The sequence below is a fragment of the Schistocerca serialis genome, chromosome 1, assembly GCF_023864345.2.
Source record: "Schistocerca serialis cubense isolate TAMUIC-IGC-003099 chromosome 1, iqSchSeri2.2, whole genome shotgun sequence".
Lineage (NCBI taxonomy): Eukaryota > Metazoa > Arthropoda > Insecta > Orthoptera > Acrididae > Schistocerca > Schistocerca serialis.
Window position 1 is genome coordinate 1,121,773,418 of NC_064638.1, and position 1,110,955 is coordinate 1,122,884,372.

At 40.3% G+C, this 1,110,955-nt stretch overlaps 2 protein-coding genes, 2 long non-coding RNA genes and 1 pseudogene across 8 annotated transcripts; 2 read left to right on the plus strand and 3 right to left on the minus strand.

Annotated features, from left to right (window-relative positions):
- Positions 1–182,553: 182,553 nt before the first annotated feature.
- Positions 182,554–182,674, minus strand: LOC126424087 (5S ribosomal RNA; annotated as a pseudogene).
- An 11,697-nt stretch (positions 182,675–194,371) lies between these two features.
- LOC126416741 (serine/threonine-protein phosphatase 6 regulatory ankyrin repeat subunit A-like) lies at positions 194,372–910,631 on the minus strand. 2 transcript variants are annotated; one of them, XM_050084586.1, is made up of 17 exons: positions 910,582–910,631; positions 869,285–869,368; positions 866,126–866,332; positions 835,360–835,659; positions 757,012–757,065; positions 749,376–749,684; positions 740,712–740,813; positions 729,553–729,651; positions 729,382–729,474; positions 717,119–717,217; positions 699,746–699,838; positions 672,477–672,596; positions 667,620–667,727; positions 659,994–660,413; positions 219,769–220,074; positions 214,027–214,128; positions 194,372–196,441 (listed from the first exon to the last, which is right to left on the minus strand). In XM_050084586.1, the coding sequence occupies exons 1-17, from the start codon at positions 910,627–910,629 to the stop codon at positions 195,983–195,985; spliced, it is 3,003 nt and encodes a 1,000-aa protein (XP_049940543.1). In that variant the 5' UTR covers positions 910,630–910,631; the 3' UTR covers positions 194,372–195,982. The 2 variants fall into 2 exon arrangements, with proteins under 2 accessions (XP_049940543.1, XP_049940534.1); XM_050084577.1 differs by lacking the exons at positions 659,994–660,413; positions 667,620–667,727; positions 672,477–672,596; ... (1 more) ...; positions 717,119–717,217; positions 910,582–910,631 and adding exons at positions 254,263–254,682; positions 261,630–261,725; positions 270,376–270,495; ... (1 more) ...; positions 331,088–331,186; positions 876,228–876,322.
- Positions 345,387–350,264, minus strand: LOC126416760 (uncharacterized). The gene is made up of 3 exons (XR_007575523.1): positions 350,140–350,264; positions 345,493–345,591; positions 345,387–345,414 (listed from the first exon to the last, which is right to left on the minus strand). It is a non-coding gene; the product is annotated as an uncharacterized LOC126416760 (long non-coding RNA).
- LOC126416752 (uncharacterized) lies at positions 360,406–466,699 on the plus strand. Of its 2 annotated transcripts, none has more exons than XR_007575522.1 (3): positions 360,406–360,489; positions 418,809–418,927; positions 466,350–466,699. It is a non-coding gene; the product is annotated as an uncharacterized LOC126416752 (long non-coding RNA). The 2 variants fall into 2 exon arrangements; XR_007575516.1 differs by lacking the exon at positions 466,350–466,699 and adding an exon at positions 448,202–448,551.
- Positions 910,632–981,222: 70,591 nt separating the features above from the next.
- Positions 981,223–1,026,981, plus strand: LOC126416764 (uncharacterized). Of its 3 annotated transcripts, none has more exons than XM_050084620.1 (3): positions 981,226–981,618; positions 996,586–996,747; positions 1,024,897–1,026,981. In XM_050084620.1, exons 1-3 carry the CDS (start codon positions 981,580–981,582, stop codon positions 1,025,887–1,025,889), a joined length of 1,194 nt encoding a protein of 397 aa, XP_049940577.1. In that variant the 5' UTR covers positions 981,226–981,579; the 3' UTR covers positions 1,025,890–1,026,981. The 3 variants fall into 3 exon arrangements, with proteins under 3 accessions (XP_049940587.1, XP_049940577.1, XP_049940568.1); XM_050084611.1 differs by having other exon boundaries at positions 981,230–981,618; positions 1,024,894–1,026,981; XM_050084630.1 differs by lacking the exon at positions 996,586–996,747 and having other exon boundaries at positions 981,223–981,618; positions 1,024,894–1,026,981.
- Positions 1,026,982–1,110,955: the final 83,974 nt, after the last annotated feature.

A 1,110,955-nucleotide genomic window follows, 5' to 3' on the forward strand; every position in this document is an offset into this window, starting at 1 on the left:
TCAAACAAAAGATCATAAGTGTCACCTATTTTTCAGATGTCCAGAGACGACCCCTCACGCGTCGACAGCAGCACTCCTAGCGTATAAAGTAAAGCGTTGACGTCATCGGGTACGCGCCGATACGAATGGCACCCATTTCCCGACCGCCACACCAACAAATTATGCCTCAAAACTCGCGTTTCTGAGAGTATATTCATTTTATGTTCACCTCACCTTTAGATGTTTATACTTATACACATAGTGAGCATTGTTTCTTTATTTACAACAAAAGCGATCTTAAAAATTTTCGTTGCAAAATTCTGCAATGTCATTAGTAAAGAAACAATGCAAACGATACATAAATAAACGTAAACATCTGAAGATGGCGTGCCAGACATCCTGAAATGTCATCATGGAAACATAAACACGTATAACAGCAATTGATTGTAGCTAATTCATTATAAATTACCTTTAATGCCAACGATGCTGTGTTCTAATATGTCCACACCTGACAGGAATTGTTTACTAATGCTAATATGAGAAAGAATAGAAAAAACAAAATACGGCAATGAAATAGGCAATGCCAGTTGACAAGTAATTTGTCATTTTTGGCCACAGGCAGGTCATTCGAGTGTTTGTGGATATTAACACATTAAATTTCAAACAATACTAGCAAGCAGTTCTAAATACTTGATCAGAAATACTTTTGATGACTGGTGGCATAGGAAAGGGATATTTCTGTAACACTAAATAAATTAAGCCATCATTCTTTGTTCATTTTAAAAATTTTGAAGTCTAAATCGCTTGAACGTAGCATGTATCGACTGTATTATACATGTTGTAGGCCTAAACAAGACAAATAAGAAAAATGTGAACAACGAACGCTCAATACAAGAATATTTTGGTCGGCATCAGTACTGTTCAGTAGCTCTTGTATTGACAATACGACAATACTCATCTTCTGGCGGTCATTATATTGACGTATTGACAATAACACTGAACTTGTGAAGGCCCGTTAAAAACCGCGTGACATTTCTATCATACTTCTCCCCACACCCCTTCAAGGTAGTGAATGGTTTGCCCCTCTCTCTACAAGCACGTGAAAACATGTCTAACATTCTGCGTGGTGTCTGTTTGTTCTAAGTCGTGTCTCCCTACCACTTTCGCGCAATGACGCTCTGAGCGTGTTTTTTAGGGAATTGACTAGTTTGAACCTGGGAACTGTTGCTGGTAAGGAGACGCCAGACCACACATGACATGTAGAGTTCAGAAGAGTTCAGTGATACTAGCGATGATATAACCAAATACTTAATGATTTCAGCGTCAGCTCCACTGACTCCCTGTAAAAGAATCTTAATACTAACTAAATTTAGTGGTAGGGGTTCAAGGCTTTCCTATTTTTAGTTAGTTGGTAAAATAACGTCGAAAAAGCAGTTAAGTTTACCATTGGAAATTTTATTCTACTCACAAAACATTGTTTATAAATTGCACTATTGATACAAGGAAATGTTTTAATACAGGACGATAAAAACCAACTGCGTTCAACAAAAATGTGAACTCATATTCCCTGAATGGGTTTCCAAGTTCTACAATGGATCGAAGGATGACCTATGCCATATCACACCTATAATCTAGGTTTAAATTAAGTTTCACAAAAGAGAAAACTATCAAAATGGTCTACAGTGACCCTCAATTATCTTTAATTACTTATCTAACTTATCGTAAATTACAGTGGCTGATGTGGCTCCTCAATAATTACATAACAGAAAAATCATCGCGTTTCAGATTTTTACTTCAAGTAGCAAATGTGAACACCATGAGATTTAATTGACGATTGATACTAGTATTACGTAAAAAAGGGGTGTAACAGATGAGACTTCTGCAGTTCTGAGTGAAGCTTTATGCGCTGCTATGCGGCATTGCGTGCGTTCATTACCTTGTCGTTGGTTAGGCAGCGTCAGGGGGCGGCGGGCGGCGTAGCTCCGTACAGCTCGCCGTATCGGAAGCAACGCCCCCCTAACTTCTCCTTACTACAATTTACCGAAGTTCGTTTAAAAAAAAAACTATGTGGCTGTGTTTTCATCTGACCAATCAGGGTCTCAATGTTAACCTTAAGCTCCGCCTACAAAAATTCTGTCTATCCAATGAGAAACGTTATACTTTTCGTGGTGGGGCAATGTTTTTAAAGTTTGCAACGTAACAGAGACGCAAGAAAGTCTCACACTAAAACTTGCAGCTGGTGTGGCCCTTTTAGTGTTATCGTAAGATCTATACTGTTCTTCTGGAGGGCTCTATCTTTTAACATAGGCTGGGGGGGGGGGGGTGGTCCTGGCGGTTGGCTGGCAACGTGGGTGTCCGTCCCTTATCGTAGGGCCTTCTAGCTTAACACGGTTCTGCTCTCGGCTTCTGTTCTCGTTTCTCCCCACGGAACTGCGTCTGTTTCACGGTGGGAAGGTATGACATGCATTTAGGCATTCTTGTGTTAGTCTTTGGTATTCCATTTGCTCACTCGTTAATAGTATTACTTTGGTTAATTTAATGTCACGATTTATTCGGAGCTATGTGACATACTGCTGGATTTGCTTATTATGTCAGGGTTTTCATGGAAGGTGTTGGATTTGCCTGACACCTTACACATGGGCCATAAATTCGCGCTCAGAGTGTTTCTAAAATCCAGCGATGGCGAAATGGCATTGTGCATTCACAGAGCAAGCAAGTCTTTCACTGATCTGCGCCATTTCCTTCAGATGAACGGGATTTTGATTGTGTTAGCGTTTGTTAAATGCTCCTGACTTTACTGTGTTTCCTAACGGTTATGCTGTGTTGTTTTCTTGACTCTGCAGTTATTGCAGGATTACTTTGGGTCTTTTGTAGGGTTCCTGTACTTGAGGGTAAGTTCTTTTATCAGAGGATTTTCCGAGTTGCTCGTGGTCTCGTAGAACGCGGCCGCGAGTTCTCGGAGTCTTTCTTTCAGAAACTTCATTCCCATTGCCACGTGTGTTTCGGCTGTTGGGAATCTGGTTGGGACATGTAGCGCGCGTTTTAGTGCCCTGTTCTGAACCCTTAGCAGCCTCACCATGTGAGTATTTGCTGCGTAACCCCAGACAGGGCAGGCGTACTCGAGAATGGGCCGCATTAGTGTACATTAGAGTCGCACTTCTGTGATTGCAGCGAGGCTGCTGGTTATGTTTAGGAAGGGGTAGCGGATATTCATTCGAGTGCTGGCTTTCCACCGGAGGTCCTCGATATGGTGCCTCCAAGTGAGGCGCTGGTCGAGGGTTACCCCTAAGAACTTTGCTGTGGCCTTCCAGGGGATATCTCTTCTGTGAAGTCGGAGTGGGACGTTTTGGCGCCTGCGGTGTGGGAGGGAGCGCTTTCCCCTTCTCTGTGTTAGCATTATTACTTGGGTTTTATCGCTATTTTTGGTGATCCGCCATTTCTTAGGCCAGGTTTCCGTTTTATCGAGCAGGTTTTGTAATCTGTTAGTGACGATTCTTCTGTTGCTGCTGCTCGCGAAAAACGCAGTATCGTCAGCGTATTGCGCTGTTTGTGCCTGTGGGGCGGTCGGTGTGTCGACGGTGTATAGGTTGTACAATACTGGGCCTAGCAACGACCCCTTTGGGACACCTGCGCGTATGCCGCGCTTTGTGAACTTAGCGTCGTCTACTTTGACGCTAAAAGTTCTGTTGGATAGGTAGCTACACAGTAGGTTAACGATATGGCCAGGGAACTCTAGTGTGTACAATTTGCACAATAATGCGGTGTGCCATACACTATCGAACGCCTTGGCTACCTCTAGTAGCACAAGGCCACAGTAGCCTTTCCGGTTAAAGGCTTCTGTGGCGGCGGCGTCTACTCTCATTCGTTGTTGCGGCGCTGAGTGCCCGTTACGGAATCCGAACTGGAATTGGGGGAGCATTCCTTCTCTGCATATGTGTTGTTCTATACGAACCAGTAGGAGGCGCTCGTGTAACTTATTGAGCGTGGGGAGTAAGCTTGTGGGGCGATGGTTCTGGGGGAAGATGGGTCTTTTCCTGGCTTAGCGATAGCGACCACTTTGGCATGTTCCACACTTTACGGAAGTTTTGTGAACGTGTGATCTCGTTAAAGGTTTTTGTAAGTTTTTCTGTCGCTAGCTGCGGCAGGTTTTTAAGCAGTTCATTGGTGAGGAGATCGTGACCTGGGGCTTTCTTGGTGGGCAGTCATCGGATGGCTTTGGCTACCTTCTCTGGGGAGAAGGTATGTGCATTGTCAGTGACGTCGTCATCTGCCGCGAGAAATGCTGCTAGTTGTAGCCTAACTATTCTTTCATGGTCGCGGTCTTGTGCCTCTGCTGGTGTGAATTGTTTTTCGAAGACGTCGGCGAGTGCGTTGGCTATCTCGGGCACTGACCACTAGTCCTCGCTCGCCGTGCAGAGGCGGCATCCTTGCGCGTCTTTTAGTGAACTACTTGGTGGCTTGCCAGAGGCTATTGTCCTGCACTTTTAGTGTCGTGAGGCGGTTTGACCATTGCTGGTTTATGTGCTCAGTGAACGACGCCTTCAGCTCTCTTTGTAACCTATTGAGTAACCTCCTGGTGTTCGGGTTTCGCGTTAGTTTCCATTCCTTCGCGACCCTGTTTTTGTGTCTGATCTGGGCATGCAGCTGGGGTGGCAATCGCTGGGTGGGAGGAGGGACTGTATTGGGCCTGGGTGTAACGCCCTTTGCTGCTTGTAGGATCGCGTCGGTAAAACTTTTCAGTGTTTGATGTTCATTGTCTAGTGTGGGCGGGATATTAACTATTCCTGCTATTACGGTTTCCTTGAATTGTTCCCAATTTATGGGCCTATGAATGCTAGGACGTTGGATGGGCGGTAGCCACTCGCACACGTCGATTTCAAAGATTACAGGATTGTGGTCGGATGAAATTCTATTCAGCGAACTAGCGGCCACAAAACCTGCGAGAACTTTCGTAACAGCTATGTCTAAAAGTCTGCTCTATTGCCGTTCAGGGGGAAGTGTGTGGGCTCGTCTGGACCCCACACATGTAGGTGGTGGGTGCGCGCGATGCGTTTCAATTGTCGGCCCACTAGGTTTGCGCACCTGGAATGCCAGTCTATGTGTTTTGCGTTGAGGTCCCCCCCCCCCCCCCCCCCAACTACGAGCTTGCCTCTAATTTGCCCTAATTTTGCGATGTCTTCTTCGTCTAAGGTGCGTATGGGAGGACGGTATGCCGCAACCACAGTTACCAGACCTGTGGTTGTCGTTACCTCAATTGCTACTGTTTCCTACTGCGTCATGTCTGGTACATATACTTGGTGATGTGAAATCCCCCTTTTAATGTAGATTGCTACCCTGCCTCCTGCAGTTGGTCGGTCTCGTCTGTAGCTGAGGTAGTTTGCTGACGTTACCCTGATTCCTTGTTTATGGTGAGTTTCGGACACCATGCATACATCGATGTTTTCATCCGCCAAGAGCTCTTTGAATTCGAGTGCCTATTGGACGAGACCATTAGCGTTAAACGTGCACATTCGGGGTCCCTGGATAGCCAGCCTATCCATAGCAGTGACTGATGACGCTGGTTGTCGCAGTTTCCTGTGTGGGCCTATCTGCCGATCGTATTTCGGCCGTGATTTTCTCGAAGCTCATGTTCATTGACTTCATGAGCATGTCCATAAGTTTTATGATTTGTGTAAGGGCAGTGGAGAAGTGTGCTTGCGTATTTGTGTTGTTGTCGACGGGTTTGGGTGTGTGTGTCTGTTTGTGCGTTTTCCTGTTTGGTGCCTGGTGTGCTTGTTTTGGCGCAGTCTGTGGTTGAGGCGAGAGCGCCACTGCATATGTGGTGGGAGGGGTGTTGTCATTGTTGGTGGGTGCATTTGCTGTCGCGGGTGGGTTGTCTACAGCAGGCCTGTTGCCTTTCCTGCGTGTCTCAGCGTTTGTGCTGCCTTGCTTTTTGGCGGGATTTGTCTTGGCCGTGGCCTTCGCGTCCCCTTGTCGGCGCTCGCGTGCACGCTTTTGTGCGGGGCAGCCCAAGTAGCTGGCGGTATGTCCTCCGCCGCAGTTTGCGCACTTGAAGGGTTCGTCTTTCTCCCGTTTGCAGTCTCGGGAAGCGTGGTCCCCCGCGCATCGTACACATTTCGTTGGCATGCTGCATTTTGCATTAACGTGCCCTGTCATTTGGCAGTTAAAACACTAGCTGCTCTCGATCGTTGTTTTAGTGGCTCCGGGGTTACAACCAGTGCCATCAGCCTTTGTTCCTGCAAAATTTGTCTGTGTTGGGGAGTGTCCACTAATGTGGCTACGTAGAGCGGTTTTTCTTGTCTGGAGCCATGTCGCCTGACCGATCGTACGTCGTAATCTTGTGTGGTTATGGCGGACTTTATATCCTCTGATTACTGCTTTCAGCGGCTTTTGCGCTCTGATGGGATAGGTGTAGTGTGGGACGTCTTTTTCGTTGAGCACGGATTTTACAGTGTTGTAGTCCTCTAGGGTTCGTGGTGTCAGTTTGACCCAATCCTCTCCTGCTTATTTGACCTGGAAGTGATCGCCACCTAGCGCTGCTTTAATGGTAGTGTACAGGTCTTTGTATGTGGTGGGGAAGGTGGCCACTATGGGTGAGAGTCGGACGTTTTACGGCCACTGTGTAGCGGTCTGTTGTGGGGTTGGGGCAGGTGGATTTTCCGCATCGTCGGTGAGTGCTGTAAATCCGTTCTGTGTTGGCTGAAGGCCTGTCTGTGTAGGTGGTGTGGTGCAGCGGGCGGTTTTGCGTGCAAGTTGGAATTCACCGTCCTCGCCCTGTGTTGTGTCTGTGTGGGAAGGGGGGGGGGGGAGGGGGACGGTTGTGTTGTTCCTACATTGCTTGGGGTGTCGGGGCTTTGTGGGCAGAGGGTTTCTGTTACTGAATCTGCTTCTTCATCTGTAGCTTTGAGCTTGTTGGGTGTCCCTTTTGGGGCCAGCAGTCTCGTTTGTCCCATCGCCACCGCTGGGGCCTGTTTCGGGGTCGGTGGTGGGGGGTGCTTCTGGATTGTTCTGTATGCTGAACTGGGCGACAGTGGTGGCGTGTCGGCACCTCTGCTCCCTTTGTTTTGCGTGCAGGTGACTTTGCGCGTCGTTTGGTCCGGATTTTGGCTGCTATTTTTCCTGTTGTTTTCGGGAGAATTTTTCGCTCCATTTTCCTGTTTTCTGTCGTAGGGTTAAGGAGGGTTTTCCTTTCAGGTCTACGTTTTTCTGCTAACTCATTCCTAGCCTTTTCCCTACATCGTTCCGTTTTTATGACCCTCATCATGAGTTTACGTTCCTCTTCCGGATCTAGGCGGGGGAGGACGTTTTGGATGAGCGGATCTCGTAGTATGGAAGCTAAACCTCGTCTATCAGTTCGCCCTATGGTAAACCCTGTCCCTGAGGACCTCGTCACCTCTAGTGTGACCGTGTCTTCCATGTTTGGGGGCGGAAACGGGTGCAAAGTCAAGGGTTGCCAAAGGAGTGTTGGCGCTGCCTTCGTTGACGCCGTTATATGCATCCAACAGCGCACCAACCCTAACGCCTGACACGCACGGGTATCTGGCCAGGGACCAGGCCCTGACGTGTTGAGTACCCTAACACTCGGAGAAGCAGACATAATCTCCGCGGCAGCTAAGATGCTCGAAGAGACCAGAAACGCGGCCCGCCGCAGCGAGAAGACGTGCACCAAACCGCGCCTACCCACAACTCGCCACACGCAACGACAATTTTGCCCACAAGCTGCCGATAAATCAGCCGCTTGTGTCAGAATCTTCACCCAACTCCGCTCCCGATTTAATAAAATCAGGAGCTCGGAAGCCTCAGTGCAAGTAAATGTCCCGCTTGATTTGCGCGGACAAACGAGCGACTGATCCCGCAAGCGGGTTCCTATGGCTTGGTGCAGTACCGTACACGCTCCTGTAGCCCAGTACGCGATCAACGCACAGTACGGCTATCACCAAGCGAATGGAAAAAAGATAAAGAAGTGTTCATAGCTCTTATGGCAGGGCCGGCCACACTTCCTGCGGGCCGAGTGTGCGTGCCACGGGCGTGCCAAGGTTCCGCCTATATCGCTTTTGTTCGTTGCTTTCCATATGTACTCGGTACAGCGCGACATTTGATTTTGTATTGCGGTGCGGCATTTTTCGTTCGGCACAACTCTCTTCATTTCGGCAGAATCGAGGTGTGAGCACTGTTTATCCTTCGCTATTTGTTTGTGATATGAAGGACGTTCACAGGTCCGGTGGATGTTTGGACAAAACGAGGCAGTATGGGAATCTACCGTCGCAAGTCTTTAAATGGGAATGACAGAGGAGAGGGATGAGAATTCTCGATATTTATTATACAGTCTCATAAGCAATGGATACTGAAAATTCGCTACGAAACAGCATTGTAATACCACGCAGAGAGACTTTAAAGATGTACTTCACAATGAAAGAGCAAAAAATTGCAATTGAGAGACGGAGTTATTCTTTCTGTACAAAAAGAAGCGCTTTGTGGTAAATTTCCAGGCATGCAGCACGTGAAGATATTGGTGGAATGAACAGTAAAATTTCTGATATCGCACGCCTCATTGCACTGACAGTTGCTACTGGTTCAAAGGACTTGAAAAGTACGAAGACTTAATATAGGGTGTTTATAAATGAATATCGGGGTTTTAACGCTTTATAATATTTATTACATTAAACTTACAGTTATAAATGATATGTCAAATGAAAGAGCAACTCAAACAGTTGTATTTGGCACCAGTGCGCATGCGCAGTGCGCAATGTTTCCGCCACAATCCCGGCGGAAAGTTTATGGGCCTTTCTTTTTTTGTGAACGTACTGTAACTGGCACTTCGTACCTCATACACTAGAGCAATGGCTCTTACCTCAGTTGGAAGAAGATGAGCCAGAGAACTTCATTTTCCACCAAGATGGTGCGCCACCTCACTGGCATAACGAAGTACACGTGTGGTTGAACTTCACTATACCCAAGGGCTCGATAGGTCGCAAGGGGCCTCCACGTTCACCCGACCTAACGCCTGGGATTTTTTCCTTCGGGGCTTCATCGAGGATCGTGTGTACGTGCCTCCGCTACCAGCAGACCTCTCTGAATTAAGAAACCAGATTGAAGCAGCTGTTGCTACAGTCACTGAAGACACACTAATCAATGTTTGGGAAGAACTCGGCTATAGACTTGATGAGTGCCGAGTGACAAATGGTGCTCACACTGAAGATTTATAAGGTTCTTGGTAAAACTGTTTGAGTTGCTCTTTCATTTGACATATCATTTATAGCTGTAAGATTAATATAATACATATTATAAAGCGTTAAAACCCGAATATTCTTTTATAAACATCCTGTATATTACTGCAAAGCACGTTCGCTAAGTCAAGGCCTGGAACGATTTCACTATTCAAAACTCGCTATTATTAAATGCATGAATCAAAACGGAGTGAAGGAACGAATGAATTACAGTCCTCGCATTTTAAATGGACTTGACTGCAAACTCCCCACAGTAAGACACTGCAATGTGGGGAACGACTTCTTTCTGATTTGATGGGGATGCTGGAGCCGTCTATTCCATGACTTTTTTTTAGGAAACCAGTTTCAAGGAAAACATGCCTGGGAGTAGGGTGTGACACACAAAATACTGTGTAATAGGTTAAACATAGAAATTTTGATGTAATTTTGATTTATTCAATATTTTAGGTTTGGCAACACCATGTGTATGTCATCAAAACTTCCCAGAAGACTCAAAGCACTTTTATTTACAGATATGTATAAAATGACACAGGAAAGACATACAAATGTGCTTCTACATACATTTACGTACAGTTTTAGGTGAAAACTGTTACTTTTCCGTTTTCAAAAAAATATTTTGTTATATTATTCAACATTAGATACCTCATTTCATCACTCAGGGTGAAATTTCAAAAAACAGTTTTTATTTCCTGTGAAACATAAATGCATTTGAAACACTTCAATCTCACAATTTCATTGCTTGATGGAACTTTTCACCTTCCTTTGATATCCATAATTGGTAAATATCCTATGCCATCTAGCCGCATATCTTTGTCAGGCAGTGCAGCTGTTGGTCCTTTCTTTTTCTTCACTGAGTAGGCTCTCTCAATGGAATTGCTTCTAGGTCTTCCTTGCTTTCTTGCCTCACTTTTCCCGTGGAACAACAAACCTCTACCTATTGCCTTCTTGAACTCTGCTAAAGCGAGCGTGCTTTTCCAATGTATTCCACTTGATAGTGCATCTCTTCTGTAAAGAAACCAAGCATTCACTACCATCAGGTCCAGAATATGAAAAAACATTCTGTGATATCATTTTTGGAACGTATCTGGATCCAATACAATGCTAGAACTGAATCCACAAGATCTACACCTCCCACAAACTGATTATACTCTACTACTGCCCTGGGGCAAGGCATCTTGACTGACTTCTTCAACTTCTTGTCATATCCTTCTACTTCAGTCATAGGATTTTCTCCCGCAACATTGCTGAGTAATGTCACAAATCTGTTATGCCACTTTACAGCAGAATACTGCATATTTCCCATGGAACACTGTCTTTCATCTGTTGCACCTCTTCCAGTGACGAACACACATCCCTTTGGACGATTGGAACGAACAGTGCCTAGGCTGTAGATTCCTCTTCCTGCCAGTTTCATTTGCATACTTTAACTACAGCACCAGTTGTCAAAAAATATTTTACAATTTTTGTGCTCAGATATTACACTAGCTAGCCTTAGCGCAACATTTCCACTGGCTCCTATGTCAAAAAAATATTCTTTTTGGTTAGTTCTGCCAGCATACAGTTCAGAGTTGTACACTAAGCCATTCACATCAGATAGTACAAATATTTTGTATCCCCATCTCTTTGGTTTTTTTTATTGCACTATTTCACTGAATGACGCCCTTTGAATGGTATAATCTGCTCGTGAAGGCTGAATTTTTCCGGCTTCGGTAGCACTTTACACTATAGTGTATGGTCATTTGTATATAGGATCGTGCCCTGGCTCTCCTTTGGGTATTGTTCTCAAATTATCAGCATAATATATGTTACTTCTTACTTGTTCAAAGCTATTTATACGCATTCTATCAGCTACAATGGGAATTATCGTCTCAGGATTCCAGTAATCTCTAGTAGAAGGGAGCCTGATCACAGACGTAAAGAACACCATTCCTATCCAAATTTCTAATTCTTGTCTGTCAAATTTCAGCCCTTTCGCAGGATTTTTTTGAATGGATAGTCTGTTTGACTCCTCAACAATAACGTCCAACATTTCGCTTCCAAGAAACATATGAAAATATTCATTCGGACTGCAACATGAGAAGGGATGTCAAGTGTACCAGTTCATTCTGAGAACACTAGTACTTACCGGCATTTCTTCTAACTACACGTATGTTTAGGCCTTTTATTTGGTTTTGGAGCACTATTTTCTTCTGCCACTACAACGTCATTTTGATGTAACACATTGTTTTCGTCATGTTCTTCCTCTTCTTATTCCTTTTCCTCTTCATCTTGTTTTCCTTCACTGTCATCGTCAGTCTCAGAAACAACTATGCCGAAGTTCCATGAGGAATATTACGTCAAGCACTTTGATCCTCTGAATCATCTGCAAATACTTCTTCACTGTCGGTGTTGCCCAATTCCGATTCGTCACTTTCTTCAGGAATATTCCCAACTGCCGTTGAGTGTCTGCCATCACAGAAGCGTGAAGCTGGAATTGATGCCATGCCTACAAAATAAAAGTAATAAACAGCATTGTATTGAATCCGCCCATGCTGAAAAGGGTTATGTTTACATTGACAATATCATAGTGTTGCCTTATGGCAACAAACCGAAAATACTGAGTAATTTTTTATCATTCAGTTATAAAGACATCGAAACATTATCTGAGCTATCATTAAGCATCATTTTACATACCTTAAAAGTATAATTTCTTTAGGTGTGATATAAGTGGCAGAAATAGTTCACTTTTTCTGCTGTACATATAGTGGACCTCCAGCAACGACTATAGATTATCAGCAGTTTCTGCCAACATAACGACGCTAAATACAGTCAAGCTTGACGCAACCAGACTGTGTGTTGCTATACGGCAGCACCATGCATATACAAGCGGTTTCCTTAACATTATACATAAATTTATGGTTTGTTGCCATATGGCAACAGCATGCAATAGAGGGTTAGGAAGAAAATCGCTTTATAGAAGGTACACATTTTGACAAAAACGCTCCAGTTCCATAAGCTCACTGCCGTTAACGAAAACGTGAGATTTGAAGAATTCATTGTTGCCTTGAAAGAATAACAAAGATAGTTTCCTAAACTGTCAATCTTACATCTGTTTTCGAGATGTTTTCGAGACCATTTGCTGCTTCTGTGCAGATGTAACTGATTGATCTGTAAGGTAATTCCCGTTTTAATGACAAATCCTTTTACGCTAAAACTGTCTAGGACGACTACATTGCATCCCTCGGATAGAGTTTCTACGTCTCGATCTTAAGGCTGCAAAAGTGCTACAATATTTAGAGCAACATATTTGTGTAAAAGACCTTTCTTCGATTGCGAAATTAAATAAGTCACCATTATGTGGAAACTTGAGGCGAAAAATCTGTGAAATTGTCTGCGTGTGTCCGTGTGGCAACGGTTTGTTCCAGGTGAAAATTAATGATAATTAAATAATACCGAAAATTGGTTTTGTTTGAGATCTTTGATGTTGAGAAATATTAAATATAAAACCAAGTCGTATGCAGTGCGACTGCGTAGCCATTTAAATGCGGTGCGTTCGCAGTTTCCCCCTCTTTCCGCCTCCTTACTGTCAGACAACATGGTGTGACGGTAGGGGAAATGTGCCACGAAGCTGAGCGCTAAGACACTCGCGCCACGGGACGGCCCGCGAAGCGAAACCCTGTCTCATGGTATGCGTCTTGCAGCCCACGTTTACTGGACAGGTTTTTTCTTGTTCTGGTCCCTACCCCCTCCCAAAAGTCTGCTGAACAAGAGATCCACTAGCAGAAATTTCATAACGATTTTCGTGTATAGTTTCCGATTCGGTCGTTTTCTGCTGAACAGTGTCTCTTACTTCAGATTGATACAATTACATTTCTCCATCATTCCTGAGCGTTTGTAATATTATCACAGGATCTCCCAGTATAGTAGTGTACCAAAGTTGTCACCATCGTCCCCTACTGCCCCCCCCCCCCCACCCTCCCTTCTCAATGCACAATCCTACTCCATTCGCATATTGTGTGTGGGAATCGAACTTTGTGTGGAATCGAATTTCTTTAATTTTAGCATTACGCTCATTACGTGAGACATACAGGGTGTTTCAAAAATGACCGGTATATTTGAAACGGCAATAAAAACTAAACGAGCAGCGATAGAAATACACCGTTTATTGCAATATGCTTGGGACAACAGTACATTTTCAGGCGGACAAACTTTCGAAATTACAGTAGTTACAATTTTCAACAACAGATGGCGCTGCAAGTGATGTGAAAGATATAGAAGACAACGCAGTCTGTGGGTGCGCCATTCTGTACGTCGTCTTTCTGCTGTAAGCGTGTGCTGTTCACAACGTGCACATGTGCTGTGGACAACATGGTTTATTCCTTAGAACAGAGGATTTTTCTGGTGTTGGAATTCCACCGCCTAGAACACAGTTTTGTTGCAACAAGACGAAGTTTTCAACGGAGGTTTAATGTAACCAAAGGACCGAAAAGTGATACAATAAAGGATCTGTTTGAAAAATTTCAACGGACTGGGAACGTGACGGATGAACGTGCTGGAAAGGTAGGGCGACCGCGTACGGCAACCACAGAGGGCAACGTGCAGCTAGTGCAGCAGGTGATCCAACAGCGGCCTCGGGTTTCCGTACGCCGTGTTGCAGCTGCGGTCCAAATGACGCCAACGTCCACGTATCGTCTCATGCGCCAGAGTTTACACCTCTATCCATACAAAATTCAAACGCGGCAACCCCTCAGCGCCGCTACCATTGCTGCACGAGAGACATTCGCTAACGATATAGTGCACAGGATTGATGACGGCGATATGCATGTGGGCAGCATTTGGTTTACTGGATGGCTTCGTCAATAAACCGAACTGGCGCATATGGGGAACCGAAAAGCCCCATGTTGCAGTCCCATCGTCCCTGCATCCTCAAAAAGTACTGGTCTGGGCCGCCATTTCTTACAAAGGAATCATTGGCCCATTTTTCAGATCCGAAACGATTACTGCATCACGCTATCTGGACATTCTTCGTGAATTTGTGGCGGTACAAACTGCCTTAGACGACACTGCGAACACCTCGTGGTTTATGCAAGATGGTGCCCGGCCACATCGCACGGCCGACGTCTTTAATTTCCTGAATCAATATTTCGATGATCGTGTGATTGCTTTGGGCTATCCGAAACATACAGGAGGCGGCGTGGATTGGCCTCCCTATTCGCCAGACATGAACCCCTGTGACTTCTTTCTGTGGGGACACTTGAAAGACCAGGTGTACCGCCAGAATCCAGAAACAATTGAACAGCTCATCTGCATGTGAAGCCATTCCGCCAGACACGTTGTCAAAGGTTTCGGGTAATTTCATTCAGAGACTACGCCATATTATTGCTACGCATGGTGGATATGTGGAAAATATCGTATTATAGAGTTTCCCAGACCGCAGCGCCATCTGTTGTTGAAAATTGTAACTACTGTAATTTCGAAAGTTTGTCTGCCTGAAAATGTACTGTTGTCCCAAGCATATTGCAACAAACGGTGTATTTCTATCGCTGCTCGTTTAGTTTTTATTGCCGTTTCAAATATACCGGCCATTTTTGAAACACCCTGTACATTGGAGGAAGTTTTGCGTAAAAACATAAATCTAGGCAGATGGGCTTGATGTTGCAAGGCGGGCCACTTGCGACAGTGCGCTGATCAATCGTTTGCACTACAGTGATCGTCGGACATCGCTCTCTGCCTGCCGAGAGATTAGTGAAGTCAGGGGCACTTCGACATGCGGCATTCGTGACTTTAACAGCCACAACACCATCCGCTTTTGCGTGGATAAACACTGGACATCTGGCCAGGCAGGTAATCGGAGCAACAGTCAGTCGAATCGGGAAGTGATCGAGTTGGCGTTCGTCACAGTGTCGGCTTCCACCGTGAGGCTGCTCCGCTGCACTGTCATCCTGACACGGGGTGGAGCCGTTGCTTTATGGACCATGCGTCGAACTGAGGCTGACCCAGGCACCGAGCCACCAGCCAGACGCAGGTCCAGGGTTCGTATATAGGAGCGAGCCTCCGCCGCCTCGCTACGGGCCGACCGCCAGCAAACCTCGCCTGCAGCCAAGCCCAGCCGTGCCACTGTGTTCCGCAGGTGAGAGAGGATCGCTGGCCATCTCGCTAGCAGTGTAAGAAAACGAATCAGATATTGGCGCAGGACCCACGCTTCCCGGGATCAGAAAAATAGGACTCATGCTTCGCCCTGGGGCGACCCACTGTCAACAAAATAGGATCCACGCTCAGGTCTGGGGAACAGCATCCATGACTCTCGCGAACAGGGAAAGGAGTCAGCGCTCCCATTCAAAGAAGGTAGTAACATTTATATGGTACTTCTAATCAAAGCTGTAAAACGTTAGTCTGTCGTAAGTAAATAGGAAAAATGGATCTGATTATCCTGTACGTTGAGAGCAGAAGAAAATGGACCTCTGATTCCATTCGTCTAGCTTTTTTCCAAAATATCCCAAAAGTTTTTTGTTTGAGACGCTCACAATTTCCTACCTGATATTTCTCCTATTTCTCGTACTTCTAATGGAAATGTGAAGGACGTCCTTAGTGGAAGTTGGAAAATAGATAAAAAGATAACATCACAGTTACAGAGCTCCATAAGTAGGTGCCTACGGCGCATAATCGATGTCTGGTGGTCAGAAAAAATAAGTAATGAGGATCTCTGGAGAAAAACAAATCAGACACCTATAGGAGAACGCGTAAGAGAAAGTGGAGATGGCTTGGGCAAAAATCAAGAAAGCCATATGGACCAATGGAAAAGGAGCATGCCTAGAGGAAGAGAGGCAGGCCTAGAGATACGTGGAAGAGGACGTTGGAAGGGGAAGAAAGGATAATTGGCGAGATCTTGGCGGAATTGAGGGAAATGGCAAAAGACAAAGATCCTGCTTTTTTATGATTACACTTGGCTAAAGCATTTTAGGCTACTGGATGCATGATTTGAAATTTACTGCTCGTTGCACAAGAATAATATATCCCAAGAAGAACGAGTTGTGCAACTTCCACTACAATTTTTATTTATTTGCAGTTAATGTTTTGCACTGTTAGTAGTATTGACTCATGTTCACTGTTTTATCATGCCAACACGAAGGTACACTTTTAATCGAAATATAAAAGGTGAGTTTACCTTTATCACTGGCAACAGAGAAAATGTATAATTGCAAATCAAACTTTGCTATAGGACATGGTGGAAGGTATGACTTTGTGAATCATGGTAAGATGAAGAAACATCGCCTGAGTGTTCAAACAAAAATGCACTTCCTAATAAAACACACAAAAGTGTAAACTACGGTGACAGGGCAGCAGAATAACTACGGGGTGTTCAAAAAGTGTCACCCCAGTGCCGTATGATTGTTTGCCTGCCTGGGTTACTTCCCTTCAGGTGGACTCTCCCAACATTCCACTGTTTCGTTTATCTCAGCCAGCGTCAGTAGTATCGTTGGTGTGTCTTGTTACGTGTTGACATGAACGTTTAAATTTAGTTTCTTTGTTCGTTTGTTACGTTTTTGTCACTATTAAAATGCTAACCATTGAAGAACGTGTGTTTTTAGTCGAACAAGTGTTCAAAGCTGGCGGTATATACAGTTTCAGATCGTCAACATTTAATTCAGTTTTCCCGGAGACAACACTCCCACATGCGATACTGTGCGAGATTTGATTAACAAATTTCGAAGAACGGATTCAGTGACAGATGCACCGAGAAGTGGTCGCCCTAGCGTTTTGTCTGAGGATAAACTACTCGATATTTCCGATAAAACTCCATGAGTCCGAACAAGTCTGTAAGAAAACTCGACCAGGAAGTCGATGTTAGTGTCGGAACGACCCACACAGCTGTAAGAAAAAAATTAGAACTTTTCCCATACAAAGTGACAGTCGTGCAAGAACTGAGAAATACTGATCATGGCAAGAGACTGCATTATTGTTAATGGTTCAAAAATTTCGTTCAACAAAATGGAAGGTATGTTCTTAAGGAAACGTTTTTCACTGATGAGGCGTGGTTTCATTTATACGGGTACATGAACTCGTATGTGGAGTACTGCAAATACACTGTGTATTCATGAGGAACCATTTCATTCTGTGAAAATAGAAGTTTGGATTGCAGTTTCTAGACGTCGGATTGTAGGTCTCATATTTTTCAACGAACCAATAAACGCACGACGATAATGCAGTGATATTCTGTGCCCATTCATAGGAGAACTTGTGTTAACTGAAATACTGAACGGTTATTTTCAACAAGATAGTGCAACCGCGCATACAGCTCGCGTTTCAATGTCACTGCTTGCCGATGTTTTTTGATGATCGCATAATTTCACAGGGACTTTGGCCTCCACAACCTGACATTTTCTTCTGGGGTGCAGCGAAAGCAACTGTTTATAAAAATTTTGTCAGTACAATTTGTGTCCCGTTTTCTTCCTCAATAGTGACAAGTTTTTTCTATACTTTTTAGTTATGGGAATAACAGAATGAAAACAATCGATTCACTCAGTTGTTGGAAAACAACCGACTCATTCGTTTGTAGCTTTACGTATCGGCTGAATTATTCATTCATTCTTTTGCATGAAACTAATCTGTGGATGCAACCGAATGCAAACGATCGTACAGTTGATAGGACTACTGATTCATTCTTCTGAATGAAACCAGTCCGCCGGCCTTTGTAACCGAGCGGCTCTAGGTGCTTCAGTCTGGAACCACGCGACAGCTACGGTCGCAGGTTCGTATCCTGCCTGGGGCATGGAGTGGGTGATGTCCTTAGGTTAGTTAGGTTTAAGTAGTTCTAAGTTCTAGGGGACTGATGACCTCAGATGTTAAGTGCCATAGTGCTCAGAGCCATTTGAATTTGAAACCAGTCCCTGAGAGCAAATAAATGAAAACAGTCTAGTCAATCAGTTGTAGTTTCACGTGCCGGTTGGATTTTTATTCATTCATTCATTTATTTATTTTTCGAGTGAAAGCAGTCTATGAAAGCAATCACACAGAAACATTCGACACTGTTATAGTTTGCAATTGACTGAATTATTCATTAGTTCTTCTTATTTTTGTGCAACTGAAAAGTCAGTAATTGTTTTTCTGTTGGATAACCACGTATTCATTCTTTCATGTGAAATCTCTCTTTAGTGTTTTAGCCGTCTGAGCTATCCACTCATTCTTCTGACTGAAACCAGCTTGCAGCTGACTGCAGACTTAAAACTTTCCTCGTGACGCTTCAGTAACTGTGAAGCTTGCCGCAATACCGCAAGAGCTTGCATAGCTGTAGAAAAGAGAGGCCGTTGACCTCGCTATTGACATTTCTTTGCAGAACGCACCACAAACGTGACACACTATTACTTGGAAATATATGATTACACTTTGGAGTATATACTTTGTGCTACTTACAGAAATGCTTACGAATAGATGAGAAATATTTTTACATCTACACACCTGATTATGGCAAGTGTCTTTCTATGAGAGTTGAAAGAATTTTTACTGACTTCTGAAGTACCATATGGATACTGAATGATGTTTCCGTGCTTTACTTTGTATACATTTGCTTATTTTATTTGATACGTAGCTGCGCTGTAGCATTGGTTTTGTAAAATAAAATTTAATACATATGTTAATGTGAACACTTTCTGTCAACAGACCCATTAAATACTAATTTTATGATCCACATTCTTAAAAAAGAGCACTAGGAAAGGAAAGGAGCATAACCAGGAGAAGTGACTAATAACAGGAACTACATACATAATTTTCTTTTCAAGGACTTGGTAATTTTTTTTTGATAGAATAAGTTGTAGTGCACTACTTTACTGATAAGATGTGACATAGACATTAATATGTGAATAGATATGTACCTTATTTGCATTGCTGTCTTTACTGTAATATTTTGTCTGCTTGTGCTTTCTCATGTTTAGGGATAAGTTATTGCATTTGTTGCTGCTATTTGTAAGGCATTGTCTTACTGAATTTTATGTGGTATTACTCTGATAAGCCAGTTTTACCACTGATTTATTTCTCTTGTTTGCTGCATATTGCCTTGTATTAGTTGTAATGTTGCATTTGCTTTACTAATTTAGATATACTGCTGCTTGCTTTGCCAATCTGCATTTTTTGCCATTGCTGTTTGTGTTAATTGTTTTGTGCTGCTGCATTGCCTCGTTCTCTAGTTTTTGTACCTGAGCTCAGTAGACTTAAGTTAGTTTAAGAAGGGGTATGCTATATAAGAAAATGAGTTATTAGGAGTTGGGAAGAAATGCATTGAGAAGCTATATGAAAAAGGTTTGACCAAAGAGTATTGTACAATGAGTCATAATTATTTTGAAAGAGGAAATTAACAAATATAAGTAGGGAATAGTGACAACAGGTTTAGGTAGGACTTTCTTGGAAACAAATGATGAGGTTAGAAATATGTGAAAGTATAATTCCAGAAAGCATGCTTAGATAGGACATTTTTTTGGGAACAATGTTAAAGTAAGAGAGACCTCCGAGAAAAAATGAAGGTTTGGTTGGAAAGGAAATACCTTGTACTTTCCTTTTCGTGTTACTCTGCTATGTTTTTGTGAACTGTTGTGTGTCTGTGTTCTTCCTGTCTCTGTGTGTTTACCTGTCAAGATAAATTTGGTAGAATTGTTATTTCCTAATACTAAGCTGCATTCCCTATAATGAGGAATACTGTTATCTTGAAATCTAATCTGTTTTTTACTTTGAAAAGATATTCAGACATTATTTATTCTGTTCTGTTTTCCTTTAATGCTCATGTGTCAAGTTAATGTTTCAAAGGTTAATCTCATTTTTTTCATTATTTACTTATGTCACAATTCCTGTATTACTGATGTATACGCTTATTTCTATTCTTTTTGTAAAGTCTGTATTACTACAAATGTTATCGGTATATTCTTGTTTTTGACTGTAATGATGTTTTCTGTACCTTTGTAATTGTATTCTCATGCTGTAAAATTGTAATTGTATAGACAACATTCCTTCAAGTTAAGTAAATAGTAGGGATTCATTTTACTGCACACATTTCTGTTGGTCATATTACATGTATAAAATGCTGGAGGTTATATGACTGTGTTAATGCTTGCACGTGTGTTGATAATTAAGCAAGGGACTGGTTAACAGCACTGCTGGTTCTAAGGATATCGCAAAAAAGTTAGTAAGTGCACAAGTGGTGGTTTATGGACATGCTATATTATCCGCAAGACTCTTCAATTGCGATTGTGCACCCGCACAGTCGCTATGGATGGCTGCTGGCCATCTCTTAAAGGACTACAGTGGGTCTACGCCTTTGGGTGGCCCATTACTACCATAATCTTACAAGAAATACTGTGGGTATGCTCTGTTTTGACCTACTGATTCTACCAATATTCTTCAAGACTTTGACTGACTCTGCGGTGGGTTTGCTCTGTTGTGGCCCATTACCATTCTTCATGTCAAGAATCAGCACTGTTTTTCCATTGAGAGGACAACTCTACTTCTTCCAGGCTGCATGGAGGTCCACTACTTGTGTGTGCATTTTCTTTTACTGCCCAGACTTTGTGCATAAAACTGTCATAGACTACTCTTCTAATGAATGGTTAGGACTGTCTTTAGGGATTGCAAGGACAATTTTTGCTTTTGACCACCAGTATATTACTAACAGTGTGCATTTGATCTATTTGATATTGTTAGTTTCAAAAAGTATTAACAAATTAGAATTGACCACTGCCCAAAACAAGTTGCAGATTTTTTTGAAAGGAGCAGGGGGGTTATGTAAGTAGGCTGTTTATGTGTTTGTATTTTGGTAGCGCTATGTAGCGCTCTGAATTAAATCTCTGACGGCGCTGTGTGCGCTCTGTAAGAGACTCTCTGTGGCTGGTCGGACTTGCGGTTGGAGGTGAACAGCCAGCAGTGATGGAAGTTGGTTGTGAGTAGTCACCACTGATGGAGGTTAGAAGTTTGAAGTGTTAGCGAAAGCAGACGATCTGACGTGTCTGACTTGGAGATTGAATATTGTTCAGGATTATGTAATTTTTGGTACTGGATGTCACGAACGATTATATATTTGTTTTGCACTGGAAGTCATATTATTAAGGTAAAAATACCTTGTTTGTTTTGCAAATCTTTCCTTTGTTAACCACATACCTGTCAGTAGTCAGAGCCTTCAGTAGTTAGAATCTTTTATTTCGCTGACAGTATTGGTGTTTGCGGCATTGCTGTAGTTCGGGAACCGTAATGAAGATTTTTTGTGAGGTAAGTGACTTATGTAATGTATAGGTTATTGTCAGGATTTCTTCTTAGTCAGGGCCATTCTTTTGAGTTAATTTGAAAGTAGTCAGATCGCGTTACCGTTGAATATTGTGAGTAATTAATGAATAGGAAAAAACTGAGTTCTGTTTGTCAGGGCAAATTCAGTACGTCAGTGTTGTAATGATAAAGACTAGCAAAGTGTCACCTGTATTTAATTTCACTCAGCAGTTTAAGTAAATATTTTATTAAGAAGTTTCAGTTGGTAATGGCATATTGGATTGCTTCATCACAGAGAGAGAGAGAGAGAGAGAGAGAGAGAGGGGGGGGGGGGGGGAGAAGAGTGCAGTACGTCAGTGCACTTTCTCCATTACATTTTACCGCTCTTATGATCTGATTATGAAGGAAACCAAGGAGACAGGAAAAGAAGATCTGAATGCTTTAGTCTTTGCTGATGAGCTAGCTGTCTGGGAAGAAATAGAACTAGAGGTACAGGGAAGATTAGATGAATGGAACTTCAAGTTTAAAGAGTACCAGCTGACAGTAAGCAAGAGAAATACTGTAGCAATAGTCATGAGCAGAACGTCAGTCCAGGGCAATATGATGCTGGATGGAGAGAAAATTGAATGTGTGGAAGCTTTCAATTACCTTGGAAGTACAATATCAAAGAATGGAACTGGCAAACTATAAGTATGGAACAGAGTAAGAAAGGATGTAAATTTTTTCAAGCGCTGAACTTTATGTGGGACCAAGGATATCCTGTGAGAACCAAACAGACCAAGTTTAAAACGTATCTCCTGTCGATTATGACATACAGCTTAAGAGTGCTGCGTAAATGACGAGGCAGACCTGAGCAAGTTACAAGCATGCGAAATGGAGCTTCTGCGATCAGCCTTGCAGAAGAGTAAACGCGATAAAATTAAGAATGAAGCCATCAGAGGAGAGATACAGGTGGATCTGTCAGTGATCGAGAGGCGGAGTAATGGACAGCTCAAGCGGTTTGGGCGTGTGAAGAGGCTGAAGGATGACAGCCTGCCAAAACAATACTTGAACAGAAACACTCAGGAGAAAAGACCATTTTGACGACACAGAAAGAGACGGCTGCGTTAGATTCAAGAAGATTTGAAAACTGGAGGAAAAAACTGTGAAACAAAATCGAGACAAGAAGTATCTCAAAGCAAAATGGAGGCAAGCTGTTCACGAACACCTTACCTGGCTCGCTTGAAGGATACAAAGGTGATGATGATGATGACTGCAAATAGAAAAGAAATGTGATTGACACTTAAAATCAGTAGTTGGGAAGGTGAATGGAAAACCTAGTTTTGTTGTATGAATTGCCTCTGGCACAGTACGGTGCATTTGTAAAGCAAATCACTTACAAAACACCAATGTGAGCTGTTTCATTCCTGGTGATGACAGGAGTGATATATTTCTCGCAAAGGACCTATTGCTAACTCAGCTGCTCATGAATACATGTACTCCCATGTATGATATTAGAATGAATTTTATATGACGGTTTGTGGCACATCTTGTCTGATCTCCATACGGTTTTGACCAGCGAATTCATTTGCAGTGTTCATGCTCGAAAAAAAGAAAGACTAGCATTTCACGTCTCGTGGACAGAGCTTTATCTAGCCTACGACAAGGATGGAGAAGCTGTAATAGCATTCAGTTTAATGAAATTTTAAACAGCACTCCTCTAGAACATGAGCTCAGTGAATGCACCACTGTTCTGCTTCTCTCGGTCAAATATTGGAGTTTCGTCTCAAGCACTGCACTACAAATTTATCCATTTATTATTCAAATGAGTCTTTCTCAGAGTAACACTAAAGCGGTGTTTTATGGGACTGGTATTATCTGCGATAATCAAATACCAGAAATCACGTTGCCAGCTACGTCGTTGATACGATCTTTGTACTGTTCTCCGGTCATCTTACATGCCTTATGTCATATCCGCAGCAGCCGGTGTCACGTATCTGATAATGAAATGAGGTGGCTTCCTTCTGTAGAGAAACATTCATATCCTCCATAAATCATGAGAGATAGGGCCGCATGTTGCACCATCGCTTTTTTATCACCTAGCCTCTAGAAACACTTCCGTTAAAGTAGTTTGGAAGGTTAGACGAAAACACACAGAAATATTGTTTCCTTACGTTGCTTGTAATGTAAACTCAAGCATCAGTCTCCATACAATTCCTGTTGGAATTCACTCTGAGAAAAATAAAATGTCATGTACATCTAGAGACAAACAAATGATTACACAGGCCAACGAAAAAATTTTTTTACTTTGATAGCTGATCTTTATAGATTTTTTTGAGCTGAATCCAAATCTAGCCTTAGTTTCTTGTACCACCCATAATTTTCGAGCAAAATGATTTTTATTATATAGTATAAAAATCCTATGCTATACAGTAAATGGGGAAATTAATGAAACGCTTTGTTACAACATAAACATGGTTTGTATTTACAGTAAGTTACTTAAAACAATGATATGTGTTAACTGAGGTTTCACTTATCAGCTGGAATTGGTTTGTATTTTCTTTCTCTTTTTTCTTTGTAGCTTCTTGTGTAGCTTTTTCTACGATGAGTCGCTTGCTCAACTTCTCAGTGAAGTGACCAACAGTAATCCCCCATCATGTACATCAGAAAATACTTCTGTTGGAATAGAATTTAAATTGTCTGGTGGTTCAGGAATCGGCAAATCTACACCATGCCCTACTGGTCGGATGGCGGATGGAAGGTTAGGGTATCTTATTACCTTCTTGTTTTTCGAATTATGACCAGTAATATCAACACTGCAAAAGTAGCAATCATCAGAATGATTTCTTAGCTCCCTCCATATCATAGGAACAGCAAATCTAAAGGCTTCTTTCTCCTTTTTGGACCATTTTCTCAGATCTTCGACACACACATAACATATCTTATGCGGCGCCCTAGATTTATCTTGATCAACAAGCTTAGATCCAAAGTATGACAGATAAACCTTTTTCACACCTTATGCGGTGCCCTAGATTTATCTTGATCACCAAGCTTAGATCCAAATTATGACAGATAAACCTTTTTCACAAAGTCCATAATGTTTCTTTGGTGTTTTTTAATCACAAGTTCACCACAAATATAACAAAAACTGTCAGCAGAGTTTTTACAATCACAATTATACATTGCACTGAGCACATGTACAGGAAATGGGAAAGTGAGGTATATACAATGCCACGTCGCTTTAAGTAATTTTCGTAACACTTCGATACTTCTCACTATTTTTTATTCACAACACAATAAGACTTGCTGTGCTCGTCGCACAAACCATAATTACTAACTATATGGCTGCCTTTCCGCACAGTCCAAAAATCACGTCCATCCTCCACAAGGCAACACTCAAAAGTGTCTCTTAGCTCCTTCTTGGAGTATGAAACAAAAGAGAATCCAATGTGAACATTACAAAGATTATAATCTACATGCCTCTCAATTTAATCTTTGACGCAGCCTTTAAGGTATTGTATGTCTCTGCGTCGGAATGTGTCATTACAGAGGTTAGGCTGACAGTAAAAAAAAACACTATCTGTTAACACAAAAATAGAACCGACCTTTCTTTGCCGGCAAATGGTTTTCAGCAGTGCTACCAAAGTCATCTACATTCATTACACCTACTCTTTAAATTATTTTAACTATATAATAGCTGTTAAATTCTTTAAAAAATCGCTTAATTTAATAAATTTAATTGTAAAATATGAAGAAATGGTGGGTGATACAGTTTTTTAAGTATCATATTTGGATTTCCCACCATAAAAAATGTAAGAATAAAGTATTTTCAGCAAAAAAGTTTTTCCATTGCTGGCCTGTGTTATCATTTGAGAAAAACTGGAGAAATTATTCATGAGAAAAACTTAACAAATCGAGGGAGAGTAAATAACGAGTCGGTCCACCTCTGGTCCATATGCAAACAGATATTCAGACTGGCACTGAGTGGTAGCGTTATCAGGTGACCTCCTGTGGGATATTGTGGCAAATGTGAAAGGTCGCCAAAATCCCGAGCAGGTTGGAGGGCCTGGCCCATAATACTCCAAACGTTCTTAGCTGGGGAGAGATCCAGTGGCCTAGTTGGCCAAGGTAGGGTTTGGCAAGCACAAAGACAAGCATTATCTTGCTGAAGTGTACACCCAGGATGGCTTTTAATGAAGGGCAACAAAACGGGGCATAGAATATTGTCGACATACCACTGTGCTGTAAGGGTGCCCAGATTACACCAAAGGGGTCCTGCTATGAAATGAAATAGAACCCCATTCCATCACTCCTGATTGATTGTCGAGCTGTACAGCGAGCGATAACCAGGTTGGTATCCGACCGTTGTCTGAGGAGTCTCCAGACACGTCTTCGATGATAATCGGGACTCAGTTCGAAACGGGACTCATCACTGAAGACAATTCTACTCCAGTCAGTAAGATTACAGGCCTCAGACGTGTCTGGAGACGCCCTGGACAGCGGAGGGATACCAACCTGACTGTCGCCCGCCGTACGGCCAAACAACAGGAGTGATGGTCTGGGGTGCCATTTACGTTCACAGCAAGACCCCTTAGGCTATCATCCACCGCATCCTTACACCGGAGCGGTACGTCGACCATATTCTACCCCCCTTTTCGTTGCCGTTCATGGCAAGCCATCCTGGGCATACATTTCAGCAAAATAATGTCCGCCCACAGACCGCTTGTCTTTGTGCTTGCCAAATCCTATCTTGGCCTGCTATATCACTGGATTTCTCCCCAACTAAGAACGTTTTGAGCGCTTTGGACCAGGCCTTCCAACCAGCTCGTGATTTTGAGGATTTAATGGAGCCTCTACAGCCGTCCACAATTTCAGAAGTGGTGCCGGCGCAGGATTTTGGGCATGAACAGACTCTCCATTATGTCCCATAAATGCTCGAGGGGGTTCATGTCGGGTCATCAGGGTGGCCAAATCATTTCCTCGAACTGTGTGGAATGTTCTTTAAACCAATCACGAACAATTGTGGCCCGACGGTATAGCGCATAGTCATTCATAGCATTCCATCGTTGCTTGGGAACGTGAAGTCCGTGAATGACGGCAGATTGACTCCAGGTAGCCGAACATAACGATTTCCAGTCAATGATCGGTTCACTTGGACCAGAGGTCGCAGTCCACATAAACGCAGCCCACAACATTATGGAGTCACCATCAGCTTGCACAGTGCCTTGTTGACAACTTGGCTGCATAGCTTCGTGGGGTCGGCACCACACTCGAACTCTACTATTAGCTCTTACCAACGGAAATTGGTACTCATCGGACCAGGTCAAGGTTTTCCCGCCGTCTAGCGTCCTACCGACAAGGTTACAAGCGGAGACGAGGCGCTGCAGGCGATGTCGTGCTGTTAGCAAAGACATTCCCGTCGGTAGTCTGCTGCCAGAGCCCATTAATGCCACATTTCGCGCCCATGACTTAACGGATACGTTCGTCTTATGTCCCGCATTGATTTCTGCGGTTATTTCACACAATCTTGCTTGTTTGATAGCACTGAAAACTCTGCGTAAACGCCGCTGCTCTCGGTCGTTGAGCTCAGGCTGTCGGCCACTGCGTTTTCCATAGTCAGAGATGATACCTAAAATTTAGTTGTATAAGCGCACTCTTGATACTGTGGCTCTCGCAACACTGGATTCTTTAACGATTTCCGAAATGGAATATCCCATGCGTCTAGCTCCAACTACCATTCCGCTTTCAAAGTCTGTTAATTGATGAGACAATAATCACGTCGGAAACTGTTTCAGTTCAATCGCCTGAGTAGAAATGACAGCCCCGCGAGTGCAGCGCCCTGTTATACCCTGTGTACGCGATGCTACCGGTATCTGTATACACGCATATCGCTATACCATAACTTTTGTCAACTCAGTTTATACTAGTACGAGGTGACGATTATTGAACTATATGAAAAATACCGTAAATTATTTATAAACTACGGCGTGCACACACTTTATTCAACATGTAAACGTCACTACAGATAGGTTATGACATGTTCGGTATGTCTGCCACCCTTGGCTATGATGTGGCCCAGACGAATAGCGAAATTCTGCATGATCCGCTAACGGTTGGAACATCGATGCCTCCTGAATAGCTGTTTGCAGCTCAGCAGTGGATTTGGGGTTATTGCTGTACACCATTTCTTTAATGTAGCCCCACAAAAAGGAGTCGAATATGTGCACATCCAGAGAATATGGCGACCAATAGAGGCTCATGCCAACTGTCACTGGGTACTCCGAGCCAGAATGCGGCCCGAAAAGTGCTCCTCCAGGACATCAAACACTCTCCTGCTTCGACAGGGTCGAGTTCCGTCTTGCATGAACCACATCTTGTGGAAATCAGGGTCACTTTGTATAATGGGAATGAAATCATCTTCTAAAGCCTTTGCGTACCGTTCAGCAGTCATCGTGCCCTTAAGGAATATCGCACTGATTATTCCGTGACTGGACATAGCACACCTATTGAGGGTGAAGAGACTTCTCGATTGCGAAATGCGGATTGTCAGTCCTCCAAATGCGCCAATTTTGATTATTGACGAATCCATCCAAATGAAAGCGAGCTTCGTCGCTAAACCACACCATACTAACCATACTAATTCCCAACATGCCCTGCGGCCGACGTGCAGTTTTAACGTCCTAACGCAAACTGTTCAGAAGTTATGACGATTTTATTTCATACAGGACAACAATTGTCACCCTGTATTAACCCTGTTACGTCTACTTTTCTCCCACACAGTGGCATGTACTACATTAAGTTAACACTTTTCAGTCATGTTTATGTCTGACACTGAAGATGGATGCAGCTCACCAGATTAGTAAGTAGTTGCTGGTGCATGCATTCGGCTACACGCCGTGGTGGCGGCGGTATCGTCGGATGTGGCTGCTAACTGCGTCGTCATGTACGGCAGCGACTGCGTGGAGCGGGGATGGGATTTGGGGCAGTGGCTGCATCGTGCAGCGCCGCAGATGTCAGAGGCTGCGGCTGCGCAGGGCGGCACCGGGAAGTTCGACGGCCGCCAGGGGAGCAGCAGCAGCAGATAGGGGTACAAACAGCTACCGAAGCAAGGACAGTTTCTAGTATTGAAAATACCACTAACGCAGCCCCTCTTCTACTTATTGAACTCTTCTCCCTGCTTTTACTATACATTTGTACCCTTCTCGTGGTCCTAGGCACAGGGAGCCACGTATGTGGTTTTTTGGACTTGGTTTCTCGGCCTGGGTGTTAATTAAACGTGGCAAATGTTCAACGTTTTCAGCAGAAGAAGGAAAAGTGTTCAGGGAAGATGCAGGGAGGGCGTCAGGGCAGAAAAAACTCCTACTAATAAAATCTGCCTTCAGATCTCACATCCAGCAGAAGTGCCAAGGAAGCACATAAAATGCATACACTCTTTTTTTTTAAAAAAAAAAAAAATTGGTCCGTGAACTTCTCTGATGGTGAGAGTCTTATTCACTCTTCTCCAAAGGGAATCACCTCAATCAGCTTCAACAGGCGTTGAAAATTAGAACAAATCTACAACCACACTCAGTGACTTGAAAACAAATCACTACAAGTAACTGTACGCGGCTCGTGGTCTTACGGTAGCGTTCTCGCTTCCCGCGCAAGGGGTCCCGGGTTCGATTCCCGGCGGGATCAGGGATTTTCTCTGTGTGTCATAATTTCATCCTCATTCACTCGCAAGTCGCCGTAGTGGAGTTAAAGAACTTGTGGGGCGGCGGCCGAACTGCCCCGCGAGGGATCTCCCGGCCACCAATGCCATACGCTCATTGTTATTGTTACTATAAGTAACTCTAACTCTGCAACGATAGCTTCGCGCAAATATTTATTGCAAAGCCATTTACACGAAGGATCCGTTTCCACCAATACTGTGAAAATGAATAACTCAACTGCTTATCTTTTGACAAAATCAAAGTTCCCCTTAACAATTTATAAACTTTCCATAAATAAGTAGTTTCTGTAAGTTCTAGGGACGACGCTGTTACATCCCACATTTGTGATGGCCATCGACACGCCTTATTTTGTCCCCATTATCCAACCACATGAAACACAATGAAAACCCACTTACGCAGAACTATTCACATAAATCAAATATAACAAAAACACGAAGTACATGCACGTTCTTCCGTTAAACCATCCAACAAAGCAAAGTGTACAGTAAGTCGACTGTGGCAGTAAGGTGGGGAACGCTACATAACATGACGGACATACAGTGAGGTGACATAAGTCATGGTACAGAGATATGCACATATACAGATGGCGGTCGTGCCGTGCATACAAGGTATAAAAGGGACGGAGCTGTCATTTGTACTCAGGTGATTCACGTGTAAAGGCGTCTGATCTGATTGTGGCCGCACGACGGGGATTAATAGACTTTGAACGCGGAATGGTAGCTAGAGCCAGAAGCATAGGACATTACATTTCGGAAATCGTTAGGAAATTCAGTATTCCGAAATGGACAACGCAGTGGCCGACGGACTTCACTTAACGACATAAAGCACCGACGTTTGCGTAGAGTTGTAATGCCAAGAGACGAGCAAAACTGCATGAAATAACCGCAGAAATCAATGTGGGACGTACGACGAACGTATCCGTTTGGACAGTGGGGCAAAATTTGGCATTAATGAGCTATGGCAGCAGACGACAGTCGCGAGTGCCTTTACTAACAGCACGACAACACCCGCGACATCTCTCCTGGGCTGGTGACCATACCAGCTGGACCGTAGACGGCTGGGAAACTGGTTGTGGCCTGTGTTTATATGGAATGGACAGAGTACTCTGGTACAACTGAACCCATCATTGACACGAAATGGTTATGTTCGGCTACCTGGAGACCATTTTCAGCCATTCATGGACTTCATGTTACCAAGCAACGATGGAATCTTTATGGATGACAATGCGCCATGGCTCCGGGCCACAGTTGTTCGAGATTGGTTTCAGGAACATTCTGGACAATTCAGGCGAATGATTTGGCCACGCAGATTGCCCGACATGAATCCCATCGAACATTTATGAGACATAATCGAGAGGTCAGCTCATGCACAAAATCCTGCACTGGCCACAATTTCGCAATTATGGACGGGTATAGAGGCAGCATAGCTCAATATTTCTGCAGGGGACTCCCAACGACTTGCTGAGTCCATGCCACGTCGAGATGCTGCGCTATACCGGGCAAAAGGAGGCCCGACACGATATTGGGAGGTAACCCACGGCTTTTGTACTCTTAAGTGAACTTCCTCCTTGGGTTGGTGGAACTCCATTGTGCAGGTCACGAAGCAAGATTCTCAAATTCAATGGCATTTTTCAGTCACCTGTCTTCTGAGATTATTTGGGTATCCACTCTTTGCGCAAGACGTCCTACACAAGTTTAAAAATTACAGTTTTACACAGTGTTGTATGTCGATTCTGAATTGATAATACATTTCAGTTAGAGTGCAGCCACTAACCAGGTATCTGGAAAAGATGAGCAGTTGACATCACACCTGTTGCTTTACTCTTAATTCATCAATGACTGTAGATTCATTCGAAAATAAAGAATTTACTTTCATCTTCTCGTAAGTCTATAAGCGGTGTCAGGAGGGCTCCTTTCGGTAGCCGTGTACTAACAACTGGGTGAGCCCAAAACCTCATGTTGCGTTCCCAATCTACTGATAAACGAAATAAGCAAACACTGCCGTCTTTCTTCCGCCTGTGTGCATACTGGTTGGCTTCCAATCTAGTACTGCTCCGCAATTGTCGCTGCGATAAATAAATCTCGTGTGACTAGGGCCTCCCGTCGGGTAAACCGTACGCCGGGTGCAACTCGATTTGACGCCACTTCGGCGACTTGCGCGTCGATGGAGACGAAATGATGATGATAATGACAACAGAAAACCCAGTCCCTGAACGGAGAAAATCTCCGACCCAGCCGGGAATCGAACCCGGGACCCTTTTTTTTAAGAAAGAAAATTTCATTTTCTTCTATATTGTTCGTTGACTTTGTTCGTGGCAGACTTCCGATGACTCTCGTTCGGGTTGTTCGTCGATCCGTTCACTCAGTTTTTTATTACAGAGGGTAGCTAAACCCTCTGACCGAAGAACACCCTGAGCTACCGTGCCGGCTTCTTTTGTTCGTTGTTGTTCGTTGCGTTTGGTCTGGGTGGACGTCATAAGACATCCGTTCAAGTTGATCGTTGATTCCTTTACTCAGTTTTTTTTATTATAGAGGACCACCGCCTCTCTGACTGAACACGCTGAACTGCCATGCCTGTTGATGCGCTGCTGTTACTCGTTCGTGTGCATCGAGCCTTGTTAGGCGTTTGACCCACGACAAGCGTACTGTCCCGTGCACTTGAACTTCAGGCTTCTGGTGTCGAGCCATCCCACTCACCCACTGCGGCGCACCTGTTATCTGCACCGCAGGAGAACTGTCTACGCTGGAGGTCTGAGGCAAGTTCTCTTTTTTGGCAATGTGTCACTCTTGTTGCGCAACGGTTGGACGACATGTGTAATTTACGTCCTGAAGGTGCTGCGAATAAATAATCTGGTTGATAACGCAGGAAGCTCCGTGAAGTTGTTCGCTTACTACGCTGTTGCGTATGGAAAAGTAGGGACACAATAAAATGGCAGTTGACGCTCAATATAGGTGAATGTAATGTACTGTTCAGAAATATGAGAAAGGATCCTTTATTGTGATTCCGTAAATTTTCCCGGCGTCTCACATGTTTACGTTCTTCACGGGTATGCTGCTGGTTGCGATCGTCTTCACTACACGATATTTCGGCGATCCATATGGTCGCAGTCTTCGGGTGCCATCGCTGAGTGTACAATCACGCCGGAACTGATTTAACAGTAGAAACGGCGTCCGCTTTGTACCCCGGGTACAGGCCACTGCGCCTGCGCGAGAAGCGGAAGAGCTGCCCCCTGCGAAGGGAAGAATTGAAGCGCCGCCGGCGGTAGGAACTGGCGAATGTGATAAATCGCAAATTAAGATGTAGCGGGTCGAAAACCAGACCGTTGTTGTTTTGTATCAGATAAAATAGTGTTCCATATCTTTCTTAAAGAAAAACCTATATCTCTAAACTACATGTTATGCCCTTGTGTGAGACAATGTTCGGCGACAGCAGATTTTTCATGCTGGAGCAAACGTATGTGACGCTGATGTTTCACACATCGATCGTGAACAGTGCGAATAGTCTGTCCAACATAGGCCTATCCACAATGACAGGAAATTTTATAAACTCCAGGCTTTCTCAATCCCAAATCATCTTTAAAAGATCCAAACACGGCTCTAGTCTTGGCAAAAGAACATTTTTAATATCATATTTACTGAGAGTACTAGAAATTTTTGAAGAAATACTTCCAGCAAAGGGCAGAAAAGCAACTCATTTACTAGTGTCCGGCGCTGGTTCATTTGATGGTCCAAACTGAAAAGCACGATTAATTTGATGATCGGTATATCCGTTGAGCTTGAAGACTGTCTTAAGATGATCCAGTTCCTGCGTCAAATTTTCGGAATCAGAAATGGAATAAGCTCTCTCGACCAATGAGCGTAGAACTCCCATGCACTAATGTGGTGGATGACAACTCGTAGACTGAAGATAGCGGTCCGTATGTGCGGGTTTATGGTATACGCCATGTCCCAAGGTACCAATTTCTTTTTTGTGTACTAGAACATCCAAAAAGGTAATTTGTCATCTTATTCAATTTCCATTGAAAATTTTACGCCCGGACGAGGACAGTTAAAATGATCTAAGAAAATGGAACCCTATTTTATTTGATCGGCCGTTTCTTGAGTGCTGCCTGTCAATACAGAACTCTTATCAGGTAGGATCGATTGAGCAGGTAGAGAAGACCCAAAAGAGAGCAGTGCTAGTATGAAAACAACAATGGAAGATTCCGAATTTCGATAAACTGCTACTGTAAGAGGACTAAGTTCATGTACGAGAGTCATTCTGAAAGTAACGCCTCCTATTTTGTGTGGTGACTTTGGATGTCCGCGTCAGATGTTGATGGTGTAGTGCTAATGCTTGAACCTTTCTCTTTCATTTGCGGATGATTCCGTTGTTCTACTGTAGTTGGCGCCAGCAGAGTCTGATATGGACGCGTATAAACCAGCGACGTGTGACTGAATTCCTCATTGCCGAAGAAATTGCGCCGACTGAAATCCATTGACGCTTGCTAAAGGTGTATGGAGACGGTACAATAGACATGAGCAATGTGAAGCGATGGGTACGGCATTTGCAAGATTGTGGGAAGGGTGTGGATGACAAGCCACGGCTCGGTCGACCCTGCACAGCTGTTATCCCTCGCAATAAAAGCATCTCCATCAACTCATCCGTGCTGATCGACGGAAGCTGAATGTCGGCTGTATTGCCTCGGAAACAATGTTGGAACATCTTGGTTATCACAAAGTCTGTACGAAATGGGTCCCACAGATGCCTACAGAGGAACAAAAAACTCATCGAATGGAAATTTGTAGCGACCTGCTGAACCGATATGAAGCTGAAGATGACAGTTTTCTGAATAGCATCGTCACCGGAGATGAGACACGGTGTCAGCACTACGAGCCGGAATGCAAAAAACAGTCCATGGAATGGCAACATACGAATTCTCCTCAAGGAAGAAACTGGAGATACAACTGACTGCGGGCAAAGTGATGTGCACAGTCTTCTGGGACAGCCAGAGCGTGGTTCTTTTGGATGTCCTGTAGTCTGAAGAATTTTTCAATTCAGTATGCTACAAGACGACACTGGCTAAGCTGAAAGCCCGAATTTCAAGGGTAAGGCCAGAGAAGAAGACCAACTTTAAACTGCAACACGATGTCGCCAGACCCCACACCAGTTTTGCGACCACGCAACTCGTTGCAAAATTCGGCTGGACTGTCTTACCGCATCCACCATATGGTCCCGATTCCATCTACTTGGGTCTCTGAAAGATGGACTACGTGGAAAACATTTTTAACATTCGGATGCTGTTGTCAGAGCTGTAAGGAAATGCTTAGCCTCCGATCTTTACAAGCGCTACATGCAGGCTCTGCTTCATCGTTGGCAAAAGTGCATAACAAATAATGCTGACTGTGTGGAAAAATGTTAGTCTGTAGCTGAAATATTGCTCTGTTTAGTTGTGTTGGTCTGATTTGTGTATCTCCCGTAGTTTACATGAATGAAATAGGAGTAATAAGGGCGAGAGGGTTATGAAGATGTTCATCAAACACCAAGAGATAGGTTGTGCGTGACAGAGGGCTTTACTAGAAAAAAATGCGAGAGCCTACATTCCAAGAAGAGACAGGCAACACAGCAAGTGGGGCGTTCAATAAGTAATGCAGGACATTTTTTTTCTGAAAGCAGATTGATTTTATTCAGGATTCCAATACACCACACTACTCCCTACCCTTTTGGCTCCAAAACCCTGTTTCTCAATATAATATCCGTTCAATGTGACTGCCTTACGCCGTCTTTCTGGTACGACCCGTATGCCCGCATGTCACCACTCTACAGGTCGACGCCGGAGCCAACGTCTTGTTGGATCAATAACCTCCCCATCATTCATGTACTGCACCCTTCATTCAGCCAAACAGATGGAAGTCGGAAGCTGCGAGACCTGGGCTGTAGAGTGGATGAGGAAGAACAGTCCGCCGCGCGGGATTAGCCAAGCGTAGTCATGGACTGTGCGGCTGGTCCCGGCGGAGGTTCGAGTCCTCCCTGGGGCATGGGTGTGTGTGTGTTTGTGTCCTTAGGATAATTTAGGTTAAGTAGTGTGTAAGCTCAGGGACTGATGACCTTAGCAGTTAAGTCCCATAAGATTTCACACACATGAACAGTCCAATGAAGATTCGCGAATTCCTCCCAAGTGCACAGACTTGTGTGAGGCAATGTGCCGACGAACGCGCAGAAGTTTTTTTGTTTTTTTTTTTTTTTTTTTTAAATTTCGTGAGGGCGGCACAACACACTTCAAAGTTGATCATTGTACCACGAGGGAGAACTTCAAAGTCCCAGGAGACCGTGAGAGGGTCCGCAGGTTCCAACATTGCATGAGTCACAGCTGTGCGTTGTCCACCAGCAAGTGGGACTTTGAAGTTTGTGCGACCTTGTTGCGACGATGACAGACACCTCGCCCAACGACTCACCGTGCTTTTGTTTACTACCAGGTCTACCTAGACATTCTGCAAGCGCCTATGAATATCTGCGACACTCTTGTTTTCCGCCAAAAGAAACTCAGTGACAGCGCCCTGCTCTGAACGCACCTCCGTTACCGACGACATTCTGAAGGCAACATAAAGCGCCACCTCCTATCGGAACTTCATGAAACTGTAGGGACTGAAGCGGGAATATTCCACGATGTCCCACAACAAAGCCCGCATTTTTTCAACCGAAACTGGCAGAGAAAAAAATGCATTGCATTACTTATTGAACGCCCCTCGCAGTTCCCCAAGACGAAGACGAATCTGTTACCATGTGGTGACGGTGTGGAAGATGCTTCGTTGACGCGATGTAAAATGAGGCGACTTGAATGGCCTTTGCGATCCGGAGCACTTGTTGCAAACTGCACATCACGACTGGGTAGTCGCACGGTAGTGGGAGTTCCGTGCAGTGGCGCCGAACTGCTTGTGGAACCAGAAAAACCATCCCCTTACCGGCAGGCCAGTGGTGGTCTTAAGCGTACTGCAAACTGTAAAGCTCGTTAAACAAATGCGATTCACATTTTTGGAGCATATCCAGTGTTTATACTATAAATGTAATGAGTAATCAACACATCTCTTGCCGGCCGGTGTGGCCGAGCGGTTCTAGGCGCTTCAGTCTGGAACCGCGCTCCCCCTATGGTCGCAGGTTCGAATCCTGCCTCGGGCATGGATGTTTGTGATGTCCTTAGGTTAGTGAGGTTTAATTAGTTCTAAGTTCTAGGTGAGTGATGACCTCAGATGTTAAGTCCCAAAGTGCTCAGAGCCATTTGAACCATTTTTGAACACGTCTCTTGATCATTATGGATGTAGAAAATGGTTTTCTAGAGAATGTTGTCATTGCCACTATCGCCAAAACAGAGTTTCACAAATCAGGAAACAACAGGGCACTGGTTACAAAACATGTACATTCTGCAGAGACTTTGCAACCTACGAATAAGGTAAAGTTACAAATCAAGAAAGTTCGATGTACCAAGAAACCACACTCAAAGACCGAAAACGCGGCTCAAAAGCTGTGAAGAAAATTGAACCAGAGGATATGTGCAGTGCATGATCGATTCCTACTTGTGCTCACGTGAAACAAGAAGCAGTTGTCATGAGAACGTAGAATAAGGAACGCGCAACGGTGACAATAATGTTGACAATAAGTCGTCCTTAAGCAAAATTGGCATTAGCTATATACTGTAATTAACACAGAGACAAAGAGTACCATCTACAACTAGAAGATAGACAACTTCTCAATCAGGATCGCGTTATTTCATAAAATCGTTATTTACGATGACCGTTTACGGTAAAGCAGGGTTACCGTCATCTGATCTGTGAATAGTGTACAAAAAGTGTACAGCACATTAAATTATGAAAAATAGCGTACAGTGTCATAAATATAATACACAGAGTGAATCATTATTGCACACACCTCGGTAAAGATACACTATGTGATCAAAAGTGTCTGGACACCTGGCTGAAAAAGACTTACAAGTTTGTGGCGCCCTCAATCGGTATGCTGGAATTCAATATGGCGTTGGCCCACTCTCAGCCTTAATGACAGCTTCCACTCTCGGAGACATACGTTCAGTCAGGTGCTGGTAGGTTTCTTGGCGAATTACAGCCCTTTTTTCACGGCGTGCTGCACTGAGGAGAGATATCGATGTCGGTCGGTGAGGCCTGGCACGATCTCGGCGTTCCAAAATATCCCAAAGGTGTTCTGTAGGCTTCAGGTCAGGACTCTGTGCACGCCAGTCCATTACAGGGCTGTTGTTGTCGTTTAACTACTCCGCCACAGGCCGTGCATTATGAACAGGTGCTCGATCGTGTGAAAAATGCAATCTCCATCCCCGAATAGCTCTTCAACAGTAGGAAGCAAGAAGGTGCTTAAAACGTCAATATAGGCCTGCGCTGTGATAGTGCCACGCAAAACAACAAGGGATGCAAGCCCCCTCCATGAAAAACACGACAACACCATGAAACCACGGCCTCCGAATTTTACTGTTGGTACTACAAGTGCTGGCAGATGACGTTCACCGGGCATTCGCAATACCCACACCCTGCCATCGGATCGCCACATTGTGTACCGTGATTTGTCACTCCACACAACGTTTTTCCACTGTTCAATCGTCCAATGTTTACGCTCCTTACATCAAGCGATGCGTCGTTTGGCATTAATCGGCGTGATGTGTGGTTTATGAGCAGCCATTCGACCATGAAATCCGTTTTCTCACCTCCCTCCTAACTGTCGTAATACTTGCAGTGGATCCTGATGCAGTTTGGAATTCCTGTGTGATGGTCTGGATAGATGTCTGCATGTTACACATGCCGACCCTCTTCAACTGTGGCGGTCTCTGTCAGTCAACTATATGCAGGATCGAGAACTGATTATTTTGTATGGTACAGGATACCAATTGTGGTTACTACCACATTTATATGGTATGTGGTGATACAGCAAATTGGACATCAGTTTTACAGCAGAGCACTGTAATTGAGGAAGTGCCTTTGCGTATTTCATGATGTGTAGACCATTTTTGCAGGGTTTAACTGTCAGTTCAATATGACTCCTGTATGTTTTTTCGGTCTGTACAAAATAGCTTTGCTGTTGAAAGCCTATCTACAGAAAATGGCTGACAGTGCTACCACACTGGCAGCAGGTATCTTCAACAACAAGCAATCAGAATGCTCCATTCACAGGACATCCTTTGTGCAGGGCATATCAGCCTCTACAGTCAGGTTCTAACAAGTTGGGGGTAAGGTGTCTACTGAATGTTCCATGATGTCTGAGAGTAATGTGATGACTTGTTCGAGTTTTCAGAGACATGTCCAAGCAAAGCACCCTCCTCTGGCGGGATGCTGTCCCTCATATGCCATTGTGGCTTTAGAGCATTTCCAGACCAGCAGCTGTAGGACACTGAAAATTCAACGAAAATTCCAGCCATTTTTTTCTCGTCTGTGCTTCGAATTCTGTTTGTGTAATTGTTCTGATTTTCCCATCTGTGCTTAGACAGTGCTTGGAGAAGTGATGAAAAAATAAGGTGAATGACTCCAGCAGCGGCAAATATAAAACTAAGCCCGCTCACCATTTTAGAAACGTGAGGAACACCACAACAGCTGAAGGACTTAGAAATTTTTCTCTCTCTCTCCTGTAGTGCCTTCAAACAAGCAGCTAAAACACGAAAAGTGTTGAGTGTCCTGTTTAGAGTTGCAGGTATATTTATTTCAATTTCGAAATATCATAATTTTGGTTTGTGAAATCAAATATTGCAGCTGGTATCGGTTTTGGGAACTGTTTCCCAAAAAAGCATGTGAAGTGTCTCAGGGAGGTTTCACAAGTCTGCAGCGATCTTTTTAGAGTCTGTGTTAAAGTGTGGTGGTGGTGATATTCAACGGAATAAAACGTGTAATTATTTAAATATTGCTGCGTCATCTAAAAAGCTGTCTCTCTCTATCTCTCTACGTGTAGTCGTACATTTAGTTCTTGTGATATCTTCAAGTTACGTAGTGACAAAATTCTGAAAACCGTATGTAATAACTCCTGAAGCAGTTCGTATTCAACGATAAAGGGTATCCGTGCACCAGAGATGGGGAGGAGATAGGCCACAGGTATTTCTAAGACGAGAGAAAGTACTTAGCAGCTACCATGTGACCGTGCCATAGGCCGGCGCGCTCCTCGACCATGCCATAAGCTGGTGCATTGACACTCTTCCAGCAAGGTGCAGAGACCCTGGGGTGGACGTCTTGCCACTTGTGCTTCGGAAGACTGTTTGACTGGACTTTCATCGAATGATTTACAGTTACAGCACATGCATTTATCAGCATAAGTTGTGAAGTGTAACTTAGCCCCATCTTCATTATTTCATGAAGCGTATTAGTCTTCATCAAATATCAATGCTATTGACACAGTCCTCAGATGGTAATATACTCCTCCTTCTCCAGCACAGACATCTCATCCATTGAACACAGTACACAATTATGTCTGTCCTCACAGTCCAGTAGCTAGACACAGACGGGGTCTTTTTCCCACAATTTCTTTCCAGATCGCAATCTTGTATTATGTCACAGGAGGGGAGAGCGGAAGGGGCGTCAGCGCTGTCTGGTGGCAGTGTTGTCAACTATGGCTGCTGAACTCCGGATCTCATGGTGAACACACTGGATGGGGCTATGACCTATGACAACTCAAATTATTTAAATAAACAATGCATACTTAAGTCCATCCTATCTGGCAGCCCAGCACAGACTGATTCCTTTTCCTGCCATTTTCCAGATGGGGGAGGGGAGCAATGCATACAAATTAAAGACTTACATTGGAACTGGCCGGCAGCTCACCACAGACTGAGTCCTTTTCCTGTCAATTTCAACATAGGGGAGTGTGTGACAGGAGGAGGGAGGGGTGAGGAGGTGGTGGAGGGGAGTGGATAGGTTAGTGGAGGTAGCCCAATTGACCTATTTTCTCGCCAAAATTAGAACTTCCCATCATGACGTCACTGCGACGTTTCCACGTCTATGGCTGCCATCTTGAATAAATTTTGTAGCAATTTAGTGTGTGGTGATGCTCTCTTTGTCCCACTACTACTGCAAAGTCACACACTTTTCAGAGGGGATAGATTGCTATTAAGGATTACAATTTTTAAATGCTGACAAGGAATCAAGCTAAAGCTTATTTTGACCAGCTACTGGCCAAAACAGTGTTCATATCATGGCTGCAATTCTCTTATGTTCCTTTTCCCACTCTTGGCCTTTCAAGATCGCACACGTGAGAAAGGATCGTAGGAACCAGAGCACCTCCAACTTCCCACAGCAAAATAAATAAATTTTCGGCCAATTTTCCATCTACTCGAAGATTAACAGCCGGCATACTGTAGATGGATGCGTCAAGCATTGATGTTAGTTGATCTTGAGACAACTCCTTTCATGTACGCTTCTTCTACATATCTCGACTGGTCAGAGCTGAAAACCAATTCATCACTGAACGATGAGGTAAGTTTGTTTACCTAATCAAAAAATTTTCCGGCCGATTCCGCAATTTTTTGTTCGTTGTCAATATATGCTTTGTCTTCCAATTCTGTAGCACTGTTTGTAGTTATGTAACCAGCCACTGCTTCCCTTGAAATCACTGTAATGTAAGTCGCAGGCAGTTTGATTGCAGTGTGGATCACTATCATGCACATCCTGTAAATTGCATTGATCAACTTTGAAATGCAGTTTTTGTAACAAGTGCCTTGTCCTCGCTTGAATATCCGCAGTTTTTGTTATGCACTACACTGTCATATTGCTGCATACGTATTCGAAATATGTTCATAATTGTTTCTTTACTGTGCTGCGGGTGATCTTCCACATATGTAATTATGTTTAGTACCCACTCCTCGAAAAACAATTGTTCTTTACCACGTTTCACTGGAGATAGGATTTGTGGCTCCCTGTCCAACAAGGATGATGAACAACTTGGCTTGACACCTGTTTCAGTATCACTTTCATTTGTTAAACACGTATTGTCATCATTGCACTCCCGATGTACACTGTCCGTACAGTTGAGCATATACGACACCACACATTCCACTGACTCATCTTGTATAAATGATAATATTTCATCTGACACTTCTTTCTCACTCTGCGAACTTCCTTGGGTTCCTTTCTGACTAAAAGTCAACTTCGGCAACTGTTGTGGTATATATAAAACAATGTTCGCTTTGTATCAACACCAGTAACACTGTAGTGCTGTTGTGATTCAGTCGTCGGTTAGGCAGTTCAACTACGCGCCATAGCACCATGCTGTCCACACCATTGGACACCTCCAGTCCCGCCCCATCTTTCCACTAGCAGTCAATATTGTGATTGCATGGTAGACAGTATGTAGAATGCCGTAAACATCATTGGACTATTACTACCTCAACTCAAGGGGTTCCTTGTAAGATGCTGTGTTGGAGTCTGTGGGAGCAGACAAATGAGACTATTGCGCCACAGTTGAGGCCAGATGATGTTGTGTGGTAGCGATCTCATCCAACACCATGCAAATGGTTTGTCGTATCATTTCAGTTTCGTTCCGTAGGTGTAATGAATCTAACCCGTGTCGAAGGTGGAATCTTTGCAGCTGGGCCAGTGATATAACACAGTATTGTTGACATTCGTCACTTATGTTGTGATACTGCATACCTTCTAAGAGAGAGGTAGTGGAAGGTACCATGGGACAGGTGCCCTTGACCAATGATACCAGAAATGGAGCGACTGCTGTCTTGCTATAGTGTGCCACATGCTAAATCTGGCGATGTACGAAAGTGTCGGAGGAAGTCGGGCCCGATCTACTGTGCAGTGATGTCTGCAATAAGAAATTTTGATGAAAACTACTCCCTGAAGCCTATATCTAAGGTGCAAGATGCTGATTTGTAGACAGCAATAGAGGAGCCATTCGCCATGCTGAGGTGGATGGCAGGTATGTTGCTCATCACTGGAGAATGTCCTTGGGGTGGGGTTCTCCTATCTGAAACTGAGTTGTGAAAAAATATTCTCTATGTATCTAGTCAAAGATACAGCCTCGTTGTAGTCTGCTGAAGAAGTGGCACGCAAAACATTTCGTCTGTATATCAGAAGATGAGGTGACTTGAAGTGTCGCCACAATCCAGTGTGCCTGTTGTGGACCACACTTTGGTTTTGGGTAGTCACATAGTGGGCACCTGATGTGTACTGAATCATCGAACTGTATACGGAGACAGCTGAGCTATAGCCATAGAGCAATGTCAGTGCACGAGTTGTGGCTGCTGATTGTGTGCATGTCTGTTGTGGTCAGGTGAAGATCATTGTCTTCTGTGCTGGAGTTCGTGTCACATGGTTCATCCATGCCTAGATGGTTAGCACAGTGTAGCTGTTGTGGGTCATGGTTCAAATGGTTCAAATGGCTCTGAGCACTATGGGACTCAACTGCTGAGGTCATTAGTGCCCTAGAACTTAGAACTAGTGAAACCTAACTAACCTAAGGACATCACAAACATCCATGCCCGAGGCAGGATTCGAAACTGCGACCGTAGCGGTCTTGCGGTTTCAGACTGCAGCGCCTTTAACCGCACGGCCACTTCGGCCGGCTGTGGGTCATGGTTGGAGGAATTGTTATCTGTGGTGTTTACACATTGTCGGTGTTGCAAAACAGTAAAAAATCCTGTCTGCTAATAATAAATTTCCCTTCTGGTGATTCACATTCAGGTGACAACATTTCCTCATTAAGATGAGGTTAATGTCTAACAGTGTATATAATTGGCGCCAAAGTTGTTAAGGCGTCCTGTTGACAGACGTTCATCATAAATGATTTGTTTTATATGCTGCTCCAGTGTTTGTGAAAGAGGTGGCAGTGGTGTACACTTCGCAGCGTGTTTATTGCTATCCAGGGGAGACAGAATAATATCTCTGGATATGTTAGCATATTCACCGAGGTGTTTGAGCAAAGCGACGAATTTTGCAGTGTCGTCCAAGAGGCCGTGGATGGCCAGAAAGTACTAAGCGATCATGAGGCACTACAGATGTGTTGAGAGTACGCATATGCTGTGCAGGTGTGAGTTAGGTAGCAGTGTCTGAAAATTTTCGAACTGGTTGGATGATGTGACGCTGTGTGAAAAGGTTGATCGAGGTTATATGTGGTGGAGTAGGCACATCAAGATCAGTGAGCATTCGAGAATTTGCATGTCAAGAAGCTGGTGCATGTTAGAATGCCATGCATGCAAAGTAAATTCTGAAACGAAATGATCGAATACACTGTATGTAGGGATACATAGCTCTGCACCGTAGATAGCATTGTCAACACCGGTGATACTGCACTGAGAGTGATTGTTTCCCTGCTTGAACTGCGTTAATTGCTAAGTATTTCGCAGCAAGGCACTAAACACATCCATACTAGTGTAATTGTTTTGTCTTAGGAATTTCGATGCTCAGTACCTGCAAGGTGGCTCCATTGACACGGTGATGTATCTGAGCTGGGAACATAGAAGCATTGAACTGAGCTGTGCATGGTCGTCACGGACCACCTATGTATATTGCAACCCTGGATGGGATAATGGTAATGTGTTGTAACGACACAGCTACATATACCATGCACTTTCCACTGAGGTGAGAAACGTCATGGGATACCGACATGCACATATACCTATGGTGGTAGCATCATGTACATAAGGTTTACAAGGGTAGTGTGTTGGTCTAGCCCTCATTTGTACTCAGGTGATTCATGTAAAGATGTGTCCGATGTGATTATGGCCGCACGACGGGAATTAACAGACTTTGAACGCTGAAAGATAGTTGGAGCTAGACATTCCATTTCCAAATTCGTTAGGGAACTCAATATTCCGAGATCCACGGTGTCAAGAGTGTGTCGAGAATACCAAATTTCAGGCATTACCTCTCATCTCGGACAATGCACTGCCCAACGGCCTTTACTTAGCGACCAAATGCATTGGCGTTTGTGTAGAGTTGTCGGTGATAGCACAGAAGCAATACTGCATGATATAACCGCAGAAATCAATGTGGAACGTACGACAAACATATCCGTTCGAACAGTACAGAGAAATTTGACATTAATGGGCTATGGCAGCCGAAGTGAGAGCCTTTGTCAACAGCACGATATCGTCTGTAGCGCCTCTCCTGGACTCATGAACATAACAGTTGGACTATGGACGAGTGGAAAACCCTGGCCTGGCCAGATGAGTCCCCATTTCAGGTGGTAAGAGCTGATTGTAGAGATCGAGTGTGCCGCAGACCCCAGGAACCCATAGACTCAAGTTGTCAACAAGGCACTGACCAAGCTGGTGATGGATCCATAGCAATGGGCTGTGTTTACATGGTGTAGACTGAGTCCTCTGGTCCAACTGAACCGACCATTGACTGGAAATTGTTATGTTCGGCTACTTGGAGACCATTGCAATCATTAATGAACTTCATTTTCCCAAGCAACGACGGAATTTTTATGGATAGCAATGCACCACATCACAGGGCAACAACTGTTCACAACTTCTTAGAAGAACATTGTGGACAGTTTGAGTGAGTGAACGATTTGACCAAGCAGATTACCCGACGTGAATCCCATCGGACATTTATGGGACCTAATCGAGAGGACAATTCGTGCACAAAATCCTGCACCGGCAACACTTTCGCAATTATAGACGGCTGTGGAGGTAGCATGGCTCAGTGTTTCTGCAGGGGACTTCCGACGACTTGTTTAGTCCATGCCACGTCAAGTTGCTGCACAACAGCAGGCAAAAGGGGGTACAGCAAGATATTGGGATGTATCCCATACCTTTGTCACCTTAGTGCACTCTTTAATCGACAAAGCGCGTACAGGTCAAAGTTCCTGCAGGCATAAGGCACACTGAATTATCGTTCCTCATACATTCTACACCAGGCTGCTGTCGCTAATTAGAAAGTTTCCTCTCTGCGGCATCTGCTGTCGCTAGTGGAGTCCGCACAACCATTACAATATTGCATAGGAATGCCCAATGAGTGAAATGATGACATTCAAACAAAAATGCAGTAACAATCACCTCTTTGAATTATGTTGCTTTGAATTAAGGCGTGCAGTACTTCTACACCTGACTTCTGAACCTTGCTTATTGGATGCAGATGTCACACAATGGTTAAATGGTCACAGTTCACCGATTATGACCATTTTCAAGACTTCCTGAGTAGGGAAAATCATTTTTGCCAGAACAATGTTTTTTGAAAGAACAAAATCTTTTCTCATATTATTTGACCGACAGCATTCGCCTCACACTCGACATAAACATTTCGAGCTGCTTGTGCTGCCTTCGCCCTTGTATTAAACCCAAATCAAGCTATTTGGCACAAATGTTAGATAGTGTCCATTTAAGACTCTGCTTTAAAATACTTAAACAACGTTCATAACATTCAAATATGCCTAATCGTATTCGTGACTGCAAGACAAGTACTAGAACTTCAAATTATAAAACGACAATTGATAAATACAGTCATAGTAACAACGCATGTTGTGTAACTGCAAGGCGTTCACCCGGTTTACTGACGTTATTCCTCGTGGAAAATCAAACTACAATAAGAAACAATTTTATGCTTACCAATGCTAGAGGAGAAATGTGCCCAAGCTACATTCTCTTGGCCTGTGGTGGGTGACCGGTTGCTGCTCTAGGGCGAGCATAAACTGTCCCAGTATTGACGCAGCCACGAGCTTTCTCGAAGGTGGTTTTGCTATTACTGGTGAATTAGAAAGTGCAGGGAATTGTCTTTGAGGTTCGATCAGACTGGTACCTGTACCAGATAGCTGAAATACGGTTGAAAAATAAAGGACTAAGTGGGCTAGATCTCGGGGGTTTGCGTTTACATTGTAGAACGTTTACCATTAGACCACGAGCAGACACGGCACTGTAACAACTCACGCGGAGGACAACAATCCTCCAGACACTTCCACATTCTACAATGTTGCCAGATGATGCAGATGGTCGGACTTAGATTTCTGTATGACACCAAATTTTTTTTCTGTCAGATATTCCAATCCACGTCTCGGGTATGCAGCTCCATTTTTTTCAGAAAGGAGATGGGTCAGTCATGGTTTGGGCGTCAAGAATGTACGAATATCAGACGCCACTCATCCCGATCGAGGGTAATTTGACGACTGTGCCGTGTGGGCACCAGATGCACCAACATACTGTCCAGCTCTACAGTCAACATAAAGGCGATGAGTTCGTCTTTCGAGACCATAATTCACGGGCACACGGTGCATATATAGTGAACACCTTGCTCAGAAGTCAGCAATTCAAAAATGGTTCAAATGGCTCTGAGCACTATGGGACTCAACTTCTGAGGTCATTAGTCCCCTAGAACTTAGAACTAGTTAAACCTAACTAACCTAAGGACATCACAAACATCCATGCCCGAGGCAGGATTCGAACCTGCGACCGTAGCGGTCTTGCGGTTCCAGATTGCAGCGCCTTTAACCGCACGGCAATTAATCAGATGGCATGGCCTGTGGTACTTGCTTGTATGAAACTAATTAAACATGCTTGGGAGCGGCTAAAACTTGCGATGTGTCGAAGCAAGAAGCCTCCTCACATTCTTGATCGTCCCAAGAGGGCAATTGTCAAAGCCATCTCGTGGGTAGTATATCAATGGGAATCCAAGCATTTTAAAACAAACGGGGTGGAGCACAAGCTGTTGAATACTACCGAGCAGTAGATTTTGACTTCACAGATGTGCGTTTTCGAGCTAACTGTGTTTATTTTGGTAATTATTTTGTTTTAAATTAAAAGTAAACTGGTGATAGAATGAAGGCTTTCACGACCGTATGACATTGCTGCTGGCAAAGCTTTCGGGAGGCGACAAAATTCAACGGCGGAACAACGCCTCTGAAGATGTCCGGAGCAGTTCTGGACGAAACGATAGGAACAGAAGTTTCTTGGACTACGACCTTATACCCCGGAAAGTTTATCAGCAGTAGAAGTAAACTTTTTTGCTTTCATGAGGTTTGTCATTTCATTCCCTGTTCCCCTGGAATCTACTCCTACATATTATCGCACATACGGAGATTGAGTAAAAGTTTGTTGATAGTTTATGTCGGCATTATGATGATAATAAGTGAGACTAATTTTCGGATCTTACCATGGATGCTCCTGCATTTAACTAATGCTAAATAGACACTCTCTTTCAAATCTGCAATACAGGGTGGTCCATTGATCGTGACCGGGCCAAATATCTCACTAAATAAGCGTCAAACGAAAAAAACTACAAGGAACGATACTTGTCTAGCTTGAAGGGGGAAACCAGATGGCGCTATGGTTGGCCCGCTAGATGGTGCTGTCATAGGTTTAGATGGACCACTTTTTATCTTTTGTGACAGATGGCGCTGTAATAGTCACAAACATATGGCTCACAATTTTAGACGAACAGTTGGTAGCAGGTAGGTTTTTTAAATTAAAATACAGAACGTAGGTACGTTTGAATATTTTATTTCGGTTGTTCCAATGTGATACATGTACCTTTGTGAAATTATCATTTCTGAGTATGCATGCTGTTACAGCACGATTACCTGTAAACACCACATTAATGTAATAAATACTCAAAATCTTGTCCGTCAACCTCAATGCATTTGGCAATACGTGTAACGACATTCCTCTCAACAGCAAGTAGTTCGCCTTCCGTAATGTTCGCACATGCATTGACAAATGCGCTGACGAATGTTGTCAGGCATTGTCGGCGGATCACGATAGGAAATATCCTTCAACTTCCACCACAGAAAGAAATCCGGGGACGTCGGATCCGGTGAACGTGCGGTTCATGGTATGGTACTTCGAAGACCAATCCATGTGTCATGAAATATACTTTTCAATACCGCTTCAACCGCACGCGAACTATGTGCCGGCTATCCATCATGTTGGAAGTACACCGCCATTCTGTCATGCAGTGAAACATCTTGTAGTAACATCGGTAGAACATTACGTAGGAAATCAGCATACGTTGCACCATTTAGAATGCCATCGAGAAAATGGGGGCCAGTTACCCTTCCTCCCATAATGCCGCAAAATACATTAACCCGCCAAGGTCGCTGATGTTCCACTTATCGCAGCCATCGTGGATTTTCCGTTGCCCAATAGTAGATGTTGTGCCGGTTTACGTTACTACTGTTGGTGAATGATGCTTGTTGCTAAATAGAACGCGTGCAAAAAATCTGTCATCGTCCCGTAATCCCGGTGGCAGAACTGTACACTACGTTCAAAGTCGTCGCCATGCAATTCCTGGTGCACAGAAATATGGTACGGGTGCTGTTGATGTTAATATAGCATTCTCAACACCGACGTTTTTGAGATTTCCGATTCTCGCACAATTTGTCTGCTACTGATGTGCGGATTAGCCGGGACAGCAGCTAAAACACCTACCTGGGCATCATCATTTGTTGCAGGTCATGGTTGACGTTTCACATGTGGTTGACCACTTCCTGTTTTCTTAAAGAACGTAACTATTCGGCGAACTGTCTGGACACTTGGATGATATCGTCCAGGTTACCGAGCAGCATACACAGCACACGCCCGTTGGGCATTTTGATCACAATAGCCATGCATCAACAGGATAGTGACCTTTTCTGCAATTGTTAAACCGTGCATTTTAACACGGGTAATGTATCACGAAGCAAATACCGTCCGCACTGGCGGAATGTTACGTGGTACCACGTACTTATACGTTTCTGACTATTACAGCGCCATCTATCATAAAGCGGAAAAAGTGGTCCAACTTAAACATTCATATTTCTTTACGTACTACCCGAATATGTATTAAAAATGGGAGTTCCTATTTTTAAAAAACGCAGTTGATATCCATTTGACCTATGGTAGCGCCATCTAGTGGGCCAACCATAGCGCCATCTGGTTTCCCCCCTGCAAGCTATACGAGTTTCGTTCTTTGTAGTTTTTCATTTGATGCTTATTTGTGAGATATTTGGCCCAGTGACTGTCAATGGACCACCCTGTATTTACTGTCTGATCAGAAGTATCTGGACGCCGCTTTGTATTGCGGAAATGAGCAGTAGATGTCACGAGGGTCACGCCCGCCAGTATACAAGGAGGTGGGTAGTTTTGCGTTGGCAGTATTGAAGCAGTAATAACAGAATGAATCGATGAGGAGAGCTTAGGGACTCCGAACGTGCACTAGTCACTGGGAGTCACCTGAGTAACAATTCCATCAGGGACATTTCAGCTCTTGGTAAGCTGCCCTTATCGACTGTTGATGTAGTGATTGTGAAGTGAAAATGTGGAGGAACAACCATAACTAAACAAAGGTCAGGAATACCTCATGATGTTGAGGCCGAGGTTCAATCTTCACAATGTGTCGGGAGAGGTTCTCCAAGACCAAAAAAACCTCGATAGGTCATGTTAAACGTCAGAGCCATGCTGTTAGTTTTCTTTTACTTTGAAGGATTAGCTCATTATTAATTCGTGCCACAGGGACGAAATGCTAATCGATGTCACTAACTTGACGTGTTGCGACGCCTGCAAGAAAATGTGAGAAGAAACTGGCCGGAAATGTGGCGATACAATTCGCTGTTCTTGCATCTCAATAACGCACCCTCACATTCCCATCTGTTGGTGCGTGACTATTCCACAAAAAACGAAATCACTGTGCTGCTTCATCCTCCATACTCTCCAGACCTGGCCCCAGCGAACTTTTTTTTTTTTTATTTGCAAAGTTGAAAATCCCGTTGAAAGGACGAAGATTTGCGACGATAGACGAAATAAAAGAAGATTAGACGGCGCTATGCGCGAACCAGCGAGAAGCACACAAAGACTGCTTCCGGAAGTGGAAACAGCGTTAGAAGCGATGTATCAGTTGTGGAGAAGAGTGTTTTGAAGGAGCCCAAGCGTAATAACTACAAAGTAAGCGTAGAAAAATTTTGTGGATAAAGTTCACGGAATTTTTTTAACAGACCTCATATGTCTGGGTTATTCTGATGATATAATGTATTTTTTTTCCCTGTCATTAACGTAAGAGAACTACACTCTTCGCCGATTACGGCACGTAATTCAACATGAAGCCCATTCAGGGATTCCCGTTACTTAAAAAATACCCACAAGCACGTCTCACGCTATTGCCTTTTGACGCGGCTGGAAGCTCGAGATGATTTTATTGTTTCATGTTGCCGTGAGACGATGCTTTCGTAGAACAAGGACCATTCGGCCCTAGTATTTAGTATCGAATATAAATGGCGTTCTTGTGTTTATAAAGAATCTCAACTAGGTACTACATATTAACTCCCAGAATCATAAACACAACGCTTTAATTCATTAACAACTGGACTAACTAGCAGCAAAACTGAAGGAAAATCAAGAAACTGTAACAAGGGCTGCTGCAACGCAACAATACCTCACGCAGTTAGACGACGAAAACAGCTATCAAGGAAAATACCATGTTGTTGTTGTAGTTGTTGTGGACTTCAGTCCTGAGACTGGTTTTATGCAGCTCTCCATGCTCCTCTATCCTGTGCAAGCTTCTTCATCTCCCAGTACCTACTGCAACCTACATCCTTCTGAATCTGTTTAGTGTATTCATCTCTTGGTCTCCCTCTACGATTTTTACCCTCCACGCTGCCCTCCAATACTAAATTGGTGATCCATTGATGCCTCAGAACATGTCCAACCAACCGATCCCTTCTACTAGTGAAGTTGTGCCACTAACTTCTCTTCTCCCCAATCCTATTCAGTACCTCCTCATTAGTTATATGATCTACCCATCTAATCTTCAGCATTCTTCTGTAGCACCACATTCCGAAAGGTTCTATTCTCATCTTGTCCAAAATAGGTATCGTCCATGTTTCACTTCCATACCTGGCTACGCTCCATAAAAATACTTTAAGAAACGACTTCCTGACACTGATTTATGCTCGATGTTAACAAATTTCTCTTCTTCAGAAACGCTTTCCTTGCCATTGCCAGTCTACATTTTATATCCTCTCTACTTCGACCATCATCAGTTATTTTTCTCCCCAAATAGCGAAACTCCTTTACTACTTTAAGTGTCTCATTTCCTAATCTAATTCCCTCAGCATCGCCCGACTTAAGTCGACTAAATTCCATTATCCTCGTTTTGCTTTCGTTGATGTTCATCTTATATCCTCCTTTCAAGACACTATCCATTCCGTTCAACTGCTCTTCCAAGTCCTTTGCTGTCTCTGACCGAATCACATTGCCGTCGGCGAACCTCAAAGTTTTTATTTCTTCTCCATGGATTTCAATACCTACTCCGAAATATTCTTTTGTTTCCTTCACTGCTTGCTCAATATACAAATTGAATAACATCGGAGATAGGCTATAACCCTGTCTCACTCCTTTCCCAACCACTGCTTCCTTTTCATGTCCCTCGACTCTTATAACTGCCATCTGGTTTCTGTACAAATTGTAAATAACCTTTCGCTCCCTGTATTTTACCCCTGCACCTTCAGAATTTGAAAGAGAGTATTCCAGTCAACATTGTCAAAAGCTTTCTCTAAGTCTACTAATGCTAGGACCGTAGGTTTGCCTTTCCTTAATCTAGCTTCTAAGATAAGTCGTAGGGTCAGTATTGCCTCACGTGTTCCAATATTTCTACGGAATCCAAATTGATCTTCCCCGAGGTCGGCTTCTACCAGTTTTTCCATTCGTCTGTAAAGAATTCGCGTTAGTATTTTGCATCCATGACTTATTAAACTGATTGTTCAGTAATTTTCACATCTGTCAGCACCTGCTTTCTTTGGGATTGGATTTATTATATTCTTCTTGAAGTCTGAGGGTATTTCACCTGTCTCATACATCTTGCTCACCAGATGGTACAGTTTTGTCAGGACTGGCTCTCCCAAGGCTGTCAGTAGTCCTGATGGAATGTTGTCTACTCCCAGGGCCTTGTTTCGACTCAGGTCTCTCAGTGCTCTGTCAAACTCTTCACGCAGTATTGCATCTCCTATTTCATCTTCATCTACATCCTCTTCCATTTCCATAATATTGTCCTCAAGTACGTCGCCCTTGTATAGACTCTCTATATACTCCTTACACCTTTCTGCTTTCCCTTCTTTGCCTAGAGCTGGGTTTCCATCTGAGCTTTTGATATTCGTGCAAGTGATTCTCTTTTCTCCAAAGATCTCTTTAATTTTCCTGTAGGCAGTATCTATCATACCCCTAGTGAGATAAGCCTCTACATCTTTACATATGTCCTCTAGCCATCCCTACTTAGCCATTTTGCACTTCCTGCCGATCTCATTTTTGAGACGTTTGTACTCCTTTTTGCCTGCTTCATTTACTGCATTTTTATATATTCTCCTTCATGAATTAAATTCAATATTTCTTCTGTTACCCAACGATTTCTACTGGCCCTCGTCTTTTTACCTGCTTGATCCTCTGCTGCCTTCACTACTTCATCTCTCAAAGCTACCCATTCTTCTTCTACTGTATTTCTTTCCCCCATTCCTGTCAATTGTTCCCTTATGCTCTCCCTGAAACTCTGTACAACCTCTGGTTTAGTCACTTTATCGAGCTCCCATCTCCTTAAATTCTCACCTTTCTGCAGTTTCTTCAGTTTTAATCTACAGTTCATAACCAATAGAGTGTGGTCAGAGTCCACATCTGCCCCTGGAAATGTCTTACAATTTAAAACCTGGTTCCTAAACCCCTGTCTTACCATTATATAATCATTCTGATACCTTCTAGTATCTCCAGTATTCTTCCAAGTATACAACCTTCTTTTATGATTCTTGAACCAAGTGTTAGCTATGATTAAGTTACGCTCTGTGCAAAATTCTACCAGACGGCTTCCTCTTTCATTTCTTACCCCCAACCCATATTCATCTACTATGTTCACTTCTCTCCCTTTTCCTACTCTCGAATTCCAGTCACCCATGACTATTAAATTTTCGTCTCCCTTCACTACCTGAATAATTTCTTTTATCTCATCATACATTTCTTCAATTTCTTCGTCATATGCAGAGCTAGTTGGCATATAAACTTGTACTACTGTAGTAGGCGTGGGCTTCATGTCTATCTTGGCCACAATAATGCGTTCACTATGCTGTTTGTAGTAGCTTACCCGCACTCCTATTTTGTTTTTCTTTATTAAACCGACTCCTGCATTACCCCTATTTGATTTTGTATTTAATGTTTCATGTAGTCGCGAGACGATGCTTTCGTAGAACATGGACCATTCGTGCCCTAGTATTTAGTATCGAATATAAACGGCGTTCTTGTGTATATAAAGAGTCTCAACTAGGTACTACATATTAACTCCCAGAATCATAAACACAACGCTTTAATTTATTAACAACTGGACTAACTAGCAGGAAAACTGAAGGAAAATGACGAAGAAACTATAACAAGGGCTGCTGCAACGCAACAATACCTCACACAGTTAGACGACGAAAACAGCTATCAAGGAAAGATACCATATCTCTTGTATTTTCCTGATTTTCTTTATCCGTCCAGAAACAATCGAGTGAGCTCCTTCCATAACCGAGATAACTGTTGACTTAGTTTAATGACTACTTGAACTGCATATGAATTTGCAAGCGAGAATACAAATCTAGTACAAGGGGTAGCGGTAAATGAAACAGAGAGGGGAGCCATGGTAATAGAGAAATTTATGCTGCCTGATCAGTTTCTGTGTGCTGTTAATCCCAAATCAAAATTCGTCACAGCGAGAACAAGTAAGGTATTTCACATATTTCCAATAAAATAGTCATTAAAATGAGAATGTAGACTAAACAAGATTTACGGATATACAATCTACACATAAAAAGAGAAAGAGACAGACAGATTACGAATTACGTGAGTGTTAGTCACTCACATTTCCGTTATTACCAAGATAAATATCTGCCGTCTAACGAAGTATATTTTGCGTTAAGATACTAAAACTTATCGGTGAATATGCTTGTCATTCCAGGATCAATGTACATGATAATGTGTGAATCATTGTATGAGACGTTCCAGATAGCCAAGCGGACGAGGTTGGTGATGCTGTGCAAGACAGAAACTTTGACGTGCTGCAACTACGCAGTAGTTAACTGAAAGCCAACGCAGCGTCATTTAGTATCGCGTTACGTTCAAACACGTTCTAGGACTCAATCACAAAAAACAGCCCATATGTTGTTGGGGGCCTTCACCAGTTCGGTAAAAGAAATTTGCGGCGTAATCTAGACGAAAATTCGCATTACGATTACGGTGCTCTACTTACCCCATATCTTTTATCACAGAGCGTAAATGACAATTCTCACCGAGCGGTTCTAGGCGCTTCAATCCGGAACCGCGCAGCTGCTACGGTCGCAGGTTCGAATCCTGCTTCAGTCATGGATGTGTGTGATGTCCTTACTTTAGTTAGGTTTAAGTAGTTCCAAGTCTAGGGGACTGATTACCTCAGATGTTAAGTCCCTTAGTGCTTAGAGCCATTTGAACCATTTGACAATTCTCAGAACGTGTAACTAGTTTAGCTGATACTTTAGTGTTTCGGGGCCCATTTCAAACATAATGTTCCTCATCGACCATTCTGTATCATTTCCAATGGGATGGTTTCTTGATAGGACCGCTGAAAACACCGCTTCTACCAATTCTGTCATAACTTACGAAACATACAGGGTGAGAGAGGTACGAATGGTGACCTCAAATACATTCAGAAAGAATAAATGTATCGAGGTATGGTTTCCGCTGAGTTGTGCGGAGAATGTGGTGATTTTTCTGGTATATGTAAGTATTTTTTCAAAGTTGTCAGCGTCTGAATTACGGCACGTACTTTTTTAAAGGGAACTATACGGTATATAGACTGTGGGATAGGAGGACTTCAACGATTTAACATGTATATGGAACTGGATGAAGTAGTAACAAGAAAAGTCACCATCAGGAAAGATATGTCACAAACGTGTATCCTTCTGTACCGAATGCAGGGCCGTAGTCAGGGTTTAGCAGTTGGGAGAGGGGGGGGGGGAGGAGGAAGGGAGTGAGGAGGGGGGAGGGTCTGACTTGAGTGTACTTTTCAATTACTTCATCAGGGTACAGTTGAATCGTGAGGCTCTTACAAACAGACAGCAGCGCTAGACCAGACAGCACTATTTCCAGTGCTGTTGCACAAATAGTTGTTCCGTCTTTTTAATGTTGAGAATATTCTCTCAGTTGTTGCTATGGATATTGTAATAGTAGCAAAAAATTTCAGGGTACGATTTATATTAGGTAAAAAATATTCATTGCAGTGAGCTAAAGCTCCGAGAGCACCTTCAGGTCGATTGGCCTTTGGTATTTTATTCCATTTGTAGTTTCGCAATTACATTTCTGACTTTAACCCACTTTCATGAACATGTAGTGTGCGAAAACCTGTAGCAATGGATTATATGTCAGAAAACATGTTCCTCAGTGCTCTGTTTTGGCAAAACTGATGTTAATGCCCAATTCAGTGATTTATTATTCACAAATCTTTGGCTAAGCTGCACTGTTATGTCGTCTAATAATGGAATGTGTATATTTCATGTGAAATAAACCTCTGCAGTAGTGGCTTCACAAGGTAATCCCATTTTTGATCCGTGTCTTTGTTGTGAAGTAATACGAGGGAGTAGTAGTTCGATTCTGATTTCTTCTGCTACAACCTTTATTTCAGACAACAGTCTTTTGAATTTGGAATCTGCTGTTTCTTATATGTGACTCAAGACGTCACAAACATTTTGTATGTATTTAGTTGCCTGTGAGGGAATCAAGTCCAGTTTTCAAAGTGCTGTAGTTATAAGCAAAGTTATAGTGAACATTTCGAACAAAAAGTGAGACCAGCAATTCACTCTTGTCTAACACACAAAAAACCTGGCTGGTCTTAGCCGGTGCATCTAGATTCTGGTTCACTTTCAGCACTTCCAGAGTGTACAAGATTGGAATGTAAGTACAGGGTTATTACAAATGATTGAAGCGATTTCATAGATCTACAATAACTTTATTATTTGAGATATTTTCACAATGCTTTGCACACACATACAAAAACTCAAAAAGTTTTATTAGGCATTCACAAATGTTCGATATGTGCCCCTTTAGTGATTCGGCAGACATCAAGCCGATAATCAAGTTCCTCCCACACTCGGCGCAGCATGTCCCCATCACATAACCCCACAGAAAGAAATCACATGGGGTTAAGTCGGGAGAGCGTGGAGGCCATGACATGAATTGCTGATCATGATCTCCACCACGACCGATCCATCGGTTTTCCAATCTCCTGTTTAAGAAATGCCGAACATCATGATGGAAGTGCGGTGGAGCACCATCCTGTTGAAAGATGAAGTCGGCGCTGTCGGTCTCCAGTTGTGGCATGAGCCAATTTTCCAGCATGTCCAGATGTACGTGTCCTGTAACGTTTTTTTCGCAGAAGAAAAAGGGGCCGTAAACTTTAAACCGTGAGATTGCACAAAACACGTTAACTTTTGGTGAATTGCGAATTTGCTGCATGAATGCGTGAGGATTATCTACCGCCCAGAATCGCACATTGTGTCTGTTCAGTTCACCATTAAGAAAAAATGTTGCTTCATCACTGAAAACAAGTTTCGCACTGAACGCATCCTCTTCCATGAGCCGTTGCAACCGCGCCGAAAATTCAAAGCGTTTGACTTTGTCATCGGGTGTCAGGGCTTGTAGCAATTGTAAACGGTAAGGCTTCTGCTTTAGCCTTTTCCGTAAGATTTTCCAAACCGTCGGCTGTGGTACGTTTAGCTGCCTGCTTGCTTTATTCGTCGACTTCCGCGGGCTACGCGTGAAACTTGCCCGCAACCGTTCAACCGTTTCTTCGCTCACTGCAGGCCGACCCATTGATTTCCCTTTACAGAGGCATCCACAAGCTTTAAACTGCGCATACCATCGCCGAATGGAGTTAGCAGTTGGTGGATCTTTGTTGAACTTCATCCTGAAGTGTCGTTGCACTGTTATGACTGACTGAAGTGAGTGCATTTCAAGCACGACATACGCTTTCTCGGCTCCTGTCGCCATTTTGTCTCACTGCGCTCTCGAGCGCTCTGGCGGTAGAAACCTGAAGTGCGGCTTCAGCCGAACAAAACTTTATGAGTTTTTCTACGTATCTGTAGTGTGTCGTGACCATATGTCAATGAATGGAGCTACAGTGAATTTATGAAATCGCTTCAATCATTTGTAATAGCCCTGTATTATTAGTGAATCGAGTCTTTCAACCCTTCTCATACGCTCATCACAAAACTCCGCAAACTTTCTCTTTTAGAATATTTCTACTTTGTAAGGCACACTTAACGACATTTATAACTGAGGACACTGTACCTATGCAGTTTCGAACTGGTTGAACAGAAAAAGCATAAGACAGAGCCAGATTAAGACCGTGAGCACTGTAGTGCACTTATTTAGCTTGAGGAAACCTCTCATAAATTACTGCTTGCGCTCCTGGAAGTAGACACATACGCCCTATCATAGCCCCACTCATACAAATACGATGTGTCAAGTTCATAACTATCAAGTTTGTCCATGGTCACTGTCGCTAACCCTCGAACTGTTAGGCCACGGGACTGGAACAAAATCTAATAAATCTTCCCTAAAAACATAGCTGTTGACTTCAAATGATCTTTCAGTATAGCATAGACACGACGTTTGCTCTGTCCCTGATACATCTGTCCCCGATTTCATCTGCCAAAATATATAAAAAAATACTGTGACATATTTATTTTACTGATTAATCTTTCGTGACTTAAAGATCCATAAATGGATATTATTTCCTTCTGGGTACTCGAACATACGTAAAGTGCATTTAACGGTGTGGCTTTTACGTGCTTTCTGAGAGTCACGTCCCCACACTTCACACGCATTCTCTGTATCGCTCTGAATTGCTGTCAATCCCGTGTGGTTCAGTGCTATCCAGCTGCATACATCCTAAAAAATTTGTCTCCAGACATGGTATTTCCTGTCTTGCCAACAGCAGGACGGTTTCAGTGTGGCCACAAGTCTTTATCTGCTCTATTGTATTTTTATTTTAAGTGTGGACTTCATCTGAGTGATGACGTCTACCCATCTGTGAGTAAAGTTGGCAACAAAATTATCTCATAACAAAACATTCATTTTAAGTTTAAGACCTTTGTTCTTGTTTCCTAAACACTTAACGTGCATCTTTCCATTTTGTAAATACCCTGCGTACAAGCACACTGAGGTTCTGGTGACTACCTTGTCCAGGTTATCCTTTACCAAACACAGCACAATACTTATACAGGGCCCCATTTAGATTTAATGAGCGCACCAATTAAGCATAGTCTTTTAGCCACTGATGCTGGAAACGGAACTTTTTTTTAGGCTCCGTGATAAGAAAAGCAAAATCTGTAGATGTTCTCCAAGTTTCGGTAACAAGCTTCGTCGTCAATTTCCAAGATCCTACTCCAAGCGGGTTTAAAATGCATGTGAGCAACGGAAAATATTGAATGCTAAAATGGTGATTTGGCCTTGCCTGACTACCCCTGAAGCAGACCTTAGGTTCTCTTAATGCTCTTTAACATATAAATTACAACCTCAACATAAATGAATGATTAATGCAACTAGTACTACTAAATGATAAACGTTGTTTCTCATTGTAAATTTATTGTAGATTAAAAAACAACACTTTATATTGCAATTGCCTATAATTCCTGACTAAAAATTGCTGATCAGTTGCCCAACTCTGCCCCTTTTTATGGCCACACTATCTAACGTAAATAACGCGAAATGACTAACATCATCTACGTACCAAACACTAGAAGACACTATTTTCAAAGCTGATCTACGGTGGTGTGGAACCTCAGTGCAAATAAAATAGCATGATCCCAGCTTTATAGCCCTAATAAGCCGCAGTATTTACTGCGTCCGGTTTGTCGGAGTGATGGTTCTCGTACACGTCTGCGATGATGTAAGAACTCCAGCCTCAAAATAAAACTCTTTCAAACACTAGGACATCAGAAGGCGGTCCTCTGATTAATATACTCCAAAACTGTCTTCACCTCTCTGTGTTCTATAGATGAGAAACGCGAACTCCCAGTCACAAGGACAGAGTTCAAATAACGTCTCAACGTAAGTATTGGCAGAAGAAGTGCTCTCAATCACTGAACGCTGCGTACTCAGCGACGACTTCCAACTCAGAGGCAAAGTCCAGAATCGTATAAGTTCGCAACAGCACAGTGCCTAACCGTTCTAACTATAAACTCTCCTGAGAGCAAAGACAGCAAGTCGTCCTGTAGCAACAAAGCTGATACTGAGCGACCGTCACACATGGGCGTTCAAAAACGGAATACCTCTTCCTCTCCACTGCTGGCTTCCCAGCAACACTCGGCTCCCCTCCCTCGTAACTGAAGAAGGCGAATCATCTTCACGAAACCATGGAATACTCTCCCTCTCTACAGATTCTTCCGAAATACCTATACTCATAAAATGGTATGCTTCTGAGTAAAAATCCTTGAAAATAACCCACCCTGCGTGATTTCCAAGGTGATGCTTCCACGTTCCTTCCAGCTGCACCCAAGATTTTCAGAGTTTCCATTTAGCCTTCCGGCCTAGCTATATTACCGATCAGCTGCCGCTGTATGTGTTTCAGCGATAGGTGTCCGAACTGTCCGTCTTGGCATTTCCTGTGTCAGGCAAGACCACCACAACTGTGCGGGCTTTTGCCACCCAGGGCTTGAGTTCTGCCTGTCGTTTCATCTCCACTGGCATTCCAATCTCTACTAGTATAGACAATCATTCATTACGCTGTTTTGGTAATAAAGACACTCTGTTACATTTCATACAAAAGCGTTAACAATTGTTTACAAGGCGTACGTGACAATGTCAGTCTTCTTTAAGTATTCATATATACGATGTACAACATATCAAATGCTACCTAATTTTGGTTGTAAATCATGGCAAAGTATGTACATGAGTGCTTGTAAGGTGTGAAATTATAGCCACCTTACAATACCCCCATCTAACAAACTGTTTTGTACTAGGATGGGGTAATTCTTATAGTATTATCTCATCCAGTACAAAATAAAATAACCATCAATTGTCTGTACAAGCGAACTAATAAGAATACGAGGGCAGAGGAACACTTGAATCATGATATGTTGTTCTACAGTCATTCTGAGTTCATTCATGGGCTTACTGCCATACATTCACTTATTACACGTTTATTATAATCTGTCTGTTTCCGAGATTTTCAGAGTTTCCAGTTAGCCTTCCGGCCTCGCTACATTACCGGCCAACCTATTTCCAAAACGTGACAATTGGAATATACAATATCAAAAGAAATTTAACCAACATTACAAAATTTTATGCTCTTTCAAAAATGGCAGTTCCCATCTTAAAAGACTTAAGCCCCATGCTCTCTGTCATTCATCCATCCCTAAGACATAGGCTGAGGCAAGAAATATTGAAGTAAAGTATCCTAATCTTTCCAAAGTGGTGGTCCAATAAACTACATGTTCTTCATTTATAAATATGCAAAACAAGCAGTTATGTCAGTTATCCTAGGGGTTATCTATAGGTCATTATACAATTATATAAAATTCTGTGAAACATCATGCATAATTTTTACTTGGTCATATTTATACTTTTGGCTTACATTTAAAAAACATCATTTCACAAACTGATTATCCAAGTCTAGTGTTTCCCTAAAAACATTTCAAAAACCTAATGTTCTAAACCGTTATGTGACATACTGCATTTACATTTACTGTGAAACCTAATATTTGTAATAAGAATTCGGTTTGACCACCAGTTTTAACTAATGGTCTTTTTCACAGTGTATAAAATGTAATACATAAAAACATAAAAACCCTTAGCATCATTAACAAAGAAAATGTTGTTGTTGTGGTCTTCAGTTCTGAGACTGGTTTGATGCAGCTCTCCATGCTACTCTATCCTGTGCAAGCTTCTTCATCTCCCAGTACCTACTGCAGCCTACGTCCATCTGAACCTGCTTAGTGTATTCATCTCTTGGTCTCCCTCTACGATTTTTACCCTCCACGCTGCCCTCTAATACTAAATTGGTGATCCCTTGATGCCTCAGAACATCTCCTACCAACTGGTCCCTTCTTCTTATCAAGTTGTGCCACAAACTCCTCTTCTCCTCAATTATATTCAATACCTCCTCATCAGTTATGTGATCTACCCATCTAATCATCAGCATTCTTCTGTAGCACGACATTTCGAAAGCTTCTATTCTCTTCTTGTCCAAACTGTTTATCGTCCATGTTTCACTTCCATACATGGCTACATTCCATACAAATACTTTAAGAAACGACTTCCTGACACTGAAATCTATACTCGATGTTAACAAATTTCTCTTCTTCAGAAACGCTTTCCTTGCCATTGCCAGTCTACATTTTATATCCTCTCTACTTCAACCATCATCAGTTATTTTTCTCCCCAAATAGCATAACTCATTTACTACTTTAAGCCTCTCATTTCCTAATCTAATTCCCTCAGCATCACCCGACTTTATTTGACTACATTCCATTGTCCTCGTTTTGATTTTGTTGATGTTCATCTTATATCCTCCTATCACGACACTGTCCATTCCGTTCAACTGCTCTTCAAAGTCCTTTGCTGTCTCTAAGAGAATTACAATGTCATTGGCGAACCTCAAAGTTTTCATTTCTTCTCCATGGATTTTAATACCTACTCCGAATTTTTCTTTTGTTTCCTTTACTGCTTCCTCAATATATAGATTGAATAACATCGGGGACACACTACAACCCTGTCTCACTCCCTTCGAAACCACTGCTTCCCTTTCATGTCCCTCGACTCTTATAACTGCCTTCTGGTTTCTGTACAAATTGTAAATAACCTTTCGCTCCCTGTATTTTACCCCTGCCACCTTTAGAATTTGAAAGAGAGTATTCCAGTCAACATTGTCAAAAGCTTTCTCTAAGTCTACAAATGCTACGACCGTAGGTTTCCCTTTCCTTAATCTTTCTTCTAAGATAAGTCGTGAGGTCAGTATTGCCTCACGTGTTCCAACATTTCTACGGAATCCAAACTGATCTTCCCCGAGGTCGGCTTCTACCAGTATTTCCATTCGTCTGTAAAGAATTCGCGTTAGTATTATGCAGCTGTGACTTTTTAAACTGATAGTTAGGTAATTTTCACATCTGTCAACACCTGCTTTCTTTGGGATTGGAATTATTATATTCTTCTTAAAGTCTGAGGGTATTTCGCCTGTCTCATACATCTTGCTCACCAGTTGGTAGAGTTTTGTCACGACTGGCTCCCCCAAGGCCTTCAGTAGTTCTAATGGAATGTTGTCTACTCCCGGGGCCTTGTTTCGACTCAGGTCTTTCAGTGCTCTGTCAAACTCTTCACACAGTTATCATATCTCCCATTTCATCTTCATCTACGTCCTTTTCCATTTCCATAACATTGCCCTCAAGTACATCGCCCTTGTATAGACCCTCTATGTACTCCTTCCACCTTTCTGCTTTCCCTTCTTTGCTTAGAACTGGGTTTTCATCTGAGCTCTTGATATTCATACAAGTGGCTCTCTTTTCTCCAAAGGTCTCTTTAATTTTCCTGTAGACAGTATCTATCATACCCTTAGTGAGATAAGCCTCTACATCCTTACATTTGTCCTCTAGCCATTCCTACTTAGCCATTTTGCACTTCCTGTCGATCTCATTTTTGAGACATTTGTATTCCTTTTTGCCTGCTTCATTTACTGCATTTTTATGTTTTCTCCTTTCATCATTTAAATTCAATATTTCTTCTGTTACCCAAGGATTTCTATTAGCCCTAGTCTTTTTACCTACTTGATCCTCTGCTACCTTCACTACTTCATCCCTCAAAGCTACCCATTCTGCTTCTGCTGTATTTCTTTCCCCCATTCCTGTCAATTGTCCCCTTATGCTCTCCCTGAAACTCTGTACAACCTCTGGTTTAGTCACTTTATCCAGGTACCATCTCCTTAAATTCCCACCTTTTTGCAGTTTCTTCAGTTTTAATCTACAGTTCATAACCAATAGATTGTGGTCAGAGTCCACATCTGCCCTTGGAAATGTCTTACAATTTAAAATCTGGTTCCTAAACCCCTGTCTTACCATTATATAATCATTCTGATACCTTCTAGTATCTCCAGGATTCTTCCAAGTATACAACCTTCTTTTATGGTTCTTGAACACAGGGTTTGCTATGATTAAGTTATGCTCTGTGCAAAACTCTACCAGACGGCTTCCTCTTTCATTTCTTACCCCCAACCCATATTCACCTACTATGTTCCCTACTCTCCCTTTTCCTACTCTCGAATTCCAGTCACCCATGACTATTAAATTTTCGTCTCCCTTCACTACCTGAATAATTTCTTTTATCTCATCATACATTTCCTCAATTTCTTCATCATCTGGAGAGCTAGTTGGCATATAAACTTGTACTACTGTAGTAGGCATGGGCTTTGTATCTATCTTGGCCACAATAATGCGTTCAGTATGCTGTTTGTAATAGCTTACCCGCACTCCTACTTTTTTATTCATTACTAAACCTACTCCTGCATTACCCCTATTTGATTTTGTATTTATAACCCTGTATTCACCTCACCAAAAGTCTTGTTCCTCCTGCCATCGAACTTCACTAATTCCCACTATATCTAACTTTAACCTATCCATTTCCTTTTTTAAATTTTCTAACCTATATCCCCGATTATGGGATCTGATATTCAACGCTCCGATCCGTAGAACGCCAGTTTTCTTTCTCCTGATAACGAAGTCCTCCTGAGTAGTCCCCACCCGGAGATCTGAATGGGGGACTATTTTACCTCCGGAATATTTTACCCAAGAGGACGCCATCATCATTTAACCATACAGTAAAGCTGCATGCCCTCGGGAAAAATTATGGCTGTAGTTTCCCCTTGCTTTCAGCCGTTTGCAGTACCAACACAGTAATGCCGTTTTGGTTAGTGTTACAAGGCCAGATTAGTCAATCATCCAGACTGTTGCCCCTGCTGAAAAGGATTCACACGTTTGTCTGGCCTCTCAACAGATAGCCCTCCATTGTGGTTGCACCTACGGTACGGCCATCTGTATCGCTGTGGCACGCAAGCCTCCCCACCAACGGCAAGGTCCATGGTTCATGGGGGGAAAATGGCAAACACTCTTTTTACATAAATACACAAATAAAATTCTGGAAATACACAAATATATAAAAGCAGTGAAAGACATAGCATCATTATCAAAGAGAATAATGTACAATAATTTTACATGAATGAATATACAAAATTTTGCTAAGACTACCCTGAAAAATAAGTACAAGATGTTTACAAACTGATAAATATTGGAAACTGTTAGTTTGTGGGTGTAACTGTTCAGTGTTCACTAACTTATGCACCTTTTCTACCAATAGTCACACACTGATTCGGATTTCACAACACTTTCATCTTCATTTGTGTACAGGGATGGAAGCTACAGTTTTTATAAAGTCTAGGAAGCGAAGATTGTTTGAGATCGGTCATAGTGGCTTGTAATACAGTCTTTGGACCCTCAGCCCATAGTTGATACTGTCAGGTTACCAGTCTCTCCAGATTTGATGATGTGGAAGGATCCTCAGAATAAACAGCAAGCTAAGTGGGTGTATGTTTTGAAACAGCCAAGTTTTTGTAGAATTTTCACACAGTATGAAGGAGGTACAGTCAGGTAGGATCTTTATAGGTCACCTAAAATTCTTCTGCGTTGGCTAAGAGAAGTGTAATTGTATCTAATCTTCAGTTCTTCGTGTTTCTTCTTTTACTATGTTTGTATTCCTACTCTACTGTTCTCCATGTCACGTCTTTCTCTTGATTTAAATATTGTGTTTTCGATAAGGATATTGGTAATTGTGGACTTGTAGTATATCTGTTTGGTGACACTATACATGGAACTTGAGTCGTTGTGTCTGACTCAGATTCCTCAGAAGTCAGTGCCAGGTGACTGACTGCTGCAGATTATAATGTTTATTAGCCTCTGTCTGGCAGAGGACCACAGAAGAAAAGCAAATATAGTTCACAGTTCCGTACAGCTATTAGCAGTTGCGCTGTAGGCTTAACTGACTGTATTACGTGTGCAATTATTTTATCTCATCTCTATCGTGTAGTACAACAATGGAGACAAGTCATTAGTGCTATTTAAACACTCATCTTGCCCCGACCCAGCAGAGTTGCCGCAGATGCCCACTTGTTATCTGCTCGCCATTGTCTGCCACCCAAGGACTTCTGGTAGCCGTATGAATAGGCCAGCTGTTTGCCCATGTCCGCAACATGGCCGATGGTGTCCCTTGCTTCCGCTCCATTCCCTCCGCACATCACGTTGTTGCTCCCAGTGTGTCTCACAAAGCTTTTTGTGCATCCTGTGCCCACTGTTATCCACAATCAGTTTCCGATTTATACAAATACTACACAATACATAACTCAAAATCATTGACATTTCTCTGTTATGAAATATAAAATTTTAAGATGCATTTACGTGTTAGGTCATTTATCTTTACATTTATTATTGTTCTATTTGTACAATCAGCCAAGATGCTCACTTATTTACTGTTATTATTTTGATCAAAATCTCATGTACAAGTAAATGTTAATTATAAAAGAGCATCTCTCAACCTTCATCGTTTTTAATTATTAAATACCTGTAGGCACCTCTATACCTATGAAAAATACATGTTCCTTAGTTGTTCATACAACAATAGCATTATAATCCTCACCAAATCCCAATCTTAATAGTTGCAAATACTACTTGTTAAACTATTTGTTAAACTTCTGGCCAGTAGAATGTTGATACTAGTCTAACTACAATCCTATTCCAAGTACTACTGTCGTTGGGTATCACAAGATTGTTCGATCTCATGGCTCTTGGTTTCGTCGTGGATGTCATCGTGAATATCTATGAACAATGAAGTGCACATCTGCACACACAAACATACACAAATGAATGATTAGGTGGGCCTCTTCTTTATTTCATGCTTCAGCTTCCTGTGGACAATCATAAATCACATAGCTAGCTTAGCACAAAATTACTAATTCTTTCTTTAATCATACTTCACGTACCTTTTCTCATGGTTTTACTCAGTAATACCTTCTCTGTCACTGTGCACTTTTTCCGGAGCTGCTGCTATTACCTTTATCTGGTGTTCTCTTCTTCTCATGTTAATAAAGTTACATTTTATTTGTACTAGTGGTACCTGGAAAAGTAAAGATTTTAGTAAATGATATAAAATCATTGCTTATCAACATGGCTGCCATGCCCTTATGTGTTAACCAATATGTCATGTGCTATGAACGTACAGCATTCTTTTTTTCCTTTATTAAATTTTACGTGTCTATATCCCCTTATTACACTGCCATTTCATGTCGCTATAACACTCAGACAATATTTCGGTGCGCTCATATGGTATTCCGCAGAGCTGACCACCATGTACACAATTATTCCGTATCTGTTACCAGCATAAATACAACATTTCCTGATACAAATAACAGTGTGCTCTCGCATAGCCACCTGGAGCAGGCTACCTATTGAACTCTCGTTTGTCTTAATGGAGACCAATCATACTTGGACGACACACCTGCATGTCACTAGAAACCACTACTAGCAAGTTACTCAGTTGTGATCCCATTGCTAAACATGGAAAATAGACACTCATTTCATGAAGTAGTTCTAAAATTTCTTTTTCAAAATGCTGAAATTCTCTGTTAATACGTTTCACATCAATTGGGTAACAAACTAACCTATTCACACATCTTTACAAAATTTTGCAGTACCACATGTTTCTCATTTTTACTTTATTCCCTCATGGACAGGTAGCACATCTTAAACTCTAAACACCTTCTAAAATTGTACGCTCAGCTTACTGTGCACATAGTTATAGTCTACACAAAGAAATATACCCAAATTTTCTCACCCTCAACATCCTGCCCTTTTATGTACTGCAATACCTCTTTTGACATGATTATAGCACAGAAAATGTTGATAAATCTACGTATCCCTTCATTGCAACAACTTAACTCAATTGCTAACTATCTATAATATACTTTACTTTCGCCATACAAGATCACTTTAATTCTTCCTACCTATTCTATGCCATTTTGCCGTACTATGCCAGAATTAGGTGGTCTAATTTCAATTGATCGTTCCCGATTCCTGTTGTTATTCATTCCACCCAATCCTTGGTCAGACCGTTAACGAGTTTCTCTGTTGTTGCCCCATGATGCACCATTACTTTTTGGCTTCCATTTGCATTCATTTTGTTGCCTAAGTTCCCTGCCATAGTTCTTCCACTGTACATTGTTCCCACTACGATATCTGTGGTCCATGTTTTGGTGAGGACGCCGATTTACATTGTTTTGCCAATTATGGCCTCTATCTTTCCCTCCGTTCTTCTCCCTTCTTTCACTTGGCACGTCGCTCTGCCTACGTTTTTCTCGCGCCTGATGCTCTTTGAAAGCAAACTCCAACTCTCTTAGGATACCTTTGAATCTTTCTACATCACTTCCACATCAACCGACGAGCATTTGCTGGCAGGAAATTGGCAACTTCGTGTAACACGATCTTATGACCTCAGCCGGAGTGCATGGGTCATCCAAATATTGATTTTTCTTGGTCAAGTTTTCGAAAAACCTCACCGGACTACGGAACCCTAAACTCTCCAAGTCTCTGATCATCATTATTTCCTGTTTGATCCTGTCCTGTGTCTTCTTGGACCAGTATTTGTTTAAAAATGCGTCACAAAACTCTCCATATGACGTGCACGTTTTGCAATGTTCCGCATGCACTAGGCTGATGTTGCTTGTGGAATATCTGTTATGCGACTTCATTCGTGATTTGCTGTCAGACAGCTCATTGTTCATAGTAATTGACGGAAAGTTATCGAGCAAAACAGAAGCGATTTCTGGCGTTTCCCAAGATAGTGTTATAGGCCTTCTGCTTTTCCTTATCTATATACAAGATTTACGAGACATTCTGAGCAGCCGTCTTAGGTTGTTTGCAAATGATGCTGTCTTTTATCGTCTAGTAAAGTCATCCAAAGATCAAAACCAACTGCAAAAACGTTTAGATAAAATATCTGTATGGTGCGAAAATTTAAATAATGAAAAGTGTGAGGTCATCCCCATGAGTGCTAAAAGGAATCCTTTAAACGCCGGTTGAACGATAAATCAATCAAATCTAAACGCCATAAATTGAACTACATAGCTAGGAGTTACAATTACGATCAACACAAATTGGAAAGAATTCATAGAAAATGTTGTTGGGAAGGCGAACCAAAGACTGCAATCTGTTGGCGAAACCCTTAGAAGATGCAACAGATCTCCCTACGCTACGCTTGTCCTCCACTTTTGGAGTACTGCTGCGCAGTGTGAGATGCTTACCACATAGGATTAACGGACTCTCTCGAGAAAGAACAGAGAATGACAGAACGTTTTGAGTTATCAAGAAATACGGGAGAGAATGTCACTGACATGATACAGATTTGTGGTCGTCACATTAAAACAAAGGCGTTCCTTGTTTCGGAGGGATCTTCTCACCAAATTGCAATCACTAAGTTTCTCCTCCGAATGGTTCAAATGGCTCTAAGCACAATGGTACTTAACATCTGTCCGCAGCTCGTGGTCGTGCGGTAGCTTTCTCGCTTCCCGCGCCCGGGTTCCCGGGTTCGATTCCCGGCGCGGTCAGGGATTCTTCTCTGCCTCGTGATGACTGGGTGTTGTGTGATGTCCTTAGGTTAATTAGGTTTAAGTAGTCCCAAGTTCTAGGGGACTCATGACCATAGATGTTAAGTCCCATAGTGCTCAGAGCCATTTTTGAACTTAACATCTGAGGTCATCAGTCCCCTAGACTTAGAACTACTTATACCTAACTAACCTAAAGACATCACACACATCCATGCCAGAGGCAGGATTCGAACCTGTGACCTAGCAGCAGCGCGGTTCTGGACTGAAGCGCCTAGAAGCGCTCGGCCACAGAGGCTGCCTTCTCCTCCGAATACTAAAATATTTTGTTGACGTCGACTTACATAGGGAGAAACGATCATCATAACAAACTAAGGGAAATCAGGGCTCGCACAGAAAGATGTAGGTGTTCATTTTTTTTCCGCGCGCTATTCGAGAATGGAGTAACAGAGAATTATTATGAAGGTTGTTCGACGAACCCTCTTTCACGCACTTGAGTGAGGTTTGCAGAGTAATCATGTGTATGTAGGCAGAAGATACTCGTCGGCGATGATCGTCTGGTAAAGGACTGAACCGCGATTCATATCTGAACACAATGCTACACCGATGTAGATGCCCTTTTTGTTTTATTAAACAAGGCTCACATACCGAGATAAATCTGGACATCTCTGTATGTTATATTATGGTACTCTGACTTTAAGCATTTTATCACTCGGTCGCGTCCACTTCTACTGCGACATACGAGTATATAGTGGATAAGAGCGTTCTATCACACCTATCTGGGACACCCCCAATAACATTTGGCCTCTCACGAACACTCGCCGTCCAAGATAACGTACTGATTTCTATTACATAAAAAGCTCTCGACCCACTCATGTCTGAGAACCGTCTCCGTATACTCGGATATTCGTTTTAACAGTTCGCAGTGTGACACTATGTCCAACGCTTTCCAGAAATCAAGGAATGCGGAATCTGGCTGTCTCCTTTTGTCCATCGTTCGCTGGATATCACATGGGAAAAGTGCAAACTGTGTTTCGTACAAGCTATGCTTTGCAAACATGCGCTGATTTGTAGACATGAGCTTTTCTGCCTCAAGGAAATTTATTATATTCGAACTTAGAACATGCTCAAGAACTCTGCAATACGTTCTAGATGTTTTGTTTTGTGGTTTCAGTTTTGGAATCCTGTCCTGGTGGGATACTGCACGTTTGAATTCAGCCATCGTTTTGCTACCTGTTGACAGATGAGAAGTAGAACCTCGAAAAGATGTTGACTAACGATGATGATTATTTTTAATTGCAAGAACTGACCTAAATTAAGAATTGTATGACAGCACAGTTTTCCTATTTTCCGACGGAAATCGGAAACACTCACTATGACTAAGTGTAAAAAGCTGTAGAAACTACAGTATGCTGCATATCAAATAACACTTGAGTTACATGTACCAACGTATACAGAATTGCCATCAACGCCATATCTTTGATACACTGTTAAAGTTTCTACTACTGCTGTACTTGTAGTGATACGTGATGGGAAGTACCGGGTGATCAAAAAGTCAGTATAAATTTGAAAACTTAATAAACCACGGAATAATGTAGATAGAAAGGTAAAAATTGACACATATGCTTGGACTGACATGGGGTTTTATTAAAACAAAAAAAACCGTTATCGGGCCTTATTTCTTCGAGGAAATGCGTGATTCTGGTTTTGTTAACTGCTACCGTGACGGGTGAGAGGTACGCCGATATGTTACAGAATCGCATCATCCCCAGCCTGGTTGATAAACACGTGCTGGAACGTACGATGGTTATGCAGGATGGCGCTCCACCCCATATTGCTAGACGCGCGAAAGATCTCTTGCGCGCGTCGTTTGGTGATGATCGTATGCTCAGCGGCCACTTTCATCATGCTTGGCCTCCCAGGTTCCCAGACCTCAGTCCGTGCGATTATTGGCTTTGGGGTTACCTAAAGTCGCAAGTATATCGTGATCGACCGACATCTCTAGGGATGCTGAAAGACAACATCCGACGCCAATGCCTCGCCATAATTGCGGACATACTTTACAGTGCTGTTCACAACATTATTCCTCGACTACAGCTTTTGTTGAGGAATGATGGTGGACATATTGAGCGTTTCCTGTAAAGAACATCATCTTTGCTTTGTCTTACTTTGTTATGCTAATTATTGCTATTCTGATCAGATGAGGCGCCATCTGTCGGACATTTTTTGAACTTTCGTATTTTTTTGGTTCTAATAAAACCCCATGTCATTCCAAGCATGTGTGTCAATTTGTACCTCTCTATCTACATTATTCCGTGATTTATTCAGTTTTCAAATTTATACTGACTTTTTGATCACCCGTAGGGTGACCAGATGCAATTGTTTAAAAAGGAGGACAAACAGCTTCAAAAAGGAGGACAAAGTAAGAAAAAAGAGGACACATCAAACCGGTCAACAGCAGATGAGCATACCACCTGTCAGCTTTGGACAAGTCATGTGACTGCCGGGAATTACCGGTAAAACTAGTAGTTAATTGTTACTGGTGGTCGGGTGGTGATTCCCATAGCAATATTTTTTATTTTAAATTAAAAACATTGATTGTGGTGACAGTGTGGCATCAATTGTTTTTATATTTACGCGTAGTTTTAAGACTTAGCAAAGATGGCTGCCTGAGCGCCACTCCTGATTGGCTACTTTCATGTGACTTGGCCAAAGTTGACGGGTGATATCTTCATCTGCAGTATTCCCGCCGGCTGGAGTGGCCGTGCGGTTCTAGGCGCTACAGTCTGGAACCACGTGACCGCTACGGTCGCAGGTTCGAATCCTGCCTCGAGCATGGATGTGTGTGATGTCCTTAGGTTAGTTAGGTTTAAGTAGTTCTAAGTTCTAGGGGACTAATGACCTTAGGAGTCAATTACCATAGTTCTCCAGAGCCATTTTTGCAGTATTCCCCATCAAACATACGTTCAATTTTAATAAATGAGTTTATTATTTATAGACATAACATACATACATCCTTAACAATTATTGATACTTCTCCGAGTAACCAATTTTTGCAGATGTGTAGGCTTATTTAACAGATAATTGTAAGATGATATACACGAAAATTCTTCTAAATTATATTGGACCATCAACAGACCTTTCATTGATTCAAGGTTTAATCTATTCCTCTCATCAGTCCACAATGTGGTAATTAGAGAAAATATTATTTTGGAATTTGCATTACGCCCTGAAATACTGAAAAAGTATTCAGCAACTCTGAGTGACAGTCAACTGACTTACTGTCACAAAAAAATCTTTGCCCATTTTTTTACCACAAGGTAAGTCCTAAATTGTGGATGAAATAAAACCATGACAGTTAATCTGTCGAGTTATTTCTTACCTTTATTGGCCACTGAGACATACGTTCCAGCTCCACATATCTCACATTCCGCTTCAAATTCATTTCTCCCTTTCTTGAAAGCCGAGATTTGCAGAAAAGGACATCAAAAAATGTACACTTTCGTTTAGGCATAGCCAAATACTTTACGTAACTCACTCGGTTAAAAATTACACTCACAAATCACACTTGCACTACAGGAAGCCAAGCCAATACAAAGCGAAGATACGAAACGAAAATTTTAAAAATCGTTATCTGCATTCGCTTATAGGTCGATCAACGATAACATCGACGATCCTGGTGCCACCTACTAACACCGCCTTCGTGCATGTTTATCACGAAGACTGTGCCAATAATTAAAGTATTTAAGAAAAGAGCAATAGAACGGGACGAACTGTAAATTTAACTGTATTACGCTCAACTTTGTGAAAAAGCCGGACACTGTACAAATCCGCCCGGACCCCGGACAAAGAGCTAAAAAGGAGGACATGTCCGGATTAATCCGGACGTCTGGTCACCCTAATCACCCGGTATTTTGTAATGGTTGAGAAAAGTTGCTGGTCAGGGGCGTAAGCGGGTGGTGTACTTTTAAATGTCGATTGGCAATGGAAGCGAGATTATAGTTCTCTTCTTTCTTTGTTGACTATTAGTCCAGTCAACAAAGACGAAAACAAGTCGATTAGGGAGAAGATCCTTAGACGCAAATTTTTGGACAGTGTTAGGAAGAAGTGGCCTGAACAACATACTAAAAATCTTACAGGTAGGGTGTGAGCGGTGGGTGAGGTGGGATGGGGGAGACGTTTAAAGATCACTTTTTTATATTTTTCTAGAATAATTCGGAACCCACGAAATCTAGCGCTGGCCGCTGTGACCGAGCGGCTATAGGCGCTTCGGTCCGGAACCGCGCTGCTACTACAGTCGCAGGTTCGAATCCTGCCTCAGGCTTGGATGTGTGTGATGTCCTTAGATTAGTTAGGTTTAAGTAGTTCTAAGTCTAGGGGACTGATGACCTTAGATGTTAAATCCCATAGTGCCTAGAGCCCTTTGAACCATTTGAAATCTAGCGAAAATGTTTCCCAGTACAAAATTAAACTACAATGAAGTTGCTGCAACAAATGTACTACTTATTTTTTCTCCAGAACTAATAGTTTCCGCATTGGAGGCGTGAAAAATCGCAGATTTTAAAAAATAGTGTTCTAATGATATAAAATTAATGTTTATTCTTAAATAAAGTGTGTTAAAGTCAAATATTAAACACCTGTACCACATCTAAGTGAAGTAGAGCCGCACTAAGCAATAGACTGTGTTCTGAGGCTGTGATAAGTGGTAGTATGTGGATTGGGGGCGGGGGGTGAACGGTGTGGAAGAGCGAGAGGGAAGTCAGGTTGCCGGGATGCCGGCAAACATATCCCTCATTTGCGCATCTGCAAAGCGGATAGAGAGCAAACGAACCCTCTCTTTTTCCACCTTACTGCGTCACAAGAAGCAACTGCAGGGTGTTCCACAGTTATGCCGACAGCTTTTAGCGCGCCTTATGAATCACTGGCGACGCTTTGGGCAAACGTGTCTGGTAAGTCGGCGAGGGTTTATTTTCCAAAAAATGCGTTGGCAGAGGCATGCCTGACAAGCGTTTATTTTCCACAAAATGCGTTAACACAACACAGAATACCGATATTAGATACTATTAACACAATGTATACGAACAGAATCTACGCAAATCTCCGCACAGCACCTTGCGATGCTAGAGGTAAAATTGTTTGTTAGTGATCCCGTGCGACAGTTGTGGCATTTTGCTGGGAAAGACCACTCTTCCCGCCACAAGTGCCGCCTGCTCTACCTTTGACATTAATTTTAATGAAAGCGTGACAGTCACAGTTCAATAGGAGCATTTTATTGTAAACGAAAAGAATGAAACCAAGTTTATAGAATAACTAAGTGACAAAATGACAGCAAGGAGAACAGAAACAGTAGTTACCACTGGCGATGCCGACCGTCCTATAGTGTTACATCTGTTAGAGAAAGCTGTCCTGAAACCCTCTCTGACAATAACAGAGCAAGATTAATTACTATTGTAGAGGAATATGACGACTTGATTGTTTTACTCATTGCTTTTCCATGACCAAGCACTAATATATACAGGGTGCGTCAAAAAAATGTATACACACGTTGAAGCGTCATAGAAAATTTATTTCCCGTTCTACAATGTTAAATTTCTGGAAATGGAAAGTTTGAAGTCCAATTGGAAAAATAAATGTACTTTGCAAATGTGATTAATGTTCAAACTGGTGGCCTTCAGCATCAATACATTTCTGAGTACGAGTCACCACTGATTCCGTACATTGTATCAAAGTGTCCAATGAGATTTCTGCGTACACCGCCTGAATCTCATTCCACAGTGTGTCCAGGTTATGTGATTTACGTTTGTACACCTCATCTTTTGCTGTGGTCTGTAAGAAGAAATCCAGCGGCGTGAGGTCTGGAGAGCGTGTAGGAAACTCGATTGGTTCCCTGCGTCCTATCCACTGGCCTGGTACATTGTGATCGAGGTATGCTCGTACGTCCCTACGATAGTGCGGCGGGGTGCCATCTTGTTGTAAACAAAACTCATCATTAACGTATAATGCACGAATGGCAGGGAATATGGAGTCAGCAAGCATGTTAGGTACGCTTCTCCAGTAAAAGTGCCTTCAAAGCGGAAAGGCACAATTAGCCCCTTGCAGACAAACCACACCACACATTTACACCAGGCAAATTCAGTGCCTTTTCAACTGTAATGTGAGAATTATCTTCAGCCCAGTATACACAATTGTGCCTATTGACAGTTCCATTGAGTTTGAATTGGGCTTCATCCGACCAAATTATACTACCCATAAATCCCGGTTCACGTCTCACCATCTCCTGAACCCATTCACAAAATTCTAACCTTTGATCTGGATCGCCGTCACTGAGCTGTTGCACCAGCCTTGGAATGTACACGCGAAACTTGCCTTTCTTCAGAATGCGTAGCACACTACTAGCACTTACATTACTCTCACGTGCCACTTGCATTGAAGATTTTTGAGGCAAACACTGAAACAGTTCCAAGACCACAGTTTGGAATCATCACTTGTAGCTGTACAAGGTCGCCCTGATCGACCTTTTTGCACATCACACACTGTTCCATGAATTTCGAATTTGTCACGTAGATGTGTAATTGTTAATCTTGAAGGTGGTTCTCTACCATACTCACTTCTCCACTGTCTGCGAACCGCAGCTACATTCTCAAACTTCCAGTACCACTTAATTCTTCAAAAAGTAATGTATTGTAGAGTAGCTTCACATCTTTGTAAAAATAAAGTTTTAACAAAGTGTCAGTTTGGTTTCCAGAAGGGTTTTTCAACCGAAAATGCTATATATACTTTCACTAATGAAATATTAAATGCTCTGAGTAACCGGAAGTCACCTGTTGGGATTTTTTGTGCTCTATCAAAGGCTTTTGACTGTGTAAATCATGGAATACTTCTAGATAAGCTCAAGTAATGTGGTATGAATGAGACAGTGCTCAAATGGTTTAAATCATACCTAACTGGAAGAGTGCAGAAAGTTGAAATAAACAGTTCACATAATATGCAAAAAACTGGTGATTTCTCAAACTGGAGAACAATCAAGAATGGGGTGCCGCAAGGTTCGGACTTGGGTCCTCTGCTGTTTTTAATAGATATGTTAATGACTTGCCATTCTATATTCACGAAAATGCAAAGCTGGTACTTTCTACCGATGATACAAGTATAGCTATCACACCCGACAGACAAGAATTAACTGGTGAAATTGTAAACGATGTTTTTGGTTCAAATGGCTCTGAGCACTATGGGACTTAACATCTGTGGTCATCAGTCCCCTAGAACTTAGAACTACTTAAACCTAACTAACCTAAGGACATCACACACGTCCATACCCAAGGCAGGATTCGAACCTGCGACCGTAGCAGTCCCGCGGTTCCGGACTGAGCGCCTAGAACCGCTAGACCACCGAGGCCGGCAAACGATGTTTTTCAGAAAATCATTAATCGGTTCTCTGCAAATGGGCTCTCATTAAACTTTGACAAAACACAGTATATACAGTTCCACACAGTAAATGGAATGACACCATTAATAAATATAGACTTCGATCAGAAATGGGTAGCTAAGGTAGAATATTCAAAATTTCTAGGTGTATGCATTGATGAGGGATTGAACTGGAAAAAACACACTGAGGATCTGCTGAAATGTTTGAGTTCGGTTACTTATGCTATTAGGGTCATTGCAAATTTTGGCGATATACGTCTGAGTAAATTAGCTTACCACACATATTTTCATTCTCTGCTTTTGTATGGCATCATATTCTGGGGTAATTCATCATTGAGTAAAAGAGTGTTCATTGCACAAAAGTGTGTAATCAGAATAATTGCTGGAGCTCATCCAAGATCATCCTGCAGACACTTATTTAAAGAGCTAGAAATCTTCACTGTAGCCTCAGAATATATATATTCACTTATGAAATTTGTTATTAACAATCCGAACAAATTCAAAAGTAATAGCAGTGTACATGGCTACAACACTAGGAGAAAGGATGAACTTCACTACTCAAGGTTAAATCTAACTTTGGCTCAGAAGGTGGTAAATTATGTTGCCAAAAGTCTTTGTTCACTTACCTAATAGCATCAAAAGTCTGACAGATAGCCATATAGCATTCAAAAGGAAATTAAAAGAATTTCTTAATGGCAACTCCTTCTACTCATTAGATGATTTTTTGGATGTAGTAAGTGGGTAATTTCCCAACCTCAAATAAAGAAAAAAAGTGAGTGTCATGTAATATTTTGTCTAATGTAACATCTTGTATAGACACCTTTTATTACCCTGACACGTTCCACATCATTACGAAGTGTCGTATTCATGATCTATGGAACAAGTACTAATCTAATCTAATCCGCGCTTCAAAGCTCAAACGCACGTCCGCCATGATGCAGTTACTTCCTTGCCACTGCTGCCACCTGTTGAAGAAACATAACATTACTTTCTCACATATATATAGCCTTGCAGAACGGGAAATAAATTGGCTATGACAGTTCAAAGTGTGCACACATTTTTTCGACGCGTCCTGTACTTCACGAAGCCTGGTAGGGCTAGGGTTGAAACCAAACTGTTTTCAATAAACAAACTCCAAAGAACTCCTTTTGGTGAAACTAGCGTACATGTCGCAATCTCCGCCATTTACAACTAAAACCAAAGAGGAATGGTTTAGCTATTCATTAAGATACCGAAATAAATGAAGACAATATCCAACGACCGTCATCTTCACTAACCCCTCGACATCAGCAGGGAAAGTCGCATTGGCTGGTAAGAAGGTGTTCGTAGAAATGTGCGAAGTGACTGAATGTCATAAAGATCTGAATAAACCCTGGATGCAGCATTCTTAAAAGCATCAATGAGGCAACCAACCACAGGAGCTGCGTGCCAGCACACTTTTAATGTATATTTACAGATTAATTTAAATCACTTTCTGTTTTTATATAATACCTTTTACAAGGTTATTTTTTCTTATTTACAGGCGTTTGTTTACTTACTTACAGATACAACAATGGCTCTTATAGATTCCAACACCGACGGAGTGGGGATGGTACCGAATAGAGAGTGGATCATTCAACCCAGTGACAACCAAAGAACCAGTAGCACCTGAAGATTCTTTACTGAACAACGTCTTTTCCCGATATTCTACTGGGTGTGTGGGACGATGTGGATGCCGAAAAGCCGAGAATCCATGGTCCATGGTGAGTGGCCTGTGCTGTGATCTGTGTGGAATAGTGCACCGATACTCGATATGCAAGATGATGACGATGATGAAACCACTGCTGTTTTTCAAATGTATACATCGAAGATAAGATGTTATTTTGCAATAAGTAATGTACACTGAGATGATAGCAGTCATGGGATAGCGACATGTCTGTATATACAGGGTGTTACAAAAAGGTACGGCCAAACTTTCAGGAAACATTCCTCACACACAAATAAAGAAAAGATGTTATGTGAACATGTGTCCGGAAACGCTTAATTTCCATGTTAGAGCTCATTTTAGTTTCGTCAGTATGTACTGTACTTCCTAGATTCACCGCCAGTTGGCCCAATTGAAGGAAGGTAATGCTGACTTCGGTGCTTGTGTTGACATGCGACTCATTGCTCTACAGTACTAGCATCAAGCACATCAGTACTAGCATCAACAGGTTAGTGTTCATCATGAACGTGGTTTTGCAGACAGTGCAATGTTTACAAATGCAGAGTTGGCAGATGCCCATTTGATGTATGGATTAGCCAGGGGCAATAGCCGTGGCGCAGTACCTTTGTATCGAGACAGATATCCAGAACGAAGGTGTCCCGACAGGAAGACGTTCGAAGCAATTGGTTCAAATGGCTCTGAGCACTATGGGACTTAACATCCATGGTCATCAGTCCTCTAGAACTTAGAACTACTTAAACCTAACTAACCTAAGGACATCACACAACACCCAGTCATCACGAGGCAGAGAAAATCCCTGACCCCGCCGGGAATCGAACCCGGGCGCGGGAAGCGAGAACGCTACCGCACGACCACGAGCTGCGGACTCGAAGCAATTGATCGGCGTCTTAGGGAGCACGGAACATTCTAGCCTATGACTCGCGACTGGGGAAGACCTAGAACGACGAGGACACCTGCAATGGACGAGGCAATTCTTCGTGCAGTTGACGATAACCCTAATGTCAGCGTCAGAGAAGTTGCTGCTGTACAAGGTAACGTTGACCACGTCACTGTATGGAGAGCGCTACGGGAGAACCAGTTGTTTCTGTACCATGTACAGCGTGTGCAGGCGTTATCAGCAGCTGATTGGCCTCTTCGGGTACACTTCTGCGAATGGTTCATCCAACAATATGTCAATCCTCATTTCAGTGCAAATGTTCTCTTCACGGATGAGGCTTCATTTAAACGTGATCAAATTGTAAATTTTCACAATCAACATGTGTGGGCTGACGAGAATCCGCACGCAATTGTGCAATCACGTCATCAACACAGATTTTCTGTGAACGTTTGGGTAGGCACTGTTGGTGATGTGTTGATTGGGCCCCATGTTCTTCCACCTACACTCAATGGAGCACGTTATCATGATTTCGTACGGGATACTCTACCTGTGCTGCTAGAACATGTGCGTTTACAAGTACGACACAACATGTGGTTCATGCACGATGGAGCTCCTGCACATTTCAGTCGAAGTGTTCGTACGCTTCTCAACAACATATTCGGTGACCGATGGATTGGTAGAGGCGGATCAATTCCATGGCCTCCACGCTCTCCTGACCTCAACCCTCTTGACTTTCATTTATGGGGGTATTTGAAAGCTCTTGTCTACGCAACCCCGGTACCAAATGTAGAGACTCTTCGTGCTCGTATTGTGGACGGCTGTGATACAATACGCCATTCTCCAGGGCTGCATCAGCGCATCAGGGATTCCATGCGACGGAGGGTGGATGCATGTATCCCCGCTAACGGAGGACAGTTTGAACATTTCCTGTAACAAAGTGTTTGAAGTCACACTGGTACGTTCTGTTACTGTGTGTTTCCATTCCATGATTAATGTGATTTGAAGGGAAGTAATAAAATGAGCTCTAACATGGAAAGTAAGCGTTTCCGGACACATGTCCACATAACATATTTTCTTTCTTTGTGTGTAAGGAATCTTTCCTGAAAGTTTGGCCGTATCTTTTTGTAATACCCCGTGTAGATGCCGGTGGTATGGGATACCCAAGGTATAAAAGGCCAGTGCACTGGCGGAGCTGTCATTTCTATTTAGGTGATTCATGTGAAAAGGTTTCTGACATGATTATGGCCGCACAATGGGAATAAACAGATTTAGAACGCGGAATGGCAGTTGGAAGTAGATGCGTGGGACATTCCATTTCGGAAATCGTTAGGGAGCTCAATATTCCGAGATCTACAGTGGCAAGCGGGTGCCGAGAATACCATATTTCAGGCATTACATATCTCCACGGACAATGCAGTGATTTGATTTTAGCAGGGAAGCTAAAACACCTTTAGTCTAATCCACCACTGCCCGCACCGAAACCGAGTTTATTGTGCGGTATCGCTCCCTGTATATCTATTAAAGCCAACCAATGCCCTTAAACAGTGCAAGGAGTTCCTTTATCAGTTCTTTGTTAGACACAATTTCTTCAGGTCTAGTTGTCCCGAAAATTCTGTGTCTCTTGCCTCCAATGCACTGCATTTGAAGAGTAGGTGGATGCAGTTTCTTCACTCTCATCACAGATCCTACATTTAGAGTCTTCTTCCGTTATACCCCTTGTATGTGGGTGTTTTTTTCAAATGCCCATGGCCAGTCATCAGTCCAACCATGAGATTAATCTCTTTCCTTTCAAGCTCAGAATTACAGAACTTCTTTTAAAACACGGCTTGCCATGTTTTTGTTTATAGACCTTGGTACAGTATTCTACATACTGTCTTCTGAGCCAGTTCCGTATTTCTAGTCCGATCGCAGCCTTGGTGACTGTCAGGACAGGTTCTGGTCCAATCAATGGAACCTTTGCCCCCATCCTGGCCAATCTGTCGGCTTACGTAGCCTTCTTGATTACCAGGACAGGTTCCAGTCCAATGAATGGAGTCTTTGCCCCCATCCTGGCCAATCTGTAGGCTTGTTCATTGCCACTGATCCCTGAGTGGCCAGGAACCCACACTAGGTTTATCATATTGCTTCCCACTAGCTCCACCAGAACCCTGTGACATTCTGCAACAATATTAGATATTGTTGCAGGAGCTGCCAATGATTTCAGGGCTGTGTGGCTGTTTGAATAGATGTAGATGTTACAGTCCTTGTAGCACCTACGCACGTTCTCCACCACACACGCCCTGATTGTAGTGATTTCGGTTTGGAATACCAAGGGCAGTTTTCCTAGAGAGATGATGCCGTTCAGTCTTGGCCAAACCCCATACACCTCGGCCCCAGTGTCTTGGTCTGATTTCGAGCCATCAGTGAACCAGACAATGTCCCTTGTACAGTGTCAAACTGTTTGTTCCCAGTGTTCCCTGCTTCCAATTGCTATATTGTAAGACTTGTTGAAGCAGTTGGGAGTTATTACATAGTCAGCGAGCATTTCCCCAACCATTCCTATATTTACCTCACTCACGCTTTTAGTGAGTCATTCTGGATATCCCAATGAGATCCAGCTTTTACCAGTTTTGAGTCTGTGTCACCAGCTGCTGCCTCCATCTTGACCCGAAGGTCTAATGGAGGCATGTCCAGCATGGTTCCATCCCAGCAGTTGGTGAGTTGCTAATTCTGCCTGTTATGGTTAAGCAGGCCAGTCTCTGCACCTTGCAAGCTCCTTAGCTGCAAACTGCTGTTCCACCTTCTTCCTCCACACTATGGTCCCATAGAAGACCCTACGTCTAACCACTGTGGTGCATATCCAGTGCATACATCTGGGGCTTGGGCCCCAGTTTTTGCCACAAGCTCTTGTGGTACTCACTAGAGTACCTTTCACCTTGGAGCAGATGCTCTTAATGTGAGGGATCCATATTAGTTTTCATCTAAGGTCACCCCTAGATATTTCACTATCCCCTTCACAGATAGAGTTTCATCGAAAAGCTTTAGATTCCAACTTAAGATTGGATGTGCTTCTTCGTGAATGATATCACAACAGTCTTCTTAGGATTAACCCTTAGATCCCGTTTCCTGCATCAATCTTGCACAATGCCCAGCGCACCTTGTGCCATATTCCTGACTGTGTCAGTAAATTTGCCAAGTATCACTATGACAAGGTCATTTGTGTATCTGTGGAAACAGCGTTGTCTGGAATTTAATTCCTCAACAAGTTCGTTCACCACTAGATTCCACAGTAAATGGGATAAAACTACTCCTTGTGGACAACATCTAGTGGTGTTAATTACCATCTTTCATTCATCATGGTGGCCTCTGCCTTCCTTCCACTCAAGCATGGTCCTAGTCCACCTACATACAGTGGTCATGCATCTCTGCTGCCATAACCATGGAATCTAAGGTTGTGTTACTAAAAGCCTCCTTGATGTTCAAGAAGATGCAGAGGACTATTTCCTGAAAGTGAAGTGCCTTCTCCACCTTCCCAATGAGATAGTGGAGAGCTGTCTCACATGATTTACCTGGTTGATATGCACGTTGGTTTGAATGTAGAGGAGCCCTAGTTAGCCTCCTCTCCCCAACATGTACATTAACCAGATGTTCCAATGTTATAAGAATGAAGGAGGACAGACTGATTGGTCTCATATCCTTGGATTTGGCATAAAGACAACCTTTACTGCCCTCCAGGCATTGGGAATGATTCCTGCTGCTAGGCTAACCCTGAATAATCTGCATAGGACCCTTATAAGATTCTCTCCTGCCTGTTACAGGAGAGCTGGAAAGATTCCATCTGGACCAGGTGACTTGAACAGTTGGAATGTTCCAACCACTCATTGAATTTTACTAAAGTCGACACATTCCTTGGCCAGTTCCCAGTCCTCTCTTCAAATGCCTGAGAACCGTTGTCTCTCAGGGATAGCATTCTGGTCTGCGTTATCTACCAGAGCATATTGACGGAAGTGAATTTTGAGGAGCAGTTCCAGCATCTCACGTGCTGTTTTTGCATATTCCCCATTCTCCTTCCTCAACGTATCTTCTGGATTAATTAGTACTCTAGTGAGGATTTTGTGAAGTCTCTCTTGAGCAGCTGTGCCTCACAGAAGGCCTTCCAGGATGCCTCCTTTGCTTGTCTAATTGCAAGGTTGTAGTTCACAAGAGCCTCACGATATTTTGCCCATTGTCCTTTATGTCTCGCAAGGTTAAAGAGTCTTCTTACCTGCCTTCTTTGCATTTCCAAGTTGTTGTTCCACTAAAGCACACTCCTGTTTGTGCACTTCTTGGTGACTAAGCAGCTGTCCTGGTATGAGGTCACTATGGCCTCTGCTACTTCCTCAAACTCTACTGGACTCCTTATTGAGGTTTTAATTTCCGATAAGCTTACGTCAAGGTTCCTCCTGTACGTCTGACAGTCTGTTTTTGTGGGATTCCTATAGGCTGTGGTCTGTCTGATTCCCATTTCAACCTTGAATTTAATATACATGTGGTCCAATGAGGAGGGCTCTAACGCTACATGCCACAGTTTGACATAGCTGCCCATCATCATGGAACCAAAGGCTATGTCAATTAATTCTTCCTTTCTGCTGTTCCTGAATGTAGGTTCGTCACCCCTATTCAGGACCTCCAAGTTGTTAGACAAGAGAAATTCAAGAAGGTATAATGAACTCTACTCTGCTTTTGTAAATGATGAAAGTCTATGTGAATGCAGCTTGCCGCTAACTTGGTGTAATGTTTTGTCTGTACAGAAGTGTATCTGTCGCCTTTATCGCTCTTTCCCTCTCACACATAAATCGGTACAATAAAGTCAGGGCTTCGTGTTTTCTAGTTAGGCTGATCCGTGAAAAGACAGAGAAACAATTATGCTAATGGAGGATTCTCTCTCTCTCTCTCTCTCTCTCTCTCTCTCTCTCTCTCTCTGTCCTTTATCTGTGTACAGTTTAAATATATTATTTACGTGAAATCAGCCTAGTAGAATCTCTGGTGGAGCCCTTCGTCTTAATATTCAGCGGCTGGCTTGCTAGAAAAGATCTTTACATTTGTTATTATTATTAAGCGCTGCATTCAGTTGGGAAAATCGATCGTTTGAACAATTCGTTCAGTTTACGACAGATCTAAAATTTCAGATGTGGACGAAGCCTTTTTGGACGATTTCAAAAAACTCAGAGACTGCAGGCTCTCTTCGTCACAGCTGAAACTTCCCAATTAATTACAGGGCCCAGACAATCATCAATGGTTCAGACAGAGAACTCATTCGTCATTCACTCTAGAATAAAATGGTCACAAACCTTATTTCTGAGGAAAATTGTATATTGAATCCATTTCCGTACATGTTCCGTTTTCTGTTGGTTCCAAGTCCCATGTAATTTTCTTTTACAGGTTTTTCTTTCTCTTTATCTATCACGCTAGCGGCACAAACTTTCCTAGCTTGCTTTAGCGAGAAGAAGAGTAAATAAATCTCCTTTAGCAATCCGACAATCTTCCAACCGATACTTCCGAAGCTGTTCCTCTCTCTCTCTCTATAATAACCATGGAGCATACATTTCTGTACCTCTGTTGTTCCAAAGAATAAACGTAGTAGAAAAATACCTTGGCGTCGACGAGCTGTCGGCGCATATATTACTAGAAAATCTGATCAGATACTTTTCAAACGTAAATACATGTGGATGATTTGGTTGACATTATTAATTATTGCGTGGTAGAGGGTAATTTTCCGTGAGGAGATTACAATGCCCCTCGCAGCGAGCGAAGTTTGTGAGCTCAATTTTGATTCACCGAACACACTTCGCGAGCTATCTATTAGCGTGGATAACCCGGAAGTGATGATTGTCAGTCCTCCGACTGAAAAAGAATATTATATTTGAGACAGACGAAGAAAAGAAATGTTGAAGACAGAAGAAATGAAGAGACCGGTACCGCGGCTGTATTGCTTTTTCGTGCATCTAGGTGTTATATTTGCTGTGCACAACCAAGGAAGATGATCTTTCATGAACTGATGTCAGGGTCTACCCATTCGGGAACTTTGTTAAGCAGGGAAACCTTGGAAAACCTCTTAAGCCGAGACCCCCAGCCTACGGTACATAGAAGATAGGAAAGCCTATAGAAGAAAAAAATATATAATTTTGAAATAGATCTCTAAAGGAAAGACAGGGATCAATTTGTATCACGATTTGGAGAAGAGTGGTTTGTGCCTCTAGCAAAAAAAAACGTTTTACAATAAATAACGTGAATTCTCGTTTTACAATCTTGCTCCTGGTACAATATCTTGCGGTGCTAAACTCCCCCGGGTCTTGCATGTCCCCGACGTCCACATTTGTAGTCGGTCTTCTACGCGGCCCCCTCTGTAGTTGATCTTCTACGCGGCCCATAATGGGAAGAGTAGAAGGAACAGGGATACTCGAATTCACATGCAACATTCATTCCAAAAGAATTAGCAATGACCAAAAGGAAAACTCTTCCTGTAAGAGAACTGATTAGGTTGCACCGTTCAAGATTCTCCTTTTTGAAAGCAAAATCCTTATGGCTTCATGGATCCTTTTTGTTACGACGTACTTCAAGGAATTCAACCATTAACTAATGATGTTGCCAAAAGAATCATCCGATTTACTCCCTTTTGAATACTCCTTTTGACTTTGCCTCCCCACTTGTGCTTATAAGTCCAAAAGTTCTAACACATTTTCTATCATTCATTAATAAATTAAAAACTCTTAACTTCTAATTATAACACCTATTCCTTTTAGAGTTCAACATGAATCAGTTTATCCTCGCGTTTGGTGCGAGTCTCTTACAAAGCATATCTGTATCGTCTATCTCGATTTTAATTCTCGCGCCGACGTCAACTGTTTTGCGCGGGAAATTATCTTTGCGGCGTTAACCGTCACTCACGATTCACTACCACAACACATCCCTTCACACGTTTACACATGTAAGCGTTCACATGAGATTATATATGAATATTCACTCGGAACCTCTTTTGATTATTCCGCGTCATTTGCGGGAAACATTTCATTCTTCTTGAAGGTCAGTTAGATCCTTAATCATTCTTGATGACATTAGCAATGCTAAAGTTCTATGTTCACCCAAACCACAGGTGAAGCCTATCTCCACTATCTTCTTTACAACACTCGATAATAATAGTTAGTCACTATTTCTATACTCTATGTCACTGATTAACTATTTCAATTTAAAGGTTTCTATCACTACACACACAGTTTATTGTTATGTTTTTTACGAGCGTTCATTTCTGTCACTCGGAACACCATTCCTCCCTATCTTCTAATCTTCATTATACTTTTTTAAGTCGTTATGAGAAAATAACCCTTTTATTTTGTTCGATCCCGGGTATGCTAACAGATAAGCCCCCGGATTCGGAATTTGTAGGATAATGTATGGTCCAGTATATAGTAACTCCCATTTCTTTATACTTTTCTTTATTACGGATGATTTGGTATGTCGTTTAACTAGTACCTTCTCTCCGACATGGTATGTCTGTACCCTTTTGATTAATTTGTCATATCGTTGTTTTCTTTGATCAGCCTTTTTCGTCATATTTATGATAGCTTGTCTTATTTTTTCTTCCCAAGGCATCTCAGTTTCCTGAGTTTTGGGGATATGGTCAGTCCAGAAGTTTTCCTCTTTTGCTCCGAACATCAATTCACAAGGTGTATATCCAGTTGAGGAGTGGGGCATGTTATTGTATATCTGCTCAAACTCTTCCACATAATTTGCCCACGCAGTTTGCTTATTACGGCAATACGTCCTCATAAATCGATTGAATTCTCTAAAAATCCTCTCAACCAAATTGCCTTGTGGGTGGTAAAATGATGTTAGTATATGTTTCACACCGACTTGAGACAAAGTCTGCTTCCATCGGAGTCCCGTGAATATTTTAGCATTGTCTGTTATGATCGCCTTAGGTGTACCAACATGTGGAAGATAATCCCTTATCAATCTTAATACAATTACTTTGGCTGTAGCCGCCTTTATCGGGTATAGCTTTACGTATTTCGTACACACATCGAGAAATGCCAACACATATTTAACACCACCTCTTGAAGTAGGTAATGGTCCACACAGATCGCATGAAATTAATTCTTTTGGTTCTTGTACTAATATTGAGCATAATGGGTGCTTAGTCCCTTTTGAATCCGGCTTTGTTTTTTGACATATTATGCATCTCTTTAAGACCTCATGCACTCTGCGCTTTATGTTGGGAAAATAACACTACCCACTTATTTTGTCTGCACATTTTGTCGCACCGAAATGTCCCCAGGTTAAATGAGTGAACCATACAAGTTTCTCTATTTGTGCCTCAGGTATACAAACACACCAACGGACTTTGTTTGGCCTTCCACAGCGGAAAAATATTACGCCATTTACCAGCTTGTAATAGATTGCCATCTGATCCGAAGGTTGCTGTTGTAACCTTTGAATGACACTTCCCCATTGAGCATCCTTTTTCTGTAACTGGGCCATATGCACACACAAATTGACGTAGTACGTCTTAAATGGATTTTCCTGCAGCAGCAATACAGGGAATTCTGAGGAATTATTTACTTCAATCTCTTTTGTTAAACCCTGCGGTGACCTTGATAGAGCGTCAGCAATAATGTTTTGCTGCCCTGAGACATGTACGATCTTAAACTGGTATTGTTGCAGAGCGAGCGTCCATCTAGCCAGCCTGAGGTGTAACAGTTTACACGTTTGTAAAAACGTTAATGATTGGTGATCGCAATATACGATAGTCTTCGACCCATATAAATAATAATGAAATTTTTTAAATCCCCAGACGACCGCAAGAGCCTCTAATTCTGTCGTCGTGTACGTTCGTTCACAGTTGGACAAAACACGACTAGCAAACGCAATAGGACAAAAGGTAAGCTGTCCATTTATCTTGCGTACTTGGAAAAGGCACACTCCAAGACCCACATTTGACGAATCTGTTGACAAGTAGAATTCCTCTTGCATGTCCGGATGGTACAAAAGCGGTGCATTTACTAATTGCTTCTTTATCTCTTCAAATGCTTCTTGACACTCTAATGTCCAGAGCCAGGGCACATCCTTCTTCAGCAAACTATTTAGAGCTGCTGCATTCATGGCCTGATTCGTTATAAATCTTCTAAAAAATGAGGCAAGACTCATAAACGCTTTTAATTGCCTCCTATTTCTCGGTGTTGGAAACTTACTAATCGCAATTAGCTTCTCCTTGGTCGGTAAAATTCCCTTTGCGTCAACTATATGCCCCAGGAACTTGATTCTGTTTAGTGCAAAATGGGATTTCTGTAGGTTAGCAGTTATTCCCATGGTTTTGAACACGTCCAACACCCGACTCAGTAAGGTAATATGCTCCTCCCAGGTCTTCGATGCAATAAGCATATCATCAACAAATACTGTTATCCTGCTTCTTAGTTCTGGGCCTAGAGCATAATCTAGAGCTGCTATAAAGATTCCAGCACTAATGTTGAGTCCGAAAGGAACTACAGTAAATTGGTAACTTCTTCCGGCATAAATGAAAGCTGTATATTTCATTGATAACTCATTCAGCTTGACCTGCCAATAGCAACTCCGCAAATCGATGCTCGTCAAATATTGGACATCCTGGAACCGTTGTATCAGTTCGTCTATGTTTTCCGGATGTGTTCTTACTGGAATTATGATTTTATTTATTTCCCTGGCGTCGAGTACCAGTCTCACAGTTCCATTTGCTTTTGGCACGACCAACAATGGGGAGCAGTATGGGCTTGTAGAGGGTTCGATCAAACCCCATTTCAACATGCGATCTATTTCTTTTTGAACTTGAGCCTTTAACCTCCAGGGAACAGGATAGAAAGTTCTACAATACGTTTCGTGTGGCTTAACGTAGAGATGGCATATGTATCCCTTAATAACTCCTGGCCTTTCGTCAAACACGTTTTCATACACTAATAATAATTCTTTGAGCTGCTTCTTCTGCTCTTCAATAATGCAGTCGGATTCATTTAACTTCTCATACACTAATTGACCGAAGTCTCCTTTGACTTGGAACTCATTATTTGCGTGCTGTTTAGAATTTTGTGCAGTCCTGATTACTTGCACACTGATCCCACTATTATATTTTCTGGTAAGGCTTTCCTTTTTCAACAAGTCCAACTCAATTTCTTGTTTATTTACATTTAACCAAATTTTTCCTGTTTTAAAATCTATTCTGCATCCGTATTGACGTAGGCTGTCGACTCCTATAATGCAGTCTACCACCAAATTTTTTACAACAAGGAATGTGCTTAATATTGCTACATTTCCGACTTCTACACTAAGTAGTGCTGCACTTTTACATTAGCCGATCTAGCCCCAACGGCGCCTATTATTCTGCAATTTTGAACTGGAAAAATTGGTACTCGTCTTATATTTCTGATCTTGTTGAATAGAGCCTCCGAAATAACATTCGTGGTTGCAGCTGTGTCCAAAACCGCCACTATAGGTACAGTCTCCAAAATGACTTGCACTTCGGCTACTGCCACCTGTTCCTTATCCTCATCTTGGAGTTCTAAGTCCTCGGTCAATTCATCTGCCAGTAATCGTCCATCATTATACGTTAGCATGGGTACACATATCCTGTTGCCCCTCAACCAATTGTTGACCGCTCCTCCGGGGCACGAGTGGGTCCTTACAAGTTTGTTGGATTTTGATTCGCCTGGTGGTTGACATCGTCCGTCCCCACTGATGTTGGTTATTTGACTCTATTCCCCCCGGTTGATTCCACTTTCTATTACTGTTATTGTTCCAGGCTTGCGGTCTGAAATTGCTTTCGTTCCCCCATACGGGATTGTATCGTTTCCCATTCCTGTTGTTCCTTGGATAGCCCCTCGCAAGACTATTGCCGGTATTATTATTGAGATTTTGAGGGGTTTCTCCACTATTTATCGATCTCTGTGCGTTCCCTTGCCTACCATTTGGCGGAGGTTCTATCTCCCTATATTGGAATCTGTTGTTACGGGCTTTCTGGTTGCTCTCTTCTATAATGTCTATATGATCTAACGTCGTGAGGAACGACTCCAAGTCTTTATCGTTCCCGTAAATTAAGTGATTCCGGATGTTAGTTGGTAATCTTGCCTTAAGTATGTTTATTATGTCTGGCAAAGGCATAGGTCTGTCCCAATATCTAGTTTTGTTTATATATTTTTCAAAATACTTCCTAAGGCTTCCTTTTGAAAAAGAGAAAGGCTCTGGGTAGAGCACCTCCTGCCTTAGGCGTTCCTGTACCCCTTCTGACCAGAATTTTGCTAAAAACGCTTTCTCAAAATCGTCATATGTCGAGCAAACAGAAGCCATGTCCGAGGCCCAGATCGCCCCCGAACCTTGTATATACCCAGTCACGAAACTGATTTTCTGCCACTCCGACCAATTTCTGGGTAGCACTCCTCTAAAACTTCGGATAAAAACAATCGGATGGACCCCCTTTTGTCAGTGTTAAAAATCTGGAATTGCCGATGCTTTATCATTTTTTCTTCGGCATGGCAAAGGCTTTCGTAATCTCCGTCAGATAAAACTTCACGCGAACAACTAGCTCGTGGCAATTTAATATTCGAGTTACTCACACAAGTCGGTATCGTGTGCGAATGTGCAGTAACTGGCTCTACAGACGCTGCCAACTTCTGCTGCTGGCCGGTATTCATTTGTTCTGAGCCTTGTTGTGAAACGCGTATCGACTCTTCTATCGTTTGTTTCCAATGCTCGAAATCAGCACCTAACTGCTGTCGCACTTCCTCAAGTCCTTTCGCAAACAAATTCTCTTCCTGTTTGCCGCATAGACTCTGGAATGCTGCTTTAACATTTTGCTCAACGTTTTCACACATTATCCTTTTGTTTTCTAATGTGATTTCGGATAATTTACCCGTTAATACATTAATTTGGTGGTCTATAACGTCTTGACGTTCGGTCAGTTGTTCAACACTTTCCTTTAGGTTCGTCTGCGTACGTGCCAATTCAGGAAGTTGCGCAATTGCACATGACATGGCATCTTGCTTTTGTACTAATTGCGGAACCATTTCCACCTGTCCCCGTACGGTATCTATCTTAATAGCCACATACTCCTTCATTTCTACACGTACGCGTTGAGTAGATTCCTCACATTGAGCTTTAACCAATTCTATTTGTGCAGTTAATTTTCGTTCCGTCTCTTCGGCCTGATCTTTAAGTTCCTTTGTCTTCGCCTCTATCCGCTGCTCTAATTCGGAAAAACTGTCATGTAACTGCTGCTTAATCTCAGCTTTCAGATTTTCCTGCCCCTCAGTAACTGAGGCTAATTTCGCATTCAAATCATTTTGCCCCTCGGTAACTGAGGCTAACTTCGCATTAATGTCGGTTTTCATATTATTCATGCTCTCGGTTATCATCTGCATCTGTCTCATGATAATTACTAATGGATCTAATCCGCGTTGCATACTTGCTGTTACATCTCCAGCCGTGTCTACCGGGCGTTCTATTGCACTATCTGTAGCGATCGGTTCTACAACACTTCTTACTACATCACTATTATCCGTGCTCACAGCTGAGGGCTGTTGCGTGTTGCTCTGCTCTGCTTGACTCATTTTAAACATTGCCCTAGTTAAAGCCATATAAATGTTCTACAGTCAATATGTATATATCTCCCTTCACACAAGAATACTTCTGTGGCTACGTACTTATAGAGGTAAATGCAACTAGGGCAGATCAATCAAACTACGTCTGGCATGAACACAATTAGTAAATGTTCAAATCTACGTCTACTTCCTCAATACTAGCAAGCTTAAATAAAAAATTATAGATCTGGCCCTTTTTCTGCGCCCAGCGTGCTGCTTTTATTTGTAGATCCACTTAATTTGCCTGCGAGTATTTCTTCTTTTTTCCAAGTTAAGTTGTCTCGTCGTAGTTCACATGAAACAGAGAACAAAATTATTTTAACAACGTCCAAAAACGTGTCCTGTCACGGATTGGCCATTATAATGAACTCTACTCTGCTTTTGTAAATGATGAAAGTCTATGTGAATGCAGCTTGCCGCTAACTTGGTGTAATGTTTTGTCTGTACAGAAGTGTATCTGTCGCCTTTATCGCTCTTTCCCTCTCACACATAAATCGGTAAAATAAAGTCAGGGCTTCGTGTTTTCTAGTTAGGCTGATCCGTGAAAAGACAGAGAAACAATTATGCTAATGGAGGATTCTCTCTCTCTCTCTCTCTCTCTCTCTCTCTCTCTCTGTCCTTTATCTGTGTACAGTTTAAATATATTATTTACGTGAAATCAGCCTAGTAGAATCTCTGGTGGAGCCCTTCGTCTTAATATTCAGCGGCTGGCTTGCTAGAAAAGATCTTTACATTTGTTATTATTATTAAGCGCTGCATTCAGTTGGGAAAATCGATCGTTTGAACAATTCGTTCAGTTTACGACAGATCTAAAATTTCAGATGTGGACGAAGCCTTTTTGGACGATTTCAAAAAACTCAGAGACTGCAGACTCTCTTCGTCACAGCTGAAACTTCCCAATTAATTACAGGGCCCAGACAATCATCAATGGTTCAGACAGAGAACTCATTCGTCATTCACTCTAGAATAAAATGGTCACAAACCTTATTTCTGAGGAAAATTGTATATTGAATCCATTTCCGTACATGTTCCGTTTTCTGTTGGTTCCAAGTCTCATGTAATTTTCTTTTACAGGTTTTTCTTTCTCTTTATCTATCACGCTAGCGGCACAAACTTTCCCAGCTCGCTTTAGCGCGAAGAAGAGTAAATAAATCTCCTTTAGCAATCCGACAATCTTCCAACCGATACTTCCGAAGCTGTTCCTCTCTCTCTCTATAATAACCATGGAGCATACATTTCTGTACCTCTGTTGTTCCAAAGAATAAACGTACTAGAAAAATACCTTGGCGTCGACGAGCTGTCGGCGCATATATTACTAGAAAATCTGATCAGATACTTTTCAAACGTAAATACATGAGGATGATTTGGTTGACCATTGTTAATTATTGCGTGGTAGAGGGTAATTTTCCGTGGGGAGATTACAAAGGTACTCACCTCTACTGTTGGTGTCCTTGCTGCCCCACACTATGTTGTGGGCACTGGCATCGCATCCAACCCACAGTTGGTCACCATGCTGATGGCAAGCTTCCATCAGTCTCCTCACCTCCAAAGGAGGAGGAGAGCTGTCTTCATAAGGAAGGTATGCTGAGGCCAAAACAATTTAACTCTTGGTACCTTCCTCACGTTGCTGCATCCTGATGGTCACCAGGTCCCTGGAACGGAAACCCATCTTTGGCATGAAAGAAATTCCATTTCTCACATAAATGCATGTTCTGGAGTTTCTTAGATTTCTAGCATAAATCAACTTATCTCCAGTTCCACTGAGGCCTGATACACCCCCTTTATATCAGTAAGGTTCTTGTATCAGGGCCATGTCCACTTCCTGTTACCCCAGGTGATGGCTCAGGGCAGCAGGTTAATCTGCAGCACCTCAATTCTCCATCTTGCTGACATCATTGCTTTTGAAGTCCTTGATTACCCCGACGGCCACCTGCGATAACCCTAAAAACAATTTCAGGTCTTGTTCTCGCATCGCCTTCAGGGATTTCTCTCCAACAACAGGGTGCGTTCTTCTGGTACAGCCATCTGGTTGATTACTCTCCAATCCTTTGTCGACACTTGACCCCCTACTTGCTCCATCAGAGTCTTTGGAGAGACATCCTTAAGGATCTTTTGTACCCATATTGATACTTTTGCGGTCTTAAGCTCAGGTGTCATCTTGACCATCAGCTTCCCATCCTCCCATGGGGATATTAAGGGCACCTTATCCTTGAGCCACACCATGGTATGCACCCCCTCACAGACAAAAATGAGGGCACCGCAATCTAGAAAGACCCCACTGAATTTGGGTCCTGGACCAGCGCCCCCCCCCCCCTCCCAAACTTTTCAAAGAGGGTCATCTGCACGAGCTCCTCCTGCTGAAAGGTGATGCTTACCAGTGGATAGCCTTCTTGGATAACCGCTATGCTAAAATCCGAGACTGCAGTACTATAGGTTTGATTCCCTATTTCTTGCCTCGACTTTTTCTGGACTCGCTTATCCTGAGAGGAGGGAGTTTTCGATTCCTCCCTTATCCTCTTGTTACCAGTCTTTGACGTTGAGAGGGGCTGTATATCCCCTTCAACATGAGACAGATTTTTCTTGGAGGTCTTGGGCGCAAGCCCTTTTAATTCCCTCCACTTTTGTTTGATAAGCCATTCTTGTCCTTCCTTTTGCTTCTGTTCCCTGACAAGTTTCCTCCTCTGGACCCCAGACAAGGATTTAATCTTGATCTGGTCCTCAGTTACAGTTCCCACTTCTTCCTCAGGCCTAGACCCTGATTTAGTAGTGGGAGTGCATTCCATCGGTCCTGACCCCGGTGTTTGGTTCTCTAAGGTCTCAGTTTGCCCCCCAGTTTGTTTTAAATTATTTTCATCAGTCGTGTCCATCTTAGTCCCATGAAATTTGGGGATCTACATGGTCCACACCTTTGAAACCCCACACGGTGTAAGGCTACTTACTCAGGGAGATCACCTGGTATCTCTGAGGCTCCGTTTGTGACACATCTTCTCGTGTGCCACACACCCCTCAACATGGATTGCATCATACCTTGGGTTGGGGAAGGGAATTGGGTAAGGACTCAGAATGGATAAGGAAGACAGGATGTTGTGGGATACTCTTAGTCTGGTCCATTAGCTAAGTCCTATCCGGCAGTAGGTCCTCTACCTTCGGCATAGCCCTCAGCTTTGTGGAGATATGCCAGCCTCTCCACCCACATGGAGAGTGATTCATGAAGGTGGTGTCCCCTGGTGAAGACAATGCAATGCCCAACAGCCTTCACTTAACGACCGAGATAGTGGCGTTTGTCAGTGCTAACAGTCTGCAGCTCGTGGTCTCACAGTCATGTTCTCGCTTCCTGAGCACGGTGTCTCGGGCTCAATTCCCAGTGGGGTCAGGGAGTTTCATTTGCCTTGAGATGACTGGGTGTTTGTGTTGTCCTCATCATTTCATCACCATTCATGAAAGTGGCGAGAATGGACTGAGCAAAGTTTGAGGATTTGTATGGGCGCTGATAACCACGCAGTTGAGCGCCCCACTAACCAAACATCATCATCATCATCATCATCAGTGCTAACAGACAAGCAACTCTGTGCGAAATAATCGCATAAATCAGTGTAGAATGCACAACGAATGTATCTGTTAGGACAGTGTGGTGACATTTGGCTAATTGGTTATGGCAGCAGGCAACCAATGCGAGTGCCTTTTCTAACTGCAGAACATCATCTGCACCATATTTCCTGGGCTTGTGATCCTGTCTGTTCGACCCTATACGACTGAAAAACCGTAGCCTGGTCAGTTGAGTCCCAATTTCAGTTGGGAAGAGCTGATGGTAGGGTGTAGGATTCGAATTTGGCGCAGATGCCACGAAGCCATGGACCCAAGTTGTCAACAAGGCACTGTGCAAACTGGTGGTGGCTTTATAACGGTGTGGGCTGTGTTTACAGGGAATGGACTTGGTCCTCTGGTCCAACTGAACCGATCATTAAATGATTGTGTTTGGCTGTTTGGATACCATTTGCAGCCATTCGTTTATTTCATGTTCCAAAACAACGATGGAATTATCATGGGGCCACTTACTGTTCACGACTGGTTTGAAGAAAATTCTGGACAATTCGAGCGAATGATTTGGTCACCCAGATCGCACGACATGAATCTCATCTACCGATTATGGGACGTAATCGAGAGGTCAGTGCCTACAACACTTTCACAATTGTAGCAGCTGTAGGGGCACTGTGACTCAGTATTTCTGCAAAGGATTTCCAAGGACTTGTTGGGTTCATGCATGCTACGTCGAGATGCTGTTCTAGGCTGGGCACATGGAGATCCGACACGATATTAGGAGGTATCCCATAACTTTTGTCACCTCGGTGTAGATTTCCTGTTAGTTCTAATTTCAGATGACAATGAATATTCATTTTATACCATAAAAAACTATCGGCGACTTTTCCATCCCTTGCAACGTGGAAACTCCTAGACAAAAAATGAATAGGAATTTTATTGCTGAAAACGTAATGTAGTTTAATTTTGTGGAGGAAAACATTTTCGCTGCAAGCTGCGGTTTTTGTGTTATTCAGTAGAAATATAAAAAAATTACCATTAAACGTCCCCACATCCTAACGCTCACACACCAGGATTTTTTGTAAGTTGTTCAGAACAGTTACTCTTAGCATTGTGAAAAATTTGCGACTACCCGACCTCTTTCCCCTTATTTTCCTTCGTTGATTTGGTTGTTCCGTGAACTGTTTGTTGCCGGCCGGTGTGGCCGTGCGGCTCTAGGCGATTCAGTCTGGAACCGCGTGACTGCTACGGTCGCAGGTTCGAATCCTGCCTCGGGCATGGATGTGTATGATGTCCTTAGGTTGGTTAGGTTTAAGTAGTTCTAAGTTCTAGGGGACTGATGACCACAGATGTTAAGTCCCATAGTGCTCAGAGCCATTTTTGAACTGTTTGTTCAGTTCTAGCTGTGAAATGTTGTCCAATGAAGCTACAAGGTAGTGGAAATGAGATTCATGTCATTTACGTCAAATGTACTTTTTTACATGAGTAATTTGTGAGTTAGAAACACACACACAATAATAAAAGCGAACAGTCAATTGTCACCCAGTTACAAGCAGAGTTCCAGCATAGTACTTTGTAAACATAAAGCCTACCTGCATACTACTAATTTCGTATAGGCTACTCAGAGGACTTGAAAGCGTTTCTGGGAAGCAAACCCTATCAACCGCAGAACAAAAGATAAATAACTCATTGATATGTATCTCTATTTGTTAATACTTGTTCTGTGTTTAGGGAAGGGCATTTCTGAATGCAAACAAATCTTACAATGTTTGTATTCGACTGGCACCAGTATTAACTTCGCATACAGACGCAATGCTGTAGCCACGTACATTTTACCTAATTGTGTGTTCAAAGCAGCTGAATCACACTGATATTCCGATAAGAAAATTCCCTCCCTCTGTCAAGCACTCTAAGTACCGGTAGGGAGATATATTACACTTGACAGCTGTGTCCAAAAGTAGTTTTCAAAGTCCAGAGGATGAAACACTCCAAAAGGCCGATAAGAGATGAGATACGAGACTCTAAATACATAAACATGTTGAGGAAATGACTCACGAGTCGAACTGAACAGACAGAATTATCTGATGCAAATGAGATTACATGAGATTAGATATACTGTCAGTTCCGTAGAACCTTAATCCCGGTCCACACGCAACGATCTGTCTGCGCAGACATCGGCGCAGATGTCTCTACATGCAAAAGATCGCTGCAAATGTGGTGTGTTCACACCATGGAGGTAAGAATAAGGGGAGATGGCGCTACGTATCCCAGCCGTACTACGTTTGGAAGCCATGGGGGCGTGGCTCGCTGCCATGACACTCTGACCAAAACATTGCCAGTGTGCTATAGCGCTGCGTGTATTACAGTCGCTAATTGCACCATATATGCACGTAACGTCATCAGATTGGTTGTTTCAAAGTTTTTGTTAAAAATAAAATCTCGTAAAGGCGAAATTTCGCGTTTCTTCTGATTAAAAATAGTTTTTAATGTAATATTACGAATGGCTAGCCTTCAATGTAAACGATACAATTTTGTTAATTCAGTAATAAACGTGTATCACAAACTAAGTAATAGAAACTGAAAACTCAGTTAGCTATACCCTCCCTCCAAGCCCCATAAATACGTCTTGTTTGTTGTACGTACTGGGACATTTCAGTTACGTTACACTACTGGGAAACACTGTTCATTACCACCAATATTTACTGAAATACGGCACATAGAATGACAAATCTACACAGTGTCCTGTTTAGGCCTATACTTTACGCCAGTTAATGTAGTGTTAGCTTTTAATTTGGTACATGATGAAGACAAAGTGAGTTACTCAACACTTCGATTATCGACGATACGTGCATATTATACTGAAACGTGAACTTGAAAACTAAGAATTTAATTCTTTGAATTAACATACCTTTTACAAATGTTTTGTGTGTGTAGGGAAAACTGATGGTACAGCATTTTCTCGGAGCCTTACTGTTGAAAGGGAAGTTCGGTCTATGTCCTCTTCTCGGAAATGCTGAGACCATATAGTGCTCCATTTAGCCGCACGCCAATTCTTCCTCCTCACGGCATTCTCCCACAGAGCTTTCCGACTTTCATTTTTAGGAAATCTAAAATCATACAGGAGAAAAAAACGCTATAGTACAAGTACCGATGTAGCACACGTTCATTCACAATGAAGTTGTAAAATCACACTTAACGAGACAACTTACACATGAAATGTTATTCCCTTCAATTTCGCATCACAATCAGAACGATTCGTACATCCGAACACCACACAAGTCACCATAATAGCGCAAAATCCTTCCAAAAGCGAGCGACAAGCCTATGCACACAAGCTTACAGCAGCAATGTTTTGGTCGGATTGAGATGGCTACCCTCGGCTTCACATAGCTTCACAACTGTGACGTCACGGCGTCTCCCTCTATTCTTACCTCCATGGTTCACACGACACAAACCCCATCAACTACTCGCCCGCCATTTGTCGGTGTAGAAAAGCAATATCAGTGGCAAGAGACTGCGCTCCCCGTAAACGTCAAAAATTTAATTCAGTTATTTTGAGATATACACTCCTGGAAATTGAAATAAGAACACCGTGAATTCATTGTCCCAGGAAGTGGAAACTTTATTGACACATTCCTGGGGTCAGATACATCACGTGATCACACTGACAGAACCACAGGCACATAGACACAGGCAACAGAGCATGCACAATGTCGGCACTAGTACAGTGTATATCCACCTTTCGCAGCAATGCAGGCTGCTATTCTCCCATGGAGACGATCGTAGAGATGCTGGATGTAGTCCTGTGGAACGGCTTGCCATGCCATTTCCACCTGGCGCCTCAGTTGGACCAGCGTTCGCGCTGGACGTGCAGACCGCGTGAAACGACGCTTCATCCAGTCCCAAACATGCTCAATGGGGGACAGATCCGGAGATCTTGCTGGCCAGGGTAGTTGACTTACACCTTCTAGAGCACGTTGGGTGGCACGGGATACATGCGGACGTGCATTGTCCTGTTGGAACAGCAAGTTCCCTTGCCGGTCTAGTAATGGTAGAACGATGGGTTCGATGACGGTTTGGATGTACCGTGCACTATTCAGTGTGCCCTCGACGATCACCAGTGGTGTACGGCCAGTGTAGGAGATCGCTCCCCACACCATGATGCCGGGTGTTGGCCCTGTGTGCCTCGGTCGTATGCAGTCCTGATTGTGGCGCTCACCTGCACGGCGCCAAACACGCATACGACCATCATTGGCACCAAGGCAGAAGCGACTCTCATCGCTAAAGACGACACGTCTCCATTCGTCCCTCCATTCACGCCTGTCGCGACACCACTGGAGGCGGGCTGCACGATGTTGGGGCGTGAGCGGAAGACGGCCTAACGGTGTGCAGGACCGTAGCCCAGCTTCATGGAGACGGTTGCGAATGGTCCTCGCCGATACCCCAGGAGCAACAGTGTCCCTAATTTGCTGGGAAGTGGCGGTGCGGTCCCCTACGGCACTGCGTGGGATCCTACGGTCTTGGCGTGCATCCGTGTGTCGCTGCGGTCCGGTCCCAGGTCGACGGGCACGTGCACCTTCCGCCGACCACTGGCGACAACATCGATGTACTGTGGAGACCTCACGCCCCACGTGTTGAGCAATTCGGCGGTACGTCCACCCGGCCTCCCGCATGCCCACTATACGCCCTCGCTCAAAGTCCGTCAACTGCACATACGGTTCACGTCCACGCTGTCGCGGCATGCTACCAGTGTTAAAGACTGCGATGGAGCTCCGTATGCCACGGCAAACTGGCTGACACTGACGGCGGCGGTGCACAAATGCTGCGCAGCTAGCGCCATTCGACGGCCAACACCGCGGTTCCTGGTGTGTCCGCTGTGCCGTGCGTGTGATCATTGCTTGTACAGCCCTCTCGCAGTGTCCGGAGCAAGTATGGTGGGTCTGACACACCGGTGTCAATGTGTTCTTTTTTCCATTTCCAGGAGTGTAGAAATGGAGGAATTTCTGTTGTGGTCTGTGTTCGCAACTTGCGTTGCAAAAAACATTCAGACTAACCGCAGGAAACAGAGAAAGCGGTCAAAATGGTATAGCAGTGGCTGCTAAAGCGAAAGCAGTTTTCTCATGTAAATTTACTGCGAGAGTTGCAGGGCGAACCTAACGACTGGCGAAATTATTTGCGGATGGATGTCGTAACTTATAATTATCTCTTAAAGCTTGTAACCCCTCATATTATCAGAAAAAAGACTTGTATGAGAAGGGCAATTTCTCCTCATGAACGGCTGGCGGTAACATTAAGATTCCTAGCAACAGGAAGGAGCTACAAGGATTTGGAATTTTCAACTGCAATATCGAAACAAGCGTTGAGTGAAATAATACCCGACACATGTGAAGCTATTTACGCTGTTCTGAAGGATGAGTTCATGAAGGCAAGTCAAGTAAATTAAGTCTGTCAAGTTACAGATAAGATTTTTGGTATTGTAGATGTGTTTGACACACAGCTGGCCTATATTATTAGAGACTATATATCTACATAGCCAATGAGCTATGGTTTACTTTGTTTCTGAGTAGGCATTTTCAATTCGCTACTGTGTAGAAGCAACCTGTTACAAACTTTTGTTCCAGGATACAAAACTCCACTCTGAATTCTAGACAGAGATTCGTTATCTGCCTGAAAAAGTTTTACTTGTAGTACTGTGGTTGTGAACACTATAGTTAATCTCTAAGTTATTATTGTTATGAACCACATGTTAGGTATTAAAACAAGTGTAATAATCCCTCTGTCCAGAACACACAGTCGCAAGACCTTCCAGTATTAGCTTAACACAATCTTCTGACTGCACTTTCTTCAGAACAGATAGGGCATGCTTTTTCTTATTGCTACAATGTCACATAAGATTATGGCACAGGACAGTACTGAGTGGAAGTGTGCTAACAATCCATGTTGCAGGTAAACATAATGAGAAAGATTTCAAAGGGCAAAGCAAGCAAATCTTACAATTTTGTTTAAGTTATCCAAATTGTGCCGGCCGAAGTAGCCTTGCGGTTCTAGGCGCTTCAGTCTGGAACCGCGCGACCGCTACGGTCACAGGTTCGAATCCTGCCTTGGGCATGATTGTGTGTGATGTCCTTAGCTTAGTTAGGATTAAGTAGTTCTAAGTTCTAGGGGACTGATGACCTCAGATGTTAAGTCCCATAGTGCTCAGAGCCATTTTTTTATCCAAATTGTGCTCCCAACTAAAAATTTTGATGCGTAAGGTACACCTGGATCCTTAGCACCCACTTCAGTTTTGAATATGCCTTGGTAAAAAAGAAAACAATAGGCTGAAATTTAAACATTTAATAAGGATTATTGCTATCCTTTTAAAACTACATTAATCATTTCTGGTCATATCTTATAGATGTTATTAAAAAAGGCAGTGAAGTACATAAAATGTATAACGTGAAAAATATGGCCTACTTTTCCAAAGCTACAAATAATAAGCTAAACTGAACACATTTAAACACAAAATAGAATAAGCTTCAAAGCAGTATACCAAAAGAAGAGTGCAAATTCAGTGTATAAATTTCTGCGGGCATAACTAATGGGGCGATTTTATTGCAACATTTGCAGCTGAATGACTACATCATTTATGAAAACAGTACACAGCAGTAGAAATTGCTGTAAAATCTTAGTTTTTGCTCATTCAGTCTATCAGTTCATTTCAGTACTTTTAATCCACAGACACTACATACACTTTTAGGACGCAAAACAATGGAACATCCCAAACACAACAGTGCTCAAAATCTGGTCTTTTTCCTCTTTGACTTAGTAGTGGAAGCTTATGTTATCAATAACAGTCTAGTGGGTTGTTTAGAGTACCCATAATAATTTCCTCATTAATTTTTCATATGTATGTTAGCATTAATCAAAAATATTTAATATGATACTGGGGAAAAAAACCTTTCACTTGAGGGACACCTGGCTCCTTGGGACCCTATCAGCTTAACAAAAGTCAGACTAGCAAAGGCACACCTGCAACAAGGTTGAGCTGGCAGCCAGCTGACTGCTAGGGAAGTAAAGGGGGGGGGAGGGAGAGAGAGAGAGAGGGGACATTACAAAAATAAAAATAAATAAAGGAGTTTCCCTCAGGTCAATAGGACCTAGGTGTACCAATTATGGATTAATATCTGCAGCAAACTCACCCAGTTAAGACTTGTAGTTTTCTATCTTGTAGAGATAGTGTTATCTACAAGAGATATCTTAAACTGCTTCTTAGGATCCATCTTCAGTGGAATCACTATTCCTGGAACTTCTGTGGTGGTACAAATAAGACATCACGTAGAGTATTGATAATGCACTGCCTATGATGAATGAATTATTTGTTGCCAAAACTTGAAAGATCTGAGGATTTCTTCAGATCATTTTCTGAATAACTAATAATTATATGAACTTCATTATAGCATATATTTCTATTAAATTCTCAAATACTCTAAGGAACAACTGTAAAAGTTTATGGCCATGTAAGGGACACAATCAGGTTTCAATGATACAGTAAAAGAAATGAAATTAGTCTCTCCACAGGTACTTCATATATAAGGCAACAGCTGTACACCGCAATTTACACAAGACACTACCATAATTGGGTATTCTAGAAAATATGTGGTACAATAATAACAGGCAAGGCACAAAAGATTTGAGGCAACAAAACATTTTTTGAAATATAACTTTATTGGCTATCAACTGTTCACAGTATGCATCACTTGCATTTATAATGTGACATTAAAAACAACATATGGAACATTTTGCATTATTGAAAATCTTTAAAAAACTGTGTCAGGTTTTGGCTTTCCATGTTTGAAGTGTTTGAAAGTGTCTCAACTTCAACTACCTTAAAGTTTCTGTTTAAAGATTCCATGTCACCATCAAATAACACATCATTGATTAATTTTTGTGCAATGATATTCTGTTGGGGGGTGAGTGCGCGTAGCTTGTTTGCCACATGCTGGTCGAATGTGTCAAACGGATCTGGTGGCTGCATTGTGTTCAATTCTTTGCCCACCATTGACAATATTTCATTTGTTTTATCCTCCATTGAACGTTTCTGCTTCCCACGGGGAGCGTTACTCAAGCTGTTATTGGAGTTTGATGATCTTGGAGTAACTGGTGTCATTGGAGCTGACTCTCCAGTTACTGATGTCACTGGATTCAAGTCAGTATCTTCAATGGCTACATTTTCTATGTCATTCTCTCCTTCACACTGAAAAAAAAGAAAGACTGTATGTTAGTGCTTTGTGCTTTGGATTTTGTTTCTTATTATATCTTTATAGACCTTATGAATAATTTTTGTAAAAAAGTATGCATATTGGAATGTACAAAACTGATACATTGTGATATAAGCCAAGCTGTAAGTATGGTGGTGGTATATGACTTGACATGGTGTAACGAAAAACTTAACAAATATGTCTAGCTAACCAAAACCGCGAAATTGTTAATAAAAGGCCTTATAGAGTTCCATAATCTCACATCTTAAAACGAAAACAGGAATTCTTACGAAACGCACTGCACTGAGCAACTAACTCTTTATCCACATAAAATTCTGAGACAGTGTAGAATGAGTACTGAACAAAAACACTTTCAGACAAAGAAAAGCTCAATGGAGTTTCATTTTTCTGTTATTGTAGTTCCCTCACTGTTTAGGAACTATTGATGGGAAACACATCAGAATTGTACCTCCTAAAGAAAGTGGATCGTTTTTCTTCAATTATAAGAAAACAAGTAGTGTTGTCTTAACGGATGTAGCTACAGCAAATTATGAATTTGTGTACTGTCATGTGGGAACAAATGGGAGAGTATCCGAAGGAGGGGTTCTGCAGGACACTAAATTTTACGAACTTCTTGTTAATAATTGTTTAAAAATTCCTCAAACTCAACGAATTGCAAATTCGCAGGAAATAGGCTAATGAAGTATGTTTTTGTTGGTGATGATGCATTTCGCAAAGATTTAATGAAGCCATATCGTCAAGAAAAATTATCAAAGGAAGATAGAATCTTTAATTACCGCCTCTCTAGGGCACGCAGAGTTGTTGAAAATACGTTTGGAAATTGGCATCAAGGTTCCGTATTTTCCATACAACCATAAACTTGAAGCTGGAGAATATTGACACTGTGGTATTAACTTGCTGTGTTTTACACAAGTTTTTGCTCAGAAGAAACCCGCAATTTTACACACCATATGAGTCATTGGATCGCGAAAATATCAACGAATGTTCTCTTGAACTGGGCGAAAGATATGACGAAGAAATTATGCACGCCCTTCAACGTGGAAGGAGTGGACAAATTTTTGAAAGCACAAAAACTGTAAGAAATAAATATAAACATTATTTCAGTACTACTGGAGCTGTTCCATGGCAGGATGGATTTGTACCGTAATAAACTTTGTTTTGTAAAACATGGACAAGTATATTCCTGTTTCTTTTTATAACAGCAGTTAATTTTCTATTATGTTTGCACACAAATATATTCTTTTGAATAAACTTTTGATAAACGTATGTGAAATATATTGTTTTACATTACCTCGTGTTCCATTTCTTCGCACATTGACACTCCAATTTCATCTTCAATTGTACTCCTGCTTGGTATTGGCGTTTCTTGATCACTAAGAAAGCCAAGCAGATCAAAATACCATAACGTTGGCTGGTATACTTGATCTACTCCTACACCAGATCTTCTAGATTTCTGAACTTTGGATAACTCTTTTCGGTAAACAGTTAGCAACGAATTTTTTTTTATTTTTTATTACTGTTTCTCTGTTTGCCGAGGAGTCAACTGCCCGCAATTTTTTTAATTAGAGCATTGTATGCTGCTGTCTTTTTGTCTCGGTCACTATATTCTTTACTTTTAATCTTCCACTAACATAGGTGGTTTCTATATATTTCAATGAATTCACTTACAAACTCTATTTATTTATTTATTTATTTATTTAGTCCTTCAAATCCTATATGTATAGAATATATACAAGGATATTGGACATGGTTAGGTATTTACAAGATAAAATACAGTTTGTATTGCAATCCTAAGGACTAGATATTGAAGTAATTTAGCACAGATTCATAAATACAACAAACATTACAGGCAACATACAAATTAGAATATTAATAATGCATCTTTATTTTTGTTCTTTGGCTTTTATATATTCTGTCAGACTGTAAAAGCAATGATCAATTAAATATGCCTTTACTTCAGCCTTAAAACCACAGAGTTTACCTATTGATTTAATATGTTTAGGTAGATTATTGAAAATCTTTATCCCAGTATGTAGTGTGCCTTTTTGGCACAATGATGTTCTCACCCGTTTCACATGAAGGTCAGATTTTTGCCTTGTATTGTGTGCATGTATATCTTCATTTTTTAATAAGATATCTGGGTGTCTATTGATATATTGTTTGATGAAAACTGATGTTTCATAGATAAAAATGCAGGGAAGAGGAAGAACTGACAGTTTTTTTGAATATGGGTCTGCACGATTTCGTATTGTTTACCCCTTCAATAATTCTTAGTATTCTCTTTTGCATCCTGAAAAGTTTAATATTTGTTGTTGTATTGCCCCAGAAGATTATGCCATATTTAATTACAGAATGCACATAGGAGTAGTATACATTTAACAGGCTGGCTTTGCTGCAACAAGTTTTTAAGATCCGTATCATGTAACAGGTTTTGCTTAGTTTTCTTTGCAAATATTCAATATGTACCGCCCATTTTGTGTTGTTCTGGAGGCAGAGTCCCAGAAATTTAGTGCTGTCAACACTTTCAAGAACTCTGTCCCTAAGTTCTATTTCTATGTTTGGGTGGTGTCTTCCTTTTACATTATAGAAATTCAGTGCTACTGTCTTTTCTTTGTTTATAATTAGCTTGTTGTAGCTGAACCACTGTTCTACACTGTTCATTGTTTGGATAGCGGAGTCTTTAAGTTTTTCTTCTGTTTTACCACTAATAAGGAAGCTTGTATCATCTGCAAATTGGAGGGTAGTTTGGCAATACTTGTTGTACATAAGATCATTGACATAGAGGAGAAACAGAATGGGTCCTAATACTGATCCTTGAGGGACACCATATTTCACATTTTCATATCCTGAATAGTAGTAGCTGATTTTGTTATGGTCAGTATATTGCACTTCAACCACCTGTTTGCGACCACATAGGTATGTCTTGAGCCACTCATTGGATATACCTCTAATTCCTAACTGGTCAAGCTTCTGCAGTAGGGCACTATGGTCAATGACGTCAAAAGCTTTAGATAAATCAAGACATATGCCTGTCACAAACTCACCTGCATCCAGTTTAGTATAGATTTCATTAAGAAATTCAAATATTGCACTTTCAGTTGAATAGCCTTTCCTGAAGCCATGCTGTGAAGGAGAGAGAATCTTATTTTTATTTAGGAAATCAGACAATCTCTTATAAAAAACTTTTTCTAAAATTTTAGAAAATACAGGCAGTAGGGCTATTGGTCTATAATTTGAAACACATTCTGGATTTCCTTTTTTAAACAGTGGTTTCAGACTTTGCTGTTTTTAAGCATGAAGGGAAGGTTCCTGATGCCAGTGAACTGTTGCACAAATGTGTCAAGGGTTCAGCTAAGGCAAGACAGAATTTTTTAATAATTGCATCTGGTATTCCATCAATTCCACATGAGTAGCCTGTTTTCAAGGTTTTTATAACTGATAAAATTTCTTCAGAATTTGTGGGTGAAAGGAACAAAGATGTAGACACATTTCTCACACTATTGCATGTTGGAGGTGATATTTTGTTGTGTTCTTCCAGTCCACTCACCAACCCTTCACTTACATTTGCAAAATATTTGTTGAAGGTCCCTGCAATTTCTGTTGGGCAAGAAATCATTTGTCCTTCATAACATAAGTTCACATTTTTATATTGTTTAGTTTCACTTGTTTGATTTTTTATAACTTCCCATATAGCTTTAGACTTGTTTTTTGAGTTTTCAATGTATTTGTCATTTGCCATTGTTTTAGCTTTCCTTACAACATTTTTGAGGATCCTCTTGTAATTCTTCAGGTACAAATGAAATTCATGAGGCATGTTCTGTGTCTTTGCTATATCTTGTAATCTTCTTTTCTCTGCACAAGATATTCTAATACCTATTGTAATCCATTTGTTCTTCTTGAAGTTAGGTTGACATTTTTGCTTTTTTAATGGAAATGCAGCTTCAAAGTATGACATGAAGATTTCCATGAATTTTTCAAACTTTTTGTTAGTATTTTCACAGGTATACACTTCATACCAAGTTTCTTTACTTAGTCTCTGTACAAAACGGTTTATTTGTTTGTTAGTGAATTTCCTTGCTTCTTTTACAAGTACCTCTTTCTCAGTTGTTTCACTTGGGGTGTGCAAAGCAATAAACTGTGCATAGTGATCACTGAAGCCAGTATTAAGATTTCCGGCACATAAATTGTGATTTACATTTGTGTTTATTAATATCTGATCAATTGTTGAGCTAGTTGTTGGTGTAGGAGAGTCTATGGTGGCTTTTATGTTATATGTTTCCAGTAGGGTCATCAAGCTTTGCTGGTCTTTTGAGATTTCTTGAAAATCAATATTAAAATCTCCACATATGATCACTGTTTTGTTGAAGTTTTTTATAGTATTTAAAGCTGCTTCTAGTTGGTGACAGAAATCATTTAAGTTCCCATCAGGGCTCCTATATACACAGATGATTATTAATTTTAATGCAGAGAGTTCAACTGCGGATACTTCAAAAATTTTCTCTTCAGCTAACAGTTCAATGCATTTTATGTTACAATAATCAATGCCACTTTTAACAAATATACATGACCCTCCATGACTGGATGTAATTCTAGAAAATGATGAAGAAAGATTGAAGTCTGCAAGTTTTGTGACTGACATTGCATATTTAGGCAGCCAGTGTTCAGTTATACACACTACAGAAACGTTTTTTAGCTCATCAGTACATAAAATTTCAACTTCACTTAATTTGTTTAGCAATGATTGGACATTTTGATGAATCAGCATGAAATTAAAGGGTTTGTTAGGCTTTGGCATATTGTTAGACTTTGGCATATTTAATTGATCACTTACCTTTACCCTGTCAATAAAAAATCATTCAGGTGTGCTGGAAGTACTGCTTTTCTTTTCCCGACTGCACCTATTCTTCTATTATCATCTGCAGCAGCATTTTCTTCTGTGTCTGGTTCCCCTGGTAGTTGTTCAGCTGCTGCACCTGCTGTTGATAATATTGCTGCTGGTGTTTGAGCTGGGTCTGCAATTGGTAGAGCTGTTACTGCATTCACTGTGCCTGAATATTGGAGGCACCTAGTTCCTTCTTTTGTTGTTGATGTTGGTGAGTGAGGTCTTGCTGGCGTTGTTTCCTTCGAATATTTGGGTTGCCAATCCAGGATGATTTTACTTTTGAGTGTTTGATGCCTCTTGGTGATAATTTCTTCAATTTTTCCGACGAGCAGTTTTTTCCCCATGTTGTTAACGTGCAATCCATGTGATGTGTGGAATCTGCGCCCAATATTATTAACATTTACGAGTTCTACATTTCTGAAATGTTTGCAAAGTAATGAAATTTGTTGGTTGGCATTGATTATTTCTTTATTTACGCATGACCAAGACGGTAAGTCATGCCGATGTGGAATGTTCAGCACTAAAACATTTGTGTGTGTCAACTGTCCTAAGCACCTTTTTAGTTCTTGTTTTGCTTTGTGGGTTTCGTTTTTATATACGTCATTTGACCCACTAATTAGCACAACAAAGTCTTCACAGGATAAGTCAGCAACGTCTGTGGATCGTACATGATTGCAAACTTCCGACATAGAAGCACCAGGCTTTATGTAAACGATTGTTTGTAAACTGGACTGACCGTTCAGAAGGCGAGCAAATCCACGACCATGACTGTCTGCCATCAAAACTACTTCTCTTCGTTTAGGATTCTCTGCCTGTTTAGAAGGTCCACCGTCGTTATGGCTAAACAATTTAGTATCAGCGCTGGACATATACTTCATATTTGGGTCACGTAAGTGTTCAGGTCTTTCAGTTTCATTTCCTTTCATAGCAGTAGTTGAGTTGTTAGGCATTCTTTTGGATGTATCACTCCGCGTATTTTTAGTTTCATATTCAGCTCGGAAGTTAGTTTTATCACATGCACAATGTTTCTTACCTTGCACGGTTGATTGCACACTGAACCTGCTTGTAAACGCGGTATTAGGGTCATACAATAACCTTTGTTGAGAATGAGGCACTTTGTTTTTCACTTTGCCTGGAATTTCGTGGTTACTGTGAGGCAAGTTTGATGTAGGTTCACACTTTCTGGTCGTAAGTTTTTTTAGTTCGCTCATCAGAGTATTAATGGTTAATTGCAGACTACTTAAACGATCATTTAACTTTCTGATTTCATCACTACAATTCGTGCACACGCTGTTTTTATCGGTGTAATTTTCACTTTTTCCCGCATGAACACTATGCATATCAACACTAGCCGCCATCTTGCTTCTGTCTCAACTCTGTCTCAACTCTCGAGAATACTGACGAGTATCAGCCATTTTAATTCCCTGTGCGCACAAATGCAAACACTAGACTGAGCAAACAGCTGTTTCGCGCCAGATTTGCGGCGATCTCCTGTCCACACGCTCCAACTTGTCTGCGCAGATGTGGTTTAAACCCACAGATTTGAGAGGTTTCACTCCAACTCCAACTTCCAGGTTTGCACACACCTCAGGTTGGTGCAAATCTTCTGTCCACACGCAACGATCTATGTGCGCAGACATTTGCGCAGAGAGATCGTTGCGTGTGGACGGGCCTTTAGTGAGGAGATCCTCAGCGATGTGGAACATGTTAGAACTGATTTTGCGTTCCACTTTTCGTCTCTTAGAAATCACAATAGCACGAAGCTTATTGCTGATTACCACCTAGACGAAAACAGTAACAAACACAGATTTTTCTGCCCGCCAAACAAAAATTCCGTCTTCAAAGTTAATACTCGCAACGCCTTCAACTGGATGTGGTAACTTCTGTGAACTACGTCCCTTCCCGTGTTTCGCTGTCGCTAGTCTGGTTGTCATGAAACACATACTGTAAAAATTGTTCTTTTCCTTCACGTCTTCATCTACAATCTCTCCGTCACGTGTTAGTACAACTTAAACTTTGAAAGCTGCAGTGATTTTCTTCGACATGCATACTCCCGACACTAAACAAGTTCTTTTTGATACTTGATACATACAAAATATTTTCCAGACGTGCCTCACTCCATTTGCTGCTAACTTACATCTACATCTACATACATACTCCGCAATCCACCATACGGTGCGTGGTGGAGGGTACCTCGTACCACAACTAGCATCTTCTCTCCCTATTCCACTCCCAAACAGAACGAGGGAAAATGACTGCCTATATGCCTCTGTACGAGCTCTAATCTCTCTTATCTTATCTTTGTGGTCTTTCCGCGAAATGTAAGTTGGCGGTAGTAAAATTGTACTGCAGTCAGCCTCAAATGCTGGTTCTCTAAATTTCCTCAGTAGCGATTCACGAAAAGAACGCCTCCTTTCCTCTAGAGACTCCCACCCGAATTCCTGAAGCATTTCTGTAACACTCGCGTGATGATCAAACCTACCAGTAACAAATCTAGCAGCCTGCCTTTGAATTGCTTCTATGTCCTCCCTCAATCCGACCTGATAGGGATCCCAAACGCTCGAGCAGTACTCAAGAATAGGTCGTATTAGTGTTTTATAAGAGGCCTCCTTTACAGATGAACCACATCTTCCCAAAATTCTACCAATGAACCGAAGACGACTATCCACCTTCCCCACAACTGCCATTACATCCTTGTCCCACTTCATATCGCTCTGCATTGTTACGCCCAAATATTTAATCGACATGACTGTGTCAAGCACTACACTACTAATGGAGTATTCAAACATTACAGGATTCTTTTTCCTATTCATCTGCATTAATTTACATTTATCTATATGTAGAGTTAGCTGCCATTCTTTACACCAGTCACAAGTCCTGTGCAAGTCTTTGCTGACAATAATAGTACCAACACTGGCGACTAGGCATTCTTTATCATTACCCAGTAACACATGCTCCCCAGTCACTGGACAAAGCTTTGAAAACCATTCCCATCGAAAAGTCATATGACGCGATGCACCACTGTCCAACAGCCGTACATCTGACCGATCATGTTCAAACCACTTAGCATATGTCTCTGTTGACTTTCTGACAACACGACGCATGTTATCTGATGACACAATAAATGCACACCCAGATTTATTTTCTCCACTCTTACGTTTCTCTGTCTCTCGCTTTTTCTTACGGTACTCGCGAGCTATATGACCACACTTCTTGCAGTAAAAACTCGGCGTCTGACCTTGTTTTTCGTTCTTGTAAACTTTTGGTTTTATTAGGATATCTTGCTTTTTCCTTTTGTCTGTTGATGGACATCACTGTAAATGCACCAATTTCTTCATCACTCATGTTCAACTGGGACTCTTCTTTGATGAGACGTTCCGTCAAAGTTTCTGCGGTATTTATAGCTACGATGCCGCAATGTAGGTGCGCTCTGCTAGGTTGGCACTACGACACCGACACCGACGACAGCGCCCTCTAGCCGGCGCTGTGCAGCTCTACGAGCGCCGCTCCAGATTCTACCCATTCGATGCCGAGCAGACGACCAAGCAACATTGTTTCTATTTCATAGTGGGCGAGCCACTACAGTGTTTGCCTGTGTAACTTTTGTGAGCTTTGATACGTCCGGCTTCGCACCTACGTGCTCCTCAGTGCAAAGCTATGTACTCACATTCTTTCTATAGTAAAGGTGATTTAAATTTACCCGCAGTACCGAAGCATTTCATCTTTTCCTGCTCCTACTCACTGTATGCCATTGTTAAACCACTGCATAAAAAGGGGGATACGTCTGATGTCAACAACTACCACCCAATCTTTCTTCTGACTGCCTTATCAAAAATTCTTGAAAAGTAATGTGTTGTAGAGTAGCTTCACACCTTTGTAAAAATGCAGTTTTAACAAAATGTCAGTTTGGTTTCCAGAAATGGAAAATGTTATATATACTTTCACTAATGAAATATTAAATGCTCTGAGTAACCGGAAGTCACCCATTGGGATTTTTTGTGATCTATCAAAGGCTTTTGACTGTGTAAATCATGGAATACTTCTAGATAGGCTCAAGTACTGTGGTATGAATGGGGCAGTGCTCAAATGGTTTAAATCATACCTAACTGGAAGAGTGCAGAAAGTTGAAATAAGCAGTTCATATAATATGCAAAAAACTGGTGATTTCTCAATCTGGGGAACAATCAAGGATGGTGTGCCGCAAGGTTCGGTCTCGGGTCCTCTGCTGTTCTTAATATATATTAATCACTTGCCATTCTATATTCACGAAGATGCAAAGCTGGTACTTTTTGCCGATGATACAAGTATAGCAATCACACCCAACAGACAAGAATTAACTGGTGAAATTGTAAACGATGTTTTTCAGAAATTCATTAAGTGGTTCTCTACAAATGGGCTCTCATTAAACTTTGACAAAACACAGTATATACAGTTCCACACAGTAAATGGAATGACACCATTAATAAATATAGACTTCGATCAGTAATAAATATAGACTTCGATCAGAAATCGGTAGCTAAGGTAGAATATTCGAAATTTCTAGGTGTATGCATTGATGAGGGGTTGAACTTGAAAAAACACACTGAGAATCTGCTGAAACGTTTGAGTTCAGCTACTTATGCTATTAGGGTCATTGCAAATTTTGGCGATATACATCTTAGTAAATTAACTTACCACGTCTATTTTCATTCTGTGCTTTCGTATGGCACCCTATTCTGGGGTAACTCATCATTGAGTAAAAGAGTATTCATTGCACAAAAGCGTGTAATCAGAATAATTGCTGGAGCTCATCCAAGATCATCCTGCAGACACTTATTTAAAGAGCTAGAGATCTTCACTATAGCCTCAGAATATATATATTCACATATGAAATTTGTTATTAACAATCCGAACGAATTCAAAAGTAATAGCAGTGTACATGGCTACAACACTAGGAGAAAGGATGATCTTCACTTCTCAAGGTTAAATCTAACTGTTGCTCAGAAGGGGGTAAATTATGCTGCAACAAAAGTCTTTGGTCACTTACGTAATAGCATCAAAAGTCTGACAGATAGCCATATAGCACTTAAAAGGAAATTGAAAGAATTTCTTAATGGCAACTCCTTCTACTCATTAGATGAATTTTTGGATATAGTAAGTGGGTAATTTCCCCAACCCCCACAAAAAAAAATTAAAAATATTAAGTGTCATGTAATATTTTGTGTAATGTTATATCTTCTATAGACACCTTTTATTAACCTGACACGTTCCACATCATTACGAAGTGTCGTATTCATGATCTATGGAACAAGTACTACTCTCATCTAAACTTCCTACACTCGACCTACCCTTCAGTTTACAGGAACAGACCCACGCTCCACCTTCCAGGCGGGATGCAAAAGCTGTCGACGAGGATGGAATCATTTTTTCTCCTCTTACCTATGTTTCTTGCTCGGTACTGCTTTAGCTTTTTTGTGATATCCCCGTGTGACTGTGTGAGTGTGTGACTGCTTCCCCAAATTGCTATGGTTTTCTTTTGTGTAAGCCATGGCTTCGCCACAGGAACAGGCTTCACTGTCCGATCTTGTACATTTTCAGGCTCGGCAAATGACGCAGCTGCTTGCTGCCATAAATGGACTGGTCACACTACAAACTGCAGCTACTACGGCGCCTCCGACGCCACCACATGTACCGACGCCGACGATGCCTCCAGCGCCGCCATTTCGTGACTTCAATCCTGACGTTGAACGCTGTCCGGAATACACTGCCCATCCTGAGGCACACTTCAGAGCATACAACATACCAGGTACAGAGTGGCCTGCCTTTTTCATTGCCAACGCAGGTGTTGTGTTATACTGTGTGCTCGTAAAACTGTTTCCCACCACCCGCCCAAAAACTAAAACTTACGACGAAGTGATTGATGCTTTGAACTCCCACTTCCGTGACAGTGTAAATGTGGTAGCTGACCGCTACAAATTCTTTCGTCTCTGGCTTGGCCGTACTCAGTCCAATAAATCATGGTTAGCGGACCGTCAGGGACTAACTTCCGATTGTGACTTTCATTGCTCATGTGGACGCTCATATGCGGATGTAATGATTAGAGATGCTATTGTGCAGAATGTGGCTGATCACTGTATCCGCAAGCAAATCCTAAAATTTAAAAACCCGTCTTTGCAGGAAGTAGTGGACTTGCTAGACAGACAAGATACATTAGACATGGCTACTTCTGCGTTCGGCGTGAGCCCAGGTGTGTGCACTGTTAGCGCAGCACAACACGTGCCCTCCCGCCCGGCCCTAGCACAGCCAGCCACGCCGCGCCACTTGCGCGCACGTAAACAAGTTTCACGCCTGGCACCTACTCAGAAACTGAAATCATGTCCGAACTGCTTTCGTGCCCACACACGGGACAGTTGCCCATCCCGTCAAGCACAGTGTTATTTTTGTAATAAGAAAGGACATGTGCAAGCTGTGTGTAGTAAGAGAAACTCTCATTCCCAACTTGTCTCCCATTCGCGTGACTCGCTTGGGCGTCACCGCAACGGCAACCGCCGTGATCATGATTCACGTCAGCCCATGGACGTTAATGCCATTTATTCAAAGCCTTCTGCTTCACGTGCATCAACAGCTCGTCGCGTGAATCAAGTTTTACCAGACAATTCCTCTCGCATTCAGCGCAATGCGAGGAAACATTTTGTGGTTAAGAACATTTGTGAATGTTCTGTTCACATGCAGCTGAACACTGGTGCGTCCGTTTCTTTACTGAACAGATCGACGTATGCCTTGCTTGGTTCGCCCCCGCTTCATCGTTCACATTCCACACTGACTGCATTTACTGGACAGGAAATCTCAGTGCTTGGCGTGTGTAGTCTGCAAGCTATATATGGCGCAACGACACGTACAGTGTCTTTCCATGTGCTCCACTCTAGTGATGCTACAAACATTTTTGGCATGGGCGCATTTGAACTTTTTGGCCTCGCAATTCAGGACAATGTAGAATGAGATTTTCACTCTGCAGCGGAGTGTGCGCTGATATGAAACTTCCTGGCAGATTAAAACTGTGCGCCCGACCGAGACTCGAACTCGGGACCTTTGCCTTTCGCGGGCAAGTGCTCTACCAAGTGAGCTACCGAAGCACGACTCACGCCCGGTACTCACAGCTTTACTTCTGCCAGTACCTCGTCTCCTACCTTCCAAACTTTACAGAAGCTCTCCTGCGAACCTTGCAGAACTAGCACTCCTGAAAGAAAGGATATTGCGGAGACATGGCTTAGCCACAGCCTAGGGGATGTTTCCAGAATGAGATTTTCACTCTGCAGCGGAGAGTGCGCTGATATGAAACTTCCTGGCAGATTAAAACTGTGCGCCCGACCGAGACTCGAACTCGGGACCTTTGCCTTTCGGGGGCAAGTGCTCTACCAAGTGAGCTACCGAAGCACGACTCACACCCGGTACTCACAGCTTTGCTTCTGCCAGTACCTCGTCTCCTACCTTCCAAACTTTACAGAAGCTCTCCTGCGAAAGGTAGGAGACGAGGTACTGGCAGAAGTAAAGCTGTGAGTACCGGGCGTGAGTCGTGCTTCGGTAGCTCAGTTGGTAGAGCACTTGCCCGCGAAAGGCAGAGGTCCCGAGTTCGAGTCTCGGTCGGGCACACAGTTTTAATCTGCCAGGAAGTTTCAGGACAATGTACTTTGCATCAACGCTAGTGACCACGCAGACAGTGTTGCTGCACTGTGCAATGATTTTGCTGGACTCTTCCCTGATGGCCTTGGTTGTGCCACGGATTTTGCAGTGCATGTTGTAGTTAAAGACAACGACATGCCTGTTTCAGGTGCGCACACCCGGTACCGCACGCACTGCGCGACGCCGTAGCTGCTGCACTTAAGCTTTTGCAAGACAGTGGTGTCATTGAACCTGTTCCTGCTTCGCCATGGGCGTCGCCTATAGTGTGTGTGAAGAAACCAAACGGTCGTCTCCATACTTGTGCTGACTTTAAGTCTACAGCAAATCCCCAGACAGTGGTAGCTACGTTTCCCTTACTGCATCCTGAAGACATTTTTGATAAGCTTGGTGCAGGAAAATTCTTTTCCACGATTGTCTTGCGGGAGGCATACTTTCAGGTTCCGTTCGACGAACAGTCACAGCGCTATTTTGTGATCAACACATACCTTGGATTGTTCAAGTTTCGCCGCCTTCCGTTCGGTTGTGCTTCAGCTCCTGCTATTTTTCAGTCTTACATGCAGCAGTTGTGTGTCACTGTCCCTGGTTGCTCAAATTACCTGGACGACATAGTTGTATCAGGTCGCACCCCTGACGAACATTTGCAGAATTTGCGTGCCTTATTTACTGTACTTTTGCAGACAAGACTAAAGAGTAAAAGAGACAAGTGCAAATTTTTTCAAACTGAGATTCAGTATTTAGGACATATGATTAACGGACAGGGTATCCACCCCTCGCCGTCACATCTCAGTGCGATTAGAGACTTGCCAGCACCCAGGAACTTGAAAGAACTTGAGTCTATGTTGGGCAAAATTGCATATTATATTGGTTTATACCAAATGCAGCGCAGATTGGAGCGCCTTTGCATCGTCTTTGGCGTAAGAATGTTCCTTTTGTTTGGTCTTCAGAATGTGACGCTGCTTGCCACAAGCTCAAATCTGCTTTGTTGCGTGAACGCTGTCTGATTCTTTTCGATCCCTCCAAACCAGTTGTTTTGGCTGTCGATGCATCTTCCCACGGCATTGGAGGGGTTCTCTGGCACCGCATTAATTCTGTCGATCGCCCGATGCTTTTGCGTCTAAGTTGCTCAATTCTGCCCAGCAAAACAATTCTCAAAGCGAGGAAGAAGTTTTAGCTATTGTATATGGAGTGACAAAGGTTCATGATTTTTTGTACGGTCGCAAGTTCTATTTGTTCACCGACCATAAGCCTTTGACGTCGTTGTTCCACCCGTCAAAGCCAGTTCCGGCCCGTACTGCACAAAAGTTGCAACGTTGGTCTTTGTTTTTGTCTAACTACAATTACGAAATGCTGATGCTTTGTCTCGTCTGCCTATTGGTCCTGACGATGTGTTTGATTCTTCCGAACTGTCCTGCATGTTTATTGATTCGCAAGATTAGGAATTAGCTGATGGTATTCTGGTGGATTTTCGTCGCATTGCTTCCGCGACAGCCTCCGATGCTTCTTTGCGGATTCTTTTGCAATATATTCGTACTCAATGGCCTCCATCTGCTACCCAGGTTAGTGATTCCCTTGTACGGCGTTACTTTGCGCAGCGTCACAACTTCTCTGTACACCACAGTGTTATCTTGTTACGAACTGACAATGGTCAGTCTCGTGTGGTTGTACATTGTTCCTTGCAGTCGGAAATCCTCCGATTGCTGCATGCTGGTCATTGGGGTATAGTGTGGACGAAACAATTAGCGCGTCGTAACTGCACCTGAGTCGGTACTGATAAACAAATTGAGAATTTGCTTGCTAATTGTCTCTCGTACTCGGAGCATCAAGTGCTCGCCGCCAGCGCTTCTTTGCATGTCCGACTCCTATAGCGCCTTGGCAGTGCGTTCATATTGATTTTGCGGGTCCTTTCTGGGACACCCGTAGATTGATAGCTATTGATGCGTACAGCAACTTTCCTTTTGTTGTGCCTATGACTTCTACTACATCTGCCAGTACTGTTCGAGCTTTTACGTCTGTTTTTTGCATTGAGGGCCTTCCTGAAGTTATTGTCTCCGACAATGGCCCCCAATTTGTGTTTTCCGAGTTTGAAGCGTTCTGTGCTGCTAATGGCATTCGCCACCTGACCCCACCCCCAGTCGAACGGCGAGGCAGAAAACTTTGTGCGTAAGAACCTTCGACATCGCAGCGCGTCAGCAATCGTTGGTTAATATATTAAAAAACTAAAAACCCGCCTCGATTGCGAAAAAAGCACCTAGTGTTAAGTGTTATCCCCGGATTCGGCGTAGATAACTACACCTTCTTCAGAACAACACTGAAACCCACAAGTGCCTAAGAAGACCTTTGTCAATGATTAAAAGAGCACCATAGCTATACATTTATAAACGAGAAAAAGGAAAACACAAACAGTACATATGTACAAAGTCAAAACCACTACTTAACTTAATGGTGTACGCTCCACCTCGCACTGGCCTATGTTCGATGGGCCGTGACCCGCTATAAACTGCAGCTACAAACGGTCGCTCACTTACAAGCCTGACCCGCTATCTATGCACATGCGCAAGACAAGGGAAGTTACTTGAATGCGCATGCGCATACGAATACAAGAAAGTTTATACATGGGTCGGGTCTAAATAGCCCACATATTCCCAACCGTGGATCAACGTGTATCAAAAAATGAAATGGATAGAACAAGAGACGATCTAAATAGGAGATGAAACCTAAAGATAACCACACAAGGTCGCTTATGCTAGTAAAGAAACTTATATATGAAGCTACCTATGACAACAGGAGGAACTCTTAAAAACTATACCTAAAGCCAGTAGTTAGTCTGGGGGGGGGGGGGGGGGCTGAGGTGACGTAATCTAAAGACGTCGTGGTAATAAAGAAAATAGGGATAAAACGTGAGGTGTTTAACGGGCTAAAATCACCTTCATCATAAAAGGAAAATGAGGATAAAAAGAAAGAAGATGAACAGCTTGACCAACTGCGCTCGCCAATCAGCGCGTGCATGTGATAATCCCCAGGTCATCAGATTTACAAGTATGAAGAACAAAGTAATGGCGCGAAACCTTCAAAAAAAATTTCTATTTCGTAGTAGGAGTTGGTCATTAAGGATATTGTCTTTAACATGTTGCAGATGCTTAAAGATCTGCATTTCTTCCGAAACATCCAGTTTTAAGCCCTTAACCTCGGCATGAAGTAACTCGATACTAATTGGAGGTCTCGTCGCATGAGCCGTTTGCACAAGGTGTTCCGCATAAGTAGAGCCCTTAGTACCGTCACTGCTTCTAGTAGGAATATGCTCTTTATACCTGAGACCCAGAGCTCGCCCCGTTTGCCCGATGTAAAATTTTGGACAATCCCCGCATGTAATTTTATATACTCCTGATTGGGAAAGTTTATCTCTCTTACTCTGCAAGGAGTGAATTAAATTCCTATGTAAACTATTATTAGTAGAATAGGCTACTCTGAAATTATGGGCTCTGAGTAAACGCCCCAATTTGTAACTTATATTGCCTGTATAAGGGATAGATATCGTTGCCACCTGTTTGTCATCTAACGCATCCCCTAGGATGGAAGTGTTATATTATTTTTATTTTTTTTCTTGCTATACATATGTCTTACCAACTGAGGCCTATAGCCATTATTTATAGCAATATTCTCAAGCGTGACCAGTTCAGTTTCTACCGCATCTGGTGCAAGAGGGATAGCTGTAACTCGATGGATATTAGAATGAAAAAATGCCATCTTATGGGCGTACGGATGGGCCGAGTCTGCAGGTATAATATTGTCGGAAAACGTGTTTTTTCCGAAAAATATTAAATTCAGTGCGGTTGTCAACCACAGTTAAAGTGAGGTCCAAAAAATTTAAGGACCTAGTATCGGATTCTCGCTCAATTGTAAAACTGATATTGTGGTGAAGCTCATTAAAAATCGAAAAAAATATGGTCGACATCATTTTGAGAACCATCAATGATTAATAGAATGTCGTCAACATAACTTTTGTAAAATTTTATTTTTCTAAGAATCTCTCTGTCACTGGCAAAAAAATCAGACTCTACGTAGTCCATAAAAATTTCTGATAAAATGCATGCGCATTCAAGTAACTTCCCTTGTCTTGTGCATGTGCATAGATAGCGGGTCAGGCTTGTAAGTGAGTGACCATTTGTAGCTGCAGTTTATGGCGGGTCATGGCCCATCAAACATAGGCCGGTGTGAGGTGGAGCGTACACCATTAAGTTAAGTAGTGGTTTTGACTTTGTACATGCGTACTGTTTGTGTTTTCCTTTTCTTTTTCGTTTATAAATGTATAGCTATGTGTTCTTTTAATCATTGACAAAGGTCTTCCTAGGCACTTGCGGGTTTTATTGTTGTTTTGAAGAAGGTGTAGTTATCTACACCAAACCTGGGTTAACACTTAACACTAGGTGCTTTTTTCGCAATCGAGGCAGGTTTTTTAGTATATTAACCAACAATTGCTGACGCGCTGTGATGTTGAAGGTTCTTAAATTCGTACCAGCCGAGGTGTCAGATGCAGCAAGTAGATACTTAGATGTTATTCTGAAAAGAGCTAAGGCAAGCATGGCTATTGACTTTATTAAACAGTGTAGAATGCTCAACCTCTCCTCAAGTTTTATTGATGGTTTCATAGGTAAATCCTGCCGTAAAATGCCAATCCTTAGATAAGTATTACAGAATGGGATGAAAAAGGACACTTTTAATGACAACACAATAATAATCACATATATGGAACAAAATTTGACCTGATGTTCCATGCATATAATGCCCATCACCATCGGCCACTTATTTATGTAGCTGTATAATTTTTAATTCAAGCAACACACCACAATTTTTAAAAATAGAGTGGGGTGAGGTGAACTGGGACATGATATAGCTTATCATATTATTTTATACACTGTCCCATCACATCACATAGGAGGATGAAAAGGGATGCCAGAGAAGATTTTAAAATAATTTGTAAATACATCAAGCAGTGTAAAATTTATTTTGAAGTTAACAGTACCTTATGACAATGAATTAAATTACATTTTGCAAAATCAACAGGAAACTGAAAAAAGTTAATCACTAAAATTCAGGAAAGATGAAGTAAGTACACAAATATATTGCTCACTGTCATTAATGGAGATTAACATTGAACTTCATTAGAACTCCTTGAAGGAGTTATGGATGAAGTAGACCATTCTACAACTCAATGTCTCTCAATTAGACCGTGGTCTTTTGCCTCTGACCACTTAAATTGATTCTGAGTTGATTTTGATTTCAGTGAATTTGACGAATGATGCTCCATTGTATTTCTCATTTGTTACATCTGTCACGATGCCTATGAACCATTTGTGAGAGACCTTTTTAGATGAAGTAGCACAACATTCACTAAAGTTCACCACAATCCAGTCATTTTCCCCGTCCAGAGTCCATCTAACCTATAAATTCTATTTCAAATTAGTACTGGTTTTATATTAAGTAATATGAGGTGAATAATAAATAAGGGCAGGCATTTAATTGTCCTTTTTTACCCTGACTAATAACAGAAATTACAATAAACATGACTTTCAATTTATTAGAATAAATAATGAGGATATAGTGAATGAAACATTGTAGAAATAAAATGTCTTATCATACTTTAAAAGTAAAGATAAAAGTAAGGGTATGAAATTAACATTTACCTTTTATTGCAATACAAGTTTCTAGCTACACCAATGACTATGTACTAGGTGGGCAATAGAAAGTAAAAAAAGCCAGGAAATGACACCAGCAGTGTGACTACTAATTGAGTCTAATCAGCCACTAAATGTGTCTGTGTTAAAAATTATAAAAATCCTACATTTTACACATGAAAGCAATTTTACTGAATTTTGTACCTACTCATGCTAGTGTCCCTTTTCACCCCATTCTATGGTATGTATTCACTTGGTAGCCATTCACTGTTGTGATGGCCAACTAACCAGAGATATCCATCTGGTCAACTGGCAAGATAAGCCCTGGTCTTCAGACATTCGAGGTCACAGTGAAATACAAAAGTGGACACAAACATAATGATGTCAACTGCCTTTTAGGGAATCCTTTGGCAGAATGCAGCAGCTGGATGAAATCTCAGACACTGCTGGATTAAATACATCACTGCTGAACAGAGGGAATAACCAGCACTGCTGAAAACCATACAGGCCCTGAAGAAAGAGTAACCAAGCAAATAATAATTCCATTTAAAAAACAAAGCATTCTATAAGCAGAACTATGATCCATTGACACAGAAATGGTTGCTCATTATCCCATCTCATCTACAGCCAACTATCCTCACAAAGTCACATCCTGACACAGTGTCAGCGATTAAATATCTATGTGTAACATTTCAAAATGATATGAAATGGAAACAGCACATCAGGTTGATAGGTTGGAAGTCGAATGCTTCACTTTATATTGTGGGGAGAATTTTGAGAAAAAGGAGCTTATCCATAGACAGTGCTACAATGCTAGTGCAACACATTCTTGAGTACTGATTGAGTATTTGGGATCCTTCCCAGGTCGGATTAAAAGAAGGTATTGAAGCAGATCAGGGGCATGCTGCTAGATTTTTCACCAGTGGGCTTGACCAGCATGCAAGTACTACAAAAATGCTTCATAAACTCAAATGGTAATGACTGGAAGGAAGACAACTGTCTTTCTGCAATGCACTGCGGTGGAAATTTAGAGAACTGGCATTTGAGGCCAACTGCAGGTCGACTGTACTGCCACCAAAATACATTTCATGCAAGGACGTTGAAGATAAGGTAAGAGAATTTATGGCTTATATGGAGGTTTAATAATGAATAAAAAATAGGAGCATGAAAAACCTACTACAAACAGCATAGTGAACACATTGTTGTAGCCGAGATAGACATGAAGCCCACACCTACTACAGTAGTACACGTTTACATGCCAACTAGCTCCACAGGTGACGAAGAGATTGAAGAAATATATGATGAGATAAAATAAATCGTTCAGATAGTGAGAGGAGACCAAAATTTAATAATCATGGGGGTGGGGGCTGGAATTCGATAGTAGAAAAAATAAGATAAGGAAAAGTAGTAGGTGAATATGGAATGGGAGTAAGGAATGAAAGAGGAAGCTGCCTGGTAGAATTTTGCACAGAGTGTAACTGAATCATAGCCAACACTTGATTTAAGAATCATGAAAGCAGGTTGTATACATGGAAGAGACTGAAGACACTGGAAGGTTTCAGGTACATAATACAATGGTAAGACAGAGATTTAGGAATCAGGTTTTAAGTTGTGTGACATGTCGAGGGGCAGATGTGGACTCTGACCATAATTTTTTGGTTATGAACTGTAGACTAAAACTGAAGAAACTGCAAAAATGTAGGAATTTAAGGAGATGGGACCTGGATAAACTGAAACAACCAGAGGTTGTAGAGAGTTTCAGAGAGAGCATTAGGGAACAATTGACAAGAACAAGGGAAAGAGATACAGTAGAAGAAGAATGGGTAGCTTTAAGAGATGAAATAGTGAAGGATGCAGAGGATCATGTAGATAAAGAGAAGAAGGCTAGTAAAAATCCTTGGATAACAGAAAAGATACTGAATTTAATTCATGAAAAGAGAAAATATAAAAATGCAGTAAATGAAGCAGGCAAAAAGGAATACAAACATCTCAAATACGAGATTGACTGGGAGTGCAAAATGGCCAGGCATGGATGGCTAGAGGACAAATGTAAGAATGTAGAAGCATATATCTCTAGAGGTAAGATAGATATTGCCTACAGGAAAATTAAAGGGACCTTTGGAGAAAAGAGAACCACTTGTATGAATATCAAGAGCTCAGATGGAAAACCAGTTCGAAGCAAAGAAGGGAAAGTAGAAAGGTGGAAGGAGGATATACAGGGTCTATACAAGGGCTATGTACTTGAGGGCAATATTATGGAAATGGAAAAGGATGTAGATGAAGATGAGATGGGAGATATGATAACTGCATGATGAGTTTGACACAGCACTGAAAGACCTGAGTTGAAACAAGGCCCCAGGAGTAGACAACATTCCATTAGAACTACTGATAGCTGTGGGAGAGCCAGTCCTGACAAAACTCTACCATCTGGTGAGCAAGATGTATGTGACAGGCAAGATACCTTCAGACTTCAAGAAGAATATAATAATTCCAATCCCAAAGAAAGCAGGTGTTGACAGATGTGAAAATTACCAAACTACCAGTTTAATAAGTCATGGTTGCAAAATACTAACACCAATTCTATACAGATGAATGGAAAAACTGGTAGAAACTGACCTTGGGGAAGATAAGTTTGTGTTCCATAGAAATGTTGGAACATGTGAGGCAATACTGACCCTACAACATACTTTAGAAGACAGATTAAGGAAAAGCAAACCTATGTTTCTAGCATTTGTAGACATAGAGAAAGCTTTTGACAATGTTGGTTGGAATACTCTCTTTCACATTCTGAAGGTGACAGGGATCAAATACAGTGAATGAAAAGCTATTTACAATTTGTACAGAAAGCAAATGGCAGTTATAAGAGTCGAGAGACATGAAAGGGAAGCAGTGGTTGGGAAGAAAGTGAGACAGGGTTGTAGCCTCTCTCCAATGCTATTCAATCTGTATATTGAGCAAGCAGTAAAGGAAACAAAAGAAAAGTTCGGAGTAGGTATTAAAATCCATGGAGAAGAAATAAAAACTTTGAGGTTTGCAGATGACATTGTAATTCTGTCAGAGACAGCAAAGGACCTGGAATAGCAGTTGAACGGAATGGACAGTGTCTTGAAAGGAGGATATAAGATGAATATCAACAAAAGCAAAATGAGGATAATGGAATGTAGTCGAATTAAATCAGGTAATGCTGAGGGAATTACATTAGGAAATGAGACACTTAAAGTAGTAAAGGAGTTTTGCAATTTTGGGAGTAAAATACACTCCTGGAAATGGAATAAAAGAACACATTGACACCGGTGTGTCAGACCCACCATACTTGCTCCTGACACTGCGAGAGGGCTGTACAAGCAATGATCACATGCACGGCACAGCGGACACACCAGGAACCGTGGTGTTGGCCGTCGAATGGCGCTAGCTGTGCAGCATTTGTGCACCGCTGCCGTCAGTGTCAGCCAGTTTGCCGTGGCATACGGAGCTCCATCGCAGTCTTTAACACTGGTAGCATGCCGCGACAGCGTGGACGTGGACCGTATGTGCAGTTGACGGACTTTGAGCGAGGGCGTATAGTGGGCTTGCGGGAGGCCGGGTGGACGTACCGCTGAATTGCTCAACACGTGGGGCGTGAGGTCTCTACAGTACATAGATGTTGTCGCCAGTGGTCGGCGGAAGGTGCACGTGCCCGTCGACCTGGGACCGGACCACAGCGACGCACGGATGCACGCCAAGACCGTAGGATCCTACGCAGTGCTGTAGGGGACCGCACCGCCACTTCCCAGCAAATTAGGGACACTGTTGCTCCTGGGGTATCGGCGAGGACCATTCGCAACCGTCTCCATGAAGCTGGGCTACGGTCCCGCACACCGTTAGGCCGTCTTCCGCTCACGCCCCAACATCGTGCAGCCCGCCTCCAGTGGAGTCGCGACAGGCGTGAATGGAGGGACGAATGGAGATGTGTCGTCTTCAGCGATGAGAGTCGCTTCTGCCTTGGTGCCAATGATGGTCGTATGCGTGTTTGGCGCCGTGCAGGTGAGCGCCACAATCAGGACTGCATACGACCGAGGCACACAGGGCCAACACCCGGCATCATGGTGTGGGGAGCGATCTCCTACACTGGCCATACACCACTGGTGATCGTCGAGGGGACACTGAATAGTACACGGTACATCCAAACCGTCATCGAACCCATCGTTCTACCATTCCTAGACCAGCAAGGGAACTTGCTGTTCCAACAGGACAATGCACGTCCGCATGTATCCTGTGCCACCCAACATGCTCTAGAAGGTGTAAGTCAACTACCCTGGCCAGCAAGATCTCCGGATCTGTCCCCCATTGAGCATGTTTGGGACTGGATGAAGCGTCGTCTCACGCGGTCTGCACGTCCAGCACGAACGCTGGTCCAACTGAGGCGCCAGGTGGAAATGGCATGGCAAGCCGTTCCACAGGACTACATCCAGCATCTCTACGATCGTCTCCATGGGAGAATAGCAGCCTGCATTGCTGCGAGAGGTGGATATACACTGTACTAGTGCCGACATTGTGCATGCTCTGTTGCCTGTGTCTATGTGCCTGTGGTTCTGTCAGTGTGATCATGTGATGTATCTGACCCCAGGAATGTGTCAATAAAGTTTCCCCTTCCTGGGACAATGAATTCACGGTGTTCTCATTTCAATTTCCAGGAGTGTAACTGACAATGGTCGAAGTAGAGAGGATATAAAATGTAGACTGGCAGTGGCAAGGAAAGCATTTCTGAAGAAGATAAATTTTTTAACATTGAGTTTAGACTTAAGTGTCAGGAAATCTTTCCGGAAAGTATTTGTATGGAGTGAAGACATGTTTGGAAGTGAAACATGGATGATAAATAGTTTAGACAAGAAGAGAATAGAGGCTTTCAGAATTTGGTGTTACAGAAGAATGCTGAAGATTGGATGGATAGAGCATGTAATTAATGAGGAGGTACTGAATAGAATTGGGGAGAAGAGGAATTTGTGGCACAACTTGACTAGGAGGGATCAGTTGGTAGGACATGTTTTGAGATATCAAGGGATCACCAATTTAGTAATGGAGGGCAGTGTGGAGGGTAAAAACCGTAGAGAGAGACCAAGAGATGAATACACTAAGAAGATTCAGAAGGGTGTATGTTGCAGCAGGAACTTGAAGAGGAAGACACTTGCACAGGATAGGGCAGGATGGAGAGCTGCATCAAACCAGTCCCTGAAATGAAGACCACAACAACAACATTGAGGCTTATAGGCAGTCATTTTTCCCTCGCTCTATTTGTGTGTGGAATAGGAATGAAAATGCCTAGTAGCAGTATGTGGTACCCTCTGCCATGTACTGTACAGTTTATATAGATGTAGATGTAAGTGGAGATGTAGGTGTAGGTGTAGAAGTACTTCCATGATGCTCCAACATCTGGTCACCTGGGATTTGTGAAGATTCTTGACTGGATCAGGTACAGGTGTCACTGACCAGGTTTCTGCTGATCTTTTAGACACAGGAGCCACTGAAAAGAATGAAAATGATGGAAGCATGTCCTGCGGTTGAATCCAGGGCATCTGGTACCACCCCATTTGCAGCAGTGTCATCCCACCAAACTGAAATTGACTGCTTGAGGAATTTCCTGAAGTCAAAAAACAGGAATCAATAGATAACTGTCAGCACTGACTACCTCATTTGTCATCACCAAAACTGTGTCAACTGCTGTAGCTCTGGAAATTGCAAAGTTCCTTGTAGAAGGCATCATTTTGAAGAACAGAACAGCCCATGACAAGAGCTCTGAGTAAGGAAAACCTTTCCAGTCAAGACCAATTTCAAGTTGTTACATCATGTACAGGGTGGCAGTTGCCTACATACACAGGTGAATTAGCTCAGTGAATGCTTTAATAAGATGTTGGCAGATATTCTCTAGATGCATATTGATATTGAGCAGAGAGACAGGATACAATATTGCCTGTCATGACATTCAGTTACAATACAGTGAAGCAATACACTGCATGTTTCATGCCATTTTATCTGTTTCCTGGCAGTGAGGCCAAAATGACAATGGATAAATTGTTTCCATTTCAGTTAGGCAGTACTCAGGATGACAACATGAAGCACTACATTACCAAGACTGAAGAACAAAGGCAACTACTCATGTACAGACCAGGGATGCCCTGGAGAAGGACTGAAAGTGATGAAACACAAACACCAGCCAGTGAAATACAGCCCAGGAGACTTGATATGGATTTTTATACCTGTGAGGAAAGCAGGACTGTCAGAAATGTTATGAAAGTGTTAATTTGGGTTGTATTGCATCCTTTGCCACTTATCACATGTCACATATGGAGTCAAGGATTATGAGGAGACAGAAGTGCAGAGACATTGGCCATATGGCCCTACAGCAGTCCTGAGGCACAGATTGATGATGGGAGGTTCAAGGAAACTGAAGACCCACTTAATGATCATGAAGTTTCAACTAGAGGGTCTACCTATGATGCTCATCATAGTGAAGAGGAAGCAACAACATGGCCAATGCTGCCATACAAAGAACCATTGACGAGCTCCAGACTTAGGAAACGGTAGCCACCTCCAATGACAACTTCTGAAATCAAGTGTAGTTGTTTCTCCAGGAAAGGAAGCAAAACCATGAGGAGTGAAATGTGTACTGTGGCATAGTGGTTAGTGTCAATGGCTGGCAAATTGCAAGTTGTCAGTTCAAAATTGACAACCAGCAGTTATTTGCAAACAAATTGCCTGTTGGCTTCTGTCTCAAGATCTTCAGTTGTTGTTTGATTTATGATTTTTCTAATGTTTCACTATCATTAGTATCTGGCACTTTCAAAGCTTAATTCTCCACTGATGGTAGTGGACTGGACTTGTACCTGGTACACTGACATCCATAGGTTTGTCTGTGATCATTACCACTGTGGTTCTCCCCTCGCTACCTGCAATCATTGTTCGGTGCAGGATGGGAATCCGAGATCCATTCACCCTGAAGCTTTTTCAGTTATTGTTGAAGCTGTAGTCATGTTTGCGTATTTCTATACCTTCCCCAGACAAGCAGGTATGATAGCTCTTCTCTATAGCAAGAACTTCTGCATCAGCAAATTTTACAATGTGGTCACTGTCACACAGCAAATGCTCTGCCGCTACCAATTTCTCCATCAGTCCCAGTGTGCCATATTATTTGAGTTTAGTGATCCTGGTGTTGATTCATCATCCAGTCATTCTAATATAGACTTTTCCACATGTGCATGGAATGCTGTATATTCCCAATATTGCAAGTGGGTCCATTTTTTTCTTTGGTGATCTGAGACACTCTTTGATCTTTTTTGTTGGTTTGTAATAGTCTTTATGTCATGTCTGCACAATATACAGTCAGGTCTATCCATCACTCTGGGAATGTATGGCAGAAAGGCCATAACTGACATTTCTTTTTCTGATGTGTTACTTCACCAAGTGCTTGATTCTGTGACACTTCTTTTGTAGCTGTTGGAGGACCTGTTGCCCCTTAGAATGCTTTCTAGGTGTTGCATCTCACCTCTGAGGTGAAGTGGCTTACATTTTCATCTTGATTGTGTTGTGAGCACATTAATCATACCTCTTTTCTGTATCAGGTGGTGCTTTTGACAGTTTGTGCAGGTACTGGTCTCTGTGTGTCAGTTTTTGATAGAGGCTGTGTTCCAGATTTTCACCATCCCACATGACCAGTACATTTAGAAAAGGTAGCTGTTGCCCCTTTTTTATCTCCATGTTGACATGGAGACTGTTCAGGTGTCTTAGGAAATCCTGGAGCTGTTCATCACCACAGCTCCACAAGTGAAGGTATCAACAATCTATCCGTACCACGCCTTAGTAGTTAGGACTACCCAGGGTGCCAGCCCTTCATAGAAGTTGCCATTCCAAACGAAACAGTTCGTGAAAAGAGCTTGGTGATGTCTTTCTGGAATATGGAACTGATATATCTTGCAGAATCATTGCAGAATCATTGAGTGGCATTTCGGTAAAAAAATAAAAAAAAATAAAAAATAAAAAAAAAAAATAAAATCGCAGCTGACCAGGATGTCATTTTGTCCAAGTTTTAGTTTCTTCAGCTTCTCAATAAATTGAGGGTGAAGCTTTGACAATGGAAGCCACTCATTCTGGTGAAACATCAGAAAAGTCATCAAACAAACATCAGCTGAAGAACCTGAAACAGAAGCCAACAGGCAATTTGTCACAAGTGATCATGAGGGTCTTGACAATTCTGAATTATTTGTAATTTGGTATTTATCATTTCTGGAAGGTTACTGAAACATGTTCTGTTTCTAATATTGGTATATTAGAGCATATTCAATGTCTGTATAAATAGCAGCATTCTGGAATATTCACTGCTTATATAAATAGCTATACTCTCTTTCAGGAAGCCAGTTCTGTTCTGGTTGTACAAAGGCATTCATAATAAATGCGCATTCGGTCCAAAATTGTATTTCACTGATGGCCCCGTCTTCAGATTTGGACTTCAGTGCAGTTACAACATGACAATATAACTGATGCCTAGAAAGACTTAAAATATAGTACTAGTAAAAATTTGATCTCAGAACTGAACAACATAAAAGTCAGTATAATAATAGTGGACTGTTTGGAATAAATAAAGATGAATTTACTTGGTAAAGCTTTTTTAATAAAATTCAGGGATGGATCACAGTACTCTCTTTGTTTGGTTTTGCTTCATTTGTTAGTTTACTGGTGTTTATGGTTTGAATAGTTATTTTTACATATTTCCTCCCATTTACTATAGTTAATAGTTTTTTTTTGTCTACTATAATCTCCAACATTTTGCTCTAAAATTGAGTACTGTGACTAAGTACCAGTGAAATATTTTAAATGTTATTACTGTTTTAGAAAAGTTCTGGTAGAATATAAACACTTTTGCATTAAAGAAGACCACTTACTAAAAGAAATAGAAGCACAGAGTTGTCAACAGACACACACAAAAAGAAAGAAAACTTGCTAGCTTTCAGTGTAACCCTTTTATAAGATGTAAAATATGTACACACACACACACACACACACACACACACACACACACACACACACACACCTGTGCCCCTTATAACACTAGGATATGGTATCAATAGATTCATTAAGGATTTTTAGTTGACCTTCACAATGTTAGGGAGATACAGGTCTTACCACTTAATCTGTTCAAACAGTCCACACAATATTTCTGCAGATAACATCTGTAGGCACCCTGTAAGTTCTATGTACAAGAAATATAGTATGGATTTTACAGCTTATCGAAAATTATCTTCAATGTAGGCTTACAAACAAATTTGCAACTACATAGTCATTAATTGGAAGATACAAATTTTGAAACAGAGAAAATGCATATTACAAGAAGCTCATCAATATTGATCAATACCTGTATTGTATGTACCACTGCCAGACCATACTTGGCGCTATTCCATAAAAATATTATTTCTCTTGTTTTTACCTTGGAAGTGAATAATGAATATACAGGATGCCAAGGCACAATTAAGATCCCCAGATATTAAATTTTAAAGCAGAATCTTTTAAATAAGTTCAGAGAGTAAAAGACTTTTAAGAACATATGTAAGTGACTATAATGTATTGCAGGATGATGTGAAATGATCTTTCAGAGTCTTTGGCCATAACTTATGAGATGGACTTGAAAATAAAGACAAAATATAAATACTGAACTGCTGTAGTGTCTGGCCACTTACTTGGCCACATACCACCACAGAACACATCTGTGTCTGATTGGTTGCCATATCCCTAGGCCTCCTCTACTGAAGTCAGAGACATGGAGCAGTCCCAACTTTGGCTGTACACACTACACTGTGTACATGCTAGACTGTAATAGGAACATCTCCCACTGTGTACACATGAGAGGATAACAATATAAAAATTCCTATATCATCATCCGTCAGCAATGCATGCAGCCGTCCGTGACACTGCAAATCATCACAGCACAGGCTCAATACTGGCTGCTCCTGCAGCACCTCTATTGGTGGCAATATGTATCTGGACACTGGCCATGTATGGTCCACAACACCAACCAACACATTTATGTAACTGCTTCTGACCGAGCCAGACACCAACCAGGACACCAGTGATATCACCAACCAGAACCTCAACCAGACATCGACCAACACTCATCTAGGAGACCAGTTTGGACTATCATGACAAATCTAGTATTTTAGCAGAAGTGGTTTAACTTTTCTGCTTTAATATCAGACCTGTGAATTATTTATTTTTGTTGTTATGAATAAAAGTGTTCTTTCACTGTAACCTGTGCACCAACTTATTTATTTACTGTCCTCGGCATTCTACAAAATAAAGATATAAAAACTGCAGGAAAGAAAAATGTAATGTTGTTTTAGTATTATAACTGTGAAAATTATTTTACGGTGCAAGCAATATTTAAATGTGTAATGAATGTTTTAGTTTGCATCTCTGAGCAAACACTGGTACATTATAGTAGTATGCAAACTGAAATCTGACTTCCTTTTACAGTACTGTACATTCTTGCTGAGTGCACGAGTTTGACAAACAAAATACCAATCAGTATCCATTTATAAGCTTATATACACATGTGGGTAGTATATGAATGTTCAAACTAAACAATGGAAAATCCAGGGTGGAAAAATAACAATATTATGAAAAGCACAGATTGCTACTCATCACATAGTAGAGATGCTGAGTCCCAGACAAGCACAATAATATGACTGCCATACCTTTTGGCCAAAGGGTCTTCTTCTAAAGTAGAAAACACACACACATTCACACATGCACAGGTCACACACTCAGGACAATTGTCTTTGGTCACTGAGGTCGAACTGTTTATTGCAGCTGTACCTGATGGGAGAAGCACTCTGTGGGTGGTGGGTGTGAGGAGGATGCTGGGGAAGGATAGCAGGGTAGAGGTGGGGGAAGGTCTAGTGCTGCTTGTGGGAGCACAGTAGGGTTGGTAAGTGCATTCAGAAATGTTTGAGGATGGAGGAAAAGGGAAGGGGAACAGAAAAGGAGAGAAGTAAAGGAATGGAAAAGACTAGTAGGTGCATTGGTAGAACAGAAGGCTGTGTACTGCTGGAGTGGGTGCAGGGAAGGGATAGTAGGTGAAGGACAGGGAATATTGAAAGTTGAGGCGAAGAGAATTGTAGGAACGTAAGATATATTGCAGGGAGAGTTTCCACCTGAGCAGTATAGAAAAGCTGGTGTTGGTTGGAAGGATCCAGACAGCATAAGCTGTGAAGAAGTCATTGAAGTGAAGCATAATATGTTGGGCTACACATTCAGCAACTGGGTGGTCCAGCTGTCTGTTGGTTGCAGTTTGTCAGTGGACATTCATGTGGACAGACAGCTTGTTGCTCGTCATGCCCACATGGAAAGCAGCACGGTGGTTGCAGCCTAGTTTGCAGTTAATATGGGATAGAAAATACTTGTGACTGAAGCAGCACAATGATTGCAGCTTAGTTTGCAGATCATGTGAGTGCTTTTGATGGGATAGGAGATGCTTGTGACCGAACTGGAGTAGGTGGTGGTGGGAGGGTGTATGGGACGGGATTTGCATGTAGGACTGCTGCAGGGATATCAGCCATGAGGCAAGGGGTTGAAAGCAGGGTTGGAGTAGGGATGGACAATGATACTGAGTAGGTTTGGTGGGTGATAGAATACACTGTGGGAGGGTTGTGAAGGGTAGTGGGTAGGATTTTTCTCATTTCAGGGCACAACAAGAGGTAACTGAAACCCTGTCGGAGAACGTGATTCATTTACTCCAGTCTTGGGTGCTACTGAGTCATAAGGGGAGTACTCCTTTGTGGTGAGACAGTGACCATGTGGGAGGTGTTAGGTGACTTGGAAGACAAGGCATGAGAGATCTGTTTCTGAACAAGGTTGGGAGGGAAAGGTCGGTCAGGAAGGATTCCTCTTGATCCCCAGAAATACTTTGGCATAGAATGGTGCCTTATAAGTGCCTACTGCTGCACCACAGATTTATTTGTAGGTAATGCCTTTGAAGGAAACATAATTGAGGGTGAAGATGTAGTTGCTCATAGTGACGATGAAGGGAATTGTAGGTTTGGAGTCAGTCAGGCACTGGGAAAGGTAGTGTTTAATGGTAGCAAGGCCATGGACATTATGGATGTTAATGTAAAGCAAGTTGGCATCAATAGTGAAAAGCTGGGTGCTGTGTGGCAAAGAAACTGTGGAGAGTTGGTGGAATAAATTGTTGATGTTTTTTATATAAGAACTTATGGGCAATTAGGTGAAGGTGTTGGTCCACAAGTGGAGATTCTCTCAGTGGAGGCACAGTAGCCAGCCACAATGCAGTGTCCTGCATGGTTGGGTTTATGGACTTTAAGAAGCATGTAGAGGATAAGAGTGTGGGCAGTGGTAGCGGTGAGGAGGAGAGAGAGAGACTCAGGACTCAGGGGAGAAGTCCCAGGATAGGCCTAAGGATCTGAGGAGAGACTCGAGATCCTACTGGAGTTCTGGAATGGAGTCAATGTGGCTGTGTTTGCAGATGGATGAATCTGACAGCCAGTAGAGTCCTTCCACCATAGTGGACACTTCATCCGCAGATAGGATTATAAGGTCTCGATTGGGTAGATTTCCGTTCTTTGTGCAGATGCAATGTTAGTTTGAGAGATTTTAGGAATGACGGAGAGGCAAGGTTTGCTGTTAATAAATTCTGTAATGTCTACTGGGGGTAATTTGGGAACAATGGGGATGGATTGTGGTTGGATGGAGGTGTGAATTGTGTCAGGCAGGGCTCAACATCAGTTTTGAGTTGAGACTGATTGATAAGGTTGGTAGCAAAAAAAAGTATTACCATTGCAGACACCAAGAAAAACACTTTTTTGCCACCAACCTCACAAATCACATGCAACCCAAAGTCAATGTTGAATCGTGCCTGACTGAATCAAATTCTCCATAAGGGTTTCAACTACCTCTCGTCATGCCCTGAAATGAGGAATAACCAATTCACTAACCTTCCCATGCCTCCCACTGTGGTAGCCCATTGCCTACCAAAACTACACATCATCCTTATCCATCACTATTGCACCCCTACTCCCAAATCCTTGTTTCATGCCTCGCATCCCTGAAACAGACCTAGATGCAAGACCTGTTACATATATCCTACTTTTTTCAGTCCAATCACAAGCATCTCCCACCCCATCAAAGACGGGTCTACCTGTAAAAGTAGTCATATAATCTACAAAACTAGCTGCAACCAATGAGCTGCTCTCTATGTGAACATAACAAACAATAAGCTGTCTGTCAACATGGATGGCCACTGACAAACTGTCACAGAGAAAGAGCTGGACCATCCAGTTGCTGAACATGCTACACAGCACAATGTGTTTCATTTCAATAACTGCTTTACAGCATATGCCATCAGAGTCCTTCCAACCAACACAGCTTTTTTGAATAGCACAGGAGGAAATTCACACTGCAGTATTTCCTACATTCCCATAACCCCGATGGCCTCAACCTTCACTAGTCCCTGTCCTTCACCTTCCTATCTCCTTCCCTGTAAGTATTTTCCCCTCAACTTCTCTCCCTTTCCATTCCCCCATCTCCCACCCCTTCTCCCCCCTCAAACCTCCCAACTGCACTATCTGCCCTACTGTGTCTCCACCAAGTCCCTGCACACTTCCACAAGCAGCACTACGCCTTCCCCCATCCCTACCTTGCTATCCCTCCCTCCTCTTCTGCCCCCCCCCCCCTGCCCCACCTTCATCCTTACCCTCACATGCAGCCTCAGCAACCAGAAACAATGGTCATGTATGTATAAGCTGTAATTTTGTGAATCTGTGTGTGTGTTTCTACTTTAGAAGAAAGCCTTTTGGCTGAAAGCTCAAATGTATGGCAGTCTTGTTGTTGTGCCCATCTGCTACATCTATACAGAGAGCAGCAATCTAACCTCTTTATAATATTAATGTACAAAGTAAGTATTAGAGCAGATTTTACAAAGTGTGAACAATGAGGTGCAGTTTTGGCTGACTCAACAACAAGTAGCGGTGAGAGAGAGACTGCTGAACAGCAAATCCAAGTGTTTCAGATACTATTTATCCCAGGCTATGATGGTGGGCTCCTAATGAATGAAAAAAGTTTTTATTTAATTGTCACAAAATTTCCTTAACACCATCACTATCCTCAGCAGAAGAATTTAGTACAGCACAAGCTCATGAAACTGCATCTGTCTTTGTCACCAGGTATAGCTGGAATTTGCAGAGACTATACTCACAATGCAGCATCACCACATGAAGTCATAAACATTTCCATGGAAGGCATACAACACAGTGAACTGTTTTAATCACCCTTCCAGAGATCATAGGAGCATCACATAATGAAACCAAGTTTAGAGCTCTACTGACAAACATGTACAGTCTCTTGTTTTGAAAACAATTTCTTCTTGTTAGTTAGTTAGTTACGTGTTCCATTGATCAGTCTCATATGATGTGGAACATGTCAAGTCCATAATAGATGCGCACATGAATCAAGCTTTTATTATTATTATTATTATTAATATTATTATTACCAACCCCATTCCCTTAAATGACATAAAATGCATATATTATACCTATGGAATTATTTATTCCTATTCAGGAATTCATCTGTGGTAAAGAAGGAGTTGTCAAGGAGATATGATTTCAATTTATTTTTTAAATTATTGCTTTTGTCTGTCAGACATTTTATTTCATCTGGTAATTTATTTACAGCAGCATATTTTACACCTTTCTGTGCCAATGATAGGTTAAGTAGAGAATAGTGTAGGTCTTTCTTTCTTCTGGTATAATAATCATGAATGTCACTGCTATTTTTAAACTGGTCCATGTTGTTGAGAACAAATTTCATTACTGAGTAAATGTACAATGGGGCTGTTGCAAGAATATCTAACCTTTTAAACATATGCCTACAACGTGTGCAGCTATGAGCTCCAAACATTATTCTAAACATTTTCTTTTGAGCACTGAATACTTTTTGCCTAAGTGTTGAGTTACCCCAAAATATTATTCCGTATGACATCAGAAAGTGAAAGTATGCAAAGTAGGTTAGATTACTAATTTCTATAGCCTCAAAATTAGCAATTATTCTGATTGCAAAAATTGCTGAAACTAGTCACTTTAGCAGATCCAAAATATGAATTTCCCAATTGAAAAATCTCATCTATATACACACCCAAAAACTTAGTATGCACTAACCTGGCTACTGACTTCTGTTGATGTGTTCCTTTCAGTGGAAAACTGGATGTAAATTGTTTTTTCAAACTTCAGAGCGAGCCTATTTCCTGAAAACCAATTAATAACTTGTGGCGCTGATGACATTGACACCAGTATTGATCTTAGTATCATCTTTGGACTAAGCAAAACATTATCATTGTTTAGTTCTGCCATCCAGTTCTTTGTAAGCCTTACTTGTGTAAAGAGGTGAATAAATGAGCTCCTGATTATAAGGTGTTGTTTGGTGTATCTCTCCCAAGCATCCACCTCACTGGTGACCCCGAGTTGTAACGTCTTCCATTTTCGCCGTTTTACTGTGTCCGCGGCCGCCACGTTGGTTATTTTCGTGTGTATTACATCAACACAACATTCGAACAATGGCTTCGGCCCAACACCTAATGCTGGATTTTGTGATCAACATACATCATGTTGCGGGCGATGTACACCTGCCAGGACTGCAACACAATGCCTCTCACCAGTCAATTATGCTGATTTCGCGGGATGTTTTCGTGCCTGCAACAATAAATGAGGTTACGAGTGTGCATGACTCCAGCTATCAGATGCCTTTGTTCCCGCCACACGTGCCCTCCCACATCGACGGTGCAGCTACCTCTTATGGATCTCCGTGCAGTGTGGGATCAATGCAGATTTATGCAAATGCTTCGTTGGATAACCTACCACCAACAGGACAACGGTTTGCCATGCCGCAATCCGTGCAGTACCACGCAGATTCCTGCCACGTGGCCAGAACTGCTTTGTTCACAGGTCCACCTCCTCAGCATCTGACCACGCCTGTGCCTGCCTTGGTTCAGCATCAGCACATGCCTTCCTGCTTCAATACCTTGGCCTGCAACAGGAACAATGGGTTGTTATCTGTGCCTGTGCTCCATGTCCGTCCTACTGCTACACCTCAGTGTTTTTAGCCATGACATTCACCTTATCCGAACACCATTTTGAGTGAAGTGACTATGAATAGTGAACATTCACACATTCCGCCGGATGTTTGACATCATTTTCCTCACTGTGCTTCTGGACAGCCCACAGCTCCACAGCCTCCTTGCAACACAGGTGGCTCCGACTCTGATCACACGTCGAGTTTTCCGTGGACTGGCATGCATTTTCAAACTTTGAACTTTTTCTCACCTGTCGCCCACATGCCGGCTCCAGTCGAACTTCTGCAACTACAATTGACACATTACGGTGTCTCACCCGCGTCAGCCTTCTGCGTCGTGACGGATCGCACTCAACCACAACGCGTCACATTCACGCTGCCACCCGACCAGCTGTCGTTGCCACATACCCTGGAGACACACTCTCCTGGATACTGCAGCAACAACAGCTCGTTTCAGGCAGTGCACCAAAGAATTCAACTCAATCTGTTCTCCCGAACATTCTACAATGCTTACCGATGCTGCCGCCATTCAATCCCAACAGAGCAACAACCTGGTTCAAAATTGTGGATGAAGTGTTCGACCATTTCAAATTCGACGAATCAACCAGATTTCTGTGCCCTATCACCCACCTGCACGACCAGGAGGACTTGATTGCTGACCTGGTCGATGCCCCAGACTCTGCTACCCGGTACCCTCTAGCCAAAAAGATAATTCTACGATGGCTTGCACGTTCAACTGAGACAGCAATACGGCAAGTGCTCCACGACGAGCAACTAGGCAACGACAAACTTTCACAACTATGGAGACGGCTACGGGCCCTAGTCAGCGACGATCTACTCTCTGACACAGCTCTCCTCGCCATCTGGTCAGATAAACTACCTCCTCACATCCGCTTTTGATCTGGCTCAGAGGTCTCCCGAACCTGTCGAGCAACAAATGACAATTGCTGACAAACTATATGATGCTTCACTGCTCTATTTCGCCAGCCACTGCCTACCTGGCAAGCTCAGGTTCAGGCTCCCTATCCCACGGCTGGATGCGGCCGGGGCTGCACTGTACTGACTGCTCCGCTTGCTCTGGGATGCAGTAAACAAGCAACTGGGACGTCACCGGCTCTGCCCTTGGTCACGTCCCCTCCTGCAACCAAACCGGCTGTGGCCACCAAGCTTAAAATACTGCCTCTGGCAACGAACTTTCCGCAGGAAATGCAACCACACTACCCATACTGTTACTTCCAAACATGGTTTGGTGAGGCGGCACGGAAATGCAGACCACCCTGCTGCTTCCCAAACACCAACCGCAGGTAGGTCCGGGTGCCACCTCCTGCACACAACATGACAGGCACCTCCCAGTGCTCCATTCTGTCCGGGAACAATTGGATAATTACGGACCACTTTATATTAAAGATATTTCGTCAGGACACTATTTCTTAGTGGACACAGGTGCCGATGTTTCGCTGCTGCCTACGTCCTTAGTGTCGTCGAACATCCACCCTCATCATACTTCACTGCAAGCTGTGAATTCTACTAAACTACAAAGCTCAGGTTAAACCTCCCATGTCATGTCACTCTCCGCAAACTGCAAACTCAAGTGGGCTTTTTTAGTGTGCAATATTGAGGAATCTATACTAGGCATTGACTTCTTGCAACACCACAAACTTTCACTGGACCTAGTGTGAAACACCGTGTTTCATCACCCATCCAAAACTCACTTCCCCTGTGCTCCATTGAGCAAACCCCCCCCCCCCCCCCCCCGTGGCACGTCAGCCCAAACTCATCTCATCCGTACAACGCACAAGTGCCTTGTCGAGCTTGAAAACATCACTCACTTATGATGCAAGGAAAACTTCGAGCTCTCCCTTCGGCTCCACAAAACTTGGCTCCAGCCTCCAGCTATCCGACGCAGCAAAGGAATAACAGACACTGCAGCAAGGCCAAAGCAAGGCCAGTAAGTGTGTTTGTAGTCCCAGCAATCAAGCCTCCATGTGCTTACCTTCCACTACCCCTCGCAACTGTGCTATCAAGTCTACCATAACGTGTACTGACATTTCCACAGGACCACACCCCCCTAACACAGCAGCATTTGACACTCGGCCGAACACGAGTGAGCATGCTTGACGAGCGTCACGTGTTCCTGAACTGACAGCTCCTACCCCTCCCCTCACGGGTAGCACCTCAAACTATGCAACTTCAGCTCTTGCGCACCGCCATGTGACCGCCACTGACATCACAAACAGTGCACTCGCACCTAGCTCTTCACCCGCAACCGTGCTGCCACAGGCCGCGCTCTAGGACAATGGACTCACTAACGGCTCACAAGCTCTACTGAGCTCACCCAACCACGGTGCCACTGCTTTGGGCTGGCTGACATCTTGTCATGTTGACTCCTGGGACACTTTGCCGCCTCGGCTCCCATCGGATCCGCCGAGTGGCTCCGAACACCATGACCTCACCTCGCCTGCCCCACCCACCACACATTGTAAACAAACCGCCTCCCATGCCGCCGGTAACATTTCCGTTGTTACCAATGGCATGGTTCACAAGATTCGCCTCACGCCAGGCCCCCCGATCTCCAGTAAACCACGTCGCATTTGTCCCGAGCGCCTCTCCGACCTTAAAAAGCAGATTTCTGAACTTCTAAGCTCCAGCGTCAACAGACCCTCTGCCAGCAGCTGGTCTATGCCCATTCATATGACACCCAAGAAAGACAGGTCCTGGTGCATGTGTGGAGACTACCGTCGACTAAATGCACGAACAATCATGGACACCTACCCAACATTGCCGACTTCACTGGTTCCCTCGCAGGTGCGTCCACGTTCTCTGTCATTGATTGCAAACGGGCCTACCACCAGTTCCCCATGGCTCCTGAAGACATCAAGAAGACAGCAATCGGGTTATTTCAGTTTTGATTAATGCCCTTCAGTCTGAAAAACGCAACCCAGACATGGCAACGCTTCATCAACGAAGTGCAATTGGAAGTAAAATTCTGCTTTGCATATCTTGATGTCATTCTTGTGTTCAGCTCCTCCATCGAGGACAACATTCGACATGTGAAAACTGTTATGGACACTCGCGGCAGCAGACATTGAGACCAACAAGGACAAATTGCAGCAGCATCAACCCACTGTCACTTTTCTTGGTTTTCGGGTCTCTGCCAACAGCATTTCTGTGGATGGTTAATTATTATGGCCGTCATCTACCGTGGTCTGTGGAGATTCAGGCTCACTGACGGACGCCCTTGGCAGGCACCAACACTTCTGTATCTTGCCTGTTCCATGGACCCCTTGTATGACTGGACTCTTCCACTGCCCTCAAAAATCTTCTTGCCAGGCCTGCACCATCACGCATCCTCATCCCAATGCACAGCTTTTCATCACCACAGACATGAGCGATACTGCCATCGGTGCTGTCCATAGCCAGACAGTCGACGGCCAAACTTCGCCTCTGCAGTTCTTCTCGTGCCAAGCTGACCAATGCACAACGGAAATATTCCGGGTTTGGCAGGGAGTTGCTCGCGGTCTATGAAGCGATAAAACATTTTAAGACCTATGTTGAGGGACGCCCTTTCTATGTTTTAACAGACCACAAGCCCCTGGCTGCGGCCATATCAAACCTGCCAGTTGACACGCCTCCTCGCCGTTTCAGATACATGGACTTTATATCTCAGTTCACCACCAATGTCAGACACAGAAAGGGTGCCGGCAATATAGTTGCTGATTTCCTTTCATGAGTAGACGCCGATCATTCGCTGTTAGACCTCTCAGAACTGCCTAACATCCAACCCGCTGACTAGGACACATAAAACCTGATTTCAGACTGTACCTCTTCACTACACTTCATCCGCACCACCTTCCTGGCATTCTGTTGAGATCTGGTACGACGACAGTACAGGCATGTTACACCCCCTCATCCCAACCATGCTCTTTCGAGCTGTCTTCAACGCACTGCATAATTTAGCCCACCCCGGTGTTCGTGCGTCTGCCCGCCTCATAACAGAGTGCTTTGTGTGGAGGAAATGTCAATACGGACTGTCAGCAATGGGCATGCTCCTGCATCGCATGCCAACACTGCAAAGTACACAAGCACACTTCCCCCCCCCCCCCCCCTCGGCGCTTTTTAGATCCCTCCTGGGCCTTTCCAGCATATTCACATTGACATTGTCGGCCCTTTCCCCCCCTCTAACGGCTTTCGTTTCATTCTCTCTTCTATCGACCGAACAACTTGCTGGATCGAGACTGTCCCCCCTCCCAATATCACGGCAGAAACTGTTGCTTGAGCATTTGTCGAGTCATAGGTATCGCGTTTCGGATGTCCAGTTATCATCATGACTGACCAGGGCAGACAATTTGAGTTGGCCCTGTTCAATGAGATCTGTAACATTTGCGGCATCCAGCGCATCCATACCACAGCATATAACCCGCAAAAGTAACAGGGTAGTTGAGCGCTGGCACCGCACTTTCAAGGCGGCCTCTTCAATGCCATGACTCTCTTTGGACGGAGGCCCTTCCCCTTGTGCTACTCGGCATTCATGTGATCTATAAGGAAGACCTAAAGGCACAATAGCCGAGATCGTAGACGGGCAGAACATTGTTCTCCCTGCGAACTTGTGAGCCCTACCGCTTCTCTCCCTCAGTCTGACTACCTTCCTTCGTGGACCACGTCAGATGCCATTTCGTCAACCTCCACATCCCTCCACCCCGCCATCCATTCCCGCCCTAAGGTTCACATCCCAAAATCTCTGAACAATTGCGAGTACTTCATGCTCTGTGATGACACTGTCCATGCTCCCCTCCAACCCCCATATACCGGTCCATACCAAGATCTCCGGTGCTCAGCCAACACCTATGACATCCAGATAAAAGATGCAACTGTTACAGTCTCTCTCAGCAGACTTAAGCCTGCTCATGTTGAGCCCACTTCTATACCCCTCCAGGCCACGACCACACCACTCACTTTCATGGCTCACGACGTTCCAACCACTCCCTCCACATCGGACTTAATCACTCAGTCGTGTGACTTCCAGCTCCAATCGCCAGCTCTTCTCTGACCTCACCCTCTACTCCGGTCTCATGCACTCCGTCAAGTGATCACATGCTACCCACTTTGAGCTTCCCTACGATCACACACTCACTACCGAGCCCTTCTCTGGCCCCTTCGACCTCTCCCCCATCGCCTGCCTCGCCCTGTCGAGGTTTCTCACCCTCCCCCCCCCCCCCCCCCATCTTTAACATGCCCTTGCTCGAGGTGTTTGTGCCTGTCCCCCCCGGACATAATCCACGACATCTCTATAATATTATGTGATGACACACTATTCGTCTTGTGTTTCCCTTCATCCAGTGCCCATGACACGACCTCTGCCATTCCCTGCCACCTGGTGAAATGTGTTACCCTCTCGCCCGACGTCGACCTGGACATGCTGCGTGTGTTCACCACGTCCACCGGAGATATCGTCGTTGTCACTCCGTTAGTCCCGCAAACTGCCGGCCTACCTGCCGCCACATGACCAGCACGCCCAGTACGATGCTCGGCGTGCTTCAACAACTTCCAGGTTCGGTGGCCAGACCTCCCTTCATGACATCTACCCACACAGCTCCCCGACGATGCTGTCGAGCTGACCATGGTCCGGCTCCCGCAGACCACCCCTACCAACGCCTTAGTCATCCCACCCCCCCCCCCCCCCGGCCTCTCAGAAGTACTCCGCACTGCAGAGGGGGTGTGGCGCCAATGAGATCGACACCGGTATCGATCTTAGCATCATCTTTGGACTAAGCTAAACATTATCTTTGTATAGTTCCAAGCATCCACCTCAAACTTTTCCAAAGACATTATTTGTTTCATTTTCTATTGGAGTTTCTTTACTGGATTAATAATGACAGTTGTATCATCAGCAAACAGTGTCAGTTTAGCTTCTTGTTTCAGATGAGAAGGAAGGTCATTCACATATATCAAGAATAGAAGGGGACCCACGATCGAACCCTGTGGAGCACCTAATGTAATTTCGCCCCAGTTAGATGAAGTGGGAAACTTCCTTAAATCACTTAAACCATATAAAGAAACTTTTTGCTTCTTGTTCTGTAGACATGACTTCAATTACTCATATGCTGTTCCATTTATACTATAGAATTGATATTTCGGTAACATAATGTCATGGTTCACACAGTCAAATGCTTTGGATAAGTCACAGAAAATTCCTATTGGTCATTTTACTATTTAAAGACTCTATTATGTGGGCAGTGAAATTGCATATTGCTGTTTCAGTAGCACAGTATTATTGAAATCCAAACTGTGATTTACTAAGTATCCCATTACTGTTGAGATGACTAACCACTCATGAGTACATTATTTTCTCAATGATTTTTGAAAGTGCTGTAAGCAAGGATACTGACCGACAATTATTGACATCTGTGATGTCCCCTTTTCTGCAGGGAGGCTTGACAGTGGCATATTTTTAACTTTCTGGGAAAATACCTTGAGTCAGTGATGCATTAGATATGTGACAGAACAGCAGCTGCAACTGCTTCACATTGTTTTAATATCTTGATAGAAATGTCATCTATTCAAAAAGAACATTTCTTTTTCAAAGATTTAATGATTTTCCTTATTTCACGTGAAATTGTTAGGTGAAAATTAAACTGACTAAGATTTCTCAAAACTGACTCTTCCATGTACTTCTTGCTTTTTCTTTTGAACTATTCTTACCAATTTTTTCACCTACACTTAAGAAATGGTTGTTAAATACATTAGCTACTTGTGTCCTGTTGGTTAAGATGGTATCACTCTGTAATACTACCTACCCCAGTGGTTACTTTTCCTGTCTCCCTTCTAAAAACATTCCATACTGATTTCATTTTATTGCCTGAGTTGTTAATTCCACCTCTAGTAAACATACTTCTTGATTTTCTGACAACTTTTCTCATCTTGAACGACCACAGACAGTTTCAAGGAATAATTACTAGTTTTGGCCATTGCCAGCCATCTTCAGATCAACAAGACATGCTGTTCTTTCTAAAATGTGGCCACTCTATTTTATCGAACTAAATGAGAATTAATTTATTATTTCTGATAATGATAATGGCACCTGTCTCTGCCCCTATGCAAAATTTTTCTCCTCTCCCTTGATTGAGAAACATTTATAGAGATATTTGAAATAGACTTCTCATTATAATCATCATATGTATAACGTCTAAATGAGTTACTCCTGTTTCTAATAGTTTCATACTAACCTTATTGACATAATCTGTATGGTCAATCCATTCCCCATGTCTCACAGGATATTGCTGGAATAAAATGAAATGTGAGATTACACACTCTAGATTTCACATTATAATCAAGTTTTATATGATAACTGAAGTGATAAGTGCAACAGAAAACACCATAAAACCAAAACATATTAAACAGAAAACAAATATTATGTTTCAGGAAGTTACTACTCTTTATTTTTTTCTGTAGAATAATTTCAAACAGGTCTGAATGAGACTGTAAAGCATTTTAATGGAGGTACAGATCAGTATCAAAATCTAGAATTGAAACAAATCAGTTTCAAGGTGGGAAGTGGAGGAGCTATAGCAGTTATTTGTGTGATTCAATATTAATTGGTAATCTACGTGAAAAAAGATGTTAGAGAAAGAATGCTTAGAATGAAAAGAATAACAATAAGAAGAAGACAAGGGCAAGAAGAGAAGGGATGGAGGGAAAATAATAACTGAATAATGGTTGCAGCTTACAAGACCAATTTCCATACATTACAAGTAGACAATTATTTCAGATAAGAGGAGGAGGAAAAGCATTAGGAAATGAGGACAGAGTAGGCAGAAAAGCTTGGAAGAACTTTTAAGCTGAAACCTGAAAACAAAATAAGTCACAACAGAGCATTTAGGGTAAGGTCCCAAAATAACTTTCACTTATTATTGATGATAGTTATCCCCTTTATCCAGTATCAGGTCAGCATGGGAAGTTTATTATACTTCTCTACTTTCCCCAATTTTTCACCATTCTTCTTCTATCTTCTATAACTGTTTGTTTGAGTCCAAGTTTCTTCTTCTTAAACTGGTCTTGATGAAGTCAATCTCCCTTGTGTGGGTCTTCTTCTTGTCCTCAATGTAGGCCTTCATAATTTATTTTCATATTCGTCTACCTTCCATTCTCTGTAAACATCCTAACAATTTTAATCTATTCTTTTCATTTCTTTCATTCCAATTTTCTTCCTAACATCTTCTTTCCTCACTCTGTGTTTCCTGATTTTTCCTATCATACTCATACTTCTTAGGAATTTCTCTTCTTGTCATTGTCCAGATCTTTGATGCATATGTCAACACAGATGTAAAGTAAGTCTTGTACGCCACTTCCCTGCACTTCACTGTCACCTCCATTCCCCAGACTAAGCACCTTACACCATGGTAAATTGCATTTCTCTGTTGTACTCTTTTACTAATTTCTGCCTTCATCCTGACACATCATATTATCACTCTTCCATGGTGACTCTAGGAATATACTACAATCCCCTAAAAATCACTCACACAGGGATCATGAGGACAAGACTAGAATAATTAAAGCACACACGGAGGCATTCAACAATCATTGTTACCACATTCCATATGTGAGTGGAACAGTTAGAAAGTCTAATAAATGGTACAACGGGATGTACCTTCTGCCATACACTTCACATGGTTAGCAGAACATGGATGTAGATGTAGACCACACTCTTACTTTTCTACACACTGCATTTCATGCCATATTTCTCAATTTTTTTCATTTAAAATATCTAATTGTTCTTGTATGTCCTTACTGTTGGTTCCCTACCACACAATATCATCAGCAAATAACACTAACTCCATCTCCCTTTCTCCATGAGTTTCTTATGTCTCTTTCACAATTTTATCCATCACCACTGTAAATAATAATGGTGACACCACTTTTTTATGGTCTCAAACCTGTAACATTGTTAAACTAGTCAGTTCTTCCAACTTGAATATGGACACAGCTGAAGCTTTTGTCATACATTGCCTTTAATATTTTATAGTATGTTTTCCATCTCACATTCTTTCTGAAGTTCCCTGCACATTTTATCTGGGAAAACTATTGATATATCTTCACTAACAAGGAGACCATATGAAGTTCCTCTCACAGATCTGATTCATATTGACAGGGTGTGTAAGGCATGACCAGGATTAAACATGTGTGAATAAGAGAACACAACTCTCAATTTTTGAGAAAACCAAGTTTGAAAATTTTAGGTGTACTTACATATTTTATATGATCACTAGTAAGCAACGTGTCCACAGATGTACTCTTGTACAAAAACATGTGTATTATTCAGCAACACACATTATCAATAACTTGCTAGCACCCATAAAAAGCTTAACAACCAATGAAATTCAGTTTAAGAGAAGCTTAAGGCTTTGTTGGTGGCCAACTCCTTCTACTCCACTCCATTGATGAATTTCTCAGTAGAACCAACTGATTTGTGTTCATTGTAAATAAGTGTGTGTGTGTGTGTGTGTGTAAATACAATCTAACTTCTGCACCATTTCAGTGCAGTAATGTGTTCGTTGTAAATAAATATTATAGTAGTTCTATTACATGTTTATTACCTTAAAACTAAAAAAAAAAAAAATTATTATTTTCTGTTCAGTGCATTAGTGTTTGTAAAATGATTCTTTCATATAGGTTCATTTAAAAATGACAATCATTCCACTTGGAACCTGTGGAAGGTACATTAGCTTGTTTGTTTCAGTTCTATTATTGTTTTTCTGACATGTTCTACATCCTGGAGGACCTCCTCACTACAGATCAATTGGTACGAAAGTAAATATAATCTAATCTCTAATCTGATCTAAAGAAGAAAGAAAATATGATGTCTGGATTTAAAAAAAACAGGTATCATGCCTTTTGACAGAAACAAAATACTGGGGTGCTTGCATCAACTTGGTAAACACACCTATAAAAAGTGTAATTGGAGCAAGTTTCATGCAACACCTAGCAGAAAATGGAAGAATATGACAAAACATATTAGGTCAACTCAGAAATGTAAGAAGTTGGATGTTCCAGCTGGAAAAAGCTTTTGTTCAAAGTTGTTTGATGAGCCGAGCGATAATGAAATGGACTTTGAAGGCACATCAACTTCTACACCTAAGTCGAAAAAAGAGGCCCATCAAAGAAAGCAAGAACCAGCAAGCGAATCAGATAACACTAGTTCTTACAGTCTTCATGATGACAGTGCTTCTGGTGATGGCTCACACCTTTCTTTAACTGAAAGTGAATCTGAAGATTTCGATGAAGAATTTGGTACCATCAGGTCTATCAAGGAAGCACCACCGGACCGGACCTAGAACCATTCAAAAGTAACTTGGTAAGTTGAAAGAAGGTGACTTTGTTATTGTCATGCATTAGGGAAAGCACTATCCAGGTTCACTAACAAAACTGCCTGATTTGGCAGGGAGGGGGGGGGGGGGGGGCGGAATTAGGCCCTACAGTGGACTGTATGGGCAAGGCCAAAAAGCTCTGGAAGTGGCCTGAAGAAAAGGATATTCTTGTTTATCAGTGGACTGAAATGCTCATGAAACAAGGACACTTTAATATTCCTGGTATGGCTCATTTTGAGTTGGTATAAGAAATTAGCATTAAAAAAGTCTGTAGAACAAAAATACTGGTTTTCCATATTTTTCACATCAAATCTAAAATTTTGTTTTCCCTATAGGCATTTCAATAAGTAAATAATTTTTTTTGCTACTTTGTATAGTCATTTCATTACCTGATCATTGTGTAAGGGGTCAAAATAGTCCAACATGTGATTTGTATTCAATTTGTATTAAAATAAGTGAGTGGTCCAAAGTAGCCCCAAGCAGGAGTTACATTAAAAATAAAAATAAAAAATAAAAATAAAAAAAGATAATTTCTTCAAAAAAAGTTGATACAATTACTTCTTTATATTTTGCTAATTGGTTAAAACTCATTGATAATCCATTTATTATACTTTTATTAATTAATATGCAAGTGAAAACATGAAAAACTGGCCCAAAGTACTAAAATGATGCATGGACAAATAAATAAATAACTTTTTTCCTTATTTTCATTTTCTTGTTGTTGGTTGCAGTTCATCACCTCTAAGGTTAGATTCTTGAGGCTGAATTTTTTTTAACTTTGTGGGTAACAAATGACGCGATAAATATTAAGTAAAGTTGTTGCGATTTAGAAAGCGTTGTTCTTATGAAACAAAATTAACTTTTTTCTCACGTGAAGTTTTGGTGGCTATCAATAAAGGATTTCAAATTGATTCCATATTTTTAGTTTTCTAGGAAGCATTTGACACCACACCTCACAAGTGGCTTATAATCAAATTGCGTGCAAATCAAGTATCGCCTCAGATATGTGACTGGATTCATGAATTTCTGTCAGAGAGGTCACAGTCCGTAGTAACTGATGGAATGTCATCAAGTAAAACAGATATGATCTCTGGATGGATAAAAAATCTACACACTAAGCAGCAGCAGAAAACACACATAAATGAAGGTTGTAATTAGGCAAGCTTTGAGAGCCAGTGGCTCCTTCTTCAGGCAGAAGAGTTGAAGGAGAAGGAAGAGAGGTGAAGGAAAAGGACTGGAGAGGTCTGGGAAAAGAGGAAGATTTTGGGAAAGTCTCCCAGAACTACAAGTCAGGGGAGGCTTACCGCACAGGATGAGAAGGAATGTTGATTGTTGGGGACTGCATCAGACGAGATTTGAAAACTGAAATTTTAAAGATGGACGATAGGGTAATATACAAGACAGTACTACTTAAACATCATGCATGAGTTAATAAGAGTGAAAAGCTAAGTGCATTGTGCATAACAGGGGTGGGAAGGGGGCAGAAACATCATGCATGAGTTAATAAGAGTGAAAAGCTAAGTGCATTGTGCATAACAGGGGTGGGAAGGGGGCAGTGAAAATTTTTTTACTGAACCCTCGCACATCTGTACATACAATGCACTTAGCTTTTTACTCTTATTAACTCATGCATGATGTTTAAACAGTATTCTCTGTCTTGCATATAACCCTGCCTTCCAACTTCAAGCTCTCAGGTTTTCAAAACTTGTCCAGTGCAGTCTCTAACAGTCAGTCTTTCCTTCTCATCCAGTTTCCCCTGACCCAGGGTTCTTGGTGAATTTCCCAAAATCTACCCCTTTTCCCAGACCTCTCCAGTGCTTTTCCTTCACCGCTCCTCCTTCCCCTTCAATCCTTCTGCCTGGAGAAGCAGCCACTGGCTCTGACAGCTTCGTAACTAAACCTTCTTTTATGTATGTGGTCTGCCACTCCTAGTTGAGTAGATTTTTTATCCATCCAATTACATTATTTTGTCAAAAAATGATTTTTTTCATTGCTATATTACAAGTGATTTCTGGCATTCCCCAAGGTAGTGTTAGAGGCCCTCTGTTCTTCATTATCCATATAAACAATTTATGAAACAATCTGAGCAGCCATATTAGGTTGTTTGCAGATGATGACTGTCATTTATAGTCTAGTAAAGTCATCAGAAGATCAAAACTAATTGCAAAAAGATTTAGATAAGGTACATGTATGGTGCAAAAATTTGCAATTGATACTAAATAATGAAAAGTGTGAGGTCATCCACACAAGTGCTAAAAGGAATCTATTAAATTTTGGTTACATGATAAATCAATCAAATCTAAAGGCCACAAATCCAACTAAAAACTTACTAATTTCAATTATGAACAACTTAAATTAGGAATAACATATAGTAAATGCTGTGGGGAAGGCAAAACAAAGACTGCATTTTATTGGCTGAACACTTAGAAAATGCAACAGAGCTACTAGACAGACTGCCTACACTACACTTGTCCAGCCTCTCCTTATGAAACTGCAATCACCAACTTTCTCCTCCAAATGCGAAAATACTTTGTTGATGCTGACGTACACAGGGATGAACAATCATCGTAATAAAATAAGGAACACAGAGTTCTCCCAGAAAGATATAAGTGTTCATTTTTTTCATGGGTTGTTTGAGAGTGGAATGATAGAGAATTATCATGAAAGTTTTAAAGGCACATTTGCAGGATGGGCATGGATATATAGCAAACACATAGATATAAGTTCAGAATATAAATATAGAATTACATAAGATATTAATTAGTATAAGCAGTTGTGTTGATTGTGGCATGCAACCACTGAAACATTAGAATAATTATGCAGTTCAGTTGACTTGCCGAGAAGACAGCACCTTTTTTGTTCTGGAAGCCATCCTGATTGGACGTCTTTCTGCCATTGCTGCAGATAATTATTTGGCACACCACCATCATTCTAGGAGATGCAGTCTCACTAGGCATACTCATAGTTGCACACAGCAACAGAATTAATGTAAGTGTCTATATGGCTTAGTTCAGTACAATATTTTGTGACTACATTGATATTAATTAATCTTGTGTTTCATTTATGTTGGAAGCTTTTGTTCCAGTTAAACAGCATCTTGGCAAGGCTAAAGGTCCTGTGTTACAAATTACATCAAGGTCCAGTATGAACCAAAGCTTTGGAATTATTCAAATTATGAAGTCCGTTATTTTCAGAAAAATCACGGTCGATTTACAATGAACGGACCTTATGCAAAAATCAATTGTCAAGCATGCAAAATTTGTATAAACTGACCACATACTATTATCATTAATTATTATTATTTTCTGGTTCTTCAATATTCTCAAACCAGACAGTACAAGCCACGAAAAATCAAAAGGTGGTGTGATGAAGGACCTGCCAGGCACTCAAGTGTGATTTGCAGAGTGGCTATGTAGATGTAGATGTAAATGTAATACCAAAATTAAAATGAACAGAAGGATGTTCTGGAAAGTAATAAAAGATGCAGTAAAGAGATGAGAAAGGAAGTTTAAGCCAAAATAAGGGAGAAAGAGAAGAGAAGTAGGAAAAGGATATTTGAAGAATTAAGAAGAAGTAAAAAAGGGAATAAAGGGTACTAGAGGAATAGGGAATTATGAGTTAAAATGTTAGAATCCATGATCATATCAACAGATAAAAGACAGAGCTGGTTTGTGGAGATGAAATAAACAGTAATGAAGTAATGGAGGTTCCACAGGCAAAAGAAAAATGGAGTCACAAAGGACATCTTTCATAATGGTGTTGCATACTGTTGAACTTGTACAATTCTACAAAATATACTCAAGAGAGTAAACTGAATCTTTCAGTATCATCTTTTCCTATGAATAATATGATGCAACTTTTGGTCAAATTTGTGCAATACTCGGTTTTTGTAAGAGGGCTTGCTATTTTTATTTTATATGCTCAGAATGCAAGAATATGAAAACTCTGGATAGGTAGTCATCCTGATACTTTTATGTTCAATTTTAGCAAAAACAAATAAAAACATAATGATGAAAGTTATGCAAATATTATTTCACAGTGACACATAGATCCCTATTTTCTATTGCATGCAATACATGTCACAGCTTTTATTTAAATCTTTGTAAATGCTTTGAAATGCTTCTTTGCTGTATTAATATCTTTGGTCAAGTGCTGTGGAGATTCTGCTCTGAGTCAGCCATATTGCAGAAAGAGTTATGTCTGCTGCTTTATGTAACTATTGTAAGACTGAGTCTATATTGAAGTGCAGTATATATGGACTTCTCTTTAGGACTCCAAAACTGATCTGTCAATGTGGTCATGCAAGAAAACACTGTAATAAATCAAAAAGTCAAGAGTAAAAATTTGGAATCTATTTTACAACATGCTTACATTTTACTGCTAGGAAGGTAAGTTTACATTACCGTTAGCAAAGTCCACATCCCAGGATAAACAATTACATTGTTATTGTTTATGTTATGTTGTGTTTAGTTTAAAGTTTCTACTGATCTTTACAGGTGTTTGATAACTGATTACACAATAAATAAGTTACCTAACAGTATCTCATTTACGGCTAGGCGTGATGCAGCAGTTGAGCAGCATGGCACCTGTATGCAGAATGATTTCTAGAGAGGAGTTTACTAAATAATGCCAGATTTAAATAGATGATGGTTGCCTTTATGAAACAGTGGTTGGAAAACCATGGCTCATGAGACACATGCAGCTCTTTGACCCCTAGAGTGTGGCTCTTCTGCAAAATACCATGTGTGGGCGTGCATGTACTGCGTCACTGAAACTTCGTTGCCAATGTTGAAACACTGGAACTGTATTTTAAAATCTGCATACTTATGACTGTAAATTTCACCTGCCTCTGTCTGAAGCAATTTGTCTCCTCTCCAAGGCACCCCCACCAGCATCACGCCCCCCCCCCCTCCCCCCCAGGTTTTACCATTCTGCACATTCAGAGTGCACAAAATTTCAGTTGGCCCTTAGCATGTGGGAGAGGTGCACATGATTCACGCATGAATTGAGTGAACCAGTCAGTCAGTCAAACAATCTTTTGAGTGTTAACATAATAGAAATAGCCATGTTAATTTCAATAACAAATCAAAAAAACAAAAATTAAAAAATGTACAATTATGTTAAATTATTAATGAAATTACCTTTTGGCACTTTTATTTCAGCTGGAAACTTAGGACACAGAGAGACTTAAATGCTTCCTAGTTTTGTCTGTTCTATCACAAATAGAAAATACCCAAATTTGAAATGTGAATATTGTGTCATAATTTTGAATTCAAAAACATAGTAGTTGATTCACAAAGCAGTTCACAGCAAAATTACTTTTATTATTTGTTAATCCTGACACGGAACACAGAAAAACGGGCTCACAAGCATTTTTACCTGAGCCAGGCACCGGTCCATCGTGGAAGACGACCAGATGGCTGAAAGTGGGTGGAGGAAGCCATTTAAGAGAGACTGCTGTAAACTGACCTTTTGTGACAAATGGTGGGAAGGTCATAAAACTCTCATGTTAGAAACTGGGAAGATACAGACAGAGTGGCTGGCTGGTGTGCGTATACAAGGTGTTACAAAAAGGTACAGCCGAACATTCAGGAAACATTCCTCACACACAAATAAAGAAAAGATGTTATGTGGACAAGTGTCCGGAAACACTTAATTTCCATGTTAGACCTCATTTTATGTTCGTCAACATCCACTGTACTTCCTCGATTCACCGCCAGTTGGCCCAATTGAAGGAAGGTAATGTTGACTTCAGTGCTTGTGTTGACATGCGACTCATTGTTCTACAGTACTAGCATCAAGCACATCAGTACGTAGTGTTCATAACGTGGTTTTGCAGTCAGTGCAATGTTTACAAATGCGGAGTTGGCAGATGCCCATTTGATGTATGGATTAGCACGGGGCAATAGCCGTGGCACAGTACGTTTCTATCGAGACATATTTCCAGAACGAAGGTGTCCTGACGGGAAGACGTTCGAAGCAATTGATCGGCGTCTCAGGGAGCACGGAACATTCCAGCCTATGACTCGCGACTGGGGAAGACCTAGAACGACGAGGACACCTGCAATGGATGAGGCAATTCTTTGTGCAGTTGACGATAACCGTAATGTCAGCGTCAGAGAAGTTGCTGCTGTACAAGGTAATGTTGACCACGTCACTGTATGGAGAGTGCTACTGGAGAACCAGTTGTTTCCGTACCATGTACAGCGTGTACAGGCACTGTCAGCAGCTGAATGGCCACCACGGGTACACTTCTGCGAATGGTTCATCCAACAATGTCTCAATCCTCATTTCAGTGCAAATGTTCTCTTTACGGATGAGGCTTCTTTCCAACGTGATCAGATTGTAAATTTTCACAACCAACATGTGTGGGCTGGCGAGAATCCGCACGCAATTGTGCAATCACGTCATCAACAAAAATTTTCTGTGAACGTTTGGGCAGGCATTGTTGGTGATGTCTTGATTGGGCCCCATGTTCTTTCACCCACGCTCAATGGAGCACGTTATCATGATTTCATACGGGATACTCTACCTGTGCTGCTAGAACATGTGCCTTTACAAGTACGACACAACATGTGATTCGTGCACGATGGAGCTCCTGCACATTTCAGTCGAAGTGTTCGTACGTTTCTCAACAACATATTCGGTGACCGATGGATTGGTAGAGATGATCCAATTCCACGGCCTCCACGCTCTCCTGGCCTCAACCCTCTTGACTTTCATTTATGGGGGCATTTGAAAGCTCTTGTCTACGCAACCCCGGTAGCAAATATAGAGACTCTTCATGCTCGTATTGTGGACGGCTGTGATACAATACGCCATTCTCCAGGGCTGCATCAGCGCATCAGGGATTCCATGCGATGGAGGGTGGATGCATGTATCCTCACTAACGGAGGACATTTTGAACATTTCCTGTAACAAAGTGTTTGAAGTCACGCTGGTACGTTCTGTTGCTGTGTGTTTCCATTCCGTGATTAATGTGATTTGAAGAGAAGTAATAAACTGAGCTCTAACATGGAAAGTAAGCGTTTCCAGACACTTGTCCACATAACATATTTTCTTTCTTTGTGTGTGAGGAATGTTTCCTGAAAGTTTAGTCGTACCTTTTTGTAACACCCTGTATAGTGGATGCAGGACTGTAAGCCATCCCCCTCCCCCATTGACGCTCGGTAGTTGTCAGGTTCTTTTAGTGAGTGACAGAAACATATATTTCATGGGCATGACTGTCTGGGAAGCTTAACAGCCTTCTTTCAAAAATTGGAAATGGCAGGCCTGTAAAGGTCACTCCATAAGCAAGGGTTGTGGTCCCATTTAGGTAGTTCTTTTTGCTAAGACATGGCCATGCTTACTGTGAGAGCAATGCTTCCCCAGTGTAAAAAAATCTTTTTTCGTACAACAGCGATTTGAGGTGCTAATTGGCTCCTCATTGTCAGAATCCCAGTTCAATGTCTGGATTGGCTACCAGGACAACAGAACAGTCAAGAGGAGAGATTCCATGAGCGGAGTATAGTTCGATTGGTTTGTGGAATGTGGGGGCGGTTTTGTTTTCCTAATTCAGTTCGCATGCCGAGGCTTGGTGGAAAGTGGTTGTGAGGATTCAGATGAGTTCGTCTTCTGGTCCTCCCCTGGTGGAGACTTTCAGGTCTTCCCTTAGTGGGTGAGTCTTGTGGTCTGTATCTTGTGGTTGACTATGAGCCTATGCAGTTTCCAATGGTACCAACAGTGGAACTGGATATCATCTCGGACATATCGTGTGCCATGAGGGTGAACTTATTCATCTTGAGTTGGCCCTCTAATGTCTGACAATTCTAGGACTCACCGTAGTGCCTGTGAGTTAAATTGGTTTGACCAGACCAGCAAACGGGTGCACGTCGCACTGAAATCTGCCGGGATTTCAGGCCTCTGATAGGGAAGTTTCCCGCGTTCTGATAATCAGAAAGCCAGACCACTTACTTTGCTTATTATCATGGACATATCAGGACATTACAGCTGCCGCAGCACACCGCTCCTCACCGAGTAAAGTACTGCTACATTGGTGTAGGGTTGTTAAATGATATTCACAGCTCCCTGTTCCGAGGTGAACCGTATTTTATGGTACAGATGATCTTGGTTGATTCTATATGAATAGAGTTGGGCCCTACAGTGCATTCACGTAAACAAAGTTAGATGCATTGTAAAAGGGATTAATTCAGGGGAGAATTTGTACAGCTTCCAGCCCATTGTATGGTTTGTCTATCAAACACCATTTCTTAACTGATTTGTGTTTGTCATTTTTGTGTAATATTTATGGCTGGTTCTGCAGAAAGCTGTAGTTACTAAACGTTTAATAAAACTTGTCATTATTTTGTAAACTTAAATTCGCCACTGTTCTCATTCATACTCCCTCTACTATTCACTGTTTTTATTTTGTTGTGGAGGCACAATGGTACACCAGCAGTTGAAGGTTCAAGGTTATTAAATTAGTAAATTTGAGTAAATTCACTGATTCACTTATAAGACTCATGTGAGCTGCACATGATTTGAAAGTTATTCCCGAGGTAATAGTTTTCGTTATGTAAAGATAATAACATGTAGCTGCACTCAGAAAAATATTTATGATTAGAGCAAGCGACAGCTTTCAATTTGCGTCACTTGGCCAGGATCTTGAGTATGGTGCTTTTGTGAGATAGTGCGTTATCTTGCGGAACAGGAGCATCTTTTTCTTTTTTTTTCGAAGTGAGACTATGGTGCGCTGAGAGCATTTAGACTCGGGTTTGGCACTATATGTTGTGTCTCAGCATTTTGTAGTATGCTGTAGTCATTTTATTTCATAGTATGTATTGTTTGTGTCATTTATTTTTTTGTTTTGTTTTGTTTCTCATTGTGTCTTGTCAGTGTTTTCTGTGTCACTTGTTGTCTGATGTTGCATCGTTGCTGACAACGTTGTGCAAGCTTTGCGGAAGAAATTTGACTATGGGGATGTGTACGATATCTTAGAGAAGATTTTTTTTTCATGGGCTTCGGCATAAATGTGTGCATGATTTAAAAGAAGATCAGAGTAGAGTTGTGGCTCGTGATTCGTTACAACCGGAAACTTACGGAATTAGCAATCGATTTGAATGCTTACGAGAAGCAAAGCTCTTTTTGTAGAATGAGAAAAGCTGCGCACTAATGTCGTCCAAAATGGAACACGAGCCAGTCATTGAAGCAGAACAAGATATGAAGGTGGAAGAAGCTCATTTAAATCACTCTGCAAACGAGGCACAAATGTCAAATGTAGAATACTCCGATAATGAGGATTTAGTTCACTCAGGAAATGAAAGCGACAATGATGGCGAGGTGTCGGGTCACGCAGGATCTGTAAAAACGGGAAGAGGTGCAGTCAGGGAAAGTAACAGTCCGATACCGCAGGCAAGGCATCATAGAGCATTTGAGTCGCGTGCATCTAATCCATGGTACGTTACTGGAAGTACGCAGTTAGTATCGATCATCCAGTTTATGCAAGAGGCAGAAAAGAGACAACGGCAGGAAGAAGACCAAACAAAGACAGGAGATGCTCATTAATGAAGTGAGTGCGTATGGCATTGTTGGCCGCCGGCCGCTGTGGCCGAGCGGTTCTAGGCGCTTCAGTCTGGAACCGCGCTGCTGCTACTGTCGTAGGTTCGAATCCTGCCTTGGGCATGGATGTGTGTGATGTCCTTAGGTTAGTTAGGCTTACGTAGTTCTAAGTCTAGGGGACTGATGACCTCAGATGTTAAGTCCTATAGTGCTTAGAGTCATTTGAACCATTGCTGGCGGGGAGCCCCATTCGGGGACGTCCGACCGCTGAGTGCAGGTGTTATTTCAGTCGACGCCACACTGGGCGACTTGCGTGCCAGTGATGAGGATGAAATGATGATGAGGACAACACAACACCTAGTTGACGAGCGGAGAAAATCTCCAACCTGGCCAGGAATCGAACCCGGGCCCGCTGCATGGGAGGCAATCCTCATTAACGAAATTAGGGAAAGTCAGAAGAGGCAAGACAAGGAGGAAAAGAGACAGGACGAAGTCATGAAAGAAATTAAAGAAATTCAAAGGAGGGCTGATGAGTTTGTCGGAAACGTAAATGAGGTCAGGAATGTAGTTAAAGAGTGTAAAAGCACTGGCTGAAGACATTAGGAAAACGTCAGACGAGGTGCGAGAAGCTATGGTAGAGTCCTAGCGTGAAGCTAGGACAGCCAGATTAGTGGCACGAGATGCGCGAAAAAATGGCGCGAGATCAGAGAGCGCTGGCAAAGGTCGAAGTGAGCGCAATCAAGAAGGCTATTTCTGCTCTTAAAAACAGGAACAGAGAATAGTAGAAAAGACAGAGGAAGAAAGGAAAGACGAGCAAACACGTTCCACTACTTAGCAGAATGAGCTGGCGGATGAGATGAGACAAATGTGAGAACGCGTCCCTCGTGAGAAGAAATTCAGCCAGAAGTAACTGCATGTTGTTGTGAGCTTGTTGGTCATCAGGAATGTCAAAGACAAAATTTTGCAACTCAGTCCGTAGCCACATCCACGGCACAAGGCCAAGGTACGGCAGGAGGCGCCCCTTAACAGGGTACGGTGCTCAGCGGAACACGTGCAGTCAGTGGCAAGTAACGCAGAACGTACTGAGCCAGACGACAATCGTGCACAACTCAGACATGCGGAAGCATTACTGCATGACTGATGACATGATATGAGGGTACAACAGCATTCAGGGACCGGTCGGCCATGAAATCTTGGGCGCACGCGTGCCAGGTTCAAATGGTTCAAATGGCTCTAGTGCTTAGCTATGGGACTTAACAGCTGAGGTCATCAGTCTCCTAGACTTAGACCTACTTAAACCTAAATAACCTAAGGGCATCCCACACATCCATGCCCGAGGCAGGATGAACCTGCGACCGTAGCAGCAGCGCGTTTCCGGACTGATGTCCGGACTAATGTCAGGGAACAAAATAAAGACAATATGGGATATAGTGAAAGAGGAGACTGGAAGAACCAGAAAGGAACAGGAGCAAATAGCACTAAGGGTAGATGACATATTAGTAACCGATGGGCATAGTATGGCAAATCTGTTGACAAGTACTTTATATCCGTTACTGATAGAATGGGATTGTCAGGATCAGTAAATAATGCCCTTGAATATCTGAAACTAGCCTTTACAAACAGCTTCAGGTACATGAATATGTCAATCACTTCACCAAAAGAAATAACTTCCATAATAAAATCTTTAAAAACAAAGCATTCTAGTGCTTACGATGAAATATCAACAATGTTATTTAACGCATGTTCTTGTGACTTTAGTACAATTCTAAGTTACTTGTGTAACCAGTCAATTATAACTGGGACATTTCCTGACTGGCTGAAATATGCAGATGTTAAGCCTCTATTCAAGAAAGGGGATAAAGAGATGCCATCAAACTACAGACCGATTTCACTTTTGCCAGCATTCTCAAAAATTTTAGAAAAAGTAATGTACAGGCAGCTTCTCAACCATCTGACCACAAATAACATATTATCAAGAACACAGTTTGGATTTCTGAAGGGTTCTGATATCGAAAAGGCTATTTACACCTACAGTGAAAATGTACTTAATTCATTAAATAACAAGTTACAAGAAGCAGGTATTTTCTGTGATTTGTCAAAGGCATTCGATTGTGTAAACCACAACATCCTTTTAAATAAATTAGAATTCTATGGTGTCACTGGCAGTGCTGCAAAATGGTTCAAGTCATACCTCACTAACAGGAAACAAAGGGTGTCAGTGCAAGGGACTAGTGAATTAAGTCATCAGTCATCATCAGAATGGGAAGAAATTACATGTGGTGTCCCACAAGTATCCATCTTAGGGCCATTGCTTTTTCTTGTGTACATTAATGATCTTCCATCATCTACTCTGCCAGAAGCAGAGTTCGTTTTGTTTGCAGATGACACAAGTATAACAATAAATAGTATGTCGAGTGTAGTTCTAGAAAGATCTGCTAATGATATTTTCATGGATATTAATAAATGGTTTAAAGCCAACTCACTGACATTAAACTTCTAAAAGACTCACGATATGCAATTCAGAACCTGTAAGAGGTTACCATCCAGCATATGCATAAAGTACGAAGAAGAACAGATAGAAGAGGTTGACAGTCTTAAATTCCTGGGATTACAACTTGATAATAAATTCAGTTGGGAGGAGCACATCACAGAACTGCAGAAATGCCTTAACAAATCTGTATTTGCAATTCGAGTGTTAGCAGACATAGGCGACAAAAAAGTGAAAAAGCTTGCATACTTTGCCTACTTTCGTTCCATAATGTCATATGGTATAATATTTTGGGGTAACTCTTCAAGTCAAACAAAAGTTTTCAGAGTCCAAAAGCATGTAATACGTATTATTTGTGGAGTAAACTCACGGACATCTTGTAGAAACCTCTTCAAAGAACTGGGTACACTAACTACTGCCTCTCAGTATATTTACTCCTTAATGAAATTTGTCCTAAATAATATATCTCTTTTTCCAACAAACAGCTCTGTTCATACACACAATACCAGGAACAAAAATGATCTTCACAAGAACTTAAAAGCATTTACTTTAGTTCAAAAAGGGGACCACTACTCAGGAACACTCATCTTCAATAATTTGCCAGCAAACATAAAAAATTTAGTTACAAATAAAGATCAGTTTAAAAGGAGCCTGAAAGACTTACTAGTGGCCAACTCCTTCTACTCCATTGACGAATTTTTAATAGAAACAAATGATGTATTGTATATATTCATACTATTAGTATTGTTACTTTAGCTTTTAAAAAAAAAGTGGCATGTTCCACATCCACGAGGATCTCCTCAACATGGATCTATGGAACGAAAATCTAATCTAATCTAAGGTCTAGGGTCCAACTGACCTAGTACACAGTACCACCACCAGAGGGCGCTCTCATCCAAGATGTAATCAAAGATGGCCACCATGATGCAGGTACCATTATCCAAGATGGCGGCAGTTCAACTGGTTTAGTACATAGGAAATGGCAGGAAAAGCACTCTGCCTGTCCTGGACATAAGTCTTTATTTTGCAGACAGTGTGGTCGCCACAAGGTATGGACCTAGTACACATTAGAGCCACCAGAGTGTGCCATCATCCATCCTGTGACATAATCCAAGAAGGCTGTCTGGAGGGGGAAAATGGCTCGAAAATGACTCACCCTGCACTGGGCAGCTGGAGAGAGTAGGGAAGGAGTGTACTTCATTTATTTTGGAACAATTTATTTAGGGATGGAGTATATTTATCAAACTGATGCAAAACACACGCTCTGACACGTTTGGGGTCACGCCACACAGCCCACAGATCTGTAAACTACTCCTAAATAACGCTCTGCAGACACGCAAACAACTCCTAACTTACCGAAAAAAATTCAGTACAGACATGCAAACTCCTCCTAAATAATGCAGTACACGGATGTGCAGACACTAAATCAATTCGTAAACTGTCCAAATAATGCATAGGACAGCCCACAGATCCACTCGCAAAATAATGCAACAGACACGCAAACAATGTACGCAGACACCGCCTGGACCCCATGTCCACTAGACCGCACATGAGGATACTGACAGTCCCATGAAGTGACGCGCCCATCAGATGTCAAATCACACACAGGCGCCCACAAGAATGAGGCGGTGACATCCCATTCATGTTTGGTACCTGAGAAATTCCTCTCGAAATACGTGTTCACCCAGGCGCCATTGCTGAAACGACCGGACGGGAGCGAAGATGCCGCCGTGAGCCTTTGCCAGTTGAAAGTCCGTGCGACCCATCACTCTCTCACCTCTGCTGACTGCATGTCAAAGTTTACTGTTCCTGGCGTCCCTCAACTAAATAAAGGCGCGAAAAGTGCAGAAGCAATGAATCAAATAATTTACATGGGCGGCCCAGCACAAACACACGTTCTTATTGAATCTTCTCAAATTTCCGCACAATCACGAAAGCTATCCAACACATACTAAATATTAGTTCACTATTCTGCCGTCTAGAGGACGACGCAGTTAACTCAGCTACATTCCTGCATTCCAACAGACCTTTGCATTCGGACGGCTCCTGTCGTTAGCTGGAAACGTGAATCACTCCCACCACAGGTCACACATAGACAGAATCATCCTAGAAAACCGATCACATATATGTTTTACCATTGTACTTAGAGTTAAATGTTATGATTGCAGTCTCAGTTGAACAACATTCGAAAATGAGCTAAATATCGGAAATATACCCTGCTGATGGCTGTGGCTCTGGAAATAGAAATATCACTACGACTTGACATACTCTTCCCTCTACTTTCACAATATTCCACAGTCACCTCCTTTGCACATGTGAGAACACAAACACATACTTTATAAGCCTGATGCTCAAGGTGAACCTATCACGCACCCCTACTACTACTACTACTACTACTACTACTACTACTACTAAGTATAATACTTCATCGATAACTGATTGTATACCACACAAAATAATACTGAGAGAAAATCAGCGATGGGTGGACATGTCTCATAAATTTTTCTTGTGAGTGATACCACTGTGTCTCAGACAAAGAGCCGTAATCGTCTCATATGTTAAAAAACCCGATCACAACAACTACTGTGTGTTACTGCCACAAGCGGTCTTGGTTCTACAGGTGCACAAATGTATCCATGTTAAAAGCTATACTGGCTTTATAAATCTAGGCATGGCATTACCTCCGAATGAGGTGGTTTTTTGTCCAGACAAATACCGAGATGGTGATCGTAGGAGTGAATATTATCATACCAGCAGCCCAGTTGCACCTAACCCACAATGCATCCTCATGATAAAAATGTTGAATTTTGAAAGTGATTCGTCTAAGGAATGCGGTATGTAACTGGTATTTGCAACTTCCTCATGCTGCTAGATATTTCTATAGTACGAGGGTTGCCCAGTAAATAATGCCCCATATTTTTTTTCTCCAGAAGTATTTATTCCACAACAATCAAATTTACATATGTGAAAGACTGATGTTTTGTCTACTTGCTTTATTTTTCCACATAATCTCCTTCAAGTTCGACGGCCTTTTTCCAGCGAGACACAAGAGTGTGTATTCCCTGCCGGTAAAAATCTTTACTCTGCCTACGGAGCCAGGTTGTCACTTCGTGAATCACTTCTTCGTCATCGGCAAAACGTCTTCCACGAATGAAATTCTTCATTGGCCCAAACAAGTGAAAGTCTGAAGGAGCCAAATCGGGGCTGTAGGGTGGATGGGGTAACACTATCCAACCCAGTTTCGCGATGTGTTCACAAGTCCTCAAACTTGGGTGAGGACGAGAGTTATCATGCTGAATCAAAACATCCTGTGGGTTAACATGACGCCCAAGGCGCCGGAAGCGCTGCTTAAGTTTGTCTAATGTTTTGACATAAACCTCTGAATTACTGGTACTGCCTTTTGGCATCACATCAATGAGAATTACGCCCTCGCAATCCCAAAACACAGTCATCATGACTTTTCCGGCTGAAGGAACTGTTTTGAATTTTTTCTTCTGTGGAGAATAAGCATGACGCCATTCCATCGATTGTCTTTTTGTTTCGGGCTCAAAATGATGCACCCAAGTTTCATCACCTGTCACAACCGTGACAAAAAGGCCTCCCCGTCAATGTGAAAGCGTCGCAACAAATCGAAAGAAATGTCTTTTCTTTGGGATTTGTGATCGACAGTAAGACACCGAGGAACCCATCTTGCACACACTTTTGAGTATCCAAGCTGATTGATAATCACATCCACACTTCCTTTGCTTACTGACAACTCCAGTGCCAATTGTCGAGTCACAATGCGTCGATCCCGTCGAATGAGAACATCAGCCCGCTGCAACATGTCAGGCGTGACAGCCGTGGGAGGCCTTCCCGACCGCGGCAAATCTCGGAGCTCCGCAGCACCGCCCTCTGATGCTTTCACCCTCTGTGCCCAGCGACCAACAGTACTCCTATCGACTGCAGATGTTCCGTAGACGTTGCACAAGCGTTTATGAATATTGCCCACGGTTTCTTCCTCTGCTACGAGAAATTCAATCACTGCACGTTGTTTCTGACGGATGTCACTTGCAGACGCCATTTTAGAACATTCCTACACCACCGCTCTCTGTCGGAGGAAATTTAAACTTTGCGTACACACGCGGGAAACTTCAAATAACTCGCACCTAAAGTGTCACATTTCTAATATTTTTTATTTCGGAGAAAAAAAATATGGGGCATTATTTACTGGGCAACCCTCGTATTTGTTACGTATTCTATCTCGATACCATGTCAGAGGTTCTGCGATATATCCACTGAGTTATAGGTGATGACTGATTGAGAAGGGTCACAAACAGTAGTAGATGGTGTGCTGATTGAGGTTGTAAGAAATGGACACCAGCATTTCAGATCGATAGTTCTATGCTGAACGCTAGAAATGATGTCTATGATTTGGAATCAAGTCCTCCCATTCAACCACATACCTGCGTTGGATCACAGCCACAAGTGGATCATACTTTGGACTCTCATATCTCGAAACTAGTCATCTTTCTCGAACCTGTCTGCTACAGTAAAATTCGAACCTGGTTTTAGACAGTCCCTAAGCATCTTACAACTACAGCCATTTCTGCCGCTTCACGCATGTTATCATTGAAATTTAAGTCGGAACTGAGCAGAAGTCGAAGAAAGCCATATCCACTACCTCCTGCAACTTGTATAGAAAGAGAGCGACCTGAGTTAGCCCGACAGGATAGTCTTTTGACCATTTGGTGGAAATGCGCACATTGTGGTGCGTTCCCAAACTACTCACAGGCACTACAGATCCACGTCCATTCAAATCTATCGGCCCAACATGCTATCATCGTTATTCTCTACCCCATCAACAGAAAAAAATTTAGAATTATAGAAGCTCCACTAACTTCATCCGATACAGAACTCACCTAGGCACCGTTGCTCAGGTGATGAGGCATAGCTGCAGTGCAGAGAGAGATTTTGCAATGCTCCCCAGAATAGCACAGCGCGAATCCATCCTAGCATTCCTAATGTAACACTTCGTCCCTCACTGAATTTACACCTCAAACTGCTGCTGCTGCCTGTGTGGGACGATTCTATTAAATATACACGTATTGATCCACTGCAGAGGACGCTTTAAAGTTTCATCACCTACACTCTAGGAGAATGATTGTATCCCACAGATTATACTGTAAGTCACAAGAGACGCTCCCTGTCGTCCTGTTTAGTTGTTTGAAACACTGTTTTCTAACACGCTTTTGTACACTGCCAAGATTTTCGTTTTTCTACCATGACTTAGAGACCTGTGTCAGATACTAAACTGACATTAAGACATTCTGATCCACGGCCTCTCACAGGAAACTATACATTGCACGGTGTAAATCATGTTGTTATGGCTGCTACCATAACATGTTACACACAGGACGATTTTTAAATAAAAGACATTTTCGACATAAGGAAACTGGAAGAGTTTGCTGCATTGTGTAGAGTTTCCAAACTACAGTCCGAAGGTGATTCAAAGACTCCACATTTAAACTCATATGTCATCGTGACAGAATAGCTGATGACTCTACATTCCGTTTCGACTGATTTCTCATATTGCAGACATGTACACAAACACTGTTTTGGTGCTATCCTCCCCAGAAGGTATAGCCCAGCCGCCAAAACTAGTTCTCCAACTCAAACGAGCGATGTCAGTCATTCATTATGTGCTAACCAACAGCGTACCAATGGATGGATAGGATGGAAAAGACAACATCGATGTATTCTGGTTATAAGCATCACATTTGATAGTGCAAACAATTTTAGCAATTTTACACTAATTTCAACACCAACCACTGATGTGAGAGCATGTTCCCCAATTTCAGTATCATAGCTAAAGCACACCTTCTCCACTTTGTGTGTATCATTGCGAATGTAGATAGATAGTGCAGTCAAACTGCAGAAATACCTTGCAAAAGGTGGGGTAGAAGAGTTTATTTTTTCAACTCGTTCATGTCGTTGGAAATATTAGAAAACCGAGTTTTGCCAACAAAATTTCGCTTGGGAAAACTTTCTGCAGTCAAAAAACTTCGAAAATTTCGACCTTTTTTCCGTTTTTTCAAAATATCTCAGTTTCATTTGCTCCTATCGCTTTAACGCCTATTTTCTTTTTTAAAGCGCACAAAATTCTCTACAAATTTGATTCTTGCCATTTTTTTCTACTCCCAATATCTAAGGCGCTACAGCGCCTCAAAAAACACAAATTTTTCAAATTTTGAGCATAGTGGCAAGATACCTTATTTTTGAACACTATTTTTTCAGTATCTGTTTGTGTAGTATAAATACATGATACATCATGTTATATGTTGGAATTTACCACCTCACTTTCAAGTATTCAATTTCTCTGTATGCAACATGAGGATTGCTAGTCACCCAACTATTGTTATTCTTACATCACTACCTGAAGTTCACTATGGGCCACCTCAGCCCTGGTATTTGTAAAACTATAAATATAAAAATACATCATTAAGAGACACACACACATACAAAATAAATTTTCTCGGGAAACTGAACTATTATTAGCTGCAATAGGCAACCTAATTAGGTAGGTAATTATTCTTGTATATAAAAGCCACACAGTTGACATTAAAAATAAGTAGCTTTATTACAATTAAAATGCATTGTCAGTTAGTAAAAAATGTTGACGGTTCTGGATGTGTAATACTTGTAATATCGCAAATTAGCGCACTTGAGACAGATATGAGCATCACTTCCAACGTTTTGATGGGCCAGGTTCCTCAGTGTCACCAGAAATACCTTGAGTTACGGATTCAGGGTCTGTACCTAGAGTTGATCCCAGATTGACCTCTTCTTTAAACAGGGAGTCAGCCTCAGCAAGTTCGTTGATTTCGTCAGCGGTTTCCTCAACATCCTCCATAACATCTTCTTTACTGTCTTCATATAAAAATTTTGACATGTTTTCACAGTTGACCCCAATACATTTCTTGCAAATTGAAGAACATTTCAAACCCGCTTTTCTGCAGGAGCACGCTCCGTCACAGTTCAGCTTGTATGAGCATGAAACAACGTGAAGAAGTGCCAGGTGCTGCATCTTGGCTCATTATAACAGGTATTGGACCGTGGTCAGTGTGATTCCAGCCCCATTTCTCAGGAGGTTTCAAGTTTCCTGTCCAACTTTGGACTTGTTGGTAAGTCCGCAACGAATGATGTTGTGCAGCATCTAGTGTAGGTGGCAACCGTGCAAGATTCACTTTTGCTTTTTGTGTCAGACTTGGCGAATAGCTAGTGCCGCAAATGGTCTAGCGTGTGGGAACTCCTGACACCTCCACTATACAATGCGATAGTAACCTGTTTTGTTGCTGTTATTATTTCTTCACGGATAGCATGTGGTTTATTGAATGTGCAAAGCGCTGAGGTTAGGTGTTCATTTTCGCAACAATATTGCAGCACTTACTTTTTCCTTGACCAAAAAATGCGGATGTTGTATCACATCCGCTAAAGGCATGAGTGAACAGAATATACGCACTGTCAAACTTGTAAGATGCAGTGGAAAACCACTTGTCTTCTGCCTTTCCTCTTCCTGGCTTTAAGAAAAATAAGTTTTCAAAGCCTTGCCCCAAACCGGTCATGAGCACATGCAGGTCTACATCTTCTCCTACGATGACAACGCTTCCAAAATCTTTGGTTCTTGAAATGGCAGATGTTACAATCATAATGTCAGCATATTCTTGTGCCTGGTGCACTTCAATGCTACGCTCCAGAAATTCCTTTTTAAGAAGTGTGATCAAACGCATCTTGTTTCGTTCGTTGGACAAGAACTTGTCCTGAGGGAATTGGTTCACCATCTCTGATTCAACCACAACGTCAACCGAAGAATGTTTTTTGGACCTACGAATCCTCTCAGCACTCTTTGTACTACATTTGACTCTCTCACATGGATACCCATCAAATACAATAGCAAATTGAGATCCAAAATGACGTTGCAGGTAAGAAACATAGCTTTGGGCTATTGACTTGAAGCAAACATTTCGAGTCCAAGTCACTTTGTGGATAAGGTACCCTCCATCAATGACAAAGAATTTACTCGGTCCACCTGACTTCACATCTTCCACTGGAACGAAGGCATTGTAGAATGAAGATTTTGTTCCTTTTCACATGCCTTTTTCTGGGAATAGGGACATTGGTAAGGAGCAATCATTTTCACCACCACAACATATACTGAATGGAAGCGACTCCAAACTGTAGGACCCTTATTGTTGTGTGCTAATAGCTGTCAGCGCGCTGTGAACGATCACCAGAGATAATCGCCTTCCGCCCTCCAAAGAATAAATACGCTTTTGTCCGCTAAAGAACAATTCCTACATACTTTTTCTTGTAACTGATCATTAACGTCAATCAACTGTAGAAAATGTATGGCACCTGCATGCAATCGTATTACATATTGTAAGATAAATAAACAACACGCAATGTGACGTGAATGTGTTCGTAGTTACTGAATATGATGCTGTTTGTCCTGGCCCTACAGCAAAGTGAGATGGTAAATTCCAATGAATAACATGATGAGTAATATGTTTATAGTACACAAATAGAAACTGAAATAACAGTGTTCAAAAATTAGGTAATTTGCCACTTTGCTCGAAGCTTGAAAAATTGATATTTTTTGGCGCCCTGTAGCTCCTTAGATACTGGGAGTAGAAAAAAATGGTAAGAATCAAATTTGTAGAGAATTTTGTGCTCTTTAAAAAAGAAAATACACGTCAAAGCGATAGGAGCAAATGAAACTGAGATATTTTGAAAAAACTGAAAAATGTCCGAAATTTTCGAAGTTTTTTGACTGCAGAAAGTTTTCCCAATAGAAATTTTGTTGGCAAAATTTGGTTTTCTAACCTTTCCAACAATATGAACGAGTCAAAAAAATAAAATCTTCTACCCCACCTTTTGCAAGGTATAGGCTTTTTTTCTGACAGTTTCACTGGACTAAGATGACTCTGCAGTAAGTCCATTCATTGTTAATTCTCAAACACATACATAATGAAAGTATATCAGACAACACTCTACATATTTCTAACACCCAAAGCATAGTGCATAATTTATGCTGATGGAAGTCACAGAGCATTCTCGCTGTCTTGGGGTGAAATTACATGGTGAAGGACCCTCTTGCACTGTCTTTGACCAATCCCCCCCCCTGCAGCACTGATACCGATTTAATCTGCATCCAACCAGAAATAGGCCACTACATTCCACGTACCATGAATGAATGGAACTTGCTCAGTCATAGCTCGTCTAAATGCACAAGATTTCTTGAGATGCACCTATGTCGAGGAGGTTAGTACTCCTTATCGATGTATAGTAACAGATTTGAAAGTGTCGTGATGCAATAGCAGATGGTTAAGAAGAACAAGAAACCGATGATTTTAGTGTTGGAATTTGAACTTCCTGCCATTTTTCTGGGGCAGGGGAGGGAGGTTTGGGTTAGTGGAGGTTGCTCAGTTGACCTATCTTCCCTCCAAAATCCAATATCTTGAATGACGTCATGACCACCATTTTGGATAACATGCACTGTTGCCAAGTCTATACGCTGTGCCGGCCGCTGTGGCTGAGCAGTTCTAGGCGCTTCAGTCCGGAACGGCGCTGCTGCTACGGTGGCAGGTTCGAATCCTGCCTCGGGCATGGATGTGTGTGATGTCATTAGGTTAGTTAGGTTTAAGTAGTTCTAAGTCTAGGGGACTGATGACCTCAGATGTTAAGTCCCATAGTGCTTAGAGCCATTTGAACCATTTTTCTATACGCTGTCATCTTTGATGACGTCATTGCTGCCATCTTGGATACATCTGGCAACAGTGGAGAGTGGGTGACGCCGCCCTTGTTCCACTACTGGCAATATAAATAGTCTTTTCACGAGTGAAAGAGGAAAGGAAATGACTGATAGTGGTACAGGATACCCTCTACCGTGGACTGTACAATGACTTCCGAAATATGCATATAGATGTAGATATAAATTTAGTCTACATGTTAAGATGTCAGTCCAGCCACTTATAGGCACACAAAACTCACGGAAGAATGTTGTCTCTCGTTTATCGAGAAAACAAAAGATGGAACTTCTGCTGCTGATTGTCACTTAGTGAAAACCTTCGAATTAGACTGTAATTTTCTCATTGCAATCACTTCACGACATGTATGTGAGAGGCTCTAATATGTTAAAGTGTTATAGAGCTCGCCTCTCTAGTCCCCTTTTGTCAGAGTATTGCTTACCCTCCAAATTCTCACGAATCATCCAGTCTTTGATATATATATAGCACTTGACTCCACCTGTTTTTAATGAGTAAGAGATGTCCCCCACCAAGTCACAGACCCCTGCTAATTCTCTCGGAATTCCATCACTTTTGACAGCACTGTTCCAATTGTTAGAAGGCCGTCTGGTCCCCCTCCTGTCACTGAATAGGTAGAGAGTTATCACAATGATAAAAATAGCACATCACACTTTTTTTCCTGTAATCATATCGTCGTAGCTGCCCTGCAATTCATATTTATCTCATTCCCAAGGTATTCACTCTGAAAGCCAAAGAAACTGTTACACCTGCCTAATATCGTGCAGGCCCCGCGAGCATGCAGAAGTGCTGCAGTATGGACTCGACTAATGTCTGAAGTACTGCTGGAGAGAACCGACACCATCAATCCTGCAGGGCTGTCCAGAAATCCGTAAGAGTACAAAGGGGTGGAGATCTCTTCTGAACAGCACACTGCAGCAAGATACCCAGGTATGCTCAACAATGTTCATGTGTGCGGAGTTCGGTGGCCAGCGGAAGTGTTTAAACTCAGGAGTTTGCCTGGAGCCACTCTGTAGTAATTCTGAACGTGTGGGGTGTCGCATTGTCGTGCTGGAATTGCTTAAGTCTGTCGGAATGCACAATGGACATGAATGGATGTAGGTGATCAGACAGGATGCTACTTACATGTCACCTGTCAGAGTAGTATATAGACATATCAGGTGTATCATTCCAACTGCACACACCCCACACCATTACACAGCCTCCACTAGCTTGAACAATCCCCTGCTGATATGCAGGGTCCATGGATTCATGAGGTTGTCTCTATATCTGTACAATTTGTAATGAGACTCGCCCGAACAGGCAACATGTTCCCAGTCATCAACTTGTTTCATTGAATGGTTTGCAGCCTGATACTTGATGATGGCCCAATATTGAAAGCTGCAGCAATTTGTGGAAGGGCTGCACTTCTGATACATTGAACGATTCTCTTCAATCGTCATTGGTCCCATTCTTGCAGGATATTTTTCCGACTGCAGCGATGTCGGAGACCTGATGTTTTACCGGATTCCTTATATTCATGGTACATACATGGAAAGGTCATATGGGAAAATCCCCACATCATCGCTACCTCTGATACGCTTTGTCTCATCGCTCGTCCGTCGACTATAGCACCACGTTCAACCTGCAATTGTAGCAGCAGTAAGCGATCTAACAACTGCGCCAGACACTTGTTGTCTTATATAGGCGTTGCCGACCGCAGCGCCCTATTCTGCCTGTTTACATACACTCCTGGAAATGGAAAAAAGAACACATTGACACCGGTGTGTCAGACCCACCATACTTGCTCCGGACACTGCGAGAGGGCTGTACAAGCAATGATCACACGCACGGCACAGCGGACACACCAGGAACCGCGGTGTTGGCCGTCGAATGGCGCTAGCTGCGCAGCATTTGTGCACCGCCGCCGTCAGTGTCAGCCAGTTTGCCGTGGCATACGGAGCTCCATCGCAGTCTTTAACACTGGTAGCGTGCCGCGACAGCGTGGACGTGAACCGTATGTGCAGTTGACGGACTTTGAGCGAGGGCGTATAGTGGGCATGCGGGAGGCCGGGTGGACGTACCACCGAATTGCTCAACACATGGGGCGTGAGGTCTCCACAGTACGTCGATGTTGTCGCCAGTGGTCGGCGGAAGGTGCACGTGCCCGTCGACCTGGGACCGGACCGCAGCGACGCACGGATGCACGCCAAGACCGTAGGATCCTACGCAGTGCCGTAGGGGACCGCACCGCAACTTCCCAGCAAATTAGGGACACTGCTGCTCCTGGGGTATCGGCGAGGACCATTCGCTACCGTCTCCATGAAGCTGGGCTACGGTCCCGCACACCGTTAGGCCGTCTTCCGCTCACGCCCCAACATCGTGCAGCCCGCCTCCAGTGGTGTCGCGACAGGCGTGAATGGAGGGACGAATGGAGACGTGTCGTCTTCAGCGATGAGAGTCGCTTCTGCCTTGGTGACAATGATGGTCGTATGCGTGTTTGGTGCCGTGCAGGTGAGCGCCACAATCAGGACTGCATACGACCGAGGCACACAGGGCCAACACCCGGCATCATGGTGTGGGGAGCGATCTCCTACACTGGTCGTACACCACTGGTGATCGTCGAGGGGACACTGAATAGTGCACGGTACATCCAAACCGTCATAGAACCCATCGTTCTACCATTCCTAGACCGGCAAGGGAACTTGCTGTTCCAACAGGACAATGCACGTCCGCATGTATCCCGTGCCACCCAACGTGCTCTAGAAGGTGTAAGTCAACTACCCTGGCCAGCAAGATCTCCGGATCTGTCCCCCATTGAACATGTTTGGGACTGGATGAAGCGTCGTCTCACGCGGTCTGCACGTCCAGCACGAATGCTGGTCCAGCTGAGGCGCCAGGTGGAAATGGCATGGCAAGCCGTTCCACAGGACTACATCCAGCATCTCTACGATCGTCTCCATGGGAGAATAGCAGCCTGCATTGCTGCGAAAGGTGGATATACACTGTACTAGTGCCGACACTGTGCATGCTCTGTTGCCTATGTCTATGTGCCTGTGGTTCTGTCAGTGTGATCATGTGATGTATCTGACCCCAGGAATGTGTCAATAAAGTTTCCCCTTCCTGGGACAATGAATTCACGGTGTTCTTATTTCAATTTCCAGGAGAGTATATCTGTGTTTGAATACTCATTCCTATACCAGTTTCTTTGGCGCTTCAGCGTTTATAGTCATATTACCATCTTTCCGCGAACATTTCTATAGTTACTTGTTCAGTTCGTCGATCAGTTGAGTTATAGCCGTTAATTTTCTCATTGCAGTCACTTCACAAGATGTACAGGATGCGTCAAAAAATGTATACACACTTTGAACTGTCATAGACAATTTATTTCTCGTTCTACAAGGTTAAATATCTGTGAGAAAGTAATGTTATGTTTCTTCAACAAGTGGCACCAGTGGCAAGGAAGTAACGGCAACATGGCGGACGTGCGTTTGAGCTTTGAAGTGCGGAAGCAGATAATTAAGTGGTACTGGAAGTTTGAGAATGTAACTGCGATTCGAAGACAGTGGAGAAGTGAGTATAGAACAGAACCACCTTCAATGTTAACAATTACATGTCTACGAGAGAAATTCAAAATTCATGGAACAGTGTGTGATGTGCATAAAGGTCGATCAGGGCTACCTCGTACAGCTACAAGTAATGATTCCACAACTGTGGTGTTGGAACTGTTTCAGCATTTGCCTCAAAAATCTTCAGGGCAAGCTAGTAGTGTGCTATGCATTCTGAAGAAAGGCAAGTGTCGTGTGTACATTCCAAGGCTGGTGCAACAGCTAAGTGACAACGAATTTTCTGAATGGGTTCAGGAGATGGTGAGACGTGAACTGGGATTTATGGGTAGCATAATTTGGTCGGATGAATCCCAGTTCAAACTCAATGGAACTATCAATAGGCACAATTGTGTGTACTGGGCTGAAGATAATCCTCACATTACAGTTGAAAAGGCTGTCAATTTGCCTGGTGTAAATGTGTGGTGTGGTTTGTCTGCAAGGGGACTCATTGGGCCTTTCCGCTTTGAAGGTACTGTTATTGGTGAAACGTACCTAACAATGCTTGCTGACTCCATATTCCCTGCCATTCGTGCATTATACAGTAATGATGAGTTTTATTTCCAACAAGATGGCGCCTCGCCGCACTATCATAGGGGTATACAAGCATACCTGGATCACAATGTGCCAGGCCAGTGGATAGGACGCAGGGGACCAATCGAGTTTCCTGCATGCTCTCCAGACCTCATGCCGTTGGATTTCTTCTTATGGTGCACAGTAAAAGATGAGGTGTACAAACGTAAACCACGTAACCTGGACACACTTTGGAATGAGATTCAGGCGATGTGTGCAGAAATCTCATTGGACACTTTGGTACGATGTTCAGAATCAGTGGTGACTCGTACTCAGAAATGTATTGATGCTGAAGGCCACCAGTTTGAACATTAATCACATTTTCAGAGTACATTTATTTTTCCAATTGGACTTTAAGCTTTCCATTTCCAGATATTTAATATTGTAGAACGGGAAATAAATTTTCTATGATGCTTTGAAGTGTGTATACATTTTTTTGATGCACCTTGTATGTGGGAAGGAGTAATATGTCTGCTCACAACGATTAGAAGAATCGGTAAAGATATCACCTATAAGCCTCTCTTTTGTCAGAGTATCGCTTACCCTCCATATTCATGTGAATCATCCACCCTTCGATGGCCGGACGTATGTGGGAGGGAGTAATACGTTTGCTCACAACAACTAAAAGCAGTCACCTCTGAGCCTCTCATTCGTCAGAGCATCGTTTACTCCCCACATTCGATATGGTGATGTATACCCCCAGCCAAGTCACACCTGCTAATTATCTTGAAATCCGATCACATTGCAACAGCACTGTTCCATTAGTTAGACGGCTCTCTACTCGTCACTGGTGTGGCGAAATAAATAAAGAAATTAAATTTATTGATTTTCTTGAAAAAAGGAAAAATTATGGATATGGAACTTTAACTTTAGAACTTTTGAAGTGCTGCATGAAATTTGCTTGTAATATAATTTACAATTCCGATTAATTACATTTTTGAATTCTATGTCATTGTTAATTTAATCAGAGTTCTCACCTAAGACGTAGAATTAGTCCTTGTGTCACAATATTAATTCATTAGTCGCCATCGATGTTCTTCTCTTTGTTGACCGTGTGTATCTTCCTAAGTCAGCAACGGTTTACTTCATGAAGACGGTGTAAACCAAGGAATACAACGCTACGTTGCTTTAAATAATTCTCATAAGACTTAGATACTCCTCACTATTTTTTATTCACAATACAATAAGATTTGCTCTCCTCGTCGCACAAACCATAAATACTAACAAGATGGCTGCTTTTTCGCACACACCAAAAATTACGTCCATCCCCTACGAGGTAACAATCGAAAGTGTCTCTTAACTCCTTCTTGGAGTATGAAACAAAAGAGAATCAAATATGAACATTACAGGGATTTTATTCTACATCCCTCTCAATTTCATCTTTGGTGCAGCCTTGAAGGTGTTCTATGTCTCTGCGTCGGAATGTGTTCATTACAACTGCCCCCCTACTGTATACTACCACTAGAAAATTTTATTTGATTGACATGATACAGTAATCAACCTTGCAATTGATAGATTTGGGGGGTCTTTTATTTACAAACTTCATTTTTACTGTCTCGTTTTCATGGCACTGTGAATTCTTGGTATTACTGAGTATGTGTCAGGTTTTTGGCATACTTATGCTAATATTTACAAACCTTAATCCTAATATACAAATTTTTGATTTGTACTGAGAAAACGACACCATGTAGTAAAGTTTGTGCAATAAATTATACAATGACTACAACATTATTTACAAATGTTTCCTTCCTCATCAGAGGTGAAAATTAAGTCCTTGTATTGCTTTCTGTATTTATTCTGGGGCGACGAGTTTTGTTCGCTGGCCCCAGTGTTGAATATGGGCGGGCGATACGCGCACCTGATTGTTTAGTCGTCCGTTAGTGGGCGACGTTGGTTGAATGCGCGCACCAGTGCAGTAAATACACACCAGCGTGCGTATACCGTCTAGACTTCCGAACCTCAGTATGCGTGTGCTTTTTGTAGTTCCTTCCAGTACTTAGACCAGATACGAGGAGGTACATTGGAATATGTGCCCCGAAGAACACACCACACTATGTGCGAGGCGGAGGACGATCCCGTCGATGCAGCTCCAGGTAAGAAGCGTACCATGTCAAACTTGTTTGGAATTGTCTTGTCTTATTGTGTCGCCACGGTCGTTTGACGATACAAGCTTCAATTTTCGATGTCACTTGTTTAGGCTCGCTGACACTTGCAATGTAGCACTACTTTGCACAATTTTAATTTCTACATACACCACTTTAACCGCGAGTACTGCGATGGGAACTTTCTTTTTCACTACACTTTTTTCTTCGCATTAACCCCTTTTACGTATTGTACAGAGATTCATTCCTCTCAATACTTCTGGTCAATGCACATAAGTATTCACAAGTTTGTAAATCACGGGACTTGGCATGAAATACAAAATACATCACACACAATGGAATAACATATAACACATACAATACATTTTTACATTAATTACAGGAAAAAAACTATCGACGAAAATTGAAAATTTTTTTGACTACTCATAGTGGCTTGGATTTTACTGACACACACACTTTTTTTCCGTTAATCAGTTAGAAGGAACAGGTCCTTTGTTTTCATTCTTGAACTTGAGCGTAAGTTAAAGTTTACCTGACGTTACGTATTCTTCATACGCAACGGCATGCATCAGCGTGCAGAGAATGCACCTGTAGCCGCTCCACTGAAGCTTGGGAAGGGAATTTTCTACCTTCTACTTAGGCCCTTAGGCTAATGGGCAACGACTACGTGTATTCTACGGTTTTTACGCATAAAATCTGAAAATGCACGAAATAATCATTTATATGCAGCATAACTCTAATATGTACTGTGTTTTGTGCTTAAGCACGCTCTAGTGTGCTTGTAAATCATTAACCATAATAAAACTTCCTACATTAACATGGACATATAAACATAAAATCTTGAAGTTCAGGGTGTAACTACTATTACTATGTACAGTGTTTCATAATAGCGGCACGCCCTTGTGTGCGTCTATCATCTTCAATTGAAGTGCGCTTACAGGCGTCTTGTGTTATCATGAGAGAAAAAATTACAAACATTTTAATGCAACGGTTCTCATGAAAATCTATGTACACGAATAATCCGACTTTCATAGCTTCAGTGCAGCATAAAATTCTGTATGACGTTTTTGTTCATAATTTATTTTATAGATGATTCCTCTTGCTTACAGGTCGTCGATCACACTACTTACCTGTTTCTCGTATAGCGGCGATTTCATTTTCATTCTTTGTGACTGTAAATCATGATATGTATGAAAGATATAATTTTGACATGATTTATCATTTCATGTTTCAAGTGTGTAAAGTAATTCATAACTTCCTTCTGCATTAATGAGTGAAGCATCGCTAATGTTGCACCGTTTATCGTATTTATCTCGTAAACTCGTGGAGTGTTACGGTTTTAATTAAGTTGTTTCTTGACGTTAGGTATACATGTTTATACGAGGTCGTCTTAGAGTTTAATTTACATTATACATTTCTATGTTGTTTAGTTTCTGTACATGTACTGTGCTTCTTTCGCCTTTCACATATTCATACATACATTTATACATACAAAAAAATATCTACCACTATAACATACACTTTGCTGGTGGGGCTCTTTTCCGGTACCCTGCACCATTCCCTCAATATTCCAAAATAATTCAGGGTGTGCTGAGCATCGTTCCCTCATACTAATAATACTTACAACTCAATATTTCTTCTTACATACATAACTGCCTTACGGTCCGTTAATGAGCAATAGTTCCATATTTTCCTCCTTTACACTTTAGCTTTCGCTTTCGTACATGTACCCTCGTGTATAGCTTATACTGTATATTCTACAAAGTTGTGTTTGCTGAGTGCTTTAGGTGTTTCCTAACGTTAGTATGTTTCTCTCTCTATAAAGCCTAGGCATTTGTTTTGAGGGCGATTCACGTTCATTACTCATGTTGCATAGATCTGTTTATTATTTTCGTATTTTAAAGCTTCTGTCATTCGCATCTTTAGTAACAAAAATTCACTCGTTTATCTTGTTGTTTATTCTGAAAATCTCTCGCTACTGTGTAATGTGAATGTATGCGTTATCTCTTTGCTGCTAGCTTTTCCCTATATGTAATTGTGTGTTGTTCTCTTGTACATAGCCTTCCTTCCAGTTATATATCTGCATTATTTTTTTTCTATTGTGCTATTTTCTTTCTCCTTCCGTACAAGCTAGTCTTACCTCTTAAGATTTTACTTAGTATTATGGCGAGTGTTATAACACAGGAAACACCATTTACTTTCACTATGTAATATTTTTATTGGCACAAGATAAATCAAAACAAAGAAATAGTTTTCGACAGTCAGGGTAACAGTCATGACGAATGTCTCGCACCAACTAGTCAACAACCAAAGTAAGTAAAACGAAGTACAAAAAAGCAAAGATATTAATATTTTCTGGCAGTTCTGCCACAGAGCACCCCCCCCCCCCCCCCCCCCCGAGGAGCGCATAGGAGGAGTGATAAAGGGAGTAAGTGATAAAGGGAAGGTAAACATTTAAGGCATGATGTAGTCTTGAAGTCTGAGAGGTGGCCGTACAGTGCAGCTAGCACGGGTGATAGCAATAGGGTTAGGAGGATTCGGGGAAGATGAAGGAGAAGGGGGGCTTACTCTTATAAATAAAACATTATTGGAGTCTACATAGGCTGAAATGTCATTTTGTGAAGTACCAGGAGCCACATTCAAGCACTGTAATAGCTTAATGTCTTTCTGGTCAGATGGCAGAGAATTGTTTTGAATTTAAAATAAAAAAAGAAAAGTGTCCACAAGTTGTATTTTTATAGAGTCCACATCATAGTCACTCAAGTTCACTTGAAACAGTAGTTCATTACTGCTGGCACTCGGAGGCGTGAAGTATAGAAGAGGGGAGCCTTGACTTGCAGAGAGTGTTTGATTAGCTTGTGGAGAAGGGAGAGGACAGGCCTCTGAAGTTTCCTGCAAAACAAATTCATTATCGTGTATGTCGGTATCGTTAAGGATTCATGCCGGTTTCAAGCGCTCAATGGACACGACAGATGATTTGTTCTTAAAGAGGATCGTGTAAGTATTTTCAGAGCGTGACAGGACCCGGTATGGGCCAGTGTAGGGTGGACCAAGGGGGTGGACGCACGGCGTCTTCTCTAAGCATCACATAGTTACAAGAACTGAGGTGTGAGTGAATGAAAACCGGAGGGATAGCATGCGATCGAGGAAACGTAACTTGGTGATATGCTGTCGAACCTGTCGTACCAACTCGGGAAGTTGATCCTCGGGAAGTAGAGGAGGATCATCAAGAAAATCTGCCGGAAGTGCGAGGTTTTCTCCGTAAACCATCTCAGCAATGATGTGTATCATCGAAGTAAATGTGAAATTGCGCTACACCATAATCCTTTAATGAGGAATTGTTGGCTGCTCTGATTTGGTGAGGCGAATGCGTGATTGTAGAAGTGACCATTGAACGTGGAATGACGCTCACATCGGCACCAGTGTCCACTAAAAACCATTTCTGAGAAGCTATATCCTGGATACACAAACGTCCGAGAGAATAATTCGGAAGTACTAGCCTGTGATCTGTTAGGCGACTTGACGTCACAGAGCGGACGGGTGCGCCTATAGCGGCCCGCCGTGCGTGTTTGGGCGCATTGCACTGGCTGTATTACCGTAAACGGAGTGATACCAGCAGAGAGGATAAACTTGCTGATCCTGCGTCGCTACCGGGTGAAGGACGTCACTTGCAGCTGTGGTATGGGATGGTGAAGGACGGTGTAGAATCTGGTGCTCAGCCAGTGTACTCTGTCTGTTGTTTTGGAAAGATCGGCCTTTGCCACGCGGGGGAGGCGTAATATCGAGGGGGGGACACGTAGATAACTTTCTTCTGTTGATTATCTTATATGCGGCGTCGGCCAGCCATAATTTCGCTTGTAGAGGTTCCTGATCGTGTGATAGGAGCTGCAGTTGGATAGCTTGCGGCAGTTTTGCAACCCAGAAAGAAAGTAAAGCTTAATCTGGCATAGTTTTGCTGTCGAAGACTACTCTGATACGTCACCACAGTTGTGAAGGGGTCGAGTCTTTGAGATGTACATCTTGCAGTATGTATAAAACAGTCTCTTGCATAGTCTTAGCTAGACACTCGCAGATCTGTTTTTTTGCCAGTGCGTAACGATTTGCGGGGGCCGCCGACAGCACTAAGTCCTGTACCCACTCAGCGTGGTCCTCTAGGGCATTAATAAGCGCAATAAATTTAGCACAGTCTGAATCAATGTTTAGGGCGGTTAATATAGTCTCTGCCAAAATAAACCACGTATGCGGATTGTCCATCGTGAATCTTGGTAATTTAGGAATTTTCTCACTCTTGTGTTGTGGATGTAACAGATTTGATAGCACAGCGGACGGGAGTGGCGGAGTGTTTACGAAGCTGTCACTCGCGGCGGCTGGTTTAAACACGGCTGGCGCGGGAGGCGCGGCAGGCCCAGCCGGGGCTGCGGAAACAATCGGGACTGGATGACTGTCCAACCAGTAATTGTTGTCACTGAAATTTGTACCCATCTGTTTTTGTAGTGAGTCTTGTAGTGGTTGGGGAGAGAATGTGTCCAAAACCGATTTATCAGCAATATGGCTCCAAGTGATCTGTGGGCTCGAAAAGTCTGTGAGGTTCATAGTGTTGGGGCACTGTTGCACACTAAATGTCACAGGAGGTTGTTCATACGACGCACTGTGAGTCACAAATTTAGGCACAGCACTCATGATTGGTTTGTTATAGACGAACGTAGAAAAAGATTTCATAGCTGGTGACATCACTGACGATGTTGAAAGAGTCCACAACGGCATTGTTGATGACGAAGAAAACTCCACGGCATTATACTTATCTTCCATTTTTATCCCAGTTGTTGGTGACGTTGTGCGTAGGAAACCGTGGAAAGGCAGTGTAGAGGCACCATTAGAATCATGTTGTAGTCCGAAAGGAGCGGAAGGTGAGCGATGTGGAGATGAAGTAAACGGCCACATTGTCGAATCGGACATGTGTTGCGCATCGGAGGTCACCAGTATGGCTAGTGTTATACTTATAACACAGAAAACACCATTTACTTTCACTATGTAATATTTTTATTGTCACAAGATAAATCAAAACACAAAGAAATAGTTATCGACAATCACAGTAACAGTCATGACGAATGTCTCACACCAACTAGTCAACAACCAAAGTAAGTAAAACGAAGTACAAAAAAGCAAAGATATTAATATTTTCTGGCAGTTCTGCCACAGTATAATATCATATTACAATAACGTCCATGACCAGTATGTACTTGTATGTTCACTTAATACTACAAAGTACCAGCTTATAATTAAATTTTCTAAGCTACTATTTACAAGACTTGTGTACCCTTTTCTTTCTTGTTATTGAATGACTTTCGTCACTGTGTCTCATAGTGAGCGTAGTCTCAAAACTTTTAAACGTTCCGCGCATTCGCGCTTATGTACCACGACTGGACTGCAGGCGCGAGGAAAACTCCGCATTGTTGGTGAATATTACTCGTGATAGCCAACAGAGCGTAATATGGGTCACGTGTCGTATGGACTCGGCCGTTCATGCGCCTTCGCGCTTTGTATACACTCAGCTGATCGGACAGGGGAGGGGGGAATATTTCTGCCCCTCTCGCTGCCTACAGCGCGGCCAATGCCCTCGTCTTGCCATGCAGCTATCTCGTGCTCATCAGCTGAGCGTTGGATTGCGACTTTGACGCGTGGTTTGTTGCTCGTCTCAAGCGAACAAACTCTGGCTTTCGCACTAATTTGTCATTGTTCCTCGCTCTTAAATAACAGAGTTAGACTACAAAAGTACCGTGTGGTTTATTTTATAGTGTTAAGACTCACAGTAACACGTTTCATTAGGTGTGGTTAACTGTGCGTTTTAAAGCTGGCATATGCCCCCAGTTGGTTACTAGTTTCGATGTTTAATCGAAACTTCAGTTATGTTTTCTGGTTTAATGCATGTTTTTCACCAACTGACTGTCTTTTTCAATATACTTTTTAAACTATGAACACCGGACTTAGATTTTTTTTCGTGTTCGCAAGTTTCTTATGTTAATGACAGCAATTTTACTATGTGATCCAAGGTTGTATAATTTCAATTTTGTTAAAATAACATATAACCTTTAATGGAAAAATTCCTTTATATCCTTGTGGGGGTATAACCCTTTCACCTTGCCTGTTCGTGCGTTACCAAACAGATAACTTCCTGGGTGAGGTTTGTCTATTATAATGAAAGGGCCATCATACAACTGCCACTTTTTCTTTAATGCCTTAATTTTAGAGGATTTTGGGTGGGTACGTAATAGTACTTCCTGCCCCATGTTAAATTCTGTAACCTTTCTTCTCTTTTTGTTGAACTGTTTTCTCCTTATTTCTGCTTGTTCTTACATCTGTAGTAATGCTTGACGTACCTTTTCGTCTAGTGTTATTTCTTTTGTGGCTAATTTAGGTAAAGGTTTAGCCCATTCGTCAAGTTCTGTGCCTTGAAACATTAACTCTGTAGGTGTAAAGCCTGTAGAGCACTCCGTCTTCAGGCCACAAGTGGCCCATCGGGCCCATCCGACCGCCGTATCATCCTCAGCTAAGGATGCGGATAGGAGGGGCGTGTGGCCAGCACACCGCTCTCCCGGTCGTTATGATGGTTTTCTTTAACCGGAGCCGCTACTATTCGGTTGAGTAGCTCCTCAATTGGCATCACGAGGCTGAGTGCACCGCGAAAAATGGCAACAGCACATGGCGGCCCGTATGGTCACCCATCCAAGTGCCGGCCACGCCCGACAGCGCTTAACTTCGGTAGTGATCTGACGGGAACCGGTGTATCCACTGCGGCAAGGCCGTTGCCAAAGCCTGTAGAAGTATTAATTAAATTATTTACAATATGGTGAAATGGGGCTATGTATTCTACCCATTTTGTCTGTTTATTTGGTATATAAGTTGTTATAAAGCGGTTAAATTCTTTAAAATTTCTTGCAATCGGGCTCGATTCTGGGTGAAATTTGGATACCAATATGTGTTTTATGTTTTGAGATTCGAGAAATGTTTTCCATTTATTACTAGTGAAGTTTGTTGCATTACCAGTTAATATAATTATCGGTTTTCCCACTAGTGGTATGTAATCTTCCACCATGCGTTTGATTATTGATCCCGACAGTATTGCTTTTATAGCATACAATTTAAGAACTTTGTGAAGACATCATAAAATGCGATCATGTATCTAAGTCCTCCCCTAGCTCTTGGATATGGTTCTGGTGCATCCACGGAAACTAGTTGTCTTGGTCTAGTTGGAATGGTGGGGTGTAATACGTCCAAACAAGATCTATTAAGATGTTTAACCTACTGACATATTGTACACTTTTTTGTTATTTGTTCAATCCAGTGTCTGAGATTCGGGAAGTAGCAATACGTTGATATTTTCGCTGTACATTTTGATACCCCATAGTGTCCCCATACTCTATGTGTGTGTCTTATCAAATTGTCTGTGTTTTCTTCCGGGATGCATACACACCAGGTGTTGGAGTGTGGATTGCGCCCTTAGAAAAGAACATCGTTTGACAATGTGTCATATTGTTTCAATGTACTATTGTCATCTGCCTACAGTTTTTGTATAACTTGTCTCCAACTATTGCCTTCCTTTTGTAATTTGTTCATGTCTTTACACATCTTTCTGTAATATGGTTGAAATGTGCCATCATGCATCATAAAAACTCTAAAATCGGACGTCTGCTCGATCAATTCATAGAACTCGCTCAAGGCTTGTGGCAAGCGCGATAATGCATCGGCAATTACATTCTGTTCACCCTTGATATAAACTATCTTGAAATCAAATTCCTGGAGGAATAAACACCAACGTGCAATCCGCTTGTGCAGCAATTTAAATATGAGTAAAAACGATAATGCTTCATGGTCATAAAACACTCGTGTATGCCTTCCCCAGAGATAGTATTGGAACTTGCGGAAAGCCCACACTAACGCTTCAAGTTGAGTTGCCGAATGGGTTCTTTCACATTCCGTTAACGTTCTACTGGCAAAACTAATTATGTTTACTTCGTTCTCCATTATCATTTACTAATTGGAACAGACAAGAGCCTAATCCCTGACATGAGGCGTCCGTGCTCAAACAAAAATTATAGTTCATGTTGGGATACTTCAAAATCGGTGCATTTATGAGTACCTGTTTGATTTTTACGAAACCTTCCTCACATTTTTCTGTCCACAACCATGTATGGTTTTTCCTTAAAAGGTTGATTAGGGAATCACTATTCAGTACCTGTTTGGGCACGAATTTTAAAAAAAATGACGTTACCCCCAGAAAAACTTTCAATTGTTTACATGTTTGTGGTAAGGGGAAATATTTTTGGCATTAAGCTTTTTTGGATCTGGTAAAATTCCGCCTGGTGAAATAGTGTGGCCTAAAAGTTTTATTCGATCTCTTCCAAATTCGGACTTCTTAAACTTTGCTGTGACATCATATTCTCGGAACTTTTGGAACACATTGTGCACCAATTCTACATGCTCTTGCCAGGTCTCCGTGGCTATCAAGAGATCGTCTACATACAACGTCACTTTGCTAATCAGTTCTGGACCTAATACTCTGTCTAAAGCCTCTATAAACACCCCAGCACTCACATTGAGTCCAAATGGCAGTACTTAGAACTGATAGCTTCTGCCAGCATGAATGAACGCAGTATATTTTCTGCTATCACTATGTGGGGCTATTTGCCAATACGAAGCTTTCATGTCAACAGATGTTAAATACTTCACTCCATGAAATTTAAAGCAATTGCTCATCTAAGTTTTCCAGCCTAATGCGTATTGGTACGATGATCTTATTAATTTCCCGCGCATCAAGTAGTAATCTAACTGAGACGTCAGGTTTGCTGACAGCTAGGATGGGACTGCAGTAGGGTGAATGCGAAGGTGCTATCACCTTCCACAGAACCATTCTATCTGTTTCTTTGCGAACCGCTTCCTTCTTTGCCCATGGTATCGCGTATGATTTATGGCAGTACGTTTTATGGGGGTAGACTTCCATTTTGTATTCATAATTTTTGGTTATTGTCGGCTGTTTTCTAAAAATGCCTAAGTATTCATAAATAAGCTCTGCTAGCTCATTTTGTTGAGTTTCTGAAAGACAAATAAATTTTCATACCTTCTCGTGGGTGGCCCGTTCGTTAATTATTTCCATGTCTAATTGTTTGGGGAAAGGAATATCTATCGATAACACTTGTGGGTAAACTAATTTTACTTCAGCTTGTTTCTGTAATTGGCCATTATGCTCTATTGTTGACTTTACAAGATTGACCTTCACACTGCGACTGCCCACTCAGAAATAGCCAAGTCCACTGCCTATGTTGATGTTTACTTTATACTGCCGGAAAACATCCATACATAAAATTCAATTGACGATTAACTTGTCAACGATTAAGAATATACAGTTTATCATGACATCGCTAATGGTAACAGGTATTTGCGTCTGCCACTTAATACTTTTTGACTTGTTACCTACAGCTGTCAAGATTTTACAATTATCCGTTGGCAACACTGGTACTTTTAATGCTTTCGAAACTTCTTTAAATAAACTGTTAGAAATAATCTTCGTAGATGCGCCTGTATCTAAAATTACGTTGGTAATTACAGTTCCTATCTTTGCTGTTATTACAGCCTGCACGCCTCACTTACCTTGTTTGGCGCCTTCACCTCTTCTTCACATAGGTCTTCTTCTACGGTAGCATCCTGATCATATCTTAAAAATAACTGTTTAAGATGTCATGTGTGCTTGTTTGATTGACGATTAACTTGTAAACGATTAAGAATATACAGTTTATCATGACATCGCTAATGGTAACAGGTATTTGCGTCTTCCACTTAATACTTTTTGACTTGTTACCTACAACTGTCAAGATTTTACAATTTTTCGTTGGCAACACTGGTACTTTTAATGCTTTCGAAACTTCTTTAAATAAACTGTTAGAAATAACATTCGTAGAAGCGCCTGTATCTAAAATTACGTTGGTAATTACAGTTCCCATCTTTGCTGTTATTATAGCCTGCACGCCTCACTTACCTTGTTTGGCGCTTTCACCTCTTCTTCACATAGGTCTTCTTCTACGGTAGCATCCTGATCATATCTTAAAAATAACTGTTTAAGATGTAATGTGTGCTTGTTTGTGCCCTCCCCCCCCCCCCCCCCCCTCTCCCCGCCGTTGTCAAATCGGTTGGCCGGTGGGGGCTCATTGCGACCGATTGTTGTTTACCGGGGGTACAACGGCGTTGCTTCATTACTGTCCGTTACCTCTACCAAGAGTACTGAGTGGTTATTCTGTCGGCAATTAGTTTCTGGACCGCTGCGTGGACATTTTCTTGCGGCCGGCTGTCGCTATTTCTCCTTGGTCGGTCATTCCTATTACTGTAACTATTGTAATTTTCATTGGTGTCCGGCCTGTCATCAGGGCATGACTAATCATTCACGTGATTTCTATCATTTCCATACCGGCGTGGAACGTAATCTGTATGATATCTTCAGTCTTCGCGTCTCTGTGGCGCCGAATTCCTCCGATTTCCGTAATTCCGGTTTCCATTATTTGGCCTTGTCGCATACGGATGCCAAATGTGTTGGTTTTGTCCACTGCCATTAAAATGATTTCCGTTACCGTTGTTTTGATTGGTTCCGGAGTGTTCATTCCGATTACTTGTGCTCGGCTCTTCTTCATATATTAGATCAATTGAGTCAAGCCCGGAAAGAAAGTATTCAAGGTCGTTCTCCGGTATGGTTACAAATTTTTCGCGTTAAGTTCACGGGTAGTCTGTTTTTCAGAATTTTGAGAACATCTACGTGCGGTATTGGATTGTTCCAATAGCGCGTCTTATTCAAATACTTTTCGAAATATTTTCTCAACCTGCCATTTTTTAGGTTGAATAGTTGTGGGTTGAATACCTCACGTCGCAGTCTTTCTTGGACCCCAATAGACAAATATTTCTCCAAGAACGCCCGTTCAAATTGTTCTTAGGTGACGCACTGTTCAGCTATGTCTGTCTGTAGCACACAAAAGTGCATCGCCTTGTGTGAAGCTTACTATATATCTAATCTTCTGTGCCTCAGTCCAGTATCTTGGTAAGGCATTTTTAAGTGCTCTTACGAATACGACTGGATGAGTTTTTCTGGATTCTGTGGAGAAAACTGGAAACTGTCTATGTTTTAACAGGCTATCATCGACTAGAATCGTCGAGATGCAAGGTGGCACGCCTACTGCATGTTGCGGCACCGCTTTTAGCGAATAGCCTGTTGCTTGACAAAGCCAAATCATTTGAAACATTCAGCCTACCAGCAATTTCCTTACCTATTCTGCCCTCGGCTACTTTGATTTCATTACCTAATTTTTCAAAAAGTTTTGTTTCCCGGTCAGTTATTGATTCATTTACATTACCGGTTTCTAAAGTTTCATTTATTTTGATAATGACCATGTTAATACGCCGAGTCTCCTGTTTCAGAAGATCTACTTCTTCGTTAACTTTATTAACTTGGTCAGGGGTTTTTTCACATACGGACTGTACTCTGGTTAAATTTAATTGAATAGCCTCTACGTTTTCATGTATATCTTTTTGTACCGTTTGTGTTTGATTGTGTGTTTCTACGATTTCTGACAGTTCCTGTTCCTGTTTGTAAGATCTGACAATTTCTTTTCTAAGTCTTTTGCCAATACATTGTATACACTATTGACGGTTTTGATGACTTTGTCTTCGATCTTTTGATCGATTTCATTAGTGAGTTTATTTAAGCGTTGATCGAAATGTTTGTGCATATTTTAAAAGTGCGTGTTTACATTTGAAAACCCGTGTGGAACCTAATTTCCATGCTTGGCGATTTTGTGTTTGTCAGGTTGTGGCTGATTTCTAGATTCGACAGTTTTGTGTTCGTTGTGTTGTGACTGATCTTTAAATCAGATAATTGCGTGCTCACGTTTGACATCAGACTATATAATGCCTCAAGCTTAACTGGAGTCTCTGTTCTTCGCTGATGGGCGATGCTAACTGTTGCGTTCCGGACCTCATTTCTCGGCTTGTAAATTAATTAAGCCTGGTGCACCTTCGACGAGTTTAGCGCGAGAAGAAGGATAACTGTTAAGAGAAGATTCAGGGGCGCAGCAGAGCAGGAAAAAAAAAAAAAAATCTTCACATACTAAATCTGCCATCCGATCTCTCCAATAACAGTAGTGCCAAGTAAGCACAGAGAATATATACATCTTGAACTTCTCTGACGGTGAGAAGTTTCTTCTTATTTCATGTAATAAAAACAGCCACATTCATTCTTCTCTCAAAGCACTCATTTCGATCAGCTTCAGTCGAAGTTGCAAAATTATAACAAATCTGAAACCACCCTCAATGGCCTGAAAGCAGATGACTTCAAGTAACCCTAATGTTGCATTATACTGCAATGAGAACTCGGCATCTATAGTTCACACAACTATTTATTGTGTGCAATTTACACACAGGAGGTGTTTCCACCAAAGATGTGACAAAGAACAACTCAATCAATTTTCAAAATCTAGCATCACAGGAACCAGTGACTGCTTGTACCTAGGAAAAAAACATGAACTACAAACCAAAAATGAAGTAGGTGACCAGGAACTTAGGCAGTACAACACATTATCTAAAGTAATTATGGATCATCTTGAATGAATTCCTCCAGGAAATACGTAAAGCATATTTTCAACAGAAAAGTTCTTACTCGGTTAAAAAGAACTGAAATTAAATAAGGGGCAACCCTGCAACCTCCTCTCCATGAACCAAGGATCTTGCCAAGGTGGTATGATTTGCACGCTTCAACAATACAGATAGACGTACTGTAGGTACAACCACAATAGAGGGGTATCTGTGGAAAGGACATACAAACATATGCTTCCTGAAGAGTGGCAGCAGCCTGTTCAGTAGTTGCATGGAAACAGTCTGGATGATTGACTGATCTGGCCTTGCTGTGCTGGTACTACAAACAGCTGAAAGCAAGGGGTGACTACAGCCATTATGTTTCCTGAGAGCATGAAGCTTTACTGTGTGGTTAAATCACATGGTAAGTATTCAGTATCATATTCTAAAGATAAAATAGTCAAATATCTGGATGGGGACTACTCAGGAGGATGTCATCACAAGGGGAGGGGGAAACTGACGTTCTATGGGTCAGAGTGTGGAATGTTATATATCTTAACAGCATAGGCAGATAAGAAAATTTAGAAAAGGAAATTGATAGGCTGAGTTGTCATATTGTGGGAATTAGTGAAATTTGGTGTAGGGTGAATAGGACTTCTCGTCAGGTAAGTACAAAATTACAAATAAAAAAATCAAATAGGGGTAATGCTGGAGTTGGTCTAATAATGAATGAAAATCAGAATGTGGGTACAGCATAGTGAATGCATTATTATAGCCAAGATAGACATGAAGTCAATACCCACCACAGTAGTAAAAGTTATAACCCAACCACATCTGCAGTTGATGAAGACTGAAGAGTATATGATGAGATGAGAGAAACAATTCAGATAATTTTGAGAAAAAAATTAAATTGTGATGGGAGACCAGAATTTAATAGTAGCAAAAGAAAGAGAAAGACATTTAGTAGGAGAATATGGACAGGTGGAAAGGAATGAAAGAAAGAAAAAAGCCACCTGGTAGAATTTTGCACATAGCATAATTTAATCAGCCCTAACACTTGTTTGAGAATAATGAAAGAAAGTTGTATATGTCAAAGAAACCTGGAGACACTCGAAGGTTTCAGATTGATTATATAATGGTAAGATAAGAATTTTGGAAGTGATTTTAAATTGGAAAACACTTCCAGAAGCAGACATGGAATCTGACCATAATTTATAAACAATAGCTAAAACTCAAGAAATTGCAAAAAAAAAAAAATTAAGGAGATTGGACCAGGATGAGTTGAAAGAGCTAGACGTTGCTGAGAGTTTCAAATAGAGAATTTGGCAACAATAAGTTTCTGAAACAGGAGAAAGGAAATCAGTAGAATACAAATGGGTAGCTTTGAGAGATGGCATAATGAGAGTAGCAGAGGACCAAATAGGTAAAAAGTCAAGGCCTAGTAGAAATCCTTGGATATCACAGCAGAAATTGAATTTAATTCATGAAAGGAGGAAATAGAAAAATGCAGCAAATGAAGCTAGCAAAAGGGATTACAAACATCTAAAAATGAGTTTGACTGGAAGTACAAAATGGCCAACAGGAATGGCTAGAGGACAAATGCATGTCAATAGAACACTGCATAATTGGGGGAAGGATAGATATCACTTGTAGGAAAATTAAAGAGGCCTGTAGAAAAGAGAGAATCTACTGCTTCAATATCAAGAGTCCAGAGTGGAAGCAGTACTTTGCAAAGAAGAGAAAGCTGAAAGGTGGAGAAACATATAGAAAAATACAGGGGAAACAAGCTGGCAAAAGGGAATACAAACATCTAAAAATGAAATTGAATTGACTGGAAGTAAAAAATGGCCAACAGGAATGGGGGGGGGGGGGGGCCTCATGAACACAACACTAGAGTTAAGGCTAATTAGGTATACCAAGGCACGGGTTAACAAGAACTGCAAATTCTCACAAAGTCAACCCAGTCAAAATTTTCAACAAATTACCAGTTTTGGTCTAAGGATCTAAAATTTTTTAAAATTAAGTGGTACAGCTGGCTATCAGATCACCCATTTTAAAACATTCAAGAATTCCTTGAGATGCCTGAAGAGGATATTAGTGTTTAGCAAATTTTCCTATAGTTTATTGTATTGCTATGTGCTGTGTTTATGTTTTGTATAACTACAAGGTGTACAACTTTGTTTCCGATGTTTGCCGATAGATGGCGACATCGGTACGTAGCAGTCAAAAGAAACAGATCACAGATGTCAGGCAGTTAGCTTTGACCTCAGTCAACATAACCTCATTCAAACATTAGTCGATTTGTGTCTGCATCGTAAAGTTGTTCTTGATTGAAAATGTCAGTTTACTAACCCAATTTTTGTCATTTGTGGGAGGTGTTACTGTTTTGTTTCAGCCTGGAGAAAACAGGGGCTGAGCCTCATCGAATGATCTCAGGTACATATGGTAAGGATGCTGTTAGTGCAAGAACATGTTGTGAGTGGTTTCAACGCTTCAAGAACAGTGATTTTAACGTCATAGACCAGCATAGTGGTGGAGGAGAGAATTTTTTCAAGATGCAGAATTGGAGACATTGCTGAGTGAAGACTCGCATCAAACTCAAGAAGTATTGGCATGATTAGTGGAAGTGACACAGCAAGCCATTTCAAAACATCTCAAGGCTATGGGCATGATTCAGAAAGAAGAACTTGGGTCCCATGTTAGCTGAAACCAAGAGACATTGAACGGCGTTCATGTGTTTTTCAACAGTTGCTTCAGAGGCAAAAACGGAAGGGATTTCTGCATAGCATTGTGACCAGGGACGAAAAATGGGTTCATTATGATAACCCTAAACACAAAAAATCATGGGGATATCCCAGCCATGCTTCCACGTTGACGGCCAAACCAAATATTCACGGCTCCAAGATCATGCTCTGCATTTGGTGTGACCAGCTCGGTGTCACATACTATGAGGTGTTAAAACCAAGTGAGACAATCACAGGTGCTCATTATCGAATGCAAGTAATGGATTTCAGCAGAGTATTAAGAGGCAAACAGCTGCAATACAGCGAGAGGCACAATAAAGTGATTTTGCAGCACGACAACGCTCATTAAAATGAGAAGTCCTACCCCACCTGCAGTGTTCTCCAGACATTGTGCTCCCTCTGACTATCACATGTTTAGATCAGTGGTGCATGGCCTGGGTGACCAACACTTCCCATCTCATGAAGAAGTCACAAATTGGATTGAATTGTGGATCACTTCAAAAGATGAACAATTTTTTCATGTGGGATTCGTACATTGCCTGAAATATGGGAGAAAGTAGTGGCCAGTGATGGAAAATACTTTGGCTGATACACATGTAACCAATTTCTTTCGTTAAAGCCTCAAATGTTGGGGAAAAAATTGTGGAAGTAAAGTTGTACACCTTGTATGTACTTATATTTTGTATAATTATGTCTTGTATGCTGTAACCAGTTATTATTGCACGGGTTTTGTACCATTCCATAGTATACTATAACTTATTGACACTAGCTTTTAGTAATTTTCCTATTGTGTATTTTATTACTGCAGTGCTTAATATGTATACTATAGTTAATTGATACTAGTTTATTGTATTATTATATCCCCACATGTATTACTACATCCTGTATTATATTATAATGACAAAGCCTATTTCATTGTAAAGTGATTGATGGTGAATAAAAATTTTTGATTTTTGATTATCATGTATGTAAAAAATTAAATCAAGTTCAGATCTAAAAATGGCAGTAATTTCTACTTAGATCAAGAATTGTAAGTCTGTGCTTGTGAACTGCAGCAACCGGAAATGTTATTTATAACTGTTATAGAATGTAGATCACCACGGGGACAATTTCAAATACCCTTGTCAAAATATGAGTCACTATTAAGCCACCTAAGAGACAAAAGGAAACAAATGATAGACTGGATATTTTAATACTTTTTAAAAAGATTCATGTAAGAAGAATGTTTTGGAAATAAATGTCAACCAAAAACGTGTTCCCATGTTATAAAAATTGTAATGCATTGGGATAAAGATCACATTGAGATTTCATCAGATTTTGAAAGAATATTACTCCAGAACTCCATTCAAAATGCACTCAATTGGTGCTGAAGTATCTTGTGATCTGTGGATAGCACTGTCTCAGAAAAGTATGTCTACACCATTTTTTTCCTTCTGCAATGTCACTCAAGGCAATTTATCACAAATGCAGGTGGTGTCTAATTATTTATAAGTTAATTTATGATGTTAGATGTAGCTGTAATATGCCAGGTCCAGTTACAAAATGTAAGTGATTGCTTGAAGAATGAGCTTGTCTCACTGGATATGACTGACATTATCAATGATCACAGCTAGGTTAGCATTACTGTTATTTATTATGATAAATAGACTACTGAATACCATAACTTCTACAACCATAAAAAAAACACAAAGTATATCTATTTAAAAAAGTTGATAAAAATGCTCTTAATGCCTTTTTAAGAGACAGTCTGCACTCCTTCCAATCTGATCATGTAAGCGTAGAAAAGTTGTCGAATGATTTCAAAGAGATAGTGTCAACAGCAATTGAGAGATATATGCCACATAAATTAATAAGTGATGGTACTGGTCCCCCATGGTACACAAAACAGGTCAGTTCACTGTTGCAGAAGCAGAAAAAAAGCATGCCAAATTTAAAAGAACACAAAATCCCCAAGACTGACAAAGTTTTGCAGAAGTTCGAAATATAGTGCATATTTCAATATGAAATGCTTTCAATAATTTCCACAATGAAACTCTGTCTCAAAATCTGGCAGAATACCCAAAGAGATTCGGGTCATACATAAAGCACACCAGTGGAAAAATGAAATCATTACCTTCACTGCATGATAACAACTGTGAAGTCATTGATAACAGTGCCACTAAAGCAGAGTTATTAAACATGATTTTCCAAAACTCCTTCACCAAAGAAGACAAAGCAAATATTCTTGACTTCCAATCAAGAACAACTGCCAAGATGAGAAATGTAGAAACAGATATCCTCAGTGTCACAAAGCAGCTTAAATCACTTAATAAAAGCAAGGCTTCCAGTCCAGATTGTATACTAGTCATGTTCCTCTCAGAGTAAACTGATACAATAGCTCCATATTTAGCAATTATATACAACTGATCGCTAACAGAAAGATCCTTACCTAAAGACTGGAAAATTACTCAAGTCACACCAATACCCAAAAAGGGAGGTAGGAGTAAGCCATTAAATTACAGACCAATATCACTTACATCAATTTGCAGTAGGGTTTTGGAACATATACTATATTCAAACATTATGAAGTACCTCGAAGAAAATGATTTATTGACACATAGTGAGCACGGATTCAGAAAATATCATTCTTGTGAAACACAACTGGCTCTTTTTACCCATGAAGTAATGAGTGCTGTTGACAAGGGCTGTCAAATTGATTCCATATTTTTAGATTTCCAGAAGGCTTTTGACACCATTTCTCACAAGCATCTTCTAACCAAACTGTATGCCTATCGAATATAGCCTCAGTTGTGTGACTGGATTCATGATTTCCTGTCAGAAAGGTCACAGTTTGTAGCAATAGACAGAAAGTCATCGAGTAAACAGAAATAATATCTGCCGGTCCCCCAAAAGGAAGACTTACACTATCCTTTGCTCAACCTATCTTTGGCACAGAAAGGGGTAAAATATGCTGCTATAAAAATGTTCGACAAATTACGAGATGAAATAAGGTGTCTGATAGGCAGCAGTAATAGCTTCAAAAATAAATTGAAATCATATCTCCCTGACAACTCCTTCTACACCATAGATGGATTCTTGAATAGAAATAAATAAATCTATAAATATAGTATATGCATTTTGTGCCATTTAAGGGAATGGGGTAAATAATAGAAATATTAATCTTTAACTCTGTATTGTAATATATACATATATATTAAAAAAATTTGTTTCATATGTGCATTTCTTGTGCACTTGACATGTTCCACATCATAACTTCTACCGTACTGTGAGACTGATCAATGGAACACAACCAACTAACTAACTAACTATCTGTATGGTGCAAAAAGCGGCAATTGACACTGAATAAAGAAAAATGTGAAGTTATTCACATGAGCACTAAAAGAAATCCGCAAAATTTCGATTACGCGGTAAGGCACACAAATCTAAATGCTGTAAATTCAACTAAATACTTAGGGATTACAATTACAACCACCCTAAATTGGAACGATCACGTAGGTAATGTTGTGCGTAGAGCCAACCAAAGACTGCGATTCATTGGCAAAACACTTAGAAGGTGCAACAGGTCTACTGAAGAGACTGCTTACACCATACTTGTCCACCATATTCTGGAGTATTGCTGTGCAGTGTGGGGTCTGCATCAGATGGGACTGATGGGTGACATTGAAAAAGTATGAAGAAGGGCAGCTCGTTTTGTATTTTCGTGAAGTAGGGGAGATAGTGCCACAGACATGATATGTGAATTGGAGTGAAAATCATTAAAACATAGGTGTTTTTCTTTGCAACGGGATCTTCTCATGAAATTTCAATCACCAGTTTTCTTCTCCAATTGTGAAAACATTCTGTTGGCACCCACCTACATAAGGAGAAATGTTTATCACAATAAAATAAGAGAAATCAGGGCTTGCACAAAAAAATTTAAGTGCTCATTTTTCCTGTGTGCCGTTCAAAACTGTAAAAGTAGAGAGACAGCTTGAAGGTAGTTTATTGAACCCTCTAGCAGGCACTTTATTGTGATTGGCAGAGTACTCACAGAGACGTAGATGTAGACTACTCAGACTTTTATGAATTTGGAAGGAGTGCCTCCATAAGATGAGTTTGTTTATAAAACGTTATGACTTAATGAAATATTTTAATCACACACAGAGGAATCAAGCATAGATCTGATAATAAGTTAATTCTCTGGGTACAAGGGTTCAAAATGGCTCTGAGCACTATGGGACTTAACTTCTGAGGTCACCAGTCCCCTAGAACTTAGAACTACTTAAACCTAACTAATCTAAGGACATCACACACATCCATGCCCGAGGCAGGATTCGAACCTGCGACTGTAGCAGTTGCACGGTTCCAGACTGTAGCACCTAGAACCGCTCGGCCACCCCGGCCAGCAGTACAAGGGCATGGTGCAAATACCAAATTTATGATTTTGGATGATTTTAATCCATTGGATTAGTTTTAATAGAAAAGAAAAATCTTGGCTTCATTTGTATTACTGGTAGTGTCCAATGAACAAAGGTGCATCTGGAGAAAATGGTTTGTTTTGGCTCCCATACTACTAATTTTTTATCATTTATAGACAATAGAAATCAATTATATTAGACTGAAGACTTCATTTTTGATATCTTGTAAACTTGAAATGTGCGCTTTGTACTGTGTAACAAGTCTCTAAGTACCCTGTCAATATGAAGCCATTAGCCACTTGTTAAGAAGTCACATAAACATTACGTAGATGCAATTATGCACCACCAGCTTTACACTGTTCAGTGAAATTAACAAAGATGTTGTGCCATTTCTAAAAGATCTGCATATTTTTGATTCCTGCTCTGAAGTGCCAGATCATAAGCAGTTATATTTTCATTGTCTTGTGCACTAGCATCAGCACCTGCATGAAGCAAAATGTCTGGAACTGCTGAGTTCATTAGGTGCCAATTGTCACTTGCAGCCACTAGAATGAGGGATGTCCTCCCCTTTGCATCTCTTTCATCCACAGGAGTTTGTATCTCTTCTAAAAAATATTTGATGATCGCACAATTTCCAGACAGAACTGCACGATGAAAGGCAGAGTACCCTTCATTATCAAAGGTGTCTACACTTTTTCCCACATTCAATACCTGCTTCAACATTTCCACACTGGTTTCAGCTGCAACATGTAGCAGAGTTGTCTTGTGTTCAGGGTCCCACCAGCAGTCTAAAAGGTCCATTCCCATTGAAATCAGGTGCTCCAGTATCTGTTTACAGTGTAACACAAAGTATGAAAAAAATTAATTCTAGAAACAATAGGTTCATCTAGTTACAAATTTGTACATGTAGTATTGTTAAGAATATTGAAATATCACAGTTAACTTCTAATCAATGTTTATCAGCATATTTTGTTTCTAGTTGTTGATTTATTGCCTGTAGATTCATTTCAAAAAATTTTCCTGTAATTGATACAACAAGAGCACATACTGGGGCTACATTTAAGTAGTGTGCAATATAATCTGTTCAAAGTTTTTAATGACCCTAGCACTGACAGAATGTAAAACCTCTTTCTATTTCTTTAACTTGGTAAATGTTTATGTGCTGTTTTGGGTTTGTAAGATATCCCAAAATAATGAGAAAAATGCGGTCTTAGTAAAATAATACAAGACATCATTTACATTGTAAATTAAGTTTTTGTGTGACCTGTAGACTATCTTCTCAAACATTATTACTCACCACTTAACACCAACCTAACCTTTACCAGAAAAAAACTGCCTGAATGTTTAAATGCAGATTGTGGAGAAATGCAGGAACCAACAACCCTATTCCTTTTATTGAAATTTAAACAAAGGTTGAAGAAAGGCAAACTCAGACTCATAGCATTTGTAATTTTAGAAAAAAGCTTTTGACAATATTGAACTAAATAGAGTCTTTGAAATTCATTTGTGCTGAAATGTATGTAAGTATAAACATTTATGGGAACAGTTTGTTGCGTATACAGTTATACGTATTCCCATTTCCCATATTGGTGACCCCGAAGTTTCCACATCTTCTGCGACTTCTGCTCTGGCTGTGTGGAATCAACAGGTTTTATGTTTGATGCCATGACTGCCTCACCCAACGTTTTATATGAGGATTTGGAGGCTCAGGTACTACTACCAGGCCTCTCCAATCCCCTGCCAATGGTTGTTTCACTGCTAATGGACAGTGATTCGCAATCTCCAACAAAGTTACCTCAAACTTTGCTGCTCTACAATGGCCGAGTGTTACGCCATTACCTCAAACAATGGACTCAGGTTTTGTGCCACTGGACTGTACACACCAACATGTGAAAGGTGATGTGGACGATTTCCAGAATTGTGTAACGTTCGATCACTCATGTAGTGTTCACAGGGACCTAAATTTGCACACATGCTTTGATCCTCTACACGCCACAAAGTTGGATACAGTAGTGCCGTGTGCAACGCCGCTGTTCGTGCAAAACGCACAGACGGTCAACTACTGTCAAGCTACGCCAGTTATGCCTTCCTCACAATTTAATAACGGACATTTTTATACATCAAGTTCGCCTGACTCAACCACCAGATCTCTCGTCCAGTTTCTTGACCATGTGGGTTCGAGCACACCCAACACGGCTTCGCCATCCAGGAACGATGTACCATGACAATGTGACTGCCAGCAGGTTTCACCAGTGACTTATGATGCTACCACACAGGTTGCATTTCCGATGTGCACAGAAAACTCTCACTGTTGACATACCATGTAGCAAACCTCCCCCCCCTACCCCCCCCCCCCCCCCCCCCCCCCTTCACTCACAAGGGCCCCAATTCTGACCATACAGCCGCTTGCTCCTTCCGCAGTACCATCTGCGCCTGCCACGCAGGCCTTCCATGTTATTTCCGAGGTTGGACAATTTATGTACTGTGCCTTTAACCTCCGGTCCAGTTTATGGGCTTACCTCACACGCTGCTCATCTGTTCATTCCCAAGGTACCGACCGTGCCTGCTGCATCGTACTTATGCCTGCCGCGTCATGCTTATGTTACTCATCAGCAACATTGCAACCGGCCATTGTTCGGGACATGTTTGCTAGTAACATGCCCACGCCAGTAGTGGCGGGTTACAGGACAGCCTATCATACCATGGGACAGGGGACAACAGCCCCCCCCCCCCCCTCCCACCGGCTGTCTGCCGAAGTTACCTCCTTTATAAGAGGACAACCTCGTTTCATGGTTTGCACTTGTGGAGCACTTTTTTGAGTTACATCAGGTTACCGATGAAAACTAAATTTCTATGTCCCGTCATGCATCTCCATGACCACTCAGATTTAATTTGTGACCTCCTCCTTTCGCCACTGCCACCGCCAAAATACAAGTTTGCCAAGAAGACAATATTGGACCGACTTGCCCACTCGCCACAGGAATTAATAATCAAGATTCTGTACAAGGAATACCTGGGGGACCACACCCTGTCACAATTCTGGCGCTGCCTTCGGCTACTTGTGAGTGAACACATGATGCTGGACGTTACCCTGTGCGTGGTATGGTCTGCCAAGTTACCTATCGACCTGCATATACACCTGCTACCACACTCCTTCGAGTCTATAGGCTCTCGCCTTCGCATCACAAATCAGCTGTTTGCACTACTGCGACAAAAGCAACCAGCACACCTCTCACCACTGGTTGGCACTACACCGCCTGTTTACCGGCCATCTGCAGGCAGAGGCAGGGCTTGTTCCACCTCCACACCATCTACACCACCGGCCAGCACTCGTTTGCTCTCTCCTCTTTCCAAGCACTCAAGAATTGCACATGCACCATACGTCTCGGTTTACATTCTGGAACAGACAACGAGGAGAATCCTTCTCCACTGTCACAATCACCGTCACCTCCACATCCGGCTAATCCATACTGTTGGTGCCACAAGATTTTCGGGGATGAGGCCAAGAACTGCAGATTACCTTGCCAGCATCCAAACGCTGACCTCAGGATCTAAAAGACGTCAAGTCCTGTGGGGAACTTCACAAGCATACTCAAACATTGCACTCCGTCCACTCGTCCTCTTGGCTGAGCGGTCATTTATTTTTGACTGGCATTTCATTCCAACTTGTTTTCCTAGTCGATACAGGTGCTGACGCGTCCATCGTACCTACATTGTTGGCTCCTCCTGTTTTTTCACCAACGAAGTTGCTTCTACGCACTGCCAACGAAGCAACATTACAAACTGTCGGCTCTGCTGAAGTTATGGTGCATCTTATCTCCTTCTCTACATTTCCCATTGACTTTTTACATCACTGACATTCACGAACCAATTCCCGGTATAGATTTCTTGTCCCATTACTAACTCTCCCCGAACATAGTCAAAGGTTCAGTGCTACACCACCCTTCTGACACTCAGATACCTTGCTCAGGCATTTATGCTCATCATTCCGTTTCTGTCGCGACATGTGATTTGGTTCATGAGTGCTCCACCCACGCAGACAAAATTGTGACCTGTGTCACTAATTTACTGTCACAGTATGACACAGTGGCACAACTCCTTCGGCAAAACGATGAGTTGAAACAATGCATTGCTCACACTTTCGACGAGCTCACCGCAGCTCGTACCTTGCTGCTGCAACTGCAATACACAGTTCCTTCACCTGATTGACTTTCATCAGCAGACACCAGCATGGACACTCTTCAGGTTAGTTCAAAAACATTCATTGCATGTGATGATTTGCTTTCAGTGATCTCTGCACCTGCAACATGCCCGCTACGTGCAGTGCGGTGTGTTTCAAACAGTTCTTCTAATGACAGTTGGTGCACAATGCGAGCATGCCCACCATGCAAGCAGCTGCCCCGCATGTTGGTAAACATCCCCCCTCTCTCATGCACCAACCACGTGATTCGGCAGCCATCGCTGTTCCCCGCATGACGCCAATACCTCTCTCGCCCGCACCAGTTACCAAACGCAAAGCTAACAACAGACAGTCGCTGCGTGCCCCGATTCGCTCCTTGCTACGCACAGCTGACCTCTCCAAACAAGCACACACCGCACTCATGTTATAGGCATGTGACTTTCACGCTGCCTTTTCCCACTCGTGCTAACGGCTATGTCTCATTGCGCCCCACTCATCCCAAAACTTCATGTCAGGACATTACTCAGCCTCGTGTGCAGTTCTCAGTCTCTTCCGTCACTGATGGAATGACACACAAGATAATTACTACTGCCGGCCCTCCTATTAGGCACAAGGTTAGATGCCTCAACCCCATTAAGTTGTGTGTGGCCCAGATTCACCCCTTCATTTCTTCTCCACAAAACTGTCTACAGCACAGAAGAAATATTCCCCTTTTGATAGAGAACTTCTGGCAGTTTATAAAGCCGTCAAACACTTTCACCCTGACATTGAGGACCATTCTTTCTTCATCCTCACTGACCATAAACCACTGGCAGATGCCTTCTACAACCCTCCTGAGGACCCACCCCCTTGGCGTTTCCAACACTTCGGCCTGGTCTCTCAATTTACTACGGACGCACGCTACATCAAAGGCACAGAAAATATCCCCGCTGATTTCTTTTCGCGGATCAATACTGTGTCATACATCATCGATTTATCTGACCTCACCACTCTCCCGGCCTCTGATGAGAAATCTCAAGCTCTCCTCACGTATCCTCCGACATTGCTTGTGTTTACCAAAGCCAAGTTCCCTGGCGTTTCGGATGAAGTGTGGTGTGACTCATCTACCTGCACTCTGTGGCCATTGCTCCCTCCCACTGACAAGCCTTCGACACCTTACATAATATCGCCCACCCTGGCATCTGCACCAATACATGCCTCGTCACCGAGCATTTTGTTTGGAAAAATGTTAAGCAGGACTGTCAAACCTGGGCACGCAGCTGCATTTCCTGCCAATGCAACAAAATCGGACGCCACACCTCTCCCCCCCTTGGCAAGTTTGACATTCTGCAAGGACGTTTTTGTCATGTACATATCGACCTTATCGACCCTCTGCCACTGTCAGAGGCCCACAGATATACACTCTTCAAAATTGACTACGTCTCATTGGGTGGAAGCTGTTCCTTTACCCAACATCACAGCAGAAACCGTTGCCAAGGGATTCGTCTCATCGTGGAATGCTAGGTTCAGTTGCCCATCTACCATCCCCACCGACCAGGGTCGACAAGTCCAGTCTGCACTTTTCACAATTCTATGTAAGCTTTGCGGTATTAAAAAAGTTTGCAGACAGCCTACCACCCGCAAGGCAACCGTTTAGTGGAACGATGACACTGCAGCCTTAAAACAGCACTCAGGTGCCATGATTGCCTCTGGTCTGAGGCACTTCCTTGGGTGTTATTCGGTCTCCATTCGACCTTTACACCTGACTTACATGGAACCATCTCCAAATTCGTTTTCAGGGAGAACCAGGTTTTACCTGGGGAACTTATCCTGCCTCAACCACCCGAGGATTTCCCCACCTCCCCAGACTTTATTAGTAGAATGTGCACTCACTTTAGACATGCACGGCTACACCCGCCTACCAGCCCGATAATGAGTTAGCTCATCCCATGGTAGGGCCTTCTCCTTCTGATGATTCGTGACCGCAGTTCATGGGTTTCCCAAGCTTGTCATCATCAACCCCATGCACAGGTTTTGATGACGTTTCATCTACTGGAGATACTTGCCCCCGACTTTCAACTTGTGCTGCAATGTACCACCTAATCGCAACAACAACTTGTCGATTGTCGTTTTCGACAACAGTGTGCTCGTGCTCCTTACAGACATTGCAGACTCGACACTCAACAAGGAACTAGACGTCAAGATAGTGCATAGCCTGTCCCTCCCCCAAGTGTGCAATCCATCAAGAGTTCGTGCTTTCATCTCTTAGGCAGCTCGATCTGCATTAGGGGCAGGCATGCTCGCATGCTGCACCCCTCCCCACACCTCTACTCCCAGGCCGGCCGATGCATCATCCAACCCTGCTGGCTGTCTGATTATGATGTGGACCTGCAGCCCATCACCGCGCCTTTGTACGCCACCCTGACTGAGATGGAGCTTCCAGTTGTGCGCCTGCCACCTCGCACTACTCACTTTGACACCGACGCCCACACGACCTCCCCTCAGGCCTCACAGGCCGTACTCCGTACTGCGTGTGGGGGGTGGGGAGGGGGGGGGGGGTGCTCTGTGTGGTGTCAATAGGTCACATCAACTACATAAAGCATGAGCATAATCTTTGGACTCTAACTGCTCTGATGAGCTGCCATGTTAATGTTTCAGTCAGCCTTTGTACCTTGTACAGTGTACATGTGTATCTTTCTTTGTGCTGAAATATATGTATGTATAAACATTTATGGGAACAGTTTGTTGTGTATACAGTTATCCGTATTCCTGTATCCCATAAGAGCAACAAAAGGTTGTCTGAATCTTGTACAGAAAGCAGATTGCAATTCTAAGAGTCACATGACTTGGAAGGTCGGCATTAATTGAGAAAGGAGTGAGACAGTTTTGTTATTCAGTTAGTTGAATTCACAATGCAGTAAAGAAGACAAAAGAGAAATTTGAAAAAATGAATACATATTATGGGAGATGAAATAAAAACTTCACTGTTTGCTGATGTAACAAGAATTTTGTCAGAAATGGCAAATATAAGGTGAATTGAATTGAATGAGTAGTTGTCTTGAAAGGAGGTTATAAAAAGAGACATAAATAAAACAAGAATAAAGATGTGCGATTGAATTAGGGAATGTGATGCTGGGGGGGATGATTTAGAAAATTAGGAACTGGAAGTTGGTAAACAATTACAGAGATTCGAGTCCACACAGAGGCTTACCAGCAATCAGTCTTCCCACACACCATCTGTGATTGGAACAAAGAAATAGGGAAAGTGAAAGTGGTATAAAAAGTACCCCCTCCCCCCCCAACCACATATCATAAGGTGGCTTGTGTAATATGGATGCAAATATAGAGTATAAAAATAAACATAAGAATAAGCATGTGGCTCCATGAATTTTTCCAGTGTAATAATTCTTTGAATTCATTTTGGATCTCCAGCTGGAACATCTCGTGTTCGGGACACAATATTTCAGTGGTCCACTTGGCCCCATCTTCAGGTGAGTAGGCCATCACACCATCTCACTGGAACAGAAATCAAACATGCCACAGCAGCTCCTTTATACACTGACCGTGGGTCCATCACGCATGCACAAAAATACCTGCGCTCTAGCAACAAACACAACAGCACACCTGTGGTGAAAGCTCACTGGAATGATAAATTAATATCAAACACTACTGACAGTTTTTGAAGACCAAGACAAGGACCATTGTTTCTTAATGTCAAACAGAACAGGGTTCCAACTCTTACTTAAAGGATACCCCTTATCTCTGTTTATAACATTGTCAGATAGCCATATTTCAATGGCTTCTTTCACTACACAGTTACAATACCGTGATGCAGGGGCAACCACTTGTGTCTCATAGTACAATATTTTATGTCCTTCTGTAAGACAATGTTCCACCACTGCAGATTTTTTTGGCTGAAATAAGCACGTATGGTGATGATGCTCCACGCAACCATCCTGAACTGTACAAATTGTTTGTCCAATATAGACTTTCCTGCAATGGCAGGGAATCTTGTAGACTCTGGGCTTTGTGAAACCGAAATCAGCCTTGACTGAGCCTAACAGGGCTCTGATCTTAGCTAGCGGATGGAATACACTTTTAACATTAAATTTCTTTAAAATTCTACCTATTTTTCAACATATGCTCTCCACAAAAGGTAGGAAAGCCACCAATTTGCTTGTATCTTCCATTGGTTCCTGCAAAGGTAAAATCTTAGAGCATGATGGATCTGATTGTCAGTGTAACCATTCTGCTTGATCACAGCTTTTAGACAGTCCAGTTCTTGTGTCAAACTATCTGCATCTGAGATGGTATAAGTTCTTTTTACCAATGTACATAGGACCCCGCTGCATTAGTACGGTGGATGAAAACTTGATGCATGAAGATATTAGTCCATATACATGGGCTTATGATAAACACTATGTCCTGATGTCCCATCATTCCTCCCATAGGCCAAGACATCTAAAAATAGAAGCGTTCCATCCTTTTCAACTTCCATTGTGGACTTAATATTGGGATGCAGGATATTAAAATGATCTAAGAAACAATGTAGAGAATCCCTCACATGTGGCCATACTACAAATGTATCATTGATGTATCTCCAGAAGCAAGTTGGTTTTAAGAATGAGATCTTCAGCACCATGTCATCAAAATCTTCTGTAAACAAACTGGTGACTATGGGCGATAATGGACCCCCTACCTTTTTTTGTGGGGAGTATATCTTCAAAAATACATAGAGTTTTAAAGAAATTTAATATTAAAAGTTTATTCTGTCTACCAGCTAAGACCAGAGCCCTATTAGGCTCAGTCAAGGATGATTAGGTTTGAGAAAGCCCGGAGTCCACAAGATTCCCTACCATTGCGGGAAAGTCCATATTAGACAAACAATTCGTATGCTCCAGGATCATTGCATGGAGCATCATCACTACACACATTTATTTCAGCCAGAAAAATCTGCAGTGGTGGAACATTGTCTTATGGAAGGACATAAAATGTTGTACGATGAGACACAAGTGGTTGCCCCTGTGTCGCAGCATTGGGACTGTGTAGTGAAAGAAGCCACTGAAATCTGGCTATCTGACAATATTATAAACAAAGATAAGGAGTATCCTTTAAGTAAGAGTCAGAAACCTGTTCTGTTTGAAATTAAGAAACAATGCTCATTGTCTCAGTCTTCAAAAACTGTCAATAGTGTTTGATATTGATTTATCATTTTCACGAGCTTTAACCACTGGTGCACTATTGTGCCTGTTGCTAGAGGGCAGCAATTTTTGTGCATGTGTGGTGGACCCATGGTCGATGTATAAAGGAGCCACTGCGGCGTGTTTGATTTCACTTCTGTTGAGATGATGTGATGGCCTACTCCCCTGAAGATGGTGGCCAGGTGGACTACCGACATATTGTGTCCAGATGATGAGATGTTCTGGCTGGAGACCCAATATGAATACAACATAAGAATAAGCAATCAGTCATCCACATTTAATTAATGCATGGCACACATAAACTCATAATAGTGTAGGGGGAGGGGTTTATTAGTGATTGGGAGCTCCGTTAGGCAGGTGATGGAGCCCCTTAGGGAAATAGCGGAAAGGTCAGGGAAGAAGGCCAATGTTCAGTCTGTCTGCTTGCCGGGGGGTCTCATCCAAGATGTGGAGGAGGCCCTGCCGGCGGCGATAGAGAGCACTGGGTACACCTGACTGCAAATTGTTGCTCATGTCGGTACCAATGACTACTGCCATCTGGGTTCAGAGGTCATCATCAGTTCATACAGGCAGTTGGTGGAGTTGCTGAAGGTGGAAAGCCTCGCTTGCAGGGTAGAATCTGAGCTAACTATTTGTAGTATCATTCCCAGAACCGATCGCGGTCCTCTGGTTTCGAGCCAAGTGGAAGGCTTAAACCAGAGGCTCAGACGATTCTGCGGAGATCTAGGGTGCAAATTTCTCGACCTCCGCTATTGAATGGAGAAATGTAGGGTCCCCCTGAATAGGTCAGGCGTGCACTACACACAGGAAGCGGCTACAAGGGTAGCGGAGTATGTGTGGAGTGCACATGTGGCTTTTTTAGGTTAGAGAATTCTCTCCCTAGGCCCGACAAGACGCCTCCTGAGACGCAGCAAGGTAGCACTCTGTCTTCAGGCCACAAGTGGCCCATCGGGACCATCCGACCGCTGTGTCATCCTCAGTTGAGGACGCGGATAGGAGGGGCGTGTGGTCAGCAAACCACTCTCATGCAGCAAGCTAGGAGTAGGCAAAATGCAACAGGGAATAACAATATTAGTCTGCTAATAATAAACTGCAGGAGCGTCTATAGAAAGGTCCCAGAACTGCTCTCATTAATAAATGGTCACAATGCCCACATAGTACAAGGGACAGAAAGTTGGCTGAAACCAGATGTAAACAGTAATGAAATTCTAAACACAGATTGGAATGTATGCCACAGAGACAGGCTGGACAGTGAAGGGGGAGGCGTGTTTATAGCGACAATAAGTGCAATAGTATCGAAGGAAATTGACGGAGATCCGAAATGTGAAATAATTTGGGTGAAGGTCACGGTTAAAGCAGGCTCAGACATGGTAATTGGATGTCTCTATAGGCCCCCTGGCTCAGCAGCTGTTGTGGCTGAGCACCTGAAGGATAATTTGGAAAATATTTTGAGTAGATTTCCCCACCATGTTATAGTTCTGGGTGGAGATTTTAATTTGCCGGATATAGACTGGGAGACTCAAACATTCATAACGGGTGCAGGGATAAAAATCCAGTGAAATTTTTTAAAGTGCTTTATCTGAAAACTACCTTGAGCCGTTAAACAGAGAACCGACTCATGGCGATAACATATTAGACCTTCTGGTAACAAACAGACCCGAACTATTTGAAACAGTTAACGCAAAACAGGGAATCAGAGATCATAAAGCGGTTACTGCATCGATGATTTCAGCCGTAAATAGAAATATTAAAAAAGTAGGAAGATTTTTCTGTTTAGCAAAAGAGACAAAAAGCAGATTTCAGAGTACCTGATGGCTCAACACAAAAGTTTTGTCTCAAGTACAGATAGTGTTGAGGATCAGTGGACAAAGTTCAAAACCATCATACAATATGTGTTAGATGAGTATGTGCCAAGCAACATTGTAAGAGATGGAAAAGAGCCACCGTGGTACAACAACGGAGTTAGAAAACTGCTGCGGAAGCAAAGGGAACTTCACAGCAAACATAAACATAGCCAAAGCCTTACAGACAAACAAAAATTACGCATAGCGAAATGTAGTGTGAGGAGGGCTATGCAAGAGGCGTTCAATGAATTCGAAAGTAAAGTTCTATGTACTGACTTGGCAGAAAATCCTAAGAAATTTTGGTCTTATGTCAAAGCGGTAGGTGGATCAAAACAAAATGTCCAGACACTCTGTGACCAAAATGGTACTGAAACAGAGGATGACAGACTGAAGGCCGAAATACTAAATGTCTTTTCCAAAAGCTGTTTCACTGAGGAAGACTGCACTGTAGTTCCTTCTCTAGATTGTCGCACAGATGGCAAAATGGTAGATATCGAAATAGACGACAGAAGGATAGAGAAACAATTAAAATCGCTCAAAAGAGGAAAGGCCACTGGACCTGATGGGATACCAGTACGATTTTACACGGAGTACGTGAAGGAACTTGGCCCCCTTCTTGCAGTGGTGTACCATAGGTCTCTAGAAGAGCGTAGTGCTCCAAAGGATTGGAAAAGGGCACAGGTCATCCCAATTTTCAAGAAGGGACATCGAACAGATGTGCAGAACTATAGACCTATATCTCTAACGTCTATCAGTTGTAGAATTTTGGAACATGTATTATGTTCAAGTATAATGACTTTTCAGGAGACTAGAAATCTACTCTGTAGGAATCAGAATGGGTTTCGAAAAAGACGAACGTGTGAAACCCAGCTCGGGCTATTCGTCCACGAGACTCAGAGGGCCACAGACACGGGTTCCCAGGTAGATGCCGTGTTTCTTGACTTCTGCAAGGCATTCGATACAGTTCCCCACAGTTGTTTAATGAACAAAGTAAGAGCATATGGACTATCAGACCAATTGTGTGATTGGATTGAAGAGTTCCTAGATAACAGAATGCAGCATGTCATTCTCAATGGAGAGAAGTCTTCCGAAGTAAGAGTGATTTCAGGCGTGCCGCAGGGGTGTGTCGTAGGACCGTTGCTATTCACATTATACATAAATGACCTTGTGGATGACATTGGAAGTTCACTGAGGCTTTTTGAGGATGATGCTGTGGTATATCGAGAGGTTGTAACAATGGAAAATTGTACTGAAATGCAGAAGGATCTGCAATGAATTGATGCATGGTGCAGGGAATGGCAATTGAATCTCAATGTAGACACGTGTAATGTGCTACGAATACATAGAAAGAAAGATCCCTTATCATTTAGCTACAATATAGCAGATCAGCAACTGGAAGCAGTTAATTCCATAAATTATCTGGAAGTATGCATTAGGAGTGATTTAAAATGGAATGATCATATAAAGTTGATCGTCAGTAAAGCAGATGCCAGACTGAGATTCATTGGAAGAATCCTAAGGAAACACAATCCAAAAACAAAGGAAGAGATTACAGTACGCTTGTTTGCCCACTGCTTGAATACTGCTCAGCAGTGTGGGATCCGTACCAGATAGGGTTGATAGAAGAGATAGAGAAGATCCAACAGAGAGCAGCGCACTTCATTACAGGATCATTTAGTAATCGCGAAAGCATTACAGAGATGATAGATAAACTCCAGTGCAGGAGAGAGTCTCAGTAGCTCGGTACGGGCTTTTGTTGAAGTTTCGAGAACATACCTTCACCGAGGAGTCAAGCAGTATATTGCTCCCTCCTACATATAACTCGAGAAGAGACCATGAGGATAAAATCAGAGAGATTAGAGCCCACACAGAGGCATACCGACAATCCTTCTTTCCATGAACAATACGAGACTAGAATAGAAGGGAGAACCAATAGAGGTACTCAAGGTACCCTCTGCCACACACCGTCAGGTGGCTTGCGGAGTATGGATGTAGATGTAGATGTTGTTGTTGTTGTTGTTGTTGTTGTTGTCTTCAGTCCTGAGACTGGTTTGATGCAGCTCTCCATGCTACTCTATCCTGTGCAAACTTCTTCATCTCCCAGTACTTACTGCAACCTACATCCTTCTGAATCTGCTTAGTGTATTCATCTCTTGGTCTCCCTCTACGATTTTTACCCTCCATGCTGCCCTTCAATGCTAAATTTGTGATCCTTTGATGGTTCAGAACATGTCCTACCAACCGGTCCCTTCTTCTTGTCAAGTTGTGCCACAAACTCCTCTTCTCCCCAATTCTATTCAATTTGTTATTCAATTCATTAGTTATGTGATCTACACATCTAATCTTCAGCATTCTTCTGTAGCACCACATTGCGAAAGCTTCTATTCTCTTCTTGTCCAAACTATTTATCATCCATGTTTCACTTCCATACATGGCTACACTCCATATAAATACTTTCACAAACGACTTGCTGGCACTTAAATCTATACTCGATGTTATCAAATTTGCCTTCTTCAGAAATGCTTTCCTTGCCATTGCCAGTCTACATTTTATATCCTCTCTACTGTGACCATCATCAGTTATTTTGCTCCCCAAATAGCAAAACTCCTTTACTACTTTAAGTGTCTCATTTCCTAATCTAATTCCCTCTGCATCACCCAACTTAATTCGACTACATTTCATTATCCTCGTTTTGCTTTTGTTCATGTTCATTTTATACCCTCCATTCAAGACACTGGCCATTCCATTCAACTGCTCTTCCAAGTCCTTTGCTGACAGAATTACAATTTCATTGGCGAACCTCAACGTTTTTTATTTCTTCTCCATGGACTTTAATACCTACTCTGAATTTTTCTTTTGTTTCCTTTACTGCTTGCTCAATATACAGAATGAATAACATCGGGGACAGGCTACAACCCTGTCTCACTCCCTTCCCAACTGCTGTTTCCCTTTCATGCCCCTTGACTCTAATAACTGCCATCTGGTTTCTGTACAAATTGTAAATAGCCTTTCGCTCCCTGTATTTTACCCCTGCCACCTTTAGAATTTGAAAGAGAGTATTCCAGTCAACATTGTCAAAAGCTTTCTCTAAGTCCATAAATGCTAGAAATGTAGGTTTGCCTTTCCTTTATCTATTTTCTAAGATAAGTCGTAGGGTCAGATTGCCTCATGTGTTCCAACATTTCTACGGAATCCAAAATGATCTTCCCCGAGGTCGGCTTCTACTAGTTTTTCCATTCGTCTGTAAAGAATTCGCGTTAGTATTTTACAGCTGTGACTTATTAAACTGATAGTTCAGTAATTTTCACATCTGTCAACACCTACTTTCTTTGGGATTGGAATTATTATATTCTTCTTGAAGTCTCAGGGTATTTCGCCTGTCTTATACATCTTGCTCACTAGATGGTGGAGTTTTGTCAGGACTGGCTCTCCCAAGGCTGTCAGTAGTTCCAATGGAATGTTGTCTACTCCCGGGGCCTTGTTTCGACTCAGGTCTTTCAGTGCTCTTCACACAGTATAGTATCTCCCATTTCATCTTCATCTACATCCTCTTCCATTTCCATAATATTGTCCTCAAGTACATCGCCCTTGTATAGACCCTATATATACTCCTTCCACCTTTCTGCTTTCCCTTCTTTGCTTAGAACTGGGTTTCCACCTGAGCTCTTGATATTCATACAAGTGGTTCTCTTTTCTCCAAAGATCTCTTTAATTTTCCTGTAGGCAGTATCTATCTTACCCCTAGTGAGATAAGCCTCTACATCCTTACATTTGTCCTCTAGCCATCCCTGCTTAGCCATTTTACACTTCCTGTCGATCTCATTTTTGAGACGTTTGTATTCCCTTTTGCCTGATTCATTTACTGCGTTTTTATATTTTCTCCTTTCATCAATTAAATTCAATATTTCTTCTGTTACCCAAGGATTTCTACTAGCCCTCGTCTTTTTACCTACTTGATCCTCTGCTGCCTTCACTACTTCATCCCTCAGAGCTACCCATTCTTCTTCTACTGTATTTCTTTCCCCCATTCCTGTCAATTGTTCCTTTATGCTCTCCCTGAAACTCTGGACAACCTCTGGTTTAGTCAGTTTATCCAGGTCCCATCTCCTTAAATTCCCATCTTTTTGCAGTTTCTTCAGTTTTAATCTACAGTTCATAACCAATATATTGTGGTCAGAGTCCACATCTGCCCCTGGAAATGTCTTACAATTTAAAACCTGGTTCCTAAATCTCTGTCTTACCATTATATAATCTATCTGAAACCTTCTAGTATCTCCAGGATTCTTCCATGTATACAACCTTCTTTTATGATTCTTGAACCAAGTGTTAGCTATGATTAAGTTATGCTCTGTGCAAAATTCTACCAGACGGCTTCATCTTTCATTTCTACCCCCCCCCCCCCCCCCAATCCATATTCACCCACTATGTTTCCTTCTCTCCCTTTTCCTACTCTCGAATTCCAGGCACCCATGACTATTAAATTTTCATCTCCCTTCACTACCTGAACAATTTCTTTTATCTCATCATACATTTCATCAATTTCTTCATCATCTGCAGAGGTAGTTGGCATATAAACTTGTACTACTGTAGTAGGCATGGGCTTCGTGTCTATCTTGGCCACAATAATGCATTCACTATGCTGTTGGTAGTAGCTTACCCGCACTCCTATTTTTTTTATTTATTATTAAACCTACTCCTGCATTACCCCTATTTGATTTTGTATTTATAATCCTGTATTCACCTCACCAAAAGTCTTGTTTCTCCTGCCACTGAACTTCACTAATTCCCACTATATCTAACTTTAACCTATCCGTTTCCCTTTTTAAATTTTCTAACCTACCTGCCCGATTAAGGGATCTGATATTCCACGCTCCGATCCGTAGAATGCCAGTTTTCTTTCTCCTGATAACGACGTCCTCTTGAGTAGTCCCCACCCGGAGATCCAAATGGGGGACTATTTTACATCCGGAATATTTTACCCAAGAGGACGCCATCATCATTTAACCATACAGAAAAGCTGCATGCCATCGGGAAAAATTACGGCTATAGTTTCCCCTTCCTTTCAGCCGTTCGCAGTACCAGCACAGCAAGGCCATTTTGGTTAGTGTTGCAAGGCCAGAGATCAGTCAATCATCCAGACTGTTGCCCCTGCACTACTGAAAAGGCTGCTGCCCCTCTTCAGGAACCACACGTTTGTCTGGCCTCTCAACAGATACCCCTCCGTTGTGGTTGCACCTACGGTACGGCCATCTGTATCACTGAGGCACGCAAGCCTCCCCACCAACGGCAAGGTCCGTGGTTCATGGGGGTAGGGATGTAGATGTAGATGTAGCTTATTTCACTAGCATTTGATCTACAGTTCTTTTACCAGTTTAAGTACATACACACAAACACAGATCTACATTAATGAAGCCACATGGTTACTAAATGTTTATGAGTGGTTGACCAGGTAGGTTCAGTGTTGTGGGGAGAGAAAATAGCCTGACCAGACAGGGAAGGTGAGAAGGGCACTCTCAGTGACAGTCTAGAGTGACAACTGAACAAGACAACCATCATTAAAAGAGAGGGAGAGGGAGAAATTGGGTGATGTGTGCACATCAGTAAGTGTGTGTGTGTGTGTGTGTGTGTGTGTGTGTGTGTGTGTGTGTGTGTGTGTGTGTAGGAGGGGAATGGGGGAGTGGGAGAGGGGACAGGAGATAAAGCGAGAAAGAGAAAAGGGATAAAAGTCTAGACACAGAAGGGATGGGATATAAAATAATGAGATGAAAGAGTAAGAGTACAGGGTGGAAAAAGGGACAATGAGAGATATAGGTCAGAAGGTTTGCCACAATATTAGTCACTTCGGACCTGCATAGCCCAGAAGGTACTGGTGCTGGGTGGAGGGGACCCAAATGGTTCAAGTACAAACACAGTTTAGAAAGTCAATGGCATTGTGGTGTGCAGCATATTAAGCAACCAAGTTGTCAAGTTTGCAACAGCCACTATCTACAAGAGGCCAGACTTGTGGGTAGGCAGAAGATTGGTTGTAACACGTACTTAAAAAACTGGATAGTTATTGTAGCACAGCTGATTGCTTTCACATGTAGCCTTTCCTCTGATATAATAGAATATGCTAGTGACTGAATCACAGTAGTTGGTGGGAGGGTGTATAGGAAAACCTTCGTTGTCCACCTGTGGGATGCATGATTGAGGGCAGAAGTGTTGCATGGATGGCTGACGATGTTCAGTAGGTTGACATAAAACCACTTTAAGTATGAGGATAATATTTAACGGAGGATATCTCTCATCTCAAGACACAGAAAGAGGTAATCAAAGGATGCAGCCAAGGTTTCTCAGGCATGGTTACAAGAGCACCACTGGTCTGGGACTGATTCACACAGTCACAGGTTTTTTGGTATTCCAGAAAACAATGGAATTACAAATAAGCTACCTCTGATTCTACTCCAGCTTCCTGCAAGTCAGTCCCTCAAGGATGTTTGAGTTGAAAGACCTGCCTTCTACACTCACCCATCACATCCTTCTGCAGACCAACCACTACCATAGCTTCTGTTATTCTGTCACAGCTTGGGCCATTAAAGGCGTCATTCAAGAAGTAATTTCTGATGCAGTCACAGACCTGACTTTGGTAAACACAGGCATGATTCAGGGCTCCAGATGTTGGCAGCAGGGTATATGGATCCTGCTGAGAGTCAGCTGCCCCCTGATTCCCATTATCTATCCATCTCATTCTTACTTTGCATATCTTACCTCTGATCACTTTTCACACTCTCCTTTTCCCTCAAACCATATCAATCAGCTTGTGAGCTACTAAAATTTAGTGTCTTTTCAGCTGTCAATGGGTGCATTTGTGTGTGTGTGTGTGTGTGTGTGTGTGTGTAGGTGTGTGTGCACATGCACGCGTGTGGTTGTTTGTGTATTTAACCTAGAAAACTAGCTGTAAGTCAAACACCATTACATCAGTCAGGCAAAAGATACCAGCTGCCAATCCTCATTTTTTTATTACAGTTTCTATCATGGACTTTACAATTTCACAGAATATGAATTTAAGATCTGACATATTATGAAAGCTTCACAAAACAGATATCATATGAAAACAATGAAAAGGAAACACAGGCATGTGGAATCATGGTTGCGGGACTGTACTTCCTTGTTTCAAAAAGCAGCTCTACGGTAACACAAGATACATATATATAATTTGTATTAGCATACCTTAGTATCCCCTGCTGCAACAGCCAAATGGATTGCTCTAACATGATACTCCCTCTGAGCAGGTAAGAAATCTGCTCCTGCAACCAGCAGTAGCTTCATTGCCTGCATCAGAGAGCCAAGTTACATTTTTATTCCTTTGCATCATAAGAATTGTATGGGCTGATTACATATTAGTTTTTAAAGAATAACAAATTGTTGCTTCTGATATAAAACCATTGTGTACATTATATAGCTGATTTTTGCTAGGGTTTCTGTATGATTAATTAGAATGTACATTTCTGTGCCTGCAGCCCGTCATGAAGGAATGTGTAACAAACCTAGGTATCATTCATTCATGTACACATTGTATTTCACAGATTCCACGATAAAAGTTTCCCTTCATGGATGTGGAGCAATAACAGTTATACAGTACCATGTAGAAGTAACTACTCACGTTACTTCTGTAAAGTGTATTAACAACAAATTATGGTTAGTGATAATCTACTCAAACTGAAAATTCGGGAATTATTTGTAGCTTATCTTATGTATTTTAGTGTATGTATATTCAGACATAAACAGCTACTGCTCCTCCTCTTAAACTGCACAGTTGCTATTTTTCTCTCATACTTTAAACATAGCATTTATGTAACTTCATACAAAACACTATCAGCTGCCTATATACTGGCAAAGCTAAGATCATTTTAATAAAAGCATTACAGTAAAGCAGGACTTACAATCCTGTGTTTCAATATTCTGATAAATTGCAGGAAAAGGAGGAGTGGCTAATAAAGCATTCTTTTGCTTTGTTTTTGAATATTTGATGATTTTCAATTTTTTCCCTGGTGTCTACTAGCAACCTGTCACAGACTATTGCACTTGATTGTGAAACTCCTCTCTGAACTTTACATGAGGGTGCACAATCGAATTACTGTGGTTGTGAATTCCACAATTCATCCTAATTATACTCTTATTATTAACCACAAATACTAATAGGAAAAAAATGAATTCGCACTTGAGTGTAAGATTTCCAAGGACCTGGAAAATTTTTCCAAAGTGTGTTTGTGTGTCAAGTGCACATGATGTCAAATGTACATAATTCTGATGAACATATACTTTTTTCACCTCAGGAACATCCCATATACCTATGCTACATTGCACTGTTGAGCACAAGTTTGCAAAATATACTAGCAATCCAGTCAGCTGGAATGAAAGAAATTTTTAAGCACAAAAGAGGCAAACCTGAGCCTTTGATTAACTTACTCATACGCTGGGGACACCTCAGTTTATTTTCCATCCTGATAGGATAGGAAGTTCATAAATAGAGCTCATTTTAATGTTTTTGCACTTGACAAATATGAGTCTTTATAAGATTCAGCGATACATGTAAGCTGTGAACCAGCTGCCTCCTGTTTCACTACTCTTCTATCAGTTTGTAAGCATCCAGCCTGTGCTACTTCTCAACATGGAGACACAAAGACAAAAAGCATTGGCTTAATTAAGTTTGAAGCCTCCTGTGGTCAATGTACATAGATAACAATGTGATTTCTATAGCAGTGCATGTGAAGCTTCTGATCTAAATACTGCTGGTGACAACCACAAATAGTAATTTCAAACTGAAAGTTTTGTGATTGTGCCAGACAATAAATGATGTTCAAAATACCATTTATTGTAGTTATTTGAAGTTGTAGATGAGATCTGGGAATGATGTGGATTGCATTTATGAAAATATTTACTTAAACCAAACTCTTAAATTATTGGCTAAGGTACTGAGAATGCAGTGTAAGCACCTTTTAATTAATTATTTAGGCTAGAATCATCATAGAAACTAGTATATAAAAATGTGAAAGGTGCCAGATATTTAGCTTTCGGCTTTTTCACCTCACCACAGTAGTTGTGTGGCAGTAGTTATTATACACTCCTGGAAATGGAAAAAAGAACACATTGACACCGGTGTGTCAGACCCACCATACTTGCTCCGGACACTGCGAGAGGGCTGTACAAGCAATGATCACACGCACGGCACAGCGGACACACCAGGAACCGCGGTGTTGGCCGTCGAATGGCGCTAGCTGCGCAGCATTTGTGCACCGCCGCCGTCAGTGTCAGCCAGTTTGCCGTGGCATACGGAGCTCCATCGCAGTCTTTAACACTGGTAGCATGCCGCGACAGCGTGGACGTGAACCGTATGTGCAGTTGACAGACTTTGAGCGAGGGCGTATAGTGGGCATGCGGGAGGCCGGGTGGACGTACCGCCGAATTGCTCAACACGTGGGGCGTGAGGTCTCCACAGTACATCGATGTTGTCGCCAGTGGTCGGCGGAAGGTGCACGTGCCCGTCGACCAGGGACCGGACCGCAGCGACGCACGGATGCACGCCAAGACCGTAGGATCTTACGCAGTGCCGTAGGGGACCGCACCGCCACTTCCCAGCAAATTAGGGACACTGTTGCTCCTGGGGTATCGGCGAGGACCATTCGTAACCGTCTCCATGAAGCTGGGCTACGGTCCCGCACACCGTTAGGCCGTCTTCCGCTCACGCCCCAACATCGTGCAGCCCGCCTCCAGTGGTGTCGCGACAGGCGTGAATGGAGGGACGAATGGAGACGTGTCGTCTTCAGCGATGAGAGTCGCTTCTGCCTTGGTGCCAATGATGGTCGTATGCGTGTTTGGTGCCGTGCAGGTGAGCGCCACAATCAGGACTGCATACGACCGAGGCACACAGGGCCAACACCCGGCATCATGGTGTGGGGAGCGATCTCCTACACTGGCCGTACACCACTGGTGATCGTCGAGGGGACACTGAATAGTGCACGGTACATCCAAACCGTCATCGAACCCATCGTTCTACCATTCCTAGACCGGCAAGGGAACTTGCTGTTCCAATAGGACAATGCACGTCCGCATGTATCCCGTGCCACCCAACATGCTCTAGAAGGTGTAAGTCAACTACCCTGGCCAGCAAGATCTCCGGATCTGTCCCCCATTGAGCATGTTTGGGACTGGATGAAGCGTCGTCTCACGCGGTCTGCACGTCCAGCACGAACGCTGGTCCAACTGAGGCACCAGGTGGAAATGGCATGGCAAGCCGTTCCACAGGACTACATCCAGCATCTCTACGATCGTCTCCATGGGAGAATAGCAGCCTGCATTGCTGCGAAAGGTGGATATACACTGTACTAGTGCCGACATTGTGCATGCTCTGTTGCCTGTGTCTATGTGCCTGTGGTTCTGTCAGTGTGATCATGTGATGTATCTGACCCCAGGAATGTGTCAATAAAGTTTCCCCTTCCTGGGACAATGAATTCACGGTGTTCTTATTTCAATTTCCAGGAGTGTAGTTGTGGAGATATGAAAGTTTAACATGGTCTCCATAACATTGTGGTGATCACCAAGATATCTTGTCTCTTTTATATTAATCTATTTTTCAAGAGAAAAATTCAAGGTGAACAGTTTTGTAGCTGTCCCACATGTGAACAGTGTATGTTTAAAAAACACAAGTCTTTTACATTCACTCCACTACACTGATAATCATTCTGTTCAGTAATCTGTCCAGAAATCAGAGTCTTTTAAAGCTGAATGGTAAGTTAGTTTAAACAAGTGTAATTGTGGTATGAATAATTATTTTTGTATTCCAGTTAGTATTTCCACTTCTGTGATGCTGTTTAGAATTGTTTTTGTGAGGGCCTATTGAGAACATTGAGTGACATTAGAAATTCTTTTGAGAAGTTAAGCTTTCACCTTGGTTCAGTGGATTTAAATACTTTTCTTTCCCTAGTATCATATCTTGTACTTAACGATTTAATTGTTGAAAGACATAATTTTTGAGAACAAAGCCTATTGTGATGGCACTGTTGTACAAATCTTTCTTGGACTTCTTCCTGTGTCAGTTCAAGTTAAAGGCTTAAGCTTTTGATGATTACCTCCATTGTCTTCATCAGAAGCAACTGACTATCAAAACTGCTGCTGTGGTGGCCTTATGTAGCCATTAGATGGCTTCCAATTGGTTGGTAATTGCGTAATGCTGTCGAAGATGGTGTCAATTGAAGATGGTGTCAACACCTGTGCTGGTGATGCCCCACTCCTGTAGTAGCGTGAACATTGTGATGTCTTCTCCACTCCAAGAGCTCACTTCCATGCTAAGATTATATCAGCTATCACGGATGAAGTTCTTCTCACACATTCATATTTCTACATCCTCTTTAATTACAGAATTTCAGTATGCATGAGTATGTTTCTCACTCTAATTATTTGTTCACACAACTGTTCTTCATTTAGGTAGTTTTGCTCTATAAGCAGATACATTTTTTCAGTGAGTTGTTCCTCTGTTTTTACTATGTTGCTCAACCCATCAGTTAAGGTGATTTCACCAGATTGTGGATCAATGTAATATGTGTGATTTCCAGTTTGTATGTTAGATCATTCAAGAGTATTCTAGTATACCCAAAATATTATTTGTAAATGTTCAAGAATATTTGTAAAAGCTCAAAAACATTATGCAGTGACCAAATTAAGGAGAAGTCTCCATGGTCATAGAACGAGTCAATACATGAAATTATAACACGATAGTAGTTAATATCATATGACATAAGCATATGAAGACATGCGAAGTAGACTACTTTTCAAGTTGAAATGTCACTTATTTCAGATACTGTTCCAATGGTAAATAAAGCAGCATTTAGTTTCTGAACAAGATCCTGAACACGGGCTTTCCACAACAGCTTATTATCTATCCGAACGCCTAGGAACTTCAACTGTTCTGTCTCGCTTATAATATGCCCATTCTGTCTGATCAAAATATCAGTTCTTGTTGAATTGTGAGTTAGAAACTGTAAAAACTGTTATTCACAATGAAGCAGCACTGCAAGTTGTAAACAAGAGGCAGAGTAACACAATAAACTAAAAAATAGACAACTTTAAAACTGCTAACTAATACCAATAAATCTACAAAACTAATTATAAGATGAAATTCACAAAAGTTAGTTTAAGCACACAAGCTGTTAAAGCTACTGAGGACTATTCCAACCACTGATCTTCACACACAAATGCTTGAATTTTATTAGCGCAAGTCTTGAAATATGCTATGGTGGTGAATGGGAATAATGGATACCGGTACTCTAAACATCTTCCTGGTTCAAGGTTGGCATAGACATTTTCTTTCAACAATCAAACCAGTCAGGAGACTGGTGACTCAAAAAAAATATCTGTGCTATTCTTTTGTCTTGCTTTGGTTATTGCTGTTAAGACCATTGGTGAGTAGGTCACCTTTCTCTCATTCTCTCTCTCCCTAACTGTAATATTCTGGAACTCCTATGTTTCAAATGTTAGGTAAATATTTTTTCAAGTGTGTTAACTCCCATGTAATTACAATGATACAGGCTCTCATTTAATACTGAAAATAATAAAATTAAATTCAGACAAATAAATTCAGTATCTAACTTCCAGATTCTATGTAAGTCACTGAGATTTAGATGAACTGTTCTTGTCAAATATTATGCTATCAGCAAAATATATCCCACTTTCATAAATCCTTATTTGAATTATTCAAAATGAAATATTCTGTCTACAAATATGCTCACTAATATTTACTCAAATACTGAACAAATTGACATCCATGTAATAATGAGCATCACAAAAAATTTCTATAAACAAGGATGCAAGATTAAATGATTCAGTGTATCCATAACGAGAAAACAATGTGTTGTGTTGCACAGTGACTTTAAAGTAAGGAAGCTCGTATGGAAAAAAAGTGACATAATTACTAACATCAAAATTTTTGCACTCAATTGCTGCTTCGAGCGCTGTACTTCCAGCATGATCCTGCATATTAACATTGGCACCTTCTTTTAGCAATAACTTTACAGACTGTTTTTCTTTGACAGCAAGCATCAATGGGGTCTGCCCACCATTGTCCTGTTGATTGATCCCCATTTCATGTTGCTCATTTCTCTCATTCAGCAGTAATTTCATGGCCTCAGCACGGTGGGACTGAGCTGCCCAGTGCAGAGGCATCCGACCATTTAAATCCCTCTCTGTTACATCTGCTCCAGCAGCAATCAGAGCATCCACTGTCTGAAAAAAAATCCCTTTGAAATGTTTATAATGTGGTGAGTGTTATGAAAAATTAGCCTTGTCACTGTTAGAATTAATGTGAAGAGATCATGTTGTTCTGTAATAGCAAATCTCAATCAATAAAATTCTTCTTCTGCTACAAACATCTTACAAGCAAGTCCCAAATGTACCAATTGTAATTCTATTTCATATTTATGTGGGAAAAAAACAAATGACAATAAAATATAAAGTGTAAGGAATAAGCCAATCATGTTATATTACTTAATTACAGGTAACATAGATCGAGCATATGACCATGTTCAATCAACTTGTAGGGAAAAAAGGTTACATCAATGGGAAACCCAGGAAGTAGTATAACATGTATATGAGCAGAAATAGGAAAGGTGATTAGCAACACATGGAAAGGATGAGAGATCTCGTATATCAAAGCCCTTTTTCACAGCTATGACACACACACACACACACACACACACACACACACACACACACACACTCACTAACTGTCTCAAAATGCTGCAGCCTGGCCTGTGCAGGTAGTAATTTTGCATGTGTTGAATGGCTGATGGGGAAATAGAAGTGGTATGAAGTGGGAAGAGGGAGGAACACAAAAAGAGAATCGAAACATCATGTCAGTACAGAACGTGTAGTTGCATGTGGAAGTGGGGCAAATAACAAGGTAGGGGCAGGGGGGCTGCTGAAAGCAATGCCAAGACAAAAGTGCAGAGGGACAGTGAAGGATACGGAGATGGAGAGAGACAATGTCAGGGTCTGGTGACTCTCCTCCGAAAACTATTTCCTTCACTTCCAACTGCTGCTTATCTTTACTACGCTTTGTCAATTTGATAGTCCAGCAACCTCTACACAGAAAGTTGTATAAGTTCCAAACAGATACAAACAACACCTTAAAAAATTAATTTTCTTAGTAGGAAGATTTAACAAGTGAGAGGTCCTAACTCGCTTTTAGGACATACCTGCACATCAGTAACATTTAGTACACAGGTAATTTCCTTATGAACAAGCATTATTATTTTTATATTCCACTACACACGTCATATTCCACCAATCATCTGAATGTGGAAAGAAGGAAAAAAAGTGATCCCAATTATTGGGCAATATAATAAAATGACATAAAGGAACTAATTATTATAATACCAGCAGCCTGCCATGGCCTCACTTTGGTAGCTGTAAATATCTACAGCCAGACAAAGTGTCCATAATATGTAGTGGTATACACAAACCTTCCTCAAGAAATGCTCTGTCTATTACTAGAAGTCATACCGAGACTCCATTAGTTCATGAAATTATCCTTCACAAACAGACAGAGAAACATGGTGGATGACTTTAATTAATAATCTGTTTGGCTACAGTATATACAAACACAGCGTGGAGTGGCGGTGTGGTTAGAGGCACCATGTTACTAATTGCGTGGCCCCTCCCGCCGGAGGTTGGAGTCCTCCCTCGGGCATGGGTACATGTGCTGTCTTTAGCATAAGTTAGTTTAAGTAGTGTGTAAGTCTAGGGAACGATGACCTTAGCAGTTTTGTCCCTTAGAAATTCACACACATTTGAACATTTATACACAAACCATCAATATGTCTATTAGTGAAAACAATTTCAAAATCTGTGCATTAGTTACTGGGGTTAGCCATTACATACAGACAGAAATACATGGTGGAGGACTTTAATCTGTAATTCTATACTAACATATTAAGCCAAGATGTTGTTTAACTTCATTTCCGAAAATCTCAAAAAGTTCTTGACCAATTTACTTCAAATTTTTATACAATTATCTAATAAATGTTCAGACAAACATAGCCTACATTTCTTAAATATGTGGTGCATAAATATATATATTATATAATATATAAAGGTCAAATATTGTTAATAGAAACCTTGAAAAGTTCTTGACCAGTTAACTTCAAACTTTTACACAGTACTCTAATAAACATCATGTGTTCCTAGAGAATTAATGTTCACTGAAAAGAAATGCATTTGTTGGTTAAGTTCTTTTGCTTGTTTTTGACAGTTCGGTTTTAAAGTTTGTAAGCAGGAGATAAATAAGTGGTTCTCCATGAAAATCAGATACATTTTTCCTACAAATTTGGGGGCTTTAAGGAGTCAAGTGAACAAGTGATGATGCAGTTTTGCCACCTACCTATAACATTTTTGAGGACTTCTCTGAGCACCATTTTGCCTGCAATAATGTAGTTACACGTAATTGTGTTGATTCTGGATCTAAGACAAGGATTCACACTTAAAAATGATGAGCAGTAGCAGGGAAATACAAGGAAAAATTTTAACTGTGATAAAAGCAGAAATAGCTGACCAAAAAAAAAAAAATAATAAATAAATACATAAACATAGAAATGGTAACATAAGGTGAAATTTCAAAAGTGAATGGAAATATAGCCTCTGCACTGGTTAATACCATTAAATCTCTACATAGGTTAATTTTCAGAACGGTTCCAGATGATATAAGAAATCAGAAATGCTTGAGAGGATTTTCTGGCTTTACTTTTCAGTCGATACTAGCGTGTCATGAACCTGAAGCTAAGAAGCCATTCATTGAAGTATTTTTCAGAAGCAGAGTTAGAAGCAATCTGAAATACATCATATGATCAAAAGTATCTGGACACCTCCAAAAACATTCATTTCTCGTGTTAGGTGCATTGTGCTACCACCTACTGCCAGGTACTTCATAACAGAGATCTCAATAGTCATTAGACATCATGAGAGAGCATAATGAGCACTTCGAACACGGTCAGGTGATTGGGTGTCACTTGTGTCATAAGTCTGTATGTGAGATTTCCTAAAGATCCCTAGGTCCACTGTTTCTGATGAGATAGTGAAGTAGAAACATAAGGGGCACATACAGCACAAAAGTGTACAGGCCAAACTCCTCTATTGACTGACAGAGACCACCGACAGTTGAAGAGGGTTGTAATGTGTAATAGGCAGACATCTATCCAGACCATCACATAGGAATTCCAAACTGCATCAGGATCCACAATAAGTACTATGACAGTTAGGCAGGAGGTGAGGAAACTTGGATTTCATGGTTGAGAGGCTGCTCATAAGCCACACATCACACTAGTAAATGCCAAATGATGCCTCACTTGGTGTAAGGGGCATAAACATTGGATGATTGAACACTGGAAAAATGTTGTGAGGAGTAACGAATCACAGTACGCAATGTGGTGATCTGTGGGTATGGCGAATGCCCAGTGAATGTCATCTGGCAGTGTGTGTAGTGTCAACGCTAAAATTCAGAGGTGGTAGTGTTATAGTGTGGTCATGTTTTTCATGGAGGGGGCTTGCACCCCTTGTTGTTTTGCATGGCACTATCACAGCACAGGCCTACATTGATGTTTTAAGCACTTTCTTGCTTCTCACTGTTGAAGAGCAATTCAGGGATGGAGACTGCATCTGTCAACATGATCTAGCACCTGTTCATAATGCATGGCCTGTGGTGGAGTGGTTACATGACAATAACATCCCTGTAATGGACTGGCCTGCACAGAGTCCTGACCTGAATCATTGATACCAGGTCTCACCGACTAACATCGCTACCTCTCCTCAGTGCAACACTCCGTAAAGAATGGGCTGCCATTCCCCAAGAAATCTTCCAGCACTGGATTTAACGTATGCCTGCAAAAGTGGAAGCTCTCATCAAGGTTGAGGGTAGGCCAACACCATACTGAATTCTAGCATTACCCATGGAGGGCACCACAAACTTGAAAGTCCTTTTCAGCCAGGTGTCTGGATACGTTTGATCACATAGTGTATATTGTGTATACCGTATTTACTCGAATCTAAGCCGCACTTTTTTCCCGTTTTTGTAATCCAAAAAACTGCCTGCGGCTTAGAATCGAGTGCAAAGTAAGCGGAAGTTCTGAAAAATGTTGGTAGGTGCTGCCACAACTAACTTCTGCCATCGAATATATGTAGCGCTATACAGGCATGCTTTCCAGCCACAAAGATAAATACGGGCGCCAAAACCTCTGCGTCAGTAAATAAATTAAAAGGTAGAAGAATGTAAACATTTGCCATGTATTCTTTTGTGTTTCCTGCTATCTCATTTAAATCCTGTCTGCCTAATAAACTACGAAACTAGAGTGGGACAACAGTAAACGCGGAAGAATATACATATCATGTCATGTTTATATTTGTATTATTCTTATGCTGAATAGTGATACAGTCAGAAATGAAGCACAGCAACTGACTAGATTTTTAAATCTAAGATAAATCTAAAAATCTAATTTCTGTGCAGAATGCACTGTACTAAAGGGGCGTCTGCAAAGATTTTCAAACGGAGAAAAATTTTCGCTGAACTCTCGTCCAGAACATCTTCTATCATACAAAGTCTATTATTTGGTTCTTGTTGATCATTATCAAAGAAAGCAGGAGTGTAAGTAACAACAAATAGCAGTCTCTTGCCATTCTTTTGCTTATGAGACAATTGCTCTCTTTTTTTATTGTAAGCTGCCGTAGCGCACACAAAAGCTCGCTACGCCGTGAACGGCGACAGGTCGTAAACACTCATTATCAGAATGCAACAAACAATGCATGAAACAGTACAATAATGCATTTTCAGCATAGAGTGACATAAATACCTATAAGAAAGAGAACGACACTTATCAGATCAAAGCAAAATAAGCAATCGATTCAAACCAGACAAAGCACATGAAAAAGGAAGGGTACCCTTATAAATACGGACAGAGCACCTGACGCATAGCAATGGCTACCTGGCAAAGCTTCACTGCTAAGCTTATGACTCAAACCAAACTGCTGTAGCTGTATCTTCATCCATTCGACCTCAATTCTGTCTCATGTTACAATGGACCAAATTTGTTTCGATTTGCAGGTGCGGTCTAAAACTTTCCCTTTGAATTTCGAGTCTCAAATTTCAAGTGCGGCTTAGATTCGGGAAATTTTTTTTCCTTGATTTCGAGTCTCATTTTTCAGGTGCGGCTTAGATTCGAGTGCGGCTTAGATTCGAGTAAATACGGTAGGCAGTGGGACAGAAATATGAAATTACTACTGAGATTTGCTATTATTTACCCAACATTCACGGACTTGCAGTGAAAATTAAAGACGATATACAATGTGAAGATGATGGTGATGATACTGATGATGATAAAAGGATGCAGATGGGTAGTGATAGAAGACTGAGTTTACTTGAAAAGATGATGACAAAAGTTTCTGATTTAGAAACAGGTGATAAAAGTGAAACATGATTCTCGCCACAGTTACAAGATCAATGTAAATTTTCTCTGGCATTCATGACATTGCAAATTCTTGTTTTCACAAAAAAGAAAAAAATTACTCGAAGGTTTGGCTAAGCTTTTTATTCTGCTTAATAAGGTTCTTACATCATGAACTGCACTGAAGAAAGCTTTGCAGGAAGAATTTAACATAAAAACAAGTGCCGTGGAGATCCACCAACTGTTGTCTTGATGAAAGAAGGAATGGGAAGAGTCTCTTCGAGAATATTTTCTCATTGTGAAGGAAATTGCCAGCTGTGCTGATACTGATAATGACTCACTATTTCAATATGTGATTGATGAGCTAGGAAATGACTCAGGCATAAAACTACTACTTTATAGCACTGGAAGTGTGAAAGTGTTTAAGGGAAAAAAAGGGATTATGAAAGAGCTGTGAAGTCACTGCTGAAAAGAATTGCTGGTAACAAAAAGTTAATCAATGAAAGTTTAAACTCCATTAAGAAAGATGGCAAGGATCCAAGTAACAGAAATACTAAAAGTGCAGCTTGGGACCCAAACAAAAAGTGTTTCACTTGTGATGCTAGTGGTCACAGGTTAAGTGATTGCAACCACAAGGGCAAGGGAAAGAGATGCTTCAGTTGCAGTGACTTTGGCCATATTTCTTATGAATCCATGAAGGAGAAGAATAACCAAAAGGTGAAATTGGACGTAAGCATTGTTAAGAAGAGTATTAACAACTTTAAATTTAAAAATGTCCAAAGAGATGAAGGTGTTGGATGACTGTGGCAGTCAGCACAGTCCATCAAGACAGGATGTTTATGAGGTTATAAATGTTTCAAAATTGCAATAAACAGATGTAGTCTTGGCAGAAGTTGGGAAAAACTTCATCTCTCCACAAGCGCATTTTACAGGCATTGTTGAGATAGATGATGTGAAAATTGAAACAGAAATTTATGTGGCTTCTAGAGACACTATAAATTGATTAACGGTAGTCGGGGAACAATCTTCTAGACCAAATTGAAGTTTTAATAAACAAGGGTGGAGTTATTATTATTAAGTCAGAAGGGGAAGCTCATTTTATGTTTATCCACATAGCAAACAAACCAGAATTATATATTGGGAGGTCTGTGAGTGGTGAAACAAAGGAACACATCAAAGATTTAGTGACCAACTACAGCCAAGCTAAGACAAAGTCCACTAATATTGAGATATAGACTGTTGTGTGAGAACAGAAACCGATATTTAGTAGCCCCAGGAGATTGCCACCAGGAGAGAAAGATATTGTTGACAATCAAGCCCAGATGTGGCTTGATGAAGGAATAATAGAACCAAGTTCATCTGAATATGCTAGCTATGTTTTAGTGTTAAAAAAGAAAATGGAGAATATTATGTTCTATAGACCGCAGAAAATTAAAGAAGATCACAGTGAAAGATCGTTACCCATCACTCCTTATAGAAGACCTTTTACATAAACTGTAGATGCCTGCATCTTTTTCACATGAGACCTCAAGAATAATTATTATTACTATTATTGTTATTTATTTTTAAAATTTTTTGTTATTTATTTTTTTATTTGTTTTATTTTTATTTTTTTATTTTATTTTTTTAAGAGGAAAGCTGAAAATACACCTCGTTAGTGACACTCAGAGCACTTCCATTTCAGGGAAATTCCATTTGGATTATCGAATTCATCTGCAATGTTCCAGTAATTTACAAACACTGTTTTTAGGGAACTGGCTCAAAAGAACATCATTTTTATTTAGATGGAAAATATTATAACACCAATAAAGAGTGATAATGAATCAGTTCAACAGCTTCGTTTAGTGTTAAAAACTGCAGCAGAATATGACTTGGAAATTAATTTCGCAAAATGTCAGTTCTTGAGGAGAGCTGTTGAGTTTCTTGGGTATGTTATACAACGAGGACTAATCACATCTCCTTCTGAAAAAACAATAGCTGTTCAAAACTTCCCAGAAATGAAATCTACTGCAGCAACACAAAGTTTTCTAGGTTAAACAGGATACTTTGGGAACTTTATCTCAAATTACTCTGCAATTGCCAAAATTATGAGTGTTTTAACCAGGAGTAATCGAGAATGTAAGTTTGAAGAAGAGCAGAGGCAAGAATTCAAGATGCTCAAAAATATTCTTTCGTTGGATCCAGTTTTGAAAAACTACAATACAAACCTTGGAACTGAACTACACATGAATGAAAGAAGATTTTTATAACCATGTTATTACAAAAATCTCCACATGATGACAATTTCCTTCCAGTCTCTTATGTGAGTAAAAAAATAACACCTCAAGAGGAAAATTACATCCATTATGAGCTTATAGTTTTAGTTACTGTTAATGCCTTACAGAAATTCCAGATGTATTTACTAGGAACACGTTTCAAAATTGTAACGGACTATGCTGCATTCCAAAAGACTGTGGATAAAAATGACTTGTTGCCAAGAATAGCTAGAGGGGCTTCAGTCTTGGACGAGTATTCCTACACCATAGAATGCCAATTTGGTTCTAGGATGAAACTAGTAGGTGCCTTTAGTCATTGTGTGAATGTACTGTTTGGTTTCACATGTGGCTTAATAGCTAGAATCAAGAAAACTCAAGAAAACAATAATGATTTATCACCAAACACGAGCATTCTTGAAGAACCGCCTTACGAAAACTATTTAATGAGAGCCAGAAATTTTTTTAAAGTTCTATGACAAACGAGAGACTTTAGTGGTTTCACAGACTATGCAGTGTGAAATCACCAAGCTTGTGCATGAGAAAGGTCATTATGCAGTTAAGCAAACTGAAAAGGAAATAAAACAAGATTGTTGTATACCAGATTTGACAGAAAAGGTGAAAAGTGTGGTCTCCATTTTTGTAAAATGTTTAACTGTGAATAATAAATCAGGAAAGAATGAAGGTTTCCTTCATCCATTATTCAGGGAAAGTGAGCCATTATATACTTATCACATGGATCATACTGGACCACTTCAATCAACACACAATGGATACAACATCATTCTAATTACTACTGATGTGTTAACCATGTTTACATGGCTATATCGTGTAAAAACTACACAATCGACAGAAGCAATTAGTATGACAAAATTACAGAAAATTAATTTTGGGAATCCAGTCCAAATAATTACCAATAGAGGGATTTGCTTTACTAATCAAGAATTCAAGGAGTTTTGAATTACAGAAGGAACAGGGCACATTTTAATAACAACAGCACTTCCTAGAGCCAACGGACAGGTTGACAGAATCAATTCTACTTTGGCTAAAATCATTGCTAAGCTTAATACTGGTAGCCCTAATGAATGGTATAAGGGGATACCATCAATTCAATGTACCATGAATTCAATGTACCACAGAAGAGTTGGGTAAACACCATTTGAACTTTTATTAAGGGTTGAGATGTACATAAAGACTAATCTTCACATCACAAAATTATTAGAAGAAGAAATTATTTATTAATTTGAAAAGAAATGCAGGAAACTCAAAGAAGAGGCTAAGCTACAAATCAACAAGATGCAAGAAACAAACTGTGCTAGCTTCAACCAGCATTGGAAGAAAGCCTCCAAGTACTAAATTGGTGACAATAAAATGAACACAAACTGGTTGAAGAATCTAGAGACCTATCAAGTTACAAAAGTTAAAATAAATTATACCCATGGTGTATACCAAGAAGGTGACAACTGCAACAGTCCCAGGACTACAACAACATTTGGTGAATTTATGCAACCCTTGCCAGGTGACTACTCATCATCTAAGCCAGATGATTGTCAGGATGACCGAATGTGGGATTTGAATGGGGGATTTATTGGTTTCCATGCTGATGAGACTGGTGATATGCCAGAGAAGCTGAATGTTGAACAGTAGATTTTTGTGTTCATGGTGAAACAATGTTCACGAAAAAAATATGAGTTAATTGGTTAAGTTCCTTTGTTCCCTTTTGACAGTTCAGGATTAAAATTTGTAAGTAGGAGATTAATAAGTAGTTCTTCATGAAAGCTGGACCTGTTTTTCCCACATTTATAATATAAAATAGGGGAACATTGCTGGTAAAAATCTTGAAAAGTTCTTCATCGATTTACTTTAGATTTTTATGTAATACTCTAATAAAACATTCAGATGGACATAGGATACAGTTTTTTAACACACACAATATATAAGTATATTATACAATATCTAAGTGGAAAATGTTGTTAACAGAAATCTCAAAATGTTCTTGACTGATTTACTTCCAATTTTTACACGGTACACTAATAAACATTGAAATGGACAAATGCCATGTACTTTTTAAAGAAAAATATACAGGTTTTCTGCTAAAACTGGATGTGGCAAAGAAAATGGTGTGCTACGTTGTGAAAATCTGTGGTTTAGTTTTCTTCCTCGCTATCAGTTTTAACTATGATAGCAAGCATTTAAACCATCAGACAAATTGTTTCTCCCGTATGCCTTCTTTTTTTTGTTACAGTTGAACAACTGGACAGTTGTATTACTGGCTTGTAGTTACACCCATTCACAGATTAAAACTATGCAAGATACTGTCACTGAAGCTGCTATCCTCACAGATGCAGCAGTGGAGTGGTCTCTCGCTTGTCCCATATACCAATGATCCTAACCAATTTACCCACTTATTTTAAGTGGCTTCAGTTCCTAGTCAAGGTTTGGTTTGCAATAACAATAAACAAGCTGATGCTGAGGTTGAGTAAATGCGTAATAAGACCAAACAGTGAAGGTCATCAGTCTCCTATTCACCTCCTAGGACAGCAACGGTGCACCCAGTCTGTTTGTGTATAGGGTAACTTCTGGTTGCAAGTGTGAGCAAGTGTGTTCTAAATGTTTGCATAGCATTTCTTTGAGGTGGATCAGGGGAACCAGCCTGATATTCACCTACTGGGATGTGGGAAACTGCCTGAAAACCATGTCCACGTACACTGACATACCAGTCCCTCATCATCAGTCCACTGGGCAGAGTCAATCTGGGGCTGTCATGCCTCCCTATCCTGGAAGCGGTCTGGGTGGGTAACAAAAATAAACATGCCTCATGGTCAGAGAGAAGGAGAAGAAGAGATGAGCATAGAGAGAGGGAGGAGTAAATGGATAGAGAGACGGGGTGGGGGAGGAGAAGATGGAGTGATAGGGAGGGGGAGGAGGAGGTGATGGACAGGGAGAGGAGGGATGAGCTGATGGGTGGGGAGAGGGGGGTGGAGGAGGAGGAGAATGGCAGAGAGAAAGGGAGGATGGAGAGATCGACAGAGAGAAGGGAAACAATGAGGTCAGGACTTATATCCAATTCCAACAAATAATTATCAATTTCGAAACAATGCCGGGTTAGCTAATTGATAGTATGTACAGATTAAATTGTTATCTATACGTATATTTCATTGCATCCCTCATAAATAATTAATATACTAGGCAACATATTGAATACATGTTTACTCATGTGTCTAATCTCTTCCCATCCTAATGTTAAGCCTCGTAAGTTACTTTAGAATTACTAACAATTTCTTCTATTGTTTTCTCACTGAAGTTGTTGATTGTAACACAAACATCAATATCAAAAAAGTGACAGCTCCACTTGATAGACATGAATGTTTTGGTGACCAAGTCCAAGCATAACTCAGGCCACAACATTCTATTGAACACAATCAGGTAGCAATTTTCTCAATGCACAAGCCACCTATCACACAAAAATTGGACTCTTGTTTCTTGTCCCTTGACAGAGGCCGCTTTCTGTTGTCAATTTCTAGAATTTTTTCAAAAGAAACAGTAGTGAACATAATGCCTGCTGTCACGACTGGTTGAGAAAATGTGTGGTCGCATGGTCATTAGTTTTGCGCATGCACTCATTAACTTTTACAGTTATCTGTAATTATGCTACAAATATTTCATATCTGTTAAGTCAGCAAGAACTTTTGGAAACTCAGAGGAAGAATTTGATGATTCTGGTTTGGAGAGAGAAATATCAGAATGGAAGATTCATATTCAGGTAAACTGCAGTCTGCTACAATTTTTCATCACTAATACTGTTGCTATGGGTTGTGCTGCTGTAATTACAATTCAGTTCCTTTTTATCCTTTCTTATTTTTCTCTTGTCTGAATCTCATCCATTTTACATACAAATCTCATGTTTAAGCATGCAACACAAGTTTCCAAGATTTGGTTGGAGAAGACAATCTACTGGCAAAACAAGCAGGAAAGAAACACATCGTATTGCCTTGTTTGGACACATCCTCTCTGCAAGCCAGAATACTTCAGATGTTTCCATATAAAAGTGAATTACATATCTAATAGCTCAATAACTTACCTCACACCAGATTTTTTTTCCTTTTTCTTTTGTTAAGAATTATTTTACTTTCTGTTACAGTATCATTATTTTATTGATTATTTTAGTACATATTACCCTTTGATATGTATCCAACACATATGTGCCAGTAATACTTCAAAGAATGGCATGAATGGCTGATCTAGGTCCAAAATTTCCTAAGTGGCTGGACTCTGAGGTGTTAAGTGGATAGTCATTCACTTCTACACTGGTATAGGGATGCATATTCAAATACAGAGATATATAAACAGGCAGAATACAGCACTGCAGTTGGCAACACCTATATAAGACAAGAGTCTAGCACAATTGTTAGATTGGTTACTGCTGCTACAAAGCCACGTTACCAAGATTTACGTGTATTTGAGCTTGGTGCTATAGTCGGTGCGAGCAATGGGATAGTATCTCCAAGGTAGTGATGAAGTGGAGATTTTCCCATACAACCATTTCATGAGTGTACTGTGAATATCAGGAATCTAGTAAAACATCAATTCTCTGACATGATGACTGGAAACACATTGCCTCATCAGATGAGTCTCATTTCAAACTGCGTCGAGCGGATGAATGTGTACATGTATGGAGACAACCTCATGGATCCATGAATCCTGCATGTCAGCAGGGGATTGTTCAAGCTGGTGGAGGCTCTGTAATGGTATGGGGCATTTGCAGTTGGATTGATATGGGACTGCTAGTATGTCTAAATGTGACTCTGACAGGTGACACATATGTAAGCATCCTGTCTGATCACCTGCATCCATTCACGTCCATTGTGCATTCTGCCGGACTTCGGCAATTCCAGCAGGACAATGCGACACCCCACACATCCAGCATTGCCACAGAGTGGCTCCAGGAACACTCCTCTGAGTTTAAACACTTCTGCTGGCCACCAAACTCCCCAGATATGAAATTATAGAGCATATCCGGGATGTCTTGCAACATCCTGTTCAGAATAGATCTCCACCAGCCTCCCCCCCCCCCCCCCTCCCCGCCCCCCTCCTGTATTATTACGGGTTTTTGGACAGCCCTGCAGGATTCAAGATGTCAGTTCCCTCCAGCACTACTTCAGGCATTAGACAAGTCCATGCCACATGCGGCACTTCTGCGTGCTCGTGGGGGCACTAATTGATATCACACAGGTGTACCAGCTTCTTTGGCTCTTTAGTGCACAACAAATAGGAGTGGAGCCTGTGGATCTCCATTGGAAATTTCTTCTTAGCCAGAATCTGTTCTCTTGAGTTGCATTGCTTGACCTATGGTCTTTTTTATCCCACCAATCTTCTGACTGGTTAGATGTGACCACCCACGAATTTCTCTCCTGTGCCAACCTCTTCATCTCAGAGTAGCACTTGCAGCCTACACCCTCAATTATTTGATGGATGCATTACAATCTCTGTCTTCCTCTACAATTTTTACCCATTACCGCTCCCTCTAGTACCATGCAAGTTGTTCCCTGATGTCTTAACTGACATTCTACTATCCTCTCCCTTCTCCTTGTCAATGTTTTCTGTATATTGCTTTCCTCTCTAATTCTGCAGAGAACCTGTTCATTCCTTATCTTATCTTTCTACCTAATTTCCAACATTCTTCTGTAGCACCACATCTCAAATGCTTTGAGTCTCTTCTTCTCCAGTTTTTCACAGTCCATATTTCACTACTACACAATGCTGTGCTCCAAATGTACATTCTCAGAAACTTCTTTGTCATATTAAGGTCTACATTTGATGCTAGTAGAATTCTCTTAGTCAGGAATGCCCTTTTTGCCAGTTCTAGACTGCTTTTTATGACTCCTTGCGCCATGTGTCATGGGTTATTTTGCTGCTTACATAGCAGAATTCCTTAACTTCATCTACTTCATTATCACCAATCCTGATGTTTAGTTTCTCACTGTTCTCATTTCTGCTACTTCCCGTTACGTTCATCTTTCTTTGATTTACTATCAGTCCATATTTGTACTTGTTAGATTGTTCTTTCCACTCAGCAGATCCTGTAATTCTTCTTCACTTTCACTAAGGATAGCAATGTCTTCAGCGAATCTTATCATTGAAATCCTTTCACTATGAATTTTAACTCCACTCTTGGACCTCTCTTTTACTTTCATCATTGCTTCTGTGATGTACAGATTGAACAGTAGAGGTGAATGACTACATCCCTTACTTACACCTGTTTTAATCTGAGCAGTTCATACTTGGTCTTCACTTTTATTATTCCCTCTTGGTTCTTGTTCATATTGCACGGTACCCGTCTTTCCCTATAGCTTACCCCTGTTTTTCTCAGAATTTCGAACATCTCGCACCATTTTACATTGCCAAATGCTTTTTCCAGGCTGACAAATTCTACAAAAATGTCTTGATTTTTCTTTAGTCTTCCTTCCATTATCAACTGCATGTCATAATTGCCTCTCTGGTGACTTTTCCTTTGATAACACCAAACTGATCATCATCAGACACATCCACAATTCTCTTTTCAATACTTCTACATTATTATTGTCAGCAACTTGGAAATATGAGCTGTTAAGCCGATTGTGTGATAATTCTTCAAATTGTCAGCTCTTGCAATCTTTGAAAATGTGTGGATGATATTTTTCCAAAAGACAAATGGTATATTGCCAGACTAATACATTCTACGTTGTTGCACCTCTCCCAATGATTTTAGGAATTCTGATGTAATGTTATCTATCCCTTCTGCCTTATTTGACTTTAGGTCTTCCAGAGCTCTTTCAAATTCTGATTCTAATACTGGATCCCCTGTCTCTTCGGTATCGACTCGTTTCTTCTTCTGTCGCGTCATCAGACAAGTCCTCCCCCTCACAGAGGTCTTTAATGTATTCTTTCTACCTGTCCACTCTCTCCTCTGCATTTAACATTGGTATTTCAGTCACACTCTTATTGTAACCACCCTTGCTTTTAGTTTCAGGGAAGGCTGTTTTGTCTTTCCTATATGCTGAGTCAGTCTTTCTGTCAGTCATTTCATTTCGATTTCTTCACATTTTTCATGCAACCATTTCACCTTAGCTTCCCTGCACTTTCTGTTTGTTTCATTCCTAAGTGATTTGTATTTCTGTATTCCATAGTTTCCTTGAACATTTTTGTACTTCCTTCTTTCATCGATCAACTGAAGTATTTCTTTTGTTACCTATGCTTTCTTTGCATTCACCTTCTTTGTACTGACTGTTTTCTTTCCAGCTTCTGAGATCACCCTGTTTAGAGTTACCCACTCCTCTTCAACTGAACTGCCTACTGAGCTATTCCTAATTGCCGTATCTACAGCCTCAGAGAACTTGAAGCATACCTCTTCATTCCTTAGTACTTCCATATCTCACTTCTTTGCACACTGATTCTTCCTGACTAATCTCTTAAACTTCAGCCTACTCTTCATCGCTACTAAATTGTGATTTGAGTCTATATCTGCTCCTGGGTACACCTTAGAATCCAACATCTGATTTTGGAATCTCTGCCTGACCATGATGTAATCAAACTGAAATCTTCCTGTATCTCCTGACATTTTCCATGTATACCTCCTCCTCTTATGATTCTTGAACAGAACATTCACTATTACTACCTGAAATTTATTGCAGAACTCAATTAATCTTTCTCCCACAACCCCTTCTTCTACTCCTTCCCCTATGTAGCAAACCATTTTTTGCTTGTTTTTCTGCTATCAGTGTTATAAATCAGTGGTTTGCAACACCATCAGTTCCAAAAAATGTGATCTGTTCTGTGCAGGTATCATGTCCTGTGTGATTAAATGCTTTGGACAAACCACAAAATAACCAAACTGTGATATTTTTTAATACATCACATGCACTATTTGGTAAGTTCTCAGGTGAGCAATCTTTCTGGAGACAATATGATGTAACTCTTGAGTATGTTATACTCTTGCTTATATTGGAAACTGTGTAACATATTCTTATTGGAAATGAATTCCTCCAAAAACATGCATCATTGTTCATACTAGGCTGATGAATCCACTCACTTGTAAACTGGAATGAAGTAATAGTGAACAATTAAAGACAGATGCCTTTTTTGAATTCAACAGTTTGTATTTATTTGACCAGTAGGATATGCTTCATAACTACAAATACGTCTACTTCACTCAGTGACAGAGAATGAAATCTTACATTCAAATTTTTATCATTTCTTTCATCAGAGAAAGTAAAGGACCACAGTTTTTCTGGATAAAAATTGTCCACATGACTCACTGATTGAATCTAACTTTCAGTTACAAATATGAAAATTCTTCTAAAATGGTAATAATAATAAAAATAATAATCAATCAATTCCAGCCACTGAGGGCGATGATGTACGGGATATTACAACAGGTAGAAAATCATTTACAGTATTCCTGTAACCTTTCCTATAAAGAGGGCTAGTAATGGCATACTTTACATGGTGGAAAACATTCCATATGGTAGTCTAGCACTACATATGTCACTATGAACATAACTATCAGCTCAAAACAACTGTTCAGGGTTCCATTCAAAATCCCATCATCATTTTATTTTTAAACATTTAGAATGTTGCATGTTTCAGAAAAGGATATCAGTCCTGGTTGTAACAGATTAAATTATTGTGAAATGATAGTTCCAATATAATTAATCACTTCTTAAACTCATCTAAAAGAACCAGTCATCAGGTTTTAATTATCACTTCAAAAAAGTAATTTAATGTAATTAATATCGTGTTTGTTTTTGAATACATGTCCTCAGTCTTGGTACTATACATACAGTCAAACTTGACACTTGGTGATGAAGATGCTGGAATAGGCAGAATCTCTTACACGCACTCTCAGTATCTCTTGTGCAGAATGTCAGGTTACTCGGCATTGAAATCTCTGCACCACAGTACCACAGCTCACCACTAGAGGAGCAAAGAGTGGTGCAGCCCATCACACTTTATCAATGTGCTGTTACATTTTGTTTTGGCTCCTCTTCTGATGTGCTATGATACTGTGGCACAGTGGTGTCAATGTGACCAGGTCTGTGAACCTATGCTTGCAAATAAACAAAAAATAATTATGGGACTTCATTTCTTAGATGAAATAATAAAAACTGTATCAAGAAACTTTTAATAACAAAGATAACATTGAATACTATTTACTTCTGATGACCAGTATCAACAGTTGAGATTGTCGTCTTCTGATCTTCAAAAAACTTTCTGTTATATGACCTGTTCCATTATGACTGTATCACACATGCCATGTTTGTGTCATAGCCAATAGTATGTAGCATATACAGTCATAATGGAACAGGGCATATAACAACAAGTTTTTTGAATATCTGAAGATGACAGTCTTAACTCTTTAAACTGGTCACCAGGAACAGATAGCACTGAATGGGGTCTTGGTTATAAAAAGTTTCTTCAAAACAAATACAGATCACTCCTTCCTAACTCTAGTCATGAGAAATTTCAAAACTTTATGACTAGCCTTATATTTATTTCATGTAATACACATTTTTAGCCATGCTATATGTAGACACACACACACGCACGCACACACACACACACACACACACACACACACACACACACACACACACACACACACACACACACACACAGGGTGCCCCTTCTACGGATCATCAGACACATTTTCTCTGGTGTTTTGGGCAGATATCTGTAATTTAGTTTTCGCAGCATCTAGCTGGAGTCAGCCCAAACAAATGTTGCTCATCAAGTCTTTCATGCAATGCCCAGTGCAAACAGAAAGCATTGGTTTGTTTTCCATCATGGGCAAAATGATTTTTAACTTGGAATTTTATGTGCTCAATCAATTAACAGTCCCAGTGCAGTCTAGTGCAATATTTGTAGAAGCAGTTACTGAGCATCATTGCTGTGTGGTAAAAGCACTCAACATGGGACAGGGCAGTGCTGTCACTGCTGTAATACTGGTTACTCTTCCTGTTTTACTGTCCCTGCTAATATGTATCAATAAAACAAATATTTCACTACACTACTGTACATGTAAGATTTACTGGACCAATAAATACAATACAATACAATACACTAATTTGGGACTGCTTAATCAAGTTAGCACATAAAACTGTGGTTTAAAAATCGTTTTGCTTGTAGTGTAAAACAAATTGACATTTTCTGTTGGCACTGGGCATTGCATGAAAGACTTGATGAGCAGTATTTGTTTGGGCTGGCTCCAGCTTCACATTGCAAAAAAGAACTTACAGGTATCTGCTGAAACAACAGAGAAAAAGAAAATGTGTGTATGTGTGTGTGTGTGTGTGTGTGTGTGTGTGTGTGTGTATTATCCCTCAGCAATCAGCTACCTTTCCATCAGCTACTCACCAAACAGTAAACTGTCACATTTAAAAACTTGCAGCATACTGCAGATGAAAAATAGGTCAGCAACTTGTTTTATAATTGAAATAAATGGTTGTAACTCTATCATAAGTTTCGCTGAGAAGTGTCCTTCTTTATTTCTTGATGGAGACTAGGTTCTCTGATGTCTGTCCTATGTGGTCTATTTACTGTTGTTGAGTTGGCTGCAATGCCACTTCGATTATCACTGCATGGGCAGTTTTTGTACACAGGCTATCGCTTGTATTTGTCACACAATACAGATAGTTTGAAAATGGACACAGGTATATACTAAGATGTCCGAAAGAACAGATACCATCTTAGTATATATACAGTTAAGGCTCACCAGCCACTTGACCATATTCTTCTGTGTGAATGCACAAACAGTGCCCGAACTCTTTACGGGAATCGGCAATGCGCCACGAGTAATGAGTATAATGGGTGGGGGCACTACAAATGTAGTGCGGGACAATACGTTGAGAATGTGGGTTTTGCAGGAGGCGTGCCAGAGATAAATCCCTGCAGTCACGCTATCCTCTGTGTCCTCAGTGGCTCAGATGGATAGCGCGTCTGCCATGTAAGCAGGAGATCCCAGGTTCGAGTCCCTGTCGGGGCACACATTTTCATCTGTCCCCGTTGATGTATGTCAACGCCTGTAAGCAGCTAAGGGTGTTCATTTCATTGTAATGTACACAGGTGTCTGAACCTAGTCACCATCAAGAAGTGAAAAAAGATACTTCCCAGTGCAGCTTATGATGGAATTAGCATCATTTATTTCAAATGGTCACAATGACATAAATTTTTGACTACCTCTGAATGTGATCCATGTGCTCATTTGTCTTCTTTTTTTCGTTATTTTATTTATTTATTTTTATTCGTGCATCAAGTTCCAGAGGAACAAATTGAGGAGCCAATCTGCATATTAACAAACAACCCAGGACTTGAAATTACATCAGAAAAGTTAATAAAAAATAACATAAAATTTACACTTACTGTATACAGATGACAAGCTGCTGAATACATAGCAGCATATCAATAATTTAACACAAAAATTCGCTAAAATTTTTTTCAGGAAGTCCCTGACAAAATAGAAGGATTTAGCCATAAGGAAATTCCTAAACTCAGAGTTGAAAGTTTCAGCATTACTGCTATGATTTTTTTTAAGCCTTGTGGTAGCTTTTGGGAAATGGGTGCAGCAAAATACCATACACCTTTCTGCACAAGTCAAAGAGGTGCAATCCAAATGCAGACTGGATATCTGCCAAGTATTATCTAAGTGAAAGCTGCTAATTGTAATTGTTAGCAACAAATGACATTAAAGAAAATACATATAGAGAGAGAGGCCAATGCCAGAATTCCCAAACTCCTGGACAGGGGCCAACAACAGGTTCATGAACTTACACCATATATTATTCAAACTGCCCATTTCTGAGTAAAAAATACTCTTTGTGAATAGGAAGCAGTATGCCAGAATATAATTCCATGTTTCTTAGGTGAATCCAAACAAAACAAAGTAAGCTAATTTTTGTGTTGGACTACCACTTATTGCAAATGCTGTTCTAATGGTAAATATAGCAACATGTAATGTTTTAACTATATTCTGAACATGGGATATCCATAAAGCTTGCCATCTGTCTAGACAGACAGGAATTTTGATTGTTCAGGCTCACTATTCATATGCCCATTGTGTGAGAACTCACCACAATCATAGACTCAAGGCTCAGGCTGCAGTGGTCACCTCATTACTATCCAGAGTAATCACTAACTGCCATAAAATTTACTTCCTAATTTCTTTCCGCATAAAACTGTAGGATAGATAGTGTTTTGCACATTGGTTATGGGATGATGTAGTAGCAGCCACATGATCCAGTGAGGGAACTCTTTGGCCAGTGCTACAGCTCTAGCAGAGCAACAATCTCTAGCTGAGTTCATTACTGACTACTGTTAATGTAGTGGACTGACAAGACAGCCAGTCCACAGTGACGGGTAACCGAAAGGCACGCGCTTAAACTCACGCAGGCTGGCGTGAGGTCTGAAACAGGATACGTAATGAATGCTATAAAGAAAAGTACGTAGCTGCTGGAATACTTAACTTTAATCCACAATTGGTGAACATTGGTCTTGTTGATACAGTACATGCGTCATTAGATACATAGCAAAGGATAATTGGCACCTTGCTAGGTCGTAGCAATTGACTTAGCTGAAGGCTATGCTAACTATCGTCTCGGCAAATGAGAGCGTAATTCTCAGTGAACCATGGCTAGCAACATCGGCTGTACAACTGGGGCGAGTGCTAGTAAGTCTTAGATTTGATTAGATTAGATTAGATTAATACTAGTTCCATGGATCATGAATACGATATTTCGTAATGATGTGGAATGAGTCAAATTTTCCAATACATGACATAATTAGGTTAATTTAACAACATACTTAAGTTAATATAACAACTTTATTATTATTAATTTTTTTATTTTTTTAAATATTTTTTTCTTTTTTTTCCTTAATTTATATCTAAAAATTCCTCTATGGAGTAGGAGGAGTTGTCATTCAGAAATTCTTTTAATTTCTTCTTAAATACTTGTTGGTTATCTGTCAGACTTTTGATACTATTTGGTAAGTGACCAAAGACTTTAGTGCCAGTATAATTCACCCCTTTCTGTGCCAAAGTTAGATTTAATCTTGAATAGTGAAGATCATCCTTTCTCCTAGTATTGTAGTTATGCACACTGCTATTACTTTTGAATTGGGTTTGGTTGTTAATAACAAATTTCATAAGAGAATATATATACTGAGAAGCTACTGTGAATATCCCTAGATCCTTAAATAAATGTCTGCAGGATGATCTTGGGTGGACTCCAGCTATTATTCTGATTACACGCTTTTGTGCAATAAATACTTTATTCCTCAGTGATGAATTACCCCAAAATATGATGCCATATGAAAGCAATGAGTGAAAATAGGTGTAGTAAGCTAATTTACTAAGATGTTTATCACCAAAATTTGCAATGACCCTTATTGCATAAGTAGCTGAACTCAAACGTTTCAGCAGATCATCAATGTGTTTCTTCCAATTTAATCTCTCATCAATGGACACACCTAAAAATTTGGAATATTCTACCTTAGCTATATGCTTCTGATTAAGGTCTATATTTATTAATGGCGTCATACCATTCACTGTACGGAACTGTATGTACTGTGTCTTATCAAAATTCAGTGAGAGTCCGTTTACAAGGAACCACTTAGTAATTTTCTGAAAGACAGTATTGACAATTTCATCAGTTAATTCTTGTTTGTCAGGCGTGATTACTATACTTGTATCATCAACAAAGAGAACTAACTTTGCCTCTTCATGAATATAGAATGGCAAGTCATTAATATATAATAAGAACAACAAAGGACCCAAGACTGACCCTTGTGGAACCCCATTCTTGATAGTTCCCCAGTTTGAGGAATGTGCTGATCTTTGCATGTTACGAGAACTACTTATTTCAACTTTCTGCACTCTTCCAGTTAGGTACGAATTAAACCATTTGTGCACTGTCCCACTCATGCCACAATACTTGAGCTTGTCTAGCAGAATTTCATGATTTACACAATCAAAAGCCTTTGAGAGATCACAAAAAATCCCAATGGGTGGTGTTCGGTTATTCAGATCATTCAAAATTTGACTGGTGAAAGCATATATGGCATTTTCTGTTGAAAAACCTTTCTGGAAACCAAACTGACATTTTGTTAGTACTTCATTTTTACAGATATGTGAAGCTACTCTTGAATACATTACTTTCTCAAAAATTTTGGATAAAGCTGTCAGAAGGGAGATTGGACGGTAATTGTTGACATCAGATCTATCCCCCTTTTTATGCAAAGGTATAACAATAGCATATTTCAGTCTATCAGGGAAAATGCCCTGTTCCAGAGAACTATTACACAGGTGGCTGAGAATCTTACTTATCTGTTGAGAACAAGCTTTTAGTATTTTGCTGGAAATGCCATCAATTCCATGTGAGTTTTTGCTTTTAAGCAAGTTTATTATTTTCCTAATTTCAGAGGGAGAAGTGGGTGAGATTTCAATTGTATCAAATTGCATAGGTATGGCCTCTTCCATTAACAGCCTAGCATCTTCTAATGAACACCTGGATCCTACTATATCCACAACATTTAGAAAATTATTATTAAAAATATTTTCAACTTCTGACTTTTTGTTCGTAAAGTTTTCATTCAATTTGATGGTAATACTGTCTTCCTCTGCTCTTGGTTGACCTGTTTCTCTTTTAATAATATTCCAAATTGTTTTAATTTTATTATCAGAGTTGCTGATTTCAGACATGATACACATACTCCTGGATTTTTTAATAACTTTTCTTAATATAACACAGTAGTTTTTATAATTTTTGATAGTTTCCAGGTCACTACTCTTTCTTGCTGTCAGATACATTTCCCTTTTCCGGTTACAAGATATTTTTATACCCTTAGTAAGCCATGGTTTGTTACAAGGTTTCTTACGAGTATATTTAACTATTTTCTTGGGGAAGCAGTTTTCAAATGCATTTACAAAAATGTCATGAAATAAATTATATTTTAAATTGGCATCAGGTTCATGGTACACCTCATCCCAGTCTATCTGCTGTAGGCTTTCCCTGAAATTTGCAATTGTTAAATCGTTGACTGAACGTACTACTTTGGAGGACTGTTTAGTATTGATGAATGGAGCTATGTCATATATTGTAACTAGCTGTGCACCATGATCAGAAAGACCATTCTCAACAGGAATCTACATTGAAGTCCCCACAAATAATAATTTGCTTCCCCCTGTCTGACAGATAGCACAACAAGGAGTCCAAATTTTTCAGAAATAGATGAAAATTTCCTGATGGGGACCTATATACAGTTACAATTATAAATGTGCCTTTATTTAATTTAAGCTCACAGGCACATGCTTCTATATGTTTCTCTACACAAAACTTCTTTGTTTCTATACTTTTTGCACAATGATAACTTTTGACATATATGGCAACTCCTCCTTTCTCCATATTTTCTCTCATTACATGTGCAGAGAGCTTATATCCACTTACATTTACCTTATCCATATCAGTAACAATGTGATGCTCAGACAGGCATAGTCCATCTATTTCATTCTCAGCTTCTAAATCTTCTAAACAAACCAGAAGCTCATCTACTTTATTCCTTAAACTCCCAATATTTTGATGAAATATACTTACATTATTTTTAATTATACTTTTCTGAGAACCTTTCCTTATTCTAACATTTGCAGTACTCTCCTGTCTGAGTTTCTCATTGTGCTTAGGCCTAGTTCCTATACCAGTGGTCACACGGTGTTCAGAGAGGCAGATTATGTCAACTGGGTTGGGTGACTTTAATTCATCAATGCAGTTACCTAGGACTGAGATACAACTTGGTGGAGATAAAAGTTCTGGTGATTGGTGAACATTTATAATTGATAGCTGTGATTGGTGATCCAATGTGCTAGAATTGTGCTGTTTAATTTCTTTCCTAAACTGAAGATTTGTTTCAATCCTGACCTCTCGTAGAACTTGACATCTTTCGGTCTTACCTATCCTAAAAAAGGTGCTGCTCCAACACCTGTAACCACTGGTATTTTACCATTCATGGCAGTGCCTCCCCCCCTTAAATTTCCTGCTATTACCCCAGCCAGTTTCCCCTTCCCTTTCCTGTTGAGATGTAGGCCATGCCTGGTATAGTCCCACCTACTGAGATCATCAACAGGAACCACACCAATATGAGCCCCCGCACCTGACCCAAGCAGCCGTTCCAACTCCAAATTAACTCTCCTAACAGAAGAGTTCAAATGAGGCCGGTCATGGCGTCTCAGGACAGATACAAATTCAACATTGGTGTGTCTCGATGCCGACGCAATCTTTACCAGGTCACACTCTATACTGTACCCAGGATCTCTGTCGATGCTGTTCCCTGGCCCTCCCACAATAACCACGGTGTCTTCCCTGGTAAATCCTTTACAGAGTGAACCTAAATCCTCTGTCACCTGATCCAGACTAGCACTTGGTTTGAAAAAATTTGTGACCTGGTATTCTGGTCCTAATTCCTCCTGCAGAAGTTGGCCTACACCTCTGGCATGAGAACTGCCTAACAACAAAAATTTCTTCCTTTTCAATGACTTTCCTACATTCTTTTTCAATTTCCTATTGAAAGTTTGTTGTGTCCTGTCTACACCTACCTCTGCTTGAGGTCTCTCTAGACCTGCCGTGTGGTGGCGCTCGGTCTGCTATCATTGATAGTGGCGACACGCGGGTCCATCGTATACTAGCGGACCGCAGCCGATTAAAAAGGCTACCACCTAGCAAGTGTGGTGTCTGGCGGTGACACCACAGTTAAGTACACCTGTATTCAGATATGTCTCCATCTTGCAATAAAGTGTAGGTCATTGGTATCTGTGCCATCCATTATTCCATCTGGAGCGTACTAACCTACATCTGCTCTACAGTGCTAACACAGCAAAAAATGATGCTATCAGCTACGAACTATTTCACATTCATCAACTAAGATCGCTTGCTACAATAATGGAGCCTCACACAACCCTAGAGCTGAAGGTACGCAACTGCAAGACAGTGACTTCACTGTATTGAGTTCAGTGCTCCACAGCACCAGCGACAACCCTGGCCTTCAGCTAAATGTGAAAATGACACTTTCGTTTGCAGTGCCAGTAGTATCAACAATGACCTCTATGCAGCAGAACAATGTGTATCAGTTACTATCTTCCAGGGTGTCATGACTTACAAATACCATTCTTCTTCTGATGATGAGTTAGTGCTTAAGGAGACCAAAGAGCAAAGGTCATCAGTCTCCTATTCACAGCTCAGAACATAATCAGCGTACCCACTCTGTCTGCATATACATTACCTACAGTGTGTAAGTGTGAGAAAGTGTTCTAAATGTTTTGCATAGCTATATCTGAGTCAGAACATAGGAACCAGACCAGTATTCACCAGTGGGAAACTGCCTAAAAATGACATGGGGGGGGGGGGGGGGGGGGGGGGTCCTCACCAACCCCTCATTGTTAATCTGCTGGGCAGATTTGATCCAGGGTCAGCATACCTCCCCATCCCAGAAGTAGTTACATTAACATGTGCAGCTTCCCAGATGGTTACCATTCTTCTAACATCAAACAAGACACTCCTCAGCAAATCACTATGGATAGATAGAGATTATGTTGTTAAAACATGTGGTACCTTCCACGTTGCAGAGCTTTGAGCTCTGTGCTGTAGCCTTCACATTAGAGTTTGTCTGTTGTCATTCTCTGGCCAAATTTAGTGCTACATTAACCACATAATTTTCACAACAGCACTGTGCATCTTCATTCATTATTTTTTCGCCCGAACAACCTGACATGTGGTTTGCTATCACTGAGTGTATTTTCCAGTCAGTTACGACATTTCTGAAGTACGTAACCTTACCATGTCACTCAGTGAACATGCAGACCTCAACAGTGATGTTACATTGTCATCCCTGGCTATCAAAAAATACAGTGTGGAGAAGATGGCACTTGTTCAGCTTCTTGCTTGAGCACCGAAACAGCAACTATGTCAAATTACCTATGATGTGAATTAGGACACAAAAACACATTCTCAACTCAGGAGATGGTTCTTCCATTTAATTTATATGGTACTTATGCCAGATCACCCTTTTTAGACACTGTGGGTTGTGAAATTACCCTCTAAGCTACAATTAGCAACTACCTCAAATGAGCATAAATCAGTGGATAGAAGATTAATTGTACCAGACAGACTTCTCACAGAATTACAACATCAACATAGCATCAGTTCAACTGACAACAATGACCAGCCATGCACTCTCCATGGTACCAGCGATGACATGCAGCAACAAGCAGCCAAACAATCCCAAGTGTGCGCGGACGTCACCGAGGATGACTGCGTGGACGTCACCGAGGATGACCCTATGTGCTGACAAAAATACGTGACCACACCTCTGCTGCTGGTTCCATGGACATTTTGGTGATAAAGCTTGCAATTGCATGGCATTCTGCAACTACCCATATGGAAAGAATGATCTGCAATAGGCGTTCCAGATCAATTCACCATTTTCAACTTGCCTAACATCTTCAGATGTGAGACAATCTCCTTACACATTATTTTCATGCGGCACACTCATCCAATCAATGACTACCATCCTCAACTCAAAAATTGTCAATTTTGTTGACACATTCAAATGCTGACAACAGGTACAAGAAAACAGCCTCTCATCAGCTTTGGAATTACAACAAACTACCCAGCAATACTCCAATATACAGAAGGGAACATTTTGCCTATATCAAGAGAACCACTCTATACATGACAAAATTTACACATCAGCAGACAAGCCAAGTGCTGTGCATATATGCTTGATTAGATTAGATTAGATTACATTAGATTAATACTAGTTCCATGGATCATGAATACGATATTTCGTAATGATGTGGAACGAGTCAAATTTTCCAATACATGACATAATTAGGTTAATTTAACAACATACTTAAGTTAATATAACAACTTTATTTTTTTTATTTTTTTATTTTTTTAAATATTTTTTTCTTTTTTTTCCTTAATTTATATCTAAAAATTCCTCTATGGAGTAGAAGGAGTTGTCATTCAGAAATTCTTTTAATTTCTTCTTAAATACTTGTTGGTTATCTGTCAGACTTTTGATACTATTTGGTAAGTGACCAAAGACTTTAGTGCCAGTATAATTCACCCCTTTCTGTGCCAAAGTTAGATTTAATCTTGAATAGTGAAGATCATCCTTTCTCCTAGTATTGTAGTTATGCACACTGCTATTACTTTTGAATTGGGTTTGGTTGTTAATAACAAATTTCATAAGAGAATATATATACTGAGAAGCTACTGTGAATATCCCTAGATCCTTAAATAAATGTCTGCAGGATGATGTTGGGTGGACTCCAGCTATTATTCTGATTACATGCTTTTGTGCAATAAATACTTTATTCCTCAGTGATGAATTACCCCAAAATATGATGCCATATGAAAGCAATGAGTGAAAATAGGCGTAGTAAGCTAATTTACTAAGATGTTTATCACCAAAATTTGCAATGACCCTTATTGCATAAGTAGCTGAACTCAAACGTTTCAGCAGATCATCAATGTGTTTCTTCCAATTTAATCTCTCATCAATGGACACACCTAAAATTTGGAATATTCTACCTTAGCTATATGCTTCTGATTAAGGTCTATATTTATTAATGGCGTCATACCATTCACTGTACGGAACTGTATGTACTGTGTCTTATCAAAATTCAGTGAGAGTCCGTTTACAAGGAACCACTTAGTAATTTTCTGAAAGACAGTATTGACAATTTCATCAGTTAATTCTTGTTTGTCAGGCGTGATTACTATACTTGTATCATCAGCAAAGAGAACTAACTTTGCCTCTTCATGAATATAGAATGGCAAGTCATTAATATATAATAAGAACAACAAAGGACCCAAGACTGACCCTTGTGGAACCCCATTCTTGATAGTTCCCCAGTTTGAGGAATGTGCTGATCTTTGCATGTTACGAGAACTACTTATTTCAACTTTCTGCACTCTTCCAGTTAGGTACGAATTAAACCATTTGTGCACTGTCCCACTCATGCCACAATACTTGAGCTTGTCTAGCAGAATTTCATGATTTACACAATCAAAAGCCTTTGAGAGATCACAAAAAATCCCAATGGGTGGTGTTCGGTTATTCAGATCATTCAAAATTTGACTGGTGAAAGCATATATGGCATTTTCTGTTGAAAAACCTTTCTGGAAACCAAACTGACATTTTGTTAGTACTTCATTTTTACAGATATGTGAAGCTACTCTTGAATACATTACTTTCTCAAAAATTTTGGATAAAGCTGTCAGAAGGGAGATTGGACGGTAATTGTTGACATCAGATCTATCCCCCTTTTTATGCAAAGGTATAACAATAGCATATTTCAGTCTATCAGGGAAAATGCCCTGTTCCAGAGAGCTATTACACAGGTGGCTGAGAATCTTACTTATCTGTTGAGAACAAGCTTTTAGTATTTTGCTGGAAATGCCATCAATTCCATGTGAGTTTTTGCTTTTAAGCAAGTTTATTATTTTCCTAATTTCAGAGGGAGAAGTGGGTGAGATTTCAATTGTATCAAATTGCATAGGTATGGCCTCTTCCATTAACAGCCTAGCATCTTCTAATGAACACCTGGATCCTACTATATCCACAACATTTAGAAAATTATTATTAAAAATATTTTCAACTTCTGACTTTTTGTTCGTAAAGTTTTCATTCAATTTGATGGTAATACTGTCTTCCTCTGCTCTTGGTTGACCTGTTTCTCTTTTAATAATATTCCAAATTGTTTTAATTTTATTATCAGAGTTGCTGATTTCAGACATGATACACATACTCCTGGATTTTTTAATAACTTTTCTTAATATAACACAGTAGTTTTTATAATTTTTGATAGTTTCCGGGTCACTACTCTTTCTTGCTGTCAGATACATTTCCCTTTTCCAGTTACAAGATATTTTTATACCCTTAGTAAGCCATGGTTTGTTACAAGGTTTCTTACGAGTATATTTAACTATTTTCTTGGGGAAGCAGTTTTCAAATGCATTTACAAAAATGTCATGAAATAAATTATATTTTAAATTGGCATCAGGTTCATGGTACACCTCATCCCAGTCTATCTGCTGTAGGCTTTCCCTGAAATTTGCAATTGTTAAATCGTTGACTGAACGTACTACTTTGGAGGACTGTTTAGTATTGATGAATGGAGCTATGTCATATATTGTAACTAGCTGTGCACCATGATCAGAAAGACCATTCTCGACAGGAATCTACATTGAAGTCCCCACAAATAATAATTTGCTTCCCCCTGTCTGACAGATAGCACAACAAGGAGTCCAAATTTTTCAGAAATAGATGAAAATTTCCTGATGGGGACCTATATACAGTTACAATTATAAATGTGCCTTTATTTAATTTAAGCTCACAGGCACATGCTTCTATATGTTTCTCTACACAAAACTTCTTTGTTTCTATACTTTTTGCACAATGATAACTTTTGACATATATGGCAACTCCTCCTTTCTCCATATTTTCTCTCATTACATGTGCAGAGAGCTTATATCCACTTACATTTACCTTATCCATATCAGTAACAATGTGATGCTCAGACAGGCATAGTACATCTATTTCATTCTCAGCTTCTAAATCTTCTAAACAAACCAGAAGCTCATCTACTTTATTCTTTAAACTCCCAATATTTTGATGAAATATACTTACATTATTTTTAATTATACTTTTCTGAGAACCTTTCCTTATTCTAACATTTGCAGTACTCTCCTGTCTGAGTTTCTCATTGTGCTTAGGCCTAGTTCCTATACCAGTGGTCACACGGTGTTCAGAGAGGCAGATTATGTCAACTGGGTTGGGTGACTTTAATTCGTCAATGCAGTTACCTAGGACTGAGATACAACTTGGTGGAGATAAAATTTCTGGTGATTGGTGAACATTTATAATTGATAGCTGTGATTGGTGATCCAATGTGCTAGAATTGTGCTGTTTAATTTCTTTCCTAAACTGAAGATTTGTTTCAATCCTGACCTCTCGTAGAACTTGACATCTTTCTGTCTTACCTATCCTAAAAAAGGTGCTGCTCCAACACCTGTAACCACTGGTATTTTACCATTCATGGCAGTGCCTCCCCCCCTTAAATTTCCTGCTATTACCCCAGCCAGTTTCCCCTTCCCTTTCCTGTTGAGACAGCTTGCTCTGGAAGAAACTCATTCTTTCATTTTTACCATCATGAATGAGTCAAAGGACATAGAGCAGATGGCAGCAGATACTCACATGTCACCAGAGCAACCAGCAACAGATCCACCATCACCTGTACAGGTTAATCAAGTGCATTGCTCTTCTGGTGTCTGTGCACTTGCTGTGTGTGTTTTCCCATCTTCCCTAATCTTGTGTGCAGTTCAAACAGTGTGCTGTCAGCAGTGGTACAGTTCATAAGATAAACACAATGTTGGGTCTGTCAGTCCGACACAAGGTGCGCAGGCTAGCTTCGGAGAGGCTGTGCAGCTAAGATGGTCATAAAGGAGTTATTGCAAGATGGGACTGTTGGACAATACGATAGTCATTGGGCCTCACTCTTTCAGCATATACCAAAGAAAGATGGTGCCAATGACTATGTGGCCTTTGTTTCCTTTAATTCAACAGAAATCTTACCCTAGTTTTACATTATCTTCCTAGTTTGATTCTTTGTACATTATGTCCTCCAGAATCTCTTACTTGCTAGTACAAATCCATTCCCTAGGAATCTCACGAATAGTTGCTTCTTTTGCATGAGTGATTTCTTGTCTTAGACAAAAGTAAACTGCCAAAATAAATGCTAGTACACTGGTAACACTAGTGGCTGATACGCTGATCATAATGATATTCCATCTATGTTTCTCTTCATATAGCTGTACATGCTGTACCATTTGATCTACCAAAATTTGTCCTTTCTCTGCAGCAATTAATTCATCCATTGTTTGTAGCAAAATGGGATCGAAGATACTGTTCAGGAAGGTTAGGTCTTGCATAGGTAACAACATTGGTCAAGTTCCTGTAATTACCAGGGTTCCTTGTATTGTAGCAGGAAGGTGAAACTCTGTTCTGGCTATGTCCTCAATAAACTGCAAGTTTCAATCATAGTCAGAACAGTGGTCTCTGTAGTTGTGAGGGTTTTATGTCAGAGCTAAGTGAATTCAAAAGAAAAAAAATATTGGTGTTCATATGGTGGGTGCTTCCATGACCAATGGAGCCAAAGTATTTGGTGTTTCAAAAGGCACCATATCAAAGATTTAAACACATACAGGAAAAGTGGAAAAACGTTGTCCAGTAAGTCACAATACAGATGAAAGTGTGCACTGAGTGATCGTGATAGATGGTCACTGAAGATGATTGTGACAAAAAATAAGAGGACAACAGCTGCAAAAGTCAAAAGCAGAACTGAATGTCAAACTTGCAAATCCTGTCACCACCGAAACAATATGAGTGAGACCCATAAGTAGGGAATTGCAGGGCAAGCTGGAATCCCAAAACTACTCATCAGAGATGCAAATGCTGATAACAACAAAGCATAGTGGCAAAACCATAAAAACTAGATTGTGGAGCAACAAAAGAAAGTAATTTGGTCATATGAGTCTTGTTTCATATTGTTTCCAACTGAGTTTACATCCTAAGAGTGAAACAATTTGGGCAGCCATTCCATGGTATCCTATGGGCTCCATGGTTACTATGCAAGGTCACATTACTGTTGAAGATCTGGCAGATCATGTCCATACCATGGCACAGTATTCGCTTCCCTATGGTGATGTTGTGTTCCAAGACAACAGAGCCACTATTCATAAAGCTTGTGTCATCCAGGAGTGGCTTTGTGAGCATGAGAATAAATTGTCAGATCTCCTCTAGCCACCACAATCACCGTATCTCAATATCATTGAGCTTTGTGGTCTACTTTGGGGAGAATTGTGCATGATTGCTATCCACCTCCATCATTGTTACCTGAATTTGCCACTATTATGCAGGAAAAATGGCATAAGATTCCCTTGAAAACCATGCAGGACCTTTATTTATCCATTCTGTAAAGACTGAATGTCGTTTTGGATGCCATTGGGTTTCCTACACCATATTAGGCATGGTAATGTGTTGTGTTTTTGATGTTTCCATATTGTTGTCCAACCCCTCAACTAGCTTATCTATTCATGGATACCCTAAGGCACTGGTGGGCAATTGGGGGCCCATGGGCTGGATCCAGCCTGTGACTGGTTTTAATCCAGGCTCCAGAAGAAACTGCTGGGAGAGAGAGAGCAAGGTGCTTACACTGTACCCCACCTGGGGCACAATTTCGAAAATTTTCAACAATGCTTTCTTATTAGCCACATTGTCTGCTAAAGTTTTAGTGAGCTCTGCTGTCATGAGCATGAGCAGTTTTTGCCATGTTGTACAGTACTAAGTACATGTGATTCATGGCTATCATTTTCAATGGTAGAAATGTCACACAGAAGTTAAGGCACACTACAAATTCAATATTATTGACAATATGTCAATATAATGACTGTCTGTGGGCAGGTATTGTCAATGCTAGAAATAATGTTGAATAACATTGATGCTGACCAAAATATTTTCACTTTTACCAATACTTGTGGAACGTGTGAGAGCAAGTATTATCTATTTGACAATTCACCACTCTGTCTCCTGCATTTTTCCAGTTTGGCTTCTCTGCAATATAATCAATATACACTAAGTTCAGGCAATTTAGACTTCTATCCTTTTTTAAAAATGAACAAAGAAATCATTTATTAATTTATTTAGTGTTACAGAAACAATGACTATGCGACCAGTCATCAAAAATATTTTTGGAGAAATATTTAAGAAATGCTTGCTAATAATGTTTGTGGATATTAACACACTAAATTTCAAACACTCAGATGACCTGCCTGTGTCCAAAAATTGTAAAGTTACTCCTAATTGCCTGTCGACTGGGATTGCTTATGACATTGCTATATTTTGTTTTATTATCCTTTCTCATGTTAACATTAGTAAATAGTACTTGACCATTGTAGTCATACTTTAACACTATATTTGTGCAATCTGAAGGTAATTTATAGTGAATTAGCTGCAACCAGTTGCCTTTATAGGTTTTTTAGTCTTCCAAGATGACATTTCGAGAGGTCTGGCATCCCGACTTTAGATGTTTACATTTATTTAAGTGTTGTGAACATTTTCTTTACAAAGAGCATTACAGAATTTTGCAATTAATTTTTTTAAGACAGCTATTGTAAATCATCATAAGTAAACAATGTTGAAATTCTGTAAATGAATGTAAACATCTGAGGATGGGTTGAACATATTTTGAACAAAAAATAAATGTACTCTCAAAAATGTATTTCAAGGCATACTCTGTTGGTGTGGCATGTTGAGAAAGGGGCACCATTCATATCAGTGCATTACCCCATAAACATCAACAACACAGATGCTATGATTTTCAATTTATATGCTATGAGTACTGCTGTCGCATGACATGATTATGTGGCCTGAGAGCTTAAGTCATTATGTGAATCAGGCCCACAGGTCACCACAGGATTCCCATGCCTGCCCTAAGGTAAGACAGCTCTCCAAAATGTGACCAGTGAGTTGAATTACAACATTTATATTGTAATAAAAATTTACAGGTATTGCTTTTTATGTTTTTGAAGTACAGTTCCTTTGCACTTGACTGCACTAGTTCTACAATTTGTACAGATTTTACAACTTAATAAATGTGATTTTACATTCTGTTAGTTCTAAAAAAATACATATATTTTCAGTTTCTATACTTTTCATACTGAGCAGGGTAGTGCAGCGGTAAGCAAACTGGACTCTCACATTCAGGAGGTTCTGTCACTTCCCTACATCCCTTAAGGTAAATGCCACGAATGTTCCTTTGAAAGGACATGTCTGTTTCCATTCTTCATCCTTCCCTAGTACAAGTTTGTACTCTGTCTCTAATGACTTCATTGATGATGGGACATTCAACACTAATCTCCTGTCCTCTTGTTGTACTTTTCAAATGTTCTTTGACAACTACAGTAATTCAACATATATACCTTCAGGCTTCTTACATTCTTGGGCTGATATGAAAATGCATGCAAAGAGATTGTTTTGACTGAATAAGGTATAATAACACTGAATTTATTTATAGCATTTTTTTGCATGTTGCTGACTACTCACACAACTGATATTATTGTTATGGGACTCTGACCTCAAAGAAACTTTTGATTTTGAAAACTGTACCATAATTGTTTTCTGAATGCCTTATTTCTTGTTACATGGTTATCTTTAATAGGCTCATCCTATATGAAAATACCTCATTGTCCTCTACTATTGCCTGCATCATGATATTTATGATTTATACTGTTTATATGTAAATAAAAATCTGTGCTTAAAAGTTACCCTTGCTATCACTAATGCTAACACTTTTAATAAAATTCTCAAAAATCAACACTTAGACCCAACGGATACTGGATTTATGTTTGTAATGAACAATAAATGTCTGTTTATCATCACACAATGCTTTTCATAACTGCATCACCGTTTTAGTTTCTCCTTCATATCTGTACCATCAAAGTAAAAATCTAAATTTCGCTATCACTTGTAAAATATGTGGGATTTTCTAACAGGCAACAGGTAGCTTTACTTATTTGTAGGATTTTAAACAAACTTATTCCTAACACTAACATATTTTCAAATGCCTCTCTGAGACTCAGCCATACCTTTGCATCTCCCTCTGCAGCTGCAATATGGAGAGGAGTCTTCCCTTGCGAGTCTTTAGCATTGGGGCTAGCACCTGATGTCAATAGTATTTGAACAAGAGTCTGTTTTTCTGTGTGAAATGGACGCAACTGTACAGCACACATTAGAGCTGTCTCTCCGTTTTCATTCTTTTCTTCAATTGTAGTAAGTTTTTTATTCAGTATATACTTCACTTTGTCAAGTGCATTTCTTCGAGCTCTGACTGCACAATGCAGGATATTATTACCGTTATTATCACAACCAATCTCTTGTTTATGCTTCTTCATGAGAAACTTAGTGATTTCAATATTATCAATCTCAAATGATGTATGTAAGGCTGTCTTGCCATGTTTATCTCTTACTGTTAAGTCAGCTCCAGCATTAATCAGTAACTGTTTCACCTGTAGAGAAAAATACCACAATAATTTCATACATAAGAGTCTACAATAAAACAACAATTACACACAATACATCTGAGAGATGTGGGAGTTTCAAACAATGGTCAGTCCAGGATGGAACAACAATAAGGCCAGAATGCTAATCATCACATAGAGGAGTCATCGAATCGCAGACAAGCACACTGTAAGGGCCAGAGTGACCATCACAAAATTAGACACCTCGAGGTCATCACACCTGCTACCTGCAATCCATAGTGAATTGCCCACCTCATAGCTTTGTTGCCACAAATTCACTGTTAACAGAAGACCACCAGCTGAATTTTCAATGTTTCTGTGCGATATTGTGTGTTCTCGTGTAGTTTCAGTCTTCTGTGGAATATTGCATTGACATGTGATTGGTAGTCAGCGAAATGCATGGTAAGGGCCCACATGTAGTGATACTCCACTTGGTGTGCATAAAAGGCGAAAAGACATTTAAAAACAATCTAAGATGTTTATCAAATGTACTGACATTTTTTACTGATCTGGCTGACAGTCAAGAAGCCACAATAAATTTAAATTCAACACAAATTCATAAAATGACAAGAAAAACAACAAGTACCTACAGTTCCTTTTATATAGCATATATTGACAATTTAGGTGATGATGAAGTGACAAAATGTCAGTAAGAGATGCAAATAAAATATTTTCAGGATGTAGGGAATATTATCAGTCGTATTGGCATGAGCAATTGAAACAAAAATACTGGCAGTGGCACACAAGTACTTCCACACTGTCGCTCGTGGAATTTCTCATAAATAAAATGCATTCATGGGTCACACAATACAATAATGATGTTTCAGATGTTAGCAAAATTAATTTTATAGTTTTCTTAACAATTTTCACAGTAGAAGTTTCTAAAGGTCCAAGATGACATAAATTCATCAGCAACACCATTTTTTGTAATATAGGCAAAACAGTTTCATACCTTTACAGTATTTTATTTTTTATCTTGGAATACTTTTATGGTTTCATGACAAAACATGTATTATACATGTCTATAAACTTTTAGCATGTTAATAATTTTTTTTCCGTCTAAGTGTGTTAGTGGTTCTGTATTTTCAACATGTTGAGGTCAAGGATTATTTTCTTCAAAATTTCTTGTAACATTAGTTTTTATTTTTCTTCATAGCAGCTGGCAAGAATTTTCTTTTGAAAAGTTCTCTATCATATTCTAAACTAAAAATAAAGATGTATCTTTTTTTCAGAACTTTTACTAGCATATGAAATTATCACTTTCTGATGATGCTGTAAAGTCATTAGATGACCTTGAGGTGCCTATTTCCATGACGGCAGCTATACTAAACATTTATAACCTTTAAATCAAAAGGCCTTTTTCAGAAATAGTAAGAACACACACAAGCACATCTCTTACACACACAGCCATAGTATCTGGGTGTTGTGGCCGACTGTGGACAGGAACAACATCTAAGCAGCAATCTGGGATAGGTGTTGGAGGTAAGCTGGAGGCTTGGGGGGTGGAGAGGAATAGAGGATAGGATAGGGCTGTTAGGTGCAGAGTTGCGAGGTTGTGCTGGGGATTGGGGAAGCGAGAGATGAGAGGAGAAAGGTAGAGAAGGGGAACAGACTAGTAGGTGCACTTTCAGAATGAAGGCAAGTATATTGCAGGAGCTGGAGCAGGGCAAGGGATGTATAGGTGGAGGACTGGGACTTGCAAAGGTTGAGGGGGGGGGGGGGGGGGGTTGCAAGAATGAAGGATATGCTGAAGGGAGAGTTCCCACAAGCCCAATTCGGAAAGGGTGGTATTGGCAGGAAGGATCCAGGTGTTGCATGCTGTGAATCAGTCACTGAAGTGAAGACACCCTCTTGTGCACCATGTTCAGCAACTGGGTGGTCCAGCTGTCTCTGGGCCACAGTCTGCCAATGGCCATTCTTGCGGAGAGACAGCTTGTTAGGTGTCATGCCCACATAGAAAGCAGCACAGCTGCTGTTGCTTAGTTTGTAGATCATGTGGTTGCATTCATGGGTGTCCCAGCCTTTGACAGGATAGGATATGACAGTGACAGGACTGGAGCAGATGGCAGTCAGGGGATGTATGGGACAGGTCTTGGAGTAGGGATGGACAAGGATATTGTGCAGTTCAGTGGTTGGAGGAATACCACTGTGGCAGGGGTGGAAAGGATAGTAGTTAGCATATTTCTCATTTCAGGGCATGACAATAGGTAGTCAAAACCCTGGCGGACAATGTGATTCAGTTGCTCCAGTCCTGGGTGGTACTGAGTCATGTGAGCAGTGCTGTTTTGTGGCTGGACGGTGGGTATGTAGGAGGTGGTATGGGACTGGAGAGAGAAAGCACAGGGGATTTGTTTCTGAACAATGTTTTGAGGATAATTTTGATCTGTGAAAACCGTAGTGGGACCCTTGGCATATTTGGAGAGGGACCATAGATAAGACGACCATGGTGTCTAGGCTGTATGAAAGGGACTTCATCATAAGGAATGGGTGGCAGTTGCTAAAGTGGAGCTGTTGTTAGAGGTAGATACATTTGATATGGGTAGTGGTACTTATGTAGCCATCATCAAGATTGAGGTCAACATTGAGGAAGATGGCTTATTGTGTTGAGGAGGACCAGGTGAAGTGAATGGGAAAGGTAGTGTTCACCCTCAGTCCAGATCATGAAGTCGTCATCAATGATTCTGAATCAAGTGAGGGGTTTGGGATTCTGGGTGGTTAGGAAGGGTTCCTCTAGGTGGTCCTTGAACAGATTGGCATATAATGTGCCAATTGCTGTAGCATGGTTTGTTTGTTGGTGATGCCTTCAAAGAAGAATGAATTATGGGTGAGGATATAATTGGACATGATGACAAGGAAGGAAGTTGTCGGCTTGTACCCAGTTGAGCTTTGGAAAAGTTACTGTTCAATAGCAGCAAGCCCACTGGGGATGGTAGTGTGGTGGGTGGTAACAACCATGAAAAGAAGGATACCAGGTGATAAGGAACAGTAACTGTGGAGGAAATTGTTGGTGACTTTCATATAGGGTCTTTAATGGGTGACAGGCTGAAGGTGTTGGTCCTTAGCCAGAACCGAGTCCCACACACTGTTCCTGCATTAGTGCCTACCTCGTGGAATCCCCTGCAGATGGCCTAACCATCAGATTATGTGTCTCCAGTTGCAACTACTGCTTCCACAATGACCTCTATCTGTTCAAATTCCATCAGAACATAGCTCTCGCCAATTCAGTCCTACGAAACCATATAAATCAGACCTAAACCCCTTCCCAGTAGCTCCTCTCCATCTGAAAAATTCTGCTGCTCTTAAATCCAAAATTCCAGCACCCCAGTTTCAACTTCCAGATTGAAACTTAGCATCATGCACAATGCCACCTCAAAAATCTTTACAACCTGTTCATCTCCTACAGCCACCTCAGACAACTGCTATTCACCACCTATACAAGAGCCTCCAAGCCTCTCCCCACACCCTCTCACAGCCGTCAAACCATGCCTTGCAGACTTAATACAGTTACCTCAACCTCCGAAACTCTCTCTAACCACCACATAGAATCTAGGACCCAAACAGAACCAAAACACAGTCATGAACCTGTCTTCCTAAAGCTTCTGCCAACGGAAGTATCAAACCTTTCCATAGGCCTTACCTTTTGCCCACTCCTAAATTTAACCACACTACACTTGCTAAACCCCTTCTCTCCATCTTCCAGTACATACAGTGGAAACACTTTTTCACCACAAACCCCATCAATCAGACTCAACCCAAAACCAACATTGAACCCTATCTGACTCAGTTCACTCCTCCATCCTACTGTGATTCACCCCCAACTGCCCACCCCCTGTTAACTTTCCAGAAACTCCTAACCATAAAGTTTGCCTCATTATCATTCCCAAAATCCCTCAACATGGAAACAAACCTTACATCTGCAGAAAGAGGCACAATCGCTTATCTAAAAACTAATCCCGGCCTTATAATCCTACTTGCCAACAAGGTTTCCATCACTCTTGTTATGAACTGCAGGAATTATTTTGCAGAGGGTCTCGGTCAGCTGTCAGATACATTCATCTACATGGCCTGTCACTGTGATCATATTCCATAAATCCAGAATGATCTCCAGACCCACCTCAAATCCTTGGGCCCATTCCAAACCCTCCCCCATCTGTCTCCTTCCCTGCTCAACCCTACCACTCCCATATTCCTACCACCTATATGCTTCTTAAAGTCCATAAGCCCAATCAACCAGGACACCCCACTGGGGTTGGTTACTGTACCCTCACTGAGAGAAACTCTGCTCTCATGAACCAACACCTTCAGCTTATTACCTGGTATCTACCTCCCTATCTACCTCTGTTGACTCTCCACAGTTCCTGTTCCTTTACCATACCACTCTCTGCTCACCACTATTGATGTCACCTTACCTCTATGCTATGCACATGGCACTGCTGCTATTAAACACTACCTTTCACAGTGCCCAACTGTCTACCAACCTACAAGATCTTTCCTGGTCATCTTAATCAACTATAACCTTACCCTCAATTACCTATCCTGTGAAGGCATCATCTACAAACAGATACATGGTACAGCAATGGCCACCTGCATGGCACCATCCTATCCAAACCTGTTCATGAGCCATCTAGTTGAATCCTTTCTAACCATCCAGAATCATAAACCACTCACCTGGTTCAGATTCACTGATGGTATCTTTGTGGTCTGTACTGAGGGTGAGAGAATCCTATTCAAATTCCTCCAGAACTGCAACGTCTTCTTTTCCAGTTTCTTCACCTGGTCTTCCTCAACCCAACAAGCCACCTTCCTTGATGTTGACCTCCACCTCAACAGCAGCTACATTATACAATCGTTCACATCAAAACTACCAACACCACCAACAATACCTGCACTTTGACATCTGACACCCATTCCAAACCAAGAAATCTACATCTACATCTACAAACATACTCCACTAGCCACCAAGTGGTGTGTGGCGGAGAGCACAATTCGTGCCAAAGTCATATTCCCCCCCCCCTCCCCCCTCTGTTCCACTTGCGGATCGTGCAAGGGAAAAACGACAGTCTGAACACCTCAGTACGAGCTCTAATTTCCCTTATCTTTGAATGGTCTTTTCCAAAAAGCATAGGCATGAGTGGTCAGTGCATCAGTAGTGACAAGCAGTCCCTCTCCAAATATGCAAAGAATCCCACTGAGGTTTTCACAGACCAAAATTATTCTCAAGACCTTTTTTAGAAACAAATCTCCCACACTCTGTTGTTCCAGGCCCCTACTGCCTCCTACATACACACTGTCCAGCCACAAAGGAGCTCTTCTCTTGTGACTCAGAACCACCCAGGATTGGAGCAACTGAATTATATTGTCCGTTAGGTTTCTAGCTACCTCTTGTCATTCCTTGAAATGAGAAATATCCTAACCACTATCCTCACTACCACTCCCACATTGGAATTCCGCCATGCACCAAATCTATGCAATATCCTTTTCCATCTCTACTTCAAGAGCTGCCCCACACATCCTCCAATCACCACCTACTCCAGCCCTGTCTCAAGCATCTCCTATCCATCAAAGGCCATGCTATATGTGAAAGAAGCCATATGAAACACAAACTAAGCTGCAACCATTGTGCTCTATTCTACGTGGGCATGACACCTAACAGGTTGTTTGTCCACATGAATGGCAACTGCCAGACTGTGACCCAGTAACAACTGGACCACCCAGTCACTGAAAATGTTGCCCAGAATGATGTGCTTGACTTCAATAACAGCTCCACAGCCTGCAACACCTGGGTCTTTCCTAGCATCACTAACTCTTCTGAACTGCACAGTTGGCAACTCTCCTTTTAGCATATCTTTCATTCCCACAAACCTCTATCCTCAACCTTTGCTAGTCTCAGTCCTCCATCTACCTATCCCCTTCCTTGTTCCCACTCCAGCACTATATATACTTTCATTCTGCCAGTGTACCTCCTGGTCTTCTCACCTTCTCTGCTTGTTTCCTCTCCCCTGTCCCTTCCTTGATCCTCACCCACCCCCTCACCAAGGAGAGTGTGCATCTGCACCTCTGCACCTAGTAGCCGCATTGCCCCATCCTCTCCCCACAATCTTCCTACATGCTCTCATTCTCTCAGGCATCACAACCTTTTCCCCCACCTCTACCCTGCCAGCCTGCCTTCTCCATACTCCATACCTCTTCCTGTCCCCCACTATCCACCCTGGATTGCAGCTTGCAGCTCATCTGTTCCAGTCCACAGTCAGACCACAGTAGCCAGAGACAGTGGCCATATGTGTGTGTGTGTGTGTGTGTGTGTGTGTGTGTGTGTGTGTGTGTGTGTGTGTGTGCTTCCTATTTACAAAGAAGGCATTTTGGCTAAATGTTTAAATGTTTAGTAGCCTTTTCATTGTGCCTGTCTCTGACTCAGTGTCTACCCTGCAAGTTGTGGCAATTTGTAGCAGCTAGTGACAAGTCTACATAATTCATCATTTCAGACAGTGCTGCCTAGCAGTGAACAACATCTGACAATTTTCAGACTGGATAAAAATTAATACTCCTACAAGGGACGTAACATACAAATAGCCAGATATATTTTCATGAAAGCAGCACTGAAAATTAACACTGTATCACAAGAATCAAAATACATGTCCACTTGCAACTAGTTTCCCAATTCTGATGCTGTGAAGTAGGATTCAAAGTTGGGATTTTTTTAACACAGAACAAATCAGAATGCTTATCAGACTCATAGTCAAAACTAAACATTACAGGGAATACAATGCAAGATCACTCTCAGTGAATGACAGGTGATAGAGCACATTTACAGGTAAAGGCTGTGTCTAAATGAACTGGGTGAGAGGGATAGAGATGAATAAAATAAAACAAAAGTTAACTTGGTAAAAATACTGAAATAATTATGGACTACATATGTAGAAATGAGATAAACAGACCTTAAGTGAATGTATGGCTGGCATGGCAATGGGAGTCTTACCAGAGACATCTACAGCATTTACATTGGCTCCCAAACTGATGAGGAGTTTCATAACCTGTCAAACAATCACACAGGTATTTGAACCACAAGGAAACATTTTGATTAAGTACATCAACTTCATGTAACTAGTATCAACTTCGTAAACTGTTCTTAAAAAATAATATATAACATCAAAATCTCTGTAACATATTCTATAATGGATAACCCATGACTTGTGATATATCACCAGAGGACCTGCTGCAAATTGGGGGCACTTCAGGGTGCATTGTTTCTAAACAAAGTGTTCAATTCTTGGAAACAGGAATCTTGTAGTCACCTCAAAAAAATACTTAAAATGGCAATAAATCTTCAAACATATCACAAATGTAGGGTCATATTCACTAATGTGATAACTCACTTCGAGATCAGCAGTTCCCAAAAGTTGCTGGTTCCACTAGCTGTCAGCCGTCATCTTCATTCATGCAGCTGCCATTTGGATGCCCCATTAGCATGGCCATCATTACATAGCCACTGCTACCCCTGCTGATCAAAGCTTGTGATGTCTCTGGCGCAGAGCACCCTATCTTTGGGAACCTTTTTCTTTGGACTAGAGAGTCTGGCATGAACTTTCTGCTCCTAATATGTGTAAGAGCCATAAATCATCGTATGTACAAGTGTTCAATAAGTGTATATTTCATAGTGAAGTCAGTTATCTTTTTAACTAATCTCCCGTAATAACCATAGTGGTGACCCCGATACCATTGATGTTTCATCCAGCATTACTTGTGCTTGTTTTCATCATTCACTCACATCATGTGCCAGACTGCATTGTTTATGCCACAACGCGTCTATCTGTGACTATCACTGCAAGTGTAACAGGCCCCATTAACTCTGCCAATTGAGACCATGAACGGACAAGTGAACCTCCTTCAAACTTGGTTAAAAGTGAACAGCTATATACGCTGAGCCATGCTGGTGGCCACTTAACCTTACCCAGTTCAACGCCTAGCGTGTCAGCACAACAACAGCCACAACATGGACAGTGCCTGCTGCCTAACTACAACATGGAGGATGTTCCAGTTAAATACAATGAGGTCTATCCTTCATGTACATCGTCACCTTTGGGATGGCTTGGCACATCAGCAAATTTCCAGGATGGTGAATCGAACATTACAATGCATAGGGTACACATTCTCATTTACATAGTGTCACAGCACCCACCACACACGTCGTTTCGGTGAAGCCAGTCACCTTGACCGCGCCAGTTTTCGCGACCATTGCACCATGGTTCCACTATGACCACCTTTCACTAGCTTTCATAATGGCAGTGGCTGTCCAGCCCACGCACGCTCCTAGGTCCACTGCCCCGTAATTCCACCATGACCACCCACTTTGCCCGCTGTTGCAACGGCACTGGCCGTTGCAACCAAGCCGCGTTCTTCATCAGGTTTGCCAACTGGACACACCTTGCCAACTCATATGCCCCCCGCCAGCTCCGTATTATGTGCTGCATGCAGCCGCTGCCCCACCCAGACCTTAGGCAACACACCGTTCACCTCTACCGCACTTTCAGCCTGGGAGGTCTCCTGCTCCATCCACAACAATCTCCAGTTGCTGGTGCAGACTCAATGTGTGTTATCGGGTAGGTTCCCTAAGCTACTTACATTGCAAAAAGACAACCCAAAAATTTGGTTCGGCATAGAGGACCCACCTCCTGGACATCCATGGCATTTCTGATGACAGCGCCTGTTTCGTCTGCCTGGTGAGCCATCCTCACGCACATACAGATCTCATCAGTGACTTGCTCCGTTCACCACCTGCCTCACACAAATATTCGATGGCCAAATCACTGCTCATCGAGTGCCCTTCCCGTCCTCTGGTGGAGGCTGCCCATCACATTATACACAAGGAGCATTTTGATGACCGCACCCCTTGACAACTTTGGCAGTGTCTGCGTGCTCTAATCAATGACCATGCATTGCCTGACGCCGTCTTCGGATGTTGTGGATGGTCAAAATGCCTTTAGATCTGCAGCTTCATCTCCTGTCTCATGTCGCTGACCTACTGGAGGTTCAATTACATATGGTGCATCAGGCTTATGCCATCATTCATCACCAACACCACCTTTCACACACAACATCTCCACCATCCTAGTGGCACACCTGTGCCCCTAATCTTCATCTATGAGGGGCTGGGAGTAAGAAAATTGGCCCAAGAATATGGTGCCCAATACATCTCCGCAGGAGGAGGCAAACGTGCTGGTCAAGATAGCGATGGAACTCTTCAAGACCATGAAGATGTCAGTTTGGCTATCAAAATTTCTTAAGGCTGTTCCTCCAAAGATTTTGAGAAACTTTGGGTAGCAGAATCAGAAAGTCTCCACAGAAGACTGAGTGGTAATTGACTGGAGATTTGCATCTAACAGCCAAAACCTTTGCAGTGGAGGTCAGTGAGGAAATCTGAGGGCAGTGCAAGAGCAGAGCCTAAGTTTATTTATGGCTCTCACAGACTACTGTCAGTGTAATTAAGGCCATTAGAAGTGACAGTGTCACCAAGCTGGTGGGCGAAAGTGTTGCAGATAAACCCTCAACACAGTAAGGGAACAAATTCTGCCTTAATGCAAGAGAAGAGCCTAAGAGTTTATTTAGGGCTCTCACAGACTACTATCAGTGTAATTAAGGGCAGTAGATGTGACAGTGTCACCAAGCTGGTGGTCGAAAGTGTTGCAGGTAAACCCTCAACACAGTAAGGGAACAAATTCTGCCTTGAGTTGCCTCCTGTGCAGAGAGGAGGTGGCTGTGGCCCTGATTCAGGATTCCTACTAATAAAAATTGGGAATGGCCTTGGTGGAACTGGAGGTTAGTTGATTTATGCTTCATAAAAAGTAATACATTTATGTCAAGAATGGCATTTCATACAAGCCAATGGTGAACTTCTGTTCCTGGAACTTAGTGACCATCAGGATGAAACTGCATGAGGAAAGGAGCACATGCGAACTTGTATTGGCCTCAGCTTATCTCCCTTGTTAGCATATGCTCCTTCTTCCCAGGAAGTGTCTGGTAGACTGCTGTTTGCAGCTGATACACAACTGCTGATTGGTTGTGATGCCAATGCCCACAGCCTGATGTGGGCAAGCAGCAAAACCAACTGCAGAAGTGAACAACTACTTGAATATCTACTGGAGAGCTATTTAGAGATCTTGAATAAGGGCAGGGAAACCATCTTCAGGAACAGAAGAAGGGAAGAAGTAACTCACATAACTTTTGGGTCCTTCTTTATGGGTAGTTGTGTCAAACAGTGTCATGTGGTGATGGGGCTATCCTCATCAGATAATTTTGGGGTTGAAATGGGTGTTGAGCATACCTTGGCCTATAGGGACCCATTAACAACAGAGTGGAACTCACATAGGAAACATGTAAACTCATGTTCATCTTAAGTCAAAACTTCAATAAGAAATCTCGTAGATTTAGAGGAAATGGAAGATGACATGACATATGCCATCATGATTTCATACTTAAAAAATTACCCAATTACCAAAAAAATGCACCCTCCATCATGTATCTAGGTGGGACAATAATCTGAAAATGCAAACGAAGCAGATAAAAAGAGTATTCAACTCTGCAAGAAGAAAGGACAATGGGTAAAATATTGGGAGGCACTTGCCAAACACAAACTTACTATCAAGGAAGTGAAACTATCATTCTGGAGCATATTCTGTGAGGTGGTGGAAAATACAGCTATCAGGGACAGACTTCACAAAATCCTCACAAGAATCCCAACAAATCCTGCAGGCACACTAAGTAAGTAGGATGGTGGGTATACAAGGTCGTACATGAGATGCTGCATGTGCTCCTCCAGACTTACTTCCCTCACTGCACGCTGATGTATGACACAGACCAAGATTCAGTGCCTGTCAAGTACTGGTTTACAAATAACCATCAGGAGAACTGAGAACCTGTCAGAGAATGTAATAACTCCAAGAAAATCCAGTGGGCAGTGTCAATATTTCAGCTATTCAAGTCACCAGGCTCAAATGGAATTTTTCTGGCTCTATTGCACCAAGCAGGAGAGGTGTTAATCAGAATCCTATATAGACTGTTTATAGTCAGTCTAGCAGCAGGAGTTATTTCTAATGCTTGGAAAAAAAATGGAGATGATCATATGTCTTCAGTGGGTGGGAGGTCCCAAGAAGGAAGTTCGGCCGCCGAAGTGCAAGTCTTATTGACTGCAACACCACATTGGGCAACTTGCGCATTGACAATGAGGATGAAATGATAATGAGGATAGCACAACACCCAGTCCCTGAGGGTAGAAAATCTCCCACCCCAGCTGGGAATCAAACCAGGGCCCCCGTGCATGGCATTCCAACGCGCAGACCATTCAGCTAATGGGGTGGACTAATGCTTGGAAGACTGTGAAGGTTGATTTTATTCTGAAGCCAGGGAGAAGTGATCATACCAAGAGTAAGGATATGAGACTAATCAGCCTGTCCTCCTTTCTTTTAAAGACATTAGAAAAACTTGTTAATGTGTACATTTGAGAAAGAGGGTTAACTGAGGTTCTGTTGCATGAAAACCAAAAAGCATATCAATTGGACAAATCATTTGAAATAGCACTTCACCAACTTCTTGTGAGGTGAGAAAAACTCTACACTTTACGAAAATTGCTGTCTGCAGCTTCCTGAATATTGAGGTGCCATTTTGGCAATACAACTTTCAAATTCATGGTTAGAGCTGCAGAAGAGCAAGGCACTAAATGCAGGTGGATTAAGACACTACTGAGCTGATAAAATGCAGGAGACACCATGATGAATGAGCAAATGGTGATCAACACCACCAGAGCTTGACCGTAGCAGGGGTTTTGTTCCTACTGCTGTGCAAGCTGATGGTGAATAAATTCATGAAAGCATTATGTACTAGAGGTTGCTTTTACCAAGAATATTCATTTGATTTAGTCATAGTAATACTTTGCGAATTTGCAAGTATCATTAGAATGGTGTCACAATGTGCTTTGAACATTGTGCAAAACTGGTGTAGTATCATTCACAAGGAAGTATAGACGGGACAAGTACTGATGTCTCAAGTTCTTTGATGAAATTATAACAGTAGAGGGGAGTAACCCTCGATGTGAAACCAACATGTAACCTCACGTAAACAATATAAGTTCTAAGGCAAAAGATGCTCTCATGTTCATTAAAAGGACCTCTCAAAAAAACTGAGGTCTAAGTCCCAGGAGCACGTATTGGATATATGCATCTTAATAAGACCAACAATAATTCATGGGGCTACAATATGGTGGAATAAAGGAGAACAGAATAAGGGTGCTAAGGAGTTTGGGAAGGTGCAGAGCCAATCCAGCCATTATTATTATTATTATTATTATTATTCTCGTGTCAGAAACATACAGGTACATGTACATACATTTTACACAGTTACGATTAAATTACTTTTGACCAAAACTTGGCCACTTCCAGTGCATTTTCTGTTGCTTGTTGAAGATCATCTTCTGTACAGGAGACTGGGCACAGTGGACAGCGAAGCATGTGCTGAACTGTCTGTTCTTCTTCACAGTCACACCGAATATCATTTGGATCAGTGTATCCCCATCTTGCCAAGTTAACTTTTGATCTTCCAACTGCAGATCTCAGTCTATTCAGGGACTTCCAAGTTGTCTGTTCCTCATCATGGCCTGGAGTTAAAGCTTCAACAACTCTTTTCCAACCAGAGGGAAGGTAGGTCGTAGTCCTCCAAAGTTGTAACCTAGCTTTTTCAGCAGTGGTTCTAAGTTCCTTTGAAGTCCTAAGGAAACATTTCCTTGATTTCAGTTGTTGCAGATGCGGTTCATGCCCATACAGATGATGGGCAATTTCCTGTTCCACTGCCTTTCTTTCCTTGTTCGCAGCCATCTCTCTTTGAACAGGTGGTGGTGCTATTCCTGTGAGGTGGTAAAGCAATTCGAGTGGAGTGGATTTCAAGCAACCTGTTACAATTCTGCAGGTTTCATTGAGAGCTACATCCACCTGTTTGGCATGAGTTGAATTATACCAAACAGGACAGGCATACTCTGCAGCAGAATAGCATAGTGTCATTGCAGATGTTCAGAATGTTTCAGGTTGACTACCCCACTGTGATCCGGCCAGTTTCCGTATGAGGTTGTTCCTGGTGGAAACTTTTGACTTGCATTTCATACAGTGCTTTTTAATGTGAGAGATCTTTCAAGTGTCACTCTTAGGTATTTTGGAGTCTCGCAGTGTTCCTGTTCGACCACTGACCATACTATTTTCAACTTGCGAGTGGCTTCCTTGTTTCTCAAATGAAAAGCACACACTTGGGCCTTTGAAGTGTTTGGTTTAAGCTGGTTTATGTTGTGGTATCTGGATAGATCTTCAAGGGCATTTGTGAGGTTGTTCTCCACTGATTCAAAATGTGTGCTCTGGGTGGCTAGAGTGAGGTTATCAGCATATAAGAGGCTCCTGGTGTTTGGGGCTATAGGTTGGTTGTTCATGTATATATTAAACAGAATTTGAGCCAAAACACTTCCTTGTGAGAGGCCACTCTTCCTGTAGTCTCCATCGACTACACTGTCCTTGAAAGTCAACGAAGAACCTGTGATTCTACAGTCATAATAATTGGTAGTAGGAGCATACAGACTACTTGGATGGAGACCATGCTAGACATGCCCCCATTACATCTTTGGGTTGTAGGGGAGGCAATATCAGGGGTATAAAGTCTAAAAATGGGAAACCTTTAGGATATCCAGCATCCTGCACTAATATAATCAATGTAGTAAATGAAGGAATGGCTGGGAAAATGACAGCTGACTATACAACAGCTTCTAGGAGCTTCAATAAACCTTTCAGTGTAACAATTCGAAGTAAGGAGCAGCAGAAGAATGAACAATACTACCATTCTGGAGACAAAGTCTAGTTTACAGTAAGACTGAATACAGGTGGAGGTGCTGGGGCTAGGGTGTTGGATTGCAGCCTAGAATAAAGAGCACAATCTCTCTTAACGAAACTAGCCATAGTATTTCAGGCAGAGTTGTTGCAGAATGCCATGAATCGCTTTTGAGGCCAGGGGAAAGCAACAGGGTAAATTCACTGTGTGTTTCTTATCACTCAGGAATTAGTGGTAATGAACAAATTGATAAGCTGGCCAGGGCAGAAGCAATGACTCCATTTGTTGGACTAGGAACTGTCTTAACCTGCACTAAGTTTCTGTTAAAACTAAAATTTTGTAGCTGGACCAGGAGGCAGCACATAGAATATTGGACTAAAATCCCACACAAAAACAAGTCAGGCTAATATGTCAGAACCACAGTTTAATAGAATTTATGCAATCATGAGGTTGAATAGGAAGCAGATTAAACTCAAGACTAATGACTGACTACGAGAATTTCAGGAAACACCTGCATATAGTGGGTATAGAGCAAGAAGCCTCCAAGTCAAGACTATCCAGTGTGAAGCACTAGACTCCAAATGACACAGAATATTTGGGACCATTAATTTCTCAGAAACTGTGTGTGATCACTCTTTAAGGGCACTGGCTGACTTTACTAGAATGACACAGATAGAGACTGTACCATCAACCCAATTTTGGTGTGGGCAACAGTGGGCTACGACCACTGTTGTTCTGTGCCACTAAGTAAATCAGATCCACAGGATGTGAGATTAAGATAACAGTATCAGAAACTTGAACTGTAGTAAGTTCAGTCTAACCTAACATGTTTCAGTGTCTTGGTGACATATCATCAGACAGTTTCATATTATAACATAGCACTACCGGCAGGGATGTAGGTTGATGTTACTAAGTGATAATGTATAGTTTCCAGTTGCTTCGCCATCATTATAAAGAACTGTATAATTTGTTATCTTCTGGTTTTTAATTAACTTTGCCCTTGAATTTCTGAGCATTACAAATGGATATTTGGAAGTTGTAGTGGTTTATGTTTTGTGATTAGTTTCATTCAGTATTGCCTATGTACTAGTAAAGACAGAACCCAGAAAATATGACCTGTCTATGGATGATACTGATTTCCCTTACACTTGATGCTAATTAAAATTGTAAATACACAATCCTAAATTAAATATCACTGATGTGACACAACAAAATCTTTATGTAGCAGTGGTATCACCTTTCTTAGTCCTCCAGATGACAAGGTTATTGTATTCTGTAAAAAGGTATGGCAATTTCCATAAACATATATTCTTTCTACCTTTATTTAATCGCGTTTCATAGAAAGTATGCAAGCACAAAATTGTGATATACATTAAGGATCATTCTGTTTTAGCTCACCAAATCCATCCTCCCCTTTCCTTTCATATTATACATTCTTGGGTAAATGCTCTGTGTTCTACACAACAAAAATGCTGTTCGAGAGGTAACACACTGACCAATGCATTCATTGTGGCAAGATGAACCCATTACATACATTTTATGCAGCCACATCTATTACAACAGATTCCACCAAGCAAATGGGTGTACTGTAATGCAAAATCTTTTATCATGCAGTACAGCCAATAAAAAATTCAAAATACCAGTAACAAATATTTGTGTTCTCCAGTTTCCCATCATCATTTCAAATTATGTTCAGTAATTGCATTATATATTTAATGTATCTAAATATTAAAATGCCTGCATAATTAAACATTAAGTTCTTTAAACTACGTTATACTCTATGCTCAAGCCAATGAAAGAATACATTAGTCAAAAATTAAAATACTGTACTCCGCGATTTCCAGTCAGTGCAGCATAATGAAAAGGTGTCCTGCCCTGATGATCCATGATGTCTAGTCTCATACCTTGTTCAATCTGTTCTTTAGCAAATGCTATGACTTGAGGTGGTACCTGCAATGAAACAATAAATATAATCAATTTTATTGGGTCTTGAGTGATAATGAATTTCTCTCTCTCTCTCTCTCTCTCTCTCTCTCTCTCTCTCTCTGTCTGTCTCTCTCTCTCTTGTGGAATGAGTCAATAAATGGAATATAAATATCAATCCATAAACAGCAATGCCTACAACAGTAACAATCCAGTAGTGGTAATGAACTTTACAAATAGTAGTATGTTCAACATTACTTTTCTTTTTTACCACCTTAGATTCAAATACCAGTTATCACGGATTATTATATTTATTTATTGCTTATTTTGCCTGGCCAGATTAGGGCCTTAAGGCACTCTCCTGCATCTGACACCCGGAACAACACATACCAAAAATAAAAAAAAACACTTAAATAACAATAATAATATTAATAACCATAATCATAATAATTGAAATTTATCATATTAATAATAATAATAATAGTAGTAGTAGTAACAGTAAGTGGGATTTAGAATGATACAGATTAGTTTAGCATATTTGAAGCCATGTTTACTGCTACCAGAAGTGGAGGGGATAAAGAAAGAGAAGAAGACTGAAACGATCGTGACAGTGGCTACTAGGGAAGGAAAGGATATAAACAGAGAGCTCTGCTGACAAGGGGTAGGGAAAAGTTGTCGGGGAGCAGACTGACAAGGGTGAGCTATGTAGACTATCAGATAGACATCTATTGTGACTGAAGGTGGACAATTAGCTGTCTTTTGAAGTTAAGAAGGAATTTAATTTCTTTTATATGTTGATGAAGCTTGTTCCAAAGCTGTGTTCATGGCACAGAAAATGATTTAGAGAACATGTCAGCGTTATGTGATAATACAGAGAGGATTTTACTTTGTTGAGAATATGTATTTCTGCTATGCTGTTCAGATAGTAGTGTAAGAGTTGAAGACTATAGAGGGAGTGCAATGATTCAGAAAACACAGAGTATAATAGTTTCTATACTTATTGGCGTTCAGCCATGATAACTGTTAGTAGAGTGATATGGCTGAAAAAGCACACATCACAAATGTACTGTATACAAGCATTCATTACCAGTTCCAGACTGCATGAGCTTTCATACAATAGTCCTTAGAGAATAGCATCACCATAGTCAAGTATTGGGAATAGTCGTTTCTTTATAAGCTCAAAAGGAAATGCTTTCTTTATATTTCTGTAATGAGGGATGTAACACTGACACCTTCTTACAGACTGCAGTCGTGTGTTCAGACTGGTATAAGTGATGGTCCAGAATTATCCCCAAGAAGAAGAAAATGTTATTTCTGTGCTATTTAGGATTAATGGTGGAAGAGATTCTCTGATCTGAGGGGTAATAAGTCTCCTGTGAGTGACTAAGATTGCTTACAATTTACATGGTTTAAGTTTCAAACCTACATTCTTCACACATTCTGATGGGGCAAGTAAATCACAATTTACACATTGGATAGCTGTGCACAGATTTGTTGGACTTGCACTTAGATATAACTGAAGGTCATCAGCTTACAGGTGATATTTGCAGTGGAAGAGAATAGTTGACACATCATTAACATAATATATTATAATGAGAAGATTAATGGCCTCAATACTGATCTTTCTGTTCTGTGTGGACCCCTGATACTACATCCTTCCATTGCAATCTTTTTGTTCCAATCATTACACACTATTGGAGAGATGTAATGTATGATTAGAACCTTCTGTACATCATCTGCAGAAAAATTTTGACTTTCGAGATAGCAGGTAGAATGTCCAAGTCAACAGCTTCAAAAGCTTTGCTGAAATCCAAAAAGCACATAGTAGTCACCTGTTGTTTGTCCATAGCCCACTTCAGTTCATCAGTTACTTCGATAAGAGCTGTTGTCATGAAGTGATTTTGCTGGAAACCACACTGGTATTCATCTAAAAGCTTATTTGATGTTAAATAATTAGCAATTATGTAATTGAATGAGGAGGGGAAGGAAAGGGAAGGAACTGACTATATCAGCTGCATCAGGGTTTTGCATGGAATCAGGGGCAATGAATGAAAATGTATGCCAGACCAACTTGCTGGGCTTACTAGGCAGTTGCATTAACCACTATGCCATCCAGACACAGTGTTTATCACAGATGATCAGACTATCTTCGTATGCTCCCTGGGTGACTCACCTCCCTACCCAATTCCACCTATCTGCATTTACTGTCCATGTCCTCCATGCTCGTTAATTTTTTAGATTCCCACGGGAGCTCAAATGAAATGTGCATCTGCACTGAAGGTTAAAAATGACTTATTTTAGGCAGTAGGAGATCACATAGAAAATTCACCATTTGCACTGTAACATTATCATGTCCTGCAGCTCACAAACGATTTTGTGCAATTGACTTCCTGACTGTGTTAGGGGTTACCAGCTACAGAAAAGTTTTCATTTCTACCAACTACTTATACTTTAAGGGAATTAACAGTTTGCACCCTTGTGTGATGGTCAAGTAAAGATATTAGCATGGTGCAATACTCATTTAGATCTTCAACAGTTGCAGATTTGGCTTTACTTATTCTTAGACCTTGCAGATTTTCCCATGGAACTGCAGGTTAGTGGAAGTCCTCAGTTCGAGAGTGAACATACCTGAGCACTGCATTCCTCACAGATTGACTATCTCGGTTGTGTAGTTACTTGTAGGTGAGATGATTATCAGACATCAGGTGCCATTTGTGCCATATCCTGTGCTGTGTCTCTGATATTCACAAGGTGTTTGAGCTGGTCTGTAAGCCGTGGTGCTGGTTTTCTCATTACTCTTACTAATTTTAGAGGAGCGTGTTTATCAAATAAATTACTGAGTCTCTTATTGAATGTAGATATACATTATTTCTGTCAAAGTTATTTCCTGCTGTTGTATGCAAAGAAATATCATAAGCGTCAGCTGTAAGTTCAGACATATTCATGAGCTTAAAATCCCTAAAAGTCACAACTTGTGGTTTGTTATTTGACCATTGCAATGAGTATGTCATGAATATTACAACATGAGCAGACAAACTAGGTGCAGAAATCTGATCAATGCAAATTATAGTAGCCAGAGATTTGGTTGTGAATACAGCAATCAACAGATGAGTGTTTGCAGCATGGTGAGTAGGCTCAAGTGGAATCAGAGTAAGGTTTGAGCGGGAATGTAAGATGTTTAGAGCAGTTGTTTAGAAGATTTATGTTAATATTTCCAGTTACAATTACATGTTCATATGAAGCTGCAGCACTTGATAGTGCAGAGTCAAAGCTTGGGAGCTGTTCAGCTTTAGACATATTGTGTACTACACATATGAGACACTGTCTGTTGAGCAATTTAATTTCAATGACATGTATTTGGGCTGATTGTCTTCATTTTTAGATTTGAGCATGGTCTTGGGGAGCAAGCTTGTACTTGCCACTCAACCCCATCATCTGTTACATCTGTCATGTCTCAGAAAAATTTAACCACTGAGACTCATGGAACTGGAATGGATATTCAGATTCAGCCATGTCTCTGAAAGGAGTACAACATGAAAGAAGAGTTCCTGAAACATGCAGTGCAGCTCCATCAGGTTGGCCACACTTTAGTGTGAACATGCTGTAATGTAGAGCTATCATGGGTTGTTTCCACTATGAACCAGCGCGTAAAGAGAATGGCTGTCCCAGAGTCAGTCATAGCTCAGCACCTTGCAGAATGCACGGGGGTGGGGCGTAGGGAACTGTAAACAGGCAGGTTGTAAATGGGAGAAAGAGGTCGAAGGAAGAGGAAGTTCGAAGGTCAGGGAAGCTTGTCTGAAGCAAAGCATGAAGGTTGAATCTGCTTAAATTTTCTGGAGATCAATAGAACATGGCAACAAGATTAGCAGTGTATGGTAGTATGAGAAAATTGTAATAAAAGAGTGATTATGCTGAAAATAATAATGTACAATGAAACTGTTAAAGCAACAGATTATACTAAAACAGGAATAAAGTGATAATGTAAAAGGAAACAGTAAGAGCAGTCGAGAAACCGAATATTTAAGTTTATGTTGCTAATGAATAAAATTATAATTTGGCAGTAAATGAATCAGCTGAATCAAAACTCTGTGAGAATATGAAGTAATAGTGAAATAATGACTATACGGGTGTCGCAAATATGAAAACTGAACAAAGAATTATAGCTAGCACTAAAAGTAAACCTACACAAACAAATGATGGTATTTGGAAACTACTTCCAAAGAAAGTACTACAAAATAAAATGTTTCTTTAAAAATATCGTTTTGGGCTCTCACAGCTTAAGAACTTTCAGCATTGCAGCATAACAGCAATCGTAAGTACCGAAATAATTATGAAAAATCCGCCTCAATTGCACAAACTACCTGGTGTTTACCTAGGTTTCAGCGTGGCTTATAAATTCTATGTCATTGCTCACTGAGTGCTTTTCCACAGCTGTCTTTATGATTACCCTGCCACCCCTGGTCCACACATTCTGCAACCTGAACTGAGAGATTGCACTGTCCAATACTTTCATACTTTCAGATTTAGCTAATTTCTTCTTTGCACCAAACACTTCACAGTGTTTCTGAACGGCATAAATTACTATTATATGTCCAGATGCTGCAGAAATATAGTGTGCCACCTGACCTCACTATGGAAATTGAATAGCTGACGCAAAATTACTGTTAACAGCTGTGGCACCACTAGCCAGATGGTGCTTGCCAGCGTGAGTGCCTTCTGATGTGGCCACACCTTCCAAAATCCTGTATATGAGCCAGCCCAAGGTCAGTCTTAGACAGATGTGATCCTATAGCAGTGTTTTTACAATGGAATTGCATGCCAGTAAATTTAATAGTTTGGTTCTCACTCAGGACTTGGTTTACAGATGTTTAATCTTTTTCAGACTCTACTGGCTTTACTAGTAACTTGTTTGACTCTGACACTCTGCAAACTTCTTACTTAAAGATAGCACTGCTTTGGGGAACATTCTGTAATGGATCACAATTTATTGTATAAACCAGAGCAAGTCCCTGTTAGTTTTGTGGGTAGATTGTCTTTACAAAAGTGATTTTTGACACAAGCAAATTGGACTTTGAACATTTTGTGACTAGGCATGAGTGTGGGTCTTCAGCCGTGGAAGAGCTACAACAGGTACTAATACAAACTATGTGGAGTTATCAAGAGCTAATGGCAGCAATATTACTGACAGCATAAGTGTTAGCAAATGCAACAGGTATGCCTTCCATGCTACCTGTGTTTATGGCTTTTCCACAATGTGAAGTGTGGAATGCATAGCCACCAACAATTGCAGTTGTATTTTACAGCTTGCCAAATTCCACCACAGAGAGATAAAAGGCCATGTTCTTCTCAGGTGATAGTCTCAAGCTGCATCACCTGATACAGAAACTAAGAATCTGTGAGAACTTGAGCTGTGTAGATTATTTTCTTTATTAGAAAAAAAACATTTTTTGATGAAGAAACATGTTATTGCTGCCAGGTTTGAATTTCGTAAATGAAAGCAGGTCCTCAATCAGTCTTATGCAGACTGAGTCACTGAACTACACGAATTAAGTTGGAATTCCACTTTTGAATGTATGTGCGTGCAGATCTAGGTGACTCTCCAATCAGGGACATAATAGTGTGCCTTACTCCCAACTCAAAAGCAAGGAACCATGCAGTGAGGAAATTGGATCATTTTCTGTTGGAAGTAGTGTGAGTAACTCAAACCTATGAAACACCCTACATAGCCATATTTTTCTTGCAACGGAAGAAGACATTGGTGGACACACCACCTCTGGCAGAGCCTTCACTTTCCCCACAAGCTAGACAACCCTGAGGGATGTTTCCCAGATCGATTAAAATATGCAGAAGTTTGGACCATACATAAAAAAGGCAAACAATATGAATTGGGCAACTATATGCCAATCTCACTGTTACCAATTTTCTCAAAAATATTTGAAAGATCTGCATGTGATCAGATCGAAAATCACAATTCATCTAACAGCATTATCTTAGACAATCAATATGGTTTCAGAAAAGGCCGCAGCACAATCCATGCAATAAATGAATTAGTCACAAAAGTCAGCAGATGTCTTGATGATAGAATGTGTGTGTCAGGCATCTTTTGTGACCTGTCCAAAGCCTTCAACACAGCAAATCATGACCTGCTTCTCCAAAAATTGGCACGCTATGGTTTTCAAGGCAAATCTCTTAGCTGGATGTCATAATACTTGGCAAACAGAAAACAAAGAGTACTTATTAACATCAATAGCAAGAAATTTCTCTCTGGCCGGAAAAACACTCAATTAGGTGTTCCACAAGGTTTAATATTAGGGCCACTGCTTTTTCTTTATTATATTAATGAACTCGATAAATTCCACAAATTTATGTCAATCAGCTAGTAGGAGATTTCACCAGTCCAAAATACAGCTTCTGATTTATACATGCTTATTACAGCTACAGGTGTCAGAAATGCACACTAAAATGCTGACTAAAATAATATATTACAATACATTTTTGGTTAAGTTGCACACCAATGATCTTAATTAAAGTGATTACACATTTCGTATCATGACAACAATGTTCAGTTTTTGTTAACTGTGCATCAAACATTTACAACATATACATAAATGGCACATAGGTCCTGTAGCAAATCACCCGCTTTTTTACATTGCTGCTATCCAAATTTATTTATATTTAATAGCACATTATGGGCAAAACTATGGAAAATTCTAATTAATTAAAATTGGCAATTAAACACAGAAAACTTATAATGTAGATGTTGTTTATGATGTGTGCTTACTTTATCCACCATACACTGCCATGCTGACTGTGTAGCTGTCCTGCACAATTACCTATGCTGACTTTAATTAAACATTTGACTCAGTCACCTCTCATTGGCTAATTAAGTACATATAAATATGTAAATAGCTCTGATTTGTCTCCATGAGGGCCCTCATTTGATATGTTGTACTTTGCTATAGCTCATTTACTAAGACTGCTATTAAAGATAGAGTTCATTACAAATTCTTTCTTAGTTCAATAACTAATTAGATACACTAATGTGCACAGGAAATCTAATGCACACAGTCAGTCCATGTATCACAAGAAATGTCTTGCTGAGCTCTTGAAGTTTGCGTATCAAACTCTGTTGTAAGTTTTGTGGTTTATGTTTTACAGGTGCAGGTGTGTACAATCCTGATTACCCATTGTGCAGAGCACAACAGCCTGCACGATGTCACATTCAGACCTCAGCAAGTTTGACAGCCCCAGGTGTGCAACCTGCAGCAGTCTTTCACAGGTTCCATGCCTACCCAGCCTTCTGATAAAAACCAGAGCTGCTTACAGGCCTGTAGCGGTACTGTGGCACACAAAAAAGCTGCCATGCAGAACCAAAACAAACCACCTCGTGTCTGTTATCTGTTTGTCATGTCATGTCATAGAAGGACATTGCACCACCATAAAGGCCTTGTGAGTTAGATATGTTCAAATGTTCACACCTGGTTTAGGGCATACAACTGATTTTGTACCTCTAATCACCCTTGAGACCATGGCTGCCCTGTGTTTCTTCAAATTTCATCTGGTGCCACTGGCTCTAAAGGATGCCCTCAAAATAGAACTAGACAGACTCACTCATGAAAATATGTTACTGGCTATACCACATCGTCAGTGGGCCTTTACAATGGTAACAGTATCTGAGCCCATTGGTACAATGAGGCTTAGTGATGACTTTCATCTACATACTCCACAAGCCACCATATGTTGTATGCCAGAGGGTATCATGTACCACTACTAGTCATTTCCTTCCCTATTCCACCCACAAATGGAGGAAGAGAAAAACAAGTGTTCATATGGCTAGGAACAAGCCCCAATTTCTCTCGTCTTGTCTTTGCAAGCCCTACATGAAATGTACAATGGCGGCAGTAGTAATTTTGCATTATGATGCAAATACCTGTTCTTTAATCTTTATCAAAAGTGTTTCACAAAAAGAACATCATCTTCCTTCCAGGGACTCCCATTCAAGTTCACAAAACATCTCCATAAGATTGGCATGTTAACTGAATCTACTGGTAGTAAATCTAGCAGCATGCTTCTAAGATGCTTCGATGTCTTAAATTGAGCTGACCTAGTGGAGATCCCAGAATCTCAAGCAGTCAAGAATGGGTTGTACAAGTGTTCTTTCACTCCCAATAAATTGAAGTCAACAATTTACCTTCATTACTCCAATCCTTAGAAGTTCATTCCATTTCATGAGATGATAAATGTACAAGCTGAAGTGGAAACTTGCCTCTTACTAACCAGAGAAGGACGCTTTGCAAAATTAGACTGTGCCACCTTATGTAGTAAAATTGAGCTTGCATAAGAATATTTTCAAATTCCCTGAGACACAGCATCACCTGCCTTCCCTCATGCTCAAGATACCGTATGACCTCTACTATTACAACCAGTTACCTTTTGGAATCTCACCAGCCCCTACCATTTTCCAGCATTTTGTACATCAATTACTACATGGTATTATGATGTGTGTTGCTTACCAAAATGAGATCTTGGTTACATATTTTATGGACGAATTACTTCAAGGCATTCCAAGCTGTGCTGCACGTCATGAAGATATCTTGGTTCAGGTGAGACTCCACAGGGCCACCTTCACAACCTCAAACTCTTTTTGCAGAGTCTGGTGACAAAAGGACTCAAATGCAACCTGTACAAGTTTTCTTTCAGGTAACCATCCTTCACATACCTGGAGTCCACACAATCCGGCGTAATGTACTCGGACGAATGGAAAATTATTTCACAGTGATCAGACTGCACGCAGCCACCCATGAAAGTAAAATATCTATAAGAATTCTGTGTAAGGTCAACTATTATGACCACTTCACTGCAAATGTAGCTAAAATCTCACAGCCAATAAATCAGCTTTGACTCCAAGGTGTATGTTTCGAATGATCACCTTAATGTCGGCAAGCTTTCAGGCTTTGAAAGATTACCACAAGCAGGTACCACACTTGACAGCAAGCACCCCTTGCCTGCCTCTGGTAGTAGGAACAGATAGATCCCCCTATGGTATAGGTACAGTACTGTCCCATATGCTGATGAGCCAAAACATCAAGACCTCCTGCTTAATAGATTGTTTGCCCATCTTTGGAATGAAATATATCACTGCTTCTGTGTATCAGGGATCTGACAGTCTGTTGGTAGGTTTGTGGATGTATGAGGCTTTAGATATCTACACGCAGCTCATGCAATTTGCATAAATAATGGGCCGCTGATTTGTGTATGCAGTGATGGCACCTGATAGGAAACCAGGTGGGTTCCACAGGATTTCCGTCAGGCAGATTTTGTCTTTGAGGCATCAACATGAGTTCATTATAAAGCTCCTCAAACCACTGTATCATGGTTCTGGCTCCAAGACGTGAACAGTTATACTGCTGAAAGACGGTTTCGCCATCGGGTAAGCTGTCAAGCATGGAGGGATGCAGGTGGTTCACAGCTGTCAGCATTTCTTCGATTACTATCATAGTCCCATGTAAGTGGAGCAGAATGTCTCCCATAGCATAATACTCCTCCCATCAGTCTGCTTCTGTGGTGCATTGCTCATTTCAAGCCATTGTTCAACTCAATGATGGCATTTGTGGAGACAACCATTGACCTAGTGTAGCAAAGATGTGATTCACCCAAAGAGCCAACACATTTCCACTAATCTACAGCCAAATCCTGATTGTACTGTGCCCACTGCAATCATAACTGATGTAATTGGGTCACAACACGTGAACACATAGGGGTGTGCTCCAAAACACTTTTGTGTCGGTGTGCTCCAAAACACATTTGTGTGCATCAGCATTGTGCTCATTTGGCAGAGATGCCTCAGATCACTACCTATCCTACTTTACATGTCTCCGAACCCCATATTCTGTGAAGAGTCATGGGTAACCAATCAGTCAGTGCCTAGTGATATCTTCACTGTCCTTCTCTCTCTTTCCATAGATGCTCAGTACAGTAGCACATTAACATTTGACCAGCTTCACTGTTTTTGAGATACTCATTCACAGGCACTTTGTAACAATAATCTGCCCTTTGTGAAAGTCACTTATCTCCATGGATTTTCCAATTTGCAACCTATATCTTCACTAGGGTGATCCCCTGCCCATATCTGATCCATTTATATACTTTTGTTACGGCATCACATGCTCACAACACCACCAGGCAGCATCCATGATTGCGGTGATCAGTGGTCATAATGTTTTAGATTATCAGCATACGAGGTGCAATCCAAAATTTTCAGGACTGATGCTGCCATCTGTTGAAAACCTTACCTTTGGACTAATGGTCACCATCACCCTCAAAGTAGTTCCCAACCCACATGTACACACCAGTCCCAGCGCTTCTGCCACTGGTCAAATGTTTTCTGGAAGTCCTGTTCTTTGAGGGTGTTTATCACCACCAGCAATGCTTCTTGAATCCTCTCTAGAATGTCGAACCGACAGCCTTTCGACTTGAGTTTCAGTTTTGGGAATAACGCGAAGTCACAAAGTGTCAAATCTGGCGAGTACGGTGAGTGGGGTACAACCACCACGTTGTTTTTTGCCAAAAAGTTCCTGGTAAGCAAGGATGTGTGACAGGGTGCAATGCTGTGATGCAGCTGCCAGTTCCGTTGACGCCAAAGTTCAGGCTGTTGTCGCTGCACGTTTTCATGGAGCCATTGCAAAACATCACAGTAGTACATGGAATTCACTGTTGTTGGGTGGAATGAATTCTTTGTGCACAATTCCCCAGGTATCAGAGAAAATGATGATCATGCTCTTCACTTTGCTCTTCACCTGTCTCACTTTTCTGGGTCTTGGAGAGCATGGGCTCTTCCACTGGCACAATTGTTGCTTTGTCTCTGGATCATGCTCTGTCCTCCAAACACTTGTTGAATCATTGCAAGGGTCTCCATAGCACTTTTCCCAAGATTTCCGCAGAATTTGATACACATGCACTGTTCTGTTCGCAAATCCATCATAAAATTGCCACACACCAAACACAGAGTATTACAGAAATTACTGTGGACGCACAACACATCCTCCCAGCTGAATGCCACTCGGCATGACGACTCATCAGATATGCAGCTCTCGCCACCTATTGGTGCAAGTTCTACTACTCCTACTTTCCAGATGGCAGCACCAGTCCCAAAAACTTTGGATTCCACCTCATAAATACCCCAATAGGACAGAGCAATCTGTTACATGTGCTTCTAAGGCCTTTTCTGCCTCCCAGCAACACTTGTAAACAGAATGAGAGACCCTCACGGTCATCTACACACTTTGTACGATAACAGGTGACAGTGTCGCATAATAACATAAATATCACAGCTACAGCACCCTGTCACCTGTTGAACATGTGTACTGTGTGGAATTTTGCCAAGAATTTTCTGATAAGAGGAAACTGATTTGGAAATACGAGTATAAGCACCAGTGCAATCTATTGTCAATGCTATTAAAATCACAACTGTGAATGTATGAGACTTGAAAAATAATACATACATCAACATCAGCATAAACTAAGTTTGTTTTAACAAAAAAACATAAATATTAATGCTATGTGCCAACACAAATCATCTGCTGAGAAACAGAATTCTGCATTGGTGGTTATGATATTATCTGATTACATGTTTATTGTATGAAAAGTTGGAAACTAGTATTATAAAATATATCATTTGAGTAATACAGTGTGGAAATGACAGGAGTAAATAAAGAAAGGGTCTTGAATAGTGTGTGCCAAAACTGGTGTTGTAATTATCTCAAAAAAATTAAGAAAAAGAATTTTACACACATTATGAATGGAGTGAAAGAATATTTAAGTATTTATGCAAAATGATTTTCGGTGGATATATTTAAAATGTTAAGCATAAATGACTGTTTGTAATGAAATGTGGTTGGCTGTATATGGACTCTGACTAGAGCAGCTGGTCATGTGGCTCACTGAGAGCATGGAGAGGATTTTTGGGGGTCTTTTGCTGGTGGATGCTATGAGATGACTACACATGAGTGAGTCTGGAGTATAGTAGATGGGAATACAGCTGTAATGAATCGTACAACATGATACATCTGTTGCCCTTTTAATATTTTCTAATATTGATAATGCATTTTTTCTCAATGTGAATCCATTGGTTTAGTTTGATGTTTGTGGACCCATAATTTTTATATCATGCTTATTTATCTACTTTCACTATAAAAAATTATCCAAAATTAATTGATTATTTAAATCTCAACAAAATGTAAAATATTCTACTTAGCTTTTCTGAATTGCACAGGTGATAACTCTCCCTGAATTATATCCTACATTCCCATAACGCTCCTGGCCTCAGTCTTCATTGTCCTTACCCATCTAAACCCTTCCCTGTTCCCCTTGTAGCACTACAAGGTTCTGTATTACACCAATGCACTCAGTCTTGTCGAGATGACAACCACAGCAGCAGCAGCAGCAGAAGAAGAAGAAGAAGAAGAGGAAAAGTGAATAAGAATAAGACAACTTCATAGCAAAAGCCATTTTATATTAAGTGATACATAATGAGTGGCCTTAAAGAACAAGACAGTGCAACTGAGAACAAAGCTGTAGAGGTTAAGTTTTTAAATGAACAGAAAGACCTAAGTGGAACTGGTTCTGTAAACAATAGTGGCTATAAATCAGACATGAATGTAACTTTCAATGATGGGGATGAAAGTCCTATTGTAGGTGGAATGATAAAAACGTCATCTATATTGTGTGGTGATGGGATCAAAATGGATGAAAACAATACTGAAGTGGATGAAATCGTTAAGTTTAAGGGGGAGGAAGCTAGTAGCGAAAGACAGCGAGTGCAACAGTTTATGACAGATGGAAAACTGGAAGTGATATTAAGGCAAATTATGAGTAGTATGTGTACGAAAGAAGACATTAGTAGTATGAAAAAAGACATTAGCAGGGTGGAAAAGAAAACTGACAGCATTAGAACTGACGTGGTTAGCTTAAAGGATGAACTGAAGAAAGAAATTAAAAAGGAGATTAAGGTAGTCAGCTCTAATCTCTCAGAATCAAGTAAGAAGGTTCAGGTGCCAGTTAAAAATTGCGATCAGAATATAAAGAAAGTAGAGCAGAATACTAATGAGAAATTAACATTTATGAATAATAAATGTGTATAATAGAGAAATAAAACTTTGTGATGACTATAGTAGGAGAGTGGAGGCTTTTGAAAAACAGTGTAAAGATGAAGTCAAAGCAGCCAGGAAATTTTGTACTGAAAATAGGGTTAAGATTATGTTAGATTAGATTAGTACTTGTTCCATAGATCATGAATACGATACTTTGTAATGATGTGGAATGTGTAAATTTGAGAACCAAATCAATCAAATTAAAAATGATTTTGAAACAGAGGTAGAAATCGTGTGTGCAGTAGTGGTAGAGGAAAAACTGGTAAAAGTAAATAAAAATGTAGATTCAAAATTATCTAAAATAGGAAAAAAGATGGAAGAGGTACAAAATCTAAAGCATAGAGTATGTAGTGTACTAAAAAGTCCTTCATTTGTTAGTTATAAGAAATTTAATATTTTTGAACCATATGAGGAAGTTCATCCACTGGATTTCATTAGGGAATTTAATGATTTGCCTGAAACATGGAATGACAAAGAGACAATATCATTTGTGAGAGGTTTTTTGAAAGGGGATGCTTATGGATGGGCAGCTCAGGTAGTTGATAGCTGTACTTCATGGCAAAGCTTTGAGAAAGCATTTCTAGAACAATATTGGTCCAAAGAGAAGCAGCACAGAATTTTGAGTGAATTTTGGGGAGGAGAGAGATTTGGCTCTAAGAAGGGTATTGTGAAAGGTTTCTGCCAGCGTTGGATAAACAAACTGAAATATATGGACAAAGAGCTAGGTAGTGAATCAATAATTATGGGTTTAGAAACAAAGTTGCCTCAGAAAGTTAGTGAATTGCTTGTACCTGCCCCTATTGGTAATATTAGTGATTTCTTGAATTATGCTGATAAAGTGGAGAGGGTGAAGTCCTCGGTGGAAGATCATTGGAGGAATTTTTGATGACCATAATGAATCAGGGAGATAATTTCAGGTAAAAATGATGAACAGGATTAATTACAGTAGAAATTCAAGGAATGGTTGGGTGGAGAATAGCCAGAATGGGCATGGAAATGGTAATGGAGGAATTCAAGTAAAAGAAATGGAAGAGATGATATTAATTCTGGATCAAACTGTTTAAACTAGATAATGCTCCAGTTTTGGCTCACACTAGAGCAGGTAGTGATGAAGGTAAGGGCAATGTAAGTGATAGTAGTAAGAGGAGTGCAATTTCTAATTCTAGTGAGATGTTGAATGATGGTGTGGGTGGCAATGTTTATCCCATACAAGGAGAGGAGGAACTTTCTATAATGTGCACTGAACCAGAAATAAGACCTAAAAGCAAGTAGTTGGTTCAGTATTCTTCGTTGGTTTCATTATGTGGTGATAATGCTTACCCCAGCTATCTGTCTCATTCTTCATGTTCCATGAGACAGTCACTCTCTTCTCTTATCCTATCTTTCATGTGATTTTTTTACAGAAAGATACTTCAGTACAGAAATATTTTACAAAACGTTTCTCTAGTGTTATCTGTGTGTATATTATGTCGTTAGTTATAAGTAATGGAATCACAAGAAGATGGAAGAAAGTAAATTGGTACCATAGTTAAAGAATTTCATCAAAGAGGTAAGTTGGTTGTTCGTTTGCTCATTTCATTGACAACGTGCATTTGGGTTGGTTCCATCCCGTGCAGAGGCGTTGGTTGTGTTCCCTCTGCATGGTTGGGTCTGAGCCAGTGTCTCCAGGATGTCGTCGGTCCGAAGGTAGTCAGTTCAGTGGATGAAGGACCAGCATGGCAGTCGGGACGCAGTTGCAGTGCAGTCGGGGACGGAGCCCCAGTGAGGTCCACACAGCCAGCACCAGTGGAGATGACCATTGGTTGGTCATTCGGTCGGTCGCCTCATCGACAATGTGTATTTTGGTTGGTTCCTTCCTGTGCAGAGATATCGATTGTGTTCCTTCTGCAGGGCTGGGTATGAGCCAGTGTCTCTGGGATGTTGTCCATCCGAAGGAAGTCAGTTCAGTTGGAGAAGGACGAGCAGGTTGGTTGCAGCACCAATGAAATCAGGCACGGCGCCCCAGTGAGGTCCGCACAGCCAGTACCAGTGGGATGACCATTGGTTGGTCATTCAGTCAGTGGACTCATCGACAGTGTGTATTTGGGTCGGTTCCTTCTTGTGCAGAGATGTCGGTTGTGTTCCCTCTGCATGGTTGGGTCTGAGCCAGTGTCACCAGGATGTCGTCCGTCCGAAGAAAGTCAATGAGTGGGAGACGCCCCAGCAGTGCAATAGTGACAGAGCAGCAGTCATGGATGGACCAGCAGCCCAGTCAGTCGGTTGGCGTGGAGTACCAAGCAAACCCCCTCTCTGTCGAGTGGAGTCAGACTGGAGCCGCTGGCGGCGTGCATGCGCGGTTGGATTGTGAGGTGCTGCTTGTGAGTGCTACAAAGTTCGTTGCCCACCAATCTTGGTCATGAAAGTTGAGTCCTCATCTAACTTACTATTGAGCCTCAACAGTTTACGTTTATTCACTGTATGTCATCGTATTGAAATCTTGTTGTTGTTTTGCTGGTTGCGTGGAGCAGAACTGATTTGGTTGATTGGTCGGTCAGCTGTCGGTTGGTTGAGTTGCCTTCCAATTAAGAGATTGTTGGTCAGGCTGCCTGTCTTGCCTAAATGGGTGTTAGTGTTACAATTCCAGGCCAATCCTGGGAACTTCTGAGCACCGTTCAATGTGTGTTACATAGTAACTTCCCTGTCTGAGTTTTAGTTATATGGCTGATGCATGGGCTTCAGCCGAGTTTTTATATATCCTGCGTTAATGTTCTTGACTTGCCCTTAAGGTATGAAATTGTTGTTCTTATGGGGGCCTTCAGCTGAACTTTAGATCAAATCTTTTGAGGGCTTAAGCCATTAAATTACTGTGTTGATGTGTGGCCTTCAGCTCAGTTTTCATACCTCTTAAATTAATGTTCTTGTCTTGCCCTTAAGGCACGTGATTGTGATGGTTTCTATGGGGCCTTCAGCCAAATTTGCTTCAATTGTTTTAAGATAAGGCCTTCTGCCGTTGGATTGAAACACTTCTCATTGCTTAATATACGGCCTTTAGCGGAGTTCCATTAAAATTAAAGTGCTAAGGCCTTCAGCATGTTTAAATTGAAAATTTAGAAATTATTTTTGGGTGACACCTCCAGAAGAACCTTCTATGTCAGTTTCTTACTTAGGCCTTGCGTCTGGGATTTTGAGTGTGGCCTTCAGCCGATCTAAAGTTAATCAAAGGAGATCCATTACAACTTTGAGTATTTTGCATCCTTGTGTAATATTGTTTGTGGACAAATAAAGTTTGTATGTTGAGTGCAACTGACAGCAACCCCATTTTGGCCCCTTTCCACAACCTAATCCACTCTGGCCTGCTAGCTAGGGCATTTCAGCAGGTTACCTAAAAACTATAATTAATAACTGAAGTAATCAGATCATATGTGAAATTACTAGAATTTGGTGCAGCAGCACAGGCAATATGCAGCAAAAACCATCTTGGATACTAGATCTTAATATTAATTATGGTATAATAGAAGTGTTTGTATTCTGTGCAATCAGTATATGGAGATAACAATCTATCTGTGTCATGGTATAGCCTTTTATAACATTACCGAATTACAACTTTAAACATAGTTGCCTGGAGTAATGCGCGTAGAAAGAATAAGCAAGATTTATGTGTATAAAGTGCTTCAGGCTAGAATCTTAAGCAATTTGATGGGGTACAGTGAAATACTAGTTTTCCCAACAGATAATTTTGTCTGATCGCTAAAGAGAGTTAAGTTCACCTTAGCATAAGGATCTATGACTGTGGAGTGTTTTTCAGTAGAATCAATTTTGCTTTGGATAAGGAGAGCAAGTGTAAATTTATTAGATAATGAAACAATAATGAAATAATAAAATAATGAACAATTTTAGGGTCTTAATGGTTAGGGAGCCTGTCTCTACAATAGGGATATTTTTTTGAGAATGCACTCCAGTAGTTAATAAGGTAAGAAAGGAAAGTAAAACAATGGAGCTGACAGACATGATTAATGGCTCTGAGCACTATGGGACTTAACAGCTATGGTCATCAGTCAGACATGATTAATGCAAAAGATGACTGTATACAAACAAATGTGGTGTAACTGTATTAATGATCTAACTTTTGAACTAGGCGGCGTTGGGTACTGTGTATATTGTGCAATTCATGACACTGCAGCTAGGAATGAGAGCTTAACAGAAAAAGCAATATTTTTGTGAGGTACAAGTCATATAATGCTGCATCATTCGACCTATTGATTATCTGAAAACTTCTATTTGTGTTCTGAGGAATTATGAGCTTAAAGTGGTAATACTGGAAAATGAAAAGTAATTTTGCTAATTAAATGATAACTGCCTTGCTAGACTGATGTGAGTATTTCTGACAGGTCATCTATTTGGTAACATTTTGTGATGATTTAATTTTCTTGTTGAATGAGAGTACTACTCAAGTTGAGAGGAGAAGTAAGGCAATAATTTGGTACAACTTCCATCCCCTTAATTTTGAGTTGACTAGTAATTAAGTTATGTGATGGTGACAATATTCTTTTTTCATAATGTAATGATTAGTAAATTATTCTACTGACAATCTTGAGTTTTTGCTATTTTGCAAGTGGGAAAGAAGCAAAAGTCTTTCTAGTTGAACCAGTTTCAGACAGAGTTATGACCTAGAGTCATGTTTTGTAGTGTAATGTGCACTTGATTTTAAAATTTCTTCTAGTCCACACCTTTTGTACTATAGTCAATTTTAGTGATAATTATTGTGATGTTATGAGAACTGTGTAATGCATCTATTTATAAAGTAATGACTATCATTTTTAGTGTGAAAAATTTTTCTTTGACTTAGTTAGAAGTAAAAGTAAGTGTAGTAAAGTAGGGTAATTTGTCTCATTTTTTCCTGTTCTGTGGTGGAGGAGAACCGCCTCCAAGGGAACTGATAGCAGTGCATTTTCTTACTAACTGCCAATTTTGACCTGTTAAAGGTGTGGACAACTTGGTGAGAAAATGTGTAAAAGCTCATTAAAAGTGTGAAAGTGCTTGTGAAAAATATTAAACATTGAGCAAGTGAAATTTTCGGTCTAAAAATGAACTACAATGTGCAGTGTAATTTAACTTTTTGCAATCCATGAGGATTTATTTTTTTAAGCAAGACAGGACTTGTACATAGTGATATGTATCTTTGAATGTAATCTTTTTAAACCCTAAAAGGACATCACTTATGATGAAGATGCCTCAATTTTTATTAAGTATAACTTGCGGATATTTTGTGCCACCGTACACTACACTGTGTGTAAATATTTTGTATGAGGATTTTCATATGGCCAGTTCATGTAAGTATAAATCTGAAAAAAACATAAGTACTGCAGTTTTGAAATGATTTCTTATGTAATATTTTTTGTGCACAGATTTTTAACCCATCTTCTGGGGTCACTTGTAGTCACTGCATTGCCCAGTAGCTATTTGCAATATCTATCTGGTAAATCCAATGAGGGGGGATGTGATGAAGCAAGCTGGGGTCTTTTTACTTCCTCTCTTGGTTTGCCATCTGACTCCCTAAAATTCATTTTTTTTATTCTTGACTAGTTACTGTTACCATACATGGGTATAATCTCCATTTTCATAAAAGAGAAAGGTTGGCCCTCAGTTTTAAAGAATATAGCACCAGATCTAATTTTGTGCTTTTATTTATATATGTAACTGATTTTCTAATTTATTTGGACTATTCCTAGTTAGTATCTTTTGTTATAGGGTGAAATCAGTAATTGTTTCATAACTCAAATTCTATCATTGAGTTATAAACAAGTATAAATTCTGTACTAATTATAAACATTTGGAAGACAAAACACTAGCATTCTTTAAGTATTTATTTGGCTCTATTTGAAAACATGTTAGCAAAGTCAGCCCTCAATTTATTCCAAAGTAATTACCAGTTTTGTCAAAAGTATTGTTTGCATGACTACATCTGTTAATTTCATGATTTAAACAAATAATTCAGCATAACCCTCGAGGTAGGAGAAACTGTTAAAAAGATGGAAATTTTTGATGTATTCAGTTAATTGGATGGGGTATGTTTTAATTGAAATTTCTGTAAATTAAACATTGAACAGTGTGTAGTTTCAGTGCCTGTTATTGTGATGATATATAGGGGCCCAATCTTTGGTCCATGGTCAAATTTTCAGACAATAAACCTGTATTGGTTAGAACAACAACAATGCATCAACTTAACTGTGAAAGTGTAACACAAATAGGCCTTGTGTTAAAACAATGACTGTGTTTGTTCAATTTATCTGAAAGACTGTGAACTGTGTGGTAAGGTTTTACTGCTCATAGTTGTTCAATGGTAAACTGTTGTAGCAGTATGCTGAAATATGCCTGCAAACTATTAATGAGGCTTATAAAAATTTGCCAATAGTTAACTGGCCTTATAACTGTGTAATATTGGGAGGAGGTTCTTGAACAGTGAAAGTAAAGAACTATGTAACGAACTGTGCACTTGTCGGCTACATCATTTATAGTAGTCAGTGTTGAACTTCCACCCCCTGTTTTTCAGCCAGTATAGCAACACAGTATGTCAACACCGAGGACAATGAACAAAGAAATAAAGCAGGCGAACATCACAGCCTTGTTGGCCAAAAGCTCAGTTTGTGACAGTCTTCTTGTCGTGCTTATCTGTGACTCAGCATCTCTGCTAAATTCTACAATTTTGTAATTTTTGTGTATTTTCTTTTACATGTACAACCAATCTGGAGGACTAATAGAAGGTAGCACTTTAGTTGATGACTGATGAGTTTCCTGGAACTGACTAGACATGGCTGTAAAAAGTAAGGTGATTGCTTTTGGAATTTCGTATTTCATGCACTGCATTTCAGAAAGTGAAGATAAATGATCCTAATTTCATGTTAATAGTGGATAAAAGTGTTGCATAACTGGTTTAAGTTCTGAAATACAATGTGTGAACAATGCGGTGAATGGTGATTGCAATTTTTTTCATGAACATAGCAACTAAAGCAGAATAATTTCTCATGATAAAAGCCATTTTTATAAGTTGAAATTTGGTAAAATATCAGTGTTAAATAACTGTGTGTGAAGTATCTGAAGAACTGTACACTAATTACAGGTAATGGTAAAGTTTGGCAAATACATGAAAATATCTTTGTCTGATGTGTGTAAGCATCTGAACCAGCAATTTGAACAAACTGACAATACTTTAAAAACTTTTTCTGAGAACCAGGCTGAATGAATTGATAGCACTTTGAAAGCATTTCCTGAAAACCTGATAGAACAGGCTAAAGGTCATGATGAGCAAATCAATGCCACATTAAAATCATTTACAGAACAGCAGTCAAAGCAGACTGTGAATACATTTGATAAATTTTCTGAACAGTTCAGATCCCATCTCAATGAGCCAAAACAACAATTTGGTCAATTTAACAAAAATTACCTTAAGGGGAAAAAAGGACGGGTATACACTCGCACACACACACATATCCATGGATGGATATGTGTATGTGTGTGTGTGTGTGTGTGTGTGCGAGTGTATATCCGTCCTTTTTTCCCCCTAAGGTAAGTCTTTCCGCTCCCGGGATTGGAATGAATCCTTACCCTCTCCCTTAAAACCCATATCCTTTCATCTTTCCCTCTCCTTCCCTCTTTCTTGATGAGGCAACAGTTTGTTGCGAAAGCTTGAATTTTGTGTGTATGTTTGTGTTTGTTTGTGTGTCTATCGACGTGCCAGCGCTTTCATTTGGTAAGTCACATCATCTTTGTTTTTAGATATATTTTTCCCATGTGGAATGTTTCCCTCTATTAATTCACATTAATAATGAACTATGATATATAAAATACGTGGATGCAAAAGTCAAGAGTTCCAATACTTCCATACATGAGATTAATTCATTCACAACTCTGTGGAAAAGGTGGCCAGTAAGTACAGAGGGGAATGGAGACAAGAGGAATAAACTGAGTAAGAAGTTGATGGTGTCAACAGAGACTAGAACAAGTTCAGTAGAGAAACAGCTAAACAGAAAATTCAAGTTCTAATTTAGCTATAGAAAAAGTAGTCCTTTTTTTATTACAAAACATTCTGACATCAGTTCAGTTACTGTATCAATAATTGTTATATACATTGTATAAGAACAATAGTACCATACTGCTTTGAAAGACAAAAATGTATGATTAACTGAATTTACCTTTCGACAGCTGGCGGCCAAGTGGAGAGCTGTCACACCACAGTTATCCACTGCATTTCGATCAGCACCAGCCTTCAGCAAAAGGTCCAGTGACTGCAAATGGATACTTTGACAGATCACTCAGGATAAAGCATTCTTGTACATAAGTGATAGATTTAAACAAGAGATACACCTAAATTTATGGATGTGGAACAAACTGTGCTATAATTGATAATTACTGATGTTCATGAACCATATTTAACAAAACTGGATGCGTATTTTAAATATTGATATGATTCTTGGATGGAATACAACTAATTTAAAGAGTAAAGATAGTTACTCAGTGTAGATCTGAAGTGCTGAACTGCCAGCTGCTGTATGAACAAGACTCAAAACATAGTTGAGCTCTCAGACAATGTTCCTACTTGGAGCTAACTGACAGCATGGAGTGGGCAGAGGGGTACATCCATACATCCCCTTAATCTTAAAATCACCCTCCATGAACCAGCTATAAAGGAGCACCCCCCCCCCCCTTTTCACCACAGATTCACTCATCTAAACATCTTAACCAAATCCTGCACCAGAATACCAACCATTTAGCACCATGTATGGAAATGATCATCATTCCTATAATATTATCTCCATCCCCTGCCACCCAAAGTTGTATTCTGCTACCCAACCAATCTCTAAAATATCCTCATGGGTTACATCCCTGTGGAACATCTAAGAAAAAGATTTGTCCTGTTCACCGTCCAGCAAATCCTATTCCAATTTTGACACAGGTGTATCTTACACTATCAGAGGCAACGCTACCTGTGAAAACAGTCACAACATTTATGAACTCTGCTGTAGCTTTTGAGCAGCTTTATAAAAAGGCATCACCACCAACCAGCCATCTAGTTGAAAGAATGGATACGGCCAGATTGTGCCAAAAGCAAAGTTCACCATTCAGTGGCAGAGTGTGCTGCTGAGTATAACATGCTCAGTATCCACAGCTATTTCACAGTGCACACCATCTGGATCTTTGGTCCTCACTCCCAACCTCTCCCATATACCAGCTTCTCCATATTACATAGATGGGATTACCTTTGAAACATTCCTTTGAACCTGTAACACTCCTGTCCCAGTCTTGACTAGCCCATCCCACAACCAACTCCATGTCTGTCCCCATGGTTCCCATTTCACCCTATTAATCTACACTGACACCTTTCTTTCTACAATCCCTGTCTTCCAAGTTCTGTATCTCCCTCCCCTACCTCCTCACTAACCAGTCCTCCACTTCATCATATGATTCACTCATGTAGTGCCAGAGTGAGCTAGATCAGCAGTGCCACATTTCTATCACATCCCTTGCAGTCTTTGCATTCGGCCATTAGCTCCTCTTTCTTCCACTGTTCCCTCCACAGTGCTGCCACCTTTCTACACTTACCCTCTCCATCCAACAAAACCCTAACCTCCAACAATTCGGCTGCAGCACCAAATGACGTAGTCAGCTAGGGCAATATGTATGTGTTTATGTATGTATGTCTGTGTGTGTGTGTGTGTGTGTGTGTGTGTGTGTGTGTGTGTGTGTGTGTGTGTGTGTGTGTGTGTGTGTGTTTTGTATCATTTTGTTTCCAAAGAAGGAAATCATAAATATCTTGTGCAATACTTGTTTTAGCCCTACACATCTCCAGAAATGAAATACAACTCTGGAATTTTATAATGTGCATTAATATCTTCAGCCAAAAATATTGATTTCTTATGACAAAACATTAATCTTTCAATTAAATGACAACACAAGAAAATATAAAAAGCAATTATAGTCTATAAAAATGAGCATATTATTAATGATCAAAAAATGAAAGATTGATAAAATTTAAGAATTTAGTCAGTAATTTGCAAGTAAAAAAAGATAAATACTCTACCAATTAAAAATTATAATAACTCACTAATTATAAGGAAACTGAAGCAATGGATATCGACAGGAAATATTAATTTAATTACAAAATTAAGAAACAATAAATTCTAACACACACTGCTTACCTACAATGGAATAAAAGCTAACATATACACAATGTTCTACCAAGAAAAAAAAAGTGTATTTTTGACATTATGAAACAAGCAGGAATAGTGAAAACATATAACACAACATACATAATTATTTAAATGACACTAAAGCAATCTCTAAGGTAAAACATTTGCCAATACCTACTGTATAATTTTGGTGCAACGCATTTGGAAAACATTAACTGACACTGAGCTGTGTTCATGAATCTCATAGAAAAGAAAACATGTTCTCTTAACAACAGTAAGACAATGAAATTTACAGATATGATGGAGAACAGACACAGAACTGAGAAACTAAACTGAGTGAATTATACTTCCTTTCAAACCAAATAAAAATGATTTTAACAGATTCTGATTTGTGGACTGTAATCGAGCCTCTCATGATGGAAGCTGGCAAAGGTGCATCATTTGCTGATAAAGAGACATGTATCAGTATATTATGTCAAGGTAAGGCACAAACAAAAATTTTACTCTCCAATTGTAATGAACAGTAATAGCATATACTAATATTTGACAAACCCAAAAACACTACAGGAAGACCTTAGAAAACAGTATTCCCCAAAGGACAGCATATTTCGCACTACATAACTGAGATGGAAATTATATTCACTAAAACTGAATAATCCTGAACCTATGGGAAACTATCTAGAACTGATAAACAAAACTGTAGCATATCTAGTGAACATTGCTTACAAAACTGAAGATGGAGCTTGTAACAGAATTGCTGAACACTTTTTATTTTCAATAAGTATCAATGTAGCCAATGCACTATAATTTAAAGTTAAGAATATTAAAATTCATTATTATAATCATACTTATTGCTGTACATAATCATTCAAATGTTAAAACTGACAGAGAAATGCTTTTATCTGTTGTTGTTGTTGTTGTGCTCTTCAGTCCAGAGACTGGTTTGATGCAGCTCTCCTTGCTACTCTATACTGAGCAAGCCTCATCATCTATGAATATCTACTGAAAACTACATCCGTCTGAATATGCTTACTGTTTTCATCTCTTGGTCTCCCTCTATGATTTTTACTCTCCACACATCCCTCCAGTACTAAACTGGTGATCCCTTGATGTCCTCAGAATGTATCCTAAAAACTGATACCTTCTTCTAGTCGTATTGTGCCAAAAATTCCTCTTCTCTCCAAATCTATTCAGTACCTCCTCATTACTTATGTGATCAACCCATTTAATCTTCAGCAATTCGAAAGCTTCTAATCTCTTCTTGTCTAAACTAGTCATCATCCATATTTCATTTCTATACATAGAGTAGTCTCCATACAAATACTTTCAGAAAAGACTTCCTGACACTTAAATCTATATTTGATGTTAGCAAATTTCTCTTCTTCAGAAATGCTTTCCTTGCCATGGCCTGTCTACATTTTATGTCCTCTCTAATTCAACCATCATCAGTTATTTTGCTTCCCAAATAGCAGAACCATTTACTTCTGTAAGTGTCTCATTTCCTAATGTAATTCCCTCAGCATTATCTGATTTTATTCCACTACATCCCATTGTCCTTGTTTTGCTTTTGATGATATTCATCTTATATGCTCCTTTCGAGATACTGTCCATTACGTTCAGCTGCAAAAATTGCAGAAATTGGCAAACCTCAAAGTTTTTATTTCTTCTCCCTGGACTTTCATTCCTATTCCAAATTTTTCTTTTGTTTCTTTTACTGCTTGCTCAATATACAGCTTGAATAACATAGGAGATTGGCCACAACCCTGTCTCACTCCCTTCCCAACCGCTGCTTCCCTTTCATGCCCCTCGTCTCTTATAACTGCCATCTGGTTTCTGTACAAATTGTAAATGGCTTTTTACTCCCTGTATTTTACCCCTGCCACCTTCATAATTTGAAACAGAGTATTCCAGTCAACATTGTCAAATGCTTTCTCTAAGTCCACAAATGCTATAAATGTAGGTTTGCCTTTCCTTAACTTCCTGTTTGTATTCCTTTTTGCCTACTTCATTTACTGCATTTTTATATTTTCTCCTTTCATCAGTTAAATTCAATATCTCTTCTGTTACCCATGGGTTTCTACTAGCTCTCATCTTTTTATCTACTTGACCCTCTGCTGCCTTCACTATTGCATCTCTCAAAGCTACCCATTCTTCTTCTACTGAATTTCTTTCCTCTGTTCTTGTCAATTGTTCCCTAATGCTCTCTTTGAAACTCTCTTCAGCCTCTGGTTCTTTCAATTCATCCAGGTCCATTTCCTTAAAATCCTACCTTTTTGCAGTTTCTTCAGTTTTAGTCTACAGTTCATAACCAATAAATTGTAGTTGGAGTCCACATCTGTCCCTGGAAATGTCTTAAAGTTTGAAACCTGTCTTACCATTATATAATCTATCTGAAGCTTTCCAGTGTCTCCAGGCCTCTTCCAAGTTTACAACCTTATTCTTAAATCAAGTGTTAGCTATGATCAAGTTACGCTCTGTGCAAAATTCTACCAAGGGGTTTCCTCTTTCATTCCTTACCCTCAGTCCATATTCACCTACTACTTTCTCTTCTCTACCTTTTACTACTATTGAATTCCAGTCCCCCATGACCATTAAATTTTCATCTCACTTAACTATCTGAATAATTTCTTTTTCACATCAGTCTCTTCATCATCTGTGGAGCTAGTTGGCAAATAAACTTGTACTACTGTGGTAGGTGTGGGCTTTGTGTCTATCTTGGCTACAATAATGCATTTACTATGCTGTGCATAGTAGCTTATACAAGTTCCTATCTTTTTATTCATTATTAAACCTACTCCTGCATTACCCTTATTTGATTTTATATTTATATCCCTGTATTCACCTGACCACAAGTCTTGTTCCTCCTGCCACCGAACTTTACTGATTCCCACTATGTCTAACTTTAACCTATACATTTCCCTTTTAAAATTTTCTAACCCACATGCCTGATTACGGGAGCTGATTTTGACATTCCGATCCGTAGAACACCTGTTTTGTTTCTGCTGATAATGACGTCCTCCTGAGTAGTCCCTGCCTGGAGGTCCAATGGGTGACTATTTTACCTCTGGGATATTTTACCCAAGAGGATTCCATCATCATTTACCCATATAGTAAAGCTGCATGTCCTTGGGAAAAATTATGGCAGTACTTTCAACTTGTTTTCAGCCGTTCGCAATACCAGCACAGCAAGGCCATTTTGGTTGCTGTTACAAGGCCAGATCAGTCCATCATCCAGACTGTTGCCCCTGTAGCTATTGAAAAGGTTGTTGCCTCTCTTCAGGAACCACACATTTGTCTAGCCTCTCAATAAATACCCCTCCATTTTAGTTGCACCTACAGTAACGCTATCTTAATTGCTGAGGCACACAAGCCTCCCCACCTACAGCAAGGTCCATGGTTTATGGGGGGTTATTATCTATGAAATGTATATATTAATTGGCTGTATCTCTTTGGTTACAAAAATGGATTATATCAACTTTACATATATGTCATTGTATGTAAACTTTGTATATCTTCATAACAGTCAACAAATAGTTGCAGAGATGCTTTAAGCTGCTTTCATTCTGTCTGGTGTGGTTGCTCTCTGGAGCTAGAATGTTTAGTCTATGAACTGAAAATATTATAAAGCTACAGTGTGTGTTACCTAATGTTAAAACGAATTGAATGTTCATTAAAAAGTTGATGTGAAGTAGGTAACCTCCATCATAATATTATTTCAATGTAGATATTGTCAAGTTATAACCTAACTATATATCACAGGAAGGAGAATCTACCATCTAGACAAACAGCCAAATAACAATTTCAACATAAATGAGCATAAATTTAAGAAGAAATAATAAACTTTGATTATTCTGCCTGCATTTGTTCATATCAATATGTATTTATTGTGCAAATGCATAAACATCAGTAGTTCAAGAAGGGATTGAGTAATTGCAGCTTTGTGTAAGTGTGCTACAATTAAAAGGTGTCTGCTTGCTGAAGGTGCTAGATGTTATAAATATAATGAAGATAAACATTCTCTAAAGTTCTTGAAAGCTAATACAGGTAATCAAAGGTACCAAAAAAAAAAACAACACCTACAGAACAAAGTGTCAAAGGACAGGAACAAACAAACAAAGAGTCAACACAAAAAGATACTTTTGTTATTCACAATTGTCACAAAGTTGGTCACATATCCATAAATTGTCCTAGAAAGAAAAAATTTAAATAAGAGCAAAAGGAACAAGGTGCTGTTAGTATGAGTGCTTCCTGTGGCATAGTCACAGTGATAACTGGATAGTTGACTGTAGGGCATCTCACCACATGGTCCTAAATAAAATTTATTTTTCAGTTGTTTGTAAAAGTATTTTAGCGAAGTTCATAACTTGCTAATGGCAGAAAAACATAAGCCAAGGGGAAAGGTACAGTTAAGGACACTGTTATTTAAACATGAAAATTTGGCCACAGCCTAATACATGTTGAGAAATAAAGAAATTAACACAACATCATTATACTTACGATGTCATCAAACAATGCATGTCAGTAAGAGTACAATCAATAAAACAGAAAAGGAAGCAGTCCTGGGATTAGATGTGTAAAAGGTGAAATAAAACTACTTGATGATTTTCTGAAAACTATATTACAAGATTCTACGGAACAAACCACTTTAGAATTTGTTCATAGTAATCTTATGATTCCTATTGATCTTCCAACTTTGGGAGCCAATAAAAAAAAATGGAAATGAGCGTTTGGCATCATTGGCTGGGAGGCCCTGTTGCGCGGCAGGTTCAGCTGCCTTGTTGCAGGTCTTATTACATTCGATCTAACATTGGCCAATTTGCGCGCTGAATGGGGATGAAATGACAGGGTGTATACATGGACAAGGAAAAAAGATTCCCGGATTTTTCCTGGATTTCCCGGTTGAAAATACACTTTTTTCCAGGTGAAAATACACTTTTTACATATTAAGTGACATTATACATTTCCTCGGAACTGTAAAACTTATCAATCCTATGAATGTTTATGGTTTTATACACTGACGTAGAATTTCCCAGCACTTTAGAAAATGAAACTCAGCAGGAAAAGAAACACATTTTGGAAAGATCTTTGATAGGAAGCAACAAGTACGCCGCATATTTTCAAGTTATGAAGGTATAAATTCGAATTCCACTAAACACCACATGTTACTTTCTGAAGCATTGAAATAGAGAATGCTATGCGCTTTTGTAAGCCAATCATAGCTCATGTCATGTGATCTCTCCAGCTGATGACAGCATAGGATACGTGATGTAGCCAGCCAATAGCAAGATCAATCTTAAGTAGCATGAGCACACAAATAAGAAAAGTTAATGGTTTATGTTAATATACATAGTGTTGCTATGTAGCTTTCACATATAATATTGGTCTCTAAGATTAATAAGCTGCAAGAGAAGCTAAGCTTCCACATATAATGTTGATCTTTTTAGCGTGTGTTACACTTTAAAATACATCACACAAATGTGCCAGTAAAATTTTTAATAACAACGTAAATGTCTCATCTTCTGCGCTTGAAATTCTTCTCAAGGGATATCCTCAAAGAGTTGATTTTTAAATGAGAGTCAAACACTCTGTGATTTAAGGAATTCATTGTACATTCTCACACATAGTTCATCTTGCAAAAAGGAAATTTACTTTGAAAGTAACGCTTTTCAAACCACCATTCGCAGTATTTTCCTGTGACCTGTTAGAAATTGGTTCTGTTCAGCAGTTGCCAGAGAACACCAGATAACAGTCGTCACTGCGCTTGCGCAGCTACGATGACACAGGAAGCCCACATGCTCGTACGTGTAAAACATTAAAAGATCTTGCATTATATCATAAAAGAAACACGACATCAGAGGATACTTCAAGAGCATCGCAGTTTCATGAACCATACTAAAATGCACAATTCAGCTTAATGTGCACATTCGTATGTCCAGATTCGGATGTAAATTTTCTTGGGTGCCAGTACTGTATTACCTCATGTTTGGTTCTTTATTATGGCATAATGCGATACGATCTAGAAGGTGGAAAAAGTGCACTTTAAATGCAGCGAACGGTTGAAACTAGCCAACAGTGTGAAATTAAACACTTCGTTTCAAATAAATTGACTGCCTCGGTGCAAAAGATTAATAAAAGCCAAATCTCTTTAGCAAACTGACAAAAATAACTCCATTGTCCTGCAACACGATTAACGCTGGACTGTCAGAAAGGTGGAAATAAAACCTGAAACTAATTACATATTATAGCAGTAATGCAAGAGAAGCTGCAAATGTATTTTAATTCATTTGATAGTTCCTGGCCACAGAAATCCGTTTTGTTTTCATGTAATGTAAGAGCAATAAATGAAGAGGAAACAGCAAAATCACTAAACGTAAACACAGGTCACATGGAGACTACACACCTTCCCACTACAACTCAGCCCCTACTACACTCAGCCCCGGTTCTATGATATTTCCGAACCAGGGCAATATAAAACAGTGGCGTCCAGCCACACATCTGCAGCCAGAAGTGGGAGAAGGTATTACCACATTCTAGTACCACTCATACGCGACTCAACTGCGCATGTGCAAGAACCCAACCGCAACTGCTCAAACGAATCTATTTATTTATTTATTTTGATCCAACATCAACTGATTACAAAAAAAGGTGGTTTTTTCCCCCCAGTCTTCTGGATAAGTCAGAGCCTTACTTACTGGAGTTACATATTATTGCCTGGCACTCTTATCTACACAACTTTTTCTAAATTTAGTTGAGAGAACAATGTTACATATATGGACTATACATAATAACAATTTATTATTGCAATACTTAGATTAAGGAATCTTCAGTTTGTGACACAGTATTCAGATCTGAGATTCAAATATCATACGAGTGTACTAAATCTAGAAACTCATCTATTGAATATACAGGATTCTTTAGGAGCCATAATTTTAATTTCTTTTATAGTTTTGTAATGGGCAATTTGGAGGTATTAGGATGGAAGCAATTCAGTAGTTTTATGCCTGCTTAGCGAGGGCTTTTCCCATAAAGTGTTGTTCTATGAGAGATGATGTGGGGTCTCTCTCTACCTCTAATGTTGTGACCATGTATTTCTTTATTAAGTGTTTAGTTACTGTTTACTGCCAGAATTATTATTTTCAGTACATACAAATTATGAACAGTTAATATTTTAAATTCTTTAAACAAATTTCTGGAACATTTCTTTCCCATAATTCTAAGTGTCTTCTTTTGTAAGATGAGTACACTTTTCATATTACCTTTACTGCTGGATCCCCATAGCTCTATCCCATAGCTTAGATGGGATTCAAATAGTGGAAAATATATTTTCCTCAGAGTGGTGATGTTACAAAAAGGTGTCAGTTTTCTTGGGACATACATGATAGTACATAGCTTTTTGCAAATTTCATTTACACGATCAGACCAGTTTAACTCTGCATCAAGTGTCAGGCCAAGAAATTTGGTCGAGTATTGTTTTTTATGGTATTCACCATCCATTAAAATTTGGTTTTCATGAGTTTTTGCCTCCCAAGATCATATTCAATATAGACAGATTTATTTGTGTTAAATTTTAGTTTGTTTTCATTAAAATACTGCAGAATTAAGCCTGCTGCAGTACTGGATTCCACTTCGAGCTGAAATAGCTTGGATTGCGGCATATTAACGTGGTATCATCTGCATATAAGATAGCTGTAGCATGGTTTGTTATGGACTGAATATCATTAACATAAATAATAAAAAGAAGTGGTCTTAATATTGACCCCTGTGAAATACCAAAATTTATGTCAGTGGTGTTTGACTTGTAAGCTCCCTCTGTAGTGCTAACACAAACAAACTGCTTCCTATTTGTCAAGTAGGACCTCATCAGATTATGGGCTGTGCCTCGAATGCCATAGTTCTGCAGTCTGTCCAACAATATGGTCATATCAACACAGTCAAATGCTTTTTGTAAGTCTAGAAAGATGCCACATATATGTTCTTTATTATCTACTGCTTGGGTGACACCTTCGATTAAGTTGGATGCTGCTGTAATGGTGGATGACCCCTTGAAAAACCCATACTACCCCTTAGAAATAACTTTTTTTGCATACCAGGAAGTTCCAGATTCTTATGTATATTACTTTCTCAAGGTTTTTGGATATTATTGGAAGAACAGAAATGGGTCAAAAGTTTTCTACTAGATTCCTGTTTCCTTTTTTAAAATTAAGCACAACTCAAGCAATTTTCAACTCATCTGGAAATAGACCATCTCCAATATGAAAGTTGATAACTGTTGATAAAGGTGATGCAATTTTATGTATACATTTATAAAGAGTGTCCAGAGTAAGATCATCATATCCTGCTGCATGGCAATTCTTTAGGCTACTCACTATTTTAATTATTTCTTCTTTACTTGTTGGTGTCAAAAATATACTTCCCGACACTGGTGTTCCTCTGAATCTGTATTTATGATTTTTAAGCTGATTGTTTATGCTGGAGCCAACAGAAGCAAAGTAATTGTTAAATAGATCTGCTATGTTATTCTGATCAGTTTCTATTGTGCCGTTTATCATTAAGTGATTTTCAGTTGAATGTTTCCCAGATTTACCTATTTCTCTATTTACTAGTGACCATGATGTTTTGGAAATATTGTTTTTGTTTTGAATGAAACTTTCAAAATATTTCTGTTTTTACAATATTAGGAGGTCTACATAGTATTTCTGATGCTTTCTGAACTCTTCTTTTAATTTTTTATTGCTCAAGTCATTTAACATCTAATGTAAACTTGTAATTTGACATCTAATGTAAACAGCTGTCACGTCACACTCATCAGAGGCAATCTGTTGTTAGGAAGGACTGTGTAGTCTTCCTAAAGCCTTTGTCACACTTTGCTGTTGGCAGACACTTGTATGAGCACGGTTTTTTAAAATATAGATATACAGGGTGTTACAAAAAGGTATGGCCAAACTTTCAGGAAACATTCCTCACACACAAATAAAGAAAAGATGTTATGTGGACATATGTCCGGAAATGCTTAATTTCCATGTTAGAGTTCATTTTAGTTTCCTCAGTATGAACTGTACTCCCTTAATTCACCACCAGCTGGCCCAATTGAAGGAAGGTAATGTTGATTTCGGTGCTTGTGTTGACAAGCGACTCATTGCCCTACAGTACTAACATCAAGCACATCAGTACGTAGCATCAACAGGTTAGTGTTCATCACGAACGTGGTTTTGCAGTCAGTGCAATGTTTACAAATGCGGAGTTGGCAGATGCCCATTTGATGTATGGATTAGCACAGGGCAATAGCCATGGTGCAGGACATTTGTATCGAGGCAGATTTCCCGAATGAAGGTGTCCTGACAGGAAGACGTTCAAAGCAATTGATCGGCGTCTTAGGGAGAACGGAACATTCCAGCCTATGACTCGCGACTGGGAAAGACCTAGAACGACGAGGACACCTGCAATGGACGAGGCAATTCTTTGTGCAGTTGACGATAACCCTAATGTCAGCGTCAGAAAAGTTGCTGCTGTACAAGGTAACATTGACCACGTCACTGTATGGAGAGTGCTACAGGAGAACCAGTTGTTTCCGTACCATGTACAGCGTGTGCAGGCACTATCAGCAGCTGATTGGCCTCCAAGGGTACACTTCTGTGAATGGTTCATCCAACAATGTGTCAACCCTCATTTCAGTGCAAATGTTCTCTTTACGGATGAGGCTTCATTCCAACGTGATCAAATTGTAAATTTTCACAATCAACAAGTGTGGGCTGATGAGAATCCGCACGCAATTGTGCAATCACGTCATCAACACAGATTTTCTGTGAACGTTTGGGCAGGCATTGTTGGTGATGTCTTGATTGGGCCCCATGTTCTTCCACCTATGCTCAATGGAGCACGTTATCATGATTTCATACCTGATACTCTACCTGTGCTGCTAGAACATGTGCCTTTACAATTACGACACAACATGTGGTTCATGCACGATGGAGCTCCTGCACATTTCAGTCAAAGTGTTCGTACGCTTCTCAACAACAGATTCGGTGACCAATGGATTGGTAGAGGTGGACCAATTCCATGGCCTCCACGCTCTCCTGACCTCAACCCTCTTGACTTTCATTTATGGGGGCGTTTGAAAGCTCTTGTCTAAGCAACCCCGGTACCAAATGTAGAGACTCTTTGTGCTCCTATTGTGGACGGCTGTGATACAATACGCCATTCTCCAGGGCTGCATCAGCACATCAGGGATTCCATGCGACGGAGGGTGGATGCATGTATCCTCGCTAACAGAGGACATTTTGAACATTTCCTGTAACAAAGTGTTTGAAGTCACGCTGGTAAGTTCTGTTGCTGTGTGTTTCCATTCCATGATTAATGTGATTTGAAGAGAAGTAATAAAATGAGCTCTAACAGGGAAAGTAAGCGTTTCTGGACACATAACATATTTTCTTTCTTTGTGTGTGAGGAATGTTTCCTGAAATTTCATTTATTTTTTCTCGTTCATGTTTTGTTGCTGCAGTATTATTCCGCAGAAGTGGGATACAGTAATATCCTTTGTTAGAGTATTGGTTCTTACCACTCAAAATCACAAAAATTTAACTGAAAACTAAAACAATGAAACATTTCTAGAATTCTAAAAACTTCCCGGGTTGTTCCCGGTTTTCTCCCAGATGAAAAAATTCCTGGGTTTTTCCCAGATCTCCCGGGTCATATACACCCTGAATGATGATGAAGACAACACAACACCCAGTTCCTGAGCAGAGAGCGGAGAAAATCTCCAACCCAGCCAGGAATCGAATCCGAACTTGTAGGACAGCAATCCGTCACGCTGACCACTCAGGTATCGGGGTGGACAGGGAGCCAAGAGATTTTTTACTAGTGTTGTCGGTGATGCAGAGAGATAGATATTTGTGTGTATCTCAAAAAAGGATGATTTATTTGAAGAATTCAAGAAATGAAATATTCAAACAGAAAAAACAGTAAAAATACTTGAAGAGAATCTGCACTGACAATGGCCTAGAATGTTATTTGTGCAAATGGTTGGACTGCTGGGAATCTCAAGGAATTTGGCATGAAATAACTATGACTTATACACTGCAGCAAAATGGTGTAGCTGTATGCCACAACAGAATGTTAATGGATATGGCAAGGTCACAGTTGCTAGGAAGAAATTTACCAAAATGTTCTTGAGCTGAGCTGGTGTCCACTGCAGCATACCTAAGAAAACATGTTACAAACAGTCACAACAATTAAAGAAGTCCTATGAAATGTGGATGGGTAGAAAGCCTAGGGCGATAAATTAACATTAAATACTGTGATGGAACTGGTGAGTGCACCACTTCATCCCTTTCTCCCCACCCCATACTGGATAATCCGATACACATTAGTTCACAACACGATCCAATGAGATTGAAACTGTAGTACTCCATTCATTTAACTGTTACAACCAAAATGATTACACATTTTATAAACAAAAAGGAAGGACAACATTAACATAAGATTAATTATCTTATGAGAAATAATGATTTTTATATTTTCACTGTATTTCAATCATTTCTATACCTGAAGTCATGAATACAGGGTGTCTCAAACCTTTTCGGTCAAACTGAAACAGATGATACTGGGTCCACAATGAATTATATTGAGATAGGGAACCAGTGGTCAGAAATGCATATTTATTGTGTTGCAGACATAAACAGCTTAGCAACAACGAACCTTATAGTAACTGTTTAAAGTGATGACTGCCAGTCTTAATACATGCATGGCAGCAGTGCATGAAGTTCTGCTCCACTTTCTAAAGGTCCCCAGTGTCTGTTGTACCAGGAGACACGCAGCTTGGGCCATAGCAAAGCAGATCTTTATGTGTTTCTAGAGGGTTTCATACACCAATGTCTTGACGTAACCCCAGAGGAAAAAGTCCTTGGGTGTGAGATTCAGTGATCCCTTCCAATCCAACAATGAGTATACATGTTGTTCAGGAGTATACATGTTGTTCATGTACTGTACACGGTAACACACCTCACAACAGACACATCACAAGCTGTCTGAGGCAATGGACAACTGACACCAGAGATAGTGGTGTGCATGCGGCACAGATTAACGTGTTAGTGTAACACATGCAGTGGTCACATGACACACTTGCTATGAGGTAAGCATGTACAGAATGTCTGTTTGGTGGTCAGGGGTGTGCACTGTTTATCGCCCATTGCCTGTTACAGTGTACAACAGACATCTGGGATATTTGCAAGAGTGCAGCAGAATTGCATGTTCCATTGCAAAACATGCATTGATACTGGCAGTTGTCACTCTGAAAAATTACTGTGAACTATGTTGTTGTTATGCACTGTATGCTGTGTATGTGCATAACACAATAAATTTGCATTTATTGGATGACAACTGGTTCCCTATCTCAACATAGCCATTTGTGGACGCTCTATCAACTGCTTTCATTTGACCCAAAAGGTTTGAGAAAACCTATATTTAAAATTCAAATTATGATCATACTTATTGTCTCTCTAATCATTCCAAAAGATAAATTAATAGATCTATGTTTTTCTCAATGAAATATTAACAAAGTGTAACTCTTTCATTATACTGATTGTGTTGATTGTATACTCATGTCTTTGTACTAAAATTTTTATATATCTGTTCTCGTCAAAAAGCAGCATAAGCAAGATTTTGGTCTGAGGGAGTTGCAGTTGTTGGTTGTAAGTCATCAGTTTTAGTGGTGAGTTGTAAGGACTGTATTATGTTAAATGTGCATTATGGGAATAAATGTGTCTTGGAAAGAATATACAATTAATAACTTGAATACAAGATATTAATATTCCATAATAATATTTATTAATTTGTTATGAACCAGCTTTCAGCTTCTTCGACCATTGCCAGACAACTAAACATTGAACAGATAGTCCACTTCAGCAAGAATTCATAACTGTACAAAGATATGTGACATTTTGTGACTATATTGATACAAAACACAAGCTTGTTGTAATACCCAAAGAGACACTGAACCAATAAATCTTATATTAAAGTATATTCAAATATTAAACTATGTGAGTGTATAAAATAGAAATGTTCTACAAGTGAGTAAAGGCACAGGCTATAATGTGATATGGACAGATTAGATTAGATTAATACTAGTTCCATGGATCAAGAATACGATATTTCGTAATGATGTGGAACGAGTCAAATTTTCCAATACATGGCATAAATAAGTTAATTTAACAACATAATTAAGGTAATATAACAACTTTTTTATTTTTTTTTATAATTTTTGTTTGGTTTTTTTTCTTTTTTTTCTTAATTTATATCTAAAAATTCCTCTATGAAGTAGAAGGAGTTGTCATTCAGAAATTCTTTTAATTTCTTCTTAAATACTTGTTGGTTATTTGTCAGATTTTTGATACTATTTGGTAAGTGACCAAAGACTTTAGTGGCAGTATCATTCACCCCTTTCTGTGCCAAAGTTAGATTTAATCTTGAATAGTGAAGATCATCCTTTCTCCTAGTATTGTAGTTATGCACACTGCTATTACTTTTGAATTGAGTTTGGTTGTTAATAACAAATTTCATAAGAGAGTATATATACTGAGAAGCTACTGTGAATATCCCTAGATCCTTAAATAAATGTCTGCAGGATGATCTTGGGTGGACTCCAGCTATTATTCTGATTACACGCTTTTGTGCAATAAATACTTTATTCCTCAGCGATGAATTACCCTGAAATATGATCCCATATGCAAGCAATGAGTGAAAATAGGTGTAGTAAGCTAATTTACTAAGATGTTTATCACCAAAATTTGCAATGACCCTTATTGCATAAGTAGCTGAACTCAAATGTTTCAGCAGATCATCAATGTATTTCTTCCAATTTAATCTCTCATCAATGGACACACCTAAAAATTTTGAATATTCTACTTTAGCTATATGCTTCTGATTAAGGTCTATATTTATTAATGGCGTCATACCATATACTGTACGGAACTGTATGTACTGTGTCTTATCAAAATTCAGTGAGAGTCCGTTTACAAGGAACCACTTAGTAATTTTCTGAAAGACATTATTGACAATTTCATCAGTTAATTCTTGTTTGTCAGGTGTGATTACTATACTTGTATCATCAGCAAAGAGAACTAACTTTGCCTCCTCATGAATACAGAATGGCAAGTCATTAATATATATTAAGAACAACAAAGGGCCCAAGACTGACCCTTGTGGAACCCCATTCTTGATAGTTCCCCAGTTTGAGGAATGTGCTGATCTTTGCATATTATGAGAACTGCTTATTTCAACTTTCTGCACTCTTCCAGTTAGATATGAATTAAACCATTTGTGCACTGTCCCACTCATCCCACAATACTTGAGCTTGTCTAGCAGAATTTCATGATTTACACAATCAAAAGCCTTTGAGAGATCACAAAAAATCCCAATGGGTGGTGTTCGGTTATTCAGATCATTCAAAATTTGATTGGTGAAAGCATATATGGCATTTTCTGTTGAAAAACCTTTCTGCAAACCAAACTGACATTTTGTTAGTACTTCATTTTTACAGATATGTGAAGCTACTCTTGAATACATTACTTTCTCAAAAATTTTGGATAAAGCAGTTAGAAGGGAAATTGGACGGTAATTGTTGACATCAGATCTATCCCCTTTTTTATGCAAAGGTATAACAATAGCATATTTCAGTCTATCAGAGAAAATGCCCTGTTCCAGAGAGCTATTACACAGGTGGCTGAGAATCTTACTTATCTGTTGAGAACAAGCTTTTAGTATTTTGCTGGAAATGCCATCAATTCCATGTGAGTTTTTGCTTTTAAGCAAGTTTATTATTTTCCTAATTTCAGAGGGAGAAGTGGGTGAGATTTCAATTGTATCAAATTGCATAGGTATGGCCTCTTCCATTAACAGCCTAGCATCTTCTAATGAACACCTGGTTCCTACTGTATCCATAACATTTAGAAAATGATTATTAAAAATATTTTCAATTTCTGACTTTTTGTTCATAAAGTTTTCATTCAATTTGATGGTAATACTGTCTTCATGTGCTCTTGGTTGACCTGTTTCTTTTTTAATAATATTCCAAATTGTTTTAATTTTATTATCAGAGTTGCTGATTTCAGACATGATACACATACTTCTGGATTTTTTAAATAACTTTTCTTAATATAGCACAGTAGTTTTTATAATGTTTGATAGTTGCTGTCAGATACATTTCCCTTTTCCGGTTACAAGATATTTTTATACCCTTAGTAAGCAGTGGTTTGTTACATGGTTTCTTATGAGTATGTTTAACTATTTTCTTGGGGAAGCAGTTTTCAAATGCATTTACAAAAGTGTCATGAAATAAATTATATTTTAAATTGGCATCAGGTTCATGGTACACCTCATCCCAGTCTAACTGCTGTAGGCTTTCCCTGAAATTTGCAATTGTTAAATCGTTGACTGAACATACTACTTTGGAGGACTGTTTAGTACTGTTGAATGGAGCCATGTCATATATTGTAACTAGTTGTGCACCATTATCAGAAAGACCATTCTCAACAGGCTGAGCATTTATCTGGTTAAACTTATCTTGGTCTATAAAGAAGTTATCTATCAGTGAGCTGCTATCCTTTACCACCCGAGTAGAAAAATCAATAACGGGTGTCAAATTGAAAGAACTGAGTAATACTTCAAGGTCATTTTTCCTATTACCCTCTTTCAGAGAATCTACATTGAAGTCCCCACAAATAATAATTTGCTTCCCCCTGTCTGACAGATAGCACAACAAGGAGTCCAAATTTTTCAGAAATAGATGAAAATTTCCCGATGGGGACCTATATACAGTTACAATTATAAGTGTGCCTTTATTTAATTTAAGCTCACAGGCACATGCTTCTATATGTTTCTCTACATAAAACTTTTTTGTTTCTATACTTTTTGCACAATGATAACTTTTGACATATATGGCAACTCCTCCTTTCTCCATATTTTCTCTAATTACATGCGCAGAGAGCTTATATCCACTTACATTTACCTTATCCATATCAGTAACAATGTGATGCTCAGACAGGCATAGTATATCTATTTCATCCTCAGCTGCTAAATCTTCTAAACAAACCAAAAGCTCATCTATTTTATTCTTTAAACTCCCAGTATTTTGATGAAATATACTTACATTATTTTTAATTATACTTTCCTTATTCTAACATTTGCAGTACTCTCCTGTCTGGGTTTCTCATTGTGCTTAGGCCTAGTTCCTATACCAGTGGTCACATGGTGTTCAGAGAGGCAGATTATGTCAACTGGGTTGGGTGACTTTAATTCATCAATGCATTTACCTAGGACTGAGATACAACTTGGTGGAGACAAAATTTCTGGTGATTGGTGAAAATTTATAATTGACAGCTGTGATTGGTGATCCAATGAGCTAAAATTGTGCTGTTTAATTTCTTTCCTAAACTGAAGATTTGTTTCAATCCTAACCTCTTGTAGAACTTGACACCTTTCTGTCTCACCTATCCTAAAAAAGGTGCTGCTCCAACACTTGTAACCACTGGTATTTTACTATTCATGGCAGTGCCTCCCTCCCTTAAATTTCCTGCTATAACCCCAGCCATCACTGGTGAATGTGATGAACAGACCAAATAAAGGGAGGGGAAAAAAGATGTCTGTAGGATGTGGGTGTGGAGCAGTTATAACAAACTCATTAGCTAATGGTGAGAGGAATAACAACTGGCTGCTATTTTAAGAAAGGTGAGTAGTGGAACTGTGTTTGTTCATTATGGAAAAGGTCAATATTCTCTGATTGGTGTTTACCAATGGCCAGAGAATCAAGTAAGGTTAGTTTTCTCCCTTTAGTTCCTTTATGGAGGACACCACATTTCACACCATATCAATGACTTTCATTCAGAGCATGTTCAGCAAAGGTGGAATCTTTCTTTCTCAGCCTCCAACTCCTTTCATGCTCAGTCAGTCTAGTGGTTATAGCCCAATTTGATTGATCTACATACAATTTGCCACTCAGATTGCACGAAATTCTATAAATTCCACTCTGTTCTAAAGGTGGAATATTGTTTTTGCCACAGAACAGAAGGTGGGCAACAGTACTCCTAGTGTAAAAAGCTGGAGTATACTTCCTGGACTTTAGTTTCCTGGTGAGAACCTGTGAAGTCCTACCCACATATAGCATTGGGGCCCACTTGCTATCAGTGTGGTTTTGTGCTATGTGAGGTGGATAAAGGAGAGCTGTTATTCTCTGTCTATTCTTTTTGCTGAGTATATTGTCAATCAGTATGGGACTAAAACCATTACTGAGAGCTAGATCTTCAATTATTTTCAACTCATTTTCCAAATCTGGTTTGGTTTGGGGTGCAGATAGTAGGTGCTGCACCATGGAGTGGAAGGCTGCATGTTTATGTGTTATGGGATGCTGGGAACTGGCTGGTATTACTGTGTCTGTTGAGGTTACTTTCCTATATAACTTAAATAAATGCTGTTGGTTACTGATGTCAATGATGAGGTCTAAAAAGTTGATTGAGTCTCCTCCCAACTCCACTGTAAACTTGGTTTTACTGGGTGTGAATTCAAATGCTGAAAAAATTTATTTTATTGTCTGGTGGTACCTGTCCACAAGCACAGAACATCGTCTATATACCTAGTGCAATATTGTATTTTAGAACTTAGAGGCTCTTTATCTAAACATGTTTGCTCAAAATTATTCACTAACATTTTACCTAATAAGGGACTCAGTGGGGACCCCATTGCTAACCCATCTGACTGAGTGTAAATAGATTGTTGGAACTGGAAATATTTCTGTTTTAAGCATGTTTCAGTTGCCATCCTGGTATCTTCTATCTCCACTGGATTTTCTCCACATTTATGTAGCCATTCTGTTAAAATTTCCCTTGCCTCTGCAACAGGAAACAGGCTGGTAACATCAAATGAGACTAGTTTTGTACTAGGTGGAATGGTTACATCCTTTAGTTTTTCACTAATGCATGTGAACTGGGTATTCCAAATCTTGGTTGAAATTTCTTTTTCTTTACTCAGTGAATCTAACTCTTTTGCTAATTTATGACAAGGTGCTGAAACTGAAGACAGTACAGGCCTTACTGGAACACTTTCTTTGTGAAGTTTGGGTAACCCATATAACCTGGGTGTTATTGGATTCATGTTTGTGAGGTATTTGCCATCACTCTCAGTAAATATGGGTTTGCAGGTTTTAATAAGGTTCTTCACTTCCACAACATATTTCATTGTGGGATCGTTAGGTGCTGGCCGCAGTGGTCGAGCGGATTTAGGCACTTCACTCTGGAATGCTGCCTTGGAAATGGATGTGTGTGATGTCCTTAGGTTAGTTAGGTTTAAGTAGTTCTAAGTTCTAGGGGACTGATGACCTCAGATGTTAGGTCCCATAGTGCTCAGAGCCATTTGAACCATTTGATCATTATATAACACAGGTAACTCTACAGGGTTGATGAAGGTAAACACTTTTTCAATATATTCTTATTTATTAAGTAACACTACATTGTTACCCTTGTCATCCTGTGTGGCAATCACATCTTGAGATGACAGGTTTTCTTTAATATGTACAACACATTTTGCTTCCTACAACTAGTGTTGAACATATCTATATTTACAGTTTTTAGTTCATGAGCACTAGACTGACTGAGTATGAAAGGAGTTGGAGATTGAGAAAGAAAGATTCTGCCTTTGCTAAACACACTCTGAATGAGTGTCATTCATGTGATGTGAAATGTGGTGTTCTCCATAAAGGAACTAAAGGCAGGCAATTAACATTTCTAGAAATTCTGGCCTGATCTTTAATGACCAAATACAGTTCCACTACTAACCCTTATTAAAGTAGCAGCCAGTTATTATTCCTCTCAACATTAGCTAATAAACTTGTTGTAACTGTTCCACACCTACATCTCATAGACGTCTTTCTTCCCCTCCCTTTATTTGGTCTGTTCATCACATTCATCAGTTTCTCCAAACGACATAATAGCCTGTGCCATTACTGACTTGTAGAGCATTTCTGTTTTATACACTCACATAGTTTTAATATTTGAATATACTGTAATGTAAGATTTATTGGTTCAGTGTCTCTTTAGGTATTACAACATGCTTTTGTTTTGTATCAATATAGTCATAAAATGTCATATATCTTTGTACAGCTAGGAATTCTCGCTGAAGTTGTGTGGACTATCTGTTCAACATTAAGTTACCTGACAATGATCTGGGAACCTGAAAGCGATTTCATAACAAACTAATAAATATTATTGCGAAACATTAATATGTTGTATTCAAGTTATTAACGTGTCTAAGTTCCTCCAAGAACCAACGGAATATTCCATACATACAATATACAACCCTTCAATGACTTATTGTTTGCTTAATGTATGCAGATAGAAAATCTGGAGATATTTTCTGCAGCCATTGCAGAAAGGAATTATCCACTAAGACTAATATGCCAAAAACAAGAATGAGAAGAATCAACAATTATCACAACAAACAAGCAATATCGAGCACATTTTTTTAGTAAAATCACAGAAGAGAATTAACTGTCCTAATCCCTCTTAGGTTCGTGGTTAACATAGCTGAACATTTTCTGACTCCAACATATACACAGTTGTTGCATGGATTGGATCAGTTCATATAAATAATAATTTTCGAACATTTTTTAAATAGGTTAATGAGGGAGAGTGGGCCAGAACACCCAAAAAAAGAAATAATTCTAAATTACCTAAAAGAGCAAAAAACAGCATTCTTATAGGAAATTCTCTTTATGGCCATTGATAAAGGATCTGGATGTCAAAATGAAACAGGTTATAGAATCTAGGGTTTGTATATTCAAAGAATTTTGGAATGGCTGATACTCAACTGAAAATAAGAAAGAGAAAGAATTTATTTATCTGTGCATAGGGGCATTAACATTTTCAAGAACTGAAAAGGGAATATGAAATGTAAAAGAAAATTCTAACACTAAACAGAAATTTTGTTGTTTCTCAGACCAGGAGAAAAATCTGAGGGAAACTGAAGGTACTCAGAAACTTGTGGAATGAGCTGAAGCGCACAAAATTGATCCAGTCAAAGAAAGAACATAACAAGAGAAAATGTGAGTTTCAGCATATGTCATCCAATGACACTTCATTCCAAAGGGAAGGCTTAAACCAGAGAAGCAGAAATAAACAGTGTGCAAGGGAAGGACAATGATGATCCATTACTGCATGATGAAGCAGTTAATTCTGGTGAAAATGCAGAATGGATAGTTGCAATAAATGAAGAAATTAATTCCTTTAAGCATCATTATGCTTTAAAATTGGTTGAGGTACCATCTCATGTAATTCCAGTAAAGAACAGATAGGGATTTAAAAAGAAGACAACTGGTTAGAAAAATTATTTTAAAGCTTGTTTAGTTGAAAATGGATTCAGTCAAGTACAGGGTGTAGACTGTAATGATATTTAAACTCCTGATACAAATTTTTATACAAATCATCTACTGATAGCAGCAAGTGTTGAGAAAAATTGGCATATTGATAAGTATGATGTGAAGAACGTAGATCTGCATAGCAAATTAAAGGAACATATATATATTCTCCAAGAAGATGGTTTCATTAAGAAGGATCAAGAAAGTTTTGTTTGCATGTTAAACAAGACAATATATGGACTGAAACGCAGTGGCATATGTTGGAATGATCATTTAATTAAGTCACTAAAACACAGGGATTTATTCATAATGATATAGATCCAAGTGGGTACAATTATCAGTGCAAAGCAAGAGAAAGGTATTCTGTCAGTACATGTAGATGACATACATATATTTGCACAGAATGAAGAGATGAGCCAAAAGGTGAAAATTCTTCTGGAAAACTGCTTTGAAATCAAGAACATGCACATAATTTCACACATGCTAGGAGTGAAATTTGAAAACTGCAAAGATGGAACAATTTGTGTTTTTCCGAGGGAATATATTAACCAACTACTTGACAGATTCAAACTTCAAAATGCTAAAGGAGCCAAGACCCCAATCGAAATGAAACCAAATTTCTTTGCTGAGAAGTGTAATGATGAAGTTAAAAATCTCTTAGATCTTGAGTTTATAAGCAGAGTCCTTTACCTTTCACAGAGGATTCAGCCAGATATAGCTTTCTTGGTGGCAAAGTTGTCACGATATTGTTAAAAATTTAATATGAATCACTGGAATGCAGTGTAAACCTGGCAGAGGCCTTCTGCCAGGTAGTCACAGTGACTAATTACGACAATGTGCAAGCATTTGCCTGCAGGTTGTATTATTTGGTCAGGATCCGTTATCAGGTAATGTGGGGTGTACGTTCTTCTGCCAGAAGGTTAGTATTCTCACAGTGGGACCTGGGGAAGGGTGGTGAGGCCAAGTGAAAGTAAGGAGTTCCTGGAAGGTAACCAGTAATCACTTCTGTCTCTATGCTGTTCATTTTTGGGACACAACCTACAACCAGCTTAGAGACAGAAATGATGACACTTTCTGCAGGACATGACTATCACTTTGCACGACAATGCTCAAGGACATACAGTGCAAGTTGTTACTGATTTGTTTGACTGATGGGGCTCCTAAGTGCTATACGAAATACTGCACTCCCCTGGCTGAAGCCCTCGTGAGTTCAACTTGATTTCTAAATTGAAGGAAACACGTCACGGCATTCGCTTCAGAACTGCTACAGATTCATCAGGCAATAGACCGCACTGCTCAAACTGTCAACACAACTGGCACTGCTGAGAGTATCCTACAACTTCCACATCACTGGCAACGGGTTATACACAATGCTGGTGACTACTTTGAAGATCAATAAAACTATGAAACACATATCAATTTTGTACAAGCTGTAAATAAATAGTTGCCACTATTAAAGTTCGAACCCTCGTTGTTGTTCATAGACATTGCTGACCTCCCACTTGCTCTGGTGAAATCAACAACTTTAGCCAGAAACCAGACTCTTGAATCAGATCAATAACTTGAATATAATAGAGGGAAACATTCCACGTGGGAAAAATATATCTAAAAATAAGGATGATGTGACTTACCAAACGAAAGCGCTGGTATGTCGATAGACACACAAACAAACACAAATATACACAAAAAATTCTAGCTTTCGCAACCAACGGTTGCTTCGTCAGGAAAGAGGGAAGGAGAGGGAAAGACGAAAGGATGTGGGTTTTAAAGGAGAGGGTAAGGAGTCATTCCAATCCCGGGAGCGGAAAGACTTACCTTAGGGGGAAAAAAGGACGGGTATACACTCGCACACACACACATATCCATCCACACATATACAGACACAAGCAGACATATTAAAAGGCAAAGAGTTTAAGCAGAGATGTCAGTCGATGCGGAAGTGCAGAGGCAAAGATGTTGTTGAATGACAGGTGAGGTATGAGTGGCGGCAACTTCAAATTAGCGGAGATTGAGGCCTGGTGGATAACGGGAAGAGAGGATATACTGAAGAGCAAGTTCCCATCTCCGGAGTTCAGAAGGGTTGGTGTTAGTGGGAAGTATCCAGATAACCAGGACGGTGTAACACTGTGCCAAGATGTGCTGGCCGTGCACCAAGGCTTGTTTAGCCACAGAGTGATCCTCATTACCAACAAACACTGTCTGCCTATGTTTGTTGAGGGTCATTCCCACATAGAATGTGTCACAGTGTAGGTAAGTCAGTTGGTAAATCACGTGGGTGCTTTCACACGTGGCTCTGCCTTTGATCGTGTACACCTTCCGGGTTACAGGACTGGAGTAGATGGTGGTGGGAGTGTGCATGGGACAGGTTTTACACCGGGGGCGGTTACAAGGGTAGGAGCCAGAGGGTAGGGAAGAAGGTTTGGAGATTTCATAGGGATGAACTAAGAGGTTACGAAGGTTAGGTGGATGGCGGAAAGACACTCTTGGTGGAGTAGGGAGGATTTCATGAAGGATGGATCTCATTTCAGGGCAGGATTTGAAGAAGTCGTATCCCTGCTGGAGAGCCACATTCAGAATCTGATCCAGTCCCGGAAAGTATCCTGTCACAAGTGGGGCACTTTTGTGGTTCTTCTGTGGGAGTTTCTGGGTTTGAGAGGATGAGGAAATGGCTCTGGTTATTTGCTTCTGTACCAGGTCGGGAGGGTAGTTGCAGGATAAGAAACCTGTTGTCAGGTTGTTGGTGTAATGGTTCAGGGATTCCGGACTGGAGCAGATTCGTTTGCCACGAAGACCTAGGCTGTAGGGAAGGGACTGTTTGATGTGGAATGGGTGGCAGCTGTCATAATGGAGGTACTGTTGCTTGTTGGTGGGTTTGATGTGGACAGACGTGTGAAGCTGGCCATTGGACAGGTGGAGGTCAACGTCAAGGAAAGTGGCATGGGATTTGGAGTAGGACCAGGTGAATCTGATGGAACCAAAGGAGTTGAGGTTGGAGAGGAAATTCTGGAGTTCTTCTTCACTGTGAGTCCAGATCATGAAGATGTCATCAATAAATGTGTACCAAACTTTGGGTTGTCAGGCCTGGGTAACCAAGAAGGCTTCCTCTAAGGGAACCATGAATAGCTTGGCGTACGAGGGGGCCATCCTGGTACCCATGGCTGCTCCCTTTAATTGTTGGTATGTCTGGCCTTCAAAAGTGAAGAAGTTGTGGGTCAGGATGAAGCTGGCTAAGGTAATGAGGAAAGAGGTTTTAGGTAGGGTGGCAGGTGATCGGCGTGAAAGGAAGTGCTCCATCGCAGCGAGGCCCTGGACGTGCAGGATATTTGTGTATAAGGAAGTGGCATCAATGGTTAGAAGGATGGTTTCCGGGGGTAACAGATTGGGTAAGGATTCCAGGTGTTCGAGAAAGTGGTTGGTGTCTTTGATGAAGGATGGGAGACTTCATATAATGGGTTGAAGGTGTTGATCTACGTAGGCAGAGATACGTTCTGTGGGGGCTTGGTAACCAGCTACAATAGGGCGGCCGGGATGACTGGGTTTGTGAATTTTAGGAGGAAGGTAGAAGGTAGGGGTGCGGGGTGTCGGTGGGGTCAGGAGGTTGATGGAGTCAGGTGAAAGGTTTTGTAGGGGGCCTAACCGTTGGTTGCGAAAGCTAGAATTTTGTGGGTATATTTGTGTTTGTTTGTGTGTCTATCGACGTGCCAGCGCTTTCGTTTGGTAAGTCACATCATCTTTGTTTTTAGATATATTTTTCCCACATGAAATGTTTCCCTCTATTATATTCATATCATTAATTTGAACCCAACAATTACGTTTGTTATTGTCACTGTTGCATTTCGAAATCTTTTCTGTCATCTTATTTTCTCTTTCTGTTTTTGCCAGTAGTTTCACTTTGTATTCACCTTCTCCTTTTTACCGTAATCTACTAGACAATTTTATCCCGCCTATATTTACTCAATAATACGTCACCCACTTCCAAACCATAACCAAAAAAATTTTTTTTTCCGCTTTCAACACTACCGCTGCTATGAAATCCACCGTTTCTGGTTCACAAACAGTTCCTTTCACCTATTTAACAACCATTTTGGCTAGTTCTGATAACTTTCGCTTTATTTCCATTTCCGTTTTTCCCACATCACTGATAATTTTTAGACGCTTCCCACAGGTTTTAACGTCATTATTTCTGCGCCAGACAATTGTTAGCCTCATTTTCATAATCTGCCACCTCAAAACCACTCCTTTTAATACATTTAAATGCAGTTTTTTCGAAATTTTCCCTAATTTCTCCATCCTTTAACGTGTTTTGGCGGCAACACAACCACCTAACCTTTGTGCACATCGTTGTCTTTCAACCCAAGTTCACCACAGGATCAACATAGCCCAGCTTTAACCAACACTTTTTCGCCTTTTTTCACACCAGATCTCCGGTTACTTTCTAGTTCACCTTTATCTCTCCCCATATATTTTATTTTCATTTCAGCCTCATGTTACACTTTCCACCTTCTAATACCATGTCACCCTCACAACACCCCCACAACGACCCCATTAAGTTTTATTTACATTCCCTCCGCAAACATGCCTTCACCCTAGCCAGATTACGCTCGCGTATTTTATTTTCTCAGGCTTGTCTGACATTTGGCATTACCCCCAAAGGCCTCACACTTAAAGTTCCCATCTCTGGCTGCAACCCTTCTTTCCATCAGTCCCTATACCAGTTCCAAACTGAACAATCCATTACCCTCACCCACCTAATCCTTCTCCTACACATCAACTCAGCCAATGAACACACCCGTCAACTCCTATCCTTAATAAAAGTCCTCAATCTTTCCTCTCCCACATCCACACCGGCTGTTCAGAGCATCCTCCTACAGGCCAACCGCAAATTAGAACAGCATGCCATCCTTCACCTCAAAAAACTATCTCCTGGTTTCCCACCTCCGGAAAGGCAACTCACTCACCCTTCACAACCTTTCCAGCAAACCTCAACCTCCTCTCATTGCACACAAACCCAGTCTCTCCCATCTACTCAATCTCCCACTTCCAGCTCCACTCCCTCCAAAACCTCAAAATTCCAATCAACACAATCTGGAACCACAGCACCCTAATTCAGTAGTTAACCTTTCCTCCAAACCTCTCTCCGAATCCGAAAACTCTGTCCTATCCAAAGGCCTCACCTTCAGCCCCACTCCCAGATTCAACCAAACATCCCTCGTCAAAGATTTACTGTCCTACACTCGTACTCTCTGCTGGAAATATCACTTTGCCACGAAAAAAAATGATCCTAATCCTACTCCTAATGATCCAACTCCCCAAGACACTATCCAAATTGAACCCTGCCTGGAACAGTTCCGTCCTCCGACATAGCGGGACCCACCTCTTCTACCTCAAAATCACCCTCTCCAAACCTTCCAGGAATTTCTCACTTCCAGCCTTGCCTCTCAATCCTTCTTAAAAAACCTTAATCCTACTCCCAACATCACCACTGCTGAAGCCCAGGCTATCCGTGATCTGAAGGCTGACCGATCCATCGTCATTCTTCCGGCGGACAAGGGTTCCACGACCGTGGTACTTGATCGTCGGGAGTATGTGGCTGAGGGACTGCGTCAGCTTTCAGACAACACCACATACAAAGTTTGCCAAGGTAATCCCATTCCTGATGTCCAGGCGGAGCTTCAAGGAATCCTTTGAACCTTAGGCCCCCTACAAAACCTTTCACCTGACTCCATCAACCTCCTGACCCCACCGACACCCCGCACCCCTACCTTCTACCTTCTTCCTAAAATTCACAAACCCAATCATCCCAGACGCCCCATTATAGCTCGTTACCAAGCCCCCACAGAACGTATCTCTGCCTACGTAGATCAACACCTTCAACTCATTACATGCAGTCTCCCATCCTTCATCAAAGACACCAACCACTTTCTTGAACACCTGGAATCATTACCCAATCTCTTACCCCCAGAAACCATCCTTGTAACCATTGATGCCACTTCCTTATACACAAATATCCCGCACGTCCAGGGCCTCGCTGCGATGGAGCACTTCCTTTCACGCTGATCACCTGCCACCCTACCTAAAACCTCTTTCCTCATTATCTTAGCCAGCTTCATCCTGACCCACAACTTCTTCACTTTTGAAGGCCAGACATACCACCAATTAAAGGGAACAGCCATGGGTACCAGGATGGCCCCCTCGTACGCCAAGCTATTCATGGTTCCCTTAGAGGAAGCCTTCTTGGTTACCCAGGCCTGACAACCCAAAGTTTGGTACACATTTATTGATGACATCTTCATGATCTGGACTCACAGTGAAGAAGAACTCCAGAATTTCCTCTCCAACCTCAACTCCTTGGTTCCATCAGATTCACCTGGTCCTACTACAAATCCCATGCCACTTTCCTTGATGTTGACCTCCACCTGTCCAATGGCCAGCTTCACACGTCTGTCCACATCAAACCCACCAACAAGCAACAGTACCTCCGTTATGACAGCTGCCACCCATTCCACATCAAACGGTCCCTTCCCTACAGCCTAGGTCTTCGTGGCAAATGAATCTGCTCCAGTCCGGAATCCCTGAACCATTACACCAACAACCTGACAACAGGTTTCTTATCCCGCAACTACCCTCCCGACCTGGTACAGAAGCAAATAACCAGAGCCACTTCCTCATCCTCTCAAACCCAGAAACTCCCACAGAAGAACCACAAAAGTGCCCCATTTGTGACAGGATACTTTCCGGGACTGGATCAGATTCTGAATGTGGCTCTCCAGCAGGAATACGACTTCCTCAAATCCTGCCCTGAAATGAGATCCATCCTTCATGAAATCCTCCCCACTCCACCAAGAGTGTCTTTCCACCGTCCACCTAACCTTCGTAACCTCTTAGTTCATCCCTGTGAAATCTCCAAGCCTTCTTCCCTACCCTCTGGCTCCTACCCTTGTAACTGCCCCCGGTGTAAAACCTGTCCCATGCACCCTCCCACCACCATCTTCTCCAGTCCTGTAACCTGGAAGGTGTAGACGATCAAAGGCAGAGCCACGTGTGAAAGCACCCACGTGATTTACCAACTGACTTGCCTACACTGTGACACATTCTATATGGGAATGACCAGCAACAAACTATCCATTCACATGAATTGACACAGGCAGACAGTGTTTGTTGGTAATGAGGATCACCCTGTGGCTAAACATGCCTTGGTGCACGGCCAGCACATCTTGGCACAGTGTTACACCGTCCTGGTTATCTGGATACTTCCCACTAACACCAACCCTTCTGAACTCCGGAGATGGGAACTTGCTCTTCAGTATATCCTCTCTTTCCGTTATCCACCAGGCCTCAATCTCCGCTAATTTGAAGTTGCCGCCACTCATACCTCACCTGTCATTCAACAACATCTTTGCCTCTGCACTTCCGCATCGACTGACATCTCTGCCCAAACTCTTTGCCTTTTAATATGTCTGCTTGTGTCTGTATATGTGTGGATGGATATGTGTGTGTGTGCGAGTGTATACCCGTCCTTTTTTCCCCCTAAGGTAAGTCTTTCCGCTCCCGGGATTGGAATGACTCCTTACCCTCTCCTTTAAAACCCACATCCTTTCGTCTTTCCCTCTCCTTCCCTCTTTCCTGACGAAGCAACCGTTGGTTGCGAAAGCTAGAATTTTTTGTGTATATTTGTGTTTGTTTGTGTGTCTATCGACGTGCCAGCGCTTTCGTTTGGTAAGTCACATCATCTTTGTTTTTAGATAGATCAATAACTTGTGTTGATGTGTTTTATTCACTTGCTGCATCTGTGTCAAAAACAGCAGCAAGAAACACTTTTTTTTCATTCGCCTTTAAGTTCCTCAAAAGCACATTGGAGTTTAACATCTTGGGTTGTCGGGTGTTCTGCCGGATATCAGCGTCGTACTTGCACGATATTTCGGTCACGTAGCTCGAGACCTTCATCAGGTGCGACCTGAGACTGCTCCTCGAGTGGACCTGGTCCAGTATTTATGCCTATGGCCTTCCCCCTCCACCAACGGCTGCAGGCGCTTCCTCTGTGGAGGGGGAGGGGGTGGAGGGGGAAGGCCATAGGCATAAATACTGGACCAGGTCCACTCGAGGAGCAGTCTCAGGTCGCACCTGATGAAGGTCTCGAGCTACGTGACCGAAATATCGTGCAAGTACGACGCTGATATCCGGCAGAACACCCGACAACCCAAGATGTTATTAGATCGCCGGGAAAGCCTGAAGAGTTACACATTGGAGTTTGGTTAAAAATAATATGTACAACACTTTTCCTTAATTTTATACTGCCATTTTCTAATATAAGTCCTTCATTCAAAGTCCTCAAACCATGGATATTCTAACACCTTTTCAACAGGTATACAGGGGTTTCAGCAACTTCTGCTGCATCTATAAAAGAAACTGGCTCCTTTTAAATTCTCCCATTTATTTAGAATTGTGATAGAGTATTTGAAAGGCACTGTTCATTCAGATGGATTACTATCAAATTTCTCATTTCTGAGAAGATAATGTTGGAATGGCTGATTCCTTCACTATCTTTGCCAAATTCAAGCTATCAGTAAGTCTCTAAATACATCAAACTTTGTGGTTTATCAAACTTTAGCCCTTATTTGTTCCAAGAATGGAGAAACTGAAGAGGCAGACTAGTTCATTTACATGTCATGAAAGACAATGCATTTCTACCTTTATTCAACTTCCATATCTGTTTTCACTATTCAGATTGTTCTTAAGGTTTTTTTTGGGGAATTGTGTCAGGACACAAAGGTACACTCCATATTGTGACTTTGCACATTTTGAAGATATAGAATTGCTGTTACAATAAATTATATAGAATATGAATGAAAAAGATCTCAAAAAGTTCTTGACCAATTTACTTCAAATTTTTACAAAATACTCAAATCATTCAAGCTAAAAATAACGAGGAGAGCAGTGTTGAGGCGTCACAGCTAGGGCACAATCGCCAATTTGTCTATTAAAGCTTTTTTGTATGAATGTATGTGGGCTCCAGTGTAAGCAGTCAGAATCTTATATGATCTGCAACAGGCGATCTGTATCCTGCAGACGTGCGTCATGACCATATAGCGTGACTGCATTGTGTGAATGTAGTGGAAAGGCGCTTACAGAGTAGTTACATACTCTGGAACTATAAAAATTAATAACTGATCTAGAAATAGCCTGAGGAACTTCATATCGGGTACATAACCTTCTGTTGTGTAAAGGGAAACTATATATATATATATATATATATATATATATATATATATATATATATATATATATATATATATATAATGAAACTTACCAAACAAAAGCGCTGGCAGGTCGATAGACACACAAACAAACACAAACATACACACAAAATTCTAGCTTTCGCAACCAATGGTTGCCTCGTCAGGAAAGAGGGAAGGAGAAGGAAAGACAAAAGGATATGGGTTTTAAGGGAGAGGGTAAGGAGTCATTCCAATCCCGGGAGCGGAAAGACTTACCTTAGGGGGAAAAAAGGACAGGTATACACTCGCACACACACACATATCCATCCATACATACACAGACACAAGCAGACATTTTTCCCACGTGGAATGTTTCCCTCTATTATATTCATATATATATATATATATATATATATATATATATATTAATAGTTAAACAACTGTGACTATTTGAAAAGATATGATAACACCTTCAGTGTTTAGATTCAAATTTGGAAAGTTCTCATTTTAGAAAACCTTTCATAATTTTGCTGTAGTAATACCTTAAAAAATTTCAAGTAAATATTTATGTTTTGTGTTAGGGTGAGTGTGAAAGAGAGTACTTGTGTGGGTGTATGTGGGACATTCACCAATATTAAATTTTCAGTTGTAATTCTCTATAGGAACTTGCAAGTGTTCCAGTTTTGTATCATAGGAATGAATCCACCAGTGGTTCCCCTACTACTGGATGACGGATGTCCAAGCACATCTGAATATGTAAGAGACAGCCAGAACATTCGTAACTATATAGATGTAAAGTAGGCTTAAGGTTTATTTAATTTTATTTGTTTAACAAGAAAGTTTGAGTTGCTTATTTAATGATGTCAATGAGCAATGGTTGGTTCTTGCTAGATTTTGGCACGAACCGCATCCTGAAAGTCAGTTCTGATTGGCCATAATTCTGTACAGCCAATAAGAAGTGAGATGGTTTGCCACCTAATGCATGAGAGAGGGGGCTTGTAGAGGCAGAGAGAAGAAGGAGGAGCCGGTCATGCTGAAAGTGTCCGAATGCCTTATGTGTAAAATGAAGTGATATTGTGACTTCCGCATTTCGGTACAGTGATAAAGGTAGCTGGTGTTTACCACTAACTATTTCTGAAATTTTAAGAGTTAGTTGATAGATATTTTGTTCTGGAGAAAATCACATGTGTGAACTTTGAACTAAAAGCGAGGCGATACTAAGTAAATTTTTTTTACCAAATATTTATGGCAAGCAAAAACTTTATTTAAAGACAACCACTGAATGCTGAGTGCAAAAGTAAATAGCAGTTTACTGACTGTGGTACTCTCATAAATGATTTTGGAACTGGATAGGAAAAGTTCTGGCTGTTTACGTGCGACAAGGACTGTGAACAGGAACTTTAATGAAACTTCCTGGCAGATTAAAACTGTGTGCCCGACCGAGACTCGAACTCGGGACCTTTGCCTTTCGCGGGCAAGTGCTCTAACCAACTGAGCTACCGAAGCACGACTCACGCCCGGTACTCACAGCTTTACTTCTGCCAGTACCTCGTCTCCTACCTTCCAAACTTTACAGAAGCTCTCCTGCGCAGGAGAGCTTCTGTAAAGTTTGGAAGGTAGGAGACGAGGTACTGGCAGAAGTAAAGCTGTGAGTACCGGGCGTGAGTCGTGCTTCGGTAGCTCAGTTGGTAGAGCACTTGCCCGCGAAAGGCAAAGGTCCCGAGTTCGAGTCTCGGTCGGGCACACAGTTTTAATCTGCCAGGAAGTTTCATATCAGCGCACACTCCGCTGCAGAGTGAAAATCTCATTCTGGAAACATCCCCAAGGCTGTGGCTAAGCCATGTCTCCGCAATATCCTTTCTTTCAGGAGTGCTAGTTCTGCAAGGTTCGCAGGAGAGCTTCTGTAAAGTTTGGAAGGTAGGAGACGAGGTACTGGCAGAAGTAAAGCTGTGAGTACCGGGCGTGAGTCGTGCTTCGGTAGCTCAGTTGGTAGAGCACTTGCCCGCGAAAGGCAAAGGTCCCGAGTTCGAGTCTCGGTCGGGCACACAGTTTTAATCTGCCAGGAAGTTTCATATCAGCGCACACTCCGCTGCAGAGTGAAAATCTCATTCAGGAACTTTAATGATTTGAACACATGTGGGCTGATGATCTTACTTAACAGCAATAAAAAAAATCCTAATGCAAGTTTAAAAGGACCTTTCACTTAGAAATTTGAACAGAAACCCATTTCCGATTTATTCTTTAGAGTTCACAAGACTATTTTCAGCTTTTTGTACTTATAGCGGCCTCCGACGTGTAGCTATGAAATCTCAGTTTCTTCAACACTGCTATTCTGAGATCTCTTAAGTAGCTGCAGTCAGGAGTTCCAAGTGCAGATCTGTAGCAGTATCAAGGTAGGTGGACAATTTATGTTGCAGAACCACCGTCGATGTGCGAAAGAGCACGTTACGTCGCAGTGTGCCGACCCTATGGCCCCCACATCCAAATGGTGCAATTGGCAGAGGACCACATTTCATCAACCCCAATTAACCCACCAGGGCCAGAACACAGAGCTTCACTTCACTAATAAATATTTGGGCAGACAAAGGCTACGCATTTTTTTAAACAACAATGTATGGGATTTCTTTTAAAATCAACTATGAGAAAGGAAATGCTGTGCTGTACTGTGATATGAAAATGTGCACTTTAATTTTTGTTTCTGACGTTTGGTTTTAACTATGATGGCAGGGAATGTAAACCATAGTATAAATTGTTTCTACCACACATTTTGTTTATCTGTATATATAATTTTAGGAACAAAATTGAATGCACAACAATGTACTGTTTTGTTTTCTTCCTTGCAGTCAGTTTTAACAGAAATCTGTATTTTAGGAAAGCTTACCAGCTTCTGATTAGAATATTATTACCCAATCTGACAATGAAAACTCCAGGTTGGAATATCAACAGTACAAGGAAGTGATAGATTTCTATTCACTGTAAAGGTGACACGCTGAGTTGTAGATAGGCACAACAAAATGACACTTACACATTAGCTTTCAGCCAAAGCCTTCTTCAGAAAAGGAAACACACACATTCATTCACACAAGCAAACACACCTCACTCATACGCTTGACGGCCATTTCTACCTCTGGCCCAGATGCTCGGGATGATGGTCATGTGTGCATGAGCTGTGCCTGCTTGTGTGAATGAATGTGTGTGTGTTTTGTTTTGTGGAGAAAACTTTGCTGAAAACAAATGTGTGGTGTCTTTTCATTGAGCCTCTCTGAAACTCAACATGTCATCTTTATGGTTAGTAACTAAGCAATCTCAACCATCCAAAACTTTCTAAGGGTCCCCATTTGCAGAATCAAAGTATGTGAAATAATGTAACTGAATTTACGGACCTTACAGATTCAGCACTTGGAGAGGTCTCTCTCATACCTTGTATACTAATGGTCCCTACCAATTTACCCATTCAATTTAAGCTATCATGGTAGAAACAGAGTACAAGGAGAAAGACAATGAAACTGCACATTTTCACAGCACAGCATTTTCTTTCTTGTAACTCTTCAGGCTTTCTCGGAGAGATCTTGACATGTGGAATAATCGGGTCTACTGCCGGATGTTTGTGTCTCTCTGGCACAATATTTCAGCTACGTAACTCGTTGCCTTCTTCAGGTGCTACCTGAGACTGCCGTATTGGAGGATTTTGTCCAGTATTTAAGCCCAGAGGGCGCTGGGTGCTCTCTTTGCCATCCATGCCCGCCTGGCACTGCTTGTAACGTGTTGTCTCTTCCCCGGTGCACACTTGGATGTCCGCACCGACTTGGTTGCCATCTGTGGCAGCTTTCTGAGGCCCGTTCTGTGTAGGGCGTTACATTCGTGGTCCACGCCCGCCTGACGCTGCTCCTGAGGTTTTTACCCTTCCCTGGTGCTCTCACGCACGTCCGCACCTGCCTCATCCACCATCTGTTGTCGTGGCAGCTGTCGGGAGTTGCATTCGCGGTCCGCGCCTGCCTGGCGCTGCTCCTGCAATGTTACTAACTCTTGAGGAGCTTCTTGGTTCCTTTCGTTGGGCCCTGATAAGCTCCAGAGCTGGACTCCACGCTGGCTTGGACGTCCGAGGTAGCACCGGGGAAGAGACAACACCTTACAAGCTGTGCCAGGCGGGTGCGGATGGCAAAGAGATCACCCAGCACCCTCTGGACATAAATACTGGACAAGATCCTCCAACCAAAATATTGTGCCAGAGCGACACAAACATCCAGCAGTGGGCCCGATTATTCCCCGTGTCAAGATCTCACCAGGAAAGCCTGAAGAGTTACATCAGAAGCCTCTAGGGGGAGGAGATGTACCTTAATATCAAGAAGCTGGATAAGCTTCGACAGAGGAAGGGGAGGATGCTGAGTTCCTCAGTTTCCTTCTGAGATGCTGAGAGGGGGATGTAGTTCCTGTCTTTGCCAGGGTCAAGCATCATGTTAACACCAGAACAGTGAACAGAATCAAACACCAAGCCAGCCTCGTGCTGGTAAGAGAAAGAGTGTGTGACATGCACTGCCTAGATGTCACATCCAGGGATTTGCTGTATCTCCACCTTTACATAGCAGCTACCCTGACCCGAGAAGACTGGGACCAGGTTGATGGTGCCTCCTGGTCCTTGGCTGAATGCACCATGAGGAAATCAACAGCATATCAACAGGCCAAGTTTGAGCGCCTTAACAAGAAGGTACAACAGGATGGGGCACATGGACAGTGGCCAACCTGAGCAACAAACAGCTCGATGAGGCCACCTCAAAAGGACTCAGCAAGCGCCTCAATTTTGCAGTGACTCCCAGAAGCGTACCTGTTGCAGCCTTCATCAGTTCAGTTGAGCAAGTCATCAACAAGCTACCTTCCAACGTGTCTGAAGAGATCCACAGGGAGACCTGCAGGTCACTCACCAGGACGAAGACCCCCAAATCTAACATCTCAAGTGAGGAGACGGTGGCACTCAGGCAGCTACAGGAGGATGACAACATTGTAGTTCTGCCTGCTGATAAGGGTAACTCCACAGCCATCTTAAACAAGTTGGAGTATGATAGGAAGGTGCAACAACTTCTGGAACACACTGCTTACAAACCACTGACAAGGTGGACAAGAAGACCCGGAAGTTGCTGAAGGAGACAGGTCTACCTGAACAGGTCATCAAGAAGCTTCATCCCAAAGCACCTGTACCACACAGACTCTATGGACTCCCCAAGGTCCACAAGGAGGGGGTCCCTCTTCGACCTATTGTCAGTAACATCGGCGCAGCGACATACCTCACTGCACAATACCTGAAGAAGATATTGGCACCATATGTGGGCAAATGTGCACACCACATTCGGAACTCGGTGTGTAGCCAAGGCAGCTACACACCATGGACTCTAACATCACGGTCAGTTTCAATGTGGTGTCGCTCTTCACACGAGTGCCACTCACCGATTCACTCAATATCATTGGAGAGAAGTTCAATGGTGCCCTGCTCGACCTATTCAGGCATGTACTGACCTCAACATACTTTCTTAATGGGGGTCAATTTTATGAGCAAATGGAAGGAGTGGCAATGGGTAGCCATTTATCACCAGTGGTAGCCAACCTTTTCACGGAAAGGTATGAAGAGGAGGCACTTGCATCCGCCACTTACCAACCCAAGTGCTTTCTTAGGTATGTTGATGACACTTTTCTAAATTCACGCCACCCAAGTATAAAATTTACTATGCAGCTAGAGGAGGATGGACACCTCCCATTCCTGGATGTCCAGGTCAAGAGGAAGGCAGATGGCATGCTTGCGCACAGTGTGTACTGTAAGCCCACCCACACTGACTTATACCTTCAAGCCAGTAGCTGCCACCACCCGGCACAGAAGAATGGAGTCTTGAAAAAATTAGTTCACAGGGCTCAGGCTCTGTCGGATACGGAAAGTCTGGCCCAGAGATAGAACATCTACAGCTGGTGTTCAGCAGAAATCGATACTCCTCCACAGACATTCAAAGGGCACTTCATGCTACCAGCCAACCACAGGGTACAGAAGAGAAGCCAGAGGAGGCGAAGAAGGTGGCATACCTGCCATATGCCGGACCTATTTCTGCAAAGAACAGCAGAATTCTTTCAAAATATGATTTAAAGAGTATCTTCTGTCCACCCTCAAAAATTGGGACAATGCTAGGGAGTGTGAAGGACGACCTGGGGCTACATAAACCAGGCATTTACAACATCCCGTGCCAGTGTGGAAAGTCATACATTGGCCAGACAACCAGGACAGTGGACGTCAGGTGCAAACAACACCAGAGGCACACCAGACTTGGACAGGCAACCAAATCTGCCATAGTGGAGCACTGTCTGAAGCTCGATCACTCAATGGACTACAACACCAAAACTGCGACACAGATGCCAAGATTTTGGGACAGTGTCATAAAGGAGGTCATCAAGATCAAGGTCACAGACAACCTCATAAACCGAGACAGCAGTTACCAGCTCAGCTTGGTGTGGAGGCCAGCTCTGGAGCTTATCAGGGCCCAACAAAAGGAACCCAGAAACTCCTCAAGAAGTAGTAACACAGCAGGAGCAGCGCCAGGTGGGCGCAGACCGCAAACGCAACTCCTGATGCGGGACGGGCCTCTGACAGCTGCAACTAATGCAGATGATGGACGAGGCGCAGGCAACTGTTGGAGCACCAGGGAAGTGCCAACACCTCAGGAGCAGCACCAGGTGGGTGCGGACTGCGAACAGATCGCCCAAAGTGGGATGGGCCTCAGAGAGCTGCCACGACCACAGATGATGACTGAATCGGGCGCGGATGTCCAACGGAGCACCAGAGAAGAGAATACCTTACAAGCAGCACCAGGTGAGGGCTTCTTCCGCTTTCTGTTAACTGCAGAATGCCTTATCCTAAAAATAACTTATAATATAGCTTATGCATGCCTTTGCAAAATTTCAACCAAGTGAATTGGCTGTAACCTCTGCTGAGGTTGGTCTTCAGAGTAATATGCATATCTGCAACCACCAAGGATTGTTTTGCAATTCCGTGTCATCATCTAATGTTCTATAAGTAATGAGTTTGCAAAAAGAGGAGAAAGTTCATTTTAAAATTCCATTTTTTTTAATTGACAATAAATTTTGCAAGAAATTAAGCATGTACCTTGAATCTGAAAGTTGCATATGAGTCATAATACATGAAAATATGAAAATGTCAACTTGTCAGTAAAAACACTCCAGCCACTGTGCATCTCTTGACAAAAGTCTAACTAGGAAAGCTTTATTGCACTTCATACACAATGGCGTCGATTTCCACTAATCCCACCAAAATATAAAAAAGAACTTTGAGTAGCCAGTTTGGTGCAGAAAGCCATCATGTAGTGAAGGAATTCAGAACTTGGTAGGTATTATATTTCCTCCTACAGATTTTTGAACCATGCAATTAAACTGGTCTATGATGTACTCTCATTCAAATAACGGAAAATCCAGCACAGAATACGACAAAGTACTGTGTAAGAATTTAAAGTAAAATGGTCAAGAGCTTTTTGAGGTTTTGCAGACAGTTTAGTTTGTTGCTGCAATCCATAAACTTGCAGCGTTGCAAAATGTTACAAAATATCTTAATGGAGAACAACTGGCAGAGCACTGTGTCATTGTGATGTCATAGTTACTGTTACTTTATTAATTACTTACATTCTTTCCTGTTTGGGAAACAAAACATACCTTCAAATGCTCCTTATGAACAGCTGCAAGCAGTGGTGTACAGCCGTTGTCATCCTTGAAATTCACATCTGCACCAGCAGCAATCAAATGAGTGACTATCTATTGTATCAGAAACAAGAAGAGTTAATCATTCACATTAATTAGGAATTATACAAAGACTCAAATTTTACTTAACAAAGAAACCAAATGAAAAGAACACATCTTATCCCCAGGTTTCCATTGTATTTGGTAATGTTTGACACAATGAAAAATTTCAGTGAAAATGATAAGAAAACAAATTAGTAGCAGCAGTAGTATTCCATGGAATAGTACATACAAAATAAAAGAGGAAGGAATGCAAGAGGGATTTCTTTTTTTTTTTTTAAACAAAAAAAGCTTTCTTTTTCTCTCAATGAAACTTCTTCTTGCTGCTGCCGGTATCTCTGATACATACATTTTCCAGCAGCTACTAAAATCTTCATTCTCCTCTTTTTTGAAAGATGTTCTCTTCCACCTGCATTACTAATCCACCTCATCCAATTTTCAGGCCTGGAGTCATTTTGTGACCTGACAATTTAGTTAAAATATGGCCCACTATTCAAATGGAAAATCCATGTTTTCTTGAATCCAGTCTGAAAATTTGTGGGTTCGTTTAAATTCTTCTAACACATTTCTAAGAAGCATGGGAAACTGATCCGTTGATAAAGCTGGGATTACTCTTCCCAGATTGCTTGCAATTATTCAGTATTTCCCTCCATTCATGTTGAGAGGTCTGACATTGGTGTACTGAGAGCTTGTGTAAGGCAAGATGAATTTTCTGGCAAACAGACAAAAAGAACAGCATTTCCTTCACATTCGGATCTACACTCCTGGAAATGGAAAAAAGAACACATTGACACCGGTGTGTCAGACCCACCATACTTTCTCCGGACACTGCGAGAGGGCTGTACAAGCAATGATCACACGCACGGCACAGCGGACACACCAGGAACCGCGGTGTTGGCCGTCGAATGGCGCTAGCTGCGCAGCATTTGTGCACCGCCGCCGTCAGTGTCAGCCAGTTTGCCGTGGCATACGGAGCTCCATCGCAGTCTTTAACACTGGTAGCATGCCGCGACAGCGTGGACGTGAACCGTATGTGCAGTTGACGGACTTTGAGCGAGGGCGTATAGTGGGCATGCGGGAGGCCGGGTGGACGTACCGCCGAATTGCTCAACACGTGGGGCGTGAGGTCTCCACAGTACATCGATGTTGTCGCCAGTGGTCGGCGGAAGGTGCACGTGCCCGTCGACCTGGGACCGGACCGCAGTGACGCACGGATGCACGCCAAGACCGTAGGATCCTACGCAGTGCCGTAGGGGACCGCACCGCCACTTCCCAGCAAATTAGGGACACTGTTGCTCCTGGGGTATCGGCGAGGACCATTCGCAACCGTCTCCATGAAGCTGGGCTACGGTCCCGCACACCGTTAGGCCGTCTTCCGCTCACGCCCCAACATCGTGCAGCCCGCCTCCAGTGGTGTCGCGACAGGCGTGAATGGAGGGACGAATGGAGACGTGTCGTCTTCAGCGATGAGAGTCGCTTCTGCCTTGGTGCCAGTGATGGTCGTATGCGTGTTTGGCGCCGTGCAGGTGAGCGCCACAATCAGGACTGCATACGACCGAGGCACACAGGGCCAACACCCGGCATCATGGTGTGGGGAGCGATCTCCTACACTGGCCGTACACCACTGGTGATCGTCGAGGGGACACTGAATAGTGCACGGCACATCCAAACCGTCATCGAACCCATCGTTCTACCATTCCTAGACCGGCAAGGGAACTTGCTGTTCCAACAGGACAATGCACGTCCGCATGTATCCCGTGCCACCCAACGTGCTCTAGAAGGTGTAAGTCAACTACCCTGGCCAGCAAGATCTCCGGATCTGTCCCCCATTGAGCATGTTTGGGACTGGATGAAGCGTCGTCTCACGCGGTCTGCACGTCCAGCACGAACGCTGGTCCAACTGAGGCGCCAGGTGGAAATGGCATGGCAAGCCGTTCCACAGGACTACATCCAGCATCTCTACGATCGTCTCCATGGGAGAATAGCAGCCTGCATTGCTGCGAAAGGTGGATATACACTGTACTAGTGACGACATTGTGCATGCTCTGTTGCTTGTGTCTATGTGCCTGTGGTTCTGTCAGTGTGATCATGTGATGTATCTGACCCCAGGAATGTGTCAATAAAGTTTCCCCTTCCAGGGACAATGAATTCACGGTGTTCTTATTTCAATTTCCAGGAGTGTATATATGATGACTAAATGTTGCCTATTAGAACCATTTTACCTGTCAGATTTCTAAGAATTGGTGGAGGATGAAATGAGAATCCACCTCCATATGCTGCTGAATCAATCCATCCATATCTTGTCCTATTGTACCACATCCCATGAGTCTCATTTTCAGTCTAGTTGGGCCATAGATATACACCTTATAATTGACAAATACAGTAACTGACAAAACTGCTGCATTTCCACAGAACATGACATTAACACTGGCTTTAGTGAAATTAATTATTCATTCAAGATGTTTATAACTTTAATGGCAAATAATAACTTTCTTCTTCCCTGGATCGTCACTCATATTTGTCTCATCATAACTGGATATATTCTCATGAGGGACATCAGCCAATACAATGCTTAGTTGTCTATGTATTCTGTGGTAATCTTTTTGTGACCAGCTGTTCTAGAACTTCTATAAATTCAGCAAATATTATTATTAGCTGTGGATACTTTTTCACAGGTTATTTCTCCCAATCTCATCCAGAAAGATTGTCTTTAATAGTAGATAATATTTTGCCCCATCTTCCTAAACAGAATTTTGTTATGCAGCTGAATTCAAGTTCATCTGTGAAAATTTTTGAGTGGCCTTGTTCCTTATTAAATTGCTTCTTTTGCTTTCTCTTAACTGCAGAATGCCTTATCCTAAAAATAACTTATAATATAGCTTATGCATGCCTTTGCAAAATTTCAACCAAGTGAATTGGCTGTAACCTCTGCTGAGGTTGATCTTCAGAGTAATATGCATATCTGCAACCACCAAGGATTGTTTTGCAATTCTGTGTCATCATCTAATGTTCTATAAGTAATGAGTTTGCAAAAAAAGGAGAAAGTTCATTTTAAAATTCCATTTTTTTTAATTGACAATAAATTTTGCAAGAAATTAAGCATGTACCTTGAATCTGAAAGTTGCATATGAGTCATAATACATGAAAATATGAAAATGTCAACTTGTCAGTAAAAACACTCCAGCCACTGTGCATCTCTTGACAAAAGTCTAACTAGGAAAGCTTTATTGCACTTCATACACAATGGCGTCAATTTCCACTAATCCCATCAAAATATAAAAAAGAACTTTGAGTAACCAGTTTGGTGCAGAAAGCCATTATGTAGTGAAGGAATTCAGAACTTGGTAGGTATTATATTTCCTCCTACAGATTTTTGAACCATGCAATTAAACTGGTCTATGATGTACTCTCATTCAAATAACGGAAAATCCAGCATAGAATACAACAATATTGTGAAAGGATAGCTGCTATTCATCACATAGCGGAGATGCACAGTCGCTGATGGGAACAACAAAAAGACTGTGACACACAAACACACACACACACACACACACACACACACACACACACACAGACACACACACACACACACATGGGCACAGTCTATGGTTGCTGAGGCCAGACTGCGAGCAGCTGCATATAATAAGAGGAGCAACGACTGTTGGGGGTTAGAAGGAGGTTGGAGTGGGGATGGGGAGGGATAGCACAGTATAGGGGCGCAGGGGGGGGGGGGGGGGGGGGGTGAGCAGTCAAGTTTTGCTTTTGGGATTTTGGGAGCACACGGACAAGGTGGAGAGAGGGAAAGGTGCTGTCCAGTTAGATAGAGGGAGGGGTGGTGTGAAATTATTATTAAAAATTCTTATAATTATGTAGGACGTAATCATCCGTTTTCTATCTGGTGCAGCCACAAGCACAGTGTTCCTCCATGTCCACTGTAATTTGATTTTTACACCAATAATGACCAATACAAACATTATGTTTCAGAACTTTTATTCTATATTGCTACAAAATTATTATGTTACTTTGATGAAACTCAAAAATACTGAGATGCTTACAACACTGATGTATATTTTACTTAAGCAATTACATGCTTCTTGCACAACACCTCATAAGACACTGCCATCTAATGCCAACATGGCTGCCTCTTTATATATAAATCTGAACAATCCTTGGTATTGTTATAAAGTGTTTTTTAATAAAATTATAATTAAAACTGTTGCCTCAAAATTAAAGACATATTTCAACAGTTGCACTGGCTCTTATAGAGCAAATACATTTATTGATTTTAAAGCATTTAACATTTTAGGAATGTGTTAAGACTCAAATATTATATAATACCAATACTTTTACTATTTTTATATAATGCGAAAGATACATGGTTCGGAAAATGTTCCTATCAATATATATGTTTCCAATTCTCCCATTGAATGTGGCAAAACAGGTGTTTTATTTATTATTGACAAAACATCTAAAGAACTGCCTCTGTTTACATGCCACTTATAACATTTTCGCTAATTACTTTTTAATTTTGCAATCTATTTTGATTCTCTCAGTTGGTTTTCATTTAAATACCACAGACTTTAATTTAGATACTGTTTTAACAAAAATCCATTGCAGTTTCAAAGAAATGTCCTTGAACAGTGAACTTGATAATTTGTTCCAGATTTCAGCTACTTATGTTAATCCTAAATATTCCTACCAATTACAGGACTTATATACTACAATACAATTATAATTTAGTAAACAGTTTCACTGTAACAATTTTATAAGTATAGGTTTACCTTTACCACTACCTTTTCTTTACGTCAGTGATTCCTGTTTATTTCAAATTGGCTTGAAAAATAAGTGTTTTAAAGGACTTTCAATGAACTGTTACGTTTCAGTGGGAGATAGTAAGAAAAGAGAGACGTAAAAAGGCTGTGGATGGACTGATGGAATAGAGAGCTGTGTAGTGCTGGAATAGGAACAGGGAAGTGGCTAGATAGGTAAGACAACAACTAATGAGGGTTACATGAATACACGGTATATTGCAGGGAGGGTTCCCACCTGTGCAACTCAGAAAAGTTGGTGTTTGTGGGAAGGATCCAGGTGGCACAGGCTGTGAAGCAGTCATTGAAATGAAGAACACTGTGTTTGGAGACATGCTGAGCAACAGGATTTTCCAGCTGTTTTTGGCCACAGTGTGTCAGTGGCCACTCATGCAGACATACAGTTTATTGGTTGTCATGCCCATGTAGAATTCAGCACAATGGCTGCAGCTTAGCTTGTAGGACACATGACTAATTTCACAAGTAGCCCTGCTTCTCATAGGAAAGGTGATGCTTGTGACCGTAATGGAGTAAGTGGTGGTGAGAAGTTGTATGGGACAGGTTTCCCATCTAGCTCTATTACAGGGATATGAACCAAGACACAAGAGTTTGGGAACAGGGGTTTTGTAGGGATGGACAAGGATATTGTGTAGGTTTGTTGGGCAGAGGAATACCACTGTAGTAGGGGATACTGGGTAGGGCTTTCCTCATTTCAGAGCACATTGAGAAGTAGTTGAAACATTGGCAGAGAATGTGATTCAGTTGTCCCAGTACTGGGTGGTACTGAATCATGAGGGGAATGCTCCTCTGTGTCCAAATGATGGGACTCTGGGAGGTGGTGGGTGTCTGGAGAGATAAGGCATGGGATATATGTTTTTGTCCAAGGATGGGAGGGTAATTATGGTGTGTGAGTGCTTCAGTGAGACTTTTTGTTGTATTTCAAGAGGGAATGCTAGTCACTACTGATGTGACAGCCATGGGTGGCTAGGCTGTATGGAAGGGAAGTGGAGATATTGCTGGTGTTTGTTAGGTTTGATATGGACAGAGGTACTGATGTAGCAATCTTTGACGTGGAGATCAACATTGAGGAAAGTGACTTGTTGGGTTAAGTAGGAACAGGTGGAGCGAATGGGGGAGAAGGTGCTGAGTTTCTGGAGGAATGTGGGTAGGGTGTCCTCAACCGTGATCCAAATCACAAAAATGTCACCAATGAATCTGAACAAAGTGAGGGGTTTGGGATTCTGGGTGGTTAGGAAGGATTCTGTCATATGTTGAGAACATAATGACATGTACATTGTTACACTTAAAGCTATATGGAGCCATCATGGGCACACCAAGATAATAAATCAGAGGCACAATGCAGAGAGGAGGCAAAAGTGGTAGCATTTAGGTTACCGTAGATAAATAGTAACACTAGAGCCATGCAAATTGCAGACGCTCTGGGCAGCTGTCCCAGGGGAGAACTTTCACTTCAGAGAACTCCATCCACTGCCTAGATGCTGTTGTAAGGCTTCACTGTAGAAGATGGCCATGAAGAAACAATTCTTAGCAGAGGCAGCAAACTTGATACTTGCTCCTGAGAACTGCAGCGTCAGTGGCTTTACATAGATTAGAGTGCTACCACAGAACTTTACCCACAGAAGGATGGAGTGTGGGGCCAAGTGACATAAAACAATGTTGTTGCTAGCCATGATAGGAGCAGCAGTGATGTTTAGCTTTCAGCTGAATGTTGTTGATACCAAACTTGGAGTTTGTTGATGTAAAACCCAGAAGCATCCCTACCTACTGAATAGGAGTAGGGGAGGAATCTAATTATGGTTGGTCAGAACGACTCACCTGATTGGTTGAAGCTTGTTAAGTGCCAGTGGAGTGGTGGGTTGACTATAGAGTGGTAGAAATGGCGCAACACCATGATTCTTTAAAAACCAATGTTTTTCTATTCAGCAGGATTTCACAGTCAGATTGCTGGGGCGCTGACTCCATATCACTCATGGCCAGCCTCGGTAAGCTCTTACATGTCTGTTTTCCTCACTTGGAGTGGTACTCTCAATTTTTAATTAGTTGCTGTTAGTGTTTGCTGTTTCAGTTAGCACCCACCCCCATGGCTTCAGACACTGTCTTCTGCTGTGAGGCCAGTTGCCTCCCTTGCTTCTTCTAATCTTTAGAATTAGCCTTCAGTGTATCAGTTAGTCTGATCGCAAATAAACAGTGTTATCCAGACCCCTGAATTCCACGAGTCTCCTGCTGCAAGCATCTTGTCAAGTCCCAAAATCTACATCTCTCATAGATGCCTTGTGACAGTGTTTGGCACTCATCCAAGTCGTTAACCTGCCATCACTGGAAATTTGTCTTTCTGCATTACCTCCTCACCAGATGGAAATTGCAGACTTGCCTCTACTCTGTGTCTGGACATGATAATTCCTCCAGATGGCACATGAATAGGTTGGCACATCTGGTGCCATGCGGGTGCCCATAGCCATACCCCAGATTTGTTTGTAGGTGATGCTAACAAAGTGGAAGTAATTGTGGGTGAGGATATAGTTGATTATGGTAGCAGAACGGAGGTTGTGGGTTTAGAAACCATCGGGCATTGCAAAAGGTAATGTTCAATGGTGTTAAGGCCATGGACATTAGGTGTGTTAGTGTAAAGTGAGGTGGCATCATAGTGACAAGCAGGGGACCATGTAGCAAAGAAACAGGAACTGTGGGCAGTCAATGGAGGAAATGGTTGGTATGTTTTATATAGGAGAGTAGGTTGTGGGTAATAGGCTGAAGGTGTTGGTCTACGAGAGTAGGGATCCTCTCAGTGGGGGCACAGTAATCGGCCACAATGGGGCATCCTGGGTAGTTGGGTTTACAGATCTTAGGGAGCATGTAGAACATAGGAGTACAGGGAGTGATAGGGGTGAGGAGAGAGATGTACTGTGGGGAGAGGTTCTGGGATGGGCCTAGGGATTTGAGGAGGAGATCTAGCTGGATTTCTGGAATGGGGTCAGCATGGTAGGGTTTGTAGGTACATGAATCTGACAGCTGGTGGAGTCCTTCTGTCAGGTAATCCTTACAGTTCAAAATGAGAGTGTGGAGCCTTTTCCAGCAGGTGGGATTATAAGTTTAGGATTAGTTTTAAGGTGCTGGATTGTGGTTCTTTCTGTGGATGTAAGCTTAGTTTGCACGTTTTGTGATTTGGAGAATGATGGTGAGGTAAGTTTTGGTGTTAGGAAATTCTGGAAAGTTAACACGGGGAGATTTGGGTGCAGTGTGGGTGATGGAGTAGTGAAATGAGTCAGCAGGGTTCAACATTCGTCTTTGGTTGAGTCTTATTGGTAGAGTGGGTGGCAAAAAAAGTTTCCACTGAAGGAGCATGTCATGACTGTACAGAATGCATCACAAGGTGGCAAAAAAGTGTGACTACTGTAGAGACCAGTTGAAGGAGAGAAGGTCTTTAACAAGTCCTGCATGACTGAATCTGGGAGTGGGACAAAAGGTGAGATCTTTGGAATTGTTTGATACTTCAGTGGGACTAAGGCTTTTGGAGGAAATGTTCATGAGTGTGTTTTGGGTCTGTTTAGGTTCTGAATTCTGTACAGTTATGGGAGGTAGTTTTTGAAGATGGGGTAAATGTACTAGGTCCATGAGGCAGAGCTTTTCAGATATGAGGGGATTTGGGAAGGTTCGAAGGTTGCTGTAGAGATGGTGGATAGTGGTAGTCCAAGGCAGGAGTAGGAAGTGAGCAGAATGGAAAGATTTCTGAGGTGGTGTCCCTACAGTGTTAGTGTGTGTGTGTGTGGGGGGGGGGGGGGGGGGGGTGCGTGTGTGTGTGTGTGTTATTTTGTCTATTTCCAATGAAGGCCTTGTTGACCAAAAGCTTACTTTCTGACAGTCTTCTTGCTGTTCCTATCTGTGACACACCATCTCTGCTGTATGATGAGTAGCAACTAGTCTTTTTATATACTCTCATTCTTTATTGAAGAACACAATACATTACATCTGTAAACAACACACTTCAGTAAAATTTCTTACAATAACATTTTTCACATCTTCAAGCAATGGAAAATCCAGGCTGGAATGATGACAATATTATGAAAAGTGTAGATAGTTACTCACAATACAGACTGCTAATTAAGTAACCTTTTGGCTGAAAGGCATTCTTCTGTATTAGACAACACAGACACACACATTCACACAAACAATACTCAACAACTGCCTCTGGCTGCTGAGGCAGGCAGCAAGCAACAGCACATGATGGGAGAAGCAATCTTGTTGGTGGGGTAAGGAAAAGGTTGGGGAGGGAGAGGGAGGATAGCAGGGTAGGGGTGGAGGATAGTTTAGTGCTGCTTCTGGGAGCAAGCAGAGATGAGGTAGAGAGAGGGTAGAGCAACTAGTTATAGTTGTGAGTTTAGATGGAGGGCAGGGAGGGAGGGGGGGGGGGGGCAAAAAAGAAGAGAAACAAAAAGAGTGTGGGTTACATTGGTGGAACAGAAGGCTGTGTAGTGCTGGAGTGGGAACAGGGAAGATGATAGGCAGGTGAACGAAAGTGACAAACTAAGACTCCAGGAGGGTTCTGGGAATGTAGGATATATTGCAATACCCTGTGTTCCCATAACCCTCCTGACCTCAGCCTTCATAGTCACTGCCACTCACCCACCTATCCTCTTCTCTGTTCCCACACCAGCACTACACAGACTTGCAGTCTTTTTATTTCTGTCCATTTCTGCACCCTCACCCCCAATCTCCATCTAATCTCTTGACTATATCTAGCTGCTCTAGCCTCTCTCCTCCTCATCCAGCTGTATGGTCCCACAAGCAGCACTTTACCATCCCCCACCACTTCCCTGCTATTCCCCCATCCCCATCCCCACCTCCTCCTTACCCTCAGCACCCAAACTGCTTCTCCCATTATGTGCTGTTGCTCACAGTCTGGCCTCGGCAGCAAGAGACATTGGGCAGGTGTGTGCAAGTTGTGTTTGTATGATTGAACTTGTGTATGTTGCCTAGTTCAGAAGAAGGCCTTTTGGCCAAAAGCTTACTTGTTTACCAGTCTGGAATGTAACAGTACTGCAAAAAGGAAAGTTGCTACTCACCATATAGCAGGGATGCTGAGGCACAACAAAAAGACTGTCATAAATATAGCTTGCAGCCAGTAAGGTCTTCATCAAAATTAAATGACAAACACACACATTAGCAGTCTCTTTGTTATGCCTGTCTGCGACTCAACATCTCCACTATATAGGCAATAGCAATCTAACCTTTTCATAATATTTTTCACATCTATATTTTTACCTAGGATATTATTTTCATGACATTCATGTACACATTAACCCAAAATGTATACATACATTATTTTGACTCAAAAGATACTATTTCAAATCATTAAGAATATTTTGTGTTGAAGTGTGTAACTGGTTACAATGGAAATTATGTTTATAGTTACTATTATTATTATTATTATTACTATTATTTTTAGTAGTTGTTGTTGTAGTAATAGAAGCAGTAGTATTAATATTGGTAATAACTGAAAATGGCAAATTAAAAACGAATTGTACAAAAATCTTTCATGAAAAAAGTTAATGTTGAAACCACTGGAATAGTATTGTAATATTACATGTGTAACATAATCTGCCCGGCAGGATAAAGTCTGAGAAGAAAAATATTGTAAGTGTTAATTAAAGGTGGAATGTCAAGTTAAGGTCTGTATCATTTCTGTTATTGGCATACACACATATTTACAAAACACGGAACCAATTTTGCAAGCAGGAATATCACCCCTTCAGACAAAAAACACTGCCAATAATAACATCAAGATGTAATGGACAACAAACAGAAAATAAGTAGAAAATCACTAAATTCATGGTTATTTTGACCTTTTCCTCTTATTGGCTGTCGAAATGAGACAAAATACGAGGTGCTACCCAAAATTTGTGGGACTGGTGTTATCATCTGTTGAAAACCTTACCATTGGACTGATGGTCACCATCACCCTCAAAGCAGTTCCCATCAACATGTACACACCAGTCCCAGTGCTTCTGCCACTGGTCAAACGTTTTCTGGAAGTCCTGTTCTTTGAGGGTGTTTATCACCACCACTTATGCTTCTCGAAGCCTCTCTAGAGTGTCGAACTGACGGCCTTTCAACTTGAGTTTCAGCTTTGGGAATTGCGTGAAGTCACAAGATGCCAAATCTGGCTACTACTGTTGGTGCGGTACAACCACCATGTTGTTTCTTGCCAAAAGGTCCTGGTGAGAAGGACATGTGACAGGGCGTATTGTCATGATGCAGCAGCCAGTTCCCTTGATGCCAAAGTTTGGACCATAGTCGCCAGCAATTTTCACAGATCCATCACAAAACGTCATAGTATTATATGAAATTCACTGTTTGGTTGGGTGGGATGAATTCCATGTGCACAATTTGCTTGGCAGCAAAGAAAACAATGATCTTGCTCTTCACTTTGCTCTTCACCTGTCTTGCTTTTTTGGGTCTTGGAGAGCCTAGGCTCTTCCACTGGGACAGCTCATGCTCTGTCCCCCAAACAATTGTTGAATCATTGCAAGGGTCTCCGTAGCACTTTTTCTCAGATTCGCACAGAATCTGATACATAAGCACTGTTCTGTTCGTGGATCCATCGTAAAATTGTCACACCCCAGATATTACAGAAATCACTGTGGACATGCAACACATCCTCCCAGCTGAATGCCACTCCGCACACTGACTCATCAGATATGCAGCTCTCACCACCTAGTGCTGCGAAGATCTGCTACACCTACTTTCCAGATGGCAGCACCAATCCTGAAAATTATGGATTCCACCTCGTATGCAACAAAAAAAAATCACACCTCGTATGCAACAAAAAAAAATCACAGACAATGGCTTTGAGGTTTGTTATCTAAAATGTCTTGACTAAATCATAATTTTTGACTTGATACAATAAATGATAGATTAGAATAGTGGGTGTCCGCTTTGATAAAATATTAAATAAAATGTTACAGGAATAATAACAGAAAATCATGTCTGAAGGAATTCTTGTGTACTGAAAACTTTATGAAATTAACAGTGGACTAGAAACTTAACACTGATGGCAGCAACAACAAACTAGGACATGTGAATTGGTATTGAGACAAGCATTATAAAATTTTTAATATTGCAGCGTTTGTATTTATTGTTATCTAATTTTTTTTCATGTGTAAAGAGTGAACAATCATGACAAAAAATGAACCAAAACCAGAAGCAGAGGTAAAGGGAGTTGAATATATTTTGACATGGAAGAAGTACACACAATCGTCAAACATTAAAGGAAGTGAGAGACTTATAAAAATGGACTAACTAATTTGTTTGCAAGAATAAATCAATTACTTATCACATCCACTTGCCCGCCCTGGAATGAATCCAACTGGTGAATTAACAATGGGGGCCAGTGTACTGTCCAACCTTTATGTGATTGACTCTAGGTGCAGACAGATGTGGTACATGAATTTCATCCTGGGGAGAGGGTGGGGGTGGGGGTGGGGGGTGGGAAGGGGGAGTGGGGGGTGCTGAATAATCTACAATGGAAAATGGAGAATGTTTTTCAAAAGTAATTAAGAAGTTAATGATGTACTGAACAATTAGCCAAATTTAAAGCAAGAAGCAGCAGATTTGTAGAATATGATGCAAAACCCAGTAAATTAGAAACCAATATTGGAGTAGAACTAGCTAATTTTAATAAGGTAAACGACAGTACTGAGCGATAAGACAAAAATTAAAGATTAACTGTACACAGCAACTGACAAAAATGAAAAATTAACAGCAGACAACAACTGAGATAAAGTTTGTATTGACAATGTTCAGGCCAAAATAAAAAAATTAGACAAAAATGTGAAATCCAGAATGGAATGTAACAATACCAGAGAAGGAAAGTTGCTACTCACCATATAGCGGAGATGCTGAGTCGCGATAGGCACAATAAAAAGAGTCACACACTCATTGCTTTCAGCCATTAAGCCTTTGTCAGCAGTAGACACACATATGCACATGCACGTACACACTCATGCAAACGCAACTTGCACGCACATCCGCAGTCTCAGAGAGCTGAAACTACACTACAGTGTAGTCCTTCTCTGATATTGAGACAAAAATGTGACTCAGTTGAGTTACTTCATGTACTGATTATGTAGAATTTGATGATTCTGTGATTGCTGATGATGCTGATAAGGAGATAAGCTGTTTTCTTGTTTTGAAACATGAATTTGTGTCTGAGGAAAATGGAAATGAGGTATTTGGTTGTGAGCAACATGAGAGTTTTCAACAATGGGAACAGAAATTTATCCAAAATATACCATTTGTAAAGAATCAGTATGGCAAAGAGGATCTAAATTCTGCAAACAATTGCAACTTGTATGTTGAGAGAAGAATGTGATTACATTTACTAAAGTTTGAAATTAACTGGAAAGGCTTTTGTGGTAATGTAGTGAATTATATTGATTTCTTTGAAATGTTTCATTCCAATTTTTGCTATTTCTACATGCCAGTAACATTAAGAAAAAAGGGTTATTAATGAAAAAAGTTGTTGAAAAGCAACCTTGGTTTCATTCAACAGTGGAATTAAAGGAAAGAGTGACTGCAGAATATAAAAACACCATTGTGTATGAGACTGGAGCTGAAAAGGAAAATGTACCACAGGATATATTAGTTATGAGGATTATAAAACCACCACATAGGTTAATGTATGTGATAAAAAAAACAACAGTGATCTATAAGGAGAGTTGTAAAACTTTTTCACCATTTCATTGTTGTAAAGGATACTCTGGTCTTGCTGTGTTGTGCTTTATGTATCGGTTTAACTTAAATTCATGAATATTCTAATGTTTTTACTCTTATTTGTTGACAAGGTATGACAAAATATGTAGCAAACAAAAATCACAGAAGATATTTGTGAATTTTGCTATCCAAAATAATTTCACTAAGTCATAATTTTCGACCTAGTAGGACAAAAAGGAGGGGGGGGGGGGAGGGAGGGAGAGGGGGAGAGAGAGAGAGAGAGAGAGAGAGAGAGAGAGAGAGAGAGAGAGAGAGAGAGAGAGAGAGAGAGAGAGAGAGGCTAGTTAGAAAAAAAACAACAAATTGTCAACTGGGTTCAATTACAGGCACACATAACCCCAGCTAAAGATACTCATTGAATAATGACAGACAGCTCCCATACACAAAAATGAATTATGGAAGTTGACACACTCATCCATCTTTTTTTATATATATATATCACGTCAATGACCACTGGGAGATATAACTAATTAAATTACTTTTTTTTGCTTGCCTGACATGTTAATGAGTAAACATTCATTTATTGCTATAAATAAAAAAGAATTACTTTACCTTCTCTGACTCAAGAGATTTGAACAGTGGGGAATTGCCAGAAAATTCTGTATCAATCCAACCTTCTCCTCTATATGACAATACACTGCTTTCCTGTGAAGAAATTACACTATTAACATTTAATACTAACCTCAACAAAATTAATTATGAGTTATAAGTGTCTGAGCATACCAAACATCGAGCTGTGTGCCCTTGTAATGTTGACTTCTCAGCTTCCCCTCTTTCTTTGCTATTGACATCTGCTCCAGCAGCAATCAATCTTGTGACTAACTATAAAAAGGAGGGAACATAAAGTATACATTAATGAAATACATAAAGACATGACTTAGAAATATATTTCACACCTGATTTTCCTTTTTAATTTTTATGTAAAATACTGTAAAAACAACAAAAATTAAAATTGAAATACACTCCTGGAAATGGAAAAAAGAACACATTGACACCGGTGTGTCAGACCCACCTTACTTGCTCCGGACACTGCGAGAGGGCTGTACAAGCAATGATCACACGCACGGCACAGCGGACACACCAGGAACCGCGGTGTTGGCCGTCGAATGGCGCTAGCTGCGCAGCATTTGTGCACCACCGCCGTCAGTGTCAGCCAGTTTGCCGTGGCATACGGAGCTCCATCGCAGTCTTTAACACTGGTAGCATGCCGCGACAGCGTGGACGTGAACCATATGTGCAGTTGACGGACTTTGAGCGAGGGCATATAGTGGGCATGCGGGAGGCCGGGTAGACGTACCGCCGAATTGCTCAACACGTGGGGCGTGAGGTCTCCACAGTACATCGATGTTGTCGCCAGTGGTCGGCGGAAGGTGCACGTGCCCGTCGACCATGGACCGGACCGCAGCGACGCACGGATGCACGCCAAGACCGTAGGATCCTACGCAGTGCCGTAGGGGACCGCACCGCCACTTCCCAGCAAATTAGGGACACTGTTGCTCCTGGGGTATCGGCGAGGACCATTCGCAACCGTCTCCATGAAGCTGGGCTACGGTCCCGCACACCGTTAGGCCGTCTTCCGCTCACGCCCCAACATCGTGCAGCCCGCCTCCAGTGGTGTCGCGACAGGCGTGAATGGAGGGACGAATGGAGACGTGTCGTCTTCAGCGATGAGAGTCGCTTCTGCCTTGGTGCCAGTGATGGTCGTATGCGTGTTTGGCGCCGTGCAGGTGAGCGCCACAATCAGGACTGCATACGACCGAGGCACACAGGGCCAACACCCGGCATCATGGTGTGGGGAGCGATCTCCTACACTGGCCGTACACCACTGGTGATCGTCGAGGGGACACTGAATAGTGCACGGCACATCCAAACCGTCATCGAACCCATCGTTCTACCATTCCTAGACCGGCAAGGGAACTTGCTGTTCCAACAGGACAATGCACGTCCGCATGTATCCCGTGCCACCCAACGTGCTCTAGAAGGTGTAAGTCAACTACCCTGGTCAGTAAGATCTCCGGATCTGTCCCCCATTGAGCATGTTTGGGACTGGATGAAGCGGCGTCTCACGCGGTCTGCACGTCCAGCACGAACGCTGGTCCAACTGAGGCGCCAGGTGGAAATGGCATGGCAAGCCGTTCCACAGGACTACATCCAGCATCTCTACGATCGTCTCCATGGGAGAATAGCAGCCTGCATTGCTGCGAAAGGTGGATATACACTGTACTAGTGCCGACATTGTGCATGCTCTGTTGCCTGTGTCTATGTGCCTGTGGTTCTGTCAGTGTGATCATGTGATGTATCTGACGCCAGGAATGTGTCAATAAAGTTTCCCCTTCCTGGGACAATGAATTCACGGTGTTCTTATTTCAATTTCCAGGAGTGTAATTCTAAGTGTAAAGTTAGATACATAGTACATGATGAACAAAATAATGGGATCACATGCATTATTAAAAAATAACATGCACTTGAAAATCTGTGTTAACATATGTTTCCCCTTGCATGTCAGTGTTAAGTTACCAAATACAAGAAACAAAATACTGTCAAAGATTTGCATTAAACACTAGTCATATGTTGACAGCTGTACCTGATTTATGAAAATTTTGTAGTTTGTAGGACAAACCACACATTTATTTTAAAATACTAAATTTATCCCTCCTCTCATTTTTCACAATCATTGTCTGATCACCTTATCAATAACACAACTAAAGAGCATACAAAGCAGTCCATCTTGCTGCCTGGTTCCATTTCTGATCTTGAAGGGCTGTGACGCTGTTCCTCTGAACTTGGCCTCATGTTGATTACAGTTTGCTTGATCAGCTCATTGAACTTTTATTCCATTTCTTGTTCCAGAAATCTATGGATCATGTTATTTCAGACCATTGCCCATAACTCTTTCATTCTCACACACTGCAACCATCTTTGTTCCTTTCTCCACAAAATTTCTGTCTCAGATCTAATTCTGTCTTGGAAACCTGCGGCAACCTTAATTTCTTTGTATCTTGTATTTGCTCACGACATTAAGGCATTTGCTCGGTATTCGGCTCAACAGATGAATGTTTCACTTGGATTAAGTGTCATGTATGTGCAGTATTTGTTGGATTAATATAAGTGTGAGATTTTCAGAAACAATAGTTCTAAATATGAATGCAGGAAGCAAGGAGGGGTACATTTAATTATTTCAAAATTAATTAACAGTCATTAGAGGTAGTACTCTTTCCTTAATTTTTATAGTCCATTAAAAAAGTTGAGCACATGAAACTGTTTGGTGCCCTGATAACAAGCAGAGAAAAAATAGAATTGAGACATTGATAAGTTGATCAAAACACTCAGTTCAGCCAGGTTTTGACACTAAGAATGACCTGCCACTGCCCTCACCTCCAGACAAAAGTTGCACAATTTCTTGCAAATGTTCTTAACTTGCCATATTATGAGATAATCTCCTAGACCAGAGCATCTAAATCTAGTGATGTATCTGAACAATGTGGATATCACATAAAACAGTAAACAGAAGACTTTAGAGAAGACTTTACATTTACCTGGAATTTTCTATATTTACAACCATATTCTACAAATCACTGTTATTGTACAGAGTGTGAGAAGAGTGCTTAAATGGCTTCACATGCATGATAATTAGTGTAATCTTGTCTTTCTTGTCTCTATTGGTGTGGTACGTTTCATATGCGGGGTTTCGAGGGATAGTTGCCACCTATCCTTAAGGGTTCGTCAAATTCAGGTTTTCCAGAATTTATGTGACACACTCCTATCAACATTTGTGCAGCAACTGCCAGCAGATTTATTTATTTATTAATTTCTCTCACAGTAAATAACCACACTCATTTCTTATGAACTTTGAAATGCATTACCCCAATAAAAGACGTAAATATAATATTCATGTAGATTTCCAATGCCTTCCTATTACACAACCTGGATTCCATTATTCTAGTGACAAAGGAAATTACAAAGTTGCCCACAGAAACAGACAAAAGATACAGACATTAATACATTATCAATTAAATCAAAAGCCTATCTCATTAGACACAATAATTATTAGGACTTTTGGATTCCAGGTTCAGAGGCTCCTATTACCAACCACTGCACAACAAACATAGTCTTCCAGAAGCATTCATTATAATCAGAGCACTGTTTGTCAAATTATTGTGATTTCCAGTATTTTCCGTGGCCTTTTTGTGTTAGAGTTTATGTCTTTGAAAGGGAGACCTACTGAACTACTCACGATATAGCTGCAAAAATCAGTAGAGGAGCCTAAAAATGGCAGCTTGGCATCAGAAAGGGTAACAAATGTAACAGATTTCTACTTTCTCATCATAATGTGAGGAGCTTGTTAAATATGAAAGATAAACCTTTGTTATCATTACATTAAACTGAACAATCTTAAAATTATTTCTACAGATGAGCTAGGCACTACAGAACATCATTAGAAACTCAAAGAAACTTGACACGCAACATACAGGGATGCAAGTGAGTATCTCATTATTGTTGGCATAATATCAGGAAAAAGCTTTATGTTGATGTTCTGAGGCTGTAATTCTGAAGACTGGTTTGATGCAGCTCTCCATGCTAGTCTATCCCATGCAAGTCTCTTCACTTCTGCAAAACTATTACAGCCTACAACCATCTGAGCCTGCTTACTGTATTTGAGCCTAAATCTACCTCTGCAATTTATATCCCCCACATTATCACCATCATCATCATCACTTCTCATCTGGAGTTTCCGCAGTGTGGTGTACAAGTGCTTGCCATCTCATCCTGTCTTTATAGCTCTTCTGTTTCTGGACATCTTTCCACTGGAATTCCCTCTTGTCCATGCGTGATTGCACTGTGTCTATCCCGCATTTTCTCAGCCTTCTGTGTTGGACATTTATTTCAAAATATTATATGTCTCACCTTTTCTTGTCCATTCTCATACAGAACCCACATCAATGCAGTTTGTGTTCCTTTATTAAACTAATAAGAGGGCCTTCAATGCTGGCTACACTCCTGTTCACCTCATTTATGATTTTGTTGCTCTTAGTAGTTTGGTTCATACTTTTACGCAATTCTCATTTAGGTTGCATGTCTCTAAACCATAATGGCAACTGGCACAAAGTAGTGAGGTATATGTTTTTTTTTTTTTTTTTGTGGTTTTTCATGGTCACATAGAAGGTTTTCGGATTTGAATGTAAAAACTGGATGCTTTCTGTGTCCAGCTGAGTATTTCCTGATTAATAGTGTTGTCTTTGGAAGTTGTGCTGCTGAGATATTTGAAATGGGAAACTGAGTCTAATTTCACTCTCTCCAAATACAATTTTGACAATAATGGAATTTTCTGTTTGCAGCAAAATGTAACATGAGGGAAAGGCAACCACTCACCTATAGCACATTGATGCAAAGAGCACAGTAACACATAACAGAAAACAGCATTCACACTGTCTTTTGAGAAGTAACTCTTTCTCTAGAAACAGTACACAAATTCACACACACAACCACACAGACACCCAAATGTAAACTCCCAAGGCCAGGGGAAGACTAATTATTGATACTCAACTATTGAAAGCAGTTGCCTGAGCTGACGGAGGTGAAGACAGGGTCAGGTAATATGCAAGGAGGGGGTAGAGGGAAAGAGTCAAATCGTTAAATAGATGATGTTGTGCCTGCACAACAAGATGAAAAGAGTATACAGAACATAACAAAAAGAGATGTAGAAAGAGGGAGTGGGGAGTGGGACTGAGAGGGGGGGGGGCAAAGGGGGAAGGGGGAGAACACGAGCATGTTGAAGGTAAAGAGGGAGAAAGGGAGGAGAGAGAGAAGGGTGGGAGGTAGAAAAACGAGAGAGTGGGGGAAGAAGAGTGTCCACATGGTGTTTGGGCAGAGAGGAAATGTGGTAGCAGAACTCATTCCATAATCTGGATGGAGAAGGAATGGTGCGGACAGAAGAGAGAAAGGAAAAGGCAAGGTGAGGCAGTGGGTACAGGTTAGTGAAGGTATAGGTCAGGTGGACAGAGATAGCACAGGATGTGTAGGAGAGACAATTCCCATCTGCACAGTTCTGAGAAACTTGTGCTGGAAGGGGGTATCCAGATGGCCTGTGTAGTGAAGAAGCTGTACAAGAAATAAATCTCATGGGGGCTCCTGCTTTCTTTTAGATTCTTTAATAAGTTATAAAGTATGATAAATTTTTAATTATTTATATGAAAAGAGTGTATTCAAGAGTTGCCCTACAGATTTAAGTAATCTGAAGACAGTGATTATATCAATCTATAGAATTTCTGGAGTGCTGTAATAAAGGTGTTCTTAGCTTAATTTTAATATTTCCTAGAAAAAACTTCATAAATAAAGTAAGAAATAGTTTGTAATCACAACAGACATCAATTTAAGTGTTTTAGTTGAAAACAGTTAATCCATGAAATAACATGACCTAACTCAGAAATTAGGTTTCACATTAAATTTTTGTGAAGGTGCTAGAGAACAGTAGGTTAGTTGCCTGCATTAACAATATTATTACAATCTATGAATTTGAAAATCCAAAAAGTACTGTGTAGACCTACTGTGTACACCTACTGTGTAGATCGGGAGTATGTTAGTTCCGTACAAAAGTCAAAAAATAACGAGGTAAAGTGTTCGATATGCAACAAATTCTGTGTGTATTATGACAGTACATGTATGCCATGTTATATTATCGCAAAAGTAGACGCCAAAAAAAACCTGGTAACAGGAAAATGTTATAATCAGGCATCTCATCCAGCAAGTACTTCGACTCATTCGTGGGAAATGGTGAACTCTGATACAACATGCCATTGCAAGAAACGTGTTGTAAAAGGTATAATGTGCTTAAATTGTAAAACGGTTTTTCATTATTCGTGTGTTAATGTCAGTCCTAAAAGGAAACTATGGTTCTGCAATAGCTGTTTCAAAGGCGACTTAGGTCAAAAACCTAATATGAGAAACACCAAAGACGAAGTTATCAGTGCTCTACTGGAAGAGTTTTCAGTTATAAAACATCACGAACACGAACAGTATGAAAAAGAAGCAAAGAGGCTTAGCGTTTTACCTCAAGATACTGTAACTTTTGTTAACAACAGTTCTGTTGTTTATGTTTGTAGAAAGTGCGGGAAAAACACAAACAGTGGTGTAACCTGTTGCGAGTGCGAACGAAAACATCAGTCTAAAACTCCCGTCCATGTTCCAAAACTTTACATTTTAGGCGATAGCCACAGCCGCGGTATTGTCTCACGCATAAATAAAGCTTCAAATGTGAAATCGATGAGCTTTGTAAAGCCTGGGGCGCCCCTCTCAGAAATAAGAAAACTAGTTTTTTCTGAAGAAAGAAAAAAGCTGTCTTCGAAAGATTTTGTTGTCCTCTTTGGTGGATCTAATGACATTTATCAAAATGATACATCTAAAGCCTGTTGCGAATTAAACAAGTGTTTATCTGAACTAAGTCATACAAACGTTATCCTCGTAAATATACCACAAAGGTACGACTTGATGTCCTGGTCGTGTGTAAACAAGGAAATTAGTGCCGCCAATGAACTTTTTTCCAGTATATGCAAACAATATAGAAATGTTTCTGTTGTTAATATTAATACCATTGGACGCAGATTCCACACTACTCACGGGCTGCACTTAAATGGCCTTGGAAAGCAACTTGTTACATTAAAGCTAATGGAAATTATTCAGAGACTGCAATACTTACCAACAACATCTTCAGTGGTACCTGTATCATCATCACAGAAAGTATCTCTAGGAGTGACTGATGCAGAATTAGATACAGTAACAGAAAATGCAGCAGAAGTACCTAAAGAAGCAATACTAACAGAAGTAGAATCAACAGCAGCGTCAGAAGAACCACGTTCAGTAACAGCAGAAGTAACTCCTTCAGCATTAGAACGAGCTCCTACAGCAGTAACACCATCTCCCTCACCAGCAGTAACAGCACAAACTACTTCACCAGAAATAGCAGAAGAAACACCATCAGCAACAGCAGAAGCAACTCCTCCAGCAGTAGAACTAGTTCCTATAGCAGCAGCACCATCTCCCACACCAGCAGTAGTAGAACCAACTCCTCCACCAGCAGCAACTAAACCAACTTCACCAACAGCAGAAACAGTACAAGCTCCTCCTCCATCACCTTCAAGAGTAGCAGAAAAGAATAGACCAGTCACAGTAAGTAAAGTATCATCTTTGTCTCATGATGAAGTGATACCAAATGATTTGGGAAAACACGTTCCTATAAAACTTGTGGACAGTAAAGTGAAACAAACTTCCAACCGTGTTTCAAACAGACCCAAAAAATTACCTAAGAGAAATGAAGATTTTTTATGGTTTATTCCAAGGAAGTCCAACCGCCACCTAACGTAGATTCCAGGGCTGAAAAAACAATTAAATGTTCTCCATTGCCCCATAATACTGTACTCCTCCCCTCCTGTGACAGTAACTCTATCTTATTTCTGCACTTAAATGTCAGGTCTCTGAAAAATAAAGCTGATGAGCTTGGTATACTATTAAAAAGTAACAAAAGAATGATTTTATGTATAAACGAACATTGGTTAAAGGAAGAGGATATAAAATTGTATGTACCATCAGGTTTCAGATTAGCTACATACTTCTGCAGACCCAGTGAATCCTATGGGGGTTCATCCATATATATTAGCAATGATCTAGACCTAAAGTTTTCTGTTCTTGAAGTTAGTGACCTATGCACTAAAGGTGTTTTTGAAGCAGCTGCTTTTATTATACCTAGTATACAGCTCATAACTGTGTCTTTATATCACACTCCTGAAAGTAATGTAGAACAATTTATAGAACGTTTAGAAAAACTTGTGATCAGTATACAAAAATATACTAAATACAAAATTTTAATCTTTGGGGATCTAAACATAGACATTAGGAAAATGACAGCCAGAAATGTTAATTTAGTAAATATGTTAAGATCCTATAATCTCTTTTGTGCTAATGAAAGTCCTACAAGGCACTCCTCCTGTCTTGACAATCTAATAACAAATGTATACAAATGTGATTTTGAGCTAGGCTTACTTAATGTCGATTACCTGTCAGACCATAGAGGTATATGGGTGAAACTAATTACTAAAAAACCAAAAGAAGACGAGGAACAAACTCAGTGTGTCAGACTATCTACAGATACAAATATTAGCAAGTATAGAGAAGAACTTAAGTCTATAGATTGGAATACTGTTATACATTCCTCCAGAAATGTTGATGAAGCCTTCAGCACATTCCTCAAAATCATTTCTGAAATCTTCCACACATGCTGTCCACTGGTTAAAAAACAAAAAAACAAAAATGTTAGGAAACCTAGCCACTCAACTTTACAGAAGTGGTTTTCACCCCAATTACAAAAACTGAGACTATTGGTAATTACTTGTCACGATAAGGTCAAAAAGGGAGCAGTAGATAAAGAAACTTACAAAAACCTGAAAAGAAAATATAGATCTGAAATTAAAATAGCCAAGTATAAGGCAAATGGTGATTTCATTAAAAAATCACACAATAAATGTAAGGCTGCATGGAAAGTAATAAAAGCAGAGCTAGGTATGGATATAAACTACAAAGACAACACAAATGCTGCTAACGTCACTGCTGATGATTTCAATCACTTTTTTGTCAACTCTGCCAATCTTAGCCTTCCAACCCATAGCAACCAGAATTCCAATTCAACACATACACCTATTTCTCACCCCATATCTGGCAGAAATTTTCAACAAAACATTACAAACATAGTGTCAGCTTGTAAATGGAGAGAAGTACAAGTAACTGATATAATTAAAGCAACCTCTAAATTAGGATACTCTAGATCTGAAGATGTGTATGGCCTGTCAAACTATGTAATTAAAAAAGTTGTAGATCTCATAACATACCCCCTTTGCATACTGATAAACTGGATGCTCTCGAGTGGACACTTTCCAGAATGTCTCAAAAAAACAGTTGTCATACCATTATACAAAAAGGGTGACAAGTCCTGTATCAATAATTATAGACCAATTTCACTTGTGCCTATTCTTTCAAAAATAATAGAACATTGCATAATGCAGCAAATATGCATACACCTATCAGACAATAATATATTAAATGATTCTCAGTATGGATTCAGGTCAAACTTATCAACAGTCAAAGCAGTTGAAAACCTTATCTCTTTTGTACTAAGTGCATTTGAGTCAGAATTATCTGCTGAAGCCATTCTAATTGACTTGAGTAAGGCTTTCGACTCAGTTAACCACAAATTATTATTAGATAAACTGTGTTGCTATGGAATCAAACACCTGGAACTCTCACTAATTGAATCATACCTCAGCAATAGAAAACAAATAGTAAAGCATAATGACCAACAGTCACAGACTTTAAGTATAAAACGAGGTGTTCCTCAGGGCTCAGTGCTTGGCCCTCTACTATTTATATTGTTTGTAAATGACTTTCCGAACAACTTACCCTGTAAATCTATCCTCTATGCTGATGACACAACATTAGCTAATTCTGGAAAGGATATAAACATATTGAAGGAGGAAAGTGAAGAGTGTCTCAAAATATCTAATATGTGGTTTAAAGCTAATGACTTATCTATGAACCATGAAAAGACTGTCAAGATAATCTTCAGTTTATCAAACAGTAACATGGAGTTATCATCTGTTAAACTACTAGGAATACACATTGACTCAAAATTAATTTGGGACACACATACAGATTATGTATGTCGAAAGCTATCACGAGTTATCTACCTACTAGCCAAACTACACACATGTGTTACACAAGATTTATTGCTTCAGTCATACTATGCCTTCTTTCATTGCCATCTACAATATGGCATTCTTTTATGGGGTAACTCTCCAGGAGCCAAAAAAATTTTCACTTGGCAGAAGAAAGCAATTAGACGTTTGTACGGAATCACAGACAACAAGACCTCATGTAGACCTTATTTTAGAGACTTAAAAATTCTCACAGTCCCATCTCTTTACGTATATTGTTGCCTATTAAACATAAAAGAAAACTTAAACAACTACACTATAAGGAAATCGGTTCATCAACACAATACTCGACAAACAAATATGATTGATATACCCACAACCAGGCTTAAGAAAACCCAATCTAGCTATGAATACATAGGCATAAAATTATTCAACACTTTACCCGTACAGGCTCAATTGGTTTCAATGGATATTTTCAAAACTAAAACCAAAGTGTGGATGAAGAAAAATACTTTCTACAGTGTAGAAGAATTTCAGAATAGTTGTAAAGATGATCTAATTTATTGATAAACTAAGGCTTACTATTATGTATAGTTATGGATGTAGAGGCAGCTAGCTATAAGCTAATAGGGTACAACACTATCTTTTTTTTTCCATGTAATATTTTTGCTATATGAAACATAATGTACAAATAGCTATAATACTTCTGACAACATTGATTGCATGTTAATGCTGATAAATTATGGCTTACTGTTATGTATGGATCTAGGTGTAGAGGCTGTTGTAAGCTAATAGTTTACAACATTGCCATATTTTTACTATGTAATATTTTGGTATGTAAAACATAATGTACAAATAGCTGTAACTCTTCTGACGACATCGATTGCATGTAGGTGCTGAAAGATGGATAAAATAAATAAATAAATAAATAAATACTCCATATAATTCTGTTTTGTTTGTTGAGCTGCCACAAGCAGATACATTAAAGTCTCCAGAAAACGTATATAAAAAAGAATTTCAGCAAAATAATATGGATTTTTTTCTGCAGTAAACTAAGTGTTATAAGCTGGCCTGTAAAACACTGCAGTTCAAACACCAGAAACTACGACAAGCACTTAAATTGTTTCTTAAATGCATTCAATGGATTGTTTCTCCCAAGGCTTATTAAAAGAAAGTAAGCAGTTAATGTACCGTATTTACTCGAATCTAAGCCGCACTCGAATCTAAGCCGCACCTGAAAAATTAGACTCGAAATCAAGAAATTTTTCCCGAATCTAAGCCGCACCTGAAATTTGAGACTCGAAATTCAAGGGGAGAGAAAAGTTTTAGGCCGCACCTCCAAATCGAAACAAAGTTGGTCCATTGTAACATGAGACACAATTTAGGTCGAATGAATGACGATACAGCTACAGTAGGCTCGAGTCGTAAGCTTAGCAGTTAAGCTTTACTAGGTAGCCATTGCTATGCGTCACGCGCTCCGTCCGTATATATACGGGTACCTTTCCTTTTTCACGTGCTTCGTCTGGTTTGAATTAATTGCTTATTTTGCTTTGATCTGGTAAGTGCCGTTCTGTTTGTTATAGGTGTTTACGTCACTCTAAGCTGAAAATGCATTACTCTAACTGTGTCATGAATTGTTTGTCGCATTCTGATAATGAGTGTTTACGGCCTGTCCCTGCTCGCGGCATGGCTTGTTTTCGTGCGCGCTACCGCCGCTTACAATTAAAAAAGAGAGGAATTGTTTCATTAGCAAAACAATGGCAAGAGACTGCTATATGTTGTTACTTACACTGCTGCTTTCTTTGATAATGATCAACAAGAACCAAATAATATATTGCTTTTGATAGAAGACGTTCTGAACGAGAGTTCAGCGAAAATTTTTCTCCGTTTGAAAATCTTTGCAGACGCCTCTTTAGTACATTACATTTTGCACAGAAATTAGAGTCATCTTAGATTTAAAAATCTAGTCAATTGTCGTGCTTCATTTCTGCCTGTATCACTATTAGGCATAACAATAATACGAATATAAACATGACATGATATGTATATTCTTCCGCGTTTGCTGTTGTCTCACCCTAGTTTCGTAGTTTATTCGGCAGATAGGATTTAAATGAGATAGCAGCAAACACGAAAGAATACACGGCAAAATGTTTATATTCGTATTATTCTTATGGCGAAGAGAATACTGTGTGTGATTCACAATTCATAAAAGTTCCTATTAGCAACCATCTCTTCTCACAGGTAGGAATAAATTCAGAACGTAGTGTTGGCCATATTGACAAACATCCCAAACAGTCTTGCCAGTCGGATTTTCGTACTACATTGAAATGCTGCTACATCACAGTCTCATTAGACTGTGGCTACATTCGAAGATGAACAATACGGAATTTGTATTTACTTCGTTGGATAATGTATAAAATGCAGTGGTCGAAACTCGGGGCGGAGAAGAAGGCTTGTCTTCCACCCTTTTTTTTTTTAATTTATTTACTGACGCGGAGATTTTGGCGCTAGTATTTATCTTTGTGCCTGCAAAGCATGCCTATGCAGCGCTACATATATTCGACGGCAGAAGTCATTTGTGGCGGCACCTACCAACATTTTTCAGAACTTCCGCTTACTTTGCACTCGATTCTAAGCCGCAGGCGGTTTTTTGGATTACAAAAACCGGAAAAAAGTGCGGCTTAGATTCGAGTAAATACGGTAAGTGAACTAAACCAGGAATAAAAGAGACAGCTCCACAATGAGTTAAAATTATACAGTAATCCAGATTTTGTTATAAAGTCGTACGTTCATGCTATAATGTTGAATCCACGAAAATTGTACCAGGAGCTAAAAAATTCGTAAATATTCATCCTCAAACATTGTAGTGTTTGCTACAGGCATTCTGGTCCACTCTATTCATGTATGTGATGTCACACTGTAATGAAACTGATCAGTGCTCCTATTTTTCTCTCTCTTGCATCATAAAATATGATACTCACCTTGAATTTATGACACAGTCCAAGGTAAATTATTTCTGCTATCTAAAAAACCAAAATTAATCACCTTTTTTATTTATCTTTTTCTTTTTTTAAATAGAACTGACATACCCTGTATAAGAATAATGCAAGATTCATTTTCAATTTAATTTTAAATCATAATTATAATTTAAAATTATTGTCATTTTTCTTATTTGTATGATTTATTCTGAAAAAAATTTGACAAGAAGCAGTTAATTGTATGAGACTCATAGGATGTAAAAGACTGAACTGCATCTTCATGTATTTTTGTTGTTGACTTGTATGTAACAAGTAGTATGGAGTCTGTAAGTAATGGAGGAGTCAGTTGTTTGACACATTATGGTGTGAGCTGCTAGGCTGTAAATTCAATTGGTATTGTCTGAAAAACCTGGTTACTGTTTATCTCCTGTGGAAGTTTAATTAGTGGAAAATGAAGAAAATAAAAGAGCTGATGAAAAACAAGTGGAAGTAATGTGCAAATTATATTATTGAAAATAATCACACCCAGCACGTGAACATCATTTTTTACCGTGAAACACAAGGCTTTATGAGCAAGATATTCATTAAGGAACATCAAGAAACAGATTCTGATCTCATATCATAATTAACTGCACATTCATACACATGTAAGCTAAAAAAGTTCACATGTATTGAACATAGTTTCTTGTCAGTAGTTTATGTGGCGTTAGAGAGGAGGGTGTCTCAGTATTTCCCGGGTTATTGGCCTAATTGACCTACACATGGTGGAACTGGCCCTGCCCCATTTCTCCCTCCCACTTTTAGCTCCCCTTGCTGCATGCCCACCATATCCACCTCACACCTTCTCAAGTCATTCACAGCATTCCATTAAAATGAAGCAGCCAATCACTGCTTAGTACTTTACAGACCCTTAAAAAATCCTGTCATAATGCATCCATCTCAATCTTGCTCAAAAGTATCTGCACCATATTAAAAAAATTACATTTCATCTGAGCTGCATAAATTGGGGGCTTAGATTTATTTGTTCTTCTTTTTCTCCCTCTTTTTTATCAATGTTCAACAGAAATTATCCAAATAATTACACAAATGATATAACTTGCAGTATTTTTGGCTGTGCTTAGTAGTACCAAAACGCTCTGAAATATATATTTTACTTTATTTTTCTGTGTCACATTCAACAAAAAACTATGTAAATGGTGTAACTTGCAGTATTTCAAAGTACTTTACAGGATGCTTGAGAGTATCCAAATGCTCTGAACTTTTTGCTCCATATCCCAAATAATTTATCCAAAAATTACATAAAGCAGCACTTGCATATGTGCAAAGTTTGATTTCTGGTCAAGTCACAACAAAATCTCAGTTTAATTATATTCCATATCTAAAGTGTTGTCAAGTATGACAAGACAAGCAGGCAGGCATAAGTGAGACTGAACTCACTCACTGAGTGTTTTGCTAGTTCCAGCACATCCTGTCTCACTGATATCCAAGCATTGTAATATGAGCCGCATTCAGTATTATAAAACAAACATGCTAATCTAACTTCAAACTTACAGAAGACTTGTTGGCAAGAGTAAACAATTTAATCCCAACATCAAAAACTTGTCTCAAAAACTGATATCAAAGTCAGTCAAACATTATAGTGACCATCATCCCTGGATTAATTATTTTCCACATCTGTAATGTCTGTCAAGTGTCAAAATGTTAATTCAACATTTAAAATGTCTCAAAAAATATGTCAGCAGTGTAAAAAGTAACAATATTTACATCAAATACCTGAACCACAATGTTATTGTGGTAGAGATCTGTTGGCATTCTACTCCTTGCACACTCCACCAGACAGCGTTCATCTCTTTCCCCACCCAAACACTGCTATCCCTTCCCCTTCCCTGTCCCCTCCAAAATGCTGCTTGCATATCACATGATAGCTGCATCCCAGCCTGAGATGCTCGGATTGGCAGTCATGTGTGCATGAGGTGTACTTGCTTGTGTGCGTGAATGGTAGGTGTCTCTCTTTTATTGATGAAGGCTGTGGCTGAAAGCTCTATGTAAGTATCTTTTAAGTGTGCCTGTCTGCTGTTTAATGTGTCTTCTTTACAGTAAGTAGCAATCTGTCTTTCCCTATACTGTTGGCATTAAATTCATTTAAATACATTAAAATTGCTTGCATAACACACACTACAAATCTAACTTACAACCTAAAGTGCACTTGTCAAAGAGATTAAGAAAAGTAAACAAAATTATTCCCATGTCAAAAACTTACCCAATATCAAAGTCAGTCAAACATTATAGCGATTCCATGCTGAAGAATTAACTTCTTCTTGCAGTTCAAAATGTTTTTAAAATGCTGTTAGACAGTGGAAACTCAGGGGGAAAGCAGGAAAGTGTGCTATAGTCCTTTCAATCCCTCTGTAATATTTTATAATGTTGTTCCCTGGGAAGTTTACTATGACACATAAATCAGATAGATGATGGGGGAGTCAGCTAATGAGGAAAACTGTATTGATTTCTTTCCCTCTGTACTGCAAGGGGAAGTTAAAAAGTAAAGGGACTATTGAGAAAAGGAATATTTAGTCTAATGATGGAAAACTGAAACATAAATTATTTTCCTACATAATGTACTTCAACAAAATTTTTCAGAATTTCACAAGTTTTTTGATTCCATTGGAAAGTCCACTGGAAAAAAAGTTTTTTGGTTGCACCTGTAATCAATTTAGCACTACATCAATGACTTCTGCATTAGTTGCAAATCTTCATCCCCTGAGTGCTTCCTTCAATGGTCTAAACATATGGAAATTGCTTGGGTCCAGGTCTGGCCTTTATGGCATGTGTTCCAGCAAACAAATTCCAACTCATTTATTCTTTTGGTCATCTGTCCTGCAGAATATGGCCAAATGTTATCTTGCTGCAGGATGACACTTTTCCACAGTTTTCTGCAGTATTTGGATCTGAATGCAGGTTTCAGTTCAGTTCACAATATATCACAATAGTTCTCACTGTTCACTGTTTTGTCTCTTGGAATGAAATGAATAGCTACCACACCTTCCATGTCCCAGAACAGTGTTAGCATTAACTCACCAGCTAATGGTTGATGTTTAAATTTCTTAACTTCTGGTATCCCTGATGATGCACTGACATTTCATCTACAGTTACAATTTTCTCTAAGAATCCAGCTCTCTCGCAGTGATGAAGGACCAAATGTTTACAAGAGATGTCCATCCTTTGTGCCTTATACTGCACTGACAATTCTTTTGGTACCCATGTTGCTCATACTTTCTGAAGATTTAGACTGTCGTGTAAAAAGTAAACAAGCTGAACCATGACTGATAAGTAAAGTGTTGGGGATTTTGTCAACTGCGGTTCCTCAGTTTTTTGGTAGAGTTCACCTTTGTGGGTATCTGTGTGAAAATCATCCCTGTTCCTTGTTTCATGGTTATGAACCTGATTATTTAATGCAGAAAATTCCTGGTGAGTTTTCAGAAAGCATATACATTCATAGATGTATAAGCTAGGAAGAGTCACTATTTTAAATTCTTTAAATATTTCCCTGCATGACACTCTGCATGGAATCCCTTCCATTATTCTAATAGCCCCTTTTTGAAGTCTTAAAGGTTGTTTTGCTTTACCTGTATTTTCCCAGAAGATCACACCATAACTAAGTAAACTGTTCATGTTCATAATAGGCACACAGCAATGATTCAGTGTTGCAGCATTCCCGAAGCATTCTTAGCACATAGCAGCAAGGACTTAATTTTTTACTCAAAACTTCCAGATGCTTTTCCCATCTCAAGTGCTCATCCACCAGTATACCGAGGAATTTTGTGCTTGGAGCTTGTGCAATAACATAGTTCCCTAACTCAGCTTTTACTCTTCTTCTAGCTTTACTTTTAATATTACTGAAATTCATCAATACTGTTTTATACTTATTTATAATCAAAGCATTATCACTAAACCATTTAACTGTCTCATTTATTGTCCTAGAGACACTCTGCTGTAGATCATCCTCAGTGTATCCTTTAATAAAAATGCTAGTGTCATCAGTGAACATCACCATTTCTGCAACTGTCAGGTGGTTTTGCAAATTGTTTATGCACACCAAGAACAACAGAGGGCCTGACACGGAAATGCCCATTACCGTAAAGAAAACACGTGAAGTTGCAGACAGGCATGATTAAAAGACACTCTTTGTGTCTTTTAATCTTGCCTGTCTGCAACTTCACGTGGCATGATTAAAAGACACTCTTTGTGTCTTTTAATCTTGCCTGTCTGCAACTTGATGTGTCTTCTTTATGGAAAGCAGCTATCTATCTTTTCCTACATTGTTGTTATTTATGCAAAGATTTGGTACATGTCGTTTTTCACCCATCATTAGTTGGCATAGTACAGCTTTTAACTTCATCATCAATATATTTATGTTGACTGTATTTTGAAAGTTTTAGTTCCCTAACTCCCGTACTTCCTTGTTTCAAAATTATGTACATACCACACACACTTTTATACACACTGATATTTGGATGCAGTGCAGCCTTCACAATGTGTCAGACTTCACCAAAATGTGGCTAATCAGCCGTTTTCCAATTGTTCATGTTATATCCATTATAAAGCAGACACTGTTGTTCTAAATATAATTACTACACATTTCTAACTCTTACTATGAACTAAACTTTATGATCTATATCTAAAAACAAAGATGATGTGACTTACCAAATGAAAGTGCTGGCAGGTCGACAGACACACAAACAAACACAAACATACACACAAAATTCAAGCTTTCGCAACAAACTGTTGCCTCATCAGGAAAGAGGGAAGGAGAGGGGAAGACGAAAGGAAGTGGTTTTAAAGGAGAGGGTAAGGAGTCATTCCAATCCCGGGAGCGGAAAGACTTACCTTAGGGGGAAAAAAGGACAGGTATACACTCGCACACACGCACATATCCATCCACACATACAGACACAAGCAGACATATTGGTCTTTAAATATGTCTGCTTGTGTCCGTATGTGTGGATGGATATGTGCGTGTGTGCGAGTGTATACCTGTCCTTTTTTCCCCCTAAGGTAAGTCTTTCCGCTCCCGGGATTGGAATGACTCCTTACCCTCTCCTTTAAAACCACTTCCTTTCGTCTTCCCCTCTCCTTCCCTCTTTCCTGATGAGGCAACAGTTTGTTGCGAAAGCTTGAATTTTGTGTGTATGTTTGTGTTTGTTTGTGTGTCTGTCGACCTGCCAGCACTTTCATTTGGTAAGTCACATCATCTTTGTTTTTAGATATATATTTCCTATGTGGAAAGTTTCCCTCTATTATAACCATATCACAAACTTTATGATCTATAACACTTATTTCTACCAAATTACCTCATCTTGATGGTACCACACAGCCATGTGGAGAATATCTGTAAGCTCATCCTTTGTGCAAGATGATAAAGTGACTCCACCCTCTATTAGTTCCTTCAATGCCTAAAAAATCATAAACATTAAAAAGATATAAGTAATGTTTAAGTAAAATACTTGTCTTCTTTTTTAGTTCATTCACATATAAAGTTCCATAAATTCCATAATGAATGACAGCCTACAGGACTGTGGATACAGTCAGTATATACATTAACAAGCAAAAGCTTACTGCTTTTATCAGAAAAAGAGAAACACACAACATTCATACACACAAGCAAGCACACCTCACCACCTACTCCAGCAGCTAGGGCCAGAATGCAGTAAGTAGCAATCTGTCTTCTCCTACATTCTTAAAATTTTGGTCTGCATCCTTGCTACTCACAGAGGTCATAGAAAAATTCTTCCCACCTGTACTCAAATTTAATTCAACATGTTTTCCCAGTCATGTTATCATAGCTTTCCATTGAGGTATCTGCTGCATTTTATGTTTGTTTGTGTTGTAAAAACAAGACAGTGACAAACATTCACAAGAGACTGCACAACTTTACATTGATGACACTGTTGACTCCAGTACTATTAGTCATTTGACAAGCAGATTATCTGGCGAATATTCAAGATCTCCTGCATGATAGCAGACCAAGCAATGCACAGATTCCTGAGAATGTGTAGCATGTTCACAATATGATTTTGGCTGACAAATGCATAATAGTGACTGAACTGGCAACCTGAGTGGGATTAGGAGAAGCAGGACAAGAGTCAAACATGCTGTGCAGGCTGCTAAATAGTAACTCAAATGTGCTGCCCCTTACTTCTACCATGCCAGTATATAACCCTTAGTTCCAGGATGTTAAAAATATCAAAGACATGGAAAATAAATTGGTTGTTTAAAAAAATATTGTGCATTTCTTTTGGAGTGACCCTCACATGATGAGTGTAAACTGACTCACACTGACAGTTAAGGAATTACACTTACAGTACTTTATGTGTTTATATGTATATTAGGACAAAAACAGTTACATTAAAAAAGCCAGTGCTCCTCCTTTTAACCTATACAGATGCTTATTTCGTCTGATATTAAAAAAATACTTTAAGTAGCTTAACACAGAATGCTATTACATGTCTGTAAGCTCGCAAAATGCATACAATACTAACATTAGAATAAAGTAAAATTTACATAACTGAATCCAAATGTAATGATACATTGTACAAGGAGGGGCTTGTATTTTATGTTGATACTCTGTTTTTCAATGTGTATGATTACATATCTATAATACTGTATGTTTTTAATTAAGTACAGTACATCTGTAATTATATATGTGTGTAATTACATATAAAAGGCAATGTCTATTCTGCTGTCAATGGAAAATAAATGTACTGATTCTTCTACTATGTTGATTTTCAGGTTTCAGTCTGACATATCTTGGCAAACTGTTATAGACTGCTGCACCAGATTATAAAACTCCATTGTGAATCCAGTATAAGTAGGCATAGTCTATAAGGAATACTTGGACATTAGTTTTTACTTGTAGTGTTGTATTTGTGAATTCTACAGTTCCTAAATTCTCTTGTTTTACTAACCACAAACACAGCCAGTGAGGATATGTATTGGCCTGCAAGTGTAACAATCTTTAGGTGCCTGGAGAGGCTTCTGCAAAATGTGGTCAGAGGATGTATGGAACAGGTCTTGCATGAAGGTCATGCAAGTCTGTCCCACTTACCCTCCCACCACCACCTACTCCAGTCCAGTACAAGCATCTTCCATCCCATTGAAGGCAGGGTTACCTGTGAAACCTCTCATATGACCTACAAGCTAAGCAGCAACCACTGTGCTGCATTCTACATGGACACCTTGGCCAAAAAGCTGTCTGTTCGTGTGAGTGACCACTGGCAAACTGTGGCCAAGGACAGCTGGATCACCCAGCTGCTGAGCATGCTGTCCAACACAATGTTCATCAATTCAATGACTACTTCACAGCCTGCACCATCTGGATCCTTCCTATCAACACCAGATTTTCTGAACTGCACAGGTGGGAACTCTCCTTGCAATATATCCTATGTTCTTGTAACCCCCCCTGGCCTCAACCTTCATTAGTCACTGTCCTTCACCTACCTTTCCTGTTCCCTGCTCCCATTCCAGCACTACACAGCTTTCTATTCCCCCATCACACTCACAGTTATTTAATTCTCTTCTTCCTGCCCTACCATACCACCTTGTGTAACCTCCTGATCATACCTAGCTGCCACACCCTGTCTCCACCACATCCCTGTATACTCCCACAAACAACACTTTACCATTTGCCACTCCTAATCTGCTATTCCTCCCCTTCCCTGCTCCCGATAGCTTCTCCCATCATATGCAGTGCAGTTGCCTGCACTCCAGCCTCAGCAGCCAGAAACAGTCATCATGTGTGTGCGGCCAGACAGTCATCATGTGTGTGTGAGTCACACTTGTGTGAATGTGTGCTTGTGTTGTCTATTTAGAGGAAGGCATTTTGGCTGATAGCTCACTTCTTTAGCAGTCTTTTTTGTTGTGTCTGTCTGCATCTCAACATCCCCACTATAAGGCAAGTAGCAAAGTATCTTTTTCATAATACTGTCACAATTTCATCCTGAATTTTCCATTGTTTAAAATACCAAAGTGGAAGATTAAAACATGGGTGGATAACAAAAGGCATAAGAATGTCATGTAATACTAAGAGGGTACCATATGAGCAAAGAATTATCATCAGTGTTTCAAATTTCCACAACTTCTTTAAGCTGTAACAGACAATCCTAAGAAAAGTAATTTATAGGGTTATGCAACTGCACAGTAACAAGTACGTAAGTGAATACACCAATCAATATAAGGCCATGTGGAACATTGAAACAACGAAAAGGAGTACCAATCAGACACAATAGGAATACGTATGCTATCGTGGTAATCCTGCTGCAGATACAACAGAAATATGGAATACATTACTCTACAATTCATGAGCTTTGCTATCAGCCTATCATCTGGGTGCCCATTCCCTTCTAAAACATTGAGTATAAAAGGCACAGCATTCACAAAATCATTTTTTTTAACCTGTATCCAAACATGAAGTTCTGAAAATTATCAGGCTAATGAAAGAGTTCTATGCTTTCGGCACAGATGGATTATTCATCTTCATAATAAAAATGGTTGACCTCCAAATTTCTGAATCACTATGTGACATTATCAACAACTTCATCTATAGATGGCATTTCCCCTAAAGCTTTCAAGATGGCCAAGATAGTTCCCATGACATTAACGATTATCTGCCTATTACCGTCATATAAAGCTGCTCTAAAATACTTGAAAAAGTCATCTACATACATTCAATCACATTTCTTGAAAGCAACTACTTATTACCTGAAAATCCATTTGGCTTTAGGAGAAACAAATCAATAAGTGAAGTGACTTTCACTTTTGCATACTATAATATAAGTTTGTTTAATGAGAAACACTATTCCTCTTGGTTCATTATACATCTCATAAAAGCATTTCATTTGTAGATCACTCATTGCTGTTACATAAGCCAGAATGTGTCTGCATGAGTGGTTCTGCTCATATCTCTCCAACAGGAAGCAGCTGGTTGAACTCACGACACAAGAAGCAAGGTAAATTCGTTCAGAGGAAGCATTAGTAACACGCACTATCTGACGGGGCCCTAGAGCCTCTCCTCTTTTTTCCTATGCATCAATGAACTACCCAAAAACTTACCATCCACAGTTCCTGTCTTGTTTGCTGATGATACAAATCTGTTCTTCCAGAACACCTCACTGGAGCTTATCAGAAGTGACATAAGTGACAGCAGTGAACTTGCTATATAACAATAAACTACTGCCCATCAAGAGTAAAGCAGCCCTCATGGAACAATGGAAGCCACACAGAGCCAATATCTCTTCATAATGAAGTAAAAGAATAGGTACATGAAATAAAATTTCTTAGACTGTGGATAGACAGCTCAGTACTATGGATTTTGGGCAAAGATAACCTACTTAAAGAAAGTGTGGCTTTTGTTATGCCTTATGAGTACTCCACCATTGCTGTGACTTAATTACTGCATATCAGTTTAATTTGCTATAGTGCATCCAGTTACATTTTGTAACACACCTTTCTGCAGCTATTCAAACACAAATACTTTATTGACACAGAAAAGAACCTTAAAGATAATCGGAAAGGTAACACTTCACACAATTGCCATACCAATTTTCAAGGCATCAATTATTTTACTTGCTCTGTGTATTTATATTCTTAAGACAGTCACTTTCCCACCTATAAATTTAAGTGAGGAATTCTGCAGGACACACATGACAGCAACCCATTAAGAAATGCACATTTATATAATCAACAGTATAAAGAGGAGACTGTACTGGTCAGTCACTTCACAGAGACATCATTCGATCAGGTGGATGTACATGCTTCCTTAAAGTATGTAAAGCAGTGGTCTGTATTTATTCCTATTTTTCTTCCACCATGTTCCATTGGATTTCATCATATTCTTAAAAGAATTTACAACCCACCTACCAAGTGAAAGTACTATGTGATGTCTGTTACCTTCTTGTAATAATGAACAGACTTTCATATAGCAAATTAAAATTGTAAAAATGTGTATCGACAAAAATAATCAATTATTTAAAATATAATGTAACATAGTTTATATTTATACCTTTAAATATCTTTATATGTATGTTCTCCTGCTGCTATTTGGTGAGTAGATTTTTCATCTATCCAGTTACATTGTAAAAATTTATACATGACCAGTACAATATCATTGTACAAATTGTATAATATTGTGATTTCTTGGATCAATAAACTATAAAAAAATACAAAATGCAATAAACGGATTGTCTACACTATGCTTGTCTGTTCTTTGCAAGAGTATCTCTCTGTGGTATGTAATTATTACCAGATAGGATTGATGGAGGACATTAAAAAGATTCAAAGAAGGGTAGAGAGTGTCAAGGATGTGATACAAGAGCTGTGGTGGATATCATTAAAATGAAGACTTTTTTGTTGTGGTGACATCTTTTCATGAAATTTCAATCTCCAACCTTCTCTTTCCAAATTCAAAAATATTTTGTTGAGATCCACCAATTAGAGGAAAATGACCATCATAATAAAATAATGCAAATAAGAGTGCACATAAAAAGATTTTAGAGTGTATTTTCCCTATGTCCTCTTCAAGAATGGAACAGTACAGAAATAGTTTGAAAATTAGTTGATCAACCGTCTGCCTGATACTCGAATGTGAATTGCAGAGTAGTGATGTAAATATAGATGTAGCTGTATACAAAGTAAGGTGGGATATTTCCAGAAACAGAGAAGATTTTATTTTGGAAACAGATTAGTACAGTTCTTGAACTGAAAGAGAAAAATAGTTATGTGTCACAAACAAGAAATAAAACGTAATCCAAATGAAATTCTAGAGAAGGGAAAGAAAGATGCTTGTGAAAGCATGAACAATTTGTCATTTGTGAGAGAGGAATGTTATTTAGTAGAGGACAGTCAAGAAACTGGAAGATGAAAAAAAGGAGTCAATGAAAAATGTGGGTCTGAATAATGAACAAAAGAATGAGTTAAAGGATGATGGAAGTATGGGGATGTGTTCAGCAATACAGCAGGAAGTTTAAAGAATTTTGAATGTGTACTACAACTTAAACCTTACGAGCAATTTTTTATAAGACCATATAATGTACCAAAAGCAAGAAGAACAGTTGCTGAAAACGAGTTGCAAAAGATAGAAATTTATGGTATATTTGAGAGAAACAGCAACAATTATAATAACCTTCTAGTAGTAGTGGCAAAATTTGCTGGAGGTGCTAGATTTGTTTTAGACTCCATACATCTGAACAAATTTGAGAAATTGACCATTCTTGGGACGCATATGAGTTATCACATAAGTTACAGTGTATTAGATTGATAAAATGTCTGGACCTCCATCAGGTTCCACTTGCTCCAGAATCTCAGAAACACACAATGTTTTTATACAGTGGTAAATATTACAAGTATTGCATTTACCATTTGGTTTAAATGTTTCTGTAGCTAAATTTATCAGAGCTTTGTATCATGTTTAGGTTAGGAACTGTCTTCTAAATTAAGTTTCTGTTGATGACATTTTGCTTTGCAGTCAGAAGTGTGATGAACATTGTTTGTTACTAAAAGGAGTGTTTGACAAATTGAGATCAGGAGGGATGACATTAAAATCAGAAAAATGTAAATTTGTCATTTATGACCTGAAATTTTTGCCAAGAGAGGTAAACTTCTGGATTTTGATAAGGTTAAAGTCAGTGCTCAGTTTCCAGAGACCAAAAATAAGAAACAATTGAAATCAGTATTTGGAATATGTGGATATTATAGGAATTACTTTAGTTTCAGAGTGTAAATGCACCATGCCTGCATAATTTATAAAAATAAATAAATAAATAAATAAAAATAATTTAATTTGTTCATGGGACAAAGAATGTCAGGAATCTTTTGATGCAATAACATGTGCTCTGTGTAACTGCAACATATTGTAGATGGCAGAGTTACCCTTACCTTTTTGTGTATCATATGATGCTAGTGATTATGGAATGGGGAAGATAAACACTAGACAATTGCTTTTATGAGTAGGGCACTCCAAAAACATGCAAGAATCTACATTGTAACCAAGAAAGATCTCTTAGCTGTACACTTGGCACTACTAAATTTAGAAACTACTTGTCAAGGCATATAACTATTGTCTCTTCAGACCGCAAGGCCATAAGGAGTGCAAATTGTATCACAGCACATTAACAAGATCAGCCAAGTTCTTAGAATTACTTACTATGAAATTATGTAATGGGATCTGAAAATCTAATTGCAGATACATTGTCTTAGTGCCAATAGGAGCATATGAAACTAACGTGAGGAAGAGAAAGACAAAGAGTACAGGCTTGTATATTTGAAAGGGATTAAATATAAGAAAGTAATTCAGAACATCTGTAATTACATTCGCAGAAACCAGAATTGTGGGGGAAACTTGTGAAAAGTGGAAAAAGAGTTATGAGAAAGTTAACCAATGTTACAAAATATACTGTTGTTGTTGTTGTTGTTGTTGTGGTATTCAGTCCTGAGACTGGTTTGATGCAGCTCTCCATGCTACTCTATCCTGTGCAAGCTTCTTCATCTCCCAGTACTTACTGGAACCTACATCCTTCTGAATCTGCTTAGTGTAGTCATCTCTTGGTCTCCCTCTGCAATTTTTACCCTCCACACTGCCCTCGAATGCTGAATTTGTGATCCCTTGATGCCTCAGAACATGTTCTACCAACCAATCCCTTCTTCTTGTCAAGTTGTGCCACAAACTCCTCTTCTCCCCAATTCTATTCAATACCTCCTCATTAGTTATGTGATCTACCCATCTAATCTTCAGCATTCTTCTGTAGCACCACATTTTGAAAGCTTCTATTCTTTTCCTATCCAAACTATCTATCGTCCGTGTTTCACTTCCATACATGGCTACACTCCATACAAATACTTTCAGAAACGACTTCCTGACACTTACACTTAAAACTATACTCGATGTTAACAAATTTCTCTTCTTCAGAAACGCTTTCCTTGCCATTGACAGTCTACATTTTACACCCTCTCTGCTTCAACCATCAGCAGTTATTTTGCTCCCCAAATAGTAAAACTCATTTACTACTTTAAGTGTATCATTTCCTAATCTAATTCCCTCAGCATCACCCAACGTAATTCGACTACATTCCATTATCCTCGTTTTGGTTTTGTTCATGTTCATCTTATATCCTCCTTTCAAGACACTGTCCATTCCATTCAACTGCTCTTCCAAGTCCTTTGCTGTCTCTGATAGAATTACAATGTCATCGGCGAACCTCAATGTTTTTATTTCTTCTCCATGGATTTTAATACCTACTCTGAATTTTTCTTTTGTTTCTTTTACTGCTTGCTCAATATACAGATTGAATAACATTGGGGAGAGGCTACAACCCTGTCTCACTCTCTTCACAACCACTGCTTTCCTTTTGTGCCCCTCGACTCGTATAACTGCCATCTGGTTTCTGTACAAATTGTAAATAGTCTTTCGCTCCCTGTTTTTTACCCCTGCCACCTTTAGAATTTGAAAGAGAGTATTCCAGTCAACATTGTCAAAAGCTTTCTCTAAATCTACATATGCTAGAAACGTAGGTTTGCCTTTCCTTAATCTTTCTTCTAAGATAAGTCATAATGTCAGTATTGCCTCACATGTTCCAACATTTCTACGGAATCCAAACTGATCTTCCCCGAGGTTGGCTTCTACCAGTTTTTCCATTCATCTGTAAAGAATTCACGTTAGTATTTTGCAGCTGTGACTTATTAAACTGATAGTTCGGAAATTTCACATCTGTCAACACCTGCTTTCTTTGGGATTGGAATTATTATATTCTTCTTGAAGTCTGAGGGTATTTCACCTGTCTCATAAATCTTGCTCACCAGATGGTAGAGTTTTGTCATGACTGGCTCTCCTAAGGTCATCAGTAGTTCTAATGGAATGTTGTCTACTCCCAGGGCCTTGTTTCGACTAGAAATATACTAGTGAATTCCATTTAGAAGAACAAATTTTGACTCAGAGCATTGGAGACTGTGTTGACCAAAACAGTATATTGACAAACTTATGACATACACTCATAAAAGTTGTGGAGATTCTGGAGCTCAAAAATGCTTAAACAAGCAAGAGAAGAATGTATACTTTTACAACAGGCAAAAAGGGTGAGAAAAGAACCAACAACAACAATTCCACATACTTTACTTGACAAATACCTATTTTATTATAACATGTATTTACTTATCACATTTATATAATGATTTATGGTAAATGCTATCGACAACATCAGAGTAACAAAACAAGCTCCATTTTAGAGATCGGTCACAGCTTTTCATCTCTTCCTGTGGATGTCTTACTAAATGACATAATTAGTGATAACTGGTGCTTTAAAAATATAGTCTCACCCAGAAAGCACCTTTCTCTATTGCCAGGCACAAAGCTGTCTTTCCATCTCGGTCACATAAATTGACATCTGCACCTCCCTGCACTAGAAGTTTTATCACCTGTGGCATATCATAGTGGTGTAGAAATGCAGAAATGGCTCTCATTATGGCTGGTTGCCCCTTTTTATCAAGACCATCCTTGAAATTGGGATGTATTTTCTGAAGGTACTGGAAATTCTCCTTACATCCAAGTGCTCTGTGGAATGCTGTTCTACCAACAACATCTTTTGCTGTAGGGTCTGCTCCAGCACCTACAATAAGCTTGAGAGCCTGAAAAAGTGAGAATGCACCATTAGATATCATGCAACATGATCTTACAAATTATTTTTAAGAGAAATATTCAGACTATTTCCAAAAATCCAAAATCAGAATGCTGATTCACTTTTATTAGCATTTTCTGGCCCAACCAAATTCTGGGGGCAAAGGTTGATATTTTATGTCATTTCATTTGTTTAGTCTGAAAGTTTGTAATAAATCATAGCTGATGGAATGTCTCTCAACTTCAAAAACCTATGACACCATCTGATTTTTGGCCGTGTTTGAACTTATTTTCATATTTACAATACTGAATTCATGAATTTGGATGTAAAACTACTTTTATAATACTGTCATTTTCATAATATGGGTTGCTCATACTACCAACCATGCCATGTACAGCAATGGGAAAGAATTTACTCATTAAAATATATATATTAAACTGAAATGATGGTAAAACTTGAAAATGGAAGTGCCCTAGGTACTTGGATGCTCCTGGAACAATACACATGGTATATATTACTCTTTCTTGATGCCAAATGTGTCAGTTATGCTGTGAGAACAGTTTGTGAAGTTTGTGGGAACTCCATGCAAAATAACATGCGATAAGGGAGCCCACTTCACAGTGTATAGTTTTTGACCCTGTCTTGCAGGGAGACATTACGGTCTATGACTTGTTGTAACATGGACATGTCTTGCCACTGTGCATCAACTGGGGAAAATAAAGTGTTGTTACTCCATCACACACTATTGTGTCCTATCGTACTGTTCCCTGTATTGTACGGGACTACATTGGTGACCCACAATGACCACAAATTGTGGCAGATATGTCCTCAACTGGATATTGCACAACAGCAATGCAGCCAACATGCAACCACTGTGTGTCACAATTCACGATGTTCATCCATGTGTGCAATGCTACGTCATCCAGTGCTCTGCATCCAACCGTTTAATTAAAGGGTTCTAGTAAAAAGTGATGGTGACACTCGCCTGTGCAACAAACAACATCAATGTTGAATAATGGTGCCCTACCATATTCTTATTGTACAGCCTTGCCACCATCATCCCTTCACATGTGGCACATACCGACCAATTACCTCACAATCTTTCATATTCACAAGCACCTTCTGTGACCAATGATTCTACCATGCCAAGTGAGCCAAATTTTGAATCAGTGCTGCCATAGCTGCCCAAGCATTCACATGGTTTGCTTGTCCTACCAATTGCCTTGGATGCAGCAATGGGACATTCAACTGCATTACTGCCACACATGCCCCCACGGCAACAGGTACACCCAACCAATATTTCAACCTTTCATAATTTGGTTTTCAACCAAAGCTTCTACAATTTCCTTCGGATCACCCTTTCATATGGTTTGTGTAAGTGGACAATATCCTTGCCAACTACAACATCATGAACACACAACTAAATTCCTAACTCTTCTACCAACCTGTAAGAACTCGATGACATGATTAGCAACAGCAGCTTGGTGCCAACGGCAAAAAAAAAAAAAAAAAAAAAAAAAAAAAGAAAGAAAGAAATATTCAACCGCACAATCAAAACTGCTACAATATCTTTCCAGGACACTGGAAGAACAATTACAACATGTAATATACAATAAATATTTAATGAACAACAGGCTGTCTCAGTTATGGTGGCAACTTTGAACTTCAGTCAACCAGCATTTAATGCCTGATTGTACATTTTGGCTGTTGTAGGTAGCAAAGCTCCTACCCCACATTCAAGTTGCCACAATCAGCAATGAATGGGAGCCACCTGATCATAAACTTAAACTGACAGACAGAATTTTTGCTGTTATGCAACACAGGCATGCATGAATTTAGCTAGTAACAATGCCACCATGCACAGCCACCAGCACCAGCCTTGCCTCATGCCACTTTCTGCCCTCACTGAGCTGATCCAACTTCACTAGACGGCTGCCAACTGCAATGTCACAGCCTCTGCCCACAACAGTGAGCTCTGTCCAGTCGAGACAACACAACAAACAACTGGCAATGATGCTCTGCTGGGTACTGCACTGCACTACTACTGGTATTACACACAATTCAGTGATGCCGTACTTAACTGTTGTCTGTCCTGCGACCATCCAAAAGATTCACATGGCAAGCACAGGCACACTGAGCTGCGACACTCACTCAAGTCACCTCATTTTGTGCATTGAGGATTCAGCACAAGCTCTGCCTACAAGGAATAACAACAGACTCTACATGCTCAACCTAATTCAACAGCAATACTATTTTACCAACTCTGGCTCAGACATTAGTGTGGCACTCCTGACTGGCAACACCGCAGCCTATGGATCAACAGCCATTCAACTTCATGCAATGAACAATTTAACCAATACTGTTTACGGCTTCAAAACATGCACCTTGAACCTTGTATTCAAAATGGCCTCAAAGGAATTTTCAAATTTCAGAAGTTACTGAACCCATCCTCAGAGCAGATTTTCTGTCATTACAAGCTCCTACCTGATTGAGCCAAAGGCATGGGCATCTAATATGATACTGGCCATGTAGTCTCTGGTGTCATCAGACACGATCTCCCTCAGAATCAGCACATGCCTGAACATCTCTAGCAATGAATGACACAGTATCAATACTGATAAACATTACTGCTATCTCCTCCACTGTGTCACCACACTTAAACAAATTCCACGATAGCAATTTTGTTATGTTGAAGAATGCTTAGAATCACTCCACCTGCAGACAGACCACAACATGTTTCAACAGGAGATAAGAATGACATCCAATGAGCTCGCTGCAGCACGTCTTTGTCTTTACAACCTGCGACAAACTCCAGCCATCGATGACGACAGCACTATGCAGGCATCACACAGACTCGCCACACCTCTGCCCACCTTGCAGCAAGCACCACTGCTTATACTACCTTCACATACCAACAAAGCCAGTAACGTGATTCTTGTGCATGTGCAGTCCATTTCTCCCATACCCACTCTGCATCTGCAACCTCTCAAAACCCCTGTATGTGCGACTTTCTCCCTATGTGCAATCACAAATGGTACAGTGCATCAAATGCTTACCATACCTGGGTCCCAGCTCAGTACAGACCACAACAGCCACCATCTAATAAACTTTGCATGGCAAAAACAACAGTCTAGGAACTTTTAGAAGCTGGAATAGTTTGATCCTCAGACAGTCCATGGGCTTCACTCATGAAGCTAGCACACAAAATGATGATACTATGCTCCTATATGTCAATTATAGATTCCTTAACACATGTATTATCATTGACAGTTACCCAATACTCAACATACAGGACATTACCCACTATATCACTGGCACATTTGTCTTTAGTATCTTAGACTGTAAACAGGCTTATTACCAAATACTCATGCATGCAGAGCATATTCAGAAGATGGCTGTCATTACACTGTTTTGCCTGTTTGAATATTTCTTTATGCTGTGCAGCCTAAAAATGCAGCCCATAATGGTGATAATTCTTGGATAGCATCTTTTTTGAGCTGCCCTTCTGTTATATTTGGATGACATTCTCATTTTCTTGCAAGAAAAACTACACCTACAAACCTCATCTCATACAAGTTCTCAATGTCCTTTCTCTGAAAGGTGTCATTATCAAGGACAAAAATGTCAGCTATGACAAACTGCAGTTACTTTTCTGGGTCATACAGTTTTCACCTCTGGCATCTGCCCACTGCCACAATGAATGAAACTCATCCGTCAACTACCCCCTCCCCAAGACTACCATGAATTATGCTGTTTCCTAGGCACTTGCTGCAAGCAGCCACCTTTCAGGCCTCTCTGATGGAACACTACTATACCAAAACACCAATGGCAGATGAAAGATACGGAGGAATACTGACATGCAGACAGCCTTAAAAAAAACTAAAAATTACCTTATTCAGGTGAAAACTCTGGCACACCTGATTCCTATGCACAATTATCAACAACCATGGATGTGAGTGACTTTTCAGTTGACACTGTCCTCCAATAAGAAGTGACAGGCATGCAATGACCTTTCAGATTCCTTTTTTTGGAAGCTCACTGCCTCACAGCACAAATGGTCAGTCTACAATCATGAATCCTTGGAGCGTATCAGGCAATCTGCCTCATTAAAGATGGTGCTGGAGGACAATCATTTTATCATCTACATGGACCATATGGGGGCACTAGTAGACTCACCCATAGCCCATCAAAAGATTTGCCACCAAGACATTTCCAGCACATTGATTACATTGTTCAGTTCTCGGTGCACATATGTCATCTGAAAGGTGCAGACATCATCATCAGTTATTGGTCATGCATCAATGTCATCTCCTCACACATTAACACATGAGTTTGAGTAAGCTCAACTACAACATAGTAAAGAATATTATGGGCAGTTTTTTTGATATTCAAGACATTGTTATTCCACCATGATCAATGAGAGGTGTTCCAGTTTTGAGTTAAATCATGAGCTTCTGTCGACTCCAAAAAGCTACTCAGGCTCACAAAAGAAATCTACATGCCAGAAACAATGATAAGCATTGTAGGTGGTCAAGGAAAACTTTGGCTCAATTATTGTAATGAGCAGCCACAACTCATCTCTAAAGGAATGTGTGTAACAACAGCAAAACCAGTTCAAGAACGGCTGTTTAGTGTCACTGATGAAGAATTGTGCCCCACAGCTACTACAGAATACCCATGGGAGGAAGCTACTACTCAGCTCCCAGTAGGATCTGGTCTCACTGAGGGACAGAAAAGACAGACCAAGCAGCCCATGGTAAGGCATCATATCACCACTGGAGATCATCCGCCAATTAGCCTGTATTCATGTAAAGTGTCGCCATCTGAACAATGGTTAATGTAGGAGACAGGGGAGAAGATGCCGCAACATGACATCAAGGAATCTTCGGAGAGTTGTTCGTACTCTCCTGTGGCCTTGTGAGGCAATGGCATGTCTGTGATGACTGCTAATGGCTGAACAAAATCATGAAGAATGATGCCTACCCATTGCTGTGCATTGATGACACCCTAGACTGCATGAAAGAAGCAAACTATTTCTCAACTATAGACATGCAAAAAAGCTACTGGCAAACATAGGTTGATGAGACTGAGTGGCTGACAAGGCTTACTGGAAAAAGCCTGCCATCATAACTCCTGATGACCTCTATGAGTTCAAAATTATTCCATTTGGACTGTGTAATGCTTCAAACTTATGACAGCTAATCTACTTTAAACATGTTAAATGGATAATGTATCTTTGCTATCTGAATGATGCTGTCATTTTTTCTACGACATTTGAAGAACAGTCATGGCGAAATGTGTTTACACTGAAGGTCTCCATCTGAATCCAAAAAAGTGCTTTTCATCACACAGGAAATAAAAAATCTTAGACTACCTAGTAAATGGTGATGGAGTCAATCCTGATCTAGAGAAAATAAGAATAGTTACAGATTTTGCAATTCATTGCAGATTTTACAACTCTCGCATTCATAACGAGAGAAATTTTCTCAGAATGTGCTTTACCTACCAGCAATTCAAGAAGGATTTCTGTATCAAGGCACACCCTTGCAAGAATTACTGCAAGGAGCCAACAAATTTTCCTGGAACAAGGCACAAGAAAGATCCTTCCTTTTCCACAAGAAGGTGCTAACATATTTTTCGCCTTTAGCATTGAATGACGAGAGTGTTGAGACAGACCCTCAGCACAATGTCAGCCATTTTGGAATATGGGCACTTCTAGCACAAATGAAGGAATGAGCCTATGCTTTCAGAGTACTCTCCAAGTCTGAGATAAATTCTTCTACAGCTGAGAAAGAGTGCATTACAGTTGTTTGAGCCATCAACAGTTTCCAGCTGTATTTATTTGGCAAACCATTCACTGCTGTAATGGATCACCACTCTCTATGTTGGCTGACTAATCAGAATAATTTGTGAAGTCAACTGTGAGACGGGCACTGAGGCTTCAGGGGCACAGGCGCCAACTCCATGGGGCCTGAGGGGGTCCAAGCCCCATCAAAAATTCGTTTGGGGGGGCAGAGCCCTCCCTCCCCCCCCCCCCCCCCCCAATAAATTTAAGAAAATTATTCATTATATTATCCTTTGTAAAATCGCAAAATTATGCTGAAATTTTTTATTTTCCTTTTAAAATACATTCAGTAATGAGTGTGAAAACAAATAATTCGTATAGTAGTAAGCAAGTTAACTGAAAACGAGTGATGTGAATCATAACAGTGTTATGGTACTGCGGGCACACTTAGAATTTGTCACGCTGCATGAACCTTTGGGTAAAGTCTGGCACTGGCAGGCCAGTGCTGTGGCTGCAGCGACATTAAAAGGACTGGGGCAGATGCATCTGGGACCCTCAGCCTTGCGTCACCTTGACACTTCGAGACATTACAACGCCACGGCTATATAAGGCCAACCCTGCTCTCGCAGTCATTCAGCATGGATAGTTTCGTTCAGTGCATGTGGCAGATGTGTTTTGTGTTCTGACTTTAGTGTCTAGTGGACTATTTTATATGACTATATTTTATTCATTTACGTTAGTCTCTTACTGTATTGTGAATTAAGTTTGCAATGGATAAACCTGTTACCGAAAAGGCACACTTGGAAGTTGATGATACTGAAAGTCACCCTCCAACAATTATTGTTTTGTCAATTGCTTTGTCGTCTTCAGGCAAGAACCATTCATGGCCAAAACCTGGACAATCCAGTAAGGGAAGATCATTTCAGAAGTCTTGGTTGATCAAATATACATGGCTAGAATATGAAGCATCTACAGAAAAAGTTTTTTGGAAAACCTGCAAAGAGGCAGATGCTAAAAATCTATTACAATTTTCTTCAAAAAAAGAAGATGCATTTACTTCCGTAGGGTTTTCTAAGTGGAAAAAGGCTTTGGAAAAATTCTGTCTTCATGAAAATACGTTTATGTGTAAAGAAGGTGTTCTGAAACTAAATTCTATCACTAACCAAAGTGTGGCCTCCCGATTGAATGAACAGTTAGATAGTGATGTGAAGAAAGGCCGTTTAGCTCTTGAGACAATTTTTACTATCGTGCAATTTCTATGTCGACAAGGACTAGCAATTACAGGGCACAAAGATGTCAACTCAATTTTTTTTCAATTGTAGGAACTCCGAAAGAATGACATACCTGAGTTTAAAGACTGGTTAGGGAATTAAGGGTATAAGTGGATGTCCTAGATATTCAAAACGATATCATTGATCTACTAGGAAAGTCTGTGTCGAGAGAAGTATTGGCTTCAATCAAGAAGACTGAATATTTCTCTATTATGATTAGATTAGATTAGATTAATACTAGTTCCATGGATCATGAATACGATATTTCGTAATGATGTGGAACGAGTCGAATTTTCCAATACATGACATAATTAGGTTAATTTAACAACATACTTAAGTTAATATAACTACTTCTTTGTGTTTTTTTATTTTTATTTTTTTTTTATTTTTTTGATATTTTTTTTCTTAATTTATATCTAAAAATTCCTCTATGGAGTAGAAGGAGTTGTCATTCAGAAATTCTTTTAATTTCTTCTTAAATACTTGTTGGTTATCTGTCAGACTTTTGATACTATTTGGTAAGTGACCAAAGACTTTAGTGCCAGTATAATTCACCCCTTTCTGTGCCAAAGTTAGATTTAATCTTGAATAGTGAAGATCGTCCTTTCTACATCTACATCTACATCTATACTCCGCGAGCCACCTTACGGTGTGTGGCGGAGGGTACTTATTGTACCACTATCTGATCCCCCCTTCCCTGTTCCATTCACGAATTGTGCGTGGGAAGAACGACTGCTTGTAAGTCTCTGTATTTGCTCTAATTTCTCGGATCTTTTTGTTGTGATCATTACGCGAGATATATGTGGGCGGTAGTAATATGTTGCCCATCTCTTACCGGAATGTGCTCTCTCGTAATTTCGATAATAAACCTCTCCGTATTGCGTAACGCCTTTCTTGAAGTGTCCGCCACTGGAGCTTGTTCAGCATCTCCATAACGCTCTCGCGCTGACTAAATGTCCCCATGACGAATCGCGCTGCTTTTCGCTGGATCATGTCTATCTCTTCTATTAATCCAACCTGGTAAGGGTCCCATACTGATGAGCAATACTCAAGAATCGGACGAACAAGCGTTTTGTAAGCTACTTCTTTCGTCGATGAGTCACATTTTCTTAGAATTCTTCCTATGAATCTCAACCTGGCGCCTGCTTTTCCCACTATTTGTTTTATGTGATCATTCCACTTCAGATCGCTCCGGATAGTAACTCCTAAGTATTTTACGGTCGTTACCGCTTCCAATGATTTACCACCTATGGCATAATCGTACTGGAATGGATTTCTGCCCCTATGTATGCGCATTATATTACATTTATCTACGTTTAGGGAAAGCTGCCAGCTGTCGCACCATGCATTAATCCTCTGCAGGTCCTCCTGGAGTACGTACGAGTCTTCTGATGTTGCTACTTTCTTGTAGACAACCGTGTCATCTGCAAATAGCCTCACGGAGCTACCGATGTTGTCAACTAAGTCATTTATGTATATTGTAAACAATAAAGGTCCTATCACGCTTCCCTGCGGTACCCCCGAAATTACCTCTACATCTGCAGATTTTGAACCGTTAAGAATGACATGTTGTGTTCTTTCTTCTAGGAAATCCTGAATCCAATCACAAACCTGGTCCGATATTCCGTAAGCTCGTATTTTTTTCACTAAACGTAAGTGCGGAACTGTATCAAATGCCTTCCTGAAGTCCAGGAATACGGCATCAATCTGCTCGCCAGTGTCTACGGCACTGTGAATTTCTTGGGCAAATAGGGCGAGCTGAGTTTCACATGATCTCTGTTTGCGGAATCCATGTTGGTTATGATGAAGGAGATTTGTATTATCTAAGAACGTCATAATACGAGAACACAAAACATGTTCCATTATTCTACAACAGATTGACGTAAGCGAAATAGGCCTATAATTATTCGCATCTGATTTATGGCCCTTCTTGAAAATGGGAACGACCTGCGCTTTCTTCCAGTCGCTAGGTACTTTACGTTCTTCCAGCGATCTACGATAAATTGCTGATAGAAAGGGGGCAAGTTCTTTAGCATAATCACTGTAGAATCGTAAGGGTATCTCGTCTGGTCCGGATGCTTTTCCGCTACTAAGTGATAGCAGTTGTTTTTCAATTCCGATATCGTTTATTTCAATATTTTCCATTTTGGCGTCCGTGCGACGGCTGAAATCAGGGACCGTGTTACGATTTTCCGCAGTGAAACAGTTTCGGAACACTGAATTCAGTATTTCTGCCTTTCTTCGGTCGTCCTCTGTTTCGGTGCCATCGTGGTCAACGAGTGACTGAATAGGGGATTTAGATCCGCTTACCGATTTTACATATGACCAAAACTTTTTAGGGTTCTTGTTTAGATTGTTTGCCAATGTTTTATGTTCGAATTCGTTGAATGCTTCTCTCATTGCTCTCTTTACGCTCTTTTTCGCTTCGTTCAGCTTTTCCTTATCAGCTATGATTCGACTACTCTTAAACCTATGATGAAGCTTTCTTTGTTTCCGTAGTACCTTTCGTACATGATTGTTATACCACGGTGGATCTTTCCCCTCGCTTTGGACCTTAGTCGGTACGAACTTATCTAAGGCGTACTGGACGATGTTTCTGAATTTTTTCCATTTTTGTTCCACATCCTCTTCCTCAGAAATGAACGTTTGATGGTGGTCACTCAGATATTCTGTGATTTGTGCCCTATCACTCTTGTTAAGCAAATATATTTTCCTTCCTTTCTTGGCATTTCTTATTACACTTGTAGTCATTGATGCAACCACTGACTTATGATCACTGATACCCTCTTCTACATTCACGGAGTCGAAAAGTTCCGGTCTATTTGTTGCTATGAGGTCTAAAACGTTAGCTTCACGAGTTGGTTCTCTAACAATCTGCTCGAAGTAATTCTCGGACAAGGCAGTCAGGATAATGTCACAAGAGTCTCTGTCCCTGGCTCCAGTTCTGATTGTGTGACTATCCCATTCTATACCTGGTAGATTGAAGTCTCCACCTATTACAATAGTATGATCACGAAACTTCTTCACGACGTTCTGCAGGTTCTCTCTGAGGCGCTCAACTACTACGGTTGCTGATGCAGGTGGTCTATAGAAGCATCCGACTATCGTCTCTGACCCACCTTTGATACTTAACTTAACCCAGATTATTTCACATTCGCATTCGCTAATAACTTCACTGGATATTATTGAATTCTTTACTGCTATAAATACTCCTCCACCATTGGCGTTTATCCTATCCTTGCGGTATATATTCCATTCTGAGTCTAGGATTTTGTTATTGTTCACTTCCGGTTTTAACCAACTTTCCGTTCCTAATACTATATGCGCACTATTTCCTTCAATAAGAGATACTAATTCAGGAACCTTGCCCTGGATACTCCTGCAGTTTACCAATATTACGTTGACTTTTCCTGTTTTTGGTCTCTGAGGACGGACGTTCTTTATCAACGATGATAATGTCCTGTCTGGTAAGCCGTCAGGTATTTTATCGTTTCGCCCAAGGGGGGGGTCCCTCTAACCTAAAAAAACCCCCGTGTGCACGCCACACGTACTCTGCTACCCTAGTAGCTGCTTCCGGTGTGTAGTGCACGCCTGATCTGTCTAGGGGGGCCCTACAGTTCTCCACCCAATAACGGAGGTCGATGAATTTGCAACCATTATAGTCGCAGAGTCGTCTGAGCCTCTGGTTTAGACCCTCCACACGGCTCCAAACCAGAGGACCGCGATCGACTCTGGGCACTATGCTGCAGATATTAAGCTCAGCTTGCACTCCGCGTGCGATGCTGGTTGTCTTCACCAAATCAGCCAGCCGCCGGAAGGAACCAAGGATGGCCTCAGAACCCAAGCGGCAGGCGTCATTCGTTCCGACATGTGCTACTATCTGCAGCCGGTCACACCCAGTGCGTTCAATAGCTGCCGGAAGGGCCTCCTCCACATTACGGACGAGACCCCCCGGCAAGCACACCGAGTGCACACTGGCATTCTTCCCCGACCTACCCGCTATTTTCCTAAGGGGCTCCATAACCCGCCTAACGTTGGAGCTCCCTATAACTAATAGGCCCGCCCTCTGTGACTGTCGGGACCTTGCCGGAGAATCGGCCACTGGCCCAACAGGCGAGGCATCCTGTGGTGGCTCGGAAACGATGTCATCACCACTAGGAAGCACCCCGTACCTGTTGGAAAGGGGTAAGGCAGCTGCCACGCGGCCAGATCCCACCTTCGCCTTTCGGCCAGGCACGCGCGAGCCCACCACTGTCCGCCATTCACCCTGGAGTGATGGCTGACCGGTAAGATGCTCATTGCCGGAAGACGCAGCGACATCAGGGGTTCCATGCGATTCCAAGGCCACCGAAGTAGGCATAGGTCTCACCACAGTTGCCCCAACGCCACTACGAGCCGACGCCTGCGCCTCGAGCTCGATGAGCCTAACAGACAAAGCCTCCACCTGCCCTCGAAGAGTGGCCAATTCTCCTTGCGTCCGCTCACAACAACCACAGTCCCTACACATGACTATGTTTACCCTACAAGCGAACGGTGTACTCGCCTTATTAGCAGCAGGAAATCGAAGTGCTCTCTCACTGACGGTCTAACCGACACTGAGCTGTTCTAACCAAACAAACAAAAGCCTGTACGATACAAGGGTCGATAGCAACGGCGATACTGTACACTACACTGTTATTAAAATAAACGGTTGTGTCTAGTAGGCACTCAAACACGCAATAAATTACAAAAATAAAATAGTAACTACCCAGATAACTGAAAATAAGTTGTACCTGTTTGAAGCTCGCAAAAATGTGTAACAAGCGAACGGTGTACTCGCCTTATTAGCAGCAGGAAATCGAAGTGCTCTCTCACTGACGGTCTAACCGACACTGAGCTGTTCTAACCAAACAAACAAAAGCCTGTACGATACGAGGGTCGATAGCAACGGCGATACTGTACTCTACACTGTTATTAAAATAAACGGTTGTGTCTAGTAGGCACTCAAACACGCAAGAAATTACAAAAATAAAATAGTAACTACCCAGATAACTGAAAATAAATTGTACCTGTTTGAAGCTCGCAAAAATGTGTAACAAGCGAACGGTGTACTCGCCTTATTAGCAGCAGGAAATCGAAGTGCTCTCTCACTGACGGTCTAACCGTCTAACCGTCTCCTAGTATTGTAGTTATGCACACTGCTATTACTTTTGAATTGGGTTTGGTTGTTAATAACAAATTTCATAAGAGAGTATATATACTGAGAAGCTACTGTGAATATCCCTAGATCCTTAAATAAATGTCTGCAGGATGATCTTGGGTGGACTCCAGCTATTATTCAGATTACACGCTTCTGTGCAATAAATACTTTATTCCTCAGTGATGAATTACCCCAAAATATGATGCCATATGAAAGCAATGAGTGAAAATATGCGTAGTAAGCTAATTTACTAAGATGTTTATCACCAAAATTTGCAATGACCCTTATTGCATAAGTAGCTGAACTCAAACGTTTCAGCAGATCATCAATGTGTTTCTTCCAATTTAATCTCTCATCAATGGACATACCTAAAAATTTGGAATATTCTACCTTAGCTATATGCTTCTGATTGAGGTCTATATTTATTAATGGCGTCATACCATTCACTGTATGGAACTGTATGTACTGTGTCTTATCAAAATTCAGTGAGAGTCCGTTTACAAGGAACCACTTAGTAATTTTCTGAAAGACAGTATTGACAATTTCATCAGATAATTCTTGTTTCTCAGGTGTGATTACTATACTTGTATCATCAGCAAAGAGAACTAACTTTGCCTCTTCATGAATATAGAATGGCAAGTCATTAATATATAATAAGAACAACAAAGGACCCAAGACTGACCCTTGTGGAACCCCATTCTTGATAGTTCCCCAGTTTGAGGAATGTGCTGATCTTTGCATGTTACGAGAATTACTTATTTCAACTTTCTGCACTCTTCCAGTTAGGTACGAATTAAACCATTTGTGCACTGTCCCACTCATGCCACAATACTTGAGCTTGTCTAGCAGAATTTCATGATTTACACAATCAAAAGCCTTTGAGAGATCACAAAAAATCCCAATGGGAGGTGTTCGGTTATTCAGATCATTCAAAATTTGACTGGTGAAAGCATATATGGCATTTTCTGTTGAAAAACCTTTCTGGAAACCAAACTGACATTTTGTTAGTATTTCATTTTTACAGATATGTGAAGCTACTCTTGAATACATTACTTTCTCAAAAATTTTGGATACAGCTGTTAGAAGGGAGATTGGACGGTAATTGTTGACATCAGATCTATCCCCCTTTTTATGCAAAGCAATAGCATATTTCAGTCTATCAGGGAAAATGCCCTGTTCCAGAGAGCTATTACACAGGTGGCTGAGAATCTTACTTATCTGTTGAGAACAAGCTTTTAGTATTTTGCTGGAAATGCCATCAATTCCATGTGAGTTTTTGCTTTTAAGCAAGTTTATTATTTTCCTAATTTCAGAGGGAGAAGTGGGTGAGATTTCAATTGTATCAAATTGCATAGGTATGGCCTCTTCCATTAACAGCCTAGCATCTTCTAATGAACACCTGGATCCTACTATATCCACAACATTTAGAAAATGATTATTAAAAATATTTTCAACTTCTGACTTTTTGTTCGTAAAGTTTTCATTCAATTTGATGGTAATACTGTCTTCCTCTGCTCTTGGTTGACCTGTTTCTTTTTTAATAATATTCCAAATTGTTTTAATTTTATTATCAGAGTTGCTGATTTCAGACATGATACACATACTCCTGGATTTTTTAATAACTTTTCTTAATATAACACAGTAGTTTTTATAATTTTTGATAGTTTCTGGGTCACTACTCTTTCTTGCTGTCAGATACATTTCCCTTTTCCGGTTACAAGATATTTTTATACCCTTAGTAAGCCATGGTTTGTTACAAGGTTTCTTACGAGTATATTTAACTATTTTTTTGGGGAAGCAGTTTTCAAATGCATTTACAAAAATGTCATGAAATAAATTATATTTTAAATTGGCATCAGGTTCACGGTACACCTCATCCCAGTCTAACTGCTGTAGGCTTTCCCTGAAATTTGCAATTGTTAAATCATTGACTGAACGTACTACTTTGGAGGACTGTTTAGTATTGCTGAATGGAGCTATGTCATATATTGTAACCAGCTGTGCACCATGATCAGAAAGACCATTCTCAACAGGCTGAGCATTTATCTGGTTAAACTTATCTTGGTCTATAAAGAAGTTGTCTATCAGTGAGCTGCTATCCTTTACCACCCGAGTAGGAAAATCAATAACGGGTGTCAAATTGAAAGAACCAAGTAATACTTCAAGGTCATTTTTCCTATTACCCTCTTTCAGAGAATCTACATTGAAGTCCCCACAAATAATAATTTGCTTCCCCCTGTCTGACAGATAGCACAACAAGGAGTCCAAATTTTTCAGAAATAGATGAAAATTTCCTGATGGGGACCTATATACAGTTACAATTATAAATGTGCCTTTATTTAATTTAAGGTCACAGGCACATGCTTCTATATGTTTCTCTACACAAAACTTTTTTGTTTCTATACTTTTTGCACAATGATAACTTTTGACATATATGGCAACTCCTCCTTTCTCCATATTTTCTCTCATTACATGTGCAGAGAGCTTATAACCACTTACATTTACCTTATCCATATCAGTAACAATGTGATGCTCAGACAGGCATAGTATATCTATTTCATTCTCAGCTTCTAAATCTTCTAAACAAACCAGAAGCTCATCTACTTTATTCTTTAAACTCCCAATATTTTGATGAAATATACTTACATTATTTTTAATTACACTTTTATGAGAACCTTTCCTTATTCTAACATTTGCAGTACTCTCCTGTCTGAGTTTCTCATTGTGCTTAGGCCTAGTTCCTATACCAGTGGTCACATGGTGTTCAGAGAGGCAGATTATGTCAACTGGGTTGGGTGACTTTAATTCATCAATGGAATTACCTAGGACTGAGATACAACTTGGTGGAGATAAAATTTCTGGTGATTGGTGAAAATTTATAATTGATAGCTGTGATTGGTGATCCAATGCGCTAGAATTGTGCTGTTTAATTTCTTTCCTAAACTGAAGATTTGTTGCAATCCTGACCTCTCGTAGAACTTGACATCTTTCTGTCTTACCTATCCTAAAAAAGGTGCTGCTCCAACACCTGTAACCACTGGTATTTTACCATTCATGGCAGTGCCTCCCCCCCTTAAATTTCCTGCTATTACCCCAACCAGTTTCCCCTTCCCTTTCCTGTTGAGATGTAGGCCTTGCCTGGTATAGTCCCACCTACTGAGATAATCAACAGGAACCACACCAATATGAGCCCCCGCACCCGATCCAAGCAGCCGTTCCAACTCCAAATTAACTCTCCCAACAGAAGAGTTCAAATGAGGCCGGTCATGGCGTCTCAGGACAGATACAAATTCAACATCGGTGTGTCTCGATGCTGACGCAATCTTTACCAGGTCACACTCTATACTGTACCCAGGATCTCTGTCGATGCTGTTCCCTGGCCCTCCCACAATAACCACGGCGTCTTCCCTGGTAAATCCTTTACAGAGTGAACCTAAATCCTCTGTCACCTGATCCAGACTAGCACTTGGTTTGAAAAAATTTGTGACCTGGTATTCTGGTCCTAATTCCTCCTGCAGAAGTTGGCCTACACCTCTGGCATGAGAACTGCCTAACAACAAAACTTTCTTCCTTTTCGATGACTTTCCTACATTCTTTTTCAATTTCCTATTGAAAGTTTGTTGTGTCCTGTCTACACCTACCTCTGCTTGAGGCTCATCAGTTTCTAACTGAAGCAACAGGTCAAACTTATTTTTGACATTCACCACAAAACTGTCAGACTTAGTTCTAGGCCTGTTCCTTCTGCTACCTGTTGCCACTTCCCACCTCTCTTTGCCCTTCTCCCTCCTTAACCTGTCCAAATCTTCCCTAGCCTGATCTAGCTCAGCCTGAAGGGCAGCAATTTTCCCCTCCTGTTCCACTATCTTGCTATCTCTGCTGCAAATCCTGCATAACCAGTGATGAGCCTGATCCACTTTCCCAACACCCACGCCACTGCAGTCCCCCCAGTGAAAAAAACTATTGCATCCATCACACCAAACCCCGGAACTAACAATTCTACGGCAAGTCAGGCACTTCTCACTCATGGCAAAAATAATACTTTAGCTAGAATAAATCAATTAAATTACCGAAAATCAAAAAAGACGTTACAAGAATTAAGCCTATTCACAAATGTATATAAGCAAGTTTCTGATTTAAAATTCCGCTGTTTCTCTGAGATCTGTATTAAAACAACGAAGGTATACGCTATTTATTATATATTTCACTCGATGGAATGAAAAAAGGACAATTAAACGAGATACTTTAACTTTGATTCTCCAAAAACATTACGAGAATTAGGCCTATAAACAAATGTATATTGGCAAGTTTCTGATATAAAGTTACGCTGTTTTTCTGAAATCTGTATTAAAACAATGAAGTTATACGCTATTTGCGGTAGTTTACTTATTTGTTACCGAGAAACTAGTTAAATTACCGTGAAACAAGTGATTCTTCGATTCATGAACAAGTGTTATTTTGTACTCGTACTGTTGATGATTCCTTGATCATCAACAAAGACTTTATTGGCTTATGCGAGACCCCCAACACTGAATCACAAATTCTGTTTAGTATTTTAAAAGACGTTTTTGCTCATCTTGATTTGTCAATGGATAACCTAAAAGGACAGTGCTACGATAGTGCCCCGAATATGAGAGGTAAGTTCAAAGGACTAAAAAAGTTAGTTTTACATATACAACCAAACGCACGTTATGTGTACTGCACTGCTCACAGTTTAGACTTGGCGGTTGTAGACAGTCTCCACCATCTTACGTCTATGAGGGATATTAAGGCTTTAGCCAAGGACTTAATAAACACCGTAAGGGAATCCAACAAAAGGATGGGACTTTTCAGAAGCATACGCTGTGAGAGTGCCAACGACCAAACTAGTCTATGACCCCTTTGCACAGCTCAATGGACTATGTGAGCTTCTAGTATCTTGAAAATATTGAAAAACTTTAAAGAACTGCTAGAGTTTTTTGAAACATTTTCTGCAGAGGACAAAACAGAAGCAGGTTACAAATGTGCAGGCTACCTTGAGTCAATGTTCCAATTCAAGACTAACTTCTTTTTAAGTCTTTATTGCCATGCAATGAACCCACTAGAGAATGTCAATGAAACAATTCAATGCCCTCATCTAAGTGCTGCTGATCTGGGAAAAATATATGAGGGTTTGATTTGTATATTGAATGGATGGCATGATAGTTTTGAACACTTTTGGGGATCACATTTAAAATAAAAACCTTCACAAGGGATGATCCTTCATTTCCTCAGAATTGAAGTATACTAAAGAAGGATGAAAACAACAAAGCCAGCTCACCGCGCACTTTCAAAACCCCAAAGGAATACTACAAAGCTATTTACATTGAAGTTTGTGAAACGGTGCAATCTTGCATTACTGAGCGGTTTGCTTCAACTGGACTCACACAGTCTTTGCAGTTGAACAAGAGTAGTTGGTTTTAGTAAACAGAGGAACAACAAATTTGGAAAAATCAACTGACTTTTTCAAAAATGACCTACACATTGAAAGACTGTGCTTACACTTGAATATGTTAGCTGATATCACTAATAAAAAAACAACTGGTCTTAAAAAACATGCATGATGTAAGAAAGTACATTACACAAGAGCCTGCAGTTGGAGAAATGTCATATGAAGTAGTGAAGTGCATTAAGCTTCTCCAAGCAGTTCCAATCACAACAGCAACAGCAGAATGCTCATTTAACACCCTTAGACATCTGAAGTCATATCTCCGATCAACAATGGGCCAGAAACAATTGAACAACTTGGCTGTTCTTATGCCCACTGAGATGTTTTTGATGAATTGAATATCCAACCAGTCATCAACTTCACATTCATTAATCCAGTCAGACAGTCAACATTTGCACCTTTCTAAAGACACACTAGCCCTAATAACGGCATTTAGAGCAATATTAAAAAATCTTTATATATAGTTATAATAGAGGGAAACATTCCACGTAGGAAATATATATCTAAAAACAAAGATGATGTGACTTACCAAATGAAAGTGCTGGCAGGTCGACAAACAAACACAAACATACACACAAAATTCAAGCTTTCGCAACAAACTGTTGCCTCATCAGGAAAGAGGGAAGGAGAGGGAAAGACGAAAGGATGTGGGTTTTAAGGGAGAGGGTAAGGAGTCATTCCAATCCCGGGAGCGGAAAGACTTACCTTAGGGGGAAAAAAGGACGGGTATACACTCGCACACACACACATATCCATCCACACATATACCGACACAAGCAGACGTATTTAAAGACAAAGAGTTTGGGCAGAGATGTCAGTCGAGGCAGAAGTGCAGAGGCAAAGATGTTGTTGAATGACAGGTGAGGTACGAGTGGCGGCAACTTGAAATTAGCGGAGATTGAGGCCTGGTGGATAACGGGAAGAGAGGATATATTGAAGAGCAAGTTCCCATTTCCGGAGTTCGGATAGGTTGGTGTTAGTGGGAAGTATCCAGATAACCCGGACGGTGTAACACTGTGCCAAGATGTGGTGGCCGTGCACCAAGGCATGTTTAGCCACAGGGTGATCCTCATTACCAACAAACACTGTCTGCCTGTGTCCATTCATGCGAATGGACAGTTTGTTGCTGGTCATTCCCACATAGAATGCGTCACAGTGTAGGCAGGTCAGTTGGTAGATCACGTGGGTGCTTTCACACGTGGCTCTGCCTTTGATCGTGTACATCTTCCAGGTTACAGGACTGGAGTAGGTGGTGGTGGGAGGGTGTATGGATATGTGTGTGTGTGCGAGTGTATACCCGCCCTTTTTTCCCCCCTAAGGTAAGTCTTTCCGCTCCCGGGATTGGAATGACTCCTTACCCTCTCCCTTAAAACCCACATCCTTTCATCTTTCCCTCTCCTTCCTTCTTTCCTGATGAGGCAACAGTTTGTTGCGAAAGCTTGAATTTTGTGTGTATGTTTGTGTTTGTTGGTGTGTCTGTCAACCTGCCAGCACTTTCATTTGGTAAGTCACATCATCTTTGTTTTTAGATATATTTTTCCTACGTGGAATGTTTCCCTTTATTATAACCATATATATATATATATATATATATATATATATATATATATATATATATATATATATATATATATATAGTTATAATAGAGGGAAACATTCCACGTAGGAAATATATCTAAAAACAAAGATGATGTGACTTACCAAATGAAAGTGCTGACAGGTCGACAGACACACAAACAAACACAAACATACACACAAAATTCAAGCTTTCGCAACAAACTGTTGCCTCATCAGGAAAGAGGGAAGGAGAGGGAAAGACGAAAGGATGTGGGTTTTAAGGGAGAAGGTAAGGAGTCATTCCAATCCCGGGAGCGGACAGACTTACCTTAGGGGGAAAAAAGGACGGATATACACTCGCACACACACACATATCCATCCACACATATACAGACACAAGCAGACATATTTGTCTGCTTGTGTCTGTATATGTGTGGATGGATATGTGTGTGTGTGCGAGTGTATATCCGTCCTTTTTTCCCCCTAAGGTAAGTCTTTCCGCTCCCGGGATTGGAATGACTCCTTACCTTCTCCCTTAAAACCCACATCCTTTCGTCTTTCCCTCTCCTTCCCTCTTTCCTGATGAGGCAACAGTTTGTTGCGAAAGCTTGAATTTTGTGTGTATGTTTGTGTTTGTTTGTGTGTCTGTCGACCTGTCAGCACTTTCATTTGGTAAGTCACATCATCTTTGTTTTTAGATATATATATATATATATATATATATATATATATATATATATATATATATATATATATATATATATATAAAAAAAAGAAGAAAAATGATCCTAATCCAACTCCCAATGATCCAACTCCCCAGGACACTATCCAAATTGAACCCTGCCTGGAACAGTTCCATCCTCCGTCGCAGCGGGACCCACCTCCTCTTCCTCAAAATCACCCTCTCCAAACCTTCCAGGAATTTCTGACTTCCAGCCTTGCATCTCAATCCTTCTTAAAAAACCTTAATCCTACTCCCAACATCACCACTGCTGAAGCCCAGGCTATCCGTGATCTGAAGGCTGATCGATCCATCGTCATTCTTCCGGCGGACAAGGGTTCCACGACCGTGGTACTTGATCGTCGGGAGTATGTGGCTGAGGGACTGCGTCAGCTTTCAGACAACACCACATACAAAGTTTGCCAAGGTAATCCCATTCCCGATGTCCAGGCGGAGCTTCAAGGAATCCTCAGAACCTTAGGCCCCCTGCAAAACCTTTCACCTGACTCCATCAACCTCCTGACCCCACCGACACCCCGCACCCCTACCTTCTACCTTCTTCCTAAAATTCACAAACCCAATCATCCCGGCCGCCCCATTGTAGCTGGTTACCAAGCTTCCACAGAATGTATCTCTGCCTACGTAGATCAACACCTTCAACCCATTACATGCAGTCTCCCATCCTTCATCAAAGACACCAACCACTTTCTCGAACGCCTGGAATCCTTACCCAATCTGTTACCCCCGGAAACCATCCCTGTAACCATTGATGCCACTTCCTTATACACAAATATTCCGCACGCCCAGGGCCTCGCTGCGATGGAGCATTTCCTTTCACGCCCATCACCTGCCACCCTACCTAACACCTCTTTCCTCATTACCTTAGCCAGCTTCATCCTGACCCACAACTTCTTCACTTTTGAAGGCCAGACATACCAACAATTAAAGCGAACAGCCATGGGTACCAGGATGGCCCCCTTGTACGCCAACCTATTCATGGGTGGCCTAGAGGAAGCCTTCTTGGTTACCCAGGCCTGCCAACCCAAAGTTTGGTACATATTTATTGATGACATAATCATGATCTGGACTCACAGTGAAGAAGAACTCCAGAATTTCCTCTCCAACCTCAACTCCTTTGGTTTCATCAGATTCACCTGGTCCTACTCCAAATCCCACGCCACTTTCCTTGACGTTGACCTCCATCTGTCCAATGGCCAGCTTCACACGTCCGTCCACATCAAACCCACCAACAAGCAACAGTACCTCCATTATGACAGCTGCCACCCATTCCACATCAAACGGTCCCTTCCCTACACCCTAGGTCTTCGTGGCAAACGAATCTGCTCCAGTCCGGAATCCCTGAACCATTACACCAACAACCTGATAACAGCTTTGGCATCCCGTAACTACCCTCCCGACCTGGTACAGAAGCAAATAACCAGAGCCACTTCCTCATCCCCTCAAATCCAGAACCTCCCACAGAAGAACCACAAAAGTGCCCCACTTGTGACAGGATACTTTCCGGGACTGGACCAGACTCTGAATGTGGCTCTCCAGCAGGGATACGACTTCCTCAAATCCTGCCCTGAAATGAGATCCATCCTTCATGAAATCCTCCCCACTCCACCAAGAGTGTCTTTCCGCCGTCCACCTAACCTTCGTAACCTGTTAGTTCATCCCTATGAAATCCCCAAACCACCTTTCCTACCCTCTGGCTCCTATTCTTGTAACCGCCCCCGGTGTAAAACCTGTCCTATGCACCCTCCCACCACCACCTACTCCAGTCCTGTAACCCGGAAGGTGTACACGATCAAAGGCAGAGCCATGTGTGAAAGCACCCACGTGATTTACCAACTGACCTGCCTACACTGTGATGCATTCTATGTGGGAATGACCAGCAACAAACTGTCCATTCGCATGAATGGACACAGGCAGACAGTGTTTGTTGGTAATGAGGATCACCCTGTGGCTAAACATGCCTTAGTGCACGGCCAGCACATCTTGGCACAGTGTTACACCGTCCGGGTTATCTGGATACTTCCCACCAACACCAACCTATTCGAACTCCGGAGATGGGAACTTGCTCTTCAATATATCCTCTCTTCCCATTACCCACCAGGCCTCAATCTCCGCTAATTTCAAGTTGCCACCACTCATACCTCACCTGTCATTCAACAACATCTTTGCCTCTGCACTTCCGCCTCGACTGACATCTCTGCCCAAACTCTTTGACTTCAAATATGTCTGCTTGTATCTGTATATGTGCAGATGGATATGTGTGTGTGTGCACGCGAGTGTATACCTGTCCTTTTTTTCCCCCTAAGGTAAGTCTTTCCGCTCCCGGGATTGGAATGACTCCTTACCCTCTCCCTTAAAACCCACATCCTTTCGTCTTTCCCTCTCCTTCCCTCTTTCCTGACGAAGCAACCATTGGTTGCGAAAGCTAGAATTTTGTGTGTATGTATGTGTTTGTTTGTGTTTCTATCGACCTGCCAGCACTTTCGTATCCTACACAATAATCAACGCACATGCACTGACTAATGACTACAACAGGAAAAACCCAGATGAAATTGATGACTTCTGGACGACAATGGAAGAAACTATCAGAAAAATTCCTGCACATAGAGTCAAAATAATACTGGGAGACTTCAATGCTAAACTCGGAAAAGAAAAGATATACCGACATATCATAGGAAAACATACTCCACACAAGGACACCAACAAAAACGGAAAACATCTGATAGACTTTTGCAAAAGCCACGACCTTGCCATCATGTCAACAAAATTCAAGAAACCAACACAAAAACTTACCACATGGAAATTCCCCAGCGGAAAGCAAGAACTACAAATCGACCACGTAATAGTCCAGAAAGACTCACAAAAAGAAATTTTGAACATATACACCCGTAAAGGCTACTTCGACTCAGACCACCACCTACTACAGATCGGGATTCATCTTTTGCCCAAGAAAAAGCTCCAGAAGAACAAAATTGTTAGACCAGATCCAGAATATGTTACTTTAAACCAGACACAAATATTACACAAAATTAAAATGGAGAAAATGACAGACTGGACACAACTTTCACGAAGAATCTGAGAGGCCATGAAACTAGCAAAAGCACCACACACACGGAAACACCACTGGTGGAACCACACATGTGACCAAGCTATTGACCAACGAATCAGTGCATGGAAAAAATTTAGTAGCCATAAATCCCAAGAGAATTGGATGAACTTCTTGAAAACACAGAAGTAATCAAGCAAAATCATTCGCGGTGAAAAACGACAGTATGACAAACGGCGACTGACAGAGATCGAATCGGACTTCATGAAGAACAATACAAGAAACTTCTACAGAAAGTTCAGAGAAAATATGACTGGATATCAACCACCCAACTTGTGCTTCAGAAGACCGGATGGAACCCTAGAGACCAATACCAAAAACAATTGTGACATTCTGGCAAAGTACTTTGAAAAACTGCTCAAACGGACTCCCCTATGGAAGAAATGATGACAGAAACGAGCACATACAATCCAGATAGTGAACCTCCAACTATAGAAGAAGTTAAAGAAATAATCAAGTCACTCAAGAATCGTAGAGCACCAGGAGAAGATGGCATCATCACGGAAATCTGGAAGTTACAAGACCCAGAACTCACCAAAGACATCCACAGGATCTTGGAAGACATCTGGAAGACCATGAAAATTCCTGACGACTGGAAAACTGCCCTGATACACCCACTACACAAAAAAGGTGACAAGACTGACCCAAACAACTACAGAGGAATATCCCTACTACTGTTCACATACAAGATCCTCTCTAAGGCTTTACTGAACGGACTAGAATGCCAGATTGACCACTTGATTGGGGAATACCAAGCAGGCTTCAGTAAAGGTCGGTCTTGTGCGGAACACATTTGGAACCTGAAAATGATTTTACAACACAAACAGAACCTAATCATTACCTTTGTTGGCTTCAAAAAGGCGTACGACTCTATCGACCAGAAAACTCTCTTCAAAATTCTAGCAGAATACAAAGTAGACAACAGAACACGGGCTATCATAGAGCAAACTTTAACCAACACGACCTCCAAAGTAAAGTTCTGTGGGGAACTATCAGAGCCCTTTGAAATTCGCACAGGTGTCCGACAAGGCGATGGCCTCTCACCTTTCCTTTTCAATCTGGTGTTAGATAAGGTCATAAAAGAATGGGAAACATCACAACAGGGGATAACCTTAGGAAACCTACAGATTAAATGCCTGGCTTTTCAGACGATTTGGCGATTGTCACGAAAGGTATAAAGGAAACAAAAGACGCTATTGAAAAACTGCACGAAATCGCTTCCAAAACTGGACTACAGATCTCTTACGAAAAGACACAGTTTATGAGCACAAAGAAACTCTCATCTCTGAACAGAAAGTATGGCACGATCTACAAAACGGCAAACTTCAAATACCTCGGTGAAACACTACAAATGAATGGACATAACAGAGACTCAAACGAAGAAAGAAAGACTAAACTGGACAAGGCATACAAAACAGTGTGGAATCATTACAACAAGAAGTCTATCTCACAAAAAGCCAAATTACACCATTACGACATGGTGGTGCTCCCCGAGGCACTATATGCAGCAGAGACCACACTAATCCTAGGGCATACACGTATCAGACAATTAGAAAAAGTAGAATGGAAAATACTTAGGAAAATATTTGGCACAACTAACAACAATGGAATATGGATCAAGAAACCTACAGAGGAACTGTACAAACATATGGAGACAATCACAGAAAAGATTAGAAAACGCAGACTACAATTCTATGGACACCTATACAGAATGCCATCACACAGGCTGACCAAACAGATGTTTGACTGGGTAACCACTAGAAACAACAAATGGGTGGCAGAGGTAGAAAACGACCTGAACCAACTCAACATAACAGCAGACACAATAAACGACAGAATAAAATTCAGAAACATCATTAAGAAAAGTAAATTACATGAGATACAATGTGACAAACGAACAGGCATAAAATGGACCGAAGAACGCAAGCAAGATCACAGGCAGAAGATAAAAGAAATATGGGCAACCAAAAAGGCAATCAAGATGAAGCCGAAGACACAAAGCCGACAAAAAGTATGGACAGAGGACCGGAAACAGAAACACAGCGAGCGAATGAGGGAAGTTTGGGCAGCAAGGAAGGCAGCAAAAGGAACTGGCCATATTTTTAGGATGTAAGACCCAATTAAAACCCGCTATATACATACTTTTTGACTGAAAGTATTAGGCATATTGTATTAATTTTATTAACCATATTAAAGCATTAACTTTGAGATATTGTTTTTATTTAATGAACTCTGAGCCTTATTCAAAGTAAGCTTAAATTAGCTATTTCACTTATTAATCAAAGTGCTATTACTATGCGAGAGCAATATTTTATGTTTTATTCTTTTAATGATAGTTTAGGATTTATTTAAATATAATTCCTGTCTTTCCATAGCTATAGATATTGTTTTTATTTAATGAACTCTGAGCCTTATTCAAAGTAAGCTTAAATTAGCTATTTCACTTATTAATCAAAGTGCTATTACTATGCGAGAGCAATATTTTATGTTTTATTCTTTTAATGATAGTTTAGGATTTATTTAAATATAATTCCTGTCTTTCCATAGCTATATATTCACTGCTCTGTAATAGTCTATAAGCACGATTATTACTGTACATTAAATTACCTTTTTATGAAAATACCATGTGTGTTTATACTTTGTTTCTTTTTTCTAAAGCCAAAAAATGTGTCAGGCTTGTAGAGTTTCCCAGAGTACCGAGTTACTGAGAGTTCAGTTTTCTGGGTTCTAATGTTGCTTGTATGACTCTAAAATGCTTAAAAAACTTTAAAACTCACTATTTTTCATCTAAAATTTAATGAAATTTAGAACATTTCCTGGGGCAAGACCCCCTCCCCCCCCAAATACATTTTTACAAGTCGGTGCTCCTGTTCAGAGGTAAGATGTCACAGTGGTATACAAAAGAAAATTCAAATACAGAGTGCTGATTACATTTCAAGGAACCCTTTGATGAAATACAGCATCATGGATGAAGCTGAGTCATTAAATGACATTTCTGCTGAACCAACGGAAGATCCAGCACTGCTGAAAACAATAGAATCCTTGAAAAAGGGGAAACCAACCAAAGGAGAATACCAGTAATTGAATACTAGTTAATTAAGAAGATAGTGTGTAAGAGGAACTATGATCCAAGGGGACTGCTGTCTATTCTGAAGTATTTCCATGATGCTCCAAATGTTGCTCATCTGAATTTTCTGCAAACCCTAGACTAAATCAGATGCAGGTATCACTGGCCACATTTCTATTGATATTTTAAACACTATGTGGGCCCATGTAAAGAATGCCAATGGTGAAAGTATGTGCTGCAGTTACCTCCGGAACATCTGGTACTAATCCCAACTGCAGAGGCAGCATTCCACCAAATTGGAATCCGCCTCTTATGGAGGTCTCTGAAGTTCACAAACAGGAAGCAATGGATAGTAGTCTGCACTGGCTACCTCACGCACTATGTTGTTGCTAAAGCTGTGGTGATCACCTAAGTTCCAGAAATTGTAAAGTTCATCGTACAAAAGACATCATTTTGAAGCGCAGAAAACCCTGTGTGATGATCTCTGATTGTGGATAAGTTTTCCAGTTGAAAATAGTGTCAGAGGTAATTTTACATTGCAACATTACCAACAGGGGTGACAACAGCCTAACATCCACAGACAAATGGCCTGATGGAACACCTTAATAAGACATTGACAGAGATGCTCTCAATGTGAGGGCTTACACATCCTCCATACAGGCCCAATCTCTCCCCATGTGATTTCCATATTTTCTTAACCCTGAAGACATTTGATGGCCATCTATTTCCTTTGGATGAAAAGGTGCATGCCTAGGTACAATCATGGTTCAAGAGGCAACAACAAACATAATTCCATGATGGCACTGCCCGTCTTGTCTCACATTGGGATAAATTATTAACAGTTATGGTAATTACTTTTGAAACAATAAACATTTTACTTACTTTTTTTCATCTGTTTTATTTTCATTTGACTGCCTCTTACACACTGATAGTGGACAGAGAAACTGGGATACAATAATTCCCATCATGACATTCATGTAGAACACAGTAAAGCAAGACACTATAGGCTTCACACTGACCCGCAGCAATTATTTGTTACTCAGTATTTATCATTCCTGGAACATTCTTGACACAATTTTTGTTTGTAGTGTTAGTATATTCTGGAACATTCAATGTTGGTATAAATACCAACATTTAGGTATATTCAGTGTTTTACAAATAGCTGTAGTCTCTGTTCAGGACTTCATTTCTATTCTAGTTGTACAATGACAAGTGGAACTGTTGAGGAACAACAACAGCTAAATCAAGACCTGGCAGATCTCATGTACTGACAGACAAGGACAGTCAAGCACAGTAGAAGGCAATTGTAAGAAACTGTGTGTTCCAAAGTGCTAACAGCAGGCCACCTAGCATGATGACTGTGCTTATTGAGTTACAAAAAATATAGTAGGCTACAATTGTCGAGCATCTCTTCACAACCCACACATTTCTGCAATCAGTACTTAGTGACTCACAAGGTGGCATAAAGAGTGATGCCACTGGACAGTGGATGATTGGAAACAAGTGATTATCTGTGATGAGTCATTCAAAATAGTGTGGCAATCTGATGGTAGTGTTTGGGTTTGGTGAATGGCTGGAAAATGTTACCCGCTGCCATGTGTAGTATCAACAGTGAGCTACAGAGGAGGTTAGGTTACAATATGTGGACATTTTTCTCAATTAGGGTTTGGTCCCTTTATTGTGGTAAAGCAAATGCTAAATGAAGACGGTTATGAAAACATTTTACAGCACTGTATAAAGTGTACGGTAGAGGAATAGTTAGGATTTGATGGACACTGTTACAAAGCTTGACAATGTATCCTGTCATAAAACAGCACCTGTGAAGCAATGGTTTATGGACAATAACATTCTTAAAATAGACTGGCCTGCCCAGAGTCTCAACTTGAACCCATGGAACACCTTTGGGATGAGTCAGAGCATCGAGTTTGCTCCAGTTCCCACTGCCCACCTACCATGGTTTCAGCTCATGTTAAAGAATGGATCCCATACCTCCACAAATATTCAGACACCTTCGTGAAAGTGTCCCAACCAGAGTTCAAGCGACCAGGAAGACAAAGGGTGGATATAACCCACATTATTGTCCACTAATAGATGTCCACGTAATTTTCATCACACAGTGTATTAGGGACGCAGTTGGAACTCGCTCTCGGGGCCACATCAAAATCTGTTCCAATTTTTTGAAACAATGCATTTATCATAATGCTACTCATATCTGTAGGATCTCCATTAGGTTCCAGTGGAGTACTCTTGTATCTAGATGTCAAAGTCGATCATGTATAAAACTGTACAGAAGTCCCTTGTCTGTTTGAATGACAACTATTTTGTATTGTTCCTCAGTTCTGCAATGGCTCATTATTCTTCCTTGGAGATATTTGGTTTTGACAGCTAAGCTTAGATAAGAATACCCACAGTTCATTGCCAGACTTTCTAGATCCAACTAGAGGCAAACTTTCACCAATTTAGTGACGTCTTCTTTCAGGATGCAAAGAGAAGTTGGCTCTCCCATCCAGATGTCTACAATGGGGGTCTCTGAGCCTGCTCTAGGGAAATCTAGTCATCATTTACAACAGACTGAACTATGATTTGGGTCTTTCAGTTTTCTGATGAAAACTGAAGTTGTGGAGTTTGATGGACAACATGTGATCATGATTAAAGCATTCAACTGACTTCAAGTACACTTTTAAAGTGGCAGTCCATATTGACCACAGACCTTATGGTCAGTGACATTGATATTCACAAATGAGCCAATAAAGAAGACAGTGAACACTGTATGGGCACAGGTTGCCCTGACATATGTAGTCTCATGCAGCAATGTTTTTAAGAAACCTTTTTTCACTTTGCCCTGCTGCACTGAAGTGTTATCTTTTCTATCACTTCCTAAAACTACACAAGTATCTCAATGAACAGCTTGCAGTCACTTCTCGACATAAAACAAAACTGGTCACCAGATGGTACACTTTGTAACGATTTCAAAAAGAAGCTCATCGATATTGATCAATACCTGTATTGTATGTACCACTGTCAGACCATACTTTGCCCTAATAAATGTAACTATTCCCAAAAAATATTGTCCCTCTTCATTCTACCGTGGAAGTGAATAATGAATATACAGGATGCCAGTGCACTATTAAGATCCCCAGACATTAAATGTTAGTGGCAGAATCTTTGAAATAACTGCAGAGAGTAAAAGACTTTTAAGAACATATGTAAGTGACTATAATGAATTGCAGGATGACGTGAAATGATCTTTCATGAGTCTTTTATGAGTGTTTGGCCATAACTTATGAGATGGACTTGAAAAGTTTCTCTAAACAAATAAAGAATATATAAACACTGAACTGCTGCAGAGTCTGGCCACATACCACCACAGAACACATCTGTGTCTGATTGGTTGCCATATCCCTAGGCCTCCTCTACTGAAGCCAGAGACATGCAGCAGTCCCAACTTTGGCTGTACACACTACACTGTGTACATGCTAGACTATAACAGGAACATTTCTCACTGTGTACAAATGAGAGGACAACGATATAAAAATTCCTATATCATCACCCATCAGTAGAGCATGCAGCCGTCCGTGACACTGCAAATCATCACAGCTAGGCATTCAGTCTCCCTCCAGGCTCAACACTGGCTGCTCCTGCAGCTTTTCTATTGGTGGCAATCTTTATCTGGACACTGGCTGTGTATGGTCCACAATATCAACCAACACATTTACATACCTGCTTCTGACCGAGCCAGACACCAACCAGGACACTGGCCGGATCACCAACCAGAAACTCAACCAGATATCGACCAACACTCATCTTGGATACTGGTTTGGACTATCGTGACAAATCTCCAATTTTAGCAGAAGTGGTTTTACTTTTCTGCTTTAATATCAGACCTGTGAATTATTTATTTTTGTTGTTACGAATAAAAGTGTTCTTCCACTGTAACCTGTGCATCAACTTATTTACTTACTGTCCTTGGCGTCTCACAAAATAAAGACATATAAACTGCAGGAAAGAAAAATGTAATGTCGTTTTAGTATTACAGCTTTGAAAATTATTTTATGGTGTAAGCAACATTTAAATGAGTAATGAATGTTTTAATTTGAATCACTGAGCAAACATTGGTAGGTACATTATCGTAGTATGCAAACTGAAATCTAACTTCCTTTTACAGTACTGTATATTCTTGCCCAGTGCACCAGTTTGACAAACAAAATATCAAGCAGCAGCCATTTATGATATACACAGGTGGGTAATATATGAATGTACAGACTAAACAATGGAAAATCCAGGGTGGAGAAATAACAATTTTATGAAAAGGACAGATTGCTACTCATCATATAGTAGAGATGTTTAGTCCCAGACAAGCACAACAATATGACTACCATACCTTTTGGCCAAAAGGTCTTCGTCTAAAGTAGAAAACAAACACACATTCAAACATGCACAACTCACACACTCAGGGCCATTGTCTTTGGCCACTGAGGTCGAACTCTTTACTGCAGCTGTACCTGATGGGAGAAGCACTCTGTGGGTGGTGGGTATGAAGAGGATGCCGGGGAAGGATAGCAGGGTAGAGGTGGGAGAAGGTCTAGGGCTGCTTGTGTGAGTACAGTAGGGTTGCTAAGTGCATTTGGGAATGTTTGCGGATGGGAGAAAGGGGAAGGGGAACAGAAAAGGAGAGAAGTAAAGGAATGGAAGACTAGTGGGTGCATTGGTAGAATATAAGGCTGTGTAGTGCTGGAGTGGGTACACGGAAGGGATAGTAGGTGAAGGACAGGGAATATTGAAAGTTGAGGCTAAGGGGGTTGTAGGAACATAGGATATATTGCAGGGAGTGTTTCCTCCTGAGCAGTATGGAAAAGTTGGTGTTGATTGGAAGAATCCAGACAGCATAAGTTGTGAAGAAGTCATTGAAGTGAAGCATATTGTGTTGGGCTGCACATTCAGCAACTGGGTGGTCCAGCTGTCTGTTGGTTACAGTTTGTCGGTGGACACTCATGTGGACAGACAGCTTGTTGCTCGTCATGCCCACATGGAAAGCAGCACGGTGCTTGCAGCCTATTTTCCAGTTAATATTGGACAGAAAATGCTTTTGACTGAAGCAGCACAATGATTGCAGCTTAGTTTGCAGATCATGTGAGTGCTTTTGATGGGATAGGAGATGCTTGTGACCGAACTGGAGTAGGTAGTGGTGGGAGGGTGTATGGGACGGGATTTGCATCTAGGTCTGCTGCAGGGATGTGAGCCATGAGGCATGGGGTTAAAAGCAGAGTTGGTGTTGGGATGGACAAGGCTACTGAGCAAGTTTGGTGGGTGGCAGAATACACTGTGGGAGGGTTGAGAAGGGTAGTGGGTAGGATATTTCTCATTTCAGGGCATGAGAGGTAACTGAAACCCTGACAGAGTACTCCAGTCTTGGGTGCTACTGAGTCATAAAGGTAGTGCTCCTTTGTGGTGATACAGTGACCATGTGGGAGGTTTTAGGTGACTAGGAAGACAAGGCATGAGAGATATGTTTCTGAACAAGGTTGGTCAGGAAGGATTCCTCTTGATCCCCAGAAATAGTTTGGCATAGGACGCTTGTGCCTACTGCTGTACCACAGATTTATTTATGGGTAATGCCTTCACAGGAAAAGTAATTGAGGGTGAAGATGTTGTTGCTCATAGTGACCATGAAGGAAGTTAAGTTGTTCGTTTGGAGTCAGTCAGGCACTGGGAAATGTAGTGTTTAATGGCAGCAAGGCCATGGCCATAATGGAAGTTAATGTAGAGCAAGGTGAAAATCTGGGTGCTGTGTGGTAAAGGAACTGTGGAGAGTCAGTGGAAGAAATTGTTGGTGTTTTTTATATAAGAACTTATGGGCTATAAGATGAAGGTGTTGGTCAATGAGAGTAGAGATTCTCTCAGTGGGGGCACAGTAGCCAGCCACAATGGAGTGTCCTGCATGGTTGGGTTTATGTACTTTATGAAGCATGTAGAGGATAAGAGTGTGGGCAGTGGTAGTGGTGAGGAGGAGAGAGAAAGACTCAGGTGAGAAGTTATAGGATAGGCCTAAGGATCCAAGGAGAGACTGGAAATCCTACTGGACTTCTGGAATGGGGTGGCTGTGTTTGTAGGTGGATGAATCTGACAGCCAGTAGAGTCCCTCCACCATAGTGGTGGATACTTCATCAGCAGGTAGGAATATAAGGTCTGGGTTGGGTAGATTGCAGTTCTTTCTGCAAATGTAACATTAGTTAGAGAGATTTTAGGAATGATGGTGAGGCAAGGTTTGCTGTTAATAAATTCTGGAATGTCAACAGGGGGTAATTTTGGAGCAATGGCAATGGATCACAGTTGGATGGAGGAGTGAATGTGTCAGGCAGGGCTCAACATCATTTTTGAGTTGAGACTGATTGGTAAGGTTAGTGGGGGGGGGGGGGGGGGGGGAATTACCACTGCAGGCACCAGGAAAAACACTTTTTTGCCACCAATCCCACAAATCACATGCAACCCAAAGCCAATGTTGAATCCTGTCTGACTGAATCATATTCTCCATCAGGGTTTCGACTACCTCCTGCCATGCCCTGAAACAAGGAATAACCAATCCACTAACCTTCCCATCCCTCCCACTGTGGTAGTCTATTGCCTACCAAAACTACACAGCATCCTTATCCATCACTATTCCACCCCTACTCCCAAATCCTTGTCTCATGCCTCACATCCCTGGAACAGATCTAGATGCAAGACCTGTTCCATATATCCTCCCAACACTACCTTTTCCAGTCCAACCACAAGCATCTCTCATCCTATCAAAGACAGGTCTACCTGTAAAAGTAGTCATGTAATCTCCAAAACAAGCTGCAACCAATGTGCTGCTTTCTATGTGGACATAACAAACAATAAGCTGTTTGTCCATGTGGATGGCCCCTGACAAACTGTCACAGAGAAACAGCTGGATCATCCAATTGAGAACATGCTGCACAGCACAATGTGTTTCATTTTGATAACTGCTTTACAGCATATGCCATCAGGATCCGTCCAGTCAATACAGCTTTTGTGAATCACACAGGTGGAAATTCACCTTGCAGTATTTCCTACATTCCCATAACCTCCCTTGGCCTCAACCTCCACTAGTCCCTGTCCTTCACATACCTATCTCCTTCCCCATTCCCACGCCACAGTCTCCTATTCCACCAATGCACCCAGAACTCTTTTCTCCTCAACTTCTCTCCCTTTCCATTCCCCCACCTCCCACCCCTTCTCCCCCCTCAAACCACTCAACTGCACTATCAGCCCTACCCTGTCTCCATTAAGTCCATGCACACTTCCACAAGCAGCACAATGCCTTCCCCCATCCCTAACCTTCTATCTCTCCCTCCTCTTCTGCCCCCCCCCCCCCCTTCCTCCTTACCCTCACATGCGCATATTGCTTCTCCATCAGGCACAGTTGCTGTAGGCATTTCAGCCTCAGCAATCAGAGACAGTGGTCATGTGTGTATGAGCTGTAATTGTGTGAATCTGTGTGTGTATTTCTACTTTTGAAGAGAGCCTTTTGGCTGAAAGCTCAGACGTGTAGCAGTCTTGTTGTTGGGGTCTGCTACGCCTATACAGAGAGCAGCAATCTAAGCTCTTTATACTATTAATGTACAAAGTAAGTATTAGAGCAGATTTTACAAAGTGTGAACAATGATGTGCAGTGTTGCTGACTCAATGACATGTAGCTGTGAGAGAGAAACTGCTGAACAGCAAATCCAAGTGTTGCAGACACTATTTGTCCCAGGCTATGATGGTGGGTTCCTAATGAATGAAAAAAGTTTTTAATTACTTGTCACAAAATTTCCTTGATACCATCACCATCCTCAGCAGAAGAATTTAGTACAGCACATACTCATGAAACTTCATCTGTCTTTGTTGCCAGGTATAGCTGGAATTTGGAGAGACTATACTCACAATGCACCGTCATCACACGAAGCCATAAACATTTCCATGGAAGGCATACAACACAGTGAACTGTTTTAATCACCCTTCCAGAGACCATAGGAGCATCACATAATGAAACGAAGTTTAGAGCTCTACTGACAAACATGTACTGTCTCTTGTTTTGAAAACAATTTCTTCTTGTTGGTTAGCTAGTTACTTGTTCCACTAATCAGTCTCATATGATGTGGAACATGTGAAGTGCATAATAGAGGCACACATAAATAAAGCTTTTATTATTATTATTATTACTTACCACATTCCCTTACATGGCATAAAATGCATATATTATACCTATGGAATTATTTATTCCTATTCACGAATTCATCTGTGTTGTAGAAGGAGTTGTCAAGGAGATACGATTTCAATTTATTTTTGAAATTATTACTATTGTCTGTCAGACATTTTATTTCATCTGGTAATTTATTGATAAGCTTTACAGCAGCATATTTTACACCTTTCTGTGCCAAAGATAGGTTAAGTAGAGAATAGTGTAGGTCTTTCTTTCTTCTGGTATAATAATCATGAATGTCACTGCTATTTTTAAACTGGTCCATGTTGTTGAGAACAAATTTCATTACCGAGTAAATGTACTATGGGACTGTTGTAAGAATTCCTAATCTTTTAAACAGATGCCAAAAGGTGTACAGCTATGAGCTCCAAACATTATTCTAAACATTTTCTTTTGAGCAGTGAATACTTTTTGCCTAAGTGTTGAGTTACCCCAAAATATTATTCTTTGTGACATCAGAGAGTGAAAGTATGCAAAGTAGGCTAGATTACTAATTTCTATGGCCTCAAAATTAGCAATTATTCCGATTGCAAAAGTTGTTGAACCAAGTCGCTTTAGGAGATCAAAAATACGAATTTCCCAATTGAGACTCTCATCTATATATACACCCAAAAACTTAGTATGCTCTACCCTGGCTACTGACTTCCACTGATGTACTCCTTGCAGTAGAAAACTGGATGTACTGTGTTTTTTCAAACTTCAGAGCAAGCCCATTCACAGAAAACCAATTAATAACTTTTCCAAAGACATTATTCGTTTCATTTTCTATTCGAGTTTCTTTACTGGATTAATAATGATGGTTGTATCATAAGCAAACAGTATCAGTTTAGCTTCTTGTTTCAGATAAGAAGGAAGGTCATTCACATATATCAAAAACAGAAGGGCACCCACGATCGAACCTTGTGGAGCACCTAATGTAATTTCACCCCAGTTAGATGACGTGGAAAACTTCCTTAAATCACTTAAACCATATAAAGAAACTTTTTGCTCCTTGTTCTGTAGACATGACTTCAACTACTCATGTGCTGTGTCATTTCTACCATAGAATTGTAATTTCTGTAACATAATGTCATGGTTCACACAACCAAATGCTTTGGATAAGTCACAAAAAATTCCTATTGGTGACATTTTACTATTTAAAGACTCTATTATATGGGCGGTGAAATTGCATATTGCTGTCTCAGTGGCACAGCATTTTTGAAATCCAAACTTTGATTTACTAAGTATCCCTTTACTGTTGAGATGGCTAACCACTCTTGAGTACATTACTTTCTCAATGATTTTTGAAAATGCTGTAAGCAAGGATACTGACCAGTAATTATTGACATCTGTGATGCCCCCTTTTCTGCAGGGAGACTTGAAAGTGGCATATTTGAAACTGTCTGGGAAAATACCTTGAGTTAGTGATCCATTAGATACATGACAGAGCAACAGCTGTAACTGCTTCACATTGTTTTAATATCTTGTTAGAGATGTCATCCATTCAAACAGAACATTTCTTTTTCAAAGATTTAATGATTTTCCTTATTTCACAAGAGGTTGTTAGGTGAAAATTAATCTGACTAAGATTTCTCGCCGGCCGCTGTGGCCGAGTGTTTTTAGGTGCTTCAGTCTGGAACCGCGCTGCTGCTATGGTCACAGGTTCGAATCCTGCCTCAGACATGGATGTGTGTGATGTCCTTAGGTTAGTCAGGTTTAAGTAGTTCTAAGTCTAGGGGATTAATGACCTTAGATGTTAAGTCCCATAGTGCTTAGAGCCTTTTGAATTTTAAGATTTCTCAAAATTGACACTTTCATGTACTGCTTGGCTTTTTCTTTTGAACTATTCTCACCAATTTTTTTACCTACACTTAAGAAATGGTTGTTAAATATATTAGCTACTTGTGTACTGTTGGTTAAAATGGCATCATTTTCTTTAATTGTAATACTATCTACCCCAGTAGTTACTTTTCCTGTCTCCCTTCTACAAATATTCCATATTGTTTTGATTTTATTGTCCGAGTTGTTAATTTCATCTCTAATAAACATACTTCTTTATTTTCTGAGAACTTTTCTCATCTTGCACAACCACAGACAGTTTCAAGGAGTAATTACTAGTTTTGGTCACTGCCCGCCATCTTCAGATCGACAAGACATACTGTTCTTTCTAAAATGTGGCCACTCTATTTTATAGAACTAAATGAGAATTAATTTATAATTTCAGATAATGATAATGGCACCTGTCTCTGCCCCTATGCATTATATTTTTCCTCTCCCTTCACTGAGAAACATTTATACAGATATTTGAAATAGACTTTTCATTATAAACATCATTTGTGTAATGTCTAAATGACTTACTGCTGTTTCTAATAGTTTCATACTAACCTTACTGACATAATCTGTATGGTCAATCCATTCCCAATGTTTCACAGGATCTTGCTGAAATAAAAATAAATGTGAGATTACACATTCTAGAATTCACATTATAACCAAGTTTTACATGATAATTGAACCGATAAGTGAAACAGAAAACAACATAAAACTAAAACAAATTAAGCAGAAAACAAATATTATGTTTCAGGAAGTTACTACTCTTTATTTTTTCTGTAGAATAATTTCAAACAGGACTGAATTAGACTGTAAAGTGTTTTGATGGAGGTACAGATCAGTATCAAAATCTAGAATTGAAACAAATCAGTTGCAAGATGGGAAGTGGAGGAGCTATTTGTGTGATTCAATATTAATTGGTAATCTACGTGAAAAAAGGCATTAGAGAAAAAGTCATGACAAGCAAGGACAAAAAAGAGAGTCACTCAGAGCAAACCCATCTTGAAAGGGTATTAGCTAATGTGCATGATAATTGTGAAGTTTGAGAAAGAATTCTTAGAATGAAAAGAAGAAAATGAAGAAGAAGACAAGAGCAAGAAGAGAAGGGATGGAGGGAAAATAATAACTGAATAATAGTTGCAGCTTACAAGATCCATTTCCATGCATTACAAGTGGACAATTCTTTCAGATAAATGGAGGAAGAAATGCATTGGGAAATGAGGATAGATTATGCAGAAAAGCTTGGAAGAACTTTTAAGCTAAAAACTGAAAACAAAATAATTCACAACAGAGCATTTGGGGTAAGATCACAAAATTACTTTCACTTACTAATGACGATAGTTATCCCCATCATCCAGCTTCAGGTCAGCTTGGGACATTTATGATACTTCTCTACTTTCCCCAGTTTTTCACCTTTCTTATTCTATCTTCTATAACTGTTTTGTTTGAATCCAAGTTTCTTCTTCTTAAACTGGTCTTAATGAAGTCGGTCTCTCTTGTGTGGGTCTTCCTCTTGTCCTCAAGGTAGGCCTCCATAATTTATTTTCATATTCGTCCACCTCCCATTCTCTGTAAACATCCTAACAATTTTAATCTATTCTTTTCATTTCTCTCATTCCACTTTTCTTCCTAAGATCTTCATTCATAACTCTGTGTTTCCTAATTTTCCCTAACATACTCATACTTCTTAGGAACTTCTCTTCTTGTCATTGTCCAGATCTTTGATGCATATGTCAATATAGACGTAGAGTAAGTCTTGTACAGCACTTCCTGCACTTCACTGACACCTCCATTCCCCATGCTAAGCACCTTACACCATGGTAAAATGCATTTCTCTGTTGTACCCTTTTACTAATTTCTGCCTTCTACCTCACATTCTGTATTATCATTCTTCCATGATGGCTCTAGGAATATACTACAGTCCCCTACAAATCACTCACATGGGGATCATGAAGACAAGACTAGAATAATTATAGCACACACAGAGGCATTCGACAATCATTGTTACCACATTCCATATGTGAACGGAACTGTTAGAAAGCCTAATAAATGGTACAATGAAAGATACCTTTTGCTACGCACTTCACATGGTTTGCAGAACATAGATGTAGATGTTGACCACTCTCTTACTTTTCTACACACTGCATTTCATGCCATATTTCTCAATTTTTTTCATTTAAAATATCTAATTGTTCTTGTATGTCCTTACTGTTGGTTCCCTGCCACACAATATCATCAGCAAATAACACTAACTCCATCTCCCTTTCTCCATGAGTTTCTTATGTCTCCTTCACAATTTTATCCATCACCACTGTAAATAATAATGGTGACACCACTTTTTTATGGTCTCAAACCTGTAACATTGTTAAACTAATCAGTTCTTCCAACTTGAATATGGACACAGCTGAAGCTTTTGTCATACATTGCCTTTAATATTTTATAGTATGTTTTACATCTCACTTTCTTTCTGAAGTTCCCTGCACATTTTCTCTGGGAAAACTATTGGTATATCTTCACTAACAAGGAGACCATAAAAAATTTCTCTCACTGATTTGATTCGTATTGACAGGTTATGTAAGGCATGACCAGGACCCAACATGTGTGAATAAGAAGACACAACTCTCAGCCATTTTTGAGAAAACAGAGTTTGAAAATTTTAGGCGTACTTACATATTTTGTATGGTCACCAGTACGCAACGTGTCCACAGATGAGTGAGTAAGTGCTTAGTTTCATAAGTATGAGATTTCTGGATTGGATCTTGCTGCTGGTACTACTTTTTTTGGTGAGCTATCTGCATCTGCATGAATAATTCAATATGTGTGACATCCAAGAACAGTTTATCAATGTAAAACAAGTTTGTTTTGCAATAGACATACTGAATAAAACCATGGACGTTTAAAAATTTGGTGTTTCCTCCATCTGCTGTATGTCACCATAATTATTGTTTTCCATATTCCTACCACCATTATCATCCTGATTCATGCAGTGCTGCATAGGTTACTCATTATATATGTCATAAATGTAGATACAATTATACAAATAAAATGACTACACTAATTTAGTTGTAAGTTATCATATACCCTTTTTTCATTTCCAATCTCCTTAAGGTAAAACTTTTTCTCTTTTTTTGTATTAAAGATTACGAAAATAGTAAATGAATGACTAGATATCAATACTTTTCACAGTCATAACAAATCTGTTGTTAGTATATTATGTGGATATGAACTACCAGCAGTGAGATTTGATCCAGAGACCTGGCTCGTATGTAGTGCCATATGAAGTGCCTACTCACTTCGCTGTGGATTCCGTGAACAAAACTTACAGCATAAGCATGTCTATAATTTTCAAACTTGATTTCCTCAAAAACAATTGAAAGTTGCTTCTTCATGTTTACATATGTTAAAGTCCTAGTCATCCCCTTCACACCCTATGAAATGAATCAGATCATAGAGGGAAGATTGTACTGTCCCCTTGAAAGTCAAGAAATATCATCACAAGATCTTTCCCCTGCTCTGAATATCTTTCCATCAATTGTCTCATAATAAAGATTGGATCCACTGTTGTCGTTCTGTGTTGAAAGCCGCATGGCTTGTTAATCTTACCGACCCACATATCACCAATAAATTTTCAGTCTCTTCATAAAGAATAATCCGTTTCAAAAACTTCAAGACATGTAAGAAGTTTTCAAAAATTACTTTTCTAATACAGCACAGCAGTTAATAAATACACACCTTGAAAAACAGCCAGCCAGTCACTCAGATCAAAAAATTCATTCAAACACATTATTCATGTATCCAGCAACACCTGAGGAACTGTAGAATCCTAAAAGAATACCTAATAAATATTCAGTGTGTGTTGATGAGATACCAGGTGCTATTATCAAATTTAGCACAACATTTATTCTGGAACCACTAATAGACATAGTAAATTCATCTTTTGAGAGTGGTGTGTTTCCAAATAATCTAAAAACTGCAAAAGTAACACCTTTGCATAAGAAAGGTGCAAAAAAATGATATTGCTAATTATAGGCCAGTTTCAGTATTGTCAGGCTTCAGAAAAATTATGGAAAAAATGTTCCTTAGAAGATTAAAAGTTTTCTTAAGTAAAGAGAGGTTGATAAGTGACTCCCAACATGGGTTCATAGCTGGAAAGCAACTCGGACAGCTAATCTTGCCTTCTTAAATGAAGTATTAAAAGCAGTGGATGATAAGCAACATGTATCTTGGATATTTCTGGATCTAAGTAAAGCCTTCAATGTTATTGATCATGGCATTCTCTTGCATAAATAAATAATAATGGAATTAGAGGACAATCTGAAAGGTGGCTCCAGTCATACCTCAGTGATCATCAGCAGATTAAAGAAATAAAACACAAAGATAGTGAAACACAAAAAATTCCTAGTTTTTACAGTGATGAGGAGAAAATCAAGTATGAAGTCTCACAAGAGTCAGTTCTGGAACTGGTCCTATTTCTGTGGAATATAAATGACTTGGCTAGTGAAATACGTGATGAATCCACTGTACTCCTTGAAGATGACACTAATATTCTAATTACATGACAGAATGAGGAAAATCTGCAGGAGGCTGCAATATCAGTTATGCATACCTTAATGCACTGGTTCAGGAACAACAGGTTTATCATAAATTCTTAAAAAAAAACTGTGGCAGTTAACTTCCACACCACATACAACCTCCATCCTGCAAACCCTGTTTTCACTATCAAAAGGAAGGATGTGTCAAAGGTTGTTGTTGTTATTCTGGTCTTCAGTCCAGAGACTGGTTGGATGCAGCTCTCGATGCTACTCTATCCTGTGCAAGTTTCTTCATTTCCCAGTACCTACTGCAACCTACATCCTTCTGAATCTGCTTAGTATATTCATCTCTTGGTCTCCCTCTGCGATTTTTACCCTCCATGGTGCTCTCCACTACTAAATTGGTGATCCCTTGATACCTCTGAACATGTCCTACCAACCGATCCCTTCTTCTAGTCAAGTTGTGCCACAAATTTCTCTTCTCCACAATTCTATGCAATACCTCCTCATTAGTTATGTGATCTACCCATCTAAACTTCAGCATTCTTCTGTAGCACCACATTTTGGAAGCTTCTATTATCTTCATGTCCAAACTATTTATCATCCATGTGTCACTTCCATACATGGCTACACTCCATACTTTCAGAAACAACTTCCTGACATTTAATTCTATACTTGATGTTAACAAATTTCTCTTCTTCAGAAACGGTTTTCTTGCCATTGCGCCTACTTTTGACATCCTCTCTACTTCAACCATCATCAGTTATTTTGCTCCCCAAATTGCAAAACTCCTTTACTACTTTAAGTGTCTCATTTCCTAATCTAATTCCCTCAGCATCACCTGTCTTAATTCAACTACATTCCATTATCCTCATTTTGCTTTTGTTGATGTTCATCTTATATCCTCCTTTCAAGACAATGTCCCTTCCCTTTTCAACTGTTCTTCCAAGTCCTTTGCTGTCTCTGACAGAATTACAATGTCATCAGTGAACCCCAAAGTTTTTATTTCTTCTTCATGGATTTTAAATTCCTACTCTCAATTTTTCTTTTATTTCCTTTACTGCTTGCTCAATATACAGATAGAATAACATCAGGGATAGGCTACAACCCTGTTTCACTCCCTTCCCAACCACTGCTTCCCTACCATGTCTCTCGACCTTTGTAACTGCCATCTGGTTTCTGTACAAATTGTCAATAGCCTTACGCTCCCTGTATTTTACCCCTGCCACCTTCAGAATTTGAAAGAGAGTATTCCAGTCAACATTGTCAAAAGCTTTCCCTATGTCTACAAATGCTAGAAACGTAGGTTTGCCTTTCCTTAACCTGTCTTGTAAGATAAGTCGTAGGGTCAGTATTGCCTCATGTGTTCCAACATTTCTATGGAATCCAAACTGATTTTCCCTGAGGACAGCTTCTATCAGTTTTTCCATTCATCTGTAAAGAAATTGTGCTAGTATTTTGCAGCTGCGACTTATGAAACTGATAGTTCGGTAATTTTCACATCTGTCAACACCTGCTTTCTTTGGGATTGGAATTATTATATTCTTCTTGAATTCTGTGGGTATTTTGCCTGTCTCATACATCTTGCTCACCAGATGGTAGAGTTTTGTCAGGGCTTGCTCTCCTAAGGCTTTCAGTAGTTCTAATGGAATGCTGTCTACTCCTGGGGCCTTTTTCGACTTCGGTCTTTCAGTGCTCTGTCAAACTCTTCACGCAGTATCATATCTCCCATTTCATCTTCATCTACATCATCTTCCATTTCCATAATATTGTCCTCAAGTAAATATAGACCCTCTACATACTCCTTCCATCTTTCTGCTTTCCCTTCTTTGCTTAGAACTGGGTTTCCATCTGAGCTCTTGATATTCATGCAAATGGTTCTCCCTTCTCCAAAGGTCTCTTTAATTTTCCTGTAGGCAGTACCCATCTTACCCCTAGTGAGATAAGCCTCTACATTTGTCCTCTAGCCATCCCTGCTTAGCCATTTTGTACTCCCTGTTGATCTCATTTTTGAGACATTTGTATGTATTGCTTTTTGTCTGCTTCATTTACTGCATATTTACATTTTCTCCTCTCATCAATTAAATTTAATATTTGTTCCGCTACCCAAGGACGTTTTACCTACTTTATCCTCTGCTGCCTTCACTGTTTCATTGCGCAAAGCTACCCATTCTTCTTCAACTGTATCTCTTTCCCCCATTCCTGTCAATTGTTCCCTTATGCTCTCCCTGAAACTCTCTACAACCTCTAACCTCTGGTTCTGTCAGTTTATCCAGGCCCCATCTCCTTAAATTCACACCTTTTTGCAGTTTCTTCAGTTTTAATCTACAGTTCATAACCAATAGATTGTGGTCAGAGTCCACATCTGCCCCTGGAAATGTCTTACAATTTAAAACCTGGTTCCTAAATCTCTGTCTTACCATTATACAATCTATCTGAAACCTTCCACTGTCTTCAAGCCTCTTCCATGTACACATCCTTCTTTCATGATTCTTGAACCAAGTGTTAGCTATGATTAACTTACGCTTTGTGCAAAATTCTACCAGGTGGCTTCCTCTTTCATTTCTTACCCCCATTCCATATTCACCTAATACATTTCCTTCTCTTCCTCGTCCTAATATCAAATTCCAGTCACCCATGACTATTAAATTTTCATCTCCCATCACCACCTGAATAATTTCTTTTATATCATCATACATTTCATCAATCTCTTCGTCATCTGTGGAGCTAGTTGGCATATAAACTTGTACTACTGTGGTAGGTATGGGCTTCATTTCTATCTTGGACACAATAATGCATTCACTATGCTGTTTGTAGTAGCTTACCCACACTCATATTTTTTTATTCTTTATTAAACCCACTCCTGCATTATCCCCATTTGATTTTGTATTCGTAACCCTGTATTCACCTGACCAGAAATATTGTTCCTCCTGCCACCAAACTGCAATAATTCCCACTATATCTAACTTTAACCTATCCATTTCCCTTTTTAAATTTTTTAACCTACCTACCCAATTGAGGGATCAGACATTCCATGCTCCAATCCATAGAACGCCAGTTTTCCTTCTCCTGATAACGACGTCCTCCTGAGTAGTTCCCACCCGAAGATCCAAATGGGGGACTATTTTACTTCCGGAATATTTTACCCAAGAGGACGCCATCATCATTTAACCATACAGTAAAGCTGCATGCCCACGGGAAAAATTACACCTGTAGTTTCCCCTTGCTTTCAGCCATTCCCAGTACTAGCACAGCAAGGCCAGTTTGATTAGTGTTACAAGGTCAGATCAGTCAATCATCCAGACTGTTGCCCCTGCAAGTACTGAAAAGGCTGCTGCCCCTCTTCAGCAACCACACGTTGGTCTGGCCTCTTAACGGATACCCCTCCTTTGTGGTTGCACCTACAGTACGGCTATCTGCATCGCTGAAGCATACAAGTCTCCCCACCAACGGCAATGTCCATGGATCATGGGGTGTACCATAGGGGGGGGGGGGGGGGGGGGGGATAGGGAAAGAATGTGTTGAAGGTCAGTCATAAAAAATTTCTAGTCATTCATATTCAGGCAGATCTGAAGGGGGAGGTGCACCTAAACAATTTAAATAAGAGACTGAATTCACTAGCACATGCTGATAGGTTCCTCACCCAGAATACAAGCTGCTCATTACTGCTGTCAATGTACCATTTTAGGGTACAGTCGCTACTTATGTACAAAATAACTTTTCAGGGGAGTTCCACAAATTCTACAAAAACTTTTAAAATACAGAAAAAAATTATCAGGGTGACAAAAAATCTAAATGCAAGGATTTAGAGGAATTCTCTTGTTAAAACTCAAAATACTGCCACTGCCTTGCTTATATATATACAAAATACTGATTTTCACAAAAGGGACCATCTTCAAAAAGGAAAGTCTCTTCAGTCACAACTATGATATACACACACACATATGAAACTAGGCAGGAGATGAACCTACACATGAACACAGTAAATACGAACTTATGCAAAAGAGGAGTGCATCATACTGGAGCTATGTTATATAACCATTTGCCTTCTTACCTAAAATGGATACCAACATTGAATGCATTTAAAATAAAGTTAAAATAGTTCTTGCTTGCCCACTGCTTCTATTCTTTGTCTGAATTTAGGGAACATCATAATAAATAAACCACATTTACCACATTTTACTAACTGTCAATTCATAATATAGTTTATGTTGTTCTTATCATGTCATCTCACTTAATAACTGCTATTATCACATGTAGAAGCAATTTAGTACACCAAATACATTATTATGCATTTTGAGTATGTTAACAATGTAGTTAAAATGACCACTGTACTGTAACTAAACTGGGTTTACCACTGTCCTATATCACATGCACAGACAATGTACCGTCGACCGGGTTTACTTTGGTCCTTGTGGGTTTACTTTGGTCCAACATCAAAAAAAGGTTTTAAATTTTTGTGCTGTACAAACAGAACAAGATATATTGGTATTTTTGGGTTTAAAATATATTTTATACCCTACTTGAGGGTATTTTAATAGTTTTGGATAATTTAAAATTTTTACCCCTGGCAACACTGGAGTTTTTGTAAACCTTTGTTTTGATGTGTGATCTGTTTACCTCCAAACTTTTCATTGTGGATGAATTCAGTAACAAGATAAAAATAAGGGAAGTGTCAAAATATCATCTTTCATAATCTGTTACCATTGTGAGATAATCATTTTTCTTTATTCCTTTTTAAACAGTACATGTTTAACTTTTTGTAAACTTCATCTAAAAACTAGTTTTTCAGGGCTACTTTGTACCAGGCCTAATTTGGACTAAAGTATCCCCATAAATTTACAAATACAATTTTTACTTCCAAATTAAAAACAAAAATATTTTTACTAACATTGTTGTTATGTTATTGTTGTGCAATATTATTTTGGTTGTTTTTGTTCCGGTTGCTGATCACAGAATGACAAGAACCTACAAGAGAAAGCCAGGTTCCTGAAAGTACTCTGATTATAATGCTGAGACCTTGGAAGCTCGTTTGAAGGGCATACAAAGTGGAGTAAGAACACAACAAAGTGCAAGTCAGTATTACAATGTACCTAGAAGCACAATAATAAGTAAGCTTAAAACCTATACATTACTGGTACTGGTAGGCCTACCTGCAAAAAAACATGGCCATCCTACAGTCTTCAATCAAGAAGAAGAACAAGCCTTTGAGGCTCATATTGATAAGTTAGCTACATTTGGATTTCCTATCACTGATCTTGGTTTAAGATACTCCATAAAATACTATCTTGGCAGAAAGGGTGTATAGTAAAGAGTTTTAAAAACAACTTTCCAGGTCCCCATTGGGCAGCATCATTTAGAAAATGTCACCCTGAGTTAACGATGTGTACAGCAAGCAACATTAAATGAGTAAGGACTGCTATTGATGAAATGGTAGTCAATGTTTTTATTTTGACAGTATACAAACTATTCTCAGTAACATTCCGGATGAGAATATATGGAATTATGACGAGATGAACCTGCAAGATGACTCTGGAGCAAACAAGATCATTTGTAAAATAGGGCAGAAGTATGTTGAATGGAAAATGTAATCAACAAAGCCTTGTATTTCTTTAATGTTTTGTGGAAGTGGCTGTGGAGAGATGTTACCACCCTATGATGTGTATAAGTCCAAGCACTTATGGGGACTGATGGCCTCAGAAGTTAGGTCCCATAGTGCTCAGAGCCATTTTCCAAGTGCTTATGGTCTACATGGACCAAAGGTGGTTCTGCGGGATGCAGGTACAACAGAGCAAAAAGTAGGTCATTTGATTTGAGGACATTCAAAGATTGGTTTATGACCTCCTTACTTCCTTGGTTGAAAAAGCTGCCTGGTGTCAAGGTTGTGTTTTGGGAAAGGAGTGGCATAAGATATTTACTTTGTGAAAGGGGGGGGGGGGACAAAAAAAAAAAAAGAAAGAAAGAAAAAGACACTGACAGGCTTGCCCAAGGATCAGTTTCCTAAACTGCTAAAACAGCTGGTTGATTGTTTGTATGTAAATATGATATCTGGATTTAAAAAAACAGGTATCATGCCTTTTGACAGAACTAAAGTGCAGGGGTGCTTGCATCAACATGGTAAACAGCCCTATGAAAAGTGTAATTGGAGCAAGTTTCATGCAACATCTTGCAGAAAAAGGAAGGATATGACAAAATGTACTAGGCCAACTCAGAAACATAAGAAGTTGGATGTTCCAACTGGAAAAAGTTTTTGTTCAAAGTTGTTTGATGAGTCGAGCGAAAATGAAATGGACACCTAAGCCGAAAAAAGGGGCCCATCAAAGAAAGCAAGAACAAGCAAGTGAATCAGATAACTTTAGTTCTTACAGTCTTCATGGTTGCAGTGGTTCTAGTAATGGCACCCACCTTTCTTTAACTGAAAGTGAACCTGAAGATTTTGATGAAGAATTTCGTACCATCAAGCCTATCAAGGAAGCACCACCGGCACTGGACCTAGAGTCATTCAAAAGTAACTTGAAAGAATGTGACTTTGTTATTGTCATGTAGGAAGGAAAGCACTATCTAGGTTTGATAACAAAACTGCCTGATGGGGGAGTTAGGCCCTACAGTAGACTGTATGAGCAAGACTAAAAAGTCCTGGAAGTGGCCTGAAGAAAAGGATATTCTTGTTTATGAGTGGACTGACATGCTCATGAAACAAGGACACTTTAATATTCCCGAGATGGCTGATTTTGAGTTGGTAAAAGAAATCAGCATTAAAAAAGTCTATAGAACATTCATGTTTTTCACATCAAATCTAATATTTGTTTTCTTTATAGGCATTTAAATAAGTAAGGTTTCTTTCTATAAAAATAAAAAACGATAATTTCTTCAAAAAAGTTGATTTAGTTACTTCTTTATACTTTGCTAATTGGTTAAAACTCAATTTTGACATTGAAAATCCAGTTATTATATATTTTTTTTTTTTATTAATCAGTATGCAAGTGAAAACATGAAAAACTGGCCCAAAGTAGCCACAGTCAATGGTACTAAAATGATGCTTGGACAAATAAATAAGTAACTTTTTTTCTTATCTTCATTTTCTTGTTATTGGCTGCAGTTCGTCACCTGTAGGGTTAGATTCTTGAGGCTGAAATTTTTTTAACATTGTGGTTCCAGATGATGCAATAAATATTAAGTAAAGTTGTTGTGATTTAGAAAGCACTGTTCTTATGAAACACAATTAACTCTTTTCTCACATTAAGTCTTGATGGCCATCGACAAAGGATTTCAAATTGATTCCATATTTTTAGTTTTCTAGGAAGCTTTTGACACCACACCTCAAAAGTGGCTTATAATCAAATTGTGTGCTTATCAAATATCACCTCAGATATGTGACTGATTCATGAATTTCTGTCAGAGAGGTCACAGTTCGTAGTAACTAATGGAATGTCATCAAGTAAAACAGAAATGATTTCTGTATGGATAAAAAATCTACTCACTAAGCAGCAGCAAAAAACACACATAAATGAAGGTTGTAATTAGGCAAGCTTTCTGAGCCAGTGGCTCCTTCTTCAGGCAGAAGGGTTGAAGGAGAAGGAAGAGGGGTGAAGGAAAAGGACTGGAGAGGTCTAGGAAAAGGGGAAGATTTTGGTAAAGTCGCCCAGAACTACCAGTCACCGCACAGGATGAGAAGGAAAGACTGATTGTTGGGGATTGCATCGGACGAGATCTGAAAACTGAGAGCTTAAAGATGGAAGGTAGGGTAATATGCAAGACAGAGATTACTGCTTAAACATCATGCATGATTTAATAAGAGTGAAAAGCTAAGTGCATTGTGCATAACAAAGGTGGGAAGGGGGAAGTGAAAAATAGATGGGTAAGACAATTATCTTCTGCATGAAGGAGCCAATGCCCACCTCTGTGCATACAATGCCCTTAGCTTTTCACTCTTATTAACTCATGCTTGATGTTTAAGCAGTAATCTCTGTCTTACATATTACCTTGCCTTCCACCTTTCAGCTCTCAGGTTTTCAAATCCCATCCAGTGCAGTCCCTAACAGTCAGTCTTTCCTTCTCATCCAGTGAGGTAAGTCTCCACTGACCTGGGGTTCTTGGTGAATTTCCCAAAATCTACCCCTTTTTCCCAGACCTTTGCAGTGGTTTTCCTTCACCGCTCCTCCATCCCCTTCAATCCTTCTACCTCAAGAAGGAGCCACTGGCTCTGAAAGCTTCCTAATTACAACCTTCTTTTATGTGAGTGGTCTGCCACTGCTTGTCAAGTAGATTTTTTATCTATACAATTAAATTATTTTGTCAAAAATTGATTGTTTTCATTGTTACATTAGAAGCAATTTCTGGCATTCCCCAATGTCGAGTTATGGGCCCTCTGTTCTTTATTTCTATATAAACGATTTAGGAAACAATCTGAGCAGCCATATTAGGTTGTCTGCAGATGATGACTATCATTTATAGTCTAGTAAGGTCATCAGAAGATCAAAACTGATTGCAAAAAGATTTAGATAAGATATATGTATGGTGCAAAAATTTGCAATTGATACTAAATAATGGAAAGTGTGAGGTCATCCACACAAGTGCTAAAAGGAATTCATTAAATTTTGGTTACATGATAAATCAATCAAATCTAAAGGCCACAAATTCAACTAAAAACGTAGTAATTTCATTTATGAACAACTTAAATTGGGAAGAACATATAGTAAATGTTGTGGGGAAGGCTAAACAAAGACTGCATTTTATTGGCTGAACACTTAGAAAATGCAATAGAGCTACTAAAGAGATTGCCAACACTACACTTGTCCATCCTCTCCTTATGAAACTGCACCCACCAACTTTCTCCTTCAAATGCGAAAATATTTTGTTGATGCCAACCTACATAGAGAGGAACAATCATCAAAATAAAATAAGGGAATCAGAGTTCTCACGGAAAGATTTAAGTGATCATTTACATAAAAATAGAATTACGTAAGATATTAATTAGTACAAGCAGTTGTATCGATTGTGGCATGCAACCACTGAAACATCAGAATAATTATGCAGTGCAGTTGACTTGCTGAGAAGATGGCACCTTTTTTTGTTCTGGAAGCCATCCTGACCAGATGCCTTTCTGCCATTGGTGCAGATAATTATTTGCACACCACCATCATTCTAGGAGATGCAGTCTCACTAGGCACACTCATAGTTGCACACAGCAACAGAATTAATGTAAGTGTCTATATGGTTTAGTTTTGTATAATATTTTGTGATTACATTGATATTAATTAATCTTGTGTTTCATGTATGTTGCAAGCTATTGTTCCAGTTAAACGACATCTTGGCAAGGCTAAAGGTTCCTTGTTACAAATTATATCAAGGTCCGGTACGAACCAAAGCTTTGGAATTATTCAAATTACGAAGTCTGTTATTTTCAGAAAAATCACGGTCAATTTACAATGAATGGACCTTACGCAAAAAGCCATTGTCAAGCATGCAAAGTTTGTATAAACTGATCATATACTATTATCATTAATTATTATTATTTGCTTGTTCTTTGATGTACTCAAACCAGACAGGAAAAGCCACGAAAAATCAAAAGATGGTTCGATGAAGGCCCTGCCAGGCACTTAAGTGTGATTTGCAGAGTGGCTATGTAGATGTAAATGTAATGCTAAAATTAAGATGAAGAGAAGGATTTTCTGGGAAATAATCAAATATGTAATAAAGAGGTTTATGGCTAAATAAGGGAGAAAGAGAACAGAAGTAGGAAAAGGATATTTGAAGAGTTAAGAAGAAATAAAAAAGGGAATCAAGGGTACAAGAGGAATAGAGAATTATGAGTAAAAATGTTATAATCGATTATCATATCAGGAGATAAAAGATGGTCTGTGGAGATGCAATAAACAGTAATGAAGTAATGGAGGTTCCACAGACAAAAGGAAAATGAAGTCACAAAGGACATCTTTCATAATGGAGTTGCACACTGTCAAACTTGTACAATTCTACAAAATATACTCAAGAGAGTAAACTGAATCTTTCAATATCATCTTTTCCTATGAAAAATGTGATGCCACTTTTCGTCAAATTTGTGCAATACTCAGTTTTTGTAAGAGGGCTTGATATTTTGATTTTATATGCTCAGAATGCAAGAATATGAAAACTCTGGACAGTTAGTCATCCTGATACTTTTATGTTCAATTTTAGCAAAAACAAATGAAAACATAATTATGAAAGTTATGCAAATATTATTCACATTAACGCATAAATTCTTATTTTCTATTGCATGCAATACATGTCACAGCTTATATTTAAATCTTTGTAAATGCTTTGCAATGCTTCTTTGCTGTATTAATATCTTTGGTCAAGTGTGGTGGATATTCTGTCCTGAGTCAGCCATATTGTAGAAAGAGTTATGTCTGCTGCTTTATGTAACTATTGTAAGACTGAGTCTATATTGAAGTACAATATATATGGACTTCTCTTTGGGACTCCAAACCCGATCTGTCAATATGGTCATGCAAGAAAACATTGCAATAAATCAAAAAGTCAAGAGTAAAACATTTGGAATCTATTTTGCAACACACTTACATTTTGCTGCTAGGAAAGGTAAGTTTTCATTACTGTTAGCAAAGTCCACATCCCAGGATAAACAATTACATTGTTATTGTTTATGTTATGTTGTGTTTAGTTTAAAGTATCTACTGATCTTTACAGGTGCTTGACAACTGATTATACTCTAACTAAGGTAGCTGACAGTATCTCATTTATGACTAGGCATGATGCAACAGTTGAGCAGCATGGCACCTGTATGCAGAATGATTTCCAGAGAGGAGTTTACTAAATCATAGCAGATGTAAATAGTTGATGGTTGCCTTTATGAAAAAGTGGTTGGAAAACCATGGCTCATGAGCCACATGCAGCTCTTTGGCCCCTAGAGTGTGGCTCTTCCGCAAAATACCATGTGCGCGCGTGCATGTACTGCGTCACTGAAACTTCATTGCCCATGTTGAAACACTGGAATTCTATTTTAAAATCTGAATACCCATGACTGCAAATTTCAGCCCCTCTGTCTGAAGCAAATTATCTCCTCTCCAAAGCTCCCCCACCAGAATCACTTTCCCCTCCAGTTGTTGCTGTCCTGCACATTTAGAGTGCACAAAATTTCAGTTTGCCTTAGTATGTGGGAGAGGTGCACATGATTCACACAGGAATTGAGTGAACCAGTCAGTCAGTCAGGAGTCTCACTGTGCACTGATTAGTGCTAACAGTCAACCCCCCCTCCCCCAAATTCTGCTCAGGTGACGAATGTACCTACTTGAAGCATGAAGTTACCTATATTTGTCCAACCAGCAGAGCATCCTACAGGTATTTTTGACATCAATTTCTAATTATTTTGTGTTGGTGGCTTTTTTACTATAAAATGAAACATTTTTAGGAGACCTACTAGACATGGCTACAAAAGAGAAGTAAACAAAACTGGAAGATGAGAACTTTGAATTTAAAGCAGAATGAACCAAGACTTCTGAGTTAATTTAAAACTTAAATGGCCTTCCCACCTGTCTTATTTGTCAAGAAAAACTTGCACATAACAAGAAATCAGATTTGGTGCATCAGGTTGCAACCAAAAGTGTGTCACTTAGTACTACATATCCTGTTAGTGACGCAAGGAAAAGAGCTGGTAAGGAACTTCAGAAGAGTTGAAAAATCGATTTCAGTATTTAATTACTACAATCTTCCAATATTTAATTACTTCAGTCTTCCAACAGTATTAATATTGCAAGTTTTAAGGATAGTCAAGAGATTTCTAAAACAGAAAACTGAGCAATTTGAGGATTTTAAGGACAAATCAGATATTCTAAAGAAAGTTAAAGAGTTACCATTGTTTGCTAAAACAGTGACAGATATAACAGTCAAAATGTCTTTGAATATAATCAACCAACAAGTTGAATATCTTAAATTGGTTTCACTTCACCCAGTTGACAGCTCTTGTGACATAAATGATGCAGTGCAAATTACACTTTTTGTACAGTTTATTTCACCTGCAGGTGTTGAACAACTTAGAGGGTTATTGTCACTCAAAAGTCAAACATGTGGAGAGAAAGCAGGAAATGCTGTAATTGAGTGCATTTAAAAAGATCGTATTCCAGTCTATGAAACTGTCTTGCTGTCAGTTTCCACAGATGAGACAAATAGTATGATCAATTCAAGAAATAGGTATCTTACAATTTTGAAAGAAAAAATTAATTACTATATATTTACTTACCATCGTATGATTCATAAAGAACAACTTTGTGTGCAGATATTGCCAGAAGAAATTTTTAAAGTTATGAAATTACAGGTTTAGTTTTCTGCCCCATTATAGCTAAAGCTCTTAATAATTGAAAATTAAAAAAAAACTGTTAAAATGGAAAATGAGTATGCAGGTCTTTGCCTATATAATAAGGTAGGTTGGTTATCAGGAGAATTATTTTAAATGTTTCACTTCCTCATTGATATAAGGAGCATCAAATGAAAACTGAACACCCACCACAGTAGGACAATGGAATGGTTCCATTCAAAAGCAGTCACCACATGTGTTAGACATTTATATACTGGGAGACGAGACGATCAGTACCTGTTACACAGAATGCAGTTGCCGTCTGATGGATCGACAATCACCCCACTCTTGCATTTCCTCATACAATTGAAACCGAAGTCCGTGCAGGCCTTTCCTCAGGTTGCCACAGATGCAAAAAGCACACAGGCAAAGATTCGGGTTGTACAAAGGATGTTGCAATGCTTCCCAAGCAAATTGCTGAAGCGTAGCCTTTACAGGGTGGGCAGTGTCAGCGCAGGTGTTATTGTGCAACAGGATGACCTTGCTGGAGCTTGTAGATCAGCTTTGGATTTCTTTGCTGGGGGAGATGTGGGATGTTTCCTCTGATCAAATTGCTGTTTGCCCTCAAATTGTCAGAATTCTGCTGGACAGAATCATCCTGTTGCACAATAATGCCCACACCCACACTGTCAACCAGCTGAAGGCTACGCTTCAGCAATTTGGTAAAGAAACACTGCAACATCCTCCACGCAGACTGAATCTTTCACAATGTGAGTTTCACACCTTTGGATCCTGAAGAAAGATATTTGTGAACGTCGGTTTCAGTTTGATGAGGATGTGCAAGAGTGGGTGTGGTCGTGGATCCTATAGTGGCCAACTGTGTTCTGTGCAACTGTAATTGATCGTCTCATCTCTCAGTGAATTAATGTCTTAATGTATGTGGTGACTGCTTTTGAATGGAACAATTCTGTGGTCCCATTGTAGTATTTCTCCTTGAAAAGTGTCTTCATTATCCAGAACTAACAAACAATAAGGGGAATCAAAAATTTTATTTCATTGTAGACACTGTATTTCATCTAAATCAGGTTAATTGTATACTACAGGTAAAGTAAAACACAATTTTCTCATCTGAAAACAAATAAGTTCTTTTTGCTCAAGCTTTTGAAAGAAAACATTGCTGCAATTTCCAAGTTTGTTGAAACATTGCCATCAATGTAATTCTGATATTGAGATTTGGTATTTCAGAACAACAGTTTCAAATATAAGGGAAAATTTTCTCCCAGTGGTTTCATACATACATGGACTTGGAAGAGCAGTTGAATGGAATGGACAGTGTCTTGAAAGGAGGATATAAGATGAACATCAACAAAAGCAAAATGAGGATAATGGAATGTAGTCGAATTAAGTTGGGTGATGCTGGGGGAATTAGATTAGGAAATGAGACACTTGAAGTAGTAAAGGAGTTTTGCTATTTGGGGAGCAAAATAACTGATGATGGTCGAAGTAGAGAAGATATAAAATGCAGACTGGCAATGGCAAGGAAAGTGTTTCTGAAGAAGAGAAATTTGTTAACATCGAATATAGATTTAAGAGTCAGGAAGTCGTTTCTGAAAGTATTTGTATGGAGTGTAGCCATGTATGAAAGTGAAACATGGACAATAAGTAGTTTGGACAAGAAGAGAATAGAAGCTTTTGAAATGTGGTGCTACAGAAGAATGTTGAAGATTAGGTTGGTAGATCACGTAACTAATGAGGAGGTATTGAATAGTATTGGGGAGAAGAGAAGTTTGTGAAACAACTTGACTAGAAGAAGGGATTGGTTGGTAGGACATGTCCTGAGGCATCAAGGGATCACAAATTTAGCATTGGAGGGCAGTGTAGAGGGTAAAAATCGTAGAGGGAGACCAAGAGATGAATACACTAAGCAGATTCAGAAGGATGTAGGTTGCAGTAGGTATTGGGAGATGAAGGAGCTTGCACAGGATAGATTAGCATGGAGAGCTGCATCAAACCAGTCTCATTCGAGGGCAGTGTGGAGGGTAAAAACCGTGGAGGGAGACCAAGAGATGAATACACTAAGCAGATTCAGAAGGATGTAGGTTGCAGTAGGTACTGGGAGATGAAGGAGCTTGCACAGGATAGATTAGCATGGAGAGCTGCATCAAACCAGTCTCAGGACTGAAGACCATGACAACAACAACATGGTTTCATAACTTCAGAAAATGAAAAGTAACATTAGTATTTGATAAAAAAAAAAGGCTCTTAATGTTACCATAACAGAATTAAATTTTTCTTCCTTTGATGCTGACTGACATTGGCAACTATGAAATACCATTCCTGGATTTAAAAACAAAGAATTCTGGAGCCCAAAATTTGAACATCGTTGTGCTGATATAGAATTACTGGAGAAAAACAAATTTCAACATATGTAACAGCACAAGTAGCCATTTGAAAGACCAGAGAAGTAAGATATATTGATTTTTAACGCCTGAACTACTATTCCTGACTCATAGAATCAGATGAAAAACACTTTTTATTGTTTATTATGATATAAAGTTTTAAACAACGCACCAATATTGTAACAAAGACTTAAAACCTTAAGTAAAGTTTATTAAGTTAATTTTAGGTAACATTGTGGCATGGAAGAAGATTTAGTGCCAAGTGTTAGGAAAGGTATGTTGAGATGGTTTGGACATCATGTATAGAGAGGACGAATGAAAGGAGATAGACAAAACAAGAATAAAAGAATAGAGTAGATGGGAGAGTTGGGAATGGTGAACCTCAGTGAACAAACATCAATCACGTTGAGGATGTTTTTATCAAAGGCCTGCTTTGTAGTTTGTATGTTAATAACAGTGTACCTATCTATATAGTTTGAATTTTAAAAAATTGTTTCTCAAAAGAAATTTCAATCATTATACTGTTGACATTTGGCTTTTTGTTACTGCCTTAGACCATTCTGAGCAGAGACTGGTAGACCTTGCAGTGTGCAAACTGCTCAATTTGGGATAGCTGTGTCTCAGCACATTGACAACAACCCCAACACCTAGCACACAAACCATAGCCAGGGAAGTAAATACCCCAACAGCAATGTGTAGAATATCCTGCATGAGATGTGCATACACCCATTCAAGTATCAGAATCTACCATAACTATAAACTGGTGACTTTCTCTTGTACATAGAATTCCTCTAATGGTTTCAGCACCAAACTGCAAAGATCCCAGATGTCCAGATGTGTGTTTTGTTTACTGGTGAGGGTGCCTTCACAGGAAAAGGAATAGTCAACAGTCACAATGGTTATGTCTGCAAGTTGAAAAATAGTAAGGCCACTTATATCTTCCACCATCAACAGAGATTTACCAAAAATGTGTGGGCTGGTATAATTCACAACCATCTGATTGGGCCTTATCAACTGCCTAACACACTTGGTGGAGGAAATTACTGATTTAGACAATGTTTTTCCCAGTTGTTGAGTCCTGAGGGTAGGCCTATGCTGTGGCCACCATTTCTCCGGATTCCACTCCTATGGATTTCTTTTTGTGATGGGATACAAAGCATGTGATGTACAAGACACTGACTGACACTCCATAAGAGCTGATTGCCCATTGGGCTAAATCTGGAGTAATTGTTTGTAAAACACCTGATCATTTTCAGTGTGTCAGACAATTATTAGCATGCAGATACCAGATATGGATTACTGAAAATCGGTGGGGCACATATCATCTCCATTCAGGTGTCTCAGCTTTAAAATCTCCCCAGTACAATAGCCTAGAATCAAATACTGTAGCCATACACAAACAAACTGACCTAACTGAAAGCAAAGAAACCTCTGAGGGCATGCATGAGAGCTATCTGTCAATTTAAAGAGTGTACTCTCTTTTTTTTTTATTTGCATAGGTACTGTCAAGTTGTAATTTCATTCATTCATTCATTTCATTGTTGCCCTTATGGACAGTGTTTGAACTCGAAAATCACATGATGACACAATTTTCACTTCTTTCCTTTCTTCCTCTTCTCTTCCCAAAATCTCTTCATCCTTTGGCTGTGCTCCTGTTTCCTTTGCTCTGTCCATAATGTTCCTTTCTTCTTTCTCTCCTTTACAATAAATTTTGCACTCCTAACTTTGTTTCTGAAGTATTTCCTGTCTCCTATCATTTGCCTGTTGATCCCTATCTGCCTTAAGTCTTCGTCTATTTCATGATACCAATTTGTTTTCTTGCTTGAGCTGTTTACTACATCAAAAATTTTCTTTGTAAGTCGGTTGTTGACCATTCTCTGTATGTGCCCATAGAAAGTTAATCTGCGTTTTCTGATCGCGTCTGTTAGTCTGTCAGTGTGCTGGTACAGCTCTTTAGTAGGTCGCTTCATCCATATGCCATCTCTGTGAATTGGTCCAAATATTTTTCTGAGAATTTTGCGTTCTATTTTTTCTGTGTCTATGATGCCTGATGCTCCAATTGTGGTTGTTTCTGACGCGTACAATGCTTCTGGTAATACAACTGTTTTGTAGTGCCTAAGTTTGGCCTGCCTCGATATGCTTTTCTTAGTATAATGTGACCATGTGAGTTTGTATGCCTTCTGGAGTTTCTTCGTTCGTTCCATGTTAGCCGCCTTGTTTGATCCTCCCATTTGTATGTACTCCCCTAAATACTTAAATTTTTCGACTCTTTCTACGGATCCATATACCGTATGCATGGTGTGTACATTGTTGGTCTGTCGTTCCATATATTGTGTCTTCTCGTAAGATACCTGCAGACCTGTTTTGGCAGCTATTTCATGCAAGCATTCCAGTGCTTCCTTTGCCTCCTGTGTATTATTGCTGAGTATGGCTATATCATCTGCAAATGCCAGACATTTTATGATTGTTTTGGTTTCACGTGTTCTTCCCAGCTGTATTCCTTTAACTTGTTCCTCCCACTGCTTGATAATTTTGTCTAACACCATGTTGAACAGGATTGGTGAGAGCCCGTCTCCTTGTCGGACACCTGTGTGTATGTGGAAGGGTTCCGAAACTTCTCCCATGAACTTAATCTTGGAGGTAGTGTCTGTAAGCGTCTGTTGTATAAGTGCCCTGGTTTTTCTGTCGATACCATATTCTTCCAGTACGTCAAAGAGTGTCTGTCTGTCTATGGAATCATATGCTTTTTTAAAGTCCACAAAGGTAACTACAGTGTTTCTTGCCTGTCTGACTTTCAAAAGTGTTCTCAAGTTCCAGATCTGTTCGATGCATGATCTCCCTTTTCTGAAGCCTGCCTGGTATTCCCCAATTTGCAGATCTGCTTGTGGTTCTAGTCTGTTTAATAGCACCTTAGAGAAAATTTTGTATGTAACTGGTACTAGCGAAATGCCTCTGTAATTGTTTGGATCTGACTTATCACCCTTTTTATGTAATGGATGGATCAATGCACATTTCCATTCCTCTGGCACTTTCTCTGTGATCCAAATTTCGGAGATAATCTTATGGATTTTTTTGGTGATGTTTTCATCTTGGAGTTTCCAGATCTCAGCGATAATACCATCTTCTCCGGCAGCTCTGTTATTTTTCATTTGTTTTATGATTTCCTCTATCTCTTCTATTGTGGGTGGATCAGAATCGGCATTAGATGTGGTCTTTTGGAATGTTAATTTTCCTGTAGGTTTTTTGCAATTAAGAAGTTTATCAAAGTAATGTTTGAGAATTTTACAGTTTTCTTTTGTGTTTGTTTCCAGGGATCCATCTGTTCTTCGGAAGCAGAGGCTAGGGGGTTGATAGCCCTTAATATTTTCTTTGAAAGTTCTGTAAAAATTTCTTGTGTTATTTCTTTTGAAATCTTCCTCAATTTCTTTTAGTCTGTTATTGTCATATGCTCGTTTTTCCCTTCTGATTTCCTTCGATGCTAGTTTCTGAACTTCGTGAAATTCTTTCCATGTTTCTGAATTTCTGTAGCTACTGAACTTGTCCCATGCTTGCTTTCTTCTCTCAATGGCTTCATCACACTTTGCGTTCCACCACCTATGTTTGCGTTTTCTAGGTGGTTGTCCCCAGCACATAGTCTTCTGAACTGCCTTCGCCAGATCTGTCCATGTGTCTATTGAGTGCCTATTAATTTCTTCAACGATTTTATCCCTGTTTATCTTCAAGTATTCCGGATCAGGTTTGACTATTTTGTTTTGCGCTGTCTGTTTCAGTCTTGGGATTGGCCTAATCTTAACTTGTAGCAAATAATGATCAGACTCGAAGACTCCTTTACGTGTTCTGACATTTAGAATTTCCCGCGAATTTTTCTTGGATATGGCCACACGATCAATCTGAAATTCTCCCCACACTGTGTTGGGTGCTTTCCATGTTGTAAGTTTTTGTCTTGGTTTTTGAAATTGTGTTGACATGATTTTGAGGTTAAAGTTTTGACAATATTTTATGAGGTGTTCCCCATTTCTTTTCGTGCGAATATGTGCTGAGTATGGGCCTGTTATTTCTCTGAATTTTCTCTCCTTACCAAGCTGCGCATTGAAATCACCCATTACAATTTTCACATGTCTTTCTGGTACGTTGTTAGTTACTTCCTCCATGTCTTCCCAGAAGTCTTCAATTTCTTGTCAAGTTGTAATATTTAAATTTACTATTATAATTATTCTCATTACCCTCCATAATTATTCAAAAAGATAAAATTGATAAAAAATGTTTCTGTGTACAAAATATTAATTGACTGTATCTCTTTGGTTACGAAACCTCAATTATATCAACTTTACATGTATATCTTTGTAAGTAAACTTTATATGTCTTTGTAGTTGTCAACAAGCAGCAGGAATCAGTCTGTTATATAGTAATGGTGTAAGTTGTCATCTGTCATGATTGGCCTGTGGAGCTAGAATGTTTAGTCTGTAAACTGAATAAGTTGTAAAGCTACTGTGTGTTACATAGCGTTAAAACAAGTTTGACATTTATTACAGAGTTGATTTGAAGAAAGTAACCTGCATCATAATGTTATTTCAATATACATATTTTCAAATTCTTTCACAGAAAGAAGAATCTACAACCTACACAAACAGCTAAACAGCACTTTCTACTTCAACAAGCCCAAAGTTAAATAAAAACCATAAACTTCAATTTATTCTATCTGCATTTGTTCATACCAGTACGTATTTATTGTGCAAGTGCATGCAACATAAGTCGTTTGTGAAGCTTGCTAATTTCTTTATTACTATAAGTACTGCAGTTAACAGAGCAAGGGCAAGTTAGAAATTGGGGTCTTAATATCAGGCATAAAAATAAACATAGACATGTACTGAAATGATACGTCTGTTGCAGGCAATTAAGGAAAATGAAATTTTGTTAACTGAAGTAAAAAGAATGTTTTTCCAGACAAAGGTTGATAATTATGACGGACAATTAAGGTACTGTCCTCACCAACAACAGCAATACAGATGGAGATGTGTAGTTAAGTAGTGATTTTCAGTTTCTTTGTAATTTTTTACCTTGTGTGCATGTGAAGAATAATTAGCAAAAATGAGAGTTTCTGAAGTCATAAACATTATTGAACTAGTAGGAAATAGTGAAGAAGTACAAAGACATGGGACTCAAACATAAAAATTAAGGAGGAGGAAAAATCATTTGAACAATTAATGGCAGAATTTTGTGAAAGTTTACTGGTACTATGGAACAACAGTCTAATAAATCCTTCAAGCTGTTGGTAGCCAAATGTGCTGAAAAATTTAGTAATGAATGTCAGATCACTTAATCAGGCAGGTAGGTTCAAAATATTAAAAAGGGAAATAGATAGGTTAAAGTTAGGTATAGTGGGAATTAGTGAAGTTTGGTGGCAGGAGGAACAAGACATCTGGTCAGGTGAATACAGGGTTATAAATACAAAATCAAATAGGGGTAATGCAGGAGTAGGTTTAATAATGAATAAAAAATAGGAATGTGGGTAAGCTACTACAAACAGCATAGTGAACGCATTATTGTGGCCAAGATAGACATGCATCCCACGCCTACTACAGTAGTACAAGTTTATATGCCAACTAGCTCCACAGATGACGAAGAGATTGATGAAATGTATGATGATATAAAAGAAATTATTCAGGTGGTGAAGGGAGATGAAAATTTAATAGTCATGGGTGACTGGAATTTGATAGTAGGATAAGGAAGAGAAGGAAACATAGTAGGTGAATATGGAATGGGGGTGAGGAATGAAAGAGGAAGCTGCCTGGTAGAATTTTGCACAGAGCATAGCATAATCATAGCTAACACTTGGTTCAAGAATCATAAAAGAAGGTTGTATACATGGAAGAAGCCTGGAGATACTGGCAAGTTTCAGACAGATTATGTAATGGTCAGACAGAGATTTAGGAATCAGGTTTCAAATTGTCAGACATTTCCAGGGGCAGATGTGGACTCTGACCACAATCTGTTGGTTATGAACTGTAGATTAAAACTAAAGAAACTGCAAAAAGGTGTGAATTTAAGGAGATGGGACCTGGATAAACTGACAGAACCAGAGGTTGTAGAGAGTTTCAGGGAGGGCATTAGGGAATGATTGACAAGTATGGGGGAAAGAAATACAGTAGAAGAAGAAGGGGTAGCTTTGAGAGATGAAATAGTGAAAGCAGCAGAGGATCAAGTAGGTAAAAAGAGAAGGGCTAATAGAAAACCTTGGGTAACAGAAGAGATACTGAATTTAACTGATGAAAGGAGAAAATAGAAAAATGCAGTAAATGAAGCACACCAAAAGAAATATAAATGTCGTAAAAATGAGATCGACAGTAAGTGCAAAATGGCTAAGCAGGGATGGCTAGGGGACAAATTTAAGGATGTAGAGGCGTACATCACTAAGGGTAAGATGGATACTGCCTACAGGAAAATTAAAGAGACCTTTGGAGAAGAGAGAACCATTCGCATGAATATCAAGAGCTCAGATGGAAACCCAGTTCTAAGCAAAGAAGGGAAAGCAGAAAGGGGGAAGGAGTATATAGAGGGTCTATATTTACTTGAGGACAATATTATGAAAATGGAAGAGGATGTAGATGAAGATGAAGATGAAATGGGAGATATGATACTGTGTGAAGAGTTTGACAGAGCACGGAAAGACCCAAGTCGAAAGAAGGCCCCGGATGTAGACAGCATTCCATTAGAACTACTGACAGCTTTGGGAGAGCCAGCCCTGACAAAACTCTACCATCTGGTGAGCAAGATGTATGAGTCAGACGAAATGCCCTCAGACTTCAAGAAGAATATAATAATTCCAATCCCAAGGAAAGCAGGTGTTGATAGATGTGAAAATTACCGAACTATCAGTTTAATAAGTCACAGCAGCAAAATACTAATGCGAATTCTGTACAGACGAATGGAAAAACTGGTAGAATCCGACCTCGGGGAAAATCAGTTTGGATTCCGTAGAAATGTTGGAACACGGGAGGTAATACTGACCCTATGACTTATCTTAGAAACTAGATTAAGAAAAGGCACACCTATGTTCCTGCCATTTGTAGACTTAGAGGAAGCTTTTGACAATGTTGACTGGAATACTCTCTTTCAAATTCTGAAGGTGGCAGGTGTAAAATACAGGGAGCGAAAGGTTATTTACAATTTGTACAGAAACCAGATGGCATTTACAAGAGCCGAGGGACATGAAAGGGAAGCAGTGGTAGGGAAGGGAGTGAAACAGGGTTGTAGCCTCTCCCCGGTGTTATTCAATCTGTATATTGAGCAAGCAGTAAAGGAAACAAAAGAAAAATTCGGAGTAGGTGTTAAAATCCATGGAGAAGAAATAAAAACTTTGAGGTTCACCGATGACATTTTAATTCTGTCAGAGACAGCAAAGGACCTGGAAGAGCAGTTGAACGGAATGGACAGTGTCTTGAAAGGAGGATATAAGATGAACATCAACAAAAGCAAAATGAGGATAATGGAATGTAGTCGAATTAAGTCGGGTGATGCTGAGAGAATTAGATTAGGAAATGAGACACTTGAAGTAGTAAAGGAGTTTTGCTATTTGGGGAGCAAAATAACTGATGATGGTTGAAGTAGAGAGGATATAAAACATAGACTGGCAAGGGCAAGGAAAGTGTTTCTGAAGAAGAGAAATTTATTAACATCGAGTATAGATTTAAGTGTCAGGAAGTTGTTTCTGAAAGTATTTATGTGGAGTGTAGCCATGTATGGAAGTGAAATGTGGATGATAAATAGTTTAGACAAAAGGAAAATAGAAGCTTTCAAAATGTGGTGCTATAGAAGAATGTTCATGGTTAGATGGGTAGATCACATAACTAATGAGGAGGTACTGAATACAATTGGGGAGAAGAGAAATTTGTGGCCCAACTTGACTAGAAGAAGGGATCGGTTGATAGGACATATTCTGAGGCATCAAGGGATCACCAATTTACTATTGGAGGGCAGTGCAGAGGGTAAAAATCGTAGAGGGAGACCAAGAGATGAATGCACTAAACAGATTCAGAAGGATGTAGGTTGCAGTAGCTACTGGTAGATAAAGAAACTTGCACAGGATAGAATAGCATGGAGAGCTGCATCAAACCAGTCTCTAGACTGAAGAGGACAACAACAACAATAGTAATGAGCATCTGAAAATATAGCATTTGCTGATGCTTGTGCCGAGATAGATAACTTTCCTAAACAACAGGATGTGGAGATTAAATAAGCAACTAATTCATTAAATGAAACAGAAAATGTTTATGACTTGAATAAATGACTTGAATATAATAATAAATGATAATGAAGAATATAACTCTTTTTGTGTTTTGAAAGATAACTTAATAATCAGAGAGAGAGAAAAGAGTTTAATTGCAGTTGATTGCACTGACGATGAAATAAAATCCATGCCCATTGCAGCATGACATTATCTGAACTTTGCAATGAAGTGGTTTCAAACTTAATATCTCAGAGTCAATAAAATTCTTCTGGATTTGAGGCCACATTGTCTACTATAAAATTCTGAAGTCTTGGCGACTATTGCAAGATGCCTTCCTCATGGCGTATTTCAGATCAATACACCCTGAGGAAGGCGTCTTGCAAGTCACCAAAACTTTGGAATTTTATAGTTGACAATGTGCCCTTGAACCCAGAAGAATTTTATTGACTGTGACAACGGCTGCAGAAGCCTACATTTACATTAATATCTCAGGACTGTTTGGACTACCTAGGAAACAAGCTGTGTCAGCAGAAATGTGTGAAATTTTCAAAAACACATCTTTTTCTGAAAGGCTATTAAATTTTTGCAGTCTGTGACAGCTTAATTGGTGGACAATTAATCAAAACCAGTTTTGTTATTAGTTTTGTTGTTGAAATGCAGTCTGCAAACTTGTGGTAGTGAAAGTAATATTTACAATGCTCAGGTATACATGAAAATTTATAATTTAAACACACAAATTTCAGTGTCTGGTCAAAAATTAAGCAGGGACAATTCCAAGCAACACTGTAGTAATATTACTGTGCGAGTTAATTTATTTATTTATTTATTTATTTATTTATTTTACCTGGCAAGATTAGGGCCTTCAGGCCCTCTCTTACACCTAACCAGGCATACTCAGATTCAACAAATTTCAGTTTCTACAGAACATTAAGGACATATAACATGTTATACAGTATTAATGTTAAAGAAAAAAATAGAGATTATAAAAGTAGTACAATGATAATTATAACAATCAAAAAATAATTATAACAATCAAGAATAATAATAATAATAATAATAATAATAATAATGACTATGTATATGAAAGTAAACATATTTTTCTTTTATGAATGTCAGTCCTATTGCTAGTTGGGAATTTTCTCGTTATATTCTTGCAGCTTGTGAGTTATTCTCATGAAGCAGAGACATAAGACGATAGAGTGGGGTGAAAGAGATGTAGAAGAGGTAGATAGGTTAGAGGAAGAGAAATAGAATGGTAAAATTCGAAGCTATGATGGAGAGGAGAAAGAAAAAGATGAGAGGGGCACAACAATGGTGGCTATACCGTCCCTAATATGTAAGTCTTGAGTTCCCTCTTGAATGTTGAGTGGTTCTGGATAAGACGCAGATCACAGGGGAGCGCGTTCCATAGTCGTATGGCTGAGATGGAGAATGACACGGAGAAAGATTTTGTGTTATGTAAAGGTACAGCCAAGATGCTAGATGTATCCGATCTGGTATTGCGGTTGTGGAATGATGGTAGGTGTTTAATGTGAGAAGATAAGTATTGGGGGCACCAGTGGCTAAGAAATCGATGAAGTAAGCACATCGTGTGGAGATCGCGTGCCTTATGTGGGCGTATCCAACCTAGCTGGGAGTATGAAGGACTGATATGATCATACAACCGTATATTTCATACGTATCTAAATCAAGCATTCATCACTAGCTCGAGGCATCTGGAATTTTCAATATTTGTGCCGTGTTGAACTACATCACAGTAGTAAAGATTAGGCAAGACTAGTATTTGGACTAATTTTTGTTTAACATGGGTTGGAAATATTTTTCTAAATTTTTGAATCGCATGTAGGGAGGAGAGCGATTTCCGGCAAGCTGTGACTGTTTGTTCTTCCCAGTTTAGGTGTTCATCCAAGATAATTCCAAGGTCTTTTACTGTTCTTTGGTATGGTAGTTGGGTACCATTGAGGAGTATTTGAGGGACTGTTTCGCGAAAGTACCGACTGATTAACTTTGGATGAGATATAAGTATGACCTGGGATTTCTTGGGGTTTAGTTTCAGACCTAGGTTCTGTGCCCATCGAGAAACAGAGCAAAGATCTGCGTACATACTCGCTACTTAGTCAGTAATGTTCTTGGGGCTTGCACTTATGTACAGTTGGATGTCGTCGGCATATAGAAGGTAGTTGCAGGAGTGAATCACTGAAGAAATATCATTAATGTACAGTGAGAAGAGTAATGGACCAAGGATGGAGCCTTGGGGAACTCCAGAGCACACGTTTTTCCATGATGACTTTTCCGACCCACAGATGACTTGTTGACTTCTGTTTCTGAGGTAGCTGTCGAACCAGTGTATTGCACTATTTGAGAAATTCAGCTGCTTCATTTTAATTAGTAATATATAAAAGTCAACTGTATCAAAAGCCTTGCTAAAGTCAGGCAGTGTTAGGATGGTAGCTTCACGTCTGTCCATAGCATGTTTAATGTCATCAGTTACTTTGATTAATGCAGTTGCTGTACTATGGTGCTTTCGAAAGCCTGACTGATATTTGTCGTCGATGTTATGAGTTTTGAGGTAATCCGTCAGCTGTTCATGGACGATGTATTCTAGGGCTTTAGATATTGCAGGTAGTATGCTGATCGGCCTGTAGTCACCTGGCGACTTAGGGTTGTCAGTCTTGGGTATAGGTTGAATTAAACTTTGCTTCCACTCAGTAGGATATGTACTACTGACAAGAGACAGGTTGAAGATGTCTGTGATAACTGGAGTAATAGTGTTTACGACGTTCTTAATCATGCCAATGCTCACTCCATCGTTTCATACTGCCTCGGAAGAGATTCTCATAATTGCCTTGTGTACTGTGCCAGTAGTGACATGTTTTAGGAAAAACTTGTCTCTCGAGAGATTGATATCTTGGGGCTGGTAATTTGTCGCTGCGTGGCAGTTTACAGCTGTTGAGAAGAAATTGTTTAATTCTTCTGCAGACGCTTGATAAACAGCGTCAGACCTTCGCTTCCCTATACCGAAACTGCGCAGCTTTTTCCACAGTGCAGCCGGGTTTGATATGCCGCATACGACAGAGCAGGCATGTCTGATCTTGGCATTCCTCACGCTTTGCTTGGTTCTACTTCGGAGTTTCCTATAAGCTTCGTACGCCTCGGGAGTTGGGTTACGCTTGAAGGCCCTATGTGCAGCATCACGTTTATTCATTAACTGACATAATGCAGTGGTGAGCCACGGAGCGGGAGCTCTCTTTACCTTGACAGTGCGTTGAGGAGCATGTTTATCATACAGTGCAATAATTTTGCGACATAATTCCCGAATTTTTCCGTCTAAAGTCGGTTCATTGCTTATGTCATGCCAAGGGATGTCTGAGCAATCCTTTTGAAGAGCATCATGGTTAACATTTTTTAGGTTTCTGTAGGTTACCAGGTGAGATTTTTCTTTGGTAGTATGTACTGAGTAATTTAAGAATATCACGTCATGAGCAGAGAGTCCTGGAGCAGATGTCTGATTGGCGCGAATTATTTTATCTGGTCGCTTTGTTGCTATTATATCTATGAGTGTATGGCTGTGTGGCGTGTGATGAGTTGGGTCCAGCGGTGTTAAACTCATATCATTGGAGTGGAACAGTCTCCTTAGTTTTTCTGCAGAGGGAGATTTTAACTGTAAGTCGATGTTTGTGTCGCCCATAATGATTATGTGTTCATACAGTGTCACGAGCGAGGACAGGGCAGACTGAAAGGAGGACATAGCACCTACGTTTGGAGGTTTATAGATTACTCCAATTAGCAGTTTCTGATTTGATGTATTTATTTCGAAAAACAAGAACTCTGCTTCTCCTTCGCCCTTTGCATCCGATGTGCATAGTATGGTAGGTCTCAGATCAGAGCGAACATAGGCACCCACACCACCCCCGCGTCGTATTTCACGATCTGCCCTTAGGTGAGAGTAACCAGTGATTCAGATAGCGTTGGAAGAAATGTTTGGTTTCAACCAAGTTTCAGAGACGAGGATAATATGGAACAGCGATTGGCAGAACAGGTCACAGAACTCGTCGAAGTGAGCCGTTAGCGACTGAGCATTCGCGTGGGCCACAAAGAGCCCGCCGCTGGAACCAGTCCGTCCCATTGTGGCCGCCTGTAGGACCGAGCGCGCTCCGTCTACCTGCTGGACGGAAGAGGGACAAAAGCTGGATTTCGCGGGGGAAGACATATTTACAGGTGTGTCCAAGGTCGTGACTGACTCAAGCGTCTGTGGACTAAAGGTGAAAGACAAGCTGGAGGTATCGGAGAAGGGAGCGAAAAGAAAGATGGAAAGTGGCAGTAGTGGTTACGAAAAAGATAATAGTAGTAGTAGTGGTAGTGACGAGGATGAAAATAACAGATATAGAAAGGCGGTTTTAAGGAGATTCCTGTTAATGGAGAATGTTAATTCCCATTTGACTGACAATATGAATATACATGAGCACTTATGGTAGACAAATAAAGAAGCAATATTTATGTGAAACAATTGACTGATTATAAATAGAGTACTTATGGTACTTATAGAAATAACGAAGCAATATTTACGTAAAAAGATGAAAAGAAAGAATAAAAATTAACTTATATTAGACAGAGTACAATATGAGACTTTGTGTCTCGCGAGATTTCGCTCAGTCTTTCAGTTCGGTCATGTTTGTCACCATTTTCCTCCCTCCTTCCGTCTTGACTACGATCCTGCCATCCCGGGTCCATACATTTTGAAGGCCGAACTGTGTGATCGCAATGTTCAAAACTTTTAGTCTTTCGCGCGTCAGATCTTCCCTCAGGGTAACCCCACTCTTGGCGAGTTTTCTTTTCTGAGCAAACACTTCAGCTCTTTTCTGGTATGACACAAATTTAATTATTATGGGCCTGGCTTCTGTCAATATCGGCCATGTCGATCTGCATGCCAAGTTTCTCACGCACGAGGCTAATGGCCAGGTCGTCGGTGTTTCCACGATCGTTTTCAGCTACCCCGAACAAGCGCAAGCTGTTCCTTCGCTGATACTGCTCAATTTCATCGGTGGCCGCAGACAGTTTAGCTTCTAGGTCGGCGGCTTTTTTCTCTTGTGCGGCCAGGGACTTTTTAAGAGACTAGATTTCGGTGCTGTTGCGCCCGACAGACTCTTGCAGTTTGTCCATGACCGCAGCCGTCACAGAGTCCGTGATGGACTGCACTATTACGTCTGGCATGTCTTTACTGTGCGGGGCTGCACTCACCTGGGACCGGACAAGCTCCCCGATGTCGGGAAGCGAGGCCTCACCTGCCGCCAGAGACCGGGCGCCGCGCTGCCTGCGTCCCTGTAGCCTCGCCTGCTGCCGCTTACTCGTGCTCTTCCCATTTTTCACTCACTTGTCACTTATCACTTGTGGTAATCAACGGAGAACAACACACCACGGCAAGTAACACTTGTTTAGTCGGATGCACACATTGTGGACTGCCGCACTTCTCTGTAACACCTTCAATGAGCGGAAAAACTCACGAGCCAAAGAAACGCGCGTCACTCAGTGCCCGCCATCTTATATGCACTTAATTGATTCTGACCCAAATTAGAAAAACTGTAAGTTGTAACAGTAAATCTGTCTTATTTATTACCAAAAGTTATGTACCATAATGTGTAAGAATTAATATCTACAAAAGGTTAGTAGTAGAGCACACAATTAAAGTGCCACAGTTTGTGTTGATTAAAAGCCCCCTAACAGTCAAGCTTCAGAGAAGCAACAGTGCTATTTAAAAAATGTTTGTCTCATACAGACAAAGCAAAAGACTTTATTTATGTTTTTGGTAATGAATCTTTTCTTGAACTATTGAGCTATACTTTGGAATAAACTAATGATATACAAAGAGCGCTTAATATTTGAACCTACATGATGGTAAAATTGATATTGTACAGTAATTATCTGATGCTTTTTGTCTTTATTAAGCTTATTGTTTGTGATAAGTGTGTTGTAGGATGAATAGTACTACAAAATGAAACATACTATGATTTTTAGTAATTTGCATAAAGTAATTAGTTATGTTGTGGTATGTCTCTTTATTCTGTCTGAGTTGTGAGATAAACTTCTGCCATTATTCAAAACAACAGTAACTTGATTCTGAAATGGAATACATAATTTACTATTTTTGATGGGAAACAGTACTGAAGAACTTTTCATTAGATGTGCATTAACATGTACCTTGTTTTGTGTAGTAGAAGAATAATGGTAGATGAAATCTAGGAATATTGGAGCATTATTACAGTATTTATGTTGAAAATACTTTGGGAAAAATAATATTATTTACTGTCTTTTGGATTTCTTTTCTGTTTGGTTTCTTTAAATTGTATACGCATATTTTGGATACATTTTTTAAAAAATTTGATGTCGAACATGAATTATTATTTACAGTCAGCACCTGAATTGAATTGTTATGAAAAACTGAATCAACAGAGACCCTTTTGCATTAAATATGCACTAAATTAACTTGAAGTTATGTTAAATAACTTGTTACCTCATAGTAATCATCTTTATGAGGAAAATTTTGGTTTTAGAAAGAGAGGATTGATTTTTAGACCGTATAAGTGTAATTTGAAAACTATGCCATAATATGGAAGTGAGGAACACTACGAACAGATACTGAATGATTCTAATTTGAATAATGTCATGTGGGATGGTCAGAATATTTTTGTTTATTTTGCAATGTGGAGGTGATTGCTGTTGGAACATGTCTACGTATTCTGAGAAATGAAGTGATTAAAGTGATGCTGAGATGATGATATATTGGAAGCTGATAGTAAATATATGTTGAGGGAAAATGTTGAAGTTTAAGTTAGGGAACTATATTCTGATTTATGCTGTACTATTGTCAGTTGTAAATATGAAGTAAGTGTTTGCATCAAGGGATGAACTCAAAGTTTAATACATACTTACTGTGGACCTGAGAACATAGAGAAAATTACTAATGGCATTAAATGATTATGAAAGTAAAAATGTGTAATGGGATCGTAAAAAATACTGAAATCATGGAAAATAACTTTAACAGAGTGAAGTATGCTAACACATACATTAGACCACCTGTTTGGTAAGACAAGTCTGATTACTTAGAAAGGAAAAAAGATAGAGATGGATAATTAAGAATTTGGAGATGGAAGAAAAAGGTTTTTCATTAGAAAAAGAATTGAATATTTTCTTGTATTTGTCAAATATTGAAAGATGCATTTACAAATTGTCAGATTTATATACATATATGCAATTACTATTATTTTGATTAATTTGTTTGCAATGTGTCAACTTTGTATTATGATAGAAATGACCCCATTAGAGGAATATACATTACATTACATTAATACTTGTTCCACAGATTGTGAATACAACATTTCATAGTGATGTGGAATGTGTCAGTTTAACATAAGTTTTCATTTCACAATATAATAATAATAATTATCACTATTTTACAGTTATCACTTCATATCTAAAAATTCATCTATTGAGTAGAATTAGTTGTCATTCAAAAATTCTTTAAACTTATTTTTGAATGTTGGTTGGCTATCTGTCAGACTTTTAATGCTATTTGGTAAATGACCGAAGACTTTTGTAGCAACATATTCCACCCTTTCTGTGCCAAAGTCAGATTTAACCCAGAAAGGTGAAGATCATCCTTTCTTCTAGTATTGTAGCTATGCACTTTGCTATTATTTGTGTACTGGAATGGGTTATTAATAACAAATTTCATAAGTGAAGATATGTATTCCAAAGGTACTGTGAATAACCTGAGTTGCTTAAATAAATATCTGCAAAGTGATCTTAGGTGGGTTCCAGCTACTATTCTGATCACATGCTTTTTTGCAATGAATACTTTTTCTCTTAATGGTGAATTACCCAAAAACATGATGCCATACAAAAGCAGTGAATGAAAATAGGTATAGTAGGCTAATTTACTGATATGTTTATCACCAAAATTTGTAATAACCCTGATGGCATAACTAGCTGAACCTAACCATTTTGGCAGATCATAAATGTGCTTCTTCCAGTGCAATATCTCATCAATGCACCCACCCATAAATTTTGACAATTCTGTCTTAACAACACACTACTGTTTAAAGACCATACTTATCAATAGTGTTACGCCGTTTGCTGTACAGAATTGTATATACTGTTTTTTCTCAAAATTTAGGGACAGTCTACTTGCAGAGACTAACTCAACAATTTTCTGAAAGACATTATTTACAATTTACTCAGCTAATTCTTGTTTTTCAGAGGTGATTACAATACTTGTATCACCAGCAAAAAGAAATAGCTTCACATCTTCATGAATATAGAGTGGCAAGTCATTAATATATATTAAGAACAACAAGAGACTGAAAACTGAACCCTGGTGTGACACCACTCTTGATACCTCCCCAGGTACAGGACTCTCCTGATTTTTGCAGGCTATATGTACTTCTGCATTCCTCCAGTTAAATATGAATTAAACCATTCATGCACTGTCCCACTCATACCACAATACTTAAGCTTATCCAGAAGAATTTCATCTTTGACACAGTCAAAAGCCTTTGAGAGATCACAAAATATCCCAATAGGTGGTGTTTGGTTATTCAGAGCGTTTAATATTTGATCAATGAAAGCAACGTGCAGCTCATTTGTATCTGATATGCTTGGAGAGCACAGGGCCTCAAGCTGCTGTAGCAATGTTTCCTTCTTATTTTCTGAGCTACATCTTCTTTCTCTATCTTTAAATCTATTAATGTTATCTCTTTCTACCCATACTATCTCTCTCCCAAATTATGTTTCTTCTGTAAACAATCCACTGTAAACTTATGTGATTACTTAGAGTGAAATGAAACATATGTATGGTGTATTTTGGCCGGGAGTCTCCTTTCGGAGACTTCGGACCCGTTGTGTGACTCTTTATTCGACACCACTTTGATCATTCCATATCAATGATTATGAAATGACAAGGACAACACAACACCCAGTCTACGGGTGGAGAAAGTCTCTGACCCAGCCAGGAATCAAAATCAGGCCCTTCACATGGCATTCAGCCTTGCTGACCAGTCAATTACGCAGGCAGGCAGACACATTTAAATGATCTTCTCTTTGAAAGCTAAATTAATATTTTATGACTGATATCAAAATTTTTACCATTTAACAACATACATTTGATAAATATTTTTGATCCTAATTAGTTAAAAAATATCTGAATACTAACATTTATGTTTGCTGTTATAGGAAACTTATTTTGTCATCTTGAAGGTGGGTCAGTCAGACTTGGTACATTGTCGACACATAGTGAGCACTTTTATTACGGTAGAAGAACTAAAATCTCATTATAAACTAAAGCTTTTGAGATGAAATTTTGTGTATGATAGCTACTTTAAAATTATTGTCCTAATGGTGTTATGTAATAGGAGTTATATAAGCAAGGAAACCGATTTTCAGAAGACACGAACGACAGTAATAGTTGGAGTCTGTATGCCCTGAAGCTGATTGTAGTTTAACTATTAATACACGGTGAGAAGATTAAGTATTATATGATGTTCACTGGTTTAAGAGTATGTTGAGATGATATACAGCTGTCTAATATTGTGCAGCCCCCCCCCCCAAAAAAAAAAAAAAAAAAAAAAAAAAAAAAAAAAAAAAAAAAAAAAAAAAAAAAAAAAAAAGCAGAAGTACCACAACATGATGTGTCATGGACTCAATTAATCTCTGAAATAGTGCTGAAGGGAACTGACACCATGAATCCCGCAGGGCTCTCCATAAATCTGTGAGAATACAAGGGGGTGGAGATTTCTTCTGAACAGCACATTGCAAGGCATCCCGGATATGTTCAACAATGTTCATGTCTGGGGAGTTTGGTGGTCAGTGGAAGTCTTTGAACTCACATTGGGTGTCACAGTGTTCTGCTGGAACTGCCCAAGTCTGTTGGAATGCACAATGGACACGACTGAATGCAGGTGATGAGACAGGATGCTTCCATAAGTGTCACCTGTGAGATTCTTATCTGGACATCTCAGAGGTCCCATATCACTCCAACGGCACATGCCCCACACCATTACAGAGCCTCCACCAGCTTGAACAGTCCCCGGCTGACATGCAGGGTCCCTGGACTCATGAGGTTGCCTCCATACCCGTACACATCCACCTGCTCGATAAAATTTGAAATGAGACTCATCTGACCAGGCAATATGTTCCCAGTCATCAACAGTCCAATGTCAGTGTTGACAGGTCCAGGTCAGCAGTGAAGCTTTGGCATGCCATCATCAAGGGGACATGAGTGGGCCTTCAGCTCCAAAAGCCAATATCGATGATGTTTCATTGAACAGTTTTCGCGCTAACACTTGTTGATGCACCACCATTGAAATCTGCAGCAATTTTCGGAATGGTTGCACTTCTGTCGTGTTGAACAATTCTCTTCAGTCATCGTTGGTCCCATTCTCACAGGATCTGTTTTTGGCCGCAGTGATGTCAGAAGTTTGATGTTTTAGCAGATTCCTGATATTCACAGTACACTCATGAAATGGTCGTATGGAAAAATCTCCACTTTATCGTTACCTCGGAGGTGCTGTGTCCCATCACTCATGTGCTGACTATAACGCCACATTCAGACTCACTTAAATCTTGATAACCTGCCTTTGTAGCAGCAGTAACCAATCTAACAACTGCACCAGACACTTGTTGCATTATACAGGCATTGCCGACTGCAGCACTGTGTTCTGCCTTTTTACATATTTTTGTAATCGAATATGCATGCCTATACCAGTTTCTTCAGTGCTTCAGTGTATATCAAAGTAGTCTTTGTGATATATTTAAGAGATACCAATAATGTTAAGGAAAGACTGATTATGTTGATGAAAAAGTTGAAGTCAGAGTTAGGGAACTAATTACAAAAACTTAAAACAACATTGAATAATTCTTGTAATGAAAGAGGAACTTTGGGCAATAAAAAATGATGGAAGTAGTAGTAGAAGGATTGAATACAAAGGAATATTTGTAGTATCAGAATGTTGCTGATCATTTGATAACATCTAAAAGTTAAAACAACTCTGACCATAAGACACTTACTATTAACAATATCTGAAAATGAATCATGTAGCATTTTGAGAAGGTAATTTATGCAACAAATTAACCTAAGGGACAATTTTGTGTAATATGATGATGACAACATTAATTTTATATCTCAAATATTAATATTGTTTTTTAAACATGGTTAAATTGTTTCATTTGCTGAATCATATAAAGATTTGTATAAATATTTATATTATCTTCAATTTCAACTTTCAGCTATTATTTCTACCAATATATCTTACTCTGAGAAAAAGTTCATGTTAGTCTGTTTCTCCCTGAAATTAAGTCAATGGCAGGCACTTAAATCTTATTCCCATTAACCTACGTATAGCTGCTAATGTCACCAGAAACTAATTAGTGATGTTTTTTGCAGCTGACATTACAATGATGTAATGGACATTCTCTTAAGCCAAGATGTGAGAAGAGTTCACATTCATTGAAAGGAAATTCTATTAAGCTGAGATGTCACAAGGGTTCACACTCATGTAAAGGACATTCTACCACGCTGACATGTGAAAAGGACTGATATATTACATGTAATGAGACGAGGTAAATCAAGGACTTGGAAAAGAAAAAGGGAAGTGAAGAAAGGTTTGGTGTTTATACCATTTTTTTTATAAAGTGAAAACTATGTACATGTTGTGCTCTGCTGTCAGAAACAATGATAAATCATACATATATGCAATGAGGCACGTATGCCAAATACAAAGAACATTTTTTACATCAAGCATCAATGTTGAATGTATTTATGTCAAGAACTGTTTTAACTAATTAATTTTCTTATGCTACTGGCAAATGTCTGTTTTATGTAGCTGTGTTTAAAATAATAATTAATCACATTAAACTCTATACATACTACACACATTTCTGTTTTAAAAAAAGTCAATTGTCTCTCTCATATTTGCTAAAATAGCCTTGAGGAGTTCCATAATTTTTGTGTCGTAATATAGTTCATATGTGATTGCTTACAAAATTCTGGGTGGGCTACTGTAATTGAACTGCTCAACACACTTTTTTTCCGTGAAGTATTGAAGTAGTCAATACACTATAGCTTAAAGTTATGAATATTCAAATTTAGTATTATAATTATACTCATTGCTCTCCATAATTATTCAAAAAGATTAAACTGATAAAAAACGCATTTCCTTATGAACTGACTGTTATCTCTCTGGTTAAGAAACACTGATTTTTATCAACTTTATGGGTACATTTATGTAAGTAAACTCCTTATACTTTTGTAACTGTCAACAAGTAATAAGAGTCAGTCTGTCATGCACTGATGGAGAAGTTGTTGCCTGTCTCTGATAATTGCTCATTTAGTTCATGGACTGAAAATGTTGTAAAGCTTCATTGTGTGTGACCTAGTGTTAAAACAAATTTGACATTTATTACAGAGTTGATGTGAAGAAAGTAACATGCATCATAATATCACTTCAAGTTACCTCCCAACTATGTTTAGGAGGTCGGAGAATCTATCAACTAGAAAAATGGCCAAACAACAATTTCAACATCAATGGGCACAAAGTTAAGCAGAAATAATAAACTTTGACTATTCTAGCTGCTCTTGCTCATATCAATATGTATTTATTGAACAAATGAGTGCAACATCAGTAGTTTGTGAATTTTGCAAAATTTCTTTATTACTGTTATAAAAATATGTATTTCCGGTGTGCATTAAAAGTGTTAGAAAAAGTTATTAGGAAAGCAAAGTTTTATTCATACATTCACTTCGACCGCACCTGTCTGTTCCTCATTTTGCCTGTGCCGAGTAACCTGCATCAGGAGGCTCAGAGCAGACATGAGGAATTTGCACAAGCAGCAGAGGAGCAATCCTGAATCGTTATAATCAGGACTACACGCAATGGAATTAATGTGAATAAGTACATAACTTAAATGATGAATAGTGATCTTAAATGTATTGACATCGAAGGCTTGTTGATATTAGTACCAGTTAAAGTTTACCTAGGATATGGGTACCTTCCACTTTCTTTCAGTTAATCTTTGCAATTAAATTGTTTAATTATTCAAGCAGCAATCATTAATCAGTTTCCATTATTTGTCTGCCCACCTTTTACACCAGTATTCACTATTATTACTGTAGCTAACAGATTAAGGGGTGAGCTAGAAACTATCAAGGAGAACATAATTTTCACGAACTTTTTGTGTTAGAAACTAACAATACCAAGTGATTGGACATGTTTTATAACACAAAACCAACACTATGGATAACAAACTTACAACTCCGGCCATTTGGGTTCACTCTCAAACGGTAAATGCTTCTGGCTCAATTTACTTGATTATAAGTAACAGCAGCAGAAGCAGCAGCTTCTTCTCACTTTCATCTAGGCATTTCCTTCCTTTTCTTTCTTTCTTTCTTTTTTCTTTCCCCCCCTCCAAAGTGTACTCATCTGAGTTTACTTGTTACTCATTATTGTTTCATATCTGCTCTTCTTTAGAAAAGACATGTCTTTATAAAGTGTGTGTTAACCATTCCTTAGCAGGGAATGAGACAAGGTTACACACTACCTGCATATTTACTCAATATGTTCACTGTCAAGGCCATATGCAAATTTAAGCAAAAGATCAGCATTATCAAATAACAGACAAGTCATCCACCATAAAGGTTTGCAGATGACACAGCATTAACTGCAGATTTGGAGATGGAACTTGTAATGGATCTGGGAGATGTTATTTTTTTACCGTATTTGTCGATACCGAATTGTAAATGTTTTCTTATATTTTTGGTCAGAATTAATTATAATTTGTCTTATTATATGTTAATTTACTTCTGCTTTTGAGAGTGAAAGCATATTGATTACTATTAGTAAATGTATTGAAGAATAGCAAAGAGACTGATTACAAGCGGAAGCTTGTGTGTTGTGTAAAATATCTTTGACGTTGGAGTCGTCTTTGACTATAGTCAGTGGGCTGTTAACTCTTGGTGTGTGTTGACGGAAGAAGAATGTGAAGGTCGCCGTCATAAATAATTTTCAATTATGTTACTATTTTTTTGTATTAACTATAAAAAAGAAACTACATTTGAAGAAATGGTATTTGAAACACCAAAATGAGGCAAACACGTTGAACCACGTCTTTTCTGCAGCCGACAAAGATGCACTGTGGAATCATACTTAGACAACTGAAGCCAAGACTAATATCGCCTTGCAAACGTCTAACGGAAAAAGTACTGTCAAGAAATATGGCAAATTTAAGTAAATAAAAAATAGTGACCATATTTTCAACTTGTGTCTTAGCCGGGATGCCCTATTTCAACTGGGGACTGTAGCCGGGATATTGTGTTCACAAGATCTTCAACAGTGCTACGAGGAAGAAAATTTTTGTGTGTTAATACAGTTTCTTCAGAATGTGTGTTACAGTATTTTTGTTCATCGGGAAGTAAAAGTTTTGGAGAAGAAATGTTTCGGCAAAAAATATAATTTTCGACAGAAGAAAATACTTCAAGAATTTTGGTCAACAATCACATGGATGGAAAACGTGATTTTGTAACAGTAGAAGAGTGTTCCAGATAAGTCACGAAACCCTCGTATTTTGTTAAAACAATATTTTTATCTTGTTTTGTATTGTTGTGTATAAATTTTTGTTCTTTACAATGACTTATGAGATTTTCGAGAGTATTGTGCCTAAAGTAGAAAGCAGTAATTTAATAGACTTGGAACATCAGGACAGGTCAAATGAAACAGAAAGAACCGATCAATTTGATTTAAAAAGTTTTCTTGTAAATTTCACTAAAGAAATTAAACAATCAGTTGATGACAATAAGACTTACTGGGATGAAAAAATTGATAACATTTTGTTGCAAGTCCAAGCAGTCAATACCCAAGTGGGTGATCTTTCGAACAGAGTTGGCAGTGTTGAGGAAAAAATTGAATCTGTGGAAGCAAAAGTAAATGAAATTGATGCTAAATTGAGTGGTGAAATTAATATTGTAAAAAATGAGTTACTGGTAGATAGGGAAAGAAATTTAATTGATTTTAATGAGATAAAAGGGGAAATTAAAAATTTGGATGAGAACACAAAAGTTTTAATAAAAAATGTAGAACAAAAAACTGACAATCGTTTGGTAACTTTAGAAAAAAAGGTTGAGTGCAATGATTTAGAAAACAAAAAATCTGTCAGAGAACTTAGCAAAAAACTTGAAAGTTTTGACATTGAATTTCAAAGCAAAAATCACAATGTCAACACATGCAATCTTGTATCTAATATTCCAGTGAAGCACTTTTCGGTAGATGGACCCTTACATCCCGTTGATTTTATACAGTATTGTAAGGATTGTTTTTTACCTCACTCACCAGATGATATAAAAATTAAATTTGTGAAAAAATTCTTGGAAGGGGAAGCAGTAAATTGGTAAAAAGCCAGGCTTTAGTGACATTTTTAATTGAACGCAAGTTGTTCACACATGGATGTTTTGTAATTCAGGAATTTAATGAAGATTTTCTTTTGGGTATGAATTGGATAGTAAAAGTAAATACAGCATTTGATTGGGTTGGAAGAAAACTTTTGATAGAAACTAGTGAAAGGGAATACATTCAGACAAATTTTGTGAACACACTTGGTGATCTGAGTAACGGAAATTTTGACAGTATCAATTAACTAAAAGAAAATAGATTGGAGAATATTGAAACTCATAGATTTGATACTGATGAAGTTGAATTTGGGAATTTAGTAAATTTGAAAATTTCAGAAACACAAAATTTATCTGGGGAGCAAAAACAACAGTTAGAAAATCTGCTGTGGGAATACAGTGACATACCTGGTAGGGTAAAGGGTTATCAGTGTGAGCTTCAGGTAAAACCTCACGAACCATTTTTCATAAAACCATACAGTATTGCAATATCAAAAAGACCTGCTGTTGAGAAAGAGCTGAAAAAGATGGAAGGATGTAATATAATAGAAAGGAGTATCAGTGCATATAATAATCCTCTAGTAGTGGTTTCGAAAAAAGGTGGTGGAGTAAAAGTATATAAACAGAAATCATAATTTCAAAATTTAAATAACCTATTATCATCTAAAACAAAAGTCCTCCACTGGAATATGCTTGTTAGAACAAAACTACCTGTACAACCAAGTATGTATATTTGCATGTATAAATTAATAATTTGAAGTCACATGTTAATTGAAACTGATGAATAAACACTGTTGTAACAAAGAATGAGAGAAAGATTTATTTTTACTTTTTTACAAAAAAAAGGTCTCCATAGTGAGCATTTCTGAATTTTTCTAATTTTTGGAAGCTAAGTCTTCCCTGTGGGTGAAGGCATGCATGTGAGGACATGCATGCAAAGGTATAAGTTTCAAAACCAATTGTAGATAAAGCCTCATGATATATGAGCAATTTATTGTTGTTTATACTGATGTTGTAGGGAGCAAAAGTACTCTTCACAAGAATGTGACTTGTAGTAATACTGTAGTAGAGAGGCAAGTGTACATAAATAATTGCAAAAAAAAATTTAGATAATACTGATGTATCTTTAGCTGTACTAAAAGAAGAAAATCATAAGCAAAAAAAAAAAAAAAAAAAAAAAAAAATACAAAAAAAAAACCATGAGTAAAGCAAATATATATATAAAAAACTACACTATGTATGTCCAGTATCATTTTACTGTACAATATGTAAGCATAATGAAATTATCAGTAATATAAAAAAAATTTAAATCTTATTCTAGGAAATGAGTTTTACCTTTCTATTATTTTCAGTCTGTTTGCTGTATGTTAGAATATTTCTCACGTATGTTTTATACCATATATATTTGTCATGTCAAATAATTTCTTTACTTGAATTTTTTGTGTATGGGATTGATGGGGAAGTATCATTGCAACAACAGCCAGTAACAAGTCCACAGATTCAAAGAGTCCAAATTTGGAAGAGGTTATCAGACTGCATCATTAATGTACTAATTATGTAATACAGATCCATCACTGAGTGTGGTCGGGATTTTGTTGCATATGTCCATAACAACAAAAGCCCTGGGGAGCAGTTGTAATGGATCTGGGAGATGTTATTTTTTTACCGTATTTGTCGATACCGAATTGTAAATGTTATCTTATATTTTTTGTCAGAATTTATTATAATTTGTCTTATTATATGTTAATTTACTTCTGCTTTTGAGAGTGAAAGCATATTGATTACTATTAGTAAATGTATCAAAGAATAGCAAAGAGACTGATTACAAGTGGAAGCTTGTGTGTTGTGTAAAATATCTTTGACGTTGGAGTCGTCTTTGACTATAGTCAGTCGGCTGTTAACTCTTGGTGTGTGTTGACGGAAGAAGAATGTGAAGGTCGCCGTCATAAATAATTTTCAATTATGTTACTATTTTTTTGTATTAACTATAAAAAAGAAACTACATTTGAAGAAATGGTATTTGAAACACCAAAATGAGGCAAACACGTTGAACCACGTCTTTTCTGCAGCCGACAAAGATGCATTGTGGAATCATACTTAGACAACTGAAGCCAAGACTAATATCGCCTTGCAAACGTCTAACGGAAAAGGTACTGTCAAGAAATATGGCGAATTTAAGTAAATAAAAAATAGTGACCATATTTTCAACTTGTGTCTTAGCCGGGATGCCATATTTCAAACTAAAACAAAATTCTGTGACTTTTTTTATCAGCACTAAAGAAAGTATAACTGGAAGTCAACACTTCAAAAACCAAAGTAATAACTGTCAAAAAATCCAAGAGAAACAAATAAATATCCAAATAAATGCTGAAAACATACAATAATGCAGTCAGTTGTGCTACTTAGGAAGCATTGTCAGTCAAGACAATTGTTGCACCATGTAAATCAAAAGCAGAAATGCCCTCAGTAAACAGCTTTCAGCAACAAGAAACGGCTTCATCCCAGTAGGCAGATAAATATTAAGACTGTGAAAGAATTTATAAAATCATTTGTCTAAAGTGTTTTGAAATATTGCGGTGCCACATGGTTTCTAATGAAAGAGTGTATTTAGTGCCTGAATACAGTGGAAATGCGGAACTGGAGAAGGATGATGAAAATAAGCTAGAGAGAGAAAGTGAGATGAGAAGTCCTCAAGGAAACAGATACAACAGTGATACGGATCAGTACCATAGAAAAGAGGAAAACAAAATTCACTGGTGGCATGATATGTCACAATGCGTTCTTGGCCACCAAAGGTTTTAGGTAAGAAAGGAAAAGGAAGACAGTAGATGAATCATGTAGATTCTGTGATGGATGAACTTAAACTCAAACTGTGTGCTGAACTGAAACACTCAACAGAAAAGTAACAAATATGGTTTCAGTGGCAAGGCATAGCCTTTAAAAGATGATGATGATGTCTTATGATCCCACCTACAGTGTACAATTTCTTTGGAAGTTTTATTTCTAATCTTTCATAAATTCCTTGCCCCATTTGATTTTTAGTACTGAACATTAGCTCCAAGTGCCTTACCAATTTTTGTTTCCATATGGTTCCCGTATGGTGTTCTCTCCCCTCACCGAGGTTTGGAGTTACCTTTCCAATCAGCACCCTGTACTTTTTTAGGCTGAGGCAACAGGAGGCAACCAGCTCACCTTGCTCCATTATATGCAGGTCACAACTAACAATGTTATTGCAGTTTCCTCTGGATAAAATATCCTAGAGGTAAAATAGTTGCCTGTTTGGATCTCTGAATGAGGACTGCACATTAGGTACCACCGGCAGAAAAGACAAACCTTATTAGAATGAGCCCACGAAATATTAGAGTGCTAAGTTAGTAAAGGAAATTATAAAATCTTAAAGTATAAATTAAAAGGATAAAGCATGATATTTTATGAACCAGTGACACAAAATAGGTACAAAAAGGAAGTTCTGGGAGTGGAGATCAGTGGATTGTTCCTACTGGGTCACATAATGATACAGTTTCAATAACTCAGTTGATAGAGTGTTTTCCCACAAAAGGCAAAGGTTCTGGGTTTGAGTCACAAAGCAGCACACTTTTTAATATGCCAGTAAGTTTCAAATCAACACACATTCAACAGTAGAATTAAAATCCTTCTACCAACCCCCAAGCCATTTCTCCACAATATGCTGTCTTCCAGTAGTTCAAATTCTGCAAGGTATACAGGAGAACATCTGTGAACTTTGGGAAATCGAAGAGAGGAAGTGGTGGAAGTTAAACTGTGAAGGGGAATGGGGGACAGTTGTGAATTTTCCCTGGATAGCTCAGTTGGTAAACCATTTTCCCAAGAAAGGCAAAGCTTCCAGGTTTGAATCCTGATACAGCACACATTTTTAATCTATCAGTAAGTTTCAGCTCAACTCACACTCCACAGCAGAGTAAACATTCATTCTGGAAAGGAGTAGCAACAAGAAGGAGTAGGTTAAAGGATTATCTGTGGAAAAATGACAGAGCACCGATGGTAAAATTGAATGAGTATCCAACAGACATTGTAAATATACAAGCATATTTGAATACTAAAGATTTGGATGATAGTGAAACTGAAGAATCCTATTACTGCATTAATGAGCTCACAAAATATTTCAGTGGTGATGAAAATTTAGTCACAACAGAAGCTAAGATTGCAGCCATTATTGAAAGAAGGAAACAGAAAACAAACAGAAAACTTGCCCTCTATGAGTAAAATAAGAGAATAGTAAGATTAAATGAATTAAGTGCTGCACAAATGTCCATCATTCTCAATACACATTTCAAGAACACACTGTGTAAGAAATCATCATGACTTATGAAATGTAATAATGGAAGATATGAAATAGACTACATTTTGTTAAAACACTAGTTTCAGGAAAACAGTCAGTGAATGCAAGACTTATCCAGTTAAGATTCTGATAGTAACCATAACCTAGTAGCAGTGAAATGCCAGATAGAATTCAAAAGTTAAGAAGTATGTAGTTGCAACGTCTGAAACTAGACAAGTTAAATGGACCAAAATCTCAAGACTGCCATGGAAAACCATATGAAAACAAAATGGACTATGAGTCATGAAGGAGTGGGGAACTAATGAAATTACCTTAAAACAGGTGCAACAAAAGCAGTAGAAGGACTAGGATTGAAAAACGTACAACATAAATAGGTATGAATAGGAGATCAGTTGGTGAGATTAATAAAGAAATGAGGAAGATGTAAAAATGTTGGAATTAAACAGCAACACTCAGGATGTAGAAATGATTAAAAAAAAGGATGCATATGCTGCACACAGATCAACAAATAATCGTCTTGATACAATTTTGTAGGAACACACACACACACACACACCTATGTCCCTACATGGTGCTGGCTGGAAGCCCCACCAAACACATCCGCCATACCAATCTAGTCCACCTGCCAAAATGCAGCACTGTCATTGTGCATCCAACCAGTGCCATGTACAGGCACAGGAATGTGTGTGTTTCTGTGTTTTCTGTGCCTGTTGGTTTTCTAGCCCAAAAAAGGATTACTCTGAAAGCTAGCAAGTATTCTCCTTTTCTTTTGTGCACCTGTCAATGACTCAATGCTTCTGCCTTTTTTATGAATGGTCTCTTTTACTCCTAAAGTATTTACAAAGAACCACCTCGGATAGCACATACCAAAGAGCACAGTGATTAGACATGAGAAAGGGAACCTCCTACATGGTACCAGTTTCCCTGAAATCCAGTACTGAAAAATTTTTCCTCCAACATATCCTTACATACTGCCACCTACTCGTACTCAGTCTCATTAATGTATTCCCCAGTTTTCTTTGTAGCACTTGTTTAGTATATAATTATGTACATTTATAGTGTTTTTGCAGTATTTCGTTATTTAGTTACTCAGCTCTACTTTTGTAATATTTTATGTGTTTTATCTTCATGTTTCCCAGTCTCTATATTGTACTTCTGTTATCTCTGGATTGGAGTTGGCAGAGAACATCTCATTGTACAGTGTACATTTTTGACTGCTTTCTCTCTCTGATGCCTCCTCCTTCTTCGTCCTTGTCTTCCTTTGATACAACAAAGGAAAGTCCCTCCCAACCTGGTGTCTGAGGGACCAACTTATCCCTCTTTCCTCTCTCTGGAAGGAAAAAAAACTGTTTAAAATCATTTTCTACTTTTATTTGTGTTTACCAATAGTAATTATAATTTAGCTTCTGGAAGGTAAGTACTGTCTCCTCGAGGAATTTTTTTCTTTTTATACAAATAAGATATTTTATTTCCATTTTAATGAACATGAAAACTTTTCCCCACTGTTCCCTCCTTCCTTGAAACACCTTATAAGATGATGACTTCTGTTGTTACAAAACAAGTTTAAAACACTTGCATCATTGGGAGGGCAATTTTCAGGGAAAATATTCAAACAAAATCTATATGGAGAAGCAGATACACACATCAAAAAAGTTTTGCATCACCCATGTTCCCAGAACTCCTGAAGATAGACATCGACTGTGGATATTACATCACAGACACAGTCCCTTTGACTGTTCAGAGACGTCACTAAACCCGCCCAAAGATGTAAACAGCCATGCATGAGCAGCGCCTATTTGATGGAGGGGGTCCGACAGCCAATCAGTTCCAGTTATTTCACCAGGAAGGGGGTATACAGCTCATGTTGTCTGTAGTTCAACCAATCAAACTGTGGCATTGACTGTCTAAGTCAATGCCACAGTTTGATTGTGTCTGCGTTGTTACTTCATGCCAGGAAGGGCTCTCAACAAGGGAAGTGTCCAGGTGTCTCAGAGTGAACCAAAGCGATGTTGTTCGTACATGGAGGAGATACAGAGAGACAGAAACTGTTGATGATATGCTTCACTCAGGCTGCCCAAGGGCTACTACTGCAGTGGATGATCACTACCTATGGATTATGGCTTGGAGGAACCCTGACAGCAATGCCACCATGTTGAATAAAGCTTTTTGTGCAGCCACAAGAAGTCACGTTATGACTCAAAATGTGCACAATAGTCTGCATGATGCGCAACTTCACTGCTGGCGTCCATGGTGAGGGCCATCTTTGCAACCATGACACCATGCAGCATGCTACAGATGGGCCCAACAACATGCCGAATGGACCGCTCAGGATTGGCATCACGTTCTGTTCACTGATGAGTTTCGCATATGCCTTCAAGCAGAGAATCGTCGGAGACATATTTGGAGGCAACCCAGTCAGGATGAATGCCTTAGACACACTGTCCAGTGAGTGCAGCAAGGTGGAGGTTCCCTGCTCTTTTGGGGTGGCATTATGTTGGGCCAATGTACACCACTGATGGTCATGGAAGGTGCTGTAATCATTGTAGCATATGCGAAAGCCATCCTCCGACCTATAGTGCAACCATATCAGCAGCATATGGGCAAGGCATTCATTTTCATGGACAACAATTCATGCCCCCATCACGCACATCTTTTGAATGACTTCCTTCAGGATAATGACATAGCTCGACTAGAGTGGCCAGCATGTTCTCCAGACATGAACCCTATTGAACATGCCTGCGGTGAATTGAAAATGGCTGTTTGTTGATGACGTGACCCACCAACCACTCTAAAGGATCTATGCTGAACTGCCATTTAGGAGTGGGACAATCTGGACTAACATTGCCTTGATGAACTTGTGGATAGTATGCCACGATGAATACAGGCATGCATCAATGGAAGAAGACATGCTACTGGGTATTAGAGGTACCGGTGTGTATAGCAATCTGGACCACAACCTCTGAAGGTCTTGCTACATGGTGGTCGAACATGCAATGTGTGGTTTACATGAGCAATAAAAAGCGTGAAATGATGTTTATGTTGATCTCAATTCCAATTTTCTGTACAGGTTCTGGAACTCTCAGAATCAAGGTGATGCAAAACTTTTTTTGGTGTGTGTATTTATAAAACAACACACAAGCTATGTTCCCTTCATAGGAAGAGCCAACTACCAAAGACTTTCAAATCAAACACAATGGAAAACATAGATGCATGTATCAAACAAGGCATCAAAAATCCACACTAGTTTCATATAATATACACAATATAAATGATTCATTCACATTCATCTGTGGCGTCGATCCACGGATCGATAGGCCAGAACATCATATGTGTGTTATGTCTTCGAGTTGATCTTTGTTTTGTATACTTCCAGGACCTCAGTTCCCCCCTAGTCTTCGACCTGTAAGATTGTTGTGTAATAAAAGTATTGATGATTTTAAGAGAGAACCATGGTCATTACCTTACCACCTTGATATCTCCTTCATTGGTGAATCCAAAGTTCGAATAATCCGTTGAACCGAGTACAAAGTGACTACCGTGCCGGCTTCCGCGTTCTTCGTTGACCTTTGTCCGCTACACAATGGCCTTCTACAACACGCCGCCACCACCCAGCTTTCACCAGCAACAGCAACTAAATTCAAGCACGCCAGCTGTAGCTGGTGCCCGACGTGAATTTCCGCAGTCCTATAGCCTCGAGAACCCAGGGACATCGTCAGGTGCAGTGGTTTTGAACATGACGTCAGCGATCTCCGACTCTGGCTTTGTTAACCCCGAACTGCTTCAGTTTTCGCCGCACAGCAGACAAGAAACCACTACACACTGATACCGAACTTTAACGCAAGTACTGTAAATAGTGGGGAGCATAGTATTCATAATGTGCGACAACAGGGCGCCTTTTTGAATGTGCAAGCTCCACGTGTGTATCACTCCACACTGGTTGCACACTATGTGAATGACATTCGCCAGCCTGTTACTCCGAGTGTTCATCAGTGCAGTAATTTGAGCACGTCAGGTTCCACCAAGCTCATCAGTGACTCTGTGATGGACAATTTTGCTGCAGATGTAGAGGACCAATTGCATAATAACCTGTCGAGCAACTGCCGTGACCACTTTGATCTTCCGCCGCAACAACCAGTCAGGCTTCGCTCCATGCCGGCCTTCCTGCTAACGGATTTCGCTTCCCCTCCAGCTGCTATGAACACAGCTGGCACGTCTGCTTCCTCTCTACCGCCCTCACAATGCAGAGTTAACTTTGACTTGCCTACTCCTGCGTCCGCGAGCGGCTGCCCACATTCTTCGACCACCAGTTCGTCGAATATACCGAAACTTCCGGCATTCAAACCTGCCCACCCGGAATTCTGGTTCAACCTGGTTGAGCAAACTTTCAGTGTCTGTGCACTTGATGACAACGCCCGTTTCACATGCCTCATGAACCACCTCCATGACCAGGAAGACTTAATTTATGACCTGGCTAAGTCACCTCCTCTGAACGAGAAGTACACTACAGCTAAACAAGCAATACTGGAATGTGTCTCCAAGACAAGAAGAGAAAACATTCGACGAAACATTCGACGGCTTGTCTATGAAGAACGCCTCGGCGACAGATCGCTGTCCCAGCTTTGGCAATGCCTTCGACTTCTCATCAGTGAATGCGACATGCCAGACGCCACGCTCACCAAGATTTGGACGGAAAAGCTGCCTCTGTCTGTCCAAATGGCCATCTCCGCCTATGAAGATAGACCAAATAGTGAAGCTTGCACGCTGCCGACCGAGCTTAATCCGCTCTACTACGTGAACGCTGTGCACAGCAGTCCGACAGCTATGCCAGTTTCCAACCAGAACCGGGGCCCCAATGTGGACGCCCTCTAAACCTAAGTCTGTCAAGCTTGCCACACTATCGGCATCTTCACATCCACACAACAACAGCACATCTGACTCGGTGGAAGATTCTGGGCTGCTGCCGTCTGACCACTTGCAGGAGCAGACGTCCACCCATAAATACTGTTTCTTCCATGCAAAATTCGGGGAACAAGCACGCAATTGTAAACTGCTGTGCTCCTACCCAAACTTCATCCGCAGGTAGGCAGCGGCGCCACCTTCTGCGACGTAAACAACAGGTGCAGTCCCACGCTCCATTCTGTGTCCAACACTAATGCTTTGAATGGACAAGTCTATGTCCGCGACTTGAACTCTGGCACAAACTTTCTCATCAACACGGGCGCAGATGTTTCCCTACTTCCATCTTGCCTTGCTACCGAAAAGATCCGACTACACAAAACTGTCCTATGTGCTGTAAACTCATCTAGTTTGTCATGCTTAGGTTCTACTTCATATGCAGTGTCCCTCTCACCTGAGTGCAACCTGAAGTGATCCTTCCTGGTGGCTGACATCGACAATCCCATTTTGGGCATCGACTTTCTACGACACCAGAAACTGTGGCCTGACCTTGTCAAGAATACAGTGTTCTACCACCCTATGCAGGAACACAGCCCGTGTGCTTCATCAAGTGTCAATAGTACTGCTAAACAGGTCCACCTGGCTAGGAAGTGTAATAACCCCTCCTCCGAGCTCTTGTCATGGACCAATAAGTGGCTCACAGAGTGTGTCGAGTCTACATGCCTGCGCCTGGAACAACTTGAGCTACACTGTCACCTCAATGACTTAAGTAACAAGTTATCTTCGGCACGGCAACAGCTTGCAGCAGACGATGCCTCGGCAACACACAAGGTTAGTCGGTGCCACTACAGTGTTCTCGCGCCCGAGTGCATTTGTGACTGTGTGCCACATAAACTTACAGTGTCCGCGCTCCTGCCAGCTCTAACTCTGTTAATTTGAGCGCACATTCATCCCCCTCCTCACTTGGGCAGCTAACTTCCCAGGCACAGGTTAATGTTTTTGATTTACTGCCATCAGCTGTTCATTCGCGCCCGCTGCTGCCACCAAGCTCGACAGCGGCACCTTCGATTACTAATAAACAATGTACCAACTTTGTTTCGTGTAGCTCACTTGTTTGTCACTCCCAGCCACCCAACAGTTGGCACTTATGCAAACTTTCGCCGTCCACACCGCAACCCAGCCTAGTGGCTGCGCACACTATACCACAGACAGTCACCTCGTGTGCCGCGTCGCGCTTTTCCGTGGTTACAGACGGCACTGCCCACAAACTTCACTTGCAAGACGGACCGCCTATCTCTTGCCAACCACGCCGTCTCAAGCCAGAACTCATGAAAGTGGCTTGCAAACAAATAGACAATCTCTTAACAGCCAGCGTCATCAAACCATCTGTCAGATGTTAGGCCTCGCCTATCCACTTCATCACAAAAAATGACGGCACCTGGCATATGGTTGGCGCCTATACTAAGTTGAACTCTCATACTATCATAGACAAGTACCCGGTTCCTAACATCGTGGATTTTAACCATGCTCTTGCGGGCGCCAAATATTTCTCAGTAGTGGACTGTAGGAGGGCCTATAATCAAATTCCGATGGCACCAGAGGATACTGAAAAGACAGCTGTTACAACACCTTTCGGCCTTTTCCAGTATCGGTTCATGCCCTTTGGCCTCCACAACGCTGCACAAACTTGGCAGAGATTCCGAAACAAGGTGTTGTTTCATCTGGATTTTTGTTTCATTTACCTGGACGACATTCTTATTTTCAATCCTACTTTGCAAAAGAACAAGGAACATTTGCAGATTGTTAAAGACACTCTTACCACTGACGGTGTTGAACGAATAATAAGAAGCTCCAGTTGCACCACACTTCAGTAAGATTCTTAGGCTACATCGTGTCAGCTAAGGGCCTCACTCCTCCCGAGGATAAAATCAAACCTGTTTTTGATTTGCCACGCCCTCACTTGTTTAAGGAGCTGCGTAGGTTCATAGGAACAGTTAACTATTACAGGAAGCACTTGCCTGCAGCAGCCGAGGTTCAGGCTCCCCTAACAGACAACCTTGCTGGCAAAAATATGACTGGTATTCGCCCGGTCCCCTGGACCCCTGCCATGGAACAAGCTTTTGACAAACATAAGCATCTACTAGCAAACGCAGTGACTGTTGCCCACTTGCATCCGGACGCTACATTTTTTATTACCGCGGATGCCAGTCATACCGCAGTAGGTGCTGTCCTCAGCCAAACCGTCGGAGATACTACCTCTCCTTTGCAGTTCTTTTCTAAGAAGCACAATGGTTTCTTCTGTAAACAATCCACTGTAAACTTATGTGATTACTTAGAGTGCAATGAAACATATGTATGGTGTATTTTGGCCGGGAGTCTCCTTTCGGAGACTTCGGACCCGTTGTGTGACTCTTTATTCGACACCACTTTGATCATTCCATATCAATGATTATGAAATGACAAGGACAACACAACACCCAGTCTACGGGTGGAGAAAGTCTCTGACCCAGCCAGGAATCAAAATCAGGCCCTTCACATGGCATTCAGCCTTGCTGACCAGTCAATTACGCAGGCAGGCAGACACATTTAAATGATCTTCTCTTTGAAAGCTAAATTAATATTTTATGACTGATATCAAAATTTTTACCATTTAACAACATACATTTGATAAATATTTTTGATCCTAATTAGTTAAAAAATATCTGAATACTAACATTTATGTTTGCTGTTATAGGAAACTTATTTTGTCATCTTGAAGGTGGGTCAGTCAGACTTGGTACATTGTCGACACATAGTGAGCACTTTTATTACGGTAGAAGAACTAAAATCTCATTATAAACTAAAGCTTTTGAGATGAAATTTTGTGTATGATAGCTACTTTAAAATTATTGTCCTAATGGTGTTATGTAATAGGAGTTATATAAGCAAGGAAACCGATTTTCAGAAGACACGAACGACAGTAATAGTTGGAGTCTGTATGCCCTGAAGCTGATTGTAGTTTAACTATTAATACACGGTGAGAAGATTAAGTATTATATGATGTTCACTGGTTTAAGAGTATGTTGAGATGATATACAGCTGTCTAATATTGTGCAGCCCCCCCCCCCCAAAAAAAAAAAAAAAAAAAAAAAAAAAAAAAAAAAAAAAAAAAAAAAAAAAAAAAAAAGCAGAAGTACCACAACATGATGTGTCATGGACTCAATTAATCTCTGAAATAGTGCTGAAGGGAACTGACACCATGAATCCCGCAGGGCTCTCCATAAATCTGTGAGAATACAAGGGGGTGGAGATTTCTTCTGAACAGCACATTGCAAGGCATCCCGGATATGTTCAACAATGTTCATGTCTGGGGAGTTTGGTGGTCAGTGGAAGTCTTTGAACTCACATTGGGTGTCACAGTGTTCTGCTGGAACTGCCCAAGTCTGTTGGAATGCACAATGGACACGACTGAATGCAGGTGATGAGACAGGATGCTTCCATAAGTGTCACCTGTGAGATTCTTATCTGGACATCTCAGAGGTCCCATATCACTCCAACGGCACATGCCCCACACCATTACAGAGCCTCCACCAGCTTGAACAGTCCCCGGCTGACATGCAGGGTCCCTGGACTCATGAGGTTGCCTCCATACCCGTACACATCCACCTGCTCGATAAAATTTGAAATGAGACTCATCTGACCAGGCAATATGTTCCCAGTCATCAACAGTCCAATGTCAGTGTTGACAGGTCCAGGTCAGCAGTGAAGCTTTGGCATGCCATCATCAAGGGGACATGAGTGGGCCTTCAGCTCCAAAAGCCAATATCGATGATGTTTCATTGAACAGTTTTCGCGCTAACACTTGTTGATGCACCACCATTGAAATCTGCAGCAATTTTCGGAATGGTTGCACTTCTGTCGTGTTGAACAATTCTCTTCAGTCATCGTTGGTCCCATTCTCACAGGATCTGTTTTTGGCCGCAGTGATGTCAGAAGTTTGATGTTTTAGCAGATTCCTGATATTCACAGTACACTCATGAAATGGTCGTATGGAAAAATCTCCACTTTATCGTTACCTCGGAGGTGCTGTGTCCCATCACTCATGTGCTGACTATAACGCCACATTCAGACTCACTTAAATCTTGATAACCTGCCTTTGTAGCAGCAGTAACCAATCTAACAACTGCACCAGACACTTGTTGCATTATACAGGCATTGCCGACTGCAGCACTGTGTTCTGCCTTTTTACATATTTTTGTAATCGAATATGCATGCCTATACCAGTTTCTTCAGTGCTTCAGTGTATATCAAAGTAGTCTTTGTGATATATTTAAGAGATACCAATAATGTTAAGGAAAGACTGATTATGTTGATGAAAAAGTTGAAGTCAGAGTTAGGGAACTAATTACAAAAACTTAAAACAACATTGAATAATTCTTGTAATGAAAGAGGAACTTTGGGCAATAAAAAATGATGGAAGTAGTAGTAGAAGGATTGAATACAAAGGAATATTTGTAGTATCAGAATGTTGCTGATCATTTGATAACATCTAAAAGTTAAAACAACTCTGACCATAAGACACTTACTATTAACAATATCTGAAAATGAATCATGTAGCATTTTGAGAAGGTAATTTATGCAACAAATTAACCTAAGGGACAATTTTGTGTAATATGATGATGACAACATTAATTTTATATCTCAAATATTAATATTGTTTTTTAAACATGGTTAAATTGTTTCATTTGCTGAATCATATAAAGATTTGTATAAATATTTATATTATCTTCAATTTCAACTTTCAGCTATTATTTCTACCAATATATCTTACTCTGAGAAAAAGTTCATGTTAGTCTGTTTCTCCCTGAAATTAAGTCAATGGCAGGCACTTAAATCTTATTCCCATTAACCTACGTATAGCTGCTAATGTCACCAGAAACTAATTAGTGATGTTTTTTGCAGCTGACATTACAATGATGTAATGGACATTCTCTTAAGCCAAGATGTGAGAAGAGTTCACATTCATTGAAAGGAAATTCTATTAAGCTGAGATGTCACAAGGGTTCACACTCATGTAAAGGACATTCTACCACGCTGACATGTGAAAAGGACTGATATATTACATGTAATGAGACGAGGTAAATCAAGGACTTGGAAAAGAAAAAGGGAAGTGAAGAAAGGTTTGGTGTTTATACCATTTTTTTTATAAAGTGAAAACTATGTACATGTTGTGCTCTGCTGTCAGAAACAATGATAAATCATACATATATGCAATGAGGCACGTATGCCAAATACAAAGAACATTTTTTACATCAAGCATCAATGTTGAATGTATTTATGTCAAGAACTGTTTTAACTAATTAATTTTCTTATGCTACTGGCAAATGTCTGTTTTATGTAGCTGTGTTTAAAATAATAATTAATCACATTAAACTCTATACATACTACACACATTTCTGTTTTAAAAAAAGTCAATTGTCTCTCTCATATTTGCTAAAATAGCCTTGAGGAGTTCCATAATTTTTGTGTCGTAATATAGTTCATATGTGATTGCTTACAAAATTCTGGGTGGGCTACTGTAATTGAACTGCTCAACACACTTTTTTTCCGTGAAGTATTGAAGTAGTCAATACACTATAGCTTAAAGTTATGAATATTCAAATTTAGTATTATAATTATACTCATTGCTCTCCATAATTATTCAAAAAGATTAAACTGATAAAAAACGCATTTCCTTATGAACTGACTGTTATCTCTCTGGTTAAGAAACACTGATTTTTATCAACTTTATGGGTACATTTATGTAAGTAAACTCCTTATACTTTTGTAACTGTCAACAAGTAATAAGAGTCAGTCTGTCATGCACTGATGGAGAAGTTGTTGCCTGTCTCTGATAATTGCTCATTTAGTTCATGGACTGAAAATGTTGTAAAGCTTCATTGTGTGTGACCTAGTGTTAAAACAAATTTGACATTTATTACAGAGTTGATGTGAAGAAAGTAACATGCATCATAATATCACTTCAAGTTACCTCCCAACTATGTTTAGGAGGTCGGAGAATCTATCAACTAGAAAAATGGCCAAACAACAATTTCAACATCAATGGGCACAAAGTTAAGCAGAAATAATAAACTTTGACCATTCTAGCTGCTCTTGCTCATATCAATATGTATTTATTGAACAAATGAGTGCAACATCAGTAGTTTGTGAATTTTGCAAAATTTCTTTATTACTGTTATAAAAATATGTATTTCCGGTGTGCATTAAAAGTGTTAGAAAAAGTTATTAGGAAAGCAAAGTTTTATTCATACATTCACTTCGACCGCACCTGTCTGTTCCTCATTTTGCCTGTGCCGAGTAACCTGCATCAGGAGGCTCAGAGCAGACATGAGGAATTTGCACAAGCAGCAGAGGAGCAATCCTGAATCGTTATAATCAGGACTACACGCAATGGAATTAATGTGAATAAGTACATAACTTAAATGATGAATAGTGATCTTAAATGTATTGACATCGAAGGCTTGTTGATATTAGTACCAGTTAAAGTTTACCTAGGATATGGGTACCTTCCACTTTCTTTCAGTTATTCTTTGCAATTAAATTGTTTAATTATTCAAGCAGCAATCATTAATCAGTTTCCATTATTTGTCTGCCCACCTTTTACACCAGTATTCACTATTATTACTGTAGCTAACAGATTAAGGGGTGAGCTAGAAACTATCAAGGAGAACATAATTTTCACGAACTTTTTGTGTTAGAAACTAACAATACCAAGTGATTGGACATGTTTTATAACACAAAACCAACACTATGGATAACAAACTTACAACTCCGGCCATTTGGGTTCACTCTCAAACGGTAAATGCTTCTGGCTCAATTTACTTGATTATAAGTAACAGCAGCAGAAGCAGCAGCTTCTTCTCACTTTCATCTAGGCATTTCCTTCCTTTTCTTTCTTTCTTTCTTTTTTCTTTCCCCCCCTCCAAAGTGTACTCATCTGAGTTTACTTGTTACTCATTATTGTTTCATATCTGCTCTTCTTTAGAAAAGACATGTCTTTATAAAGTGTGTGTTAACCATTCCTTAGCAGGGAATGAGACAAGGTTACACACTACCTGCATATTTACTCAATATGTTCACTGTCAAGGCCATATGCAAATTTAAGCAAAAGATCAGCATTATCAAATAACAGACAAGTCATCCACCATAAAGGTTTGCAGATGACACAGCATTAACTGCAGATTTGGAGATGGAACTTGTAATGGATCTGGGAGATGTTATTTTTTTACCGTATTTGTCGATACCGAATTGTAAATGTTTTCTTATATTTTTGGTCAGAATTAATTATAATTTGTCTTATTATATGTTAATTTACTTCTGCTTTTGAGAGTGAAAGCATATTGATTACTATTAGTAAATGTATTGAAGAATAGCAAAGAGACTGATTACAAGCGGAAGCTTGTGTGTTGTGTAAAATATCTTTGACGTTGGAGTCGTCTTTGACTATAGTCAGTCGGCTGTTAACTCTTGGTGTGTGTTGACGGAAGAAGAATGTGAAGGTCGCCGTCATAAATAATTTTCAATTATGTTACTATTTTTTTGTATTAACTATAAAAAAGAAACTACATTTGAAGAAATGGTATTTGAAACACCAAAATGAGGCAAACACGTTGAACCACGTCTTTTCTGCAGCCGACAAAGATGCACTGTGGAATCATACTTAGACAACTGAAGCCAAGACTAATATCGCCTTGCAAACGTCTAACGGAAAAAGTACTGTCAAGAAATATGGCAAATTTAAGTAAATAAAAAATAGTGACCATATTTTCAACTTGTGTCTTAGCCGGGATGCCCTATTTCAACTGGGGACTGTAGCCGGGATATTGTGTTCACAAGATCTTCAACAGTGCTACGAGGAAGAAAATTTTTGTGTGTTAATACAGTTTCTTCAGAATGTGTGTTACAGTATTTTTGTTCATCGGGAAGTAAAAGTTTTGGAGAAGAAATGTTTCGGCAAAAAATATAATTTTCGACAGAAGAAAATACTTCAAGAATTTTGGTCAACAATCACATGGATGGAAAACGTGATTTTGTAACAGTAGAAGAGTGTTCCAGATAAGTCACGAAACCCTCGTATTTTGTTAAAACAATATTTTTATCTTGTTTTGTATTGTTGTGTATAAATTTTTGTTCTTTACAATGACTTATGAGATTTTCGAGAGTATTGTGCCTAAAGTAGAAAGCAGTAATTTAATAGACTTGGAACATCAGGACAGGTCAAATGAAACAGAAAGAACCGATCAATTTGATTTAAAAAGTTTTCTTGTAAATTTCACTAAAGAAATTAAACAATCAGTTGATGACAATAAGACTTACTGGGATGAAAAAATTGATAACATTTTGTTGCAAGTCCAAGCAGTCAATACCCAAGTGGGTGATCTTTCGAACAGAGTTGGCAGTGTTGAGGAAAAAATTGAATCTGTGGAAGCAAAAGTAAATGAAATTGATGCTAAATTGAGTAGTGAAATTAATATTGTAAAAAATGAGTTACTGGTAGATAGGGAAAGAAATTTAATTGATTTTAATGAGATAAAAGGGGAAATTAAAAATTTGGATGAGAACACAAAAGTTTTAATAAAAAATGTAGAACAAAAAACTGACAATCGTTTGGTAACTTTAGAAAAAAAAGTTGAGTGCAATGATTTAGAAAACAAAAAATCTGTCAGAGAACTTAGCAAAAAACTTGAAAGTTTTGACATTGAATTTCAAAGCAAAAATCACAATGTCAACACATGCAATCTTGTATCTAATATTCCAGTGAAGCACTTTTCGGTAGATGGACCCTTACATCCCGTTGATTTTATACAGTATTGTAAGGATTGTTTTTTACCTCACTCACCAGATGATATAAAAATTAAATTTGTGAAAAAATTCTTGGAAGGGGAAGCAGTAAATTGGTAAAAAGCCAGGCTTTAGTGACATTTTTAATTGAACGCAAGTTGTTCACACATGGATGTTTTGTAATTCAGGAATTTAATGAAGATTTTCTTTTGGGTATGAATTGGATAGTAAAAGTAAATACAGCATTTGATTGGGTTGGAAGAAAACTTTTGATAGAAACTAGTGAAAGGGAATACATTCAGACAAATTTTGTGAACACACTTGGTGATCTGAGTAACGGAAATTTTGACAGTATCAATTAACTAAAAGAAAATAGATTGGAGAATATTGAAACTCATAGATTTGATACTGATGAAGTTGAATTTGGGAATTTAGTAAATTTGAAAATTTCAGAAACACAAAATTTATCTGGGGAGCAAAAACAACAGTTAGAAAATCTGCTGTGGGAATACAGTGACATACCTGGTAGGGTAAAGGGTTATCAGTGTGAGCTTCAGGTAAAACCTCATGAACCATTTTTCATAAAACCATACAGTATTGCAATATCAAAAAGACCTGCTGTTGAGAAAGAGCTGAAAAAGATGGAAGGATGTAATATAATAGAAAGGAGTATCAGTGCATATAATAATCCTCTAGTAGTGGTTTCGAAAAAAGATGGTGGAGTAAAAGTATATAAACAGAAATCATAATTTCAAAATTTAAATAACCTATTATCATCTAAAACAAAAGTCCTCCACTGGAATATGCTTGTTAGAACAAAACTACCTGTACAACCAAGTATGTATATTTGCATGTATAAATTAATAATTTGAAGTCACATGTTAATTGAAACTGATGAATAAACACTGTTGTAACAAAGAATGAGAGAAAGATTTATTTTTACTTTTTTACAAAAAAAAGGTCTCCATAGTGAGCATTTCTGAATTTTTCTAATTTTTGGAAGCTAAGTCTTCCCTGTGGGTGAAGGCATGCATGTGAGGACATGCATGCAAAGGTATAAGTTTCAAAACCAATTGTAGATAAGGCCTCATGATATATGAGCAATTTATTGTTGTTTATACTGATGTTGTAGGGAGCAAAAGTACTCTTCACAAGAATGTGACTTGTAGTAATACTGTAGTAGAGAGGCAAGTGTACATAAATAATTGCAAAAAAAAATTTAGATAATACTGATGTATCTTTAGCTGTACTAAAAGAAGAAAATCATAAGCAAAAAAAAAAAAAAAAAAAAAAAAAAAATACAAAAAAAAAAACCATGAGTAAAGCAAATATATATATAAAAAAACTACACTATGTATGTCCAGTATCATTTTACTGTACAATATGTAAGCATAATGAAATTATCAGTAATATAAAAAAAAATTTAAATCTTATTCTAGGAAATGAGTTTTACCTTTCTATTATTTTCAGTCTGTTTGCTGTATGTTAGAATATTTCTCACGTATGTTTTATACCATATATATTTGTCATGTCAAATAATTTCTTTACTTGAATTTTTTGTGTATGGGATTGATGGGGAAGTATCATTGCAACAACAGCCAGTAACAAGTCCACAGATTCAAAGAGTCCAAATTTGGAAGAGGTTATCAGACTGCATCATTAATGTACTAATTATGTAATACAGATCCATCACTGAGTGTGGTCGGGATTTTGTTGCATATGTCCATAACAACAAAAGCCCTGGGGAGCAGTTGTAATGGATCTGGGAGATGTTATTTTTTTACCGTATTTGTCGATACCGAATTGTAAATGTTATCTTATATTTTTTGTCAGAATTTATTATAATTTGTCTTATTATATGTTAATTTACTTCTGCTTTTGAGAGTGAAAGCATATTGATTACTATTAGTAAATGTATCAAAGAATAGCAAAGAGACTGATTACAAGTGGAAGCTTGTGTGTTGTGTAAAATATCTTTGACGTTGGAGTCGTCTTTGACTATAGTCAGTCGGCTGTTAACTCTTGGTGTGTGTTGACGGAAGAAGAATGTGAAGGTCGCCGTCATAAATAATTTTCAATTATGTTACTATTTTTTTGTATTAACTATAAAAAAGAAACTACATTTGAAGAAATGGTATTTGAAACACCAAAATGAGGCAAACACGTTGAACCACGTCTTTTCTGCAGCCGACAAAGATGCATTGTGGAATCATACTTAGACAACTGAAGCCAAGACTAATATCACCTTGCAAACGTCTAACGGAAAAGGTACTGTCAAGAAATATGGCAAATTTAAGTAAATAAAAAATAGTGACCATATTTTCAACTTGTGTCTTAGCCGGGATGCCATATTTCAAACTAAAACAAAATTCTGTGACTTTTTTTATCAGCACTAAAGAAAGTATAACTGGAAGTCAACACTTCAAAAACCAAAGTAATAACTGTCAAAAAATCCAAGAGAAACAAATAAATATCCAAATAAATGCTGAAAACATACAATAATGCAGTCAGTTGTGCTACTTAGGAAGCATTGTCAGTCAAGACAATTGTTGCACCATGTAAATCAAAAGCAGAAATGCCCTCAGTAAACAGCTTTCAGCAACAAGAAACGGCTTCATCCCAGTAGGCAGATAAATATTAAGACTGTGAAAGAATTTATAAAATCATTTGTCTAAAGTGTTTTGAAATATTGCGGTGCCACATGGTTTCTAATGAAAGAGTGTATTTAGTGCCTGAATACAGTGGAAATGCGGAACTGGAGAAGGATGATGAAAATAAGCTAGAGAGAGAAAGTGAGATGAGAAGTCCTCAAGGAAACAGATACAACAGTGATACGGATCAGTACCATAGAAAAGAGGAAAACAAAATTCACTGGTGGCATGATATGTCACAATGCGTTCTTGGCCACCAAAGGTTTTAGGTAAGAAAGGAAAAGGAAGACAGTAGATGAATCATGTAGATTCTGTGATGGATGAACTTAAACTCAAACTGTGTGCTGAACTGAAACACTCAACAGAAAAGTAACAAATATGGTTTCAGTGGCAAGGCATAGCCTTTAAAAGATGATGATGATGTCTTATGATCCCACCTACAGTGTACAATTTCTTTGGAAGTTTTATTTCTAATCTTTCATAAATTCCTTGCCCCATTTGATTTTTAGTACTGAACATTAGCTCCAAGTGCCTTACCAATTTTTGTTTCCATATGGTTCCCGTATGGTGTTCTCTCCCCTCACCGAGGTTTGGAGTTACCTTTCCAATCAGCACCCTGTACTTTTTTAGGCTGAGGCAACAGGAGGCAACCAGCTCACCTTGCTCCATTATATGCAGGTCACAACTAACAATGTTATTGCAGTTTCCTCTGGATAAAATATCCTAGAGGTAAAATAGTTGCCTGTTTGGATCTCTGAATGAGGACTGCACATTAGGTACCACCGGCAGAAAAGACAAACCTTATTAGAATGAGCCCACGAAATATTAGAGTGCTAAGTTAGTAAAGGAAATTATAAAATCTTAAAGTATAAATTAAAAGGATAAAGCATGATATTTTATGAACCAGTGACACAAAATAGGTACAAAAAGGAAGTTCTGGGAGTGGAGATCAGTGGATTGTTCCTACTGGGTCACATAATGATACAGTTTCAATAACTCAGTTGATAGAGTGTTTTCCCACAAAAGGCAAAGGTTCTGGGTTTGAGTCACAAAGCAGCACACTTTTTAATATGCCAGTAAGTTTCAAATCAACACACATTCAACAGTAGAATTAAAATCCTTCTACCAACCCCCAAGCCATTTCTCCACAATATGCTGTCTTCCAGTAGTTCAAATTCTGCAAGGTATACAGGAGAACATCTGTGAACTTTGGGAAATCGAAGAGAGGAAGTGGTGGAAGTTAAACTGTGAAGGGGAATGGGGGACAGTTGTGAATTTTCCCTGGATAGCTCAGTTGGTAAACCATTTTCCCAAGAAAGGCAAAGCTTCCAGGTTTGAATCCTGATACAGCACACATTTTTAATCTATCAGTAAGTTTCAGCTCAACTCACACTCCACAGCAGAGTAAACATTCATTCTGGAAAGGAGTAGCAACAAGAAGGAGTAGGTTAAAGGATTATCTGTGGAAAAATGACAGAGCACCGATGGTAAAATTGAATGAGTATCCAACAGACATTGTAAATATACAAGCATATTTGAATACTAAAGATTTGGATGATAGTGAAACTGAAGAATCCTGTTACTGCATTAATGAGCTCACAAAATATTTCAGTGGTGATGAAAATTTAGTCACAACAGAAGCTAAGATTGCAGCCATTATTGAAAGAAGGAAACAGAAAACAAACAGAAAACTTGCCCTCTATGAGTAAAATAAGAGAATAGTAAGATTAAATGAATTAAGTGCTGCACAAATGTCCATCATTCTCAATACACATTTCAAGAACACACTGTGTAAGAAATCATCATGACTTATGAAATGTAATAATGGAAGATATGAAATAGACTACATTTTGTTAAAACACTAGTTTCAGGAAAACAGTCAGTGAATGCAAGACTTATCCAGTTATGATTCTGATAGTAACCATAACCTAGTAGCAGTGAAATGCCAGATAGAATTCAAAAGTTAAGAAGTATGTAGTTGCAACGTCTGAAACTAGACAAGTTAAATGGACCAAAATCTCAAGACTGCCATGGAAAACCATATGAAAACAAAATGGACTATGAGTCATGAAGGAGTGGGGAACTAATGAAATTACCTTAAAACAGGTGCAACAAAAGCAGTAGAAGGACTAGGATTGAAAAACGTACAACATAAATAGGTATGAATAGGAGATCAGTTGGTGAGATTAATAAAGAAATGAGGAAGATGTAAAAATGTTGGAATTAAACAGCAACACTCAGGATGTAGAAATGATTAAAAAAAAGAATGCATATGCTGCACACAGATCAACAAATAATCGTCTTGATACAATTTTGTAGGAACACACACACACACACACACCTATGTCCCTACATGGTGCTGGCTGGAAGCCCCACCAAACACATCCGCCATACCAATCTAGTCCACCTGCCAAAATGCAGCACTGTCATTGTGCATCCAACCAGTGCCATGTACAGGCACAGGAATGTGTGTGTTTCTGTGTTTTCTGTGCCTGTTGGTTTTCTAGCCCAAAAAAGGATTACTCTGAAAGCTAGCAAGTATTCTCCTTTTCTTTTGTGCACCTGTCAATGACTCAATGCTTCTGCCTTTTTTATGAATGGTCTCTTTTACTCCTAAAGTATTTACAAAGAACCACCTCGGATAGCACATACCAAAGAGCACAGTGATTAGACATGAGAAAGGGAACCTCCTACATGGTACCAGTTTCCCTGAAATCCAGTACTGAAAAATTTTTCCTCCAACATATCCTTACATTCTGCCACCTACCCGTACTCAGTCTCATTAATGTATTCCCCAGTTTTCTTTGTAGCACTTGTTTAGTATATAATTATGTACATTTATAGTGTTTTTGCAGTATTTCGTTATTTAGTTACTCAGCTCTACTTTTGTAATATTTTATGTGTTTTATCTTCATGTTTCCCAGTCTCTATATTGTACTTCTGTTATCTCTGGATTGGAGTTGGCAGAGAACATCTCATTGTACAGAGTACATTTTTGACTGCTTTCTCTCTCTGATGCCTCCTCCTTCTTCATCCTTGTCTTCCTTTGATACAACAAAGGAAAGTCCCTCCCAACCTGGTGTCTGAGGGACCAACTTATCCCTCTTTCCTCTCTCTGGAAGGAAAAAAAACTGTTTAAAATCATTTTCTACTTTTATTTGTGTTTACCAATAGTAATTATAATTTAGCTTCTGGAAGGTAAGTACTGTCTCCTCGAGGAATTTTTTTCTTTTTATACAAATAAGATATTTTATTTCCATTTTAATGAACATGAAAACTTTTCCCCACTGTTCCCTCCTTCCTTGAAACACCTTATAAGATGATGACTTCTGTTGTTACAAAACAAGTTTAAAACACTTGCATCATTGGGAGGGCAATTTTCAGGGAAAATATTCAAACAAAATCTATATGGAGAAGCAGATACACACATCAAAAAAGTTTTGCATCACCCATGTTCCCAGAACTCCTGAAGATAGACATCGACTGTGGATATTACATCACAGACACAGTCCCTTTGACTGTTCAGAGACGTCACTAAACCCGCCCAAAGATGTAAACAGCCATGCATGAGCAGCGCCTATTAGATGGAGGGGGTCCGACAGCCAATCAGTTCCAGTTATTTCACCAGGAAGGGGGTATACAGCTCATGTTGTCTGTAGTTCAACCAATCAAACTGTGGCATTGACTGTCTAAGTCAATGCCACAGTTTGATTGTGTCTGCGTTGTTACTTCATGCCAGGAAGGGCTCTCAACAAGGGAAGTGTCCAGGTGTCTCAGAGTGAACCAAAGCGATGTTGTTCGTACATGGAGGAGATACAGAGAGACAGAAACTGTTGATGATATGCTTCACTCAGGCTGCCCAAGGGCTACTACTGCAGTGGATGATCACTACCTATGGATTATGGCTTGGAGGAACCCTGACAGCAATGCCACCATGTTGAATAAAGCTTTTTGTGCAGCCACAAGAAGTCACGTTATGACTCAAAATGTGCACAATAGTCTGCATGATGCGCAACTTCACTGCTGGCGTCCATGGTGAGGGCCATCTTTGCAACCATGACACCATGCAGCATGCTACAGATGGGCCCAACAACATGCCGAATGGACCGCTCAGGATTGGCATCACGTTCTGTTCACTGATGAGTTTCGCATATGCCTTCAAGCAGAGAATCGTCGGAGACATATTTGGAGGCAACCCAGTCAGGATGAATGCCTTAGACACACTGTCCAGTGAGTGCAGCAAGGTGGAGGTTCCCTGCTCTTTTGGGGTGGCATTATGTTGGGCCAATGTACACCACTGATGGTCATGGAAGGTGCTGTAATCATTGTAGCATATGCGAAAGCCATCCTCCGACCTATAGTGCAACCATATCAGCAGCATATGGGCAAGGCATTCATTTTCATGGACAACAATTCATGCCCCCATCACGCACATCTTTTGAATGACTTCCTTCAGGATAATGACATAGCTCGACTAGAGTGGCCAGCATGTTCTCCAGACATGAACCCTATTGAACATGCCTGCGGTGAATTGAAAATGGCTGTTTGTTGATGACGTGACCCACCAACCACTCTAAAGGATCTATGCTGAACTGCCATTTAGGAGTGGGACAATCTGGACTAACATTGCCTTGATGAACTTGTGGATAGTATGCCACGATGAATACAGGCATGCATCAATGGAAGAAGACATGCTACTGGGTATTAGAGGTACCGGTGTGTATAGCAATCTGGACCACAACCTCTGAAGGTCTTGCTACATGGTGGTCGAACATGCAATGTGTGGTTTACATGAGCAATAAAAAGCGTGAAATGATGTTTATGTTGATCTCAATTCCAATTTTCTGTACAGGTTCTGGAACTCTCAGAATCAAGGTGATGCAAAACTTTTTTTGGTGTGTGTATTTATAAAACAACACACAAGCTATGTTCCCTTCATAGGAAGAGCCAACTACCAAAGACTTTCAAATCAAACACAATGGAAAACATAGATGCATGTATCAAACAAGGCATCAAAAATCCACACTAGTTTCATATAATATACACAATATAAATGATTCATTCACATTCATCTGTGGCGTCGATCCACGGATCGATAGGCCAGAACATCATATGTGTGTTATGTCTTCGAGTTGATCTTTGTTTTGTATACTTCCAGGACCTCAGTTCCCCCCTAGTCTTCGACCTGTAAGATTGTTGTGTAATAAAAGTATTGATGATTTTAAGAGAGAACCATGGTCATTACCTTACCACCTTGATATCTCCTTCATTGGTGAATCCAAAGTTCGAATAATCCGTTGAACCGAGTACAAAGTGACTACCGTGCCGGCTTCCGCGTTCTTCGTTGACCTTTGTCCGCTACACAATGGCCTTCTACAACACGCCGCCACCACCCAGCTTTCACCAGCAACAGCAACTAAATTCAAGCACGCCAGCTGTAGCTGGTGCCCGACGTGAATTTCCGCAGTCCTATAGCCTCGAGAACCCAGGGACATCGTCAGGTGCAGTGGTTTTGAACATGACGTCAGCGATCTCCGACTCTGGCTTTGTTAACCCCGAACTGCTTCAGTTTTCGCCGCACAGCAGACAAGAAACCACTACACACTGATACCGAACTTTAACGCAAGTACTGTAAATAGTGGGGAGCATAGTATTCATAATGTGCGACAACAGGGCGCCTCTTTGAATGTGCAAGCTCCACGTGTGTATCACTCCACACTGGTTGCACACTATGTGAATGACATTCGCCAGCCTGTTACTCCGAGTGTTCATCAGTGCAGTAATTTGAGCACGTCAGGTTCCACCAAGCTCATCAGTGACTCTGTGATGGACAATTTCGCTGCAGATGTAGAGGACCAATTGCATAATAACCTGTCGAGCAACTGCCGTGACCACTTTGATCTTCCGCCGCAACAACCAGTCAGGCTTCGCTCCATGCCGGCCTTCCTGCTAACGGATTTCGCTTCCCCTCCAGCTACTATGAACACAGCTGGCACGTCTGCTTCCTCTCTACCGCCCTCACAATGCAGAGTTAACTTTGACTTGCCTACTCCTGCGTCCGCGAGCGGCTGCCCACATTCTTCGACCACCAGTTCGTCGAATATACCGAAACTTCCGGCATTCAAACCTGCCCACCCGGAATTCTGGTTCAACCTGGTTGAGCAAACTTTCAGTGTCTGTGCACTTGATGACAACGCCCGTTTCACATGCCTCATGAACCACCTCCATGACCAGGAAGACTTAATTTATGACCTGGCTAAGTCACCTCCTCTGAACGAGAAGTACACTACAGCTAAACAAGCAATACTGGAACGTGTCTCCAAGACAAGAAGAGAAAACATTCGACGAAACATTCGACGGCTTGTCTATGAAGAACGCCTCGGCGACAGATCTCTGTCCCAGCTTTGGCAATGCCTTCGACTTCTCATCAGTGAATGCGACATGCCAGACGCCACGCTCACCAAGATTTGGACGGAAAAGCTGCCTCTGTCTGTCCAAATGGCCATCTCCGCCTACGAAGATAGACCAAATAGTGAAGCTTGCACGCTGCCGACCGAGCTTAATCCGCTCTACTACGTGAACGCTGTGCACAGCAGTCCGACAGCTATGCCAGTTTCCAACCAGAACCGGGGCCCCAATGTGGACGCCCTCTAAACCTAAGTCTGTCAAGCTTGCCACACTATCGGCATCTTCACATCCACACAACAACAGCACATCTGACTCGGTGGAAGATTCTGGGCTGCTGCCGTCTGACCACTTGCAGGAGCAGACGTCCACCCATAAATACTGTTTCTTCCATGCAAAATTCGGGGAACAAGCACGCAATTGTAAACTGCTGTGCTCCTACCCAAACTTCATCCGCAGGTAGGCAGCGGCGCCACCTTCTGCGACGTAAACAACAGGTGCAGTCCCACGCTCCATTCTGTGTCCAACACTAATGCTTTGAATGGACAAGTCTATGTCCGCGACTTGAACTCTGGCACAAACTTTCTCATCAACACGGGCGCAGATGTTTCCCTACTTCCATCTTGCCTTGCTACCGAAAAGATCCGACTACACAAAACTGTCCTATGTGCTGTAAACTCATCTAGTTTGTCATGCTTAGGTTCTACTTCATATGCAGTGTCCCTCTCACCTGAGTGCAACCTGAAGTGATCCTTCCTGGTGGCTGACATCGACAATCCCATTTTGGGCATCGACTTTCTACGACACCAGAAACTGTGGCCTGACCTTGTCAAGAATACAGTGTTCTACCACCCTATGCAGGAACACAGCCCGTGTGCTTCATCAAGTGTCAATAGTACTGCTAAACAGGTCCACCTGGCTAGGAAGTGTAATAACCCCTCCTCCGAGCTCTTGTCATGGACCAATAAGTGGCTCACAGAGTGTGTCGAGTCTACATGCCTGCGCCTGGAACAACTTGAGCTACACTGTCACCTCAATGACTTAAGTAACAAGTTATCTTCGGCACGGCAACAGCTTGCAGCAGACGATGCCTCGGCAACACACAAGGTTAGTCGGTGCCACTACAGTGTTCTCGCGCCCGAGTGCATTTGTGACTGTGTGCCACATAAACTTACAGTGTCCGCGCTCCTGCCAGCTCTAACTCTGTTAATTTGAGCGCACATTCATCCCCCTCCTCACTTGGGCAGCTAACTTCCCAGGCACAGGTTAATGTTTTTGATTTACTGCCATCAGCTGTTCATTCGCGCCCGCTGCTGCCACCAAGCTCGACAGCGGCACCTTCGATTACTAATAAACAATGTACCAACTTTGTTTCGTGTAGCTCACTTGTTTGTCACTCCCAGCCACCCAACAGTTGGCACTTATGCAAACTTTCGCCGTCCACACCGCAACCCAGCCTAGTGGCTGCGCACACTATACCACAGACAGTCACCTCGTGTGCCGCGTCGCGCTTTTCCGTGGTTACAGACGGCACTGCCCACAAACTTCACTTGCAAGACGGACCGCCTATCTCTTGCCAACCACGCCGTCTCAAGCCAGAACTCATGAAAGTGGCTTGCAAACAAATAGACAATCTCTTAACAGCCAGCGTCATCAAACCATCTGTCAGATGTTAGGCCTCGCCTATCCACTTCATCACAAAAAATGACGGCACCTGGCATATGGTTGGCGCCTATACTAAGTTGAACTCTCATACTATCATAGACAAGTACCCGGTTCCTAACATCGTGGATTTTAACCATGCTCTTGCGGGCGCCAAATATTTCTCAGTAGTGGACTGTAGGAGGGCCTATAATCAAATTCCGATGGCACCAGAGGATACTGAAAAGACAGCTGTTACAACACCTTTCGGCCTTTTCCAGTATCGGTTCATGCCCTTTGGCCTCCACAACGCTGCACAAACTTGGCAGAGATTCCGAAACAAGGTGTTGTTTCATCTGGATTTTTGTTTCATTTACCTGGACGACATTCTTATTTTCAATCCTACTTTGCAAAAGAACAAGGAACATTTGCAGATTGTTAAAGACACTCTTACCACTGACGGTGTTGAACGAATAATAAGAAGCTCCAGTTGCACCACACTTCAGTAAGATTCTTAGGCTACATCGTGTCAGCTAAGGGCCTCACTCCTCCCGAGGATAAAATCAAACCTGTTTTTGATTTGCCACGCCCTCACTTGTTTAAGGAGCTGCGTAGGTTCATAGGAACAGTTAACTATTACAGGAAGCACTTGCCTGCAGCAGCCGAGGTTCAGGCTCCCCTAACAGACAACCTTGCTGGCAAAAATATGACTGGTATTCGCCCGGTCCCCTGGACCCCTGCCATGGAACAAGCTTTTGACAAACATAAGCATCTACTAGCAAACGCAGTGACTGTTGCCCACTTGCATCCGGACGCTACATTTTTTATTACCGCGGATGCCAGTCATACCGCAGTAGGTGCTGTCCTCAGCCAAACCGTCGGAGATACTACCTCTCCTTTGCAGTTCTTTTCTAAGAAGCACAATGGTGCTCAAAAATAGTACTCAGCCTTTGACAGGGAGCTCTTGGCAGTTTACGAGGCTGTGAAACACTTTCTCACCGAGGTTCAGGGTAGGGACTTCTACATGTTAAACGACCATAAACCTTTGGTTGCTGCTGTAAAGAACCCCCCGACTGACCCTCCACCTAGATGCTTCTGTCATTTGGACTTTATATTGCTATTTACCTCTGACATATGATACATCAAGGGTGCAGATAATGTGGTCACAGATTTTTTGTCTAATGTTGGTGCTCTCACAACTCTGATAGACCTCTCTAACTTGCCTCAGCTGCAGTCTGCCGACATGGACACTATGGACCTTATTTCCGATCACAGCCTGTCACTCAAACCTGTGCGATCCACCTTTCCCGGTGTCATAGGCAAGGTTTGGTGCGGCGAATCAACTGGTACGCTGGGTCCCTTCATACCCAAACCTCTACAGAGACAAGTGTTCGACAAATTACACAACCTAGCTCATCCAGGTTTGAGAGCCTCTATCAGACTTATTTCAGAGCACTTCATCTGGCGTGACATGCATCGCGACTGCCAAGCCTGGGCCCATGCCTGCATTCCATAACAACAAAATAAAGTTTCGTGGCACGCATCACCCCCACTATGCAGCTTTACCGCTCCTCCCAGTCACTTCCAGCATGTTCACATCGACTTGGTGGGCCCCCTCACGCCTCCGCGGGTTACAGACACGTGCTATCTATTATAGACAGAACCTCTCATTGGGTGGAAGCTTCCCCGCTACCCAATATTACATCCAAATCAGTGGCACAATCCTTCATAGACACTTGGATTTCATGCTTTGGCTGCCCTGTTTACTTGACGACCAACCAAGGCCGAGAATTTGAGTCTGCCTTGTTTTCTGAACTATGTAGGCTGTGCAGCATCGAGAAAATTCATTCAACGGCGTACCACCCCCAAAGCAACGGCCTCATGGAACATTGGCATAGGACGCTTAAGACGGCCCTACATTGCCATAGCCTCCTTTGGACGGAAGCCCTGCCATTCGTCTTACTCGGTTTGCAGGCCACTTTCAAGGAAGACCTTAAAGGCTAAGTGGCCGAGTTCGTCTACGGCCAGTCCCTTACACTGCCAGGTGAACTTGTTGCTCCTACTCCAGTCACCAAACTGTCCGAACTGCCGTCCTTGGTAGAACGGGTGAGGTTACACTGGAACAAGCTTCAACCCCCGCCCCCTTCCTGCCACACTCTGCCGCACACATATGTTCCCAAGGAGCTCGACTCTTGCGAATTTGTGTTCCTTCACGATGACACTGTAAAAGCCCCATTACAGCCCCCTTACACAAGCCCGTACAGAGTTGTCAAACGAACCAGTAACACAATGGACATCGTAATTAAGGGCTCAGTAACTACTGTCTCCCTCAACAGGGTTAAACCTGCTCACGTCGAATTTTCCCCTAACTCACCCACCATTGAAGAGACTACACTCTCTGGCCACCCTCGGCCTTCTTCATCTGCTCATAATTCAAGTAAACTCACACCTACACCGGCCCCATCAACGAGCCCACACTCATTCCAGGGTTTCCCGCCTCCAGGCTCCCATAGGAGAGGCCCCAGCTCCCAGGGCTCTAATATAACAGTTCCATCTTCATGCAACAGCACACCATGCTGCTCTTCTAACCAGTGTAGCCCGCAGGTTCCTGCCATACCAACTCAGACCTCACCGTCTGACAATCACCCATCTACTTGCAGCACACCGCCCTCACCGTGCTACGGTTTCCCCACCCCACCGGCTCAGCATACCTCTCCATTAGCACGCGCCACTTATGAGCTCTCTACCCACATTCATCCTAATGACATTTGTGGTTTATCTGTCATCATTAGTGGTGATACCGCATTAGTGTTGCTTGCGTGTGACGATTCGTGTGACTCGTTAGGTGGTGTGTCACAACGTGTAGTGAATCGTTTCAAAATCTCTCGAAGTGCTATGTGTGACAACTTACATGCTTATGTTAGGCCAAGTGGAAAGGTGATCATTAGGTTCCCTACCGACAACACCCTTCCACACCAGCACTCCCACACCGGCCGACGACTACGATTGCCGACGTCACTTCAAGACTTCAGCATCAGCGTTCCATGATTTGCTCCACACTCTCCTCCAACACGGCCTGTGCTGTTAGATGTGGAGGAACTCACTGTAACCCACTTAAACTCTCGCCAACCCTCCCACTCCCCCTACCTTTTGGTGCATACTCCATACTGCAGGGGGGAGTTTGTGGTACAGATCCACAGATCCACAGATCGATAGGCCAGAACACCATATGCGTATTATGTCTTCAAGTTGATCTTTGTTTCGTATACTTCCGGGACCTCAGTTCCCACCTAGTCTTCGACCTGTATGTTTGTCGTGTAATAAAAGTATTGATGATTAGAAGAGAGAACCGTGGTCATTACCTTACCACCTTGATATCTCCTTCACATCAAATATTTGCTTAAGTTCTTCCATCATTTAAACAAATCCCACTGACTAAATTTGCTGGAAGATTTAAAGATATAGGAATAGCTTAAATAAGAATCAGTGTATGCTATTATAAATTGGATAGTGAATAAATGAATGTTTTCAATACATTTAATATGGTAACTGCGCAAGCCAGCAATATTTTAAATGTTTTGAGTAATAAACTTTTTTACAGGTGCAATTCACAATCATATTATTATAGCAAAACTGTGTGTATATACATGTTACCTTAGTCAACTCACAAGTTTCTGCAATATGAGTTTGTATAACAGTGGTGTCAATGAGCGAGTTCTAGCACATGTGTTGTAAATATATATTGTCATTGTTATTACTTCAACTTACTTATTATTGAACAATGTGGGCCTACTTAGCTGTTTCTTCACTTTTCAGGGAAATAAACATTTTGTTAAAAATGCAGAACCTTGCATCACTGAAACTTAATATGAAAATCTAAAGCCTCAGCCCATGGAAACGACAAAAAGTCACTGAAGCATGCTGTAGTTAGTACCACAAGTTAGCAAATACAAAGCAGCTGTTAATATATATTGTTTATTCTCTATGAGAAGTGATCTTCAGCAATAATAGTATCATCAACATACACACCTCACTTCTTGGAAATTCTGCTGTTAACATTAATGGAGTTTGACCATACTTGTCTCTGCAGTCAACAGGGAGACATTTCTGATCTAGTAGATATTTCACCATTTCAGCATCCCCACGTTCAGCAGCATGATGAAGAACAGTTTTTCCTTGGAGGTCCTGAGAGTCAGTTGGAATACTTGACTGCTGCAGAAACTTAAAAGTTTCCAGGGAATGAGAGCGAGAATCAATGTGCAGTGCCGCCTCACCCATTAAATTTCTAGCCTGGAGATCAGCTCCAGGTACTGTAAAACCTATATGCAAAAAGTACTTATGAATTAGGTACAGGTCACATGATACATTTATCTAAAAAATAACTATAGCACAAAGAAACTATAAGATTCTGGACGAAATTTTTGTTAAGTTGTCCAATAATATTTCTAATTGAATCAAACCTAAGGTGACTGTTTGAATCATAACATAATATGTCAAGAGGGATAGTAGCAATCAACCAATAAACTGAAAATAGGAGGATACTATTAAAAAGATTTTCACATAATATTTTAAGTTAGTCTCTCTGTGCAATATATTTTACAATAATAGAAAATTACTAATGAACAGAATAAATTGGTTAATAGATTCACATAAATTATAAGACCATGGTAATTTAATTCGAGGATTCAATCTGGAATGAGATATTATAAGATACTGCATATTCCAGAAAAATGGGTGGGCATTTATTTACGTTTCTGTTACATGTTAGATTTTCTTTTTTAACTCAGGCTAACCTAGTATAATATTACAGAACAAACATTTGACCACTGTTAGAACAAATACAAATTGAGGTGGTGCAATAATTAACACTTTAGATGCACATCAGGGAGGAGTAGGGTTCAAATCCCCACCCAGTAATGCAGATTTATGTTTCCTCTAAAGTGATTAATAAGAACTGCATGACGATTACTCATTACATTACATTACATTAATATTTGTTCCATAGATCACGAATACGACATTTCATAATGATTTGGGATGTGTCAGTTTAACACACCATATGTTTTCTTTACATGATTTAATTATTATCATTGTCATTATTACTACTTATTATTATTATCATTTTTCAGTTTTTACTTCATATCTAAAAAGTCATCTATTGAGTAGAAGAAGTTGACATTCAATTTGTTTTTAAATGCTGGTTGGCTATCTGTCAGACTTCTAATGCTATTTGCTAAATGTACAAAGATTTTTGTGCCAGCATAATTCACCCCTTTCTGAATAGTGAGATCATCCTTTCTTCTAGTGTTGTAGCTATGCATTTTGCTATTATTTTTGAACTGGGGTGGTTTTTAATAACAAATTTCGCAAGTGAATATATGTATTCCAAAGGTATTGTGAATATCCCTAGTGCCTTAAATAAATGTCTGCAAGATGATCTTGGGTGGGCTTCAACTATTATTCTGACTACACACTTTTGTGCAATGAATACTTTTTCTCTTAATGATGAATTACTCCAAAACGTGATGCCATATGAAAGCAGTGAATGAAAACAGGCATAGTAGGCTAATTTACTGATATGTTTATCATCAAAATTCGCAATAACCCTAGTAGAATAAGTAGCTGAACCAAACCGTTTTAGGAGATCATCAATGTGTTTCTTCCAATTCAATTTCTCATCAGTGCACACACCCAGAAATTTTGAATATTCTGCCTTAGCAACAGACTTCTTTTCAGGCTCTTTATTTATCAATGGTGTCATGTCATTGGCTGCACAGAACTTTATATACTGTGTTTTCTCAAAATTTAGTGAGAGTCCATTTGCAGAGAACCATTTAATAATTTTCTGAAACACATTATTTACAATTTCCTCAGCTAATTCTTGATTTTTTTTGTTTTTGTTTTTGTGTGTGTGATTACAATACTCATATCATCAACAAAATACCTAGCTTTGCAACTTCATGAATATAAAGTGTAAAGTAATTGATACATATTAAGAGCAAGTGAAGTGGCACAGTAATTAGCACATTGGACTTGAACTTGGGAGGACAGCGGTTCAAACCAATGTCCGGCCATTCTGATATAGGTTTTCCATGATTTCCCTAAATTGCTTTAGGCAAATGCATTCTTCCTTTTAAGTAAGAATTAACCACATGTGCACTGTTCCACTCATACCACAATACTTATGTTTATCTAGAAGAATTTCAAGAATCACACAGTCAGAAGCCTTTGAGAGATCACAAAATATCCCAATGGGTTATGTTCAGTTACTCAGAGCATTTAATATTTGATAAGAGAAAGCTTACATAGCATTTTCCAGTGAAAAGCCTTAGTTTCTCAAGAATTTTGGATAAAGCTGTCGGACCTATCCCCTTTTCTATGCAGTGATTTAACAATAGCATGTTCAGTCTATCTGGAAAAGTGCCCTTTTTCAGTGAGCTACTACATATATGGCTGAGAGTCCTACTTATCTGTTGGGAACAAGCTTTTAGTACTCTGTTAGGAATTCCATGTGACCCCTGAGTGAATTTATTATTTTCCTAATTTCAGTAGGAGAAGTGGTTTGAATTTCAACTTTTATCAAACGTAGGTATTACCTCTTCCATACACAGCCTTGCATTTTCTAGTGAATAGCTGGATCCTGGTTTCACTACAGCACTTAATAAAGGATTATTAAAACTATTTTCTATTGCTGCTTTTTGTTAACAAAGTTTTCACTGAGTTTGACAGAAATACAGTCATTGTGTGCTCTCGGTGGCCCTGTTTCCCTTATAACAACATTCCAAATTGTTTTAATTTTGTTATCAGAGGTGCTCATCTCAGACATAATGCACATACTTCTGGACTTTTTAATAACTTTTCTTAAAACAGTGCAGTAGTTTTTTAGTGTTTGACTGTTTCTGGATCATTATTCTTTATAGCTATAAGATACATTTCCATTTTCTATTTATATTTGTATCCCTTTATTAAGCCATGGTTTTTTAGATGGTTTCTTATAATTATGTTTTTCTTAGAGAAACTGTTTTCAGGTGTACTCACAAAGGTATCACAAAACATGTTAAATTTTAAATTAGCATCAATTTCCCCATACACCTTGTAATGCCATTGTTAAGATCCTAAATATTTTTTCTGATTAATTATGCTTTACATAAAGTATGTTTTCTTCGGTATGTAATCTTTGATATGCTGTAAAGATGTAGAAAGATATGCACTATGTTTTCTCTTCACCTTTAGAATACTTTGCATCATTTGGAGGCGGAAGACTTTGATTATATGTATTTTTCTGTTGATTTACTAATATGTGCAAATGAAAGGATTTTGTAAAAGATATGAATATACAACTATGTATATGCTGATTCACACTTAGGACTTTTGAACTGTATAAATGAAAACTTTGTGTGCTTCCCCTTTGAAACGAAAGTGAGTTAGTGGACGCAAAATGTTGTTGGTGCAAAGGAAAAGATGGAACAATGCAGTCGGAGACTAGCAACTGTACAGTCGGCAGCTAGTAATTGGAAGGTGCATTGTAAAGGTGCTGAGTGAGGCTTTCAGTGTTTGGAAATATTATGGAAAAGCCTCAGGTGGATGAATGGCTCTAGTACACTGCTCTGATGCTGGAAAATACCATAAAGACTGATGATCATCATCAAGAAGAAAATAACAGAGCATATCACTTCCAGCGGAAAGCCCACCTGTTGTTATGTACTCGCCACCAACCTTGCGCAATCACTTCAGCAGAGAGGAGAAGTCAGACCTTTTGTAAAGTGTTGGATCAGCACATTTAGTATGTGCAAATATAAGATAACTCATGTTAAATTCGTGTACCTACCTTGAATTGTTTCCTATCATGATACCTGTTAGGATGCTCTCCTTTTGGACAATGATTTCAAGTGCTCTGAGTATGAGAACTGATAATAAAAAACAAGTGTTTGATTACTTTTGCTTGAAACTGAGTGCAAAATTTTGCCTTAAATTACTGCACATTTTGTTGAAGTTGAGGGAGGAAGTGAGTGTAGCTTTTATGAAAGCCTCCCTAGTAATTGAACTGCTTTGTTTTAAAGTTTTTGTGGTTTTAATGATTATTTGCTTAAATTCTGGCTATCAATGACTGTGCTGATGACAAACAGTTAACAAGTTATGCTGCAGTTAGTTAAAGTAAATGTTTTCAAAGATAGATTTGAAATTCAATATATGTTAAAAATATCTGCTGCATTAACTGTTGAAAAGGCATATAAGGTGAGTCAAATTTATGAAAGAGTCTTACCAGAGTTTACTGATTTTAATTTGCTTCAGAAAGTGTGTCCACTCAGCTTTATAATAGCAGTCAAGATTAAGGGCCTCCCACATTGTGAGTTGTTCAAAATGCATAAAGTTACTTGATTAATGAATATAGCAAGTGCTTTTAAAGTTTATGTTGAGTTTTGTGCATATTGTGTGATTAAAAGTTTAATATCAGATTGGGAGCCCCCTACTTACTGGTAATCTGAAGGTAAATCTACTATGAGTGTCCTTGCTCACTAAAACAGTTACAACATTGCTTACTAAGGAATGTGTGAATCTTAATGCAAGTGAATTTTAATTAAATTTGTGCTGTGTAGAAAATATCTGATGAAATAAGACTAGGTGCATGGCCATTTCTGGTTTGGTAATGAATTGCAATAGCTGCGATGATGAAGTAATTCAGGTTTAGCAAAGTATTTACTGTTGATGAGTGTTAAGGTGTCATTTGTCTCTGTGACAACTTGAATATCTCACAATAACTGCTTTTATCCACTATAACATTTTTCTGCTTGTGTAGAGTTCATTACACTTTCGTAAGAAAGGAGTATAGGTGGTGTTTTTCCACCAAAACTATTTACTTTCTTTTCAAAGAAATGTTTCGCATTTCTATGCCTAATTAGGCTGATGACCATATTCCTTTTCATTTGAATAAATTTGATTAGTTAAAAACATTATCTAAATTGGATCTGATACTTCCTGTGTTTTTACGTAACTTTAATTTCAAGTCTGATAAGCAAAAATCCTTTAGGCATTTCACGGTTAAATTTGTAAAAATCCTCCCAGAGGGTAACATTATACTGTACTCAAATACCAAACTTGGATATTATCTACATGCTGCAATAGCAAATTGGTGCATTGCCAGAGTTATAACCTCATCCCAGTCTAACTGTTGCAAGCTTTCTCTAAAATTTGCAGTTGTTAAATCATTAATTGAATGCACTATTTTGAAGAACTGCTTCACATTGCTGTATGGAACTATTTCATATACTGTAACTAGCTGTGCATCATGATCAGACAGACTAATCTTAACAGGAAAAGTTTTTGTTTGATTAAATTTATCATTGTCGATAAAAATATTATTTATCAGTGTGTTGCTTTTCTGTACTGCCTGAGTTGGAAAACCAAATTGATGTCAAATTGAAAAAACCAAGTAATTCTTCAAGGTCAAGGTTTCCATCAGAATCTTTCAGAAAATCTCCATTAAATCCCCACAAACAATAATTTGCTCCCCTCCCTCAGACAGATATCACAACAAAAAATGCAAGTTTTTCAAAAATAGCTGAAAATTTCCTAATGGGGGACCTATACACAGCTACAATTATAAAAGTACCATTATTTAGTTCAAGATCACATGCATATGCTTCTCTATGTTGCCCTACTCAATTTTGTTTAATTTCTAAATTTTTCACACTATGATAAATTTTAACATATATGGCAACTCCTTCTCTCTCCATAGTGTCTCTAGTTACATGTGTTGAAGGCCTATATCCACATACATTTACCTTTTCCACATCTGTGACTATATTTTTTTAGACAGGCATAGTACATCCATTCCATCCTTAGTTTCTAAATCTTCTAAGCAAATAAGAAGCTCATCTACTTTTTTTTAATCGCCTGATTTTCTAATGCAATGTACTAACATTATTTTTCACTGTGCTTTTATGAGAATCTTGTGATATTTTAACATCTCTAGAACCTTCCTGTCTATGCTTCTAATTAAGCTTAATTTCATTCGATGTTGAATCATTGGAGACTGATCATAGCCTAAAAAAGAGGTACTCCAATGAGTTTCAGTGCTCCCCCCCCCCCCCCTTAAAGATTTTGCTATCATCCCAGCCAGTTTATTCTGAAATGATATATGGCTTATTCACTTCCACAATCTTGACCAATGCAAGATTGTGCTCTGTCTCTAAATGTGAATTAATATGTGCCATATTCTAGAGATTTGTAATTTAAGTAAAGCTGCCATCAGTATTGCTGTAATAATTGCATTTTTCAAGCTTGGGTCCACAGCCACATTCAGTTTCAGGAAAATACCTTCTCTCAAAAAATTGCTGCAATAAATGGTAATGTTAACAAAATATGTACAAATGGATGGCCATTTCTGTTAAAGAATGAATTGTTGTTCATAGTTTCCAGTGTTGTCGAAATGGAATGAAGATTGATCCATATGCCAAGGCCATACCCGTCCATGTTTTTGCCACCTTTGCACCATGTTACTTCACCATAACAACTATGTGAGCTCAGATGTTGAATAAAAAAAGAAGAAAATTCATTCATTCATTCATTCACAAATTATGTTCTGTAAATACCACTGTGATGTTAAGAATCTTCAGGGATGAGTAAGAAATCTAGTTATACATTAACAGACAGAAGCAACCACTGCAGACCATAACTTGAAAGTATACAAACAACAAATTATTAAGACTACTGACCTACTCGCACTGCCAACTCTTATAACTACCTCTAAATAACTTTCTTCATTTCTATGCATATTAGGATAAAAACAGCAAGACTGAAAAAAGACACTGCTGAACTGACTTTACTCAGCAGCTGTTTTTATATTATACTTGGAACATAGCATTTAGCTAAGTTTGCAAAGAACGTAATCAGATGTTTGTATACTGGCAGAATACACGCATGTTTAATGTAAACATTAAAGTCATGTGACATTTATTTTCCTGAGTCCAAATCATCTGATAAATTTTAGGAGTGGGGATTTACAATTTCCTGCCTGATGTCTGCTGGTAACCTATTAAAGACTATAGCAACAAAATATAAAATTCCTTTCTAACCCTACACAGTAAAGTGTGGTCTACATGGAAGTTTTTTTTTCTGTCTAGCATTTTGGTTTTCAATTACACAGTTCATAATTTATTCACTCTTATCATTAACTACAAATCTAATCCATAGTGGTTGCAAAGTGTAGACATAGATACCATTACAGAGTATTGTCAGAGTAACTGTAAGAACCCTAGAATGCTGAAGATCTTATTGTAAGATGTGTTGTGGGGTTAATAAATTCACTTTATTGCAACAATTGAAACCATCCCATAGCTCATTTGACGTTTTTTTTTAGATAGACACTCAAACAACAGAATGATTATAAGATGAGAACAAGCATAAATCAAAGAGAGATTGTGTCGAAGATAATCACTGAAAAGGTAATCACTTGCGTGTGTAACATTACACTTCACTTAACATTGCACTTCACCTCTGACCCTTTAATATCGACAATATTTCCTTTTGAATCAGACATTTCATCTGGATCAGTTCACAACATGTCTTGTGCAGGCTGTTGCTGAGTCATCAAAGGTAGCCTCCAACATCCACTGCAGCTTATCCATGGTGAGCGGCAGAGCAGCTGGTGTGTTTGTAGAGTCCATGGTGGGTGTGACTGTGGATGACTCTCTACCAGTGTAGGGAGTGCTGAAAGCTGGGTTGAGCCTGTTGATGATGATCGTGGTTGGTGTACCCATCATGTTGACATCGAAAACATTTTTCTCCCTACTGATAATACACCCATCAAAAAAAGTTTTGCATCACCCAGGTTCCCAGAACTCTTGAAGATAGATGTTGACTGTGGATATTGTATCACAGACACAGTCCCTTTGACTGTTCAGAGATGTCACTAAGCCCGCCGAAAGATTCAATCAACCATGCAGGAGCAGCACCTATTAGACAGAGGGGGTCCAGCAGCCGATCAGTTTCCAGTCATTCCACCAGGAAAGAGGTACACGGCTCATATTGTCTGTAGCTCAACCATGCTTAGACTTTCAATACCACGGTTCAATTGTGTCTGCATTGATACTTTGTGCCAGGAAAGCCTCTCAACAAGGGAAGTGTCCAGGTGCCTTAGAGTGAATCCAAGTGATGTTGTTCAGACATGGAGGAGATACAGAGAGACAGGAACTGTCAACGACATGCCTCGCTCAGGCTGCCCAAGGGCTACTACTGCAGGAGATGACCGCTGCCTATGGATTATGGCTCGAGGAAATCCTGACAGCAATGCTACCATGATGAATAATGCTTTTCGTGCAGCCACAGGGCAGCGAGTTACGACTCAAACTGTGTGCAATAGGCTGCATAATGCACAACTTCACTCCCGACATACATGGCGAGGTCCATCTTTGCAACCACGACACCATGCAGCATGGTACTGATGGGCCCAACAACATGCTGAATGGACTGCTCAGCATTGTGATCAGATTCTCTTCACCAATGAGTGTCGCATATGCCTTCAACCAGACAACTGTCGGAGACGTGTTTGGAGACAACCCAGTCAGGCTGAACGCCTTAGGCACACTGTTCAGTGAGTGCAGCAAGGTGGAGGTTCCGTACTGTTTTGGGATGGCATTATGTGGGGCTGAAATATGCCACTAGTGGTCATGGAAGGCACAATAACAGCTGCACGATACATGAAGGCCATCCTCTGACTGATAATGAAACTATATCGGCAGCATATTGGCGAGGCATTTGTCTTCATGGATGGCAATTCACACCCCCATCACGCACATCTCGTGAATGACTTCCTTCAGGATAACGTTATCGCTCGACTAGAGTGGCCAGCATGTTCTCCAGACATGAACCCTATCAAACATGCGTGGGATTGATTGAAAAGGGCTGTTTATGGATGATGTGACCCACCAACCACTCTGAGGGATCTATGCCGAATCGTCGTTGAGGAGTGGGACAATCTGGACCAACAGTGCCTTGATGAACTTGTGGACAGTATGCCACAATGAATACAGGCATGCATCAATGCAAGAGGATGTGCTACTGGGTATTAGAGGTACCCGTGTGTACAGCAATCTGTACCACCACCTCTGCAGGTCTTGCTGTATGGTGGTACAACATGCAATGTGTGGTTTTCATGGGCAATAAAAAGGGCAGAAATGATGTTTATGTTGATCTCTATTCCAATTTTCTGTACAGGTTCCAGAACTCTCAGAACCGAGGTGATGCAAAACTTTTTTTGATGTGTATATGATACGGTCCATTGTAATATGGCCGCAGTGGCTTGTGCACTGCGTCATGCCATAAAAAAACTTAATCACATCTCAGCAGCTCATCAGAAACAAAGGGGTCATAGGACTGCTGTCTTCCAGAGCAATGGGACATAGCTGCTGGATTTGTGCACATGGCATGTGTACGAAGTCTGACAGTTCAGTGTGACCGTTTGACATGTTTTGAAGAACTCATTGGGCACTTCTATAGGGTGTCCATATACAAGTCCCTCACTCATGGCTTTCAGATCTTCTTTCAGTGACACACGGAGGTCCATGAGGACAATGGGCAATCTCTTTGTCAACCATTGCAATTCATGATACCAAAGAGACACTTTCAATTTCTGGTGCATTCACTCAGTTATGCCATTCAGTGCCAGGGGGTAAGCTGTGGTTCCAATACACTTCATATCCAGTAGAATGGTGAGTGCTTTGAACATATATGACTTGAATTGTCTTCCTTGGTCTGCTGTAACTTTTAGTGGTATACCAAAATGGGCAGTCCATCACCGGAAGAATGTGATCATGATGGTTTTGTTGGTAATCTCAGCCATAGGCAACACCTCCACCCAGCATTTGAAATGATCAATGGCTGTACGGCAGCAGGTATACCCTTCTGATGGTGGGAGCAGTCCAGCAATGTCCAGATGCACATGTTTAAATCTTTAGTTCAGTAGAATGAACATGCCAAGAAGTACCCTATCATGTCGCCTAACTTTTTCCATTTACAGGCCATACATTGGTGCACATACTCCTTATACTCTTTGTGCATGTTTGGCCAAACAGAAGCTCACTTCACCATGTTCATAGTGCCCCATACTCCAGGATGCTACAGGCCATGTAAGGAGGTGATTGCCTGCTGCCGAAAATCAACAGTCACAAATGGTCATGGTATGGTAATTGCAATGTCACAATACAGCAGCATGTTTGACAAAGTTACTGTGGAATGGTGGAACAGTAGGCCTGATGGTTGTATCCAAAAGTCTTGCAGCTCACTGAGTGCTTGTTGCACTGCAGCAAGAGCTTCAAAATCAACTGCATCAGTGATCACTTTGATCTGACAGAGAGTGTCTTCTGGCACATTCAGGTCAGGTCTCCCTCAACAAGGGCTATGAGGTTGGCAAACTGCCTGATATCGTCTAGATGGTGCAGCTCATATTGTGATGCTTTCTCTGGACGCTGGCAGAAAGTGTATGTCAGAGGCTTGTGATCTGTGACAAGGATGAATTGCCATCCCTCTAACATAATGGCAAATATCCTTACCGGATGCACAAGCTGTGTACAGTTCACAATGATATGTGGACCCAATTATGCTGTGATGGTGATAAATTTTGATTGAGAAAGGACAAGGACTGCCAGTGTCCCCCTACTTGCTGTTACAGAGCACCAATAGCAGTAGCAGATATATCAACCATTAGGCTGAGAGATGCCTGTGGAACTGGGTGTGCTAATAGAGTAGCTTCTGTGGTGGCAGTCTTCACATTATAAATGCCAGCTTGGCCTCATTATTCCATGGCAGTTTGCCCTTTGGCCTCTGTGCACCATGCAAGAATTCATTCAATGGTGCAGTGGGGAGGACATGGTTGTAAACCAACAACGACAGAAACTGGTGATGTAAAGAAATTGTCATAGTTCTCTAACTGTCTTAGGATGGGCAAAATTAACTATAGCTTTGCCTTTCTGCTGTGGCCTTGAGGATTGATAGTGTAGCCTAGGAATTGAACCTCTGCTGCTCCAAAAATGCACTTTGACGGGTTGATAAGCAGACTATGTGCATGAAGATGAGTGAAAATTTGCCACAAGTGTGACAGGTGCTCTGCCTCAGAGCCTGAGATAGTGAAAACATAGTCGATATACACATAAAAAAAAATCTAGGTTATGTGTAATGTCAATCATGAATTGTTGAAACATCTGGGCAGCATTCCAAAGCTCAAAAGGCATTCAAGTGAATTCAAACAATCCAAATGGTGTGCAGACAGCACTCTTAGCAATGTTGTCTGTTTCAACAAGTATTTCGTAAAATCAACATAGCAAAACCAGGATAGTCAGAATGCACTTAGCATGGATGTTGAATGCAACATCTTACATCTGCAATATTGGATATGTAGTGTCCTGTGGTCAGCAGGAAAGAGCTAACGATCAAGTCTGAACACACCTTATTATAACTAAAATGCCTTCTTGACATGCACTAATTTCCAAATGCAAGAACAACAATTCTTGTGGTGACAAAACCAGATAAGAGTACAAGACAATGAAAAGAAAATAATAACCAAAACACTACTCTAAACAATTACAAAGATGCAGCTTTCTGCTGAAGGCTACAGAAAGTGTCTACTATGCTACATCCAGTGTAGGTACAGGGCTTTTACAAATGATTGAAGCGATTTCATAAATTCACTGTAGCTCCATTCATTGACATATGGTCACGACACACTACAGATACATAGAAAAACTAACAAAGTTTTGTTCGGGTGAAGCCACACTTCAGGTTTCTGCCGCCAGAGCGCTCGAGAGCGCAGTGAGACAAAATGGTGACAGGAGCCGAGAAAGCGTATGTTGTGCTTGAAATGCACTCACATCAATCAGTCATAACAGTGCAACGACACTTCAGGACGAACTTCAACAAAGATCCACCAACTGCTAACTCCATTCGGCAATGGTATGCGCAGTTTAAAGCTTCTGGATGCCTCTGTAAGGGGAAATCAACGGGTCGGCCTGCAGTGAGCGAAGAAATGGTTGAACGCGTGCGGGCAAGTTTCACGCGCAGCCCACGGAAGTCGACGAATAAAGCAAGCAGGGAGCTAAACGTACCACAGCCGACGGTTTGGAAAATCTTACGGAAAAGGCTAAAGCAGAAGCTTTACCGTTTACAATTGCTACAAGCCCTGACACCTGATGACAAAGTCAAACGCTTTGAATTTTCAGCGTGGTTGCAACAGCTCATGAAAGAGGATGCATTCAGTGCGAAACTTGTTTTCAGCGATGAAGCAACATTTTTTCTTAATGGTGAAATGAACAGACACAATGTGCGAATCTGGGCGGGAGAGAATCCTCATGCATTCGTGCAACAAATTCGCAATTCAACAAAAGTTAACGTGTTTTGTGCAATTTCACGGTTTAAAGTTTACGGCCCCTTTTTCTTCTGTGAAAAAAACATTACAGGACATGTGTATCTGGACATGCTGGAAAATTGGCTCATGCCACAACTGGAGACCGACAGCGCCGACTTCATCTTTCAACAGGATGGTGCTCCACCGCACTTCCATCATGATCTTCGGCATTTCTTAAACAGGAGATTGGAAAACCGATGGATCGGTCGTGGTGGAGATCACAATCAGCAATTCATGTCATGGCCTCCACGCTCTCCCTACTTAACCCCATGTGATTTGTTTCTGTGGGGTTATGTGAAAGATTCAGTGTTTAAACCTCCTCTACCAAGAAACGTGCCAGAACTGTGAGCTCGCATCAACGATGCTTTCGAAATCATTGATGGGGACATGCTGCGCCGAGTGTGGGAGGAACTTGATTATCGGCTTGATGTCTGCCGAATCACTAAAGGGGCACATATCGAACATTTGTGAATGCCTAAAAAAACTTTTTGAGTTTTTGTATGTGTGTGCAAAGCATTTTGAAAATATCTCAAATAATAAAGTTATTGTAGAGCTGTGAAATCGCTTCAATCATTTGTAATAACCCTGTATTTGCCGGAACTGTCCTAGCTGCTGGTACACACTGCCGTTCTGACTCTGCTGGCGTGGTTATAACACCAATTTGGCAGAGTGCTACACTAGTCACATTAGTTCCAATTGGTGGATCTCTGTCACATGGCTTTTCACCAAGTAGTTCCATGTTCATGCGGAAAGTCTGTTACTGTTTACATCCACTGGCGATGTTTCGATCTGAGCTCTTGAAGGGAGGTCAGCAGCCCCCCCCCCCCCCTTTGTTTGTCTGCTGTGTGGGCCCAATAACTGATAAGGGGCCACTAAGACAGGATAACAGTCAGGGATGGTTCTGACTTTGAGCTGTCTGTAATCTCCACATGGGCAGCACCCATTATTCTTCTTGTTACCACATGCACTGGAGATGCCCAACTACTGCTCAAAGGGCACCATATTCCCTGTGCGGGCACAAACGAGAATTCCTGCATTGCTACCTTCAGTTTCTCCAGTGTCAGATGGAATGATCAAACATGAAATGGTGGTCTGGTGTGATTAATACATAGTGTACAGTTGAGTGCTACACAGGTGCTAGCATGGGCATCTGCTGTGTGATCTCCAGGATCTGCTTTAAGATCTCTATTAAGAGAGAGTCACTGATTATCATCCACACTGCAGTGTCATCCAAGTGACATACTCACCCTTGGCTTACCAGATTGGTAGTGGTATCAAGGAGGCATCAGTGAAAGAGGTAGGTAGGAGCCCATAGAACAATAGGAAGGTTGCTCTGAGTATGAGGTGCATTATGTCTGCTAAGAAGAATTGTCACTTGAATTTGCATCACAGGTCTATGTTAAACATTAACTTGACTCAACATATGTTGAGATTGTGGACCCAATGGCAGCAAAAAAGTGGCAGTCATCACAGTTGCAGCTTTGCAAATGGATAAACTGACATGTCAGCACCCAAGTCTACCAGAAAGTGTACCTTTGTATTATGCTCAGTTACAAAGAGTTGATGGTTACCATCTGGAGAGAGAGTGGCCACCATCACTAACTTCTTGTTAAGTACTTGCACAGTGGATTGCACTTCCACACCCTGGAACCAAAACGTAAGTGGTACCAGCAGGCTCTTGCTGACAAGGGTGCCTGGCTGCACTTTTCTGGAGTGTGTTGTTGATGGGACTGGTGATTGGTACTCTAATTCCTAAGGCAGAAACTTGTGCATGAAGCTTAACAATCTGTGCTTGTATTGCGGTGAGGGTGTTATTTGCGTAAGGCTATAGGAAAACTATGGCAACACACAAGGATGGATAGCTGTCTGCTGCGCAATCCACATATTGTGTAAGCACACCAAGATAGCCAGTGCCACCTGACATCTTCCACATGTCAGGTGGCAGCCTCAATAAACAGATCTTCTGCAGGATGTCTTTGTTAATAGCATTTCCCACTAATGTATGCAGGTGTGCAGGTGGCACAGTAGCTGTGATGAGTGCAATCCTGTGGCTCTTCAGTGCAGAGTAGCTTCTCCAATCCCTTCATCTCAGATTGTGAGAGTGTGGCAATCTGGTTGTTGTTGATAGTTGTGTAGCAATGAGTGCTTGGTGGTTAGTCAGAATGTTTTCCAGCTCCATAGCCCTACCTTTTTGAGTGCTGCAACTTTGTGTCGTCCGTGGTTATGTGCGCTAACACAAATTGGCTTTCTAACTGCACAAGCCAAAACACAGGATTCTATTGCCAATAAGATGGCAGTTTTACTGTCACCTGTTTGATTACTGCACCTTGTAACCTCCCCCTCACTTATCGACCTTAATGACAGTGAAAAATTAAACCGCGTGTACCTAATGGAAATTTGGGAAAAGCAATCGTCACCGAAGTTAATCTATCGGTAAAGAGGGAGGAAAGGGTTACATCTAAATGAAAGGAAAAATGCAAATGAAACTGGTGGAAATTAATTTTGAAAAGGGGTAAAGTTAATAAAGAAAGTAAATGTGCGGCCGTTACGTTAACAATTAACTAGCGGTAATTAGATATTTGAGATTTGGGGGAAATCACGGTCGCCAGTCCTAAGGACAATTACTATAGTAACTGAAAAAGAAAGTTAATTACACATATAATTAACACTAGAAGCGTGGCAACTGAAGGTTGACACGTGTAGTGTGAAATCTGAAAGTTTGTCAGAAGTAATAAATTTCGCTACACTCTGACTTAATTTAGCAAAAGAATTAATGAAACCGGAAAATCGAAAGTAAATTTAGTGACTGAAGTTAATAGTTAGCTTTCTTTCTGAAGCACATCGAAATACAGTTAGTCTTGGACTACCTCAACAATCATTTCTAAAGCTACTTGAATCTACGCAATTTAGAAAGAAGAGATTTAACTTTGAACTTGAATTAAACGATTCTGAACAATTAACAATAGTAAAATTTAGTACGTACCAAGCTGAGCTGCAGTCACAGGTAAGCTAAAATACGGTAACAAAACTCGCACTCTTAATTTGTGCTTGTGTAATCTAACTATTGTAGCCAGCTAATGCTTGAATTGAACTTTGAAATTAAAGCAGTGAAATGGAATTATGCTGGCGTTTGAATTTCAACGACACTCGGGTTCATTTCGGAAAAGGAAGGGACCCTGCTTGGCAATGCAATTGGGACAATGAGCAACAAAGGTTCATGCTAAGTTGCTGTAATTTTGCGAGGCAAATGGAACAATTTGAAAAGCTGAGGTCTGCCATACAGTTCTGAAACTTTACGTGCTTTTAGTCTTCCTTGTTGGTTGATTGAAGGTTTGAAGCCGTCGATCGAGGAGGTGGCGACAGTCACTCATTGTCGGCCGTCGCTGCTGCAGAAGCTGGATGTTGGCGCGCCTTCTTCTCGACACGGTCACCAGGCGAAACGGGCTCTTGATGTGCGCCAGCTAATGCTTCCCGTCCGCGACACCATGTCAGAAACTATCATCGCGAGTCGAGCGCAATTACCTGCTGCCAAACCCCGAAAGCGCGGCAACTCGCGGGAGCGTCACACAACACACCTGCTCCACTCGCTACTCCCGCCAGACTCCTCACTGCCCGCGCTCCACGCGGCAGAGTTAACACTACCAAAGATCCTACACACTTTGATTCTTCACACGACCTATCGATGTAATCGTTCGATAGCAGTTTTCCCTAGGCAAGACCCAGCGTAAAAATACAAATAATATTTACGAAACAAACCAATTATACATCGACATAAATGCATAAATATATATATATATACAAACAATAAAACAATTACAATATGTAAAGAGACAGAAATGTCATATCTTGAGGTAACAAAACAAGGAAAAAAAATAATAGTACAATAGATGGAAATACGAGGATATGCATTTCCGGCGTTACACGTGCCCCACATTGTCCGAGGATGTTCGTGTAACGTAAACAGACTCAGAAAATGTCCAAAAAAAAAGAAACAGCGGAAATGCATATGCTCAAAACATCAACAAAATTTAGCATTCGCCTAATTAACCATAAACCAATTTTTAGACGATAATAATTGGGTGGAGACACTCCTAATCTTATTCCACTCTGTCATCTTGATTAAAATAGAACAGGTTGACAACATATTAAAATTCATAGAAAACATAGAAAATGGTTTAGCTATTCTAAAATTGTCAAAATTCCCAACAGTATCAAAAAATGGAATACTATTCACAAAATTAATCAGAGTACATGGTCATAAAAACAGGTAGATCAAAATACGCAAATTAATAATTAATTACATAGAATACACATTTTTACATAACCCTTTCATAATTAATATTCTCGTCACGAGAATCTACTTAACGCTAAACAAGAAAATAATATTCAGTAGATCGGAAAAAACATAAATATTGACAGCAGAATTCTTTCACATCAGCTGTCCGGGAAGAAAAACTATTCCGCCTTTCGTACTCGCAAGTACAAAGAATGCCGACAGCGGCACAAGAGCCGACAGCGGCACCGCCTCGCCAGTATTGTTGCGCCCGCCTGTGCGGCACGCTTGATCTCTCTCGCCCTTGTAACGGCATTTCCAGAACGTCCGTTTCACCGAATTCTTTCGGTAAAACTCACTCCCGAGCAATCTCAAGGAGTCCCTTAATACTATCACAGTGGATAACTCAACACTGTCCATCATCACACGCATGTACTAGCCTGAAACTTAAAACAGCGTCTAAGTACATCGGCAATGACTAGTAAATCACATATTTATGGAATCTTACAGCTATTTACAAAATCATATTTACATTCCTTAATCTACTGTGACTCAGCTGAAAACTTAAACTAGCAGCTTGGATTTTTCAGTTGATTAGATCATGATTAAATTGATTAAAATTAAATTGATTAATCAAAACGCGCTTTAGTGTCATGACGACGTATGCGAGCATCGGCTTTTAGCTTCATTACTTCTCGCAAACGATCCTTTTTCACACCAATACTAATGTCAATCCGTGGAGGGAATTTGATTATCTCTTCCACTAAACTTGTACTTCTGTCACCCAACAGGATTTCCTCTGGAGAAAATTCCGTAGATTCATGTCTCAAGGTGGTCATAATTCTCTCAAATACTGCTACATATTTGCCCCATGCCCTATGGTTGTGATGGCAATAGGTACGGGAAAGTCGGCCTCGTCTTTGTTCGTGTGTTACGTTTGACACACCGTCTACAATACTTTCCAATTCACTTTCTACATTATTGTCAATGCCGAGATTCTTCACATTACAGTAGTTCAGATTCATACCTATGTCAATACCATCCGGCCAGTTAACAATGTGTATAGGCTGGTATTGCCTATGCACACTGTCTCCTGCCTCGTCAAAACTAACTACTATTGTTTTATCTAGTGACATACATGTCAAAGTTTTGCTTTCGCAGTTAATCACTGCACAGTACTTTAATAGCCAATCTAAACCGATAATTACTTCCGTAGTTAAGTGTGGCACGACGACAAACTCTTGCTCAAATCGTGCCCCACATATCTCGAAGTTGACAAAAAACTGTTTTGTGACCGGTTTACTGGCCTTCCCAGTAGCACCGATAATTTTCACTCCTGTTACTGGCATAACTACGATGCCGGGTCTGTCTTTCAGTAACTCAAATATTTTCCCAGATACAGCACTCAATTCTGCACCGGTGTCAATCAACACGTTTAGTTATAGGTCGTGCATATTAACAGACACTACTATCTGTCTACACTTGTCCTCGACTGTTTCATTATTTTCCCACAGTAAATCCTCGTCTATATCCAGGTCATTCCAGAAAAAACCATCCGGCTTTGATCCTAAATTCGGCTTATCTGGCGGCTTTTTCAGCCTCTGTTCACATACAGTTTTAATTTCAACACGTTTGTACTGAGGCTTAGTCTGTAGTTTCGCCTCCAATACCGAAACCTTTTCCTGTAACTCGTCAACTAGTGAGTGCTGCTTTGCTATCACTTCACTAATTGTCACCTTCGTTGATTCCTCTTTGGTCAGATTGATCTCATCTGCCAATCTACCTGGAAGAATGTGCCCAGTAGCATCTGAAATTACTTCCTCTGGATCTGCGCAACCCACACTGCTACCGTCTGACCGTATAACGTCAGCTCTAACCTCATACACGCTGTAATCTACGTGCTTTTCTACCAATCGTGTCCGGCTATCACTAAAATTTTCGTAATCTTTCTCCTTAATACTCTCGCAACGTTTAAACTGGAGGTTTGCGTCGGATGGGTCGGCTACTTCTATCACTATAACTTTCGGTAAAGTCTGCCGGTTAGGGCCAGAACTTTCCGTTACTACTTCAACATTCAACTCCTGCGGGACGAAACACGACGCATCTTGCTCGTGCTCCCCATTAACATCAACTATTTCTAGTAAAGTCTGCCGGTTAGGGCCAGAACTTTCTATCACTCCACAATCACTATCTTCCTGCGGGACGAGACGCGGCAAATCCTGCCCGCGCTCCCCATAAACACTTCTCCCGTACAGGCCCCTATAATCTCTTAGTTCGTCGTATAAGCGACCGAACTGCCTTAACCAGACCTCATCCCTTTCTGCATCTCCTCGCTCGATGACGGACGTTTTATCCGACATCTGAGCTTCTTTCAACACTTGCGAATCATTCTTAAACTCAATCTCCAGTTCCGCTGTGGGTATTACAGCTGCCACTTTATAATCGATTTCCGGAACACTACTTAAATTGTTCTCACTGACAGTGAATGTACTTCCTACTGCCGTGTCTACAGCTGATCTACTACTTGTGGGCGCACTCCTTTCTCCTAACACTGGCACACTCTCCCGCCGTTGATTATTCCATACGGAATTTTCATAACGACGACACCTGGGTTTTCTCCTGTTATTGGGCCGCCAAAATTTCTCCACGCCCGGTCGGCCCCTCACCGGCGCGGCTAATGGTTTCCCTGTCTCGTCCCAGCAGATACGCTCCCCGGATGCTGCTGAGGCGGCTGGTCACACCCTCTGGCGTTATTACTATTCTGTGAAGCCCGTATCACGTTAGTATGATACTGGTTTCCGTCATTCCTGTTATTATTTGCATTGTACCGATTGTTATTACGGTCCGAACCATTATTGTTATTGCTGCCATGGTTGCGGTATGCATTATTCCCATGGTTATCGTTGTTGTGGTTGCTGTGGTACCCGTTGTTGTTACCACGGCCTCTACCACTGTCGCGATTATTGCGCCAATTGTCCTCGTCCTCCACTCTTTCCAGGAAATCATTTATTGTCCTGTAATTGCTTCCTACGTAGCGTTTTGTGTCATCTGGAAGCTTTTTGTAGAGTTCCCAGACTATTTCGGATTCCGTGCGGCGATCACGCAAGTATTCCAACTTGCGGATCCAGCCCTCACAAAACTCCTTCATCGAACCGCGCGAATTCGCATCGAAAGGCCTCGATACGACAAATTCGCGCCAGACACCTTGCTGTTTCTGCTCTGACCAGTATTCAGCCAGAAACAAATTTTTAAACTCGTCAAAAGTCAGGTTCGTAATGTTGAGGTTTAAGCCCCAACGCTTGGCATCACCAGCCAACACATCAATAACCGCATTAATTTTTCTCTCATTAGTCCATGATCTAGGTAAAACTCTTTCACAATTTTTAATGAAATCCGTCGGGTGTATACCGCCTTTTTTCAAGGGGTCGAACCGCTCCTCTTTCGTCAACAACTCCGAACTATGTGCACAGATTGGCACATAGCTCTGTTTTTCGTCAAGTTTCCTTTCTAATTCCGACACCCTCGTAATCACTTGGCAAGTGGTTGTCGCAAGCGTTTCCACTTCCCTCTTTTTCTCTTCGCAGGTATTAGCCTGCTTCGTCACTTTGGTATCTACTTCGGATACTAAAGCCTTTAAAGTTTCCACCTTCTGATGATCCTCTTTTCTCACTAATTGAATTTGTTCCGTCACCTTATTCTCGATGATCGGAGCAACTGCGTCTCCTACACTTTTCTCGATTCTGCTAATTTCGGAATCAAAACGAGTATTTATGCTCGCAATTTCCGCCTGAACGCCTATCATTTCCTGTTTAAGATTACCGATTTCGGTATTAATTACAACAATATCTTCTTTGATTTTATCAACTTTTGTGTTAACAATTCCAACATTGTTGATAACAACGTTAATAGCTTTGTTCTGATTGTCTAGCATCCGTTCAAATTTTTCAGACTGAGCTTCTTGCTTGGCAGCCTGAGCTTCTTGTTTGGCAGCCTGATCTTCTTGCTTGGCCGATTGACTCTTGATTTCGTTAATCAAAACATTCAATAAATCAGTTAAATTCCCGGAAACTACCGGTTTTACTTCCGCAGCGGCTTCCTCTTTAATTGTCCCCCCGTATTCTTCATCAAGGGATTCAGATTCGATTTTCACTTCCGATTCCGAAACAAGTTCTAAAGTTTGGAATTCCATTTCTGCTCTTTGTTGCGTTTCGGCGGTCGCGTCTTTCATGCTAGCCGCCTACCTCTGAACAATGGGTACCGTGGTGCGCGTTTCCCACTGTTCGACCGATTGTTCCGTATCCAAGTCTACCAAATTTTGGCAATTGTTGCCTTCACTCATTTTAATAATTTTCAATATAAATGCAAAATCTCAACTCTAATTAGGATTACTCACACGAATATTCTCGCTGACGTATCGACCATTTCGTAACCAGTACTTTGTTACGAGATTTGCACAATGCAAAATTCGTGTCCAGAACAACCTCAAATTTGAAGATTGTCCTGTCACCAGGTCTCCACGTGTAACCTCCCCCTCACTTATCGACCTTAATGACAGTGAAAAATTAAACCGCGTGTACCTAATGGAAATTTGGGAAAAGCAATCGTCACCGAAGTTAATCTATCGGTAAAGAGGGAGGAAAGGGTTACATCTAAATGAAAGGAAAAATGCAAATGAAACTGGTGGAAATTAATTTTGAAAAGGGGTAAAGTTAATAAAGAAAGTAAATGTGCGGCCGTTACGTTAACAATTAACTAGCGGTAATTAGATATTTGAGATTTGGGGGAAATCACGGTCGCCAGTCCTAAGGACAATTACTATAGTAACTGAAAAAGAAAGTTAATTACACATATAATTAACACTAGAAGCGTGGCAACTGAAGGTTGACACGTGTAGTGTGAAATCTGAAAGTTTGTCAGAAGTAATAAATTTCGCTACACTCTGACTTAATTTAGCAAAAGAATTAATGAAACCGGAAAATCGAAAGTAAATTTAGTGACTGAAGTTAATAGTTAGCTTTCTTTCTGAAGCACATCGAAATACAGTTAGTCTTGGACTACCTCAACAATCATTTCTAAAGCTACTTGAATCTACGCAATTTAGAAAGAAGAGATTTAACTTTGAACTTGAATTAAACGATTCTGAACAATTAACAATAGTAAAATTTAGTACGTACCAAGCTGAGCTGCAGTCACAGGTAAGCTAAAATACGGTAACAAAACTCGCACTCTTAATTTGTGCTTGTGTAATCTAACTATTGTAGCCAGCTAATGCTTGAATTGAACTTTGAAATTAAAGCAGTGAAATGGAATTATGCTGGCGTTTGAATTTCAACGACACTCGGGTTCATTTCGGAAAAGGAAGGGACCCTGCTTGGCAATGCAATTGGGACAATGAGCAACAAAGGTTCATGCTAAGTTGCTGTAATTTTGCGAGGCAAATGGAACAATTTGAAAAGCTGAGGTCTGCCATACAGTTCTGAAACTTTACGTGCTTTTAGTCTTCCTTGTTGGTTGATTGAAGGTTTGAAGCCGTCGATCGAGGAGGTGGCGACAGTCACTCATTGTCGGCCGTCGCTGCTGCAGAAGCTGGATGTTGGCGCGCCTTCTTCTCGACACGGTCACCAGGCGAAACGGGCTCTTGATGTGCGCCAGCTAATGCTTCCCGTCCGCGACACCATGTCAGAAACTATCATCGCGAGTCGAGCGCAATTACCTGCTGCCAAACCCCGAAAGCGCGGCAACTCGCGGGAGCGTCACACAACACACCTGCTCCACTCGCTACTCCCGCCAGACTCCTCACTGCCCGCGCTCCACGCGGCAGAGTTAACACTACCAAAGATCCTACACACTTTGATTCTTCACACGACCTATCGATGTAATCGTTCGATAGCAGTTTTCCCTAGGCAAGACCCAGCGTAAAAATACAAATAATATTTACGAAACAAACCAATTATACATCGACATAAATGCATAAATATATATATATATACAAACAATAAAACAATTACAATATGTAAAGAGACAGAAATGTCATATCTTGAGGTAACAAAACAAGGAAAAAAAATAATAGTACAATAGATGGAAATACGAGGATATGCATTTCCGGCGTTACAACCTGTAGGCATGTCTGCAGTTGGTAGGGGATCTGACATCATGTAGTGATGTTGACAAGAATGTGAAAGATTCACAATAAGGCTGATGTGGATGTTCCTTACTTAGCTTGACACAGCATGCTGTGAGGTGTCAGTGACAGTCAAATATCACGTTGGGTCACCAACTGTTGCAGGCTTATTAAGTCATTCACAGTTTTTTTAGACACAGAATCAAACAACAGAACGATTGCAAAATAGAGAGCAAACATAAATCAATGAGAGACTATGTCAAAGGTAATTACTGCATGGAGTGATCACTTGCATGCATAGCACTACTCTTCACTTCACACTGCACTTCGGGTGTTTGTTTGCCTTCTTCACAAAATATACTTACTGCACATCCCCTCCAGTAAATATTTATTGACCTAAGTTGCACTGCCCCTAAAGGTTATAGCATAGGATAAAGTTGAATTTACAAAATTCTAACAATATTGTTTGCTGATTAACAAAATCAGAGATGTTCTTAAGTGCAAAGCTAGCAGAATTTTGTTACATTAGTGATGCGCTGGAGCCACTTCAGTTTATTATCCACTTGAATGCCCAGGAATTTCATACATGGTGTTTTACCTTGTATGTGCCCATTGATCTCAACTTCTGGTGTTTGTAATTAGTCTTTGGTTGCATGAAACTGTGTAATATGAGTATCGATAAGATTAAGTGTTAATCTGAGTTTGCAGTGAACCAGCTGTACACCTTCTCTATTATTCTCCTGGCTGTGTATGATATGAATGTGTTTGGGCCATTTATTAGGAGACTTACACATGTCTATCATCAAACATCATACATTCTGAAGTGCTTCCCATTGTCCTGGATAAGTAATTTATGTAATTCTAAAGCAGCACTTGGCTTCTATTATAATTGTCTCAAATATGTTGCAAGGAAAAACTGGGTCCATAAGGTTGCAAGCATATTTTTGGAAATAAATTTCTGCTCTATTGTTGTGTTCTGGTAAATCTTCTCATTGTTCATACTGTAAATTCACTCTGGATAGAGTAAAAGATCCAGCATTTTTTATTCTATCTAATTAAATTGTTCCCTTCCCAGTTAAAGCTGTTTGACATGCATATTTTATTGCTACTGCTTGACTACTGTGGTCAAAAGAACTATTTATTATGGGGATCACATCTACTTCATTAAATTTGGATTAAGAAATAAATTATCAACTCCTGCTGCACTATGACCTTCTCTTCCAGGCGCTAAGACTACTGTGAGGATTAAAAAAAAAAATAAACTTGAACATCAAACAACAGAAAGTCCTGAATGGAATGACAACAATATGTAAAGGGTAGATTGCTTCTCAACACATGGCAGAAGTGTTGAATTGCAGACAGATACAAAGGAAAAGACTGCAAAAATATAAAGCTTACACACAAAGTCCTTCTTCCAAAATAGAAAACACACACACATTCACACAAGCAGAACTCATACACACATGATGACACTCTCCAAGCATTGGAATCCTCATACAAACAAGTCTGATGTGAAAAGCTATCTGCTAGGGAGGGCAGTAGGAGTAAGGAGGAGGCATGGGGTAAGGAGGTGAAGGGATAGCAGGGTAGAGGTGGGGGAAGATGCTCTGGTGCCTGTGTGGGAATGCAGGGACATGGTGGGGACATGAAAGGGCTGCTAGATACATTGACATTGACAGAAGGCTGTGATGACTGTTGGGGGGGGGGGGGGGGAGGAGAGAAGCAGGAAACAAAGAAAAGACTGACTAGAGCATTGGTGGTGTGGAAGGTGTGTGTGATGCTGGGTGGGAGCAGGGAAGGAGGGCAGGGACTAGTGAAGGTTGAGGCCAGGAATGCAATGAGAAAAAAAGATATGATGTAGGGGGAGTTCCCACTTCCGCAGTTAAAAACCAGGTGTTGGTAGGAAGAATCCATGTGGCATAGGCTGTGAAACAGTCATTAAAGTGAAGCACACCATATTGGGCATAGTGTTCAGCAACTGGGTGGTCCAGCTGTTTCTTGACCAGAGTTTGGTGGGGGCTATTCAAGTGGGCAGACAGCTTATTAGTAATCATGCCCACATAGAAAGGGCAAGTGGTTGCAGCTTAGTCTGCAGATCAAATAGCTGCTTACACAGATAGCCCTGCCACTGCTGGGTAAGAGATGTCTGTGATGGGACTGGAGTAGGTGGTAGTGTGAGGGTGTAGGGCCAGATTTTTCATCTAGGTCTCTTGCAGGAATATGAGCCATGAGGCAAGGGAGTGGGAGAAAGGGTGGAGTAGGAATGAACAAGGATATTGCATTGGGTTTGGCAGGCATACTACTGTGGGAGGGTGGGGAGGATAGTGGGAAGGCTATTCTGCATTGCAGGGCATGCCAAGTGGTAGCTGAAAACCCTGGTGGACAATGTGATTCCATTGCTGCAGTCCTGGTGGTACTTTATCATGAAAGGAGTGCTCTTTTGTGTCTGGACAACGGGTATTTGGAGGTGGTAGGTGACTGGAGAGACAAGGTGTGGGTTAACTGTTTCCAAACAAAGTTGAGAGCATAATTTCAGTCTGTGGAGGCTGAGTGAGACTCTTGGCATATTTGAAGAGAGACTGCTCATCACTACAAATGCCATGACCATAGGTGGCTAGGCTGTATGGAAGGGACTTCTTGCTATAGAATGGGTGGCAGCAATTGAAGTGGGGGCAATATTGGTGATGGGTAGATTTGTTGTGAAGAAAGGAAATGATGTACCCAACCTTGAGGTAACTGGACACAATTCATGCTCATCATGACCAACTAAGTCCACATCCACATACTAAGTCCCCTTGCATGCATCACCTTCAAACAAACCTGTGTTATTTATAAACTGCTGTGCTACAGCAATGGGCACCAACATGGCACCATTCTAGGCCAATTGATTCACATGCCCTCTAGGGGAACCCTTACTAACAACCCAGACTCCCAAAATCCTCATGTGTTTCAGGTTCACTGATGAAATCTACATGATCTGGAATGAGAGTGAGAAGACACTATCCACATTCCTTCAGAACCTCGACAACTTCTTCCCTATTTGCCAAGCCGGGTCCTCCTCAACCCAACAAGCGACCTTCCCCAATGTTGACCTCTACCTCAAGGAGGGCTACATCAGTATCTCCACCCATTTCAAACCTACCAACCACCAAAAAACTTCCATTTCAACAGCTGCCATCCATTCCACACCAAGGAGTGCCTTCCATATAATCTCATCACCTGTGGTCATCACATCTATAATGATGAGTAGTCCCTCTCCAAATATCCCAAGGGTCTCATCCAGGCCTTCACAGACCAAAATACCTTCTCAACCTTGTCAAAAACATATCTCCTGTGCCTTGCCTCTCCAGTCACACACCACCTCCAAAACACCCACTGTCTGTCCAAGGAGAACTTCACCAATGCAGTATCCTTATCAACCCCCATTCCAACACTGCTCCCAACCCCCTTGCCTCGTGGTTCATATCCTACAACAGACCTAGAGGCAAAACCTGCCCCATACATTCTCCAACTACCACCTATCCATTCCTGCCACAAGCATGTCCTATCCCTGTGTGATATACAAACTAAGCTGCAACTACTGCACTCTCTCAGCTTGGGTATGACAGATAGTACGCTGTCTGTCTGCATAAATGGCCACTGCCAAATTGTAATCAAGAGGCAGCTGGACCATCCAGTTACTGAAAATGCTGCCCAAAACAAGGTGCTTCACTTTAAAGACTGCTTCATGGCCTGCACCAACTGGATTCTTCCTACCAACACCTGATTTTCTGCACTGTACAGCAGGAACCCTCTCTACAACATATCCTTCATTCCCTTAACCCCTGGTCTCACCCTTCACTAATCCCCTTCCCTGCTTCCACTTCAGCACTACACATGTCTTCCGTTCCACCAATACTCCTTCTGCTCTTTTCTCTACTTCTCTCCTCTCCCCCTCCCTCTTCTCTACCTCCCCCTTCCTCCCTCCCCAAGAACAGCCTCCTGTCACTTCACTTAGCAGCCCCTATCCTGTCCTCACCATGTTGCTGCAGGCTCCCACAGGTATTGCAGCATCTTCCTCAATCCCTACCCTGCTCTACCCCCCCCCCCTCCTCCCCCCCCCCCCCAATGACTCCTCCTCACCCACCACCACTGACCACAGCAGATTGCTGCTCATATCACATGCAGTCATAATTGGACTGTAGTGCTGGAAGACACTGGCCATGTGTATGTGAGGTGTGTGTGTGTGTGTGTGTGTGTGTGTGTGTGTGTGTGTGTGTGTGTGTGTGTGTGTAAAAGACTTTGTCCAAAAGCTTAATATTTTATAAACCTCAGCAGCTGGGTGTTTAATTAGATAGTTATGGTAAAGTAGAGACTTATCACAATGGCTTGCTGAAATTCAAGCGCAAGAAGAACTTAGGTGAGGGAGTGCTTCATGCATCTGGGTCCAATGATCTGACCACAATCAACACTGCTGATCATTTATTTATTTGTCCATTAATTTATTGTGTTCTGTAGATCCTATTATGAAGAAAACATTCACAAATTATATATATTTTCCACTTCTGTTTGTGTATGGAGCACAGGAAGAATGATTGTTTAAATTCTTCTGTACACACTGTAATCGGTCTGACATTTCCTTTGTAGTCTCCACAGTGGCAATATACACAAAGGGCTGCAGTACATTCCTACATTCTTCACTTAATACTAGTATTTGAAACTTTGTAAGTAGGACTTCATGAGATAGTTGTCAACTGCCTTCAAGTATATATTAGTTCCAGTTTTACAGAATTTCTGGATTGCTCTTCCATGATACAAACAAACCTGTGGTATTCTTGTTGTCCTTCACTGTGTACAATCAGTATTATCTGTCAGTGTTATCTGGTATGAACCTGACATGCCGGAGCAATATTCTAGGATGAAACGCGTAAGTGCTTTGTGTACAACATCAGTGTGTAGACTGACTGCATTTTGCTGGTATCCTGCAGTGAATGAAAGTCTGCCATCTACTTAACTTGCTATTGAGGCCATACAATAATGTCATTTCATATCCCCACAAATGATTACACTCGGGTATTTGTATGAGCTGTAGAAGCCAATTTTGATATATCAGTCTTATATTTCTGAATACTTAACAGAAGCTGCCAATCTTTGCACCACTTTAAAATCTTATCAAGATCTTTTCATTATAGGTGACAATCATGTGCAGCCCCTTCTCTGTTCACATTCCAGCATTACACAGCCCTCGTTCCTCCATCGCTCATGTATTCTACGGTTAGTACAAACAGCTTCAATCTATGAGTAGGAAGCATGAAATTCCCACTGCTCCTAGTACTGTATTCATGAATAAAAATTATTGTCTATGAATAACTTGCAGTTACTGTATACAAAAATAATCAGTTTATAAATGTACAAACATGGAGCACTTAATATTTTTAAATTTCTTAATGGTGGGAGAAAGGATAATTATGGTTTTGTATTAGGCATAATTCTAACGGTTGATTTTTGTAATTTTAAGATTCTATTCATTTTGCTTGTGCCTCCCTAAAAAATAATGCCATACTTTATAACTGATTCAGAGTAGCTGTGGTAAACTATTTTTCTTATCTCCCTGCTAGTTGAATATGACAGAATCTTCATTTCAAACGTCAGACTGTTAAATTTGCTTGCTAAATACTTTATGTGTGAAGAGCAGGATAGATTTTGGTCCAAATGCGGGGCTAAAAATTTAACACAGTCTGCTTCTTTCAGTTCTTGGTTTCTACGACTAATGTGGGATTCTTTTACCTTTTAAACTGTAGCAAATGTGTTTTCCCAATATACAGTTTTAGCTCATTTAGTTGGACCCAGTTTTCCAAACAGTCTAATAGTTTTGTGACAGCTGAAGGAATTTGTTCGGATTCATTGCTTTCAACAAGGGCAGAAGTATCATCAGCAAATGAAACTGAGTGTGAATTTATGTTCAGGGATACATCATTTACACAAATTAAAATCAAAATTGGCCCCAGAATTGAGCCTTGTGGAATGTCTTGTGAAATAATAATCAACTCAGGTAAGGAATTTCCCTTACTTGACAATATAACTAACCTTTGTTTTCTGTTCGTGGGGTATGACCTAAACCACTTTAAAACACAACCCCCATTTCTGTGTCTTTCCATTTTATACAGGAGCAAGTGATGGTTTACACAATCAAATGTGTTTGTGAGGTCACAGAATAATCCTGCAACTTTTCTCAACTTGTTTAAGGCGGAACTGATTTTTTTCACCAACTCATTAATGGCCTCTATTGTACTCTTGTCTTTTGGAAGCCATATTGATTATCTGAAATTCTGTTTGATTTCTCAATAAATTTTTTAATTTGTGTTACCACCACTTTTTCAAACATTTTTGAAAAAAATCGGGAGAACAAAGATTGGGCAGTAGTTCCCCATACCTTCTCTTGAGCATTTTTGAAACAAAGGTTTTGCCTCCACATACTTTAGGACATCCAGAAAGTGGCATTCTTCAAGTGATTTATTACTTATTGAACAAAGAGGGTGAGCTATTGTCCTGGTAGCTGCTTTAATTACTTTGGTAGGTATGCCATCCCACCCATCAGAATTTTTGCTCTTTAGCTGTAATATACATTTCTCTACATCTTTAACTGAAGTTTTCTCAAATTTGTTAAAGTATTCTTCTGCCTTGTGTCTTAAATTTACTTTTTCTGCATAAGCTTGTACATTTACATCTGATTTAGATGCATTTATAAAAAACTTTTGAATGACTCTGACATCTAACTCAGGTTTGTTACAATTTTACTCCCCACTTTAATTTTGGAAATATCTCTGCTGTCAGTTCTAATGCCCAGATCTTATTTTATGATGGACCATGCTGCCTTTCATTTGTTTCCATGAGCAGAGACGTTTTTATTATTAACAATTTATTTTGCTGCTTTCACTACCCTTTTAAATATATTTTTATACTGTTTAACATAGTTAATGAAAACAGAGTCTTTGTTATATTTTAGTTTCTTGTGCAGTTGTCTTATTTTCACTGGATATTTTTATTCCAGCAGTGAATCAATTTAGCTTATTAGACACTTTTGTCTGGAACACTCTAAGTGGAAATATTTCATTAAATAAAAGTAAAAAATTTTTCAAAAAATATGTTGAAATGTACAGAGATTGGAATCTCATCCCCGACTTGCCACTCCATCTCTTCTAATTTAGAGAAGAACAATTTTACATTTTTAACAGTAAAATGTCTTTTGTTGCAAGTTTTTCTAGTACTTTGTTCATTTGTATTAGTCATTTCAGTAAACAAAGCACAATGGTCTGAAAATCCTAAATATACATATAGCTTCCTTGCATCATCGAATTTATAATTTGTTAGAATATTATCAATACAGGTTTCTGTATTGTCATTTTTTCTTGTGAATTCCATGAAGTTTGCCTTGAACCCAAATTTTTGGATTAGGTCCATGAACTGTATTGAGTCACTGGTTTCATTTGATAAATTTATATTGAAATCAGCGGCTATTAAAACCCTTTTCTTTTTGTCACTACTGACTTTCTGTAAAAGACCCATTAACTTTGGTAAAAATAAATTTGTTACTGCTACACCTGGAATTCTGTACATTGATATAATGACAATATTTTGTTCTCTTAATTCAACTGAGGAGCTTTCAAATGCACATATGTTTTTGCCAGTTAATAGAATCTATCTGCAGAACCATGGTTTATGGAGAGGTATTAATTCAAAAAGCTTCACCTTTCTAAGATTGTCACGTAGTTCAACCTTGTGAATCTGAAGCAAATCAGTCACCTCCCCTAGCACTTTACCATGGGAGGTGGCCTGTCATCAGAATGGTTAGGAGCACCATCAATAATCATTGACAGTGCTCATATATTTGGTATTAATGTGTATAAGAACCTCTTAATAATCATATCGTGATTGTTCATGATAATCTCCTGTCTTTTCTTATTTAAAAAAGCAGGAACAGCAGCATCTTTCCAAGAGCCAACAAGATGGGCCTCCAGCAAGAATGCAGGTACAGAGAGTGGTGAAAAACTGATTGTAAAAACAAACAAGAAAGATGATTTAAGAATTAACCAGGAGAGGTACATAGTTTCACCTACCCCTCTTTCTCCTGTCTTCAACCCGTGACCAACCATCATAAATGAACATATGCTTATTGTTAACATGGTTTACACCGCAACAGTGGGTTCAGTTCATTCAGCTTCCACCTACACAGCTCGCTCATGTTCTTCACCTCTGTATGACTCTTGTGTGTGACACTTTTAGAGAAAACTTGTGAGGTCTCTGACTGCAAAAGATAAGTCTGCTTGCCTTGACAGAAAATACTGTCATGTTCCTCTAGTTGCGCCATCTGTCCATTTCGTCTTTAGAATATGGCTAGAACTGTCCCACATTTCATAGTCACACTCCTTCATAAACATTCACATCTGCTTCACGAATTGGCATACCCATTCAGCTACAGTTTCTCTTTCCAACAACAGCTTACAACCACCGAAACGTAGTGAATATCCAGGTTATGCACAGCTGTAAATATCAATGTGCAACTACCTAGAAACAAATCTGCTTCCTATTCTACCTAGTTAGGCTATTTGCTAAATATTGGATGGTCCTTTTTGCAATAGTAGTCATAAACATGATGATGTACCGGAAACTCAGCAAATGAATCTATCATGATGATCCCCTTACCCATACATTGTTTTCCCTTACTTTCCAGCTTCCTCTTCTTTCACACATATCTTCTTGTGAATTTTCAATCAGAATTTTCATTTACATCAGAAAAGGCTGAAAATTTTGCTAAAACCATAAAAATGGGATGACACTTGTATAGAGGACAGTGTAAAAAAGAGCTGGGAAACTTTCTGTGACACACCTGGGAAACTTTCTGTGACATATTAAGATGCCTCATAAATGTAACTTGTCCGGAAGTACACAGAACTACTGGTGATAAACCAAACAAGAAATTTATGACTATCAAAATGAAAAGCAAGAGACGAACTGATTGTGCTTTACGACATTTACCAGATAGGTAACGAACACGCAAATCATGAGGTGTACAGGTGCTAGAAGAAAGCATGAACTAGGATTATAAGAGAAGCAAAGACTAGCCACCAAAAAGTAAAAATACTAACTCCTTCTAACTTATCTAAAACAGTCTGGAATTATGTAAATCGAGAACAGAAAAGAGCCATATGTTTTAAAAGATACAAATATGATGTTAACAAGCAATGGACAAGAAGTGACAGCTCCATAACAGGTGTGTGATACACTCTATGACAAAAAAAAATCATACATACACACTACAAAGAAATTATCCAAATGGGGTGAAAATTGGTAGATGAGATATACACTTAAAAAAAAAAAAAAAAAAAAAAAAAAAAAAAAAAAAATTACAAGTTCAGAAAAAGTGGACAATTTATTCAAGAGAAGGAGCTCCACAAACTGAGCAAATAAATAATGTGTTTCTGCACTTCTGGCCCTTATGCAAGCAGTTATTCAGTTTTACATTGATTAACAGAGTTGGTGGATGTCATCCTGAGGGACATTGTGCCAAATTCCATCCAACTGCCATCTTAGATCATCAAAATCCTGAGCTGCTTGGAGATCTCCCCATAATGCTCCAAACATTCTCTATTGGTGAGAGATCTAGGGACCTTGTTGGCCAAGGTAGGGTTTGGCAAACATGAAGCCAAGCAATAGGAACTATCGCTTTCTACAGGTGGGCATTATCTTGCTGAAATGTGAGCTCAGGATGTCTCAGAGTGCCATCAATGTGCCACTGTGCTGCAAGGGTGCGTAGATGACAACCAAAGAGGTTCTGCACGCCAGACCATTACTCCTGGTTGTTGGACGGTATGGTGTCCCACTGCTGTTCGCCTCACATGCCTTTCCTGTCATCAGAGCTCAATTCAAAGGACTACTCCAGTCAATGAGATTACAGGCTGAAGACATGTCTGGAGACACTGTGGGCACTGGTGGGATACCAACTTGACTGTTGTTTGCCATATGGCCCAACAACCAGAAGCGATGATCTGGGGTGCCATTTTTTTTTTCATACCACGCCCCCTTTAGTCATCATCTGCAGCACCCTTACATCACAGTGGTATGTTGACAATATTCTATGCCCCTTTTTGTTGCCCATCATGGCAAGCCGTCCTGGACTTACACTTCAGCAAGATAATGCCCACCCGCACACAGCGAGTGTTTCTATTACTTGGCTAGAATGTTTGGAGCACTGTGGGCAGGGCTCTCCAACCAGCTCAGAATTTTAATTATCTAACACATCAATTGGACAGACTTTGGCACAATATCCCTCATGAGGACATTCAACAACTCCGTCAATCAGTGCTTGCATATGGGCCAGAGACTGAATAACTGCCTGCATCAGGGTCAGAGGTGCACCAACACATTAGTGATTTGCTCAGTTTGTGAAGCTCCTTCTCTTGAATAAATCGTCTAATTTTTCTGAAACTAGAATCATTTGACTGTCTGTACATGTAAATCACATCTATCAATGTCTGTCCCATTTGGATAATTTCTCTGTGATGCATCATCTTTTTTCTCTTAGAGTGTAGCTCAGTCAGCATCATAAAGTTACAATTGAGCCACTTCCAAAACAAAACATAGCAGTACCAATGAGCACAGAAAACCCCAAGTGGGTGGCATGTAATATATACCTATCCCTTACAGATGAACTGGATGTATCAAAATAATTGAATAACTAAAAATAAAAATAGAGAGGATTTGTATGACATATCAATAGCAACAGTAAAACAATGTGATATATATCCTGCACAGCTTCTAACATTCTAGATAAATTTGGCAAATGAAAGAAGAAGTGTTCCTAAAATATTTGGAAAGGATCAAAGTAGTGCCAATATTTAAAGGAGAGGACAGATGAGATCCAGGAAACAATAGGCCCTTAACTATCACAACTGTTCTGTATAATATGGAGTAGAAACCGTGATTAATGAGAGAAACAGGACTGCTATGGCATAAGAGAATAAACTAAGGATATTATGTAAAAATCTTTGTTGAAAACAGAGAGCTGTATGTTGAAATAAAACATTAATCTGGAAACACTGAGAAAAAATGTCTGCTCTGATTTTCTGTAGGACAAATATACAGTAGCTCAGGTTTAAGCACTAGGACTTCTGCTCTATATCTTCTATATAACTGGCTTCCCAACAGCGGTAAATGAATTTGGAAAGGAGAGCTAGTGAGAATATGCAGATAATACAAAAATTGCTTAGAGAAAATAATCTGTTCATCAACAGGAAGAAAACAAAATGTACAAAATTTGTAATGTACGGAACTGTCAGCTCACAGGATTTTTTTATTCTGGACATTTGGTATGCACATCTAGAAGTTAACTGTAACAAGTTTCTGGGAGTAGAGGTGTGCAAGTCTCTGGCAGTGGAAACCACACTGATAAAATCTGTTCATAGATAAGTATAAATATATTATTAATGAAGCAAATATTGTATATAGTGGATAGACAAATCTCAGTTAAAATGTCCTATGGTCTTATTTCCACACACATTGCGCTGTGGGGAGGAGCAGCAGAAGTACATATACAGAGAATTTTAAAAATTCAAAAGAATGTCATCAATTGCACAATGAAACTACCACAATAGGAATCCTGCAGTTTTCATAACCACGACACAAGAACTAGACAAAATTCCATATGTGCAGCAAAAGGTTGAAAATGACAAGATAGTGACCCCAGAAATACAAGAAGCGTATTTTATGACAGACTGTCACATAGCATAAAGGAAATGAGTACTTTGAAGGCGCGTCTTATCTCTAGGGATTGCTATAAGGTGAAGTAATACTTGCAAGTGAATTCACAGAATAAAGATAAATTTAAAATTGGAAATGGTGTAAAACATTTCTTCTTGATGTGGAAACCAACTTACTGAGGAGAGAAAAATGAAAGACCAAGTGCATGCTGAAAATACAAAAGATAACGTAAAGACCAAGTGGGAAACTATGTTTCTGATGCTGTGTATTAGTGCAAATATTATAAAAAAATAGTTTTTCCAATTGAATATAAATGTCCTAGTAGTTTTCAGCAGAATTTTATACATGCATAACTTCATCTATTTTTCCTTAAGCCTGCAATCTCATGGGTAAATTAACGTAGACTATTAGTGTTTGTCATTACTATGTGTTAGTAAGAAAATTTGTTTCAACAGTGTTTTTGCTACATCTACAATATCTAGTAACTGCTGATTATCCACTATCACTATTAGTACTTTAAAAAAATCGTTGTTCCTTATAAAAGGTAAATTTGTAAGCAATTTTGTTTATCCTGTATAAAATTTGCAGTTGAGCATGTCTAATATTAAAGTAAAACATGATCTACCTGCAAACAAAAATAAACCAAACTAAGCATGCAATAATTCTTTATATTACTTTGTTAACAGAGGAAATACCCCATCATTAACTTCCTTTTGTCAAACTAGGGACGAACATTTCTCTGAATGGATCTCATACAACTCCCTGCAAACTGTGCATGTGTTAGGTGACAGTTTAGTTGCAGTGAAGGCTTGGCAGCTACAGTTGGAGGTCTCGTTGTTACAGTCAAATCTTGTTGCGAGGGGGGGGGGGGGGGGGGGTTGAACTAAGAAATTTTGTATCATTGTGGTTTCTCCAAATTCTCTGGAGTAAGCAAAGACATTTGTAATTCGGGGGGAGGGGGGGGGGGAGGAAGGAGGATAGCTGCAGTCCCATAGCTGCTCCCCCTCCCCTCAACATTCCCCACTGTTTGTATGTAGTATTGGTTGAATGCGTGCAGTACCTTCCATGAGAACTGCATCCCGGTATTTACAGTCAAATCTAAGGTTATTTTGAACATAATATAGTGATAGGTAGTTATGAAGAATATCCCAGCAATAGAGACGATTTTTATTAAGAGGAGAATATTTAAAGAAGGAAGCCACCTACCGTAACTTGGGGTGAATTGGTACAGAAAATGAAATTTTTACTGAAAATTAATATCAAAATATTGTACTATAATTTTGAAATTTTAAATATAACATCTCTAGTCCTTCCTACAGCAATGTGTTACATGAATGAAAATGCTGTACCATAACCCTGCTTCAAATTTTGATCTGAATTGTGTTCCAAATCACCCCAAGACTTGGGGTGATTTGGAACACTGCATATTTTGAACTGTAGTTGCATTTGAAACATGTGGGGAGGTGGATTGGAACATGTGAAACACATCTAACAAGCATTTTACCAAGAAAAATGCATTTATTCTACCTCAACTTTGTATTAATTATTGCCAATTAATATTTTTTATATTAGCGACCAGCTTTATTAACCATTAAATCTCTGAGCTTACAAATGCTTATCTAAGACAATTATTTTACAAAAAACAAACCCTATCATTCATTACTTAATACAACACTTTACATTACATGATGTCAAGGCCTTCAAGAGTTTTAAATATCATTCTACCTCGTCGAAAATCAGTTCCTCGCACCTTCATCACAACTTGTGCTTTTGACACCACACACATGTCTACAACATCAGGGAAAAAAAAGTATTCTTGCTTCTCACTAATTTTTTTCCTCATGAAATTAACTTGAATGTCGTCATGCAGCTCCACAGCCTCAATCCTTCCTACATATAATTTTGAATGGTTAGTCTCTGCAACAGGAAACTTAACCAAGACAAAATCGTTTTTGGCCAGAGTCATTGGAGGTGCCTCAGAAGGTCCAGGTCCATATTCCTCTTCAGTCGTTGCCTCAGATATTATAGTTTCCTGCTCCAAAACTTTGGGATCATCAGCTTCCTTCTCCTTGCTGTCCTCTCCAATGTTGTCTGAAATTTCTGTCTGTGACATGACACTTTTCCCAGGGAGAACTTCCAGTTTTCTACCACGAGCTTTTTTGGGTTGGGAATTAACAGATCCATAACGAACATCTTTCAAGTGTTCCACAAAGGCTTCAGACCATACCTGCATTGGGTCACCTGTTTCATTTTCCAAACTACTAACAGGTAAGAGAGAGAGAACTTTTCCTGGACTGAAAGGTATGATACCAGAAGCACGAAATCCTGCAATAACATTGTCTCGAATTTTCTCACCCATGTAGTGAAATGTCGCCTTCAATGTCTTAGGGAAATCGCTTTTTGGAAGCACACCCCTATTGCCTTTCTTCCAATCCGTCAAAGCTTTTCGCCAAGCTATCTTCATTGGGCGAAAGAATGCCACGTCTAGAGGCTGGCAGATGTGTGTTGTATTTGGCGGGAGCAACACAAACTTAATATTCTCCTTCTCACATTGGGAGATTACAAACAAGGAAATGTGGCTTGAGAGATTGTCTCCTATCAGAACTTTGACCCCCTCAAGCCTTCTAAGATACGGCAAAGCTATTGTCTGAAACCAATCTTCAAATATACTGAGGTCAAACCATCCACTTTGGTTTCTGTTGTAGGCTGTACCATTCACTCCACCTTCTGTCCAGGTTGGATACAGATGAGTGGCCTTGTAAACTACATAAGGTGGCAAAAGATGTCCATCTCCTGCAGCAGCTATCATTACAGATGTGCTTGTTTTGGATGAGTCTATGATTCTATGAGGATGTTTACATCCCCTCTTGACCAACACTCTGATAGCACCAGGATCATCGGAGAAGTAAGTCTCATTGTAGTTGACTATGTGGCTAGGTGGAACACCTCTCACAGTCTCCTCCAAATTTTCGAAATAGCTTGCTATGACTTCTCTGTTCACTTGAGCTCTAGCTCTCTTTACATTTTCACTCAAACGGACAGTAAGATTGTGGTGACGTGAAAGCAGATTTTTCACCCACTCATATCCAGGCCTGTTGTCTTCAAACCTCTTTTCCACTCTTCCCCTTCGGTCCAAGTAGCTCTTTACAATATCCCTTATCTCACTTGTTGTTAATGGCTGACCCCATTCTGCACATTTAAATAATCCACTGACTAATGTCTTCTCTTCTTCTAAGCTCAAAACAGTTTGTCCACCTATTTTCAAAGGATTTTTGTTATTTAATTTGCTTGAAAGTGTACTAGGTGGTATACCATATTTTTTGGATGCATTCCTGAGTGATAATTTACATGCCTTGACATCACAGACAGCTTTCTGCAGGCTTGTCTCGCTGTATTTTTGATAGCCAGCTGGCCCAATCTTCTTTTTGTATACCCGTGGCATGTTCCAATTCACCCTGGAAAAATATTATTTTCTACATTTATGCCTGCAGCTAATGAATAACATAACCAAACCTAACCTAACTTTTCAAACATCATCACTGATAGTTGTCCTCCACATTCCAATCTCAGAGAACTGTATTATTATTACCAGAGTAGCTGTGCAACAGTTTGTTTACAGAGTTTTAGAAAAAAGGCAAAGTTTACACTTAAATACATTATTTTTTTAAAAATCACATACCTCTTTGACACATACAATTTTTATATCACTGGAACAACTAATATCTGTGGTAACTCTAGAGGGTGGTTTCCATTAGTTACACCAAAGTATCACTCCACAGCAAAGATGATTTGTTGAAATGGATGCCGTGTTCCATTTCACCCCAGTAGTTCCAAATCACCCCAAGTGACAGTAACAGTTCAGAAAATTTTAGATTGTTGCTGGTGGTGTACAAGATTTTCTTAGTGCACACGTACACTAATAATTTCAAAGGTGATTGGAATTCGTAGTTCACTGCATGGAATAATGGGTAACAGCCAAAATAGCTCTTTTCTTTTTATAGGAACTCAACGTTTCGTTGACGCTGTCGCTAACAGAAGCGTCAAGATTTTTGTAATTCCTCAAAGTGTGACGGCATAGTTTTTCGATCTTATTCCTTCCCCTATTACTCTCGCTGCGTGTCGATCTCGAAGGTATGAGAAAAATAACGAGTACATTACCGGCAACGCTTCTTAAGTAATGAATATGCCTCAGGTTCTCTGTGGTTTACCTCGCTCTAAATGCGAATGCCAGAATGGCTCTTTAAAAAGCAAGAGATCAATCTGTTAATGTAGCTTATTCTCTCTCTGACGGCTTTGTTGTTCAAAGGCGTGGAAAAGCAAACTGGCTTGGTCCTCCAGAAAAGTTCAGGGCTTTTTATTATTGCGTAATTTTACTTATTACATGGAACTAATTCTGGAACTGTGAACACTTTGGCCTCTCGTTTACTTGTAATGCGTGGATTTTTTTTTAAAGAAAAGAACAGTTGTGTTTGTCACTGAAGACTACAGCGTATATTTTATGCTCTATGCTGAAGACCCAAGACCCATCATTCCCACAAATATAGATATTACATAGTACATATGAATTAATATACCGTAGTTTCATAACATTACGAAATTTTCAGATTTGCCTTAAAACGTTTCAGGTTTGCCTTAAAACGAAAAACTTTCGTTCTGGTTTCGACAATTTTATACAGTACAACATGCTCCCAAGTTCGGCAGCTAGCAAAGTGAATTTCTGTCGGAGTGTCGGAGAACTAGTAACTAGTAATCATCGTAAACCTGCCACAGCACTCACCAGATGTCGTTGTCTGTCCTGTAGCGCCAGCGGTGTGCGAGGGAAATAGTAAACAGACCTTCACAACGTGAGAATCGTTTTTATGTAGGAGTTATTCCGTTACTTCACGTGTTGTAATTTGTGTTGCAAGCGTTGCTGTAATCCACGCGGTACGTCGATACAGACTTGTCTTATCTTCAGATACATCGCCGAAAGCACTGGATACGAATACCCGTTGATTGTGAAAACTCTATCACGTGCAACACTTCCGGAAATACTATGAAGCAGAAAGTTCTATTGTATAAAAATTAACGTAGTTGTCATAATTCCTGTGATTGTTGCGGGAATGGGAAGTAGCTGCTCAAGCATACTCTTTATTAGCATTAGAAGCGAATGAGAGATGGAACCAGATGTCGCAATGTTGAAGCCATTGTTGAAGTAACAACCATCCCTCCATTCGTCTTACGCGATTTATCAAAAACTATATCACATTGTCCGGAAGAGGAAATGAACCTCGCTACTCCCAAATGCAAGTCCACGGCATCCTCTCCCGACCACGTGGCTTCGAGCTGCAGCCGAAAAACTTTTTGCAACAGAAGAACGCGTTTCTTGAAGATACTGAAATCTGTTGGCTATTCGTTCTTGCTTCAGAAATTTGTGACAAATATTTGTTCTATACTTATGCTACGTTTCAGGGTTAATGAATGTAGTATAACAAAGAATATTTCGAAGTAAAAAGTATAATAATAGTGATATATATATATATATATCTTTCTACTCTCTCTCTCTCTCTCTCTCTCTCTCTCTCTCACACACACACACACACATACACAAACATACTCAGCCTTCTATATGTAGGAGCGGACTGCAAAAAGTAAGTTGCACATTATTATGGCAGTCCAAGTAACTTTTAACGAGTGCTGCCCTACAGGTCATAGTGACACAGATCCATGACACAATTTTTCAACGTAGTCACTGAATATCTGTAAGCAACGCACGGAACGTTCTACCAATCGTTCAATAACTTAACGAAAGAAATCCGCTCCTTCGTCATGGAGCCATTCGAGAACTGCTGTGTGAACATCCTCATCGTTAAAAAATGTCTTTCTCCACAGATTTCCTTGCAGCTTGCCGTAAAGATAGAAATTTCATAGCGCAAAATCTGGGCTTCCCGATCAGCATCACATCTCTGTGCGGCCTCAGTCAAACAGTTATCACAATTTCACTATGTATGGACGCGACATTGCATTTTGGTCCATATATCGCCAGATTTCACGCTGAATAGATGTTCAATTTAAATTTTTTGCCCACAAGACTCGTAGTTACCCGCATACTTCAACTTTGTAGTACCTTTCCAGCTGTGGCGTAGCTAGTTGACACCTGGAGTGAAGTTTTGATTATAAACTTTCTAAGGCCCCAAACAAAGTCAAACATGATTAATTGTTGCACAGAATGAGAGAATGGTTTGGAGTGCATTACCATTAAGTTCAAACATTCGTGCTTGAGATCCAGTATACACATCAGCCAGAAAAAACCCGGACATCTGACCTCCTGGTCGAGATTGAGTTAGCAGTCGATTCCGATAGGAAATTTTCCGCTCTTTTCATTGGTGAAGTCCAATTGTTTCAAAAATGGACGTAAATGTGATAAATTACTCGTTGAAGTTCACTGTTCACTTCAAACGTGGACACCTACACAAGGCCTTGGTATCAAATACGGACATTTGATGAATAAGCCGATTTGAATCAGTGGTAACACTGTATATGATCATGTGACTGCCAAACTCAGACATGGCGACAGTCTGTGACAGACAGTAAGACGTGCTAACCTGTACTTCATGTTTTGAAGCATTTTTTACAGTTTTACTGCCAATATTTAACTTTTAAGTGAGTGAAATGGAACAAAGTGTTTCACCAGCCACAGGAGGGAAAACCAGGAAGAGAATTCGGCAACCTGAGAAGTGGAAAAGAAGCACTGAAAAGAGACAACAGTTAGGATAGCTTGTAATCTACACTATTCCAGTTTTGTGCGTGTTGCTTGTAATTACCAATTGTTGGAGTGTATTTTGATGTCATAAATAATGTGAGGATATAAAGGAAAAATCTGATGAGAGTTTTAACTGGCCTTATGCTACAAATTTCCGAGAATTGGGGCCATAAAAAGTAGAAATAGATCACTTTATTGACTGAGAGAAGGGAAAATCCGTAATCGTTATTCTGATGATAAAATCTGTGTGCGTTCGGTAAAGCGGGCTAGGGGAGAGGAGAAAGATTACATGTTAAAAATACGCACTAAAATACAATAAAAACAAATAGTTAAGTGCAATACATGAAGCAACAAAGTAAATGTGTTTTCAAATGCAGTAGCATTAATATAACCTTATAATCAGTATATTAATGGAGTAGCGTAGATATTTACTGATATTTTGTATATGGTCCTGTCTCTCTTTTTGTATAATTTATTGAGCTGTTAAAAGTGTCTATTATTCTTATATGACAATATACAATTGTTATAATGTTCTCATTGTTTTGTGTACCCAGGTATCCGCTAAAGGCCTCCCTGAGTTTCCTTCATGTAACCACAGAATTGGTTATCAGTGTGCATTACTAACGATGTCTCACATCAAGGAAATCCACGACAAAATGTATTCCATCCCTGAAAAGAGTAAGCAAGATGCATTCACTCTCAAATATTGTCATGCTGAAATACCCAACCCTAAGAGGAAGAAGAAGAAAGATGTGGTTAAAGGAAAATCCACTACATTCAAATACAGTATTGTAAGTCAATGCAGTAACAAATGGCTCTGAGCACTATGGGACTTAACATCTTAGGTCATCAGTCCCCTAGAACTTAGAACTACTTAAACCTAACTAACCTAAGGACATCACACACATCCATGCCCGAGGCAGGATTCGAACCTGCGACCGTAGCGGTCGCGCGGTTCCAGACTGAAGTGCCTAGAACCGCTCAGCCACTTCGGCCGGCAATGCAGTAACAATCAGCAAGTCTGTTGTGAAACATTCCTCAAGCTGTTGACACCAATAACGAAGCACAGGATCATAGGGGTCTCCAAAAACTTCAAGAAAGGTAACTCCCATGTCCCAGTGAAAACCCGAGGTGGAAATCGCAAGGATATCAAATTTGGCCCACTTAGAGAATCGCTGAAGCCTTCATTTGCTTGTGAATTGCATTATTCAAGAGAAAAATCATCCCGTGCATATCTACCAACAGATCTCAACATCAGTAAACTATGGAGAATGTTCAGTGCAGAAAGAGATGATCAACAGAAAGTTACTCAATCATTTTTCAGAAAAGTCTTCTGCACAGAGGTTTAGATGAGTGTAGCACGTGTATTGAGCTGGGAAATAAAATCTCAATGGAACAAAATGAGACTATGAAGGTTGGACTGACAATGAAACTGGAGCTTCACAAGAAACAAGCACAAGCTTTTTTCCAGTACTTGCGTATAAAACCAACAGGCTGTTTTCTCTTGAGCTTTGACTGTCAAAAAAACCTTGTTCTACCTAAGGTAACAGACCAAATTGCCTACTACTCCAGACAGTTTTATTGCTACAACCTTTCAGTTGTTAAAGGATTGTCAACTGATTGCCTAAATCCTGCTAATGTGTCAATACACAGCTGGACAGAAGATGAAGCCAAGAAATCGTCGAATTAAGTGGCTTCCATCGTATTCAGTGAGTAGAAAGCTGTTGATCTCTCAGGCTACATCACAATTCGCCTGGTGGCGGATGGGTGGGCAGGGAAATCAAGAACATCAATATGTTAACAATGTTGAACAAGTTCCTGGCTAGCTGTGCACCAGCAAACATAATGAAAATTGAAGTAATCTTCCCAGTTATTGGCCACTCACTCCTACCTTCAGACAGAGTGTTTGGCCCAATAGAAAGGGATATAAGGAAAAAATATACCATCATCAATGAACATGAATATCACAAAGTTTTTGGGATGTATGGAACTCTGAAGGTGATTGTCTTAGATTGGGTACCCCAAGATTGGAAAAAACAAGCCAAGCATCATATGAAGTCAGCAGGTCAGCTCCACTTCAAGCTGTCAGCATGCAAGCGCATAATTTTCTGGAAAACAAAGTAATGCAAAGTTGTGGTTAAAGGGGAACTTGCTTACAACACACACATGGGAACAGAGAGATTTATCTGTAAATTGTACAGCAAACCAGAAGATATAAACACTCAGAACATTCCAATAGGTGTACCAATCAAGGATGAAAAACTTCGAGATGTTAACAGGTTGCTAGTGAAACATTCTGGAGAAAACTGGAAGAATCTTACCCCTCCTGAGTGGTACAAAAATGTACTACAGAGACCATCCCGTGACTCAGATTTACCTGATGATCAATGTGAATGTGAAATACATTAGAACGAATTTGGCAATGACCTCGTTTTAATGGCTATTTGAGATCAGATTCGAGTCTATTTAGAATTATATTTCTAAATATAAATTAAAATCTTAACTTTCTGTGGCAGATTCCTCTTAATGTAAGAACTTGCAATTAAAACACGTTTCATTACTACTCAAAATCCTGTAAATGAGGGTAACATGTAAAACATCACTAAAAGCTACATCTTATTTTGTGTGTAACACTCGAAAGATTATTACAATTATTGTAATTTTGTTTTATTTTATTCATTCAAATAGTATGGTTTAAAACTTAATTTCTTTCTCATTATGCCCAAATTCCTACAATTTCACTGCAGATACCCTTGTAAAAGATTCACAGCATTATGAAGCGATTTCCTGAGCATCAGAAACAGACACCTGCAGGCATGTTCACATCAAAAGTGGACATCTACATATTTTTTCTTTCAAAGATGGACGTCTGTATTTTTAATTTTAACTGGTTTATCTAATTAAATTGATGTTGAGTACTTTGGAGAATGATTTCTGCAGTATTAAGGTTAATTACGCACCAAGCAGCATGGAAATACATCAATTCCACATTTCGTAGTAAAAAATGACATATATCTCAATTCTTTGAAAACACCAGATGTCCATCTTTGATAATAAGATACTCACTTAGTTTACACGTTATTTTAGCGATAAAATGCCCGAATGCATGAGTAAGATTCAGGCCCAGTCCGTAAACACTCTAGTTGGCCGCTAGCATCCCTCAGGAATGAAACAACGAGAAAACAAAGTTTTTGCAACTTGTACCATAGAATTTAGCAAGTTTCGTCACGGAGCTGGTACCCAATACCCGCACCGTAGCACAACTGTCCCTGCAGGAAACTGGGAACATGAACTTTCTTCTGACAATGTGTCGCCATTATTGTTGTGCAACCGTCTTAGCATGGGACATGTGTAATCTATTTTCTGAAGTTCCTACATCATCATTTATTGCTCGATGTGAGCAGCAGTCTATTGCAGCGAACTTTCCAGTCAAGTCTTGAAAAGCTGGCTGTTAAACACGAGGAATACCAGTTGGTAATATACGCAAGAAAAATTTAAGTTAGGAATTGCCCATAAAAATCATGAAAAAATTATTCAGCATAGAGAAATTTGTAGCTCCTCTTAGCCAGTGTGGGGAAATACTGCTCCAAATAGTATGTGTATACGTTTTAGAAAATAAGTCAAATCGACTGGTTATTTATGCCTGAGATATGTGGGGAGCTATGGTGACGAAGCGGGTAAGATGAACGCGATATTTCTTCAACACTTTCATAGAAGCACCTGTCGAAGCAGTTTCTCAGACTCAGGTGATGAGTAACGGAGTTCGCCGAAAGTAGGGTTGCCATATGTCATGGATTTCGCGGACAGTCCGCGATTTTATGTTCGAAGACGGGTTTCCTGGACAAAGAGGAAAATGTCTGGGAAAAAAGCGGCTAGTAAGTAAAAAAAAAATTTACGCAAGTTTTGCCACTGGCCACCGATCAAGTGTTTCATAATCCCTGCAAACTTGACGATAGCCGTTGAAACCTGTGCTGATATTCCGTGTCACTGCAGAATCGATAAGCTATTTTCAGAACACACTGTGGAAGCAGTGCAATAATCAATTCTTTGCGATTGTTTCACTTTTCCGCTGTTGGTTTACAACGTCTACACCACAGTCTTATATTAGACTGTGGTCTACACTGTCGGTGTCCGTATTCTTTGGTCACGTAAAGTTAACGTTCAGCTGTGCGAAGTGTACTTCTGGTGTTGTTATTGCACAGAATTTGAAATTTAAAATGTCGACACGGAAACTATATTTTCGAGAAGAATATATTGATGTGTTTCCAAGTATTTGATATGATGGCGTCGCCTACAAAAGTGTGTATAAATAGTTCCACGGAACGCGGCTACATATGGATTATTAATTGTATAAAGTGCAATAACTACATCGCGAAAGTATCAGGTTATGTGCAGTGTCGCAAAAATGGATTCATGCAAAGTGTTTCCCGGGAACTGAAGAATGGGACGCGAAATGTGACTGTGGCATGGAATGCTATGATCTACTAACGGTAGCTTTGTCAAGATATGATAACTGCATAGAAGAAAGTGTTACTGGGCCATTCCGTGCCAAGTGGTCTAATATCGAGAAATGTTCCCACATGACCATCATGGATTTTGATGTAATTTTGTATGAACATTCACACATGTTCTCAATGAACACTGGTACAGCTTCAGTTTCAGAAATTCAATACTTTCGGAGATATAGTCACTTGTTTGAAACCATAGCACAGCTTCCAATAGTGCATTCTTGAATTTTCAGCAACTTTGAGATGAGATATCTCTGTAAATATCTGCATTAAAGAAACAAAACTTGGCCATCTTACACAACTTTTAGAGTCCTTTACAGTAATTTGAAGCAAAGTTGGGTGAAAAAATAGCTGTTTAAAAAAATGCGAAATTTAGTTTTTTATATCTCCAAAAGTAATTGTGGGATGTACATGAAACTTTGCACACCATAACTCACCAACACAACGTCTTAGAATATAAAATTTCATTCTCCTATTGCTTTCCATTATTTCACAAATCTAGAGTGAAGTTGACAAATTTTCAAAAAGTGCTAAAAATGGGTATTTTTAGTCAAATTTTTCAAAAATGTGTTTTCTCCAAGCTCTTCTAAACTATGGTCATTAGAAACAGCATATTCTAAACTATCGAGAAAAGTGGATTTGGTTTTCCAATGCAAGCATATCAGGCCCTAATAAGTAGCATCATCAAAGAGGCGCACTGGAAGTTTGAACACATTTTTCTGGCACTCAAATTATACCTGAAACCTTTTATTATGCCTAATAAATGTTTATTGGTGCCTTGAATAATTGAAATAAAAAGATCTGGTAAATAGGCAATGAGACTGTCAGAAAAACTTGAAAACTATGAGAAGTACCCCTTCTGCTTTTGTCGTAAGTGTTCATCTGCATAAAACTCTTCTTATTTGCAAAAAAAGAGAGAGAGAGAGAGAGATCATAAAGAATTCAATGAATAATAGCTTCATATTTTTTGTACTTCTCAAAATTGTAAATATTTATAAGTGGAAAATGAAGACCTAATTTTTGGATTCAGTTGTATAAAACATTTTTCCAAAAAGGAATCGGTTTGCTTGAATCATGCATCAAGTGATGTAAATTTTCCAATCAGCATTGCAGAGGTTTTAATACCTAGGTGTTGTAACCTGTGAATTTTTGTCTTAAAGTTAGTAGGAAAACAAGTGAAATTGGTTGGTTGAACACCTAAGAGTTTTAATTTTGTATTTAATCACACTTAAATGTAGCCTACTACCTTGGTAAATTCCTAACCACTAGTTTCACAGAGAAAATTTACAAGATTTACTGTTTATAGAAAATATAATGGCAACAATTACTTTAACACTCAGATTGTTTCATTATTGTGAGCCATGTTTGAACAATCAGTATTTCAATGGTGTGTTTGCAGCATAGTGACTAGGTTCTCTTGACTGAATGTGGCTTGTTAAGTGATTCGTAACACCATCAAAGTTTGTAATCTAATTTACAAAAAATTGTTTTGATTGTCTCTTTTATAGCATATACCTCTTATTAGATTTTTTCATTAGTATTATACATTGTGTATAATTTCATTCAATAGCAATTTGTCTGAAATTTAAGGAGATTATAATTTGCACTTACAGGCCAAATACATTATTTAGTTACTGATTAGAGATTGATGCATAAGGGAACAGCATACGTTTCTGCTCAATTGGGCAAGGAGATAGTGGAACAAAGTGTCATGTCACTTTCTTTGCCAAAAAAGCTACTTTAAAATGGTTTGCGGGTTTTAGTGATGAGGAAAAAGAGTTGTTGGTCCGGCGCTCTGAAGCAAAGCTGGACAATACCTCTCAAGTTTGCCTACACCATGAAGCCCTGTTATTGACACAATATGAGAGGTTAAAAAAACAAAATGCTTCAATCCCTTTGGGAAAGTGAATCATAATGTTAAGGCAGGAATTCACACTCTTGATGCTGAAACAGCTAATAAGGCTTCTGATATGTTGAAGAAGCAGCTTGTTAATAACATAAAGCCAGGTCAGAAAATTTCTCCGGCTTGCAGTACTACCTTAAATAAACACTTGGACGAAGCTTTATCAGCCTCATCATCACATTCTGATGAGGACTTTACACCAAAAGAAGAATTAAATAGTAGCTTATTGTCTATCGGTATTTCATCCCTGAAGAGAACAGTAAGCTACAGAGATAAGTCCCAATATGTGAAGAAGAAAATTCAAAATGTGATTAAAAACAGAATTCTAAATGCAATGGGAGTAAACCGACAAACTGAAGATGCTAGTCAAATTAAGGAATGTGGAAACTGTGCCGACTATGCACATTTTCTGACTGAACTGAAAGCCAAGTTGCAGAACGCAATTCATAAAGAGCAGATGCAAATTTTAACCTTGGCACCTGTAAGATGGTCAGTCAGACAAACAGCAGCTCAGTTCGGCCTGTCCGAAAGAATGATGAAGAATGCTCGGAAGCTTAAGGCAGAGAAGGGCATTCTGGCACTTCCCAAAAATAGGTTTTGTGGTTACAAACAGCTCAGAGAGAAATCATTTCACGAGGCATGGTCAGCATAGGAATTATTATGGAAAAAAGATGATGAGCGAAAAGATATTAGAAGAAATAAGCCGTATATCAATAGAAAAGTTCCCTAAAATACTACTCCAAATGAGGGCAGAAGCAGACAAAATGAAAACCTTAACAAGAGCAACATTTGCTGAAGCATTAAAAACATCAACATCTGCTACAGTTAATATTAAAATGTCATCAGCTGCCACAACGAGTATACACAATCAATCAGCATCATTCATTTCAAGTAGGAAAAGCAAGAGAAACAAGGAACCTGTGGTACAACAGGATTTTTGGTATCTGGCCTTAATGAAAACTCCAAGTTAAAAGTGTTAAACAAAAGGAGAAATACCATCGGTGCTCACTCCCCTGTTCTAAAGAATATGACTCTAAATGTGCAGTGCCTCAAGAACAAATATTGTGAACTCAAAATAGCAGTAAGTAACACCCAACCTGATGTCTTGTGTATTACTGAACACTAGTGTAAAGACCATGAAATTAGTAGTATTCATATTAATCGATTTAAACTGGCAAATCATTATAGTACGAAAATTGCAAAAGGTGGTGGAGTCGATATTTACCTTAGACAAGAGTTAGAAATTAAAACGAGATGTGCAGCAGGGAACTTAAGTATTGAAAAGTTTTTTGGAGCAGGTGCTGTCCAGCTATATGGCCTGATGAAAAAGTCATAACAGTGTATAGGTCACCATATGGAAACATAGAAGTCTTTCTTGATAAATTAGAATTGTTGCTAAATACATTCTACAAAAAAAGAAACTGTGATTATTCTTTGTGGTGATTTCAGTATTAAACTTCTAGTTGAAAGTCAACAAAAAAGGCAATTTTTGGACATATTAAAGGGTTTCAACATGTCACCACGCATAAACAATTCAACTAGAATAACAAACACCTCCAATAGCCTCATAGGTAACATTTTCTCAAATATGTCAATAACAGACACAGAGGTAACAAACGTAGATTTATGATTGTCTGATCACAATGCTCTCACCATTGAAATCCCTTTAAGGTCAAAGGAAGATAAAGGTGTAAATAATACGTTTAAAAGAAACTTCTCTGTGGACAGCTGTCATCAGTTTATAAGTATCTTAGAAAATGAAAATTGGTTAGATGTTATGAAACAAACAAGTACAGATGAGGCATATAGTGTATTTGCATCGATTTATATGATGAACTATTGGACACATAAAGTCAAGTTCTTGGATATCTATTGGCATTAAGAAATCATGTGAAAACATGAAAAACTGAATTCAGAGTTGAGGAAGTGTGCAGATACTGATTTTATAGAATATGTAAAAAGGTATAGGAAAATATACCCCAGAGTAATTGCAAATGCAAAGATACTAATTAATGATATGGAAATAAAACAGTCCAGAAATAAAACTAAAATAGCATGGGAAATTGTGAGAAAAGAAACTAGAGTACCTATCAAAGATAAGGAAATTATTCTAAAAGATGAGGAGAATAAAATGTTAGATAAATATACCATGCCTAATTATATAAATAATTACTTTTTAAATGTACCCCAGACATTAAGCAGGAATTTTGGGAAGCAGATTAAGATGGCAGCACTCAAGGCAGCCAGCAGTATGATGGCAGTCCCAACAAACGAAAAGGAAGTTTTAAAAGTGATTAAAAGCCTGAAGTCCAAGATGTCAGCTGGAGTAGATGAGGTGCCAATAATACTAGTAAGGAAACAAGCAAATCAAATAGTGAAACCATTCGTGCACATAGCAAACTTGTCAATGGCTGACGTCATGTTTCCACAGAAATTGAAAGTTTCTAAAGTCGCTCCCCTGTTGAAAAAGGGTGATAAGTCTAAAATAGGAAACTACAGACCTGTCTCACTTCTCCCAACTTTCTCTAAGGTTTTAGAAATACTAATAAAATATAGAGTCACACATTATCTTAATATCCACAACTGATAAACAATAATCAGCATGGATTTCAGGCTGGGAGAAGTACCGAAACAGCTGTATTGGAATACACAAAAGAAATAATCAGTAAATTGGAAGAGGGAAAAAGTATAGATTTGTCAAAAGCCTTTGACACTGTTGACCATAGCATACTTTTGGAAAAGCTTGAAGCTATAGGTATCAGAGGACCGGTATAAAAGTGGTTTGAGTCATATCTGGAAAAGAGGATGCAGGTGGTTGAAATTAAAGCACCAAATATTAACAAAAAATTTAAACTAAGATCAGATCCAAGGGAGGTCACAGTAGGAGTACTCCATGGAAGTGTATTAGGCCTATTGCTATTCCTCATTTACATTAATGATATTCAAGTGTTGGAGAGAAAAGCTAGAATCTGTTATTTGCTGATGATACTAGTTTAATAGTTAGTGATATGAAGCAGTCATTGCACAGTACTGTGTACCATGTCCTACAAGATATACAAAAAAGGTTTAGTGTAAACAAGCTAACACTGAATGCAAAAAAAAACTAATTATGTGTAATATGGAAAAATAAGTGAACATGACTATCTAAATCCCAAAAAACTTGAAAGAGTACAGTGTGCAAAAGTCCTGGGCATCACATTGATGAGAAGATAAACTGGAAGGACTATGTGGTGAGCTTAGCAGTAAAACTAAATTCAGCATGTTTTGTACATAGAATAATATGAAGAGTATGTAGTAATGACTGTACCAGATTAGTATATTTTGGATTTTTTAGTCCATTGCATCCTATGGGATAGTATTCTGGGGAAAAACAAATTGTCATCTAAATGAGATTTTCAAATTACAAAAACGCGCTATTCGGATAATGACCCAGAGTCCACTTGAAACACATCAGTAGTATTGAAAATTTTAACAATTCCATCAATATACATTCTGAAATGTCTGTTGGTGATCAAAATAAATCAGAACAAAATGAAAACCAATACAGACTACCATAATTACAATACACGGCAATGTAAAGGTCTCCACTTACAAGCTGTAACAAGGACCCGAAGTCAGAAACATGTATGTAATCAAGCCAACAAACTTTTTAATGCACTACCAGAACATATCAAAGAGCTGGAAAATGAGGATAAATTTAAAACTGTTATAAAGAATCACATGCTTGACAAATGTTATTACAGAGTAAGTGAATTTCTATGCACAACTGTACTAGAATATAAAGAACCACATGCTTGACAAATGTTATTACAGCATAAGTGAATATCTCTGCGAAACTGTATAAGAATATATGTTTAAGTTAATGTGACAAATGAAATTACATCAATGAATATGTCTATCAAGCACATAAGAAGATTAAGAACCACATGCTTAACAAATGTCACTACAGTATAAGTGAATAGCTCTGATCAACTGTATAAAAATATATGATACCATAAATGTGACAAATGAAATCACAACATCAAGGAATAGGTCTGTCAAAAACATAAGAAATTATGTTATAAGAACACTTATTCATTGTATATTGTATTAAACATAAGATAGATTCATATGAATTCAGCATAGAAATATTTTTGTAACGATTATATATAGTTGTTGAAATGTATCCTGACAAATCCTATATCACAAATGTGATCATTTGGATGATAATAAATAAATAAATATTAAACATGGAAGAAACGAACATGAGGCTATTTGCAATGTGTGTGGGTAAGTATAATGCATTGTAGGTACGTAACAGTAAACAATGCTGATCATTTGTAGAAAGCATACAAATGAGTATTATAATAGATCAGATTACTCAACTGTACATGTTTAAAAACCAAGTCTCCTGCAGTTTTATTTTCTGGCGATAGTTTTCAGTGTGACCATAGAATGAAAAAACTGTCAAAAACGTGTGTTTTGAGTTGTAAAAATTTAGTAGTTGTGACATTTCTAAACATAGCGCAATAGATTGTGCATGTTTATGCAATACCGTACATAAATTAACATGTTAATTCACGTGCGTTTCGTTAAATGGCAACTAATCCTAAATTATTTCATTACAGTTGCTACATTTCAATCGCCAATCGAGGGAAACGAGCTCTCAATGACCAAGAAAGACACAAGAGCTGTGAATTCTGCTTCAACTTCCAAACAGTTGTCCAGTTTTTTTTTTTAGTGCTAATCAGACAATCTAAAAAGGTTGCTGCAGCAGAAGTAACATTCGTGTTTCATGCTGTGAAACACCACCATTCATACAATTGTTCATCTTGTACATCAAAAATCATTAGTGAAATTTTTAGTGATTCAAAGGTAGCAGTTCAGTTCTCAAGTGCAAAAACTAAAACTGAAGCAATTGTTAACAATGCTATAGCACCTTTCATAAAAGACAATGTTAAAAATAGTCTATCAAAAGTTAACAGATGTTAGTAATCATAAGCATGCATTACATTTAAATGAGTGCGACAATGAAAGCTCCAATAGAGTGAGTGTGTGTATAAAATAATTTTAGAATTCAACCTTAGTGACAACGTTTGTGCTTTTGCTGGGGAAAATACAAACACTAACTTTGGAGGTGTTGAAAGGAAAGGGGAAAACAGTGTATTCAAGAAACTTGAAAACAAACTAAACGGGGTCCATAGTTGGGGTAGGCTGCTCCGACATACTTTCACAGGACGTGCAATGTATAATTATTAGGGTCTATAACCACTTTTCAATTTATACTGTTTGTGTAGCAGCATTTACTTAGGCATGTCAAAACTATGTGGATGAGCTTATTTCCTGCAATTGAAAGATCCATATACATGTTTCAGGCTCTCAAATCATACTTCCTGTGTCTCAATAAGTGTGCAAATCTTTTTTCTGATGCTTGTGGAGAGATGTATTTACACTTTCTGCTTTCTTAGATGAGTCCATTTAAAAAGGCTATCGCCAACACTGAAAAAGAGGACATCTCTGTGAATGAGGTTAGGTTGGAACTTAAAAACTTCGTGCATGTTTTAGAGGAATGAAAGATATGTAAATTCATGGCTACGAAAGTAAAAGAGTTAATGTCAGATCTCTCCCAGTATCAGCAGTCAAAATTTCAAGATGATGTCATGGCATTTTATCAGACACTTACAGATTATCTGATAAAGTGGAGCAAGCCTTTATCCGAACCTGAACATTTTGACTGGATACTGTTGAAGGCTTTACCTGATTGGGAAAAAGTTGAATGTACACTGAAGTGGATGCAAGAAAACTCAACTTGCAAAGTCGATGACCAGATAGTGAAACTGAAATGTTTTCTTACAAAGGAAGATAACCAGAATTTGGAGATGATGCCTCATAAAAAGTGGGTTAAATTTTTTGAGGATTGTTTCTAAAGAGCAGTATTCAGAACTGCTTGCTATTGTGCAGTACTGTTTCTCAATTCCAGGGCATAATGTCGATGTGGTGAGAGTGTTTTCCCTAGTGAATGCACAATGAACAGAAGAAAGAAATAGGCTAGCTTTAACATCGGTCAATGCAATGCTCCAAATCCAATATAACATGAGAAACACAAAACGCACAGATTTTTATAGACCGATTCAGAATCGGAGCGAGTTTCTTTCTTCTGTTCAGGGCTCAGAGAAATATGACTGGTTTAAAGCAGAAAGTGAAAGATATATGTCGATTGTAACAGCATGATTGTGTACATGGTAATAATTTGTGTTCAGAGCTTTAATTAAAAAGTTATTTAACGTCAATTACAATTAATTTTCTTCATTGTTGACCACTCCTTTATAGACACCATTAATGCTTGGATTAATTTTCCTTGTTAATTACAACTTCTTTGATGACAAAATTACTGTCTGAATTATGGTAATTATGAAGATTTGGCTGATGTGCAGAAAGGTGAAAAGACATTGTGTGATTTCCAGTTCCAACCACATCTTCATAATTACCATTGTAGAGTAATTATGAAGATTCAGCAGAAATGCAAACCAATGGTCACTTGCACAACATATCAGTCCGTGTTTCAACACATCTTTATAATCACCAAATTTTGTCCTTGATTTTCGTCCTTGGATTATGGCAACCCTAGCCGAAAAGCATGTTGGGACAGACCATTCTGCAGGCAGCAGCAACTAAGGTGTGTCTTGTTTACATGCGTTTGTAATTTTTGGACTTCGCAACATAAGCAATTTCTCAACTTTGGTAATCTGTTTCTCCTCATCCATAAACTATTCTCAAAATACAACTCGTAACTTAAAGAACAATGTATGGTGTAGGTTGTTGACGATAAACTAGGGTAAAAATTAAAATTTGAAACCCAAAATGGTGGGGTAAGACGACGAATGGCAGGGTTTGTAAGGTGACAAGAAGCTTTTTAGTTTGTCATCTTATCCGAATTATTTTGTAGTAGCCATTTTTTCTTGATATCTTTTGCTATTATTTAAGAATTGGTTTTCAAACTGAATTTTAGTTGCAGTTATTATTGTTCCTCTATTAATGTTTTAGGTTTCTTCTTCTTCTTCTGCTTTGTTAGGACCCTTCAGGATCACGTGTGGCTTGTTTTGTACATCTTCTTTCTTCCCAATACCTCTTCGTTCTTTTGCTTCTTCTGTTTGTTTCTTCTTCTGTTATGACAACTTTGATTTTCGTGTCCAGCCACCTGTGACCATCCACCGACCCTTCCTTTCTTTTATTCCTACAGCCTTCCAGTCATCTCTGACTTCCTTCACCCAGTTGTTTTCCGTATGACATGTTACATTCCATACCTTCTTAGTCAATCTCTCCTCGTGCATCCTCATGATGTGCCCAACAAATCGTAACCTCCTCCTCTATATCTCGCTCGATATGGGTTTAATATTTTCAAACTGTTCCTGTCGTGTTCTGTGTATGCAGATATCCCCATGTCTTTTGGTACCCCATATGTCTCTCAGAACTTTCCGCTCCTCCTTCTCCAGCTGTATACAAGCTCTCTTGCCGAGTTTGATCATTTCTGATGCACACTGAGCAGCATTTCTTACAGTTGCTGTGTAAATTTGGCATTCTGTGACAGTTTTCTTGCCATTTGTTGTTTTCACCGCATACCAAAGCTTCTGTAAAAGCTGTGCCCTGTCTATTGCGCTACTGTTGCTCTGTATGCGACCAGTTATCTTTTAACTGTTGACTTGCTCAACCACTTGGCTATCTATCTTCCAGTCAGACTCAGTTTTCAGTGTCTTGGTCTTCTTATATGCAATCTTCAGTCCGGCCTTTTCTGTAGTTTCAGCTAGATTTTGTAGTGCTGTCTTTGCCTCTTCTTCTGTCTCATTTAATAGTACCACGGCATTTGCGAATGCAGGCAGTCCACTGTTGCATTATGTTTGACCTTGTACCGTATTTGCCCACCTTTGATCTTGATGTTGCTATTCAGTTGTTTCCACTGTCTCACTACTTCGTCAAAAACCAGATTAAATAAAATTGGTGACAGTCCGTCCCCTCGGCGGACTCCCGTTTTTATTTCGAAGCCGTCTGACAGCGTACTGTGATGCCTGGTCCTGGCAGTAGTGTTGCTTAACGTTTCCTTTATTATTGCGTGTATTGTAGCATTCAGTTCTCTATCTTCTAACACATCAAGCAGAGTACTTCTGTCAGCTGAATAGTAGCCCTTTTGAAAGTCTACAAACGTCACTATTGTCTTTTTTCCTTTCCTGTGTCTGTGTTCAATATTCCAAATATCTGTTCTGTACAGTTCCTCCCTTTTTTAAAGCCACACTGGTACTTTCCTATTGTCGACCCCAGTTGTTCAACTCTGTTCAGCAAGATTCTCAACAAAACCTTGTACCCTACGTTTAAGAGAGAGATGCCCCTCTGGTTATTCAGTACCTCCTTGTCCCCTTTCTTCTGTAGTGGTATTATAAAGGCTTCTTTAGAGTCTATGGGTATCTTCTTATTTCTCCAGATATCCATTATTATATTGTACATTCTTCTTTCTATTTCAGGCCCATCTCACTTTATCTCTTCAGCACAGATACTATCATTGCCTGATGCTTTGTTGTTTTTGAGGGTTTTTAATTGCCTCTGTTACTTCTGCCCTGATGGGTTCATTGTCTAGACTATCCTGGCTTTCGTCCCTAGGGCATAAGTGTGTCCACTTCACTGTCTGTGCTTCTGCGTTCAGCAAATCCCTAAAATACCTAGCCATTTCCTCGTACACCTCTTTCTCGCCAATTTTTATTGCGCTATCTTGCCCTATTACAAAGGGTTCAATTGCCTCGAAGCCTTTAATTCCGCTCTTCATTTCTCTGAAAAAGATGCGTGATTTGTGTTTCTTGAAGACTGTGTTTGCTTCTTCAAGTTTCCCATTCCATCTACTTCTCTTGGCATTTATGATCGTTTTGCTAGCAATTTTGTTGGCATTCTGGAATTTCGACAGTCTTCTTGCTTCTTACAGGATTACCATTTCATCCCCCCCCCCCCCCCCCATGAAACATGGACCTTGCCGTTGGTGGGGAGGCTTGCGTGCCTCAGCGATACAGATGGCCGTACCGTAGGTGCAACCACAACGGAGGGGTATCTGTTGAGAGGCCAGACAAACATGTGGTTCCTGAAGAGGGGCAGCAGCCTTTTCAGTAGTTGCAGGGGCACCAGTCTGGATGATTGACTGATCTGGCATTGTACCAATAAGCAAAACGACCTTGCTGTGCTGGTACTGCAAACGGCTGAAAGCAAGGGGAAACTACAGCCGCAATTTTTCCCGAGGACATGCAGCTTTACTGTATGATTAAATGATGATGGCGTCCTCTTGGGTAAAATATTCCGGAGGTAAAATAGTCCCCCATTCGGATCTCCGGTCGGGGACTACTCAAGAGGACGTCGTTATCAGGAGAATGAAAACTGGCGTTCTACAGATCGGAGCGTGGAATGTCAGATCCCTTAATGGGGTAGGTAGGTTAGAAAATTTAAAAAGGGAAATGGATAGGTTAAAGTTAGATATAGTGGGAATTAGTGAAGTTTGGTGGCAGGAGGAACAAGACTTTTGGTCAGGTGAGTACAGGGTTATAAATACAAAATCAAATAGGGGTAATGCAGGTGTAGGTTTAATAATGAATAAAAAAATAGGAGTGCGGGTTAGCTACTACAAACAGCATAGTGAACGCATTATTGTGGCCAAGATAGACACAAAGCCCATGCCTACTACAGTAGTACAAGTTTATATGCCAACTAGCTCTGCAGATGATGAAGAAATAGATGAAATGTATGACGAGATAAAAGAAATTATTCAGGTAGTGGAGGGAGACGAAAATTTAATAGTCATGGGTGACTGGAATTCGTCAGTAGGAAAAGGGAGAGAAGGAAACATAGTAGGTGAATATGGATTGGGGGGAAGAAATGAAAGAGGAAGCCGCCTTGTAGAATTTTGCACAGAGCATAACTTAATCATAGCTAACACTTGGTTCAAGAATCATAAAAGAAGGTTGTATACCTGGAAGAATCCTGGAGATACTAAAAGGTACCAGATATATTATATAATGGTAAGACAGAGAATTAGGAACCAGGTATTAAATTGTAAGACATTTCCAGGGGCAGATGTGGATTCTGACCACAATCTATTGGTTATGAACTGCAGATTGAAACTGAAGAAACTGCAAAAAAGTGGGAATCTAAGGAGATGGGATCTGGATAAACTGAAAGAACCAGAGGTTGTAGAGAGTTTTAGGGAGAGCATAAGGGAACAATTGACAGGAATGGGGGAAAGAAATACAGTAGAAGAAGAATGGGTAGCTCTGAGAGATGAAGTAGTGAAGGCAGCAGACGATCAAGTAGGTAAAAAGGCGAGGGCTAATAGAAATCCTTGGGTAACAGAAGAAATATTGAATTTAATTGATGAAAGGAGAAAATATAAAAATGCAGTAAATGAAGCAGGCAAAAAGGAATACAAATGTCTCAAAAAAGAGATCGACAGGAAGTGCAAAATGGATAAGCAGGGATGGCTAGAGGACAAATGTAAGGATGTAGAGGCTTGTCTCACTAGGGGTAAGATAGATACTGCCTACAGGAAAATTAAAGAGACCTTTGGAGAGAAGAGAACCACTTGTATGAATATCAAGAGCTCAGATGGCAACCCAGTTCTAAGCAAAGAAGGGAAGGCAGAAAGGTGGAAGAAGTATATAGAGGGTTTATACAAGGGCGATGTACTTGAGGACAATATTATGCTAATGGAAGAGGATGTAGATGAAGACGAAATGGGAGATAAGATACTGCGTGAAGAGTTTGACAGAGCACTGAAAGATCTGAGTCGAAACAAGGCCCCGGGAGTAGACAACATTCCATTAGAACTACTGATGGCCTTGGGAGAGCCAGTCATGACAAAACTCTACCATCTGGTGAGCAAGATTTATGAGACAGGCGAAATACCCTCAGACTTCAAGAAGAATATAATAATTCCAATCCCAAAGAAATCAGGTGTTGACAGATGTGAAAATTACCGAATTATCAGTTTAATAAGTCACAGCTGCAAAATGCTAACGCGAATTCTTTACAGACGAATGGAAAAACTGGTAGAAGCGGACCTCGTGGAAGATCAGTTTGGATTCCGTAGAAATGTTGGAACACGTGAGGCAATACTAACCTTACGACTTATCTTAGAAGAAAGATTAAGAAAAGGCAAACCTACGTTTCTAGCATTTGTAGACTTAGAGAAAGCTTTTGACAATGTTATCTGGAATACTCTCTTTCAAATTCTGAAGGTGGCAGGTATAAAATACAGGGAGCGAAAGGCTATTTACAATTTGTACAGAAATCAGATGGCAGTTATAAGAGTCGAGGAGCATGAAAGGGAAGCAGTCTTTGGGAAAGGAGTGAGACAGGGTTGTAGCCTCTCCCCGATGTTATTCAATCTGTATATTGAGCAAGCAGTAAAGGAAACAAAAGAAAAATTCGGAGTAGGTATTAAAATTCATGGAGAAAAAGTAAAAACCTTGAGGTTCGCCAATGACATTGTAATTCTGTCAGAGACAGCTAAGGACTTGGAAGAGCAGTTGAACGGAATGGACAGTGTCTTGAAAGGAGGATATAAGATGAACATCAACAAAAGCAAAACGAGGATAATGGAATGTAGTCAAATTAAATCGGGTGATGCCGAGAGAATTAGATTAGGAAATGAGACACTTAAAGTAGTAAAGGAGTTTTGCTATTTAGGGACTAAAATAACTGATGATGGTCGAAGTAGAGAGGATATAAAATGTAGACTGGCAATGGCAAGGAAATCGTTTCTGAAGAAGAGAAATTTGTTAACATCGAGTATAGATTTAAGTATCAGGAAGTCGTTTCTGAAAGTATTTGTGCGGAGTGTAGCCACGTATGGAAGTGAAACATGGACGATAACTAGTTTGGACAAGAAGAGAATAGAAGCTTTCGAAATGTGGTGCTACAGAAGAATGCTGAAGATAAGGTGGGTAGATCACGTAACTAATGAGGAGGTATTGAATAGGATTGGGGAGAAGAGAAGTTTGTGGCACAACTTGACCAGAAGAAGGGATCGGTTGGTAGGACATGTTTTGAGGCATCAAGGGATCGCCAATTTAGCATTGGAGGGCAGCATGGAGGGTAAAAATCGTAGAGGGAGACCAAGAGATGAATACACTAAGCAGATTCAGAAGGATGTAGGTTGCAGTAGGTACTGGGAGATGAAGAAGCTTGCACAGGATAGAGTAGCATGGAGAGCTGCATCAAACCAGTCTCAGGACTGAAGACCACAACAACAACAACCATTTCATCCATGCTTTCCTCCTGGTCTCGACTGCATTCTCACATTCATCCGTCCATCACTCATAACAAAAAATGTGACATGGCAGCAGGGGATAAAGAGACAATGAATGCAGCTGTTGTTAAAGTAAGAGATACACTGATAAACCAATAAATTATGACCACTGCCCACCGCGACATTGGATGCCACCTGGTGGCGTTGCGGGCATGTGACATGGTAAAAAAAAGTATGTAAGTGGAACTGTCACAGATCGGGTATCACCCTACCAAAGGTACGGGCTGCAAATGGGGAAATCCATTGAGATAAGCGAGTTTCACAAATGGTAGAATATTATTAAGTAGAGCCCGTGAACGAGTACCTTGAACACGGCAAAGTTGGTATGTGCAACTGTCGTTAGCATTTATGGAATGCGGTAGACAGTGAAACTACCACTAGGCGCTAACTAGTTGGACGTCCACGACTCTTCACAGAACCTGGGGGTCAGAAGCATGTCTGCTCTGTAACATAGGATAGATGGTGATCTGTGTGGCATCTCTTTCAAAAAAGCACTGTGGTAGTGTGTGCACAAGTCTTTCAGAGCACACCGTTAATCATACATAGTTGAACATGGAGCTCCACAGCAGATCACTCCTGTGCATACACACATTGATCCGAGGACATAGTGCTGAGGGCACGGGATCATCAGGATTTGACCGTCGATCAGTGGAAACATATCGGCTCTTTGGGTGAAAAACATTTTTCAGGGTGTATACGACTGGGACAACCAGGAGATCTGGGAAAAACCCTGGAATTTTTTAGAATTCCAGGAATTTTTCACTGTTTTAGTTTTCAGTTACATTTTTGTAATTTTGACTCGTAAGAACTGGTACTCTACCAAAGGATATTACTGTATCCCTGTACTGCAGAATAATACTTCAAAAATAAAACATAAATGAGAGAAAAAAAGGAAATTAATTAAATTACAAAGGAAATGCGCAATATACAACGACACACAGTGCTCAAGCAAGCGTCTTCCAACAGCAAAATATGTCTATGGCTTTAGGAAGACTATGCAATGCTTCATAACAACAAATGGCAACCAGTCGCAGCAAGCAGCTAGATGTTGCCGGGAAAAGAGGGCGCCAAATTCGTATTCTTGTGGGGGAAAAAAAAACTTGTTTCACAAAGTGCCTAGCACCCAGCGCAGGTTGGTCTACCGATTGTTCATATGATTTTGAAACGCATCCCTGTATGTTTTTGAACACATTTTAAGTTGATTTCTGAATGAATCATAAGTTGATTTTTGAATGTGTGCATAGTGTACGTGATGTCTCTGTCAGGAAACTCCTTGTCGCATCTAGACACAAACTTTCCACATCCAAAAGGCGGTGGGGCCATACGAGCTGAGCAGAGTAAAGCCGATCGGATGAACGCCAATCACTGTCTGATTAAGTGTTTGATTGGGTTTGCAAATGTTCAGCGTTGTTATAACTACTAGCGAAATTCATAGATGCAGACTACCAGAGTGGAAATAAACGACTAACAGTAATAACAGGTGAGAAAGATTATGTATTATCTTCTCGGTGTATCCAAGAAAATGAAATTTTTGACAAATTTTTGGTCAGATCGCTACCCTAGTGAGGACCAGTTGTACAGTCCACAGCCATCAGCCATTTAAGTTCTATTCTGAAAGTAACACGGAAAATGTTTGGTACGAATGTGTAGCAACGCCTAACCGGAGAATAATCGCTGGATAACTAAACTTGTGATTCTGGCAGGGTTTGTGAATCTAATCGACGAACAAATTTTGACAATGGCAGGAATAGGTACAGAATTCTTGATGAAAAGGTTGTTAGAACGAGGAAGGAGAAGAAACGGGGACATCACAGAAATTATGGAAGAATACGACGATTACAAATTTATATAAAAATTTCGTAATACTGCTTTTCGATTTCGTGCTTGAGAAACTGATGCGTATGAATTAATTGTGAAACTATTTCCTAACATAAGGCGTTTTGCTTGTAGTAGGCCGTATAGGCATTTGATATTGGTACTTCGTGAATTATATTCTGTCGTGTTATAAAAATGGCTATTTGTGCCAAAACATTCTCATTTATTTGTTACAAAATTGCTGCAATATTGGGAAGGCCTATTTTGCTTTATCTAGCAGACAGTGACAAAATAACCGTAATCAGATCGAAAAGCACACCAGTCTTGGATATTATTTGTATTAACAGCTTTTTCAGTATTAGATGACGACATTTCGATTTTTCATGTAGCAAAATGTTTGACAAACTTTGATGAGGTAATAGATTCTTTCGCAGTAAGGAAAACCTGCTATATAAAGCTGTAGATAGATTAGAGAGAAAAAAATGGTGGGAGCTAAGGATTCAAGAAATGTGTACTTTCTTGCTTCTCCCGATTACAAATAAACCCATTTCCTATTAACTGCGAGAGCTTTTTCTTTTTTTTTAAAAAAAAAAAAAGAGGGGCAGGCTGTCAAATGGGCCAACTGGGAGCAGGAGAGGCACCACTGGACATCTCAATTTCCACTGTCCTGTGTATGTTTGATGGACTCCATGACAAAATATAAACGTTTCAATTCCACAGAGCGAAATACAGTGATGTGCTATAGAAGAATGATATATGAAGAGGCGTAGCACTGCACTTTGACACACTTAAGACTAAATAACATGTCTTACATTTTCTCGAACGCGTATGTTTAATGTTTCAGACTACAAGATGAACATATTTTTGAAAATTCCTTTTTTTTAGTATTGAACTGGTTCGCAAATATCGTAGATCTGGGGCTGATGCGCAGAGCAGTCTGAGTTCCTAGAGGGTAGTCTCCACAAGACCAGTGATTAAATTTCGTAATTTTGCTGTTTCCCCTTCGTTTACTCTCAATGAAAATGAAAACAAGATGAATATCTGTGGCTGGGAGCTATCAAGTGAATTAAAATACATTCACATAATTACAGAAGGCTAAAATATGTTAGTTCCAGATTTTATTTTATTTCCAGCTTTCTGACAGTCAAACATTAACCGCCTTGCAGAACAATGAAGTTATTTTTGTCTGTTCGCTAAAGAAATTTGACTTTTATTAACCTTTTCCACAGAGGCAGTCAATGTATTTGAAACGAAACGTTTAATTCCACAGTACTAGCTAGTTTCAATTGTTTGCTGCATTTCAAGTGCACTTTTTCATCTTGTAGCATGTATGCCATTATGCCACAATAAAGAAACAAACATGATATAATACAGTACTGGTGCTCCAAGAAAATTTACATCCTGAAAACCACACTGAAAAGCTTAATATCAGGTCGAGATCTACTTCATTGGGAATCTGGACATATGAATGTGCACATTTTAGCAAGGTTTACGAAATTCCGTTGCTCTTGCAGTGTCCTCTGATGTCTTGTTTCTTTTATAACATACTGTATGATCTTTCAACGATTTACAAGTACGTACATATGGGCTTCCTACGTCAAGGTAGCTGCGCAGGCGCGGTGTCACCTATTATTTGCGCTCTCTGGCAACTGCTGAAACGAACCTATTTCTAACAGGTCGTGGGAGAGTATTACGGATGGTGGTTTGAAAAGCATGACTTACAAAGTAAATATCCTGTTACGTAAGAAGAACTATGTGCGAGAACGTACCATGAATTTCTTAAATCAAAAAAATCAACTCTTTGATGACGAGTTATTCAGAAAAATTTCGAACCCTGAAGATCAGATATCTATGTCATTATTAAAAATTTTACTGGCACATTTGTGTGATATACCTTGAAGTGTAATACCCCCAAAAAAGATCAACATTATATGCGAAACCTTAGCTTCTCTTGCAGCTTATTAACCTTACAGACCAGTTTTATATGTGGAAGCTTTGCTTTTCTTGTAACAACACTATGTATATTAATTTAAACCATTGACTTTCCCAGTTTGTGTGTTCGTGCTACTTAACAGTGATGTTGCTGTTAGCTGACTACATCACTTGTCCTATGCTCTAAATATACGCTGTCATCGGCTGGCGAGATCACGTGACATGAGCTACGACTAGCTTACAAACGCGCATCACAATTTCGATTTCACTGATTCGGAAAGTAACATGCTGTGTTTGGTGGAATTCCAATGTATACTTTCGTAATACGAAAATACGCAGCGTGCATGTTGCTGCACATCAAAGATATTTCCAAAACGTGTCTTTTTCCCTAAGTTTCGTTTTCTAAAGTGCTGAGAAATTCTACGCCCGTGTATAAAACCATAACTATTCAAAGGATTGATAAGTTTTGCAGTCCCGTGGGAAAATATACTGTCACCTATGGAAAAAGTGTGTTTTCGCCCGGTAGAAAGTGTATTTTTAGCTGGGAAATCCGGGAAAAATCCGGCAATTTTGTTTGCTTGTATGCATATACACCTGTTTTTGCTGCAATAGGTCGCCGGTCGTTTGCACAAACACCGTCATCGGGTGAATGGTGACTCGAAATGTTCAGCGCGCCACGGACCCAGGCTGATGGGAGCAGTATTACGCTATGGGAGACACTCTCATGTACTTGCACTTCCTGTGGTAGTAATTGGAGCCACACTGACGGCTCCCAAGCAGAGAAAGGGATTCACAGCAATGTGATTGTGCAATGTGGCACCGTGTGGACACGAGATTGGCCATGTCTACATGAATTTACTCGACAATTTTTGTGCATGCCCTTTCATACGAGTGCGTCTGCGATTGCGCACGACGGAAAAGGAATCGTGTGGAAATATCTTAAGAGAGTTAGACATTGTCAAGGAGGCACAAGACGCGAGGGACCGAAGGAGACATAATGAACAAAATTCACAAGGTGCATCTGATGGAAATAATGACAGGCAAAACGCTTATGGAAACAGGGCGACAAGAAACCATTATCAAGGCCAAGTGTTTGTAATGAGCTTCAGTGGAATGACAGATGCAGACGGAGGACATATTGTGGTAACTTCCAAGAAAACAGAAATAGCAACAGGAGGGAAAGCAAGATTCTAACCAATTCATGCAGCCGGTCTGGAACTCAGGGCAAACAAGGAATAATGGAGGGACTGCAGGCGAAGTCCGCGGCGTGAGCGCCAGAATAATGTAGTAGAAATCAGACCACCTAACCCCTCAAACATAAACCGCAGCAGTAGTCCGTGTAGGAACTGACAGTTGGCCACTGCGGCCTCAGCCCAAAACGAAGCCGCACTTAATATCGGTCATTAAGTTAGTGTTAAGAATCATTTTTTTCTGTGTATTTAGGTAGTCATTCAATGTGCATTGTTCTTTATTTGTTTGCACTTACGCTTTTTGGATGATTTAATATTGTAATTTGCGGATAAGATTTTCTCCCGTGGCATCTGATCAATGAGTTTGCAGTTGTCTCTACAGCATTTGCACTTTGATAATTTACCACAAATTGGAGACGTGCTGGTATCTTCGACGTTTCACACATAAAAATTATTTCGTGGACAGGAACGTGCCCCTTTCTTGGTGGAAACTTCTTGGGTTTATGATCAAACTGGTCCATTTAACATTTGAGCATTGCTATATTAATAGCTTGTCGTGTCATAGCAAAGGCATGTGTTGGTACAACTTGAAAATTTCATTTTTGAATCAGAAATATTTGTACAAGTATTGGTGACAAAATTCTTCTCAGAATTCATCTTGGGATGTAGTACTGGATTGGTTTCTTCCATTGATATTGTGCACTTTGCCCGTGGGGCGAATGCACGGCCTGTTCCCCAATTCGTAGCGAGGAGGCAGTAGTAGTGCTACAGAAGTTGTTTTGCGATCCGCTAGTGGATTTTAGAGTGATTTTGATCGGGCCACCGATACCGAGGGTTGTATCTTGTGCGGTGGATATCTGTTGCCCACGCCAGAGGCGCGTTGCGGTTCAAGTATGTTTTTTTCGCTATCACCAGTGGAGCGATGTGTTTTCGTTGGTGGTTTTTGAGTGTGGTCACACTTATGGATAATCGCCTATGGTGCGTTATTTTCTGCTGGTGGTACTTTTTCGTCTGTGGTTCTTACTGATGGGTTATCACCAGTAGTGCGATGATGTTTGCCTTGTGGTTTTTCAGTTGCAGATCGCTAACTACAAAAGCGTGTATTTGTATCAAGTGGCGTAACCACATGGAGTACTAGTCACGGTAGTGCTGTTTTAGATGAATAGGAAGGAAATAATGAATGGAGCCAGATAAACACGGAAGATAATCACAAATCCTTTTGCACTACAAATTATAAAAACTGGTATTTTATGTCTTTGCAGCAACTCTAATTTGATAATATCTGTACGTCGATTTTTGAAAGTTGTAGGTCAGTTTCAGAGGGAAAGGTGAGTTCATGTCACAGTCTGATCTATCCTGACAGCATGGTAAGGAGTGTACATATGGCAGTGAGCGATATTCAATCCAGATTCTACGCCAGATAGCCGCATCAGCGTCATCATCCAATAAGATGACATAAGGAGAATCTTCAAGTCCTGATTAGTTGAAAGGGTTAGAGGTAGCTAGACTTGGTAATGGGTAGGATATAATTAGAATTAAGTGCTGCATAATGTGAGACTGCTTGAAGTATGAATGTGGATGCTGTGCTGGCTTAGTCCATTGGGATGACCGAGTGGTGTTGGGAAACCAACAAAACACTGACATACTCTACAGCAACTCGATTCCACCATTAGAAAATGATAAATTTATTTTTTTAGATAAGTGATTAATTATTGAAGTTTATTAAAATCAAAAAATTCTGAAAAGGATTGCAACATTTTTAAGAAACGTTAGTAGTAGCATTGTTTAAATAAAAGGATGCAGTAAGGTATGTCAATTCTTTGCATTAATCATGCTGTAAAATTTCAACTACAGACAGGTCATATTTTTCGTATGATTTTCTATGTATGTAGTATTTTTGTATGAATTCATTGAGGAAAACATGGCGCTGTTGGCATGATGTAGTGTGACCTTGCCTGATGGCGAGCTACGGCACAAGCAGCTGTCGGGATGATGTCACTGTATCGCTGCCACCTGAGGTGGGCGCCCAGCTGATGTGACGTCCCCACATGGCACACCGACATCTGTCAGTTACAGGCGACTCATCACCCCACCCCTGAGGTGACAGGGTAGGCAACCAGCCAAAGTGACGACATTGGGGCGGCTCACAGGCGCACATTGAGTCCTGCTCGTCCCTTTCACAAGTGCCAACAGAGGTGGAAAGGAATTCACAGTACTGTGGCTGAAAGCATCAGCAGGCAACAGACTCTTGCCCCTGACATCACACGACCACCTAGGGTGACCGCCGTTCTACACAAGAGTCTTGATGGACAAGACCTGAATATAATGCCACTGCCAACAAGAAAGGCGGGACTAGAACCAAGCGATTGATGTTTCCAGAGTCTTGCCACAACACTGACAACTGCTGGAGGACTGTCCACAAAAAGAGCGACAGTCTCTCAACAGCTGCCCCATCTCTTCACTGTCAATAGTCCAGATGCCTATCTGTTGCTGCCATAGACAGGAGACTCACCCTGCAACAGACGCCACTGTCACTACTAATGGTATTAAGTAAAGGGGTAACCCCTCCCTTAGCACCAGTACATCCCACATAGTTGCCATGTTCAACCTGTTACACATCTCATGAGTGTAGTTCTGTGTTTATTCATGTGAATAATGTAAAGTTAATTTTTGGACTCCCTAAAGACCCTTGAGAAGGGAGCAGTAGGAGACTTCAAATATTTTTGTGTGCCTTGCTGTATTTATTTCATCAGGTTAAATGTAACTTTTCACTTTTCTTTCCTTCTACGTTTGTTATGAGGTACAATGCCATTTTCAGATGTGTAATGGTTGACAAGATCAATGTCAAGTTCAGATTGACAAAAGATCACACACAACAGATACACTAATATTCAAACCACTTTTTGAAACTGACTCATGTTTTTATTTTGTCTTTGTCATTTGTGTAAAGTATCACTATGTTTCACATCTCATTTAAATGTTGTTTCTTCGTGCTAACACGATTTACACTGTTGTACTAAAAGATCAGAAGGACCTCTTACTATGAAATAAACTTAACACAGGACACATGTCACAAGAACACACACTTGACATGACTAGGTTTCCTGAATGCTTGGATAGAATTTGTCACGTTATTTGTCTTTATGGAGGATTGAATCACTGTTAATGTTAGTTACTTCATTCGTTAGTTAGCTGGACAGGTGCAACAAAATCTATGAGACAGAGAATGCTTAATGATTCTATGTTGTTTTTAGGGAAACCAATCATGTTTTTGTTTGGCAAAAATGTCATGGTCCAGTATATCATTCTCGATGACCAGTTAAAGTGTCATAATTTCCACTGCTCCATGTCACATAACCTCTTCTTTGAAGTGTGACACTTCCGATGCAGAAATTACTGGATAACGAGGAGGCAGTGTAAGGTGGCATGCCACTCTCTCACTTTAACCACATTGTCAGTCAGATTAACATCCATATTTCATGTTGTGACATCGGTGTTGCCCAATACTATATTTGCTATTTGCGGTTAAAGACTTTCTGTACATGAGAAAATTGCGAGCAGAATGTTCTCGCAACTGCATGTGTAACCTGTAAAGAGCTTGTACCCAGGCGGTCAAACAGAACCGATCAAGAACAGGGAGAGAGATGAATCGTTTGTCATAAATGCTGAGTGCAGCGACCTAGCTGCGTGAGTGATTCTGGGAAACAATATTCAGTAGTTCCTACCTGCAGAGGGACTTCTGGCCGAAGTTCTCTCCTCCTTTTGCTTAGGCTTGGACAGAAGCGCTTTGGTTCACAAAACATTTTACCTGGGTCAGGTGCTAGTTCCTCATGGAAGATGGCCAGATGGCTGAAAGTGAGTGGAGGAAGTCATTTAAGACAGATTGCTGTAAACTGAGCTTTTGTGCAAACTGTGGGGAGGTCATAAAACTCAGAGTGGCTGGCATAACATCTACTGGAGATAGGGCTGTAACTTCCTCTGATACAAGGAAGTCGTCAGGTTCTTTGAGTGAGCGGCAAAAGCATATATTTCATGGGCATGACTGACTGGGAAGATTAACAGCCTTCTTCCAGAAACTGGAAATGGTCGGCCTGGAAAGATTAGATCACTCCATAAATGGCAGTTGTGGTCCCATCTAGGTAGCTGTTCTTTGCCAAACCATGGACATGCTTACACTTCCCTAGTCTACTTCTTCATTTGGAGGGTACGATGAATCAACTTTGGCTACTCTTCATTGTATTAGATTTCTTTAGTTTCCAATTTTAGAGTGTTGTTCCCTTTCTTCTTGAGTCCACTTTCGTCTAGATGTTTTCTTTCTCTCCTGAAATTCTGCCTTTTGAACTGCGTTTCTGAAATGTGTTCTGTTTTCTGTTGTGTCTATTGTAATTCCAGTGTTTTCCATGTCCTCTTCAGTCTCTATGAACCATTTGTGCTTGGATTTGTAGTAAAGTGAATATCCGCTTGGTTAGTCTGTTGTTTTCCATTCTGAATATATTCCCAAAAAACTGTAGCCTTCTCTTCATTACATCAGTTAGTTTTTCAGTTTTTAAGTATACCCCTCTCTTTGGTCTTAACCTGTATTCAGCATCCACAATGAGATTTTTCACTCTGCAGCGGAGTGTGCACTGATATGAAACTTCCTGGCAGATTAAAACTGTGTGCCGGACTAAGACTCGAGCTCGAGACCTTTGCCTTTCACGGACAAGTGCTCTATCAAATGAGCTACCCAAGCACAACTCACGACCCGTCCTCAGAGCTTTAATGGTAGAGCACTTGCCCGCAAAAGACAAAGGTCCCGAGTTCGAGTCTCGGTCCGGCACACAGTTTTAATCTGCCAGGAAATTTTGTATTCAACATTATCGTTTCTTTTAGATTCCACTATTTTCCTTAAAATTCTTCTTTCGAGTTCTGTAGTTTCTCAAGATCTCCATTTCTTGTTAGATTAAGTGTTTCTGCTGCATACGGAGCTTCAGGTCTGGCTACTGTTTGGTAGTGTCTTAATTTCGTATTGCAGGACAAGGACTTTTTGTTATAAACGTTTTTGGTCATATGAAACACACTTTCCATTTTGTGCACTCTTGTTTCTACGTATAGCTGTCTTTTCGTTTGCATCGTATGTAATCCACTCACCTACTGTAGTTATTTAAAGAAGTCTGTTTTTTGTATGGTATTGTTGTCAACTGCAATATTTTGAGGAGCATCACAAATTTTTGTCATGAATTTTGTTTTTCAAAGAATATTTGTAGTGCTACTTTGGCTGTTTGTTTTTGCAGTTCTCTTATTTGGTCTTGGGCATTACCTAGTGAATCTGTAATCAATGCCATGTCATCTGCTAAGGCTAAACAGTCGACAGTGATCTTCTTTGGATTCCTTCCTAGTTGAATCCCTTTAGTATTGATGGTCTTACTGCATTCTCGAACTACCTTCTCTAACACACAATTGAAAATCAGAGGTGACAAACCATCTCCCTGTTCGACACCTGACTTCATTTCAAACGATCTTGAGAGCTCTCCCCTAAATTTTACTTTCTATTTCGTATTTGTCAAAGTTGCTTTAATTATTCCTGTTGTTTTAATATCGAGTCCCAATTCTTGTAAGATATCAAGCAGTGTATTTCTTTCAATTGAATCGTAGGCTTCTTTAAAGTCCACAAAAGTAATTACATATTTTAAGTTGCTGATTTGCCTCATTTCTATTATGTTCTTTAAGTTTAATATTTGATCTGCGCATGACCTTCCCTTCCTAAATCCATCCTGATACTCTTCTAGGTGTTTGTCAAATATTTCTTCTGCTCTTTCTAAAAGCGCCTTAGACAAGATCTTATAGATCACTGGTACGAGGGAGATTCCCCTATAATTGCTAGGGTCTGTTTACTTCCATTTTTTATGTAATGGATGTCCATTCTGGTTGTAAGCTAGTCACTAGAGTACTACCATAGTTCAGCAACTATATTATCCTCTCCAGGCGCTTTATTATTTTGAAGGTCGTTTATGATTTCTTTTATTTCTTCTGTGGCTTGCAGCTTTGAGTCTGGTGGTCTTGGGTTCACAACCTTCTTTTTTCATACAAGAGAGATACGGTGGCTGTAGAGGCTTGCTTCCCTGTGTGGGAACCCTGATACTGTGTCTGGATTGGCTACCAGGCTAAGGGGAGATTCAATGAGCGGAGCATAGTTCAGTTGGTTTGTGCAATGTGGTGACAGCTTAGTTTTGCTAATCTGGTTCCTGTACCGAGGCTTGGAGGAAAGTGGTTGTGAGGATTCAGAGTAGCTCGTCTTCTGGTCCTCCTCTGGTGGAGAACTTCAGGTCTCCCTTAGTGGGTGAGTCTTGTGGTCCGTATCTTGTGGTGGACTATGAGACTGTGGCAGTTTCCAACTGTACAAACAATGGAACTGGATATCATCTCGGACATATCGTGTGTCATGAGGGTGAACTTATTCATCTTGAGTTGCCCCTCTGACGTCATGACAATTCTTGCACTTACCGTAGAGCTTGTGAGTCAAATTGGTTTGACCAGACCAGCAAATGGGTGCACCCCACACTGAAATCTGGCAGGATTTCAGGCCTTTCATCGGGAAGTTTCCCGCGTTCTGCTAATCAGAACGCCAGACCAATTAGTTTGCATATTACTGTATAAATGTCAGGACATTACAGCTGCCAGAGCACACCGCTCCTCACCCACAGTGCGCTGTTTTCTGTTGTTGCCTGAATCAAGGTGAAAGAGTAACGTACAGCTACATTGGTGTAGGGTTGTTAAATGTTATTCATAGCTTCCTGTTCTCAGGTGAACCATAGTTTGTGGTATAGACGGTCGTAATTGATTCTATTTTAATAGAGTTGGACCCTACGGTGGATTCACGCAAACAGTCTGATTGCACCGCAAAAGGGAATAATTCAAGGGAGAATTTGAATAGCTTCCACCCCAATGTATGCTTTGACTATAAAACACCATTCCTTAACTGATTTGTGTTTGTCATTTTTGTGTAAGATTTATCAGCTGTTTTGGCACAAAGTTGTAGTTTCTAAATGCTTAATATAACTTTTCACTATTTTGTAAATTTAAATATGTCATTGTTCTCATTCATACTCCCTCTTCTATTAACTGCTTTTTTTTATTGTGGAGATACATCGATACACCTGCAGTTGAAGGTTCAATATTATTAAATTAGTTAATTTGATTATAAATTTGACTTCTGAAAACAATTACACGTAAAGGGCAACAAAATTGCCATGAGTAAATTCACTAATTCGCTTAGAAGCTGCACGTGAGTAGAAAACGATTTGAAGGTTACTGCTAAGGTAATATATTGCGTTATGTAAAGATAGTAACATTTAGCTTCACTTAGACATATATTTATGATTAAAGCAAGCAACGACTTGCAAATGTTCTAGTAATTTTTTGTTGTGACTAATATTTCATAATTTAGTTTCAATATGAGCAATCTGTTACTATATGTTCGTGTTTTATTTTTTACTTTTCTACCTCAAGCCACAGCCTAGTAAGTCAAATTATGGCTCCACATTTTTAAAATAAAAATTTTGTCCTTTAATGCAATCGCTTTACAGGGCGATTCCTTGGTAAACTTACAAACTTTCAGTGATGGTGGAGAAGGGTAAATACATCACTTTGAGGTAAGGGACCCTGGTCCAGAAATGACAGAGTCGAAAGTTATATGTGAAAACCATTCCGATACCTCTGACAGTGGAATACATGTACCGGTGCCGTTGTTGCTAAGATTTTAGGCTAGGCAACTATTAAGGCGTGATAGCGCGGACCAAAACAAGAAGAAGATGGCTAGTAAACATGCGTTGTAAAATACATACCTTAAAAGCTATTAGCACTATTTCATTAGAAAAGATACCCATATCATCATGGACTGTCCCTCTATATTTGTCGTCTTTTCTATTCCCCTTCGTCATCTTACCCAGGTGGAGGATGAAAATTACTCTTTTTTTATAATGTGTGTTTCACAATTCAAGAGGCGATAACAATGTTTAAATTTTTTTATTGAACATAAAAGATTAAAATAAGTGTCCCTTTAATTTTCAGGTTTTAAAATCGTGGGAATGAATCTACAGCTTTAAGTTCGTCATATTTCCCCCTTCCCCTATCTGTAATTAGATATGGAACAGAAGGAATATTCGATTGGTATGATACACAGTAATGAACGCAGAAAAGCCATGTTGGTTTGGGAACGTTTACATACATCTAGATGACCATGAACTACATGCTGCAGTTCAGTGTGAATTGATACGCTTTCTCCCAGCGTTCGAGAGTCGAAGGTAAGGTAGAATGCGTAAAAGCTACATTTCCACATGGATGAAATCTTACATGTGCATCCCCCTACCACTACTCGCATAAGTGTCCGCCCCCGGTAGCAGTGGTCAGCGCGACAGACTGTTAATCCTAAGGGCCCGGGTTCGATTCCCGGCTGGGTCGGGGATTTTCTCTGCTCAGGGACTGGGTGTTGTGTTGTCCTAATCATTATCATTTCATCCCCATTGACGAGCAAGCCGCCGAAGTGGCGTCAAATCGAAAGACTTGCACCGGGCGAGTGGTCTACCTGACGGGAGGCCCTCGTCACACGACATCATCATCATACTCGCATAAGTCAGCTTACATGTGGAAACACCCTACTTGCACACTGTCATGCCAACTTACGCATAAGTCACGAAAGTTGAAAGGTGTTTTACTTTTTTTTTGCGTCGCGTCCCGCCCCATCGCCTACAAGCTCCAACAACTGTCGCTGGAGATCCCTACTCTCGTTCTGCTCTGGTCTGTTCAACAGCACAGATCTAGAATTGTTTGTTTATGTACATGAAATGATAGTATCATACCAAAATAATGGTCTCAGTCTTCAGCTAAGTAAATGAATATTCTCTAAAGTGGCAAAATGTTCTTACATAGTGTGGTAGGAGTGTCATTCTAGCATTCAGCAATTCTTTACAAGAACTTATTTGTAAGAGAGCAACACACGTCGTGTGGAGTTACGAAATTAATTAAAAAGTATTGAAACTGAGTGTATGAACTTGCTAAGGTTCATATTATTGCAGAACAGCCAATACTGTAATGGTATTTTTTATTTCAGTACAATAATGATAACTTTTTCTTCAGTTTTACAGTTTAAAAATTTCTGTAAGATGGAAATTTAATTGTGGCTTAAGGGATTTAAAGATACTCTATCCCTAATAAATATAACAGTGTTCATATTGACACTACCATTGAGTAATGACTGTTCTACACAGTAGTTTAGTTACAAAATTAATACCAGAACGGTAAAACAAACGTCTACTTCCAGCATCTGTGACATATCAGAACTTTGACTAGCTCTGAAAAAAAAAAAAAGAAACAAAGCTGAACTGTTGAGACAAAAATCTTACTTTCCGATGAACCTTCAGTGTATTGTAGATAACATAACAATTTATAAATAATGCTCTTTTAAAAGAAATACATATATTACAGTGACTCCAGTTACCAGATATTTCAATGTTACTAACAAGTTAATATGAGCTGCAATGGCATCTCAAAATTTTGACACTTAAAGTGTCTTTATTTCTGAAGATGGTCTGATTTCACTATCTGAGTATCTACTGATGGGTGTTCATCAGATTGCCACAAACTACCACATAGTCTAAAAAAAGACCATCTGCGCTCCACAACTACTCTGCTTCCCCAGTGACTGCTTCCTTTGTGTAGTGCACCCCTGACCCAACAGCGGGAGTCATACAAGTCTGCACCCAATAATTCGTTTCCAGAATCTTCAGCCAAGTCCATCACAGAGTCTCCAAATCCTTTGGTTGAGACTTCCCACTCTGCTCCAAACCAAAGGACCCCAATCAACTCTGGGAACATTGCTACAAATATTGAGTTCTGCTTGCACATCATGCACAAGACCTGCAGTCTTTACCTCCCCCACCAGCCGCCTATATGAACTGAGTATGACCTCAGAAACCACACGACCAGTCTTGTTGATGACTAAGTCAGACACATCTTGCAGACAACTGCATCCTTCACGCTCTACAGCCACAGCAAGGGTCCCTCCACATCCCGGATGAGGCCTGCAGCAGGCATACTGAGTGTACATTGGCTTTCTTTCTGGCCCTGGTCACTATCTTCCTAAGTGGCTCCATAGCACACCTAACATTGGAGCTCCCTATAACTGGCAACCTGCTGCCCACATGTGCTTGCTTGAACGGAATGGACACCTTTTCACTCACATTGCAAATAGGCGTGGCCAGACTGCCAGCCACCACACTGACCCTCCATCTCAATTGACACAATCGTAACACCCAATACTCACCCTGCTGTGAGGGTGGATCCACCACATCGGGTACACTGGGAGGTGTCTTGGCAACAGAGGCTCACGACCGAAACAAGCAACAAGACAGCTGACTATAGCCAAAAGCACATTCAGCTCTTCATGAACTGCATCCGGCCCCTTCAGCATCTGGACACATCGTGCACATACCCTAGCCATCCTAGCAAGATTAACCAAAGAAGTAAACTATAAAAGCAGACAGAAACCTTTATAGTAACTTGCTACCCTCCTGAAGTGTCATCAATAAACGCTGATTTATTAATGAGTTGTGTTGCTTGCTGTTCAGAGGAAATGGAAACTGCACCACAGACTGCCTGAATTTACACTGAAAACTAAAAACACAAGATTAAACCTCTTAACTTGAAAAACATGCATAAAATTTAAGAAATATACTGCTAGGAAAACCCAAAAAAGCTAAATGATTAAGTTACCACTGTGGAGAAGTGAATGGGTGACAGCTGATAGCCTGACTGACTGGCTTCCTAAACAAACCGACACCTACCTTCAAGAAGAAGAACTACTGTGCTGTTGACTGAATGAATTTACATTTACGGTTACAAACACGAGATTAAACCATTTAAACAGAAAAATATGCACGAAATTTGAGAAATATACCACTAGGATACAGAAGAAAAAATATTTAGAAATCTTGGGAAAGCTCTTAAACTTCCTAATAGAAGTCCTACTATCCCGCCAATCAATTATCAATATGTTTCACAATTTTCTCACATCTTCAGAGTCTTTATCTGTCACCATTTAGAAACCCACTGGAAATGTTAGATGTCTGATGTATAATGTAAAACACTTCTAGTTTATGTGGAGAATCGCTTAAAAAATCGGTTAAAAATGTAATGCTAACTTAGGCTTTAGATCGCTTTCTGTTTATAGGAAGGATGGCCGAAGCATAACGTTTTGTCTATATCGGTGCCAGAGTTCCATCATACCTACAAAGAGAATCAGTGATAGTTGAAGAATAATATTGCCACACATCAAAGGGCGTGTGGTGGTCGTCATACAGCTAGTTGAGAATCTGTGGTTATGAATCAATTACTACTACAGCTATCTGGGAACAAATTCGAATCTTTAGTTTGAATCTGCTACCACTACCTGACAGAATTTGTCATGGTACATACTGTTAATCGATGAAACAAATGTACCACAACAACAACAACCACTAGACGATATCAAATGCGCCACACTGACCACACTTCTCTAAAGAACTGTTATAACACACTTTAATGCACAAACACCCTTATAATTGATGGTGGCATAAGGCTTAACTCATGCTACACTGATATGAGAAGCAGTCACATTGATGCCTTAGCCATCAAATATGTCTGATTTGAATGCATCACAGATACTGCTGGATGTCAGCTCTACATCCGCAGTTTGTCTGTATATCTGTGGTACCAGTTAACTCTGGTGACCCAGAAGAATCTATTGTAGCACATTTGATTTGCCGATAGTCCTAAACTATCATATGGAGTGCAGTGTAAAGGTAACAGCAGATCTTCACTAAAGCGAGCGTTCGCAACCTTGATCAACAAAACAATTCTTACACAAGCGAATTGTTGAAGGAGCCACTGTAGCATTCATCGGAAATCATTTAGAAATCCTTGGAAAATGAGATGCTTATACCGTACTTAAACATGTGTATCCAGCAGATCAAAGTAGCTAACTAAAAAGTGTTCCTCAGAAATACACGCCACACTTCCAACTTTCTAGTGGGGGCGGATTTGAGTCTGTGGCAGAAATGGGGACACCCGTAACGTGATAATTCAGTACCGTAGATTGTATTGCCTGCTGTCAGAACTACACCTATTAATTTCCTCCTGTTCTAATATCTGTTGCTCTCCACGAAATACATTTCACTAATATCCATCGTCCGACTTTTCAAGGTTACTGCGCATTGTCTCTGAATGATTGAAAGTCATAATTGGCAGACCAGAATCTGACAAGGATTTCGTGAACGTTTGATACTTTCCGAAACCTACCAAGGCTTTTGAGACGCTGAATCATCGCTTCGTGAAATGTAAAAGATATATCAACACGTTATTAGCCGGCCGTCGTGGCCGTGCGGTTCTAGGCGCTGCAGTCCGGAACCGCGGGACTGCTACGGTCGCAGGTTCGAATCTTGCCTCGGGCATGGATGTGTGTGATGTCCTTAGGTTAGTTAGGTTTAAGTAGTTCTAAGTTCTAGGGGACTGATGACCTAAGATGTTAAGTCCCATAGTGCTCAGAGCCATTTGAACCATTTGAATCACGTTATTAATCTCCACTGATACGCTAGGAGTGTGCACTTCAATCTTGAGTGCGTGTAGATATTGTACCAAACCGTCACGTATCTATCACCTCATTTCATTCACAGCAAAAGTCTACCTACAGCATTCACAATAATGTTTCACGAAAAAACGTCTGCGAAAACTTCTGTCTTCGAATGTTTTATGTTAGGCGTAACTGATTTTTACATGAAATTACCTGACTTCGACGAAACATTTACTGTATGTATGCACGTTAGTGTCTATGTTGATTTCCTATTTTGTTGTTTTGGACAATTGTCTGTCTTTGTTTCGGTTGATCTCCATCCTGATGGTTGTTTACCTTCAACCCGAATCTTTCGACCTTGCTTTTTGTTGTGCTAACCATGCATTTTCTTAACACTGTATGGCCTTGTGAGCATCAAAGTGGTCTCAGGTGCGTTCGCCATAGTGTCACTGCAAGTTTCTGTTTCAAAATTGAATCTACAAGCCTTCATAAGAGCGCATTGCGGAGTGTAGCTTGTATCATTTATAGTCATTCCCTTTCCTATGTCACTCACAAATGGAGTGATGTGAGAACGACTACACTGTTACAGCTGTATGTGTTTGTATTTAATTAAGTGGCAGACAAAAGTTGGCAGCACTCCTGCTCTAGAGTCTTTGGAAAGACAAGTACTAGAAACCACGGGGGTGAAAGCTATATGGGCGAAGAGGCAACGAGCCATTTAGTTCCATTCCAGACCACTAGAGGCGCTAGGGGTCAAACGAAGCTGGAATTGACCAATGAGAGCTGTCTAAAGTCCAATGGTGGTTGTTTTGAAATATTCTATTGTCTTGCTCCGCACTGAAGTCTGTGGTTCTCGGTTACAGTTGTCTTTGTATTTGTTTCATATTTGCATACTACTCACCTTCATTGTTAACAGATTTTTTACTTTAAATTAATAAAGCTCACTGTGGAATTTAAGAAATTTCCTGCTGAAAAATGTCCACAATTAATTGTAAGGTAAGACATTTAATTTTTCATTAAATACTCTCGTAGCTTATAAACGAAATGTATTCTCTTCTATTGTGAATTAAGCAGTGTGGTTTCCATTTGTTTATTTAAATAACTTTGATATGTCTGTAGTAGTTTTATTGTATGAAGACGATTATGTTTTTTTTCAGAATATTCAACACAACATATTGACGTTGAAATACTCCTACAAGTTCCCCGGCTGTTCATCTGGCTATTACATGGGTTCAACGGAGAAAATCTGCATCAAGCATTTCTACAGGTTTCCAAAACAACCTCAAGAGTTGCTTCTAAAGTGGAAGAGTGTTTGTAAACTGTCACCGAATGTGAAGATCATTTTTTCGAAGAAGATTTTATGAATAAAAGTAGGCATAGGCTAAACAGGGGTGCGTTTCCAAAACATGTGACAGGTGTTCAATGTGAAATTGCCAAAATCGGTAGTGAATCAGGTGACACTGTTGTTAACAGTGTTAGAGAATTACCTAGCACTAGTTGTGCTGAGCAGAGTAATTCAATGAGTGATGCACCTCCCCTCAAAATGAATCTGCAGATAGTGAGTACACATTCTTATCTGAAACATTTTGTAATGAGGAAAGTGGGGTTTTAGGTACAGGGGTTTCAAAAGCAGACTTAACTCCAACAAAATCAATAATGTACAAGATTCATAGGAATACTCTAACATGGCTATCAAAACTGGAAGCAAAGCTACATCATGAAAAATCAGAACAGAAAGCACTTAAATATTTATATGACAGCAATACTTTCTCTGTCATAGAATGTAATTTAAACTCTGTTGCCAAAGATTTCATAAACACCCAATTACGAAATGCTTATCAATCAGCAAAGGCAAGGCGATGGACACCCAAGGACAAAGTATTTGTTTTATCCTTATACAAACGAAGTCCCCACCTATACAAATATTTGTCAGTTCAGTGAGGTATATGAAATGTCTTGTCTTCTATACCTTTTGAACCAGGATTGAATACTTCAGTCATGAGTGTAATGAAAGCAGAAGTTGAAGTAATGAACAACAGTGACAAATATTGTGCTTTGTTGTTTGATGAAATGTCTTTAGAAAGTGGGTTGTATTATAATGCAAGCGAACAAGAAATTTCAGGGTTTCAAGATTTAGGGCATTTAGGGAGGTCAAACGTTCATGCAAATCATGCATTAGTTTTCATGGTTAGAGGCATACATAAAAGCTGGAAGCAGGTTGTTGCTTAATATTTCACTCACAACTCAGTTTCAAGTATCACTTTAAAAAGTCTTATTACCTATGTCATAAGGCAATTGCAAGAAATAGGGCTAAAGGTAGTTTGTACAGTTTGTGACCAGGGTGCAACCAACCAGAGAGCACTGAAGGAACTCTGCTGTGGGAAATCTGCTGAGTCCAGTCCATTTCACTTTGTAGTCAGAGATGAAGCTATTGCAGTCATTTATGATGTCCCACATCTATTACAAATACTACAAATGCTCTGCTAGGAAATAAAATACAGTTTGTGTTTAAAAAGGAGGCCAGTTTTGAATATATTCACATAGCTTTTCTTCTGGATCAGCAGAAGATGTTTAAGACATTGCCAAAACTACATAGCAATCATTTTGAATTAAAGGATTCTTTTAATAAAATGAAAGCCAAGGTGGCTGCAGCCCAGCTTAGTCATACGGTTGCTGCAGTTATTGAAACTTATGGGGCATTTAATATCTTACCTGCTGAGGCAATATACACTGCAGAATTTAATAAAAAGATGGATTGTTTATTTGACTCACTGAACAGTTCCTATTGTTATCCACAAGATGGCAAGTCTTATAAGTGTGTCCTCTCTGCAGAGTCCCCACATATTGAAATGTGGTACAGTCTTTTGAAGGAAATGGGAAATTGGAAAGTGTTGGAGCTAGGCACAGGGGAGATAACACAAATATGTTCAGTCTCATAAGTGGATGGCAAACTACAATAAGATCACATCTTGGGTTGTCGGGTGTTCTGCCGGATATCAGCGTCGTACTTGCACGATATTTCGGTCACGTAGCTCGAGACCTTCATCAGGTGCGACCTGAGACTGCTCCTCGAGTGGACCTGGTCCAGTATTTATGCCTATGGCCTTCCCCCTCCACCAACGGCTGCAGGCGCTTCCTCTGTGGTCCGCGCCCATTCCCTGTGACCTGCTGGAGCGTTGCTGCTTCGTTTTCCGTCCGCTGCGGTTCTAGGTGTTCCCTCTGCGGTCCGCGCCCACCAAACCCGCTCCTAGGGGGTTTCATCTACAGTATGGGGTACCAGGCGTTCCCCCTGCGGTCCGCGCCCGCTCACCACGACCTGTTGGAGCGTTGCCGCTCCGTTTTTCGTCTGCTGCGGCTCTGGATGTTCCCTCTGCGGTCCGCGCCCACCAGTCCCACTTCTGGGTGTTCCATCTTCGGTCTGGTGCTCCTGGCAGTCCGTCAGGGGCTCGTTTACCATCTCCATGTCTCTGGTTCTTCTGTTTGTGTAGTGTTGCAGCTGGCCCCGTCGCTCCTTTAACAATTCCAGAGCCGGATCCCAGGCTCTGCTTAGCTGGTACCCTGTGTCACGATTCATAAGATCGTCAGCCATTTTAATTTCAATCAATTCTCTTATAACACTGTCTCAAAATCAGGGTGTTTGTGCTAGAATCTTGGTATCCTCATACTTCATGGCATGATCTAGTTCTAGACAGTGTTCAGCAATGGCTGACTTAGTCACCTGTCGTAATCTAGTGTGCCTCTGATTTTCTTTGCACCTGATCTCCACAGTTCTTGTCGTCTGGCCAATGTAGGACATGCCACACTGACAAGGTATATTGTAAATCCCTGGTTTTCGTAACCCCAGATCGTCTTTGACACTCCCCAGCAGTCCCCCGATCTTGTTGGATGGACAGAAAACACACTTGATATTGTGTTTACGCAGGATCCTACTGATTCTGGCAGAAATAGAGCCAGCATAGGGCAGATATGCCACCTTCCTTGCTTCATCTTCGTCTTCTTCAGGAACCTGTGGTATAGTGGCTGGTCGGAGAGCCCTCTCAATTTGTCTGTCCATGTATCCATTCTCGGAGAAAACTGTTTTGAGACGTTCTATCTCTATGGGTAGATTCTCTTGGTCTGATAGGGCACGTGCTCTGTGGACCAAAGTCTTCAGAACCCCATTCTTCTGTGCAGGGTGGTGACAACTGCTGGCCTGCAGATATAAATCAGTGTGTGTAGGTTTTCGGTACACACTGTGGCCAATTGATCCATCTGCTTTCCTCTGGACTAGTACATCCAGAAATGACAGCTGGCCATTCTTCTCCAGTTCCATGGTGAACTTGATATTAGGGTGGCATGAGTTAAGATGTTCAAGAAACTCATTGAGCCTGTCCATCCCATGTGGCCTGATCACGAAGGTGTCATCCACATACCTAAAGAAGCATGTGGGTTTAAATGTGGCTGTCTCCAGTGCCCTCTCCTCAAAACTCTCCATAAACATGTTGGCAACCACAGGGGACAGTGGGCTGCCCATAGCTACACCTTCAGTTTGCTCGTAATATTGGTCTCTGTACAGGAAATACGTGGATGTCAGTGTATGACTGAACAGGTCCAACAGAGCACCATCAAATTTCTCTGCAATCAGTTCTAGTGAGTCCTTCAGTGGGACCCTGGTGAACAGCGATACCACATCAAAACTAACCATGATGTCCGAATCTGTGATGTGCAGTTGCTTGAGGCGTTGCAGGAAATCTTCTGAGTTGCGGATGTGGTGAATACATTTCCCCACATATGGAGCCAGGAGACCTTTCAAGTACTTGGCTGTTGTGTACGTAGGTGCCCCAATATTACTGACAATAGGACGTAGGGGCACACCCTCCTTGTGTATTTTAGACAGACCATACAGTCTAGGTGGCACTGGCGCTTTTTCCCGTAGTTGTCTGATGATCTTATCGGGCATCCCTGTTTCCTTCAAGAGAGCACTAGTCTTCTTGGCCACCTTGTCCATGATGTCACACTCCAGAATTCTGTATGCAGGGTCCTCCAGAAGTTGGCGTACTTTCTCATCATAATCCACTTGCTGCAAGATGACGGTGGAGTTCCCTTTGTCTGCTGGCAGTACCACAATGCTGTTGTCTTCCTGTAGTTTCTTGAGTGCAAGCCTCTCCTCGGTTGTGATGTTCGATTTCGGCGGCCTGGCCTTGGTGAGGGCCCTGCAGGTCTCTCGGCGGACTTCCTCTGCCACATTAGGTGGAAGTGTGGCTGCAACTTGCTCTACTGCACTGACAAAACCTGAAATGGGCACGTTTCTAGGGGTCGTAGCAAAGTTGAGACCCCTGCTGAGTACCTTTAAGGTTGTATCATCAAACTGTATGCCACTCAGATTCGTCACCGTGCGTGTCTCTTCCATCTGCTGTGCTTTCTTGCTCATGCGGTCAAACTTTGCAGATTGGCAAGATGAGGCATTCCTTCTAGCACACTCAGCTAAAGACCAGGAGGCAAGGTCTACCCAATCCCAATCTTCTCTTGTTAAGGAGGCTGCCATGTACAGATGAATGTGTAACAGCTCCCTGGCCACAAAATCTAACCTGTGGCGCATATCTCTTGCAGCGAGTGGATTATGGTGAGAAAGTACGCCAACTTCTGGAAGACCCTGCATACAGAATTCTGGAGTGTGACCCCACGGACAAGGTGGCCAAGAAGACTAGTGCTCTCTTGAAGGAAACAGGGATGCCCGATAAGATCATCAGACAACTACGGGAAAAAGCGCCAGTGCCACCTAGACTGTATGGTCTGCCTAAAATACACAAGGAGGGTGTGCCCCTACGTCCTATTGTCAGTAATATTGGGGCACCTACGTACACAACAGTCAAGTACTTGAAAGGTCTCCTGGCTCCATATGTGGGGAAATGTATTCACCACATCCGCAACTCAGAAGATTTCCTGCAACGCCTCAAGCAACTGCACATCACAGATTCGGACATCATGGTTAGTTTTGATGTGGTATCGCTGTTCACCAGGGTCCCACTGAAGGACTCACTAGAACTGATTGCAGAGAAATTTGATGGTGCTCTGTTGGACCTGTTCAGTCATACACTGACATCCACGTATTTCCTGTACAGAAACCAATACTACGAGCAAACTGAAGGTGTAGCTATGGGCAGCCCACTGTCCCCTGTGGTTGCCAACATGTTTATGGAGAGTTTTGAGGAGAGGGCACTGGAGACAGCCACATTTAAACCCACATGCTTCTTTAGGTATGTGGATGACACCTTCGTGATCTGGCCACATGGGATGGACAGGCTCAATGAGTTTCTTGAACATCTTAACTCATGCCACCCTAATATCAAGTTCACCATGGAACTGGAGAAGAATGGCCAGCTGTCATTTCTGGATGTACTAGTCCAGAGGAAAGCAGATGGATCAATTGGCCACAGTGTGTACCAAAAACCTACGCACACTGATTTATATCTGCAGGCCAGCAGTTGTCACCACCCTGCACAGAAGAATGGGGTTCTGAAGACTTTGGTCCACAGAGCACGTGACCTATCAGACCAAGAGAATCTACCCATAGAGATAGAACGTCTCAAAACAGTTTTCTCCGAGAATGGATACATGGACAGACAAATTGAGAGGGCTCTCCGACCAGCCACTATACCACAGGTTCCTGAAGAAGACGAAGATGAAGCAAGGAAGGTGGCATATCTGCCCTATGCTGGCTCTATTTCTGCCAGAATCAGTAGGATCCTGCGTAAACACAATATCAAGTGTGTTTTCTGTCCATCCAACAAGATCGGGGGACTGCTGGGGAGTGTCAAAGACGATCTGGGGTTACGAAAACCAGGGATTTACAATATACCTTGTCAGTGTGGCATGTCCTACATTGGCCAGACGACAAGAACTGTGGAGATCAGGTGCAAAGAACATCAGAGGCACACTAGATTACGACAGGTGACTAAGTCAGCCATTGCTGAACACTGTCTAGAACTAGATCATGCCGTGAATTATGAGGATACCAAGATTCTAGCACAAACACCCAGATTTTGGGACAGTGTTATAAGAGAATCGATTGAGATTAAAATGGCTGACGATCTTATGAATCGTGACACAGGGTACCAGCTAAGCAGAGCCTGGGATCCGGCTCTGGAATTGTTAAAGGAGCAACGGGGCCAGCTGCAACACTACACAAACAGAAGAACCAGAGACATGGAGATGGTAAACGAGCCCCTGACGGACTGCCAGGAGCACCAGACCGAAGATGGAACACCCAGAAGTGGGACTGGTGGGCGCGGACCGCAGAGGGAACATCCAGAGCCGCAGCAGACGAAAAACGGAGCGGCAACGCTCCAACAGGTCGTGGTGAGCGGGCGCGGACCGCAGGGGGAACGCCTGGTACCCCAGACCGTAGATGAAACCCCCAGGAGCGGGTTTGGTGGGCGCGGACCGCAGAGGGAACACCTAGAACCGCAGCGGACGGAAAACGGAGCAGCAACGCTCCAGCAGGTCACAGGGAATGGGCGCGGACCACAGAGGAAGCGCCTGCAGCCGTTGGTGGAGGGGGAAGGCCATAGGCATAAATACTGGACCAGGTCCACTCGAGGAGCAGTCTCAGGTCGCACCTGATGAAGGTCTCGAGCTACGTGACCGAAATATCGTGCAAGTACGACGCTGATATCCGGCAGAACACCCGACAACCCAAGATGTCATTAGATCGCCGGGAAAGCCTGAAGAGTTGCAATAAGATCACTGATGTTCATTTGTAACAGATTAAAAAAATGGCTTTAATTTTTTAAGCATGAGGGCTTTCAATAAAGATCCAGTGGAGAATGTATTTTGTTGTGTAAGGCAACATGGTGTTGCAAACACCAACCCAACTTGGTTTGAGTTCAAAACAGCATTGAAAAAAGTTATAGTCAATAACATGTCCTTACCTACAAAGTCGCTAGATAATTGTGAGGATGATAGATGCATGCCATTAAGCAATTTAAGGCAATTTTTGGAAGCTAGTGATGGCAACTTTCTTGACTCCACAACAGACCATTCCATTATAGATCAAAGTGCTTTATATTGTGCCCTTGCTGATAATGAAGCTGCTGCTGGTAGTGGTGGAGCTAATGTAAGAAATGACAGACAAGCACTAGCATATGTAGCTGGTTACATTCTACGTAAGATGGGTGTAACGCCTGAAACCAACTGCAGTGACTGTAAAACAACTCTGTTCTCACCAACACCCACAGAGCATCATTTATTTACAAGTTTCAAAGAATATGATGCTTTAAACCCAAAACTATTGTATGCTAGTGACAGCTTAATGTCCTTTGTAGCAAATGTTCAATGTCAGTTGTATGCATTCTTAGATAAATGTGGACACCAGGAACAATTGGAGACTACATTCTATTCACTGTTTAAGTTTCCAGAGGAAATATCATTTTGCAAGGCCCATTTTTCTGAGCAGTATGTTTTAAGACAATGTGTACCTCTATTGATTTACAAGTATGTGAAAGATTGGAAACACACCATCAGTAAGAAAAGACTTGATATTGTTAAATACAAATTCAGTAAACGGTTTAAAGCTATATAACAGTTAAGAGAAAATTTTTCTTGTGTGCTTGAGAAATAAAAAGTAAGTTTTGTTTTCATTTCACTGTTTTTATCTATCTTTCCTGCTTTTGGTACTTAGTATTGATGTTTTCTTTCTTGTGTTGACGCATTTACAGTAATAAGATGTAGGAACCTTTTTAAGAAATTAATGGTCAGTAGTGCAAGCTTGCTGGGCAGTTACTCAGAACTTATAGTCCTGAAACATAGTTGTAACAAATTTTAGAATTCTTCATTAATTAACACTGTGATAAATATTTCTTAGTTGAACCTCTTTAACTGCTGCTGATTCTCTTAATAATAGGCTTTTTTTCTCCATTGATCCAGCAGCTTTTGTGACGGAAAAATTGTGACAAAATGGTTCAAATGGCTCTGAGCACTATGGGACTCAACATCTGTGGTCATAAGTCCCCTAGAACTTAGAACTACTTAAACCTAACTAACCTAAGGACATCACACACATCCATGCCCGAGGCAGGATTCGAACCTGGGACCATAGCAGTCGCACGGTTCCTGACTGAGCGCCTAGAACCGCTAGACCACCATGGCCGGCAATTGTGACATTATTCAGGAATATTTGTAGTCCAGTTTAGCTGCTACAATGTTATTTGTCTTTTGGTTTAATTATTTACACTACAAGCTTGTTTCGACTTACTCTCAGTTTCAAGTGTTGCATCTAGTTCTTATGAGCCATAAAACATGCTGGAGCTTTTACATGATGATAGATAACAATATAAGCAAGTCAATTTAAAAGTCTATTTTTGACGTTTGCGGCTGACAGTCGCTGCTCCTATCATGTTTCCTTGTCTGTAAGGCGCAAACGTCAAAAATAGACTGAAAATATTACTGAATAAGTTTCTCTCTGCTGTAGTACAGTGTGCTATAGCTGTGTTTCAATTATTTTATTATGATGGCAGCCAAAATAATTAAATAACACGCCCAGAAAAATATGGTAATAGAATTAAAATAAAAATAAAAACCTACAACGTAAGTAAACTTGGAAGGGATGCAACCCGCAATGTTTTCATATTTTAGTTCATCTCCATACCACTTGAGGCGCTGCTGTCGGTCTGTGTTTCCCACATTTAACACTTTGAGGTTGAGCGCGATGGTTAGACACTGGACTCGCATTCGGGATGACGACAGTTCAACCCCGCGTCCAGCCATCCTGATTTAGGTTTTTCGTGATTTCTCTAAATCGCTCCAGGCAAATACCGGAGTGGTTCCTTTCAAAGGGCACAGCCGACTTCCTTCCCCGTACTTCCCTAATCCGATGAGACCGATGACCTCGCTGTCTGGTCTCCTTCCCCAAAACAACCAACCAACTGGGCGCGAGTGTGGACGCTCAACCGGCTGGTACTGAGCGATTTCACAGTTTTTCTGAATTTTCTACAGCAGATTCTATACCAGAGAAAATAGATTGCTCTTTTTCATTTAAAAACTACGTCCATTCTCTTCAGAGTACTGCAAAGAAATAAACATTTACGTTAGTGACAAGGGTTGTATATTAATTTGAGAGTATGTTGTTTTCACAGTGAAAAAAAAATTTTTTTTAGGTTTTAAGACCTCTAAGGGACATAGGATTGAAGTTGTTAGGTTTAAATGAATAACTGTTGAAATATAAACTTTTATTTTATTAATAATCACGCAGTTACATTGGCTTTTGTATGAAATATTTCGAAACATTTTGGAAAACAAAGCCCTACGTCACAAAAAAAGTTCAAATGGCTCTGAGCACTATGGGACTCAACTGCTGAGGTCATTAGTCCCCTAGAACTAGTTAAACCTAACTAACCTAAGGACATCACAAACATCCAGGCCCGAGGCAGGATTCGAACCTGCGACCGTAGCGGTCTTGCGGTTCCAGACTGGAGCGCCTTTAACCGCACGGCCACTTCGCCCGGCCCTACGTCACAGGTTTCACAATAATATCACGTGTCTTTCCTTGAAACCTTACCAAATCTGGCCTTGCTTGTTTCTGCGTATACTTTGCACCTTCTCTGAGGCCACTTAGACAATTTCGTGGGTGAATTAATTTTCGAAAATGTCTTCCGCTTAGTCTGTTGATTTGTGAACTATTCTGAGAAGTGAATGAGTCTAAGAGGCCAGCTTTGTGAACCAAGTTCTCTGCTAACTCTGTAATGTATTCAACCAGATGTTTGCTTGTATTTCGCGACGTTTTGTACAAAATGTATAAATTTACAGTCATGAGCATGAAAATGTGAAAGAAAACTTTTTCCACCACTTTATTTGTTTTCGTTCAAAATGATAGCACGCCATTAGCTTTTTTACTATTGTAGTCCAAAACACAGTCTGGATTCATTTTTTCCACCATTCCAAATTTAGTTTTTACACTGACATTTGTTGCCGTCATTTTATGCTTTGTTTTCTAAAGAAAAATGTCCCTGTTTTCCTTCCATTTTACAAACAGTAAGTGATCTCGTCTGCGAAACGAAAGTTCATTTTTTTTCCATTTCTGGCCAATAAGATCCCTTAGTAGTCCTTTTCTATTTTTCTGCACTGTACCAACTGCCTTAGTTCTTTTCTCCCACAAATAATCAAGTAAATCAGGGCTGGTGTAAAATCGGTCCATGTATAATGTAAGACCTTTATTATGAAAAGAATGACACAATCTGTCTACAATGTGTAAAATGTTGTTATCGGCATTAGACTGTTTCCCAGAATAAATTTCACAGTTCAGGACGTACCCACTTTCACATAGCATAAAATATTTTACGCCATATTTATTAGGCTTATTTTTCATACACACTCTAAAACTTAGTCTACCATGAAAAGGGCAAATTCCTTCATCTATAGTAATATTTTCGCCTGGCTTGTAAGCCTTTCCAATTTGGGTGACGCATCTGTCGAACATAGGTCTTACCTTATGAATACGTCGTGACCTACCTGGTTTTTGGGAATATATGTTGCGTTATTTACGAGATGTAACATTCGTAGAATTGACAAAAATCTATCTCTTGGCAGACACTTTGACGCTAATGAGGACTGCAACACGGGATCTGTTGACCAGTAGTCAGACAGTTTTGGTTTCTTGACTAGGCACATATGCAAAATAATACCAAAAAAGTTATACAGTTCTCTGAGTTTCACTGTTGTCCACTTACGCCGCACTGACCAAGGCTTCAGTTTTCCTGTAGCACTTAGTGCCCCTATTGTCATTCTAGCGTAGTGGTTTGTCTCTCGTTTGATCAGTCTCACCAGTTCTCGCAAGGCCATGACGAAAATAAAGTGCAAAGCTATCAGCCGACAACAAACTAAAGTTTCGAACTGCCGCGCGCCTGTTGTAAGTCGAGCATGAGCGCGGTAAAGCAAATGACTCAAAATATACTCATATACCACCACCAACAGTAACATATGCTGCCATCTATAATTTTTTCTTGGTACTAGGATAACCAGAGAGTACTTTGAAATGACTATGTACATAGTCCAATTAATGTTATAGTTTAGTAAATATTTCAGTTACATTTTGTTAACTATATGCAACAGGATAAATGAGTCAAAATAAACACACAAACAGTGACATTTTCTTTATTAAGTACACTCGGATTTTCACATCACCCTGAGGTACCGAGTATGACGCGTTATTCATTTTTTTACATGGCGAGTTTCCCCAGTAGGCTTATAAACCATGATACACAAACATGCACACTCAGCTGTAGGACAGATAAATTTAATTCTTAGAGTATGTGTGATCAAAGCCAACATGTACACTCAACACTTCACTGCGAGGTTGCACCGAAGCATTGGCAACATTTGACTTTTCAGCCAGAGTTGATTTAGCAAAGACATTTTTTGGACTGAAGTTCTGTTTCTTAGATGTTCGTTGAACTGACACCTTCTCATTGCTGGCACAGTGTTGACCTTCTTTCTTGGAGTGAGAGTTAACAAGTGACATCAATTTCTTCCCACAGCTTCAGAATTTGCTCACTATCTCCCGGTATGTCTAAATTGTTTCTTTCGCTAAGAGGAATATGTTACACACGAAACTGGATTCCAATCTGGGTTCCATGCGTTTAGCGATACGAAAAAAAAAAAACCGTTTCTACACAATTTATGTACAGTAAAAATAAAGTTGATTAATTACCCATTGTGGATTACAATGATTGTGACTTTAATGTCTTCTACGACTAGGCCGTTAATACAAATAATCCTTTCATGTGAACTGAAAGAAACTTTTCAGTAAAACATTGCACCAGATTACTAAGTGCACAAAGAACGAAATTCTATAGTTTTACCAGAAACATTTATACTATCGAATAGTAAAAACTTATTATTATGTGGTGTTTCTTACCGTCCATTGACTGGAATACAATCTTTTCATCCGCAGTTCTAACCATGTGCTTTTTCTCCACATGTGCTCTCAAATTAGCTAATGTATTGAAGGAATAGCTGCAGTCGTCTTGTGGGCACTTAATCTTACCTTCTGTATTTGGCTCTACATCATGCGTTTTCCTGATGTGTGCGTATAAATTTTACCGAAGCTGAAATGCTTTATCGCACACAAAACACGTGTTGGAATCTGCCATTATAAACATAAGCCTAGAACACACAGCAGTGAAGTACTAGAACGAGTTAGTCACACAATGTATCGACTATCGACAGACGAATGGCCTCGTTTAAAGAACAGCGCGTTTCAGAAGTATCTGGATTGGCTAGTGTGGGAGACGACGTCATGGCACGACGTGGCCAATCAGCAAAGCCAATTCCTTGGCGTCCCCTAGACGCAAGTGAATATGAAAGCCATGCGCTGGGAGTCGTTAACATCGCTGATAATCGGCCGACGTAGGAGCTACGACGCTCGTCTTGAAAGTGTTAACACGGGAGTTGCGCTTCTCTTTTTCTTGTTCTGTGCTAGAAACTAGGTCTTTGACGATGTGTGTCTTTGTGTGGCTATACAATGTGAAATAAACGTAATGTTCAGTGAAGTAGACAGATCCTTTTAAAACCTAAAACAAGTAAAAGTAACAGGTTATGGATCAAGTTTCGCTTAAGTGTCGTAAGTGAATTAAAGACTCGAAACAGTGACGAAAAGTTAACAAAATACGATTACGTGTGCTTGAGAGTGAAAACCGTTGTTGTAAAACCTTTTGCTGAACTGTGGTAGTGCAAGTAAGCGCCATAAACGAGAGTTTTTACGCCCAGTAGAAAATACAGTAGTCATAATTTGAGGTTAAATTGTCGTCAACTGAATTTTGAGTGGAGTACAGCCAGTTGAGATTTGAGGTCAGAAACATCGACATATGAGTTTTAGGTTTTAAGATTTGTTTTCAGTAAGTAACTTTCGGCCATATATTGTATTTTGAAGCAAAGATTCAGCAGAAATGAATATGCCAAAAAATATAAAACCACTTAACGGACAAATGGACTGCCCAGTTTGGAAACGAAAAATAAGAGACTTGCTGGATTACCATGTAGGTGCGTTGGATGTTATTGACAAGAGGTTAGTTAAGCTCAAGCCACTGGAAGACGGCACAGCAGATGCACAAGCAAAGAAACACAAGGAACAGTTCGATTTGTATCGAAAGGCAAATAGTTATGCAAAGTGTATGATAACTAGTACCATCAGTGATGAAGTATATCTAAAGGTAATGGACAAGGAAACAGCTAGCGATATGTGGGCTGCCTTAAAGCAGCAGTTTGAAGCTTCATCCAAGGATCAGTTGTTCAAAATCTGCACAAAATTTTTCTCATTCTGTTGGATACCAGGTGATGATGTTGCTACCTACATAGCAAAATTGAAGAGTTTGTGGAATGAGTTAAACAATGGACTCAAAGCTAAAAACGAAAGTGTTTTACCAGACCTTACGTTAGTGTGCAAAACGTTGCATATTCTGCCAAGTGAATTTGAAACTTTTCTATCAAGCTAGATGTTGTTAACACAGGACGAAAAAAGAACATGTGATGAGTTAACAGTGCAGTTATGTATGTTTGAAAGGAATTTCTTGAAGAATCCAAACATCGACAAAACACCAAAGGAAGCATTAATGGTGAATGTAAGTAAACAAAAACCAGATGGCAAAGGCAAGTTCATCAAGAATGACCCAAGAAAAGGTGACATTTGTAATTATTGTAAGCGTAAGGGCCATTGGGTAAAAGACTGCTGGAAGACCAAATAAAAATCGAAACAGAAGTCAAGAAAGTTGTGCTGCTGCTAGTGCTGTGCTAATGTCTGTCTGTGGAGAGGCGGCCTATACAGTTGAGGCAGATTCAGCATCGTGGTGGGTTGATAATGTAGCTACAAGTCATGTAACAAACTGTTCACAGTATTTTACAGACTTTCTAAAATTTGACACTCCATGTGGTGTAAAGGCAGCCAGAAAAGAAACTCTAATGGCAGTGGGAAAAGGCAATATTCAGTTATCATCTCTGACATGGGCAAGATGCTATGTTGTTGGATGTGTGGTATGTTCCACAATTATCTAGAAATTTGTTTTCAGTGTTAGCTGCACAGGACCAGAATTCTAATAGTGAATTTAAGTCATCAACAAGAGAGTGTTGGCAGACATTCAACCAAATTTCCCCAAAGCAATTGATGAAGTAAATGCCATTGAAGAAACTTAATTATTGCAGCTGTATCATGAGAAATGGGGACATCAGGATAAACACCATGTCAGAGGAATGTTAGAAAGGGAGTTAAGCATAAATGTTCCCTTGGAGAAGTCACTTTGTGAGCCATGCATTTATGGCAAAACACATCATTTACCATTTGGTCAAAGAGAGAAGTCAACCTGCCCAGGTGACCTAATGTCAGCTGATGTCAGTGGACCTTTCAATGAATCTTTTCAGAAGAAGAGATATATGGTTGTGTTCAAAGACAGCTACACAAAATTTCGGTGTTGCTTCCTTGTAAGGCAAAAGTCTAAAGTTAAAGATGCATCGAAATATGTTCTTCAACATTCAAATATGCTGGACCATACAGTCAAGCAGCTGCTGAGTGACAACGGTGGAGAATTCGACAGTAAGGAAGTTAAGGACATACTGCAAACAGAAGGCGTTACTCAGAGGCTGATAGCACCGTACACACCGCAACAAAATGATGGAAGTGAGCAGGACATGCGAACTAGAAATGAAATGGCAAGAACCTTCGAGTATTCAAATAAAGAAGCTAATTTCCCAGCAGCCATAGGGCAGAATTGGTCGGAGCAGCAGTGTACATTTTGAATCGAACTGCGAAATCATCTGTGGAAGGAATTAGTCCATTTGAGCTGTGGTTTGGCAAGAAACCAAGAATAAAACATTTACGTATAATAGGCTCTACATGCTATGCCCACATTCCAGTTCAAAGAAGATTGAAAATGGATAAGAAAGCTGTCAAGGGTTATTTCGTTGGGTATGATGGAGATGAGCATTACAGAATTTGGGTGAAAGAAGAAAACAAAGTCGTTCTCAGCAGAGATGTTATCTTCCATGAAAAGCCTGCAAGTTGTGAAGAACAAGTCAAATTACCATTGCAGGATTTTGAGCAAACTAATCAGAGAAAGTCCTCCCCCTCACGAACCATGGACCTTGCCGTTGGTGGGGAGGCTTGCGTGCCTCAACGATATGGATAGCCATACCATAGGTGCAACCACAACAGTGGGGTATCTGTTGAGAGGCCAGACAAATATGTGGTTCCTGAAGAGGGGCAGCAGCCTTTTCAGTAGCTGCTGGGGCAACAGTCTGGATGATTGACTGATCTGGCCTTGTAACACTAACCAAAATGGCCTTGCTGTTCTGGTACTGCGAGTGGCTGAAAGCAAGGGGAAACTACAGCCATAATTTTTCCTGAGGGCATGCAGCTTTACTGTATGATTAAATGATGATGGCGTCCTCTTGGGTAAAATATTCTGGAGATAAAATAGTCCCCCATTCGGATCTCCGGGCGGGGACTACTCAAGAGGACATTGTTATCAGAAGAAAGAAAACTGGCGTTCTACGGATTGGAGTGTGGAATGTCAGATCCCTTAATCGGGCAGGTAGGTTAGAAAACTTAAAAAGGGAAATGGATAGGTTAAAGTTAGATATAGTGGGAATTAGTGAAGTCCGGTGGCAGGAGGAACAAGACTTTTGGTCAGGTGAATACAGGGTTATAAATACAAAATCAAATAGGGGTAATGCAGGAGTAGGTTTAATAATGAATTAAAAAATAGGAGTACGGGTAAGCTACTACCAACAGCATAGTGAACGCATTATTGTGGTCAAGATAGACACAAAGCCCACACCTACTACAGTAGTACAAGTTTATATGCCAACTAGCTCTGCAGATGACGAAGAAATTGAAGAAATGTATGATGAGATAAAAGAAATTATTCAGGTAGTGAAGGGAGACGAAAATTTAATAGTCATGGGTGACTGGAATTCGAGAGTAGGAAAAGGGAGAGAAGGAAACATAGTAGGTGAATATGTATTGGGGCTAAGAAATGAAAGAGGGTGCCGCCTGGTAGAATTTTGCACAGAGCATAACTTAATCATAGCTAACACTTGGTTTGAGAACCATGAAAGGAAGTTGTATACATGGAGGAACCCTGGAGATACTAAAAGGTATTAAATAGATTATATAATGGTAAGACTGAGATTTAGGAACCAGGTTTTAAATTGTAAGACATTTCCAGGAGTAGATGTGGACTCTGACCACAATCTATTGGTTATGAACTGTAGATTAAAACTGAAGAAACTGCAAAAAGCTGGGAATTTAAGGAGACGGGACCTGGATAAACTGAAAGAACCAGAGGTTGTACAGAGTTTCAGGGAGAGCATAAGGGAACAATTGACAGGAACGGGGGAAAGAAATACAGTAGAAGAAGAATGGGTAGCTTTGAGGGATGAAATAGTGAAGGCAGCAGATGATCAAATAGGTAAAAAGACGAGGGCCAGTAGAAACCCTTGGGTAACAGAAGAAATACTGAATTAAATTGATGAAAGGAGAAAATATTAAAATGCAGTAAATGAAGCAGGCAAAAAGGAATACAAACGTCTCAAAAATGAGATCGACAGGAAGTGCAAAATGGCTAAGCAGGGATGGCTAGAGGACAAATGTAAGGATGTAGAGGGTTATCTCACTAGGGGTAAGATAGATACTGGCTACAGGAAAATTAAAGAGACCTTTGGAGAAAGGAGAACCACTTGCATGAATATCAAGAGCTTTGATGGCAACCCAGTTCTAAGCAAAGAAGGGAAAGCAGAAAGGTGGAAGGAGTATATAGAGGGTCTATACAAGGGCGACGTACATTATGGAAATGGAAGAGGATGTAGATGAAGATGAAATTGAAGATATGATATTGCGTAAAGAGTTTGACAGAGCACTGAAAGACCTGAGTCGAAGCAAGGCCTCCAGAGTAGACAACATTGCATCAGAACTACTGACAGTCTTGGGAGAGCCAGTCCTGACAAAACTCTACCATCCGGTGAGCAAGATGTATGAGACAGGCGAAATACCCTCAGACTTCAACAAGAATACAATAATTCCAATCCCAAAGAAAGCAGGTGTTGACAGTTGTGAAAATTACCTAACTATCAGTTTAATAAGTCACAGCTGCAAAATACTAACGTGAATTCTTTACAGACGAATGGAAAAACTGATAGAAGCCGACCTCGGGGAAGATCAGTTTGGATTCTGTTGAAATGTTGGAACACGTGAGGCAATACTGACCCTATGACTTATCTTAGAAGAAAGATTAAGGAAAGGCAAACCTACGTTTCTAGCATTTGTAGACTTGGAGACAGCTTTTGACAATGTTGACTCGAATACTCTCTTTCAAATTATGAAGGTGGCAGGGGTAAAATACACCGAGCAAAAGGCTATTTACCATTTGTACAGAAAGCAGATGGCACATATAAGAGTCGATTGGTATGAAAGGGAAGCAGTGGTTGGGAAGGGAGTGAACAGGGTTGTAGCAGTTATTCAATCAGTATATTGAGCAAGCAATAAAGGAAACAAAAGAAAAGTTTGGAGCAGGTATTAAAATCCATGGAGAAGGAACAAAAACTTTGAGGTTCACTGATGACATTGTAATTCTGTCAGAGACAGCAAAGGACTTGGAAGAGCAGCTGAACAGAATGGACAGTGTCTTGAAAGGAAGGTATAAGATGAACACCAACAAAAGCAAAACAAGGATAATGGAATGTAGTCGAATTAAGTCGGGTGGTGCTGAGGGAATTAGATTAGGAAATTAAACACTTAAAGTAGTAAAGGAGTTTTGCTATTTGGGGAGTAAAATAACTGACGATGGTCGAAGCAGAGAGGATATGAAATGTAGACTGGCAATGGCAAGGAAAGCGTTTCTGAAGACGAAAAATTTTTTAACATTGAGTATAGATTTAAATGTCAGGAAGTCGTTTCTGAAAGTATTTGTATGGAGTGTAGCCATGTATGGAAGTGAAACGTGGACAATAAATAGGTTAGACAAGAAGAGAATAGAAGCTTTCGAAATGTGGTGCTACAGAAGAGTGCTGAAGATTGGATGGGTAGATCACATAACTAATGAGGAGGTTTTGAATAGAATTGGGGAGGAGCTTGTGGCACAACTTGACTAGCAGAAGGGATCGGTTGGTAGGACATGTTCTGAGACATCGAGGGATCACCAATTAAGTATTGGAGGGCAGTGTGGAGGGTAAAAATCGTAGAGGGAGACCAAGAGATGAATACACTAAGCAGATTCAGAAGGATGTAGGCTGCAGTAGGTATTGGGAGATGAAGAAGCTTGCACAGGATAGAGTAGCATGGAGAGCTGCATCAAACCAGTCTCAGGACTGAAGACCACAACAACAACAATCAGGGAAAGTATGGAGCTGAAGAGAATAAGACATGGGAACTGACTATTCTACCAAAAGGAGGAAGAGTTATATCATATAAGTAGGTTTTTCGTGTAAAGATTAATCCTGATGGAAGTATTGAGAAATATAAAGCAAGACTTGTCATCAAGGGATTTGATCAACGCTACGGTGTAGACTACAGTGAGACCTTCAGTCCAGTAGCTAAGTTGAGCACAATTCATTCAATGTTAAGTGCTGCAGAGCTGAAAAGATGCATCTAATACAGTTTGATGTGTCTACAGCATTCTTGTTTAGATTAGATTAGTACTTCTTCCATAGATCATGAATACGACACTTCGTAATGATGTGGAACGTGTCGGGTTAATAAAAGGTGTCTATACAAGATATTACATTACTCAAAATATTACATGACACTTAATATTTTTAAATTACCCACTTACCATATCCAAAAATTCATCTAATGAGTAGAAGGAGTTGCCATTAAGAAATTATTTTAATTTCCTTTTGTATGGAGAACTAGAAGAAATAATATTCATGCAACAGCCAGAAGGGTTTAATGATGGCACAAAGGGAGTTTGCAAATTAAGGTGAAGTTTATATGGACTTAAGCAAGCCCCAAGATGTTGGAGTAAATGGTCTGGAGCATTTCTCATGTCAGCAGGTTTCAATGCAAGTGATGCAGATCCTTGTTTACATATCGGAGAAGAAGGTGGCAAGAAACTGTTAGTTGCTCTTTATGTAGACGATGGGTTAGTTATGACAAGTGATCAGCTGGATGCCAGAAAATATGTTGAAGGTTGATTTTAAGATCACTGTGAAACCAGCATCGTATTTCCTTTACAGGTAGAAGGAAAGAACGCAGAGAAGTGTAACTTTCCCTATCGGCAAGCAGTTGGAGCACTAATGTACTTGATGCTTAGAATGAGATCTGACCTGGCTTATAGTGTGAGCTTCCTGTCTTAAACTCTTGACACAGCATCAACAGAAGATGTAGTGCGACTAAAGCGAGTACTCCAGTATGTAGCAGGTACATATGACCTAGGCATAATCTATCGTCCAAATTTGTGCAGTGGCATATTAGATTGCTACAGCGATGCAGACTTTGTAGGGTGCAACAAAACTGGACGATCAACATCTGTTGTACTTATTACACATGCAGGTGGAGCTATGTCCTGGCTCAGCCAAAGACAGGCAGTGACTGCAACATCTACAACAGAAGCAGAGCTGGTAGCGGCAACAGAAGCTTGTGACATTACAGCCCTTATCACTGCGATTTTTAACGTGTAAAAGTTTTTTTTTTCTGTATTCGCGTCAGTATGTGCGAACTTTTAACATATACCAATGAATGTTGTAACCAGATATCTTTGCCGCGCTCCTGAAAAGCGCAGAATATCATAATAGCTATAAACTGTTATACGCTGCTATCGATCAGTAAAAAAAAAAAAAAAAAAACGATGCACCTATTTTTCAAAATAACAATTGCCAATTTTTACTTCTGCAAGGAGCCGCGCCGCTGTCTAGCTGTTCGGTGAATGTGTTGCGAGTCGGACGCAAAAGTATTGTGCTCCATACTGATATAATCATTTTATTGTAAATTTAAGAGTTTAAGTGATTAAAAATATATGTAGCCACCAACAAGCGAGAATGTATATCGTGAAAAATTCGCTCCACCGCCACTTTGGGTGGCCATGTTAATGTAAGTTTCCGTTTCATAATATAATACTTGAAGCCTTGAAGTTTATTTAATTTCAAACAAAATCTCTCAACCTTATTTTCATTAATTATACTTGTGATAATCTTTTCTGTTTAAAAGATTTATGCAGCTTATGATCCAGCGTGTGTTCTGTCGGAACAGGAGGCTGTCGTGACGACATCGTTATAGTATTTATTCCAAGTTCTTTCAGTTCCATTTATATGTTTGTACAAATCCAATTAGTTGGTCCCTTAGGTTTCTTTCATGTAACTTCTGTCTGTTTTCTCCGCGCGATCTTCCTCCGAAAAAAAATTTCTGTTCATTTTTTTTAGTAATTTTCGATATGGCGAATGAGAAAAGACAGCCGCCTCCTGCTCCGAACGGAACACCACGATTTTTCTAACGTCGGAGAGTACCGCACGAATTTTCCGCTAAAAGGTAATAGAATTTCTTAAAGCTGGATCAATTATGCATGTTGCTGCTGTTCTCCGACAAATCTGGTGTGATTAATAGTAATTTATTCTGTCACGACAAAAAGAAACAATTTTATTTTTACCAAAGCAACAAAGCTTTCAATTAAATTACTAAAAATCATACCAGATCTGGCACCCGAACAGGGACTTGACTAAAAATATTGAAAGTGTCATGGTACTAATATATGATTGTCTTATTTCATGTATCGCTCTTTGGAACCCAATGCTGCATAAAATTACGGATGAGCAATAAATATACGCAATATTGAAGGACACGGTATTTACACAAAAATCTTGGGATTTAATAAGACGCAGATTTGCAGTTTTGAAGACAACGCCGAGTGAGTACCAAATTTTCATTTGCCATAGTTCTGTCTAAAGAGTAGCTCATTTGACCTTCAAATTCGACCTCAGTCTATCCTTTCTGTAGCTTAACGTAAAAAAAAAAAACCACTTTTTTTTACGTAAATATTTGAACATTTTCTGTAACCTTTTGCTTGACTATTTGTTTTAAACTGTAGTTAGTATTCTCGTGTAAGTTCAAGATGGATGCCATTTCAGTCTTTTCTGTGTAACAGCGTTGGCAATCAATTGTTTAACGGCGTTGGCTCCATCTTGTCTTTTTGCTACAGACATGTGTCAGTTATTACCCACATAACATTAGACATTTGACGAACGCGCCGCGACTTTAACTTGCGCGGCAGGAATAATTGACAATCAGAATTTCAGTTGGCAGCAACGAGTTAAAATTTCATAGAGTGGCTATAGGTCCGCCATGTTTGAAGCAAATTGAAGTTCTGGCCGCCATGTTTTCTTTAGTCAAGGCATTCGTCTGCTGTGTCCTGCCCCCTTGTAACTGCGTCTGACTTACTTGAAATAGCCCATACTAGCTTTATTTTTTCTAAAACAAGCAACAGACAGCAGTGATTTCAGTGTACACTGGCAGCAAAAAGGGATGTTTTTGTCGAAATATGGCTAAACTTTTCGATGTAGATAACACTACAAGACAACTCAAGTAAGTCTGTCCATCCACTATAACGTTACTTGTTGCCCATAAATTAATGCAATTAGAGCAGGTACCACCAGAATATTACGGTGAAACTTCTAAACATGCTGTGGTTAACTATTAGAAACAGTAACGGGCGCAGAAATGCGATATTTTTGTCGCTATTTCAAAGTAAACAGTCAAAGCCTCAAAAACCAGTACACTATGAACGAGAATTTATTTGAAATATGTGTTACAAGTAGTTAACACAAGCGTAGTAATTCAATAACAAAGTCGAAGCGTTCTTGGGTGGGGTAAGTTCACAAATTTTCGTAAGTAGCTGTATGCCTTGGCAGAATAAAAGTGTAGGGTCAGGGCAAATTTCCTTATTTGCTGAGAATATTGGCATACTTTTAGCACTGCACTGAAGTTCCAATAGCTCCTTCAACAAACCAACTACATGTTCACTGTTTAACATATCAGAAACTGAACTAAATAGCCTTCTTCTCAAACCAGCAACTAAAGTCTGTAACTGCACTATTCTTCTTTTGTGTCGTACACTAAGTTGCTTCATTTGCTTTATCCGCTTCTTTAGTCGCACATTCTCTGCTTGTACTCTGTTATATTGTGTTTTCAACTTCTTAGGGCTTGGTGGACAGTAATTGTGGTCAGCAGAAACAGATATGGGTCCGACAGGCACTGAAAGAATGTAGTTACATCATAAGTTTATAACAGAGTTACACCATAAGATTATAATAGAAAGTATGTAATTCAAAGTAATAAGAACACGGAGTAAAATTAAATTATTGACTTACTTTGTGCTAATGATGTCACTGTAATAGCACTATCTTGCAAATTGTCGAAAGATCGCTTTCTGGGTTGTGGTCGTAATACTTTATCTTGCTTTTGTACATGTGGTGGAAAGTTAAAGATAGTAGGTACTGGTTTTGACAAAAGGCGCCTCTGGACATTTGTGTGGTACATATATTTCTCTTCAAAATGAGCTGGACAGAGGTAACTGGCTGTAGTAGGAAACCAGTTTTCTCACTTCATATTTATAACCCATCTTTTTGTAATTTCCTTATCTTTTAAAGGAAATCTGTAATCAACGATAAATAAATTACTTCCTGCATTTGTCTTAAGCATAATTACAGTTCCAATGCAAATGACTCTTTAATAAACATTAAAAAACGTGTGTCGTATTTCGGTAGTAATATACTTACTTATAATATGAAATATTTGTTGTTTTATCGCTGCGATTTGTGCAGTTGAACGCTGAACACACTGCAGGCATGTTGACTTTATATTTTGTAACAAAAAAGTCAACTAGAAAAGTTAAATATTGCAGTAATATCACAACAGCTGACACACTTCCAACACAAACAACAGTAACGCTTTCCTAATGTTTTGACTAAGGAGAACATGGCGGCCGAGTTAGCGTTGGTTGTCGCTAGGAGCGCTGTAACTAGTATCTCAGCCACTCTATGAAATTTTAACTCGTTGGTTGGCAGTACCCATTTTAAGTTGGCAATAGTTGAATTTCATTATGGCGGACGGACAAGCGAGCGCGAACTCTGCAGACGAAAGCGACGGCACTGTTAACAAACATTACCGACTCCACTCACGCGGAACGACGGCCAGGACAGACGACAGACAAGAGGTAGTTAACGTGGACGGCACTCAGCAGGAAACACCCACCTCCCCGATAACGGTATCAATTGACATTGTCAAAATGTTACAGGAATTGATACTAGACAAACAGGAGAGAGAACAACGTGAGAAAGACAGAGACAAGTTTTTATCAGAGTTGAAAACGGATATGACAACACAGATTGACTCAGTTAGGAATGACGTAAATACCACCATTGATGCGAAAGTAGGCTCTCTCACAGCGAAAGTAGGTACCCTCACTACGCAAGTAGGCTCTCTCACAGCACAGATAGATTCGGTTAAGGGTGACGTCACGGCGCAAGTAACCACTTTGACAACACAGATAAGCACTCTGAATAACAAAATTGATAACATTGGTCAGAATCTCACAACTCAAATCGAAGCGTGTCGCAAAGAAACCGATTCGGTAAAACTTGCGTATAAAACAGTTGCACGACAGGTAGACGAGTTAGCGACAGCGGTAGCCACTGTAGAATCAAAAGTAAGTGCAATGGCGAATGACATTTCGGACCGAACTATTGAGGAAAGAGTTAACAGTAGTGTTGCTTCGCACACTAAAGCACTTACCGAACGTTACAAAGAATGGATTGATGTACAAGAGAAGCTTGTTGAGGAGAAGGTTACACGTGACTTGAAAGATGTTGTTAAATCCGCAACCTTAGACATATTATCTGCACCCGGCAGTTCAGGAGACACTGTTTGTACTGAACTAGGCCAAATTAGACGAGTGTTTACCCGGGATTTGCCGGAATGGCGGAAGCAAGTAACAGATGAGATATCCGACCTGAAACAGCAAATTCAAACACTACAGTATGATAACCAGAGTGACGGGAAACACTCACTACCTTCTGAGCCAGATGAACATCAATACCAGACAACACAACACACCACAGTACATTCCGCGACCGAAAAATGAATTTAACGATCCACACAACAACAATACTGAACAATTGACACTCACAACCCTCATGAAAGAGGAGAGTGTATTGAAACACAGAGTTTTTCAACCATTCCAACCGGAAAAGCGAAATATTCATCCAGTCGTTTTCCTAAAGAACTTTTCAGGAGTCTTTCCAGCTGCCTGGAATGACAAACAGAGAATACAATTCATTACCGGATATATACAAGGAGAAAGTGCTATATGGGGAACCGAGATGGTTGATAAGTGCAAAATATATAGCGAGTTTGAGAAGAACTTTTTAAGCAAATTTTGGAGCGCAGGTGTTCAGCAACGCCTACGCAAAGAGGTCTACAACGCCGAACCTTTCCGTTCGAACAGTGGCGGACTACGCCAGTACTTTGAAAAGTACTTGAGAAAGATACAATATTGGGATACTCCCATAACAACAAAAGATGTTATTATGATTCTTAAGTCAAAACTACCCATTTCCATACGCGAAAAATTAGTGAACGTGTCAGAGGAAGATCAGGACGCATTTTTATCCGTCCTTGATTCGCTCGATCTTATACACGAAGACGCGCGTGCGAATGCTAACCGTAAGAACAACAACGCAGGCACGTATTCGAATGGAAACGGTAGTAATGGAAATGGTTCACACGAAACACAATACGGAAACAAACAGTACAATAACCGCAATAGAGGCCGAAACAATGGTTACCGTAATGGTAAACACAAAAACAAGCATTACGGCAACAACGGTACAATCCAATATACAACACGCAACAACAGTATTACGGGAATGCCCCATACCAATCAAACAATAACGGTAGTAACTTCTACCAGAATGGGAACAAATACAAGGGTAAACGTTGCAACAATCAAAATTGCGGAGGTCAGCTACCTCCACCACAACCCTATGGGCAGCCACAACACCAGCAACAACAGCAATACACGCCTCAGCAACAACCATTCATGCACAACAACAGTACACGCCACCACAACAGGACTTTAGATACAATAACAATAAACCAAGAAAACAATACAATCCACCGGTATATTTTACGCAGGCAAGTAATGTACCGATTTTTCAGCCTGGTAACCAAGTGCAGTACCAACAAGGGTTTGATACAAATCAACACACACAATGGGTAAAAAACCAGCGAGAATGGTCAAGTGATGTGACAGAAGAATCAAATCAGTCGCATCTCAAGAAAGCGGAAAACTAAAGGCAGAACCTTTTTCGCCTCCTTGGGGATGCTGCGGAATTAATGACGAGTCATCGGGAAAGAAATGAATGGTTAGATCCCATACCTAAAATTGTAGAACCAGAATTAGATTTAGATGCAAAACTTAGGCAAGCATTGGTATCCTTAGCTGTGCAGACGAATCTACGCAAGAAGTCTTATAACAAGAAAGTATCTAAGGCTCTTACATATGATATTAATGAAAAGGTGCTTTTACGGACACATTTTAAGCCATCGAAGTTGTTGAAAAGAAATCGGAAATGGAGGCTATTGTACGACGGACCATTTGTAGTAATTAGAAAACCACATACAGGATGTTATCTAATAGCGGATCCAGCATCTGGCAGAATTAAAGGATTGTATCACCACCAGGATCTCAAGAAGTATAACGAGGCAAAGTAACAAGCAAAGGAACATTAGCCTAAGGTTTAACCTGTGAAACACTTCGGTATTCAAACACACCAATACGAGTACTCACACTTTGGCGAAAAACTATGGAGGTAATTGAAGATTTGATTTATTATGGCGTACGAAAAGGAAAGCACATTCCATTTGAGAGGACAGATTCTCAGTTAGTTTTAAGTTAGTCATAGGTGTAAGCAGTCCAAGTTGGCTGTTGGCATTGAGAAATGCCGTTATTGGTGAAAGGAGATACGGAAGGAAGTAGCAGATTGCCACCTTCCAACTCCAATGAATATATATGTATGTGAAATATTAGGTTAAGCAATTTCTTTTTCAGCCCTCAAGATGGAATGTTAGTCTTTAAGTGTACAGAGTACAGCCTATTGCGTGTAAACTGTGCGTTATTGTAACACCGCCATGAACTATACATTTTGTTAGCGCGATCTTTAGAATTAAACAGATTTGTGTAGCCAAGTGTTTGAACTGTCAAAAGCAGTAAATAACAGAGAGAGAGAGTATCACGTAGTATTTGATAGTTTTCAGGAGATTCAATCTCAGATTCAAAGTATCATCTACGAACAGTAAGCCTCATAAAGATTTAATAGCTAAGCAACAAAGCATTTCCTTTATTCTGTTTTACAACAGCTGTTAGGTCATGTAGTCGAGAGTGCCACTACATGGAAACATATACGTCGTACTGACAAGTCTGAAGTATTCCTGATGGTAAACGTTTCTTCTTTAAACATGTAAGATGCACTAAAGTAATTAGCTATTTCACAGCCAAGCCCGGCAATCGCCCAAAAGGAAGTGTGAGAAACTAGAAAGCTGTCACCAGATATGACTCACATTATAATAATAAAACTAAGATCTGATATTAGATTAAAGAACAGCCACTTGAAGGCACACGTGACGCATGTCATGCATCTATGGTCAAAAAAAAAAAAAAATCCTAGTGTAGTACTGCTAGAATTTGTATATGTATATAGTGTATTTATGTTCATATTTGATCCTCTCCTCTTCCACTTCCCCATCCTATCCCATTAAAAAAAAATGAGGATTAGAATTTGACAGGCTCATCTGAGTGCTCTTTAGACGGTTGAAGCGGAAACGAAATTTGTGGGAGAGATCCGTTAGCGAAAGTATTGTTCTAATCGCGTATCGCGAGTAGCAATGTTGAGAGATTATAATACATTCCGCGAGTAGTACTTGCTGCCAGTAACTTTATGAAGCATGAATCTTCCGGAGAGAAATGCATGAGTATGCTCGACCAGTAGAGACAGAATTTGTTCAATCTGTGCTCTACATAAACAGTGACACTAAATTTTGAAGAGAAACGAAATAACAAGCTGCTTAAAAGATTTGTTTAAAAAAAAAATACCTTTGTAAAAGGGAGAGAGAATAACCGAAATAATCGTGCCTTGATGCACAAGTAGTGGTATTCAATACGCTAATCCGGCGTGGCGTGACTGAAAAGGTTAACAGAATTTTGTGACTGTAAGCAAACTTAAGAAATGTATGTATGTATGCATGTAATTTATAGACATTGTTTAATCTTGTAATGTATTTACCTGTGAGTAACTTGAACTGTGAACTTTGAAATCACAATGTGAGATGGGAGATGTGAATTTGGAGACACTAAGACGTTCTAAACAAAATGCGAGTGATAAAGTGTACAAAATACGTGTGCAGTGACATGTGTACACGCAAGTGCGGGTAGTGACAGCAATCACAACAAAATTATTTTGCAAACTATATGTAAAACGTTGGCTTCACTGACCTGTGTGTAAGCAGCATGGCAGGTCGCAGGGACTGTCGTGTGAAATCCTCGACAGAGACGGTGGTATTTTCTACCCAAGTTTTCGATACGCCGATCGACGATGGAGAAAGGACACTAGACGTGTGTTTTCCGCGTGTTCTCATTTTAGCAGAGCGCGAGTGACACACGTTAAACTTCATACGAGCATACACGAGCGCGTGTTGCACTGGACTAGTAACCGGCAACAGCGCGGAGCTGCTTGCAGTTAGACTCAACAATTAACATTTGAAACACAACCGACGCGCGCGCTGTGGAGGCGTGTCATTGACCTTAGAATGTTTTCCGTCTCACAACTACGCAAGAGACATTGCTAAAGCTATCACAGTGAAACTTAATTATGAACTTTATTTATTCTGTAAAAAAGAGAAGCCTTAGCTTCAAATTAATTTCCATTTAATCAGTCACGTCGGATATTTTGCGATAGATAGTTAAATAAAGACAAGGCATTACTGAGCACTGAAACGTTAACTGGAGGGGAAGGTTATCAATCCTGTCCAGAATCCTATAAAACCTTTACCTGTAAGTCTACATTATAGCATGAACCTAACACAGGTTTCTTTCTGTTTATTTGCATGTAAACGACATGACGCTTGATGCGAGACACTGGAGAGGCAACACGAGCGAACACAAAAAAGACGCTACCCAGTGTCGTGACCTCTCGGACGACGCCGCTCACCGAACGAGAATAGACGTTGCAGACTCCGGTTAAGTGAGCGTGTGACAAATAAAAGTGTACAGTGTAGTGTCAAGTGAAACGTCCTGATTAACAACGACATTCTAAAAGAGTCTAATGAAACGGATAAAAAAAACATTACGAGACCAAACAGGTCACAGACAATTTTAGAGGACTGTTTAAGTAATTATTTCAATGTATCTGTGTATGTTTGTCTACTGACATGTTTTGTTTCCTATATAGAGTATTATTCATTTATCTTTGTGTGTGTTAGACTTAAGATTGTTTTTTGTCATATTTTGTTTCGCAGTAACAGCAATTAAGATAACAGTGCAAGGACACCTTACAATGAACTGAGAGAAGTGCCAAAGTGCACCAAAGACACTGAAAGACTATTTGTTTTCATAACTGTACTGGAAGCATAAAATAACTAGATGACAAACTTATTCCAATTTTATGTTAGAACGAAAGTAAACAGATGATAAAACACAGTAATGTCTTGAAACTACATGTGAGTCCTGATGATCCTTCCGGAATCATCATGCCTCACATGGGAGTCATTGTGACATTACAGCCTTTATCACTGCGATTTTTAACGTGTAAAAGTTTTTTTTTTTTCTGTATTCGCGTCAGTATGTGCGAACTTTTAACATATACCAATGAATGTTGTAACCAGATATCTTTGCCGCGCTCCTGAAAAGCGCAGAATATCACAATAGCTATAAACTGTTATACGCTGCTATCGATCAGTAAAAAAAAAAAAAAAAACGATGCACCTATTTTTCAAAATAACAATTGCCAATTTTTACTTCTGCAAGGAGCCGCGCCGCTGTCTAGCTGTTCGGTGAATGTGTTGCGAGTCGGACGCAAAAGTATTGTGCTCCATACTGATATAATCATTTTATTGTAAATTTAAGAGTTTAAGTGATTAAAAATATATGTAGCCACCAACAAGCGAGAATGTATATCGTGAAAAATTCGCTCCACCGCCACAATGGGTGGCCATGTTAATGTAAGTTTCCGTTACATAATATAATACTTGAAGCCTTGAAGTTTATTTAATTTCAAACAAAATCTCTCAACCTTATTTTCATTAATTATACTTGTGATAATCTTTTCTGTTTAAAAGATTTATGCAGCTTATGATCCAGCGTGTGTTCTGTCGGAACAGGAGGCTGTCGTGACGACATCGTTATAGTATTTATTCCAAGTTCTTTCAGTTCCGTTTATATGTTTGTACAAATCCAATTAGTTGGTCCCTTAGGTTTCTTTCATGTAACTTCTGTCTGTTTTCTCCGCGCGATCTTCCTCCAAAAAAAAATTTCTGTTCATTTTTTTTAGTAATTTTCGATATGGCGAATGAGAAAAGACAGCTGCCTCCTGCTCCGAACGGAACACCACGACTTTTTTAACGTCGGAGAGTACCGCACGAATTTTCCGCTAAAAGGTAATAGAATTTCTTAAAGCTGGATCAATTACGCATGTTGCTGCTGTTCTCCGACAAATCTGGTGTGATTAATAGTAATTTATTCTGTCACGACAAAAAGAAACAATTTTATTTTTACCAAAGCAACAAAGCTTTCAATGAAATTACTAAAAAATCATACCAGAAGCTGTGAAGGAGATAATCTATCAGTGTAGAATTTTTAGAGGAATGAGAATGCTGAGTGAAGTTTCAGTCCTTATGATTGACAATCAGGCAACAGTGAAACTCGCACAAAACCCTGAGTTCCATCATCGCACTAAGCATATAATAATAAAGTATTTCTTCGCCCGAGAAAAGGTATTGGAAAGAGACTTAGGCATTCAACATATTTCAACTGAGGACCAGTTAGAAGATATACTGACGAAGCCGCTGGCTAAACCAAGACTGTTCGATTTATGTCATAAGATGGGCCTTTCATGTTTATGTGTTCCCTTTTTTTTCTTAATTAAATAAGGGAAAGTGATACAGTTATATGTGTTTGTATTTAATTAAGTGGCAGACAAAAGTTGGCAGCACTTCTGCTCTAGAGTCTTTGGAGAGACAAGTACAAGAAACTAGGTCTTTGACAATGTGTGTCTTTGTGTGGCTGTACAATGTGAAATAAACATAATGTTCACTGAAGTAGATAGATTCTTTTTAAACCTACAACAAATAAAAGTAACATACACTCATATGCTTCCACATAATATTGACATATCAGTGCAGATGAAGTACTTGATTGTCAGGGATGCTAGGAAGCTGATGTGTGTTAAGGATTTCTCTGTACACTATTACATGACTATTAATATAACTGAATGTTCTTTTCATTTGCCAAAGTGTATCAAAATCTGAAATTAACGTCATGGCCACAAGTATTTATTTACAAGCAAACATCAAATATGAAGCTGCTACCAGAACCTACTTTTATAAGCTTGCACAAGAAGAAGAAGCAACCTTGGAGATTATCATCAAAACTTCAACATCATACAGCTAAGTACAATTGTTTCAGCTATTTCTTCTTCATGTTGTCAAAATTTAGATACTCTAGGGTAGAAGACTATTACTAAAATGAGGTCATGCCTGAAGGATATTAACACAGGTGAACAAAGTGATGTTAGATCCTACATGGTTCTAGCTGGACTCAAGCTGGAGCCAAGCCAGCACCATGTAGGAGCATTGGAGCACACACACGCATGTATACATGTGTGTGAATGTTTTACTCTAGCTCGCAAAAGGATTACTCCAAAAGATAACAAGTTTTCTTGATTTTTGTGGGTTTCTAACACCAACTCGACACTGGTTTTCTTGGTTGGTCATCTCCTTTAATCCAGAAGTATTTAAATATTATTACTATTCTTTATGATACTTTTTTCTGGGTATTTAAAATATCTATGCTTTGACATATTGGCATAATACACCTTCAAATGGAGTAACACACTAGAATAGTTAAATACAAAGAAACATCAATAAACAAAACCAGCATCACAAGAACCAGTGACTGCCTGTACCTACAAAAAAAAAACATGAACTATAAATCAAAAATTAAGTAGGAGACCAGGGACTTGGGCTGTAAAACACATTATCTAAAGTAATTATGGATCATCTTGAATGAATTCCTCCAGGAAAAATGTAAAGCATATTTTCTATAGAAACGTTCTTACTCAGTTAAGAAGAACTGAAATTAAATAAGGGGCAACTCCGCAGCCACCTCTCCATAAACTAAGGATCTTGCCAAGGTGGTGTGGTTTGTGTGCCTTAACAATACAGATGTGTTGCAGGTACAACCACAATAGAGGGGAATCTGTGGAAAGGACAGACATACATATGCTCCCTGAAGATTGGCAGCAGCATGTTTAGTAATTACATGGCGACGTTCTGGATGATTGACTGATCTGGCCTTGCTGAGCTGGTGCTACAAACAGCTGAAAGCAATCGGTGACTACAGCCATTACATTTCCTGAGAGCATGAAGATTTACTGTGTGGTTAAATCATGATGGTATGTCTCCAGTAACATATTCTGAAGATAACTAGTCAAATATCTGCGTGGGGACTACACAGGAGTATGTCATCATCAGGGAGGGGGGAGCAACTGACATTCTATGAGTCAGAGTGTGGAATAGGCAGATAAGAAAATTTAGGAAAGGAAATTGATAGGCTGAACTGAGATATAGTGGGAATTAGTGAAACTTGGTGTAGGGCGAAAAGGATTTCTGGTCAGGTAAGTACAAAGTTACAAATAAAAAATCAAGTAGAAGTACTGCTGGAGTAGGTCTAATAACGAATGAAAATCGGAATGTGGGTACACTACACTGTGCAGTATAGTGAATTCATTATCACAGCTAAGATAGATGTGAAGTCAATGAAGAATGTATGATGAGATAAGAGAAATAATTAAAATAATTTTGAGAAGAAAATTTAATTGTGATGGGAGACTAGAATTTAATAGTAGCAAAAGGAAGAGAAAGAAAAATAGTAGGAGAATATGGACAGGTGGAAAGGAATGAAAGAGAAAAAAAAGCCACCTTGTAGAATTTTGCACAGAGCATAATTTAATCAACCCTAACCCTTGTTTGAGATAATGAAAGAAGGTTGTATATGTTGAAGAGACCTGGAGACACTCAAAGGTTTCAGATTGATTATGTAATGGTAAGATAAGGATTTTGGAAGCAGATTTTAAATTGTTTAACATTTCCAGATGCAGACATCGAATCTGACCATAATTTATAAACTCTAGCTTAAAACGGAAGAAATTTTAAAAAAAGTAGGAAATTAAGGAGATTGGACCCGGATGAGTTGAAAGAGCTGAATGTTGCTGAGAGTTCCAAACAGAGAATTTGGCAACAATAAGTTTCTGAAACAGGAGAAAGGAAATAGTAGAAACAAATGGGTAGCTTTGGGAGATGAAATAATGAAGGTAGAAGAGGACCAGATAGGTAAAAAGTCAAGGCCTAGTAGAAATCACTGGATATCACAGCAGAAACTGAATTTAATTTGTGAAAGGAGGAAATATAAAAATGCAGCAAATATAAGCTGGCAAAAGGGAATACAAACATCTAAAAATGAGTTTGACAGGAAGTACAGAATGGCCAACAGGAATGGCTAGAGGACAAATGAATGTCAATAGAAGACTGTATAATCAGGGGAAGGGTAGATATCACTTGTAACAAAATTAAAGAGGCCTGTAAAAAAAGAGAATCAACTGCTTGAATATCTAGAGTCCTGAGTGTAAGCAGTACATTGCAAAGAAGAGAAAGCTGAAAGGTGGAGAAATATATAGGAGGACCAGACAAGGGAAACAAACTTGAACTTGAAGGTAACATTATAGAGGAAGTAGATGAAGATGAGGCAGGAGATATCACACTGGAAGAAGAATTGACAGAGCATAAAGACCTAAGTCAAAACAAAGCTCCTGGGGTAGACAACATTCCATCACGACTACTGATATCCTGGGGAGAGCCAGCCATGACAAAACTATGTCACCTGATGTACAAGATATTTGAGACAGGCAAAATACTCTCAGACTTCAAGAAAAATGCAATAATTCCAGCTCAAAAGGGAGCAGAAGCTGACAGGTGTGTATAATAATAATTCATAGTTTGCAAAATACTAACATGAATTATTTACAGAAGAATGGAAAACTGATAGAAGCTGACCTCAGAGAAGATCAGTTTGCTTTCTGGAGAAATGAGGGCAAATAAGGGTGATACTGACCCTATAACTTCTCTTAGAAGATAGGTTAAAGGAAGACAACCCTACATTTGTAGTACTGAGAAAAGTTTTGACAGTCTTGACTGGAATACAGTCTTTGAAATCTGAAGGTAGTGGGGTTAAAATGAAGCAAGAGATTATATATAACTTGTACAGTAACTAGACACCATTTAAAAGAGAGGGCATGAAAGGGGAGCTCTAGCCAAGAAGGGAGTGAGACAATATTGTAGGCTATCAATGATGTAATGCAATCTGTATATAGAACAAGTAGTAAAGGGAACCAAAGAAAATTTTGGAGAAGGAATTAAAGTTCGGTTCAGTTCTACGTTAATTTAAATCCAAAATATTGGACAATGCTATGCTTACAGATTTCATCACTTTATTTTACTCTAAGAGTATAATGAAACAGCCTTCCCCAAAAGTCATAGGAAATGTCTGATACCACCGTTTTTGTATGCATCCGGGTGATTGTCAGACAATTTGGTGCTTCCTATGATGTTATAGAGATACACATACAAGTGTCATTTGACTCAAAATACTATAAAACTGAATATTTTGTGAAGACTTGTAAAATGTTTCTGGAGGAACATATATTGTCATCATTATCAAGAGATTGTCGTCATTAACAAAATTACATACAAATGCTGGACTGAATGTATAGTAAAGAAATTGAAAGGATAAATATTTGGCAGAAAATATTAAAATGCTGTGGAAGTGTTGGCTAAGATGGCCGGTGCCTATAATTACCATAATTACAAATGAGTAACGAGTTAACACAAAGAACATCTTTACCTTAAGAAACAGCTTAAAGGTTATTACTAAGTGATGTATTTTGATTTGTTGTCTCTTTTTATGTCCTCCTCTGTAATTAACATCTTTTGTAATTACATTTCTAATTAACTCTCCAATTTTTTACATCTCACAGTTTTCCAGTTGCAGAATTTGAGGCCTTATTTGTAACTTTCTCGTAAGCAGTCGGATAAAGCACAAGATATATAATGTTATCGAATGTTGGGAACCTAATCCAAACTGTAATTAGTTACATAACTAAAATAACATGAGAGACATTATTGTAATTAAAGTTCAGAATGATTTTCTTGTGGAAAACTAAAAATATTAATAGAAAAGATTGTTATTCAAATATTGTATTTTATACCATATTTGGCTGTAACATCTGTTTCTTTTCATTTTGAAGATTCTAATTGAAACATTAAAATTGTACAAATTTAATAATGGAATATTTTGGAAGCTAATGTTAAAATTCTATATAAGTCGATGCAGCGAGGCTGCGAGTTAGTTGTTGAGTTGTTAGTCAGTTTTGACGTTACTTTTGGAAGTCAAAGAGATCAGTGAAGTCTGTCCTTGTTTTGTCTACATGACAAGTGTGCAGTTCCAATGTCAATTAATGTGAATAAATTTTGTTAAGCATGAAAATTTTGCATTCATTCATCAATGGACCAGGCAGAAGAAACTTAAGTTAACTAACATTCAACATGAATCATTACAGGAGCCATAGGATTCTGCTAAAAAAATTTGTTTCTATGGTTTCAGAGTCTTAGAGTTCTTCTTTCTCAGATGTCATCTTGATAGTATATGTGAACAACATTTGATCTGATTTGATTTGGTTTTTTATTTGGTCCTGTTGATTACATGTTGTACAAAAGGTGTACTAATAATATAGGACAAGTCAGGTAAAACAATACAAAATTATGTGAGCATAATGCTTAAAATAGCAGAATAAATAGAACAACACAGTTTTATCCCAGTGCCACAAATAAATAAATTTACTTTCTATCATTATGATTTAAATTAAAATACAAAATTTTTATCATCATCGCATAAGTAAGTTCAGGTAAGTACTTAATAGAGTGGAACAAATGGTAGCACACATTTTGACCTATCATGAAAATAAATTAACATTTTATCATTATAATTTACGTTAAGAATACACAGTTTTGTCTTCATGACATAAGTAAAAATTTTATTTTAAGAATGGTTCTTTTTTTTTAAATTGAAGTGGTTTCCACCATTTTTATTCAAAAAGATGCTTTATTACTCCAGGAAGTCTCTCAGCATATAAAAAGTATGTTATCTGAGGAATGTTTTTAGTTTCTTTTTGAATACCTGTATTTTATTAATTTCCTTTTTAATATTGATGGGAAGCTTGTTGTGTACTTTTATTCCTGGTTAAGTTACTTCCCTACAGACTTCTGTGAGAGGTGCAGAGCCTTGGTGGAAGATTTTCCTCTGTCAGGTGTTATGCTTGTGAATGTCACAGTTTTTCTGGAATAATTTCCTGTTGCTGGCTACAAACATCATCAGTGAGTATATGTATTGATTTGTAACAGTGAATATTCTGAGTCTTAAAGAGAGCTCTGCAGGATGTTCTGTTAGAGATCTCACATATTAACTTCACTGCTCATTTTTGTAGTTTGAAAACTTTTTCAACTCCTGTAACATTTCCGCAGGAGATAATATCATAAGAAATATGCAAAATACGACAAAATCAATATTTCTCTTCAACGAGAGAAGTCTCTTAGGGCAAAACACACTGTGCCAATTTCTTAACCAGTTGATCAATTTACTCTTTCCATCTGGCTGTCTATCTGGGGGCCCAGGAATTTTGTATATGTGGTTTCATAAATTTTTTGGTTGTTAATCTCCATTTCAGGAACTTGAAGTCTTTTCATTTACTGACTGAAACTGTATAATGTTAGTTTTTGCTAAATTTACGGTTAGGCTATTTGCTGTGAACCATTTGGATAGTTGGTTTATGACTGTCAGGGCTGTATCCTGCATTATGGAGTTGGAAGCCTTTATCAGAATGCTTGTATCATCCACAAACCTGACTATTATTGCTCTGTCATTGATTGTAACTGGTAATCATTAATTTAGATCAGAAAAAGAAAATCAATGGTCCAAGGATCAAGCCTGGGAGACTGTATTTTACATTTCTGCAGTCTGAGTTTACTGTTACACCTGCCTCCTCTATGATAAATCTTTGCTTCCTGTTGTGTAGATAAGATTCTAGCCACATCAGAGGTTTGTCTTTGATGCCATAGGGTGGAAGCTTTTTTAGGAGTGTGTTATGACCTACACAGTTGAAAGCTTTAAGCAAGATCACAAAAGATCCCCACTGGATACCTTCTGAGATTTAATTTACCTAGAGTTTCATCTGTTAGGCTAAACATAGCTCTCTCTGTGGAGTATCTCTTACAAAAGCCAAACTGTTAGCAAAATGAGATCAACTGTTATGGATGTAATGAAAAAGCCTTCACAGTTCTACAGGTTTGAGCTTTTACACTTCACAGCCTGCACATAGATATATTAGATGGGTTTAGCTGAATTAATAGCTGTAAACATAAGGCAGGCAGGTGGAGAGGAGGAAGATGTGTGGAGGGCACTATCTCCAACAGTAGAATTCCCATTCTTACAGGTTTGAGAGGTAATACTCCTTTAGCTTAAACACCTCATTCAGACTGACTGCTTTAAAGGAGGTGCAGATAAATGAAGTGTCACACACAAAAGAAACTTATCTATGTATCAGAATGTTAGCGAACTTACATACAGAGTTCAGGAACATTTTATCTCTTTCTAGAATGTAGATTGCTAAGTGTAAGTTGATGTATAATGTCCAACAACCTTGTAAATACAGGAATCCATATATTAAACACAGAGGTCTATACATTGGCAGCCTAGTTCTGTAGAGAAAATACAGATGGAGGAGGAGTTGACATGCTACTAAGGAAGCTGGAGTTTTATACGGTGCATGGGAGCACATTAGCTGTGATGTGTTCATATTTAAGCAACATAAAACAATTTGTCTCAGTAAGAAATGTAAATTCCTCTTTAATGAAAATAAGTACAAGCGTTGCACAAGGATGTCCTCTCAGTCCTTGATTCTTCATTACAGCACTCAATGAGTTACCTAATAACACAGCTCACTGACAATAAAACACCACTTACCATACATCAGAGAATTTCAGATCTGAACAGAACAAAAAAACAAACTCTTGATATCGCCTTGGACTGGTTTGCAACTAATAAACTCCTGTGTAATCCCAATAAAGCCCAACTACTCCTAATGGAAATGTCAGATAAAGTAGAAAATAATTCATGAAAACTTTTCGGTATCTACATTGACTCCAAACTCCAATGGGAAGAAAATATCAACCACGTTTGTGAAAAACCCTATCAAAATTTTCAACAAATTACCAGTCTATGTTTGGTCTAAGGATCTAAAAATTTTTAAAATTAAGTGGTACAGCTGGCTATCAGATCACCTATTTTATAATATTCAAGAATTCCTTGAGATGCCTGAAGAGGATATTAGTATTTAGCAAATTTTCCTATAGTTTACTGTATTGCTATATGCTGTGTTTACGTTTTGTATAACTCTGTCTTTATGTTTTGTATAATTATGTCTTGTATTTCTATCCAATTATTATTGCACGGGTTTTGTAACATACTACAGTATACTATAACTTATTGACACTAGCTTTTAGAAATTTGTGTATTTTATTACTGCTGTGCTTAATATGGATACCATAGTTAATTGGTACTAGTTTATTTTATTATTATATCCCCACATGTATTACTGCATCCGGTATTATATTATAATGACAAAGCCTATTTCATTGTAAAATGATTGATGGTGAATAAAAATTCTTGATTCTTGGTTGTCATATAAGTAAAAAATTGAATCAAGTTCAGATCTATTGATGTCAGTAGTTTCTACTTAGATCAAGAATTGTAAGTCTGTGCTTGTGAACTGCAGCTACCAGAAATGTTATTTATAACTGTTATAAGATGTAGATCACCATTGGGACCATTTCAAATACTCTTGTCAAAATTTGAGTCACTTTTATGCCACTTATGAGACAACAGGAAGCAAGTGATAGACTGTGGATATTTTAATACTTTTTAAAAATATATTCATGTAAGAAGAATGGTTTGGAAATAAATGACAACCAAAAACCTCTTCCCATATTATAAAAGTTGTAATTCATTGGGATAAAGATCACATTGAGATTTCATCAGATTTTGAAAGAGTACTACTCTAGAACTCCATTCAAAATGCACTCAATTGGTGCTGAAGTATCTTGTGTTCTGTCGATAGCACTGACTCAGAAAAGTATGTCATCACCATTTTACACCTTTTTCTTTCCTTCTGCAATGTCGCTCAAGGCACTTTATCACAAATGCAGGTGGTGTCTAATTATTTATAAGTTAATTTATGATATTGGATGAGATTGTAATATGCCAGGTTCAGTTACAAAATGTAAATAATTGCTTGAAGAATGAGCTTGCCTCACTGGATATGACTGACATTATAAATGATCACAGCTAGGTTAGCATCACTGTTATTCATTATGATAAATAGACTACTCAGACTTCTATGAATTTGGAACAAATGCCTCCATAAGATGCGTTTATTTATAAAAATTAACTGCTTAGTGAAATATTTTAATCACACACAGAGGAAGCAAACATAGACCTGATGATATGTTAACTGTCTGGGTACAAAACCATGGTGAAATTACCAAGTTTATGATTTTGGATGAATTTAATCCATTGTATTAGTTTTAATAGAAGAGAAAAAACTTGGCTTCATTTGGATTACTGGTAGTGTCCAATGAACAAAGGTGCATCTGGAGAACAATGGTTTGTTTTCGCTCAAATACAATTAATTTATATCACTTATAGACTATAGATTGCATTTTTGATATCCTGTAATCTTGAAATGTGCACTTTGTACCATGTAACAACTCTCTAAGTACCCTGTCAATATGAAGCCATTAGCCAGTTGTTAAGAAGTCACATAAACATTACATAGATGCAATTATGCACCACCAGCTTTACACTGTTCAGTGAAATTAACAAAGGTGTTGCGCCATTTCTAAAAGATCTGCATATTTTTGATTCCTGCTCTGAAGTGCCAGATCATAAGCAGTTATATTTTCATTGTCTTGTGCACTAGCATCAGCACCTGCATGAAGCAAAATGTCTGGAACTGCTGATTCCATTAGGAGCCAATTGTCACTTGCAGCCACTAGAATGAGGGATGTCCTCCCTTTTGCATCTCTTTGATCCACAGGAGTTTGTATCTCTTCTAAAAAATATTTGATGATCGCACAATTTCCAGACAGAACTGCACGATGAAAGGCAGAGTACCCTTCATTATCAAAGGTGTCTACACTTTTTCCCACATTCAATACCTGCTTCAACATTTCCACACTGGTTTCAGCTGCAACATGTAGCAGAGTTGTCTTGTGTTCAGGGTCCCACCAGCAGTCTAAAAGGTCCATTCCCATGGAAATCAGGTGCTCCAGTATCTGTTTACAGTGTAACATAAAGTATGAAAAAAATTAGTTCAAGAAACAATAGGTACAGCTAGTTACAAATTTGTACATGTAGTATTGCTAAGATTATTAAAATATCACAGTACTCCACCAAAATATTCAGTGTGTAAAAAAACAAAGTGCAACAGCCGTGGAGAGAAGATATTGTTTGCGGATGACAGCAACATAGTAATCACCAGTAAGACACCAGCACAAATGTTGGAAAATTCTACTGACATGCTGAGGGATGTTCACAAATGGTCTCAGGAAAACAAAGTAACTCTCAATGTAAAGAAAACATATACAATATGCTTTAGAATGAACACAAAATAGAGTCCCTTAAATTTAAAATGAGATAACATCTCCATAGACAATGTACCTACAACAAAATTCTTAGGGTTGCACATTGACAGCCAAATGAAGTGGAATGAACATGCTATGAAACTCTCGAAAAAGATATCCACAACTTGTTATGCACTACATGCAGTAGTGAATGTTTGAGAATTTTATACTTTAGTTATGTTCATTCAGTAATCAGTTATGGTATTATTTTCTGAGGAAACAGTGCTCAGAATTTACAAACAGTATTTAAAATGCAAAAGAGAGCAGTAAGAATTATAACAAAAAGCAGTAAGTGGGCCCACAGCAGAGAACTTTTCAAAATGTTAGAAATTCTAACTGTTCCTTGTGAATTTATATTCCAAACCATAGTGTACATTAAAAAAATATAGAAAATTATAGCACAAATAGCAGTTTTCATAACTATTGTACAAGAACAAGTCTTCACCTAGACAGGAAGAATAAACATAAAACTCAAAATAGCTTCTTGTATGAAGGTGTAAAACTGTATAATAAACTGCCACAGAAAATAAAAGAAGCAGATAATGTGTACCACTTTAGGAAAAATCTTAAATTGTTTTTGCCGGAACACTGCTTTTACACTATAAGTCAATTCCTTAGCACAAAATGATTGTAAATAGCTTTTGTTTCACAGTATTTTGATAAGGAACAAATATGATTGTAAATAACTTATATGTCACAATGTTTAACTACATGTAACAACAAACTACACTCCTGGAAATGGAAAAAAGAACACATTGACACCGGTGTGTCAGACCCACCATACTTGCTCCGGACACTGCGAGAGGGCTGTACAAGCAATGATCACACGCACGGCACAGCGGACACACCAAGAACCGCGGTGTTGGCCGTCGAATGGCGCTAGCTGCGCAGCATTTGTGCACCGCCGCCGTCAGTGTCAGCCAGTTTGCCGTGGCATACAGAGCTCCATCGCAGTCTTTAACACTGGTAGCATGCCGCGACAGCGTGGACGTGAACCGTATGTGCAGTTGACGGACTTTGAGCGAGGGCGTATAGTGGGCATGCGGGAGGCCGCGTGGACGTACCGCCGAATTGCTCAACACGTGGGGCGTGAGGTCTCCACAGTACATCGATGTTGTCGCCAGTGGTCGGCGGAAGGTGCACGTGACCGTCGACCTGGGACCGGACCGCAGCGACGCACGGATGCACGCCAAGACCGTAGGATCCTACGCAGTGCCTTAGGGGACCGCACCGCCACTTCCCAGCAAATTAGGGACACTGTTGCTCCTGGGGTATCGGCGAGGACCATTCGCAACCGTCTCCATGAAGCTGGGCTACGGTCCCGCACACCGTTAGGCCGTCTTCCGCTCATGCCCCAACATTGTGCAGCCCGCCTCCAGTGGTGTCGCGACAGGCGTGAATGGAGGGACGAATGGAGACGTGTCGTCTTCAGCGATGAGAGTCGCTTCTGCCTTGGTGCCAATGATGGACGTATGCGTGTTTGGCGCCGTGCAGGTGAGCGCCACAATCAGGACTGCATACGACTGAGGCACACAGGGCCAACACCCGGCATCATGGTGTGGGGAGCGATCTCCTACACTGGCCGTACACCACTGGTGATCGTCGAGGGGACACTGAATAGTGCACGGTACATCCAAACCGTCATCGAACCCATCGTTCTACCATTCCTAGACCGGCAAGGGAACTTGCTGTTCCAACAGGACAATGCACGTCCGCATGTCTCCCGTGCCACCCAACGTGCTCTAGAAGGTGTAGTAAGTCAACTACCCTGGCCAGCAAGATCTCCGGATCTGTCCCCCATTGAGCATGTTTGGGACTGGATGAAGCGTCGTCTCACGCGGTCTGCACGTCCAGCAAGAACGCTGGTCCAACTGAGGCGCCAGGTGGAAATGGCATGGCAAGCCGTTCCACAGGACTACATCCAGCATCTCTACGATCGTCTCCATGGGAGAATAGCAGCCTGCATTGCTGCGAAAGGTGGATATACACTGTACTAGTGCCGACATTGTGCATGCTCTGTTGCCTGTGTCTATGTGCCTGTGGTTCTGTCAGTGTGATCATGTGATGTATCTGACCCCAGGAATGTGTCAATAAAGTTTCCCCTTCCTGGGACAATGAATTCACGGTGTTCTTATTTCAATTTCCAGGAGTGTATATAAATATATTGAGGGAATATAGAATAGTTGTAGGTAAACAACTAGAATTCACTCAGATACAGATTTATTCACACTTAGCTTCTACACAGATACAAGTCCGGAGGCTAACTGCCATTAGCATCCAACATCCTGCTCAAAGTCCTCTCCTCAAAGATAGCACACTTGCGCACAGAACAAATATCGATATTTATGGCGCTCTACGCCACATAGCACCCCCCCCTCCCACCCCCACCCCCCGCTGCACAGTATGGAGTACGTCCATGTGAATGGGGGGGGGGGGGGGTGAGAAGTTAGGAAGGTAACGCACAGTTCTTCTGCATCAAGCGGAAGCGGTCGACTGGTAGGAGACCGGAGACCAGGGGGCGAAACCCGGTACGTCGACGGTGAAGTCAGCAAGCGACGCCGGTGGCTAAAGACGACGTCCCGTCCTGGAGTGGGGGTGTAGCACTTCATCAGCTGGCAGGCGGAGAATCACCTTGCCAGAAGGCCTAACAAAGGCACGCAAATTGCCACACGCAGCACTTCTGCTCAATTTAAAGCGGCGCACCACACGAGATTCTGCACCTCCTCCCTCAATATTGTCACACGCGAGTACCACACACACCGTATCACCATCTACGACAACAGATAATTTATGTATGTCATCAGGGTGTACATGTGTTGCGAATTCTTGGATGGCACCTGTACGAGCAATGGTAGGGAGGCAGGGAGGTGTGGGAAAGCCATGGCAGGGGGAAGCATCTGCTAAGGGGGGGGGGTGGCAGGTGCACTGGACTGTGCAGGAGACAACCTTGGGCGATCAGCTGACAGACAAGGGAGCATGACCGAAGGCAACGAGGAGCCAGCGTGGATTGAACAGTGTGACAAAGAGCTGTCACACGAAGATGGTAACACAATGGTAGAATCCGAGTGGTTGGCAGTTCGACTGCGAGGGCTGTGAGAAGTGAAGCCCCGAAAAGATTGGCCACTCGAATTAGATGAACACGAAGAAGGAGCAGTGCTCAGCAGAGAAGCACGCTGTGGAGAATCAATACCCGAATGCATGGTGTGGGAAAATGGATGGCTGCTCAAAGCAGGAGTGGGAGAAGTAGGGGCAGAATCAGGGAGGTTCACCTGAGGCTCAATGAAAGCTGGTTTCACTCGGTTGAGTGAGACCGTGGTTACAGAGTCTTTTATGAGGAGATCCATGTTATTCTCAGAGCGTTTGACAACCTTGTAAGGACCTGTGTAGGGCGACTGAAGCGGGGCTTTGACTGAGTCGTCTCTGAGAAACACGTACTCACAAGAGTCTAGCGTGCGCGGTACATACACGCACGGATGTGTATGAGCAGCCGGAGGTGGCGGCTGAAATTTGCTGCAGTGCAACCGCACCCGCTCAAGAAGTGAAGGGAGTTCAGAGGGCCATGGAAGTGGGGTCGGAGTGACTAATTCTCCAGGCAAAACCAGAGATTGGCCATACACAAACTCGGCTACGGAACCCTTGAGGTCTTCCTTGAAAGTCGCACGAAGGCCAAGAAGCACGAAGGGCAGTGCCTCTGTCCATAGTGAGTCATGACAACGCAGGGCAGACTTTAAGGTGCGATGCCATCGCTCGACAAGCCCATTACTCTGGGGGTGGTATGCAAAAGTATGAATTTTGACAATACCACACATTTTACATAGGTCAGAGAAAACTGAAGACTCAAATTGTCGCCCCTGATCAGTGGTGAGGTAAACAGGTGAGCCAAATCTAGAGATCCACGAATCTAAGAATGCTCAACTTACTGTCTCAGAGGTAATGTTTGGAATAGGCACAGCCTCAGCCCACCGAGTCATCCTGTCAATAGCTGTAAACAAGTAACGGAAACCCTCGGAGGGGGGCAAAGGGCCTACGAGTTCGACATGAACATGGTGAAACCGGCCTGGCGGTTGGGCAAAACAGCTAAGGGGTGGAGAAGTGTGCCTGGAAACTTTGTTCTGTTGACACACCATGTATGCCCTTGCCCAAAACTTACAGTCACGGCGCATGTCTCTCCAGACAAACCGTTCAGCTACCAGACGGGTGGAAGCTTTGACACCGGCGTGTGCTAATGTGTGTAGTTTGTCAAAGACCTGGTGTTGAAGGGGCTTAGAAATGAATGGCCGCAATGTACCAGTCGATTCATCACACCACACTAAGTCAGATATGCCAGGGAAAGTAGAGCGTACCGGTTGGAGAGAGGAGCTGTGGTCTGAAATTAACTGCATGGTATCAGGGTCTGCCGATTGCAACCGAGGTAGGTCCGTTAAGTAAATTAAGGTTGTGACAGCACCAACACGCGAGAGAAAATCAGTGACCACATTGTCCGCTCCTCGGATGTAGCGAATGTCATTTGTAAATTGCAAGATGTAATCGATGTGACGAAAGCGTCGTGGGGGCGGATCAGCCGCAGGATTTTTTATGGCAGGAACCAACGGCTTGTGATCAGTGAGCACATAGAAATCTCGTCCCTCAACATCAGTTCTGAAGTGTCTTATGGCCTCGTAAACTGCAAGTAATTCTCTGTCGAATGCTGAGTGTTTCTTCTGCACGTTGTTTAGCTTTTTTGGGAAAAACTGCAGGGGGGTCGTAACATCGTTGTATGTCTGACTCAGTACTGCGCCGATAGCATTGTCACTAGTGTCAGTAGTGATAAACATTGTGGCGTCCGCACGTGGGTGAGCAATAGTGACAGCGGGGGCCAACAGCTGTTTGAGTTCGTTAAATGCCTTGTCCATGTCTGGTGTCCACGGTACTTGGCGGGTGCCAGAAGTTTGTGGGCCAGCGAGAGCATCTGTGAGAGGAGCCTGCATTGCAGAAGCGGCTGGCAAATGTTTTCGGTAATAATTAACTGTTCCAATGAATCTGCGTAATTCCCTATAGGTCTGTGGGCATAGCATCTCGAGAATAAGCTTGATCTTGTCCTGCGGTGGTGTCAGACCGTCCGATGACACAACATAACTTAGGAATGTGACAGATGACTGGTGCAATTGAGTCTTTTTATTGTTCAGTTCAATACCAGTGGCTGCTAAAATATCTGTCACAACTTGAACACGCTCCTCACTCTGTTCCAAAGTAGAAGCAAAAACCAATATGTCGTCCATGTATACGAAACAAAAGTGTAGATGGGATAAAGTTTGATTGATGAAATGCTGCCATGTTTGGGGGGCGTTTTTCAACCCAAACGGCATAAATTTGTATTGGAACAGCCTGAAGAGAGTGGTTACGGCAGTCTTTTCAATATCCTTCGGAGCCATAGGAATCTGATGAAATGCGTGCTTACAGTCCAAAACAGAGAAGTACTTTGCACCTGCGAGCGCATGGTTGAAGTCTGCAATGTGTGGGACCGGATATTTATCAATGATAGTGCGGGCATTTAAACGCCTATAGTCTCCGACCATACGCCAAGTACCGTCTTTCTTTTGGTCAAACAGGATAGGACTAGCCCAGCAACCGGAAGAAGGTTCAATTATTCCCTTTTGTAACAGATCATCCAATTGTTCTTTTGCAATTTTGATAAATTCCGGCTTGAGGCGGCGTGGGCGTTGTGATATGGGTGGCCCATCGGTTAGACGTAACCGATGAACTGTGCCATTAGTGACTACTGCAATATGTGGCGCGGCACGACAGTCAGATGTCCGTGAAGCGGAGCAGGCAGTGGCGGACAGGCAAAGCTGTGGCGCTGAGGGCACGGAAGTACAGGTGTGCCAACCACTTGTAGGCTGCGTAAAGGCTGCACGCGTGTTAACATGGGCGAGGTTGGTATACTGGTTCTTGGTAGCGGGCCATGCCGCTACGAGCGCTATAGGCCCGAGTGGGCGTGGCCGAACAGCAGATGGCCATAGTTCATTGCCACGAGCTTGGCAAGTAAATTGTCCATTCGGAACGCAAGGAGCATGAGCACTCGGGCATACACTATCATTACAAAAGGGGGTGCTGACACAGTTCACAGAGTTCACAACATTGTCGTTAATGTGCGCGGGCACGGGAACACCTGATTGGCATGGACTGACCTTGTCTGTAGCCGACGAGTCATCTGCTTGTAGTGCCACGAGGCGTTGTTGTGTGGAGGCCAACTCGTGGTGTATGTCACGGAGATGCCGCAGCATCTGCAACTTCCATAAGTTCCATCTGCAACTTCGAAGACTTGGCGCACTCCACTAGCCACTTGTTGGTTCAAGATTGCAGCTCCAAGGATAGGTTTACACACTTCTTAGCACAGCACACATGTTTGGTGTTAGCAGAACTGTCACTCAGCGAAGCGAAAGGAATATGTTTGTTAAGGGGAGGGGGGGGTAAAACACAGTATTTTGCAAAAAATCTAGTGACAACTGATAGTGCTTGAGAAAATCAATTCTGAGAATAGGTTCTTCAATTGTTGACACTAGAAATGTCCACTCCAGCTTGCACTTGGGCGAAAGTTTCACTGTATACAAAGTGGAACCCGAACACTGTAGGGTAGACAAGTTCACTGCATGAAGTACTGTTTTGTGTGGTTGCACTTTATTGGTTGCTAGGCGAACTGGCAGCAAAGAGATGTCTGCGCCAGTGTCTACCAGAAAACATACACCTGATCGTAAATTGCGAACATAGACTTGACCACACTTACTGTTATTGTCCGAAGCGGAGTGCAACGTGGGATGGTGCCCGTTGTTTACTTCGCAGGAGGTGGCGCCATAGCCTACCTGCGGTTGGAGTTTGGGTAAGAACACGGTGACTGGCATTTGCGAGCTTGCTCCCCGAATCTCGCGTGGAAGAAACAGTAAGGTTGGGCTAGGTGATGGAGTATATGCCCCAGAGTCTTCCACAAAGGCCGATGCACTGTCGTTGCGGGGAGCTGAAGGTGCAGGCAGGGCGGCTAGTTTAACAAACTTGTTATTAGCAGCACCAGACAAAGGCGTGGCGTCAGAAAGCGTCTTAGTGCGGTCACATCCAGAATGCAGTGCATGAGCTCACATTGCCTGGCGGAGTATGCTCTGTTGGCGACGCGTAAACGTTCATTTACTGGCCTATCTTCATAAGCAGAGATAGCAGTCTGGACAGGCAAATGCAGCTTTTCAGTCCAGATTTCTGTGAGCGTGTCATCAGGCATAACTTGCTCATCGACGAGAAGACGGATGCACCGCCACAGCTGGGACGGAGACCTGTTGCCGAGACGCTCTTCGTAGATGAGCTGTCGCACATTTTCTCTCCTGGTTTTAGAGACGCACTCCAGTATCGTCTGTTTCGACACAGCATACTTCCCTGCTAGGGGGGGTGCTTTGACCAGATCGTAAATTAAATCAACGCGGTCATGAAGATGGTTCATGAGGCAGGCGAAGCGTGTGTCATGATCCAAAGCACAAACATTGAATGTTTGCTCAACCAGGTCAAACCAGAACTCCGGGTGAGCGGGTTTGAAGTCTGGTAATTCTGGCAGATTCAGCACTGCAGTCACTGCAGAGGTGCGCCTATTACTTCGGACGGAAGTAGAGCATGCAGAAGATTGCGAGTCCGAATTATTGGCGTTCCGTAATGTGGGAATTGCAAAATTCACTTGACGCCGGGGGGGGCGGCTGAGAAGCGACGGACACTCGAACGGTGTGAGGATCGTAGTCAAAATGTGCATTCTCATTGATGTGGTAGCTCGGAGAGAAGCCACAAGTGCTTAAGTACGACGGTGAATGTCCGTTATGCACACAGTATTCACTCGACCGTGAGTGGTGGGGCTGGTTGTAGATGTCGGAGTAATTACTGAACAGCACAGAATTGTTGACTTGATTAGAAGCAACACAAGGATCCCACACACGTCCACTAGGATGCACACTCGGTGTGATATTTGCTGTTTGGCGAGCATTGAACACCTGTTGACTAGCCGGCGTGGAAGGATACACACGTGGCGGGAACTGATTCGAGTTTGAATTTACTACTGGATTTTCCAAAGTAGCAAAACCTCGCTCAACGCCACGAACTGTATTGAATTGTGTGTTCAACACAGGAGTAGGAATGTTCCGACCAACACTCTGTAGAGAACACGTGGAAAGGGCCAAGCTAACAAAGCCAGAGTCCACAACCGTTGGCGGTTGGAAGAAACTGGCGGCACTCGATGAATTCCACTGCATGTTCTGGCTGAAGGATTCCGAAGATTCTTGCTGCATGTCCACTACGACGGCAGGAGTGCTGGAGAGATGTTGCTGGAATCCGGGCGGCGGTGAATGCTGAAAGGCCATTGTCTGGAACTGAACAAAGGCCCTCGCGAACGCGGAGAAACCCGACGCGGTAGGCGCGTAAATAACCTTCGGGTGGTAACTCGGACGCGTATTACACAAAAACGGGGTCACCAGTGAGGGAATATAGAATAGTTGTAGGTAAACAACTAGAATTCACTCAGATACAGATTTATTCACACTTAGCTTCTACACAGATACAAGTCCGGAGGCTAACTGCCGTTAGCGTCCACCATCCTGCTCAAAGCCCTCTCCTCAAAGATAGCACACTTACCCACAGAACTAATATCAATATTTATGGCGCTCTACACCACAATATGAATGTACGCAACTGACAACATCCATGTATTTTAAAATGTCCACCGATGGCTAAATAAATAAACTTCATATTTGACTTCTAATAAATGTTTATCAGTATATTTTGATTCTATCTGTTGATTCCTTGCCTGTAGATCCATGTAGAAAAATTTTCTTGTAATTAATACAATAAGAGCAAGAGCACCACACCTAAAATCATTTCTTGTACACAGATGTCTATCTTCATGGAAAGAATTCTAAGCTATATTTGTAAACAACATGAAATTAGCAAAAGTTGTCTTTTATGACTACATGCAAAAAAAAATTTAAATAAATAAAAAAGAAATGACAAGTGATATTTTTTATAATATTCAGTACAAGTTGAAAAATCTCCTTGATCAGTTTCATTTGAAAACCAAATCTGAATCACATACTACATTGACACTTTATAATATTGCCAATTAGTACAGAAATTCCATGTGGTATTATTGGCTATACACAAATTTACTAAGCTAATCAGAGGAGCTATTGACAATGTGATGAAATGCTGTCGGCATATGTGATACTACCCTCAAAAATGTGCATAGTATAGTGGTATTGGTGGAGATATTTATTACTTAGTCTCAGCCAAATGTACAGCAGAAAAATGATAGTGAGACAAAAGATATTGTATTTAATCTGAATGCTCACAGTCATGACAACAAAATTGCCAAACTATTAGCATTTGGTAATTTCTTCCCCTTGCAGTAGATGAGGAAATAGTAGCACCAACACACATTAACTTGTTGAAGACAATTTTATTTACAAATATTGAACACACAAAAACACAGTATGCAAACGAACCAGTGCACGAAAACAAAAATTAAGTTAAACCAAAGTGTCTGTTCAGTCAAAGCACAAAGGTGCTGTAAGAGTGGTTGATAGTCACCACAAGCATTTCACTTAGACATGATGATACCCACAGAGGTAAATTACATGGCATACAGGCACATGCCATCTGTCTGATGTACAAGCTGCTCAGCAGTGTCAATACAGTACATCTATTACATTCATCTTTTACATTCTTACACTCCCATCTGAGTTATGGACTGCTGCTATGGCGTAATTATGTTGCCTTAAATTTAGTGTTTAAATTGCAAAATGAAGCTATCAGGTGCATTTCAGGACTTAACCTGTGTGAATCACATAGGGATTATTTCAAAAAACTAAATATAATAAAAGTACCTAGCCTGCAGCCTATATCCATAACTGCCTTGTTTTTCTTAAAGAAGACTTAAGTAAGTATAACCTGAGGAAAATCCAACACCATAACACAAGAAGTGGGCATACAATCAACGTGTCATATATTGGCAAAGACCCATAACAGCTACAAATATCTTGGTCTTATCTACATCAAAAAATTGCCTGAAAATGTCTACACAGTATCAGTAAATAAATTTAAAACTAGTATTGTGAAATGGATGAAAAGTAAATTGTTTCACTCTTCTCAAGCATTTTTTGAGTGTGTGGTAAATGGTTTTTTATTTCATTAAACTACAATAAACAGAAAACTTTATTTTATAACTATTTTTATTTCATGTAACTATTTTATTGCTGTTCTATTTACTGTCAATTACCTTGTTAATTACTAATTGTCTTTGTCATATATTTACCTATGTAGACAATTTTTCTTGCAATTGATCTAATCTGTAATTATTTGTTATTATTGTCATTTACTTAATTATATAGTGCACCTATCTTGTACTTAGTGACATATTCTGACATCTGACAATGTACTTAAAGGGGAAGAATTTCTGTTTCAGACAACTGAAACTCCAGGTAAGAATATCAACAATGTAGGAAAAGATAGACTGCTACATATTGTAAAGACCACATATTAAATTACAAGACACCTACACTTAGTTTTAAGCCACTGCAGTTTTCCAGGAAAAGAGAAACACACACCATTCATCCACACAAGCAAGCATACCTCACACATACGTGAATTCCAAATCCGGCAGGTCAGGCCAGGCTGCAACAATGACGTGTGATGGAAGCAGCAATCTGGAGGGGGCTCAGAAGAGGAAGGGATAGCAGTGTAAGGGTGGGGAGAAAGAGGAGCACTGTCTGGCACAGTGTGCAGAGGCTGGAATCCAACAGGTGCAGCATCAGGAAGCTGTAGGGTGGGGAGGTGGGGAAAATGGAGGGAAAATGGAAAGGAACGGGGAAAGTTGGGCGGGTGTGTTGGCAGATGGTGGAAAACAAAGAGGGTGGGAGATGAGGATGGAGAGGAGGTGATAGGAAAGAGCAGGTCAAAACAGTTGGGTGGAGGGTGTGGGAACAGTGTGTTATCATAGGCTGAGGCTGGGATAATTATGGGAGCAGAGAATGTGTTGTAATGATAACTCACAGCTGCACAGTTCAGAAAAGCTGGTGGTGGAGGGGAGGATCCAGATGGCTTGGATAGTGAAGCAGCCATTGAAATCAAGAATGTTATGTTTAGCTGCATGTTGTGCCACAGGGTAGTTTACTTTGCTCTTGGCCACAGTTTGGTAGTGGACAGCTGGTTGGCAGTCATACCAATATAAAAAGCTGTGTAAGGATTTCAGCAGACCTGACAAATGACATGGCTGGTTTCACAGGTAGCCCAGCCTCTGATGGGGCAGGATAAATCTCGACTGCAACAGGAAAAGCTGGGTGCATGGATTTGGCAGGTCTTGTTGCACCTGTGTCTTCCTATGGAATATGATCCTTGTGGCTAGGGGTTGGAACTGGGACTGGCATAGTGGAACACTACTTTAGGATGGGTGGGAAGGGCCTCTGGTGACATTCCTCATTTCAGTGCATGATGATAGGTAATCAAAGCCCTAGTGAAGGATGAGTTTTAATTGTTCCAGTCTGGGGTGATACTGGGTGACGAAGAGAACACTCCTTTATAGGGGGTGGTTGGAGGATTGGGGGTGCAAGGGGAAATGTCATGGGAGATCTGTTTGCTCACTAGATCTGAGGGATAGTTCTGTCTGTGAAGGCCTTGGTGAGATTGTCAGCATATTGGGCAAGGGTGTTCTTGTCACTGCCAATACGCTGCCCCGAGTAGCTAGGCTGTATGGGAGGGATTTTTTGGTGTGAAAGAGATGACAGCAGTAGAAATGCAGGTACTGTTGGTGTCTGGCAGGTTTAATGTGGATGCAGGTGCACATGGAGCCATCATAGAGGAGGAGGTCAACACCTAGGAAGGTGGTACATGGTTGAGAAGGGCTAGGTGAAGCAGAAGGCAGAGAACATGTTGAGGTTGTGAAGGAATGAAGATTGGGTGTCAGCCCTGATTCTAGATCATGAAGATATCATCAATGAACCTGAAGCAGACTAGCGGTTTGGTGTTTTGGGAGGCTAGGAAGGTCTCCTCTAGATGGCCTATAAACTGGTTGGCATACAAGGGTGCCATGTGGACCCATGGCTGTGCCATGGATATGTTTGTATACATTCGCTTCAAAGGAATGTGGGATAGGTTAAAGTTAGTAAGGTGTATGATGAATGAGGTAGTGGATTTGAAGTCTGAAGGATGTTGAGGAAGGTAGTATTCAATAGGGTTACAACCAAGGGCACTAAGGATGTAGATGTACAGGGAGGTGGTGTCTACAGTGATGAGTAGGGATTCAGGAGGTTAAGGGGTGGGGGCGCTAGAGAGCTGGTGAGGGAAGTGGTTGGTATCTTTGACATGAGAGTAGATTACAGGGGATTGGTTGGTGGTGTTAGTCAATGAGGGCTGAAGTCTTTTTTCAGTGGGGGTACACTAACCAGCCACAATGGGATGTCCAGGATTGTTAGGCTTGTGGTTTTTGGGGAGCATGTTGAAGGTGGGTGTGTGGTGTGTCATGGTGGTGAGGAGGGAAATGAATTCAGTGGTGAGGTTCTGGGAAGGACTTAAAGCTTTAAGCAGGGACTGGGGGTTGCGTTGGGCTATGGGAATGGGATCACTCTGGTAGAGTTCATAGGTGGAAGAGTAAGATAATTGGCAGAGGCCTTCTGTCAGGTGGTCACTGTGATTCACAACAACAGTGGCACAAGCTTTGTGGGCAGGTAGGATGGTTAGGTCAGAATTTGTTTTGAGGTTGTGTATGGCACCAACTGAACCAGATCCTTCAGCAGGGCTTTGATTACATACCACCAAGCCCTGAAATGAGGGACGTCTACAGAATTCCTTCCCACCTCTCCTAAAGTGGTGTTCCATAGCCAACCCAACCTCCACAACCATCCTAGTCCATTGCTATGCCATGTTCAATCCCAAACCTCTGCCACAATTATCATATCCCTGTGGAAGATCCAGGCGCAACAAGACCTGACCAATCCATGCACCCAGCACTCCCTGTTCCAGTCCTTCAGTCCTGTCTCAGGTTTCTCCTACCACATCAGAGGCTGGGCCACCTGTGAAACCAGCCATGTTATTTGTCAGGTCTGTTAAAAGCCTTGCACAGCTTTTTACATTGGTATGGCTACCAGTCAGCTGTCCACCAGCATGAAAGGCCACAATCAAACTGTGGCCAAGAGCAAAGTAGACTATCCTGTGGCACAACATGCAGCTGAACATAACTGTTGGAATTGTAATACATTTATATCGGATATCGAGTATGTTCGAGAAATATCGATAGTGGTGACAGATGTTTGTGTATATATGTGTGTGTGTTGAGGTGCATTAGTCAGTCTTCGTGCGCCTATTTTAATAAAGTCAACATGTGTATATTTTAAATAAAGTGTTTTAAAAGTAAAAGTGAGAACTTGATTTGAAACATGGTAGCAGAGCGTGGTTCTTGAAAAGAAAAGTAGAAGTTAAATATTATATTGTGGCCGTCGCGTGTTATTCAGAAAGTTCGACATGGCTGATATAACTATTCCTGTATTTGATGGCGAAGACTATGGGAACTGGAAGCAGCGGATAATCATGTACCTAAAAATGAAGAAATGCTATACAGTGACTACGAGGGCAAAAGTGAGTTCAGACAACGAAACGTGGGATGAAGAGGACTTGAAGGCTATCAACTATATTTATGGTGCAATCACAAATAAGCAACTAGAATTCGTGAGTGACAGAGAAAGTGCTTTCGAGATCATGAAGAAATTTGATGAATTATATTCGAAAGAGTCTACAGCCCTTCAAATATTATGCAGAAACAAGTTGGACAAATTGAGGTTAAGTGATTACAGTGATACGGGGACATTTTTCAGTGCATTTGAAAAAACTGTAAATGAGCTGAAATCTGCAGGCGCCAAAGTAACGGAAAAGGAGAAGTTAAATTATATGCTGCGAACGTTACCAGAGTCAATGAGCTATATTGGGGACTTAGTGGACGTCTTGAAGGAAGAGGACCAGACAGTTGAATACGTTAAAAGTAAGATTCAATTATTGAATGCAAAAACTGGAAATGAAGAGGTAAAATCAAATGCATTTCACACAGAAAGAAAATTGAATTCAAGAAATCAGGAGCAAGTATGTTATCGATGCAGCAAAGCAGGTCACTTCAAACGTGATTGTACCCAGGGAAGAACAAGTAACAGAGGCACATGGCATCGTGGAGTACATTTTCAAAGCAGCGACAGAGGTAATGGAGATATGCAGCGTGGAGGCTATAGCAATGTACAGCGTGGATATTACGGCAACATGCAGCGTGGAGGTTATGGCAGCAGGCAACGTGGTCGAGGAGAGCAGCATGGTTTTAGCAGCGGTCGGCATCACAGCAAGCAAGGTTACCATCAGAGTGATCATGGTATGAGTAGTTTTATAACAGAGGTTAATTCTATGATAGGTCAAAATAGAACAGTAGAGTCAAGTAATAACAATCAAATTCAAATCAATTGGTTATTAGACAGTGGCTGTACTGATCATGTTATTAATAATGAGGAATATTTTTCTAAGAGTATAACTTTAAAACAACCTATAAATGTAAAAATTGCTGATGGAAAAATTTTGCAAGCTACTAAAGTTGGTAATGTAATTAGTAATTTTCCTGTCTATGATCAAATGGTTCCAATTAATATGCGAAATGTTTTCTTTGTAAAAGACATAGACAAAAACTTGATCAGTTATGCTAAAATTACAGATAATCACAAAATTGTATCGGTAGGGAATAATGCAAAAATTTTTGATAAAGCTAATGGATTGATTGCGATTGCATGGAAAGAGGGTCGGTTGTATAAAATGAGTAGTACTATTAATAAAGGAGAAGTTAATGTTAATGTTATGAGTAAAGACAATAATATGACAGCAAAGGAAAAATGGCACCGCATTTTGGGACATGTTAATTTCAATTATCTAAATACTTTATGTAAACATCAATTGTTAGATGGGGTTCCTTCAGAACTAGAATCAGAATTTATGAAATGTAAAATCTGTATCGAAAACAAAATGCATAATGTTCCTTTTAAAAATAATAGAACCAAAGCAAAAGAAATCTTAGAAATTGTTCACACAGATCTAAATGGGCCTCACTCAACTACTGGAATGCATGGGGAAAGATATTTTCTTTCTTTCATTGATGATTACAGTAAGGCAGCTCGTGTTTACACCATAAAATCTAAAGATCAAGTATACAAATGTTTTGTAGAGTATATTAATGAAGTTGAGAATCTCACTGGGAAAACTGTTAAAAAGATAAGATGTGACAATGGGAAGGAATATTTAAATGAAAATGTCTATGAATTTGTGAGACAAAAAGGAATTGTATTGAATGCTTGTCCACCTTATGTGCATGAGCTTAATGGTACTGCTGAAAGGTATAACAGATCCATCATGGACATGTCACGGTGTCTGCTAGCCGAAGCGCGAGTAGACAAGAGATTTTGGCCTGAAGTGGTTTGTGCAGCAGCTTACCTCAAAAACAGAACTTTAGCTAACACCATTGAAAAGAAAACTCCTTATGAGATATTACTGGGAAAAAAACCTAATGTTAATCATTTGAAGTTGTATGGGAGTAGAGTTTTTGTAAGAGTACCTGAGCAACTGAGAAAGTCGAAATGGGATAGGAAAGCCGATTTGGGGGTTTTAATGGGTTATTGTGAAGTAGGCTACAGAGTGCTAATAAATAATAAGATAGTTGTTGCTAGACATGTGGACATTGTTGAAAGTGGTGTTAAATGTATTGGGTTTAAAGATTATGATTCAGTAAGTGAATATTCTAGTGATTCTGAACACGAAAGTATAGAAAATGAAACTGAACTAATAGAAAAACAGAAGGAAATTGAGAAAAATGAAAAGCTTTCTGATAATCATGAATCAGAGAAAGTACTTGAGTTGAGGAGATCATCTAGAGAAAGAAAACCAAAAATATTAAATGATTATGTTTACAGCAATTTTATTTATGTAAACTTTTGCAGTGCAAATAGTCCGGAAAGCTTTGAGGAGGCGATTAACAGTGCCGAATCAAATTATTGGGAAAAAGCGATGAATAAGGAAATTGATTGTTTGAACAAAAACAAAACATGGGAATTAGTAGATAAACCAGTTGATAAAGAAGCCATTGATGTAAAGTGGGTTTTCACAAAGAAATCAGAGGGTGTTTACAAAGCAAGATTAGTTGTCAGGGGGTTTCAACAAAAAGAAATCGTTGAGGATATTTATTCTCCAGTAACCAATATGCAAACATTAAAGATTTTGTTGTCATACTGTTGTCAAGAAGGTTTGGTTATAGAACAAATGGACGTAGAGACTGCGTTTCTAAATTGTAAAGTTTTATCTGAAGTTTATGTAAAGCAGCCAAGAGGATATGATGATGGTACGGGTAGAGTCTGTAAATTGTATAAAGCATTGTATGGTTTGCGAGAAAGCTCACGAGCTTGGTACAATTGTCTTGACGAGTTTTTAAGAAGTTTAGGTTTTAAAAGGAGTAAATATGATTATTGTCTTTATGTATTGAGAGATGGAGATGTCTTGATTTATTTGATTATTTTTGTCGACGATTTGCTCATTTGCTGTGTGAGAAAAGAAAAAATTGTTAAGATTAAGAACTTATTGTCAAAGCGATTTAATATGAAAGATTTAGGTGAGGTAAAAAGATATCTTGGCATCGATATTAATTATGATTATGAAACAAGAGTTATGAGTTTGAGTCAAGAAAAATACATTGATTCGTTAGCTGCGAAATATAAAATTGAAGATTCGATCTTGTACAAAACTCCAATGGAAGTAAATTTAAAGTTAGAACCAGCGTATGAAGATTGTAATGACGTTAGATATAGAAACTTGATAGGTGCACTCTTGTACATAAGTTCGGGTACTAGACCAGATATTAGCTATAGTGTGAATTACTTGAGCAGATTCCAAAGTTGTTACAGTAGTACTCATTTTAAATATGCTTTGAGAATTTTGAAATATTTATATTTAACTAAAGATTTGAAATTAAACTATTGTAGGAATGAAGGTGCTGAGATATTAGATTGTTTTGTGGATTCAGATTGGGCAGGTGATAGTGTGGATAGAAAGTCAACTTCTGGTTATGTAATTAGATTATTTAGTAATGTTGTATTTTGGAAGTCAAGAAAACAAGCGAGTGTCACAAAGGCTTCAACTTTTGCAGAATATGTAGCATTGTCTGAAGCTGTTAGCGAGGTGAAACTTGTACATGATATTTTAGACATTTTTAATGTTAAATTTGAAAAACCTATTGTCATATATGAAGATAATTCAGGAGCATTAAATATAGCGAAGTTTGGTAATTTCACAAAGAATTCAAAATATATAGAAGTACATTACCATTTTGTGCATGAGTATTATTTACAGGGACTCATTGATATTGTTAAAGTAGATTCGAATGAAAATGTTGCAGATATATTCACAAAGTCGTTATGTAAAGAAAAATTCATTAAAATTAGGAATATGTTAAACATCGCGATATAAATGTAAGGAGGCGTGTTGGAATTGTAATACATTTATATCGGATATCGAGTATGTTCGAGAAATATCGATAGTGGTGACAGATGTTTGTGTATATATGTGTGTGTGTTGAGGCGCATTAGTCAGTCTTCGTGCGCCTATTTTAATAAAGTCAACATGTGTATATTTTAAATAAAGTGTTTTAAAAGTAAAAGTGAGAACTTGATTTGAAACAATAACATTCTTGATTTCAATGGCTGCTTCACTATCCAAGCCATCTAGATCTTCCCCTCCAACACCAGCTTCTCTGAACTGTGCAGATGTCAGCTATCATTGCAACACAGTCTCTGTTCCCATAATCATCCCAGCCTCAGCCTATGGTAAAACATTGTTCCCACATCCTCCACTCAACAGTTTTTACCTGCTCTGTCTCATCATCTCCTCCCTATACTCATCTCTCACCCTCTTCATTTGCCAACCTCTGCCAATGCACTTGCACATCTTTCCCCACTTCTCACCTTTTTCACCCCACTTTCCCTTTCTCTCTGCCCCACAACCTCCTGATGCTGTGCCTGTTGGCATTCCAGTCCCTGCACACTCTGCCAGAGAACACTCCTCTCTCCCCCCACCCACACATTGCTATTCCTTCCCTTTCTGTGCCCCTTCCAGATTGCTGCTTCCATCCCACAAGATAGTTTCATTCTGGCAAGAACTGAAGGATTTGGCAGTCATGTGTGCATGAACGTGTTTGCTTGTGTGAATGAATGGTGTGTCTTTCTCTTTTTCTGACAAAGGCTGTGGCTGAAAGCTTATATAAAAGTATCTTTTAATTGTGCCAATCTGCGAGTTAATGTGTCACCTTTCAAGCACTTGTATTTTGTATTTACCTGTAAAAACATTTCATTCACATACAAAAAATGGCTCTGAGCACTATGGGACTTAACATCTGAGGTCATCAGTCCCCAAGAACTTAGAACTATTTAAACCTAACTTACCTCAGGACATCACACACATCGAACCTGCGACCGTAGCGGTCGCGCGGTTCCAGACTGAAGCGCCTAGAACCGCTCGGCCACACCGGCCGGCCATTCAGATACAAAAAGTGGGGTGAGAGATTAATTTGTATCAGGCAAATGACAAATTTTTCAGCTGGTTGTGCTTCAGGACTTATCCACACAAATCAGCACAAATCTTAAAACACTTCAATTTTATGGAATAGTGTAGTGACAGTAGTGGGCAATATAACTTGTTCAAAGTCTTTAATGACCATAGCACTGACAGAATGTAAAACCTCTTCCAGTTTCTTTAACTTGGTAAATTTTTATGTGCTGTTTTGGAATTGTAAGGTATCCCAAAATAATGAGAAAAATGCAGTTTTAGTAAAATAATCCAAGACATCATTTACATCGTAAATTAAGTTTTTGTGTGACCTTTCCATTAGTCAAAGCTGTGGACTATCTTCTCACATATTATTACTCACCACTTAACACCAACATGACCTTTACCAGATAAAAACTGCCTGAATGCTTAAATGCAGATTGTGGAGAAATGCAGGAACCAACAACCCTACTCCTTTTATTTACATTGAAAGATGGGTTGAAGAAAGGCAAACTCACACTCATAGCATTTGTAATTTTAGAAAAAAGCTTTTGACAATATTGAATGAAATGCAGTCTTTGAAATTTTTAAGTCATGAGAGGTAAAAATAGAGCAGCAAATAGTTGTCTGAATCTTGTACAGAAAGCAGACTGCAATTCTAAGGGTCACAGGACGTGTAAGGCAGGCAGTAACTGAGAAAGGACTGAGGTAAGTCACCTCATCTGAGCCAAGATGGTCGCCGAGTAAGTGACGCCAGAAACCATTTCCAGAAAGTTAAGTGATTTAGACAGGAATATAATTTAGTTTAAGGCCGACAACAAATTAAATACGTGCATTAGTGTATCGTTTAGTCTTGCCATTAAAGGTTTGACTTTTCTTTGTGTATTTTTTCAGAAAACACGAAAAGATCGTAACTTCGCGAAGTCGCGCTTAGGCTTAAATTTTGTAAACGTGTTTGTTTCTTGTTTTACGGTAATTTAACCAGTTTCTCGGTAACAAATAAGTAAACTACCGTAAATAGCGTATAACTTCATTGTTGTAATACAGATTTCAGAAAAACAGCGTAACTTTATATCAGAAACTTGCCTATATACATTTGTTTATAGGCCTAATTCTCGTAACGTTTTTGGAGAATCAAAGTTAAACTATCTCGTTTAATTGTCCTTTTTTTCATTCCATCGAGTGAAATATATAATAAATAGCGTATACCTTCATTGTTTTAATACATATCTCAGAAAAACAGCGGAATTTTAAATCAGAAACTTGCTTATATACATTTGTGAATAGGCTTAAGTCTTGTAACGTCTTTTTTTGATTTTCGATAATTTAATTGATTTATTCTAGCTAAAGTATTATTTTTGCCATGAGTGAGAAGTGCCTGACTTGCCACAGAATTGTTAGTTCCGGGGTTTGGTGTGATGGATGTAGTAGTTTTTTTCACTGGGGGGACTGCAGTGGCGTGGGTGTTGGGAAAGTGGATCAGGCTCATCAGTGGTTATGTAGGATTTGCAGCAGAGATAGGAAGATAGTGGAACAGGAGGGGAAAATTGCTGCCCTTCAGGCTGAGCTAGATCAGGCTAGGGAAGATCTGGACAGGTTAAGGAGGGAGAAGGACAAAGAGAGGTGGGAAGTGGCAACAGGTAGCAGAAGGAACAGGCCTAGAACTAAGTCTGACAGTTTTGTGGTGAATGTCAAAAATAAGTTTGACCTGTTGCTTCAGTTAGAAACTGATGAGCCTCAAGCAGAGGTAGGTGTAGACAGGACACAACAAACTTTCAATAGGAAATTGAGAAAGAATGTAGGAAAGTCATCGAAAAGGAAGAAACTTTTGTTGTTAGGCAGTTCTCGTGCCAGAGGTGTAGGCCAACTTCTGCAGGAGGAATTAGGACCAGAATACCAGGTCACAAATTTTTTCAAACCAAGTGCTAGTCTGGATCAGGTGAGAGAGGATTTAGGTTCACTCTGTAAAGGATTTACCAGGGAAAACACTGTGGTTATTGTGGGAGGGCCAGGGAACAGCATCGACAGAGATCCTGGGTACAGTATAGAGGGTGACCTGGTAAAGATTGCGTCGGCATCGAGACACACCAATGTTGAATTTGTATCTGTCCTGAGACGCCATGACCAGCCTCATTTGAACTCTTCTGTTGGGAGAGTTAATTTGGAGTTGGAACAGCTGCTTGGGTCGGGTGCGGGGGCTCATATTGGTGTGGTTCCTGTTGATTATCTCAGTAGGTGGGACTATACCAGGCACGGCCTACATCTCAACAGGAAAGGGAAGGGGAAACTGGCTGGGGTAATAGCAGGAAATTTAAGGGGGGGGAGGCACTGCCATGAATGGTAAAATACCAGTGGTTACAGGTGTTGGAGCAGCACCTTTTTTAGGATAGGTAAGACAGAAAGATGTCAAGTTCTACGAGAGGTCAGGATTGAAACAAATCTTCAGTTTAGGAAAGAAATTAAACAGCACAATTCTAGCACATTTGATCACCAATCACAGCTATCAATTATAAATTTTCACCAATCACCAGAAATTTTATCTCCACCAAGTTGTATCTCAGTCCTAGGTAATTGCATTGATGAATTAAAGTCACCCAACCCAGTTGACATAATCTGCCTCTCTGAACACCATGCAACCACTGGTATAGGAACTAGGCCTAAGCACAATGAGAAACTCAGACAGGAGAGTACTGCAAATGTTAGAATAAGGAAAGGTTCTCATAAAAGTATAATTAAAAATAATGTAAGTATATTTCATCAAAATATTGGGAGTTTAAAGAATAAAGTAGATGAGCTTCTGGTTTGTTTAGAAGATTTAGAAGCTGAGAATGAAATAGATATACTATGCCTGTCTGAGCATCACATTGTTACTGATATGGATAAGGTAAATGTAAGTGGATATAAGCTCTCTGCACATGTAATGAGAGAAAATATGGAGAAAGGAGGAGTTGCCATATATGTCAAAAGTTATCATTGTGCAAAAAGTATAGAAACAAAAAAGTTTTGTGTAGAGAAACATATAGAAGCAAGTGCCTGTGAGCTTAAATTAAATAAAGGGACATTTATAATTGTAACTGTATATAGGTCCCCATCGGGAAATTTTCATCTATTTCTGAAAAATTTGGACTCCTTGTTGTGCTATCTGTCAGACAGGGGGAAGCAAATTATTATTTGTGGGGACTTCAATCTAGATTCTCTGACAGAGGGTAATAGGAAAAATGACCTTGAAGTATTACTAGGTTCTTTCAATTTGACACCCGTTTTTGATTTTCCTACTCGGGTGGTAAAGGATAGCAGCTCACTGATAGATAACTTCTTTATAGACCAAGATAATTTTAACCAGATAAATGCTCAGCCTGTTGAGAATGGTCTTTCTGATCATGGTGCACAGCTAGTTACAATATATGACATAGCTCCATTCAGCAATACTAAACAGTCCTCCAAAGTAGTACGTTCAGTCAACGATTTAACAATTGCAAATTTCAGGGAAAGCCTACAGCCGTTAGACTGGGATGAGGTGTACCGTGAACCTGATGCCAATTTAAATTATAATTTATTTCATGACATTTTTGTAAATGCATTTGAAAACTGCTTCCCCAAGAAAATAGTTAAATATACTCGTAAGAAACCTTGTAACAAACCATGGCTTACTAAGGGTATAAAAATATCTTGTAACCGGAAAAGGGAAATGTATCTGACAGCAAGAAAGAGTAGTGACCCAGAAACTATCAAAAATTATAAAAACTACTGTGTTATATTAAGAAAAGTTATTAAAAAATCCAGGAGTATGTGTATCATGTCTGAAATCAGCAACTCTGATAATAAAATTAAAACAATTTGGAATATTATTAAAAGAGAAACAGGCCAACCAAGAGCAGAGGAAGACAGTATTACCATCAAATTGAATGAAAACTTTACGAACAAAAAGTCAGAAGTTGAAAATATTTTTAATAATCATTTTCTAAATGTTGTGGATACAGTAGGATCCAGGTGTTCATTAGAAGATGCTAGGCTGTTAATGGAAGAGGCCATACCTATGCAATTTGATACAATTGAAATCTCACCCACTTCTCCCTCTGAAATTAGGAAAATAATAAACTTGCTTAAAAGCAAAAACTCACATGGAATTGATGGCATTTCCAGCAAAATACTAAAAGCTTGTTCTCAACAGATAAGTAAGATTCTCAGCCACCTGTGTAATAGCTCTCTGGAACAGGGCATTTTCCCTGATAGACTGAAATATGCTATTGTTATACCTTTGCATAAAAAGGGGGATATATCTGATGTCAACAATTACCGTCCAATCTCCCTTCTAACAGCTTTATCCAAAATTTTTGAGAAACTAATGTATTCAAGAGTAGCTTCACATATCTGTAAAAATGAAGTACTAACAAAATGTCAGTTTGGTTTCCAGAAAGGTTTTTCAACGGAAAATGCCATATATGCTTTCACCAGTCAAATTTTGAATGATCTGAATAACCGAACACCACCCATTGGGATTTTTTGTGATCTCTCAAAGGCTTTTGATTGTGTAAATCATGAAATTCTGCTAGACAAGCTCAAGTATTGTGGCATGAGTGGGACAGTGCACAAATGGTTTAATTCGTACCTAACTGGAAGAGTGCAGAAAGTTGAAATAAGTAGTTCTCGTAACATGCAAAGATCAGCACATTCCTCAAACTGGGGAACTATCAAGCATGGGGTTCCACAAGGGTCAGTCTTGGGTCCTTTGTTGTTCTTATTATATATTAATGACTTGCCATTCTATATTCATGAAGAGGCAAAGTTAGTTCTCTTTGCTGATGATACAAGTATAGTAATCACACCTGACAAACAAGAATTAACTGATGAAATTGTCAATAATGTCTTTCAGAAAATTACTAAGTGGTTCCTTGTAAACGGACTCTCACTGAATTTTGATAAGACACAGTACATACAGTTCCGTACAGGGAATGGTATAACGCCATTAATAAATATAGACCTTAATCAGAAGCATATAGCTAAGGTAGAATATTATAAATTTTTAGGTGTGTCCATTGATGAGAGATTAAATTGGAAGAAACACATTGATGATCTGCTGAAACGTTTGAGTTCAGCTACTTATGCAATAAGGGTCATTGCAAATTTTGGTGATAAACATCTTAGTAAATTAGCTTACTATGCCTATTTTCACTCATTGCTTTCATATGGCATCATATTTTGGGGGAATTCATCACTGAGGAATAAAGTATTTATTGCACAAAAGCGTGTAATCAGAATAATAGCTGGAGTCCACCCAAGATCATCCTGCAGACATTTATTTAAGGATCTAGGGATATTCACAGTAGCTTCTCAGTATATATACTCTCTTATAAAATTTGTTATTAACAACCAAACCCAATTCAAAAGTAATAGCAGTGTGCATAACTACAATACTAGGAGAAAGGATGATCTTCACTATTCAAGATTAAATCTAACTTTGACACAGAAAGGGGTGAATTATACTGGCACTAAAGTCTTTGGTCACTTACCAAATAGTATCAAAAGTCTGACAGATTACCAACAAGTATTTAAGAAGAAATTAAAAGAATTTCTGAATGACAACTCCTTCTACTCCATAGAGGAATTTTTAGATATAAATTAAGAAAAAAAAAATATTTAAAAAATAAAAAAAATAAAAAGAAAAACAAAAAACACAAAAAAATAAAGTTCTTATATTAACTTAAGTATGTTGTTAAAGTAACCTAATTATGTCATGTATTAGAAAATTCGACTCGTTCCACATCATTACGAAATATCGTATTCATGATCCATGGAACTAGTATTAATCTAATCTAATCTAATCTAGACAGTGTTGTTATTCAGTTAGTTGCATTCACAATTCAGTAAAGAAGACCAAAGAGAAATTTTAAAAATGAATACATATTATGGGAGAAGAAATAAAAACTTCACTGTTTGCTGATGTAACAAGAATTTTATCAGAAATGGCAAATGGAAAGCGAATTGAATTGAATGAATAGTTGTCTTTGGAGGGGGTTATAAAAAAGACACAAAAAAAACAAGAATGTGTGTGCGAGTGTATACCCGTCCTTTTTTCCCCCTAAGGTAAGTCTTTCCGCTCCCGGGATTGGAATGACTCCTTACCCTCTCCCTTAAAACCCACATCCTTTCGTCTTTCCCTCTCCTTCCCTCTTTCCTGATGAGGCAACAGTTTGTTGCGAAAGCTTGAATTTTGTGTGTATGTTTGTGTTTGTTTGTGTGTCTGTCGACCTGCCAGCACTTTCATTTGGTAAGTCACATCATCTTTGTTTTTAATATAATGGAAGGAAACATTCCACGTGGGAAAAATTATATATAAAAACAAAGATGAGGTGACTTACCGAACAAAAGCGCTGGCAGGTCGATAGACACACAAACAAACACAAACATACACACAAAATTCAAGCTTTCGCAACAAACTGTTGCCTCATCAGGAAAGAGGGAAGGAGAGGGGAAGACGAAAGGAAGTGGGTTTTAAAGGAGAGGGTAAGGAGTCATTCCAATCCCGGGAGCGGAAAGACTTACCTTAGGGGGAAAAAAGGACAGGTATACACTCGCACACACGCACATATCCATCCACACATACAGACACAAGCAGACATATTTGTCTGCTTGTGTCTGTATGTGTGGATGGATATGTGCGTGTGTGCGAGTGTATACCTGTCCTTTTTTCCCCCTAAGGTAAGTCTTTCCGCTCCCGGGATTGGAATGACTCCTTACCCTCTCCTTTAAAACCCACTTCCTTTCGTCTTCCCCTCTCCTTCCCTCTTTCCTGATGAAACATCTTTGTTTTTAGATATATAAGAATAAAGGTGTGATTGAATTAGGGAATGTGATGCTGGGGTAGGGGTGGGGGGGGTGGAGTAGTTTAGAAAATTATGAACTGAAAGTTGTAAACAATTACAGAGATTCGAGTCCACACAGAGGCTTACCAGCAACAGCAATCATTATTCCCACACACCATCTGTGATTGGAACAAAGAAATAGCGAAAGTGAGAGTGGTATATAAAGTAACCCTCTCCCCAACAACCATATATCATAAAGTGACTTGTGTAATATAGATGCAAATATAGAGTATAAAAATAAATATAAGGATGAGCATGTGGCTCTATAAACTTTTCGAGCATAATAACTCATTGAATTCATTTTGGGTCTCCAGCTGGAACATCTCATCATCTGGACACAATATTCCAGCGGACCACTTGGCCGTCATCTTCTGGTGGGTAGGTCGTCACACTATCTCGCCAGAAAAGAAATCAGACATGCCACAGCAGCTCCTTTATACACTGACCGTGGGTCCACCACGCGTGCACAAAAATAACTGTGCTCTAATGACATGCACAACAGCACACTGGTGTTGAAAGCCGCAGGAACGAAAAATCCATATCAAACACAACCGATAGTTTTAGAAGACCGAGACAAGGACTGTTGTTTCTTAACGTCAAGCAGAACAGGTTTCCAACTCTTACTTAAAGGATACCCCTTATCTCTGTTTATAACATTGTCAGATAGCCAGATTTCAATGGCTTCCTTCACTGCACAGTCACAATACTGTGATGCAGGGGCAACCACTTGTGTCTCATCGTACAATATTTTATGTCCTTCTGTAAGACAATGTTCCACCACGGCAGATTTTTCTGCCTGAAATAAACATGCGTGATGATGATGCTCCACACAATCATCCTGGACTGTACGAATTGTTTGTCCAATATAGACTTTCCCACAATGGCAGGGAATCTTGTAGACTCCGGGCTTTGTCAAACCTAAATCAGCCTTGACTGAGCCTAACAGTGCTCTGATCTTAGCTGGCGGATGGAATACACTTTTAATATTAAATTTCTTTAAAATTCTGCCTATTTTTCAAACTATGCTCTCCACAAAAGGTAGGAAAGCCACCAATTTGCTTGTATATTCTGTTGGTTCCTGCAAAGGTAAAATCTTAGAGCATGATGCATCTGATTGTCAGTGTAACCATTCTACTTGAACACAGCTTTTAGATGGTCCAGTTCTTGTGTCAAACTATCTGCATCTGAGATGGCGTAAGCTCTTTTCACCAATGTATGTAGGACCCCGTTGCATTGGTACGATGGATGACCACTTGATGCATGAAGATATCGGTCCTTATACATGGATATATATGATTAGCACTATGTCCTAATGTCCCATCATTCCCCCCATAGACCAAGACATTTAAAAATGGAAGTTTTCCATCCTTTTCAACTTCCATCATGGACTTAATATTGGGATGCAGGTAATTAAACTGATGTAGGAAATAATGTAGAGCATCACTCTCACATGGCCACACTACAAATGTATCGTCAACATATCTCCAGAAGCTAGTTGGTTTTAAGAATGTGATCTTCAGCACCATGTCATCAAAATCTTCCATAAACAAATTGGCGACTATGGGCGAAAATGAACTCCCTACCTTTTGTAGGGAGTATATCTTCAAAAATATATAGAGTTTTAAAGAAAATTAATATTAAAAGTGTATTCTGTGTACCAGCTAAGACCATAGACCTGTTAGGCTCAGTCAAAGACGATTTAAGTTTGAGAAAGCCTGGAGTCTACAAGATTCCCTGCCACTGCGGGAAAGTCTATATTAGATAAACAACTTGTGTGGTCCAGGATCATTACATGGGGCATCATCACCACACACATTTATTGCAGCCAGAAAAATCTGTGGTTCTGGAACATTGTCTTATGGAAGGATATAAAATGTTGTATGATGAGACACAAGTGGTTGCCTCTGCATCGCAGTGTTGGGACTGTGTACTGAAAGAAGCCTTTGAAATCTGGCTAACTGACAATATTATAAATAGAGATAAGGAATATCCTTTAAGTAAGAGTTAGAACCCTGTTCTGTTTGACATTATGAAACAACGGTCATTGTCTCAGTCTTCAAAAACTGTTAATAGTGTTTGATATCGATTTATTGTTTTCACGAGCTTTCATCACTGGTACACTGTTGTGCCTGTCATTAGAGGGCAGTTATTTTTGCACATACATGGTGGACCCACGGTTGGTGTATACAGGAGCCACTGTGACGTGTTTGATTTCACTTTTTTTCTGAGGTAGTGTAATGGCCTACTCCCCTGAAGATGGCGGCCAGGTGGACCACCAACATATTGTGTCCAGATGACCTGGAGACCCGATATGAATATAACATAAGAATAAGCAATCAGTCATCTATATTTAATTAATGCATGGCACACATAAACTCATAATAGTGCAGCATATTTCACTAGCTTTCGACCTATGGTTCTTTTACCAATTTAAGCACATACACACAAACACAGATCTACATAAATGAAGCCGCATTGTTACTAAATGTTAATGAGTGGTTGACCAGGGATGTTCAGTACTGTGGAGAGAGAAGATAGCTTGACCACTTGCAGGGCATCGGAAGTAATGGGAGACAGGAAAGGGCAGAAGGGCACTCTTAGTAACAGTCCAGAATGATGACTGGACAAGACAACAATCATTAAAAGAGAGTGAGAGGGAGAAATTAGGTGATGTGTGCACATCGGTAAGTGTGTGTGTGTGTGTGTGTGTGTGTGTGTGTGTGTGTGTGTGTGTGTGTGTGTGTGTGGGAGGGAGAGAGGGGACAGGAGAAAAAGCGAGAAAGAGAAAAGGGTTAACAGTCTAGACACAGAAGGGATGGGGTAGAAAATAATGAGATGAAAGGGTAACAGTACAGGGGGAAAGGGGGACAATGAGAGATATAGGTCAGAGGGTTTGCCACAATATTAGTCACCTGCATAGTCCAGAAGGTTCTGGTATTGGGTGGAGGGGACCCAAATGGTTTAAGTACAAACACAGTTGAGAAAGTCAATGACATTGTGGTGTGCAGAATATTAAGCAACCAAGTGGTCAAGTTTGCAATAGCCACTATGTACTAGAGACCAGACCTATGGGTACGCGGAAGATTAGTTGTAACATGCACATAACCAACTGGGTAGTTATTGTAGCACAGCTGGTTGCTTTCACATGTAGCCTTTTCTCTCATATAACAGAATATGCCAGTGACTGAATCACAGTATTTGGTGGGAGGCCGTATAGGATAACCTTCGTTGTCCACCTGTGGGATGCATGATTGAGGACAGGAATGTTGCATGGATGGCTGACGATGTTCAGTAGGTTGAGTGGGTGACATAAAACCACTTTAAGCATGAGGATAAGATTTAACAGAGGATATTTCTCATCTCAAGACACAGAAAAAGGTAATCAAAGGATGTGACCAAGGTTTCTCAGGCATGGTTATAAGAGCAGCACTGGTCTGGGACTGATTCACAAGGTCACAGGTTTTTTGGTAATCCAGAAAACAATGTAATTACAAATAAGCTACCTCTGATTCTATTCCAGCTACCTGCAAGTCAGTCGCTCATGGATGTTTCAGTTGCAAGACCTGCCTTCTACACTCACCCATCACATCCTTCTGCAGACCCACCACTACCATAGCTTCTGTTATTCTATCACAGCTTGGGCCATTACAGGGGCCATTCAAGAAGTAATTTCTGATGCAGTCACAGACCTGACATTGGTAAACACAGGCATGATTCAGGGCTCCAGATGTTGGCAGCTGGGTATATGGATGCTGCTGAGAGTCAGCTGCCCCCTGATTCCCATTATTTATCCATCTCATTCTTACCTTGCATATCTTACCTCTATCCACTTTTCGCACTCTCCTTTTCCATCAAACCATATCAGTCACCTTGTGAACAACTAAAATTTAGTGTCTTTTCAGCTGTGAATGGGTGTATTTGTGTGTGTGTGTATGTGTGTGTGTGTGTGTGTGTGTGTGTGTGTGTGTGTGTGTGTGTGGGGCCGCTTGCGTGTGTGTGTTTGTGTGTGTATTTAACCTGGAAAACTAGCTGTAAGTCAAACACCATTACATTAGTCAGGCAAAAGATAACAGTTGCCAATCCTCATTTTTTATCACAATTTCTTTCAAGAACTTTACAATTTCATAAAATATGTATATAACACCTGACGTACTATGAAAGCTTCACAAAACAGAAGTCATATGAAAACAATGAAAAGGAAACGTAGGCTTCTGGAGTCACTGTTGCAGGACAGGACTTTTTTGTTTCAAAAAGCAGCTCTATGGTAACATAAGATACATATATATATAATTTGTATTAGCATACCTTAGTATCCCCCGCTGCAACAGCCAAATGGAATGCTCTAACATGATACTCCCTCTGAGCAGGTAAGAAATCTGCTCCTGCAACCAGCAGTAGCTTCATTGCCTACATCAGAGAGCCAAGTTACATTTTTATTCCTTTGCATCATATGAATTGTATGAGCTGATAAAATATATTAGTTTTTACAGAATAACAAATTGTTGTTTCTGATATAAAACCACTGTGTACATTATATATCTGATTTTTGCTAGGGTTTCTCTATGATTAATTAGAATGTACATTTCTGTGCCTGCAACCCATCATGAAGGAATGTGTAACAAATCCAGGTTCATTCATTCATGTACACATTGTATTTCATAGATCCCACCATAAAAGTTTCCCTTCATGGATGTGGAGCAATAACAGTTATACAGTAACACGTAGAAGTAACTACTCAGGCTACATCTGTAAAGCGTATTAACAACAAATTATGATTAGTGATATCTACTCACACTGAAAATTGGGGAATCACTTGTAGCTTATCTTATATATGTTAGTTTATGTATATCTAAAAACAAAGATGATGAGACTTACCAAACAAAATCACTGGCAGGTCGATAGACACACAAACAAACACAAACATACACACAAAATTCTAGCTTTCGCAACCAACGGTTGCTTCATCAGGAAAGAGGGAAGGAGAGGGAAAGACGAAAGGATGTGGGTTTTAAGAGAGAGGGTAAGGAGTCATTCCAATCCCGGGAGCGGAAAGACTTACCTTAGGGGGAAAAAAGGACGGGTATACACTCACACACACACACATATCCATCCGCACATACACAGACACAAGCAGACATTTGTAAAGGCAAAGAGTTTGGGCAGAGATGTCAGTCGAGGCGGAAGTAAAGAGAGCAAAGATGTTGTTGAAAGACAGGTGAGGTATGAGCAGTGGCAACTTGAAATTAGCGGAGGTTGAGGCCTGGCGGATAACGAGAAGAGGGGATATACTGAAGGGCAAGTTCCCATCTTCGGAGTTCTGAAAGGTTGGTGTTAGTGAGAAGTATCCAGATAACCCGGATGGTCTAACACTGTGCCAAGATGTGCTGGCCATGCACCAAGGCATGTTTAGCCACAGGGTGATCCTCATTACCAACAAACACTGTCTGCCTGTGTCCATTCATGCGAATGGACAGTTTGTTGCTGGTCATTCCCACATAGAAAGCTTCACATTGTAGGCAGGTTAGTTGGTAAATCACGTGGGTGCTTTCACACGTGGCTCTGCCTTTCATCGTGTACACCTTCCGGGTTGCAGGACTAGAGTAGGTGGCGGTGGGAGGGTGCATGGGACAGGTTTTACACCGGGGGCAGTTACAAGGGTAGGAGTCAGAGGGTAGGGAAGGTGGTTTGGGGATTTCATAGGGATGAACCGAGAGGTTACGAAGGTTAGGTGGACGGCGGAAAGACACTCTTGGTGGAGTGGGGAGGATTTCATGAAGGGTGGATCTCATTTCAGGGCAGGATTTGAGGAAGTCGTATCCCTGCTGGAGAGCCACATTCAGAGTCTGATCCAGTCCCGGAAAGTATCCTGTCACAAGTGGGGCACTTTTGTGGTTCTTCTGTGGGAGGTTCTGGGTTTGAGGGGATGAGGAAGTGGCTCTGGTTATTTGCTTCTGTACCAGGTCGGGAGGGTAGTTGCGGGATGCGAAAGCTGTTTTCAGGTTGTTGGTGTAATGGTTCAGGGATTCCGGACTGGAGCAGATTCGTTTGCCACGAAGACTTAGGCTGTAGTGAAGGGACCGTTTGATGTGGAATGGGTGGCAGCTGTCATAATGGAGGTACTGTCGCTTGTTGGTGGGTTTGATGTGGATGGACGTGTGAAGCTGGCCATTGGACAGATGGAGGTCAATGTCAAGGAAAGTGGCATGGGATTTGGAGTAGGACCAGGTGAATCTGATGGAACCAAAGGAGTTGAGGTTGGAGAGGAAATTCTGGAGTTCTTCTTCACTGTGAGTCCAGATCATGAAGATGTCATCAATAAATCTGTACCAAACTTTGGGTTGTCAGGCCTGGGTAACCAAGATGGCTTCCTCTAAGCGACCCATGAATAGGTTGGCGTACGAGGGGGCCATCCTGGTAACCATGGCTGTTCCCTTTAATTGTTGGTATGTCTGGCCTTCAAAAGTGAAGAAGTTGTGGGTCAGGATGAAGCTGGCTAAGGTAATGAGGAAAGAGGTTTTAGGTAGGGTGGCAGGTGATCGGCGTGAAAGAAAGTGCTCCATCGCAGCGAGGCCCTGCACGTGCGGAATATTTGTGTATAAAGAAGTGGCATCAATGGTTACAAGGATCGTTTCCAGGGATAACAGACTGGGTAAGGATTCCAGGCGTTCGAGAAAATGGTTGGTGTCTTTGATGAAGGATGGGAGACTGCATGTAATGGGTTGAAGGTGTTGATCTACGTAGGCAGAAATACACCTTCAACCCATTACATGCAGTCTGCCATCCTTCATCAAAGACACCAACCATTTTCTCGAATGCCTGGAATCCTTACCCAGTCTGTTACCCCCGGAAACCATCCTTGTAACCATTGATGCCACTTCTTTATACACAAATATTCCGCACGTGCAGGGCCTCGCTGCGATGGAGCACTTCCTTTCACGCCGATCACCTGCCACCCTACCTAAAACCTCTTTCCTCATTACCTTAGCCAGCTTCATCCTGACCCACAACTTCTTCACTTTTGAAGGCCAGACATACCAACAATTAAAGGGAACAGCCATGGGTACCAGGATGGCCCCCTCGTACGCCAACCTATTCATGGGTCACTTAGAGGAAGCCTTCTTGGTTACCCAGGCCTGCCAACCCAAAGTTTGGTACAGATTTATTGATGACATCTTCATGATCTGGACTCACAGTGAAGAAGAACTCCAGAATTTCCTCTCCAACCTCAACTCCCTTGGTTCCATCAGATTCACCTGGTCCTACTCCAAATCCCATGCGATTTTCCGTGACGTTGACCTCCATCTGTCCAGTGGCCAGCTTCACATGTCCGTCCACATCAAACCCACCAACAAGCAACAGTACCTCCATTATGACAGCTGCCACCCATTCCACATCAAACGGTCCCTTCACTACAGCCTAGGTCTTCGTGGCAAACGAATCTGCTCCAGTCCGGAATCCCTGAACCATTACACCAACAACCTGAAAACAGCTTTCACATCCCGCAACTACCCTCCCGACCTGGTACAGAAGCAAATAACCAGAGCCACTTCCTCATCCCCTCAAACCCAGAACCTCCCACGGAAGAACCACAAAAGTGCCCCACTTGTGACAGGATACTTTCCGGGACTGGATCAGGCTCTGAATGTGGCTCTCCAGCAGGGATACGACTTCCTCAAATCCTGCCCTGAAATGAGATCCATCCTTCATGAAATCCTCCCCACTCCACCAAGAGTGTCTTTTCACCGTCCACCTAACCTTCGTAACCTCTTGGTTCATCCCTATGAAATCCCCAAACCACCTTCCCTACCCTCTGGCTCCTACCCTTGTAACTGCCCCCGGTGTAAAACCTGTCCCATGCACCCTCCCACCACCACCTACTCTAGTCCTGCAACCCGGAAGGTGTACACGATGAAAGGCAGAGCCACGTGTGAAAGCACCCACGTGATTTACCAACTAACCTGCCTACACTGTGAAGCTTTCTATGTGGGAATGACCAGCAACAAACTGTCCATTCGCATGAATGGACACAGGCAGACAGTGTTTGTTGGTAATGAGGATCACCCTGTGGCTAAACATGCCTTGGTGCACGGCCAGCACATCTTGGCACAGTGTTACACTGTCCGGGTTATCTGGATACTTCCCACTAACACCAACCTGTCAGAACTCCGGAGATGGGAACTTGCCCTTCAGTATATCCTCTCTTCCCGTTATCCGCCAGGCCTCAACCTCTGTTAATTTCAAGTTGCCGCCGCTCATACCTCACCTGTCTTTCAACAACATCTTTGCCTCTTTACTTCCGCCTCGACTGACATCTCTGCCCAAACTCTTTGCCTTTACAAATGTCTGCTTGTGTCTGTGTATGTGCGGATGGATATGTGTGTGTGTGTGAGTGTATACCCGTCCTTTTTTCCCCCTAAGGTAAGTCTTTCCGCTCCCGGGATTGGAATGACTCCTTACCCTCTCCCTTAAAACCCACATCCTTTCGTCTTTCCCTCTCCTTCCCTCTTTCCTGACAAAGCAACAGTTGGTTGTGAAAGCTAGAATTTTGTGTGTATGTTTGTGTTTGTGTGTCTATCAACCTGCCAGCACTTTTGTTTGGTAAGTCTCATCATCTTTGTTTTTAGATATATTTTTCCCACATGGAATGTTTCCCTCTATTATATTCATATCATTAATTTGAACACAACAATTAGTTTATGTATATTCAGACATAAACAGCTACTGCTCCTCCTCTGAAACTGCACAGTTGCTGGTTTTCTCTCGTACTTTAAACAAATTATTTATGTAACTTCATACAGAACACTTTCAGCTGCCTATATACTGGCAAAGCTAAGATTATTTTAATAAACACATTACAGTAAAGCAGGTCTTACAATCCTGTGTTTCAATATTCTGATAAATTGCAGGAGGAGTGGCTAATAAAACATTCTTTTACTTTGTTTTTGAACAATTGATGATTTTCAATTTGTTCCCTGATGTCTACTGGCAACCTGTCACAGACTATTGCATTTGATTATGAAACTCCTTTCTGAACTTGACATGAGGGTGCACAATCGAATTATTTTACTTACACTACTGTGGTTGTGAATTCCACAATTCAATTTAAATTTACTCGTATTATTAGCCACAAATACTAACAGGAAGAAAATGAATTGGCACATAAATGTAAGATTTCCAAGGACCCGGAAAATTTTCCCAAAGGGTGTTTATGTGTCAAGTGAACATAATTCTGATGAACAAATACTTTTTTCACCTCAGCAACATCCCTTATACCTATGCTACACCGAGCGAGGTGGCGCAGTGGTTAGACACTGGACTCGCATTCGGGAGGACGACGGTTCAATCCCGCGTCCGGCCATCCCGATTTAGGTTTTCCGTGATTTCCCTAAATTGCTCCAGGCAAATGCCGGGATGGTTCCTTTCAAAGGGCACGGCCGACTTACTTCCCCGTCCTTCCCTAATCTGATGAGACCGATGACCTCGCTGTCTGGTCTCCTTCCCCAAAACAAAACCAAAATGACGGAGCCAAAAAAAAAAAAAACCTATGCTACATCACACTATTGAGCACAAGTTTGCAAAATATACTATCAATCCAGTCAGCTGGTCTGAAAGAGATTTTTAAGCACAAAAGAGGCAGACCTGAGCCTTTGATTAACTTACTCATATGCTGAGGACATCTCCATTTATTTTCCATCCTGATAGGTTAGGGAGTTCATAAATGGAGCTCATTTTAATGTTTTTGCACTTGCCAAATATGAGTCTTTATAAGATTCAGGGATACATGTAAGCTGTGTACCAGCTGTCAGCCTGTTCCACTACTCTCCTATCAGTTTGTAAGCATCCAGTCTGTGCTACTTCTCAACATGGAGATACAAAGACAAAAAGCATTGGCTGAATTAAGTTTGAAGCCTCCTGTGGTCAAATGTACATAGATAACAATGTGATTTCTACAGCAGTGGATGTGAAGCATCTGGACCAAATACTGCTGGTCACAACCACAAACAGAAATTTCAAAATGAAATTTTTGTGATTGTGCCAGACAATAATCGATTTTCAAAATACCATGTATTATACTTATTTGAAGTTATAGATGAAATCTGGGAATGCTGTGGATTGCATTTATGAAAATATTTACTTAAACCAAACTCTTAAATCATTGGCTTAGGTACTGAAAACACAGCATAAGCACCTTTTGATGAATTATTTAGACTAGAATCATCATAGATTCAGATTCTTTATTGGTGATTCAGCATTATTACATGCAATAGACATCATCAGTTCACTTAACCTATTGATTTTACAAAATAAATTTTTACATATTTAAGTTGATATTGGACATTTCTAAAAATTCTTCTAATGAATAGAATGGATTAGTTAACAAGAAGTTATGAACATTTTCTTTAAATAATTTGTCAGGCTTGATTGACCCATTTTTAGACAATTTGTTATATATTTTAACTGCCATATACTTATGACTGCTGTTAGTTTTAGCTATCTATTTTGTGGCAACAGCAGAGAAGTACAGGTTTGTATAGTAGTCATGCCTTTGATTTGTTACACTTAAATTAGGTAGTTCAGCAAGTATGTAGTTAACACTGTCAAGAATATATAAATTAATAACTGTTAAAATTCTATATTTAACAAACAATGGTTTACAATGTGTTCTATTATCTACCTTAGCCATTACTCTGATTGCTTTCTTCTGGATCAACATAATTTCATTTATTTTTCTGCTGTTTCTCCAGAGTATTAACCCATACCTTAAAACAGATTGAAAAAAAAAGCAAAGTACGCTGTCCTTACGTACTCAAATGTCACACAACACATCAGTCTCTTCAACAAATATATAACTCTTGACAAAGTAACCACTATGTGATCAACATGAGAGTTCCATGTGAGACTGTTGTCAAGTACGATACCTAAAAACTTTACCCTTTGTTTTTCTATTTTTGTAGTCTTTGATAGACTGAACCACATATTTTGGGTCTTTTCCTCTTTTAATAGCAGACCATTGGCATTAAACCATGATGTTGCATTTTCTTTTGCCAATTTCATATCACTTACAAGGTTATCAAGTACATGGTTTACAGATAGAAAAGTTGTGTCATCTGCATACATATATGCCTTTACATCTATATTTCCTGGTAAGTCATTTATGTGTACAATGAAAAGAAGTGGTCCCAATTTAGATCCCTGTGGCACTCCGTGTTGAACCTCAAGTATGTTTGACAGATGACTTCCTGAACTCACCACCTGTTTCCTTTTTATTGAGGTATGATTTGATGAGTTTTAAAGTTTTATCACATATTCCATAGTACTCAAGTTTAGAGAGCAAAAGTGAGTGGTCAACACAGTCAAAAGCTTTGCTCAGATCATATAAGGGTACCTGTGTGTGCACATGGTCCTCAAATGCTACTAGAATGTCTCTGACTAAGAGCTCTATGGCATCTATAGCTGACCTGTAACCAAACTGTGATGCACTTAACATACCATTTAGTTCTAGGTATTCATACATCTGCTTATATATTATGCCTTCAAACACTTTACCTAGTTCTGGAATTAGTGAAATTGGTCTGTAGTTTGCAGGATCTGATTTGACACCCTTCTTAAGGACTGGAGCTACCTTGGATAGTTTGAGAGGATCAGGAAAAAACCCTTCTATGAGACACAGGTTTATAAAATATGTTAATGGTGCTGCAATGTAATGTATGATATCTTTCAATAGATTGTTTGACATATTAAAAATATCTGTACTGTATGAATTTTTCATTTCTTTGACTATTTTAAGAACTTCATGTTGGCGTACCTCTTTAAAGTGTTTCAGTGATGATCTGGCCCTACTATGATTTAGGTTTGCTCTCTTAAGATAATCTATACATGTTACATTGGGTTTACTGATCAACTTTCTGATATCATCAGCACAGCTTACAAAATATTTATTGAATGTATCTGCTGGTATTGGGACTGTCTTGTCAAAGTTTCTGACTTTACCTTTAACAGTATTAATTACTGACCAGGCTGTTTTGCATTGGTTTTTACTATTTTTTATGAGATTTGTGTTGTATCTTTGTTTCGCCAATTGCAACTCTTTCTTATACAGTTTCTTAGTGATTTTTTTTTAAGATCCTTAATTTCATTAGAATTGTTTACTTTGGTAAGGTGCTTCAACGGTAGTAGCTTATTTTTTAGATTCTCCAGTTCTTTGGTGTACCAAAATTTACCCTTTCTTGTTTTATGATATTTCTTGTGAACAAGATGGGCTTTTAAAGTACCTGTTAAGTAATTGTGGAATGTTTCATAAACTGTTTGGGCACTGGGATCACAGTTTTGAAATAATTTGTCCCAGTTTGTTATGCTCAGCTGGTGTGTTAGTTTTATGAGATTGTGTTTTGCTAATATTAAGGTATTAGATTTTGTTAACTTTCGTGCAGCCTTGCTCTCATCCCCTTTTATAAAATGTCTTAACTCTACTGTTAACATGGAGTGGTCTGAGAAAACAAATTCCTTTACCTTGGTGGAGTACATATCACGAGCTCAGTTGACAAATGCATTATCCAAGCACGCTTGTAGTCTTGTTGGTTCTGAGTTTACATGATGGAAGTTGTGCTGCCTTAGCATATTCAGTAACTTATTTACACTGGGTTTGTTACATGTTACATCAAAGCTTGAATTAAAGTCTCCCCCAATTACAGTTACATACTGTTTCCATTTCGTTATGTAGCAGAGTACACTGTCTAAATTATCTAAAAAAGTTTTATCATCTGAGTCAGGGGAATGGTAGATACATACTATGATAAGTTTCATTATATCACATATCATCCCAGTAATTTCAAAGTGTTTCTCTACACATGACCAACTAAGATCTAGTGCTCATAAAAATGAGACGAAAAATGCAATCACAGCATTGCGAAATGCACTGGAAAGAATCTCGCCAAGAAAAACAATCGCCGTTGGCATCCCACATAGACATGACCTAATGAACAGTTCATGTGTAAATAATGAAATCAAATTCACAAACAGAATGTTTCAAAAGGTATTCAAAGCATTCAAGGACGTGAAGTTTTTGGACAGTGATTCCGAAGAGAGAAACCATTTTACTCGACATGGAATGCACAGGAACCGGCTAGGAAAATGTGTACTCGCTGAAGCACTATTAGCAGAAACATTCAAACTATTTGAAAACACCACTCCTACAATCATTCTAAAAGCACCTGTGCCCACTGAAACTGTACCATTGGAAGAAATACAGACAGTGTCGTAAAAATACTCCTTCAAACCTAATGGAACTGCTGAAGGGAAGACTTCATATGCAGCAGCACCTGTATGTGAATCAACACAAACAGGTCTTTTATACAAAAGCAAGACAGCACCAGCAGTTACAACTCAAGTGGGAAACGTTCGTCCACTACCAACGTGTGAAGCAGCAGAATTTAAGGAGGAAGAACAGTCATCAGTAGCAGAAACAGCAACACCAACCCCCACAGGATCAAGTGTACAAGCTGGCAGTGTAGAAACCTCACCAACAGGAGATCCAACCTCTATGGCAAAAAGGAGCACAGCAGTGACTGCAGCTGCTCCACATCGGATGTGCCTGAGATCAAGAAAGTCCTCAGCTGCAAATGGGGATTTTTTATGGTACTGGGGCAGAAGGGGGAAGGTTCCAATCAGAATGTAAGTAATGTAGTTAATAACAACAAATGTGGGTGTTACCAGCACAACAGCTCCCTCTTCCCTGCAGAAAACTGTTCCTGTAATACTGGTATGTCAAAAGAAATAAAACTCAGTCCCAACAGTGGCAGCACCACAACCAATCATGCAATTAAAAACAAGCTCAAAATTTTTCACCAAAATATTCAAAGCCTGCTCTGTAAGTTAGACCAATTTATTGTAAATATTGATGAACCAACAGGCGCAAATTGTGCTCATATTCTCTGTCTGACAGAACACCATGTCACTTTTGGCATCGAAATGCTCAATATACCAAACTATGTTTTAGCTACCTCATTTTGTAGAAAGCATATGTGCAAAGGTGGGGCAGTTATTTATGTGAAAAACAGCCTGTCCTTTAATACAATAGATGTAGATAAATATTGTGTAGAGAAAGACTTTGAGGCATGTGTCACAGAAATAGTAGAAGCTAACAAGAAACTGGTAATCATAGCAGTATACAGGATTCCATCTGGTAATTTTAAAGTATTCATGAAACAATTAGATTCTGTGCTATCGTATCTCACAAGAAAAAATAGGGACATTATGGTGACTGGAGATTTTAATATAGATTTCCTAGAAAGCTCATCTTCTAAGACAGAGTTAGCAAATTTAATGCATACCTACAACCTTGTCTCCACTGTCAGTTTTCCCACAAGAACTACTGCCACTTCCAGCACTCTAATAGACAATATCTTTGTAGATATGAGTAAAACTAATCACATCAAAGTTGAAAAAGTCAGAAATGGTCTCTCTGATCATGACGGACAAATACTCACAATTGACAACTTTAATACAAATCAGAACAAAGCTAGTGCACAGTGGAAAACCATTAGAAACATGAATGAGGAAAATATCCAGAAATTCAAATTATGCATTCAGGAGACTGACTGGAGGTATGTTTATCTTGCAAATGATGTTAATACAAAATATAATTTATTTACTGATGAATTATCAGGTATATTTGAAAATGTCTTTCCAAAAAAGGTCTGTAGACTACAGAACAGGCAATCAAGCAAAAAACCATGGCTCACCAAGGGTATAAAAATATCATGCCAGAGAAAAAGAGAACTGTATATAATATCCAGACAATCCAATAATCCCCTCCAGATGAAATATTATAGGACATACTGCAAAATCTTAACTAAAGTCATTAAAAAATCTAAAAGTATGTGCATACAATCTGAAATTAACTGTTCAAACAATAAAATTAGAACAATTTGGAATGTAATAAAGAGGGAAACAGGTACTGCACCATCTGACAATGAAAAAACTGCTGTCCTAAAAATTAACGATTTGAAAATCTGATAGTAAACAGGTAGCAGACACATTTAACAACCACTTTCTAAATGTCACCTCTCAAATAGGTTGCAGTGGTGACCTAAGGGAAGCTGCAGATATTCTGAAACTTAACCTCCCACAATGTTTTAATGATATAAATGTAACACCCATAACTGTTAATGAAATAAAAAAAATAATTCACTCATTGAAAAGTAAAGGATCTTCAGGTATAGATAACATCTCCAGTAAACTGTTGAAAGCCTGCAGTAATGATGTAAGTGTAGTACTTGCTCACATTTGCAACACGTCTCTTTTGAGGGAGTTGTTCCAGAGAGAATGAAATACACCATTGTGAGACCTCTTTTCAAGTCTGGCGATGCTACAGATGTCAAAAACTATCATCCTGTCTCTCACTTAACAACATTTTCAAAGGTTCTTGAAAAGGCAGTGTATAACAGGATTGTGGCACATCTTGATAAACTTAATATTATTAACCACAGACAGTTTGGTTTTCAAAAAGGGGTTTCCACAGAGCGTGCCATATATTCACTCACAAATGATGTCTTGGAGTCTATTAATAGTAAGAAGTCACCAGTTGGTGTCTTCTGTGATATTTCCAAAGCCTTTGATTGTGTAAACCACAAGATACTCTTGGAGAAGGCCTATCATTATGGAATCAAAGGGTCTATAGGTAAACGGCTAAAATCATATCTTGAAGACAGGAAACAAAAGGTGGTTCTAAATGGCTGCAACAAAGGATCTTCTAATCTAGTGGATTCTGAATGGGGCAAAATTCAGCATGGAGTTCCCCAGGGATCTGTCATGGACCCTTGCTGTTTTTAATATATGTTAATGATTTACCCCTGTCCACTAGTAAAAATTGTGAATTCACAATGTTTGCTGATGATACAAGCATTGTCGTAGATGGTAATTCTACTGCTGATCTGGAGACTGATGTCAATGATATACTCAGAGAAGTTACAGCTTGGTTCTCAATTAATTCTCTTTCAGTTAACATTAAAAAAACTAATTTTATACAGTTCCACACAAAAAATAAAACTCTAGATAATATAGTAATTGCTCATGACAATCAGGAACTAGAACAGGTGTACTCCACTAAATTCCTGGGGGTTCACATTGACAGTAGGCTCAACTGGGAACAGCATATGCCCCTTACTCTAAAAAGGCTTTCATCAGCAACTTTTGCTCTAAGAATCATTATTCATTTTGGGGACATCAACATTTTAAAATCAGCTTACTTTGGGTACTTTCACTCATTATTGAGTTACGGCATAATATTCTGGGGTAACTCACCAGCCTCAAAAAAAATCTTAACTGCTCAGAAGAGAGCCGTCAGAATCATGTGTGGGGTTCCTCCACAAACCTCATGTAGAAAACTTTTTACACAGTTAGGTATTCTGACCACAACATGTCAGTACATATACTCTCTGATGAATGTAGTTAATAAAGACTATGCTCAGTATGAAACAAATTGTTCATACCATAACTACAATACTAGAGGTAAAGATGATCTACATGTTGAACTAAAAAATTTAACACTTGTACAGAAGGGAGTAAAGTATGCTGCTATAAAGACTTTTAATGCATTGCCTAATTATATTAAATGTACAAGAGAAAATGAAACGCTGTTCAAAGGTATGTTAAAAAAATACCTGCTTGACCATCCACTGTACTGCTGAGATGAATTCTTTTCCAGAAGTAATGCCCTCCCTTAATAATAGATGTATTTAGTCTCTTAGTTATTAGATGGACGATACAATATTATGTTAATGTTATAGTGTTAATGTTATGGTTATAATGTTATATTGAGAATTGCTATACTTGTTAAATGACAGCTTGTAAATGAGAAAAAGTGATACTTATTAATATCTATATCATTGTATTATATTACTATTCTGTAGCATTAATTATATTTGTACAATTGTCTTGACACGTTCCACATCCAGGCGAATCACTCGCATGTACAGATATATGGAATACGCATACCAAATTAAAAAATAAATAAAATAAATACACTCTATTTCATTTGAAACATAGATAACAGTACCACCATTATGGTACTGAGATCTGCAAAAACTGTTTCCATGTTTATAACCTTCTGGTACATAGTATTGTATTTGTTTTGGTTTAAGCCAATGTTCTGATAGACATAAGAAAGAATACTTATTCTGTGGCAATGACTCCTCCAGAATTTCAACTTTACTTTCAAGACCCTAAATGTTTAAAAATAGGATGTTGTTGTGACTTATCTGTGAGTTAACAGGCTGGTTCTTCACATTTTTATTTTCTTCTTGGCTTGAGACCATAAAAAATTATCACTGAATGACACAGATGTATTTTTCCTTTGGCTCCTCCTTAAGCATTGCTGTGTTGCTGCTCCAGTTGTTGTTGGTTCTGCTACTGCTGCTGCTGTTCTTGTTGCTGTTGCTGCTGCTTCTGATGATAAAGATGGTGCTGCTGCTGTTTCACTTATTTCTGGTGTTTGTTGTTCCACAACTGCTGTGCCTTTCTGTGAATTATTAACATTTGGAGTGTTCACTTGCATTAATAAAATTTCACATTTGTCTTGGAGAGGTGTAGCTTCACTGACAGCAGATTTCACATTTGAGTCTACAGGTAACACACACTTCCTGTCCATGAGAGGTATGACTTTTCTATCATCACACTGCACATTTTAGATTTTATTTACTAGTTCTAAAATTTTTGTTACTATTACATTTTTTCCAAGTACATTTAGATGAGAACTGTATGTTGTGTGAAATCTTTTCCCTAAATTGCTGATGTTCACAAATGTTACATTTTCAAACCGCTTGCAAATATTTTGATCTCTTTATTTGCAGTTTCAATTTCTTTATTTACACAGGACCATTCTATCAAGTCATAACGGTGTGGCACTGAAAAAACAAGAACATTTGTTCCTCTCAGCTCATACAGTTTTCTTTTTAGCGAGATTAAGAGATTGTTTTCTTCATTCCTAGCGACATCATTTGATCCCGCCAGGAAGATGGAAAGTCCTTTTTGCTCAATGAGGAAATTTTTTCTTGACTCATTGACGTAGCAGCACTGAATTTTGCTCCTGGGTTTACTGTACAGTTAAAATTAAAGTTCTGACTACATGTACGCCGAAATTCAGCAGATATATTTCGTCCTTGGCTGTCGGCATACAGCTTAACGGTGGAAGATTTTTCATGAGCACTTTCGCATATGATCTTTTACTTATCTGCTGCTGAAATATTCCATGTTTTACCTCATTCACAAAGTTGTTTGGTTTTCCACATGGTACACTCGCACTGTTAACTCCACTGTCACAATCTGTAGTTGAAAGAGCTTGAAAGTAATTTTCATTCACTACATTTATGTTTCTTTCGCCGTTTTCTGTATCTTGTATTATCTGTTTGCATCTTTTGTACTTCACTTCCGTCCAATTCTCTGACATATTCGTACTTTCATGGCATGAGTTTTTCATGTTCCGTTCACTTTTTTCTTCTTTAAGTTTCTTGATATCCATCTTCAAGGAACTGATAATAAATTGTAAACTAGACACCCGTTCACTGAGCTTTGTAATTTCATCCTTACAACTGTCACAATTTTTCTTTTTCACAGCAAAATTCACACTTTTTCTCGGAGACGCACAACGAATTTTTACACTAGCCGCCATCTTCAACAGTCAACATCTGAACTGATAGAAAGTAGTATATAAAAAAGTGAAAGGTGCCAGATCTTTAGCTTTCAGTTTCTTCACCTCACCATAGTGGTTGTGTGGCGGTAGTTGTTATAGTTGTGGAGATATGAGAGTTTCACATGGTCTGCATCACATTGGGGTGACCACCAGGATATCTTCTGTTTCTTTTATATTAATCTATTTTTCAAGAGAAAAATTCCAGATCACTGCACAATGTTCTTGAGCTTACGAATATTCTTGAACATTTACAAATAATTTTTGGGTATGCTAGAATACTCTTGAATGTTCTAACATACAAACTGAAAATTACACATATTACATTGATTCACAATCCGGTGAAATCATCTTAACTGATGGGTTGAGCAACATAGTAAAGACAGAGGAACAACTCACTGAAAAAATGTATCCACTTATAGAGAAAAACTACCTAAATGAAGAACAGTTGTGTGGACAAATAGTTTTAGTGAGAAACATACTTATGCATACTGAAATTCTGTAATTAAAGAGGCTGCAGAAATAAGAAAGTGTGAGAAGAACTTCATCCATCATAGCTGATATAATCTTAGCCATACACGGAAGTGAGCTCTTGGAGAGGAGAAGACACAGAGATATTCATCACAATGTGCACGCTACTACCGGAGTGGGGCATCACCAGCACAGTTGTTGACACCATCTTCAATTGACACCATCTTTGGCAGCATTATGCAATTACCAACCAATTGGAAGCCATCTACAGGCTATATAAGGCCACCACAGCAGCAGGTTTGATGGTCAGTTGCTTCTGATGAAGACAATGGAGGTAATCATCAAAAGCTTAAGGCTTTAACTTGAACTGACACAGGACTAAGTCTAAGAAAGTTTTGTACAACAGTGCCATCATGATAGACTTTGTTCTAAAAAATTATGTCTTTCAACAAATAAATAATTAAGTACAAAATATGATACCAGGTGAAGAAAAGTATCTAAATCCACTGAACCAAGATGAAAGCTTAACTTCCGAAAAGAATTTCTAATGTCACTCAATTTTCTCAATAGGCCATCACAAAAACACTTCTAGACAGGATCACAGAAGTGGAAATACTAACTGGGTCATAAAAAAATTATTCATACCACAAGTCCACTTGTTTAAACTAACTTACCATACAGCTTTAAAAGACTCCAATTTCTAGACAGATTAGTGAACAGAATGACAGTGTTGTGGAGTGAATTTAAAAGGCTTGTGTTTTTTAACATACATTGTTCACATGTGAGACAGCCACAAAACTGTTCACCTTTGCATCTATAGGCAATGTAGTTCATATATCTAAAAACAAAGATGATGTGACTTACCAAATGAAAGCACTGGCAGGTCGATAGACACACAAACAAACACAAACATACACACAAAATTCTAGCTTTCGCAACCAATGGTTGCTTCATCAGGAAAGAGGGAAGGAGAGGGAAAGACGAAAGGATGTGGGTTTTAAGGGAGAGGGTAAGGAGTCATTCCAATCCTGGGAGCGGAAAGACTTACCTTAGGGGGAAAAAAGGACAGGTATACACTCGCACACACACATCCATCTGCACATATACAGACACAGGTAGACATATATGTATGCCTGTGTCTGTATATGTGTGGATGTGTGTGTGTGTGTGTGAGTGTGTGTGTGTGTGTGTGTGTGTGTGTGTGTGTGTGGGCGTGGGCGAGTGAGTGATGCAGACATTTGGTCTGCTTGTGTCTGTGTATGTGCGGATGGATATGTGTGTGTATGCGAGTGTATACCTGTCCTTTTTTCCCCCTAAGGTAAGTCTTTCTGCTCCCGGGGCTGAAATGACTCCTTATCCTCTCCCTTAAAACCCACATCCTTTCGTCTTTCCCTCCCCTTCCCTCTTTCCTGATGAAGCAACCGTTGGTTGCGAAAGCTAGAACTTTTTGTGTATGTTTGAGTTTGTTTGTGTGTCTATCGACCTGCCAGTGCTTTCATTTGGTAAGTCACATCATCTTTGTTTTTAGATATATTTTTCCCATGTGGAATGTTTCCCTCTATTATATTCAATGTAGTTCATAGGAACATACTATGAGTAAGTTAAACGCTACACAAATGAAATGATTAATCAAACTGTTTTCAATCCAGAAAACAAATTGAAAAATTAAGTGGGTTCTTTCCAGCTTGTTTTAGAACTAAAAGTAATACAGACCCTGTCTGTAAGGTTCATAATAGAGCTTTATAGTCTGTGCTATTATCTTTAACATGTTGATGGCAGACATCAGGCAGAAAATTAGAAATTAACTAACATTCAAAAACAAAGGAATACCTTTAATGTGACAAAAGTATTTAAAGCTAGGGATATAAATTCCAGTTAACACCTGCAGTTACGCTTTACAGGCTTTTAATTTTTTGAGTATCTTAATATGTGATAGTGTTTAGAGAAGTCAGTGAAGTTACATATTTGCACAAACAAATTTCTAATATTTTAATATATTCTAATATTTTAAACAGTTCAGTGTTGTGGAAAGTTTAGTCCTCAATTTGATAAACAGATGTTTCAAAATTGGTGCATGACTTATCTCACAAGTTATTCACAATGAAGCGGCACTGGAAGTTGTATTCAAGAGGCAGAATAGCACAATAAATTAAAAAATAGACAACTTTAAAACTTCAACTTTTATAGTCCTGTCTCCCTCAGTTGCGTGTAATATTACGGTGTATGAGACTCATCTAGAATTGGCAAAAAACGTAGGAAACACCGCAGTTTTCATGGCACTAGTAGAAAAAACTGAACACAACACATACACAGCAATGAAACATTTACAAACCAAACATAAACAGAAGATAATGAAACTAACAGTAAAAAAGACGCAAAAACACATTTACATTTTAAATGTGAAACCACGTGAACACGAACACACATTCCATCCATGCTTAGTTAACCTAACAGAGACTGAACTACATGAAAAGGAAAAAATGCTCTTGGAAAAAGGTTTGAAACACTGCACCAATAGCAAAGTGAACAATCAATACATAGAAAATCTCACAGTAGAAACCGAACACATCCTTACACGTGAAGAACAACAAAATAATTGTGAAATAAACATAGGACTGACAAGAGAACTAGTAAAAGAAGAAATAAAAGGCATAATAAAACAAACACAGCAGACACACAATAATAACAACCAAACAGAAGCAGCTACTATGAAAAGGTTAAAACAAAAGTTAACAGACAATAATGTATTAATAACAAGAGCAGACAAGGGAAATGTAACAGTACTCATGGATAAAGAGCAATACATCACAAAAACCAAGGAATACATAAACACCAATGCCATACAAAAACTGAAGTCAGATCCAACTACACGATTCCAGGAAAATGTGAAACGAACACTGAAAAACATTGAACACACACTCACAGACAAACAGAAATTCTACTTAACACAGAAAAACCCACAAGCACCGACACTCCGCAGTCAACCGAAAGTACATAAAGACAGAATGCCAATGAGAGCTATTATCAACTTCAAGAAAGCCCCAACATACCACATAGCCAAACACCTCCAAAAGTTAGTTTCAAAACACTATAAAGTAGAAAACAACAGAACAGTGATAAACACAGAAAACCTAATATAAAACATACAGAACTTACAGGTACCACACACAGCATCACTGATTTCATTCAATATAGAAAATATGTATACCTCCATCCCTATCACAGAAACAATAGAAATCATAGAACAAAATCTCTCATCCCACAGCAACCTCACCACAGATGCAATAAAAGAAATAACAGATATGCTCATACTGACAACTGAACAAAACTACTTTCAGTTTGAGAAAGAATATTATCTACAAACTGATGGACTGCCCATGGGATCCCCAATATCAGGAACACTAGCAAACATTTTCATCAGTCACCTAGAAAATCAGATATTTGATAAGATAACCACAAATGAAAGTTTCAAAATCATATATTGGTACAGATACGTGGATGACATTATTTGTCTGTTAGATGAGCCAAGTGAAAAAATAGATGAACTCCATTCAGAAATAAACAAAGTTCATCAGAACATAAAATTCACACTTGAAAAAGAAAAAGAAAATCAAATAAATTTTCTTGACATTACAATTAAAAAAGAAAATGGTAAACATACATTTAACATCTTTAGAAAACCAACATCCACAGACACAATAATACATTCCACATCCAACCACCCCCACAGCCAGAAACTTGCAGCACTAAGACACATGTTACATAGATTAAACAGAATCCCACTCAGCAAGAGAAACTATGAACAAGAAATGAGTACAATCATACAAATAGCTAGGAACAACAGGTATGACACACATGTGGTACACAAGCTAAATCAAAAAATAAAAACACAAATAAAAAACAAACACAACAGTTCCACAATACAAAAGAACTCACAAGCTGAAAACTTACAAACATACTCAACAAACACACACAATGACAACACCACACAGAAAAGAACCAGATGGTACACCATGACCTACACACATAAACTAACACACAGAGTTGCAAACATCCTAAAGAGACAGGGCTTCAAAATAGCATATAAGCCTGGGCAAACCCTTCAATCACACCTAAGCCAGCCAGCTACCAAGAGAGACAAATTCCAACAATCAGGAATATATAAACTTGAATGTCAAAGATGTGATGCAGTATACATAAGGATGACATGCAGGAATTTTCAAACAAGATACAAAGAACATATCAGATGTTGGAAGTATGAAACAAACCATTCCACATTTGCAGAGCATTTAAAACACTACAACCATCATCCTACAAACATGGAACAAGAAATGAAAATAATGAGAATAAGCAACCATGACAAACATCTTATACAAATGCAAGAAAACTTCCACATCCAGAAAGCCATAGCAGAAAACAAACATGTGATAAATGAACAAACACACATCAGCACAGGCTCCCTACTACACTTAGTAAAGGAAATGATAACATAAAACAAAAAATAATAAAAAAAAGAAAACTCTTCCCCACATCATCTGGAGACAGACAGACACACACACACACACACACACACACACACACACACACACACACACACACACAAATGCATACACGAACAGACCACAGATACTTCAATAGTTACACTCATAAGTTTGGCAATAACATTCGATCTTTGGCAAAAACATTTGACAGTCGGCAACAGAAAACATAACATTGCTTTAAAACAAGCGTTCAGTGCATAGTGTTGTGGAATGGGGAAAAAAACCGCAAATTGGCGTTCATAAGAAGAAGAACAACACCAAAAATGCAACAGGAGCGTAATATGTAGGAAATTGTCCACGCAACCTGTAAGTACAGTTCAAAACATTACTACTTAATAGGAAATACCAACCACCAGAACTGTTTATAACCTATAGGCACAATGACAAAAATGTAAATAAAATAGCTAACATATGTACATATTCCAGGCCACTGATGATGCCTTGCAGAAAATAAAGGCGAAACGCGTATGGCACTAAAATAGTGTTTTATTCAGTTGCTGTCAGACGGTCCATAAGTAAAAATTATTAATATACCATAACTTTAAAACTGCTAACTAATACTAATAAATCTACAAAACTAATTATAAGATGAAATTCACAAATGTTAGTTTAAGCGCACAAGCTGTTAAAGCTACTGAGGACTATTCCAACCACTGATCTTCACTAACAAATGCTCGAATTTTATTACTGCAAGTCTTGAAATATGCTATGCTGGTGAACGGGGAATAATGGATACTCTAAACATCTTCCTGATTCAAGGTTAGGATAGGCATTTTCTTTCAATAATCAACCAGTCAGGAGAGTGGTGACAAAAAAATCAATGTTATTCTTTTGCCTTGTTAGCTATGTCTTGCTTTGGTTATTGCTGTTAAGACCATGAGTGAGTAGGTCCTCTTTCTCACATTCTCTCTCTCCCTAACTTAATATTCTGGAACTCCTATGTTTTAAATGTCAGATAAATATTTTTCCAAGTGTGATTACATCCAGGTAATTACAATGACACAGATTCTCATTTAATACTGAAAATAATAAAATTAAGTTCAGACAAATAAATTCAGTGTGTAACTTCCAGATTCTATGTAAGTCACTGAGATTTAGATGAACTGTTCTTGTCAAATATTATGCTATCAGCAAAATATATCCCACTTTCATAAATCCTTATTTGTATTATTCACAATGAAATATTCTGTCTACAAGTATGCTCTCTAATATTTACTCAAATACTGAACAAATTGACATCCATGTAATAATGAGCATCACAAAAAATTTGTATAAACAAGGATGCAAGATTAAATGACTCAGTGTATCCATAATGAGAAAACAATGTGTTGTGTTGCACAGTGGTTTAAAGCAAGTAAGCATGTTTAGAAAAAATGTGACATAATTACTTGCATCAAAATTTTTGCACTCAATTGCTGCTTGGAGTGCTGTTCTTCCATCACAATCCTGCATATTAAAATTGGCACCTTCTTTTAGCAATAACTTTACAGACTGTTTTTCTTTGACAGCAAGCATCAATGGGTTCTGCCCACCATTGTCCTGTTGATTGATCACCATTTCATGCTGCTCATTTCTCTCATTCAGTAGTAATTCGACTGCCTCAGCACTGTAGGACTGAGCTGCCCAGTGCAGAGGCATCCGACCATTTAAATCCCTATCTGTTACATGCGCTCCAGCAGCAATCAGAGCTTCCATGGTCTGAAAAAAATTTCCTTTGAAATGTTTATAATGTGGTGATTGTTATGAAAAAATTAGCCTTGTCACTGTTAGAATTAATGTGAAGAGATCATGTTGTTCTGTTCAAGTGAATAGCAAATCTCAATCAATAATTGTTCTTTTGTTACAAATATCTTACAAGCGAGTCCCAAATGCATCAATTGTAATTCTACTTCATATTTATGTAGTAAAAAAACAAATGACATGAAAATGACATTAAAACAAATGACATTAAAAAAAATAAAGTGTAAATATTATAAAGTGTAAGCATTATGCAAATCGTGCTATATTACTTAATAAAAGGTAACACAGATCTAGCATATGACTATGTTCAATCAACTTGTAGGGAAAAAAAGGTTACACCAATGGAAAACCCAGGAAGTAATATAACATGTCTATGAGTGGAAATAGAAAAGGTACTTAGCAACACATGGAAAGAATGATAAATCACATATATCAAAGTCCTTTTTCACAGCTATGACACACACACACACACACACACACACACACACACACACACACACACACACAAATTGTCTCAAAATCCTGCAGCCTGGCCTGTGCAGGTAGTAATTTTGCATGTGCTGAATGGCTGATGGGGAAATAGAAGTGGGATGAAGTGGGAAGAGGGAGGAACAAAAAGAGAAAAGAAACATCAAGTCAGTATAGAACATGTAGTTGCGTGCGGAAGTACGGCAAATAACAAGGCAGGGGGCAAGGTATGGTGCTGCTGAAAGCAATGCCAAAACAAAAGTGCAGAGGGACAGTGAAGGTTACAGAGATGGAGAGAGATAATGTCAGGGTCTGGTGACTCTCCTCCAAACACAATTTCCTTCATTTCCAACTGCTGTTTATCTTTTCTACGCTTTGTCAATTTCATAGGGCAACAACCTCCACACAGTAAGTTTTGTAAGTTCCAAGCATACACAAAACACATCTTAAAAAAATAATTTTCTTATTTGGAAGATTTAACAAGTGAGAGGTCTTAACTTGTTTTTCGGACACACCTGCACATCAGTAACATTTGGTACACAGGAATTTCCTTATGAACAAGCATTATTGTTTTTATATTCCATTACACATATCATATTCCACCAATCATCTGAATGTGGAAAGAAGGAAAAAAAAGTGATTCCAATTAAAGGGCAATAAAACAAAATGTCATAAAGATACTAATTATTATAATACCAGCAGCCTGCCATGGCCTCACTTTGGTAGCACTAAATATCTACAGCCGGACAAATTGTCCAAAATATGTAGTAGCATAAAGAAACCTTCCTCAAGAAATTCTCCACCTATTACTAAAAGTCATATCAGGACTCCATTAGTTCCTGAAATTAGCCTTCACAAACAGACAGGGAAACATCATGGAGGACTTTGATTAATAATATGTTTGGCTATCGTATACACAAACACCACGCAGAGTAGCCGCGCGGTTGGAGGTGCCATCTCACTAATTGCGCGGCCCCTCCTGCCAGAGGTTCGAGTCCTCCCTCGGGCATGGGTGTGTGTGCTGTCTTTAGCGTAAGTTAGTTTAAGTAGTGTGTAAGTCTAGGGGCCGATGACCTTAGCAGTTTGGTCCCTTAGAAATTCACACATTTGAACATTTATACACAAACCATCGTCTGTCTATTAATGATAACCATTTCAAAATCCCTGCATTAGTTACTGGGGTTGGCCATTACATACAGACAGAAATACATGGTGGGGGATTTTAATCTGTACTTCTATACTAACATATTAAGCCAAGATGTTGTTTAACTTCATTCCCGAAAATCTCAAAAAGTTCTTGACCAATATACTTCAAATTTTTATACAATTATCTAATAAATGTTCAGACAATCATAGGCACATTTCTTAAGTATGTGATGTATAAATACATATATATTATATAATATATAAGTGACAAATATTGTTTGTAGAAACCTTGAAAAGTTCTTGACCAATTTACTTCAAACTAAGGTATTTAAGGGTTTCCCTGCCAATGAGACTAATAACATGCTGGAGGAGCTGAAATTGGACACTAGTTTTGTGTATTCCTAGAGAAATAATGTTCACTGAAAAAACATGCATTTGTTAAAACATGCATTTGTTAGTTAAGTTCTGTTGCTTTTTTTTGACAGTTTGGTATTAAAAGTTTGTAAGTATGAGATAAATAAGTGGTTCTCCATGAAAATCAGATCAATTTTTCCCACAAATTCGGGGGCTTTAAGGGGTCAACTGAACAAGTGATGGTGCAGTTTTGCCACCTACCTATGACATTTTTGATGAACTTCTCTGAGTGCCATTTTGCCTGCAATAATGTAGTTACATGTAATTGTGTTGATTTTGGATCTAAGACAAGGATTCACATTTAAAAATGATCAGCAGTAGCAGAGCAATATAAGGAAAAATTTTAAATGTGATAAAATCAGAAATAGCAGACAAGAAAAATACATAAATATAGAAATGGTAACATGAGGTGAAATTGCAAAAGCGAATGGAAATACAACTTCTGCACTCGTTAATACCATTAAATCTCTACATAAGTCAGTTTTCAGAACAGTTCTAGATGATATAAGAAATCACAAATGCTTGAGAGAATTTTCTGGCTTTACTTTTCAATCAATACCAGCTTGTCATGAACCTGAAGCTAAGAAGACATTCATTGAAGTATCTTTTTCAGAAGCAGAGTTAGAAGCAATCTGAAATACATCATGTGATCAAAAGTATCCAGACACCTCCAGAAACATATGTTTCTCACATTAGGTGCATTGTGCTGCCACCTACTGCCAGGTACTTCATATTAGAGACCTCAGTAGTCATTAGACATCATGAGAGAGCAGAATGGGGCACTCCGCAGAACTCACGGACTTCGAACATGGTCAGGTGATTGGGTGTCACTTGTGTCATAAGTCTGTATGCGAGCTTTCCTAAAGATCCGTAGGTCCACTGTTTCTGATGTGATAGTGATGTAGAAATGTGAAGTGACACATACAGCACAAACTTGTACAGGCCAAACTCCTCTGTTGACTGACAGAGACCACTGACTAGTTGGAGAGGGTTGTAAAGTGTAATAGGTAGACATCTATCCAGACTATCACACAGGAATTCCAAACTGCATCAGGATCCACTGCAAGTACTATGACAGTTAAACAGGATGTGAGAAAACTTCGATTTCATGGTCGAGAGGCTGCTCATAAGTCACACATACAGCTCAAAAGTGTACAGGCCAAACTCCTCTGTTGACTTACAGAGACCACCGACAGTTGGAGAGGGTTGTAATGTGTAATAGGTAGACATCTATACAGACTATCACACAGGAATTCCAAACTGCATCAGGATCCACTTCAAGTACTATGACAGTTAAGCAGGAGGTGAGAAAGCTTGGATTTCATGGTTGAGCAGCTGCTCATAAGCCACACATCACACCAGTAGATGCCAAACGACACCTCGCTTGGTGTAAGAAGCGTAAACATTGGATGACTGAACACTGGAAAAACATTGTGTGGAGTGACGAATCACAGTACGCAATGTGGTGGTCTGTGGGTATGGCGAATCCCTGGTGAATGTCATCTGCAAGTGTGTGTAGTGTGAACGGCAAAATTTGGAGGTGGTGGTGTTATTGTGAGCTCATGTTTTTCATAGAGGGGGCTTGCACCCCTTGTTGTTTTGCATGGCACTATCACAGCACAGGCCTACATTGATGTTTTATGCACCTTCTTGCTTCCCAATGTTGAAGAGCAATTCAGGAATGGCAATTGCATCTGTCAACACAATCAAGCACATTTTCACAATGCATGGCCTGTGGTGGAGTGGTTACACCACAATAAAATCCCTGTAATGGACTGGCCTGCACAGAGTCCTGGCCTGAATCATTCATGCCGGGCCTCACCAACTAACATCGATACCTCTCCGCAGTGCAACACTCCATAAAGAATGGGCTGTCACTCCCCAGGAAACCTTCCAGCAGCTGATTGAACATATACCTATGAGAGTGGAAGCTATCATCAAGGCTAAAGGTGGGCCAACACCATATTGAATTCCAGCATTACCGATGGAGAGCACTATGAACTTGAAAGTTATTATCAGCCAGGTGTCTGGATACGTTTGATCACATATTGTATATTGTGTATAGGCATTGGGACAAAAAGTGAAATTACTACTGACATTTGTTATTATTTACCCAACATTCATGGACTTGCAGTGAAAATTAAAGATAATATACTATGTGAAGATGATGGTGATGATACTGATGATAAAAGAGGATGTAAATGGGTAGTGATAGAAGATTGAGTGTACTTGAAAAGATGATGACAAAAGTTTCTGATTTAGAAACAGGTGATAAAAGTGAAACATGATTCTCACCACATTCACAAGATCAATGTAAATTTTCTCTGTCATTCATTACACTGCAAATTCTTGTTTTCACAAAAAAGAAAAAAAAAATTGCTTTAAGGTTTGGCTAAGCTTTTTATTCTGGGTAATAAGATTCTTACATCATGAACTGCACTGAAGAAAGCTTTGCAGGAAGAATTTAACATAAAAACAAGCGCTGTGGAGATCCGCCAACTGTTGTCTTGATGAAAGAACAAATGGGAAGCGTCTCTTCGAGAATATTTTCTCATTGTGAAGGAAATTGCCAGCTGTACTGGTACTGATAATGACTCACTATTTCAATATGTGATTGATGAGCTAGGATATGACTCAGGCATAAAACTACTACTTGATGGCACTGGAAGTGTGAAAGTGTTTAAGGGAAAAAAGGCATTATGAAAGAGCTGTGAAGTCAGTGCTGAAAAGAAATGCTGGTAACAAAAGTTAAGCAATGATAATTTAAACTCCATAAGAAAGATGGCAAGGATCCAAGCAACATAAATACTAAAAGTGCAGCTTGGGACCCAAACAAAAAGTGTTTCAATTGTGGTGTCAGTGGTCACAGGTTAAGTGATTGCAACCACAAGAACAAGGGAACAAGATGCTTCAGTTGCAGTGACTTTGGCCATATTTCTTATGAATGCATGAAGGAAAAGAATAACCAAAAGATGAAAATGAACATAAGCATTGTTAAGAAGAGTATTAAAAACTCTAAATTTAAAAATGTCCAAAGAGATGAAGGCATTGGATGACTGTGGCAGCCAACACAGTTTATCAAGACAGGATGTTTATGAGGTTATAAATGCTTCAAAATTACTATAAACAGATGTAGTCTTGGCAGGAGTTGGGAAAAACTTCATCTCTCCACAAGCATATTTTACAGGCATTGTTAAGATAGATGATGTGAAAACTGAAACAGAAATTTATGTGGTTTCTAGAGATACTATAAATTTAGAAATGGTAGTTGGGGAACAATCTTCTCAGAAATCAACACTTAGACCAAACAGATACTGGATTTATGTCTGTAATGAACAATTGATATCTGTTTATTATCGCACAATGCTTTTCATAACTGCATCACCTTTTTAGTTGCTCCTTCATATCTGTACCATCAAAGTAAAAATCTAAATTTCACTATCACTTGCAAAATATCTGGGATTTTCTAACAGGCAACAGGTAGCTTTACTTATTTGTAGGATTTTAAACTAACTTATTCCTAACACTAACATATTTTCAAATGCCTTTCTGAGACTCAGCCATACCTTTGCATCTCCCTCTGCAGCTGCAATATGGAGAGGAGACTTCCCTTGCGAGTCTTTAGCATTGGGGCTAGCACCTGATATCAATAGTATTTGAACAAGAGTCTGCTTTTCTCTGTGATGTGAAGGCAACTGTACAGCACACATTAGAGCTGTCTCTCCATTTTCATTCTTTTCTTCAAGTGTAGTAAGTTTTTTATTCAGTATATACTTCACTTTGTCAAGTGCATCTCTTCGAGCTCTGACTGCACAATGTAGGATATTATTACCATCATTATCGCAACCAATCTCTTGTTGATGCTTCGTCATGAGAAACTTAGTGATTTCAATATTATCATTCTCAAATGATGTATGTAAGGCTGTCTTGCCATGTTTATCTCTTACTGTTAAGTCAGCTCCAGCATTAATCAGTAGCTGTTTCACCTGTAAAGAAAAATGCCAAAATAATTTCATACATAAGAGACTACAATAAAACAACAGTTATACACAATAAATCTGATAGATGTGGGAGTTTCAACCAATGGTCAGTCCAGGATGGAACAACAACAATATTATGAAAAGGCTAGATTGCTAATCACCACATAGAGAAGTCATTGAATCGCAGACAAGCACAAGGAAAGGGCCACAGTGGCCATCACAAAATTAGACCCCTCTAGGTCATCACACCTGCTGCCTGCAATCCATAGTGAATTGCCCACCCCATAGCTTTGTTGCCACATATTCACTGTTAACAGAACACCACCAGCTGAGTTTTCAGTTTTTTTGTGTGATATTGTGTGTTCTCGTGTAGTTTCAGTCTTCTATTGAATAGTGCATTGACATGTGATTGGCGGTGAGCTAAATGCAGTGGCAAGGGCCCACATATAGTGATACTCCATTTTGTATGTGTAAAAGGCGAAAATACATTTAAAAACAATCTAGTAGGTGCACTTTCAGAATGAATGCAAGTATATTTCAGGGGCTGGAGCAGGGCAAGGGATAGATAGGTGGAGGACTGGGACTCGCAAAGGTTGAGAGGGGGGATTGGGGGGGGGGGGGGGGGTTGCAAGAATGAAGGATACGCTGAAGGGAGAGTTCCCACCAGCCCAATTTGGAAAGGGTGGTATTGGCAGGAAGGGCCCAGGTGTTGCACACTGTGAATCAGTCACTGAAGTGAAGACACCCTCTTGCGCACCATGTTCAGCAACTGCGTGGTCCAGATGTCTCTGGGCCATAGTCTGCCAATGGCCATTCTTGCGGAGAGACAGCTTGTTAGGTGTCATGCCCACATAGAAAGCAGCACAGCTGCTGTTGCTTAGTTTGTAGATCACGTGGTTGCATTCACGGGTAACCCAGCCTTTGATGGGATAGGATATGACAGTGACATGACTGTAGCAGATGGCAGTCAGGGGATGTATGGGACAGGTCTTGGAGTAGGGATAGACAAGGATATTGTGCAGGTTCAGCGGTTGGCAGAATACCACTGTAGGAGGGATGGTAAGGATAGTGGTTTGGATATTTCTCATTTCAGGAAATGAGAATAGGTAGTCAAAACGCTGGCAGAGAATGTAATTCAGTTACTCCAGTCCTGGGTGGAACTGAGTCATGTTAGAAGTGCTGTTTTGTGGCTGGACAGTAGGTATGTAGGAGGTGGTAGGGACTGGAGAGACAAAGCACAGGAGATTTGTTTCTGAGCAATGTTTTGAGGATAATTTTGATTTGTGAAAACCCTTGACATATTTGGAGAGGGACCATAGATGTGACGACTACTGGTGCCTAAGCTGTATGAAAGGGACTTCTTCATACGAAATGGGTGGTAGCTGTTAAAGTGGAGCTATTGTTAGTGGTAGATACGTTTGACGTGGATGGTGGTACTAATGTATCCATCATCAATATTTAGGTCAACATTGAGGAAGATGGCTTAGCGTGTTGATGAGGACCAGGTGAAGTGAATGGGAAAGAAGATGTTCACCCTCAGTTCAGATCATGAAGACATCATCAATGAATCTGAATCAAGTGAGGGGTTTGGGATTCTTGGTGGTTAGGAAGGATTCCTCTAGATGGTCCATGAACAGATTGGCATATAATGTGCCACAAAGGTGCCAATTGCTGTATCACGGGTTTGTTTGTAAGTGATGCTTTCATAAAAGAATGAATTATGAGTGAGGATATAATTGGACATGATGACAAGGAAGGAAGTTGTTGGTTTGTACCCAGTTGAGCTTTGGAAAAGTTACTGTTCAATAGCAGCAAGCCCATTGGGGATGGTAGTGTGGTGGGTGGCATCAACAATGACAAGAAGGATACCAGGTGATAAGGAACAGTAACTGCGGATAGCTAGTGGAGGAAGCTGTTGGTGTCTTTCATATAGGGTCTTAAATGGGTGACAGGCTGAAGGTGTTGGTCCTTAGTCAGAACTCAGTCCCAAACACTGTTCCTGCATTAGTGCCTACCTCATGGAATCCTCCGCAGATGGCCTGACCATCACATTATGTATCTCCAGCTGCAAATACTGCTTCCACAATGACCTCTATCTGTTCAAACTCAATCAGACCATAGCTCTTGCCAATTCAGTCCTGCAAAACCATATAAACTTGGCCTAAACCCATTCCCCATAGCTCCTCTCCATCTACAAAATTCTGCTGCTCTGAAATCCAAAATTCCAGCACCCCAGTTTCAACTTCCAGATTGAAACTTAGCAGCATGCACAATGCCACCTCAAAAATCTTTACAACCTGTTCATCTCCTACTGCCACCTTGGACAACTGCTATTCACCAACTATACAAGAGCCTCCAAGCCTCTCCCCACATCCTCTCACAGCCGTCAAACCATGTCTTACAGACTTAATACATTTACCTCAACCTCAGAAACTCTCTTTAACCACCACATAAAATCTAGGACCCAAACAGACCCAAAACACAGTCATCCTGTCTTCCTAAAGCTTCAGTCCAACGGAAGTATCAGACCTTTCCAAAGGCCTTACCTTTTGCCCACTCCTAAATTTAACCACGTTACACTTGCTAAACCCCTTCTCTCCTTCTCCCAGTACATACAGTGGAAACACTTTTTCACCACAAATCCTATGCATCAGACTCAATCCAAAACCAATACTGAACCCTGCCTGACTCAGTTCACTCCTCCATCCTACTGTGATTCACCCCCAACTACCCACAGAATACCCCCTGTTAACTTTCCAGAAATTCCTAACCATGAGGTTTGCCTCATTGTCATTCCCGAAATCCCTCAACATGGAAACCAACCTTACATCTGCAGAAAGAGGCACAATCGCTTACCTAAAAACTAATCCCGACCTTATAATCCTACTTGCCAACAGCGTTTCTATCATTGTTATTATGAACTGCAGGAATTACAAGGTTATTACAAATGATTGAAGCTATTTCATAAATTCACTGTAGCTCCATTCATTGACATATGGTCACGACACACTACAGATACGTAGAAAAACTCATAAAGTTTTGTTCGGCTGAAGCCGCACTTCAGGTTTCTGCCGCCAGAGCGCTCAAGAGCGCAGTGAGACTAAATGGCGACAGGAGCCGAGAAAGTGTATGTCGTGCTTGAAATACACTCACATCAGTCAGTCATAACAGTGCAACAACACTTCAGGACGAAGTTCAACAAAGATCCACCAACTGCTAACTCCATTCAGCGATGGTATGCGCAGTTTAAAGCTTCTGGATGCCTCTGTAAGGGGAAATCAACGGGTCGGCCTGCAGTGAGTGAAGAAACAGTTGAACGCGTGCGGGCAAGTTTCATGCGTAGCCCGCAGAAGTCGACAATTAAAGCAAACAGGGAGCTAAACGTACCACAGCCGACGGTTTGGAAAATCTTACGGGAAAGGCTAAAGCAGAAGCATTTCTTAAACAGGAGATTGGAAAACCGATGGATCAGTCGTGGTGGAGATCATGATCAACAATTCATGTCATGGCCTCCACGCTCTCCCGACTTAACCCCATGCGATTTCTTTCTGTGGGGTTATGTGAAAGATTCAGTGTTTAAACCTCCTCTACCAAGAAATGTGCCAGAACTGCGAGCTCGCATCAACGATGCTTTCGAACTCATTGATGGGGACGTGCTGCACCGAGTGTGGGAGGAACTTGATTATGGGCTTGATGTCTACCGAATCACTAAAGGGGCACATATCGAACATTTGTGAATGCCTAGAAAAACTTTTTGAGTTTTTGTATGTGTGTGCAAAGCATTGTGAAAATATCTCAAATAATAAAGTTATTGTAGAGCTGTGAAATCGCTTCAGTCATTTGTAATAACCCTGTATTTGGCAGAGGGACATGGTCAGCTGTCAGATACATCCATCTACATGCCCTGCCACTGTGACCATATTCCAGAAATCTGGAAGGATCTTCAGACCCACCTCAAATTCTTGGGCCCATTCCAATCCCTCCCCCCCTCTGTCTCCTTCTCTGCTCAACCCTACCACAACCACATTCCTACCTCCTATATACTTCTTATATACATAACTAATGAGGAGGTATTGAATAGAATTGGGGAGAAGAGGAGTTTGTGGCACAACTTGACAAGAAGAAGGGGCCGGTTGGTAGGACATGTTCTGAGGCATCAAGAGATCACCAATTTAGTACTGGAAGGCAGCGTGGAGGGTAATAGAGGGAGACCAAGAGATGAGTACACTAAGCAGATTCAGAAGGATGTAGGCTGCAGTAGGTACTAGGAGATGAAGAAGCTTGAACAGGATAGAGTAGCATGGAGAGCTGCATCAAACCAGTGTCACGACTGAAGACCAACAAAAACAACATATACTTCTCAAAGTCCATAAGCCCAACCACCCAGGACACCCCATTGGGAGTGGTTACTGTACCCTCATTGAGAGAAATTCTGCTCTCATGAAACAATACCTTCAACTTATTACCCATAGTCTACCTTCCTACCTACCTCTGCCAATTCTCCACAGTTCCTGTTCCTTTACCATACCATACCCTGCTCATCACTGTTGATGCCACCTTACCTCTACACTTTGCACATGGCACTGCTGCTATTAAACACTACCTTTCACAGTGCCCAACTGACTACAAACTTACAAGCTCTTTCCTGGTCACCTTAACCAACTATAACCTTATCCTCAATTACCTCTACTTTGAAGGCATTATCTACAAACCGATACATGGTACAGCAATGGCCACCTGCATGTCACCATCCTATCCAAACCTGTTCCTGGGACATTGAGAGGAATCCTTTCTAACCATCCAGAATCATAAACCAGTTGCCTGGTCCAGATTCATTGATAGCATCTTTGTGATCTGTACTGAGGGTGAGAGAATCCTATTCACATTCTTCCAGAAATGCAATGTCTTCTTTTCCAGTTGCTTCACCTGGTCTTCCTCAACCCAACAAGCCACCTTCCTCGATGCTGACCCCCATCTCAATGGTAGCTACATTATGCCATCATGCACATCAAACCTACCAACACCACCAACAATACCTCCACTTTGACATCTGACACCCATTCCAAGCCAAGAAGTCTACATCTCCATCTACATATATACTCTGCTAGCCACCAAGCGGTGTGTGGCGGAGGGAACAATTAGTGCCAAAACCATATTCCCCCTCCCCTGTTCCACTCGTGGATCATGTGAGGGTAAAACAACTGTCTGAATGCCTCAGTATGAGCTCTAATTTCCCTTATCTTTGAATGGTCTCTTCCAAAAAGCATAGGTACCAGTTGTCAGTGCATCTATAGTGACAAGCTGTCCCTCTCCAAATATACGAAGAATCCCATTGAGGTTTTCACAGACCAAAATTATTCTCAAGACATTTTTTAGAAACAAATCCCCCACACTCTGTTGTTCCAAGCCGCTACTGCCTCCTGCATACACACTGTTCAGCCACAAAGGAGCTCTTCTCCTGTGACTCAGAGCCACCCAGGATCGGAGCAACTGAATTATATTGTCCGTTAGGTTTTCAGCTACCTCTTGTCATTCCTTGAAATGAGAAATATCATAACCACTATCCTCACTACCACTGCCACAGTGGAATTTCGCCACCCACCAAATCTATGCAATAACCTTTTCCATCTCTACTTCAAGACCTGTCCCGCACATCCTCCAATCATCACCTACTCCAGACCTGTCTCATTCATCTCCTATCCATCAAAGGCCAGGCTACCTGTGAAAGAAGCCATATGATACACAAACTAAGCTGCAATCACTGTGCTCCATTCTATGTGGTTATGACACCTAACAAGATGTTTGTCCACATGAATGGCAACTGCCAGACTGTGACCCAATGACAACGGACCACCCAGTCACCAAACATGTTGCCCAATATGATGTGCTTGACTTCAGTAACAGCTCCACAGCCTGCAACACCTAGATTTTTCCTAGCATCACTGCCTTTTCTGAACTGTGCAAGTGGGAACTCTCCTTTCAGCATTCGGAAGGACGACGGTTCAATCCCGCGTCCGGCCATCCTGACTTAGGTTTTCCGTGATTTCCCTAAATCACTCCAGGCAAATGCCGAGATGGTCCCTCTGAAAGGGCACGGCCGACTTCCTTCCCCATCCTTCCCTCATCCGATGAGACCAATGACCACGCTGTCTGGTCTCCTTCCCCAAACCAACCAACCATCTCCTTTCAGCATATCTTACATTCCCACAAACCACTGTCCTCAGCCTTTGCTAGTATCAGCCATCCATCTACCTATCCCCTTCCTTGTTCCCACTCCAGCACCATATATACCTTCATTCTACCAGCGTACCTCCTGGTCTTCTCACCTTCATTACTTATTTCCTCTCCCCTGTCCCTTCCTTGCTCCTCTCCCACCCCCTCCCCCAAGCAGAGTGTCCTTACTCTGCACCTAGTAGCCCCATCGGGCCATCCTGTCCCTATGATCTCCCTACATGCTCTCACTCTCACAGGCAGCACAACCTTTTCCCCCACCTCTTCCCTGCCAGCAATCCTTCTCCATGCTCCATACCTCTTCCTGTCCCCCACAGTTGTCCACCCTGGATTGCAGCTCACATCACATGCAGTTCCAGTCCACAGTCAAACCACAGCAGCCAGAGACAGTGGCCATGTGTGTGTGTGTGTGTGTGTGTGTGTGTGTGCGTGCGTGTGTGTGTGTGTGTGTGTGAGTGTGTGTGTGGACAAAGAAGGCCTTTTGGCTCAATGTTTAAATGTTTAGTAGTTTTTTCATTGTGCCTGTCTCTGACTCAGTGTCTACTCTGCAAGTTGTGGCAATTTGTAACAGCTAGTGACAAGTCTACAGAATTCATCACTTCAGACAGTGCTGCCTAGCAGTGAACAACATTTGGCAATTTCCAGACTGGATAAAAATTAATACTCCTACAAGCAGCGTAACATGTGAATAGCTAGATATTGTATATTCATGAAAGCAGCACTGCAAATTAACACTGTATCACAAGAATCAAAATACATGCCCACTTCCAACTAGTTTCCCGAATGCAATGCAAGTTCACTCTCAGTGAATGACAGGAGATAGAGCACATTTACAGGTAAAGGCTGTGTCTAAAGGAACTGGATGAGAGGGATGGGGATGAATAAAATAAAACAAAAATTGACTTGGTAAAAATATTGAAATAATTATGGACTACACATGTAGAAAAGAGATAAAGTATAATAGATAAGTCAGCCACTTACCAACCTACAGTCCTTAAGTGAATGTATGGCTGGCATGACAATGGGAGTCTTACCATAGACATCTAAAGCATTTACATTGGCTCCCAAACTGATGAGGAGTTTCATAACCTGTCAAACAATCACACAGGTATTTGAACCACAAGGAAACATTTTGATTAAGTATATCAACTTTATGTAACTTGTATCAACTTCGTACACTGTTCTTAAAAAATAATATCTTACATCAAAATCTCTGTAACATATTCTATAATGGATAACCCATGACTTATGCCTTATAAAAAGTGATACATTTATGTCAAGAATGGTATTTCATATATGCCAATCATGAACTTCTGTTCCTAGGACTTAGTGACCACCAGGATGAAACTGCATGAGGATGAGAGCACAAGGGAATTTGTATTGGCCTCAGCTTATCTCCCTTGTTAGCATATGCTCCTTCTTCCTAGGAAGTGTCTGGTAGAATGCTTTTTGCAGCTGATAAACAACTGCTGATTGGTTGTGATGCCAATGCTCACAGCCTGATGTGGGCAAACAGCAAAACCAACTGCAGAAGTGAACAGCTACTTGAATATCTATTGGAGAGCTATTTAGAGATCTCGAATAAGGGCAGGAAAACCATCTTCAGGAACAGAAGAAGGGAAGAAGTAACTCAAATGTCTTTTGGAGCCATCTTTATGGGTAGTTGTGTCAAACAGTGTCATGTGCCGATGGGGTCATCCTCATCAGATAACAAGTCTATTAAGTTTGGGGTTGAAATGGGTGTTAAGTATACCTTGGCCTATAAGGACTCTTAAACAACAGAGTGGAACTCACATAGGAAAAATGTAAACTCATGTTCATCTGAAGTCAAAACTTCGATAAGAAATCTTGTAGATTCAGAGGAAATGGCAGATGACATGATGTATGCCATCAAGATTTCATACTTAGAAAATTACCCAATTACCAAAAAGTGCACCATCAGATATGTATCTAGGTGGAACAATAATCTGAAAAAGCAAAGGAAGCAGATAAAAAAGAGTATTCAACTTTGCAAGAAGAAAGGACAATGGGTAAAATATTGGGAGGCCCTTGCCAAACACAAACTCCCGACCAATCCTACGGGCATACTAAGTAGGGTGGTGGGTATACAAGGTCAGTACATGAGATGCTGCATGTGTTCCTCCAGACTTACTTCCCTCAATGCACACTGACGTAAGACACAGACCAAGATTCAGTACCTGTGAAGTACTGGTTTACAAATAACCATCAGGAGAACTGTGAATCTGTCACAGAATGTAACAACTTCAAGAAAATCCAGTGGGAAGTGTAAATATTTCAGCTATTCAAGTCACCAGGCTCAGACGGAATTTTTCTGGTTCTATTGCACCAATCAGGAGAGGTATTCATCAGAATCCTCCATAGACTGTTTAGCGTCAGTATAGCAGCAGAAATTATTTCTAATGCTTGGAAAGAAAATGCAAATGATTGTATGGCGTCAGTGGCTCGGAGGTCCCAAGCAGGAAGTTCAGCCGACAAGTGGAAATCTTATTAAGTGCGACGCCACATTGGGCAACTTGCATGGCAACAATGAGGATGAAATGATGATGAGGACAGCACAACACCCAATGCCCGAGGGGAGAAAATCTCCCACCCCAGCCGGGAATCGAACCTGGGTCCCTGTGCATGGCATTCCAACGTGCTGACCATTTAGCTAATGGGGCAGACTAATGCTTGGAAGACTAAGAAGGTTGCTTTTATTCTGAAGCCAGGGAGAAGTGATCATACCAAAACTAAGGATATGAGATTAATTAACCCGCCCTCCTTTTCTTTAAAGACATTAGAAAAACTTGTTAATGTGTACAGTTGAGCAAGACGGTTAACTGAGGTTCCCTTGCATGAAAACCAAAAAGCATATCAAACAGACAAATCATTTGAAATAGCAATTCACCAACCTCTTGTGAGGTGAGAAAAGTTCTACACTTTCAGAAAATTGCTGTCTGCAGCTTCCTGAATACTGAGGCGCCCTTTTGGCAATACAACTTTCAAATTCATGGTTAGAGCTGCAGAAGAGCATGGCACTAAATGCAAGTGGATTAAGAGAATGCTGAGCTGATAAAATGCAAAAGACACCATAATGAATGAGAAAATAGTAATCAACACCACCAGAGCTTGACCATAGGATGAATTCATGACAGCATTATGAACTAGAGGTTGTTTTTACCAAAGATATGCACTTGATTTAATCATAGTAATACTTTGCAAATTTGCAAGTATCATTAGAATGGTGGCAGAAAGTGCTTTGAAGATCTGTCAAGTTTCACTTCTAGGTATTTTGGAGTCTCGTAGTGTTCCAGTTTGACCCCCGACCATACTATTTTCAACTTGTGAGTGGCTTCCTTGTTTCTCAAATGAAAAGCACACACTTGGGTCTTTGAAGGGTTTGGTTTAACCTGGGTTGTGTTGTAGTATCTGGATAAATCTTCAAGGGCATTTGTGAGGTTGTTCTCCACTGATTAAAAATCTGTGCTCTGGGTGGCAAGAGCGAGGTTGTCAGCATATAAGATGCTCCTGGTGTTTGGGGCTATAGGTTGGTTGTTCATGTATATATTAAACAGAATTTGAGTCAAAACACTTCCTTGTGGGAGGCTATTCTTCTGTAGTCTCCATCGACTACACTGCCCTTGAAAGTCGACGAAGAACCTGTGGTTCTGCAGTCATAATAAGTGGAATTAGGAGCATACAGACTACTTGGATGAAGACCATGCTAGACATACCCCCATTACATCTTTGGGATGTAGGGGAGGCAACATCAGGGGCATACAGTCTAAAAATGGGAAACCTTTAGGATATCCAGCATCCTGCACTAATATAATGAATGTGGTAAACTTAGGAATGGTTGGGAAAATGACAGCTGATTATACAACAGCTTCCAGCTTTCAGTGTAACAGTCCAAAGTAAGGAACAGCAGAAGAATGAACAACACTACCATTCTGGAGACAAATACTGTTAGAGACAAAGACTGTTAGACTGAATACAGGTGGAGATACTGGGACTAGTGTGTTGGACTGCAGCCTAGAATAAAGAGCACAATATCTCTAAGGAAACTGGCCATAGTATTTTAGGCAGAGTTGTTGCAGAATGCCATGAATCCCTTGTGAGGCTAGAGGAAAGCAACTGGGTAAATTCGCTGTGCATTTCTTATCACTCAGGAATTAGTGGTAATGAACAAATTGATAGGCTGGCCAGCCCCCGCAGGAGCAATGACTCCATTTGTTGGACTAGGAATTGTCTTATCCTTCACTAAGATTGTGTTAAAACTAAAATTTTGTAGCTGGATCAGGAGGCAGCACATAGAATATTGGACTGAAATCCCAAAACAAAAACAAGGCAGGCTAATATGCCAGAACCACATTTTAATAAAATTTCTGCAATCATGAGTTTGAATACGAAGCAGATTAAACTCAGGACTAGTGACTGACAAACGGAACTTCAGGAAACACCTGCATATAGTCGGTATAGAGCAAGAAGCCCCCAAGTCCAGAATATGTGGTGTGGGAGATGAAACCACACCCTGTTTAATCATCCTATGTGAAGCACTAGAGTCCAAATGACACAGAACATTTGGGACCATTAATTTCTCAGAAACTGTGTGTGATCAAGACCTAGTAAAGGATTTCCTACAACTATTTAAGGGCACTGGCTGACTTTACTGGAATGACACAGATAAAAACTGTACCGTAAACCCAATTTTGGTGTGGGCAACAGTGGGCTAAGATTACTGTTGTTTCATGCCACTAATTAAATCAGAGCAACTGGGTGTGAGATCAAGAAAACAGTATCAGAAACCTGAACTGTACTAAGTTCAGTCTAACCTAACATGTTTCATTCAGTGTCTTGGTGACATATCATCAGACAATTTCATATTATAACATAGCACTACCTGCAGGGATGTAGGTTGATGTTACTTAATGATAATGTATAGTTTCCAGTTGCTTCCCCATCATCATAAAGAACTGTATAATTTGTTATCTTCTGGTTTTTAATTAACTTTTCCCTCAAATTTCTGAGCATTACAAATGAATATTTGGAAGTTGCAGTGGTTTATGTTTTGTGATAGTTTCATTCAGTATTCGTTATGTATTAATAAAGACAGAACCCAGCAAATATGACCTGTCTTTTCATGATACTGATTTCCCTTACACTTGATGCCAATTAAAATTGTAAATACACAATCCTAAATTAAATATCACTGATGTGACACAGTAAACTCTTTATGTAGCAGTGATTATCACCTTTTATAGTTCTCCAAATGATGAGGTTATTGTATTCTGTAGATGGCAATTTCTATTTCTATTTCTTTCTACCTTTATTTAATTGTGTTTCATAGAAAGTCTGCAAGCACAAAATTGTGATATACATTAACAATCATTGTGTTTCAGCACACTAAATCCATCCTCCCCTTTCCTTCATATTATACATTCTTGGGCAGATACCCTGTGTTCTACACATCTAAAATGCTGTTTGAGAGGCAACACATTGCCCGAGCCATTCATTGTGGCAAGATGAATCCATTACTTACATTTTATGCAGCCACATCTATTACACAAGATTCCCACCAAATAGATGGGTGTTCTGTTATGCAAAATCTTTTACCACGCAGAAAACAGCCAATAAAAATTCAAAATCCCAGTAACAAATATTTGTGTTCTCCAGTTTCTCTTCATCATTTCAAATTATGTTCAGTAATTGCATGATATATTTAATGTATCTAAACATTAAAATGATAGCATAATTAAACATTAAGTTCTTTAAACCATGTTATACTCTATGATCAAGCCAATAAATGAATAGAATTAGTGAAAAATTAAAATATTGTACTCTGTGATTTCCAGTCAGTGCAGCATAATGAAGAGGTGTCCTGCCCTGATGATCCATGATGTCTAGTCTCATACCCTGTTCAATCTGTTCTTTAGCAAATGCTATGACTTGAGGTGGTACCTGCAATGAAACAATAAATATATATAATTTTCTTGTGTCTTGAGTGATAATGAATTTCTCTCTCTCTCTCTCTCTCTCTCTCTCTGTCTGTCTCTCTCTTTCTCTCTTGAAACATTTTACCAAATAATAAAGAAAGTGTAGAAACTGTACAGGGTCTGACACACCTAAACCACTACCTAATTGCTTTATTTTATTTATGGCATACTTGTTCTGCATACCTACATGTCTGGGGAAGTTGCTTGGATGTGGAATGAGTCAATACATGGAACATAAATATCAATCCATAAACAGTAAAGCTTACAACAGTAACAATCCAGTAGTGGTAATGAACTTTACAAGTAGTAGTATGCTCAACATTACCTTTTTTTTACCACCTTAGATTCCAATACCGATTATTACAGATTATTACATTTATTTATTTATTGCTTATTTAGCCTGGCCAGATTAGGGCCTTAAGGCACTCTCTTGCATTTGGCCAGGAACAACATGTGCCAAAAGTAATAAAAAACATTTACAATAACAATAATAACAATAATAATAATAATAATAATAATAATAATAGCAACATAAATGGGATTTATAATGATATAGCTTAGTTTAGCACATTTGAAGCCATGTTTACTACTACCGGAAGTGGAGGGGATAAAGAAAGAAAAGAAGATTGAAATGATTGTGACAATGGCTGTTAGGGAAGAAAAGGATATAAACAGAGAGCTCTGCTGTTAAGGGGTAGGGAAAAGTTGACAGCGAGCACACTGACAAAAGTGAGCTATGTAGACTATCGGACAGACAGCTATTGTGACTGAAGGTGGACAATTAGCTGTCTTTTGAAGTTAGGAAGGAATTTGATTTCTCTGATATGTTGATGAAGATTATTACAAAGCTGTGTTCATAACACAGAAAATGGTTTAGAGAACATGTCAGCATTATGTGATGATACAGAGAGGATTTTACTTTGTTGAGAACAAGTATTTCTGCTATGCTGTTCAGATAGTAGTGTAAGAGTTGAAGATGAAAGAGGGGGTGCAATGGTTGAGAAAACACAGAGTTTGATAGTCTCCACACTTATTGGCATTCAGCCATGATAACTGTTAGTAGAGTGATATGGCTGAAAAAGCAAACATCACATATGTATTGTATACAAGCATTCATTACCACTTCCAGACTGCATGAGCTTTCATACAAGAGTCATTAGAGAATAGTATCACCATAGTCAAGTATTAGGAATCGGCATTTCTTTATAATCTCAAAAGGAAATACTTTTTTTATATTTCTATAATGAGGGAAGTGACACTGACAGCTTCTTACAGACTGAAGTTGTGTGTTCAGACCGGTATAAGTGATGGTCCAGAATTATCCCCAAGAAGAAGAAAATGTTATTTCTGTGCTATTTAGGATTAACAGAGGACGGGATTCTCTGATCTGAGGGGCAATAAGTCCACTGTGAGTGACTAAGATTGCTTGCATTTTACATGCTTTGAGTTTCAAACCAACATTCTTCGCACATTCTGATAGGACAAGTAAATCAGAATTTACACATTGGATGTCTGTGAACAGATTTGTTGGACTTGCACTTAAATATAACTGAAGGTCATCAGCTTATAGGCAATATTTGTAGTGGGAGACAATAGTTGACGCATCATTTACATAATATATTATAATGAGAAGATTAATGGGCTAAATACTGATCCTTCTGTTCCTTGTAGACCCCTGGTACTACATCCCTCCATTGCAATCTTTTTGTTCCAGTCAATATACACTATTGGTGAGATGTAATGTATGAGTAGAATCTTCTGTACAGCACCTGCAGAAAAATTCTGACTTACGAGATAGCAGGTAGAATGTCCAAGTCAACAGCTTCAAAAGCTTTGCTGAAATCCAAAAAGCACATAGCCCATTTCAGTTCATCAGTCACTTTGATAAGAGCAGCTGTTGTGTAGTGATTTTGCTGGAAACCATACTGGTATTCATCTAAAAGCTTATTTGACATTAAATAATTAGCAATTATGTAATTGAATAAGGAGGATAAGAAAAGGGAAGGAAAGGGAAGGGAAGGAACTGACACATCAGCTGCATCAGGGTTTTGCATGGAATCAGTGGCAATGAATGAAATTGTGTGCCAGACTGGCTTATTGGGCTTACTAGGCAGTTGCATTAACCACTATGCCATCCAGACACAGTGTTTATCTCAAATGATCAGACTATCTTGGTATGCTTCCTGGGTGACTCACCTCCCTACCCAGTGCCACCTATCTGCAGTTACTGTCCATGTCCTCCATGCTCGTTAATATTTTAGATTCTCACTGGAGCTCAAATGAAATGTGCATCTGCACCGAAGGTTAAAAATGACTGTTATTTTATGCAGTAGGAGATCACAGAAAAAATTCATCATTTGCACTGTAACATTATCATGTCCTGCAGCTCACAAATGAATTTGGGCAATTGACTTCCTGACTGTGTTAGGGCTTACCAGCTACAGAAAAGTTTTCATTTGTACCAACCACCTATACATCAAGGGAATCAAAAGTTTGCATCATTGTGTGATGGTCAAGTAAAGATATTGGTGTGGTGCAATATTCATTTAAATCTTCAATAGTCGCAGATTTGGCCTTGCTTATTCATAGGCCTTGCAGATTTTTCCATGGGACAGCAGGTTTGTGGAAGTCCTCAGTTCGAGAGTGACCATACCTGAGCATTGCAGTCCTCACAGATTGACTATCTCAGGTGTGTAGTTGCTTGTAGGTGAGATGTCAGGTGCCATTTGTGTCATGTCCTGTGTGCTGCATCTATGATATTCATAAGGAGTTTGAGCTGGTCTGTGCACATTTTCTCTTTCCTCTTACTAATTTTAGAGGGGTATGTTTATCATATAAATTACTGAGTCTCTTATTGAATGTATATATACATTATTTATGTCAAAGTTATTTCCTGCTGTTGTATGCAAAGAAATATCATAAGCGTCAGCTGTAAGCTCAGACATATTCATGAGCTTAAAATCCCTAAAAGTCCAACTTGTGGTTTGTTATTTGACCATTGCAATGAGTATGTCATGAATATTACATCATGAGCAGACAATCCAGGTGCAGAAATCTGATCAATGCAAATTATACTAGTCAGATTCCAGGTTGCAAATACAGCAATCAACATATGAGTGTTTGCTGCACAGTGAGTGGGCTCAAGCGGAATCAGAGTAAGGTTTGAGCAGGAATGTAAGAGAGTGTAAAGCTGTTGTTTAGAAGATATGTGTTGATATTTTCAGTTACAATTACATGTTCATACGAAGGAGCAGCACTTGATAGTGCAGAGTCAAAGGTAGGGAGCTGTCCAGCTTTAGACATATTGTGTACTACACATATGAGACACTCCCTGTTGAGCAGTTTAATTTCAATGACATGTATTTGGGCAGTTTGTCCTCATGTTTAGATTTGAGCACTGCCTTGGGGAGCAAACTTTTACTTATATATGCTGCCGCTCTACCCCATCATCTGTTACATCTGTCATGTCTCAGAAAAATTTAACCACCGAGGCTCATGGAATTGGACTGGATACTTGGTTCAGCCATGTTTCTGACAGGAGTATGACATGAAAGGTGAGTTCCTGAAACATGCAGTGCAACTCCAACAGGTGGGCTGGTAAGGGCTGCACTTTTGTGATAACAAGCTGTAGTGTACAGCTATCATGGGTTGTTTCCACTATCAACCAGCACGTAAAGAGAATGGCTGTCCCAGAGTCAGTCATAGCTCAGCACCTTGCAGAATGGAGGGGGGCAGGGCGTAGGGAACTGTAAACAGGCAGGCTGTAAATGGGAGAAAGAGGTCAACGGAAGAGGAAGTTCGAAGGTCAGGTAAGCTTGACTGACACACAGTGTGAAGGTTGAAGCTCCTTAAATTTTCTGGAGATCAATAGAACATGGCAGCAAGATTAGCAGTTTATGGCAGTACGACAAATTGCAATAAAAAAGTGATTATGCTGAAAATAATAATGTACAAGGAAACAGTTAAAGCAACAGATTATACTAAAACAAAAATAAAATAATAATGTAAAAGGAAACAGTAAGAGCAGTCGAGAAACAGAATATTTAAGGTTATGTTACTAATGAATAAAATTATAATTTGGCAGTAAATTAATCATCTGAACCAAAACTCTGTGAGAATATGAAGTAATAGTGAAATAATGACTATATTGGTGTAGAAAATATGAAAACTGAACAAAAAATTATAGCTAGCACTAAAAGTAATCCTACACAAACAAATGATGGTATTTGGAAACTATTTTCAAAGAAACTACTACAAAATAGAATGTTTCTTTACAAATATCATTTTGGGCTCTCACAGCTTAGGCTTATAAATTCTATGTCATTGCTCATGGAGTGCTTTTGCACAGCTGTCTTTATGATTATCCTGCCACCCCTGGTCCACACATTCTGCAACCTGAACTGAGAGAATGCACTGTCCAATACTTTCAGATATAAGATCCTCACATTTGGTGACTCCTGATTTAGCTGAAACTTCCTGGCAGAATAAAATAGTGTGCCGGACCGAGACTCGAACTTGGGACCTTTGCCTTTCGCGGGCAAGTGCTCTACCATCTGAGTTACCCAAGCACGACTCACGCCATGTCCTCACAGCTTTACTTCTGCCAGTACCTCGTCTCCTACCTTCCAAACTTAACAGAAGCTCTCCTGCGAACCTTGCAGAACTAGCACTCCTGAAAGAAAGGATATTGCGGAGACATGGCTTAGCCACAGCCTAGGGGATGTTTCCAGAATGAGATTTTCACTCTGCAGCAGAGTGTGCGCTGATATGAAACTTCCTGGCAGATTAAAACTGTGTGCCGGACTGAGACTCGAACTCAGGACCTTTGGCTTTCGCGGGCAAGTGCTCTACCATCTGAGGTACCCAAGCATGACTCACGCCCTGTTCTCGCAGCTTTACTTCTCCTGATTTAGCTAATTTCATCAAACACTTTGCATTGTTTCTGAAGAGCATAAATTACTATTACATGTCCAAATGCTGCAGTGGTAGCCTGATGATGATATATTGGGCCACCTGACCTCAGTATGGTCACCAAGTAGCTGATGCAGAATTACTGTTGACTGCTGTGGCACCACTAGCTAGATGGTGTTTGCCACCAGGAGTGCCATCTGATATGGCCACAACTTCCAGAATCCTGCGTATGAGCCAGCCCAGAGCCAGTCTTAGACAGATGTGATCCTATAGCAGTGTTTTCACAATGGAATTGCATGCTAGTAAATTTAATAGATTGGTTCTCACTCAGGACTTGGTTTACAGGTGTTTGCTCTTTTTCAGACTCTACTGGCTGTACTAGTAACTTGTTGGACTCTGACACTCTGCAGACTTCTTACTTAAAGATAGCACTGCTTTGGGGAACATTCTGTACTGGATCACAATTTGTTGTATAAACCAGAGCAAGTCCCTGTTAGTTTTGTGGGTAGATTGTCTTTACAGAAGTGATTTTTGACACATGCAAATTGGACTTTGAACATTTTGTGACTAGGCATGAGTGTGGGTCTTCAGACACGGAGCAGCTACAACAGCTACTAATACAAACTATTTGGAGCTATCAAGAGCTAATGGCAGCAATATTACAGACAGCAAGTGTTAGCAAATGCAACAGGTATGTCTTCCATGCTACCTATGTTTATGGCTTTTCCACAATGTGAAGTGTGGGATGCATAGCCACCAACAATTGCAGTTGTATTTTACAGCTTGCAGAACTGCAATTTTGAATGTTTGTGTGTGCAGATCTAGGCGACTTTCCAATCAGGGACATTATAGTGTGTCTTACTCCCAACTCAAAAGCAAGAAACCATACAGTGAGGAAAATGGATCATTTTCTGTTGGAAGTAATGTGAGTAACTCAAGCCTATGAAACACCCTACATAGCCAGATTTTTCTTACAATGGAAGAAGACATTGCAGCAATGAGTTCTCTGACACCAGTTATGTGGACACAGTGCCACCTCTGGCAGAGCCCTCACTTTCTCCACAAGCCAGACAACCCTGTCAACAACTACACCAGCAGTGATGGGCCACGTCAGTGCCTGCACCATTTCCTGGCTTCCTTCAGCACACATGCATTATGTGCTCTCACAGGCTTGCAATGTACCACAAATACAAAAGGGAACTCTTAAAGCATGTATGTTTTAGCAGATCCACTGCAAATGTGCCCCAGCCCATGCTAGGGAACCCAGTGAGTGATAAAACTACAGAAATGCAAACTTCTGAGAATGCAGCCCAGCAAATGTACTTCATAAGCAAATACTCACTGAAAGTACCCCTTGACAACAGTGCTTCTATTTGCATGCTAAACCAGTTACTTACTTAAGTTTAGGGTAGCTGCCCTTGCAAGCAGTCAAGACTAATCTTTGGGCCTATGGACTATATAATGTGCACTTGTTAGGAAAACTTTAAGTCTTACTCATTTACAATGAAGTCACTCATCTAGTAAATATCTTTGTGGTTACTGACTCCAAAATGGACAATGTTTCAGGGGTAGACTCTTTCCATAATTTTGGATTTACAGTTCATGAAACACTACATGCCACGTAATTTGAAGTGCAACAGTATGATAATATTACATGCACATTACCATTGGTTGAAGCCTTTGATTTGTCTCTGCATAGTAGATTTTGTGGAGACAGTGGTTACTTTATTAACAAAAAAATTAAATTAATTTCACCTGATACACATAATCAGAATAAAATGTCTGTTACATTCAACAACAGGTGCAACATGTAAATAATGTTTCCCAACAATGACTTTAAAGTTCAAAATAGTCTCTTCTTGTTCACTCCCCCACAAAATAAACAGCAGACTCTTGGAACCTAATTCTTGTGTTAATTAGATTTGTAAGTGATCTGAGGCCCCACATAGAATTTAGAGACTGACTATAAATTTTGATAAAATCCAATTACACTGCAAAACTATTTCACCAGAGGACAGTGCTCTAAGACCAAACCAGGGCTACTTGCAAGAACATAAGTGCAACTGACACTGAACAAATTTATTAGTCAACATACACAAGATATTTCGGGGTTCATACTGAACAGTCAGAGTCCAACTCATTACGAAATTATTCTTCATTCAGACTGGCTCTACTCATGAGGACACATATCCAATTGATGCTTGACGTAATTATTCTAAGTTCATGTGACCGTATAGGTGAACTGAACTCCATAAATTCCATGAATTTACATCATTCAGCTAGTAGGAGATTTCACCAGTCCGAAATATAACTTTTGATTTATACATGCTCATTAGAGCTAGAGGTGACAGAAGTACACACTAAAATGCTGGTTAAAATAATATATTACAATACATTTTTGGTTAAGTTGTACACCAATAATGTTAATTAAAGTGATTACACATTTCATATCATGACAACAATGTTTATTTTTTGTTAACTGTGCATCATACATTTACAATACATACACAAATGGCACATAAGTCTTGTAGCAAATCACCTGCTTTTTTACATTGCTGCTATCCAAATTTATTTATATTTAATAGCACATTATCGGCAAAACTATGGAAAATTCTAATTAATTAAAATTGGCAATTAAACACAGAAAACTTATAATGCAGATGTTGTTTATGATGTGTGCTTACTTTATCCACTGTACACTGCCATGTTGACTGTGTAGCTGTCTTGTACAATTACTTATACTGACTTTAATTAAACATTTGACTCAGTCATCTCTCATTGGCTAATTAAGTACATATAAATATGTAAATAGCTCTCTGAATTGTCTCCATGAGGGCCTTCATATGATATGTCAAACTTTGCTATAGCTCATTTAGTAAGTCTGCTATTAAAGATAGAGTTCATTAAAAATTCTTTCTTAATTCAATAACAAATTAGATACATCAATGTGCACAGGAAATCTAATGCACACAGTCAATCCATCTATCACAAGAAATGTCTTGCTGAGCTCTCAGAGTTTGTGTATCAAACTCTGTTGTAAGTTTTGTGGTTTATGCTGTACATGTGCAGGTGTGTACAATCCTGGCTACCCATTGTGCTGAGCACAACAGCCTACATGATGTCACATTCAGATCTCAACAAGTTTGACAGCCCCAGGTGTGCAACCTGCAGCAGTCTTTCACAGGTTCCATGCCTGCCCAGCCTTCCGATAAAAACCAGAGCTGCCTGCAGGCCTGTAGCAGTACTGTGGCACACAGACAAGCTGCTATGCAGAACCAAAACAAAACACCTCATGTCTGTTATCTATTTGTCATGTCATGTCATAGAAGGACATTGCACATCCATAAAGGCTTTGTGAGTTAGATATGTTCAAATGTTCGTACCTGGTTTAGGGAATACAATTGATTTTGTACCTCAAATCACCCTTAAGACCATGGCTGCCCTGTGTTTCTTCAAATCTCATCTGGTGCCACTGGCTCTAAAGGATGCCCTCAAAACAGAACTAGACAGGCTCACTAATGAAAATGTGTTACTGGCTATACCGCATTGTCAGTGGGCCTTTACGCTGGTAACAATATCCAAGCCCACCGGTACAATGAGGCTTAATGATGACTTTCATCTACATACTCCACAAGCCACCATATGGTGTATGCCCAAGGGTATCATGTGGCACTACTAGTCATTTCCTTCCCTATTCCACCCACAAATGGAGGAAGAGAAAAACAACTTTTCATATGTCTAAGTACAAGCCCCAATTTCTCTCATCTTGTCTTTGCAGGCACTATATGAAATGTACAATGGTGACAGTAGTAATTCTGCAGTCTGATGCAAATACCTGTCTTGAATCTTTGTCAAAAGCGTTTCACAAAAAGAACATCATCTTCCTTCCAGGGACTTCCATTCAAGTTCACAAAGCATCTCCATAAGACTCGCATGTTAACTGAATCTACTGGTAGTAAATCTAGCACCATGCTTCTAAGTTGCTTCGATGTCTTAAATTAAGCTGACCTAGTGGAGATCCCAGAATCTCAAGCAGTTAAGAATGGGTGTTCTTTCTCTCCCAATAAATTGAAGTCAACAATTTGCCTTCCTTACTCCAATCCTTAGAAGTTCATTCCATTTTATGAGATGATAAATGTACAAGCTGAAGTGGAACCGAGAAGGACTTTTTGCAAAATTAGACTGTGGCACCTTATTCAGTAAAATCAAGCTCCCAGAGGAATATTTTCAAATTCCCTGAGACACATCATCACCTGCCTTCCCTCATGCTCAAGACACTATATGGCCTCTACTATTACAGTCAGTTTTGGAATCTCACCAGCCCCTACCATTTTCCATAATTTTGTACATCAATTACTACACGGTATTATCAAGTGTGTTGCTTACCACAATGAGATCTTGGTTACACATTTTATGGACCAATTACTTCAAGGCATTCCAAGCTGTGCTGCACGTCATGAAGATATCTTGGTTCAGGTGAGACTCCACATGGCCACCTTCACAACCCCAAACTCTTTTTGCGGAGTCTGGTGACAAAAGGACTCAAATGCAACCTGCACAAGTTTTCTTTCAGGTAACCATCCTTCACATATTTGGGGTTCACACTATCCAGCGTAATGCACTTGGACAAATGAAAAATTATTTCACAGTGATCAGACTGCATGCAGCCACCTATGAAAGTAAAATATCTATAAGAATTCTGTGTAAGGTCAACTATTACGACCACTTCACTGCAGATGTAGCTAAAATCTCTTATCCAATAAACCAGCTTTGACTCCAAGGAGTGCATTTTGACTGATCAACTTGATGTCAGCAAGCTTTCAGACTTTGAAAGATTACCACAAGTAGGTACCACGCTTGACAGCAAGCACCCCTTGCCTGCTGCTGGTAGTAGGAAATGATAGATCCCCCTATGGTATGGGTACAGTACTGTCCCATATGCTGATGAGCCAAAACCACCTACTTAATAGATTGTTTGCCCATCTTTGGAATGAAATATATCACTGCTTCTGTGTATCAGGGATCTGACAGTCTGTTGGTAGGTTTGGGGATGCATGTGACTTTAGCTATCTACACACAGGTCATGCAATTTGCATAAATAATGGGCCACTGATTTGTGTATGCAGTGATGGCACCCAATAGGAAACCAGGTGGGTTCCACAGGATTTCCATCAGGTGAATTTTGTCTTTGTGGCATCAACATGAGTTCATTATAAAGCTCCTCAAAGCACTGTAGTATGGTTCTGGCTCCAAGACCTGAACAGTTATTCTTGTGAAAGATGATTTCGTCATCGGGCAAGACGTCAAGCATGGAGGGATGCAGGTGGTTCACAGCTGTCAGCATTTCTCTGATTACTACCATAGGTCCCATGTAAGTGGAGCAGAATGACTCCCATAGCATAATACTGCTCCCATCTGTCTGCTTCTGTGGTGCATTGCTCATTTCAAGCCATTGTTCAACTCGATGAGGTATTTGTGGAGACAACCATTGACCTAGTGAAGCAAAGATCTCATTCACCCAAAGAGTCAACACATTTCCACTGATCTACAGTCAAATCCTGATTGTCACGTGCCCACTGCAATCATAATTGATGTAATTGAGTCGCAACACGTGAACACATCGGGGGGTGATCTGCTGCGGAGCTCCATGTTCAACAATGTACGATGAATGGTGTGCTCCAAAACACTTTTGTGTGCACCAGCATTGTGCTCATTTGGCAGAGATGCCATAGATCACCACCTATCCTACCTTACAAGTTTCCAAACCCCACGTTCTGTGAAGAGTCATGGATAACCAATCAGTCAGTGCCTAGTGATATCTTCACTGTCCTTCTCTCTCTTTCCGTAGGTGCTCAGGACAGTAGCACATGAACATATGACCAGCTTCACTGTTTTTGAGATATCATTCACAGGCACTGTGTAACAATAATCTGCCTTTGTCAAAGTCACTTATCTCCATGGATTTTCCAATTTGCAACCTATATCGTCACTAGGGTGATCCACTGCCCATGCCTGATCCATTTATATACTTTTGTTACCACATCAAGTGTTCACAACACCACCAGGCAGCACCCGTGATTGAGGTGGTCAATAATCATAATGTTTTGGATTATCAGCATATGAGGTGCTATCAGAAATTTTCAGGACTGGTGCTGCCATCTGTTGAAAACCTTACCTTTGGACACAGTTGAAGTAGTTCTGATCCACATGTACACACCAGTCCCAGTGCTTCTGCCACTGGTCAAGCGTTTTCTGGAAGTACTGTTCTTGGAGGGTGTTTATCACCACCAGTGATGCTTCTTTAATCCTCTCTAGAGTGTCAAACCAACAGCCTTTCAACTTGAGTTTCAGTTTTGGGAACTGAGCGGAGTCGAAAAGTGCCAAATCTGGTGAGTACAGTGGGTGGGGTAAAACTGCCATGTTGTTTTTTTGCCAAAAAGGTCCTCGTGAGCAAGGATGTATGGCAGGGCGTGTTGTCATGATGCAGCAGCCAGTTCTCTTGATGACAAAGTTCGGGCCGTTGTCGCCACAAATTTTCACAGAACCATCGCAAAACGTCACAGTAGTATATGGAATTCACTGCTTGGTTGGGTGGAATGAATTCTTTGTGCACAATTCCCCTGATATCAAAGAAAATGATGATCATGCTCTTGACTTTGCTCTTCACCGGTCTCACTTTTTTGGGTCTTGGAGAGCCCAGGCTCTTTCACTGGGATGATTGTTGCTTTATCTCTGGGTCATGCTCTGTCCCCCAAACACTTGTTGAATCATTGCAAGGTCTCTGTAGCACTTTTCCCGAGATTCGCATAGAATTTGATACACACACACTGTTCTGTTCGCAAATCCATCATAAAATTGCTACACACCAAACACAGAGTATTACGGAAATCACTGTGGACACACAACACATCCTCCCAGTTGAATGCCACTCCGCATGCTGACTCATCAGATATGTAGCTCTCGCCACCTATTGGTGCAAGATCTACAACTCCTACTTTCCGGATGGCAGTGCCAGTCCTGAAAATTCACTGTAATATATTGCCAATGCTATTAAAATAACAACTGTGAATGTATGAGACTTGAAAAATAATACATACATCAACATCAGCATAAACTAAGTTTGTTTTAAACGAAAAACATAAATATTAATGCTATGTGCCAACACAAATCATCTGCTGAGAAACAGTTAGAATTCTACATTGGTGGTTACGATGAGATCTGATTACATGTTTATTGTATAAAAAGTTGGATAGTAGTATTATAAAATATATCATTTGAGTAATACAGTGAGGAAATGGCAGGAGTAAATAAAGTAAGGGTCTTGAATAGCGTGTGCTAAAATATTAAGCATAAATGGCTGTTTGTAATGAAATGTGGTTGTCAGTATATGGACCCTGATTAGAGCAGCTGGTCATGGGTCTCACTGAGAGCATGGAGAGGATGTTTTGGGGGTCTTTTGCTGGTGGATGCTATAAGATGATGACACATGAGTGAGTCTGGAGAGTAGTAGATGTGAATACAGCTGTAATGAATCATACAACATGATACATCTTTTGCTCTTTTAATATTTTCTAATACTGATAACGCATTTTTTCTCAATGTCAATCCACTGGTTTATTTTGATGTTTGTGGACCCATAATTTTTATATCACACTTATTTATCTTCTTCCATTATAAAAAAATTATCCAAAATTAATTGATCATTTAAATCTTAATAAAATGTAAAATATTCTACTTAGCTCTTCCGAATTGCACATGTGATAACTCTCCCTGCATTATATCCTACATTCCCATAACATTCCTGGCCTCAGTCTTCATTAGTCATTGTCCTTAGCCATCTAGACCCTTCCCTGTTCCCCTTCCAGCACTACACAGTTCTCTATTCCACCAGTGCACTCAGTCTTTTTACTTCGCTCCTTTTCTGCTAATCCCCCCCACCCTCATCTAACCCCCCGACTGCACCTAGCTGCCCAACCCTCTCTCCACCTCATCCCTGTTCACACTCCCACAGCTGCACCATCACTTTACTGTCCCCCTCCACTACCCTGTCATCCCTCCCCCTCTGTGGCCCATCTTCCTCCTTACTCCCAGACAGTTGCCTCTCCCATTATGCGCTGTTGCTCACAATCTCATTTCAGCTACCAGAGACTGTCGTCATCGTCATGTGTGTGTGTGTGTGTGTGTGTGTGTGTGTGTGTGTGTGTGTGTTGTCTAAGTTCGACAATGGCCTTGTGATGAAGCAAGCTGGGATCTTTTTAATTCCTCTCTTGTTTTGCCATCTGACTCCTTAAAATTCATTTTTTTTATTCTTGGCTAATTACTATTAACATTTGTGAGTATAATCTGCATGTTCATAAAAGAGAAAGGTTGGCCCTCAGTTTTAAAGAATATAGCACCAGATCTAATTTTGTGCTTAGTTTTATGTATGTAATTGATTTTCTAATTTATTTTGACTATTCCTTGTTATTATCTTTTGTTATAGGGTGAAATCAGTGTAATTCAAATTCTATGGTTGAGTTATAAGCAAATATAAATTCTGTTCTAATTTTAAACATTTGGAAGATGGAACACTGGCATTCTTTAAATATTTATTTGGCTCTATTTGAAAACGTGTTAGCAAAGACAGTCCTTAATTAATTCCAAAGTAATTACTGGTTTTGTCAAAAGTATTGTTTGCATCACTGTATCTGTTAATTTCATGATCAAACAAATAATTCAGCATAACCCTCATGGTAGGAGAAACTGTTAAAAAGAAGGAATTTTTTTATGTATTCAGTTAATTGAATGAGGTATGTTTTTATTTTAATTTCTGTATATTAAACATTGAACAATGTGTAGTTTCGGTACCTATTATTGTGATGATATTTAAGGGCCACTTTTTCATCCTGAGACAGTCAGTCCATGGTCGATTTTCAGAGAAGAAATCGTGTTGGTTAAAACAACAACAAAGCTTCAACTTAACTGTGAAATAAATGTATCACAAATAGGCCTTGTGTTAAAAGAATGACAGTGTCTCTTCGATGTATTTGAAAGACTGTGAACTGTGTGGTTAGGTTTTACTGCTCACAGGTGTTCAGCAGTAAACTATTGTAGCAGTATGCTGACATGCCTGCAAACTATTAACGAGGCTTATCAAAATTTGTCAATAATTAACTGGCCATATAATTGTGTAATATTGGGAGAGGGGTTGTGAACAGTGAAAGTAAAGAACTATGAAATGCAACTGTGCACCTGTCGGCTACATCATCTATAGCAGTCAATGTTGGACTTCTACCCTCCATTTTTCAGCCAGTATCGCAATGCAGTGTGTCGACACTGAGGACCATCAACAAAGAAATGTAGCAGGCAAACGTAACAAATGGTGCCTTGTGAGTGAGGAATATTGTATGAGGGCACAGTAAACTAGGACTCACAAAGTTTGAATCAGTGAACCCAAGAGCGGTTTACAGTGCAATGATTTGAAGGAGATGCAACATCCAATCACCACTTGGATTTCAAGCCACATTAGGACAGCAGCCAATCAGTGAGCGGGTTCTATGGAAGCAGCCACTGAGTATAGGAGCAGCCAATCAGCACAGCCAACTGGGATAAACAAGATGTCTCCCCGAGAAAATTACAACTTGTACCTGCAGCAGCTGTGCTGATGACGAATCAAGATGACAACCACAGCAGCAGCAGCAGAAGAAGAAGAGGAAGAGTGAATAAGAATGAGATAATTTCATAGCAAAAGCCATTTTATATTAAGTGATACATAATGAGTGGCTTTAGAGAACAAGACAGTGTGACTGAGAACAAACCTGCAGAGGTTAAGTTTTTAAATGAACAGAAAGAACTAAATGGAACTGGTTCTGTAAACAATAGTGGCTATAAATCAGACATGAATGTAACTTTGAATGATGGGAATTAAGTCCTATTATAGATGGAATGATAAAAATGTCATCTATATTGTATGGTGATGTGAGCAAAACAATACTGAAGTGGATGAAATCATTAAGTTTAAGGGGGATGAAGCTAGTAGCGAAAGTCAGTGAGGGCAACAGTTTATGGTAGACGGAAAACTGGAAGCGATGTTGAGGCAAATTGTGAGTAGTATGTGTACAAAAGAAGACATTATTAGTATGAAAAAAGACATTAGCAGGGTGGAAAAAGAAAACGGAAAGCATTAGAACTGACATGGTTAACTTGAAGGATGAACTGAAGAAAGAAATTAAAAAGGAGATTAAGGTGGTCAGCTCTAATATCTCAGAATTAAATAAGAAGGTTCAGGTGCCAGTTAAAGATTGCGATGAGAAGATAAAGAAAGTAGAGCAGAATACTAATGAGAAAATAACATTTATGAGTAGTAAATGTGTATAAGAGGGAAATAGAACTTTGTGATAACTGTAGTAGGAGAGTGGAGGCTTCTGAAAAACAACGTAAAAATGAAGTCAAAGCAGCCAGAAAATTTTGTGCTGAAAATAGAGTTAAACTTGAGAACCAAATCAATCAAATTAAAAATCCTTTTGAAACAGAGGTAGAAACCACGTGTGCAGTAGTGGTAGAGGAAAAACTGGTAAAAGTAAATAAAAATGTAGATTCAAAATTATCTGAAATAGAGAAAAAGATGGTAGAGGTACAAAATCTAAAGCATAGAGTATGTAGTGTACTAAAAAGTCCTTCATTTGTTAGTTATAAGAAATTTAATAATTTTGAACCATATGAGGAAGTTCATCCACTGGATTTCATTAGGGAATTTAATGATTTGCCTGAAACTTGGAATGACAAAGAGAAAATGTCATTTGTGAGAGGTTTTTTTTTGAAAGGGGTTGCTTATGGATGGGCAGCTCAGGTAGTTGATAGCTGTACTTCATGGCAAAGCTTTGAGAAAGCATTTCTAGAAGAATATTGGTCCAAAGAGAAGCAGCAGATAATTTTGAGTGAATTTTGGGGAGGAGAGAGATTTGACTCTAGGAAGGGTATTGTGAAAGGTTTCTGTCAGCTTTGGATAAACAAACTGAGATATATGGACAAAGAGCTAGGTAGTGAATCAATAATTATGGGTTTAGAAACTAAGTTGCCTCAGAAAGATAGAGAGTTGCTTGTACCTGCCCCTAGTGGTAATATTAGTGATCTCTTGAATTATGCTGATAAAGTGGAGAGGGTGAAGTCCTCGGTGGAAGATCATAGGAGGAATTTTGATGACCATAATGAATCAGGGAGATAATTTCAGGTAAAAATGATGAACAGGATTAATTACAGTAGAAACTCAAGGAATGGTTGGGTGGAGAATAGCCAGAATGGACATGGAAATGGTAATGGAGGAATTCAAGTAAAAGAAATGGAGGGGATTATTTTAATTCTGGATCAAACTGTTTAAACTAGATAGTGCTCCAGTTTTGCCTCACACCAGAGCAGGTAGCGATGAAGAGCCACTTGTATATAAATGTGCTGTAATCACAGGTAAGGGCAATGTAAGTCACAGTAGTAAGAGGAGCGCAATTTCTAATTCTAGTGAGATGGTGAATGATGGTGTGGGTAGCAATGTTTATCCCATACAAGGAGAGGAGGAACTTACTATAATATGCATTGAACCAGAAGTAAGACCTAAAAGCAAGTAGGTGGTTCAGTATTCTGTGTTGGTTTCATTATGTAGTGATAATGCTTACCCCAGCTATATGTCTCATTCTTCATGTTCCCTGAGACAGTCTCTTCTTCTATCCTATCTGTAGTTTATAAGTGGATCAGAGACATTCTATCTTCAACATTCATGTGATTTTGTACACAAAGATATTTTACAAAAGGTTTCTCTTGTGTTATCTATGTGTATATTATGTTGTGTTAGTTATAAGTAATGGAATCACAAGAGGATGGAAGAAAGTAAATTGGTATCATGGTTAAAGAATATGTGTCAAACAAAGAGGTAAGGAAAACAGGAGATGAAAGATGTCAGCATATGTGGAGGAGAAGGTGCAGGTGAGCCATGTGTGGCTCATGTTCGTGCCATCTATTATGTAACATCTTGTTTTACCGTATGGCTGCCTCATAATTTTAAATTTCCATTATTGGTGACACTGAATTACTGTCTTGTCTGCCCGTGAGTGGCAGCAGCAGTGCGTATCAATATTTACCTGGTTGTATTATATTTGCTGGATGGCTATGACTTCCCGGTCGTGGTGTGTCAAGGAAGACCTGGCAGACATTGAGTTGGAGTGGAACCAGCAGTACAGTCGGGCATAGAACCCCAGTGAGGTCGGCACAGCCATTTCCAGTGGGGATGACTGTTGGTTGGTTGTTCGGTCGGTCATCTCATCGACGATCTGTATTTGGGTTGGTTCCTGACTGTGCAGAGACGTTGGTTGTGTTCCCTTTGCATGGTTGGGTCCAAGCCAGTGTCTCCACGATGTCGTCAGTTCAGTGGGTGAAGGTTCAGCAGGGCGGTCGCGATGCAGCACCACTGCAGTCGGGCATGGAGCCCCAGTGAGGTCCGCACAGCCAGTACCAGTCAGGACGACCATTGTCAGTCATCTCATGGACAATGTGTATTTGGGTCGGTTCCTTCCTGTGCAAAGATGTCGGTTGTGTTCCCTCTACATGGTTGGGACTGAGTCAGTGTCTCTGGGATGTTGTCTGTCCGAAGAAAGTCAGTGAGTGGGAGACGCCCCAGCAGTGCAATAGTGACAGAGCAGCAGTCATGGATGGACCAGCAGCCCAGTCAGTCGGTTGGCGTGGAGCAGCAAGCAACCCCTCCCTCCCATCATGTGGAGTCAGACTGGAGCCACTGGCGGCATGCACACATGGTTGGAGTGTGTGGTGCTTCTTTCAAGTGCTATGAAGTTCGTCGCCCACCAATGTTGTTGTTGTTGTTGTTGATGTTGTTGTTGTTGTGGTCTTCAGTCCTGAGACCGGTTTGATGCAGCTCTCCATGATACTCTATCCTGCGCAAGCTTCTTCATCTCCCAGTACCTACTGCAACCTACATCCTTCTGAAACTGCTTGGTGTATTCATCTCTTGGTCTCCCTCTAAGATTTTTACCCTCCACGCTGCCCTCCAATACTAAGTTGGTGATCCCTTGATGCCTCAGAACATGTCCTACCAACCGATCCCTTCCTCTAGTCAAGTTGTGCCACAAACTACTCTTCTCCCCAATCCTATTCAACACTTCCTCATTAGTTACGTGATCTACCAATCTAATCTTCAGCATTCTTCTGTAGCACCACATTGCGAAAGCTTCTATTCTCTTCTTGTCCAAACTAGTTATCGTCCACGTTTCACTTCCATACATGGCTACACTCCATACAAATACTTTCCGAAACGACTTCCTGACACTTAAATCTATACTCGATGTTAACAAATTTCTCTTCTTCAGAAACGTTTTCCTTGCCATTGCCAGTCTACATTTTATATCCTCTCTACTTCGACCTTCATCAGTTATTTTGCTCCCTAAATAGCAAAACTCCTTTACTACTTTAAGTGTCTCATTTACTAATCTAATTCCCTCAGCATCGCCCGACTTAATTCGACTACATTCCGTTATTCTCATTTTGCTTTTGTTGATGTTCATCTTATTTCCTCCTTCCAAGACACTGTCCATTCCGTTCAACTGCTCTTCCAAGTCCTTTGCTGTCTCTGACAGACTTACAATGTCATCGGCAAACCTCAAAGTTTTTATTTCTTCTCCATGGATTTTAATACCTACTCCGAATTTTTCTTTTGTTTCCTTTACTGCTTGCTCAATATACAGATTGAATAACATCGGGGAGAGGCTACAACCCTATCTCACTCCCTTCCCAACCAATGATTCCCTTTTATACCCCTCAATTCTTATAAGTGCCATCTTGTTTCTGCACAAATTGTAAATAGCTTTTTACTCCCTGTATTTTACCCCTGCCACCTTCAGAATTTGAAAGAGAGTATTCGAGTCAACATTGTCAAAAGCTTTCTCTAAGTTTGCAAATGCTAGAAATGTAGGTTTGCCTTTCCTTAATCTATTTTCTAAGATAAGTCGTAGGGTCATTATTGCCTCACGTGTTCCCATATTTCTATGGAATCCAAACTGATCTTCCCCAAGGTCGGCTTCTACCAGCTTTTTCATTCATCTGTAAAGAGTTCACATTAGTATTTTGCAGCTGTGACTTATTAAACTGATAGTTCAGTAATTTTCACATCTGTCAACACCTGCTTTGTTTGGGATTGGAATTATTATATTATTCTTGAAGTCTTAAGGTATTTCACCTGTCTCATACATCTTGCTCACTAGATGGTAGAGTTTTGTCAGGACTGGCTCTCCCAAGGCCGTCAGTAGTTCTAATGGAATGTTGTCTACTCCCGGGGCCTTGTTTCGACTCAGGTCTTTCAGTGCTCTGTCAAACTCTGCACGCAGTATCGTATCTCCCATTTCATCTTCATCTACATCCTCCTCCACTTCCAAGTACATCGCCCTTGTATAGACCCTCTATATACTCCTTCCACCTTTCCCTTCTTTGCTTAGAACTGGGTTTCCATCTGAGCTCTTGATATTCATACAAGTGGCTCTCTTTTCTCCAAAGGTCTCTTTAATTTTCCTGTAGGCAGTATCTATCTTACCCCTAGTGAGATAAGCCTCTACATCCTTACATTTATCCTCTAACCATCCCTGCTTAAGCCTTTAAATTATTATGTTGATGTGTGGCCTCCAGCTGAGTTTTAATATCTCTTGAATTAATGTTCTTGTCTTGCCCATAAGGCATATGATTGTGATGGTTTGTATGGGACCTTCAGCCGAATTTGCTTCAATTGTTTTAAGATAAGGCCTTCTGCTATTGGATTGAAACACTTCTTATTGCTTAATATGTGGCCTCTAGCCGAGTTCTATTAAAATTAAAGTGCTAAGGCCTTCAGCCTGTTTAGATTGGAGATATAGAAATTATTTTTGGGTGACACCTCCAAAAGAACCTTCTATGTCAGTTTCTTACTTAGACTTTGCATCTTGGATTTTGAGTGTGGCCTTCAGCCGATCTAAAATTAATCAAAGGAGATCTATTACAACTTTGAGTGTTTTGCATCCTTATGTAATATTGTTTGTGGGCAAATAGAGTTTGTATGTTGAGTGCAACTGACAGCAACCCCATTTTGGCCCCTTTCCACAACCTGGCCAACTAGCTCAGGCGTTTCAGCAGGTTATCTAAAAACTATAATTAACACTGTAAGTAATTTGTGTTCTGATGAATTATAAGCTTAAAGTGCTAATATTGGAAAATGAAAAGGAATTTTGCTGATTAACTGATAACTGGGGTGCTAGACCGATGCGAGTATTTCTGACAGGTCAACTATTTGGTAACATTTTGTGATGATTTAATTTTGTTGTTGAATGAGAGTAGTACTCAATTTGAGAGGAGAATTAGGGCAATGATTTGGTACAACTTCCATCCTCTTAATTTTGAGTTGAATAGTAATTAAGTTATGTGATAGTGACTATATTCTTTTTTCATAATGTAATGATTAGTAAATCTTGAGTTTTTGCTATTTTGCAAATGGGAAAGAAACAAAAGTATTTCATGTTTAACCAATTTCAGACAGAGTTATGAGCTAGAGTAATGTTTTGTAGTGTAATGTTCACTTGATTTTAAAATTTCTTCTTGTCCACACCTTTTGTACTATAGTCAAGTTTAGTGCTAATTATTGTGATGTTATGAGAACTGTGTAATGTATCTATTTATGAAGTAAGGACTATCATTTTTAGTGTGAAACATTTTTCTTTGACTTAGTTAGAAGTAAAAGTAAGTGTGCTACAGTAGGGTAATTTGTCTCATATTTTCATGTTATGTGGTGGAAGAAAATCACCTCCAAAGGAACTGATAGCAGTGCATTCTCTTACTAACTGCCACATGGACCTGTTGACGACAGAGACAACTTGGTGAGAAAATGTGTAAAAGCACATTAAAAGAGTGAAAGTGCTTGTGAAAAATACTAAACAATGAGCAAGTGAAATTTTCTGTCTAAAAATGAACTGCAATCTGCAGCGTAATTTAACTTTTTGCAACCCACAAGGATTTATTTTTTTAAGCATGACAGGACTTGTAATAGTCATATGTATCTTTGAACGTAATCTTTGTTTACCCAAAAAGGACATCACTTACGATGAACATGCCTAAATTTTTATTAAAAGTATAACTTGTGGATATTTTGTGCCTTTGTACACTACACTGTGTGTAAATATTTTGTATGAGGATTTTCATATGGCCAGTTCATATAGGTATAAATTTGAAAAAAACATAAGTATTGTAGTTTTGAACCAATTTCTTATGTAACATTTTTTGTGCATAGATTTTTAACTCACCTTCTGGGCCACTTGCAGTCATTGAATTGCCCAGTTATCTGATTGCAATATCTGTCTGGTAAATCTAATGAGGGGGTGATGTGATGAAGCAAGCTGGGATCTTTTTAATACCTCTCTTGTTTTGCCATATGACTCCTTAAAATTCTTTTTTTTTTTTTTTATTCTTGACTAATTACTGTTGCCATACATGGGTATAATCTGAATTTTCATAAAAGAGAAAGGTTGGCCCTCAGTTTTAAATAATATAGCACCAGATCTAATTTTGTGCTTAGTTCTATATGTGTAATTGATTTTCTAATTTATTTTGTCTATTCCTAGTTAGTATCATTTGTTATAGGGTGAAATCAGTAATCGTTTTGTAACTCAAATTATATTGTTGAGTTATAAACAAATATAAATTCTGTACTAATTATGAACATTTGGAAGACAAAACACTAGCATTCTTTAAGTATTTATTTGGCTCTATTTGAAAACAATTTAGCAAAGCCAGCCCTTAATTTATTCCAAAGTAATTACCAGTTTTGTCAAAAGTATTGTTTGTGTTACTACATCTGTTAATTTCATGATTTAAACAAATAATTTGGCTTAACCCTCGTGGTAGGAGAAACTGTTAAAAAGATGGAAATTTTTGATGTGTTCAGTTAATTGAATGAAGTATGTTTTAATTGTAATTTCTGTAAATGAAACATCGAACAATGTGTAGTTTCAGTGCCTGTTATTGTGATGATATATAAGGGCCTGATTTTTGGTCCTGAGACAGCCAGTCCATGGTTGATTTTCAGACAAGAAACCTGTATATGCTGATGTATTGATGTCTGCCTGCAAACTATTAATGAGGCTTATCAAAATTTGCCAGTAGTTAACTGACCATGTAACTGTGTAATATTGGGTGGAGGGGTCGTGAACAATGAAAGTAAAGAACTATGAAACGCAACTGTGCACCTGTTGGCTACATCATTTATAGTTTATAGTAGTCAGTGTTGAACTTCCACCCCCCACCCCCACCCACCCTGTTTTTCAGCCAGTATAGCAACACAGTATGTCGAAACCGAGGACAATCAACAAAGAAATAAAGCAGGTGAATGTCGCAGCCTTGTTGGCCAAAAGCTCATTTTGTGACAGTCTTCTTGTCGTGCTTATCTGTGACTCAGCATCTGTGCTAAATTATACATTATTGTAATTTCTGTGTATTTTCTTTTTCATGTACAACCAATCTGGAGGACTAATAGAAGGTAGCACTTTAGTTGATGGCTGATGAGTTTCCTGGAACTGACTACACATGGCTGTAAAAAGTAAGGTGATTGCTTCTGGAATTTCATATTTCATGCACTGCATTTCAGAAAGTGAAGATAAATAATCCTAATTTCATATTAATATTGGATAAAAGTGTTGCATAACTAGTTCAGAAATACAATGTGTGAACAATGCGGTGAATGGCGATAGCAATTTTTTTCATGAACATAGCAACTAAAGCAGAAGAATTTCTCATGATAAAAGCCATTTTCACAAGCTGAAATATGATAAAATATCAGTGTTAAATAACTGTGTGTGAAGTATCTGGAGAACTGTACACTAATTACAGGTAATGGTAATGTTTGGCAAATACAAGAAAATATCTTTATCTCATGTGCGTAAGCATCTGAAGCAGCAATAAGAACAAATTGACAATACTTTAAAAACATTTTCTGAGAACCAGGCAGAACGAATTGATAGTACTTTGAAACCATAACAGCAGTCATAGCAGATTGTGAATACACTTGATAAATTTTCTGAACAGTTCAGATCCAAGCTCAATGAGCTAAAACAATTTAAACAAGACTAACAAAAATTACCTGAAAAGGTAACACAGATTGGTACTGATCTGCTTGATGTGCAGACAGCCGAGTCAACTTTTAAGAAAACAGTTAGTCAAATTTCAGAAAAATTTCAGAATTTGTCACTGCAGAGTGCGGAACAGATTCAGATGCATTTTGTTAACCAAGAATATTAAATAGTTATGGAATTTAATCAGTGGTTAGAACAAAAGGATATAGAGATTGTGGAGAAATTAAATAATGAATTGCTATTGGGCAACAAAACAGGCAGGTGTTCTAGTATCATGTGGTTCTATTGATAAAGTAGAGAATTTTAATTATGAATTTCAAAAAACGTCAGATAAAGTAAAAGAATTACAGGAGATGCAATAGATTAAAAGTTTCAATCAGCTTAATCTTCCTGCGTCTCGGGAAAGAGATAAATGTTATGGCAATAACCACATGGTTTCCTCATATAGAGTATATGCACAAAACAAAACACACCAAGCAATATTTTACCAGACACAAATAACATAATGCAACAGACTACAAATATATTAGCAGAGGAAAGCTTAATTAAGCACAGACAATTGCCAATCTTCATTCAAGACAGGAAAACACCTCATCTAATGATGTTTATAAAATCATTAGAGGTGTGCTGCTGAGGTTGTGGAATGAACAGAAAGATTGCATTTCTTCATAAAAGGAGATGCTCCTCTCTGGGCGACAGAGGCTGCAGAACAATGTCATACCTCTGACCAATTTGAAAAAAAGCACTCTGTCTTCAGGCCACAAGTAGCCCATCGGGACCATCCGACCGCCGTGTCATCCTCAGTGAGGATACAGACAGGAGGGGCGTGTGGTCAGCACACCACTCTCCCAGTCGTTATGATGGTTTTCTTTGACCGTTTCGGTCGAGTAGGTCCTCAATTGGCATCACGAGGCTGAGTGCACCTCGAAAAATGCCAACAGCACTTAACTTCGGTGATCTCACGGGAACCAGTGAATCCACTGTGGCAAGGCCGCTGCCAATTTGAAAAAGCTTTTTTAGAATAATGCTGTTCAACCAGCATGCAAGAAAGGCTTAGGAAATAAGTGTACAATCTCAAACCATATACTTGCAAAATGGGTTCTCGCAAGGAGTACTTCAAAAAGTATATAAATAAAACACAATACTGAGATGAGCTAGTGTAATATAAAAATGCAATAAGAATTTTTAAACTGAAACTCCCTTTGAGTATCCAAGACAAATTGATCAGTGTACGGGAAACTGACCTTGAAAAATTTCTGTCAGTTAGATTAAACTGACCTGATACAGGAAGGCATCAAAATGAATTGGTAATCAATGCATGCATGATTCACACTGCACAAATACTAATACCCATAATGGGAATGGAAAATGGAATCATGACATGCAGAAGAGTGGAGTAAACCCACAAGAGAGACACTACAATACTAATGGTCATGTTGTTGTGGTCTCCAGTCCAGGGACTGGTTTGATGCAGCTCTCCATGCTACTCTATCCCGTGCAAGCTTCTTCATCTCCCAGTACCTACTGCAACCTACATCCTTCTGAAACTTAGTGTATTCATCTCTTGGTCTTCCTCTACGATTTTTAACCTCCATGCTACCCTCCAATACTAAATAGGTGATCCCTTGATGCCTCAGAACATGTCCTACCAACCGATCCCTTCTTCTAGTCAAGTTGTGCCACATACTCCTCTTCTCCCAAATTCTATTCAGTACCTCCTCATTAGTTATGTGATCTACCAATCTAATCTCAGCATTCTTCTGTAGCACCACATTTCAAAAGCTTCTATTCTAGTCTTGTCCAAACTAGTTATCATCCATGTTTCACTTCCATACATGGCGACACTCCATACAAATACTATCCGAAACGAATTCCTGACACTTAAATCTATACTCGATGCAAACAAATTTCTCTTCTTCAGAAACGTTTTCCTTGCCATTGCCAGTCTACATTTTATATCCTCTCTACTTCGACCTTCATCAGTTATTTTGCTCCCTAAATAGCAAAATTCCTTTACTACTTTAAGTGTCTCATTTACTAATCTAATTCCCTCAGCATCACCCGACTTAATTTGACTACATTCCGTTATTCTCATTTTGCTTTTGTTGATGTTCATCTTATTTCCTCCTTTCAAGACACTGTCCATTCCGTTCAACTGCTCTTCCAAGTCCTTTGCTGTCTCTGACAGACTTACAATGTCATCGGCAAACCTCAAAGTTTTTATTTCTTTTCCATGGATTTTAATACCTACTCCGAATTTTTCTTTTGTTTCCTTTACTGCTTGCTCAATATACAGATTGAATAACATCAGGGAGAGGCTACAACCCTGTCTCACTCCCTTCCCAACCACTGCTTCACTTTTATACCCCTCGACTCTTATAAGTGCCATCTGGTTTCTGCACAAATTGTAAATAGCTTTTTGCTCCCTGTATTTTACCCCTGCCACCTTCAGAATTTGAAAGAGAGTATTCGAGTCAACATTGTCAAAAGCTTTCTCTAAGTTTGCAAATGCTAGAAATGTAGGTTTGCCTTTCCTTAACCTATTTTCTAAGATAAGTCGTAGGGTCGGTATTGCCTCATGTATTCCCATATCTCTACGGAATCCAAACTGATATTCCCCAAGGTCGGCTTCTACCAGTTTTTTCATTCATCTGTAAAGAGTTCACATTAGTATTTTGCAGCTGTGACTTATTAAACTGATAGTTCGGTAATTTTCACATCTGTCAACACCTGCTTTCTTTGGGATTGGAATTATAATGGTCATAGACCATACAATAATAACAGCGCAAATGACAATGGACATTTTTCTAACTTTAACTATAATAGTAATCAATACTACAACAATAATAAGAGGTGTAGGAGTGAGAATAACTTCCAGCAGTGATACAAACAAAATACAAACCAGAATGCGAATTATTATTGTAATTTCACAGGCTGTTGGCAACAAAAGATGGACCACCTCCTGGAATAAATCGAAATCACAGTGATGTACGAAGTAATCACCCACATAAGAACCATGTCAGTTGGACATCCCACCAGGCAAATGATATTCGGGTAGTGGGAGAGCAACGGGAACCACATACAAACATGCCACCACAAAGAAACTAAAAGTGACCTCATTACACCCTCCAGTGTTGGTCACAGAGCTGAAAGGGGGCTACACAAAAAACACAAATTATTCAAAACAAAAAATACTCACAGTATTAATTATTCTAATGACAATAATTATAATAGTAATGACAGTGTGCAGATCAAGGTTAATGCAAACTGATCTGAAACAATTAAACTGCTTAGAGACAATGACAAAAAAGACATTAAGGAAGAATTGTGCACGTAAGTAAAAAAATGTAAACCAACTCAGAATGAGGTAGTCCACGCTTTTTTTACTTCAGGCACAATTCTTCCTTAATGTCTTTTTCGTCATTGTATCCAAGCAGTTTAATCATTTCAATGGACAGAGAGAGGGTGGAGAAGGAGATGGACAGAGAGTGGGAGGACAAGGAGCTGGACAGAGAGAGAAGGGTGTAAGGAGATGCACAGAGGTAGGGACAGGAGGAAATGGACGGAAACTTGGGAGTGGAGGAGCTGGACAGAAGGAGGGGCAAGGAGGAGACGCAATAATAGAAAACTGGAATGAGTACATACCCGGGCAAAACTGAGTACTCAGCAAGTATTTAATCACTAACAACAAAATGTGTTGTCTGTAACACTGATAAAAAGAGGCTCTCACCATAATAATCATGAACTACGATGTATAAAATATGTGGATTCAAAAGACATGAGATTAATTCATTTACAATTCTGTGGAAAAGGTTGCCATTAAGTACGGAGGGGAATGGAGACAATAGAAATAAACTGAGTAAGAAGTTGGTGGTGTCAACAGAGACTAGAACAAGTCCAGTAGAGAAACAGCTGAACAGAAATTCAAGTTCTAATTTATCTACAGAAAAAATAGTCCTTTTTTCATTACAAAACATTCTCACATCACTTCGGTAACTATAGCAATAATTGTTATATACACTGTATGAGAACAATAGTATCATACTGCTTTGAAAGACAAGAATGTCTGATTAACTGAATTTACCTTCCGACACTTGGCAGCCAAGTGAAGAGCTGTCACACCACAGTTATCCACTGCATTTCGATCAGCACCAGCCTTCAGCAAAAGGTCCAGCACCTACAGATGGATACTTTGACAGATCACACAGGATAAAGCATTCTTGTACATAAGTGACAGATTCAAAAGAGAGATACATCTAAATTTGTGGATGTGGAATCATAAGAACAAACTGTGCTATAATTGACAATTACTTATGTTCATGCACCATACTGAACAAAACTGGATGAGTATTTTAAACGTTGATATGATTCTGGTAAGTCTTGTATGGAATACATCTAATTTAAAGAGTAAAGGTAGTTACTCACTGTAGAGCTGAAGTGCTGAACTGAGCTTAAAACATAGTTGAGCTCTCAGACAATGTTCTTACTTGGAGCTAACTGACAGTATGGAGTGGTCAGAGGGGTACATCCATACATCCTCTTAATCCTAAAATCACCCTCCATGAACCAGCTATAAAAGAGCACCCCCTCCCCCCCCCCCCCCCCTCCTTTCATTCACATTCAAACATCTTAACCAAATCCTGCACCTGAATACTGACTATTTAGCATTATGTACGGAAATGATCATCATTCCTACAATATTCTCTCCATCCCCTGCCATCCAAAGTTGTATTCTGCTACCCAACCAATCTCGAAAATATCCACATGGGTTACATCCCTGTGTAACATCTACGAAAAAGATTTGTCCTGTTCGCTGTACAGCAAATACTATTCCAATTTTGACACAGGTGTATCTTACACTATCAGAGGCAAGGATACCTGTGAAAGAAGTCACAACATTTATGAACCCTGCTGTAACTTCTGAGCAGCTTTATAAATAGGCATCACCACCAACCAGCCATCTAGTTGAAAGAATGCATACGGCCAGACTGTGCCAAAAGCAAAGTTCACCATTCAGTAGCAGAGTGTGCTGCTGAGCATAACATGCTCAGTACCCACAGCTATTTAGCAATGCACACCATCTGGATCTTTGATCCTCACTCCTGACCTCTCCCATACACCAGCTTCTCTATATTACATAGGTGGGATTACCTTTGAAACATTCCTTTGATCCTGTAATCCTCCTATCCCAGTCTTGACTAGCCCGTCCCACAACCAATTCCATTTCTGTCCCCATGTTTCCCATTTCACCCTATTAATCTACACTGACATCTTTCTTTCTACATTCCCTGTCTTCCAAGTTCTGTATCTCCCTCCTGCACCTCCTCACTAACCACTCCTCCACTTCATCATATAATACACTCACGTAGTGCCAGAGTGAGCTAGATCACCAGTGCCACATATCTATCACATGCCTTGCAGTCTCTGCATACCAGCTATTAGCTCCTCTTTCCTCCACTGTTCCCACCGCAGTGCTGCCACCCTTCTACACTTACTATCTCCATCCAACAAAACCCTAACCTCCAACTATTCAGCCGCAGCACCAGATGACATAGTCAGCTAGGACAATATGTATGTGTTTGTGTTCGTGTGGCTCTCTCTCTCTCTCTCTCTCTCTCTCTCTCTCTCTCTGTGTGTGTGTGTGTGTGTGTGTGTGTGTGTGTGTGTGTTTTGTATCACTTTGTATCAAAGAAGGAAATCATAAGTATCTTGTACAATTCTTGTATTTAGCCCTACACACCTCCAGAAATGCAATAAAACTCTGGAATTTTATAATGTGCATTAATATTTTCAGCCAAAAATACTCATTTCTTATGACAAAACATTAATCCTGAAATTAAATGACAACACAAGAAAATGTAAAAACCAACTACAGTCTATAAAAATGAACATATTATTAATGATCAAAAAATGAAAGATTGAAAAAAAATTAGGCATTTAGTCAGTAATTTGCAACTAAAAAAAGATAAATAATCTACCAATTAAAAATTACAATAACTCACTAATTCTTAGGAAACTGAAGCAATGTATATTGACAGGAATTGTTAATTTAATTACAAAATTAAGAAACAATAAATCCTAACACACACTGCTTACCTACAATGGAATAAAAGCTAACATGTACACAATGTTCTACCAAGAACAAAAATGTGTATTTTTGACATTATGAAACAAGTAGAAATAGTGAAAATATATAACATAAGATACATAATGATTTAAATGGCACTAAAGCAGTTTCTATCTTAATTCTGTGGCCACACTGTACTGTTAGATGAAATTTATTCCAAATGTGGCAGTATTTAGAATTAAACAAGCAGACAAGAGCTCCTTTATTTATTCTATTCCTGTGACATAACTGGATTACCTTTGATACTGTTAAAAAGACAATCGAAGTTTATCCTCTTAAAAAAGAAGTTTAGTTCTCTGATATGATGGTGTACACAGTTTTTTCTATCAATACATATTAATGTATATAATAGAGGGAAACATTCCACGTGGGAAAAATATATCTAAAAACACAGATGATGTGACTTACCGAACGTAAGTGCTGGCAGGTCGATAGACACACAAACAAACACAAACATACACATGAAATTCAAGCTTTTGCAACAAACTGTTGCCTCATCAGGAAAGAGGGAAGGAGAGGGAAAGATGAAAGGATGTGGGTTTTAAGGGAGAGGGTAAGGAGTCATTCCAATCCTGGGAGCGGAAAGACTTACCTTAGGGGGAAAAAAGGACAGGTATACACTCCCACACACACACATATCCATCCGCACATACACAGACACAAGCAGACACAAGCTGCTTGTGTCTGTATATGTGCAGATGGATATGTGTGTGTGTGGGCGAGTGTATACCTGTCCTTTTTTCCCCCTAAGATAAGTCTTTCCGCTCCCGGGATTAGAATGACTCCTTACCCTCTCCCTTGGAACCCACATCCTTTCGTCTTTCCCTCTCCTTCCCTCTTTCCTGATGAGGCAACAGTTTGTTGCGAAAGCTTGAATTTCATGTGTATGTCTGTGTTTGTTTGTGTGTCTATCGACCTGCCAGCACTTTCGTTCGGTAAGTCACATCATCTGTGTTTTTAAATACATATTAATGTGTTTGATACAACAATTTTATTCCACTCCAACAATGGTTATGGGTCCAAGCATGCTAATAAGAAAACCAGAAAACTGTGTTAGTGTCAGTTAGGTAATCTAAAACTTGTATGTGTGACAAAGGTAAAACATTTGCCAATAATAACTGTATATTTTTGGTGCAACGCATTTGGAAAACATTAACTGACACTGTGCTGTGTTCATGAATCTCAAAGAAAAGAAAAGATGTTCTCTTAACAACAGTAAGACAATTAATGAAATTTACAGATATGATGGAGAACACATACAGCACTGACAAACTAAACTGAGTGAATTATACTTCCTTGTCAAACCAAATGAAAATGATTTTAACAGATTCTGATTTGTGGACTGTAATCAAGCCTGTCATGATGTTTCCTGATGGAGATGCATCATTTGCTCATAAAGAGGTAAGGCACAAACAAAAATTGTACTCTCCAATTGTAATGAACAGTAATAGCATATACTAAAATTTGACAAACCCAAAAACAGTATGAGAAGACCTTAGAAAACAGTATGCTCCAAACGACGGCATATTTCACACTACATAACTGAGGTGGAAACTATATTCACTAAAACTGAAGATTTCTGAATCTATGGGAAATTATCTAGGACTTATAAACAAAACTGTAGTATATGTAGAGTACATTGCTTACAAAACTGAAGATTGAGCTTGTAACAGAATTGCTAAACACATTTCATTTTCATGAAGTATCAACTTAGCCAAGGCACTATAATTTAAAGTTAAGGATGTTAAAATTCGTTATTATAATGCTACTTATTGCTGTACATAATCATTCAAAAGTTAAAATTGACAGAGAAATGCTTTTCTCTGTTGTTGTTGTTGTTGTACTCTTCAGTCCACAGACTGGTTTGATGAAGCTCTCTTTGCTGCTCTATTCTGAGCAAGCCTGTTCATCTCTGAATAACTACTGCAACCTACATCCTTCTGAATATGCTTACTGTACTCATATCTTGGCATCCCTCTGTGATTTTTATCCTCCACACATCCCTCCAGTACTAAATTCGTGATCCCTTGATGTCCTCAGAAGGTGTCCTAACAAATGATACCTTCTTCTAGTCAAGTTGTGCCAAAAATTCCTCTTCTTCCCAAATCTATTCAGTACCTCCTCATTAGTTATGTGATCAAACCATTTAATCTTCAGCAATTCGAAAGCTTCTATTCTCTTCTTGTCCAAACTAGTCATCATCCATGTTTTACTTCCATACATAGCTACTCTCCATACAAATATTTTCAGAAAAGACTTCCTGACACTTAAATCTATATTTGATGTTAGCAAATTTCTCTTCTTCAGAAATGCTTTCCTTGCCATGGCCTGTCTACATTTTCTATCATCTCTACTTCAACCATCATCAGTTATTTTGCTTCCCAAATAGCAAAACTCTTTTACTTCATTAAGTGTCTCATTTCCTAATGTAATTCCCTCAGTATTACCTGATTTGATCTGACTGCATTCCATTACCCTTGTTTTGCTTTTGTTGATGTTCATGTTATATGCTCCTTTCAAAACTGAACATTATGTTCAGCTGCTCTTCCAGGTCCTTTGCTGTCTCTTCAAAAATTGCATTGTCATTGGCAAACCTCAAAGTTTTTATTTCTTCTCCCTGGACTTTCATTCCTATTTCAAATTTTTCTTTTGTTTCTTTTACTGCTTGCTCAATACACAGATTGAACAACATAGGAGATTGGCTACAACCCTGTCTCACTCCCTTCTCAACCACTGCTTCCATTTCATGCCCCTCCACTCTTATAGCTGCCATCTGGTTTCTGTACAAATTGTAAATAGCCTTTTGCTCCCTGTATTTTACCCCTGCCACATTCAGATTTTGAAACAGAGTATTCCAGTCAACATTGTCAAAAGATTTCTCTAAGTCCACGAATGCTAGAAATGTGGGTTTGCCTTTCCTTAACCTATTTTCTACGATAAGTCATTGGGTCAATATTGCCTCGCACATTCCAACATTTCTACAGAATCCAAACAGATCTTCCCCGAGGTTGGCATCTACCAGTTTTCCCATTTGTCTGTAAAGAATTCGCGTTAGTATTTTGCAACTGTGACTTATTAAATTGATAGTTTGGTAATTTTCACACCTGACAGCACCTACTTTCTTTGGGATTGGAATTATTATATTCTTCTTGAAGTCTGAGGGTATTTCACCTATCTCAAATAACTTGCTCTCCAGATGGAAGAGTTTTGCCATGGCTGGCTCTCCCAAAGTTATCAGTAGTTTTAATGGAATGTTGTCTACTCCCGGGACCTCATTTCAACTTAGGTCTTTCTGTGCTCTTTCAGATTTTTCATGCAGTATCATATATCCCACCTCATTTTCATCTACGCCCTCTTCCATTTCCATAATATTGCCCTTAAGTACATCACCCTTGTATAAACCCTCTATATACTCCTTCCACCTTTCTGCTTTACCTTCTCTGCTTAGGACTGGTTTTCCATTTGAGATCTTGATATTCGTACAGGTGGTTTGCTTTTCTCCAAAGGTCTCTTTAATTTTCCTGTAGGCAGTATCTATATTACCTCTGGTGATACATGCTTCTACATCCTTACATTTGTCCTCTTGCCAGTCCTGCTTGGCCCTTTTGCCCTTCCTGTTGATCTCATTTTTCAGATGTTTGTATTCCTTTTTGCCTACTTCATCTACTGCATTTTTATATTTTCTCCTTTCATCACTTAAATTCAATATCTCTTCTGTTACCCATAGGTTTCTACTAGCCCTCGTCTTTTTACCTACTTGATTCTCTGCTGTCTTCACTTTTGCATTTCTCAAAGCTACCCATCCAGTCAGCATTCCAGATGTACAACACAAAACTGTTAGACCTATGAATGAATGCAAAATAAGAGAGCTTAGAACTAGATTAAGGTCAGTTAACTGGAATGACATCTTATACAAAGATATGTGTGTGAATAACAGAAGCAAATTATTTATAGAGGAAATTGCAAGAATATTTGATGAGTGTTGTCCCAGATTAGTAAAAAGACAGAATAATAACCAAGCTCATAAACCACAGAGACTAAATAATTGGTTTACACCATACCTCAACAGCATCTGGATTATGCTTCTTATGTTTAAGGACAGATCTCATAACAGTAACGAGTACAAAGAGATGTACATTAGAATAAGAAAAATTTATAGATCTGAAATACACTCCTGGAAATGGAAAAAAGAACACATTGACACCGGTGTGTCAGACCCACCATACTTGCTCCGGACACTGCGAGAGGGCTGTACAAGCAATGATCACACGCACGGCACAGCGGACACACCAGGAACCGCGGTGTTGGCCGTCAAATGCCGCTAGCTGAGCAGCATTTGTGCACCGCCGCCGTCAGTGTCAGCCAGTTTGCCGTGGCATACGGAGCTCCATCGCAGTCTTTAACACTGGTAGCATGCCGCGACAGCGTGAACGTGAACCGTATGTGCAGTTGACGGACTTTGAGCGAGGGCATATAGTGGGCATGCGGGAGGCCGGGTGGACGTACCGCCGAATTGCTCAACACGTGGGGCGTGAGGTCTCCACAGTACATCAATGTTGTCGCCAGTGGTCGGCGGAAGGTGCACGTGCCCGTCGACCTGGGACCGGACCGCAGCGACGCACGGATGCACGCCAAGACCGTAGGATCCTACGCAGTACCGTAGGGGACCGCACCGCCACTTCCCAGCAAATTAGGGACACTGTTGCTCCTGGGGTATCGGCGAGGACCATTCGCAACCGTCTCCATGAAGCTGGGCTACGGTCCCGCACACTGTTAGGCCGTCTTCCGCTCACGCCCCAACATCGTGCAGCCCGCCTCCAGTGGTGTCGCGACAGGCGTGAATGGAGGGACGAATGGAGACGTGTCGTCTTCAGCGATGAGAGTCGCTTCTGCCTTGGTGCCAATGATGGTCGTATGCGTGTTTGGCGCCGTGCAGGTGAGCGCCACAATCAGGACTGCATACGACCGAGGCACACAGGGCCAACACCCGGCATCATGGTGTGGGGAGCGATCTCCTACACTGGCCGTACACCACTGGTGATCGTCGAGGGGACACTGAATAGTGCGCGGTACATCCAAACCGTCATCGAACCCATCGTTCTACCATTCCTAGACCGGCAAGGGAACTTGCTGTTCCAACAGGACAATGCACGTCCGCATGTATCCCGTGCCACCCAACGTGCTCTAGAAGGTGTAAGTCAACTACCCTGGCCAGCAAGATCTCCGGATCTGTCCCCCATTGAGCATGTTTGGGACTGGATGAAGCGTCGTCTCACGTGGTCTGCACGTCCAGCACGAACGCTGGTCCAACTGAGGTGCCAGTTGGAAATGGCATGGCAAGCCGTTCCACAGGACTACATCCAGCATCTCTACAATCGTCTCCATGGGAGAATAGCAGCCTGCATTGCTGCGAAAGGTGGATATACACTGTACTAGTGCCGACATTGTGCATGCTCTGTTGCCTGTGTCTATGTGCCTGTGGGTCTGTCAGTGTGATCATGTGATGTATCTGACCCCAGGAATGTGTCAATAAAGTTTCCCCTTCCTGGGACAATGAATTCACGGCGTTCTTACTTCAATTTCCAGGAGTGTAGGTTTGGAAAAACGTAGGGCGAATGATAACTACACTCCTGGAAATTGAAATAAGAACACCGTGAATTCATTGTCCCAGGAAGGGGAAACTTTATTGACACATTCCTGGGGTCAGATACATCATATGATCACACTGACAGAACCACAGGCACATAGACACAGGCAACAGAGCATGCACAATGTCGGCACTAGTACAGTGTATATCCACCCTTCGCAGCAATGCAGGCTGCTATTCTCCCATGGAGACGATCGTAGAGATGCTGGATGTAGTCCTGTGGAACGGCTTGCCATGCCATTTCCACCTGGCACCTCAGTTGGACCAGCGTTCGTGCTGGACGTGCAGACCGCGTGAGACGACGCTTCATCCAGTCCCAAACATGCTCAATGGGGGACAGATCCGGAGATCTTGCTGGCCAGGGTAGTTGACTTACACCTTCTAGAGCACGTTGGGTGGCACGGGATACATGCGGACGTGCATTGTCCTGTTGGAACAGCAAGTTCCCTTGCCGGTCTAGGAATGGTAGAACGATGGGTTCGATGACGGTTTGGATGTACCGTGCACTATTCAGTGTCCCCTCGACGATCACCAGTGGTGTACGGCCAGTGTAGGAGATCGCTCCCCACACCATGATGCCGGGTGTTGGCCCTGTGTGCCTCGGTCGTATGCTGTCCTGATTGTGGCGCTCACCTGCACGGCGCCAAACACGCATACGACCATCAATGGCACCAAGGCAGAAGCGACTCTCATCGCTGAAGACGACACGTCTCCATTCGTCCCTCCATTCACGCCTGTTGCGACACCACTGGAGGCGGGCTGCACGATGTTGGGGCGTGAGCGGAAGACGGCCTAACGGTGTGCGGGACCGTAGCCCAGCTTCATGGAGACGGTTGCGAATGGTCCTCGCCGATACCCCAGGAGCAACAGTGTCGCTAATTTGCTGGGAAGTGGCGGTGCGGTCCCCTACGGCACTGCGTAGGATCCTACGGTCTTGGCGTGCATCCGTGCGTCGCTGCGGTCCGGTCCCAGGTCGACGGGCACGTGCACCTTCCGCCGACCACTGGCGACTACATCGATGTACTGTGGAGACCTCACGCCCCACGTGTTGAGCAATTCGGCGGTACGTCCACCCGGTCTCCCGCATGCCCACTATACGCCCTAGCTCAAAGTCCGTCAACTGCACATACGGTTCACGTCCACGCTGTCGCGGCATGCTACCAGTGTTAATGACTGCGATTGAGCTCCGTATGCCACGGCAAACTGGCTGACACTGACGGCGGCGGTGCACAAATGCTGCGCAGCTAGCGCCATTCGACGGCCAACACCGCGGTTCCTGGTGTGTCCGCTGTGCCGTGCGTGTGATCATTGCTTGTACAGCCCTCTCGCAGTGTCCGGAGCAAGTATGATGGGTCTGACACACCGGTGTCAATGTGTTCTTTTTTCCATTTCCAGGAGTGTATATTCTTAAATCCAGAAACAGCTGTAAAGCTGCCTGGGAAGTAATTAAAAGTGAAATAAATAGACAAACAACTCAACTAGCTATACCCATAGCCCCAGATATCTTGAACTCACACTTTGTTAACTTCAGTTTACAACAAGATTTGTCTCCCCTCAACGCCATGCTTGATGCTAAAACTCTTTTAAGTTCAAATAAGTATGTAGTCCATAAATTCTGCTGGGCAATAGTAACTGAAAATGATGTTAGCAAAGCAATAGGCAAACTAAGTAGTTCCAGAGCAGAGGACTTCTATGGTCTGTCAAACTTTGTCATAAAGAAGATATCAAGTGATCTTCTGCCCCCTCTAACCACTCTCATTAACCGTATATTACAGCAAGGGATTTTCCCCGACTGTTTGAAAATAGCAGTAACTATTCCCATATTTAAGAAAGGAGATAAATCAAATCCAAGTAACTATTGCCCTATCTCATTAATCCCAATAATATCTAAAATAATCGAAGACTGTATTCACCAACAAATGAATCACTATTTTGAGAGGAATAATTTGTTAAGTAACTCACAGTATGGATTCAGGTCTAAACTAACCACAGTTAAAGCAGTTGAAAATATTGTTAGTGATATGTATGATGGCTTTGAAAATAAATTAATCTCCTGTGCTACTCTCCTAGACCTGAGTAAATCATTTGACACTGTATCTCATAGTACTTTGATCAAGAAATTAAGACACTACTGCATGGAAGAGGACACCTTGAAATTATTAGAATCCTACTTAAGCAACAGAGTACAATTTGTTAGTGTATATGGGCAGCTGTCAAATCCACAAACAATAAAAAGAGGTGTGCCACAGGGCTCCATACTTGGGCCCTTCCTGTTTGTAGAGTATGTTAACGATATGTCACAGTATTTATCCTGTAAAACGGTCCTCTATGCAGATGATACAACTTTTATCAATTCAGGACAGACTTGAATCTGTACGAGAAAAAAATAATATAATATTTGAAAAATTGGTTTATTGGTTTAGTGCAAACTCCCTATTCATAAATGAAACAAAAACTGAGGAAATACTCTTTAATTTGAAGGTATCAAACAAAGAAAATAAGTCCTTTAAACTGCTAGGGATGATGATTGACCAGAAACTTAGCTAGCATAAACATATCACATACGTCTGTTCTAAACTTGCACGTGCTACGTTCCTACTTTATAAGCTTAGGAGTAATGTCAGCCAAAACTTACTGCTGCATTAATATTTTGCTTATATCCACCCCCATCTTTCACATGGTATTCTGCTCTGGGGAAATTCTCCCAATTCAATATCAATTTTCAGATGGAAAAAAAAAAAAAGCTCTTTGATGTAAAGTGGGTTTATCTCCTAGGGATACATGCAGGGAACATTTCAAAAAACTTAACATCATGACAGTTCCTTGTTTGTACATCTATTATTGCTTACTACACGTAAAAGAAAACATAGCTCAATATCCCCTTAGGTCATCTGTCCACACCCACAATACAAGACGAAACCACACAATTGATCTGCCATACTCTAGACTGTCTAAGATACATAATAGTTATAAACATGTAGGCCTCAAACTGTTTAATATGCTCCCTAAAATTGTACAAACAGTATCTAAAAGAAAATTTAAGACAACATTGGGTCAATGGTTCAAAGGTAAAGCATTTTACTCAGTTGATGAATTTAAAGATTGTAATATGGCAGATTTGCTGTTTTAACATAGAGAAAGGTACCTCTGCCTGTAGTAGGACCTAAATTTGTATCAATAGCTTATGATAATGACATAGTGTTATCAACTTGTATATGATAATGACATAGTGTCATCAACATGAATACTCCCTGCTTAATATAAATCTGTATAATGTTTTCCTTTTTATTGTAAAATTAATAATATATAAAATTCCAAATGTGTGCTATTGTACTACACTAAATTTCATATGTTTTATACATACATTGTTATGAGAATATAACCATCTTTATACTGTAATTGAACTTACTGACGAAGCCCATTGTATAAGAAAATAGTGAACAGCTCATAAAAATCCTTATTCTTATTCTTAAAAGAATCCTGACCTGATCCTTAATGACGAAACACGGTTCCACTACTAACCCTTATTAAAGTAGCAGCCATTTATTATTCCTCTTAACATTAGCTAATAAACTTGTTATAACTGTTCCACGCCTACATCTCATAGACGTCTTTCTTCCCCTCCCTTTATTTGGTCTGTTCATCACATTCATCAGTTTGTCCATACGACATAACAGCATGTGCCATTACTGACTTGTAGAGCATTACACTCACATAGTTTTAATATTTGAATATACTGTAATGTAATGTGTATTGGTTCAGTGTCTCTTTAGGTATTACAACCTGTTTGTGTTTTGTATCAATATAATCATATAATGTCGCATATCTCTGTACAGCTGGGAATTCTCGCTGAAGTTGTGGGGACTATTTGTTCAACATTAAGTTATCTGACAATGATCTGAGATGTTGAAAGCCAGTTCATAACAAACTAATAAATATTATTGTGAAACATCAATATGTTGTATTCAAGTTATTAACCTCTCTAAGTTACTCCAAGAACCAATGGAATATTCCATACATACAATATACAATCCTTCAATGACTTATTGTTTGCTTAATGTATGCAGATAGAACATCTGGAGATATTTTTGAAGACATTGCAGAAAGGAATTATCCACTATGACTAATGTGCCAAAAACAAGAGTGAGAAGAATCTACAATCATCATCAACAAACAAGCAATATCAAGCACATTTTTTTTAGTGAAATCACAGAAGAGAATTAACTGTCCTAATCCCTCTCAGGTTCATGGTTAACATAGCTGAACATTTTCTGATTCCAACATATACACAGTTGTTGCATGGATTGGATCAGTTCATATAAATAATAATTTTCGAACATTTTTTAAATAGGTTGATGGGGGAGAGTGGGCCAGAACACCCCAAAAAAGAAATAATTCTAAATTACCTACAAGAGCAAAAAACCGCATTCTTATAGGAAATTCTATTTATGGCCATTGATAAAGGATATGGATGCCATAAAGAAATGCAATGAAGGAGCATTACCATTTTCAAGAACTGAAGAGGGAATTTAAAATGTAAATGAAAATTCTAACACCAAACAGAAATTTTGTTGTTTCTCAGACCAGGAGAAAAATTTGAAGGAAATTCAAGGTAATCAGACATGTGTGGAATCAGCTGAAGCTCACAAAATTGATCCATCGATGAAAGAACATAACAAGAGAAAATGTGAGTTCCAGCAAATTTCATCCAATGACACTTCATTCCAAAGGGTAGGCTTAAACCAGAGAAGCAGAAATTAACAGTGTGCAAGGGAAGGTCAATGACGAACCATTACTGCAACATGAAACAGTTAATTCTGATGAAAATGCAGAATGGATGGTTGCAATGAATGAAGAAATTAACTCACCATCTCATGCAATTCCAGTAAAGAACATATAGGGATTTAAAAAGAAGACAACTGGTGAGAAAAAAAAATTAAAGCTTGTTTAGTTGAAAATGGATTTAATCAAGTACAGGGTGTAAACTGTAATGAGATTTAAACTCCTGTTACAAATTTTTATACAAATCATCTACTGATAGGAGCTAGTGTTGAGAAAAATTGGCATACTGATCAGTATGATGTGAAGAATGTACATTTGCATAGCAAATTAAAGGCAAATGTATATATTCTCCAAGAAGAAGGTTTCATTAAGAAGGACCAAGAAAGTTTGATTTGCATGTTAAACAAGACAATATATGGACTGAAATGCAGTGGCACATGTTGGAACGATCATTTAAATAAGTCACTAAAACAATGATTTATTCAAAATTGTATAGAACCAAGTGTGTACAAATTTAGTGCAAAGGAAGAGAAAGGTATTCAGTAACTATATGTGGATGAAAGACATATATTTGCACAGAATGAAGAGATGAGTGAAAAGGTGGAAACTCTTCTGCAAAACAGCTTTGAAATCAAGCACATGGGCATAATGTTGCACATGTTAGGAGTGAAATTTGAAAACTGCAAAGATGGAACAATTAGTATTTCTCAGGGGGAACATATTAATCAACTACTTGACAGATTCAAACTTCAAAATGCTAAAGGAGCCAAGACCCCAATCGAAATGAAACCAAATTTCCTTGATGAGAAGTGTAATGATGAAGTTAAAAATCTCCTAGATCCTGAGCTTATAAGCAGAATCCTTTACCTTTTACAGAGGATTCAACCAGACATAGCTTTCTTGGTGTCAAAGTTGTCATGATATTGTTAAAAATATAATATGAATCATTGGAACGCACTGTAAATCTGGGAGAGGCCTCCTGACAGGTAGTCACAGTGACTCATTACAACAATGGGGAAGCCTTTGCCTGCAGGTTGTGTTATTTGATCAGGATCTGTTTTCAGGTAGTGTGTGGTGTACTTTCTTCTGGCAGAAGTTTAGTGTTCTCACAGAGGGACCTGGGGAAGCATGGTGAGGCCAAGTGAAGGTAAGGAATTCCTGGGAGGTAACCAGTAATCACTTCTGTCTCTATGCTGTTCATTTTGCTGGACAATGCTCAAGCACATTCAGTGCAAGTTGTTACTGACTTGCTTGACTGATGGGGCTGCTAAGTGCTATACCACCTACTGCACTCCCCTGACTTAAACCATCTGAGTTCAACTTGATTTCTAAACTGAAGGAAACACTTCACGGCATTCGCTTCAGAACTGCTACAAATTCGTCAGGCAATAGACTGTGCTGCTCGAACTGTCAACGCAACTGGCCCTGCTGAGAGTATCCTACAACTTCTACATCACTGGCAATGGGTTATACACAATGCTGGTGATTACTTTGAAGGTCAGTAGAGCTATGAAACACGTGCCCATTTTGTACAAGCTGTAAATCAATAGTTGCCACTATTAAAGTTCCAACCCTCGTATATATATTTTTTAATGTTGTTCATAGACACTGCTGACCTCCCACTTGCTCTGGTGAAATCAATCAACTTTAGGCTGAAACAGGACTCTTGAATCAGATCAATAACTTGTGTTGACATGTTTGATTCACTTGCTGCATCTATGTTGAAAACAGCAGCAATAAACACTTTTTCTTTCATTTGCCTTTAAGTTCCTCAAAAACACATTGAAGTTTGGTTAAAAATAATTTGATTATTTCAGCACTAAAAACCTATATGTACAACACTTTTCCTTAATTTTATACTGCCATTTTCTGATATAAGTCCTTCATTCAAAGTCCTCATACCATGGACATTCTAACATATTTTTAACAGGTATTCCGGTATGAGATTTTCACTCTGCAGCGGAGTGTGCGCTGATATGAAACTTCCTGGCAGATTAAAACTGTGTGCCCGACCGAGACTCGAACTCGGGACCTTTGCCTTTCGCGGGCAAGTGCTCTACCAACTGAGCTACCGAAGCACGACTCACGTCCGGTACCCACAGCTTTACTTCTGCCAGTATCTCGTCTCCTACCTTCCAAACTTTACAGAAGCTCTTCTGCGAACCATGCAGAACTAGCACTCCTGAAAGAAAGGATATAGCGGAGACATGGCTTAGCCACAGCCTGGGGGATGTTTCCAGAATGTTTCTCATTCTGGAAACATCCCCCAGGCTGTGGCTAAGCCATGTCTCCGCTATATCCTTTCTTTCAGGAGTGCTAGTTCTGCATGGTTCGCAGAAGAGCTTCTGTAAAGTTTGGAAGGTAGGAGACGAGATACTGGCAGAAGTAAAGCTGTGGGTACCGGACGTGAGTCGTGCTTCGGTAGCTCAGTTGGTAGAGCACTTGCCCGCGAAAGGCAAAGGTCCCGAGTTCGAGTCTCGGTCGGGCACACAGTTTTAATCTGCCAGGAAGTTTCAGGTATTCCGGTGTTTGAGCAACTTCTGCTGCATCTATAAAAGATACTGGCTCCTTTGAAATTTCCCCATTTATTTATAATTGTGATAGAGTATTCGAAAGGCAGTGTTCATTCAGGTAGATTACTTTTAAATTTCTCATTTCTGAGAAGATAATGTTGGCATGGTTGATTCCTTCACTATCTTTGCTCAATTCAAGCTACCAGTAAGTCTCTAAATACATCAAAGTTTGTTGTTTATGAAACTTTATCCTTTATTTGTTCCAAGAATGGAGAAACTGAAGAGACACCATAGTTCATTTACAGCTCATGAAAGACAGTACATTTCTGCCTTTATTCAACTTCCATATCCGTTTTCACTATTCAGTTTGTTCTTGAGGGTTTTTTTTTATTTTATTTTATGGGAATTGTGTCAGGACACAAATTTTGACTCCTTATTGTGACTTTGCACATTTTGAAGATGTAGAATTGCAGTTACAATAAATTGTATAGAATATGAATGAAAAAACTCTAACCTGTCAGGGTAGCTGAGAGCGCTAAAGTGCTGCTTCCTGGACTCGGGTACGTGTGCCGGCCCCGGATCGAATCTGCCTGGCGGATTAACGATGACAGCCGGTGTGGCAGCAAGCCTAGATGTGGTTTTTAGGTGGTTTTCCACATGCCACTAGGTGAATACCAGGCTGGTCCCCACATTCTGCCTCAGTTACACGCGTCACAGACATTTGAAACACATTCGCACTATTTCACGATTTACACTAGATGCAGACAGCTGGGATACACTGATTCCCTCCCTGGGGGGTATGGGGTGGCGGCAGGAAGGGCATCCGGCCACCCTTAAAACTAACCTTGCCAAATCCATTCTAACCACGCCAAACCTGTGGTTGCTGCAGGACTATGGTGTAAGCAATAGAAAGAAAGAAAGAATGAATGAATGAAAAAGATCCCAAAAAGTTCTTGACCAATTTACATCAAGTTTTTACAAAATACTCAAATCATTCAAGCTAACTATAATGAGGAGAGCAGTGTGCTGACCCAATGGCCCCCACATTCAAATGGTGAAATTGGCAGAGGACCACAGTCCCCCCGATTAACCACCAGAGCCAGAACGCAGAGCTTTACTTCACTAATAAATATTTGGGCAGACAAAGGCTATGCATTTTTTTAAACAGAAAACTATGAGAAAGAAAATGCTGTGCTGTACTGTGCTATGAAAATGTGCTCTTTCATTTTTGTTTCTCACGTTTGGTTTTAAGTATTATGGCAAGGAATTTAAACCATAATATAAATTGTTTCTCTCACACATTTTGTTTGTCTGTATATACAATTTTAAGAAAAAAATTGAATGCACAACAATGTGCTGTTTTGTTTTCTTCCTTGCATTCAGTTTTCACAGAAAACCTGTATTTTAGGAAAGCTTACCAGCTTATGATTAGAAAATTATTACCCAATATGACAATGGAAACTTCAGGTTGGAATATCAACAGTACAAGGAAATGATAGGTTGCTACTCACTGTAAAGGTGACACGCTGAGTTGTAGATATGTGCAACAAAATTACACTTACGCATTAGCTTCCGACCAAAGCCTTCTTCAGAAAAGGAAACACACATACATTCATTCACAGAAGCAAACACACCTCACACATACACTTGACTGCCATTTGTGGCTCTGGTTCGAGATGCTTGGGACGATGGTAATGTGTGCATGAGCTGTGCTTGCTTGTGTGAATGAATGTGTGCATGTTTTGTTTTGTGGGGAAAGCTTTGCTAAAAATAAATGCGTGAGTGTCTTTTCATTGTGCCTCTCTGCAACTCAACATGTCATATTTATGGTAAGTAACTACATAATCTCAACCATCCAAAAATCTGTGATGGTCACCATTTGCAGAATCAAACTATGTGAAATAATGTCACTGAATTTACGGACCTCACAGACTCAGCACCAGGAGAGGTCTCTCTCATACCTTGTATACTAATGGTCCCTACCAATTTACCCATTCAATTTAAGCTATCATGGTAGAAACAGAGTACGAGGAGTAAGACAATGAAACTGCACATTTTCACTGAACAATATTTTCTTTCTTGCTATTAGTTTTAACAGGACACCTGTAGACTGTTGCTTAAAAACATATGTATCCCATGACCATCTGAATATTTATTTGATTACTATGTAAGAATTTAAAGTAAAATGGTCAAGAGCTATTTGAGATTTTTGCAATTACTTCATACAGTTTAGTTTGTTGCTGCAACCCTTCAACTTACAGCAATGCATAATGTTACAAAAGATCTTAATGGAGAATGGTTGGAAGGGCACTGTGTCATTGTGATGTCATAGTTATTGTTACTTTATTAATTACTTACATTCCTCTCTGTTTGGGAAACAAAACATACCTTCAAACGCTCCTTATGAATAGCTGCAAGCAGTGGTGTACAACCGTTGTCATCCTTGAAATTCACATCTGCACCAGCAGCAATCAAATGAGTGACTATCTATTGTATCAGAAACAAGAAGAGTTAATCATTCATATTAATTAGAAATTATATAAAGAGTCAAATTGCACTTAACAAAGAAATGAAATGAAAAGAACACAACTTGTCCCCAGGTTTCCACTGTATACTGATAATGTATCACACATTGAAAAATTTCACTGAAAATGATAACAAAACAGATTAGAAGCAGCAGTACTATTTGTTCTCTTTCACCTGCATTACTAATTAACCTCTTCCAATTTTCAGGCCTGGAGTCATTTTGTGACCTGACAATTTAGTTAAAATATGGCCTGCTATTCAAATGGAAAGTCAGTGTTTTCTTGAATCCAGTCAGAAAATTTGCAGGTTGGTTTAAATTCTTCAACCACATTTCCAAGAAGCATGGAAAACTGATTCTTTGATAAAGCTGGGATTTCTCTTCCCAGATTGCTTGCATTTATTCAGTATTTCCCTCCATTTCATGTTGAGAGGTCTGACATGGGCGTAGTGAGAGCTTGTGTAAGGCAAGATGAATTTTCTGGCAAACAGACAAAAAGAATATTTCCTTCACATTCAGATCTATATATGACGATTAACTGTTGCCTATTAGAACCATTTTACCTGTCAGATTTCTAAGAATTGGTAGACAATGAAACGAAAATCCACCTTCATATGCTGCTAAATCAGTTCACCCATATCTTGTCCTACTGTACCACATCCCATGAGTCTCATTTTCAGTCTAGTTGGGCCATAGATATACACCTTATAAATGACATACACAGTAACTGACAAAACTGCTGTATTTCCACAGAACATGACATTAACACTGGCATTTGTGAAATTAATTTTTCGTTCAAGATGTTTATAACTTTAATGGCAAATAACTTTCTTCTTCCCTGGATCGTCACTCATATGTGTCTCATCTTAACTGGACATATTCTCATGAGGGACATCAGCCAATACAATGCTTAGTTGTCTATGTATTCTGTGATAATCTTTTTTTGAACACCTGTTCTAGGACTTCTATAATTTCAGCAAATATTATTAATAGCTGCGGATACCTTTTCACAAGTTATTTCACCCAATCTCATCCAGAAAGATTGTCTTTAATAGTAGAATATGTTTTGCCACATCTTCCTAAACAGACTTTTGTTATGCAGCGAAAATCAAGTTCATCTGCAAAAATTTTTGGGTGGCCTTGTTCCTTATTAAATTGTTAAATTGCTTCTTCTGCTTTCTGTTAACCAAAGAATGCCTTATCCTAAAAATAGCTTATAAAATAGCATATGCATGCCTTTGCAAAATTTCAACCAAGTGAATTGGCTGTAACCTCTGCTGAGGTTGATCTTCAGAGTAATATGCATATCTGCAACCACCAAGGATTGTTTTGCAATTCCTTGTCATCATCTAATGTTCTATAAGTAATGAGTTTGCAAAAAGAGGAGAAAGTACATTGATGAACTTATCTATGGTTACTTTGATCCACTTTGTTCCTGAATTCAATTAAATTCTACTTTGCCTTTTATAATTCCATTTTTTTAATTGACAATAAATTTTGTAAGAAATTAAGGTTGTACCTTGAATCTGAAAGTTGCATATGAGTCATAATACACGAAAATACTAAAATGTCAACTTGTCAGTAAAAACACTCCAGCCATTGTGCATCTCTTGACAAAAGTCTAACTAGGAAAGCTTTGTTACACTTCATACACAATGATGTCAAATTCCACTAATCCCACGAAAATATGAAAAAGAACTTTGAGTAGCCAGTTTGGTGCAGAAAGCCATCATCTAGTGAATGAATTTAGAACTTGGTAGGTATTATATTTCCTCCTACAGATTTTTGAACCATGCAATTAAACTGGTCTATGATGTATTCTCATTCAAATAATGGAAAATCCAGCATAGAATACGACAATATTGTGAAAGGATATCTGCTATTCACCACATAGCGGAGATGCACAGTCGCACATAGGAACAACAAAAAGACTGTCAGAAAGCAGAAAGTAAGCTTTCAGCCAGCAAGGCTTTCATCAGAAATCACAAAACACACACAAACACAAGCGCGACTCACACACGCACATGTGCACAGTCTGTGGTTGCTAAGGCCAGACTGCAAGCAGCTGCATATGATGGGAGGAGCAACGATTGGTGAGGATTAGAAGGAGGAGGGGAGGGGCAGGGATAGCACAGTTCAGGGGGGGGGGGGGGTGTTGAAAAGTAAAGTTCTGCTTTCGGGAGCATACAGGGACAAGGTGGAGATAGGGAAAGGTGCTGTCCAGTTAGATAGAGGGAGGGGTGGTGTGAAACTATTATTAAAAATTCTTATAATTATGTAGGATTTACTCATCCAACTGTTTTTATCTGCTGCTGCCGCAAGCACTGTGTTCTTTCATGTCCACTGTAACTTGGTTTTCACACGAAGAATGACCAATACAACATTACATTTTAGAACCTCTATTCTATATCATGTCATAATTATTATCTTACTTTGACAAAACTCAAAAATACTGATACGCTTACAACACTGATGTACATCTTACTTAAGCAATTACATGCATCTTGCACAACATCTCTAAAGACACTGCCATCTAATGCCAACATGGCTGCCCCTTTACATAGAAATCCGAACAATCCTTAATATTGTTATAAAGGGTTTTTTGATAAAATTACCATTAAAAATGTTGCCTCAAAATTAATGACATATTTCATCAGTTGCACTGGCTCTTACAGAGCAAATACATTTATCGACTTTCAAGCATTTAACATTTTAGGAGTGTGTAAATACTCAAATATGAAATAGTAACAATACTTTTACTATTTTTATACAATGCTAAAGATACACGGTTTGGAAAATGTTTGTGCCAATGTATATGTTTCCAAGTCTCCCATTGAATGTGGCAAAATAGGACTTTTATTTATTATTGACAAAACACCTAAGGAGCTGCCTATGTTTACACACCACTTATAACATTTTCGCTCATTACTTTTTAATTTTGTAATTAGTTTTGATTCTCTCAGTTGTTTTTTTCATTTAAATACCACAGACTTTAATTTAGATACTGTTTTAACACAAATCCATCTCAGTTTCAAAGAAATGACTTTGACCAATGTACTTGATCATTTGTTCCATATTTCACCTACTTATGTTAATCCTAAATATTCCTACCAATCACAGGACTTATATACTTCAATATAATTATAATTTAGTAAACAGTTTCATTGTAACAATTTTATAAGTATCGGTTTACATACACCACTACCTTTTGTTTACATCAGTGATTCCTGTTTATTTGAAATTGGCTCGAAAAATAAGTGTTTTAAATAGTGGGTAGTGGAAAGAGAGAGAAATAAAAAGGCTGTGGGTGGATTGATGGAATAGTGAGCTGTATAGTGCTGGAATAAGAACAGGGAAGTGGCTAGATAGGTATGACAACAACTAATGAGGGTTACAGGATCATACAATATATTGCAGGGAAGGCTCCCACTTGTGCAACTAAGAAAAGCTGGTGTTGGTGGGAAGGATCCAGGTGGCACAGACTGTGAATCAGTTATTTAAATGAAAAACACTGTGTTTGGAGACATGCTGAGCAATAGGATGGTCCAGCTGTTTTTTGGTCACAGTGTCAGTGGCCGTTCATGCAGACATACAGCTGATGGAATGCCCATGTAAAATTCAGCACAATGGATGTAGCTTAGCTTGTAGAACATGACTGATTTCACAAGTAGTCGTGGCTTTCATAGGAAAGGTAATGCTTGTGACTGTAATGGAGTAAGTGGTGGTGAGAGGATGTATGGGACAGGTTTCCCATCTAGCTCTATTACACGGATATGAACCACGACACAAGGGTTTGGGAACAGGGGTTGTGTAGGGATGGACAAGGACATTGTGTAGGTTTGTTGGGCAGAGGAATACCACTGTAGGAGGTGATACTGGGTAGGGCTTTCCTCATTTCAGAGCACAATGAGTAGTCGAAACACTGGCAGAGAATGTGAGAATGTGATTCAGTTGCTCCAGTACTGGGTGGTACTGAATCAGGAGGGGAATGCTCCTCTGTGTCCAAATGATGGGACTTTGGGAGGTGGTGGGTGTTTGGAGAGTTAAGGCATTGGATATATGTTTTTTTTTCAAGGTTGGGAGGGTAATTATGGTCTGTGAGGGCTTCAGTGAGACTTTTTTTTGTATTTCAAGAGGGATTGCTAGTCACTACTGATGTGACAGCCATGGGTGGCTAGGATGTATGGAAGGACTTCTTGGTATGGAATGGGTGGCAGCTCTTGAAGTGGAGATATTGCTGGTAATTGTTAGGTTTGATATGGACAGAGGTACTGATGTAGCAATCTTTGACATGGAGGTCAAAATTGAGGAAAGTGACTTGTTGGGTTGAGTAGGAACAGGGGGGAAAGAAGCGGCTGAGTTTCTGGAGGAACGTGGGTAGGTTGTCCTCAACTGTGATCCAAATCACAAAAATGTCACCAATGAATCTGAACAAGGTGAGGGGTTTGGGATTGTGGGTGGTTAGGAAGGATTCTGTCATATGTTGACAACATAATGACTTCCACATTGTTATGCTTAAAGCTATATGGAGCCATCAAGGGCACTCCAAAGTAAGAAATCAGAGACACAATGCAGAGAGGAGGCAAAAGTGGTAGTGTTTAGGTTACCGTAGATAAATAGTAACAGTAGAGCCATGCAAATTGCAGACACCCTGGGCAGCTGTCCCAGGGGAAAACTTTCACTTCAGAGAATTAGCTGGTAACTCCATCCACTGCCTAGATGCTGCTGTAAGGCTTCACTGTAGAAGATGGCCACGAAGAAACAATTCTTAGCTGAGGCAGTAAGCTTGGTACTTGCTCCTGAGAACTGCAGCATCAGGGGTTTACACAGGTTAGAGTGCTACCAAAGAACTCTACCCATAGAAGAATGGAGTGTGGGGCCAAGTGACGTAAAACAATGTTGTTGCTAGCCATAATAGGGGCGGCAGTGATGTTTAGCTTTTAGCTGAATGCTGTTGATACCAAACTTGGAGGTTGTTGATGTAAAATCAAGAAGCATCCCTACCTACCAAATAGGAGTATGGGAGGAATCCAATTATGGTTGGTCAGAACGACTCACCTGATTAGTTGAAGCTTGTTAAGTGCCAGTGGAGTGGTGGGTTGACTACAGAGTGGTAGAAATGGTATACCACCATGATTCTTTAAAAACCCAGTCAGATTACTGGGGTGCTGACTCCACATAACTCATGGCCAGCTTCAGTAAGCTCTTACACGTTTGTTTTCCTCACTTCCTCACTTAGAGTGGTAGTCTCAATTTTTAATTAGTTGCTGTTAGTGTTTGTTGTTTCAGTTAGCATCCACTCCCATGGCTTCAAACACTGTCTTCTGCTGTGTGGCCAGTTGCCTCCCTTGCTTTTTCTAATCTTTAGAATTGGCCTTCAGTTTATCAGTTAGTCTGATCGCAAATAAACAATGTTAACCAGACCCCTGAATTCCAAGAGTCTCCTGCTGCAAGCATCTTGTCCAGTAACAAAATCCGCGTCTCTCATAGATGCCTTCTGACAGTGTTTGGCGCTGATCCAAGTCGTCAACCTGCCATCACTGGAAATTTGTCTTTCTCCATTACCTCCTCACCACATGGAAATTGCAGACTTGCCTCTATCGTGTGTCTGGACATGACAATTCCTCCAGATGGCCCATGAATAGGTTGGTGTAGGATGGTGCCATGCAGGTGCCCATAGCCATACCACAGAATTGTTTGTAGGTGATGCCGGCAAAGTGAAAGTAATTGTGGGTGAGGATATAGTTGATCATGGTGAGCAGAAGGGAGGTTGTCGGTTTGGAACCCATCGAGCATTGCAAAAGGTAGTGTTATGGACATTAGGTGTGTTAGTGTAAAGTGAGGTGGCATCAATAATGACAAGCAGGGGACCATGTAGCAAAGAAACAGGAACTGTGGGCAGTCAATGGAGGAAATGGTTGGTAAGTTTTATATAGGAGAGTAGGTTGTGGGTAGTAGGCAGAAGATGCTGATCTATGAGAATAGGGATCCTCTCAGTTGGGTTTACAGATCTTAGGGAGCATGTAGAACATAGGAGTGCATAGAGTGATAGGAGTGAGGAGAGAGATGGACTCTGGGGATAGGTTCTGGGATGGGTCTAAGTAATTTGAAGAGAGATGGAGATCTTGCTGGATTTCTGGAATGGAGTCACCATGACAGGGTTTTTAGGTAGATGAATCTGACAGCTGGTGGAGTCTTTCTCCCAGGTAATCCTTACAGTTCAAAATGACAGTGTGCAGCCTTTTGCAGCAGGTGGGATTATAAGTTTAGGACCAGTTTTAAGGTGGTGGATCATGGTTCTTTCTGCTGATGTAAGCTTAGTTTGCACATTGAGTGATTTGGAGAATGATGGTGAGGCAAGTTTTGGTCTTAAGAAATTCTGGAAAGTTAACATAGGGACATTTGGGAGTAGTGTGGGTGGATCACGGTTGGATAGAGTAGTGAACTGAGTCAGCAGGGTTCAACATTGGTCTTTAGTTGTGTCTGATTAGTAGAGTTGGTGGGGTGGGCGGTGGGCGGGGGGGGGGGGGGGGGGGGGGGGCGGAATGCCCACATTGAATACATCAGAAGGTGGCAAGAAAGTGTTACCACTGTAGAGACCAGTTGAAGGAGAGAAGGTCTTAACAAGTTCTGCATGATTGAATCTGGGAGTGGGGCAAAAGGTGAGATCTTTGGAATTGTTTGATACTTCCGTGGGACTAAGGCTTTTGGAGGAAATGTTCATGAGTGTGTTTTGGGTCTGTTTAGGTTCTGAATTCTGTATGGTTGTGGGAGGTAGTTTTTGAGGATGGGGTAAATGTAGTAGGCCCACAAGGCAGGGTTTGTCAGATACGAGGGGATTTGGGGGCGTTTGAAGGTTGCTATAGAGATGGTGGATAGTGGTAGTCCAAGGCAGGAGTAGGAAGTAAACAGACTGGAAAATTTTTTGAGGTGGTGTCCCTACAGAGTGTGAATGAGTGTGTGTGTGTGTGTGTGTGTGTGTGTGTGTGTGTTGTTTATTTCCAATTAAGACCTTGTTGACCAAAAGCTTCCTTTCTGACAGTCTTCTTCTTGTTCCTAACTGAGATTCAGCATCTCCGCTGTATGATGAGTAGCAACTACTCTTTTCAGATACTCTCAGTCTGTATTGAAGAACACAATACATTACATCTGTAAACAACACAATCCAGTAAAATTTCTTACAATAACTTTTTTTCACAACTTCAAACAATGGAAAATCCAGGTTGGAATGATGACAATATTATGAAAAGTGTAGATAGTTACTCACCATATAGACTGCTAATTAAGTAACCTTTTGGCCGAAAGCCATTCTTCTGAATTAGACAGCACAGACACATACATTCACACAAACAAAACTCAGCCACATATGATCACTGCCTCTGGCTGCTGAAGCAGACAGCAAGCAACAGCACATGAAGGGAGAAGAAATCTTGGTGGTGGGGTAAGGAAAAGTTGGAGAGGGAGGGGGAGGATAGCAGGGTAGGGGTGGAGGACAGTAAAGTGTTGCTTTGGGGAGCAAGCAGAGATGAGGTAGAGAGAGGTTAGAGCGACTAGTTAGTTGTGAGTTTAGATGGAGGGCAGGGAGGAAGGGGGGCAAAAAAGAAGAGAAACAAAAAGAGTGTGGTTTACATTGGTGGAACAGAAGACTGTGTAGTGCTGGAGTGGGAACCGGGAAGATGATAGGCAGGTGAACGAAAGTGACAAACTAAGGCTGATTCCAGGAGGGTTCTGGGAATATAGGATATATTGCAATACCCTGTGTTCCCATAACCCTCTTGATCTCAGCCTTCATTAGTCACTGACATTCACCCACCTATCCTCTTCTCTGTTCCCACACCAGCACTTCACAGCTTTGTATTCCAGCAATGCTCTCACGGTCTTTTTATTTCTCTCCATTTCTGCACCCCTACCACCCACCCCCAAGATCCATCTAACCTCTTGACTATACCTAGCTGCTCTAGCCTCTCTCCTCCTCATACAGTTGTATGGTCCCACAAGCAGCACTTTACCATCCCCCACCACTTCCCTGCTATTCCCCCATCCCCACCCCCACCTCCCCCTTACCCTCAGCACCCAAACTGCTTCTCCCATCGTGTGCTGTTGCTCACAGTCTGGCCTCAGCAGCAAGAGACATTGGGCAGGTGTGTGAAAGTTGTGTTTGTGTGAATGGGATTGTGAATGTTGCCTAATTCAGAAGAAGGCCTTTTGGCCAAAAGCTTACTTGATTACCAGTCTCGAATGTAACAATACTGCAAAAAGGAAAGTTGCTTCTCACCGTACAGCAGAGATGTTGAGTCATGATAGGCACAACAAAAAGACTGTCACAAATATAGCTTCCAGCCAGTAAGGTCTTCATCAAAATTAGATCACAAACACACACATTAGCAGCTCTTTGTTGTGCCTGTCTGCGACTCATCATCTCCACTATAAAGGCAATAGCAATCTACCTTTTCATAATGTTTTTCACATCTACATTTTTACCTAGGATATTATTTTCATGACATTCATGTACAAGTTAACCCAAAATGTATATATACATTATTTTGACTCAAAAGACACTATTTCAAATCACTAAGAATATTTTGTGTTTAAGTGTGAAACTGGTTACAATGGAAATTATCTTTATAGTTATTATTATTATTATTATTATTATTATTATTCTTTTTAGTAGTAGTTGTTGTAGTAGTAGAAGCAGTAGTATTAATATTGGTTACTGAAATAACTGAAAATGCTAAATTAAAAATGAGTTGTACAAAAATCTTTCTGAAAAAAGCTAATGTTGAAACCACTGGAATAATATTATAATATAACATATGTAACATAATCTGCCTGGCAGGACATAGTCTGAGAAGGAAAATACTGGAAGTGTTAATAAAATGTGGAATGTCAAGTAAAAGCCTGTATCATTTCTGTTACTGGCATACATGCATATTTACAAAACAAGGAACCAATTTTGCAAGCAGGAATATCACCCCTTCAGACAAAAAACACTGCCAATAATAACATCAAGATGTAATGGACAACAAACAGAAAATAAGTAGAAAATCACTTTTAAATCATGGTTATTTTAACCTTTTCCTCTTACTGGCTGTCAAAATATGACAAAATACGAGGTGCTACCCAAAATTTTAGGAACTGGTGCAGCCATCTGTTGAAAACTTTACTTTTAGACTAATGCTCACCATCACCATCACCCTCAAAGTAGTTCCCATTGACACGTACACACCAGTCCCAGTGCTTCTGCCACTGGTCAAACGTTTTCTGGAAGTCCTGTTGTTTGAGGGTGTTTATCACCACTAGCAATGGCTCTTGAATCCTCTCTAGAGTGTCAAACCGATGGCCTTTCAACTTGAGTTTCAATTTTGCAAATAGCGCGAAGTCACAAGGTGCCAAATCTGGCAAGTACAGTGGGTGGGGTACAAATGCCATGTTGTTTTTTGCCAAAAAGGTCCTGGTGAGAAGGACATGTGACAGGGCATGTTGTCATGATAAAGCAGCCAGTTCCCTTGACGCCAAAGTTTGGGCTGTCGTCACCGCATGTTTTCATGGAGCCATCGCAAAACATCATGGTAGTACGTGAAATTCACTGTTTGGTTGGGTGGGATGAATTCTTTGTGCACAATTTGCTTGGTATCAAAGAAAATGATGATCATGCTCATGACTTTGCTCTTCACCTGTCTCGCTTTTTTGGGTCTTGGAGAACCTGGGCTCTTCCATTGGGACAGCCTATGCTCTGTCCCCCAAACACTTGTTGAATCATTGCAAGTGTCTCTGTAGCAGTTTTCCCGAGATTCACACAGAATCTGAAACACAAGCGCTGTTCTGTTCATGGATCCATCGTAAAATTGCCACACACACCAAACCCATAGTATTACGGAAATCACTGTGGACACACAACATGTCCTCCCAGCTGAATACCACTCCGCACACTGACTCATCAGATATGCAGCTCTCACCACCTAGCAGTGCAAAGATCTACTACTTTCCAGATGGGAGCACCAGTCCCGAAAATTTTGGATTCCACCTCGTATGGAACAAACAAAATCACAGAGGATGCCTTTGAGGTTTGTAATATAAAATGTCTTGACTAAATCATAATTTTAGACTTGATACAATAAATGGTAGATTAGAATAGTGGGTGTCTACGGTGTCTACTTTGATAAAACAAACTATAATAGGTACTAATTAAATGTAGATATTACAGGAATAATAACAGAAAATCAGGTCTGAAGGAATTCTTGTGTACTGAAAAATTTATGAAATTGACAGTGGGCTAGAAACTTAACACTGATGGCAGCAACAACAAACTAGCACATGTGAAGATAAGTACAAGCATTATAAAATTTTTAATATTTCAGCGTTTGTATTTATTGTTCTCTAATTTTTTTCATGTGTAAAGAGTGAACAACCATGACAAAAAATGAACCAAAATCAGAAGCAGAGGTAAAGGCAGTCGAATATATAAGTACACACAATCATCAAACATTAAAGAAAGCGAGAGACTTATAAAAATGTACTAACTAATTTGTTTGCAAGAATAAATCATTTACTTATCACATCCACCTGCACACCCTGGAATGAATCCAACTGGTGAATTAACAATGCGGGGGACAGTGTAACATCCAACCTTAATGTGATTGACTCTAGATACAGACAGATGTGGAACATGAATTTCATCCTAGGGGGGCGGGGGCACTGGATAATCTACAATGGAAAATGGAGAATGTTTTTCAAAAGTAATTAAGAGGTTAATGATGTACTGAACAATTAGCCAAAATTAAAGCAACAAGCAGCAGATTTGTAGAATATGATGGAAAACCCAGTAAATCAGAAAATAATGTTGAAGTAGAATTAGCTAATTTTAAAAAGGTGAACGAGATTAGTGAGCAATAAGACAAAAATGAAAAATTAACAGAAGACAACTGACAAAAATGAAAAATTAATGGCAGACAACAATTGAGATAAAGTTTGTATTGACAATGTTCAGGACAAAATTAACAAATTAGACAAAAATGTGACTCAATTGAGTTACTTCATGTACTGATTATGTAGAATTTGATGATTGAAGTAGTTGGTGCTGATGAGGAGATAAGCTGTTTTCTTGTTTTGAAAAATGAATTTGTGTCTGAGGAAAATGGAATTGAGGTATTTGGTTTGTCAGCAACAGGAGAGTTTTCAACAATGGAAGCAGAAATTTATCCAAAATCTACAGTTTGTAAAGAATCAGTGTGGTAAAGATGATCTAAATTCTGCAAACAATTCCAACTTGTATGTTGGGAGAAGAATGTGATTACATTTACTTAAGTTTCAAATTAGCTGGAACGGCTTTTGTGGTAATGTACTCAATTATATTGATTTCTTTGAAATGTTTCATTCCAATAAGAAAATTTGCTATTTCTACATGCCAGTAACATTAAGGGAAAGGGTTATTAATGAAAAAAATTGTTGAAAAACAACCTTGGTTTCATTTAACAGTGGAATTAAAGGAGACAGTGACTGCAGAATGTAAAAACAAGATAGTGTATGGGATTGGAACTGAAAAGGAAAAATTATCACAGGATATATTAGTTATGAGAATTATAAAACCACCACATAAGTTCATGTATGGATTAAAAAACAAGAGTAATGTCTATGGAGAGTTGTAAAAGTTTTTCATCATTTTATTGTTGTAAATGAACTTCTGGTCTTGCTGTGTTGTGCTTTATGTATGGGTTTAACTTAAATTCATGAATATTCTAATCTTTTTACTATTATTTGTTGACAGACAAGGTATGACAAAATATGCAGCAAACAAAAATCACAGAAGATATTTGTGAATTTTGCTAGCTAAAATAATTTCACAAAATCACAATTTTCGACTTAGTAGGACAAAAATTGGGGGGGGGGGGGGGGGGGGGGGGCGAGAGGCTGGTTAGAACAAAAACTACCAATTGTCAATTGGGTTCAATCACAGGCACACATAACTCCAGCTTAAAATACTCATTTAATAATGACCGGCAGCTCCAATACACAATATCATGTCAATGACCAATGGAAGATATAACTAATGAAATTATTTTTTTGCTTGCCTGACATGATAATGAGTAAACATTCATTTTTTGCTATAAATAAAAAAGAATTACGTTACCTTCTCTGACTCAAGAGATTTGAACAGTGGGGAATTGCCAGAAAATGCTGCATCAATCCAGCCTTCTCCTCTATATGACAATTCATTGATTTCCTGTGAAGAAATTTCACTATTAACATTTAATACTAATCTCAACCAAATTAATTATAAGCTATAAGTATCTGAGCATACCAAACATCGAGCTGTGTGCCCATGTAATGTTGACTTCTCAGCTTCCCCTCTTTCTTTGCTATTGACATTTGCTCCTGCAGCAATCAATCTTGTGACTAACTATAAAAAGAAGGGAACATAATGCATACATTAATGAAATAGTATAAACACATGACTTAGAAATATATTTCACAACTGATTTTCCTTGCTAGTTTTTACATAAAATACTGTATAAACAACAAAAATTTAAATTTAAATAATTCTAAGGGTAAAGTAAGATGGATGTACATGATGAACAAAATAATGGGATCAAATGCATTATTAAGAAATAACATGCACTTCAAAATCTGTGTTAACATATGTTTCCCCTTGCATGTCAGTGTTAAGTTACCAAATACAAGAAACAAAATACTGTCAAAGGTTTGCATCGAACACTAGTCACACGTTGACAGCTGTTTGATGAAAATTTTGTAGTTTGTAGGACAAACCACACATTTATTTTAAAATACTAAATTTATCCCTCCTCACATTTTTCACAATCATTGTCTGATCACCTTATCATTAACGCAATTAAAGAGCATACAGAATAGTCCATCTTGCTGCCTGGTTCCAGTTCTGATCTTGAAGGGCTGTGACATTGTTCCTCTGAACTTGGCCTCATGTTGATTACGGTTTGCTTGATCAGCTCATTGCACATTTATTCCATTTCATTTTGTTCCAGAAATCTATGGATCATGTTATTTCAGACCGTTGCAAAGAACTCTTTTGTTCTCACACACTGCAACCATCTTTGTTCCTTTCTCCACAAAACTTTGTTCCAGATCTAATTCCGTCTTGGAAATCTGTGGCAACCTTAATTTCTTCGTATCTTGTATTTCCTCACAACATTACGACATTTGTTCAGTTTTTGGCTCAACAGATGAATGTTTGGCTTGGATTAAGTATCATGTTTGTGCAGTATTTGCTGGATTAATTTAAGTGTGAGATTTTCTGAACAGAAACAATAGTTCTAAATATGAATGCAGGAAGCAAGCAGGGGTACATTTAATTATTTCAAAATTAATTAGCAATCATTAGAGGTAGTACTCTTTCCTTAATTTTTATAGTCCATTAAAAAAATTGAGTACATAAAACTGTTTGGTGCCCTGATAACAAGAAGATAAAAAATATAATTGAGACATTGACAAGTTGATCAAAACACTTATTTCAGCCATGTTTTGACACTAATAATCACCTGTCACTGCCCTGACCTTCAGACCAAAGTTGCACAATTTCTTGCAAACGTTCTTATCCTGCCACATTATGAGATAATCTCCCAAACCAGTGCATCTAAATCTAGTAATGTATCTGAACAATATTGATATCACATATAACAGTAAACAGAAGACTTCAGAGAGGACTTTACAATTATCTGGAATTTTCTATATTTACATCCATATTCTACAAATCACTGTTATTGTATGGAGCGTGAGAAGAGTGCTTAAATGCCTTCACATGCATGATAATTAGTGCAATCTTGTCTTCATTGTCTCTATTGGAGCGGTATATAGCAGGCAGTAGTATATTTCTCTCTGACTACTTTTCATATGCGGGGTTTCATGGGATAGTGGCCACCTACCCTTAAGGGTTTGTCAAATTCAGGTTTTCCAGAATTTATGTCACACACTCCTGCCAACATTTGTGCACTTACTCATTTCTTATGGGCTTTGAAATGCATTACCCCAATAAAAGATGTAAATATAACATTCATGTAGATTTCCCATGCCTTCCTATTACACAACCTAGATTCCATCATTCTAGTGACAAAGGAAATTACAAGTTGCCCACAGAAACAGACAAAAGATAAGAACATTAATACATCATAAATTAAATCAAAAGCCTATCTCATTAGACACTCCAATAATTATTAGGACTTTTGGATTCCAGGTTCAGAGGCTCCTGTTACCAACCACTGCAGGAACAAAAATAGTCTTCCAGAAACATTAATTATAATCAGAGCACTGTTTGTCACATCATTGTGATTTCCAGTATTTTCTGAGGACTTTTTGTGTTAGAGTAATGTCTTTCAAAGGCAGACCTAATGAGCTATTCAAGATATAGCTGCAAAATTCACTAGAGGAGACTAAAATGGCAGCTTGGCATCAGAAAGGGTAACAGATGTAACAGATTTCTACCTTCTCATCATAATGTGCGGAGCTTGTTAAATATTGTTATCATTACAGGAAACAGAAGAACCTTAAAATTATGTTTACAGATGAGCTAGGCACAGCAATACATCATTAGAAACTCAAAGAAACTTGACACACAACATATATGGATGCAAGTGGGTATTCCATTATTGTTGGCATAATAACAGGAAAAAGCCTTATGTTGATGTTGTTCTGAGGCTGTAATTCTGAAGACAGGTTTGATGCAGCTCTCCATGCTAGTATATCCTAGGCAAGTCTCTTCACCTCTGCATAACTATTACAGCCTACAATCATTTGAGCCTGCTTACTGTATTTGAGCCTAAATCTACCTCTGCAATTTATATACCCTATATTATCACCATTATCATCATCATTTCTCATCTGGAGTTTCTGCTGTGTGGTGTACAAGTGCTTGCCATCTCATCCTGTTTTTATAGATCTTCTGCTGGTGGACATCTTTCCATTGAAATTGCCTCTTGTCGCTGTGTGATTGATCTGTGTCTATCCCGCATTTTCTCAGCATTCTGCACAGTCTTTTGTGTTGGACATTAATTTCAAAATATATTATGTCTGATCTTTTCTTGTCCATTCTCATGTAGAACCCACACCACTGCAGTTTGTGTTTCTTTATTAAACTAATAAGAGGGCCTTGGATGCTGGCTACATTCCTATTCACCTCATTTATGATTTTGTTCTTCTCAGTAGTTTGGTTCATACTTTTTTTGTAATTCTCATTTCTGTCACTTGAATTCAATGAAGTCTTTCTCCATAGGTTACATGTCTCTAAACCATAATGACAATGGGCACAAAGTAGTGAGGTATATGGTTGTTTTTGTTTTTGTCATTTTTCATGGTCACACAGAAAGTTTTCTGATTTGAATGTAAAAACTGGATGCTTTCTGTGTCCAACTGAGTATTTCCTGATTAACAGTGTTGTCTTTGGAAGTTGTGCTGCTGATATATTTGAAATGGAAAACTGATTCTAATTTCACTCTCTCCAAATATAATTTTGACAATAATGGAATTTTCTGTATGGAGCAAAATGTAACATGAGGGAAAGGCAACCACTCACCTATAGCACATTGATGCAAAGAGCACAGTAACACATAAAAGAAAACAGTATTCACACTGTCTTTTCAAAAGTAGCTCTTTCTCTAGAAACAGTACACAAATTCACACACACAACCACACAGACACCCAAATGCATACTTGCAAGGCCAGGGGAAGACTAATTATTGATACTCAACTAATGAAAGCAGTTGCCTGAGCTGATGGAGGTGGAAACAGGGTAAGATAAGATGCAAGGAGGGGGTAGAGGGAAAGGGTCATATCTTTAAACAGATGACTTTGTGCCTGCACAACAAGATGAAAAGAGTATACAGAATATAACAAAAAGAGATGTAGAAAGAGGGAGAGGGGAGTGGGACTGCGGGAGGGGGGGAGGGGGGAGGCAAAGGGGGAAGGGGGAGAACAAGAGCATGTTGAAGACAAAGAGGGAGAAAGGGAAGCGAGAGAGAAGGGCAGGAGGTAGAAAAAGAAGAGAGTGGGGGAAGAACGGTGCCCACATGGTGTTGGGGCAGAGAGAAAAAGTGGTAGGAGAACTCATTCCATGATCTGGATGGAGAAGGAATGGTGTGAACAGAAGAGAGAAAGGAAAAGGCAAGGTGAGGCAGTGGGTACAGGTTAGTGAAGGTATAGGTCAGATGGATAGAGAGAGCACGGGATGTGTTGCAGAGACAATTCCCATCTGCACAGTTCTGAGAAACTTGTGCTGAAAGGGGGTACCCAGATGGCCTGTGTAGTGAAGAAGCTGCACAAGAAATAAAAATCATGGAGGCTCCTGCTTCCTTTTAGATTCTTTGATAAGTTATAAAGTATGAAACATTTTTAATTATTTAAATGAAAAGAGTGTATTCAAGAGTTGCCCTACAGATTTAAGTGATGTGAAGACAGTGATGTATCAATCTATAGAATTTCTGGAGTGCTGTAACAAAGGTGTTCTTAGTTAAATTTTAATATTTCCTAGAAAAAACTTCATAAATAAAGTAAGAAATAGTTTATGATCACAACAGACATAAATTTAAGTGTTTTAGTTGAAAACAGTTAATCCATGAAATAACATGACCTAACTCAGAAATTAGGTTTCACCTTGAATTTATGACACAGTCCAAGGTAAAAAAATCATTTTCAATTTAATTTTAAATCATAATTATAATTTAAAGTTATTGTCATTTTTCTTATTTTTATGATTTATTCTGAAAAAAAAAAGTTAACAAGAAGGAGTTAATTGTATGAGACTCTTAGGATGTAAAAGACTGAACTGCATCTTCATGTATTTTTGTTGTTGACTTGTATGTAACAAGTAGTATGGAGTCTGTAAGTAATGGAGGAGTCTGTTGTATGACGCATTATGGCGTGACCTGCTGGGCTGTAAATTTTATTGGTTTTGTCTGAAAAATCTGGTTACTGTTTATCTCCTGTGGAAGTTTAATTAGTGGAAAATGGATAAAATAAAAGAGCTGATGAAAACCAAGTGGAAGTTGTGTGCAAATTATATTATTGAAAATAATCACACCCAGGACATATGAACATCATTTTTTACCATGAAACACAAGACTTTACGAGCAAGATATTCATTAAGGAACATCAAGAAACAGATACTGATATCTTATCCTTCATGCCATAATTAGTTCCACATACAAACACAAGTAAGCTAAAAAAGTTCACACATTTTGAGCATAGTTTCTTGTCAGTAGTTTATGTGGCGTTAGAGAGGAGGGTGTCTCAGCACTACCCGTGTTATTGACCTAACTGGCCCTACACATGGTGGAACTGGCCCTGCCCCATTTCTCCCTCCCATTTTTAGCTCCCCTAGCCGCATGCCCACCCTATCCCCCTCACACCTTCTCAAGTCATTCACAGCATTCTATTACAATGAAGCAGCGAATCACTGCTTAGTACTTTATGGACCCTTAAAATGAAAAATCCAGTCATAATGCATCCATCTTGATCTTGCTCAAAAGTATCTGCAAGCACTGAATTTTTTGGACCATGTTAAAAAAATTACATTTCATCAGAGGTGCATAAATTGGTGACTTGTCAGATTTCTTTCTTCTTCTTTTTCTTCCTCTTTTTTATCAATATTCAACAGAAGTTATCCAAATAAGTACATAAATGATATAACTTGCAGTATTTTTGGCTGTGCGTAGTAGTAAGAAAATGCTCTGAAATATACATTTTACTTTATTCTTTTGTGCCACATTCAACCAAAAACTATGTAAATGGTGTAATTTGCAGTATTTCAGAGTACTTTACAGGATGCTTGAGAGTATCCAACTCTGAACTTTTTGCTCCATATCCAAAAATATTTATCCAAAAATTACATACAGAAGCACTTTCATGTGTGCAAAGTTTGATTTCTGGTCAAGTCACAACAAAATCTCAGTTTTATTATATTCCACATCTAAAGTGTTGTCAAGTATCACAAGACAAGCAGGCAGGCAGGCATAAGCGAGAGTGAACTCACTGACCGAGTGTTTTGGTAGTTCCAACACATCCTGTCTCACTGACATCGAAGCACTGAAATATGAGCCGCATTCAGTATTATAAACCAAACATGCCAATCTAACTTCAAACTTACAGGAGACTTGGCAAGAGTAAACAATTTAATCCTCACATCAAAAACTTGTCTCTAAAACTGATATCAAAGTCAGTCAAACATTATTGTGACCACCATACCTGAATTAATTATTTCCCACATCTGTAATGTCTGTAAAGTGTCACAATGTTAATTCAAGATTTAAAATGTCTGAAAAAATATGTCAGCAATGTAAAAAATAACAATATTTACATCAAGTACCTGTACCATAATGTTATTGTGGTAGAGGTCTGTTGGCATTTTACCCCTTGCACACTCCACAAGACAGCATCCATCCCTCTCCCCACCCATACACTGCTACCCTTTCCCCTTCCCTGTCCCCTCAAGATTGCTGCTTGCATATTGTGTGATAGCTGCATCCCAGCTTGAGAGGCGGTCGTGTGTGCATGAGATGTGCTTGCTTGTGTGTATGAATGCTGTGTGTCTCTCTTTTACTGATGAAGGCTGTGGCTGAAAGCTCTAGGTAGGTGTCTTTTAAGTGTGCCTGTCTAGTGTTTAACATGTCTCCTTTACAGTAAGTAGTAATCTGTCTTTTCCTGTATTGTTGATATTAAATTCATTTAAATACCTAAAAATTGCTTACATAACACACACTACAAATCTAACTTACAGCCTTAAGTGCACTTGTCAAAGAGAATTAGAAAAGTAAACAACATTCCCATGTCAAAAACTTGCCCAATATCAAAGTCAGTCAAACATTACAGCAATCCTATGCTGAAGAATAAACTTCGTCTTGCAGTTCAAAACATTTTTAAAATGCTGTTAGACAGTGGAAACTTAGTGGGAAAGCAGGAAAGTGAGCTATATTCCTTTCAATCCCTCTGTAATATTTTATAATGTTGTTCCCTGGAAAGTTTACTATGACACATAAATCAGATAGATGATGAGGGAGTCAGCTAATGAGGAAAACTGCATTGATTTCTTTCCCTCTGTACTGCAAGGGAAAGTCAAAAAGTAAAGGGACTATTGAGAAAAGGAATATTTATTCTAATGATGGAAAACTGAAACATAAATTATTTTTCTACAAAAACTCCCTGTGCTTCAACAAAATTTTCCAGAATTTCACAAGTTTTTTGATTCCATTGGAGAAAAAGTTTTTTAGTTGCACCTGTAATCAATTTAGCACTGCATCAATGACTTCTGCATTAGCTGCAAATCTTCTTCCCCTGAGAGCTTTCAATGGTCCAAACATATGGAAATTGCTTGGGACCAGGTCTGGACTTTATGGCAGGTGTTCCAGCAAACAAATTCCAACTCCTTTATTCTTTTGGCAGTCTGTTCTGCAGAATATGGCCAAAAGTTATCTTGCTGCAGGATGACACTTACCACAGTTTTCTGCAGTGTTTGGATCTGATTGCAGGTTTCAGTTTAGTTCACAACATATCACATTAGTTCTCACTGTTAACCGTATTGCCTCTTGGAGTGAAATAAACAGCTATCACATCTTCCATGTCCCAGAACAGTGTTAGCATTATCTCACCAGCTGATGGATGATGTTTAAATTTCTTAACTTCTGGTATTGATGGATGTTTCTAAACCTTGCTAACAGCCTTACTTTCTAGTTCATGATGATGCACCGACATTTCATCTACAGTTAAGATTTTCTGTAAAAATCCAGCTCTCTCGCATGATGAAAGGCCAAATGTTTACAAGAGATGTCCATCCTTTGTGCCTTATAGTGCACTGACAGTTCTTTTGGTATGCATGTTGAACATACTTTCTGAAGATTTAGACTGTTGTGTAAGATAGAATACACTGAACCATGACTGAGAGGTAAAATCTTGGGGATTTGTCAACTGTGATTCATCAGTTTTCCATCACCATACTGTCAATGACTTAAAAACTGGCCTTAGTTGTTGACATCTCCACAGGTTTAATACCTTCTGCAAACAAAAAGTAAATCACTGCCCTCATTTACTCCTCTGCACAGATCGACAATGGAGCCATCTGCTACAATACGGTGACTAACACAGGAATAACAGTGACACATCAGATAGAATTGTTGCAGACAACAATACTTCATCTCTGGATACTAGCAGTGTACCAAGCCCTGCAACAAGAAACTGCAAAAGTCCCATTACTTTTTGACTCCCCCCATACATGTGGGCTTTTCAAAAAGCATCAGACCTTATTTTTTATTGTTGAAATCAGCAGTCACATCAGTGTGTACATGCTCTTGGTGTTTGTAGGCATATGTTGTACACAAACCTGATTTTTTTTTAGGGTGCAAAAAAGGGTAGCTCATTTTGTATTATCATGTAATAGGGGAGAGAGTGTGGCAGATATGATACGCGAGTTGGGATGGAAGTCATTAAAGCAAAGACTTCATCGCGGCGAGATCTATTTATGAAATTTCAGTCACCAACTTTCTCTTCTGAATGCGAAAATATTTTGTTGAGCCCAACCTACATAGGTAGGAATGATCATCAAAATAAAATAAGAGAAATCAGAGCTCGAACAGAAAGGTTTAGGTGTTTGTTTTTCCCGCGCGCTGTTCGGGAGTGGAATGGTAGAGAGATAGTATGATTGTGGTTCGATGAACCCTCTGCCAAGCACTTAAATGTGAATTGCAGAGTAATCATGTAGATGTAGATGTAGACGTAAATGAATGCAGAAACAACCAGCCACTGAATTATTTTATTTCTTCAATCTACGCAAATACAAATTATCACTGTTACATGGTTTAAGTACATATCATAAGGGTCATATAGTACTCCATAAACATGTTAAATCATTCAAAATGTAAATGCAAATATGTAATATTTCAACAATGCAGAAGACAAGTGTTGTGTGATCAAACACACATAATATATTATGAGATTTTATTTCTCTCATTTCTGTACAGTTCTATATTCTTATAAGCAGATGTAATGCCCATCACATGTATACAGTCTTTGAAAATGAAGCTATAGCTCAAAAACATGTTGGAGAGTAATTATAAAATAAATATATTGTAAAACTTCCTTGCAAATCAGTACTGTGCAACTGACTGGGACATGAACCCAGGGCCTTTGCCCTTTGCGGGCAAGTGCTCTATCGACTGAGCTATCTGAGCATAATCCATGTCCCATCCTCACAGCTTTACTTCCACCACTACCTCATCTCACGTTTTCAAAATTTTATGTACATTGTCCTGCATAACTTGTGGGAGTAGTATCCCTAGAAGAAAGAACACTGTGGAGAGATGGCTTAGCCACAGCCTGGGGCTTATTTCCAGATTAGAGTATCACTCTGTACTGGAGTGTATGCTGATATAAAACTTCCTGGTGGATTAAAAGTAAGTGCCAGATAAGGACTCAAACCTGGGACATTAGCCTTTTGCAAGAAAGGTCCCAGTCCCAGTCTGGCACACAATTTTAATCTGGCAGGAAGTTCCATATCAGTGCACACTCTGCTGCAGAATCAAAGTTCATTCTGGGAAAATATTACTACTGAAGACACAATATTATTAGTTAATACTGCCCTAACATGCAAGTTACAATCACAGACAGGCCGTGATATAATGTCTGTTAATAATGTTAGACTAATTTTGCCAGCACACATCTACATCTATATCTATATTCTGCAAACCACTGTCAGGTGCATGGCAGAGGTTACATCACATTGCACCAGTTATTAGGGTTTCTTCCTGTTCCATTCACATATGGAGCACAGAAAGATTGATTGTTTGAATGGCTCTGTGTGTGCACAAATTATTCTAATGTTTTTCTGATGGCCCCCATGTAAGCAATATGTTAGGGACTGTAGCAGATTCCTAGAGTAATCATTTAAAGCAAGTTCTTGAAATTTTGTCAACAGACTTTCTTGGGATCACTTACATCTATCTTCAAAAGTATTCCAGTTCACTTCCTTCAGAATCTCTGTGACATTCTCTCACAGATTAAACAAAGCTGTGACCATTTGTGCTGCCCTTTTCTGTATACCTTCAATATCCACTGTTAGTTCTATTTGGTATGGGTCCCACACACCTGAGCAATATTCTAGAACCAGTCACATGAGTAATTTGTAAGCAATCTCCTTTATAGAGTGACTGCACTTCCCCAGTATTCTACCAGTAAACCGAAGTCTACCACCTGCTTTACCCACGACTGAACCTATGCGATCATTCCATTTCAAATCCCTACAAAGTGTTACACCCAGGTATTTGTATGAGTTATCCAACTCCAACAGTGACTCACTGATACTATAGTCATAGAATACTATGTTTTTTTCATTTTGTGAAGTACAGAATTTTATATTTCTGAACATTTAGAGCAAGTTGCCAATCTCTGCACCACATTGATATCTTATCAAGATCTGACTGAATATTTACATAGCTTCTTGAAGATAGCCACATGATTCTTCACTGAAATATTAAGGCAGTAAGTTATTGACATCCTGCATTTCACCCAAAATTTTATGGAACAACATTATTTAACATATTTTTCCTGGCACCAATGAAAATGTTAGCTTAGCCACACTGGATCACATCAGTGACATGTAGTACTAGAGCACAAGAAAAGTCTATACCTTACAGTCATATATTACTGTAAAAGTAAACCCCTTTTTTCAAAATAAAGTAGACAAAAGTCTATCAGCGCAGATGATTCTTTCCCTGTCTACTGATCCAGGGTAATTTTTCCACAGGTCAACACCCTTTACATATTAGATATGATTCCATTTAGTGAAGAGAGAAAAATTTTAAAACTTCTAAAAGTTAAATATTCAAAGTAGTTCACTAAACTACCTGAAAAATACAACAATGAGTAACTACTTAGAAAACTTTATTTATGCAAAAATCAAACAATAGAAACACCAGGTAGGAATATCAGCAATGTAGGAGAAGACAATTCGCTACTTACCGTAGAGAAAACATGTCAAGTTGCAGACAGGCACTATTAAAAGACACTCTTTGTGTCTTTTAATCTTGCCTGTCTGCAACTTGACGTGTCTTCTTTATGGTAAGCAGCAATCTATCGTTTCCCACATTGTTGTTATTTATGCAAAGATTTGGTTCAGTTTTTCACTCGTCTTTAGTTGGCATAGTACAGCTTTTATCTTCACTATCAGTATATTTATGTTCACTGTATTTTGAAAGTTTTAGTTGCCTATATCCTGTACTTCCTTGTTTCAAAATTATGTGCATATCATACACACTTTTATATACACTGATATTTGGATGCAGTGCAGCCTTCACAATGTGCCAGACTTCACTAAAATGTAACTAATCAGCCCTTCTCCAATTGTTCATGTTATATCCATTACTAAGCAGACACCATTGTTCTAAACATAATTAATACACATTACTATGAACTAAACTTTAGGATCTATAACACTTATTTCTACCAAATTACCTCATCTTGATGGCGCCACACAGCCATGTGGAGAATGTCTGTAAGCTCATCCTTTCTGCAAGATGATAAAGTGACTCCACCTTCTATTAGTTCCCTCAATGCCTAAAAAATCATAAACATTAAAAAAAGATATAAGTAAAGTGTAAATAAAATACTTATCTTCTTTATTAGTTCATTCACATACAAATTCCATAATGAATGACAGCCTGCAGGACTGTGGATACAGTCAGTTTATACATTAACAAGCAAAAGCTTACTGCCCTTATCATAAAAAGAGAAACACACACCATTCATACACACAAGCAAGCACACCTCTCCCACCAACTCCAGCAGCTAGGACCAGAATGCAGAAAGTAGCAATCTGTCTTCTCCTACATTCTTAAAATTTTGGTCTGCATCCTTGCTACTCACAGAGGTCATAGAAAAATTCTTCCCACCTGTATTCAAATTTAATTCAACATGTTTTCCCAGTCATGTTATCATAGCTTTCCACTGAGGTAGCAGCTGCATTTTATGTTTGTTTGTGTTGTAAAAATAAGACAGTGACAAACATTCATAAGGGACTGCAGAACTTTACATTGATGATGCTGTTGACTCCAGTACAATTAGTCATTGGACAAGCAGATTATCTGGTGAATATTCAAGAAATCCTACATGATAGCAAACCAAGCACTGCACAGATTCCTGAGAATGTGTAGCATATTCACAATATGATTTTGGCTGACAAATGCATAATAGTGACTGAACTGGCAATCTGAGTGGGACTAGGAGAAGCAGGAAAAGATTTGAAGATGCTATGAAGGCTGCTAAATAGTAACTCAAATGTGCAGCTCCTGACTTCCACCATGCCACTATATAGCCCTTTGTTCCAGGATTTTAAAAATATCAAAGACATGGAAAATAAATTGGATGTTTAAAAAAATATTGTGAATTTGTTTTGGAGTGACTCTCACATGATGAGTGTGAACTGACTCACACTGACAGTTAAGGAATCATGGTTAGAGTACTTTATATGTTTATATGTATATTAGGACAAAAACGGTTACAGTAAAAAAAAGCCAGTGCTCCTCCTTTCAGCCTATTCAGATAGTGTTTTAGTCTAATATTAAAAAAAAATTACTTTAAGTAACTTAACACAGAATGCTGTTACATGTCTGAAGCTTGCAAAACCCATACAATACTAACATTAGAATTAAGTAAAATTCACATAACTGAATCCAAATGTAATGATACGAGGGTATTTCGGAAAGTAAAGATACACCGTACACCAGAGGAACAGAAGAGTTTTGGCGAGCAAGTTGGCAACACTGGTGTTAACCTTGAACTGTTAGCTTTCTCCTCACGGTCATTCGACAGTTGAATGTTGCTTCTGGTTGGAGTAGGTCGTGTTTAAGATGGCTGCGCCGATTCAGAATCCCGCGAAATCCGAAGTGCACTCCATCATACGTTTTCTTCATGGAAAAGGTCAGCGACCAGCGGATATTCACAAAGAGATTGTTTCTGTTCATGGGAACATTATGAATCAACAAAATGTAATGAAATGGTGATGTCATTTCTCTGAAGGTAGGAATGATGTTCATGACAAACAAATAATAGGTCAGCCATCTGTGATGCCATCTCTGCCATCTCTGATGCCCTTCTTCAGAGAACAGAGGAAGCATTTCGTGTGAATAGACGTCTCACATTGAAAGAATTGCATCAGATCATACCGGATGTGTCAAAGGCAACTGTTTATGATGTTGTGACTATCAAGTTAGGGTACAAGAAATTGTTTGCGCAGTGGGTTCCAAAACTCTTAACGGAGGAACACAAAAAGAAAGGATGGGCTTTGCACTCGACTTCCTCACACGCTATGCTGAAGGAGGTGATGAGTTCCTTGATTATATTGTGACAGGTGACGAGACATGGGTTTATCACCATACACCTGAATCCAAGCAACAATCAATGCAATGGCGTCATTCGAATTCACTAAAAGCCAAGAAATGCAAAACGCCCATTTCAGCAAAGATAATCATGGATTCTGTTTTTTGGGACAGGCAAGGTATTCTTCTGTTGGAATTTATGCCTCCTGTAATTACAATTAATGCTGCTGCATATTGCCAGACTTTGAAATGTCTTCAAAGGGCAATTCAAAACAAATGCAGGGGAATGCTGACAAGTGGAGTCCACTAGCTTCATGGCAATGCTTGGCCTCACACAGCGCTCGTAACCAAAACACAACTCAAACAATTCAAATGGGATGTATTAGTCCATCTGCCATACAGCCTGGACCTTGCGCCCACTGACTTCCATGTCTTCCATTACCTTAAGTCACATCCTGGTGGAAGATCATTCCACGATGATGAAGAGATCTAAGATGAAGTTGAAATGTGGTTCCGACAACAGGCAGCAACTTTCTATGACTGTGGGATACAAAAGCTTGTGCACCGACTTAACAAATGTTTGGATAACGGGGGTGATTATGTCGAAAAATAACAAATAATCCAGTTAATAAGATGTAAATGATGTTTTCTAAATATATGCTCTATTTAAGGACTACGAGCCATTGTATCTTTACTTTTCAAAATTCCCTTGTACGTTGTACAAGGAGGGGCTTGTAATTTATGCTGTTACTCTGTTTTTCAATGTGTATGATTATATATATATATACAATACTGTAGGTTTGTAATTACAGTACATCTGTAATTATATATGTGTGTAATAACATATAAAAGGCAATGTCTATTCTGCTGTCAATGGTAAATAAATGTACTGATTCTTCTCCTATGTTGCTTTTCACTTTTCAGCCTGACATATCTTGGCAAACTCTGCACCAGATTATAATACTCCATCATAATTTATGAGCATGAGGGTATTAGACCTAGCATATGATGTAAATGTTTAATTAACAAGATCAAAAAAAATTCAGAGACTGTCTACATAAAAGATAGAATTGATGTCTATGGAAAAGATACATTAATTTTACTTGAAGTAACAAATGATTTTTTAAGGAAGCAGACACTTCCTCTTCCTGTGGCTTATTTCTGTTTTTGCTTTTGATGTAGAAAGAGGCAATGTGGCTAAATCTTGTGTTTTACACTTTTATGGAATAATAATTTATTCATTCTCAAGTACCAATGTCTGCTGGTTATGGTATCTAACCCTTTGATGTCACAATACTGAATTGGTTGATGAATTTATACATTACAGACGGATATAACAGGAAATTGTGCGCAAATTGTTTGAAGGCAAAGTGACTAAATGTTTATCATGTCATGTCATTTAAATACTTTATTGTTAATGTGTTGGACCTACATATCTATTTTCACAAAGTTTGATTGAATATTCATTACTATCTTTCACATCGAAATCACAGTAGTATTTTACAGACAATGAGACTTCAAACAAAGACAGTGCTCAAGAGCTACCAGAGCCTGATTTGTTGAAGAAATATAATCATCAATAGCACAAAAATCTAAAACAATAGTGACTGAGTAGTCTAAAAAGATTGAATACATATATTGATCTGTGTTAAATTGCAAACCACATAGTGCCATTGCATTTGTAACTCTTATTCATGCAAAGCATATTTTTTCTTAAATTAAATGTTTCTCTGTCTTTTACCTGTTGCCATGAAAAGATATAAACCACAGTGAGAAGGAAGGAACAAATTCAGGAATATTTATTTACATTTACTGAAAGAAAAGGAAAATTATGTGGCATTACTACTAAATTACTCTGGTCATCACACCAAAAATACACAGTAAGTATGTCTGTTTTATCACTTGCCAGCAGATGTCATGGATCTTGCAGTTCAGCAGGGTATATGTAACACATACATCATTAATTTTTTAACTGGCAATTCTAAAAACTTTAATTGTGGTAATTGTAAGGTTCTCAGGGATCGTGGCATTATGATAGCCACTACTGTACAATGCTAAGTTAAAATGTTGACGTAATGTTGTCTTGACCAGTAATGTTGCATGCCTCTTCTTGAAAGTTCAGGAAGAATTTTGGTGTTGCTAACCACATTACTTATATGTATGCAAATGTAAGTGAAGTGAATAATATTATTTCTCAAAATTGCTAACTGCATCAGGACAAAAACTGGCTGAGTACAAAATGTGGATCATGCAGATGAAATACAAAATTAGGAAAATGTTGAAAATGGCAATGTGGGACAGTCAACCACTGAAAATGTAGATGTGGCCACCAATGAGACAGATGTGCAAGTGCATCCACCCACAATCAAAACAGTTCTGCAAACATTTACAATAGCAGATCCATTCACAGTGCTATATCAGAAGTTAGAGACTATGATGAAGAGTGACCATTCAGCACATGGTTTACAGATGTGGATGGAAGAGAATTTTCATAAAGTTTCGAAAGAACAATTGGATCAAATCAAATCAGTGCTTGGTCAGGTTGTGAAAGAACATACCAATCAGATCACCTTGAATTTCTTGGCAATATGTTCTGAAATTACAGCATTAAAAGATGTGTATAAAATTGTACCAGACATGATACCACAATTATCAAGTGATGTGAGCTCACTAAAAATGGTGAAAACTACAATGGAAACATTAGTTCAACAGATCACAATTTGATTTTAGAATTTAGTTGTGGAGCTAGAGGATAAGCTCAGAAGAAATTTTATTGAACAGTGCAAGGAATCTGTGAATGACTTTTTGTCCTGGTTGAGGATACAAGAGCTACAAATTAATGAATTGCTCAACACCGAATTATATCCTGTTGCGCAAAGCATGAGTCAAGGAGGGTGGGTGAGTACAGTGCCTCTAATGTTTTAGTGAAAATGATTTGATGCAGATTAAGATTGAGTTAAAGCATCACATCCTGCAGTGATGTGAGCAAATATGTACTTGGGTCAAAGCCCTGCAACTGGAAATAGCAGTGATGAAATGTGCTGTGCATGAACTATCATCAGTAAGCACACATGGCAGCAGCAATCCATTAAGAAATGCACATTTATATGATCAACAGTATAAAGAGGAGACTCTACTGGTCATTCACTTCACAGAGACTTCATTCAATAAGGTGAATATGCATGCTTCCTTAAAGTATGTAAAGCAGTTGTCTGTATTTATTCCGTTATTTCCACCACCTTCCATTGGGTTTCATCATATTCTTAAAAGAATTTACAACCCACCTACCAAGTGAAAGCACTATGTGATGTCTGTTACCTTCTTGTAATAATGAACAGACTTTCATATAACAAATTAAAATTGTAAAAAATAAATTGTAAAAATGTGTATCAACAAAAATAATCAGTTATTTAAAATTAATGTATCATAGTTTATATTTATACCTTTAAATATCTTTATATGTATGTTCTCCTGCTGCCATTTGGTGAGTAGATTTTTTATCTATCCAGTTACATTGTAAAAATTTATACATGACCGGTCCAATATCATTGTACAAATTGTATAATATTGTGATTTCTTGGATCAATAAACTATAACAAAATACAAAATCCAATAAATGGATTGTCTACACTATGCTTGTCTGTTCTTTGCAAGAATATTTCTCTGTGGTACGTAATTCTTATCAGATAGGACTGATGGAGGGCATCAAAAAGATTCAAAGAAGGGAAGAGAGTGTCAAGGATATGATACAAGAGCTGTGGTGGATATCATTAAAATGAAGACTTTTTTGTTGTGGAGACATCTTTTCATGAAATTTCAATTTCCAACCTTCTCCTCCAAATTCAAAAATATTTTGCTGAGATCCACCAATTAGAGGAAAATGACCATCATAATAAAATAATGCAAATAAGTGTGTATATAAAAAGATTTTAGAGTGTGTTTTAACTATGTCCTCTTCAAGAATGAAAGAGTACAGAAACAGTTTGAAAATTAGTTGTTGGACCCTCTGTCAGACACTTGAATGAGAATTGCAGATTAGTGATGTAAATGTAGATGTAGCTGTATACATAGTAAGGTGGGATATTTCCAGAAACAGTGAAGATTTTATTTTGGAAATAGATTTGTACAGCTCTTGAACTGAAAGAGAAAGATAGTTATATGTTCAAACAAGGAAGAAAACATAATCCAATTCTAGAAGAAGGGAAAGAAAGATGCTTGTGAAAGCGTGAACAACTTGTCATTTGTGAGAGATGAATGTTATTTAGTAGAGAACAGTCAAGAAACTGGAAGATGAAGAAGAGGAGTCAATGAAAAATGTGTGTCTGAATGATGAACAAGAAAATGAGTTAAAGGGTTTGTGATGGAAGTATGGGGATGTGTTCAGCAATAGAGTAGGATGTTTAAAGAATTTTGAATGTGTACTACAACTTAAACCTTACGAGCAATTTTTTATAACACCATATAATGTACCAAAAGCAAGGAGAACAGTTGTTGAAAATGAGTTGCAAAAGATAGAAATATATGGTATATTTGAGAGAAACAGCAACAATTATAATAACCTTCTAGTAGTAGCGGGAGAACGTGCTGGATGTGCTAGATTTGTTTTAGACTCTAGACATCTGAACAAATTTGAGAAATTGATCATCCTGGGGATGCAAATGAGTTATCACATAAGTTAGAGTGTATTAGATTGATGTCAAGCATAGGTTTAATGTCTGGACCTCCATCAGGTTCCACTTGCTCCAGAATCTCAGAAATACACATCATTTTTATACAGTGGTAAATTTTACAAGTATTGCATTTATTATTTGGTTTAAATGTTTCTGTAGCTAAATTTATCAGCGTTTTGCATCATGTTTTAGGTTAGGAACTGTCTTCTAAATTAAGTTTCTGTTGATGACATTTTGCTTTGCAGTCAGAAGTGTCGTGAACATTGTTTGTTACTAAAAGGAGTGTTTGAGAAATTGAGATCAGGAGGGATGACATTAAAATCAGAAAATGTAAATTTGTCATTTATGACCTGAAATTTTTGGGATCTTGTGTTGCCAAGAGAGGTAAACTTCTAGATTTTGATAAGGTTAAAGTCAGTGCTCAGTTCCAGAGACCAAAAATAAGGTACAATTGAAATCATATTTTGGAATACGTGGATATTATAGGAAGTACCCTAATTTCAGAGCATAAATGCACCATACCTGCATAATTTATAAAAAAAAATAATCTCATTTGGTCATGGGACAAATAATGTTAGGAATCTTTTGATGCTATAAAAAGTGCTCTGTGTAACTGTAACATTACGTAGAGGGCAGAGTTGCTCTTATCATTTTGTGTATCATATGATGCTAGTGATTATGGAATGGGGAAGATAAACACTAGACAATTGCTTTTATGAGTAGGACCCTCCAAAAACATGAAAGAATCTACATACTAACCAAGAAGGATCTGTTAGCTGTACACTTGGCATTTCTAAATTTAGAAACTACTTTTCAAGGCATATAACTATTGTGTCTTCAAAGCACAAGGCCATAACGAGTGCAAATTGTATCACAGTACATTAACAAGATCAGCCAAGTTCTTAAAACTACTGACTATGAAATTATGTAATGGGATCTGAAAATCTAATTGCAGATACAATGTCTTAGTGCCAATAGGGGTGTATGAAACTAACATGAGTATGAGAAAGACAAAGAGTACAGGATTGTGTATTTGAAAGGGATTAAATATGAGAAAGTAATTCAGAACATATGTAATTACATTTGCAGAAACCAGAATTGTGTTGATAATGGGAAACTAGTGAAAAGTGACTTTGGGAAAAGGAGTTATGATAAAGTTAACCAATGTTACAAAATATACTAGTGAATTCCATTTAGAAGAACAAATTTTGACTCAGAGCAATGAAGACTGTGTTGGCCAAAATAGTATATTGACAAACTTATGATGTACACTCATGAAAGTTGTGGATATTCTGGTGCTCAAAAATGCTTAAACAAGCAACACAAGAATGTATACTTTTACAACAGGCACAAAGAGTGAGAAAAGAAATTTCAACTTGTGATAGTCACCAAAGTCTGTTGATGATCAAAAGAAATCAAGACAAAATGAAAACAAATACAGGCTTCCATAATTACGATACACGGCAATGTAAAGATCTCCACATACAAGCTGTAACAAGGACCCGAAGCCAGAAACATGTATGTAATCAAGGCATCAAACTTTTTAATGCACTACCAAAACATATCAAAGAGCTGGAAAATGAGGATAAATTTAAAACTGTTATAAAGAAATACATGCTTGACAAATGTTATTACAGCATAAGTGAATATCTCTGCGCAACTGTATAACAATATATGTTTAAGTTAATGTGACAAATGAAATTACATCAGTGCATAAGAAATTATGTCATAAAAACACTTATTAGTTGTATATTATATTAAACATAAGATAGATTAATATGAATTCAGCACAGATACAAATTTTGTAAAGATATTATATAGTTGTTAAAATGTACCCTGACAAATCCTATATCACAAATGTAATCATAGGGATGATAATAAATAAATAAATAAAATCTGTCACCTTTCATTAATCCAATAATAACAATTCCACATACTTTACTTGACAAATACCCATTTTATTATAACATGTATTTGCTTAATACATTTATATAATGACTTATGGTAAATGCTATTAACGACATCAGAGTAACAAAACAAGCTCTATCTTAGAGATCGGTCACAGCTTTTCATCTCTTCCTGTGGATATCTTACCAAATGATATAAATAGTGCTTTAAAAATATAGTCTCACCCAGAAAGTATCTTTCTCTATAGCCAGGCACAAAGCTGTCTTTCCATCTCGGTCACATAAATTGACATCTGCACCTCCCTGCACTAGAAGTTTTATCACATAGGGCATATCATAGTGGTATTGAAATGCAGAAATGGCTCTCATTATGGCTGATTGTCCGTTTTTATCAAGACCATCCTTGAAATTAGGATGTATTTTCTGAAGGTACTGGAAATTCTCCTTACATCCAAGTGCTCTGTGGAGTGCTGTTCTACCAACAACATCTTTTACTGTAGGGTCTGCTCCAGCGCCTACAATAAGCTTGAGAGCCTGAAAAAGTCAGAATGCAACATTAGATATCATGCAAAATGATTTTACAAATTATTTTAAAATAAATATTCAAACTATTTACAAAAGTCCAAAATCAGATTGCTGGCTCACTTTTATTAGCATTTTCTGGCCCATCCAAATTCTGGGGGCAAAGATTGATATTTTATGTCATTTCATTTGATTAGTCTGAAAGTCTGTAATAAATTGTGACCTGATGGAATGTCTCTCAACTACAGAAACCTATGATACCATCTGGTTTTTGGCTGTGTTTGAACTTATCTTCATTTTTACGATACTGAATTCATGATTTTGGATGTAAAACTACTTTTACAATACTGTCATTTTCATAATATGGATTGCTCATACTACCAACCAAGTCATGTATAGCAATGGGAAAGAATATACACATTAAAATATATGTATTAAACTGAAATGATGGTAAAACTTGAAAATGGAAGTCACCTAGGTACTTGGAAGTTCCTGGAACAATACACATGGTCTATATTACCCTTTCTTGATGCCAAATGTGTCAGTCATGCTGTGACTGTGATAAAGAACAGTTTGTGAAGTTTGTGGGAACTCCATGCAAAATAACAGGTGATAAGTGACCCCACCTCACAGTGTATAGTTTCTGACCCTGTCATGCGGGAAGACATTATGGTCTATGCCTTGTTGTAACACGGATATGTCTTGCCACTGCACATCAACTGTGGAAAATAAAGTGCTGTTACTCCATCACACACTGTTGTGTCTCTATCGTACTGTTCCCTGTATTGTACAGGACTACATTGGTGATCCACAATGACCACAAATTGTGGCATATATGTCCTCGACTGGATACTGCACAACAGCAATGCAGCCAACATGCAACCACTGTGTGTCACAATTCACAATGTTCATCCATGTGTGCAATGCTATGTCATACCCGTGCACTGCATCCAACCTTTTAATGAAGTTTTCTAGGAAAAAATGATGGTGACACTCGCTTGTGCAACAAATCAAGAAACAACGTCTATGCCAAATAATGGTGTCCTACAATATTCTTATTGTGCAACCTTACCACCATCGTCCCTTCACATGTGGCACATACCAACCAATTACCTCATCATCTTTCATATTCACAAGCACCTACTGTGACCAATGATTCTACCATGCCATATCAGCCAAATTATGAACCAGTGCTGCCATAGCTGCCCAAGCATTCACACAGTTTGCTTGTGCTACCAATCGCCTTGGATGCAGCAATGGGATGTTCAACTGCACTATTGCCACACATGCCTCCATGGCAACAGGTACACCCAACCAATGATTTCAACCTTTCATGATTTGGTTTTCAGCCAAAGCTTCTACAATTTCCTTCGGATCAGCCTTTCATATGGTTTGCGCAAATGGACAGCATCCTTGCCAACTATAACATCATAAACACACAACTAAATTCATAACTCTTCTACCAACCTGGAGGAACTCAATGACATGGTTAGCAACATCATCTTGGTGCCAACAGAAAAAAGGTATATTCAACTGCAAAATCAAACTGCTACAATGTCTTACCAGGACAATGGAAGAACAATTACAACATGTAATATACAATGAATATTTCATGAACAACAAGCTGTCTCAACTATGGTGGCAGCTACAAACTTCAGTCAACCTGATTGCACATTCTGGCTGTTGTAGGTAGCAAAGCTCCTACCCCATCTTCAAGTTGCCACAGTCAGCAATGAATGGGAGCTATTTGATCATAAACTTACATTGACAGACAGAATTTTTGCTGTTATGCGACACAGCTAGTAACAAAGCCACCATGCAAAGCCACTAGCACCAGCCTTGCTGCATGCCACTTTCTGCCCTCACTGAGCTGACCCAACTTCACTAGACGGTTGCCAACTGCAATGTCACAGCCTCTGCCCAGGACAGTGTGCTCTATCCAGTCAAGACAACACCACAAACAACTGGCAATGATGCTCTGCTGGGTACTGCACTGCACTACAACTGGTACCACACACAATTCAGTGATGCCGTACATAACTGTTGTCTGTCCTGCGACCACCCAAAATATTCACATGGTAAGCAACAGGCGCACTGAGCTGCGACACCCACACAAGTCACCTCATTTTGTGCATTGAGGATTCAGCACATGCTCCACCTACAAGGAATATCAACAGACTCTACATCCCCAACCTAATTCAGACGCAATACTATTTGACCAACTCTGGCTCAGAAATTAGTGGGGCACCCCTGACTGGCAACACCACAGCCTATGGATCAACAGCCATTCAACTTCATGCAATGAAAAATTTGACCATTACTGTTTATGGCTTCAAAACATGCACCTTGAATGTTGTATTCAAAATGGCCACAAGGGAATTTTCAAATTTCAGAAGTTACTGAACCCATCCTCAGAGTATATTTTCTCTGTCATTACAAGCTCCTACCTGATTGAGCCAAAGGCATGGGCATCTAATATGATACTGACCATGAAGTCTCTGGGGTCATCAGCCACGATCTCCTCAGAAGCAGCACATGCCTGAACATCTCTAACAACGAATGACACAATATTGATACTGATAAACATTACTGCTGTCTCCTTGACTGTGTCACCACACTTAAACAAATTCCACAGAAGCAATTCTGTTATGTTGAAGAATGCTTAGAATCACTCCACTTCCAGACGGACAACAACATGTTTCAATAGGAGATACAAATGACATTCAATGAGCTCGCTGCCGCACATCTTTGTCTTTACAACCTGTGATAAACTCCATCCATCGATAACAACAGCACTATGCAGGCATCACACAGCCTCACCGCACGTCTGTCCACCTTGCAGCAAGCACCACTGCCTTTATTACCTTCACATACCAACGAAGTTGGTAACGTGCTTCTTGTGCATGTGCAGTCCATTTCTCCCATACCCACTCTGCATCTGCAATCTCCCAAAGCCCCTCTATGTGTGACTTTCTCCCTATGTGCAATCACAAATGGTACAGTGCACCAAATGCTTACCATACCAGGGTCCCAGTTCAGCACAGACCACAACAGCCACCATCCAATAAACTTTGCATGGAAAAAAAAAAAAAAAAAAAAAAAAAAAAAAAAAAAAAAAAAAAAAAAAAAAAAAAAAAAAAAAAAATTTATACTATGCTCTTATATGTCAGTTATAGAATCCTTAAAACATGTACTATCATTGACAGTTACCCAATACTCAACATACAGGACTTTACCCACTATATCACTGGCACATTTGTCTTTAGTATCTTAGAATGTAAACAGGCTTATCACCAAATACTCACCCATGCAGAGAATATTCAGAAGATGGCTGTCATTAGACTGTTTTGCCTGTTTGAATATTTCTTTATGCTGTGCAGCCTAAAAATTCAGCCCATAGCATCTTTTTCAAGCTGCCCTTCTGTTATATTTACACGACATTCTCATTCTGTCCACATGGATGGCCACCGACAAACTGACACAGAGAAACAGCTGGACCATCCAGTTGCTGAACATGCTGCACAGCACAATGTGTTTCATTTCAATAACTGCTTTACAGCATATGCCATCAGGGTCCTTTTGTTAATAGCACAGGTGGAAATTCATCCTGCAGTATTTCCTACATTCCCATAACCCCCCTGGCCTCAACCTTCACTAGTCCCTGTCCTTCACCTACCTATCTCCTTCCCCATACGTCTTTTCCTCTCAACTTCTCTCCCTTTCCATTCCCCCATCTCCCACCTCTTCTCCCCCCTCAAACTTCCCAACTGCACTATCAGCCCTACCCTGTCTCCACTAAGTCCCTGCACACTTACACAAGCAGCACTATGCCTTCCCCCATCCCTACCCTGCTATCCCTCCCTCCTCTTGTGCCCCCCCCCCCCCCCCCCACACACACACACCACCCTTCCTCCTTACCCTCAAATGCACATATTGCTTCTCCATTGGGCACAGTTGCTGTAGGCAGTCCAGCCTCAGCAACCAGAAACAGTGGTCATGTATGCATGAGCTGTAATTGTGTGAATCTGTGTGTGTGTTTCTACTTTAGAAGAAAGCCTTTTGGCTGAAAGCTCAAATGTATAGCAGTCTTGTTGTTGTGCCCATCTGCTATGTCTATACAGAGATCAGCAATCTAACCTCTTTATAATAGTAATGTACAAAGTAAGTATTAGAGCAGATTTTAGTGTGAACAATGAGGTGCAGTGTTGGCTGAATCAATGAGAGAGAGACTGCTGAACAGCAAATCCAAGTGTTGCAGACACTATATACCCCAGGCTATGATGGTGGGCTCCTAATGAATGAAAAAAGTTTTTAATTACTTTCACAAAATTTCCTTGATACTATCACCATCATCAGCAGAAGAATTTAGTACAGCATATGTTCATGAAACTTCATCTGTCTTTGTTGCCAGGTATAGCCGGAATTTGGAGAGACAATACTCACAATGCAGCATCACCACATAAAGCCATAAACATTTCCATGGAATGCATACAACACAGTGAAATGTTTTAAACACCCTTCCAGAGACCATAGGAGCATCACATAATGAAACCAAGTTTAGAGCTCTACTGACAAACATGTACTGTCTCTTGTTTTGGAAACAATTTCTTCTCATTAGTTACGTGTTCCACTGATCAGTCTCATATGCTGAGGAACATGTCAAGTGTATAATAGATGAGCATATGAATCAAGCTTTTATTATTATTATTATTATTATTATTATTATTATTACCTACCCCATTCCCTTAAATGGCATCAAATGCATATATTAATATATTATACCTATGGAATTATTTATTCCTATTCAGGAATTCATCTGTAGTATAGAAGGAGTTGTCAAGGAGATATGATTTCAATTTATTTTTGAAATTATTACTATTCTCTGTCAGACATTTTATTTCACTTGGTAATTTATTGAAAAGTTTCACAGCAGCATATTTTACACCTTTCTGAGCCAAGGATAGGTTAAGTAGAGAACAGTGTAGGTCTTTCTTTCTTCTGGTATAATAATCATGAATGTCACTGCTATTTTTAAACTGGCCCATGTTGTTGAGAACAAATTTCATTACTGAGTAAATGTACTATTGGGCTGTTGTAAGAATTCCTAACCTTTTAAATAGATGCCTACAAGGTGGGCAGCTATGAACTCCAAACATTATTCTAACCATTTTCTTTTGAGCAGTGAATACTTTTTGCCTAAGTGTTGAATTACCCCAAAATATTATCCTGTATGACATCAGAGAGAGAAAGTATGCAAAGTAGGTTACATTACTAATTTCTATGGCTTCAAAATTAGCAATTATTCTGATTGGAAAAGTTGCTGAACCAAGTCACTTTAGGAGATCCAAAATATGAATTTCCCAATTGAGATTCTCATCTACATATACACCCAAAAACTGAGTATGCTCTACGCTGGCTACTGACTTCTGTTGATGTTCCTTGCACTAGAAAACTGGATGTACTATGTTTTTTTCAAACTTCAGAGAAAGCCCATTTGCAGAAAACCAATTAATAACTTTTCCAAAGACATTATTTGTTTCATTTTCTATTGGAGTTTCTTTAGTGGATTAATAGCGACAATTGTATCATCAGCAAACAGTGTCAGTTTAGCTTCTTGTTTCAGATAAGAAGGAAGGTCATTCACATATATCAAGAACAGAAGGGGACCCACGATTGATCCCTGTGGAGCACCTAATGTAATTTCACCCCAGTTAGATAATGTGGGAAGCTTCCTTAAATCACTTAAACCATATAAAGAAACTTTTTGCTTCTTGTTCTGTAGACATGACTTCAACTACTCTTATGCTGTTCCATTTATACTATAGAATTGTAATTTTGGTAACATAATGTCATGGTTCACACAGTCAAATCCTTTGGATAAGTCACAGAAAATTCCTATTGGTGACATATTGCTATTTAAAGACTCTATTATGTGGGCAGTGAAATTGCATATTGCTGTCTCAGTGGCACAGCACTACTGAAATCCAAACTGTGATTTACTAAGTATCCCATTACTGTTAAGATGGCTAACTACTCTTGAGTACATTACTTTCTCAATGATTTTTGAAAATTCTGTAAGCAAGGACTGGCACAGTGTTACACCGTCTGGGTTATCTGGATACTTCCCACTAACACTAAGCTATCCGAACTCTGGAGATGGGAACTTGCTCTTCAATATATCCTCTCTTCCCGTTATCCACCAGGCCTCAATCTCTATTTCAAGTTGCCGCCACTCATACCTCACCTGTCATTCAACAACATCTTTGCCTCTGCACTTCCGCCTCGACTGACATCTCTGCCCAAACTCTTTGCCTTTGAATATGTCTGCTTGTGTCTGTATATGTGTCGATGGATATGTGTGTGTGTGTGTGTGTGTGTGTGTGTGTGCGAGTGTATCACCGTCCTTTTTTCCCCCTAAGGTAAGTCTTTCCACTCCCGGGATTGGAATGACTCCTTACCCTCTCCCTTAAAACCCACATCCTTTCGTCTTTCCCTCTCCTTCTCTCTTTCCTGATGAAGCAACCGTTGGTTGCGAAAGCTAGAATTTTGTGTGTATGTTTGTGTTTGTTTGTGTGTCTATCGATGTGCCAGTGCTTTTGTTTGGTAAGTCACATCATCTTTGTTTTTAGATATGTTTTAATATCTTGTTAGAGATGTCATCCATTCAAACAGAACATTTTTTTTTTCAAAGATTTAATGATTTTCCTTATTTCACAAGAGATTGTTAGGTGAAAATTAATCTGACTAAGATTTCTCAAAACTGACTCTTCCTTGTAATGCTTGGCTTTTTCTTTTGAACTATTCTCACCAATTTTTTCACCTACACTTAAGAAATGGTTGTTAAATACATTAGCTACTTGTGTACTGTTGGTTAAGATGGTATCACTCTCTTTAATTGTAGTACTACCTACCCCAGTGGTTACTTTTCCTGTCTCCCTTCTAAAAACATTCCATATTGATTTGATTTTATTGCCTGAGTTGTTAATTGCACCTCTAATAAACATACTTCTTGATTTTCTGACAACTTTTCTCATCTTGAACAACCACAGACAGTTTCAAGGAATAATTACTAGTATTGGCCATTGCCAGCCATCTTCAGATTGGCAAGACCTGCTGTTCTTTCTAAAATGTGGCCACTCTATTTTAAAGAACTAAATGAGAATTAATTTATTATTTGAGATAATGATAATGGCACCTGTCTTGCCCCTATGCATTATTTTTCTCCTCTCCCTTGATTGAGAAACATTTACAGAGATATTTAAAATAGACTTTTCATTACAAACATCATATGTAAAATATCTAAATGACTTACGGCTGTTTCTAATAGTTTCATACTAACCTTACTGACATAATCTGTATGGTCAATCCATTCCCCATGTCTCACAGGATCTTGCTGGAATAAAAAGAAATATAAGATTACACATTCTAGAATTCACATTATAACCAAGTTTTACATGATAACTGAACCGATAAGTGAAACAGAAAAAACCATAAAAGTAAAACATATTAAGCAGAAAACAAATATTATGTTTCAGGAAGTTACTACTCTTAATTTTTTCTGTAGAGCAATTTCAAACAGGACTTAATGAGACTGTAAAGTTTTTTAATGGAGGTACGGATCAGTATCAAAATCTAGAATTGAAACAAATCAGTTTTCAGGTGGGAAGTGGAGGAGCTATGGCAGTTATTTGTGTGATTCAATATTAATTGGTAATCTATGTGAAAAAAGACATTGGAGAAGAAGTCATGACAAGCAAGGACAAAAAAGAGAGTGACTCAGAGCAAAACCATCTTGAAAAAGTGTTAGCTAATGTGCACGCCAATTGTTAAGTTTGAAAAAGAATGCTTAGAATTAAAAGAAGAATAAGAAGAAGAAGATAAGGACAAGAAGAGAAGAGCTGGATGGAAAATAATAACAGAATAATAGTTGCAGCTTACAGGATCCATTTCGATACATTACAAGCGGACAATTATTTCAGATAAGTGGAGGAGGAAATGCATAAGGAAATGAGGTTAGAGTAGACAGAAAAGTTTGGAAGAACTTTTAAGCTAAAAACTGAAAACAAAATAAGTGACAAGAGAGCATTTAGGGTACAGTCCCAAAATTACTTTCACTTATTAATTATGACAGTTATCCCCTTTATCCAGTATCAGGTCAGCTTGGGAAATTTATGATACTTCTCTACTTTCCCCAATTTTTCACCATTCTTCTTCTGTCTTCTATAACTTTGTTTGTGTCCAAGTTTCTTCTCCCTAAACTGGTCTTGATGAAGTTGGTTTCCCTTGTGTGGGTCTTCCTCTTGTCCTCAAGGTAGGCCTCCATAACTTATTTTCATATTCGTCCACCTTCCATTCTCTGTAAATATCCTAACAATTTTAATCTATTCTTTTCATTTCTCTCAGTCCAATTTTTCTAACATCTTCATTCCTCACTCTGTGTTTCCTAATTTTTCCTAAAATACTCACACTTCTTAGGAATTTCATTTTGCTGGCTCTCTTCTCTTCTTGTCATCATCCAGATCTTTGATGCATATGTCAATACAGATGTAAAGTAAGTCTTGTATGCCACTTCCCTGCACTTCACTGACACCTCCATTCCCTAGACTAAGCACCTTACACCATGGTAAAATGCATTTCTCTGTTGTACTCTTTTACTAATTTCTGCCTTCATCCTCACACACTGTATTATCACTCTTCCGTCATGACTCTAGGAATATACTACAATCCCCTACAAATCACTCACACAGGGATCATGAGGACAAGACTAGAATAACTATAGCACACACCGAAGCATTCGACAATCATTGTTACCACATTTCATATGTGAGTGGAACAGTTAGAAAGTCTAATAAATGGTACAATGGGACGTACTTTCTGCCATGCACTTCTCTTGGTTTGCAGAACATGGATGTAGATGTAGATGTAGACCACACACTTACTTTTCTCCACACTGCATTTCATGCCATATTTCTCAATTTTTTTCATTTAAAATATCTAGTTGTACATGTATGTCCTTCCTGTTGGTTCCCTACTGCACAATATCACCAGCAAATAACACTAACTCCGTCTCCCTTCCTCCATGAGTTTCTTATGTCTCTTTGACAATTTCATCCATCACCACTGTAAATAATAATGGTGACACCACTTTTTTATGGTCTCAACCCTGTAACATTGTTAAACCAATCAGTTCTTCCAACTTGAATATGGACACAGCTGAAGCTTTTGTCATACATTGCCTTTAATATTTTGTAGTATGTTTTCCATCTCACTTTCTTTCTGAAGTTCCCTGCACATTTTCTCTAGGAAAACTATTGGTATATCTCCATTAACAACGAGACCATATGAACTTGCTCTCACAGGTTTGATTTGTATTGACACAGTGTATAAGGGATGACCAGGATCCAACATGTGTGAATAAGAGGACACAACTCTAGATCATTTTTGAGAAAACCGAGTTTGAAAATTTTAGGTGTACTTACATATTTTGTATGTGTCCACAGATGAGTAAGTGCTTAGTTTCATAAGCATGAGATTTCTGGATTGAATCTTGCTGCTGGTACTACTTTTGTCGGTGAGTTATCTGCATCAATATTCAGTGCTATAATTCAATATGCATGGTACACCACGAAATTGTGTGACATCCAAGAACCATTTATCAACGTAAAAAAAGTTTGTTTTGCTATAGACACAATGAAAAAACACCATGGACGAGCAAAAATTTGGTGTTTCTTCCATCTGCTTTATGTCACAATAATTATTGTTTTCCATACTCCTACAACCATTATTATCCTGATTCATGCAGTGCTGCATAGGTTACCCATTATGCATGTAACAAATGTAGATAGAATGATATAAATAAAATGACTACACTGATTTGATGATAAGTTATCATATACCCTTTTTTCATTTCCAATCTCCCTGAGAAAATACTTTCTCTTTTTTTGTATCAAAGATTAGGAAAATAGTAATGAATGACTAGATATCGATACTTTTCACAAGTCATAATAAATCTGTTGTTAGTATTTTGTGGGAATGAAAAATAAACTACCGGCAGTGATATTTGATCCAGAGACCTTGCCCATATGAAACTAAGCACTTACTCCCTTCGCTGTGAATTCCGTGAACAAAGCTTACAGCATAAGCATATCAATAATTCCCAAACTTGATTTTCTCAAAAACAATTGAAAGTTGCTTCTTCATGTTTACATATGTTAAAGTAATAGTCATTCCCTAAACACCCTATCAAATTAATCAGATCAGTGAGGGAAGTCTGTACTGTCCCCTTGAAAGTCAAGAAATGCCATCACAAGATCTTTCCCCTACTCTGAATACCTTTCCATCAACTGGCTCATAATAAAGATTGGATCCACTGTTGTTCTTCTGTATTGAAAGCTGTACAGCTTGCTAATCTTACCCACCCACACATCACAAGTAAATTTTCAGTCTCTTCATAAAGATTAATTTGTTTCAAAAACTTCGAGACATGTAAGAAGTTTTCAGCAATTACTTTTCTAATATAGTACAGCAGTTAATAAATACACACCTTGAAAAAGAGCCAGCCAGTCACTCTGATCAAAACATTCATCCAAACACATTATTCATGTATCCAGCAACACCTGAGGAACTGTCAAGAATCCTAAAAGAATTACCTAATAAATATTCAGTGTGTGTTGATGAGATACCAGATGCTACAATCAAAGTTAGCACAAAATTATTGTGGAACCACTAATAGACATAGTAAATCCATCTTTGGAGAGTGGTGTATATCCAAGTAGTCTAAAAACTGCAAAAGTAACACCTTTGAATAAGAAGAGTGCAAAACACGAAACAGTTAATTATAGGCTAGTTTCAGTATTGTCAGGCTTCAGCAAAATTATGGAAAAAATGTTCCTTAGAAGATTAAAAGTTTTCTTAAGTAAAGTGAGGTTGATAAGTGACTCCCAACATGGGTTCATAGCTGGAAAGTCAACTCAGACAGCAAATTTTGCCTTCTTAAATGAAGTATTAAAAGCAGTGGATGATAAGCAACAGGTATCTTGGTTATTTCTGGATCTATGTAAAGCCTTCAATGTTGTTGATCATGGCATTGTCTTGCATAAATTAAGTAATAATGGAATTAGAGGCCAGTCTTAATGGTGGCTTCAGTCATACCTTAGTAACCATCAGCAGATTACAGAAATAAAACACAAAGATAGTGAAGCACAAAAAATTCCTAGTTTTTACAGTGATGAGGAGAAAATCAAGTATGAAGTCTCACAAGGGTCAGTTCAGGGACCTGTCCTATTTCTGCTATATATAAATGACTTGGCTGGTAAAATATATAATGGATCCACTGTACTCTTTGAAAAGGACACTAACATTCTAATTAAATGCCAGAATGAGGAAACTCTACAGGAGGCTGCAATATCAGTTATGCGTACCTTAATACACTGGTTCAGGACCAATAGGCTTCTGATACATTCTGAAAAAACTGTGGAAGTTAACTTCCACACCATATATAACCTCCAGCCTGCAAGCCCTGTTTTCACTATCGAAGGAAAGAATGTGTCAAAGGTCATGGTTCTTGTTCTCGTCTTCAGTCCAGAGACTGGTTTGATGCAGATCTCTCCATGCTACTCTATCCCGTGCAAGCCTCTTCATCTCCCAGTACCTACTGCAACCTACATCCTTCTGAATCTGCTTAATGTATTGATCTCTTGGTCTCCCTCTGCAATTTTTACCCTCCATGCTGCCCTTCAATACTAAACTGATGATTCCTTGATGCCCCAGAATATGTCCTACCACCCGATCCCTTCTTCTAGTCAAGTTGTGCAACAAATTTCTCTTCTCCCCAATTCTACTAAATACCTCCTCATTAGTTATGTGATCTACCCATCTAAACTTCAGCATTCTTATGTAGCACCACATTTTGGAAGCTTCTATTATCTTCATGTCCAAACTATTTATCATCCATGTGTCACTTTCATACATGGCTACACTCCATACTTTCAGAAACAACTTCCTGACATTTAATTCTATACTTGATGTTAACAAATTTCTCTTCTTCAGAAACAGTTTTCTTGCCATTGCGTCTACTTTTTACATCCTCTCTACTTCGACCATCATCAGTTATTTTGCTCCCCAAATAGCAAAACTCATCTACTAGTTTAAGTGTCTCTTTTCCTAATCTAATTCCCTCAGCATTCCCTGACTCAATTCGACTACATTCCACTATCTTCATTTAGCCTTTGGTGATGTTCATCTTATATCCTCCTTTCAAGAAACTATCCATTCTGTTCAACTGCTCTTCCAGGTCCTTTGCTGTCTCTGACAGAATTACAATGTCATCGGTGAACCCCCAGATTTTTTTTCTTCTACATGGATTTTAATTCCTACTCCAAATTTTTCTTTTGTTTCATTTACTACTTGCTCAATATACAGATTGAATAACATCAGGGATAGGCTACAACCCTGTCTCACTCCCTTCCCAACCACTGTTTGTTTTTCATGCCCCTCGACTTGGATAACTGCTGTCTGGTTTCTGTACAAATTGTAAATAGCCTTTCGCTCCCTGTATTTTACTCCTGCCACCTTCATAATTTGAAACAGAGTATTCCAGTCAACATTGTCAAAAGCTTTCTCTAAGTCTACAAATGCTAGGAACATAGGTTTGCCTTTCCTTAATCTATCTTCTAAGATAAGTCATAGTGTCAGTATTCCCCCACATGTTCCAACATTTCTACGGATTCCAAACTGATCTTCCCTGAAGTCAGCTTCTACCAGTTTTTCCATTTGTCTGTAAAGAATTCGCGTTAGTATTTTGCAGCTGTGACTTATTAAACTGATAGTTCGGTAATTTTCACATCTGTCAACACTTGATTTCTTTGGGATTGAAATTATTATATTCTTCTTGAAGTCTGAGGGTATTTCGCCTGTCTCATACATCTTGCTCCTCAGATGGTAGAGTTTGCTGGCTCTCCCAAGGCTGTCAGTAGTTCTAATGGAGTTGTCTACTTCCGGGGCCTTGTTTCGACTTAGGTCTTTCAGTGCTCTGTCAAACTCTTCACACAGTATCATATCTCCCATTTCTCTTCACACAGTATCATATCTCCCATTTCATCTTCATCTACATTCTCTTCAATTTCCATAATATTGTCCTCACATATATTGCCCTTGTATATACCCTCTATATACTTCTTCCACCTTTCTGTTTTCCCTTCTTTGCATAGAACTGGGTTTCCATCTCAACTCTTGATGTTCATGCAGGTGGTTCTCATTTCTCCAAAGGTCTCTTTAATTTTCCTGTAGAAATTATCTATCTTAGCCTTAGTGATATATGCCTCTACATCCTTATATTTGTCCTCTAGCCATCACTGCTCAGCCATTTTGCACTTTCTGTCGATCTCATTTTTGAGACATTTGTATTCCTTTTGCCTGCTTCATTTACTACATTTTTATATTTTCTCCTTTCATCAATTAAATTCAATATTTCTTCTGTTACCCAAGGGTTTCTACTAGCCCTTGTCTTTTTACCTACTTTATCCTCTGCTGTCTTCACTACTTCATCCCTCAAAGCTACCCATTCTTCTTCTACTGTATCTCTTTCCCCCATTCCTGTCAAACATTCCCTAATGTTCTCCCTGAAACTCTCTTTTGTCAGTTTATCCAGATCCCATTTCCTGAAATTCCCACCTTTTTGCAGTTTCTTCAGTTTTAATCTACAGTTCATAACTAATAGATTGTGGTCAGAGACCACATTTGTCCCTCGAAATGTCTTACAATCTAAAACCTGGTTCCTAAATCTCTGTCTTACCACTATATATTCTATGTTTAAACCTTCAGTATCTCCAGGCCTCTTCCATGTAAACAACCTTCTTTCATGATTCTTGAACAAAGTGTTAGTTATGATTAAGTTATGCTCTGTGCAAAATTCTACCAGGCAGCTTCCTCTTTCATTTCTTACCCCCATTCCATATTCACTACTATGTTTCCTTCTCCTCCTTTTCCTACTATTGAATTCGAGTCACCCATGACTATTAAATTTTCATCTCCCTTCACTATCTGAATAACTTCTTTTACCTCATCATAAATTTCATCAATCTCTTCGTCATCTGCAGAGCTAGTTGGCATATAAACTAGTACTACTGTGGTAGGCATGGGCTTCATGTCTACTTGGCCACAATGATGCATTCACTATGCTGTTTGTAGTAGCTTACCTGCACTCCTATTTTTTTAATTCATTATTAAACTTACTCCTGCATTACCCCTATTTGATTTTGTATTTATAACCCTGTATTCACCTGAGCAGAAGTCTTGTTCCTCCTGCCAATGAACTTCACTAATTCCCACTATATTTAACTTTAACCAATCCATTTCCCTTTCTCAATTTTCTAAACTACCTGCCCTATTAAGGGATCTGACATTCCATGCTCCGATCTGTAGAACGCCATTTTTCCTTCTTCTGATAATGACATCCTCCTGAGTAGTCCCCGCCATTAGATCCGAATGGGGGACTATTTTACCTCCAGAATATTTTACCCAAGAGGACGCCATCATTATTTAACCATACAGTACAGCTGCATGCCCATGGGAAAAATTACACCTGTAGTTTCCCCTTGCTTTCAGCCATTCGCGTACCAACACAGCAAGGCTGTTTTGATTAGTGTTTCAAGGCCAGATCAGTCAGTCATCCAGACTGTTGCCCCTGCAACTACTGAAAAGGCTGCTGCCCCTCTTCAGGAACCACACATTTGTATGGCCTCACAAGATACCCCTCCATTGTGGTTGCATGTATGGTACGGCTATCCCTATTGCTGAGGCACACAAGCCTCCCCACCAACAGCAAGGTCCAAGGGGGGGATAAGGAAAGAATGTGTTGAAGGTCAGTCACACAAAATTTCTAGACATTCATATTCAGGCAGATCTGAAGGTGAAGGCACACCTAAACAATTTAAATAAGAGACTGAATTCACTAGCATAAGCTGATAGGATCCTCACTCAGAATACAAGCTGCTCATCAGTGCTGACAATGTACCATTGTAGTGCACAGTCGCTACTTACGTATGGAATAACTTTTTGGGGGAGTTCCACAAATTACATAAAAACTTTTAAAATAGAGAAAAAGATTCTGAGAGTGATAAAAAAATCTACATGCAAGGATTCCTGTAGACCTCTTGTTAAAACTCTCAAAACATTGCCACTGCCTTGTTTGTATATATACAAAATACTGATTTTCACAAAAGGGAGCATCTTAAAAAGGAAAGTCTCTTCAGACATAACTATGATATACACACATACGAAACTAGGCAGAAGATAAACCTACACATGAACACAGTAAATACAAAATTATGCAAAAGAGGAGTGTATCATACTGGAACTGTGTTATATAAACATCTGCCTTCTTACGTAAAATGCATACCAACATTAAATGCATTTAAAATAAAGTTAAAACAGTTCTTGTTTGACCACTGTTCTATTCTTTGCCTGAATTTATGAAACATCATAATATGTAAACCAAATTTACCAAATTTTACTAATTGCCAATTCATAATATAGTTTATGTTGTTCTTATCATGGCATCTCACTTAATAACTGCTATTATCACATGTAGAAGCAATGTAGTACACCAACCTACTTTATTATCCATTTTGATTATGTTAACAATGTAGTCAAAATGACTACAGAACTCTAAATTAACTAGGTTTACCACTGTCCTACATCACATGCACAAGTAATGTTTCGTCAACTGGAGTTAGTTTGGTCCTTGCGGGTTTACTTTGGTCCAACATAAAAAAATTTTTAAATTTTTGTGCTGAACAAACAAAACAAGATATATTGGTATTTTTGGGTTTAAAATATATTTTATACACTACTTGAGGGTATTTTCATAGTTTTGGGTACTTTAAAATTTTTACCACTGGCAACACTGGAGTGTTTGTAAACCTTTGTTTTGACGTGTGATCTAATTACCTCCAAACTTTTCATCTTGGACGAATTCAGTAACAAGATAAAAATAGGGTAAGTGTCAAAATACTTTCTTTCATAATCTGTTACCAATGTGTAATTGTTTTTCCTTATTCTTTTTTTAAACAGTACATGTTTAACTTTTTCTTAACTTCATCTAAAAACTAGTTTTTCAGGGCTACTTTGCACCAGGCCCAATTTGGACTAAAGCAGCCCCATCAATTTATAAATACGATTTTTACTTCCAAATTAAAAACAAAAATAGTTTTACTAACATTGTTGTATATGTTACTGTTGTGCAATATTATTTTGGTTCTTTTTGTGCCAATTTCTGATTGCAGAATGATGAGAACCTACAAGAGAAAGCCAGGTTCAAGGAAGTACATTGATTATAATGCTGAGACCTTGGAAGGTTGTTTGAAGGGCATACAAAGTGGATTAAGAACACAACGAAGTGCAAGTCAGTATTAAAATGTACCTAGAAGCACAATAATAAATAACAGGGGTGTATAGTAAAGAGTTTTAAAAACAACTTTCCAGTTCCCCATTGGGCAGCGTCATTTAGAAAATGTCACCCTGAGTTAACGATGTGTACAGCAAGCAACATTAAACGAGTAAGGGCTGCTATTGATGAAATGGTAGTCAATGTTTATTTTCACAACATACAAACTATTCTCAGTAACATTCCAGATGAGAACATATGGAATTATGATGAGACAAACCTGCGAGATGACCCTGGAGCAAGCAAGATCATTTGTAAAAGGGGGCAGAAGTATGTTGAACGCAAAATGTAATCAATGAAGTCTTGTGTTTCTTTAAAGTTTTGTGGAAGTGGCTGTTGAGGGATGTTACCACCCTATGTGGTGTCTAAGTCTGAGCACTTATGGTCTACATAGACTGAAGGTGGTCCTGTGGGATGCAGGTACAACAGAACAAAAAGTGCATGGTTTGATTCGGGGACATTCAAAGAGTGTTTTATGAGCACCTTACTTCCTCAGTTGAAAAAGCTGCCTGGTGTCAAGGTTGTGTTTTGGGATTACTTAAGTTCCCATATCAAATTAGAAATAGTAAAAGCTTGTGAGGATAATGATATGAAGTTTGTGTGTCTGCCACCGAACTCAACACATATCACCCAACTGCTGGATGTCACCTACTGTGGCCTATGAAAAGGGAGTGGCATAAGATATTGACTTTGTGGAAGGAAAAAAAAAAACAAGTCAATGACAGGCTTGCCCAAGGATCAGTTTCCTAAACTGCTAAAACAGCTGGTTGATTGTTTATATGTAGCAGTCTGCAGCCCTGCAGCCAGGCGACTAGCCCAAGTTTTGGTATTATCATAAAGATAAGTCATTTTAGATTACAAAAACATATAGTTTAGTACTGATTACATGGTAAATAGGTATATTAGTGTGCCTTTTAAGGGCCCGCTCAGTTGGCGGTGCGGTCTAATGCACGTCTTTACGGGCGGGAAGAAGCGCCTGGTCCCCAGCACGAATACGCCCGGCGGATTTGTGGCGAGGTCCGGTGAACCAGCCAGCCTGTGGATGGTTTTTAGGCGGTTTTCCATCTGCCTCAGTGAATGCGGACTGGTTCCCCTTATTCTGCCTCAGTTACACTATGTCGGCGATTGCTGTGCAAACAAGTTCTCCACGTACGCGTACACCACCATTACTGTAACATGCAAATATAGGGGTTACACTCGTCTGGTGTGAGACGTTCCCTGGGGGTCCACCGGGGGTTGAACCACACAATAACCCTGGGTTCGGTGTGGGGCGGCGGAGTGGTGAAGTGGACTGTGGTAGTTGTCGTGGGTTGTGGACCACTGTGGCTGTGGCGGGGACGGAGCCTCTCCGTCGTTTCTAGGTCCCCGGTTAAAATACAGTACAATACAAATACAGTGCCTTTTAAGTGTACCATTAAAGGTTTCATTTTTATTTACGTAATATAGCAGGAAATGCAAAAAGATCATACAGTCGTATTTTCTGTTTATGTTTTGCCGCATCAAATCTATAGAATTTCGTTTAGTTGTTCTTTGCTCTCTCCAGCAATTTAACTGTAGCATACCCCTTCATTATTTAACTCACATTTCTGGAAAGTAGCGTAAACTTTAAGTTGTTCTTTCAGAAACTGTGCACTGTTATTTTTGTTTACACTCAGTTGCGAATAGGCCAAATCTGTGGAACCATATTTTCGTGTTTATCTGTAATTTAACTGACTTATTCTTAATAAATTATTACGTTTATCATGAGTGAAAAGTGCTTGACTTGTCATAGAATTGTTAGGTCAGGGCTTTGGTGTGACGGGTGCTGTAGTTTCCTCCATGTGGCTGACTGTAGTGGTGTGGGAGTAGGGGAAGTAAATGAGACTCATCAGTGGTTTTGTAGGATATGTAGTAGAGATAAGAAGATACTAGAATGGGAGGGGAAAATTGCCACCCTTCAGCCTGAGTTAGACAACGCCAGGGAGAATCTTGAAAAGTTAAGGAGGGAGAAGGGTAAAGAAAGGTGGGAAGTGGCAACAGGCAACAGAAGGAAAAGGCCTAGAGCTTTTTCTGACAGCTTCGTGGTGAATGTGGAAAATAGATTTGACCTGTTGCTTCAGTTAGAAGCTGGTGAGCCTCAAGCAGTTGCAGGTGTAGACAGGGCAGAACAAACTTTCAGCAGCAAATTGAAAAGTAAGAATGTAGGGAAATCAGTAAAGAGAAAGAAAGTGTTGTTGTTAGGTAGTTTCCATGGAAGAGGTATTGGCCAACTTTTGCAGGATGAACTAGGATCAGAATACCAGGTCACCAATTTTTTTTAAACCTAGTGCTCATCTGGAGCAGGTGACAAGAGGATTTAGGATCACTTTGCAAAGATTTCACTATGGAAGACACTGCAGTTATAGTGGGTGGGGCAGGTAATAGTATTGACAGAGATCCTAGGTAGAGTACAGAATGTGACCTGGCAAAGATTGCATCAGCATCGAAGCATACTAGTGTTGAGTTTGTATCTGTTCTTGGGTGCCATGACCGACCTCATTTGAACTCTTCTGTCAAGAGAGTTAATTTGGAATTGGAACAGCTGCTTATGTCGGGTGCAGGGTCACACATTGGTGTGGTTCCTGTTGATTCTCTCAATAGGTGGGATTTTACTAGGCATGGCTTTCACCCCAACAGGAAATGGAAGGATAAACTGGCTGGGAAAACAGCAGGAAAGTTAAAGGGGGGAGGCACTGTCATGAGTGATAAAATACCAGTGGTTATAGGGTTCAGAAAAGACTCTTTTTTGGGGTAGGGAGGACAGAAAGAAACCAAATTTTAAGAGAGGTTAGGACCGAGACAAACCTTCAGTTTGAGAAAAAACCAAAAACATACGTCTAGCTTATTACATCAGCCTAAACAGCTGTTGGTTAAGAATTTTCAACACTGAGCAAATAATTCAACTCTACCCAATTTTAACTCAGTCACTGTGAAATGTCAGCTATCTTTATTGCATCAGAATATTTGAGGACTGAGAAATAAAATCAATGAATTAATTATCTGCATAGATGAATTAGAGTCTTCAAACCTAGATGACATAATCTGCCTCTCTGAACATCATCTGACCACTGGTATAGAACTTTTAAGTGTCACAGGGTTTAGGTTAGCATCTCATTTTTGTAGAGCAGAAATGGAGAAAGGAAGAGTTGAGACATTCATCAGGAACTGTCATTAATTTAAGGACAAATACATTCATAAATTTTGCCTAGAACAGCATATGGAAGCATGTGCAACAGAAGTAGAATTTCACAAAAAATGCTTCATAATATTAAGTGTATATCGAGCACCTGCAGGTAACTTTATTCTGTTCATAAACCACCTTGAAGCTGTACTGGCCCATTTAACAACCAAAAACAAAGAAATAGTGGTTGCTGGTGATTTCAATATAGATTTTCTGAAATACTCTATCAATAAGAACTTATTTGAGTTAGTAACACTATCATTCAACTTAATTCCGACTGTAAAATTCCCCACTAGGGTAGCCAATTGCTCACAAACAGCCATTGATAATATCTTTATAGAAAAGTCCAATGAACAAAGTTATATTACAAAATCAATAGTCAATGGCCTCTCAGACCATGAGATGCAGTTCCTTCAGTTAAATGTTAATACTGAACAGGATATAAAATCTGTTAAATCTGGGTTCAAGAGGGTAATCAATAAGCCAAAAATAGATTATTTTAGGACACTCCTCAGAGACATTCACTGGACTGATGTTTACAGTGCTCATGGCATGAATGAAAAATATAACTGTTTTGCTAATAAAGTGATTACCTTATTTGAACACTGTTTTCCCCCAAAACTAACCAAGGTTAAAGTAGAGTAGACAAGTGTAATGTGCTGCGAATACATAGAAAGAAAGATCCCTTATCATTCAGCTACAATACAGCAGGTCAGTAACTGCAAGCAGTTAATTCCATAAATTATCAGGGAGTGCACATTAGAAGTGATTTAAAATGGAATGATCATATCAAGTTGATCGTCGGTAAAGCAGATGCCAGACTGAGATTCATTGGAAGAATCCTAAGGAAATGCAATCCGAAAACAAAGGAAGTAGGTTACAGTACACTTGTCCGCCCACTGCTTAAATACTGCTCAGCAGTGTGGGATCCGTACAAGATAGGGTTGATAGAAGAGATAGAGAAGATCCAACGGAGAGCAGCGCACTTCATTACAGGATCATTTAGTAATTGTGAAAGCGTTACAGAGATGATAGATAAACTCCAGTGGAAGACTCTGCAGGAGAGACGCTCAGTAGCTCGGTACGGGCTTTTGTTGAAGTTTCGAGAACATATCTTCACCGAGGAGTCAAGCAGTATATTGCTCCCTCCTATGTATATCTCACGAAGAAACCATGAGGATAAAATCAGAGAGATTAGAGACCACACAGAGGCATACCAACAATCCTTCTTTCCACAAACAATACGAGACTGGATATAGAAGGGAGAACTGATAGAGGTACTCAAGGTACCCTCCGCCACACACTGTCAGGTGGCTAGCGGAGTATGGATGTAGATGTAGAGTCTACAAAGAAGCTATGGATTACTCAAAGAATAGGGGTATCTTGTAAAGCAAAAAGAAAACTGTATCTGTCAATTCGAAACAGTTGTGATGTTGATACTACAGCACATTACAAGAAATACTGCAAAATGTTAAAGACTGTAATGTGGACATCAAAGCAAATATACTACAATGAAAAGATAGTCATATCAGATGACAAAATAAAGACAATATAGGCTACAGTGAAGGAGGAGACAGGTAGAACCAGACGTGGAGAGGGACAAATAGCATTAAGAGTAAATGATACATTGGTGACAGATGTGTGTAGTGTTGCAGAACTTTTTAACAAACATTTTATAACTGTTACTGAAAAGATGGGGTTGTCAGGTTCTGTAGATGCTGCTATGGAATACCTCAGACCAGACAATTCAAGTAACTTCCATAATATGAATTTGATCCTAACTACCTCAGCAGAAATAATGTTTGACATAAAATCTTTAAAATCAAAAACATCTAGTGGGTATGATGAAATATCAACAAAGTTAATTAAATAATGTAATTCTGAGTTAAGTAACATAATAAACTATCTGGGTAACCAGTCATTTATCAGTGGAATATTTCCTAAATGGTTGAAATATGCTGAAGTTAAGCCATTGTTTAAGAAGGGAGATAAAGAAACAGCATCAATTTCCATCCAATTTCACTTTTGCCTGCATTCTCAAAAATTTTAGAAAAAGTAATGTACAATCAGCTTTATAACCATCTTATCTCAAATAACGTACTGTCAAAGTTGCAGTTAGGATTTCTAAAGGGTTCTGATATTGAGAAGGCTATCTACACTTACAGTGAAAATGTGCTTAATTCATTAGACAAAAAATTGCAGGTAACTGGTATATTTTGTGATCTTTCAAATGCATTTGACTGTGTAAATCACAATATCCTTTTAAGCAAATTAGAATATTATGTTGTAACAGGAAATGCTGCAAAATGGTTCAAATCTTATATCTCTGGCAGGAAACAAAGGGTGTTATTAGGAAAGAGACATGTATTTCGCTATCAGGCATCATCCAACTGGGAACTAATTACATGTGGGGTCCCACAAGGTTCCATTTTAGGGCCCTTACTTTTTCTTGTGTATATCAATGACCTTTCACCAGTAACATTACCAGAAGCCAAGTTCGTTTTGTTTGCTGATGATACAAACATTGCAACAGATAGCAAACCAAGTGTAGTAATAAAATATTTATGGAGATTAATCACTGGTTCCTAGCCAATTCTTTGTCACTAAACTTTGAAAAAACACACTATATACAGTTCAGAATTTGTAAGGGGTGTCCCACGTGTATATGCCTAACATACGATGACAAGCAGATAGAATAAGTGGACAGTGTTAAATTCTTGGGATTACAGCTTGATAATAAATTCAACAGGGAGGAGCACACCACACAGCTGCTGATGCGTCTTAACAAATCTCTATTTGCAATGCGAATTGTGTCAGACATAGGGGATAAAAAATGAAAAAGCTGGCATACTATGCTTACTTTTATTCCATAATGTCATATGGGATTATTTTTGGGGTAATTCATCAAGCCAAGCTAAAGTTTTCCGGGCACAAAAACGAGCAGTAAGAATTACATGTGGTGTGAACTCAAGAAAGTCCTGCAGAAGCCTGTTTAGGGAACTAGGGATACTAACTACTGCTTCCTAATATATTTCTTCCTTAAAAATATATCACTTTTTCAAACCAACAGCTCAATTTATAGAATCAATATAAATAAGAATAATCTTCACAAGGATTTAAAGTCAGTTACTCTTGTACAAAAAGGTCTGCATTATTCAGCAACACACATTTTCAATAACTTTCCAGCACCCATAAAAAGCTTAACAACCAATGAAATTCAGTTTAAGAGAAGCCTAAAGGAATTATTGGTGGACAACTCCTTCTACTCCATTGATGAATTTCTCAGTAGAACCAACTGATTTATATATAACTTCTGCACAATTTCAGTGCAGTAATGTGTTCATTGTAAATAAGTGTGTGTGTGTGTGTGTGTGTGTAAGAGTACAATCTAACTTCTGCACCATTTCAGTGCAGTAATGTGTTCATTGTAAATAAGTATTATAGTAGTTCTATCACATTTATAAATAAAAAACTTTTTTATTTTATTTTAAATTCAGTGCATTAGTGTTTGTAAAAATGATTCTTTCATATAGTGTTCATTTAAAAATAACAATCATTCCACTTGGGACATGTGGAAGGTAAATTAGCTTATTTGTTTCAGTTGTAAGTATTTGTCATGTATTATTGTTTTTCTGACATGTTCTACATCCGGGAGGACCTCCTCACTACGGATCAATTGGAATGAAAGTAAATCTAATCTAATCTCTAATCTAATCCAGAGAAGCAGGAAAATATGATATCTGGATTTAAAAAAACAGGTATCATGCCTTTTGACAGAACGAAAGTACTGGGGTGCTTGCCCCAACATGGTAAACAGCCCTATGAAAAGTGTAATTGTAGCAAGTTTCCTGCAACACTTTGCAGAAAAAGGAAGGATATGACAAAATGTACTAGGTGAAATAAGAAACGTAAGAAGTTGGATGTTCCAGCTGGAAAAAGTTTTTGTTCAGAGTTGTTTGATGAGTCGAGTGAAAAGGAAATGGACTTTGAAGGCACATCAACTTCTACACCTAAGGCAAAAAAAAGGGAACCATCAAATAAAGTAAGAACCAGCAAGTGAATCAGATAACTCTAGTTCTTACAATCTTCATGATGACAATGCTTCTGGTGGTGGCTCACACCTTTCTTTAACCAAAAGTGAATCTGTAGATTTTGATGTAGAATTTCGTACCATGAAGCCTATCAAGGAAGCACCACCGGCCCCGGACCTAGAGTCATTCAAAAGTAACTTGAAAGAATGTGACTTTGTTATTGTCATGTATGAAGGAAAGCACTATCCAGGTTCAATAACAAAACTACCTGATGGGGGAGTGTTAGGCCCTACATTAGACTGTATGAGCAAGACCAAAAAGTCCTGGAAGTGATCTAAAGCAAATGATATTCTTGTTTATGAGTGGACTGACATGTTCAAGAAACAAGGACACTTTAATATTCCTGGGATTGCTGGTTTTGATTTGGTATAAGAAATTAGCATTAAAAAAGTCTGTAGAACAAAAATACAGGTTTTCCATGTTCTTCACATAAAACCCAAAATTTTGTTTTCTTTATAGGCATTTCAAGAAGTAAATAATTTTATTTGCTATTTTGTATCGTCATTTCATTACCTGATCATTGTGTAAGGGGTTACAATAGTGCAATATTTGATTTGTATTCGGTTTGTATTAAAATAAGTGAGTGGTCCAAAGTAGCCCCAAGCAGGGGCTACATTAAAAATAAAAATAGATAATTTCTTCAAAAAAAGTTGATACAGTTACTTCTTTGTACTTTGTTAATTGGTTAAAACTCAATGTTGACATTGATAATCCATTTATTATATTTTTTATTAATTAATATGCAAGTGAAAACATGAAAAACTGGCCCAAAGTACTAAAATGATGCTTGGACAAATAAATAAATAACTTTTTTTCTTATCTCCATTTTTTTGTTGTTGGCTGCAGTTCGTCATCTCTACGGTTAGATTCTTGAGGCTGAATTTTTTTTTTTTCACTTTGTGGGTTCCAGATGATGTGATAAATATTAAGTAAAGTTGTTGCGATTTAGAAAGCATTGTTCTTATGAAACACAATTAACTCTTTTCTCACACGAAGTTTTGATGGCTATCGACAATGGATTTCAAATTGATTTGATATTTTTAGTATTCTAGAAAGCTTTTGACACCACACCTCACAAGTGGCTTATAATCAAATTGTGTGCAAATCAAATATCGCATCAGATATGTGACTGGATTCATGAATTTCTATCAGAGAGGTCACAGTTCATAGTAACTGATGGAATGTCATCAAGTAAAACAGAAATGATTTCTGTATGGATAAAAAAATCTACTCACTAAGCAGCGGCAGAAAACACACATAAATGAAGGTTGTAATTAGGCAAGCTTTCAGAGCCAGTGGCTCCTTCTTCAGGCAGAAGGGTTGAAGGAGAAGGAAGAGGGGTGAAGGAAAGGGACTGGAGAAGTCTAGGAAAAGGAGAAGATTTTGGGAAAGTCACCCAGAACTACCAGTCAGGGGAGACTTACCGCACATGATGCGAAGGAATGACGATTGTTGGGGACTGCATCAGACGAGATTTGAAAACTGAGAGCTTCAAGATGGAAGATAGGGTAATAAGCAAGACAGTACTGCTTCAACATCATGCATGAGTTAACAAGAGTGAAAAGCTAAGTGCACTGTGCATAACCGAGGTGGGAAGGGGGCAGTGAAAAAAAGATCTTCTGTGTGAAGAAGGAGCCAATTGTCTTACCTGTATATTTTTCACTGCCCCCACCCACCTCTGTACATACAATGCACTTAGCTTTTCACTCTTATTAATTCATGTACGACGTTTAAGCAGTGCTCTGCCTTCCAACTTTAAGCTCTCAGGTTTTAAAATCTTGTCCAGTGCAGTCACTAACAGTCAGTCTTTCCTTCTCATTCAGTGCAGTAGGTCTCCTGTGACCCAGGGTTCTTGGTGAATTTCCCAAAATCTACCCCTTTTCCCAGACCACTCCTCCTTCCCCTTCAATCCTTCTGCTTGGAGAAGGAGCTGCTGGCTCTGAAAGCTTCATAATTAAACCTTCTTCTATGTATGTGGTCTGCCACTGCTTGTTGAGTAGATTTTTTATCCATCCAATTAAATTATTTTGTCAAAAAATGATTTTTTTCATTGTTATATTAGAAGTGATTTCTGGCATTCCCCAACGTAGTGTTATAGGCCCTCTGTTCTTTATTATCTATATAAACAATTTAGGAAACAATCTGAGCAGCCATATTAGGTTGTTTGCAGATGGTGACTGTCATTTATAGTCTAGTAAAGTCATCAGAAGATCAAAAGTAACTGCAAAAAGATTTAGATAAGATATATGGTGCAAAAATTTGCAATTGATACTAAATAATGAAAAGTGTGAAGTCATCTACACAAGTGGTAAAAGGAACATGATAAATCAATCAAATCTAAAGGCCACAAATTCAACTAAAAACTTAGTAATTTCAATTATGAACAACTTAAATTCGGAAGAACATACAGTAAATGTTGTGGGGAAGGCCAAACAAAGACTGCATTTTATTGGATGAACACTTAGTAAATACAGCAGAGCCACTAAAGAGACTGCCTACACTACACTTGTCCATCCTCTCCTTATGAAACTGCAATGACCAACTTTCTCCTCCAAATGTGAAAATACTTTGTTGATGCTGACCTACACAGGAAGAAACAATCATCATAATAAGATAAGGGACTCAGAGTTCTTACAGAAAGAATTAAGTGCTCATTTTTTTCACGTGTTGTTTGAGAATGGAATGATAGAGAATTATCATGAAGGTTTTAAAGGCACATTTGCAGGATGGGCATGGATATATAGCAAACACATAGATACAAGTTCAGAATATAAATATAGAATTACATAAAATATTAATTAGTATAAGCAGTTGTATCGATTGTGGCATGCAACCACTGAAACATTAGAATAATTATGCAGTTCAGTTGACTTGCCTGACAAATCGGATGCAGGCAGTGTGCGTCAAGCACACAAATATTGAACTAAAAACAGTATCTAATCACTTATCTGACTATAAACAAATAAAATGTGGTGTACCCCAAGGATCCATATTGGGACCCCTTCTGTTTCTTCTGTACATAAATGATCTACGCTTAAATATTGATGCACACAAAACAATCATATTTGCAGATGACACCACGATTCTACTAAAAGGAGACGACAATGAACAGTTACAGCAGACAGTAAACACAGTCACGAAACAACTTAGCAGCTGGGCACAGAGTAATCAGCTTGTAATAAATAGTAAGAAAACCGTTGCTCTAAAATTCCACAATGTTCCTAACAAGGACATGTTTATCCCATCAGTCTTTATCAATGACGAACCAGTTGGTAACAGTACTGAAGCCAAATTCTTAGGACTTTGGCTGCAGAGTAACATCAGATGGCATAAGCATATTGAATATCTCAATGCAGAACTGAGCAAAACATGTTATCTTCTTTGTTCATTAAAATCATGCTGTAGTGAGAAAACAGTATTGAATGCATATCATGCATACTTTCATTCTCGTCTTAGATATGGGGTCACCTTCTGGGGAAACTCTAAAACAGCTAATAGCACTTTTAAACTACAAAAAACGGCCATTAGAATCTTGTATGGGTGCAAGCCTAGAGACTCTTGTAAACCCCTGTTTAATAAATCTGGTATTCCCCCATTACCATGTGTATACATTATGGAAACCGTTTTGTTCTTTAAATTAAATGTAATAGGCAAGGACCGCAGACTACAAAAAAACTGTGACATACATGAGCACTTTACCAGACAAAACAGAAACTTACATATGACTCAAATCAGCACAGCACTGTGCCAAAAAGGAACTTTTCACATGGGAGTTAAGCTTTATAACAAACTTCCTGAAAACATAAAAGCTAGCACTGAGGTCAATACATTTGGAAAATCTCTAAAGTCATATTTACAGCATCACTGCTTTTACTCCATTGAAGAATATTTAAATTTATGAAATGTGTTATATAAATACTTACGTGTAAAGTGTATTATTGTAAGCTTAAATATGTATGCCTTGAAATTACTTTCAGCCTGTATATTTATAACTTGACTCGTCCAATGTCTTATGCATAAGCTGCTATGTAGAGAACAGGACCAATAAAATACAATCTGCAATCTACAAGACAGCACCCTTTTTGTTCTGGAAGTCATCTTGACCAGATGCCTTTCTGCCATTGCTGCAGATAATTATTTGGTACACTGCCATCATTGTAGGAGACGCAGTTTCACTAGGCATACTCATAGTTGCACACAGCAACAGAATTAATGTAAGTGTCTATATGGTTTAATATTTTGTGACTACATTGGTATTAATGAAGCTTGTGTTTCATTTATGTTGCAAGCTTTTGTTCCAGATACACAGCGTCTTGGCAAGGCTAAAGGTCCTGTGCTACAAATTACATCAAGGTCCAGTATGAACCAAAGCTTTGGAATTATTCAAATTATGGAGTCTGCTATTTTCAGAAAAACCATGGTCAATTTACAATGAACGGACCTTATGCAAAAAGCCATTGTCAAGCATGCAAAGTTTGTATACACTGATCACATACTATTATCATTGATTATTATTATTTGCCTGTTCTTCAATATACTCAAACCAAACAGGAAAAGCCACAAAAAATCAAAAGGTGGTGTGATGAAGGCCCTGTCAGGCACTCAAGTGTGATTTGCAGAGTGACTATGTAGATGTAGATGTAAATGTAATGCCAAAATTAAGATGAACAGAAGGATGTTCTGGGAAATAATAAAAGATGCAGTGAAGAGGTGAGAAAGGAAGTTTAAGGAACAGTAAGGTAGAAAGAGAACAGAAGTAAGGAAAGGATATTTGAAGAATTAAGAAGAAGTAAAAAAGGGAATTGAGGGTACAAGAGGAATAGGGAATTATGAGAAAAAATGATAGAATCCATGATCATGTCAGCAGATAAAAGATAGAACTGGGCTGTGGAGATGAAATAAACAGTAACGAAGTAATGGAGGTTCCAGAGGCAAAATAAAAATGGAGTCACAAAGGACATCTTTCATAATGGAGTTGCACACTGTCAAAGTTGTACAGTTCAACAAAATATACTCAAGAGAATAAACTGAATCTTTCAATGTCATCTTTTCCTATGAATAATATGATGCCACTTTTGGTCAAATTTGTGCAATACTCAGTTTTTGTAAGAGGGCTTGATATTTTTATTTTATATGCTCAGAATGCAAGAACATGAAAACTCTGGATAGTTAGACATCCTGATACTTTTATGTTCAATTTTAGCAAAAACAAATAAAAACATAATTATGAAAGTTATGCAAATATTATTTCACAATAACACATAAATTCCTATTTCCTATTGCATGCAATACACGTCACAGCTTATGCTTATATCTTTGTAAATGCTTTGAAATGCTTCTTTGCCGTATTAATATCTTTGGTGAAGTGCGGTGGATATTCTGTTCTGAGTCAGCCATATTGTAGAAAGAGTTATGTCTGCTACTTTATGTACCTATTGTAAGACTGAGTCTATGTTGAAGTACAATATATATGGACTTCTCTTTAGGATTGAAAAACTTATCTGTCAATGTGGTCATGCAAGAAAACATTGTAATATTTCAAAAATCGAGAGTAAAAATTTGGAATCTATTTTGCAACATGCTTACATTTTACTACTAGGAAAGTTAAGTTTTCATTACTGTTAGCAAAGTCCACATCCTAGGATAAACAATTACATTGTTATTGTTTATGTTATGCTGTGTTTAGTTTACAGTTTTTACTGATCTTTACAGGTGTTTGATAACTGATTCCAATCTAAACAAGTTAGCTAACAGTATCTCATTTATGGCTAGGCATGATGCAACAGTTGATGAGCATGGCACCTGTATCCAGAATGATGCCAGATTTAAATAGTTGATGGTTGCCTTTATGAAACAGTGGTTGGAAAATCATGGCTCATGAGCCACATGCAGTTCTTTGACCCCTATAGTGTGGCTCTTTCACAAAATACCACGTGTGGGCGTGCATGTATTGCGTCACTGAATCTTCGTTGCCCATGTTCAAACACTGGAATTTTATTTCAAAATCTGCATACTTATGACTGGAAATTTCACCTGCCTCTGTCCAAAGCAATTTGTCTCCTCTCCAAGGCTCCCCCATCAGCATCACTTTCCCCTGCAGTTGTTGCCGTTCTGCACATTTAGAGTGCACAAAATTTCAGTTGGCCTTAGCATGTGGGAGAGGTGCACATGATTCACACATGAATTGAGTGAACCAGTCAGTCAGTCAGGAGTCTCACTGTGCACTGATTAGTGCTAACAGTCAACCCCCCCTCCCCCAAATTCTGCTCAGGTGACGAATGTACCTACTTGAAGCATGAAGTTACCTATATTTGTCCAACCAGCAGCGCATCCTACAGGTATTTTTGACATCAATTTCTAATTATTTTGTGTTGGTGGCTTTTTTACTATAAAATGAAACATTTTTAGGGGACCTACTAGACATGGCTACAAAAGAGAAGTAAACAAAACTGGAAGATGAGAACTTTGAATTTAAAGCAGAATGAACCAAGACTTCTGAGTTAATTTAAAACTTAAACGGCCTTCCCACCTGTCTTATTTGTCAAGAAAAACTTGCTCGTAACAATAAATCAAATTTGGTGCATCATGTTACAACCAAAAATGTGTCATTTAGTACTACCTATCCTGTTAGCGACGCAAAGAAAACAAGCTGATGAGGAACTTCAGAAGAGTTGAAAAATCGATTTCTCTATTTAATTACTACAATCTTCCAATATTTAAATACTACATTCTTCCAACATTATTAATAGTGCAAAGTTTTGAGGATACTCAAGAGATTTCTAAACCAGAAAACCATATACAGGTGGTGACATGAAAAGTTGTTTATTAATGCATCCAAAGAACAATTTCAGGATTTTAAGAACAAATCAGATATTCTAAAGAAAGTTAAGGAGTTAGCATTGTTTGCTAAAACAGTGACAGATACAACAGTGAAAACGTCTTTGAATATAATCAACCAACAAGTTGAAGATCTTAAATTGGTTTCACTTCATACAGTTGACAGCTCTTGTGACATAAATGATGCAGTGCAAATTCCACTTTTTGTACAGTTTATTTCACCTGCAGGTGTTGAACAACTTATAGGGTTATTGTCACTCAAAAGTTAAACATGTGGAGAGGAAGCAGAAAATGCTGTAATTGAGTGCATTTAAAAAGATCATATTCCAGTCTATGAAACTGTCTCATTGTCAGTTTCCACAGATGAGAAAAAAAGCATGATCAGTGCAAGAAATGGGTATGTTACAATTTTGAAAGAAAAAATAAATTATTAGATATTTACTTACCATCACATGATTCATAAAAAACGACACTGTGGGCAGACAATTCCAGAAGAAATTTTTAAAGTTATGCAATTACAGATTTAGATTTCTGCTCCATTATAGCTAAAGCTCTTAATAATTGAAAATTTAAAAAAAAACTGTTAAAATGGAAAATGAGTATGCAAGTCTTTACCTACATAATAAAATAGGTTGGTTATCAGAATTTTTTTAAAGGTTTCACTTCCGCATTGATATAACGAGCATCAAATGAAAACTGAACACCCACCACAGTAGGACGATGGAATGTTTCCATTCAAAAGTAATCACCACATGTGTTAGACATTTATCCACTTAGAGACGAGACAATCAATACCTGTTCCATAGAATGCAGTTGCCGTCTGATGGATCGACAGTCACCCCACTCTTGCCCTTCCTCATCCAACTGAAACCGAAGTCCATGCAGGCCTTTCCTCGGCTTGCCATAGATGTGAAAATCACACAGACAAAGATTTGGGCTGTACAAAGGATGTTGTAGTGTTTCCCAAGCAAACTGCTGAAGCGTAGCCTTTGCAGGGTTGGCAGTGTCGGGGCAGGTGTTATTGTGCAACAGGATGACCTTACTGGAGCTTTTAGGTCAGCTTTGGATTTCTTTGCTGGGGGAGATGTAGGGTGTTTCCACTGTTTGATTTGCTGTTTGCCCTCAGATTGTCAGAATTCTGTTGGACAGAATCATCCTGTTGCACAATAATACCCACACCCATACTGCCAATCACCTGAAAGCTACACATCAGCAATTTGGTGGAGGAACACTGCAACATCCCCCATGCAGACTGGATCTTTCACCATGTGAGTTTCACATATTTATGAAAGTCGGTTTCAGTTTAATGAGGAAGTGCAAGAATGGGTGTGGTTGTGGATCCTATAGTGGCCGACTGTGTTCTGTGCAACTGTAATTGATCGTCTCATCTCTCAGTGGATTAATGTCTTAATGTATCTGGTATTATTATTATTATTATTATTATTCACGTTTGGGCCCTACTGGACCACGCGAAGTACAATCACGGGGCATTCAGTTATTTTCTTTTAGACTTTCTCTCTGCCCAAATTGTTTTCATTCTCTCGGAATGAGCTCTTTTCTTTTCATCAGACCATGTGGTTCCAGTTTTCTTTGGTTTTTCAGCTTGACCAACTACCCAGTCATGAATTTTTTGCCTAAATAATTTTCTGTCTTGAATTTCATCTTGTTTTATATCTGCCTCTTTCATGTCCTCTTTTATAGCAGCAATCCATTTTATTGTCTCAAATTTAGCTTTACTTCGATTTTCGTAGAATTCCACTACTTGTTTAGTTAGTCTGGTAGCATCCATTCTTTTAATATGCCCATAAAATTTTAATCTGCGTTTTTTCATATCTGAATATATGCTGGTGTATTGTTGAATTTCACTATTTGCTCTTAGCCTGTATGTTCCTTCTTCAGTATATTTTGGACCTAGAATTTTTCTGATTACTTTTCTTTCTCTTTTTTGGATTTCTTGAATGTCCTTTTTTCTGTTTAAAATTAGCGTTTCAGCCCCATAAAGGCACTCTGGTTTTATGACCGTGTTGTAATGTCTCAATTTAGAGTACCTCGAGAGACATTTTTTGTTGTAGATGTCTTTTGTAAGTCTAAAAGCTGTCTCCATCTTTTGACAACGAATTTCATTTCCAATTTTTTCTAGACCAGTCTCTGAGATTGTTTCACCTAAATATTTGAATTGCGAAACTCTTTTGATTTTTCCATACTTAGTTTCCAAAAGTTTGGGTGCCAGTTTGTTGCTAGTCATATACTGTGTTTTTTCAAATGAGATTTGGAGACCTACTCTTTCTGCTGTTTCTTTAAGAATTTCTATTTGTTTCTGAGCAATTTGGATGTCCTGCGTTAGAATAACCAAGTCGTCTGCAAAGGCCAAACAGTCTATTCGAATATTTGTTCGTCCTAATTTCACTGGTTGGTCAATTTTGAACTCCAATTTTCGTTCGCGCCACTCTTGTATCACTTTTTCTAGAACGCAGTTAAATAGCAACGGAGAGAGTCCATCACCTTGCCTCACGCCTGTTTTTATTTCAAAGGATTCTGAAATTTCTCCTCTGAACTTTACTTTTGATTTTGTACCAGTTAGCGTGTCTCTGATAATTGCCGTGGTTTTAGGATCCAGGCCTTGTTCTTTCACAATTTGGAAAAGAGATTCACGATCCACTGAGTCATAAGCCTTTCTAAAATCTACAAAGGTACAAACTAATTTTTTATTGTAAATTTTTTGATGTCTGAGAATTAGTTTGAGGACTAAAATCTGTTCTGGGCAAGATCTATTTGGCCTGAAACCTGCTTGATATTCGCCAATTTTCCATTCAAGTTGTTGTTGTGCTCGGTTCAGAAGACATTGAGAGAGGATTTTGTATGTGACTGGAAGAAGAGAAATTCCTCTGTAATTATTAACATCAGTTTTGTCTCCCTTCTTGTGAAGTGGGTGAATCAAGGCGGTTTTCCATTCATCAGGAATTTTTTCAGTTTGCCAAATGTTTTGCATGATTGAAGTAATTTCTTTAACGGTTTTTGGACCAGCTGCCTTTAAAAGTTCTGCAACAATTCCATCTTCACCAGATGCTTTGTTGTTTTTCAACCTATGAATTTCTTTAATGATTTCCTCTTCATTTGGTGCAAGAGAAACTGGATTGCATTGTTGGGGAATTTTTGGTGGAAATCTTTCTGTGGGCTCGGGGCAATTTAGAAGATTCTTAAAATATTTAGTAAGTTCTTTGCAATTTTCTTGGTTGTTAAGAGCCAACTGTCCATTTTCCTTCTTGAAGCAAAGATTCTGGGGTTGGTACCCCTTTATTTTGGTTTTAAAAGTTTTATAAAAATTTCTGTTATTGTATTTCTGAAAATCTTCTTCAATTTCTAAGAGTTGACTATTCTCATATTGTCTTTTTGTTTGTCTAATTAGTTTTGAAGTGTCTTTTCTAGTTGTCAGGAATGTATCATATGTGTCTTCTGTCTTGTTGCTATTCCATGCTTTAAATGTCTCTTGTCTGGCTTTGATTGCATGATCACAGTTTTCATTCCACGAAGCATGTTTTTTGTGTTTTTGTAAAGGAATTTGATCTTGAGCTGTTTTGATAATCTTGTGTTTGAGTTGTTCCCAATTTTGTGCACTTGTTTTGTCAAATTCGTCTGCTAATAATGATGGTTGGATTTTACTGGTGTCAAATTTGGGGATTAATGGTGTCCTTTTGTTGAAATTTTGGGGTTCTAGCTTTAGTTTCACACGGGTTAAGTAATGGTCTGAGTCAATATTGGCGCCTTTATGAACTTGAACATTTAAAATTTCTTTGTGACATGGATACGAGATTGCAATATGGTCAATTTGGAATTCACCTATGTCCTTGTTAGGTGATCGCCATGTCTTTTGTTTTGAAGGTTTTTTCTTAAAATGACTTGACATAATTTTGAGATTGAAATTTCTGCAAAATTCTACCAGCCTCTTTCCATTTTGATTGGTCCATTTATGTGCAGGGAATTCACCGACCGTTTTTCTAAATTTTCTCTCTTTCCCTAACTGTGCATTAAAATCACCCATTAAAATCTTTACATAATTTTGAGGAATTTTGGAGACTGTATTCTCTAACACTTCCCATGACTTATTTACTTTTTCTGGATTTGTTTTATTCTCCTGGTTGATAGGCATGTGTGCGTTAATTAAACAGTACATTTTATTTGCACATTTCATGGAAATTGTCATTAGTCTGTTGTTTACTGGATTTACTTCGATTACGGAGCCAAGAATGTCTTGCGAAATTGCGAATGCAACACCCAGATGCGGAGTGTTTTTAAGAATTCTTTTGTCTGTTTTACTTTTAAACAATCGGTAGTTTCCAAAATCCATGGTATTCTCATCAGGCAACCTTGTTTCTTGCAGGGCTAAAATTTTGATATTTTGTTCTTTTAGTGTGTCTCCTAATTTATAGAGTTTTCCTGGTGTCAAGAGAGAGTTAATATTGATAGTTCCAAAAAATGTTTCGACCTTGGGCATGAGTCGGTCAAAAGACTTCGATTTCCTCTGGTTTGGGATATAGCGTTTCAGCCTAGTCTCCCCAGAATCCGATAGACTAGTTGCGCCACTGATGCCGGAGGATTTGTTACCACCTGGGGTAATTTTGTAATTACTAAAGCGCTCCATAATAGTACTTAGATTACTTATTATTATTATTAATAATACTGCTTTTGAATGGAACAATTCTATGGCCCCATTGTAGTATTTCTCCTTGACAAGTGTCTTCATTATCCAGAACTAACAAACAATAAGGGGATTCAAAAATTTTATCTCATTGTAGACACTGTATTTCATCTAAATCAGGTTAATTGTATACTACAGGTAAAGTAAACACAATTTTCTCATCTGAAGACAAATTATCTCTTTTTGCTCAAGATTTTGAAAGAAAAACATTGCTGCACTTTCCAAGTTTGTTGAAACATTGCCATCAATGTAATTCTGATATTGAGATTTGATATTTCAGAACAGCAGTTTCAAATATACAGGGAAATTTTCTTGAAAGGTTTCATAAATTCAGAAACAGAAAAGCAACATTAGATTTGATTTAAAAAAACCTCTGAATGTTACCATAACAGAATTAAATTGTTCTCCCTTTGATGCTGACATTGGCCACTATGAAATGCAACTGCTGGATTTAAAAAAGAAAGAATTCTGGAGCCCAAAATTTGAACACCTTTGTGTTGATATAGAATTATTGGAGAAAATAAAATGTCAACATATTTAACAGCACATGTAGCCATTTGAAAGACTAGAGAAGTAAGATCTGTTGATTTTTAACACCTGAACTACTATTCCCGACTTATACAACCAGATGAAAAACATGTTTTATTGTTTATTATGATACAAAGTTTTAATCAACATACCAATATTGTAACAAAGCCTTAAAACTTAAAGTAAAATTTATTAAGTTAATTTTAGGTAATATTGTGGCATGGAAGAAAATTTAGTGCCAAGTGCTAGGAAAGGTATGTTGAGATGGTTTGGACATAATGTATAGAGAGACTGAAAACAAGAAGATAATCTAAACAAGAATAAAAGAACAGTGTATATGGGAGAGTTGGGAAGGGTGAACCTCAGCGAACAAAGATCAATCACATTGAGAATGTTTTTATCAAAGGCCTGCTTTGTAGTTTGTATGTTAATAACAGTGTGCCTAACTATATAGCTTGAATTTAAAAAATTTGGCTCTTAAAAGAAATTTCAATGTTCATACTTTTGACATTTGGCTTTTTTTGACTAATGAGTTTGCTGAACACTGCCTTAGACCATTCTGAGCAGAAACAGGTATACCTTGCAGTGTGCAAATGGCTCAATTTGGGATAGCTGTGTTACAGCACATTGACAAAAACCCCAACACCTTGCACACAAACCATAGCCGAGGAACTAAACACCCCAACAGCAATGTGCAAAATATCCTGCATGAGACGTGCATGCACCCATTCAAGTATCAGAATTTACAAGACCTATCAAACTGGTGACTTTCCCTTGTACATAGAATTCCACCAATGGTTTCAGCACCAAATTGCAAAGATCCCTGATGTCAAAATGTGTGTTTTGTTTACTGGTGAGGGTGCCTTCACAGGAAAAGGAATAGTCAACAGTCACAATGGTTATGTCTGCAAGTTGAAAAATAGTAAGGCCACTTATATCTTCCACCATCAACAGAGATTTACCACAAATGTGTGGGCTGGTAAAATTCAAAACCATCTGATTGGGCCTTATCAACTTGTTGGGTCCTGAGGGTGGGCCCATTCCGTGCCCACCAGTTCTCCTGATTCCACTCCTATGGATTTCTTTTTGTGATGGGATATGAAGCATGTGATGTACAAGACACTGACAGACACTCCACAAGGGCTGATTGCCCATTGGGATAAATCTGCAGTAATTGTTTGTGAAACACCTGATATATATGTTAGACAAGTATTAGCATGCAGATACCAGATATGGATACCAGATATGAAATCGGTGGGGCACATATCATCCCCATTCAGGTGTCTCAGCTTTAAAATCAACCCAGTACAATAGCCTAGAATCAAATACTGTAGCCATACACAAACAAACTGACCTAACTGAAAGGAAAGAAACTTCTGAGAGCATGCAGGTGAGCTATCTGTCAATTTAAAGAGTGTGCTCTCTTTTTTTTATTTGCATAGGTACTATCAAGTTGTAATATTTAAATTTAGTATCATAATTATGCTCATTGGTCTCCATAATTATTTAGAAAGATAAAATTGATAACAAATGTTTCTGTGTACAAAATATTAATAGACTGTATCTCTTTGGTTTAAAACTTCATTATATAAACTTTACATGTATATCTTTGTAAGTAAACTTTATATGTCTTTGTAATTGCCAACAACCAGTAGGAATCATTCTGTTCTGCAGCAATGGAGTAAGTTGTTGTCATCTGTAATTATTGGTCTGTGGAGCTAGAGTGTTTAATCTGTAAACTGAAAAAGCTGTAAAGCTACTGTGTGTTATATAGTGTTAAAACAAGTTTGACATTTATTACAGAGCTGATTTGAAGAAAATAACCTGCATCATAATGTTATTTCAGTATACATATTTTCAAATTCTTTCACAGAAAGAAGAATCACTTTGGTTTATTCTATCTGCACTTGTTCATACTAGTATGTATTTAATGAGCAAATGCAGGTTTGTGAAGCTTGCAAAAATTCTTTATTACTATAAGTATTGCAGTTAACAGAGCCAAGGCAATATATATGATTGCAGTCTTTCTCAGCGTATTCCACTGATGAATTCTTCACAGGTTATCAGCCGAGTGGTGGCGTCGTCTTGTAGCAACGTTTCAGTGAGTTTCGTACACATCATCTTCTGGCGAAGTGATGGGTACGAAACTCATTGAAACATTGCGACAAGACAACACCACCACTCAGCTGATAACCCGAGAAGAATTCATCAGAGCAAGGGCAAATTATAAATTGGGGTCTCAATTTCAGGTGCAAAAATAAACATAGACATGTACTGAAATGATATGTATGTTGCAGGCAATTAAGGAAAATGAAATTTTATTAACTGAAGTAAAAAGAATTTTTTCCAGACATGGTTGATAATTATGATGGACAATTAAAGTATTGTCCTCACCAACAACAACTGTACAGATGGAGATGTGTAGTTAAGTAGTGATTTTCAGTTTCTTTTTAATTTTTTACCTTGCGTGCATGTGAAGAACAATTAGCAAAAATGACAGTTTCTGAGATCATAAACATTACTGAAATAGTGAAGAAGTACAAAGACATGGTACTCTTGAACGTAAAAATTAAGGAGGAGGAAAAATCATTTGAACAATTAATGGCAGAATTTTGTGAAAGTATCCTTGTACTATGGAACGACAATCTAATAAATCATTTAAGCAGCCAAATTTGATGAAAAATAAAGTAATGAGAAGCTAAAAATATAGCATTTGCTGATGCTGGTGCAGAGATAGATAATGTTCCTAAATAACAGAAATGGCTTAACAACTGAAAATGCTATAGTCTCTTTTCTCTGTGAGGTTTTGGACGGATTAAATAAAAGGTTGTGAACGTTAGGTGTTTCCTTTGATTTAACGAAGGCTTTTGACTGTGTTGACCACAAAATATTACTGCAGAAGTTGGAACATTATGGAGTAAGGGGAGTAGCTTACAATTGGTTCGCTTCCTACTTTAAGAACAGAAAGCAGAAGGTAATCCTCCGCAATATTGAGAGTGGTAATGATGTTCAGTCCCAATGGGGCACTGTTAAATGGGACGTTCCCCAAGGGTCGGTGCTGGGGCCACTGCTGTTTCTTATTTATGTAAATGATATGCCTTCTAGTATTACAGGTGATTCAAAAATATTTCTGTTTGCTGATGACACCACCTTGGTAGTGAAGGATCTTGTGTGTAATATTGAAACATTATCAAATAATGTAGTTCATGACATAAGTTCGTGGCTTGTGGAAAATAATTTGATGCTAAATCACAGTAAGACTCAGTTTTTACAGTTTCTAACCCACAATTCAACAAGAACTGACATTTTAATCAGACAGAATGGGCATGTTATAAGCGAGACGGAACAGTTCAAGTTCCTAGGCGTACGGATAGATAGTAAGCTGTTGTGGAAAGCCCATGTTCAGGATCTTGTTCAGAAACTAAATGCCGCTTTATTTACCATTAGAACAGTATCTGAAATAAGTGACATTTAACACGAAAAGTAGTATACTTCGCATATTTTCATACGCTTATGTCATATGGTATTATTTTTTGGGGTAATTCTTCTGATTCAAAAAGGGTATTTTTCGAGCTATGTATGGTGTAAGTTCGAAAACCTCTTGTTGACCCCTATTCAATAGTCTGGGAATTTTGACATTGCCCTCACAGTATGTATTTTCTTTAATGTTGTTTGTTGTTAGCAATATTAGCTTATTCCCAAGAGTTAGCAGCTTTCACTCAGTTAATACTAGGCAGAAATCAAATCTGCATGTGGAATGCACTTCCTTGACTCTTGTGCAGAAAGGAGTGCAGTATTCTGCTGCATCCATTTTCAATAAGCTACCACAAGAACTCAAAAATCTTAGCAGTAGCCCAAACACTTTTAAGTCTAAACTGAAGAGTTTCCTCATGGCTCACTCCTTCTATTCTGTCGAGGAGCTCCTGGAAGAGCTAAAAAATTAAGCAAATTCCAGTGTTACATTCTTGATTTTCTTTATTTAAACTAACGACTTGTCGCCTGAATATGTTTCTTGTATTTCATTTTATCTGTTTCTACAATCGTGTTATAATTTCACGTATTGACTCTCGTTCCATGACCATGGAGACTTCTCCCAAATGTGGTCCCACGGAACAATAAATAAATAAAAATAAAAAAATAAAAACAGGATGTACAGATTAAAAAAGCAACTAATTCATTAAATGAAACAGAAAATGTTAATAACTTGAATAAAATAATAAACGATAATGAAGAACATAACTGTTTTTGTGTTTTGAAAGATAACTTAATGATCAGAGAGAGAGAGAAAAAGAGTTTAATTGTTGCTGATTGCACTGATGATGAAATAAAATCTGTGCCCATTGCAGCATGACATTACCTGAACTTTACAATGAAGTAGTTTTGAACATAATATCTCAGAGTCAATAACATTCTTCTCAGTTTGAGGCCGCATTGTCAACTATATAATTCTGATGTTCTGGCGACTATTGCAAGATGCCTTCCTCAGGGCATATTTCAGTTCAATACACCCTGAGGAAGGCGTCTCGCAATAGTCGTCAAAACTTTGGAATTTTATAGTTGACAATGCGGCCTGAAACCCAGAAGAATTTTATTGACTGTGACAACAGCCATGGAAGCCTACATTTACATTAATATCTCAGGACTGTTTGGACTACCTAGCAAACAAGCTGTGTGGGCAGAAGTGTGTGAAATTTTCAAAAACAAATGTTTTTCTGAAAGGCTATTAATATTTGCAGTCTGTGACAGCTTAATTGGTGGACAATTAATCAAAACCAGTTTTGTTGTTAGTTTTATTGTTGAACTGCAGCCTGCAAACTTGTGGCAGTGGATGTAATATTTACAGTACTCAGATATACATGAAAATTTATAATTTAAAGACACAAATTTCAGCAACACTGTAGTAATATTAATGTGCGAATTAATTTACAGGCACTTGATTGATTCTGATCCAAATTGTTCTGAGAAACAGAAAAACTGTAAGTTGTAACAGTAAATATGTCCAATTTATTCTCAAAAGTTATGTACCATAATGTGTAAGAATTAATATAAACAGTAGTAGAGCACAAAATTATAGTGCCACAGTTTGTGCTGATTAAAAGCCCCCTAACAGTCAAGCTACAGAGAAGCAATAGTGATATTTAAAAAATGTTTGTCTCATACAGACAAAGCAAAAGACTTTACTTATGTTTTTGGTAATGAACATTTTCTCGAATTATTGGGCTATACTTTGTGAATAAACTAATGGTGTAAACAGAACACTTAATATTTGAACCTATATGATGGTAGGATTGATATCGTACAGTATTTATCTGATGCTTTTGCCTTTATTATGCTTATTGTTTGTGATAATTATGTTGTAGGATGATTAGTACTATAAAATGAAACATACTATGATTTTTAGTAATTTGCATAAAGTAATTAGTTATGTTGTGGTATATCTTTTTATTCTGTCTGAGTTGTGAGATAAACTTCTGCCATTCTTTAAAACAACAGTAACTTGATTCTGAAATGGCATATATAATTTACAATTTTTGATGGAAACAGTACTGAAGAATTTTTCATTAGATGTGCATTAACAAGTACATTGTTTTGTGTAGAAAACTACTGGGTTGTTTGGGGGAGGAGACCAAACAGCAAGGTCATCAGTCTCATCGGATTAGGGAAGGATGGGGAAGGAAGTCGGCCGTGCCCTTTCAAAGGAACCATCTTGCCATTTGCCTGGAGCGATTTAGGGATATCACGGAAAACCCAAATCAGGATGGCTGGACATGGGATTGAACCGTCGTCCTCCCGAATACAAGTCCAGTGTGCTAACCACTGCGCCACCTCACTCTGTTTGTTTTGTGTAATAGAAGAATAATGGTAGATGAAATCTAGGATTATTGGAACATTATTTCAGTATTTATGTTGAAAATACTTTGGGAAAAATATGTTATTTACTGTCTTTTGGATTTCTTTGCTGTTTGGTTTCTTTAAATTGTATATGCATATTTTGGATACATTTCTTAAAAAAAAGATTGATGTCAAACGTGAGTTATTATTTACAGTCAGCACCTGAACAGAACTGTTATGAAAAACTGAATCAACAGAGACTCTTTTGCATAAAATATGCACTAAATTAACCTGAGGTCATGTTAAATAACTTTTTACCTCATAGTAATCATATTTTTGAGGAAAATTTTTGTTTTAGAAAGAGAGGATTGATTTTTAGACCATATAAGTGTAATTTGAAAACTATGTCATAATATGGAAGTGAGGAATGCTATGAACAGATACTGAATGATTCTAATTTGGATAATGTCATGTGGGATGGTTAGAATATTTTCGTTTATTTTGCAATGTGGAGGAGATTGCTGTTGGAACATGTCTATGTATTCTGAGAAATGAAGTGTTTAAAGTGATGCTGAGATGATGATATATTGGAAGTTGATAGTAAATACATGTTGTGGGAAGATGATGAAGATTAAGTTAGTTAACTATATTCTGATTTATGCTGTACTATTTTCAGTTGAAAATATGAAGTGAGTGTTTGCATCAAGGGATGAGCTCAAAGTTTATCACATACTTACTGTGGACCTGATAACACAGAGAAAAATACTAATGGCATTAAATGATTATGGAAGTAAAACTGTCTAATGGGATAGTAAAAAACACTGAACTCTTGGAAAATAACTCTAATAGAGTGAAGTATGCTAACGCATACATTCGACCACCTGTTTGGTAAGACAAATTTGATTATTTAGAGAGGGGAAAAGATAGAGATGGTTCATAATGAATTTGGAGTTGGAAGAAAAAGTTTTCCATTAGAAAAAGAATTGAATATTTTCTTGTGCCAATCAAATATTGAAAGATGCATTTAAAAATTGTCAGATTTACATACATATATGCATTTACTATTATATTGATTAATTTGTTTGCAATTTGTCAACTTTGTATTATGATAGAAATGAATCCCCCAGAGGAATATACATTACATTAATACTTGTTCCATAGATTGTGAATACAACATTTCATAGTGATGTGGAATGTGTCAGTTTAACATAAGTTTTCATTACACAATATAATATAATAATAATTATTATTATTTTATAGTTATTATTTCATATCTAAAAATTCATCTATTGAGTAGAAGGAGGTGTCATTCAAAAATCCTTTAAACTTATTTTTAAACGTTGGTTGACTATCTGTCAGCCTTTTAATGCTATTTGGCCGAGGACTTTTCTGGCAACTTAGTTCACCCCTTTCTGTGCCAAAATCAGATTTAACCCAGAAAAGTGAAGGTCATCCTTTCTTCTAGTGTTGTAGCTGTGCACTTTCGTATTATTTTTGTACTGGGATGGGTTATTAATAACAAATTTCATAAGTGAAGATATGTATTCCAAAGGTACTGTGAATATCCTGAGTTCCTTAAATAAATATCTGCAAGGTGATCTTGGGTGGGCTCCAGCTATTATTCTGGTCACATGCCTTTGTGCAATGAATACTTTTTTTCTTAATGATGAATTACCCAAAAACATGATGCCATACAAAAGCAGTGAATGAAAATAGTAATAGTAGGCTAATTTACTGATATGTTTATCATCAAAATTTGTAATAACCCTAATGGCGTAACAAGCTGAACCTAACCATTTTGGCAGATCATCAATGTGCTTCTTCCAGTTCAATATCTCATCAATGTATGAAGCCATAAATTTTGAAAATTCTGCCTTAACAATAGACTACTGTTCAAAGTCTATATTTATCAATAGTGTTATGCCGTTTGCTGTACAAAATTATATATACAGTTTTTTCTCAAAATTTAGGGGCAGTCTATTTGCAGAGACCAACTCAATAATTTTCTGAAAGACATTATTTACAATTTCCTCAGCTAATTCTTGTTTTTCAGGAGTGATTACAATTCTTGTATCATCAGCAAAAAGAAATAGCTTCACTTCTTCATGAATATAGAGTGGCAAGTCATTAATATATATTAAGAACAACAAGGAACTGAAAATCATCTTTGACACAGTAAAAAGCCTTTGAAAGATCGCAAAATAGCCCAATAGGTGGTGTTTGGTTATTCAGAGCATTTAATATTTGATCAATGAAAGCAACGTGCAACTCATTTGAACCTGATATGCTTAGAATGGACAGGGCCTCAAGCTGCTGTAACAATGTTTCCTGTTTATTTTCTGAGCTACATCTTCTTTCTCTATCTTTAAATCTATCAATGTTATCTCTTTCTACCCATACTATCTCTCTCCCAAATGACGTTTCTCTTATAAACAATTCACTGCTAACTTACGTGATTACTTAGAGTGAAATGAAAGTCTCCTTTTGGAGACTTCGGGCCCCTTGTGCAATTCTTTATTTGACCCCACTTTGATGATTCCATGTCAGTGATTATGAAATGACAAGGACAACACAACACCCAGTCCCTGAGTGGAGAAAGTCTCTGACCCAGACAGAAATCAAACTCAGGCCCTTCACATGGCATTCAGCCTTGCTGACCACTCAATTCTGCAGGCATGCATACACAATTAAACGATCTTCTCTTTCAAAGATAAATTAATATTTTATGAGTGATATCAAAATTACCATTTAACAACATACATTTGATAAATGGTTTTGATCCTAATTAGTTAAAAGGTATCTGAACACTAACATTTATGTGTGCTGTTATAAGAAACTTATTTTGTCATCTTGAAGGTGGGTCAGACTTGGTGCATTGTCATCACATAGTGAGCACTTGTATTATGGATGAAGAACTAAAATCTCATTATAAACTAAGGCTTTAAGATGAAATTTTGTGTATGATAGCTACTTTAAAATTATTGTCCTAATATGTTATGTAATAGAGGCTATATAAGCAAGGAAACTTCTTTTCAGAAGACACGAATGAGAGAAGCATTGACAGTAATATTTTCTGAAGAAATAGTTGAAGTCTGTATGTACTGAAACTCATTGTAGTTCAACTATATCTAGTATTGTGCAGGGACTCCCACAAGCATGCATAAGTACCACAACACGATGTGGCATGGGCTCTATTAATCTCTGAAATAGTGCTGAAGGGAAATGACACCATGAATCCTGCAGTGCTCTCCATAAATCTGTAAGAATATGAGGTAGTGGAGCTTTCTTCTGAACAGCTCATTGCAAGGCATCCCAGATATGCTCAACAATGTTCATGTCTGGAGAGTTTGGTGGTCAGCACAAGCCTTTGAACTCACATTGGGTGTCACAGTGTCCTGCTAGAACTGCCCAAGGCTGTCAGAATGCAAAATGGACATGACTGGATGCAGTTGATCAGACAGGATGCTTCCAACAAGTGTCACCTGTGAGAGTCTTACCTGGACATCTCAGGGGTCCCACACACTCCAACGGCACATGCCCCACACCTTTACAGAGCCTCCACCAGCTTGAACAGTCGCCTGCTGACATGCAGGGTCCATGGACTCATGACATTGTCTCCATACCCACACACATCCATCTGCTAGATATAATTTGAAATGAGACTTGTTGTTCGACCAGGCAAAGTGTTCCCAGTCAGCAACGGACCAATGACACTCCAGGTGAGCAGTAAAGCTTTGGCATGCCATCATCAAGGGGACATGAGTTGGCCTTCAGCTCCAAAAGCCAATATAAATTATGTTTTGTTGAATGGTTTGCGTGCTGACACTTGTTGATGCACCACTATTGAAATCTGCAGCAATTTGTACAGGGGTTGCACTTCCGTCACATTGAACGATTCTCTTCAGTTGTCGTTGGTCACATTCTCGCAGGATCTGTTTTTCGCTGCAGTGATGTTGGAGGTTTGATGTTTTACTGGATTGCTGATATTCACGGTACACTCATGAAATGGGGGGATAATCTCCACTTCAGCACCTCGGAGGTGCTGTGTCCCATCACTCTTGTGCTGACTATAATACCACATTCAAACTCTTTTAAATCTTGATAACCTGCCCTTGTAGCAGCAGTAACCAATCTAACAGCTGCACCAGACACATTTTGCATTATACAGTCATTGCTGACTGCAGTGCTGTATTCTGCCCATTTACATATTTCTTTATTCGAATATGAGTGCCTATACCAGTTTCTTTGTTGCTTCAGTGTATATTGAAGTAGACTTTGTGATATATTTAAGAGATGCTAATGATGTCAAGGAAACATTGATAATGTTGATGAAAAAGTTAAAGTCAGGGTTAGGGAATTAATTAAAAACACTTAAAACAAGATTGAATAATTCTTATAAAAACAGATGAACTTTGGGCAATGAAAAAGTAGTAGTAGAAGAATTGAATACAAAGGAATATTTGCAGTATCAGAATGTTGCTGATCATTTGATAACATCTAAACGTTAAAACAGCTCTGACCATAAGACACTTACTATCAACAATATCTGAAAATGAATCATGTAGCATTCTGAGAAGGTAATTTATGAAATAAATTAACCTAAGGAACAATTTTGCTTAATATGATGATGACAGCACTAATTTTATATCTCAAATATTAATACTGTTTTTGTACATGGTTAAATAATAGTATTATTGTTTCATTTGTTGAATCATACAAGGGTTTGTATAAACATTTATATCATCTACAATTTCCATTTTGAGCTATTATTTCCACCAGTATATCTTACTCTGAGAAAAAGTTCATATTAGTCTGTTTCTTCCTGAAATTAAGTCAATGCTAGGTACTTAAATTTTATTCCCATTAACCAATGTATAACTGGTAACATCACCATAAACTAATTAGTGATGTTGTTTGCAGCTGACATTACAATGATTTAATGGACATTCTCTTAATCCAAGATGTAACAAGAGTTCACATTCATGGAAAGGAAATTCTATTAAGCTGAGATGTCACAACGGTTCACACTCATGTAAAGGACATTCTACCAAGCTGACAGGTGAAAAGGACTGATACATTACATGCAATGAGATGAGGTAATATCAAGGACAAGGAAAAGAAAAAGTGAAGTGAAGAAAGGTTTGGTGTTTATACCATTTTTTTATAAAGTGAAAACTATGTACATGTTGTTCTCTGCCGTCAGGAACACTGTACATATGTCTGCTTGTGTCTGTTATGTGCGGATGGATAAGTGTGTGTGTGCGAGTGTATCAAGTGTATACCTGTCCCTTTTTCCCCCCAAGGTAAGTCTTTCCGCTCCCGGGATTGCAATGACTCCCTATCCTCTCCCTTAAAACCCACAACTGTGGGTTGCGAAAGCTTGAAATTTGTGTGTGTCTTCGTGTTTGTTTCTATCAACGTACACATTCGTTTTGTAAGTTACAGAATCTTTGTCTTTAAATATATTTTTCCCCACGTGTAGTGTTTCCCTATATATATATATATATATATATATATATATATATATATATATATATATATATATATATATATATATATATATATATATATATATATATATATATATATATATATATAAAAAGCACTGGCAGGTTAATAGAAACACATACATACACACAAAATTCTAGCTTTCGCAACCAACTGTTGCTTCATCAGGAAAGAGGGAAGGAGAGGGAAAGACGAAAGGGTGTGGGTTTTAAGGGAGAGGGTAAGGAGTCATTCCAATCCCGGGAGTGGAAAGACTTACCTTAGGGGGAAAAAAGGACAGGTATACACTCACACACACACACATACCCATCCGCACATACACAGACACAAGCAGACATTTGTAAAGGCAAAGAGTTTGGACAGAGATGTCAGTCGAGGCGGAAGTACAGAGGCAAAGATGTTGTTGAAAGACAGGTGAGGTATGAGCGGCGGCAACTTGAAATTAGTGGAGGTTGAGGCCTGGCAGATAACGAGAAGAGAGGATATACTGAAGGACAAGTTTCCATCTCCGGAGTTCTGACAGGTTGGTGTTAGTGGGAAGTATCCAGATAACCCGGACGGCGTAACACTGTGCCAAGATGTGCTGGCCGTGCACCAAGGCATGTTTAGCCACAGGGTGTTCCTCATTACCAACAAACACTGTCTGCCTGTGTCCATTCATGCGAATGGACAGTTTGTTGCTGTTCATTCCCACATAAAAAGCATCACAGTGTAGGCAGGTCAGTTGGTAAATCACGTGGGTGCTTTCACACGTGGCTCTGCCTTTGATCGTGTACACTTTCCGGGTTACAGGACTGGAGTAGGTGGTGGTGGGAGGGTGCATTGGACAGGATTTACACCGGGGGCGGATACAAGGGTAGGAGCCAGAGGGTAAGGAAGGTGGTTTGGGGATTTCATAGGGATGAACTAAGAGGTTACGAAGGTTAGGTGGACGGTGGAAAGACACTCTTGGTGGAGTGGGGAGGATTTCATGAAGGATGGATCTCATTTCAGGGCAGGATTAGAGGAAGTCGTATCCCTGCTGGAGAGCCACATTCAGAGTCTGATCCAGTCCCGGAAAGTATCCTGTCACAAGTGGGGCACTTTTGTGGTTCTTCTGTGAGAGGTTCTGGGTTTGAGGGGATGAGGAAGTGGCTCTGGTTATTTGTTTCTGTATCGGGTCGGGAGGGTAGTTGTGGGATGTGAAAGCTGTTTTCAGGTTGTTGGTATAATGGTTCAGGGATCCCGGACTGGAGCAGATTCGTTTGCCACAAAGACCTAGGCTATAGGGAAGGGACCATTTGATGTGGAATAGGTGGCAGCTGTCATAATGGAGGTACTGTTGCTTGTTGGTGGGATTGATGTGGACGGACGTGTGAAGCGGGCCATTGGACAGATGGAGGTCAACGTCAAGGAAAGTGGCATGGGACTTGGAGTAGAACCAGGTGAATCTGATGGAACCAAAGGAGTTAAGGTTGGAGAGGAAATTCTGGAGTTCCTACCCTTGTAACCGCCCCCGGTGTAAATCCTGTCCAATGCACCCTCCCACCGCCACCTACTCCAGTCCTGTAACCCGGAAGGTGTACACGATCAAAGGAAGAGCCACGTGTGAAAGCATCCACGTGATTTACCAACTGACCTGCCTACACTGTGAAGCTTTCTATGTGGGAATGACCAGCAACAAACTGTCCATTCGCATGAATGGACACAGGCAGACAGTGTTTGTTGGTAATGAGGATCACCCTGTGGCTAAACATGCCTTGGTGCACAGCCAGCACATCTTGGCACAGTGTTACACCGTCCGGGTTATCTGGATACTTCCCACTAACACCAACCTGTCAGAACTCCAGAGATGGGAACTTGCCCTTCAGTATATCCTCTCTTCTCATTATCCACCAGGCCTCAACCTCCGCTAATTTCAAGTTGCCGCCGCTCATACCACACCTGTCTTTCAACAACATCTTTGCCTCTGTACTTCCGCCTCGACTGACATCTCTGCCCAAACTCTTTGCCTTTACAAATGTCTGCTTGTGTCTGTGTATGTGCGGATGGATATGTGTGTGTGTGCGAGTGTATACCTGTCCTTTTTTCCCCCTAAGGTAAGTCTTTCCACTCCCGGGATTGGAATGACTCCTTACCCTCTCCCTTAAAACCCACACCCTTTCGTCTTTCCCTCTCCTTCCCTCTTTCCTGACAAAGCAACAGTTGGTTGTGAAAGATAGAATTTTGGTGTATGTTTGTGTTTGTTTATCTGTCTATTGACCTGCCAGCGCTTTTGTTTGGTAACTCCCATCATCTTTGTTTACAGATATATTTTTCCCATGTGGAATGTTTCCCTCTAGTATATTTATATCATTAATTTGTACCCAACAATTACGTTTGTTATTGTCACTGTTGCATTTCAAATTCTTTTCTGTCATCTTATTTTCTCTTTCTGTTTCTTGCCAGTAGTTTCACTTTGTATTCACCTTCTCCTTTTTACCGTAATCCACTATACAATTTTATCCCGCCGATATTTACTCAATAATACGTTATAATATGTAACCCACTTCCAAACCATAACCAAAAAATTTCTTTTTCCGCTTTCAACACTACCGCTGCTATAAAATCCACCGTTTCTAGTTCACAAACAGTTCCTTTCACCTATTAAACAACCATTTCAGCTAGTTCTAATAACTTTTGCTTTATTTCCATTTCCGTTTTTCTCACATCACTGATCATTTTTAGCCGCTTCCCACAGGTTTCTTCGTCAGACAATTATTAGCCTCATTTTCATAATCTGCCACCACAAAACCACTACCTTTAATACATTTACACCTAGTTTTTTCGAAATTTTCCCGAATTTCTCCACCCTTTAACGTGTATTGGAGGCAACACAACCACCTAACCTTTATGCACATCGTTGTCTACCAACCCAAGTTCAGCACAGGATCAACATAGTCCAGCTCTAACCAACACATTTTCGCCTTTTTTCACACCAGATCTCCAGTTGCTTTCTAGTTCACATTTATCTCTCCCCATATATTTTTATTTTCATTTTCATTTCAACCTCATGTTACACTTTCCACCTTCTAATACCATGTCACCCTCACAACACCCCCACAATGACCCCATTAAGTTTTATTTACATTCCCTCTGTAAACATGCCGTCGCCCTAGCCAGATTACACTGCCATATTTTATTATCTCAGGCTTGTCTGACATTTGGCATTACCCCTAAAGGCCTCACACTTAAAGTTCCCATCTCTGGCTGCAACCCCTCTTTCCATCAGTCCCTATACCAGTTCCAAACTGAACAATCCATTGTCCTCACCCACCTGATCCTTCACCTACACATCAACTCAGCCAATAAACACACCCGTCAACTCCTATCCTTAATAAAAGTCCTCAATCTTTCCTCTCCCATATCCACACCAGCTGTTCAGAGCATCCTCCTACAGGCCAACCGCAAATTAGAACAGCAAGCCACCCTCCACCTTAAAAAACTATCCAATCTCCTGGTTTCCCACCTCCGGAAAGGCAACTCACTCACACTTCACAACCTTTCCAGCAAACCTCAACCTCCTCTCATTGCACACAAACCCAGTCTCTCCCATCTACTCAATCTCCCACTTCCAGCTCCACTCCCTCCAAAGCCTCAAAATTCCAATCAACACAATCTGGAATCACAACACTCTAATTCAGTAGTTAACCTTTCCTCCAAACCTTTCTCCCAATCCGAAACCTCTGTCCTATCCAAAGGCCTCACCTTCAGCCCCACTCCCAGATTCAACCAAACAGCCCTCGTCAAAGATTTACTGTCCTACATTCGTACTCTCTGCTGGAAATATCACTTCGCCATGAAGAAAAATGATCCTAATCCTACTCCTAATGATCCAACTCCCCAAGACACTATCCAAATTGAACCCTGGCTGGAACAGTTCCGTCCTCCGTCACAGCGGGACCCACCTCCTCTTCCTCAAAATCACCCCCTCCAAACCTTCCAGGAATTTCTGACTTCCAGCCTTGCCTCTCAATCCTTCTTAAAAAACCTTAATCCTACTCCCAACATCACTACTGCTGAAGCCCAAGCTATCCGTGATCTGAAGCCTGACCGTTCCGTCATTTTTCCGGCGGACAAGTGTTCCACGACAGTGGTACTTGTTCATCGTGAGTATGTGGCTGATGGACTGCGTCAGCTTTCAGACAACACCACATACAAAGTTTGCCAAGATAATCCCATTCCTGATGTCCAGGCAGAGCTACAAGGAATCCTCAGAACCTTAGGCCCCCTACAAAACTTTTCACCTGATTCCATCAACCTCCTGACCCCACCGACACCCCACACCCCTACCTTCTACCTTCTTCCTAAAATTCACAAACCCAATCATCCTGGCCACCCCATTGTAGCTGGTTACCAAGCCCCCACAGAACGTATCTCTGCCTACGCAGATCAACACCTTCAACCCAATACATGCAGTCTCCCATCCATCATCAAAGACACGAACCACTTTCTCGAACGCCTAGAATCCTTACCCCGTCTGTTACCCCCGGAAGCCATCCTTGTAACCATTGATGCCACTTCCTTATACACAAATATTCCGTACGTCCAGGGCCTCGCTACGATGGAGCACTTTCTTTCACGTCGATCACCTGCCACCCTACCTAAAACCTCTTTCCCCATTACCTTAGCCAGCTTCATCCTGACCCACAACTTCTTCACTTTTGAAGGCCAGACATACCAAAGGGAACAGCCATGGGTACCAGGATGGCCCCCTCATACACCAACCTATTCATGGGTCGCCTAGAGGAAGCCTTCTTGGTTACCCAGGCCTGCAAACCCAAAGTTAGGCACAGATTTATTGATGACATCTTCATGATCTGGACTCACAGTGAAGAATACCTCCAGAATTTCCTCTCCAACCTCAACTTTGGCTCCATCAGATTCACCTGGTCCTACTCTAAATCCCATGCCACTTTCCTTGACGTTGACCTCCATCTGTCCAATGGCCAGCTCCACACGTCCGTGCACATCAAACCCACCAACAAGCAACAGTACCTCCATTATGACAGCTGCCACCCATTCCACATCAAACAGTCCCTTCCCTACAGCCTAGGTCTTCATTGCAAACGAATCTGCTCCAGTCCGGAATCACTGAACCATTACACCAACAACCTGAAAACAGTTTTCGCATCCCGCAACTACCCTCCAGACTTGGTACAGAAGCAAATAACCAGAGCCACTTCCTCATCCCTTCAAACCCAGAACCTCTCACAGAAGAACCACAAAAGTGCCCCACTTGTGACAGGATACTTTCCGGGACTGGATCAGACTCTGAATGTGGCTCTCCAGCAGGGATACGACTTCCTCAAATCCTGCCCTGAATTGAGATGCATTCTTCATGAAATCCTCCCCACTCCACCAAGAGTGTCTTTCCGCCGTCCACCTAACCTTCGTAACCTCTCAGTTCATCCCTATGAAATCCCCAAACCACCTTCCTTACCCTCTGGCTCCTACCCTTGTAACCACCCCCAGTGTAAAACCTGTCCCATGCACCCTCCCACCACCACCTACTCCAGTCCTGTAACCCGGAAGGTGTACACGATCAAAGGCAGAGCCACGTGTGAAAGCACCCAGTGATTTACCAACTGACCTGCCTACACTTTGAAGCTTTCTATGTGGGAATGACCAGCAACAAACTGTCCATTCGCATGAATGGACACAGGCAGACAGTGTTTGTTGGTAATGAGGATCACCCTGTGGCTAAACATGCCTTGGTGCACGGCCAGCACATCTTGGCACAGTTTCACACAGTCCGGGTTATCTGGATACTTCCCACTAACACCAATCTGTCAGAACTCCGGAGATGGGAACTTGCCCTTCAGTATATCCTCTCTTCTCGTTATCCTCCATGCCTCGATCTCCGCTAATTTCAAGTTGCCGCCGCTCATTTCTCACCTGTCGTTCAACAACATCTTTGCCTCTTTACTTCCGCCTTGACTGACATCTCTGCCCAAACTCTTGGCCTTTACAAATGTCTGCTTGTGTCTGTGTATGTGTGGATGGATATGTGTGTGTGTGCGAGTGTTTACCTGTCCTTTTTTCCCCCTAAGGTAAGTCTTTCCGCTCCAGGGATTGGAATGACTCCTTACCCTCTCACTTAAAACCCACATCCTTTCGTCTTTCCCTCTCCTTCACTCTTTCCTGACAAAGCAACAGTTGGTTGTGAAAGCGAGCATTTTGGTGTATGTTTGTGTTTGTTTGTGTGTCTATTGACCTGTCAGCGCTTTTGTTTGGTAAGTCTCATCATCTTTATATATATATATATATAAAAACAAAGATGATGTGACTTACCAAATGAAAGTGCTGGCAGGTCGACAGACACACAAACAAACACAAACATACACACAAAATTCAAGCTTTCGCAACAAACTGTTGCCTCATCAGGAAAGAGGGAAGGAGAGGGGAAGACGAAAGGAAGTGGGTTTTAAGGGAGAGGGTAAGGAGTCTTTCCGCTCCCGGGACTGGAATGACTCCCCACCCTCTCCCCTAAAACCCACCTCCCTTCGTCTTCCCCTCTCCTACCCTCTTTCCTGATGAGGCAACAGTCCGTTGCGAAAGCTTGAACTTTGTGTGTATGTTTGTGTTTGTTTGTGTGTCTATCGACCTGCCAGCGCTTTTGTTCGGTAAGTCACCTCATCTTTGTTTATATATATATATATATATATAAAAAATAAAGATTATGAGACTTACCAAACAAAAGCGCTGGCAGGTCGATAGACACACAAACACACACACAAAATTCAAGCTTTCGCAACAAACGGTCGCCTCATCAGGAAAGAGGGAAGGAGAGGGAAAGACAAAAGGATGTGGGTTTCAAGGGAGAGGGCAAGGAGTCATTCCAATCCTGGGAGCGGAAAGACTTACCTCAGGGGGAACACTTGCGCGCACGCGGGTGCGCGCCCCCCGCCCCCCCCCCCCCCAACACACACACACACACACACACACACACACACACACACACACACACACACACACACACACACAAGCAGACATTTCTCCCTAAGGCAAGTCCCTCCGCCCCCGGGACTGGAATGACTCCCCACCCTCTCCCTTAAAACCCACATCCTTTCATCCTTCCCTCTCCCTCCCTCCCTCCTGACGAAGCAACCATTGGTTGCGAAAGCTAGAATCTTGTGTGTATGTACGTGCTTGTCTGTGTTTCTATCGACCTGCCAGCGCTTTCGTATGGTAAGTCACATCATCTTTGTTTTCAAATATATTTTTCCCACGTGGAATGTTTCCCTCTCTCTCTCTCTCTCTCTCTCTCTCTCTATATATATATATATATATATATATATATATATATATATATATATATATATATATATATATAATAGAGGGAAACATTGCACGTAGGAAATATATATCTAAAAACAAAGACGATGCGACCTACCAAATGAAAGTGCTGGCAGGTCGACAGACACACAAACAAACACAAACATACACACAAAATTCAAGCTTTCGCAACAAACTGTTGCCTCATCAGGAAAGAGGGAAGGAGAGGGAAAGACGAAAGGATGTGAGCTTTAAGGGAGAGGGCAAGGAGTCATTCCAATCCCGGGAGCGGAAAGACTTACCTTAGGGGGAAAAAAGGACGGGTATACACTCGCACACACACACATATCCATCCACACATATACAGACACAAGCAGACATATTTAAAGACAAAGAGTTTGGGCAGAGATGTCAGTCGAGGCAGAAGTGCAGAGGCAAAGATGTTGTTGAATGACAGGTGAGGTATGAGTGGCGGCAACTTGAAATTAACGGAGATTGAGGCCTGGTGGATAACGGGAAGAGAGGATATATTGAAGAGCAAGTTCCCATCTCCGGAGTTCGGATAGGTTGGTGTTAGTGGGAAGTATCCAGATAACACGGACGGTGTAACACTGTGCCAAGATGTGCTGGCCGTGCACCAAGGCATGTTTAGCCACAGGGTGATCCTCATTACCAACAAACACTGTCTGCCTGTGTCCATTCATGCGAATGGACAGTTTGTTGCTGGTCATTCCCACATAGAATGCGTCACAGTGTAGGCAGGTCAGTTGGTAGATCACGTGGGTGCTTTCACACGTGGCTCTGCCTTTGATCGTGTACACCTTCCGGGTTACAGGACTGGAGTAGGTGGTGGTGGGAGGGTGCATGGGACAGGTTTTACACCGGGGGCGGTTACAAGGGTAGGAGCCAGAGGGTAGGGAAGGTGGTTTGGGGATTTCATAGGGATGAACTAAGAGGTTACGAAGGTTAGGTGGACGGCGGAAAGACACTCTTGGTGGAGTGGGGAGGATTTCATGAAGGATGGATCTCATTTCTGGGCAGGATTTTAGGAAGTCGTATCCCTGCTGGAGAGCCACATTCAGAATCTGATCCAGTCCCGGAAAGTATCCTGTCACAAGTGGAGCATATATATATATATATATATATATATATATATATATATATATATATATATATATATATATATATATATATATATAATGGAAGGAAACATTCCACGTGGGAAAAATTATATATAAAAACAAAGATGAGGTGACTTACCGAACAAAAGCGCTGGCAGGTCGATAGACACACAAACAAACACAAACAAAAACATACAACATTGTGTGTCTATCGACCTGCCAGCGCTTTTGTTCGGTAAGTCACCTCATCTTTGTTTTTATATATATATATATATAAATTGAAGGAAACATTCCACGTGGGAAAAATTATATATAAAAACAAAGATGAGGTGACTTACCGAACAAAAGTGCTGGCAGGTCGATAGACACACAAACAAACACAAACATACACACAAAATTCAAGCTTTCGCAACAAACTGTTGCCTCATCAGGAAAGAGGGAAGGAGAGGGGAAGACGAAAGGAAGTGGGTTTTAAGGGAGAGGGTAAGGAGTCATTCCAATCCCGGGAGCGGAAAGACTTACCTTAGGGGGAAAAAAGGACAGGTATACACTCGCACACACGCACATATCCATCCACACATACAGACACAAGCAGACATATTTAAAGACCAATATGTCTGCTTGTGTCTGTATGTGTGGATGGATACGTGCGTGTGTGCGAGTGTATACCTGTCCTTTTTTCCCCCTAAGGTAAGTCTTTCCGCTCCCGGGATTGGAATGACTCCTTACCCTCTCGCTTAAAACCCACTTCCTTTCGTCTTCCCCTCTCCTTCCCTCTTTCCTGATGAGGCAACATTTTGTTGCGAAAGCTTGAATTTTGTGTGTATGTTTGTGTTTGTTTGTGTGTCTATCGACCTGCCATCGCTTTTGTTCGGTAAGTCACCTCATCTTTGTTTTATATATATATATATATATATATATATATATATATATATATATATATATATATATATATATAGAGAGAGAGAGAGAGAGAGAGAGAGAGAGAGAGAGAGAGAGAGAGAGAGGGAAACATTCCACATGGGAAAAATATATCTAAAAACAAAGATGATGTGACTTACCAAACGAAAGCGCTGGCAGGTGGATAGACACACAAACAAACACAAACATATACACAAAATTCAATACGAATATTCAAATTTAGTAGTATAATCATACTCATTGCTCTCCATAATTATTCAAAAAGATGAAACTGATTAAAAAAAATGCATTTGTTTATGAACTATAAATTGACTGTTATCTCTTTGGTTAAAAGACATTGATTACATGAACTGTGTGGGTATATTTTTGTAAGTTAACTCCTTATAGCTTTGTAATTGTCAACAATCAATTGGAGTCAGTCTGGCATGCACTGATGGAGAAGCTGTTGTCTGTCTGTCATGGTTGTTCTAAAGAGCTAGATCATTTAGTCCATGGACCGAAAATGTTGTAAAGCTATATTGTGTGTGACCTAGCGTTAAAACAAATTTGACATTTATTACATAGATGATGTGAAGAAAGTAACCTGCATCATAATATTACCTCAAGTTACAGCCCAACTATGTTCAGGAAGACGGAGAATCTATTAACTAGGAAAATGGCCAAACAACAATTTCAACATCACTGGGCACAAAGTTAAGAAGAAGTAATAAATTTTGATTATTCTATCTGCTCTTGCTCATGCCAATATGTATTTATTGAATAAATGTGTGCAACATCAGTAGTTTTTGAATTTTGGAAAATTTCTTTATTAGTATTATAATGGATCATATTATTTTTTCTTTCTTTATTCTTTTTCTTTTATACATGTAAGCTACATACACACTAAGCCAAAGGTAAATTAACATGTTGTTTTGTGGCAGAGATAATGTTTTGATACAAAAGAGAGAAGAGATATGCTCTTCAATTGATTAATTTCTGTACCTTCACCTGTTCGTTTCTGTAAGTGGTAGCAGGTGGATGTATGACGAGATCCATCATACAAGTATTGTTTAGAAATGTGTATTTCAAGCATACATAAAAAGTGTTAGAAAAGTTATTAGGAAAGCATGGTTTTATTTATATATTAACATCAACCACAAATGTCGGTTCATCATTTCACCCGCACTGAGAATCATGCATCAGGAGGTTCAGAGCAGACAAGAGAAATTTGCATGAGCAGTGGAGGAACAAACCTGCATCGGCATCGTTATAATCAGGACCATGCACAATTGAATTAATGTGAAGAAGTGTGTGACTTAAATGATGAATATTGATCTTAAATGTATTACATTGACATCTGCTGATATTAATACCAGTTAAAGATTACCTCGGATATGTGTACCTTCCAATTTCTTTCAATTATTCATTGCAATTAATTTTTTTAATTATTCGAGCAGCAATTATTAATCAGTTTCCATTATTTCTCTGCCTGCCTATTCTGCCACTATTCAATGGTGACCCTTTAAAGGACAGCAGTGAGTGAAATATGAACAGACCTTTCAATTGTTGAGAAAAAATTCTTTCTGAGATAAATTATTCATTTCATTGTTACAAGAAACTAATGAAACTTCCATTGAATTTGTTAGATGTCTGAAAGATTGGGAATCATAAAAACATTGAAAGTGCAAATTAAAATTAAATTCTGCTTACAAATGAGATGCATCAGGAATCCTGATGTCTGCGGTAAAAGTAGGAAGCTGCTACACTGTATACTTATATGGCTGCACTTGGCGCCGTCTCTCTGGCAACAGATAATCTCTTATTCTTCAGATTAATATCCTTTACAGAAAGGGGATTTCTAAAGAAAAGACGAAAATTTGTTTAAAGTCATCATTAACCCTTTCAGTATGGCATCCTCATTTAAGGATATACTAAATAAATGCTTAGTACATTAAAATTCATTAGTTTCAACCATTTGTGATTGTTGCCCTCATATTGTTACAACCAGAGACTTTATTTGAGAACAGTGTCGACATCTCCTGTCAATCCATGGTACAACAAAACAAAATTGAATGTGCACAGTCACATGGACGCTTACCAGTAATCTTTGTACCTCCTATCAGCAGTTAATATCTTCGGAATTTAGATAAAAAAAATTATTTGTGCATAGAAAGGTGCATTCTTGAAGGTGAAAACTTAAGGTGTCTTTCAGAATGAAAGGTAAGTGACACATTTCACAATGCCTTGAGTTCAAGATGGATGAAGGACATTTACAGAAGAAGAAGTTACAGAGCTCCTTACTTCATCTGAAACTGACTGTCTATCCAATGTTTCATGTGATAATTTTGAACAAGAGGACAATGATGGAGGTAATGTTAGACGTTTCATATCATATGGTACATTGTTCTAGATTTAAAGCTCGCTAACTGCATGATAAGTGACACTGAGATAATCATGAAACACTCATCCCATCCAAACAACATTGCATTGGCAGTAAAAAAAAAAAAAATGTTATTGTTGCATACGAATTTGTTACAGTGCAGCCAACCTAAAGGTGAATAATTAAAATATCCATTCTAATCTTAACAGACTGAAAGGTGGCTTTGAATGCCCAGTCTTGTAAATCTGATGTCTGTTCATGTGCTTTTTATCTGGACATGGCAGGGCAAGAGCCATGCCTATTGGGCATTTAGCGGGCTTTGCACCCAAAGACAACTTGCAGTTAGCTGCTTTTGAAACCGAACAAAGTTTTTGACTGTTTATAGCTGCTTTTGCGACCTGATAAATATTCCATCATGTAGGTGTTGAAAAAATCTATACGGCCGTGTGCCCATAAAATTAATTTAGTGGCATTTTCATCTGGGCTACTCAGATGTACGTTTTTTATGAGTTTTTCTTTTTGCAATAGCATTTTTTATTATAGGTTCTGGAGAGCCTGTTACTATCAGAATTAGGTATCCTAAAAATAAGACCCTTGATTTGCTTCATTTTAGGGCAGGTGTGGTGAAAGTACTGACAAAAATAGATAAGCCAGCTGCCAGGAAAAGGTGGCATCACATTAGTGAGAGTCCACTGCCATCTCCAAATACTTCAAAATGAGCCAATGGGGAAGTTTGTCCAGAGGCTGATATTTGTTTGGACAACGTTGGGCATCTTCCAATGGTCAGTAACAAAAAATCATTTGACAGGTGCAAGAAACCAGGTTGCAAAGGCAAAACCAAACTTTATTGTGTAAAATGTAACATTCACTGATGGCTGAATAGAAAAAAATTGTTTCTTTGATTATCATTCTACAAAAGTGTAAAACAATAGCTTATGTGTATAATCAGTAAGTAAGTTTTGCGTAAGTTATGTATTTTGGTGAAATAAAATCAAATAAAATGCTTTGACTTTTCAACTTATACTGCACCCACTTGAACACAATGTCCTCATTTGGAGACATGTTGTATCCCGCATTGGGAGGCATCTTGGAATATTTTATACATCTGAAAAATCATAATTTAATTCAAAGAACTTGACAGCACAGCTGTTTTTTTTTCTAGGAAAAAATAATTTATGACTGAAAGAGGAGCAAGATAAATCATCAAATTCTATAATACTGTATCAGATAATAATCAGGTTTATTAGTGAATATGCGACTACATCTGCTTTAATTGAAAAGTACCGATACAGACAAAATATCATTTTTTAAAATTTTGTTCATAATTTGGTTAAAAACGATTGACAATTGAGTGAAAGAAAACGGGCATTGTTGAAAATTCATTACATAATGCAATATGCCGAGATGCCGGAAATCCGAGTTTGACAACAGTTGAAGATAACATGCAACTCGTGACTGGCCAACGACAACCAAAACAATGAGGTTGGCATCCCACTATCAAAAAATGATGACACTGGTATTATAACTAATCACGATGTCACTTTCATGACACTTAATGAGCAATTTCTCAGTTTTCACCAGGAAACGTTTTGCCAAATAGCGAAACTGAAACGGTCAATGGTGAAAATTCCTTTGATTATTTGCTCACAAAGTTGGAAATGCAAGAACAGGAAACACTTCATAAAAGCAATGTAAATGCTATGACACACACAATGTGATACACCTCATGCAACTAATAACACAACAGTTTACACAGCAGTTCACAAAATATCAGGAAAATATAGGACAACAGCTTACACAGCAACATCAGGCATTTAACGATTTCAAGAATAGTATTAGTCAACAGTTCAGTGAGATGAGCAAAACTATATGCACAGAATTATCTGGTGAACAATCCGGGAAGTCGATAGAGCTAGGTAAAGAACTAAAACAAGAAATAATTGTCAACATATCCCAGAATATAAATATGTTAAAGAAAAAGTATCATCCACAGACAATAAACAGGAACAACTTGCAAGTGAGTTGCAAAACCTTAGTTAAGGATATTCTGAAACTCAGGAGACACAATCCCAAGTGGATGCATCAGTAAAAAAGGTGACGAATGCAGTCAGTGAGCTGCAAGACATATTCAAAAACTTACCTACAGAAATACAAAAGTTAAGTCTAAAAGTAGATCAGTTAAGTTTAGTGTCCAAATTTGCCAAAAACAGAGGGATAAGATATGTGCAGATGTAAAGGAAATAATGGAAAAAAGATGAATCCAGGATTCTGGATAAAGACACCACCATTGCTGAAAAGATAGGACCAAAGTGCAAGATTTATGTAGATACAATAGAAGAAGCTCTAAAAGAGGAAGACAGTCAATTTCTAGCTAAAATAGATTCAGGTTTAAAGGAAGCAGAGGAAAGGTTATGAGGCAGTATTGCTAAAACTACTGGCATTCGAGAACAATATCTGACATAAAAAAAACCTGTGCTTTTAGAGAAGTTAGATACTTTCACTGGTTACCCGCAACACATGGCTAGCCTGTCTAAGGAAAATAGTGAATGTTGCAGAATGCAACAGTACTTGCCAGCAGCTGTACCTGTTGTGCAAGTGCAGTTGCCAAGTATTATGCCACAAGCAAACAAAAACATGCCTGTTACTGATAGCACAGCATGTTTGTCAACATCACTTGCAAAAGAGGGATTCCTTAGGCACTGACAATTTCCAGTATTTGCCTCTGAATGGAAAAGAACAAACCCCATGATCTTTGTCAGAGTCTTATCAAAATGTTTTACCTTGTACCTGGACCAAAGCCCAGAAAATTAGCCTTGTTGTTGGATACACACAGGGTGATGTTCTGCTATGGGCTACAGACATAGCAGGACATTGCCACTACTATGAACAGTTTGAGAGAGCCTTTCTGGATAAATATTGGTCTGAGGGCATACAAGAGACTCTCAGATGTGAAGTATTCTATCCAGCTCCATTCAATAGCAAACATAGAAGCTTAAGGGGCTCTTTTGAAAAATATTTGAATAAAACCAGATACTGGATGAACGCGGTAACTCAAGTAGACATGCTGCCATCTTCCTTCCCACATTAGGGAATAACTCATTACCATCCTGAAATACGACACTGAATAATTTCAATCTGTACTGGACTCGATAGATTTGGTATATGAAGAGAGACCAGTACAACCCAACCCTGTTAATACACAGATAGCGCCAGAAAGATTTACGGACAAACAAGTGAACAATGGATTCATAGTACAACACAGATAGCAACCTTACCCCACACAGACCTATAGTAATGGTAACGGTAATCCATTCCCATAGGTCTGTGTGGAGTAAGGTAATCCACCCCCAAGAACCATGGACCTTGCCGTTGGTGGGGAGACTTACGTGCCTCAGCGATACAGATGGCGTACCATAGGTGCAACCACAACGGAGGGGTATCTGTTGAGAGGCCAGACAAACATGTGGTTCCTGAAGAGGGGCAGCAGCCTTTTCAGTAGTAGCAGGGGCAACTGTCTGGATGATTGACTGATCTGGCCTTGTAACACTAACCAAAACGGCCTTGCTGTGCTGGTACTGCGAACGGCTGAAAGCAAGTGGAAACTACAGCCGTAATTTTTCCCAAGGGCATGCAGCTTTACTGTATGGTTAAATAATGATGGCGTCCTCTTGGGTAAAATATTCCGGAGGTAAAATAGTCTCTCATTCGGATCTCCGGGCAGGGTCTACTCAAAAGGACGTAGTTATCAGGAGAAAGAAAACTGGCGTTCTACGGATCGGAGCATGGAATGTCAAATCCCTTAATTGGGCAGGTAGGTTAGAAAATTGAAAAAGAGAAATGGATTGGTTAAAGTTGGATATAGTGGGAATTAGTGAGGTTCGGTCGCAGAAGGAACAAGACTTCTGGACTGATAAATACAGGGTTATAAATACAAAATCAAATAGGGGTAATGCAGGAGTAGATTTAATAATGAATTAAAAAAATAGGAGTGCAGGTAAGCTACTACAAACAGCATAGTGAACGCATTATTGTGGCCAAGATAGACACGAAGCCCATGCCTACTACAGTAGTACAAGTTTATATGCCAACTAGCTCTGCAGATGATGAAGAAATTGATGAAATGTATGATGAGATAAAAGAAATTATTCAGGTAGTCAAGGGAGACGAAAATTTAATAGTCATGGGTGACTGGAATTCGAGAGTAGGAAAAGGGAGAGAAGGAAACATAGTAGGTGAATATGGATTGGGGCTAAGAAATGAAAGAGGAAGCCGGCTGGTAGAATTTTGCACAGAGCATAACTTAATCATAGCTAACACTTGGTTCAAGATTCATAAAAGAAGGTTGTATACATGGAAGAATCCTGGAGATACTAGAAGGTATCAGATAGATTATATAATGGTAAGAAAGAGATTTAGGAACCCGGTTTTAAATTGTACGACATTTCCAGGGGCAGATGTGGACTCTGACTATTGGTTATGAACTATAGATTACAACTGAAGAAACTGCATAAAGGTGGGAATTTAAGGAGATGGGACCTGGATAAACTGACTAAACCAGAGGTTGTACAGAGTTTCAGGGAGAGCATAAGGGAACAATTGTCGTGAATGGGTGAAAGAAATACAGTAGAAGAAGAATGGGTAGCTCTGAGGGACGAAGTAGTGAAGGCAGCAGAGGATCTAGTAGGTAAAAAGATGATGACTAGTAGAAATCCTTGGGTAACAGAAGAAATATTGAATTTGATTGAAGAAAGGAGAAAAAACAAAAGTGCAGTAAATGAAGCAGGCAAAAAGGAATACAAACATCTCAAAAATGAGATCGACAGAAAGTGCAAAATGGCTAAGCAGGGATGGCTAGAGCACAAATGTAAGGATGCAGAGGCTTATCTCACTAGGGGTAAGATAGATACTGCCTACAGGAAGATTAAAGAGACCTTTGGAGAAAAGAAAACCACTTGTATGAATATCAAGAGCTCAAATGGAAACCCAGTTCTAAGCAAAGAAGGGAAAGCATAAAGGTGGAAGGAGTATATAGAGGGTCTATACAAGGGTGATGTACTTGACGACAATATTATGGAAATGGAAGAGGATGTAGATGAAGATGAAATGGGAGATACGATACTGCGTGAAGAGTTTGACAGAGCACTGAAAGACCTAAGTTAAAACAAGGCCCCAGGAGTAGACAACATTCCATTGGAATTACTGGTGGCCTTGTGAGAGCTTGTCGTGACAAAACTCTACCATCTGGGGAGTAAGGTGTATGAGACAGGTGAAATACCCTCAGACTTCAAGAAGAATATAATAATTCCAATCCCAAAGAAAGCAGATGTTGATAGATGTGAAAATTACCGAACTATCAGATTAATAAGTCACAGCTGCAAAGTACTAATGTGAATTCTTTACAGACGAATGGAAAAACTGGTAGAAGCCGACCTCGGGGAAGAACAGTTTGGATTCCGTAGAAATGTTGGAACATGTGAGGCAATACTGACCTTACGACTTATCTTAGAAGAAAGATTAAGGAAAGGCAAACCTATGTTTCTAGCACTTGTAGACTTAGAGAAAGCTTTTGACAATGTTGACTGGAATACTCTCTTTCAAATTCTAAATGCGGCAGGGGTAAAATACAGGGAGCAAAAGGCTATTTACAATTTGTACAGAAACCAGATGGCAGTTATAAGAGTCGAGGGGCATGAAAGGGAATCAGTGGTTCGAAAGGGAGTGAGACAGGGTTGTAGCCTCTCCCCGATGTTATTCAATCTGTATATTGAGCAAGCAGTAAAGGAAACAAATGACAAATTCGGAGTAGGTATTAAAATCCATGGAGAAGAAACAAAAACTTTAGAGGTTCGCCAATGACATTGTAATTCTGTCAGAGACAGCACAGGACTTGGAAGAGCAGTTGAACGGAATGGACAGTGTCTTGAAACGAGGATATAAGATGAACATCAACAAAAGCAAAACGAGGATAATGGAATGTAGATGAATTAAGTTGGGTGATGATGAGGGAATTAGATTAGGAAATGAGACACTTACAATAGTAAAGGAGTTTTGCTATTTGGGGAGCAAATTAACTGATGATGGTCGAAGTAGAGAGGATATAAAATGTAGACTGGCAATGGCAAGGAAAGCATTTCTAAAGAAGAGAAATTTGTTAACATCGAGTATAGATCTAAGTGTCAGGAAGTCATTTCTGAAAGTTTTTGTATGGAGTGTAGCCATGTATGGAAGTGAAACATGGACGATAAATAGTTTCGACAAGAAGAGAATAGAAGCTTTCGAAGTGTGATGCTGCAGAAGAATGCTGAAGATTAGATGGGTAGATCACATAACTAATGAGGAGGTATTGAATAGAATCGGGGAGAAGAGGAGTTTGTGGCACAACTTGACATGAAGAAGGGACCAGTTGGTGGGACATGGTCTGAGGCATCAAGGGATCACAAATTTAGCATTGGAGGGCAGTGAGGAGGGTAAAAATCGTAGAGGGAGACCAAGAGATGAATACACTAAGCAGATTCAGAAGGATGTAGGTTGCAGTAGGTACTGTGAGATGAAGAAGCTTGCACAGGATAGAGTAGCATGGAGAGCTGCATCAAACCAGTCTAAGGACTGAAGACCACAACAACAACAGTAATCAAAACGGCAATGGAGAAAGCCATTAATTCAAAGATGGATATAAAAGAAATGGGCAAAAATTTAACAAAAACAACTACAATGTACGAGTAGCATATGGCTAGCCCATACAATATGTACAGACTGGAAATAATCAGCCAATCGCTTGGCAAACACAAAACAATAGCAGACAGCTGAATAATCCACAGATAGCAGTAACACACATATGGTGAATACTGTGCAAAGGCAAAGAGAATTTAAGTCAAGAGCCTCACAGGATACTAATTGGCGTAATCAAACACCAACAGTCCATACAGTGGAAGTTACACCTAGCCCAGAGACCAATGCCACTGCAATACTTGAAAACCTGAACCAGTCACGGTTGGCTCCTGTTCTGTGACCTTGGAGTAGAGTGGGGCCATGAGCTTGATCAACACTTGCTTTATCAGATATGATCAAGGTAGCGATGTGAAAGATGATCTGTATCAAAGTAATGAGGGTACACAGAAAAACTTGACAGAGAGCAGGATATAAGCTACTAGTAAAGCCAAAATATTTGACCTTGACATACCCATTGCACTTGACACAGGGGCTATGACTAATTTGATGTCACATGGATTCTTTTAAGAACTGAAGAAATGTGGGCATATACCCACACTGCCGATGCAAAATTGAAAGGTACAAACTGCCACTTGTCAGAAATAGAAAGGAGTGAAAATACAAGCCTTAATTCCCGTACAATTAGGACAGTTTTCTGTACAATGCAGTTTTTTGACAGTAGAGAAGTTAATAGTTGATTGTTTAATTGGTATGCATACATTTAGGACTTACCATGTACAAATTTATATAGGAAAGGGACAAAGTTATTTCACTGTAAATAACCAATTATTTGTAATAGACTTAATCAGGGGAAGTACTAATAGACAGAAAACTGAAGTTACTCATGATTTTGAGGTTCAAGTGGTAAATCCCTTAGTTATGTTTGTCAACACATATAATAATGAACAGTCAGCAGCAGAAGAAGTAAATGTCAACACAATAAACACAAAGGTAAGCGAATCAAAGCAATTGTCTGAAGAACAGCAAGTGGAACTTAGGGAAGTGATACTTGTGTACACACATGTATTTGAGGGGGGAAAAGAAAGGTATCATTAAGGATTTTGTGTACAAAATGGATGTATATTCTCATGAAACTTTTTGTTCTACTTCATACCCTACACCATGGACAAAGAGGGAAGCAGCAAGTAAAGAGATTAAGAGGATGCTTAAATGGGGCATAATACAACCATCATTTTCCCCTCATTGTAGTCCTGTTTTGGCTGTGAGTAAGCCAGATGCCAAGGTGCGCTTGGTCCTCAATGTGTGTACAATAATAAGATTATTGTAACAGTCCAAACACATCCGGACAATTTAGAGGAACATCTTTTGAAATTCCATGATGCTATATTTCTTACTGTAATCGACCTCTGGTCCTCAAATTGGCAAATAATACTACATGAAGAAAGTTGAAAACATATCGCCTTCATATATGGGGCAAGGAGCTTTGAATTTCAAGTATCACCATTTGATTGCACGTAAGTGCAGGTGTATTTATCTCTGCACTGGACAAAGTACTAGGGCCCAAACTTTTGAGTAAGGTACACATGGATGACCTTTTACTTGCTACACTACTTGGGTAGAACACTTAATATTAATTGAACAAGTATTGAGCTGCTTTTCTGAATATGGAGTAATAGCAGATCTCAAGAAATCTAATTTTGGGCAAGAAAAGGTAAAATTTTTATTTAGCACACATAATCTCTTCAGAAGGCATACTGCCAGATCCTAAAAAACCTGATGCCATTAGGAACTGCCCTGTTCCTCAAACCAAGAGGCAGTTAAAGGCATACTTAGGCCTAGTTTCATTTTTCAGGAAATTCATTCCCAATCAACTTACGAACAGTGATGCTTTACTCAGTCTTCTCTGGGAAAACAGACCTTGGTTATGGAACAAGTAATGTCAAACCGATTTCAAGAACATCAAGCAAGCCTTATTAAACGCTAATATTTTATCTCAACCAGACATGAAGAAGAATCTTTGTTCTTACATTAATGTGTTTGCTCGAGGTCTGGGTGCATGACTTTTTCAAATGGTAGAAGAAGAGGGAAATACCATCCCTAAAGTAATTATCTTCACCAGCCGCATCCATCCAAAGCTGAACATTCATATTCAGTTACGGAGGTGGAGGGTTTGGCTGTAAATTGGTTCTTTAAAATGTTTGAATATTTCCTTTGGGATAAACTCACAAAAGTATACTGTTACCATCAGTCCCTATCACTTTTGTTAACTTGTAAATTGCTACACCAACAGAGAGTCAGGTGGTGTATGTATCTTCAAGAAATCAATTTTGTAACAGTATACATAAAAGGAAACCAAAATATAATAGCTTACGCTCTTTCTAGATTACCACAAGGCTTAGAGGAATTCAACGATCTTTTAGAGCAGGAAGGTGAAATAAGAGCTATGTTGATGGAAGACAAAACACTCTGACCATATAGTGTCCACATGTGTAAACACATGGAGCAATTACAGCAGGAACACAAACGCTGGAGTAAGGTAAGAGGAAAACAGGTTTGTGAGGACCTATATACCTCATAAATATACCAAGTGGACTGAATATGTCACTCCTTTCTTACAAGTTGTTAGCAACCTTCCCCATACATCAACTGGGTTTACACTGTATGAGCTGATGTTCAATAGTAAGCAAGTAGATGAGTGGGGAAAACTTTTGCCAAAGATACCAATACCAAATGTTATCATTGGATGATAAAATATGACAAGCAGTAATCAACCTTGAAAGCTGGGCTAAATAGAGGAAAGGAATTTATGACAGAAAGCTGAAACATACAACACAATTTTAAATAGGACAAAAGGTGTTACTTAGAACACATCCCAAATCCACAAAAATTGGAAAACTGAACCATAAGTGACAATTACTATACACCGGACCATACATAATTACTAAATCCCCTACCCAAGACCATACAGATTGGTGCAAACAAACACAAGTAAAGACAAGGGCCTTTACCCACACACAGACATGGGAACGTTTATGAGTGAAGATGGGCTGTATACCCTCAAAGTTGTATACAGATATATGTATAATAATATTAGGTTTAGGATGCTGGAGAGTCACATTCCAGAATTTATGTTGTTAGTTGATAAGGAAAATTTTTGTTCGTATTTTTTCTTATATGTCAAATGTGTAAATAAAAAGATGAGAGATTGTAACAAGGAAGAATTTTACTTTAACGTGTCTAGAGATGATGATACTCTAAATACAATGCTCCAACTTGCACACAGCCCAGTTGTAAACAAATAAACAAACTTGTGAAGTGCACAGTAGCGTGCAATGGAATACCCAACTTGTCACGTCATAGAAGGTATTAGAGTTACACAGCACATGCGCATTGGGGAGCAAGCTAGTCAACAAACCGTAAGCACGTGCGTGCCAGACAAGCACCGCTGGGAGTGTTGGAGCACCCAAAACAAACAAACCTGATGAGCTACAGGCTGCACTAGCATTAGTAAAGCCTACTGCATAAACAGGGACATAGACAATTAAAGGAGAGTCTATGCTACAACTAAGACTATCTACACAATACACATATACAAAGATAAGTTAAGGGATTATATACACAGGAAAGGGCAGCTGAACTACGAGATATTTACTTAGTCTATGCTACTATATACATTATATCTATATATGTACAACATTTACAAATTTAATTACTGAAAGTGCACACACCAATTACACTTGATGGACGAGAAAAGTCTTGCTGAAGGTAAACAAGTGAGTACAGTATAAGTGGAAAACTGAATGAGAGGTCACACCATGCCTCTAATACACATTATCTTTCAGATTTATAAGGTAAGTAGAGATGCACACATGACATTAAATAAGTTTTGTGACAGCATGAATGCACACTGAAGTGAATGAATACATAACTTAATATGGGAAAAAGTTGCTTGTAGAATGTTAGGTGCCATATAAACATAACAGATGACCACACCACAAAATAAATGTAGTTATAAGTTTATGATATGTATGAATGTGATAGTATGAAAATATGTGAAGAAGAAGACAGTTGCAGTACATCACATATCACAATTCTGAACTAAGGTTGTGCACTACCAAATAATCAAGGGGTCAAAACCTAACTACTGTGAGCGTCGACTACCCATGAATGCGTCAAACACCTGATTTATATTGACATCTTTATGCACATTGGCTACTTATGTAAACACTGTTTTACACTCATTGTATATACCATATTGTATTGATGATACAACTCTATATACCTTAGCATATGTAATGGTTATCCTTCATACAATGAACATAACAAGTAACTACTGAGATGCACTTTTAAACACTGAATAAGTATTTGATACAATTGGTATCATCACATTGAGTTGTGTTTATAAACAACAACCTATTTTGCTCTATTAATGGGATGTAACTGGGCATATAAATTCCTTTCTGTGGAATTTCCTCAACCCTGTAGTGAGTAGATCCTTCCTGGAGAATGCCAGAGAGGTGAGGACATGCATAGTTATCTCAGCAGCACATAGTATCTCTTGTAACAAGTATTCTTTACTTCTGTAATTTGTTGGAACTGATAAATAGGCTCCAACAGGAAGTCGTAAATTGAAATTAAATGTTTGTCAATTTATGCCATAAAGGAAAATGGAATCTATTATTGAATGAATGTTATATGAAGAATGTACCACCAAATGAGAGTAATATGTGTACTCATATAATTGGAATCGAATAATGTAACAAAATTGTAATTTAACAAAATGTACTAAAACAAAATGATGAGTAATCGAAACACAGGGTGGTCCATTGATAGTGACTGGGCCAAATATCTCACGAAATAAGTGTCAAACGAAAAAACTACAAAGAACGAAACTCATCTAGCTCGAAGGGGGAAACCAGATGGCGCTATGGTTGGCCCGCTAGATGGCGCTGCCATAGGTCAAACAGATATCAACTGCATTTTATTAAATAGGAACCCCCCATTTTTATTACATATTCGTGTAGTACATAAAGAAATATGAATGTTTTAGTTGGACCATTTTTTTCGCTTTGTGATAAATGGCGCTGTAATAGTCACAAACGTATAAGTATGTGGTATCATGTAACATTCCACCAGTGGGGACGGTATTTGCTTTGTGATACATTACCCATATTAAAATGGACCGTTTACCAACTGCGGAAAAGGTCGATATCGTGTTGATGTATGGCTATTGTGATCAAAATGCCCAACGGGCATGTGCTATGTATGCTTCTTGGTATCCTGGCTGACATCATCCAAGTGTCCGGACCGTTTGCTGGATAGTTATGTTATTTAAGGAAACAGGAAGTGTTCAGCCACATGTGAAACGTCAACCATGACCTGCAACAAATGATGATGCCCAAGTAGGTGTTTTAGCTGCTGTTGCGGCTAATCTGCACATCTGTAGCAGACAAATTGCACCAGAATTGGGGAATCTCGAAAACGTGGGTGTTGAGAATGTTACAACAACATCGATTGCACGAGTACCATATTTCTATGCACCCAGGAATTGCATGGCAATGACTTTGAATGTCATGTACAGTTCTGCCACTGGGCACAAGAGAAATTACGGGACAATGACAGATTTTTTGCACGCATTATATTTAGCGACGAAGAATCATTCACCAACAGCGGTAACGTAAACCGGCATAATATGCACTATTGGGCAACGGAAAATCACTGATGGCTGTGACAAGTGGAACATCAGCGACATTGGCGGGTTAATGTATGGTGCAGCATTATGGGAGGAAGGATAATTGGCCCCCATTTTGTCGATGGCAATCTAAATGGTGCATTGTATGCTGATTTCCTACGTAATGTTCTACCAATGTTACTACAAGATGTTTCACTGCATGACAGAATGGCGATGTACTTCCAACATAATGGATGCCCGGTACATAGCTCACATGCAGTTGAAGCGGCATTGAGTAGCATATTTCATGGCAGGTGGATTGGTCGTCGAAGCACCATACCAAGGCCCGCACGTTCACCGGATCTGACATCCCCGGATTTCCTTCAGTGGGGAAAGTTGAAGGATATTTGCTATCATGATCCACCGACAATGTCTGACAACGTGTGTCAGCGCATTGTCAATGCACGTGCAAACATTACGGAAGGCGAACTACTCGCTGTTGAGAGTGCCAAATGCACTGAGATTGATGGACATCATTTTGAGCATTTATTGCATTAATGTGGTATTTACAGGTAATCACACTGTAACAGCATGCGTTCTCAGAAATGATAAGTTCACGAAGGTGCATGAATCACATTTCAACAACTGATATAAAATGTACAAACGTACCTACGTTCTGTACTTTAATTTAAAAAACGTACCTGTTACCAATTGTTTGTCTAAAATTGTGAGCCATATGTTTGTGACTATTACAGCGCCATCTATCACAAAGTGAAGAAAGTGGTCCAACTAAAACATTCATATTTCTCAACGTACTACATGAATACGTAATAAAAAATTGGGGTTCCTATTTAAAAAAATGCAGTTGATATCCATTTGACCTACGGCAGCGCCATCTAGCAGGCCAACCATAGCGCCATCTGGTTTCCCCCTTCAAGCTAGACAAGTTTCGTTCTTTGCAGTTTTTTCGTTTGACACTTATTTCGTGAGATATTTGGCCCGGTCATGATCAATGGACCACCCTGTACATATAAAAAGGGAAGAGAATATGTTACAGACTATAATGTATATAAGCAACGATAATGGCATGTCAGCAAATGAATAGGATAAGTGTATTTTGTAATTATATCTGTATTATTATTTTTTTTAATGTGTGTAGTATATGGAAAGGACATTACAGAAACTTTACGGAATGCAACTGTATGAAAGACACTCAAAAACAAAGTGCAAAAACTATACAAAACCTGGCTGAAAAGTGTTAAGTGTGCATGTGATATACATGGATGTGTGCATGATAAGCTAAAGATGGCAATACTTTGTGTAACATGAATTTTCTGTGTTTGAAAATGTTGTAAAAGTGGCAAGAAACTTACCTTGTCAACAGATGTCAGATGTATGGCTGGTGTCCCCACTGAATAAGTGAGAGCGATGAGATGAAATAAATTCCTCAGGCCACTGATATGGAAACCAGTTGTCACCACATTGAAAACACGAGCTTCATGAATTTGTGCAGTGAAAGCTACTGTAAACGCACGAAATGGGCACTCTCGCCACATATCGAACATGTGGGCGTGAACTGTGATGGGAATGGGCACTGAGCTGTGCCTTCATGTTTCGCAAGCTAAATGCTGTGCAGATACTGATGGACAACAATGGTACTATGCGGTTAGAACAAGTACTTTGTAAGGAGAGAAAACCTATGTGGGTATGTTAAAAGAAGCTGACATGCCCATATATACATTGATAACAATACAGAATAAATCCAAAGGCCAAAAATAAAGGCTATGTCCACGCCAGGGTTATCAACCCTCACAAAGGGAAATAAGCTCAGACACTGTGCACCACCGTATGACATCAGGGCACAGTGGGGGGCAATTATAATGGATCATATTATTTTTTCTTTCTTCATTATTTTCCTTTTATATACATAAGCTATATATATATATATATATATATATATATATATATATATATATATATATATATATATATATATAGTTATAATAGAGGGAAACATTCCACATAGGAAATATATCTAAAAACAAAGATGATGTGACTTACCAAATGAAAGTGCTGGCAGGTCGACAGACACACAAACAAACACAAACATACACACAAAATTCAAGCTTTCGCAAAACCCACATCCTTTCGTCTTTCCCTCTCCTTCCCTCTTTCCTGAAGAGGCAACAGTTTGTTGCGAAAGCTTGAATTTTGTGTGTATGTTTGTGTTTGTTTGTGTGTCTGTCGACCTGCCAGCACTTTCATTTGGTAAGTCACATCATCTTTGTTTTTAGATATATATATATATATATATATATATATATATATATATATATATAAAACAGCATTTCCAGCACAAATGTCCCATTTATTTATGGCAGTGGTACGAACATAGGCGTCAAAATTTCCAGTAGCCACTTGTAATGACTTGTAACCTGCTCCTCCAGCTTCAACAATTTCAGCATCATTTCCAAATGCCAAACGTGTAATGTTCTTTGTATTTCCAGTGTGAGATCGAGAAATAATTATCTTGTTCAAATTATTATCAGGAACATATTTAATGTTGGAAGATGTTCCTTTCCCAACCCAACCCCAGTACGTGTTCGGCTCCTGCTCAAAAGGTTTGTGGATAATACCCAAGATGGGTTTCCCCTTCACAGCAACACATATCATTGTTGTCACATACTGTAACAAATTTTCAGTATATTCTAATGTAGCATCCAGAGGATCAACCCAGACGGAAATATCAGTTGCAGGAACATACTCATCACTCGAAGGAACTGTTTCTAAGATTTTCGAATTGTCAAGCGAAGGGATACCTGTACAGTCTTTGTTTTTCTCTTCAGAAATAACCTTTATTGTCGGATATTCTTCTTTTAAACCATAATACATCACACAGTGGGAATTATAATCTGCTTTCGTAACAACATTTTTTGCGCCTTCTTTGGTTTTTCCTTTGCTTGTTTCTCCAATGTCAGTGTCCTTCCTGATTTCAGCAACTTTTCTACCTCCTCCTTCTGCCAGCAATATACAATCACTAAGGAGTTTTCGAAGACTAATGTTGTTTTGCGACACTGTAGATTCTTTTTTACTGCTGTCATAAGACCTCAGAAGATTCGTGTTTAATGATACGAAGAATAAAATCGACAAGGCCACAATAATGAATACTCCTAATGGATTGAGCCTTACAGTCCCACCAAACATTGTTATGTAGTATCTCTTAAAAAATATTAAACGAAATCAGTTTTGAAATGTTCATTTCAAATTTTAAAAAACATTTTATTAGTTTGAATGGAAAACTCAATGGCGGTACACTTGACAAATTACTTCGCTGGATGAAACCATTTACTACTAGAAGTCTAACGTTACGTTTCACAGTAATTCTGATCACACATTACACGCATACGCGTCAACTTATATATATAAATAAACAAAGATGATGTGACTTACCAAATGAAAGTGCTGGCAGGCCGACAGACACACAAACAAACACAAACATACACACAAAATTCTAGCTTTCGCAACAAACTGTTGCCTCATCAGGAAAGAGGGAAGGAGAGGGAAAGACGAAAGGATGTCGGTTTTAAGGGAGAGGGTAAGGAGTCATTCCAATCCCGGGAGCGGAAAGACTTACCTTAGGGGGAAAAAAGGACGGGTATACACTCGCACACACACACATGTCCATCCACACATATACAGACACAAGCAGACATGATTGTCTGCTTGTGTGTATGTTTGTGTTTGTTTGTGTGTCTGTCGACCTGCCAGCACTTTCATATATATATATATATATAGACACACACACACACTAAGCCAAAGGTAAAGTAACAAGCTTTGTGGCAGAGATAATGTTTTGATACAAAAAATAGAAGAGATATGCTCTTCAATCGATTAATTTCTGTATCTTCACCTGTTCATTTTTATAAGTGGTACTGGTGGACATACGGCAAGATCTGTCATACAAGTATTGTTTAAAAATATGTATTTCAAGTGTGCATTAAAAGTGTTAGAAAAAGTTATTAGGAAAGCAAAGTTTTATTCATACATTCACATCGACCACACGTGTCTGTTTATCATTTTGCCTGTGCCAAGTATCTGCATCAGGAGGCTCAGAGCAGACAAGAGGAATTTGCATAAGCAGCAGAGGAGCAATCCACATCATTATAATCAGGACTACACACAATGGAATTAATGTGAAGAAGTACATAATTTAAATGATGAATAGTGATGTTAAATGTATTGACATTGAAGGTCTGTTGATACTGGTACCAGTTAAAGTTTACCTAGGATATGTGTATCTTCCAATTTCTTTGCAATTAATGTTTTTAATTATTCAAGTAGCAATTATTAATCATTTTGCATTATTTATCTGCCCACCTCTTCTGTCAGTATTCACTATGATTACTGTATCTAACAGATCAAGGGGTGGGCTAGAAACTGTCAAGAGGAACAAATTTTCACAAACTTTTTGTGTTAGAAACTAATAATACCAAGTCATTGGGCATGTTTTATAACACAAAACCAGCACTATGGATAACAAACTTACAACTCAGGCCGTTTGGGTTCACTCTCAAAGGGTAAGTGCTTCTGGCTCCATTCACTTGATTATAGGCAGCAGCAGCTTCTTCTCACTTTCATCTACACATTTCCTTTTGTTAATTTTTTTTTTTTTACTTCTGTATTTTTTATAGTGTACTCCTCCTGAGCTTGCTTATTACTCATTATTGTTTCATATCCACTCTTCTTTAGAAAACACATACTTTTATCAAGTGTGTGTTAACCATTCCTTAGCAGGGAATGGGACAAGGTTGCACACTACCTGCATATTTATTCAATATGTTCACTGTTGAGGCCATATGCAAATTTACACAAAAGATCAGCATTATCAAATAACTGACAAGAAATCCATTGTAAAAGTTTACAGATGACACTGCATTAGCTGCAGATTTGGAGCAGGAATTAAAACAAAATCCTGTGAGTTCTTTTTATCAGCACTAAAGAAAGTATAACTGAAAGTCAACACTTCAAAAACCAAAGTAATAACTGTCAAAAAATCCAAGAGAAACAAATAAATATCCAAATAGATGCTGAAATCATACAATAATGCAGTCAGTTGTGCTACTTAGGAAGCATTGTCAGTCAAGACAATAGTTGCACCATGTAAATCAAAAGGAGAATTGTCCTCAGTAAACAGCTTTCAGGAACAGCTTCATCCCAGTAGGCAGATAAATATTAAGATTGTGAAAGAATTTATAGAATCATTTGTCTAAAGTGTTTTGATATATTGCAGTGACACATGGTTTCTAATGAAAGAGGGTATTTAGTTCCTGGATACAGTGGAAATGTGGAAATGGAGAAGGATGCTGATAATAAGCTGCAGAGAGAAAGTGAGAAGAGAAGTCCTCAAGGAAATAGATAAAAGAGTGATACTGATCAATACCATAGAAAAGAGGAAAACAAAGTTCACTGGTGGCATTATTTGTCACAATGCGTTTTTGACCACCATATTCGAAGGAAAGGTTTTAGATAAGAAAGGAAAAGGAATATGGTGAATGAATCATGTAGATTATGTGATGGATGGACTTAAACTTAAACAGTGTGCTGAAATGAAACACTCAGCAGGAAAGTAACAAATATTGTTGCAGTGGCAAGGCATAGCCTTTAAAAGATGATGACAATGTCTTATGTTCCCACCCACAGAATACAATTTTTTCAGAAGTTTTAATTCTAATCTTTCATAAGTCACTTGCCTCATTTTATTTTTAGCATGGAATATTAGCTCCAAGTGCCGTACCAATTTTTGTTTCCATGTGGTTCCTGTATGGTATTCTCTCCCCTCACTGAGGTTTGGAGTTACCTTTCCAATCACCAACCTGTACTGTTCTAGACTGAGGCAACAGGATGCAACCAGCTTACCTTGCTCCATTATATGCAGGTCACAACTAACAATGTTATTGCAGTTTCCTCAGGATAAAATATCCTAGAGGTAAAATAATCACCTGTTTGGATCTCTGAATGAGGACTGCACATTATGTGCCACCAGCTTTAGAATGAGCCCATGAAATATTAGAGTGCTAAATCAGTGAAGGAAATTAGAAAATCTTAAAGTATAAATTACAAGGATATCGACTGAAATTTTATGAATCAGTGACATAAAATAGGCAGAAAAGGCAGTTCTTGGAGTTGGAGATCAGGGGATTGTTCTTACTTGGTCACATGATGATACAGTTTCAATAACTCTGTTGACAGAGTGTTTTCCGACAAAAGGCAAAGCTTCTGGGTTTGAGTCATAGAGCACCACACTTTTTAATATGCCAGTAAGTTTCAGATCAACACACATTCAACAGTAGAATTAAAATCCTTCTACCAACCCCCAAGCCATTTCTCCACAATATACTCTCTCTTCCAGTAGTTCAAATTCTGCAAGGTATGCAGGAGAACTTCTGTGAACTTTGGAAAATTAGAGAGAGGAAATGGTGGAAGTTAAACTGTGAGGGAGAATGGGGGACAGTTGTGAACTTTGCCTGGATAGCTCAGTTGGTAGACCATTTTCCCATGAAAGGCAAAGCTCCCAGGTTTGAATCCTGATACAGCACACATTTTTAATCTATCAGTAAGTTTCAACTCAACTCACACTCCACAGCAGAGTAAACATTCATTCTGGAAAGGAGTGGCAACAATAAGGAATAGGTTAAAGGATTATCTGTAGAAAAATGACAGAGCACTGATGGTAAAATTGAATGGGTATCCAACAGACATTGTAAATATACAAGTGTATTTGAATACTAAAGATGTGGATGATAGTGAAACTGAAGAATCCTATGACTGCATTAATGAACTCACAAAATATTTTAGTGGTGATGAAAATTTAATCCTAACAGAAGATAAGATTCCAGACATTATTGAATGAAGGGAACAGAAAACATACAGAAAACTTGCCCTCTATGCATAAAATAATAGAATAGTAAGATTAAATGAATTAAGTGCTGCACAAAAGTCCATCATTCTCAAAACACATTTCAAGAACACATTGTGTAAGAAGTCATCATGAATTATGCAATATAATTATGGAAGATATCAAATGGACTACATTTTGTTAAAACACTAGTTTCAGGAAAACAGTCAGTGAATGCAAGACTTATTTAAGAAGTATGTAGTTGAAATGTCTGAACCTACACAAGTTGAATAGACCAAAATCTCAAGACTGCCATGGAAACCATATGAAAACAAAATGAATAACAAGTCATAAAGGAGTGGAAAACTAATGAAATTACCTTAAACCAGGTGCAACAAAAGCAGTAGAAAGAATAGGACTGAAAAGTGTACAACAGACATAGGTATGAATAAGAGATCAGTTAGTGAGATTAATAAAGAAATGAGGAAGATGTCAAAATGTTGGAAGTGTACAGCAACACTCAGGATTTAGGAATGATAAAAAATAATGTAGATGCTGCACACAGACCAACAAATAATTACCTTGATACAATTTTGTAGGAAAGTTCTGGTAGAACATAAACACACACACACACACACACACACACACACACACACACACACCTAAGTCCCTACATGGTGCCGGTTGGATGCCTCGCCAAACTCATACCCCATACCAATCTAGACCACCAGCCAAAATGCAGCACTGTCATTGTGCATCCAACCAGTGCCATGTAGAGGCACAGATATGTGTGTATTTCTGTGTTTTACGTGCCTGTTGGTTTTCTAGCCCAAAAAAGGATTACTCTGAAAGCTAGCATGTTGTCTCCTTTTCTTGTGTGCACCTGTCAATGACTCAATGCTTCTGCCTTTTTGGTGAGTGGTCTCTTTTACTCCTAAAGTATTTACAAATAACCACCTCGGGTAGCACAGACCAAAGAGCACACTGATTATAGATGAGAAAGAGATCCTCCTACCTGGTACCAGTTTCCCTGAAATCCAGTACTGAAAAACTTTTCCTCCAACATATCCTTACATTCTGCCACCTACTCGTACTGAGTCTCATTAATGTATTCCCCAGTTTTCTTTGTAGCACTTGTTTAGTATATAATTATGTACATTTATAGTGTTTTTGCAGTATTTCGTTATTTAGTTACTCAGCTTCACTTTTGTGATCTTTTATGTGTTTTATCTTCATGTTTCCCAGTCTCTATATTGGACTTCTGTTATCTCTGAACTGTAGTTGGCAGGGAGCACCTCATTGTACACTGTATATTTTTGACTGCTTTCTCTCTCTAATGCCTCCTCCTTCTTCATCCTTGTCTTCCTTTGGTACCACATAAGGAAGGTTGCTTCCAACCTAGTGTCTGAGGGACCATCTTATCCCTCTTTCCTCTCTCTGGAAGGTACAAACTGTATAAAATCGTTTTCTACTTTTATTTGTGTTTACCAATAGTAATTATAATATAGCTTCTAGAAGGCAAGTACTGTCTCCTCGACGAATTTTTTTCTTTTTATACAAATAAGATATTTTATTTCCATTTTAATGAACATGTAAACTTTTCTCCTCTGTTCCCTCCTTTGTCCCTCATCAAAACACCTTATAATATGATGACTACTGTTGTTGCAAAAAAAGTTTAAAACACTTCCATCACCGGAAGAGCAATTTTCAGGGAAAATATTCAAACAAAATCTATATGGAGAAGCATATACACACATCAAAAAAGTTTTGCATCACCCCAGTTTCCAGAACTCCTGAAGACAGACATTGACAGTGGAATTGTATCACAGACACAATCCCTTTGACTGCTCAGATATGTCACTAAACCCACCCAAAGATGTAAACAACTATGCATGAACAGCACCTATTAGACGGAGGGGGTCCAACAGCCGATCAGTTCCAGTCATTTCACCAGGACGGAGGTACATGGCTCGTGTTGTCTGTAGTTCAACCACGCCTAGACAGTCAATGCTGTGGTTTGATCACGTCTGCATTTTTACTTCGTGCCTGGAAGGCCTCTCAACAAGAGAAGTGTCCAGGTGTCTCGAAATGAACCAAAGCGGTGTTGTTTGGACATGGAGGAGATACAGAGAGACAGAAACTGTCAATGACATGCCTCACTCAGGCCACCCAAGGGCTACTATTGCATTGGATGACCACTATCTACAGATTATGGCTCAGAGGAACCCTGACAGCAATGCTACCACACTGAATAATGCTTTTAGTGCAGCCACAGGAAATCTTGCTATGACTCAAACTATGCACAATGGGCTGCATGATGTGCAACTTCACTGCTGATGTCCAAGGTCAGGGCCATCTTTGCAACCACAACACCAAGCAGCATGGTAAAGATGGGCGTAACAACATGCCGAATGAACCGCTCAGGATTGGCATCATGTTCTCTTTACCGATGAGTGTCGCATATGCCTTCAAACAGACAATCATCGGAGACGTGTTTGGAGGCAACCCAGTCAGGCTAAATGCCTTAGATACACTGTCCAGCAAGTGCAGCAAGGTGGAGGTTCCCTGCTGTTTTGGGGCGGCTCTACGTTGGGCCGACGTACACCACTGGTGGTCACGGAATTCACCGTTATCATTGTACAATACGTGAATGCCGCCCTCCGACCGATAGTGCAACCATATTGGCAGCATATTGGCAAGGCATTCATCTTCATGGACAACAATTCATGCCATATCATGCACATCTTGTGAATGACCTCCTTCAGGATAACGACATCGCTCAACTAGGTTGGCCAGCATGTGCTCCAGACAAGAACCCTATCGAACAGGCCTAGGACGGATTGAAAAGGGCTGTTTGTGAATGATGTGACCCACTAACCACTCTAAGGGATCTATGCCAAATTTCCATTGAGGAGTGGGACAATTCTGTACCATCAGTGTCTTGATGAACTTGTGGATAGTATTCCACAATGAATACAGGCATGCATCAATGCAAGAAGACATGCTACTGGGTATTAGAGGTACCAGTGTGTACAGCAACATGGACCACAACCTCTGAAGGTCTTGCTGTATGGTGGTAGAACATGCAATGTGTGGTTTTCATGAGCAATAGAAAGGGCAGAAATGATGTTTATGTTGATCTCCATTCCAATTTTCTGTATAGGTTCTGAAACTCCCGGAACTGAGGTGACGCAAAACTTTTTTTTATGTGTGTTTATAAAACAACATACAAGCCATGTTTCCCTTCATAGGAAGGACAAACTAACAGAGACCTTCAAATCAAACACAATGGAAAACATAGATGCATGCATCAAACATGGCATCAAAAATTCACACTAGTTTCTTATAACATACACAATATAAATGATTCATTCACATTCATCAAATATTTTCTGAAGTTCATCCATCATTTAAACAAAGCCCACTGAATAAATTTGCTGGAGAATATAAAGATATAGCAATAGCATAAATAAGGAGCAGTGTATGCTATTATAAATTGGATAGTGAATCAATGAATGTTTTCAATTCATTTAATATAGTAACTGTGCAAGCCAGTAATATTTTAAGTGTTTTGAGTAATTTACTTTGTTACAGATGCAATTCACAATCATACTATTATAGCAATACTGTGTGTATATACATGTTACCTTACTCAACTCACAAGTTTCTGCAACATGGGTTTGTATAACTGTGGTGTCAATGAGCGAGCTCTAGCAAATATGTTGTAAATATATATATATGAATATAATAGAGGGAAACATTCCACGTGGGAAAAATATATCTAAAAACAAAGATGATGAGACTTACCAAACAAAAGCGCTGGCAGGTCGATAGACACACAAACAAACACAAACAAACACACAAAATTCAAGCTTTCGCAACAAACGGTTGCTTCATCAGGAAAGAGGGAAGGAGAGGGAAAGACGAAAGGATGTGGGTTTTAAGGGAGAGGGTAAGGAGTCATTCCAATCCCGGGAGCGGAAAGACTTACCTTAGGGGGAAGAAAGGACAGATATACACTCGCACACACACACACACACACACACACACACACACACAAACACACACACACACACATATCTACCCGCACATACACAGACACAAGCAGACATTTGTAAAGGCAAAGAGTTTGGGCAGAGATCTCTGACATCGCATGAATGGACAGTTTGTTGCTGGTCATTCCCACATAGAATGCATCACAGTGTAGGCAGGTCAGTTGGTAAATCACGTGGGTGCTTTCACACGTGGCTCTGCCTTTGATCGTGTACACCTTCCGGGTTACAGGACTGGAGTAGGTGGTGGTGGGAGGGTGCATGGGACAGGTTTTACACCGGGGGCGGTTACAAGGATAGGAGCCAGAGGGTAGGGAAGGTGGTTTGGGGATTTCATAGGGATGAACTAAGAGGTTACGAAGGCTAGGTGGACGGCTGAAAGACACTCTTGGTGGAGTGGGGAAGATTTCATGAAGGATGGATCTCATTTCAGGGCAGGATTAGAGGAAGTCGTATCCCTGCTGGAGAGCCACATTCAGAGTCTGATCCAGTCCCGGAAAGTATCCTGTCACAAGTGGGGCACTTTTGTGGTTCTTCTGTGGGAGGTTCTGGGTTTGAGGGGATGAGGAAGTGGCTCTGGTTATTTGCTTCTGTACCAGGTCGGGAGGGTAGTTACGGGATGCGAAAGCTGTTGTCAGGTTGTTGGTGTAATGGTTCAGGGATTCCGGACTGGAGCAGATTCGTTTGCCACGAAGACCTAGGCTGTAGGGAAGGGACCGTTTGATGTGGAATGGGTGGCAGCTTTCATAATGCAGGTACTGTTGCTTGTTGGTGGGTTTGATGTGGACGGACGTGTGAAGCTGGCCATTGGACAGATGGAGGTCAACGTCGAGGAAAGTGGCGTGGGATTTGGAGTAGGACCAGGTAAATCTGATGGAACCAAAGGAGTTGAGGTTGGAGAGGAAATTCTGGAGTTCTTCTTCACTGTGAGTCCAGATCATGAAGATGTCATCAATAAATCTGTACCAAACTTTGGGTTGGCAGGCTTGGGTAACCAAGAAGGCTTCCTCTAGGCGACCCATGAATAGGTTGGTGTACGAGGGGGCTATCCTGGTACCCATGGCTGTTCCCTTTAATTGTTGGTATGTCTGGCCTTCAAAAGTGAAGAAGTTGTGGGTCAGGATGAAGCTGGCTAAGGTAATGAGGAAAGAGGTTTCAGGTAGGGTGGCAGGTGATCGGCGTGAAAGGAAATGCTCCATCGCAGCAAGGCCCTGGACGTACGGAATATTTGTGTATAAGGAAGTGGCATCGATGGTTACAAGGATGGTTTCCGGGGGTAACAGATTGGGTAAGGATTCCAGGCATTCGAGAAAGTGGTTGGTGTCTTTGATGAAGGATGGGGGACTGCATGTAATGGGTTGAAGGTGTTGATCTACGTAGGCAAAGATACGTTCTGTGGGGGATTGGTAACCAGCTACACTGGGGCGGCCAGGATGATTGGGTTTGTGAATTTTAGGAAGAAGGTAGAAGGTAAGGGTGTGGGGTGTCGAAGGGGTCAGGAGGTTGATGGAGTCAGGTGAAAGGTTTTGCAGGGGGCCTAAGGTTCTGAGGATTTCTTGAAGCTCCGCCTGGACATCGGGAATGGGATTACCTTGGCAAACTTTTTATCTGGTGTTGTCTGAAAGCTGACGTAGTCCCTCAGCCACATACACCCGACGATCAAGTACCACGGTCGTCGAACCCTTGTCCGCCGGAAGAATGACGATGGATCGGTCAGCCTTCAGATCACGGATAGCCTGGGCTTCAGCAGTGGTGATGTTGGGAGTAGGATTAAGGTTTTTTAAGAAGGACTGAGATGCAAGGCTGGAAGTCAGAAATTCCTGGAAGGTTTGGAGAGGGTGATTTTGAGGAAGAGTAGGTGGGTCCCGCTGCGACGGAGGACGGAACTGTTCCAGGCAGGGTTCAATCTGGATAGTGTCCTGGGGAGTTGGAACATTGGGAGTAGGATTAGGATCATTTATCTTCATGGCAAAGTGATATTTCCAGCAGAGAGTACGAGAGTAGGACAGTAAATCTTTGACGAGGGCTGTTTGGTTGAATCTGGGAGTGGGGCTGAAGGTGAGGCCTTTGGATAGGACAGAGGTTTCGGATTGGGAGAGAGGTTTGGAGGAAAGGTTAACTACTGAATTAGGGTGTTGTGGTTCCAGATTGTGTTGATTGGAATTTTGAGGTTTTGGAGGGAGTGGAGCTGGAAGTGGGAGATTGAGTAGATGGGAGAGACTGGGTTTGTGTGCAATGAGAGGAGGTTGAGGTTTGCTGGAAAGGTTGTGAAGTGTGAGTGAGTTGCCTTTCCGGAGGTGGGAAACCAGGAGATTGGATAGTTTTTTAAGGTGGAGGGTGGCTTGCTGTTCTAATTTGCGGTTGGCCTGTAGGAGGATGCTCTGAACAGCCAGTGTGGATGTGGGAGAGGAAAGATTAAGGACTTTTATTAAGGATAGGAGTTGACGGGTGTGTTCATTGGCTAAGTTGATGTGTAGGTGAAGGATTAGGTGGGTGAGGGCAATGGATTGTTCAGTATGGAACTGGTATAGGGACTGATGGAAGGAAGGGTTGCAGCCAGAGATGGGAACTTTTAAGTGTGAGGCCTTTGGGGGTGATGCCAAATGTCAGACAAGCCTGAGAAAATAGAATATGGGTGCGTAATCTGGCTAGGGCGAAGGCATGTTTGCGGAGGGAATGTAAATAAAACTTAATGGGGTCGTTGTGGGGTGTTGTGAGGGTGACATGGTATTAGAAGGTGGAAAGTGTACCATGAGGCTGAAATGAAAATGAAAATAAAAATATATGGGGAGAGATAAAGGTGAACTGGAAAGTAACTGGAGATCTGGTGTGAAAAAGGCGAAAAGGTGTTGGTTACAGCTGGGCTACATTGGACTTGGGTTGGTAGACAACGATGTGAACAAAGGTTAGGTGGTTGTGTTGCCGCCAAAACACGTTAAAGGATGGAGAAATTCGGGAAAATTTCGAAAAAACTGCGTGTAATGTATTAAAAGGTGTGGTTTTGTGGTGGTAGATTATGAAAATGAGGCTAACAATTGTCTGACGAAGAAATAATGACGTTAAAACCTGTGGGAAGCGGCTAAAAATATGTGTGGATGGATATGTGTGTGTGTGCAAGTGTATACCCGTCCTTTTTTCCCCCTAAGGTAAGTCTTTCCGCTCCCGGGATTGGAAAGACTCCTTACCCTCTCCCTTAAAACCCACTTCCTTTCGTCTTTCCCTCTCCTTCCCTCTTTCCTGATGAAGCAACCGTTTGTTGCAAAAGCTAGAATTTTGTGTGTATGTTTGTGTTTGTTTGTGTGTCTATCGACCTGCCAGCACTTTCGTTCGGTAAGTCACATCATCTTTGTTTTATATATGCCATTGTTATTACTTCAACTTGCTTAATATTTTAACAGTGTGGGCCTACTTAGCTGTTTCTTCACTTTTCAGGGAAATGACAAAAAGTCACTGGAGCATGCTATAGTTAGTACCATAAGTTAGCAAATACAAAGCAGCTGTTGATATATATTGTTTATTCCGTATGAGAAGTGATCTGGAGCAATAATAGTGTCATCAACATACACACCTCACTTCTTGGAAACTCTGCTGTTAACATTAATGGAGTCTGACCATACTTGTCTCTGCAGTCAACAGGGAGACATTTCTGATCTAGTAGATATTTCACCATTTGATTATCCCCAAGTTCAGCAGCATGATGAAGAACAGTTTTTCCTTGGAGGTCCTGAGAGTCAATTGGAATACCTGACTGCTGCAGAATTTTAAAAGTTTCTAGGGACTGAGAGCGAGAAGCAAGGTGCAGTGCCGTCTCACCCATAAAATTTCTAGCCTGGAGATCAGCTCCAGATGAGAGCAGGTACTGCAAAACCTGTATGCAAAAAGTACTGTTTCACTTATGAATTAGGTAGAGGTCACATGATATATTTATCTAAAAAATAACTATAACACAAACAAACTATAAGATTCTGGACAAAATTTTTGTTAAGTTGTTATTCCCTTTTTCCAATAATATTTATAATTGAATTAAACCTAAGGTGACTGTTCTAATCATAACATAATATGTCAAGAGTGATAGCAATCAACCAATAAACTGAAAATAGGAGTGTACTATTAAAAATATTTTCACATAATATTTTAAGTTAGTCTCTCTGTGCAATATATTTTACAATAATAGAAAATTATTAATGAACAGAATAAATTGGTTTAGATAATGTTCTTACATATTAATGTGCAGTCTCTTAAAAACAAAGTTAATGAACTTCAGTATTGGCTGGAAAATCTAAACTGCACTGTTATTTCAATAAATGAACACTGGCTTAGCAATGAGGAATTAAAATTAAGTGTACCATTTGGATATGAATTGGCAAGCAGCTACTGTAGAACAAGTATTAAACATGGTGGTGTATCTGTGTATGTTAAAAATAGTGTGAAACTAATCTATGAAGTTATAGATGTAAGTGGATTGTGCATAGAAGCAAAATCTGAAGCTGCAGCCATAACATTGCCAAACCAGTAAATTATAATAGCATCAGTACCCACCCCCCCCCCCCCCCCCGCCCCTCCTCCCCCTCCCAAAAAAACACAATGAAGATGTGTTTGTGGAGCTTCTGGAGAAACTGATACTCTTGCTACGCATATGTCTGCTTGTGTCTGTATATGTGTGGATAGATATGTGTGTGTGCGAGTGTATACCCATCCTTTTTTCCCCACAAGGTAAGTCTTTCCGCTCCCGGGATTGGAATGACTCCTTACCCTCTCCTTTAAAACCCACATCCTTTCGTCTTTCCCTCTCCTTCCCTCTTTCCTGACGAAGCAACCGTTGGTTGCAAAAGCTAGAATTTTGTGTGTATGTATGTGTCTGTTTGTGTTTCTATCGACCTGCCAGTGCTTTCGTATGGTAAGTCACATCATCTTTGTTTTTAAATATATTTTTCCCACGTGGAATGTTTCCCTATTATTTTCACTGAGTTTGATAGAAATACAGTCTTTGTGCACTCTCGGTTGTCCTGTTTCCCTTATAACAATATTCCAAATTGTTTAATTTTGTTATCAGAGGTGCTAATCTCAGACATAATGCACATACTTCTGGACTTTTTAATAACTTTTCTTAATACAGTGTAGTAGTTTTTTTAGTGTTTGACTGTTTCTGTATCATTATTCTTTATAGCTATAAGATACATTTCCCTTTCCTGTTTATAAGATATTTGTATCCCTTTATTAAGCCATGGTCTTTTAGATGGTTTCTTATAATTATATTTTTCTTAGAGAAACTGTTTTCAGGTGTACTGACAAAGGTATCACAAAATACATTAAATTTTAAATTAGCATCAAGTTCCCCCTACGCCTTGTAACACCACAGTTAAGATCCTAAATATTTTTTTCTGATTAATTATGCTTTATATAAAGTATGTTTTCTTCAGTACGTAATCTTTGATATGCTGTTAAAATGTAGAATGATATTCACTGTATTTTCTCTTCACTGTTAGAATACTTTTCATCATTTGGAAGAGGAAGACTTTGATTATATGTATTTTTTTGTTGATTTACTAATATGTGTAAATGAAAGGATTTTGTGAAAGGTATTGATATACAACTATGTATATGCTTATTAACACTTAGGACTTTTCAATTGTATAAATGAAAACTTGGTAAGCTTCCCCTCTGGAATGAAAGTGAGTTAGCGCACGCAAAATGAGGTTGGTGCAAGGGAAAAGGTGGAACAATACAGTCAGAGACTAGCAACCAAACAGTCGGCAGCTAGTAATTTGAAGGTGCATTGTGCAGGTGCTGAGTGAGGCGTTCAGTGCTTGGAGATTTTATGGAAAAGCCTCGGGTGGATGAATGGCTCTAATACATTGCTCTGTTGCTGGAAAATACCATAAAAGCTGATGATCATCACCAAGAAGAAAATAACAGAGCACATCACTTCCAATGGAAAGTCCACCTGTTTTTATGTACTTGCCACCAGCCTTGCACAACCACTTCATCAGAGAGGAGGAAAGGCACATCTAGTACACGAAAATATAAGCTAATTCATGTTAAATTCATGTACCTACCTTGAATTGTTTCCTAACATGATACCTCTTAGGATCCTCTCCTTTTGAACAATGATTTCGAAGTGCCCTGAGTATGAGAACTGATAATCAAAAACAAGTGTTTGATTACTTTTGCTTGAAATTGAGTGCAAAAAGTTGCCTAAAATTACTGCAGATTTTGTTGAAGTTGAGGGAGGAAGTAAGTGTTGCTTTCATGAAAGCCTCCCTAGTAATTGAACTGCTTCAGTTTAAAGTTTTTGTGGTTTTAATGATTATTTGCTTAAATGCTGGCTATCAATGATTGTGCTGATGACAAACAGTTAACAAGTTATGTTGAAGTTAGTTAAAGTAAATGTTTTCAAAAGTAGATTTGAAATTCAGTATCTGGCAAAAATATTTACTGCATTAACTGTTGAAAAGGCATATAAGGTGAGTCAAATTTATGAAAGAGTATTACCAAAGTTTACTGATTTTAATTTGCTTCAGAAAGTGTGTCCAGTTAGTTTTATAATAGCAGTCAATATTAAGGGCTTTCCCCACTGAAAGTTGTTCAAAATGCTTAAGTTACTAGATTAATCAATATACCAACTGCTTTTAAAGTTTATGTTGAGTTTTGTGCACATTGTGTGATAAAAAGTGTAATATCAGATTGGGAGCCCCCTACTTACTGTTTTTATTACTGAAGGTAAATCTACTATGAGTGTCCTTGTTCACAAAAACAGTTACAACATTTCTTACTGAGGAATTGTGAATCTTAATGCAAGTGAATTTTAATTAAATTTGTGCTGTGTAGAAAATGTCTGATGAAATAAGACAAGGCCCATGTCCATTTCTAGTTTAGTAATGAATTGCAATTGCTGTGATGATGAAATAATTCAGGTTTGGCAAAGTATTTACTGTTGATGAGTGTTAAAGTGTCATTTGTGTTTGTGAGATCTCTAATATCTCACAATAACTGCTTTTATCCACTATAACATTTTTCTGTTTGTGATAGCATTCATTGCACTTTCGTAGGAAAGGAGACTGGAATAGAAGGGAGAACCAACAGAGGTACTCAAAGTACCTTTTGCCACACACTGTCAGGTGGCTTGTGGAGTATGGATGTAGATGTAGATATAGATGCAGGTGGTGTTTTTCCACCAAAACTATTTACTTTCCTTTAAAAGAAATGTTTCACATTTCTATGCCTACTTAGGCTGGTGACCATATTCCTTTTCATTTGAATAAATTTGATTAGTTAAAAAAATTATCTAAATTTGATCTGACACTTTCTGTTGTTTTACATAACTTTAATTTCAAGTCTGATAAGCAAAAATCCTTTAGGCATTTCATGGTTAAATTTGTAAAAATCCTCCCAGAGGGTAACATTATACTGTATGCAAATACCAAACTTGCATATTATCTAGATGCTGACATAGCAAAATGGTGCAGTGATAGTGTTATAACCTCATCCCAGTCTAACTGTTGCAAGCTTTTGAAGTGTTGGCAGAAGAGCCAACACTGTGTTGCTAGAGGAGGCCGAAATGCACGCTTCTAAGCTCACGCAGATTGGCGTGAGGTCTGGAACAGTTAAAGGATTTGAGTCTAGCAAATAAAGTACGTAGCTGTTAGAATACTTAACTTTAATCCACAATTGCAGAACACCTCTCGTTACTGTACAAGCTTCACAATATTAATTATCAAATGCTATGGCGCCTTGCTAGGTCGTAGCAATTGACATAGCTGAAGGCTATGCTAACTATCGTCTCGGCAAATGAGGGCGTAGTTGTCAGTGATACATCTTTGGCTAAGTCAGCTGTACAACTGGGGCGAGTGCTAGTAAGTCTCTCTAGACCCGCCGTGTGGCGGCGCTCGGTCTGCGATCACTGACAGTGGCGACACGCGAGTCCGGCGTATACTAATGGACTGCGGCCGATTTAAAGGCTACCACCTAGCAAGTGTGGTGTCTGGCGGTGACACCACAGCTTTCCCTAAAATTTCCAATTGTTATATAATTAACTGAACACACTATTTTGAAGGACTGTTTCACATTTCTGTATGGAACTATTTCGTATATGGTAACTAGCTTTGCATCATGACCAGACTGACCATTCTTAACAGGAAAAGTTTTTGTTTGATTAAATTTATCTTTGTCTATAAAAACATTATTTATCAGTGCGCTGCTTTCCTGTACTGCCTGAGTAGGAAAACCAAATTGGTGTCAAATTAAAAAAGCAAGTAACACTTCAAGGTCAAGGTTTCCATCAGAATCTTTCAGAAAATCTACATTTAAATCCCCACAAACAATAATTTATTCCCCTCCCTCTGACAGATATCACAACAAAGAATGCAAGTTTTTCAAAAATAGCTGAATATTTTCTAATGGGGACCTATACACGGCTACATTTATAAAAGTACCATTATTTAGTTTAAGATCACGTGCATATGCTTCTCTATGTTGCTCTATTCAAATTTTTTTTTAATTTCTAAATTTTTCACACTATGATAAATTTTAACATATATGGCAACTCCTCCCCTCTCCATAGTGTCTCTACTTACACATGTTGAAGGCCTGTATCCACATACATTTACCTTTTCCACATTTGTGACTATATAATATTCAAACAGGTGTAGTACATCCATTCCACCCTCAGTTTCTAAATCTTTTAGAATCTTATTTTTCACTGTGCATTTATGAGAACTTTATGACATATTAACATTGTCCTTTATTGTAATTTTATGAAAATCTTGTGATATTTTAACATGTCTAGAATCTTCCTGTCTGTGCTTCTCATTAAGCTTAATTTAATTCTATGTTGAATCATTGGAGACTGATCTTAGCCTAAAAAAGAGGTACTCCAATAATGAGTTTCAGTGTCCCCCCACCCCCACCCCCTTAAAGATTTTCCTATCATCTCAGCCAGTTTTCTCTGAAACGATACAAGGCTTATTCACTTCCACAATCTTGACCAATGCAATATTAGCCATATTCTAGAGATTTGTAATTTCAGTAAAGATGCCATCAGTATTGCTGTAATAATTATATTTTTCAAGCTTGGGTCCACAGCCACATTCAGTTTCAGGAAAATACCTTCACTCGAGAAATTGCTGCAATATATGGTAATGTTAACAAAATATGTACAAATGGATGGCCATTTCTGTGAGAGAATGAATTGTTGTTGTTAGTTTCCAGTGTTGTCCAAATGGAATGAAGACTGTTCCATATGGCCAAGCCATACCCACCCATTTCTCTGCCACCTTTGCACCAAGTTACTTCACGATAACAACTATGTGAACTCAAATGCTGAATACAAAAAGAAGAAAATTCATTCATTCGTTCATTCATTCACAAATTATGTTCTGTAAATCCCACCATGAAGTTAAGAATCTTCAGGGATCAGTAAGAAGTCTAGTTATACATTAACAGACAGAAGCAACCACTGCAAACTATAACTTTAAAGTATACAAACAACAAATTATTAACTCTACTGACCTACTCGCACTGACAACTTTCGTCATTTCTATGCATATTAGGATAAAAACAGCAGGACTGAAAAAAGACATTGCTACACTAACTTTACTCAGCTGCTGTTTTTATTTAATACTTGGAACAAAGCGTTTAGAAGTTTACAAAGAACATAATCAGCTGTTTGTATACTGGCAGAGTAAACGCATGTTTAATATAAACATTAAAGTCATGTGAAATTTATTTTCCTGAGTCCAAATCGTCTGATAAATTTTAGGAGTGGGAATTTACAATCTCCTACCTGATGTTTGCTGGTAACCTATTATAAACTATAGCAACAAAAATGTAAAATTCCTTTCTAACCCTACACAGTAAAGTGTGGTCTACATGGAAGGTTCCCCCCCCCCCCCCCCCCCCCCACCCACCCCCCACCCCCACCCCAACCCCGTCTAGCATTGTGGTTTTGAATTACACAGTTCATAATTAATTCACTCTTGTCATTAACTACAAATCCACTTCATAGTGGTTGCAAAGTGTAGACATAGATACCATTACAAAGTATTGTCAGAATAATTGTAAGAATCCGTAGATCACTAAAGATATTACTGTAAGATGTGTTGTGGGTTTAATAAATTCACTTTATTGCAACATTTGAAACTATAGTTAAGATGGCGGTGAGTGTAGATGTGGTAGTAAATCACTCCATAAATTGCGAGTATTTAGCATCTTTAAGGTGCATATTATGTGACAAAATTGTGTCAAGTGGTATTAGAACACGCTCGGTGATGCATACATGGTATCACTCAGATTGCTTCGCGAAAATAAATCAAGAAAACCTTTCATGTGCTTGTGGAACAAACTGTAATGGACATTTGGCCGCAACTGAAACGTACCATGCAAATCGTGAACTTATAGTATTAGAAACACAGCAGAATGAACTGAAAGCAACAAGAGAACATGTTCAGTTGTTGGAAAAAATGGTTAAAAGCCTATCTGATCCACCACTTGAAGAACTCAGACAATTTCAGGAGCAAAATGAACCAAAGGAGTGTGCAAAACCTAAATCTGCTTCAAACGATTTTAAAGTTCCATTAAGAAACAGATTTCGGTGCCTCATTACAGATTGTGAAGTTAATAATGACGATTCTGGCAACCTGTACCAAGATTACTTATCTGAATTGGTGGGTAGTAAACGCAAAATGTCAGAAAAACGTAACTGCCATGACGATGCAAATAAAATGACGAAAATAAACTTTAATAGGCCTACAGTTTTGCTTGCTGACAGCCACGGAAGAGGAGTTGCGGGTATTCTTTGCCTCCAGCAAGATCTCTCTGTTACAAGTGTTGTGAAACATGGAGTGGGTCTGACAGAAGTTTTAAAAGACTGTAAAAACTATAACTGCATGTCCCAAAGTGAATGCAGAGTAATAATGGGCAGCACAAAACATGTGTATAAGAATGAACTAATAGTGGCAAACAGTTCGTTAAGAAATGTGCTATGTACCTTAGTGAATCAAAACGTGGCCAAGGTAGGCATACCACACATGTATGATCTTACTGAATCGTCTTGTGTGAACAGAGAGATCCAAAAAGCAAACAGGATGTACAAAAAGATCTGCAAGGCCACTACAAATGTGTTTTCCTTAATATTGATGACCTGGAGAGAAAGCACTTCACTACACATGGAATGCATTTAAATAAATGGGGCAAACTGCTACTCAGCCAGAAGATCAAGGCATTAGTGGAAAGTGTTTCTACTAGAAGTTAAAAATGTAATCCAATCCCATTGCCGATGGTGAAGGAGAGCTGCAATATATCATGCCTGCCAACTACTCCAGCTGCTGCAGTAACACAACTTGAAGAAACTTTGATTACAGAGGAACGTGTTGGGAGAGAAGCAGGTATATTAACAGCTACAACAGTTGGAACAACACAGTAAGGAACAGAGAAAACAGAAACAGCAAGGGCGGTAGCATACTCAGCTACAAAAACTATTGCTCCATTAAGTGCTACAAGTATCCATTCTGCAGCAACATCTGAACTACCACAAGAGGAACCCAGTCATCGAGATCAAGACATGAACATGAAGAAGGGAAGAGAGTTCAACAAGCAGTAGCAGTGTCAAGTGTTGTGGGTAAGCGAAAAACAGTTCCTCCTCTCCGTCTAAATGATTTTTACTCAAAGTCAGCAAGGAGAAGAAGCTCATAAGGTACATAATGTAGGAGATTTAATAGCCCCTCACCATAATGGTACATCTGCGAGGAAAGACAAGCTGGATCTTAAAATATACTATCTTAACATTCAGGGAGTGAGGGATAAGGAACTTATTGTCAATAATCTTTGAACAGAAAATGGGTTTGATATTTTGTGTCTGAGTGAGCAACGGGCTACTGAGAGTGACCTAACATTTGTTAAATTTGATAATTATAATATAGCCAATAGCTACTGCAGAAAATTGCATTTAAGAGGTTGTGTAGCAAATCTATGTTAACAAGTCACTTAGATGTTCAATCAATAGATTGGATCTAGATTATTGTGTGGCAAACTGAACTTGGAAGCAGCTGGTGTAATTTTCGACAGTTTTAAGTTATTGGTAATATCCCTGTACAGATCACCTAAGGGCATCATCAGTGTATTTCTAGAGAAACTGGACCAGCTGTTACATGTACTTGGCAAAACTAGATGGATAACTTGTGATATTGTAATAGTTGGTGATCTGAATTCGGATTTTGATGTAACAACACATAACTGTAGTGTCACTGAACTTCAAAATCTACTAAGATAATCCAACTTACACTGTGTCAATAACAGGCCTACAAGAGACCTGTCTTGACAATATTTTTGTGAATTTTAAAACAACAGATGAATCATGTGATGTGTCAGAGTTTGCATTTTCTGATCATAGTTCTGTAACATTAAATTATAGAAGTAGGTTCCCTCCTGATAAGACTAGTATAACTAAGCCTGTTCCAAAAATTGTGATCACCAGACCTGTCTCAGATGAAAAAATTCATAGATTTTATAATTCCCTTGCTGACAGAGACTGGTTTGGCCAGTGTTATGGAGACACACCCTATACTTTAAGTAACAATTTGCCAGCAAATATATTATTTGATAGGTTTTTGAAAGTATTTTTGGCACACTTTAATAATTGCATACCAACAAAGAAATTTGAAGTAGGCTTAACTGATTGAGTCCTGAAAACCAAAGTTCCAAAAAGACAAAATATGTGGTATACAGAAAATCTGATCACTTTGAAAAACCAAGTTATGTTGTTGCACAATGTTTATTGTAGATTGAAGACTAATCAAGCTAAACTAGCCAATGCTACATGTAGGAATGAATATAAAAAAGCGATCATAGAAGCCGAAAAAGCACACAATCTCAGAAGTATTGAGAAATCCATCAACAAGCGCAAAGCTGCTTGGAAGCTAATAAATAGTGTCGCTCAAGATGACAGAAATGTTACAATTAATATCTCTCCCCAAAAACTCAATGAGTATTTTGTTAAATTAGTTGAAGAAGTAGGAACTAGTATTGCTAAACTCAAAATCAGTTCATCACAGTTACTGTCAAAAAATAGTTGTAGATCATCAACAAATACAAGTATCTTCAGTTTCTCTGAAGTCTCACCAGAGTTTGTATTAAGAATAGTGAAACAGTTAAAATCAACAGACAGTCTATACATATATGACTTATCCTGTAACATACTGAAGAAAGTCATAGGCAGTATAGTGTACCCCTTAACACATTGTATAGACAAAAGTCTAGCTGAAGGATATTTTCCTGATGAGCTTAAACTGTCTAGGGCAGTTCCAGTTTATAAAAGAGGGGATAAAGACTCTGCCATAAGTTACCAGCCAATTTCCATAGTCCCATCTTTTTTGAAAGTTCTGGAATGCACAATTTACAAACAATTATCTGATTACTTTGATAGTATAGGAATTATTAGTGGATCTCAATATGATTTTAGGAAAAACATGTCAACAATTGATGCAATAGATGCTGTTGTAAAATGCATCCATCAAGTATTTAAGAATAAAGACTTTGCTCAAGTCACTTTTTGTGACCTAAGCAAAGTCTTTGACTGTGTAGAACATACACTACTACTTGAAAAATTGGACTTCTATGGTGTTAAAGGTAATAGTCTTAAACTTCTTCTTCTTCTTCTGCTTTTACGGCCTCATTGGACCACTTCAGTCAATCATTTCTGGTCCTCTTCTTTGGTATTTTCCCCTTCCGAGTGGCCCAGTATCTCTTCATTCGTTCTGATGCTTTTTGTCGTTCCTTATCTGTAAATACCCTTCTCATTGTATGTCGTTTGTCAATTTTTGGTTTAAATCTTATTTCTGTGTCCCTCAACTTCTTTAAATTTGGCGTTTTGTTCTGCAAATCATCCAGAGTTATTTCCAGTTCTTCCATATCCTCTCTTATTTCCCTAAGCCATCCTCCTTGTTGTTTCAAATTCCAGAGTTTCTCAATAATTTTCCTTGATAATCTGGTTTCTGGTGTCCTCAGAATGTGACCACAAAAAGAGATCCTTTTCTTTCGTATAGTATCAGTGATGGGCTCCAGTTCTCTGTATACCACTTCATTTGGAACTATTCGCCATTGCCCAGCTTTTTGATATTTCTTATTTATGCATGTTCTAGCAATTCTTCTCTCTACTTTTAAAATTTTGTCAATTCTGTTTTTCTGGGTGACTTTAAAAAGAGTTTCACTTCCGTATGTAACCTCTGGTTGAACCACCGTCTTGTAATGTTTTAATTTTGTTTTAATTGATAGACATTTTTTATTGTACATAGACCATGTTAGTTTTTGAGCTTTTATCATTTTATTAGTTCTTGCTCGCCATGCAGGTTTCTCATCCAATTTATGTGTTATAATTTCACCCAGGTATTTAAATTGTTTCACTATTTTAATTTCCCTATTGTTCACTGTGATGTGATCTATTACAAGTGGATCCGTTACCATTATTTCAGTCTTTTCAAATGATATCTGGAGTCCTAATTTTTGTGCTATATTTTGTAAGCTTGTTATTTGTTTCGTGGCTTCCTGAATATTATTAGCTAGTAATGCTAGGTCATCAGCAAATCCCAAGCAATTTAGGTTTATTTTATCTTTCTTAGTTCCAATTTTAATATTCATAGGATTTTCCTTGTACCATTCTCTCATTACATATTCAAGAGCACAATTGAATAGCAATGGTGATAAACAATCTCCCTGTCTCAACCCTGTTTTAATCGTAAATGGTTCAGATATTTCTCCTCTAAATTTTATTTTGGATTTGGTGTTTGTTAAGGTTAACTGTATCATTTTTATCCATTTAGGATGAAGTCCAAAATTCCTTAATATTTTCATCATTGAAGATCTATGGATGCAATCATACGCCTTTTTGAAATCTACAAAGGTTATGACTAGTTGTTTTTGCCTTCTTTTGTAGACATCCATAACTAACTTCAAGGTGATTATCTGTTCTGGGCAGCTTCTCCAGGATCTAAATCCTCCTTGATATTCTCCCAGTTCCAGTTCTAATTGATCTTTACAGCGGTTGTATAGTATTCTTGACATGATCTTATACGTGCAGTCCAAAAGGGAAATTCCTCTATAGTTGTCTGGATTTGATTTTTCTCCCATGGACCTTGCCGTTGGTGGGAAGGCTTGCGTGCCTCAGCGATACAGATAGCCGTACCGTAGGTACAACCATAACGGAGGGGTATCTGTTGAGAGGCCAGACAAACGTGTGGTTCCTGAAGAGGGGCAGCAGCCTTTTCAGTAGTTGCAAGGGCAACAGTCTGGATGATTGACTGATCTGGCCTTGTAACAATAACCAAAACGGCCTTGCTGTGCTGGTACTGCGAATGGCTGAAAGCAAGGGGAAACTACGGCTGTAATTTTTCCCGAGGGCATGCAGCTTTACTGTATGATTAAATGATGATGGCGTCCTCTTGGGTAAAATATTCCGGAGGTAAAATAGTCCCCCATTCGGATCTCCGGGCGGGGACTACTCAAGAGGATGTCGTTATCAGGAGAAAGAAAACTGGCGTTCTACGGATCGGAGCGTGGAATGTCAGATCCCTTAATCGGGCAGGTAGGTTAGAAAATTTAAAAAGGGAAATGGATAGGTTAAAGTTAGATATAGTGGGAATTAGTGAAGTTCGGTGGCAGGAGGAACAAGACTTCTGGTCAGGTGACTACAGGGTTATAAACACGAAGTCAAATAGGGGTAATGCAGGAGTAGGTTTAATAATGAATAGGAAAATAGGAATGCGGGTAAGCTACTACAAACAGCATAGTGAACGCATTATTGTTGCCAAGATAGATACGAAGCCCACACCTACTACAGTAGTACAAGTTTATATGCCAACTAGCTCTGCAGATGACGAAGAAATTGAAGAAATGTATGATGAAATAAAAGAAATTATTCAGATAGTGAAGGGAGACGAAAATTTAATAGTCATGGGTGACTGGAATTCGAGTGTAGGAAAAGGGAGAGAAGGAAACGTAGTAGGTGAATATGGATTGGGGCTAAGAAATGAAAGAGGAAGCCGCCTGATAGAATTTTGCACAGAGCACAACTTAATCATAGCTAACACTTGGTTTAAGAATCATGATAGAAGGTTGTATACATGGAAGAACCCTGGAGATACTAAAAGGTATCAGATACATTATATAATGGTAAGACAGAGATTTAGGAACCAGGTTTTAAATTGTAAGACATTTCCAGGGGCAGATGTGGACTCTGATCACAATCTATTGGTTATGACCTGTAGATTAAAACTGAAGAAACTGCAAAAAGGTGGGAATTTAAGGAGATGGGACCTGGATAAACTGAAAGAACCAGAGGTTGTACAGAGTTTCAGGGAGAGCATAAGGGAACAATTGAAAGGAATGGGGGAAAGAAATACAGTAGAAGAAGAATGGGTAGCTCTGAGGGATGAAGTAGTGAAGGCAGCAGACGATCAAGTAGGTAAAAAGAAGAGGGTTAGTAGAAATCCTTGGGTAACAGAAGAAATATTGAATTTAATTGATGGAAGGAGAAAATATAAAAATGCAGTAAATGAAGCAGGCAAAAAGGAATACAAACGTCTCAAAAATGAGATCGACAGGAAGTGCAAAATGGCTAAGCAGGGATGGCTAGAGGACAAATGTAAGGATGTAGAGGCTTATCTCAGTAGGGGTAAGACAGATACTGCCTACAGGAAAATTAAAGAGACCTTTGGAGATAAGAGAACCACATGTATGATCATCAAGAGCTCAGATGGAAACCCAGTTCTAAGCAAAGAAGGGAAAGCAGAAAGGTGGAAGGAGTATATAGAGGGTCTATACAAGGGCGATGCACTTGAGGACAATATTATGGAAATGGAAGAGGATGTAGATGAAGATGAAATGGGAGATACGATACTGCGTGAAGAGTTTGACAGAGCACTGAAGGACCTGAGTCGAAACAAGGCCCCCGGACTAGACAACATTCCATTGGAACTACTGACGGCCTTGGGAGAGCCAGTCCTGACAAAACTCTACCATCTGGTGAGCAAGATGTATGAAACAGGCGAAATACCCTCAGACTTCAAGAAGAATATAATAATTCCAATCCCAAAGAAAGCAGGTGTTGACAGATGTGAAAATTACTGAACAATCAGTTTAATAAGCCACAGCTCCAAAGTACTAACACGAATTCTTTACAGACGAATGGAAAAACTAGTAGAAGCCGACCTTGGGGAAGATCAGTTTGGATTCCGTAGAAATACTGGAACACGTGAGGCAATACTGACCTTACGACTTATCTTAGAAGAAAGATTAAGGAAAGGCAAACCTACGTTTTTAGCATTTGTAGACTTAGAGAAAGCTTTTGACAATGCTGACTGGAATACTCTCTTTCAAATTCTAAAGGTGGCAGGGGTAAAATACAGGGAGCGAAAGGCTATTTACAACTTGTACAGAAACCAGATGGCAGTTATAAGAGTTGAGGGACATGAAAGGGAAGCAGTGGTTGGGAAGGGAGTAAGACAGGGTTGTAGCCTCTCCCCGATGTTATTCAATCTCTATATTGAGCAAGGAGTAAAGGAAACAAAAGAAAAATTTGGAGTAGGTATTAAAATCCATGGAGAAGAAATAAAAACTTTGAGGTTCGCTGATGACATTGTAATTCTGTCAGAGACAGCAAAGGACTTGGAAGAGCAGTTGAACGGAATGGATGGTGTCTTGAAGGGAGGATATAAGATGAACATCAACAAAAGCAAAACGAGGATAATGGAATGTAGTCAAGTTAAGTCGGGTGATGCTGAGGGTATTAGATTAGGAAATGAGACACTTAAAGTAGTAAAGGAGTTTTGCTATTTGGGGAGCAAAATAACTGATGATGGACGAAGTAGAGAGGATATAAAATGTAGACTGGCAATGGCAAGGAAAGCGTTTCTGAAGAAGAGAAATTTGTTAACATCGAGTATAGATTTAAGTGTCAGGAAGTTATTTCTGAAAGTATTCGTATGGAGTGTAGCCATGTATGGAAGTGAAACATGGACGGTAAATAGTTTGGACAAGAAGAGAATAGAAGCTTTTGAAATGTGGTGCTACAGAAGAATGCTGAAGATTAGATGGGTAGATCACATAACTAATGAGGAAGTACTGAATAGGATTGGGGAGAAGAGAAGTTTGTGGCACAACTTGATCAGAAGAAGGGATCGGTTGGTAGGACATGTTCTGAGGCATCAAGGGATCACCAATTTAGTATTGGAGGGCAGCGTGGAGGGTAAAAATCATAGGGGGAGACCAAGAGATGAATACACTAAGCAGATTCAGAAGGATGTAGGTTGCAGTAGGTACTGGGAGATGAAGATGCTTGCACAGGATAGAGTAGCATGGAGAGCTGCATCAAACCAGTCTCAGAACTGAAGACCACAACAACACAATGTAATGGATGTATTATAGCAGTAGTCCAATTTTCTGGTAATTTCTCTTCATTCCAGATTTTTACTATGCATTGGTGTAATGCTATCTTTACTGGTTCTGCTGCATATTTCCAAAGTTCAGCAAACATTTGATCTTCTCCACCTGCTTTGTAGTTTTTGAGTTCTTTCAAAGCTCTGTAGACCTCATTAATTGTAGGTGGATTTATATTTTCTGCTGGTGTTTTAATTGGGGTTTCTGTGTTTATCTGAAGAAGTTCTGGGGGATCTTCACAATTTAGTAACTTGTTAAATGTTTCTGCTAGAATTTCTGTATTTTTACTATTGCTATGGGCTAGGTTATTATCTTTATCTTTTAACATTAATGTTGGAGGATCATATCTTTGTAATTGTCTGCCAAATATTTTGTAATAGTCTCTTGAGTTTGTTTTTTCACTATTTGTTTCTCTATTTGTTTCTATCATTAGAAGTATATCTTTCTGGTACTGACGTTTAACTCTCCTTATTATTTTTTGTGTTGTCTTCCTTTGTTTTGTGAGTTCCAAATATGATTTTTCTGTTTTTTCATTTTGATGCCTTAACCAGGCTTGGTGTCGATCCAACACTGCTTCATCACATTCATCGTTCCACCACTGGTGTTTTTTCCTTGGATTTATAGGTGCAACTTGTTCAGCTATTTGTTTCAATTTGGGAATTATTTCTTCCAGATCATCTGTTATTTTTATATCCCTGGTTTGTGCTTCATAATCCTCATTTTGTATCAGTTTATGAGGGTCATAGGTTCTCTTCTTCTTCTGGTGGGATTTTTTCTTTGCTAATGGGGTTAATTTAATTTTAATTTTTATCATGTAATGATCTGATCCGGTATCTGTCCCTCTCAGTACTTTCACATTGTAAATTTCCTTGTGGTAATTCTTATTCATGCAAACATGGTCCAGTTGCCATTCTCCTTTTTTCCAGTCTGAATGTTTCCAAGTTTTTAGTTTACTTGGTCTTCTCTTAAAATACGTCGACTTTGAGATCATGTCATGGTTTCTGCAAAATTCCACTAGTCTTATGCCATTTTTGTTTGTTCTTCTTTGTGCTGTCGATTTCCCTATTATGTCTCTATATCTCTTTCCCCTTCCTAACTGGGCATTGAAGTCTCCAATTAAAATTTTGATGTGATTTTTATTAATGTTATTCGTCGTTTGATCTAAGAGCTCCCAAAATTTTTCTACCTCTTCTCTGTGTTCTTTTTTATTATTTTTATCATTTGTCGGGGCATGGGCATTTATTATTGTGTACATTTTATTTGCAGCTTTTAGAGTTAATGTTGAGAGCCTGGGAGATTGTGCTTTAAATTCTATTATGGACTCTATTATTTTCAGACTCACCACGAATCCTGTTCCAAATTGTGGACACTGTTTCATGACTCTTTTCCCTGGTATTCCCTTATAAATCCTATATCCTTGTGATTCTATCGGCTCCTGATCAGTATTTCTCATTTCCTGAAGTCCGGTTATGAGAATCCCCTTGCGATCCATTTCATCCGTCAGAATTTTGAGTTTGCCTGGTTGTATGAGGGAATTTATATTGCGTGTCGCAATGTAGTTTATTTGTCCTGTCTTGAGTTTTGGTCGTCTGTCCGTTTTGGGTATTTTCAGATGCTCCAACTCATCCAAGTTATCTTTCAGGTGACTGCCCACCGTATCCGAGTGCAGTCTTCCTTGGTTATTGCCAAGCGGTGGATTATTCCTTGAAAGATTTCCTTCCATGTTTGACTTTCAAAGGTAGTCAACCTTGTATGGAGCAAGCTCCGAGTTACAACTACGGTTGTTAGCCGTAGAGGTTGTTTAGTGTTTGGTCCGCGAGAGCTATTTTATTTCGCTCAAGTCCGCCGGTAAACCGGTGAGGACCCCCCTATCCGCAACCTGATTATCATCCACACTGCAGTGTCATCCGCATGACATACTCACCCTTGGTTTATCAGATTGATAGTGGTATCAAGGAGGCATCAGTGACAGAGGTAGGTAGGAGCCCATAGACCAATAGGAAGTTTGCTCTGAGTATGAGGTGCATTATGTTTGCTAAGAAGAATTGTCACTTGAATTTGCATCACAGGTCTATGTTTAACATTAACTTGACTCAACATATGTTGAGATTGTGGAACCGATGACAGCAAAAAAGTGGCAGTCATCACAGTTGAGCTTGGCAGATGGGCAGATGGATAAACTGACATGTCAGCACCTGTGTTTACCAGAAAGTGTACCTTTGTATTATGCTCTCTTACAAACAGTTGATGGTTGCCATCTGGAGAGAGAGTGGCCACCATCACTAACTACTTGTTAAGTATCTGCACAATGGACTGCACTTCCACACCCTGGAACCAAACTGTAAGTGGTACCAGCAGGCTCTTGCTGACAAGGGTGACTGGCTGTGCTTTCCTGGAGTGTGGTGTTGACGGGATTGATGGTTGGTACTCTAAGATCCCAAGGCAGAAAATTGTGCATTAAGCTTAGCAATCTGTGCTTGTATTGCAGTGAGGGTATTATTTGCCTGAGGCTATAGGCAAACTATGGCAACACACAAGGACAGATAGGCTCTGCTATGCAAACCACAGTTTGTGTAAGCACATCAAGATGGCCAGTGCACACTGTTAATATTTTCCACATGTCAGGTGGCAGCCTCAATAAACAGATGTTCTGCAGGATGTCTTCGTTAAGAGCATTTCTCACTAATGTATGCAGGCAGCACAGTAGCTGTGATGAGTACAATCCTGTGGCTCTTCAGTGCAGAGTAGCTTCTCCAATCTCTTTGTCTCAGATTGTGAGAGGGTGGCAATCTGGTTGTTGTTGATAGTTGTGTAGCAATCAGTGCTTGGTGGTTAGTCAGAATGTTTCCCAGCTCCATGGCCCTATCTTTGTTGAGTGCTGCAACAACATTACTAAACTTTGCGCCATCCGTGGTTATGTGTGCTAACACAAATTGGCTTTCTAACTGCACAAGCCAAAAGACAGGATTCTATTGCCAATAAGATGGCATTTTTACCATCATCTGTTTGATTACTGCACCTGTAAGCATGTCTTCAGTTGGTAGAGGATATGACATCATGTATTTATGGTGAAAATAATGTGAAAGATTCACAATAAGGCTGATGTGGATGTTCCTTACTTAGCTTGGCACAGCATGCTGTGAAGTGTCAGTGACTTTCAAATATCATGTTGGGTCACCAACTGTTGCAGGCTTAATAAGTCCACTTCATTGCAACATATGAAACTATTTTGTTAACTCATTCACTGTTTTTTTAGACATAGAATCAAACAACAGAATGATTGCAAAATAGAGAGCAAACATAAATCCATGAGATGTCAAAGGTAATTACTGCATGGAGTGATCACTTGTATGTTGTGTGCATAGCACTACTCTTCACTTCACACTGCACTTCAGGTGTTTGTTTACCAGCTTCACAAAATATACTTACTGCACACCCCCTACAGTAAATATTTTTTATCTAAGTTATACTGCCCCTAAAGGTTATAGCATAGGATAAAGTTGAATTTAAGAAATGCTAACAATATCATTTGCTGATTAACAAAATTAGAGATGTTTCTTTCTAAGTGCAAAGCTAGCAGAATTTGGTTACATTAACAATGTGCTGGTGCCACTTCAGTTTACTATCCACTTGAATGCCCAGGAACTTCATACATAGTGCTTTACCTTGTATGTGCCCATTGATCTCTACTTCTGGTGTTTGTAATTAGTCTTTGTTTGCATGGAACTGCATAATATGAGTACTGATAAGATTAAGTGTTAATGTGAGTTTGCAGTGAACCAGCTGTACGCCTTCTCTATTATTCTCCTGGCTGTGTATGGTATGGAAGTGTTTGGGCCATTTATTAGGAGACTTGCACATGTCTATCATGAAACATAATACATTTTGAAGAGCTTCCCATTGTCCTGGATAAGTAATTTATGTAACAGCACTTGGTTTCTATTGTAATTGTCTCAGATTTGTTGCAAGGAAAAACTGGATTCATAATATTGCAAGCATATTTTTGAAAATAAATTTCTCCTCTATTGTTGTGTTCTGTTAAATCTTCCCATTGTTCATACTGTAAATTCACTCTGGATAGTGTAAAAGGTTCAGCATTTATCATTCTATGTAATTAAATCGTTCCCTTACCAGTTAAAGCTGTTTGACATGCATATTTTGTTAATACTGCTTGACTATTGTGGTCAAAAGAACTATTTATTATGTGGATCACATCTACTTCATTAAATTTGGATTAAGAAATAAATTATCAACTCCTGCTGCACTATTACCTTCTCTTCCTGATGCTAAGATTACTGTGAGGATAAAAAAAACTTGAACATCAAATAATAGAAAGTCCTGAATGGAATGACAACAATATGTAAAAGGTAGATCACTTCTCAACACATAGCAGAAGTGTTGAATTGCAGACAGGTGCAATGGAAAAGACTGCAAAAATATTAAGCTTACACACAAAGTCCTTCTTCCAAAATAGAAAACACTCACACATTCACACAAGCAGAACTCATACACACATGGTGACCCTCTCCAAGCACTGGAGTCCTCTTACAAATGAGTCTAATGTGGAAAGCTATCTGCTAGGTGGGTAGTAGGAATAAGGAGGAGGCATGGAGTAAGAAGGTGAAGGGATAGCAGGGTACAGGTGGGGGAAGATGCTCTGGTGCCTGTGTGGGAATGCAGGGACATGGTGGGGAAATGATAGTGCTGATAGGTACATTGACAAAAGGCTGTGATGACTGTGGGGGGGGGGGGGGGGGGGAGGAGAGGAGAGAAGCACAGACAAAGAAAAGACTGACTAGAGCATTGGTGGTATGGAAGGTGTGTGTGATGCTGCGTGGGAGCAGGGAAGGAGGGCAGGGACTAGTGAAGGTTGAAGCCAGGAGGGCTTTGGGAACAAAAGATATGATGTAGGGGGGAGTTCTCACTTCCACAGTAAAAAAGCCTTGTAATGGTAGGAAGAATCCAGGTGGTGTAGGCTGTGAAACAGTCATTAAAGTGAAGCACATCATATTGGGCATCATGTTCAGCAACTGGGTGGTCCAGCTGTTTCTTGGCCAGAGTTTGGTGGTGGCCATTCAAGTGGACAGACAGCTTGTTAGTGGTCATGCCCACTTAGAAAGGGCAAGTGATTGCAGCTTAGTCTGCAGATCAAACGGCTGCTTACACAGATAGCCATCCTTCTGCTGGGTAAGAGATGCCTGTGATGGTACTGGAATAAGTGGTAGTGTGAGGGTGTAGGGACAGAATTTACATCTAGGTCTCTTGCAGGGATATGAGCCATGAGGCAACGGAGTGGGAGCAAGAGTGGAATAGGCATGGACAAGGATATTGCATTGGGTTTGGCGGGCGTACTACTGTGGGAGGGGTGGGGGGATAGTGGGGAGGCATTTCTGCATTGCAGGGCATGTCAAGAGGTAACTCAAAACCCTAGTGGAGAATGTGATTCCACTGCTGCAGTCCTGGTGGTACTTTATCATGAGAGGAGTGCTCCTTTGTGTCTGGACAGTGGGTATTTGGGAGACGGTAGGTGACTGGAGAGACAAGGTGCGGGTTATCTGTTTCCAAACAAAGTTGAGAGCATAATTTCAGTCTGTGAAGGCTGCACCAACTGGATTCTTCCTACCAGCGCCTGATTTTCTGAACTGTACAGACAGGAACCCTCCCTACAACATATTCTTCATTCCCTTAACCCCTGGCCTCACCCTTCACTAACCCCTGGCCTCACCCTTCACTAATCCCTGTCCTCCACCTATCTATCGTCCCCTACCCTGCTTCCACTCCAGCACTACACATGTCTTCTGTTCCACGAACGCTCCTTCTGCTCTTTTCTCCTTTCCTCTATTTCTCTCCTCTCCCCCTCCCTCTTCTCTACCTCCCCCCTCCCTCCCTCCCCAAGAACAGCCTCCTGAATCTTCGCCAATCCCTACCCTGCTCTCCCCCCCCCCCCCTCTCCTCACCCAATGCCTCCTCCTTACCCACCACCGCTGACCCCAGCAGATTGCTGCTCATATCACATGCAGTCGTAATTGGACTGTAGTGCTGGAAGACATTGGCCATGTGTACGTAAGTTGTGTGTGTGTGTGTGTGTGTGTGTGTGTGTGTGTGTGTGTGTGTGTGTGTGTGTGATTGTGTGTGTGTAAAGGACTTTGTCCAAAAGCTTAATAGTTCAGAAATCTCAGTAGCTGAGTGTTTAACCGGACAGTTATGGTAAAGTAGATACTTATCACAATGGCTTCTTGAAATCCAAGTGCAAGAAGAACTTAAGTGGGGTAGTGCTTCATATAGCTGGGTCTAATGATCTGACCACACACAACATTGCTTATCATTTATTTATTTTCCCATTAATTTATTGTGTTTTGTAGATCCTATTATGAAGAAAACATTCACAAATTATAGATATTTTCCACTTCTGTTTGTGTATGGAGCACAGGAAGAATGATTGTTTTAAATGCTTCTGTGCACACTGTAATTGGTCTGACATTTTCTTTGTAGTCTCCACAGTGGCAATGTACACAAAGGGCTGCAGTACATTCCTACATTCTTCACTTAATGCTAGTATTTGAAACTTAGTAAGTAGGACTTCATGGGATAGTTGTCAACTGCCTTCAAGCATATGTTAGTTCCAGTTTTGCAGAATTTATGGATTGCTCTTCCATGATACAAACAAACCTGTTATATTCTTGTTGTCCTTCACTGTGTACAAACAGTATTATCTGTCAGTCTTATCTGGTATGAACCCGACATACAGGAGCAATATTCTAGGATGAAACGCATAAGTGTTTTGTGTACAACATCAGTGTGTAGACTGATTGCATTTTGCTAGTATCCTGCAGTGAATGAAAGTCTGCCATCTACTGAACTTGCTATTGAAGCCATATAATAATGTCACACTCAGGTATTTATATGAGCTGTTGAAGCCAATTTTGATACATCAATATTATATCTCTGAACACTTAACAGAAGTTGCCAATCTTTGCACCACTTTAAAATCTTATCAAGATCTCTTCATTATAGGTGACAATCATGTTCAAAAAGTTTGAGGCTACTGCTGACATTTTCTGCAAGCCATTAATATACAACATGAACAGCAATAGACTCAACAAACTCCACCTGAAGGCACATCTGCATCTGTCAGTGACTTTCCATCAAATGTAACTGTATATAGATCCCCATTGGGAAATTTTCATCTATTTCTGAAAAATTTGGACTCCTTGTTGTGCTATCTGTCAGACAGGGGGAAGCAAATTATTATTTGTGGGGACTTCAATGTAGATTCTCTGAAAGAGGGTAATAGGAAAAATGACCTTGATGTATTACTCGGTTCTTTCAATTTGACACCCGTTATTGATTCTCCTACTCGGGTGGTAAAGGATAGCAGCTCACTGATAGATAACTTCTTTATAGACCAAGATAAGTTTACCCAGATAAATGCTCAGCCTGTTGAGAATAGTCTTTCTGATAATGGTGCACAGCTAGTTACAATATATGAGATAGCTCCATTCAACAGTACTAAACAGTCCTCCAAAGTAGTACGTTCAGTCAACGATTTAACACTTGCAAATTTCAGGGAAAGCCTTCAGCAGTTAGACTGGGATGAGGTGTACCATGAACCTGATGCCAATTTAAAATATAATTTATTTCATGACACTTTTGTAAATGCATTTGAAAACTGCTTCCCCAAGAAAATAGTTAAATATACTCATAAGAAACCATGTAACAAACCATGGCTTACTAAGGGTATAAAAATATCTTGTAACCGGAAAAGGGAAATGTATCTGACAGCAAGAAAGATTAGTGACCCAGAAACTATCAAACATTATAAAAACTACTGTGCTATATTAAGAAAAGTTATTAAAAAATCCAGAAGTATGTGTATCATGTCTGAAATCAGCAACTCTGATAATAAAATTAAAACAATTTGGAATATTATTAAAAAAGAAACAGGTCAACCAAGAGCACAGGAAGACAGTATTACCATCAAATTGAATGAAAACTTTATGAACAAAAAGTCAGAAGTTGAAAATATTTTTAATAATCATTTTCTAAATGTTGTGGATATAGTAGGATCCAGGTGTTCATTAGAAGATGCTAGGCTGTTAATGGAAGAGGCCATACCTATGCAATTTGATACAATTGAAGTCTCACCCACTTCTCCCTCTGAAATTAAGAAAATAATAAACTTGCTTAAAAGCAAAAACTCACATGGAATTGATGCATTTCCAGCAAAATACTAAAAGCTTGTTCTCAACAGATAAGTAAGATTCTCAGCCACCTGTGTAATAGCTCTCTGGAACAGGGCATTTTCCCTGGTAGACTAAAATATGCTATTGTTATACCATTGCATTAAAAAGGGGACAGATCTGATGTCAACAATTATCGTCCAATCTCCCTTCTAACAGCATTATCCAAAATTTTTGAGAAAGTAATGTATTCAAGAGTAGCTTCACATATCTGTAAAAATGAAGTATTAGCAAAATGTCAGTTTGGTTTCCAGAAAGGTTTTTCAACAGAAAATGCCATATATGCTTTCACCAATAAAATTTGGAATGATCTGAATAGCCAAACACCACCCATTGGGATTTTTTGTGACCTGTCAAAGGCTTTTGATTGTGTAAATCATGAAATTCTGCTAGACAAGCTCAAGTATTGTGGCATGAGTGGGACAGTGCACAAATGGTTTAATTCATACCTAACTGGAAGAGTGCAGAAAGTTGAAATAAGCAGTTCTCATAATATGCAAAGATCAACACGTTCCTCAAACTGGGGAACTATCAAGAATGGGGTTCCACAAGGGTCGGTCTTGAGTCCTTTGTTGTTCTTAATATATATTAATGACTTGCCAGTCTATATTCATGAAGAGGCAAAGTCAGTTCTCTTTGCTGATGATACAAGTATAGTAATCACACCTGACAAACAAGAATTAACTGGTGAAATTGTCAACAATGTCTTTCAGAAAATTACTAAATGGTTCCTTGTAAATGGATCTCACTGAATTTTGATAAGACACAGTACATACAGTTCCGTACAGTAAATGGTATGACACCATTAATAAATATAGACCTTAATCAGAAGCATATAGCTAAGGTAGAATATTCAAAATTTTTAGGTGTGTCCATTGATGAGAGATTAAATTGGAAGAAACACATTGATGATCTGCTGAAACGTTTGAGTTCAGCTACTTATGCAATAAGGGTCATTGCAAATTTTGGTGATAAACATCTTAGTAAATTAGCTTACTATGCCTATTTTCATTCATTGCTTGCATATGGCATCATATTTTGGGGTAATTCATCACTGAAGAATAAAGTATTTATTGCACAAAAGCATGTAATCAGAATAATAGCTGGAGTCCACCCAAGATCATCCTGCAGACATTTATTTAATGATCTAGGGATATTCACAGTAGCTTCTCAGTATATATACTCTCTTATGAAATTTGCTATTAACAACCAAACCCAATTCAAAAGTAATAGCAGTGTGCATAACTACAATAGTAGGAGAAAGGATGATCTTCACTATTCAAGATTAAATCTAACTTTGGCACAGAAAGGGGTAAATTATACTGCCACTTAAGTCTTTGGTCACTTACCAAATAGTATCAAAAGTCTCACAGATAACCAACAAGTGTTTAAGCAGAAATTAAAAGAATTTCTGAATGACAACTCCTTCTACTCCATAGAGGAATTTTTAGATATAAATTAAGAAAAAAAGAAAAAAACCAAACAAAAAAATTATTAAAAAAAAATTTTTTTAAATAAAAAAGTTGTTATATTAACTTAATTATGTTGTTAAATTAACTTAATTATGTCATGTATTGGAAAATTTGACTCGTTTCATATCATTATGAAATATCGTATTCATGATCCATGGAACTAGTATTAATCTAATCTAATCTAATCTGTAACTTGCTGTGTTCTTGCTACAAAATAGTCCTCAGCCCAGTCATTAAATGTTGATGTGGTACTTTTCGGATGTCAAAAATACTACACCCACTTTCTTACCTTGACCCATCACTTTTAAAATGTCATGAGAGAAAAGTGTGATCTGGTGATTCATTTAGAATCCTTGTTGGTCAGCATGACACAGGTGATTCAGTATGAAATACCTCATTAATGTTGAGCTCAAAAGATGTTCTATAATTCTAAAACAGAAGGACAAAGTGTCGATCAGTTACGCTACTCTTCTTGTTTTCTTCTAACTTGTTTGTGTGGACAGTGCTGAAGTGGGAGTTGGGAATGAGCTGGAGGATATAGACTCGTGAAGTGTTGGTAGGATGAATTCAGATGGTGCAGGCTGTGCAGCAGTAACTGAAGTGAAGCACTTGGTGTTGAGCAACATGTTCAGTAAGTGGATGGTGCAGCTGAGTCTTAGTCACAGTTTGGTGATGGACATTCATATAAACATGGACATTCATGTGTCCAAATAGAGAGTAGCACAGTGGCTGAAGATTAGTTTGTAGCTCACATGGCTACTTTCACAGGTAGCCCCAATGGAACAGGAGATGCCTCTGTTCATACTGGAGTAAGTGGTGCTGGGAAGATGTATGGGACAGGTTTTGCATCTAGATCTCTTGCAGGGATCGGAACAATGAGGCAAGGGGTGGGGAGCAGGGGTGGAATAGTAATGGACAATGATATTGTTTAGGTTCAGTGGGTGGCAGAATATCACTGAGGAAGGGGTGAGGAGAATAGTGGGTAGGATATTCCACATTTCAGGGCATGATGAGAAGTAGTTGAAACCACTGTAGAGAATGTGATTGTTTTGGGTGATATGAGTCACGAGACGAGTGCTCCTTTGTGGCCAGACTATGGGCTTGTGGGAGGGGTAGGTGAATGGAAAGCCAAGGTATGGGAGATCTGTTTATGAACAATGTTGGGAAGGTAATTTCAGTCTGTGAGGGCCTCAGTGAAACCTTTGGCATATTTGGAGACAGATTGCTCATCGCTGCAGATGTGATGAATGATTTATTTCTGGACAATATTGGGAGGGTAATTACGGTTTGTTGGGAGCATGGACAAGATTGACAGGAATACTGTGCAGCATGTACTCCAGATTCTGCAGATAGCAGCCCCATCGTGTCCCCACCATGCCCCGCTTGCTCGCCTACTCCTACCTTGCTATACCTCCCCCTCTCGGTCCCATGCCTCCTCCTTACCCTCACCACCCACCTTGGATTGCTGCTCATGTCAGACATAGGCACAGCCTGCAGATGGAGCTGAGCAGCTATAGACAATAGTTGTGTGTACCTGTTACATTTTTTTATGCTTCTGATGAAGTACTTTTTTCCCAAAAGCTTAAAGTTTAGCTGTCTTTTCACTGTGTCTGTCTGTGATTCAATGCCTCCTCTATGTGATGAGTAGCACTCTATCCTTTTCATATTGTTGTTACTCCATCCTGGACTTTCCATTCTTTACACATATCTCTACCTATAGTCTTAAGGAATGCCTTATGTGCAATAGCCATTGTTACTTTAGAAGTTTCTTCGCAGAGACTGTATACTATGTATGGTCCCTCTCATCACATACTGTTCTACTAGGTATGTATTTATCCACTGCATGCTCTCAACTGTTGTTTCAAAGTTGAGCCACATTTCCTCTGCTTGCTTCAGTCCAAAGCTAATATTTAGTATTCATGCTTGAGATATGACACTACAGCCCCTCGTCTAGTTTACTGAATGTGTAAATCTTTCCACTTATTTCAGTTGCCCTTCGTACTTTGGTGATCACTGCAACAATCACCTCATGGTAACATATACCAGTTTCCAGTCAAAGATTTCAATGTAAGTTTTTGTCATTAAATGAAATATATGTTCATCTTGATTGGACTTCTGAACTATCTGTTCTAAGTAATTTCCAGAGACCTGTTTTGCCAGATGTCTTGTCGTGTCTCACACTTAAAAGAACTGTAACTTTTATTGGGGAAATTATTTTCTTAACAAGACACTACTACTAAAATTTATAGAATATGCACATGTAGTTCATAACTGTTGGAGTACATTATGCACGACACCGTTAAGCTTCCAGAAATTCTCAGAAATATACATTTAATCATTTATATATACACTGATATAGAGGGTAACTATCATTAAAGTACTGTATATTCCTTTTATTTACATAGGGTAATATTAACAGCCAAAATTAGCAGGAAGGCCACTACTTCAAAAAAATAATGCAGCTTTATTTATGTAAACATCTGCTGTTTATCTTCTGTGGCTAGCTTAATATTTACAGGGTCATATTGATATTTATCTAACAAGTAAGAACACCAAGAATGCTGCAAGAACAGAGACCTGACTACAATGAACATTGTTAATTTTCATGCAACTAACAGTAATTTTCCATTCATGAACCTTGATAATCAGAAAATTTGTAATGGAGAATTAGTGATATACCATTTTAATTCTCTTTTAGTTTTGTGGGGATTCCCAGTGTCTTGCCTAATACACTCCTGGAAATGGAAAAGAGAACACATTGACACCGGTGTGTCAGACCCACCATACTTGCTCCGGACACTGCGAGAGGGCTGTACAAGCAATGATCACACGCACGGCACAGCGGACACACCAGGAACCGCGGTGTTGGCCGTCGAATGGCGCTAGCTGCGCAGCATTTGTGCACCGCCGCCGTCAGTGTCAGCCAGTTTGCCGTGGCATACGGAGCTCCATCGCAGTCTTTAACACTGGTAGCATGCCGCGACAGCGTGAACGTGAGCCGTATGTGCAGTTGACGGACTTTGAGCGAGGGCGTATAGTGGGCATGCGGGAGGCCGGGTGGACGTACCGCCGAATTGCTCAACACGTGGGGCGTGAGGTCTCCACAGTACATCGATGTTGTCGCCAGTGGTCGGCGGAAGGTGCACGTGCCCGTCGACCTGGGACCGGACCGCAGCGACGCACGGATGCACGCCAAGACCGTAGGATCCTACGCAGTGCCGTAGGGGACCGCACCGCCACTTCCCAGCAAATTAGGGACACTGTTGCTCCTGGGGTATCGGCGAGGACCATTCGCAACCGTCTCCATGAAGCTGGGCTACGGTCCCGCACACCGTTAGGCCGTCTTCCGCTCACGCCCCAACATCGTGCAGCCCGTCTCCAGTGGTGTCGCGACAGGCGTGAATGGAGGGACGAATGGAGACGTGTCGTCTTCAGCGATGAGAGTCGCTTCTGCCTTGGTGCCAATGATGGTCGTATGCGTGTTTGGCGCCGTGCAGGTGAGCGCCACAATCAGGACTGCATACGACCGAGGCACACAGGGCCAACACCCGGCATCATGGTGTGGGGAGCGATCTCCTACACTGGCCGTACACCACTGGTGATCGTCGAGGGGACACTGAATAGTGCACGGTACATCCAAACCGTCATCGAACCCATCGTTCTACCATTCCTAGACCGGCAAGGGAACTTGCTGTTCCAACAGGACAATGCACGTCCGCATGTATCCCGTGCCACCCAATGTGCTCTAGAAGGTGTAAGTCAACTACCCTGGCCAGCAAGATCTCCGGATCTGTCCCCCATTGAGCATGTTTGGGACTAGATGAAGCGTCGTCTCACGCGGTCTGCACGTCCAGCACGAACGCTGGTCCAACTGAGGCGCCAGGTGGAAATGGCATGGCAAGCCATTCCACAGGACTACATCCAGCATCTCTACGATCGTCTCCATGGGAGAATAGCAGCCTGCATTGCTGCGAAAGGTGGATATACACTGTACTAGTGCCGACATTGTGCATGCTCTGTTGCCTGTGTCTATGTGCCTGTGGTTCTGTCAGTGTGATCACGTGATGTATCTGACCCCAGGAATGTGTCAATAAAGTTTCCCCTTCCTGGGACAATGAATTCACGGTGTTCTTATTTCAATTTCCAGGAGTGTATTTGAACAACTCCAATCAGTGTCATAGACAAGGAACCAAGGTCTACAATGAAACTGTTTCTGAATCTAGTGTGGTGGTTGTGTAAATCAAAGTTCAAACTGAACTCCTATTATTAAATGTTGTTTTACCAGCCATGTGCAGCTGCAACTCAAATAAAATTTCACAGTCAGGTTGAAACAGAGAAAGCTGAAATTTTGCTATGATAATTTTTTGATCCACTGATTTAAATGGTATATTTAGTCTTTCTGTAAACCCTATTAATTAAAAGTAACCACTTATAACAAAACCCTGAATCCACTCTTTACAATGAGCTATTTAAGCTTTCCTAAAAGTAATTATCTTAAGAAATGACTGTAATCAAATGGCAAAAATATCCAAAACTACTGTTACCTTTTATGCTGTTATGACTGTTAGATTCCCAAGTGTGACATTATAACTTTGTTGTTCCAATTGTTCTAGAGTAAATGATATCCTTAGCTACTTAATTAAAATTATTTGTTTATTTGTTTGTTTACTGTCTTTATAACAATCAGTTTCCAGACATTGTCATAGATTTTAGTTCACATACACAAGGGTTTGGTTAATGTACATATGTGCACACACTGATATAAATAGTGAAGGTCAGAAATTATGCTATATACACTGTTGTGCACAGAGACTTTACAGCTTGAAATATAAATGCATACATTGATAAAGTGTGTGAAGATAAGAAATTATCATTTCTGTGTTGCAAAAACAAACTTATGATATACATACTGTTTTGCAAAGAGATATTACAACTTCCTCTGAATAAGGTTTTTTTTTTTTATTAATAAATGCTGAAGTTTATTCTTTAAAGTATTTAAATTAACTGTCTTGATGCCAGATGGAAGTCTATTATAAAAGAGGATTCCAGTTGTATGTGTATTACAGTCTGCAGCCTTTTCTTTACTTGTAATTCTGCGAAAAATTTTCTCTTCCACTTGTATTTTACCTATATGCGTTTGTTACATTATATTCTGAAGTTTGTTTCACAAACATTATTGCATGCGGAATGTACATAGAGTAGATGGTTAGTATTTCAATTTTCTGAAGATTTCTCTACAAGGCTCTCTCCTGTTTGCATTAGCTACCACTCTTACTGCCTTTCTTTTTCTTTATAAGGCCTATCTCACCCCAAAATATTCTGAGTCCATGTGAAGTAAGCACTCAGGCCAGAACTATGTTACAAGTCGTGAAAGTTCACACACCACTCTTAACATGCTAATGTCTCCTTGAAAGTCTGTGTTCCAAAATCCTAGCAGTAACATCTATGTAACAAGTTCACAAAATAAGTGCATGTCTGTAGCCTGTATTCACAAGCTCAGTGTATCTGTGTGACGTAGTTAACATATCAAATTGAACTAGTGACTAGTATTAATTTTAAGAACTTTTTCCTTGAGACAATGTGTGAATAATTCAGACTTTGGCCACCTATTGTTTTGACTTAGACATACATTTATTTGTACTATTTTATCAAGAAGTGTGATGTGTTCACTGCCAGTATAAACTGAAGCCAATGTCATGATATTATGTGGTAAGAATTCATATACTAAAGTGCACTGTGTTTAACTTTCCACTGTCATACTGTTTTGTAGGATTGTGAAAGTGACTGCCTGTAACCAGTCTTTAATATGAAGACTGAAACTGGTTATCATATTGCCGAAAGTGGCAATAAATGTGGAAAAAGTCATGTTATTTAAAAGTTGTGTGATGTATATTACTGCATTATTTCCCATAACACTGTTATTCAATGAACTTTCTTCAATAAGACGCTTAGAGCAGAATAAAGGCTTCAAATAGGCACCTCACAAGGTGCCACAACTAACTATTTCTTTTGCCGAAGTAATAAGACATTTTCTCTCCATCATGGGTAATATATCGAATTCAAATAGCTTCGCACCATTATAACTAGCTTTGAAATGAGCAAGGGGAATGGGGAATAATTTACTGAATGCTGAAAGAATACCTGACTAGACAAAATGAAATATGAATAACTAAAAAAGTCTTTTTTTTCCAGAACTTACCTCAAGATTTAAGTATGTTGGTAATGAAGCAATCAAGAGGGTTGTGTTTCCATTCTTATCACATTCTTCCAGTGACATGCAAACCTCCTCTACCAAGAACTTAACCATTTCCAAATGTCCACAGCGTGCTCCATCCATTAAAATGGATGTACCTTCATTATCTTTAATTCTTGGATCAGCACCATTGGAAATCATTTCCCTCAGAGTCTAAAAACAAACAAAATTATAGTCTGGAACAGCCACTGGCTGTAAGTAAGGAAATTAAAGTAAGTGCCAAATTTCTGAAATGACAACAGTCATCAGTAATAAAATAGAAAATTGAAGACACCAGTTTCTCAGCAATTGACAATATTCAAAGTTATATTTTAAAAACAGTCAACTGAGTCATTTCACTAAATTTAATCCTGTAAATGCTGTACTTTAATTACAATGATCATCATAAAAAGAGGTGCACTCAGAAAAGCAAGGCAGATTGCAATCACTGGCATGCAGGTAGATGGTACCTCACACACAAAATGATTCCACTTTCATCTTTGAAGGACCAATATTTATTGCACTACATGGCTACAAAATGTTTGTGTTAGTATAACATCGGACCCTCGTGGTTGTGAATATAAGCGTCCAGATGTCACAGCTTGGAGTTGTACAGGTCTCACATGGTAGTCCTGTGATGCTCTATCCCATGCTGGTTGCACCTGAGTGTGTAGTTCCTGCAGATTGGCGGGTGGAGTTGGAGGCCTCATGGCATGCGACATGGTACCTGACAAATTCTCACTCTGGGAGAGATCAGGCAATGCAATTGGCTATGGCAGTGAACCCACAGCTGCAAGGCATGTTTAGGAGATGGCAGTGGTATGAAGTTGAGTGGTGTTCTGTTGAAATAGACCATGGCCATGGACATTCACAAATGCCAAAGCTATCTGTTGCAGGACCTCCTCCATATATTGTGCAGCTGTCACAGGGACAGTTAGGAATACTAATAGTGAATTGGCATCACTAGATATCCCTCCTAAGACCATCACACCAGACTGGTGGGATGTGTACTGGGAGACCAAAAACTGCTCCTTGTGGCACTCTCCACTGTGCCTCCAGAAACAGACCCAATGGTCACCATCTCCAAGGCAGATGTGGAACTTGTCACTAAAGATGACCCACTGTCAACTTGCAGGGCTCCATGTCAATCACTACTGACACCAAGTGAGTTGGGCACAATGTCTTGGGGGATGTGAGTGGGCAACCGTTGTAACAGTCAGCGTGAGGCAAGCCCTGCCCGATGCCATTGTCTGCCAATGGTATGAGGGCTATTCAGAAAGTAGGGAATGTTTCCGTCTGACGCCACTAGGTAAGCACTGATAGCATATATTTTGGTAAGTGCATGCTCGGCAGCTCAGTCAGCATCCATCCATGACAGCGGGAATGTCTCTGCACATCTGGTTTTTTTAATATTCGAATTTGAAATGTGCACCCCAATCGAAAATCACGCCAGTTGTGAGGCGCAGTTTTTGTTCACAAAAAACCTAAAACCTATAGAAGTTTATCGTGAACTGTGTGAAGTGTATCAAAACAACATAATGAGTGAATGTTCCATCTGGAAATGGTGCATTTGGTTCAAAAATGGCTGAACCAATGTTCATGATGAAGAGAAGAGTGGATGCCCTAGCACTGTGACTGACAATCTTGTCACTAAAGTTGATGAAATGATTCGTGAAAACCGCCACTTCACAATAACAGAGCTTTCGCTTTCATTTCCAAAAGTTTCACAGACTTTATTGTTTGAAATTGTCACTCAAAAGCTAGGCTACCACAAATTTTGTTCATGATGGGCGCCCAAATTGCTTACAGAGCACCATAAAGAACAGCGAATGGGGGCAATGTTGACATTTCTGGAGCCTACCACAAACAAGGTGATTCATTACTGGATCAAATCATAACAGGTGATGAGGCTTGCGAGACAAAATTACAGTCCGTGGAATGGAGGTACACAAGGTCCCCCCAAAAACCTTGTCAGCAAGGAAGTTGATGGTGACAGTGTTTTGGGACAGGCAAGGTATGCTTCTTATTGATTTTTTCGAATGTGGAGCAACCATAAATTCTGCCTGGTACTGTCAAACTTTGCACAGCCTTAGAAGAGCAGTTAAAAGGAAACGCCGAGGAAACCTGACATCCAAAATTTTGCTTTTGCACAACAATGTCCGACCTCACATGGCAAACTGCACAAAGGAACTCCTTAATTCATTCAAATGGGAAATATTCCCTCATCCGCCCTACAGCCTTGATCTTGCACCAAGCGACTTCCACTTGTTTCCCAAGATGAAGAACTGGCTTGTAACGCAACGCTTTGATGATGACACGGAACTGCAGGCAGGCGTGTCTGACTGGCTAAAGCCTCAGGCGGCAGAATTTTATGACGAAGGTCTTTCATAGCTTGTCCACCACTATGATAAGTGCCTCAATGTGTTTGGTGACTATGTGGAACAGTAGTATGTCCATCTCTCTTGCAAATGTATATAATAAAATGTATTTCTTGTACTTAGTTTTTTTTTAATGCCAAAACGTTCTCTACTTTCTGAATAGCCCTCGTACTAGCACTTTGAGGATGTTCCATAGAAGGCAGGTCAGCTCACTGAATGGTTTCTATCATTGCATTGGATCTGCACATGTGCAGTGGACAATCCATTAACCCATCCTTCCATGTGATGCATGTCAGTTGTCCAGAAACTACAATGTGTGCATGTGTGCTTTCCTTCATCCACTGCTGCCAGAAATATGCAATGGGGGTGCCTGTATGTCAAATGTGGTGCACAATACAGTGATGGGACCATCTACCCCCCTGCAACACCACAATCCAGCCTCTCTTGAACTTATGTAGCTGAACAGTCTGCTGTCTAACATGTTGTTTTGGCATAGTGCAGATTCAGGTGATACGCTAGTGATTCTAACAGCTGTCATACTGGCTGGTATGGCCACTTGGGTCCCCCTTATATAAACTACAGGGCCCCATCAAAGGTCCCTGAGTGCACGGCCAACCATACAAAAGTAACCACTGTCATAGCTGATGGTGTGCAACATATCCACCCAGTTTGCAGTGGATCAGTTAGGTACTTCTGGGTGCAGCTCTTCTTATGATGACCAGTGAACAAGACGCTTTTATCTGCTCACCTTGATATCTCCATTGTATACTGCCTGTCTCAAACGCCAATCATCTTCCATCGCCCCCATTTTGTGTTTTAAGACAAAATGTGCCTAAAATACAAAAATTGGACACTTTCAAATTTACTGTAATTAGTTTTTATATCTGTATATAATTGGCACAATATCACATGCATAAGACAGGAAGATCATAAAGTGAATCAAGCTATGAAATAATCTGCTGTGTCAGTTTCTTAAAAATGTAAATCATTCTTGTAACTCAATAATGTTTGTGCAAACTTGAGCACAATCAAACAATTATCATAAATTAATTAAATTGAGTTAAGACACTGTAATTATGTAAAGAAATAATCAAATGTATATTGTTCATGTGAGTAGTTAGTCAAGTGAAATTCATGAGGTACTAGTTCTGGAAGAATGAATCTAAACTGCCTAGTATTGAACCAGGGATCAATATTCCCCTGTATGCTCTACAAAAGCATAACAAGCTACAGTTTACATTCTTTGTCGGTGACCATTCATTTGAAGAAGGATATGAAGGATACCACTGTAGCTTTCCAATGATGTAAGCTGAACATTTTATTTACTCTTTGTGGGTTCACATCTGAAGAATGTGAAGTTTGTCAATAATCAAAAAATGGAAAATCCAGGATGGAATGTAACAATATTGTGATATGGAAAGTTTGCTTCTCATCATATAACGGAGATGCTGAGTTGTAGATAGGTACAAAACAAACACTGTCACAAATAATGGCTTTCGGCCAGTAATGCTTTCATCAGAATTAGATGGCAAACACACACATACACACTCACGCAAACACAACTCACACACACACATGACTGCAGGCTCAGGCAACTGATGCCGTGCATGATGAGTGTGGTGACTGGGTGGGGGTAAGGAGGAGGCTGGGGTGGGGAGGGGGAGAGATAGTAGTGTAGGGGTGGTGGACAGTGACGGGTTGTTGGGGAGAGCACAGGGACGAGGTGGAAAGAGGGTAGGGCAGCTACATGCAATCAGGAGGTTGATGGAGGGAGCAGAGAGGTGGGCAGGAGGGGAGGGGGGTAGCAGAAAAGGAGATAATTAAAAAGACTGGGTGTAATGGAGGAATGAGGGCCGTGTAATGCTGGAAAGGGAACAGGGAAGGGGCTGGATGGGAGAAGACACTGACTAACAAAGGCTGAGGCCAGGAAGGTTATGGTAATGTAGGATATATTGCAAGGAGCGACTGAATTACATTTTCTGCCAGGGTTTTGGCTACCTCTCATCATGCCCCGAATTGAGAAATTTCCTACCTACTATCCTTTCCACCCATCCCACAGTGCTATTCTGCCATCCACTGAATCTACACAGTATACTCATACATCCCTACACAATCCCTGCTCCCAACCCCTTACCTCTTGTCTCATACCCCTGGAACAGACCTAGACGCAAGGCCTGCCCACTACATCCTCCCACCACCACCTACTCCAGTCCGGTCTCAAATATCACCTATCCCATCAAAGGCAGGGCTACCTGTGAAACCAGTCATGTGATCTACAAGCTAAGCTGCAACCACTGTGCATTCTATCGGGCATGACAACCAACAAGCTGTCTGTTCACATGAATGGCCACTGACAAACTGTGGCCAAGAAACAAGTGGACCACCCTGTTGCTGAACATGCTGCCAAACATGATATCCTTCATTTCAATATCACAGACTGCTGTGATATTGATCCTTCCCACTAACACCAGTTTTTCTGAATTGTGCAGGTGGGAACTTTCCTTAGAATATGTTCTACATTCCCTTCATTAGTCATTGTCCTCTGGCATCCAGCCCCTTCTCTGTTCCCATTCCAGCATTCCAGCACTACACAGCCCTCATTCCTCCATCGCACTCAGTCCTTTTGATTCTCTCCCTTTCCGCTATCCCCCTCTCCACCTCTCCGCTCCCTTCGTCAACCTAACCTCCTGACATAGCTGCCCTGCCCTCTTTGCACCTCGTCCCTGTGTGCTCCCCAACAGCACCTCACTGTCTGCCAACCCTACCCTATTATTCCTCCCCCTCCCCGCCCCAGCCTCCTCCTTACTCCCACCCAGTCACCACTCACATCATGCACCAGTGCTGCTGCTCGCAGTGTGGCCTCAGTTGCCAAGACTACAGTCATGCGTGTGTGAGTTGCGTTTGCGTGAGTGTGTATATGTGTGTTGGCTGTCTAGTTCTGATGAAGGCCTTACTGGCCTAAAGCTATTTTTTGTGACAGTGCTTTTGTAGTGCCTTCTCTATATGGTGAGTAGCAACTTTCCTTTTCACAATGAAGTTAGTAGATAATTACTTATCTTGCAGTGATTTTTATTTGTTTGCATCTGATAAATGGCAAAATACTTATTTCATGCTACCAATCTTCTGCAGGTTTCTACAATTAGCTGGATGTTCATTATCTTTAATGACAATGATAATTATGAGTATGAGAGCATGTTACCTTTACTTTTTAATGGCCAACAGCTTACTTTGAAATAATTAAAGTTTCACTTCATGTTTGAATTCACACAGACAAATTTTTGCATTAAGAAACTTACTAACACATTTTCAGATTTTATTACACTGTGATGTAAAGATTCTAAAATGGAATAAATTTAATTTGAAAAAATAAAGTTATTTCTGCATAACAACCTCTACAAACTCCATAGTAGAAGTTCCTATTTGTAAGGCTGTTTATATGGTTTTGCTGCAATGTTAAATATAAAATTAAGGTCATTTACCATAGTGATACTACAAACTGGATTACAGTCAACTATCCAAATGGACAGTATGCATTCTTAGATGCTTTGTCCTCACTTCAAATAAATAATTGTCACACTTGATATAGTAACAAATTAAAATAAAAAATGAAGACAATATATCAGATAACTATATCTAAAATACTACATGTCTTTTACAGAAATGGGAACTAAATTTATGATAATATTTTGAGCAAAGGAAACTGCTAATGAAGACTAAAAATATAAAAAGTTTTATAGATTATTTTTATCTATTTACTCCTCTGCTGGTGTAAAAGAATAATACAGTGCTTGTAAAATCCATTAGTTTACTCCAATATGCAGATGAAAGAATGGCCCAATGTAGTAATAGTGGATTACTGATAAAAGACAGCAAATAGAAAGAAGGAAAGCATAGAGTGTTATTGAGTACATTGTGTATCAGGTAATCCTGTTTAATGGTTAAATATCACACTATAAATCAAAACCTTTGTGATTAAACCTCCATTTGCTCCACATTTCTGCCTTCTTCATACTTTCACCTCAACAAATGGCTTCTGTATGCCAAGAATACCAAGCTGCACTGACATCTGAATTCCCTGCACACTGTAATTCCATTATGAATGAAATACTCACAACACTGATGTAATATCTACAATTAATTCATAATGTATAAAATATTCTACAAAGAACTAACAGAACAGTCAATCAATACTGTAATTCCATCTGTAAGTGGCAGGGTCAACTATTTCTCAGATCAGAGGAAGGCAAAGGCACACTATTGCTAATAGCACCATGTCAAGTAAAGCACTGTGGTAACCAAATCCACTTACAGATTAATGACTGCTTTGCTCTCATCACATACATTTTAATTTTCTTCAAGATATGTTCCACATGCCTTCTGTCAGAAAAATTAACACAAACAAAAGGCTCCAAATATACTAATTACATCTGTCACATTCCACATTGGTATTTTCACTTCCTATGGCTGAGTAACTTCAGCAAGTTTGCTTCCCAAGTACATTCTTGTTAGTTATTTTCATTATACATTTGCCATCAACTATTATTGACTGTTAGAATAAGTATTAAAGCTGTAATGCAATTCTGGAAGACTATTACATGAAACCCTTCATTTGGAACCTACTACCAACAACAAAAGAACTGCAATAAAATTTCTGATTTATGAGAAGGCCTGCATGGGCGTTCCAGTGATAGCAGAAGACTGAATGACCTGCAAAGAAAGTAATGTTGCACGAAAACTTCCTCCAAACCTCCCTCTGCATTACATTCTTTCAGCAATAGGAATCCTTGTTGCACCTGCATATTTTCTACAACTACGTACACATCTACATGATTATTCTGCAGTTCACAATTAAGTGCCTGACAGAGGGTTCATTGAACCACCTTCAAGCTACTTCTCTACCGTACCACTCTCGACCAGGGCACTGGAAAAAAGAACTCTTTAATCTTTCTGTGTGCTCTCTGTTTCTCTTATTTTATTATGATGTCCAATTCTCCCTATGTAAGTGTGTGCTAACAAAACATTTTCATACTCTGAGGAGAAAGATAGTGATTGAAATTTATGACTGCCAATTCACGTATCATACCTGTGGCACTGTCTCCCCTATTTTGTGATAATACAAAATGAGCTTCCTTTCTTTGAACTTTTTTGCTTTACTCTGTCAGTCCTATGTTATGTGGATCCCACACTGTATGCCAAGACTCCAGAAAAGGGCAGACAAGCATAGCATAAGCAGCCTCTTGAGCACGCCCATTACAGTTTCTAAACGTTCTACCAATAATTTGCAGTCTTTGATTTGATTTCCCCACAACATTATCAACGTGATCATTCCAATTTAAGTTATTCATAGTTGTAATACCTAAGTATTTAGTTGTGTTTACACACTTCAGATTTATGTGACTTATCATGTAACTGAAATTTAGTGGATTCTTTTTAGTGCTCATGTGGATGACTTCGCACTTTTCATGATTTAGAGTCAATTGCCATTTCTTGCACCATCCAGGTATCTTGTCTAAATCATTATGCAATTCGTTTTGATCATCAAATAACTTTACAACATGGTAAATGACAGCATCATCTGCAAACCGTCTAAGAAGGTTGCACAGACTGTCACCAAAATAATTTAAGTAGATCAGGACAACAGAAGTCCTATAATGCTTTCTTGGGAAACATCAGATATTACTTCTCTTTAACTCAATGAATTTCCTTCAGTTATTATGAACTGTGACCTTTCTGAGATGAAATCACAAATCTAGTCACACAACTGAGATGATACTCCAAAAATATGGAATCAATTTTATGTTCTCTGTCAATAGCACTCATTACTTCGTGACGATAGAGAATAGTTCTGTTTCACAAGAACAATATTTTCTCAAACTGTGTTGGCTACTTGGCAATAAATTGTTTTCTTTGAGATGATTCATAATGTTTGAGCATAGCATCAGTTCCAAAATTTTACTGAAAATCAACATTAGTGACGTGGGTCTGTAATTCAGCGGATTACGCCTATTTCTTTTCTTGGATATTGGTGTGGCTTGTACAACTTCCCAGTCTTTGGGTATGGGACTTTCTATGAGTGACTGGTTCTATATGGTTGCTAAGTAAGGAGCTATTGCATCAGCATACTCTGAAAGGAACCTGACTGGTACACAATCTGGACTGGAAGACTTGCTGCACCAAGGATATATGCTTCTACATTACTCATATTGGCAGTTGTTCTGGATTTGAATTCTATAGTATTTTCTTTGTCTTCTTTTGTGGAGGAATTTCATAAAACTGTGTTTAATAATATTGCTTTACTGGCACTGTCATCAATAACACGACCATTGTTATCATACAGTGAAGGTATTGATTGCGTCTTGCTACTAGTGTGCTTTACATTCAACCAGAACCTCTTTGGATTTTTCACCAGATTTTGAGACAGAGTTTCACTGTGGAAACTATTAAAACATCTTGCACTGAAATTTGCACTAAATTTTGAACTTCTGTAAAACATTTCCAGTCTTGGGGATTTTGCATTCTTTTAAATTTGGCATGCTTCCTTTGTTGCTTCTGTAATAGTGCTCTTACCTGGTTTTCATACCATGGAGGACCAGCACAATCTCTTATTAATTTATTTGATATATATCTGTCGGTTGCCGTCATAACTATTTCTTTGAATTTAAACCACATATGATCTATGCTTACATAGTCATGTCATTTAACTACCTATCATTAGCTCATCATCTGAGTCTTTCTTTAGCTCTTGATATACAAAAAATACTTCCATTTACTATCCCTTCACCAAGCTATGTGAAATAAAACTTCATTTTATTTTCGTTACAATAATATTATACAAAGGCAAGTTGCGACTCACCACCTAGCGGAGATGCTGAGTCACAGATAGGCACAATGAAAAGACAGTCACAAATAAGCTTTTGGCCAACAAGGCCTCTGCTGATAAAGGTCTTGTTGGCTGAAAGCCCATTTGTGACAGTCTTTTTGTTGTGCCTACCTGCAACCCAGCATTTCCACTATATGGTGAGTGGCAACTTTCCTTTTCATAATTTTTTTACATTCCATTCGGATTTTCCACTGTTGGATAATTTTAATTATAGAGATAATTACTCTACCAGTAATTTCAAAAGTGCTTTTCTCTTTTGATTGCAGAGAAACCTTCTGTCTGTTAGTGCTTGCTGAATCAATGGGCTATTTCTCACTGCCACAATTCAGTCTCATAACACAAACAGACTGTTAAAATTTCATTTTGGGCACTTAGACATTCTGTAATTTAGATTTGAAAACTCTCTTTCATTTACCAAAATTATTCCAGACCATTTCCACTCCTCTGTTTATTTCATTCCTTTCCATCTATCTGTCATCTTCAACTGCAATAAATACAATAAAATGTAAAGCAGTTCTAAGATATCATTGTTAATTTGCACTATTTTCTTTTCAAGATGTGCATTGTTGTTGTTGTTATCTCCAGTTCAAAAACTGGTGCAAGTATCTTTATAACTATATAACTATTGCAACTTACATCAACTTGAACCTGCTTACTAAAGTCAAGCCTTGGTCTTCCTCTTTGTACTCCCACACTATCCTCCATTACCAAACTGACCATTCGCTGATGCCTCAGTATGAGTCTATCAACCAATCCCTAGTTTTAGTCCAGCTGTGCTAAAAATTGCCTTTTCAATAATTTGATTCAATACCTCTTCATCAGTTATTTGATCTATCCACCTAATCTCCAGCATTCTTCTGTAATCACACATTTCAAAAGCTTCCATTCTCTTCTTGTGTGAACTGCTTGCCATCCACATTTCACTTTCCTTTTAGGCCACATTCCATACACATATCTTCAGAAAAGAATTACTAACAATTAAATTTATATGTTAACAAATTCCTCTTTTTTGGAAATTATTTTCTTGCTTCCAGAATGAGATTTTCACGCTTCCAGAATGAGATTTTCACTCTGCAGCGGAGTGTGCTCTGATATGAAACTTCCTGGCAGATTAAAACTGTGTGCCCGACCGAGACTTGAACTTGGGACCTTTGCCTTTCGCGGGCAAGTGCTCTACCATTCGCTGATGCCTCAGTATGAGTCTATCAACCAATCCCTAGTTTTAGTCCAGTTGTGCCAAAAATTGCCTTTTCAATAATTTGATTCAATACCTCTTCATCAGTTATTTGATCTATCCACCTAATCTTGCCCGCAAAAGGCAAAGGTCCCAAGTTCGAGTCTCGGTCGGGCACACAGTTTTAATCTGCCAGGAAGTTTCATATCAGCGCACACTCCGCTGCAGAGTGAAAATCTCATTCTGGAAACATCTCCCAGGCTGTGGCTAAGCCATGTCTCCACAATATCCTTTCTTTCAGGAGTGCTAGTTCTGCATGGTTTGCAGGAGAGTTTCTGTAAAGTTTGGAAGGTAGGAGACGAGGTACTGGCAGAAGTAAAGCTGTGAGTACCGGGCGTGAGTCGTGCTTCGGTAGCTCAGATGGTAGAGCACTTGTCTGCAAAAGACAAAGGTCCCGAGTTCGAGTCTCGGTCGGGCACACAGTTTTAATCTGCCAGGAAGTTTCATATCAGCGCACACTCCGCTGCAGAGTGAAAATCTCATTCTGGAAACATCCCCCAGGCTGTGGCTAAGCCATGTCTCCGCAATATCCTTTCTTTCAGGAGTGCTAGTTCTGCATGGTTCGCAGGAGAGCTTCTGTAAAGTTTGGAAGGTAGGAGACGAGGTACTGGCAGAAGTAAAGCTGTGAGTACCGGGCATGAGTCGTGCTTCGGTAGCTCAAGTGGTAGAGCACTTGCTCGCGAAAGGCAAAAGTCCCGAGTTCGAGTCTCGGTCGGGCACACAGTTTTAATCTGACAGGAAGTTTTATTTTCTTGCTGTTGCCAGTCTGTGTTTCATTTCCCCTCTACTTTGGCAATCATCAATTATTTTGCTGCCCGAATAGCAAACCTCGTCCACTACTTTTAGTGTCTCATTTCCTAATACTCCCCTCAGGACTACCGATTTAATATGGCTACATTCCATTACATTTGTTTTACTTTTGCTGACATTGATCTTATAACCTGTTTTCAAGACACTATCCATCCCATTTAACTCCTCTTCCATTTCTTTTGCTGTCACTGACAGAATTAAATGTCCTCAGCAAACTTCCAAGTTTTAATTTATTTCCCGTTAACTTTAATTTTTTTATTTATTTCTCCTTGGTACCCTACACAGCTTGCTCAATGTACAGAATGAATAATATCAGGGATAAGCTACAACCCCATCTCACTCCTTTCTGAACCACTGCTTGCCTTTAATACTCTTAGACTCATAGAACAGCAGTCTGGTTTCAGTACAAGCTGTAAATACCCTTTCACTCCCTTCATTATATCCCTGTTATCTTTAGAATTTCAAAGAGTGTATTCCAGTCAACATTCTTAAAAGCTTTCTCTGAATCTACAAATGCTATAAACATAGGTTTGCTCTTCCTTAACCTATTTGTAATATAAGTCATATGGTCAGTACTGTCTCACGAGTTCTTACATTTTTCCAGAATCCATATTTATCTTCCCCAAGTTGGCTTCCACCAGTTTTTCCATTCTTGTGTAAACAATTCATGTCAGTATTTTGGGATCATGACTGATGGCACAATTGTCAGCACCTGCCTTCTTTGGAGTTCAATTCTTTGTGAAGTGTGTGGGCATTTTGCCTGTCTCATAAGTCTTGCACACCATGTGGAATAGTTTTGATACAGCTGGCTCTCCTAAGGAACTCAGTAATTCTGACAAAATGTCATCTACTCTAGGCTTCTCATTGGGTTGTGAGTCACAATTGGATAGCTGTTCAGTAGAGCACTTGCCCAAGAAGGACAAAGATCCCAGGCTTGGATTCTTATCTAGCACACAGTTTTAATCTTTTACTCTTCCATGAAGTTTCAAATTATCACACATTCTAATGGAGAGCAAAAATTCATTAAAACCTTTTTGGGGACTTTAATCAATTGAACTTCATGTTTCGCATTTATTGTTTTCCCTCTTGCGTTAGTAAATTTTTATGGTCATTGTTTGTGAGTTTTCAGGAGGTACAGCATACACTTACTGACTATGCTATTGCATCACTGTGTATGTGTTTCCAAAGAGTTAGAAGTTATGATTTAAAACTTAGCTTAGGGTTGGTATGTCTTTCTTTGAAAATATGCAGCCCAGATGATTTTTCCAATAATAAAGGTCTGACACATTCGGTCTGAGAGTGACTAATATACATATAAATCTACATATATACTCTGAATATAATAGAAAGAAACATTCCACATGGGAAAAGTATATTAAAAACAAAGATGCTGTGACTTACCAAACGAGAAAGCGCTGGTAGATAGACACAATAAAAAACACACATACAAATTTCAAGCTTTCACAACCCACAGTTGCTTCATCAGGAAAGAGGGAAGGAGAGGGAAAGACGAAAGGATGTGGGTTTTAAGGGAGAGGGTAAGGAGTCATTCCAATCATGGGAGCGGAAAGACTTACCTTAGGGGGAAAAAGGGACACATATACACTCACACACACACACATATCCATCCGCACATATACAGACACAGGCAGACATATGTAAAAATAAAGAGTTTGGGCAGAGATGTCAGTCGAGGCGGAAGTACAGAGGCAAGATGTTGTTGAGTGACAAATGATGTACGAGGGGCAGCAACTTGAAATTAGTGGAGGTTGAGGACTGGTACATATATACTCTCAATTATTGACAGAATAATTTAATTGGATGGATAAAAAATCTACTAAGTGGCAGCAGAACACCCACAGTCCCCAACAATCAGTCTTTCCTCCTCACCCTGTCCAGCAAGTCTCTCCTGACCCATGGTTCTGGGTGTCTTTCCCAAAATCTACCCCTTTCCTAGACCTCACTGGACCTTTTCCTCCACCCCTCTTCCTTTCCCTTCAACCCTTCTGCCTGAAGAAGGAGCCACTGGCTCCAAAAGCTTGCCTAATTATAAGCTCCTTTTACATGTGTCTTCTGCCGCTGCTTTGTGAGTAGATTTTTTATCTATCCAATTAAATTACATACATATTCTGCAAGCCAGGGTACATTGCATGGTAGCATCTACCTTGCAATTAACAGTTTTCATCGTACTGAATTTGCGTATTGAGCAGAAATGACTGCCTGTACACCATGGTGCACTCCAGTCTCTCTTTATCTTATTCTAAAACCCTATATGAAATACACAGTGATGGCAGCAAAATGGTTGCAAAGTATTCCTCAAATACAAGTTATCTAAATTTACAGTTCAGGGTTTTACAAGAATTCCCATTTAAGTTCCCAGAGCATTACAGTTACACCACACCCATTTGGACTATGCTCTCCAATCCTAGCAGTATGTGTTTTAATTTCTTTGATTCTATTGTCACGCTTACTTGAGAAGTGGCCTGAAAACTGACATTATCTAGGCATCCTATACAGTGTAGATGGGTACCAGAGAGGTCTCAGCATGTTGTATTGATCCCCCCAACCAACAAGTACAAGTTGCTTCTTTCACTGAAACTGAAACTGAGACAGTGGGACTCACTTCACCTATTTTGGCAAAATCTGTTTTGTTCAGTGTCAAGAGGAGGCAAAAGCAAAAGGGAAGGGGTCTATCAATTGTGGGCTGTTCACATGTATGGCAAATGCCTTGGCTTCTCATTCAACATGTTGAAGGGGCTATTCTGGCAGCTATTAAGGGAACAGGGTGCAGGCAGCTGCAGATTGTGGTGCATGTTAGAACAAATGCTTCCTATTGTCTGGAGTCCATGGTCATACTTGGGTCATTCCAATGACTGGTTGAGAAGACCAGCCCTGTGCATTGAGTTCCAACAATGCTCACAATTTGCAGCATTTTCCATAGAACGGACTGTGGCCCCGTGGTTCTGAGTTGAGTGGAAGGACAACCAGAGGCTTCAAAAGTTCTGTGTCAAGCTAGACTGCAACTTCCTGGATGTGTGCCATAGGGTTGAGAACTGCAGGGTGCCCCTAAATGGATCACATGTGTACTACATATCATAGACTGCTCCCCTGGTAGCTGACTGTGCATGGAGTGCACACAGGGACTTTTTAGATAAGGCAACTCTCCATCCATACATATCAGTGTGAAATGGAAAGAAATGTCTCCCACAGGTGAAAGTATTAAAATACTAGTGGTTAACTGCCGAAGCACTCACAACAAAATGCCAGAGTTCAAAGCACTCCTGAAACGCAATGAAGCTCATACAGGTACAGAAAGCCGATTGAAACCTGAAATTGATAGCAGTGAGATTTTTGGGGAAAATAAGTGTATATCAAAATGATAGGCTAATGGGGAATGGAGTGGTGTATTTGTTGCAGTAGACAAGAAACTCAAATCCATCAACAGAAATTGAAGCTACAAGTGAAACTGTTTGGGCAGGACTCGATATCATGGGCGAGCATAAAGAGGTAATTGGATCCTTCTATTGCCCACCACAGTCATCTCCTGATGTAACTGAAAACTTTAGAAAAACCTCATTTCACTTGTATGTAAGTTCCCCAGTCGTATTGTAATCATCAGTGGAGACTTTAATCATCCAACAACCAATTAGGAAAATTACAGTTTTGTTAGTGGTGCACATGATAAGACATCCTGTGAAACATTACTAAATGTCTCCTCTGAAAACTACATAGAACAGATAGTTTGGAACCCCACTCATGATGAAGATATACTGGATCTAATGGCTACCAATAGACCTGACCTCTTTGGGGGATATCCACATTGAAAGTGGTATCAGTGTTTATAGTGCTGTTACAGCAACAATAACTACTAAAGTATGAAGGGCAACCAAAAGAATCAGAAAGATATATATATATAATAGAGGGAAACATACCACATGGGAAAAATATATCTAAAAACAAAGACGATGTAACTTAGCAAACAAAAGTGCTGGCATGTTGATAGACACACAAACAAACACTTCTGTGTATGTTTGTGTGTCTATCAACATGCCAGCACTTTCGTTTGGTAAGTTACATCATCTTTGTTTATGTTCAAAAAACTAGATACAAGAGTAATCCCAAAAGTAAGGTCTCCTATTTTTTTATAAGTACAGAACCCTGAGAACCCTGTTTGTGTAGCAGTTGAACACACTCTTATGAAGAGTGCTTCGCGTGCTGTGTGTAAACATGCACACGCTGCGCTGAGGCGCTCAGCCTTGGCTTGCAGCCATTGAGAATGGAGTTCCTGTTGGATGTTACCACCAAGTGCGAAATGTGTACAGTTATTCGGTTTTTGAACACAAAGGGCACTGTGCCGATTGAAATCCATCACCAATTGATGGAAGTGAGTCGTGTGTGGACGTCAAAAATGTTCATAAGTGGTGCAGAGAGTTTGCAGCTGGTTATGACAACCGTTTTTTGGGATCGGAAAGGGTTATTGATGGTCGACTTGATGCCCACTGGGACCACAATTAACACTGACAGGTACTGTGAGACTCTGAAAAACTCAAACAGGCAATTCAGAAATGGAGAAGAGTAATGTTGAGCAAGGGCGTACACATTCTCCATGACAACGCACGCCCACACATCACTCGGCAAACTGTTGCTCTCCTGCAACAGTTTCAGTGGAACATAATCACCCACCCACCCTGACTTGGCAGCCAGTGACTATCACCTGTTCCCTGGGTTAAAAGAACATTTGACCGGAAAGTGATTCAGCTCTGATGACGAGGTGAAAGAAGAGGTTCATAACTTTCTGAACAGCATGGCAGTGAGCTGGTATGACATGGGCATACAAATTTGCCACACCGTCAACAAAAATGCATTGACAGAAATGGTGATTATGTCAAAAAATAGCTAAATGTTCAAGTTGTAAACTGATGTAAACCATTGTAGAAATAAACAGGTCTATGTACTTATAGAAAAATAGGAGACTATACTTTTGGTATTATCCTTGTACAAAAATTGGTAGTGTCATATCTCAAAGAGAAACTTGAATCTTTCAGCATAGGGCAGGGGTATGTAGAGGAAGTAAGGCTCAAGTTTAAAATAATATTTCATCATGCACTGAATAGATGTGTACCCAGCAGAACAGTTCATAATGGGAGGGACCCTCTGTGGTATACAGTCACAGTGAAGGAACTTCTAAAGAAACAGAGACTACTACATAATAGGTGTAAAACAAAGCATAGGACTATTCATAGAGAGATGCTGCATAAAACACATTTGGCTGTTGAGAGGGCAATGCATGAAGCCTTCAGTGACTACCACAGCAGAATACTGTCAAATGATATTTCACAAAACCAAAGAAATCCTGGTCGCATGCAAAGGGTTTTAGTGACACCAAAGTTAGTGTCCAGTCCCTAGAAAATGAGAGAGGAAATGAACCTGAGGGTAGCAAATTGAAAGCTCAAATGCTTGTTCCTTCAAAAAGGAAAACCCAGAAGAACTGCTGCTATTCAATCCTCACACAACTAAAAAGATAAGCGAAATCAGTATTAGTGTCAGTGGAGTTGAGAAACAGCCAAAATCACTAAAATCAAACAAATCTCCAGGGCCCGATGGGATCCCTATCAGATTCTATATTAATTTTCAGCTGAGTTACCCCCTCTTCTAACTATAATCTATCGAAGATCCCTCAAACAAAAAAACATGCCCAGTACTTGGAAGAAAGCACAGGTAATGTCCTTCTACATGAAGGGTAGTAGAAAGGATCTGCTAAACTTCCATCCAATATCTTTGACATAGATTTGTTGAACATAATGACATATCTCAAACTGAATGACCTCTTCCATACCAATCAGTATGGATACCAAAAACATCAATCATGTGGAACACAACTTGTACTTTTCTCACATGACATACTGAAAGCTTTGGATCAAGGCAATTAGGCAGATGAAATAGTTTGATTTCTGAAAATCATTTGACTCAGTACCACACCTACACTTATTGTCAAAAGTTCAATAATATGGGGTATCACATGAAATTTGTGACTTGATTGAGGACTTTTTGTCATGAGATGTACAAGTAATGTCAGGTGTGCCCCACAGAAGCATGATGTGACCCTTGCTGTTCATGTTGTGTATTAGTGACCTTGTGGACAATATTAATAGTAACCTCAGACTTTTTCCAAATGACACAGTTATCTATTATGAAGGACTGTCTGAAAAAAGCTGCATAAATATTCAGTCAGATCTTGATAAGATTTCAAATTGGTGTGAGGATTGGCAACTAGCTTTAAGTGTTTAGAAATGTAGAACTGTGCACTACACAAAATGATAAAATGTAGTATGCTATGGCTATAATATCAGCTAACTCATACAAATACCTGGGTGTAACACCTTGTGGAGATATGAAATAGAATGATGAAACAGGCTCTGTTGTGGGTAAAGCAGGTGGTAGACTTCAGTTTATTGGTAGAATACTGGGCAAGTGAAATCAGTCTACAAAGGAGACTGCTTACAAATGACTCACGCAACCTATTTTAGAATATTGCTCCAGTGTGTGGGATCCATTTCAGACAGGACTATCAGGGGATAAATGGGGATACTGAATGTATACAAAGAAGGATAGAATCAATGATCACAGGTTTAACTGACCCAAGAGGGAGTGTTACAGTCATGCTGTAGAAACTGAACTGGCAGACTCTTGAAGATAGACATAAACAATCTCGAGAAAGTCTACTAACAAAATTTCAAGAACCAGCTTTAAATGATGACTCTAGGAATATACTACAGCCCCATAAGTATCACTCACATAGAGATCATGAGGACAAGATCGGATTAATTACAGCATGAGCAGAGGAGTTCAAACAATCGTTCTTCCCACACTCCATATATGAATGAAATGGGAGGAAATACTAATAACTGGTACAATAGGATGTACCCTCCGCTATGCATTTCATGGTGGTTTGCAGAGTATGGATGTAGATGTAGAATACTCCAGAATTGACCACCCTAGTATCTTGTATTAAATTTATATTAAAAATGTTCTGCACCTTAAGAGAATGCTTCCAACAAATCTTAGCCTTCCATTTTCCTTCCTCAGTACTGATTTTATGTGTACGTATGTAAGATGTAGCGCAGTGTTTGTCACAAGTATAGCCTTATTTGGAAGTGAAACATTGGTTATGAATAGTACACAGAAGAGGACAACAGAAGGAGAGATGTGGAAAAATTTCAGTTAACACTAAATGCATGTATAAATAGAAATGGTGATATAAGTAGACAAAAAAATAGTGCAGAGATAGACAGTATATTAAAAAAGTATACTGAATATCAGCTCAGACCATGTATCAAGGGAACCACAGCAACAGGAGAAGAATATCAAGGCAAAATAAGAAGAAGGGGAAGAAGTAAAAAGAGGAATAGTGCAAGAGATAGAGTCAGTAATACATAGACTGTAAAATACTTACACATCTAGCAAAAATGGGATAGCACCACAAATTACAAAAAGGATGGTGTTCAACAAAATTATGTCTGCTTGTGTGTGTATATGTGTGGATGGATATGTGTGTGTGTGCGAGTGTCTACCCGTCCTTTTTTTTCCCCCTAAGGTAAGTCTTTCCACTCCTGGGATTGGAATGACTCCTTACCCTCTCCCTTAAAACCCACTTCCTTTCATCTTTCCCTCTCCTTCCCTCTTTCCTGACGAAGCAACCGTTTGTTGTGAAAGCTAGAATTTTGTGTGTATGTTTGTGTATGTTTGTGTTTTGTGTTTGTTTGTGTGTCTGGCAGGTCGCCAGTGCTTTCCTTCGGTAAGTCACATCATCTTTGTTTTTAGATATATTTTTCCCACGTGGAATGTTTCCCTCTATTATATTAACAATTACTTTTAATTAATACACAAAGTTGCAGACAGGCACAATTAAAAGATAGAAATAAGCTTTTGCCCACAGCCTCTGTTAGAAATAGAGAAACACACACCATTCATTCACAGTAGCAAACACACCTTACATAGACAAGGTTGCCAACTCCAGGAGCTCAGACCAGAATGCAACTACCAAGTGGGATGGAAGAAGCAATATGGAGGGGGCGGGGAAATGGGAAGGGGAGGGGGAGCAGAAGGAGAAGGAGAAGGGGAAGGAGAAGGGGAAGGGGAAGGGATAGCAGTGTACAAGTGGGGGAGTGAGGAGCACTGTCTGGCAGTGTGTGCAGGGTCTAGAATGCCAACAGTCACAGCATCAGGATGTTATGGGGTGGGAAAATGGGGAAAACAAGAGTCAAAAAGGAGAGAAGCATGGAAAGATGGGCAGGTATGTTGGCAGAGGGTGGCAAACGGAAAGGTAAGAGACAAGAATGGGAGGAGGTGAAAGCACAGAGGGGGTGGAAACTGTTGGGTGAATAATATGTGGAGAAGTATGTTACCATAGGTTGAGGTTGGGATACTTATGGGAGCAGAGAATTTGTTTTAAGGATAACTCCCATCTGCGCAGTTCAGAAAGCTGGTGGTGGAGGGGAGGATTCAGATGGCTTGGGTAGTAATGCAGCCACTGAAATCAAGCAATATATTTTTAGTTTGCTCTTGGCCAGTTTGGCAGTGGCCGTTCATCCTGGTGGACAGTTGGTTGGTAGTCATACCAATCTATAAAGCTGTACAATGACTGTAGTAGAGTTGGTAAATGACATGTCTGCTTTAACATGTGGCCCAGCCCCTGAAGGGGTAGGACATTCCTGTGACAGAACTGGAGTAAGAAGTGCTGGGTGGGTGGATTGGTCATGTGTTACACCTCAATCTCCCACAGGAATATGAACTTTGCTGCAAGGGGTTGCAATTGGGAGTGGCATAGGGATGGACTAGAATGTTGTGTCCATTTCTCTCCTCATCTCTATGATACTCCACATACCCGCCTTCTGCCTGGTTCCCAAAGTCCACAAACTCAACAATCCTGGACGTCCCACTGTGACTGATTACTGCATCCCCACTGAAAGAATTTCTGAACTCATTGACTGACACCTCCAATAAACTGCCCATAATCTAGCCTCCCACATCATAGATACTAACCACTTCCTTCACTAACTCTCCATCATCCCCAGCCCTTTACCTCCTGGGTCCCTGCTCATCACTGTTGCCACCACCTCCCTATCCACCAACACACATTGTGCCTATGGTCTTACCACTATGGAACATTCCCTTTCCCAATGTCCTTCAGACTCCAAACCCACTAACTCAATCCTCATACACTTTACTAAGTTTATCCTAACCCACAACTACTCTCCACACACCCTAGTCCATCCCTATGTCACTCCCAATCCCAATCCCTTGCCGCAAGGCTTCTATCCCATGGAAGATCCATGTGCAAGAACTCCCCAATCCACCCACCCAGCACTTCCTATTCCTGTCCTGTCACAGATTTATCCTACCCCATCAGGGGCTGTGCCACCTCTGAAAGTAGCCATGTCATTTACCAGCTCTACTGCAATCATTGCACAGCTTTTTATATTGGTATGACTACCAACCAGCTGTCCGCCAAACTATGATCAAGAGCAAAGTAGAGCACCCTGTGGCACGACAGGCAACTCAAGATAGAATGCTCGATTTCAATGGCTGCATTGCTACCCAAGTCATCTTGATCCTCCCCTCCACACCAGCTTTTCTGAACAGTGCAGATGGAAGTTATCCTTACAACACATTCTCCGCTTCCAATTTATGGTAACTTACCATCTCCACCTACTGTTCGCCCAACAGTTTCCTTCTCCCACTATGCTATCACCTCCTTCCCATTCTCGTCTCTCATGCTCTTCGTTTGCCACCCTCTACCAACACACCTGCCCATCTTTCCTTACTTTTCTTTTTCACTCCAGTTTCCCCACCTCCCTTCCCCGCAACCTCCTGATGCTGTGCCTGTTGGCATTCTAGTCCCTGCGCACTACTATCCCTTCCCCTTCTCTTGCCCCACCCCCTGCAGATTGCTGCTTCCACCCCACTTGATAGTAGCATTCTGGCCCAAGCTGCCGGAGTTGGCGGACAAGTGTACATGAGGTATGCTTGTTAGTGTGAATGAATGGTGTGTGTTTCTCTATTTTTGATGAAGGCTGTGGCTGAAAGCTTATGTGGAATGTCTAAAGCTTAATGTGATATCTTTAGGGTAAGTAGCAATCTATCTTTTCCTACACAGTTGATATTCCTACCAGGAGTTTCCATTGTTTAATTACTTCAAATTCATGATCATTTTTCAAAATGGTTTCCCTGTCAAAGCCTGTTTGGCTTTGGTATTCTGAATGTGAACGTTCTGCTACTTGTTAATGCCATTTGTAGTCATGGCTGCATGGAGGAGACCCATCAACTTAATCATCATGTTAACTGCTTTCCATCATATACAATAGCTTCTTGTGATCCTATAGTGACCCACATAGATCCCACACCTGAGATCCGAGTGCACAGTTGTAAGGCACACCACAGAAGTTGACAATGCTAGAACCATCAGAGACCACCACTCATAGATGCACACACAACTTTTCCTCTGTCCACTCTATTGGCTGGCCAACAGCTTACAGATTTAGGCCTGGCCAGCCTTGCTGTCAGTTACATGTTGACACTCTGAATAGGATTATTGGACTTGTAATGTAGCAACACATGGCTTGTGCCTTCTCGTACAAGGTGTTGTGTCCATTATTGTCTGTGAGTTCCTGTGGTTAGAACACACTGTTGACAAGGAGAGTTGTATTTTCATGTCTTTTTCATTGTGAGGTTGCTTTTCGCATCATGTTGTGACATGGACTCTCTGCTTCAGACATTGGTCCAATAACAGAAGAATCTGATCACAGTCATGCAACAGGCTTTGCCAGCATTGCTCCCTAAAGCTTCATCTCTGGCTTTGTTTCCCACTCCACTCCCACTGTATGAGGTGGGGGAAGATTGGAAAGTGTGCGAACACTTGTTTCCCCCTCCTCTCCCACTGTTTGAGGTGGGGGTTGGATTGGGAAGTGTGCAAACACTGCCTGCAGCAACATTTCCATGCCTTGCACATTATGGCTGTGGAGATATGTTGTGCACCGTTTCTGTTGTGGATTTCTCCCAACACGTATCAGGTGTTGCGGCAGTTGGCCCCATTGCAGGAACCTTCCTCATAGTCGTTTGACAATTTATGTTTGTAGTTGTCTTCCTATTATTGCTGTCATGGCAGCTAAGGTTGAATTCTCCAATGCAAGAAGCACCCCCATCAGTTGCATCATGCCTGAGCTGCGACACCATCCGTGGCCTTACCAGCAAGTGCCATTTTGTCGTGGCCAAGTCTCATATGTAAATGTCATGGTTCATGATGCTATCAGTGCTCTGCGCCAGATAAGGAGGTCTGGCAATGAGCCCTACGATTAGAGAATCCTTCCCTCAATGAGGTTTTGTTAACTGCCCTGCTGTATGATGTCTCAGACGCCACTAGTCAGCAGCTGGAAGCCTGGTGCAATGTCGCAGCAGTACAGGGTGGACCAGCTGCATCCACTGCATTTACCAAGGAAGACATAGCAGAAGCAAACCAGCCATTCCGGTAGCTTCCACACAATTTGTAAACAGCGTTCCAGCTGCTACTCCCTGTTGCCATTACATGAGTCTTGATACTCCCAATATGACTGATCACTGTGTCCCCATTATTGGGCCAACTGTGGTAAATATTGAAAAAAAAGGCCACATTGCAGTAGTCTGCCACTAAACTGCCCAAAATGCAACATATGGACTTGGATATTCAAGAATTTTTGTCGTCAGGACCAGTTCCCAATCAGGTTTCCAACAATCTTTTTATTGAGGTTTTGGTTCTCTCATGAAAGCTGCACCTGTGTGTAGACACTGGCACAGAAGTTTCCCTGCTTAATGTCCAAACATATTCAGATCTCAGCTCTCCACCGCTGTCACCAGTAAACAGGTGCCTCAAGGAATATGGTAAACAGTAACTCCCCATGCTTACCCGTTTGATGGCCACTTATAAATCAGTGTCTTGGTCTGTTACCTTTATTGACATCCATGATGCTAGTTCAGCAAACCCTTTGGGGTTTGACACTTTTCAGGCTTTTGGCTTTTCAGTCATGGACTGCATGCCGTTGGTCTCTGCTGAAGTCTCCTATTTATTATTGGAATCTCTGTGCTCAGAATTTTAGTGTATCTTTGCAGAAGGCCTAGCACACACGACCTTGAAGCAGTCAGGACATACTAGATTTTTTTTTTTGTTAGGTAGATTCCTATAGCCCTACATTCCCAACTCAAGAGCAGCTGGACTGACTTGCCTTCCTCTAGTGAATGGGCCACACCCCTTGTCATTATAAAGAAACCTTCTGGTAAATTGCAAATTTGTGGCCATTTTAAGATCACAGTGAATTCACAGCCCGTTGTTGACACACGCCCACTGCAAAATCCAGATGAACTGTTCACATGCATAGCAGGGGTCAATTCTTCTCCAGACTTGATCTTTCCCAAGCATAATACCAGTTACCCCCAGAGGAGGAATCCAACCATATCATGTTTCTTAATATGCCTTTCATCTTGTATATCAATACCAGCAGTTGATGTTCGGGGTGGAAAATGCTCCTACAATTTTTCAGTGCTCTCTGGAACAGATCATGCCCAATATTCCATACTGTTTCAACTATCTGGATCATTGTCATTACCAGTCCTACTATGAGCAACTGTATGCACAATCTCCAGGCCCTTTTGTTCAAGAACTCTAGGCCGTGAGTCTGAATTGCAATGCACATAAGTCCAAGTTTTTCCAATCATCTATTGACTATCTGGACCACACCACATTGCGGCAAAGCATCATTTCCATGGAGGGTCCTGTCAGGACCGTTGCAGACCTGCTATGTCCCTAGTCATTGTAAGAACTGCAGGCTTTCATCAGTAAAATTGCCTATTACTATTGGTTCATGCCTCGGGCATACAACATTACATGCCCTCTTTATCTCCTTGTCCACAAGTGTGCTTCCTTTGTCTGGTCTCTGGTGTGAGACCAGGCCTTCACCCTTCTGTACATCTCAGGTTGGCACCATGTCTAGCTATTTTTGATCCTGACAAACCATTGGTTCTGGCTACAGACACCTCACAGTATGGCATGGGAACAGTACTCACCCATTCGAATGCAGATGTCTTGGGGTGACCACCAGGATTTGAATCCAAAACTCTCAGTCCAGCACAGGTCCACTACTCTTAGATCGAGAAGGAGGCTCTGACCATTGAGTGAGCAGTCACCAAATTTCAGGTTTTGTTGTATGGCACCAAATTCCAACTCATTATGGACCACAAGCTGTTAGTTTCCTTATTTAGTCCATCTGCCTGGGTCCCTGATAAGACCGCATTGGTGGGAATTGTTCCTCCCCAAATATAAATATGTCATTCATTTTCACCACACTGGGCACCATTCCAATGGGGACACTTTATCCTGGCTGTCTGTTGGCCCAGACCCTCAGTTTGATCAAGAGGAGCTCATGAGTTTTCATTTTGATATCTTCTCCCACCATGTGATCAATGGGTTTCTGATCATAGTGCCTGAGTCGCCATGGCCTGTTCTCAAGCAGATAGTCCACCTCGTTCAGCAGAGTTGGTCTTCTCATTTTCCATGCAATACTTCCGATACACTTCGTAACTACTTTGTCTTACACCGTCATCTCTCAGTCTTAGAAGGGGTGCTCTTCTGCTCCACAGATGACACAGCTCCCACAGTGGTTATTCCTGGCAATTTGCAGTGGGAGGTCTTACAGCTGTTACTTGAGAGTCACTGGGGTTTGTCACATTGAAACCTTGGCTCAAAGATGTGTATCAGCCCATCATTGACCAGGAGGTGAAGTATTTGGTTGTAACATGTCGCCTAAGTGCTAGTCGACAGGTGGCTTCCAAGGCTTCCTTCTCCCCATGGTCTCCAACAATCCAGCTCTGGGGATGCAGCCATGTGAATTTTTGTGGTCTGTTTCTGAATGTGTTTTGGCTGATTATCATTGATGCGTTTTTGCATTTTCCATACATGGTTATGTGCTCCTCAGCCAAAACTGAAGTCACTATTCAGGTTCTCTCCAAAAAAAATTTCTGAGGAGTGTCTCCTGGTTACTCCCATTTCTGACGACAGACCTTAGTTACTGTCCCAGGTGTTTTATCATTTCTGTGTGAGGGTCAGGCATTTGCCATGTTCGCTCCCCTCCCTTTGGCCCCCAATCTAATGAGGAAGCCAAGTGCATGATTCATATATTTAAGACCCAGATGAAAAAATATTTGCAGGACTTCCCCACCAAAGAGGTGTAACAGCTTTTTCTAATAGCCACCCAGACAACTCCTAGTGGCTTCGAAAGTCCTGCAGAGCTTCTTCATGAGTGCTACATGAGAACAATGTTCAATCTCTTCTGTCAGGGATCTCACCCACTATCGTATCTTTTATTTATTTACATGTCAAGTTCTGTAGGACCAAATTGAGGAGCAAATCTACAAGGTCATAGAATGTGTCAGTACATGAAATTACAACATAAAAGTAATAACAGATGAAAATAAAATGTTAATGAACCCAAAAAAAGTCAAGCCATAAGCTCCAGTAAATGCAGTCAACAATATAATATAAGAATCAGTTTAATTTTTTGAGGAATCCTTGACAGAATAGAAGGAGTGACCCATGAGGAAACTCTTCAGCTTCAATTTGAAGTTGCATGGATTACTGCTAAGATTTTTGAACTCTTGTGGTAGCTTATTGAAAATGGATGCAGCAATATACTGCACATCTTTCTGCACAGGAATTAAGGAAGTCCAGTCCAAATGCAGGTTGGATTTCTGCCGAGTATTAACTGAGTGAAAGCTGCTTATTCTTGGGAATAAGCTGATATTGCTAACAAGAAATGACAGTAAATTTTGAGAGACCAATGTCAAAATACCCAGACATGTGAACAGGAGTCGACAAGAGGTTCACAAACTTACACCACTTGTTGCCTGAACTGCCCATTTCCGAGCCAAAAATATCCTTTTAGAATAGGAAGAGTTACCCAAAATGTAATACCATGCAACATAAGGGAATGAAAGTGAGCGAAGTAGACTAATTTTCTTGTTGAACAATCACTCACTTCAGATACAGTTCAAATAGTAAAAAAGGCAGCATAAAGTCTTTGAAGAAGATCCTGAATGTGGGCTTTCCACAACAGTTTACTATCTATATGAACACCTAGAAATCTGAGCTGTTCAGTTTCACTAATCATATGCCCATTCTACAACATTAAAACGTCAGGTTTTGTTGAATTATGAGTTATAAACCATAAAAACTGACTCTTACTGTGATTTAGCATTAGTTTACTTTCTGCAATCTGTGAACTTATGTCATGAACTGCACTGTTTGAAACTGAGCCAATGTTGCGCACAGCATCCTTCACTACCAAACTAGTGTCATCAGCAAACAGATATATTTTAGAGTTAGCCGTAATACTGGAGGGCATATCATTTATATAAATAAGGAACAGGAGTGGCTCCGACACTGATCCCTGGGGCACCCCCTATTTGGCCATACCCCACTCAGACCCCACATTACAGCCACTCTCAACACTGTGAATAATTACCTCTTGCTGCATGTTAAAGTAAGAGGTGAGTCAATTGTGAGCTACTCCCCGTATACCATAATGGTCCAACTTCTGGAGCAATATTTTGTAATCAACACAATCAAATGCCTTAGTCAAATCAAAAAATATTCCTGGAGTTCAAAACATTTTGTTTAACCTTCTAGAACCCCACAGAAAATAGAGAATATAGCATTTTCAGTTGTTAAATAACTTCTAAAGCCGAACTGTACATTTGATAGCAAATTAAGTGATATAAAATGATCAATTATCCTTACATACACAGCCATTTCAAAAACTTTAGCAAACACTGATGGCATAGAAACAGGTCTGAAATTGCCTTCATTATCCCTTTCTCCCTATTTGTAAAGCATCTTTACTACTGAGTACTTTAAACTGACCATTCCTAAAGGAAAAATTATAAATATGGCTGAGTACGGGGATAACATGTGCAGCACAGTACTTTAATAATCTTCTAGGCACTCCACCATATTCGTGAGAGTCCTTAGTCTTCAGTGATTTAATTATTGACTCAATCTCTCCCCTGTCAGTATCACAGAGGAATATTTCATACATCAGTCTCGGAAAGACATTTTCCAAGAGAGTTACATGATTCTCTGTAGAAACTAAATGTTTATTTAATTCAGCAGCAATGCTCAGCAAATCATTATTAAATACTGCACATATATTTGATTTATCGGTAACAGAAATATTTTTACTACAAACTGACTTTATATCGTCGACTTTGTGCTACTGACCAAACTCTTCCTTTACAACTGACCATATGGTTTTAATTTTATCCTGTGAATTAGCTATTCTATTTGTGCACCACATACTCCTTGCCTTCCTAATAACATTTTAAGCACCTTACAGTACTGTTTGTAATGGTTAACCATAGCTTGATTGTGACTACTTCTAACATTTTGATATAATTCCCGCTTTGTTCTACATGATATCCTTAGCCCACTAGTCAGCCACCCAGGTTGTTTTCTTCTGTCAGTACCCTGTTTAGAATGTTCTAATGGAAAGCAACTCTCAAAGAGCATGAGAAATGTGTTAAGAAAAACATTGTATTTGTCATCTATGTTATCAGCGCTATAAACATCCTGCCACTCTTTACAAGTTTTAAAAAACTCTCTATTGCCATTGGATTAATTTCCCTACATAGTTTGTAATTATATCTGACACTTGTTTGAGTACAAAAGCCTTTTATTAACAGAATGCCCATCTAGTAATGAAGAATGAATAAAAATATTGTCCATGGCTGTGCTACTGTTCCCCTGCACCCTACTTGGAAAAAACACAATCTGCATCAGTTCATATGAATTTAGGAGATCTTCCAACATCCTTTTTCTTGCACAATCATATACAAAATTAATACTGAAGTCACCACATATAACTAATTTCTGGTACTTCCTATAAAGTGAATCAAGAACCCTCTCTAGTTTGAGCAGGAATGCTCTGAAGTCAGAGTTAGTAGATCTATAACCAACAAAAATTAGAAGTTTAGTTTCATTAAATGCAACTGCCCCTGCAACAACATTCAAGTATCTGTTCAGTGCAGTGCCGTGATATGTCTATGGACTCAAATGGAATATTGTTTTCTATGTACATGGCCACTTCACCATCCCGCATAGAACTCTTTGAAAAACAGCCAGCTAACCTGTATCCTGGTGTTCCGCTGTACTAAGTTTTCCACCAGCGATGATAATTTATGTGCGTGGTCTCGGTTGGTGCCCCTGCTGATTATTGGCAGTTGTCGTGTGTCAGAACTGCTGCCGCATCTACACCCTCCAGACTGGAGACCTGGAGGTCCGGTGCCATCAAAACCAGCTGCAAAACCAGGTGGGCACCCACCCTCCTGCCCTGGCCACAAAACCACCTTCATCAGTGCCCTGGTCACTTGTGCCACCTGCCCACCAGTGTTCCAGCCTCCTCTTCTGCCTTATAAGCACCTTCACTTGTTGATCCTATGAGTTCACAGCATCCGGCAACAGCTCTAGTGCCCCTCCAGCCACTGGAGAAGCCCTTCACTGGTTCAATGTCTCCTGCGCAACCTCATCCTGCAGCGGAGTCACCTCCACCTTCCACACTGCAACCAAACGTCACCAGGGATCCTGGCTTGGACTGTCCATTGACAGTCCTGTCATTACAGGCTCCGACAGGGAGGCATCAGTGCACTCCTTGCTAAGGCCTCTTTCACCCACATTCTAAGGCCTCCGGTGACCAGGAGTTGTTCTCTCCTCTCAACTCCAAGGCTTCCATGGGTGTGGACACCACCTCAATATTGCAGCCATCCACACTTCGCCTGTGAAATTAGTGACATTATTCTTCTCGAGGGAGGAGGTGAATAGTGACCCACATATATCCCACAGCCGAGATCTGAGTGCACAATTGTAAGGCACACCACAGAAGTGAGCAGGTAATAGACCAGTCAGAGGTCACCACTCATGGATGTTCACAGAGCCCCTCCTCCATGCACTCTACTGGCCAGCCAACAGGTTGTAGAGTCTGGTCCGACCAGCCTCGTCCTCAGTTACATGTTGACTTTTGAGTAGGATTATTGGACTAATAGTGTAGCCACTCTGTGGCAAGTGTCTTGTACAAGTTATTCCTAGATGTAATAACGTGTTGTGTTCATTTTGTCTGTGCGTTCCTGAGGTTAGATTGGATCCCACAGAAGAAGTCCCCTGGAGGTAAATCATAAGATCTTGCTGAACAAGAAACAGCAATATCACAACTGATCCTTCAGTCACCTTCCATTACTTAAACAATGTCACGTGACACATCCATGATATGAGGGTAAATTATAGAACAGAAAGATCATCTCTAAGGAGAACACAGAAGTGAATATAATTCAGTCTCGTGAAGCAAATACAAATTGGACCAGTTTTTGAGTCTTTCAAAATTCCAGCCAATATTCTAACGGATCTTCAGATTTGAAATCCTTATTCACAATCTAAAGAATGGTTTTCTGATGCCTAGAAATGTGTCTTGTATATGTTCACAATATCTTTCCTGGTATACATAGCTTCATCAGTCCAAAGTACACTCATCAGTAAATATTGCTGTTTATTGCATTGATGCAATAGCCAGTTGCAGAATTCCAGTTTGTTATTCTTTTAGCTCTAATCTTTGCATGCTAGTGTAGTGATAATGTTAAAATCCCAAATCTTACACAGCCCTATGTCACTCATGCATAGGATTCTCAAGCCATGTTATTTGAGTTACATGATCTTTGTTTGAACAGATCATGCTAGTTTACCAAACAAACAAAATAGTGACCCCCAGGAGAAACATGGTCATACTGTGTCATAACAGCCTTGGTTTGGTGAGGAAGAGTATTAGAGGATCTATTGGTACACTGTTGTGTACATAGTTCCGTGTAGTCAGTGCGTACACATCTTTCCCACTAGAGCGCGCCCCGCTAAGCACAACAGCGCAGGTGCAGCACTTGTCCGTCTCCGCACTATGAGATGGCGCTGTCTTAGAGACGGACCAAATTCTGCTTACGCCAATCCGCATATTAATATGTAACGCAGTCAATGAGATTGCTGCTAACGTAGAACCTTTTCTCCTCGCGGATCACACTTGCGCAGTGATACACGAACGCGCGAGGTATTATAACGAGTGTACAGACCTCCGATTAGTCAGTCTGCATTAGTCTCAATTAGTCTACATTAGTCTGCATTAGTCTGCATTAGACTGTACCAGTCTATAATCAAGTTTCAGTCTGCACCTAAGAAGATTATCATATTCCTGTACGTAGCCATGAAGATAGATGTATAGACACTTTGTCAAGTATCAGAGATATGTGGAATAAGATTAACGTACCAAGACCAAAGGAACTTCTTGTCAATTGTAAATAGCATCCTGAATCAAGTTAAGTAAGGTTTATGATTTTTATTATTTTAATAAATGTTTGTGAAAATTAATCAAGTTCTGTTTAAAGTTGGTCACCGTCAATCTGCTACTCTAAGCGTGCAAGTGGCATTTCTATCGTCTGACTTAAAGGCAGAAGATAAACACACCACGATAAGACCACAAAATGTATTGCTGACACTCGCCTACTTCGTTTGAGCAACAAGTCAAATAATCTGATGGTGTATGTACCAAAGGTCTTACAGTAATGCATACCACATACACCTTATCCAGCACAGACCACTCACTGATTGAAACTTCCTGGCAGATTAAAACTGAGACTCGAAATCAGGATGTTTGCCTTTTGCGTGCAAGTACTCTGCTGACAGCTACAGAAGCACAACTCATCACCCATCTTCACAGCTTTAATTCTACCAGTACATCATCTCCTATCTTCCAAAACATCCTCGTGCGTAGCTTGTGGGATCAGCACTCCTGGAAGAAGGGATAGTGTAGTATATGGCTTAGCTACAGCCTGGGGGATATTTCCAAAATGAATTTTTCACTTTGCAGCAGAGTAAGCACTGTATGAAACTTCCTGGCTGATTGAAATTGTGCACCAGACTGCTATTTGAACTCATGACTTTTGGCTTCGGCAAGAAAGTGCTGTACCAACTGAGCTACCCAGGTATGACTCATGACCTGTCTTCACAGCTTTACTTTGCCATTACCTCATCTGCCATCTTCCACAAACTTCACAGAAGTTCTCCAGCATAATTTTCAGGACTAGTAATCCTGAAAGAATGGATAATGCAGAGACATAGTTTAGTTCTGAAGATAGGAGATGAGATATCAGCAAAAGTAAAGCTGTGAGGATGGGTCATGAGTTGTCCTTGGGTAGCTCAATCAGTAGAGCACATTCCCATGAAGGGCAAGGATCCCCAGTTCAAGTCTCAGTCTGGCACACAGTTTTAATTTGGCAGTATGTTTCATATAAGTACACCCTTCATTGCTGCGTGAAAAATTCATTCTGGCAATCAATGATTATTAGAATTCAAAGATCTACTACATTGCAAGGATGATGATTTCTACATTTACCCACTGATGCAAACAGTCCCAAAAATTTCCTGTGGAATGAAGATTGGATGATTTAGTGAGCCAGTCAAGGCATTTGTCAAACCAATAATGTATGAACAATATTCTGAAAAGGAACATTGCCACTCACCATATGGAGGAGATTCTGAGTCACAGATAGGCACAACAAAAAGACTGTCACAAATAAATAAATCTTTCAGCCAGTAAGGTCTATTGTGAGTGGCAACTTTCCTCTTCATAATATTGTCACATTACATCTTGGATTTTCCATTTTTTGATTCAGGAACATATACATGTAGATCTTTAATACAGTTGTTCTCATCATGGAAGATGGAACTGTTCACAAAAAACTCATCACGAAGATGTAGAAGAAATGGCAAAACCAAAACTTCACAAAACCACCTCTGTCCTCTGAACTACACCCTCCACACACTGCATGTCAAGGACCTCTTTAGACCTATCACACCTGTTGTGTAGTAGTTGCTGTTTCTTTAGAAATGTTCTGGAGAGAATGAATGTATGTCATACAGGGTCCCTACCATCAGGAACTGTTCTTCTAAGTACCTATCTATTATTTCAATACTGACATTGAGCCATAATTCATCTACATGCTCCTACTCACTGTTAATTTTTTGCGTTCTTCTTCTAGATGTGACACAATGGCATATTTAGAATAATATGTAAATGTTCCTACTTATTTTAGCTGCCCTCTATGGATCAAGTAATCACTGTTGCTACAACTGCCTTATGGTCATTGACACCAGTTTTGATATGGATATCCTCAAAGAGGCCAGGTCTGTTTGTTACTATTAGATCTAATTTGGTGACGAAGACACATATTTTCTGATTTCAAACAATAAATAGAAGGAATAAAGACAACCCACCATACAGTTGAGACATTGAGTGCATGGGCACATAAACAAGACTGAAAACATTGTTAAGCTTTTTGGGCTTGTTTTGAACAGAGATTCTTATGGATCCATCAGGAAGGTGGAGGTCAGTGACCAGGAAGGTGGCATGCTGGGCTGGGGAGGACAAGAGAAAATATATTAGAGAAAAGTGCCAAGGCTGTGAAGGAATAAGCACAGAATGTGTTGGCTCAGGGTCAAATCCACCAATGAATCTGAATCAATTGAGGAGTTTGGGATCTTGAATGTCTATGAATGTTTCCTCTACACAGTACATACACATGTCAGGTTGGAGGATATCACATGAGTGTTCAGGGATTTGTGCATTATCTTCTCCTGAAATGAGAAGCAGTTTTGGGCAAGGAAGTAGATGGTCAGGTGTGTGAAGAATTACAGGATGGATCTGAAGTCAGTAAGATGTCAGCAGAGGCAATGTTCAACAATGGCATGGTCATGTTCATAGTGATGCTGGTGTATAGGGATATGGCATCAAATGTGAAAAGTAGGGATCCATGTAGTAATGGCGGGAAGAAGACGATTAAGAGATGATGAAGGAAGTAGTTTGGGTATTTTATATGGTATATTAATTAATTTGCAGGATATGAGTTTGGAGGTGTTGGTAAGTGGAAGCCATTATTATTTCAATGGGAGTGCAATAAAAACCTACACTGTGGTTACCAGGATGGTTAGGTTTATGAATTTTGTAAAGTATGTAGAAGATGGGTGAGAAGGGGTAATGAACTGAGGATAGAAATGGATTCAGGAAAGAGGTTCTAGGTTGGCCTAAGGATTTGAGAAGGAATTAGAGGTTATGCTGGACTTCTGAGATGGGATCACCGGGGCAAGTTTGTGGGTAGAAGAGTTAGACAGTTGGTAGATGATGTCAATCAGGTATTCACTGTGTTTCATCACAACAATGTTGAAGATTTTGCTTGCACAGAGAGTGATCAAACCATGTTCTTTCTTCGGAGCATGGGTGGTTATTCTTCCCTCTGTTGAGAAATTTGTATTATTTGGAAGGGACCTAGTAAAGGAGATTATGAAAATATAATTTTGCTATGCAGGTATGTAAGCCGCACTTTCCAAACATTCTGCTGAATTTACCTACACTTCTTTTTTGTGACAATGGAAACTCTATTGACATTATTCTCATCCCTATAACAGATGTTTTAAGTCACAATGAAAAGTTGTTTAATTATGTGATCATTTTCTCTACTAAATATTCCTAAAAGATTGAATAAAAATAATTTAGGGTATTAGAGGTCAGTTAACTGCTGGATACTGGTGAATGTCTTCTCCTACAGACTGTCTATTTTGGTTATCTGATGGCTACTGACATCAAATATCCAGGATGTCATTTGACAATCTCAAGAGAGGTGTTTTGGAGGGGGATAACAGCACAATAGTCTACTGCCTGTGTTACTCTGGTAGGTGATTAGAAGACCACTCTAGTAGACAACTGGTAGGCAGCTGCAAATGAGCAGGATACTGCGTGTGCTACTCTAGTAAGTGATTGGTAGGCAACTCTCATAGGTGACTGGTTGGCAATAACAAACTGGCAGCTTGTATGCAGGGGGTATTGTTTTCCTGCTGCGAAGCATTAAAGACATGCGGCAGGTCTCTCATGGCCACTTTTTATGCTCTTAAACCCAGGCCAAGTGGTACTACTGGTTGGTGAAATCACTCAGTCTGCCAGGCTGCAGTCACTGAAAACCAGACTGCAGATAACTTGTAACCATCCTCCCTGTTCATGCTGTTTGAGCATTTAATTGTTTCAGTAGCCTCTTTTATTTTCTGTTATGAGCAAGCACACGAGCTTGAAAATCGATAGAATGGCCATATCCCTGGTTGTGTTCTGCTATAGTCAACTTGTTGTTCTGCCCCAGTCATACATAATGCTCATGTTCTCAAATGCAAGTGCTAATGGGTGTCCCAGTTTCACCAACATAGACTTCGCCACATTCACACTGAAGTTTGTAGATACATGCAGAGCACCTGTTGGATCATCTGTGGGCCTCAACAGATCCCAGATCTTGCAGCCACTCTGAAATACAAGTCTGATTCCTCCACGAGGCACAACCTTGCCTATGCGGTCACTCACACCTCTCACATAAGGTAAGCACACAACAGGAAGAGTTTCTTCCGTACCTTTGTCTATTTTGTCTTTGCTGTACCTTGTAGCTCATTTTATGTTTTTGTTTCTATATCTGTTTGCAAGGAATGTTGTCTTGAGCTTGCTGAGTTCATGTTCTATTTTGTTAGCATCACTAATCAGGTAAGCATGGGCTGTCAGTGCACATAAACAGCAATCTTCTGTGCAGAATGGTGGTGCAGATCAGCATGCCGGTACCTTTCAGTGTGCATCAGTTTCCTGTAGCTATGGTGTCCTAGTTTATTCCTAGATGTTTTTTAAATCTCCACATCCAGAGAAGCATGTAACATGGCCATCCCTTCTTCAAATTGTCCAATGAATCCCAAATATGTGATGCTAGCAACCATCAAATAACTGAAATAGACTATACAGGTGCAGACATTCACCAGTCTCCAGCAGTTAATTGTGTTGCAGAGGACCACTGCAAAGTCAGTCAAAATGTCAGCAATTCAGTTGCTTTAGTGTTTTACAAAGATGTGGCATAATACCTAAAATTATTTTATTCAAAATTACACTGGCCATGGAAGCCTACATACTTATTCTTAAAATAGCTTAATGCTGCCATTATTTTTCCATGATGCATTGCTTATTACTCGTGGCTTTCTTCCAAACTGCAGAGATGACTTCCCATCAGGTTCATTGATGAGTCATATGACTGTAGATAGACTACCTTTCTATTAGTATTACCCTTAGCAATGTAACCTTAGATTTAGGTCCATATCATTTCAGTTGGGTTTAAGTGGCAGTGATAAGGTGGCAGACTAATGGCTCAGAATCAGAATTTTTATTCTCCCATAACATACAGAGTTAAATCACAAGATTTGTACAGGGGACTTGTCAATACTGCAATTACAATTTATGCGTATTACAGAAACAATAATAATTAATTTATAATTTACAGAGATTGTGTGTAGCCTAACAACAGTATTACTGTAAAAGGAGAGAATAATTATTACAGTCATTTATTAGACATAAAACTTCTAAGCTTAATAAACAAAACATTACAGCCACTTGCCTTCATGTTCAGATCGTCATATTATCATTAAGAAATTCTTCTAGGAAATAATATCATTTCTGTACTAACAATTGTTGTAGTTTTTGCTTTAGTTGCCCATCTCCATACTGAGGATTTGTTTCTTTTTTAGTATGTTGTAAATTTTCATGCCCATGTATTCTATGGTCAGTACAAACAGCTTTAATCTATGAGTGGGAAGCATGAAATTCTCATTGTTCCTAGTACTGTATTGATGTTTGAAAGTTATTGTCTATGAATAACTTGGAGTTACTGTATACAAAAATAATCAGTTTATAAATGTACAAACATGGAGCACTCAATATTTTTTAATTTCTTAACAGTGGGAGAAAGGATACTTATGGTTTTGTATTAGGAATATTTCTAACAATTGATTTTTGTAATTTTAAGATTCTAGTCATTTTGCTTGTTCCTCCCCAAAAAATAATGCCTTACTTTATAAATGAATCAAAGTAGCTGTGGTAAACTATTTTTCTTATCTCCATGCTAGTTGAATATGACAGAATCTTCACTGCAGATGTCAGACTGTTAAATTTACTTGCTAAATACTTTACGTGTGAAGACCAGTATAGATTTTGGTCCTAATGTGGGGTTAAAAATTTAACACAGTCTGCTTCTTTCAGTTCTTGGTTTCTACGACTAATATGGAATTCTTTTACCTTAGAGTTTTTAGTTTTAAACTGCAGCAAATGTGTTTTCCCAATATTCAGTTTTAGCCCATTTAGTTGGAACCAGTTTTCCAAACTGTCTAATAGTTTTGTGACAGCTGAAGGAAACTGAGTGTGAATTTATGTTCAGGGATACATCATTTACACAAAGTAAAAACAAAATTGGGCCCACAATTGAGCCTTGTGGAATGCCTTGTGACATAATCATCAATTCAGGGAAGGAATTTACTTTACTTGACAATATAACAACCCTTCGTTTTCTGTTCATGAGGTATGACCTAAACCACTTTCAAACACAACCCCCAATTCTGTGTCTTTCCATTTTATACAGGAGCAAGTGATGGTTTACACAATCAAATGCTTTTTTGAGGTCACAGAATAACCCTGCAACTTTTCTCAACTTGTTTAAGGTGGAGCTGAATTTTTTCACAAACTCATTAATGGCCTATATTGTACTCTTGTCTTTTTGAAAGCCATATTGATTATCTGAAATTATGTTTGATTTCTCAATAACTTTTTTAATTTGTGTTACCACCACTTTTTCAAATATTTTTGAAAAAATCGGGAGAATAGAGATTGGGAATGTTTGTTCTTTAGCTGTAATATGGTTTTCTTTAATCGAAATTTTCTGAAATTTGTTAAAGTATTCTTCTGCCTTGTGTCTTAAATGTACATTTTCTGTGTAAGCTTGTACATTTACATCTGATTTAGATCATATACAAAAAAATTTTGAATGACTCTGCCATCTAATCAAGGTTTGTTACAGTTTTACTCCCCACCCATTCTAATGCCCAGTTCTGATTTTACAATGGACCATGCTGCCTTTGATTTGTTTCCATGAGCAGAGATGTTTTTATTGTTAACAATTTCTGTTGCTGATTTCACTATGCTTTTAAATATGCTTTTACACTGTTTAACATAGTTAATGAAAACAGGGTCTTTGTTGTATTTCAGTTCCTTCCACAGTTGTCTTTTTTTCACTGGATATTTTTATTCCAGCAGTGAGCCAATTTAGCTTAGTAAACACTTTCGTCTGACACACTCTAAGTGGAAATATTTCATTAAATACATGGAAAAAATTTTCAAAAAATATGTTGAAATGTACAGAGATTGGAATCTCATCTTGGGCTTGTCGCTCCATCTCTTCTAATTTAGAGAAGAACAATTTTACGTTTTTAACAGCAAAATGTCTTTTGTTGCAAGTTTTTCGAGTACTTTGTTCATTTGTATTAGTAATTTCAGTAAACAAAGCAGAATGGTCCGAAAATCCTAAATTACACATAGCTTCCTTGCGTCATTGAATTTATAATTTGTTAGAATATTATCAATACAGGTTTCTGTATTGTCATTTTTTCTTGTGAATTCCGTGAAGTTCGCCTGGACCCAAATTTTTTGATTAGGTCCATAAACTGTATTGAGTCACTGGTTTCACTTGATAAATTTATATTGAAATCAGCGGTTATTAAAACCCTTTTCTTTTTGTCACTACTGACTTTCTGTAAAAGACCCATTAACTTTGGTAAAAATAAATTTGTTACTGCTACACCTGGAATTCTGTACATTGATATAATGACAATATTTTGTTCTCTTAATTCAACTGAGGAGCTTTCAAATGCACATATGTTTTTGCCAGTTAATAGAATCTATCTGCAGAACCATGGTTTATGGAGAGGTATTAATTCAAAAAGCTTCACCTTTCTAAGATTGTCACATAGTTCAACCTTGTGAATCTGAAGCAAATCAGTCACCTCCCCTAGCACTTTACCATGGGAGGTGGCCTGTCATCAGAATGGTTAGGAGCACCATCAATAATCATTGACAGTGCTCATATATTTGGTATTAATGTGTATAAGAACCTCTTAATAAACATATCATGATTGTTCATGATAATCTCCTGTCTTTTTTTATTTAAAAAGCAGGAACAATAGCATCTTTCCAAGAGCCAACAAGATGGGCCCCCAGCAAGAATGCAGGCACAGAAGCTGGTGAAAAACTGATTGTAAAAACAAACAAGAAAGATGATTTAAGAATTATCCAGGAGAGGCACATAGTTTAACCTACCCCTCTTTTTCCTGTCTTCAACCCATGACCAACCATCATAAATGAACATATGCTTATTGCCAACATGGTTTACATGGGAACAGTGGGCTTGGTTCATTCAGCTGCCATCTACACAGGTTGCTCATATTCATCACCTCTGTATGACTCTTGTGTGTGACACTTTTACAGAAAATTTGTGAGGTTTCTGACTGCAAAAGATAAGTCTGCTTCCCTTGACAGAAAATATTGTCATGTTCCTCTAGTTGCGTCATCTATCCGTTTCTTCTTTAGAATATAGCTAGAACTGTTCCACATTTCATAGTCACACTCCTTCATCAACATTCACATCTGCCTCACAAATTGGCATACCCATTCAGCTACAGTTTCTCTTTCCAACAACAGCTTACAGCCACAGAATCGTAGTGAAAATCCAGGTTATGCACAGCTGAAAATATCAATGTGCAGCTACCTAGAAACAGATCTGCTTCCTTAATTCTAACTGGTTATTTGTTGAATATTGAATGATCCTCTTTGCAATAGTAGTCATAAACATGATGATGTACCGGAAACTCAGCAAATGAATCTATCATGATGTTCCCCTTATCCATACATTGTTTTCAATTGCTTTCCAGCTTCCTCTTCTTTCTCACACATTTTCTTGTGAATTTTCAAGCAGAATTTTCATTTACATTAGAAAAGGCTGAAAATTTTGCTAAAACCATAAAAATGAGATGATGCTTTTATAGAGGACAGTGTAAAAAAGAGCTGGGAAACTTTCTGTGACACAGCTGAAAAACTTTCTGTGACATATTAAGATGCCTCATAAATGTAACTAGTCCTGAAGTACACAGAACTACTGGTGATAAAACAAACAAGAAATTTATGACTATTAAAATGAAAAAGCAAGAGACGAACTGATTGTGCTTTACGGCATTTGCCAGAAAGGTAAAGGACATGCAAGTCATGAGGCGTACAGGTGCTAGAAGAAAGCATGCACCTGCATGATAAGAGAGGCAAAGGCTAGCCACCAAAAACTAAAAATACAAACTTCTTCTAACATCTCTAAAACAGTCTGGAATTATGTAAATAAGAACAGAAAAGAGCCATATGTCTTAAAAGATATAAATATGATGTTAACACGCAATGGACAAGAAGTGACAGCTCCATAACAGGTGTGTGATACACTCTACGACAAAAACATCATACATACACACTACAAAGGAATTATCCAAATGGGATGAAAATTGGTAGATGAGATGTACTCCCCATAATGCTCCAAATGTTCTCAATTTGGGAGAGATCTAGGGACCTTGTTGGTCACGGTAAGGTTTGGCAAACATGAAGCCAAGCAATGGAAACTATTGCTTTCTACGGGAGGGCATTATCTTGCTGAAATGTATGCTCAGGATGGCTCAGAGTGCCATCAATGTGCCACTGTGCTGAAAGGGTGCCGCAGATGACAACTAAAGAGGTTCTGCTATGAAACAAATGGCACGCCAGGCCATTACTCATGGTTGTTGGACCGTATGGTGTCCCACTGCTGTTCGCCACACATGCCTTCCCTGTCATTGGGGCTCAATTCGAAGCAGGACTACTTCAGTCAATGAGATTACAGGCTGAAGACATGTCTGGAGACACTGTGGACACTGGTGGGATACCAACCTGACTGTTGTCTTCCATATGGCTGACAACCAGAAGTGATGATCTGGGGTGCCATTTTTTTTTTTTTTTTTTTTCATACCAGGCCCCCTTTAGTCATCATCTGCAGCACCCTTACATCACAGTGGTATGTTGACAATATTCTATGCCCCTTTTTGTTGCCCATCATGGCAAGCCGTCCTGGAGTTATATTTCAGCAAGATAATTCCCGCCTGCACACAGTGAGTGTTTCTATTACTTGGCTAGAATGTTTGGAGCACTGTGGGCAGGACTCTCCAACCAGCTCAGAATTTTGATTATCTAACACATCAGTTGGACAGAATTTGCCACAATATCCCTCATGAGGACATTCAACAACTCTGTCAATCAGTGCAAAGCTGAATAACTGCTTGAATTTGGGCCATAGACTGAATAACTGCTTGCACTAGGGCCAGAGGTGCACCAACATATTAGTGATTTGCTCAGTTTGTGAAGCTCCTTCTCTTGGATAAAACGTCTATTTTTTCTGAAATTGGAATCATTTGACTGTCTGTACATGTAAATCACATCTATCAATTGTGTACCATTTGAATGATTTCTTTGTGGTGCATCATCTTTTTTTTCTCTTAGAGTGTAGCTTCAGTCAGCATCATAGTCACAAGGGAGCAACTTCTAAAACAAAACATAGCAGTACCAATGAGCACAGAATACCAATGAGCACATAAAACCTCAAGTCGGTGGCTTCCCTTACAGATGAACTGTATATATCAAAATAATTGAAGCACTGGAAATAAAAATAGAGAGGATTTGGATGACATATCAACAACAATGGTTAAACAATGTGCTATATATCCTGCAGAGCCTTTGACATTCTAGATAAATTTGGCAAATGAAAGAAGTGTTCCTAAAATATTTAACAAGTAGCAAGGTAGTGTCAGTATTTAAAGGAGAGGAGAAATGAGAGCCAGGAAATCATAGGCCAGTAACTATCACAATTGTTCTGTCTAATATGTACCATAAACAGTGATTAATTAGTGAAAGATAAGCTTCATAAAGAGACAAAATATCTTAAATAATGCACAACATGGATTCAGAAAGGGGAGGCCCACGAAGATTGCAGCAGCAATGTTCATGACAGTCGTTATTAAGGCCCTGGATGATCAGAGGAAAAAAGTTTATGGTGCATACTTAGACCTTTCCTAAGCTTTTGATTGGGTATGTCAGAGAATTTTTCTAGAGAAACAGCACTTCTATGGCATAAGAGAATAAGCCAAGGATATTATACAAAATCCTTTGTTGAAAACAGATAGTTGCGTGTTGAAATAAAACATTAAGCTGGAAACACTGAGAAAAATGTCTGCTCTGATTTTCTGTAGGTAAAACATAGAGTAGCTCATGGTTCAGCACTAGGACTTCTGCTCTATGTCTTCTATGAAAATGGCTTGCCTACAGTGGTAAACCAAAAAGCATTTATGTATATCAATGGCACAACCTTACTAGTATGTAGTGACTTAGTAAAGAATTTGGAGAAGAGAGCCAGTGAGAATATGTAAATAATACAAACATATCATTGAAAAAATAATCTGTTGATCAACAGGAAGAAAACAAAATCTACAAAATTTGTAACAAATGGAACTGTCTGCTTAGAGGATTTTATTCTGGACATTTGGTATGAAGATCTAGAAGAAGTTACTCTAATAAGTTTCTAGGAGTAATGTGGACAAATCTCTGGCAGTGGAAACCACATCGATGAAATCTGTTCTAAAATAAGTACAAATATTAATGAAGAAAATATTGTAAATGGTGGATACACAAATCTCAGTTAAAAAGTCCTATGGTCTTATTTCCCACACACATTGCGCTGTGGGGAGGAGCAGCAGATGTACATATTCAGAGAATTTTAAAACTTCAAAAGAATGTCATCAGTGGCACAGTGAAACTACCACCGTAGGAATCCTGCAGTTTTCATAACCACAACACAAGAACTAGATAAAATTCCATATCTGCAGCAAAAGTTTGAAAAAGATAAGATAGGGACCCTACAAATGCAAGAAGATTATTTTATGGCAGATTGTCACATAGCATAAAGAGCATAAAGGCAATGAGTACTTTGAAGGAGCGTCTTATCTCTAGGGGTTGCTATAAGGTGAAGTAATACTTGCAAGTAATTCACAGAATAAACATAAAATTAAAGCTGGAAATAGTGTATAACACTTCTTCTTCAGGTGAAAACTAACTTCCTGAGGAGAGAAAAATGAAAGACCAAGTGCATGCTGAAAATACAGAAGATAGTGTAGAGACCAAGTGGGGAACTGTGTTTCTGATGCTATGTATTAGTGCAAATATGATTTAAAAATAGTTTTTCCAATTAAGTATAAATGTCTTAGTATTTTTTCAGCAGAACTGTATTCATGCATAACTTCATCTATTTTCCTTCAGCCAGCAATCTCAGGGGTAAATTAATGTAGACTATTAGTGTTTGTCACTATTGTGTGTTACCAAGAAAATTTGTTTCACATGTGTTTTTGCTACATCTACAATATCTGGTAACTGCTGATTATCTGTTATCACTATTAGTACTTTTTTAAAAGTGGTTTTGTCTTACAAAAGGTAAATTTGTAAGCAGTTTTGTTTATTCTGTATAACAGTTGTAATTGAGCATGTCTAATATGAAAGTAAACTGCAATCTATGTGCAAACAAAAATAAGCCAAACTAAGCAGGCAATAATTCTTTTTATTAACTTGTTAATTTCCTTTTGTCAAACTAGGGATGAACATTTCTCTGAATGGATCTCACACAACAACTCCCTGCAAGAACAAGTGTCAGATGACAGTTTAGTCGCAGAGGAGTGTTGGCAGCTACAGTTACAGGTCTCGTAGTTAGAGTCGAATCTTGAGGGGGGGGGGGGGGGCTTGGGCTAAGAAATTATGTGTCATTGGGGCTTCAAATTCTCTGAAGTACGCAATGGTATGTGCGTTAATTTGTTTGAGACAGAGAGAGAAAAACAGGTGTAATTCTGGGAGGGGGGGGGGGGGGGGGACAGCTACAATCCCATAGCTACTCCCCACCCCCTCGACATTCGCCACTGTTTGTAGTATTGGTTGAATGCGTGCAGTACCTTCGATGAGAACTGCATCCCACTATTTGCTGTCACCTAAAGTGACTTTGAACACAATATAGTGTTACCGATAGGTAGTTATGATGAATATCACTGCAACAGAGACGAATTTTTGATAAGGAGAATATTGAAAGGAACGAAGCTACCTAATAATTCAGAAGATTTTAGGTAGTTACTGGTGGAGTACAAGATTTTCTTAGTGGACATGGACACTAATAATTTCAGAGGAGGCTGTAATTCGTCGTTCACTACACGGAATAATAATGGATAACAGTCAAAATAGCTCTTTTGTTTTTATAGAAACTCAACGCTCCGTCGAAGCTGTGGCGAACAGAAGCGTTAAGATCTCTATAATCCCTGAAATTGTGACGGCAGTTATTCGACCTTATTCATTTCCCCAATTCCGCTATTACTCTCGCTGTGTGTCGATCTCGAAGGTATGAGAAAAATAACCGGTACGTTACCGGCAACGGTTCTTAAGTAATGAATGCGCCTTGGGTTCTCTGTGGTTTACCTCGCTCTAAATGCGAATGTCAGAATGGCTCTTTAAAAAGAAAGAGATCAATTTGTTTATGAAGCTTATTCTCTCTCTGATGGCTTTGCTGTACAAAGGCCTGGAAAAGCAAACTGGCTTGATCCTCCTGAAAAGTTCAGACCTTTTTATTATTGCGTCATTTTACTTATTACATGGAATTAATTCTGGAACCGTGAACATTCTGGCCACTCATTTGTTTGTGATGCGCGGATTTTTTAAAAGAAAAGAACAGCTGTGTTCGTCGCTGAACACTGCAGAGTATATTTTATGTTTCATGTTGAAGACCCAAGACGCATCATTCCACAAATATATGTGTTATATACATATGAATTAATATACCGTAGTTTCATAACATTACAAAATTTTCTGGTTTGCCTTAAAAAGTAAAACTTTCGTCCTGGTTTCGACAATTTGATACACTACAAAATGCTCCCAAGTACAGCAGCTAGCAAAGTGAACGTTATCACCCAGATACGCCAATATATCTGTCGTAGAGCTAGTAATCATTGCAAACCTGCCGCAGTACTCACCAGATGTCGTTGTCTGTCCTGTAGCGCCAGCGGTGTGCGAGGCAGCATGTAAACTGACCTTCACAACGTGAGAATCGTTTTTATGTAGGTGTTCTTCCGTGACTTCACATGGTGTAATTTGTGTTGCAAGCGTTGCTGTAATCCACGCGGTACGTCGATACAGACTTGTCTTATCTTTAGATACATCGCCGAAAGCACTGGATAAGAATACCCGCTGATCGCGAAAACTTTTATCACGCGCAACACTTCCGGAAATACTATGAAGCAGAAAGATCCATTGTATAAAAATTAACTTAGTTGCCACAATTCCTGTGATTATTGCCGGAATGGGAAGTAGGTACTCAAGCATATAAGACTGCATACTCTTTACTAATATTAGAAGCGAAGAAGAGAAGGAACCAGGTGACGCACTGTTGAAGCTATTGTTGAACGAGCAACCATTCCACCAATCGTCTGACGCGATTTAGCAAAAACTATATCACATTGTCTGGAGGAGGAAATGAGCCTCGCTACTCCCAAATGCAAGTCGCCTGCATCCTCTCTCGGCCAAGTGGGTTCGAGCTGCAGCCGAAAAACTTTTTGCAACGGAAGAACGCGTTTTCTGAAGATAATGATATCTATTGGCTATTCATTCTTGCATCAGAAATTTGTGACAAATATTTGTTCGATATTTATGCTACATTTCAAGGTTAGGCCTACTGAATGTAGTCCGACAAAGAAGATTACCGAGGAAAAAATATGTTAACAGTGATATTTCTCTCTCTCTCTCTCTCTCTCTCTCACGCGGCCTCCTTTATGTAGTTGCATATTATTATGGCACTCCAAGTTATTTTTAACGAATGCTGCTCTACACGCCATAGTGAAGCAGATCCATGACACTATTTTTCAACGTAGTCACTAAATACAGTATCTGTACGCAACGCCCGGGACGTTCTACCAATCGTTCAATAACGCAACGAAAGAAATCCGCCATTCGAGAACTGCTGTGCGAATATTCTCATCGTTAAAAAATGTCTTTCTCCACAGATTTCCTTGCAGCTTGCCGTAAAGATAGAAATTTCATAGTGCAAAATCTGAGCTTCGCAAGCAGCGTCACACATGTCTGTGCGGCCTCAGTCAAATAATTGTCACCTTTTCACAGTGGATGGACGCGACATTGCATTTTGGTCCATATATCGCCAGATTTCACGCTAAATAGATGTTCAATTTAAATTTTTTGCCCACAAGAAACGTAGTTGCCCGCGTACTTCAACTTTGTAGTACCTTTACAGCAGTGGCGTAGCTAAGTAGGTTGACACCTGGGGTGACAAGAAGCTTGCTAGTTCGTCATCTTATCCGAATTATTTTCTACTTGTCATTTTTTCTTAATAGCTTTTGCTGTTATTTACGAATTGGTTTTCAAACTGAATTTTAGTTGCAGTTATTATCTTTTTATTTTAAATCCTAATGTATGGCTGTTCCTCTATTAATGTTTTTGGTTTCAAAAATGTTCAAATGTGTGTGAAATCTTATGGGACTTAACTGCTAAGGTCATCAGTCCCTAAGCTTACACACTACTTAATCTAAATTATCCTAAGGACGAACACACACACCCATGCTCGAGGGAGGACTCGAACCTCTGCCGGGATCAGGCGCACGGTCCATGACTGCAGCGCCCAGACCGCCCGGCTAATCCCGAGCGGCGTTTTAGGTTTCTTCTTTTGCTTCGTTAGGACCCTTCAAGATCACGTGTGGCTTGTTTTGCACGTCTTCTTTCTTCCCAGTACCTCTTCATTCTTTCGCTTCTTCTGTTTCTTTCTTCTTCTGTTATGACAACTTTGATTTTGGTGTCCGGCCACCTGTGACCAACCACCAACCCTTTATACTTCTCCCTGACCTGTACTATTGCCTGCAGATTCCTTTCTTTTATTCCTACAGCCTTCCAGTCATCTCTGACTTCCTTCACTCAGTTGTTTTCCGTATGACATGTTGCATTCCATATCTTCTTAGTCAATCTCTCCTCGTCCATCCTCATGATGTGCCCAACAAATCGTAACCTCCTCCTCCATATCTCGCTCGATATGGGTTTAATATTTTCAAACTGTTCTTGTCGTGTTCTGTGCATGCAGATATTCCCATGTTTTTTGGTGCTCCATATGTCTCTCAGAATTTTCCGCTCCTCTTTCTCCATCTCTATACAAGCTCTCTTGCCGAGTGTGATCGTTTCTGATGCATACAAAGCAGCATTTGTTACAGTTGCTGTGTAATGTCGGAATTTGGCATTCCATGACATTTTTCTTGCCATATGTTGTTTTCACCGCATACCGAAGTTTCTGCAAAAGCTGTGCCATGTCTACTGTGCTACTGTTGCTCTGTATGCCACCAGTTATCTTTTCCCCCCAAATAGCGAAAACTGTTGACTTTCTCAACCACTTGGTCATCTATGTTCCAGTCAAACTCAGTGTTCAATGTCTTGGTCTCCTTATATCCAGTCTTCAGTCCGACCTTTCCTGCTGTTTCGGCTAGAGTTTTTGGTGCTCTCTTTGCCTCTTCTTCTGTCTCATTTAAGAGCGCCATATCGTCTGTGAATGCCAGGCAGTCCACTGTTGCATTATGTTTGACCTTGTACCCTACTTGCACACCTTTGATCTTCATGTTGCTATTCAGTTGTCTCCATTGTCTCAGTACTTCGTCTAAAACCAGGTTAAATAAAATTGGTGACAGCCCGCCCCTTGGCGGACTCCTGTTTTTATTTCGAAGCTGTCTGACAGCGTACTGCTTAACGTTTATTTTATTATTGCGTGTGTTGTACACTCCTGGAAATGGAAAAAAGAACACATTGACACCGGTGTGTCAGACCCACCACACTTGCTCCGGACACTGCGAGAGGGCTGTACAAGCAATGATCACACGCACGGCACAGCGGACACACCAGGACCCGCGGTGTTGGCCGTCGAATGGCGCTAGCTGCGCAGCATTTGTGCACCGCCGCCGTCAGTGTCAGCCAGTTTGCCGTGGCATACGGAGCTCCATCGCAGTCTTTAACACTGGTAGCATGCCGCGACAGCGTGGACGTGAACCGTATGTGCAGTTGACGGACTTTGAGCGAGGGCGTATAATGGGCATGCGGGAGGCCGGGTGGAAGTACCGCCGAATTGCTCAACACGTGGGGCGAGAGGTCTCCACAGTACATCGATGTTGTCGCCAGTGGTCGGCGGAAGGTGCACGTGCCCGTCGACCTGGGACCGGACCGCAGCGACGCACGGATGCACGCCAAGACCGTAGGATCCTACGCAGTGCCGTAGGGGACCGCACCGCCACTTCCCAGCAAATTAGGGACACTGTTGCTCCTGGGGTATCGGCGAGGACCATTCGCAACCGTCTCCATGAAGCTGGGCTACGGTCCCGCACACCGTTAGGCCGTCTTCCGCTCACGCCCCAACATCGTGCAGCCCGCCTCCAGTGGTGTCGCGACAGGCGTGAATGGAGGGACGAATGGAGATGTGTCGTCTTCAGCGATGAGAGTCGCTTCTGCCTTGGTGCCAATGATGGTCGTATGCGTGTTTGGCGCCGTGCAGGTGAGCGCCACAATCAGGACTGCATACGACCGAGGCACACAGGGCCAACACCCGGCATCATGGTGTGGGGAGCGATCTCCTACACTGGCCGTACACCACTGGTGATCGTCGAGGGGACACTGAATAGTGCACGGTACATCCAAACCGTCATCGAACCCATCGTTCTACCATTCCTAGACCGGCAAGGGAACTTGCTGTTCCAACAGGACAATGCACGTCCGCATGTATCCCGTGCCACCCAACGTGCTCTAGAAGGTGTAAGTCTACTACCCTGGCCAGCAAGATCTCCGGATCTGTCCCCCATTGAGCATGTTTGGGACTGGATGAAGCGTCGTCTCACGCGGTCTGCACGTCCAGCACGAACACTGGTCCAACTGAGGCGCCAGGTGGAAATGGCATGGCAAGCCGTTCCACAGGACTACATCCAGCATCTCTACGATCGTCTCCATGGGAGAATAGCAGCCTGCATTGCTGCGAAAGGTTGATATACACTGTACTAGTGCCGACATTGTGCATGCTCTGTTGCCTGTGTCTATGTGCCTGTGGGTCTGTCAGTGTGATCATGTGATGTATCTGACCCCAGGAATGTGTCAATAAAGTTTCCCCTTCCTGGGACAATGAATTCACGGTGTTCTTATCTCAATTTCCAGGAGTGTAGCATCCAGTTCTCTATCTTCTAACACATCAAGCAGAGAGAGTACTTCTGTCAACTGAATCGTAGGCCTTTTGAAAGTCCACAAACATCACTATTGTCTTTTTTCCTTTCCTATGTGTTCTATTATCCTTTTTATTCCAAATGTCTTTTCTGTACAATTCCTCCCTTTTTTAAAGCCAGACTGGTACTCTCCTATTGTCGACCCCAGTTGTTCTTCAACTCTGTTCAGCAAGATTCTCGACAAAACCTTGTACCCTATGTTTAAGAGAGAGATGCCCCTCTGGTTATCCAGTACTTTCTTGTCCCCTTTCTTGTGTAGTGGTATTATAACAGCTTATTTAGAGTGTATGGATATCTTCTTATTTCTCAAGATATCCATTATTATATTGTACATACTTCTTTCTATCTCAGGCCCACCCCACTTGATCTCTTCAGCACAGATACCATCATTGCCGGATGCCTTGTTGTTTTTAATTGCCTCTGCTACTTCTGCCCTGGTGGGTACATTGTCTAGACTATCCTGACTTTCGTCCCTAGAGCGTAAGTGTGTCCACGTTACTGTCGGTGCTTCTGCGTTCAGCAAGTCCCAAAAATACCTAGCCATTTCCTCGCACACCTCTTTCTCGCTAATTTTTATTGTGCCGTCTTGTCCTATTACGAAGCGTTCTTTTGCCTCGAAGCCTTTTAATTCTGCTCTTCATTTCTCTGAAAAAGATACGCGATCTGTGTTTCTTGAAGGCTGTGTTTGTTTCTTCAAGTTTCTCGTTCCATCTACCTCTCTTGGCATTTCTGATGATTTTGCTAGTAATGTTTCTTGCATTCTGGAATTTAGACCAGTCTTCTTGCTTTTTACAGGATTGCCATTTCATCCATGCTTTCCTCCTGGTCTCGACTGCACTCTCACACTCATCCGTCCACCACTCATAACAGAAAATGTGACAAGGGAGCAGGGGATAAAGAGACAATGACTGCAGCTGTTGGATTCGACCGTCGATCAGTGGAAATGTGTCGGCTCTTTGGGTGAAAAACATCTTTGCTGCACTAGGTCGCTGGTCGTCTCCACAAACACCGTCATTGGGTGAACGGCGACTCGAAATGTGCAGCGCGCCACGGACGAAGGCTGGTGGGAGCAGTATAACGCTATGGGAGACACTCTCATGTACTTGCACTACCTGTGGTAGCAATTGGAGCCAGACTGACAGCTGTGAACTACCTGCATCCCTTCATACTTAATGTCTTCCCCGATGGCGATATCGTGTTTCAGCAGTATAATTGTTCTTGTCTTGGAGCCAGGACCATGCTACAGCCGTTTGAGAGCATTATAGCGAACTCACGTTGATCTCTCGGCGACCAAATTCGCCTGACCTATACAACCTATCTGGGTCCCCAACGAGTGTCATCGCCATGTACGCAAATCGGCGCCCGTTATTTACGCAAATTACATGACCTGTGCGTGGACATCTAACTTACCAACAAACTGTCCGATATCTGATACGCAGAATCAGTGATGTGTTTCGTTCAAAAGACGCACAAACAAACTATTAGGCAGGTGGTCATAATGTTTTGGCTCGTCTGTGTAAAATCTCAAGTGTAAATGCTGCAACATTATGTACCAGAGCCAACATTGCAGAGATATTTGAAACAGAGATGTGGATCCAGCAAGGAAGTCATAAGTGAACTATTTTAGTAAAACATTTTTGAATAAATGCGTCAAAAAGTAATGCATCCTAAATATATGGATAAAACTTTTATTTCTTTTAGAAGTATTCTCGGAATTTAGGCAGATTTAAACACACTTTTACTGACCACCAAACGGAAGAGCCGAGACGATATGTAACTGATATGGAGCATCAGGATAACAAAAAAAAAAGGTTCAAATGGCTCTGAGAACTATGGGACTTAACATCTGAGGTCATCAGTCCCCTAGAACTTAGAACTACTTAAACCTAACTAACCTAAGGACATCACACACATCCATACCCGAGGCAGGATTCGAACCTGCGACCGTAGCGGTCGCGCGGTTCCAGACTGAAGCGCCTAGAACCGCTCGGCCACACCGGCCGGCATCAGGATAACAAATAAACAGTTCAGGAAATTGTATTTTTCATACACAGAAAAACTATGATTGAGCCATCAGTTCTGTAAAGATAAGGTAGACGCCGGAAAAGACTTCATGAAGTACTTTCGGAACATCTGCGAACTATCTCGGAGAAATTCAGAGGCAACTTTGGTAGCTCGACCCATTGTCTTCAAATAGAGTTAATGCAGGAAATTTTTTGAACCACTACAAGAACTTCGATTGAAACATTTTTCCAGAGCTCAGAATATCTACAACAAAGATGAAACAGAGTTTTCCACCATGTCAACGTAAACTCCTAAAGAGTTTTCACCCATTGGTTCCCATTCATTCATTAAAGTTGGTTCTACTAAATGAGGAGTAACAGTCATGGCTTTATGCGACATAAGTCCAACTGGGACTTAAATTCCACCTTTTCTCGTCTTTCCCAGGGTAAGGATAAACCCTGATTTTTGTAAATGAAGCACTCCGTGTGCCACTGGGGGCTTATGAATAGGGGTGGATGATTGCTCAAAATTTTCTGAAGAGCTTAGAACAATTTACCAGTCATGGTCACCCAAGCAAATAAAATCCAGACCTACTTACAATAGACAGTCACATGGCACTATATAGTCCACTGACTTTGAAAGAAATAGTGGGCTATAACTACTAGGATTTCCACCAGATGCGAGTCAAAGGTTGCGTCCACTTGTTATGTCTTTCTGTTGTCCGCTGAGGACTACCTTTAGTCAAGGGTGCCAAGATTATTTAGTGTCTTTCCCACGAGTCATGGTTAAAATCTGAGAGGCAACTCGATTATTTGGCAAAGCATACCTTACAGTGAACACTAGCCAGATTGTTGTGAACACGTTCAGAACTACTGGCATTGAGCCTCTAGACAGCAATATTTTTATAGATGAATTTCAAGCCTCATACACTACTGATTTTGAAAACAATCATGAGGACTCTTTTGCCATTAGTCAGTACCTCATTTCCTCAGCCCTTCCTCTAGACCTCATCAAGTCAGCAACTCTGCCTACATAACCTACCATTTCCTCAACTGTTCTTCCACAGTCATCAAATTCCTCGACACTTTCTCTTCAGCACCCTACTTGATCAGCCCTTCCTCCACTTGTGATGGCTAGCAAGAAAACAACCAAGAACCCTGGAAGAAACTGCCTTCTTACCACATTTCTGGACGTCATGTAAAAAAAATTCTTAAGAAAACGAAGTAAGAAAATTAATTGCTAGAACTGGAAAGGCAGGAGAGATTGAAAAGGAAAGCCGAGACATTAGCTTCAAGGAAATGCAAGTGCTCTAAACTATCGAATACAACTAAAAAAGTAAAGAAAATTAAAAAGCATTAACTGGACAGCTCATAATCTGATGTGTCGTCACAAGAGATTCCTTCTATGGGGGATGACAGCTCCAATAGTGAAATAATGTTGGAAGAAGATGACAAAGACTGCATTATTTAAGGAGAGCATGGAGAGGAAGAATTGTGGTATCAGTTCTTCATGTGCAGATCTTGAGCACATGTTGCACGTTCAGGCTGGGATGATAGTGAAGCGTAAGACACACCCTGTGTAATAAAGTGTATTGCCTACCTAATGAAGTGAAAGGTGGCATGCTACTCTCTACTTTAACAACACTGTCAGTCAGATTAACATCCACATTTTATGTAATGATCTCGGTTTTCCCCAGTTCTGCATGAGGAAACTGTGGGCAGAATGAGCTTGTAACTGCATATGCAACCTGTGGAAAGCTTGTATCCAGGGGGCAGTGGCAGAAGCGATCAAGAACACAGAGCGAGATGAATTGGGTGCCATAAATGCTGAGCGCAGTGATCTGGGCGTATGAATGATTCTGGGAAACTGTGTTCAATGATTCTTACCATCAGAGGGACTTCTGACCGAAGCTCTCTCTTCCCTCTGCTTAAGGCCAGACAGAGGGGCGTGGGCTCACAAAACATTCTACCTGGGATAGGCACCAGTCCATCGTGGAAGACGGCCAGGTGATTGAAACTGGGTGGAGAAATCCGTTTAAGAGAGACAGCTGTAAACTGACCTTTTGTGCAAATGATGGGAAGGTCATAAAACTCCATGCATTCTCATGTTCGAAGCTGGGACGATGCAAACAGAGTGACTGGCTGGTGTACGTGTATAGTGGAGGCAGGACTGTAAGCTCCCCCTCTCCCATTGGCGCTCGGAAGTCGTCAAGTTCTTTTAATGAGCGACAGAAAGATATATTTCATGGGCATGACTGTCTGGGAAACTTAAAAGCCTTCTTTCAGAAATTGGAAATGGTCGGCGCGTAAAGATCGCTCCATAAACGAGGGCTGTGGCCCCGTCTAGGTAGTTTTTTTCTGCCAAGACGTGGCCATGCTTACCGTGAGAACAACACTTCCCTAGTCTAAAAACTTCTTTTTTCATACAACAGCGATTGGGGGTGCTAATTGGCTCCTCTCAGTATACACAAGGTAGAGGCTTGCTCCTCAGTGTGGAAATGCCAATGCAGTGTCTGGATTAGTACCATGGCAACAGAACAGTCAAGAGGTGAGATTCAATGAGCTGAGTATAGTTCTGTTGGTTTCTGAAATTTGATGGCAGTTTCTTTTTGCTAATTCGGCTCCCATGCCGAGAATTGGTGGAAAGCGGCTGTGAGGATTCAGACGAGTTCGTCTTCTGGTCATCCCCTGGTGGAGAACTTCAGGTCTTTCCTTAGTGGGTGAGTCTTATGGTCTGTATCTTCTGCTCGACTACGAGTCTGTGGCAGTTTCCAAGTGTACCAGCAGTAGAACTGGATATCATTTCAGCCATATCATGTGTCATGAGGGTGAACTTATTCATCTTGAGTTGGCTCTCTGACGTCTGACAATTGTAGCACTCAGCGTAGTGTCTGTGAATGAAACTGGTATGACCAGACCAGCGAAGGGGTGCACCTCACACTGAAATCTCCCAGTATTTCAGGCCTCTGACAGGGAAGTTTCCCGCGTTCTGATAATCAGAACGCCAGACCACTCAGTTTGCTTATTATCGTGGACATGTCAGGACATTACAGCTGCCGCAGTATACCGCTCCTCACCCACATTGCGCTGTTTTCTGCTCCTGCCTGAATCAAGGTGAAAGGGTAAAGTACTGCTACACCGGTGTAGGGATGTTAAAAAAATGTTATTCACAGCTCCCTGTCCTCAGGTGAACCATAGTTTATGGTATAGATGATCGTAGTTGATTCTATATGAATAGAGTTGGGCCCTACAGTGGATTGCCGCGCGGGATTAGCCGAGCGGCCTAGGGCGCTACAGTCGTGGACTGTGCGGCTGGTCCCGGCGGAGGTTCGAGTCCTCCCGCGGGCATGGGTGTGTGTGTTTGTCCGTAGGATAATTTAGGTTAAGTAGTGTGTAAGCTTAGGTACTGATGACCTTAGCAGTTAAGTCCCATAAGATTTCACACACATCTGAACATCACCTACAGTGGATTCACGCAAACAAAGTGAGATGGCGTTGTAAAAGGGATTAATTCACGGAAGAATTTGTATCACTTCCAGCCCAATGTATGCTTTGCCAATGAAACGACATTCCTTAACTGATTTGTGTTTGTCATTTTTGTGTAAGATTTATCAGCCGGTTCCGCAGAAAGTTGTAGTTGCTAAACGTTTAATAAAACCTGCCCCAAACTCAAATATGTCATTGTTCTGATTCAACTCCCTCTACTATTCACTATTTTTATTTGATTGGTTCAAATTGCTCTGAGCTCTATGCGACTTAACTTCTGAGGTCATCAGTTGCCTAGAACTTAGAACTAATGACATCACACACATCCATGCCCGAGGCAGGATTCGAACCTGCGACCGTATCGGTCGCGCGGTTCCAGACTGCAGCGCCTAGAACCGCTCGGTCACCCCGGCCGGCTTTTATTTGATTGTGGTGGTAAATAGGTACACCAGCAATTGAAGGTTCAAGTTTATTAAATTAGTTAATTTGATTATTAATTCGACTTCTGATTGTGATTACACGTATAGGGCAACAAAATTGCTATGAGTAAATTCACTAATTCACTTAGAAGAGTCATACGAGTTGCACACGGTTTGAAAGTTACTGCCAAGGTAATAGTTTTCGGTACGTAAAGATAATAACATTTAGCTGCACTCAGACATATATTTATGATTAAAGCAAAGGACGGCTTGCAATTGGCATCACGTGGCCAGGTTCTTGAACGTGGTACTATTGTGAGGCATTTAGTGCGTATTATATCTCTTAAAAAAATAATGTAACTATTTATTTTGAGGAAACACTCTCCTAGTAAATTTGTTTGTCCTTTGATTTATCGTGATCTGTTACTGATTTTTAGTGGAGTTAGTTTTTACTTTTAGCTTTCAAAAAAATACAAAAGAGATATAATAAGCAAAATAATGAATTTCGTAGGTTGCCAATTACGTATTATATCTGGTTTTATCGAGCGCCAGGCTCCCTACAAATTACTGTAAATGCAATAGCGTAGTATTGCTCAGCTCCAGTTCACTATCACAGAAAATAGACAAGTTTTAATAAAATTATTTCACTGGATTACTTCAATTAATATTTTTACATAATTTCTTCCGCTCCGGCTATCAGACATTGTGCTGTGAAAAAATATTTTTAAATATACCGCGTAATGGCGGCTAATTGTTAACAATCAGAGATCACTGTTACTCGCTCCGCAGCAGCTGGAAACATGCTAAATAATTTTCATTAAATATTCTTTTTGTAAGATAAATGTGGCGTAGGTTCTTGAAATAACACACGGAGATCACTTTATACTAATATATTCTCACTAGGACACAGTTTACTCCATCAAATATTTGCAATTACGTTACGACAGAAACAAATGCTAGCGCAGCACAATAGCTTGCGTACCTTATTCCAGCTAACACCAGAACGAACAGAACAAAACAGACTAGACAGAAGAATGAACATTGCAGTGTGTTTTATACTCTTACAGAGATGATAATACTTCTTTTAATTACTTACACATTATAATCTCATACACTAAAAATAATGTCTTTTCTGCATCTATCGATCTATATTGTATATTTTTACAGTTAGTGTTATTACCTTTCGCAGATAAATCGATGTTTACAGTTCATTTTCGATCACAAACATTCATTTTTATTTATGTTTCACCTCGATAAGGGTGAACATTGCAAAAGGGACACTACATGCGTTATCTTGCGAAACAGGCGCATGTTTGTCTTTCTTTTTTCTTTTTTTAAGAGTGAGACTATGGTGCAATGGGAACATTAGACTCGGGTTTGATGCTATGCGTTATATCTCAGCAATTTGTTGTATGCTGTAATCATTTTATTTTACTGCATGTACTGTTATTGTCATTTTATTTTATTTTATTTTATTTTATTTATTTTTTCCTCATGGTGTTGTCAGTGTTTTCTGTGTCACTTGTTGTCTGATGTTGCATCGTTACTAACAGCGTTGTGCAAGCTTCTGAGGAAGAAATTTCACTATGAGGATGTGTACGATATTTTAGTTTTAGATATATATAAAACAAAGTCGGGTTTGTTACAACACTTGTAACTCGAGATCTGCTGGACCAATTTTCATGGTTTTTGATTTGTTGGATTTGTCTCCGCCCCGAATAGCAGAATACATCTTAAAAATAATGAAAAATTGACGAATAAAAATTTTCATGGTTTTTGATTTGTTGGATTTGTCTCCGCCCCGAATAGCAGAATACATCTTAAAAATAATGAAAAATTGACGAATACTTGAAAAATGCGTTATTTTCCCTAAAGTTCTTTAGTTTCGGAGCTGTCAAATTTTTTTGTCAAAATCTGTAAGTAATGATTGACATTTATGCATGCGTTCATAAACTATTTAAAATGGATGAATAAACTATTATGTGTTTTTTTAAAAAAAAAAAGATTGAAAAATATTACGCGTGCGTTCAGAAATGTGTAATGAATACTTAATCATTTCAATAAATACTCATTTGTTTATTACATGTCAAACATTTGTTGTCCAATCCAGATCTTGAGGCGAATGAGGAGATGCATAACTCTTGATCGAAGATATGTGTTACCTCATGTGCGGCAGTTTGTTAGTTAGGTTAGGAATGCCAGCGCCAGATCGCGGAATGAATGACGCATTTACTAGAGAATTGGAACGTGAACGTGAATATGATCCACATGAACTAATCCAATCAGTTCAAACGAATGTACCACTGTTGAATCCTAAGCAGAAGGAAGTCTATGATACACTGATTAATGCAATTGATGATGGAAATGGTGGCTTATTTTTTTTGGATGCCCCCGATGGAACTGGGAAGACATTCCTCATGTCATTGATTTTGGCCACTGTACGTGCGAGATCCGAAATTGCGGTAGCAATTGCTTCTTCTGGAATAGCGGCCACATTGTTAGACGGATGCCGTACGGCTCACTCAGCATTAAAATTGCCATTAAACCTTCAAACTACTGAACAACCGACATGTAACATTTCGAAACACTCCGCAAATGACCAAAGTTTTAGTAGCATCAAAAATCATCATATGGGACGAATGCACAATGGCGCACAAACGCGCATTGGAAGCACTAGACCGAACATTAAAAGATCTGCGCAATGACTCGAGATGTTTTGGTGGTTCAATGATTTTATTATCTGGCGATTTCCGACAAACACTACCAGTAATTCCAAGATCTACTGCTGCCGACGAAATAAAGGCTTGCCTCAAAGCATCAAATCTGTGGCGATATGTAAACAAACTTCAACAGTCTGCAAATATGAGAGTTGCATTGTTGAACGATCTATCTGCTGATGATTTCTCGAAGCAATTGCTGACTATCGGTAATGGCCGTGTTCCTGTTGACGAATCGAGCGGTTTGATTTCATTTCCTCCAAATTTTTGCAATTTCGTCTCATCAAAAGACGAGCTTATCAACAAAGTATTTCCGGATATCATTGCTAACCACAAAAATACTAAATGGTTAAGTGAGCGAGCAATTTTGGCGGCTAAAAATAAAGGTGTAGATGACCTCAATTTTATAATTCAAAATCAAATCGTAGGTACTCTGTTTTCATTCAGATCTATCGACTGTGTAACAAACGAAGAAGAAGCCACTAATTATCCAACTGAATTTTTGGTAGTCATCATGCTTAGAAATTTAAACCAACCAAAACTGTGCAATGGAACGCGTTTGGTGATAAGAAAACTGATGAGCAATGTGATTCACGCGTCGATACTTAAAGGAAAATTTAAAGATGAGGAAGTTCTTATTCCAAGGATTCCGATGATCCCAACAGATATGCCCTTTGAGTTTAAACGAATTCAATTCCCGGTTCGTCTTGCCTTCGCCATGACGATCAACAAATCACAGGGCCAATCCTTGACTATTTGTGGCCTCAATCTAGAAAATGCGTGTTTTTCTCATGGTCAATTGTACATGGCATGCTCACGTGTCGGCAAACCATCCGCATTATTTGTTCTTGCGCCTGACCAAAAAATAAAGAATGTCGTTTACCACAAGGTGCTTGAATGAAAATCCGATTAATGAATTAATCAGAGTGTATCCCAACCTGCACAACATAGTTTTCAATGATTTTTTTCTGACATGTGTTTGAAATACTTAATTATTATTATTTTTTTAATTTTTATTCTCATTCTGTATGTATTCATCATCATTCATAAAAAAAATACTTTTATATTTCTATCTATATTAATATTATTTTGTATCATTGTATTACGTTCATCAAAGCCTAAATTAGTTCAGCTAAAAGGTAACACGACATTCATTGACTGTTAGGCGGTACGAAGTTCGCCGGGTCAGCTAGTTTTAGATAAGATTTTGTTTCATGGGCTTAGGCATAAATGTGTACATTATTTAAAAGACGTTCAGAGAAGAGCTGTGGCTCGTGATGCTTTACAATCGGAAACTTGCGGAATTAGGAATCGATTTGAATGCCTGCGAGAAGCAAAGCCCTTTTGTAGAATGAGAAAGGTTGCGCACTAACGTCGTCCAAAATGAAATACGAGCCAGTCATTGAAGCAGAACAAGATAGGACGGCGGAAAAAGCTCATTTAAATCACTCAGCAAACGGGACACAAATGTCAGATGCAAAATACTCCGATAATGATAGTTTAGTTCACTCAGGAAATGAAAGCGAAAACGATGGCGAGGTGTCAGGTCACATAGGTTCTGTAAATATGGAAAGAGGTGCAGTCAGGGAAAGTAGCAGTCCGATACTGCGGGCAAGGCGTCATAGAGCATTTGAATCGCGTGCATCTAATGCAGGGTACGTTACTGGAAGTACGCAATTAGTATCGATCATCCAGTTTATTCAAGAGGCAGAGCAGAGACAACGACAGGAAGAAGACCAAAGACAGGAGATCTTTACTAATGAAATTAGGGAAATTCAGAAGTGACAAGACAAGGAGGAAAAGAGACCGGAGGCAGTCATGAAAGAAGTTAAAGAAATTCAAAGGAGGGCTGGCGAGTTTGTCGAAAACGTAAATGAGGTCAGGATTGTAGTTCAGAGTGAAAATCACAGGTCGAACACATCAAAGAAACGTCAGACGAGACGCGAGAAATAGCGGTAGAGTCCAAACGTGACGCTAGGACAGCCAGATTAGTGGCACGAGATGAGCGAAAAAATGACCAAATTGCGTAAGATTAGGCAGCGCTGGCAAAGGTCGAAGTGAGCGCAGTCAAGGAGGTTATTTCTGCTCTTAAAAAACAGGGACAGAGAATAGTTGGAAAGACGGAGGAAGAAATAAATCAAAGACGGGCAAACACGTCTCACGACCTAGCAGAATGAGTTGGCGGATGAGATGAGGCAAATGTGAGAAAGCGTCGCTCGTGTAGACATTCAGCCAGAAGCAACAGCACATCGGTGTGAGTTCATCGACCACCAGGAATGTCAAAGACAAAATTTTGCAACTCAACCCGTAGCCACATCCCCTGCGCAGGCCGATGTATGGTAGGAGCGCCCGCTTGGGTACGGCGCTCAGTGGAGAACTTGCATTCAGTGGCACGTAGTGCAGCAAGTACCTAGCCGACCACAATTGCGCGCATCTCAGCCGTACAGAAACATTACTGCATGACTCTGATGACACGAGGCGAGGGTACAACAGCATTCAAGGATCGGTCGGGCATGAAATCTTGAGCGCACGCGCGCCAGAAGTTAGAGAAAGTCCAGTGGCGTAAAATTATGAATACTTCTACGTAAGACATTTTCTCTGCGTTCAGTATTTCAAGTGTACAAAGAAAATCAAAATTCATTACACCCCAAATCATGGATTACTGAGTATAATAGGGAATTATCCGAGTCATGGCCACTAGTATACAAATATGAATTTGTCTATGGATACCTGGAAGGTCAATAGCAGAGTGCCTGCGTAGCATTGCACCAAACTGTCGCAGCTACGAGGAATTCAGAGAAGCACTCCTAAATACCTACTGGTCACAGAACACCCAAAACTTCTCACTTTCAGGAATAATGATATTTATTTTTATTTATTTATTCGTCTTCCGTTGATCCAGTAGGCAAAAGAATTACATGGATGTGGAACAAATAATAATTATACATGAGAACAGTACTTATACATGCTAATAGATACAAATTTAATATTATATAGGAACAAATCATGTTAACAATTACAAGCATTTCCTCCACTGTACCGAGCGAGGTGGCGCAGTGGTTATCACACTGGACTCGCATTCGGGAGGACGACGGTTCAATCCCGCGTCCGGCCATCCTGATTTAGGTTTTCCGTGATTTCCCTAAATCGCTCCAGGCAAATGCCGGGATGGTTCCTTTGAAAGGGCTCGGCCGACTTCCTTCCCTAATTCGATGAGACCGATGACCTCGCTGTTTGGTCTCTTCCCCAAACAAACAACCAACCTCCACTGTAAAGTGATACAAAACACGCAAATAATAAATTACAATTATTCCACATTGTTGTTGTTGTTATGGTCTTCAGTCCAGAGACTGGTTTGATGCAGTTCTCCGTGCTACTCTATCCTGTGCAAGCTTCTTCATCTCCCAGTACCTACTGCAACCTACGTCCTACTGAATCTGCTTAGTGTATTCATCTCTTGGTCTCCCTCTACGATTTTTACCTTCCACTCTGCCTTCCAATACTAAACTGGTGATCCCTTGATGCCTCATATCATGTCCTACCAACCGATCCCTTCTTCTAGTCAAGTTGTGCCACAAATTCCTCTTCTCCCTAATTCTATTCAGTACCTCCTCGCCGGCCGCGGTGGCCGTGCAGTTCTGGCGCTGCAGTCCGGAACCGCGGTACTGCTACGGTCGCAGGTTCGAATCCTGCCTCGGACATGGGTGTGTGTGATGTCCTTAGGTTAGTTCGGTTTAAGTAGTTCTAAGTTCTAGGGGACTTATGACCTAAGATGTTGAGTCCCATAGTGCTCAGAGCCATTTGAACCAGTACCTCCTCATTAGTTATGTGATCTACCCATCTAATCTTCAGCATTCTTCTGTAGCACCACATTTCGAAAACTTCTATTCTCTTTTTGTCTAAATTATGTATCGTCCAAGTTTCACTTCCATACATGGCTACACTCCATACAAATACACTCCTGGAAATGGAAAAAAGAACACATTGACACCGGTGTGTCAGACCCACCATACTTGCTCCGGACACTGCGAGAGGGCTGTACAAACAATGATCACACGCACGGCACAGCGGACACACCAGGAACCGCGGTGTTGGCCGTCGAATGGCGCTAGCTGCGCAGCATTTGTGCACCGCCGCCGTCAGTGTCAGCCAGTTTGCCGTGGCATACGGAGCTCCATCGCAGTCTTTAACACTGGTACCATGCCGCGACAGTGTGGACGTGAACCGTATGTGCAGTTGACGGACTTTGAGCGAGGGCGTATAGTGGGCATGCGGGAGGCCGGATGGACGTACCGCCGAATTGCTCAACACGTGGGGCGTGAGGTCTCCACAGTACATCGATGTTGTCGCCAGTGGTCGGCGGAAGGTGCACGTGCCCGTCGACCTGGGACCGGACCGCAGCGACGCACGGATGCACGCCAAGACCGTAGGATCCTACACAGTGCCGTAGGGGACCGCACCGCCACTTCCCAGCAAATTAGGGACACTGTTGCTCCTGGGGTATCGGCGAGGACCATTCGCAACCGTCTCCATGAAGCTGGGCTACGGTCCCGCACACCGTTAGGCCGTCTTCCGCTCACGCCCCAACATCGTGCAGCCCGCCTCCAGTGGTGTCGCGACAGGCGTGAATGGAGGGACGAATGGAGACGTGTCGTCTTCAGCGATGAGAGTCGCTTCTGCCTTGGTGCCAATGATGGTCATATGCGTGTTTGGCGCCGTGCAGGTGAGCGCCACAATCAGGACTGCCTACGACCGAGGCACACAGGGCCAACACCCGGCATCATGGTGTGGGGAGCGATCTCCTACACTGGCCGTACACCACTGGTGATCGTCGAGGGGACACTGAATAGTGCACGGTACATCCAAACCGTCATCGAACCCATCGTTCTACCATTCCTAGACCGGCAAGGGAACTTGCTGTTCCAACAGGACAATGCACGTCCGCATGTATCCCGTGCCACCCAACGTGCTCTAGAAGGTGTAAGTCAACTACCCTGGCCAGCAAGATCTCCAGATCTGTCCCCCATTGAGCATGTTTGGGACTGGATGAAGCGTCGTCTCACGCGGTCTGCACGTCCAGCACGAACGCTGGTCCAACTGAGGCGCCAGGTGGAAATGGCATGGCAAGCCGTTCCCCAGGACTACATCCAGCATCTCTACGATCGTCTCCATGGGAGAATAGCAGCCTGCATTGCTGCGAAAGGTGGATATACACTGTACTAGTGCCGACATTGTGCATGCTCTGTTGCCTGTGTCTATGTGCCTGTGGTTTTGTCAGTGTGATCATGTGATGTATCTGACCCCAGGAATGTGTCAATAAAGTTTCCCCTTCCTGGGACAATGAATTCACGGTGTTCTTATTTCAATTTCCAGGAGTGTACTTTCAGAAACGACTTACTGACACTTAAATCTATACTCGATGTTAACAAATTTCTCTTCTTCAGAAACGCTTTCCTTGCCATTGCCAGTCTACATTTTATATCCTCTCTACTTCGACCATCATCAGTTATTTTGCTCCCCAAATAGCAAAACTCCTTTACTACTTTAAGTGTCTCATTTCCTAATCTAATTCCCTCAGCATCACCCGATTTCATTCGACTACATTCCATTATGCTCGTTTGGCCTTTGTTAATGTTCATCTTATATCCTCCTTTCAAGACACTGTCCTTTCCGTTCAACTGCTCTTCCAGGTCCTTTGCTGTCTCTGACAGAATTACAATATCATCGGCGAACCTAAAAGTTTTTATTTCTTCTCCAAGGATTTTAATTCCTATTCCGAATTTTTCTTTGATTCCTTTACTGCTTGCACAATATACAGATTGAATAACATCGGAGACAGGCTACAATCCTGTCTCACTCCCTTCCCAATCACTGCTTCCCTTTCATGTCCCTCGACTCTTATAACTGCCATGTGGTTTCTGTACAAATTGTAAATAACCTTTCGCTCCCTGTATTTTACCCCTGCCACCTTTAGAATTTGAAAGAGAGTATTCCAGTCAACATTGTCAAAAGCTTTCTCTAAGTCTACAAATGCTAGAAACGTAGGTTTGCCTTTCCTTAATCTTTCTTCTAAGATAAGTCGTAAGGTCAGTATTGCCTCACGTGTTCCAGTGTTTCTATGGAATCCATACTGATCTTCCCCAAGGTTGGCTTCTACTAGTTTTTCCATTCGTCTGTAAAGAATTCATGTTAGTATTTCGCAGCCGTCACTTATTAAACTGATAGTTCGGTAATTTTCACATCTGTCAACACCTGCTTTCTTTGGGATTCGAATTATGTTCGTCTTGAAGTCTGAGGGTATTTCACCTGTCCCATACGTCTTGCCCACCAGATGGAAGAGTTTTGTCAAGGCTGGCTCTCTCAAGGCTACCAGTAGTTCTAATGGAATGTTGTCTAATCTCGAGGCAATGTTTTGACTCAGGTCTTTCAGTGCTCTGTCAAACTCTTCACGCAGTATCGTATCTCCCATTTCATCTTCATCTACATCCTATTCCATTTCCATAATATTGTTGTCAAGTACATCACCCTTGTATAGACGCTCTATATACTCCTTTCACCTTTCTGCTTTCCCTTATTTGCTTAGAACTGGGTTTCCATCTGAGCTCTTGATATTCATATAAGTGGTTCTCTTTTCTCCAAAGGTCTCTTTAATTTTCCTGTAGGCAGTATCTATCTTACCCCTAGTGATATATTCCTCTACATCCTTACATCTGTCCTCTAGCCATCCCTGCTTAGCCATTTTGCACTTCCTGTCCATCTTTTTTTTTTTTTTTAGACATTTGTAATCCTTTTTGCCTATTTCATTTACTGCATTTTTATATTTTCTCCTTTCATCAATTATATTCAATATTTCTTCTGTTACCCAAGGATTTCTACCAGGCCTCGTCTTTTTACCTACTTTATCCTCTGCTGCCTTCACTATTTCATCTCTCAAGTCTACCCATTCTTCTTCTACTGCATTTCTTCCCCCGTTCTTGTCAATAGTTCCCTAATGCTCTGCCTGAAACTCTGTACAACCTCTGGTTCTGTCAGTTTATCCGCGTTCCATCTCCTTAAATTCCCACCTTTTTGCAGTTTCTTCAGTTTTAATCTACAGTTCATAACCAATAGATTGTGGTCAGAGTCCACATCTGCCCCTGGAAATGTCTTATAATTTAAAACCTGGTTCCTAAATCTCTGTCTTTCCATTGTATAATCTACCTGAAACCTGTCAGTATCTCCAGGCTTCTTCCACGTATACAACCTTCTTTCACGGTTCTTGAACCAAGTGTTAGCTATGATTAAGTTATGCTCTGTGCATAATTCTACCAGGCGGCTTCCTCTTTCATTCCTTACCCCCATTCCATATTCACCTACTACGTTACCTTCTCTTCCTTTTCCTACTATCGAATTTCAGTCACCCATGACTATTAAATTTTCGCCTCCCTTCATTATCTAAATAATGTTTTGTACCTCATCATACATTTGTCAATCTCTTCGTCATCTGCGGAGCTAGTTGGCACATAAATTTGTACTACTGTGGTAGGCGTGGGCGTCGTATCTATCTCGGCCACAATAAAACGTTCACTATGCTGTTTGTAGCAGCTTATCCGCATTCTTATTCATTACGAAACCTACCGCTGCATAACTCCTATTTGATTTTGTATTTATAAGCCTTTATTCACCTGACCAGACGTCTTGTTCCTCCTGGCACCGAACTTCACTAATTCCCACTATATCTAACTTTAACCAATCCATTTCTCATTTTAAATTTTCTAACCTACATGCCCAATTAAGGGATCTGACATTCCACTATCCGATCCACAGAACGCCAGTTTTCTTTCTCCTGATAACGACGTCCTCCTGAATAGTCCCTGCCCGGAGATCCGAATGGGGGACTATTTTACCTCCGGAATATTTTCCCCAAGAGGACGCCATCTTTAATTATCCATACAGTAAAGCTGCATGCCCTCGAGAAAAATTACGGCTGTAGTCTCTCCTTGCTTTCAGCCGTTCGCAGTGCCAGCGCAGCAAGGTCGTTTTGGTTAGTGTTACAAGGCCAGATCAGTCAATCATCCAGACTGTTGCTCCTGCAACTACTGAAAAGGCTGCTGCCCCTCTTCAGGAACCACACGTTTGTTTGGCCTCTCAAAAGATACCCCTCCATTGTGGTTACACCTACGATATGGCTAACTGTATCGTTGAGGCACGCAAGACCCCCCACCAACGGCAAAGTCCATGGTTCACCACAAGTTACAAATTCGATAGAACTGAAATACTTTGTTTTTAAATGAGAAATAAATAATTCGAATGAGTATATAAGTCGCCAGTTCTTAGCTAACAAAATTTTATTGCCTGCCTTATCGCTGTCGTATTCGGGAGGACGATGGTTCAAAACCCTCCATCCTTGTTTAGGTTTTCCGTGATTTCCCTAAATTGCTTCAGGCAAATGCAGCGATGGTTCCTTCGAAATGGCGCTGCCGACTTCCTTCCCCATCCTTCCCTCATCTAATGGAACCGATGACCTCGCTGTTTGGTCCCCTCTCCAGAATCAACCAACCAACCTTATCGCTATAGTTTCCCAAGAATCTAAAATCTAAAATCTCATTGTGGCCTCCTTCTGAAATTTGCGCACAAAACGTTGTCATCACTTTGTATTTCCCGTACCTCTATTGTTTATATACCTCTTTACCTACTGTCAATGTTGCGTTTTTTTGTTTTTTTTTTTTGTTTTTTTTTTTTTTTTTTTTTTTTTACATAGTCTTTTCATCGCAATAAACGCAACACAAGCTCCCAAGCAGAGAAGGGGATTCATAGCAGACTAGTTCCGCAATGTGGCACCGTGTGGACACGAGAATGCCCATGCGTACATGTGCTTTTTCCACAATTTTTTTGCTTACCTTTTCATAGGTGTGCATCTGCGTTTGCGCGTGACGAAAGATGCATCGTGTGGACATATGTTAAGAGAGTTAGACTTTGACAAGGAAGCACAAAACGCGAGGGACCGAAGGCGACATAATGGACAAAATTCTCAAGGTGCATCTGATGGAAATAATGACAGGCAAAACTTTTATAGAAACAGGGCGACAAGAAACCATTATCAAGGCCAAAGATTTAATAATGAGCCTCAGTGGAATGACAGAAGCAGACGGAGGACGTATGGTGATAACTTTCAAGAAAACAGAAATAGCAACAGGAGGGAAATGTAAAATCCTAACCAGTTCATGCAGCCGGTCTGGGTCTCAGGGCAAACAAGGAATAATGGAGGGATTGGGAGGCGAAGTCTGCGACGTGATCGCCCGAATGATGTAGGAGAAATCAGACCACCTAACCCCTCAAACAGAAACCGCAGCAGTAGTCCGTGTAAGAACTGACAGTCAGCCGCTGCTGGTTCAGGCCAAAACGAAGCCGCACAGAATATCGGTCATTTAGTTAGTGATAAGAATCATTTGTTTCCATTCATTTACGTAGTCATTTAATGCATTGTTCTTCATTTGTTTGCCCTTACGCTTTTTGGGTGATTTAATATTAGAATTAGCGGATAAGATCTTCTCGTATGGCATCTGACAAATGATTTAGGCGTTCGTGGTTGTCTGTACATCATTTGCACTTTCATAATTTACCGCAAATTTGAGACGTACTGGTATCCTCTCATGTTTCACGGACAGAAAATTATGTCGTGGACAGGAATGTGCCGATTTCTCGGCGGAAACCTCTTGGGTTTATGATAAAACTAGTTCGTTTAACTCTTGAGCATTGCTGTATTAGTAGATTGTCACGTCACAGCAAAGGGATGTGTTGGAGCAGCATGAAAATTGCATTTTTGATTCAGAAATAATTGTACAAACCTTGGAGACAAAATTCTTCTCAGAATTCATGTGGAATTTAGTAATGGTTTGGTTTCTTCCGTTGCCATTGTGTGTTTTACCATTCGGGCGAATACCCGGTCTGTTTCACAATTCATAGCGAGGAGGGGATATTGGTCTGAACCGCTAGTGGATTTTGTAGTGATTGTGATCGGACTAAAGATACCGAGAGTGATATCTTGCGAGGTGTGTATGGGTTGTCCCTACCAGAGGCACGTTGCCGTTTTTTTTTTTGTTTTTTTTTTCCAGTGGAGCGATGTGTTCTAGTTGGTGGTTTTTGAGTGTGGTCACACTTATCGATAGTCGCCTATGGTGCGTTATTTTTCGCTGGTGGTACTTTTTCGTCTGTGGTTATCATTTATTGATTATCACCAGTAGTGCGATGATATTTGCCTTGTGGTTTTTCAATTTCAGATCGCCAACGACAGAAGCGTGTCGTCGGCGAAGTTTTGTATCAAGTGGCGTGAGCGTATGGAGTGCAAGTCACGGTCGTACAGTAGTACGTTGTAAGCTACCGCTTCTGTTTTGCTCTTTTCTGCTAATGGATAAGCCTGCGAGCCGAACGTATAAGTGAAAAATTTTGCACAACGGATTTTATAACGCTAATTTGTCGCCCTGACACTTATACGCTCTCCAGAAGGGTAAGCTTATCCTTTGCTCTATATGTGACGTCAACTAGTCGTATGCAAATCTAGTTTCTAACCATATCCTCAGTATACGCTAGAATGTTCAGATGTGCTGACCTACAAACACTGCCTCCACCAGGTGGTTGCAAACATGAAATACACGAATAAGGAGATAATAAAATGACAAAGGAAAGTACTAGCTATGAAATGATACACTCAGTAGTGTTAAATTATTTACTCTTCTGCAATTTACTCTATACAAGATTACACAGTACGAGCAACATTTTAGTTCTGCCTATTCACATTTGGTAATCGCTCTGTCTGGCACTGTCCTGTGATATATTCACAGTCGTTAATTCAAGCGCTGAATACTGACATTAGCTATGGTAATTGCAATTATATTTAGAACTACACTCGCGACTAGCAACTTGAAGCCTCGGCATAGAACGAAAAAGACACGTGATGAGCAATTTACTTTACTTCCCTAACAGCCGTTGCGAATGCACGACCACTACAGTGATCTAACGCTTATCTACATCTACATCTACATCCATACTACGCAAGCCACCTGACTGTGTGTGGCGGAGGGTACCCTGAGTACCTTTATCGGTTCTCCCTTCTATTCCAGTCTCGTATTGTTCGTGGAAAGAAGGATTGTCGGTATGCTTCTGTGTGGGCTCTAATCTCTCTGATTTTATCCTCATGGTCTCTTCGCGAGAGTTTATCTATCATCTCCGTAACGCTTTCGCGATTATTAAATGATCCTGTAACGAAGCGCGCTGCTCTCCGTTGGATCTTCTCTATGTCTTCTATCAATCCTATCTGGTACGGATCCCACACTGTTGAGCAGTATTCAAGCAGTGGGCGAACAAGCGTACTGTAACCTATTTCCTTTGTTTTCGGATTGCATTTCCTTAGGATTCTTCCAATGAATCGCAGTCTGGCATCTGCTTTACCGACGATCAACTTTATATGATCATTCCATTTTAAATCACTCCTATGCGTACTCCCAGATAATTTATGGAATTAACTACTTACAGTTGCTGACCTGCTAAGGACCTGCACAGGTTCTCGCCTCAGCGAGATAACATAAATTCTACCTCACCAAAAGCTTCCGTAGACACCTCCAAGGCTGCCGTGGAACACCAAACGATCCTCAGGCTCTCGCTACAAGAACTCTGTCCCAGAACGAGGTCGCACACCTCGCCAGGACCAACCTCTCTCATCGACGCTCCAGGAACAAGTGTTTCCTAGTCGCAACGCTTTTTCGGAGCTCCTGTTCTTTTTTTCTTCCCCCCTTTAATGTGTGTGGCCTACCATGTTGCTGGAAGGCGTTCGTTTCTGAGCGCTGACCAATCTCAGTTTTGCAATCGACCAAAGCTTCTAGAAGCTTCCAGACTGTTCCAGAAGCTTCCGCTCTGGCCGTTGGGAAAACCACCTACACGCCTCCACGCCTTTTGTGAGGAGCCCCTGTGTCTTCTCCTTGGCCTCGGCCACGTGGCCCCCGCTAAGCCGAGGTCCACCCGCCTGGGGTTTCCAGGAGCTTACGTTCACTGTTGTCTTCACCTCTCACGCCTGCCTGCCTCGCTTGTGTCTTTCCCGTTCTCCTGCCAGCCTGCTGTCTCCGTCCGCTTCACTATCGCCCAACGTGCAGATATTCTGCTACAAATTAAGATCCCTAGCCGATGTCAGTATCGTTAATGGTTTCCTGTCTCGATGTTTATACTATCAAAGGGTCTTCTTTCCGGAGTGGTAGTTGTAATGTGGCTCAGAATGATGCCACCTTACAACGTTTTTAGATGAATGGGAAGGAAATAGTGAATGGGACCAGGTAAACACGGAAGATAATCACATATCCTTATCCATTACAAATTATAAAAGCCGGTATTTTATGTCTTTGCAGCAACTGTTATTTGATAATACCTGTACGTCGATTTTTGAATGTTGTAGGTCAGTTTGCGAGGGAAAAGTGAGTTCCTGTCACAGCCTGATCTATCCTGACAGCAAAGTAAGGAGTGTACAGATGGCAGTGAACGGTATTCGATCCAGATTCTACGCCAGATGGCCACATCAGCGTCATCATCCAATAAGATGGCGTCAGGGGAATCTTTAAGTCCTGATTATCGTAAAGTAGAAAGGTTTAGAGGTATCTAGCTTCGTAATGGGTAGGATATAATTAGAATTAAGTGCTGCATAGTGTGAGAGTGCTTGAAGTATGAATGTGAAAGCTGTGCTGGCTTAGCCCATTGGGATGCACAAATGGTGTTGGGAAACCAACAAAACACTTTACATACACTACAGTAACTCGACTCCACCACTAGAAAATGATTAATTTATTTTTTTAGATAAACAATTAATTATTGAATGTTATTAAAATCAAAAAATTCTGTAAAGGATTGCAACTTTTTTAAGAAACCTTAGTAGTAACATTGTTTAAATAAAAGGATGCAGTAAGGTATGACAATTCTTTGCATTAATCGTATTGTAAAGTTTCAACTACAGACAGGTCATATTTTTCTTATGATTTTCTATGTATGTAGTATTTTTGTAAGCCTTCATTGTAGAAAACATGGCACTGTTGGCATGATGTAGTGTGACCTTGCCTGACGGGCGAGCTACAGCACAGGCAGCTGTCAGTGTGACATCACTGCATGGCTGCCACCTGAGATGAGCGCCAAGCTGATATCACGTCACCACATGGTCGCACCGACAGCTGTCAGTTATAGGCGACCCATCCCCCCAACCCCCGAGGGGACAGGACAAGCAGCCAGTCGAAGTGATGACATTGGGGCGGCTCATAGGCGATAGAGGCGCACACTGAATCTTGCTCGTCCCTTTCACAAGTGCCAACAGAGGGGGAAAGATATTCACTGCACTGCGGCTGAAAGAATCAGCAGAGGAGCCTCACCTGCAGCCAGCAGGTAACAGGCTTGCTCCTGACATCACACGACCACGTAGGGTGACCGCTGTTTGACACAAGAGTCTCGATGGACCAGACCTGAATGTAACGCCACTGCCAACAAGAAAGGCGGGATGGAACCAAGCGATTGATGTCTCCAGACACTTGCTACGACACTGACAACTACTGCTGGAGGACTGTCCTCAAAAAAAGCAACAGTCTGTCAACAACTGCCCCATCTCTTCACTGTCAGTATTCCAGATGCCTATCTGTTGCTGCCATAGACAGGAGACACATCCTGCCACAGACGCCACTGTCACCTCTAATGGTGTTAAGTAAAGGGGTAACTCTTTCCTTAGCACCAGTTCATCCCACATAAATGCCATATTCAACCTGTTACACACCTCATGAGTGTAGTGCTGTGTTTATTCATGTGACTAATGTAAATTTAATTTTTGGAATCCCTAAAGACCCTTCAGAAGGGAGCAGTATGAGACATCAAATGTGTTTTTATACTCTTACTTTTGTGTATCTTGCTGTATTTATTTCATTAGGTTAAATGCAATTTTTCACTTTTCTTTCCTGTTATGTTTGTCACGAGGTACAACACCATTTTCAGATGCGTAATGGGGGACAAGATCAATGTCAATTTAAGACTGACAAAAGATCACACACAACGAATACACTAATATTCAAACCACTTTTTGAAATTGACTCATGTTTTTATTTTGTCTTTGCCATTTGTGTAAAGTATCACTACGTTTCACATGTCATTTAAATGTTGCTTCTTTGTGCTAACACGATTTACACTGTTGTAATAAAAGAACAGAAAGACCTCTTATTATGAAACAAGCTTAACACAAGACACATGTCACAAGAACACCCACTTGATATGACTAGAATTGCTGAATGCTTGGACAGAATTTGTCATGTTACTTTTCTCTATGGAGGACTGAATCGGGTGTAACAAAGGCAGAGAATGCTCAATGCTCAATGATACTGTCTGTGGTTAGGGAAACCAATCATCTCTGACCTCAGCCCCTGTGTGATTGGGTTAGTTAAATGTCTGTACGAACTTTTAACCGTTCAATCATTGTATTTAGAACCTGGGGTGTATGTAAAGCCCTGAGAGTCCACAGGAACAATTTTAACACCCAGAAAATCACATAACATTTGCAGGCATGCCAGCATTGTGTGTGTGTGTGTGTGTGTGTGTGTGTGTGTGTGTATGTGTGTGTGTTTGACACCTGATTTAATGAGGTCAAGACAGGGTGATATATATATATATATATATATATATATATATATATATATATATATATATATATACATATTCTTCTTTTTTTTGCAAAACAGTCATGGTGCAGTATATCATTCTCGAAGATCAGTGAAAGTGTCATAATTTCTACTGCTCCATGTCACATAACCTCTTCTTTGAAGTGTGACACTCCCCATGCAGAAATTACTGAATAACGAGGAGGTAGTGGGACGTGGCATGCCACTCTCTCACTTTGACCATATTGTCAGTCAGATTGACATCCATATTTCATGTCGTGATATCGATGTTCCCCAGTACAACATTTGCTATTTGCGGTTAAAGACTTTCTTTACATGAGAAAATTGCAGGCAGAATGTTCTCATAACTGCATGTGTAACCTGTAAACAGCTTGTACCCAGGGGGCCAAAGCAGAATCGATCAAGAACAGGGAGCGAGATGAATCGGGTGCCATAAATGCTGAGTGCAGTGACCTGGCTGCGTGAGTGATTCTGGGAAACAATATTCAGTAGTTCCTACCTGCAGGGGGACTTCTGGATGAAGTTCTCTCCTCCTTCCGCTTAGGCTTGGACAGAAGGGCTCTGGTTCATAAAACATTTTACCTGTGTCAAGTGCCAGTTCCTCATGGAAGATGGCCAGATGGCTGAAAGTGAGTGGAGAAAGTCATACTGCTGTAAACTGAGCTTTTGTGCAAACTGTGAGGAGGTCATAAAACTCAGAGTGGCTGGCATAACATCTAGTGGAGGTAGGACTGTAACTCCCTCTGACACAAGGAAGTCGTCCAGTTCTTTTAGTCAGTGGGAAAAGCATATATTTCGTGGGCGTGACTGACTGGGAAACTTAACAGTCTTCTTCCGGAAACTGGAAATGGTCGGCCTGGATGGATTAGATCACTCCGTAAATGGCAGCTGTGGTCCCACCTAGGTAGATGTTCTTTGCCAAACCATGGCCGTCCTTACACTTCCCAAGTCTTCTTCTTCTTTCAAATAACCCATTTGGAGGGTACGATGAAACAGCTTTGGCTACTCCTCACTGTATTAGATTTCCTTAGTTTCCAAATTTCCTTCATCCTTTTAGAGTGCTGTTCCCTTCCTTCTTGAGTCCAAATTCGTCTAGTTGTTTTCTTTCTTTCCAGAAATTCTGCCTTTTGAACTGCCTTTCTGAAATGTGTTCTGTTTTCTATTGTGTCAATTGTAATTCCAGCGTTCTCCATGTCCTTTTCAGTCTCTATGAGCCATGCGGGTTTTATTTTGTAGTAAAGTGAATATCCGCTTGCTTAGTCTGTTGTTATCCATTCTGAATATATGCCCAATAAACTGTAGTCTTCTCTTCCTCATTACATCTGTTAGTTTTTCAGTTTTCAAGTATAACTCTCTGTTTGGTCTTAACCTGTATTCGGCAATATTGTTTCTTTTAGCTCCCAGAATTTTCCTTAAAATTCTTCTTTAGACCTTCTCTAGTTTCTCAAGATCTCCATTTCTTGTTAGATTAAGTGTTTCTGCCGCATATGGAGCTTCAGGTGTGCCAACTGTTTGGTAGTGTCTTAATTTCGTGTTCCACAACAAGGATTCTTTTGTTATAAACGTTTTTGGTCATATGAAACACGCTTTCCATTTTCTGCACTCTATAGCTGTCTTTTCTTTTGCATTGTACGTGATCAACTCCCTAGTTATTTAATGGAATCTGTTTTGTGTATTGTATTGTTGTCAACTGCATTATTTTGAGGAGCATCACAGATGTTTGTCATGAACTTTGTTTTTTCAAAGGATATTTGTAGTGCTACTTTGGCTGCTTGTTTTTGAAGTTCTCTTGTTTGTTCTTGGGCATTATCTAACGAATCTGTAATCAATACCATTTTCTGCCAGAAGTAGAGCTGCGAGGACAGGGCGTGAGTCGTGCTTGTATAGTTCAGATGGTAGAGCACTTGCCCACGACAGGCAAAGGTCCCGAGTTCGAGTCTCGGTCGGGCACACATTTTTAATCTGCCAGGAAGTTTCATATCAGCGCACACTCCGCTGCAGAGTGAAAATCTCATTCTGGAAACATCCCCCCAGGCTGTGGCTAAGCCATGTCTCCGCAATATCCTTTCTCTCAGGAGTGCTATTTCTGCAAGGTTCGCAGGAGAGCTTCTGTAAAGTTTGGAAGGTAGGAGGCGAGGTACTGGCGGAAGTAAAGCCGTGAGGGTGGGGCGTGAGTCGTGCTTGGGTAGCTCAGTTGGTAGAGCACTTGCCCACGAAAGGCAAAGGTCCCGAGTTCGAGTCTCGGTCAGGCACACAGTTTTAATCTGCCAGGAACTTCCAGGCCCAATATCGTTTCTTATATACATTAACGACTTCCCACAAAGTATCAGACATGGAGAAAAAATACTTTTTGCTGATGACAGCAACATACTAACAACAGGTGAAAATCCAACACAACTGTCAGAAAGACCAAACAAGGCTCTCAATGATGTCCACAGCTGGTCATTAAAAAATAAAGTAACCCTAAATGTAAAGGAAACTAACTATATTAACTTCCAATTGAACAAAAAACACAATGCCACTAGAATAAAAGTTAATAATAATGAATTAGAATGTGTAACAAGCACCAAATTCTTAGGAATGAATGTAGACAGCCAACTGAAATGGACAAACCATGTCAACCTTTTGGCAAAGAAATTATCCACAGCATGCTATGCTCTTAGAATCCTTGCAGCGGTATGCAATAATACCTGTCTTAAAATAACATATTATGGATTCTACATTCAGTCCTCAGCTATGGGATCATGTTTTGGGGAACAATTGCCAGTAACAGACAAACTGTGTTCAAAGTACAAAAAAGAGCCATAAGGATAATAACAAACAACAACAACAGGGCCCACTGTCTAGAATTATTTAGAAAACTAGGCATTCTAACTGTTTCTTGTGAGTATATCGTTCAGAACATAATGTTCATTAAGAAAAATCTCAACATGTATAGCACAAACAGCCTATTACATGACCATGAAACAAGATCTTGTCACCACCTCCATCTAGATAGAAAGAACAAGGCAAAGACGCAAAAAAGTATATTTTATAATGGGATAAAACTGTATAACAAATTACCACAGGAAATTAAAGAAATAAATGAGCCCCTCACTTTCAGATAAAAGCTTAAAACCTTCTTATTAAGTAAAAGTTGCTATACTGTAAAAGAATATTTAACATAGATGTAGATTATTACCAACATATGACATCACCAAAATATGAGGTAATTATAAATGTGTGTATGACTAGTTATAAAAACTACACAAAATATGATAAATCTGTTTCATTGTAAATTTAAATGTATGCTCATGTATTATAAACTGACAAATCCATACAATATATATTCTTCCACGGATGAATAAATAAATAAATAAATAAATAAAAATTGCTATGAGTAAATTCACTAATTCACTTAGACGCTTCACATGAGTAGCACACGACTTGAAGGTTACAGCTAAGGTAATATACTGCGTTATGTAAAGATAATAACATTTAGCTTAACTTAGACATGTATTTATGATTAAAGCAAGCAACGGCTTGCAAATTTTCTAGTAACTTTTGTTGTGACTAATATTTCATAATTTAGTTTCTTTATGAGCAATCTGATACTGTATTTTTGTGTTTTATCTTTGACTTTTCTACCTCAAGCCACAGGCTAGTAAGTGAAATTATGTCTCTACATTTTTAAAATAAAAATTTTGTCTTTTAATGTAACCGTTTTACAGGGCGATTCCATGGTAAACTTACAAACACTCGGGGATGGTGGAGAAGGGTAAATACAAGGTTATTACAAAGGATTGAAGCGATTTCACAGCTCTACAATAACTTTATTATTTGAGATATTTTCACAATGCTTTGCACACCCATACAAAAACTCAAAAAGTTTTTTAGGCTTTCACAAATGTTCGATATGTGCCCCTTTAGTGATTCGGCAGACATCAAGCCGATAATCAAGTTCCGCCCATACTCGGCGCAGCATGTCCCCATCAATGAGTTCGAAAGCATTGTTGATGCGACCTCGCAGTTCTGGCACGTTTCTTGGTAGAGGAGGTTTAAACACTGAATCTTTCACATCACTATGCATGAAACTTGCCCGCACGCGTTCAACCGTTTCTTCGCTCACTGCAGGCCGACCCGTTGATTTCCCCTTACAGAGGCATCCAGAAGCTTTAAACTGCGCATTCCATCGCCAAATGGAGTTAGCAGTTGGTGGATCTTTGTTGAACTTCGTCCTGAAGTGTCGTTGCACTGTTATGACTGACTGATGTGAGTGCATTTCAAGCACGACATACGCTTTCTCGGCTCCTGTCGCCATTTTGTCTCACTGCGCCCTCGAGCGCTCTGGCGGCAGAAACCTGAAGTGCGGCTTCAGCCGAACAAAACTTTATGAGTTTTTCTACGTATCTGTAGTGTGTCGTGACCATATGTCAATGAATGGAGCTACAGTGAATTTATGAAATCGCTTCAATCATTTGTAATAGCCCTGTACATCACTTTGAGGTAAGGGACCCTGGTTCAGAGACGACAGAGTCGAAAGTTATATGTGAGAACCACTCCGATACCTCTGACAGTGGACCACTATCTTTCCCTGTAACGTATTCGAATTTGTTATTTATATAGGAAATATCACAATAACTATGACCGTTAAAGAAATGATGGGGCTTTCACTATGAAGTTGACATGTAAAGCTACAAGTGACATAGAAATCAAGTTTTCATACCGAATAGAGCCTGTAAAATCGTTTGAGAAAGGTTGCAAGACGTGTGCCTCGATTTGGTCAGTGCAGCACCTCATCATGCCTGGTACCTTGGGGTGACGTGATACTGAATGCGCCGCTGCCTTCTCTTTAAGTAGTGGTGTTGGTGGTATGGGCATTGACGCACAGCTATCAATAAATACCTGGGAAACGCTAAGTTATCTGCTAGTTATCGCTTTCATTTAAAAATTTACAGTGTTACCGCCACTGTGTGTTGTTGGATGGTGAGATGGTGAGAATTGCGATACTGTTTTATTTATTTGGGTGTTTTATTTCAAATACGCATACGTCAGAAGTAGATAGCGCAATCACTGTAACATGTGCTCCAAGTGCTGTAACAAGTGCAACCATGCCAAGATGTGTCACCTTTTCAACTATCAACCACAGCCGCCTAAGCTGATGTCAGGACAGGCTGCTCGACCAGAGTAATCGCCTTCAGCCACTGCACGTGAGGTGGAATGCATAGGTCTGGCTAGCTATAAGTAAGCAACGCTATTTCTAGCTTTCTAAGTTTAGATCTAAGTAACCACTTCACATTAGAACACTGAAGCCATCCTAAAACCATGGCACTGGTGAAAGACACATTTAAAAACACCGTTCTATAGCTAACACCACACTGAATCATCTAACATGCAGTACATTGTAAGTACTGGTTGTAGATGTATAGCTGTAATTCGCACTGTAGCTTCCAGTCTGGAAAAACAATATTCTTTAGACGAGAAGACACACTCAGAGCACTTTATAAAATTGATAAAGTAGCTACTGAATTCTAAGTAAAATATCATTTTGGGATTTTCGTAGGGTAATGAAGAAAGCAAACATTCCTCTGCAAAATCTTTATTAATTTTTACTTATGCATTACACATAGAAAACAATTCTTTAACAGCAACCACCTTACTTTTTAACATACTATTAAAGTCTACATCCAAATCATTTAAGTCTTTCTACAGTCAGTTATACGATAAAAACAAAGAAGGCCTCGAATTTTTAGATACCCAATTTTGTTCCTATAAACTACCTCTTGTATGGCCTTAACAGTTAGCTCCATTCCTTTTTCAATTACTCTAACCGAGAGCTTTTGGGAATTTTAATTTCGGCTGTTTTATTCCCTGCTTTACACTAATGTTAAAGCATTCCACATCTTCTCAGGTGTCAATTGAAAGCTCTTCTCCTATACATTTTTGTGGAATTCACATACAGAACTTTCAGTTCACCACTTTAGCAAATGAACAGTCGTCAAATTTATTTATTTCATCAGTTTTAAACGCTGCAAAAGCCTCTTCGGTTTCTAGATTCGTCCAGTCTACCATTTTTTGATACAATATAATCAACCTTTTTAAGCAGATCCAAATGCGAGTGGAAGTTTATAAACAGATTTTTCGTATATCCTCTAAAGTAGAAAACACCCTCAAATCCACCATTGTCTGCAAATACACTAGTGTTTGGCCATTTTCAGTAACTTACCTTATCCAGGTTTTTTTTCCATTTATGGTGTCTAAAGTAATTTGTAAGTCTTGCTTGCAGTTCTTCAATGGCTTGTTCTTTTCCCAGTGGCAGTTGCTTTCGTCCAACATTCGCGGTTTCTTTTATTGGCCGCAAACCCTTCCATTTCATTATCTTTTCCTGCACAAAACATATTAACTGCACTTGAAGGAGTAATTTCTTTAACGAGACCAGCTTAAGCCTGTTTGGTATTGTGGCTGACTAAAAGGAACAGTCGGTATAGACTGAGTGCAAGCATTGATTCATGAATAGCTGTGATATAAAAACTAAATTTATCTTTGAACTGGTCGATCTGACAGGTTCTTATGTTTTTTGGTAATGTCTGTGGCGTTGGGTTCTCTGTTGTATGCATTGGACGAGTGTTCTACATATAATAAATAAATTCAATGAAGTGTTGACTACTACCACAGTCATGTATGTTACAAGTGGATGGTAAATTCCCCTAAAGCGGTGACCTCATACTGAGCAATAAGGATCATTTTCTTCTATTTGGCATGCAGCATCATGGATTTCAACATAACAATGGCCATAACCCGCCATCTGCCAGCAACACTATGCTGCAGACAACTGCTCTGTGTATCAACACAGACTTAAGCAAAGGCAACAACACCATAAAATTTCCTCCTTTCTGGCCTATCTGAGCGCAACTTTAGCTAACACCAGTAGAGGCCAGCTATCTGTTACATGGACTCGTATCTGATAAGGAACAGTTTACATTGATTATATCACAGTTGAAGTTAAATGTGAGAGAACAATTAGACGAGGTTTTACATCGACAGGCTTATGCTGTATTTAAAGCTGTTCATCTGTAACGGGGAATTTAAAGGGGACTGGGGCAGCGGTGAGAATTTGGATCGAGAAGGGAGCTGTGCCAGGGTAATCCGTGCAGTTGTGTGACCCGCTGTGCCAAGCTGGCTTATTGGCTAATGCTCCTGCTTATTAAGCAGAAGACCCAGGTTTGAGTCCCGATCTTGGTACAGATTTTCACATGCTGCTTCATCTATACAGGGTGGTCCATTGATAGTGACCGGGCCAAATATCTCATGAAATAAGCAACAAACGAAAAAACTACAAAGAACGAAACTCGTCTAGCTTGAAGGGGGAAACCAGATGGCGCCATGGTTGGCCCGCTTGATGGCGCTGCCATGGGTCAAACGGATATCAACCGTGTTTTTTTTAAATAGGAACCCCCATTTCTTATTACATATTCGTGTAGTACGTAAAGAAATATGAATGTTTTAGTTGGACCACTTTTTTCGTTTTGTAATAGATGGCGCTGTAATAGTCACAAACGTATAAGTACGTGGTATCACGTAAAATTCCGCCAGTGCGGACGGTATTTGCTTCGTGATACATTACCCGTGTTAAAATGGACCGTTTACCAATTGCGGAAAAGGTCGATATCGTGTTAATGTATGGCGATTGTGATCAAATTGCCCAACTGGCGTGTGCTATGTATGCTGCTCGGTATCCTGGACGACATCATCCAAGTGTCCGGACCGTTCGCCGGATAGTTACGTTATTTAAGGATACAGGAAGTGTTCAGCCACATGTGAAACGTCAACCACGACCTGCAACAAATGATGATGCCCAAGTAGGTGTTTTAGCTGCTGTCGCGGCTAATCCGCACATCAGTAGCAGACAAATTGCGCCAGAATCGGGAATCTCAAAAACGTCGGTGTTGAGAATGCTATATCAACACCCGTACCATATTTCTATGAACCAGGAATTGCATGGCGACGACTTTGAACGTCGTGTACAGTTCGGCCACTAGGCATAAGAGAAATTACGGGACGATGACATATTTTTTGCACGTGTTCTATTTAGCGACGAAGCGTCATTCACCAACAGCGGTAACGTAAACCGGCATAATATGTACTATTGGGCAACGGAAAATCACCGATGGCTGCGACGAGTGGAACATCAGCGACCTTGGCGGGTTAATGTATGGTGCGGCATTATGGGAGGAAGGATAATTGGCCCCCATTTTATCGATGGCAATCTAAATGGTGTAATGTATGCTGATTCCCTTCGTAATGTTCTACCGATGTTACTACAAGATGTTTCACTGCATGACAGAATGGCGATGTACGTCCAACATGATGGATGTCCGGCACATAGCTCGCGTGCGGTTGAAGCGGTATTGAATAGCATATTTCATGACACGTGGATTGCTCGTCGAAGCATGTTCACCGGATCTGACGTCCCCGGATTTCTTTTTGTGGGGAAAGTTGAAGGATATTTGCTATCATTATCCACCGACAACGCCTGACAACATGCGTCAGCGCATTGTCAATGCATGTGCGAACATTACCGAAGGCGAACTACTCGCTGTTGAGAGAAATGTCGTTACACGTATTGCCAAATGCATTGAGGTTGACGGACATCATTTTGAGCATTTATTGCATTAATGTGGTATTTACAGATAATCACGCTGTAACAGCATGCATACTCAGAAATTATAAGTTCACAAAGGTACATGTATCACACTGGAACAACCGAAATAAAATGTTCAAACGTACCTACGTTCTGTATTTTAATTTAAAAACCTACCTGTTACCAACTGTTCGTCTAAACTTGTGAGCCATTGTTTGTGTCTATTAAAGCGCCATCCATCACAAAACGAAAAAAGTGCTTCAACTAAAACATTCATATTTCTTTACGTACTACAAGAATATGTAGTAAAAATGGGGGTTCCTATTTTAAAAAAACGCTGTTGATATCCGTATGACGTATGGCAGCACCATTTAGCGGGCCAAACATAGCGCCATCTGATTCCCCCCTTCAAGCTAGACAAGTTTCGCCCTTTGTATTTTTTCTTTGACGCTTATTTCGTGAGATATTTGGCCCGGTCGCGATCAATGGACCACCCTGTATACATAAAATTTAAAGAAGCTGTACTCCAGGATTTTGTGCTACTGCCGGAATCAAGATTCCAAAACATTGAGAGCAAAGCATGTGCCAGTGATTCCCTAACTCAAGTACTTTGACCGTTATATGCAATGGTGGGTAACGAACTGCTGTCAGAAGTCTTCAAAATTTTTCTGGCTTCAGAGACTGCCACAAAACGTGAGGGCTGCTCTTTGTGCTTTTATGGATCTCTCCCTTGACGAATTGTCACACAGAGAAGATGGGATCACAATTGCATGCATGGATAATACAACCTGCGGCGCTGTGAATGAGGTTATGGCAGGAGGCCCCAGACAGCGCATTATTACTGCAGCTACATCTACATCTATATGATTGCTCTGCAATTCGCACTTAAGTGCCTGGCAGACGGTTCATCGAACCATTTTCATAGCACTTCTCTACCATTCCACTCTCGAGTGGCGTGTGGGAAAAAGGAACACCTATATCTTTCCGTTCGAGCTCTAGTTTCTCCTTTTTTATTATGATGATCATTTATCCCTACATAGGTGAGTGTCAACAAAATATTTTCGAATTCGAAAGAGAAAGTTGGTGATTGAAATTTCATAAATAGATCTCGCCGCAAAGAAAACCGCCTTTCTTTCAATGACTGCCACCCCAACCCGCGTGTCATATTAGTGACACTCACCCCTACTGCGCGATAACACAAAACGAGCTGCCCTTCTTTGGACTTTTTCTATGTCCTCCGTCTATCCTACCCGGTAAGGATCCCACACCACGCAGCAATATTCCAGCAGAGGACAGACAAGCGTAACGTAGGCTGTCTCTTTAGTAGGTTTGTCGCATCTTCTAAGTGTTCTGCCAACAAAGCGCAGTCTTTGTTTCGCCTTCCCCACAATATTATCTATGTCGTCTTTCCAATTTAAGTTGCTCATACTTGTAATTCCTAGGTATTTAGTCGAGTTGACAGCCCTTAGATTCATTCGATTTATGGTATACCCAAAATTTATTGGATTTCCTTAAGTACGCCCGTGGATAACCTCGCACTTTTCTTTGTTTAGTGCCAATTATTTGATTAATAGCCGCTTGTGAGGAACGGTATAAAAAGCCTTCTGGTAATCTAGGAATATGGAATCGATCTGAGATCCCTTGTCGACAGCACTCATTACTTCATGGGAATAAAGAGCTAGCTGCGTTGCACAAGAACGATATTTTCTGAACCCGTTTTGGTTATTTATCAATAAGTCATATAATGTTCGAGTACATTATATGCTCCAAAAACCTGCTGCAAATTGAGGTCAGTGATATGGGTCTGTGATTCAGTGGGTTACTCCTATTTCCTTTCATGAATATTGGCGTGACCTGTGCTACTTTCCAGTCTTCAGGAACAAACCTTTCGTCAAGTGAGCGGTTGTACATGATTGCTAAGAAAGACGCTATTGTGGCTGCATACTCTGAAAGGAACATGATTGGTACACCATCTAGACCGGAAGACTTGCCTACAACAGGGAGCCCCGACGCACACACTTACGCAAGATCCACAGGCAGAGCCATCTATGGGATAGTTGATGAACGAACTAACCAAACTAAATACTAGGCTATAGAGGAATGCAGATAACGAGGGGCAAGAACAACCAGTGATGGGGGCAGTGGTGTTGGTATAACAGGAGTTTTTCTATTGCAGTGAGGCAGTGCACAAGACCCTGCATGAACGCAAATAGGAGCTATGGATACCAGTAGGCGTATGCACTTGGTTCAAATGGCTCTGAGCACTATGGGACTTAACATCTATGGTCATCAGTCCCCTAGAACTTAGAACTACTTAAACCTAACTAACCTAAGGACGTCACACGCGTATGCACTTATCGGGATTCTTTACAGTGCCTAAAAGGCAGAAAGAATGCAATGGTATCATCTGTTACGGACTCCACTCGATTACTTACCAAAGTACGTCTGGTGCACTTTTCCTAGTAGACACTGGTTCAGAAATCAGCGTTTATCTGAGAATGGTGAGTGATTATTGCAAAAATGAATAAGTTCCTTTGTCCTGCCAACAATTCTGCAATCAGAACATATGGGAACAAATCACTGACTCTACAGCTGGGCCGGCCGTCGTGGCAGAGCGGTTCTAGGCGCTTCAGTCTGGAACCGCGCGACATCTGCGGTCGCAGGTTCGAATCCTGTCTCGGGCATGGATGTGTGTGATCTCATTAGGTTAGTTAGGTTCAAGTAGTTCTAAGTTCTAGAGGACTGATGGCATCAGATGTTAAGTCCCATAGTGCTCAGAGCCATTTGAATCTACAACTGGGTGACAACTTCTGCCCTACATTAACGTTTGTCGTTGCCGATGTGACTGGGCCAATTTTAGGAGCTGATTTTCTCCGACATTTTTCAACTGTACCAGATTTAGTGCATCATTGCTTAGTGCAAATACTTCTCTCTCCCATCTCAAAAAAATGGTTCAAATGGCTCTGAGCACTATGGGACTTAACATCTATGGTCATCAGTTTCCTCGAACTTAGAACTACTTAAACCTAACTAACCTAAGGACAACATACAACACCCAATCATCACGAGGTCTCCCATCTCACTAATGCGTTGGAACTTGTACTACGTGACTCCGCTGCTATCGGTTGCGCGAAGATTTCTGGGCTACGAGCATCTTCTGCGCCAGTTATACGCTATTCGAGATCGCTACCATCTCAATGCGAAGAACACACATGTGCATTACACTTAATCGCATAACACAATCGAGCATTCACAGCTGCGAGAGACCTGCAAGATACGAGGGCAGTTCAATAAGTAATGCAACACATTTTTTTTCTGAAACAGGGGTTGTTTTATTCAGCATTGAAATACACCAGGTTATTCCCCAATCTTTTAGCTACACAACACTATTTTTCAACGTAATCTCCATTCAATGCTACGGCCTTACGCCACCCTGAAATGAGGGCCTGTATGCCTGCACGGTACCATTCCACTGGTCGATGTCGGAGCCAACGTCGTAGTGCATCAATAACTTCTTCATCATCCGCGTAGTGCCTCCCACGGATTGCGTCCTTCATTGGGCCAAACATATGGAAATCCGACGGTGCGAGATCGGGGCTGTAGGGTGCATGAGGAAGAACAGTCCACTGAAGTTTTGTGAGCTCCTCTCGGGTGCGAAGACTTGTGTGAGGTCTTGCGTCGTCATGAAGAAGGAGAAGTTCGTTCAGATTTTTGTGCCTACGAACACGCTGAAGTCGTTTCTTCAATTTCTGAAGAGTAGCACAATACACTTCAAAGTTGATCGTTTGACCATGGGGAAGGACATCGAACAGAATAACCCCTTCAGCGTCCCAGAAGACTGTAACCATGACTTTACCGGCTGAGGGTATGGCTTTAAACTTTTTCTTGGTAGGGGAGTGGGTGTGGCGCCACTCCAATGATTGCCGTTTTGTTTCAGGTTGGAAGTGATGAACCCATGTTTCATCGCCTGTAACAATCTTTGACAAGAAATTGCCACGCTCAGCCACATGACAAGCAAGCAATTCCGCACAGATGGTTCTCCTTTGCTCTTTATGGTGTTCAGTTAGACAACGAGGGACCCAGCGGGAACAAACCTTTGAATGTCCCAACTGGTGAACAATTGTGACAGCACTACCAACAGAGATGTCAAGTTGAGCACTGAGTTTTTTGATGGTGATCCGTCGATCATCTCGAACGAGTGTATTCGCACGCTCCGCCATTGCAGGAGTCACAGCTGTGCACAGCTGGCCCACACGCGGGAGATCAGACAGTCTTGCTTGACCTTGCGGCGATGATGACACACGCTTTGCCCAACGACTCACCGTGCTTTTGTCCACTGCCAGATCACCGTAGACATTCTGCAAGCGCCTATGAATATCTGAGATGCCCTGATTTTCCGCCAAAAGAAACTCGATCACTGCCCGTTGTTTGCAACGCACATCCGTTACAGACGCCATTTTAACAGCTCCGTACAGCGCTGCCACCTGACGGAAGTCAATGAAACTATACGAGACGAAGCGGGAATGTTTGAAAATATTCCACAAGATATATCCGGTTTTTTCAACCAAAATTGGCCGAGAAAAAAAAATGTGTTGCATTACTTATTGAACTGCCCTCGTACTTGAAGCAAAAATTTCTGAGATATAAGGAATTTCCGCGGAAATGTCGACTGCTCGGGAATTATATGACGAAAATGCTAAACCGCGAAAGAAAATTTCTGTATTGCCAAAAGTGTTGGACTGCACACGTGAGCCGGCCGCTGTGGCCGAGCGGTTCTAGGCGCTTCAGCCCTTAAACGGCTGCTGCTACGGTCGCAGGTTCGAAAAAAAAATGGGTCAAAAGGCTCTGAGCACTATGGGACGTGACATCTGAGGTCATCAGTCCCCAAGAACTTAGAACTACACTACTGGCCATTTAAATTGCTACACCACGAAGATGACGTGCTACAGACGCAAAATTTAACCGACAGGAAGAAGATGCTGTGATATGCAAATGATTAGCTTTTCAGAGCATTCACACAAGGTTGACGCCGGTGGCGACACCTACAACGTGTTGACATGAGGAAAGTTTCCAAGCGATTTCTCATACACAAACAGCACTTGACCGGCGTTGCCTGGTGAAACGTTGTTGTGATGTCTCTTGTAAGGAGCAGAAATGCGGACCATCACGTTTCCGACTTCGATAAAGGTCGGATTGTAGCCTATCGCGTTTGCGGTTTATCGTATCGCGACATTGCTGCTCGCATTGGTCGAGATCTAACGACTGTTATCAGAATATGGAATCGGTGGGTTCAGGAGGGTAATACGGAACGCCGTGTTGCATCCCAACGGCTTCGTATCACCAGCAGTCGAGAAGACAGGCATCTTATCCGCACGGCTGTAACGGATCGTGCAGCCACGTCTCGGTCCCTGAGTGAACAGATGGGGACGTTTGCAAGACAACATCCATCTGCACGAACAGTTCGACAACATTTGCAGCAGCATGGACTATCAGCTCGGAGACCATGGCTGCGGTTACTCTTGACGCAGCATCACAGACAGGAGCGCCTGCGATGGTGTACTCAACGACGAACCTGGGAGCACAAACGGGAAAACGTCATTTTTTCGGATGAATCCAGGGTCTGTTTACAGCATCATGATGGTCGCATCTGTGTTTGGCGACATCGCGGTGAACGCACATTGGAAGCGTGTATTCGTCATCGCCATACTGGCGAATCACCTGGCGTGATGGTATGGGGTGCCATTGGTTACACGCCTCTGTCACCTCTTGTTCGCATTGACGGCACTTTGAACAGTGGACGTTACATTTCAGATGTGTTACGACCCGTGGCTCTACCCTTCATTCGATCCCTGCGAAACCCTACATTTCAGCAGGATAATGCACGACCGCATGTTGCAGGTCCTGTACCGGCCTTTCTGGATACAGAAAATATTCGACTGCTGTCCTGGCCAGCAAATTCACCAGATCTCTCACCAAATGAAAACGTCTGGTCAATGGTGGCTGAGCAAGTGGCTCATCACAATACGCCAGTCACTACTCTTGATGAACTGTGGTATAGTGTTGAAGCTGCAGGGGCAGCTGTACCTGTACACGCCTTCAAGCTCTGTTTGACTCAATGCCCAGGCGTATCACGGCCGTTATTACGGCCAGAGGTGGTTGTTCTGGGTACTGATTTCTCAGGATCTATGCAACCAAATTGCATGAAAATGTAATCACATGTCAGTTCTAGTATAATATATTTATCCTATGAATGCCCGTTTATCATCTGACTTCCATATCCAAAACGTTACCGACTCAACTCACCACATCAAAATCGGTGAGTACAGTTCATTGTCCAGTGTTCCACAGACATGCGGCACGTCGCAGGACAGGATAACGTCGTGGCTGACTGCTTGTCGCGCAACTGTGTGTCATTTTCCGTCGTTAACTGGGCTGACGTGGCAGCAGAATAAGATTCAGACAACTTCCTTCAGCAGTGTCAGGCTGATCCTGCATCGACCGGCCTACGCCTTGAGCACCTGTCACTGCACAACACAAAACAAGGGATTTGGTGCTACACTTCAGGAAACAAGTTATATCCACTTAAACCACTAAAGTGACGACGCCCAGTGTTCGACACCTTTCACAATCAAGTACACCCGGTGAAGGATTGCTTGAAGAATGTCGTCTCGTTATAAGTTCAATAAATCGCCATTATTCAGTGCGAGACAGCGATGTTCTTGACCATACACCTCGAATTTGTCATTCGAAGTGTAGATTTCTCCCATAGATACAAGTTATTTTCAAAGACAGAAGAAACAGGGTCATACACACGTTTTCAAATCGCTAAAGTATCATTGTCGTGAAAATCCTACATCAGTATGGCAAAGGCTTCATTTCATATAAGTATTTTCTCGTCAGGTAGAAAAAAATCTCTTTTAATAAGCTTCACATCTGTTAGATCATATCAGATCACTAAAATATTAGACTCATTTTGGCTCATCAAGATCTACCTCTATCACAGGATGCCTCCTTACTTTCGAACTCCCTTCAAGTAACCAAATGCCTCGCCATATACAAAATACCAAAATGCGGAAGACATCGCGACTACAGAAATTGGAAGAGTTTGCGGCATTGTGGGGCGTTTCCAAACTGTTGTTGAGGGTGACTGATGTCTACATTTAAACCCATTTTTCACAACGACACGCTAGCAGATGTCTAGGTGTTCCATTTCGATTGGATCCTCATATTGTATAGCAATGGCACCAAGGTAGTGATTGCTGACGTGTTGATGAAGGTCATCAAGATGTTGTTGAAGTACCTGTAGTGATGGGGTGGCGTTCACAATTCGTCTCCGTAGTTGTTCCTTGTTGAGTCACGTGAACTTGTTGTCATGATGTAATGATGAGTACTCGGCTGCCTGTACGTGTAGCTGGTTGAAAAGTGCTACGCTTTGTAGCTTTAGGTCGAGTGGTTGCAGTGTGACCGAGGGTGTTACTGTGCCAGCAGGTAGTATATCATTGACGACACCACAGATCGGTTGATGGCTGTCCCGTCGTAATAGGAGCACGCGATTGAAATCTGTTAGCAGCTGGTAGTGCCGGACATATCGGCTCCCAGGACTGATTCAAGTGTCCCTGCCACTAGGAATGTCCTGGGTATTTGCGTATCTGTACCAAGGTCGAGCACGATGTGTGCGGTCCCAGCAACTGCACTTACAGTGTCATAGCCGCCCACAGCTGCAGCAGGGATGCGGCAGTGTAGCAGGCGGTAGAGTGCTTACATAGGCTCTGGTATTGATGAGAAAATACGTGTGCAGTGCAGGCGCCTGTCATAGACGAATAGTCAGGGACCATCTACCCGTTGAATCGCTCTGTCGGTGCCCTTTTTGTTGTGGTTAATCTCCGGATAAATCTAGATACGACTCTGACAGGTGACTTGTACGAAAGCATCTTATTTGATCACCTGCATCCATTCACGTCAATTGTGCATTCCGACGGACTTGGGCAATTCCAGCAGACAATGCGACGCCCCACAGAATTGCTACAGAGTGGCTCCAGGAACACTCTTATGAGTTCAAAAACTTCCGCTGGTCACCAGACTCCCCAGACGTGAACATTATTGAGCGTATCTGGGATGCCTTGCAACATGCTGTTCAGAGGAGATCTCTACCCCCTCGTACTATTACGGATTTGTGGACAGCCCTGCAGGATTCATGAATCAATTCCCTCTAACAGTACTTCGGACATTAGTCAAGTCCTTGCCATGTCGTGTTGTGGCACTTCTGCATGCTCGTGGGGGACCCTACACGATATTAGGCAGATGTACCAGTTCCTTTGTCTCTTCAGTTATTATCCGCTTTGGTGACTGCAGTATACAAGTACAGAATGGACCGCGTGTTTGATCCCGTGCACGACTAGGCAGAACATACATTTTAGGCAGAATACATGACAGCAAGTAAAATAATACACTGTATGTGATTTACATCAAGTTCAGGCGACAGTACTCACTTTCTGTGATATGACACAAAACATTCTATGCACAAACCAATATCACATTTGGAGCACATTGTTCTTGGGGTTCCTTTGCAGTTTTCCGCCGCACAGTGTCTTCTTTTTTTTTGTGGCACCATGGCTACCAGATGATTTGTTTCATCATGTCTAATATCAGGCAGCACTCTGCCTTGGTTTGAATAACCTGCAGGGCGTCCAGGACCTCTTGGTACTGCAGCATTGGAAGTCAGCTAACATTTCACAATGTAGCGCCGGAAGTGCAGCTGAGGCATATTTATACCAGTCTTTCTATGAACAAGCCGCCCATTATGTATATAGATATCTAGAAGCCATGTAAAAATTGGCCACCACCATTTCTTTCCTCTGACACTCACTCTATATAACGTTACATTTTCATCCATTCGGTCAGTTCCTCCCATATTTTTGTTGTCTTCTCCAATTACATTAGGTCGAGGTACAAGTATTCTTTACTTCTCTTGTCTAGAGTATCGGGCAACGGTGCTGACTGGACTGATACCAAAGCTTATGGAAGCAATTGTTACTGTACAATTATCTAGCCATCTGGCAACGATTATTCCACTTTCCTTGCTGCTCTTGTAATCAAAATCTCCTCTCTTATTCCTTTTGGACATAGTGTTAGAGAGTATGAGATGACACACTTTAGGCAGACGATTTTCACAAATAGTCCCAGTTGCACCAAAATCTCGTTGCTTCAGGTAAATCATCAATGTTTGTGATGTAAACACGTTGTCAAAATAAAACCTGTACGGAAGATGTTTGTTCTTTTCAGGAAGAGAATCGATCATTTGAATCAAAGGAGCAGCACATTTTCCAAATGCTTTCTCATATTTTTCATTCCTCTGAGGATCACCTCCTTGGTATATTTGAAAGTCCACTAGATAACCCATGGTTGTGTTTAGACGCCATGCTTTGTACCCAAATCTAATGGGCTTACCTTTCAAATACTGTTGACATCCATGTCCGCCAAAATACTTTCTCATGCTCTCATCGTAAGACAAATCTTGCTCAGGCTGAGAGTGGAGAGCAAACTTTTTTCTTGGCATATTTATTAATGGACGAAGTTTCCACATTCTGTTATTAACATCTATTTTTGTGTTGTCACATGAATGAATCTCACAATTGTTTCAAACCTGTCCCTTCTCATTGTGCTGTGGACATTGTCATTTCTCATGTCCAATCCAGAATCCCAGTAATGTCTTCTGCTAGGTAAAGGATTATGACCAGAAAGTATTAGGATTCCTAGAAAACCTTTTATCTTTTTATATGTTATTTTTGGATCTGGGCAGTTCTTGAACAATGCATACTTCGTTGATTCAGTGAGAAGAAATTCAATTACTTCGTCGTTCCAAAATAATTCGAAGCAATGAACTGGAGACAAGTTCCTGTATTTGCTATAAGCACTCTCATGAAGTACAGAACTAACACTACGCAGATCGTCTTTTTTCCTATCTCTGAATACAGTTTTTAAGATCTGTTACTTTTCCTGTTCATCTGGTTTATCATCAGGAGAGAAATTAATCTCCGATTCACTACTTAACCTGTTTTTACTTGCTAAAACCATTTCTGCACCAGCCTGGAGTCGCCTTGGTCCAAGATTATCGACGTTTCCTAACCCATCTTCTTCCCCAGAATCTTCATCCGAATCCACATTAGCTTCAGGAGGTTCAATAAATATATCTGTTGCATCTTCTTCCTCGCCATCAAGAATAGCCAGGATCTCATGGAGAGATAGACCTCTAAAGAAAACGAATCGTTATTTTCACTGTTTTGCCTAGCGTGACATATATACAACACAAAATTAAAACTGTATTTGCAGCCACAAAAATAAGAATCGCATTTTGTAGATAACCATAAACATAAATTTCAGTACTTTTAACATTATAATCAACCATAATTTAAACAAATTGTATTATAATTTGCGATAAAAAATGATACTTACTTCTCAATCCAAGACATAATCTCACTTAGAAAAGTCTTCCGTAATTGAAGCACCAGTCGGTGACCACTTAATGCTTGCAACTGACTGAAACCTACCTAAACATGAACAACAAAACCTCCTTATCTGAAAGCCATACAACAACAAAAAATGGCTCTGAGCACTATGGGACCTAACATCTATGGTCATCAGTCCACTAGAACTTAGAACTACTTACACCTAACTAACCTAAGGACATCACAGAACACCCAGTCATCACGAGGCATAGAAAATCCTTGACCCCGCCGGGAATCGAACCCGAGAACCCGGGCGCGGGAAGCGAGAACGCTACCGCACGACCACGAGCTGCGGACGAAAGCCATACAGCAATAACCACTCCAAACGCAGGCATTGTTGGCAACGAGAGAAAACAATGACAGGCTGTTCTGTGACATATATGTTACGCTAGGCAGAAATGGTTTAACAATATTCTACTGTATCTCTACTGAGGTAATAGTGATACATGCAAGTTGACTGCTGTCTCTGACGCTTTCCTGGAAAAGAAAACCATCTGTCGCTAAATTGAGATGGATCTGCGTTGAAGGATGACAGAAGGTAGATGAAGTGATCGGTTGAAAGGGGGTTGTAATGAGGTGTGATTTAATGGTAGATTGAAGTGCATTCTAGAGAGAAAGAATGTTGCTGCAAGTCATTTATCACGCAATTAACCATTTTTTCCGTTTTCTCATGGGGTGCACCCAGTTTTGTGGTATAACTAGCAATCGATTTGTATACAATTGCGTATTCTGTGTGTGACTTAGAGCGCTATCTACCTGCAATCGTCAACAGTAAACGTCTCCACACCACTGTTAGCAGAGGGCTTCCAACGTATGTGTGGTGAATCATGTTCATTGATGGAAAACCTGTTTCAACACCCTCCTCTACACGAACGAAAATGTGTGTGAAGTACTACATTTCTCTGTCACATCTGAGACATAAATCGAGTTTTCGGTTTCATAGGAACGAAGCGGCTGTTACTATACTTTTCTCGATTGTCCTATCCAAAACGCAGGAATGTGGATCATTAGGGAGATGTCAAGTCTGGGATTTTTTAGTAGGTTCATATACAAGATACGCAAATATTCTCGTAGAAAATCAAACAGCAGATGTGTGTCAGCAATATGGCCATACGCATATGGAAAACAGTTGAAAAATATGAAAAATCACATAAAATCGGTGAAATTTGAGGAAAATCTGGCTTAATCACGAAAAACTGATGTGAAATACGTAAACATTGAGGGAAATATGATGAAATATGTTAAGTCGCGAAGAACTCGTAAAATTACGGACGTTGACTGAGAATATACAGAAAAAGTGAAAAATATCGTGAAACGAGTAGTGAGCGAAATCAGTAAAATTGCGTGTCTGGAGGAGGATAGTAGACTTATGTTACATATACGCACCTTAATAGTGGAAAGATGGGATATTCTAAAGATGTGGTATCACGGTGATACGGCAATATTATCCTGAATATGAGCAATACAACCGAACGTCGGACGATGACTGCTGTGTGCAAGTTACCAGAGACAATGGTAAATTGTGATAAGACTGTTTCATCTCCTCTGGCTACTGATCATGGTGTTTATTTCCTCCCACTATGTCACCGTTTCTTCGCATGCATTTTCAGGTGCCAATGATCATTTTATAGGACTGTTTTGAACACATCACAATTTGTGAACCGTAATCGGGCTTGAACTTCGTAAACAGCAGGCGTCATACACCTATCGATACCTATATAATGTTTGTGTTACAAAGGATCGACGTTGTATTTGGTGTGCAAATTCAGTTTGTCACCATAGTTTATCGTAGGGAAACTTCCAGGGAGAATATACGTCGTCTACTGAAAATATATTTCTTATATTGGAATATTAACACCATTGCATTCCACACGAATAATAGGTGGGAAACCGCACATCTCTAGCATTATAGCGTGTTTAAGTGCAGAACTGCATAACCTTTGGTATGTGTTTATGTTCCACAATCATTTCTCTCTTTCTGATATCATCTTGGTATGGACACCATGTACCAGAACAATACATCAGAACTGATAGCATAGTTGATTTACCATATGTAAAATGCTTCAACTGCGTCCATGTGGAGCTCCATCATGCATAAAAACACATGTTTCTTCTTAACCACCTGTTATATCATCACAACACTCTTATATCTACTATACACCGATACGGTGTGCTAAACACCTTTACATGCATGCATCTGGAGAGACCTTGTGCACTAGGATGGGCGCCGTGAGTACGATTGGTGCGCTACAGTCTGTCACAGTAAAACCACCGCTGTTCTGGCAGCAAAATCCTGTGCTCTGGTTTGCGCAGTTGGAAAGCCAATTGGTCCTAGCAGAAGTTACCGCAGACCATACAAAATGTAGTTATGTAGCACTCAGCGAAGAAATGGAGGTGCAGGGTATTCTTTCGTCACCGCCGAGCGTGGAGCGATATTCGGCGATTAAGAGCGCCCTAATCACACGACTTTTGCAGTCTGAGGAGAAAAGACTGGAAAAACTACTTCGTACCGAAGAGTTGGGCGATCGCACACCATCGCAGCTGCTGCGCCGATTACTTATGTTGGCTGACAACGCAATAAGCGCCGAAACATTTGGCTATCACGCCTAGCTCCTGACACGCAAAAGATTCTGTGTGCACTAGCGATCTAGATGCACTAGCGCAAACTACCGATAGAATAGCTGAAATGTATCCATCTGTGATCGTTGCAACAGTTATCCCATAACCACAGACGGACAGCAACTTTGCTGTGCTACAAGCTCAGATCACTGAACTTTCCACACAAGTCGCTGCACTGCGAACTCAGAACAACAGTCTCCGATTTCGTCGCTACCGCTCGCCCAGGAAACACAGTCACTCACCTGCGGCTACGAAAGTATGTTGGTACCACTGCCGATTTGGATCCGAGGCACGAAAGTGTAGCCCACCTTGTGAGCAGGGTAATGCAACAGGAGCTCAGTGATGATGGTCACTGACGCTCTGAACGGCAGCCTTCGATTGTTTATCACAGACCAAGGTACGAAATTACAGTTCTTAGTAAACACGGGCGCAGATGTGTCAGTCTACCCGTCTGCCCTTGTGCCACCTCGTAAGTGTGATGGTTACCACCTCTTTGCAGCCAAAGGTTCTAGAATAGCTACATAAGGTCGTACCACATTAGTGTTAAACTTAGGCCATGCTTGAGTGGCAGTTTGTCGTCGCAGACCCATCGCTGATTTTCTCTCAGTATTATTTCGTATCGCCAGATGTCAGTCATTGATGAATTATTATACTTAGTAGTAGGGGATGTGTGACAGGTTCGCCTTGAGCATCAGGATTATAAAGTATGTGTTTGTGTTCCAACATGTGCAAATGAAATGACTATGGCCAGTCATAAGGCAGGTATGGATCTGATGGGGAAACTGTGATAGCAAAGGGAAGAGTATGCCAAGTCATAAGAATGATACAGATATTTCTATTTCCAGAGTCACAGCCATCAGCAGGGTGTATTTCCATTATTTCAGTCATTGTTGAATTCTATTCAACTGAGATCGCAACTGTAATGTTTAATTGTAAGTATAGCTATCAAACATATATGTGACTGGTTTTGCTACAATGATGATTCTGTCTATGCTTGCCTGACATGCAGCGCTGGTGACCTGTGGCGGGAATGATTCACGTTTCCCGTTAACGGCAGGAGCTGTCCCAATGGAAAGGCCTGTGGGAGTGTAGGAATGTAGCTGACTTAACTGTGTCGTCCTCTAGACGGCCGAATAGCGAACTAATACTTAGTATATGTTGGGCAGCTTTCGTGATCGCGTGGAAATTTGTGAAGATTCAATATGGAAGTTTGTTTGCACTGGACCATTATTCTCTCACATATAAATTGTCTGGTTATCTGCTTCTTCGTATTTCGCGCCTTTATTTTTTGAGAGAACATCGATTGTGGTGCGTGCATCTAGCAGGTGAAAGACAGGTGGAAGACACGTTTGATGGCTCTCTAGACATGAGAAACACTTTAGTTGACTTTGTAAATTAAAGAGATGATTTGGAATCTGTTATATCACCGACATTGCTATTCGCGAGTGGTAATATCAGTTTCCTCTTTTTTTTCGAATTTTCACGTAAATGTCTTCGCAAATGGGACAAGTTTCTAGTTACTCAGTGGTTTAAACCACGCTCCACCTCACTAAAGTTTCGGGTTTCTAGAGAAATAGTTTCCAGTCTATATCTTCGGAATTATGTTCCATGATGCAAGCGATATTCTATGTGCTTCATATCGAGAAGTACCGCGAAAATGGCATGATATTCTGGCAAAACATTCGAAATTACATATGTTCTTGTGATCCCAGAGTCTGGAGATGTGTGTAGAAAACAGGCAAGCAAGTAGGTCCGGATCAGAAACAGTAATGCGTTTGTACCAATGGGTAACGAGCCCATCATTGCACAACAGTTCTGAGAGTGACTTCGGTCTACTGAGGGTGCTCTGGTCATGCTTTGGGAGGGGATGAGCGCCCGATCTCGCAGGGAAATAGCTAGTGCAGCGAGGAGTGTATCAATGGTCAATGTGCTTATGCTGTCTGTCTTCGCGGTATATGTACAAGTGTCTGGCGCCTGGTAGCTGTACAAATGATGTAAGAGGGGCGATTTTTGTATGGCACAGGATACGAATTGTATGTTTTCTACATCGACACAGAGTACATTGTGGTACATTGCTGCATTGGAGATCGGTTTCACGCTCTAATATTCAACTCGAGTCCACAGTGGCAGAGCGGTGTAATTGAGTAAGAGTCTTTCCATATTTGACGATCTATAGACCATTTTGCAGGATTTAATTGTTGCTGCAATATGGTGATCTGTACAAAACAGTTTTTTTGCCACTGAAAGTCTCATCTACATAAAGAAAAAAAAGTACAGTGCTTACACACCAGCGGCATCAGTAATTCAGCGGATAAATTCAATAAGAGCCAATCATAATGCTCCATGCATTCGCAAGACATCCTTTGTGCCGGAACATAGGTGAGAACTTTTGCGTATGTTGAAAGCAGGAAGGGTAACACGTGATGGACAGGGTGCCATTTTAGGACTGCGAGGAAGAATGTATTTGGCGTTATTCTGTGATATTTTTTCGTGAGCAGTTTCTGTTAGGGCAAGAATTTCCTAGCAGACAGGCTGGGACATCACGAAGGCTCTCACAGAAGTGATCGTTAACTATTTATGGGAATACTATACAATTTCCAACAGGTGGATTTGGGTCTTATTTTACGTAGCCATGTGACATCAGTATAACATTGAGAACCTTGTAGATGGTGAGTCACCATGCACGCATTTTGCGGCAATGCATCAGCCACGATGGGCAGGTAAGCTTGCGTGCACGGCCAGACACAGCTCGCATGTCCCATTAGGATCACTAGGAAGAAAGCAGCCCGTGCTATTCTGGGAAGCAAAGGAACAGATGTCTGCAGCATCTGTGAGGGTGACTCGCTCGCCAATTAGATCTTCACTGGACTGCAGGCAGAAAGGGGTATCGAGCCAGCAGCGGTGAACATGTGCTCGTCGTCTAAAGCGTGACTTGGCATTTCTTTGCATAGCGATGTGACACCAGTATAGCACTCGAAAAATTCTGACTGTAGAAGCGACTTTCACATGCCGTCAGCAGCAGCGTTTTACATGCATTATCTACGAATAGTTTGCAGGTCTGTAGGGTATGTATTATTTCGGATATCTACGAGTAGTTTGCAGTACTTTAGTGTGTGCAATGCATTATTTCGGTAATTTTCAAGTTTCTTGTGTGTGTGTACATCAGTGTACTGCATTATTTCGGTGATTCACAAGTAGTCTGAAGCTCTGTGTGCTGTGTAGTGTGACCCCAAGTGCGTCAGAACGAGTGTTTTGTATCAGCATAATAAATACACTATGTCAAATCTATCCCTAAATAAATTGTTCCAAAATAAATAAAGTACACGCCTTCCTCTCTCCAGCAGCCCAGCACAAGCCTTGTGCTTTTACCGCCATTTTCCCCCAGACCACCATCTTGGATTATGTCACGCAAGGGACGACAGAGCCCTCTGATGGTAGTACTGCGTACTAGGTCAGTTGGACTCCGGACCTCATGGTGGACACACTGGATGGAGGTACTACCTCTAAATGTTTAAACAAAGGCTGTCTGCAAAATAAAGACTTACATCCATTCTATCCAGCAGCCCAGCACAGGCTGAGGCCTTTTCCCGCCATCCCCCCCCCCCCCCCAGACCGCAATCTTTGATTACTAACAGAAGGGATCACAGTGCCCTCTGATGGTGGTACTGTGTACTAGGTCAGTTGGACTTCAGACCTCATGGTGAACACATTGGATGGAGCTACTGCCTCAAATTGTTTAAATAAGGACTGAAAATAAAGACTTACATCCATCCCATTCAGCACAGGCTGAGTCCTTTTCCCGCCACTTCCAAGGAAGAAGTGGTCGTCAGATGACTTAGGTTAGTGGAGGTAGCCCAACTGACCTTTTTCCCATCATTTTCTTAGGTTAGTGGAGGTAGCTGGTGTGTGTTGCATTGTCCTGATGGAATTCTCAGTGATGTCATTGCGACATTGCCGTATCTATCGCCGCCATCATTCATACGCCATCTTGAATAAATTTGGCAACAATCGAGAGTGGGGCTGTACGAACTTTGTTCTACTACTTATACCGCCTGCTACACTGTCGCCATCACTCCTGCAGCTGTGTGCCGTTAAGACACTGTAATTACAGTTGCTGGGACCGCACACATCATGCTTGACTTTGGCACAGAAACACAAATCCTCGGGACACTCCTAGACAGTTGACTCAGTCCTGTACGGCACTGCAAATTACTACCACATTCCATCTGCCCATGGACCACAGGATACAGGTTTACATTACCTTTAAGTACCTGTGCTTTCTAATATTCCAAATCCTGTTCTCACTGTGACGACTGTACGTGAGTTTCACACAAGAAAGCAGACATCTCTCATATCCTATCCACTCCAGGCATCACAAACGACTCGTTTCCGGCACAGTGCATGCTCCGCATTTGCATCATCCACACCCAGCACCAAAACCAACTATGGACTCCGAGTTTGTGTTTTTCATGACCACGGCTTGGTGATGTCAGATACTGCTGCCTTCCAGTTCGCTGCGCAGGATTAGCCGAGCGGTCTAAAGCGCTGCATTCATGGCCTGTGCGGCTGGTTCCGGCGGAGGTTCGAGTGTGTGTGTTTGTCCTTAGGATAATTTAGGTTAAGTAGTGTGTAAGCTTAGGGACTGATGACCTTAGCAGTTAAGTCCCATAAGATTTCACACACGCCTCCCAGTTCAAGTGATGTCACACCTGTGTTAGCTGCGCCACCAGACAATGTCGCTCGATAATAAATGGACTGCACCTTCCTTCTTTATGTTACCATAATCTCATGTGCACTCTTACATGCCATTTCCCCGATATCAGACTTCTGCATTGGGAAAGTTGTATCTATCGTGTCAGCCCTGGAGCTTCACTCACACATGCAACCATTCTTTAAATAGTGGCCCAAATTCTATGCACATTGCCACGTGACGCTAACGCCACCTGCACTGCATCATGATCTCCCTCATCACTCGCCGCCCAACCTCAAGCAACATTTCCTATCCTTGTCTCACATACCCATGCTCCCTTGTCTCCCACATCATTCCATTCCCATCTCGCGATGGTGCCTTGCAATCAGACTACTGACATCCATCATACCGTCCACCACCAACTGGAACACAGTTTGGACCGTACTAGTGACTTGCTTTTGGATGTTTCCGCTTTTCACAAATACGAAACTACCAAGACACTACCTTTGGGCAACAGCATGCCATCTTCGCTCTGGCGCCACCTAGGAGATATGATCTTATTACACACTATAGTCAATTTCGCCACTAAAACTGCCAGAGAATATCCAAACAGCTAGTGCTTGAGGAGGCAACGCTGCAGGTTAAACTTCGACTCGCTGACAGTATGCAGGCACTATTATAATACCGCATTATAATCAACAACAAACAACGCTATGCCTGCACCAAAACCGATTTTGCACGATCCCGGCCGAACTGTGGCGAAATTCCAATCAGCCACAGACCACCCAATGATGGTCGGTCCATCCTGAACTACGCTGCGCCCCTGGCCTCTGCCACCCAGAGCACAGCTCTGGCAGACAACAGTCGCCTACCATTATAGCCAAGGTTGTCGCCCTCCCAGCTGGCCACCGCCATGGCTGTGTCTATAAACAAAAGCCGCACCAACCAAGTGGACCACCTGTATCCACGTTCAACACACAATTACACTACTGCTGGTTTTTACACTAGATTCGACAGTATGCACAGCACAGAAGACATCTTGCACCTGCCCAAACAAGTAAAGCGACCTGACATAGGTGCATCGAGCTGCTCTTTATTAACAAGACGCCTTTGCACACCACAACGAAAGCGCTCTGATACAGCGTCTCAACAGGCAGATGGTCACTAACTATTCGTCTATGACAGGCGCCTGCACTGCACACGTGTTTTCTCATCAATACCGAAGCCTATGTGAGCACTCTACCGCCTGCTACACTGTCGCCCTCGCTGCTGCTACTGTGTGCGGCTATGACACTGTAATTGCAGTTACTGGGACCACACACATCATGCTCGACCTTGGCACAAATACACAAATACCCTGGACATTCCTAATGGCAGGGACATTTGAATTAGTCCCGAGAGCCGATATGTTTGGCACTACCAGCTGCTACCAGATTTCAGTAGCGTATGACAGGACAGCCAGCAACCAATCTGTGGTGTGGTCAGTGATACACTACCTGCTGGCACGTAACCTGGCCAATGAGGTCACAGGCCTCAACAAGGAACAACTACGGAGACGAATTGTGGATGCCACTGCATCATTACAGATGGCTCAGCAACATCTCGATGACCTTCATCATCACAACAGCAATCACCACCTTGGTGCCATTACTATGGACACTTCTCAGGTTAGTGAAGCGTCACAACCCTCAATCAAGTGCTCTCCTGAGACAATACCATGTGACGTTACAGCGATGGTGAATCACATCGTGCCTTGCTTCCTGGACTCTCCCCATGCTCCCTCAATAGATCATGTACAAACTGTGCTGTGTAGGACAGTACGATCAACGACATTATAACCACACCAAGTCTTGCTATCCATTGCCACCCCCGTCATGTAGCTCTCCACAAAATTAACATGACTAAAGCTGCAGTGGACAAACTTTTTCGAGTTTGCATGGTTAAGCCATTAGACAGTGCTTTGGGCCTCCCCAATTGAACTAGTTCCTAAAAAGAGCGGTACTTGGCGCCAATCCAGTCACTGTCACTACCTCAATGCCTGTACAATCATTGACAGCACCCCGTTCCGAACTTGGACAATTTTTCCAGTGGCTTTCTGGAGCAAAACTTTTTAGCATCATCGATCGTAGAACAGCATACATGTCAATTCCAATGGCAGACGAAGACATACCAAACACAGACAACAGTGTCGACGAACCGGCTTAAACCAGTGTGGACTTAAGTTGATCTATGACAACTCCCCACCTCACTGCTTCCCATGCACTTACTAGTCAATTTCGAAGTGGGTGTAAAGTTCCACGATTTTCTGCCTGACGACATATTCGTCAGTTTACGCTGCTCTCGCTTCTGTCAGATACAGGTCCCATTGAACTGATAGTGGTGTTAAATTACTATGGATCGAAAATAGTAAAAACTTCATAATCCAGTTTTATTCTGAAAACATTACAATTTTTTTTAAATGTGTATGTGCAGTAGGAGGAACGTGTGGGACCATCAACAATGACTGTTGCTCCATTGCTCAATAAGAGAGAAATTACATTCATTTGACAACTTTGTTTTACAAATTTTGTTACTTTATTCACATACCAGAGCAAAACGCGTCACCAGTGATAAGAACTACTGCTAAGTTAGTGTCACACAGAACTGTTTGGCTGGGAATACAGAAAGATTGCCCATGATTTACACACAATGCCAAGGTTGTAAAATCTCTTGCCATAATTTTGGTCTGGCAGAGGACTTCTCGTCCCCTTCAGGGAGATTCTCACACTTGCATTTGGATATTTCCCCTTTAGAAGGCTTTTGCTTTCTAGTTACCATGGTAGATAGATTCAGGCGGTGGTCTGAGGCTGTTCCAGTGTCAGATATTACAGCAGTGTCTGTCACCCATGTCTTGATTTCTGCTTTGTTCTCCAGGTTTGACATTCCTCAGATTATCAGTGCTGACAAGAGTAGACAGTTTGCATGCTAACTGTTCTAGGAACTCTTGAGATTATGCAGATGCAAACATGTACTCACTATGAGCTACCATCCCGCCAGCAACGCAACGGAGGGTTAGAGCTTATGTATCACACCCTGAAAGCTGATTTGACTTGCCATGCAGAATCCTGGACGACAACACTACTGGTAGTACTTCTAAGCCTCTACACAGTAATTCTGCGCAACTAGTCTATGGAGAGCAACTGAAAATACTGGTTGAATTTTTTTCAACTCTCTCTGCCCTTTCAATCTATCGGTAAGGGAATATATCATATCTTTATACACCTATAAAGTCATATACAACTCCTCAAATCTACCAATCCATTACGACGCAGAGGCAGGTAAATTTTCTTCCATAAAGATTTGTTCAAATGCGAGTTTGTATGAATAAGAGACGAGACTGCTATACCCTCTCTTTCCCCTCCATATATAGCACCCTTTAAGATCACTGACATGGGTGATAGAACATTTGTAGTTGAAAGGATATCATGTAGAACAAAGTGGGAACTATATGAAAATGTTAGACGTGGCCACAATCAAGCTACAATAGCCCATTACAAACACTATTGTAAGGTGCTTAAAATGTTATTAGGAAGGCAAAGAATATGTGTATGCAAATAGAATTGCTAATTCACAGGATAAAATTAAAACTATATCGTCAGTTGTGAAAGAAGTGTCTGAACTGCAGCACAAGATCGACAATATAAAATCAGTTCATAATAAAAATATTTCTTAGTGATTAAAATTCTTCTGGGTATTATGCCGCCTCATTGCTAAAAACTAACAACAATAATGAACTAAAGCCGACGTTTCCGCTTTCAACAGCCTTCCTCAGAGCATGACCCTGTTACTGATAAGTCAGATATATGTACAGTATTTAACAATCATTATGTAAGAATTGCAGGTGAATTAAATAAAAATTTTGTTTCTACAGGGAATCATATAACTCTCTTGGCAAATGCCTTTCCAAGATTGATGTCTGAAATACTCCTCTGTGATACAGACAAGGGGGAGATTGAGTCAATAATTTAAGCACTGAAGATTAAAGACTATGATTGATATGACGGAGTTCCTAGCAGAATATTAAAGTGCTGTGCTGCATTTGTTAATCCCATACTTAGCCATATTTGAAATTTATCCTTTAGGAATGGTCAGTTTGCTGAACAATTAAAGTGCTCAGTAGTAAAGCAGATTTATAAAAAGGGTGAAAGGGATAGTGAACACAACTTTAGACCTATTTATATGCCATCAGTGTTTGCTAAAGTTATTGAAAAAGCTGTGTGAGTAAGAACAACTGATCATTTTATATCACATAATTTGCTTTCAAATGTACAGGTCGGCTTTAGAAGTCATTTAACAACTGAAAATGCTATCTTTTCTTTTCGGTGTGGGGTACTGGATGGGTTAAACAAAAGGTTTCGAAGGTTAGGCATATTTTTCTGATTTACTAAGGTGGTTGATTGTGTTGATTACAATATATTGCTCCAGAAGTTGGACCATTACAGAATACGGGAGTAGATCATAATTGGTTCACCTCTTACTTTAGCAACAGGCAGCAAAAGATTATTATTCACAATGTTGATAATGGCTGTGATGTGGGGTCTGAGTAGGTTACTGTCAAATGGGAGGTGCCCCAGGGATCAGCGTTGGGGCCACTCTTGTTCCTTGTTTATATAAATGATATGTCCTCTAGTATTACAGGTAACTCTAAAATATTTCTGTTTGTTAATGACACTAGCTTGGTAGTAAAGGATGTTGTGTGCAACATTGGCTCCGTTTCAAATAGTGCAGTACATGACCTCAGTTCATGGCTTGTAGAAAATAAACTAACGCTAAATCACAGTAAGACTCAGTTTTTACAGTTTCTAACACACAATTCAACAAAACCTGACATTTTGATTTCACAGAACAGGCATATGATTAGTGAAACTGAACAGTTCAAATTTCTAGGTGTTCAGATAGATAGTAAGCTGTTGTGGAAAGCCCACGTTCAGGACCTTCTTCAAAGACTTAATACTGCCTATTTTACTATTCGAATGGCATCAGAAGTGAGTGATCATTCAACACGAAAATTAGTCTACTTTGGTTATTTTGATTTGCTTATGTCATATGGTATTATATTTTGGGGTGAGTCTTACCATTCTAAAAGGATATTTTTGGCTCAGAAATGGGCAGTTCGGGCAATAAGTGGTGTGAGTTCACGAACCTCTTGTCGACCTCTGTTCACGAGTCTGGGAATTTTGACATTGGCCTCTCAATATGTATATTCCTTATCGTCTTTTCTTGTTACCAATATTAGTTTATTCCCAAGAATAAGCAGCTTTCATTTGGTTAATACTCGGCAGAAATCGTACCTGCATTTGGATCGGACTTCCTTAACTCTTGTGCAAAAAGGTGTGCAGTATACTGCTGCATCCATTTTCAATAAGTTATCACGAGAATTCAAAAATCTTTGCAGTAATTCACGCGTTTTCGAATCAAAGCTGAAGAGTTTCCTCAGGGGTCACTCCTCCTATTCTGTTGAGCAGTTCCTTGAAAAATTAAGCTGATTCTTGTGTTATATTGTTGACTGCATTTACTTCAACTTATGGCTTGACTTTTTCGAGTTCATAAACGTTTTATTTTTACCTGTTATTAATTTTATGTTGTAATTTCATGTAGTGACACGTTCCATGACCTTGGAAATTTCTCCTCATTTTGATCGTATGGAACTTGAAGCGTAAATACATAAATAAATAAAAAGAAATGGCAAACATGACACAGTTGATCACCTTAAGGTAGAACAATCCGAAACTTGTCCTGATGAACCATGAAATGAAGAATCACAGTTGTTATGTTCCCCTCACGACATGTTGGACAAAGATAGAGACATTCATCTCCCTGAACAGATTGAAAAGCGAATTGTGTTTATGCAGTCTGGCAGATAAATACTTTGTCAACTTCCCATGTCCAGCAGGCGCCGGGATTTTCAGTTCAGTCCAGATGAGAGGACCAACACACCATGTTAATAAATACGCTAAACACATGAATTGACAAGCAACAGCCCCCAAAAGTGGGGAGCGGCGATTGATGTGGCAGACTGAAGTGGCCAGTAGATAGGGAGTGAGTGCAAGCATTATGAATAGCTGTGATATAAAATCTAAATTTTTCATTGTACTGGATGATATGATTTTATGTTCGTATGTTCTTTGGTAATGACTATGGGGTTGAGTTTTCTATTGTGTGCACTTGAGTATTCTATGTATAGTGAGTAAAACAATAACATGTTTACTGCTGTCATAGTCATGTGTATTACAAGTCGTTGCTGAATTCCACTAAAATGCTTTAGTTCCTTTTCTTATGACCTGTGGAATAACATTATCTGTGAGAACCAATACTAATTCAACAGTAACGATATCACATGGTATTTTAGGGAAAATGCTCTAGATTGGGAAAAAATATTTTTCCAGCCTTGATGTAGCATATGTGTACATCGCTTATACTGCCTTTGTTAGTCTGTGATAACACACTCCACGTAGTTTACAGGGAAATAATTAAAACTGCAGTCAAACAGAACACATTTTATAATCTTTTCTTGGTTTTGGTTGCCTGAAAAGTTTACTTGTTCATCATTCAGTTTTTGTGTATTCTAATTGGCCCAATAGAAAAACTGCAAAATACTATTAAACATGAGACATTTTGCTATTCTGTAAGCTATCCACTACTTTTCACCACATAGAAGCAATTGCACAGGGTACAGAAGAACAAATGTAAATAATGTTCGGTGTCATTTAATACACTATACAGTCTTCCACAGAATTAAACATGCCACCAATTCTATAGTTATAAACAATAGCTTCCAATCTGGTGATACCCCAGATCACGTAAGAAACAGATCGCCCGATCGCTTGGTCTAGCAGGCAAACCTTGTCAGGGAACGGCCACCAGGGGGCAACAGCGTCACACCCTTACTTGTGGCACCAACCACTAGATGGCACTCCGTTCTGTGGAATATGTGGCAACATCGTCCGAATACGTGCAGCTCTCCACCATTTGACGTCTGTAAAGTACAGCCGTTTCTGACATAACAGTGGTAGTGGATCGAGTGGTAATGCCGAGGGCCTGCGAGTATATCAACTGTGGAAGGAGTAGACCGACATATCCTGAACTAAAAATGTAGTAGAACTGTCTCAAAACTGAAAATTATAAAAAATATGTAGTTTATTCATATTGTATTTAATTACCAAATAAAGATTCTCCGTTAGGCTGCACAAATAAGTTTCATTGCCTTTCCTTGATCACTCTACCGCATTTAACTAGAAAGAAGTAATGTGTTAAATCTGAGCAAAACAGTACTGCTTGTGACAATAGTAGATGTGCTGACCGCAAAGTTAAGATGTTTACCATCACAGAATTTTTTTACTCACGATATTTAAAGTTTCATAATATTTATTTTTTTCTAAGATATCGTTGTTAAGTATGTACATGAAATTATATTCCTTTACAACTAACAGTAATCATACGCCAAATGTGATTATACTTAAGAACTCTTACAAAAATACTTAGAAAGGATGCAAAATCTGTTTCTTAAACTTATTTACAGTCTCAATGTGAAAAATATATTGTCGTTATAACTCACCTAATCCCTACAGATACTCTATGCAAAATAAATAATTATGTCGGTAATGTCAGCACGCGAAACCCACTGCTCAGTGCAACATTTGTCAGTAAATTAACTGATTATATTTCAAAGACGTTGATAAGATTTTGAAAACTTTCTAGTGTTAACCTGCACGTGGAGATCTTTTTTACCACCATAATCCGTATCAGAAGAGCTGTATAACAAAGAGGAAATAGACGGCATGGAAGGCGAGTGTAAAACCTATGCGACTGCAACCCAGTCTGCATTTAAACATTAATTTGCGAGAAATGTTTGTGTGTTACTTTTCATTTATTACATTTCGCATATGATTGTGGGAAATATCCCTACAGTAGAAATAAACTTGGTTTGTATAATTACAGGAGCTAATCTACATTCTTCGATTGAAAACTCGGGAAAAACCACAGCCGATCATGCGCTACAGTCAGCTGTGTGACGAATGCATTTCGCGCGCAGCGTTCTAGCCGAACACAAATCAGCGTCATTCACGTCACCGAAGATACAGCGTTGCCAATTCCGCGACATGGACAGTCAGTTAGCATTGTAGCGTCGCCTGCGACATCTGTTAATCGATGGTTGCCTGTTCCGCCGTGAGGACGGTCAATCTGTTTCTTGCGTGATCTGGGGTGATATCATGTTCTCTGACCATTTAACAGGCCACTTTATAAAATCGATAAAATTGTTACCAAAATCTTTGTTCACTCAAGGACTTGTGATTTGACATATAAATTTTTATACTACCTTACAGTTGCAGTTCATCCACATTAAACAGTCTACTTTTTTATCGCTGTTCACAATCACAGTGCTGATTCCTTGATAGTTTTTTTCCACACAGAAGTCGTAGTTTGATGTTAGGTAATCATGTACATCCATTTTGTTAATAATACCAGCAAAATCTTGCATTAAATGTAGTCTAAATGGAGCTGCTACAATATACCAGGCAGTTAATCCAACAGAATATCTATTTTGGTGTCAGCCAATTACACTTTATGCATATAGCAATAGGATTTACATATCTCCTCAAAATGCTTTTCTATGCTTCCTTGCCAATTTTTCCCAGTATTCCTTTCACTGTCACACTGTCGTTCTTGTGTAGGAGAAATGGGTTTTTTGCCTTGACACCATGTTCACAGAGATGAACTTGGAGATTTCACCAAGTAGATAACTGTTAAATGCCCCAAACATTTCCTCCTACCAAGCGAGGTAGCGCAGTGGTTAGCACACTGGATTTTCATTCTGGATGACGATGATTCGCATGTACATTCGGCAATCCTGATTTAGGTTTTCCGTGATTTCCTTAAATCGCTTCAGGAAAATGTTGGGATGGTTCCTGTTAAAGGGCATGGCTGACTTCCTTCCCCATCCTTCCCTAACCCATTGGGACCAATGACCTCGCTGTTTTGTCCCCTCCCCCAAGTCAACCAAGCAACACTTCGTCCTGCAACATTACAGAATGTTCCTCCTCTCCTTTTCCTGGTGTTCTATCATCACAGATTTTTAACCACCATAATATTGTCACAAAATGTTTCTGTAATGGGCATAAGCACATTTAAAATGTTCTTGATAAGAAGTGTCCAATTTTTAATGTAATTTATAATATAGATGACAGTAACAAGACTCCCCAAGTTCTCAAATAATAATCACAAACGAAACTGTTCTTGAGTTGGCCTTGTCTTCCTCCCAGGAAGTTGAGGCTGTTAAGCAATTTCGGTTAGGACATGTTGACATTTTAAACTATCACAGAACACTGATCTACATCAGCTGTCAAAACTTCTTATAGACTCTTTACATCCATGTTGACGACCCTCCAGTCAAGTGATCAAACATCACTTCCAGTCACTTTTTCTAAATTTTCTTGTACTCGCAATTCAGTTGTAAACTCCCAACCCAATTTCACTATTTTGTGTGCATCAAGATGTCTGTGGGAGGATAGGAGGCTATCAGTCCTCTCAAGTGTCATAGTTACGCACTATGTGGATAGGATAGTACCCGGGTGGCATAGCACAGTGTGATAGTTCATGAGCAGGTTAGTATGATGTGTTATTGGAAAAGATAGTAGCCAGATGGAGCAGTATGGTGAGATGGTTTCCTGAAGGAGATAGTACACAAACAGAGTGTTATAGTGAACTGGTTTCAGGGAGAGGACAGTACAGTCCTTTACACAGACACGATAGTACATTGTGGTATCTGAACGTTATAATAACGTCGTTATAGGATTATGCAGTACAGAGCAGGGTTTCAGGGTTCCACTTGGGGGGGGGAGGGGGTAGCATTCCTTCCTCTGACAGACATATTGACAAAATAGTGCAACTGGCCTATGAGCTCACAGTTGGATTGCAACTCTGTTTACAATTCAGAACCTATGTTACTAAATTCATAAAGTGTTGTGGCTAAAGAGCATAGTGTTAAGCTGCTATCTGTAATTCCTCACTGCTGTTAGGTATTATTCACACCAAGAAACAGGATTTGCAATGCATCCTATGTTTTATACTTCTACATGATGCAGACTGAGTAACAGAGCTCTTCAATGTGTGCATTGAGTTATAAGTATAGCACAGTGTGCATATACAAGCTAGAAAGCAGTTTGCAGAGTTTTAAAACTGGTGGAAATCTATATTAATCACAATTTGTTTGTTATAATGGTTAAAGACCGGCGGTCCCCAAATGTTTCCTCTGGTGGAACACTTTCAGGATCCAGGTACTTTGATGGGACACCTCTTATTTTGAAGGTTAATAATATTAATAAAATTTTTGAAAAATGAGAAAAACTTATTTAAACAGTGATTACTTCAATTTCAAATCATAGTGAGTAACGCAGAGGTGGTATAGTTTAAAAATAATAAGCGGAAACACCATGTTATTCAGCAGAAGACAGTTTGGAAAACCCTGATATAGACTATGGGGAAATCGATTACAGAGACTCTAAAAATATTTACAATTCGGTAGTCATCTTACAGAATTTATAAAGTGCTCTAATTAAAGAAGAAAATGACATTAAGTTAGGATTTATAGCTACAGTGCATGACTCTACAGGAACAAACATTAACATAGCTGAAAGAACTGCTAACTGACCGACTCAAAGCCTACAACTGACTGATAGGGGACTGAAAACTGAGATCTCCCGATCCATAAACTGGCACTTCCAAGCACAGATGTTGTCTGATAGTTTTGTTTGCACTGTTGCGGCTTGGATCTATCAACAGCGCATTTCTAAGCAATCATTATGTCAGCACTGCAGACCTGGCATGTTGCAGCCTTGACCTGCCTTCGCACAATGACAATCAATGCATAGGATTGTGAATACAGTATGCATTTTGTTCAGTAGGTGGCACAGAAGTATCTGGTGCACCTTACAGCGTCTGCCAGTGTCACATGCTAGTGGAGGTTGTGTCTCTATGGGCTCACAGTCTGTGGAAGCTATCACTGAGTCAGGCTGCAGCATGTTAGTTCTGCTACTGTAGAATGTGTAAAGCACACAACCATGGTGGCCTTCACACGCACATTGACAGATGTTGGAGTCTGCTGACAATCCCTACAGTTGGGTGGGGGAGAGGGAGTGGGGGTGGAAGGTGGGCGACACAGACCAGGTGGAGATATGTCATATCACACTGGACAGTGTAGCTGCATGCAACGCCAGTGAAGTGAGAATAGTGATGATCTGCTGCAGCTTGGTGTTCCATTCCAGCGCAGCACAGCATAGGGCAGCGACAGCTGCAACCCTGGTACTCTGGCACTGCATGCATGCAGGTGGCAAGGCATAGGAGCAGCGACTGCTGCAGCCTTGGTACTCTGGCACTGCACGAATGCAGGTAGCTAATGGCAATGGCAATGGTCCCACTGACGATGGCAGCGATGGACTTCACATTTGGCGAGTCAAGAGTCCACAGAAGAAGCCCTCCCTATGTGGTATACATTTAAATAAAGACAGCTCTTTCTGTCCTATGCAATGCAAGTGGACTTAAACTTATGGAAAGTCAGCTCCTAACTTAGGGTGAAAGCTGTAACATCAGAGGGGTGGGGGGTATCATTTAAACTTCGCGCTATTATCATTTTAAACTTGGGCCAATTGAAATTACAACATTTCAGGCTGTGCTCTTATGTTCAACTCCACCATCTTAAATTCTGTACTTAGCACAAGTGATCTGGCAACCATGTAGGCTACAATCTTACTCCAGTCTTGAATTGTGATATCATGGGGCTGCACTTGTATTCCATCAGTTAACTTGGTTAGCCATCTTGGATTGTGACATCATAGAGCTGTGCTCATATTCCCAAGTCATCCATCTTGAATCATGACATCATAGAGCCTGTACTCATGTCCCCAGGTCAGTCATCTTGAATTGAGATGTTGTAGGGCTGTATTCACATTCCCAAGTCTGTCATCTTGGATTTTCCACCATCAGGACAGTCCCCAATTTTGGATTTTTTAAATTTCTCACCATTTTAGATTCAGGACAGCTACTACACCCCCATAGTGATGTCATAGGAATTGGACTATTTTGATTTCCCACCAATTTTTAAATTTACACCAGTTTATACACAGGGCAATTTTCCTTTGAGATCATAGGCATGGGGGAAGAAAGCTGGCAACAGCAAAATATGTCATTGATGACACCATAGGGGGAAGGCAGGACATCTGGCAACAACAGAGACTGTGCTCAAATGGCCACAGCTGCACTACACATTCCGTTCAAGAGTAAATGCATTGAACACAGGTATATCCCTGAAGACATTGCTTCAAGACGTTCCTTTAACAACATAACAGACCGACTGCTCTCTTCTGTAGAATAAATACTTTTTTTATTTTATCTACACTGCCGCAAAAGGTTATGGGATAGGAGAGCATCGAGTAAAAGTATCTCTCATTCAGGTCTATGTAATAAGAGAGATTACTAAGTGCAAAGTAGGCAAAATTAATTATTTTGGTTGAATCCACAACATTTTTTTTATAATTACGGTTTCTCTGATTGCTGTAGAGTCAACTGCTCTTCTTTTCTCTATTAACCTATTATAATCAGTTGCCTTCTTATTTCGCTCATTGTAATGCTTGGTCTTAACATTCCACAAAAACCTATAATTCGTATATATTCAGCAATGAACTCCTAACGCACTGATGCATATCACTTTTTTAATCTTCCTAGCCACAACAGCTTGACAGTCAATCAAGTCTTAAGTCGTCTATCAGACCACAATACTGTATTTCTTACTACCCCTTCATTCAATCTTAAGCTAAATCTAAAATCTGTTTGGAAAACAGTGAGAGTAATAAACGAAGAAACAATGAAGACATACAGGCAGAAACTACAGCTAGTTGATGCATCTGAAGTATATGATACAGCAGATGTTAAATAATAATTTAATCGTTTCATTAATCAAACAAAAAGTCTTTTTGAGGAAGTATTTCCGAAGAAAAGATTTAGATAAAATCAGCATAACACTATGTTTAAGCCATGAATTAATTAAGGCATAAAAATCTCATGTAAAACAAAAAGGAAAGTGTTTGCATCAGCTCGAATGTCTCACAATGCTCAAATGATGAGGCAACATAGTATGTAGTCTAGATATTAAGGAAGTTGATACAAAATCCAAAAGTATGTTTTAAAAAGAGGAAATTAATAACTCTAATAACAAAACGAAGACCATGTGGAAAATGTGAAAAATGAGATGGGGACTAGTTCACCTGCCAAAGAAATGTTTATTTTAACTAACAGATGCAATAAACGGGATGATCCTGAAACTGATTGGCGACTCCATAGAGTGCTGTGTGCACAACGGCCATATACGTGAAATTAGAAGGAAGGTCAGCACTGGCCATAATATTGATGGTTTATTGACAGCAAAATCGATTTTCAATCACATAGTGATCATCTTCAGTGCTGTAGTGTACAACTCATAGGCACTGGTGTCAAGTTATTATCAGTAACCAAAGCTATGAAACGATCGCAATTTATTAAACTCATAGGCACTAGTTTCAAGTTACTATCAGTAACCAAAGCTATGAAACGACCACAAGTTACTGTGATCGTTTCATAGCTTTGGTTACTGATAATAACTTGACACCAGTATACTACAGCACTGACGATGATCACTATGTGATTGAAAATCGACTTCGCTGTCAATAAACCATCAATATTACGGCCAACGCTGACCTTCCTTCTACTGATCCTGAAATGGTGGCTAGTATTTTCAGCAATCATTTCTTAACAGTAGAAATCGAGCAGGATGCTTCGATTCTGTAAGTAAAACTACAGAATTCTTACATTACAGCCAAACTAACAAAACAGACGCTAATTTGGTAAATGACAGTGAAGGAAAGATAAGAAAATAGTTGTTTCCTTAAAAAATATAAATTATGCTGGAGTTCATAACATTACAAGTAAAATGTTAAAATACTACTGTAGATAAATAAGTAAAGTCATCTGCGATATTTTAATATGTCACCTGAGAAAGGAATAATCACTGAAAGATAAAAATATGGACTTATAAAGCCAACTTATAAAAAGGGAGAGAAGACATATGGTACAAACTATCGACCAATTTCATTACCCTCAGGTTTTCCTCAGACAACAGAAAAAATTTATGCACAGCACAATGATTGAGCATCTTAGTAAATACATGTGCAGCGATAGTTAGTTTGATTTTCAGAAAGGGTATCAACAGAGGATGCACCAAATGCATTTACTGACAGTGTTTTGGGATCCAAAAATGACGATTTGATGACAGTTGGAGTACTTTGTGAGCTATCAAAAGTTTTTGGCAGTGTTGGTCACCACATTCTCTAGAATAAAGCCAAAACCTTAGCAATGAGTGGAATAGTAGGCAAGTGGCTTGAATATTATCTGTGAGATAGAAAGCAGAGAATAATCATGGGAGGAATGCACAATGACAGTGAATCTTCAAACTGGGGCACCACTGCCTTTGGAGTGCCTCATGGTTCAGTATAAGGCACACTGCTTTTTCTGATATTTATAAATGTTTTGCGGCTATGTATAGAACATGGAAAGGTTACCATGTTTGCTGACGAAGCTACTGTATCAATTAATAATCCTTCCAGAAATATACTAAGTGAATTAGTAAATAACACAGTTGTAGATGTGGTAAGGTGGTTTGAAATTAATGACCTTGTAGTCAATTTAGAAAGAAATATTTCATTAATTTTCCTCCAACACTAATGTTGCAGACGAAATAAATCTAAAAATGTATAAGCATGATGTGTTGAAGTCCTCCAGGTATTTGGATCTGCATATAGACAGCAAACTGAAGTGACAATACCATATTCAAGACTTGCGCAAAAGATTAAGCACAACACCATTTGTCCTAAGAATTATATCTGACAATACAGAGACAGGCACAATAAAAACAGCATAATTAGCTATTTTCATCTGCTTTTGGCTTATGGTATAAAATTTTGCGGAAATTAAACATTAGCAAACGAAACTGTGCTCTGTACAAGGAGATGAACTGTAAGAATTATTTGAGGAGCCATCCCAGGAACTCAAGCAGAAATATGTTTGGAGATATATCTATACAGCAACTGCACAATATATTTCTTCCCTGGTGTGCTTTGCTAGTAAAACAGCAACTGACTCAATATTAATAGCTGATCCCGTAATTACAACACCCAGAGGAAGCTTACTACCCAGTATGATCTAAAAAAAATGTGTAATGCCTTTCCATCACACATTACATCCGGTTGGAAACATACTCAAATTTACAGAAAAACTAAGGCTGCTACTTTTAAATGGTTCTTGTTATAGTATGGATGAATTTATTAGCCACCATGGATAATATCATTCCTAGTCTATGTACAGCATAACTTAAACTCCAGTTTATGTATATCTGTATATTCCTAGGGAGAAATGTGTGGTAGCTCATATGTTAAATAACTCACACGTTTCTACTCCTCGTATTATTTACATCTTTCATTTCATAAATTCAATGTAATTTTGCACTAAACAATAATTTGTAAAAACCGACTCATTCTGTGTCCTGTGAACTGTTTACATATGGATCTATGGAACTCGAAGTAGGTAAACTATTTTAGAGTTCACAGTGTACGCAAAGACAAGAAACACTAGACTGAATAAACAGCTGATTGAGACACGTTTCGTGGACCAGACTGTCAGCGATTTCCTGTTGGCGTGTTGTCCTTTGTGCGGATCGATGTGATTTGAGCTCACAGATTTGAGCAATTTTCTCAAACCTCGAACTCTAACTTTCAGGTCTGCGCGAATCTCCTGTCTGCACAGTATGATCTTTCTCCGCAGATGTGATGTGCACAGACATTTGCTGAGGCAGATCGTCAAGTGTGGACCTCCCTTCTCAAAATCTCGGAATATTAGTAGAGTTTATTAATAGTGAAAGTACAGTTCATAAAGGACTTTCTTGATCTATTTCATAGGAGGTGAAGCCCACACAGCATTGAGATCTGCAAGTACAAGACTAGTGACATGAAACTAATTTCTATCGATTTAAATGAGCTTATTAATTACGCAATGTAGACTTTCCAGGTCGGTGCTTTGTGTAGTTATAACTTCCGGGCTGGGAGATCATCGTGTCCGATTACAGGAGATGAAACTTTAGAGCATAGTTTTGTGTATAGTAATGAAATTCACTGTGGGTACTTTTTGAAACATTGTAATATGGAAAAAAACTTTTTGCACTTGTTTCAGTGATATTTTTGTCAGTTATTTTAGGCAATCCGAAACACATGCCGCAAAAATAAATAATTAATGAAATAGCTGCCGAAAAATTTGTTTTTTCATGTACATCCTTATACCTTGTTTTCTTTTTAGTTGGCAAACAACGTAAAAAAAAGTATTTCTTCTGCCTGAGTTGTTTTGCTGTTGAACCGGTTTTTAGTTATATAACTATTCTGAACTATTTGCAACCTTATTTTTAATATTGTGGTCTTTATATTTGTTTCCGTATTGTAAGGCCTTTTCCCTGTAGATTAGGTCTATCTTTTGGAATATCCGTATTCTGTATCTCTTTGGGTAGTACACTGAGGGAAAATATAAAATCCTCGTGCAGCCTGCGCAATGATTCACAATAACAAATTACGTAATGAAATGAAGATTAAGAAGGGTAAAACAGCACAAAATTTGATACTACAGACTATAAGCTAGACCAGAGCAGCGAGAAAAAGTAATGTCGAGTCACTAGCAGACGACGCCACAATCAAAACATAAGTCTCAGCTATGGACAGCAGCCAATCAGGAACGCAGCCATACATGCACAATGCGTACACAGCTGTTCGTGTGCTTCCCCGGCTCACGGCTGTCACTCGCTGGTGTCGTAATGTGGAGTGCTGTGACATGTTGAAACTTGAAATAGTGAAAGATTGGTGTTACCTGTGGAAGTAAACATAAAGTAGTAGAAGTAAAATGTCACGGAATCGCTTTCGTACGGAACAGCTTGAGCGCGTAAGTTGACATGTGTGTTGTTATTATTTATTTATTTATTTGGCCTTCTACGACGCTGCGCGATGCAGCCAAACGTATGTGCTGTATGACTACGATATGATTTAATTAACTTCTGTCTTCAGAAAAATGCCTCGATTAGGTTGTATCGTTGCAAAAGAGAATGCATTTCATTTTGAAACTGGGTTGTCTAATAAATGCCAGTGATTATTTCAGTTGATGCGTGACGTTGAAACTGCAAGAGTTTTCATTCTCTGATATATACTTATAATAACAGTTTATTTCATTTGACAGCTGATTTGCTGGTTTGGATTTATTCACGGACACTATTATAACGTTACTAGGTAGCCGATAAGTCTGTAACATGAATGTGATAATAGGAAACCCACTTTGGAATTGTAATGGAGATAAATACGTTCGTAATGTAAATTTATGTGGATGAAATGCATTGGGTCGGTTCTTCTGTAGATAAGTAGGCCTGTTTTTTAAAAAATTCTGCTGTCTGTCCAGTTCCTCACGTATTATATTGATTGAGTAGTAATTCATTCTCTTCATAAACTTCTTGCAGTATACACTTTTATTCCAGTCAACTGTGGTGATAGGTTTGAATGTCTCAGTGGATTACCACATATCTAACTGTTATGGGGTGGTATGTTCATGTATTATTACAAAATGATGTGTGATATAATTTACATAATTGATGGAACTCAGATATGGTAACTATACTGCATGAACCTTTCAGATTGCTGTACAAATACGGTTGCAAGTTAGAAAGTAACCCATAATTGTGCGTAACTCAGTGTGGTTTAGGGGAATTAAATTTCTTAGTTAAAAACATTGACCCATTTATGCCATGGGAATGCAACTCAATTTAAGATTAGTTTCATCCACTCTGCTGCAGCCATATTTGTGTCTGTTGCATGAGTAGACATTCGTAAAGCCTTTGAGGTTAGTCACTACAATACTTTTTTGAACATATTGAGCTTACTGTCATTTCAGAGGTGATTGTGATGCAGAGCATCCATGATTGACCAGATGCTGGACCAGTGTTGTATAGGAGTTGTGGCACCACTCTCTACCCCAATTGACCAATGCTCAAAACCATTGTATATTGTGTTACATTACTGGGTTTAGGATATGCTGCAGCTTGTGCAATAGTAGACAATAACATTCTTTGGTAACGGTATTTGTTTATGTAAGCGACCCCTGCCCTTTGTGGACCCCAAATAAATGTTGCTATCAATCTGATTTGGGACCTGCCAAGTCAAGGCTTGTTTCTGTAGAGAACTGTCCATCGACTGTCATTTCCTAGTGAGACATCGAGGATTCATTGCATACGTGTATTCCTCGAAATCAGTTTGAAGAAACATCACAGATAATCGTACACGTTCATCGCAATTTGAGTCAGGTCATATTTCTAGGTGGCAGTTTTGGGTGGTACTCTTTTTGTTGGATGTATATGTTTATAAGTTGTTTTTTATGTTAGCGAGTCATTTGACATTGTGAGTTGTGTGTGTCAGATGTTATTGGAAGCGTTTGGTCCAAATTGCTAGTCAGTTACTTTGATTTGAGATGGATTCTCTGTTGTGTTTGGAATTATTAGTGCCGTTTGCTTGTTATGGTTGGAGATTAATATGAGTAGAACATTTCTTGTTGAAATGGCAAGAAATATTGTCTATGATCAAGTACCTACAGTTATTTGTACAGGTTGTGGAAGATTTTGCTTGTTTTATTTTTTTAGGGTGTTTGTGGGGGAGGGGAGGGGGGGTGGTGAAGGGAGCAGAGGTTGGCCAATCTAGATGTCTGTGTGGCAGCATGATCTACATTTAGTCTGCAGTTCACACTTTAGTACCCCAGAGGGTTCATTAAACCATTTTCACACTATTTCTCTACTGTCCCACTCTCAAACAACACACGAGAAAAATGAACACTTAACTCTTTCCATGCAATGACTGATGTCTTATGATACCATAGCACACAGCGGGTCAATGGAGGTGTCCAATTCCACTCGTCTGCTTTGGTCTGAGGCGTAAGGATGTTGTGGTATGTGACGTCATGATGGTGTAGACTTTAGTTTGAGTGAGTTGTGTTATTGCAGATGTCGTCTTGTTGCAGTCGGTGGTGTCCTATGGTGGTGTGTACATGGTCTGCATGTTATGTCATGTACTGGGTTCATTTGGGTGTCGGTGCCTGAAGTGTGCATTTATCGGTCATGACTGCTATAGAAGAATGGAAAGTGTCAGTGAGTTAAGAATTAAGTTCCCGGTGTGTTTATGTTATTACGGTGTCGTTTGATGTTATTGGTTTGCTGTTTGTCACGTGGTAAATCGTTTAATTCAATTTGTGGCTTATTTTGTTAGGTATGGATATGACTTCTTAGTATAATAGTGCGTCTGTGGGCTGAAATGGGAGATGACATGTTGTCCATCATTAAGTTTCTGCAACTTTTTGGGCTTGTGACAGTGATAGTGAAATGCAGCGTATGCAAGCAGAATATGCGAGTTGGGGATTAGTGTGTAGCACTGGAACTTTTTTATGGTAAGTAGTAGTTTTTTTAGGGTCTGTTGTTCGTGTTACGATGTTGGGTGGGGTTTTTATGTGTTGTTGGATCGGTGTTATTTACTGCATGTATTGGTGGTTGATGTTTTGGTAAAAGCACTTGTGGTTGATGTATATATCTTAGGGGAAGTACTTGATTTCAATTTTTTTGATATTGTCAGTTGTATCGGAGCTGTATATTTCATGGGAAGGGACTGATTCCAGTTTGTCATTGTATCTATGTGTGTTTTGGTATTGAGCTGTTGTTGACCTATATAGCTCAAGGGAAGCATTAGATTCCAATGTGTCATAGTTATGTGTTTTGGTATCGTGAGTTGCTGTTGACCTATATGGATCAAGGAAAGTATCTGATTCCAATGTGACGTAGCTGTGTGTGTTTTGGTGTCATGAGCTGCTGTTGACCTATATAGGTCAAGGGAAGTGTCAGATTCCAATTTTTGTTGGTTTAGGTGCTGGTTTTGTTGTATCAACAGTTGTGGTGTGATTATAATTTTTGAAGTAGTTGGTCTCATAATTTGTGGTATTGACAATTGCGGTTGAGCTATGTAGGTGAAGGGAAGTGATCGATTCCTGTCGATATTGTAAGTGTAGCGGAATTTTTTGTGGTGTTTTTATGTCATCGTTTTGTGTGGTTTGGGATCATGGTGTGCGGTCTGTATGTGTTTATATTTAGTTTGTCCCCCACCCAAAAACCCCCAATTTCCCGCACTGGTCCCGTTAGTGTGACTATATTTTTGGAGAGAGATGTGTTGGTTGGTTTTGTATGTATTTTCGTGTTTGTTGTCATTTATGTAATGACGTTAAAGGCGCCATATTGGAGACGTTGAGAAGGGTCATTTCCACCATATTGGTGATGTCATGGGTCAAAGCTGATGGGTGGAATCGGATGCTTCTGTAATCCCCACACAGCAGTACTGTAGCAGAGGATGACAAGTGTAGTGTGGGCATACCTTTAGTGGACTTGTGGCATCTTCTAAAGTGTTGTACCAATAAAATGCAATCATTTGGGTTGCCTTCCCCACAACATTACCCGTGAGATCGTTCCGGTCCAAGTTGTCCATAACTGTTATCGCTAAGTATTTAGTTGAATTTACAGACTTTGGATTTGTGCAATTTATTGCACAACTGAAATTTAATGGATTCCTCTTCATACTCAGGTGGATGACTTCACACTTTTCATTATTGAGTGTCAATTGCCATGTTTCGCATCATACAGATATTTTGTCTAAATCATTTTGCAATGGTCTTTGATCTTCTTATGGATTGACCACTCCATAAATGACACCATCATCTGAAAACAATGTAAGAGGGCTCCTCAGACTGTCTCAAAATTATTTATATAGGTTAGGAACAGCAGAGCTTCTGTAACACTTCCTTGGGGAACACCAGATATTACTTCTGTTTTACTCAATGACTTTCCATCAGTTACAATGAACTGTGACCTTTTGACAGGAAATCGTGAATCCAGTCATATAACTGAGACAATACTCCATAGGCATGGAATTTGATTAGAAGCTGCTTGTGAGGAATGTTATCAAAAGTCTTCTGGAAATCTACAAATACATGAGCAATTTGAGATCATCTGTTGACAGCACTCATTACCTCGCGAGAATAAAGAGCTAGTTGTGTTGCAGAAGAATGATATTTTCTGAACCTATGCTGGCTGTCAGACAATAGATCTTTTCTTCGAGGTAATTCACAATCTTTGAACACAGTATAGGTTCCAAAATCCTACTGCAAATCAATGTCGCTGATTTGGATCGTGTAGTTCTCTAGACCTACGGCTGTCCATTGAGGAAGAATGAAAATTTGGTTTGTTTTCTTTACTACATCAGTGTAGGTCTAGTTGAGATCATAAGTGTATTGTAGACCATGATACAGCTGTTCTGCTTTGACCAGTTACGTCACTATACAGACGCATTTTGTGGAAGTTATGGTGACAGACTGAGCTGTCGAATAACTGACCGCCCATATTAGGTAGATGACAATTTTGTTGTGGGTTGGCAAAACCACCAAATTGGTAATGCATTGCTCACTCAACAGTTCAATTTTCATCCATGATTAAAATCCCTATTTTCACACTGTGATCTGGTGCTAACAACTATTTGATTGAAGACATTCATAATGCAAACAATCCCAAGTGAAAGCTCTCTATTCCTGTGGAAGTTCCATTACTTTTTCTCTCCTAATGTTTTTGTGTGATTAGTGACGTCACCCATAGGATGTTTCATGAGGCTTGTGTGCGTCACATTAATTATATTATCAGTCCATCAGGATGGTATTGCTTTGTTAATTACAAGGACCAACTGAAACTCACAAGAACCCATTGTTAAAATTCCAATTCCATCAACATAAAAAATACGACTACAGGATTGTAATCTAAAAATTCTACACCACATGTCCCCATATTCTGATGTCAGTGTCCATAAAAAGACCACTAGCAGTACTTCAGAAATGGCAGGCATCAATATTTCGTTAAGACCGCATAATGTCATTGAATTCTTTGTTAAAGGTGGAAAATGTGCTGCTAAAATTCACTTCAGACTTCAACATGCCTAGTGAGATATCTACATGGGTGCCAGCGGTGTTAACATGGGTCAACATTTCAGAGGTGGAAACACAGGTATCCATGATAAGCCTCTTAGCAGACACCCCTGAACTGCCTGCACTGAACACAGCAACAGATTCTGATCGATTTTCTAGAACATGGACAAACCACAAATGCTGTGTGGTATATCCACACACCATTGTGCGTTGAGCAGTAGATGTCCTGAAAAGATCATCCTGGAACAGAATAATGCATGCCCTCACACTGCTCGTGTCATTTATTATACTCGTGGAGTGTTAGTATGCTGTGATGTGTCAACAGTAGGAGTATGTATGAATAAGAGTTCAAGTAAGTGGTTAATGTCCTGGGTAAATGATGGAAATTTTCAAACAAAGGGTTTTCCACATAGAAGTATGTTCATTTCAGCATTAAAAGCCAGTAGCGATGGGATAACGTGCATTGTCAGCTTTATTTATTTTTGGAAGTAGGTAGATGATGGCATAATAAGGTGAAAATTTAACAGATTCAGGAGTTAAGCCTACCAACTAGTTCATATGGCATATGTTTCATCTGAATGTGAAGCGGTAGGGTGTCTTGTAAATGTATTTCATATGTTGTGTTGTCTGTCTAAAAGGGTGCCTTCATCAGAATAACCAAAATGTGTGGTACTATACTTTGACCTGTGAAATCATCAAGATGGCAGAGACACGTATTTCAAGCTTACCCAGTATGGTGACATGCCATCATACATTACCCATAAGAACAGACACAAATATTTAATTGCAGAAATGATGTGTAACTAACAAGGCAGCCACAGAAATTAGAAGGTTTTTGGCAGGGATAAACTAAATATACAACAATCCTTATAATAAAGACATGTCAGAACAAATAGTAATGCAGAGGTCAAGCAAACAAAATATTCAAAAAAAAAAAAAAAAAGGAGGGGGAGAGAGAGAGAGAGAGAGAGAGAGAGAGAGAGAGAGAGAGAGAGAGAGAGAGAGGAGGAGAAGAAGAAGAAGAAGAAGAGCGAAAAATATGATCTCAGATAGTTCATTTCACCTGTATAATTAAAGCGAAGTCCATTGTCTCACAAAACCAGAAATCACTGGTATAGCTAAAATCTAAAGTGTAGCTTCACTGATGTAGGTAAAATGAACACCACGTTACCCAACAGTCACAAACCAACATAATAACCCATAACCAACAACAGAACTCAAAAATTCATAAACACCGGTTTTGATATACAAGAAACACACAGTTACTCACAAAAACACTTTTACTATACATACTACAATTAAAAAACAAAACAAAGAAATATACCTGTCCCCCTTCCTCCCAGTTCCATCTCCCACCCCTCAAAAAAGTCACCAGTTGCCCTCAACTAATACCCTTCCTAAACACTGTACCCAAACAGTAATGTAACGAACAAATAACATCATTCATACCTTCAAAATCAAAAAAACATGAAGAATCCAAACAAAATAATCTGAACTACTTCTAACCCCCCCCCCCCCATCCCCCCACCCCCTTGCAGGTCCAGGGGTTAGAATAGGCCTGAGGTATTCCTGCGTGTCATAAGATTTGACTAAAAGGAGTCTCACACGTTCAGGCCTTTTTATGTGATAGTCCCCTGTAGGGTTTGACCTTCATTTTTCCAAACTTTCCCGAAGAGCGAGCCAATTGGGAAAGGGCGCCTTACATGGTGCATTGTGTCCATCGTGCATTGAGATATTTAGCCCACTTTCTCGTCGTTACATTGCAGTCCTGCCCATTCTCCATTTCATGGGCGAGGACACCTTTCTGGGTGCATTTTCCAACATGCCTATGCAGTGTCACTTTCTGGGCCAACGATGATCATGGACTTCTTTGCACCTGATATCCAGCACGGTAGCCAGTCCGTGGTGGTGGGGCAGCCCTGTACCCTGTTGGTTGTAGCCCCCTGACAACATAGGGATCCCTCTGCTGATGCCTGCACCGTTAACTCCCCAAGTATGCCAAGGAGTAGATGCCTCTCACACTGGGGCATCGGGACTCCCGGCAATGGCCATCCTGCTAGGTGGCCTTTGCTGTGGCTGGGTGACGCCCGTGGGGAGGGCCTCTGGTTGGAGTGGGTGGCATCAGGGCGGATGACACGACATGAAGCGTAGTACGTCAACTGGTGGTCTGCCGCCAGCAGTCTCAAAGCAGGCCAGGTCTAACTTCAGTGCCAAGAAATATGACCACCAAGCCATTCCCCTTCTTGCCACACCAAGGGAGGAACACCAGGCTAAGGATGGCAGTGAAGCTTATTTGCCCCGGTACCTCATATGTACAAGAATTGATGGGGAATGTTTCATGTCCACGAAGCCTCAGTTTGATGTGGAGCATTTGGAGGACGGGTTTGGGGAGATGGAAGGCTTGTCCAAAATGTGCTCTTTCAGTTAAGTTCTTTTAACAACAGTAGAGTAGAAAAACTGCTACATGAGTGCTGTTACCAATCTAATGTATCCATGTTGTTGGCCCAAACATTGGTGCCCAACTATAAATTTCTTTGTGCCTACATTTTACAACAGCTGAGTCAAATAGCCTGCAAATCCCTGGAGGGGGGGGGGGAGATATAATTCAGAAATTTATAAAAACAAAAAGCTGTAGAATCTCTGATTTACAGATTGTTTTAAAAAATTAGTTAATCACAAGGGAGACAGGCATGCAGTAGAAAGGGTAAGGCTCACAGTGATGCTGGGAAGAAAAACACACTCATTTTGTCTCTATTGGTGGACTCTGATTTTGTACCTCTTTAACACTTAGGCGCCGACGCCCGTAAAAATATGGGCGGGTGTGGCCTGCCCAAAAGTCCGGTGCCCGTAATTTTACGGGCGTGTGTTCTCGTTCTTCCCCTTCCTTCCTTTGTGCGTTCTTATGGCTCCCGCTTGTCTGGGAGGCGCTACATGGACTGTAGTTTGAGTATTGGTCACTAGATGGTGTGGGCATGCTGTGGAAGAGTGTGCTTCCCTTTTTATTTGTCTTGGTTTGTTAGCGGCGATTCCCCCCCTGCGCAGTCTCAGTAGCGTCGACATGGCGAAGCGTGGCTTGGCGGACGAAGAAATTGCTCGCGAGTTATATCGTGAATTAGAAGAAAGTGACGTTGATTTGTCAGAGGAAGATATTGTAGATGACTCTGATGATGTGGACTATGTTCAAGAAGAAGTTTCTGGCAGTTCAGGTAAAGAATTCTGACAACAAAACATGTATAATTTTTGTTCAGATTTTCACTGAAAAATCTCTCAGTACGTAATTATGATTTTTTTTGCAAATAATACTCTTCTAATAGGTTCAGAAGAGGATAACAGGTGTCCAAGCACTTCAGCAGCAAGTTATCCCGTCGATATTGTGCCTGAAAAATGAGCGAGACTTACAGCGAAGGGGAAGCAGAGACCTGCACGCCGCACCGATTCTGAGGAAGGTTGGACGACTACTGATTGTGCACCAGATATCGATCTATTCTCAGTACAATCCAGATTATGCAATGTTGTCAGTTTAGACCAGGACAGTGCACCTCTAGAATTTTTTTCATATTTCCTGACAGACAGTATGATGAAACATATAAAGGAACAAACTAATCTGTATGCTCAAAATGCATCAGGAAATTACGAAGCACAAATTCCCTTTCACCCACCTGCTCATTATCAAAGTGGAAAGGAGTTACACTTATGGAAATAAGGACATTTCTGGCAATTGTAGTCCAAATGTGTAAGTGTGACGCCACGTATACGAGAGCACTGGTCCAAGAACCCTGTTGTGTCATGTAATTTCTGTCCAAACATCTTGAGCCGTGACAGATTTCTTTCTATTTTGAGAAACTTCCACATTAGTGATAATTCCTTAGCTAAGAGGAAAGGAGAAACTGGCCTTGACCCGCTGCACAAGGTGAGACCCCTCCTAGATAATGTGTGTGCTAATTTCCAGCGTTCGTATACACCATCTCAAAAAAATTACAGATGAAGGCATGTGTAAATTTTGAGGTCGTGTGTATTTCAAACAATACATGCCACAAAAACCAAATAAATACAGTATGAAACTGTACATGTTATCCGAATCTGACACAGGTTACATCAGGAATTTCTCTGTTTACGCGGGTGAAAGGTCTGACACAGTGACTCTGACAAAGACATTGCTTGCAAATCTGTCAGGAAAAGGCTAAACTTTGTTTACAGACAGATTCTACACAAGTCCAATGCTTGCTTCAGAACTGGAAGCTGCAAAAACTGCTCTTGTGGGAACAACAAGAAAATCTCGGCAGGGATTGCCTCGTGCCATAAAAGATCCAAACCTTCAGTGAGGTGAACTTATTTTCAGGTGTAAAGGAAATATGTTAGCACTTTGTTGGAAGGACAAAAGAAATGTGCATATGATAAGTACAAGGCACACTGCTGAGATGGTCACTTTCACTGATCAGAGAGGAAGAGAGAAGTCAAAGCCAGCCTGTGTAGTGGACTACAATAAAAACAAGTTTGGTGTTGACTTATTAGATCAGCGATTGTCATACAGCGCATTTGAACATCAGACTGTGAACTGGTGGAGAAAGTTGGCATTCCATGTTATACTAATGGCGATTGTAAATTCCTGCATATTATACAATAAGGTTACTGGAAAACGCCACACAACATCTCACTTCATGACAGTTATCTGTGCAGATCTTGCACAAAGCAAAGATCTTGAACCCCGACCTGGTCCATCTGGGCTGTCAGCTGGAAATCATTTCCTGGAAAAGATTGAGACAGAAGTAGGTAAGAAACAGAAACAAAAACAGTGTGTAGTGTGTTCTCTGAGAGGAAAAAAACTGACTGGAAAAAAGTGGCGAAAAGACACAAGCTACCAGTGTAGTGAATGTAAAATAGCATTGTGCAAAACGCCGTGCTCCAAAATTTACCACACAAAGAGCAAAACTGCATCCTAAAATAGTTACAGGAGGTTACTGTAGATAAGACATACTGTATCCATCATAATTACAATTTTTGTGAAGAGTAAAAAAAATTTCCTTCTAGAAAATACTGTGACTATACCTTTGACCAATGTTTCCTTTTTTCAAAAACGATGTTATAATAATAACGTTTGTCAAAAGTATGTATTCATTCAAGAGAAAGGTATTATATATGGTTTTAAACAAGAAAGTCTAGGTTTTTCAATACGAGTAATTTTATTGCTATAACTGAAACCTTACATGAGTTCTAGTAGTTTAAAATATGTTAAAATCAGCCAGTCTTTATGGTAGACACCCGCAGGCAATGGCTCAGGACCCAAAGTGTTAATACTGTGACTAAACATCCAGCACAGTTATGATCTTAAGCATTCACATACAAAGAGAACGCACAGAGATACTGATTGAGTCAAAGGGTACATTTGAGAGAGGCAGCTATTACACACTGTTCCTCTACACTCCACTTCTCACTGCCAGTAATGATAGTTTTCTTATCTTATGAATCAATGGCAGTAGCACTGCTATAGCTACCAGCTGCAAATCAACAACTTACTCAGTACATGGAAAAGATGCACCTTTCAAAAACTATTTCAGTTGTAATATGCAGCAACACTTTAACTACTGTAGGACACACCATATTTATGTTTGTCAAAATTTACTTACCAAAAAAATTTCTTTCGCTATTGATAAAATGCCCACACATCCAAACTTCAGGGTCCTCCACACTGCAGATTTCAGTGAGTAAAAATTTTAGAGGTATATGTTTCCCACCATAGCAGTTTTCATAGATGCTGTATATAATAAGCAAAAATATATTCACCGGAGATTTATTTACTGCGCAATACCACATTTCTGAATTTACCTTGCAGTTTTAGTGCATTAAATATGCAGTGATCGTAAACCCTCATCTTATCATGCCATTCCTTTTAAAGTCCTGTAAAGTTTCTTTGTAGAGAAGATTGCCCATTTCACATTTTTCCAAAAAATCTTTTGGTATGCTCATCATATTTGTTCACTTGTAATGGGCATGTGAGAAGTTCTGAAAAAGTATAAAAATCTTCCCTTCATTTCAAGGTATTTGACAGGCTTCCTTTTCTTTGTTTGGACCCAATCATTGAGAAGGACAAATGGGAACCTTGCACCATTTCTGTGTGCTTTCAATTAAAGAGTGATACACATTTCGACAGCTGCTAAAAATCTGTAGACAATAACTTTGAACAATGGATGATCTTTAATAATTAATGATAGCACTGTAACTGTGTTCGAGCTGCTGTTCTGACCAAATCAGCCGATGAGGCGTTGTCAGATAAAAGTAGTGGCAATGAGTCCGGTAACCCAAGATTTCATCACTGGGCAGTCAAAGTGGGACAGTGCACCAGAATATTGGCCACTGTCAACCGTGCACTGCACTGACACTCAGCGAGTCTGCACGGTGCAGGAGCTAGCTGTGGGTTGCCCAAGTGTGGCCAATGCGGAGCCAGCAGAGGACAACTGATTCACTGCGAGAGGCCTGCATGGAAGTCTTCCACACATTTGTAGTCTCCTTAATGACACAGTTTGTTGTGTGTACTGTTATGTCATTCTGTCTCCCAAAGCTGAAAAACCCTACGGCATGCATCAGAATGCAGGTCAGGTTCAGAGATGCCCATCTCCAGAAGAGGTTTCAGCGTAGCCTGTTTGGTCAGCATGTCAGCTTGTTCATTGCCGGGGATGCCGACGTGTCCTGGGGTGCCACATAAACACCACTGAACAATGGGACCGGTCCAGGGCATAGATGGACTCCTGGATGAACGCTACATGAGGATGGGGAGGGTAGCACTGGTTGATAGCTTGTAGGCTGCTCAAGGAGTCAGTACGCAAAAGAAACGATTCCCCAGGGCATGAACGGATATGCTGAAGTGCACGAGAGATGGCCATCAGCTCTGCAGTGAATATACTGCAGCCATCTGGCAAAGGAATGCTGTTCAAAATGGCCTCTGTGGATGTAGGCAAAGCCAACATGGCCATCAGCCATTGAGCCATTGGTTTAAACCACTTCAGAGACCTGGAAAATGTCAAGAATCGAGAGGAAGTTACAGTGGAGAGCAGCAGGAGTAACCGTGTCCTTAGGGTCATGGGAAAGGTCCAGACGAAGCCGCGTCCTAAGTGTATACCACGGAGGTGGTAAAGGGAAGGATTCCAGTTCAGACAGAAAGGATCGCACGTGAACCACAATTGTTAGTCCTGACGTTGGCCACTGATGTGGGAGATGAACTGCCGTGAGTGGAGAAGGAGACTGTAATTCAAATTCTCAGGAGACCTACAAATGTGTGCAACATAACTGGCCCACAGTTGTGTACGCCTAACCTGCAATGGAGGAACTCCAGCCGACACCAGGATACTGGTCACTAGACTCGTCCTAAAAGCTCCTGTCGCTGGGCAAAGGCCACAGAGGTGCACTGGGTCGAGTAAACGCAATGCTGAGGGCACTGCCGAACCATAAATCAGACACCCCTAGTCAAAGCAGGATTGAACAAGGGCTCTGTAGAGCTGCAGCAGCATAGAGTGATCTGCACCCCAGTTGGTGGTACTCAGGCAGTGGACGGTATTAAGGTGCTGCCAGCACTTCTGCTTAAGCTGACAAAGGTGAGGAAGCCAAGTCAATCGGGTGTCAAAAATCAGTCCTAAGAATCGATATGTCTCCACTACAGTGAATGGATCATCATTAAGGTAAAACTTCGGTTCCAGATGAACAGCGTGACGTGGACAGAAGTGCATAACACACGAATTTGCGGCTGAAAACTGGAAACTGTGGGCTAGAGCCCATAACTGTGCATTGTGGATGGCTCCCTGTAGGCACTGCTCAGCAACACCAGTACTGGTGGAGCAGTACGAAATGCAGAAGTCGTCTGCATACAGAGAAGGTGAAACGTACGGCCGTGCAGTTGCTGCTAGACCATTAATGGCCACTAAAAATGGAGATACACTCAATACAGATCCCTGCGAGACCCCATTCTCCTGGATATGGGGGGAACTATGGGAGGCACCATCTTGGACATGGAAAGTACGAAGCATCAGGAAATTTTGGATAAAAATTGGAAGCGGGCCTCTGAGACCTCGCTCGTATAATGTGGCAAAGATAGGTTGTTGCCAGGTCAGATCATACGCTTTTTTGTATATCAAAAAAAGATGACAACCAGGTGATGGCACCTGGAAAAGGCTGTTCAGATGGCAGACTCGAGGGACACAAGATCATCAGTGGTAGAGCAACCCTGGCAGAAGCCGCCCTCACATGGAGCCAGTAGGCAACGTGACTCAAGAGCCAACCCAAATGCCAACACTCCATACATTCCAGGCAATCTTCTCTACAAAGAAACTTTACAGGACTTTAAAAGGAATGGCATGATAAGATGAGGGTTTACGATCACTCCATATTTAATGCACTAAAACTGCAAGGTAAATTCAGAAAAGTGGTATTGCACAGTAAATAAATCTCCGGTGAATATATTTTTGCTTATTATATACAGCATCTATGAAAATTGCTATGGTGGGAAACATATACCTCTAAATTTTTTACTCACTGAAATCTGCAGTGTGGAGGACCCTGAAGTTTGGATGTGTGGGCGTTTTATCAATAGCGAAAGAAATTTTTTTGATAAGTAAATTTTGACAAACATAAATATGGTGTGTCCTACAGTAGTTAAAGTGTTGCTGCATATTACAACTGAAATAGTTTTTGAAAGGTGCATCTTTTCCATGTACTGAGTAAGTTGTTGATTTGCAGCCGGTAGCTGTAGCAGTGCTACTGCCATTGATTCATAAGATAAGAAAATTATCATTACTGACAGTGAGAAGTGGAGTGTAGAGGAACAGTGTGTAATAGCTGCCTCTCTCAAATGTACCCTTTGACTCAATCAGTATCTCTGTACGTTCTCTTTGTATGTGAATATTTAAGATCATAACTGTGCTGGATGTTTAGTTACAGTGTTAAAGAGGTAAAAAATCATAGTTCACCAATAGAGACAAAATGAATGTGGTTTTTCTTCCCAGCATCACTGTGAGCCTTACCCTTTCTACTGAATGTCTGTCTTCCTTGTGATTAAGCAGATTTTTTTTTAAAACAATCTGTAAATCAGAGATTCTACAGCTTTTTGTTTTTATAAATTGCTGAATTATCTCTCTCTCTCTCTCTCTCTCTCTCTCTCTCTCTCTCTCTCTTCCTCTCCCTCTCTCTCCCCCTTTCCCCCTTCTCTTTCCCCTCTCTCTTTCTCTCTCCTCTCCCACCCACCCCCGCCCCCAGGTGATACACGTAGCAATTATTTACTATTTTAATGTAACAGTTTTTTTATTATTAACATTCTGTCTTACACCCTCAGTAACAGTGGTTGTAATGAGAGAGGAGGAATGGGGATTGCAAGCTATTGGACTCAGCTATTGTAAAATGTAGGCACAAAGCACTTTATAGTTGGGCACCAATATTTGGGCCAATAACATAGATACACTAGATTGGTACCGGCACTCGTGTAGCAGTTTTTCTACTCTACTGTTGTGAAAAGAACTTAACTGACAGGTTGTGCAAATTTAAAAATCCAATGACAGTAAGTGTGGTATCCCACAATATGGTTAAGACTTTACTAATGTTTCTGATGTGTGTGTTACTGATGATAGCACTGGCCAAAAGGTTTGTGTAAATGTCTTTTAATTGTGCCTGTGTGAAACTTAATGTGTCTTCTTTATGGTAAGAAGCAATCTGCCTTTTCCTTCATTGTTGATATTCCTACCTGGAGTTTCCATTGTTTGACATTTTATGTTTGATAGGCATTAAATTTGAGTTACTTTTACCGAATCTGATGTGAAGGAAAGCACTTTTTTGTATGCAGCACACCATATTTATGGCTAACTCCAGTTACTGTTGTGGCCTTTGCAGGAAATACGTGCCAGGCCTATGCAGGAGGTGCATGCCAGGCCTTTGCAGGGGGTGCGTGCCAGTCCATTACACTGGTCTGAGCAGTCTGACAACAGCTCTGACGGAGACCAGGATGAGGTTGATGGAGTGGAAGACAGTCCCCATCCTTCTGTAGAGTCACAAGTAAACTACTTTCTGTTATCAAAATTTTTAGCACATTGTTTCTGTTTCCACATTTCATTATGATGCTGTCAACTAAACATTAATCCCAGCAGCTCTACTACCAATGCCAGGAGTATTCCCAACATCTCACAGGAATCTATTGAGGAGAGTGGGTGTTAACTTTTAAAAATGATGTTCCGCTGTCAGGGAGCATAAAGACATATCGGTGGAATTTGCAGATTCAGATTGTCCAAGAATGTGATGTGGTCTTTTGCTGAAAGAACTTTATCTTCAGTAATCTGCACATTTAATTACCGTCTGACTAGACCGAGATGTCTTATTGAGTGTACATTTGAAAAGTTATCCAACAAGTGGCAGATTTTTCATTGACAATTAAATGTCTCACTTAAGCTTACAGACAACATAAAATGTTGCAGTGTGCTTCACAGTTTTGTCTGCACTCAGTATGAGGTAAAATTTGAAGACATATTGCAGTCTGAAGGTTTTAAGGAGTTAGGATCTGGCTTGATTGCAAACCCCAGATCAATTGCAGCAAAATCTATTCCAAATAATTAAGGCACTTCACTGGCAGTAGCGTAGAACGAGGCTGCCAGCCTTAAAAACTGTACTGGTTTAGAAAGATAATCTGTAACTGTTTTCATCACACAGCTTGAAAAGAACTGCAATAAAAAATCAATTAGAAATGTTTGTACTGTAGATTCCTTGTGTAATGTATCCCTCATAAAATGAAAGTGTAAGAAAATGATTGAACACTAATCATCCAAAAATTAATTGTTCAGTCACCACAGCAGGAGCACATTAAAAAACATGAATAATTGGAATTTTAATGCTAATTGGTATTAAAACTTCTTCTTAGCCAAAGATGGCTCTATTACCTGCTATTTTTTTATTTATTTTAGAGTCATGTGTAGTGTTATTGGGGAACCGGAAAGCCTTCTATATCCTTAGAACTTCTCTGTCACATATGGGCTCCTCCCAGTAGCTTGTTTTATTTAGGTACTTTACAAAGTAATTGTGGAGGCTACATTGTCTACTGTTAAAAGGTTCTGGATAAAGACCTTCTTTAAGAGTCTTTTCTGGACACCCCTAGACCAGTCTTAGCTAAGAATACTTTGTGCATAATTTTGACAATTCTGTGCAGTACCAGGGGCCCCCTGAATGAAACCTGTGATGAACTGAATTCTATGTTGATCAGTTGACTATCTCAGTAATACACCTTTAAAGCACATAATGAAGACAATGGGGTGAATATGTTTTATATCTGGAGTGAACATTTGGAATTGTCTATGTTCTAGTAAGCTTTTGTCAAGCAGAACAGGTGACAATTGAGGCTCTGCCTAAATGTCATACAATACAGGGTTAGATGACGTGCCTACATGACTTAGATCATTACCATACCTTTCCTCATACACAGTAGGACTAGTATTTTCATCTTTTACTCTAACAACGGAGGGTGGTGAGTCAATTACTTTCTGTTTATCCAATGTTATTTCCTGTTGGATGTCACTGATTTGTGAGGACACTATCCCACCACTGTGGTAAGTCTTTGTCTTGCACCATTTTAATTTGGTTTAACTCCCTGTTGATTGCATCTCTCAAAGTGCCTCCCTGAGATAATGCATCTGTAACTGCGTACTAAACAACACACAGTAATTGTGACTTCAGTCTTTCATTTATATGAGTTTCCCTCCTTGAAATAGACATGGAGTAATCTTTTTCAAAACTTTCTCTTTTTGTGTCAAGTTAAGTTTAATCTTAGCATCTTGCTCCGCATTAAATTTGTCTATCTCCAAACATAGGTTATGGACAGACACTGTGACTGTTCACCAGACAACTGTTTTGTTACATCACGTGGCTTGATAGGCAGTTTTTAAGGCTGTAATTTCGTTAGTTAATGTGCCACATTGTAATGATGAATTTGTTATGTCAGTCATCATAGCATTTGCTATGAAGTTATCTTTGATACAATTTTCATTAAGCTTGTTATTTGAGAACAACTTTCATTACACATAGTTGATAATTATGATGATAATTTAGATGACAACTGATCTGACATTTAATTATGTTTAGTGGTTATTTCATTACATATAATTGACATTTCATATGACAATTTAGATGATAATTGTTTTATCATATCCATTGAATTGGTCTTCATTGTGGTATTTGTACCTCCTGGTCTATGGCTGGTGTTTGGTCTAACCATAGATTAATTTACTTCGCTTTCAGTCTGCGATTCTGTTTAGTGTCCCCCCAGAGGGCTCACAGTTCTTTTGTGAGTTCATGAGTGGCACACATGGGGCCCTGAGCTGTTGCTGCCCATTCTTCATTCCCTGGCTGCATTTCCTTCACCCTGGCTCCTTCCTGTTGCCACCTCCTTCCCCCCTCTCTGTGTTCTGATTTATGTTGACCTGGCTATACGCCTAGTTTCCTGTATTGGTTGCAATTTTGTTCCTTTTGCTGTTCTTTCATCCTTTTTGGTGTTTAGGTCCCCACTTGAGGTTTGACCTCCACTTCAAAATTTCCTGTTTTTAGTGTGAGCCATATGGGAAAGAATTTTCTCCATAGCATCCGTGGTGTGGATTCCTCCCCCCCCCCCCCCCTCCTTCCCCTCTCCCTTCCCCACTGTAGCCCCCTTCAACCCTGCTAGGTCACCAGCACGTGTAGCCAGTCCTTGTGATGGGGCTGTTACGTACCCGTATGGCTAAGCCCCATGACAACACAGGGATCACACTACTGATCCTTGAGCTGTTCTCTCTCTATGTATGCCAAGGAGTGGTTGCTTATCTTCTTGGAGCATCAAAACTATTGGTAACGGCTGCCATGCCAGTCGGCTCTTGCTGTGCCCGGGTGGTGCACATGGGGAGAGCCCCTGGTCAGAGTGGGTGGTATCAGGGCAGATGCTTGGTGCATGAAGTGAATCGAACAGCAAAAATATGGCCATCTCTTCGAATCATGACTGGTCCTTGAATGCTGCTTCATATGTCCCGGCAACCTTCCCTTCCATAGCTACACAATGGGAGGAGGGCCAGGTTCGCCATCTTGGGATGAAACCATTTCCCTGTTACCTCATTTGTACAAGGACAGGTGGGGACACATTCACCACCACAAAGCCATTGTTTTTTGTGGAAAATATAGAGGAAAAGTTTGGTGAAGTGGAGTCTCTTACGGTTTGTAAGATGCGGTCGGGCTCCCTGTTGATTAAAGCTTCTTCTGCCACCCAACTCTTCATGCCTGTGATCATCTTGGGAATGTGCCCATGTCTACCACTCCTTATGAATCTCTGGGCATGGTCCAGGGAGTAGTTTTTCATAGGGGCCTGATCCTGCAAGCTGATGAGGAACTCTAGGCTAACCTGGAGCAGTGTGGCATCATTTTGTTAGACGTGTGCAGAAGCATTGCAAAGACAACTGCACCGATACTGGCGCCTTCATTCAGGCTTTTGAGGGGGTACTCTTCCAGAGAAAGTTAAGGTTATGTGCTACGGATGTAATGTGAAGCCGTACTTTCCTCCACCTATGCGGTACTTTTGGTGCTTGCATTTTGGACATATGTTTTTCCGCTGTGTGGTGGATCCTTTGTGTGGTGACTGTGGCAACCCACTCCATGAGGGAAGTCCCGGTGTTCCGCCACCTGTGTGTGTCAATTGTGCTGACCACCAGTCCCCTCACTCACCAGCTTGCCCAGCTTGCAAGAGAGAAATGAAGATCCATGAATACAAGTCTCTGGATGACCTGTCCTATGCTGAGGCTCACCAAAAGTATGAGAGACTCCATCCAGTCCCACTATCTTTAACTTTTGCCACTGTTACTTCATTTCCCCCTCCCCCTCGTCCTTACCCCAGTCCCGTCCCTCTCTCCCCTCCGCCTCCCCAACAGTTCCTACAACCTGCCATCAGGGAGCCGTTTCCCCTCCCCGGCCAAAGAAGTGCCCCCTCCCGGGACCCCTCTCCCCGGCGTCTCTCAGGCCTGAAGACTCATACTGCCACTCGGCCACAAGGTGCACCATCTGTGCGCCCAATTTTGCCCGTTCTCTTTCAGTTACAGATCTTGCAGAAGCCTGTACTCCCCCTTTGCCCTGCCTTGCTCCACCTCAGAAAGAGAAAGAGGAGGAGGAGGAGAAAAAGAAGGAGAAGGAGAAGAAACGTAAATCCCAAGACAAGGTGCCCCTGAAGGTGCCATCTCCCTATCACAACCTGAGTCTGACATCTTATTTATGGATATCACCCCATCCTTGTTGGTGACGACTGCTGACCGAGTGACCTGACCTCCTCCTCAGCTTCTTCTTGTCTATCTTGGGCTTTCACCACACAATCATCCAGTGGAATTGCAATGGATACTGTTGTCACCTACCGGAAATGCAATGTCTCGTCTCCTCCTATTCTGCATTCTGTCTTGTTCTTCAAGAAATGCATTTCCATGATGACCACTCTCCAACTTTTCATGGTTATTGGGCATTCTGTCAGAACCGTACTGGCCCTGGGGTAGCATCTGGTGGTGCCTGTACTTTCGTTCGCTCCGATGCCATTAGTGACTGGATCCCCCTATGTACCAGCTAGGAAGTGATAGTGGTTCAAGTGCAAACGACTCCGATAATCACCATTTGCAATGTCTACTCCCTCCAGGTAGGCAGGTCACTTCCTTACGTTGCACTGTCTATGTTAATCGAGCCACTCCCCCCTTCTTTCTTCTCCTTGGGGACTTCAGTGCCCAGCATCCACCATGGGGGAGTGTCACTTCAGTGGGTAGGGGTATCCTAATTGACCAACTTTTCATGGACCTCGATTTGTGTCTCCTCAATTATGGACCTCGATTTGTGTCTCCTCAATTATGGTTTCCCTATACACTTCAGTGCCATTCATGGCACCTTCTCTGCTATTGATCTCACAATCTCCTCCCCTGCCCTTGTGGCTGCCCTACGTTGGTCATCCCATGATGACCTTTGTGACGGTGACCACTTTCCAGAGATTCTATCATTCCCCTGCCTTTGCCAAGCATTGGGCATTTGGCAGGGCCAAATGGCCTTTATATACATCTGCTGTGCACTTTGACACCTCCCTCTCAAATTCCATTGATGTAGTCATGCAAGGCATCTCTGCCACTATTCTTCATGCTGCTGGTACTGCTATCCATCTATCCACAGGTGCCACTTGTCGTCGACTGGTACCGTGGTGGACCAAGGATGTCGCAGTCACTATTTAGGACTGCCAACGATCGCTGCAGTGATTTAAGCGACACCTTTCACAGACCAACCTCCTCACTTTTAAGTGTCTCTGTGCTAAGGCTTATTACCTTATTAAGGAGACTAAAAAGGAATGCTGGGAGCACTATGTTTCCTCCCTGGGGACGTATGTCTCTTCATAACAAGTTTGGTCAAAGCTCCGTAGCATTCTGGGCCACTAGCGACAGTCAACTGTCCACTGTCTGAATCTCCAAGGTGCTCTGTGCACTGATCCATTGGTCCTCGCAGAACACCTCGTGACACACTTTGCGATGGCATCATCGTCCTCTTCCTACCCTGCTGCCTTTCTCCAGCAGGAATGCAAAGTTGTACAGACCCCCCTCTGTTTCATCCCACACCATGTTGAGCCCTATAATACACCCTTCATTGAATGGGAACTGGTGCAGGCTCTTGTCTCTTCATGACACACTGCCACAGGTCTGGGATCCATCTACAACCAGATGATCCAACACTTGGACAATCCCCAGAGGCAACGGCTCCACAGGGTCTTCAACCTCATTTGGCTCATGGGTGCTTTTCTGTCACAGTGGCAAAACAGTATAGTTACCCCCATCCTTAAGCCTGGGAAAAACCCAATGTCTTTCAACAGCTACCACCCAATTAGCCTGATGAATGTACTTTGTAAACTGCTTGAAAGATGGTCAGCTTAAGATTATGTTGGGTACTCAATTCTCACTGCCTTTCGTCCCCGTATCAGTGTGCCTTCCAGGCTGGGCAATCTCCAAATGGCCATTTACTCCTATTGGAATCAGCCATCTGACAGGCTTTTTACTCACTGCCAGCATCTTGTTGGGGTTTCCTTTGACCTTCATAAGGTGTATGACGTGGCTTGGCGCCATCACATTGTAGTTACCCTCCATGACTGAGGCTTTCATGGTCCCCTTCCTCGCCACACTGTGGGAGGAACGTCAGGCTAAGGATGGCAGCACCTCTTATTCGCCCCGGTGCCTTGTATGTTCGAGAGCTGATGGGGAATCTTTCATGATGATGAAGCCTCAGATTTTTATAGAGCATTTAGAGACAAGTTTGGGGAGGTGGGGAGGGCTTGTCCAAAATGAGATCTGGGTCAGTCTTGATCAAAACAGCATCCTCTGCCCAGTCACGGGCGTTACTCGCTTGTGACAAGCTGTAACCATCGCACCCCATAAGAGTTTAAATATGGTCCAGGGGCCCATATTTCACAGGGACCTTCTTTTGCAGTCTGATGATGAGCGCACGCCAATTTAGAGCAGCGAGGTGTACATTTTGTTTGGCGTGTTCACCGGGGTCTGATAATAAGGTTGCCACTGTTGCCTTCATCTTGGCCTTTGAGGTTAATACATTACCCAAGAAGGTCAAGGTGATGGTCTACCACTTTACATCACTGTAAAGCCCTATATCCTTCCCCAAATGTGATGCTTTAAATGCTGGAAGTTTGACCATATGTCTTCCTGCTGTACTTCCAGCGTCACATGTCGAGATTGCGGACGCCCATCACACCCCAATACTCCATGTGCCCCACCTCCCATCTGTGTCAACTGTGGAGAGCACCATTTCCTGTGTTCCCCTCCTGTGTGTGTTAATTGTTGTGGCAATGATTCTCCGCATTCATCAGATGGCCCAGTATATAAGAAGGAAAAGAAGATACAGGAGTAGAAGTCCCTTGATCATTTAACCTACACTGAGGCTCGTAAGAAGTATGCACATCTTCACCCTGTGTCCATGACGTCTAGTTATGCTTTAGTTTCATCTTCACCCCTTCCTCCCCCTTCCTTACCCCAGTCCCAAACCCCTCTCCTCCTTCCCTCCCCTGCGGCTCCCACACCCGTTCCTCCGGCCGCCACTCCCCCTCCCCAGCTGGAGAAGAGTCCCACTTCTTCGGCATCCGCCGGTCAAGGGCGCCCCTCCCAGCATGCACCTTCCAGGCCAAAGGTCTGCTGCCACGCGATGACCGCGAGAATCACGGTCTAGGGGCCCCCAGGTCGCCCAATCTTTTTCTGTTCCCTATCTTGCTGCAGCTGGCTCCTTTATGCCACACAGCCATCCTCAATCTTAAACAGAAAAGAAGAAGAAACTTAAGTCCTGGGACAAGGAGCCACTGGTGTCACCATAGGTCTCCTCCCCGGCTTCGCAACCTGATTCTGACCTGTTATCGATGGATGTCGCCCCCTCCTTGTCGGTGACGGGTGGTGACACGGCAGCATGACTGGCTTTAGCCTGTTCAACCCCCATTTGAATCATTGTTCTGTGGTTGTCCAATGGAATTGCAATGGATATTACCATCACCTTCTGGAGTTGAAATCCCTTGTTTCGTCTTACTCTGCAGCTTGTGTGGTTATACAGGAATCTCATTTTACTGATGATCATTCACCGACCCTCTGTGTGTTCCGTGTCTTCTGTCGAAATCAGGTTGGCTCCCTGCTGGCCTCTGGTGGCATTTGTACGTTGGTCTGTACAGACGTTGCTAGCGTGTAGATTCCTCTTCAAACTACATTAGAAGTGGTTGCTGTTAGGGTCCACTTGGACTCTGAGGTCACGGTTTGCAATCTTTATCTCCCTCCTAACAGGACTCTGACACCTGCTGCCTTAACTGCCCTTCTTCATCAACTTCCTCCTCCGTTGCTTCTTCTCGGGGATTTTAATGCTCATCATCCCTTGTGGGGCAGTGCATTTCCATCTAGACGAGGTCTTCTCATAGACCAGCTTCTTGCAGACCACTACTTGTGCCTTCTTAATGATGGCTCCCCTACTCTTTTTAGTGCTGGTCATGGTACCTTTTCTGCCATTGATCTTTCTCTTTCTTTTCCCTCCCTTGTCCCTTCATTACACTGGTTACCACACGACGACCTTTATGATAGTGACCATTTCCCGTTGATTCTCTCGCTCCCTTCCCACTCCCCGATGGACAGGTTACCTCGTTGGTCTTTCCAATGCGCCTATTGGCCTCTATATACTGCACAGGTTGTGTTTTCTCCCTCTTTGTCCGGTTGTATTGATGACGTCCTACGTGAAGTGTCTGACGCAATTGTTGGCGCTGCTAGCCTTGCTGTACCACATTCATCTGGACCATTTCGCCACCGGCAAGTCTCGTGGTGGAGTACAGCCATTTCCATTGCCATCTGTGATTGCCGTCGAGCTTTGCAACACCTTAAGAGGCACCCATCTGTTGCCAACCTTATTACCTTTAAACGCCTTCGCGCTAAAGCCCATTACTTAATCAAACAGAGCAAACGGATGTGTTGGGAACGCTTTGTTTCTTCCCTCGGTTCTACTGTCCCTATGTCACGGGTATGGGCTACACTTCGCTCTCTCCAAGGTTGCCATCGGCAGTCCACCCTCCCAGGCCTTCACCTCCCGGATGTCCTTTGCACGGACCCGTTGATTCTCGCAGAACATCTTGTGACCCATTTTGCAACAGCATCAGCCTCCTATCCGGCTGCTTTCCTTCACCAGAAACAGCAGGGCGAAGCTTACGCGTTACGTTTTACCCCTTGTCAGTCAGAATCTTACAACGAACCTTTTACTGAATGGGAATTTCTTTCCACACTTTCTTCTTTCTCATGATACGGCCCCTGGCCCAGACTCCATTCATAACCAACTGCTTCAACATCTCAGTGCTCCACAATGGCAACATCTTCTCCAAGAGTTTAACCGTGTTTGGCTCCAGGGTGACTTCCCTTCTCAGTGGAGGGATAGCATGTCGTTCCTGTCTTTAAGCCTGGTAAGAACCCCCTGTTTGTTGAAAGTTGTTGCCCAATTAGTCTGACAAATGTTGTTTGCAAGTTAATTGAACAGATGGTAGCCCATCGGCTTAATTGGGTCCTCAAATCTCGGGATCTATTGTCCCCTTACCAGTGTGGCTTCCGAGAGGGACGATCTCCAATCGATCATTTACTTCGCTTCGAATCCGCAGTTCGGCAGGCTTTTTCCCAGTGCTGCCATTTGGTTGCAGTATTTTTTTATCTTTGCAGGGCCTATGACGGCTTGGCGCCATCACATCTTACTTACACTTCATCAGTGGGGTCTTCGGGGCCCACTCCCGATTTTTATCCGCCAGTTCCTGTTCAATCGGTCATTCAGGATTCAGGTTGGTACTGTTTTTAGTTCTCCATGGACCCAGGAGAGTGGCATCCCACAGGGTTCGGTATTGAGTGTACTTATTTTCCTCATTGCTATCAATGGACTTGTGGCCTCTGTGGGTCCTTTGGTCCTCCTGCTCCGTATGTGGATGTTTTCTGCATTTGGGTTAGTTCCTCTTCTATGGCCTCTGCAGAGTGGCAGCTTCAGGGAGCTATACAGCATGCCTCTGCATGGACCCTATTACACGGGTTTCAATTCTCTCCTTTAAAACCATGGGTTGCTACTTTGGTCGCCGTACTACGATCCACCCCGATCCGGAGCTCTATCTCGATGCACAACGATTACCTGTGGTCCCACGGTTTCGTTTCCTGGGTCTTCTTTTCGACAACGAGTTCACTTGGCTGCCTCATGCCAGACTTCTGAAGGTAGGATGTTTCCGTAAACTCGATGTCCTTTGCTTCCTTGCCCACACCTCTTGGGGTGCAGACCGCTCCATCCTTCTCCGCCTTTATCAGGCTTTAGTGCTGCCTTGCTTGGACTATGGTTGTCAAGTTTATGGTTCGGCTGCTCCTTCCACACTGCACCTGCTGGATCCGGTCCACCATCGTGGTATTAGTTTGGCCACTGGTGCCTTACCCACTAGCCCTGTTGATAGTCTCCTGTTTGAAGCTGGGATCCCCCCCCCCCTCCTCCCCCCCACCTTTTCTGTTTGGCAGTCCTAGCTTCTGGTGTCCTATGTAATCGCTGTCCATTCCTCCCCCACTCATCCTTTCTATTCTATCCTGTTCCCATACCATGGACGTCACCCACCTGTTTCCCGCCCTCAGGTGGTTTTACCGGTTGGGCTCCGCCTTGCGTCTCTTCGCTGTGATTTTCAGCTTCCTTCTTTGTCCTGTCACCGATGCTCCCTCCCCAACACCCCCTCCCCCCCCCCCCCCCCCTTGGTTTTTTTCCCCTCGGCCCCGAATTCTGATGGATCTCTGCCGAGGTCCGAAAGATTCCATTCCCCCGATGGTGTTCCATTTGTTTTTTTCGTCAGATTTTATGGGAGTTTCGGGATGTTGTTGTTTTTTATACTGACGGCTCTAAATCTGCTGATCATATGGGATATAACTTCGCGTCCTCTGTTGGCACGGAAAATCATCTCTTGCCTCCTACATGTGGGGTGTTTACTGCGGAATTAATGGCAATTTCCCAGGCTCATACCTTTATTCAACAGTCGCAACTCAACTGCGTTTTGTTTTGTATGGACTCAATGAGGGGCCTTCTGACCTTTGACTGGTGTTTTACTCGCCATCCCTTGGTCTCGGCCATCCATAACCATCTCGCTGATCTTCACCATGCTGCTTGTTCCATTGGCTTCCTTTAGGTCCCTGGCCATGTGGGTATCCCAAGTAATGAGCTTGCTGATCGTTTGGGTGAGGGAGCAGTCTCTTACCCCCCCACTTTCTGTGTAACCCCTCCTGCAGCGGATTTACAGCTTCCCATCAAATCCCACTTCGCACAATCATAGGCCATCTCTTGGGAGGCTACCTCCCTGTTTAATAAACTTCGTGCAATTAAGGTGACACCAGTCTCGTGGCGTTCTTCCTTCCGCCTCTCCCGAAAGGACTCGACCACACTGTGTCGTCCCCGCATTGGCCATACCAGGCTGACCCATGGTTTTCTTTTGCGCAATGAGCCACCCCCACTTTGTGGTTGTGGAGCCTTCCAGTCAGTAGCCCACATTTTGGTGGAATGCCCCCCTTCTTTTGGCTCTGCGTACTAAGTACAGACTTCCCTGCACTTTACCTTTAATGTTGGCTGACGATTCCCGGATGGTCGAACTGGTTCTCAGTTTCCTATGTGAAAGTGGTTTTTATTCTCAGTTTTAAGGTCTTTAATCTCACTCTGGTGTTGGGGCAACACGGTGAAGGTTGGGGTGTCTCCCATTGTAAGCTGTGTTGGGAGATTCCCTACTCCCCTCCCTGGCCAAGATCCTCTTTTGTTTTCCTTTTACTCTGTTTTTATCACTTTTTAGAATTGGTTAGTCTCCTTTTCCCATGCGCACTTCTACATTCTAGCGGTTGAACGCTTTTAAATAGCAGGTGGTCTTGCCTCTACTGCTTCAGAGGTGGGATATTTCCTGCCTCTAGAATAGCCTTGGGGTTGCTCTCTTGCTGACTTCCCACATTTTGTTTTTACCATTGACGACACGACTGCACTTTTACATTTTTTTAGCCTTTTCCGTTTTATCGTTATGACTTTTCTGAGATGTCAAACTGTCTGAATGGACCACATTTGAAACAAGGGACTGATGATGACCTTGCTGTTTGGTCCCTTCAACCCCAATCAACCAACCAATCTACATGGATACTCTGCAAATCACATTTAAGTGCCTGGCAGAGGGTTCATCGAACCACCTTCACAATTCTCTATTATTCCAATCTCGTATAGCACACAGAAAGAAGGAACACATATATATTTTCATACGAGCTCTGGTTTCCCCTATTTTATCGTGGTGATCATTTCTCCCTATGTAGGTCAGTGTCAACAAAATATTTTCACATTGGGAGGAGAAAGTTGGTGATTGGAAATTCGTGAGAAGATTCCGTCACAACGAAAAACACCTTTCTTTTAATGATGTCCAGCCCAAATCCTTTATCATTTCTGTGACACTCTCTCCCAAATTTCCCGATAATACAAAATGTGCTGCCCTTCTTTGAACTTTTTCGATGTACTCCATCAATTCTATCTGGTAAGGGCCCCACACCGTGCAGCAGTATTCTAAAAGCAGATGGACAAGCTTAGTGTAGGCAGTCTCCTTAGTAGATCTGTTACATTTTCTAAGTGTCTTGCCAATAAAACGCAGCCTTTGGTTAGCCTTCCCCACAACGTTTTCTGTGTGTTCCTTCCAATTTAAGTTGTTCGTAATTGTAATTCCTAGGCATTTAGTTGAATTTATGGCTTTTAGATTAGACTGATTTATCATGTAACTGAAGTTTAACGAATTCCTTTTAGCACTCATGGGGATGGGTTCACACTTTTCGTCATTTAGGGTTAACTGTCAATTTTCGCACCATTCAGATATCTTTAGAAATCATGTTACAATTTGTTTTGATCTTCTGATGACTTTATTAGTCGATAAACGACAGCATCATCTGCAAACAACCTAAGATGGCTGCTCAGATTGTCTCCCAAATTGTTTATATAGATAAGGAAGAGGAATGGGCCTATAACACTACCTTGGGGAATGCCAGAAATCATTTCTGTTTTACTCGATGCCTGTCCGTCAATTACTACAAACCGTGACCTCTCTGACAGGAAATCACAAACCCAGTCACATAACTGAGACTATGTTCCATAAGCACTCAATTTCCCTACAAGCCGCTTGTGTGGTAGAGTGTCAAAAGCCTTCCAAAATCCAAAAATACGGAATTGGTCTGAAATCCCTTGTCAGTAGCACTCAACACTTCATGTGAATAAACAGCTAGTTGTGTTTCACAGGAACGATGTTTTCTAAACCCATGTTGACTGTATGTCAATAGACAGTTTTCTACAAGATAATTCATAATGTTTGAACACAATATATGTTCCAAAATCGTGCTGCATATCAATATTAATATAATTTAGTGGACTACTCCTACTACCTTTCTTGAATATTGGTGTGACCTGTGCTACTTTCCAGTCTTTGGGTATGGTTCTTTTGTCGAGCAAACGGTTGTATATGATTGTTAAGTATGGAGGTAATGCATCACCGTACTCCAAAAGGAACCTAATTGGTATACAGTGTGGACCAGAAGACTTGCTTTTATTAAGTAATTTAAGTTGCTTCACTACTCCGAGTATATTAACGTCTACGTTACTTATGTTGGCAGCTGTCCTTGATTCGAATTCTGGAATATTTACTTCGTCTTCTTTTGTGAAGGCATTTCAGAAGGCTGTGTGTAGTAACTCTGCTTTGGCAGTACTATCTTCAATAGTATCTCATTGCTATCGCGTAAAGAAGGCATTGATTGTTTCTTGCCGCTAACATACTTCACATACGAGCAGATTTTCTTTGGATTTTCTGCCAGGTTTCGAGACAAAATTTCATTGTGGAAACTGTTATATGCATCTCACATTGAAGTCTGCGCTAAAACTCAAGCTTCTGTAAAAGATCGCAAATCTTGGGGATTTTGCGCCTGTTTAAATTTGGCATCTTTGTTTCTGCAGCGTTGTTCTAACCTGTTTTGTGTACCAAGGAGGATCAGCTCCATTGTTTGTTAATTTATTTGGTATAAATATCTCAATTGCTGCAGATACTTTTTCTTTGAATTCAAGCCAAATCTGGTCTACACTTATTAATCTGGAATGAGTAGAGATTCTCTCTCAGAAAGGTGTCAAGTGAATTTTTATCTGCTTTTGTGAACAGGTTTACTTTTTGTTTATTTTTGGAAGATTTGGAGATTACAGTATTCAGTTTCGCTACGGTAACCCTGTATCCATTTTGATGCTCATTATTAACTTGGGATTATTTGCTGCAAAGAGGTCAAGCGTGTTTTCACAACCGTTTACTACTTGCGTGGGCTCATGAACTTACTGCTCGAAATAATTTTCAGAAAATGCGTTTAGCATGATTTCGGATGATATTTTATATATACCTCCAGAATTAAACATGTATTTTCGCCAACATATGAAGGGTAAATTAAAGTCGCCACCAACTATCATCATATGACTCAGGTACGTGTTTGAAATCAAACTCTAGTTTTCTTTGAACCTTTCAGCAACTGTATCATCTGAATTGGGAGGTTGGTAAAAGGATTCTATTATTATTATTTTATTCCAGTTGCCAACAATGACCTGTGCCCATGCTAACTCACAGGAAGTATCTATTTCAATTTCACGACAAGTTAAACTACTTCTAACAGCAACAAACACGCCACCGCCAACCGTGTTTAGCCTATCCTTTCAGAACACCGTTAGGTTCTTCGCAAAAATTTCGGCTGAGCTTATATCCGGCTTCAGACAGTTTTCAATGCCTTTAACGATTTGAGCATCACTGCTTTCTATTAGCTCTTGGAGCTCTGGTACTTTCCCAACACAGCTACGATAATTTACAACTGTTATATCAATGGTTGCTGTATCTACATTCTTCCTGTGTTCATCCTGCACCCTTTGTGACTGAAACCCTTCTTGTGTTTTCCCAAAACCCTCCAACCTAAAAAACTGCACAGTACCTGCCAGACAGCCCCTGCTACCAGTGTAGCCACCTCCTGCGTCACGTGGCATACTGGCTCCACGTCAGGGCAGCTTTTGCCAGGGTTGCTCTACCACTGATAATATTGTGTCCATTAGGTCTGCCATCTGAACAGCTTTTTCCAGGTGCCAACACCTGGTTGCTATCTTTTTTAATATACGAAAAGTATATGATCTGACCTGGCAACAACATATCTTTGCCGCATTATAAGAGTGGGGTCTCAGAGGCCCGCTCCCAATTTTTATCCAAAATTTCCTGACTCTTCGTACTTTCCATGTCAAAGTTGGTGCCTTCCATAGTTCCCCCATATCCAGGAGAATGGGGTCCCGCAGGGCTCTGTATTGAGTGTATCTTTATTTTTAGTGGCCATTAATGGTCTAGCAGCAACTGTAGGACCGTACGTCTCACCTTCTCTGTATGCAGACGACTTCTGCATATTGTACTGCTCCACCAGTACTGGTGTTGCTGAGCGGTGCCTACAGGGAGCCATCCACAAAGTGCAGTCGTGGGCTCTAGCCCATGGTTTCTAGTTTTTGGCTGCAAAGTTGTGTGTTATATACTTTTGTCAGAATCGTAGTGTTCATCCGGAACCAGAACTTTACCTTAATGATGATCCACTCACTGTAGTGGAGACATATCGATTCTTAGCACTGGGTTTTGACACCCAATTGACTTGGCTTCCTCACCTTTGTCAGCTTAAGCAGAAGTGCTGGCAGCACCTCAATGCCCTCCACTGCCTGAGCACCACCAACTGGGGTGCAGATTGCTCTACTCTGCTGCAGCTCTACAGACCCCTTGTTCAATCCCGCCTTGACTATGGGAGTCTGGTTTATGGTTCGGCAGCACCCTCTACGTTGCATTTACTCGACCCAGTGCACCACTGTGGCATTTGCGTAGCGACAGGAGCTTTTAGGACAAGTCTGGTGACCAGCATCCTGGTGGAGGCTGGAGTCCCTCCACTGCAGGTAAAGTGTGCACAACTGCTGGCCAGTCACGTTGCACACATTCATAGTTCTGAGCATCTGAATTGCCGTTTCCTTTTCCCACCCACAGCAGTTCATTTACTGCATCAGTGGCCCAGGTCAGGGCTTCCAATTGCAGTTTGTGTCCGATCCCTTCTTTCCAGACTGGAGTCCTTGCCTTTACCATCTATACTTGAGGTCCATTCACGTACACCTCCATGGTGTACACCTAGGCCGCGGCTTCGCTTGGACTTTTCACATGGCCCTAAGGATTCGGATAACCCTGCTACTCTCTGCTGCCACTTCCTCTTGGTTCTTGACATGTACCAAGGCCGTGAAGTGGTTTACACCGATGGCTCGATGGCTGATGATCGCGTCGGCTTCGCATATGTCCATGGAGGACATATTGAACAGCATCCCTTGCCCGATGACTGCAGTGTTTTCACTGCCAAGCTGGTGGCTATATCTCGTGCTCTTGAGCACATGCGTTAATGCCCTGGGAGTCGTTTCTTCTGTGTACTGACTCCTTGAGCAGCCTACAAGCTATCGACCAGTGCTACACTTGTCATCCTTTGGTAGCAACCATCCAGGAGTCCATCTATGCCCTGGAACCGTCCAGTAATTCAGTGGTGTTTGTCTGGACCTCAGGACACATCGGAATCCCAGGCAACAAACTTGCCGACAGGCTGGCCGAACAGGCTATGCGGAAATCGCTTATGGAGACCGGCTTCTCTGCAACTGATCTGCGTTCAGTACTACGTGTCAAGATTTTGCGGCTTCGGGAGACGGAATGGCATAACCTCAGTACGCACAGCAAACAGCGTGCCATTAGGGAGACTACAAATGTGTGGGAGACCTCCCCGCGGGCCTCTCGCAGGGACTCTGTGGTTCTTTGTCGGCTCCACATTGGCCATGAATGGGTGACACACGGCTACCTTAAAAATTTTGTTTGTGACAGAAATGATGCTTTCTGTCAGTGCTGGGCATCACACAAAAGACACAATAAGCAGTATTTGTTTGAGGTGTCTCTGGCTACACATTGCATAAACAAAATTGCAAATATCTGTCAGAACATCAGAGAAAATGTGCCTGACGACTCTCAGGAGGGACACCCAGTGTATGTATAAGAAGCAAATCATTAACTAGAAGGATAATTAATTAGTGAAGAAGAAATAAAAATGTAAATTATGTACATATGTATGAATATAGAAAATAATTTTCATATTATAGTATTTGAATTAGATTAATTAAGAAACAGTAGCACACTTATTCATTTACAATAGGGATGATGATTATTGCTGAAACAGCCAGTTTTCTGTTACACCGGATCTTTTTATATCCATTTTAACCTGAGTGTTAAAACTGCTCAAAATAACCGGTTTCTGAAATAACTGATTTTCAGTTTTTTTGTTGCTGTTGCTTCCAGTAACAAATGTGGACTTCAAACAAAGGCTGAGGGAAGGGGTAGGAGATCACAATGAATAGGTGGTTGATGCTGGTCTAATTGTCTCCAGCAAAGATTGCAGAAATGAAGGAGATGGGCACAGTGACAGCAAAACTGAGATGTCTTAAAGTTGATGACTTCTCTGCATCATCACTCTTAGAGGGTATCAGTTTTCCACCATGAAGCAACCACAAAATTAAAGGATCAGTTGTTATCTCAAGTTCATAGCATTTCAAAAGAATTACAGATATAGCAGTAAAATATATGTTCTCTTCCAAGGAACATTGTGGACGTTTACTCCATAGTGGATGTTTTCTCCTTATATGATGATGCAAGTTTGTGCATACTCCACTTTTTAATCTTTTAAAGCAAAGGAAGTATTGTACTTCACTGCTTCTGTGCTTTATGAAATACTTCCAAACTAAGGATGGACCATCCTGCAATACAAGTGAAGTCCGAGAATGAAAGTGGAAGAACTACGCCATAGACCACACTGCACGTACATGTATACCATTTAATAGGCCTTGCCACATGTCAGCAGGTACATCAGCTCTGCAATTCTATACCAGTTCTTATGTCATTTATTTGTTGCTGGTTTCTAACTGTAGCAGTTATTAAAATAGTGCTGATTGCTTTTCCCAATTTCTTTAATAATCGAACTTTTCAAAGCAATGGAAATTTTACAAATAAACATAACTCATTTTCAAAAAAAAGTTTTATTTAAAAGCAAAAAATTTCAGCAACTGTGCTATGGCAAATTGATATGCTGGTATTTTTGCCCATTTATTAGCAAAAATGAAAAAAAAGACCCCTTATAAGTGAGGTCAGAGAAATACCCAAAAATACCAGATATTCAGAACTAAAATATCAATACTGGATTTAACCGGTCAGTTTTTCCCAACCCTAATTTAATGGGGTGGCATGTTCGAGGGTACAGCGTTTTTACATAATTAAATTCTGGACTTTTCCCTCCAGAATCAGAGGAACAAAGTTTTCTGTACCCTCATTGTCGTATATAAATGAGTAATTGTAGCATTCATATATAATTTGTTTGTGTTGTATTGTTATTTGTTTGAGGTATTCCTTATTTAGCGTGGAGCAGTTGCAGTTTGCCAGCAGATTCCTTTACCCACAACAAATTCAGTATGGAGTTTCCAATACCACACAGATGTTGAAGGGGCCTTGTAGAAAAGGCAACAATGATAATTGCAAAGGAACAATATATATTTGAAAAATAATGTACACATCAAAGAGAAGTTGTTAATTTGAGTGTAACAATGATATCCACACAGACAGCATATTGCATACATTCATGGGATAAATGTATATTGTTATCTATATCAGCATAAATTTATTTGAAGTAACTTGAAGAAAAAGTAACTAACTAAATCATTGCAATGGAGTATACACTCAAGCGCCAAAGAAACTGGTATAGGCATGCATATTCAAATACAGAGATACGCAAACAGGCAGAGTACGGTGCTGTGGTCAGCAACACCTATATAAGACAAAAAGTGTCTGGCACAGTTGTTAGATCAATTACTGCTGCTAGAATGGCAGGTTATCAAGATTTAAGTGAGTTTGAACATGATGTTATAGTCAGTGCATGAGCGATGAGGCACAGCATCTCTGAGGGAGCGATGAAGTGGGATTTTCCCGTAAGACCATTTCACGAGTGTACCGTGAATATCTGGAATCCGGTAAAACATAAAATCTCCAACATCGCTGCTGCTGGAAAAAGATCCTGCTTGAATGGGACCAACAAGAACTGAAGAGGGTTCTTCACTGTGACAGAAGTGCAACCGTTCTGCAAATTGCTGCAGATTTCAGTGTTGGGCCATCAACAAATGTCAGTGTGCAAACCATTCAGTGGGCTTTCGGGGCCAAAGACCCACCTGTGTACCCTTGATGGCTGCACAACACAAAGCTTTATGCCTCCCTGGGCCCTTCAGCACTGACTTTGGAGTGTTGCTGACTGGAAACATGTTGCCTGGTCAGACGAATTTCGTTTCAAATTGTTTCGAGCGGATGGATGCGTATGGGTATGAAAACATCATCATGAATCATTGGACCCTGCATGTCACCAGGGTACTGCTCAAGCTGGTGGAGGCTCTGTAATGGTGCGGGGCAGGTGTAGTTAGAGTGATATGGGACCCTTGATATGTCTAGATACTACACTGACAGCTGACACACATGTAAGCATCATGTCTGATCACCTGCATTCATTCATGTCCATTGTACGTTCCGAGGGACTTGTGCAATTTCAGTAGGACAACGCTTCACCCCACATATCCAGAATTGCTACAGAGTGGCTCCAGGAACATTCCTCTTAGTGTAAACACCTCCTCCACTGGCCACCAAACTCCCCAAACATGAACATTATTGAGCATATCTGAAATGTATTGCAACATGCTGTTGAGAAGAGATCTTTACTCCCTGATGGTCTTACAGATTTGTGGACAGCCATGCAGGATTCATGGTGTCAATTCCCTCCAGCACTACTTCAGACATTAGTCAAGTCCATGCGACGTCATGTTGCTGCACTTCTATGTGCCTGCGTCTGCCCTACACAATATTAGGCAGGTGTACCAGTTTCTTCGGCTCTTCAATGTACTTAGACTAAAAACAGGATTCTTTTATGTTTCAGTCACAACCCTCTGTGTATAGGAAAGTGGCATCAATGGGCTCAGGTGGCGTGGGAATGTTTGACAGTCAGTGAAGGAAGTGGTTTCTATCTTTCATGTGAGAGGCTAGGCTACAGGCAATCGGTTGGAGGTGTCGTTGGAGGTGTCGCTCGATGAGAGGGGAGATTCTTTCAGTGAAGTGCAGAACCAGCTAGAAAGTGGTGTACAAGATTGTTAGGTTTAAGGATTTTTGGAAGCATGCAGAATTTGGGTGCATGAGGGATCATTGGTGTTAGGAGAGAGATGGATTCCAATGAGAGCTTCTGAGATGGGCCTAAGGATTTGAGTAGGGGGTTACGTTGGCCTCGGGGATAGGATTGCTGTGACAGACCTTGTATGTGAAGGAGTCAAACAGTGGGCAGAAGCCTTCTGTCAAGTAGTTACTGTGGTACGTTACAAGAGTGGTGCAGCATTTATCTACAGGGAGGATGACTAAATCAGGGCCTGTCATGAGGCAGTGAATGGCTGTTATTTCTTCTGCTGAGAGGTTTCTGTTCTTGGGAATGGACCTGGGGAAGGAAGAAAAGTCCAAGTGGAGGTAGGAATTTGTGGAAGATGGCGAAAGAGTAGATAAGTGGTATGAGGGGGGAGGGGGGGGGGGGGTGTTGCATCCTAAAACAAAACAGTTGGTTGAGCGTATGAACTGGGGCAGACAAGGTTAAATGTTGGGATTAAGATTGCTTTGGTTAGAGAGCTTGGTAGCAAACAAACATTTCCAGTGTAGTGATCAGCAGAAGCATGTCATTGACAAGGATGAACTTGAGTTGTTGTTGTTGTTGTTGTTGTTGTGGTCTTCAGTCCTGAGACTAGTTTGATGCAGCTCTCCATGCTACTCTATCCTGTGCAAGCTTCTTCATCTCCCAGTACCTACTGCAACCTACATCCTTCTGAATCTGTTTAGTGTATTCATCTCTCGGTCTCTCTCTACTATTTTTACCCTCCACGCTGCCCTCCAATACTAAATTGGTGATCCCTTGATGCCTCAGAACATGTCCTACCAACCGATCCCTTCTTCTAGTCAAGTTGTGCCACAAACTTCTCTTCTCCCCAATCCTATTCAATACCTCCTCATTAGTTACGTGATCTACCCACCTTATCTTCAGCATTCTTCTGTAGCACCACATTTCGAAAGCTTCTATTCTCTTCTTGTCCAAACTAGTTATTTCTCATGATAACGACGTCCTCTTGAGTAGTTCCCGCCCGGAGATCCGAATGGGGGACTATTTTACCTCCGGAATATTTTACCCAAGAGGACGCCATCATCATTTAATCATACAGTAAAGCTACATGTCCTCGGGAAAAATTACGGCTGTAGTTTCCCCTTGCTTTCAGCCGTTCGCAGTACCAGCACAGCAAGGCCGTTTTGGTTAATGTTACAAGGCCAGATCAGTCAATCATCCAGACTGTTGCCCCTGCAACTACCGAAAAGGCTGCTGCCCCTCTTCAGGAACCACATGTTTGTCTGGCCTCTCAACAGATACCCCTCCGTTGTGGTTGCACCTACGGTACGGCCATCTGTATCGCTGAGGCACGCAAGCCTCCCCACCATCGGCAAGGTCCATGGTTATGGGAGTGAAAGTGAGGCCGTTGGATAGCACTGAAACTTCTGTAGGACACGGGTTTTGGTGAATAAATTTCTGGCCTTGTTTTGGGATTGTATAGGTTCTGAGCTAGGTAGAACATTGAAAGATAGTTCTGGGGCATGTTGTAAATGAAAATGTCCATAAGACAGAGTCTGTGTTCTATGAGGGATTGACAAGTGGGTTCGGTGGGGTTAGGATAGGTGTTGACAGGTACTGGTGCTTCAAGGCAGGAGTAGGATGTCAGTAAGTTTTATCATTTATGGAGGTGGTACCTGAAGTGCTCTTCCAGGTGTTGGAGGGCAAATATCTCTCTTTGGGAGATGTGGTGTGGGGAGTTAGAAGTGTACAGTAAAAGTATCTTGGGGAGGGAGCAGAGATTGTTTTAGCATCCCTGTGTCATGAAGATTTGTTTCTGTACTACCGGATTTGAGAGGAAGAGACATTGCTGGAATTTTGAAGTACAGTAATCATTGTAAAAGGAGGGGTGGGATCTGGGAAAGAGTATTTTCGTTGTATGGTCATGGAATGGTGGGCAGGGGGAGGGAGGGGGGGGGGGGGGGCAGGAAGACTCGTTCCCCAGCTCAGGGGCAGCATTTAGAGAACAGGATGTGGGACTGGGTTTTAGCTAGGTATGGGGATACTTTTCTGAATAAGAAAATGTGAGGTAGGCTCAGGAAATCTATGTCTTCATGGATACTCTGTAAATCATTCTTAAGTGCCTGGCAGGGGGTTCATCGAACCACCTTCACAATAATTCTCTATTATTCCACTCTTGATCAGTGCATGGAGAAATGAACAACTATATCTGATTTCCCTTATTTTATCATGATGATCATTTCTCCCTATGTAGGCCAGCATCAACAAAATATTTTTGCATTTGGAGGAGAAAGTTGGCGATAGAAATTTCGTGAGAAGATTCCGTCACAGTGAAAAATGCCTTTGTTTTAATGGTGTGTATCCCAAATCCTGTATCATGTCTGTGACGTTCTCTCCCATATTTTGTGATAATACAAAAGTGATGCTCTTCTTTGAACTTTCTCGATGTACTCAATTAATCCTATCTGCTAAAGATACCAGACTGCACAGCAGTACTCCAAAAGAGGACGGACAAGTGTAGTGTAGCCAGTCTTTTTAGTAGATCTGTCACATTTTCTAAGTGTTCTGGTAATAAAATGCAGTCTTTGGTTTACCTTCCCCATAACATTTTCTGTGTGCTGTTTCCAGTTTAAATTGTTCGTGATTGTAATTCTTAATTATTTAGTTGAATTTACAGCCTTTAGATTACACTGATTTATCGTGTAACTGAAGTTTAATGGATTCCTTTTAGCACTCATGTGGATGACCTCACACTTTTCATTATTTATTGTTTCACTATTCATGGTCAGTTGCCAATTTTCGCACCATTCAGGTATCTTTTCTAAATCATTTTGCAATATGGTTTTATCTTCTGATGAGTTCAATAGACGAAACAACACATCTCTGCAAACAACCCAAGATGGGTGCTCAGATTGTCTCCAAAATCATTTATAAGGAACAGCAGACAGCCTATAACACTACATTGGGAACACCAGAAATCACTTCTGTTTTACTCAATGACTTTCCATCAGTTACTGTGAACTGTGGCCCCTCTGACAAGAAATCATGGATCCACTCACATAACTGAGGCGATATTCCATAAGCATGCATTTCACTAGAAGCTGCTTGTGTGGTACAGTGTGAAAAGCCTTTTGGAAATTTGGAAACACAGAATCAATTTGAAATGCCTTGTCAATAGCACTCAACACTTTGTGTGTGTGTGTGTGTGTGTGTGTGTGTGTGTGTGTGTGTGTGTGTGTGTGTGTAAAGAGCTAGTTGTGTTACATAAGAACAATGTTTTATAAATCGGTGTTGACTGTGTGTCTGTGTCAATAGACTATTGTCTTTGAGGTAATTCTTAATGTTTGAACACAATATATGCTCCAAAATCCTGCTGCATATCAACGTTAATGATATGGGCCTGCAGTTTAGTGGATTACTCGTACTAGCTTTCTTGAATACTGGTGCGACCTGTGCAACTTTCCAGCCTTTGGGTATGGATCTTTCATCAAGCAAGTGCTAGTATATGATTGTTAAGTATGGAGATATTGCATCAAGATACTCTGAAAGGAACCTAATTGGTATACTGTCTGGACCAGAAGACTGAATAAGTTTGATGGTTGTAAAGGGAACTATGGATAACAGGGAGTGGTTCTGGGGAGTGAAAAGGCAGAAAGAAATTTTTGCTAATGAGTGATGACCGTAGGGTAGTTCTGTGACGTGGGAATATTTGATTGCGCGGAAGCTGTTGCCATGCATGAGGAAAAAAGAAACAGGTGTAAAATTATGACAGGGCCAATGTGTAGGGAGGGATGGATGGATTGATTTGAAGGTGAACTATGTAGCAAGTTTCCTCCTGTCCCCGTGATGTCATAGGCAATATCCCGCCCGGCCATCCATCCTAAACTTTTCATATTGGCGATCATCATTTGTCAGTTCGAAAAATGCTTGTGCAACACATCACTTCATCAAACTGATATGTTGCACTACTGATTCCTCCCATTAGGTGAATGATGTCGTCACTACTGCAAAATGCTAACCAAACAACAAATATTTAAAGCTCCAACTCATCGTAACATGCTCACTACAAGCATCAATGTCATTCGCCTTTATAGTGTACCAGTACAATTGTAATTATATATCATTTTCAATGAATAGTTATCCATGTTTATTAACTTTAAGTTTCTTAACATTTTTACCAGGCAATCACTCTTACTGTGGATAAGGGATTTTGGATAACAAATATTTATTATCCATAAAGACGCTATTAGAAAGATATCCTGCGAATGGGTATGGATACCATCCCTCAGTTTCTGCTGTAGTCATGTAGTAATCTTTATTACCTCACGCTTGGCAAACATAGAGTATGCTTGCAAAGCGTGGCCCGTGAGGCATTCCCCTCCACTGAGCACTTCCCCCTCCAACTCCACTCACGCTATGTCGTACGTCCTGACCAAATATTTCGATTCACTTGTTCACCAGCAATCTAAAGAGGCAACGCGAAAAGAAAGAATACTGAAAAACATTATTCCAGTACGAGGTGGAGATTAAGTACTCGTTTGTAAATAATTCTGACGAAAAACTCCAATGGCTATATGTACAAAATGCTTAACGTAAATCAAAACAATCTTTCTTGATATTTCTCTTCATGAAGCAACACACAGGCATTACTCACATGACAAATGATGCGCTTTACTGGATAACTTCAAAATAAGTAATAAAAAATAAAAATGAAGGTTTCCTGAACCATCAAGTCCTGAAGAAAAGATTTTTAACTGCATCGCATGCTGATTGCTCAAAATTAGCAACAGCCCAGAAATGCTTCAGCGACGGATTGTGTGTGTGTAAAAAAAAAAAAAAAGAAAAAGAAAAAAAAGTGCGCTAACAATGGCAAAAGCATTTGGTTAAGACTATGCCGAAGAACACTTTAAAACAGCTGCTTTGTACACAAGTCTAATGGGATCTAGCAAAAAAGAAAAAAAGAAAGAAAAGAAAAGAAACTGAACAGTTTAATTTGCAAATTGTTGGTATTATTCTTTGTGTGGACGAAGTACTGATCGTACAGATCTTAGTCAGCTGCTAATTTTATTCACATAATAATAAATGACTTTCTGTGCATAAAGTGTTACTCGCTTTAATTCCATTGCTCATAACAAAAGGTGTGGGTATTTTCACAAACTGTGTTGACAAAATTGGTGGTTTTAAAGAATATTGTACAGTTTGTATTGATGGTGCATTGGGTATGTACCCTCTGCTCTGTCAGGTGGCTTGTGGAGTATTGATGTTTGCATTATTCATCTGGAACCATCCCCACTCCACTCCACCTTAAAAAAGAACTTTTAAAGATTACAAATAAAGAAATAATCAAGTAATACGGGATACTGTGGAATTTTGGAGTAAACTGAAGGATTCACTCTTCTTTTTTTAAAGAAAAAGAAAAAAAAAGAAAAGGGAGAATTTCAAACAGACTTTACAAATCATCTAAATGAATTGAATTTGCATTTGCAAGGGAAGAAATGCGCTATCTCTAATAGGTTTACGGATGTTAATGGATTCTTGTGTAAACTTATATTGTTTATATAACAACTAAATACGGGAAATCATTTCCCGAGTTGCTGTGAACTGAAACAAGAATATGTGGCGGAAAACGTTCAAAACTTACTTCCGTTGTTGAAGTAGTCTCCAATGAGTTGCATAGTCATTATTTTTAGTCGGATTATGGTAAATGAAGAAGGCACAACCAGCAGGGGAGCAGAGGGAGAGGGAGAGGGAGAGGGAGAGGGAGAGAACAATCTTTAATAATACAATGAAAATTAGTCTCGGAAGTGTGTTAAGTGGTCCTCAAGAAGTAGTGTGCAGTTTACAAAACGATCTATTCATGCTGTCCAAAACAGAAAGAGGTGCTGCCCTGTTTTTGAATTCATGGCACAAGATAGGAGCTAGCCGAATCTCGCCCTTAAAGCAAACTCATTTTCTCGGGCCAACACATGTATGTGAAATATATTTTCGTCAGTGAAGTAAGTTAATTTCACCAAGCGTAATGCAGTGACAAATGAGGTCATCAGAACATCAACTTCTTCTCAGTACAACTTACATTACTCTAGCCTGTTACCCTGTCTCTTGTTTCACTACATTCCATACAGACTGAAGTCTGTTGTCAGAATTACTGATTTTTTAATTTTTACTTGCTCTTGCCAAGAGAGCTATATTTCGTTTCTTTTCACTACATATTTTAATTCCTCTAGTAATCCAAGTTTTTTTTATAAGGTTGTTTAATGTAATTCCTGATTAGAAAAGCTGTTTTCGAATGGTAATATGAATTTATTATGGAGTAGATTAAATTTTATATCAGCATTTGGTTTACTATAAATTTCATCGCAGGTTACACACAGCCTGTAAACTGTTTGGACATTTGTCATGTAATCCTTAACTATTCTGATTTCCACCGAGGGGAATATGTACTGTAAAGTACTGTCTTATTTATCCTAACTAATTGTGCATCATGACCAGAGAGAATTTATTACTGGGTATACAGTTATTTTCTTGCTTTGAGCTTCATCAAATAAAACATTTGAGTTCTACTGTCTTTATCTGCCTGTGTTGGAAAGTTAATACAGAGATCAAATAATAAGATCCAAATATGGGTTTTAGATAATTTTCCCTATCGGAATCCTTTCAAAAATTTACATTGTAATCACCATATAATGTTAACTGCTTATTGCTCTCTGAGAGACAACACAGTAAGGATTCAACATGCATTACAAACAGTTAAAAATGTCCCAGTAGGGATTTATACACAGTAACCATTAAAAGTGGAATATTTTTCAGCATTAATTCACAAGTGCACATGTCTGTGTGCTAATCTCTACAAAACCCACTTATTTCAATGCTTTTGAACTTGTGTTCTGTCTTAATACACTGCCGGTAACAATTCCTTCATGAGTATGAGGCTACAGTGTTATCTTTTGTATTTAACTTCTCTAACAGATTGACAGAGAAGAGTTTATGAGCAAGTCTGAGTATTATCTTGATGTCAAACAATGGAGAATCCAGGATGGAATGTAACAATGTTATGAGAAGGAAAGTTGCTACTCACCAAACAGTGGAGATGCGGAGTTGCAGATAGGCACAACAAAAAGGCACACAATTAAAGCTTTCGGCCATTGTCCTTCGTCAACAATAGACACACGTACGCAAGTGCGCTCACATGCACTCGCGCAAATGCAACTCTCGCACATGACTGCAGTCTCGGGCAACAGAAACCACAGTCGTGGTGTGTGTGCGCGTGTGCATGCGTGCGTGTGCGCGCGGTCACGTGTTATGTGTGTCTATTGCTGATGAAGGCCAGTGGCCAAAAGCTTTAATTGTGCCTTTTTGCTGTGCCTATCTGCAACTCAGCATTTCTGCTATATGGTGAGTAACAACGTTCCTTCTCATAATATTATCATCTTGACATGTGACATATGCTGCACATTTGTAATGTGCTGGAAATAATCACACCAGTGATTACTTTTTGAAAATGTCAACATTCTGACTTCCAGTGTTTTAGTCACCTAATGTAATGACATGCTCAATGGTCATGTGACAATGTTCTGATGGTGCACTATAATAAAAACTAAAAGGACTAAATATTATAAACTGTGTAAATAGGGGAAATGTTGGAGTAATAGATTTATCACAGTTTCCAAAACTGTTATTTCACTGTTTAGAAAAGTTGTATTTTTGTATTAATATCTATCAGTATTGTTCTTCGCTATTGTTATTATAGGGTGTGAGACAAAAATTACATTCTCCTTCCTCTTTTTGAGGTGGGATTTGATGAAGTTTTTCAATCAGTTTGAAGATGCAGAGCAGCTGAAGCAGCAAGAGAAGAGGAATACCAGCTCTTTTACCTCTCTTGTTTCTTTTTCCATAACTGCTGCAGAGAAGCTTTTGATGTTAGTTGTGCCTGTAATTACATGCTTCTGTAACACTGCATTCCACATGATTCACTCTTGTTCAACAAAGGAGCTATGGCTGCTTTTTTGTTACAGCATTGTTTGAACACAAAGGTGAGCTAGCAGATGTTGAAGCAAATATACTGTGCCCTTAAAATGTTTCAGATTTCTACCAGCTTAGAAATAATGCAGCATGTATAGTTGGAAAACTGCACAGTTAAGTTAGACTATACTTTCATTACTTAAAACTCCACAATCCCAGCCACCACTTTTGCTGTTTATTTGTGAGCTTTCACTTTTTGGCACTCCATAAGTTTAAAGATCAGTTCAGGTTTTTTACCAGGTACAGAGATGCATATCCTATTTCCTTAACTCTTCGTGCACTGGGTATTGATCTGTTTGTGTAGTGTATTGTGTAATTTTTTGTCTTTCCTTTTTTTTTTTAGCAGGAGTATGAAGCTGAAGATGAGGAACCATATGCTGATTATGAACTTCGTAGAGTCGATGGCAGAAATCGATACCGCGAATCCTCGAGAAGTCCTGTGTTGAATAGAAGACCCATAAATCAGCGTGCTGCAGTCACGGAGGAATACAGGATTTGTAGAGAGAGCAATGACTCATTTCATCCTAAAGTTTATGTTCCAGAATATCAGAATGATTGGAAACTTAAATATGAACAAAACAATGCCTTAAAAGAGTCAGTGCAAGGTAAAGACAGTAGAAACCTAAAAATGCCTTTGACTGTAGCTTTTTCGTTAGTAATAGGTTTCTGTCTAGTCTACGGAACTTTTTTTGCAAGTTCTTCTGAAGAAAATAGTTATACAGGCATAGAAAATATGGCTGCAGCAGTGAAAAATGCATTGTTACGATATGAAAATATTCCAGAGGATGTTGAATTTCAGCTTTCTGCCGGTATACGTAACGTAGTGGAAAGTGATCCCACCAAACCTTCAATTTTTGTTCTCCTCCACAATAACACTGGTGAGGGACCTTTTTGCCTGGCAAATACTATTGGTAATCTTGCAATGAAATACTTAGAATCAGATGAAGAATTTCCTCTCATTTTGAAACCGGATGAATTGTTGCAGAATGAAAATATGTCTAGGGACTATGGCTGGATTATAGAACATTACAAACCTCTTATTGAGAAACACCGTTCAGTAATAGTTAACAATTTGCAGAGTTTTCCTGGCAGAATGGCCATGGCTTTTCATTTCTTATGTGATGTAGAAAACCCTGTAGTTCGAAAGGCCCTATTTCTTTTTACATTGCATGTTCCAAATGTGCACAGTAGGAAGGTAGTGGAGCAGGCAGAAAATGTGATGCACAATATTTGGAGAGAAGAAGTTGATAATGATCAACGTCAGGCTCTTATAACACGCTTGACAGAGGATGTAATTTCTTTGCCACTGAACATATTACACAATGAAGCATGTCCCTGACTGGATAAGTATTACTCCAAATTGTGAAATCTGTAAATGTGGAGTATTGTTTAATACTTATGAGTTGACTAGAATCAGTGTTGTGAAAATAATATATTTTAGAATTTTTTCTGCAACTTGTGAATCTGTCGGAAGATACTTTATTGGTGCATATTGTTTTATTTGTTAGTTTTCTTTACAACAACAAAATATTTGCACTAAGGTAGGATCGTATCTTAGATTACAAATTTGAACAGTATCCTTTCTTTTTATTTCTGAAAAATATTAGACTGTGTATGATAATAATGTTTAATCTGTGTCTATTAGTACCATCATATACTGGATTAGTGATTCAGTGTAATTTTCAGCTTTAAGCAGAGTTAAACTTGAAAAAGACTGGGGTATTTCACACTCAGCATAACATTATACTGATCCCATGGAAAAGAAAAGCAAAATACTGTGAAGATATCGGTGTTGGATATGTTACCAGAGCTCTTTTATTAATTGTGCTTAGCTTATCTGTTTACATTATTATGAAGACATGTTACATTTTTCACAAGATTTTCAAATAGGATTTGATTGCATACCTTTTTTGTGGCATATATTGTATTTTGTCATTACCGACTTTTTGTTTTTCATTTATTTAGGTATTCACAATTGCTTGCAAAAATGCAGAAACGTGTCAGCCTATATTATTGTTGTTTCATATATCACACATTGATTCTATTCAACTTTATGAAATGAAATTGCACAGAGGACAAATATTATAATAGGACTAATGCTTATATTGTGTTTGGTAATCATGTATTTCTGTAGCATGTTATTCTTCCACAACTTTTGTTTCTTTGCAAGGTGAATGTTTTATGCAAATGAAATCAACTGGCAAGTGGGCTAAACAGTTTACTTTGCCCTCTTATTGTAATCGTTTTGCTATGATATTTGGGTGCTGGAGAAATATATTAAAATGATATTTGCTAAACAAAAGACAGACAACACTGGAAACAAAAAAATCTTCGTTTTGATTTCTATCATCTTAGCAGTTTTTTTCACATTGTATTTAAATTGTAAATTTATCACAATAAAGTGTTATAATGTTTACGAAGAGCAAGCAAATTAAGCTTGTACCAAGGTGATCTGTTAATAGATTTTAATCCACAAAATCCTATGAAATTATATGGGGTTCATCTGACAGAGTCAAAACTGATGCATGTTTTAGCGTTCATAATGAAAGCAGGTGCATTCAACATTGTTCAATGACGCTGTCATGAGCACCCAGAGGGAAAGCAGTATTGGAGTACTCGTAGTAGTAGTAGTAAGAGAAGGAGGAAGAGCTGCTTTGTTACCTCATTTATCACTTTTATAAGAACATAATTTAAGTATATAGACTTTATACATACAGCTCTTCTGGACAAGGATGGGACAGCTAGTGTACTGTGGACTTGTATTAGGAACCATTTCAGATTTAAATAAGTAATTCTACATCTACATACATACTCCACAATCCACCATACAGTGTGTGGCGGAGGGTACCTCGTACCACAACTAGCATCTTTTCACTCCCTGTTCCACTCCCAAACAGAACGAGGGAAAAATGACTGGCTATATGCCTCTGTACGAGCCCTAATTTCTCTTATCTTATCTTTGTGGTCTTTCCACGAAATGTAAGTTGGCGGCAGTAAAATTGTACTGCAGTCAGCCTCAAATGCTGGTTCTCTAAATTTCCTCAGTAGCGATTCACGAAAAGAATGCCTCCTTTCCTCTAGAGACTCCCACCCGAGTTCCTGAAGCATTTCCGTAACACTCGCATGATGATCAAACCTACCAGTAACAAATCTAGCAGCCCGCCTCTGAATTGCTTCTATGTCCTCCCTCAATCCGACCTGATAGGGATCCCAAATGCTCGAGCAGTACTCAAGAATAGGTCGTATTAGTGTTTTATAAATGGTCTCCTTTGTATATAAACCACAGCTTCCCAAAATTCTACCAATGAACCAAAGACGACCATCTGCCTTTCCCACAACTGCTATTACATGCTTGTCCCACTTCACATCGCTCTACAATGTTACGCCCAAATATGTAATCGACGTGACTGTGTCAAGCACTACACTACTAATGGAGTATTCAAACATTACAGGATTCTTTTTCCTATTCATCTGCATTAATATATATTTATCTATATTTAGAGTTAGCTGCCATTCTTTACACCAATCACAAATCCTGTCCAAGTCATCTTGTATCCTCCTACAGTCGCTCAACGACAACACCTTCCCATACACCACAGCATCATCAGCAAACAGCCGCACATTGCTATCCACCCTGTCCAAAAGATCATTTATGTAGATAGAAAACAACAGCGGATCTACCACACTTCCCTGGGACTCTCCAGATGATACCCTCACCTCCGATGAACACTCACCATCGAGGACAACGTACTGGGTTCTATTTATGGAAACCATGGAAAATCTAAATCAGAATGGTGGGATGCTGATTAGAACCTCCATCCTCTTAAATATCTGATTCAGTCTATCCATAGTGTAAAACAATGTTTCCTTTTTACTTTCTTCCAAAGAAGTTATTTCATGTTATAAAAAGTTAGTGCTATACCATTCATTCGTTTCTCAGCATGAATCACTGCACACACTATACATACTATTAGCTAACAGCAGCAACATGACAGAGGTATTTCATTTACATTTTGAATACTGCAATTACCCATTTGTGCCTGAAAAACTAAGTCAGCATCCCTCCATAATGTGTGAAATGTGAATGTCAGAATTAGGATACGATGTTGGTGTTATCTTTTGCAGTGCTTTTGCGTAATGTTTTCCATGGTGGAAGGAAACATTTTTTGATTAAACCCTTATTGTCCGAGTATCCTTCACTATACAGCATATACTGCTTAACAGGTACTTGTAATTGCCTTTTTAAATAAGTTTGTTTATTAGTAATCTCTTTAATCTCCTTGGGATTCTTACCATAAAATTTTATTCAGTGGGTAGAAAAAACTTTTCGAAGTTTTATGTAAGTGTTCATTCTTTCTTCAGTTTCTGTGGCCGTAGATAGAGCTGTTCATGCAGTAATTATCAACGTCACTGTTAAATGTACATAACTGATACGTTAGTTTAGTTAAAATCTCCAATATTTTGAACAGATTTTTATAGTGATCCAGGTTATATTTTTGATTATTATTCTTATGGCCTTTTCTGTAGTTGGATCACTGTGTTTATATTTTGTACCTTTTTTCATCATAGAATAATTCCATAGCTAAAAATAGAGTATGTATGAACAGGCCCGCCTGGTTAGCAATGCGGTCTAATGCACTGCCTTCCGGGTGGGAAGGCGTGCCGGTTCCCGGCACGAATTGGATCGGTGGATTAGTGTTGAGGTTTGGTGTGCCAGCCAGTCTGTGGATGGTTTTTAAGGCAAGTTTTCCATCTGCCTTGGCGAATGTGGGCTGGTTCCCCGTATTCCGCCTCAGTTGCACTATGTCGGCAATTGCTGTGCAAACACTTTCTCCACATACGCGTAAAACATAATTACTCTACCACGCAAACATTAGGGTTACACTCGTCTGGTGCAAGATGCTTCCGGGGGGTCCACTGGGGGCCAAACCGCACAGAAACCCTGGGTCCGGAGTGGGGCAGCATTGGGGCGAGTAGACTGCTGTAGCCTGTTGTGGGGTTGTGAATCACTGAGGGCTATGGCGGGGACGAAGCCACTCAGTAGTTTCTAGGTCCCCAGTTCCATACAATACAATACAATGTGTGAACAGCATGTAACTAAAAGACATTACACACTGATGACAGGGGTCAAAGGGCATAACATGCTGTTGATATTCTTTTTGCTAAGAATTAACATTAATTTTTAAAAAAAATTGTGTTTGTTACACAGTTTATACATGTAGCCTACATTTAATTATCAGTGTCATTTTTCTTCTTCAAACTAAAATTTATGGCATTTGTTCTCTTACTGTTCGTCACTTGGTTATTGATCATTTGTAAACTTCCTTGGATGTTTACAGAGAGTGATGGCAGAGTCGTTTAGCATACTAGACTCACATTCAGGAGGACCACTGTTCAAATTCCCATCTGGCCATCCATATTTAGGTTTCATATTTAGGTTTTCCATGACTTCCCTTAATCATGCCAGGCAAATGCTGAGATTGTTCCTTTGAAGAGGGACACGGCTGATTTCATTCCTCATGCTTTCGTATTTTCAAGCTTGTGACCTTTTGACCTCACTGTCAACAGGAAGTTAAACTCTAGCCTTGGTTCTTTCCTTTCTTTGTGGGTTTTATTTGCCCTTTTCTTTCTAGTGTGTAAACATTTCACACCCAATCTGCTTCTTTGAATAAGTAAAGTGTTCAATCAGACGATTAAAAGTTTTTACGTCAGATATTCAGATTGTTATTAAATTGACTGCTTTGTTGACTTTGCCTTTGACTGTGATTTCTCAGAAAAGTTGTGGCAAGAGCTTGCAGAATTTGGTGTCCCTTCACACTTGATAGCAGCAGGTCTCCACAATAATCACCTCACAGCTGTGAAACAAAGTGCTGGCACATCTGATTTCTTCAGCATATCAAAAGGTGCCAGGCAGAGTTGTCATATTTCCCCCTCCTCACTCCTGCCTCCCACCCTAATGTACAACACCTCTCAGAACATGTAATTAGGAATGCTCTTTAGGGTTGGACTAAAGGCATTTCAATTGGGTGTAGATCTATAAACAGCCTCTAATTTCCTGATGGCACCATGCTTTAACTTTCAGCCAGCAGCAAAGATGAAGTTACTGGGCTAGTAACAAAAGTAAAGGATATTAGTCTGCCATATGGATTAGACATCACTGTCAACGAGTCCAAACTCATAATTGATAAAGGAGCACAAGTCCAACTCTCAGGTCAATTAAAGAAACTGGAAACTGTGCATTCTTGGGTCAGCCGTTTACAACGGAGGAAGCTGCAAAGATGAGATGAGATAATGTGACTGTAGGTTGAGTAGCTATGATTGTTGAAGCACTCTTGATTTCCATCTTCTTTTACACTTGCAAAACACGGACCCTTAAGGACCGAGACAAGCAGCATAGTGATGCATTTAAGCTTTGGTGCTGGCACGGGATGCTGCATATAAAATGGGCTGAAAGAACAACAAATGTGTCCATTGAGTGTCATATCTCCAAGCACCTTTAGTCTTGTGTCGTCCAAAATATTCTCCAGTTATTTGCCAATATTGTGAGAGGATATGGAGAAAATCTAGAGAAAATAATCATGAAAGGAAACATTGAGGGCACAAGCAGAGGAGAAGAGCAGGGACCAGCTGGATGGATCAAATCAAGGAGTTCTCAAGTCTATCTCTTCAGCAGGCTGTAAGAGATGCAGGTAACCGTTAGTAGTGAGACACTTGGGTTTGGGGGTCATGTGCACGATGACTTGCAGCAGCGGTGGCGACGACAACGGTAATGGTGGTAATTAAACTGAACCATGCACCTAAACCAATTCGTGCACTGTGTCCTGTATGTGACTAATTTTGATAAGTGTTCTGAAATTATGTGTCACTAAAATTAACCACATTTTTTGTGTATCCAGTTTATTATCCCTCATCTATCTTCATCAGCCCAACACCACCAATCCAGTTTAAGCACATAAGACAGTTTCAAACAATCGAAACTCCAGGTAGGTATATCAACAATGTAGATAAAGATAAATTTCTACTTACCATAAAGAAGACATGTTAAGTTGCAGACAGGCACAATTAAGACACTTGCATAAAGCTTTCAGCCACAGTCTTCATCGGCATAAGAGAAACACACATCATTCATACACATAAGCAAGCACACCTTGTGCATCTTTTCCTACATTGTTAAGTCAGTTTCAGCTATTTACTGTATGAATATTCCAGTTATTCCTTGGCAAATTGGGATAGAACAATGACAATATTATGAAAAAGATAGACTACTACTCATCATATGGTGGAAATGATAAGTCGCAGACAGACACAGCAAACTTTTTGTTGTGCCTGTCCGCAACTCAACATTTCCACCATATGGTGAGTAGCAATCTATCCTTTCCACAATATCGTCCAATTATCCCATGCACATTTGTAACTAGTTTAGGGCATTCTATCATGTAAAATGAACATGGCATACATGGAAACAATGGAAATGAATCACATTTGTTTTGTTAGTAGCCACAAGTTTCATCTGTAACTGACTGTGGTAACCACTACTTGAGTTGGCAGAGCGATATGACAATAGTGGACAGATCAGAATGCGTAACCAAGGACATTGTCTCTTGGGTTATTGCTTTGGTAGCTGTTCTATGAACAAGTTGCTGTCATTTGCTTTATTACTCTGACCTCAGTCTCTTACTCTGATACCTATTACTGATATTTGGACAATGTTTCCATTGTGTATGTCCCGTTTAAAGAGTTTTGCAAACATAAGTAGACACATATTTCACTCGGCTAAGATCTTCGAATGAGAAACAGGATCCCATGAAAGTATAGCATATTAAAATATTTTCAAATAAGGGAACAATATTATGAGAAGGAAAGTTGCTACTCACATTATAACGGAGATGCTGGGTCTCAGATAGGCACAACAAAGAGATTTTCACACTTATAGCTTTCGGCCAATGGTCTTTGTCGACAATACATGCACACGCGCGCGCACAAACGCAACTCACACACAAGACTGCTGTCTCAGGCAACTGAAACCACACTGCGAGCAGCAGCACCAGTGCATAATGGGAGTGGCCACTGGGTGGGGGAAAGGAGGAGGCTGGGGCAGGGAGGGTGAGGGATAGTATGATGGGGATGGTGGACGGTGAAGTGCTGCAGGTTGGGCGGTGCGCAGGGGAGAGGTGGGGTGGAGGGAGGGGAAGTAGTGGAAAACGAGAGAAATAGAGAGAAAAAAATAAGGGAACAAATTATTGGTATTCAGACATCAGCCATTAAGAAGATGAACCATTCTATATTCCTAGGTACTGGTCCTTATGTTGAGGGTGAATTCATTTTATGATGATCCACTTCCATAGAATTTTTTGTTCTTCTCTGCACCAGGATATATCTTGTCTCCATTATGAAGTTAAACATTACCCATTTTTATGTATTTTGAAATTACAGAATTGATTTAGCAATACTGTATAATAATGGCAAGAGCCTCATCCTATTTAACAAACTGTACAAACAATGAACTACCATGGAACAGTGGCACATACAGAGGATCACAAGAGAAAACGCAATCTCAACAAATGCCGAGGAGATTCAGGTACTGAACACTAATACTGGCTAGCAAGTTCAGCAATCCTGTAACAAGGTGCTCAAAAAAAGATTTTCATTATCTAAGATTCATCTAGAAAGGCTTCTACCAAATACAGTTTTAAATCATAGTCCCATATTTTAGTAGTGGCTGCGGTCAATCCTTGTATTGTATTAGTCACTTTAAGATAAATGTGATACAGCATTTGGTTGGTACTACAGTGTTGGAAAAATACAGCTTGCTCAAAAAGCATTCTCGGCACAATCTGAGCAAGACATACATTATAAAACTAGCCAGAATGAGTTCAAACATAAAAAAACATTGCTGAAATGTATTACTTGGGAGGAAATACTAACAAAATAGCAGTGACTGTTAGTTGAGCAGGTGAGAACTAAGGTGTCTTGCCAAAACATTTTCAAAAAATGGTCCCGAGTTCGAGTCTCGGTCTGGCACACAGTTTTAATCTGCCAGGAAGTTTCATTTTCAAAAAAGACTTGATGTTTATCCTTGCAAATTTTCTGTTGTGTGCAAGTTAAATCTTCCTGACCAACCTCTATGTGGCACTCTGTTAGTGTTTCTGAATAAAGTGCTATGGAGACATTTGCATTTGGGCCAAGGAATGTGGTTGGGCAATGGAGCACTGGATTTTTTGAGACTGAGGGCCAGTTGGACTGAAACAAATAAAAATCCTTTTCTTAATTTTTTTTCCCAACGCAATTTTAATCAACAGGTGGTCTTTGGGTCTGCATCAGTTTGGAACATCTGACATCCTTTGAGTGCACCTGCTGCCATATGTCATAGGTTGACCCAGCATGACCAGTGTTGTGTTGGTAGCAATGTGGTGTTAGTGCAAATCTCATAATTGCTGGGAGTATAAGACAAATGGAAAGTAGAAGCTCTGTTGTTCTGAAGCAGACATCTGAATAATTGATGTCACCCCACCCCAACTGACAGTACCGATGGCTGACAACATTTAAGACTCACCAAATAAAACATTCAATTGAGCAATACTCTAAAAAACTTGAACAGAAATGCATCCAATGAGTAAATAAAACATTCAGATAACATATATGAATGCAGCTGAGTTGCATCATTGACAACCGCCAATATTTCAGCAGGTGCACATCCTATCATTTTCAAGGCAAAACTGCAGCAAGTAAGTACTATGCAATGGAATTTAAAACCTGGGTTTGCGGACCAATTTCATATAATCTCTCTCTCTCTCTCTCTCTCTCTCTCTCTCTCTCTCTCTCTCTCACTAGTGTTTTTTTTTTTTTTTTTTTTTTTTTTTTTTTTTTTTTTTTTTTTTTTTACAGTGGAGTAAGCAGGATTCCACACAGAATTTAGCAGAAACCTGCATTGTATTTATAAGATAACTTAGTGATTTATTTCAACTTCTTCTTTAAGAACAATGTCCCAACAGCTGGAAGTGCATGCCAGAATCTCTGTGTTGTTATGTTCCATAGGATGACCAGTGCTGAGACAGTGTTCTGCAATAGCAGATTTGTTCAGCTGTTGTAAGCATGTGACAGTTATGCTCAATACATCAGTCTTCCACAGTCCTGATAGTCTGACCACTACATGAAACGTCACACCTGCAAGAAATAAGGTAGACACCCACTGTACGCATACAGAGATCACCCTTTACAAAACCTGAAAGGACCCTAATCTTAAGATGGTGATTGAAAAACACATTTCACATCATTTTTCTGAAAAATGAAACCACTCTTGTTGGAAATGTTCCCTGCATAAAGGCAAAAAGTCCACCTGAGTAGTATCATCACTCACCGAGCACAGTTGATTGAGAGTGCAAAGCACATGTGATCTGACTTTCATTATAACCATTCTGATGAAAGATGAGCTCAAGATGGGGTAACTTAGTTGACAGACTGTCACGGTGCGAGATGACTGGGCCCTGTGAACCAAGGTAAGAATTACACCTTCACGCTGAACCAGATGGTGACAAGTATAGAACCAGTCATTGTGAGTAGGCTTCCTGCAAATGGCATATCCCAACATTGCATCAACCTTCCTCTTGACCAACACTTCCATTTGCATCGTGAAGCAAATATTCCAGTGTCTGAATTCAGCTGTTATAAAAAAGTCATTCAAATTCTCACTGCCATGAGGCTAAGAAACAAAAACGTCATCTACATATCGGAAAAAACATGTAGGTTCCAAAGCCACTAACTCTAAGACATGTTTCTCAATGTCTTCTAACAACAATTTGGCAGTCATAGGTGACAACAGGTTTCACTTAACAACTTCAGCTATCTGTTCATAGTACTGGTCATTGAATAGAAAAGTGGAAGTCACAGGTCAAAATAGGTTCGTTTGTGTAATACCAACTCCACCCTCAATTAATGATAATGAATCAGAAATGAGTGAAGAGACATCTCATCAAGACTTACTCAAAAATGAGTCATTCAAATGCATTCCCTCTTATCAATGTAAGAAATCTGCTGAGTTCTTTAATGTGTCGCACTGACCTGCTAGTGGGCTCGAGAGTAGTAAGATGTTCTGCTACACGATACGTTGGAGCACCAATGTTACTCACAATTGGCCTAAGATGAAACCTTCCTTGTGGACTTTTGGAAGGCCATATAACCTTTGGCAACAGCACAATGAGAATTAAGACTCTTGACAGTCTCTTGTGACAAGGGACTTTACTTCGGGAGGCTGTTAGTCTTTCTCTCCACACTTTATGTGGTCAGCACTAATCATGTGACATGCTGAATTGGACAGTAAACACTGCATCTTTTGAATGTAATTATGCTTGTCCAGAACAACAGCAGCATTTCCCTTGCCTATAGGCAAAATGGCAATATCTAGATCAGCTCTAAGTGAATGTAAAGCAGCTCTCTCAGCTGTTGTTATATTATCATTGACTGGAAAAGCATCAGACAATACACGACCTGCCTCTCTCCTAGCCTCCTCTGCAACATCAGGAGGTAGTTTAAAAAGGGCCTATTCAACGGAACTAACGTCAACATTGGCAGATGCATGGGCATTGGTTCAAAACTTAAAACTTTCCATGTTATGGATTTACCATTGTTATCAAAAGCTCTCTCCATGAGATTTAAATCACAAAATATCAAGTACAATATTAGGCTTCGAGCCACAGAGACATTCAAACTTGGGCAAAGTCAGGCAGTTACAGAATGTATTTCCCAGTCAGGCTGCAACCATGAAGCACCATCCAGCAAAGAAAAAGCTCAAATTTTTGTAGCAATCATTAAATGAAGACAAAACAGTTCCATGGAGGAAAAAATCCAATTTTCGATGAGTGGAATGGATCCTTGCACATACAAGTGTTAGGCCAGCACACTGCTTGGTACAATTGATGGTAGGAGAATTAATATGATGCACAACTTTGGCTAATGTTGGAACAAACATTTTGTTCACAGCACTCCACAAAAATGATGCACATTGCAATGTTTCTCTACAACACTTAGCTTCTAGGAGCACTTTTAGCTATTGGAATACTGTTATCAAGGAAGCAATTGGAATTAAATTGGAGAGTAAGCTTAAAAATTAAGATGGAGGTTTTTGTTTTAAATTCTGTGTGGAATCCTGCTCTCTACCTTGTCAAAAACTGAGGGACAGAGTTATATGCTGCCTTCCCCATTTGTTATTAATTTCACTACCTGATAACCATGTTGCTGACTTCTGAAGTTTGTCATCTTTGGTCGTGTGATGGTGTCAGTGCTTACTTTATCTGCAAACAAAGGTTTTAAATTCCCTTGCACAGTGCTTTCTAGATGTAGTGTTGCTTAAAAATAACAGGATATTGGCAGTTGTCAACTATGTCGTCTGGCTACATTCCTGTAAATTATTTGAGCATTGTATGCCACAAAAACTCCATGTTCCAAGGATCATTTTGCACTATAGCTCATAATGTTGTGGATCAAGTCATTTTACATTCACATCACAAATTAATTTGTACGTAAGATTTACATTCTGAAGATTTCTAACGGGTTTTTAAACACACACACACACACATGTATTTTTACACTTTACAGTAATAAAAATTCTTCTACGGTATAGAAGCAGTTATCAAGGAGGAACTTTCTCAGTTTGTTAGCAAATTTTACTTTGCAGTCTGTCAGACGTTTTATATCACTGGTAAGTGATAAAAATTTTTGTTACAGCTCTGTACACCCCGTTTTGTGCCCCCCCCCCCTCCTCCTCCTCCTCCTCCTCCTCCTCCTCCTCCTCTATGGGTCCAGGGGTTAGAATAGGCCTGAGGTATTCTTGCCTGTCGTAAGAGGCGACTAAAAGGAGTCTCACACATTTTGGCCACTGTGATGGCCCCCTGTAGGTTTTGACCTCCATTCTTCAAAATTTTCCTGAAGAGCTAGCCGATTGGGGAAGGGCGCCTTACATGGTGCATTGTGTCCTTCGCACATTAAGATCTTTAGCCCACTTTCTCATCATTGCATTGCAGTCCTGCTCATTCTCCATCTCTTGGGCAAGGACACCGTGTGTGTGTTTTCCATCATGCACTATGCAGTGTCGCTTTCTGCGCCGACGATGACCATGGACTTCTTTGCACCACATATCCAGCATGGTAGCCATCCCATTGTGGGGCCGCCATGTACACAGTTGGTTGTAGCCCTGTGACGACACAGGGATCGCTCTGCTGATGCCTGCACCATTAACTCCCCATGTATGCCAAGATGTAGATGTAGGCTCCATCCCATGCACATGATCTCTTATGCTGTCGCTATAACTACTGTTACAGTCCCATCTGTTGCATCAATTCCAGTCAGCTCTCAGAGCTGTAAGACTACACCTGCCCCCTTGATGATAGGGGGGCACTTCCCTCCCTGTTGCTCCCATGCCACCTACTTCGGGAGCAGCCTCCTCCCCCCCCCCCCCCCCCAACCATCGGGGCCATCAGTCTACACTTCTAAGCCAGAGAAGCATAAATCTTCTTTGACATCTTTTGCTAGGAAGGGGTCCCTTGGGTCACTCCCCCGGTTCCTACCAGTGGGAAAGTGGACACCCGACAGTGGATGAAGCAGCCATAGGTAGCTGGTCGTAGGTCTTCGTGGTCCTCCTCAGTTCTGGAGACTGAATGAAAGAAGCCCAGCTAGAGAAACCCAAGTAACAGCGTGAGAACAAGGAAACTCCAGTGGCACCCAAACCACCGCTACCTACAGGCTCTGTGTCTGAGGATGAGGTGGAGATTCTGGCGTCCGCTAAGGACCTAGATCTCGCCAGACGCTCAGACACTGCTCAGGCTATAAGTCGGTGGCAGCAGGTGACCCTGAGGCATAACGTCCCTTGTTGAATGTTCCATGTCTTCCCAGTCTCACGATGATGCTATCCTCCAGTGGAATTGCGGCGGTTTTTTACACCGCCTGGCTGAGTTACGGCAACTTTTAAGCGTTACACCTGCTTTCTGCATTGCCCTCCAGAGAAACTGGTTCCTGGCACTGTGGACCCCTGCCCTATGCGGCTATAAGGAATACTACAGGAACCGTAGCGACTATAATTGAGTGTCGGGTGGAGTTAGCGATTATGTTCTAAACTCAGTCTGTAGTGGAACTGTGCCCGTTCAAACCCCTCTTGAAGCTGTGGCTGTCAGGGTAAGGACAACACAAGAAATAACTGTCTGCAACGTATATCTTCCTCCGGATGGTGCAGTACCCCTGAACGCACTGGCTGCACTGAGTGATTTTAACACTCATAATCCCTTGTGGGGTGGCACCATTCTTACTGGCCGAGGCACAGATGTCGAAACTTTACTGTCTCAGTTCGACCTCTACCTTCTAAACACTGGGGCTGCCACAAACTTCAGTGTGGCTCATTGCAGTTACTCAGCCATTGATTCATCACTTTGCAGCCTGGGACTTGTCCCATCTGTCCACTGGAGAGCACACGACGACCCGTGTGGCAGGGACCACTTCCACATCTTCCCGCCACTGCCCTGGCGTCAGTCCCAAGGACTCCTTCCCAGATGCGTGTTAAACAAAGTGGACTGGGAAACTTTCATCTCTGCAGTCACCATTGAATCTCTTCCACACGGTAACATCGATGTAATGGTTGAGCAGGTGACTACAACAACCGTTACTGCGGTGGAGAGCGCGATCCCTCTCTCTTTAGCATGCCCCTGGCGAAAGACAGTCCTTTAGTGATCGCAGGAAGTCTCTGAAGCAATTCAGTAGCGTCGGCGAGCTCTACAGCGGCATAAGCGGCACCCTTCCCTGGAGCTCCTAATAGCCTTTAAACCGCTCTGTGCCCGCATTTGTCAACTTGTCAAACAACGGAAGCAGCAGTGTTGGGAGAGATATGTCTCGACCATTGTGTGCTATGTCACCTTCCCAAGTCTGGACAAAGATCAATCGTGTTTTCAGGTACCTGACCCCAACAGGTGTTCCCAGTGTCAACATAAATGGTGTGTTATCTACTGACACAAACGTGATTGCCGAGCACTTTGCTAGCCACTGTGCTCAAGCCTCTGCGTCGGTGAATTGCCCCCCAGACTTTTGCATTCTTAAACGCCACCTGGAAGCGAAAGTCGTCTTTTTCACTACACGCCACAGTGAATGCTATAACGCCCCATGTACAGAGTGGGAGCTCGTCAATGCCCTTACACATTAACCCGACACAGCTCCTGGGCCAGATCAGATCCACAGTCAGATAATTAAACATCTCTCATCTGACTACAAGCGACATCTCCTCATCTTCAACCAGATCGGGTGCGATGGCATCTTTCCATCGTAATGGCAGGAGAGCATCATCATTACGGTGGTGAAACCCAGTAAAAACCCGCTTGATGTGGATAGCTATCGGCCCATCAGCCTCATCAACGTTGTAAGCTGCTGGAACGTATGGTGTGTTGGCAGTTGGGTTGGGTCCTGGAGTCACGTGGCCTACTGGCTTCATGTCAGGGCGACTTCCGCCAATGTCGTTCTACCACTGATAGTCTTGTGTCCCTCGAGTCTGCCATCCGAACAGCATTTTCCAGATGCCAACACCTGGTTGCCGTGTTTTTTGATTTACGAAACCTGTATGACACCACCTGGTGACATCATATCCTTGCCACATTATACGAGTGGAGGCTTTGAGGCCCACTCCCGATTTTTATCCAAAATTTTCTGTCGCTCCGTACTTTCCGTGTTGAAGTTAGTGCCTCCGACGTCCAGGAGAATGGTGTCCCGCAGGGCTCTGTATTGAGTGTATCTATATTTTTAGTGGCCATTAATGGGCTAGTAGCAGCTGTAGGGCCGTCCATCTCACCTTCTCTGTATTCAGACGACTTCTGCATTTCATACTGCTCCACCAGTACTGGTGTTGCTGAGCGGCGCGTACAGGGAGCCATCCATAAGGCGCAGTCATGGGCTCTAGCCCTTGGCTTCCAGTGTTCAGCGGTGAAGACGCGTGTCATGCATTTCTGTCGGCGTCATAGGCGTCATAGCGTTCATCCAGAACCAGCATTTTACCTTGATGACTATCCACTAACTGTAGTGGAGAAATATCGATTCTTAGGTCTGGTTTTCGACGCTCATTTGACTTTGCTTCCTCATTTTCGTCAGCTTAAACAGAAGTATTGGCAGCACCTCAAAGCCCTCCGCTGCTTGGGCAACATCAACTGTGGTGCAGATTGCTCCACGCTGCTGCACCTCTACAGAGCCTTGACTATGGGAGTGTGATTTATGGTTCGGCGGCACCGTCAACGTTGCGTTTGCTCGACCCATTGCACCATTGAGGAGCTCAAATAGTGACAGGAGCTTTTAGGACGAGTCTGGTGAACAGCGTAGTGGTTGAGGCTAGAGTCCCTCCATTTAAGATCAGACGTGCACAACTGCTCGCCAGTTACGTTGCACACATTCATAGCTCTCCTGAATATCATAATTACCATCTTCTCTACCCAGCCATAGCGGTTCACCTCCCGGATAGGCGGCCCAGGTCAGGGATAATGATTGTGGTTCGTGTGCGATGGCCCCTGTCTGCACTGGAGTCCTTGCCTTTAGCACCTCTCTTCGAGGTCCATTCACCTACACCTCCATGGTGTAGCCCTAGGTCGAAGCTCTGCCTGGACTTTTCACGTGGCCCTAAGGACTCTGGTAACCCTGCCGCTCTCTGCTGTCAATTCCTCTCGATTCTTGAAGTGTTCCAGGGCTATGAAGTGGTTTACACCAATGGCTCGATGGCTGATGGTAGTATTGGCTTCGCCTAGGTTCACGTTGGCCATATTTAACAGTATTCCTTACCTGATGGCTGCAGTGTATTCACTGCAGATGTGGTAGCCTTATCTCGTACACTTGAGTACATACATTGATGCTCTGGCGAGTTGTATCTCCTCTGTACTGACTCCCTGAACAGCTTACAAGCTATCGACCTATGCTACCCTCTCCATCCATTGGTCACGACCACCCAGGAGTCCATATATGCCCTGGAACGGTCCAGTCATTCCATGGTGTTTGTCTGGACCCCAGAACACGTCGGCATCCCAGGCACTGAACTTGCTGACAGGCTGGCCAAACAGGCTACGTGGAAACCGCTTCTGGAGATGGCCCTCTCTGAAACTGACTGCGTTCTGTCTTATGCCCCAAGGTTTTTCGGCTTTGGGAGATGGAGTGGCATAACAGTACGCACAATAAACTTCATATCATTATGAAGACTGCAAATGTATGGAAGTCTTCCCTGCAGGCTTCTCGCACGGAATCAGTTGTCCTTTGCAACTCCGCATTGGCCATGCGTGGCTCACACACGGTTACCTCTGTCGTGAGGACCCCCCCTCAGTGTCGCTGTGGCTCCTAAATGACGGTCGCCCACCTCTTGCTGGACTGCCCACTTTTAGCCGCTCTGCGGTGGACTTTTAATTTTCCCAGCACCGTACCTGTGGTGTTGGGCGACAATGCTCCAACACCACCTTCAATTTTACGTTTTATTTGTGAGGGTGAGTTTTATCATTTGATCTGAGTTTTAGTGCATGTCCTTTGTCCCTTTGTGTCCTCCATCCTAGTGCTTTTAGGGTGGAAGTTTTAATGTGTTGCAGAGTGGCTGTCTTCTCTTTTTTTATTCTCGTGGTCAGCCAGCCACTGTAATCTTGTTTTACTCTTTTCTAACTGTTTCTTGGGTGTCTCTGTTGTTTCCTTATCCTCCTTTGTTCCTTTTAGTGTTTGTTGCCTTTTCTTCATTTTTTTTTTTTTTTTTTTTTTGTTCCCTTCAGTATTGTGCTGTATGTATCTTTTGTTTTATTGTTCCCCTTGTGGACTTGGTGTTAGAGGAACAAGGGACCAATACTACTGAGACAATCTGTGTTCTGAGCCACTCTGCATTGTTGCCAGATGTGGCTAAGATGGCGGCTGTGAGGTCATTCAAAATGGCTTATTTTGGGGGGAAGTTTCAATTTTGGAGGGGAAAGTCCCACGCCCCCCTCCCCCATCAACAGATTCTATGTTTGTGTTATGTGTTATATCTGTTTTGGACCGCACTCTATACAGAATGATGCGTCTTTTAATGGATTCTGTGGGCTACCACCTATATGTAAGTCACTCGACCACCACTTCCTCATACGAACTGGTGCAAAGTTTGAATTTTGGCAGTAAACGAAGGTCACTTGGGGTTTTGCTGCTAAGCTAAGGAAATAGTTCGAAAAAAAAAAAGACACTTGTAGTAACCTCAGTCGCCTGACTGCCACCTCCTCCTACGGATTCATGGGAAAAGGACTTGGACATAAGTCTTTATTTAAGAATTTCATGCAGGTGTGTTCACCACAAATTCCGGACTCCAACTGGCTTAGTACACATCGCCACCACCAAGGGGCGCTCTCATATGTGACGTAATCCAAGATGGCGGCAAACTGTGTTCGCCATGAGGTCTGGACTCAAACTGGCTTAGTACACAGTACCGACACCAGAGGGTGCTACTGTGACATCAGGTGATAATGCAAGAACCGTTATCCAAGATGGAGGCATACAATGTGTTCACCATGAGGCCTAGTACATATTGACACCACCAGAGTGCGATACTGTGGACTTGGAATCAGTTTTCGCGAATACCACGCCCACCTGGACTTGGAAGGAATTAGTTAAAGTCTCCACCACGATCCTCAAATGACCGCCACATCCCCTTACCAGCCCATGTTATCAGGCTAACATGTACTAAAGTGTACTAACGTGCACAGGGCATGACATCATCCAAGGTGGTGGGGCGAAATGGCAGGAAAACGACTCTGCCTATGATGGACATAAGTTTTTATTTTGCAAGCGTTTCTCCACCATGAGATCTAGACTCCAACTGACCTAGTACACATTACTGCCACCAGAGGATACTGTCATCCCTCCTGTGACCTAATCCCAGATGGTGGTCTGTAGGGGGAAAATGGCACTAAAATGACTCATGCTGCGCTGGGCTCCTGGGGAGAGTAAGGAAGGAGTGCAGTCTTTTTATTTAGGGATGGAGTATATTTATCACACTGACAGAAAACAATCGCCCTGATGTGCTTGGGGTCGCAATACACAGTCTGCAGATACACAAACAACTTCTAACTTTCCGAAATAATTTCGGTACGGACCTGCAAACTGCCCCTAAATAATTCAGCACAGTTACGTGCAAACATGCTCAGTATTCATAAACTGTCCAAATAGCGCATGGCACAGCCTACAGGCTCACTCGCAAAAATAATGCAATCAACACGTGCAAGCACCAACCCCCCCTCCCCTCCCCTCCCCACATACCCTGTCCACTAGAGCGCAAATTGACATTGTCGTCAGCTGTCAAACCATGCACAGATGCCTGCACGCATGAAGCAGGGACATCCCTTTTGTACGTGACTCCAGAGAAATTCCTGTCCAAATATGTGATCATCTAGGCCCCCTGATAACAGGATTGGGTGGGGTAAAGACTTATTTACAGACGCTCCAAGCTGGGCTGCCCTCAAGGGCTTGCCGCTACCCTCCCGCTAACTGTGGTCCGGCGAAGATGCTGCAGAAATCCATTCCAGAATCGCACAAGCTGCTTTCTCCTTAGCGATTCCTAATGGACTATGAGTGACTTATGGCTGATGCATCGCCACGTGTAGCTACTTACCATCGCAAGTGCACCTAGCAACGTTCCCAATGTTATACTGAGGGCTGGTGCAAGGCACGTGCGGCCACACGTGGCGGTACTTTCCGAGGGGCGCCAAATCTGCCACCTCTCTCCCCCTCCACCCCCCCCCACCCCACCCCACTTTTTTTTTTTTTTTCCTTCAAATAAAACATTCATGCCCAAGAGGGGATTCGAAAATAAACCTCAGAGGGAGCGGCTTCAGGAACTGTGGCATGGCGCCTCGACTACCTGCCGGTCGTCCCTGTTGAACAAGGGGAGGGAGGAGGACTAATTTCTTCCTTGCCACTGTGGGAGCACCGACGTGTTTACGCCGGAGGAACAGAGAGGGGGAAGCAGTCTGGCGTACACGCAATTATTCTTATGAGTGGAGCGCTGCCAGCTTGTTACGTGCCGTGCATTTACTCACAGCTAATTTTGCAGAAGATGATAAATCTAATTTGGAAATTCGAATGCAATGTTCGATACTGAGGTTACATGTTAAGCCTGAAGCAATTTTTGAATGGCAGTTTCCGGATGTTTTATTCTTCCCGCATTATGGAAAAAATGGTTGAACATTACTACAGTCAAACATGTCCAACACCTACAATGGCTAGAAATACTCTGAATGGGTAAATACCCTGCGAGTAATTACAAGAGATAAAGACATTGCTAATAAGCCTGGTATAAGTCGGGTTTCGAAGTATTTTTAAAAATTTTTACCATCAATTTCTGAGTGATAGTCAGACGCTTTGGTTTTTGAGCCATGAAACACCTGTCTCCGCCTGCATGAACAACAAACTCTGACCGGCACTTTTGTTTGACAATACTACTCGCACACTATCACTTTGCCAACATTTATTTACTGTATAATGCTTGTGAATCCATGTTTCAACTTAGTAAACTACTGGTCGCTTCGATTCTGATGAAAACCTGAGAAAGTATGCTCTTTTAGCAACAATGTCCTCTCGTCCACACAAAACAAAATGGTTCACATAGCTATGAGCACTATGGGACTTAACATCTGAGGTCATCAGTTCCCTAGAACTTAGAACTACTTAAACCTAACCAACCTAAGGACATCACACACATCCATGCCCGAGGCAGGATTCGGACCTGCGACCGTTTTCATATGACGTACAATTAGTATTGCGCGTGCACATTACTCATAAGTTAGAACTTTTCTGTTTCAAGATTGCAGAATAGGAAAATTTATTTTTCTTATGATCTGTTACTTCAAAAATTGGCAAGTCGGCAAATAAGCACGCATCGTCCCAACAGCTAGAATGAAAATAAAGCGAAGAAAAGTGAAGTGATACGGCGATGACTAATTTGTTACCCCTTATTCCATAATCAGACACGAAAGAAGTGACACATGGAAATTACGACAGATGATGGGTGACAGTTCTTTGAAATGAACAACCGTAGTGCTGTGAGTTAATATATTTCCGCTAGCATTAGTACCCGTTGATACCTGGGTTTGTATTTATTGCATTGTTATGTCACTCCATCCCCTTATTCTTCCTCTCTCCATTGTCTTCCGCCCCACTCCTTGACCATTTCACCTGCGTCTGTAGTGAAATTCGGCCTGAAATTCAATTTCACGCGGCTCAGTTCTTATGACTTCATCTCCTGAACAGTGTATCCTACAGTAATATAATTTTCCGTTTAAGTGCAGTGGAATATCAGGAAATTGTCTGCGAAATGTGTTGCAAATAGTACACCGACATCAACAGTTAGTTTCACGTAATCGTTCTTTACAGGCTGGATCGAAACATGTTCGACGGTAGAAAAAGACTGTCTGGCAGTGAATATAGGAAAAGACGGGCGCTGAAGGAAGATGACGATAAGAAGCAGAAGGATGCACTACAACGATATTTCAAGCCACAGAGAGAACGACTTAGCAGCGGCGAGGGTGGAAAAATAGATCCTGAAACTACAGAAACTAGTGGAGCTACTGCAGCTACATCTTTATCTTCAGGACATGACCAGAAAGTTGACGAACACAGTACCGCGACGACCGCATACAGTAGCATTGCTGACGGTGGGCCATCCACAACATGTTCAACAGACCTCGTCGGGACTCAACACCTGCTTTGTGACGAAAGCTCCGAGACTGAAACATCAGGCAGAACTGAAATTAGGTGACCCGATTCGCAAAATACCGGAGGAACTTCAGCCGAGGTACTCACCACCGGAAAAGGGATTGAAGACGAGCCTAAAGTGGAAGACACAATTGACTCAGGTCCCGGAAGATGGCCGGAAATTATTACCGACTGCATTCGAACGACTTTCGTCATGTGAGGTCCTCCAGAGTGCATTAAGGAAGCTGAATAATGCCCTAAAAACGCCGACAACCGGCGTTTCAGCCCTGTCCACTACAGCTATTCTTTGAAGAATTTACAAGAAGCAGATAGACACTGGTTGGTGTACTCAAAGAGCAAGGACGCTGTGTTCTGCTTTTGTTGCAAACGTTTTTCGCCATCTAAAGTAAAAATTGTAAAGAACAGTATAAGCAACTGGCGGCAGGTTGCTTCGTATCTCGAAAGTCAGGGGAAGTCTACCGAGCATTTAAATTCACATAAAAAGTGGATCGTGTTTTCCAAAGGACTGAAAAAGTCACGAGCTGTTGACGCCGATCATCAAAGGCTTCTGAACACTGAAAGCGAACTTTGGAAAAATGTTCTTGAGCGCTTAATAGCAATAACTCATTTCCTGGGTCGGCAATGTCTGCCTTTGAGAGGAAGTACAGATACACTCTTTCAGCCTCACAACGGAAACTTCTTGAAACTCGTTGAATTATTCGGATAGTTCGACACTGTGATGATGGAGCACCTGCACAGAACAAAGCAAGGTGAGAAGAAAGGTCATCATTATCTTGGAAAAGAAACACAGAATGAAATAACTCATCTTATATATATCTATAACCAACAACATTCTATTAATGATGAAATCTGCAAACTATTACCGTATAATTCTGGACTGCACACCAGATATTTCAAAAGTTGAGCAGATGACAGTTGTGGTATGTTTCGTCCAGGAGACAAGACTGGATGGGGTATACGATGTCCGAATTCGGGAGCACTTCGTGAGATTTCTTCCAGTGCCCGATTCTTCAAGCTCCACTTTGACGCTGGTCGTACTCAAGTTCTTGGAAGATTAAAAAATCTTATTGTGTAATATGTGAGGGCAAGGATACGACATTGGAGCAAACATGAAAGGAAAGAAGTCTCGTCTCCAGAAAAGAATTTCAGTTATGAACAAGAGAGCATTTTATGTACCATGTAGCAGTCACTCATTGAATCTTGTTGTAAAGGATGACGCTATGTCTTCTAAATGCGCTGTTACCATGTTTTCGACAGTGAAACGCTTGTATGACTTCTTCTCGTCCTCCGTTCGACGTTGGGATGTCTTGAAGAAGTATCTGCCTAACATGTCGCTGAAGCCACTGATCGATAGAAGGTGGGAAAGTCGCATCGATGCCCTTACTCCCCTGAGGTTTCAAATTGGAGGAGTTTATGATGCACTGGTTCAGATATCAGAAGAATTCGACGGCATGACCGCTCACGAAGCAACATCACTTGCGAATCAAAAAAAAATTTACACCTTTCTCACTTCTCTGGTAATCTGGTACGACATTCTGCTTCACATCAGTGTAGTCAGTAAGATCCTCCAGACCACTGACAAATGTTTCTGAGGCCGTGGAAATTCTTGAAAAAACGAAAGCATATTTTGAGTCCTGCAGAACAGAAGAAAAGTTTGTGTCTTTCTTGACGGATTCCAAAGAATTGTCTACAGAATTAGAGCTAGAAGGTGTAACGTTACCAGGGATAAGCATTTCCCGGCGACGAAGTAAGAAGCCAATACACTTTATCTATGAAGGAAGGGATGAGACAATAGATAACACAACAAAACATTACAAGATTGAATTCTACTATTATCTTTTAGATATAGAAACCACATCTTTGGATGAGAGATTCAGTCAACTGAAATCTCATTGTGATTATGTTGATTTTCTCTACGACATCGACGAGCTGAAGAATGCATCTCCCGACAGCCTGGACACAAAGTGTAGAAACCTCCCACCGATTTTGCAAGATCATGAGTCGAGCAACATTGATGCAGTGGAGTTGAGGGTAGAACTAAAAGTGCTTTCAACATTGTTGAAACCTGGCATAGGTCCAAAATATAATCTGAAATTTATAGGAAGACATAATTATTGCCCTGATGTTAACACTGCTCTGAGAATTCTCGTAACACTACCAGTGACAGTTGCGAGTGGAAAGAGAAGTTTCTCAAAACTGAAATTGATAAAGACATACCTCCGATCAACAATGAGCCAAACTCGTTTGAATGATCTTGCAACAATATCGATTGAGCACGAGCTTGCAGAGGACTTAAATTACACAGATCGTGTGAAAGAGTTAGCACAAGCAAAAGTCAGGAAGGTTAGATTTGTCTAGTATTTTTTTTTTTAATTTTTGTATAATGATCAGTGGCTTGGTTATTTACTATGTTGTTTCTTATTGTAAATACTGTTGTTCAAACCAAATTATTGTTAAGTTGTAAATATATTTTGTTTTCAGTTGAATACATCATCTGTTCACAACCATTGAAAAATGTTTATTTACGTTAACTGTAAGTTCATGCCGCGCGGGATTAGCCGAGCGGTCTTAGGTGCTGCAGTCATGGACTCTGCGGCTGATCCCGGCGGAGGTTCGAGTGCTCCCTCGGGCATGGGTGTGTATGTTTGTCCTTAGGATAATTTAGGTTAAGTAGCGTGTAAGCTTAGGGACTGATAACCTTAGCAGTTAAATCCCATAAGATTTAACACACATTTGAACATTTTTCTAAATTCACAAGGCTTATTAAAATTAGCTAGATTTCTTCAATCAGGTTGGACTCCATTTTTGAGCTGGTGCCCAGCAACTGTTTTGTACAAATCTGTAGAGAATGTCACCAATCAGTCGCAATTTTTGTTTTTATTTTCCAGATCTACATAGATTTCGGGACAGTGTGGCTATTCTCAATGCTCTGAGTTATGGTTACATCTGTACCGTCATGCTGAACGTAACTGTCAACGTGACGGTTTAGATGTAAGCACATATTAAAACCTTTGAGACTGGCCACTCAGTGGCCGAAACCTGGGTAGATCTGAAACATAAAAACAAAAATTGCGATTGATTGCTGATATTTCCTACAGATTTGTTTAAATAAAATTCCACAAATGTTTTGTAAAAAGAAAAAAAATGGGGTGGGTGGCAATTTAGCAGCTCGCACTGGGCGGCACTTGGGCTTGCGCCGGCCCTGGTTATACTCAAGCCACATTGCTACCTAAAATAATAACCAAGTTGAACTCTTAGTAATTGAAAAGTGTCCCAGAAATACTTAACGTGTACTTGTGTAGGCGTTTACGTCATGTCTCAGCTTGTATGCACGGAAATTCTTGCCCTAACACAACCTGTTTACGAAAATAGTGCAGAATAACATTGAATGCACTCTGCCCAGCGGTCCTAACGTGATACTCCAGTCCATCACGTGTTACCCTTTCTGCTTTCAACACACACAAACATTCCCACATATAGAGGCTCCTATATCCCAGCACAAAGGATGTGAATGAATCGAGCATTATGATTGGCTCTTATCGAATTTACCTGCCGAATTACTGATACCGCCAATATCGAAGCACTGTCCACCTTTTCTTTTCCTTCTGTAGATGAGACTTTTAGCGGTTATTTTACACAGATCACCATATTGCACTGACAATTAAATCTTACAAACTACCATACACATCGTCAAATATGGAATGACTCTTACGATAGGACACACTGTCATGCTCTCTACTCATGCCATAACATAAACCATACTAACTTTACAATACAATATATACACATTTTACACAAACAGTGCAGTTAACTTTTATATCTGTACAGCACTCGAAAAAATTATAGTATACCTACACTGACACAGGCTATAAGTCACGATGCTCCCCAGTCCTGGGGAAGCACCATCAGCCTTTTCTTTCTTTCTACAGACATGACATGCAGCACAATACAAAATCATCCCTTTTACATCAGAGCACCCTCAGCGGACCGAAGTCCATGTCAGAACTCTTCTGCAAATTGGATTTCGTTTCCCCTCTGCACAAACACGTTACTGTTTCTGCTCTGAACCTGCTCGCTTTTCTACAGACATCTCCAGACTCGAGGATTACAACAACACACGTATTTTCGCATGGTTCACCATAATATAATACCATTTTTACGGTACTTCTCGATATCAAGCACTAAGCATCATCCTACCGATCGCTAGCGCAACATATTTCTCTACATATAGAATTAAAATTATTTCTCTATAAACCCCAAACTTTAGCAACGTGCAGCATGCTGTAAACCACTGAGTAACTAGAAACAAATAGTGGAAAATGATATTTCCACTCTTGAATACCAATGTTGGTGATGTAACAGATTCCAAATCACCCCTATAATTTACAAGCCAACTAAGGTCTTCCCCATGTCTAAGAGAACAGGCAAACCTGTCTTCCACATGTCACATGCACACACCACAATCGTTCTCCTCTCAACCAAATAAAGGCGCGTAATGTGTAGAAGCAGTCAATAGAACAATTTACATGGGAGGAATAACAATCCAGCGCAAACACACTACCATACACAATCATTTCAAATTTCGACTTGATCACTAAAGCTACCCAACACACACTAAGTATTAGTTCACTATTCGGTCGTCTAGAGGACGGGAAAGTTAACTCGGATACATTCCTACACTCCAACAGGCCTCTGCATTCGGACAGCCGCTGCAGTTAATGGGAAATGTGAATCATTCCCGCCACAGGCCATGCATACACGGAATTATCCCAGAAAACAGGTCACATATATCTTTTATCATTATACTTACATTTAAATGTTATCATCGGGTCTCAACTGAACGGCATTCGACAATCAACCAAGTCTCTGGAATACACACTCCTGTCGGCAGTGGCTCTGGAAATAGAAATAGCGCTACCTTTCTTATGACTTGCCATACTCTTCTCTTTGCTATCTCAACACTCCAAGTCAAATTCATACCCTCCTTACGAAAACAGGGCAAACGCTCGCTGAATGTGGAGGTGACTGGATGCAGTCGAGTACAGTGCCATATTCTGCTTCCCAATCAGTGCATGTGAGCTAGGTGTTGGCAGCTGTGCCACATTTACAGGCAATTTTAGAACACAGAACGAGATGTTATGTCGTGATTGCATGGATAGATCTGACCTAAAATCGATAGAAACGCGAAAAACCACGAGGGAATAGGTATAAATTGACACAATATGCACAGAAATGCTGTGAAATTGAGGAAGTACTTGCTTATCTTCTGGTTTGCGCTGAACAATTTCTACATGGGAATCAGGGAGTTAGTGAATTTTTTTCCGTTGAGGTAGTATTATACTGTATGCCTGTTGAGGTACCAGTGATACACCCGAGTTGACTACTGTATTTGATGCTTTTCAGGAGGACAGAGAACCATTCACCTCTAAACTTACTTGCATCTGCGTTAAAGGACAACAGAGAGTGGATGGGGTGATCGATTAAGATAGAGCTGTAACGAGGTACGATTTAATGGTTGACTGATTCATTCTAGAGATGGAGAAGTTGCTGGAGGTCAATTTTTTTTCCAGTGTTCTGTCCAGATGCATCAGGCCTGCGTTCTAATCATATACAGCCACATGTTTTGTATGCGGTTTAAAGCACTGGTTACTTGCGATCGTTAACGGTAAACCTGTCGGTCAACAGAGGACTTCCATCTCATGTGTGATGAAACTTAACACATTCTTCTAAAAGAACTTTGATTTATGTGATGTATTCCATCCCCCCTATCGCATATTGGGTGTAAATTCGAGACTTCAGCGTCATAACTAAGTTAGTGATAGGAGCTTGTGAGGCGTTGCAATCCCCATTTACACATTTTCCCGACAGATGTGCTGTTTGCAGAGTTATTGATGGAATGACTTTTAATTTTCACATATCGGACACTGCTGCTATGCGTTTATTTGTTCCTTGCGAAATGTTTGGCATTGTACAAAAGCGTGCTAGAAAATACTGTTTGAATCAGGGCCAGAAGGAGCGTCTCTTGCAACTTAGTATAGTATGTGGGATGCGATCATTCGCCTAGAGTATAGGTGATCAAACTTTAAAAGTGGCCTCTGCGGTGCCTGTATATTTAATAGGCAGCAGTAGCAGAAACAGTTTGAGGTGTAAATTCGGTGAGGGGCGAGGTATACCATTAGGAATGCTTGGACGGCTGCACGCCATGCTGTTCTGGGAAGCATTGTAGAATATCCATCTCTGCGCTGGAGGCCCACTGCAGCTTTGCGTCATTGCATCAGCATCGGTGCCTAGGAGACTTCTAAATCGGATGAGCTTTTATAGTTCGTAATTTTTCTATGTTGGGGGGAAGAATAACGATGATAGCATGGTGGGCTGATTTATTTGAATGGATGTGGATCTGTAGTACTTGTATCTAGTTTGGGGACGTACCACATTGCGCGCATTTCCACCGAATTGTCAAAACACGGTCCTGTTGCACTAACTCAGGTCGTTCTGTTCGGAGCAGAAACAGTAATGCGTTTGTACCGAGGGGAAACGATCTCGAATTCGTAGAAGAGTTCTGAGAGCGACTTCGGTCCGCTGAGGGTGCTCTGATGTAAAAGGGATGATTTCGTATTGTGCTGCATGTCATGTGTGTAGAAAGAAACAAAAGGCTGACGGTGCTTCCCTAGGACTGGGGAGCATCGTGACTTATAGCCTGTGTCAGTGTAGGTATACTATAATTTTTTCGGGTGCTGTACAGATATAAAAGTTAACTGCACTGTTTGTGTAAAATGTGTGTATATTGTATTGTAAAGTTAGTATGGTTTATGTTATGGCATGAGTAGAGAGGATGACTGTGCCTCCTATCGTAAGATGATGTGTATGGTAGTTTGTATGATTTAATTGTCACTACAATATGGCGATCTGTGTAAAATAACCGCTGAAAGTGTCATCTGCAGAAGAAAAAAAAGGCGAACAGTGCTTCGATATTGGCGGTATCAGTAATTCGGCACGTAAATTCGATAAGAGCCAGTCATAATGCTCGATTCATTCACATCCTTTGTGCTGGGATATAGGAGCCTCTACATGTGGGAATGTTTGTGTGTGTTGAAAGCAGGAAGGATAACACATGATGGACTGAAGTATCACGTTAGGACCGCTGGGAAGAGTGCAGTCGATGTTATTCTACACTATTTTCGTAAACAGGTTGTGTTAGGGCAAGAATTTCCGTGCGTACAAGCAGAGACATGACGAAAACTCCACTATGCGATTTACTAGAGTTTGACTTGGTGATTATTTTAGATAGCAATGTGGCTTGAGTAAAACATTGAGAACATTGCTAAATGCACTTGCGATGGTAAGTAATTACGCGTGGCGATGCATCAGCCATACGTCTTGTGCTTTTCTGGAATGGATTTCTGCAGCGTTACCACAGTTAGAGCGAGGGTAGCGGCAAACCCTCGCGCGTGGCACAGCTTGGAGCATCTGTGCTCTGTAAATAAGTCTTCGCCCCCCTTGATCGCGTTATCAATGGCGCCTAGGTGATTACGTATTTGGATAGGAGTTTCTCCAGTGTCATGTACAAAAGGGATGTCCCCACCTCATGCATGCGAGCATCTGTGTGTGGTTTGACAGCTGAAGACTGCGTCACTTCGTGCTCTAGTCGACACGGTGTGGTGGTGGTGGTGGTGGTGGTGGTGGTGGTGGTGATTGCATTATTTTGCGAGCGGGCCTGTAGGCTATGCCATGCACTATTTGGACAGTTTACGAGTACTGAGCGTGTCTGCACATAACTGTCAGCATTATTTAGAAGCAGTTTGCAGGTCTGTACTGAAATTATTTCGGAAAGTTAGAAGTTGTTTGTGTATCTGCAGACTGTGTATTGCGACCCCAAGCACATTAGGGTGAGTGTTTTGTGTCAGTGTGATAAATATACTCCATCCCTAAATAAAATGTTCCAAAATAAATAGACTGCACTCCTTCCTTACTTTCCCCAGCAGCCCAGCGCAGCATGAGTCATTTTAGCACCATTTTCCCCCTACAGACCACCATCTGGGATTAGGTCACAGGAGGGATGACAGTATCCTCTGGTGGCAGTAATGTGTACTAGGTCAGTTGGAGTCTAGATCTCATGGTGGAGAAACGCTTGCAAAATAAAAACTTATGTCCATCATAGGCAGAGTCGTTTTCCTGCCATTTCGCCCCACCACCTTGGATGATGTCATGCCCTGTGCACGTTAGTACACTTTAGTACATGTTAGCCTGATAACATGGGCTGGTAAGGGGATGTGGCGGTCATTTGAGGATCGTGGTGGAGACTTTAACTAATTCCTTCCAAGTCCAGGTGGGCGTGGTATTCGCGAAAACTGATTCCAAGTCCAAAGTATCGCACTCTGGTGGTGTCAATATGTACTAGGCCTCGTGGTGAACACATTGTATGCCTCCATCTTGGATAACGGTTCTTGCATCATCACCTGATGTCACAGTAGCACCCTTTGGTGTCGGTACTGTGTACTAAGTCAGTTTGAGTCCAGACCTCATGGCGAACACAGTTTGCCGCCATCTTGGATTACGTCACATATGAGAGCGCCTTCTGGTGGTGGTGATGTGTACTAAGTCAGTTGGAGTCTAGAACTCGTGGTGAACACACCTACATGAAATTCTTTAATTTAAGACTTATGTCCAAGTGCTTTTCCCACAAATCCATAGGAGGAGGTGGCAGTCGGGCAACTGAGGTTACTACAGGTGTCCTTTCTTAAGAGTCACTATCTTAGCTTAGCAGCAAACCCCCAAGTGACCTTTGTTTATTGCCAAAATTCAAACTTGGCGTCAGTTCATGGGAAGAAGTGTTGGTGGGTGACTTAGGTTAGTGGTGGTAGTCCACAGAATCTGTTGAAGGACACAGCATTCTGTATAGAGTGCGGTCCAAAACAGATATAACACATAACACAAACATAGAATCTGTTTTGGGGGGGGGGAGTGGGGTGTGCGACTTTCTCGCCAAAATTAAAACTTCCCACCAAAATCCGCCATCTTGAAAGACGTGACAGCCGCCATCATGGATGACGTCATCACCGCCATCTTGGATACATCTGGCAACAATGCAGGTTGTCCCAATACTACCGATGACCACGCCAATTGGTCCCTTCTCTCCCCCCCCCCCCCTTAAATCCTCCAACCAACCCTTTTTGTTTTAAATACAACCTTAATATGGAATGATGAATGTCATTTTTCAAAATATGTATTCGAAATAAACATGTATTCAAGACAAGTGTAAATAAAAAATAAACAGCTCACAATAATACTGTTCATCACATCACAGATGAGAATGCTATACATCTAGATGACACTTCGACTTAAGACATGTGAAACAAAAGTGCACTTTACTCAGTAATAATGTTTATTAAAGACTTATTTGTCAGAAATGCCAACATGGAAAATACAGAAGATAGAATTAAGGCAAGTAACATAAGAGTTGACCTTACGTGGTACTGTTCACCGAAGAAAGCTACAAAATCGATACAGAATAGATATCAGTTCAAACATCTGGTCACACAAAACACTAAATTTTCCGGTAACACACTTTATTGGATTGATAAGGATATGCTAGATAGGATGGGACGGGTAGCACCTTCACGTTTTCGTCAACCGTGCACATGTTTTCTTACCTTATAAGACGTACAAAAATTAGATCTGTACCTTTCCTTCTTCCACAGAACCCACAATCAATATGTATATAGTACTGATCACTGATCTTCAGTTGCATAGTGTTAGCTATGCGAGCTGCATAGAAGGACTCGAATGTCAAGAAATAAAAATTGTTCGTATACCTAACTTTGTACACTCGCGATATTTTACCCAAATCTTAATTCTAACATGCAAATTAATCCTAACATGCAAAATAATCCTAACATGCTTCAATCAACGTTTCATGCACTACTTTGCCAAGGTAAAAATATCTTCTCCGCCACCTGCGAGATACCTTTGGCACGCCTCTGTATGCTGCAACAGAAATCTCATCAAATACTGGTGCATGTCTAGTTTTCACCTTTCACACTTTAGTCATTACACTAAACACCTCACATGGTAATACGGTAAAAGATGGATCCATCGCACTGCATTACGATTACATATTTACAACGAACAAAAACAAAAATTGAAAGACAAGAAAATGGCAAAGCGCTTGCGTGAGCTGCATGATAATCCCGCGCTACGAGAAGTCTCATGCCGTCGAATACGGGCGGCTCCTTTCAGCCTTGCGCTGTGCCTCGTAACGGCGCACGGAACCCAGGTGCACAAACAAGCAACCGTCATCTCATGTCTGCACAATCACACCAAGTGTCCCATGACTGTTTAAGCACAATAAATAAATACTAACTACGACAACAGAAAATCTATTCACAAGATACATCGTGCTGTCAACCAACATTTACTGCCGTACAACACTCATGTATGCTCTCAGGCTGAGAGCGTTAAAAATCCCAACCTCGCTCTCGTCATCATAAATAGCGTAAGAAGTCCTTACTGTCTGTGGTCCACCCTGCTTCCGAGCGATACGTCGGTTTTTCTCGCCACTTGGAAGCATGGAAACACCTGAGATCCTCCGAAAACCATCTGATTTGTGCACATATTTTCCATCATGGAAGAAACAACATTGTCTTCTATCTCTGGCGAGTGGGCGTTAGTGCTTCTCTGCAATCGCTTTCGCATTTTACACTCCACACGAACTTATCTGTTGGTGTGGGGCCTTTACCTTCAACGTTTTACATTGTCTTGGCACGCTTGTTGTCACAGCATTTGACTTTGGTCTCTCTATCTCTGTGTATCATTATGTTCCGTTTTGAGCGTGTCATGTATATTCGCATGGGCGGCTTGGGGTATCACGGGAGAATACACATTTATGGCCTCTGGCCCTCTAAACCCTAATAGTACATCTGCGACGGTCTCTAACCTACGACCTGTCCCATCATGACCGTCAGATTCACTTTCAAATGGCTCTGAGCACTATGGGACTTAACATCTATGGTCATCAGTCCCCTAGAACTTAGAACTACTTAAACCTAACTAACCTAAGGACATCACACAACACCCAGCCATCACGAGGGAGAGAAAATCCCTGACCCCACCGGGAATCGAACCCGGGAACCCGGGCGTGGGAAGCGAGAACGCTACCGCCAGATTCACTTTCATTGCCTGTGTTCATGGAATTCTCATCACGACTTGCGGACAGCAAACTGACTTCAGCTGGAACCGCTGTCCCCTCTAATAAATCACCTTTTAGCTCCCTTGGCCCAGCTAAGAAAATTTCCTTGTTCTCCCTACATTTTACTAAATTAATTGTGCCCTTTGTGTCCTCTGCACCCCATGCGATCGGTTCTTCGAACAAAGTGACCACAGTTTTAGTGGTCCAATCCATGATCACTGCTCTACTCGGTAGTATATCATTCCCGATTATAACACCTAGCGACAAGCCACAGATGACAATTGCGTTCACCTGGAAGGTACTTCTTCCGTCACTTAAGGACACCAAGACCTGTTTCTCTATGTTCTTCCTTTTTGCCCAAAAAGCGGGAATTAATGAGATTCCTTTTACGGGTATCTCGGCTAATTCACTACCACTTTCTACCAGTTCTTCGTAAAAAGATGTTGAAAGTGCTGTCACTTCCGTCTCAGAGTCCAGACATGCTCTCGTCTTAATTTCTTCCACGCTTATTTCAGTGAGGGGACGCCGATGTCCACTTTTTCTGGCAACTCTGGTTCATCACAGTACTGGTCAATGTCGTCTTGCGCTTGTGATTGCCAGTGCCGCACATTGAGTATGTGATGGCCCTTCTCTACCGTGGCGCCCGCTGCGATATCATTTTCTATGCTCATTCATTTGTGTGATCTCACACTCGTCTGCATGAGGTGGGGTCAGAGGTGGTGAACCTCTATTACACTCAGAGTCGCTCCCATTATGCGACGCTTGCACGCAGTTCACGTGGCGTCTGTGGTTTGGCACTTCGTCCCTGCCTTGTTCTCCATGGTGTGGACCACGATGTCTGTCTCGCTCTCGCCTATTCTCCTTTTCTCTCCGTCCGTCATTGCGCCAATTGTGCCGGCCGGAGTGGCTGTGCGGTTCTAGGCGCTACAGTCTGGAACCGCGCGACCGCTACGGTCGCAGGTTCGAATCCTGCCTCGGGCATGGATGTGTGTGATGTCCTTAGGTTAGTTAGGTTTAAGTAGTTCTAAGTTCTAGGGGACTGATGACCTGAGGATTTAAGTCCCATAGTGCTCAGAGCAAAAAAAAAAAAAAAAAAAAAAAGTGGCAATTCTGCCTGTCATTGCGGTGCACAAACCCTTGCAGCGCCCAATTTTCTGCCCTAATCGCATTTCCATTTGCTGTCCTTTGCTTCTCCTGCTCTCCAATTTCGTCCAGAGACCTTAACACATCGAGAAACTGTTCTCTCGACAGTGCCTCAATGAGTGCACGTTGTGCATGAGCAGGAAAATGTGAGAGCATCGCGCTGCACCATTCCTCGAATGACATTTTGTCATCCAAGTATCCTGCCAGAACGACAAGTGAGTAGCGTATGTTGCCATGGATTGGCGTGACTGTCTCCGATATATACTCATCTTTTCACTCGCCTGTGCTGTCAGGTTCCAGTACATTACCAGAAAATTAGTGCAGAAATCCTTGTAACTACTGTTCTCGCAAATTGTAACGTCAAACCAGGCAGCCTCCTCCTAATCGAGCGTCTGGCGTACAACGAGTAAAGCATTACATTCCGCCACTCCTTTCACACGCAGATACGCGGCTAAATTCTTTAGGTATACCTTCGGGAGAGTACTGTGTGTTCGGCCGAACTTGGACAGTGATACGTCCACTCCATACATCGGGAGTGCGACCTGCAAATTCGTTGGCGTGACCTGCGTCACAAGGGCATTACTTTGTCGCATTGCAGACATTTCTTGCTCGAGGACTGACACCCGTGTTTGTTCTTCCTTGGATGATTTACTTTCCTCATCTATGCGCACAGAGATATCAGTCAACTTCACGTTTAGCCGCGTTTCTAATTTTTCAACCTTCGTTTCACATTCTTTAATTACCTCGTCGGGCCGTTGGTGATCTCCATCCGTATCTTTTCGGTTTCGGTCTCCAATTCGTGCCTTCCTTCAGTGATATGCCGGTCAAGCTTTTGATTGCAAAGTTTTAGTTCAGCTACCAGTCTTTCAAGCCACGCTTTATTCTCCTCCCTCATGGCTGTTAACTATCCGCCTGCTTAGCTGGGTGCTAACGTGCTTGCCTCCAATGCACTGGGCCTCGGTTCGATTCCCAGTCGGGTCGGAGATTTTCTCCGCTCGTGGACTGGGTGTTGCGTTGACATCACCATTTCATCCTCATCATCGGCCGCAAGTCGCCCAATGTGGCGCCGAATGAAATAAGACTTGCACTTGAACTCGAATGGGACATCCCAGCCAACAATGCCATACGATCATTTCATTTCGTGGGTGTTAACTGTGATGTGTGGTTTTCTAATATCGCGAGAATTCAATCTTATGGACACTGACTTTGTGTATCCCCCCCACAAACGTGACTCGTGTTTCCTCCCTCGCCCCAGAACATTCCTTGATTGACTTGATTGTTTCCATTTTTATCAGTCTCCCAGACCTCAGCTGCATAGAAAACTGAACTAAAAACTAAAAGCACTCCACAGAACTAACAGAGACAGCACTGATGGCAACGCTGGTAACAGCGAACAGAACAGTGGAAATCGTGGAACAGAATATTCACAACAACAAACTACACGTTCTGAAACTACATCAAAAATTACGAGGAGGCTGTGGGAACCAAAACTGACTACACTAGCTATCGCTGTATCTACTTTATATGCTCATTTGCAACGCACTTAACACTCACCAACACAATATCCATGCGCCTGACATATCAATGAGGTTAACTTATGGTAATAATGGAATAGGGATTCGTCTTGAGTCCTGGCTCGAAACTTAGAAGTTCTCACACTAACAACAACGTGAGAATTAAGTCAAATCGAACCCCAAGTTGGTCGCCAAAAATGTAATGAACTCGAGAATTGTTCTCTCTGCTGTCGGACATTTGCGAGAACAGTAGTTTCAAGGATTTCTGTTGACATCTGGCCAAATGTGTAACCTGTGGACGGGATGCTCATGGGGGCGATTGTCCGCCTCCTTCTCCCCGCTGTGTCAACTGCAATGGCGACCATGCTGCCTCGTCTCGAAATTGTCCCATGGATCTTGATCTTGATAAGCAGGCTGTCCAGGATATGCACGTATAGAAAAAACTGCCTTGCCCTGTCACTCGCAAGTTACTGGATAGTCGCAAACCCTGCGTTCTATCATTTGGCACTTACAGTACTGTTATTGCTGCATCTTGTGTATGTCCCTCTCCAGCCAATAAACATCTGAATCTTCCTCTGCCATCCGGAAAGGCTCCAAGAAGTCAAACGAAGGCAAACGTTCTTCTCCTTCGTTGACTCGGAGATCTTCATCGACTGTGACGCCATGAGGTACCCTCGCCCAGCCGACCTCCATGTCACCAGAGCACACCGCCAACCGTTTATCTGCCCTGTAGTCTGCAGATCGACAGAGCGAGAACGCTGACGCCTCTGTAGATCTCATGGAGCAGGTCCTCCAGCCTCTGCGAGTGAGTCTTAGAAGGCTGGCGCTCAGCAGCCGCCGAGGTGACACCCCATCATTTTTGCCCTCCTCCCTTTTCATCGTTATGACTCTCCTTCAGTGGAAAATTCCTGGCCTTCGATCAAGCAAACAGGATTTACGGCTGCTCTTAGAATTGCAGCATACCCTTGTACTCTGCCTCAGGAAACAAAATTGCGTCCTCACGACCACTCTGAGCTCTCGCATTTCTTCCCAGTCTTTTTCGACCTTCTCCCTGAGGACGTCATTCCATCTCATGGAGGACTAATGCTGCTCACACCGGATGATGTTCATAGTCAACCATCTCCCCGACTACCCATCTTCAAGCTGTTGCAGTTTGCCCTTCCCTTCCACACTTGACCTTTTCCCTTTGTACCATTTACATTCCTCCATTATTCGACGACACCAGGGCAGACTTCCTCCAGCTTACTGGGTAACTGCCTCACCTCTCTCTACTGATCAGTCATTTTAATGCGACTAGCCCCTTTGGAGTTCTCCCAGAACCTGTCTGAGAGGTACCCTCTTAGCTGTCCTTCTAAGTCAACTTAACCTCCTTTTCCTGAACACAGGAGCACCCACATTCCTTTGTCTCCACGCACACCTATTCTCATTTGGACCTATCCTTCTGCACTGCCCAGTTTGCTCATCATCTCGAGTGATCCATTCTCTCTGAACATACTCGAGTGACCATTTCCCATGTGCTATCAATTTGCTGACTCCTAACCAACCTATATGCACACCCAAATGGCAGCTTATCAAGGCTGACTGGAGGCTTTTCTTCTCCCTAGCGACATTAGACGAACAACATTTCCCTAGTTGTGTTAACCAGGTAGAATATCTTACAAACTTTATCCTTACTGCCACAGAATGTTCCATTGCTCGCACTTCCTCTTTACCAGTCCGTGTCCTGGTCCCTTGGTGGACTTTGGCGTGCCACGACGCAATTCACGTGTGGAGATGTGTTTCCACGTTTTTAAGCTTCATCCTACAATGGCAAACTACATTCATTATAAACTGTTGCATGCACAGTGTCGTCGCATTCTTCGGGATAGCAAAAAAGCTAGCTGGACTTCATTTACTATTTCTTTTAACAGTTCCACTCCCTCTTCCATCATATTGGTCAACCTCCGAACTCTCTCTGGGACCAAGATCCATACCCCAATTTTCGGCCTGACAGCAGCAGACGATGTCATAGTGGACCCTATTGCTATCTCCAACACCTTGGGCCGCCATTTTGCGGAGATTTCGAGCTTCTCCCACTATCACCCTGCCTTTCTCTACAGGAAACGAGTGAAGGAGGCTCAGGCGATACCTTTCTCTTCTCAGAATCGTGAGTGCTACATTGCCGCCTTTACGATGAGGGAGCTAGATCATGCTCCCACTTCAGTTCTCCACGGACTTGGTTCACTGAGCGGCGTCTTCAGCGATGTCTCGATCGTCTTTACTCAAGGAGCATCGACAATTGCTTTCGTTTCTCCACTGACAATACAGGTTGTATGAATTTCTGGCGCCGCAATTGGTTTCTTCCACTGTCTTGGACCTGTCGCTCTTCCATTTATTGAAACTTCGAAATTCCTGAGACTCATGCTCGATAGGAAACTTTCTTAGTCCTCCCACATGTCTTACCTGGCAGCCCACTGTATGCGGTCCCTCATTGTCCTATGTTTCCTCAGGGGTATTTCCTGGGGAGCAGGTGGAACCACCTTCCTCTGTTTCAACCGATCCCTTGTCCGTTCGAAACTAGACTATTGGTGCTTCGTTTATGCATATGCACATCCATCCCTCTTACGCCATCTCACTACTATATGATCGTGGCATCCGTTTGGACACTGGCACCTTTTACACAGCCTGGTTGAGAGTCTGTATGCAGAAGTTGCCGAACTACCGCTGTCCTACTGCCGTGACTTTCTCCTCAGAAGATATGCATGCTGTTTGTCTGCTGTGGGTGGCCACACATCCTATGCCTCTTTCTTCTACGACTCCTTTGATCACCCGTATGGGGCGCGTCCTTCTTGTCTGTTACCTCCTGGAGTTTGCTTTTGGCTCTTGCTCCAGTGGCCTAACTTCACGCTACCTGCCAGTTTCAACCAGTTTCCCAATTGGTGTGAGCCCTTCACCACCTTGGCGTTCTGTGGCGGCCAGCGTTCACCTTGGTCTTCATTCACTTCCTAAGAACACTACTCCAGCCTCGCTCTATCACCATCAGTTTGAAAAGGAACTTCAAAATAGTACCTTCGTGTTCACTGATGGCTCCCGGACTGATCGTGGTGTCGGATGTGCCTTCATCATAGGCAGCAATGTTTTTCGGTATTGACTTCCGGAACGCTGCTCAGGATTTACAGCAGCCCTCTATCAGGTCATGCAGTACATCCGGGAACACAGGCTTTTCAATTGCTTCATCTGCTCTGACTCTCTCAGTGCCCTACAGAGCCTCTGTATGCTGTACACCGTTCACCCCTTAGTGCAACGGATCCAGGAAAGCTGTCACTTGCTCACTCTAGATGAAGCCACTGTGATGTTTATGGGGGTTCCTGGTCATCTTGGTGTGACAGCATATGAGACCGCTGACGCTGCTGCCAAGGCTGCAGTCTGCGTACCTCAGTCCACTAGTTCTTACATTCCCTCTGATGATCTCTGTGTTGCCATCTGCGAGCAGGTGGAGTCGCTTTGTAATCACCACTGGGCCTCCCTTCATGGGAACAAGCTCAGGGTTATTACGCCTCTCCCAACTGCTTGGACGACCTCCTCTCGGCCCTCTCGCCATGACGAGATCATTTTAACAAGGTTGCGTATAGGGCACTCTCTTTTTAGCTATCGCCATTTGTCAAGTGATGCTCCCCTAGTACTATGTGCTCATTGCCCTCAACCTCTGAGGGTCCGCCTTTTCCTGACGGAATGCCCCTTTTTAACCACTTATGTTGTATGGAAGTGAAACATGGACGATAAATAGTTTGGACAAGAAGAGAATAGAAGCTTTCGAAATGTGGTGCTACAGAAGAACGCTGAAGATTAGATGGGTAGATCATATAACTAATGAGGAGGTATTGAATAGGATTGGGGAGAAGAGAAGTTTGTGACACAGCTTGACAAGAAGAAGGGATCGGTTGGTAGGACATGTACTGAGGCATCAAGGGATCACCAATTTAGTATTGGAGGGCAGCGTGGAGGGTAAAAATCGTAGAGGGAGACCAAGAGATGAATACACTAAGCAGATTCAGAAGGATGTAGGCTGAAGTACGTACTGGGAGATGAAGAAGCTTGCACAGAATAGAGTAGCATGGAGAGCTGCATCAAACCAATCTCAGGACTGAAGACCACAACAACAACATGTTCTCGTTTGTGTTTGCCGTCTGAGTTACCGGCTACTTTTTATCCGTCGTAGCAGTTTGGCGAAGGACATTAAATTTGTGTTTCAGGACCTCCGTTTCTCTATGGCCTGTTTTATAGGCCTTTCTCCACGTCTCCATTTTTTGCTGTCTTCTCTTCCGTCGACTGGGATTAACGTGTAGTCGTTTTTAACTCCTCTCGTTGTCTTCCTGTTCTACAGTTCTGACATGGGCGCGCATGGCCCTAGTTGTTTTTGCTCCCTAAAACAAAGGGATTTTTTTATCTTACAAGAACTTTAGTACAACCTGCAACAAACTGGAGCTTGTAGAATAAAACACTGGAAGAAATCCCAGGAAATTATCGCGAATTTGGATATCGTCTTACCCCTTCGAGTCGTGTTCCCTGGACAAAGCCTACCACAACTTCATCTGTTCAACTTCTCAAATATCTGTTGACTAATCCAGAATGACACTGTAATACCTCGCAGATTTCATCTATAATAAAATGTTGTTGGTTATAGATAACCCAATATGATGAATTATTTCGTTCTGTGTGTCTTTTCCAAGAGAATGATGACCCCTTCCTTTATTCTGTACAGGTGTTCCATCATCACAGCGGTGAACATTCCAAATAATTCAACGTGTTTCAAGGAGTTTCCGTTGTCACGCCGAAAGAGGGTATCTGTACTTCCTCTCAAGGACAGACAATGCAGACCCAGGAAATTTGGTCCTATTATCGCTATTAAACGCTGAAGAACATTTTTACTATGTTTGCTTTCAGTATTCAGTAGCCTCTGATGGTGGGCGTCGACAGTTTGTGAATTTTTCAGTCCTCCAGAAAACACGATCCACATTTTGTGCGAATTCAAATGCTCGGTAAGCTTCCCATGAATTAATAAAATGTTACGAGCTATTATGCGTGGTCTAATGGATTTCACCTTAAAACCCAACGTTTCGTCCCACTTTCAAGTAGGATCATAGCTTCTTTGAATTCCCGATTCACACCCTGGCTCGCTACAGACTACAGCAAAATTCCGCTTCCGCGCAGTGGCGTGACGTCATATGTTTTGAATACGCGACCGCAATTGGCCGTTGTCGACTGCCGTTGTCCGCTGTTGCTATCATCCCATGGGGGAAGACTGGTACATCTCTTCTTCACCACTAGAATGTCTTACAATCTCTATGGCCTCTCTGTATAACCTTCCATCGTATCCGCTCATCCTTGGCCGATTTTAAGTTATCTTGTATCTTCCTGGTGGATTTGTAGATTACCGTGAAGTTGCGCTTTTTCAAAAATTTTCGTATGCAGTCAGTAAAGTCCTTAATGAAATGCAGGAAGACTTTCGATTTCAGCGGTGCTTTAGCATCGCTATTATTTCTTCACGGTGGCCTTACCGCTCTTTTCACCTCAGTGAACGAATAACAATTCTCGAAAAATGCATGCTTGAGATATTTTAATTGTGCGTCAAGCAGCTCTGGCTCGCAGATTTTCCTTGCTCCATCCTCTAACGTTTTTATTATGCCTCGCTTTTGTTGTGGGCGGTGGTTCGAATCTCAGTGTAGGTAACGGTCTGTGTGCATGGGTTTTCAGTGAACCGTGTCGACCAAGCTACCATTATATTTCTTGAAAACTGGCCTGGCTCCTCCTCCTTGGTAAACTGAGTCTTCGGATTGATCCCATTGAGATGTTTGTGAAAACGATCCAGATTCTGCTCTGCAGCCAGGAGATCACTACATTCATTTTGATAGGATTTAATCATTGGCAGTCACAAGCAGATACCATGAAAGGTTATGCAGAGAGGCCACAGAGATTGAAAAACACCCCAAAAATTTCAACAGGAAGGAAGAGTATGTGAAACTGAATGAATCTGGATTCCAGTGCTAAAGATGATGTGCGCCTGTCTTTTATCATGGGGTGATAGCAACAGCGGACAACGGCAGTCGACTACGGCCAATGGCGCTCTCGAAGTCAAAACATTTGACGTCACGCCATAGCGCGGAAGCGGAATTTTGTTGTAGTCAGCAGCGAGCCAGGATGTGAATCGGACATTAAAAGAAGCTACGAGCCCCTTGAAAATGTCTTCCGCAGATGGGGCTAAAACGTTGGGTTTTACGGTGAAATCCATTCGACTACGGCATAACGGTCCGGAAAATTTTATTAATTGTGACAATTCAGGCAGTGAGTTTACATTTTACAATACATTCTTGCCATGACTTTCGAGACAAGAAGCAAGGTGCCGCCAGTTGCGTATACCTTTCTTTGCAAGTTTTATTTTAGGTGACAAAAAAAGTTTGCAACAAAAGCAAAAGACAGCAAGCATCCTTGCTCTTTGGGTACACCAACCAGTGTCTACCTGCTTGGTCTAGATTCTTCAACAGGATTGAAGCGCCAGTTGTTCGCATTTTTAGGACATTCTTCAGCTTCTTAAATGCGTTTGGGAGGACCACGTGTGACCAAAGTTGTTCGAATGCACTCATTAATAATTTCCGGCCATCTTCTGGGATCTGAGTCTATTGTGTGTTCATGTTTGGGCTCGTCGTCAGTCCCATATGTGGTGGTGTCTACCGCAGCTGATGTTCCTCTGGGATCTTCCGTGTCGGGTCGCCTAACTTCAGTTCTGCCTGACGTGTCATTCTCAGAGCTTCCCTCATAAACCAGGTCTTCAGTAGATTGACCGCCTTTTGATAATCTTGTGGACATCCCACTGTCAGTATTGATGCTCTCTTCAGTGGTCACATGTATGTTCTCGTCAGAACTGTGGTTATGAAGACATAGCTCCAGTAGTTCCACTAGTTTCTTCACTGTGTGATTCAGCATCCATCCTCGATGCTGCTAGGTCCTTCTCTCTTTGGCTTGAAATATCGTTATTACCCATCCTTTTGCTTCTTTTCCTTTTCTTCCTTAAACGTCCGTTTTTTCCTATATTCGCTGCCAGACAGTCTTTCTCTCCCACCGGACATGTCTCGATCTGGCCTGTAAAGAATGATTACGTGAATGTAACTGTGGTTTTTTTTGTAATATTTATCTTCATTTGGCAGTCTCTGTCTCTGCATGACCCATTTTTCAACTAAAAAGTTAAAGAAAAGTGTGAAAGGAGCGGCCAAAGTCGAAATAAAGGAATGATTCCGGCACTGGTCTCGTGGAGCTGAGGAATCCTTTTCTTGTCCTGCAGTTCACTGATATTATTTCACATGTCATTAAACCCATAGAATTTTCTTTCTGAATTACTAATTAAGCCGTCGGGATTTCATGTAGACTGGGTTTCTGGCAGTTTTCAGAAATCATTTTTTTCTGGATTAAAATTCCTTACACCCGTACATTAATCAATTGCATCAGAGTATTGTAGAACGTCATATTGACAAAAATCATACAATGAGCGGATTGTAGTACAATCAACAAAGTAGATAACTTGTAGATATGACTATTTAAATTTAAAATTCTACTGAAACAACTAGGTTGTTCACTCTAAATTTATCATATTTTTTGTTGAAAACAATATGCGCAAACACGCAAGGAGCTGTGTTCTTCAGTTAAATACTTTAAAAGAAATACTAACGCTCTAACAAGTCACCGGTATATTCTTGGTTGCCTGAAAATAACTACACCTAAGAAAGTAACTCCACAGAAACAGCTTTGTCATTTGGCAATGCTCACAACACTCCTACTTATCATAATCTACATGAATAAAAATCAGTTGCAGTATATATGACAGATAATCAACTAAGGGTGGCTTGACCGATTTCATTGATATTTGTGTTCGTTATTGTCAGGACAAGGTTAGTATGAAAGAAAATTTTTGGATGATCCACCGGAAAAGTCGTAAATTAAAACCATTAGTGAGAGATCATCACTTGAGAACGGCTCGACCGATTTTTTACGATAATGGTATTTTTGTTATGACAGTTAAAGATTTTTGCGTCAAGGTTTCACAGTCATTCCGTCACGTGTTTTCATAACAAAATAATCAGTTTGACAGTTATATATGTATTTGGTGTGCATGTAGATTGGGTAGGACTCAGCAAAACGATAGCACTTGGGAAATGGTCACTCGAGTATGTCAGAGAGAATGGACCACTCGAGATGATGAGCAAGCTGGGCAGTGCAGAAGGATAGGTCCAAATGGGAATAGGTGTGCGTGGAGACAAAGGAATGTGGGTGCTCCAGTTTTAAGGCAAAAGAGGTTAAGTTGACTGAGAGGGTCAGCTAAGAGGGCACCTCTCAGACAGGTTCTGAGAGAACTCCAAAGGGGCTGGTCGCATTAAAATCACTGAGCAGCAGAAAGAGGTGAGGCAGTTACCCAGTCAGCTGGAGGAAGTCTGCCCTGGTGTCGTCGAATAATGGAGGAATGTAAATGGTACAAAGGGAAAAGGTCAAGTGTGGAAGGGTAAGGCAAACTGCAACAGCTTGAAGATGGGTAGTCGGGGATATTGGTTGACTATGAACATCATCCCGTATGAGCAGAATTTGTCCCCCATGAGATGGAATGACATCCTCAGGGAGAAGGTCGAAAAAGACTGGGAAGAAATGCGAGAGCTCGAAGTGATCCTGAGAACACAATTTTGTTTCCTGAGGCAGAGTACAAGGGTACGCCGCAATTCTAAGAGCAGCTGTAAATCCTGTTTGCTTGATCGAAGGCCAGGAACGTTCCACTGAAGGAGAGTCATAACCATGAAAGGGGAGGAGGGCAAAAATGATGGGGTGTCACCTCGGCGGCTGCTGTGTGACAGACTTCTAAGACTCGCCACTGCAGGACACAGAGGCTGGAGGATCCTGCTGCATGAGATCTACAGAGGCGTCAGCATTCTCCCTCTGTCGATCTGCAGACTACAGGGCAGATAAACGGTTGGCAGTGTGCTCTGGCAACGTGGAGGTCGGCTGGGTGAGGGTATCTCATGGCGACACAGTCGATGAGGGTCTCCGAGTCAGCGAAGGAGAAGAACGTTTGCCTTTGTTTGACTTCTTGGAGCCTTTCCGGATGGCAGAGGAAGATTCAGATGTTTGTTGGCTGGAGGGACATACGCAAAATGAAACAAGAACAGTACTGTAAGTGCCAGATGTTGGAACGTGGGGTGTGCGACTATCCAATAACTTGCGAGTGACAGGGTAAGGCACTTTTTCCTATACCTGGATACCCTGGACAGCCCGCTTATCAAGATCGAGATCCATGGGACAATTTTGAGAGGTGGCAGCGTGGTCGCCATTGCAATTGACACAGCAGGGAGAAGGAGGCAGGCAATCGCCCCAATGAGCATCCCATCCATAGGTTAGACATTTGACCAGATGTCAACAGGACATTCGAGTGTGGTTGAAATGATGACACTAGTAGCAGTGCATTGGGTTCAGAATGTACAGTCAGGCTGTGATAACTTCATAGCCTGCTTTGATCTTGGTCAGAAGGAACACTCTACCAAAAGTGAGAGAAAGAGGGTGTGTGGCCACTAAGGATGCATCTACATTTTCCATCACCCCATGGACTGCACTGACACCCTGATCAGAGAGGTATGTTTGGATTTCTGCCTGAGTCAGGCCATCGAGCAGCCTAGTGTAAATAACACCACAGGAAGAATTCAGAGTTCTAAAGGACTTGACACATACAGAATAGCAACGTAGAAGCGAAATGGCAATCAGTTGTTGTGCTTGAGAATCAGAAGTAGTGTCCAAAAGCAAAGTGTCATTGTGTAGACAAGAACAGTATTTCACAGGGCCAGCAATTGCATTAACACCTTTCTGAATAAGAAACGGATTTACTGTTGCAAAGGACTGACTGTCTTCAGTAGTGAAACTATGAGGAACCATGATGCACCTGAAAGCTTCATTCTGTTAACATTTGGTAGATGTTGACTGCGAAGATGATGATTGGCTCATTGCGAGAAAATCCGTCGCCTCTGATGGCGCGCTCACTCGCATTAGGTGACTGTCCACACCTCGGATCACACCGCTTGAACACCTGACGGAGGGGCCAATTGGCAATTTGGGAAGGTAGCACCTCAGGCAATCAGCCCTCCATGGGCCTGGCCTGTACCAGGGGATACATGCGGACACTACCTGTCTACTTGGGGCTGGGAATTATGCATTACCCAGTCACCTGTTGCACATCAGACGTGTGGGCCGGCCTTCAGGAGTGCACAGGGAGGAAGAAGAAAGAGAGGAACCTCAAACGCCAAAGCGGAGAAAGGATAGGAAAAAGTCAACAAAGAAAGAAAAAATGAATGAAAAACTGTGGTGAGACTGTTCTGATGTCAGCTACTAAAAATGCAGAATACATCCCCAACAACACCACAGACATGTTCCCCAATGGAGGGGGAAAGAAATAGCAAGAGGACAGAAATGCAGCACGGAAGGGAAAAGATGCTGCAAAAGCTGGGGCCTTGTGGTAGCCAAGCACAAACGCACCAAAGAGCAATGCCCCTTGGAGGGCGGGGGGGGATCCCTTATGAAGAGAAAGCTTTCTAGTCTCCAGAAAAGAACTTTAGATTTGAACAAGAGAGCATTCTATGTACCATGTGGCAGTCACTCAATGGAATCTGGCCGCTATGTTTTCGCAGTATGCTGTTTCCATGTTTTCAACACTGAAAAGCTTTGTACTGAAACCACTGAGCCATACTAGGAGGGAAAGTCACGCCGATGCACTTAACATATGAGAAGAATTAGACGGTACGTGATCGCTCACAAAGCCATGACACAAATTAAATAAAAAAGTACATCTTTCTGACTTCTCTGGTAATCTGGTACGACGTAGTGATTCACATCGGTGTAGTCAGTAAGACCCTCCAAAGCGCTGACATAAACGTCAGCTCCTAGCTCAGGAGATCCAGTGTAGCTGCGGATAAGTGTCTCCCAATAACAAAGCAAGAAGCCAAGACACTTACCCTACTACGAAAGGGGCGAGACAATAGAGGCTCCAACGAAATGTTATAAGATTGATTTCTAGTATTACCTTTTAGACGAAGTCACCACATCTTTGGATGAGAGATTCAATCAGTTCACGTCTCATTTCAATCATTTTGATTTCTGTACGTCTTCAACAAGCTGAAGAATATGCCCCCCAAAAGCCTGGGCGAAAAATGTGGAAGCCTCGCAGAGATTTTGCGAGACAAGTCAAGCGACGTTGATGCACTGCAGTTGAGGGAAGAAACTAAAGTGCTTTCAGCATTGGTGAAACCCAGAATAGATGCAACAGAGATGTTGCAGTTTATAAGAAGACTTAATTGTTGCCCCAATTTTAACATCAATCTAAAAGTGCTTCCACACTACTTGTGCTCACCAGACTTGTGCTCGTGCTGCTTCTATCTTTGTTTAAACTGCCCCACTTTCTTGCCTGGTGTCAACTTGTGTCAACACCATATTCAGTCGTGTCCAGTGCCTGCTTCCTAATTTAAAAATGGACGAAGTGGTTGTAGCAACTGCCAGCTTCCTTTTAATGCACCCTTTTAGATCAGGAACAAGAGAGAATAAGACGCAACGAAGAACCAAGAAACTGTAGTTGTGTGATGACCACAGCTTTCAGAAGCAAAAACAGATATAGTGGGAGGGATTTGATGGATGACTTGGATATTGAAAACATATATTTCAAATCTTTTTGCCACATACATGACAAATTTGGTTGGACCAAAGACAGTAAAGGCCGACAGCAGATTTGGCGAAGCTATAGCAGTTACTGAGCAGTTGGCACTTACGCTCAGATATCAAGTAACTGGTGATTCTTACTCCAGCCTCTATTTTTTGTTTAAAGTCTCTACACAATTCATATTAAACATTTTTTCCTGAAGAACATAGAAAATTGTTCACAAATATTTATGAATTTAATAGAAAAATCGTTGGTCCACTCCATAAATTCAGGATTAGTTTCCTAGACTTCTCTATATTTTTTTTACGCCTTTTAGATTTAAAAATGTCCTCTGTAGATTTGTTGGGAGTACTACGACCACTATCACGGTCTTCTTTTTGCATTGACACAGTTTTGCACTACTTTACACCTCACAAATTGCTCACTGCCCTTACCTGAGCGAACAAGTTAAATGTAATCGCTTTCACTTATGTATGATCACCGCACAGGATGCAAAGCAGTCAATACGGTGAATTCCCCAGAGGATTCATCTCGGGGAATAACCTAAGGTTATGCAGCTGCAACGTAAGAAATTGGAGCATCCCACGGCTGGTCATAATGGCATGTAGGGACCTCAAAATTGTATTTGTGAAATAAATTTACTAAAATTAAATAAATGACAAAAATTAAAATAATAAATGAGATGAAATCTTAACAATAGTAAGCGTTTCAAAAGATCGTAAAATACAGGTGCGATCCGAAGGGGGGATTGTATGTTCGTGCACCATCTTAAAATGTCGTACATGTACGATCCATATCGTACGGTTGGCAACGCTGGATGGCCTGTGTTATATTTATTATTTAGTGAGACATTTTCTGACGTTGAGCGCGCTCTGTGTGTGTGTGTGTGTGTGTGTGTGTGTGTGTCGAAATGAATTTGAATGGAAGTGTGACATTTGAAGTGAACCACTTGGTAACGTGCTTATTGTTGTCTTTCGTCGCCTTTATTCAGGATGGAAATAGCCGATATTTTAGGATTTCGATATTCAGATGACAGCGGCGTTGCTAAAATCAATAGTTTTCGCGTTTCATAATGTAGATTATAGTGTTGTTGTAGTCGTTTCTGATCTTGGACCAAAAAATCGACGTGTCTGGAACGAACTGTATATTGATCACGTCAGTTCACGTTTCCTGCATCCACAGGAGTCGGCGAAAAATGTGTATTTTCATATGACCACCAGTTGTATAAATCACTTCGCATCATTTTATGACAACGGCATAAAGCTTTTCGTTGGGAAAGTTATTATCAAATTGACAATCGAAAATCTGCGATCATTAAACACACAAATTAAAATGGGCCCCCAAACTGTCACAGCTTCACCTCATTGCTGAAGTTAAGTCCCAACAAGTATACCGAGCCTTACAGCTTTGTTCAAATACAACTGCGCAAAATTCGTTATCTGTTGCCACAAGAAGTGCAAATGGTAGGCTTCTTTCAGCTTGTGAATGACTTATTTGACGCTATGAATTCTCGCAGAGACGTCGGCAAAAAGACATTAGCGAGCGCTTCGGAACTAACGAGCAACTCCAGAAAAAGATTCTCAACAAACTACATTTTTGCAACGTAGGTAAAAATAAGGGGAGGTGGCGCTACAGAATTAACGCTGTACGTTGTTTTGGGACTGGTGCCACCGTGTTCGATACCCCAAAACAATAGCAGACTATTGTTTGCATTGTGTGTTTACAATTAATTGAGTGTTTACGACCGCTTTTTGTTCGTAATTTCTGTCATGTGTACGTGGCAGTTGATTTAAATAATAAATATTACAGAGCTTACGCTAGTAACATGGTGCAAGCAAGACATTTACGAACGTTTTTCTGGTCTCAAATGCGTAATAATACGACGCATTTGCTCTCATAAATGTAGCTTCCTTCCTTTTTGTTTGTAAATTTGACATAACCATGAAGATGAGTATAATCCATTTAAAGCCTCTTTTACTGTGTTTACGTCGATAGCCGAGAAGCTAGAACACCGAAATCAATAACTGTTTGCTTATCGGTACCCAATTCCTATTCCTAACAATTTCAACCTTAAATCATACGTGCAACAAGTTTAATGTTCTACGTTCTTTATTAGCCCACAGTTGCGTACTATAACGAAAAAAGTAAGCAAAGAATGCTCCCATGATTTCCGGATGTCAACAAAGTGAAATATTCTTGAAATGTCGCAGCAACAGAACTACATGGATGGATACCCCCATGCAAAACTAATTTCTTGTTTTATTGGACTGTCAGTGCGTCACAATCATTGTAGTTTATGCATGTTCTCGCTTTGAAATGTTACCTATGAAGTTTCTTCTTGCTTGTGACCAATAATAGCAAATAACGTAAATTCATTGTTGAATGCCTGTTGCAGCAATTTGCAATTCAGTAAATGTCACCAATAGGCAGTTCTGGTGATATTAATTAGCATTTAAACTAATAACTCCTAAGTAACCTACGTGAATAAGTATGTTATCAGCTTCCGTAGACTTCCTATAGTAGGTACTGATCATTAGAAAGTCAGCACCATTCGGAATACACTAGATCGACAGTTGCCTGTTTCAGACTGTTGCTACCCCCAGCAACCGCAAACTTGTGACACAGAAATTGCCTGGGGAACTGTTGTTGCCTTTCTGTGTGAGCAGATTATTAATTGATTACTAACAGTACCGGTAATTGTACAATCTCACCGGACAAAAATTAGTCAGCCCCTAGAGAAATCATTACGAGCATCATTTAACACCGTGTAATTCCGCCCCTGGACTTGATAACCGTCTGGATTCGGTTGGGAAGTGAGTCCATAATTGTTGTGTACGTACACGCATCCAGGTTAAGCCACTCACTGAGTATCTGATCGCGCAATTCCACCAAATTTCAGGGATGCAGATGTCGACTTTTTACCTGCTATTGCAACAGGTTCCATAGATTTTCCATGCGATTCAAGTCAGGTGATATTGCTGCCTAATAGTGTAGGGGAGTGTTCAGGAAACCACTCACATACGCGGTGCGACAATAAAGTAATGAGACTAATGTGAAAAAAAAAAATGTTGCTTACCGTTTTAGTCAAGTTTAGTGTTGTCTCCTTCAAAGTAGTTCCCTTCTGATTGCAGACACTTTTTCCAGCGATTCTGCCATTGATGGTAACATTTCTGGAACTCATCTTCTATGATATCCTCCAAGACCCTCGTCACAACTTTTTGGACATCGAAATAAGTGTCCCAGGAATAGAAAAGCAACTGAAATCACTCAACAGAGGAAAGTCCACTGGACCTGACGGGATACCAATTCGATTCTACACAGAGTACGTGAAAGAACTTGCCCCCCTTCTAACAGCCGTGTACTGCAAGTCTCTAGAGGAACGGAATGTTCCAAATGATTGGAAAAGAGCACAGATAGTCCCAGTTTTCAAGAAGGGTCGTCGAGCAGATGCGCAAAACTATAGGCCTATATCTCTGACATCGATCTGTTGTAGAATTTTAGAACATGTTTTTTGCTCGCATATCATGTCATTTCTGGAAACCCAGAATCTACTCTGTAGGAATCAATATGGATTCCGGAAACAGCGATCGTGTGAGACCCAACTCGCTTTATTTGTTCATGAGACCCAGAAAATATTAGATACAGGCTCCCAGGTAGATGCCGTTTTCCTTGACTTCTGGAAGGCTTTCGATACAGTTCCGCACTGTTGCCTGATAAACAAAGTAAGAGCCTACGGAATATCAGACCAGCTGTGTGGCTGGATTGAAGAGTTTTTAGCAAACAGAACACAGCTTGTTGTTCTCAATGGAGAGACGTCTACAGACATTAAAGTAACCTCTGGTGTACCACAGGGGAGTGTTATGGGACCATTGCTTTTCACAATATATATAAATGACCTAGTAGATAGTGTTGGAAGTTCCATGCGGCTTTCCGTGGATGATGCTATAGTATACAGAGAAGTTGCAGCATTAGAAAACTGCAGCGAAATGCAGGAAGACCTGCAGCGGATAGGCACTTGGTGCAGGGAGTGGCAACTGACCTTTAACACGGACAAATGCAATGTATTGCGAATAGATAGAAAGAAGGATCCTTTATTGTATGATTATATGATAGCGGAACAAACTCTGGTAGCAGTTACTTCTGTAAAATATCTGGGAGTATGCGTACGGAACAATTTGAAGTGGAATGATAATATAAAATTAATTGTTGGTAAGGCGGGTGCCAGGTTGAGATTCATTGGGAGAGTCCTTAGAAAATGTAGTCCATCAACAAAGGAGGTGGCTTACAAAACACTTGTTCGGCCTATACTTAAGTATTGCTCATCAGTGTGGGATCCGTACCAGGTCGGGTTGATGGAAGAGATAGAGAAGATCCAAAGAAGAGCAGCGCGTTTGGTCACAGGGTTATTTTGTAAGCGTGATAGCGTTACGGAGATGTTTAGCAAACTCAAAATGGTTCAAATGGCTCTGAGCACTAAGGGACTTAACATCTATGGTCATCAGTCCCCTAGAACTTAGAACTACTTAAACCTAACTAACCTAAGGACATCACACAACACCCAGTCATCACGAGGCAGAGAAAATCCCTGACCCCGCCAGGAATTGAACCCGGGAACCCAGGCATGGGAAGCGAGAATGCTACCGCACGACCACGAGCTGTGGACTAGCAACCTCAAATGGCAGACTCTTCAAGAGAGACACTCTGCATTGTGGTGTAGCTTGCTGTCCAGGTTTCGAGAGGGTGTGTTTCTGGATGAGGTATCGAATATATTGCTTCCCCCTACTTATACCTCCCAAGGAGATCACAAATGTAAAATTAGAGAGATTTGAGCGCGTACGGAGGCTTTCCGGCAGTCGTTCTTCCCGCGAACAATACGTGAGGGGAACAGGAAAGGGAGGTAATGAAAGTGGCACATAAAGTGCCCTCCGCCACACACCGTTGGGTAGCTTGTGGAGTATAAATGTAGATGTAGACATCTTGTGTTATTTGAAAATGGTGTCCCTTGACCGCTGTTTTGAGTCTTGGAAATAGAAAAAAGTCGACTGGTGAATAAGGTTGCTGTGGTGATCATCATCATCATCATCATCATCATCATCATCATTTAAGACTGATTATGCCTTTCAGTGTTCAGTCTGGAGCATAGCCCCCTTATAAAATTCCTCCATGATCCCCTATTCAGTGCTAACATTGGTGCCTCTTCTGATGTTAAACCTATTACTTCAAAATCATTCTTAACCGAATCCAGGTATCTTCTCCTTGGTCTGCCCCAACTCCTCCTACCCTCTACTGCTGAATCCATGAGTCTCTTGGGCAACCTTGCTTCTCCCATGCGTGTAACATGACCTCACCATCTACGCCTGTTCGCCCTGACTGCAACATCTATAGAGTTCATTCCCAGTTTTTCTTTCATTTCCTCATTGTGGACACCCTCCTGCCATTGTTCCCATCTACTAGTATCTGCAATCATCCTAGCTACTTTCATATCCGTAACCTCAACCTTGTTGATAAGGTAACCTGAATCCACCCAGCTTTCACTCCTATACAACAAAGTTGGTCGAAAGATTGAAAGGTGCACGTATAACTTAGTCTTGGTACTGACTTCCTTCTTGCAGAAGAGAGCAGATTGTAGCTGAGCGCTCACTGCATTAGCTTTGCTACAACTCGCTTCCAGTTCTTTCACTATGTTGCCATCCTGTGAGAATATGCATCCTAAGTACTTGAAACCATCCACCTGTTCTAACTTTGTTCCTCCTATTTGGCACTCAATCCGTTTATATTTCTTTCCCACTAACATTACTTTTGTTGTGGAGATGCTAATCTTCATAGCATAGTCCTTACATTTATGATCTAGCTCTGAAATATTACTTTGCAAACTTTCAATCGAATCTGCCATCACAACTAAGTCATCCGCGTATGCAAGACTGCTTATTTTGTGTTCACATGTCTTGATCTCACCCAGCCAGTCTATTGTTTTCAACATATGATCCACAAATAATATGAAAACAGTGGAGACAGGTTGCAGCCTTGTCTTACCCCTGAAACTACTCTAAACCATGAACTCAATTTACCATCACCTCTAACTGCTGCCTGACTATCCATGTAAAGACCTTTAATTGCATTCAAAAGTTTGCTTCCTATTCCATAATATCATAGAACAGACAATAACTTCCTCCTAGGAACCCGGTCATATGCCTTTTCTAGATCTATAAAGCATAGATACAATTCCCTGTTCCACTCATAACACTTCTCCATTATTTGCCGTAAGCTAAAGATCTGGTCCTGACAACCTCTAAGAGGCCTAAACCCACACTGATTTTCATCCAATTGGTCCTCAGCTAATGCTCACACTTTCCTTTCAACAATACCTGAGAAGATTTTACCCACAACGCTGATTAAAGAGATACCTCTGTAGTTGTTACAATCTTTTCTGTTTCCATGTTTAAAGATTGGTGTGATTACTGCTTTTGTCCAGTCTGATGGAACCTGTCCCGACTCCCAGGCCATTTCAATTATCCTGTGTAGCCATTTAAGACCTGACATTCCACTGTATTTGATGAGTTCCGACTTAATTTCATCCACCCCAGCTGCTTTATTGCACTGCAATCTATTGACCATTTTCTCCACTTCCTCAAATGTGATGCTATTTCTATCATCATTACTATCCCATTCTACCTCGATATCTGAAAAATTACTGATCATATTTTCACCTACATTGAGCAACTCTTCAAAATATTCCCTCCATCTACCCAAGGCATCCACAGGATTAGCCAGCAGTTTTCCTGACCTGTCCAAAATACTTGTCATTTCCGTCTTACCTCCCTTTCGAAGACTGCTAATTACACTCCAGAATGGTTTTCCATCAGCTTGACCCATAGTCTCCAACCTGTTTCCAAAGTCTTCCCAAGATTCCTTCTTGGATGCTGCAATTATCTGTTTAGCTTTGTTTCTTTCTTCAACATAACTTTCTCTGTCTACCTGAGTTCAAGTATGTAGCCATTTTTGATACGCCTTCTTTTTCCTTTTACAGGCTGCCTTGACTGTGTCATTCCACCAAGCTGTTTGCTTCATCCTACTTTTACGCACTACTGTTCCAAGACATTCTTTAGCCACTTCTAGTACTGTGTCCCTGTACCTTGTCCATTCCTTTTCCAATGACTGTAATTGACTACATTCAACTAACTGGTACCTTTCTGAGATCGCTGTTATGTACTTGTGCCTGATTTCCTTATCCTGAAGTTTCTCCACTCTTATCCTCCTACATATGGACCTGACCTCCTGCACTTTCGGCCTCACAATCCCAATTTCACTGCAGATTAAATAATGATCAGTGTCATCAAACAATCCCCTGAATACACGTGTCCCTCACAGCCTTCCTGAATTCCTAATCTGTTATTATATAGTCAATGACAGATCTGGTTCCCCTGCCTTCCCAAGTATACCGGTGAATGTTCTTATGTTTAAAAAAGGAGTTTGTGATTACTAAGCCCATACTGGCACAGAAATCCAAGAGTTGTTTCCCGTTCCTGTTGGCCTCCACATCCTCTCCAAATTTACCCATAACCTTTTCATACCCTTCTGTTCGATTTCCAATCCTGGTGTTAAAATCACCCATGAGCAGAACACTGTCCTTGTCCTTTACTCTAACAACTACATCACTGAGTGCCTCATAAAAACTGTCCATCTTATCTTGATCTGTCCCTTCACAATGCGAATATACTGACACAATCCTAATTTTCTTGCTAGACACTGTCAAATCTATCCACATCAGTTGTTCGTTTACATACCTTATTGCAACTACGCTGGGTTCCATTTCTTTCCTGATGTAAAGCCCTACACCCCATTGTGCTATTCCTGCTTTGACTCCTGACAGGTAGACCTTGTATTCTCCCACTTCCTCTACTTTCTCACCCCTTACCCGAATGTCACTAACAGCTAAAACGTCCAGCCCCATCTTACTTGTAGCCTCTGCCAGCTCTACCTTCTTCCCAGAGTAGCCCCCATTGATATTAATAGCTCCCCATCTCATTACCATTTGTTTGCCAAGTCGTATCTTAGGAGTCCCTGGTTTGTCAGTTAGAGGTGGGACTCCGTCACCTCTAAAGGTCTGAGGCATTTTGCTCTGATTGTTGCCAGCATCATATTTAAAGTACCAGGGAAGCAGGTTGCTAGCCTTACTTGCCCCGAGTCCCATTGGGTTTTACCCCTAACGGTTGAGGGACTAACCGGTGGATTTGGTAGTCTTTGCCGTATGAGCACAAAGGTGACCACGACTCAGAATATGTCCGAGATGCCCAGCCTTATTCCAAAGTAACTGGTATCCCGACTGTCGGGACCACTTACTTGGCCACTCATACATTGCCCGTGGTTCATGAACTAGGACATGACTACAGGAACCCACACCATTGCTGTGGTAGTACTGAAATTTGTTTTGAGGTTAAAAATTGTTGTACTGACAGAGCAGTATGGGATGGCGTATTGTCGTGATGCAGAATCCAATTATCAGCAATGTTGGCATGGACACGAAGAACTCTTTTATGAAGTCTTTCTAAAATTTCTTTGTAGTAACATTGGTTAACTGTTTGTCCAGGAGGCACCCACTCTTTATGAACAATTCCCTTGGAATCAAAGAAGCACACAAGAATGCATTTCACTTTTGACTTTGACATGCGAGCTTTTTTTGATCTGGGTGATCCCTTTGAGCACCATCGCGAACTTTGGCATTTTGTCTCTGGATCGTACTGAAAAAACCAACTTTCATCACCAGTGATAACACTGCTCAACAATTCTGCATTGATTTCCATTTGCTTTAACAGATCAGCTCCCACATTTTTCCGTGTTTCTCACTGTTGTGGTGTGAGATTTTTGGGGACCATTTTTGCACAAATCTTTCTCAAGCCTAGATCTTCAGTTATTATTACACGAACCATTCCTCAATTGATGTTCAGTTCTTCTGCAATCATTTTCATGGATAATCTTCGATCAGATCGTACAAGTTCATGCACTTTAGCCAAGTTGACATCCGTCCGTGAGGTTAATGGTCGTCCACTGTGGTCTTCATCTTCAACATTCGTTCTGCCTTCACTAAACATTTTATTCCAATGAAAAACTTGAGCTCTTGACATACCCTCCTCTCCAAAAGCCTTCTGAAGCTTACTGTAAGTTGTCGTCGCGTTTTCACCCAGTTTAACGCAAAAAGAAATGGCATACCATTGTGCAATATTATGCAGTTCCATTTCCGTGACGAGAGACGCAAACATGTGTTAACTTATTACAGCACAACTCATGACTGAGCTGTTGCATCGATGTGCCGCTTGGACTAGAAGCAGCTTATTGACCAAGGTCAAAGATATTGTGCCTACGCAAGCCTGCAGGGTTGCCACATCTTGCAAAGAAAATCAGTCCCATTACTTTATTGACACACCTCATATTCTTAGACCCCAATGAAATTTGCTTTTGTTGCCCTTACGTGCCTATGCAAGGCCGTTCGCTAGGTGACCAGCTCCAAATCTTCATCGCATGCCATTCCTGTCGTAGCGGCTGCTCACAAACAGGTAGGGTTGGTCCCTCTTTCACTTCTTGCAGCAATTCCCATCAGATTTGGAGGAGATTTTGATTTACATCCTGTGAAATGCATTTCTGTTCCCTCTCAGTCATAAACTTTTTCTGACCACAATTCTGACGTCGTGTTTTGTGCCCACGAGTGTCACACCATTACTTGCAGACTCGTCAAACAGTCCGGTGTGAAACATGAATAAATGCAGCAACTCTACATACCATACGGCCATGGGCGTGGCCATACATGATTGCCCTTTTTGCCACTATGTCATTTCATTACATTTACACACTTTTAGTAGATTAATGCACAGCTAACGACAGTATGAACCGAAAGTAAAAAAACTGATTTTCGGATTCTGTTTGCACATTGCATGTATTAAATGCAGCACAGCCATAATGTTTACAAAGTATAATTAACTGTACCTGAAGGAACTGTGAAAACCATGTTCACTAAAGATCATTGTCATTTGTGTTTGATTCAAGATCATCATCATCATATCATCATCATAGCCTGAGGGCGTGGTGTTGATGACAAGTTAATCGACGACCATTTCCATCATTCCATCCGTATCCAATACTCTTTCTCCACCGCTGCACTTACCTGCAGTACCCGTGCCAGTCCTGTGCAGTCACTGAATGGAAAGCAGAAATAACAAGATTCTGCAATCTTTCTTTCGGCATGTCACTGTCGACATTGTTCTCTCTGAAATTATGTTCTATTTTGGCCCATACCAATTCTATTGAATTGAGATCGCATTTGTAGGGCAGTAAACGGACTATTTTATAGCCTTTGCTCTCACCGATTTTATCCACGATGTACACTTTCACAGCTGGTTTGTTTTTCCTTTTTAGATATCTGTTCAGTCTTCCTTATTGAGTCGTTACAGTTCATTTGCCTGTCACGATAGCGACACCTTGCTGTTGCCGACCTGTCAGTTTTGTATGTGGCAGATATCACGATTGTCGTGTCATGTAGAGACACTGTGATATCTTCTGGAAAGTAGTACTTGACATCGACTGTCATGGAAAAGGGGTTTGTGTTGTGGCATGGTGTCAAAGGGGGTAGTTTGTTCCCCAGCGTCTCTGCCAAGTCCTGTCTGTTGGTGGACACAGTAGTGGGTTTGCCATCTAGCATGATTTTGAATATGTTGGGTCCCCATCTTAGTACTTTATACAGTCCAGTGTACACTGGATGCAGTACTGGTTTGATGGCGCCTGTGTGTAGCATTACACGAGTGCAAGTCTGTAGATTTTTGTGCACAAGATCTATAAGATCACCTATGGTACATGACTTCCCCCATCACGTCCAACGCTAGGGTGCTATTCCAATGCCAGAGAGCCCTGGAAACAGTGACAATGTAAGGGGACAAATAAGCTGAAGATATGAATTAAAGTTTGTGTTGGGGAGGGCACTCGGCCTGGGTAGTTTGTGCAACAATGTTGACTGTCATGCTGCGGTGGTGTAATGGTTAGCAGTTCTGCCTTAGTAATCAAGAAGACCTGGGTTCGAGTCCTAGCTGTGGCACAAATTTTAAATCATTTCTTCTGCTTCCATCATTATCATAAATAAAAATTAGCGACTTAAATGTCTTGGGGGAAAATTTAATTATAAGAATACAGTGGGTGTTGCGTATGAGGTCTTGGAGGTCCTTGTTGCCTTTGTTGTCTGTGTGACAAATTCCGCTGGGAGGATAATTGTTTTGCCATGTAGGATCTCCACTAGCAAGGCATCGAGGTCCTCTTTGTGGGCTGTTCTGATACCCAGCAGCACCTAGGGTAGGGCCCCTGAGCATTCGTTATCGTGGCACAAGAGTGCTGTTTTCAGCATGCGGTGTCTCCGTTCCACTAGGCCATTTGACAGTGGATGGTAGGTTGAGTTAAGAAACTGGTGATTGCTGCAGAGGCAACACAGTTCCGTAACAGGGTTGATTCAAATTGTCTGCCCTGATCGGTTGTTAGCAACTCAGGGCAGCCAAATCTTGCTATCCATAGGTCGATGAACAGTCTCGACACTGTCTCCACTGATATGTCCATGAGCGGAGTGGCCTCCACCCACCGAGTTGTTCGGTCGATGACTGATAGGATGAAACAAAATCCGTTAGATTCAGGTAGTGGCCCCACGAACCCTACATGTGCATGGCAAAAACGACCCTTCAGGACAGGGAAACTCCCTAACGGCAGCTGGTTGCGTCATCCTGTCTTCGCCCTCTGGCAATAAATACACGTTCATATCCAAGTGACACAACACTCTTCATATTCAGCCACACATAACGCTCTGAAACTAGTTTTGTAGTGGGGCGCACTCCAGGGTGAGCTAAGTAATGGAGAAAGTCGAATATTGTTTGGTGATAGTTGGCAGGGATGAAAGGTTATTCCTCCCTGTTGATACTTTGCAACAAATTAGTTTGGTGGTTCCGGGTACTGGACATTGTCGTAGTTGTAATCCCATGCTGCCGTCTGACAGGAATTGTTCCAGGTCCGTATCTGTTGCCTGTGTGTCTGCGAGGTTATCAAAATCCAGTTGAGTGGTCATGGCTGCTACGCAGGACAGGCAGTCCGCAACCATATTGTCCACTCTGCACACATGGCGAATGTCTGTTGTGGACTATGAGATGTGGTCCAAGTGCCTAAACCTGCATGGTGTGGCGTTTGCAGATGGATTCTTCGCTGCATCAGCTAATGGTCGATGGTCTGTATAGATAGTAAGTGGTCTCTCTTCAATCGTGTCACAGAAGTAGCGCACCGCTTCATACATGGCCAGTAGTTTGTGGTCAAAGGCTGGCCACTTCCTTTGAGAGTTGTGTCATCCCAGGCACTTCTTGCTGTAATACAGCACCTATCGCTCACTCGCTCGCGTCTGGTGCAGTGAGAAGATGAGTGTCTGGTGAAGGTAGTGGGAGTGTGACAGTGTGGGCTAGTTGAGATTTAACGTTGTTGAACGCGGTTTGCATATCGGCTGCCCATGTTAGCTGCCTCTTCCCTAATGTATTTTTATGGTAATAACAGTGTAGCACATTGAAAAACAACCTATCAATGACTCTTTGCCAAGTCTGTGTGGCGGTTTTCAAGCCAAATGGCATTGTGACATATGCCTGCTTTATTTCTTCGTTAATAGTCCTTAGTGTCAATGTACTGTGTTGTTATACTGGTTGAAAAATGGGGGTGGAAGTTCAACACTGTAGCTGACAGTTGCACAGTTGCTTTCACTGTTCACAACCCCGCAATATTACACAGTTACATGGCCAGTTCACTACTGGTTAACTTTTGAAAGGCCTCATTAATAGTTTGCACACATACCTCAGCATACTGCTACAATAGTTTACCGTTGAACATCTATGAGCAATAAAAAACCTAACCACACAGTTTTTGCAGAATAATACAGTATGTGTGACACTATTGAACAGACACTGTCATTGTTTTAACACACGGACTATTTGTGTTAAACTTATTTCTCATTTAAGTTGATGCAGTGTTATTGATATAGCCAATACAGGTTTCTCATCTGAAAATCGGCCATGGACTGACTGTCTCGGGGCAAAAGATGAGGCCTTTATATATCCTCAGAATAATAGGCACTGAAACTATACATTATTTGATGTTTAAGTTACAGAAATTACAATTAAAACATCACTCATTCAGCTAACTGAATATATAGAAAATTTCTTCTTTTTAACAGTTCCTTCTACTATAAAGATTAGACCGAATTATTTGTTTAAATAATGAAATTAACAGGTGTAGTTACACAAACAATACTTTCGACAAACCTGGTAATTACTTTGGAATTAAATGAGGGCTGTTTTTGCTAATATCTTTTCGGAAGGAGCCAAATAAATACGTTAAGAATCCTAGTATTTTGTCTTCCAAATTTTTAGAATTAGTACAGAATTATATTTATTTAGAAGTCAACAATAGAATTTAAGTCATGAAACAATTACTGATTTCACCCTATAACAAAAGTATTAACTGGAAATAGTCAAAGTAAATTAGGAAATTGATGACATACACAAAACTAAGCACAGAGCTAGACTTGGTGGTGTATTTCTTAAGAGTGAGGGGAAACCTTTCTCTTTTGTAAAAATGCAGATTACACTCAGTGTATGTTAATGGTAATTAGTCAAATGTGAAAATAAAATGAATTTAAGCAGGCAGATGGCAAAACAAGAGAGGAAGTAAAAAGATCCCAGCTTGCTTCGTCGCAGCATGAATAAGAATTCATATAAACCAAATGAAGTGATAACGGCCATTTTGTGAACATCCGCTGGGACCATAGGTATTTGTGAGTACACTCTTTTACAGTCCAGTATGCTAAAGATGATTGCCGCTGCCAACTCGTGTGTGAAATCTTGGATACTCGAGACCGGGTAACTATCTGTATTCATACTGGTGTTGAGGTACCGATAGTCGCCGCAGAAAGGCTGCCTAGAGTTTGTGGGGGGCTAGGCAGGGGCGGACGGGTGATCCTATTAATTCTGTGGACAGTGCCTTCTGTAACTATGGTAACTATTTTGTTTGGTAGGGTTGGTCCAGGGGGCTGAATCCTGTTGTCTGATCTATCCGCAGGGGTGGTAGACTTTGCAGTGGGTAACCCACTCGTGAGAGCAGAAAAACTATCACTATTTGACTTGCTCGCAAGAGCATAAACATTGTCACTGTTCAACCTGCTAGCAAGAGCTGCGTGAACAAGTATAATAGGCACTGTACTAACTTGTGTATCCATGCTAGTGGTTGTACAGTTATCCTATGGCTCTTAGGTGCGCTGGACCATCTGTAGTTGCAGTCATTTTGCAAGAGATTGTGGGTGCTGGGTAACGTACTCGAGCATTTGTCGACTGTAATGTGTGTTGTGTCTGATATTTGTGAATTGTTAACCGAGACTGCTAAGGACAGTGTTATTCAGCATAAATGGTTTTTTTTTGGGGGGGGGATTGACTTTCCAATCATTACATAACTTTAAATCAGTATTTATTTTTTTATCAATTGTAAATGAATTTTCCAGGTCTTTGTGTATGTAGGTTAGTATGGAAGACATTTACTAGTATGGACAATATAACAAGATGTAAACATGTTTGCTTTCATGCTATGGTTTCACATTGTAAAATTAAGCCCTAATATTTTTCCATTATTTTGTCCTTTCATGAGTCAACATATCTGTAAATACCATGATCTATAAGGCTGTTTGATTCCTACTCATGATTGAATACACTTTTGCTGGTGTGTACCTGTCATCACGAGTTTTTCGAGTCAGCTCACTCATGATACACTTAGGCTGTGAAATTTTTTCTCTTCTCTTTTGAAGGTATGGTTTTATAGATCTTAACTTAAAAAATGTAATACTAGTAATTTGCATTCTCTCTGTAATTATTTCTATAGTATAGTGGTGTGATGTTGTAGTTTTGACCTTGTATTATTTATATTGCGTCAGTATGTTCCACAGATCTGAATGCTATATCCTGAAATATGTATAGATTATGATTTGTATAGTAAATATTTTGCTTATATTCTCTGTTAATATGTTATGTATCAGATACTTCTATACATCCATCTGCCATCATGGGCCTCATTTTGTACACCGTTTGGCAAACATTATAGTCTGTCACAAAATATTGTAAACACTCTGTTTCCAAATTTTGTGAGGAGGATGATATAATGAGTCATCCTCCTCGAACATTACCTTTTTTTTAAATAGAAATAACCGATACCATGTATACTATCAATTCTTGCGTAGGTTAAAATTATCTCAGCTAATATGTATTATATTTCAGGCTAAAATGAATAAAAAGAAATTAATGTGTTACAATCAATATGTACTAACAGTTAAAATTACCCTTCTTTTAAGAATAATTGAAATTGCAAAATTTCTGGCATACTTAAAATTCATATTATTAGTTCTGTAATCTAACGCTAACTGTTAAATTTGTTTTTGGATTTGTTTATGAAATAATGATATAATTTGGTAATGATTCTTCTCCTGTCCAGAAAGTTTGCAAACTTATTTGATTTGTAAACTTTGGAAATTGTGAGTACCGTAGAATGTAATGCGTATATTTTGCTTATCTTGTAACTAATAATGTAATTTGTGGTGTGATAAAAAAGGAGATTGTGAAGTCGGAGTGGTATAGAAGAGTGGGATAAAAGAAAAAGATAATTACAGCAACAGGTAGATCTTCATCAGTTGTTTAGTGCAACAAGAACCCGTAAAGTTGACTCAAAATTTTCAGCAGCAAGAATGTACTCCTAGACACAACAAGATTTTGAGCCAGCAACAACAACAACAACAACAACAACAACGAGATAATCAAGATAATTAAAGAAGTTCTTATTTTTTAATCTTATTCCTCTTGAAGTTTTCAAAATTTGTGCAAAGAATGACAACTTGAATGGTGATGTGTGGGAGGGTAAGGTTCCAGTGTGCTGACGTCCTCGCACTTGTCGACCAGCAGGTACTGGTATAGCCAGCGGTCGTAGACAAACAGTTGTGTGCCATTTGCCTGTGTGTGTGGCATGTTATGTGCTGTAGTATCTCCAGTTGAAAAGTGGCTTGTTGTAGGGAGATGGGCTGGTGCACCTAAGCCAGTCCGTCAGTGTTGTTTGGGTGACCACATGGCTGTCGGCAGTGGCATGTGTCGGTGCCGAATCGCGCGTGAAATCAACAGTAGCCACTTGTCATTTTGTTTTGGCTGGGCTGTGTTGTGATGGCCAGGGCATCGGCCATCTCCCTTGCTTGTTTATTTCCTGCAGGAGCTAGGTCTGTGTGCCGTGATTGTTATGGCGCTGCAGCGGTCGCAGCCTGCAAGGTGGTTGGGGTCCAGTTGTGGGGGTGGGGGGGGGGGGTGGGGGGGGGGGGGAGGAGGAGATTGCCCGGGGTCTGTGCACAGTGTTTTGCACTGTCTGCCATCCTTGTCTGTTGTATAACATGCCTGTCTCTGGCGTGGCGATCATAGATAGTTGTCCTAGCACTGATCGTGTCTGATGGCATGTCAGTGCCAGCATCCTATTGGCCATTTGTAGGCACGTTTCCATTGGTGTCTCTGTATGTACTAGAAGTGCTGTCTTTATTTGCTCTGGGAGGTTGAATAACCTTAATGACCATAGTGCCCAGTCTAGTAGGTTGTTAGCAATTTTCAGGAGCCGTTTGTGCCATAACACCGATGATGTGTCATCGCCCAGTGTCGTCTCATTTATGGCGAGGTGCAATTGTTGCTCTGGCGTGTGTGATAATCATTGCAGTGTTAGTGACTTCACTGTCTCATACTTGCGTGCAGTCACAGTATTTAGCAGTAGATCGCTGACGAGATCTGCTTGTGCACCGAGAAGTATTAACAGCTTGCTCTGGACACCATCGATCCCTACTGTCCTCATCATACATTCGCATAAAGCAAACCACATTTCTGGTGAGTCTGTGTGAAAGGACAGCAGGTGGAGTTTTGATAGATGGTGGGTGGTTCCCATAGTGGTTGTTTTGTGTTGTCCCACTGAATTGTCTCCGTGCAGTGGTTGCATGATGCTGCTTGGACTGACTGTGGTGGTCTGATGAGGTATGGCCACTGTTTGTTCTACCCGTCAGCATGGTGTGGAGCTGTGGTCCAGAGTGTGGTGTAGCCAGCCAGTGAGGCAGTGGCAAGTGTCGCAGTGCGGATGATATTTCTGTGCCATCGCCTGTGTGATGTATATAAGCTTGGTGGACTGCAGAGAAATATAGTTCTTTTTGATATGACAGTTTTCTGGTGGTGGTTGTCCATATGTCCACTGTACACAGTGTTCCGTTAGTCACGTCGCGGCCATCGTGGTTGCTAAGGTGGTGTCAATGTAATGAAATATAGCGTGCGGCGTAGGTGGTGTATCGAGTAAGTCCATGTTAATGTTGTCACACACCTTGGTCATAACGCGTGTTGCAGTAGGTGGGGTGAAGTCAGTCGGTCGGAGGCCCTCGCAGTGCAGGATGTCAGTGCACTGTGCCCATAGGATTGGCGGCGTGTCATGTAACCATTGTCAGCTGGATAAATTTGTGGTACATTGTCGACCCATACGGTATGGGCTTCACTGTAGGCTTGGTGGTGATGTCTGGCTCGAACTTGATGCCCTTCATTGTCGGTGCGGGTGGTGTAGCAGTAAGGTTGTAATTCTGATATCCATCTTGTGATTGTAGTGCTGTTGATGCATCCGTTGTGGCATCCTGATATCTGTTGATGTGTGGTTGTGGTGAAACTGTTGTGTCGTGTGTCCGTACTAGCACACAATGGACATTAGCGTATCCTGGTACAAGCTGGGGTGTGGGGAATGGTACGGCCGACGGGGCTATGACATCACACCCGAGGTGTACCATGGTACGCGGCACAGCTGCCGTGACATCACTCACATGACGTGTGAGAGTGAAAGCAGTTTTTGGAAATATGCTATTCTGTTCAAAATTATTGTTTACTGGCACTATCTGTCCCTGAGACCACCAAATGTACTGACCTGCATGTTTGTTTGTTGGCACTGATTGTTCGGCATTAGTTACCTCACTGTGGTTGGTGTCTGTCATTAGCCTGTCAATGCCTGACATCTCAAATCTCAAAAATGGAAGTCACTCGATTGATAGGGAGACTTGCGAATAGTATTAGTTTTAGCTGAATGTGTATCAATTGGCATATTGCGCTTGAGAAAGGCGGAGGCGGCATGGTAGTGCCATTGTTCATTACCGCCGATCGTCATCGTCTTTGTCCCTTCATTATGTAGTCTGACAAGGTTAGTGTTCACATAAAAACTCATAGCACTATTTCCAGTGTTCATTAAAGGCACTGTGGTCAATGGAAGTTCAATATTGTAGTACTTATGTGCTTGCTGATGTGACGGTGGTTGCATTGTTGTGCTAGTATTAAACACAGAGATATTGCAATTTCCAACTTGTAGCAGTGAAAAGTCGTTAGATAAACACCCGCAACACTTGCTATCGTTGACTGCAGCTGGTTGACCATCAGTGGTGTGTAGGATCCATGTTGACAAGGTGATGGATTCTCACATTGGGTGAAGGTGGAGCAATGTGTCACATGAAAATGCCACGGCACGGTTGTCAAATAACTCGGGGTCACTAATGTAGGAATTTGGTAACAAATATGATGTTCATGATGTGTAATGACTGTCAACATTACCAATTCACATATACAATATTTATTTATACACATTATGCAGACATATACAATTTATACACTTAGTGTCTCAGAACACACTGCCCAAGGTCCCGAGATACTGTTTTTGCAGTGATGTTCTTGGGGATGGAAGTCTATAGAGCTTGGGTCCCCACAGCCTGCTACAAATATGTACCACATTTGACGATGACTGTTTCCTTAACACACATTCACGAATCCATATTATGTGTCAAAATTTATACCATAGTAGCTGATCAGTACAAGTCGCACATACCCACAAGTTATCAGTGCTGGAATATAAATTATAAAAGATACCCCCTCACACATCCTTTAATTCCACAGTGGCTGCACTACTTATCCCATCTTCCCCTGAGGTAAGGGACCAACTTTACTTAGCTCATGGCCAAATTCGCCAACATCAACTGAAATAAGTACACCTTAAAATATTACTTTCTCTTCAAATATTTTTGTTTGTTATTGAGCAGGAAAACTACAGTCTTAAGAAGCTCTTACCATTAATTGACATTTTGGATGTGGCTATTAGTTACTAGATGCATATCATTATAAACTGTGGCTTAGATCAGTGGGCCACACGAATTGTTGATTTGGGCCACATGCGGCCCATGGGCTGCTCTTTGAGCACTGGTCTAGACCCTGTAAAATAAATATCTTGCGTCAATGACTAAGTAACCCACTATTTTTGGTAATGATAGCCTAACCTCCGTAACATTTACATGCTTCTTTTTGTTTGAGTCATTAGTCTTCTGACTGGCTTGATGCGGCCCATTACGAATTCCCTTCTCTGTGCCAAGCTCTTCATCTCAGAGTAGCACTTGTAACCTACATCCTCAATTATTTGATGAATGTATTCCAATCTCTGTTTTCCGCTATAGTTTTGACTCTCTACAGCTCCGACTAGTACCATGGAAGTTATTCCATGAAGTCTTAACACATGTTCTTCCATCCTGTCCCTACGTCTCGTTAGTATTTTCCATAAATTCCTCTCCTCGCCCATTCTGTGGAGAACCTCCTCATCCTGTACCTTATCAGTCCACTCAATTTTCAACATTTGTCTATAATACCACATATCAAATCCTTCGATTCTCTTCTTTTCTGGTTTTCCCACAAGCCATGCTTCACTAACATATAATGCTGTACTCCAAACATACATTCTCAGAAATTTCTTCCTCAAATTAAGGCCTATGCTTGAAATGAGTAGACTTCTCTTGGCCAGGAATTCCCTGTTTAGCCAGAGCTAATCTGCTTGCTATGTCCTCCTTGCCCTGTCCTAATGGGTTATATTGCTGCCTTGGTATCAGATTTCCTTAACTTCATCGACTTTGTGATCATCAATCCCAATGTTAAGTTTCTCACTGTTCTCTTTTCTGTTACTTCTCATTACTTTCATTTTTCTTCAATTTACTCTCAATCAGTATTCTGTATTCATTAGACTGTTCATACCATTCAGCACACCCTGCAATTCTTCTTCATTTTCGCTGAGGATAGCAATGTCATCAGCGAATCTTATCATTGATATCCTTTCACCTTGAATTTTAATTCCACTCTTGAACCTTTCATTTATTTCTGTTATTGCTTCTTCAACATATAGATTGAATAGTAGGGGTGAAAGACTACATCCCTGTATTACACTCTTTTTAATCTGAACACTTCGTTCTAAGTTTCCCACTACTACTGATCCCTCTTGGTTCTTGTAGATATTGTATATTACCTATCTTTCCCTATAGCTTACCTCTAGTCTTCTTAGAATTTCGAACATCCTGCCCCATTCTGCATTGTCAAATGCTATTTCCAGGTTAACAAATACTATGAATGTATCTTGATGATGATGATCCTGTATTTGGTCATCAGTACCTGTACAAAGTCCCAATTTTTACACAGTCCAATTCTTTTGACAGTCAAATCTAGCCACTGTCATGAATGATGATGATGAAATGACGAGGACAACACAAACACCCAGTCTGCGGGCAGAGAAAATCCCCAACCCAGCTGGGAATTGAACGCGGGAGCCTGTGATCCAGAGGTGGCAATGCTAGCCACTAAACCATGAGCTGCAGGCATGAATGTATCTTGATTTTTCTTTAATTGCACCATCAGAATTGCCTCTGTGGTGTCTTTACCTATCCTAAAGCCAAAATGATCATTGTCTAACAGATCCTCAATTTTCTTGTCCATTCTTCTGTATATTATTCTTGTCAACAAATTGGATGCGTGAGCTGTTAAGTTCATTGTGGGATAATTCTCACACTTTTGGGCTCTTGCAATCTTTGGAATTGTGTGTATGATGTTTTTCTGAAAGTCAGATGGTATACTGCCAGTCTCATACATTCTAAACACCAACATAAATAGTCGTTTTGTTGCCACTTCCCCAATGATTTCAGAAATTGTAGAACGTTATCTATCCCTTCTGCCTTATTTGATTTTAAGTCTTCCAGAGCTCTTTTAAATTCTGAATATAATACTGGATCCCCTGCCTCTTCTATACAAACTCCTGTTTCTTCTTCTATCACGTCATCAGACAAGTCTTCCACCTCACAGAGGCCTTCAATATACTCTTTCCATCTATCCGCTCTCTCTAATGTTACCATTCTTGCTTTTAATTTCACCGATGGTTGTTTTGACTTTTCTATATGCTGACTCAGTCCTTTCAACAATCATGTCTTTTTCCATTTCTTTACATTTTTCATGCAGCCATTTCCCTGTGCTTCCTTTTTATTTTATTTCTAAGTGATTTGTATTTCTGCATTCCTGAATTTCCCTGAACATTTTTTACTTCCGTCTTTCATCGATCAGCTGAAGTATTTCATGTGTTATCCATGGTTACTTCACAGTTAGCTTCCTAGTTCCTTTGTTTTTCTTTCCAATTTCTTTGACTGCCTTTTTTACAGATGTCCATTTCTCTTCATGATGAATGCATTAAAAACACCAACAAATTAATGTCAAAACAGTGAATTCTGATTTATTTCATGTCAATACTTTCATGACCTTACTGAAATTGTTTTGTTTTAATTCATACAAACTCAAGGAAAGATTCAGTTGGATGAATCTTCTTTGACCAACTGGTGTCCATTGCTCCCCAACTCAACTCCAGCCTACTGAGCTATCCCTTATCACACTACCTACAGCCTCAGAAAACTTGAACCATATCTTCTTGTAACACTTATATTGATTAGAAGTAGGTTTATATTATGCAACTGTGTATCTATGGTTATGGAGTGTATATTCTGATTTATTTAAATTCATTGATATGTGACAAGAAATTAGAGTTGGAAAAAGCAAAAAGATATGTTAAAATGATAAATTATTGTAATATGTGTATACTCATAAAAAGAAAATGTTTATTGAAATCTGGTTCATGCTTAGGGCACTTGTATTTGTAACATGTAAAAGCTGTAGGGAAGTCCCCCCACAACAGAATTGGAATGGCGCAATGTAAAAGGTGCTTTTGACCATTGAACTGAGCGGCTCCTTTGTGTGATCAGTATGCGGTATGTGGCTAGCCGTGGCATGGTAAGAGAGGCAATTGGAAGCTGCTTTACACAGGATTTGCCTTGGATGTGGATCTGGCTATTATCTGGTATTCTCAGTATAAAGGAATGGCTCTAATATGTTGAAAATCCGACGCCAAGAAGAGATTTTATACAGCATTCGAACATCAAGAGCCACGAGTACAGTTAGCCACCATGTCGCTTGCCACCAATCTTTGCCACTGCTTCACTAACTTCATACATTCAGTAATGCATATGGGCATGGACCAGTTAATTTGTGTGTATGGGACCCCCATCATATTCTCCATTTATTAGGAAAAAATTGAACTATTACTGTTGCCAAGGAAAACGGATATTTGTAGAGGATCTTAAACATTGTATTTGGTTTATTATTCATCTTTATTTGTTTTTGTCATGTCAGTTAATATAAAAGCCCCTCATGTCCCAATTTAGTTCTGCACTTCATGCAGTAACATTTCAGTATTTGATTAAGTAATGCTTCTGAGTGTAGCCGTCATTAGTATGAGCTTGGTGCAAACCTACTCCCTATAATTTACTGGTGTGTGCATTATTGGTAACTGCTGCTACACACAGTTCAGAGTTCACTGTGTCAGTTTGTATCCTGTTTGCTATTCAAAGGGAAATCTCAACGAAAGTAACTTCAATAACCAATATTCAATATACTTAAACATATATTTCCAAATTAATGTGCCTAATTGGGCTGGCGACCATTCTTTTTTTTATTCATTTATGATTTTACTGCTTTCATTGACTCCCAAGATTAAAGTCCATTTGGTTTTTCTGTTAATTTCACCATATTCAAAATTATAGTCTGATACCTTTGTCCATTAGACACATACATGGTCAAAATTGTGAAATCCTCTCAGAGGGTAACATTAGCGTGTTTCATGGCACGTTAGAGTTATATGTGGCTTTTCCTGTGACAGGACTAAAAGTTTGGTTCTTAGGGAAGAGTGACATACATGCTAGTGTTATATCCTCATTCCTCAGTACTTCCAGATCCCATCTCTTTGTGCATTGATTCTTCTTGAATAGTCTCTTAAACTTCAGGCTACTCTATCACTACTAAATTGTGATCTGAGTCTATATCTGCTCCTGCTTACACCTTATAATCCACTATCTGGTTTCAGAACCTCTGCCTGACCATCGTGTAATCTCTCAGAATCTTCCTGAATCTCCTGGCCTTTTCCAAGTACGTCTCCTCCTCTTGTGATTCTTGAACAGAGAATTCCGTATTACAAGCTGAAATTTATGGCAGAACTCAATTAGTCCTCCTGTAACCCTTTCTTCTACACCTGTCCCTATTACCGCATTCCAATCCCCCATGACTATTAGATTTTCATGTCCCTTCAGATACTGAATTACACATTTAATATCCCCATATACATTCTGTCTCTTCATCTTTGCTTCGTGATGTCAGCTTGTACACCCGAACTACTGTTGTCGGTGTTGGCTTGCTGTCGATTCTGATGAGAGAAACCCTATCACAGCACTGTTTACATTAACACTCTGCCCTACCTTCCTATTCTTAATGAATCCTACTCCTGTTATACCATTTTCTGCTGATATTACCCTATATTCATCTGACCAAAAATCCTCATCTTTCCATTTCACTTCACTGGCCCCCACTACATCTAGAGTGAACCTTAGCATTTCCCTTTTCAGATTTTCTAACTTCCCTACCGCATTCAAACTTCTGACATTCCATGTCCCAGCCTCATAGAAAGTTATCCTTTAGTTGGTTATTCAATCTTTTTCTTATGGTCACCTCCCTCTTGGCAGTCCCTCCTACAGATCCGAATGGGGGACTAGTCTGGAATCTTTTGCAAATGGAGAGATCATGACACCTTTTCAATTACACATAAAGCTTGAGTGTCCTGAACTTTTGTCTGCTCATGCGCCCTCTTTAACAAGACCTTTGACTGAATGAGGGTGACTTCTTATGCCAGAAGTCTTATGGCCGCCTTTGCTGACGATTTTTATTCAAAATTTAAGCGGTGATGGGAGTCAAACCTGGGACTGACGTCATTTTCATTACTAATAAAACACACTACCCCTACACCACAGGTATCAGGTATTGTAATAAAGATTTAATTAATAGCATGTAGTTTCACACTAAATTATTGTACCTTTTCAGAAGTAGCATATATGCCTCATTTCCCAGGACCTCTTTATATATGTTTTAGGAATAAACTGTTGATTTTTACTTTTGAATTTCAGTTTGAGTTTTCAAAGTACTTAAGTTTACACCAAGCTTTGTGAAAAACCAATAGGCCTTACAGTACTAGGATGCCATGCAACTACAGTTTCTATTTATTAATTCATCCGTCATGCAGGAGATCAAATCTGGCATAATGTATTAAGCAGATGCAATTCTGAACATAAATGTGCATAGTAAGTTGAACAGATACCTGCGTGTGTTAGTGTAATCGAGATTGTGCATAAAGTTATTTCTTAAGGAAAATGTAGGCATCAGATATGTTGGTATATTTCTGAGTCTTCAAAAAGATTATGGACCATGAGTAATGTTACAAGTGGTGATTGTACATTATTATTTTCTTGTGACTAATTACAGCATAAGTTTTTGGTGCCCCAGAACTGACTTATGTTTACTGTGTGAAAAATTTAGAGCAGACTGTTCCAATCTTGATTTACAAATAAACAACAAGCAACATGCAACTCAGATACAGTCTTTGAATAAGCAGAAACATCGAAAGACTTAAATGAACTACATAAGAGGAAAGCAGACAAGTTTTACAAGATTAAATGTTCTGAACGTTTCAAGTCTAGAAAATCTGTGATTAACAAAGAAGTCTATATGGATTAGGTACCAGAAGAAGCTCCTGCTTCTAAATATTTCAATCAATGAAGCATATTGCTGCAGACAGCAACAATTTTCTTCATTCAATATTCATTTGCTTTCTTCTAGGAAATCATATGGTGACTCTAAATGAATCAAAACAACTGAAGGTAATGTTTTGGAGCAACTAAGATGACAGACAGTGGCTTCATGTTTTTGATGTCATTGCAACTCCCATTACTTTTACCACTATAATTTTTGATGTGAAAACAACTATTTTCATTTCAGAAAAAGTCTGCTAATATCAGTTAATTTTTTATGTGGACTTCAATCTGATCTTCTGTCACTCAGCATTACATATATTTTAACTGAACAGCTGAACCTGGATTGCCTTGAAAATTTGTTTTCACAGATTAGAGGTATTTGTAGGTTTTATCAACATCCATCCATCTGTGTTTGCTGCTTCTGCGAAAGACTGCTTGTGACATCCCACTGTCGAACAGTTTATCTTTGGGACTAGAAGAGGACCACCAGAAATATGTGTGTAACAATGGTCTTGCTAGGTGAGGAAACGGAGATAGAGGATGTAAGTTATGGTTGTGAGACAGGTGCACCATCTGCTGTGACAGAAGATGTAGAATGCTCAGCAGTAGGATTCATGTACCTGGCACGTTATATTGCATATTGTGATGTAAAATGTGATAACACATGTGACAGATCTCAAAACTTGAGCTCCTGTTGAATGAGGCTAATGCAACTGACACTCAGTCGAAGGAAAATTCTAAGAGCTTTGCCAACATGACTTCACAGGAACATCCTCATGTCACACTGGAGGTAATAGAAACATTCTTATGGATCTGAATTTTTATTAGTGTGTGCTATCTCAATATGAACCAGAAAAGAGAGAAAGCATCATCACCAAGTGGAAATCTCGTCAGTGGCACTCCTCAGCAGTCGGAGGGATATTAATGGGTTAAGTAGCTGCTATAAACAGAGCGTAAATAGCAAAACTTTTTGTGTTAAATAGCCTTGTTTGTGACGCCACAGTCTAAAATATAGTACAGCTTCACTCTCCATGCTTGTAGCTCTGCTTTGCTGCAATCATTGCAATGGTCAGTAGCAGGTCGTTTTGCTTTGGGCCTAACTTTAGTTAGCCAAGCCTAGAACTTGAAAATAATTTATGCACACTGTTGGCACAAGCAGTGCAGATAACGTTTCTAAAGCATTTTTAGTTGAAAAACATTGTACAGGGTGTGGCAAAAAGAGCTCCACTGTTTTGAGACCACACAGCTACATAAGGGAATGGTGTAGAGTGATGGGAATAGCACCAGTTAACTGCTGTATATGTGCCATTGTCAGTGTCAGCTATGGTTCAGTATGGTGAGTTTATTAAAAATGGTGGAGTGGCAATAGCGACATAACGTTCTTTCTGCATCCACTTTACACTTCATCAACATGATTCTGTTCCCAACAATAAAATGATTTACACATGGGCTCAGAATTTTAGAGAAACTAGTTCTGCTTCGAAAAGGGAATTTTGGGCCAACTTTGCACTGCAACAGGAACAATAAAATGTGGCTTTATTAAGCACTCAATCCAGCAGTCTCCACTATGCTCAGCATGAAAAGACGCGACAGACCTACACTTACTGGTCCAAAATGTTCACAGAATTCTTTACCATAGCTAAAGATGTGCCCTTATAAGGTTCTAATGACTCAAGAATTGAGTGACAGAGACTTTGAAACTGTATAAGATTGTGCCAAGACATTCTTCGAAATGAGCATTGCACAAATGTCACTCTCTTTACAGATGAAACCAATTTTAATGTTTTGGATACTGGTCTTGGCGGGGGGAACTTCATCAGTAGATTGTCGGACAGTGTTTCAGTTTGTGGGTCAGGTCTTTGTAGTTTGGAGGGAGACAGTGTGACACTTACAATAAATAGTGATTGTTATTGTGCGACATTGCAAAATTTTCTATGGCCAAAAGTTAATGACATTATTAACGAACACGCAGCAGAAAAATTTTGGTTTCAACAAGATGATGCAACATCCCACACATCTCGTGGCTCACTTGAAATCATGAGAAACATATTTCCTTACAAGGCAATATTGGATGGCCTCCACACTCACCTGACCAAAATCCAAGGTGTCCAGTATCGCCCCAAAACCCTAGAAGCTCTTAAGGAAGCAATAGCAAATGAGGTTGGTTCCATTCTCCCTGAGATGACCCACAGAGTAATGGAAACCTTCTTAGAGAGGCTCACTCAGTGCATCAACAATGGATACCACCATTTTAGTGATATACTGTTAAAAAACTGTTAACGTAAATTGTTACTGTAAATGGTGTTTTGTGTACTTTATTTCAGTAAAAAGTATTTCTCGCTATCTCATACAGTTTTGTTGGTGTTAGTTCCCAAAACAGGGGAGTTGTTCTTTCTGAACCCTGTACATCACACAAGGGCAGGTGCATGAGCTCTGCAGAAGAATGCACAGAAGGTGAGTTAAATTTCTTGTGTAGACAACAAACTGTACCACCAAAGGTACAAACATTGTGAGGTATGTTTCAGTAGAAAAGGAGACATAAAACATACATACTCACTAGGTTGGCCACCCAAACCACAGTAGGCCTTTGTTCTCTCGCACACTCCTCTATCTTCTTCACTCCATGTGTTGTTCTCCAGCTAGTTCCATCGTACTCATATCCTCTCTGATTCTGTCAATCCATCTCAGCGGCGGTCTTCCCCCTTTGTTATCTCTGATGTCTTCTTCTGCCATCTATCTGGTGGTCTGGCCCTCTCAGTAATGCATACATCCCTGTACCACTTTTAAGCCTCCTTTCTTTAATCACAGCCACAATGTTCAGTAATAAGAACAGCTCCTGCAATTCAGTGTTTTCTTACATCTCCAGTTGTTGCCATCCTTCACTGGCCCAAAAATCTGTCTCGGAATACTATTCTCAAATCTCAGGAATTTCCTTTCTATCTTTTGGGTTAGAGTCCAAGTCTCTGCTCTTATAGGACCACAGGTTGTATTACAGTCCTGTAGATCATAACCTTCATGGTCAAGACAAGAGTAGTTTTGTGAGTGCAAACCTTCACTTGTTCCCTGCTTGTATTCTTGTCATTTTTTCCTGGTCCATCTCATTTCTTTCACTGAGTACTGCCCCAAGATATTTGAACTCTTTACCCTTTCAAAGATTTTACCATCCACATGGAAGTCTGCCATCATTCTCTGTGCTCACTATGGGATATTTGGTCTTATCTACACTCCTGGAAATTGAAATAAGAACACCGTGAATTCATTGTCCCAGGAAGGGGAAACTTTATTGACACATTCCTGGGGTCAGATACATCACATGATCACACTGACAGAACCACAGGCACATAGACACAGGCAACAGAGCATGCACAATGTCGGCACTAGTACAGTGTATATCCACCTTTCGCAGCAATGCAGGCTGCTATTCTCCCATGGAGACGATCGTAGAGATGCTGGATGTAGTCCTGTGGAACGGCTTGCCATGCCATTTCCACCTGGCGCCTCAGTTGGACCAGCGTTCGTGCTGGACGTGCAGACCGCGTGAGACGACGCTTCATCCAGTCCCAAACATGCTCAATGGGGGACAGATCCGGAGATCTTGCTGGCCAGGGTAGTTGACTTACACCTTCTAGAGCACGTTGGGTGGCACGGGATACATGCGGACGTGCATTGTCCTGTTGGAACAGCAAGTTCCCTTGCCGGTCTCGGAATGGTAGAACGATGGGTTCGATGACGGTTTGGATGTACCGTGCACTATTCAGTGTCCCCTCGACGATCACCAATGGTGTACGGCCAGTGTAGGAGATCGCTCCCCACACCATGATGCCGGGTGTTGGCCCTGTGTGCCTCGGTCGTATGCAGTCCTGATTGTGGCGCTCACCTGCACGGCGCCAAACACGCATACGACCATCATTGGCACCAAGGCAGAAGCGACTCTCATCGCTGAAGACGACATGTCTCCATTCGTCCTTCCATTCACGCCTGTCGTGACACCACTGGAGGCGGGCTGCACGATGTTGGGGCGTGAGCGGAAGACGGCCTAACGGTGTGCGGGACCGTAGCCCAGCTTCATGGAGACGGTTGCGAATGGTCCTCGCCGATACCCCAGGAGCAACAGTGTCCCTAATTTGCTGGGAAGTGGCGGTGCGGTCCCCTACGGCACTGCGTAGGATCCTACGGTCTTGGCGTGCATCCGTGCGTCGCTGCGGTCCGGTCCCAGGTCGACGGGCACGTGCACCTTCCGCCGACCACTGGCGACAACATCGATGTACTGTGGAGACCTCACGCCCCACGTGTTGAGCAATTCGGCGGTACGTCCACCCGGCCTCCCGCATGCCCACTATACGCCCTCGCTCAAAGTCCGTCAGCTGCACATACGGTTCACGTCCACGCTGTCGCGGCATGCTACCAGTGTTAAAGACTGCGATGGAGCTCCGTATGCCACGGCAAACTGGCTGACACTGACGGCGGCGGTGCACAAATGCTGCGCAGCTAGCGCCATTCGACGGCCAACACCGCGGTTCCTGGTGTGTCCGCTGTGCCGTGCGTGTGATCATTGCTTGTACAGCCCTCTCGCAGTGTCCGGAGCAAGTATGGTGGGTCTGACACACCGGAGTCAATGTGTTCTTTTTTCCATTTCCAGGAGTGTATATTCAAGTCTCCTCTCTCTGACTCTTCTACTAACACTCTTGCCATCTGAACCAGATCTCGCTCATTCTGCGCTGTTAAAACTACTTCAGCCACATACGCCAGGATGTTGAGCCTCTTACCCTGCTGAATTCCAGTCTCTAGGCTTATCATCTTTCTTAGTGCTCTTTCAAGAACCAGACGGGAGGACAGACAGGCTCTCTGTCACACTCCAGTCCTCACCTGGAACCTCCCTTATATCTTTCCAACTCACTTCACTCTGCATGTTGTCCATTTTATACATGCTTGTGTTAGTTTTAGTAGTTTTCTGGGAAACTGCGTCCTTTTCAGTTCTAGTCATTATCACTTGCCTATTCACATTATCAAACACTTTAAGTAGTTCACAACAAAACAATGAACATTTTTGCAAAATTCCTAGCTCTTGCCTTATATGTAGTTGATTTTTCCTTTCTGAACCCTGCTTGTTAAATCAAAGCACCTCCTCTATGTATGGTGTTGTCAGCTTCAGCAACAACACGTTCAGGATCTTGTAAACTGTATGCAGTAACATAATTACTCTTATGTTGCTGCATCTCATTAGATCTCCTTTCTTAAGCAGACAGACTGCTTCCACTCTGTCAGGATCTTTTCTCCTCCAAATTTAACAGATTGGTGGTACTCTCTCTCCTGTACGATATCTCTTCCTTTTTCAGCATTTCTGCAGGAATGCCATCTATTCCTGGTTCCTTTCCTCTTTTCAGCATTTTTTTTTTTTTTTTACTTCTCCTGCCACTTCCATGCTTGGCAATTCGTTCTCCCCTGTTGGTACTGTCACTATATTTTCTCTGCAGAAAGTAGCTGCTCTACAAAAATCAACACATGTAATTGTTTTACGAGAAAGTCCTAGAGAGACGAGAGCAGTTGTGCCAACGTTTGCTTTAATCAAGACCTAAAATCTGTAAAAAGTTATCTACATTAAGAAAACCATATTGTATTGTGTGTTAACTCGACAGTGCACTGCATGTCAGTTTTCGAATTACTGATAGTCTGTTGATTCTATTACACCAAAATGACATATCACCCCTTAAATAGTACTGCAAGAGACAACATAGCAGTAGCATATTTTCTGTGTGAACAGAAATTTCGAAAACATATGCTTTGTTCATTATCACAGCTGTGTGCGTATGTAACAATATTATGAAAAGGAAAGTTGCCACTCACCGTATAGCGGAGATGCTGAGTCACAGATAGGAACAACAAAAAGACTGTCACAAATAAAGCTTTCCATTCATAAGGCCTAAACACTACAAGCCATAGCTTCTGGTCTCTGCATTGCAGCACAGAATAACCTCATTTTCTTGCTATATTCTGTGGGCAGACAGAGGCGCAGTAATGTTCAAATATGTTCTTGACCATTTTGTAGCATGTGAATAACTTATATGCAGTGGTTGAACACCATCACCGAATGGCAAAAAGTTTTCGCTATCCTGTTAGATTGACTATATTCACTCGCATACTTCCAATCATTTGAAGGACCTGACCTTAACACATTGATGTATGTAATTCTGAGTCCAAGCAACCTTCAACTTACGAGCATGTTCCAGACATTACAACCTCAAACGTTTTCTGGTGGTGTCTTCCCCAAACAATAGTATTCCAAACTGCAGTGTAACATGGCTGCTGAACTTTTTGCCATGTTATTAATGCATGCACTATACTTCACAACACATCACTTATTTTTCACTGTATCAGACAACTCATGGTACTTTACAATTACAAAAAAAGAAGCCACCATTTTGAAGTTGTTATGGGGAGAGGTGCAGATGCATACCTGGCAGATGGCACAAAGTTAACTCATCATGCTGCTCCCCAGGGTACTCTCGACAAGTTGCGAAAGTGGCCTCTGGGTTTTCCTCGAGCACTATTGACAAGTCAATCAGGTCTCCTTGCTCATTGCTAAAAAAGTTTTGCTGTGGCTAGCTACGAAAGCCAATATGTGAAAAAGATGTTGCAATCAGTATATTTAGTTGACCATACAAAGCAACAAAATGCTTTTGTCTACAAAAGTACTGTAAAATAAAACTATTACTTATGACTTTCATCCCTCACACACACTTACTGATAGTATGTTGATTCTATTACACCAAAATGACAGATATCACCCCTTAAATAGTACTGCAAGAGACAACATAGCAGTAGCACATTTTCTGTGTGATGTGATGTCCAAAAATATTCACTTATCTATAATAAAATGTATTTATTTCTGTATTTACTGTAGTAAAGAATACATGCTGTACAGTATGTATTACTGATCTGTAGCTATGAAGAAACAGTGACCTACTGACATTTAGGGAAAGTGACACATAACTATCGAAATGGTTTACCAAAATCACATCAGATACTATTCAACAAAAAGCTACCTTTAAATTTCTGTGAATTTGTAACAACTGTTAATACACAAACACCCTCAAAGTCAGAATATTTTTTATGCCTACGTTAATAATTCTCTCCAAGATGACCAATCTTAAGGCCACTCAGATAGTGCTGGCCCCGGTAGAAGCCCAGATGCATGCTGCTTAGCACAGGTTGATGCATTATGCAATAATGAGGCTGCGCTAAGCTAGACGAGTAGCAACACGTCAGCAGCAGCCGAAAGTTTAAAGGCAATGAATTCTCCAAGAATAGCTTTCATCTTTTGCAGAACACGATTTACAATAGCGGGAGCGAAATTGTGAGGGGTTGCTATTGCCTTACTACTTACCACACAAAGTAGTTTGAATGTTTTTGCCCATTTTGTACACGAAATCATCTTTCCGTCGTTCACAGCCACTATACATGGCAAATTAAGCACATTTCCCTGTATGTGCGAATCTGTGACTACTGCTATGCAGCAGCAGTTGCCAGCTACATCTGCACCCACAGGCTGGTTTCAAAAAATGGAAACAGTTGGAATAGTTGCATTAAGTTTATTAAATTTTGCAGGAGACAGGTGGAGAAAATTCTGAAGGTGGCATCTGCTTCAAGAATTCTTAAGATGTTTAAAGATACTGTTCTTCCTCCTAAACAGTGTCACAAGATATTTGAATAAGTAAATGAAGTTTCAAGCAGTAGAGAGAAGTTAAAATTGTACACCCTGCAAGGGAACTAAAAAAGTTCCTAGAATTTACAGATCAGTAAGATATCAGATATACTATTTATGCATGCATCATTAACATTCTGAAAGTTTAAATTTCTATGCTGTTTGTCTCCACACCTTCCAAGCTCACCTCAAAATGTTTGTTTCAATGAAACTGATCGAGATAGAAAGAGAATGCTTGAGTACAACTTCTGGAGAGGTTTTTTCCCCTTCAATACCTTTGCATTTAAACCACTGACGTATCATTTGCTAAAACTTTTTTTTTTTAATTTGTACCAAAAAATATGTATTTTTTAAGTATCGTGTGTGTGTGTGTGTGTGTGTGTGTGTGTGTGTGTGTGTGTGTGTGTGTGTGTGAGTGAGTGCGCGCGCGCGCATGGGCGCTGGGTTTTTGAAACGAGCATACACCTATAGCATGTAAGTTTTAATGCAAAAATCAACAAATACCTCGCATTAGCTTCACAGTGCCCTTTTCCAACATAAATTCTGTGCAGTTTGACCTGTGGTCCAGAATGCGATCTTACACTGCACTGACTTGCTTTTCACATCTTTCACACTCTGAAATACTACCCAACATCAAAGGCCACATCAAAGTATTGTAAAACTTATCCCATTCCAGTTCACAATTGCATTCATTCATACCCTGTGTAAGATGGCTTTGCATAAAGCCAACTGTACTCGCTCTGCACTTATGTTTACTACTTGCAATGAAAATGCTGTGACCAGCAGATTTTAACAATTGAACAAATGCAGGAAGTTTAGAATAAAAGTTCAGTGTCAGAAAAGAACATGCTCGGTCAGTAGAGTACTCACCTATGTTTGAATCATTTGCCCGAACAATGTTTTACATTTTACAGAAAAAAAATTTGTTTTGTTTATCTATTTGGGCTTTATATATGACATAAAATGCCAATCTGCCTCTTTCTTTTTGTAACAATTACTATATAATTGCTTATGTTATCTTTGAAACTATTTTAACATTCTTGGACAAACAATGTTGTACTGCTAAAACACACAGTGTTACTTATTTCAGAAACAGAAAGCTTACTTTGAAAAAATACCATAAAACAGGTCAACACACAGTGTTTATTGCAATATAAATCTACACAAGCTGCAGCAAAAGGTACTGAAAAATTCAACTCCACTGGTGTTGTAATTATGCTAAACATGTACACTCAGTCCTTAATCAATGGGTTTTGCTAGATGAATATGCAAATCTGTTATTCACTTGGTAGTTGCTGACAGAAATCCCATTTCTTAGCTGGGAATAATATCGAGACATAAAGACTACGTCTTTCTTCCTGAAACTTTTTATTGGAAAAAGTTTATCAGACAAGACAGGGAAAAGTGAAGTTTTATATGACAACATATTTCTCCTCCCAGCTTTTTTTGCAATGCTTTGATAAACACACAGATGCACAATGTTATAACTGTTTCTTCTCCTTAGTGTAGTAGGGGGTGATGCCAGAAATCCTCTGTTCCGTCTTGCAGACAAGGAATTCATTGTCCTTGTCACTGGTAATCAAAAATGGCTCTGAGCACTATGGGACTTAACATCTATGGTCATCAGTCCCCTAGAACTTAGAACTACTTAAACCTAACTAACCTAAGGACAGCACACAACACCCAGTCATCACAAGGCAGAGAAAATCCCTGACCCCGCCGGGAATTGAATCCGGGAACCCGGGCGTGGGAAGCGAGAACGCTACCGCACGACCACGAGCTGCGGACAGGTCACTGTTAAACAGTGGAATCCAATTGGCAGTGTTACACACATTAAAGAATCTCTTATCCTTCTCTATACGCAATCAGTGGAATCCAATTGTCAGTGTGATACACAGAAAGAATCTCTTGTTCCTTTCTATAAAGGCATGATTCTACCACATGGTAGGAAAGTATCCCCTATAATGAGGAATTTCTATTATAGTATGTATGGATGATCAAGAGTCTGTAAAAGGGAAATTATCTGCCAATTGTGCCCAACTCACTGTTCAGATCAGATTCTGAACCCATCATAGAGTGGATTGGAATGTATAAGAATATACTTTGGCATTCATTCATGAAAATATCTTTACTGAGCCTCTCTTGGTAATGCTTTCATGCCAAACATGACAAACATGTGGTTCCTGAAGAGGGGCAGCAGCCTTTTCAGTAGTTGCAGGGGCAACAGTCTGGATGATTGACTGATCTGGCCTTTTAACATTAACCAAAACGGCCTTGCTGTGCTGGTACTGCGAACGGCTGAAAGCAAGGGGAAACTACAGACGTAATTTTTCCCGAGGACATGCAGCTTTACTGTATGATTAAATGATGATGGCGTCCTCTTGGGTAAAATATTCCGGAGGTAAAATAGTCCCCCATTCGAATCTCCGGGCGGGGACTACTCAAGAGGACGTCGTTATCAGGAGAAAGAAAACTGGCGTTCTACGGATCGGAGCGTGGAATGTCAGATCCCTTAATCGGGCAGGTAGATTAGAAAATCTAAAAAGGGAAATGGATAGGTTAAAGTTAGATATAGTAGGAATTAGTGAAGTTCGGTGGCAGGAGGAACAAGACTTCTGGTCAGGTGAATACAGGGTTATAAATACAAAATCAAATAGGGGTAATGCAGGAGTAGGTTTAATAATGAATAAAAAATAGGAGTGTGGGTTAGCTACTACAAACAGCATAGTGAACGCATTATTGTGGCCAAGATATACACAAAGCCCATGCCTACTACAGTAGTACAAGTTTATATGCCAACTAGCTCTGCAGATGCTGAAGAAATTGATGAAATGTATGACGAGATAAAAGAAATTATTCAGGTAGTGAAGGGAGACGAAAATTTAATAGTCATGGGTGACTGGAATTCGTCAGTAGGAAAAGGGAGAGAAGGAAACATAGTAGGTGAATATGGATTGGGGGGAAGAAATGAAAGAGGAAGCCGCCTTGTAGAATTTTGCACAGAGCATAACTTAATCATAGCTAACACTTGGTTCAAGAATCATAAAAGAAGGTTGTATACCTGGAAGAATCCTGGAGATACTAAAAGGTATCAGATAGATTATATAATGGTAAGACAGAGATTTAGGAACCAGGTTTTAAATTGTAAGACATTTCCAGGGGCAGATGTGGAATCTGACCACAATCTATTGGTTATGAACTGCAGATTGAAACTGAAGAAACTGCAAAAAGGTGAGGATTTAAGGAGATGGGACCTGGATAAACTGAAAGAACCAGAGGTTGTACAGATTTTCAGGGGGAGCATAAGGGAACAATTGACAGGAATGGGCGAAAGAAATACAGTAGAAGAAGAATGGGTAGCTCTGAGGGATGAAGTAGTGAAGGCAGCAGACGATCAAGTAGGTAAAAAGACGAGGGCTAATAGAAATCCTTGGGTAACAGAAGAAATATTGAATTTAATTGATGAAAGGAGAAAATATAAAAATGCAGTAAATGAAGCAGGCAAAAAGGAATACAAACGTCTCAAAAATGAGATCGACAGGAAGTGCAAAATGGCTAAGCAGGGATGGCTAGAGGGCAAATGTAAGGATGTAGAGGCCTGTCTCACTAGGGGTAAGATAGATACTGCCTACAGGAAAATTAAAGATACCTTTGGAGAAAAGAGAACCACTTGTATGAATATCAAGAGCTCAGATGGCAACCCAGTTCTAAGCAAAGAAGGGAAGGCAGAAAGGTGGAAGGAGTATATAGAGGGTTTATACAAGGGCGATGTACTTGAGGACAATATTATGGAAATGGAAGAGGATGTAGATGAAGACGAAATGGGAGATAAGATACTGCGTGAAGAGTTTGACAGAGCACTGAAAGACCTGAGTCGAAACAAGGCCCCGGGAGTAGACAACATTCCATTAGAACTACTGATGGCCTTGGGAGAGCCAGTCATGACAAAACTATACCATCTGGTGAGCAAAATGTATGAGACAGGCGAAATACCCTCAGACTTCAAGAAGAATATAATAATTCCAATCCCAAAGAAAGCAGGTGTTGACAGATGTGAAAATTACCGAACTATCAGTTTAATATGTCACAGCTGCAAAATACTAACGTGAATTCTTTACAGACGAATGGAAAAACTGGTAGAAGCAGACCTCGGGGAAGATCAGTTTGGATTCCATAGAAATGTTGGAACACGTGAGGCAATACTAACCTTACGACTTATCTTAGAAGAAAGATTAAGAAAAGGCAAACCTACGTTTCTAGCATTTGTAGACTTAGAGAAAGCTTTTGACAATGTTAACTGGATTACTCTCTTTCAAATTCTGAAGATGGCAGGGGTAAAATACAGGGAGTGGAAGGCTATTTACAATTTGTACAGAAACCAGATGGCAGTTATAAGAGTCGAGGGGCATGAAAGGGAAGCAGTGGTTGGGAAAGGAGTGAGACAGGGTTGTAGCCTCTCCCCGATGTTATTCAATCTGTATATTGAGCAAGCAGTAAAGGAAACAAAAGAAAAATTCGGAGTAGGTATTAAAATTCATGGAGAAGAAGTAAAAACTTTGAGGTTTGCCGATGACATTGTAATTCTATCAGAGACAGCACAGGACTTGGAAGAGCAGCTGAACAGAATAGACAGTGTCTTGAAAGGAGGATATAAGATGAACATCAACAAAAGCAAAACGAGGATAATGGAATGTAGTCAAATTAAATCTGGTGATGCTGAGGGAATTAGATTAGGAAATGACACACTTAAAGTAGTAAAGGAGTTTTGCTATTTAGGGAGTAAAATAACTGATGATGGTCGAAGTAGAGAGGATATAAAATGTAGACTGGCAATGGCAAGGAAATCATTTCTGAAGAAGAGAAATTTGTTAACATCGAGTATAGATTTAAGTGTCAGTATTTGTATGGAGTGTAGCCATGTATGGAAGTGAAACATGGACGATAAATAGTTTGGACAAGAAGAGAATAGAAGCTTTCGAAATGTGGTGCTACAGAAGAATGCTGAAGATAAGGTGGGTAGATCACGCAACTAATGAGGAGGTACTGAATAGGATTGGGGAGAAGAGAAGTTTGTGGCACAACTTGACTAGAAGAAGGGATCGGTTGGTAGGACATGTTTTGAGGCATCAAGGGATCACAAATTTAGCATTGGAGGGCTGCGTGGAGGGTAAAAATCGTAGAGGGAGACCAAGAGATGAATACACTAAGCAGATTCAGAAGGATGTAGGTTGCAGTAGGTACTGGGAGATGAAGAAGCTTGCACATGATAGAGTAGCATGGAGAGCTGCATCAAACCAGTCTCAGGACTGAAGACCACAACAACAACAACAACAACAACAACCACTGTGCTGTAAGAGTGCTGTGGATGACAGCCAAAGGGGCCCTGATAAGAAATTCAATGGCACCCTAGACTCCTGGTTCATGAGCCATATGGCAAGCAACAGTCAGGCAGGTATCCCACCACTGTCTGGGATGTCTCCAGACAAGAATTGTCTTCAGTGATGACTCCTGCTTCGAACTGAGCCCTGACGACCAGCAAAGACTTGTGTGGAGACACCCTGGCTAGCAGTGTGATACCTACCTGACTGTCACCCATCATACAGCCCAACAACCAGGAGTGATGGTCTGGAGTGCCACTTCATTTCTCAGCAGGACTGCTATGGTTGCCATCCGTGACACCCTTAAAGCACAGCAGTTAGTCGACAATATTCTATGCCATTTTGTTGCCCTTCATATCACTCCACCCTGGGCTTACATTTCAGCAAGATACAGTCTGCCACACACGGTGATTTTCTACTACTAGTCTTCATGCTTACAGAAAGTTTGGAGTGGTAATGGCAGGGCCCTCCTACCAGCTCAAGATTTTGACGTTCTAAAATACCAATTGGACAGGATTTGGCACATATCCATCAGGTATCAATCAATGCCATGGCAAATAACTGTTTGCATGAGAGGCAGAGGTGGACCAATGCATTACTGACTTGCTCAATTTGCGAAAGTCTTCTCTTGAATATATCATTCAATTTTTCTGAAATTGTAATAATTTGTTTTCCTGTAAATGTATATCACATCTAGCGATTTCCATTTCATTTGGATAATTCCTTCGGGGTGCATTGGTTAAGAGTGTATAGGGCACCTGCTATCCTTCAACACCTTGCATATATTGTCCTTTACCTCATAAATATTAACTTAAATTTCCTTCCTTTATTCAAACACTGTTGCTCTCCACTCATTACGACAACATTCGGTGCATATCCCAGAATGATAAGTTACAATGTTTTGAGGTTTGACAACAGTACCAAAAATAATGCAAGATAGAAACGATTTAACCAGTAGATAAAGGAGGTCAGATATAATGCTATCCCAACTCTAACTCGCTT

What these genes read in the sequence shown, in the direction of transcription:
- LOC126416764 (XM_050084611.1), top strand. Translation starts at nt 981,580, where the DNA reads ATGTCACGGAATCGCTTTCGTACGGAACAGCTTGAGCGC. An exon ending in GTACGGAACAGCTTGAGCGC is followed by an intron (nt 981,619 to 996,585) that starts GTAAGTTGACAT and finishes TGGCCTTTGCAG; the next exon opens with GAAATACGTGCCAGGCCTAT. An exon ending in ATCCTTCTGTAGAGTCACAA is followed by an intron (nt 996,748 to 1,024,893) that starts GTAAACTACTTT and finishes TTTTTTTTTTAG; the next exon opens with CAGGAGTATGAAGCTGAAGA.
- LOC126416741 (XM_050084577.1), bottom strand. Translation starts at nt 876,302, where the DNA reads ATGGAAGCTTTTGAAATGTGTGATTACAGAAGAATGCTGGAGATTAGG. An exon ending in CAACATACTTAAATCTTGAG is followed by an intron (nt 835,660 to 866,125) that starts GTAAGTTCTGGA and finishes TTTTGCATACAG; the next exon opens with GTTTTGCAGTACCTGCTCTC. An exon ending in CTGCAGAGGGAGATGCAAAG is followed by an intron (nt 220,075 to 254,262) that starts GTATGGCTGAGT and finishes ATTTTTTTTCAG; the next exon opens with ACAGTGGATGCTCTGATTGC.